The 1,153,433-nt window shown below is 40.2% G+C and overlaps 7 protein-coding genes, 3 long non-coding RNA genes, 1 other non-coding gene and 3 pseudogenes across 31 annotated transcripts; 7 read left to right on the forward strand and 7 right to left on the reverse strand.

Annotated features, from left to right (window-relative positions):
• Positions 1-185,516: 185,516 nt before the first annotated feature.
• LOC122225312 lies at positions 185,517-244,794 on the reverse strand. Its single transcript, XM_042948258.1, has 6 exons — positions 244,704-244,794; positions 242,348-242,596; positions 241,921-242,158; positions 235,455-235,492; positions 226,377-226,422; positions 185,517-185,705 (listed from the first exon to the last, which is right to left on the reverse strand). The coding sequence occupies exons 1-6, from the start codon at positions 244,792-244,794 to the stop codon at positions 185,531-185,533; spliced, it is 837 nt and encodes a 278-aa protein (XP_042804192.1). The 3' UTR covers positions 185,517-185,530.
• A 14,576-nt stretch (positions 244,795-259,370) lies between these two features.
• Positions 259,371-263,323, reverse strand: SKIDA1 (SKI/DACH domain containing 1). The gene is made up of 2 exons (XM_042945061.1): positions 263,310-263,323; positions 259,371-262,389 (listed from the first exon to the last, which is right to left on the reverse strand). Exon 2 carries the CDS (start codon positions 262,277-262,279, stop codon positions 259,526-259,528), a length of 2,754 nt encoding a protein of 917 aa, XP_042800995.1. The 5' UTR covers positions 262,280-262,389; positions 263,310-263,323; the 3' UTR covers positions 259,371-259,525.
• A 15,654-nt stretch (positions 263,324-278,977) lies between these two features.
• MLLT10 (MLLT10 histone lysine methyltransferase DOT1L cofactor) lies at positions 278,978-513,957 on the forward strand. 13 transcript variants are annotated; one of them, XR_006204580.1, is made up of 25 exons: positions 279,270-279,371; positions 279,515-279,674; positions 282,898-282,977; positions 319,648-319,702; positions 361,622-361,731; positions 388,931-389,034; positions 390,443-390,536; positions 392,370-392,465; positions 418,748-418,843; positions 440,801-441,053; positions 444,379-444,948; positions 452,493-452,537; positions 453,376-453,408; positions 466,209-466,256; positions 485,113-485,291; positions 496,657-496,774; positions 498,123-498,195; positions 500,978-501,132; positions 503,081-503,269; positions 503,698-503,786; positions 503,923-504,284; positions 505,316-505,412; positions 509,632-509,841; positions 512,135-512,321; positions 512,873-513,957. XR_006204580.1 is itself a non-coding variant. In XM_042945064.1 (24 exons), exons 2-24 carry the CDS (start codon positions 279,515-279,517, stop codon positions 512,177-512,179), a joined length of 3,261 nt encoding a protein of 1,086 aa, XP_042800998.1. In that variant the 5' UTR covers positions 278,978-279,243; the 3' UTR covers positions 512,180-513,957. The 13 variants fall into 13 exon arrangements, 12 of the variants coding, with proteins under 12 accessions (XP_042800998.1, XP_042800997.1, XP_042800996.1 ...); XM_042945064.1 differs by lacking the exon at positions 279,270-279,371 and adding an exon at positions 278,978-279,243 and having other exon boundaries at positions 512,135-513,957; XM_042945063.1 differs by having other exon boundaries at positions 279,262-279,345; positions 512,135-513,957.
• On the reverse strand, positions 300,283-300,370 carry LOC122225778 (annotated as a pseudogene).
• LOC122223946 lies at positions 379,135-381,374 on the forward strand (annotated as a pseudogene).
• A 19,778-nt stretch (positions 513,958-533,735) lies between the features above and the next one.
• Positions 533,736-751,577, reverse strand: DNAJC1 (DnaJ heat shock protein family (Hsp40) member C1). Its single transcript, XM_042945075.1, has 12 exons — positions 751,158-751,577; positions 678,470-678,571; positions 677,936-677,982; positions 671,367-671,532; positions 670,382-670,479; positions 669,318-669,411; positions 656,207-656,297; positions 636,327-636,490; positions 563,937-564,056; positions 538,096-538,144; positions 536,367-536,827; positions 533,736-533,910 (listed from the first exon to the last, which is right to left on the reverse strand). Exons 1-12 carry the CDS (start codon positions 751,368-751,370, stop codon positions 533,842-533,844), a joined length of 1,674 nt encoding a protein of 557 aa, XP_042801009.1. The 5' UTR covers positions 751,371-751,577; the 3' UTR covers positions 533,736-533,841.
• Positions 751,578-789,514: 37,937 nt separating this feature from the next.
• LOC122225783 lies at positions 789,515-789,639 on the forward strand (annotated as a pseudogene).
• A 183,252-nt stretch (positions 789,640-972,891) lies between these two features.
• On the reverse strand, positions 972,892-972,965 carry TRNAN-GUU. The gene has a single exon. It is a non-coding gene; the product is annotated as a tRNA-Asn (tRNA).
• Positions 972,966-975,204: 2,239 nt separating this feature from the next.
• Positions 975,205-990,556, forward strand: LOC122223952. 2 transcript variants are annotated; one of them, XR_006204581.1, is made up of 5 exons: positions 975,205-975,389; positions 981,941-982,041; positions 987,135-987,260; positions 988,618-988,738; positions 990,424-990,556. It is a non-coding gene; the product is annotated as an uncharacterized LOC122223952 (long non-coding RNA). The 2 variants fall into 2 exon arrangements; XR_006204582.1 differs by lacking the exon at positions 975,205-975,389 and adding an exon at positions 981,073-981,126.
• A 50,413-nt stretch (positions 990,557-1,040,969) lies between these two features.
• Positions 1,040,970-1,048,722, reverse strand: LOC122225507. Its single transcript, XR_006205215.1, has 4 exons — positions 1,048,651-1,048,722; positions 1,045,351-1,045,533; positions 1,042,622-1,042,790; positions 1,040,970-1,041,030 (listed from the first exon to the last, which is right to left on the reverse strand). It is a non-coding gene; the product is annotated as an uncharacterized LOC122225507 (long non-coding RNA).
• Positions 1,048,723-1,049,553: 831 nt separating this feature from the next.
• Positions 1,049,554-1,053,488, forward strand: COMMD3 (COMM domain containing 3). Its single transcript, XM_042945084.1, has 8 exons — positions 1,049,554-1,049,743; positions 1,051,080-1,051,191; positions 1,051,287-1,051,350; positions 1,051,439-1,051,473; positions 1,051,837-1,051,897; positions 1,051,989-1,052,045; positions 1,052,139-1,052,198; positions 1,053,123-1,053,488. The coding sequence occupies exons 1-8, from the start codon at positions 1,049,605-1,049,607 to the stop codon at positions 1,053,180-1,053,182; spliced, it is 588 nt and encodes a 195-aa protein (XP_042801018.1). The 5' UTR covers positions 1,049,554-1,049,604; the 3' UTR covers positions 1,053,183-1,053,488.
• Positions 1,053,489-1,054,853: 1,365 nt separating this feature from the next.
• BMI1 (BMI1 proto-oncogene, polycomb ring finger) lies at positions 1,054,854-1,064,486 on the forward strand. Of its 6 annotated transcripts, XM_042945082.1 has the most exons (11): positions 1,054,854-1,055,087; positions 1,059,863-1,059,993; positions 1,060,342-1,060,438; positions 1,061,044-1,061,099; positions 1,061,193-1,061,243; positions 1,061,408-1,061,516; positions 1,061,595-1,061,640; positions 1,062,074-1,062,172; positions 1,062,479-1,062,559; positions 1,062,650-1,062,788; positions 1,062,871-1,062,951. In XM_042945082.1, exons 2-11 carry the CDS (start codon positions 1,059,882-1,059,884, stop codon positions 1,062,876-1,062,878), a joined length of 798 nt encoding a protein of 265 aa, XP_042801016.1. In that variant the 5' UTR covers positions 1,054,854-1,055,087; positions 1,059,863-1,059,881; the 3' UTR covers positions 1,062,879-1,062,951. The 6 variants fall into 6 exon arrangements, with proteins under 6 accessions (XP_042801016.1, XP_042801011.1, XP_042801015.1 ...); XM_042945077.1 differs by having other exon boundaries at positions 1,062,650-1,064,486; XM_042945081.1 differs by lacking the exon at positions 1,054,854-1,055,087 and adding an exon at positions 1,055,491-1,055,591 and having other exon boundaries at positions 1,062,650-1,064,486.
• On the reverse strand, positions 1,060,863-1,068,917 carry LOC122223956. The gene is made up of 2 exons (XR_006204583.1): positions 1,066,694-1,068,917; positions 1,060,863-1,062,988 (listed from the first exon to the last, which is right to left on the reverse strand). It is a non-coding gene; the product is annotated as an uncharacterized LOC122223956 (long non-coding RNA).
• Positions 1,068,918-1,079,104: 10,187 nt separating this feature from the next.
• Positions 1,079,105-1,144,815, forward strand: SPAG6 (sperm associated antigen 6). Of its 3 annotated transcripts, XM_042945085.1 has the most exons (11): positions 1,079,105-1,079,245; positions 1,079,331-1,079,426; positions 1,099,391-1,099,557; positions 1,103,423-1,103,606; positions 1,121,471-1,121,676; positions 1,122,629-1,122,802; positions 1,124,127-1,124,279; positions 1,127,398-1,127,589; positions 1,136,590-1,136,706; positions 1,138,890-1,139,035; positions 1,143,839-1,144,815. In XM_042945085.1, exons 1-11 carry the CDS (start codon positions 1,079,221-1,079,223, stop codon positions 1,143,906-1,143,908), a joined length of 1,530 nt encoding a protein of 509 aa, XP_042801019.1. In that variant the 5' UTR covers positions 1,079,105-1,079,220; the 3' UTR covers positions 1,143,909-1,144,815. The 3 variants fall into 3 exon arrangements, with proteins under 3 accessions (XP_042801019.1, XP_042801020.1, XP_042801021.1); XM_042945086.1 differs by lacking the exon at positions 1,136,590-1,136,706; XM_042945087.1 differs by lacking the exon at positions 1,127,398-1,127,589.
• The last annotated feature ends 8,618 nt before the right edge of the window (positions 1,144,816-1,153,433 follow it).

Genomic DNA, 1,153,433 nt, shown 5'->3' on the forward strand with positions numbered 1-1,153,433 from the left:
TGGGTTTAGATGAGGTCACCCTCCTGATGGAATTAGTGCCCCGAGAAGAAGAGACACCACGGAGCTTGTGTTGACGCACAGCCTTGAGCGTTTCCAGGATGAAGTCCGGAACTGGTCCTCGTACGTGGAAGGTCAGGAGAGATCAAAGAGAAAGGCAGACCCTCCAGATCGGCCATAACAATGGACATGACACACGAGACTTATCTTGCAGCTGCAAGGTGAGTAGGTCTTTACACCCTCCTGCCAGGTGCATAGAGAGACCTCAGCGGGGTTCAGCCACATACACAGTCCAGAATGACACCCTCCTGTGTCAAGACCACATCTTGCAGTTGACCTGCCCTAGTACAAGAAAGGTGTGGGAAACATACAAACAGAGAACATGGCAGGACGTAAGGAGCTCTCTTGTCGCCGGGGTCCAGCTCCTGGGTCCATAAGCAGTCACGTCCTCTCAATGGCCTCCTCCAACTACTTTCTCTCTCTCTCTCTCTCTCCAGCCCCCCTCCCATACATGAGCACACAGCAAGAGGGCAGCCATGTACAACCCAGGAAGACAGCCTTCACCGGAACCCAACCATGCAGGCACCCTGATGTCCGACTCCCCACCTCCAGAACTGTGAGAAACAAATTTCCGCCGTTGAACTCACCCAGTCCATGGCACGGCATCATGGCAGCCGAGCTAACTAATCTACTACCTCAACTTGGCTTACAGTCAACCAAGAACTAGCGCGAGGAAAATGTACTTGCCCGATGACAGTAGTAATAGAAATAAAGATACATTTTTTTCTATCCCTGGTAGTAAGTTCTTATGCTTTTCACACCAAAGCTCTGACTCATTAATTAGCATCAATTCTGAACTTCGAAAGAAAGTAGATTTCCAACCTGCCTGGCAAGAATTGCAATTATGTTCGGTGACAAATTAAAGGATCATCTTCTTCTTAATACACACAAAAGCAAATAAAAATTTAATCATTTTAGAAAGTAATGTTAAATTATATGGTTTAGAAGCCGTCAAAATAGGGTTGTTTTAGGTGTTTAAAAAAAAAAAAAAAAACAACCACTAGGGTTAGATTGGGTTGATTAAAAATCTGCATGGACCTAACAGAAGGGTGGGCAAGGGAGGGGCTGGAATATACGTGACAACCAAAGCTATTTTAGGGGGGAAAAAGATATTAACTCTAAAACTTATCCAAAATGAAGATAATGTTTTAGAGAGCTACGCCAGTACATTCAGTGAAAACAAACTCATAGTGGGGCGCCTGGGTGGCTCAGTTGGCTAGGCATCCGACTTTGGCTCAGGTCATGATCTCGCAGTCCACGAGTTCGGGTCCCACATTGGGCTCTGTGCTGACAGCTCAGAGCCTGCAGCCTGCTTCAGATTCTGTGTCTCCGTTTCTCTCTCTCTGCCCTAACCCCACTAGTGTTCTGTCTCTCAAAAATGAATAAAAATGTTTAAAAAAAAAAAAAAAAAAACAGACTCATAGGAATGATCCTTTCATACAAAAACCCGGGAAAAGTTGAACAACTTAGCTCCAAAAAAAGATGGAATCTTTGTGAAGCCACAAGAAAAAAAAAAAAAAAAAAAAAAATCAGATCCATAATAGAATCAGTTTAAGAACCTTTACTTTACTGACCTGTGGTCTGATCGTTGACGCCTCCCCCCAAATTCATATATTCATTGAATATTTGAAATCCTACTGCCCCAAGGTGATGGCATTAGGAGGCCAGGCCTTTGGGAGCCCTCATGAATGGGCTCAGTGCCCTTGTAAGAGACACCTCAGGGCGCTCCCCTGTAGAGGGCCCTCCCTAGACACCGACTCTGCCAGTGCCTTCATTTTCGACTTCCCATCCTCCAGAATTGTGAGAAATAAACGTCTGTTGTGTGTAAGCTTCCGGTCCCTGGTTTTCCCGTTACAGCAGCCTGAGTGCGCCGACATCTGTTGTTAGGAAAATTCAGCCGATCTCCACTCATCCGCTTCTCTCTGTCAATACCAACTTGCTTCTTCTCACCCCCATTTGCCTATCTTACGTGCTTCTCCATAGACCAGATTCCTTGTTCACAGATCCTGCTTACTCGTAATTTCCTCCTTATAAATTTGGCTGGCCATGACCACACGCGACCCTGAGTGCTTGTCTCAGCCCCTTTCCATCTTCACCTCCCATAAATAACAGCCTTATTCTTTTTCCCTATTTCCAGTTCAGAAAAACATGCTAATCAGCCCAACTCGTCTGTTCACATCTCTGGGTCACCTCTTCATTGTCCTGAAGTCAGGTCTATGCGGCTCTGGGGGAAGTGGGGGGGAAGACACAGAATCACAGGAACAAGGAATCACCCTTCCACAGAGGCTGCGGCCAGGCAGGCACTTGATGGCCTGACCTACGGAGAATATTAAGGGAAGCTCAAAAAACAAAAAGGAGGGAAGGGCTATGCTCACTTTTTAAATCCAGATGTCGTTATAGACCAAAATCTGACCACAGAGAAGGTGTGGCTGTGGGTTTTTTTTTTTTTCCCTTTTCAATTAAATTTAAAATAAATTAAAACAGAAGTATACTTTATTCTTGTCTTTAAGATATGCTGTTCCCATTTCTAAGAAGCAAAAGTAAGTAAGAATAAAGAAGCCGCAATGGCCTCAAAGAAAGCTCTCAGCTCTTAGCAATTGGAAAACGTCAAGTTCCAAGCAAGCATGCAAAGGTCTATATGTGTGCTGTCCAACAGAAATTTAGTGAGAATCGCAAACGTGAGCCGCATGCATAATTTCACATTTTCTCGTAGCTACATTTTATAATAAGGAACAAGTGGAAGATATTTTAGTACTATATTTTGCTTAGCCTAATTTATCCAAAATATTATTCTATTTATAAGCACGCATAATTATATTTATGATATCATTATTGTAAAATAGAAATACAAGATGTAGTTATAATATATAATTAGACATGTTTAGAATCAAATGTTAAAAATTAATTTAATTATTAAATTCTATAAAAATAATATTACAACTGTAAATATTTGTAATTATAATGATTATATTTTGGATAAACGTAATACATAATATAATAATAATAACATGATAAATATAAGATTATTATTATATTATTATCCTAAACAGCAGATCTGCTCATCTTCAGTCAGAACGGGGTGCGGGCAGCCCGAAAAAGGCGGCGTCGCAGGTGCAGGTGAATGAGTCACCATGGAGGAAGGGAAGAAGACGAAAGAAGATGGGGAAGGAAGAAAGAAAGTGAAGAAAGAAAGGTGTGAGTGTGGAGAGATGGAAGCGGGGAGTGCAGGGATCCCTGGTCAAAAGGGGGTTTGAACAGCAACAGAAAAGGCACCCGGGTGCCCAGAAGGGAGCCGGGGGGGGGGGGGGGGGGGGGGGGGGCAGGGACCTCTGAGCATGCGCAACAGAGAGCCAAAGGCAGGGGCCCGGGGAAACCCGGGGAGGCAGGTCTGTGCGCGCGCTGGAGTCAGCCGGGCCCAGAAGTGCAGTTCATAAAAATCAAGAGCTGGAAAAATCAACAGAGCAAGGTCAAGGACACATAGAATATGGGTTGCTTTCCATCAAGAAATGAATACAGTCGCTTAATCTACTTGAGCTGCTGGTCATGAGCTCCGTGTGAAGGCCTCGCACCAGGAGAAAATAATTGCTGGGCAGGTTTTTTCAGGGGTGAAGACAAGACTCACCCTAAGGAAAACCGAGCCAGCAGTTGAAGCGACCAACAGTTTTTGTTTGTTGCTTTTTGTTTTGTTTTCGTGTGTCCTTGGCCGTGATTATCACTTTTCAGGGGGCTGAGGTTCAAGCGCCCCATCGGAAGGTGTTTCCCTGTTGCAGGTGCTGCAGCAAAGTCTGTCTTGCGGCCGGACTACACAACGCTGATGCACTGGCTCCTCGCTCCACGAAGGGGCTGGCATCTCACTGGAAGAGAGGGGAGGTGGCTTTCCCTCCACTTACAGTGACTCATCAAACAGGGACCGGTGGCGTCTACACCTCGCCCCCTTACACACGCTCTTGGTGCCCATTAGCGGTAGCTCCCAGGGCCAGTAAGTGTCCTGCAGCATTTGTAACAGAAGGTAAATGAAAGGAATGGAACCGACTACACGGAGACGAATGGAGGAAAGAGCCTTCGTCATATTAAAAAAAAAAAAAAAAAAAAAAAAGGGGCGCCTGGGTGGCGCAGTCGGTTAAGCGTCCGACTTCAGCCAGGTCACGATCTCGCGGTCCGTGAGTTCGAGCCCCGCGTCAGGCTCTGGGCTGATGGCTCGGAGCCTGGAGCCTGTTTCTGATTCTGTGTCTCCCTCTCTCTGCCCCTCCCCTGTTCATGCTCTGTCTCTCTCTGTCCCAAAAATAAATAAAAAAAAAAAAAAAAAAAAAAAACGTTGAAAAAAAAAAAAAAAAAAAAAAAGAAAAAGAAAGAAATCGGTCCCCAGCTTTTGCTCCAGGAGCTTCATCCAATAAAAACACGCGTTAGAGCTCAAATAAAGCCAAACAGAGATGTAATGTTCGAGTACAACGGAGTACCTCTTAAAAATTACAGTGAAAAGGTAAAAACATAATGTTAAAGAGGATTTAATGACATGAAAAGATGTCTCCGATATTCTGTTACGGGGGAAAGAGCAGGTTGTGAAAACAAAGGTTCACTATGATCTCATTTTGGTTCCTTTTAGGGAAGTGAATGTGCACAGAAAACGTTGGACGGGGGCACACACCAAAATGTCAACAGAGGTGGGATTACCGTGGGCTTGCATTTTCTTTTCGATCCATACTTTCCAATTGTCTACAAACCACATCATCGTAACAAAACTCTTCTATAAAGCGTAAGGGTGCTCTGTTTTTGAGACGGCTGTCTAATATTCTCCCCACCTTCACCTTGTCCACCGCAAGGGGGCTCCATCCGGCTCGGCGACAGCCATTGAAAGTGGCAACTCTCCTTGTCACTCCAGTGGTCTTTCATTTGCTCCATTAGAGAGAAAGGTGGAACCGTGGAGAAGTCATGGGCAGTTTGCAGGACAGATTTCAGGGTGTGGTTGGTTGTTTTGTTTCGCTCACATTTTAAAGAATGTGCCTGGTAACACCCCACAGCCCCGGTTCCAGCTGCCGACAAGAGCCTGAGGGTGTGCAGAGGTCGGTTCCCAGACGGCTGAGACCTGCTGGGAGTGAGAGAGAGTTCCCCGCCATCCTGTGGGACTCCAGGTGGCCAGGACTGAAGGAGGGTGGGGCTCCTCAAAGCTCACCACCCAGCTATGCGCAGAGAACTTCACCTTCTCTTCCCGCTCCCTTTCCCTTCGCCCCACCCCCCACCCCACCCATACGGACGTGGCCTTCATAAAATTCCAGCGGTATAAGCAATAGATTTTGCTATTTGGAAAATGCTCGTGTCTGACCTTTGTAGACCTTCCATTTTGTCTTTCTTTTACTTTTCAACGTTTCGGCTGAAAATGGAGAATTCAGTTATAATTCCTGCCGCTGCCTGAATGCTCAACAAAGCTCACTTAAGACATCAGAGAGCTGGGTCTACAGAGGCTTTCGTTTCTGATAAGATAATCCCCATTTGCGTCTCTCGAAATTCCTAGTATTTAAGAAAAAGGAAAGCAAAAAAGTGACTTAAATTGTTAAGACTTCGGGTAAAAGGAATGCACGCTTTAAAACTTAAAAATGTGTCTATGCATAGAAAGTTGGTACAGATATATTGAATATAAACATTTAAGAGGAAATAAAACACAACATGCATAATGAAATATGCATGCAATAGCCTCTGTAAGAAATTGCCTTCTATAGGGGTGCCTGGGGGACTCAGTCAGTTAAGTGTCCTCCTCTTGATTTTGGCTCAGGTCATGATCTCCCAGTTTCATGAGTTTGAGCCCCACGTCTGGTTGACTCCATGCTGATGGTGAAGAGCCTGCTTGGGATTCTCTGTCTCCCTCTTTCTCTGCCCCTCCCCCACTTGTGCTGTTTCTGTCTCTCTCAAAATAAATAAATAAACTCAAAAAAAATTTTATACATAAATCAAAGAAATTGTGTTTTATATACATACATTCAAATGTCTAAAAAGATGTTTACCAAGGCGTTGACAGTGGTTTTTGCTGAATGGTAGGACTTTTTTCTTCCTCATCTCTCGCTCTCTCTCTCTCTGTCACTCACACACACACACACGCACTTGATGTATTTTCTAATTTTTCTATGTGCACATGTTGTATAGTATTTTTATTTAATAAAATAAACACAATCCAAATTGTATCACCATATCACCTATACTATACCTAACACAGAGTAGGCACTTAATAAACATTTTCGTAAACATTTAGTAAATGTAATAAACATCTAATTCTATTGGAAAATAATAGCAGACAGCTTTTATTGTTTACTGTATGCCAGATGCTATACTAAAAGTTTAATATATATTATCTCATTTAAATGTTTATTTATTTATTTTGGGAGAGAGACAGTGTGTGCCTGAGCCTAAGTGGGGGTGGGACAGAGAGGGAGGGAGGGAAAGAATCCCAAGCAGGCTCCGTGTTGTCAGCACAGAGCCAGACAAGGGGCTGATCCCAGGAACCATGAGATCACGACCTGAGCCAAAATCAAGAGTCAGATGATTTGTGAACTAAACTGCCCAGGTACCCCTATATTATCTCATAAACCCTCCAACAATGCTATTAGATTGGTACTATTATTCTACCCTTTGAAAATGATGCTTAAGATGGAGAGCGTTTAAAAAACAAAGCAAATTCCAGAACACTAGGCAGGGAGTGGTTTTGATTACAAAATCCAGAAAGACTTTTTGATAAAGTTAGATTAGTATCTGCCATATTTGTAACTGTTTTCTATTCATTGCCTTTGTTGTTAGTGTCTTTCTTTTTTCCTTCCACTCTTTTCTGCCTTGTGTTTTGAGCAATTTATATGATTCCATTTATTTCTCCTCTCTTAGAATATCAGTTACACTTCTTTTTGTAACTCTTTTTTCAGTGGTTGACCCTGAGTTTGCAACATGCATTTACAACGAATCCAAGCCCTCTTTTAAATGATATTATAACACTTCACAGACATGCAAACAACTTAAAACAGAGTTTTCCCAGTGTTTCCCTCCTGTCCCTTATAACTTTGCTATCATTCATTTTACTTATCCATAAACAATGCTCACTGAATACATTGCTGCTACCATTGTTTTGAACCGACTGTTTAGATCTGTTTAGATCAATTAAGAATTAGAAAAATAAATGTTTTATTTTACCTTCATTTATTCCTTCTCTAATGCTCTTTTTACATAGATCTGAGTTTCTGATATCCATCATTTTCCTTCTCCTTAACTCTTCTTTTAACTAATTTTGCCAGGCAAATCCCCTGGCAACAATTCCTTCCACATCTGTCTAGGAAAGTCTTGATTTCTCCTTCATTTTTAAAGTATAATTTCACTGGATACAGAATCCTAGGTTGGTGATTTTTTTTTTCTTTTAACAATTTAAATATTTCACTCCACTCTCTTCTTTCTTGCATGGCTTCTGATGAGAAGTCCTATGCGATTCCTTTCTATGCAATTCCTTTCTTTGCTCCTCTGTAGGTAAGGGACTTTTTTTCTTCTTGTTTTATTTTTTTTCAAGATTTCTCATTGTCTTTGATATCCTGCATCCAAATAGGATATGTCTAAATGTGATTCTTTTTTTTTTTTTTTTTTTTTGGTATTTATCCTACTTGATATTTTATGAGCTTCCTGGATCTGTGATTTGGTGTCTGACATTAATTGGGGGGCATTCTCACTTTTTATTGTTTCATATATTGCTTCTGTTTCTTTCTCTTCCTCCTCTTCTCCTGGCGGTATTTCCATTATATTACACCTTTTGTCGTTGTCCCAGAGTTCTTAGATGTTCTATCTTTCTCATTCTTTTTTTTTTCTCCTTGAATTTCAATTTTAGAAGATGCTATCGACATTTCTTCAAGCTCATTGATTCTTTCCTCGGCCACATCCAGTCTACTAACCAGCCCCTCAAAGGCATTCTTCTCTTCTGTTACCGTGTTTTTTCATTTCTAGCACTTCCTTTTGATTCGATCTTAGAGGTTTCATCTCTCTGCTTACATCACCTATTTGTTCTTGTGTGTTTTCTACTGTTTCCATTAAAGCCTTAGCATATTTCACTCTTTTCTTTTTTTTAAGTTTATTTATTGATTTTTGAGAGAGAGAGCAAGCAAGAGAGGGGCAGAGAGAGAGGGAGAGACAGAGTCCCAAGCAGGCTTCACGCTGTCAGCACAGAGCCTGGTGCGGGGCTCAAACTCACGAACCATGAGATGATGACCTGAGCCAAAGTCAGACGCGTAACTGTCTGAGCCACCCAGGCACCCCAAAGCCTTAGCATATTTAAAGGAGTTTTCTAAAGCATGCAGTTTTTTTCATTCTGTTCCTCTGCTCAGAGCTCTTGCCCTGACATGGCTTCTCACCTGTGGCTGATGCAAAATCACTGCTGGGATCAAGTTACCCTTTGGAAATTTGTCAAGATTCTAGACATCATCCCAGAATTGAGATAGTTGGGATCAAAAGGCCTTTTTTGCTTTAGGGCAAAAAGAAGCGTGTCCTCTACTAAATTGTTAACTCTTTGAGTGATGGGATAGTATGGGTAATTCATGTTGCTAGCCCAGCACAAAGGTTGGCCCATTACAGGCACTCAGTACTTTTCTATCAATTGACAGAAAAGACAGCAAAAAACGCTGGATCCAGTAACCTCTCTGACTAGTTAATAAGAATTTGGAAAGCAGGATCATCCAAGCCTAAATGAGTACAGATGATCCATTTGTTGATTATTAGGAGTGGATTGTACAGTGTTAATTAATCTCTTAATGCAATTTGGGTGTCATAATCTGCTTATACCAAACACTCACAAGATCATTATGAACAGATTCATTAAGCACAAAAGATCTAAGGATCCAAACTGTTACTGAAATTGAAACACACTCTAGAACATAGAATAACCGCCCTAAAACTTACAGAATAAAAATGTAACCAGCAGGTAAATAAAGCCAGGCGATAGATGCGTCCTTTCTATTAACCAGCTACATTCTAGTGTTGGAGGGAAGTGATAAGAGCTGAATGCTTCCAAATTACCTCCTCAGAATCCAGCTTTCCCCTGTCTCTGAAAACTGAGAGCAGGTAGGTTTTCAGAAAAGAATTGGGCACTGCTAACTGATCATTTCTTTTGTTTGTAACGTTCCCCCCTTTATAATCGACAAAGGCTTTAAAATGTTTCTGTTGATGGAGAAAACCTTACAGCTACCTTGAATAGAGACAGGGAGACGCAGCTTTTAAACACGTTCAGGGTTTAGTTCAGGAGCATCCGCAAGTGTTTGTCTTCCATTTGCCAACCTCCCACCTGTGGCCCCACCCCAAGCATTCCTAAATCTAGCATAACATCAGCGAGCACTTCTCAGATGCCTGGGATATGTCAGGCGCTTTGCATATTTTGACAACTATACTCCTCACAAGAACACTGGTAGTTCTGTGATTAAACCCAGTTCATAGATGAGAAAAATGAGGTATGTGGACAAGGAGTAATCTGTGCAAGAACTTGGACGTCAACCCAGGCCATCTGACTTTGGAGTTTGAATTCTTACCCTCTGTTCAATATCAGAAAGAGCTGAAACTTCCTTGTTGCAACTGCATACCAGGTTAGGAAGTCAGACCTAAGATTTCTCCCATCAATGAAAGCTCTTATCTGTGGCATATCCTATTCTGTTGCCAGGACAATAACTGAGTTTATTGATTGGTTGGAACTTTTGTTGTTGTTATTCTGCATATGTCAGAGAGGCCTGCTCAACAAGAAAAGTACGAACCCAGCATCTGCTACCGGCTTCTGGAATCCCATTATGTAATCATTTGACCCAATGCCCAAAGCCTTTGACAATAGGTACATTATTAAAATATTATTGTTTTTAGCTAAAGGCATTCTATACACTGAGTCATTCTTATCAAAAAATAAATCCCATCAACTTCAAGATCACTTTCCCAGCCCCTCCCTTTGACGGACTGACATGCTTTCCCACTAAACATTTGATGATAGAAAACTTCCCCAACTCGTAAAGCTGGAAATTGCACAGGAGATCTGGGGGTTGGGGGAGGCCCCGAAAGAAAGACAGTAAGAGGTCTGTACGGCCAAGTCTTTAGAGTATCTCTGTTACAGACTTAGCAGGCACATTATGGGGAAGAGGGTTATTGATTGCTCTTCTCAGAGAGGTCCCCAGGTTTCTGTTTTCTTAATGACTTATGCAGTAGAGGATGTCTTATGGGTAACTCATCATTCCTATGTTCTTAACAAATCTACTTCTGAGTAGGTGGCTTCTTCTAGGCAATGAAGTTTCCAGGCACTTCATTGATTCCGCCATTCAACCAATGTCTTTTTTTTGTTTTTTGTTTTTCAAACAGCGGTCATAGCCATGAGCACAGGAATAAAAAGCTACAGGACAAAACTCCCGACCTCCATGTGCTCATAGTCTAAAAACAATAAAACGTACAGGGACGCCGGAGTGGCTCCAGTCGGTTAAGCACTTGACTCTTGATTTCGTCTCAGGTCACGATCTCAGGGGTCGTGAGTTTGACCCCACGTCGGGCTTGTGCTGACAGTGAGGAGCCTGCTCGGGATTCTCTCTCTCCCTCTCCCTCTCCCTCTGCCCCTCCCCTGCGCGTGCACGGACGCATGTTCTCGCTCGCGCTCTCTCTCTCTCTTTCAAAATAAATAAATAAACAATAAGACATGAACAATATACAGACATCTTCAATCCCAAAGACATGTTATTGGAGCCCCCTAGAGGCACACCTTACTCCAGGGGTGGAAGATCTCCAAGACCGACTCAGAGCTGAGCAGTTCAAGTATGAGAGGTTGGCTAGGCGGTCAAGAGGGGACAGGGTATTCCAGATAGAATGAAGAGCATGTCCACATGCGCTGAAGAGCTGCCCATGATCTCACGAGGCAGCAAGCCAGTCACCAAGATGAGAACAGAAGGGTGAACTGGGAAAGAGGAACGAGCCAGAAATATGGGGTAGGCAATGGGTCGGCATCCGGGGACCTGGAAGCCGCAGAAACCTAGGGATTCAAGGAAGTCTGATATCTGAACAAACACAGCCAGTAGCCAGAAGTGGGCAGGAAATGATTACTGATGACCGCAACGAGTTCAGGGAGCCAGTGCCCAAGACGTGAGATGGCCACAGACCAGCAAGGGGGCATCCAACAGTGCGCAGGGAAAGCTGCAGTCCCCGTCCCCACCGCAATCCCCCTCAGCTTCTCCCATCCCCCCAACCTACAATCCAAGTTTGAAGAAGGGATGAGCTTGCTGTGCAAACACTGTTTCAAGCCAAGTCCTACAGAGCTCTTTCCAACCAGATTGCTTTCCAAAAGCCCTTCTCTATAGAAATTCTAGAGCAACCACCGAGAGCCAGAATGACAAAAGTAGGAAAGATGTGGCTTCCACGGCCTAAGTCTGAGTAAGAATTGGTAATAATTACAGCTAATATTGATTGAGGGCTTACTCAAGCACAGTCTCACACATTTCCCCTGCATTATGCCCTTAAATCTTTAAATGATTCTGTAAGGAACTCCGCACGGGCTGTGACTTACACTGTAGCACAGTTTATTTGTAGTCTCAGGGATGTCTTTAGTACAAACATTAGCTGCTGTTAAAATTTAGCAGCTTTTACACGCATGTTACTTTTTTTTTTTTTTTTTAATGTTTACTTTTGAGGGAGAGAGAGTGAGCAGGAGCCGGGGGAGGGGCAGAGAGACAGGGGGACAGAGGATCTGAAACGGACCCTGTGCGCTGACAACAGAGAGTCCCATGTGGGGCTCAAAATCACGAACTGTGACATCATGACCTCAACCAAAGTCAGACACTTCACCGACTGAGCCACCCACGCGCCCCTCATGCATGTTACTTTTAAATGTTACAGATGTAGGGTGCCTGGGTGGCTCAGTCGGTGAAGTGCTGACTTCAGCTCAGGTCATGATCTCGCGGTTGGTGGGTTCAAGCCCCGCGGCGGGCTCTGTGCTGACAGCTCAGAGCCTGGAGCCTGCTTCAGATTCCGTCCCTCTCTCTCTGCCCCTCCCCAACTCGCACTCTGTGTGTGTGTGTGTGTGTGTGTGTGTGTGTGTCTCAAAAATAAAATAAACATAAAGAATTTTAAAAATAAATAAATGTTACAGATTCAAAGATAAAATGATAAGCTATTATATTTCTCCCCAACGAAGTAGCTTCTTAAAACAAAAATGTTTTTAAATATTTAAACTCTTCAAAGTTACATAAAACACCCCAATCTAGCAATTTTTTTAATCGAAAACAAGTTATTGAAGCAAGGTAACATGGATACCAAAAGCAAGACACGTAAACTACTTTACAACGAATTATCAAATTACCCAGATTTCAATTTTCTCGTTACTGATTTGCAAGTGATTACTATTTTTATCAGTTCGTGTTCAATAATTTTACTTGTGTGACTTTCCAAAAATGATTTTGTAATCACTGTTCTCATGAGAGAAATCAAGCATACTAACTTAAACCTCGCTTACCTAAGGGAAGGGCACCTTTTTCTAAGTCTCACAGAGCCATTTTATGAGCCAACAACCCTGGGAGAGGAGCCAAAAATGGAGGGGGAAAAAAGCGAATCGTGTGCCCATCCTTTGAGGCCGTGGCAAGTCTAGTCTGCGCGATTCAGTTATATGAGCCCATAAATTCCTTTTCTGCATCGGCTGCTTTGGTTGGGGTTTTCAATCATTGGCTACCGAGGAATCCTCACTGTTACAGAACAGCATGGTCAGGCCTACAAGACTCGCTTCAGGGAAATCAGATAGAAAGCTAATGACTTAGTCCAAGAAAAACAATGGGGTTGGCCTCCCCAAGGCACCAAGGTGGGATGGCATGGATTCCACAGGTGGTCAACTACCCTGGATAAATGGGACCTGGCTAGACCGATGGAGCACAGGCAAGGAGGGAACGGGAGTAATCTAAACCGACGTGCATTTCTAAGAACCTTCCAGAATATCACAAGTTATTAACTGACAAAATTAGGAATCTCCTACGCCTGGCTCCCTCTCTTTCCTCGTGTGAAGGTCGTTGTCAGACCACTCCGGTCACCCTGGAGTGTCAGATAGGGACTGCCATCTTTGTGAAAGGAAGATCTTCGCATTTTTGGAGAGACAGCACTCAGCAGGATTAAACCACAAGGAAGAAAAGCAGATGGTAATAAGCGAGGAAATATACCTGGCTCAACTTGAGTGACAGCCATAAAATTAACTCTACTTCGGAGGTTTTCTAAAAACATAAATCTCCAAGTTGTCAGGGTGGTGTTCAGCTTAAGAATCACAACATATCCAAACGTACAATATATTCTAGTAATTAAATCAATTCTCCGTCACCAGAAAGGACTTTCATTCCCTCTGAATATATTCCCTCCGTGAACCTGCCAGGCCACCGAGACTTGAGACAGGTGCTTTCAGTGACTAGCTAAATCCTGGATGCCGGCCATTTAATTGCAGAACCATAATTCCAAGAGTATTTGGGATCATTTTGTACCATGTAACACGTAACCTACCCCCCTCTCACTATCCCTGGAGTTTAAAACACACATGTTATTAGTCTATTAGCTCTAAGTAGACCAACATTACCAAAATATGCTGTAATCAAATAGAAATATTGGTGGCGTTTTATATCAATTACAGGGATTCTGCAAACATCTTTTTGAAGTTGATGTCACAAGGGCCATATCCATACACAGCCAAAATTAAAGCAACTGATGGAAGTTATACCTATTTCGAACCCTGCTACAAGTTTTTTGTTTCATTGACTCTAACACTATGAATGCTGGTGATAGCTCTTTATTTCTGGAACTCTTTCTCCATTGGCTTCAAGGACACTGCTTGGCTTCTCTCCTGTATCAGGCTGCTTTTAAACAACCGATTTGAGAATGATTTTTTATTCCTAAGCCACCCGCTGGTGTCACTTTGACCCAGTCTCATAATTGACCCTTCTTTGAGTAACATCATTGAGCATGAAAAGCTCAGGATCGTGTTCTCATTTTTTTTTTTTCTTTATTCCTTAAACTCAAGCTTTGCTGCGAAGGAAAATGCACAGCAGCATCTCCGTGAGGCGCAATTTGCTAGGATGTTCTTTCATTTTCTCACGTTGCTAGTTAGCAGCGATGATGGATCTCATACTTACAAACGAAAAGCATGATGAGGATACAGTGGCACGGATTCCTCTAAAAATAATGACATATTTAATTTTGATCTTCAACTTGCGGAAAATGGTTATTTCTCTTCTGGTGAGTTCTATCAAATGGTTTTCTACGGCCGTGGCGCCCAGCCCTGGCTATGCATCAGAATCCCTGTGAGGTTGTTTAACCATACAGACGCCCAAGGCCCTGCTACCAGAAATTGTGCATCTGCAGCTAGCATTTGTATATTTAAAAGCTCCACAGGTAGGGGCGCCTGGGTGGCTCAGTCGGTTGAGCGTCCGACTTCGGCTCAGGTCATGATCTCACGGTCCGTGGGTTTGAGCCCCGCGTCGGGCTTTGTGCTGACAGCTCAGAGCCTGGAGCCTGTTTCAGATTCTGTGTCTCCTTCTCTCTGTGACCCTCCCCCATTCATGCTCTGTCTCTCTCTGTCTCAAAAATAAAATAAACGTTAAAAAAAATTTTTTTTTAAATAAAAGCTCCACAGGTAATTCTGATGGGCAGCCAGCATCGAGAGCTCTGTTTTACAGTGTGTCTGAAAGCTTTTCTTCTTAGGGAACGGGGTATAAGGATCAATTAGCTCCTAAGTTTTGAAAGCAGCAACTCAACATTGACCCACGTTTTTACGTAGCAACCCAAATGGACAAGGGGTGATGTAAGACACAGACAGCAAGGACCATAACCTTGTTCCTCTGCAGAGTCTGATATCCGCTTGTCACCCCCTTCACCGGCTTCTCCCCTCTGTGGCACAGCTGTCGGCTGCTTGCATGTCCCCAAGTCCTTAGATCTCATTCTTCAACAGGGGAAAAGTTCAGAGATCTTTCCCTTATCTTTGAGACTTACTGGAAGGGGAGACGGGGGTCACAGAACTTCGCCTTTTTCCCTAAGTCCGTTCAGGCTGCTACAATAAAGATACCATAGATTGAGTGCGTTAACAACAACATCTATGTCTCACGGTGCTGGAGGCTGGGACGTCCGAGATCAAGGTGCTAGCAGGTTCTGTCTCTGCTGAGGGCCCTCTTCCCGGTTCAGGGGCAACTATCTTTTCACGGTGTCCTTACTGGCTAGAGGGACAAGAAGCTCTCTGGGCTCTTTTTTACAAGGACACTAGTCCCGTTCCCCAGGACTCAACCCTCAGGACCTTATCATTTCCCAAAGGCCCCACCGCCAAATACCACCACACTGTGGATTAGGCTTCAGCGAACGAATTCAAGGGGGGACGCACTCAGTCCACTGCAGTCTTCAAATTCTCCCTTCTTCTCGATTCCTTTCCCGGCTCTCCTGCTTTTGCCTCTTTCGCGCTGCCCGCTTCAGTGCTCTCCCACCCGCCAGGTGCTGTGGTGACACCGTCCTTCCCTACAGCAGCACCAGTCACAACGGGGTTGGTGGCAAACGTAGAGTGAGAGTTTAGAGCAACAGAATTTGCTTAAAATCCCAACTTGAATACTAGGAATCTGTTCTAAAAGTCTCTTGGCCGTTCTTTTTTGTCGTTGCTGCTTATGTGTTTATTTTGAGAGAGAGAGAGAAACAGAGAGAAAGTGGGAGAGGGGCAGAGAGAGGGAGAAAGAATCCCAAGCAGGCTCTGCACCCTCAGCACGGAGCCTGATGTGGGGGTCGAACTCCCGAACCATGAGATCATGACCTGAGCCGAAACCAAGAGTCAGACGCTTAAGCGCCTGAATGCCCAGGTGCCCCTTGGCCATTCTTATGCCAAGATCCCCTCTGTATTCCTCCGTGTAGGGCCCTGCTCATTGCCGGTTGTCACCCGGTCCCCCATCCCCTCCCCTCCCGCTGCCGGCCCAGGCCCCGGGGTCCTGCTACTTTTCCGGTGTGGAGTGATTGAGCTCTTCATCAGCATATCAACCAGAGGCTGCTGCATGATGGGCCCTCCCCCATTAGGCCCTGAAAATCTATCCAGCTATTTGGTAATCCAAGGCAACCATTTTCTTTCCACTCGCCATCAAACGAATGCTTTCTGCCCATCAGACTTGTTCCCAAACACCTAGCAGGGATCAGCCTGAATTAATCATTGAAATTTTCAAAACCTGTAAGCTTTCTTGAACCCTGGAGAGATTTTATCAATGCAAAGAAGGCCTGCCACAAACCCTTTGAAAACACCCTACTAACTGCACCTTAGAATGTTCCATCCATTCTTTCACACCACCATGGTGTGTTGGTACCTGCCTGGGCCCCACCCCGCCTCCCCCCACCGCTCTACAGGTGCTTTTCCCGCTCTGCAGGTGCTCTACGGGTGCAACTGTCTGCCCGGGGACTCGGGGTCTCCGGGTCTGTTTCCCAGGAAACCGCACCGAAGACAACTGGCTACACTTATTGACGGGATTAGTCAAAATTGATTCCGTGAAGCAGCAGGTGCCAAAGCCTGATTTCATAACGGCTACGACTCCAGAGAGGTTTGCAGGAGGGTGTGCACAATACTGAACCCCTGCAAGGGCGTGGCACCCACGAATCAGAACAGAGGCCACGTGTGGGCGGCCAGCGCACCGGGACCGTCATCCTGGATTTTAGGGGCTGAGCCGACGGTCAGGAAGATGATACAAAAAAGCAGATTTGCCAGCGGCTGGCCCTTCTCTCCTTCTGCAGAATTTTGTGTGCCACACCAAGAGGGACGCAGGCTAAGGGCAGGGCGCCAAGATACAAGAGGCTTGACCTCAACTACCTGCCTAATTCACAAAGGATACAATTGCCACTTCTTCTCAGAAAGGGGCCTGTTCTCCTTATCTGTGTTGGGCTCTGTCCCTAAGTATGGGATTGAAAAAAGAAGGTTGCTTCCTGACTTGGTGACCGGGTGAACAGAGTGTCATCTTTACGCTTTTTTAGACGCCAAATTCTAAAGACCTAATCTGAAGACCATCTCCCCTGGGGGCACCAGAATTGATCTTGAGCATAACTAGCACATTTCTATTCACGGATAGAAAGACCCAGGTTTTGTGGGTCCTAACGTCAACATAATTCTGGAGTGCTTCTCCAGGGAAAAGAATTAACTTCGAGGGGCGCCTGGGTGGCTCAGTCGGTTAAGCGTCCGACTTCGGTTCAGGTCATGATCTCATGGTCCGTGGGTTCGAGCCCCGCGTCGGGCTCTGTGCTGACAGCTCAGAGCCTGGAGGCTGCTTCAGATTCTGTGTCTCCCTCTCTCTCTGACCCTCCCCCGTTCATGCTCTGTCTCTCTCTGTCTCAAAAATAAATAAATGTTAAAAAAAATTTTTTTTAAGATAAAAAATAAAAACTTCAAAACACAAAAGTAGACGTGAACGGATTTACGCTCCATAAGAAAAAAATTACCAAAAATTACAGATGTCACAATGTGACAAATGCCACCGACATCTCGCAATTTAGAAACTGTAATAATAGGGGTGCCTGGGTGGCGCAGTCGGTTGGGCGTCCCTTTGGCTCAGGTCAGGATCTCGCAGTCTGTGAGTTCAAGCCCCACGTCAGGCTCTGTGCTGACAGCTCAGAGCCTGGAGCCTGCTTTAGATTCTGTGTCTCCCTCTCTCTCTACCCCTACCCCACTCACATGCTGTCTCTCTCTCTCTCTCAAAAATAAAATAAAAACATTAAAAAATTTTTTAAAAATTAAAAAAATTAAAAAAAGAAACTGTAACAATATCCTTATTCATTTCCACATGTCTGTCTCTCTCTCTCTCAAAAATAAATAAACATTTAAAAAATTTTAATTTTTTTTCAATGTTTATTTTTGAGAGACAGGGACAGAGCACGAGTGGGAGAGCGGCAGAGAGAGAGGGAGACAGAATTCGAAACAGGCTCCAGGCTCTGAGCTGTCAGCACAGAGCCCGACGCGGGGCTCGAACCCACGGACCGTGAGATCATGACCCGAGCCGAAGTCGGACGCTTAACCGACTGAGCCACCCAGACGCCCCCCCAAAAGTTTTTTTAATGTAAGATTTTTATCGTGATTGCTATCTTTGTGAGGTAACAAAGGATGCCCTGAGAATTTCTGTTGCATTGTCTGTGATGTCTTCTCAATTCACCCACGTTCTAGAAACATATATCTCAAAGCAATTGGCGAAGGTTTAAATAGAATAGAATTGATTCACCTGTTTTCTTCAGTATACGTTAAAATGTTGCATAAGTTTTCTTAAATAAGTAATTTGTATGATTGGAAAATGTACACCTAGGGCAATTTATCCAGCTCCTGGAGAATTTCCATGCCCCAGGAGCTGGATAAATTACTCCCTACGGTTGAGGAATGAGGGTGCCTTATCAGAGTAAGCAGGTTTGGCAACGCATTTACTGGAAGCATATTTGCAAATTCACTTTAACAATCAGCATCGTAGGGGCACACCTGGGTGGCTCAGTCAGTGAAGCATCCAAATTCAGCTCAGGTCATGATCTCGTGGTTCGTGAGTTCGAGCCCTACATGGGGCTCGGTGCTGACAGTGCAGAGCCTGGAGCCTGCTTCATATTCTGCACCTCCCTCTCTCTCTGCCCCTCTCTGGCTCTCACTCTGTCTCTCTCTCTCAAAAATAAATAAAATTTTTTTAATGTTTTTTTTTTTTTTTTTTTTTTTTTTTTACTTAGCACTGCAGGGGCACCGAGGTGGCTCAGTCAGTTAAGCATCTGACTCTGGATTTCGGCTCAGGTCACGATCCCAGGCTCAGGGGGATCAAACCCCACGTGGGGCTCTGCACTGACAGCATGGAGCCTGCTTGGAATTCTCTCTCTCTTTCTCTCCCTCTGTCCCTCCCCCACTCATGTGCATTCTCTCTCTCTCTCTCTCTCTCTCTCTGTCTGTCTCTCTAAAAGAAAAAAGAAAAAGAAATTAGCACTGCAAGATTGGGGATAAAGTCTCTATGCTCTTGGAGTATGATGGATCAACTCATTGCTGTAGGTACTTCGAAAACTGCATTGGTTAGGGGCGCCTGGGTGGCTCAGTCCGTTAAGCATCCGACTTCGGCTCATGGTCTCTCAGCGTGTGGATTCGAGCACCACATCAGGCTCTGTGCTGACAGCTCAGAGCCTGGAAGCTGCTTCAGATTCTGTGTCTCCCTCTCTCTGCCCCTCCCCCGCTCACACTCTCTCTCAAAAATGAATACACATTTTAAAACATATATTTTTTTAAACTCTGCATTAATTAATATACTACTCATTCTCTCACATCAAAGATTCTCGACAAGGAAGAAAGACAGTACCATGCTGTTCCCTCCTTGCCAATAACTCATCTGTCTCTCCCAAGACCTTCTCTCTGCAATCACCACCCAGGCCCAGGTGGCCAAGAGCTCCTACATCAGAACTTCAGAAATCCTGAGCTCAGTATTTTCCCTAGAGGTTCCACAATCATCTATATAAGTCAGTGTGAAAAGAGCTGAGAAATTGCTTTCCTAAAAAAGTTCTACAACTTGTGGACTGAAACCCCCTGGGTGTTTCTCTGGGTAGAAGAATTTCTCACTTCGTTTCTCTTTTAGCCTATGAGTGGCCAGTAGATAATTTTCTACCTTTGTGGAACTGCAGCAAATGCTGTATTACTGCCTCTGTAATTGAAACACAAGAGCGGAGCTGAATGATACAGAAGCATAAAAAGAGAAAATAATATCAGCGTTTTCTCTGCTAACGGTGGCTTTTACAACAGGTCTGAATGCAACCGGTTTCCATAACGGGAAAATGGAAGAACTCAGCAAAAATACACAGATGACCCATCCTAAAGAACATTTAGTATTCTTAAAAAAAAAAAAAGAAAGAAAAGAAAAGAAAAAGAGGAAGAAGAACATGGGGCTCCTGAGTGGTTCTGTCGGGTGAGCATCCAACTTGGGCTCAGGTCAGGATCTTGCGGTTTGTGGGTTTGAGCCCCTCATTGGGCTCTGTGCTGACGGCTCAGAGCCTGGAGCCTGTTTCAGATCTCGTGTCTCCCTCTTTCTCTGGCCCTCCCCTACTTGTGCTCTGTCTCTCTCTCTCTCTCAAAAATAAACATTAAAAACAAAAACTAAAAAAAAAAAAAAGAAGAAGAACATTTTTTATTCTCTTTGACTGCCAGTGTTTGAACCTCCTTCTTGAGTTTGAGGGCCTGAAACGCCATTGATCACTCCAGATACCTGCTCTCCCAGGCTCCCTGCAGCCAGCGTGCTGTTGGGTCACCCTGTGCCCGCTCCCCGATGCTGACCCAGAACACAAGAAACAGAAATATTGCAGCATGCTCTTTCCCCATGTCAGGGGCATTGTTTCAGGAACGTCCTTTGACCCAAACTATCAAACTGGTTGCCCCCCCCCCCCCCCCCACCGAAGCAGACCCTGAGATAAGAAGACAGGGCACCTGGGGAGGCTGCGACTCTTGATTTCAGCTGGGGGCACGATCTTGGAGTTTGTGAGTTCTAGCCCCTCATCGGGCTCTGCACTGATGGTGTGGAGCCTGCTTGGGATCCTCTCTCTCCCTCTCTCTCTCTCTGCCCCTCCTGTGCTCATTCTCTCTCAAAAAAAAAAAAAAAAAAAGAAAGAAAGAATTTGAAAACAAGTGGTTTATTTGGGCCATGATCTCAGGAAGCACCATCGGTCAAGAAGTTGGAGAACAGAAGAAAACCAAACAGGGTGCCTCGGGAAACAGGGTATCCCTGTGAGCCCAAGAGGTTCAGTCCTGTTGGGCACCTCGAGGAGATGGGGAGAAATCTGGACTATGTCTCCTGTCTGTGGGCTGAAAGTTTGAATCCTCCACAAAATCCATATGTTGAAGCCCTGACCCCCATTCTGGCTCTATTTGGAATAAGGAAGTAATTAAAGGTAAAGGTCATAAAGGTGAGGACCTTATCTATAAGATTAGTGTCTTTGGAAGAAGAGACACCAGAGCGCGCTCTCTCTCTCTCTCTCTCTTTCCATGCACACTTAAGAAAAGGCCATGTGAGCACGGCTGAAAGGCAGCTGTCTTCAAGTCCAGAGAATAGCCCCCACCAAGCATTGAATCAGCCTGTGCCTTGATCTGGGATACTCCAGTCTCCAAAACTGACAGGAAGTAAATTTCTCCTAAGCCACCCGCTCCACGGTATTTGTTCTGGCAGCACAAGCGGAAGAATACATTCTTCAATTCTCCTTTGTGCTAAGATCACTTATCCTCTTGTAGCATCCAGCCTTCCCCGCCTGGGGTGGGCAGAGCAGGGCCAGAGGAAGCCCGCAGGTGGAGAGCCACGCGGACTTTCAGAAACCATGACCTTGGAGGGAGTAGTGGGTGCCAAGGGTCTAAGGCGGAGCACCGACAGGGGCTGCTTCAGGGGCAGCCACGAAACGATGACATTCAGTGTTTTATGGCAGACCAGCTCTGCTTCATCATTTGCATTACTTTTTCCGGCGCCTTAGCTTTGCACCAGGGTTACCCCAGCCGAGGATTCCAAGAGCTACCTTTCCATAAATTACTTTTCTGCTTCGATCGGTCCATTCCATTTCTGTTGCTTGCAACTAAGAACGTTCGCTGTAGGGGCGCCTGGGTGGCTCGGTCGGTTAAGCGTCCAGCTTCAGCTCAGGTCATGATCTCGCAGTTTGTGAGTTCGAGCCCTGCATCCGGCTCTGTGCTTGACAGCTCAGAGCCTGGAGCCTTCTTCGGATTCTGTGTCTCCCTCTCTCCCTCTGCCCCTCCCCGACTCATACTCTGTGTCTGTTTCTCAAAAAAATGAATAAGTGTTAAAAAAAATTTAAAAAAAGAACGTTCACTGTAGACTCCAAGTTAAATCTACACATGAAAACAAGAATTTACCAGTGTCATCTGCCTCTTATGATTCAAAATCACAAAAGCAAAACTAATTCATGACTGAAACAAGGCAAATTAGTAGATGACCCTGAAGAGATACTTTTTGCAAAATATGATGACAGTATCTGCTCCAATATGTATCAAAAGCTTTAACATTTTGTTTAACATGTGTCCCAGCAGTTCTATTTTTAGATAATTGTCCAAACAAAATAATTGGACTAGAGCTCAAAGACGAATACACAGTATTTTTTTTCCAGGCACTGTGGATAATAGCAAAAAATTCCAAAAAAATCAAAAATCAAAATTAAGGGAATAGTAACAAATTACAATATATCTGTAGTGGGATAGTTTACTGCTATTAAGAGTGACATTGCTGAAGTACGGGTTTTTTTTTTTTAATTTTTTAAATGTTTATTTATTTTTGAGAAAGAGAGAGAGAGAGGGAGACAGAGCATGAGTGGGGGAGGGGCAGAGGGAGAGAGAGACACGGAATCTGAAGCAGGCTCCAGGCTCTAAGCTGTCAGCCCAGAGCCCAATGCAGGACTCAAACCCATGAACCGTGAGATCATGACCTGATCTGAAGTCAGATGTTTAACCGATGGAGTCACCCAGGCACCCCTGAAGTTTGTTTTTTAATATGAAAAAATGTTCATGATGTAAGTAAAAAAAAAAAAAAAAAAAAAATCAGAAAAACAGTATCTCAGTGGGATCCCATCTTTGTAAGAAGAAAAATACATAAATCTTGGAGAAAATTCTGAAAGGATATAGACCAATATATTAATCAAAGTTATATTTGGTAGAACAAAGATATTTATTTTCACCTTATACTTAGATATATTTAGGACTGTTTTTTTTTTTGTTTTTTTGTTTTTTTGTTTTTTGGGTTTTTTTTTTTTGTTTTTTTTTTTTTTGAGAAAGTGGAGGAGGGGCAGAGAGAGAGGGTGAGAGAGAGGATTTTAAACAGCATCCTGGGATCATGACCTGAGCCAAAATCAAGGGTCTGACACTCAACCAACTGAGCCACCAGGAGTCCCCATGACTGTTCTATAATAAGAATTACCAAAATTTTATGTAATAATCATACCTGCTCTACCTAACTCACAGGGATAGTATAGTGTAGGAAAGCATGACTGTCACTAAAAATTTCATAAGCATGCAGTTAAGGAAAGCTTCTATAGGGGACGCATAAAAATCTTCAAGACCACTTAACATACAATTTAACAACGCATTACTACGGCTGTTATGATTAATATCAGCAGGCCCCAAAGTAATGCTAAGATTATGCACAATTAGCCATCAAGTGTGAATCAACATGAGAATTTATTCAGTACTAAAAGTACAAACCTAAGACTGTCTTCAGCATCAGTTGCAACAAGATGTCCTGGAATAAAACCAATTACAAGAGATCAAAAAGTCCTGGCCAATAAAGCAGGCATTGCATTATATAAAAATATTAATAAAGCAGTGGATATTACTGATATTGTAATTGCTCTTAGCAGGAACGCTTTCCAAACCAAAGGAGACAGAACGAAACAAATGGCCCTGACAGAAGAATTAAAGCCATGTGTAAATCGAACACCACTAAATTAAATTCTGTTGTCCTGGCAACTCTAATGCTTTGATAAATAAGTTATTCGACATCTTCCAGAACTTGGAATTTATCATGTGCGTGAAAATGCAAAAGCCATTCCTTCTATGTACTTGTCATATGCCCAAAAGATTTCTTTCTTAAAAAAATAATAAGTTATCCCCAGGCCCTGAGATGTAACCAGCGAGGAAGAAACTATAGATTGCTGCCCACGCTTCCTTACCCTCTTTCGCCTTCCCAACAGAACCCAGATTTGGTTTGGGTGTGGACCCTTCGCACGCACAGCCTGCACTACATGCCCCCTCCAGACCTATTTTCCTCCCTTCTCCCCCTCCTTTCTCCTGGGAACCTGACCTATAGGGACTACGTTATGGGCCCTGATGACCTCGGGCTTCCACTTTGGTTTGGTCAGTGGGGAGCCCCGAAGGAGATCAGAAAGCAGGAAAGTAAAGCCAAGATAGCTGTTCCCTCTGGCTGCACTGTGCAGGCTGGCTGCTTCCCTGTGCCTAACGTCATGAGCCTTGACAAGCAGCCCTCTCCCCACTAGCTATCTGTATCTATGGTACTGTCTCGGGGCTCTGGAAACCATTCACCAACCCACTCTTCAGGACTGGGGGTGCTAAGATGCTGACATTACCAGCTACAGGGTCCTGCACTCTTGTGTGGATTCCCTACACACCTCCATCTTTGCAAATAGTCACTTTATTAAACTCTCCTCAAGTTACTCTGTTTCCTGCTGGGACGCTGACTGACCATGGGGCTCAGGGAAAAGTCGGCCCCAGCCCCAGCTCCGGCTCCAGGATGCATCAGGATCCGTTTAACCCAATCAGAACATTCCATTGCACTGATGAAGGGGTGGACGGATGTGTAAACCAATGAAAGTGAATCTCGGGATTCTTGCCTGGAATTCTAGGCCTGAAGCAGTCTCTCCTAGGCCAGATATCATTCACTTGGCTGACTGCGAGCAGCCCAACATCTCAGTAGCTTACCCCAAGAAAAGTTCATCTTTTGCTCACATTACAATACAATGAGTGCCAGCATGAGGTAGAAGGAGTCTAGTCCACAAAGTCATCAACAGTCCAGGCTGCTTTTATCTAGTGTCTCCACTATTCCCTGAGGACCCTTGTTCCTGATGTAGAGATAGGACAGGGAGGAGCATGAGTCGGGCCTGGAAGTTATGTACAAGACCTGTACTCACTTTCCATTGGCCCGAATTCAGTCATACAGCCCCACCTAACTGCAGGGGGCTGGGAATGTAGTCTCGGTGTGTAGGAAGCAAGAAAACAAAGTCGTTTGGTAGAACCACCAGCCAGCCTCTTCCTCACTCTTCCTGCAAGGGGTAGCTGATATCAGTTAGGATTCCATTTGGAAGCACGCAGCCCAAACTGAACTATAGTGACTTAGCCAAATAAGGGATTTATTTGGTCTCGGATAGTAAAGAATCTGGGGGTAGAATCAGAGATGCTCAAGGAACCAGGCTTCCCCCCTTATTTTCTCTGCAACATTTAAAAGGCATATTTCCTGACTACAAAACAGTTCTGGATATTCTGTCCAAAGTCCAGGCAGGATGAAGCAGGGAAGGCAAGGTGCAAGGGACAAAAGGATCATGTCTGATACGTTTAGTCCCTTTTCAGAAAAATTTTCTGGAACCCCATCTAGCAGATGTCTCTTTCACGGCCATGCTACCTTCAAGGAAATCTAAGGTAGGGTTGCCAGATAAAATACAGGACGTTCAGCTAATCTTGAGTTGCAGATACACAAATAATTTTTGTATAAGTATGTCTGTCCCATGCTGGGCATCCTGTTTTTGTTTGTTTTTGCTAAATCTGGAAAGTCTAGCCTGAGGATATGTTGGTTGTTTTTTTTTTTCAGGAATAGAATTTAGTGCTTCATCACTTACATGTAACACCCAGTGCTCATCCCAACAAGTGTCCTCCTTAATGCCCATCACCCGTTTAGCCCATCCCCCCGCCCGCCTCCCCACCAGCAGCCCTCAGTTTGTTCTCTGGATTTAAGAGTCTCTTGTGGTTTGCCTTTCTCTCTGTTTTTATCTCATTTTTCCTTCCCTTCCCCTATGTTCATCTGTTGTCTTTCTTAAATTCCACATATGAGTGAAATTATATGATATCTGTCTTTCTCTGACTGACTTATTTCGCTTAGCATAATACACTCTAACTCCATCCACATTATTGCAAATGGCAAGATTTCATTCTTTTTGATAGCTGAGTTATATTCCATTGTGTGTGTGTGTGTGTGTGTGTGTGTGTGCGTGTGTGTATCTCACATCTTCTTTATCCGTTCATCAGTCATAGACATTTGGGCTCTTTCCACAATTTGGCTATTGTCCGTAGTGTAGCTAGCATGGGGACATGTGTATTTTTTAACGGCCACATTGCCTCTCTGAAAAAAAGTCAAGGTTCTGACGATAAGGAAGAAGGAAAAATGGACATTGGGTAATGATCCAACACCTGCCAGTAGCACAGACGTGGCGGTCTGTTGGGGGTGGCTTTCAGGAAAGTTTTGTCTTTCTCCCGAAACGAGAGGACAGATTTGACTGTTTTCTGAACTGTAGTCATGAGTCTCACAGGCCCGGCAACAGAACGATGGAAAGAACGTGGGTCCAGAAGGGATCGCCACACTGGGTCCCAACCGGATGGACTGCCTCAGCCCAGGCTTCTTAAGACCCACGACAAACTGCCATCTCTGTAGGCAGTCGCTATGTAGCTCATTCTTTGTTTCTTTCTTTCTCTCTCTCTCTCCATGCCCTTTCTTCTTCCTCCCCCTATTTTTTCTTTCTTTTTTTATAACAGAACATAGTGCCAACTGGTACCTGTCTCCTTGCTCTCCATGACTATACGTGTGCAGCCAGGAGCACTGCCGGGGCTCTTCGCCAGGATGAGGGAAGCAGCCCGAGAATTAAATCAAGACCCAAGTGAGGGTCCAGCTGATGAATTTCCCCCAAACAAAACCAGCCCCTGGGGCGCCTGGGTGGCTCAGTCGGTTTAGCAACTGACTTCAGCTCAGGTCATGATCTCGCAGTTCGTGAGTTCGAGCCCCATGTCCAGCTCTGTGCTGACGGCTCAGAACCCGGGGCCTGCTCCGGATTTTGTGTCTGCCCCTCCCCTGCTCGTGCTGTCTCTCTCTCTCTCTCTCGTTCTCAAAACTAAATAAACATTAAAAGTTAAAAAAAAAAACCAACAGCCCCACCAAGCTAAGTGACCCTAAATCTCACTCTAGTTACATGAGCCAATAAATGTCTTTATTGTTTAAGATCATTTGGGTTGGACTTGAGTGTTTCTTTGTAGGGAGAACATCCTAACCGATAAAACCAGATTCTCCAGCACAGTTCCTATACTTCTAACAGATTTGACAACAGTTCTCTCATTATGCCAAGACACAGAAATAAAATTAACATTAGGCGAAACAACACGGCCGGCGTTGTGCCGTAGGAATACGTACATTTTTGTAAACAAAAGTTCAAAGTGAAAATTGTACAATTAAATGTCTTTGTCGAGCATGTTTTTTTTTTTCCTATTACTCTGTGTTTTGTGAGGCCTGTAAAGAGATTAATATTCTTAGTATTAATTATTCCCACTGGCTCTGTAGTTCATGCACTAGAGTGCTGCATTTTTAGGTTTCAGTAATTGGACTCGGGAGACTCACAGAGAAGAGGAGTGGACATTAGGATGTCATATTCTATTCTCAACATGTGACTGTCATTATCTCCCAACTCAATAATGCTTATAAATGTACAAGCTAGGTATGAGCTACTTACGGTAAGTCTTTAAAATCCTGTAGCTTGACATTTATAGCTATCCTCGCCGGCAGGAGTGCATTTTAGCTGGGCTGCCCTTATTGTTTCCAGCAGGCCCTCTAGGTTTGTGGAGACACCGTAAAATACTGGAAAAAGGAAAAAAAAAAATGGTTCATACCCTCAACCGGGTTCTCTGTGACGCGAGCTGTGTGCCATAGAATGAATCGGAATAAAGGCCACAAGCGATAGGCTGTCTCAAGTCTATGACTGCACAAAGTGATTTGATCATTCTTACCAATGCCCTGGAAGGAGGGACGGTCCTGAAGCGAAAAACCAGTCAAAACAGTTACTTCATTTGCTTGATCCAGTCTGACCCGAACTAGGCTTCCCTGGTGAGGACCGTGAACCAGCTGTGGTCTCCTCACACGGAGATGCCAGAATCTCTTACAGCAACCTCACAAACCTGTCCAGGTCCTTTGGTTCAAGTAAAATTTTGTTATATTGAATGTCTCTTGGGTCAACTAAGTTGGCCTTTCCCAACTCTCTTTTTGCCAGAGGAGGTTCCTCACACAGGGTTATCGTATTGACCCTACCCCTCATTCATGCTCTGTCTCTGTCTCTCTCAAAAATAAACATTAAAAATAATAATAATAAAATTACTCAATTCTCTCTCCCTGACCCATATATTATGTATTATCCATGTATCATTACATATTATACATATAATACATGCAATATTTTATACATGGTATATATACTATGTTATCTCACTGCACAACTGAGAGATAACACGGTATATGTACTATATATATAATACCGTATGTTATATGTATAATATAGCAGAAAGATAATATGAATTATATTACTGATTATACATTATTTATGATATGTCTGTGTAACAACTTATAGATTCACATGTACCTGTAAAACACAATGTTTCTAATCTTTAAAAAATATTCACTGAAAATTGAACTGCAGAACAAGTATTTCCCAATCAGAACAATCCTTTCCCCAACTTTCTTTGCAAAGATTTCCCACCCCCAGCCCATCTGTGGGCCGCCAGCACTAGAGAGCATGACACCCACCCTCAGGGCCATCAGACGAAGGGACCTGAAGGCAGACAGTGGCTGAAAAGGACAGAAGGAAGAAACAAATCGTCACTTGTCATTTCTCAAACATTCGCGAAGACTTTCCATTCTCTACTGCCGTTCCTTCGGCGTCGATTAAAGAGGCTTTGGTAAAAAAAAGGGTGAGACCGCGTGGTCCCTCAGCTTTGCTCTGCTTGTCAGGTGATCCAGGGACATCTTCAGACTTCCACTTCCCCCGTCTGTCCCCTAAACCGGGTCGTTTGGCAAATGCTTCCCGGTAGCCCTGTGGCCACCTAACACCCACTGGCTTCTCCTGTTCTTTGCTAATTTTACTCTTGAAACGGTTGCCGTTTCTCATCGTACCAAATAGCTGGCTTGACTACATTTCTCACTCTTGTAGCTGCTGTGTCAATACTTCAAAACATTCAGTCAGTTAACTCAATTCAGTCAAAAATTGTCACAATGTTTAGCATTGTGTTGACACCGCCCATGGCATTGGAGGAAAGACAGCTCATTAAGTTCTAAGTGATTCTTTATGGAGCAGAGCTACGCACTGTCACAGGGCTACAAATGTGACCGGACCACCGTGACAAAAGGAAGAAAATGAAATACTACTGGAGGGCCAACCGCGCGCCAAGCACCAGGTGACAGTTTATCCACATTTTAGCTCGTTTAATCGCACAATCTTCCAAGCCCTCCCCGCTGACCGTCACCTGGAGTTAGACTGTCAATGCTGGTATGAAATCAAAACAAACGAACAAACAGCCTCTCAGAAGGGGAGGTGGGTGGAGAGGTGGGCAAAATAGGTGAAGGGGAGTAAGAGGCACGCATTTCCAGGTTGGAAATTAACAAGTGACAGAGATGAAAAGTACGGCGTAGTCAATAATACGGTAACAACATTGCACGGTGACAGACGGGGACCGCAGCGATCTTCACGAGCACCAAGTACTGTATGGAACTATAACATCACCATCTTGTACACCTAAAACTAACCTAACATTGTGGGCCAAGTGCATTTCGATAATAAAAGAAAGAAAGAAAGAAAGAAAGAAAGAAAGAAAGAAAGAAAGAAAGAAGAAAGAAAGGAAAGAAAGAAAGAGAAGAAAGGAAAGAAAGAAAGAAAGAAGAAAAGAAAGAAAGAAAGAAAGAAAGAAAGAAAGAAAGAAAGAAAGAAAGAAAAAGAACGAAAGAAAGAAAATGATAGTTCATTATGGAGTTCCTATTCACACACTAATGCTCGAAGAATGTAGAAAAAACAGGCTTCACAGTCACGTTTCGCCTAATGGTTTACCTGCCTGTAGCTTGTATTTGGTTTTGTTGCAAACCGGCATGACTCCTTTCAGAAATCCGGGAGCACAGTGCCCCCTCTCAAAACATCAGCACACAGAGAAAGTGGACCTGGGAGGGGACCAGACACAGGCGGAGAGGTGGGGCTGGTTGAAGGAAGGGACAGGGGAGGGGAGGGTGGGGCCACCGGGGAGAGTCCTGTGTCCAACCTAGAGGACTTTGTGATTATGATGCGTATTTGAAAGAACTCCATCTGAATGCCTACTGTGTGCAGTTACAGGGCTAACCAAGAGACCTTAAGGAAACCAGAGGAGACACTAACATGTAGCTGGGGAGTGTTAATGAGCCATTTAGCAAGGGCTCTAAGGACCTTGCAATGAGAATGTCCTGAGGCACAAAGCAAGGGCAGAAGAAGGCCTGGGGCGGCCCAAAATGCTGAGAGTAAATAAAGACAATCCTAGAAACCTTACTATGGCAGCTGTTAATTGTAATAGGGATTCAGCTTATGTTCTAAATACATCATTCCATTTTTACCATAAATATTTTGGTCTTTGAAAGAACTACTGAAACATCCACACCTTGTACACCTGTTTGGTACCTAAGTTCTGTGCCCAGAGGACGTGCAACCAAGGGCTGGTACCTGCCTCACACTCATCATTAGTGAAAGAGAGTCAGGGGGCGTCCTTACAGGCAACCAAACCGCGTCTCGTGGACTTCCACAAAAATCTCAATGCACTAAGGGAATCGATTTCCCCCACAATTATAAGACTCAGCAGTCTCGTGTCTTGAATGACAATAATGTAGACAGGTAATTAGATACTAATTTCTGCTTCCGTGTTGTTCGGGTCTCAACTGCTAGAGGGCAGTTTACTCATGGACCTCCCCTTCACATATATCTGACAATCACACACAAAAAGTCAAAGTCAAAGAAAATTGTCCTCTATCTTCTGTTTTCTCAAATTAAAAATTTATATCTCGCACACAGTTTTAAAAGGTATGAAATAAGGCGTTCTTTGAAGTTCTCAGAGAGTTATTAAGATGCCAGCAAGCCCTTATGCATTTATTCTAAGGAAAAGAGGGAGAAGGGTCGGGAGGGAAGGAAGGAAAATGATTTCCACAGTAAAATCACACACACACACACACACACACACACACACACGGTTGTGGGTGCAGTGGGGGAAGGGGTCTCACGTGCTTCTTTTTCTTATTGCTAATACATTCTATTTACAGAGAGATCAGAAAGTATACAGTAAAACCTTGGAACATGAGTGACTTGTTCTGCGAGTGTTTGCAAGACAAGCAAACATTTCTAATCAATTTTAACTTGATACACGAGTGACATCTTGCAATACGAGGTCTGTGACGCCACACATCACATGATCACAACCGAGCCAACGGTTTTTGAAAGTTGCTTTGATATACAAGTGCTTTGGATTATAAGCATGTTTCAGGAACGAATTATGCTCACAAATCAAGGTTTTACTGTGTATATAAAAAGGAAAACAATGAAACTCACTTCTAATTCACATCTCTCAGAATTAATCACTGTTGATATTCTTAGGTTGATCCTTAGCATTAGACTCTTTGAAGAGAACATCCTCTGTTCTTTGGAAGGAGGAAAGGGAGGGGAGGGGAGGGGAGGGGAGGGGAGGGGAGGGGAGGGGAGGGGAAGGGAAGGGAAGGGAAGGGAAGGGAAGGGAAGGGAAGGGAAGGGAAGGGAAGGGAAGGGGAAGGGAAGGGAGGGGAAGGGAAGGGGAAGGGAAGGGAGGGGAAGGGAAGGGAGGGGAGGGGAAGGGAGAATTTAAAGGAGAAACCCACTGTCCCCTGGATGTGCGTCAGGGGGGACGTGAGTCGGACGTGCGTCAGACTTCGGCTCAGGTCATGAACTCACGGTTGTTGAGTTCGAGCCCCACGTCAGGCTCCTCGCTGACAGCACAGAGCCTGCTTGGGATTCTTTCTCTCCCCCTCTCTCTACTCCTACCCTGCTCGTGTTCTCTCTCAAAATAAGTAAATAAACTTAAAAAACAAAAAACAAAAGAAAGACACAACAGTCCTAACCACCAGCAATTGAAACACCTTTTGCTAATTTTACTAAAACTACTACCCTACGAACTCAATGTCCCTGGGAAGCAAGGGGTCATTCACATTGGGATCCTGATTAAGCCTCATCAGCTTCCGGGTTAATCCACTTCCGGCCCGAGGGTATACTCACAGTTGTTGAGGAGTACTTTGCGCGGCACCCAGAGAAGCTGGCATCCCCCTCAAAAAAGCTAAAACCCGGTGAGGGGGTAGTCACCAAATTAGATGAAACACAAAATTTACTTGAGAGGTCCCGGAAAGAAGTTCCAGAAGGTCCTCCCAAACTGAGAGCTAAGAGGCCAGCCACAGCTAGGGACAGAGAAAACAAGCCAAAACATGAGCCCCCAGTGAAAAGTCACCAGGGACCATTTCCAAATTATAGGCCTGGATTTGCAAAGGAGCTGTTCCTTGCAGTAACTCGATATGGTCTGCTCTGGCGGGAGGGGTAACAGCTATTTATTTATTTAAGGGTGGTGAGCGGCTCTCCCGGATACCGCCAGGGAGGGCAGCAAGTTCGAAGTGCCGACTGCCTTCCCTTAACCCGAAACCCTGAAGCCTGGTAGAACCCGGCCGCTGGGAAGAGGCAGGTCTCACAAAACCGAGCCTTCAAATCCAGGCTCTGCTGGTTCCTGGCTGAGTGACCCCAGGTGAAGAACATAGCTGCTCCCAACCTCAGTTTCCTCACCTGTAAAATGAGTTTAATAATACCTACTTTAGGGGTGCCTCGGTGGCTCAGCCAGTTGGGTATCCAACTCTTGATTTCCGCTCTGGTCATGATCCCAGGGTCATGGGACCGAGCCCCACGTTGGGCTCTGTGCTGAGCGTGGAGACTGCTTAACATTCTTTCTCTCTCTGGGGCGCCTGGGTGGCTCAGTAGGTTGAGCGGCCGACTTCGGCTCAGGTCATGATCTCACGGTCCGTGAGTTCAAGCCCCGCGTCGGGCTCTGTGCTGACCGCTCGGAGCCTGGAGCCTGTTTCAGATTCTGTGTCTCCCTCTCTCTCTGACCCTCCCCCGTTCATGCTCTGTCTCTCTCTCTGTCTCAAAAATAAATAAACGTTAAAAAAAAAAAAATTTTTTTTTAAAGATTCTTTCTCTCTCTCCTTCAGCCCCTCTCCCTTGCTTGAGCTCTCTCTCTCTCTCTCAAAACTAAAAAATATCCTAATACCTACTCTATAGGATTGATGAGGGTTCATGACATTTGTGACAGTTCTGTCACCAATGAAATTTTCAGCAAAGAGTAGCCATTACTATAAAACCGTCTTTTCCATGTACTTTGCCGTGACACTAAGAAAACATCTAAATGTTTGCTGACCTTGCCTGTTACACAAGTAAATAAAGCCCGTCTTGTTTGGTAGGGATTAGAACCCCAACCGCAAATTGGGAGTGTGCGGTCAGGCTAAGAACTGATATTCGCTGGGATCCCGGGCCGCTCGGCAGGTTAAGCACCTGACTCTTGGTTTCGACTCAGGTCGTGATCTCGCAGTTTCGTGAGTTCGAGCCCTGCAACAGTCTCTGCAATGGCGACGTGGAGCCTGCTTGGGATTCTCTGTCTCCCTCGCTCTCTGCCCCTCCCCCACTCGTGCTGCCTCTGTCACTCTCAAGATAAATAAGTAAACTTTTAAAAAATTGACATTTGCCTCAGTCTTTGGTTTGTTGAAAAGAAAAACTTTCTAAGGAAGCACGATGTGGTGTGTATTTGGCGAGAGCGGGAAACGCGGTGAGAGGAGAAAGCATCGATTACCAGTCATAAATAAAATGTATGTATTTTCATAACCGAGGGCTGCGTAAATTACAGAGCAGTCAGGACCGATTTAAGAACTAGACCGTCTGCTACTAAAACGTGTATGTTAGGAGTTAAAACCCAGGGAGATCCAGGAGCATTAAAGTATGTAAACCTGTCCGTACTCCTAGCCTCTTATTTTGTTTTTGTCCCAAATATCCCCGTTTTGGCATTTAAAAAAATAACCGATATAAATGTGCTCATCTACCCTCGTTAGAAGTAAGCCCCTGGCAGCCACAGCATGCCAAACCATATATGCCTGTCAGCCTTCATTTGTCTGGAACTTACCAGGGCTTTCTTTCAGAGCCGTGCCTATCTTACAGGGAGAACAGATGCACAACGTCTTTCTACTTTTCAAACAAAATGGCAGCAAGTTTTAGCAGAAGATTGGGTGTTTACATTTCAGGATACTGTGTGTTTCCTGGCTTCTGTCCTCTCTTACCGATCTTTGTGCTGTCCACCTTTGCACGTACACATTCGGGTCTAGGAACCCCTGGCACCGGTGACAGTGGTGGTGACATAGGAGGCCCTGGGGAAAGCAGGTAGCCGGCGTGGGATGCAGGGAGCTCTGCCCTGCTCACCTCTATGGGTTTTAGACCAGTGTCTTATTTCGAAGTTTACGTCTTCAAGTTGAGGCATATCCAACACAGAGCGGGGCTTTTGCAAAGTTGAATGATTTGGTTTAAGTTTCGCTTCCCTGTTTTTGAAATCTTAAAGAATAACTCATTCCAGTTGCAGGTTTCGCTTTGTGTTGTTTGTTTTATTTTGACTCCCCGAGTCTCATTTTCTCCTACGAAATCTACTGGTTAATTGTTGCCGTTGGTTGAGAGAACTTTAAAAGACATTTTTTGCTACTAATACATTATTGCTGCTAAACCTAAAATTTCTAACCCGGCCAACTCACCACTATTTTCTTAAAATATGCATTCCTCACCCTCCCCCCAGCCCAGAATCTCACAGGTAAGATTTCACCCAATTTAAGTCTTCTTTTTTTTTTTTTTTAACATTCATTTATTTTTGAGAGACAGAGAGAGACAGAGCACGAGTAGGGGACGGGCAGAGAGAGAAGGAGACACAGAATCTGAGGCAGGCTCCAGGCTCTGAGCTGTCAGCACAGAGCCCGACGCGGGGCTCAAACTCAGGAACTGTGAGATCATGACTTGAGCCGAAGTCGGACGCTTAACCGACTGAGCCACCCACGTGCCCCCTTCACCCAATTTAATTCTTAATACACTTCCCTACAAAACAGCTGAAATCTCAAAACAGTAATAATTTTTTGCTGTTCGCTGGGTGGGTAGATTTAAGTATAATTTTTTTTTTTTTTTCCGATTGGAAATGTTCTGATCTGTAAACGTAAAAGCCCACCTATGGGATGCTTTCTTCATCTCATTGCAACCTCCCTCACCTAGAGAGCTCCTCCCTACCTCCATTCAGCTAATTCCATTTCAGGGCTATTGTTCTTTCCTTATTGAAAGAACTCAAACTGTTAGGAGTTTCAGCATTAGATCATTATTTATTTATGTATCCTTTCCTTTAAAAAAAAAAAAATGCCATATGGCCCATTGCTAATTTAAAAGCAATAAGGGACAGCTGGGTGGCTCAGTCGGTTGAGCGTCCGACTTCAGCTCAGGTCACGATCTCACAGTTGACGAGTTCGAGCCCCGCATCCGGCCCTGTGCTGACAGCTCAGAGCCTGGAGCCTGCTTCAGATTCTGTGTCTCCCTCTCTCTCTCTCTCTCTCTGCCCCTCCCCCGCTCATGCTCTGTCTCTCTCTGTCTCAAAAATAAAGATAAACATTAAAAAAAATTTTTTTTAATAAAATAAAATACAAGCAATGAACATGAATTTTGCATCCAAAATGTTGATTCCTTTGTGATCTTTGTAAGTGGTCTCCAGGCATAGGGAAACATTCCTCTCGGAGGTGTTTGGCTTTTCGCCCTCTCTGGCCATAAAGCATCTCCCCCAGGTCAGAGGAAAGCTATAAGCTTTTCCAAAGTACATTTTACCTTGTCAAGAAATACCGCACTGTGCTCAAGTGTCACTAAGGTCATTCGGAAGCACTTGCTTGGCCAGGACACCTTGAGAGAGAGCTGTGGTAAAAAACGCCCATGTTAAGGCGCACGATCTTGCGACAAGCACTGATTCTTAAAGTAGATATTTACATTTTTCAAAGGTGGTTCTGGAATGTTCAGATTTTGCGAACTGGAATTAGAAAAGCCGAGAATGGTAGCATTCTCATTTGGAAAGGATAGTTTTACTCTGCTTACTTGAAGTTAGAACTAATAATCCAAAGTTTTCAATGCGTGTTTCTTTGAATCGGCCAGAGACAATCAGGTACCATCTTGCTGATTCTCAGGCTTATCTTCCACGTGCGTTACGCTCCACAGGCAGGTATAGAGCTGGTCCAGTTTTTAAAATCAGAATCAAATTGAAAACAAAATGACTTTTTTTAAGTTTATTTATTTTGAGAGAGAGAGAGAGAGCACGAGTAGGGGAGGGGTAGAGACAGAGGGAGAGAGAGAGAATCCCAAGCAGGCTCTGCACTGTCATCACAGAGCCTGACTCCGGGCTCAAACTCATGGACTGTGAGATCATGACCTGAACCAAAACCAAGACTCAGGCGTTTAACCGACCGAGCCACCCAGGAGCCCTGAAAAACAAAATGATTTTTAAGAACCACTCTAAATGATCAATGAAAAACAAAATAATTTTTAAAAATCAAATACAGACATCGTACGTTTAACCTGAATCTTAGCCTATTTTCCATAAGTATAATTTCCAAAGTATAATCGCGCTAGAAACTTTGATATTCAAATTTCACATAATTTCACATCATGAGATAATAATTTCACATCACGAAACTTCCCCCTCACTGCAGGCTTGTGGTAGTGTTTCTTTCTCTCTGCAGAATATTTCTAGCTGTCTGCACTTCCTATGGCCCCTGTGTTTGGTGGGACCCAATAGCTTGTAATGGCCCATGGAAATGACACGTGAGAACTTCCATAGCTCTCTTTCCCTCTGTCGGAGCCTGCTTCCCCGAGTAAAGACAATGACAACACGAAGCAGAGCCCCCCACCCCCCCACCCCGCCTCCAACTAACCCACCTTTGGTTTTTCAAGGAGAGAAACAACATCGTGTTGCTTTAGGCCACTAAGATTTGGGACTGTTTGTTACCACAGTACAGTCTACTCTCTCCTGACTTGACCATTCCCCATAAAGTTTCAATGATTTGGAATACCGTAAAAAGATAAGCCAGAATGAATTAGTAATTTCTCCAAATTACAGAACTTTCAAGAAAAAGATACTAACTTTTGACAAGTGTCTGCTCTCGAGCTAATCACCACTGAGTTCACCCTTTACTGGAACCCTCTCGGCTCTCCTATGACCACTGGAGGGCGAAGGGTGTCATTTTACATGGTTTCATTCCCAATCGTTTCATTTCTATTCTTTGTGTCTCAAGTACGGAGGAGGGGGTCTATCCAAATGGAAAAGGTGTAGACGGGAGCAGTTGGACCTGACTTTCAGTCGCGTATCCGTAACATACCAGCTGGTAAACTCAAGCATGTCGTGTACCTTCATGTGTAAAATGGGAATAATACGTGCCAGCCCAGAGCCTGGCGGGCGGTAAACCTAACTGATGCGTGGTGAACCTCGTCCGGGGGCCTGACGATATCAGAAATTGTTCGGAGCAGGAACCTTCCCTTTTCCGTCGAACCCGCTTTACGCAGCACAGTGTTTTCTGCATGGCGTGGCTTCTCTGCAAACGCGGTGGGCAGACAATGTTTTTCAAAACGAATCAACTCTTCTTTCTCCAGTTCATGGCTCATCAGCTAATTCCATCTCTTGGGTTAGAGATCCCTGCTGTGGCATTTTTAGATGCAAACATTCAATTCCATTTTTAAATTGGAATTTTGATAGCCCATAAAAATAGTTCCGATATACCTATGAGAGTCTCCCTCTGGTTTTCCCCATGGGAGGCGGTGTGAGGAGGTAGAAAGAACACAGGTTTGGGAGTCCGTGAGGCCACTCCCAGACCCGTTCTGCCTTTTACTGTGACCTATGGCAAGCACATTATTCTCTAGTTCTCAATTTCCTTATCCCGACAAGGAGTAATAAGACCCATTCTGGAACACAGTCATAAAAATGAACTAAGTATGCATATCAAAGAGCATTACCTGGGGGTACTGTAAAAAAGAAAGAAAGAAAGAAAGAAAGAAAGAAAAGAAAGAAAAAAAGAAAAATGTCGGTTTCCTTCCCATGTTGTGCTTCTGAGTTTTTGACATGGATTATTAAAACTTAAAATATGGTGAAGAGAGGGGCGCCTGGGTCGCTCGATTGGTTAAGCGTCCAACTTCAGCTCAGGTCATGATCTCACAGCTCATGAGTTCGAGCCCCGCGTTGGGCTCTGCGCTCACGGCTCAGAGCCTAGAGCCGGCTTCGGATTCTGTGCCTCCCTCTCTCTCTGCCCCAACCCACTCGCATTCTGTCTCTGTCTCTCTCAGAAATAAATTAACATTTTTTTTTTAATTTTTAAAAAATTGGGGCACCTGGGTGGCTCAGTCGGTTAAGCGGCCGACTTCAGCTCAGGTCATGATCTCACGGTCCGTGGGTTCGAGCCCCGCGTCGGGCTCTGCTGACAGCTCGGAGCCTGGAGCCTGTTTCAGATTCTGTGTCTCCCTCTCTCTGCCCCTCCCCCGTTCATGCTCTGTCTCTCTCTGTCTCAAAAATAAATAAACGTTAAAAAAAAATTTTTTTTAATAAATAAAATAAATAAACAAATAAATAAATGGAAGAAAGAAGTGTCACCTACTACATCTGTCTCCTAGATACTATACTGCAATATTTTAAATAAGATGTCACCGTTGGCGTAAATTGGACAGAGACCACACATAACTCCGTGTACTATTTTTGCAACTTCCTGTGAACCTATCATTATTCCAAAATGAAAAAGTCACCTGTTAGGGGTGTCGATAAAAAAACTCTTCCATCCAGATATTTCTGGGGCCCAGCTAAGAGAAACTGCCCCTCTGAGTTGCTGGGCTTCAGTGCTTTCCAACAATGACAACACCTTTTCTTCCTATTGCCCATACACGTCTAAACTTGCTCCAAACTCCAGGCACACTGCTCGGAATTTTAAGAGTGCGTCTGGTCTTCCGACCTTTACTGCTTATAATTTAAGGTCGCGGGGAGCCTGGGTGGCTCAGTTGGTTGAGCGTCCAACTTCTGATTTTGGCTCAGGTCACGATCCCAGGGTTGTGGGATTGAGCCCCGGGTCAGGCTCTGCACTGAGTGTGGAGCCTGCTTAAAGATTCCCTCTCTCTCCCTCTGTCCCTCTCTACTGCTTGCTTTCTCTCTCTCTCTCTCTCTCTAGAAAATAAAAAGAAGAAGGACTCTCCCATCCTAACATACATCTGGCATCAGCGTATATTTGCAAAAAAGCTAAACAGTCTGGGAAAATACTCATTTTAGGGTTGAGAATACAAGGAAAGACCTATTGATGGGGGTGAATGGATCTGACTTTCCAATGCCTTAACCAGGTTGGATTTAGAGAAATCAAACCATTCTTGTTAACGGGGTTTAGGACACACCACACCAAAATAGGGCATCTGGGCATATTGACTATCATAAGCTGAGGGAATCTGAGAAATGTCAGATGCACGAAGGACTCTCTAACCTTCCCCTGAAGGAGGTCATAAGACCCTCCTAGAAGGTGTCATCCCTGTACCAGAGGAACATGGTTACCTCTGAGACGGAACATGTCCAGAGGAATCCGAATATACAGGTCTTGCTAATTTTCCCCACTCATCTCTGTCCTATGATATTTTTTCACCTATGTCCTATGATATTTCTTCATCAAACCCAGCGTGACAACGCGCAGATGTAACCATGTCTTGGGGTCTTCATTTCCTTCATTTGTGTGCTTTTCTCTTGCTCATTTGCCTTTCGTGACAGAGACCCAGTTGAGCATCTAGAAGGGGAGAAGGAAAAAGATACTGTTCCTCTCCTCCACAATTAAGTATTAACATGCTCATCATTCCCTTCTCTCTTCTGCAGCCCACCTTTTTGTCCAGCTCCAAGATACCCTCAAGGGGGCGTGGATCACGAAGCTTCCTTAACGGAGACCATATCAGCTTTCATGGCTCCAGAGGAGACAGCTGCATCCACAGGACACCCCCCCCCCAACAGTGAACTGTCACTCACAGCATTCTCCCTTAGTTTCAGAACACTTGAAAGTCACTGATTTGTCTGAAGGGCAGTGCCATGGGGCAGCTGGCTTCCGCTGGCACAGGCCAAAACAGGCTTAGCGGTGAGATACCACCAGCACCGGAGGCCTCCCGATCAGAGAGAAAGGAGCGGACCCACAGAGATCAAAGGAGGGCCAGGGAGAGGTCACAAAAATAGTATCCAGCGGTCAGAAAAACCGGAAGCAGGAACCTTCTTAGAACTCAACTAATTGTTCTCCCAAAAGCGAATGTGAGGGAGCATTAGCAATTCGACGCAGTCGATTAAACGGCATCTATGACCTGAGAATGGCAAATAAAAACATTTGGGGTCAATAAAATTCTTCCGGATTGCTAGCTGTTAAAAAAAAAAAAATATTTACCTTGTTCTCACCTATAATTAGGGATCAAGGCTGTGTCAAGGCAGGAAAAAAAGTATTTTACTACATCACATATTGATTTATGACATACCTATCTCATCGGAGATGTGGAAATCATTCATGCTTCCTGAAATATAGGTCATCAGTCAAATCTCCCAGAACATATTACAAAATGGAAAAGAAATGACTTGTTTTTTTTAATGATATATTGCACAGTCTTGTAGCCCTTTATGCCAGAGAAGGGTTCAAGGCCACCGGCTTTGACGTTCATAGCCCCCACGGTTTTTATTTATATGAGAAAATACAAGTTGTTCGTCTCTGAATCGATTTCCTCTTCACCTGGACAAGATTAGCATTCAGTGATTCTTTCTACAGGTGTTTTGTATCAAATTAATTCACACTCTCAGTCACCGAAGGGAAAAGTTAACATGGTTAGCACTTTGGGGCTATGGCTGGAAATACAACAAATAAACGACACCCCATGTTTAACAATGGAATTTTACATCGCTGTTGCCTCCTGATATTTTGTCGTGCCGGTGCTATTACTTACCTACTTTAATTAATTTTAAAACATTAAAAATTAAGAAAAAAACCCCAACGTTGACGGTGCTTCCCCCATTGCCTATCCAATTAAAATAAAACTTAAATCTGCTATATTGTAGGCCACAAAACGAAGCCCAATTCACTCTGGTCTCATAAGCACCTCACCTCCCAGCAAACTCCACTCACAGCGAAAGCAATCGTGATAGCTACCCCTTTTAAAGCGCTCACTATGAATCCGGAACAGTTCCAAGAGTTTGCACGTTTTAGATAATTTAATTCTCACCACTACCCAGTGAGGTGCTATTGTTATCCCTCCCCTTTACAGAGGACTGGAGCCCAGAGAGGTTGAGGACATGAGGTCACACACAGAAGGCAGTGGAGCTCCATTTAAACCCAGGCGGCCTGGAGCCTGAACCTACACGCCTCACCATTTACATCTTTGAACTTGCCTGTTTCTTGAGTCCTTCTATTTTTTTTTTTCTAATATATTTATTTTGGAGAGAGATAGAGTGCGAGTGGGGGAGAGGCAGAGAGAGAGACGGAGACACAGAATCGGAAGCAGGTTCCAGGCTCTGGGCTGTCAGCACAGAGCCCGACGCGGGGCTCGAACCCGCCAACCGCGAGATCATGACCTGAGCAGAAATCTGACGCCCAACTGACTGAGCCACCGAGGCAACCCTGTGAGTCCTTCTTTACTGGACTTTTTGAATGTCCTCCTCGAAAGCAATCCATCACGGAAATTCCGTCAAAGCCTGTTTCAAATACCCCATCTTCCACGAGCCTCCTTGGCAACATGCGTCCAATTCCTGTCCAGTCTTCCTTGGAGCACAGACCACATTTTCTTCATGTCTTCGTATCTCCCTGATGACTCTAATTACATCCCACCTTCATTTATGGTTTTGTTTTTGTTGTTGATGTTGTTGTTTTCCTTGTCTTAGACGCTGCATTGGTCTACAAAACCCTGAACACAGAGACTAACTCATCTTCAACCCTGTATCCCACGCAGGAACCCAGCAGTCTCCCTGAATGCGGGGGCTCTGGATAAACGTGTTCACTTAATGAACATTCTTCGTTGTTGCGATCTGAATTCTCCCGAGGCGCAAAACAAAACCAGAGGCTCAATTTTCAGGTGTAATAACCACGTGGCCTGGCCTTGCATTAGGTCAACTTCGACAGCAGTCGGGAAGAAGCCAAAAAAGGATTCCCACGTGTTTGTCTCAAGTCCTTTCAGGGCAAAGGGTAAGCGTATGGATCGGCACTTGCCCCGTAGCCTGGGCAGATATCTTAAATACTTGCACTTTTTTCCAAAGAGCTTAAAGACATAGTTCCACTTTGCTATTTCATGAAAGTGACGGTGGAGCGTTCTCTCTAAACTCAGGCCCGACCAGAGAAGGTTGGAAGGTAGAGAAGACGAAGGAAAACCGGGCCTTTAGGCTTCGCAACCCACAGAAAACCGTGCAACTCCGTGGCAGGTGGTTGACCTGCTAACACGGGAGGCGTCTATGCTGATTTGGCTGGTTCAAGTTACCAAGAAAAAGAAGGCTCTGGTTACCTTGACAACACAGGAAACCCGGGCCTGCACACGTTTGACTCTAAATTCCCTTTCAAAGCCTTCGTGGATTTAGTCCATTTTATCAGGACTCCATGCCTGAAACTCTCGTTTTTGTGATATATTGAAACTGCACCAGAAATGGTCTTTCAGGTAAATAGATCTTTTGTTTCACGGGTAAAGTTACACAGCTTTAATAATTCTGACACACCAAACCTCCTATCTTGACTTGCCTGGGTGGGTTATCTCTAGTGCCCAAAATTCCTGAATAATAGTCCCTGTTTTGTTCCAATTCGCGCTGGTGAAACGGCAGGGCGCGTTTTACATATTTTTTTTTTTTTTTAACAAGCGCGTTACAGTTAGCTTTGACCTAATGTTCAGATGCCGAATATGTCACTCTTCATGAGAAATAAAAATCCCCACAAGTAGTCAGTTGAAGACATCAAATTATTTTCTCGAGGGGCGCCTGGGTGGCTCAGTGGGTTAAGCGTCCAACTTTGGCTCAGGTCATGATCTCGCGGTCCATGAGTTTGAGCCCTGCGTCGGGCTCTGGGCTGATGGCTCAGAGCCTGGAGCCTGCTTCCGATTCTGTGTCTCCCTCTCTCTCTGACCCTCCCCCGTTCATGCTCTGTCTCTCTCTGTCTCAAAAATAAATAAACATTAAAAAAAAATTTTTTTTTTTTACATTATTTTCTCGAGGATCTGGTTAATTGCTACAGACACCAAGGGAAACAGACCCTCCGAACCCCGCACTCCACCACCAGCAGCCCCCGTCTGCCTCCCACACCAGCCCCAGTCCCTTCCGGCACTTTACAGGTTCCTGAGAAGGACCTATTGGCAAGAGCTCCAAACCTAGAATCTCTTGGGTGCTACTCCCCTAAAAGCTCTGGGTGAACCCCACACTGCACCCCATCGGCCAGAACTGCTGGGGCCCCGAACATTCTTGCAAAAACTGCCCAAGGAATGGTGATCTTGGCCAGCCTAGTCAAAACTCAGGACAGACTTTCTCACTAAAAGATGTTGGTAAGTGTTTGGTGTGCCTACGTCCCACTCTTCATTTCCCCTCGGGTCATGATCTCACGGCTCATGGGATGGAGTCCCTGGCTGGGTTTTGTGCTGATAGCACGGAGCTTGCTTGAGATCCTCTCTCTCTCTCTCTCTCTGCCCCTCCCCTGCGTCCCCTGCGTGCCTGCACACTGTCTCTTTAAAAAAAAAAAAAAAAGTGTTGTAAGTGGTAATTAATACCCATGTTCCTGTTCGTACCACAAAACATGAGCTAAATAGACTTTTGTAGACTGGCCTAGCCACCGATCTATGCCTGATACCACTCTTTCTATCGGAAACATTTCTCTTTTTTTTAATGTGTATTCATTTTTGAGAGAGAGAGAGGGAGAGAGAGAGCAGGGTAGGAGCAGAGAGAGGGAGACACAGAAGCTGAAGCAGGCTCCGGGCTGCACAGAGCCCCATGGGGGGCTGGAACCCACGAACCACGAGATCTTGACCTGAGCCGAAGCCGGTCGCTTCACCGAGGGAGCCACCCAGGCACCCAACCGTCAGAAACATTTCTAAGTTCAAAGCAGCTAAGTTACGAATTCTTGAAACAAAATATTAAGTTGGGTTCTGCCCACCTTTATAGTCTCTCAATACATTTCACTCACTGCAAATTCCTTTATTAGTTTAGAATTATACATATTCATTGCATATAAAATCAGCCTGTAGAATATTAATCACTTGTTTTGCTAAAAAAGTCATTATTTTCTATATTTTTATATATTTTATATATATTTAAATTTAATATATATTTTAAAAGTCATGATCTTGAATATATGAAATATAAAAATAACATTTAATATCATTACCAGTCATTATGGGATTTTTTTTTTTTTTTTGCCGTGTTTCTTAAGTTTCTAACAAGTGGAGTTACAAGCTCAGAATTGAAAGTATCTTCTCTCAGTTTTAGCTATTTTACAATAAGTAAGATAAATCTAAGGGTTAGGAGAAAATGTATATAACGAAGTTACATTTCCCGATTGCCTTCTATGATGTCCCCCCCAAAAAAGGGGAGGCTACTCGTTTTCAGAAACAGAACAGGGCAAGAAACAGAGTATCAGAACATCTCCCAAACTGTCTAAAACTGTTGGCATGTGCAGCATTTTCTATTGGGCCCCACTTTCTGGGTTTTCACTCTCATATTTTCTGCTTCTTCTGTTGCTTTATTTTTATCAACCGCACAGATTTGTGAAAAGAGAATTTCTTCCCAGTTTGAAGCATGTTTCTCTACCCTTCACGTGTTTATTCCTGGGCATACATTCAAGCTTATGTCCCAGTTTTATGTTAGTATCTCTCAAACATGGAAAGAGCGCTCCTTCACAGAGTCACAAGCCAGAAAGCTCCAATGCCAGCAGAAAGAAAACCAAAAAGGGGAACAAGAGGTCTGGCCAGCCTGAGCCAGGCCGCCAAGCTGCCATCGGCTCCCAGGTTGCGCCCCCGTGGCCCGTCTGGGGCTGCTCTGCTTCCTGTCGCATCTGGAAACATCTCTCCGACACCAAGCCCCAAGAGTGATGGATGTTTTGCAAAGGAGTCGACACGGCACTAACACGATCCTGCCGGATGTTTCTGCCTTTGTGCTAGAAAAATGCTCTTAGTGTCTACTCTCTCCCCAGTGTTCTGTGGTTGATGCTTCATTGCGTGTTCACAAGAAGGCATTTGCCAGAGGCTGGAAAGACGCAGGACTCGTGAGATTGTCCTCCACACCTGGGTGAAGATGTTCCTGTGCCTATGGGGAAATCAGGTCACAGGCGCATTTGGTCCAGTATGGTCAGGAAGGTGGTGACAACCCTATCCAGCATTAAAGAAGAATTAAGAGAGACAAAGCCTACGATGTTTTCTCAAATCAGACCGGGACCTGGCGTCTCACATCTGTCTCGGTACGTCGTGGTTCTTGAGTTGTCTCATATTTCACGTAAGAGATGCTCTGTTGTACCGGTTGAAGGATATACAACTTACCTGGGCAAATAGGGGAAGGGAGGCATTTTACTAATGACGCTATAGGTAGTTTGTATTTGCAAAGCGTGAAGAACATTTCAACATATCAAATGGCTAAAAGAATTGACTGTCGTTTTTCAAGCCAGGACTGGAGAAAGAACTAGTTTGTCCAGAAAGTTCTATCTAGGGGAGTTATAAACTAAGTCGCAGGCACAGTGACATATGGAATGCTAGCAAGGGCTAGGAGAGGGAGGACCAGCGGCAGAGTTTGAGATATTCACGGTAGCATTTCTAATCTTCTGAGGGTCTCAGGATCCTTTGACCTCCGCTTTCTCAACCATGCACACCTGAAGGAACAAATGATGAGGGGACTTAATAAGAGAGCTAATTGCCACCAGGGGTGAGTCTCCAGTTAGAATCTGTTACAGTATCTAATAAGGGGGATTAAAATCACTGTAGACATCCATTCAAGATGTCCAGACCTCTGACAAAAAAGAAATAATAACCAGTCTGTCAACCTGCAGGATCAAGCATAATCTAGCGTCTTTGTAGGTAAGCTCTCCCGGGTGATTTATCATAACATTAATATTATTACTAACTAACAACAGATATCAGATCTTTACAACATGTCAGGAACCATGCCAAGCACTTTACATGCAGTATCTCCTTAAATATTCACAGCCACCGTATGAGGTAGAGGCCACCACTCTATCGCCATCTGGTAGAACGTGTACAAATAGCAGCCTTGTGCCCCTTTCTCCATCTCACCCCCCCCCCCCCGCCATGTAGCAGCAGTGAGAGTGTTCTATACTCACACCCCTCAGCGTAAAGGTGTTACAGCAGAAATGCACAAGAAAAAGCCTATTCTCAGTCTCCAAATATATTTTTGGAACTCGAAGAAAATAATTTGAGAAAAAAGGGTATCTTTATGAAGATGTAATTTATTTTTTTATTTTGACCTAGAAGAATTGTAACAAAGGGGCACCTGGGTGCCTCAGTCGGTTCAGCATCCAACTTCGGCTCAAGTCGTGATCTTGCGTTCATGAGTTCCAGCCCAGCGTCGGGCTCTTTGCTGACAGCTCAGAGCCTGGAGCCTGCTTTGGAGTCTGTGTCTCCATCTATCTCTATGCCCCTCCCCTATTCTCTCTCCGTCTCCCTCAAAAATAAACGTTTAAAAAATTTTTTCTAGGGGCGCCTGGGTGGCTCAGTCGGTTAAGCGGCCGACTTCGGCTCAGGTCACAATCTCGCAGTCCATGAGTTCGAGCCCCGCGTCGGGCTCTGGGCTGATGGCTCGGAGCCTGGAGCCTGCTTCCGATTCTTTGTCTCCCTCTCTCTCTGCCCCTGCCCTGTTCATGCTCTGTCTCTCTCTGTCTCAAAAATAAATAAAGTTTAAAAAAAATTTTTTTTTTCTAAAAAGGATTGTAACAAAAATCAACAATCTTCTAGCCCACTCCTTCCCGCTCTTCCCTAGCCTAAATCTTGAGTCCCAACTTGCAACTGCTTAAGCTTATTCTTACGTTTATTTTCTTACTACCAAATTATATGTTTATGCTGCGATAGAATGACTTCTCGATATTAGATATTTTTCTATTGACTTCCAGTTATGATAGATGAACACGTAGTTGTCCACACTGCCACCACCACTTTCCCACCCTCCAACCTCCCAAAATAATTATATGATAGGCTTTAGTTAAATCAGTATTTTATGGGGCGCCTGGGTGGTTTAGTCGGTTGAGCGTCCGATTTCGGCTCAGGTCATGATCTCGAGGTCCATGAGTTTGAGCCCCGCATCGGGCTCTGTGCTGATGGCTCAGAGCCTAGACCCTGCTTCGGAGTCCATGTCTCCCTCTCTCTCTGCCCCTCCCTCTCTCTCTCAAAAATAAATAAACATTTAAAAAAATGTTTAGTAAAAAAATAAGTCAATATTTCATATTTACACTATTTGATTTTAGGAATACTGTTTCACTGCATGGCCAAGTAGTGTGCTATGATTAAATTTCCTTTCTTGAATAATTTTTAGTCTTTATTAACTAAAATATATGAGCTTCTTTTTCAGCTGGTAGAGTGCAGTCTAAAGATAGCAATAAAGATCAGTTATCAAAAAAAGAATGTTATTTTTGGTGGGCCTGAGTTTGTGGTCCAAAAGTTTATATTCACTCTCCCTATTTTAGAGATTTAAACAAAAAATCGAGGCTTAGAAAGAATAAATAGCTGGCCTACATTCACACAGCTATTAAGGGGGAGATCTAGGATTAAAATTTAAGACTGTTGCCTTTAGGGCCTATCTTCTTAAACACTGTTTTCCCATGAAGATAATGCCAACACCCAAGTTACAATTTTCTAAGAGTCCAATTTTGTCTACAGAAACTGGATACCTCTAAAGTAGTCATTGTCAAACATTAATATGCATAAGAATCACCCAGAGAGATTGTTAAACCTTCCCTGGGCCCCACTCCCAGATGTTCCAATTTCGTAGGTTGGGATGGGGCCAGAGAATTTGCATTTCCTATCAGTCCACAGATCAGTTCCTATCAGTTCCTCACAGACACCTTGCGAGCCACTAAGAATTCCTGAGAATGGTCAGGGCCACCTCAGTCTGGTAGCAGAAGAGTATCTGAGACATTTGCTCAGCCTACCCCTGACCATGGACCATTCTCCAAAGGCCCTGGCTGAGCCGGGCAGTCAGTCTGGAAGAAGGGAAAATGAGTGATTTCTCCATCCCGTTTAGTGTCTATTTTTTGTCTGAGAAGAGATTCAGAGGATCAGAAAAAAACCAAACAAGCCAAAAACTGTTTCCAATGCCTATATCTGAACAGCCTTATTAATACTACAAAAAGTTACTAGTTTCTAAAGGAAAACTTTCAGTATAAACCACGTGTTGCTGAATAAGCCTCCAGAAAGGAAGAGCTGAACCAAGAATCTGGTCTCTGGCTGGTGACCATTAATTTACAATCAGCCATGGATGACCCTTGTTTATGATCAAAGCGATGAGTTGACAATGGGCAAACAAGATAAGAGAGGTGCCTGAATTTAACCCTAGTGGTAAAAGGAGGCACCATACCTGACTCAGTCCAAAAGGGAAACCCACAACTCCATCTAGCAAAAAAAGTCAGCATTTATAAAGGTCCGTATCCTGAAAGAAAACATTTGGGAAAAATGAGATAATACTAAACCCCGAAAAGCTTAAGCACAAGTGGACATAGGGACTTTGGCCCATGCTTCTGAGAAACATCAGAGAATTTAGCAATTTAGACTAGACACGTGTTGACCTATTGTATGTTTTATTCTATTCTGAATATCTTACTGAAAGATAATACCAGCTTCATAATATTTATTGTGGGAAGTAAGGGAGATGATTCTTTTCAGAAACACCAAATCAAAGCTGTGCTGCCTAGTTAACGATAGGTTTACAACCTATTGGAAATATGTACGAACCACTCCCCCACAATGGAGTCCCAAACCTTTAGACACATCACTTCCTGCTTGTTCTTCCTCCCCTCTCCGATTTGGGGGCTTATTTGGGGGACTTCGCAATGAGCACGTGCCAAAGAACAAAGGAGGGACTGAGAGTCTCTGCCTCTTCTCAGGAAACGTACATTTGTTGCAATCAGACTACTTATCTCCTTACATGGGCACAGGCAAGGCCTGGGTCAGGCCGCAATCTCTGTAGTGCTCAGCCAATGGGGAACCAGGGGAGGTACGTACCTCTGTAGTGTTCAGCCAATGAGGAACGAGGGGAGGGACTTGAACACTAGGAGATAAACTGTCTGCTGTAACTGCGCTGAGTGTGCCTGTCCATCAGACACCTGCTTTTACAAGAATGCGGATTAAAGCCTCGCTTGACTATGCTCGGAGTCTCCAGTCCCTCCTTTGATTGGGTCAACAGGTTTATTTCTCACATTTATCAAGTTAATTATTGACACAAGCAGTTTGCCCTCATGAGGAAGTAGTAGATTATTCTCGTATTTACTCATGTCTCTTCATTATCTTGAAATAAACTCTATACTGAGGGGCAACCTTATCATAATAGAGACGCCTGGACCAAGCAGGTGGGGAATGTACCAGCTCTCCAAATGGCAAAAACTAAAATATTTCTGAAATTGATGGTATATTGTTCGCGGCCCCTACAAAATCATGATCGGATGTCATCACAATCAAGACGAAAACAACAATAAAAAATGACTCCAAATATGATTTGGAGTCAAGCCATTCACAGCAGAGTATATGGCTATGACAACAAAATTTTCCTGGTTCCCTAGGAAGTATTTTACTTTTTTCCTTTTGTATCTCCACACACAACCACCTTTGCTTTAGCAGAACAACTTAGTAATGTGTAGGGGAACATGCTATACGGTACAGTCATTGCTCGCAGGCTTTAATAAACTTGACCACAAATGCCTCAAGAGCAGGAATTATGTCTTGCCTACTTTTCCACCTCTAGCACCTTGTACCAGGCCAGGTGCTTAAAAAGTATTTGTAGCACACCAAGTGCTGACAAGGATGTGAGGCAAATGGCATTCTTCTGGTGGGAATGCAAAAAGGCATAGCCCCTTTGCGAAATGGTTTGGTAGCTTTCTATTTCAAACATGCACTTACCATATGATCCGGCAAGCCCCCTCGGGGGTATTTGTCTGAGAAAAAGGAAAATTTATGGTCACACAAATATCTGTACACAAACATTTAAGGCAATTCTATTTGCAATTCTATTTGCAATATATAGCAATTATATTTGCCAAAACCCAGAAATAACTGGTAAATGGATTTGAAAAATTGTGGTGGATCCATACAATGGAATATTCTTCAGCAAACATAGGGGCACCGGGGTGGTTCAGTTGGTTGAGTGTCTGGCTCTTTTTTTTTTTTTAAGTTTATTGATTTATTTATTTTAAGAGAGAGCGCACACAAGGGGCAGAGAGGGGCAGAGAGAGAGGGAGAGAGAATCCCAAGCAGGCTCCACACCGTCAATGCACAGCCTGACATAGGGCTCAATCTCACAAACCATGAGATCATGACCTAAACTGAAATGCCGAGTTAGAGGCTTGACGTGACTGAGCCACCCAGGGGCCAGAAGCAACCGGCTCTTGATTTCAGCTCAGGTCATGATCCCAGGGTCACAGGATCAAGCCCCAAGTCAGGCTCCACACTGAACATGGAGCCTGCTTTGGATTCTCTCTCTCTTTTCCTCTGCCCCTCTTCCCCCACTCGCTCTCCCTCTAAAATAAATAAAGAAATAAATAAAATAACAAACTATTGATATATGCAACAACAACTTGGATGAATCTCAAAGACATTTATGCGAAGTAAAAAAAGTCCATCTCAAAAGGTTACATACTGTATGATTCTATTTCCTTGACATTCTGGAAAAGACAAAACTATAGTGATGGAGGACAAATCATAGTTGTAGTTGGGGTAGGGAAAGGATGTGACTGTAAAGGTATAGCCCACGGGAGTTTGAAGGGTGATGGATGTACTGTGTATACCGATGTGGTGGTGGGAACACGAATCTATACATGGGTTTAAACTCACAGAACTGTCCAGCGAAAGGAAAAAGCTCCATCTTATGTATGGTAATTTTTTTCAGTTTGTTGATTATAAGTGAACTATTTAAAAGTCACCTAGAAATGTGTGAAGTTTGTGTTTTTGTTTCAAGAGTAAAGAAAATCTAGATTTCAGGGAACATGGAGGTAGGGTAGTTCCAGGATTGGTTCAGGATCTCACAGGCACCTCCAGAGACAATGGCCTTTTCCATTTTCCTCATCATCCTCAGCACGTTGGCTTGTCCACAGGTCAGGCTGCTCCTGGTTCCCAGATAATTGTGGCAGTTCATGTGGCTCATTCGGGTACAACCATTGCCAGCAGTAGAGAGACTGCTTGTTCCTTCATGATTCTCTCTTTTTATTCAAGATTTTTAATTTTTTTTTTTTTTTTTTTAGTAATCTCAATACCCAACATGGGTTTTGAACTCATGACCCTAAGATCAAGAGTCACACGCTCTTCCAAATGAGCCATTCAGGCATCCCCAAGATTTTTTAAATTGTGGTAAAATATACATAAAATTTACCATTTGAACAATTTTTAAATCTACAGCTCAGTGGTATTAAGTACCTTCACATTGCTGTGTTATCACCACCATCCCATCTCCAGAACTTTCTTATCACCCCATGCTAAAACCCTGTACCCATTCAACAAGAATTCCCCATTTCCCCTTCCCACCAGTCCCTGGTAACCACTGTTCTATGAATTTGACTATTCTAGGGACCTCGTGTAAGAGGTATCATGCAATATGTGTCCTTCTGCATCTGGCTTATTTCACTGAGCATAAAGTCTTCAAGGTTCATCCACGTTATGGCATGTTTCAGAGTCTCATTCCTTTCTAAAGCTGAGTAGTATTCTGTTGTATGTATATAACACATTGGTTTATCCACTCACCCATCAATGGACATTTGGGTTGTTTCCACCTTTCGGCTGTTGTAATAATGTTGCTGTGAACAGTGGTGCTCAAATACCTGTTTGAGACTCTGCTTTCAAATCTTTTATGTGGAAGGAGAATTGCAAGATCAAATGATAATCTTATGTTTAATGTTTTGAGAAACGGCCATCCCCACCAGCAGCTGGGTGAATTTCAGCGGCGCCATTTTACATTCCCACCAGCGAAGCGCCGGGGAGTTCCAATTCCGCTGCATCGTCCCCAGCTCTCATTGCTTTTGTTATTTTGACAACAGTCATCCTAATGGGTGTGAGGTGGTATCTCACTGTGGTTTTGATTTGAATTTCCTAATGATAAGCGATAAGATACCGAGCATTTTTTCATGTGCGGATTGGCCATTTGCAGATAGTCTTTTAAGAGATGTCTATTCGAGTCCTTGGCCCGCTTTGAATTGGATTGTTTTGTTGTTGTCGAGTCAGGGGTTCTTTATATATTCTGGATATTAACACCGTATAAGTGATTTGCAAATAGTTTCTCCCATTCTGTGGGTTGACTTTGTCAATACTGTTGATAGTGTCCTTTGTCACACAACAGGTTTTAATTTTGAGAAAGTCTAATTTGCCTGTTCTTTTCTCTTGTTGCCTGTGCTTTTGCTTTCACGTCAGAAAAACTGGTCAAATCCAATGCCATGAAGCTGTTACCCAATGTTTTCTTCTAAAAATTTTATAGTTTTACATCTTACATTTAAGTCTTCGATTTTTTTTTTTTTGGTCTTTTATCTGTTTTAAATTAATTTTTGTGTATGGTATTAGGTAAGGGAAAACTCTTATTTAAACATTCTATTTAATTCTTATTTAGTATCACATTTAAAATAATTACTAAGGGGCGCCTGGGTGGTTCAGTCAGTTGAGCGTCCTACTTCAGCTCGGGTCATGATCTCACTGTTGGTGAGTTCGGGCCCTGCCTCCGGCTCTGTGCTGACAGCTCAGAGCCCGGAGCCGGCTTCAGATTCCGTGTCTCCCTCTCTCTCTGCCCCTCCCCCACTCGCGCTCTCTCTCTGCCCCTCAAAAATAAAACAAATTTTAAAAATAAATAAATAAAATAATAAAACAATTATTAAAATATTAAATTTATCTTTATCTACAATACTTCCTGAATTTATCCAAAACCCTGTATCTTGACATACTTCTCACAAACAATTGCAGTATTGAATTGTTTGCAAAACAACTCTTACCCAAAAGGTACATCCAATCTATCCCTCTAGGATCTGTCCAATAGATCTTTCTATAATGATGGAAATTTCTCTGCACAGTTTAAAACAGTAGCCATTAGCCATAGGTGGCCATTGAGTCTTCAAAACATGACCAGTATAAAGAGGAATTGGATTTTTATTTTATTTTATGTTAATTCAAATTTAAATCGAAGTGATCTTGTGTGGCTCGTGGCCACCATATGGGACAATGCAATGCCTAGGTTCTCAAAGCTTCCTTCCCAAAAAGTGATATACTCAGAATGTATTATTCTAGCTTTTCACACAAAAGCCTTCAGAACTTCAAATTGATACTATACCCTGGGTTTAAAATTAGCTAGATCAAGTGTAGATACAAGAAATGCTACACAAAAAAAATGTCCTTGAACTTCCTGCAGAATTTCTATTAAAGAAATCACGTTTCATGGTAGTCTGTAAATGCCCTTTATGACAGAGTTCTCTCAGATCCAGTATTTTAAAAATATTTTTTTTTAATCTTGTGGCATTATGGCATGCTTCCTCGTACTAAATAATAAGGTCCTATAATCTTTCATTTTTCCTTTCTTTTCTTGGTTGCCAAGAAACTCAGGGCTAAGAAGCAGTACTTTTTGATGAATTGTAATTGTTCCTCTTAAACCTAGTTTTCTAGAGTAATCATTTCCTTCCCTCCCCCTCCCATTCTGTGCTTCCACAAACTGTACTATTTTTGCTTATGATCACCTGCCTTGATTCTAATGATTTGGTAGTGTCTGTTTCTTTTCTTTCCCTTTGGAGCAGTCGCTAGCCAGATATAGTGACATGGCAATTTTAACTTCAACACGGCTCAGATACAAACAGAAAATCTACCTTGTTCGTTTTCTATAACCATTTAATCTTCTTCACTGCCCCCGCTCCCCGCCCCCCCCCCTCCCCCGCCACCCTTTCCTTCTAGGTAGTGGCCAGGGTGGGGAAAGGCAATTGACACTTGCCAGTTCATGGTGTCTCAGCCTCATCGGGTCGAAAGGGTCCCTTTCAGTTAGGTCCTTCTCTTTCGGGTGAATGTTCAGTGTTTTATTTTTCCTCTGCCGGTGTAGTAGTTTGAATAGTATCCCCCCAAAATTCACGTTCACTCGAAACCTGTAAATGTAATCTTACGTCTTCTCATTTTCTAAGAGACCAATAAATGGGGAACAGGGTATGATGAGCCTCCTCAGCTTCCGTCTTTCTCCTCTTCCCATCTAAAACCAGCCCCACATCCAAGGATGCTGATCCAAGGAGAGGATTCCAGACTTGGGTGCCTGGCACTGGCTTCCTCTTCCTGGGCCTCTTCATTCAACATCCTCAGGGCTGTTCAACATCCTCAAAGGCACCAGCTTCTCCAACTTCCCACGTGCATCATAGCCTTGGCTTACAGAAAAGCCTAACGTTCAAGTCTCCAAGCTTTTGATGCATTAAAAGGAGCTTAAGAAACTTAGAAAACATTTCCTCTATTTCAAAGCCTGGTTTTCAACAGATTTGTCATGGTCTCAAACATCCTATTTTGGATATCAAACACTTACCATTGATTTGTTCTTTCTTTTTGCACATCTGTGTAATAATCCTAATCCTCCCCAAGGCAAGTAAGTGCTCCCAGCAGAATAGGTGGAAATGCACGCAAGCACCAAAGGCAGACAAGAAGTGCCAGAATATGTTGGTAGATGATTAGATAGATAGATAGACAAATAGATATTTTATATTAACCTCCTTACAGGGAGAGAGAAAGACAATAAACTCCAGTTCTTCATTTTAGGTGAATTAGCTTTGGATCTTGTAATTTCTTGTCGAGAATTTTTAAGGAACTGAATTATCCAGAAGTACCCATAGATACTACACTTCAAGAATGTACAGCCTCATCAGAAAGAAAAGATGTGAATGTATGGAACAATAACGAAGCCACACAAGTAGCATGGCCTTCCTACCACAGCAAGGCAGAAACCAGTCTACAGGCTGTGGAATATCCAGAAGCAGGGAGGGCGTGAGTCACGGAGACAGGTTTAGAGAGGCCAAGTGGAAGGGGGGAAGATAACCTAGGCTGCCCAGGCTTTTTCTTTTTTTTTTTTTTTTTTAATTTTTTTTAACGTTTATTCATTTTTGAGAGACAGAGAGAGCATGAGCAGGGAAGGGGCAGAGAGAGAAGAAAACACAGAATCCAAAGCAGGCTCCAGGCTCTGAGCTGCCAGCACAGAGCCCGACGGGGGGCTTGAACTCATGAACGGCGAGATCATGACCTGAGCCGGAGTCGGACGCTCAACCGACAGAGCCACCCAAGCGCCCCTGCCCAGACTTTTTCAAGTCAGGGCACACAGAGGAAGAAATACTGGCTCAGAAAGCAGGGATAAACTGGATGAGCTCGAGGGAGGGGGCCATTTATTTAGTACTTAGTGGGAAAAGATTATTACTTTTTAACCTTACGTAATTATAATAAGAAAAAAAGGCAATAACTAGGGAATATACTAAATATGAATTTGCATGAATTCCAAATAGATCTTTTTGAGGTTTTTCAACGAAAGCCTGAGCTTACCAGCAAGAATGTAACTTTTTTACACCAAGTTACGCCAGCGATGGCCAAAACACCAACTTTTTGAGGATGATGTCTTCAAATTCTTGCAAGTCATCATCAGTGAGGAACTCTGCACAAATATGGGATAGAACTTAAAGAACGGAAAACTATTTTTACAACTGGCAAAAGTGCGCAACGGTTGGAATTCAGGACTATTAGTGCTGTCGTTTTTCTATTGGTAAATGGAACACTTAAATGCCTTACGATGATGATACAGGTGGATTTCTAATTCAATCGGAACTTTTTACCGGGAGAATTTCAGAGTGATGACGCAAGTCTTAATCAGCAGAGTGTACGTGGGGTGTACCCCCATGACTCCCCGCCCCTTGGGCCGTGCCTTACCTCCTAGGGACCTAGAACATGAACTGGACACACCAAAGCCAGTTGTCCACAACAGGCAGTGTCTCACTCTGTGGCTGGCCGCCGAAGTCAGAGTCCTGACGGAGGAGTACGTCGTCAGCCACGCAGGAGTGCTACCGTGGATCCGTGGAAAGCTGATGTTCACTGGAGCCCTCCTGCCTAAGGGCCCATATGGCGGTTGTCAGACGCTGGTACCACGGCACCCTCTGAGGGGCCCCAGACAAGTCAACTTAAGCCTGTGGGGGACTTGCCCAGGAGCTCCAGCCAAACTGAAAAGAGCAGTAACTCAGAGACATCGGTCTGTAACCCATGAGAGGCACACGTGGGAACGAGAGAAAGAACGCCACGTCCAAAGGCCAGATAGGAGAATCGGCCGAGTACGCATGTTAGGGATGGAAACAAGACCGGTGGAGGGGCGTACAGGAACCAAGTTGGGAGTAGAAAGCAATAAAAGTAGACAGGCGAAGACAGCCAGAAGCAGGTGAGGCAACTGAGGAGCGGGCATGTGCTTTCATAATAAAGACCCACTAAGAATTATTTACCAAAGCGTAAGCTGTGCTGTTCAACGCGGTAACCGTTAACCACCTGCAGCTACTCAATTTTACATCTAAATTCATTAGTCACATTTCAAGTGTTCAAAGAGCCAACATGTGGCTAGCGCCTACTGTACTGGACAGTGTTCAATTGGATAAGTAATAATAGGCAAGTCCCACGGGGCAATGCCGCATCAAAAACATTCCTTCTTAACTACTATTTACTTGGAGAGTTTAGCTTCGGGGAGTCGTCCAACAACTGCGAGTGAATCACCTCCCGCCTTCGAGAGAAATGTTGAAGATAAGTTCGTTGGTAACATCTCTTTTCATTTCCCTTCCAGGCCACAGTCCAGAGGTATGGGGAGGCGGCTCATATTGGCCCCTGATAGCTGTTCAGTTTTCAGGGATTTTGCAAGCCCGAGGCTAAACAGAACCGTTACTAAAAATTAAAGTATATACGTTTGCAATGAAATAAATTGCATTCAAACCAAAGACAACAAATACTTAGCCTTATTACTCCCTAGCTATGTTTTTGCATTTCATTATCGCCTGTGCCGTTGGGGTTACTTACACGTCGAGTGCATCTCCAAGGAAGAATACGGCATTCTGGCATGCAATGGCACATCTTTTCCGAAGCGCGCCAACAGCTTGGTATCGGCCCTGGTGGGAATACTGACACTCCAGAAATTGGCAACCACTAAATATAGGCCTTTTTTCCGAGAGTGCCAGTTGCTAAACATTTATCCACACACCACGACTGCTTTCTCACCATGTATTATCCATTCAGCATTTTATATGAAAATTATACGATTTGGCTCCTGGAATAAAAACCACCAAGCACGGCCCCCCGGGTGGCTCAGTTGGTTAAGCATCCAACTCTCGCTGTCAGCTCAGGTCACGCATGATCTCACGGTTTGCGACTTCGAGTTCCTTGTCGGGCTCTGCGCTGGCAGCGGGGAAACTGCTCAGGATTCTCTCTCCTTCTCTCCCTCCGCCTCTCCCCTGCTTGCTCTCTCTCAAAATAAAAATAAACTTAAAAAAAAAAAAAAAAACAACCACCAAGAAAAGAATACGATATCAATTTGGCTACGGTCTACCATCCAGTATTATTTTCAGTCCACTCTATGCCACTGAGGTTCAAACATACCCGGATAAATATCCTCACTCTCACCAGCCTGTACGTCCCCAGTAACCTCAGTGAATCTTCTGGCTGTGCGTCCTCAACAAATCTGATTAACTTAACCTTTCTGAGCTGAGCCAAGGCCTCTTTGACAGGATGGAATAATAATAAGATCCTCACAGAGTTCTTTTGAGGATTATATGAGAAAATCTATGTAAAGTTCCTGGTACACAGTAGCTGGTAAGCACTGGTCCTCTCCATTGGTGTAGGGTTTGAAAAATACTAATGCAGTTTAAGTCATGGTCTGTTTCCTTTTGTCTTTTCTTTCTTTCTTTTCTTTTCTTTTCTTTTTTTTTTTTAGTTTTTAGTTTCTTTATGGTCTGTTTCTACAAGACGTAACAATTTGGTTGAAATAAAAAAGGGAAAGTGTGTGTGTGTGTGTGTGTGTGTGTGTGAATATATATATATACATATATATACGTATATATATATATACATACATACACACATATATGTGTATATATATACGTATATATATGTATGTATATATATATACATACATGTATGTATGTATGTATACGTATATATATAGTATTTAACATCTTTATGTCTGAATTGCATGGTGACTTCACTTGGATGATCCCAAAGGCAGAGCCTGAGATAACATCTTGTGCAGGTATTTTATCTGGAAGGTGACACCAAGAAAACGGGCGTGACAAAGGAGGAGGAGTAAGATAGTGAAGGAGATAATGACAATAAAAAGGAACATTATCAAGACCACTACTACACACAGGAGGGGTTCTGGAGGCCAAACCTTCTAGAAACATCCAAGAATGCCCTCCTCCAGAATTGTCCATTTGAAGGATGGGCGGGCAAGGTATAGGTTCACCAGCTCTCATCTTCCATGGGGGAAGATGCCTCCATAAGTTTTTTTGTTTGCTTATCTGTTTTTACAACAGCTTTATTGGGCTTTGTTGTTATAATTTACACATCAAGCAATTCACTCACTGAAAGCGTACAGGGCAAAGGTTTTTAGTACATGCGCAGGTATGTGCAACCATCACCACGGTCAATTGTAAAACATATTCGTCTCTCCAAAAATAAACCCTGTACTCATTAGCATTATTCCTCATTTCCCCTCAACAGCTTTCCTCTCTCCCAGCCTTAGGCAACTACAAGCTATTTCCTATCTCTATGAATTTGCCTATGCTGGATATTGCCTGGGATCATAGAATAAGTATTCTTTGGGGTTTGGCTTCTTTCACTTAGTGTAGTGTCTTCAAGATCCATCCACATTATAACATGTGTAATTCATCTCTCCTTATTGCCAAGCAATATTCCATTGGGTGGAAAGACCACAGTTTTGTTTCTCCATTCGTCAGTTGATGGCCATTTGGGTGGTTTCACTTTTCAGCTATTGCAAACAATGCAAGCTGTTGTGTGGACAGAAGTTTTCATTTCTCTTGGTTATCTACCTGGGATTAGACGTGCCAGGTCAAATGGTAACCGTGTGCTTAACCTTTGTGAGAAACTGCCAGACTATTTTCCACAGCAGCTGCATTATTTCACATTCGGGCCTGTAGTATATGAGGGTTCCGATTTCTCCACATCCTCATCAGCATCTGTTGCTATCTGACTTTTTGATTATAGCTGCCCTAGTGGGTGTGACATAGCACCTCACTGTGGTTTTCACTTGGCCCTTCGGGTTTAATCCCCCTGAGCCTCCAGGGGAGGCTTCCTGGGGCCAAAAGCAGGGTGATCCCAGGCATGCTCCAGAGGTGGGATGCCGTGGACTTGGGGTGCTTTGCACAGAACTTGCCTCTGAGGCTGAGGCAGAAGTGAGAGGGACCCAGGGGGGTGGCAGGAGGTAATATTATTATGTATCCGGGACGTTCAGAAAAGAAAGGGATCGTCCTGACCTGGGAAGGCTCATGAGGGGAGCCAGGTCTGTTGTGGGTCTGGCAAGATGGCGGAATTCGGATGGAAAGAGGAAGCCAGAGGACATGCTGAACGGAGAAAGAGTGTGGTCAAAGGCTGCGAAGTGGGCTTGAGTTTGGCGAAGCACGGAGAGGAGGCGACCCAGCTTTGTCAAAGGGAGACGCAGGAAATAAGAGCCGGGTAGAGAGGCGCCAGGGGCCAAACTACCTTCATAACAGGCCAACTGTAACACAGAAACCAAAAGTTACCTCATTTATGCCAGAGGGCACTTCAACAGCGCCAGCCCAGTTCAACCACACTCTGCCCAGACTTAGGGTCTGTTAAGCCACTGCCTAAGCTATCGTCATGCACGCATTCATTCATTCAGCACAGACCTACTGAGGGGCGGGCACCTCTGGTAAGCCGCGTGCATGAAGTTAAATAAATCTAAAGACTGCCCTTGTCTAATGCTGGGCCTGACAAGAAAACAGGTTTTTTTAAATGGAATAATAACAGCTAATATTTCCTGAGGACCCGCGTTGGGGCAGGCGCGGTTCTATGTGTTTTCAGGGTTCTAACTCTTTTAAACTTCCTGACAATCCTGTGAGAGAGGTACTATTAGATAAAATGTGCCCATTTTACAGACAAGGAAATTGAAGGCCAGAGTCGTTAAGTAACTTGCCCCAAGCTATACAGCTGGTGGTGGTGCCCATTTGGGGGCACCCACTCTAATCGCTAGGCTGTGCTGGTCCCTCTTTGAGGAAGAAGAAAGCACATGGGTGGAGGAAGAAGTGAGGTCTGGCTGTGAAAATGACTCCAGGAGGCTCCTAGCTCATTTCCACACTTGCTTCCTTGGGTTCGGGATGTAACTCTACCCTCTGCTGCTTGCCCACACACGTGCCCCCTGGATTTTTCCTACCCCAAACATCAGGAATTGGAAAGGACATTGGTGATTCACCAGCATCCAACCCCCTCGTGTGTGTCCCTTTTGCACACAACACCCAGATTTTCCCTTGAGGGAGCTCCTCGGGTGAACAGGGGGTTGACCCCGGGAGGACTGGGAAAATGGGAGCCTTTGAAGACTCACTCTTTTCTGAACACAGATGAGTAAGCACGTTGCCCTGAAGGCAGCTGGCAACCACCTTGCAACCAGGACAGAAGCCAGCCTTGGGATAAACCTGATACCACTGGAGGCATAGCAGAAGGAGAGAAAGAAACCTGTCCTTGGTGATCTCACCGAACCACGGAGTCCAACCGGCCTAGCCCTGTCTTACATCTGGGCTTTCTCGTTAGGCAAATCAGCATGTTTCCTTACTGCTTAAACCAATTTGAATGGGGTCATGTGCAAACAAGAGGATTCCTTCATGATCGAAGTCCCCTGGAAACCCCAGAACGAAACAATCCGAGAATCCAGTCCAGACTTCGGCAGCCTCTGGCCCTTTGAGGACAACCCCAGACCAGAGTGGGTCATCCAACCCAATCTGCTTAAGAGCCACTTTCCCAAAGGCCCTGAAGGCTCTGGAGAGAGCCCAGGGCCTACAATGTGCCAAAGCTGCCAGCAGGGCTTACTGGCTCCAGACACAGTCTGATGGGTTTCTTTATTCTGTCGTTACGTTTTCCATTCTCTTATTTGCAATTAGAAACATTTCCTTTTAATTTAGATAATGTCCCTCTTTCTCTTCCCGCCCGCCTGAAAACAGATCTGTGCTGTAACACCGATTTATAAACCACCCTGATTTTTGTGTTCCTTTGTCCAAGTATTTGGTGTGTTTGCAGCCAAGAAGCCTTAGGCTCTGGATCATTACGTCCCTCTGTTTTCCCTTTTCAAGTACTCAGTTAAAACCCATGATGAAACCAGACAGGCAGGGCTCTCGGGCATTCTTCTGAAGGCCCAGCCTTTCCCTTCTGCGCCCGAGTCAGCCTGCACTTGCACCCGGTGGCTCCTCAAAGGGAAGAACGTCGCCCTTCTGCGTGTCCTCACCGCAGTTCCAGCCACACTCACAAAACAGCAAATCGTTTGGATCGCAGAATTTTTCTGTGGGGATTTTTCTGAAAGCTCAACAGCAACCGACCAGAAAATCTTGCAAAGTAACTTGCAAAACACAGGGAGAAACGAGCTGCCCCGGTCCTTAAAAAATTCCACGGAGGTGTGCAGAGGCGCTGCGGGAGACGGCGAGGACGGGAGGCATTTTCATCTGAGTCACTAAGAAGGGGTGGCTGATGGCGACGAGCGAGCGCTTTGATCTGCTGATCCCTTTATCGGCTTTCTTCCATCCATTGTTCTACTTACGGGGTTAGGCGTTCTTCTGAATCACTAATACCTTCCGCGGGTCTTGGCTTACACCTGTAAGACTAAACACACCCGGGCGGGGGGGGGGGGGGGGGGGGGTAGGGGGGCGGATAGAGAATGACTCGTCTGTGCACACAGGCAACAGCAGGGCGGTGGGAGTGCACGAGGCTCCAGGCTTCTCTGCTGCGTGTCGCCGACCGAGGGTCACAGCGAATTCTCTAGAAAGAAAGCAAAATCATTTTGATCCCAGCCCTCGATAACGGCCGCTGAGCCACACGAGGGAACTATGTCCCTGCCGATCCCCCTACTTTTGGCACGCAGACGCAGGGGTGTCAGCCCCAACACGCACGCACGTGCGCATGAAAAGCAGCCCCACGTGACCGGTCCGAGTGAGGCCACGCCCCCGGCCTGTTGCCATGGCTGCTGCGCGCGGTCCAGAGACAGCCAGGGAAACGCGCACCGCACGCTGGTTCAGTCCCAGATAGCGCCCGGGATAATGAGCAGAGGCCGAAGAATGCTGAAAGCCAAAAGGCCCTCTCTTTTGTGAGGCTGCCCCCAGCTGAAGGCAGACAAAAAAGGCAAGGGTAAAATAAAACAGACTTTGTCTTATTAACCTGGCACACACGCCTGGCGATCGGTGGCTTAGCTGGCAAATTGCAAGGACCTCGATGGGGGATTCAAAACTCAACAAGTGGCTGTCGCTATGGAAACGGCTCAAATGAACCCCAAGAATGAAGGACCTCGGCCCCCGGGGAAGATGTCGGAGGAGGATGGATGTTGCCCGGAATCTGCCGTCATGTAAAGCCGAGCTGGGGAGGAGGTTAAACTCATTGACAGTGTGCCTTTGCGTCCTGAAGTCAAGGCGAGAAGCTTACCCCCCCGGGTCACAGGATTTAGAAATAACGATGCTCCTCTCCCCTCCGCTGGGGGACCCTGGCTGTGTGAATCTCGCCTGCTCCAGGGAACAGAGGCACCGGGCCTGTGTCTACTGGGCCTCTGACGAAAGTGAGCCTTGCAAGGCCCACGGCGCCAGGGCCTGGAAACCAGGGTGGACCCGGGAAGCAAGTCGTCTGGGATAGGAAGCAAATGCGGGCTTCAACCAAAGCAAAGCTGTGGGCAGTTAAGTACAGGGCCGGATGTTCTCTCTCTCAGGAAGTGATCAGACCCACGGTCACGTTTGGTTAAAGGAATTTCCCCAGAAAAGCCCCATTTGTGAGATAAGGCCAGGCCTGTGTCTGAGCTGGGGGCTGGGGGCTGAGGGCTGGACTTAATGACATCTGTCGTTCCTTCCAGCCTGTGATTCTGTGATAATTGCTGGCAAGTGTAGTGATTTCCAGTACGCCATGATTATAAGACACTCTTTAAATGCACAGTAGACATTCTAAATAGCACGTTTGGAGACAATTACCCAGACAGAAGATTACACAAACGCAGTAACTAACAGGGAGCTGGGTCCTCTTCCAGTATCAGGGGCAGAAAGGCCATCTGAAAACAATTCCCACATTCCCTCCGGGGTGGGGGGGCGGTTAAGGAGACACAAATGTATTATCCACTTTGGGTTTTTGGTGGATGCACAGATTCACTTCTGTATCTGGTGATCTCGTTATAAGGATAAAGCAAGCGTGATCGTAACGGCAACAACAATTGAACGCTTCCTATGCTCCAGGCTTTAAGTACTAAATATTTTTACATGTATTAGCCCATTTAATCCTCATACTCTCTGCTTGAGGCATTCTTGTTTTCCAGATACCGCAGTTGAAGAAACTGTCCCCAGTCTTGCACTGAGAAGCTTGGACTGCGCTTGGGGTTTGAGACACATCCCCTTTACCTGGGCCTCAGCTGAGGTGGCCCATACGGACACAGCCTAGGAGAGCTGGAAAAGCCCAGGGGACACAAGGGTCATCTCTCTGGAGTCTGGGACAGGGATGGGCCACCCTCCGGGGCCTTTCAGGCAGCATCTGGCCACCATGCCAGGGACTGGATCCCAATCCCAGGAGTGGTCTGGGCCACGGCACCCCGCACAGGAGCGAGCTGACCCCATTCCGCAGGCATTGGCCTCAACTCTCTTTCCAGTTCACTCAAAGCATTAGCCAGCTGAGTTGTCATGAGACTTGAAGTCTGACCCAAACTGTGCTCCCCGATGCCCCCCCCCCCACCTTCCTCAAACAGTCCTGAACGTTTAGGGAAAGCACGGTGGTTAACATCCCCAAACTCAACGGAAGAGAAAATCCTGAGATTGGCTTTCAACCTTTGGAGTTTGAAGTGTTTTCAAATACCCAGCCGTGAGCCCTTTAGCTGGAGCCTGGAGGAGAGGAGGTGTGTGAGTCCTCTGCACACAGAGACACGGCCGCTCCAGCACGGTTGCCATCGGCCAGGGAGAGAGAAAAAGGCCGGAAGCAGAGAGGTCTGGTCAGCCGCCACCCTCTCCCACTCATCCAGCCACCAGCCTATGCTTTTCAGGATCACTGAAACTGCATCCCTTAGATTTGCCACCACGTCTCATCCCCCTCCACAGTCACCTGAAGAAGCGGTCTCCCTACGCGTGCAACACTTTCTAGACTCAGAATTTTCAGTCACAACCTTCACATGGCAGTCGGGTCTGCAGGTAGCTTGCAGAGAACTAGGGGCATTAGCTGCTGCCCTGCAGCCCTACCTCCCACAGACCTGCCCTCAGTGGGGCAGGACACAGGGATGGGCATCTCTCCAACCTGTGTCCTGGCCACAGATGGCTAAACAGACAGAAGACAGGACAGATCCAGTGGAAGCAATTTCTCTAGCTCGAAGGCAACCCACATCAGGAGCACAGAGGGAGGAACTTACACCGTTCGCAGGAAATGGAGCAAAAGGCTACACGTTGCTTTTGAAACCGGAGGGATTTGCGATCCATTCGGAAGATTAGCACAGCACAGTAATTAAGACCGTGAATGTCAGAGTCAGACAGACCTGGATTTGTCTCTCACCCACATTTGCAAAAAGGACTGGCTTCATGACCTTGGACATGCAAAATCCGAGACCGACTGATCTCATCTGGAAGACAGGATCAATAACATAGACACAAGATAAAGAAAGAAACAAAGAAAGAAACAATGAAACACATAGAGGAGTGTCTGTTAGGGTGCTCTCAGCTGCAAAGCACGGAGAATCCTAATTCAGTGGCTTAAGCAATAAGCAGATTTATTTTTTAATCTCACATGACCAAAAAAAAAAAAAAAAATCCAAAACGAGGGCAGCCTCTAAACCTAGTCCATCAGGGCTCTCGTTCAATTTCTCCGCATGCTGGCTGTATCTTCATGCTGGTAACACCATGGCTGGTGCAATTCCAGACATTTGATCTAGATAATGGCAACATCCGGGGAAAAGAGTGGGGGTGGGGCTGTTTCTTCCGAGATACCCCCTTTGATTCGGGAAAAGAAAGTTTTCCCGGGAGCCTCCAGCAGCCCTCTCCTCCTGTCTCATCGTCCAGACGTGGAGCCCGTTCAGAGCTGCTGTCGGCCTGCACCCCACCTTTATGCAAACTGGAGAAGGGCAACTCTTCCTCAAACACCATGTGGCTTTGGGGGCTCACAGCTGCTTGCTCTTGGCTGTGACTAGCACATGCCTGCTCTCCTAAATGTGTTCTCAGTGGAGGGTACTGGTATGGATTTATGCTCTAGAACCGCATCGTTCAATATAGCAGCCATTGAACTACACAGGGCTTTCTAAGTCTCCTTTGAAACGAATGAAAACTAAGTACAGTTTACAGTTCAGTTCCCCAGTCACACTAGCCACGTTTCATGCGTTCAGTAGCTACATGGGGCTAGTGGCTACCGTATAGGAAGGTGCGGAACGTGTTCATCATCACAGAAAGATCTGTGGGAAAGAGCTGCAGGTGGCATTTGTCACCTCTTCTCTCCAGCTGGCCTTCCATGAGGGCATTCCCAACAGCGTCTTAGCCGTCTGGTGCCCAGCGGTCTCTGAGTCCCCGGACTGGGGCCGGCTGCTCTACGACACAGAGCCCTGGAGCCCCGGAGCCCCCGGGGCATAGACGGGCCGGCCTCAAGCCCACAAGCCCTCCTCTGGCCAGATGAGGGTGCACCTGAACATCTCTGTCACGGCCACCTCCAGAGACAGAGGCCTGGGTTCGCGGAGGTGGGATCTGCCAGATAAAACCTTGCAAGTGCTTTGGGTTTCTTGGGAAATCTTCTCAATGAGCACAACAGTTGTAACTGCTTTTATCTCCTTCACCCCCTAAAGACTGGGTGTTTAATATTCCAAAGCAGGCCAATTTGTCAAACAAAATAATGAATGTTCGTGGTTAAAAATAATCCAGCAACACCAGAACATTTTGACTTCAAAGGCTCTATTCTCTTTCATTATCAAATATTACAAAATATCAACACATTAGAATGGAGCCCACAGCTCATTAATGCTGAATATAATTGCATCGGGCCGGCCATCCTGGCGTTTCCACTGGGCCGGATCTGTTGTTTAGCAAGATCTGCTGTAGGGAATATATTTGCATATATAGTGAGAGCCAATGCCGAATAGAGTGAAAAGTTTACCTCCAATGTGGTGACCTACCCTCCCAGGCTTGGTCTCCAGAAACAGCTCTCTGCTGCCTTCTGTTAATCTCTTGGTCACTTGACTCGCACACAGCAAATGCTGAAAGGGAGTGAGGCCCAGCTAGGAAAATGAGTCAAGGTACAAAATTTACGTAAGCGAAATTTGACTTGTCCTTTGTTTCCTTTCAGACTCTCTGTTGTCAGTGTGCGTGAACTCCGTGTAAAGTTACACTGCAAAAGTGACAAATGTCTGAAACGGGCTAAAATAACTGTCTAGCCATGATCTCAAACTTACCACAACTGGAGTTGTATCCCCAAAGCAAAAACTCTAGAATTCCCCTGAATAGTGGCATCATCTGGTGGACATAAGTGATACTGCAACTCCCCTTCAAGTTTTTGTCATCTTTCTGTGAAAAATATTAATGTTTTAATTGCGCTGAATCACTCAGGAGTTATTGTAAGCGACTGAAATTCCCTCCATGAAGCGTCTTCGATTAAGAGGCACATCTCCAAATGAGCATAGCACTGACAGACCGTCATACAAGCTTATGGTCTGATAGAGCCTGAGCTTATTTTCCATACTTTTTTAGTGGTTTGGTGTTTAGATTTTATCTCATTCCAGAAGGTCATGAACTCCTCGAGGACAGGTCTTTCCACTGTTATATACCCTATGCTTTCTGCTGTCTTAGTAGGTTCTCAATAAAAACTTGCTAAGGACTGAATAGTTTACAGAAGACAGAATCTATAGTTAAGGAGAACGGAACTGTGCAATGAATAGTGTGTACAGAATCTGGAGGCGAAATTCCAGAGTTCTTGTTCCAGATCTTCCATCGGATAACTATGTGCACTGGGACCCCGAAAGTTGGTTTCTCTATCTGTAAATTGGGCACATTAACAGCTCCATCGCGACATTGTTTTGAAGAAGAAACGAGGTCACGAGAATAGAAGAGCAGTGTAAACAGGTCATTGTTGGTTGCTGTTGGTGCCCTTTCTGTCCACCCTCCTTGGACAGGTCAGTATGCATTTCTGCTCTAAGTTGTTGTTATTATTATATCCATATGGCCATCTTACCATAAAACTGAGAGATCGATTCTCCCTTAAACCCAGGATCACGCCAGCCTTCTCTCCTCGGGAGTGCAAAGTGGCCAAATCTCCTTTTACTCCCCTCCAACCAAAATAAACAAGCAAATGCTCGGGTACCAGAGACAGAAGGTTTGACTCAGCAGCTGCTGGCTGAAAACAACCTGAGTCATTTATTGACTGGAGGTTTCAAATGATGGGATGTGACAGCCAGCCAACGGGGGTGGAGAGCCAAAGTGGGCTCTTGGACAAGGTCAATAGAAGGGTGGTTTGTGGGGAGGCGGGACTTCCCCCTTACTCTTCCAGTGTGTGCTCTGAACAGACCACAGAGAGGACACAAAATGCAGCTCTGAGTGCCACATTTAAAACTTCACCAAGATGGGGGCACCTGGGTGGCTCAGTTGGTTGAGTGTCCAACTCTTGATTTCAACTCAGGTCATGATCCCAGGGTTGTGGGATCAAGCCCCACGTCAGTCTCCACACTGAGCATGGAGCCTGTTTAAGATTCTCTCTCTCTCTCTCTCTCTCTCTTTCTCTCTCTCTCTCTCTCTCCCCCTCTTCCCCTACTCACACTCTTTCTAAAAAAAAAAAAAAAAAAAAAAAAGCAGCCAAGATGAAGAATTCAAAGAAGCAGGTTTCTCTCTTCAAGGGCTGGACCTGGGAAAAAGGCAATTGACTTTCTCTGAAGGGGAATTAAGACCAAGCTAAGCTTCAGGGAAACAGATTTCATTTCTGTGTAATAGTTCTGGAGAGAGTGGGGGGGAGAGAATTCCCAGCCTGCAGGCCCCCTTGCACTGAGCTGGGCAGAGGTTTAGGCATCGTGGGACTGGTAGTGCCAGTCTTGGGTTGTGATCCATTCCGAGATTCAGGGATTCTGTGTCCCAGCTCTGCTGACTGAGAAGAAGACAGTTCCTCCCCTGCCCTACCTGTACCAAGTGTTGCTTTGTGGTCCCATGGTGACAGTTCTGTAGGGAAACACAAGAAAGACCACCAGGCAGAGAGCAGAGCCTCCATCAGAATGCAAATTCTAGTCATGCCCTTGGAGGCTGAGACCCAGCAGCTAGGGTGCTTCTGAGAACTGTTCTGCCAAGCCAAGGGGAGGGGGATTCCCCCCTTCAGGGGCCTGAAGGCTCCCTGGGGTGCTTGACCTATCCACACAGGATTACTGTGTGGATAATTCACTCCTTCCCCTGCCTCATCATACCCCTTCCCCTCTGCCAGAATGTACTTACCCTCCCCAATAGATACTGTCAGTTCCGCCCACATTGTCTCTGCCCACATTCTCTCTGCCCACCCTGGCTGCGGAAGGCAGCCCCCAGAACAACTCCAGGGACACCCACTGGTGTTCGGGGCCTTGTAATCCTCTCCCCTTGAAAAAGTTGCTTCTAACCAACAGAATATGGTAACGGTGAGGAAATGTCATTTCCATGATTAGGTTACAGAACATTCTAACTTCCATTTTGTTAGAAGACCTTCTTGCTGGCTTTAAAAGTAAGCTGCCAGTTTGGAGAGGCTCGCATCAAAAAAGGCTGAGCAGAAACCAGCCAACAAGCAGCAAAGAGCCAAGGCTCTCAGTCCAACAGCCTTCGTGGACACGAATCCTGCCCACAATCATGTCAGTAGTTTAGAAGTGCTTTCTTCCCCAGCTGAGCCTTCAGATGAGACCCATACCCTGGTCAACAATTTTACTGCGGCCTCTTGAGAGACCATGAAGCAGAGGGTCTTCAGACTAAGCTGTGTCCTGATTCCTGGCTCATAGAAACAATGAGATCATAAATGTGTGTTGTTTTAAACCATTTTAAACTTCTTAATGAATATCCTGGCATCCTGCATCTCTCCACCTGAGGACATTCTCTGGCCTCAGAAGCATGCCGACCTCAGCAGGTAACAACGAAGGAGCAGCCCCCAACTGTTGGAGTTGGTTTCATTTCCACAGCTTCCTGATCTTAAGTGAAATGACTCCAAATACACAATCTTGGTGCATTCCTAGCAATTTGGGCCCCAGTTGCTCAGAGAGGTATCTCACTCAGTAACATACGTTACCTTTTCTCCCTTCTCTTTCTCACTCCCCCCACTCTTTCATTGTGTCTCCTGAGATTCCCTCTGACAAAACTACTTGCACCCCGAGGCTTGTCTGCTTTAAGTCAGAACCTAAACTAACATAGATCTATTGGCTTGCCAACATCCTGGGTTTATAAAAAAACCTACACTCTTTTCTCTAAGTGTCAGAGCTCTGCCATTAGGAAGTCTACTCACAGGCTTGGCGAAAAAAAAAAAAGATTCATCCCACCACAAACACCCCAGATCCCCCTCCAGCACCCCCTCCCGCCCCCCTAGAGGGCCCGAGCAGTTTTCCAAGTCCTGGCCACAAGACCCACATCACTTCCAAAAAATCTTCCTCAGGGAAGCCTCTTCTCCCCCAAAACTAAGCTGCAAGGAATATGGTGATGTGTCCTCAAACCTTATTCTCCATGGCCTGCAGGTAGGAACATGGCCCGAGGTCAGGGTCCCTATTCTCTCACACAAATCTTAGTTCGAAACCGTTCTGTCTACACTAAGCAAAATAAGCCCCCCTGCTTTTCTCGTTTTGCTTCTAGTTCTGCTCATTCACTGATTAATTTGATGAGGCGTGTGTTCCACAGGCATCAGGGAGGACCTCAACTCTAGGCACCCAGCGACATTTTATATCTCACAAGCTGCCTGCAGGCATCTCAAAGTCTGCGGGAGGGAGGCGGGGGAGTGAAAACCATTGTCATCAACTGGCAAGGCTTACAAGCCATTGTAATGTCAGGCCCTGTCAGTTTCCCCCTGTTGCTTATTTCTGCCACAGTGAGTCTGCATTGAGGAGTCAGCCTCAGATACTTATTCAGGTGCTGACAAGACCTTCTGGGCTCTCCTCAGTGCAAGATTCTCAGCTACTCTCATTCTCTCCCCCCTTGGCCTTGCCCCTGTGATCATCTTCTCCCGAGGGCAAGTGGGAACGCATTCTGGTTGTCAACAAATGTCTCATTCTCAACAGCCTCTCTCGAAGGTGGCCTTGTTGGATCGGTGCCTTTCTTCTGGGAAACTGAGACCCATCATGTCCATTGTGGGTTTAGCTCTAAAGGATGCCTCTGCACATTTCCGTGGACTCTGCAGGGCCTGCTTATTGTTCTGATTCCTCCAGGAAAGATCCCAACTGCAAATAATATGGCCTTATGTCTCTAAATATGGTGTGTATGTTACCAAAACCTCAATAGACAGAGCCCTACTGCAGGCTGGCAATCAGTGAGGTGAGGCAAATCGGAGCTGCTGTCCTCTGCCAGCATTTCTTCAAACCCCAAACCTCTCCTTCAGGGAGGGCCCCCCAGCAGGCCTCCCCCACTGTACCTCCCAAAACACAGGGCTTTGGTTTCATTCTGGAACCTTCTTCTTGGCCAAAACTCACTGTTGATCTATTTGATATTGGGTGGCCAAGGTCCTTCTGTGGCCATTTCAGCCCCATTTGAGGCTATGTGGCTTGAATTCAGCAATTCAGGGTCCAGCAGCTCTGTGATTCCCACGCAGGGCTGGGTAAGTGCATCCCAACTTTTCAAGTTTCATCAGCAGGCATGTATGGGTCTCTACATGCTCATGGGATAACTGAGGAAGAAACTCTCTGGTATCCAGTCTTCAACCTGGGCCCCACCTGTGCACAGCTTCTCACAGTGATGAGAGCATCATGCCTGGTTCCTGCCCAGCCATGTCTCTCTCTCTTTTTTTTTTTTTTTAATCTTTTTAATTTATATTTGAGAGAGAGAGAGAGAGAGAGAGAGAGAGCTTGAGCAGGGAAGGGGTGGAGAGATGGAGACAGAATCCAAAGCCGGCTCCAGGCTCCAAGCTATGAGCTGTCAGCACAGAGGCCGACACAGGGCTTGAACTCACAGGCTGTGAGATCATGACCTGAGCTGAAGTCAGGCACCCAACCGACTGAGTGACCCAGGTGCCCCACTGCCCAGCCATTTCCATGGTTTCCACAGGGGAAACCGTGGGCATGTTACCTGACCCCTCTGGGCTGATTCACTTTCTTCATTGGCCAAACAGGACTGCTTTGAGGGTTAAATGAAAAAGTGTAAGCTATACACAGAGAGAGCTTAGCTAAATAGAAATCTCTCCCTAGTTGTTCTAGGCCGGTCCACAGAAGCCGCAAATCCCATGCGGCTATTTGACATTTTAATTTAAGTGAATGAACACTCAGCTCTTCAGTTGGACCAGCCACATTTCAAGGACTTGGTAACCTGGGGCTAGTGGCTACAGTATCAGACATTTCCATCACTGCAGAAAGTTCTATTGAAGAATTCTAAAGATTCCAAAGTCCAGACAGGACCTGCCTTGATCTTTACAGACCTCATGATGCGGTGCCTTCGTGATGAAACTCCTCAGGAGAAAGCGCAAGGTGACTTCAGCCACCCCGGGGCGGATTCCACTATTGGTTGGAAGGGTGGAAACATATGTAAACTGAACCTGCTTCTTACAACGTTAACTACCAGCTGACGAACCGGTTTTCAGAGAGCAACTATGGAGCGCAAAACCCCATCGGAGGTGCAAAAAAGAGGGAAGCAGTTATGGGCAGGCTGGGCACAGGTGAGTTTTCAGGAGACCACCCCAATCACACAGTAACTTGTAAGGGAGGAATTACTGCCCCTGTTTCGCGGAGGAAGTAAGAACACGGTTAGTCAAGGGTGGATGCAGAATTTAAACCCTGGTCTTTCAGAGTAAAAGGCCTATGATTTTTCTATGCCCCTGTGTAGCCAACATGTGTCCCAGCACAGTGGGGCTCGTGGTGTGGATGAAAAGGTAAGACACACACACAGCGAACAATCAAGGAGCATGAGGGTATTATTGATAGAGGTTCAATAAAACAAGATGATACCTTGGCCATTAGGGCGAGTGAAAAGAGTTAGGCCCCCTCGCGAAAGCAACCTTGAACTGGGTCTTTCAAAAATGGGTCATTTCAAAAATGACCTCCATGACACGTGCGGGCCTGACCTGAAAGCTGGTCCAGGCAGCCTGTGTTACCATGGAAAGGCTCGGAACCCAACGTTCAGAGGAACGGTTCGCTGGGACTAAAAGAAAAGGAGAGAGGCAGTGGACGACAACCAGTGATGATAAAAGAAGGTGATGGTTACTGAGCACTGAGTAATGCCAGGCACTAACTACGTGTTTTATCCCACTAATCCGCACGGTGTTATTGATCCTGTCATTATTCCCATTTGACCGCTGAGGAAAATGAAGCTTAGCAAGGTTAGGTCTGTGGCCAAAGTCACACAGCAAGTGAGCAACAAATAAACCTTCACACCTGTTGATTTAAAGGTAGCCCCAGAGGAACGAGGCCTCCACACTCCCTCTAAAGGGATGGCTTTTGACGTCAGACTCCCTGGGTTTATTCCCAGCCTCTGCACCCTTAAAAGGGGCAATGTCCTTGTGCAAGACCCTCTCCGGGACTGCCTCCTCATTCACGACATGGGAGTAATTCTAGGACCTACTTCTCTGGGTGGTGCTCTGCATGAAATGACAAAAGGCACATACATCATCGAGGGCTTAGCCCGGTGTCCGGTGTCCGGCAAGTAGTAAGTACTCAGTACCTTTTAGCTGTTGTTATGGTAAGAGCATCTGGGCCATGATGGATTCCCTGAGGGGAAGAGCCGGCACCAGGGAAAATTCCGGTTGGTTGGCCAGAACACTCGGTCTCAGAGTATGTGGGACCCATACGAGCTCGGTGGGTCCCAACGAGCTCTCTGAAAAGAACTAGTCTGAGGTAGCTTTGGGTTTGGGCTGCTCTCAGTGAGAGGCCCTAAGGGCCGGAAGGACTTTGAGTTTCTTCTGTGCAGTCTCCCACTGAGGGACACGGGCTGGTACCCTCTTCTAGCAGAGATGCTCTGCTTTCAGCTGTGTAATGCGTTAGGCATCTGTATGAGAATGCACTTGAGTAAAAGATTCTGCTCAGAAGAAGGCATAGAAGGAAGCCAGGAGGGAAAGAGAAAGGAAGTTTGAGAACCACTGAGAGGACGATACCGCTCCCCCTTTTTACAGAGTTGAGGATCTGAGGCCCAGGACAGTTAGGTGGTCTACCTGAGTTGCTCAGCCTTGGAAGTCTTAGCTGGCCGTGATCAGTCAGTCAGTCAGTCAGACCTCTTCACAGTACAGGGGCCTTTCCACCACACGCGGCTGCTGCAGATCGGGCCTCCTCCAGGGGGCGCTATGCCCATTGTATTTTATTTGACTAGCCCCTCCCTGGGGTCAGGCAACTTTGGGACCTGACAATTGGAAAACTCAAAGCCCCAGTTGCCTGCAGAAAGATCACAAGGTCCTCTGTGTGTTCTGTGCCCGTGTGTTCCTATCAGAGGAACAAGAGGGGGGCAAGAGTACCGTGCGAAGGCCAGACAGTTAATATTCCGCCCCTCCCGGCCGTTCAAGCCTCACACCTTCTCGCCTCTGCCGTGGTAGCAAAAACTGGGCCACAGACAAAAAGTATTTATTGGCTGTGTCCCAATAAAACTTTATTTATGGACATTGAATTTTGAATTTCATTTCATGTTCACATGTGACCAAATGTCCCTGTTTAATTTTTTTCAACAATTTAAAAATGTAAAAACCATTCTTAGCTTGCAGGCTCTCCGACAGGCCGAATTTGGCCTGGGGGCTGCAATTCGCTGACCCCTGGTCCATACGATTTGTTCATATTCTTGTCTCACTCGAGCTTTGTCAGAGTTGATGGAGAGATGGGAGGGAAAATATAAAATCCACTCTTGGATGTAATTTAATAAATCAATCAATACATACATAAATGCGTAAATAAATAAATAAAATAAGGTGTTATGGGAAAAGGACAGACATAGAATAAAAGAGAGGTCTTGGAAATTAAAAAGATGAACGTTAAAAGTTTTAAAAAACAAAACAGAAAGTAACCCACTCTCTACAAATACACAGACCAAAATTCAGAGAGGTTAAATTTATACTGTGATGACCAACCTCTAAAACACCCCTGCCTCTCTGGAGAAGTCACAACGTCCCCTAAAGCCTCGGGAAGGAGCCAGATTTGAAATAAGCTTCTGCTTAAGGCTGCCTAGTACAGATTTTGCAAGTTATGGTCCCCAGGGTTTGTTCCAGACCAAGCAGAAATCCCTGCTATGCCCCTTCAGCAAGTTGGAACCAGCCGGAGCTCCAGAACACATGGGCAGGAGACACACAGCTGTCCCTCCCAGGTGTGCAGTTCTTGTCTCTACCTGTAAAACAGATCACCCACACATTCCCATAAACACCAAACCGACAATATCAGAGTTCAGTGTTCGGTTTACAGCACTGCCCGAGGCACTAGGAGAACAAAATAGACCTAAGCCCCTACAGAAGTTGGATTTGGGATGCAATGAACCAGCACGATGACTGGGAAAGAAGATTCTAGGATTTCCAGACTGGAGAGGTGACCGAGACAGATAGGATTGGGGGTGGGGGTGGGGGGGGACTGGTATTGGTCCAGGTGAAAAAGACATTTGGCAAGAAGGTATGGATGGTGAACTGGGGTCCCCCAGAGGCAAGAAAAAGCCCAAAACTTGAAGAGGAAAGAAATGATATGAGGAAAGCAGGCAAATGCATTTAATCAGGGAATATTGTACAGACTGGTAGAGAAAGAGGCAGAATGTCTAATTCTGGAAACCATTTCAGAAATGACCTGAAGGGAGCCTGAGCCACAGAGGCGGCCAACGTCACACCAGAAGGCCAAGTACAGGGGTGCCTGGCTGGCTCAGTTGGTTAAGTCTCCGACTCTTGATTCTGCCTGGGGTCGCGATCTGAGGGTCGTGAGACAGAGCCCCGCCCCATGAGGCTCTGCTCTGATAGCAGGGAGCCTGCTTGGGATTCTCTCTCTTCTCTGTCCTTCCTCTCTCTCTCAAAATAAATAAACATGAAGAGGAAGAGGAAGAGGAAGAGGAAGAGGAAGAGGAAGAGGAGGAAGAGGAAGAGGAAGAAGAAGAAGAAGAAGAAGAAGAAGAAGAAGAAGAAGAAGAAGAAGAAGAAGAAGAAGAAATAATAATAGAAGAAGAAGGCCAGGTACAAATGCTCTTCCAAAGGAAAGGTGGGGAGGCCCGAGACTCACCAGACCTGGAGGACAGACCAGAGTCAACAGCAACTCCAACAGCTCTGGCCTGGGTAAGTGGACAGACCCGAGTAGAAACAGACTATTTCCTCCTCTTACAAATAATCAGTTTGGGGGCGCCTGGGTGGCTCAGTCGGTTAAACGTCCGACTTCGGCTCAGGTCATGATCTCACGGTCCGTGAGTTCGAGCCCCGCGTCGGGCTCTGTGCTGACAGCTCAGAGCCTGGAGCCCGTTTCAGATTCTGTGTCTCCCTCTCTCTCTGACCCTCCCCCGTTCATGCTCTGTCTCTCTCTGTCTCAAAATAATTAAACGTTAAACAAAAAAAAAATTTTTTTAAATAATCAGTTTGTCCATACCGACGGTAGTTAAGTATAAATGTAGTACGTCTCCAAAACAAATAAATAAATAAGAAAGTCTCCCTCCTTCCACCAAAGTCTACTTTCTACCGATTCGGAAGTTCGCGAGGGTGTGTGTGACTTTTGAGGGGAAGCTCGAAAATGAGGGGCGAGCAAGACAATCCATTAGGTGAAGAGATCAGTAAGTGTCCACAGCAGTTGGAAAAGGAAGTGCGGTGACAAGACGGACCAGAATGTGTAGATGCAAGAGCCCCTCTGCCCAGGTGACAGCTGGGAATGGAGTTGTCCCCGGGGAGAACAGTGAGTACAAGATCAGAGATCCAGGTCTTGGGGAATGCCTTCATTACAATTATTTCTTAGATCCTACTTTGAATGAGACCCTGTGGGGAGCACCGCCTGGCCTGAGGAAAGGTGTAAACAAAATAGGTTTGGTCAAGAGGCTGCAGGGAAGTGTAAATCCTGGGGCCTCACGGAATGAAGTCAAGGAACGAGCCAGTAGTAAAGCGGATGTCAGGCCTTTGCCACCAGATCTAGGAGAAGTAAGACAAACAAAAAGCTAGGGGATCTGGCAAAAAGAGGCACCGAGGAGAGCAATTTCAGCGGGAGCCTGGGGGACAAAGCCAAATATTGAATTGATAGGAATTGCAGGTGAACAAGTGGAGGCAGGGGGGAAAAAAAAAAACAAAACCATTTGATGACAGGTCGTTAACCCTTTGTCCAAAACCTTCGAAGTCTGATGGATTTCAGAACTCAGACTGTTTTGGATTCTAGAAAGGTGATACAGTGCCCATACTTTATTAGGTTCGATGTAACACACCCAACGGAGTTCGGAAGAAGACCCCATGATCACACATATTAATATTTCTGCCGTGAATCATACAAATATTCACACCAAGTGCCATAGATGAAGATCAAAGGTTTCCGCTTCGTCCTAAAATCTTTTGGGTGTTCAAAGCTCTTTGGTTTTCAGCGCAGTTCAAGCTTATTTTTGTACCTGGACTTTGTACCTGTATCATGGGCTTATTTTTGTACCTGGGCTAAAATCGTACGCTGCCACAAATAGTGAAGGTGCCCACGGGGGTCTCGTGCATGCATTCTTCCTTTAGGCTGGACTGTAAGCGGCTTGACGACAGGATTCAAGTCTGATTACCTTTGGGAGCTCAGCGTAGGGCTGGTACCCAGCGCGGGGTACGCGCCCAGCGATGTTAGCTGCATTTCTAGTAATTCCTCTCTACAGGCCTGCTCACTGTCCCAACTTGGCTCTTTCTGTAGCCCGACCGCCAGCCCCCCATCCTCGGCCCAAGCTCCAGACTCACTCCTCTATTGATATGCAACTGGCACATTCCATTTCTCTTCTTAAATCCAAACTCAATAGCCATCTGTTTGTTCTGGTATCCTAGCACTAATTGCCATTCCTGATTTTGTTTGATATGTTTGACCTGGTATTTTAGAACTAACTCTTAATTGTGTTTTTATTTAATATGGATAGCACATATAAAGCAAGAGCATAAGGAGTGCTATATAAATGCAAATTTTATTGTATTTCACTCCAGACCTCAGAGACTTGCCAAACTTCGTTCTGCTCTGAAGAAGTTTTCCCCTCAAGGGCTTAGGGAGGCTTCCTCTCTCTCTCTCTCTCTCTCTCTCTCTCTCTCTCTCTTTCCTTCCTCAGGCCTGGGTAAATAAAAAGACTGAACACCCATCATATACAAGCCAACGTCTCACCACCTGGTTCTCCAACATGAAGGGTTTAAGATTCTACTGTGTTTTGCGTAAAGTTAACAAATCTTACACCAGGTTATGACATTTTTTGGCCCGCTTTCGTGAACTGATTGAGCATTTTGCATCAAGAAGCGCCATCCTAAAAGGGGCGCTACCACCTTATTTAAAGTTTAAGTTGGCCGTGTGAAAAGGACTATTTGAATTTTCTACTTCTTGGAGAATAGATTCAGCGTCACAAAAATGTGCCATTAACCAGTGGATAATTGGTGCAACTTGTATGGTTCCATGGAAATTTTTCAGCATTAGCTATTCCACTTCCAGGAAGTGTCTACAGTTATTACTTTAATGAGATTTCAGATCTTGTAAGAATTGAATAAGGCATCAATTGGCATAGCAAAGAGTAACTCTCGCGCCTTGTGAATCATCCCATTCAGGGGCCACTGAGTCATCATGTTTGCTCTCTATGCTCAAGCCAGCCGTGCTGGCTGGCCCCCATGCCACATAAGAGTTTCGTGCTTCCACTGTCCAGGGTCTTAATTTTTAACTTCTTGCCCTGACCCCTTCCTCGGGCCACATTCCATGCAGCTCTCATGCCCTCTGGCTTTTTAGGTCATTGCCTATTCTCCATCTTTGGTTCCCCCCTCTCTTTAGACTTGGCCCTCAGATTATCTTCCTAGCTTTGACCTTGGCTCTCTCTCAGCCTAGCTGTGCCTGGGTAAATGAATGGATTTTGTTCTCAGTTCTCTCTTAGTCACTGATTCCAACCCGTTGTGTTCTTGAAACAGTCCAATAGGTTACACATGCCTACAATGTGAACAGCATATTTCGTTTTCATCACTGGGAACAGAAAATACTTGCCATTTCAGGAATCTTTGTATCTCCGATGGTTTGTTTAATAACACTCTTTGTAGCCCAGAACTGGTCTTGGAAAATTACTAACATTCTCCATTTGTGGGGCATGGCCAGGCCAATGAATTGCTCCCAGCATTATCATGAAGTCTCCATTGATGTTGTATCTGAGGAGAATTGCCACATCAAGAAAGATATTCTGGGGGCACCTGGGCGGCTCAGTCGGTTAAGCGGCCGACGTGGGCTCAGTTCATGATCTCACAGTTGGTGAGTTCGAGCCCCACGTCAGGCTTTGTGCTGATAGCTCAGAGCCTGGAGCCTGCTTCGGATTCTGTGTCTCCTTCTCTCTCTGCTCCTCCCCAGCTCGCATTCTGTGTGTGTATCTCTCTCTCTCTCTCTCTCTCAAAAACAAATAAACATTAAAATTTTTGAAAAATTTAAAAAAAAGATATTCTGTTACTGCATGTTATGTTGTATATGTCACCACGAGGTTGAATATCCCTTCAAGACGTCATCTGGCCTTTAGAAAACCAGAGGTAGACGACAGCTATAAAGATTGTAGGCATCGTATAGAAACTGAAAAGCCTTCCTTTGTTCACACTGGAGCACACTTGGGCACAAGTGTGACCAAGAAAGGGTGGTCCGGATGCAGAAAGTTAAGGACTAGAGGAAAACTAGAAGTAGAAACCAATAAAGGGTCAAGATCTGAGAAAGTAAGGTGAAAACCTGAGCAGGATTCTATAATGAGACATCAAGGGTTCTGGAAGCTGGTAAGGGTTCTGGGCGCTGAAGGTTCTGGGAGCTGAAGAGCCACAACCAGAAGTAACTACGACAGACAAGCAAGGCCTGGCATCCAGAAAATCGTGAAGACCAGGAAGTCACCAGAAGCATGTCAAGGTCGGGAATCCCGGAAGTCGAGAGAGCTCTGTTGAGAGAGACGGTAGTTAAGGGCCTTGGTTAAGAGTCAGATAGAGCCTATCCTTATCTATATACTACGTGATGACGCTGATACGTGATACTACGTGATGACGCTGGGCAAGCTACTTATCTCTCTGAGCTCAGTTTTCTCATCTGAAAGCCAGGAATTCCAACAGTAGCCTGTGTCCCCCAGAGGGTGTCAGAATAAAATGGGCTTGTGCCTATAGTGTGTTCAGCCAAGTATCTGGCACCTAGAAACCACTGAAGACGTGGGTTCTAGGGGGTGAAGCAACAACAAGATATGAGAAGAACTGCCATCCGATTCCTTTTTATGCTTTATGATAGAATGGGGACTCGGACCAAAGCCTGATGGATCCTGAACCTGAAAGAATGAACAGGAACATAACTGCCCTCGGTTGAACGAGGGCCTTGTAGCTCCAGGGAAATCCTGACACCTGCCGGAAGCTGGGTGTGAGAAGAACGAGTCAGTGTTCACAGCAGACTATCTGGAAGACAAGAAGGCAGCTCATTCCTTCAGCTAAATGGTCTCCATTTTACATCGACTCAAGCCCAGATGGCCAGCAATCCAAATGAAGTGCCTTATGTCCTCAAATTTTTTCTGAACCGCGCTCTGGAATCATCGTGCCCTTCGCTCACTTAAAGGGATGCTTAACAGCAGCCCTCTGAAGCTAGCTGTTGAAAATACAATGCTGTAGGGGCACCTGGGTGGCTCAGTTGAGCGTCCAACTTCGGCTGGGGTCGTGACTCATGGTTCATGAGTTCGAGCCCTGCATGGATCCTCTCCCTCTCTCTCTGCCTTCTCTGGATCTAGACCAGGGGCCCGGAAACTACAGCCCATGGGCAGATCCAGCCTACTGCCTGTTTATTGTTCCAACAAACACACTGATCCATCTGACGATTTCCTATGGCTGCTTTTATGACACAACAGCAGAACTGATAGTTGAGACAGAAACAGTGTGACCAGAAGAGCCAAAAGTCCGTACTATCTGGCCCTTTACAGAAGTCGTTTGTCACCCCTTGCTCTAGACGTACTTCCTTCCAACCTTGTTCTCTTGATTTTTACCCCCTTGTGTGTTTTGTAAGCCACGTCAAATCCATTTTGGAAGAAAGCAAGGTTATAAACACTCTGACGTTAAGGAGAGGCCATCCTATTCATTGTAGTTCTCAACGCGCACGCGCACACACGAGACTGCGGGAAATTGAAACAACCCCTCCCTGGTGTTTGCATGGATATTCTACCCTAATGCAGGCCGTTACAGTCAGAGCAAAAGGAATGATCACATTTCCCCATCGTAGATTTCAGCCCTGGGTCTTAAGGATTCCTCTCTCTTAGACCTCACTAAAGTTGTCCTTCTTCTTAAGAGCTTTACTAAGTTCCTCCAAATAATCAGTTTTCAGCAGGTCCCACTGGAAGCTAAGAGAAGAAATGCCAGGCAAAGAGAAGGATGGCGTGCCACGGAAGCTTAGGGCTAGGAGAGCTGGAGTGCTCCTTCCCACTCAGCGCCAGGCTCAACATGGAAATTGGATCACGATGATGACAATTATGAAAAGTAAAAGCCTTAATTTTTTTCATAATTAAACCCACATGCACATGATAATTGCTGCTATGAGTTTAATGCCCAGGCTTGTTTCTCTTCCAAAAAAAAAAAAAAAGTGAAAAATCAGTCAGGCTAGAACTTAGTAATGCTCTTGAATCTCACTTAATGAGGAGCAAAACATCTGATTTTTCAAGGTATTTGAGGTCCAGTTCCCTCTAGCTGAAAGTGGTTTTATTTTTCTCTCTCTCCACGCAGGGTTTTTCTGGGGAGTCTTTCATCAAAAGCCACCAGTGCAAGGGTGTGTGTTTATTTTGTACAAGATTTACATGTTTTCCAAAATCAAGTTTCAATTAACAAAGCATTGTACGGACTTATCTAGTAAAATCCTGAAAATGCAAGTTGGCCATTAAAGCGTAAACCAGCATATTACTGAAATTGCACAATGATCTTCTTATTCTTAGTCTCAATGCAAAAGACGGCACTTAGGAAGAAAATTTATGGGTCCGGGTAAAATCAACACCAGGCCCTTTGAGAAATTTACTGACATTTACTGAGAAAGTAACTTTGGGGACTTTTCTGCAGGGAAAACTGTTCAAGCCTTAAGCAACTGCAATTATACTTTTAATCTTACAGAAAATACCGTCCTTATAATTTTCTTTAAATCCCGTGTGCCTAGTGTTTCAAAAGGGACTCCCCTCACCCCTGCCATTCACCTAGAAAGGAAATCAGTGCTTTACATTTTCTAGTGAAATCATAAGAAAAACTACGCAAGTATCTGTGTTGTGAAAGGAAAGCACACGCACGTGAAACGTCAAATCGTATATTGACAGCATCGGAAAGATACACGGCTTCATTTGGCTTCTTCGGAACATTCTTGACCATTTTTCCACCCACACAGGGAAACCAGGAGGGATGCAGGAATCAAAGAGCTGCATTCCCCGGTTGCCACAAAATACCCACACTTGGCAATTGGCAAAGAGTTGGGTCATCACTTTTAAATGATTACCAAGCAGCGAGACGCTGAGGCCAAGCGCGAAGAAGTCTCCGTGGTCGCTTCTAGCGCTCCGTCCTCCGTGTCAACAACAGACCATGTCGTGTGCTCTGTTTCCAAATCTCCGTGTCTCGAGGGGAGCCATTCATTACTCAGCAGCACCCGTTTTGACATCATAAGTAAGACAAGAGCCGGCTGCTCCAGAAGGACTTTGACGTCCCTTTCAATGGTTTCTGCATCTAGTCCAATCGCACGGTGTGGAAGTGTATTTATTGCAACCACAAGGATGTGCAAATTTATTTATAGTATAAACGGTGCTTTCTGCAAGTCCTAGCTGTCAACAACTTCTTATTTTCCTGGAGTGCTTTAGGAGCCAAGAATGTTTTGTTTCTTAAGCCTGGTACCTGGAGAGCTAAAATAACAATCTTGTTAATGAGAAGACAATGGAACTAACTGCTGTTTTGCAGCGTTTCCACGGGCCATACCTTTTAATTGCCGTGTGCTGGCAACTTAACAGACTGTAATGAGTACATTGTTCCTTTTTTTTTTTTTTTTTTTTTTTTTTTTTTTGCACACAGCCCCCTTCGGCTGTTGCAAACGGGAGTTTGTTTTGTGTACAGAGCAGAGAAGACTTACTCAAAGCTGACGGCTGCGTTTTGGAGTGAGGGGTTTATTTTGACTGCTGAGGTGGGTCTTGATAGTTTGCATTCAGATGCAAGAGGAAAAAGAGATAAAGTGGATTAGCCTCAATCATCTGGGAGATGACATTTCTCACCGTGTTTGAAGTATTTTATGAATTAGAGAATGGGACTGATTTTGAAGCCTAAATTAATTTAATCTGTTTGCTTTTGTTTGATGCGGCAGCTGCAGCGACACACCCTAGTTCTTTGAAAATCTTCAGCTTCAAGGGTCTGGGCTTAGAAGAGCGAGGGCTGCGGGCGTGCCCCCTTGTTCCCTGGGTGGGGAAAGGAGTCGGTTTTCAATTTCCCCTGCTGGACGGCTGGCATTCTCCGACGGGGTTTTGTCTCTGACTTCAAGCTAGAAGCTCTCCCATATGCCCATCGTGCTTTTTGTTTGTTGGTTTAATGTTTTATCTACTTTGGGGAGAGTGCAAGTGGGGAGGGGGCGAGAGAGGGGGACCGAGGGATCCCAAGCAGGCTCCGTACCGGCAGCAGCGAGCGGGTTGTGGGGCTCGAACTCACAAACCGCCAGATCATGACCTGATGCGAAGCCGGAGCTCAAACGCGGGAACCACCCAGGCGCCTCTGTCTTGCTTTATATTAAAGGAGGAGTTGCCTGGCGAAGCCAAGGTGAGGGAAAGAAAGGAAATTGTTATCCCAACCCTATTCCCTCCCAGCACATTTTCATTAGGGAAAAAAATCTTCAGGGTAAAAGATGAAAGAGGCAGAAAGGTCCCTTTGGTCATGGCCCATTACCAGTGACTGACGCGTACTTTGCCACAAATTCAGCACTTCCCACAGCGTCTCCATTTGTGTTTAGAATCTGGATTTCTCTGGTGCTGTAGATGGGCCAGTACATTCCAGAGCTCAGTAACAGCCGTGCGTATACGTCCCGTAATCCTCGTTAACTCCGCCTGGGGAGATAGGGGCTGTGCATTCCCCATCAGGACAGAGAGAACGCATCTTTACGACAACACTGTCTGAATGTCTACAGGGCAATTTTTTCCAAAACTCTCAGTTCCCAGAGAGGAGAGTAGGTTAACTTGGTTCATTTTCAGTATCAATCGACTACCAGATCAGGTTGGCTTTTTACCATCTGATCCCCTGATGAGCATTCGACTATTTCAAAGTTGAGAGAGAGAAAAGTGAAATATGCCCCGATCATGCTATCATGGTGCTTTATTCAGGGTATCAGACAACAGAATTCACCCCCCCCCCCCCCGACCAATCTGGAAGGAAAATAGGCTGGCTGACTTTAGAAAACCAAGTACGTACTTGGCAATAATCAAGAAGAGGCAAGAAGCATCCAGGACTGTCACATCACACCGGGCAGTTTCTGGTGGCAGACCATTCTTATAGGTCCACATGGCATTTATGGATTCCCTGCTATGAGGACCTTCGAGGTGGTAAGGTAGAAAAAAAAAAAAAAAAAAAACCTGATGAATTTTCTGGTGAATAACTGACTTACCGGGGCATTTGCCTGGTAATGCAAGTCGATCTGGACTCGTGTCCCAACATCGGCCACTTGAGGTGATCACAGGTATGAGTGCCCAGTTCCCTCTTTCCCACCAGCAATAGCTGTTACACAGTGGCAACTCTGTCCCTTCCAAATGGGCCCGGAGTAAAACCGGGGCTTTAAGTGAGGTTACAGATGGGGCCTTCTCTCTCTCTCTCTCTCTCTCTATATATATATATATTATTATTTTTAATTATTTATTTTGAGAGAGAGAGTGTGCAAAAGAGACAGAGAGTAGGAGAGGGGCAGAAAGAGGGAAAGAGAGAGAGAATCCCAAGCGGGCTCTGCACTGCCCATGACGGGGTTTGAACCCACGAACTTATAGATCATGAGTCGGTTGCTTAACCGACTGAGCCACCCAGGCGCCAGAGCATTCTCTTTGGAGCGATTCAGCTCTTCCTCAGAAGCAGCGCGGGACGTGAATAACAAACACTCCGTTAGCAGCCTCCCTCTTAAAATGCTCTCTCTGCGTTGTGAAATATTGTTTAATGTTTTTTTTTTTAATTACTGTTTACATCTTTGCAAAGAAATGATTGTTTTCTAAAATCGATGCCAATGTGCTGCGTTTATTTTCTCAAGCCCGTCCATTCCAAGATACAGTGTACATTTCACTCTCTGGGCCAAATGGCCCAGAACATGGAGTCAAAAATGCGCAGGTGAACTTTTCTCCATTAGACGGCTGGTTCCAACAGATCCATTGACGCGAACACCGCCAGAGATCAGGTTCTCAATGGTGAAGGGTAGCACAACATGTCGCCCCAAAATATGACCATGGGAGCTCAGGACCTGCCTCCCCCTAATATGCCAGTTTGGTACACGATTATTCTGCGCCATGAAACACTTGAAAAACAACAAATACAGTAAAGGCGTTCTCCGGACTCCCCTTATCCTCCTAGAGACAGACCCTCCGAAAGGAACTCAGTGGTCGTAAATGCCCCGCTGGGCAGTTGCATCAACCAGGGAAAGCTGACCTTTATCACAGGAGAAGAGACGAGACATGGACACTTTGTCACAATCTACCATAGAGGAGTGAGAGCCCCCCTCTTCTCCGCATTTTTGGTCACCCATAATCAACGCCAAGTCCACAAGGAGATGATACTCACTAGTAGCCTAACATATCATGCCCTTCATTCACCTCATCACAGGGGCATCTAATCTCACATCATCACGGGGGGGGGGGGGGGGGGTACAGCGTCAAAGACATTTTGAGAGAGAGACCACAGTCATGGAACTTTTATTACAGTGAATTGCTAATGACTGTTTTATTTTATTATTTGTTTGTCCTTCATTTTATTTATTTGTTATTGTTGTTAATCTCTTGCTGTGTCTAAATTAAATGTACCATAGGTATGTGTGGAAAGGAAAAAACACAGTATACAGAGGGTTCGGTACTGTTAAAAAATTTCACCTGAGTAAACGTAAAGATCGAGTTGGCTTTATTAAGTGACTCATGAATCTGGCAGCACCCCATCCAGCAAGCTCCATGGACTTGGACTTGTACAAAACGGAAGATTTCTCTAGGAAGGAGGGTGGGACAAGAAGTCATTAGCAAAGGAAAAAAAGAAAAAGAAAAAAAAAAAGATTGTTTCTGGCCAGGTTACCTTCCCTTAAGGGTAGGGAGGGGCAGGCATGGGGAGGGCCCATGTGATAGATTACGCCATTGGTATTGACCAGAAAATTCCAGGTTGATTGGCTTAAAATCCCATTCCAGGAAAGGTTTACACTGCAATTAAGCATTGGCTTGCTGTTTCTGAGGGCAAGTAACTCCACCTCGGGCCTGTGGTTTTCTTCTTAATAGTGCTACCTGGCAGTCTGGAAACATAGCCCCTGTGGATATGGGGGGATTACTATACCTCCCATCTACTCTATGGGCCCATTCATCTTTCCTGAAAATCATTTACTCTCCCCTAAGAGACCTAGATCTCCCCTTCGCTTTTGCTATTAAGATGGCATTTAAGCCTGAATTCTAACCCATCTCAGGTAGTTACCCATCTTTCCCTGTGTACCACCCCCAATACGTGAGATGTACATGTTAATAAACCCATTCGTTTTTTCTTGTTAATCTTCTTTTACTACAGAGATCTCAGCCAAGAACTCAAAGGATAGAGGGAAAATCATTTTTCCTTCCCCACAATGGGCAGTTTTCGAATTCCCTATTCCCAGGATCAGATATTTCTATGCAATCAGGGGGAAAGAGTAAAAACAAGATGGCGGAAAGAAGGAAAGACAACCCGGTACACCCAGGACACCGAGATGCTAACAATACCCAGGACCTTGATAATTAAAAATAGGATTCAGATCTTACCATTTGTAACAACGTGGGTAGGACTGGTATTAGGCTAAGTGAAATAAGTCAGTTAGAGAAAGACAGATATCATATGTTTTCACTCATATGTGGAAGTTGAGAAACTTAACCAAAGACCATGGGGAAAGAAAAGGGAAGAGGGAAGGAAAAAAAAAAAAGTTACAGAGAGGGAGGTAAACCATAAGAGACTCTTAAATACAGAGGACAAACTGAAGGCTTAAGAGGGTGGGGAAAATGGGTGACAGGCATTGAGGAGGGCACTTGTTGGGATGAGCACTGGGTGTTGTATGTAAGTGATGAATCATGGGAATCTACTCCCGAAGCCAAGACTACACTGTATACACTGTATGTTAGCTACCTTGACAATAAATTATAGCTATATATATATTTAAAAAAAATAAGATTCAGTAGGCAGAGAGGGAAAGATTAGGACCTGATGTCCCTGGGTGGGGAAAAACACCTATTCTGGAACAATGCTGGGAATGTCTGACCAGAGTGAACCCCCTCAGGCATAAGGTTCCTCTTGAGAAGGTAACGTGACTCCCCCTTAGGTTCCCTTCCAGAATTTGACAAAAGACCTGACTACAAATAAATAGTAGACCATAAAATATATGACCCACAAGGAATGATATGGCCATAGACCACCCCTCAGACAATGGAATGGGGCCAATCAGGAACAGACAACCCAGCACCTAGAGTCATCCAGCCAAATAAGGGTAGGACCTGAGACGGAACAAGAGGGAAGGAAAGGTGTGGGGGGGGGGGGGGGGCGACCAAAACCTTATAAAACAGGGACCCTTGCCTACCTGCAGGCACGGGCACTCACTTTCGAGTGTCCCCTCTCTATAAAGAGAGCTTGCCTGCCATTCTTCCTTTCTGATCTGATACTCTAATAATCTTTTGCCTGCTGCTCATTTTATGCCCACCTCCTCACTCTTCGAAGCACCGTGACAACGAACCCCGGGCATGGAGGTAAAGAATCCTGCCACACTGGTACAGGGGGTGCTCCTGTCCCCGCTGCCCTCCGTCTCCCCCTCCACCTCTTCCACGGGACCGTGGGAGCAGGTTTTCACTTCACACGACAGCTGCGGAAAGTCACCAGACAGGGCGAATGTCCTCCGCAGGCTCAACCCTCCCGTGAGGCCCAGCCAGGCGGCCTCACACAATGCCACCTGCGGGCCATTGCCTTCTCACAGCACCACAGATTTCAGGTGCAGCTCCAGTGCGGTCCAAAGCGACCTGTTTTAAAAAGAGAGATCCTGGGGCGCCTGGGTGGCTCAGTGGGTTATGCATCTGACTCTTAATTTCAGCTCAGGTCATGATCTCATGGTTTTGTGGGTCCAAGTCCCATGTCAGGCTCTGCACACTGACCGTGGGGAGCCTGCTTGGGATTCTATCTCTCTTCACTCTCTGTCCCTCCCCTGCTCACATTCCCTCTCTCTCTCTCTAAGTAAACAAATACTCTTTTTTAATTTTTTTTTTTATTTTCTTGAGAGAGAGAGAGAGAGAGAGCGGGGAAGAAGCAGGGAGAGAGGGAGACACAGAATTCGAAACAGGCTCCAGGCTCCGAGCTGTCAGCACAGAGCCCGATGCGGGGCTCGATCCCACGAACCGGGAGACCGTGACCTGAGCCGAAGTCGGCCGCTTAACTGAGCCACCCAGCTGCCTTGTAAATAAATAAACTTTAAAAAAATTAATACATGAGGGAGAGGGGAAAGCGGGCGATGGGCATGGAGGAGGACACCTGTCGGGATGAGCACTGGGTGTTGTATGGAAACCAATTTGACAATAAATTATATTTAATATATTTAAAAAATTAATTAATTTAAAAAAATAAATAAAAAGTCAACACAAGTAGAAGAGAGATCCCTACAGCCCGCAGGTCTGTTTGCCAAGCTTTCAGGGCCGGAGCCGTTTTCTCCATGAGGGCGAGGGCAGGGGAGTCTTGCTTCACTTCCTGGCAGAAGGGCACAGGGTGAAATGGCTCTGTACTGGCTAAGCCATCACTTGACTGCCCCAGAACTATTCACTGGGTTCCCACAGAGGAGATTCCGGACATGAACAGCTCCGCCCTATATGTAAAGTGTTTTGGATTCCGGTTCGGAAAGCTCTTGGAGCCACATGGACTTGGAAACCCTCAGGGCCCCTGACTTTTTGCCCAGGCACCTTGAGCCTAGAAAGCTTGAAGACAATTATAAATCTCCTTCAGCCCGCGGCCTCCCTGTGCGACGACAGAACAATCCCAAATCTGCAAGAGAAGGCCCTTGAGAGGTTAATGATCTTCCCCCTGCAACAGGGAAAACTCCCAGGGGAGCCCAGCAAGAATTCCAGGCTATTCTCCAGCTCTGGCTCCCGATTTTCATTTAAATCACACAGGCTCTCTAAACCTCTGTTTCCTCTTTGGTCACACAGGAACCATAATTCCTTCATGACGTTAATTGCGAAGGCACAGTTGTCAATGCTGTGGTGTTATTGTTACACCCGCCAACCCGCACCACGTCCTTCACGCTGGGGATGCATTTCCGAGGGCGCGTCTTCTTGTCTTTTTGGTAAGAAAATTATTTGCAAGCAACTAAAGGACGGCCTCGGCCAAGATAAAATGAGAAACAATTCTTCTGGAAGACGTATGCGGCCGTCACTGGATTTTTCGAGGAAGGAAAACGCTCCTAATTAAGGCTTATCGGAGACTGTAGGTGTTGTCAAAATACACTTTCTGTTCTCTTTGTGTGTTTGTGTGATAAGTTATCAAGTCATCTACCTTTTTGAACACCCCTTCTGGGTAAAATGCCATACTAAATGTTGAGGGGGACAGAGACAAAGGTTAGGGAAAAAAGACCCTCATGCAATTAATTTATGAACCCACCGTCGACATAATGTAGTCCAGGTACTAGTCTGCCATTGGCCAGCGACAGAATCTCAGTCGAGATGGCTGGAGAATGATCTAGTAGCTGTATACCCCGTGGGATGACGGAGGAGTGCATGCTCTCTAGAAAGAAGGGAAACCGGTGGTCGGTTCACCAGCCCTGCCCCCCCCCCCAACGGATAACATCACCGTCATCCTTCATAACAACCACACCAGAAGTTCAACGAGACGAGCACAGGAACAAGAAGTTATTTTTTAAATGGATAAAATGGCGACACTCGAATCTACACGGGATTTAACGAAACCAGCCCAACCACTCATACTGAGGGGTCTTCCGTAAGGAACGGCATTCCACTGCTTCCACTCAGTCTGGTTCTAGAGACCCGGTACATCTGAACGGATGGACAGGTGGAAGGACCAGAGATGCCCTCCTTCTGCCCCCACAGCAATCCCAACGTGCTGCCGTGCTCTGCAGGGTTTTTCCTCTTCCAGGCCCCCCGCTTCAGGACACAGCTGTCCCCACCGGGCACTAACGGTGCCATAGATTCCATATCTTTTCCTTGTCTAGCTCTCCCTCCAAACGGTAAATTCAGTAAAGAACAGCGGCCGAGTCTGCCCTGCTCACCATTTACTGGGCACCTACTCTGTGTCCAGCAGAGTCAGAAAAGTGAGTGAAATCAAGTCCCTTTCCCCGGGCAGCTTGCATTCCTGTGCACCCAAACGGGTAAACACACATCAGATGTGAGAGGAGCTAAGAAAAAAGCGGAAAGACAGGAATGGGATCCGGAGGTAGGTGCCGGGAAAGGCCTTGCCTTCCCAGGAGGAAATCTGGGAGGCCGTGGTCCCAGAGGCAGGAGCCCCCCTGACCTGTTTGAGGAGCAGCCCTGGGTGGGGGTAAGGTTCAAGGAGAAGGGCTGTGATAAAGATTCAGATCGTTTTGCTAAGCAAAATGAGACGTTAGACAGTTTTGAACCGAGAGTGTTTAGTATCAGGGTTAAGGACATCAGTGAGGACATTGGATACGCCACCCCAAAATATGCCGCTTTGGCATAAGAATGCTTTTGAGCGGAAGACATTTGAGTTCCTGAAATCCCTTATCGGCCTAAAAGCACCAAAATAACTCAATTGTCTTAAGTCTCTCCCCAGAGAGCAACTCTAATCTCTTCTAGGAGAGAGAAGTACCACACCCAAGCAGACAGTACTACAAAACTATCTCCCATCTGTTTTACTAAGGTCCCATTTATCTTTCAAAAGTCATTTGTTCTCCCAGAGGTGTCCATTGGCCCCTCCTCCTCCCCTATCATGAAGGTACATAACCCCCCAAATCTAACCACTTCCTTGAGTCGCATTTCTTTGCGAACGCCCATGCCTAAGTAGGTAATTACATCTTTTATTCTCTTGCTGATCTGTTTTATGTCGATTTAATTTGCAGGCCCCCTGAGCAAGAACTTAAGAGGATTGAGGAAAAGTTTTTTTCTCCCTAACATTGCCTTCTTCTCATCAGAAGCCTTTTGTTCCAACGGTAGCCCATTCATATTTAAGTTGAACATATGAAAACATGTTTGTTCTCAGATTTTGTGAAATGATCTGATAAAACATATATGTTCCCATCTAAGAATATATAATTATGTTTAATTCCTCAAAAAAATGTCCTGCATATTGCATTATTTTCTAAAATCTCAGAAGATAGTTCTTTAAGGGGCCTACCTATGTTCTAACCTCAGGATTGTTGAAGTTTCTCCTCTTAAAGTGGGGAACCAGGACCTCTTTCCTCAAAGATAGGGGAACCAGGACTTTGCTGATGACAGCTGTTGGGGAGGGCAAAGGGATAGGCCAGAGATAAATGAACCAAGGCCAGTAGGCCAATGGAGTGCTCTAGGATGGATTTTTTTTTTTCTCTCTCTCTCTTAGAATGAATGTTCTTTAGTCCTGCATCAACACATAAACACTGTCAACCTTCCACACCAGAAACAATCCTTTTAATAATGCTTACACTTTCTTAAGAGAATATTGAAACACTTTTCCATTGTCTTAGTTGGGAAACTGGGCGGCTAGAAACTCAAGAGAGGTTAAATACTTAACTGATACCCAGAGGTCAGCTACTGTCACGGAAATGGAACGTAGAAGAGAATTCAGTGAGCCTGGTTCCCATCAATCACAGATCTTAGTATCTGTGTAACTTTGTCAAGTTAGACTATACACCCTATTGGTCATACACTATTTACCTACTGAGCCCTTTGATGTCTTAATTATATTTGACTCGAGGAGATTTAAAGTTCAGTGGCCAGAATCCAGGGCCGGTCTCCTTATGTTCCAAAGAACTCCAAGAACAACACAAATACCGGGAAAGCAAAGTGTCCCAGGAAAAGGGCTTTCCCACCAGCTTATAAATGGATGATTCCCCAGAGCACCGTGCAAACCAAGAAATTAGATCTTTCTCGACCCCCCACCCCTCACCATCACCCTTTGCTGTATGTCTTATTTCTTATTACTTTAATTAAGTTTCCGACATCATCCCAGCGAAGGCTTTGTATTCATGCAGTCTTGCAGAAAATAGCCCAGAGCCCCACAATGGCAGCAGTAAACCGGAGAACTCAGTCACCCACCCGCGGCCTCCACCCTCTCCCCTGCCATTAAAATGTCAACGTTATTAAAGGCAGCAATCAGGGAACCAAACCTCTACCTGAAGAGAAGGCATCTGGTTGTGTCGGTCTTGGCTTTCTGGTCCTCCTTCACCCCCTACTCTAGTCGTGTCCCCTCCCCCAACCCATACAAGGATTGGTCCCTCACTCTTCCAAAGCTGGGGCAGCTGCTCTCTCTGCAGAAACAGGCTTCAGCAGTCCAGTTGCCCCAGTGGCCCAGCCTCAGGGATCACCACCCCTTACGTGGGGTGCCAAGCCCCACGGAACGGTTGCCGGAAATAGGGTCTCCACATAGGCTCCCAGACGGAGCGGAAAGAGGGGTTTTGGAAGCACGTGCACTTGAAAGAAACAAACTGCAGGAGTGTCCCGGGGGGGCGGGGCTCAGTCAGTTGAGTGTCCGACTTTGGCTCAGGTCATGATCTCGCGGTTCCTGAGCTCGAGCCCCACATCGGGCTCACTGCTGTCAGCGCAGAGCCAGCTGCGGGTCCTGTGTCCCTCTCTCTCTCTGCCCCTCCCCCGCTTGCACTCTCTCAAAAGTAAATAAAAAACAAAACAGAACAAACAAATTGCATCTCAACCGTGAGTTATCCGGGGAAGTTATGGCCTTCTGAGGACCTCTCATATTGGTAGCTTCCTGTTCTATTTCTGGCTCCCATTTACAAAAAAGAGACATCAGTCCAAAGAGCTCCCAATGTTTTTTCTACTCACGCAAGACAACGTAGACCTTAATTTTCAATATAATCTATGAACGTGTCTTCAACAGGAGTGATTCAGCTCTTAAATCTGACCCAGAAGGATATCTTGCATTTTCTAATTTCCAGAGAACATTCTAGCGTATGAAGTGCTTCGCCTACATTTCTTCATCAGGCCCTCAGGGCAGGTGAGGGAGCTGGAGACATCCCGGTTTTACCATGGCTTCCGGTTCCTGGTGCAGGGCCCTCCACACCCCGGTGTAGTGCTGTAACGGGACAGTGTTCCAAGAACACTTAGCCAAGTTTCATTCTAAGAATGAACTTAGCCAAGTTTCATTCTAACAGACTTGCACACAATGCCCAGCTACTTTTAAGACTTTGCACACTTCACTCAGCAAATATTTATCTAGCCCCTAACTATGCCAGCCTCTGGCTAGGGAGTGAGGGTACCGTCGAGAAGAAGTGAACAGAAGTATGACGTGACGTGACACTAATCTGTGATACAGAGTAATGTGAGTGTGATGCAAAGCACCTGTAAAGTTGCAACTTCTGAAGATAGAGGATGCTGACTAAGTCAAGGAGAGCTTCCTGGAGGAAGTGACCCCCCCAAGCTGAGAAGGAGGACTGGAGCATCTGGAGAGGAGAGGAGGGAGCCATAGATAGTACAAGGAGGGCAACCACTCTGGAAAGGCGCTGTGATGGGCAGAAATGGATGGGAAGGGGCCCCAAGAAGGCCACCGTGGGGAGCACAGGGCACCAGAAGCATGGGGCCAGCAGGACGACGCTGGAGACAGAAGGGGGCGCCAATGTGCAGGGATCTCTACGTTGGGTCCCAGCTCAGTACTTCTTTTCAGGGTAACAGGAAGCCATTGAAGGAGAGTGTTGTGATGAGGTGGTTATTTTATTTACTTATTTCATTTATTTATGTTTATTTGTTTTTGAGAGAGAGAGCGCCGCGCGCACAAGCGAGGGAGGGGCAGAGAGAGAGAGGGACAGAGAATCCAAAGTAGGTTCCATGCTGTCAGTGCAGAGCTCCATGTGGGGCTCGAACTCACGAACTACGAGATCATAAACTGAGCTGAGATCAAGAGTCGGTCCCTTAATCGACTGTGTCACCCAGGTGCCCAGAGATGGTTGTTTTCAATAACATGCTGAGGGACTGTGAAAGGAAGGGGTCCGAGTGGGAAAGGTAAATACGTTCGGGTGTTACTGAAGCAACTCACAGGAGAGATAATAAAGCCAGGACTGGAGTGGCAGCGTGGAGAGGGAGCAGAGCCCCAAAACAGGAGACCCAGGGCGCTAATGATGGATGGCATATGGGAAATGGGGAAGAGGGAAATGTAAAGGTGTCATTAAAAGACAGTCACACAAGGGACACCTGGGTGGCTTAGTCGGTTAAGCTACCACTCTTGATTTTGGCTCAAGTCATGATCTCACAGTCATGAGATCGAGCCCTGCATGGGGCTCCGTGCTCGGTGGGGAGCCTGCTTAAGATTCTCTCCAGGCCCCCTCTTACTCTGCCCCTCCCCTGCTTGCGCTCTCTCTCTCTCTCTCTCAAAATAAATAATAAAATAAAACAAATACAAATATTCACTTAAAATAGTTAAATATATATGTAACACGTGCCTGGTGTCATGGCTGATGCCCCCCTAAGCAAGTGTAAGCCGTAGTGCAGTTTCCAGAGTGGGAATCCGTGAAGTGGTCCGGCAGGTTCTGGCAGCTTAGCTTAGAAAGCACCTGTTACCCGCCAACGTCTTGTTTATTGGAGGCGTAACCACACAGACCTGACTGGTTCTTTAACGCTCAGGGTGTTTAAGTAACTGGCCCAAAGTGAGGACAGAGCCATGGTTCACTGCTGAAGACAGAACCAGGTAGGAACTCAGAAATCGTGGCTGAGGAGATGAGAGCAATGCTATTTTCACAGTCTAAGAGTTAACGTCCTGTGGGTCTAAGGAGGTGAAACGAAATAGCATCCAAACAAAATTTCACTGGAGTGCCAATGTATTGCTGTGCAAGGATAAGAATGAGATGTACCACCCACTCCAGAAATATTTTTATGCTTTAAGGTATTTAAAGGTCCTTTAAGGTATCGAAAGCCTGAATGCAGGGGCGCCTGGGTGGCTCAGTCAGTTAAGCATCTGACTTCAGCTCAGGTCATGATCTTGCAGTTCATGGGTTCGAGGCCCGCATCGGGCTCTGTGCTGACAGCTCAGAGCCTGGAGCCTGCTTCAGATTCTGTGCCTCCCTCTCCCTCTGCCCCTCCCCAATCATGTTCTATCTCTGTCTCAAAAATAAATAAGAAAACATTTAAACAGGGGCGCCTGGGTGGCTCAGTCAGTTAAGCATCCGACTCTTGATTTTGGCTCAGGTCACGACCCCACGGTTCGTGGGTTCCAGCCCCGCATCGGGCTCTGCACTGTCTATACGGAGCCTGCTTTGGATTCTGTCTCCCTCTCTCTCTGCCTCACCTCCCCTCTCAATGTAAATAAACTTTTTAAAAAGTGGATAATAATAATAATAATAATAATACCTATTTTCCAGGATTGTTGTGAGGACCAAGGGAGTTAATTCATGCAAAGCTCAGCACCTTTGTGGACTTTTTAAATAAACTTTTTAAAAAGTGGATAATAATAATAATAATAATAATACCTATTTTCCAGGATTTACTTTTTAAAATAAACTTTTTAAAAAGTGGATAATAATAATAATAATAATAATACCTATTTTCCAGGATTGTTGTGAGGACCAAGGGAGTTAATTCATGCAAAGCTCAGCACCTTTGTGGACCACTCTCCCTCAACCACTATTTAACTACATATATACCCTTCTTTTCCTTTCTTCAGAGCCCTCCCACATGCATTTTCCTTCACAAAACACTCTGTGTCTGGCTGCTTATATTCATCCTTTGCAAGTTGTCAGACCAAGAACAGCAGAAAAAGATACAGGGGCCAAAGCTGAGAACACACACACACACACACACACACACACACACACACACACACACACATATGGATGTAAGTCAGCAGGACTATGCTACTAGGAATACAGGCAGTGTCTACATGAAATCCTTGTGTCCCAAGAGGAATAACATGAGACCTTGGTGCAGGAAGTAACCACACTATTTCCCTCCATATTAACTTGACCTTTATAAGAATATCTCATCCTTTTGTGGTCCCTGACATTTTGTCTTTAAAAAAAATTTTTTTTTAATGTTTATTTATTTTTGAGAGAGAGAGAGAGTGTGTGTGTGTGTGTGTGTGTGTGTGTGTGTGTGATCAGGGGAGGGGCAGAGAGAGAGGGAGACACAGACTCCAAAGCAGGCCCCAGGCTCTGAGCCGTCAGCACAGAGCCCGATGTGGGGGTTCCAACTCACAGACCACAGGATCATACCCCAAGCGGAAGTCAGACATTTTACCCACTGAGCCACCCAGGCACCGCCCCCCTTTTTTGGGTAATGTTAATTTATTTTTGAGAGAGTGAGCAGACACACAAGCAGGGGAGGGACAGAGACAGAGGGAGGCACAGAATCCAAAGCCGGCTCCAGGCTCTGCGCTGTCAGCACAGAGCCTGACGCGGGGCCCGAACCCACGAATCTCAAGACCACGACCTGAGCCAAAGTCAGACGCTTAACTGACGGAGCCACCTGGGGAACCCCTTTTTTTTTTAATGCCATTGTGAATGTATTGGGGAGACAGACTCCCCAGCCTCTAAATAAAGCTTTTTGGTTTTTTAATTCCTTGGTCTCCTGCAAAGCAAAGCTGTTTGCGCATGGCTTCTCCAGTCTTCCTTACCCTCCCCTGCAGGCCACCCGTAGGCTAAGTTTGCCAGTATCCTCACTGCTCCTGCCCCCATCTCAGACCTCACGTTAGACTTTATCTTCCTCTTAATCTCTCCCCCTCTCCGTGCCCCTCCCCCCACTCCTGATTCCCCTGAGCTACTCCCTATTTACATATGCCTCTCCCTACTATCTCTATCAGAGTTTGTTCCGAAGTCTACCGAGCTAGTGTCTCCTTAAACCTCTGCCCCTCTAACTACAGTCATTCACCCCCAGTCCCGCACCTTAGGACCTCACCCTCATACCCTGGGGCACCAGAGCCCCCTAACTCCACCCAGATCCGTACTAAGAAGGCAATGTGCCCAGAGGCAGCTGCGTTCTGAACATAACCATCAGACTTTTCCCAGCTTCATTTTTTCTGGCCTTTCTTAGAAAAGGGATCTTTTACCACAAGCAATCAGGACTTCGGTTGCCCGTTCTGTCCCAGAGAAGTCCACACGAGACAACACAGGGACAAGAGTTCATCTGGCAAGTCTCTGAGAGCCTTACAAATGTGAGACCCTGTTTTCGGTTCGGGCGAGCCCTGCCGGGCTGGGGCCTCCTGCTCCCGGCCTGTGGTCACCCGTGAGCCCCCTGGCCTCTGGACAGGCCGCCGGGTCCTCAGGCCGAGGGGCCCCGAGCCACCCAGCCAGCAGGAGCAGCAAGGTTTGTGGTCAGGTGAGCGGGCCGCCGGTACGAGTACATCTAAAGACCCTTCTGTTGTTCTCCTTCAAATAACTTCCAAAGGGGAATATCTTAGAAAAATCTGAGAGCATTCAAAGAACAAAGATGTGAAAGGGGCTGGGAAATAGGACCCTTGAGGAATGGGGGAAAGAAGCTAGGATTCTTAGTCTGAGGGAGAGAAGGCCCAGAGGCCATTTAACAATGGCCAGCAAGGTTTAAAGGGATATTCCTGGGGGGGGGGGGGGGGTGCCCAGGCCAGCTGCTCACTGTCTCCAGTGAGGACCAAACAAAAGGAAACGCACTGCCGGCTTCCACATGAGTGATTCCAGCGAGAAAACAATCTGTGCCAAGGAGGACATCGAACCTGGGGTAAGTTATCGGGGGGCAATTGGGGCCTCTCCTTCTCTGGAGCTCTTGGCAAGTGAAGGGAGGGGGGGGCCCATTTTCTCAGGCAGGTCGGGGCGACCCCGTCAGGTCAGCCGGGGAGGGGGAGGGAGGGGAGGCCCGCGCAGTGTCCCCGCGTCCCTGCGGCTTCCTTCCACCCAGAGCCTCTGTGCTTTTGTCCTGGTTTTTGGACTCTGGCATTCGCAGAATTGAGTCAGGGAAGAGGTAAAAGGGAAGGCATGCCAGGAATGAGAACGAGGAAGAGAAATGGAGTCCTTTTCCGTGGGAGAGGGAAGGAGGCGCCGCAGGTAACTAACCGCAGGCCCTTAGTAACTGCCCTTCTCCTAAGTAAGAATCTCTCACTTTTTCATATGAAAATTAGCTTCCCTATCAATACACTAATTGGCCATTCTTTTCCTTTCTTTCCAGGTTTCCTGGCATCCCTTTGTGGGCTCCCTTTACACCTCCAGTATTAGCCTGTTTCAGTCTCCCGCACAACAAAAGCCAAAGACAGATTCTTACCGTTGAATCCAAGCACTTTGCAAAGCCAAAGCCAAAATCTTTGGTATGACATTACCCAGCACTTAATTCCTAGATGTTTTTCTTAGTTTTCATTCTCTAAGGCCTTTGGGTGTCTCTCCAGCCTTCAGCTTTCTTATTAAGTCCAATACTAAGGGATGATCCTATGTCCCCAGAGCCAGTGTCGTTGACTCAGATGGCCCTCCGGGCACAGTCACACCCATCAGCTGGGCTGAAACACCACCTCCCCGTGGGAGGCCGGGCCACTCCTGGAGCTGGCCAGGGATGGCTGGGGTGGGAGAGTGACATCGATGGCTGCACTCGTGGGGTGGGAGAGTGACATCGTCTGTCTCTGGCGTCTGCTTCCACTCAGGAAAGAAGGGACATTTGTCTCAAGAGTTGCATCCAGTGTCCAAGGGTGTGCCCATGGACACCCTCAGGACCACCTTCCTCAGGCAGCGGCAGTCACAGGTACCAGGCTGTGAACTCCGCCGGGGCTGGACCTTCCCTGTCTTCTACACTGTGCGTGTCCCTGGTGCCCAGGACAGTGGCTGGCACACAGTGGGAGACAAGTCGGTACTAATAGTCACAGGACAAACTGATGCCTGAGCAGAAGCAGGCCTTGGAGACCATCCGTTCCTGGCCTCCATTCTAGGCAGAGAAAGTTCAGTACAGGGCCCTTCCCACCCCTGTCGGAATCCTTGAAGACCATCTGCAATGTCTCATTTCCTTGCCTGGGAATAAATACCTTTTCTTGTGAATTAGTCCTCTCTCTCGGATTCTAGGCCTGAGGCTGACCTCTCCCCCAAGTCCCTCCGGCACCAGCCCCTCCCTTGCTTGGCAATGGGCATTCATCCCCAGAGTCAGAGGAGAAACTCCAGGGCGCCGGAATTCTTGAGTCGGTGCCGAGAAATAGCCAGCTGTAGCAGAAACCTTTGAGAGCAGAGCTGCGTGCATTTGCCAAGGGCAGATTCTGCTGGCTGCCGCAGGAGCTCATGCCCACACGGCCCAACCCAAGCAGGGTGAGCACAGAGCTGGCCCTCCCAAGACAGTGATGCTTGGAGGGCCCCAGGGAGCCCTGACGTCACCCCAGCCCGGGACTGCCAGCAACTCAGCGCCCAAGAAGCCAGGCTGTGCTCCCGGAGTCTGTACTGAGGTGAGAGGCGGTAAAAACCACCACTTGGTGGCACTTCTGGCTCCCAGACCTGGCTGTGTGTGCCCCTGAACCACCCGGGAGCTTTCTGGAAGTAGATCAGCTGCACCCTGGCCCAGATCGCAAAGGGTAGGCCCTGGAATCTGCATTTGTAAAAAATGTTTATTTTTGAGAGAGAGAGTGCGAGCAGGGGAGGAGCAGAGCGAGAGGGGGACAGAGGATCCGAACAGTGAGATCATGACCTGAGCCGAGGTCGGACACTTAACCAACTGAGCCAGCCAGGCGCCCCAGACTCTGAGTTTTTAAAACCGCTCCGAGAGATTTGGACAATCCAGTTTGGGAATGACTTCCCTAAAGGCTGACGGACCTCCGTTCTCTCCCCTCTTTCTACAACTCTTTTTTTTTTTTTTTTAATTTTTTTTAACGTTTATTTATTTTTGAGACAGAGACAGAGCATGAATGGGGGAGGGTCAGAGAGAGAGGGAGACACAGAATCTGAAGCAGGCTCCAGGCTCTGAGCTGTCAACACAGAGCCCGATGCGGGGCTCGAACTCACGGACCTCGAGATCATGACCTGAGCTGAAGTCGGCTGCTTAACCGACTGAGCCACCCAGGCGCCCCTCTACAACTCTTTTCTGCCCACCAGGAGGGAATCTGGCTCATCAAGTTACACGGGTTGACTGTCAGCATCACTAAGCCTTATCTGCCATTTCCAGGATGAGCCCACGTCTGTGCTCCTGAGTCATGTGTGAGTGGACACCCCAAAGCAGAATCCCTGCTAACTAACATGAGTTTGGCTTTTCCTATTAGGAAGTAGGAGATGAAAGGCAATTGCAGGGGTGCCTGGTGGCCCACAGTTTGTGGGATCGAGCCCCACGCTGGGCTCGGCACTGACAGCATGGACCCTGCTTGGGATTCTCTCCCCCCCCCCCCGCCCCTCCCACCACTCGAGCGTGCATGCTGTATTTCTCAAAATAAGTAAGTGAAGTTAAAAAAGGGAAGGGGAGGGGAGGGGAGGGGAGGGGGAGGGGAGGGGGAGGGGGAGGCAATTGCAAATTTTCATTTATTCAATTCAAGAAATCCTAGCACCTCTCTATCTCAGAGAGGGGTAGCAAAGGAGACCAAGCCACATTCCTTAATGTCAGGCGCTGGGCATCATGGTGGGAACTGGACTTGTAAACGCCTGGGCCAGAAGAGGAAGCTGATAGAAGCTCCCTTTCCTGCAGGGAAGCCATCTTTACTGGGACTGAGCTCTGGGAGGGTTATGCTCAATCGGAACCTGAAAGATAGGTGCTCTATACTGTTACCTGCAGGCTCTGGTCCCAAGCATGTTCCAGGTGAGGGGACACGTAAGGATTTCTGGGGTTAGCTCTGCGTCACCACTTGGCTGGCTCCAGCCCACTCCGTTGCCTGTGCACCCGGCGCTGGGCTCTCCACTGACTCCATGGGATGGAGCCCTTGTGCTTAACTTCCAGTCCAAGGACTCTTTCAGTGGCCGGGGTGTTTGACACCTGCCCCTGACCCCAGTTCCTTCTTTGGCTTCTCTTGCCCCGTCTCTGCCCCCAAATCCTCGTCCCTATGTCCCACAGCCTCTGATCCACTGCTAGACTTCATCCACAGCCTGCTGCCAATCCCCTCTGTCATGATTGCCCCCACTTGCCCCAACCCTACCGATTGCCCCTTGCTGGTCTCCAGAACCCTCACCACCTGCTCTTGTGAATGTCACTCTTCCCCACAGCCCCCCTCTCCTGATACCACGCTCTGCCTGCTTCATTTCTTTCACCTGTCATTCTCCCCTCCCATACGACTTTCGTCTCCTTCCACCTCCAATGGGAGCATCTGATAATACAAGTCATAAGTTCAAAGGGCACACTTAGATTTTATATATAAATAACTACCTGTGTTCTTTACTGTTACTGTCATACAGTTAGTGCCCTTTTAACCAATGAGGTCTCCTAAAACAATGCTCTTTTTTTAATGTTTTCATCTCTGTAAGATTTCTGTTTCTGGATAATGATGGCAGTAGCTTCTCCTCTTCTAGACCTAAGGAGCTCGAGGTGTTCATTTATAGGAATTCTCAACCTTCACGGTGCCTCGTAATGATCTAGGATGCCTTTAGAAGACACAGTGCCTGGCCTCCACCTTCCAATATTTCAGTTCAATTGGTCTGAAGTTGGGCTCTGCATCAATATTTTAAACATAATTCCCAGGAGACGCTAATGTGCAGTCAGGCTTGAGATTCACTGATTTATAGGAAAATCATTCATGATAAACGTACGTTCAAATAGTCAATTCCCGGAAGTCTTGATTTAAAGCAATGGCTCCCAACCACATCCTTCAGAGGCAAGGCGAAAAGATCTTAAAGCCCGCCCAACCTCACCCGTTCCCAATTACCAGTAGAAAAGAAGTCTAGTGGAAAGGCAACAATCGCATGAGTTGATGTTTCAAAACAATGCCACCTGTACCTGGAAGGTAACCCAGAAACTGTATAATTTGCTAGTGTTTTATAAGGCATTTAAAGGACAAATGGATCGGTAGCATATCACGAATGACCTATCCCCGCGAACAGAAATGTTAGGAGAATGGTATGTTATCGACTTCAGTAAAAGATACGTTGGATGAACAGCACGAGAACAATGGCACATCCATGTGTGGATTCAAGACTAGTTACTGGAAAGTCGCAGGCCAAAAATGGTGGTCGTGAAAATGTGCACCACAAACACTATCACCAGACATCACTCAAACTAACAGGAACTTATTATTGAAAAGCATGACCAGCAGCCATTTGAAAGCACAACCGCACATAACACAAGGATACCAAGCATCTTTGCCTTAGTTGGCAGGAATTCCTTGAGCGTCTACACAGCACTCCCTTAATGTTACCGACGTGAAGCACATGGCAGCCAAAGTCTTAGAATATTGATGTCGTATCGTCAGTAAATGCTGGTAATGACATAGATTTAATATTAAACATAGCTATTCTTTTTTTAAAGTTCTTATTTTAATTCCAGTTAGTTCATACAGTGTTGTATTAGTTTCAGGTGTACAATATAGTGATTTCAACATTTTTCTGTATAATACCCAGTACTCATCCCAACAAGTGCGCTCCTTAATCCCCCTCTCTTATTTCATCCATCCCCCACCCACTTCCCCTCTGGTGACCATCTGTTCTCTGTAGTTAAGAGCCTGTTTCTTTGTTTCTCTCTCTCTTTTTTCCCTTTGCTAGTTTGTTTTGTTTCTTAAATTCTACATAGGAGTGAAATCGTATGGTATTTGTCTTTCTCTGACTGACTTGTTTCACTTAGCATTATACTCTAGTTCCACCCATGTCATTGCAAATGGCAAGAATTCATTCTTTTTATGACTGGATAATATTCTATGTATATATATATACCACACCGTCTTTATCCATTTATCAGTCAGCGGACAATTGGGCTGCTTCCACATCTTGGCTATTGTAAATAATGCTGCTATAAACGTAGCGGTGCATGTGTCCCTTTGAATTAGAGTTATTTTTTTTTTTTTACATTTTTAATGCTTATTTCTTTTTGAGAGAGAGAAAGAGACAGAGCATAAGCAGGCGAGGGACAGAGAGAGGAAGACACAGAACTTGAAGCTGGCTCCAGGCTCTGAGCTGTCAGCACAAAGCCTGACATGGGGCTCAAACCCACGAACCGTAAGATCATGACCTGAGCCAACGTTGGACGCATAACCAACTGAGCCACCCAGGTGCCCCTGAATTACAGTTTTTGTATTATTTAGGTAAATACCCAGGAGTACAATTACTGGATCATAGGGGAGTCCTATTTATTTTTAATGTTTATTTATTTTTGAGAGAGAGAGAAGCAGAGTGAGAGGGGAAACAGAATCCAAAGCAGACTCCAGATTCTGAGCTGTCAGCACAGAGCCCGATGCAAGGCTCGGACTCACGAGCTGTGAGACCGTGACCTGAGCTGAAGTCAGATGCTTAACCACCTGAGCCACCCAGGTGCCCCAGGGTAGTTCGATTTTTAACTTTTTGAGGAACTTCCATACTGTTCTCCACATTGGCTACACCAGTGTGCATCCCCACCAACAGTGCATGAATGTTTCCCTTTCTCCACGTCCTCACCAACACCTGTAGTTTCTTGTGTTGTTAATTTTAGCCATTCTGACGTGTGTGCGGTGATAGCTCATTGTGGCTTTGATTTGCATTTCCCTGATGGTAAGTGATGATGAACATCTTTTTATATGTTTGTTGGCCATCTGGATGTCTTCCGGGGGAAGTGTCTGTTCATGTCTTCTGCCCATTTTTTAAACGGGTTATTTGCTTTTTGGGGTGTTGAGTTGTATAAGAAACATAGCTATTCTGGGGCACCTGGGTGGCTCAGTCGGTTAAGCAGCCTACTTCGGCTCAGGTCATGATCTCGCAGTCTGTGAGTTCGAGCCCCGCGTCGGGCTCTGTGCTGGCAGCTCGGAGCCTAGAGTCTGCTTCCGATTCTGTGTCTCCCTCTCTCTCTGCCCCTCCCCTGCTTGCTCTCTGTCTCTCTCTCTCAAAAATGACATTAAAAATTTTTTTATTTTTTTTTTTTATTTTTTTTTAACGTTTATTTTTGAGACAGAGAGAGACAGAGCATGAACAGGGGAGGGTCAGAGAGAGGGAGACACAGAATCCGAAACAGGCTCCAGGCTCCGAGCTGTCAGCACAGAGCCCGAAGCGGGGCTTGAACTCACAGACCGCGAGACCATGACCTGAGCCGAAGTCGGCTGCTTAACCGACTGAGCCAGCCAGGCGCCCCTAAAAAATTTTTTTTAAAAGAAACATAGCTATTCTTAATTAGTAGCTTAGTGATAAGTAGCTCCATAAATTGAACATAAAAATGAAAATTTATGAAATATTGCTTCATTTGCCCAAAAGAATTCCCCTAAAAGCACATATATGTTTTCATCTGTGTTAGCCTATAAGGAGAACACACCTGATCAAGGACCATAATATGAGATTCCTAATTTTTTGAGGGATATAATTTACTGCCCTTTGAGACAGGAAAATAGTGCTATTGTTTTTCGTGTGTGTGTGTGTGTGTGTGTGTGTGTGTTGAAGGATAGAGAGAGAGCATGCACACACAAGCAGAGGAGGGGCAGAGGGAGAGAATCTTAAGCAGGCTCTGCACCCAGCATTGAGCTCGATCCCATGACCAAAAAGATCATGACCTGAGCTGAAATCAAGAGTCAGACATTTAACAGACTGAGCCACCCAGGCACCCCTGTTATTTCTTTTAATGCATATTCAAGTACAAATCCAACCTGCCTGGTGACAAGTATCTCCAGAAGCAAACATTTTTTATTCTAATGAATGCACTCATTTACTCACCTGATCTTTCAGACAAAAAAAATCATGTCTTAAAAAACTGAGAAGATGCACATACCAAGTGAGGGGAAAAAAATCACTTTGGAAAGGAAATTTCCCGAGGGCAAATTTGGCATAGGCCAAATGACTTATCCAAGTCTTTGATGGAAAACAATTTCTCCCCAAAACACTAACTTCTTAAGCTTGAGAAATAGGAAAAAAATTAGCCTAACAAAAATAGAGCCAGTACATGCTAGTATAAACTCAAATATACCGACCAAACAGGACTAGTCAGATCTGAACGTAAGAAAATCCAGAAAACCTTACAAAATCTAGAGTCTTTGTCCCTAGAATTTTGAGGCTTAGCTGAAATGGAAAAATAAAAGCTTCATTTTATTTTTTTTCTTTCTCATCCTCTCAATTTCCAAAAACAAAATAGCTGCCAGTTCTTAGAACTTTAGAAGCTTGCAATTTGCACATAATTACTTTAATAAGTATAAAATGCATCCTATAAATATAACATAATACAAGACATTTTAATTCTTCAAGTTTAAAGCTAAGATGAGAATTACTATTTTTAAGTCTCTGGAGAACAGGAAGTTCATGTATTTTTTTTATCTCCTATGTTTCTATCTCAGGTTCATGTGGACCTTCCAATACCTAGCACGATACTTTTTATATTACGGGTATTACCAAACACACTGCTTCAACTAACTGATGTGCTTTGGTGCCAGGGGAGCAGGGGAGACCCTTAGCATCTTCCAGAAGTCGCCATAAGCATAACAGCCTGGCGGGAACCTCATCCCTTCCCTTAAGTAAGACACATTTGCAGTCAGCCACCAGCATCTATGTTTTTTTTTTTTAATTTTTTTTTAATGTTTACTTTTGAGAGAGAGACAGAGACAGAGACAGAACACAAGCAGGGGAGGGGCAGAGAAAGAGGAAGACAGAATCCAAAGCAGGCTCCAGGTTTTGAGCCATCAGCACAGAGCCCGATGTGGGGCTCAAACCCACAAACCATGAGATTATGACCTGCTCCAAAGTCGGATGCTCAACCGACGGAGCCACCCAGGCACCCTACCAGCATCTGTGTTTAATAGAGCTTTGCCTCAAAGTTCACCAGCCTGAGCAACCCCTTACATTCTGGGGGACTCATCCCAACTACCTCTTTCCAACAGGGACTCTGTGGAGTAGCAACAGAACCCGCATCTGAAAAAATAAGCCTCAAGCTTTCCAGGTTGTTCCTCCTTTTATAGGGTAATCAAGCCCACACTCCCACTGCTCATTAGCATTTCCCAAACATTTTCGTCGGCTGGGGCTACTATACACAAATACCATAGTGTAGGTGGCTTAAACGACAGAAATCGATTTCCTCACAGTTCTGGAGGTTGGAAGTCCAAGATCAAGGTGCCAGCTGATTCAGTTGCTTGTGAGAACCCTCTTCTTGGCTTGATGGCTCACTGTGTGCCCACATGGCCTTTCCTCCATGTGTGTACCTGGTGAGAGACAGAGCGAGCTCGCTGATGTCTGTTCTTACGCAGAGACTTATAGGATCATGGGCTCACCTTGATGACGTCATCTAACCCTAATTACACGCAAAGGCCCATCAGCACAGAGCCCGGGGGTTATCTCCAAATTCTATCACCTTGGGGGTTAGGGCTTCATCATATGAATTTTGCAATGACACAAACATTCAGTCCATGATACCAAACTTTCCTGATCGTTAGGAATCCCCTAAAACACTTGATTAAAACAAACCCAAACAAAACCAGGTAGCTGCCCATGGATGTTCTGATTTCAGAAGCTTGAGACGGAGCCCTGCAATCATCCAGAATGATTCTGATGATCAGGCAAGTTTGGGAAACACTGACCTGCCCTACGATGTCTAAACGATGAGTTTACTTTCCCTCTACTGGACCCTTTTCTTCACCCCGTTTCGGCAAAATGGCAGGCCAGATTGTTTGGATACCATCACCCCTGACTCCAACACAGTTCAGGGCCAGGCGCTGGTCTCGCATAAGGAGAATGGACCACTGCATCCCTGCAAAGGGTCAGCCGTTCTCATGCATCACCCAACCTTTTAGTTTCCTGGATGGGCTGGAGGAGGTGAAGCCTAAAGCAAGCCCTACGGAAGAGGTAACCATGAGTCTTTGCGTCACTAGGTGGTCTCAGTGATGTCCGCCACTGTGATTTGTATGGAAGAGTCACTGGAAAGGCTGCATTTTGTAAAATCACAGTGTACAAGCCTTTCTTTTCCATGACATAAAATGCACCACTTTTATTATTTTTTAATATTTTTTAAATTTATTTAGAGAGAGAGAGAGAGAAAGAGAATGAGCAGGGGAGGGACAGAGAGAGAGGGAGCCAGAGGACCGTTGAAGCATGCTCTGTGCCGACAGTAGAGAGTCTGACGTGGGGCTAGAACTCAACGAACCGGGAGGCCATGACCTGAGCCAAAGTTGGACGCTCAACGGACTGAGCCACCCAGGTGCCCCCATTGTGACCATTTTCAAGCATACAGCTCTGTGCTATTTTGTGTATTTCCATGGTTGTGAAGCCACCACCATCATCCATTTCCATAACTATTCTTCGCCAGTTGAAGCTCTGTACCCATGAAGCGCTGGCTCCCCATTCCTCCCACCACCCTCCCCCACCCTCTCCAGCAACCACCATTCCATGTCCCGCTTTCTGTCTCTATGAATTGGACTACTCTCGTACCTCGTATAAGTAGAATCATACGGTATTTGTCCTTTTGTGAATGGGCTGATTTCATTAGCACATACCTTCAAGTGTCATCCATTTCATGGCATGTGTTGGAATTTCCTTCCTCTTTAGGGCTGAATAATATTCCATTGCATCTCTATACCACATTTTTTTCGATCCATTTGTCCACCGATGGGTGTGCAAATATCCATTCAAGTCCCTGCTCTCAATTCTTTCGGGATACGTATGGTGGGTCGATGTTTAATTTTTGAGAGACTGCCATGCTGTTTTCTACAGCAGCCGCACGATTTTGTATTCCTTCTGGCACTGCGAAAGGCTTCCAGTTTCTCCACATCCTCATCAACTTTGTTATTTTCTGGTTTTGTTTCTGTTTTTGTTTTCATAGCCATCTTAATGTGTATGACGTGGTATCTCATTGTGTTTTTGCTTTGCATCTCCCTAGTTATTAGTGAAGAGTCTTTCTTTTAGGGAACAAAAAAAAAAAAAAAAAAAAAAAAAAAAAAGGAAAAATATAGCTCCAAGGATGATTTAGGCTGGAAGATGGTCCCAAGAAATGGAAGCCAATGTGCAGAACTACAATAGAAAAGAGAACGATACAAGAATACGGCTCTACAAATGTTAATCTCCCACACACTTTTTAAGAATAAATGTATCATTATCTTAAAACAAAATCAGGAAGGTATCGCTGCCCCCAAGGTACAGAAAGAAATTGAATTGCTATGAATAAGCTCACAACATACATAAGCTATATGCAGGGGGGAAAAAAAAAGTAACTACGGCAACCGTTCTCCGACATTAAAAAAAAAAAGGATCAATTTATTCATTTGCCCCTTTAAAAATTCAGAGGAAATTCAATCTATCATGAGATCACTTTCACGGTGATGAATCAAATTGATAAAAATCTTCTTGCGGCTGGCTCACCAGAAGATAGGAACAAAAATTCCTATCTAAACCTAATGCTTTCTCAGCCAACATTCTTTGCCCAGAAGATTTACAGGTTGGGGTTAAACAAGACTCCCTAGGAGAGGGATCAGCATAAGGGATTAGCAATAGGAAATTTGCATCAGGCGGGCGGAATGTTTCAGAAAAATGTCAGTGTCTAACTTCCTTCCCCACGGACACAGAAAGGAGTGAAACTCCATAACACACAGGCTTTCAGAATGGGGACTAATTTAACCCAACGGATAGGTAAACACATTTCAAATCAGCATTTTAAAAACCCACTGTAAAGGCAACTAATATTACTAACTTTATACAAGATACAACATAAAAATAGAACTCCTTTCACTGTAATATACACAAAATCAGCATTATTTTTGTTTTTTTGTTGTTTCTTTTATTTCTTTTTGTTACTGTTGTCGTCGTGTTTTATTTCTAAGGTGCAGTCACCTTGCAGTATACCACATTATCTGGCCAGAAACTTCACTCTCACACTTCTCCCTCCCTTCTCAAATCACATGATTGTCTTAAGAGGTCAAAAGTAAAGCCTTAAGAATGTTCTGCGGTTTGCATTTCCTGGCGAATTAAGAGGCTAATGTCCGTAGGAACTGTCATTAGTGATGCCGTTTGGTTTCCATCTGATGTTAAATCAAAATTCTCCCATTCAGAAAGGCTGTCACTGGGGCCCAGGGATCACACACCTGTGGTTAATCGGGTTGAGAACTGCCATTGCTCATGTGACTGTAGCTGACCCGAGTGTCTTTGTCAGTAAAATGAGCCTAACCCCTTGAGTGCCTGGGCCGGGGGATAATTATGTAGAGAAGAGATAATGGGAAGTTAGGACCCTCCCGGGGTGGTCAGAGATATCTCAGGGAATGGGAAAAGGCAGGGAGAACCAGAAAACTATCCTACTGAAGAAAAGAAATGGTCTCTGCTTTCTAGGCAACCATTAGAATTCATTTACCCTCATCGAAACCAGCATAATATTTTCTGAGCTCAGCTCCTGGTGGGGATTCCCTCCTTCCACAACCCAGATTTTCTGTTAGGATGACCTTCCTATGACAAGCCAATGAATAACGGTTTTATCAGTGCTCTTTGAAAAGCCCTTGGCTTGTGCATACCTCCAGTGGTCACCATGAAAGGAAGCATATGGAAAATTTTAAGAGTTTATTGAGCATAAATGGATTGGAATTGGGCAGCACCAAAACAGAAGTAGTTAGAGTGCTTCTCTGACAGGAGCCAAGGAAAAGACTCTTATAGAGAAAAGACAGAAGCAAAGAAAGGAAATTGTTTGATTGGCCGTAGCTTAAAGCCTAATTATCTCTTATGATTGGCTGTCCTGAGGTTTCAATTTCATAACTTTGAGGCATTTACAGGCTTAGATTTGGGTTTGCTTAGGTAGGCCGCCATGGCATTAGAGCCACCTCAGCCGAATGGCCACCTTGTTTAACCAATTTAACATCAGCGATATTGAGCAGTAGGAAAACAAAATAAATAACAGCCCTGTGTACAGTACTATTTGACAGGCTAATCATTTGTTTAAGAGCCTATTCCTTTATTATAAGAATTAGTTAATAAGCAGGGCGCCTGGGTGGCTCAGCCGGTTAAGCGTCCGGCTTCGGCTCAGGTCATCATCACGCGGTTTGTGAGTTCAAGCCCCTCGTCGGGCTCTGTGCTGACAACTCAGAGCCCGGAGCCTGCTTCGGATTCTGTGTCTCCCCCTCTCTCGGCCCCTCCCCTGCTCGTGCTCTGTCTCTCTCTCAAAAATAAGTAAACATTTAAAAAAAAATTATTTTTTTTAATTTTATTTTTTTTTAACGTTTATTTATTTTTGAGACAGAGAGAGACAGAGCATGAACGGGGGAGGGTCAGAGAGAGGGAGACACAGAATCCGAAGCAGGCTCTGGGCTCGAGCTGTCAGCACAGAGCCCGACGCGGGGCTCGAACTCACGGACCGCGAGATCATGACCTGAGCCAAAGTCGGCCGCTCAACCGACTGAGCCACCCAGGCGCCCCAACATTAAAAAAAATTTAAAGAATTAGTTAAGCTATATCAACTAAGGGTGGTTACAAGACAAAAAGTAGCCTCATTAAGACAGAACTCATGAAAAGCCTATGTATACCTGGGACAGAGTCACGAATGTATTCATTAGATAGGATTACCCCACTTGAGAATCTATTTAGCAGAACTCCATAGAGTTTTTCACCCAAGATATAATGAAGATACCAAAAGAACCATCAGTACCAAGGATTTCCATGAACACCTGGATATTAGATGACCCACCCTAAAATCAACTCATAGTGGATGAGAGATAGGCAAGGTGACCCCCAAAACAATAGTCCTCAAACTTTTCGCATGTTAGACTCAAGTGGTGTGGTGATTTAGAATTCAGATTCCCAGGCCCGGTCCCCAGAAACCCCGCACTCAGACCACCTGTGGGGATGAGATCCAGGAATCTGCATGTGTATCCAGCAACCCCCCCCACCCCCCCCCCCCCACACACAGACACGATTCTGATGCAAGGATTCAGAGGCCTACCCTTTGAGAAACACTGCTCTGAAAAGATGGGATGAGTCCCAGACCCCCCAGCTCAACCTAACCCGGCATAGTCTTCCTAAGATTATGGTGAGCCATAGGATCTTTTTCTAAAAAGTAGAATGTCAGAGGCAAACATTGGCAGCGGCCCCTCGGCCTGGGCCGGGGAGACGCAGCCATTTTCACCTGACACCTCTCCCTTTCTGGGCAGGATGGCGTGTACCACCCACTGTGGAGACGGACTCATCAGGTCATCGTAGTCTGGAGTCATCGAACGTCCGAATTGCAGAACTAACTCCCCCTGTTCCAATTTATGCAGTCACTAAGCAACTTCCTCTTAGAGAATAGGACTCTCCACATAGCCTGCCTTTGCTATTGGCCAGAAGCTGCCGGTACTTGGCCCCGCCTGGCCCTTTCGGTAATAATAAATTGGCAGTCTGTTCGCCTTCTCCATCCTTCCCTGAGTTTGGTTCACGGGCCTTCCCCAGTGAGAAATGTTCCACTCTCCACAATTCATGGGTTGATGAATTAGGTCTCTGCGCTTCCAAGGCTTGGGAGCACACTCTCAACTGTGAACATTTTTCCAATAAAATGACAAATGCTCAGACCTGCTGGGAACATGCCTGGCCACACCTAACCTCCCTGATGACCATTCCCTTCCTTCTGAAACCTCCCCACTAAGAAGCTGTTTTGAGAATCTCCACATCTAATCCACCTGACTGGGGCATAGGGAACATGGGGGGATAAGACTCACACTTAGATCCCTCCATGATGAGGATGTTTAGCAGAACAAGGATCCTCAGCGTGGAGATCGGAAAAATGAGAGGCCCGTGGAGCAAGAATTGTCAGTGTTTATCCAGTACTTTCCAGGTAGAGAGCCACTAGGTTTGAGAACATAAATACACTTTTTCTGGGGTTCCCAGGTAGCTCAGTCAGTTAAGTATCTGAATGTTGATTTCAGCTCAGGTCATGATCTCAAGGTTCATGAGTTCAAGCCCCTCATTGGGCTCCGCCCTGACAACGCAGAGCCTGCTTCAGAGCCTCTGTCTCCCTTTCCCTCTGCCCTCCCCAGCTCACACAATCTCTTTCTTGTTCTCTCTCAAAAATAAATAAACACTAAAAAATACGTACATACGTACAGTACACTACACTGTTTTTGGAAAGCCGACTCGATGGTGGGGAAGGAGCAATTCATCAGATTTATCACCATCTGGATGCAGCATTCTCTATGACTACCCAAATCCCTTCACTCTAATTTCATGCTCACCAAATGCATTGCTTAGCGTAAGTTATGCTATGTAACGGATAACCCTGAAATCGCATTGGTTTAAAGCAATAAAACGTTTCTGTCCCGTTCAGGTCACATTCCAATGTGACAGGTAGGCTCTGCTTGACAGTCATTCAGAGACTCAGGACCACTTAATACTGTGGCCTCCCAAGTCCTTAGAGTACTGTCTTTGAGTGGATGGGGTTGGGGATGGGGAAGGAGAGGGTAGAGAGAGGACACCCACTCTTAGACTCTTGGCCCAGAGGCAATGCCTCGCTTCTGCTCACATTCTAATGGTGAGAACTCACGCGGCCCCATGCCAACCAAGAAAGGGGGGGGAGAACATGGATGCGGGTGTGCATCGACAGTTACCCTCCCACCAAGCAATTTCCCAATTATTTCCCAATAATTTAGTTTGCTTAGTATTAGACCAATACTCTAAATCTAGAAAAGAGGAATGTATCTGAGTACTTCCATCACTAGGGAACTATGTCTCCTATCTTAAATGACACATGATCTTTTTCATTTATAATTCTCTGTCATGACTTTCCTTTTATTGCAACTTATCCCTTAAGAACGTATTCAACTCTAGGCACGCTAATGAGATAATGTTTCTGGATTTGTAAACCTGAGAACATAACTTTGGACCATGGTGGTCTCACCAGGACACTGTAAACCTGTGAAGTCCCTTCTAAATGGCCAGATGGCCAACCTCTATACCGCTTGTCTCTAAAACCTCAGCTATTCCAAGAACTATCAGCTTCTGTCCACCGAAAAGCATGATTTGGAGCTTACCTGAACAGGGAAATAATTTATCTAACTTAAATTCCTTGCAAGGGATTAAGGGGCAGGCAAAAGGCAAAGTCTTCACACGGGCCAAGTGTTCCGGTCTCCTAGGGTGGCTGTAGCAAATTACCACGAAGTGGGTGGCTTAACACAACAGATATGTATCCCCTCACCGTTCTGGAGGCCACAATCCTGAAATCAAGGTGTCAGCAGTGCCACACTCCCTCCAAAGGCTCGAGGTGAGAACCCTTCCTTGCTTCTATCAGCTTCTATTCGTCCAAGGCATTCCTTGGTTCATGGTGGCATCACTCCAATCATGGCCTCTGTCTTCCCATGGCCTCCTCCCTTGTGTCTCTCCGTGTTCCCCTTTTCTGCCTCATTTAATGAGATGCATTGGATTTAGAGCCCACCCTAATACAGAGTGATTTCATTTCCAGGTTCTTACCTGAATCCCATCTACAAAGGCCCCCATTCCAAATAAGTTCATACATATTCTGAGGTTTCAGGTAGATGTATCTTTTGGGAGGACACCAGACAACGCACTCTACTAAATAAAAAGCTTCCTTGGGGCACCTGGGTAGCTCAGGCGGTTAAGCATCTGACTTTGGCTCAGGTCATGATCTTACAGTTCGTGAATTCAAGTCCCGCATCAGGTAAGCTCGAGCCCCGCTTCAGGTGAGCCCTGCTTCCATCTCTCCCTCTCTCTCTCTCTCTGCCCTCACTCGCTTGTGCCCTCTCTTCCTCTCAAAAAAAAAAAAAAAAAAGTTTCCTTGCCCAATATCATGTTCCATCTGGATAGACCTTTGGCAAATGCTGATTGAGTAACCCAGGGGTTCTTTCTTAAATGGTGCCTCGTGGTCACTGGAGGGGGAGCTAGGGTTTGCGAGCAGTGTCCGCACATCACAAGCACTTTCCCTTAGGTTCTAAATACGGAAATTATTTTTCGGTCTCCCAAACAAGAGACCACCCTGAGCTTTTCCTCTTGGCTCTGGTGTGAAATCCCAACAGAAGACGCTGCAGCCAACCATTGTGTGACTAACAGCTCCCATGTTCTCCTCGGGCAGGAGACGTTGAGTAAAGGCCTGGAGTGGAACAAGAAAGGGAATCCAGCATCAGGCCGCGCTCAGGAACCTGGGTTTGTAAAGAGAACATTGCAGCCGGCAGGCAGATGGCAGGGAGGTCAAAAGAGACCATTACTAGATTGTACGGCAGTCTACAACGTGAGATTTCGGGATCTGTCGATGCAAGCTGGGAAGTCGCCTGTCACCTATTCAGACATCACGTCATCGCCCCCATGCAACACGGTTTCCCAAACCAAATGTCCTTTTCATCCTATTTTGTTGTTATCACCCCATCAAGAGTAAAGAAGCAGCTAGATTCTCCACTGGTACTCATGGTTATTGGCAGTAGTAATGAGGAAAACGAGCAGAGTAAGCTTAATGTGATGTGACACCTCTAATTGAATTGTATTGCTTTTTTGCACCCTCCTTTACCATTTAGATCTAGCAACCTTGATATGTATGCAAAGAGGAAGAGAACAACATTGATCTCTACATCCAGTGAATTTGTGCCTTCTCCCACATGTCACAAAAGCTTTTGTATTTCTAAATTCACTATGTTCCCACCGGCCTAAGGAAAGTTTGTCCAACCATTCTTGGGTAGTGCTTTCTTTGCAAGAACGTTTTCTTTTTTAAAAAATAAACTATCTTTTTTTTTAATGTTTATTTTTTTTTGAGAGAGAGAGTGAGCAGGGGAAGGGCAGAGTGAGAAAGAGAGCATCCCAAGCAAGCTTCACATTCACCACAGAGCCTGACTCGGGGCTTGATCTCACGAACGGTGAGATCATGACCTAAGCTGAAATCAAGAATCGGACCCTTAACCGACTGAGCCACACATTAATTCTTATCTCACGGAGTACATCATTTCATTCTCGGGGCATCCTGAAGCTAGAAGAGATTTTTGCCATCCCTCATTTCAAAGAGAAAAATGAAGCCATGCTGAGACAAGGTTGGGGGTGGCGGGAGGAGATATAATATAAGCAACTTACCCAGAGTAGCACGGTCAGTAACAGAACCGGAACTCACAGCTTGTTCTCTTGGCCAAACCAAAATGTCTGCTAAAAGATCTGATACGGAACAAGTTTAAGGACACCACAACAAAGAAACCCAACAAATCCAGGGTGTATTCATTAGATAGGACCTAGTTTTCCCAACAAATCAATGAAAGTAGGCAATGGGAGATGAACACCGATACGGCACTTAAGAGACAAAAAATCAAAAGAAATGTGAGGACTGTCGATAGTAATTTGAAAAAACCAACTGGAAAAATAAAATTTTAGGAAAGACCAGGAAATCTACTATGGACTGGCTACCAGATAATATTAAGGAATTCTTAATAATTTTGATAGATGTGACCACGGTTTTGTGGTTCTTTAAGAAAATGTATTTAGGGGCACCTGGATGGCTCAGTCAAGTTAAGCGTCCAACTATTGATTCCAGCTCACGTCATGATCTCAGCGTTCGTGAGACCGAGCCCCATGTCAGGCTCTGTGCTGACAGTGCAGAGTCTGCTGGGGCTTCTCTCTCTCCCTCTCTCTGCCCCTCTCATGCTTGTGGTCTCTCTCCCTCCTTCTTTTTCTCTCTTTCTCTCTCTCTCTCCAAATAAATACATAAACTTTTTAAAAAATGTATTTAATTTTTAGACTATAACAAGACCGTGCCAGGGTTTTTCTTTACAATTCATTTCTTACCTAGAAAAGCTTCCGTGGAGGAGAGCTTTCCAGGCTGGAGAGGAGAGGCATGCCTACAGGCCGAGCAAATGCCATGGCCCTTTGCTTGGAGGTGACCACATCGGGTTGTCATTTCTGGGAGTTCACTCAGCTGTCAGGCAGAGGGTGGGTTTGAAGAGAAAAGTGCCAAGGAGGTGGTGCCCAATAAGAACCCAAAATACACGTCTAGATAAAAAGTGAGGCAGTCCCAACCTCAAGTAGTGGTGTTAGAGAAAGATACTAAAAGACAACATATTTGGGGGGTGCGGGGGGTGGGGGAAGGACTCAATGACTTTAGTGTCTTTAGGTCTTGCTCATCTAACAATCCATCTGGAGAATTCCAGGATGGCTCTTCAACACATGGTTTCCAAGGTTGCCTAACATGTAGCCAAGCCAGGCTGCAAGAAAGGAGGAGAGGGTTGAGCTCAGGGCCAGAGATTTCCTCCTTGGCCAGTGAACTGGAAAGTTGTTCCCAACCTTTTTGCCTATATTCCATTGCTGAGAGCTGAGTCGGCCGTGGTCACACTTTGTTGCAAAGTCAGGAGGCTAGGCGGGAAATGCGGTCCCTGGAAATGCAGCCAAGATCCCACTCCCATGCTAGTTCTGATGAAGAATGAGAGAGACCAGAGTTCAGTGGACAGCTAGCGGTTTTTCTTCACCTAGCGGATAGCTCTGTGGGTAACGCCTGACTCCCTCCTTTTGCAAAAGCAAGTGCCCAGTTTATGGCTGGATCAGATTAGTATTTATTCCAAACTGTGATTAAGATGTAAGAATTGATGGGGTGCCTGGGTGGCTCAGTCAGTGGAGCGTCCGACTCTTGATTTTGGCTCAGGTCATGATCTCACAGTTTGTGAGACTGAGCCGCATGTGGGCTCTGTGCTGATGGCATGTAGCCTGCTTGAGATTCTCTCTCTCTCTCTCTCTCTCTCTCTCTCTCTCTCTCTGCCTCTCCCCTCCTCACGTGCACACTCTGAAAATAAACATTAAAAAAAAAAAATTTTTTTTTTAATGTTTATTTATTTTTGAGAGAGACAGAGACAGAATGTGAGTGGGGTAGGGACAGAGAGAGAGGGAGACACAGAATCAGAAACAGGCTCCAGGCGCTGAGCTGTCCGTACAGAGCTCGACGCGGGGCTCGAACCCACGAACGGCGAGATCGTGACCTGAGCCGAAGTCGGACGCTCAACCGACTGAGCCACCCAGGTGCCCCTAAATAAACATTTTTTAAAAAAGATACAAGAATTGATTAAATACTTACCCTAGTTGATGAAAATTACCATTATCCTGTTAGCATATAATCTGTTTCCTGAATTTACTGATACCATGTTAATGTTGAAATAAGGAGACATTAAAGAGGCAGTGCACTTACGTGATATACCTTTGTCCTCCTATTTGAGGATAGTACTTAATTCTTTAAGTGCGTATGTGAGTGTGGGAAGCAAAACAGTAGTACACCTGTACGATGACATGTAAGAGAGAGAAATATAGGAAAGGATTATATTTTATCTGTTATATTCCCACCAACTATTTGCAGCGATAGCATACATAAAATGGTTTTTTAAATGATGAGAAACACTCTGATAATGACTCACTTAATTACACCGTAGATTTTTCTCTTACGGCAAGTATGATGGTTTACATTTTATTACAGCAATTCTATTCTTCCCTCTTCCTTATATTTTTCCTTTATATTTTCCTAATGTATTCCAAAATTGTTTTTGCGCGTTAAGATTGCTTTGTAAAAATACCCACATACTGCGCGAAGATAACCATTATCTTTTTTTCCTCCGCTAACTTCTCATCAAATGAAGAAAGCCAAGAGCGATGTAACAGTCGCCAGAGACACAAAAGGCACCTGGACCATTTCTGTGCTGGGATGGCGCACAGCTTGCTGTTGCTAAAAGCAGGTAAGATACAGCCAAGAGGCTGTGCTGCGGATGCTCGTTGGAACGAGAGTTCAGGGCACATACGAAGTTCAAGACGACCTTCAAGGAGAACACAATGTAAGCACCCTGCCCTGTCCCACACACGGACTAAAGTGTCCAATGACAGAATCCATCTTCCCCAGTAATATGTGCGGGTCACTATCATAAACAGCAACAAAAGTACAGGAAATATCTGGTCCTTACAAACACTCTACACCTAAACTCTCCATGAACCTGCCTCACAGTTCGTTGAATTAAATTCCCTGACACAGGGTGCCAGGTGCCCGGGATACCATCATGAACAAGACCCAGTTTGGTGATGGAGTTCTACAGCCGGATGACGGCAGGGCCTGGGGAAGAGTCTAGGCCACATTTCAGAGGAGGAGGCTGCCCCTCCTGCCTGAAGATCAGGAAGGGCTCCCGACCACGGCCACAGATGCTGGAGCTGAGGCAGACAGGGAGCGAGGGGATTCCTCTAGCTTGCACTGAACTCAGCAAGCAACGAACAATTCACATGTGACGCGTAGGATAACCTTCATTTTTTTACAGCTTCATTGAGAAAGTCAGATAGTTACCAAAAATGGCTGCCTTCTATTAAGCCAGGCCCTGTGCTAAGCAATACATACACATCCACATGTATCAGTCTGCTTGGGAGGCCACAACAAAATACCAAAGACTGGGTGGCTTAAACAACAGGAATTTACTTTCTCCCAGTTCTGGAGGCTGGAAGTCCAAGATCAGAGTGCCAGCGGGGGTGGGGTCTTGCAGTCCCTTTGCATAGCTGTCCCTCTGTGCAAGCATGCCCCTGAGGTCTCTGTGTCTTAACCTCTTATAAGGACGCCAGTCACATAGGATTAGGGCCACCCTAATATCCTCATGTTAATTAAGTCTTTAAAGGCCCTATCTCCAAATGCAGTCACATTCCGAAGGAATGAGGGGTTACGGCTTGAGCATATGAATTTTGGAGAAGCACAATTCTGTTTATAGCACCTATATCAGTCTGTAAGCATTTAAATGTATCGTTTCATCTTCCACAGCCCTGGAATGATGCTGCTATTCCTTTCTACAGACGGGGAACTGCAGCTCAGAAAGATTTAACAGTTCGCCCAACAGCGCGCAGCTGGTAAGTGTCAGAACTGTGAACCCAGGACCGTCTGTGGCAAAGCTCGTGCCACTCTGCCATCCTTTGAAGGGGGAGAAAGGAAGTAGCGGTTGTAAAAGTTCTTCTGTGTTACCTGGTATCCATTCACACCCCCAGCTGTGGCATTAATCGATGCAACATTTATTGTGCACGTACTACGTGCCCCGGGTAACAGTGCAATGACTGGGATGTCGTGACTCTTCTGTTGAGGGACCAGAAGAATCAATTAATTTGGAAGTAATTTTAGTATCTGCCAGAACTGTCTGCTTCGCCCAGGCAGGTAGCCTATGGGTGGGAAATGCAGAATTCTGTCAAGTTGCAGGGTCTTCAGAAGTAGGAGAAAAGATTAGCATGCAAAGTCCAGTCAACAAATGTAGGCTTACACGCACTATAAACAGATAGAAGATGTGGCGATAACTTGAATCTGAAGGCTATGGAGTTATGTGGCCACCTTCTTTAAGTTTTAGAGTCACTGACATAACAACCAGGTTTGTGTCAGGGTCCTACCATGTTGCAGACATGAATTATGTTACATTCTACCCCCCCCCCTCAAAAAAATATCTCGGGAAGGCAATCCGTTAACCATGACTATTTGATAGTGGGTAAGCCTATTTAACCTCAGGAGGACTTAGAATTATGTACAGAAATGTTTGAGAGAACAAAACTTGTATTGCTATTGTGTTGATATTAAAGAATATGTATATATTAATAGTGTAGTACTCAAAATACTTAAAAGAATTTGGTCATTTAGTTATTTGTCAGTCTTGTAATTCCTATTTAACATATGTAACTGAATTAATTTCGATTTAGGATTTTTTTAAGTGTTCTTTTTCTTTTTTTAAGTTTATTTATTTATTTAAGTAATCTCTACACCCAGCATGGGGCTTGAACTCATGACCTTGAGATCAAGAGTCACATACTTTTCCAACTGAGCCAGCCAGGTCTGAGCCCCTAGACTTACAATTTTATTTGTTTTTTTTTTTTTAACTAATTTGTTTTTTTTTTTTTTTTTTAGAGGGAGAGAGTGCAAGCAGGGGAGGAGGCAGAGGGAGAGACAGAGAAAGAGAATCTTAAATAGGTCCCATGCTCAGCATGGAGCCCAACGTGGGACTCAATCCCACAACCCTGGGATCATGACCTAAACCAAAGCCAAGAGTCAGACGCTCAACCGACTGAGCCACCCAGGAGCCCTTAGACATATGATTTTAAATTGAAATTTTATGAAGTTTGTATATCATATTGACACTTAGAATTAAGGCTGGCTATATTTATGTCTATTTATCAGATTTATAGGAACTAAATATTTAAGAAGAATTAACAGCCAGACATCTGAAGTACTCTAGAAGGGAATCAACATATTTATTGGTCACAACTGCAGTTTCAAATATATAAAAGTTTAGATCTGTAAGTGGGACAAAATACTAATTAAAGCCACCACTGAACATATTGAGATTTGCTGGATTCATAAAAAGCATCATAGCATTTCTAGGGGCGCCTGGGTGGCTCAGTCAGTTAAGCATCCAACTCCAGCTCAGGTCATGATCTCACAGTTCGTGGGTTCGAGCCCCGCATTGGGCTCTGTGCTGACAGCTCAGAGTCTGGAGCCTGTTTTGGATTCTGTGTCTCCCTCTCTCTCTGCCCCTCCCCTGCTCGTGCTCTGTCTCTCTCTCTCAAAAATAAACATTAAAAAAAATTTTATTAAAAACAAGAATCATAGTATTTCCAAACTGACCTCAAAAAAAGAACTAGGGGCACCTGGGTGGCTCAGTCAGTTAAGTGTCTGACTTTGACTCAGGTCATGGTCTCACAGGGCATGAGTTCAAGCCCTGCGTTGGGTCCTGCACTGGTGGTACAGAGCCTGCTTGGGATTCTCTCTCTCTCTCTCTCTCTCTCTCTCTCTCTGTCTCTGCCTCTTCCCCACTTCCTCTCTCTCTCTCTCTCAAATAAACTTAAAAAAAAGAAAGAACTAGATTTTTTTTATATGAATGAAGGAATGATTGGAAACGGGGACTAGAACTCGCTTTTTTTTATACGAATGAATGAATGAAAAAAGAGACAAAAGAGATCAGATAAGTAGACAGAGGCCAGATCACAAAGGGGCTGGTGTCCAGGGGAAAGGTGTTGCTGTTTTAACCTTTATGCACTGGTGAGACTGGTTGAAGAATTTTCATCAGACTAGAATTGATGTGCCTGTCACAGAGCTCACGCCCAGGAAACGAAAATGAAACAGGACCAAAAAAAACAGGAAAAGTACTGAAATGTAAATTAGAGATGGTGGGGAGTGAGAGGGCAAATGAGGGCAGAAAAAATAAGATGACACTGAGGGCAAAATGAGGATCTAAAGTTCATTCTCCTGGGCCATGTGGGCTTGCCAATGGTAGCCCGTGGAATGTGTCAAATAAAAGAACGGAAGGAAGGAGAGAGGGAGGGAGGGAGGGAGGAAAGCTGAGTGAGAACCCCAGCGACCAGCCTGGGCGAGAAGATGTTTTAGGCATCAAGAATAAATAGGGTAGAAATGAGATTTCCCAAGGACAGCGTGTGCAAGGTAGGGGAAGAGAACAAGGCTAAGGATAAAATCAGGAGGAAAGTCCACGGGGCAAGTGGAAGCAGGAGAAGAATCAGGTCGCAGTGATGGAGGAAGCCCAGCCAGAGAGATAGGAGGGAATCCGGACAATGAGGTGTCCTGGTCCCACGGGAGGGGACAGCTTTGTGAAGGTGGAAGAAAGTGAGCTCGGATGTCAGAGAGAAGACGAGAAGGAGTGCCGCGTAGATCTGCTCAGCCAGGTGTGGGAAGAGCATCCCACCCTTACCTTTCTAACATTTCTGATAAAATAATAAAGGGCAAGGGGTTTTCTCTGCCTTCAGATTGCCCTCTGTTCTCCCCACGGGCCCAAGATCTATTAACTCCCGGCCAAAAACAGTCATTTGTCAATGAGCCCTTCTCCGGCATTTGACCCCCAGTGGCCACCTCTGCCTTTAAGAAACTCTGCCTCTTTCAGGACTTCGGTGATTGAGCCCTTTTGTGGTTGTTTTTCTTCCCCTCCCCTCCCCCATCTTTTCCTTTTCTTCTTTCTCTCCCTCCTCACTGCCGGCTTTTCTCCAGGCTCAGCGCTCCCGGAATAATTCTGCCGGACTGATTTAATTTCCTTCTTCAGTTATAATTTTTCGGCTGATATTTCCTAGAAATTACAAAATGTGGCTATTGTAGTCGTTCAATACATCATCGCAGGGAAAGAGCCGCTAGTTGTATATGTCCCACATTCAGAATCACACATACAAAGTGCTACACACACCTCATCCATTATTCTCCTCTTCTCCTTTTTCTATTATTTTCAAGTAGCTGTAGGCAGCTTGGTACTCCCAAGCTTCTGGGACCATTGGCAGGAATAATAATGACTTATCCAACTGCAGCAGCAAATCCAGCCACACAGCCACTATTTCTGCAAGGGAGTTGAAAATTGTGTATGGCCCTGCCTGCTACAGCTCACCGCGAGAATATACTCGATCCACCGAGAAGACACATGGTCAGCACTGCCCATGCAGTGGGTTACACATCATTAGCCACTTATTTCTGTAAGAAAGAGTTCTGCAATTTTATCATATTTCATTGATTCGAAGACTTACCTCCTTTTCACGTTATTATTTTTTTTTAATGTTTATTTATTTTTGAGAGAGTGAAGGCACGCACAGGCGGTGGAGGGGCAGAGAAAGAGGGAGAATCGGAAGCAGGCTCCAGGCTCTGAGCTGTCAGCGCAGAGCCCCACGCGGGGCTCGAACTCACGAACTGTGAGATCATGACCCGGGCCAAGATCAGATGCTCAACCGACTGAGCCACCCAGGCGCTCCCTTCACGTTACTAACTTCTCAGAAATCGAGATGCGTCTTACAGGTACACTCAGCAGCACTTCCCTGTTATTGGAATATCAAATAACGATAGGTCTTGCAATCCATGGTATCACTGATTTAACAGAGTTGGGGCATTTCAAGAATAAGATGCAAAAGTAAATTCGTCTCACTCTCAGAGACAATAAGCTCAGGGAGTAACAGACTGGGTTGAAATGTCAGCTCTGACACTTCCAAGCTCTAATAACTTGGAAAAGTTCCTTCTTCTCTCTAAGCCTCCATTTTCTGATGGGAAAAATTAGAAAGGGTTAAGGGACTAACACTATTTACCCCATAAGGTTTCATGTGGTTGAAGTGCTTAAACGGTGATGTGCTTAAACGGTGCCTCATGCATGGGAACACTCAGAAGGTCAGCTGCATCCTAGTCCTCCTGCTTTTTCAAAAGGAAAAGCTGTTAGAAGCATAGGAGCAATACTGGAGTCTTAGTTTGAATGGACTAGGCAAATAAGTCTTTCATCGCCATAATCAAAAAGAAAGAAAAAATGAATAGCCTGCAATGCAGAGTTGAACAGAGTCATACAACAGGCTAAGGGAACTCTCATGCTTATAAATCATGAGCAAAGTTTCTGTAGGCGATAGATAGGTCTGCACTATTCCTTTATCCCTACCTCACACCATTGACAAATGTATGGAATTGTGTGTTAGGCCCAGATTCACCCCATAGGAGATCTGCCTTCCCTCTGTGACAGTCCAGCCTGGCTTCGCAACCAAGGTAGTCACCTTACTCAGTCAAATTGAGATGTTCACTAAATACTTGAGTTGGTTTTTTTTTTGGTTGGTTGGTTGGGGTTTTTTTGTTTATTTTCTTTTAAGGAAGAAATTATAAAACTGTATACAATATAGTCTGATTTTAGTAAATATACAAAGGCAATAAATAGAAAAGGAACTGTAAAGGGGCACCTGGGGGGCTCAGTTGGTTGAGTGTTAGACTCTTGATTTCAGCTCAGGTCATGATCTCAGGGTGGTGGGATCGAGTCCCAAGTCGGGCTCTGTGCTAAGCATGGAGACTGCTTAAGAGTCTCTCTCCCTGGTGGCTCAGTCAATTAAGTGTCCCACTTCAGCTCAGGTCATGATCTCACGGTTTGTGAGTTCCAGCCCCACGTCGGGCTCTGTGCTGACAACTCAGAGCCTGGAGCCTGCTTCGGATTCTGTGTCCCCCACCCCCTCCCCTGACCCTCATGTTCTGTCTCTCTGTCTCTCAAGAATGAATAAATGTTAAAAAAAAATTTAATAATATTAAATAATAAAAATAATAAAATTTTAAAAATCTTTTTATTGTATAAAAGAAGAAAATGTGGCTTGTTTCCCACAGTGTTTAGGAGAGATTCTCTTCAGCTGGTGTCCCAGAGGTTATTTTTATGAATTTAAACACACTTAGGAGACATTCATTCGGTGTTTCTGATGAAGGCTATTAAGTAGTTTCCTGCAGCCTATTGCAAGACAGACACAGAGTGATGGCACATTTATGCTAACTAATGAAAAGTTCACTCTAGCAACTCAGTAAAACAGAACTTTCTAAGCAGGCACTGAATGAGTCCCGTGTAGAAGAGGTGAAATAATCAGCTTACACAGACACAGCTTGAGATAATGATTTTCCTTTGGGGTATATAGGAGAATTGTTTTTTTGAAAATTATCTAGCAATGCAAAGCCATATTCATCTGTCTTCCAGCACGTCTTACCAGATAGACAAACAGCAGTAGGTGAAAACAAGAAATGAACTTCTTTCCTAATCTTGTCTGTGTATTAGTTCCTGCACAAGCAAAGCTGCTGTAACAAAGGGAACCCAGAATAATGACTCACACAATACAGCTAATTCCCCTTTCCTGTGGTTCCAGAGGAACCTTACAGGGCCTTACAGGAACCTGGGCCTTACAGGGCGGTAAGGCGGCCATCTTTCTCATCGCTCTGCCGTCTGGCAGGCTGGCTCACCCTCACATGTGCATTCCCTTTGGGAAGGCAACGGAGAAAGAAGTAGAAGGCAAGCCCTTCCTCATTAAGGAAGTGGCGTGGAAGTCGCCCACATCACTTCACTCACAACTCGGCAGCGAGGGCTCAGTCACCTACCTTCACCTGCCACAAAAGAGACCATACCTGGGCACCGTAGTCTGTACCTGCTGAAACCCGGGGAGAGGGGTGGACATAACAAAAAGGAAGCAGGCACTTGGCGGCTGGCAGACGATTCCAGTTTCCACCACAGAAATTTTTGATGGCATGTTTCTATCGCGGAACTTTGTATTCTTTTCTGGCCACGCAGTTTCAAAATAGGATTGATAAATACTTCAGGGCAGCAGTGGGGCAGTGCTGGCAGGTACCAGGAGCCAGGAGAGGCAGGGAACAGGTTCTCCCCACAGCCTCTGGAGGGAGCGGCCCGGTGATAGGGATTTCTGACTTCTGGCCTCCAGAAGCGTGAGAGAATAAATTTCCGTTGTTTTAAGCCACCCCGTTGTGGTGATTTTTATAGCAGCCACAGGAAATGAAGACAATGCCATTGCCTTTGACTTCAGTCTCAGAAGTTTTTCATAGCCCTAGCCCTTGGCCAAAACGTTGTGATCCCAATATTACCTATAAATTGGAGTTAGCGATTTGAATTGAGCTGAGCATTTACCTAAGAAAAATAAATCTCTAAATCTCTCTGGGCAAAAGCAGTGGGCTATAATCAGCATTCAGAGTTTCATGAAACCCAGTATAAACAAGGGTGCCTTATTTGGGGAATTTGGGGTTGGAAAGAGGGCCGCAGTTCATTTTCACTCATTAACTCATTCAGTAAATATTCACTGGACACCTGCCATGGGCCAGGCACTGTGCGCAGAATTGGGGAAACAATGATGTAAAGATAAAGTTCCCCCCGGGGAGTTTGTCTAGCTCAGCTTTCAGTACGAGAGAAAAAGAAAGAAGGCCCGAGACGGAATAAATCAACTTGAGAAGTCCACTTTATACAAAGATGAGGAAAAACACGTGAAATACTTTGTACTCTCCAAACATCTCAATACCGTCCGTGAACAAAACAAGTGTTTTATGAGAAAAGGAAGGCTTCTTGAGAGTGGAAATCGAGCCAGGAGAAGGTCGGCATATCGCCTGACACAGATCATGCCCCCAGGACACACACAGGCACGAAACTTCCCAAAACACAAGATATTATGAGGGGAAAATGAAGCCAGGGCAGATGCACGCGCTTCCCGTTACCTTGGGCTTTGCGAGGGATCTCAAAAGCATATAAAAGACCAAAACGTGTATAGGGTTGCTTAATTTCTACAGCCAAACTCTCTTTAGCAGCTGAGCCAAATGAATTAAAAACTAAATTACCATTTTCATCAATCTAGATAAAACAATTTTTCTCTATTTAAAGCCTACCATAATCCCAATTCTACTATAGGCTTAAAAAGTCTGAAGCTGACACAATTATCTTCAAATATAGAGGGGAGGGAGGTCATAATAATCGAGGGGGCAAAGCTGAATTGCCCAAGGGAGCTGACTACATAATCAAATTATCCAGTTTGAAGGGCAAGTTGTATAATTCAAGACCATAAAGGAAAAGAAAAACCCTCCTGTATCGCTCAGTAAGTTTCCGTGGCTTAATATCTTCGTGTGAAATTGCCTTGATTCTTCATTTCATTTTGCATTTTTAGACACAAATCAGTGGGAATTTTTTCATCGGAAAGTGGCGAAGTGACAAGCATTCTTGCTAAAGAAATCTAATATCACACATCCTGACAAATCTCTTTGGACTTTCCTCACTTCATTCAAAGATTCAGAAGTGTCTGACAGACTGGTGGGCAGGCCAGCAGGAACCTTATTTGCCTGAATAGCTTCCTGGGAAATTCTACCACCCAAGGGAAGCTCTGGAAAGGTCAAGCCTAAGCTGAGCCCAGTAACAATGCCTCCCTGGTCCCAGAGGAAGGGTGATACTGAGTGCAGCCCGCTCTGTGAATTAGATTTGTCCACCAGCCCAGCCCCCACGGACTCAGGTCAGAATCCTAGAGAGAGACATAAAAAACTACAACCGCATTTTTTACTAAAATTTGCTGATCAACGGTAACATTGCTGAAAGGGGGACAGCCAGACATTATGTGTCTCTTAATGAGCTGTGTTTGGGAGTTCTCTGCACCACCTGCCAAGTATTCTTGCCCCCCACCCCCACAAAATCATAACAATAACTGAAGCAGAATCTCATCAAGCCCCTCGACCTCATTATTACCAATCTCCAGGAAACACAGGGAACAGGGGAGTGTGATGAACCACACGATGATGACATAATCAGCCAAATACGGAATGTGAATAATTCCATGGGATGAATGGCCAGCTTCCTTTAATGCACACTTTATAAAAAAATTTTAATGTGTATCTATATTTGAGAGAGAGAAAGAGAAAGAAAGAGCATGAGAGGGGGAGGGGCAGAGAGAGAGGGAGACACAGAATCGGAAGCAGGCTCCAGGCTCCGAGCTGTCAGCACAGAGCCTGACACGGGGCTCAAACCCCCGAACCACAAGATCAGGACCTGAGCTGAAGTCCGACGCCTAACCGACCGAGCCACCCAGGCGCCCCTAATACATACTTTTAAAAAAAATTTTTTTTTAATGTTTATTTATATTTGAGAGAGAGAGAGAAAGAGAAAGAGAGAGAGTGTGAGTGGGGGAGGGGCAGAGAGAGACAGAGACAGAATCCGAAGCAGGCTCCAGGCTCTGAGCTGTCAGCACAGAGCCCGAAGCGGGGCTTGAACCTACAAACCTTGAGATTATGACCCGATCCCAAGTTGGACGCTTAACAGACTGAGGCACCCAGGTGCCCCTAATACATACTTTTTAAAAGGAATAGTGGGAATTATTATAGGTAACAAGAGACTTAAGAGATATAACCAAGTGGACCTTCTTTAGATACTGATTCAAACAAACCATCTGTACAAAGGAGATAATTGGAGAGATTTGAACATGACTGAGAATTAGAAAATATCTTAAGAAATTATTATCGGGTGCCTGGGTGGCTCAGTGAGGTAAGTGTTCGACTCTTGATTTTGTCTTGGCTCAAGGTCATGATCTCACAGTTCGTGAGATCAAGCCCCCTGACAGTGCAGAGCCTGCTTGGGAGGCTCTCTCTCCCCATCTCTCTGCCCCTTTGCTGCTCTCTCTCGCTCTCTCTCTCTCTCTCTCTCTCTCTCCAGATAAATAAAAAAATAAAATAAAATAAATAAAATAAAATAAGATAAAATAATATAAGAAGATAAACTAAAATAAAAAATTTTTTAAAGAAATTATTATCCTTTTTTTTTAATTTTTTAATTTTTTTTTTTTTAACGTTTATTTATTTTGAGACAGAGAGAGACAAAGCATGAACAGGGGAGGGGCAGAGAAAGAGGGAGACACGGAATCGGAAGCAGGCTCCAGGCTCTGAGCCATCAGCCCAGAGCCCGACGCCGGGCTCGAACTCACGGACCGCGAGATCGTGACCTGAGCCGAAGTTGGACACTTAACCAACTGAGCCACCCAGGCGCCCCTAGAAAAATAATTTTTTAAAAAAAAATTTTCACAGTTTATTTATTTTTGAGACAGAGACAGAGCATGAGCAGGGGAGGGTCAGAGAGAGAGGGAGACACAGAATCCGAAGCAGGCTCCAGGCTCCGAGCTGTCAGCACAGAGCCCGACGCGGGGCTCGAACTCACGGACCGCGAGATCGTGACCTGAGCCGAAGTTGGACGCTCAACCGACTGAGCCACCCAGGCGCCCCTATTATCCTTTTTTTTTTAAGGTATGATAATATTGTGCTTAGACTGGGGAAAGAAGTCCTTACTTCTTAAAGATAATAATGAAATACTGGGGCGCCTGGGTGGCTCAGTCAGTTAAGCGTCCGACTTCAGCTCAGGTCATGATCTCACTGTTTGTGGGTTCGAGTTCCGCGTCGGGCTCTGTGCTGACAGCTCGGAGTCTGGAGCCTGCTTCCGATTCTGTGTCTCCCTCTCTCTGTTCCTCCCCTGCTCTCACTCTGTCTCTCTTTCTCTCAAAAATAAATAAAGATTTTTTTAAAAACTTTTTAATAAAAAAAATAATGAAATACTTAAAGGCAAGACGATCTGATGTCTGGGATTTGCTTTAACATATTCCAGTGAGATGGGGGGGTGAGGAAGATGATGAAGAGTACGGTGGGTAGAAAAAAGAACGATAAAATATTGATCACTGTTGCAGCCGGCTAATGACCGCAGGTGATTCAGTGTACTATTCCCTCTGGGTTTGAGTAAGTTTGAGGTTTCCGTAATACAATTTTCAAAAAGTGCGTGAAGCGCCATTTTACCTTTCCACTCAAACCTCCCACTACCCTTCAACAGAAACCCCCCACCCTAGATATCCTTGCCATATAAGGATTATCCTCCAACTTAGATATCCCTGCCTAGTTTTGTAGATACACAGCCCTACACTCACTGCACAGCCCTACATCCATACAACACTCTCTTAAATTCTCTCCAGCAATTTTCTGAACCGTCCTTCAAATACCCAGCTCAAATCCCTGCCTCCTCCTCAAAGGTTCTTCCCTGAGGGCCCCCCAAAGATCACAGGCATTCTCTCCTTCTCTGGACTCTCAGAGCACTTCACGTCAGTTGGTATTTATTTGTCATCGTTTGCTTTAATTTCTTGGTTACTTTTTAGTATTTTTGTCTCCCGACTGGGTGTGAGGCTCTTACGGGGCAAAGGCACGTGTTTGTTTGTTACTCTCTATACTCAACAACTTCATGCCAGAATCTGTCCTAAATAATCTTAACTGATTAGGAAATCTTGGAGATGTCTCCTTGGAAAGCCCCAACCCAAAGAATAATACATTGAGACAGAATCTGGAAACCTGAGTTAGTCAGTCCTTGCATGAGTCAGGATTGCAAGTGACAGGGAATTGGAATGTATTAATTCAAACAACTGGAAAGCTGAGGTATAAAGTCACAGACCTAATGATGTTTTCAGACCCCTCTCTCCCCTTTTCCCCATCTCTCTAAATTTTGCTATTTGTGAGACCCAGCTCTTATCAGCGTAGTTTAAAAACATTGAAAAAGACGCACCTGGGTGGCTCAGTCAGTTAAGCCACCGGACCCTGGATTTCAGCTCAGGTGATGATCTCACGGTGGTGGGATGGAGCCCCGAGCGGGGATCTGTGCTGTCCGCCGGAGCCTGCTTCAGATCCTCTGTCTCCCTCTCTGACCCTCCCCCACTTGTGCTTGTTCGCTCTCTCTCTCTCTCAAAAATAAATAAACATTAAAAAAATAATGAATAGGGGCACCTGCTGGCTCAGTTGCTTAAGCATCTGACTTCAGCCAGGTCATGATCTCATAGTCTGTGGGTTCAAGCCCCACATCGGGTTCTCGGCTGCCAGCACAGAGCCCGTTTGGGATCCTCTCCCTTTGTGCCCCTCCCCCACTCTCATGCACTCTCTCTCTCTTTCTGAAAAATAAATAAACATTAAAAAAAATTTTTTTAATGTTTATTTATTTTTTCAGAGAGACAGAGTGGAGTGGGAGGGGGCAGAGAGAGTGGGAGACACAGGATCTGTAACAGGCTCTGAGCTGTCAGCACACAGACCAACATGGGGCTGGAACCCACCAACGGTGAGATCGTGACCTGAGCTGAGGTTGGACTTAACCAACTGATCCACCCACACGCTTCAAAAACAAAAATTTAAAAAATAATAAATAAATAAACAAACATTTAAAAAAAGAAAACACTGAAAGAAATAAAATGTAATTTTTTTTCTCCCAACATGGATCTAGAAAAACCTCAGTGGAAGATTCTAATTGGTTCAGATTGCAACTCAGTGCCCATCCTTCAGCCAATCACTGTGGCTAAGGGAAGGGGGTACAAGAATCGGCCAGATCTCGCTCACTCTTGATCCCTGTGGCCAGTGGTTAGCCAGACCAGTGAGACCTGCAGGAAGAGGGGGAGTGGGGGTGGGTAGTGAGAGCTACCCCAGGGGAAGGGAGGTACAGTTACCAAAAGAACGGGGGGAAAATGCTGGAAAGAACCTGCTTCTCCCTCCTCAAAAAAGACCTTCACCACAGCTCTGTTTCTCCCCCAAACAGGTCCCCAGCTAGCTACTTAACAACAGAATTACCACACGTTGTTGCGTCCTTACTGTGCATCAGATAATGCACCAGTGCTTTGTCATGTAGTTACAATTACATTTTTTAAATAATATAATGTATATACATTATCTCTGGTTCTCTGAACAACCCAATCAGGTAAACTGCAAGCTACTGAACCAGTACTGATGCAGTTTTATATCTGGCATGTGTTTAGCCCCTATGTAATAGGTTTTAAATAAGCATGTTTTAGTTAATACATTTGCTTAATTAATTAATGTGTGGGTGAGGAGTTCCCCTGTAAATTCAAGGCACAGCTATTTGGACTTCAAATAAAAGCACAGAATGTGAGGACCGTAAGAGGTCACTGAAATCTAGGCTCAGTTTGCAAACTCTTTGTTACTGATCCACAACAGGATAGTCAAGTAATTGAGATTAGCATTTAGTAGCTTTTGTAGCAATTTGGCAGATTAAATTTATGTGTTGGATTAGTAATAAAGAAAAAGTTACACTTGCATTTTGCATGCCTTTGCTTTTTAAGTTTATCTTTCTAATAAATTTATTTTTAATGTCTTTTACCAAGTATCAGTCCAAAATGGATTGGAATTTTTAAAAAAACACTAATTACCTGCCAGAGATCATTTTAGTAGCATGGATCTCATCTAAACTTCCACTCAGAGCAGGAGACTTTTCTCTATTTCTGGCCAACTAGCTTGTTTTTAACACTTTCCAGTGGAACATTCACACCATCTAATTCCCACTTGCAGATTGTTTCATAACTATTTCTGATCTGACCTTGGAAAGTTCTCTATCAGAGAAGAAAACAGACTTTCTCAGCTCAGAGTGGAGTTGGTGGGGGGGCGGGGGGGGGGGGTGCGTGGTGGTGACAGCCTTCAACAAGATGGAAATTTCACTGACCTGATTTCTCAGGCTCAGTTTTCTCATCTGCAAAATAAGAATTTTCCATTTCTGACATTTTATGATCCCACTATTCCTTCATGAGATTTTCTATCCCTCTGAGATATAAGGCAAGTTTCTCTCTGAAGAATAGTCCACTGCAGCCCTGTCCCTTGAAAAAAGATCCATTTTTGACATTTAGTGACTTGATTATATAGTTAAGGGACATCTCATGTATCATTTATATGGGATAAATAATATTATACTATCCAAAAATCCAAATAAAATAGAGTTTCTGTAGGGGACAGAGGTCTGCTTTCCTATACATCATAAATTTAGTAATAATAATAATAATATAGCTAACCATTATTGGGCATCTATTGTATGCCAGCATTGGGTTAAATGCTGTACATAAATTATTTCATTTATTTATCAAAATAACACTTAAGCTAATGCTATTATTATTATTATTACTACTACTATTACTACTACAAGTTAAGAAACTTGCCCAAGCTATGTTGCTAAAGAGTCAGTGGGCCAAGATTAGAATTGTGCTGATGTGAACACAAAGCCTACATTCTTAACCACCGTAACATTAGAAGGAGGGAAATGAAAGGCGTAACAATTGAAAAATAGTGAAGTGTGGCTGATCTTCATATACAGGTATCATATTTCTTACACGGAAGCTTAGGATCCCAAAGGCACAACAGACAAAGATTCCTGGCCTTCTTAAGACATAGGCCCAGAACTGGCAGAACATTGATTCCACCACATTTTACTGATTAAAATGAGTCACAGGGCTATCCCTAATGGAGTGGGTCCACACGGGAGTAATGGTTCACTGGGGATCATCTTTGGACATGAGCTACCTTGTCAATAAGCCAATAGAGAAATGATAAGATAGAATACTAAAAAGTACCCCATTAAGTCAGAGAACACAGGAAGGAGAGGAAAAATAATAACGAAGCACAGATAGAACTAAAAAAATGACCAGATGATAGATTTAAACCTAAGCATTTCAATAATTACATTAAGTATAAACAGACTAAACACTCCAACTGTAAGACAGAGATTGTCCAACAGACAAGATTTAAAACAAAAACAAAACCCTACTACATGCAATCCATATAGAAACCCACTTTGACATTAAGACATAAATTAAAAAAACAATCAGAAAAAGATATAGAATGCAACCACTAGTCACAAAAAAAGGAGGAATGACCATATTAATATCAGCCAAAGCAGACCTCAGTTTAAGACATATTATCAGAAACAAAGAGACATTCATATTGACAAAAGGTCAATTCACCACAATAATATAGTGATTTCAAATGTGTATGTATTTATAAATTTATAAAGCAAAAACTGATAGAACCAGATATATAAAAATCCACATTTGCCATATGAGATCACAACACTCCTTACTCAGTAACTGATAGAACCAGTGTCTGAAAATCAGTAAGGATACAATAGAACTCCACTAACAAAATCAATCAAAATAGCTCAGCTGACATTTATGGAAGCTACATCCAACAACTGTAGAATACAGCCTTTTAAAGTGACTTTGAGCATTCATCAGCAGAGATCATATGCTAGGATACAAAATAAGTCTCAGTAAATTCAGAAGAACTGAAATAATAAAGAGTACACCTTATAACTACAACGGAATTAAGTGCGAAATTGATAACAAAAAGAAATATGTGAAATATCCAATTACTTTAATACTAAGAAACATACCGTAAAATAATGTGTGGCTCAAAAAAGAAACTAAAAGATTTTTAAATATTTTGAACTGAATGATATTGAAAGCATAGCATATCAGAAGTTGTGGGATGCAATTGCACCTAAAACTAATACTATATGCTAATTATATTGGAATTTTTTAATTCTAAGTAATTTTAAATTTTAAATTAAAAAAAGTTAATAAGAAAACCAAATTCTCTTGCTATCATGTGGGTTTAAAACAGTAATAGATGTTTTATATTAACTTTTAAGTCAGCATCAGTTTTAGGGGGATAATGTCCATATTCTTTTATTTATTTTGGATCATAAGACCAAGAATTTGGCATTAAAGTTACAAAAACAAAACAAAAGTTGTAGGATACAAACTAAAGCAATGCTTAGGAAATATATAAGTTTAAATATTTATATTAGAAAAGAAGCTTAAAATCAACAATCTATGCTTTCACCTTAAGAAGCTAGGTGAGAACCAAAAGAGCCACATAAAAGTAAGAAAATGAAAAAATAAAACAAAACAATATAAAAACAGACATCAGTGGACTACAAATAGGCAAAGAATAAAATGAAATAAAAACTTGGTTTTTGGAAAAGATAAAGAAAATTGATAAACCTCTAGATAGATTGATCACAGATAAAAGAAGATAAAACACAAATTATCATATCAGGAATGAAAGAGTAAACACTATGAATTCTACAGATATTAAAAAAATAAGGGAACATTATGAAAACATTTATGCTCATGAATATGACAAATCAAAAAAGAAAATTTTCTTGAAAGATATATTCCCAAAAGTAACACAAAATAAATAATCTGAGTAATTTTGCATCTATTAAAGAAGTTGGCACCTGGGTGTCTCAGTTGGTTAAGCATCCAACTTCGGCTCAGGTCATGATCTCATGGTGAGTTCGAGCCCCGCATGAGGCTCTCTGCTGTCAGCACAGAGCCCACTTCAGATCCTCTGTCTCCCTCTTGCTCTGCCCCTCCCTGCTCACTCCCAGGCTCTTGTGCTCTCTCTCTCAAAAATAAATAAATAAAGGGGTGCCTGGGTGACTCAGTCAGTTAAGCATGCAACGTCAGCTCAGCTCGTGATATCACAGTTAATGGGTTTGAGCCCTGCATTGGGCCCTGGGCTGACAGCTCAGAGCCTGGAGCCCGCTTTGGATTCTGTCTCTCTCTCTCTCTCTCTCTCTCTCTCTCTCTGCCCCTCCCCTGCTTGTGTTCTCTCAAAAATAAATAAACATGAAAAAAAATTTTAATTTATAGAAAATAAATAAATAAGTAAATAAACATTAATTAAAAATAAAGATTTTAAAAAAGAGTTGAGGGGCCACTGGGTGGCTCAGTCAGTTAAGCATCCGACTCTTGGTTTCGGCTCAGGTCATGATTTCACGGTTCATGAGTTCAAGCTCCACACTTTCAGCATGGAGCCTGCTTGAGATTCTCTCTCCCCGGCTCTCTCTGCCCCTCCCTCACTTGCTCTCTCTATCTCTGTCTCTCAAAATAAATAAATAAACTTTAAAAATTAAAAAAAAAAGGGTTGAACTATTTTTAAAACATTAAGTTAGACATTTTAGTAAATGTTTAAGAAACATATGTAATAAATTAACTAATAATATGTCATAGGTTTTACTGCAATTAAAACTTTAAATACAGGGGCGCCTGGGTGGCTCGGTCGGTTAAGCGTCTGACTTCGGCTCAGGTCATGATCTCATGGTCCGTGAGTTCGAGCCCCTCGTCGGGCTCTGTGCTGACAGCTCAGAGCCTGGAGCCTGCTTCAGATTCTGTGTCTCCCTCTCTCTCTGCCCCTTCCCTGTTCATGCTCTGTCTCTCTCTGTCTCAAAAATAAACGTTAAAAAAAAAATTTTTTTTAAACTTTAAGTACAGAAAATGAATTTTCCATAAAATGCACACATGCAGATTCTAGAGCTTACCTTTTGACCTAATAATTCTATTCTTGGAATTTTAGCCTAAAAAATATAAAATTCATAAATTGTTTATATACAAAATGTTCATTATAACAATTTTTATAACAATAAAAAAGTGGATTCTGCCTAGATGTCCAACAAAAAGTAAATCAGAGTTCAACCACAGAACATATACATAGAAGTATATGATATATGGAAAGATTCAAATAAGAAAATAACGATTGCTAACATTTACTAAGCACTTTTTGAAAGCCAGGAATGGTATTAAAAGCTTCACACAGGGGCACCTGGGTGGCTCAGTCGGTTAGCGTCCGACTTCAGCTCAGGTCATGATCTCACGGTTCGTCAGTTCGAGCCCCGTGTTGGGTTCTGTGCTGACGGCTCAGAGCCTGGAGCCTGCTTCGGATTCTGTCTCTTTCACTCTCTGACCCTCCCCCTCTCATGCTTTGTGTCTGTTTCTCAAAAATAAAATAAATAAACATTTAAAACAATTTTTTTAAGCTTCACACACATTAGCTCATTCCATCTTCCTGTTAGAAAAGTCCTATCATTGTCCTCATTTTAGAAATGAGAAAGTAAGGAGTAGAAAGGTTACTAGCTTGACCAACATCACACAGAAACTAAAGAGGAAACTGGCATTTGAACCCAGACAGTGTGACTCCAGAGCCTGCACTTAACCACTGGTTAAGTAAAAAAATATAGGATGCAAGATTATAGGAAAAGATCATCTCTCTTACGTTTTCAAAAAAGGAGAGGGGTACAGAGCAAAAAAATGCAACAGAAGATTGACCATGGTTTTCTCTAGATAGGGAGAGCGTGGGTTTTTTTCCTTTCCACTTTCTGCATATTCTAGTTTTTCTAGATAGACATCTATCACAGATATTCATTTAATCCCCTTTCTAGTCCTTTCTTATGCCTGGTCTTTTGAGTTCAAAAGGAGATTGCCCTCCTCCAACTCTGCCCTCCGAGCCCACATCTGGGAGGATTGGCCATGTCAACCATGCTGTCAGGCAAAATTTACAGTGAGACAGTGTTAGAATTTAGTCCTCAAAGCTGAAGACTCATCCAATTTGCCTACACAAAGCCCTTCTCTCTAGTCTCACTTTCTGTGACCCTCTCCACGGCCCCCCTGTTCCATTCCCTTTTCCAACTTAGGAATCCCTTTAAGGAAAACCACCTAATGTAATTCATCTTTCCAGCCCTCAACAAGCCTAGAGCAGTGCATCACATATAATATCATTCCCACATAATATAACAAATAAAAACTTGAAAGCCAAGATGTTACGATCAGAAGAAAGAATTTCCCAGAATAAAAGATGTGACTATACACTTCAAAAGAGAGAAGGGTTTCTCTGACCAGTTGCATCAGATCGGGCTCCAAGAAGCCATGAAAGTAAGTAATGTCTTAGTCCTACAGTGCCCATTGTGGTGCCCCGCCCACATCCCCTCTGGTGGGGTGGGGAGCAGAGAGGGCAAGAGAGCACAAGCATCACTCCTGTGGCTGTTGGGAGTGTTGGCAGCTGAAGATCGTAGCTGAATCTGCAACCCCTCCCCAGAGGAGGGCCACAGCCAGTGATTGGCTGGCGACCTGGTACAAAGACCCAGCCCCCTTCCTCAGCTTGGGACGACTCCAAAGGTCCATCCCAGCTTCTGAGCTCTCTTGGGATCCACGGAGACTGCATTCGTCGTTGTCACTACGTTGCAGCTCAACTCCTCCCTCTGTTCAACCTGCTTCCTTCACTTCTCAAAGCTGTTGTTACCAAGAGCACTCCTCAGTAGAACCTCTGTGCACAAATCTCCATCTTGGAGTCTGTTTCTCAGAAACCTGACCTACCTGAAAGAAGCTCCAGAAAATAGCAGACCCTACCAGGGCCTGGTTGTTAATAACACGAAGATGTCTGGGGTAGGTTGAGGCCAGGAATTCAGCCAAGTGGGAGGACTCTCAAGAGATTTCCAAGTCTTTTGAAGGCAAAGAGCAAGTTGAAGAGGATGGGGAGGGGGCGTGTTGGGCTACAAGTGCAGGAGGGGGTGAGCAAGTGATAGATATAAGCAGATAAAATCTGCTAGGTAAAGTGGCCAAAGAATGAGCAAGCCAGTTTTAAATTACTCTAGCAAGGTGGTTGGTTAACCATGACCCCAAGATGAAGACGCATTTTATACCGCCTGCTAGAAATCCAATAGTGGTCCCAGGGGTGTAGATTACACAGCCACAAGGTCAGAGGCTTCAAGAGAAAATTGGCCCCTAATTGAGACAAACAGAGAAACGCTGGGATCGCCTCTCAGAACACCCCATAAAGACTCTGGTTACAGTAAGCGTTCACCAGGAGATAATATCTTTTTCCCATTAAATCCAGGTGTGAGCCAGAATCTCCGATAATCCCCAAAATTGCTACTGACACTTACCTACCTGGCACACCATCATTTCACACCAGTCCGCCAACACGTGTGTGAAGCACCAATGCTAACCGCCTCCGTGGCTGTGTCATGAAACCACATCCCTTTAGCTAATTGGACCCCTAAAGTTTTCCAAACCCAGTGTCTAAGTCACATGAACATTTATATCTTGTGTCCCCAGCTTAGATGTTCCACACACTCACAGGCTGGTCCAGCAACAACCCAGGGCCTGCGTGACTGAAATCTGCTTATCTGGATGGGACTACGGCCCTTCTCAGCCACTGGTTACCCCTAAGGCAGCCAGAAGTTTCCAAAGCAGACAAAAAGCAGAACGCTGAGAGAAGGTAGAAGAGCAGGAAAGGTACCTGGTGTGCAGGTAAGGTGATCAGATCCTATCAATCAACCTAAAATCAGACAACCCAACCGCAATCCAAAACGTTAAAATCAAATACCCTTTGACCCCCACTTTCAGAAATTGACCATAGAGTTACTGTTGCATATGTGTACGAGAATATTAAGCAAGGATAGAGACGCTCTGTGTCACCAAGATGTCAGCTCAAGTCACCCACTGTCTTGGGATCCATGCAAACCAGATGAAAGCCCCATAGAGGACCAAAGCACCCCTATACCCACCTCCCAAGAATTCCTCAAATTCCCAGTACATCTTCTATTCTTCTGGACATTTCTAGTTTCGAATTCCTGCCTCTACATTTTGCTATTTCTTTATCTCCACTCTGAAAACAGTATCATGTGAGCGGCAACCCCTTATACTGAGATTCCCTCGAAGTCAACCACTGGCAAAAACAAGCAAACTTTTACTAAAAGTATGTGGGTCAACACTCACAGCAAATAGCTCAGCTCACATTGTATTCATTCTTGTTCTTAAGTCACCCTGTCTAGGGAAAATACACTAAATTTTCCTTTACTCTTGTATTTACAATACTTCTGACACCAGAAGAGTGGGGTTTTTCCCACACCAACCAATTCTCTGACAACATAATTCTGACAACTTAATTCAGTTCTGACGCTCTATCTAAAGTTAGTGTCAGATCCCACGAATTAAGGTTCCCACAAGAATGCCCACACTTCAGATGCCCATCTTAACTCCCACACTGTTACCAACACTTCTAAACAACTAGTTCGTTATAAGTCAGGGTTCCCGTGGGGCACCTGGATGGCTCAGTTGGCTGAGCATCCGACTCCTGATTTCGGCTCAGGTCATGATCCCAGGGTCGTAGGATCAAGCCCCACGTCAAGCTCTGCACTGAGCATGAAGCCTACTTGGAATTCTCTCTTCCCTTTCCCTCTGCCCTTCCCCTGTTTGTGCTCTCTCTGTCTCTAAAAAATTTTTAAAATAATTATTTAATGTTATAAAAATTAATCCATCAGGGTTCCTATGACCTCCTCTTCAGGTTTAATTTGCTAGGATGGCTCACAGAACCCAGGGAAACACTTACGTACAATTACTGGCTTATTATATAATAAGGGATATGATAAAGGATCCAGTTGAACAACCAGATGAAGAGGTACATAAAGCAAGGTCCACAAGAGTCCCCAGCACAGAAGCTTCTGTCCTTCTGGAATCGGAGGGGGCCACCCTCCCAGGACACAGATGTGTTTACCAACCCAGACGCTCTCTGAATGCTCTCTGAATGTTCAAGGATTTTGATGGAGGCTTCATCGGGTAGGCATGATTGATAATATTAACTCAATTTCCAGCCCCACTTCCTTCTCCAGAGAATGGGGGGTGGGGGGGAGGCTGGAAATTTCAAGCTTCTAATCATAGCTTGGTCTTTCTGGTGAGCAGCCTCTATCCAGAAGTGCACTGGGAGTCACTTCATTAAAACAAAGCTACACCTATGATCCAGAAAATTCCACAGGATTTAGGAGCTCTATGTCAGACACTCCAATACTCCAGAAATTACAAGTGTTTTAGGAGCTCTGTGTCAGGAACTGGGGTCAAAGACCAAATATTAGCAGGAACCGGGGGCAGAAACCAATATTTCTTATTATTTCCCATACCCCCAGCAGGTTTCTCACTGGTTGCCTTGTTCCTTGCAACACCCAGTCCTCAGTCATCCCGGGTTTCAGTGAACGTGTGCCCAGTCCCGTGCTAATTACTTTACATACATTAGCTTGTTTTGTCCTCACAGAAACCCTATGAAAAGAAAATTATTTTTACTGTAAAGAAACCAAGGCTTAGCAAAATTATATCATTTATCCAAGTCGTATGATGTATTCACTAAGGGATTGGCTAAGCTGCTATAACAAAAAGACCTAAATATACACTGGGTCAGTAAGACAGAAATTTCTCTGTCACATGACAATCTGGATGTGAGAGGTAGGTCGCTTTGCTCATCATGTAGCTTCCGAACGGGTTCCAGGGGTTGCCATTGCCTGGCCAGTGGCAAGGATGAGAGAGAGTTAGAATCAAATGTCACTAAGATAATCCAGAAGTTGCACACATCAGCTCTGCCCACATCCCACAGATCCAAATTTAGTCACATGTCCAGAGCTAGCTGGGCAAGACAGCCTGTAGCTGAGATACTGTGTGACCAGCAAAACCTCCAGAACATGCTTTTATGGAACAGAAGGAGAGGAAACGCCTACTGGGGAGAGTTAACAGTCTCAGAACACCAATTAATAAGCAAAGAGCTACAAATCCTGGTCCGTTTGGATCCAGAGCCTTCTTTTTTAATCACATCAAAGCACTTTGCTAAAAAAAAATTTTTTTATGTTTATTTTTATATTTGAGAGAGAGACAGACAGAGCATGAGGCGGGAGGGGGCAGAGAGAGAGAGAGAACCCCAAGCAGGTTCCACACTGTTGGCACAGAGCCCCATATAGGGCTCAAAGCACGAACTGTGAGATCATGACCTGAGCCGAAGCTGGACGCTTAACTGACTGAGCCATCCAGGCATCCCTCAAAGTGCCTCTCTAAATACTTGAAAAACTTTCTTTCCTTGGCGTCTGCAATTTTCCCCGGACTGTTCCTGCTGAGGCTTGATGGTGGGGATCCTGCTCCCTCACCCTCTACTCTGTCCCACCACCTCTCCCCTCCTCCGTGACTCTTCCTAGGTCCTCACGTACAAAATTATCCCGTGGTTTCCCTATACGCTGCTCACACCTTTGTAAAGAGTCCTTCTAGCAAACTATCTGCAAAGTCTTTGCTCTCCGTGTGCCATCTGCTTCCTGCCAGAACCTTGACTGATTCTCCTCATTCATGGTCCACCCTGCAGGGCAGTGTCAGACGAGGCTTTCAGGCTCATCGGAGTGAAATATCTACAAAACTCAGAAATGTGTCCTGCTAACATTGATCTGCCTTCCTCAACAGAAGCTCCAAGGGGACTGCGACCCTCTCTTATTGTTTATTCTTAGAGACCAGTGCAACATCTAGCATATAGTAGGTTCACTAAATATTAGGTATGAATGAACACCGAGCCCTACATATAGTAATTTCACAACAAATGTGCGCTTAAAGATTAACTGAACGGCTCCAATCTTGTTTAGAAAGCTTTAAACAGTTCCTTATGAAGCCATAGATTTTCTTTTTTTCTTTCTTTCTTTTTTTTTTTAGAAAACACACTGTGCAATATGCACTTTATTTAGCTGTGATGTTCCGATAATTTCAAATCTTCTTGCACCTTTATAGGTTTTAATACTTCCTGTCACTGCAACGTGTTCGCCAGATTTTTCAGTCCCCCTGTGTAAGGCTTTGAAGTACAGTATGATTGAAAATCTGCAGTTTGAACTTGAACAAAATTTGTAGTAAACAGATTACAGACAATTTCCTTTAAATGTGCTCTTGGAAGCTAGGAATGCATGAAGCACATCAGAACGAGAAATTTACCAAGAAAAAGACATGAGATTCAAATTTTCAGTATGAAGCAAATACTACCATACTTCATTAAGTCTACGATGCCCTTGATCTTTAGATATCTATGTCGCACTAAAAGAGAGAAAACAGTACCAGTTAAACTCTGACACAATGCTTTTTTATCACTGAAAATTATTTTTTTTTTTACATATGGACAAAGGTCTTTGAGACTTATTTAGTCATAGAGTTTCATTATATATCACCCAGAGTCATGGAGTTTCATTATATATCACAATGCATTTTGGCTATTACAATAACTTTTGGCTTCAATGCCAAATCATACTGAAAGTATTTTGAAGACATTGTAAATGACAATTAAACGCATATAACTCAGTTAAAGTGACAGCAATATGGATAGTTATGACCAGATTCCTTCCACCACATTATAGCTGCAACTTGGATACCAACAACTATAAGATACATCTTGATTTCAGAGACGTTAAAATGGGGGGTGGGGGAGGGGATTAAATGTTGATATCAAGGAAATATGGGACTTAGCCCAGAAGCAAGATTCAGGAGCTAAGTCCCATATTTCGTTGATTGAATCATTTGTAAATCTGTGTCAGGGAGGGACGGAGAAAGACAAGGATTGGATCAGGGAGACAACAATTAGAAAATGCAGGGGTGCCTGAGTGGCTCTCTCAGGTAAGTGTCTGACTCGATTTCGGCTCAGGTCATGATCTCAGGGTCCACAAGATGGAGCCCCTAGTGGGGGTGTCAGCACAGAGCTTGCTTGAGATTCTCTCTGCCCCTCCCGCTCCCCGCTCTCGTGCACACATGCTCTTACAATGTCTCTCAAAATAAATAAAGACACATTTAAAAAAAGAGAAACTGCAAGTGTTCGCAAGTCAGTTGACAAAGCACTTATTTTTTAAAAATCACTCACTAAATACTACACATTAAATATTTGCTTGTTAATGATTGCTTAAGGTGAGGTTGAAACCTGAATGGTCCCGTGAACTAATCAACAGAGAGACAAATCTACGTCACAGGGAATGCTCCAAAATACCAAGTAGAAAATGCTTCATGTTCAAATGCAAGCCTAGGTGTTTACAGAATTAACCCTCAAAAAGATGAAACATTTTTATATTTGAGTCCTTATGAAGTTTTTCATATTGCAAAGTACTCTTTCAGTTACTTTATTTTGAACTACAAAGCACGGTAGTTCTCTGCCTCTCTCTGACCTTAGCTCTTCTAATAGACAAGACTCAGTTTTCTTAAGTAATCAATGATCTGGTAAAGACAGAGGAAATTATTTTGGTAGGACACAAAATCTTTGTTTTCTAGCCAGATTACTTACAAAGTAAAGGGAAAAACATTTACATTCTCTGATCAAAAGCAGACAAATCGCTCAAGAAAACTTTATTCCTTTAAACAGAGAGAAAACCAAATTTTAATTTTGCACCAGCTTACTTTTCATATTAAAATTCATTTAGCTTAATTAAATTCACTCTAACATTAGCCAGCTGAAGTACACATCAAAATTTCTTTCCATAGATCCTTTCTCCACAAACCTTCTACAACTTTCTTTTTCACATTCAGATTTTTTTTTTTTTAATCCTTACTTTCGAGAGCAAGAGAGACAGAGCATGAGCAGGAGAGGGGCAGAGAAAGAGGGAGACACAGAATCTGAAGCAGGCTCTAGGCTCCAAGCTGTCAGCACAGAGCCCAATGTGGGGCTGGAACTCATGAACCGCGAGATCATGACCTGAGCTAAAGTCAGATGCTTAACTGACTGAGCCACCCAGGTGCCCCCACATTCAGATCTTGTCCTATGTGTTTCTTCTTTTCCCTTCTGAAATAACCAAACTCACTTTAGGACAAAATTATTTTCCCTCAAAAGAAATGCATTTCCTTTACTCATACCTTCTTTCGATAAAAACATATATCCTACTTTCCTTGTATTACAGAGATGTCTCCCTGATTATTTCTAGAAGTTCTAATTACATACATTAGAATTTTTAACCCTTAGAAAGCTTTAATGTCCAGTGAAAACTGAGAAGTAAGCAATTGTAAACTGTCTTTTACATTAGCATTCTTCAGCTTGGCATATTTATAAATACATTTGTAATATCGAGACACATATGCTTTCTCATAGTAAATTTTTCATTTTTTAACTTTTTATTTTTTTTTAACTTTTTATTTTTTAATGTGTGGCACAAAACACGTTTTTTGCTGCTTGTTTGTTTTTTGTTTTTATTTTTGGCACAAAATGTTTTACTAATAGACCTAAACATCTTTTTTTTCCTTTAGAGAGAGAGAGTGTGTGTGAGCACAAGTTGGGGAGGGACAGACGGAGAGGAAGAAAGAATCTCAAGCAGGCTCCACACCGAGCACAGAATCCAATACAGGGCTTGATCTCATGATCCTGGGCTCATGACCTGAGCTGAAATCAAGAGTCTGCCGCTTAATTGACTGAGCCACCCAGGAACCCCAATGGTCTACATATTTCATGACTATCCATCATTTAATTTAAATTACCAAAACTTTACATTTTTTTAACGTTTATTGTTGAGAGAGAGAGAGCACAAGCAGCAGACAGGCAGAGAGAGAGAGAGAGAGAGAGAGAGAGAGAGAGAGAAAGGGAGACACAGAATCTGAAGCAGGCTCCAGGCTCTGAGCTGTCAGCACAGAGCCCTACGCAGGGCTCAAACCGACGAACCATGACCTGAGCCAAAGTCAGACGCCCCACCGACTGAGCCACCCAGGCACCCCAACTTATCAAAACTTTAAGGTTTCAGGTTACCAAAAAGATTTGAAGAAACAATGTTAAAAATTCACCTGAAAGCTTTTATCCCACTTACATCCATTTGATTCACTCATGCTCAACAATTATGTTTAGATTACTTACAAAAATGTTATCATAGCAAGTTACTTCCTCACTAATAAGTTTTATAACAGAGATATCATTAATTTATTTGACTTGTAAACACAGGTAGAATAAAAGTATATCTACTTTTATGTAGTATGTCTACATTATTTTTAATGTCAGTAAGTCTAAAGACATGTCTATTTCAGTGAGGCCAACAAACTTAAACTAGCTTATTTACTAAAGATGATCTCAGATCACATGAACTGAACAGTATTTGGGTTAGTTTTTATTATATTTCCAAGAATTTTATGAATCCGGGGCGCCTGGGTGGCTCAGTCAGTTGAGCGTCCGACTTCAGCTCAGGTCGTGATCTCGCGGTCCGTGAGTTCGAGCCCTGCCTCGGGCTCTGGGGTGACAGCTCAGAGCCTGGAGCCTGCTTCCGATTCTGTGTCTCCCTCTCTCTGCCCCTAACCCACTCGCATTCTGTCTCTGTCTCTCTCAAAAATAAATAAAAATTAAAAAAAGAATTTTATGAATCCATAATTCATTTAAGACCTTAATTTTCTTTAGACCAAGTAAACAGAGCTTTTTACAAATTGATTTTGGTACTATTACCTGGAAGTTGAAAATATCATACATCTATAATGGAGGATAGATAGATAGACAAATGGACAGATAGATGATGGATAGACAAATGGATACATAGATAATAGACAGATGCATAGATAGATGATAGATGATAGATGATAGATAGATAGACACACATAAACATGCGGACAGATGCAAACAGGGACCTTACAGCTTTCATTCTAAAATTACTGCTGTGAGATGGGGATTACAATGCAAAAACTCACTAGCTTATAAAAGAACAGTTGAAATAAGTGAAGCTTATCTGCTCCAATGGATAAAGCTTCTTATTAATATCTGTGGAGAAGACACTTAAGATATTTCATTCACCCAAATTCCAAAAAAAAAAAAAAAAAAACCTGTTTTCCCCTTTTGTTTTTCTTCTGACAAGAATTACCTCTCTGAAGTTTGTAGACCAGAAAGAACATTTATATCTCAAAGGTACAGGGAAAGAATGCAAGTTCCCTAAGGCCAGAATCTTTACAATACCTACCAACAGATCCTTGAGACAAATAGGAGAGGTTAATTGTTAGAAAGGTCAGGCGGGCTTTGAATTATTTCGAGTGCTCCATTTGTGGTCTTACAAAGATTTTTTAAGGAAGGGATATTTGTTTTTAATTCCTCAAAGACTTGGGTTGTAGCCTAAATAATATCGGAAGACTGACACACCCATCTACCTATGCTGGAATCTTCCTTTCCCTCTAGGTCCATTTAGATTAGGGGGAAAGGTCTAAACATATTCTTGTCGGTCTCTGAATATCAGTTTCCAACTTGGCCAGATTTCTAATCAGAGAGTTCTTAAATCCTTTCACACACCTTGCCGGGTTTCATCTGGGACAAACAGCAAATATTTCTGGCAGTGCTAAACAACCCTGTGGACCCAAGAGGAGTCCTCAAAGAGGATGCAGACGACATGTTCTTTTTCTCTCTTTAGCGGGCACCAACAGACAGAGATCTGAGAGAGCTGAGTCCGGTAAGAATTCTCATCCTTTGCCAGCATCTGCTGGTTTTTCTGGGATCCTATCTGCAGGCTCCAAGTGGGATTTAAAGTAGAGAGTGGGGCTCCAGTATCTCCCAGAATTTGGCCAAGTTTTTCATTAATTTTCATTTCAGTTTCCCTTTGGCCGGGAAAGGGAATTACTGGTAGCAGTTTCCCAGAGAAATCCCTGGGAGCAAATCAGCTGAGGGAGGACCCTGGGGACCTTTCAAGGGCAGGTCTAAGGGTGTCTGGTCATGTGGTCTCTTCAGAGTGGAAAGACAATTTAGACAGAGGATTCCTAAAATAAGTATTCAAGAAAAGGAGGATAGAGGGGAGCAGTAGTCTTACGGCCCTTTGTCTTAGGCGCCTCTTGTGTCCTTAATTTTTCATTAGCCTTTTACAGCAAACCCTTCAACGGAGCTATTTTAGAATTTTGAAGCCTTTTTAGAGGCTACCATGTGACAATTAAAATAGGTGTCCCATTCTGCTTGCTCGGTTTGAGAGTCCTTGCTTTCGAGTACACTTCTTTTTTTTTTTTTTTTTTTTTAACGTTTATTTATTTTTGAGACAGAGACAGAGCATGAACCGGGGAGGGTCACAGAGAGAGGGAGACACAGAATCAGAAACAGGCTCCAGGCTCTGAGCTGTCGGCACAGAGCCCGACGCGGGGCTCGAACCCACGGACTGTGAGATCATGACCTGAGCCGAAGTCAGACGCTTAACCGACCGAGCCACCCAGGCGCCCCTCAAGTACACTTCTTAAATGACCATGTGTAAATGGAATATTCCCCATAGCGGCCATTGTAATCCTAGGTCATTTTTAGTGAGATTTCACTGGGTTTTTTTATAGATATTTATTGTTTCCGGAAGTAAAGTTCTTAGACGAAAAGCAAGCAGGCGTGTTAGAAGGCAGCGTGTTCAACTCTTTGGAGTATGAGGATCTCATTTTTTATTCTTATTTCCTAGTATTGTTATTATTTTAGCTAAGTCTTTGAGTCTCTCAGAGCCAAACTAGTACCTAAAGGGAAGTGCCTCTCTCTGGGTTGGAAGTTGTACGAAGCTTTACAGACTACCTTGTTGCACGGAAGTTTTCCTGAGGGTAGCAGGTAACCTAGTGTCAATCTAACCCATTCTGTGACCAATTTATCTTAAGAGCCTTCAAATTAGATAGCAAGCTATATTATACAGCTTTTACATGCTTGACCCACGCCCACAGATTTTGCAGCTTTTCTTCCCTTTTGGGGGCTTCTGGGATTCCCAAGGACAATCGCCTTACGTACACAAAACAAGACAGACAAGCATGTACACACTGACATACCAGCAGTAGCCAGAGAGGTTACTGAAGGCCGGCCCTCAAGGCCCCACGTGCACCACCGATGATTCCCATCACGGAACTGGGAATTGGAGAAAGGACTGAACCCGCAGGATGGGGATTGTAGGCTGTTTCCAAACAAAGGGGGAACCTGAGATGGCACCAGCAGTTCCCAACATGGAACTAGGGATTCCAATCAAACGGGGAACTAGCTAGAAAGCCAATTAGATCACAAACTTGAGGTAAAAGAGCAGAGCTCAGGGGCGCCTGGGTGGCTCAGTCGGTTAAGCGTCCGACTTCGGCTCAGGTCACGATCTCACGGGTCATGAGTCTGAGCCCCGCGTTGGGCTCTGCGCCTGGAGCCTGCTTCGGACTCTGTGTCTCCCTCTCTCTCTCTCTCTTCCTCCCCTGCTGTCTCTCTCTCACGCTCTCAAAAATAAAGAAACATTAAAACAAAAATAAAAAAAGAGCAGAGCTCAAAACCAAGAGGAACTTACCAACGGTGAGAAAGAGAACTCAAAGAGTTAACAAGTACTCCAACTGTGTCTCTTGTTGGTACCGAAGCCATCACTTGAGATCCTGCCACTGCCACCAAATCTGTTAAAAAACAAAAATCAGCTGAATACATTGGAAATCTAATGGGCTTTATTCAACGATCATGAATGGAGCAGCATGCCACAAACAGAAAGGAGCTCTGAAGAGCTATTCAAAATGGAAGGCTTTCATAGGCAGGAAGGGTGGAAGGAGTAGGGGACAAGAAAAAGTGGGTTGTATCAGGCAGGGTCTCCCATGGGGGACAGCCAGGGTCTATTGGGCAGATTACCTCATTAGGACTGACCAGGTAATTCCAGATTGACTAGGTGAAGTTTGCATTCCTGGGAAAGGCTGAAACCACAATTAGGTTTGGAAGTAAGTCTTGGTTTGCTCACATGGGGCTTATCCATTTGGGGCCTGTTGTCTCTTCTTTAATACTTTCAATATTACATTGGAAATGTGTAATTAAATTAAATTATAATTGTTTAATGAAATTAAATATTATGAGTAGACATTGGACTATTTCTTCTATATTCCTAGAAGTTTGTACATTTAAGCTGATGAAAACAAAGCTTCTCATTGTAAACAATTGAAACGTTACACTGAGTGTCGCCTTAAATTTAAACACTTAAACACACATTTAAACACATTTTTGTCCTGAATTAGCTGGATAACTTTCCATATTCTTTAGTTCACTGGTTTCACGCCCCTCCCCCTTTGAAATTATAATGAGAGACTGTACAGACCATGAGCATGAAACGACTAACCCGAAAAACTCTTGCAGGATTGTAGTTAAAGCTGCATTGACTTAGCACACCATCCAATTTATCACAGTGTAGAACCTGCCTAATGGGAAATCGTTTTGTTATGCCCAGAATTCCAGAATTCGTTATCCCCAAAGACCACCAGGGAGCCGAGTCTGATGCAAAAGCAAAGAAACTTTATTCGAGCTAGCTCGAGCTCAATCCCCTACCTGCACTGACGCAGCGGTGAGATACTGGAGACAGAGAGCAGGTTTCAAAAGCACAAAGGTTTTATAGGCATCATGGCCTTAGCCGATTGGCTGGGGAAGGGTCGTGGCCTCAGCCGATTGGCTGAGGAAGGGTCATGGCCTCAGCCGATTGGCTGGGGAAGGATAGAACAATGGCTGCCAAGGTGTGATCCCAGATCAGCAATTATCACCATCACCTGGATCTTGTTAAAAATGCAAATGTTGGGCCTGGTGGTTACAGACCCACTGAATCAGAAACTCTGGGGGTGGGGCTCAGCAATCTGTGTTTGAACAGGTCTTCCAGGAGATTCTGATGCACCTGAAGTTTACGAACCACTGTGTCTGAGGATCTCTAACATGTTTGACCTCAGTGTATACAGAACGTTTCTCACTGGTCACCTATTAACCATTGGCTGTCAGCCTTGCTGTGCTGTATAAATACCTAGCACCAAACACCATCCCCAGAGACTCTGATTAATTGGTTTGGGGAGGGGTAAAATGCTCCCGGGTCATTCTAAGCCTGGACAGGGTTGAGGGCTCCTGCCTCTGGCCCCTACCTGAGACAAGCCCTCCCTCTTCTACTCACACTTTCCACGCCTCTCATACTCCCCTTTCTCCCACCTTAGACTTCAGAGGAATGCATCAATCAGTAGCCTGCTTTCTTAGAAAACATAAGTTATTCAAGGGGAGGAGGTGTGGTCTGAGGTTTAAGCGGAACCTCTTTCTGCGGCCATGTCAGGGACATAGTCACTAGTCGGCCAGCCTAGGTCTGCTCTTTCAGTTTCAAGTCCAACTCAGCCTAGAAGTTTCTCTTCCCCATAAAATAAGCAAGGACATAGCCTCCTCCCTTATGCCCCAGTGTGAAGGAGACGCTTATTCAACAACTATTGATCAAATGCCCTCTGCGGGCGAGATGCTGGTCTAGATGATGCAGATACAAGAATGAGCAGGAGAGGGGCACCTGGGTGGCTCAGTCGGTTAAGCATCTGAATTCGGCTCAGGTCATGATCTCACAGTTCATGAGTTCCAGCCCCACACTGGGCTCTGTGCTGACAGCTCAGAGCCTGGAGACTGCTTCAGATTCTGTGTCTCCCTCTCTCTCTGCTCCTCCTCTGCTCATGCGCTCTCTCTCTCTCTCTCTCTCTCTAATAAATAAACATTTAAAAAAAAATTAGCAGGAGAGACTTGCCTCGGCCCTTCTGGCACCTTAGCATGGGAGAGAATAAGTTGACAATCAGCCACACAATAAATGATTTAATTGTACTACAGGCTAAAGTGGAAGGGCATTTTTGTAGATAAGAGCTCATGAAAACGTCAACGTCAACAGTACCCGGAGGCAGGAGACCACATCTGCCTAGAACTTAGAGCTCTAGCATTATTTCTGAAAGGGAAAAGACACAGAGAAAAGATTTTCCAGGCACAGACGACAGGCACTTGGCCACACACGGTGGCGCATGCCTAACAGCCTTTGCTCAGTTAATAAGGACTGTGTTCTCTGAGCTCTAAACCGAGTGTTTTTGCAGTATGAGATGTTCAATTAGTAGTAGAAAAAGAAAAGACCCCTGATAGACTGAAGCAACGTGGCGCACGATGAGAGTGGCATGGGACGTTCTGGAAAGGTCAGCAGACAAAACACAGAACCTAGCTAACAAAAGAGAAGAATAGACACACAGCACAAACCCTTCCCTTAGGCACACAAAGGTTTCACCGAGGCCCCAGCAGCGAAGGATTATAAATTAATAGCGGAACCACACGGTAAGGTATCTGTAGTTGTTATATAGAAAATGGTGCTTACATTTAGAGCAGAGTAAGTTAGACCCGTGTCTCCTTCCACGTGTGAGTTTTGACGTTCTTAATTAATGTCCTTATTAACTCTGTAAAATTCCAAACTAATGAACCCTCCAGGTACTGTCACAGCCGTATTCAGAGAAAACCCTGATGGCGATGGTGCAGCTTCCGGTGCCTGGAAGGAGTGGACCAGGGAAGCCTCCCTCATCCTACATCGTGAGTGGGGAGCATGTAACAGCTCCTTAGAAACACACTTTTTTAACTAGTACTTCTTTTTTTTTTTTAATTTTTTTTTTTTTTTTTTTACATTTTATTCATTTTTGAGAGACAGAGCATGAGTGGGGGAGGGGCAGAGAGAGAGGGAGACACAGAATCAGAAGCAGGCTCCGGGCTCTGAGCTGTCAGCACAGAGCCCGACGCGGGGCTCGAACTCACGGACTGTGAGATCATGACCCGAGCCGAAGTCGGACGTTTAACCGGCTGAGCCACCCAGGCGCCCCACTTTTTCAACTAGTGCTTCTAAGAGTACTAATACTTTTTCGACTTTTCTTTCCAGAAGAGAAAGAAGATGGATCACATCAAAGATTTTCAGTGCTACCAACTGGGAGAAATCTGTCTTTTTTCTAGATCAGAGAGAAGGATATTGTAGACTTAAAATTGTTGTGGTCTTCTCTTTGTGCTCCCTCTGTTTCTGATTAACATAGTGTTTCTCACACACCCCAGTGGCCTTTAGAGTACTACAAATTTCCCAGACATCACTCACCTCTCCAATCCTCTATTCTCATGCAAATTTACCTTAAAAGTTTTTTTCTTTCTCATTCCATTCCTATTTTGCAAAGTAAAAAGAACAGCCACCCACTAGCCCTGACCCTATGGTTTTACCAGAGCCAGTAGAGGCGGATGGCCTTGTGTACCTTTTCCATCACCAAGTCCTGACCTGATCCCAACATGTGCCCGCCCCCTTTCCCCACCCACACCGTCATGCTGCTGACTGAAACCCTGTGCCGTTTCCCGGGTGTTCACTGTCCTCAGTTCTCATTCATAAAAAGTGAGATTAAATGTTTGTAACTATTGGTCTGGACTCCTGAATTCCATTTCTGGCTCTACTAATGGTTTCTTTTCAACGAAAGATTTTGACCTCAGTAAAGACCGTGATGGTAGGAACCATCACTACAGTGATGGTAGGTCTAATGGTAGGAACAATTATTAAGAAGCCAGGCCAGGAACGCCTGGGTGGCTCAGTCGGTGAAGCGTCTGACTCTTGGTTTCAGCACAGGTCATGATCTCACAGTTCGTGAGTTTGAGGCCCCTCTTCAGGCTCTGCGTTGACAGCGCGAAGCCTGCTTGGGATTCTCTCTCTCCCTCTCTCTCTGCCCCTCCCCTGTTCACTCTCTCTCTCTCTTTCTATCTTTCAAATAAATAAATAAATAAATAAATAAATAAATAAAATTAAAAAAGAAAAAAGCAACCAGGCCAAATCTCTCCAACACAAAATAAATTATCTGGTGGATTTAACAAATTCGGGGCAAAATAGAGCAAGAGAATCATGCATTCATGAAGCACAGGTGTATTGATTCCTACTTTATACCCTGCAGGCGGTTGTTGGAAAAAGTCTTTAAGAAGACATGACCGCAGGGGCACCTGGGTGGCTTGGTCAGTTAAGCGTCCGACTTCTGCTCAGGTCATGATCTCACGGTTTGTGGGTTCGAGCCCCGCATCGGGCTCTGTGCTGACAGCTCAGAGCCTGGAGCCTGTTTCACATTCTGTGTCTCCCTCTCTCTCTGCCCCTCGTTCATGCTCTGTCTCTCTCTGTCTCAAAAATAAATAAACGTTAAAAAAAATTTAAATTAAAAAAAAAAAAAAAAGAAGAAGACATGACCGCAGGCTGGTCTGCAGGCTGGACCCACCCCAACTGAAGGCTCCCACCCACCTTATCCTTGGAGTGTGCGTTCCCCTTGCCTTCCCCACTCCGAGAAGCTACTCCAAGGATACAGCCCTGAGATAAAAACATGGTGTTGAGGCTGTCTGGGCTGGGTACATGACTGAATCCAGTTAAGGCCTCCTGCCTACATGCCTGAACCCAGTTAAGGCTTTCTATAAAATATATACAAACTTTTAAGATTCTGGAAGGCAGGTGTGGAAATCTACTTGTCTTGCGGCTGTCCAAGACAAGCCTCGTAAGCAAGCCCTTGCTTATGAGATCTGCCGCCTACCAATCTGGGGTGTTCCGGCTCGTTCTTCAGTCTCTCCTTGCCCTCCACATATGGGGGATGCTTTTACATATGGGGGGTGCTTTTAGATTTTACTCAAGAAGGTTGTGAACTAACAGAAAGACACACAGGTTGATAGTACTTATGCTCAAGAAACGTAAGACCTAGTAGAAGAGATAAAATAAAAATATTTTTAAATGTATGAGTACTTAGGGTCACCTGGGTGGCTCGGTCGGTCTGACACCTGGTTTCGGCTCAGGTCATGATCCCAGGTTCATGACTTTGAGGTCTGCAACAGGTTCCGCGCTGGCAGTGCAAAGCCTGTTTGGGGATTCTCTCTCTCCCCCTCTTTCTGCTTCTCTCTCTCTCTGTCTCAAAATAAATAAATAAGCTTTAATAAATAAACGCATGCTCAAAGGGCCAAAGGGGTCCAGAGGAGGGAAAGAATGAAAACTCTCTTGTAGCTAGTTTTCTAATTCTCTTTGGCTGCGTAAAGGCCTGTAGCAGAATATGTCACTCCAAAACAGGAGTTCAAGACATGATGCCCCCAAATATGCCACTTTGGTATGTAGGTTATTTTGAGCTGCGGGCGCGTGGAAACAGCCAATGCAGGAGAAGCCTTCCCTGAATTCTCTTTATCTGCTTAAAGACAGATCCTTCAAGAGGACCTCATTTGTCAAAGATCCCCTGCCGGGCAGTTTTATCAACCTACGAAGATTGACTCTTATCACAGGAGAGAAGATGAGACAAACTTTGTCACAAGCTATCATACCTCCCATCTATTTTTCTAAGGCCCCATTCATCTTTCCTAAAATTATTTGCTCTCCCCTAAGAGACCTACATTCCCTCTCCTCTTTCCTTATTAAGATGGTACTTAAGTTTGAGTTCTAAGTCACCTTGGGGAGTTACTCATCTTTCCTTGGGTGTCTCCCATGTATACATGAGGCATACATGTTAATAAACTTCTGTTTCTTTTTCCCTTGTTAATCTGTCTTTTATTACAAGGGTCTCTGCCAACAACTCAGGAGGGTAAAGGGAAAATTATTTTTCCTCCCCTAAGGCCCAAATGTGCCAAATTCAATCCAAACTAATTCCATAGTCATCAAAGTCATTAAATACAAAAAGTTTGCTGAGAAGGCTACAAACATCACAATGAACAACAGTAGCCAACATTAACATTTAATGAACACTTGCTATGTGCCTAACACCTTGCTAAGCACGTTACATACACCATCTGTTTTAACCCTCACAACAACGCTGAGAAGGAGGTAAAATTGCTATCCCCATTTTACAGATGAAGTGCAAGGAGGGCTAGACAAGCTGAGTAATTTAATTAAATAGATGGCAATGCAGGAATTTAAAAATACTCAACCCTGGGGGTACCTGGGTGGCTCAGTCAGATAAGCGTCCAACTCTTGATTTCGGCTCAGGTCATGATCCCAGGCTTGTGATACTGAGCCCCTCAGTGGGTTCCATGCTTGCGCGTGGAGCTTGCTTAAGATTCTCCTCTTCCTCTGCCCCTTCCGCACTTGCTCGCTCTTTCAAAAAAAAAAAGTCTAAAACAACATACTCAACCCCATCTCTCCAAATCTTTACCACTACATATACGACCTCCTCTTTTACCAGCAAGAAAGCTATGTTGAGAAGACAACAACTTTTTCTCTATCCTCTTATGTTCGTGACTGGGGGCCTGCAACTTAAGCTGGCCGAAGGCAAATTCGGGGAAAAAAAGTGAGATTTGTATTTATGTACATACACGGGAGTTCACATACACAAAAAAAGACTCAAGGAGGTGGTTAGAATGGGGATGGGAAGAACTACAAGGGCCACATCTGAGAGAATAAATGACTTCTTAGAAGGCAGGGCAGAAAAGGCACTTAGGAAAACATAAATGACTTTTTCGAAAGATAAATGAGACCTTAAGAGAATAGATGGGAAATATGATAATTTGGGTATGATGCCAACTTCTGGACCTCTGTCTCTAAAGAGAGAAGAGTATGGGGCGCCTGGGTGGCTCAGTCGGTTGAGCGCCAACTTCGGCTCAGGTCACGATCTCGCGGTCCGTGAGTTTGAGCCCCGCATCGGGCCCCTGTGCTGACAGCTCAGAGCCCGGAGCCTGTTTCAGATTCTGTGTCTCCCTCTCTCTGACCCTCCCCCATTCATGCTCTGTCTCTCTCTGTCTCAAAAATAAATGAACATTAAAAAAAATAATAAAGAGAGAAGAGTAGATTTGCTGTAGGGGATTAAGACAACTGAGTTACTTTAGGACGTTCTGCTTTCAGGCAGATAAGGGATCTCAGGAACTCAAATAACCTTCAGTTCAAAATAATTCTTATGCCAAAGTAGCATATTTTGGGATAGCATTGGGTGATCCCTGTAAGTTAGAGTCTATTACAGCACAGACACAAATACCAATACTACAAAAGAGGACATATTAAATGCCATAAAAGAATGATTAAAATGCAATGAAATTTCAGAGAAAAGAGAGATCAAGAAGTCAGGAAGCACTGAACCAAAGCACAGACAAGGGAGATGCATGTTAGGATTTCAAGCAGAGATAAGAATTGCATTCTCATACTGAAACAACATTTTTTCCAATATGCATAATGGCAAGAGTATGGACTCTATCAAGATTACATAATCTAGTCTGGCTGAAAAGTATAGAATATTTCAAAAATTTGTGCATCACCCTTGTAACTCCTCTATTTGAGGCTTTGATACAGACTAAGGCTGAGCAACAGACATAACATGATTATTAAATGAGAATGGGTTTTCACCAGAACTAGAACTCTTTTTACCTTTAGAAACAAAGGACAGGTTATCCCTGAAGAGCAAATGATTTCCTGCTAAATGGTAAACAAAACCCATACAATCATAATTGATTGGTCCAATTGCACTGGACTATTTGGGAGCAAAAGCCCATAACAGGAAGGTCCTGACATGTGGGGTTATTGGCATCAATCCTGAGATACATCACAAGGAGCTAGTCCCTAACACTTTTTGCCAAATATTTCTTTTTTGCAAAAAATAAATGAGAGGAGGGGGAAATTCTGGGAAGCTGGTGGAATAGGAAGTACGGGAACTCTCTCCTGAGCTAGACAACAATTACACTACCAGAATCCATCTTAGGTAACCATTTTGGAACTCTAGAGTCTATTGAAGGCTTGCAAATTCTGGGGTAAGACTTATACGGTAAATTGCGGTTAATTTCAGTCAATTTCATCTCTTAGCACAGCAGCAGTTATCCATCTCTCATCCCCAGCCACATGGCAGTAGCCTGGGCATGTCTTCCTGGAGCAGCCCGCACATAGTTTAAGGGTGCCAAGATGGGCAAAAATGACCCTATCCTCCAAATATCAAGGATGTGTGCTCCAGTCACTGATTGCTGCTTCTAATCTCAGATACAGATGAAGAGGCAGGTGGCCATCATTGTTGCACCTCCTTCCATTGTTGCAAGTCCCTGTCTCGCTGAAGTGACTTCCAAAAAAATGGAAAGAGCCAGTGCCCTTCCCCCACTTCACATCTCTCCTTTTCCCCTTTTAGGATCCAGACATTTAAAGGTAAGGGCATTCAAGGGGCACCCGGGTAACTCAGTCGGTAAGTGTCCGACTTTGGCTCAGGTCAAGATCTCACGGTTCGTGGGTTCAAGCCCCATGTCAAGCTCTGTGCTGACAGCTCAGAGCCTGGAGCCTACTTCAGATTCTGTCTCCTTCTCTCTCTGCCCCTCCTTCACTTGCTCTCTCTCTCTCTCTCAAATACAAATAAACATCAAAAATTTAAAAAAAAAATAATAAAGGTTACGGCACCCAAAAATAACTGCATTTTTGGGTAAAACTAGAAAGTAAGAGGGGCGCCTGGGTGGCGCAGTCGGTTAAGCGTCCGACTTCAGCCAGGTCGTGATCTCGCGGTCCGTGAGTTCGAGCCCTGCATCAGGCTCTGGGCTGATGGCTCGGAGCCTGGAGCCTGTTTCCGATTCTGTGTCTCCCTCTCTCTCTGCCCCTCCCCCGTTCATGCTCTGTCTCTCTCTGTCCCAAAAATAAAAAAAAAAAATAAAAAAAAAAAAAAAAGTTAAAAAAAAAGAAAGTAAGCAAGAACACCCAGGAAAAGTCGCAAAAAAGATCTGAGAAGACCTTAACTTTATGTCTCAGGCTGATCCTCAGCACAGAGACAGCCTACAACAATCAAATAAACAAAAACAATAATAAAAGTGGCAATCTCTGGGGAAGGAGAAGAATCTGATTGCCAGAGTTACCACACTATTAAACTCAAATGTCCAGTTCTTGACCCAAAAAATCACAAGGCATACAAAGTAACAGTAAAGTATGGCCCATTTAAAGGGGGAAAAAAAGAATCAGGGTGCCTAGGTCACCCAATCAGTTAAGTGGCCAACTCTTGGTTTCGGCATAGGTTATGATCTCACAGTTCGTGAGTTCAAGCCCCACATCAGGTTCTATGCTGACAGTGCAGAGCCTGCTTGGGATTCTCTCTCTCCCTCTCTCTGCCTCCCTCTCTCTCTCTCTCAAAATAAATAAATAAATAAATTTTTTAAAAGGAAAAAAATAGAATCAACAGAATCTGTCCCTGAAAAAACATGGCAGACATACTAGACAAATACTTTAAAATAAATATATTAAAGATGGTCAGAGAACTAAGAAAAGATGCAGAAAAAGTCAACACAATGATGTAAGAACAAAATGGAAATATCGATAAAAAAGAAACCAAAAAGCAATTCTGGAGTTGGAAAGTACAATAGTTGAAATGAAAATTTCCATACAGGAATTCAAAGGTAGATTTGAGTAGGCAGAAGAATTGGTGAACTAAAGGTTGGAGAATGGAAATAATTGAATCTGAGGAACAGAAAGAAAAAAAAATGAAGAAAAGTTAATAGAGCATAAGAGACCAGTGGGACATAATCAAACAGATGAACATATATTCTGTGGGAGTCCCCAAAGAAGAAGACAAAGAGAATGGGGCAGAGAGAATATTTGAAGAAATAATGAAGAAAAATTCCAAATTTGATGAAGGACATGAATATAAACATCAAAGAAGCCAAATTCCAACTAAAATGAATTCAAAGAGATTCATACCAAGACACATTATAATCAAACTGTTGAAAGACAAAGAATCTTGTAATCATTAAGAGAAGTGATTTTTCACAAACAAGAGATCCTCAACAAATTATCAGCAGATTTCTAATCAAAACTTTGGAAGCCAGAAGGCAGTTGGCCCATCTAGTCAAAGTGATAAAAGAAAAAAATTATCAACTAAGAATACTATATCCATTGACATCTGGGTGGCTCAGTCGGTTAAGAGTCTGACTCTTGATTTCAGCTCAGGTCATGATCTCACGGTTCATGAGTTCAAGCCCCACATTGGGCTCTGTACTACTAGTGCTTGGGATTCTCTCTCTCTCTCTCTTCCTCTCTCTGCCCCTCCCCCACTTGTGCTCACTCTCTCAAAATAAATAAACTTAAAAAAAAAAGAATATTATATCCAGCAAAACTGTCCTTCAAAAGTGAAGGACAAACAAAACCTAAGACAAACAGATAAACAGACAAACAAAAAAAAGAGAACAATTTCTGCCCTTTAAGAAATAATCAAGAAAGTGGTGCCTAGGTGGCTCAGTTGGTTAAGCATCTGACTCTTGATTTTGGCTCAAGGTGATGATCCTAGGGATCCATGGGATGGAGCCCTGAGTCAGAGCTCCTCCACTACGTGTGGAGGCTGCTTAAGTTTCTCTCTCTCTCTCTCTTTCTCTCCCTCTGCCCTCTCCCTTGCTCATTCTCTCTCTCCCTCCCTCTCTCTCTCTAACATGAAAGAAAGAAGGAAAGAAAGAAAGAAAGAAAGAAAGAAAGAAAGAAAGAAAGAAGGAAGGAAAGAGAAAGAAAGAAAGAAAGAAAGAAAGAAAGAAAGAAAGAAAGAAAGAAAGAATCAAGGAAGTCTTGCAGGGTGAAATGAAATGACACTAAACACTAACTTGAAGCCCTGTGGGTTCAGCTTATCATGTTGGAGTCACCAATTGTGGGTTCAGCTTTCAACTTTGTCCAGCAAAGCTGAGGGCAGCCAAAAGGATTACTCAAGACTCCATGCAAGTCAAAAGAGGTGAGAAGGAGGCTAAGGGAAGTCTCCCCGAACTGCTCTCAAACTTTCATATTTATTAGGCACACTTTATAGGGAAAACATTGTGCAATATGTCCATTGCTACATGCGAGTAAGAACATATAGAAAGTGTGCATAAAAACAAGGTGTTCCAAAGACTATAAAACAGCAAATGCTGAAAGCAGGGTGGAGAACAAGATAAGATATTCCATAGATAACGTGGTCTAAGGAATTCACAAGCACAAGCAGGACCCAACCCCTAAATATGCATTAACTAGATATTGGTCAGCCGTTTTCAGCTTGGCCAGAAAGCAGTGTGATGGGTTCCCTATAATCTCCTCAACCAGGACATAGCTATTTGATTTCCCACAGAAGCCCTATGAATAGAGATCTCAATAAAGATAAATACATGGGCAGTAATAAAAGCTAGTATTATTGTGTCAATGGCTTGTAACTCCACGTTTTGTTTTGAACATGACTTAAAAGTCTAATATATTTTTTAAAGAATAATTATTCGTCTAGTTTTATTACTACTGAACTTTTTTTACTATTAAACTTTATTACTATTTAAACTTCAGTTGGTAACTCTATATACATTTTCTATATAATTTCACAGATTAATGCTTTTAAAAGAATTAACAGTTTGTATTTTGGGGCACACAATGAATAAAGATGTAATTTTGTGACATTAGCAACCAAAAGGGACAAAGCTGTAAAAGAGCAAAAATTTTGTATGTTACTGAAGTTAAGCTGGCATAAATTCAAATCCAAGTGTTATAAATTTAGAATGTTAAGTACAATCCCCATGGCAACTGTAAAGAAAATAGCTATAGAATATACACAAAAGGAAATGAGACAAGAATTTAAATATTTCACAACAAAACATTAAGAACACAAAGGAAGACAATAATGCAAAAAATGAGGGACAAAAAACCTCTAAGGCATACAAAAAACAAACAGCAAAATGACAGAGGTAAGTCCCTGTGTATTGTTAATTACTTTAAGCATAAAAGGATTAAGCTCTCCAATCAAAACACAGAGATTAGCAGAATGGATAAAAACACATGATCTGACTATATCTTCTCTACAAGAGATTCACTTTAGATCTAAAGACAGGAAGAGATTGAAAGTAAAAGGATGGAAAAAGACAATCTATGTAAATAGTAGCCAAAAGAGAGGAGTGGCTATGCAAATAGACTTCAAATAAAAAACAAAGGAGGATATTATAATAAAGTTTTAATACAGCAAAAAGTTATAGCAATTATAAATATTTATGCACCTAATGAGAGACCACCAAAATATATGAAGCAAAACCTGACAGAATTGAAGGGAAAAACCAGACAGAAGGTAAGTAAGGAAATAGAGAACAGAACACAATAAACCAACTACATTTAACAGACATACACAGAACACTCCACCTGATTACTACAGCACATGAATTCTTAACGAATGAGGTAAAAGACTTGTGCAATGAAAACCACAAAACACTGCTGAAAGAAATTAAAGAACACATAAATAAATGGAAATATATCCCATGTTCATGGATTGAAGACTTCCCATATTTATTGAATGGAAGACTTAAGACTGTTAAAATGTCAATAATATCCAAAGTAACCTACATATTCGATGCAATTGTTATCAAAATCCCAAAGATTTCCTTTTTTTTCCCCAGAAAAAAGCCCACCTTAAAATTCATATGTAATCTCAAGGGACCCCCAAACAGCCAAAACAATCTTGTAAAAGAACAATGTTAGAAGACTTACACCTCCTAATTTCAAAACTTACTACAAAGCTTCCGTAATCAAAATAGTGTGGTACTGGCATAAAGACATATAGACCAATGGAATAGAATAGAGAACCCAAAAATAAACCTTTAAATATATACAGTCAAATGATTTTTTACAAGGGTGACAAGACAATTCCATAGGGGAAAGGACAGTCTTTTCAATAAATAGTATTAGGAAAACGTACATGTGAAAGAATGAAGCTGAACTCTTACCTAACACCACATACAAAAATTAACTCAAAATGGATCAAAGACCTAAATGTAAGACCTAAAACTGTAAAATTTAGAAAAAAAACCACAAGACAAAATCTTCACTGGATTTGGCACTGATTTGTTGGCTGTAACACTAAAAGCACAGGCAACAAAAGCAAAAAAAACAAAACGAACTTCATGAAAGTTGTTTTAAATTTGTGCATCAAAAGATAATATTAACAAGTAGGAGCACCTGGGTGGCTCAGTCGGTTGAGCGTCCAACTTCAGCTCAGGTCATGATCTCACAGTTCATGGGGTTTGAGCCCCGCGTCTGTGCTGACAGCACAGAGCCTGGAGCCTGGTTTGGATTCTGTGTCTCCCTCTCTCTCTGCCCCTCCCCCTGCGACCTCTCTCTCTCTCTCTCTCTCCCCCCTCTCAAAAATAAATAAACATTAAAAATAATAATAATAATAAAATAAGATAATATCAACAAGTAAAAGGGTAACCCAGAAACGGGAGGAAATATTGTGCAAATCACATGTCTGAAAAGGGATTAATATCCAGACTATATAAAGAATTCGTACCACTCAACAACAAAAAACAAAGAGCCCAATTTAAAAAGGGGCCAAGGATTTGAACAGACCTTTCTCCAAGGAAAATATACAAATGGCCAAAAAAGCACATGACAAGATGTGTAACGTCACTAATCCTTGGGGAAATGCAAATCAAAACTGTAATGAGTTACCACTTCACACCCATTAGGATGGCTGCTATCAAAATAAATACAATAGATGATAGATAGTTGATAGATGATGATAGATTGATTGATAGATATAAAAATAAGAAGTATTGGTGAGGATGTGGAGAAATTGTAATCCTCATACACTGTTGGAAGGACCGTAAAATGATACAACCGCTCTGGAAAACAGTATTGCCGTTCTGCAAAAAAAATTAAAAATAGAACTACCTTCTGATCCAGCGATCCCGCTTCTGGGAATATAACCCAGAAGAATTGAAAACAGGGTCTCAAAGAGATATTTGTACGCCCGATATTCATTGCAACATTATTCACAAGGGTTACAACATAGAGGCAACCAAGGTGTCCATCAACGGATGAGTGGATAAGCAAAATGTGGTATACACATAGAACAGAATATTAACAGATTTAAGAGTAAAGGAAATCCTGACACCTGCTACAGCAGGGACAAAACTTGGAAGTCATTTTGCAAAGTGAAATCAGCCCTTTACAAAAAGACAAGCACTGTATGACTCCACTGATACGATGTACGTAGGGTAAGTAAGATCATAGAAGCAGAAACTCGTGTACGTAGGGTAGGTAAGATCATAGAGAGAAGAGAAACTCATGGTCGCCAGCGGCTGGGACCAGGGGAGGATGGGGAGTTAGTGTTTAACAGGTAGAGTTTCAGTTTTACCAAATGAAAGGAGTTTTACCAGATGAAAGGAGATGGATAGAGGTGATGGTTGTACAATAATATGAACATATATAATACATTGAATTATACACTTTAAGGGGTTAAGATAGTAAATTATATGTTATGTGCACTTTAGCACAATAAAAAATTAGAGGAAGAAAAAATAAACTAAATTTTCTTAATGTTTTTTATTTATTTTTGAGAGAGAGAATGTGAGTAGGGGAGGAGCAGAGAGAGAGGGAGACACAGAATCCGAAGCAGGCTCCAGGCTCTGAGCTGTCAGCACAGAGCCGGAGGCAGGGCTTGAGCTCACGAACCAAAAGATCAGGAGCTGAAGTCGGTCGCTTAACCGACTGAGCCACCCAGGTGCCCCCAAAATGAACTATTTTACAAATGGGGTGGGGGAAAAACGAGAGAAGAGTCACCATTAGCCCAACTAACTGTAACCTCATTTATTCGCCCCCCTCCAACAAGCTTTCTTTGGGGTCCGATGCGGGGAATTGCCAATACGGGAGAGAAGTATAGGGAGAGGGATGCCTGTCTCCCATCAGTAGTGGGAAGTACACCTGAGAGTGACCATCTGCCACATTCTGATGCATGTGGCTTGAACCTCTATGCAACATAAGAGTTTTTCATTCCCAAACACATAGTAGATATAAAGGAAGTGCTTTAAGCTACTGTAAGAGAAAGGCACAATACAATTGTAGATATCATCTCTAAGTGACTTTTTACAAACACATGCCTAGAATCCTAATCTTCCAGAAACATCTGGGGGGAGCATCTTTTGGAGGGGTAGAGGGGTGCATGTATGTGTACCTAATTTCATCTCTCCTGCATGGAATCACACTACCTAAAACACTGGCATGAAAAGCCCCCAGTGAATGTTATAGACACCAGCACCTGCTGCGTGATCTTGGGCTTGAATGCCTGACACCTGGAAATAATTCACGAAAACAACCTGGCAGTCTCGTGCCATGTATCTCTTCAGTAGCCTCTCCCTGTCTTGGAGATTGCATTGGATGTAACTAGAAAAAAAAAAAAAAAAAAAAGCAATCACCTATTTTCACCTGCTCCTCACTTACAAGGAAGGCTCCTTAGTGGCATAAATTTATTTAATTTATTAATTGCTCCAATGGCTAGGGAAGACGTAGAAATGACAGTGGTTCAAAATGTGCCAGTTTGGGGTTTTTTTTTTGGTGGGGGGGGGGGGTGGGGGGAGGCCGTTGGTAGCATGAGAATATTCCTGGCTACGTCAAGGAGTAGTAGTAACCACTATCATAAATCACACTGACTTTTCCCAGGTTGTTTAAGGCAGGATGGAAATTTCAGCCAGTCAAAGCACCAGGCTGGCTCTCTATTCCACACCTCATAAAGTGAGTACAAGGTACCTTTGCAAGAAAGCAACTTGGACCATACAATGCCAGAGTCACTGGGGAAGAGAGAAAATGTGAAAAGCAAACTATAGGCTTTATAAAAAAAAAAAAATGCAAATCCAGCTTATGTTTGGATTCAGCTATTTTAAAATATGATCGTTCGGCCCACTAGCTACCCCACTTGGAAGGAAACTCTTAATTTATTTCTGAGGAATGGCAGAATTTATTAGAATCACAGTCTCCTCATCCAGCCTTATGGTTTAAGAAATTGCCTCTGGGAACTTGCCTAAAATAACTTTTTAGAGTCTGTACTTCAATAAAGGGTCTTTTGCTGAAACTTGGATCAGATGTTCATTTATTACCCTTACCTTTTAATCAATTAAAAAATATATCAGAAAAGCACATTCCTTAGAAGAGGAAAAACACAGGGGTTATTCTCCTTGCTGTTTCACAGCACAGTTTTTCTAAAATGAAAGGAAGTGGCCCATGTGTCCTGAGTGTAGAAAGTGTGCCTGCATCACGGGTAGCCACATGAAATATTATTATATTATCAGAGTCAGACAGAAACTCGTGGGTAGGAGGCAATACCTTCCCTTTGCAAGTGTCAGCTCCAAATGGAGCTGTTTAAGCTTATGGAGCTGTTTTCCCCAAAAGGGCACGGGACTGTTTAAGGGACTGGGGACAGAACTAGAAACGCGTGCCTTTATTTGATTTTGAAAACTGAACATTTTCTAAGTCAAAGGAATCTTACTTGATCTGTCTGAGAACCGGGATGATTACAGAAGTACTTGCAGAGAGGGCTTTTTCCTAAATCCCCCTTCTCGAAAAAAAATTCTTATTTTAAAGCTCAAAGCCTGGGAGCCGCTCACCAACTTTCCATTCTTCTTGACACGCAGCTCTTGTGGACCCGGCCAGCTCTCTACCGTGGTCATTGAGACGTGTGATGTCACAGTCTAGAGGGCACATTCCGTCTGCCCCCCACACACTCACACACCCGCACATGCTCACGAAGAAAGGAAACAGCTCTCAAAATCATGAGCTGAAGCAGGTTTTGTAAGATTGTGTGGCTGCCCCCCCCCCCCCCCCCCCAAGGAACAAAGAAACGGAAAGCCTAGCTGGCAGAGAGAGAGAAGGTGTTATCACAGAAGGGTTTATTCTCCGCGATCAGAATTTGCCGCCCTAAAATCACGGAGTTGGCCGCTAACTAAATGAAAGCAAATAAAAACAAAATAAACCAAAACCTCTTGACTGCAGTCTGAAACCCTTGTAAAAGAGGTCCTTTTGAAGTGTGGAATCTCTGGTCCGTCTAACACAGCAACATTTGACCCGTCAGACTTAGCACGACTTTGACCCTCACCTGGGATCGTCCATGCGGGAACATGTAATTTTGAGTGACGCGTATGATCTCCTGCTGCAACTGGGGTTGAGGACTGGATGCCGGGGAAGTTAAGGTTTCTATATTCATAGGAAGTCTGAAGTCTAGTTTGGAAGAGATAAGCAATGCGAAATAATTAGCGAACTATTCCAGGTAATATATGATAAGGGGTGGGAGTGTGTGACCGTCGTGGGCATTATGAATCCTGCCAGGTGCGTCACAGGTTGGGTTCCTCAAGAAGCAGACTCTGAGGTGGAATTTAAGGCGCAGGAAGATCTTAGGAAGTGCTCTCGGGGCCCACCCCTGCCCTCTGTGGGGAACTCTGAAGCTAAAACATCCCTTCAAAGTTGCCCTCGCTGGGCCTGCAGGCCGCCCCACACATTCCCACCAGTCCCTGGGTGCAGGATGCCCAGGTGGGGACTGGGACCTAAAGCAAGGTGGCCCCTGGAGCAGAGGCAATTCCCAGGGTGCCCTGACAGCCAGGTGGCTCCCCGCCTGGCCTGCCGCACTACCAGCAGCTGGGGAATAAGTTCTTCCACCTTGAAGGAGGAAGCGGGGCAGCATAGTCATCCACAGAGGATGGCTGCAGGTCACAACAATTTCCCCTGCTCTGGGAGAGGTCCCCACTCACAAGGGAGGCCCCCAGTGGCCGTAGCGCCCTCACCCACCTCCACCTGACTGCATGATCTAGATAACCTGACTCACGCTTGAACATCCCAGGTTTGTCTAGAGACTTGAAATTCAGCTCACGTGCGGGAAGGATCAGTTGTTGAAGCTGGGGCCGTGGCCTCAAAGCCTGAAGATTTCTGCTGCTGAGATCCCTGGAGAGCCTCTCTGCCTGCCACCTGGTCTGTGAGCCAGAATCTTCCCCCAAGAAATCCACGTTTGGGCCCGTACTCCTAACTGGGTTTTACTGGTTGCCAAAAGCCAAAAATCAACAACAACAAAACCTACCCTGGTTAATAAATAAAGATTATAAGGAGGAAAGAATCTATCATTATGTGATTCTTGCATCTGTACAATGCCTAAACTCTCAGCCCCTCGAAGGCAGGGAACAAGTTTGCCTTATTTGCTGTGGGAGTCCCACGTAAGCATGGTAATTGGCATGGCATAAGCATCTAACAAATACGTGTTCGGTGAATGAATGAATGAATGAATGAATGAAAGAAAATGGAGGACTTGGATGTACACTGGAATCATCAAAAGGCTTCGTGAAGGAGATGGAACTTTCTGGTAGCCTTACATGAAAGGATTTAGCTGAACAGAGAAAGGGATCCTGCCAGGAAGAAGAGAGACAGGAATAAACAGGCTAAGGAGGCCAGCTGCTTGGAGCAGAGGGTATAGATTACAGGATCTGGGCCCATTTGCAGACCACTAAAGCCCACGGGGAGTACGACAGACTTCATGTGGTGGGCAGGCAGGTCCTACGCAAAGGATCACTGGATTCCTCATCAGCTTCCTTCCTATCTACTGAAAACTCACACTGAGAGACCATCTAATGCCAAAACCTGTTAGAAATTTCCCCCCACCGTTATTGCCCGTGGAGGCAGGTTGAGAACAATCTAACCAGAGCCAGACCGAAGAAAAGCATTAAGACATGTTACACCTCCCTCGGAGTCTCCTTCCTGTCTCAGAGACTGAGTGTCTGTGGCTACCAAAAAACTGAATAATGAGCCGTGAGGCAGAGTAAGTTCCCCGTATGCACCTTGTCTCTCTGCCAGAAAACTCAGGGCAAGAAAGAGCTGATAAGCAATGGTGCTCTGCATCCTGGGAGGCATAACCCCACAGGCGAAGTTCTGTGGACTGGGTCAGAGAAGAGAGGAGTCCGGGGGGCAGCCCATGGGGATCGCAATCTGTCCTGGAGAGAGAGGTCCATTACGGTTGTTCCCATGTTCCAGTGGTTCAAAGAACCAAAGGGCAAGATAAAGGGGGGTCAGGAAGTTCTCATACTTGGGTACCTCAAGAGCCTCCCTAGATGGAACTCTCTGGGGACACGGGGTGGGGGGCGGGGTGGGGGGGAAGGAGAGCTCGGCATATCAGTCTGCCCCCCAGCTCTAGATGTAAGAGGGGGAAGTACCCAGTGAGTAGAGCTAAGGGTATTTAATAGCAATTAAAGATCTGATAGCAATCTCTCTTGTTTGAAGTTCAAAAAAGGGAGGGTGTGGGGAGACAAAACTTGAGATCTGTGAAATCACGCTTAGACAAAGGAAAGGGGAAAAATGCCCAGAAAGCTCACTGAAAATCCAAGCCTACAGCTGAAAATGACTGTATGCAGGATCCCGAAAAGATATTAGAAAACAGTTTGGTATCCTTAGTACAACGAAGGCAAGAAGACATACGGTGATGATTCGCTAATGTAATAAATACCATCAAGAGAAAATAGGTTGAAATGAAGGCAAAGGTATTATTAACACTCTTGACTTGCAAAAAAAAAAAAAAAGTGGGGGGCACCAGGGTCACTCAGTGGGTTAAGTGTCCTACTTCGGCTCAGGTCATGATCTCAGGGTTCATGAGTCCCAGCCCCGCATTGGGGTTCCCGCTGTCAGTGCGGAGCCCAGTTCAGGTCCTCTGTCCCCCCTCTCTCTGCGCCTCCTCAGCTCATGCACATTCTCTCTCTGTCAAAAATAAATAAAAACATTTTTTTTTAAAAGTCAAAAACAAATACAAAAAAGAAAAAGGGTTTATTGCAAGAACATGTGATTTGCAGCTCCCAGGGGCTGGAAGAGAGCAGGGGCTTCAGGAAGGGTGGGCCCTGGGACGCTGGGGGAAGGGAGCAGCGTTCTCTCAGGTTCTCTGCCCCCCTCCCTCACCAGCGATGGGCATGATCAGTATCCTTCATTTCTGTCACAATGATAGGAGAAATGATACCATCTCATTTTAATATGCGTTTCTTTGATTATTAGAGAAATTGAGCACGGCTTCACGTGTATCAATGTTTCCATTCAGCCTGTGAACAGGGCTGCTGTAAGGAATGAGATGAGACCAGAAACGATGTTGAAAACAAATGGAGGCTGCTGTGCTACTCTGCTTCTGCAAAAAAAAAAAAAAAAAAAAAAAAAAAAAAAAAAAAAAAAATGAACAGAGGTTCATATTGAAGACATATTTCACATAAATTCTGAAGTTCATCAGGTTTCTATTAAAGAAGGGCAATGTATATGTATACAAAGGCCATTATGGGTGATGGAATCGCAACCGAGAAAGTAAGCACTTGATAGCTACATATGATAAAGGCCTGTCATTTAGCTCTAAACAAACCAAAAAAAAAAAAAAAAAAAAAAAAAGAAGGGAAAAGAAGAAAGAAACTGGTAAACCTGAAAGAAATTTCATGTAACAGGGCCGTCTTTTGTAGACTGTCTTTGTCTGATTGAGGGGTGGGGTGGGAGGGTCTCCTTTCTGCAGGGAAAGAATGTGTATGTTCACTTAGCTCTGATTATAAGGGGTTTTCCTCAAGTTTTACCCCCAATGAAATCAAAATAATTAATAAGAATTACCTGCACCTGTTTTCAGGGTTTGCTTTCTCATTTAGGGGGTCAAAACAAAAAGAAGAGACAGATGCCTTTGCAGGGCTAGCCTCTCAATGACGTGATGAAGAATAAAACTGAGCTACGCTAAATGGTGTTCCTCTTACTATAAAGATAACAGGATTCTATTTGTATCTTTAAAAAAGATATTCTTCCAATTAGGCATTGTTTTTAGGCTATTCTTGTGTGTGTGTGTGTGTGTGTGTTGTCCTAATTGAGACTATGTCTTCACTGTAAAAACAGCACACTACGTGTTATTGACCCTGAGTGCGACCAAGGGAGAGCTTGCTTCCCAGTAAGGACCTCCCAGGGTACATACAGGGCAGTTCCACTGGGCCCCCCGCACCTGGTGGGAAAGGGATAATTCCAACTGGACAAAAGGATTTATCTGGATGGAGTAAGTCAAAGGCCATTAGCATTTCCAAATACTCTGCCAAATGGTTCATTATAATCAGAAAGAAACGTTCTTTGCTACTTAACAGCGACTTGAGCACCCTGCCTCCCACTGAGGAGTCTGTACAGATGCAAACGAACACCCAACCAAACATCTGTAAACCCTGAAGTCTGCTTTCATTTTTTTTTTTTTTTTTTTTAACGCGGCTTCATTTTCTAACTCTCCACCCAGAGGTATAACAAAGCAAGTGGAAGCAGGGACTGTTTCCATCTAGCTCCTCACAGACCGCTTATTTGGTCCACATAAGACACACCAAAGCAAACAAAACAAATCTGATCTACATCAAAAAAGATTTCAAAAAAAAAAAAAAAAAAAAAAGGCTATTTCCTGACCCAAAGTAACAGAAACAGGAATCTTAATCTAGTTCCCGGATGTCTTTTTTATAAAAAATATTTCCACGCCACCCATAGAACAATAAAGAAAGCCAAGTGGAATTTTTACATTTCTTCCTCTCAACCTGGGACGTTATTTTCCTGCCTTTTCCATGTTAACGACTGGCCTCTGATTTAGGAGGCCCTAGATATATAAACTCATGAGGCCAAGTATCCAAAGCAAGACTGAACATCAAACACATCTAGAGCTACGACATGCACGTCCCAGTTGACTCGCACAGTGGGAATACTTCAGGCATCTGTACAACATTTAAAGGCAAAATGCCCACTAAAGGGGAGAAGTAAGCATGAGCAAGCTATGTTTCACATCTGAACATCTTCCTGTTTTAAAAACTTGAAACGGTCGGAAATTCAACTGGCCAGAAAGATCTGAATTTATACTTCAAAGCAAGTCAGCGAACCCTGGCATTGTTTCGTGAGGGGCCCCCCCTTCCTCTGCTGGAGTAAGGACTTCTCGGGGGTCCTGGGACCAGTCTTTCAAACTGCCCTCCCCGGAAGAAGAAGAAACGGGGCTCGGTCGCAAGGTGATTTGCTCCTCTACTAAGCACCCCGCACGCGCGCTGACCACACGGTTAGGATGCGATTATCTGCTCGCATTTGCTTGCTTCTTAAGGAAGGGATAGCGTCCTGGACTCCCTTTGCCCCTCACGTCCTTCCCCAGTGCCCAGTGACAAGGGATCTCTCCAGAGACAGGATGCTCTAAGCTCTTTCTCAATGAAGCCTCAACCGCGGGCAGCAGGGACCATCCATGTTGGGCCAGCACTGCCCTGTTTCAGCAAGAATCTTGTTAAGTCAGTTAAGAGAGAATCCCCCACCGTCGGTATCCGATCACGTTTCTCATCCCGACCCTCCCCCAGATGATATCTGATCGCTGCGGCCTGTCCTCAGCAATCATCCTGCTCGGTTTTGTTTAACCAAAATCCCTCCTTATTCCTGATGTTTCCTTTTAGTCATTTCCATCCACTGACCCTCATCCTGCTCTTTGGCTATAAATTCCCACTTTTCCTCATTGTATTCAGAATTGAGGCCAGTTTTATGCTGAGCTATCTCTTTCCCTATTGCGACAGTTCCTGAATGCAATGTGTTTTTACAGCTGTAAGCGCAATCCGGCCCTGGTTTCCTTTGATGATAGCACAGCACCTGGAATATAGTCTTCACTCAAAAACCGTGTTAGTTGAATCATGGATGAGAAAACTAAGTGTAGGGATGGACAAACGAGTGAACCTTTACCCCCCCCCCCAGCCCCCCCATCAGAGAACGGAGGGTAAGCAACACAGATGGAATGACAGCCCTCAGGGGCCTCTCGCGGCGGTGCCCCGGTGCAGAATGGTTATCTCCTTCTGCACAAACCTGCGGCCTGGTAGGGGAGGGAGAAAAAGTCTCTTCTTCTCCCCACCGTCTGGTCCCCGTCAGGAGCCCTGCATATTGGACCGACAAAAGACAGACTCGTAACAGAAAAACCTACAAATTAAGGGGTGCCTGAGTGGCTCAGCTGGTTAAGCATCCGACTTTGGATCAGGTCATGATCTCACAGTTCATGGGTTCGAGCCCTGTATCGAGCTCTGTGCTGACAGCTCAGAGCCTAGAGCCTGCTTCAGATTCTGTGTTTTCCTCTCTCTCTCTCTCTCTCTCTCTCTCTCAACGTTCCCCTGCTCGTGCGCTCGTTCTCTCTCTGTCTCAAAAATAAAGAAAGAAATAATCATTAAAAAAAAGAAAAGAAAGACCTACAAATTCATTTCGCACAAGTTTTATGTGTCAGAGGAGCCTTCGGAAGGAGACGAAGAGTGGAAGGTCATGAAAAAAGGTGATTGGACAAGAGAGAATGGACTAAAGGTGGTAGAGTGGGGAAACTTGGCAGGGCCTGTTCACTCGGGCTACTCCGAGCATCTCTCCATCTACAGAGAGAGATAAGGATGCTCCTTCCCTCTGAATATAGGGACGGCATCTGAGAGATGAGATGTGAGGGTCCCATGACCTGCTTCAGGACACAGGGACCATCATCAGAGTCCTTCCTGCACCTGCACCTCCCAAATTCCTTCAACTCAAATATTCAATTGGCCAAAGTATCTTATTTTGGGGTTGCCCGTCCTGAGCCCTATCAGCCTTAACCCCCAATAGCAAGGAGATGGGGGTGACGGCACAAAGAAGTTTCCGAGCTAGGAGGCTTGAGTGGTGAGATGAAAAGCAGGAAGGAAGAAGGTACAGCAGAGTGGAGCCTTCCCAGAGGCTCATAAAGACCAGCAGAAAGGTTTGAGGCCTGGAGCCTGGGGGGAGGGTTGAAGGAAGCCCCTATTCCTGTGTGGTTCTGGGGGCCTATGTGGGGCTGACGACTCCAGAAAAGGACCAAGTACGTGCCTCGGCCACCAGCTACGCAGCAGTACTAAAGAGAGACAGAGAGGGGGGCGCCTGGGCGGCTCAGTCGGTTCAGCATCTGACTCTTGATTTTGGTTCAGGCCATCTTCTCATGGTTCATGGGTTCAAGCCCCACGTCAGGCTCTGTGCTGACAACCAGAGCCTGCTTGGGATTCTCGGAGCACCTGGGTGGCTCAGTCAGTCGAGCGTGACTTCAGCTCAGGTCATGATCTCGCAGTTTGCAAGTTCGAGCCCCATATTGGGCTGGCTGCTGTCAGCACAGAGCCTGCTTTGGATCCTCTGTCCCCCTCTCTCTGCCCCTGCCCCACTTGCTCTCTGTCTCAAAAATAAAATTAAACATTAAAAAAAGAGAGAGACAGAGAGAGAATCTAAAAAGTGAGGGTTCATTGTGGAAATTAAATTATTCTTATTTGATTGGTTTTCTTTGTATATAATATATATACGCATGTGTATATATACATGTGTATATTATATATACACATGTGTGTGTATATATATATATATATATATATATATATTTGAGATGTCATCATCTCTGCAGGATGTGGGCCTCGAAAGGTCTTAATCCATTCTTTGATTACACATATTCGCAGAAACAATTTCACTATAAAGGGAAGAAACAGACTCTTGTGAGCAGCTTATGAAAGCTGTCTCATTATTTCCTAGTGGCACTTTGGATATTTGCGAGTACCCGTGTGATTAAAGGCTTGAGCTGAGCCCTGGTGTAATTAGCTCTGTGTGCATGTGCGTCCTTGTAAACGATCGTAGAGGCATGTGTATGCAAGACGTGGGGAAGGTTCCCAAATGGTATCCTAATCTCAAAAGTGTTGGCTCAGAAGTGAGACAGATTGAAACAATCTATAAAAAGAATAAGAAACAGAAAGGAAATTGAGTCAGAAGAGGAAAAAGGCCAACATCTTATTGAAGAGGCACAAATGTCAAAAATTGAAAATACATGTTTACCACCAGTTATAACTATTTGCTAAGCCGCTCTGATGTTTAAAAATCACCAACTCGGTAACAGGGTTTAAAACAGTGTTTACCAACCCTGAGTGGGTTTAGACATTCATTATTCACATGTGAAAGGAGTTTAGGATAGGCTTAAGAAAAAACTTGCTGAAGAACATAACGAGTTTCTAGTTCATGGACTTAATTTGTGATATTTTCATTAACCTAAGCTATCATAAAATAGTGCGTTCCATTTTCTCAGGGAATTTCTCCATTCCCCATTTATCACTTCTTGTTAATAGGAAGAAGTTGATTCTCATTTCTGAAGAGAAGGACAGAAAACCTTTCATTTTGATTGACTTTGCCAATATAAAAATGAAGAAATACAATGTGATGTTTTAAATCTCAGAGACAAGCTAAGCATAAAATGTGACAGTGATGTGGGAGACATATGTAGATTTTGGCTGATATCCCCCCTGGAACCTGTTTTCTTGAAGGTTTAGGTATTTTGCAAATCTCCTGCATTTGTGTAATGGTTTACCCTTTCTCAAAGGGCTGTCCCACTGCTGACCCTTGTTGATCCCCGTAACAACTTTGCACAGCATGTGAGTATTAAGTGTGAGAAAAGCGAGGTACAGAGAGGTCGTATGGCTTAGTCAAGGTGCCACAATCAGGGCCAGCCCTACTCCAAACGATTCCTATTTCCCCCCCACCGGTGGTTAATGCCTCCCCCAAGTTATACAAAGTTTCTGCACATGCATTCCAAGAGCTGTGGAGACATCCACTGTATTGAGTGAGTGAGATTTTAAGTGGGGCGATCCCTGCGGGAAGGAGGATGCCAGGGTGGCCACCATGGTTGGGTGAGTTCAGTCTGATTACCTGGTACCCCAGCCGTGATAAATACCACCTGATCACATGAGTAGAGGAAAGGACCCTGGATGGGTGTCAGGAAAGCTGAGTTCTGGTCCTTGTCCTTATTAAGAATAATGCACCTGGGTGGCTCAGTCGGTTGAGCATCCGACTTCAGGTCAGGTCATGATCTCAAAGTTTGTGAATTCGAGCCCCACGTTGGGCTCTGTGCTGACAGCTCGGAGCCTGGAGCCTGCTTCGGATTCTGTGTCTCCTCCTCTCTCTGCCCTTCCCATGCTCATGCTCTGTCTCTGTCTCTCAATAATAAATAAACGTTAAAAAAAAGAAAAGACTACTGTAGCAATCACCAGTAACCATTCACTGAGTGCTTGCTATGAATAAGGAAGGCACCTGGCTAAGAGAGTCACCTGGCGAATCTCTTAATTCTCACAACCACCCTTGGCAGTAGATAATCCTAGCTTCTGCTTTCTCATAGGAAAACCTAGATCCAGAGAAATGAAATCAGTTACCAAAGATATGTAGCTAATAGGGTGAGAAGCCAGGGCTTGAACCCGGCAGTCAAATGCCAGAACTTGGGCTTCTGATTGTCGTCATAGCTTGCCATTCACTGGCTGACTGATTTAGACAATCTCTTTGTTTCTCTGGGTTCAGTGATTACCTAGTACAAAATGTTTCAGGGGAACCTGGATGGCTCATTCAGTTAAGCAACCAACTCTGGATTTCAGCTTATATCGTGATCTCATAGTTTGTGAGTTCAAGCCCCACGTTGAGCTCTGTGCTGACAGTGCGGAGCCTGCTTGGGATTCTCTCTCTCTCTCTCTCTCTCTCTCTCTCTCTCTCACCCTATCTCTCTGCCCCCTCCCCCCACTCCTGGAAATAAATAAATAAACTTAAAAAAAAAGGTTTCACTGAGCCCCTTCCAATTCCATATATATGGAGAGAGAGAGAAGAAATACATATACTTGAAGCACAACCTCTCCTTTGTTAGTCAGTGTGGAAAAGGTGCTCTGAACCCAACAGATGAAACTGAGGGGTTTCATAATCCCACCTGCTTCCTCCATTGTAAACTTTATGAATCATATCAGTTCATTTTACTTTAACTTTAGATATGTTCCCAATATGTTACAGATAGGAGTTTAAAGTCTAAATGCTATATGAAATTTACTAGATGATAAATCCTTTATAAAAATTCTCCTGTGAATCTTTTTGTGTGTGTTGTTCTGACATGTAATTTTATTGTTATTGTTTTTTTTTTTTTCAACGTTTTTTATTTATTTTTGGGACAGAGAGAGACAGAGCATGAACGGGGGAGGGGCAGAGAGAGAGGGAGACACAGAATCGGAAACAGGCTCCAGGCTCCGAGCCATCAGCCCAGAGCCTGACGCGGGGCTCGAACTCACGGACCGCGAGATCGTGACCTGGCTGAAGTCGGACGCTTAACCGACTGTGCCACCCAGGCGCCCCTTATTGTTATTGTTTTTAAACCACTTCATTGAGATATGATTGACATAAAAAAGCTGTACATATCTAATGCGCACAACCTGATGAGTTTGGAGATGAGCGAACACTTATGAATCATCACCATAATCTATGTTATAAACCTGTCACTTTGAAAAGTTTCCTCCCACCCTATTTATCATCATTATTATTATTATTACTATTAAGAACACAACATAAAATCTACCCTGTTAGCAAATTTGTAAGTATATAATACAGTGGTGTTATTAACTATATTGTAAATTATTTAGAAAATGAAAAGGGGCACCTGGGTGGCTCAGTCCACATCTTCTCATGAGACTTTCAGGATCAAGCGAATCCTGGCCAAGAAACAAAAGTAGAATCATCCTATTCCCCAGTGGATTCAGATGAAAACTGGTAATAAAATCAGACACAACTGGAGAAGAACCAAGCTGGGTCTATAAGGGATCACACGTGAGATGGCACACATACTTATGCCGTAAAAAGGTCACATGTGCCTCTCCTAGTGCTCTGTAAACGCCCCTACTACCTGAACAATAGATATGTTTTATGGAGGAAATCATTTTCATCTGTTACTCTGCCTCTGCCCCGGTAGGTTGGTTCAGGAATAAATATGTGGGAATTTTGATTGAAGGGGGAAAAAAAAAAAGGCAGTGCTCCTGTAATTCAATAGATCATTTACACAGCTTTGCACTCTTGGTTCCCCAGTCTTAAAAATGGTTCCAAAGAGGTAGTTCAATCTGATACTAGAGGAACCCTTTCTTTCTTCTTAAATAGATTCTTCCTCGCCATAATTCTACACAGGGAAGGCTCCTGGGTCTCTCTGGTGGTTTTCATTAGCACATCAACAATTATTTTACTTCAGTGACATATTTTGTGGTGATAGTTCATCAATAGATTAAGGAAACATTGCAGTCTAACACATTCCAGTAAATAATCAGGACAAGATTAATGGTTGTATTTAATGAAAGCCATCTGTTAGTTAAAGCAGCTTTCATGCCTTCTTCATTTCATTTCAGATTCCAATAAATTGTGAACGCCTTGAAGCACACTTGAGCCAGGCTGAGTAAACGTGATTCTTTGGGAGGAATATTCACGTCTTTGAGAACATTAACCAATACGAACACAGTCCAGACCCGGAAGAGGGAAAGTATTGTCAACTGACAGGTTATTTTGCTGACCTGATGGACACCAACAAGTCTGTTTTTTAATGTCCGCTTAGCTTAAATGAATCGACAAGTGTTTTCTTGGTTGTGCAGGCATCATCACACAATGACGAAACCCAGACAGCTAAATTCACTGGTCTTACACGGACCATATTTTACCCCATCCCCAAAGCATGATGAGTTAGCCACCATAAAAATTTCCTAGTTGTCTAAAAGGAAATAGACAGTCCTGGTGAACTTTTAACCTAATAATTGGAGTAAAATACGAGTTGGAGGCGGAAGAAAGTTTGCTTTCCAACTTTTGAGGACACTCCTCCTAAATGAGTGTATGCACTCAAAAAGTCTAGAAGGACATGTTAAGAAACATTAATAGTGCCTATTCCTGGAAGGGAGATTAAGTGACTTTTATTTCCTTTTGTTTTAATGTTTTATTTTATATTTGAGAGAAAGACAGAGACAGAGCTCGAGCAGGGGAGGGGCAGAGAGAGGGAGACACAGAATCTGAAGCAGGCTCCAGGCTCTGAGCACAGAGCCTGATGCGGGGCTCAAGCCCACAAGCAGTGAGATCATGACCTGAGCTAAGTCAGATGCTCAACTGACTGAGCCACCCAGGCGCCCCTCAATAACGAAAGAAAAAAAAAACAAAACTTTTTTTTATTATTAGCTTCCATTGTGTCATTCTCTGACTTGCATTTGGGTGGCAAAATTTACAACTATGGCAGTGAATAAGAGTTTTAAATTCATATTATTTTTATTTGAAGATTTATACCTTTTCTCCCACTCTGAAACAAGGCCGTCCAGGGCTTATCTTAGGAAGCTATTTTCTACACAGTTATGCTCGTGGTGAAATCTCATTCAACGAATCTTTCCATCGCAGAGTGTAAAAAACACAAGGAATTCTAATCTTACATGCTTCTTTTTTTTTTTAATGTTTTTTTTTTAACGTTTATTTATTTTTGAGACAGAGAGAGACAGAGCATGAACGGGGGAGGGGCAGAGAGAGAGGGAGACACAGAATGGGAAGCAGGATCCAGGCTCTGAGCCATCAGCCCAGAGCCCGACGCGGGGCTCGAACTCACGGACCGTGAGATCATGACCTGAGCCGAAGTCGGACGCTTAACCGACTGAGCCACCCAGGCGCCCCTCACATGCTTCTTAATATATGGAATTGCTGAGTCACTATGTTGTGCACCTGAAACCAATATAGCACTGTATGTTAACAACACTAGATACAATAAAATTTTAAAAAATAAAAAATAAAATAAGATAGATGCGTCTTACACAGAAAACAATTTATCTGGGGGTCATCACTTATCAAGCAATCTTAGTTAACCAGAATAGAGCCAAGTATCCTGACAATCCAAAAAGGCCTTTGGCCAGCCAGAAAAATAGTAGAAGAAATAACCTGCTCAAAAGAGAACCATTCAGGCCTTGCCATCAATACATTTTTTTCTTGCTTTTGATAAATGGAATGGAGTCCAGCAGACAGAGAGAAAACTGGGTCCATTTGACTAATTCACCAGTGTCCGGGAGGGTATTTTGGGGTAGCTACTCTCCATGTTCCTAAGGGTTTTTTGAGATCTACCAACAGCCATAGAGTAAGACCCCTCAGCTACAGGGAGTAGGAACCCCATGCGCGCTCCTGGGTAAGGAAAGTCATGCGTAGGCTCCAATGAGCACTAGGGATGACAGCACGTGGCATTCCCTTTAAGAAAAGCCAGCATTCGGGGCGTCTGGGTGTCGTAGCTGGTTAAGCATCTGACTCTTGATTTCAGCTCAGGTCATGATCTCGCAGTTTGTGAGATCGAGCCCCACGTCACCCTCTGTGCTGACAGTGTGGAGCCTGCTTGGGATTCTCTTTCCCTCTCTCTCTCTCTGCCCCTCCCCTGCTGGACCACAAACACCACGGAGGCTGCCGGGAAAGAAGCATTTTCCTACCCCCCTCTTTCAGTTATACCTTTGCTCCATTACAAATCATCCCAAACCTTAGTGACTTCCAACAACAAACCATTTCTCTTTCCGCAGTTCTGCAATCTGGGCTGGGATCAGCTGGGCAGTTTTTCTCCTGGTCCCAGCAAGGGTGACCGTGCAGCTGTAGTCAGCTGATGGCTTGGCAGGGGGCTGGCTGGCCCAGACTGATCTGGGACGTTCCCACTCACAGGTCTGGGGCTTCAGCTGGGAAAGCTGTGCCTCCCTCTCTTCGTCTCTGGTCCTCAAAGAGGCCAGCCCGTGCTTGTTCACACATCAGCAGCGTTTCAAAGACAGCGAAAGGGAAGCTGCACGACACCGTAAGGCCCAGCCTGAGAGGTCGCACAGTGTCACTTCCACCCCATCCCGTGAGTCAAAGCAAATCACAAAGCAGCCTGAAGACAAGAGATGGGGTAGCAGACTCTACTTTGGATGAAGGGAGCAGCAGAGGGACATTACAGAGAGACTGTGGACACAAGAAGCATGGCTTACTAAGGTCATGATTATAATACTTGACCACACTACCTTGGCATCCACTGCTGGGGTCGGGGTTAGTCCGGCAGGTGCAACAGAATATAAATCGCTAGCACAGCCACAGCCAGGCATCAGCCATCCTGGTACCTCCGGAATGAGTGGCCCAGCACATCGGGCACATCCAAGGCAAGAACCCGTGGCCTGGTGAATAAAGAAGGAAGTGTGGATGGTAACTGAAAAATTCTCTGCTTTTTCTAGCTCAAAGGGGGCAATTTGAACGAATTTGGAGTTTTCATAGTTAAGCACGTAAGAGTTGAGACATCAAATATTATCATCATTAGGTTGTTTCTATTTTTTTTCTTTGTTTGTTTGTTGTACAATATATTTTGATGACCTTGTATTTTCCCCTTGGCTTGTGGCCTGGGAAGCACATATAATTCTAATAAGCTTGATTTACTGGCTTTCTAACCCATAGCAGATTAAAAGGAGCAAATAAAAGAGAAAGAAAACAACCACTGGTTCTCAGTTCTCTGACAAAAGCAAAAATGACCACAGAAAACCAGGCGGAAAAGGAGAGTTCAGAAAAGCTATAAAGAGCAAATTCAATTATTCAACAAAACGTAACAGTCTGGGGTCATGTACTGTAGAGACAGAACATCCTGTATCATATCCCAACTGTATTCATAACCAAGACCTCAGAAATCTTTAATTATTTTCCATATATACAAGTCAGGAACACAGAAAAGCGTGTATAATAAAACCTCACAATAATGCAAAATTGCAAATTTGAGTATAATTTAATTGGTAATTGGCCCCAAGGGGGTGAGAAGAGGGGGATAAAGTGACCTCATGATCATTTGGGATATTTTCACTTAATGTACGATCAATTGTGTATAGTATAATTTTCTTATGTTGACATTTCAAGGGGTTAGCAAACCCAGAAAATTCACTTTTATGAATTCCCCAATGATGCCAAACACACAAAGTGTTATTTTACTATTTTCTGCCTAATTGGCATTCATTTCAAAAGAACTGAAATCTACTTTTGTTTCCCATTATACCATGCATTTCTGCCAAATGCTTTTTATTCACCCATATTATTTGATCACTCTAAATTTCTTAAAGGCACAGGCATGTTTCTTGCCCTTTTAAAGATGAGACTATAAATATTCAAGAAAGGCAAAGTAACTTACCGTGGACACATCGCTGGTTAGAACTCACATATTTTGACCCTTGTTGAGTTATCAGCCCTGTCAGGGAACCTGGTTAGAGGACCCCTAGCATGGTCACTCTGTTCTAATGTGTGGGATGGAGGGGATTCACCACACCAAGGAATTCTCGGACATCAACTGGATGTCCTACAACTCAACTCAATTCTGATACTATGAACCAGAGATAGAGTCAGTTTCCACAGGTCAGGGATTGAGTCCTACAAGACTGCCCCCTCTCCCAACCCCACTTCAGACCCCAGTCATAAGCCCGGTTTGTTACCTGTGCTTCTGACTGACTGACTGACTACAGACTGGATGCTCCCATGACCTCCTCCACCTTGGGTTTTGATTAATTTGCTAGAGCAGTTCACAGAACTCACAGATACATATTCCTTCCTAGATTACCAGCTGATTATAAAAAGATATAACTCGGGAACAGCCAGATAAAAGAGATGCGTGAGGTAAGGTATGGGGAAGGGGTGGGGAGTTACATGCTCTTTCCAAGCATCCCACTCTCCCCCAAATCTCCATGTGTTTACCAACCCAGAAGCTCTCCAAACTCTGTCCTTTGGGTTTTTTATGGAGACTTTCTGACATAGGCCTGATTGATTAAATCATTGGCCATTGGCAATCGATTCTACCTCCAGCCCCTCTCCACCACCACCCCCGCCCCCGCCAGAGGTTGGGGGGTTGGACTGAAAGCTCTAACCCAGTTGTCACAAGGTTGACTCCCCTGGCAACCAGCACCCATCACTAGGTTCCCTCCAAAGTCACCTCATTAATATAATGAAAGACACTAAATTCTCACTGCTTAGCAAACTCCAAGGGTTTTAGGAGCTCTGTGCCACCAGTAGGGACAAAGACTAAATATATATTTCTTATTGCAAATCACAACATGACAACTTCACCAAAGGCCAGTTGAGGAGGACCCAAGAGGCAGTCTGGGGGCTTTCAAAAGAGACTTTCTCCACAATAGGGCCATGCCCACATGAAGTGATGGAGACCCACAGTGTTCCATCCAGTCTGCCTTTCCTACATATATGACTTTGGCTTAACTAATCCATGAAATCTAGTTATAACCCTTTCTCTACACAGAATGGTGTCCAGGCCCCCAACCCAATCTTCTTTCGTATCAGAGACTGGAGATTAACATTGAGTCCATTATGCTTCTGTACCCAGCGCTCCCATTCGGGACCCCATTTTATTTCCAGTCTTAGTAAGGGCAACTTGTAGAAATCTTTTCCTGTTGAAAGCCTGAGCTGAGACATCTATAGTCTTGTATACACATACACATGATCCGTTAGAAGTATTTTTATTGCTACTTCTTCAGTGGGCAAACTGAGATAAAGATACTTTGCGGTGGTTTGGTCAAGTTGGTGGACTAAGTGGGCAGCCATGCTAAGACCGGAATTTGAGCCTCATTACTTGTGTTTCTTTCACTGCTTTAAACTAAAGAAAAGAGGGCCGCCTGGGTGGCTCAGCCAGTTAAGTGTCCGACTTCAGCCCCAGTCACGATCTCGCGGCTCATGGGTTGGAACCCCGCGTCGGACTCTGGGCCGACAGCTCAGGGCCTGGAACCTGCTTCGGATTCTGTGTCTCCCCCTCTCTCTGCCTCTCCCCTGCTCGAGCTCTGTCTGTCTGTCTGTCTCTCTCTCTCTCTCTCAAAAATAAACATTTTTTTTAAAGTAAGCCAAAGAAGAGAAAAGTAGCTATACAAGTGATGTATTCATTTGACAAACATTTATGAGATGACCTCTCTAGCCAGTGGTGGCACCAGCTCATTTACAGGTGTTCATGCAGTGCTACCTGACATCAAGAGGCTTACAGTTGAATGAAACCCAATATACTTGAGCTTGTAATCAGTGCCATCAAAGAGGTGAAAATAAAACGCCAGGAGATGACAAAGGTAGGAAATACTTTTGCCAGTTGTGGGATCACACTTCAAAAAAAAGGCGTGACCTCAGAGCTATTCCTTAACTAGTCAGCTGGATTTGCATATGCAGAAATGAGGAGATAGAGAAAGAACATTTCTTTTTTTTTTTTTTTAAGTGTATTTATTTATTTAGAGAGAGGGAGAAAGAACACGAGTGGGGGAGGGGCAGAGAGAGGAGAGAGAATCCCAAGTAGGCTCTGTGCTGTCAGCGTGGAGCCTGAGGCGGGGCTCGATCTCATGAACTGTGAGATCATAATCTGGGCCGAAATCAGTAGTCAGATGCTCAACAGACTCAGCCACGCAGGCGTCCCGAAAGAACATTCCTAAGAAGAAAACTTCACAACTTGGAACCCAGTTATGAGGATCCTGGTTAACTGTTGCCAGGGAGGGTAGGAGGGAGGACCACAGAACTCCATGTAAGTTGCCCGTTTGGGTAGGACCACATCTGAGGAAGAAAAAAGCTTCTGGGACCTAGAGAAAGTCACCCCAGAAGCGTGCAAAACTTTAGAGTCCAAACTCATGTCAGTAGAGAAAATGTGGTGGTCTAGGCAAATGGCCAGCATTGGGAAAGTCCAGCATGTGTTAATGGGGAGACCCATGGACAGGCCAAATCTAGGACCAGGTACTTTGAGAGGCCATGGAACGCATAACATAAGTAGGGCAGCAACAATGCCAGGCCTGGCCAGGTGTTCCTGGAAGGAACTGGCAAAAGCAAGAGTATCCAAGTCCCTGAAGGCCTAGGATCTAAACCAGTGGTGATGGTAGGTACTTGGACACAGGGTGCTAAAAAATCCAAGTACCAGAACGAGATGAGAAATCAAACCAGATTACCAAAACAAAGAACAAGGGCACTTGGTTCCTGTTTGTTGGGCCAAGTTTCCTCAAATTCACTTACTAAGACCAGAATTCAAGGGTTCTGCCCGCAGTGGAGGTAGGGGAGGAAGTTCGTTGCTTCATTTGCAGGAAAAGGAAAGATTCAGAACCTGGAACCTAAAAGCACCCTGATAAAAAACAGTGGGAACAAATGCTCAGAGTACATTTGATGTTTTATTTAAATATGTTAAAATTATAACATCCCAAACAAACGTGTTCAAAGGACACAGTTCCCAGAAATGTGCCCCCTGGATATGTCCACACATAGTCCACCAAGTATGAGACATCAAGAGCCTGAGCTTACAAAGCAGAACAGATGAGGGCCTCTTCATACGCCGGCTGTGTGACCTTGGGCAACTTACTTAACACCTCTGAGACTCAGATTCTTTTCCTGTTGAATGGGAATGGTCATACTGTAGTGGGCCTCTGTCATTTTGGTCTAAGCAGCAACCGTTCCTTTGGAGACTGACATTCCTTTGGGGATTCACATCTTTCCCAAGATGGGAAAGCATAATGGACCCAACTGTGTCTGTTCACAGTAATCACTCAGTAGATGATTATTTTTATTGCTTATTATTACACTAGTGACCATATAGGGCATGCCTATGCTACTGCGAAAGAAAGAAAATCTGCAATACCATCATAAATATAGTCACTGACACGTAGTCTCATAAGACGCTCTCTGCTCTACATCCCCGTAGATCCTGTCCCGGAAGGCCTGCGAAGGGGGAACGGCGCTTACGTTGCCTCGCGGTTTGTCCAGAGGCCGTGCCGCCAGACCAACTCTGATTGTTCTTTCCGTGCATCGGAGCGTTGTTCTTTTTGTCCTTTGTTTTCCTCAGACATTTCAGTAACCACCTCGGAGCTCTCTCTAACTAGCAGCCCCTGTTGTGAGAGCGATCGTATCATACTTAATGGCACGTCTGGCCCGGGAGATTATGGAGATAATGCGAGTGGTGGTCACAGTTTAGCCAAAGTCTATATAAATTTCAATTACTACCTACAGCTATACCCTGCGCACACCCCTGTCCTGAGCGAGATTCCACTGCTTTCCTTTGCCATAAACTGTGTAGGCATAACCTATAATCTTCCTCTATCTTCCCTCGCTCCTTGTTTTTATTTTCATTCTTCTCTTTCTGCAACTGCAAAATTCACAATTCAGATGCTGGCTAGTGAAGCCGATGACATTCATCATGTGTGAGGACATCTTTTATCTCATATCAACAAAATTGGTGCTTCCTCTTCCTGCTCGTGCAAAAGTCAGAGTTGAAAGCACAGGCCTGGAGTACATACCCAAGTCATTCTTAGCCACCTACACTTACGATTCAGGTCTTTTTTAAAAAATCACTAATGTTTCTTTTCTTTTTGTTTTTTTAAAGAGCACCTGCTGCTTTTTTTTTTTTTTTTTTTTTAATGTGAGAAGAGCTTTGTTAACTATGGGCCCATCCATGTGCAGTGGACAGAACACTCCAGAATGAACAGAAGATCTCATTTATCTATTTTTAATGTTTATCTATATTTGAGAGAGAGAGAGACAAGAGTGCAAGCAGGGGAGGGGCAGAGAGAGAGGGAGACACAGAATCCGAAGCAGGCTTCCAGCCTCCGAGCTGTTGGCACAGAGCTCAAAGCAAGGCTCGAACACATGAGCGGGAGGTCATGACCTGAGCTGAAAGCAGCCGCCCAACCGACTGAGCCACCCAGGCACCCCCAGAAGAGCTCATTTAGACGTTGCTTCTACTCTCCCAAATAGATTTCACTTTCCAACAGTCTCAACCACAGTTGTCTTATCGGATAGCAGCTAATTTCTGTAATCATTCGCTTGCCGTGGGGAAAAAATAGTGTTAAAATGTTTGCAACTGAAGCCCTATGTAGAGGGGAGCCAGCTGGTGTGAATTACTCCAGTTCTAGCCAGCCCCTCCCCTTCTCCCAGAAATCCCCTGTGGGCGGCTCGGGAACACCAAGTTTACCTGGCACTCACTACTGTGTGATGAAGGACATATTTTCCACCTGGGAGAAATCAAATCACAAATGCTAGAGATGAACAATTCATACACATCCTACAAATTTCCAGAAACTACACGCACAGGAGAGGGGCTGCAGGCGCATTTCTACTTTTTAAATGTACAATAGGGGCGCCTGGGTGGCTCAGTTGGTTGAGCCGTCTGACTTTGGCTGAGGTCCTGATCTTGCAGTTCAGGAGTTCAAGTCCTTCATCCAGCTCCGTGCTAACAGCTCGGACAGAGACTGGAGCCTGCTTCAGATTCTGTGTCTCCCTCTCTCTCTGCCCCTCCCCCACTTAAACTCTGTCTCTCTCAAAAATAAATATTAAAAAATGTACAATGAATTATATCTATAAAGCATTGAACAAAAACCTCCTTGTCAAGATAGCCATGACTTTGTGCGTTCCAAAAATAGTTATTTTCCTAGGGGCCAGGTTTTTAAAGGTAAAGAGTATGGGGGCGCCTGGGTGGCTCAGTGGGTTAGACGGCCGACTTCAGCTCAGGTCATGATCTCGCGATCCGTGAGTTCGAGCCCCACATCGGGCTCTGTGCTGACAGCACAGAGCCCAGAGCCTGTTTCAGATTCTGTGTCTCCCTCTCTCTCTCTGACCCTCCCCTGTTCATGCTCTGTCTCTCTCTGTCTCAAAAATAAATAAACGTTAAAAATTTTTTTTTTTTTTTAAATAAAGGTAAAGAGTATGGTCTCTGGGCAGGACAAAAATCCCGGCTTGCCATTTTCCAGGCGTGGGACCCTTGAGTGAGTTACTTAAAAGATCTGTACCTCAGTTTCCACATTTGTCGAAAAGCAGTGCTATCAGTATCTAGCTCATGAGCTTCTGGAGTCATAGAAGTGAGATAAACACAGTACCTGACACACAGCTGCAGGATTGCTAAGCCTCAGTCATTGTCAGTGTTAGCTATTATTTTTATTGCTAACATTACTATTCTCATCTTGTTTCTACAAATTACCAGTGTTCCAGAGCTCCCTTTCCTGCCTGGGGTCAGCATCCATAACTTCATTTGCTGTTTTACCTAAAAGATTTACATTTGCCCTTGTTTTACGCTTTTGACTTTCCATTTATTGCAGGCACAGTAAAATCTTTTCAGTAGTAGAGGCCAGGGGTAACTTGCAGGACTTTAAATATCATTTTAAACTTTTTAATATGAAAGATTACGAACAGAATAACATAGCGAACCCCTCCCCAAATTCAGGCGTGGCCACTTTGTCATTGTTGTTCCAGCTACTCCTTTTTTGCATTCTTTCCCTTTATGTGTGTTTGCACAGTGGTTTTTTAATATCTTCAAGCAAATTTCGTACGTTGTCTCTATGCACCTATAAAAAAAATGAGGACATTTCTGTATAAACCACAATATTACTGGTTCTACTAATAAAATTAATGTCATTTAATACCCACTCCAAAATCAAATATCCTGATTTGGCTCAAAAATGACATTTTATAGCTGGTTCGCTCAAATCAGGATCCAAACAAGGTCCACACACCCTGAGTAATTGCTGTGTTTCTTAACACATAACAATGTACTTAAGAGACATAACATTCTCTCAAGTCTTTTTAACCAACAACATAGAACAACTACAAGATGTTAATTTTCTTTAAGGACCTATTATAAAATTTACATAGAAGTTTTTTTTTAGGGGCACCTGGGTGGATCAGTCGGTTAAGTGTCCGACTTCAACTCAGGTCATGATCTCGCAGTTTGTGAGTTCGAGCCCCGCGTCGGGCTCTGTGCTGACAGCTCAGAACCTGGAGCCTGTTTTGTATTCTGTGTCTCCTCCTCTCTCTGCCTCTCCCATGCTCATGCTCTTTCTCTCTGTGTCTCTCAATAATAAATAAACATTAAAATTTTTTTAAATTTTTTTATTATTAAGCACTGAGAAGGAATTTTTTTCCTTTTTTTTTTTTTTTTTTTTGAAAGTAAGCTCTCTACCCAACGTGGGGCTTGAATTCACAGCCCTAAGATCAAGCCAGGCACCCCAAGAATGAATTCCTAATTGGACTGTGCTCCCCAAGCACAAAAAAGAAAGAGAAGGAGACAAAAGGAGGGGGAGAGAAAGAGAAAAGAAAGCCAGGAGAAGGACATTTTCTCACTTGTTTCCTCTTTATTGTTTTCTACTTGTAGCTTCAATAGTTACCTTCTGTTATTTCTTCCCCTGGACACTTTGCTATCCCATTTTCCATTTTCATGTTAGGGGTGATCAAACAGCATAAACCCAGATTATCAAGGATAAAATTTTAAGTGTTAACAATGCAAAGAACAAACTGATGGTTGCCAGGGAAGGAGGGTTTGGGGGGCAGGCTGTGTGTGAAACAGGTGAAGGGGAAAGGAAGATACAGGCTTCCAGTTATGGAATAAATAAAGTCATGGGGATGAAAGGTACATCGTAGGGAAGGTAGTCAATGGTATTGTAATAACATTGTATGGTGACATATGGTAACTACACCCGTGATGAGCAGACCATAACATTTGGAGTTATCAAATCACTATGTTGTACACCCGAAACTAATGTAACGTTGTGCTTCGACTATACTTCAATTTTTTTTAAAACGTCCAATAAGAAAATGTTTAAACCCTATCACCACTTATCGAAAAAATAATGAAATCATTTTATCTTACTTTCTGAGAAGTTAATGAAGATCATTATCATCTATCCTGAAGGTCCTCATTGCCGCTCTAGATCATAGCAAAGAACAGGAAAGATACAGAAAACGAAGTCCCCACTTCTGGGTAAAGATGAAAGGCATTTGCTTCTCCCTCCTAAAATCGTGCTAAAGTAACAGTAAAGGGATTTTTTTTTAATCCAATGAAAGTAATGCCTTATTAAATTGGCAAAATATGAGCATTCATGGTTTAAATCTGCTTTAAAATGAAATCTGAGCTAAGCATATACAGAACCCAAAAACATCTCTATAGACCCTGGTTGAAAACTTTGGAATGAGCTCTGTGATGGGGCTTTCTTCTCATCTCCAAGAAGACAGCGAACGTAGTAGCAAGAACTGGTCATCCAGGAACCACCAAATTCAGGCTCCAGTCCCAGCCCCGCCCCTGGCTAGCTGCGTGATAGCATGCTAGTCCCTTCCCATCTCCAGGCCTTGACTTCACCATGTGGGAAAGGAGAAGGCGGACCCCATATGATCTCCCACATCCCTTCCAATTTTGAGTGCTTCTTGTCTCAGTGCTAAAAATCTTAGGCAAAATCAAGCGGAATCCTAAACTCAGCTCTTGCTGAACCCAACAGAAGTGACCCAGTTCACCCAAAGGGTTTCAATTAAAAAAACAAACTCAGGGGGCTTCTGGGAAGATGGCGGCGTAGGAGGACGCTGGGCTCACCGCGTCCTGCGGATCCCTTAGATTCCACCCACACCTGCCTAAGTAACCCAGAAAATCACCAGAAGACTCGCAGAACGGATTCTCCGGAGCCAAGCGCAGGCGAGAGGCCCACGGAAGAGGGTAGGAAGGGCAGCGAGGCGGTGCGCGCTCCACGGACTGGCGGGAGGGACTGGCGGGAGGGAGCCGGGGCGGAGGGGCGGCCCGCCGGCCAAGCAGAGCCCCGAGTCTGGCTGGCAAAAGCGGAGGGGCCGGACAGAGTGTGTTCCGACAGCGAGCGGGACTTAACAACTGGAAGGTTATAAGTTAACAGCTCTGCTCGGAGAGCGGGAAGGCTGGAGGACACAGGGAGGGAGAGTTGTTGAGCCCCGGGCGACAGAGCTCAGCTTGGCGGGGAACAAAGACTCTCGCCAGCGCCATCTCCCTCGCCCATCCCCCAGCCGAAACCACAAAGGGAACCAGTTTCTGTCAGGGAACTTGCTGGCACCGCGCAAACACCCAACGCTGTGCTTCTGTGGATCCATCCCTCTGGTGGGTCTGACTCCCTCCGGTGCGGCAGGGCCCCTCCCTAAGCAGATCACCGAAGGAGAAGCGAGCTGAGCCTGCCCCTCCTGCCCCTGTGCACCTTGCCGATCCCCCCCAGCTAATTCCCAGCACCATAAGCCTGGCAGGGTGCAAGTAGCCCAGACGGGCCACGCCACCCCACAGTGAATTGCGCCCCTAGGAGAGGGGAAGAGAAGGCACACACCACTCTGACTGTGGCCCCAACAGTGGGCTGGGGGCAGACATCAGGTCTGACTGCGGCCCCACCCACCAAGGCAAGTTATTCAAGACAGCACAGGGGAAGTGCCCCTCAGTTCCGCACCCCTCCCGGGACTATCCGAAATGACGACGAAACAAAAAATTCCCCTCAAAAGAATCTCCAGGAAATAACAACAGCTGACGAACTGATCAAAAGGGATTTAAACAATATAACAGAAAGTGAATTTAGAATAATAGTCATAAAATTAATCGCTGGGCTTGAAAACAGTATAAAGGACAGCAGAGAATCTATTGCTACAGAGATCAAGGGACTAAGGAACAGTCAGGAGGAGTTAAAAAATGCTATTAATGAGCTCCAAAATAAAATGGAGACGGCCACAGCTCGGATTGAAGAGGCAGAGGAGAGAATAGGTGAACTGGAAGATAAAATTATGGAAAAAGAAGAAGCTGAGAAAAAGAGAGATAAAAAAATCCAGGAGTATGAGGGGAAAATTAGAGAACTAAGTGATACACTAAAGAGAAGTAATCTATGCATAATTGGTATTCCAGAGGAGGAAGAGAGAGGGAAAGGTGCTGAAGGTGTACTTGAAGAAATAATAGCTGAGAACTTCCCTGATCTGGGGAAGGAAAAAGGCATTGAAATCCAAGAGGCACAGAGAACTCCCTTCAGACGTAACTTGAATCAATCTTCTGCATGACATATCATAGTGAAACTGGCAAAATACAAGGATAAAGAGAAAATTCTGAAAGCAGCTAGGGATAAACGTGCTCTAACATACAAAGGGAGACCTATAAGACTCGTGACCAATCTCTCTACTGAAACTTGGCAGGCCAGAATGGAATGGCAGGAAATCTTCAATGTGATGAACAGAAAAAATATGCAGCCAAGAATCCTCTATCCAGCATATCTGTCATTTAGAAGAGAAGGAGAGATAAAGGTCTTCCCAAACAAACAAAAACTGAAGGAATTCATCACCACTAAATCAGCCCTACAAGAGATCCTAAGGGGGATCCTGTGAGACAAAGTACCAGAGACATCACTACAAGCATGAAACCTACAGACATCACAATGACTCTAAACCCATATCTTTCTATAGTAACACTGAACGTAAATGGACTAAATGCGCCAACCAAAAGACATAGGGTATCAGAATGGATAAAAAAACAAGACCCATCTATTTGCTGTCTGCAAGAGACTCATTTTAGACCTGAGGACACTTTCAGATTGAAAGTGAGGGGATGGAGAACTATTTATCATGCTACTAGAAGCCAAAAGAAAGCTGGAGTAGCCATACTTATATCAGACAAACTAGACTTTAAATTAAAGGTTGTAACAAGAGATAAATAAGGGCATTATATAATAATTACAGGGTCTATCCATCTAGAAGAACTAACAATTATAAATGTCTATGCACCAAATATGGGAGCTCCCAAATATATAAAACAATTACTCACAAACATAAGCAACCTTATTGACAAGAATGTGGTAATTGCAGGTGACTTTAATACCCCACTTACAACAATGGATAGATCATCTAGACACATGGTCAATTAAGAAACAAGGGCCCTGAATGATACATTGGATCAGATGGACTTGACAGATATTTAGAACTCTGCATCCCAAAGCAACAGAATATACTTTCTTCTCGAGTGCACATGGAACATTCTCCAAGATAGATCACATACTGGGTCACAAAACAGCCCTTCGTAAGTATACAAGAATTGAGATCATACCAGGCATACTTTCGGACCACAATGCTATGAAGCTTGAAATCAACCACAGGAAAAAGTCTGGAAAACCTCCAAAAGCATGGAGGTTAAAGAACACCCTACTAAAGAATGAATGGGTCAACCAGGCAATTAAAGAAGAAATTAAAAGATATATGGAAACAAACGAAAATGAAAATACAACAATCCAAACGCTTTGGGATGCAGCGAAGGCAGTCCTGAGAGGAAAATACATTGCAATGCAGGCCTATCTCAAGAAACAAGAAAAATCCCAAATACAAAATCTAACAGCACACCTAAAGGAAATAGAAGCAGAGCAGCAAAGACACCCCAAACCCAGCAGAAGAAGAGAAATAATAAAGATCAGAGCAGAAATAAACGATATAGAATCTAAAAAAACTGTAGAGCACATCAATGAAACCAAGAGTTGGTTTTTTGAAGAAATAAACAAAATTGATAAACCTCTAATGAGGCTTCTCAAAAAGAAAAGGGAGATGACCCAAATAGATAAAATCATGAATGAAAATGGAATGATTACAACCAATCCCTCAGAAATACAAGCAATTATCAGGGAATACTATGAAAAATTATATGCCAACAAACTGGACAACCTGGAAGAAATGGACAAATTCCTAAACACCCACACGCTTCCAAAACTCAATCAGGAGGAAATAGAAAGCTTGAACAGACCCATAACCAGCGAAGAAATTGAATCAGTCATCAAAAATCTCCCAACAAATAAGAGTCCAGGACCAGATGGCTTCCCAGGGGAGTTCTACCAGACGTTTAAAGCAGAGATAACACCTATCCTTCTCAAGCTATTCCAAAAAAATAGAAAGGGAAGGAAAACTTCCAGACTCATCCTATGAAGCCAGTATTACTTTGATTCCTAAACCAGACAGAGACCCAGTAAAAAAAAGAGAACTACAGGCCAATATCCCTGATGAATATGGATGCAAAAATTCTCAATAAGATACTAGCAAATCAAATTCAACAGCTTATAAAAAGAATTATTCACCATGATCAAGTGGGATTCATTCCTGGGATGCAGGGCTGGTTCAACATTCGCAAATCAATCAACGTGATACATCACATTAATAAAAGAAAAGATAAGAATAATATGATCCTGTCAATCGATGCAGAAAAAGCATTTGACAAAATTCAGCATCCTTTCTTAATAAAAACCCTCGAGAAAGTCGGGATAGAAGGAACATACTTAAACATCATAAAAGCCATTTATGAAAAGCCCACAGCTAATATCATCCTCAATGGGGAAAAACTGAGAGCTTTCCCCCCGAGATCAGGAACACGACAGGGATGTCCACTCTCACCGCTGTTGTTTAACATAGTGTTGGAAGTGCTAGCATCAGCAATCAGACAACAAAAGGAAATCAAAGGCATCCAAATTGGCAAAGATGAAGTCAAGCTTTCACGTTTTGCAGATGACATGATATTATACATGGAAAATCCAATAGACTCCACCAAAAGTCTGCTAGAACTGATACATGAATTCGGCAAAGTTGCAGGATACAAAATCAATGTACAGAAATCAGTTGCACTCTTATACACTAATAATGAAGCAACAGAAAGACAAATAAAGAAACTGATCCTATTCACAATTGCACCAAGAAGCATAAAATACCTAGGAATAAATCTAACTAAAGATGTACAAGATTTGTATGTTGAAAACTATAGAAAGCTTATGAAGGAAATTGAAGAAGATATAAAGAAATGGAAAAACATTCCATGCTCAGGGGTTGGAAGAATAAATATTGTTAAAATGTCAATACTGCCCAAAGAGATCTACACATTCAATGCAATCCTAATCAAAATTGCACCAGCATTCTTCTCGAAGCTAGAACAAGCAATCCTAAAATTCATATGGAACCACAAAAGGCCCCGAATAGCCAAAGTAATTTTGAAGAAGAAGACCAAAGTGGGAGGCATCACAATCCCAGACTTTAGCCTCTACTACAAAGCTGTAATCATCAAGACAGCATGGTATTGGCACAAAAACAGACACATAGACCAATGGAATAGAATAGAAACCCCAGAACTAGACCCACGAAAGTATAGCCAACTAAACTGGCAAAGCAGGAAAGAATATCCAATGGAAAAAAGACAGTCTGTTTAACAAATGGTGCTGGGAGAACTGGACAGCAACATGCAAAAGAATGAAACTAGACCACTTTCTTACACCATTCACAAAAATAAACTCAAAATGGATAAAGGACCTGAATGTGAGACAGGAAACCATCAAAACCCTAGAGGAGAAAGCAGGAAAAGACCTCTCTGACCTCAGCCGCAGCAATTTCTTACTTGACACATCCCCAAAGGCAAGGGAATTAAAAGCAAAAATGAACTGTTGGGACCTCTTGAAGATAAAAAGCTTCTGCACCGCAAAGGAAGCAATCAACAAAACTAAAAGGGAACCAATGGAATGGGAAAACATATTTGCAAATGACATATTGGACAAAGGGCTGGTATCCAAAATCTATAAAGAGCTCACCAAACTCCACACCTGAGAAACAAATAATCCAGTGAAGAAATGGGCAGAAAACATGAATAGACACTTCTCTGAAGAAGACATCCAGATGGCCAACAGGCACATGAAAAGATGCTCAACATCGCTCCTCATCAGGGAAATACAAATCAAAACCACACTCAGATATCACCTCATGCCAGTCAGAGTGGCCAAAATGAACAAATCAGGAGACTATAGATGCTGGCGAGGCTGTGGAGAAATGGGAACCCTCTTGCACTGTTGGTGGGAATGCAAACTGGTGCAGCCACTCTGGAAAACTGTGGAGGTTCCTCAAAAAATTAAAAATAGACCTACCCTGGGGCGCCTGGGTGGCTCAGTCGGTTAAGTGTCCGACTTCAGCTCAGGTCACGATCTCGTGGTCCGTGAATTCGAGCCCTGCGTCGGGCTCTGGGCTGATGGCTCAGAGCCTGGAGCCTGCTTCCGATTCTGTGTGTCCCTCTCTCTCTGCCCCTCCCCCGTTCATGCTCTGTCTCTCTCTGTCTCAAAAATAAATAAAACGTTAAAAAAAAAATTTTTTTTTTAATTAAAAAAAAAAAAAAAATAGACCTACCCTATGACCCAGCAGTAGCACTGCTAGGAATTTACCCAAGGGATACAGGAGTACTGATGCATAGGGGCACTTGTACCCCAATGTTTATAGCAGCACTCTCAACAATAGCCAAATTGTGGAAAAAGCCTAATTGTCTATCAACTGATGAATGGATAAAGAAATTGTGGTTTATATACACAATGGAGTACTACATGGCGATGAGAAAGAATGAAATATGGCCCTTTGTAGCAACGTTGGATGGAACTGGAGAGTGTGATACTAAGTGAAATAAGCCATACAGAGAAAGACAGATACCATATGGTTTCACTCTTATGTGGATCCTGAGAAACTTAACAGGAACCCATGGGGGAGGGGAAGGAAAAAAAAAAAAGAGGTTAGAGTGGGAGAGAGCCAAAGCATAAGAGACTCTTAAAAACTGAGAACAAACTGAGGGTTGATGGGGGGTGGAGGAGAAGGGACAGTGGGTGATGGGCATTGAGGAGGGCACTTGTTGGGGATGAGCACTGGGTGTTGTATGGAAACCAATTTGACAATAAATTTCATATATTAAAAAAATAAATAATAAAAATAAAATAAATAAATAAATAAATAAATAAACAAACAAACAAACAAACAAACTCATATGGGCGCCTAAGTAGCTCAGTTGGTTAAGAGCCGAACTCTTGATTTCGGCTCAGGTCATGATCTCGAGGTTGGTGAGATCAGACCTAGATCTGAGCTGACAGCGCAGAATCTGCCTGGGCTTCTCTTTCTCTCCCTCTCTCTCTCTCTCTGCTCCTCCCCTGCTCGTGCGCATGCTCTGTCTCTTGTTCTCTCGCTGTCTCCCTCAGAATAAATAAACTATTAAAATACACACACACACACACACACACACACACACACACACACACACACACAGAATAGGAGAGGAAACAAAGCACCAAAACTGTGAAAGCTGGAAAGCAGATAGTAATGTGACAAATGATTTAACACTCTGATAAAACTGCATCCTAGGCTGATAGTGAAGAAAGCCAAGAAGCAAGTAGATTCACAGCAGAGAAGCCCCAAAAGGCTCAGGAAAGGGCAGCACCAGATACCGCAGGAAGTGGAGCTAAAATGGGGTAGGGGTGGAGTGGGGAAAGAGAAGAAAAGAAGAGGGACTATTAGAAGTCTCCTTGAGAAGCAATCAGATCCTCATTTCCCCTTCCCAGCTACCAACAGACAGGCGACTGCCTCCTCCCCACAAAAGACTTTATTTCTGGAGGGGAAATGGAGAGGGACCTGGGCCTGGGGACGCTAAGGAATGCATACTGGTTACTGAGACTACCATCTTTTTTCCTCCTCAACTTCTAGAACCTTGACAACCAGCTCTCTCCCTCATGTGGGATGTGACAGTCTTTTCTACAAAAATTGACCAGCCCAAGAGCAAAGACCTACTTGGAGGTTCCCCCTAAGTAGTCAGCCTGCTGTGAAGTGTTGTGAATAGATACCACGCACAACATTTTAGCCATCCTTGCTTAGGTGGAAGCTGATACTTAGATATCAACAGATATCCAAAGAAAGACTAATAGCAAAGACAGACCCTGCAAAGTTAGAAGTAACAGTCCGTAAGACCGCCTTCCCTTCTTTTTTTTTTTTTTGCTTGAATTATTTTTTAATTTATTATGTTTTTATTATTTATCTTTTAAATTTAAATCCAAGTTAGTTTACATAGAGTGTAGTAATAATTTCAAAAATAGAATTTAGTGATTCATCACTTACATATAACGCCCAGTGCTCATCCCAACAAGCGCTCTCCTTTATACCCATCACCCCTTTAGTCCTTCCCCCTACCCAACACCCCTCCAGCACCCCTCAGTTTGTTCTCTATATTTAAGGGTCTTTTTTTTTTTAATTTTCTTAATGTTTATTTATTTGTGACAGAGAGAGAGAGACAGAGCATGAGCAGGGGAGGGGCAGAGAGAAAGGGAGACACAGAATCCAAAGCAGGGGCTCCACCCAACGTGGGGCTCGAACTCACAGACCGTGAGACCATGACCTGAGCCGAAGTCGGACGCTCAACCGACTGAGCCACCCAGGCGCCGCAATTTTAAGAGTCTTTTATGGTTTGTCTCCCTCTCTGTTTTTATATTCTTTTTTCTCCCCTTCCCTTATGTTCATCTGTTTTGTATCTTAAATTCCACATATGAGTGAAATCATATGATATTTGTCTTTCTCTGACTGACTTATCTCGCTTAGCATACTACCCTCCAGTTCCATCCACACTGTTGCAAATAAGACCGCCTTCACTTCTGACATCAGTTGTAAATTTGGAGATCGCCAAGACCACCCTTGGGTTTGATCATTTGCTCGGAGGACTCACAGAACTTACTAAAAGTTGTTATACTCAGAAGTATGACTTACTACAGCCAAAGGACACAGATTAAAATAGGCCAAGGGAGGGAGTGCATAGGGCAGAGTGTAAACGCAGAGTTTTCCTGTTGTCCTCTCCCCATGATGTCAGGGACACCATTAACTCCTCCCGCTGATGATGTGTGGCAACATGCACAGAGTATTGCCAACCAGGGAAGTTCACCCTGAGTCCAGAGTTTTTATTGGGGCTCCATCTTAGAAGCACGGCTGACTATCCACATGGCTGACCTCAGTCTCCAGCCCCTCAGGAGGTCAAGATGATTTGGCATGAACCAAAGCACCCACCCTGCATCATGTCACTGGTGTGGCTCAAAGGCCCCCAAAGAAACAAAAACATTCCTACTGGCATGACATTGAAGGGCTTGGAAATTACCTCCCAGAAGCCCATGGCAAAGGCCAGAACTCTCTTTGGGCAACACTAAATTCTTTAGTTTATAGGCCACTCCTTGGTTTTTTGCCAAAGCTTTCTTACAACAAAACAATGAGTCCCTAGCATTCCCATGGTGACATGTCCCCACACAAATCTTTTCCATTTTATTATTTAACACTTCTGAGAACCTCCCTTCCTATTAAAATATTTCTTCAACATCATCCAAGACATTTTGGGTATTTCAGGTTTCAAGATGTTTTTTAAAAGTTTATTTATTTTTGAGAGAGAGAAAACATGGGGGAGGGGCAGAAAGGGCGGGGGGTGGAAACAGGATCTGAAGCCAGCTCTGTGCTGACAGCGGAGAACCCAATGCGGGGCTCAAATTCACAAACAGTGAGATCATGACCTAAGCCAAAATCAAGAATCAGATGCTTAACCGACTGAGCTACCCAGGTTTCAAGATTTTTGTTTACGTCCTTCAGTCATTGAGGCAGTGTTAATTAATGTCTCATAACAAGCTAGTGATCTTTCAAATGGGAATTTTATGGTCCAAAATCCCAGTGGTCACTGCTGGGTGGTGCTCCTTGGCTTTTACCTTAAACCTTAGTCTGTGCTCCCCACAGGGTTACTGTAGAGAGAATGTGTCTGTGCACTCCAGCTTCTAACAGGGAATTGTATACAGTAATAACCTTTTTGTCTACCAAATAGTCTATATGTTTTCAAATTAACAACCTGTGTGGGCTTGGGTAATCTTACAGACTTCTTTTAAGCATGTCAAACCCATATTGGCTGAAGGGCAAGTTTATATGCCTTCGTTTTATAATACAAGGTAAAGGTACTTCTCCATCAGACAGCATACACATCCCCTTAATACATTCAAGTAACGAAGGCACAAATACTTCACACTGAAATCTGTCCAGGAGCACCTGGGTGGCTCAGGCGGTTAAGTGTCTGCCTCTTGGTTTCAGCTCAGGTCATGGTCTCATGGTTTTGTGGGTTCAAGCCCCACATCGGACTCTGCGCTGGCAGTGCGAAGCCTGCTTGGGATTCTCTGTCTCCCTCTCTCTCTACCCCTCCCCCACTCACTCTGTCTCTCTTAAACTAAATAAACTTTAAAAATTAAAAAAAAAAAGAAATCTGTTCAATCATCCCAATTTTCATCCATATGTTCCTCTTGACCCCATCAAACACTGTATTTCTATATCCTGCCAATCCAAATGTAACCCTGTTAAGCTTTTACCAACAGATTTGAAACCACAGTTCATTGGGCTCCCATGTCAAGGAATCCCAGAAAAGTCTCTTCTCCATCCTCTGACCGTGTCACCCACTCAAGTGCATATGACCTTGAGTCTTCAGACAGGGCTTGGGCCAAGGGACCCAGGCCCTTTTGTCAATACTTATCTTAATTAGATTGTGGAGCTGTCACTCTGAGTGACTAGAGATCAGATTTCTGCCTGTCATCTTTGTCTTCTGGCCTTCTAAATTTCTCAAAACTAGCATAATAGAGTTGACTTGTTTAGAACCTTTCAGGGTTAGGGGACCAGCAGAAACTCTTATTAGTACACCTAAATTCCAAGAGTGCTGCATGAAGACCTTTGTTTTGACCCTATCAATGTCTACTTTATTCATCTCATTTCTTTCTTTCTTTCTTTCTTTCTTTCTTTCTTTCTTTCTTTCTTTTTTAGAGAGAGAGAGAGAGAAGGAGAGAAGGTTGGGGAGAGGCACAAAGAGAGGGGGACAGAGGATCCAAAGTGGGTTCTGTGTTGACAGCAAAGAACCCGGTGCAGGGCTCAAACCCATGAACCATAAGATCATGACCTGAGCTGAAGTCAGACGCTCAACCCACTGAGTCACCCAGGCACCCCTCGTTTCTTTTTTAAGTTTTATTTATTTAAGTAATCTCTACACCCAACATGGGGCTCAAACTCACAACCCTGAAATCAAGAGTTGCATACTCCTCCAAGTGAGCCAGCCAGGTGCCCATTCATCTCATTTCTTTCTCTTTCTTTCTTTCTTTCTTTCTTTCTTTCTTTCTTTCTTTTGTTTACTTATTCATTTTTTTTATCTTTAATGTTTGTTTACTTTTGAGAGACAGAGAGACAGAGCAAAAGCAGGGGAGGGGCAGAAAGAAAGGGAGACACAGAATCCAAAGCAGGCTCCAAGCTCTGAACTGTCAACACAGAGAGCCCAATGCAGGGCTCGAACCTATGTACCATGGGATCATGACCCAAGCTGAAGTCGGACGCTTAACCAACTGAGCCACCCAGGTACCCCATATTCGTGTCATTTCTTAATTACATTTAAAAGAGTCTTCCTCTGCTGGGATGAGTTCTTTAAGTTTCCTCGTTCTCTTTCCCATTCTCTTATGAATTATTCTAATCTTCACTATCTGTTGTTTCAACATAACTTTTCTCTTTGGTAATGACCCAGAGGCTAGCAGCTGCAGAGGCTAGCAGCTCAGAATCTAAGCTTGGCCCACTTACAAACCAGATTCAGATTACAAACCCGAATCCATGATTGGCCCAGTGCCAAGATCAACCCCAACAATCTCCTTTACTTTCATTTTGGCTGTTACAGATAACAATAACCAAGGGTTGTATATTTAGCTTGTTTCTTGTTACTCTGAAGTTCTGTATGCATCTAATGAGCCAGGTCCTTGGAACTGGATCCATCATTTCTAAGTTCCATTGTTAACTTTGACCTCCAGTAACCGATGGCAGAACTGCAATTCTATACCATGCGTGACCTTGAAGTCATCCAGGAATCAAAGGTTCATCGTTCCACACCCTCTCATCCTTCCTCTTTCCAAAACACAACTTTCAGTGACTTCTGTGGGCCCTTTTCAGGAATTATCAAACCTAAGGTGGCCTTGAGAGCCCCTGAACTTGTAATTGGTTTCAGAAGTGAGGTGGTCTTATGCACTATTTCATCCAACTTCACAAACACCAAAGCAAGAAATGGAAAATAGCAAGTTGGAAGAAACAGAAACTACGTAGGAAGAAGAAAATTTAAAAAGAAAATTCAGAGAGATAAGATATTGCACCACAAGACAAGAATAGAATAGTCTAAAAAATGAGATATCAGGAAAAATAAAGCTGTTAGAAGTTATAAATATGTTATCAGAGGGTAAAAAGTCAGTAGAAGCATTGAAAACTAACACTGAGGACATTTCTCAGAAAGAAGAGCAAAAAATATACAAGGGTGTTAAAGTGAGAGTTGGATTTCCAAACAACTATACAGCACTGGAAAATGTGTTAAAGAAAATATTTTGTGATAAATAACATTTGCCTGAGCATTTTAAAGGAGAATTTTAGGAGAACAAATGTAACCCACAAATAGAAAAAGGAACAAATGGGGGATAAAATCTAATAATAGAAGGACTGATTAAATTGTGAAGTACTCTGTGATCACTCAAAGATATGATCATTAAAACCTGGGGCATGTGGCTGGCTTGATCACGTTGGATCAAGCATCCAACTCTTGATCTCAGCTCAGGTCATGATCTCACAGTTCGTGAGATCAAGCCCTAAGTCACTTTGAGCTCTGCACTGACAACACAGAGTTTGCTTGGGATTCGCTCTCCCCTGCCCTTCCCCTGCTCCTCTTTCTCTCCCCCCCCCCCACCTCTCTCTCTCTCTCTCTCTCTCTCTCTCTCTCTCTCTCGAAAATAAATAAATAGACTTAAAAAAAAAAAAAAAAAGAAACTCAGGGGTGCCTGGGTGGCTCAGTCAGTTAAGCGTCCAACTTCAGCTCAGGTCATGATCTCACAGCTGGTGAGTTCGAGCCCCATGTTGGGCTCTGTGCTGAAGCTCAGAGCCTACACCCTGCTTCAGATTTTGTGTCTCCCTCTCTCTGACCCTCCCCTGCTCACGTTCTGTCTGTCTGTCTCTCTCAAAAATAAACAAACATTAAAAAAATTTTTAATAAAAAAAGAAACTTAATGACAGGAAGACATATGAAAGTGTATTGACTTAGAAATTCAAGTAACAAAAAAAATTCAAGTAACAAGACAGTATGTTTAATATGATCTTATTGTAAAATATATTTTATCTATGGCTATGTGCATTTAGTCATTTTTTAAAGAAAAAAATACACAACAAAGAAGTAACAATTTTTATCCTCAAGTAGTAGGAATGTCAGTGATATTTTTCGATTTTTTTATATTTTTGAAATTTTCTGCAATAAACAAATACTTTTGTAAAGAGGAAAAGTATTCTTTATTTTTTAGTTTTCCTTCCTTCCTTCCTTCCTTCCTTCCTTCCTTCCTTCCTCTCATTTATTTTTTGAAGAGATAAAGAGACAGTGAGCCAGGGAGAGGGGCAGAGGGAGGGAGAGAGAGAGAGAGAGAGAGAGAGAGAGAGAGAACCTTAAGCAGGCTCTACTCTCAGCACAGAGCCCAACAAGGGGCTCAGTCCCATGACCCTGAGATCATGACCTGAGCCAAAATCAACAGTCAGACGCTCAACCAAGCCACCCTGAAAACGTATTCCTTTAAAAGGTATGGTGCATGGGAGAACTTGCCCTCTCCCATCTTCTTATGGTCATCTCCCAGAGCAAACGATCCACATTATACTTTTCAACCCCACTATCTCCACGCTCTTCTAACCACCCTATCACACCTCCTAATTTTGCATCCTGTCACCTCGCACTTCATCTCCTCCCACATCCACTTTTTCACCTTTAATCTCATATATAAACAACTAAAAACCCTCTAAAAGGCCCTGGTGTAGTTCTTTGGTATTTCACTCAACACTCCGCAGACAACAAGCATGAAATAAATACTTACTGAAGAAATAAATAAATGTGAGAGGAAAAAGGAGATCTGGTAGTGAGAGGACTTGAGAAGCACAAAGGCTTCATGGAGGTCGCAAGACATGAACTTGGCCTTGAGGAAGAGCTAAAACGTGGGTGGCTCGCAAGGACGGCAAGCAGGTATGCCAGAAGAGTCAAGAGCATGGGAGAAGAGGTAGACCCAGCCACGTAGCCTCAGGAGACATACAATCAACTTGTCTGGTTGGAGTGCAAGTGGAAGGTTGGAAATGGTACAGAGTAAGTTTGGGGACGTTGAGGCTAGTGTCAAGCTGAGCTTTTACTCAATGGTAGTGGTTCTGGAATTTTGGCAGGAAACTTGGTATAACAGCTTGTGACACCCCAGTTCCAGGGTCTCCATCTTAGCAGATCTGGGGTGGGACCCAAGATTTTGTAGTTGTCATATATTCCCAGGTAAGGCTGGATGCACATTAGAACCATCTAAAAAGCTTTTGGAAAAACCAAAGCCAGGGACTTACCCCTCAGAGATTTTAATTTCATTGGTCTAACATGGGACCTGAGCACCAGTATGTTTATTTTTAATAACCCAGATGATGAACGTATGCAACCAGGGTTTTTAATCTTTTTTTTTTTTTAATATTTTTATTTATTTTTGAAGGAGAGAGAGACCGAGCATAAGCAGGGGAGGAGCAGAGAGAGAGAGGGAGACATAACATTTGAAGCAGGCTCCAGGCTCCGAGCCATCAGCCCAGAGCTGGACGCGGGGCTCGAACTCACGAACTGGGAGATCATGAACTGAGCCGAAGTCGGACGCTTAGCCGACTGAGCCACCCAGGCGCCCCAAATCTTTATTACTGCTTGTGTAAGCAAGAGGAGCCCTCCATGATTTTTGAAAGAGGGGATGTTAACATGGGATTTATTAATTACACAAATAACACATGATTAATGTCAAAAGATGACAAATTACAAAGAAAACATCTAAATTATCTAAAATCCCACTACTCAGAACAACTACTGTTAATGTGTTAGAATAAAACTTCCCAATCTTTCCCATGCAAGCATATGCATACAGATATATGTTTACAAAAATGGGATCATATTTGCTGATTGCTTTTTTCATTTGCTAATACACAATGAACAACTTCCACAGCAATAAATGTAAGTATAAATCATAATTTACGATGGCTGCATGCTACTTCATCAGAAGAATGTGCTATGGTTTCTTTAACCAATAATAGAGATGATTTTATGATTGTAGAGGGTGGGCCATACCATATGGGGTCAAAGACAAAGCACAGGACTTTGGTTCTACTCTTGGCTTTGCCACTCGCAAAGTGAACTTAGACAAATCAAAATCTCTGCATGAAATTTTAAAGTCCTCAGCGAGGGTATTACCACAAGAAACACAATTTGAACAAAGAAATGATAGGACTTGTTGACTGGTTACATACAGGAATTACAGAAAAATATTTTAAATACATAAATTGATAGTAGACAAAGAAACAACTTTCACTTTTTTTTCTGTCACTTTTCAAAAATCCCAAGATCAGGGTGCCTGGGTGGATCAGTCGGTTAAGCTTCTGGCTCTTGACTTCGGCTCAGGTCATGATCTCAAGGTTTGAATTTGAGCCCTGAGTCAGGCTTGGGGCTCTGCACTAACAGTGTGGAATCTACTTGGGATTCTCTCTCTCTCACCCTCTCTCTGCCCTTCCCCAACCTGTTCCCTCTCTCTCTCTCTCTCTGTCTCTCAAGAAAAAAAAACAAAAAAACAAAACCCAAGATCAGAATTAGCATACTTTGAAAAACAGAGAGGAGGGGTGCCTGGGTGGCTCAGTCAGGTTAAGTGTCTGACTTCGACTCAGGTCATGAACTCATGGTTCATGAGTTCGAGCCCCTGGGCGGGCTCTGTGCTCACAGCTCAGAGCCTGGAGCCTGCTTTAGATTCTGTGTCTCCTTCTCTCTCTGTTCTTCCACTGCTCGCTCATGCTCTCTCTCTCTCTCTCTCTCTCAAAAGTAAATAAATATTTAAAAAATTTTTTTCAGAAAAGCAGAAAGGATCATGATAGGGATATGTATTCTTTCCTTCTCTAAGCCATAATACTTTCTGGAAGTTGTAGTGGCAGTCTTACCTAATCTATGAAGCCTGCTGTGATTTTTACCCTCTGATTTCCTGTTACACTATAGTCTAACACATGGCTTAGCCTTGAATCACAGAGTCTTTTATCCTTTCCCAATTATTGGTCTTTTTTTTCCCCAGCTAGAATGAAACTCCCTAAGTACACAGATGACCCCCCAACCCCCCCGCCCACCATTACTTCTAATACTTACTTTCTGGGGCCATAGTGTCTGATGTAGTACAGAATATATAACTATCTGTTAGGAACATTTGTTGATCTTCAATTTTGCAATTCAGGGATCTGATCGGTAGACCACTCTAGTTTCTGAGGCATATTCTGTGTCCCCAAAGGCAAATCTCTAAGAATCCTTAAATTTACAAATATGTCAAAGACAGCCACTTCAATTTAGACAGTTTCTAAATAATCTGGCATTTAAGGTTTTCCCTCTTCCATTGGCTCTAGAAATCTAAGCTCCCCAAAGCCTCTCTTTTCCTATTTTTCGCCAACTGACAGCTGCAATGACTTCCAGAGTTCATGTCAGTACACAAATCATACTACCATGGAAATCTGCAGTTCAGTGTATTTGGTGAGCTCATTACACAATAAAACTTGAGGTCAGAGATTAAATTCTATTTCCCAGCAAACAAAACTTGGTTTGACAATATGCGACCAACAGTCTTTTCAATAAAATACTTACACATGGCAAATGTTGCTTCTGCGGTAGTCAAAACATTTTTTTCATTTTGTTACCATTTGGTTATAAATGCAACAAACCTCTTTTTTTTTTAATTTTTTTACATGTATTTATTTTTGAGAAACAGAGTGAGACAAAGCGTGAGCGGGGGAGGGGCAGAGAGAGAAGGAGACATAGAATCTGAAGCAGGCTCCAGCTTTGAGCAAGCGGTCGGCACAGAGCCTGATGAGGGGCTCGAACCCACAAACTGTGAGATCATGACCTGAGCCAAAGTCGGACGCTCAACCGAGTGAGCCACCCAGGTGCCCCACAAACCTCATATTTTTACTTTTTCCTGAAAATTATACAGAGAAGGAGTGAGTGCTTTTTCTTTCTTAGTTTATATTAACATGAAACTCTTAAATATGAAATCTATCAACTTGCTCAGATTGTCTATTGTCCTCGAGGTTGGCAATTTTTCAAATGTAATTTATTATAGAGAAAAAAAAGAAATCAACTGCAGTCTTTTATTCTTTCTTACTTCCTGCCTTCTCTTTCTTTCAACATCTAGTGCTTACTATGTACCCCTACTCTATCAGGCACTATACAAACAATACAGTCTAATCATGGAGACAAATAGAAACCAGAGATTGGGGGCACCTGGGTAGCTCAGGCAGTTAGTGTTCCCACTCAATTTCAGTTCAGGTCATGATCTCACGGTTCACGGGTTCGAGCCCACGTTGGGCTGTGTACTGACAGCACGGAGCCTGCTTGAGAGTCTCTCTCTCTCCCTCTACCACTCATGCTCACTCTCTCTCTGTCTTAAAAAAAAGAAAAAGAAAAAGAAAAAAGAAACCAGAGATTGTGAACTGGCAGCTCTCAGATCTCTTGTGACCACACAGATGAGTTTGGTTAGCCATACAATATCTTCGTCTTTTTTTTTTAATGTTTATTTATTTATTTTATGTAATCTCCACACCCAAAGTGGGGCTCAAATTCACAATCTCAAAATCAGGAGTTTGCATGCTCTTCTGACTGAGCCAGCCAGGTGCCCCACCATGTCTTTTTTTGATTGAATTCTTTCCCCACCTTTTCAGACCAAGTCATTTCCTATAAAAAGCCAAGGTTCCGGGTTATGTGAAAAACTGGAAAATCCAGGAGCACTGAGCCCCTCACTCCCTCAAAAGAACAACTGACACACCCTAGTGGGAACTGCCTTGGTTAGAGACATGGAGCTCTTCTCAGTCCACACGTGATCTCCCCAGCTCAGCACCAAGTTCGCAACTACTCTGTTGAACAGTAACAGAAATAATCAATGCATAGTTACCAATGGCAGCAAAGGCTATAAAGGGAAAACACACAGCTTGAGAGAATGTGATTTAGACTGAGGTTCAAAGATGGTTTCTTGGAGGACACGACCTTTTTTTTTTTTTTTTTAATGTTTATTTTTGAGAGAGATAGAGGGCAAGAGGGGGAGGTGCAGAAAGGAGAGGGGGACAGATGATCTGAATCGGGGTCACCGCCTGAACCAAAGATGGCCGCTCAACTGGTTGAGCCACCCAGGTGCCCCCAAGTACATGACATTTTTAGCCTTGCTCAATATTGACACTCACCTTTTATGAAGTATTTATCCAAATAGTAATAAGTACCATTCATTGAGTGTATTGGTGCCTCTCTTTCTCTCTCAAAAATAAAAACATTAAAAAAATTAATAAATAAGTTTTAAAAAAGAAATATAACTTTCTTTACTTTCTACACCTTAACTTAATTTTCATTATGACTCTGCATTCCACTAATCTGACAGGTAATATTAACCTGTTAGGATTTCCCATCCCCTTCCCTGTTGTGCCAAGATGCCAGGGAACTTGGCATTGGAGAAGTGATTTACTTCTCAGAGTACCAAATACAGTTTTTAAAATCTCACATTTGGGGGCCTGGGTGGCTCAATTAGCGTCTGAATCTTGGTTTTAGCTCAGGTCATGATCTCACAGTTCATGGGTTCGAGCCTCGTATCAGGCTCCTAATAAATCATTTTTTAAAAATCATACAAAAAGATATGAGATCTTGCCATTTACAACAACATGGATGGGCCTAGAGAGTATTATACCAAGTGAAATAAGTCCGACAGAGAAAGACCAATACCATGTGATTTCACTCGTATGTGGAATCTAAAAAACAAAACAAATGAACGAAAAAACAAAAAAAGCTGAAACAGACCCATAAATACAGAGAACTAGTGGTTGCCAGAGGGGAGAGTGTGGGGGATGGAGGAAATAGGTGAAGGGAAGTGGGAGGTACAGGCTTCCAGGTATGGAATGAGTCAGTCATGGGGATGAAAGGCATAGCATAGGGACTATAGTCAATGCTATTGTTAACAACGTTGCATGGTGACAGACGGTAGCTACACTTGGGGGGAGCATAGCATAACATTTGAGTTATCAAATCACTTGTACACCTGAAACTAATGTAACATCACGTGTCTCCTACACCTCAATACAACATGAACGAATACACACATACATAATAAAGTACAAACTAAAGCATGTTAAAGAATACATTATTTGAATAACAAAGATACCTGTAATGAAGTTTTAAAACATAACAAAAGGAAGTAAGCGTCAAGAAAAAAGAAGCTCATTCGGTCAAGCGGCCAACTCTTGATTCCGGCTCAGGTCTGGATCTCACGGTTTGTGATACTGAGCCCCGCATCAGGCTCTGCACTGTCAGCGTGGATTCTATATCTCCTCTCTCTGGGCCCCTTTCCCCGCTCACAAGCTCTCTCTCTCTCTCTCTCTTTCTCTCTCAAAATAAATACACTTAAAAAAAGAAAGAATATATTTCTAAGAATGGAGAACATTTTGTTCTTAGCACCCAAACAGCCAATGGGAGGAGGAAACTTGGGTGTCTCAGAAAAGAAAAAATACACGATTCCTTAATGGGAAGCTTACTTACCAATTAAGTTGAGTCTCTTGGAAACAGTAATATTTAAATGATTGGAGAATAACAGCTTAATGGAGAACAGAATGAGGTAACAGAGATACCGAAGTTACAACAACAGTGTGATAAAGTTCTTTGAGATGAAAAATGAAAAGAAAACCTGGTGTATTTTTTTCTTTAAAGCGATTTTGAGGAGTGTAGGAAAAATTTGTATGTGGTAGTTTGGTCATTTTATTCCCATTTATAGCTATTACAGAAATTGGAGACTTCAAGACCAGATATATATTTAAGGATGAATAACACTGCCACTTAGTAAATTATTACCGCTGTTAATCCAAATCAACTGAAATTGTTCCTTGAAAGTCAGAGCTAACTGAAGTCAGAGATAGTATAAAGGCATTAACAAAATTAAAAGGCAAATTTTGTCAGCAAGTAAAATCAAATCAAACAAGCAATTCTCAAGGCTCAGAAATGAGTTACTGACCTCGCAGAAACCTAGTTCAAGAAGCAAATGACGTAAGGAATTCATGGTTGAACCATCAAGCCTTGCCACGCTAACTCCTACTGATGATGGGGTGCCTTTTGAAAAAAAGGGGGGAAAAAGAGAGAAAGAAAGAGAGAGAATTGTGTTAAAAACTGCTTTCCTATGATCATCTTGTAAGAAAAAGAAAATGCCTATTTACGAATGAAGTACATCTAAGAATACCTATCATTTCAATGACAAGAAAGATCATGACAATAATAATTAAATTGTATGCATGCGAATTTCAGAGAAAGCCCAGGAAAAAAGAAGCGTAGTTAATCAGCCTTAATCTTGTTCTAAGGTTACCGCCCCAGTAGGTTTAAACACTAAGCCCTTTGGGAGCCACATCAACTGCTCAGGATGGTTCAAGTGCATTGTCACTGTGATGAATAAATGGCACCCTTCTGACCTGAAAGAGTTAATAAGATTCCCCTCCCCACAAAAGTGGGAGACCCCTGAGATATTATCTGGCCCTGGAAAGAAAAGAACTCATTTGTTCCCAAAGTTTTCTACTCATAAAGCCCAGCAAAGACCCCTTCTTCTTTCTACATCCTACCCCCATTCCTGCCTACCCTAAAAACCATATTTTGTAAACCAAAATTTCAAACCATAAGGCTGGCTTTTCTCATGAGGCAAAGAAAAAAAACCTCTGTGATTAATGCTTTGGCTAAAAGCATAGAATATAAAATGGGAAGATTATTTATGGTTCTTCTCTTTAGGAGCTAATAGAGTCAGACGTTAGCCTAAAAGGTTGGAAATCCTACAGTGGGATTTTTTTTTTCCCAACAGATAAAAGTGGCTTCTGGAAAGCAGCATAAATACTGTCTGCAGTAAGCCGTAAGCACTAATAATTTTGCTATAAGTGCCCAGTCAAAAGGAGATGAACATTTTAAATGTTATTAAAAAATGGACAGCATATTATCTTGAAAGCCACAGTGAAATACTAACCTAAGTGACAAGCATTGCCATGTTTTAAGATGGGCAGTGGTTGGAGGGATTTACCAGGCCACTCTCCCATACAGTCAACTCACATTCAGTAGCACAAAATGTAACACGGATTGAATTTTCAATTTCTAGTTATATTTTCCCCAAGACTGCTACATTTCTTTTTTCCTAAACTGTTCATTCTTCTTTGGCTAATTCTGTTTGAAAGACCTGCTTTGCTAATTATCCAAGATAATCCTATCCAAGACAGGAAAGAAAACATAAAGCTTGACTTCACCACCTTTGACATCATTAAAACTTAATTTGGCAGAGAGAGGTTTTGTGGTTTTGTTTGCTTGTTTGTTTGTATTTTTTTTTTAAGTAGGGTATTTCCAGTGAAAAGCTCTTGGCATTTTTGTTCCCTTTTTATTTTTTTAAAGTCTTTTTTTAAAGTGAACTCTACCCCCAACGCGGGGCTGGAACTCACAACCCCAAGATCAAGAACCACATGCTCTACCACTGAGCCAGCCAGGCACCCCTTGTTCCCCTTTTAAAAATCAGAGTGCTAAAAGTTTTCTGTTCTTTAGTGGTGTTCTTTTAAAAAAAAAAAAAATAGAGCTGATGAATTACTGGAAACAAAGAAATAACAATTTCGAAATAAAAAGGCTTGAAGTGAAATATTCAGACAAGTGTATTGCCTCTTTACAATAAAAGAGATTTCCACAAAACAGATGTGCGGGTTGTCAGAAGCCAACAATTGCTTACGGGTCTACTTTGGAGGGTGATTAAAACATTTATATGCACAGAAATAGCACCGTTACTGAGTGATTCCAAGGATGATTTTGGTCAAAGTGACCAATGAGTAACAGCATCTTGGAGGGACAAACAGCTCCAGAGGAGTCCTATCTCCTTGTGTGTGGAAAAGTCTAGATATGAGCTGATATTAGGGGAGTACTCTAGGTCACACTTCCTCAGTATGTTCAGAGTGTTGTGCAAACATGTGTATTGACATGAAAGCACTTCACGAATCTATAGCGTTCAATTTCTTAACAGAAAAAAACACAGTCTAAAGTAAATAAGGCAGGGGAGCCTGGGTGGCTCAGTCAGTTAAGAGGCCGACTTTGGCTCAGGTCATGATCTCATGGCTCGTATGTTCAAGCCCCGCGTCGGGCTCTGTGCTGACAGCTCAGAGCCTGGAACCTGCTTTGGATTCTATGTCTCCCTCTCTCTCTCTGACCCTCCCCTGCTGGCGCTCTGTCTCTCTCTGTCTCTCAAAAATAAGTAAATGTTAAAAAATAATAATTTTTAAAAATAAATAAATAAAAAATAAAGTAAATAAGGCATAGACAGGCTTATAGATTATAGACCTAGATCAATCTGTTCCTACAGGAAACAGATAACACAAACTAGATACTCAAATATTATTAAATGAAAAGAGTATTTCTAAAAGGCTGCCATTACAAAATACCACAGACCAGGTGGCTTAAGCAACTGGAATTTTATTGTCTCACAGTTCTGGGGGCTGAAGTCCAAAATCAAGGTATTGGCAGGGTTGATTTCTTCTGAAGGCTGTGAGGGAAGGACCTCCCTCCTTGGATTGCCCATGCCACTCTTCTCGCTGTGCCTTCACATTCCCTTCCCTCCATGTCTTTGTCCAAATTTCTCTTTTCAAGAAGAACAACAATCATATTGAATTATGTCCCACCCTGTTGACCTCACTTTAATTTGATTCCCTCTGTAAAGATTCTATAAATGGTGGGGAGAGGGAGGGGATATAATTGAACGGAACCCATGACAGCCATAGACAGCATCTGAGGAAACCAACAAGAGATAGATAGTACAGTATCCTGGGGCTAATCACACCAGAGAGCTGTTTCAACTCTAGGCATGAAGAGCTGCTCAGAGCCCAGAGAGAGACAGCTCTCATATAGGAACCAGGGCTTTCAGTGAAAAGACTCAGTCAACAAGCAGCAACCCAGCAGGAATGGAGCTGGAGAGTGGAAGGAATAAATACCCTGACCTCACTCACCTCCTACCCTTCCGTCTCCTCCTGTTGGCTCCTCCCATAGGTGCTCCCATGGACCAAGTGGAAGCTAAAGAGCGAGGCAGTAGATCAGTCCATAATAGCCAGCCTCTCGGGGCACTCTGCAGGGTACAAAAGGGTAAAGGATGAACCTGGAGTGATAACCGGAAGATATCCAATAGATGGCCTATTCAAATTCATAAACCAGTTAGTGGGTGTGCAAGAGTTCCTCATATTTCTATTTTTCTCTATATTTTTGACATAATTGACAGTAAAAAATTTTATTTTATTTATTTATTTTTTATTTTAGAGACAGAGTGTGTGTGAATGGGGGAAAGGGGCAAGAGGGAGAGAGAGGGAGAGAGAGAGAGAGAGAGAGAGAGAGAGAGAGAGAGAGAGAGAATCTCAAGCAAGCCCCACACTCACAGGGAGCCCAATGTGGGGCTCGATCCCATGACCCTGGGATCATGACCCAAGCTGAGATCGAGAGGCGGATGCTCAACCAGTCGACCGAGCCACCCAGGCTTGCTTACAGTAGATTTTTAAAGAAATGTATAGTATATGTCATGGGGGGGAGGGGAATACATACAGTATAATTCACTACCTGTGTTTTGAAAGATATACTAAAAAACATAACAATGTTTATCTCCTGGTTGGGGGTCAGGGAGAGTTTTTATTTTCATTTTCTTTTAAGAAGCCTTCTAGGGATACCCGGTTGGCTCAGTAGGTGGGGCATACGACTCTCGATCTTGTGGTGGTGAGTTCGAGCCCCACGTTGTGGGTAGAGTTTACTTAAAAGAAGAAAGAGAAGTTCTTCACAGGAATGGAGACTACAAGGAAAGTAACCCTGCTGGCAACAGTCAGGGATGTAGTATGAGTGAGTAGATCTCTTCGAGTAGGGAGAGGAAGACTTCTGGAAAGACGCTTAGAGTACAGGGGGTTTGCTTTTGATGGAAGAGCTTCCAGAGATCAGAGTACAGCAGTTAGAAGACAAATGGGGAAAAGGAAATGTAGAACAATGTGGAATTTAAACCAGAGGAGAGGATGATACAAAGGGCTTGCATTTGGATGATAGCCAAACATTCAGGGGGTCCTGCATGAGGCACTGAGGAATTAACTACCTTCAGTGTTCTAAAAAAGAACTCTGATGTAAGTGATTTTTAAACTCCAGGTGTCAGAAGCCTGACCTCACCAGCAATCAACAATCTTTGCTTAGGGCTCTAACCAGAACGTGTGTGTGACAGTCTTTTACAGATCCTCAAAAAAACAAAACAAAAACCAACCCTTTCCTATAGAGTGCCAGAAGACTCGGGCTTCCTTTGATGAGGACATGAACAGAGCTGAGAGTTCTTCAGACTAGCCACCCTAAGGTTTTCTACATGACTTCTGCTATGTCGTAGCAGGATCTCTGTTTTTATATGGCTGAACAGATGTAAAGTTTTAACTTTGATAGAAGGGTTACAGCATAAATTCCATTTGCCTTTATAAGTTCTATGACATGGTAAATAAAGTAAAAAAATCTGCATCTACACATATGCTATAAAAATCTCCCATCACTTTTCGTCGGCAGACTAGGAGTTACGTACCAAGCATGTGCAAACATGTAATGTTAGAGCTTTCCAGCTGAAAAAAATAGTAAGCTTTTTCTCAAACTAACAATGATTATATTCCTCAGAGAGCTATGAATATGTAGAGTTTGAAGTTTTTATGTCCAACCGTTCTTAAAGTTATTTGAGGGCAGGAAAAGGTCACCAGGATTTTTGAAAATCATTTTGTACAAAAACAGCTGAACTGGTCTACTCTAACACCCCCCAGCTCTGAAATGGAAAGAAACCTTCCTTGCTTAAACCTGAACAGCATGGCATCACTTTAGAAAGAGAGCAAGAATATTTTTACATTGGAATGCATTCTCAGATTTGATCATTGGCTGTTACCTATGAAAGCTGTTTTCACTCTAAAGTATGTGACTTCTCGTGATAAATAAAACCAATTAAGAAAATAATTTTTTTTCCTGAAATTTGGATTATACCAAGTAAGAGAGAAAACAGAAATTCAAAACATCATGACTTAATTAGTGCATTCACTTTTCCTACCAGTCTATATGTATATATAGAAACTCGGAGTGAAGTGGAGAGAAAGAAGCTGAAAGACTATTTCTAAAATCCAATTAAGGTTCAAAGTATTCTCGCTCATGTTAAAATTAATCTTTCATTCCTCACCAAAATATTCAGTTTGGCTTTGAGTAGTGACCTCGTTCTAAGGTGCTCAAGCCTTTATAACGAGCTGGCTATGCATTGTCATTGAATTCTTATAAACAAAATGGTCTGAAAAATGATATGCCTGCTCATTATTTTTTTTAAGTCCTATTTATTTAAGTAATCTCTACACCCAATCTGGGACTCGAACTCACAACCCTGAGATCAAGAGTCACATGCTCTTTGGGGTGCCTGAGTGGCTCAGTTGGTTAAGCACCCGACTGTTGGTTTCGGCTCAGGCCGTGATCTCACAGTTTGTGAGTTTGAGCCCCACATAGGGCTCCCTGCTTGGGATTCTCTCCCTCTCTCTCTCTCTCTCTCTCTCTCTCTCCCCTTCTCTCTCTTTCTCTGGCCCTCCTCCATTTGTACTCTCTCTCTCAAAAATATATATATAAATAAACTTATAAAAAATTAAAAAAAGAAAAGAGACACATGCTCTTATGACTGAGCCAGCCAGGCAGCCCTGTACTCGCTCATTCTAAGTGTTGAACCTCTCAGATGATATGCAGATTTCCACTGGTATAGGAGAAATCTATATATTGATATAGATAGATATTCAATATATTATTGAACATTGGGGGGATTGGAATGATATCCTTGAATTATTTGCCAATAAAATTTAAGGAGGAACACTTAAAAATGGTTGAAATGGTCAATTTTATGTTATGCATATTTTACCACAATAAAAAATTTCCCCCCAAATTATGTTTATACAACCTGAATACATATAATTTTTGTTTGCCAATCATATTTTAATAAAGCGGGAAAAATATTCAAGGGCGAAAATACCAGGAAAATATGAGACAAACATTGACATACATTGAAGGAGTTCTGAATAAATAAATAATGCACTTGTACTGAGCTCTTTGATTATGATGTGGTGAATCTAGAATGTTGCTGAGCAACATTGCAAACCCGAAATGGCCAGGCCGTGCAGAAAAGAAATCAGGCTGCTGGGCAGATCTCATATTAATGAAGTAGGATTATAGTCACTTACAGAGCAAAAGTAATACTTCCTAATCCTCAATTTCAAGAGTTAAGACATATCTATCATCTCAGGACTATAAACCTTTAAGAAAGGAAAGGGGCACCTGGGGGGCTCAGTTGGTTGAGCATCCAACTTCAGCTCAGGTCATGACCTCACAGTCTGTCGGTTCCAGCTCCGTGTTGGGCTCTGGGCTGACAGCTCGGGGCCTGGAGCCTGCTTTGGATTCTGTGTCTCCCTCTCTCTGCTCCTCCCCTGCTCATACTCTGTCTCCCTCTCTCAAAAATAAGTAAACATTGGGGCGCCTGGGTGGCGCAGTCGGTTAAGCGTCCGACTTCAGCCAGGTCACGATCTCGCGGTCCGTGAGTTCGAGCCCCGCGTCAGGCTCTGGGCTGATGGCTCAGAGCCTGGAGCCTGTTTCCGATTCTGTGTCTCCCTCTCTCTCTCTGCCCCTCCCCCGTTCATGCTCTGTCTCTCTCTGTCCCAAAAATAAATAAAAAAAAAAAAAAAAAAAAAAAAAAAAAAAAAAAAAAAAAAAAAAAAAAAAATAAGTAAACACTAAAAAAAAATTTTTTTTTAATTTTGAGAAAGGAAGGGACCGTTTTACAAATAAAGAATACTGATCCCAGATGAGAATGAAGGATTTTCCCCAGCTCATATATGCTACTCTAGACCCTCGTTCTCATTCACTGAGTCAACGAATGTGTGTTTAGTGCCTACCATGGGCCAGCCATTGTGAATAGTCAGGACTATGAAAATGACCAGGATGCTTGGACCCCGCCCCCCTTGGGAGTGCCCGTCAAGCAAGGTAGTCAGATGTCCGTAACGCGGTGTAGTGAGTACAATAATGCTGGTATGCCCTCACTTTCATAGCAGTGCAGACAGTGATTATCTCTGTCACAGCCATTCTTTATGAGAAAGGGTGGAAAAGCATTTGTAAAAGAGGTTACCTTTTAACCAGATCCCTATTCAATAAGTAAGCCGGGAAGGAAAAGGAGGTGTTAAAGAGTCCAGTTCAGTGTGGCCGCCGCACTCAAGGATAAGGGCAGCTGGGAGTGCGTGGGAGGAAGGAATGGAAAACCATGAAGCTCGCAGGCAGACAGGATTCCAGATGGCTAATGACCTTGTGCTAAATCACTCAGATTTATTCTGGAAGTCACAAAGGTAAGACATTCAAGCTGAGGATTGGACTTGGATTTAAAAAGATAATTCTCCGGCGTCTGGGTGGCTCAGCCGGTCAAGCGTAGGACTCTTGGTTTTGGCTCAGGTCATGATCGCTCCCTTCGTTAGTTTGAGCCCTGCATGGGGCTCTGTGCTGACAGCTCAGTGACAGCTTGGGATTCTCTGTCTCCCTATCTCTCTGCCCCTAACCTGCTTGCGCTGTCTCTGTCTCTCTCAAAAAAAAAAAAAAAAAAAAAAAAGAGAGAGAGAGAGAAACACAGCTTTAAAAAGAGAATTCTCACAGTGAGCTGGAGGTTAGATTATAAAAGAAGAAACTGGAACCTGGGAGGACTGTCACAGAGCTATGGCAGTGGCCAAGTTGCTACCTTTTTTTTTTTTAAGTTTATTTATTTATTCTGAGGCAACAAAGAGGGTGGCTCAATTCGTTAAGTGACCAACTCTTGGGTCACGATCTCATGGCTTCATGAGTTTGAGCCCCGTATAGGGCTCTGCGCTGACAGTGCAGAGGCTGCTTGGGATTCTCTTTCTCGCCCTTTCTTTCTGCCTTTCCTCCACTGGTGCTGTCTCTGTCTTTCTCAAAAATAAATAAACTTTAAAAACAAAAACAAATGGCAACAAAGAATACATGGGTTTAACTCTGAAAGTATAGATCTGGAAGGCATCAACTTGTAAAGCTCAAAGCCATAGAAAGAATCAAATCACTCAGACAAATATACAAAGCAAGCAAGAAAGAAGATTAAAGGGTGGACAGAGGATATGAAACCAACAAAAGAAACTAATGAAGAGCATGACAAGGTAACCAAAGCCCACCTGGTATGACCCACAAGGGTAGCCACAGGAGTGAAAGTTTCTAAAGCTATGCCAAACAGGTCATTTGGATGTAACCCAAAATTCAGTTGCCTGCCTGTCCACAAGTCCTTTGGTCATCTAGGGTCAACAGGCAGTTCATGATTAGAATTAGCCTATGAAGGGAACCTGGGTGGCTCAGTGGTTGAGCATCGGACTTCGGCTCAGGTCATGATCTCCCAGTTCGTGGTTTCAAGCCCCACGTCGGGCTCTGTGCTGACAGCTCAGAGCCTGGAGCCTGATTTGGATTCTGAGTCTCCCTTCTCTCTCTGCCCCCACCCCCACCCCTCTCAAAAATAAATAAATGTTAAAAAATAATTTAGAATTAGCCTTTGGAAGTGAAAACTGGCACAACCTATCTAGAGGGTAATTTGACAATAGCTACATTTGAAATGCTGCTAAGAGAGTAAATCTTAAAAGTTCCCATAGATGGGGCACCTGGGTGATTCAGTCAGTTGGTTAAGCATCCGACTTCAGCTCAGGTCATGATCTCAAAGTTCAAGAGTTCAAGCCCCACATGGAGTTCTCTGCTGGCAGCACAAAGCCTACTTCGGATCCTCTGTCCCCCTCTCTCTCTGCCCCTCCCTCGCTCACGTGCATGCACACACGCGTGCTCTCTCTCTCTCTCTCTCCAAAACTGAAAAATAAACATTAAAAAAAAAGTTCTTATAGAGAACAAACTGGTGGTTGCCAGAGGGGAGGTGGTGGGAGGTGAAGGGGGGAACGGATAAAAGAGGCAAAGGGGCTGGGGCGCCTGGGTGGTTCAGTCGGTTAAGCGGCCGACTTCGGCTCAGGTCACGATCTTGCGGTCCGTGAGTTTGAGCCCCACATCGGGCTCTGTGCTGACGGCTCAGAGCCTGGAGCCTGTTTCAGATTCTGTGTCTCCCTCTCTCTCTGCCCCTCCCCCGTTTGTGCTCTGTCTCTCTCTGTCTCAAAAATAAATGTACGTTTAAAAAAAAAAAAAAAAAAAAAAGAGGTGAAGGGGGTCAACAGTACATGCATCATGATGAGCACTGAATAATGTATAGAATTGTTAAAAACACTATATTGTACACCTGAACCAATAGAACACTGTATGTTAATTATACTGGAATTTTAAAAAAATGTTTTTAAGTTCCCATCACAAGGAAAAAAAAATCCATACATAGGTGTGGTGATGAATGGTAACTACACTCATTGTGGTGACTGTTTCGCAATGTATATAAACATTGAATCATTATGTTGTAAGTCTGAAACTAATATAATGTGATATACGATTGTACCTAAAAAAAAAAAAAAAAACAAATAGGCTCACTGTCCTATCCTATATTCAGGGGGAAATCTAGTGTCTGTCCCCAAAACTCCAGGGATTCTTGTGGGAAAGCAAGGCTTAACATCTCTCCCAGTCACTTCCTGTTCTAGTACAGACACACCTCCTTCCGTTGCACTTCAAGGCTACTGCATTTTTTACGAACTGAAGGCTCGTGGCAACCTTGCGTCAAGCAAGTCTATTGGTGCCATTTTTCCAACAGCACCTGCGCCCTTTGCGTCTGTCACATTTTGGCAATTCTCACAATATTTCGAACTTTTTTGTTATTATATTTGTTACGGTGATCTGTGATGGGTGATGTTCGATGTCACCACGGTAATTGGGGAGTGCCACAAACCACGCCCATATAAGATGATGAACTTAACTGATGAACATGTGTGTTGTTTCACCAACCAGGCATTCCCCCATCTCTCTCTCTCTCTCTCTCTCCTTCTCTCCCTCCCTCTCCCTAGGCCTCCCCATTCCCTGAGACACAAAATATTGAAATTAGGCCAGTTAATAACCCCGCAATGGCCTCTAAGTGTTCAAGTGAAAGGAAGAGTCACATTTCTCTCACTTTAAATCAAAAATTAATTTTTTAATGTTTATTTATTTATTTATTTATTTATTTATTTATTTTGAGAGAGACAGACAGACAGAGCATGAGTGGTGGGAGGGGCAGAGAGAAAGGGAGACACAGAATCCGAAGCAGGCTCCAGGCTCTGAGTTGTCAGCACAGAGCCCGAATCGGGGCTCCAACTCACAAGCCGTGAGATCATGACCTGAGCCAAAGTTGGACGCTGAACCAACTGAACTACCCAGGCACCCCTAAATCGAAAGTTAGAAATGATTAAGCTTAGTGAGGAAGATGTCAAATGCTGAGATAGGCCAAAAGCTAGGTTTCTTGAGCCAAACTGCCAAGTCGTGAATGCAAAGGAAAATTTCTTGAAGGACATTAAAAGTGCTATTTTAGTGAACACACAAATGGTAAGAAGGTGAAGCAGCTTTATTACTGATGTGGAGAAAGTTTCAGTGGTCTGGAGAGAAGATCAAACCAGCCACAACTTTCAGCCAAAGCCTAATCCAGACCAGGGTCCTAACTCCCTTCAATTCTCTGGAGGCTGAGAGAGGTGAGGAAGCCACAGAACAGAAGTTAGAAGCTAGCAGAGGTTGATTCATGAGGTTTAAGAAAAGAAGCCATATCAATAAGACAAAAGCAGCAAGTGCTGATGTAGAAGCTGTAGTAGGTTATCCAGAAGTACTAGCTAAGATAATTAATGATGGTGGCCATGCTAAACGACAGATTTTCAATGTAAGGAAAACAGCCCTATCCTGGACTTTCATAGCTGGAGAGGAGAAGTCAATGCCTGGCTTCAAAGCTTCAAAGCTTCAAAGGACAGGCTGACTCTCTTGTCAGGGGCTAATGTAGCTGGTGACTTGAAGGTGAAGCCAAAGTTCACTTATTCTCAAAATCCCAGGGGCCTTAACAATTATGCTCAACCTACTCTGCCTATGCTCTACAAATAGAACTCCAAAGCCTGGATGACAGCACATCTGTGTACAATATGGCTGACGAATGTTTTAAGCTCACCATTGAGATCTGCTGCTCCGAAAAAAAACATTCCTTTCAAAATATGATTGCTCATTGACAATGCACCAGGTCACCCAGGAGCTCTGAGGGACACGTACGATGAAATTAATGTTGTTTTCATGCCTGCTAACACAACATTCGTTCTGTAACCCGTGGATCGAAGTGTAATTTTGACTTTCAAGTCTTATTATTCAAGAAATACATTTCATGGGGCCATTTGGGTGGCTCAGCTGGTTGAGCATCTGACTCTTGATTTCAGCTCAGGTCATGATCCCAAGGGTCATGGGATCAAGCCCTGCATCACTGGGTGTGGAGCCTGCTTAAGATTCTCTCTCTCTCTCTCTCTCTCTCTCTCTCTCTCTCTCTCTTTCTCTCTCTCTCTGTCTCTAAAATTAAAAAAAAATGCATTTCATAAGGCTATAGCTGCCATAGATAGTGATTCCTCTGGGCATTCTTTACTGAGCAAAGAAAATTGAAAACCTTCTGGAAAGGATTCACCATTCTAGATGCCATTAAGAACATCTGTGATTCATGAGAAGTCAAAAGATCAACGCTGATAGGAATTTGGAAGAAATTGATCCCAACCCTTATAGATAAATTTGAGGGATTCAAAGCTGCAGATGTTGTGGAAATAGCAAGAGAACTAGAATTGGAAGAAGAGTCTGAAGAGGGGACTGAATTGCTGCCCTCTCATGATAAAACCTGACTGGATGAGGAGTTGCTTTTTATGGATGAGCAAAGAACATGGTTTCTTGAGATGGAATCTACTCCTGGTTAAGAGGCTGTGAAGATGATTGAAATGATGACAAAGGATTTAGAATATTATATAAACTTAATTAATAAGGCAGTGACAGGGTTTGAGAGGACTGACTCCAATTTTGAAAGAAGTTCTCCTGGGGTCCCTGGCTGGCTCAGTCAGTGGGGCATGCTGCTCTCGATCTCAGGGCTGTGAGTTCAAACCCCACAGTGGGTATAGAGATCACTTAAAATGTTTTTTAAAAGGGTGGGGGTGGGGAGGAAAGGAGTTCTACTGTGGGTAAAATGGTATCAAACGGCATCGCATGTGACAGAGAAATCACTCATGAAATGAAGTCAATGCAGCAAACTTCACTGTTGTCTTATCTGGAGGAATTGCCACAGCCACCCCAGCCTGCTGCAACCACCACCCAAGATCAGTCGGCAGCCATCAGAATCAAAGCAAGACCCTCCACCAGAATAAAAGATTATGACTTGTTGAAAGCTCAGATGATGGTTAGCATTTTTCAGCAATAAAGCTTTTTTTAAATCAAGGTACGTACATTGTTTGTTTAGATAAAATGCCATTGCACACTTCATGGAATAATGTGTAATGTAAACGTGATTTTAATATGCACTGGGGAACCAAAAATTCATTTGAAGGGATTTTTGCTGGAGCTGAACCCCACAATGTCTCTGATATATGCCTGTATCTTGATTTTACTGGACTCTTGGGCTTAACTCTGAGTTTTATCTCCTATACATGCGACATACCACTATGAACAGTAGAGACAGTCACCGACTCTAATTCAGCCTGGTTTGTTTTTTTTTTTTTCCTTCAGATCTCTCCTGTCTGGGTCTTAGAACTCTTTGCAAAACTCTATACAGCAGTTTCTGACAGCATATGGCCTCCTCCAGGGGCTCCACTGATTTTCTAGCTGCCTGCCCTACAGAATAAGCCCATTCTGTTGGGGACCCTCTCCCAGCAACTGCAGCAAGATAACATTGGATCAATCAAAGCACACCTACCAAGGACCTCCTTTCCTCTTTCGGGAACTCTGTGGCCATAGATTTGCACGCTGACTTCCAGGATTCCCTCTCACATGTTATTTCTGGAATTTCTTGGTCTTGGACACTCTAGGAAGCTCACACAGTGTTGCATGCCCAATGCTCCCTCTGCCTAAAACCTCCCTTCTTGAATTATAGCTTCAAGGACCATCTCAAGTAGTTTCAATAAATTCTCTGACTTTGGAGTCTTGTTCAAGAACCAAAATATCCTGTGCAGGTTAACTTATTAGCGAAAGTTGGGTAGGTGAGGTTGTCCTAGCAAAGATGTACTCCTGTCTCAATTCTGGAGTGATGGCATCCAATAGGCAGCTGGATCTGCACCAGAGTTCAAACTGCTCTAGACAAGATCCCAAAGTGTAACCCAGAAGTCAGTCATCTGGATGTCTGCCCATCCTCCAGACTGCAGGGTTTTCTCCAAGGTATGTACATTGTTTGTTTAGGTACATACTCCAAGGTATGTACATTGAATGTTATAACATTCAATGTTCTTAAGATTCCATGTATGGTAGGACACCTAGGATTTCACCTCCCATATCTCTGAGAATTCTTAAGAAACACATATCTCCTTATCCCTTGTTCCAACATCCTGCTTCTACTGAATTCTCTGTCCCTGTCACACGTTATCCTGTGCAGCTTTTTCCTCCTCAAAATCATGCTGTCAAAGCATCCCACCCTTTGGTCATTCCTTCTTATTTTTATCCTTCCAATTTACTAACTCTGGATCCTGTGCGCTATTTTTTATCTTACAGGGATCTTTAATCCATTGGCCTAATCATTTTTTCACTTTCTTCACTGCCCTCATGCTCTGACTTTCTTCTTAGATTCTGTGACCCAGCACTACTTCTAGGAAAACACTCTTAACCTCTGGCTCCTCTCTTTTTTCTTTGAATTTGCCTAGAAAATCCCAGTCCTGACTAGACTAGACCCCTACATACAATCCCATCACCACATGTGAGCAGGGTCCACAACTCTCTCTCTCTCTCTCTCTCTCTCTCTCTCTCAATAAATAAATAAATAAATAAACTTTAAAATAAATAAATAGGTGAGCTTAAATTAAAAAATTATTTTTAAAATTCACAAACTATTTTATAAACATATAGGTCAAGAAAATAAATAATTACATTACTGTTGTTTGGTACCAAGAATTTCAGCATAAAAGAGTTGGAAGCATAAAATAAAAGAAGCAAATAAATACACTGAACTTATTAAATTTGAATTGGAAATATTAATATAAGCTTGATTTTTTTTTTTTTTTTTTTTTTAATTTTTTTTTTCAACGTTTTTTATTTATTTTTGGGACAGAGAGAGACAGAGCATGAACGGGGGAGGGGCAGAGAGAGAGGGAGACACAGAATCGGAAACAGGCTCCAGGCTCCGAGCCATCAGCCCAGAGCCCGACGCGGGGCTCGAACTCACAGACCGCGAGATCGTGACCTGGCTGAAGTCGGACGCTTAACCGACTGCGCCACCCAGGCGCCCCAATATAAGCTTGATTTTTAAATCTATCTACTGAAAGGTTGCAAAATATGCCACCCCAAAATATTGCACTTTGTCATAGCATTATTTTGAGCTGAAAGCAATTAAAAACAAGCAGAAACAAGAAAACTCTCTACTCTCTCTCTAAAGCAAGACATTCATGTACAAAGGTGCCCCTTCTCTCCTTTCTACCAAGAAAGAGAAAAGTTAATCCAGGAGACAACTTGCCAATGAAGAAGGCACTGACTTAAACCTGCATAACAAATCATACTCTTGTTTACCACACCTTTTCTGGTAAGTTCCACATAAGTGGTCTCCTCCACACCTTTCTTTTGTCTTTAGCTGAAGATGATATTTAAGCTGGAGTTCTAAGCCACCTCTGAGAGTTATTCATTTTTCCCTAGGCATCTCCCATATACACATGAAGTATACATGTTAGTAAACTTCTCTTTGTTCTTCTCTTGTTAATCTGTCTTTTATTACAGGAGTCTCAGCCAAGAATTCAGAGGGTAGAGTGAAAATTATCTTTTCTCCTCCACATTATCTATCTATATAGAGAGATATATAGAGATTTATATAGTTGTATGTCCATTATCCATCTATATAGAGAGATATAGAGAGATATATATAGTTATATTTCCTAGCTCTAACCACTCAAAGTACCTAGAAGCAGTCTTAAACAAGTGGCAGTAAGCATGCCTAGTACCCAGATTCTGTGTTCTTTTTTTTTTAATTTTTTTAATTCATTTTTGAGACAGAGAGAGACAGAGCACAAGCGGAGGTGGGGCAGAGAAAGAGGGAGACACAGAATCTGAAGCAGGCTCAAGGCTCTCAGCTGTCAGCACAGAGCCTGATGTGGGGCTTGAACCCACGGACCATGAGATCATGACCTGAGCCGAAGTCGCACGCCCAACCGACTGAGCCACCCAGGTGCCCCAGATTCTGTGTTCTAAATACTCTCACTAAATGGAAGCAAGTCTCCTTGAAGAAATAGCCAATTCCAAGTCAGGGGCAGGAAATACATGGTAAGGCTGGGATAAGTGTTTCCACATGCTGGGTGCATGATAAGGTAGAATTCAAGAATTTTTCTTAGGTAAAGAAGCATATCTGCAGCTTATTGTATATCAATTATACCTCAATATGTTTTTTGTGGGTTTTTTTGTTTTTTATTTGTTTGTTTGTTTATTTGTTTTAATTAGGAGAAGAAAGGAGAACTGTCTAACTCCACAGTTCTTAGAATGTGGTCTGAAAATCTTGGAGGACCCAAGATCCTTTCAGGGAATCTGTGAGATCAAAGTATTTTAATAATACTCCTTAAGATGTCAATTTGCCTTTTCCACTACTTATATTTGCACTGATGGTACAAAAGCAAATGTGTGTAAAAATGCTAGCCACTTAGCACAAATCAAGGCAGTGGCACCAAACTACTTTCATACATTCACAATAAAACAAACAAAAAATGATAGATAGATAGATAGATAGATAGATAAAAATAAAGCCACTTTTACTTAAAATTATTGTGTTAAATCCTAAGTCTAATTATGCATCTTTTTAATATTCTATGTGACAAAATGGAAATAAAACATTTCTGCTGCATACCAAAGTAGCCTGGTTGCCCCAGGGAAAAGCACTTGTGTGATTGCTTGAGTTCTAAGCTGAACCAGCAGCTTTTTCATGGAACACCATTTTTACTTAAAAGAACTGACAGACGTACTATGATTATTTTGACTTGGGTATTTGGCACATTTTCTCAAACATAAATGAAGTGAGCCTGTCACTTCAAAGAAAACAACTGACAGTGTTGGTTGCCAGAGATAAAATGTGAGCTTTTAAGGGAAAATTAGGATTTGGGAAAACTTGTATCTGCCACTATGAGTTTAACAGCTTCCCAATCCTTAAAGGTATTCAGATGAGATAAATGGTGAAGACAACAAATGTGATTCTTTAAATATTGTTTAGTGGGGCGCCTGGGTGGCTCAGTCGGCTAAGGGTCTGACTTCAGCTCAGGTCATGATCTCGCAGTTTGTGGGTTCAAGCCCCACATCAGGCTCTGTGCTGACGGCTAAGGGCCTCCAGCCTGTTTTGGATTCTGTGTTTCCCTCTCTCTCTCTGCCCCTCCCCCACTCATGCTCTGTCTCTCAAAGATAAATAAATGTTAAAAAAAATTTATGGGAATACAAGCTGGTGCAGCCACTCTGGAAAACAATATGGAGGTTCCTGAAAAAACTAAAAATAGAACTCCCCTACGACCCAGCAATTGCACTACTAGGCATTTATCCACGGGATACAGGTGTGCTGTTTCGAAGGGACACATGAACCCCCATATTTATAGCAGCACCATCAACAATAGCCAAAGTATGGAAAGAGCCCAACTGTCCATCGATGGATGAATGGATAAAGAAGATGTGGTATATACATACAATGGAGTATTACTCGGCAATCAAAAAGAATGAAATCTTGCCATTTGCAACTACGTGGATGTAACTGGAGGGTATTATGCTAAGTGAAATGACTCAGAGAAAGACAAAAATCATATGACTTCACTCGTATGAGGACTTTAAGAGACAAAACAGATGAGCATAAGGGAAGGGAAACAAAAATAATATAAAAATAGGGAGAGGGACAAAACAGAAGAGACTCGTAAATATGGAGAACAAACTGAGGGTTACTGGAGGGGTTGTGGGAGAGGGGATGGGCTAAATGGGTAAGGGGCATTAAGGAATCTACTCCTGAAATCATTGTTTCACTATGTGCTAATTTGGATGTAAATTTAAAAAAAATAAAAAATAAAATTTAAGGGGTGCCTGGGTGGCTCAGTCGGTTAAGCGTCCGACTTCGGCTCAGGTCACGATCTCGCGGTCCATGAGTTCGATCCCCGTGTCGGGCTCTGGGCTGACGGCTCAGAGCCTGGAGCCTGCTTCCGATTCTGTGTCTCCCTCTCTCTCTGCCCCTCCCCCGTTCATGCTCTGTCTCTCTCTGTCTCAAAAACAAATAAACGTTAAAAAAAAATTTTTTTTAAATGAAATTAAAAAAAATTCAGGATATCAAAAAAAATTTTTTAATAAATAAATAAATAAATATTGTTTAGTGACTTGTGTCAACATTCAAAAGATCTACATAATTCAGGGGACTAGTATTTCCCACATGCCCAGCACACGATGTAACAAAGTTTTGTATGGGTAAAAAATCCAGGGCACCTGGATGGCTCAGTGGGTTTGGCCTTCAACTTCAGCTCAGGTCATGATCTCACGGTTCGTGGTTTTGAGCCCCACATCAGGTGAGCTCGAGCCCCACTCCGAGCTCCGCATTCTCGCTCCTTCTCTCTCCCTCTCTCTCTCTGCACCCAAAAACTCCATTCAAACTGCAAAATAGACTGGGGCGCCTGGGTGGCTCAGTCAGTTAAATGTCCAGCTCTCGATTTCAGTTCAGGTTTACAGTTTGTGAGATCGAGCCCCGTGTGGGGCTCTGCACTGACAGCGTGGAGCCTGCGTGGGATTCTCTCCATCGCTGTCGCTCTCTCTGCCTCTCTCTCGCGCTCTCAAAAAATAAATAAATAAATAAACTTACATAAGTAAATAAATAAGTAACATTAATAAAAAAGACAAACTGCAAAATAGAAACAGATTTGATATGATTTCAGATTCAACATTACAAACTAAATTTTAACAAATTAAAATTTATCGAGTTTTGGTGTGGTATCAAAGAATAATATACGATTTTCTAAAAAGGCTACTAAAATATTCCTCTTTTTCCCAAGTACTTCAACCAAAACTACATATTGCAGCAGATTGAATCCAGAAATAAATACGAGGATCCAGCGTTTTCTGTTATGCCAGATAGGAAATATGTTTACAAAAATGTGAATTTTTTTCTTCCCACTAAAGCTTTTTATTTTGGAAAAGATAGCTATTTTCATAAAATGCATTCTATTTGCATTAACATAGGGTTTATTATTGTTACCTTCTTAATGTTTATTTTGTTTTTGAGAGAGAGAGCGATGGGGGGCAAGAGGGACAGAGAGAGAGGGATACAAAGCAGGCTCTTGGATGACAGCACAGCCCGATGTGGGGCCCAAACTCAAGAGCCATGAGACCTTGACCTGAGCCGAAACCAAGGGTCAGATGCTTAACTAAGTCACCCAGGCACCCCTATTATTGTTATTTTTAAATGAATTAATGAACGTATTTTTTAACGTTTCTCTATTTTAATTTCTAATATTGTAACTATAGATAAACAGAACTGTTATTAAATAAACACTGTTAAGGGGCGCCTGGGTGGCTCAGTCGGTTAAGCGTCCGAGTTCAGCTCAGGTCACGATCTCTCTGTCTGTGAGTACGAGCCTCGCGTCGGGCTCTGGGCTGACAGCTCAGAGCCTGGAGCCTGCTTCCGATTCTGTGTCCCCCTCTCTCTCTGCCCCTCCCCCGTTCATGCTCTGTCTCTCTCTGTCTCAAAAATAAATAAACGTTGAAAAAAAAATTTTTTTAATAAAATAAAATAAAATAAATAAACAAACACTGTTAAGAGGAAAAATGGGTCTTGAGACAAAAACGTTTGACAACTGCTGGTTGAGCTGAACAGAGGACATCATTTAGAATGTATCTGCTCTCTATTGGTGAGCGGAGGGGGCCAGAACCCATGAGTGGCCTTTAGTAGTTATGTAAATACGTGCTGAACAGGCACTTGCTGCTCTGGGAGAAAGGATAAGAGGACCTTTTGTGGCCTGAAAAAGTTGCCTCTTGATCAAAGCTTGGTATACGGAGGCGGTCCCTGTAAATTTGCATGGGGACCAAGAAGCATCCTGGGAGGAAAGTGATGAAACCCTGACCCCTTCCCTGTGAGATTCAATGTCCTGGCAACTGCTCCAAAGGCTTGAGACGGGGTAGGAACAAAGCCCGTGGGAGGCTTCAAAGGGGAACTCACCATGAAGGAGAATTCTGCACAGGTGATCCAGGTCCCATATCCAGGCCTAGAAGGACACAGAGGAGGAATAGCAGTGGGGGCCAGGCCTTGACTAGAGCAATATCACAGAGCAATGATCTAAGGAACAGCAGTCCTAACCGGGAGCCCAGAGGTGAACTGACTCAACTCTCCAGCTTTTTCTCTGCCTGATGTTTGAGAGCAGCACTCATCCCTCTGGACTGAATAAGCCCCTAGTATTGTTGGATGACTGGGTGAGGGAGGGGACAGCTTCAAGAGATGCTGCACTTATGTAAATGGGAGGCCTCAACTGGTTAATGAAGAGGGTAGGAAAGGACTAGCGTAGCAGATGGGAAACCAGTTGCAGATGGCAAACCAGTTGCTGGGTGCTGGGCTAAGCAATCATGAGCAAGACACAATCCCTGGCCTCCAAGAGCTTACAGCTGCCGGAGAGAAACCACAGCACAGGCATTTATGGGACATAGAGAGAAGGTCTCTGTGAGGGATAAGGACACAGAGGTACAGGAATACGTAGGCGAGTACTCGACCAAACCTCAAAGGGCTTGTAGGAACAGATTCCCAAACTGCATTAATCAGGACACTTGCTCGCTACCTGGTAAAACAACCCCCAAATGTCAGTGATTTTAATACAATAAATATTTTTTGTTCAGCCTGGGCAGATTCCTCGGCGGTCTCCTCCAAAGGTGTCTCAGGGGCCCCAGGCAGCTTCCATGTTGGGACCACACAAACTTAAAACCTCAAGGCTGCCCCTGAGTCGTCCAGCATAGGGCAGGGGTGAGGTGGGGTGGGGATGGTGGTGGAAAGGCACATCAGATACTTAACAACTTGCATCTGGAAAGCACACATAGTTTTCATTTACATTCCATTAACCAGGACCAGCCACATGGCCCCACCTCGATGCAAGAGATACGGATCATGCAGGTTTCCTGGGCCCAAGAAAGAAAATGAAATGCCTCGGTGAGCACACAGCATTGTCTCTGCCACACAGAAGAGGCGCTTTCTGAGTTAAAGGATGAGGGGAGTGAACGGAGAAACTGAGAGCAGAGAGGCGGTGTGGTTCAGGTAGAGAGCACTGCGTGTTAAAAACCCCAGAGGTGGGGCGCCTGGGGGGGGCTCAGTCGATTGGGCATCTGACTCTTGATTTTGCCCCAGATTATGATCTCATGGTCGTGAGATTGAGCCCCACCTGGGCCTCCGTGCTAAGCATGGAGCCTGCCTGGGATTCTCTTTCCTTCTCTCTCTCTCTCTCTCTCTCCCTCTCTCTCTCGATAAATAAACGCTAAAAAAAAAAGAACAACAACAACAACAAAAACCCAGAAATGAAAAATCTCAGTGTGACGTGGCTGGAATGAAAACTGGGGAAGTTGTAATAAGCTGTGAGGTTGAAAAGGTAAGCAAGGTCTCATGACAAAGAATTTGTGCACCAAGGGCCGCCTGGGCAGCTTAGTCGGGTGAGAGGCCGACTTGGGCTCAGGTCGTGATCTCATGGTTTGTGAGGTCGAGCCCCCCATGGGGCTCTCTGCCCGTCAGCACAGAGCTCGCTTCAGATCCTCTGTCCCCCTCGCTTTCTGCCCCTCCCCCGCTTGTACTCTCTCAAAAATAAATAAACATTAAAGAAAAAAAAAAAAGAATTTGTGCACCGTGTAAATTAAAGTCGACTTTTAAAGGCTGACAGCAGCAGGAAGCCGCTGAAGGGGTTTAAACAAGGCAGTCACATGATCATATTTGTGCTCCTGAAAGATCATTCTGGCTGCAGCACAGAGAACAGACTGGGAGGAGGTAAGACCACAAGGAGGAAAGTCAGTTTGGAAGTTGTTGCAGTAATCTGGGAGAGAAACACTGATTCAGGGCTGTTGCAATGGGTATGAGGAAGAACGGCTGGATTCCAGGAAGAATCAGAGTAGTGATTGAGCATATTTGATGAATATTTGATGATTGTTTGAATAAGGAGTAGGGAGATGGGGGGGGGGAAGGGCACGGATGGTGCCATTCACTGAGACAGATAATTAAAAAAAAAAAAAAGAGAGAGAGCTATTTTAAGGGGAAATATGATATGCTTGTGGGACAGCCGGGGGAAGCCGGAAGGCATTTGAAAAGCTGGGCCTCAAGACAGATCTCAACTGGAGATGAAAGATGTGATAGCCATCAATTCAGAGATGGTCCTTGAAACTAAAACGGTGGATTATCCAGGGAGCGCGTGTGAAGAGCCAGAATAGAAGCATCGATGTGCTGCTTAAGTGTGTCACGATCCGCTCTCCAGCAAGAGGAGCCCTGATTGCAGCATTTGCTGATGTCTGTGGTGTAAATACTCCCACTGTGGTCAGTTTCAAACTACCAACTTGTCATCACTGAACACGGAACTGGGACGAGATGCACCCGATCGGTTTTTGAAAGCTGCCGCAGGCCAGCTCCGGCTCAGCCCTGAGTAGAAGAGAGCCCTGCATGGAACCTTCACACAAGAAAGAATTCAAGGGATGGACAGAACAAAAGAAATCCCAAAAGAATAAGCCATCCTAAGAACCAAGAAAGAAAGAACGCCAAGGAGGGAATGGCTGACAACTCATACTCTCCCCCCCAAAAATGAAATATGATAAAAACCGAAAAGCGTCCATTGGGTGTAGCATCAAGGAGGTCATTAGTATTCTCTATAAGATCAGTTTTAACGGAGACAGATGACAGTGGGCCTAGAGGTTAACGTGAATCAAGTGTTGGAAACCACAGCTGTAGATAATTCTTAGACACCAAGAACAGGCTGGATTCTGTTTTCCAACAGAAAATAGAGTCAGGCCAGTCACTCAAAATCATGATAGCACTATCCGTCACTCCCTTTGTTCCACTTACCCACACACACATAAATGCCTGGATGACTGGACTTCTCTGCCTCTCCCAATAGACCTCAGTAAAGTGGTACCATTCCCCCAAGAGGCATGGAAAAATGCATGCGGGGTGCACTGGACTGGGCTATTACCCACTTGTTAACTATAGTTCCCAGAATCCCCTTTCCTGTGGGTTCCAAGTTAGAACGGGTCAGAAGAGGAACTTGAGTGGAATTTGGAAGGCAGGAGTAAAAAAACAGCCATTATCTTCAGGAGGTTGTCCAGTCAGACGAGGTAAAAGACAGACTGGGGCGGGGGGGGGGCGGCGGAGGGGGGGGTTGGGCAGGCCCGGGCTTGTCATCATTCTCCTTCCCCCTGCACACGGATCATCTCCCCAACTGTTGGCCCGGAGACTAACAGCAGCCCCAGATAAACCACCAGATGTGCAGTCACAGACTCACAGAGGCAACAGCTTCTAAAGACCTGTCTGTGAGCTCTCCCTTTGTGGTCCCATTTCAGAGCCTGAACGGTGGTTGGCCTCTCAGATTTCTCTGCAACTCCAACTTGCCCGACTGCAGGCAGTCTGGATAATGACTCTTCTTCTGATCCTTCAACTCCCCTACCAGACTTCCGCTTACCTCCCTCGTTCGTCTTCCATTTGTGTCATGTCTCAAATTCCTAACGCCTTCTCTTCCGATGCTCTTGACGCCTCTGCTTCCCTGACCGAACTCTCACTGATGCAATTATTGGTTCCGTGAGTGAAGTGCGGCCAGGACAAACCTGAAAGTACGAAGACTTGGTTTGGGGACAGGCAATGGGTAGGGGCTGGAAAAGCAGAAGGAAACTGTTAGCAAAGCCTGGAAAAATAGTGAAAGGATCATCAGTAGAAATTGGAAAAGCAGTGAAAAAGTGGAAGGGTGATCTGTGTTATGTAGCAGTAAAAACAGTTGGCAATGCTGTCACCTGTGGTGACTTGGAAGACAGAAAAGGCAGCTAATAAACTTTTGAATCTAGCTACACTGACTTCCAAATGGAATGTTGGAAGTCCCAGCTGGCTAATCCTGGCGGCACAGGATAAAAGCCCTTCCAGAGAGAGGGGGGCGAAAGAAGCAACTAGAGTCTGCAAGTAGAATTTAGAAGAATTCACAGGAAGTCCAGGACTTGCTTATGTTGGAAAACAAAACTGTTTCACATCTTTAGCTGATCCGGGCAGCAAAAGATGCTCAGAGTAAGAAATAGCCTCAGGGTAAAGGTGAACTTGAGGGTTGGACGATCAGACCCTTTGCTAAAACTTCAGAAACATTAAAGGTGGTACCTAATAGACAAAAGGGCTGCCAGGAATCTTACCAGGACTCCCGAAGAGGCCTAATTTCAAAATAGCTATGAAGAAGTCTAAGGGGGTAGGCCTGCATCAAAAAGAATTGTGGGTGTGGCTTTTCTCTCATGGAGTAGCCTATAAATCTCACACATAGAAAGCCTACAACACCTTTTAAGGGACTTGTATCAGCTAGGACTGAAAGAGGCTAGCTTTGTCCAGATTGCAAGTAGCCCTCTAAGTCCCCAGGTCTCCATGGGAAGGAAGAGGCCTGAGGAAACTGCTCAGCTACAAACACAAGCCATTTTTATGGAAAGTAGGATATCTCAGAAAGTAGAGCCAAGATCCCTAAGTGGAACTAAAAGCCTCAAAGAACAGGGAATTAGCAAGTACTCTGCAGTGCAGGCCTTAATTAAGGAACATTCCGGGGCACCTGGGTGGCTCATCTGATTAAGTGTCCGACTCTTGGTTTTGGCTCAGATCATGATCTCACAGTTTGTGAGTTCAAGCCCCGCATCAGACTCTGCACTGACAGTGCAGAGCCCGCTTGGGACTCTCTCTGTCTCTCTCTCTCTCTGCCCCTCCCCTGATCACTCTCTCTGCCTCTCTCTCAAAATAAATAACTTTTAAAAAGTGTTTTCAAATAAAATAAAATGAAATTTTAAAAAAGGAACATTCCTGGGGTGCCTGGGTGGCTGTCGGTTTAGCGTCCGACTTTGGCTCAGGTCATGATCTCGCAGTTGATGAGTTCAAGCCCCGCGTTGGGCTCTGTGCTGACAGCTCGGAGCCTGGAGCCTGCTTCGGATTCTGTGTCTCCCTCTCTCTCCGCCCCTCCCCTGCTCATGCTTTGTCTCTCTCTGTCTCAAAAATAAATAAACATTAAAAAAATTTTTTTTCCTTAAATAAATAAGGAACATTCTTTATCCCCAGAATGAGGGGATCTGGCAACACATGCCTAGTTGGATTTCAGAAATGCTGTGAACCAGGAGCACCCGGCTGGCTCAGTCAGTAGAGCATGCAACTCTTGATCTCAGGGTCACAAGTTTGAGCCCCACTTTGAGTGCAGACATTAATTAAAACAAGAAAGAAAGAGCTGCTATGAAGCAATGATTCCAAGGTACTCCCTCTTTTTGAACAGAAGTGTTTATCCAGTGGCTGGGGACCAGTTAACATGCCTTTTTAATTCACAGATCTTTGGATTGAGAATAACCACATGCAGGGACACCTCAGTGGCTCAGCCAGTTAAGCGACCGACTTTGGCTCCAGTCATGATCTCACTGTTCATGAGTTCAAGCCCCGCATTGAGCGCTTTGCTGTCAGCCCAGAGCCTGCTTCAGATCCTCTGTTCTTCTCTCTCTCTCTGCCCCTACCTCACTTACACACTCTCTCTCTCAAAATAAATAAATAAACTTTAAAAAAAAAAAAAAAAAAAGAATACGGGCACCTGGGTGGCTCCATCGGTCAAGCATCAGACTTTGGCTCAGGTCATCATCTCACAGTCCGTGAGTTCCAGTCCCGTGTTGGGCTCTGTGGCGTCAATTGCCATCTCAGAGAGGCCTTCCCTGACCACCTAAGGTACCCTGCACACTTACTGCCATCATTCTTTATTACGTCACTCTTTTTTTTCATAGCACCCCTCTCTATTATCAGAGTGTTTGTTTACTTATTGTCATAAGCCCCCTACCAGAATAACTCCCATAGGGGTGCCTGGGTGGCTCAGTCGGTTAAGTGCTGGACTTCGGCTCAGGTCATGATCTCACGGTTCGTGGGTTCGAGCCCCGCATCGGGCTCTGTGCTGACAGCTCAGAGCCTGGAGCCTGCTTCGGATTCTGTGTCTCCCTCTCTCTCTCTGCCCCTTCTCGGCTCACACACTCTCTCTCTCAAAAATAAATAAGTGTTAAAAAAAGAAGAAGAAGAAGAAGAAGAACTCCCATAGAAGCCGAGGCTTTATGGGATTTAGCCTCCACTGTATCTCCAGTGCCTAGAACAGTGCTGGGCAGATAAAAACCAGTCCACAAATTCTTGTTCAATGAATGGAGTGAACGAACAGCTTTCTGTTAAATCCAGATGCCCGGCCTCACGCAAGCTGGTTTCTCTCCGCTTCTGCTCCTGTTGGGGTCAGCTCTGTCCTCCTCTCCACTCGCTCTGATTCATGTGGCCCAGTCTGAGACTTCTGCCACGATGAAAGGAATTTCAGAAATCCTCTAAGACAATCTCTTCCACTTCCAAGTAGGAAAAAAGAGGTTCATTGACATCGCCTCGGGGATACCCCTTCTCGAGCCACACGCCGGTCTCCAGACTTCTGTTGTGTTCCTGTGCCCGTTTATTCAACCTTAACATGTAGGTAGCAAACACATTGCCTGCTTCACTGGGTGGCTCTGTGGATGATATAAAATAATGTGACTTTCTGAAATCTCACCAACCTCAGGAATGAAAATCAAATGTCCCCATAACAATCATACATAGATAGGAACCTCAGGTCTGTGATGACTTCACATATGTTAACTCAGGCTCTTAGAAAGAAAGAAAGAAAGAAAGAAAGAAAGAAAGAAAGAAAGAAAGAAAGAAAGAAAGAAAAGAAAGAAACAGCTCTTGATTTAAATACTTGCTATATCAACAAATTCTCTCTCAACTTTGTATGATTGTGATCTTTGCAGATAACAAGACAAGTATGGTTATCTATTGCCGTGTAAGGAACCGCCTCAAAGCCTGGTGGCTTAAGCCAACAATGATTTATTGTCTTTCATGATTCTGTTGGCTGTGTGGTTCTTCTGCTGAATTTCCCTGGGCTCATTCACATAGCTGCATCCAGCTAATCAGAGTGCTGGGGGCTGGGCTCAGTGGGAGTTGCTCACAATGAAAATCCCAGGCTTCTTGGGGGCATGAGGTTCCAAGACGACAAAGGAGGAAGCTGCAATAGCTTTACAAGGCCTCAATTCTAGAACTCGCACAACATCACTTCCACCCTATCACATTTGTCAAAGTAAGTCACAGAGGCCAGCTTGCGTTACAGGGGCTGGAAAATGGATTCTGCTTCTGGATGGGAGCAGCAAAGTCACATTACAAAGGGCTGTGCATTCTGGAATGGGCCAAACTTGTGGCCATTAAAACAATTGTTGTGGGGTGCCTGGGTGGCTCAGACAGTCAAGCAACTCAGGTCATGGCCTCCCGGTTTACGAGTTTGAGCCCCACCCTGGGGCTCTGTGCTGACAGTGGAGCCTGCTTGGGATTCTCTCTCTCTCCCTCTCTCTCTTCCGCTCTCAAAATAAATAAACATTAAAAAAATAATTGTTGTGGGGCGCCTGGGTGGCTCACTTGGTTAAGCGCCGACTTCAGCTCAGGTCATGATCTCACAGCTCGTGAGTTCGAGCCCCACGTCAGGCTCTGTACTGACAGCTCAGAGCCTGGAGACTGCTTCAGATTCTGTGTCCCTCTCTCACTCTGACCCTCCCCACTCATGTTCTGGATATCTCTCTCTCTCTCTCTCTCTCTCTCAGGAATAAATAAACAGTAAAAATAAATAAATAAATAAATAAATAAATAAATAAATAAATGTATGTTGTAATTCCACATTATATTATTTTCATAGCTCAGACCAATGTTATTAAGTACTGTTAATGGTAAAATTCTGTTTTCTAAAGCATGAAGAAAACCAATATTCAAATCAACAAAACTATTTTCAAATAGCTTTGCTATAAGGTTTTTTTTTTTATAAAATCTACTCCCGGAGTGCCTGGGTGGCTCAGTCGGTTGAGTGTCTGACTTCAGCTCGGGTCACGATCTCACGGGTTTGTGAGCTCAAGCCCGGCATCAGGCTCACTGCTATCAGCACAGAGCCCGTTCAGATCGTCTCTCTCCCTCTCCCTCTGCCCCTCCCCTTCTCTCCCCTCCTCTTTCTCTCTCTGTCTCAAAAATAAATAAGCATTTTTTTTTTAAAAGTAAAATCTACTCCCAAATAGCTTTTTTTTAAATGTTTATTTATTTTTGAGACAGAGAGAGACAGAGGATGAACGGGGGAGGAGTCAGAGAAAGAGGGAGACACAGAATCTGAAACAGGCTCCAGGCTCTGAGCGGTCAGCACAGAGCCCAACGTGGGGCTCGAACCCATGATCTATGAGATCATGACCCGAGTGAAGTTGGTCGCCCAACTGACTGAGCCACCCAGGCGCCCCCCAAATAGCTTTTTTATAAGATGATTCTAAAGATCCACAAATGTCTATCCTTCCCCCTGCACACACACACACACACACACACACCAGAAGCAGTTCTCCCTCCCCACTAGTCATTCAGTGTCTAGCTCTTTTTCATGGAAAAACTTTCCTTCCGAATTCTCCTTAGTTATGGCAGGACTTTCATCAGCAGTATAGCTTGGCAGCTCCCCCAAGTTTCCTACTTATTTTGGCCAATTGCCACCTCCGATATTAAGTCCCCTGAGACACGCTGTTAAAGGCAACACTCCTGAAACTGCCTATTGCATTTTTTTTTTTTTTTTTTCCACACTATTGGGAAGAGCCACGGGCAAAGCAGTCTCTGAATGTGGAAGGAGAGAAAAACCAGGAAGAGCTAGGCTCCGACATGCAGCTTCTGGCCAAGTCTACAGAACTACTTTTAAACAGCCAGGTGGCCATTAACTTTTTTTTTTTTAAGTTTATTTATTTTGAGACAGAGACAGCCCAAGTGGGGATGGTCAGAGAGAGAGGGAGAGAAAAAGAATCCCAAGCACACTCCATGTTCCCAGCGCAGAGCACGACATGGGGCTCAAACCCACGAAACTGTGAGATCCTTACCTGAGCCGAAACCAAGAGTCAGAGGTTTAACCAACTGAGCCGCAGAGGCGCCTCCGCCGTTAACTTTTAATGGGGACTTTTTTGTTGTTGCTTAATGGTTTCGGAGCCAACAGATATTTTGCAAGAACTAAAATATACTTACATTTATGTGGAGGAATATTCCTCGATGTTTTTCTTAATCTGCAAAAGAAATGCAAACTACTTCATCTACTTTAACCATTTGTGAAAGAACTTGGACAAGCTCAGTTCAAGTCCCAAATTGCCAAAATTGTTGGAGATAACATTTGTTTCCACATGTCTTAAAAAAAATGGTATCTGCCATTTGTAGACAAAAGAAGGTAATCCGGTGGCAAGAGAAGAATAAGAAAATAATTAACTAAAGTAAGGTTTCTAGGTTGTCCATAAATACTTCTAAATTTGAATTACTATTCATGTCAAAACATTACTTCTGAGATTTTATGATTACTGAATTTGGTACTGTTAACTTAGCTAATAACATCTGTTCACAAGTAAATAAGGCAAAATACATAGAAGGAGAAATTGATGCCAAATAATAAGTTGACACATTTTCTGCCCAAAATAAAAAGTAATAGAAAACAGGTTTCTGTGATGCATTTGAAAGAATTTAAATTTATTTTAATTTTTCTACTGTCTATTCTATTTCTCGTTAGTAATTTTTAAATTCTTATAATGTATAATTAATGATAGCAATAAAATATTTTCATATAAGGAATATGCCAGGGGTTTCAATCAATTTTAGTTATGAAAGATCATTATGTTTATATATATAAATCCACGTGTGCATTATGAATTGAACTTATTTGAAACCCTCCTATATTTAACAAACTATGAACTTTTGGATAACAGGCACGTTTTCCCCTTCCTTCTTAATATATTAGATATAATTGTTCATCTAAGATACAGTTGATTTGTGTGTGTGTGTGTGGGTGGCTGTTGTTGTTTAGATTTTTATTTATATAGCCAGACTAACTTTTAAGCTTCCGGAGAGCGTATCTGTCTGATATATCACTTCTTCCAAGGGTTTCTGCAGAGCACTGTAAATCTATAATGAGAAGGAAGTATGGGCAAGTGAGTAAGAAAAATGTCCAGGAATGAATCCTTGCTAAAGACGGTGCACAACTGAATATTTCACGTTTTAACTGATTTTTATGACGTTATTTCCAGAGGGTCAGGCATGTAGGTTTCACTCACCCTGATGACCTAAATTAGGCTTGTTCCGGATTTATGAGGACTGTAAAATTGGGAAACTTTCATTAAAAAAAATTAAAACCCTCTGGATGGTTTCCCAAAGCACATCTAGCATCACTTAAGACTTTATTATTTCAGCTAGTTGGATATATCATATCTACGGCCCTAGCCAGGTCTGTAAGAGTTCTGTGACTGATGCCTAATGGAACCAATTTTCACTCTGGCAGAACAAATTCAAGTTCTAATACTAACTTGTATTCCAGTTTCCTTTGGATGCCAGGAATCAGACACTTTAAGAGGAAAATGTATCAGAGGATCTGCTTATTAAATGATGTTCCATTTATTTCATCTAAATAGCTGGCGGGAACAATTGACGAAAGTCAAATCAAAAATAGAAAATAGTTTTTTAATTACTGAATTTGCTTTATTCTTTGATTAACCTTCTTTCCCTCTTCTTCACGATCTCAATTTTCTACAAGCTTCCCCTACCTCCACTGAGGACTGCAAACCTTCTTTAAACGGGCACTCGCCCACCTACACTAACAATCATATTACAGTCACGGTCCATTGACCGTCGCTCACGTTTTTATTACCCTGCATCTGATGAACATTTGATGCACTTGGTTGTCTTCCTCTGCGCTAGAAGGAAAAATAATCATTTAAATAGAATTCTAAAAGTTGGCATGTTTTGTCAATAGCTTCATTGTTCCTGTGTCCGTTCATCACATCTTGCCTGCTATTGAAATCTTTCCTTACGTTCCAGCATTATTAAAGTCAGTCATTATTAAAGTCATCTCAAAAAGAGATACCTCTGCAACTTCTAAGATACTGTCAAGTAAGGATCAGGTTTTCAATATTTCAAATTCTATTGTATTTTCAAGCTTTTGAAACAAATATAATATTCCCGCATATTTCCTAAGATGGAATTTCATGTAGACAATGATGTGACAGGAAAGATGATGTTTATCTAATGATTTTGGCATTGCCCCTAGATAACAGTGCTCCTCTAAGAAAACGAGCAATAGTTTTCTTATTATCACAACACATTAAAGTGCATATTCTGGAGTCCTACATGTCTTACGTGTGAGAGAAAAATAACTGGAAAAACAACTTAGCAATAGTTGTATTTGTATTCATCTCATTTCATTAAAATATCCTTTGGGCACGCTTTTCTTTTTTAATAACAATTACACACTATTCTACAAGATCACTGAAGGGATTATCGTATTGTTTTCGTTTTCACAAAAATCAGATTTGATTAAAGCTTCATGAAAAGACCAAAACACAAATTATTCCACAGTTCCTAATTTTCCAGCCCTTCCTTCAGTTGAAACTACTTAAGTAATTTGAACCAGATAGCTTAAGTTGCTAGAGGTAAAGCTCAGTGAATAAGCCTCTCTATCTGGAATGCGTGCACTGTTTTTAGTAATTTTCCATTAATATGAAGTAGTTTTGCCAAAATATGACTGCAAATGAGAAGCCATCATTCTGAATATTTGGAACAAGTATGGGTCTTTTTTTTTTACTGGTTGACATTTGATATTAAAAAGTACTGTTCAAGTTGTTCATTAATGCTATTTTCCATTTCATCACAAAGAAATTCACAGCAAAGATAATCATTTTATTGGTCTACCAAAGATTCCTGAGGAAATGCCCACATGGTGAAGAACAAAGTAAGTCCTCAACAGTGGGCATGGATTTATGTAGATCATACATTACAGGCTGATTAGGGAAAACTCTGCTTATCACGTAGATTGTGTGTGTGTTCACGTGTAGGAAAGAACGTTTAAACCAGAAAGAGAGTGGGGGGGAAAGCTACATTCTCATAAGGAGAGTTCTCTCTCTCTCTCTCTCAGTAGATTTATTAATTGGGAATGGAGAGAAAGATAACTCAGTACTCCTCTCTGGTGACAAGAGGTTACCAGAAAAAAAACTCAGCCGTCACATATAATTTACTATAGAATCTCATGTCTTAGCCTGGAAGGAATACAAACTCTGTGGCATGTGTATTTTTGTACAGATGTATACACGCATGATCTCGTCTGAAATTTTGATCCTAGGTCTGCCTTAAATCGAGTCGAGCTTCACATCGGGGCTGGGTTCTGAGAAAGAACCTTCTAAAAACTTTGCTCAGCCCAGCAAATGTTTTAAAAGTGAACTAATTAATGAGCAGCATCTCTCGATTGCATAAACATGCCCCTAGAAGGACTGCCTCTCTGTATTTTGATTTTGGGAAACAAACAAACAAACCAAAGTGCTCAGGCTTTTAAGAACAAAGAAGGAAAGTCTTCATCCTTCCTTCCCTCCTCCTCCTCCACAATTCGACCAATCCATTTTTCCTGGGTTTTTCTTGTAAAATAAAGGTCGGCCTCCTCCATTCTTTTGACTTCCCTCCCTTTTCCTACCTCCACGACAAGTGTGCCTAAAAATCATTTTCAAAAATAAAATTTTTAAAAATCATTTTCTACGCAGCACGTAGGGAAGCAGACATCCACCTTCGTGGGTCTCGGCCCACCTGACCCGGACGGTCTCCCGCGTCCTCTGCTTTTCTCAAGGGTTCCCCCCAAGGGCCTCAGCACCCCCCAAGGCAGGACGCGCGGTAAATTGAGAGTTAGCTCTGGCGCCGCGCAGCGTGTCTACCGACGTATGCTTTTCCCCAGGGGAAGCTTCGAGCGTCTGCAGGTGCTCCTTCTGTTCCGCTTGGAGGTCTCCCCGGACTCGCGGCCCAAGCCCCTGCTCTTCCGGCCCCGGGCTTCGGAAGAGCCCGGACCTGGGGCCAATTTTACGACCTCCGAGCCTCCAACACCCAGGTCCCCCCACATCTGCCCTTCCGCACCAACGAGAAAGCGCGCGACGGGGTGGGCAGGCGTGGCCCGTGGAGAGGCGGGACGCTGCTGGAGATCCACGCGGGCAGAGCGTGGGGACAGCGGCACGGCGCAAGCTGCCCCCCGCGCGCCCCGCTCCAGGCCCCGAGGCGAGCAAGCGTCAGCGCGGGTCGTTGGTTTCCCTCTTCGCCAGAAAGCGAGCTTTTTGTTGAGAAAACAGAGGGAAAGAAAAGTCAGCTCGCGCGTTTGTTTTGGTTTTTCGTCTGTTTGCCTCCCAATTAAAAAGTGGCCGCCCAGGCGACAGCTTTGCGGTTTTCACAGTGTAAAACGGATTAGAGGAAAAGCTCCAGCCCCTCTCGACTTTCGCTTGCGGTTTGCAACCCCCGGGGCGGGTGTGACCCTGCGGCACCTGCCCCTGGGAGCTGTCCCCGCGGCGGCCCCACCCGCGGCCCAGCTTCCCTGGGGCGGGGCCGGACAGGGCGGAGCCAAGGCCGGGCGTCCAGGGGAAAGGAGGTTCCCAAGGTGCAGGTAAGGCTCACACCCCAGGCGGACCGCTAGTCTCCCCTCCCCCGATACCTCCTGGCGCCCCTGCCCTGGGACCTGAGCTCTCCGCGGCTCCAGGTCCTGGGGGTGCGGGAGTACGGAGGCGGCCCCCAGGGGGCCCCCTCTCCGTGACGCGGAGAGAGGGAAGAGCAAAGGAGAAGAATTTACTGCACATGGCACCGGAACCAAAGTTGGCTTGTTCGTGTCCTGCTCAGAGCTCGCAGGGTTCCCCCAAGAATGTCGAGTTCGCTGAGGGCACTTAGTTCAAGGACGATGAATTCACAGGCACACGCACATTTAGTTTAAAAGAGGAAAGAAACAAAAACTGCTCTTCTATCCTCCCCACGTTCCCGCTTTTCACTAAACAAAGAGTGGGCTGAAAACGGAGGTGGCGGGAGACGCGCAAGGAGGGGTTCCCCGCAGTCCTGTCGCTCCTCCCCGGCCTATTTGCGCCCGCAGCTGCCCACGAGTTTGCGGGGTGTGGGCGCTGCATGCGACCCTCTGACCGGCCAATCTGATCCTGAATTCTTAGATCCAGAAGACCCCTGGGCAGGTCTACTCTCGGCGATCCTTTCGTGCTAGGCTTCTGGTTTTAATAAACCAAAATAAAAGTTTGCTTTGAGATTAAAGAAACGCCGTTTTGGTCTTTCCGCCCTGAAGCGTGACTTACGCAGCCTTTTATACCTGCAGGGAAGTATCAATTGTGATTTTCCAAATCGATACCGGGGCTTCCTCGGACGAGGTGCTGCAGGTAATGGAGTCAAGGCATCAAGGAAATAGCAGCAGGGACCAACAGACTCCGACCGTTCTGGACAGTCAGGCCCGCTTCGCGAAGGAGACTTGCGGCGGGTGGAATCACGGTTGCGGAAGAGCCGAGAGCGCGGGTGGGGGAACCAGGCTGGTTCCACCTTAAGAGACCGCGCGGCACGGCGGCTGCGGAGGCGCCAGGCACCTGCAGGAGGCGCTGCTGCCCCGCGGTTCCGCCCGCGCCGCGGCGCGCCGCCAGCCTCGCTGCTCGCGGGCCTCGGTCCCCGGAGGGGGTGGGGACGCTGGGGGAGGAAGGGAGCGAGTGCATCCGTTAGGTAAGGAACCCGAGCCCTCCCGGATTTTGAAGCGGCCTCAGTGAGGCGTTTGCTGGAGGGAGCTTTCCGTCATTCTGCCGCGAGAGGAAATGTGGGGAAGCGCCCTCCCCTGCCCCCACCGCCTGCCTTCCTGCTTCCCTCCACCTCCGCTCCCCGACCCCGACCGTGCTTCCCAGACCCTTTGTTCTCGAGGTTGGGAGCTGCTGGGTGGGGGCTCCCCGGGGAAGAGGTCCCCCTGCGCCACTCGGAAAGAAAGGGACTCTCGCCTCACCCCCCACCCTCAGCCCTTCTCAGCTAAGTCCTCCTCGCCCCACCGCCCCTTCCTTCGCGTCCTAATGCTTCTTTCCTGCCCCGGACTCCCCCCCCCCCCCCCCCCCCAGCTCCCGAGCCTCCCGCTCCCAGGCCTCCACCGTCTGTTTGCCCGCCTCCCTTCCCACTTGGCCACCTCCAAGGTCTCTGGGAAGAGGGTGGGAGAGGCAGACGTGAGGGGGAGGAGGAACCACGTCGCCTCCGCGGCTCGGAGATTCCCCAGGGAGCCTTTTAGGCCCCGACCCCTGGGACCCGCCGCAGAGGAAGGGGTTTCCCGGCGCCGCCGCAGGCCAAAGGGACAGCCCCAGCTGGGAGGCCGCCCCCTCCGCGTGGCCGGGAGCCCAAGGGCGCACAACCCCGCCCGAGCCTTGGGGTGAGGGCCCCGCCGTGCGCGGCCTCCCCGTCGGCACCCGAGCCCCACGCTTGGAGAGAAGGGGACGCCGTTTCTCCCCAGTTGGAGAAAAGGGGACACCGTAGTTCGTGCCCTGGGAAGGCGAATTGCAAACGGACGCCCCCTTCTTCCCCTACCCACCCTCTGGGGCGCCACCCGCGTAGCTTCGCCGCCGCGCGCGACCCCGAGGGCTCCCGCGATTGTATCTTCTTGAGTACAGTTACAATTGCCCTCAGCTTAATTTCTTACTTAGGCGAAGGCGTCGCTAAGTGAAGCCAAGGGACAGGGATGCAGGGGGACAGAAGCTGGGGCAGGAGACCGAACGGAGAGGTAGGAGGACGTGGCTGGGCGGCCCAGGCGTGGACGGCCTCCCGGAGTCCCGAGTCCCGAGGCAGTTGAGGCAGGACTGCCCGGGCAGGCCCACGCCCCGGCCCGGGCAGCCGCAGCCCAGCAGCCGAGCCCTCCACGCCCTCAGCTCTGAATGAGCCTTCTCAGCGTGCCATCTACGCCCTCCGCGCGCTCGCGACCGTGGAGGGAGCTCCGGAGGAGCCGGGGCGCGAAGTAGGTTTCCCCCCCCGCCCCCCCCCCCCCCCGGGAGAAGTGGACGCGGCCTGGGGCAGTCAGCTCGGGGCTTCCTGGAATCCCCTCCGGCCTCTGGTGTGACCCTGGACCTCACTGGCTCTTCGCGCGCCGCGCCAGCAGTTCTCTGGGCAGCGGGTTCCCCGGGACACACCCCGTCCCCACCCCCGAGAGCTGGCGGCCAGCTCGGGATGCCAGGCGGCCAGGCGGGCGCCCTGCCAAATTCCGCGTTCCTCTCCAGGAGACGGGGAGTTGCGTCCCAGGCTCGGGAAAGCCCGCAGTTTGGACTTGGGACTCGCTTGCAAAGCCCCCCAAGGCGCCAGGGACGCCTCTGCAGGTTGAATTCCTGCTCCGTATCACTTCAATTTTAATTAATCTTTTAAAACACCGCTGTCACGTCGCTTGCAGAAAATTAATCAAACCTGAATCCTTGTTGCATAGCAAGAATTTCGATCCGAGTCTTTTAAAAAGGACTTGACTTTGCAAAGTCACGTCTTTTACAGTTCCCTCATTCCCCCTTTAGCAAGGGAAATATTGCAAAAGTCAAGACATGTTTGTTTGGTTCTTTCTATCTTCAAAATGAAACTTTGCTTATTTCTGATCTTTATTTTCTGTCTTTGAACAAAAAAATAACGAGATAAATTGCCTACCTCTGTTAATTCAAAATATAATTACTTTGAATGATCTTTGTTTAAGAGCCCAGATAAACTAAGATAATCTTAATTTTAATGTGACACGACCCCTATTTTTCCTTGTGAATAATGAGAATAAAGCAGTCATTAATTAATACCAAGATATCTCCATAGAAGATGGTATCTGGTCTCACCGAGAGGCTGAAACATCAGTTGTATTAGTAATTGATACTGTATAATTGAACATGAAGATAGTCGTCTATTTTTAACCTCAAAGCTCAGAGTTTATTTGGTGATTACTGAGCTCCTAATAATTAATTTTCGTTCCTTCTTGCTGCATAAATAATTTCTATGATTCCCAGTTCCCGTGCAACACAGAGGCTTCTCATTAAAATCCACCCCTCAAAATATGTGAAGCTGTATTGTGGAGCAACCCTTTCTATTTCATTACTTATAACATATATATGCTCTATTTTTTATATCTTCCTATTACATTCCCCTTTGCTGTGATTTACCTACTAAAAAAAATAGAATATAACTACAACGTCTTTTGCCACAGCTTCGTCCTTCTGTATGGTAGGGGTTCAATTGAATGTATATTACTTGAGATCGCCAGTCTTTCAAGTTCCTGAGAATTGAGAATAAGTTCCAATGAAGAATGAAAAATCTTTGTAGTGAAGTTGCCATAGATTATACTCCCATCTAACACAGCCCACAGTATCTCACACTCTTCTGTGGTTAAAAATAGACTTTGCTCACACACATTCTGTTTGTCCAACCTGAATTGAAGATCTGCTCTCAACAACTTACAGGGTTAAATTTACACAACTTTTATCACTTAATAGAAATCTTCTCCGAAGAAATAGAGAAGTCTTCCAAATAATAGTGGAAATTGAGACTCCACCTTTAAGGTATCTAATTATTTCTCAGCATCAATTTGCTGATGATCCCTCTTTTTTACCCAGTGGCGGAGGATTCTGCTTTTCTCATACGTGCAAAAAGCTCCCTGTGTATTTCTTCAGTATGTCTCCCCCAAATAAGTATATGTTATACCACAGAAATATTCTTAGTATCCACCCTACCAAACCTTTACACTTGACTTAAATGTCAGTGCCACTTCTAAAGTGATGAAAAGTATATCGGTTTTCCACTTTTCTTTCTCCCTTTGAACAATTAAGACTTTAGGTCAATATATGATGGAGTAATTCTCTCCTCTTGGATTTTATATTTTCCCACTATAATTTAGACTGAAATGGGATTAAAACAGGATCTAGAGTTCTAATCTTGGTTGATGTTTTGGTGTATTCACCGTAATGAGTCCTATTCCCTGGGGTCATGAAGCCCCCAATGTCAATCAAGCAAACTGATTCAGAAATGCCATTGTTCGACTCCCACGTCACTCCCCTTCCTCTCATTTTATTTAACAATACCGGAGTTCTCTGATCAGTCACTCGGAATATGAGGCATTATCTGGGGAAAATTCACAAAGTGTCTTGATCTTTCTTTGGGAGATACTGTTAAGGGGTTTCCGCAAAGCAGAAAGTGCTTGTTTATATTTCTGTCTTCGGACCGCGCTACAGCTCGAAGGAACCAATGAATACCGCTCGAAAGAAAATCATACCGTAAATCCGTCAAAAATTAATTCGTCCAGTTGAATGTTACATTTCTGTTTTCGTGTTTGAAGCACCCTGACTTATCACCGGTGGAGAAGTATGACCAGGTCTGGGTCCAGTTGGCATGCCCTCACTTTCAACCCCGTCTGTTTTACCCCATTTAGTGATACTAAGGTATTTAGTCTGCACTAGTTAACCAGGAATTTACTTGGGGGCGAGGAAGAGCCAACCTTTGCCCCGGGAGCTCTACCCAGACCACTCAGACACGTCCGGGAGTCTCGGCAACTCGCCTTTCCCATCCGCAACCCTGGGTCATCTCTGCTTGGGTCCCGGCTCCGGGACAATCCCCAAAGCCAAAGGCGTTAAGTGTGTTACTCGCCCTGAACAGCCCAAATTAATAATCAACTTAACTCGTGGAGGCCTCGAGCCTTCATGCAGAGTTCCCTGAAGGTTCCCAGAGCCGAGCCCGGCTCCTGCGAGGACTTCCTCGTAGGGAGAGGCCGGCGTGCAGGGACGGTTTCAGGGGGAAAAGCTGTCGTTTGCGTCTTTCACTTGGAGGGCTGTGGGGAAGGAGGCGGGAACCCACCCTCCCGTTAGGAGTTCCCACAAGGGATTCAGCCAGAATCGCAACAGCCGCTCTGGCTCTGTGGGCTCGATGTGCTCGCGTTTGCTGCGCACGTCTCCAAAGGCACCAGCCCTTGCGCCCCGCGCGGTCTCCTCTCGCACGCTTAGAGCCGAGGTGACCAGGGAAGGCGGCGGAGGTGGGGACAGGGGGTGGGGCCGCTCTCTGGCGGGACACGATCAATCACTTTTAAGCAAAGGGTTCAAAAGTTCCAACCTCCCCTTTGCAGGGGAGCAGACCAGCTTCGCGGGGCCTGCTGCTCGCTGCAGCCCGCGCGGCTTCCCGGCAGCCGCGCGACGACGGGGGGAGCTCGGCCGCCCTTCGCAGGAGACCCTTCCCGGGCACAGCCCCTGCCGCCTGCGCGGCCCGGCCGGGTTGACCGAGCTGGCGGGCCGCAGCGGCTCGGCTCCCGCGGAGGAGCGGCTCTCCCGCCGCACCGACAGGCTCCCCGCCCGCAGGGCCCCGGGCGTGCGCTTTTCCCTTTCTCAGCAAGCGGGAAAGGCCTGCGCGCCGGGGCTGGCGGAGCGCGGGCGGCCTGGCGGCGCGGGGCCTCGCCGAAACCCGAGCTCCCTGCGACCTGCTCTGCAAAAAGGGGCGGGGGAGAGCGCCAGCAAGCTGCCCCGGAGGCGGGCGGTGCGAATTCCTCCGAAAAAAAACCCTCTCGGAAACACGCAAACCTTCCAAAAGACGCGGCTCTGCCCCCTCCTCCCGTCCTGTGGCCTTGCAACCTGTCAGTCTCCTCCTCGCCACCCGGCCTGGCCCTCACCTGCGACCCTGCCCAGGGCCTAGCCCCCGCTTTCCTTCCCCACCCCCGCTTTTCGGCTCCATCTCTTCCCTGACCTTTCCGAGGCCTCGGCTAGGGTAGCCAGGGTGCTGCAGAGGAAATGAAATTGTTCTGGAGATTACAGTGGGGCTGTTGGCCAGGAGAAGTGTTTCCCCCCCCCCCCCTCTTTTTCTCAGGCTTCCATGTTAAGTGCAAACTTGTATTTCCCTCCACAAGAATAGACAAATTTTTCTCGCTTATTTGCAGTTTTGCAAAGTTCTACACACAGATCAGTGAACCTTAAGCGCCCTTTTTCAGGCCCACATTGTGGAGGTTTGTCAGGGTCCCTGGGCAGTGAGCGTAGTGACAGGTGAATCCAGCAGCCCCAGGGGAAGCCAGACCTAACCCCCAAGACTCACAATAGGGCAGAGGCCCAAAAGCTCCCCCAAGCAGCTTCAGGCAACAGGTACTCCACAGCAAGGCAGGCTCTCGGGATCCCAGAGCTTGGGCTCTGGGCGCAGAACCCGCTTCTCAGTGACCTGAGACAGAGTGCCCCCACCTGCACCTCCCCGCCCCCACCCCCGGGAGATTCCTTTTCTCCAAATTACTCCTCAGTCACACAAGAATCTCTGAGCTCTGAACCACCTGCCCAGACATGGCCAGGCTGCATTTTGGCTTGGCCCTCGCAGCGTAAGTCCATTGATGCTTCCAACCTGCTTGCTCTTCCTGACCTGACTTGAGGGAAAAGACAAGGAGACGCAGCAGAAGAAGACAAAAGTCAGGGAGACGCAGAATGCAGAATAAAAAGCCAAAGGGGGGGGGGGCAGAGCAAAACAGAGCAGTACCTTTATTGTCCAGATCCCAACCCCCAACCCAGTCTTTCCCACACTCAAGAAGAGAGAGAACTGGTTTCAGTAGCTCTAACTCCAAGTAACTTTTTTGAGTGATCTTTTGCTCCTGGACCTACCTCTCTCCCCACCCTGAAGAAAGCAAGGAGCCATGTAGGTTTAGGGGAGACGAACAGCTTTCTAAGGCAGAAATGGCCTCCCTGTAACCAGTCGCCATTCCACAGAGAGCCTGGGAGTTTCAAGCTGCGGGAGCCTAAGGGCTCTGTTTCACAACCAGCCTGGGCCTTAACTATACCCTGGTCAGCCCAAATTAGATGCAAAGGAGATGGGGAGGCTTAGGGTTCCTTCTGCCTCGAACATTCCCTGGTAGGATCTTCATGCAGAAATATAGCTAGTCCCTAGGACCGTGCTCCAAGTGGCAGCTTGGATAAGTGATAAGTGATAACTAGGATAGAAGACAAGACTGATGGCAGAGAACGGAGGGGGCACTAGAGATATAGACACATATGTTTACTTTTGCAAGACTCGGAGATTCCCCCTCAGACCTTCCAGTCCATCCTCACTCAGCCACCAGAGTAGAGTAGGAATCAGCCTCTGGGTTCTCAGAGGAGGTGGGGGTGGGCGTGGGGTGGGGGGATGCCCTTTCCAACCCCAGGCTAGTATATAAGGAAGGATATGATGGGGAGGGATAGATCTGGCAGAGGGAAAGAGAGGCCTGAGCAGCAGGCACAGCCCCCAGTCACTCTGAGGAACTCATCCTCATTAAAGAAATCCTTTGTATGATGCTGCATTTCTTTCCCAGATTTGTGGCGACCACACCGAAGGAGGAGGGCGGCAGGCAGTGGCGGTGGCTGCTGCGGCTACATGCAGGCATCCAGCAGTGTGTCCCCAGCAGCAGACTCGGTATCCCCAGTGTGAAGAGCCCAGGCCTTGCCCATTAGGGCTGTGACTGAAAACAACCCCCCACCCCCTCTCCAAGCAGGCTCCGCAGTGACTACCCCAAATCCCTAAGCAGATTCCTGGACTGAGAGACACAGGGTTCATAGCATGACTGTCAAAGAGCTAGATTTGGTAGGAAAAAAAAGAACAGAAAATCCCACCCAGTGCTGAAATCGCTAACGAAAAACCACGTGTGGTAGTGGGTATTTGTGCAAATATACAGGACAGTTGCCTACTTTCGGCCAAGGAATGACATTTCAAAAATGTTTCTTACCCCCCCCCCCCATAGCACCAAAGGCTGTTTTACGTCCCGCTATTGTGAATCAACCTTCTGTAAACCATATTGTGCATTTTCCCCTGGATTTTAATGAAAGAAGAACTGTGCAAAAGCAACTGCTTTGTCCCAGAGCTGAAACAAAGACTAATACACAGCAAAGGGGCAGCCCTTCCAAGATGTACTCCTCTCCGACTTGGGAGGAAGGCTCCTAGAGTGACCAGCCATAATTGTGGTTGATACTTAATCCTCCTTAGTACAAAGGCCCATCTTTTCACTATGCAGAAGCACCACTGAGATATGACTAACCTTCAGAGTTATATCCCAAACTGAGTGTCCAGGCTTAGACTTGGATTGTCTAGGCCTCTTCTAACCCGAACAAAAAGGATCTGAAGAAAATCACATTTTTTTCCCCCTCCTTCGCAACAAAGCATTCCTAATCACTTCAGCTTGTTGGTGAATTTTTATTCCCGTGTCCACTTGGGGGTATTGAAATCGATCGCTGCAATATTTAATATATTACACTCCCAGGGTCATTGCTCTCCTAAGACCGAATTCCCTCTCCCTCACGCCCTCAACTCAGCCGGGTTACTACCCTCCTACTCCAATCTGTTCAGGCCCTCTGGTTTTCTGTCCTCGTAACGCCTTTATTTCTCAGCCCGGCCCAGCAACTTCACGTGTATTTTGTTTTCTGGTAGGGACACTGCAGAAAGCTCTAGGCAGCAGTGCACTTAAAAGGGAAAACGAGGAGCTCAGTAGATTGGAGAAAATTAACCTGCCACAAACAGCCTCATTAAAGAGCTGCCTACCAAGAGTTAAGAATTAATAGCAAAATGGATGGGGGGAAAAAAAAAACCCTTGAGTGAAGAGACCTTAAAACCGCTTTCCCTGAAAGGTGCATAATTTACAAGCCCAACCTAACATTCAGTTTTATTTCCCTTTCCTAGTGACCTGTCCCCTAACCTTGTAATCCACTGTGGGGGCGTTTTCTCTTTGGTCCCTTTCTTCTTGCAAAAACCCTTAGGTTTGCCAAAATCCAAATGCTGTCTGATATTTTTGGTTCAAAAATGCACTTAAATTGTTTGGGGCCTTTTAATTTAGAAAGACACTTTAAAAGACTCCTGGAATACCCTTTGGGAATTGTTAGATGATTTGAAGAGTGCCCTTAAAAGAATTGTGTTTGGATAAGAGGGGGTGTGGGGGGAATCATGCAGAAAGAAGCATGAAAAACCAGCGTGAGGACATTTTGTAGATTTAGTGTTCCGAAGGTGGTGTGCTTATTTTGCACATGAAGTTCGAATTTAAGTAAAGCCCATGTCTATGGGCTGTAAGTTGCTTTTCTAATGTTTTATTGGGCATTGTATTCTATATTGGCATTTTATATGCATAATCTCATTTCAATGCGGAGCCACATACTAAATCCTGGGGCAAGCCGATGAGAATGCAGTATGGATATTACACTCAATTTCATTGGCTTCAATGAGACTTTGCACATTGCGATTTCCATTGTAATGGCTTATCTTTGGCTAGAATTTTACACGTTGACATGCTATTCCTTTGGCCAGAATCCTGAATGAAGAAAATGTGTCAATGGAACAGCCATAATGATTCCATTCACATTACAGCAGGTAACGGGCGATCAATGGCCCCAACACTATTTGTAAAAGATTTCCTGTGGGTTGTTTTTTTTTTTAATTATTTTTGCACTTTCTTCTTGAAGGAGATCACACTTAAAACCAACTTTGGAGTATACACTAAACTATTGGTTCAAAACAGTAAGAGATGGGAAATTCACAGTCAGGAGCCTTCAGTTCATCTAGAAATCTTGCATTGTGTCAGAATATTATAGGCAGTCCACATGTTACATAGGATCGGATCCTATTCAGATAAACCAGCTAGAGATTGATACAAAGCACAAGGTTTTAGAAGTGCTGGCAACCTCCCTAAATCTACAAATTAGTTATATTTTCCTCCCATTTAATTAATACAAAGCAAGTTCTATTTCCCTCCAATTTGACAGTAGCATTAAATTACAAGCAGCAGGCTGAAATTGTGTAAGATAATATGAAATTTTGACATTTTAGGTAAAACATGTTTCTCAGGTCATTTTTCTATAGAAGATGGCAGGAGTGTGTAACTAATTTCCTAATTTACTTTTAAATTTGCAATACGTAAAGATGTAAAAGGGTTTAAAAAAACACAAAGGTTTAAATACTTTATTTTCTTAAAATCATATGAGCCGCAAAACAACTGAACAATCCAAATGTTAACCAACCTCTTCTACCTTAAAATGTTTCTTATTTAGAAGGGCGTAAAAAGTACGACCTCTCTTTTGTAAATTCAGATAAGAAACACACTGGTAGGAGTGTGATTCATTCTCAGTCATATATGTTTAAGGTTGTTCGTTTGAAAAGCCTTTATTATTAACAGAAAATATCAAAATTGGCTTTCTGAAGACCAATTTGCCACATGACGTCTAACACACTTGGAACCAAATTAAAAGCATCTCTGCATTTGCATTGGGCAATGCACTACATGTTAGAACCACAGCCATGTGTTTATGGAGTCGACTCTCCTGGTCTTGAGATGCACTCTATTTTTTACAGCCTAACAGGAATAGCTTAGCACATGCAGGGCAAGAGGCTGGGAAGCCCTGGCCTCTCACCCCAGCAAGGAAGCTCAGGGTCACTGCGGGTTCCCACACTGCCTCCATCAGCATTGGTTTAAGCCCAGATCTTACCCTCCTTCCACCTCTGGAGAAAGTATTGCTGACTATTGGGCACAAAGGTTAGGTAGGAGGAGGGGAAGAAAAGGAAAAGCTGAGAAGGTGGGAGAGGAGAAAAAGAAGATAAAGGGAAAAGGTGAATAAACCTGGTCCTGGCAATTTCTCCTGCATCATGCAGGTTTTACTTTGAATGGCTGTAATATCCAGGCATTTGAAAGCTTAGCGTCCACTGGTCTGCATATTTGGGTCCAACGTAGAGGCCAAAAACTAATCTTCCACATTTGCCCCACCGACAATCAGGGTATTCATTCATTTGAACAGGAGGGAAAAAGAGAGAGGGTGAGAGAGACATGAGGAAAAATGAATGTAAAAATGTGCCTTTATTCCTGGGAGATCCAAGAATCTAGGTCCTTTGCAGTCATTTCAGAGACAGAAACTCGTACCTACTGACCGAGTTGTAGCCTCAAGATCTCTTACATGTTTGTGTCCGTTTCTAACTTCCCCAGGAAAGAGGGAAGGCTGCTGTCTAACCTTAGTGCAGTCTCTCTTCTACACTGTTTTTCCTCTCTTTTGCCGGGCACTTATCACAAGTATTGTGTGGTTCCTGGAGCTAACCTAAACTGATTTAAAAGACGACAAGCACTAACAATGGAAAGTATATTCCAACCTTTTGGTGCCCAGCATGTGCTTGTCCAATAGCCCACCCTCGGGGAGACTGGAGTTTGTCTGTCTGTCTGTCTGTTTGTTTTGATGGCTTGGAGATGAAGGTAGGCAGCCACTCAGTTTCCCTCCTGTTTCCCTCTGTTTCCTTCGGAGCACCCTGGCCAGGGTGGGCCCTTGAAGACCTGTGAGCAGTTGCTCTCTGCTAGACTGGCAATATTTTAGGGTCTAAATCTATTGATTCTAAGCCTCTTCCATCCAAAAGGGTCAAACACAAACATATTGATGGCACTGATTAGATGAATGACTGGATCTTACTGGAGAGCCTCTAGGCTGCCTGCCACTCTCTCTCCACCTCCTTCTGTCTTGCTCTAGTCTCTCAAGGAAAGGAAGATCCCAACAGCAGGAGCTAAGGAATAGGGATACCCTAGCATCCTAGGTACTTGGTCTATTTCTCCTGTAGATGTTCTCTTCACACTACTGAGACACACACACACACACACACACACACACACACACACATCTGCGGGCAGCACGCTCTCCTAATTCTTTTTCCAAAATCTCTGTCCTTTCACCTCTCTGGCCTTAACGTCCCTTGCAAGGGACAACCACTGCCCTTCCCCCAGTGAGACACCAGTCAGCCCCGCAGCCATGGCGGCAGCCGCAGAAGAATAGAGAGCTCTTGCTGCACCATACAGCTTGGCTCTGGGCGAAGACGTCGTGGGAGTCAGATAGTGGTCCAGGAGAGGGCTGCTCCAGCCAGCAAAACATTTATTCAACTGGGCAAACGTTTTCCGGGCACCCACTATGGCAATTTTAGGTGCTGCTGTTAGGTCCTAGGAAGAGAAAAAAAGAGGAACGGAGGTCAGCAGTGCCAGTATGAGAGGAGCCCCGCATGAAGCCACTGACTTGGGGTTTAACTCCACACGTTTTGGGGTCGTGTTTTTCCAAGCAAACTGGAGTGATCTTCAGGGAAAGCCAAATACACATGATGAAAACATCCTGTTTTGAGAAAGCAGGACCGGTGGAGCGCCGGTGACTGCCCACCAGTGCGTTAATCACTCAGGAAAGGGGCTTGGGAGCCCCAAGGCTTGAATTTGGTGAATTCGTGCAATTTGGAGCTTTTCGACTTCGTATTGATCCCTAAACTCAATTTTGAAAACAGCCTCCCTCGCAGAAGTGTGGGCTGTGTTATCCCAGTATTTGCACGCATCGATTGGGCTAAAATAAAATGCATCATACGCTCCTCAAAGAAGGAAAGAGACAGGGACAGTCACAAGAGGAATAGCAGAAAGTGCATAGTTAATATGGGTTGTACACGAATCCGCGAAACAAGTGCTTTAAACCCAGGGGGATTTCACGTAATAGCTAATTTGGTGAGAGAGCGAGTGTGCGCAAGCAGAGGGCCATCTTAGAAGGCCAGGAAGATAGGGAAGATATAGGTTTTTCTGACTGGAATTAACATTTCCTTGTGATTTGCATTTGCTAATGTCCAAACCCTGACGTACAGTCCGCCTAACTCAGTCTCTCCACCGCCTCCCCCCCCCCCCCCACCCCCAAGTAGGCTCACGAAGAAATTCTCTTCCCTGGGCCACTGCCAGAGCTCAGAAGCCGCTGCTGCTTTTCCCCTCGATGCACCGGGTCTCAAGTCCCGGGAAGGCCGCGGGCCGAGCCCAGGGAGGCGCTCTCCGTCCGCCCTCTCCAGGCCTGCAGGACCCCGCGGGGTCCTCGCCTCAAAGTTCGTCAAATGACCCCAGCGCCTGCCTGGTTTTGCCCATACACTTCCTGGGTCCCAACTCGCTGGAAGGACAGCTGGAGAAGATGGGGAAAGGAGATAAGACTATCTTATCCTAGACCAAAGAAGAAATTCTTTTCCTTGTCTCATACCCACACACCCACACAAAAACCTTTCCTCTCATTTCTTCGGAGTCCATTTCAGGTTTCTGAGAGAGAGAGAGAGAGAGAGAGACAGAGAGAGAGAGGGAGGGAGGGAGAGAGAGAGATCGCGCGTGAGAGAGAAAGGAAGAAAGAGTGGGGGAGAGAGAGGGAGAGAGACAGCTTTTAAACAAAAGACAAGGAGGCGCAGGCAGGGGTCTGGAGCTCCCCTTCGGGGGTCTGCTCCGCCCGGAGCCCCTCCAGCCTCTCGGCCCGGCATTTTCGCGTTCCGCAGGCCTGGCCAAAACCTCCTGAGCCTGCGCTCCACGCGGCTGGAGAAGTGGAGACAATGCCCAGGAACCAGTTCCACCCCGGCGCGGCTGGAGCCGGCGCCCGGCCCGGCCGGCCTGTGTCCGAGGCTCTGGGAGCGGAGAGGGGCGCCGGGCCCCGCTCCGCCTCCCCGCGGCCCAAGCCGCCCGGGTCGCCCCGGCGCTCCCGGTTCTCCGCGGCCTACTTAGCGAGCCGCTCTCGGGGGCCCGCGAGTTCAAAACACGCCTTCTCCTTAATGAAAGCCTGGAAAAACCCTCTCCACTTGCTTCCCAGGCCGAGTCGCCGTCTCCAGAGGTCGCCCGGGCGCGCTCGGCCCGGCGTCCGCTTCCGCGCTGGGCCTCCGAGGCCGAGCGGCCATTTACTGCCCTCTGATTGCGCCGAGGACCAGGTTAGCTCATAAAGCCTTTCACACTCAACAATGGGGATTTTCTCAACAATTAACAAGAAACAACATAATAAAGCCATTTACAAAGACCTTGCTATTTACTATAAATTAGGCACTCTTTAAGAGACCAGTGCGTAATTTCACACACTTTACAACTGGGGCTGCATTTTAAACACCCGGGAAAAGTAAGCTTGTTGCACTTTCCTGTGACCTATCTGCGGTGCACCTCTGTTTCCCCTCTTCCTCCGGGAGCAGCTTTGTTTGCATTGCTGCACTCCCACCTCCCCAACCAAGGGTGGTTTTCCAGGTCACTGTCGCCCGTTTCCCGTTTCCAGGTCATCATTCCACTTGCAGAGGCACAGAGAGGTTCCAAGGACAGGAACCACGGCGCCAAAGAAAAGCAAGCCTTGCCCCATCACACTTCCCCCCCTCTTTGGGAGTTCTGCTGGGCCTTCGCCTGCGCACCCGTGCCCTCCCCAGACTCCGGGCCCGCAGGTCTTGGGCCACTTCCCAGAAGGCGTTCACAGCCGTGCTGGCTGGCCCAGTGTGAAGCCTCATCTCTTTGCCACTTGCGTCGCACGCACGCATTTTGGAGACCTGGGCCAGCCCTCCGCCCAGAGCAAAAAAGCTGGGCCCCATTTGCCTGGGACAGAGAGATGAGGCCTGGGCGAGAAGGTGAGAAATGGCTAGGCAGTGTGTGCGTGTGCCGGGGTGGGAGATGACTTCAGAACACACAAAAGGAGCGCAAAGTGAGAGGAGGCGGTCCAGTCCCTGAAGACCGGCCGCTCGCCCTGTCGCCTCTGCTCCCGGTGGGCCTGGCCTTGAGGCCACTGGGACAGGAGGCTGCGTGGAAAGGAGCTGGGGGTCGTGCGCTCAGGGGTACGGGGCTGTTCCGCCCCGGGGAGCCAGTAGGTGACAAATTCAGAGGAGAGCAGGATCTGGCCGGGGGAGGGGGGGGGGGAGTCACAAAGAAATTTGTTTGCCACCATGCAAAATGGCGGCATTTAAACATCTTTCCGGTGTGGTGGCCCAGGCCAGAGAGCTAAGAGCTGCCCTGGGTCAGCACGGTGGCCAGAGCTTGGCACCTAGGTGGAAAGCGAGGGGGAAAGGGACCCCGAAGCCGCTACGTCCCCCGGGTCGGCCCTCCGCCGGCTAGGCCGTCCCCTGCGTTCCCTACCAGCCCGCCAGTCCCAAGCCCCGCGCCAGCAGCCCCTGGACACTGACCCCTGTTTACAAACACAGCCCGGGGGCGGGGTGGGGCCGGCCGGAATGCGGGCTGGCGGGGTGGGGGATGGCAGCTCTCTCCCGAGGACGCCACCAGCAGAGAGGAACGAGGAGTTGGTGCGAGAGAGCGGGCCCGGCAGCTGGAAAGGACTGAACGCCTTGTTTTTGAAACTGTCAATTCCCTCAACCCCTATTGTGAGGGCTTCATGCAAAACATCTCAGGCCTTTTAAAGTAGGAGCTTGTGAGGCCGCCACAGTTTGAAAAGGAGCGAGAGAAGAGCGGGGGCCTAGGGCATGGGCAAAGAATGATAGCTGGGCCCCCCTCCTTTTTTTTTTTTTTTTTTTTTTTTTTTTTTTTGCAAAAGACTGCCTGCCAAACAGGTAAAATGCAGCCCTTCCCCCCACCTCCTAGAGCTTCCCTACGTCCCTACCCCCCAGGCTAGTTTGCAAATGCCCTTTGGCCTAGGGAGCAAACCAAAACCAAAGCTAGCGTTAAAAATAGTTCTTCCTTCCAGGAAGGGGAAAATCCTGGGGAAGACCTGGGTGACCGGGCGGACTCCCTAAGGTGGATGGCCTGTTCCTCCTTGTCAATTTCCTGAAGTTAGTTGATGGGGAGCCTTTAATCACCCCCCCCCCCCCCCCAGTTTGTCTCTAAGAAACTCTTTTTCACATCTTTTATCAGCAGGAAGTTATTTTCAAGGTGAAGCAAAACTCACATTTTCTAGCTTTTGTAGATACTAAAGCTTTATTTTTTTTTTTTTAATGTGAGGGTTCTGTTTTTGTTTTTTACCATGTAGGATTTTTGTTTTTGCTTTCTTTGAAAGAAAAATTGCTTTTGAGGCATGAGTCTCTATCTTTTCCTGCATTCAAACAAAACTATCATTCTCCTATCAAGCAGACACTTCAATTCTTGTGACCAGAACTTTGAAAATTTTTTAGACCATTGAAAGTCACCCAGACACGGGTAAGATAAAAATCCACACAGCAAGCCCATCTAGTTTGTGTTATTGCTGTTTAGTGGTGGCTCCTTGTTGTTGATTTAAAAATAAACAACCATTATTGAGATTACTGCACTGTAATCAAGTAAGCCAGTAGAAAAGAACACCCACTTTAAAGAGTAAATAGTTGAAAAAGAGCAAGCTGCATTTTCTAAGAAGGCAGATAACCTGACTGGAAGACAAAGTGCACACATCTCTTAAAAAAATAATTAAGTCTTCATTTCAGAATCTTATCAGGAAACTATTTTCACAGGAGACCCAAAATAAGCTTGTTTCCCCAAATAGTCATAGTTTCCTTCATTTTCTTTATGTTTGTAGGTGGTGAGCTTTAGACATAGGACTAAGTGACCCTGGGACCATAGAGTGCCTTTAAAAAACTGCTATCACCTGAAAACATCGAAAGGTAAAAATGCAATCTATCAATGGAGGTAACTTTGTTTTTCTCTCAATAAGGCTTAACTTTGTGAACAACTGGGACACTTATAGCATCTTAGAAAACATTGATCATAAAACAACCAAAATGAAATAAACTGTACCGAGAATAATTCCCACAGCAGAATGGGAAAACAGCTAAGGGACTAAAGAATACCTTGTATTTGCAAGTTACTGAATACTATTTGGTACACTCTCCTGACAGAAGCCCCAACTCAGATTTTGCTGTGGTTGGCTGGCTTGTTGTAGTAGTGTGGGGTGAAATCTGTGTTGACTATTTAATTTCTTTCCTTTTGATGGTATCACTCTGGAATGCCTCGGCCTCCATGCTGCTCATTCTCCAGCTCCTATAAACTGAAACTATTGATTCTCTGAGGGCTGGAGACCAAGTGTCAAAGCTGGAGGCCGATATTTTATGTCAGAAATTCCATTGGGTATATTTGTTTTAAATTGTGCTTATTCTACCTAGCGGTCCTCTCACACCCCAAGATCTGTAGACTTCAAATATATTCTCAATTTATAATATGGGAACAATGATTCCATAGCCAACAAGAAAAGTACTAGTCTTAGAAGTCATCATACTTTGAACTCTCTTGACTTAGCAGTAATTAAAGAATAGAAATTACAGACTTCCAGTGTGTGTAGATCACACTTTTTACAGACTGATTTTGCAGGACAAATCACTGCACCCAAATTCTGTATGGCCTTCCAAAGAGGAAAGAACTCAGGCTGTGCAGCTAATCGTTCAGCTTTCTAGGGGCTTTAACTGTAACTTGTACTGGTCTTTGGAATGATACACAAACATGAATTCTAGGAGGACATCCCCCAAATTTTGCTTTGACCATATCTATCATCCCAATAAAAAAAGGATCCAGTGAACCTACATCTGGCACCATTCAAGAAGGAAAGGAAGGGAGGCAGTTCAAAGCATGTGTTTACTCCATCCAAATGTATTTGGATGCAGGTATCCTCAGCCTCTGTCCTTTACAGTAAGAGTAAAACCACAGATCATATACAGCAATTAGAGCTGAGACCATCCGGATCTAACGGAAACATTTATAGACAAAAGAAAAATTTCAAAGGGAGTAGGAATTAGAAGGTGAAGGGCCAGGAATAAAAAAAAAAAGAGTCAATTTCCATGAGAAATAGTGACTTAAATTCACACAGTAAACATCTCCTTGATGTTTTGTTTTGTTTTACGATTTATGACCTATAGATGCAACTTCTTAGGAATATGATGGCAAAAATCTGAGCTCCGTAATTAATTTGTCAGACTAAGGGGGGGGGGGTGGACCAAAAATTGCCAGATTTAACATTCATTAAAATAGCAATTGATCTCTGCTTCACTGTCTTAAACCTGAAACTTTTTGCGCTTCATTTGGAACAAGTTTGCAAAGTTCTGTTGTTATTTAGAAAGAAATCCAGTGTTTTGCACAGAACCTGACTGGCCTCATCACATGGTGTTACAACCAAACACTACACCCAACAAATGCATTTCTTTCAGGCAAAAACGTGACAAATGAAAATGCCAACAAAACCATTCATTCCTGTTAACCGTTCTTCAATCTGGAATAAGTAGAAATGTATGGAACCAGGAATTTTAAACAGTGTTTTTAATTGAAAATAAAGCTAAAGCATGCTTTTCAACAGTGCAAATTTCCATAATTTTGATTTGCTGCTTCCATCATCACAAGATAGCACACCAGCATGGCCCTTACCAAGGGCTAGACCCTAGCCATTTGCATGTTGAACTACTTTGATTTTAAGTGCAAATATAGATAGTCACCTCTGATTGTCACTTGCAGTAGAAACTCTCCTGCTTTATCACAGGATGGTCTGAAAACAGAAGTTTTGAGAGATGCGGAAAAAGTAAAAGGTAATAAAACCCAAGTGCCTGAGTTCTGATACCAAAGAGCCCTAAAATAACTGTTATTTTTCATTGGGGATATGCTTAGAACTCTGACCCACTGTACTTTTCTCGGTTGTATTTACTGCTCTGTCATTATGAAGAGTCAGACCATAAAATATCCTGCTATTAAGGGAACTATTTAATTGTTTTGCAAGTTTGAGGAGTCAAACTTGAGGAGTCAGACCACAAGGTAAGCAGGACAATAGTGAATAAGAGTCACCTTATTTATAACCTTTGGGTGAGAACACAAAAAGGACTTTTTCCAATTGCAAGGAGTGAAATCCCATCCTTTACAAGAAAAAAAAAAAAAAGCAATCTCATTTTCCTTTTACTCAGTATATATGAGGCAGCTTTTACCAGCATTCAAGCAGGACTCCCCAATCTTTCCACTCAAAAAAAGAAAGAAAGAGATAGAAGGAAAGAAAGAAAGAAAGAAAGAAAGAAAGAAAGAAAGAAAATTAAGTGCAACTACTCTTGGAGAAGGAATGAGGGGAGCAAAAGAAAAAGATACCCCACAAAAAAGAGCTCCAGAAAAGAACATTTTGGGCTCACAGAAACTTCTTTCTACCTCACTGTGTAATCACGTAACCTAACAAACTTTCACTGAATTAACAGTTACACTTTCAGGTCTGAAATCTAGTGCATAAACTTAATGGCTCATTGTAATATTTATTATTCAACCTTTTGACATTTATTTGTAGCAGTTGAATTGAGGTACCGGGTGCATTATTAGCATTGAAACAGTAAAGTGTTCCAGCTCTACCTTAATAACTGAGTTTTACTTGAGTCTTTAGCCTGAAGTAGTCTGTGGAATGTAAACCAACCCTTCTCCCACCCCGCCCCCACCCTCCTCCAGGAAAAAAAAAAAAAAAAAAAAAAAAAAACCCGCAATGGAAAAAAAGTAATCCGATTTCTGTCTTCAAAATGCGATAAACCAGGGCTCCAAAAGGGGTGTAACACATTAATGGACTTGTACAAACCATCCTGTGCAGTTATACAACAAAAGGAAGGTAATATGGTTCGAGAAAATATCTTCCAAAACACTTTTATGAATTAAATTTCCTGAATTTGTGACTCGGTGGAAGAGGTATTGCAGAACCGCCCAGCTGCCATTTCCATATAGGATGGGCTTTGTGAGGAGGTTGGGAATCCTTAGTGGTGTTTAAGGAATACGCCGGCCACAAATCCCCATCCTTCCCAATAATGAGTGATGGTGGACAAGGAAAATTTGCCATGAAATTAAATGGCCTTTTCACTGCTGATGCTACATTGCTGGCTACCTTTTTGCGTCTGTTTATAACTGTAAAATCATCCAGTGTTCCTTCGTGTGTTTCGGTTTTACCTGTAGGACGAGGACTTCTAGCTGATTTCAAATTTGGTTTGACTGGAGGTGTCTGAAGTACGGGTCGTTTTCCCAGTACTAGTGTCCGGTAATTTTTTCTCACCCTGGCACCAAATTTATATTCCCCATCCTCGGGTTTTGGAGAACCTAAAGTGCATGAGAGGCCCTGACTCCGAGCCGGTGGGTTTAAGGAAAGAGTTTCTTTTTCAGGGCATGCAAAGCCTTCTTCCTTGGCTGTGGTTAACAAGGCGTCCTCCTCTTTACTTGCAGTCACACTGTAAAACTCACCCTCTGTATCATTGCACTCGCACTTAAGCTTATTTGTAATAAGGTCAGGTTCATATTCTTCATTAGCACTACTGTCTTCTACTTTGATTTTAATATTGTGCAGAAATGGCAAGGTCTTGTCGCCCGCGTTAGTGCACGGATTCTCAGCTTTCGTTGCTGCTGCTGGTGCTGCTCCATCCACCTCAGAAGCGGTTTGGGAAGAGGACAAATCCGTAGCAAATTCAGCACAATGAGGGATTTTGGAGTCTTGCTCTGAATTTGCGGCTGCTCCTGAAGAATCGTGATCGAAGAACCTAGCAGCTATTGTGTTGTTATCAGCACAGTGTGTAGCAGGAGTTGCTTGTAGGCATTTCCTAGCCTCTCGGAGTATTCTTTGTTGTGGAAATGCATTGTTTGTCTTTGGGCTAGGTGAAGAGGCCCCCTCCGCCAAGCAGTTAATTGTCAGGTCAGTTCTCTTTACAGTACTGGAAATTTCAGAGTGTGGGAATGTAATCTCAGATACCCTATCGTTCCTTATCTCTGTGAAACAACTCCCCAGGCTGGCCGGGCAGTACACCGGAGACGCTTTGGGGGCCCAGCTCTGCAGATTCCACTCCTCCGGCGACTCGGCTTTGACACTACTCTTGAGGTCGGGAAGTCTGCCGGCATCCTCGAAAGCAGCGGGTTTGGTTGCAGCGGCGGCGGAGGCCAGATGGTACAAGAAGTTGGCCTGCGCCTGCACGCTGGGAGGCTTGCCGAAGCTGGTGCGTCTGAAACGGATGCTCTGCACCGACACTTGGCTGGAGCCGGAGCTGGAGTCCGACTCCGTGGACGAGTCCTCCTCCTCCGAGCTGACTTCGCTGGAATCCGAGGCCCCGCTGCCCCCCGCCTCCTCCTCCTCCTCCTCCTCCTCCTCCTCTTCCTCCTCCTCCTCCTCTCCCTCCTCCTCCTCTTCCTCCGAGGACACGGAGTTGCTGGAACTGGACAAACTGGAGCCAAAATCGGAGTCGTTGGCCGCATGGTCCGAGTAGGAGCTGGACTCCGAGTCGCTGCTACAACTCTCGGGAAAGCTGCCGAGATGGGGCTGCGGCCGGTGGTGATGAGGGGGGTGGTGATTCTGCTGCGGCTGTTGGGCCCGGTGGTGGTGGTGGTGGTGGTGGTGATGGTGGTGGTGGTGGTGGTGGGGAGGCGGGCAGAAGCTGTTAACCAGATGAAACCTCTCCAGGCAAGTGGCCCCGGCGGCCGCCGCCGCCGCCGCTGCCGCCGCCGCCGCCGCCGCCTTGGCTTTGTAGGACCTGGGCAGCAGCAGCAGGCGGCGGGCGCCGGCGTGGGGCGCGAGCAGGCAGTCCTTGGCGCCCCCGCGCTTGCGCTTGCACCGGTAGGTCAGGCTCACCGGGCCTCCCGCGCCCGCCGCCGCCGCCGCCGCCTTGGGCTGGGGCCCGGCCGCCGAAGCCTGGTAGTAGGCGGCGGCGGCGGCGGCGGCGGCGGCGGCGGCGGCGGCGGCGGCGGCGGCGGCCGCCGGGTGCTTGCTGCACAGCAGGCTCCGAAAATAAGCAGGGTCCGAGTGAAAAGCAACGTAGTTTCCCTGGAGCGGGGCAGTTTCATAGTTTAGAGGGGGTTTGCAAGGCGAGCGCACGATTTCCGGGTAGTGCGAGCCCGGGTATTTGCTAAAAATCTGAGGTAGATGGGCGGCGGGGCGCGCGGCGGCGGCGCCCGGGCGCGGGGACTGCGCGCTGATTGGCAGGGGCCGCGCGGATCCGCTCAGGCCCCGCCAAAGTTGGTGCTTGTCCTTCCAAAAACCCGGGCGGGGGCTGGCGGCGGCGGCGGCGCGCTCTGGCGGCGGCGCCTTTGTGGCCAGGGCCCGGCCGACCCTCCTGCGCTTGGTCTTGAGGACACGCTCGGTTTTGCAGGAGGTGTAGAGTGCTTCCACGTCTTCCCGGGAGATGAGAGTGCATTTGGCGGCGTGGAATGCGATGCTGTTGATTGCCTTGAGTTTCCGCAACTCCTCCAGATCGCAGTGGTGCTTTTTCACTTTCAAATGATCCATGCGCTTGTGCACGGTCGTCCTCGGGATGTTCTTCAGCAGATCCGTGAAGACTTGGGAGAGGGCAAACATTTGCTTTCCTTTAATGATGAGGTAGCCGAGCCTCACGCCATCCACCTCTTCAAAACCTGACTTCAGGTCTCCCATCTCGGGCACTAAATGATCCCCACCATTTGCAGTAAATATATACGTGACGCATACATACACATGTATGTATGTTAATCCTCCACCAGATGCTGCGTGTGTCTCAAGGCATCCTGCTAATAAAATAACAAAGACTGTTATTCCCGGCGAAGGGAGTGCCAAACTCTAGGCAAAATTATTGGAAAAAAAAAAACAAGACAAAACAAAACAAAACATGAAATTACACTGACTTGATTCTTGCTTTTTTTTTTGGTTTTCGTATTTTTTTAAAAAGAGGGAAAAAACCATCCGGTTTCTGATCTGCCAGTGTGTTGGTCTAAGTCCCCGATGCAGATCAGTACCTGGGCCCCTCTATTCCTTCCTTCTCCATTGGAGCACTATGATAATGGAATGTGAAGGGAGAAAGAGAAAAGAAATGCAGCTGCTATTCCCGCCGCTGCTTTAGCTACAAATAAAATGACAGAGTGAAGTGAGCTCGTCCGGAGACACCTTCATCAATTAATTCCCCTAAAGCCAGCGCTGATTGGACACTCCTGACAGGTGATGCAATAAAAATTGATATTCCACCCCTTCCCCCCAAAATCTCCCACTAATTAGCATACCCTTATACTGCCACCTCCCCTCCCAAAGTAAATAATACAGTCGGTATATAAATCTTTCCATTAAACTATCGGAGCTCAGAAACAGCCTGACTCACAGACTTCATCTGAACCAGTGTGTGTACGCTTAAAAAAAAAAAAAAAAAAAAAAAAAAAAAAAAAAAAAAATCCCTGTATATTCGCCTTTAAAGGAATATTGCCTATTTTTTCCTTTATTTGCATTTTACCGCTGCAGCTATTATCATTTCAAAGAAAAGCATTTTAAAAACATTATCAAGCCTAAATAGACATACCCCACCCCCTTTTCCTTGGGAAAATGGAGCTTAAGCGAAAATGTGCAGAATAGCCTGGTATTTCCCTTATGGGAGTGGAGGAGACCGGCTGGGAGCTCCAAAGTTAAACCCGCGCAGTGAACCACCCCAGTACAGACTTACGTTTTGAATTTCTCTCGATTTTCCTTTTTTTTTTTTTTTTTTTTTCCTGAAATGCCTTTTACAACCAGAAACAAAGTTATTTGACCAAGGAAGCAGTTCAAGGCTCCAGCTCCGAAACACTGTAACAATTCAACTGGATTTGGGTTCTCTGCTGGGGGGTGGGGTGGGGACGAGGTAGCTGCACGTCAGACCCATAACAAAGCATAGATAAGCCAGAAATGTGTACACTTTTCACAATTAACCAGGCTGGATTAGAGGCCAGATCGTCCTAGAGTCCCCAGCACAGCCTTTGCCAGGGTCCTGTTCACCACAGGTCAGAATTCCAGGGAGCAGACTGCTTCTGCAGCGAAGAATAGAAAATGTAAAACGCCCAAGGTGCTTCCAGAGGTTTTACGTAATAACGATGAAAAGAAAGTGCTGATGTACGATGCAGACTATTCCAGTGGTCTCTGATGCTTTCGGTTGCGAGTTTAAATGAATCTTCCACAACTCTCATTTTTTCCATGAAAGCCAAGCATCTGCTTAAAAAAATAATCACTTTGGATGAATATCAATGCTGTTTAACCTCTTCTTAGTCGAGTTAAGGCACATTTTGGTGTCTTTTCAAGGATATCCAAAATATTGCCAAATGAGAGCAAGGGTCTTCCCAGTTGCATTATCAGGATCCCAAGGTGGTTTGTTGGCTCCTTTGCAAAATTCGGCAAAATCTTCTTAACTGTTCGGTCTTTGCAACTACAGCATAAATGCAACCCAGGCATTTATATGTTTCCTTGTTCCTCCAAAAATAGACACATCCGTGTGGTTAAAAGAATAAACGGATATTTCTGAGCCTGCAAGAAAAGAATTGTACAGTAATTTCTTCCTTCCCATTCAAAAGTTCCAGTTTCCCCTGCTCTGGTCTGGCTAGCACAAGCAGGTATGGCTCAAAAGAAAAGGAAAAAAAAGATAAAAACAGAGGAATCAGACATATAAAAAGGTAGTTTGCATGAAATCTCGGCCATAGTTCCCCACCCCCACCCTCATCTCCCTAGTAATTTCCCAGGAATTTTGAAGAGAATTGGGAATTTCAAGAAGTGCATCCGGAAATTAAGGAAGTCTATTTAAGAGAGTCTGTAACTCAGAGGTTGGGATTTGAAAAGTCAGCCCTGGACTACTGTTGCACTCAGCACAGATGTAATCGCCGCTCTTCAACTTAATCAATGTGTGTACAAACCACGATGTCTAGTTCTTGCCTTTGAAATCTAAGGCTAGCATTTCCATCCAAGAAATCAGAGCTACAGCAAATTACATTTTTGTCCCTTGAATGAGAGAAGGATCATTGAATGGATCTCGTGATATTTCAGGCTTTAAACGTAACCGAGAGGCAGCAATGAACAATGCCTCGTCACAGCTAATACCATCCACCGACTTGGCTTTCTTTTGCATCTGGATCTATCACACCGCGTTTTTCTCTTTCACTTTCACAGGAGGCAAAATGCAAAAGGTTTAAGTAGAAAGCAAAGTTTCCAGAAAAAGCAGATGCTGGTGTTTGTTTTTTAAAGTCTAATGACCAGAGCCTTTCCATTGCCAGCGACAATAATGTCGTTTTAAAATTCCTCCTGATGCACTTATATACTGGCAGCTCTCTTCCTCCAACCCCACCCCCGTCCAATTCCCCTCCTCCAGCTTTGAGATTTCGACCAAAGAGTCAAACAGCCAAGAAATAGTAAACTCAGAAAAAGCCTTTGAGAAGACATTACAAAAGGTTGGCTAGAACATCCTTATCCTTATTTATTTTTTTTTTTGGCCAGGTAGTTCTAGTTGTTCTCCATTCCTATTTAGATTTACACACGCACGCGCGCGCGCGCACACACACACACACACACACTCCTACTCTTGCACATGGCAACATGATTTAGTAACCTTTTCAAAATTACCTTTTTTTTTTCTCTCCCTTCCTCTCTTTCCACCTTTAAAACACTGGCAACATAGGTGGTTGTTAAAACTAGTAGAATATTGTGGTGTTTTTTTTTTTAAACCAAAGGTACAATCTTTTGGGTCAAGTAGAAAGAAAAATAAAGGCCAGATGACTTGGGAGATGTGTCTATATATACAATGTATGCAGGTATCTTTGTATGTACACTCAGGCACCTTTACACTTATACATTTTTAATACTCTTATTACATATCTTTCTTCTTGTCTAATACATTCTTTTGTTCCTTTAACTTCCCCATTATTGTGTGTGTGTGTGTGTATGTGTGTGTGTTAAGGCGTGAGTGCGTGCATTCACATGCGCGCGCACGCACACACACATACACACACACACACACACACATACATAGAATGTGACAGACAGCTTTCTTGTGGCCATCAGCACACGTTGCATATCCGGGGTCTTCTCCAGGCACATTGGGGGTCGATCCCGATAAAAAGATCTAGCAGAGGCCCCTGAGCGCTCACACATGAAAGGCAGGGGACTTTAAGATGGATTTGCATGCACACAGGGGATTTCGATCAATAGCTACCAACATTTATGGCTTAGATTATTAATGTGAAAGCTGGCCAAAAGAATGGGGATGAAAAATTAAAGGTGTCTGTTATCAATTATGCTTAAAGTTATGCAATAATTTACTTACTTTGCCTGGATGTGCAGATCCAGATGTATAAAGTACTATTCTTCAAAAGCCAGGGGGTTTCTTTGATAAATTTGTTGACCATGTCAGCCGCCTCAACAATCAAAGATGAACCCAATTCAGATGATGGACTGTATTCAAATTCTTTTTTAAGAAAAGATATATCAACTTCTGTTTCTCAAATGCATATACATATGTGGGCAGATATGCCCAAATTAACATTTATGTGTGTATCCATCTCTAAGAGTATAGAGAATTACCTTATTGAGAATTTAGGAATATATAGGATAAGCATGGAGTTTGTTAATTACATGTAATTATTTTCTCAGTGAGGAATGCACAATCTACTCACTATCATAAAAAGTATTTTAGCTTTGGAAACAAAGCTGCTGGCTAAAGGAAAATCCTCTGTGGCAAATACAGATAGAAGTATATTCTTAATGTCCTCTTACTTCTGCATTTGTTGTAAAAAAAAAAAAAACACAGTACTTTCAGTTTTTAAAGTGATGGGTTATGAAGATATGTACATATTTGTCTTTACTTACCCTGTATGAATGTGGTAAATTTACCTTCGGATGTTCTATTTTGATTTATTTTCACTGTATTTTATGTTTAAATACCATTGCAATTCAGTCTGACCTCTTTCCTCTGGAGCAAAGTAATGCACACGGCATTTACAGTCTTTTAAATGGTTAGCTGGGAAATGCAGTAGCAATTTGCAGGAGTAGTTTACTAATGGGGAAAGTTCTTTTGAAAACCTGAAGGAAAACCTAAGAGTACTTTTGCATTTCTACACTACAACTGTCATATAATTAAAGTATTGAAGAGCATTAAAATAATCCTTTTCCTTCCAAGCTTTCACCCATATACATATAATTTAAATGAGGATCATCCCCCCACATCACCATCACCACCACCTAACTCTTCACCATATACATTTGTTTTACTGATTACTGGGCACATTTTGTTCCAAGTGAATTCAGACAGAAAAGACTAAGGACATCACAAAGGCCTCAACAATGTAAGTATACTGGTTAGGAGAAGAAAAGAAGCCCCTTGTACTGTTAGCCAAAAGTAATTATAATACATCTAACACATTCTAAAATAATAATAATACAAAGCCTCACATGGCTGAATTAATTTAGGATATAGGACAATAAAATCTTGTGATAGTCAACAGTTCCTCATCAAAATTCATCTAATTTCACGTGTTTTCTACTTTTGGGGAGGGGAAAATGAGAATGGAGGAGGAAATGCTAAATTAAGGAGTAGCTTAAATTATAACTTAGTATATTTTCCTTAATTTTTTTCTTTTTGTCTCATCCACACAAATCAAGGCAAGTCTCCAAAAGGGCCCATCCTTCTGTTCTTAGGCATTTTGAAATCCTGTTTTTAATAGAAGTTTGGGACACAGAGTGTATGCCATGTTGTCTACTGACCCATAATCAAAATGCAGTGACCTTCTACCCTTTTTTTGCCCCCTGACCCATCTTGAATTCAATGCAGGCTTTATAAATTTGCAAATCCTTGGAGGTAAAGGGGTTTTTGTGAGGCTTTGTTCTGAAAAAGCCCTAAGAGTGTACTTTCTAAATTAGACAAAGGTAAAGCAACAAAACCTAGTGGACAAGATTTTATACAGGTGAGCAATAGACAACTCTTCAGTTAACATATATTGTAAGCTAAAAAGCAGTTATAAACATGGGAGACAAGAAGGTTATACATTGCATTAAATTAGAGTGTGGTACAAATCTCTTTCATGATGTAAGAAATGGTTAGGCCACAATCTTCCTGCTCTCCTCATCTCAAGGGCTGTGGGGGACCCTAGTGACCAAGGAAGGAATGGGGTGGGGGGAAGGGCATAGAGAGAAGGGAGGGAGGGAGGAAGGGAAAGAAAGAGAAGAGCGAGCGAAAAGCGATCTGAATCTACTCGCACATTCCCTTATCTTTCCTGCTATCAGCCAGTTTAAAGGACACCATAATTATGATGGTGATAAAAACAATGCCTGCTTATGTGTGCTGAATAAATAAAGAATGTTTACAGCTAAAGAATCTTTTAATTCCAATTAAATGCTATCAACGAAAAGCCACTTTTCCTACTGCAACAGCCTTTCCCCCCAATTATCTTGTTTTGTTGCAATATTTTCCTACGAGACACCAGGGCTTCTCACAATTGATCCTGAATGTTGAAAAAAAAAAATCTGAGAAAGTAGAGTTCAGTGTTGATATATTAAATAATACACAAATATCAAAACCTACAATTTATTTGTGTTGCCCAAATTTGTGTTTATTTTGCACAAGGGTCAAATGTGTAGAAACCGCAGTGATGACACTGAGTGTTGAGGCCTACCTACAGGCTGCTGAAGCCATGGAGAAATTCTGAGCACCCAAGAGGGGAGAAGGGAAACATAAGACATGTGGGGCCTGATGGTCTCTGGAAAGGGAATCCTCTGGTTCTGTTCCCCTGGCTTCAGCCCAAATCCTTCTAGGAGCACTGGAGCCAATCACTGTCTTCCACTGCTGCAGCTACTGGGCGCACACAAAAAAAGCGGGAGATCAAAAAATCCCAAGTTCGCATTTATAGATACACAAGGATCATTTCATATTCATGACTCCAACAAATCACATCATAATCAGATTTAAACAAGGTTTGGGCAGTAATACCCACCAGGCTGGGCACTAAACATTGACAAGTATCACCCACTAACCAGAAAAGTTGTCGTTGTCCTTGTTGTTGTTGTTGTTATTGTTGTTGTTTTGAATCACAGAATGAAAATTAAGTCTTTGATCTTCGAAAAGCTTACTCTTAGCTTTTCAGGCCAATTTTTACACTAATAAATTTCAAATACACGCCTCTTTTTATGTCATTCTACAACGTTGTGATTCCAACTTCCATTTCTTTCCTTTTTCAGGTCTAGTGGTGTTTTGTTTGTGTTTTGGAAAAACACAGGACCTAACAAACATTGTGGAAAACGCACTGGTTCAGTTACATGCCCTTACAAACCTGCCTTTTAACACCATCTGTCTAAGTAGCACATTGCTAGGTATAAACTGAAAAAAAAAAAAAAAACTTTGAAGAAATATCTAATGTTTCTTGGCAAATTCTATTTGGTGATGTGGTACAAAAATACAGTGGTAAAAAAAAATTCAGGGTATCCATAAGTTTTCTGGGTAGTTGCAGGCCCCTTTCCTTTTGAAAGTTTAGAGCTCCAATACCCTCAATTCTACTGGCAGAATTAGGATGGACCTAGAGGGTCCTAAACGTGACCGATTCACTAAGGCGGGGGGCTACAGCTTGCAGCAACGTGCTCGGCAACTTAATCCTACGCTAAAAGAGGGCAGAGAGCGAAAAAGAATGGAATACAAACTCTCCCGACATTCGTAGTTACTTTCAAGGTGGATTGTGTATTTTAAGGCTGATGGGAACGTCTGGTTTTTGGAGCAAAAAGAAGAGAAGGTAAGTGTTTGTCCTTGTATCCACCAGTTCGTAGAGAAACAATGAAAGAACAAAGGGAACCACTTCTCCATCTGAATTATTTTCTGTGTCTCCCTCCGTTCCAAGCCAAAAAGCTGGCGAGGGGATTCGCTTTACTCTACCTTAGGTAGTTGTTGCTAGCCTTGTTGAACTGAGAATGAGGGGAAAAGTTGAGCGGCAGTGTAAATATAGACTAAATAATAATAATAAAGGCGTGCTGTGGCCAATCTCCACAGCGCCGGTCGCAGCAACTTACAGGAGAAGTTGCTAAATCTATGAAGGCAAAGCCCAGGAAATAACCTTTACAGTATAGATTTCGAACTCAGTCATTTAAATGGCCGTTCTTGCTGTCTGGAAGGATTTCTGCGTACAAAATCCTTAGTACTGTCTATGGCAAGAGGGTGGTGTACTGTTTTGCTCGAAAAACTGTTCGCTATTGCTATGTGGAAAATAATTTTGTAAAAAGGAAAGGGGATTCAAGTATTGAGTGGCAGCGGTGGCTGGGAAAGGAGAGAGATTCGTATTTAAATGTATTTGCTTTGGGGTACGGTGGTTATCAGCAAGTCCGCCTTTGTGGGTCTCTGTGGCTGAATGAGTAAGTGACCGAGTGCCGACGGCATTATATAAATGGATTGGTGTGTGGGGGGAGCCCCCAAAGCGGTCGAGCACGTGAAACATACATTTTTTTACTGCCCCCCAAGCAGCGACCAAGCCTCCCCTCCACCCCACCCCAAATCCGTATATTACCTGCCCAGTTACAGTGACACATGTTTATGTTTATAGTCCTGGTTTGTAGTAGCGTCAAGAGCCGCAGCAAGAGGAGGGGGAGGAGAGAGGAGAGGGAGGAGTAAATGCAACCACCCCCACTTGTTGTTAAAGCAAATTTACTGCGTTATTGCAAGCCCGGTACGGGGGGCTGGGAAGTGAGTTGAGAGGAAGGGTAGAGTTGGGTAGTGTGTTGGTGGTGGAAGGGGGGGGTGGGGTTAGGAGATCCGGGACGGAGCTACTCTCTCCAGCGGCCCGGGAAAAGCAGCTCGGTCAATAGGGGAGCATGCTGGCGCGGTAGAAAACAAAAAGGTTCCTCCTGCTCGCAGCGTTCACGTGGGGGGCTCTGCACGCGGGGCTCCAGGGCCCTGACCTCTGACCCCGGCTCCTCTCCGCGCTCTCCCGGTGCCGCGCGGCCACTTTTTACCCAGGATCCCTCGCGCGGGCCGCGCTCGTGCCGAGCTCGAGTCCTTCTTAATCCTCCATTCCCCGATTTCCCTCCCCTCCCCCCACCCCCACCCCCCCGCCGCCAGCCCCGGGGGAGGATTCTCCGACTGGGAACCCCCGCCCCACCCCCACCCCGAGAGCCCGGGCCGCCCGGCCGCAGGGAGGCCGCGTGGGGCGGGGAGCGCAGAGCCGGCCTCCCCTGCCGGGCCGGGCCTGCGGGGGAGGGGAGGGAAGGGGAGGATGGGGAGGAGATCCGAGGCGGGGGCGGGGGGGGGGGGGGCGGCCGGCGGCCCGGCCCCGCTGCCCAGCCGAGGCCTGGACCTGTTGACTGCTATTGGTCCACCTCGTCCCGCGCCCTCTCCCTGGCCGCCGCAGCCCCGGCCCTTCCGCGGAAACGTGGGGAGGAAACAAGGATGGCTCTTCTCTCCGCCTCCCTCTAACTTTATTTTTTTCTTGGGGGATGAGAAAGCAAAGTAATCTCATCCGCTGCCCCAACCTTTCTCATAAAGTACCGTCATGCGCGGGCCCAGCGCCCTCCCAGCCCCCGCTATTTAAAACCTCTCTGCCCCTGGCCAGCTCCTCTGCTCACAGCCCGAGGGCCCGGGACGCCCCCGCCGGGCCTCCTCCCCTCCCCCGCGCCTGGCCCGGCTTCATCCCCAGCGAATTGGGTTGCTTTTCTTCCCTAGAAGCTCCCTCGTCCACGTTCCACTTTTTTTTCCGTCCCGGGAGGCGTAAGATAAAACCTCTGATTTGCTGCGTGCTGCTGGACACATTCTCTGCCTTCTTCGTCAAAACGCATTTGATGGAGAGTTTAAAATATCAGTATTTAGAGGAGGAAATAAAAAGAGAGGGGAGAGTTCTTTTGCCAGTTTAGACGACATAAACGCGTTCAAATTTAACAAAATACGAAATGTATTTAGAGTTACAGGGTTTTATTGGATTTGCTGTATTTCCTTCTAGATTTTGCATTTCCTGAGGAATCTTTTCCGGAGGGAAATAGCAAATTAAAATCAAGGTGGAAACGAGACATTTCAACCACTTCTGAAACTAAAGGAGAAAATTTTTAGAATATATTAACGAAATAGCGGGAAGGCGGCCGCAGCGAAAGCTGAAGTCGCCGAAGGGAGCGCCTCGGTGTCGCAGGCTGGAGGAGGAGGAGACGGAGGAGGAGGAGGAGGAGGAGGGCCAGCCCGGGAAGGGAAAGGAGGCGCGCGGAGGCGGCGGGGCGCGGGGCGCGGGTACCCGGCCGGGCTGCGGGCTGCGGCCCTCGGGAGGAAGGCTGCGGCGGGCCGTGCGAGCTCGAAAACGCGGGCGGGGAGGGCCGCGGTGGGCGGGGGCCGGGCGCGCGGCTGGCGCCGCCGAGGAAGCGGGAGCCGGGCTCCTCTCGCCCGGCCGCCCCCATTGTTCGTCCCTCTAGCTGCGGTTCGCTGTTCTCCGAGCGCGCCCTTCGCGAGGGAGGGGTCCTGCGGCCCAGTTCGACCCCCTACTCCCGCCTCCCCGAACTCCAGCGCTCGGGCCGGGCCGGGTCGGCGCCGCAAGTTTTATTATCAGACTCGGCCAGCGAGGGGTTCCCAACTCAGGAGCCTGTAGAAAGGAGGCTTTACAACGTGCCGCTAAATTGGAGGAAGCTGGGCAAGCCTGCAACTCACACATTAAAAGAAGAGGGAAAGCAGCCCAGATATGTTTATAAAGTGATAACTAGGTAGAGACAAATGTGGGCATTTTTTTTTTTTTTTTCAGGATCCGGAAAGTTAGAGCAGATTGTGTCATTTTGAGTATCTTTAACGTATGGATACGAAAGTGAATGTCGGGGTCCAAAGGAGTTCGGAAAAGCATGTTTCGCTGTCTCTATTTGTTCTTATCCAGCTCTTTGTTGTATACACAGTAAAATTTAAAAGCAAGGGCTGAGCTGCTCTTAACAAAAACAGGCTTGATTTCTTAACGTGAAATGCGTTTTCAAAATAGCAGTGAAATTCAAAAGGGAAAAACGTGTCATTTGCTTTTAAAGCACGTTTTGGAAACAATTGCAACCCACCTACGAAACTCTGCCTGTTTTCCTTTGTGAGACATGTGGAAAAAATATTTCTGGCAAACGTCACAGTTCTAAAAAATGAAGATTTCCAACAAGTGCTCGCGAGTCTCGAAGACAAGACCAAAGTCATCGTGCGTGAAAACTCAGGAAGAAATGATTTCAATCCTTTGGCCCAAACCTTACTAGGGCAAGAGGGTAATTTAAACTTAGATTTATAATAGACTTTGCGGAAATTCCTTCTAAAATCCCCATTACTGGTCTGTGTATGATGCAGCACTGTTTCCCAAGGTGGATTTTAAAAAACCAATTAGAATTGATCTCTAATGGAATATTATATTTGCACGTCATCATGAAAACATCATTTGACAAGAGTTTTGAATTACAAGAAAGAAGTTAACAGATGATGTTCATATATAGCATCTGTTTGAAAAGAACCCTTAAGAGTCAGTTAAAGGTAGTGGTGATTTTGCATTTGAAATGCTATAGAAGTGTTTTGCTTTTGCACACTTTCATTTTACAGATCTTCATCCTTAAACTTGCATTTCCTCTTGGAAATCATTCAGTTATTTCGAGGTATACGGAGAAATTCTTATAGAAGAAATCACTGGAGGTGTAACCATGGAAAGGTTTGAACAGAAAAAAACATTGGTGTTGAAAAGGAGGTATTCTCAATCTGTTCATTCCTTACACACTCATCCTCCCATGGTCCCCCTCCCCAACTACTTGGATTCAATTTACATTTTTTATTTATAAGTCTTTGAATATTTAGAATAGCTTTGGAAGTTTTCTGCTATGTAGTTGATTGTAGAAGGTGAATCTTTTTACATCTTTTGGTGTTTGAGACATTTTTTGTTTCATTTCAAATTTAAAAAAATGTGTTACAAGTCATGATATACTTGTGAGAAAAACAACAAATGGGTGGAAAAAAGGGCATGAATGGGGGTGGGGATGGAGAGGGATATGTAGCATTCCTGGTCAGTCTTCATAATACCTTTCATTAATATTATGTCATTATATTTTCCACTTGTGCTTATACCAAAGATCATTGCTTTTTAAGTTGGAGTAAAGGGCCACCATATAAAAATTGCTTACATTCTGGCTCTTAAGCGCCACAGTAAAGTAAGACTGACAATAAGTGATCGGAGGCTTGTGTGTTTAATTCGCCAAGAATGTTAAGCTTCCTAAGATTCACCCTATGGGGCCATGTTGGACCTTGGCACTGTTACTGTATAATTTCAAGAGATAAATATACATATTATAGATTTTTAAAAAATCTAAGATGCAATAGGCAAATAGTTTATTAATTGAAGGAATAAAAAAAATGAATTTGTCAACCTCATTCTCTCTGGGACACAATGCAGTTAATTAACATATTCTTGGGCTTGTTTCTGGATTTGCTAAGCAGTGGCTCCTTTCAGAGAGGAAAACATTTAAATCTTAAAAAGTTCTCTTCTTTGGCCCAAATAGTATTTAGCCACTCCGTTTATTTTCTTCTTCTTTTTTAAGTCCAAGATTTGTTTCATTTCCTTCAAGGTCTCTTCCAGTGCAAAAACTGATTTTCCTCTTTTCTATGTCCAGAATCTTTTCACTACATAATGTTATCGTCTCCTATAAACAGACATCTAAATAGGTCACTTTAATCACACTTTAATTATAACAGAAATGCATCTCTTCAGTATCACTAAAAAAATGGGAATATGGACCTCACCCTTCTTATGTATTATATTGATGATACTCGGAAAAGTCAGGCACTTAACACCCTTAAATATCGTTGCATCATGGAAAAAAATAGTCCAACTCTGAAATGTTACTGAGGTTTATGCAATGCCTAGAAAATCTAAAGTCATCTTTTAGATATGATTTTTCTACTGGTAAGTACAAGGTGTTTTATCCAAAAATGTAAATCCAACCAATATATATCAATTTTATAACAGAAGGAGTAGTTCTGAAGCCAAACACAAGATTAACCAAGCCAAACCCTTTACAGTAAATATTAGGCCTTGATTCTTAAAAATATTTTAAAATTTAGATTACATACAATTTAAATTTCAGGATGACCTACCTAACTTTTCAACAGTTAAGTGTATCTCACAATGATATTAATTGTGATTGATTCTAAGTTGCAGTCTGTTTTGTAAGAAAATGATGACTCTTACGTGAAAAGGTGGTTAACATTTGAGTGCTACTTAAATGAAATATAAATTCTAAACTACCTGGTAAATAAAAAAACTCTTCACCAATATGAATTTCAACAATCAAAAATCCTTAAAGAGACCAATTTATCTGAACATTTCTGTTAATCATTACTTAGAAATTTTAGTTCAGTTGTACATACAAAATAAAGTCTTGCTTTACTCTGAAGAATGAAGTTCAGATTGCAATTCGCTTTTAAACACTAGCATTGTACATTAAAGGAATATTTATTGTGGGCCTACTATGTGCAAGAGGACTTGCTAGGTGGTATGGTGAATTAAAAAAAAAAAAAAATCACCTAGTAAGATCAACATGCTTCATTAAATGGAATTTCCCAAACGCCATTAACAGAATATCAATTGAAAATGGAATTGAAATGAATACCTTTTAATGAAATTTCTAATAGTACTCCATAATATAGGTGCCATGTGTGTGTTTGTATGGATTATAAAGATACAATACTCACTTATTGTGAGACAAAACTAGTTTCAGAAGTATCTCAATATGTTTATCATACTAGTGTAAATATACAGTTCATAATAAACTCTTAATTTAAAAGGTAGGAAACCTTTTACAAATGAGCAAGGAAAAATGTTACTCAGGGATTCCTTTATGTAAAAGAGGACATATCTGAAAATTTGTACAGATCATAAAAAATTGCCTTTTTGCATTCTCCAAATACTTTGTTTAGAAATAAGGTTATAGTTTCTGATGAGGTTAAGTAGATGAATGAAATCTAAAAATTGCTTTTGTTTTAAAACCATAGTATCAATTGCTTTTGTTTCAAAACCTTCGTATCAGAGCCAATACAGAATTTTAAACACTTTACGGAAGTTAAGAATCTGAGTTAAGAAAAATGCATCTACTGTTAACATTATAAAAATATATGTCATTTTCCATATATTATAGAGATATACATCAACAATGGATATAGTAGACTAAATATGTGCACAAACAGAAGAGAAATAAAACTTCAATTTAAAAAGGAGATGAATATAAGCAATACTAACCCATGAACCAAATTTGGTTTTAACTATTTCTTTCATAGTATCCACTTACGTAAATGATTATGGAAAAGGAAATCCAAAAATTTGGTCCCTAGGTTGAGGAATAAAGAAAATTATAAGAAGATATATTACCCATAGAGAAAAAAAAATACAGTTTCCCATTATAGTAGGGTTAGAGGTTACATCATAAAATACTTTACTTGAGTTTTTTGTGGTTTGCCTCAGATGATTAGTTCAGAGAAATAGATGAGCCAGTACTGAGTTAGCTCCTGTTATGTGAAGAAGAATACTGGAGACAACAGGCTTTTGTTTTATTCTACAGGTACTAGATATACTTTTCCAAAGGATATTTGGAGAATGAGGACTCAGATATAAAGAGTAACATTAAGATTGAAATTGTCCTCTCTACGAAGTTATTTTATAAATCCCATGGACTTTTTCCCCCATTACCATGTATTTTTAAAAACTTACTTGAACTTTAACGATAATGGCAATTGGTAAGTTTTATCCATTCTAAGATATGAGAATTAGCATATTCAGTCAATGTCATATGTATATATATGTATGTGTGTATGTGTATATGTGTGTGTGTGTGTGTGTGTGTGTGTGTGTGCATGCATGTACGGGTATATATCTCACACAAAGGACAAATATAACCTGCTCACTGATATATTTCCTGTGTCCAAAACAGCCCCTGGCGCACAGTAAATGTTCAATAAATATTTACTGAATGAATAAATAATGAATTGTATATCTGAACTATTTTATAATGTCTGTTATTCTTCCTTTTCACTTAATGTTTTATAGAAACATATTAAATATTACACTTTTGGTATATAACATAAGAAAAGTTCTATATCTGGTACATGAGTTGATGTTAGAGTGGCCTATTTATACCCATTATTTTTTTCCTATAATTTTCATAACTCAACATTTAATATGTTAAATATGTTTTAAATAAGTTGACATATGTTATCAACATTTATATGTACATCTTTAATAAAATTTCTGCTTCAGATGCTATTTTTTAATATACAGGCCTGTTCTTATGAAATAGTGTCTTTTCTCTATTTTTCTAAATTTCAAGTCTCTTATGAATGATGAATTTGTTTTATTTTGAATAGACTGTTTACCTATATTTCTTTTATTAAGTGTTATAGAATAGGATAAAGTACCCATCCTTCTTTACATATAAATAAATTCTATTACAAGAACTAGGCTCCAATGTATTAAAAATAAAATGAATGTATGTGAATAATTTAGAGCATTAAGGTTTGACAGCAGTGTTTGGGAAGGGAAGTTTCACACTGATTTTAACTCAGGATTACTCTTCATTAGAAGTCTGAACCTGAGCAGGAATTGGATGTCGATTTGGTATCCCTTGTGAAAGGGTAAAGATAAAATACATAGTAAAGATACACAAAATGATACAGTTTTGTTTGAGGGTGGTTTTAACTTTATAAATATCAATGACATGTTAAGAACATAATTATTATATGTTTGGAAATTTATTAAGTGTTGCCATACCCCTCAAAAGAATTTGCATTGTATAGGTATGTAATCTTTTAGTCATGTTTTCTTAATGAACTAATAGCTAAAAGAGAATTCTCATTTTTATGTGTCTCTTTAGTGTACATTTTCCCTTAAACTTTTAGTTGATTTCCATTACTGTAGATATCTCACTTAGCTTTAAAACGTTTGAATATACTTGCTAACATATGCTTGCATTGTATCTATTGTAGTTCTTAAGTAGATTTCTAGCAATTAATTTGAAATGGAAAAAACAGCCATGCTACCATTTTTTTTTTTCCTTTCTGAGAACATTTGGAATGCTTTTAAAGATAAAACCAATCATCTTTTGGTGACTAAGAGAACTTAGGTTCCTTCATCCTTTATCATTGAATAACTACATTTTCCAGATCTTTACATTACATTGCTAATTCCTGATGAACAACCATTTTGTACCTGTAAGTTATTAACCAAAGCCATGAATTCACCTTGTTAAGTATGCCTGTCATTTTAACAATCTATATTCCTATTCATGATAAATTTTCATAATTAGACACTTTTTGTCTAAAATCAATCTTGGGCTTACATGGATACATAGGGGATAGGGCAACAGTGGAAGATTTTACAGCTCAAAACTGCGTAGTATCTGGCTAATTACTCTATTCAGATAGGCCTAATCCATTTCTTATTTGTATGTGAAGAGCGAGCTCCCATCTTTCTGCCACTTAAATCACCTTGAAAAAACAAAAAAGTGACCTTAAATTTTCAAGAGTAAATCTGGAGTACAGAGTCAGATCAGAGAAATCCTCAAACAAAACTGGGCTCCCCTCTCTCATGGTGTTATCATTTGGTGACCGACTAGAACTTGGGTTCCTTCATCCTTTGGTATCACATTACGGCATTTTCCAGGTCATCACTTTATATTGCTAATTCCTGATTAACGACCATTTGTTCTCCTAACAGCAAGCTAAAGGTAGCCTTGGTGTTCCCTCTTTGAGTATTACCCTAACCCAGGCTTTTGACCTTCAGTGTGTGATGCACTTTCATTTGTCACTGGGGCCAATGTGGTGTGTAAACGGGCTGCGGATCTGGTGGCACTTCCACTGCGTGAACTTTGGGTAGAGTCCAGGATGTGAATTTAATGGGTGGAGAAGCTGCGGCAGCACTGTGAAGTTAGCGCGGCCAACTGCAGGAAGCCATGCTTCACTGCACCCTTCATGGAAGCTGGCATACTTGCCCTACCCCTTGTTACCCACGGGCCAGCTCTTGAGGAAAAGGCCCGCAGGTAGGTTCTCAAAGCAGAGAGGTGCCCCGGGGAAGTCAGTCCCCTCTGGCTCCTCCGATTAAAAAAAAAAAAACAAAAAAAAAACAACAAACCCTCCCTCCGGGTCTTCGGCATCCTCCTCCCCTCCCTCCCTCCCTCTGAGGCCCCTTCCAGACGTGCACGCTCAGCCCGCGCGACCGGCGCGGCGCTGCAGACGGCGGCCCCAACGTCCCCGCCCCCGCGTGCGCGCCCCCGCGTCCTCTCGTTGGCTCGTTCCGGCCTCAGCGCGCCGCCGGCTCCACTCACCACCCCCTCCTTCCCTCGCCCTCCCTCCCCAAGCACACCTCGGCGGCTGCGAGCCGCGCGGGGGAGGGGTAGGGGCCGGGAGGTAGGCCGGGGCTGCGGGCCGGACGCGGCGGCGCGCACGCAGGCCTTGCCTCTCCCGGGCCTTCTCCCTCACGCCGGCCGCAGGGCGGGCGCGCACGCCGAGTGACGCTCGGAGGAGGAAGCGCAGCCCCCTTCCCCTCCCTGGCTGCCCCTGCCCCAGCGGGAGCCCCCCCAGTGCGCCTGTGCGGAGGCCTACTTGATTATGTGTGCCCTCTCCGGGCTCCAGCGTTAGCGGCCGGGTGGAGGTGGGGAGGGAAGAAGACGAGGAGGAGGAGGAGGCGGAGGAGGCGGTGGAGGGGAGGTGGGGGGAGTCAGCAAGGACATGGCTCCTGACTCCTGTGCGGAACGTGAGTGACTGAGCGGCAAAGCCCGAGTGAGCGAGCGGCCGAGCGGCGGGCGGGGGCCGGGGACGTAGGGAAGGGAGCGGGGACGCGGGTGGCTGTGTGGTGGTGGTGGGGGGGGAAGCGCTAATTGGCTTGCATGTGTTTTTTAATGGTCCCCCCAACTCCCTCTTAGATGGTCTCTAGCGACCGGCCCGTGTCACTGGAGGACGAGGTCTCCCATAGTATGAAGGAGATGATTGGAGGCTGTTGCGTTTGCTCAGACGAGAGAGGCTGGGCCGAGAACCCGCTGGTTTATTGCGACGGGCACGGCTGCAGCGTCGCGGTGCATCAAGGTAAACACCCAACCGCCCGCCGGGCCGAACCCGGCCTGCTCCCAACCGTCACCGCTTCCCCCACCTTGGCAGCAACTGCCAGTTCTTCTACCGCCCCTCCCCCCGCCCCGCCCCGCCCCCGCCCCCGCCTCGTTCCGCGGCCGGGGATTGACTCCGAGGGTCCGCAGCGGGGCGGAGGGGGTGTGGGCTGTGCATGTGGGAGAAAGTGCGTGTGGCCTGGGCTGTCATGTGATTCTGCGCTCACTCTCTCAAGTGTCATTTGGCCGCCGCCTGCGCCCGGAGCCGTGGGGCTGGAGACTTTCCGAGGCGGTGGTTGGAGGCGAGGGGGTGGGGTGGGGGGGTGCGGGGCCGCGGCCTGCGCCCCGGGGGCGGCGGCAGGACCGAGTGTGCGCCCTTCGGTGGTGTCGCGGTGGCCGTGGGTTTGGGTTTGGGAACGTGGAGGCCCCTCCCCCTTCACTGGCTGCTCCTGTCTGCCGCAGTGTGTCTGGAGACTTCCTGTGGCATGGAGTCGGGCTCGGGAATGCCACTCGCTGCGCCTGGGCGGGTCGCGGAGGCAGAGCGGTGGCCTTGGCGCTTTAGATTAGGGAGGGAAGGCGCCACTGCTGCACCCCCAAGCTTTCTGGCGGAGACCCTGCTGCTGCGGACTGGGAGCTTCCTGCGTAGAAGACGGTGGCCTTCCGCCGTCGCCGTCGTGTGCTGCAGGAGTGGCTTGGCTGAGCTGCCCTAGGCTGGTGGATAAGGCTGTTCAGTGGCTGTATCTGGCCACTTCCTCAGCTAAAGTGACTGGAGAGAAGAGGAGGTGGTGGTGCGGCCAGTGACTTGGGGAGCATCTTAGCTTATTTCTGGGTGTTTCCATTCGGTGAGTTTTTTTGGATATTACAAAAAAGGCGAGGGCACTTAGGGAGTTTTCTGGCCATTGAAGTTTCTGACTTTTCCCGTATCTTGCGGTAAGGAAACAACCTAGATGATTTTTGGGTGTCTGTTACACATACTGTCCCTGTTACCAATCCGCCCCGCTTCCCATTTCTGTATTTGGCCGAGTGGTGTTGATATTTAGTAGTATATGGAAAGGACACTACCCAATGAGACAAAGTGTGAAACATAAGAGGTTGAAGTGCATTCTTCGTAGAATGAAATCTCAGAATGGGGAAGGGAGACTTAGGAGATAGTGAATTAATTACTGGAGTGCAGTCAGTTTTAACGAAAACCTAATTGCACATCTTCCGTTTAAACTTTTTTGTTTTTTGTTTTTTTGAGAGAGAGGGAGTGAGCAGGTAAGGGGCAGAGAGAGGGAGGGAGAGAGAAGATCAAGCAGGCTCCACACCATCAGGACAGAGACTGATTTGGGTTTGAACCCAGGAACCACGGGGTCATGACCTGGGTGGAAACCAAGAGTTGGGCCTTTAACCACCCTGTCGAACCTTTGACCCACCCAGGTGCCCTGCGCACCTTCCTTTTTTAAGGAGTGAAAACAATGTGTGTTGAAACCTATATACTGTTTTTAAAGTTTTAGAAATGATGTATAGCATTTCCATCACAGTGTTCGTTCGCATTTGTGGACGTATTTCTTATGAATTGGATTCTCAATTATAAAGTTTTAATAAGTAATGTCATCTCCCAATACAGAAGACATTCATTTAAGCATAAATTTTCTTGTCCGGAAGTAGTACTTCTGAATTAAAATGTAAGTTTTTGGGTATTCATGCAGTGTTTCTTGACCGAATGTTTTTACACTGATATATTTACGAATTTTAAAAGGAATTTCAAGTTTAGCTTTTGGGAGCTTTAAAAATTTGTGTTGATTTTGTATTCTTTGAGTGTTTTCCAATATTTAAGATATTTTCAAGCTTCCTGTGAGCAAGTTCATGTGAGAATGTCAGTTGGATATTAGTGTTCTAGGTTTTTGGGAAAATTTCAATTCCTAGTTAAATACCAATAAAAAATTTTTTTTTAAAAATAGAGTGTGATTTACATATACTCAGATCACTTGTTGGAACATTCACATCATATATTTAGAAATAAATATGCACTTTTTAAAAAAAGATTTTTAAGCTTTATTTTTGAGAGAGAGAGAGAGAAACAGTGTGAGTGGGGAAGAAACAGAGAGAGACACAGAATCCAAAACAGGCTCCAGGCTCTGAGCTGTCAGCACAGAGCCCGAAGTGGGGCCCAAACCCACAAACCACGAGATCATGACCTGAGCCGAAGTTGGACGCTTAACCGACTGAGCCACCCAGGTGCCCCAATAAATACACACTTTTTAAAGTAATGGCTTTGAGATGTGATTTACATACCAAATAATTTACCCACTTAAAACGTACAATTCACTGGTTTTAGTACATTTAGAGTTTTGCATTTATTGCCACAGACTCCGTTTTAGAACATTTTCATCAACCCAACAAGAAAACCGTGGACTGTTAGCAGTTACTGTCCTTTTTTTCCCACCACCTCCCCAACTCCCCTAGACAACCACTAGTGTACTTTCTATTGATTTGCCTTTTCCATTTTATACAAATGGAATCATTTCACGCTTAACATTGCATTTCATTTTCTTTTCTGCAATACTTGTTGCTCATTTTGACAGGTGATTTAGAAGTATTTTCATTAGCCTTACCTAAAATGCTTTCTATTTAAACTGTAGGATACAGGAATGAATTAATGAGTTTCTTAGTAATTCTTTGTGAAGAATCTATGTGTTAATTTTTACTTGATATTTTTTCTATCATAAAAGAATAAACACTTTTTTTAGGTTTATTTATTTTGAGAGAGAGGGAGAGAGAGTGTGAGAAAGTGAGCAGGGAAGGGGCAGAGAGAGAATCCCAAGCAGGCCCCCCAGTGTCAGTGTGGAACTGGAGAGGGGGTGTGTGTGTGGGAGGGGAGGTGGGGTGGGGGTGGACCCAGCTTGAAATCAGGAGTTGGATGCTTAACCAACTGAGCCACCCAGCTCCCCAAATAAGTACCCTTTGTAATGCTTATACTTATTTAAATAAAATAACAAAACGCTGGTCCTTTAACATTTTTATTAAAATGTCATACAGGTTTTATTAGGTGGTGGTAATATATATGTGGTAAATAAAAATATAAAATGTTTTAATTCTTTACAAAGAAGGTGTTTTGTGTGAAGTCTGAGAGGTAATTATTTTAAGAGGGATTTGAAAGAGTATTTAATTTTCTGTAATTCTTTAAATTTTAATATATTTTAAAATATTTTATTTCCCAATAGCTTGCTATGGCATTGTTCAAGTACCCACTGGACCATGGTTTTGCAGGAAATGTGAATCTCAGGAGAGAGCAGCCAGAGTGGTAAGAACTGTTTTATCAAAAACATTAAAATACCTCAGTGAGTAGCTTAGGATGCTACATACTTATGTTTCAGTTTGAAAGGTTTTCAGTCTTGTTCACATTTGAATTTGGGCCAGATATCAACTTAACTGTTTTAAACCAAATTTACAAACTCTGAAAAAAACAAATTGAGCCGCATAACTATATGTTGAACAGATAAAACATAAAGTTGTAGCTGGGCTTTAGCCCTTTTTACTGGTTTGAAGGGTTAAATTAGTTAATCATTAGTGAGAATATGATGGCAGTAGAACATAAGGAAGTTAAGCTGATAATTCTGCTAGGGTCTGTTTAATGAGTAAAAAAAACACACTAGAGTTTAACCACTCATATTTTTACTGCATTGCACATGTATATTTTAACTTTGAATGTTCAGTATTTTCAGACATTTAGTCTCTTTGGCAAAGCAACATAAGAATCTTCCTCTCTCACATGGCTGGCTACCTTCTTTCTGAACACTTTTGTAAACTTCTTGTAATCATAAGGGAGATATGTTTATTCTGTGTGGCCCAAGGCATTTTTTACAATTGAGCTTCTGGAAATATTAGGGAGAAATAAACTTAATTTTCATCAATCATATAAAAGTATTACTGTTTGCTATGCGATAGCTCCTTTTTGGTGTTGACTAGAGAATTTGACAGAAGGTAGAAAACAAACATTTTGGCTTTTCTACCTACATGAGTAGCATGGAAACTTTTTATTTTTGCCTAGGCAATTCTTGATTAGAAGTCATAGCTGAGTAGCCTATTTAGGACTGTGAAACTCAGAGCATTCTTCTGTTCATATGTTTTGTTTGTGTGTGAGAATACACTATAGCAGAATTATAGCTTATTCTAGCATTACAGTGGTTGGAATTAGCAAGTAGGGGATGGAATCAGTCATATAAGTTTTAGGATTTGATGTATGCATAGGTCTCCTTTTTGGTTTTTGTTCCTCTTTGTAGCATTTTATAGTTTTGGGGTTGATGGGTCACCAAGCAAAGGAGGTTATGTTTTAACTCATTAGTAAACATTGATAGTAGGTGAGGCTATTCCAGAGGGTGTCACAGTGGATTCAAGGCCAGAGGAAGATTAGAAAATAGGAAGGCAGATAATGAGAGACGATAAAGAGCTCTGTCAATGGGGAGTAGTACAATGCCAAAATTATTTGCCTTGAATGTCACTTGTTGCCTGTTTTTATTCCTGTATTCCCTGAGGGCATGGTTAAGATATCAAGGTGAATTGAGGTAGTTACCTTACAAGGCATATTGAAGAACACATTTTATTTTAGTGTTATTCGGTAGGATGTGGGGGCCATTCGAGGTTTTAAAGAAGAGGCACAACTTCCTTTAATTTCCTGTAGTGTACAGTTATAAAAGATAAGGTCCTTTGTAAAAACAAAAACTCATTCTAAGCTTAAATAGGGAGAGATAGGTCATCTTATTGTTTATTTTAAGGTTTTATCTTTAACTTATCTGTACACCCAACATGGGGCTTGAATCCACAACTGGGGATCAAGAGTCACATGCTCTAGTGACTGAGCCACAAGGGCATTTTAATGTTTATTAAATTTAATTGTTTAATGTTTATAAAAATTTAATTATGTAAATTAAATTTTGAGAGAGAGAAAGAGAGACAGAGTACAAGCAGGGGAGGGGCAGAGGGAAACACAGAATCCGAAGTAGGCTCCAGGCTCTGAGCTCAGCACAGAGCCCAAGGCGGGGCTCGAACCCACGAACCTCCAGATCAGACCCTTAAGCGACTGAGCCACCCAGGTGCCCCATCCACAAGGACATTTTAACGTGAGGGTAGAGGAGCCAAGAAGCCTAACGTGGAAATGTATCCGTTACTTAGGGAATTAAATTAGTCCTTTTTTTTTTTTTTTAAAGTAAATCCTTCCCTTTCAGTAATTACATTATTACTTTGCTTATTTATTTATTTTTAAAATAATCTCTACCCCCACGGTGGGGCTCAAACTCAGGACCTCAAGATCAAGAGTCATATATGCTTTGAGCCAGGCAGGCAAGAATTGAATTAGTCTTTTTTTTTAATTTAAGAAAAAAAAAAATTTTTTTTTTTTACGTTTATTTATTTTTGAGACAGAGAGAGACAGAGCATGAAGGGGGGAGGGGCAGAGAGAGAGGGAGACACAGAATCGGAAGCAGGCTCCAGGCTCCGAGCCATCAGCCCAGAGCCCCGATGCGGGGCTCGAACTCACGGACTGCGAGATCGTGACCTGAGCTGAAGTTGGACGCTTAACCGACTGAGCCACCCAGGCGCCCCGAGTTAGTCTTTATTTTATTTTATTTTAATTTTTATTTATGTATTAAAAAATTTTTTTTTCAACATTTTATTTATTTTTGACAGAGACAGAGACAGAGACAGAGTGCGAGTGGGGGAGGGGCAGAGAGAGAGGGAGTCACAGAATCCGAAGCAGGCTCCAGGCTCCAAGGTGTCAGCACAGAGGCTGATGCAGGGCTCGAACTCACAAAACGTGAGGTCATGACCTGAGCCGAAGTCGGATGCTCAATCCACTGAGCCGCCCAGGCGCCCTATTTTTATTTTTTTAATGTTTATTTTTGAGAGAGAGAGCGAGCATGCACACGCTCTCACGCCAGTGTGGGAGGGGCAGAGAGAGACAGGGAGACAGGGAGTCTGGATCAGGCTCTGCACTGCCAGCGCAAAGTCTGACATGGGGCTCAAACAAACTGTGAGATCATGACCTGAGCTGAAGTTGGATGCTCAACCAACCAAGCCACCCAGACGCCCATATTTATTTATTTATTTATTTTTATTTATGAAAAAAATATTTCTTTTAATGTTTGTTTTTGAGAGAGAGAGAGACACCGCGACAGCGTGTGAGTGGGGGAGGGGCAGAGAGGGGGGCAGTGGGAAACAGAATCTGAAGCAGGCTCTAGGCTCTGGGCGCTCAGCACAGAGCCTGATGTGGGGCTTGAACTGACAAACTGCAAGATAATGACCCCAGCTGAAGTCAGATACTTTATCACTGAGCCACCTGGGGGGCCCCTTATTTATTTATTTTAACGTTTATTTATTTTGAGAGAGAGCGTGAGTGTGTGGCACGCAAGTAGGAAAGGGACAGAGAGGAGAGAGAATATCCCAAGGGAGAGAGAGAGAGAGAGGAGAGGGGAGAGAGGAGAGAGTATGCTGACAGCTTGGATCCCCACAGACTCTCTCACAGACTGCGAGATCATGACCTGAGCTGAAATCAAGAGTTGGATGCTTAACTGACTGAACCACCCAGGTGCCCCAGAATTGAATTAGTCTTAATCTTATTTTTGCTTTTCTTTGTCTGCTTTATTCTTTTCCTTTCTGCAGGTTTCTCTGCTACTAGCTGTTTACTATCTGTCAGGTACTATGTTAAATGTTCTACAATTATCTGGTTTAATCATCTTATCAAACCTTTGAGGTACTTTGTTCACATTTTATGGGTAAAGACATCATGTTTTTTTTTTTAATTTTTTAATGTTTATTTCTGAGACAGAGACAGAGCATGAGTGGGGGAGGGGCAGAGAGAGAGGGAGACACAGAATCAGAAGCAGGCTCCAGGCTCTGAGCTGTCAGCACAGAGTCCGACAGGGGGCTCAAACTCACAGACTGAGTGAGATCATGACCTGAGCCGGAGTCGGATGCTCAACGGACTGAGCCACCCAGGCGCCCCAAGACATCATGATTTTAAGAGAAATGCGTATCTGTTTGGAGGCTGGGCTGTGATTAAGCTCTCAACCATCATGTTCTGTATTGCCTCTTGTGGTGAAAAGTGGCCATACTTCAGCTCCTAATATTTTCTGTTTCCTGTCTCAAAAGACTAAATGTTCTCCTGTTCCTTTGGGGAGGAAAGAAACTGGGTTGGCTTGGATGAGGTGCCTGACTCTGGACCAGTTAGCCATGGCTAGGCAGTAAGGTTGCTTAAGACACAAGATGTCTGTGGGTTTGAGATAGCTCATTTCTCAGAGAAGAGGGAATTATGAGCTGGTAGTACCTTGGCAGATACTATAGAGTAAAAACCAGAGTAATAAAGTTGTAATTTCACACAAGAAGTTTGGTAGTGGATGGAATGGATTTGAAATGGGAAGTTAGAAACTGAAACACAGGATGATATTACACTAAATATGTGAGACTAGAAGGGGAGGGAGTGGAAAGGAGGAGAGGGAGTGAAAAGGAAGGGAGGGAACATTTTAAAGGATGAAATGACACATGGATATTGGGTAAAGGAAAGGGAGTAATCAAAGACAATTCTGAGTACCAAAGTTAATCACTCTGGAATGGTGGTACCGTAAATAGTCATAGAGTAATGGCAAAAGGAGAGCAAACTTGAAGAATAAAGTTCTGTTTTGGGCATGTTCGTTTTGATGCTGCTGGGAGTTTTCATTGGAAATTTAGGATTAATGTAATGGAGTTAAGTTGGAGTTGTAGCTGCCTAGAAGGAAGACTGGGAACCAATGACATTTTTTTGTTAGAGAAAAGAAAAATGAAGATGGCTATGGTGAATATCCATCCACACTTGTGGAGGGTGAGAGAACAAGTTACCACGAACGGATCATGAACGTTCAGGAAAGGAGAACCTGCAGTAGAACCTTGCTGTAAGGACCTGAAGGATTGAGAAAAGTTTCTGAGACCACAGTTGTAGTTCCCTGGTTTGGGCAGACCTCTCATTATAGGGTACTGAAGAGAGTAGAGATTGTAGGATTAGACCGAATGTTGAAAAAGTAAGGGGAGAGGAAAGTAAAAGAGTGAGGGAAGGTTTGGATGGTTTTTAAGGGAAACTCTTTGTAGGTAGGCATTCATTGTGCAGAAAAAGCACTTGAATTGCTTATTTATCTCAAGTGAACATGTATTTTTGCTGAAGATTTTTGATTAGACTTAACACTGTTTACTAACTTCTTGGTGGTTAGAGATTAAGACACTTATTGATGACTGTTTTGTATTTAATGGGTATTTGTTTTTAATTACCACAGGCTGAGGAGACTTACTAGAAATTTTATCTACTTATATAATTTTAATGAGATAAAGAGGATATATTAGGTGTTAAATATTCTACTTTGAAAACATAGAGTGGATTGTGCAAGAGAGTAAAATGGCCAAAAGCCCATTAGGATTTTACATTATTTAGGTATTGCTATTCTAGCTCTAAATGAAAAGATGATTTCTACCGGAGGTGAGATGTAACTTTTTCCTATTCTTCTGCCTCTTTATATTGTATTTATTCCTGGCTTCTTAACATTGTTGGGGAAGAACTACTAGATGGAATGTAAACCCAGAATTTGGGGATTGACCTAGAGTTGCACATTTTTCAGTTTTTGTTTAATGAAGATATATAATGCAAAAGTCCCTATATATCTATAGAACCATCTAAACTATATGCTTAACTGTAGTGTATATTTCTATTTAATTTTATTAAGTAAAATTACGTTAGTGTATATTTAGTTATCACAAATTGTTATGAATATAGAACATAAATATTCTTCACTCACGATGAACTAATGTTGATTCTTCATATTTGCCTCAACTCTTACCTTCTGAAAAAGAATAATAAAAAAAAATTAACTTGAAATACTTTTGTACTGTCCCCAGTCTGAGTCATCCGTTAACCTTTTAGCATGTCTTGGGACCAACCTGTCCGTCTGTCTGTTTCTCTCTCTCTTCCTCTCCAGTTTCATTGGGATATAATTGACATATAACATTGTATTAAGGTATACAATGTAATGATTTGATATGTTTATATGTTGTAAAATGATTACCACAGTGAATTTAGTTAACATTCATCACCTAACATAATTACAATTTTCTTTTTCTTTTTTAAGTTTATTTATTTATTTATTTTGTGAGAGAGAGAGACACAGAGAGAGAATCCCAAGCAGGCTCCGTGCTGTCAGCACAGAGCCTGATGTGGGCCTTGATCTCACAAACTGTGAGATCGTGATCTGAGCCAAAATTGAGAGTTGGTCGCTTAACCAGCTGAGCCACCCAGGTGCCCCTCTTTTTTTTTTTTTTTAAATTATTTTTTAAGTAGGCTTCATGTCCTACTTGCAGCCCGACGTAAGGCTTGAATTCACCATCCTGAGATCATGACCTGAGCTGAGATCAAGAATTGGGTGCTTAACTGACTGAGCCACCAGGTGCCCTGTTTCTTTTCTTTTGACGAGAACCTTTAAGACTTATTCTTGGGATGCCTGCTGGCTCAGTTGGTAGCGCATAGGACTCTTGATCTTAGGGTTATGAGTTCAAGCCCCATGTTTGGGTGTAAAGCTTCCTTAAAAACAAAAAACAAAAACAACTTGAAAAAAATTTACTCTTAGTAACTTTCATATACACAATACAGTCTTGTTAACTATAGTCACCATGCTGTATGTTATGTTTCCAGACCTTATCATAACTGGAAGTTTCTGCCTTTCATCTGCACCTCACCCCTTTTCCCTACCCTCCATCCATTCTCTGTTTCTCTGTTCTCTGTTTCTATGAGAGTGGTTCTTTTAGATTCCATATGTAAGTTGAGAGGATATAGTACAGACAGTTCTGACTTAGGATTTTTTGACCTTACATGGTTGTGAAAGCAATGTATATTCAGTAGAAACTGTATTTCAAGTTTTGTTTTGATCTTCTCCCAGAACAGCGATACACGGTACGATATGCTCGTGATGCTGCTGGGCAGCAACTGTGAGCCTCATCTCCCAATCAGCTGCCAACTTGATTAGGAGGGCAAATAACCAGTATACTTACAGCCACTCTGTTGTTCATTTTCAGTACAGTATTCAATACATAACACTTTATTATAAAATAGGTTCTGTGTTAGATGATTTTGCCCAACCGTAGGCTAATGTGTGTTCTGAATACATTTAAGGTAGGCTAGGCTAAGCTGTGATGTTTGTAGGTTAGGTGTATTAAATGCATTTATAGCTTATATCATATTTTCAACTTGTGATAGGTTTATTGGGACATAACACTGTTGTATATTGGGGAAGATTTGTATTTGTCTTTCTCTAATTTGTTTCACTTAGCATAATGCCCTTAAGGTTGATCTGTGTTGTTGCTAACAGCATGATTTCCTTTGTTTTTATGGCTGAATAATATTCCATTGTATGCATACACTACCATCTGTTTTAATACTTATACTACATGTGTATATTCATAAATACCATCTAGTATTATTTTATAGGAATGGTATCATTGTATATGTGTTCTGTAACTTGTGATATAGCTGCATTAATACATACTGATCTAATTCATTCTTTTTATCTGCTTTTTAGTGTTTTGTTATAGAGCCACAGTTTATTTAATTTCCTTATTTTTATGTTTATATTTTATTTAGTTTTTAAAAGTTTATTTTCGGAAAGAAAGAGCTCATGAGTGGGGGAGGGGCAGAGAGAGGGAGAGAGAGAATCCCAAGCAGGCTCTGCACTGCCAGCACAGAGCCTGATGTGGGGCTTGAACCCATGAATTGTGAGATCATGACCTGAGCTGAAATCAAGAGTTGAATAGTTTACTGACTGAGCCACCCAGGTGCGTCCCAAATTGTGTTTTTTTTAAATAGGCGTTTATAATTTAGATATAACATTACTGATGTTTTTGTTTAACCCAGTTTTTTGTTTGCCTTGCTGCTTTATAGTCATTTACTTTTCTTTAAAAAAAAAAATTTTTTTTTATGTTTATTTTTGAGAGAGAGATAGACATACAGAGTATGAGTGGGGGAGTGTCAGAGAGAGGGAGACACAGAATCTGAGGCAGGCTCCGGGCTCTGAGCTGTCAGCACAGAGCCCGATGCGGGGCTTGAACCCATGAGCCATAAGATCATGACCTGAGCTGAAGTTGGATGCTTAACCGACTGAACCACCCTGGCACCCCTCTTTTTAAAATACAGTTCTAGGGTTCAGTGCCTAGTAAGCAGTAAGCAAACTATATTCATCTCTGTCTAAAAATGTTATTATTTTGCTGTCTTATATGCTAGTTTGAATTTTAGAGTAATAATTGTTTTCCTGTAAGTAAAGAATTTATTCTAGTTTGTCTTCTGGTATCTAATTGTGCTAATAGAAAATCTGTTGACAGTATGCTTCTCCTGCTTCAGAGCTGATCAGCTTTTGTTCTGTGGACTCAGTTTTTCTTACATGTTGGCAGATTTTCTGCTCTCTCTTCATATGTCACCTTCCCATTTAATTTTCTTCTGGAACTGTTAATTAAGGTATATGCTTGAGATTCTTGTTCTTTTTTGCTTGTCTTTTAATTTCTTTTTCATCATATTTTCTATCTTATCTCTCTATTGTGGATAATCTCTAGCTCTGTCTTGAAATTTATGCATATTGTTAACCCTATGAGTGAATTTCTTGTCTAAGTATATGTAGACTTTCTGTTTGTTTTTATGTTTCCATTTGCTTCTTTTTTTATAATATTTTGCTATTATTGCCTTCTGGATTATATTCCCTTACTACTTGAACATTTGAAACATACTTATTTTAGGGGCCCCTGGCTGGGTTGGTCGATGGAGCACATGACTCTTGATCTCAGGGTCATGAGTTCAAGTCCTACATCGGGCGAAGAGCTTACTTAAAAAAAAAAATACTTATTTTAAAACCTCTTAGAGATTTTAGATTTCTCTAAATTAGAATTAGAATTGTTTGTTAACTCTGGTGGTAGATGTCTTCATTGTAATTTTTGGCTGTGAGCTAATCCTCAGGAGTTGTCTTCCTTGGGATTCCTGTTCCTCTAGGAACACAGTGAAGATGTTACTATGGAAAGTGTTTGCATTTGCTCTGTCTCTGAAGAACGCTGTGTGACCTTACCAAAGACCAGGTTCTAGTGGCTTCTGTAGATTAGGAATTTACAGATTTACAGATTCTTTCTTTTAAAAGGAGTTCAAAAGGCCTTTTAAAGCTTTTATGACAGCTCTTGTGACATCATTTGGGATCAGGCTTTTTTTGTCCTCCTACTATACCAACCTTAGCACATGGTTTTTGTTTTCAGGGTTGTCCCACAGTCAGAGAGAGGATGGCAGCTGAAACAGTCATTGTGACTGTGGAAAGAAGTTCTAGGCAGAAGGGGGGTGCAAAATGAAAATTGATTTTCCGCCCAGCTGACTGATTCTCTTAAGTTTTCTTGAAGCCCCAGGCAACAGATTATGCTTAATTTTACTGGCTTTGAATTGTTATAATTCAAAATATGGGTCAGTTGGAGAACTAAATACAATTGGAGTTTTGTTACTAGGGAAGATCTGGAGAATGGCTTTGGGGTTGGTAACAGCAGACTGTTAGAGTTTGCCTACTGGATGGAGTTCATTGCTCCAGACTGATTTTTGTTTCTTGATTTGGATTGCAGTACTATCTATCTATTTATTTATTTATAAATAATTTATTTATTTTGAGAGAGATCATGAGCAGGGGAGGGGCGGAGAGATAGGAAAAGAGAGAATTCCAAGCAGGCTCCACCCTCAGCCCAGAGCCCAGCACAAGGCTTGAACCCATGAACCATGAAATCATGTCCTGACCTGAAACCAAGAGTTGGACGCTTAACTGAGCCACCCAGGCACCCCTGGTTTGGTTTTTTTTTTTAAATGTTTATATATATTTTTGAGAGCATGCATGCAGAGGTGGGTGGGGGAGGGGCAGAGAGAGGGAGATAATCCCAAGCAGGCTCCCTGCTGTCAGTGCAGAGTGAGAGGTGGGGCTCAGTCTCCCTAACCAAACTGTGTGACCTAAGCTGAAATCGTGAGTCTGCCCCCAGGTGTCCCAGGACCCTTTAGATAATGGATTTTGGGCCCCACTCTCTCTCAACATAGGTTTGAGTTTCCAGTTTTTCTAGAGTGACTCCTCACGTCCAGAACAGACATCTTCAGTGCAGCATCTCTAGTCTTACTGGTCTAGGCCATGTTTTTCTAGGATAGATTCCCCTCTGGTTGTGGGATAGGCACTTAACAACTCCTGTCCTCATGCAGGGAACCCAGTTAGAACTTTTTTTTTTTTTTTTTTTTTAACGTGTCTAGGGTCTATGCTGGTGTCATAGTCCACCCCAGTCTCTAGGGTGTATGTATTATATATTAGATCTGATATTTTCATTAAGTGCGTCACCTTCAACTGATGTTTATTCTTTTAACTTTTCTTTTTTATTTCTGCCACTTGGAGATTTACCATGATATATACATAATTGAAAATTGTTTTTTCAAATTTGTCTTTGATTTCTTTTTTTTTTCAATTTACCTTTGATTCCCGAGTGCAAGAAGGCAGTTCAAATTTCATATATAACTTTCTCCCTTTTATTTCTGTACAAGCAGTTTAGTTTGTATACTTTAAATAGAGTGCCTTCTGAATTGGGGCGCCTGGGTGGGTGGCTCAGTCGGTTGAGCATCTGACTTTGGCTCAGGTCATGGAGCCTGCTTCAGATTCTGTGTCTCTCTCTGCCCCTCCCCAACTCGTGCCTGGTCTTTCTCGATCTCAAAAATAAACAAACATTGGGGCACCTGGGTGGCTCAGTCGGTTAAGTGTCTGACTTTGGCTCAGTCATGATCTCACAGTTCGTGGGTTCAAGCTCTGTGTCGGGCTCTGTACCGACAGCTCAGAGCCTGGAGCCTGCTTTGGTTTCTGTGTCTCCCTCTCTCTGCCCCTCCCATACTTGCACTCTGTCTCTCTCAAAAATAAATAAACATTAAAAAAAAAATGCCTTCAGAGTTAAATATTTGCTACCATTTTTTTCTTATTGCTGATTCATATCTAATATTTGCCTTTAAATTTCTCATAGTACATTAAGTTCTTACAGCTTTGAAAGAGGTGCTTTTAGAAAGTTAACAGATTTAGTGCTAACCACCATAGATAAAATGTAGTAAGTGGCCAATTTCTCTGGTCTCTCTTGAATTCTTTTACTGTGAGAAGATCCTAACCTAATGGCTGATATGAAGTAGGTGCTTAATACTTGTTTGTATTAACAAGTGTAACTCTCACCTGTGTAACTAGTGAGAGAAAGGAAATTGATACCTTGCCCAGCATATGGCACCTATTTATTCCCTTTTTTTTGGATTTAATTTTTATGTTTACCAGAGCGATAAATGCACATAGTCTAAGTCTGGTATTACCAAAAACTTTTCTCGCTCAAACAAAACAGTACCTGCTGCTTTACCCTTGAACCCTCATCTCATTACCAGAAGCAACCTCTTTTGGCCGTTCCTTCTGGTACTTACTTGTATGTTTCTAAAAGGAATGTGTAAGCAGCTATTGTTTATTTTATTTACAGAATTTTAAATGTTTATTTATTTTGAGAGAGAGGAAGAGAGATTTAGAGCGCGAGCAGGGGAGGGGCAGAGAGAAGCAGAGAGGACCCCAAGCTCACTCTGCACTGTCAGCTCGGAATCTGACTTGGGGGCTCCAACTCATGAACCATGAGATCATGACCTGAGGTGAAATCAAGAGTTGGACGCTTAACCAGCTGAGCCATCCAGGTGCCCCACAGCTATTGCTTTTTAAAGTTTATTTTTGTTGAGTAAGCTCTGCACCCCAGCTGCACCCAACTCCTGAGATCGAGAGTTGCGTGCTCCACTGACTGAGCCAGCCAGGCACCCCCATAAGCAGCTGTTCTTGACATATCAATTTTAGTAGTTGCCTTTCAGTATATCACAGATTTTTGTTAAATCAGTAGTGTTGAACAGTAATATTTACATTATTATGACTACTTAAATATTTTGTTCATTTTTGAGCCAAAAGTATACTGATTTTTTTTTATTAATTTCATTTCCTTGGGATTAATAATCATCTTGTATTTTAAGTTTCCTTGTATTCTTTATTTAAGGCTAAATTTTTTGCCTCTGTTTCTTCATATAATCTTCCAAATGGTTAATGAATCAGGTAGTGTATTAGTAAAATTTTCCATGAATTCAATTTTCCTTTTCCTTTTTCTCTCTCTCTCCTCTCCCTCTTTTCCTCCTCCTCTCCATCCTCTTCCTCTCTTCTTCCTCCCCCTTCCCTCTTCCTCCCTCTTCTTTCTCTTTCCCTCCGCCTTCTTTTCTTCTCCCCTTCTTTTCTTTCTCCTTCTGCCTCCTCTTCTCCCTCCTCTTTCACTTTTCACTTTCCTCTTTCCTTTCTTTTTTAAATCAGTAGACCTTCTGGGTACCATCTCCCTGCTGTCATCTGGGCTGGTTTCTCTTTAGGTCTGGATCTTCCCTTCACTATAATCTTGGGAGTTTCTTTGTTTCTTGCTTATTTTGGATTCTGTTTTGTAACACCTCACTTCCCCATTTCTTCATCTCTAATGGTTTATTTTCTTGTTTCGGTGGGCATCTCTAGCAACTTCATAGAAAATGGTGTGTGAGGAATAATTTTTTAAAGGTTTTTCAGGTTTGATAAAATTGTTGGCTTTATCATCTTGATTGATAGTTTGGCTGAATATAGAATTCTTGGTTGGAAATCATTTTCCTTTAGAATTTTGGCAATTTGCTTTTTAGCTTTCATGTTTCTGTTAAGAAATGTTGTAAAGTCCTGATTTCTAATATTTTGTATGTGATTGTTCTCTCTGGATTTAGTATTTTTTTATCCAGGTTATTTCTGATATTTTTCATGGTAGTGTGTTTCTCCTCACTCATTGTGTTAGGCATACAATGGCCCTTTTGATTTGGCAAATCATGTTAGGGAACTTAAGTTTGGTCAATAGTAGAACTTTTAAAAATTATTTCTTTGATGATTTCATCAGTTCTGTTATTTTTTTCAGTATTTTTCTTTATTTTCTTTTTTCTTATTATTTTTAATCAAAAATTTTTTAAAAATTTACATCCAAGTTAGTTAGCATATAGTGCAATAATGATTTCAGGAGTAGATTCCAGTGATTCATTCCCTATGTATAACACCCAGTGCTCATCTCAACAAATGTCTTCCTTAGTGCCCCTTAACCCATTTAGCCATCCCCCTACCCACAACCCCTCCAGCAACCCTTAGTTCTCTATATTTAAGAGTCTCTTATTTTTGTCCCCCTTCCTGTTTTTATATTATTTTTGCTTTCCTTCTCATCTGTTTTGTATCTTAAATTCCACATGAGTGAAGTCATATGATATTTTTCTCTATTTTCGCTTAGCATAATACCCTCTAGTTCCATCCATGTTGTTGCAAATGGCAAGATTTCATTCTTTTTGATTGCGAAGTAATACTCCATTGTATATATATACCACATCTTCTTTATCCATTCATCTGTTGTTGGACATTTGGGCTCTTTCCATACTTTGGCTATTGTCGATAGTGCTGCTATAAACATTGGGGTGCATATGCCCCTTGGAAACAGCATACCTGTATCCCTTGGATAAATACCTAGTAGTGTAATTGGAAGGTGGTTCTATTTTTAACTTTTTTTTTTCAAATGTTTGTTTATTTTTAAGAGCAAGACAAAGCGATAGCAGTTGGGGGGGGGGTGGGCAGTGGGGAAGGCGCAGAGCAAGAGGAAGGCACAGAATCCGAAGTAGGCTCCAGGCTCTGAGCTGTCAGCAAAGAGCCTGAAGAGGGGCTTGAACTAAAAAACCTGAAATCATGACCTGAGCCGCAGTTGGACGCCCAACCAACTGAGCCACCCAGGCGCCCCCGCCCTTTTTTTTAAACTTTTTGTGGAACCTCCATACTGTTTTCCAGAGTGGCTGCACCAGTTTGCATTCCTACCAGCAGTGCAAAAGAGATCCTTTTTCTCTGCATCCTTGCCAACATCTGTGGTTGTCTGAGTTGTTAATTTTAGCTGTTCTGACTGGTGTGAGGTGGTATGTCATTGTGGTTTTCATTTGTATTTCCCTGATAATGATGTTGAGTATTTTTAACTTTTTTTTTTTTTATTTAGAGAGCATGCGTGTGTGTGCAGGGGTGGTTGGAGGGGCAGAGGGAGAGAGAATTTTAAGCAGGCCCCATGCCCAGTGCAGAGCTGGATGCTGGACTTGATCTCATGACACTGAGATCATGACCTGAGCTGAAATCGAGTTGGACGCCTAGCTGCCTGAGCCACCCAGGCATCCCTGTATGTTTCTTTATTTGGATGTTGGCCTTTTTTTTTTTAAAACATAATTTATTGTCAAATTTGTTTCCATACAACACCCAGTGCTCATCCCAACAAGTGCCCTTCTCAAATCCCATCACTCACTTTCCCCTCTCCCTAGCCCCCATCAACCCTCAGTTTGTTCTCTGTAAGATGTTGGTCATTTTGAACTAATTTTCCAATTTTTAATATTTTGTTTAAGTTTTTTTTTTTTGGTTCTACTTTTTTTTTTTTTTTTTTTTAATGTTTATTTTTCAGAGAGAGTGAGTATGAGCAGGGGAGGGTAGAGAGAAAGGGAGACACAGAATATGAAGGAAATTCCAGGCTCTGAGCTGTCAGCACAGAGCCTGATGTGGGGCTTGAACCCATGAACTTTGAGATCATGATCTGAGCCGAAGTCGGACGCTTAACCGACTGAACCACCCAGGCGCCCCTTTGGTTCTACTTTTTGAGGCAATTCCTTACTTTGTCTTCTGACCCTTCACTTAGATTTTTTTTTTTTTTTAAAGTTTTTTTTTTTTTTTTTTAATGTTTATTTATTTTTGAGACAGAGAGAGACAGAGCATGAATGGGGGAGGGGCAGAGAGAGAGGGAGACACAGAATCGGAAGCAGGCTCCAGGCTCTGAGCCATCAGCCCAGAGCCCGACACGGGGCTCGAACTCACAGACTGTGAGATCGTGACCTGAGCGGAAGTCGGACGCTTAACCGACTGAGCCACCCAGGCGCCCCTAGATTTTTAAAGTCTATTATGCTTTTCTCTTATGTTCTGTTTTTTATTCTTTATCTTCTGTTTTTATTTCTTGGATGTCTTTATTTCTTTGTTTTTTAGTTGAAGTATAGTTGACATACAAGTTTACATTAGTTTCAGGTGTGCAACATAGTGATTCCACGACTCTCTGTGTTATGCTGTGCTCACCACAAGTGTAGCTGCCATCTGTCACCCTATGGTGCTGTTACACAATCACTGAATATATTCCTTCTGCTGTGCCTTTGTATCCCTGTGACTTATTCCATAACTGGAAGCCTGTATCTCCTACTTCCTCTTCACTCATTTTGCCCATTCCCTCAGGGTCTGTTTTTGCTTATTTTCTTTGTTCTTCATTTGTTTAGATTCTGCATTTATTTTTATTTTTATTTATTTTTAATTTTTGTTTAACGTTTATTTATTTTTGAGACAGAGAGAGAGCATGAACGGGGGAGGGTCAGAGAGGGGGAGACACAGAATCTGAAACAGGCTCCAGGCTCTGAGCTGTCAGCACAGAGCCCGACGCGGGGCTCGAACTCACGGACCGTGAGATCATGACCTGAGCCGAAGTCGGCTGCTTAACCGACTGAGCCACCCAGGTGCCCCTAGATTCTGCATTTAAACAAAATCATATGGTATTTGTCTTTTTCTGACTTATGTTAGTTAGCCTTATATCCTCTAGGACCATCCTTGTTGTTGCAAATGGCAAGGTCTCATTCTTTTTTTATGGCTCATTCTTTTTCCATGGACACTTGAGTCGCTTCTGTTATCTTGGCTATTATAATACTGCAGTAAACATAAAGGTGTGTATATGTTTTTGGATTAGTGTTTTCATTTTATTTGGGTAAATTCTCAGTAGTGGAATTACTACGTCATATGGTAATCTATTTTTAATTTTTGAGGAACCTCCATTCTGCTTTCCAATGTGGCTGCACCAATTCATACTGCCACCAACAGTGCACGAGGGTTCCCATTACTCCATACATATCCTTGCCAACACTTGTTATTTCTTGTGGTTTTGATACTAGCCATTTTGACTGGTGTAAAATGATTTCTTATTGTGATTTTAATTTACATTTCCTTGATGATGAGTGATGTTGAACATCTTTTATTGTGTTTGTCGTTCAGTCTGTATGTCTTGTTTGGAAGAATGTCTGTTTCAGGTCTTTTGCCCATTTTTAAAAAATATTTTATTTTTAAGTAATGTCTAAACCCAACGTGGGGCTCAAACTCTTGGGATCAAGAGTCACACGCTCCACCAGATGAGCCAGCCAGGCGCCTCAACCTCTGTCCATTTTTAAATTGGATTTTTTGGTGTTAAGTTCTTTTTTTTCATTTAGCATATTTTTTAATTTTTTATTTTTTTAAGTAGGTTCCACACCCAACATGGACCTTGAACTAATGACCCTGAGATTAAGAGTCACATGCTCTTATCGATTAAGCCAGTCAGGCCACCCCCATTCTTTATAGATTTTGCCTATTAATCCCTTATCAAATACATCATTTGCAAATATTTTTTCCCATGCAGTGAGTTGCCTTTTCTTTTCATTTTGTTGAGGGTTTCCTTTGCTGTACAAAAGGGTTTATTTTGATGTAGTCCCAATAATTTATTTGTGTTTTTTTTTTTCACCCTGCCTAAGGAGACTTACCTAGAAAAATGTTTCTATGGTTGATGTCAAAGATATTACTGTCTATGTTTTAGGAGTTTTCTGGTTTCAGGTCTCAAATTTTGATCTAATCCATTTTGAGTTTATTTTTGTTTGTGACTAAAAAGGGGTCCAGTTTTGTTCTTTTGCATGTAGCCGTCCAGTTTTCCCAGCACCGTTTGTTGAAGAGACTGTCTTTCCTCCATTGTATATTCTTGCCTTCTTTGTTGGAGATTACTTGACCATATAAGCGTCGGGTTATTTTTGAGCTCTCTCTTCTGTTCCACTTATCCGTGTGTCTGTTTTTGTGCTGTTGCATACTGTTTTGATTATTATAGCATTGTAATGTATCTTGAACTCTGGGATTGTGTTACCTCCAGCTTTGGTCTTCTCTCTCAAGATTGCTTTGGCTATTTAGTCTTTTGTGGTTTTCCATACAAATTTTAGTTTTATTCTAGTTCTGTGAAAAATGTTGGTATTTTGATAGGGATTATAGCCTGCTTTGGGTAGTATGGATATTTTAACAACATTGCCTCTTCCATTCCATGAGTATGGAATATCTCTTGAATGTTGTATTTTCCTTCATTGTGAAGGTATTAACCAGGTTTTTTTATTTTTGTTTTGTGTCAGTTTTCTGAAGTTTTCTTCTGCTCCTGGGACTCTCTTCCTCAGAAATTCTTTGTATTGTTGTTTTGGCCTGTCCTGTTAGAGACTTTGCTTAAAAATCTGATGACTCTTGGGAGTGCTTAGGTGGATCAGTTAGTTAAGCAGCTGACTCTTGAGTTAGGCTGAGGTTATGATCTCAAGGTTGTGTGTGAGATTGAGCCGGGTGTTGGGCTCCACGCCCAGCCTGGATCCTGCCTAAGATCTCCATCTTCCACTTTGTCTACCCCTCCCACACTCGTGTGTGTGCACTCTCTCTCTCAGAAAAAATTAATAAAAAAATAAAAGAATTCCTACACTTGATCTTAGCCAAAAGGCTGAGAAGCGATAAAAAATAAATAAAAGAATTCCTTTAAAAAAGTGTGGTGACTCTTAGGCACCTATTTGAGATTGGAAGCTCTGTGTGTGTGGGCAGGGATTGTTGCTGATTGCCTTCATTTTAGGTGATCTAACTGGATTCTTTTATTAGGAGACCACCAGCTGGTTAGTTTATTGAGAGGGAACTCTTTCATCTGGTTGGGATTGACAGACCTGGTTACCAGTATTCTTTGAGCCAGATGTTTGCTGGAATTTCCTATTTACAATTAGATTTTCAGTTAATTCTTCTTTTTCAGTATGGTACCCCTTTCCTCAGCTGTGCTTGGTATCCTCAAATCCAGATTTCCTCATTTACCCTTTCTGCAGTTTCTGAGGATGGGGGTAGTTGAGAAGTAGATTAGAGGGGAGTTTGGTTGTTTTTCAGTATATCCTGTCTCTCCTTTTTAGCTTCACCTGAACGCATTCTTTTTGGATACATACACCAGCAGTGTGCATGTGTGACTCCTACCCCCTAGTGCCTGGTACCTAAAGTTTCTCCAGTTTCTGGTGCTATGTAGTCTAAGATACATTGCTTTTGGGCTTATTTTATTGCAGCAACCTTTTCTGATTTGTTAAGTCATTTACTCCTTGTCTCCTTTCTAGTTTCCAAAATTTTATAGCTGTTGTCTTCTCTTATGTTCTTTTTCTATTTGTGACTTTATGTCCTTTTACCTCACTTACTGGAGTCCTAGGAAGGAGGGTGGAATTAACTACCTGTGCTCATGATGTGGTCTTTTCCCATTTCTTCCAGGGTCTTGTTTTATGTTTTAGTCTGTCCTTTTTACTTGATTTGTTTCCCCTACTCACTTTACAGACATTTTTGAATCTTCCCATGGATTCTGCTTTCCCTTTACATTTTTCCCTTTTCATTTCTTGTCTTTTCTCTTTCCCTAGCGAGCTTCCTGGGAGAATAAAGCTGTAGTTGATACTTCTGCTTCACCTGTCTAGTATAGTCTAGCCTCTTAGTTGTACATAATGATTGAGATACAACTTTGTTGTCATTTTAAGCAGTTGTGTATGAAATCTGTATTTGCTGTAAGACTCTCATCATGGACACTTGTCCATTTCGTCTTTTAGTAATCCTTATATAAAAGTTCGTGTACAAGAAATTCTTTTAATAACTTAGCATCAGGAAAAGTGACTCCCTTGAGGATTTGGTATATTTCCTCCTTTTTGATAGCTCTGGTGATGCACATTCTGTTTTTCTTTTTGTTCTGGCTGTCAGGTAGCCCAGAACCAAATCTGGTCTTTAGTTACATCAGTTATATTAATCTGATTATTAGTATGTTTGTTTCTTCCTTCTCCTCCTGTGGGGTTTAGGACTTCACCTCTTATCTCTGTTTCTCTGCGTGTTGATTTCATTCTCTCATACTACAGACTCTCTACTTCATGAGGCTGGAACCATGACTGCTGGCAGCTCTTGGCTCTCATCTTCCCAGCCCCTTCTACCAGAAGAAGGGGCTCTCTTGAAGAATCCTGGGAAGGACTCTGATTGGCCTGTCTTGGATCATGTACCCACCATCCCTGTGGCTGGAGTGGGGAGGGTACTATGAATGGCAACCCTCACTAGAACTACATAGTTGGAGTCAGGGGTAAGAGCAGTTTCCCTAAATCAGGGGGATGACCTTCATACTGGCTTTCAATGTTCATTCTTCTATTTTTTGTTGTTATAATACAGGTTGTTAATGTGTGCACTGCCTCAGATCCTTTTCTGAAAAAAATTTGAGTGTAAAGAAATAAGTGCATAAGATATCACAAACTCCTGTTCATTCACCTTTGATATTATTACATTTGGCTCTAAGTCTGCGTTGTTGATTATGCTGTTAACTTCAAATGGGCAAATCCAACATTTTTTCAGTTTTCATTCTCTTTGATCCACTTGTCAGCATTTAAAACTGATCACTCAGTTGCTCTGTGATCACTAGTGTCATTGTAAAAACCGATCACTCCATTGCAACTCTCTCTTCTCATGACTTTTGGGAAGCTGCTTTCTTCTAACCTCTTTAAACATATTGCCTTTTGGTTTCCTGTTTGGCGTTACTTCCTTCCTTCCTTTAAAATTTAAGTTACATGATTGCTTTTCTGGCTTGTTTGTTTGATTATCTTAACTCTGTGAAAAATTATGATGTATGCTTGGGGATCTAAGTATTAATAATATCACCTGAATAATTTTTTTCTAGTCTTCAGATCCATATTTGCAATTACCTTCTGGATATCTGTATCTAGGTATCCTAGGCATCTTAAATTTGATTTCTCAGGGTGTCTGGGTGGCCCAGTCGGTCAAGTGGCCGACTTCAGCTCAGGTCTTGATCTTGCAATCTGTGGGTTCGACCCCTGCGTCGGGCTCTGTGCTGACGGCTCAGAGCCTAGAGCCTGCTTCCGATTCTGTGTTTTCCTCTCTCTCTGCCCCTCCCCTGCTTGCTCTCTGTCTCTCTCTCAAAAGTAATAAACATTAAAAAATTTTTTTAAATTTGATTTCTTTACCTCTCTAGTCATTGGCATAATTTAAGCTTTAATTTTTTTTTTTGTCTAGAGAATTGCAATAGCTTGAATTAACTTAGGTTTTGGTAAGGTGATACATTGACATGGTTCAAAAATATAAAAAGATAAATAGTGGGGGCACTTGGTTGTGTCAGTCCATGGAACATGCGACTCTTGATCTCTTGATCTCTTGAGCTGAAGTTGGATGCTCAACCAACTGAGCCACCCAGGCACCCCTCCTGTAGTGTATCTTAACTGTTGGTGGAGGGAAACTTTTTTTCCCTTGTCCATAGTATTTTTACTATAAGTATTGTATTTCTCACTGACCCCTTTTTAAAATAATTTTTTAAAATGCTTATTTTTTGGGGGGGGGAGAGAGAGAGCACTCGTACACGCGTGCACGCGCAACTTGGGGAGGGACAGAGAGAGAGGGAGACGCAGAATCTGAAGCAGGCTCTAGGCTCTGAGCTGTCAGCACAGAACCTGATGCCGGGCTTGAACTCATGGACGCCAACCAAGATCATGACCTGAGCTGAAGTCAGACACTTAACTGACTGAGCCACTCAGGTGCCCATCTTTTGGCACTTTTATGTAGTTTTCAGCCTACAAGTCCTATACACATTTTGTGGATTTATACCTAAGTATTTAATTTTTGGGGAAGCAGTTAGAAGTAGTATTGAATGCTTAATTTTGGTGTCATGGCATGGTAGTAACAATTGATCTTTACCTTAGATTTTGCAACCTTGTACAGGAGTTTTATTATAGATTCCTTGGGATTTTCTTTGTAGGGTTATTATTATTTCTTCCTTCTCAATTTGTACGCCTTTAGTGAAATTTCTGGCTAGAAATCTCAGCATGGTTTGGATTTAAGATTTAAGACCTTTGGGGAAAGGATTGATTCCATGGTGAAAACCACTAAGTAGGCTTTTTTGTAGATGATGAAAACCACTGTAGGGTTTTTGTAGATGTCTGTATGAAGTTGAGGAAGTTACCTGCGTTGTATTCCTATTTTTCTTATGTATGTGTGTATGTATTTATTTAAAACTTTTTAATCTTTATTTTTGAGGGAGAGAGAGACAGAGCACGAGCAAGGGAGGAACAGAGAGAGAGGGAGACACAGAATCTGAAGCAGGCTCCAGGCTCTGAGCTGTCAGCACAGAGCCTGACGCAGGGTTTGAACTCACTAACCATGAGCTTATGACCTGAGCCCAACCCACTGAGCCACCCAGGCGCCCCATTCTTATGTATTTATTTTAAAAAGTCACGGATGGGTGTTGAATTTTGTTAGGTGCTTTTTCTGGCATTAATAGATGTACTTTTTTTTTTTTTAAACCTGTTAATATGGTAGATTACGTTCATTGATTTTGAATATTTAACTTAAGTGGAGTAAGCCCCACTCGATATGGCACATAACTCTTTTTATGTGTTACAGGATTCTATTTATATTTTGTTAAGGATTTTTGCATCTCTCTAGTCATGAGAGATACTGGTCTATAGTTTTTCTTTTCATGTTCTATATGGTTTTGGTATTGGAGTAATACTAGCTTTGTAGAATGAGTTGGGAGAAATGCTGCTTTTTCTGTTTCCTGGAAGAGATTGTATAGAATTGGTGTTAATTCTTTAGATGGTTGGTACAGTTGTCCACTGAAACTACCTGGACCTTCATATTTCTTTTTTGGTAGTTTTTAAGGTACAAATTAAAATTTAAAAATAGTGACAGGGCTAGGGTTTCTGGCTGGCTCATTTGGAAGAGCATATGACTCTTGATTTTGGGGTCATGAGTTCAAGCCCCATATTGGGTGTAGAGATTACTAAAAACCAAAAAAACCCCACAAAAAACCCCAAAAAACTTAAAATAGTTACAGGGTTATTCACATTACCAGTTTCATAATTGGTGAGTCAGAGTAGTTTGTGTTTTTCAAGGAAGGGATCCATCTTATCTAAGTTGTCAGTTATGCGTGTGAAGTTGTTCATGGTATTCCCCGATTATCTTTTTGTTGTCTGCAGGTTCTGTGCTGATATCCCGGTTTCATTTCTGATACTGATTTGTCTTCTTTCCTTTTCTTTGTCAGCGTTGCTAGAGGTTTATCAATTTTATTGATCTTTTCAGAGAAGCAGCTCCTTCCTTGTTTTGTTGATTTTTCTTTTTTTCTTTTTTTTCTAGTTTAAATTTTACTGACTTCTACTCTTTATTTTTAATTGCTGTCTGCTTGCTTTGGGTTTATTTTGTTCTTTTTTTAGTTTTCTGTGGTAGAAGCTTCGATTATTGATTTGAGACTCTGACTTTTCTGTGCATGGTTATAAATTTCCCTTTTATTACTGGTTTAGTATGTCCCACAGGTTTTAGGATTTTCACTGAGTTTTTTTTTTCATTTTCTTCACAACTTCCTCTTTCAATATTGTGTCACTTTCTTGCCTCTGTGGTTTCTTTTGTTATTAATTTATTTAAAACATTTTTAATGTTTATTTTTGAGAGAGAGAGAGCACGTGAGCGCTCGCACAAGTAGGGGAGGGGCAGAGACAGAGGGAAACACAGAATGCAAAGCAGGCTCTAGGGTCTGAGCTGTCAGCACTGAGCCTGATGTGGGGCTCAAATCCACGAACCGTGAGATCACGACCTGAGACAAAGTCAGATGCTTAACCTGAGCCACCCAGGCACCCCAGGCCTCTGATTTCTGATGAGAAATTTGCTCCCAAGTTAATTTTATTGTATAAAGAAAGTGTTTTTCTCTGACTTCTTTTCAAGATATCTTCCTTGTTTTTAGATTTTAGAAGTTTAATCAGGATGTGTTAAGGGGTAGTTGCCTTTTGAATTATCCCTTTTGAGATTTGCTCAGCTTCTTGATTCTGTAGTTTTATATCTTACCAAAACGGAACATTTTCAGCCATTCTTTTTTTTTAATGTTTTATTTATTTTTGAGAGAAAGAGCTTGAGTGGGGGGGAAGGGCAAAGAGAGAGGGGGACAGAGGATCTGAAGCAGGCTCTGAGATGACAGCAGAGAGCCCGGTGTGGGGTTTGAACTCATGAACTATGAGATCGTGACCTAAGCCAAAGTCATATGCTCAGCCACCTGTGTGCCCCCAGTCATTCTTTGTTTGAGTACTTTTTCTTTTTTCTGCTTTTAAAAAAATTTTTAATGTTTATTTTTGGGAGAGAGATGGGGGGGCAGAGAAAGAGGGAGACACAGAATCCGAAGCAGGCTCCAGGCTCTGAGCTGTCAGCACAGAGCTCGACCTGGGGCTCAAACCCATGAACTGTGAGATCATGACCTGAGCCAAAGTTGGATGCTCAACTGACTGAGTCACCCAACTGATTGAGTACTTTTGTAGTCCCGCTTTATATCTCCTTTTCTTCTTGAGACTGATGACATAAATGTTAAGAATTTTTGTTATGGTCCCAGAGGTCTTTGAGGATCTGTTCATTTTTATTTCTTCACACTCTTCCCTGTTGTTTATTTTGAATAATTTTGATTGTTATATCATCTAGCTCATGGATTCTTTTACTCTCTTTCCTTGATTCTGCTATTGAAGTCACATACTGAGCTTTTAATTTTGTTTATTGTACTTTTCAGTTCTAAAATTTTCCATTTGGTTCTTTATATTTTAGATTTTTGCTGAGGCTTTTTATATTTCATTTCTGTGTTTGTAATTGCTCATGGAATCATTTATTTATATTTTTTAAGTTTATATATTAGAGAATGCAAGCAGGGAAGGGGAAGAGGGAGGGGGAGAGAGAATCCCAAGCAGGCTCCGCATTGTCAGTGTAGGGCCTGATGTGAGGCTTGACCCAAGATCCGTGAGATCATGACCTGAGCCAAGATCAAGAGTCAGATGCTTAACTGACTGAGCCATCTAGGTGCCCCTGGAATCATTTTTTAAAAAAAGATTTAATTTAATCTCTACACCCAGTGTGGGGCTTGAATTTATAATCCTGAGATCAAGAGTTGTATGCTGTACCGGCTGAGCCAGCCAGGCATTCCTCATTTAGTCATTTTTATTATGGGTGCTTTAAAATCTTCATCAGGGGGCACCTGGGTGGCTCAGTTGGTTAAGCGTCCGACTTTGGCTCAGGTCATGATCTCATGATTTGTGGGTTCAAGCCCCACGTTGGGCTCTGTGCTGACAGCTCAGAGTCTGGAGCCTGCTTTGGATTCTGTATGTCCCTCTCTCTCTGCCTCTCCCCTGCTTGCACTCTGTCTTTTTCTCTTTCGCTTTCAAAAATAAATAAACGTTAAAAAAATTTTTTTTTTGTTTTTAAATCTTTATCAGAAGATTCTAACATCCTGGAGTGCCTGAGCGGCTCAGTTGGTTGAGTATCCATCCATCTTCGGCTCAGGTCATGATCTCATGGTTGGTGAGTTTGAGCCCCACATTGGGCTCACTGCTGCCAGTGCAGAGCCTGCTTCAGATCCTCTGTCCCTCTCTTCTCTTTGACCCACCCCTACTCATGCTGTCTCTCTTAAGAAGAATTAAAAAAAAGGATAATTGTAACCTCTGTCAGATGTTAAAATTACAAATATCTACGTGTTGACATCTGTTGATTGTCTTTTTCATTCAATTTGAGATCTTCTGGTTTTTGTTACGACAAATGATTTTATTTATTTTGAGAGAGAGAGAGAGAGCGCGAGCATGGGAGGGGCAGAGAGAGAGGGAGAGAGAATCCCAAGTTGACTCTACACTGCCAGCATGGAGCCTGATGTGGGGCTCAAACCCACAAACCATGAGATCGTGACCTCAGCTGAAATCAAGAGTTGGATCCTTAACCAACTGAGCCACCCAGGTGCCCCTATGACAAATGATTGAAACCTGAACATTTTTGTGTTATGTTATGGGACTTTGCATCTTACACAAACCTGTTTTAGCTGGCTTTTTCTGACACTTGTCTGATTTGAGGAGTTGTGGTTGGCATCTCCTTATGCCAGATATGGGATGAAGTTCACATTCCCTCTTGGGCCTTTGTTGACATTTGAGGGAGGCTGCTTGTTAATGCTAAGCAGAGGTGCGTATGATGGTGCTCTACCTGATCGCCACAATGGATATGGCTTCATTTACCACTGTGTGTTGGTGAAACTCCTAACTCCTTGCTAGATGTTCTGACACCACCCCAGGGACAGGATTAGGTTCCTTGTTACTGCCAGATGGAGGTGAAAGTCCAGGCTTCCCTTGTTGTCTCCATTGACACAGTGGGGGGACATGCTCATTACCAGCCAGTGAGGTTGAGAATTCTGGTTCCCTGTTTGTTCTGCTCTTACACTACCCCAGGGGTAGTCTTGGAATGACTCATAATCTCACAAGAGTGGATGTCTAGGTTCCTTGCTTGACCATTGCAGGAGTGGGTAGGATCAGCTTTTTCTGTGGTGATGTGCTGGAGTAGAGCAGCACTGTCTAAAAGTTTTCTTTTCCTAGCTAATATGAGCCCTTCCTGGTTGTTTGTCTAGCAAGAGAGAGGAGTCCTTTCATTTGAGCTTTTTTTGGGGGTGGGGGGGGGTCTGTTCTGTGCTTGTCGGTGCTTCTGGGTTGCTGACTTCTTCCAATCAAAGAGTGGGATATATTAGGCAAAAAGAAAACCTGTGGAACCTCAGTGCCATGTTATTCCTTGAGTCCTGTGGTTTCTAGCTAATTTGCCTTCTTAACATTTTTCAGAATGTATTTGTTTGATTTATAGTGTCTACAGTTTTTGTTTGTATTGCCTAAGAGGGAAAAGTACATCTCCATCATCCAGTAAATGGAGGAAGTGTAGCCTTTGATTTCAATGAGTTGGCTCTGTTGTTTTTGATTTATATTTCATTGATTTCTGCTCTGATCCTTATTTCTTCTTTTTTGTCCTTTAATTTCTTGAGGTACAAGGTGAAGTCATTGATTTGAGATTTCTAACAGGTATTTAGTGCTGTAACTTTTCCCCTCAATTATTGCTTTAACTGCCTTACACAGATTTTGGTAAGTTTTGTTTTCATTTTCATTCATTTAAAAATAGATTCAATTTTCTCTTTTGGTTTCTTTTTTGACTTACTCATCAGAGAAAATTCTTTGTATTACTTGAAACCTTTAAAATTTATCAGTAGTTGTTTCATGGCCTGAATATAGATCTGTCTTGGTGAATCTTCCATATGTCCTTGAATATTTTGCTAGTTTGTGTAGAGTATCCTGTCGATGTCACTTAATGTCAGTTTGTTTGATGGTGTTCTTCTGGTTGATAATGTTGTTCAAAGTTACTATATTCTTACTGATTTTCTGTTTACTGGTTCTATCAATTGAGAGAGGTTTGTTGAAATCTCCATATATAATTGTGGATTTTCCCATTTCTTTTTGTAGTTCTGTTATTATTACATCATGTAGTTGGAAGCTGTTACTAGATGAATAAATGTTTAGGATTTTGATATTGTCTTAATGAGTTAAAGCCTTTATCTTTGTAAAATGATCCTCTTTTTTCCTGATACTGTTGATTTTTTTATGTCTTTTTATGGAAGTGTAATTAACATAGTGTTACATTAGTTTCAGGGGTACAATGTTATTCAACAATTCTATACATTTCTTAGTGCTCATCAACATAATCATTAATCTAATCACCTTTATTATTGTTCTTCTTGTCTATTTTACCCACTTACACTTTACTGTTTTCCATTTTACTCCCCATTCCCCACCTTCCCTTCTGGCAGCCCCCAGTTCTTTGTATTTATGGGTCTGTTTCTGTTTTGTTTGTTCACTTATTTTCTTTTTTAGATTCCACACATAAGCTAAATCATATGGAATTTGTCTTTCCCTGGCTGACTTATTTTAGCATTATACTCTCTAGATTCATTCATGTTGTTGCAAATGGAAAGATTTTATTCTTTTTTTTTTTAATGGCTGAGTAATACTCCATTACCTACACATACATGCACACCTTCTTTATTCATCTATCCATAGACACTTTGGTTGCTTCCATATGTTGGCTATTGTAAATAATACTGCAGTAAACATAGAAGTACGTGTATCTTTTTGAATTAGTATTTTTGTTTTATTTGGGTAAATATTCAAGTGGAATTACTGGATTATATGATACTTCTAATTTTTTGAGGGATCACTATACTATTTTACATAATGGCTGCATCCGTTGCGTTTCCACCAACAGTGCATGAGGGTTTCTTTTTCTGTATGTCTCCTTTGGAGAAATGTACATTCAGGGCTTTTGCCCATTTTTTAATCAGATTTTTTTGTGTGTGTGTGTTGAGTTGTGTAAGTTCTTTGTATTTTATTTTATTTTATTTTTATTTTTTAACATTTATTTATTTTTGAGACAGAGAGAGAGAGAGCATGAACAGGGGAGGGGCAGAGAGAGAGGGAGACACAGAATCTGAAACGGGCTCCAGGCTCTGAGCTGTCAGTACAGAGCCCGACGCGGGGCTCAAACTCACGGACCGCGAGATCATGACCTGAGTCGAAGTCGGCCGCTCAACCGACTGAGCCACCCAGGCGCCCCTCTTTGTATATTTTGAATATTTACCCCTTATCAGATTTATCATGTACAAACATTGTCCCCGTTCAGTGGATTGCTTTTAGTTGAGGATATCCTTAGCTGTGCGAAAGCATTTTATTTTGATGTAGTCCCAAAGTTTATCCTTGCTTTTATTTATGTGCCTGAGGAGACATATCTAGAAAAATTTTTCTATGGCTGATGTCAAAGATATTACTGCCTATGTTTTCTTCTAAGAGTTTTCTGGTTTCAGGTCTTATATTTAGATTTTCAATCTATTTTGAGTTTTTTTGTGTGTGGGTGACTAAGAAAGTGGTCCAGTTTTGTTCTTTTATTTATTTATTTATTTTTTTAAAATGTGTGCTTACTTAGAGTGTGAGCAGGGGAGGGGCGGGGGCGGGGGGGGACACAGAATCTGAAGCAGGCTCCAGGCTCTGAGCTGTCAGCACAGAGCCCGACGTGGGGCTTGGACCCACAAACTGTGAGGTCATGACCTGAGCTGAAGTCGGACGCTTAACTGACTGAGCCACCCAGAGCCCCCTCTCTACTTTGTTGTTGATGTATAGAAATGCAACAGAGTTCTGTATATTACTCTATTATTCTTTTATCTTGTGATTTTACTGAATTCATTTACAGTATAATAAAATGGAGTCTCTAGAGTTTTGTATGTATAGTATCATGTCATCTGCAAACAGTGGCAGTTTTACTTCTTCCTTACCAGTTTGGATACTTTTCGTTTCTTTTTCTTGTCTGATTGCTGCAGCCAGGACTTTGGTACTGTGTTGAATAAAATGGTCAGAGTGAACATCCTTGTCTCCTCCCTGATCTTAACAGGAAAAGCTTTTTTTAAATTTGCACTGTTGACTATGATGTTGGCTGTGGGTTTTTCATATATGGCCTTTATTATGTTGAGAAATGTTCCTTCTATACCTACTTTGTTGAGGGTTTTTATCATGAATACATGTTGTACTTTGTCAAATGCCTTTTCTGCATCTATTGACATCATATCATTTTTATCCTTTCTCCTATTAATGTGATGTATCATGTTGATTCATTTGCAAATATTGAACTATAATTGTATCCTAGGAAAAAAAATCCCACTTGATTGTGGTGAATGATTCTTATTGATTATTGTGGGATTCCGTTGGTAATATTTTGTTGAGAATTTTTGCATCTATATTAGATAAGATTGTAGTTCTCTTTTCTTGTAGTGTCTTTATCTGGTTTTTGTATCAGGTTAATGCTGGCCTTGTAAAAGAAATTTCAAAGCTTTACTTCCTTTTTTTTTTTTTTTTTTTTTGGTAATAGTTTGAGAAGACTAGGTATTAACTCTTCTTTAAATGTTTGGTAGAATTCACCTTTGTTAAACCCACTATCTTTGTGAAATAAGCCTCCTTTTTCTGATAATATTGATTAAAAAATTTTTTTTAATGTTTATTTTATTTTTGAGAGAGAGACAGACCACGAGCAGGGGAGGGGCAGAGAGAGAGAGGGAGGCACAGAACCCGAAGCAGGCTCCAGGCTCTGAGCTGTCAGCACAGAGCCTGACGTGGGGCTCGAACCCATGAACCGTGAGATCATGACCTGAGTTGAAGTCAGATGCTCAGCTGACTGAGCCACCCAGGCATCCTGATAATATTGATTTTTAAATCTACTTTAAGTGATATTAATATAACCATTTTTACTTTTTTTGATACTCCATGATGTAATATGAACTGTTTCTCTGGCTGCTTTAAAGATACTTAAAAGTATATTATATATAAAGATTTTTGCCAATTGTAATTATATGTTTTAGTTTTCATTTCTTTCTTTCTTTGGATATATTGACACATGGTTTACATTTCATTATGTTTCCATTGCTTGGTGTTTAAAGAGTGCTTTTGTTCTGTGTGCTTATAATATCATTAAGAATGGCAAATTGTTGACATTTTTCCTGATTTTTTTCACCTGCATTATCTCCTTGTTAGTGGCTCCAAATTCAAGTATATTTGGCCTTTTGAAGTTATCTTACAGCTAACTTAAACTCTCTTCATTTATTTTTAAGTAAACTCTACTCTTGGGGCTCAAACTCACGACCCCAAGATCAAGTGTCATGTGCTCCATTTACTGAGCCAGCCAGGTGCCCCATACTCTGTTAATTTTTTAAATTAACTTTTTTTCTATGTGTTTCATTTTAGTTATTAGCTATTACTTGATTTCTTGTGCTGTAAATCTTATACAATATATTTTTCATCTTTTTTTTTTTTTCAGTATTATTTTTCATCTTAGACCTTGGTCATTTTCATCACTAGAAGTTCAAATTTTTAAAAACTCTTATTCATATTTCTACTTAACATGTTCAGTGTTTTTGCCAGCTTTTTGAACAGTGAGTGTATTCACTATAATTGTTTTATAAGATTTGTGTACTAAATTTGTTATGTGTCATTTCAAGATTGGTTTGACTGGTACTTGTTTCATTATTGGATGTAATTTGTTGCTTCTGTGTGTATGTCTTGTAAGTTTGTATTGATTTTTAATCATTGTGAATTTTATCTTGTTTTGTTCTCTATTTTAGTATGCCTAAAAATACTTTTTGTACTTTGTTCTGTGACATGGTTATTAGAAAAGTTTGTCCCTTTTGGGTCTTGGTTTTATGTTTTGTTTAGATAGACCAGAGCTCAGTTTAGTCTAAGGGTTAACTTTTCCCACTTTCGGAGGCATAATCCTTCTTAGTACTTTGATGCAGTATTAATTATTGGGTGTTTTATTCTGACTTTCCGAAACAAGCATTATTTGCATCCTTCTGTGAGTTCTGGTGCTGGGGTTATTTCTGATTCAACTGGTGGTTCTCTACTTGGCCTTGAATAGTTCTCTCACATGCAAGTACTGATTACTCAGTATTTTCTAGGACGGGCCTCCATAGATCTCTTCCTTTTTCTTTTTTTCTAGCTCTCTCCTCAGTGCCAGTATTCCTTTTGAGTTCTAACTGCCTTGGCTTTCTTGGACGCCCAACATTATTTCTTCAACTTGGGGAGACCACATGCCCTGCCTGGGTTCCTTCTGCCTGTTCATGGCCTGGAAACTCAAGGCAGTAGGCTGGGCAAATGTATGGCCTCTCTTGTTGTTTGTTTTTTGTTTCCCAGGATCACTGTCTTTCATTACTTTTCCAAAATCTTCAGTGCTGTTGTTTCATATACATTTTGTTAGGTTTTTGTTATCTTATGCAAAAGGTTGAAGTTGGTCCCTTTTACTCAGTCCCGACTAGAAGTGATATTATTATGGTTTTATTGTACATTTTCATAATGACTAGTGATGTTGAGCACATTTTAATTTGCTTGTTGACCATTTGTGTGTTTTCCCTTGTGAAGTGTTTGGTAAAATTCCCCCCCCCCCCCCCCTTAATTCTGTCTTTTTAAAGATCCTTACATGTCCTGGATACTAGTCTTTTGTTAGATAAATGTTTTTGTAAGTACTTTCTCCAAGTCTGTGTTTTTTTCCCTCCTTTCCTTTTCTTTTTTAATGTTTATTTATTTCTGAGACAGAGGGCATGAACAGGGGAGGGACAGAGAAAGGGGCAGACACAGAATCCAAAGCAAGCTCCAGGCTCCAAGCTGTCAGCACAGAACCCGATGCCGGGCTCTAACCCGTGAACCGTGAGATCATGACCTGAGCTGAAGTTGGACGCTCAACTGACTGAGCCAACCCAGGCACCCCATCTCATTTACTTAACTGTGCTTTTGACGAGCAGAAATATTTGTCTGATGAAGTCCGTCAGTTGTCTTCATTGTCTACTATGAGCTAAGACACTTTTGCCTAACCCTGAAATCATGAAGGTCATTTGCTTTGTTTCATCTAAAACTTTGTTTTTGTTAATTCATACTTAGGTCTGTAATGTATCTCAAGTTAAGTTTTGTAGGGTCTGTTGTTTGCATCTGGATAACCAGTTGTTTCTGCCCCATGTGTTGAAAAGAGTCCCCTTTCCTTACTGAACTGCTTTGGTGAAACAGCACTTGGCTGCATAAGTGGGCTATTGCAGGAGTCTTCATTCGGCTCCATTGATACATTTGTCTGTCTTTATATCATTGTAATACTAGTTTGATTATTTGTACTTTATAGTAAGTCTTGAAGTTAGATTTGCAAGTCCTTCAACCTTTTTCATCCTTATCAAGATTGCTTTGCATATTTTAAGTCTTAAGCACTTTATATAAATTACAATATTAGCTTTTCTGTTTCTTCCAAAAGGTTGATAGGGTTATGATTATCATTGCTTTCAATCTGTAGGTCAGTTTGAGGAGAACTGACATGTTAACATGTTGAGTCTTCCTATTAAAAAAAATATTTTTAATGTTTGTTTATTTTTGAGAGAGAGAGACAGAGCGTGAGTGGGAGAGTGGCAGAGTGGGGGGAGGGCAGAATCTGAAGCAGGCTTCAGGCGCTGAAGGTGTCAGCACAGAACCTGACACGGGGTTCGAACTCATGAACTGTGAGATCATGACCTGGGCTGAAGTTGGACACTTATCCCACTGAGTCACCTGGGTGCCACAAGTCTTCCTTTTAATTACAAGGTATATCTCCATTTATTTAGATCATCTTTGTTTTTTTTTTTTTCTTCCCTATTTTCAGTCTTTGGTCTTGCATGTCTTTTGTTTTACTTTTATTTATTAAAAAACATTTTTTTAAAGTTTATTTATTTATGTTTGAGAGGGAGAGAGACAGAGCATGAGCAGAAGGGCAGAGAGAGGGAGACCGAGAACTGAAGCAGGCTCCAGGCTCTGAGCTGTTAACTTAGAACCAGAAGAGGGGCTCAAACTCACCGCAAGATCATGACCTTAGCCGAAGTCGGTCGCTCAACCGACTGAGCCTCCCAGGCACCCCTGCATATAGATTAGAATTTTAATATATCAGTTTTGTAAAGCTATTCCTTTTAGCATTTATTTCTTTAGCAATTTCAATATCTTCTTTCCTTACCTTTTTATCGTGTATTTATATAGTGTACCACTTACAGTTAATACTATGTCACTTCTTGAATGTGTAGAAATCTTGCAACCATAGAGATTGTTTGATGTACCCTTTGTCTGCTGTCAGTTATGCTCTTGTTATATGTGTTAGATCTATACGTTATAACCTCCAGAAAACAGTATTATAATTTTTGCTTTCAATAATCATTTGTAGTTTTGAGAATTTAAGAACTAAAATTTTTTATATTCTCCAGATATTTACCATTTGTGGTCCTCTTCTTCACTTCCTAAAGATTTATATTTTCATCTAGTACCATTTGCTTTTATTATGAAGAACTTCTTCTATTAGCCTTTGTTGTAGTCCATGTCTCCTGGTGATGGATTCTGTTTACTGCCTTTTACGTGAAAATATCTGTTTCACCTTTGTTTTTGAAGGGTATATTAGTTGCATATAGAATTCTGGGTGGAACTACAGTTCTTTTTCTTGAAGCACTTTAAAGATTGTATTTTACTGTCTTTTGGCTTCCATACTTTATGATGAGAAATCAGCCATTTCTCTAATCACTGGTGGTTCCCCTGTATCTGATGTGTCATTTTCTCTTGGCTCCTTGAAGAGATTCTCCTGCGTTTGCTTTTCAGCAACCAGTTTGGCTATTTGGGATTCCCTGTGCTCTTTGAATCCATAAAGTTGTCTTTCTTCAAATCAAAATTTTCATCCACTAGTTTTCAGAACTCTTTTTGGTATTCTCATATTCTGTATTCTTACTCCCTACCCCTTCTCTTCCTCCTTTTCCAGACCATCAGTTATACATGTTCGATTTCTTGATACCATTCAGTCGGTCCCTGAAGCCTTGTTCATTTTTTCCCCACTACTTTCTCTCAGAGTAAAGATTTGAGTTAGTGTAGCTTCAAGCTCACTGACTCTATTTGTCATCTTGATTCTGTTAAATCTGTCCAGTAAATTTTTCACTTCACGAATTTTAGCTTTGGGTTTTAGAATTTTTATCGAATTCTTTTTTATAGTTTCTTGTTGGGATTTCTTATTTCACTTCATAGAGGTACATTTTTATTTGCCTCCTAGGACTCTAGTATAATCTCTATTTAAAGTCTTAATTCCAGTGTCTAGGTCATCTTAAGGTTGGTTGGCCTTTATTGATTGTCGTTTATCGTAAGTATGATTAACATTTTTCTGGTTCTTAATAGAATAGGTAATTTGGATTGTTTTCTAGACGTTGTGAATGTTGTATGTGGGAAGCCTTGATTCTGTTATATTCCTTTGAGGAAATTGTTACTGCTTTTATCAGGCAGTTGATTTGGTTGGATTCAGACTGCTTATTCTATATTTTGAGCAGTTGCTTAAATCTTCTTTTATTTCATTTTTCCTTAATTGGGTTCAAGCTTGTTCTGTGCATGTATGGTCCAAGGTTAGTGAGACAGATCCTGTATGTACAAATTTGCCTTCAGGCTAAAAGTAAGTCCTAAAAAATGGGAGACTTCTTGCTGGTTCCTTCCACGTTTTGACTTCTAGTGGGAAACCAGAATCTGGCTGTTTATCTGTATAGGAGTTTCTCTCTTATAACCTTACTTAGCTGTTTTGGAAGTACAAATGAATTTTATTACAGATTTAAAAATATTTGGTGTGTTTCAGTTCATTGCAGTTATTATCTTTTATTGGTCTTAAATGATTTCATCTTTGGCTGGCAGGAACCTCTTTAGGTTGGCTGATAAATCCTTTGGACATGACTACAGTAGTCTTTTATTGCTTCCTGGCTAGTTGATAGAACAAGTTACCTGGACTTACTTGACCTAGACCAAGAATTCTCTACATCTCTTAGGGGTCCTGGTTCCTTTGGGAAATGTTGTTTGGAGACCACAACCTTGGCGCTAGGTTGCTCATTTCTGTTGTAACCTTGAGCCTTTGTAAAACACAAGAGAATATAGATTATTTTGTTTTATTTTTTTAAAGTTAAAAAAAAAGTTTATTTTTGAGAGAGAGAGAGAGCATGAGCAGGGGAGGGGCAGAGAGAAAGGGAGACACAGAATTCAAAGCAGGCTTCAGGCTCTGAAGGTGTCAGCACAGAGCCTGACACGGGGCTTGAATTCATGAGCCATGAGATCATGACGTGAACTGAAGTCGGACACTTAACCGATTGAGCCACATCAGGTGCCCCAAGATAGGTTATTTTAGATTTGTTTTTTATCTTTTGCTTAAAAAAAAAAAAAAAAAAAAGAAATAGTGATGGTAAATGTTTTATCCTACAGATGCGTCTGTATGCCATAGTTATATCTTCTATATAATATGAGGAAGATCAAACTTAAAACCTTCTCTTTTATCATTTTATTTATTTTTATCTATTTATATTATTTTCATTTATTACCTTGTTGTTTTTGCAATATGATGGTAATCACAGTGTGGGCAAGCCAGTATGAGTGCAGTAGATTGTTACATAACCACAGCTTCCTGAAGGTCAGTATTTTTGTTGGCTGTACTTGATTTAGTGAAGTATAGTTGGTTTTATCCTTTGGCAGAAGAATCTAATATGAAGTAGTAAAAGTATTTGGAAATTGACATTTACATTCTGAAGATGGAAAATAGTTGCATCATTTTTTGCTATACTATATGATGTAGAAAAGAAAGAGCCACCTTGTGTAACTTGGCATTTGTTGGGGCCATTTCAGTTAAAGGTGTTTTTTCTTTTTCCTTCGTTTTCTTTTCTTTTTTTTTTTTTCCCTCTAAAATGTGAGGTCTTTAATGTGTGCTTGTTTGTTTGTTTTTGGTTTCCTTATAATGTCTGTTACCTTTCATAGGATTTACTTGCACTATTTTTAATTTTTAATTTTTAGTTTTTTCCCCTGCCTTGGCCCCCTACTTATACCTTTTTAACACTACTTCTCACTAAAATAAGAATGGATCTGTGGAATTGTAATAGTAACATGTGTGACTGCATCCTGCCCTATAAAACCTTCCACTTTGGATTGGTTGACTATAGGATCTGGAGTCCCTGTGGTCCAAGGTCCCTCATACCAGATCCTTTCTTCCTGGGTTTAGGGTACAGTCTTCTGACTATAACTTAACCTTCTTTTCTTTTCCTGAAAGTTTTTTCTTTAAAGTCTCCTATATTATTTTTATCTTTAGTAGGAAGATACAACATGTAGTAGTGTATTGCTACAAAAATTCCAATTATAAAAGAAATGAAGTATTTTGGAATAAAGAAATAAATTCACTCATAATCTTACCATCCTCACCATAGTCCTGTTAATATGTTTTGTATATTTTAGAGTTCATTTCTATGTATAAATATTTGTTAATGTACTATTACATTAGTTCTCAGTGTTATACAGTTTTCATACAATTTTTATAGTTATAATAAAAAGCCATATAAAGTATTTTTATATACATACATTTTCATGTCTTGAAATTAAAGTATATAAATGATATAAAAATGACACATAGTACTTAGTGCTATTTCTATCATATTTTTCCTTTGGCTCTCTAGAAATGAAGTAATTGAATTAGTAGTTTTCTGGAATCATGTTGCTATAAATTGCTTTCCAAAAGAATTGGATTATAGTGCTATCAACAGTATATGAAACAGTATTTGCCGCCCCCCCCGATTTTTTTTAATGTTTATTAATTTTTGAGAGAGAGAGAGAGTGAGTGTGTGTGAGCAGGTGAGGGTAGAGAGAGGGAGACACAGAACCCAAAGCAGTCTCCAGGTCCAAACTGTTAGCACAGAGCCCGATGCGGGGCTCGAACCCACAAACTGTGAGATCACGACCTGAGCAAAGTCGGGCGCTTTAACCAACTGAGCCACCCAGCTGCCCCTCATTTAAATCAAAATTCAAAGTTTTTGACTTTGGCTCTTTATTTTAGGAGAAACCAAACCTAACTGACTATGATAATACTAGATAATCCTAGACAGAAAGCAAAGGGATAGAGGCAAATGTTAAAAACTGTGCTTCAGCCCCTTCTTTGTATTTATTCATGTTACAAAAAATCATGGCAGGAATGTAATAGTTGAGTAATACTTGTGTAAAGTTGTTATCTGATGGTGTTCCTGGTTGGCTCAGTCAGAGCATGTGACTCTTTGATCTGTGGGTTGTGAGTTCACACCCCACATTGGGTGTAGCAATTACTTAAAACATATGTGTATATGTGTACGTATTTATATACGCACATATGTATATATGTGTATAAAATTATCTGGTGTTCTGAGGATGATCCCGTGTCGAGGAGAATTACTTTGTGAGGAATGTTCTGAAAAACTCTTAGTGGTAAGTAGTGCACATACTCCCACATTTTTAATAGTTTTGAAGTTATAGAGAATTTGTTATAGCTTGGTAATCTGAAAAATCTTTTTTTCTTTTTTTTACATAGAGATGTGAACTGTGTCCTCATAAGGATGGAGCTTTAAAAAGAACAGATAATGGGGGTAAGTACAGAGACTTTTTAAAAATTTTTTATTGAAAAGTGGAGTGGGGGGTATTTAAAAATATCTGGCAGTTCGTATTATAATATCAAATAAATGTTTACCACTCAAATAATTGTAATAGTAGTGTATGTAATTTATGGATTTTTCCCCCCCTACTTTGTGGGCAAACTTTTAAGCACTTTTCTTGTGCAGAATGGTCTACATACTTCTAATTAAAATCTTGATTTAAGAAAAAATGGGTACAGTTTCTTATATTAGAAATTATTTTTGAAAACATAAGCCACTTTTTTTTTGTTAGAGCTAAACTCTAGTGTTTTAGAATCTTTTTTTCCCTCTCTTTTGTGTATTGCTAGACAGATGATATTTCCAGTGAATTCTTTTTTTTTTTAATTTAAAAAATTTTTTTTGAGACAGAGAGAGCATGAACGGGGGAGGGTCAGAGAGAGGGAGACACAGAATCTGAAACAGGCTCCAGGCTCTGAGCGGTCAGCACAGAGCCTGACGCGGGGCTCGAATTCACGGACCATGAGATCATGACCTGAGCCGAAGTCGGACGCTCAACCGACAGAGCCACCCAGGCGCCCCTCCAGTGAATTCTTAATTTTAACACCCTGAGGAATTTTGTTGCTTGAATATAAAGAAATACTGACTTCTGTCTTTAAATTTTGGTGTGCTTTCCTGAGAACCCTTGTGTATTTCTCATTTATATCTCCATTTTTCATTACTTTCCTCTGAGAAATCCGTGTTTCTTTATAACTCAGTACCATTCTTAAATATGTAAACATGAATGTCTTAAACTGTGCATACTATGAAAACTAACCGATAAAGAAACTTTTAAAAGCACAGGTTATAACTACTGTTAGTACACTTCCATTTTGGGCAGCCAATTCTAAAGCATTTTGGGATAGAGTAATGATGTTAGTAAATGAAAGGGAAAAAGTAAAATGCTTTTGCCTGGCTCTACATAAATTTATTTGTATACAAACTTAATGGTTAGACTGTTACACAGTCATGTACAAAATTTAAAAAATGTTAGAAACCTTTTCTCCTATCCTTGTTCACCATTTGCCTAGTTTCTCAACAACTTTCCTGCTTTGATATAGTTGCTGTTATTACTTCTCTACATATCCTTCTAGGTTTTTTATTTTTGCATATAGAAATAAATGTGAATTAACAAATATTTTCTTCTCTAATTTTTAAGTATCTTAATTTTTCCAGTGAACAAATTTATCTATTCATGGTTTAAAGCTTTCTTTTTTTGTGTGATCAGTCACCTGTTGATAGACTTTCTGATCTTCTGCTTTTATGACTTGTATACATGTCATTTTGCATATATGCGCTTATGTCTGTAGGATTATTAATTCCCAGGGGTGGAACTGTTGGGTGAAAGGCATTTTGCAGTTAATTTGGTAGATATTCCCAAATTATTCTCCCTAGTGGTTGTGCCAATTTGTTTCCAGCAGCAGTGAATGAAAAACTTGTGTTCTTCATATCCTTTGGTAATCCAGTAGGTGAAAATTGGTATCTCAGAGCATTTATTTTACATTTCTCTTATTATGAGTAAAGCTGAGCATCTTACATTTTTAAAAGCAATTTGCATTTTTCTCTTTGTGGTCTGTTAATATGATTTTTCTCTTTGGTTGTTGATCATTTTCTTTTTGATTTGTTGGAGCTTTCATAGGAGCCCCTCATTCCTTAGGCTTTTGTGATATGAGTTGAACCAGGTTTTCCCAGTTGTTCAGTCTTCTGGGGCTTTTTACCATGCAGAAATTCTTGATTTTTATTTAGGTTTATTTTTTAATCTTGTCTTTCATGGCTTCTGTATTTTGAACCATTAGTTAGAAAGGCTTTCCATACTCCAGAGTTAGTAAAGGAATTCTTTCACATTTTCCTCTAGTATTTTTATGGTTTCTTTTTTTTTTACAGTTTAATCTTTGATACATTTGGAATGTATCCAGGTAATACAATGTGAGGTATGGATCCAACTTTATTTTTTCCTAGATGCTAAAATGCTTCCATTTGTCCCATCACCATTTATTAAACTGTTCATCTTTTCTTCACTGATTTGAAATGCCATCTTTGTTAGAGTCTAAATTTGATGTGTATTTAAAACATTCTGACTAAATTATGTTCCAAAATTGATTTGTAAATTATTTTGGAACCTGGAATGCATTTTCCTATAGAAATGCTAATTATATTTCTAGAGTAGTTAACAAAACCCCACAATGTACCTGATGGTACAGTATTGATAATAACTGTTCTTTAATATCCAATACCCTTTTTTTCATGCTGGAAAGTATGTTATACGTTTTTAGTTTAGGTTTTCCTTTCTGGCAATCAGGATGAGGAGTTTCTCAATGCAGCTTTTAATTTTCTCAATCTCAGCTGCTGTATGTAGTTCTCAGTTGTTAAAGGTAAGTAAATACTTAAGCTTAACATAGGTTAGTATGTGAAAAGTGGGGTTGGGGTATTACAGGCAGAAGGAGAAGCAAATGATAAAGACACAGATATACAGAATTGGAAACAATTGGGAATTAGACTAAGGTTTGAATGGCAGGCCTTCTGAGAGGTGAAACCGATAATACACACAAAGTTGTCATTCCTTCCCCTCCTCTGCTCCTGTCCTTCCCCTCCCCTGCTCCTGTCCTTCCCCTCCCCTGCTCCTGTCCTTCCCTTCTCCTCCCTTCCCTACCCCCCCCCCACCCCCCCCCAACGCTCCTTCCCCACATCCTTTTCTGTCCTAAGAACTCCATCCTGTTGATTGTGGGGAGCCACTGAAGCTGAGGAGTAACAGATTTCTATTTTAGAAGGATCACTCTCTGATGGCATTGTGGTGAATAGATTGGAAGGATATGACACTACACCAGCTATAAAAAAGAATAGTGGAGCTGAATTATAAGTGCATTTAACATACTTGAAATCAACTATATATCCTGGGGGATGGGGAGAGATAGATATAGGCAAATAAATAAATTGTAGAGGTAATTCAGTTTGCCATTTTACCCAGTGAGCATACACTCTAGGCAAACGTTAATGGGACTCCCTGTGAATGACTGTAAGGCTTTCCCAACCATCATTGACAAAGATATGAAATATATTATTGAGGGGTCAGGCAAGAGGTGGTGATGTTACTTCTCGTTTATTTTTTTAATTAAGAAAAATTTTAATTCTAGTTAACCGACAGTGTTAACTAGACAGACAGTGTTATATTAGTTCCAAGAGTAGGAGATAGTGATTCAGCAATTCTGTATATTGCTGCATGCTCATCAAGAGTATTACACATTTTTGTTTGGTTTGGTTTTTGAGAGAGAGCCTGAGTGGGGGAAGGGCAGAGGGAGAGAGAGAGAATCTTAGGCAGGTGCCATGCCCAGGCTTGATCTCATGTGATCATGACCCAAGCCAAACTTAAGAGTCAGGTGCGTAATTGACTGAGCCACCCAGGCAGCCTGATAAGTGTTAATACTCTTCTTCCCCTTCACCTATTTCATACCCCCCCCCCCCCCCCCCCCCCCCGCCTCCCACCACACCTCCTCTCAGGTAACCATTAGTTTGTTCTCTATAGTTAAGAGTACTTTTTTTTTTTTTTTGGTTTGTCTCTTTTTTTTTGGTTTGTTCATTTCTTAAATTCCACATATGAGTGAAATAATACGGTATTTGTCTTTCTCTGACTTTTTTCACTTAGCATTATAACTCTGGATTCATCTGTGTTGTTGCAAATGACAAGCTTTCGTTCCTTTTAATAGCTGAATAATAGTCCATTATATGTATATACTATGTCTTTTTTAAAGTTTAAGTTTATTTACTTTGCAGCAATCTCTGCACCCAGCGTGAGTCTTGAACTCACAACCCTGAGATGAGGAGTTGCATGCTCTTCTGACTGAGCCAGCCAGGCACTCCCACATCTTCTTAGCCATTCATCTGTCAGTGGACATTTGGGCAGCTGCCATAATTTGGCTATTGTAAATAATGCAGCAATAAACATAGGAGTGAATATATCTTTTCAAACCAGAGTGTTTTTGGTATTCTTTGGGTAAATACCTAGGAGTGTGATTGCTGGATCATATGGCAATTTTATTTCTAATTTTTGAGGAACCTCCATACTGTTTTCCATAGTGGCTGCACAATTTTGCATTTTCACTAATTGTGCACGAGGGTTCCTTTTTCCTCACATCCTCACCAACACTTGTTTGTTGTGTTTTTTATTTTAGCCATTATGACAGGTGTGGGGTGATAGTTCATTGTGCTTTTGATTTGCATTTCTCTGATGATGAGTGATGTTGAGCATCTTTTCATGTGTCTGTGGGTCATCTAGATGTCTTCTTTGGAGGAATGTCTATGTCCTCTGCCCATTTTTAATTGGATTATTTATTACTTGAATTGTTGAAGAAATTTCAAAATGAATTGAGGGTCATTGGTAGACACTATGTGACAGAAAGATGAGAAGAACTTACAGAATCTTGATATTTATATATATTCAAAATGATATACAGTGTAATGCATTTTCTGTTGGATTTTAAGGGATTTTTCAAGGATAGTTTTTTTAAAATTGTTTTTCATGTTTATTTTTGAGAGACAGAGTGCAAGTGGTGGAGGGGCAGAGAGAGAGGGAGACGCAGAATCTGAAGCAGGCTCCAGGCTCTGAGTGGTCAGCACAGAGTTTGACACAGGGCTCGAACTCAAAAACCACGAGATCAGGACCTGAGCTGAAGTTGGGCCTTTAGCTGACTGAGCCACCCAGGTGCCCAAGGATAGTTTTGATTATGCTTATTTTTTGCTTTAGAATCTGAACCTTGCAAAGATGAGACTCTGCTTTATTGCAGTCTAAGGGAGAGATTGATGAGGGACTGGTTGAAGATAGTAGTAGGAGGGTAAAAATGAAGGAATGGACATCAGAGGTATTAAGTGGTAAAAGTTTACAGGTATATTGAAAAAATTATATGTCTATTTCATTATGGGAAATTTTGAGCCTACAAAAAAGTAGGGAGAATCCCCAGGGACCAACCTTTAACAGTGATCAAGTCATGGCCAGTCTTGTTTCATTTATACCTTTCCATACCCCATTCTTACGATTATTTTGAATTTTGTGAGCATCACTGACACGCATGGATATTTAAAAAATACACAATATATTATGACACATAAAAAATTGACAAGAATTTCTTAAAGCCATCAACCGTTCAGTCTTTGTTTGAAGTTTCCTGATTGTCTCCTAAATGTTTTTCTTTTTCTGTTTTTATCTTTTTCTTAATTTTTTTATTGTTTATGTATTTGTTTTGAGAGAGAGAGAGAATGTGCATGCATGCCAGCATAGGGGAGGGGGAGAGAGGGAGAGACAGGATCCCAAGTAGGCTCCGTGCTGTCAGTGCCGAGCCCAGTGTGGGCCTTGGTCTCATGAACTGTGACATCATGACCTGACCCGAAATCAAGAGTCTGACGCTTAACCCACTGGGCCACTTGGTACCCCTAAATGTTATCTTTTTATGTTTGAATGAGTCAGTATCCAAATAAGGTCCATAAGCTGGATCTATAAGGTGCCTACGTTGCAATTGCTTAAAATATCTCTTAGGTCTCTTTGTAATCCTCCCCCTTGATTTCCTTGTTGGTTTACTTGTGGAAAATGTGGGACATTTGCCCTGCAGGGTTTCTCACAGTAGATGTTGTTGATGGCATCTCAGATGGTGTGTGTGTGAACACGTTGCTTTGTTCCATGTATTTTCTGTACATGAGTAGTTAGGCTTGATCGTTCAGTTTATTGTGGGGGCAGCTAAAAATACTTCATGGTGTTGTATACTTCTTCATGAAGCATATGATACTTCCTTTTTTCTTTTTTGTGGTATCAGCAGCTGTTGACCAGTATCTAGACCATTATTTTATTGAATAGAGGTTGAATAAATTGTGATATTCTATCATGCATTAGGATTACTTTTTTTATTCCCACCACTCCATCCTGTCTAGCAGGATTACTTCTATAAAGAAAACCTATTTCTTATCAATTATTTCATTATCCTGAAATACAGTTTGTGAAGGAAGGACAAGATCTTTTATTCTTTTTTCTTAAAATTGAGGTAAAATTCCTGTAGAATAAAATTTACCATCCTAAGATATACAGTTCAGTGGTATTTAGTACTTTGACAGTATTGGTCAACTGCTACCCCTGTTAATTTCCAAAACTAACTAACTTACTTACTTTCTTTCTTTCTTTTTTAATATTTTTCTAATGTTTTATTTGTTTTTGAGAGAGAATGATGAGAGAGAGAGAACATGAGCAGGGGAGGGGCAGAGAGAGAGTGGGTCAGAGGATCCAAAGTGGGCTCTGTGCTGAGAGCGGAGAGCCCAACATGGGGCTCGAAGTCATGAACCATGAGATCATGACCCGAGCCAAAGTCAGATGCTTAACCAACTGAGCCACCCAGGTGCCCCCAAAACATTTTTTTGAAAAGTGGATTTATTTTGAGAGAGTGCATTCGTGCGTGGAGGAGGGGCAGAGAGAGAGAGGGAGAGAGAGAATCCCAGCCAGGCTCCACACCATCAGTGCAGAGCCAGAGGGGGCTCAATCCCACAAACTGCAAGATCATGACCTGAGTTGAAATCAAGAGTTGGATGCTCAGCTGACTGAGCCACCCGGGTGCCCCTAATTGCCCTTATTTCCAAAACATTTTTATTACCCTAAAAGAAAATACACTTTCATAAGCAGAAACTGTGCATTCTACCTTCTTCCCCTGGCCCCTGGCAACCATCAGTCTGCTTTTTGTCTCTATGGGTTTACTTATTCTGTATATTTTACTTAAGTATAATAATCACACAGCATATGACCTTTTGAGTCTGGCTTCTTTCTCGGCATAATGTTTTCAAGGTCATCACTGTTGCAGCCTGTATTAGTACTTCAGTCCCGTTTATGGCTGAATAGTATTTGTGTGTGTGTGTGTGTGTGTGTGTGTGTGTGTGTGTGAGAGAGAGAGAGAGAGAGAGAGAGAGAGAGAGAGAGAGGAGAGCGAGAGTGTGTGTGCACATGCATACGAGAGGGATTACATTATGTTGGATGTTTGCATTGTTTCTACCTTTTGACTGTTTTGAATAGTGCTACTGTGAACATTGTTGTAGAAGAACCTATTTTATCTGTTTTTAGATTTGAGGAGTATATACTAGGAGTGGCATTGATGGGTCGTACAGTGATTCTGTGTTTAACTTTTTGAGGAACCACCAAACTGTTCTTCATAGTGGCTGCACCATTTTTACAGTCCTCCAAGCAAAGTATGAGAGATCCAATTCCTTTTCATTCTCACCACCACTTAACTTTTTTCTGAATTTTTAAATTATAGCCATCCTAGTGAGTTTGAAGTGGTACCTCATTGTTGTTTTAATTTCTGTTTCCCTAATAAGTGATGTTGAGCATTTTTTTCATGAGCCTTTTGGCCATATGTGAATCTTCTTTGGAGAGAAGTCTATTCCTTTCCTTCCCTCCCCTCCCCTCCCCTCCCCTCCCCTCCCCTCCCCTCCCCTCCCTTTAATATTTATTTGGGGGAAAGTGCAAGTGGGGAAGGGGCAAAGATAGGGGGACACAGGATCTGAAGCAGGCTCTGCGCTGACAGGCTGACAGCAGTGAGCCCAATGTGGGGCTTGAACTCATGAACCTCAAGATCATGACCTGAGCCAAAGTCAGACATTCAACCGACTGAGCCACCCAGCTGTCCCTCTTTTAGTTTTAATGTTTATTTATTTTTGAGAGAGAGACAGAGTACGAGCAGGGGAAGTGCAGAGAGAGAGAGAGAGAGACAGACAGACAGACAGACAGACAGAATTCGAAGCACGCTCTCAGTTCTGAGCTCTCAGCCCAGAGCCTGACATGGAGCTCAACCCACAAATTGTGAGATCATGACCTGAGCCGAAGTCAGACGCTTAACTGACTGAGCCACCCATGCACCCCTATTTATATTCTTTTCTATTTTGTAATTGGGTTGTCTGTCTTTTTGTTGTTGAGCTGTAAGACTTCTTTATGTATTCTGGATCCCTATCAGATACATGATTTGCAGATCTTTTCTCCCACTCTGTATGTTGTCTTCTCATGTTCTTGATAATGTCCTTTGATTCACAGTAGTCTTTAATTTGATTAGTATCAGTTTATTTAATTTTTCTTTGTTGCTCATGCTTTTGGTGTCATATCTAAGAATCCATTGCTATCCAAGGTCAGTAAGATTTATACCTATGTTTCTTTCTAAGACTTCTCTTTTTAGAACTTTTTTAGTTGTTGATCCATTTTGAGTTAAATCCAACTTTTTTTTTTTTTTTTGCATATGGATATCCAGATGTCCCAGCACCATTCGTTGGAGAGATTCTTCTTTCCCCATTGACTGGTCTTGGTACCCTTGTTGAAAATCAGTTGGCTGTAGATACATGGATTTATTTCTGGACTCTACTATTCCATTGGTCTTTATGTCTGTTGTAATGCCAATACAAACTTTTGAAAGGCCATAGCTTTGATAATAAGTTTTGTAATTGGGAACTGTGAATGTTTCAATTTTATTTTTCTCTTTCAGTATTGCTTTGACTGTTCAGGTTCTAGTCCATGTGATTTTTGAGGATTGCAAAAAAGATCTGTGGAATTTTGATAAGGGGTTGTGCTGAATCTGTAGATTGCTTTGGGTAAAGTTATTATCTTAATGGTGTTAAGTTTTTTATTGTATGAATGTGGGGTGTCTTTCCATTTATTTATGTCTTTAATTTCTTTCAGCCTTGCTCTATAGTTTTCAGTGGGGAAGTCTTTCACATCCTTTGTTTAAGTATTTTATTCTTTTAGATACAAAAGGATTTTTTCTTTAATGTTCTGTTTGGGTTGTTCATTGTTCACATGTAGAAATAAAGCTGATATCTTGTGGTTCTTACACCTTGCAGCTTTACTGAATTTGTTCTAATGTTTTTTGTGTGTTCTTTAGGGTTTTTTCTAAGTAAGATGATGTGAATACTGATAGTTTTACTTAATCTTTTCCAATTGGGATGTTTTTTATGTTTTTTATTTTTCTTGCCTAATTGCTTTAGCTAACATTTCTAGTACAATGTTGAATAGCAGTGGAACTAGATAGTGGGTGTCCATGTCTTCTTCCTGATATTAGGGAGAAAAGTATCAGTCTTTCATTATTGAGTTAGTTGTTACCAGTAGATTTTTCAAAAATTCTCCTTATCATATTGAGGAAGTTCCATTTTTTTATTTTGTTGAGTGTATCTTGTGAAAAGCTGTCAAATTTTGTCAAATGCTTTTTTTGTATTGAGATGGTGATGTGGTTTTTAAATTTTTTAAAAAATTAATGGTATATATTACATTGACTGTTTTTCTTATGTTGTACACCCTTTGTATTTCTATCATAAATCCCTTTTGATCATGGTGTATAATTCTTTTAATTATTTAATTTTGTCCCCCAAAAGATTTGTCCGTCCAGAACCTCAGGATATGACCACATTTGGGAATAAGGGTCTTTACGGATATAATTAAGGTAAAGATCTTGAATGGGGTCATCCTGGCCTAGTATGGACACTAAATCCAATGATAAATGTCCTTGTAAAAGATGATTGGAGAAGACACAGGAGACACAGTACATGGCCATGTGAAGACTAAGGTGGAGATTGGAGTTACATAGTTGTGAACTGAGAAATGCCAAGGACTGCCAGAGCCACCAGAAGTTAGGATAGAAGCCTGTTGATTTTGGATTTCTGTGTCCCAAACTGTGAAAGAATAAATCTGTTTTCTTAAGCTACCAAATTTGATGTAATATTTTTTATGGCTGATCTAGGGTACTAATACACTGTATTTTGCTGAGATTTTTTGCATGTATATTCATAAGGGATATTGGTCTGTAATTTTGTTTTCCTATGTTTTGTCGGGCTCTGGGGGCATTTGATAACATGCTGACCTTATAGAATGAATTAATTAGGAAGTGATTCTTCCTCTTCTATTAATGGGAAGAGTTTGAGATTTGTGTTAATTCTTCTTTATTTTATTCTTTTAAAAAAATGTTTATTTATTTATTTTGAGAAAGAGGGGCAGGGATAGAGGGTGAGAGAGAATACCAAGCAGGCTTCAGGATGTTAGCACAGAAGAGCTGGATGCAGGGCTTGATTTCATGAACCATGAGATCATGTCTTGAGATGAAATCTAGAGTCAGATGCTTAACCAGGTGAGCCACTCAGGTGCCCCCTGTGTTAATGTTGGTTGCTTGCTTGCTTGCTTGTTGCTTTATTTTATTTTATTTTATTTTATTTTATTTTATTTTATTTTATTTTATTTATGTATTTATGTATTTATGTATTTATGTATTTATTTATTTATTTATTTATTTAAATGTTTATTTTTGGAAAGGGAGAGGGAGAGAATGTGAGTGGGGGAAGGACAGAGAGGAAGGGAGACAGAATCCGAAGCAGGCTTCAGGCTCTCAGCTGTCAGCACAGAGCTCAATTTGGGACTCGAACTCATGAACCATGAGATCATGACCTGAGCCAAAGTTGGATGCTTAACCCACTCAGCCACCCAGGTGCCCCTAATGCTTCTTTAAATGTTTGGTAGAATTCACTTGGGACTGCATTTGATCCAGGGCTTTTCTTTGCTGAGAGATTTTTGCTTATTGATTCAGTCTCTTTATCTGTTCAGATGTTCTCTTTCAGTTTTGTTAGTTTTTGTGTTTCTAGGAATTTGTCCATTTCATGTAGGTTGTCTAATCTGTTGGTGTGTAATTGTTCATAGTATTTTCTTTTTTCTTTCTTTTTTTTTTTTTTTTTAATGTTTATTTTTGAGACAGAGAGAGACAGAGCATGAACGGGGGAGGGGCAGAGAGAGAGGGAGACACAGAATCAGAAGCAGGCTCCAGGCTCTGAGCCGTCAGCCCAGAGCCTGACGCGGGGCTCGAACTCACGGACCGTGAGATCGTGACCTGAGCTGAAGTCGGACGCTCAACCGACTGAGCCACCCAGGCGCCCCTTTTAAGATTTTATTTTTAAGTAATCTCTATACCCAGTGCGGACCTTGAACTTGCCACCCTCACATCAACAATTTCATGTTCCACCAACTAAGCCAGATAGGTACCCCACAGATTTTAATTCTTATTTCATTTTTTATATATATTTTAAGTAGTTACCATGGTGATTACAATTAATCTCTTAAATTCATACCACTTGGAGAAATAGCCAAGTTAAGGGAAACAAAGGCAAATGCCTTGAGTCAGTCCTTCATGTGCTTTCTCTGCCTGTCATACAGTTAGGCCTGTTAAAAAACACAGGTCTTTGCGAACAAGCTTTGCTGTATCCCTTCTGGAACCAGGGATGAGAGTTCCACACTAGAGACACGGGATACAGTCTTCCAGACCATTATCAATCTGAGGAGGGGTGGAACAAGAGCAAGTAAAAGTGACATAAAACTTTTTTAAAAAAATTAATTTATTGAAATTCTAATATACAGTGTAGTGTTGGTTTCAGAAGTAGAACCCAGTGATCCATCACTTACCTATAACCCCCCAGTGCTCATCCCATCAGGGGCCCTCCTTAATGCCCATCAACCATTTAGCCCATCCCCCTACCCACCTCCCCTCTAGCAATCCAGTTTGTTCTTTGTATGAAGAATCTCTTATGGTTTACCTCCCTCTCAGTTTTTATTTTTGCTTTCCTTCCCCTATGTTCATTTGTTGTATTTCTTAAATTCCACATATGAGTGATATCATATGATATTTGTCTTCTCTGACTTATTTCACTTAGCATAATACACTCTAGTTACATCCACATTGTTGCAAATGATAAGATTTCATTCTTTTTGATCGCTGAATAGTATTCCATTGTATATGTATAGTATATCCTCTTTATCCATTCATTAGTCAGTGGACGTTTGGTCTCTGCATAATTTGGCTACTGTCAATAGTGCTGCTCTAAACATTCGGGTGCATGTGCCCCTTTGAATCAGCATTTTGGTATCCTTTGGATAAATACCTACTAGTGCAGTTGCTGGGTTAGTTCTATTTTTAATTTTTTGAGGAAACTCCATATTGTTTTGCAGAGTGGCTGCACCAGTTTGCATTCCCACCAACAGTGCAGAAGTGTTCCCCTTTCTCCACATCCTCACCAATACCTGTTGTTTTCTGAGTTTTTAATTTTAGCCATTCTAACGGGTGTGAGGTGGTATCTCATTGTGGTTTTGATTAGTATTTCCCTGATGATGAGTGATGTGGAGCATTTTTTCATGTGTTTTAGCTATCTGGATGTCTTTGGAAAAGTGTCTATTCATGTCTTCCACCCATTTCTTCACTGGATTATTTGCTTTTTGGGTGTTGAGTTTGAGAAGTTCTTTCTTTCTTTCTTTTTTTTTTTAAAGAGAGAGAGGATGCTAGTGAGTGAGAGGCAGAGACAGAGAGATAATCCCATGAGGGGCAGAGCTAGACAAGTGGCTCACCCGAAGCCCGGCTCGCGTTTACATGAAGTGGGGCTCGGACTCCCAAACCATGACATCACAACCTGAGCCGAAGTCAGATGCTTAACCAACTGAGCCACCCAGGAGCCCGATAAGTTCTTTATAGATTTTGAACACTAACCTGTATCCAATATGTCACTTGCAAATATCTTCTCCCATTCTAAAAGGTCAGTTGCCTTTTAGTTTTGTTGATTGTTTCCTTAGCTGTGCAGAAGCTTTTCATCTTGATGAGGTCCCAATAGTTCATTTTTGCTTTTGTTTCCCGTGCCTTCTGAGACATGTCTAGTAAGAGGTTACTGTGGCCAAGGTGAAAGAGGTTGTTGCCTGCTTTCTCTAGAATTTTGATGGTTTTCTGCCTCATGTTTAGGTCTTTCATCTTGAATTTATTTCTGTGTATGGTGTAACAAAGTGGTCCAGGTTCATTCTTCTACATGTCGCTGTCCAGTTTTCCCAGCACCATTTGTTGAAGGGACTGTCTTTATTCCATTGGATATTCTTTCCTGCTTTGTCAAAGATTAGTTGGCCATACGTTTGTGGGTCCATTTCTGTGTTCTCTATTCTGTTCCATGGATCTTTGTGTCTGTTTTTGTGCCAGTATCATACTGTCTTGATCACAGCTTTGTAATATAGCTTGAAGTCTGGGATTGTGATGCTTCCTGGTTTGGTTTTCTTTTTCAACATTACTTTGGCTATTTGGGGTCTTCTGTTGTTCCATACAAATTTTAGGATTGTTTGTTCTAGCTCTTAGAAGAATGCTGGTATTATTTTGGTAGGGTTTGCGTTGAATGTGTAGATTGCTTTGGGTAGCATGGACATTTTAACAATATTTGTTCTCCCTTTTGTGAGCATGGAATGTTTCTCCATTTCTTTGTGTCTTCTTCAATTTCTTAAGCTTTCTGTACTTTTCAGAGTACAGATCTTTTACCTCTTTGGTTAGGTTTATTTCAAGGTTTCTTACAGTTTTTGGTGCAATTGGGATCGATTCTGTGATTTCTCTTTCTGCTCTTTCATTATTGGTGTGCAAAAATGTACCTGATTTCTGTACATTGATTTCATATCCTGAGACTTTGCTGAATTCATGTATCAGTTCTAGCTGTTTTTTGGTGGAATCTTTCCTTGTAGAATATTATGTCCTCTGTGAAGAGTGAAAGTTTGACTTTTTCTTTGCCAATTTGTATGCCTTTTATTTCTTTTGATTGCTGAGGCTAGGACTTCAGTACTATGTTGAATGAACAACAGTCGCGAGAGTTGACATCCCTTTTGTGTTCCTGACTGTCGGGGGACAGCTCTCAGTTTTTCCTCATTGAGGATGATATTAGCTGTGGACCTTTCATATATATATGGCTTTTATGATGTCGAGGCATGTTCCTTCCATCCCTACTTCTTGAGGGTTTTTATCACGAAAGGATGTTGTGTTTTGTCAAAAGCCTTTTCTGCATCTATTGAAAGGATCATATGGTTCTTATTCTTTCTTTTATTAATGTGGTGCATCATACTGATTGATTTGCGAATATTGAACCAGCCCTGCAGTCCAGGAACCCACTTGATCATGGTGAATAATTCTTTTAATGTCCTGTTGAATTCAGTTTGCTAGTATCTTGTTGAAAAATTTTCCATCCATGTTTATCTGGGATATTGGCCTGTAATTCTCCTTTTTAGTGGGGTGTTTGTCTGGTTTGGGAATCAAGGTAATGCTGGCTTCATAGAATGAGTTTGGAAGCTTTCTTTCCATTTCTGCTTTTTGGAACAGTTTGAGAATAGGTATTCTTTCAGTGTCTGATAGAATTCTCCTGGGAAGCCATCTGGCTCAGGATTCTTATATGTTGGGAGATTTTTGATAACTCATTCAATTTCTTTGCTGGTTGTGGGCCTGTTCAAATTTTCTGTTTTTTCTTGTTTGAGTTTTGGTAGTGTCAAAGTGCCTAGGAATTTATTTCTTTCAGATTGTCTAGTTGGTTGGCATATAATTTTTCATAGTATTCTCTTATAATTGCATTTCTATGGTGTTGGTTGTGTTCTCTCCTCCATCATTGGTGATTTTATCTATTTGGGTCCTCTCTCTTTTCTTTTTGGTAAGTCTGGAATGTCATGTTTTCATTGTAATTTGCTCTCATGTATTTTTAAATTTCTTTAGTTTCCTGGTTGATCCATTCATTCTTTATTAGGATGTTCTTTAACCTCCATGTATTTGAGGGCTTTCTAAATTTTTTCTTCTGGTTGATTTTAAGATTCATAGTGTTGTGATCTGAATATATTCATGGTATGATCTCAGTCTTTTTGTACCTGTTGAGGGCTGATTTGTGATCCAGTATGTGATCTGTTCTGGAGAATGTTCCATGTGCATTGGAGAAGAATGTGCATTCTGCTGCTCTATGATGAAATGTTCTGAGTATATCTGTTAAGACCATCTGGCCCAGTGTGTCATTGAAAGACATTGCTTCTTTTTTGATTTTCTGCTTAGGTGATTTTTCCATTGCTGTAGGTGGGGTATTAAAGTCTCCTACTATTGTGGTATTATTATCTATGAGTTTCTTTATGTTGGTGATTAACTGATTTATATGCTTTCATGTTGGGGGCATAAATATTTACAATGATTAGGTGTTCTTGATGGATATACTCACTAATTATGTTATAATGATCTTTTTTGTCTCTTATTACAGTCTTTGGTAAAAAAATTTTTTTTAATGTTCATTTTTTTTTTTTTTTGAGTGAAACAGAGTGCGAGTGGGGGAGGGGTAGAGAGGGAGAGACAGAATCCCAAGCATGCTCCAGGCTCTGAGCTGTCAGCACAGAGCCCGACACGACGCGGAGCTCGAGCCCATGAACCCATGAACCACGAGATCATGACCTGGGCTGAAGTCAGACACTTAACTGACTGAGCCAGGTGCTCCTACAGTCTTTGTTTTAAAATCTAGTTTGTGTGGGAGCACCCAGATGGCTCAGTTGGTTAAGTGTCTGACTTTGGCTCAGGTCATGATCTCACAGTTTCTGAGCCTGCCTCAGATTCTGTTTCCTCTTCTCTTTCTGCCCCTCCCCCACTTGTGCTCTTGTGTATGCTCTCTCTCAAAAATGGATAAATAAACATTTAAAAAAATAAAATAAAATCTAGTTTGTTTGATGTAAGTATGGCTATTCCCGCTTTCTTTTGATCTCCATTAGTGTGATAGGTGGTTCTCTATCCCCTCACTTTCAGTCTGTTGGTGTCCTTAGGTCTAAAATGAGTCTGTTGTAGACAGCATATAGATGGATCTTATTTTTTTATCTATTCTGATAGCCTGTGTCTTTTAATTGGAGCATTTAGTCTATTTACATTCAGAGTGATTGTTGAATGATACGAATTTAGTGCCATTGTGTTATACGTAGATTTAGTGTTTCTGGTGATGTTCTCTGTGGTCTTTGATGTTTGGTCTTTTTTTTTTTTTTTTTTAAACATCTTCCACCCAGACTCCCCCTTAAAATTTCCTGCAGGACTAGTTTAGTGGTCACAAACCCCTTTAGTTTTTGTTTGTCTGGGAGGTCTTTATCTCTCCTTCTATTCTGCATGACAGCCTTGCTGGATTAAGGATTCTTGGCTGCACATTTTTTGTATTCAGCGTATTGAATATTTCCTGTCACTCCCTCCTGGTTTGCCAAGTTTCTTTGGACAGGTCTGCTATTAACCTTGTGTGTCTATCGTTGTAGATTAAGGACGTTTTGTCCCTAGCTGCTTTCAGAATTCTCTGTTTATCTTTGTATATTGTAAGTTTCACTATGAGAACTCGTGATGTTGTCCTGTTTTTGATGGTTTTGAAGGAAGTTCCCTGTGCCTCTTGTCCTTGGGTGCCTGTTTCCTTCCCCAGATTAGGGAAGTTCTTAGCTAGAATTTGTTCAAATAAACTTTCTGTCCCTTTTTCTCATTCTTCCTGGGACTCCTATGATATGAATATTATTTCATTTCATGAAATCACTTTGTTTTCTAAAGTCTCTCTTCATGATCTAGCTACTTCCTTTCCCTCTTTTTTAAAAAAAATTTTCTTTAACGTTTATTTATTTTTGAGACAGAGAGAGACAAAGCATGAACAGGGGAGGGTCAGAGAGAGGGAGACACAGAATCTGAAACAGGCTCCAGGCTCTGAGCTGTCAGCACAGAGCCTGACGCGGGGCTTGAACTCACGGACCGCGAGAGCATGACCTGAGCCAAAGTCAGCCGCTTAACCGACTGAGCCACCCAGGTGCCCCATTTCCCTCTTTTTTAAAGCTTCATTATTTTCCATAATTTTATCTTCTATTTCACCTATTCTCTCCTCTGTTTCATTGGTCCTCGGTGTCCCTGTATCCTGTTTGTTTTGCATCTCAGTTATAGCATTTTTAAATTCATCCTAACTAGTTCTTTGATCTTTGATCTCTGCAGCACAAGTTTCTCCGGTGTCTTCTATGTTTTTTGTTTTTTTTTTTTTTAATTCTCTAGTTAACATAGAGTGATACAGCGTAGTCTTGGCTTCACGAGTATAACCCAGTGATTCATCACTTACATATAACCCCCAGTGCTCATCCCAACAAGTGCCCTCCTTAATGCCCATCACCCATTTAACCTACCTCCCCCCACCTCCTCTATGCGTTTTTTCAAGCCTAGCTAGTAGGGTTATGACTTTGGTTCAAAATCTTGTTCATATATATATTTTTAATATCTGTTTTGAGCAAGTCCCTGGCTGTGATTTATTTTTGATTTTTCTTTTGTGGAGAATTCCTGCGTCTTGTCCTTTTGGCTAAATTTCCATCTTTTGTGTGTATTTAAATCTTATGTTTCCTGCACCTGAGAGTACAACTATATTAAAAAGGGGTCATATGCTGACGAGGGCCTGGCACTCCACAGAGTGCTTCTGGTGTATGCTGTGTGCACTGTGCTGTTGTGATTTGGCTGTTCTTTCCCACTGGTCAGTCTTCTGGAGAGCTCCTCCTTGCTTGCAGTAGTGAAGTGTTTGGACCTTTAACCAGGTGTGCTTTGATTTTTTTGTTGTTGTTGAAGTAAGTCTGGAAAATAAATAACGGGGAACAGGGAGCTGGATCCTATAAAATGAGAAAAGGAACAACAATAACAAAAAACAGAGAATCAAAAGTATACATCAGATTCCAAGAAAAAAGAAAGGAAAAAAAAACAGAAAAAAAGAGAAAAGGAAAAAGAATTAAAAAAGCTTCGATAAAAATAAAATGACCAAAAAAAATCAAACTATGAGCCTTATTCCAGAAGCGCAATATGAAGGAGGTAAAAAAAACAAAAAACCAAAAAAAAAAAAGTGTTCTCTGTTGGTGCCTGGACGCTATGCTGGTGGCTGTACTTGTCAGGAGGAGAGGCTGGCTGTCTTGGCTTAGTGTTACTCTTGCCCCAGTAAGTGAGCCGTTGCCAGGCAGGGTTGGGCAGGGTTTGGGGTAAGCAGGCCTTGCCACCAGTGGCGGCCACTGTATTGCTCTCTGAAATCCCACCATGTTGGTGTTGGGGGGCGGTGATGGCACCACCCCAGTCTCTTGTCCTGTGACCAGGTATCTCAACCCCTGCTGTTCAGGCAGCCCTCACAGATTAGTGAGGGAAGCCAGCTTGTCCTGCACCCAAACTCTCTTGCTGTTTTTTTCTCTGGCACGCAGCTGGGATTCAAAATCCGAAGTCGTCTTTTTTCTTCAATGTCTTACTTACTTGTTTTGAAAGAGAGCGCACAAGCAGGCTCTGTGCTGATAGCTTGACGTGGGGCTCTTAACTCATGAACTATGAGATCATGAACTGAGCCGAGATCAAGTGTTGGATGCTGAACGCCTGGCACCCAGGTGCCCCAAAACCCGGAGTCTTAAAGGACCCGGAACTCAAGGTGTGGCTGGGATTCCAAACCCAGGGTCTTAAAGGACCCAGCACAGTGAGGATGTCCCCTCAGAGCCTTGCCACCCTGCTGATGAAAGGCCTTTGGTGGGCACATGCCAGGAATTTTGTCCTTGGCGAGGCAATAAACCCTCTTCCCAGAGTACTCCAGGAATGGGATTGTTCTCTCCCAGTGTGCCTGTGAGATCACTACACCACACTATGCCCTCCGGGGCCAGCTCCCACTTCCCCAGGAGCATGGGCCGTGGTTTCGCTCCAGAGAAAGTCACACAGTTCCAAAACCTCACCATTTCAGAGGCATCTGGGTGGCTCAGTCGGTTGGGTGTCCAACTTCAGCTCAGGTCATGATCTCACAGCTTGTGGGTTTGAGCCCTGCGTCGGGCTCTGTGCTGACAGCTCAGAGCCTGGAGCCTGCTTCAGATTCTGTGTCTCCCTCTCTCTCTGCCCCTCTCCCACTTATTTGTTCTCTCTCTCAAAAATAAACAGTAAATAGAAAAAAATTTAAAATGTCAGCGTTTTGGCTCCAAAGCTGTTTCCAAAAAGAGCTGGCATCCTCAGTGCTTCTTGCTACCTAGTCTGTGTCTCTTGTTGCTAACTCGATGCCACACCTTCACAACCCCTATCTCTTTGTCTCCCTTGCGTCTCTCCACAGAAAGGGTTCGCTCTCCTCCGTGGGCCCGCCGCTTTATCTCCCCCAGCTCACCTACATGCACCTTGATCCTGCCAAGCTGTCTCCCTCCGACTGGAGATACTTCTGCTGCTCCGCAGATCTATCTCCTGGCTGTTCCAAGTAATCTGATTTCAATACAGCTGTGTTTGAGGGATGAGGAAAATCGAGGTCCTCCTCCTACTTCTCCAGTCTTAACTCCTGGAGCCCAAAACTGACTGTTTTTAAGTTGCCTATTGGGTCATTTGGCTGACTCTGTTGGTAGAGCATGCAACTCTTGATTTTGGGGTGGTGAGTTTGAGCCTCACATTGACTATTTTATTGGTTGCTGTACACTTTTTTGTTTAAGAACTTTTTTTTTTTAATTACAAAATTTTAATTCTAGTATAGTTAACATACAGTGTTATATTAGCTTCAGGTGGACATTATAATGATTTGAGAATTCTGTACTCCGTGCTCGTCAAAATAAGTGTATTCGTGATCCCCTTTACCGATCCCCCGCCCCCACCTCCCTCTGGTATTCGTAGTTAAGAGTCTGGATTTTTTTTGTCTCTTTTTTCTTGTCGATTTGTTTTCTTTCTTAAATTCTACATGAGTAAAATCATATTTTATTCGTCTTTCACTGACTGTCTTATTTCACTTAGCATTATACCCTCTGGATCCCTACATGTTGTTACAGATAGCTTTCATTCTTTTTCATGGCTGAATAATATTCCATTGTGTAAATATACCACATCTTCTTTATTCTTTCATCTTGGATGGATGCTTGGGCTGCTTCCGTAATTTGGCTGTTGTAAATAATGCTGCAATTAAACATAGGGGTGCATATATCCTTTCAAATGAATGAATTCTTTGGGTAAATACTCAATAGTGACTAGTGCTATTACTGGATTTTAGGGTAGTTCTGTTTTTGATTTTTTGAGAAAACTCCATACTGTTTTCCTTAGTGGCTGCACCAGTTTGCATTCTCGTCAGAATTCCTTTCTCCCCACATCCTTGCCAACACTTGCTGCTTCTTGGAGTTTTGATTTTAGCCATTCTGAAGTTCTGAGGTGATATCTCATTGTGGTTTTTGTTTTTATTTCTTTTTTTGGTGAGAGCAAGAGTGAGAGTGGGAGGGCCAGAGAGAGGGGGGAAGGGACAGAATCCCAAGCGGGCTCAGCGCTGTCAGCCCCAGGACCTGAGATCAAGAGTTGTATGTTGTGCTGACAGAGCTAGTCAGGTGCCCCAGCTATTAACCTTTTAAAAGGGAGGACGGTTGATATGCAGTATCCTCTTAGTTTCATGTGTATTTCATAGCGATTTGGTATTTGCTTATGTTACAAAATAACCCCAATGTTATTTCTGTGCGCTACATTACATCACCATGATACTATTTTGAGGTGGAGTTTTGTACCTCCTACTCCCCTATTTTACCCACCATCTTCCCCAGCCTTTCCCCTCTAAGGTAACCAACAGTTTCCTGTATTTATGAGTCTGTTTCCCTTTTGTTTGCTTGTTTGGTTCATTTTTTAGGTTCTACATGTAAGTGAAATCATACCGTATTTGTCTTCCTCCCTCTGACTTACTTTCCTTGGCATAATACACGTTAGGTCCATTCACGTTGTTGCAAATGGCAAGTTTCCGTTCTGTTTTATAGCTGAGAGGTAGCTCATTGTGTAGTGTGTGTGTGCACCCGTGTACCGCATCATCTTTATCCATTCATCTCTTCGTGGACACTTGGTTGCTTCCGTATCTTGGGTATTGTAAATAATGCCAAAAAGACAGTAGGGGTGCGTGTATCTCTTTGAATTGGTATTTTCATTGTCTTCGGATAAATTCACAGAAGTGGGATTCCTGGATTGTATAGTAGTTCTGTTTTTAACTTTCTGAGGAACTTTCATACCATTTTCCTTAGTGTCCGCACCACTCTACATTCACACTAATAGCATATGAGGGTTATTTTTTCTCCACATTCTTGTGAACACTTGTTCTTTTTTCTCTTTTTGGTTATAGCCAGCGTGACGTGTAAGGTGATACCTATTGTCATTTTGAGTTACATATCCCTGATGATTTGTGATACTGAGTATCTTTTCATGTGCCTCCATCTGTATGTCTTCTTTGGGAAACTGTCTATTCAGGTTCTCTGCCCACTTTTTTTTCTTTTTTTCTTCCAATATGTGAAATTTATTGTCAGATTGGTTTCCATACAACACCCAGTACTCATCCCAAAAGGTGCCCTCCTCAATACCCATCACCCACCCTCCCCTCCCTCCCATCCCCCATCAACCCTCAGTTTGTTCTCAGTTTTTAAGTGTCTCTTATGCTTTGACTGCCCACTTTTTTTTTTATTTAAAAAAAAAATTTTTTTTTAATGTTTATTTATTTTTGAGACAGAGAGAGACAGAGCATGAACGGGGGAGGAGCAGAGAGAGAGGGAGACACAGAATCGGAAGCAGGCTCCAGGCTCTGAGCCATCAGCCCAGAGCCCGACGCGGGGCTCGAACTCACGGACCGTGAGATTGTGACTTGAGCCGAAGTTGGACGCTTAACTGACTGAGCCACCCAGGCGCCCCTTGACTGCCCGCTTTTTAATGGGATTGTTTTTTTATGTTGATTGTATACCTTTTGTTTTTAATGTTTTATTTATTTTTGAGAGAGAGAGAGAGCAAGCGCACAAGTGGGGGAGGGGAAGGGTGAGAAGGAGACAGGTTCTGAAGTGGGCTTTTGCACTTGATAGCAGTGAGCCTGATGCAGGGCTCGAACTCATGAACCGTGAGGTCATCACTTGAGCCGAAGTCAAATGCCCTGACTGAGCCACCTAGGCACCCTCAGTTGTAGAAGTTCTTTATATATTTTGGATATTAACCTTACTATCAGATAAGTCATTTACAGATATCTTTTCCTATTCAGTTGCCTTTTCATTTTGTTGATGGTTTTCTTTGCTGTGCAAAAGCCTTTTTATTTTGTGTAGTCCTACTAGTTCATTTTTGCCTTTTCTCTCTCTGTCTCTCTTTTTTTTTTTTTTTTTGCCTGAGGAGACTTATCTAGAAAAATGTTTGTATGACAGATCTCAAAGAGATTACTTCCTGTATTCTCTAATCCATTTTGGATTAATGTCTGTAGATGGTGTAAGATAGTGGTCCATTTTCATTCTTCTGCATGTAGTTGTTTAGCATTCCCAGTACCATTGTATATTTTTGCCTCTTTTGTCATAGGTTAGTTGATTATTGTCGGTTTATTTCTGGGTTGTCTGCTGTATTCCACTGATATATATGGCTGTTTTCGTGCTGGTACTATAGCATACTTGATCGCTCTAGCTTTGTGATATAGTTTGAAAACAGGGGATGTGATCACCTCCTGCTTTGTTTTTTCTCAAAGTTGCTTTGACCATTTAGGGACTTTGTTCTTCCATACGAATTTTAGGATGCTTAGTTCCAATTCTGTGAGAAATTCTGTTAGTATTTTGATTGGGATTGCACTGAAGCTGTAGATCACTTTGGGTAGTATCAACATTTAAAAAATATTAATTCTTCTAATCCATGAGCATGGTATATCTTGCTGTTTATTTATGTTGTCTTCAATTTCTTCCACGAATGTGTGACAATTTTTGAAGTACTGGTCTTTTACCTCCTTGATTAAGTTTATTTTCAGGTATTTCATTCTTTTTTGATGCAATTATAAATGAGGTTTTCTTAATTTCTCTTATATTATTGTTATTATATGTTAGTTATTGTTATATAACTTGTATATATATATATATATATAATTATATACTTGTTATTAGTGTATAGAAAGGCAACTGATTTCTGTATGTTAATTTTGTATGCTGTGACTTTACTGAATTCATTTATTAGTTATAATAGTTTTTTTTTTTTTTGGTGGAGTCTTTAAGGTTTTATGTATTATTATTTACTTCTAACTTTGCTTTTTCTAGTTTTTTTAGGTGTAAAGTTAGGTTTTATTATTTTTTTTTTGGTTGCTATAATTTTTTAACTATTTTCAGGGGTTCTGTCATAGTTGATTCTGACATTTTCTACTCTATTTCAGTGTTTCTATAATAGGATAGGCACTTGGAGTTACTATCACTCCATATGCTTTATTCTTTTTTTTCCTCTGTTCCCCCCCCCCCCCCCCCCATTTTTTATTTGAGGGAGAGAGAGCACTCATGTGTGTTCCAGCAGGGAAGAGGCAAAAGGGGGGGGGGGGGAGAGAGAGGGAGGGAGGGAGAGGATTTTAAGTAGGTTCTATGCTCAGTGCGGAGCTCAACGCGGGGCTCGATCTCATGACCCTGAGACCGTGACCTGAGCCGAAATTAAGAGTCAGACACTAAACTGATTGAGCCACCCAGGTGCCCTCACACATGCTTTATTCTTAACGTTTATTTGCCAGTTTTTAAAATGCAGCATACTATTTGGTGTTGTCAGTAACAGAAATAGATCTGGATAACTTAAACAAAAAGTGTATGGAAGGGTATGATAAACTCACAGACTTACAGGGAAAATCAGGCAGCTAGCTTTTTGGAGTAACTAGAGCCACTAACAGAGTCTTTTCAGGAGTGGTGTTCTAGCAAGAAGACAAACTAATCACTGAACATGCTTAAATCTTAGCTATCTACAATAGTATCATATGACTTAATGGATGTGGGCCCAGATGAGGAAGAAGAGCTGCTCAGATTTCCTGTGTGGATAGGTTAATGTAGATGGTCTTAACCTGTATTAGAGGATGTTATATGCGGAATAGAGAATGGGAATAGAGAATGTTGAGATGTACTTTTTTTTTTTTTAATGTTTATTTTTGAGATAGAGACAAGGTCCCAGAGGGGAGGGGCAGAGAGGGTGGGAGACGCAGAATCTGAAGCAGGTTCCAGGCTCCGAGCTGTCAGCACAGGGCCTGATGTGGGGGCTTGAAATGACGAACCATGAGATTATGACCTGTGCCAAAGTTGGATGCTTAACCGACTGAGCCACCCAGGTGCTCCAAGATGTGCTTGTTGTGTGTGGAGTTTAAGGTGATGGTGAGATAGACAAATATTATATATGTCAGTAGGCATTGGATATAGTACAGCTTTTAGCTCTTTCCTGCATCTTTGTCATGTGGTTTCCTTCCTGGGAGGCCTCCGCATTCTTGATATTTGTCCACAGTTATTTTCTGCATAAACACTCTTTTAAACAAATGTAGGGTACAATGCCTTATGAATTGCTTCTTTAATATTATGTGTTGAATATCATGGGCATAATAATAAAGAGCTCTCCTTTTGTCTCATATACATGTGTGTGATATTGATATTTAATTGTATAAATGAACCATAATTTATTTCACCAGTGTCTTATTGATGGAAAGTTAGTTACTGTCAGACTTTTTTTTGTGTGTGTGGGGGGGTGTCAGTTGGTGATAAAGAGGAACATAGCTTTATTACGGCAGCAGGCTATGGCCTTGAAAAACTGGAAGCCCTCCCAGAGGAAGGGGCTGGGGGATTTTATAGGGAAATACAGGATTCAGCCAGTTTCAACAGGAATGGTGTAAGCGTTACTAGCCTCCTTCATCTTGTCTTTAAGGTGGTACTGGCTTCCTGAAACAAAAGGCCTACTTCTATGGACCTAATCAGTTTTTCTACTGCAAGGTTAAAGGAATCACAGGGATGGTCCTGCTTGGAGGCTTGTCTCAAACAATGCATTGCTCTCTTTTCGTTCTTTACCATGCCAGCTCCTTTCAGGTATCTCTAGCCAGCAATAAGCTGGGCACTGGGATGCTCAAAGTGAGCATAAAGATATGCCACATGGAAATGGAAATTCTGGGAATACAGCCAGAATCTGAAGCACACTCCAGGATCTCTCATTTAGTCCATGGATCTGGAGGTATCGCCTTGTATTTCCAGGGCAGGTTTGCTCCCAAGACATATGTGTCACTTGCCTGGGATTTTGTTTCCTGTTTTTGAGGCATCGAGGGCTTCATCTTTTACTTCTCACGTTGGCTTCTCTGTTCTGTCTGTACTCTTTTTTTTTTTTTTTTTTTTTTTCCTTTTTAACCAAGAGTACTGTAGTAACTGACTGTGGTCAGTTCCTGTATGTAATCATAGATACACTGGGTCGTTAGTTATAGGCAAAAGTTCTGCAAGTGGAAATGCTGGATTAGAGGGTATGTACATCTGTAATTTTAGTGGATTTTCCCAAATCCTCCTCTGTTGAGATTGCAGTAATTCATGCTTTATTCACAATACATGAGAAGAAACTGTGTATATCATGCTTAATCTCAGCACGGTCACACAACCATCTGAGTGGGTTTCAATTTTGGATTATTCATCAAACTCACAAGTCACAGTTGGTTTATGCCACACCAGATATACTTAATAAAGGAAAGCATATACAGTTGGAATCGTTCAGAGACCTCCAGACTCTGATGCAAGTCTTAATGTCTTCAGTGTTTGGTTGTAAGGTTGACAAGAAGCTAATGTGAATGCAGGTCACATTAGCATGGGAAGACACCAGGTTTGTGTACCCTCAGCTTAAAAATGCCTGCTAGTTGGGGCGCCTGGGTGGCGCAGTCGGTTAAGCGTCCGACTTCAGCCAGGTCACGATCTCGCGGTCCGTGAGTTCGAGCCCCGCGTCAGGCTCTGGGCTGATGGCTCAGAGCCTGGAGCCTGTTTCCGATTCTGTGTCTCCCTCTCTCTCTGCCCCTCCCCCGTTCATGCTCTGTCTCTCTCTGTCCCAAAAATAAATAAAAAAACATTGAAAAAATGCCTGCTAGCTATACATCCTCTGTATTTGTAAGTGGCTAGCTATCCTGTTTTAATGTAGCTGTGGACTATAAGTTATAACTCCTATAATGTAGACTCCTGACAACCAAGTGCAACAGGCTAAAGAGCATCTTGGATAAGTTACTAGTACATGGCAGACCCCGAGTACTGTCATCTGTCTTCAGGGTTGATGTTGCAGGAAGTTAAACTACCATATTTTCCTCAAGAGCCTGAAGGAGGGATTCTGAGTCTAGCTCTTAACCCTTTCCATCCATCATTGTTAAGGATCTTTTTATATTTGCCAATCTGGTAGATAAAAATTATGTCAGTATAGCTTTCATTTGTATGTCTGTTGTTGTGAGAGAAGTTTTTCACCTTTTTTTTCATATGCCTAAAGCTATTTATATTTCCATTATGTGAAGTATTCATTCATATTCTTACCTCGGTTTTCTCTTGGCAAATTCCTCGAGGTACATTTTTGGATTGTTGTGTAGGAGCTCTTGGTGTTTCAGGGAAGTTAGTCCTTTGTGGTATGAATTGCTGGACATTTTCCCCACCAGATGATTGGTTGTATTGGTGGGGGGGGGGGGTTGGATTTCACCAATTTTTTTCTTTAATGCCCTTTTGTATTTAATTGCCATGTCTCCATGTCTCCTCTGGTTTGAAAGAGTTTCTCCGTCTTTTCTTGTTTTTCATGACCTTGGCAGTCTTGAGGAATATTGGCCAGATACATGTTCACTGGCCCCCCTTCCCCCAAGTCTGGGTTTCTCTTGATATTTTCTCATAATTAGCTTGGGTTAATAGATTTTGGGAAAAAGTACTGCTGAGGTTAAGTCTGCTTCTTATCTTATCGTATCAGGGAGTATAAAACTGTCCATGAGACATCACTGATGAATGATATTGTCAGGCTAAGTTTTAAAAATCCCTTTGGTATTTTTATGATGCTTGTCTTAAATTTATAGGTTAGCTTAGGGAAAATTCACAGTCTTCAAACAAGATATTTATTGTGTGCCTCCAATGTACAGGCAGTGGTCTAGATACAGCATTGAGCAAAATAGGCTAATAATCCATGCCCTTTCAGGGTTTACTTACATTTTGGTGAGGGAAGTTGGGCAATAAATGAGATAGGTAAATAAAATTTGTAGCATGATGTGTATTATGGAGCAAAATAAAGAAGAGGTGCAGAGCGAAATCTGAACTGTGCTTTTGAAGCTTTAAGTAGGGTGATAAGGGAAGACTCCATTGAAGAAATGACATTTGAAAAGGGACCTGAGATTAATGAATTGGAGGAGGGGGTGGGCATAAGTCTTGTAGGGTTTGTGAAATCACTGTAATAATTTGGTGTCACATAGGGTAAGTTGCTAAACCACTGGGGTGATTTGAGCTGAGGGATGCTTGATTAAAGCAAGTTTTTAAACATGATCACTGTGGCTGCTGTGTTGGAAATCAACTTTATAATCTCTCAAGTCTCCAGGCTAGGAGCCTCTTTGTTATTCTTCAGGCGGGTCTTGCGTAGTCTTAGAACATCATTTTTACATATAAATTTTAGAATTGTATTCATTTCTTTATGGTCCAGTTTTCTCTAAGTCTGTAAAATGTGTATAATAATATGTACTGTATTGAATGAGAGTTAAATGAGTTAATCTATGTGAAGGTTGTAGAACAAGGCCTGTGCATAGTAAACTCTACATTAAAGGTAAGAGTTAAAAATTTAAAATGAAAAGAAAAACATGAAGAACTAGTTATAGTCTATGCAAGTTGTTGAAATTGGTATTCTGTATTTTCTATATGGACAGTGATAATGTATATAAATCACAATTTTATTTCCTCCACTTCATTTCTTATTTTTACATCTCTTTTTACTCTTGAGTTTATTCTAGTCCGGCTTTTCCCCACCAAAGCCTGTTCTTGGTAAAGTAATCTGTGCTTTCCCTGTGGCTGAACCAGTTCTCAAGTTCTTTGTTAGTTCATCTTGTAGCAACATGTGACACATTTGATCATTCTTTCTTGAGCACTTCATTTTGTTGCTGGGACAGCAGTCTTCTTTTATTTTGACCTTATTGATTACCCCTTTTATTTTTCTGCATTCTTCCCTTATAGACATTTACCTCTAAATATAGAGTGCTTTAGAGTGTAGACCTTCTACACTTACTTCCAGAATGAACTTTTTGAGTATTACGGATTTGAATAACATCTGTGATGTATACATGGATAGCATCCAAATTTATATCTCCAGCCTTTTCTCTTGAACTCTAGACTCATAAATATCTAGTTGCTTATACATCATCTGCTTGTGTGATGGGTACATAAACTCAACATGGACATTTGGTATAGAGTTGTGGAATCACTGTGTTGTATACCTGAAACTGATGTAACATGATGTGTCAACTGTGTTTCAATTTAACAAAGATATTATAGAAGCAAAAACAAACAAACCCCATGGCTATCTGAACTTGACCTTCTCCTTCCATTTTGTTACCCTGCCTATTTCAGTTAAAGGCAGCTTCACCTCTCCAACTGTCTGCAACACTAAGTGAACCTACCTCTGCCAGTCCCTCCATAATTAATATTATAACATCTGTCACCTTTTTGTACCTTACGCTCCTTTGCCTTTTTCTTGCATATGTTATAAAGATCTCAAATCAACAACTTAATTGAACTCCTCAAAATACTAGATGAAAAAGAACAAACAAAGCAAAGTGAACTGAAGGAAGGAAATAAACATTAGTTGAAAGATAAATGAAATAGAGAATAGAAAATCAGAAAAAAAGCAGTGAAATTAAGAGCTTTTTTTAATGAACAAAATCGACAGATTTTTTTATGGCATGAATGTCATTTATTTCATTTATTTTATTATTTGAGTATAGTTGACACACAATGTTACATTAGTTTCAAGTGTATAATGTAGTGATTGAACTTCTTTGTAAGTTACCATCTGTCACCATATAGCTGACCATATTCTGTATTCAGTACCCTTTATTCCTGTGACTTACTCATTCCATAACTGGAAGCCTATATCTCCCTTTCCCCTTCACCCATTTTGCCTGTTATCCCATTCTCTTCCCTTTGGCAACTGTTAGTTCTTTGTATTTTATAGGTCCGATTCTGCTTTTTTTGTTTATTCATTTGTTTTGTGTTTTAGATTCCATACTGTTAGCTAAATTAAGAAAAAAAGTATACAAATTATTAAAATTAGAAATGAAAAAGGGGAACATTACAGCTGATGGCACAGAAATGAAAAGAATTATTAGAGAATTTGATAATAATTTGGTAACACTTGAATAACCTAGAAGAACGGATAAAGTTCTAGAAACACACAACCTACCAAGACTAAGTCATGAAGAAATAAAAAATCTGAAGAGACCAACAACTAGTAAGGAGATTGACTCAGTATTTACAAATCTAACAAAGAAAAGTCCACATCCAGATGGTTTTGCCAGAGAATTGATACTCTGGAAACTCTTCTAAAAAATTGAAGAGGAGGTCATTGAAACTCATTTTATGAAGCCAGCATTATTCTGAAAACAAAAGGCAGACAAAGACATTACAAGCAGAACAGAAAACTACAGACCAGTATCACTGATACATATTGATGTAAAAGTCCTCAGCAAAATACTAGCAAACTGAATTCAGCATATTAAAAGGATCATATACGATTTATTTATTCCTGGAATGTAAGAATAGTTCAGCATATGAAAGTCAATCAATGCATAATATACCATAATAGCAAAATGAAGGACAAAACCCATGTGATAATCTCATCTCCATTGATGCAGAAAAAACAGTTAACAAAATTCAACACCTGTTTGTGTTAAATGAACCCATCAGACTTGAATTAGAAGGAAAGTACAACATATATGCAAAGGCCATATATGAAAAACCCATAGCTAATATCATACTCAGTAGTTAAAGACAAGATTTTCCTTTAAGACAAGGAACAAGGCAAGAATGTCTGCTTACCTCACCACTATTCAGTATATTATTGGAGTCTTAGCCAGAGTACTTAGGGAAGAAAAGGAAGTAGAAAGCACCCAGTTTGAAAAGGAAGAAGTAAAATGATCTGTGTTTGCAGATGACATGATCCAGTATGTTGCAAACCCTAAGGATCCCACCAAAAAAAACCAAAAGCAAAACAAACAAAAACAAACAAACCCATAAAAACTATTAGCACTAAAAAAATAAGCATAATTTATCCTTTTGTTGTTGTTGTTGAGATTTTAGTTTTAAGTAATCTCTACACACAACTTGAGGCTCAAAACGACAACCCCAGGATCAAGAGTTGCATGTTCCGCTGACTGAGCCAGCCAGGCACCGCCCCCCCCCCCCAAATTAGTTGTTTTTATATGGTGACAATAAATAATTTGAAAAGGAAATTAAGATTTTTTTTATAAAGGTGTAAAAAGAATAATGAAACACTTAGGAATAAACCTAATCAAGGAAGGAAACACTTGTACACTGAAAACTACAAAACGTTCTTGAAGGAAGTGAAAGAAGGCATAAATAAATGGAAAACTATCTTGTGTCTATAGTACTTAAAGTGATCTATGTATTGAACATAATCCCTTTCAGAATCCTGAAAGCATTTTTTGTGCAAATGCTAAAATTAACCTTAAAATTTATGGGGAATCTCAAGAGTCCATGAGTGGCCAAAACAATTATGAAAATGCAGAACAAAGTTGGAGGACTCATACTTCTGGATTTCAAAACATGTTACATAGCCACAGTAATCAAGACGGTGGTACTGGCATAACAACAAATAGACCAATGGCATAGGATAGAGAGCCTACAAATAAACTCTTCTGTATGTTAGTCAAATGACCCTTTTTTTTTTTTTTTTAAATATGATCCTTGATAAGAGTGCCAGGACAACTCATTGAGGAAAGGACAGTCTCTTCAACAAATGGTGTTGGCAAAATGGGATAGCCACATGCCAAAGAATGAAGTTGGACCCTTATCTTACACCATATACAAATATGAACTCACAGTAGATCAAAGATTTAGGTACATAAGACTCAAATTGTAAAATATCTAGAAGAAAACATATGGGAAAAGCTTCACGACTTTGGGTTTGGAAATGATTTCTCAGGTATGACACCAAATGCATAGACCCCTCCCCAAAAAAGGGGGAGGGGGCGGCGCCTGGGTGGCTCAGTCGGTTGGGCATCCAACTTCAGCTCAGGTCATGATCTTGCAGTCTGTGAGTTCAAGCCCCACATCGGGCTCTGTGCTGACAGCTCAGAGCCTGGAGCCTGCTTCAGATTCTGTGTCTCCCTCTCTCTCTGCCCCTCTCCCACTTATTCGTTCTCTCTCTCTCTCAAAAATAAAATAAAACATAAAAAAGTTAAAAAAAGAACGAAAAAGAAAAAATAGACAAGTGGGACCATACACAAGCTTACAAACTTTTGTGCATCAGAGAACCCAGTCAACAGATTGAAAAGGCAATAGAATGGGAGATAATATATAAAGAACTGTTAGTACTCAACAGCAAAAGTATCAAATAACCCGATTTAAAAATGGGCAAAGAACACCAATAAACTTTTCTCCAAAGATAATATGCAGCTGATCAACAGGCATGTGAAAAGATGCTCTACGTTACTAATCATCATAGAAATGCAAATCAAAACCACAATGAAATCAGTGCTCACCCATGCAGAATGGTTACTATCAATCCACCCCCACCCCATACAAACAAAAACCATCCCAGAAAATAACAAGTATTGATGTGGAGCCCCTGTGCACTGTTGGTGGGATTGAAAAATGGTGTAGCAGTTATGGAAGACAGTATGGAGGTTCCTTAAAAAGTTAAAAACAACTACCCTATGATCCAGCAATTCTGCTTCTGGTTATGTATCCCAAAGTATTAAAAGCATGGTCTCCAAGAGATACTTGTACACTCATGTTTATGGCAGCACTATTCACAATAGCCAAGAAGTGTAAGCAACCCAAATGTCTTAAGTGGACGAATGGATAAGCAAAATGTCGTCTGTACATACATTGGAATATTATCCATCTTTAAAAAGCTGAATATGTTGCAATATGCCACAGCATGGTTGAATCTTGAGGATGTTGTGTTAAATGAAATAAGCCAATCACAAAAGGACAAATACTTTATGATTCCACTCACATGAGGTACTTAGTGGTCAGATTTATAGAGACAGAAAGTGTAGTGGTTATAGGAGTTGAGGAGACAGGCAAAAAGGGGAGTGATTGTTTACTGGGTATAGAGTTTCAGATTGCATGATGAAAAAAGTTCTGGAGTTCTCTTTCACAATGTGAATATACTTAATTGTTCTGAACTGTACATTTAAATAGGGTAGTGGATTTTATGTTATGTGCTATTTAAAAAACAATAAAAATGAATGTATATGATTTTTTTTTGCCTTAACTGCATTGACTAAGACTTACAGCACAACACTAAATAGAAGTGATGATTGTAGGCCATTATTTCTTCTCCACTTGAGAGGGATCGTGTTGAAATTTCACTTTTAATTATGTTGATAGTTGCAGTTTTGTTCTTTTGTTTCTTGTTTTTTTTTTTTTTTTTATTTGAGAAACCTTTTTAAGTTTATTTTTTAAAGTTTATTTGTTTAATTTGGAAGAGGGAGAGAGAGTGATTGCTTGAGTGTGAGAGCAGGGGAGGAGCAGACAGGGGGAGAGAGAGAGAGAGAGAGAGAGAGCGAGCGAGAGCGAGAGAGAGAGAATCTCAAGCAGGCTCCATATCCCGCACAGAGTGCAACTCTTGAGATTCCCCAAGGGCTTGATCCCTTGACCCTGGGATTAGGACCTGAGCCAAAATCAAGTTTCGCACGCTAAACTGACTGAGCCACCCAGGTGCCCCTTGGCTTTGTTAATTTTTAAAGTTATATGCCTGTTTTCTATTTTATTGATTTCTCCTTTTATCTTCACTTTCCTTACTTTTAGTTACTTTTAGTATATTTAGTTTCCTTACTTTTAGTTACTTTTTGTATATTTTGTTCTTTGTTAACTTCTTAAGGTGGCACCTTAGATCTTTGAATTGAGACATTCTTTTCTAGTAAAAGTATATAAAGATATGTTTCCCTGCTAGGACTGCTTTTGCAGCATGTCTCAAAATTTGGCATATTGTTGAATTGTTGCCATTCAGTTCAAATGTTTTCCAATTTCCCTTGTGATTTTGTGTTAGATTTTTAAATTATTTAGAAGTTTATTATTTTCCATATATTGGGGGTTTTTGTAGCTATCTAATTATTATTAGTTGCTAATTTAATTTCATTGTGGCTACTCATTACACTCTAGATGATTTTAATCCTTTAAAATTCACTGAGTCTTATTTTAGGTATTAGCATATGGTTTGTGTTGAATGTACCATATGCATTTGAAAAGGAATGTATATTCTTCGGTTGAATAAGGTAGTTGAACTCAAGCTCTTTTATTAGTCTTAACTGATTTTTGGCGGGGAGGTCTACTTCATCTGTTAGTTACTGAGTCTGGTGTGTTAAACATCTGTTACGACTGGAACATCGTCTGATTCTTCCTTTAATAGTGTTAAGTGTTTTATGTGTTTTAAAGTGTTTTTATTAGGTGTAGATAGTTTTCTAATTGTTGATTTTTGTAATGAATTATTTATCATTAGGAAAATGTCCCCTTTTAGCTATGGAGTATTTGCTTCATAGTGTGCTACGACATCAAAATAGTCATGTCAGCCTTTGTATTCTTACTGTTAGCATTGTATATTATTTTCCATACACTTGCTTTATTTGCTTTAAACTTACCAGTATTTTTTTTAAAGGTTTTAAAAAATTTGTTTTTCATTTTTTTGAGAGAGAGCAAGCGAGCGAGCGCACACAGAGGATCAGGAGAGGGGCACAGAGAGAAGGGGACAGAGGATCCAAAGTGGGCTGATAGCAGAGAGCCCGATGCGGGACTTGAACTCATGAACTGTGAGATCATGACCTGAGCTGAAATCGGATGCTTAACTGACTGAACAGCCCAAGGCGCCCCTAAACTTAGCATTTTTTATTAAAAGTGTGTCTCTTACAGACAGCATATGGTAGTATGGTCTTTTTAAAATTTTAATCGACTCTGGCCCTCTTAATCTCTCCCTCACCTGTTGTATATAAATGACTAACATTTAATATGAATTGAAATTAGGATTGAGATCTTTTTGTTCTTAAAAAAAGTATTTAAAACAGCTTTATTCAGTTGTGATTGACATTCAGTATACTGTCTATATTTAAAGTGAACAACTTGTTAAGTTCTGACTGTTGTATGTACCCATGAAATCAACATAATTAAGGCAGTGAACATATCCATCGTTTTTAAAACTTTCCTCTTATTCTTTTGTACTGTATCTCTTTTGTACCAACCCATCTCCTCCCCAGCCTTGTCCCAGGTAACCATTCATCTGCTTTCCGTTACTATAGATTAATTTGTATTTTCTTGTGTTTTAAGTGGAATGTATGTGTGCTTGTGTGTCTAGACATTCAAATGGGTTTATAGTATACAGACACTATTTTTGTCTGGCTTATTTTCATCAGTATAAATATTTGAGATTCTTGTTGTGACATGCATTAATATTTTATTCCCTTTTTGGTTCACTATTTTTCCCCTGTATGGATCTAGCAGTTTATTTACCTGTAGATAGTTTCTAGTTTTACGTGTTGGAAATTAAGATCCTGTTAATATTTGAGTACATGTTCTCTATAATCATAGTCTTTTTTTTGTCTTGGATAAATACTTAGGCATGAAATGGCTAGTTTATAATAATAAGTGCATGCTTAATTCTTTTTTTCAAGTTCTAATTTAAATTCTAGTTAGTTAACATATATGGTAAAATTGGTTTCAGATGTAGAACTTAGTGATTCATCACTTTCATATAACACCCAGTGCTCATCACCATGATAATACCCACCACCTACCCATTTAGCCCATCCCCCCACCTCCCTCCCTCCATCAACCCTCAGTTTGTTTTCTATAGTTAAGACTCTCTTGGGGTGCCTGGGTGGCTCATTCCGGTAGGGGTAAGTGTCAGACTTCGGCTCCGGTGATCTCATGGTTCGTGAGTTTGAGACCCACATTGAGCTCTCTCCTGTCAGTGCAGAGCCCGCTTTGAATCCTCGGTATCTCACTCGCTCACTCGCTCTCTGCTCCTACCCCGCTCATGCTCTCTCTCTCTCTCTCTCTCTGTCTCTCTCAAAAAAACCCAAACAAATATTTAAAAAAAAAAAAAGTCTCTTATGGTTTGCTTCTCTCTCTTTTCCCCCTCGTCCCCTGTGTCTGTTTGTTTCTTAAATTCCACATATGAGTGAAATCATATGGTATTTATCTTTCTCTGACTTATTTCACTTCACATGTTTAATTCTTCAAGGAACTGACAAACTATTTTCTAAAGTGGTTGTAACATTTTACATTCCCACCAGCTGCGTATGAGAGTTCCAGTTGCTCTACATCCTCTTCAACACTTGGTATGATCACTCTTTTTAGTTTTTGCCATTCTAATAGTTACGTAGTGGTATCCTTCTGCTTTTAATTTTCATTTTGGTAATAAGTAGAAAATTTCAGCTCTTTTTCATGTGGTTATTTGACATTCTTATATCTTCTTTGGTGATGTGTGTGTTCAAATCAAATGCCCATTTAAAAAATTGAATTTTTTCTTATTGTTAGTTGTTTAGATATAATAGCTTTACATATCTTGCAATTGATTGATTTAAAGCACACAATTCATTGGTTTTAAAAATATTCAAAGACTTGTGTGACCATCATCACAGTTGACTTTAGAACATTTTCATAAGATACACTGTCACCATTATTAGCATTCACTTCCTATTTCCCTTCAACACCTCCACCCGAGGCAATAATTAACCTATTCTGTGTCCATTTGCCCTGTTCTAGATATTTCATATAGCTAGAATCATACAATATGTGGTCTTTTGTGACTGGGTTCTTTAACTTAGCACACTATTTCCCACATTCACCCATGTTGCAGCATGTCTAAGTAATTCACTCAATTGCCAATTGATATTCCAGTGTATGGATATACCATGTTTTCCTTAACCATTCAAAAGTTGATGGATATTTGGGTTGTTTTCACTTGATTATTTTGAATACTGCTGTGAACGAATAATACTGCTGTGAACATGCATTTACAATTTTTTTGCAGAAATATGTTTTAATTTTTTGGATTATTCTTGGGAGTGTATTTCCTGGGTCACATGTTAACTGTTAGCCTTTTGAGAAATTGCTGGTCTGTTTTCCAAAGTGGAGGTACCGTTTTACATTTCTACTTGTAGTGCATTCGTTGTCCAATTTTTCCACATCCTTGTCAATACTTGCTAATGTTTGTCTTTTTGGTTTTAGCCATCCTGGTGGATATGAAGTGGTATTTCAGTTTGTTTTTGATTTTCATTTCTCTAATGACTAGTATCTTTTCATGTGCTTATTGACCACTTGTTATTTTCATGTCAACAATTTGTGCTTTTTTTTTTTTTAATTTTTTTTTTAACGTTTATTTATTTTTGAGACAGAGAGAGACAGAGCATGAACGGGGGAGGGTCAGAGAGAGGGAGACACAGAATCCGAAACAGGCTCCAGGCTCCAAGCTGTCAGCACAGAGCCCGACGCGGGGCTCGAACTCACGGACCGTGAGATCATGACCTGAGCCGAAGTCGGACGCTTAACCGACTGAGCCACCCACGCGCCCCAATTTGTGCTTTTTAATTGGGGTGGTTGGTTAATTTACATTTAGTGTGACTAATGATATAGTTAGATTTGGGTCTACCGTCTTGATACTTGTTTTTTTATGTTTATTTTTTAAAGATTTTATTTTATTTTATTTATTTATTTTTTTTAATGTTTATTTATTTTTGAGACAGATAGAGACAGAGCATGAATGGGGGAGGGGCAGAGAGAGAGGGAGACACAGAATCTGTAACAGGCTCCAGGCTCTGAGCTGTCAGCACAGAGCCCGACGCGGGGCTCGAACTCACGGACCGTGAGATCATGACCTGAGCCGAAGTCGGCTGCTTAACTGACTGAACCACCCAGGCGCCCCAAGATTTTATATATTTTTTTTTTTTCAACGTTTTTTATTTATTTTTGGGACAGAGAGAGACAGAGCATGAACGGGGGAGGGGCAGAGAGAGAGGGAGACACAGAATCGGAAACAGGCTCCAGGCTCCGAGCCATCAGCCCAGAGCCTGACGCGGGGCTCGAACTCACGGACCGTGAGATCGTGACCTGGCTGAAGTCGGACGCTTAACCGACTGCGCCACCCAGGCGCCCCAAGATTTTATATTTTTAAGTAATGTCTACACCCAATGTGGGGTTCGAACTCAACCCCAAGGTGAAGAGTTGCATGCTCTGCTGAGTGAGCCAGCTGGGTGCCCTGATACTTGTTTTTTATTTGCTCCATTTGTTTTTGTTCGCTTTTTTTCTTTTCTGGCCTTCTTTTGAAAAGTTTATGATTCCATCTTGTCTACTTTGTTGTGTTATTAGCCATGAATTTTGTTGTGTTACGTTAGTCATTGTCTTAGGACTTAAAGTTTACATCTTTGTCTCAGTAGAGTTTGCCATCAAGTGTTATTATTATACTACTACTCATATAGTATAAGATCCTCAAAATAATGTAATTCCATTTCTCTTTTTTTTGGCCTTTATGCAATTGTTGTCATGCATTTATTTTTGTTATAAACCCCACAACAAATTCTCGCTATTTTTGTTTAAACAGTTGTTTACTGTGGATCTTTTTTGTATCTTTTGTGTCTGTACTTAACTTTCTGAACTTTTGGAATGGAGAAAGAACTAGGGTTCTGCATTGCAAACTCAAACTCAGTGCTGTCTTCAAGACCTCTGCTAAACGTAGGGTGGGCATGTGTTATAGGAAAGTAAAAATGCCCAAAGCTCTCCTGCCATTTTTAAGTTGCCCTTTTCTTGATTTAGTGTTTGGTTGCTGCAAACCTTTCATTCTCTTTTCCAGAGTGCTAACAAAATTGGTTCTGACGGTTCCTGCGTGATTTTGTGATATTTCCATGGTGGAAGGTACTCTTGGAGCTTCCTACTCCACTATTGTGGCTGATGGAAGTCTGGGAATTTTGCCTTCCTTTATATCTTCTTCAGGTTTGTTCTGAAATACAGTTAGGTTCCTTAGAAATAGTTAGATCCTGTCAGGTCCTGCTCTTATGCTTTATTAGGAGCAGTACTTGGTCTAGGGGTAATTATTTCCCACTATGGAGGCAAGATCTTTCTGAGTATTCAGATACCCAATGTCCTGCGAGTTGAGGTTTTTCAGTCTGGCTAAGGAGACCAGGCAATGTTCCTAGCTCTTCCTGTCTGCTGGATACGGTTTCCTTTACTTCTTTTTGGATGGTTCTTTTTTCAACCTCAGGTAATTTCTTCTCTCATATGTTCAGTCCTTTAATATTCAAATGGTGTTGTCTGTATCTCTCTGTGAGCATTTGTTCTCTCTGTAAAGAGTTTTCATTTCTGGTGCTTTGTCCTTACAGTTTTAGCTGCCTTGGTCTTACCTGATGTGAACTTTGGGAGTGTTCTGGGCTTGGCCTTAGTTTCTCTCCCTGTGCCTTGGGCTGGAAGAATTCTCAAGGTGTTAAACTGGGCAAACTGAGAGCTCATCTCATTTGTTTATTGTTTCTTTGGGATTACTATCGTTGTTATCTGATACACAGGTCTTGAAAACCATTGTCTCAATTATTTTATCTTTTTATTCTTTTTTTGCCATGGGAAGTATGTATTGTTCATGCAGGAAGCCAAATATGGTCCCTGTTTCTCCATCTTGACCAGAAGAAGTCTGCTATTTTTTTCTTTTTTTAAAAAAAGTTTTATTTATTTTTTGTATCTCTACACCCAACATGGGGCTTGAACTCATGACCCTGAGATCAAGAGCCTCATGCTCTTCTGACCTAGACAGACAGGTGCCACCTATGCTTTAACTTTGATTTTTACTTTATTCCTTTCTTCCCTTTTTTCCCCTTTCCTTGTGATTATATGAATATTTTTTAGCATTGCATTTAATCAGTTTAATAACGCACTTAGCGTTGCATTTAAATTTAATTAATTGCATTAAATTACCTTTTTGGCTGTATTTATGTATATAGTAGTTGCTCTTGGGATTACAGTTCTCATACTAATAATTTTAGACTACTCTGTGTACTGCTTCACACAAAATGTAAGAACACTGAAACCATATAGATCTCTTTTACCTTCTTCTCCAGTCTTTACTGTAGTTTTAATATGTGTTAAATTTATATACACTGAAAACTTTACCAGATAAAGTTTTAACTTGTGATGTAAGCAGTCATGTATTTTCACTGGAAGAGAATATTGTTGTTTTATCTAGTCAGCAGCCATTAAAAGTACCTACATGCTTATCATTTTTTTACTTCATCTTGGAGCTTTCTTCTTGGCTCATTTTTCCATTGCCTGAGGAAAATTACTTAGTGTTCCCTTTAATTGAAATCTGTTTAAAGATAGTTTTGGACTTTATCCAGTTGTTCGTTTGTTTGTTTGTTTATTTATTTAAACACAAAATTTATTGTCAGATTGGTTTGCATACAACACCCAGTGCTCATCCGAAAAGGTGCCCTCCTCAATACCCATCACCCACTCTCCCCTCCCTGCCACCCCCCATCAACCCTCAGTTTGTTCTCAGTTTTTAAGAGTCTCTTATGCTTTGGCTGTCTCCCACTCTAACCCCCCCCCCCCCCCCCCCCCCCGGTCTTCTGGTAAGTTTCTCAGGATCCACATAAGAATGAAAACATATGGTATCTCTCTTTCTCTGTATGACTTCTTTCACTTAGCATAACGCTCTCCAGTTCCATCCACGTTGCTACAAAAGGCCAGATTTCATTCTTTCTCATTGCCAAGTAGTATTCCAGTGTATATATAAACCACAACTTCTTTATCCATTTATCAACTGATGATAATTAGACTCTTTCCATAATTTGGCTATTGTTGAAAGTGCTGCTATAAACATTGGGGTACGAGTGCCCCTATGCGTCAGCACTCCTGTGTCCCTTGGGTAAATTCCTAGCAGTGCTATTGCTGGGTCATAGGGTAGATCTATTTTTAATTTTTTTGAGGAACCTCCACACTGTTTTCCAGAGTGGCTACGGCAGTTTGCATTCCCACCAACAGTGCAAGAGGGTTCCCGTTTCTCCACATCTTCTCCAGCATCTGTAGTCTCCTGATTTGTTCATTTTAGCCACTCTGATATCCAGTTGTTCTTTTGATGATAACTTGCCTTTTGGTTGTATGAAGATTTTTATCTCTTTCTTTTGGTTTTCTATAGGTTTACTAATTGGCCTAGGTATGGATTTGTTTTTATTTATTCTGAGATTTACTGTGTTTCTTCTGTCCATGATTTGCTGTGTTCTGTTCTGGAAAGTTTTTAGGTATTATCATTTGAAATTTTGCTTTTGTGCTACTTTGTCTCTCACATTTCTCTGGGATTCTAATTACATGTGTGTGAGACCTGCTGATTATATTCTTCATGCTTCTTGTCCTGTTACTGTATTTTTCACACTTTTGTGTTTTGTGCTAACATTCTGGACATTTTCTTCTGACCTATTTTGTTGTTGCCTTCTAATTCTGTTTTCATCTATGTCTAAACCGTTGTTGATCCCATCCATTGATTTTGAACAAATTTTTGTTTTTACTTCTAGAATTTTTTATTTATTATAGTTTTCAGTTCTTTGAAAAAATTTTCAACTTTGTGTTGTATTTGAGCATAATAAGTATACTTATTTTAATGTCTGTGGCTAAGACTCCAAAATATAGATCTGGTTTGACTTTCTTGTTTCTGCTGGTTTTCATTTATGTTGTGTCTTTCATGTGTTTGGTACTTTTTACTGTGCTGAAAATGATAATGAACCAATAGTAGTAGAAGTTATTTGTAGTCAAGATTACATTGTTTTTCCTCCAGAGAGGATGTATAATTTGCTTCTGTCTGGTGCCTGGGGGCTCTTGTAATTTAGTATAACATGAGTCCAGTTTCAGAGTTTGAGATGAACTTAAAGCCTAGGTGCAGTCTCTTTGAGGGCCTGTGTACTTGGATTATTCTGGCTTGCAGCCTTCAGTGTCTCAGCTGGAAGGAAGGGAGGGGCTTACTCCTTCCCCTTCTCCTTCAGTTGTCTGTGGACATAGATCCCTGTACTTCCAGCCTTCTGAGTTTGTCAAAACCACCCTTTTTACCTGCTTTCTGTGAAATAGGCAGTGGGGGGCAAAAGTGGCCAAAAGCTGTACTCACCTCCTTGGACTTTCATTATTTTCCAATTTTGGCTCAGTATTTCCTCATTATCACAGTTCTTTGATAGTTTCAGCCACATTTCAAAAACTAAAACATTAATACTCATTTGTTTATTATTATTAAAAAAATTGTTTTAAGTTTATTTATTTTGAGAGAGCAAGCAGGGGAGGGGGCAGAGAGAGAGGGAGAGAGTGAATCCCAGGCAGGCTCCGTGCTGTCAACCCAGAGCCCGATGTGGGGCTCGAAGTCATGAACTATGAGATAATGACCTGAGCCGAAACCAAGAGTTGGATGCTTAACTCACTCAAGCCACCTGGTGCCCCAAAACATTAATATTTATTAATTGCTAAAATATTTTAAGTTAAATATTGAAATAGTAAAATAATGAATGTTAGTACTAGTATTTAAAGTATCAATATTAATATAAAAGTTAAAATTTTAATAATTGACATTTAAGATTAAAATTTTAATTTTAGGTATTCAACTATAAAGCTTCTTACTTTTTAATTTAAAGTTTATTTATTTTGAGAAAGAGAATAAGCGTGAGTGGCGGTGGGAGGCAGAGAGAATCCTAAACTGGGTCCACACTGTCAGCGCAGAGCCCGATGGGGGGCTTGAATCCACAAACTGTGAGATCATGCCCTGAGCCGAAGTCATACACTTAACTGACTGAGCCACCCAGGCGCCTCTAAAGCTTTCTTATTTTCTCATAGTGGTTCTCAGAAGTAGTGTTGATTCAAATCATTTAGTGTGCTCTTATAAGAAGTGACCGTGCTAGCATTTGCATTTTAAAAATGTTCTTTTGTTTGTGCCGTTGTGCTGGAGAAATGATGGAGTGCTTTATCAGTAGTGGTTTGACTATTTATAGTCAGTAATGAGAATTTGTTCATCTTTTTGTTGTACTTTTGCTTAACTAGGCTTTGAAGGGATCTCTTTAGGAAGTTAATGATTTTGTTTATCTTTGAAAAAGTTTTATTGAAAACTGGAAAATGACATTATTTTTATTTATTTTTAGGTTGGGCTCATGTGGTTTGTGCCCTGTATATTCCAGAGGTACAGTTTGCCAATGTTTCTACAATGGAACCAATTGTTTTACAGTCTGTTCCACATGATCGTTACAATAAGGTACAGTGGATGTTATTTTATTGATGTTTAAATACAACTTTTTTGTTCTAAAACTGGGAAATGTAAAAGGATTTTTTTTTTGTATTTTGTTTTATTATAGGCTTTCATTAAAAAAATTTAAATCATAGGCCTCCAGATTCCAGAGAGATTTGAAAAAAGTATAATTACTAAATGGTAAACTACATTTATTAAAATATGTTGTAAAGTCACAGGAGTACAACACAAACAAAAATATATTACCTTTTATACTCACCTAGGTATTTAGCATTTTAACATTTATGTGACATTTCCATCCTTATATAGATTTGTCCTTTAAGAATTACTGGCTTTTTAGGTTCTTTCAAACATAAAGGTTCTATTAAATTTGAATTAATCATTATTTGGTATAACATTTGTTATGATACCTTACATCCTTTCTTGAAAAATAACCCTATTACAGAATACTACGTGCTTCTTTTCCTTTCCCCAGTTTTTTTCTACCCCCAAGATAGGATTTTTGTTGTTAGCTTTTTCTTAACAACTTAGTTAATATTTTCTTTGCTTTGCTCCCCCTATATCTTTTTCTTGATTTATGGTACATATATATATTATTGCTTCATTCTCTTTTTGTACGTTAGATGATTTTTCTTTCACCCAATGTGTCTTTAGGTATGGTGTCACCATTAATTTAAGGTACCTGTTACTTTATTTCATTTGTGGGGAGAAATTATCACTACTACCAATTCTAACACAAATATTTTTGTGTTAAACATTTTACAATATAGGTTATTAATATTTATTTTTAAAATTTAAAAATACAGGAAACAAATAGAAAAGTGCAAGACAGAAGTCATCCTAATCTTCTGTTTCTGATCCTTTTAGATTTTTGTGTGTGTGTACATTTTTATATGTAATATATATTTATTAAAATTGGATTATATTGCTTATACTGGTTTGTTTGTTTTTGAAATTTATCAACCCTGAACATCATCTTGTATCAATCAGTTACGTTTTTGATGTTATTTTTAGTGGATAGTTAGCATGTAATATACAGTAGTATTAGTTTTGATAAACTGGTTAAGGAATGCCTAACTGTTGAAGGGCCTTGATTGGGTTTGGCTTTGGCTTTGGCTTGTACGTAGCAACAGAATCTCTGTGTAAAGGGGTGCGAATGTTTTGGAAGCTTCCATAAATATATTGTATGAAATTGTACTGTGGAATGCAGTTTCTAATTTATGCTACATGAGTAATAGGTGACAGTGCTAATAACCTTATATCCTGGTAAGTGCACTATATATTACCATTAAAAAAATCTTCGCTATTCTTTTTAGTGAAAAATATTAGTGTCTGATTTTTTTCTGAGTAAACAGTAAGGTTAAATATTTTACACTTTAAAAAAAAATTTTTTTTAAACGTTTATTTATTTTTGAGACAGAGACAGAGCATGATTGGGGGAGGGTCAGAGAGAAGGAGACACAGAATTCGAAACAGGCTCCAGGCTCTGAGCTGTCAGCACAGAGCCCGACGGCGGGGCTCAAACCCACGGACCGTGAGATCATGACCCTGAGCCGAAGTCGGCCGTTTAACCGACTGAGCCACCCAGGCGCCCCTACAGTTTTTAAAAAAAGCCTTTCATGTTTGTTGACCTTGAAAAGCTCTTTGTTTGTTTTAATATTGTAATGTTTTTCTTTTTTTTTTCCTTCTTTTTTTTACTGTTTTACTTATTTTTGAGAGGGAGAGTGCACGCACGTGCGTGAGCAAGCAGGGGAGAGGCAGAGAGAGGGAGACCCAGAATCAGAAGCAGGCTCCAGGCTCTGAGCTGTCAGCACAGAGCCTAAAGTGGTGCTCGAACCCACGAACCATGAAATCTTGACCTGAGCCAAAGTTGGACGCTGAACTGACTCAGCCACCCAGGCACTTCTATTTTTTCTTTTAAAATCTGCTCTCTTCCGTAGAGCTTTATTTATTTTTTTAAAGTTTATTTATTTATTTTGAGAGAGAGAGGCTGGGACAGGGGCAGAGAGAGGGAGAGAGAGAATCCCTAGCAGGTTCTGCACTGTCAGTGCAGAGCCCGATGTGGGTCTCAAACTCAGGAACCGTGAGATCATGACCTGAGTCGAAGTCAGGCACTTAACTGACAGAGCCACCCAGGAGCCCTGTTTTTATTTATTTTTTAACAAAGTGTTTTTTTTTTTTTTTTTTTTTTTAATGTTTGTTTATTTTTGTGAGAGAGGGAGAGGGAAAGGGAGACTGACAACCTCAAGCAGGCTCTCCGCTAGAGCCAGACATGGGGCTGGAACTCATGAATCGTGAGATCATAACCTGAGCAGAAATCAGTAGTCAGACGCTGACTGAGCCACCTAGGTGCCTCCACAAAGTGTTTTTTATATTAGAGGTTTCTTTCATTTGTCTTATATACTTGCTGTGTATGCTTTTGCCCATAATTCAACATTTGCTTTTTAACTTTCATTATGTCTTTATTTTTTTTTTAAATTATTGTTGGTACTCTAGCGGGTTTTTTCTAGTTGAGAAGTTTAACATTTTTATATAATTTACACAACTATCTTCTATTGTTTCTGCTTTTGACACCATACAAAGAAAATCTTTCTTTTTTTAAAAAAAATTATTTATTTTTGAGAGAAAGAGACACAGCATGAGCAGGGGAGGGGCAGAGAGAGGGAGACACAGAATCCGAAGCAGGCTTCAGGCTCTGAGCTGTCAGCACAGAGCCCAACGTAGGGCTCGAACTCACAAACTGCGAGATGATAACCTGAGCTGAAGTCAGATGCTTAACCAACTGAGCCACTCAGATGCTTCCAAAGAAAATCTTTATGTTACTGCATAAGACTTTTTTTTAGTGCTTTCAAGTTCATGTTTTTTAAAAAAAATGTTTATTCATTTTTGAGAGAGAGAGCGCGAGCGTGCGCGCACCCCCACAAGTGAGGGAAGGGCAGAGGGAGAGAGAGAGAGAGAGAGAGAGAGACACAGAACCTGAAGCAGCCTCTAGGCTCTGAGCTGTCAGCACAGAGCCCCACGCAGAGCCCAAACTCAAACTGTGAGATCATGACTTGAGCCGAAGTGGCCTTTTAACCAAGCCACACAGGTGCACCTAAGTTCATGTTTTTATACTTGGTTTTCCTTTCAATTTTCAAGTAACTTCAAACTTAAAGGTTGCATTAATAGTGTAAAGAGCTCTTCCTCTCCTAAACCATTTCAGAGTTATTTATCATTATATACTCAGACCCCAGATGCTTTAACATGCATTTCCTGTAAGAACATACTTTCTCCTGCATGACCAGAATACAGCCATCAGAATTCATGCATTATTACTGTCTAATCCACAGACTTCATCATTTCCCTAATTTTCATTCATGTTTCCATTTCCCCAGTTAAACCGTTCATAGCAAAAGGATCACAGATTGCATTTTGTCTTGTAATCTCAAATAGTAACTCAGTTTTCCTTAACTTTCATAACTTTGATACTTCTGAAGATTACAGGCCAGTTATTTTGTAGAATATTCCACGATTTGGCTTTTTCTGGTGTTTCCTCAGGATTAGGTTTTAGATTTTGTATTTTGGCAGGAATGTCACAGAAGTGATGCTGTGTTCTCGTTGCATCCTGTCAGGTGGTACGTGATTTCCCCATTACTTGATGTTACCTTGATCACTTGGTTAAGGTGGTATCTGTAAGGTTTCTTCACTGGGAAGTTAATCTTCTTTCCCTTTGTAATAAGTAAGCATTTTGGAGGAAGTGCTTTGTATGTAAATATCTTGTTCCTTGTGCCTTTAACCCACTGATTTTAGCATCCATTGTTGTTTCTTGGCTTAATTAGTTTATTACTGTAATTGATAGCAAGTAGTGGTTTTCTGTTTCCATCATTTATTTTACATTCATCGGTTGACACTCCACTTTTATTTTATTTTTTTTAGTTGGTAGTTCACTTAAAGGAATAACTTGTTCCCGTCCCCATTTATATAAGTGTGGACTAACATGGACTTCTGTGTTAACTATTTTATTTTAATGGGTCATTCCCTATTACTGCCATTTATTTTAATGATCATTTTGTCTCAGGTTTGTCTGCTGGGACTCCCTTCAGACTGGCTTTGTGTTTTAATAAGGTTGTGAGCTCTTTAGTTTTGACACTACAGTATGTTCAGGCTCATCTTGGATCATTTTTGACCCAGCTAGCCATGAATCATCACCATTTATCCAAGGAGTATTGATTCCTTTTAGAAACCAAAGTGGGCACTAAGTATGCTTGTTGTTATTGGGATATTGCTATTCCCTGGCCCTCTCCGGAAATATATGTGTATATATAGATACAGAGATATATGCACATGCACATCTGTATTTTTTCAATGATTATCTCTATATATTGAAGACTTTTAAGTCACAGTGATACTTCCGATTCAGTGTATGGGTATACATTATACACGTGTGTATTTCTGTATATATAGAGAACCATAAACTCTTAGTAATTTCTCCAAATTCAATCCAGCAGTGCAGGATTTTTCAAGTTTACGAACACAAATTTAACATAAACATAAACTTTTTTATGTTTATGACTCTCACGCCAACAGTGAGAAATCTGACTCCCATTATCCTCAATATGTTCGCTTATCTGATCAGTCTGTCTTGTATTAACGTTGCTCCCATCCCCTAATGCAATGACCACCCTAACCTGGTTTGGATTCCACACATCACTCTGGGTTGCTGTTGCTTCCCTGCATTGGCTGCCCTTTGTATTAGTTGTGGTATTTGACACTCAGCTCCAGGCCACCACTCTTCCCTCACCCCTCAAATAGTTGGTCTCATCACCTTGCTCAGGGTGTGGCACTGCCTTCCCCTCTACCTCCAAAACCCGGTGGGAGCCAGCTCTGCTGGGGCTTTGACACCTGTGTTGGACTTCTCCCTTCCCCGGCATGGATGCTGCCATGCTTGGACCCACCTTAAGGCTTTAAGACTAATGTATTCAAGGAGTAAGAGAGGGAGGGAAGAAGGAAGAATTATTTAGGTATAAATCTTTTATCCGTTTAGAGTTCATTTTATAATATGGTGAGGTATGTGTCTAACTTTTCCCCTACCACATAGTCCAGTTTTCAACACTAGTGAATGATCTGTGTTTTACACAGTGATTTGAAATACTGTTTTGGGCCACCTGGCTGGCTCAGTCAGAAGAGCCTGAGACTCTTGATCTCAGGGTTGTGAGTTTGAGCCCCACATTGGGCGTAGAGGTTACTTTAAAAAAAAAGAAAGAAAGAAAGAAAGAAATGAAATACTGTTTGAATCATTATTAAATTCTTGGATGTTGTTAACACTTTTTTTCTGTTCCATTGTTGCATCTGTCTATTCTTTTCCTAAATTATTCTAATTCTAATAATAGAATTCATAATTCTAAATTATTATGGCTTTATATACACCATAGTACATGGTAGAACAAGTATTGTTATGGATTTCTTTTTCCAGATTAACATTAGGACTAACAACATACAATTGTGATTATATTAGTATTACAGTGAAATACTATTTTGAGGAAGAATTGATTTTTTTTTTTTTAATGTTTATTTATTATTGAAAGACAGAGTCAGAGTGTGAGCAGGGGAGGGGCAGAGGGAGAGGGAGACACAGAATCCGAAGCAGGGTCCAGGCTCTGAGCTGTCAGCACAGAGCCTGACGTGGGGCTTGAACTCACAAACTGCGAGATCATGACCTGAGCCGAAGTCGGCTGCTTAACTGACTGAGCCACCCAGGCGCCCCTAGAAGAATTGATCTTTTTATAATATTGAATATTTACTTCTAGAAACATGGTGTCTCTCTCCATCAAGTTGTTTTCTGTTTTTTGTAGTTTTCCTTATATGGGGGTGCTATACAGTTGACCCTTGAACAATGCAGGGGTTATGGGTGCTGACTCCTTGCACAGTTGAAAATCCATGTGTAACTTTTGATTCCCCCCAAAACTTAATTACTGATAGTCTACTGTTGACCTTACTAAAAAGATAAAGTGAATAAATACATATTTTGTATATGTATTAGATACTGTATTCTTATAGTAACGTAATGTAGAGAAAAGAAAATATTCTTAAGAAAATCATCCCGAGGGTTGCTGAAGGGGAGGTAGGTGGGGGTTGGCCTAAATGGGTGATGGACATTAAGGAGGGCACTTGTTGGGATGATCACTGGGTGTTATATGTAAGTGATGAATCACTAAATTCTACTCCTAAAACCAGTACTACACTATATGTTAAGTAACTTGAATTTAAATAAGTAAAAAATTAAAAAATTTTTTTAAAAAATCACAGGAGAGTACACTTACAATACTGTACTGTATCACACATATAATTAGGCGCAGTTCAAACTCATGGTGGTCATGGGTCAACTCTCTTGTTTATGTTTCTTGGATTTTTATGGATGTCGATTTGTATAGTTACCCTTGAAAGCTTAATAATACTCTCTTCATGATTATTCAGTGTGGCTAATATGAGGCATGTAATTCTGAAATGATAGGAACAATTGGAAAATGGATTGTTGAGTTTTGGAAGATACCACTTTTTAATGGATGGTAGTAAAGAGCATTGAAGAGCATTTATTAATATACTGGGCTCATACTGTGGACCTACTTTATATCAAGCATTGTGCTAGACACTGGGAATTAAAAGATGCATAAAATGCAGGATTTTTCTTCATGTGACACTCTCAATTAGAAGAGTAAATAATGTAATTACAGTGTATAAAAATAATAATATGTAAGTACAGGTTTCTGCAGCTATCCAAAAGTAGAAAGCATTCTTGTGAAACTTTTCGTAAGCTGAAATTGGTGTAAAGTTGAGGAAGCAGTTACCATTAATCTATGTGGAAAAGGTTTTGAGTGTTCCCAGTCTGAAAAAATAACCTTTCTTAGGCTCTTCTGATAACTTAGGACCCATCTTGCTAACAAACGCATGAAATAAACCGAGACAAAGCACAGATGCTTCCAGACATAGTTCAAAGCTCTGGAGGTCTGATGCTGAGATGGATGCTCAGGGTACTTCCTGGGGAAGGAGCTGGGCAGCGCCGGCCTTGCTGCTCTGGGTGCACATTGACACTGTGACGGCTTCATGGCAAAGCAGATGCTGAACATTGCTTTCACTTTTCACCCTTTTTCGTAAAAGCAAAAATTCTTTTTGGATTTCTTTCAGTTAGCAAAAACAGTTATTAATGTAAGCCTTTTGTCAAATCAAAGTGGCATAACACAAACTTTCGAAAAATGGGAGATATCTGTCATAATAAAAAATGTGAGTGGAGTGTTATGGAACATAATGAAAGGAGGGATTACCTTTGCCTAAGGAGTTGAATAAAACATAAAAAGGGATTATAGGGACTTTGCAGAATAACTAGGAATTTGACCTGTGGAAAAAAGGATCATATGATAATTCCACTCAGAGAAAGTAACATAAACTAATATAGTAAGTGCAAAGGAAAGGTGGTAGGCAGTTCCCAGAATAATAAATAATCCCGTGTGGCTGGAACATAGTGGGATTTAGGAAAGGAAAAAAAAAAAACCACGAAGGAAATTTTGTGAGTGATAGGAAAGGAAATTTTCTAGAATATCTGTGTAGTATATCTAAATTTCAGAGAACTCATCGTGTTGACTTATTATGTTGTTAAGTTTTCTACATGTCATTAAATACATAATGGCCAGTTTTTCTATTATTTTGTCACCAGATTCTTGTTTTTATTTTTTGACCTCTCATATTGTAGCAATCAGTTCCTCATTTCACTGACATATGCATTTTGTTAATAAAATAATGAGTGGCATATGTCACCTTTAAGTTACCTTTTAATAATTTTGAAGAAATGTGAAGAATTGTAATAGTTTTGAAGAAACAGATTTTTTTGAGCTGTTTTTGAAGTTTTCGGGGATAGAGGCTTGTATTCAGAGTCAAGGAATCCTTTATTTAATTTAATTTTAATTTTTTTTATTTTCAAAGATTTTATTTATTTATTTATTTATTTATTTATTTGTTTGTTTGTTTATTTTGAGAGAGAGAAAGAGAATCACAGGCAGGTTCTACACCCAGCACTGAGCCTAACTTGGGGCTTGATCCCACGGGATCATAACCTGAGCTGAAATTAAGAGGCAGACGCCTAACCAACTGAGCCACCCAGGCGCCTCTAAAGATTTTACTTTTAAGTAATCTCTACACCCAACCTGGTGTTTGAACTTACAGCCCTGAGATCATGTCACATCAGGAAGCATTTATTTTATAAAGCTACAATTTCCAGAGAATAGTTGGTAAATGATACATGTGTTCTGTCTATATACATGCTTTTGAAGAGTCTTTATTTATCGATGACCACGAAGAAATGAATGTTTGTAAGTATAGGTAGGACCATAATAGACCAAACAGAGAAACAAAAAAACAAAATAAAAGCATGGTGTCATTTAACTATAGAAGCTTAAAGGTGGAGGAATACTTAGAAATTGCTAGCCCGACTTCCCTTCAATCTTTTTTGAAAGGAGTAGTGGTGAAATAGCTGTCAAGAGAAGTGTTGATCAATATATTTAGCATCTGGTGGGAAAGTTTGAAAGGACTAAATATGCTCTCTGATTGGGGGATTCCTCATTAGTACCATTTAAAAAGCTAGGTTTCAGAGAGTGGAGCTAAACATTCCATATATCTATCCATTCATTGGGCCAACGTTTATGTATGGCATGCCCTGTTATCAGGCACTGCTGGAAGCATAAGGAATACATAAAGCTCCTACGTGGTAGGATAGATATGTACACATCAATGATTGTTAGATAGTGTAGTATGTGCGAGGATTAGAGAACACAGAGAACGTTTACTTAGCGTAGTTTAACAGTGCTGAAGAGAGGGAAGGTGTATCTTAGAAAAGATTGTAGCTTCTCTGAACTTTGAAGAGTGAGAAGTCTCTGGGTGTTGGCTGTGAGGAGAGGAAAGAGGAGGGAGTGCGACAGTAGCTATTAATTTGACAGACTGGAGGAGCATAAAAGCTCTGGAGTGGGAAATAGGGAGGGTTGAGAGGGAGAGGGTGAGGGAGTGAGAGTAGTATAGTGGTGAGGGAGAAGGGCACTATTGCTAGGAGTTTGAGTGTGATATGTAAAATGCTGAGAGATTCTCAAGGGCCTCCTGTGTCCTGTTAAGGAGTTTGAGTTCTATTTCCATAAAGGGTTTTTAGATTTACTGGGGGAGGGATGTACTCAGGTCTGCCATCTAAAGGATAGTGAAAGGAAGATTGGGAGAGGGAGTGTAGAAGAGACAAGAGTTACTTAGACACTATTTAAGCTTTTGCAGTGTTCCAGAGGTAATAATGAGGGTCTGAAGTAGGAGAGTAGTACTAGGAAGGAAGAAGGGGCAGATCTTTTGGTAACATATGAGAGGTTTGATTGACTGGGTGTGATGACACACAGATGAGGGAGGAAGAGAAAATCAGACTGGCCTTTCAGTTTCAAGAACTTAAGTACTGAGCACATCATCATCACCTGAGATAGAGTCTATATGGAGTCATCAAGTTAATTGACTCATTTCTTAGAACAAAGACACTAAGCTTTAAATTCTTGGCAGATGTTGGTGGGACTTACTACTTTGTTTGTAGAACAGATCTTGAATCTACAAGTTGTTTGCCAGCATACATTAACAATATGATTATAAGACTCCAAGATAAAATTCACATTTCTGCTGAAGCATTGAATATTTGCTTTTGTATATATCTAATATAATACATGTTTGTTTTTGCTTGGCACTCGTATCCTAGTTACTCAAATGAACACGTAATTTTTTTTTTCTTTTGTGGACATTTGTGTCGTTTGGAAAAGGAAAACAATCTTGCAACCGTCTCTATAGAAAAATCTTTTTGCCCTTTTTTGCACCTCTGCTGATTCTCACTTTCCCTATTAGGCTTCTCTGTATTATAGTGTTTGTGTCTCTCCCCCGCTTGCCAGTACACCCATGTGTACGTATTCTGTTTTGTTTGGTATTGTTTCTCATTTTCTCAGGGGATAGTAAATTATTTTTCTTTTTATTTGCTTTTCGTGTATTTGTGCTTTCGTGTTCAGCCTCATTCTTCATTGCCTTCTTTCAACTCCGAGGCTCAGGCAGTTTTATTAAGCAGGGTTTATTAAGGACTGTGGAAGAATGGCAGTGTACTTTCTTTCACCGTTATTTCTTCCCTCCTCTTTTCAAGGCAGCAGTCCTGTCTAAACTGGAAATGCCAATACACAGTGGCTAAGTTAAAATTGTTCATGGAAGTAAACTTAATAATCTCACCAACATACAGATTGCCAGTATCAGGTTTTTTTCATGTTTGTTTGGTGTCTTGGGCGCTCCTAGATGATAGATGCTTCTGTGGTATAATCTGCTAGGATAAGATTCTGTTAACATCTGTACTTAAAGGGAAATTACATTGCTAGGCAGTAGTTTAAAGCAAGGCAAGTCATACTTGAGAAATTTGGTTTATTCATAGGAAAATAAATGGTAACAGAGTTAGAGTTAAGATCAAAAACTTTATCCTAGTCAGAAATTAAATTGACTGAAACTAGCTAAAGTACAAATAGGGTTGGCTGTAAGGCCAGTACAGTAGGTATTCCTGCAACATATGTGGGGAGTTGGACCTGGAACTAGAAAGTCACAGGCTGACTACCATCCATTCCAACTTTGATGAGGGTCCTACGGTCTCTTTTCTGTCTGTGGTCTGTTCTTGTTTCCACATCGTCTCTAATTCCGTGTCTCATTTTATCTGAGTTTCCTACGGGTAACTTGACTCAGTGTCCAAGTTCTAAATTTTTAACAGAGTAAGTATGGTCTAGGTACTTGGACTTCGAAGCCATTTTCACCTAGAAAAACATAGATGCCTAGTTACCATTCCATCATTAGCCTGGGTGGCTCAGTCGGTTGAGTGTCCAACTCTTGATACTGGCTCAGGTCGTGAATCCCAGCATTGGTGGCATCTGGCACCATGCTGGGTGTGGAGCCTGCTTAAGATTTCTCTTCTCTTCTCTTCTCTTCTCTCTCTTCTTTCTCTCCTGTCTTCCCCTCTGTCCCTTTCCCCCACTCTCACACCTTGTCTCTCTCTAAAATAAGAAAAATAATAGGAGCACTTGGCTCAGTCATTTGAGCATTGGACTCTTGATTTTGGCTCAGATCACAATCTCATGGTTCTTTGATTGAACCCCTTCAGGCTCCACACTATCAACATGGAGGCTGTTGGGGTGTTCTCTCTCTCTCTCTCTCTCTCTCTCTCTCTCTGCCTCTCTACTGCTCATGTGTGGTGTCTCTCTCTCTCTCTTGCTCTCTCAAAAATAAATAAACTTAAAAAAGAAAATAATAATAAAAAATTAAAAACAATTGAGCACAGACAGTTTCTACAAAAGACGCTGGAGTTTAGGTGCTCTTGTTTACCTTCATGTCTCGTAAATATTCTATTTAAACAACTAGGTAAAAAGGCCTATAAACTGTTCCTGATGTACCTGTGCCAAATTGCATATGCTTATTCTTTAATTTTATAAAATAGTGTAGTGTTCTGCATAACCTTCTTGAGAATTTCTTTTTTTTTTTTTTTTTTTTTGCAATAAATTAAAATTGTGTTTAATAATTCACAAAGGAGTTTTTGGCCGGAGGGCCTGGGTGGCTCAGTCATTTAATTTATACATATGACTCTTGGTTTCAGCTCAGGTGATGATCTCTCAGGTCCGTGGAATTGAGCCCCCTGTCTTGCTCACAGTGCAGAGCCTGCTTGGCATTCATTCTCTCTCTCTCTGTCTCTCTGTCTCTGTCTCTGTCTCTCTCTCTCTCTCTCTCTTCTCCCCCCACTTCCTCCCCAAATAACACCCCCCTCCCCAAATAAATAAATAAATTTTAAAAAAGAAAGGAGTTTAGGGGTGCTTGGGTGGCTCAGTCAGTTAAGCGTCCGACTTGGGCTCAGGTCATGATCTCACGCGTTGGGCTCTGTGCTGACGGCTCAGAGCCTGGAGCCTGTTTCCGATTCTGTGTCTCCCTCTCTCTCTGACCCTCCCCTGTTCATGCTCTGTCTCTCTCTGTCTCAAAAATAAATAAACATTTAAAAAAAAAAAAAAAAGGAGTTTTGACCAGGTTTAAAAAGAGATGATTTAAGGTCACTTGATGACTTCGTAAAAAACAGATCCAGGGACAATTGTATGTTGGGATGTTTTTTCTCATTATATAACACTAGCATATGGAATTAGGGCATAAACTGTTACTGTACTCTATGACAGCATGGAATCAATGCTGAATAAAACTGAGTAAACTGATCTCTTTGAGTTGTTTGTTTGTTTGTTTGTTTTTAACTTTTGTTTTTTAGTTTATTTTTTTTCAGAGAGAGAGCAGGGGAGGGGGCAGAGAGAGAATCCCAATCAGGCTCTGCACTGTCAGCACGAGCCGGATGTGAGGCTCACTTACTGTGAGATCATGACCTGAGTCGAAATCAAGAGTTGGATGCTTAACCGACTGAGCCACCCAGATGCCCCTGAGTTGCTTGATTTTAAAATAGTAAATCTTAGCAAAGTGTACCAGGTGTCCAGGAAGACACTTTGAAGCATGTCCGATTTTTCTAAACTAGTGCTTCTTTACATTTTTTGGGTCTTCGGGATTCTGGTAAAATGTAAGATTTCTTTCTACAGAGTAATATACATCTGAACTATAACAAAATATTTTACATATACTTTCTGAAGGATTATAAGAATACTGCTTGATACTCAAATTCTCTGCTTCCCTGTCATAGGATTACCAAATTTTAGATTACCTTGAATAATAAATAATTAAATGATTGATTTAATAATTGACATATTTAAAAATAATACATTTTAAATGTATAAACATTTTTAAATATTTGGCATTTAAAAAATCTGTAAGCATGAGTTATAATAATGCCAAATATACAGATTTTATTCTTGGCTCTTCTCTTTGGATGACTCTTTTTTTTTTTTTTTTTTCTTTAATGTTTATTATTTTTGAGAGACAGAGCGTGAGCAGGGTAGGGGCAGAGAGAGAGAGGGAGAGACAGAATCTGAAGCAGGCTCCAGGCTCTGAGCTCTCAGCACAGAGCCCGATGTGGGACTCGAACCCATGAACTGTGAGATCATGATCTGAGTCGAAGTTGGATGCTTAACCGACTGAGCCACCCAGGTGCCCCTGGATGACTCTTAACTATGATGTTTATGTCATAATTTTCCTAACCATTCCCACATTACCTAGCTATTTTTCTGTCGTAATTTAAAGCATGACAAGAAACTTGCTTCACCAACCCTTTTATTCTGTGTTTAGATTATTTCCTTTGGCTAGAACTCTAGAGTTAGAATTATTGTGTCATAGATTATACCTGTTTGTAAGGTTCTGATAAGATTGCCTGTTTGTTTTCCACATTTATATAGCTAATAATTTATGAAAATGCCATTTTTACCACACCATTGTCTGTATTCATTTTTAGAATCATAGTCTACATTTGCCAATTTGATAATAAATGATATCCAGTTATTTGAATTTTTGATTACTTGTCAGGTTGTCAGAATAATATTTCTTTTTGTATCTGTTTTTGCCCATTTAGCTCTTAAACTGTTAGGTATTCTAAAGTTATGTACTCTTTTTATTTTTTTTAGGTTTACTTATTTTGAGAGAGACAGAGACAGTGTGAGCTGGGGAGGGGCAGAGAGAGAGGGAGAGGAAGAATCCCAACCAGGGTCTGCACTGTCAGCACAGAGCCTGATGTGGGGCTCAAACTCAAGAACTGTGAGATCATGACCTGAGTGAAACCCAGAGTCGGACACTTAACCCACTGAGCTGCCCAGGAGCCTCTAAAGTTATGACCTCTTTAAATAGTGATAACAAATTTTTGTTTGTATATACCACAGGTATTTTTTTCGCTTTGTCTTCATTTTGGTGCCATAAAATATTCATAGATACACAGTTACGCCTTACAGTTTTTTTGGGGTGGCAGTAAACAAGGTGATTAAAAATGGGATCTTTGCAAAGTAATTAAGGTATATAGGGTTAGAGCCGATCCTTGAATAACACAGGTGTGAACTCTGCAGGCCCACTTACATGCAGACTTCGTCCAATCAGCATGATACGGTACAGCACCTAAATGTATTTTCTCTTGTGAGTTTTTGAAAAAAGTTTTTTTTTAATGTTTATTCATATTTTGAGAGAGCACAAGTGTGGAAGGGGAAGAGAGAGAGAGAGAGGAAGACACAGAATCCAAAGCAGGCTCCAGGCTAAGCTGTCAGCACAGAGCCTGATGCAGGGCTTGAACTCACGAGCCATGAGATCACAACCTGAGCCGAAGTTAGATGCTTAACCTGCTGAGCCACCCAGGCCCCCCTTCTTATGATTTTTTTAAATAACACTTTTCATCTGGCATACAGTATATAATACATATGCCATGCAAAATATGTGTTAATCTGCTCTTTATGTTATTGGTAAGACTTCTGGTCAACAGTAGGCTATTAGTAGTTAAGTTTTTGGGGAGTCAGAAGTTATACCTGCACCTGCATGGGGAATCATCGATGCTTCTAATCCCCTTGTTGTTCAAGGGTCAGCTGTATAGAGTATGCACCAATTAACAGTGTTACTCTTGTTTTATACTAATCTCTACACTTGAGCACAGAGCAGCTACCTGGGACTAAGGAAGTTACACATCACATTTACAAAATCATTCAGCAAGCTCCATAAAATGGACAGAGTAACCCTTACTCTGGCTCTTTGTCCATAGGTGGTTAAAATCTAATTATTTTCTGCATGTTGTAAGTGAGACCTATAAGGCAAAGTGATACAACTTCTCTTGCAGTTTTCAAAGTTACATGGAGGATGAAAATGACTTTGCTCATTGTCAAAGACTGTTAAGAGGGAAACTAAAAACCAAAACGTTGAAATTAAAATATGTAAGGATCGTCAGAAGTGAATGTCTTTTGTGCAAGAGTACACACATGGTCCATTCTTTTTTCATGAAGAAAAGAATGGTTGAATTGCATATCTGGATATGTTGACAGTATTTTTTCCACAGCTATGGAAAAATTGATATTATATTGTATCGTATCACATCATATTGTATTGTATCGTACTATAGCAGACTGGTCTCTGCCTTCATTCATCCTGCAGCATGGAGGCTTTTTCATGGTTATCTTCCCTACTGCTGGATCAGGCTTCTGTTCTGTCAGAAATATTTTTATTAGACCAAGTTATATTCAGTGCAAGTCAAAATTTATTAACTTGTTAGAAAGGGAAATGGCAAGGTGACAGTAGAATATACAGGTTGAAAGAGAGAGGATGGAAATGGGGAGGTCATGTAAGTTGGGAGGCCCATAGCTTATAGTAGTATTTTAAGAGAAGGAAAACTTGAAGTTTTATTTTACAGGATCATATAAATATCATGTACATATTTATAATTACAAGGAGTAATAAGATGATCAGAGGTGCCAGATACAGGAAAAAACAAGACATCTAAGAAGAAAATGATAAGGATACATTTGGGTCTGAAATTAGAATAATGAGATTTCATCACCCAACAGTAATGTCAGCAGCGCCAGGTAATAGGAAACCATGAAATAGTGTCAAAGAGAAGTAGAGTGCCTAGCAACAAGTTCTGATTGTCATCAGGTTACTATTGCTGGGGGGGATTTTTCTCTAGGTACAAAGTTGTAGAATACAGTTTGCCATTTTTTTAAATCCATGATGGGTCTGATTTGTTTTTCCCTTTGGAAGTTCAAAGCATTGGCCTGCTTTGAAATTGTGACTACCCAAATCCCCAGTTAACACAGCATGTGACCTTTTTTTTTTTTTTTTAGGGGATAAGCCAGGTACCTTTTGTATCTACCTCCTCTCCTCCACAAGGATGAGGTAACAAAGTAATATATCTTAGCTGCAAAAAGTCTGGTTTGAAAGTAGGCTACTAAATCGGTGTGCTGTGTGATACTGGGGGCATATAGATCTTTATAACAGTATAAAATAGTTTTTATGCTTTCTTTACAAATTAATTTACTTTTTTGAATGTGTTGAATACTTTTTGTGTCACCTCATTTCTTCTGGGTTTTCTTCACATAAACATTTCATTGGGGTTTTTACCTTTATCTAAGCTCTTGATGGATCTGTTTTGTGCCTAATAATAAAGAACAGTTTTAGGCTTTATGTCTAATTTTATTACTCTAATGTTTTCTAACTTTTTAAATTATGCTTACGTGAAGTTTTCGTTTTTATTCTACATATTATAACAATATAAGTATTTGGTTTGGAAATTGTCACATGTAGAAAATAATAATAGAATGAAACTACTTCCCATCCCTCCCAGTTCATCACCCAACTCCAAAACATAACAACTCCTAGCCAGTTTTTCATACAGCCTCTGTATTGGTTTCCTAGGGCTGCCTTAAGAAAGTACCACAAACTGGGTGGCTTAAAACAACAGAAATTCATTCTCTCACAGTTATGGAAGCTAGAAGTCTGAAATTAAGTTATTGGCATTGGTTCCTCCTGAGAATTGTGAGGGAGCATCAGTTCTGTGCCTCTCTTCCAGCCTGTTGTGGTGACAGGAAATCCTTGGCATTCGTTGGATTATGGATTTATCACCCCAGTCTCTGCTTTTTGACCCCACTGTTCTTCCATTGCCTCTGTGTCCTCAAGTGGCCATCTTCTTATAAGGACCAGTCATATTCAGTTAGAGGCCTGTCCTACCCCAGTGTGACCTCATCTTAACTAATTATATCTGCAGTGACCCTTTTTCCAAATAAGGTCACATTCTGAGTTACTGGGGTTATTAGGACTTCACATACCTTTTTTCAGGGACACAGTTCAACACATAGTACTCTCCCCCCCTTCATGTTCTTACCACATGCAAAATACTTTTATTTCATCCTATCATCTCTCAAAGTCTTAATTGATTCTAGCATCAGCTCTTAAATTCAGAATTTTATCTAAGTATTAATAATCTCAATGAGATTGTTCCAAATCTCATTCTGAATCATGTAAATCAGATGTGGGTGAAATTCTGGGTATGGTCAATCCTGAGGCAAAATTCCTTTCCATCTGTGACCCTGTGAAATATAGGAAAGGTGTCTGCTTCTAAGATACAATGGTAGGATAGGTGTAGTATAGATAGTCCCATTTTAAAAGAGAGAAGTTAGAAGGCAAAAAGGGGTTACTGGACTAAAGCAAAGCAGGTTTGTAGCTCAACAGGACAGTTTTTAGGTTCTAAGATTGAGAATAATTCTGTGTGGCTTGATGCTCTGTCCTCTGAGCCCATTGGGGTGGCCTTGCCCCTTGGTCGTCTTCTAATGATACTATAAGTTTAGGTTGAAGGCCGGAGTATTAGGGGTTGTTTTTGGAGGGGAGAGAGGGAGAGAGAGAAGCGGGGTTCACCCAAAGCGGGGCTCACCCGAAGCTCACCCTAAGGGACTCGAACTCATGAACTGCGAGAGCATGACCTGAGGTGAAATCAAGAATCAGACGCTTAACTGACTGAGCCACCCAGGAGCCCTGGAGTATTAGGTTCTTTGCTTTCACAGTGTTTGTGTTCCACCCCAGCGTTTAGCTGTATCTGTTCACCAGTGCCACAGAGGGTGGTTTCTCTTCCTGCTTTTCACTTTACCACACTTTTAAGTCCCAAGTTTGTTCTGCTTGCTGTGTGACAGGCCAGTGAGTCAAGAGGCAAGATGTGGATGTAGAGAAAGAGACTTGATTCTGAACGCCAGCAGACCAAAGAGATGGCAGACTATTGTCCCAAAGAGCCAGTTCCTCAGCTAGAGATTTGAGCTGCTTTTATGTTAAGAAGAGGGGGAAAGTGGGAGGGAGTTGGAGTCAAAAGGCGACTGATACCTGTAGACATCAAGGAAGGTCAAGGAACTTCATTGTTCTTGGTCAGTTTGTTGTTGTGTATAGGAATCTGGTCATGTTGTTCCTGTAAATCTTAAACACAGCATAGTCATTTATGTACTTCCTTATTTCCTCTGTCTCCTCGGGTGAGGTAGATTTTGGATTTTAAAAAGCAGTTTTTTTTCAAATCTTAGCTGTAACATGCCTATGTGCAGGGCTAAGCAGAAGTTTCTGTTTTAGGTCATGGCAGCAAGGGAAATAGAAACAATATTGAGTCAGACACGCTAAGTTTCTTCCTGGTATCCTTTTGTTTCTCCCTTAGTGTTAGATTGCCTTTGTTTGTTATTTGATGTTTTGGGCTTGGGATTTCTCTGTGGTTTTGGTCCACCCTCTCTCTTTGGTAGGCCCTGTATGTCTGGGCCTCACAGTTTCACCATTCCTTTCCTCCTCACCGTGGCAGACTTATATTTGTGTCTTTGGAAAGACTTGTGAGGAAGAGAACATTCTGCTTCTACCCCCAGCACTAGAAGACCTCTTAATTTTATTACTAACAGGGTTGGGAATTTGGGTTTGAGAATTTTTCCTGCCCCCTGCCTAGGTGTAAAGAGTTTTTCCTTTGTATTCCTAGTCATGGTGGGCCTTACCCATGTCTTGGATGTGACAGGGCTTGCTCTAGTCCCCCAAATGCTTTTGAAAGGAGTGTTTGGGTGAGAGGTAGGATTTCATATCTTACCATCAGTAGAGTCTGATCCTCTTCTTCATGCCTGAACCTCAAGGGAGATTTTTTCTGGTGGTTTTGTCTCCTTGGTATCAGTCTTCCCCGTGAACCCCTCATAAAAGTTCATGTAGTGAGTCTGTGAGTGAGTGAGAACTCTTTTATCAGTGGTTCTAGTGGTTCTGCAGTATCATATTAGCCCTCAATCAGCCTTTAACAACAATGTATTAAAATTTTAGCTGATTTCTTCTTACGTGCATGTCTTTCTCCATGTCTTCCCTTTCTTGCTGTATCCGTGGTGGAGAGTCTGAACATTTTGTGGTTCTTAGGAAGTTGGGGGGAGAATATGTCTTCCCTTGGATTTCACGCTACTTGGTTGCCTCACAACAGCACATCTTTCAGTTACAAGAAGAGCTGAATTTTTGTAGTTTAAGTGGCTTGTTCAAGTTATATTTGGAGTGATGCTTTCAGCTACTTCTTAGGTGGGGTTGGAATTTGGCTCCAGAATCCTTTTGATATGAGGCCTGTTTCTTTAATTTAAAAAATTAGGTTCAAAGGACTGTGTGTCCCGAGCCTACTGGCACTGTCATGGCAGATTTGCTGAAGAAGACCCCTGGCCTTGTGGGATTGGCTGTATGTGAGAGTCCACACGAGAGGTTAAGAATATTGGACACAAAGATTCTTGACATTCTTGAGCAGATTCCTAAAAATGCAGCATATAGGAAATATACAGAACAGATTACAAATGTGTTTGTATGTGTATGGTTACAGTGGAATCAGATGTTAAGCAGTTAGACCAACTTCAGGGTGGGCAACTGGAAGAGGTGACTCTTCAAGCTGAAAATGAATTAAGTCTGGCAGGAAAAATGATATAATGAAAACCATGGGAGCCTTTAGTGGAAGAGCCTCCTGCCAACCAGTGGAAATGGCCAATGTAATTGTCATTAAATGACTAGTGTATTGATGGGAAACTGATGTAATTAAATGTTCTGTCATACTAAAAAAATAAATAAATAGTTCGGTTAAAATATTACTTTTCTAAAACAGGGAAAACTTTTTAGGCTATGAATTTGCCTCTTGAGTATAGCTTTATTCACATACTTGACATTTTATTTAGATATGATTTTGTTTGGGAACAATTTTTCAATAATCCTCAGTTATTTTGCATATTTTCTTCTTAATCTAATAGCTAATATTTAAAAATTATCAAAATATTAGGGTGCTAGTATGGCTCAGTTGGTTGAGCATCTGACTCTTGGTTTCAGCCCAGGTCATTTAAAAAAATAAAATAATCAAATTACTTTTTTCTATTTTGATTCATGTGTCTGGGGGCTCTCTTGTTCTCCCTCTCTCTCTGTATATGTATATGTATATACACACATTTACGCTTATAATTGTACCTTCCTGATGGATTGACTGTTATCGTTATAAAATATTCCTCTTTGGGGCGCCTGGGTGGCGCAGTCGGTTAAGCGTCCGACTTCAGCCAGGTCACGATCTCGCGGTCCGTGAGTTCGAGCCCCGCGTCAGGCTCTGGGCTGATGGCTCGGAGCCTGGAGCCTGTTTCCGATTTTGTGTCTCCCTCTCTCTCTGCCCCTCCCCCGTTCATGCTCTGTCTCTCTCTGTCCCAAAAATAAATAAAAAACGTTGAAAAAAAAATATTCCTCTTTATCTTTAGTAATGTTTTGTTTCAAGAGTCTATTTTTTTCTTTTTGTTTTTTGTTTTTGTCCAATATGATGATAGCTACTCCAGCCATCTTATGCTTGCTCTTTACGTACTATGTCTTTTTTTTTTTTTTTTTTTAATCTTTTTAACTTACTTGTACTATCAAATCTAAAGTATTCCTCTTGCAGACAGTGTATGGAACTTTCTTTTTTTTAATCTGGTCTATTAATCTCTGCCTTTTGATTGGAATACATTCACATCCAATGCTATCATTAATATGGTTGGTTTTATGCCTGCCATTTTACTTTTTATTTGCATTGTCTTATGACTGCTTTGGTCCTCTCTTTTTCTTTTATAGTACCTTCTTTTACCTTAAGTGGGTATTTTCTAAAAGTGTACCTTTTTCATTCCTTTCATGATTTTTAAATTATATTTTTTGGGGTTATTTTCTTAGTGGTTGCTCTAGGGTTTGCAATATTTATCTTATCAGAATCTAGTTAACTCCAGTAAGATATAGAAAATTCATTCCTATATGTCCTATTATGTTTGTATAAACTACAAACAATAATATATTGTTAAAATTATTGCTCTGTTAGGGCACCTGGGTGGCTTGGTCAGTTGAGTGTCTGACTCTTGATTTCAGCCCAGGTCATAATCCCAGGATTGTGGGATCGAGTCCCCCTTCGGGTTCCATGCTGAGTGTGGAGCTTGCTTGGGATATTCATATTCATATTCATATTCATATTCATATTCATATTCATATTCATTCTCTCCCTCCCCCTCTCTCAATTTCTCCCTTCTTCCTGCCCCTGCCCCTCCCCTGCTTGTGTGCTCTGAGTCTCTTTCTCAAATTAAAACATGATGATTGCTCTATATAGTCTTTTTTTAAATACACATTAAAAAAAAAAGTTTATTTATTTTGAGAGAGAGAGAGTGGGTGGGAGTCAGAGAGAGAGAGGAAGACAGAATTGCAAGCAGGCTCTGACAGTGCAGAGCCTGACACGGGTCTTGAACCCATGAACCATGAGATCATGACCTGAGCTGTAGTCTAGAGTTGGACACTTAATCATGTGAGCCACTGAGGCCTCCCCTTATCTTTTAAAGCTAAGAGAAGAAGACCACAGATATATTTGTATAGTGTGTGTGTGTTGCTAGATATCTTTGCCATTTGTGTTTCTCTTCATTTCTTCATGTGGGTTCAAGTTACCATCTGGTGTTACTTTCTTACTCCAATATATCTTTATTCTCACCCTCTTTAATTGTGTTGTCATTGTGAAATATATTACATTTCTCTGTTATAGGCCCAACAATACAATTTATGAGCATTGTTTTATGCTTTTGCCTTTTGAATTAAGAGAAGAATGAGAAATATTTAATCATACTTTTATCTTTTTCTGTATAATTACCTTTGTTAGAGCCTTTTATGTGTGTTTATTAATTGGCCTGTTAGATTTATTTTTTTAAAGATTTCAGCTCTATTGAGGTAAAATTGGAGCTCTTAGACTGTGTGTGTGTGTGTGTGTGTGTGTGTGTGTGTGTGTGTGTGTTGTAATTATTGTGTAGTGTCACTTGATTTTAGCCTAAAGAACTTTAGTATTTCTTGTTAGTCAGGATTGGAGCAACAAAATATCTGTTTTTGTTTGTTTGGGAATGTCCTTATTGCATCTTTATTGATGCAATATAGCTTTCCTGGATATTGGACTCCTGGTTGATAGTTTTGTTCTTTAAGCTTTTTGAATATCTTATCCTGCTGCCTTCTGCCCTCCATTGTTTCCTTTGAGACTTCAGGTGTTAATTGTATTGTAGTTTTCCTTGCTTGTGATGAACCATTTTTCTCTTGTTGCTTTCAAGATATCTTTGTTTGTTTGTGTCTTTTGGCTTTGACCAATTTGAGCGTGGATCTCTTAGTGTTTATCAAGATTTTTAGAATTGTAGATTATTGGTTTTAACCAGATTTGGGAAATTTTCAGCCATTATTTCTTTAGATTCAGTTTCTGTCCCTTTCTTTCATATGCTGGTGTACTTAATGGTGTCCCACATTTTTTGGAAATTGTACTTCAGGTAGTATAATCTAAAGAAGTCCCTTCTTCAGATTGTATAATCTTTATTGATCTATTTTTTTTTTTAAGTTTATTTATTTTTAAGTAATTTGTACACCCAGTATGGGGCTCGAACTCATGACTCCAAGGTCAAGAGTCACATGCTCTCCCCTCAGCCAGCCAGGCACACCTTTATTGATCTGTTTTTTAAAAAAAAATTTTTTTTTTTTTAATATTTATTCATTTTTGAAAGGCAGCGAGAGACAGAACGCGAATGGGGGAGGGGCAGAGGGAGAGGGAGACACAGAATCCGAAGCAGGATCCAGGCTCTGAGCTGTCAGCATAGAGCCTGACGCGGGGCTCGAACTCACTGACCGCGAGATCATGACCTGAGCCAAAGTCGGCCACTTAACCGACTGAGCCACCCAGGCGCCCCATTTATTGATCTGTTTTTAAGTCTGTTGATTGTTTTCTGACTGCCAACTCAAATCTACTGTTGAACCTCTTTAATGAATTTTTTAAACTCAAGTATTTCCATTTGATTGAAGTCTTTGTCTTCCAAGTCTAACATCTGGGTCCCTCCTCAAAGACAGTTTCTAATGTCTACTTTTATTCTTGTGTGTAGGTCACACTGACCTGTTTCTTTGCACGTCTTGTAATTTTTTGTTGAAATGGACATTTTAGATAATATAGTCACTCTGGAGAATGATCCTTCCTTCTTATGGGTCATGTTGTTTGTTTTGTCATTTATTTGTTTAATGACTTGGCTGGACTAATTTTCTTATGTCTGTTTACCCAACAGTGTGTAACTTCAGGTGGCCCTGCTCAAATGTCCTGGGGAAAAAAAAAAGGCCTGACTTCTTAGGGTTGCCTGTGGATCAACATAAACCACTTATTAGTCAAAGATTGTGTTTAAATTAAGCCCCTTTAGCTAGTTACATATTCACCCTTTATCACTTAATATATATGTGATTTAGAGATTATTTTCTAAGGAGATCTGAGGTTCTCTCTGTCGGTTGTTCTTGAACATGTGCAGCCTTAAGCATGCATGCAATCTTTCAGACCATCACGTATGAGTGTGATTTTATTTTCAAGTCTAGATTCGTAGGAGTTGCCTCTGGGTCACAGTAACTTACTTTTCAGCCAGTTTTTGGTCATAGGTTGTACTAAAGCCTTATGAGCCTTATTGGCTGATGGATCTGTGTGTGGCTTTAGGGAATGCTTTTACATCGGCCTCGAGTCCCACTTGGATTTTTCCTGAGTGGGTGCAACCTAGTTCATGTACATAGCCTTCTATATCCCCAGGGATGAATGTGATCCTAGGAGGGCCCTTATTTCTTGTCTTTCTCTCATTCTCTCTGTTAATTTTCAGGCTGGTTTTACTTGTTTCTATTAGTACCTTGGAGCTACCAGTCCTGTCTTAATTGCTCGCCACCAGAGTGATTGATTGATTGATTGATTGACTATTTTTAATGTTTATTTATTTTTGAGAGCGAGAGAGAGGTAGAGGGACAGAGAGAGAGAGGGAGACACAGAGTCTGAAGCAGGCTCCAGGCTCCGAGCTGTCAGCACAGAGCCCGACGCGGGGCTCGAACTCGTGAGCAGTGAGATCATGACCTGAGCCGAAGTTGGACGCTTAACCAACTAAGCCACCCAGGTGCCCCTCCCCCAGGGTGTTTTTGACAGTGTCCTTAAGCTTCTCCACATAGTCAGTCCTCTCAGGCAAAGCTGTTGAGCTCTTTGTTCTGAAGATGTTCCATACCCATGTGCCTTTCTGAGAATCTCTACATTACTGCTCTGGAACTGGGGATGGGGATAGCACTCTGCTTCTGAAGAGACACAGGTACTCCAGCAGTGTGCTGGGAGGAAGAAAGGGTATAGTAGCCCCCTGGTTTTCTCAACCCATTTCCTCCTCTCATGGAACTTCCATTCTACTAGCAAGATGGGGTAGGGATGATAATGGCCTCAGGACCCTTGGCCTGTTGTTAGGGTGGGATTCTATGAGTGAGAGCTACCAGCTGTAAGTAGGATGAGAGTCACTGGAGACTGGTTCTTCTAGGGTAAAATGATAGCTTCAGACTAGGAGCTGAGGGGAGAGGGAGCCTTATCTTCTCAGCCACACCCACCCAGAGGGGAATTTCCATCACAAGAAGCTGTGTGTGTGGTAGGGTGGTGATGGGAGCAGATCATGCCTCAGATTCTAGACTCTCACTGTTCTTAGTGAGATTCAGTACACTTTTTCAAAAAACAAATTTTCCACTGTTTGCTGCATGTCTTTAGGATAATTTTCAGAGACTCTCTCTCTCCCCAGTGCCCTCCAAATCTTGGAAGTGGAGAGGGGATCCATGGAGCTCTGACTCCACCATTCTAGGAGTCTGGAAGTCCTTCTCTCTCTCTCTTTTTAATATTCACCATAATTTTTAGTTTTATTGAATTGTCAAAAGGTGGTGTCTTTTCACTGTTTTGGAAGTTAACTGAGAGATTCTTTAAGGCCCACTTGCATATTTTCCATGAATTTTGCTATATAAAATGTTACTGTTTCAGTCTGCTCTTTTCTTTTTTTAATCTTCTTGATCATTTGTAGGTTAAAAAATGTATGTTACAGTTTCCCATTGTAATTGTTTGATACTTTCTTTTTGTAATTTGAACGGATAGAGATGCTCTTATTCACCGTGTCTGGTTTGGTTTTGTTGTAACTTGGGGTTTTACTTGTTAGAGGTATAAAATAATTAAGACTTTTTTTAATGTTGATTTTATTTTTTTTTTAATTTTTTTTTTTACGTTTTATTTATTTTTGAGACAGAGAGAGACAGAGCATGAATGGGGGAGGGGCAGAGAGAGAGGGAGACACAGAATCGGAAGCAGGCTCCAGGCTCTGAGCCGTCAGCCCAGAGCCCGATGCGGGGCTCGAACTCACGGACCGCGAGATCGTGACCTGAGCTGAAGTCGGCCGCTTAACCGACTGAGCCACCCAGGCGCCCCATTGATTTTATTTTTGAGAGAGAGAGGGAGACACAGAATCTGAAGCAGGCTCCAGGCTCTGAGCTGTCAGCGAGGAGCCCAATGTGGGGTCCCAACCCACGAATGGTGAGATGGTGACCTGAGCCGAAGTCAGATGCTTAACCGACTGAGCCACCCCGGTGCCCCTACAAAAATTATTTTAGGGACACCTGGGTGGGTTACTCGGTTAAGTGTCTGACTCTTGATTTTGGCTCAGGTCATGATCTCACGGTTTGTGAGTTCGAGCCCCATATCAGTCCCCGCCCTAACAGTGCAAAGCCTGCTTGGAATATTTCTCTCCCTCTCCCTCCCCCTCCCCCTCCCCCTCCCCCTCCCCCTCCCCCTCCCCCTCCCCCTCCCCCTCCCCCTCCCCCTCCCCCTCCCCCCCCCCCCCATTCTCCCTCTCTCTTCCTCCATCCCTCCCTTCCTCCCTCTCTTTCTGTCCCTCCCGTGTGCTCTCTTTCAAAAATAAAACAATCTTTTAAAAAAATTTTTTAATGTTTATTTAGTTTTAAGAGAGAGAGAGAGAGCACAAGCAGGTGAGGGGCAGAGAGAGGGAGACAGAATCAGAAGCAGGCTCCAGGCTCCAAGCTGTCTGCACAGAGCCCAACGAGGGGCTCAAACCCATGGACCTCGAGATCATGACCTGAGCTGAAGTTGGATGCTTAACCGACTGAGCCACCCAGGCACCCCCAAAAATAAAATAATCTTAAAAAAATAATTTTTCTCAGTCTGAATCCTTGTATTTCAACAGAGGAGTTTAAATTAACTTATCTGACTAGATACTAGGCTTTTTTGAGAACTGTGTTCTTGTAAATATTGTTGAATTGTGTTATTCTGGCACCACAGTGCATAACGGGGGAAAGCTCTCTAAGTTTAAAAATATATGTGGTCCCACTGAAGTTGGCTAGCTTATACCTTGTTACTCTTCAGAAATTGGTTTCCTTTTAAAAGTGTTACCGATTTTATGTAGACATTAATTTTTGTATACTCAACTTCTAGTCAGCTGATTAATTTTCATTATACACTGATACTCATAGATTGCCATTTATATAGTTGAGTTGTTCATGAAAAGGTGGTACTGTTTATCAGCTATTTTTACCCGGGAAAAGGACCAGATGTAAGTCAAAGTCGGTGGCAGTGTTTATTGGTCGGTGTCTCCTGGGGGCATCTCTGACCTCCTTAGTGGAAATGTCTTCCCTGCAGGCTCAGTCTGTCAGGTTGGCAGGCTGAATGACAGCTCAAGTAGGATTCTTGTGAAGAGCCGAAATGGCCTAAATTTCGCTCATCATACAGGACCATGCTTCATCTCTTAGGTCCCAGCTCCTTGTGTCAAACTCCCGTAGATATGCTTACTTCCAGCAGAAGAAAAGACGAATCTTTTTTTACACTCTTGTCACAGAAATCAGTTGAATATTGGTGAGGAAGTTTTAAGACCAAGGTATCGTAGGCTAAGTCCTGACCCCTGGCCTTAGTGCCTGTGAAGATTCTCGCTGCTGTGCAGGGTATTGGAGCCTAAGGAAGACTGGATCTTTGTGAAGTTCCACTAGTGCTGTTTACCTCTCCTTGTTTATGTCTGCATGTTGGTAAAAATCAGATTACTGACAGAAAAAATGAATTCATGTTTTGAAGTAAAGTAGGTTAGACAGTAAACCTAATCTTGACTTCTGAAGATAATTGTAAAATTCATTTCTTTTTTTTTTTTTTAAATGTTTATTTTGAGAGAGAACGAGCAGGGGAGGGGCAGAGAGAGAGAGAGAGAGAGAGAGAGAGAGGGAAACACAGAATCCGAAGCAGGCTCCAGGCTCTGAGCGGTCAGCACAGAGCCCCGACGTGGGGCTCAAACCCACAAGCCATGAGATCATGACCTGAGCTGAAGTCGGCCACTCGACCGACTGAGCCACCCACGTGCCCCTAAGATTCATTGCTATAAGAACACTTGTAAGGTTTTTGCTTAATTTTGTTTATTTTTTCTATCCTAAGACTTGCTACATTTGTGATGAACAAGGACGAGAAAGCAAAGCAGCTACCGGTGCTTGCATGACATGTAATAAACACGGATGTCGGCAGGCTTTCCACGTGACGTGGTAAGTATGCTTCTATCGTCGTACAAAACCGAAATTCTTGTGCTTCGTACAAGGAAATACCTTGTAAATTAAAGGCTTAGGTACTCAAATATTTACAGTAAATTTTATTGGGATGATTTCTGTGTTTAGAGTTTCTTCTAATAAAGATGATTCTAATAATTGAATTTACCAGAGCAGATTTTCAATAGGTGGATTCTGGTTCTCATGTTTTATTTAGTTTCATTTTGTTTAAAATATCGGTGTTTGTTACCTAACCTTTGATTTGTTGTTAGGACTGAAAGAGCTGATGTAGGTAAACTTAGTGCTGTGCCTGCAATATTAGTAAGGATTTTAATCAGTGATCGTGTTTCTTCACTGCATGTTTGAAGGTGGGGGAGAGGGGGAAAGCAGTCACTATCATATTCTCAGTATTCTGGTGGCTACTTCTTAAGAAGTTACTTAAGATACTTTTTTGGCATAAAATTTCAAGAGTAAAAATTATCCTAAAATAAAATATTCAACATAATAGACAACAGTTCAAAATTAAAGTTTGGGAGTAATCCAAGGACTTGTTACTTTTAGGAAATAGTCTGTATTTAGCAGCCAGTATAGGCACATGCTTTATTTCCTGAGCTTTTAGTGTATGGATTTAAGAAGTCCATTTTAGATTAATTTTGGGGAATGGAAAAGACTTTTGGTTGTATAAATTCTGTTATTAATGAACTTAATTTTTCTAAGATGAAAATTTTTTCTTGGGTAAAGATATATGCTAATACTACTGTAACTTTGGAATGTTAAAAGTGGAAGGCCAAATTGACAAGATAATGATTATAAACTTTAGCACTTTGTGGGTTTTTTTTTAAATGAATATCATAACTTTAGGATTCGATTCCATTTCTTCTATTGTTTTTGACTGGAAAACACAGCTTATGTTTATCTTGCCTCCTGTATGGTTCTATGAACTGAAGCATTTCCTTGTAACAGTACGTAATCTGCATCTATGGGGCACATCCCATCCCAAGTCATTTCAGTCCTTTAGAAGCCTGGCCTTTCTGTTAGTACCTGTGATAATAGAGTGAAGAAGTAAAATGGGTGGGAGGTATCTTAAAACAATTTAATGTCTATTTGGTAATGTTAAACATTTATATATATGTATGTTTAAAACATACATAAATCTTCATTCTTACTAGAGGTAGATGGATCAAAAGTTTATTATAAGCTACAAATGTAACTTAAAAAATATGTACTTGATCCCAGTAAGAATAAAGCTTTACATTTCCCCCCTTTTCTCTTAGATGTATAGGGTTTAATTACAAACCTTACATGCTTGGAAGTGAGTTTTAATTTATTTATATATATATAACTGTAGTTTGAGATTTAATGTATACATATTATGTTTTTATATATATTTTTTGGCTTTTATTTTCAGTGCTCAGTTTGCTGGACTACTTTGTGAAGAAGAAGGTAATGGTGCAGATAATGTCCAATACTGTGGCTACTGTAAATACCATTTTAGCAAGCTGGTAAGAATTTATCTTGAACTTGCAAAATTCTGTTTTATAAAAAAGGCATAATAGCTGTTGCTTTTCTCTTGATTTTTGTGTGAAATTGTTTGCTTAGCATGGTCTCTCCTGGGATTTAAAAGATCTAGTAATTCTTAAAGATTTTGCTTTGCTTTTGTTCATTTATAATGATGAATATTATAAAATAAGTTCTATTAATTAATAGTAAATGTTACGATACATTTAATAGAAAAAGCATGTATAAAGAACTCTATAATCTAACTCTGGTGATTTTTCTCACTTGTTAGTCATCTTTTTTGCTATATTACTATTATTTATTTTCATTTTTATTTACTAGGAGATCGTAAAACTGAAACAAAGCTGTTTTGTAACTTCTTGGTTGAAGATGTTGAGAAAGATGTATTTAAATACAACTTTGGGAATATTTTAGATTTTTTCCAGTTTTTACTGTTACATAATAGCATAGATGATTGAGTTGGTAAAATTTGGTTAGTTGTTACATATATTGTGTCCGTTTTCCTTTGAAGGATCGATATTTAATGTCCTAAGTGTCTATTTTTTTAGTCTTCAATGATGACAGATTTGTACATGAAAGTTTAAGTCTTCTTTGTTTTTAATGTCTTGTTTATATTTTTATTAACTTTCCCTTGTGAATGGGGCTATTTTTTTATTCCGTTCTTTTAGGTAAATAGTAAGGGCCTCTTACTCATGAAATCAGCTCATGATTCTCTTCTGGTTCATGCATATAAAATACTTAGATTGTGTAAATATATTGCTTGATATCAAAAACTTTTAAGGACAAAGAATATTGAAGTGTTTTAAGACTAATTTTGAGATAGTAAAATTGGAAATTTTGCTTTCTAGATGTTAAAAGCATTTTGGAATCTTAGTTTTCTAAATGGAAGATGATATAGATCAAAATTCAGAAATAATGAAAATGGATTATGAGAGTCTGTAAATTGAATTTTCTCATTGCTAGTTACTGACATGTTGTTGTCCCATTTGCTAGTTAGGGAGGAAAAGTCTAATAATTTAATAAGATTATTTAACCTACATTTGCATAGAATTTGAATGCCTTTCATAGTCATTTTTGTCTAATTTGAACTAGTTATGGTACCACCCAGTTTTAAATACCTCAAATAACTCTCACTGTCATACTTTATTATGAAATTGTTTAAGTATTTTAAACAGAAATGTGTGCATACTTTTATTAATGCTTTGAGAAATGCATGGGTCTAATGCTGACATTTCCTTTAATTTTTTTCTTAATGAATTGCAGAGACAAGTTTTTAGAAAACTATGCCCTAATACTGGAAGTATGAGATATAAAGGCTTCTTGCTTTTTCTAGTGTGGCAGAAAAGTAACTCTTCAAATATTTTCTTTTCTTTTCTTCTAGTCTTGGCACCCTTCTTCAGTATGGCATTCTCTATTTTGGTTGGAACTCCTTTTCTTTTTTAAAGAAGACAATGAAAATTATAGTTGATTTCTTTTAAGAGGTGGTTTTGTGATAAAGTGACAAATAAGCTCCTGCTTATTTGAAAATATAATCTATTTTCACACATTTTCATAAATGTACAAAAATATGGCATTAATGTTAAATTTAGGTTTAGATTTTCCTTTATAATGCAATAGACAGCATATAGATGGTGTCTAAACTGGATTATATAGTTTGAAATAGCGAGGTGGTTTTTTTTTGTTTTGTTTTTTTGTTTTTGTTTTTACTTCAGTAGACATTTTTAAGTACTGCACACTTGAATTGGTTTAAGCCTAACAGATTATTTAAAAATTTTTTATATACATATACATGTATGTATATATATTTTCTTTTTTAGAAAAAGAGCAAACGGGGATCTAATAGGTCATATGATCAAAGTTTAAGTGATTCTTCCTCTCACTCTCAGGATAAACATCATGAGAAAGAGAAAAAAGTAAGTGGATTTGTTGTTGCTATATATGTAGCACATCTACTTAATAGTTTTTTTTTTTTTTTTTTCCCTTTTTTAGATAAAATTAAGTTCTTGATAGCTGGATTGAGACATGGAAATACTGAAAATTTTTGACTAATTGAGAGTATAAAGTCAAAGAGTAGGTTTAAAATAATGCCATATTTGTGAATATGTTTGTATGTACCTGTTTCAACTGAAAATTTGAAATACAGCTTGACCGAAAGCATGAGAGAGATTTCTTGCATGTGTTACTGTGGTCATCTTGTGAAATCTTTAGGTGACTTCAGCATTTGTGGCTATACATTATTAACTGACTATTTCACATGTAAGTAAAAATCTCATCATCTTTTTCACTTTATAATGGAACAGTTTTGAAGTTCTGTATATTCTTGACTGTTTTTCTCCCCCAGTGGTGCTGCTAATGGTTTATTATTATTATTTTTTTAATGGCCAAATGTAATATCATTTGAGAATATTTTATCTTTTAATAAAGCACTAAAAGCTTGCCTGATACTAATCTGTCTTTTTCTGACTTACCTTTTTTCTGCTTACGTTTTTATTTATTTTAAAGGATAGGATATGAGTAATTTTTAGTGAACTAATAATAAGTACAGTAGAATCATTCATAGGTTATATTGCCAACATAGGAAAAGGATACTACTGTGAATTGTTTTTAATGAAGTGAGGATAAAAAAGACATCTTCAATCGGAAAGTAATATTACTCTTAAACATTTGGTATAAACTAGTTTGGAACCTTTTCATGTCTGTAAATTCTTAGGATTTGGGAACAGATTTGATTTGAATTTATGTGTGTGTCTTTTTTTAAGGTAAACATTTTTAAAGCTTAAATTTTTAATTTTGAACTTGGGTTTTCAGTTATGAGTGAAATAATAATTATAACTTTGTATTTGCCTTTATAGCATTTGTTAGGTTTATATATATGTTTTATAGACCTTATAGGCAGCAAGTGTACATATTCATCTTGATTTCTTTAATGAGGTGGTTTTGTGATAGTGACAATTATAGGGTTCTATTTTGCTGTCTTGTTTGGATTACTGATGGGAAAATGGCAGATTGGGTTTAATTAGCAGTTTTACTAAGAAGTGCTGTGAGATTTTATGTAAGCTTATTTTAATCCACGAATGAGGGATATAGGTAGGGCTCATTGTAAATTGTGAAGAGGGAAGTCTTACTGATGATATTCTTCTCTTCAGCCATTTCATGAGCATTATCTTGTTTAAAGAAGTGTTTGTGGTATGACCATGTTTATCCTAATATATGCCCATCATGGTTGTTTTTAATGGTCAGTTATTAAATGTAGTACAATGTTTAATAAATACAGTGCTAATGACTATATTTATCTTTTTTGTTGTAGGAATGAGATTTTCATTTTATGAGTGTTTTTACAGTTGAATACTAGGTTAACAACATTGTATTTAGTCAAACTGTTTACCTATGAATTTTAGCAGTTGGTATTTTCATTAGTATATGAATACTATTTGCATTTTGTTTCTGGCATATGTAAGATTAGTATAACTTGATTTTGTTGTCAAACTTAAAATCATTTCTACATTTCATTTTGTAATAGTTTTTCTGATAATCTATAAAGGCTAGGAGGTACACATAGTATACATTTATTGTTGGACGTGGTTGCTTGCCTTGGGAATATTTGGGAAGGGACTTTTTTTTTTATTATGGTATGATGCTAAGTGATAATACAGCTGTAAAGACTGGGTGTTATAGACTGTGTCATCCCCTATGCCTCTTTATCTCTTTTAAGATTTTAATATCTAGTAGGTTTATCTAGTATATTCTTACCCTGTTATAAAATGTTGCATTGAATGGTAGCACTCACAATCCATTCTGATTTTAGAATACTGTATATTGTGAGCTGAATTTTGGTCTTATTCATGAGGTATGTTGGAGTCACTCTCCCTTCGAATTTTTTTATCTACCTTCATACTGGTACATGTTTTAAAATCTATTTTAAGTATTTTGTATTAAGTTATAACTAAGTGGTCATAAAGAATATTTCATACTGATTGTTGTGCTATCCAGATCCCTTATTTGAAAATGAAATCAACAGTTTATAAATTACCTTTTTATGTAACTATGAGAACATAAAAAAGTGCATAGTTTTTGCTTTTCAGAGAATTTCTGTGTGACCCAAGATATATCAATACTGGTTAGATATTAACTGTGAGAAAGGAAAATTAATAGTGAGTTACAACTTTGAATAAAGGACAGTTTCCATACAAATGGAAAAGTTGGCATATATATGTATTTTTAAAGGAACAAAAGTACGTGTTTGAAATGAATTGAAACTATGTATAGGAGGGGTTTAATTCAGTCATTACACAGTTTGTATCTTTAAGTATTGTTTAAGAAGAATACCCTCTAAGACTATTTTTTTTTTTAATTTTTTTTTTTTAATGTTTATTTATTTTTGAGACAGGGAGAGACAGCATGAACAGGGGAGGGTCAGAGAGAGAGGGAGACACAGAATCCGAAACAGGCTCCAGGCTCTGAGCTGTCAGCACAGAGCCCGACGCGGGGCTCGAACTCACGGACCGTGAGATCATGACCTGAGCCGAAGTCGGATGCTTAACCGACTGAGCCACCCAGATGCCCCTACCCTCTAAGACTATTAATGTTCATTATAAAACAGAATTTTCTTTTAAGCCTAATATTTTTATGTTTACAGAAGTGAGATTGTGGGCCAAGGTTAGGAAATGGAGAAGGGGTATCAGACATGGCAATATGTGGTTGTATTGTGAGGTTCCCAGCTTCAGAAAGGATTTTTTTCTGAAAGTTAATTTGTAGGTCTTTATTTAGAAATCTGTGGTTATTTAATGCATTGAGATAATGCAGTTCAAATGATCCTCAGACACATCCTCTCCCTACTCATTAATGTTAACTAATCCATGATGTATTAAAAGTGTGGTATTATACTTAACAATACTTTGCAGCAAAGTCACCATTAGTGACAATGTATTATGTGGAAATGCGCTCATTTCCATGTAAGTTTTCTAGAAAATTGTTCTGTCCCCTACTGTAGCTGTGAGGGATTATCTCCTGCAGTGTTCTCCACCCCCCTTACTTGCTCTACTTTACTGTTATTAACAATTGGCAATAGATAAAGGAGCTTTTGCCAACATAAATATTGTTAGTGTATGCTGGGTGTTTGTGGGAGGTAGGTTTGCAGTTAGTGTTTTGTGAACCACAGATATTGACTTACCGTTTTGTAGGAATACTCATTTCTTTGAAGAGAACTGGGCTACTTCTGTGGCTCTCAGAGGACAAACTCTCATTCACAGAGTTGTCATTACTTTTCTGTATCTTTTTAAAAGTTTTCAGCATTGAGAGCTACCTGTCATCCCCTTTCCTTTTTTGTGTACTTTCCTTTTGGAAATCTTCCACTCAAGTTAAAGCTTTAAGCTTCTACATGTGCAAAGAGTTAAGAGAGGGCAAGGTCTTTTCAGGAACAGCAGTTAAGAATGCCTGGGGTGTGTGTTCGGTGGGGCTGAAGAGTGACAGGAGACCACTTGGTTAAAAAGGGGCCAGTTCCTGAGGATTTTATAAGTGATGCTCGTTTGATCCTTCATCCTGAGGTGTTGGGCAGCCAGCCAGAAGGATTAAAATTTTGTTGACTTCTGATTTTGCAATAATTTTAGACTCTGAGAAAAGTTGAAAAATAGTACACATTTCTCTGTACCACTCACCCAAATTTTCAAAATGTTGACATTTTAAGCTTTATCATGTCGTCCCTCCCCTCCCCTCTTTGCTGTCCCTCTTTTTCACTCTGTATATTCTCTTTCTGCAGTACTAGAGAATAAATTAGAAACGTAATACCCCTTTAGCCTAAGTGTACTACTCAGTGTGTCGTTTTAATAAAAAGGGGGATTTCCTACATGATTATATAGTACAATTATCAGAATCAGTAAATTAACATTTTTTACAGAACCGTTAGCTAATCTGCACATCCCATTCAAATTTCCCCCACTGATACCCTCCATACTGACGGGGGAAACTTTTTCTGGGTCAGAATCCAATCCAGGATCACATTTAGTTGTCATGTCTCCTCAGCTTTTCAGTCTGTTCATTCTGGAATATTTCCTTAATTCTTTGTCTTTCATGACCTTGATGACCATGAAGCCCTGTTTCAGGTTCTTGGAGACATTGCTTTGATCTTAACAGTGGATTTTATGGTCACACCCTTGTTTTACTCTTCCTGGAATGGTTTTCTGAGAGTACTCTTCAGTACCTTGTTACTCTTCAGAAATTGGTTTCCTTTTAAAAGTGTGTTACCGATTTTAAGTAGACATTAATTTTTGTATACTCAACTTCTAGTCAGCTGATTAATTTTCTTCATTATACACTGATACTCATAGATTGCCATCTATATAGTTGAGTTGTTCATGAAAAGGTGGTACTGTTTATCTTTGTCTGGAAGCCATTCCTTACTTTTATATTGTCTGCTTTTTGCATAGTATATGAATTTTCAGGACCACCAAATAACCTTTCCTGATTTAGTTTATCTCTGTATTCCTTTATTTTTTTAAACAAAAAATCAGATTGCACTTGCAACATACTACTTAAAAAATCGCCTTAGTTAAATCATCCAATTCATTAAATACACTTTCTACTTTCTGTGTTACCACAGGCAACAATGTTGTTAAACTTTCAGCTTCTATATAACAAGGACCCCTTTTCGTCTAACATACAATTAAATTTCTCTCACTTTGTTTTATGCTCTGGATAGCAGCCTTCCTGAAAGGCCAGAAGGTTTCAAGTAATAGTCTCTTCAGTATTCATTAGTCTTTCCTCATAATCTCCTGAAAGTCCTTTTAGCTTTTGCCCATTGCTTAATTCCATGCCACTCCCCCATCTTAGGGTTTTTTGTGATGGTAGTGTACCAGGCCTCATAACAAAATCTGAATCAGTTACCTATTGCAGCACAATAAATTCCCCTAAAGTTTAGTAGCTTTACTATAATAAACATTTATTGTCTCACAGTTTCTGTGGGTCTGGAATTTGGACTTAGGGTTTTTCTAGCTCAGGGTCTCTCATCCGATTGCGGTCAGGATTTTGGCAGGAATACAGTAGCTTGAAGCTTGATTCAGGCTGGAGGATGTGCTTCCAAGGTGGCTTAGTCCCATGGCTAGCACGTTGGTGCTGGCTGAGTAAAGAACCTCGCTTTCTGGCTGCGTGGGTATTTCATTAGGGCTGCTTAGGTGCCGTGTGACAGGGCACCTAGTTTTCCCCAGGGTGAGTGATCTAAGAGCAAGGTGAAAGCTGCAGATTTTTTTTTTTAAACGTTTATTTTTGAGAGAGTGAGTGAGCCCAAGCAGGGGAGGGGCAGAGAGAGGAGACACAGAATCCAGAGCAGGCTCCGGGCTCTGAGCTGTCAGCACAGAGCCCGATGTGGGGCTTGAACTCAGGAACTGCTAGATCACGACCTGAGCTGAAGTCGGACACTTAACTGGCTGAGCCACCCAGGCACCCTGAAAGCTGCAGTTTTTTTGTGACCTAGCCTTGCATGTTACATGTTGCCTTCCCACCCCCCCTTGTTGAATGACTTTTTTTAAACTTTTTTTTTTGGTGGTAAAATATATATAAAATAGCATTTGCCATTTTAACCACTTTTAAGACACTTCATTTTTGCGATATTCTGTTGGTTACACAGAGCAACCTATTCAGTGTATTTGGATACTACCTATGGGCAAAGATCATGGGATATTCTTGGAGGCTGGCTACTCCACCTTGAGAATTAGGCAGATACCCTGTTTCCTATTAAATTTTTCACTCACAGGTTTTAGCATCCATTGATGCTTCTACCTGAAATAGTGTTTGACAGAAAATAATTTTCCATAATTCATTCTATATCCATTAATTAGTTGGTATTCTGTAAATTAGAGCTTCCCTCCCGTTCTCTCGTTTTTCATCAGTAATGGGGAAGGGAGGATTCTATAAAGGAAGTAGCCATAGATACAGGAAGAAAATTAGGAGAGATCTGGTATGTGAATATTTTAAGAAAGTTAGTGCTCAGCAATTAGATGCATTTGAGAGATCAACTAATATAAAGCAAGTATATGTCTTTTGAATTTAATGCTGAAGAAGTTCGAGACAGTCTCAGTGTAATGGTCAGAGGAGAAGCTAATTGAAGTTGGTAGATGAATAAAGTAAATATGGGGAAATGTAAATAGAGTATTTAACTCTTTTAAAAGAATTTTGGATGTCAATAAGAGGGAAGAAATAGGGCAATAACCGGAGGAATACATGATACTAAGGTGTAGTAGTGAACAAGAAGAATACTATGTCTTCCTGTATTGTGGGAGGAGGAAGGAAAGAGTCATTTAGATCCTTAACTTCGTCACCTGGATAATGAAGCAGAGAAAATAGGTATGGACAGAATCCTAAGGGAGATATTGATATGCAGAGTGGGTGTAAATATAAGGAAAAGGAACAAGTGAGTTGTCAGAAGTGTTTAAAGTAGTGAGTCATGGGATCCAAGTTGGATAAATAGATGGACGTGAAACTAGGGGACAGGGTCACATAGATTTGGACAAAATGTTGGAGCAAGGGTCTGGAAGACTCAGTGAGGTCCAAGAACAAGTAAGAGTGTGAATCAATGCAAAGTTATGGAGAAAGTATAGATCATAGTGGTTTAATATTTCACTGGTCGTTCTGACATCAGTTATTGCGAGACAGGTCTCCATGGGTCTCTCAGATTCGCACACATCTTATGAATAGAGGCCTTGACTGCCTTTGTTCCAGGTTATCTTTTCAGAGTTGTTTACGAAATGAACAGTCTTGGAAAATGGAGGCACCGTCATCAAGAGCAAAGGGAAGATGTGCTTATAGCCATGGAAAATATACAGAGATAATATCTCTTTCTGGGGTATTTGGCAGTAGGCCTGCTTACTGTTCAGAATTGGGTTTCCTAAGCCCAAAGTTCCTCTCCTGTAATGAAACCCACTATGTGTGCAAGCATCATTTGATGCTTTTCAGGTCATCGTGTTAAAACTGGGACTTGGGGAACCCGTGGAAATGCTGACATTCTGGCTACTCCTGTTGTTGTGAGTAATAAAGCCCTTTGTGTATAACCAGGACTCTGGTGTCTTCTTGCAGCATCCATGAAGCTGGCAGCTCACTTGTTAAATAGGATAGTAGACCCTTCGTAATTTCTGGCACAAGATGTTATTATACGCATATTGAAGAAGAGAGAATTTAAGTGAATGCTATTGGAATTGAGGATGTTCAGGAATTGTGAGATTTGTCTACCTAGGATTAACCTTATTTTGGCTAATTGTGGTCTTGTGGTCAGGGCTGTTGGGATACTGTGGTTGAAGGTCTTACATGGAGTAGGGAAGAGTTACCTAAAGAAAAATCATGGGCAGACAAAAACAAGAGATACCTACTAGTAAATGACAGAGCCAGGATTTAAGACCAAGTATGCCTGACCCCAAAATCTATGGATTATTTTTCATATATCTTCCTGTCTTTTTCTTGGAGGTTTAATAATCACATTTCTTTAAAAGTTAGATAAATCAGATATATTACAAAACTTTTCTTTTGTATGAGTACACATGGTGAAGTTTTTTCATGTTCTAAAAAGAATGCTAGTGCAAAGAATCTTGGGAACCTTTTTTTTCCTTATGAATCTTATACAGTGTTTCAGGAGGTTGTTATTTAGCCTAGTAAATGTTTGGGAGAAGGGATTTATAAAGAGTGTGTAGCTTAGAAGGGATAGATACCTTGTCAAAGAGGATGGATGACAAGTGAAAATTACAAGTCGGTGTGAATAACCTTTTTGAAATTTTTCTTGAATTTAGATGTTGAAGACAAACATTAATACAGTGTGCATCAATTAAATGGCATGTCCGTGAAATGGGCTTTTGTGACTAATTGAATTGGTTGAAGGCTAAGTTCTTTAGTCTATAGAGTTATTATTTTTCGTAAGGTTGAGATTCCACAAGACATTAAGACTCAAATGCTTACATACATTTAGGTGTTTAGGGTTATATTCCAGCTATCTAAAAACCATAGCATTATGGAGATTAAGTGGCTATAAGGAATTGTTTTACTATTATAATACAAATATTTGTCAATATATTATCTATGTTAAACTATCCAGTTTAATTTCCTTTTTCATAGTTGAAGAAAAAAGGACATGCATGTTTAATTGATAAACGTTTATGAAGCATCTACTGAATTTCAGACACCATTCTCATTTCCTAGGAAAACAAATTAAAAATGTAGAGCGTCTCATTGATATTAAACAGTTTGTCCAAAGTTAGACATTTGGGAACATAATAGTGAGAAAGCTCAGTTTATATTTTTAAACTTTTGTGCTCTGTTCATTTGACTTTTGTATGTTTCAGAAATGGAGCTACACGCAGTGAGAGTGTTGAGTAAATAGGTGAAGTTTTTTGAAAAGATGTTTACTGTATTTCATCTAATTTGACTTGTCACTGATTTATACATACCACTAAGAAAGAAAAAAGGATGCCAAGTAAACTGTGACATAGGATCACTGTAATATACGTGTCCATTTTATAGGTTTAAATAAGTTAGTTAGAATCTGTTAAATATGGCATGTCAGGAGCTTAAAGTTCATATTCTTTCCCCCAAATAAGTATTAGATAATTACTTTAAGGTGTATATGTAAGATGGTTATTTATCACTATTTAGCTACTTATAGCATCTAATTTTTAGAAATGATATAAATGGCCAAGAATAAATGAAAAGTTATGACTTGTGTGGAGTGGGATATGTGTGCCTCACGTTTCTCATTGTGTCTAGGTGATATTAGTATTTAATCTCATAGGATTGTTGTAAAAATTAAGTAAATTAATGCATGTAAAAATGCCTTGGCACTTCTTAAAAATTTTTTTTTTTTAGGATTTGCTTATTTTTGAGAGAGAGAGAGTGAGGAAGGGCAGAGAGAGAGGAACAGAGGATCCCAAGCAGGCCCCACACAATCAGTGCAGCGCCCAATGTCGGGCTCGAACCCACCAACTGTGAGATCATGATCTGAGCCAAAGTCCAATGCTCAGTTGATTGGGCCACCCAGGTGCCACCCCTGCCTTGGCACGTCTTAGAAGTGCTAGTTGGAAATCTGGTTGTCCGTGCAGAAAACTGAAAGGCATCTTAAGTGTTAGTTAATATTATTAATATTATTATATTTAAAATCCATGATTTTAAAAGACAAATAATGGGGGAAGGGCCTTTTAATAGGAGTAAAAGATGCAGTATATATACAAAAGATGCAATATGCACTTAAATTTTTTTTAGTTAAAAACACTTTTAAATAAATTTTTAAAAATGTTTATTTATTTTCAAGACAGCACAAGACAGGGGAGGGATAGGGACAGAGAGGGAGACACAGAATCCAAAGCAGGCTCCAGGCTCTGAGCTGTCCGCACAGAGCCCAACGCGGGGCTCAAACCCAGGAACTGTGAGATCATGACCTGAGCTGAAGTCAGATGCTTAACTGACTGAACCACCCAGGCACCCCTTTAATTAAAAATTGTTTTAATTAAAAAAATTGTATTCCTAATTTTGCTTCATAATTTTATTTATAAAAGACTGGAAGAAAAGTCAGTAGGTGTTAACCATGATAGCTATACTATATTTAGCTTTTTTTTTTTTAAGACTATTTCCTAAATATTGTTTAGTTTGTTTTTAAATAACTTATATACCAGGTTATTTTTACCTTTCTATTTTTTCTTTAAGTTTTTTAAATGTTTATTTTTGAGAGGGAGAGAGAGCGAGAGAGTGAGCGAGCGTGAGAGAGAGCATGCATGAACATGAGCAGGGGAAGGGCAGAGAGAGAGGGAGACACAGAATCAGAAGCAGGCTCCAGGCTCTGAGCTGTCAGCACAGAGCCAGAGGTGGGCTCGAACTCATGGAATGTGAGATCACGACCTGAGCCAAAGTCAGATGCTCAACTGACTGAGCTACCCAGGTACCCCTTACCTTTCTATTTTAAAAGATTTTAATATTACAAGAAATTTGTATGAATAGTACAATGAACAGCTATGTAGGTTTAACCTAGATTCAACAATTGTTGACATTTTACATCACATTTGATTTATCTTTATACATATGTATAAAATACAGAGACATTTAAAAAACCTTGTGTATCCATTTGAGAATCAATTGCTTACATGGTGACACTTCATCTCTAAATAGGCATGCATCTCCTAAGGACATTCTTCTACATTGCTGCAATGTAACTATCTTACTTAAGAAACATAACATTAATGTAGTGGAAAGTCATGTATTACATTATTCATTAATTATTAATGTTATAAATGATCACCTGTTGATTATATTTAATGTATTAGTGTAATATAATATAATACTACTTTGATATAACATTAAATACTTAGGAAATAAAACATAATTAATTATGAAATATAACCACTATTTAATACATAGTCCATATCCAAATATCTCCTTTTGTCCCAGTAATAGCTTTACTTTAATAGCTGATTTGAAAAATTGACTCAGGATAGAGTGAAGTATCAGATATTGCATTTAGTTATTTCTCTTTAATTTGCTATAATCTAAAAACAGTCTCCAGGCTTTTCTACCTTTTTGACATTGATATTTTTCAAGAGTCCAGACCATTTATTTCACAGATTATCCTTCTCCAGGGATTTTTCTTATTTATTTACACCTCCTGTTTAGATCCAGGTTAAATATATTTGATAGAATTACCACATAAGGGGTGTGTTGTTCACAGCGCATCACCTCCTTTAAAAGAAAATATCATCATATCATATTCTTTTACTGGAGATGGTACTTAGAAGCCAGTTCTGTTTGGCGTGTGTCCCTGTTTTACAATGGACCCCTGCCTGGAAGGGTGATTTGAGACTTAGATCAGTCCTTCTTCTCCGTAGGCCTCTTACATTTGTCCAGTATTGGCAAGGACAAAACCGTTGTCTCAGATGCTGTTCTCACATTGGCCCCCAGTGCTTTCCAGTGGAGACTGTTGATTTGGGGGTTTACTTGCTACTTCCTTCTCCCCTCACAAATACTGTTACCATGCATGTCTGTAGGGCTTTGTCCCAACCTGCGTGTATTTTGGAGTTCATGGCGATATTTTGAACAATTGGTTTTGTTGTAAATGTTAGTCCACGGATTTTGGTTTTCTTGTTTAAGCTGTTTCTTTTTATGTGGGGACTCAGATTGGGAAACTGTATGCTATATGCTGCCACCAAATTCCCTTTCTTACTATTTTATTTTTTCTTATTTTAAAAGGAGTTTTCTACTTGTGTAATTTTATCATCTGTATGTATAAAGACTATAGATTTTTATATGTTAATTTTATATGCTACTACCTTATTGTATCATGTGAGGTATTTTTATCACTGATGATTCACGCTATCATTGGTTCACGTAAAATTTTATTTTACTAAAAAATTTTTTTGAAACGTTTATTTATTTTTTGAGAGACAGAGACGGAGCATGAGCTGGGGAGGGGACAGAGAGAGAGAGAGAGAGGGGAAGTCACAGATTCCAAAGCAGGCTCCAGGCTCCAGGCTCCGAGCTGTCAGCACAGAGCCTGATGCAGGGCTCGAACTCATGAACCATGAGATCAAGACCTGAGCTGAAGTTGGACGCCTAACCGACTGAGCCACCCAGGCGCCCCTGATTCACTTAAAATTTTAAAGGGGGTATTAACCTCAAGTGATAATTTGTGACAGAAGTAGTACAAAGTAGTTTTACAATACCTTACTGTTTTATCAGATCTTTTGTGTCATAATAGCTGTATCTTAAAAGCAAGTGATTTTTGTTGTTGTTTTTCACTTCACAAATAGGCAGTTTCAGAAACAAATTGATCTCAAACTTTTAGTTCTAGCATTTCATTTAAGAGGGGAGAATGTATGGAAAAGAAGTATGTAGCATATAGACAGAACATTTTAATAAAAGCAGTTTGGGGTCGCTCTCCAGCCACTTGTACTTCTCTGTACAAGCTTATTTTGCTTCTCCTATGATAATGATAATGCCTTGGGCCCTATATTTCTCTCTGCATAGTAGTTCTAACTCCTAATTCTGTTTACTATGATAAAAATACATGTAATATTTACTATCTGAACCATTTTTTTTAAGTTTGTTTTTTTAAACAATCCTCTAATTCTTTTTTAATTAATTTTTTTTTTTTTTTTTGGGGGGCGGACAGAGCATGAGAGAGAGAGAGAGAGGCAGAGAGAGAATCCCATGAGGGGCAGAGAGAGGGAGAGAGAGTGCAGAGTCTGAAGTGGGGCTCCAGCTTAGCTAAAGCAGGGCTTGAACTCATGACCCATGAGATATTACCCGAGCCAAAGTTGATGCTTAACTGACTGCGCCACCCAGGCACTCCAGTTTTTTTAATGTTCGTTCATTTTTGAGAGAAAGAGTGAGACAGCACAAGTGAGGGAGGAGCAGAGAGAGAGAGGGAGACAGAGAATTCAAAGCAGGCTCTGCGCTGTCAGTGCAAAGTCCGATGAAGTGCTTGAACCCATGAGCCGTGAGATCATGACCTGAGCCAAAGTCAGAAGCTTAACTGACTGAGCCACCCAGGCACCCCTATCTTAACCATTCTTAAGTGCATATAGTTCGGTGCACTGATAGCTGTGTCAGGACAGCAAGAAGTCTAAAACCTCAGTGCGCGTGCTTTGCCAGAGATTGAAAATGGCAAAATCATCAGTCACAGAAACTTCTAGGTCAAATGCATAATGAGGGGCCCTAAAGGTAGAGAATATAGCTTGCTGCACAGATTCCAGCACAGCCTGTTGGTTTGGGCTCCTCTCAAAGAATGCGTATTTGCAGGAGAGCTGATATAAAGGAACAAGTAAAATGCCAATGAATCATATAGAGGCTTTAATACCTAAAAAGTTCAACAAGACGCCTAGTCTCCTTTTTGATAGTGGGGTAGGGTATCAAGAGACCTACGAGGGATCAGACATTGTAAATCTCACATAGTTCCAAATAACTTCACTTGTTGAGCAGGTCCCTGAATTTTATTGTGGTTTTCACCTGGCCTTGGTGGGAGAGGTGTGATAACATCGAAGGAAGAGTGTTGAGAGTGATGCTACTGACTCAACAGCCCATAGCGAAAGCTTTGGAAATCAGAGGCTAGAGAGACACTAAATCCTGGCATACCTATTGCAATGTGTGACATTTGGCAAGGGGATTTAGATTGTCCTGAGGAAGCGCTGCAGACTTCTATCGGAGGCCTTGCAGTATGCACATGAACTGACTTGATCCTCTGGTTATAAGTGGTATGGCAAAGAAGGCATTGGCAGTGTCCGGGACAACTTAGCAAGTACCATCAGTCCTTGTAATAGATTAAGTCTGTAGCAGCTGTGACTGTGAGAGCAATAACTAACTCAGTTGACAGTAATTTACTATTGTTAAGTCTCTAGCTCCTGTTCACCTTTTTTTTTTTTTCCAGTGGCCTTGCAAGGTTTTTGTGTTGAGATAGCACATCTGTTACTTTAAGTCTTTAATCAAGGTTGTGGTTTCCCTTTGTCCTCCTGGAATTTCTGTTCCATTTCTCTTGGGCCACTGAGGGAAAGGAAATGGTTTGGGAAACTATTTTTATGTTCCATTAGCACTTCCTGATTGGGGGAATACTGTTTGGCACTTACAGGGTGGGTAATGACAAGCATATAACACAGGAGTTTGTAAACTTTTTCTGTAAAGAACCAGATAGTAAATATTTTACGCTTCGCAGATCACATACAGCCTCTGTCACATATTCCCTCTCCCCACCTCCACCCCCTACCATTTTTAACAGTTCTTTAAAAATACAAAGATTATTGCTAGGTTGGGTGTCATATCAATTCCTGCTACACTTTTAGGTATATAAGCAGCACAAGAATAGTTAATTACCCAAAGGCTTGGCCTACAAAGTCATGTTAGCATCCTTGCCCTACTGAATCTGTCCACTGAATCCTAGTGCCTTTTTCTTTAATGGCCCAGATAAGATAGTGATCTGGGTATCTTCTCTCCGCATTCCTCAGCATACTTGAATGGTTATATATGGTCATTGATTGATTCCTTCTTGGTGACAGGGAAACCTCATTGCCATCTCTAATCGTTTTTCTTCTTCACAAAACTGGTGTTGCCTTAAAGGATGAGGAGGTTGGGGAAGAGTGAGAGGTTGTGGGGGTAGAGAGTGGCTCTGTACCATTAAATATGCCTTTGTATTTACTTTCAATTTTGAAAGGCACGGTGACTGCTCATGAGTCACTCAAATAAATTTCCCATCTTTTCAGAACTCACAATGCCCTATTAAGTGATGTCCTTGTGATTGATACCATTTATTTCAACCCTTGGAACCCCTTGACTTAGCAGCCAGATTCTACCCTTTGGTTGACTAGATCTTGGCTTAACATAGTGGGGACCTCTTTTGGAGAGCTTGCCTTAATCTGGAATATCTGCCACCCCATTACTAAAGTAGCCTCTCAAGTTTTCACCTACTTTCAGTAAGGTGGTAGTTTCATAAGGGCTGGGAGAGTGTTTCAGGGTGGCTTTGCCAACTGGTAAGAATTTAGCTAGATTTCTCGTTATCCAGTGGTGACCTGTATCACACTGTAAATGCTCTGTTAGCATTTTAAATCCAATCTGGGGGCATTAAGAGCCTGAATACTAGTCAAGGTCTCAACTGTACTTTTCCATGGGAATTGGTTTATCTCTGGAAAATCTCCCTGAGAGGACTGGAACTTCCTTTAAACAGCCAGGACCCACTGAGATCTTTTACTGTCATCTCTAAATGAAAATCAAGTTGGCAGGATAGCCTGCAGGAGGTGTTTTGCTACAGTTTTGCTGATGCCATTCTTCTTCAAGTGAATCAGAGTTTTTAAGATTTGCCTCTTTTCTGTCCACTATGGTTGCATGCTAGCTTTCCTCCTTTCCTATTCAGTAGAGGTCAGTGTCTCTGTAACTGTTACCTCAAGAGGGTTGGAGCATTTTGTCCTCCAAGGATGAATCTATATCAATAGATCATAGAACCTATGAATGAATCTTACTCTTAAAATTGGATGGAACTGAAGCCAACTGGTGTATTGTCAAGGAAGTCTTTCTCTCTGGAGAACGTTTAGCAACCACCAGAACATCATTTGGACAGCTCTCTCTGTATTTCCCAGTTCTCAACCTGCAACCATCTCCTCAAATCCTTCTCCTTATAAAACAATAAAATGGAGGACGGTTTATTTACTGCCTGATTGCCCATATAATTTACTTGATATGTTTGTTACCCGTTCCCATAGACTTCTCTTGGATCCCATTAATTGGCCTGTGGCACCCTTATCCTTACTTTTCCAGAAGCCCCTGTCTCTCTCTAATGGCATCATGTTCTCATCACCAAGCTGTCAGGGGCTGTGAAAGAGGTCCATGATTACCCTACTTGTAACTGCTTAGGAGACAGAAGAATTCTGGGTCAGGGATGAAGGCCAGTTTGTTACTTACATGAGTCACAGGCCAGAGTATCAGTATTTTTGTACCATTCGCCCAAGACCCAGTTTCCATAAGGCAACACAGAGAGGGCCACGTGACATCTGCTTATGCCATCTGTTGCATTGTAGTAGAAAAACCTTGAGTTTAGGGCATCTGAATCTTTTGTAATGGACAGTAAGCATGGCTGCCCTTTGCTCCCAAGGTAGACACTGTCTTACGATTCTGTTCATTATACAAACAACCTTGAAAAGATAGTCTAAAACAATGGGTAAGGCATTGCCTCTCTCCTAAGACATGCAGAGAAAACAGTAGAGACTCCTATAGAATTGTCTCCCAACACTTAACAGTTCTCAAATTATGAGTTGGCTTAATATAGTGTTAATTTTTCATTCACAGCTAAGTCCAAAACCGGTGATCTTGATTGGCAGACAGCTTTCTTCCAGGTCATGAATCGGGAAATTAGGTTCTTTCCATCTTAGGATTTAGCCTTCTTTTCTGTGTTGCATGGCTGCCATGGTCATTTGCATTAATCTCTGGAAGAGGAAGGAGCATGGACACTTAATTGTTGGGGGCTGTTAAGGACCATGCCCAGAGGTGACTTCCATGCTTTTTCATTCAGATTGCATTTGGCTAGAACCTAAAAGTTCTATAGCTGCATATAAATGCAAAGGAAACTGAGGGAAGTGTCTAGTTATATAGTCTCAGGAAGATAAAGAGATGGGTTTGGTGGATAGCTGGCATACCTCATTTTAACCCATTCTTTTTGTTAAGTCATATGTAATTACAAAAACTCAAATAAGAGAGAACATTTTAACCATTTCAAGTTAATAATAATAAAAAAACCCAAAACCCACTCCTGAATCTGCCATCCAGAAATAGCCATCATTCCTACTAAGTAAAACATTGTAGATGTCATTTTTATACATACATGTAGAAACATTAAAAAGGATGGTTAGGTTGATAAAAGTTATTTTGTTAAGATGATGTAATGCTGTTAATACTTAAAAAATATTAAAGTCAGATTTAGGTACATAGAAGAAAAAGTGAAGCAAAATAGATACCACAATTGAACTTCAAATAAAATTTCCTTATCACAAAAGATATTATTTCCGTAAATAAATGGATATTATAAAAAAAACACCATTATCTTTCCAGTTTAGATGCTCTCAGCTGTTAGAGAATATTGCTAAAGGAACAGGAAATTTATTATTTGGCATAAGAAGTTCAGAGGCTAGACTTTTCTAGATTGTTAATTTCACAATAGCCGGTCCAAGAGTGGCAGGGCATTGTGTTTTTGTGGTTCTTTTGGCTTTTCTGGGCATGATTGCCAGGTCGCTGCAGTTATTCCCAGGATCTTGACCTAATACTTGAACATCCGAAAGCAGGAAGGGAGTACCTTTTTAAGAATGGGATGTTCAGTTCATAGCCATCTCACAGAAAATGTCCCCTTCTGTCTTATTATCCCAACCCAAACCTATCCCAGACCTAAAGCAGTCAGTGGCTAAGGAGAATAGATTTATCTTAATTGACTCAGACACACCCATGTTCCCTGTCTGGGTTGGAGTATGAGGCCACTTTTATCAGTATATGAGAGAGTGATTAGCCAAAGAAAATCCCTTCTACAAGGAAGGGATTTATGTGTAATTACTGTTTGGTGGCAAACTATTATGTTTCTGACTAAATGCTTCAAAATCTATATTGAGTTCTGCTATAAAAACCTTAGCAACCCCATTTCTGCTATCCAGTGTTTAAAAAAAATTTTCATGTTACATTTTTCAGGTTTGTAAAAACATAATCACTTCCTCAGAGTTCTGTATTCAGTTTGTTAGATGGTCACTACCAGGCCTCTTACCACAGCTTCTCCAGTAAGTTTTTTATATCATCTCTTAAATTGACTGAGTTTTATTGTCAAGTTTTTTCAAAAATAAGTTCTTACAGCCTGTATTGTCTTGAATTTTTTCATAATGGGAAATCATTCCTGCCTTAACTTTAGAATTCTTCTTCCATTCTATAGGTTGCCTTTTAGTTTTGTTTCCTTCACTGTGCAGAAGCTTTTTATTTTGATGTAGTCCTAATAGTTTATTTTTGCTTTTATTTCCCTTGCCTCAAGAGACATATCTAGAAAAATGTTGCTATGGCTGATGTCACAGAAACGTCTGCCTATGCTCTCTTGAAGGATTTTTATGGTTTCAGGTCTCACATTTTGGTCTTTAACCCGTTTTGAGTTTATTTTTGTGTATGGTAAAAGAAAGTGGTCCAGTTTCATTCTTTTGCATGTAGCTCTCCAGTTTTCCCAACACCATTTGTTGGAGAGACTGTCTTTTCCCCATAGTATATTCATTCCTCTTTTGTTAATGATTAGTTGACCATATAATTGTGGATTTATTTCTGGGTTTTCTGTTTTTTTCCATTGATCTATGTGTCTTTTTTTTTTTTTTTAATGTTTATTTATTTGAGAGAGAGTATAAGCTGGGGAGGGGTAGAGAAAGGGGGGCAGAGGATCCGAAGTGGGTTCTGTGCTGACAACAGTGAACTTGATATGGGGCTCGGACTCACAAACTCTGAGATCATTACCTGAGCTGAAATGGGACATTCAACCTACTGAGCCACCCAAGTGCCCCATGTGTCTGTTTTAAAAAGATTTTTTTTTTAACTTAAACTCCTCCCCTGCTCATGCTGTGTCTCTCTTTGTCTCAAAAATAAATAAAAACATTTTTTATAACTTTTTTTTTTTTTAACGTTTATTTATTTTTGAGACAGAGAGAGACAGAGGATGACCGGGGGAGGGTCAGAGAGAGGGAGACACAGAATCAGAAGCAGGCTCCAGGCTCTGAGCTGTCAGCACAGAGCCCGACGCGGGGCTCGAACTCACGGACCGCGAGATCGTGACCTGAGCCGAAGTCGGCCACCCAACCGACTGAGCCACCCAGGCGCCCCAATAAAAACATTTTTTAAAAAGTTAACAATATTTGTTCTTCTGACCCGTTTCTTTACATTGTTGTGATTTTCTTTCATCAGTGTTTTATAGTTGTTTCAGAGTACAGGTCTTTCACTTTTTGGTTAAGTTTATTTCTAGATATTTTATTAATTTTGGTGCAGTTATAAATGGAATTGTTTTCTTAATTTCACTTTCTGCTACTCCAATTTTAGTGTATAGGAATGCCATAGATTTCTGTACAATGCTTGATTTTGTATGCTGTTATCCTCTGGTGGTTTTTCGGTGGAGTCTTTGAGTTTTCTATATGTAGTTATCATGCCATCTACAAATAGAGTTTTACTTCTTCCTTACCAGTTTGAATGTCTTTTATTTCTTTATGTTGTTTTATGTGGCTAGGACTTCCTGTACTGTGTTGAATAAAAGTGGTGAGAGTGAACATCTCATCTTTTTCCTGACCTTGGGGGAAAAGCTCTCAGTTCTTCACCATTGAGTGTGATATGGGCTGTGGGTTTTTCATATAAAGCCTTTATTATATTGAGGTAGGTGAGGGCTAATAAGTATTTTTGCCTCTTTTGGAAGCCAGAGGGAATGGCAAGGGTACAGTGTAAAATTTCAGCTAGGGCGGTATAAGTTTTTTTGTAAAACCCCAGATTCAGCTCTCTTTTTTAATACTTGATTAAATGCCTTGTACTAGGTTTTAATCTGTCAACTATGTGGGATGTCTCATTCCTATGGGAGCATACCCTGATTTTATACAATTCATTCTTAGCCTAGATCCTTCCTTGACTTCCAAAGAGTCAGCACCTCTTCACTCTTCCTGTTTTTGTATCCTACTTGTTCCTTTTTCTGCCCTGAAGCTGGTATTACTCTTTAGGCAGAAAAATAACAAATTAAGGGGGCAGGAAAGCAAAAAGATAAAAAGATCTCTTCTTTCCAGATTTGGGAGTTTTTGTGATATTCTCAGAATTCTAAGGAATTGGAAGCAGGATGAAGAGCTGAATTCTATAGCTCAGACTGGGACAGTTTCTGCTCTTATTTCTAAAATTTTCTGTTTTATTGCTTGGTTGCCAGTTTTTGTTTAATGCATTATTTTCTTACGTGTAAGTATTATCATAACATTAAAAATTTATTTATTTACTTATTTATTTATCTACCTACCTACCTATCTATCTATCTATCTATCTATTTATTTATTTATTTAGAGGGAGAGGGAGGGAGCGTGCATGTATTGGGAGGGACAGAAAGAGAGTCCCTAGCAGTCTCTGTGCTGTCAGCAGGGAACCGTGAGATCATGACCTGAGCTGAAATCAGGAGTTGGATAGGTAATTAGGTAACCAGCCTGAGCCACCCAGGCGCCCCTGTTAATGTGTTATTATCTGCTTTTGTCGTCTCCCCAGTTTCAGTTACTGTTGGGTTTGTTGTTTCATTTCTTTTTTTCTACTGGTTTTTGTTTGTTCATTTGTTTTTTACTTGGTTAACGTTGGAAATTTTGATGGCATTTTACATCACCTAATTTTTAAGCGCTTGAGAGTTAGTTGAACATAGGCAACTTAATAGAAGTTCACTCAGTTCCAACACAGAATTATGTTATATTAAAATAACTCATATTCATTTCCTTTCTTTTTTAATTTTTTTAAATGTTTTTATTTATTTTTGAGAGAGAGAGAGAGAGAGGGAGAGAGACAGCACAAGTGGGGGAAGGGCAGAGAGCAAGGGAGACACAGAATCAGAAGACACAGAATCTGAGCTGTCAGCACAGAGCCTGACACGGGGCTCAAACTTGTGAACTCCAAGTTCATAACCTGAGCCTAAGTCAGAAGCTTAACCAGCTGAGCCACCCAGTGCCCCCCGTTTTCTTTCTTATGTTATGGCTACACAATTACTTTCTAATATTCGGCTTCCTGGTGAACTCTTCTTGGCACTTAGTAATAATGAAATTCTTTACTACATACCAGTGAACCTTTGTTAAAAATTTAGATTTTTTTCTGGAAAGTAACCTCCCGCCTAATAATGCATTCCTTCTAGAATTCACTTTTTAACTTACACCAAACATTTCTGTCAGTGGTTCAGTGATTATATGTGTACTTTCAAAATTCTCTAAGATCTCTCTGATTCTTTTGGGTCTAAACACATGAGTTTATTTATTTATTTATTTTTTTCAACATTTTTTTTTTTTTTTTTTTTTTTTTTTTTATTTTTGGGACAGAGAGAGACAGAGCATGAACGGGGGAGGGGCAGAGAGAGAGGGAGACACAGACTCGGAAACAGGCTCCAGGCTCCGAGCCATCAGCCCAGAGCCCGACGCGGGGCTCGAACTCACGGACCGCGAGATCGTGACCTGGCTGAAGTCGGACGCTTAACCGACTGCGCCACCCAGGCACCCCCACATGAGTTTATTTTAAGGGTTATCTATTGTTGTGTACTTTAATTTTCCTTAAAAAAATTTTTTTTAATGTTTACTTATTTTTGAGAGAGGGAGCAGGGGAGGGGCAGAGAGAAGGAGACACAGAATCCAAAGCAGGCTTTAAGGTCTGAACTGTCAGCACAAAGCCCACTGTAGGGCTTGAACTCACGAGCTAACTGTGAGATCGTGACCTGAGCCAAAGTCGGACACTTAACCAACTGAGCCATCTGGGTGCCCCTTAATTTTCCATCAGGAATTTCTTTACCCATTCCACTTCACACACAAGAACTCTAAACATAGGTTAAAAACTCCTGTATCATTGTTCTTAAAAATAGTTCATTCTGGAACTAAAGCTATTTTAAAATTGAAATTTTTTTCTCCCTTCTTTTCATCTTTTCCTTCCTTTCTCCACTCTTTGACCTTTCCATGTAAAAATTTCTCATCATAGCCAACTTGTCCATTTGTTTTTTCTTTAAATTTAAAAAAAAAGTCTGCTTTTTAAAAGTTTCTTTTAAGTTTCTTTGAGGGTGTGGATAAAAGAGTCTACTCTGTGATTAAGTGACTTGGTTTATAAAAATAGGTCCTCACAGGGCTCTTTTAAGGATTAAATGAAATATATGTATTTGTATGGTTCTGATTATTTTTATTGTTAGTTGTGCTCACTGACTCATTGGGAGTGACACTGGTTCTGACCTATGGCTTTATATAAAAAATATCCAATACTGGTTTATTTCCTTCTGGTTGTTTTTTATTCATGCATATATTAACCACTTTCCTAAATCTCTAAGCATTTCTTCAGAACATACTAATTTTAATGGCCATTGTATGGTTTTATAATGATTTTTTTCAGTCACATCTCTGCTGTTGCATACTCAGATTGTTTGCAGGTTCTTCTCATGGCAAATAGTACTGTAATAAACAGTATTTAATCCTTTGTTCACCTCCTAGAGGTGAAATTTCTAGGACAGAGAATATTTTTATGCTTTCTAATTCTTTTAAAATTGTCCTTCCCAATTTATACTGTCTCTAATATTTGCAAGTGCTCATTTGACCATAACCTGAGCAACATTGGGTCTTATAAAAAGCAAAACTCAACAATTTTGATTACTAGTGAGAGCAAAATACTACCTTTAATTCTTTAAAGGTAGAGTTTCACATTTTTTGTTATTTAGTGACTCTGCGTCTTTTGTGAATTGTCCTTTTTACATTTTTCTCTGGCATTTATGTGTATATATGTTCAGTGATTTGTAAAAAAAATTAAACAGTGCTGAAAATGTAGAACATATTTATTTTACTCATTTTCCAAATTTTTGCTTTTGAAAGGTTTTTAAATTAATGTAGAAGCATTTCAAATGTCAGTAGCTAAACCTGCTTTTTCCCTTTATAATTTTTGCTTTGTTTTTATATGTAGAAAAGAGTCTTTTCTTTTTAAAAGTTAAAGATTTCAAAAATACTGTCTTTCCATCCATTTAAGCTATTTTAATTATTATTTAACTCTTTAAAATAATCCATCTGGATTTTATTATATTTTGAATAATGTACTTTTGTTCAAGTTATTAACCAGTTTTTCTAGTACCAGTATTAGGTAATTTTAGTCTTTCCTTGCAAATTTGGAATCCCTTCCTTATCATATGCTAAATGTTTACATATAACTGAATCTTGTTCTACAGTTTCCTCTTGTTGTGTTGATCTATTAAAATCAGCCTCTCTCTTTTTAAATTTTTATTTATTTTAATGTTTATTTACTTTTGAGAGAGTGCAAGCAGAGGAGGGGCAGAGAGAGAGGGAGACTCAGAATCCCAAGCAGGCTCTGTGCTGGCAGTACAGAACCTGATGCGGGGCTCAAACTCGTGAATGTGGAGATCCACGACCTGAGCCGAAATCAAGACTCGGGCGCTCAACCAACTGAGCCACCCAGGCACCCTTTTCTTTTTTAAATCTTATTCCAAATTTTTATTTAAATTCCAGTTAGTTAACATACAGTGTAACATTAGTTTCAGATGTAGAATTTAGTTGCTCATCGCTTACATAGAAGCCTAGTGGTCATCAAAACAAGTGCCCTTCTTAATCCCTGTCACATATCTAATCCATCCCCCTACTGTCCTCCCCTCCAGTAACCCTCAGTTCTCTATAGTTAAGAGTCTGTTTCTCGGTTTGTCCCCCTCTTTTTTTTTTCTTGCCCCATGTGCATTTGTTTTGGTTCTTAAATTCCATATACGAGTGAAATCCTGTGGTGTTGGTCTTTCTCTGACTTACTTTGCTTAGCATAATACTCTCTAGCTCCATCCATATTATTGCAAATGGCAAGATGTTATTCTTTTTGATGACTGAGTAATATTCCATTGTGTGTATATGCCACATCTTTATCCACTTACCAGTTGATGGAAATTTGGGCTCTTTTCATAATTTGGCTATTGTTGATAATGCTGCTATAAACATTGGGGTGCATGTATATCCCTTAGAATCATTATTTTTGTTTCCTTTGGGTAAATACCTGGTAGGGCCAATTGCTGGATTATAGGGTAGCTCTATTTTTGTTTGTTTGTTTTTTAAGTTAAACCCCAGCGTGGGGCTTGAACTCAAGACCCTGAGATTGAGAGTGGGATACTGGATACTGACACCAGACTCCCCAGGGTAGTTCTATTTTTTAACTTCTTGAGAAAACTCCATATTGTTTTCTGGAGTAAAATCAGCCTATCTCTTTAGTGAATATAATTGGACTGTTTTGATTCATATTTTACAGACTAGTGATATAATCTGTTCACAGTCTGTTTCCACTGAACACTTGCAATCCTCACGTCAGGATACCTTTCCTGATGTACCACATAGAACCAGAATTCTGTGTAATTCCATGATGATTTCTATATGTTTGTATTTTCATACATGTACATGTGCATACTTTACTCCCAAGCAGTTTCCACATTTTAAGAGTTTGTTTGTCTACCTTGTTGTTAGTCAGGGTTATTTACTATTAAATCATCCCATCTCTTGTAGAGTAAAACCCTTGAAGAATAAAACCCAGTATGGGAAGGAGAACATGAAGGATAAAAAGACTTCTTCATTAACTTTATGGGAGAAAAATATTGATATAGAACTTACATTTGAACCTCATATTTATAAGTTATACTGTAATTTATACTTTCTTTAACTCTCATTACCCAATTGTGTATTCTAGTCTTGTTACAATTAGCTACTGTTGCTTGGTAAACCACCCCACAACTTGTAGTGGCTTATAACAAGCAGTGCTCAGCAGGAACAATTCATCTTGCTTCCACATGTTATTAGCTGGGTTTCCCTATGAGACTATATTCAGCTGGTGGCTGGCAGGGGTAGTGTAAGATAGGCTTTTTGTTTGTTTGCTTGTTTTTATTCTTTTGACATTTTAAGTCATTTTACTTTTACTAAATTATTCCAGCAAGGTAGTCTTATCCACATGTCTGGTGTTAGATGCTGCTGGCTATGGGCTGGGGTACTTCAGTTTTTCGCCACAGGGTCTCATTCTCTACTTCTCTATTCATTCTCAAGCTGTCTGTATCAGAAAGCTTGACGTGGTTACTTACATGGTGGCTGGAATCAAAGGGGCAAAGGTGGCAGCCATCTAAGACTTTTGTAAAGCTTTGGGCTCCTGAACTTGTACATCACTATGCACATTCTCTTGGCCAAAGCAAATCACAAAGCTAATGTAGGTTCATGGGGGGGTGGGGGTGGTGGAGAAGAGGACATGTTATCATGGGAGGAGCAGTGACATCCTGCTACAAAGAAACAGAGGCAGGATTCCTTGGTGGTCATTACTAAGATCTGTTGCAATGAAAACGTAACTCTATATCTTCTTTTATTTTTATTTTAAAATGTTTATTTTTGACAGAGAGAGCCAGTGCGAGTGGGGGAGGGGCAGAGAGAGAGAGGGAGACACAGAATCTGAAGCAGGCTCCAGGCTCTGAGTGGTCAGCACAGAGCCCCACACAGGGCTCAAACTCATGAACCCTGAGATCATGACCTGAGCCCAAGTCGGCTGCTTAACCCACTGAGCCACCCAGGCATCCTTAAAATGTAACTCTTTATTATTTTTTTTTTTCCCAACTTTTTTTTTTTTTTTTTTTTTTTATTTTGGGACAGAGAGAGACAGAGCATGAACGGGGGAGGGGCAGAGAGAGAGGGAGACACAGAATCGGAAACAGGCTCCAGGCTCCAAGCCATCAGCCCAGAGCCTGACGCGGGGCTCGAACTCATGGACCGCGAGATCGTGACCTGGCTGAAGTCGGACGCTTAACCGACTGCGCGACCCAGGCGCCCCAAAATGTAACTCTTTAAATAACAGTAAATTTTACTCCCGATCCTGATTCTTTCAATTCAGTTTCAATTCTTTCAATACAATTGAAAACAATTTGTTTAAATTTTTTGTCATTAAATAAAGTTGGTCTCCTAATGTGTAATTAATTTCTAATTTAATTGAATTCTTTTTATATTTAATTCATCAGTTTTAGTACTTTAAATTGAAAGTAGCACACCAAAACTTTAAATTATTAAAAACAATTTTTTAAAGTTTATTTTCGGAGAGAGAGAAAGTGCAAGTGGGGTGGGGCAGAGACAGAGGGACAGAGAGAATCTCAAGCAGGCTCCATGCTGTCAGTGTGGACTGAGGTCATGACCTGAGCCGAAATTAAGAATCGGACGCTTAACTGACAGAGCTACCCATGCACTCCTAAATTATTTTTGTTTGAGATAGCTGATTCATGCATTTTTCTGAATAAACCTAGGAAAAAATTTCTTAACCTGAGTTTCTGTGGCCTGGTTTCCAGTTTGTGGGCCATACAATTTAATGCATAGTGATGTAGAATCTGACACTATTCTAATGGGATAGTGTATGTCAAAGTGCTATGAAGTTTTAAAGTGCAATGTATAAAATATACCAAAAGTGTTTGATGTTTTTTTGTTTTAAGTGTTTATTTATTTTGAGAGAGTTGAGGCGGGCGAAGGGAGAGAGAGAGAATCATAAATAGGGTCCATGCTCAGCACAGAGCCCAATGTGGGGCTTGGTCTCATGACTGTAGGGACCTGACCTGAGCTGAAATCCAGAGTCGGATGCTTAACCGACTGAGCTACTGAGGAACCCCTTTGGTGTTTTTAGGTAGAAAAAAATATAGGTTGCCTGATATTATAAATGTATCAAATAATTATAGACTTCAGTTGTTTACATATTATTTTAGGTTGGTCAAGAATAAGGGAGCTGAAATCACTTAAAATAATTTTTAACAGTGTTACTATACATCTTAATGTATAATAATAACTATTTTACTAGTATTGTTTATCAAATAATATGAATACAATCAAAGGAAGTAATGTTTTATTATTTGTCAAGTATTCATTAACATTTTGAGTTACTAAACAGAATTATGAAAGAATCTAATCTTTATATACATGGTTTATGATTTAAATTTAAATTGGATTTTATTTCTGTGCGTTTCTAGAAATATAAAGAAAAGGACAAACACAAACAAAAACACAAGAAGCAACCAGAGCCATCACCTGCATTGGTTCCTTCTTTGACTGTTACCACAGAAAAAGTAAGTTTTAAGTGCCATATTTTGTTTTATATAATAACTAGTTATGTGCTGGCTTTTACCTTTAAGAAGTAATATCATTCTCAGTGTCCTGGTTCCCTTTAACTTTTCTTACCTCTTTAACCCTACGTTAAACACTTTAGGATTCCCATTTCTTAGTCTTTTATTTTACATTCTGTTTATACTCAGTTCTGAAAAATAGTAAGTAAGGCTAACAACTTGGGGGGCATCATTGAGATTAAGAATTTGGACTATAGAGTGGGCTTTGTTCACCTGTGATTTTGAATTCTGGCTTCACCACTGAGTGTTAATTAACCTCCTTGTAACTTTGTTTGATCATCTGTAAAATGGGTGAAATAATTATTGGAATTGAATAAGATAATATATGTAAAACAATTACAACAGCATCTGGTTCATAGGAAGTATTATAGTAAATGTTATATGTGCCTAATGTGAAAACAAGTGTGGACAGGGAAAGGTGCTGGGACATAATGAGCAAGGAGTGGGGAGAACCACAGAAGGTGATACTGGCCAAGGGGCCAATCACATAGGGCTGTGCAAACCAGTGCAAGGACTTGTTTTTTGAGTTTGACTCAAAAGCAAGCCATTGGAGCATACCATCTGACTTAGGTTTTATTAGGATCTCTGGCTGATTTGTTCTGGACAGACTAGAGAGTCAAGGATGGAAGCTGGGAAGCCCTTAGGAGATTATTATAATAATGCAGAGAGAGATGGTGGTAATAGTGGAGGTGGTGAGAGGTTATGAGAATTTGAATTTATTTAAATGTAGAACCCACGTAGCTTTCTCAGAAGATGAGACGTGTGAGAGAAAGAGAGGATCCAAAGAAGAGTCAAAGGGTGTTGGACCACATAACTAGAAAAATGCAATTGCTGTTAACAAAGATGGGAAAGACTGTGGGTGGGGTGTGGTAGGTTGAGGGCAAGATGAGGAATTCAGTTTTGGATATGGTATTAGTACTCTCTTGCTTCCAGAACAAATGTAGCAATTTAAAACAATATAAAAGTGTTATCTCCCTGTTCTGGAGGCTGGAAGACTGGTGGGCTCAGCTGGTTCCTCTGGATCTCTCAAAGCTGAAGTCAAGGTGTTGGCTGGCCTGGGTTCTAATCTGGGAGCAAGAGCTTCTAAGCTCATTCAGGTTGTTGATTTACAAAAAAAATTTTTTTAATGTTTATTTATTTTTGAGAGAGAGACAGAGTATGAGTGAGGGAGGAGCAGAGAGAGAGGGAGACACAGAATCTGAAGTAGGCTCCAGGCTCTGAGCGGTCAGCACAGAGTACGACACGGGGCTCGAACTCACAAACTGCGAGATCATGACCTGAGCCAAAGTCGGACGCTTACCGACTGAGCCACCCAGGCACCCCCAAGTTGTTAATTTATGTCCATTTTATTTCTGGCTCTCAGCTGCGGTCTGCCCTTAGCTTCTAGAGGCTCTCTTCAGCCCTTACACATATGTCCATCCATCTCAGAGCCAGCACTAGCCTATTGAGTCCTTCCCATACTTGGGATCTCTCTGACTTCTTCTCTGCTGCACCTTTTCTGCTTCTGCCCACAGAAAGTTCTCTTCTTTTAAGGGTTCATGAGATTAGAATGGGTCTGCCTGAAAAATCCAGAATAATTTTCTTATTTTAAAGTCTGTAGCCTTACTTAAATTAGCAAAGACCCTTTTGCCATGTAACATAACTTATCACATGTTTTAGGGATTAGGATGTGGACATCCTGGCTGGGCTGTTTTGCCTACTTTAGGGTTGAAATATTTTTAGACACCCAGGTAGAAATGTTAATTAACCAGTGGCATGCATAGTGTAGCATTTGGAAAATAGGTCCAGACTATGGGTATAAATTTGGCAACTGTGTGCATAAAGAGTTTACGTAAAGCCATGAGAGTGGGTGCCAGTGGAGGAGTGAGTGCAGGTGGTGAGGACAGGAGGCCTTAGGACACCCTACGGCTGCCAGTATTGAAAGGTCTTGGAGCAGAGGTGAAACTAGCAAATAAGACTGAGAAGAGGGCCAGAGTTTGGAAGAACACCAAGAAGATGTGATTATGCTGGAAGTGAAGTTAAAGAAAAGGAAAAAAAAAAAAAAAAAGTTAACTGTGTCATAATAATATAAGGACTAGCTATCATATTTAGTTACATGGTAATCTGAAAGTTCTAGTTTGAACTTTCTAGAATGTTAAAAATGGAAACATACAATATTTTACACTTTGTCTTCTTTCACTCGGCATACTTTGAAATTCATCCATGTTGTGTGTATCAGTACGTTCTTTTTATTGCTGACTACTTTCTTTTTTTAATTTTTTTTAACGTTTATTTATTTTTGAGACAGAGAGAGACAGAGCATGAATGGGGAGGGTCAGAGAGAGGGAGGCACAGAATCTGAAACAGGCTCCAGGCTCTGAGCTGTCAGCACAGAGCCTGACGCGGGACTCGAACTCACGGACCGCGAGATCATGACCTGAGCTGAAGTCGGCCGCTCAACCGACTGAGCCACCCAGGCGCCCCAATTGCTGACTACTTTCTATTGTCTGGACATACCATAATGATTATCCATTCAGTAATTGATGGACATTCAGATTGTTTTCCAATTTTTGGCTATTAACAAAGCTACTAGGAATATAATACAAATCTTTATATGGACAGATTTTTCTTGCATAAATACCAAGGAATGGAATAGCTGGGTCACCTGGTGTAGCTTTAAGTTTTAAAGACACTATCAAACTATTTTCCAAAATAGTTGTACCATTCATTGATTCTGCCAGCAGTGTATCAGGGGTCTGTTCCTTTGCATTCTCTGCACTACTTGGTATGGTTTAATTTTGGCATTTCTAGTGGGTGTGGGGTACTTTCTCATTGAAGTTTCAGTTTGCATTTCTGTAATGATTAAATTATGTTGAATGTCTTTCCATGTGTGTATTTGCCGTTTCTTTATTTTCTTTGGTGAAGGTCTGCTCAGATCTGTTCATCACCTGTCTTTTTTTATTGACTTGGTTTGTTTTCTGCATTTTGTGAGACAACATGTGTTCTAGATGCAAGTCCCTTATCGGGTACATTATTTGCAGGTATTTTTCCCACTCAGTGGCTTAAGCAGACATTCTTCTTCTTCTTCTTTTTTTTTTTTTTTAATGTTTATTCATTTTTAATAGAGACAGAACAGGAGCAGGGGGAGGGGCAGAGAGAGAGGGAGACACAGAATCCAAAGCAGGCTCCAGGCTCCAGCCCCAAGCTGTCAGCACAGAGCCCGACGCGGGGCTCGAACTTGTGAACTGCAAGATCATGACCTGAGCTGAAGTCAGATGGTAACTGACTAAGCCACTCAAGCGCTCCTTAAGCAGACATCTTAATTAAATGGTTAGTATATACATTTTTTTAATATGTTTTCTTCTAGAAGTTTTATATTTTCATCTTTCACATTTACCCTTTTGAGTTAATTTTTGCTTGTGTGACTTATATATCAGAGTCCACTTATTCGAATTATAGATACCCAGTTTTTCTGGATCACTTGTGAGACAGACTGTTCTTTCTCCACCGAATTGCCTTTACCCACATTTGTTGAATCCCACTTGACCATATACATATTGGTCTCTTTTTGGAATCTGTTCTCTGTTGATCTGTTTGTCTGCTTTTACATTTTTTAAAACTAGTATTCATTCATTCATTCATTCATTCATTCATTCATTCATTCATTTATGTGCGCGAGTGCATGAGTGTGAGAGAGGAATGGAGAGGGAGGGAGGGAGGGAGGGACAGAGAGAGAGAGAGAGAGAGAGAGAGAGAGGGAATCTTAAGCAGACTCCATGCTCAACGCGCAGCCCAACGCGGGGTTTGATTCCCACAATGCTGGGATCATGACATGAGCAGAAATCAATTCTTGGACGCTCAACCGAAAGAGCCACCTAGGTGCCCCTGTCTTTTACATTTAATACCACACTATCTTGATTACTGTAGCTTTGTAGTAACCAGTTAGGTCAGGTAGGATCCATTTTCCAACTTTGTTCTTCTCTTTCAAAGTCATTTTGACTATTCTAGGTTCAGTTTTTACGTGAGTTTTAGAATCAGATTGTCAAGTTGTTGAAATAAAACTGCCTGTATTTTGATTCAAACTGCATTGAATCTACAAATCATTTTGAGGGAGAATTAATGTCTTTAACAATATTGAGTCTTCTGATTCACGAACACAGTATATCTCTTTAATGTATTTTAATCTCAGTAACAAGTATACAGGTTTTATAAATCTTTTTTCAGCTCTGTTCCTAAATGTTTGATGTTTTTTGGTGCTTTTATAATCTTTTTTAAGGTGTAAATTTCTGATTGTTTCTTACTAGTGTATAGAAATACATTTTTGTAGTTTTGTATGTTTATGTGGTGTCCTGCAAACTTGCTGAAAATTCGTATTTCCAGTAGCGTATTGATTCCGTGGGATTTTCTTCATAGATGATCAGGCCAACCACAAATAAGACAGTTGTACTTCATCCTTTCTGGTCTGGATGCCCCGTATTTCTTATTATATTGTTAACTACAAGTGGTGAGAGTGAGCATCTTTGCTTTATTCTTGAAATTAGGGGGAAAGTAATCTTCTAACATTGTATATGATGTTGAAGTTTACTTCTGTTCCTAATTTGTGGAGTTTTTAATTGGCCATGGATGTTAGATTTTGTCAAATAATTTTTCTATATATTTTAATAGATACATTAATACAAAAATATTTTTTTAATCTCTTAATATGATGAAGTACATTCATTGGTTGATTTTTTTTTTCCTGCTGTTAAGCCAGATAAATGCCACTTTGTCTTGATATATTACCAGTTGTGTACATTACTGAATTCAGATTTTTGAAATGTGAAGACATTTTTGCATCTGCATTCATGAGAGATACTGGCCTATAGTTTTTTTTTGTAGAATGTCTTTGGATTTGGTTAAAAAATAATGCTAGACTCAGAATGAGTTGCCAAATGTTCACTCTTGTTCAGTTTTCTGGAAGAGTTTGTCTAAATTTGGTATTATTTCTTAGTGTTTTATAGAGTTTCCTCTTTTTTTTTTTTTTTTTTTTAAAGTTTATTTATTTTGAGAGGGGGTAGGTGGGGGGGAGGGAGTTGGGGAGAGGGAGAGAGAGAATTCCAAGCTGTCAGTGTGGAGCCTGATGTAGGGCTCAAACTCATGAACCATGAGATCATGACGTGAACCATGAGATCATGACGTGAACCATGAGATCATGACGTGAACCATGAGATCATGACGTGAACCAAGATCAAGTCGGACGCTTAACTGACTGAGTCCCCTGGCTGCCTCTGGTAGAATTCTGAAGCCATCTGGGCATAGAGTTTTTCTTGGGAAGTTTTTTTAAAACTATAATTCCATTTCTTTAATAGATAGAGAACTATTTAGGCTGTTCTTCTTGAGGTACTTTTGGCAGTTTGTATCTTTTTTTCTAATCCAGGCTGGATAGAGGTTTATGAATTTTATTGATCTTAAATTATTAGCTTTTGGAATCTGATTTTTTTTTTTCTTATGATCTTAAGGTTTTGTATTTTAGTTTTTAGTAGTTCTATGTTTTTATTTCTGTTCTGATTTTATTTTTTTCCTTCCTACTGCTTGGTTTGGCTTTACTTCATTCTTTTTTTTCTAATTTTTTAAGGCATAAGATGATTTAATTTATTTGAGGTCTTTTTTTGATATAGCAGTTCAAAAAAATAAACTTAAAAAATTTTTTTTGACATTTATTTATTTTCAAGAGACAGAGTGTGAATGGGGGAGGGGCAGAGAGAGGGAGGGGGACAGAATCGGAAGCAGGCTCCGGGAAGCAGGCTCCCGGCAGTGCAGAGCCCAATGCACAACGCGAGGCTCAAACCCACTAACCGTGAGGTCATGACCTGAACTGAAGTCAGATGCTTACCCGACTGAGCCACCCAGGCACTCCCCCCCAAAAATAATAAACTTTTAAATTAATTTTTTAGATTTTTTAAATTTTTAGTAAGAATGGAATCATACTTTCTAGTGTAGAATCTACAAATAATACCTGTTTTGCACTGACATTTTTATAAAAGAACTTTGGAAGTTTCCATGCATAAAAATTAAGGAATAGATAAATGGATAGATTTAAATGCTGTGTGGGTGGGGAAATTTTGCCTTGCAGTCTAGTGGCAGACAAATCGCTCTTTTCTTTTTTTTAATGCAGCTTATTTGAATTTAAATCAAAACAAAAGCGGTTCATCCGTTTTTTTTTCTCATCCCCCAGTGCCTCCCTTGCCTCTGACAATACCCACATTTATTTTTTAGAGCAGTTTTAGAATCGCAGCAAAATTGAGTGGAAATTACAGAGATTTCCAATGTACCCTCTGTCCCATATTCATCTTCCTCCACTATCAGAGTGATAAATTTATTATAATATGTGAATCTACACTGAAACACCATTATTGCCCAAAGTCCATAGTTGATATTGGGGTTCACTCTTTGGTTCTGTGAGTAACTATTTGAGGACACGTATCCATCACTATAGTATCCTACAAAACTTTTACTCCCCTGAAACTTCTCAGTGTTCTGCCAATTTATTTCTCCTTCCTTTCAAACCCCAACAACCAGTAGTCTTTTTAGTGGTCGCCGTAGTTCAACTTTTTCAAAATGTCATATAAAATTGGAATCACACAGTGTGTAGCTTATTCAGATTGACTTCTTTCATGTAGTTTTATGCTTTAAAGTTTCCTCCATGTCTTTTTCTTAATATTTTTAAGATGTTATTTTTTTTAGAGTAGTTGCAGGTCCAGAGCAAAATTGAGAGGAAGGTACTAGGATATCCCGTATATCCCTTTTTTCCCTATTCCCACACATATATAGCCTCCCCTGTTATCAACATCCTTCAAAAAAGTGGTAAATTTGTTACTGCTGGTGAACCTACATTGACTCTTAATTATCACCCAAAGTTCATAGTTGATGTTAGGATTCACTCTTGGTGTTGTGTGTTCTATGGGTTGGACAAATGTATGGTGACACACGTATCCACTATGATAGGATCATACAGCATAGTTTCACTGCCCTAAAAAGTCCTGTTTTCCAGCTATTCATCCCTCCCACCCTCTCTAGCCCCTGGCAACCACTGATCTTTTCACCGTGTCCATAATTTTGACTTTTTCAAAATGTCGTAAGTTGGAATCATAGTATGTAGCCTTTTTGGACTGGCTTTTTTCACTTAATAATATGAATGTAAGATTCTTCTGTATCTTTTTGAGGCTTGATAACTGATTTCTTTCTAGGACTGAATAATAAGCCATTGACTGGATATACCAGTTTGTTTATCCAAAAGGACATCTCGGTTGCTTCCAGGTTTTGGCAATTATGAGTAAAGCTGCTATAAACATCTGTGTGCAGGTTTTTGTGTCGATGTAATTTTTCACTTCTTCTGGGTAAATACCAAGGAATGTAATTGTGGGATAATACGGTGTAGGAGTATGTTTAATTTTGTAGGAAACAGCCGAACTGTTTTCTAAAGTGGCTGAATCATTTGGCATTTCCAACAATGAGTTGAGAGTTCCTTTTTCTCTACATTCTCTCCAGCGTCTGGTACTATTGGTTTTTTGGATATTGGCCATCCTAATAGGTGTAGAGTAGCATGTCATTGTTTAAATTTTCATTTCTCTGCTGCCATAGGATGTGGAGTTTCTTTTCTTGTGCTTACTTGCTATCTGTATATCGTCTTTGGTGAGGTTTCAGAATTTCTGGTCCTTTTAAAAATCAGTTCATTTGCTATTGTTTTATGAAGGATTCTTTATATATTTTAGATAAGTCTTCTTATCAGGTATGTCCCTTTTTTTTATAAGTGTATTTATTTGTTTTGAGAGAGAGTGCATGCACGTGCACAAGTGTGAGAGGGGTAGAGAGAGAGGAGAGAGAGAATCCCAAGCAGGTTCTGTCCTGTCAGCACAGGGCCTGACACCGGGCTTAATGCCACAAACTATGAGATCACAGCCTGAGCTGAAACCAAGAGTCAGGCGCTTAACTGACTGAGCCTCCCAGGCACCCCCCTTTTTTTTTATTTTGAGTACAGTTGACACACTATGTTAGATTAGTTTCAGCTGTACAACATAGTGATTCAACAACTCTATATATCATGTTATGCTCACCACAAGTGTAGTTACCATCTATCACCATATAATAGTCACGAAAATGCCATCGACTGTATGCCCTATGCTGTATCTTTTAACTCCTATAACTTATTCTTTCCATAATTGGAAGCGTATGTTTCCCACTCTCCTTTATGCATTTTGCTCATCCCCCCCATACCCTTCTTCTCTTGCAACCATCATTTTGTTCCTTGTATTCATTAGGTCTGATTCTGCTTTTTGCTTGTTGATTCATTTGTTTTTTAGATTCTACACGTAAGGAATTATATGGTATTTGTATTTGTCTGACTTATTTCACTTAGTGTAATACCCTAGGTTAATTCCTGTTGCAAATGGCAAGATCTCATCCTTTTATATGGCTGCATAATACTCCGTTGTGTATTCCATCCCATTCCATATATATATAATCACATCTTCTTTATTCAGCCATCAGTGGACGCTTGCTAGCTTCTGTACTTTGGCTACTGTAAATAAAGCTGCTGTAAGAATAGAATGTGCATGTGTCTTTTCAGATTAGTGTTTTTGTTTTCTTTGGGTAGCAAATACCCAGTAGTGGAATTATTGGATCATATGGTATTTCTATTTTTATATTTTTTTGAGGAATAGAAAACTTTTATTGCATGTAAATAAAAGGGTTATTTAGTTATCTTCTGAATTCTATTTTTAGTTTGTCAGGGAACTTCCATACTATCTTCCACTGTGGCTGTAACAATTTACATTCTTAACAACAGTGCACAAAGATCCCTTTCTTGCCACATCTTTGTCAACACTTGTTGTTTATCGTCTTTTTGATTTTAGCCATTCTGATGGGTGTGAGGTGATAACTATTTTGATTTGCATATTTCTCATGATTAGTGATATTTGGCATCTTTTCATGTGTCTGTCTGCCATCTGTATGTCTTCTTTTAAAAATGTTTATTCAGGTCCTCTTGTCCACTTTGCAGTCACTTTTATTTTGTGTTCAGTTGTATAAATTCTTAACATATTTTGGATATTAACCCTTTGTCAGATATATCATTGACAGATACCTACTCTTTTTTTTTTTTTTAATGTTTATTTATTTTTGAGAGAGAGTGTGAGCAGGGGAGGGGCAGAGAGAGAGGGGGACAGAGGATCCGAAGCAGGCTCTGCACCGATAGCAGTGAGCCTGATGCAGGGATGGAACTCAGGAACCATAAGATGATGACCCTAGCTGAAGTCAGAAGCTCAACCGACTGAGCCACCCCTCTGATCCAGCAGATACCTACTCTTCCACAGTGGGTTGCCTTTTTGTTTTGTTGATGATTTCCTTTGCTGTGCAAAACTTTTATTTTGATGTAGCCCTGACAGTTTATTTTTTCTTTTATTTTCCTTGTCTGGGGAGACATATTTAGAAAAGTGTTTCTATGGCCAGTGTTAAAGATGTTTTTCGTCTAGGTTTTTGTCCTGGTTTCAGGTCTCACATTTAGGCTTATTTTTAGGTATGGTGTAAGAAAGTGGTCCAGTTTCATCCTTTTGCATGTCACTGTCCAGTTTCAGCACCGTTTATTGAAGCGACTTTCTTTTCCCCATTGTATGTATATTCTTGACTTCCTTTGTCATGGAGTTAATTGACCACATAAACACAAGTGTGGGTTTATTTCTGTGTCCTCTGTTTTGTTGATGTATGTGCCTGTTTTTGTTCAGCATTGTAGTGTTTTGATTATGACAGCTTTTTGGTAGTGTATCTTGAGATCTGGAATTGTGAAACTTCCAGCTTTGTTCTTCTTTTTCAAGATTGCTTGGGCTATTTGGGGTATTTGTGTTTCAATATGGATGTTGGTATTATTTGTTCTAGTTTTGTGAAAAATGTCAAGTATGTCTTCTTTAAGTATTTTCTCAGCCTGTGGCTGATGTTTTCATTTTCTGGATGATGTCTTTGGTAGAGCAAAAGTTTATTTTATTTTATTACTAGTTTTTAAAATGTTTATTTAATTTTGAAGGAGAGAGAGAAAGAGCTGGCTGGGGGAGGGGCAGAGAGAGAGGGAGACACAGAATCTGAAGCAGGCTTCAGGCTCCGAGTTGTCAGCACAGAGCCCAATGTGGGACTGTAACTCACAAACCTCAAGACCATGACCTGAGCCGAAGTCGGACACTCAACCGACTGAGCCACTCAGGAGCCCCAAGCAAAAGTTTTTAATTTTAATGAAGTTCGGCTTACCATTTCTTTCTTTCATGGATTGTGCTTTTGGTGTTATATCTGAAAAGTCATTGCCAAACCCAAGGTTATCCTATTTTCTCCTATGTTATCTTTTAGGAGTTTTATAGTTCTGTATTTTACATTTAGATCTATGATCAATTTCGAGTTAATTTTTGTGAAGGGTGTAAATGAATTTTATGTCTAGATTCATTTTTTGCATGGGGATAACCAGTTCTAGCCCTAGTTGTTGAAAAGCTTGTGTTTGTTCCATTGTAGTGCTTTTGCACCTTTATCAAAGGTTAGTTGACTGTAGTTATGTGGGTCTGTTTCTGAAGTTTTTTTTTTTAATCAGTTCCATTGATCTGTTTGTCTATTCTTTCAACAGCACTACACTATCTTAATTACTGGAGGGTTTTTTTTTTTTTTTTTTTTTTTTAGTTGCTGTACCTTTTAAGCAAGTCTGAAATTGAGTAATGTCACTACTTCAGCTTTATTCTTGTCCTTCACTTTTGTGTTGGCTATTCTGTATCTTTTTACCTTTTCGTATGTGCCTTAGCATCAATTTGTCAGTATCTGCAAAAATTGGCTGGGATTTTGGTTGAAATTGTATTGAATCTGTAGATCAATTTGGAGGAACTGACATCTTGACCATATTAAGTTTTGCTGTCTATGAAGTTGGGATATCTCTTCATTTATTTGATTTGTTTGATTTTGTTTATACAAGTTTTGTTGCTTTTCTCATGTAGACCTTATACATATTGTTAGATTAAAACTTTAAGTAATTTTTGGAGGTGCTTTTGTACATGGTATTGTGTTTTTAATTCAAAATTCCACTTGTTCCTTGTGAGTATATATGAAAGCAGTTTCTCTCTTTCATTTAACCTTGGTTTTGCAGTCTTTACATAATTGTTTATTAGTTCCAGGAATTTTTTGGTCAGTAATTTTGGATTTTCTACATGAACAACCATGTTCTCTATGAAAAACCACACTTTCATTTCTTCCTTCTCAATCAGTTTATATTTTATTTCCTTTTCTTGTCTTTTTACATAAACTAGGACTTCCAGTATGATGTTGTAATGGAGTGGTTCCTGATATTAGTGGGAAACCTAGTTTCTCACCATTAAGCATGATGTTAGCTGTAAGTTAACCAACTTTACCAAGTTGAGGAAGTTCCCCTTTTATTCCTAGTTTTCTGAGAGGTTTTTTTTTTAATTTTTTTTTTTTAAACGTTTATTTATTTTTCAGACAGAGAGAGACACAGCATGAACGGGGGAGGGGCAGAGAGAGAGGGAAACACAGAATGGGAAGCAGGCTCCAGGCTCTGAGCCGTCAGCCCAGAGCCCGACGCGGGGCTCGAACCCGCGGACCGCGAGATCGTGACCTGAGCCGAAGTCGGACGCTTAACCGACTGAGCCACCCAGGCGCCCCATCTGAGAGTTTTTAAACTTCACCCATTGTGAATGGGTGTTGTACTTTGTCACATGCTTTTTCTGCAGCTATTTATTTTTATTTATTTTTTAAATGTTTATTTATTTTGAGAGAGAGAGATAGAGACAGAGAGCAAGCAGGGGAGGGGCAGAGAGAGAGGGAGACACAGAATCCAAAACAGAGCTCAATGCAGGGCTCGAACTCACGGACTGTGAGATCATAACCTGAGCCAAAGTTGGATGCTTAACTGACTGAACCCCCCCATGCGCCCCTTTTTCTACAACTGTTGATATGATGTATGATTTTTTTTAATCTTGTTGATGTGATGGGTTACATTAATTTGTTTGAAGATTATTTATTTTGAGAGAGAAGGAGAGTGTGCATGATCAGGGGAAGGGGAGACAGAGAATCCCAAGTAGGCTCCCTGTTGTCAGTGCAGAGCCTGACGCTGGGCTCAATCCCACGAACCGTGAGATCCTGTCTTGGGGCTCCATCTCATGACCATGAGATCATGACCTGAGCTGAAATCAAGAGTCAGGTGCTTAACCGACTAAGCAACCCAGGTACCCCTCCATTCATTGATATTTAATCAATGAGTGTCTTCATATTTAAAGTGTTTCTTGTAGATAGCCTATAAATGAGTCTTTTTTTTTAATTTTTTTAAAAATGTTTTTATTTATTTTTGAGAGACAGAGAGAGAGAGAGAGAGAGCGAGAACGAGAGAGAGAGAGCACGAGTGGCCAGAGAGAGAGGGAGACACAGAATCCAAAGCAGGCTCCAGGCTCTGAGCTGTCAGCACAGAGCCCGACATGGGGCTCAAACCTGTGATCTGTGAGATCATGACCTGAGCTGAAATCAGACGCTCAACCAACTGAGCCACCCAGATGCCCCATAAATGAGTCTTGTTTGTTTGTTTGTTTGTTTGTTTTTTTAAATGTTTATTTATTTTTGAGACAGAGAGAGACAGAGCATGAATGGGGAAGGGTCAGAGAGAGGGAGACACAGAATCCAGAGCAGGCTCCAGGCTCCGAGCTGGTCAGTACCTTGTTAATGGCAGAATGCCCCCCCCCCCACTGTTAAAAAATGTTTTAATGTTATATTTTATATTTGAGAGAGAGAGAGAGAGAGAGAGAGAGACAGAAGAGGGGCAGAGAGAGAGAGAGGGAGACAGAATCTGAAGCAGGCTCCAGGCTCAGAGCTGTCAGCACAGAGCCTGATGAGGGGCTCGAACTCAAGAACCGTGAGATCATGACCTGAGCCAAAGTCAGATGCTTAACCGACTGAGCCACCCAGGTGTCCCATAATGGTCTTTCTCCTTGCCAGGCTTCTTTGAGGGAGCCATTCTGCCGGGCCCTGGTTGGAAAGGGAAGAGCGGATCTATTGTGGGAGAGGGAAAGCAGCAGAGCAAGTACAACTTCCCAGTTATCTGTCAGGCGTGGAAGGGGAGAGGTGACCCTCCTCCTAAGGGTTTTAATTGAGTTTTTTTTTAAATGGTTCCATTTTCTTTCATTTCTTAATATATCAATTATACTTTTTTCATAGTTGCTCTACTGTTTGCAGTATATATAAATATAGAGCTAATCCAAGTTCACTTTCAAATAATTCTACACCACTTCACAGTTAGTACCTGTACCTTGTAATGACAGAATATTCCTAAATTCCTCCCTCCCATCTTTTCTGTCAATGCTGTCATTCATTTCAGTTATACAGAAGCACATGTAAGCGTATATGTGCTTAAGACTATACATTCAAACATATTGTTGCTATCATTACTTTGAACACTGTTAGATCAAGTAAGTATAAGAAAAATCAGAGTTTTAATTTTACCTTTGTTGATTCATTCTCTGATGCTCTTCTTTATATAAATCCAAATGTCTGAGCTGTATCATTTCCTTCTCTCTGAAGAATTTCTTTTCACATTTCCTGCAAGGTAGACCTATGGCAACAACTTCCCTCAATTTCTGTTTGTTTGAGAAAGTCTTTGTTTTCACTTTTGGAGGATGATTTTGCAGTGTACAGAATGCTAGGTCTTTTCTCCCTCTCAACACATTATTTCATATCATTCTCTTCTTGGTTGTATTATTTCTGAGAAGTCAGATGTAATTCTTATCTTTGCTACTTCATGGATAAGGCTTTTTCCCCTTCCAGCTTCTTTTCAGTACGCGCGCGCGCGCGCGCGTGTGTGTGTGTGTGTGTGTGTGTGTGTGTGTGTGTATTATCTCTGATTTCTTGTAGTTTGTGATATACATACCTAGGTGTATTTTTTTGACACGTGTCTTACTTGGTAGTCTCAGAGCTTCCTGGATTTGTGGTATGGTTTCTGACACTAATTTGGGAAATTTGTAGTCTTTTTTGATTCAAATATTGCATCTCCGTTCTCCTGTCCCCTCCCGTCTGTTCCCTTCCTCTCCCCTCCTCTCCCCTCCCCCCCTCTTCTCTTCCCATCTCTTCTGTCCTCTTAAGTTTTTTTACATGCTGGACCAGAATCCCAGAAGTGTTAATATAGGCATTTAATACTACAGACTTTGTTCTAAGCACTACTTATGAATTTTGATATGTTGTATTTTCGTTTTTATTTAGTTGAACAATACCTTGTGGTGTCCTTTTGATTTCTCATTGATCCATGGGTTATTTACACGTAGATTATTTACTTTTGAAACATTTGGAAACTTTTCACATATTTTTTTATACTGACTTCTAACTTAATATCTTTGTGTTATATAATTTCTTTTAAGTTTTTTAAGATTAAAAAAATGACACACAATATGGATTATTGTGTGTAATGTCCTGTGTGCTTTTAAAAAGAATGTGTATTCACTCTGCTCCTCATATATGGAGTTTTTCTATAAATGTGAGGTCAAGTTGATTTATACTGTTTAAGGTCTCCATATGCTTACTTATATTTTCTGTGTACTTGTTCAGTTACTGAGAAGAGGCTTTGGATCTCTCTTACTGTAGTTATGGATTTTATTATTTTTCCCATTTTCTTTTTCTGTCAGTTTTAATTTATTTTGAAGGTCTCTTATTAGGTGCAAAAGCGTTTAGGATTTTTTATCCTCTTGATAAATAGGTCTCTTTATCCTGGTAATATTCCTTGTTCTGAAATTTATTTTGTTTGTACTAATGTTGTGAATTCAGCTTTCTTTTAATCAGTGTTAAATTGATATTTCTTTCCCACACTTGCACTTTTGATATCTTTGTGTCTTTATATTTACATTTTAAAAAAAAGTTTATTTATTTATTTTGAGAGAGAAAGCAAGCAGAGGAGGACAGAGAGACGGAGAGAGAGCATCCCAAGCAGGCTCTGCACTGTCAGCGCAGACCCCGTCGCGGGGCACAATCTCAGGAACTGTGGAATCCTGGACTGAGCCGTAATCAAGAGTCTGACACTCCCCTAACTGAGCCACCCTTAAAGTGGTTTTCTTATAGGCAGCGTATAGTCTCGAGTTTCTTTTTTCAGTGTTATAATCTTTGCCTTTCACTGGAGTGTTTAGTTAATTAGCATATGATTATTGATATTCTTGTATTTAAAGCTATCATTTGCTAATCCTTATTATTGGCCTGTTTCATCTTTTTTTTCTGTCTTTGTCATTGAATATTTTTTATGATTCCATTTTGGCTGCTTAGTAATGATTCTTTGTTATTTTATTTATTGATTGCTTTGGGGTTTATGTCATACATGTTTTAATTTATCAGAATCTGCCTTCAAATGATATTATGCCATTTCACATATTGTGTAAGCATATATAATTCAGGGTTGCCCGGGTGGCTCAGTCAGTTGGGTGTTGACTCTTAATTTGGGCTCCCAGGCATGGGATTGAGCCCTGGGTCTGGCTCTGCACTGAGTGTAGAGTCTACATAAGATTTTCTCTCTCCCTCTGCCCCCTCCCCTGCTTATGCGTGTACATGTGTTTTTTCTCTCTCTCAAGAAAAAAAAAAACAAAACAAAAGAATATACAGTTTAGAATTTACATACTTGTAATTCTACCTTTTTTGGTTCTGTGCTATTTTTGTCATATTTAAAATTTTTTTATATATTATTAAACCTCACAATTGTTACTAATTTTACTCTAAGCCTTCAGTTATAAAGAGATTAAATATTTAAAAAGTCTTTTTTTTCCCCCCCAAACTTTATTTATCTTGAGATAGCACAAGCATGGGAGGGGCAGAGAGAGGGAGAGAGAGAGCATCCCTGAAATCAAGAGCCAGTTGTTTAACGGACTGAGCTCCCCAGGCACCCCGAAGAAGTCTTTTATATTTACCCATGTAATTACTGTTTCTAGTGTTCCTAATTACTTTGTGTAGATCCACATTTCTTTTGTTGTTTTCTTTCTGCCTAAAAGACAGCCTTTAGCATTTATTGTAGTCTTGCTTTGCTGATTAGTTCTTTTAGCTTTTTTTGTTTGTTTGTTTGTTTAAAATCTGGAAGGCAATTAAAGTTGACCTTTGAAGAATGTAGTGGTTAGGACCCCCCCCCCCCCCCATAGTAGAAAATCTGCATATAATTTTTGACTTCCCTAAAACTTAACTTCTAATAGTCTGCTGTTGACCTAGAAGTTTTACTGATAACGTAAACAGTCAATTAACACATATTTTGTATATGTATTATATACTGTGTTCTCACAATAATATAAGGTGGAGAAAAGAAAATGTTTTTAAGAAAGTGATATGGAAAAGCAAATACATTCACAGTGGTGTTTTGTATTTATTGAAAAAATTGTATAAATGAAGTCATACAGTTGAAACTGGTGTTGTTTAAGGGTCAGCTATATATTTTGCCTTTGCTTTTGAAAAAATATTTTAGCTTGGTATAGAATTCTAGGTTAAAAGTTTTTTTTGTTTTTTTTAAGTTCATTTATGTTGAGAAGGAGAAAGAAAGTATGCACAAGTGGGGGAAGAGCAGAGAGACAGGGAGAGAGAGAATCCCAAGCAGGCTCCCTGCTGTCAGTGCAGAGCCTGCTGCTGGGCTGCAGCTCACAAACTGTAAGATCATGACCTGAGCTGAACATCAAGAGGCAGATGCTTAACCAACTGAGCCACGCAGGTGCCCCTGTTTCTTTGGTCTTTAAAGATTTTTTATTTACTCTTGTTTTCTAACCTGCATTATTTCCATGAGAAATCTGTTTTCATTCTTAACTTTGTTTCTTAGCAGATAAAGCATTTTTTTTTTCTTTTTCAAAACTCCCTGGCTGTTCTTACCATTTTCTCGTTATTGTTGGTTTTTAATGATAAGTAGTTTGATTGTGATGTGGATTTGTGGATTTTTCTTCATGTTTCTTGCGCTTGGAGTTAGTTGATCAGTAGTAGATTTTATAGTTTTCATCAAATTTTATAATTTTTTTCCTGCTTCTTCACATTTTTTCCCTCCTACTTTCCTTTGGGTACTCCAGTGACATAGGCTGCTTAACCTTGTCCCACAGCTCACTGATTCATCCCTGTACTCCAAAACTCCCCTTTTAAAGTCTTCATTCCTTCTGTGCTTCATTTTTGATAGTTCCTGTGCTTTGTTCTTAGACTTGTGTGTGTGAAAAATTTGTGGCTTTTATCAGACACTTGAATACTACATAATTAAAAAAATATTTTAGCCAGCATTATTACATTGGATCATGTTGGTAGAAGACATACAACTGTTGGTGGTTTCTTTTCCCTCTGCCTCTTTCTCCCAAATATGGATTACAGGCAACTAAAGTTTTGAAAATATCTGTTTTTTTGGCTAGCCTGTTATAGAATCATTGTTGACTTGTGAGTCTAATTTAAAATTTTTTGAAGTTGGGTGTATTTTTGGCTCCAGTGAATACTGTTTAGTAGGTATACCAATTGCATCTTATCTGAGGACTAACAATTGTAGCTAGCCATAAAACAAAAAATCATACATGTTCTAAATATTTAAAAGATTCATTAAGTTGCCTGTAAATCACAACATAAACCGAAGTATGTATGCCTTTCCTTAGAGACTCTCAATAAGACCAAATATGCAGTTTTATCTCCAGTGGAAAAGGGGGAAAAAAAGACCGTATTTTATTCAGTCAAGTTCCAAATGAAGTAGTTTGTATTTTGTGGGTTAATTTACATGGAAGATGTGTATTTTTAAGCACTAGAATTGCTCTCAGCAGTGAGATGCTCATGCAACGAGAGTTATTTAGGTTGAGAAACTAAGGAAAGAGTAGATTTGTGGCATTAGGTTACTCCTTGTGTCTCAGCTCCTCCCCACGGCCCTCTCTTACTTCTTTTCCACTTCTTGATTTTGATTAGATTGTGTATTTGTAATGGAATTCCACCATTCCATATTATTTAAACTGTGTATTATGGAACAGATATGCCTTTTTTTTTTAATTAAAAAATTTAAAAAAAAAATTTTTTTTTTTTAACGTTTATTTATTTTTGGGACAGAGACAGACAGAGCATGAACAGGGGAGGGGCAGAGAGAGAGGGAGACACAGAATCGGAAGCAGGCTCCAGGCTCTGAGCCATCAGCCCAGAGCCCGACGCGGGGCTCGAACTCACGGACCGCGAGATCGTGACCTGAGCTGAAGTCGGATGCTTAACCGACTGAGCCACCCAGGCGCCCCTAAAAAAATTTTTTTAAATGTTTGTTTTTGAGAGAGAGCACAAGCAGGAGAGGGGCAGAGAGAGAGAGGGAGACACAGAATCCAAAGCAGGCTCCAGGCCTTGAGGTGTCTTCTAAGAACCTGACACGGGGCTCAAACTCGCGAACTGTGAGATCATGACCTGAGCTAAAGTTGGATGCTTAACCAGCTGAGCCACCCAGGTGCCCCTGGAACAGATACTCTTGAATTAACTTAGAAAGGTGGAGTTAAGGTGGAGATCTCTTTTTGAGTAAAATCATACAGATTTTTCCCTCTTGTTGTGTGTAATTTTTAAAAAGAGCTGTTAGAATCTTTAGCTAAAGTTTTATGTTTTTCTTGTTGAAACATCTGGTATTTCGGGGGGCACCTGGGTGGCTCAGTTGGTTGAGCATCCAGCTTTGGCTCAGGTCATGATGTCACAGTTCCTGGATTTGAGCCCCACGTTGGGCTTGGCACTGTGACAGCATGGAGCCTACTTGCATTCTCTGTCTCACTCTGTCTGTCCCTACCCTGCTCACATGCACTCCCTCTCAAAAATATATAATAACTAAACATTTTCTTAAACCTTTGATAATTTTTAAAACTTAGAAATAACTTTTTAAAAAAGAAAATGTTATGGGAGCGCCTTCAGTCAGTTAGGCATCTGACTTCGGCTCAGGTCATGATCTCGTGCTCTGTGAGTTCAAGCCCCGGGTCGGGCTCTGTGCTGGCTGCTCAGAGCCCGGAGCCTGCTTCAGATTCTGTGTCTCTCCCTCTCTTTGCCCCTCCTATGCTCATGCTCATGCTCATGCTCATGCTCTGTCTCTGTCTGTCTCTCAATAATAAAAAAAACGTTTAAAAAGAAATGTTACGATTTTGTTTAGTATGACTTTTGTCAGTGAAATTTGCTTAATTTGTATTCATTGCTTTCTTTGTAATACCTTTTCTTCCATGTGGCATATTTTCATTGGGTTTATGGACATATGTATACTTCAAGGGTAAGCAAGGATATTCTATTAAATGAGTGGGAAAATTGACCAACGCTAGTTTAGGTTGGTATGTGGAAATAGTATATTTTTGTGTTTGGTTCTCCACCCAGTTTTTTCTTCTTTGCTTATTTGGTACATGGTCAAAGGACATGAATGAAGAACATCACTGCGTTTTCTTTAGATGACTTTTAAACTTCATTAGGCTTGTATGTGAATGGGATGGAGAACCTCAACTCGTTATTAGAAAAAAGTATTTGAAAAGTAAAGTAGGTGGTTCCCAAAGTGACCCTGCCCAGCATGGAAACATTCATGTTTCTAAAGTAATCCATGAAGTTTGTTTTTGTAAGTTTATTTATTTATTTTGAGAGAGAGTATGCAAGCAGGAGAGGGGCGGGTCGGGGGGATGGGTAGAGAGAGAATCCCAAACAGGCTCCGCACTGGCAGCACAGAGCCAGATGCGGGGTTTGAACTCATTGACCATGAGATTGTGATCTGAGCTGCAGTCACATGCTTGACCAACTGAGCCACCTAGCCCTCCCCCCCACCTTTTAAAGTTTATTTATTTATTTTGAGAGTGTGCAAGCAGGAGAAGGGTGGAGAGAGAAAGCATCCCAAGCAGGCTCCTCGCTGCCAGCACAGAGCCTGACGCGGGGCTCAGATGCACGGACCGTGAGGTCTTGACCTGAGCCGAAGTTGGACATAAAGCAATCCATGAAGTTTAATCAGCCTAAACATGATTGGCTTTCTCCTAAAACTTACTCTGGGACCTTTCTTTCTCATTTGTGGAGTCTCTGTTATTAGAATAGTGATTGGTTTGTTTTTATGAGATAACGTCTCTTGTACTTGATGAAAATCTGTTTGACAGTGTGATGATGTGGAGTGAGGACAGTATCAAGACCAAGTAGCAGACAAGTAGTAGTGAAGAATGTTTGATTTGCGGAGCATTTGAAGTCTTCTTTCTTTCTGCATTTTGAACGTTGATTTTGCTACAGATGCCGACTATTTTGACACCTGATTTTAGCATCTCTTTCTTGTTTTTCACATTTATCTGATGGTTTGTATTGAGTGGTTTGTATTACAGCAGAGATTTCATTTTTTTTAATTTATTTCATGTTTGTTTATTTTTGAGAGAGAGAGAGAGAGCGCGCAAGCGAGCGAGTATGCAGAGGAGGGGCAGAGAGAGAGAGACACGGAATCTGAAGCAGGATCCACGCTCTGGGCTGTCAGCACAGAGCCCGATGCGGGGGCTCTAACACGAACTGTGAGATCATGACCTGAGCCAAAGTCAGATGCTTAACTGACCCAGGCGCCCCTACATCAGAGATTTTAGATAGATGATTCAGAAAAATATTTATTCATTTATTTATTCAGCAGAAATTTAGGGCTGTTTGTCTTTCAGGCATTTAGTGAACGTAAACAGGGACAACAAAAATCCTGACCCATTGGACTTACAAACCTTATACTTCTTTTTTTCTTTTTTAGTGTTTATTTATTTATTTTGTTAGAGCATGAGCAGGGGAGGAGCAGGTGTGGGGTGAGAATCCCAAGTAGGCTCTATGCTGTCAGTGTAGAGCCTGACGTGGGGCTTGATCCTGTGAACTGTGAGCTCATGACTTGGCCTGAAATCAAGAGTTGGATGCTCAACGGACTTAGCCACCCAGGCACCCCAGACCTTTTAGTTTGAAGCATGTTGATTAATATACGTCTGTTAGAACACATTCTCACCTTTCATAGTCATTTAATTTACTATTATTTGCATATACCTTGTCTTAAAAATGATTGTTAAACTAATTGGAAATGATTGGAAACTAATTGTTTAGACAGGTCTTTATTTTGTATTTTTCCTAAACATATCTAGATCATGGGGGTGATTACAGATCCGTTTTAGGGTATATAATACTTTCTTTCAATTTTTTTTTTAATGTTTATTTTCGGGGAGGTGGGGAGGAGGGACAGAGAGATGGAGAGAAAGAATCCCAAGTAGGCTCCATGCTCAGTGCAGAACCCCATGCCAGGCACATTCCTACGACCTTGAGATCATGACCTGAGCTAAAATTAAGAGTTGGACGCTTCACTGACTAAGCTACCCAGGCGCCCCAATACTTTTAATTTTTAAAAATCTTAACTGCAAAGTATAACAGTTCCTTCATCTTAATACTTGGAAGAAATGGTTTGTTTTAAAGGCTTTAATCTTTCTGTTTTGGAAGGTAGCCTTCACCTGAATTAAAGATTCTTGCTCTGACCTGTGCTGAAGCCTTATAATCTCATGGATCTACTCCTCTAATGAATTTGTAGCACTTTATTTCTCGCTCATTGTTGCCTTTGTGCTGAACGTTAAAGCTGATGGTAATTTCATGACTAGGAAGTAGTTTTTTCTTATTGAAAATTGTGTTGCTTGAGAAGCAAGTACCTTCAATACTAAAACTGTGTTGCTGAAGAACTATAACTAATATGTACTTTAACTTATTGTTGCAATGTATAAATATTTGCAATAGACTAAAATAATTATTTTCATGTGATTTTCTTAGGTGGTCTCACTTACTTTATAACTGAAACTTTAATATGTTTATCTTAGAAGCTGAACAATTATTTATTATTATTAATATGCCTCCCCCTCCGCCCACCTATAGCTAAAATCTAATCCGCTCTTTTTTTCTTTCAACTTCCTTTCTCAATCAAAATGTTAGACTTATACAAGCACTAGCAGCAACTCTATATCTGGATCATTGAAGCGTTTGGAAGATACTGCAGCTCGATTTACAAATGCAAACTTCCAGGAAGTCTCTGCGCACACAACTAGTGGAAAAGATGTTTCAGAGGCTAGAGGGTCAGAGGGAAAAGGGAAGAAATCTTCAGCTCACAGCTCAGGTCAAAGGGGAAGAAAGCCTGGTGGCCGAAATCCAGGAACGACTGTGTCAGCAGCTAGTCCTTTCCAGCAAGGTATTAATTATGATGTTTTAGTTAACATAATTGTTCTTGCGATGATCAGTAGCAGTTAAGTTTTGTAAAATAATTTATTTTTTCTTTATAACTAATGGATAATTGGAGATTATTTTACGAATAGTTGCTGTAGTGAGATTACTTAAGACTAGTCTTCCTTGTTAAAATGTTTCTGGGACCTTTTATGTTATGACATGTGCTTCCAAAGCTGAATTGTAAATTTTAATGTTTAAATAGATGTGGAATAAAGTTTAAGTTTGGGGAGAAAAAAAGAATAAAAGCTGGAGTTTTCCTTTCTGCTCTATAGAACAGTCTTTGTTTTTAATAAATTGTTATCATTTATCTTTCCTAATTAAACACTAGAATAGTTAAAGCATATATTTTTAGTAAGTAAACAAATACTGCGTAATTTGTAGGGAATCTAAATAGTTCTCAGAAAATAATAGCTGTTGATTATTAATGCATTTATTACAAAGTTTGAAGTTTAAAGTAGAATTTTGCTAAGTTTACATATTCTTTTAGTAAGGCTACTATAACAAGATGCCCATTTAATTTTGAATTTTAGTTTAACAACATTATTTTTCAGTATGTCTCAAAGAAATGCATGGAAAATATTTATACTGAAAAAATAATCTGTTCCTTAACTAAAATTCAAAATTAACTGGGCATGCTGTATTCTATACGATAACCCTATTTTATGGAGAACAGAATAACGCAGCTAAACTTTACAATCCATTAACCCTATGTTCTAGGTTTTTATCTTGTGTTAATCTTTAAGAATTTTTTTTTAATGTTTGTTTATTTTTGAGAGAGAGAGAGAAGGCGCGCACGCGCGCAAGCAGGGGAGGGGCAGAGAGAGAGGGAGACACAGAATCCGAAGCAGGCTCCAGGCTCTGCGCTGTCAGCACAGAGCCCAGCGCGGGGCTCGAACCCATGAGCGATGAGATCATGACCTGAGATGAAGTTGGATGCCTAAGTGACTGAGTGACCCAGGCGCCCCTATTTTGTGTTAATTTTTAACTTGAACATAAATATTTTGAGAAATATAAATGTTAAAAACTGTTGGAGATAAATGTATTAGTGAAGTGTCCAATATATATACCTCCTTCCCCCAGTTTTTTGCCCCCTAGGAATAAACGAGAGGGGACAAGTTGTCTTTTTCTTTACTTTCAGCTTTTGCTGTTAATAAAAATTTGAATATGTAGAGAGACGGCTAAGTGCTGATCTTTCATTAAAAAGTTTATATATTTTAAAGTAAATTATTTTGGGCTTCAGGATTTTCAAGTCCTAGATTTTTTTTTTTTTTAATTTTTGCCTTATATTACAAAAAAATCAGACAAGTAGAAAAAGAAATAAAATGCCAAACCTGCTGTTTTAGTTTAATACATTTACTTTATATTTGTTGTTATTTTTATTCCACTGTGGGAAATAAGTAGTAAAACCTTAATTATTTTTAATGTAACTATTTACATTTTGAATGTGATATTAACGAATTCAGTTATCTCTTTTCTATAATTAAGACCTTATTTTCCACTGTTAAAAATTGCATTTTTTAGTTTTTAATCTTTGAAGTACTAATCCATTTAGAAAAGAAACACCTCATTTTCTTGAAGTTTATAATGTTGAAGAGTCTTTTCCTGCCTCTGTTGAGACATGGTAGAATGATGTTATGTTTTCATATCTGAGGTAATATTCAATAAAAGTTTTAAAAGTTGAAATTTAAAGATAGGGTATTTAAGATGCTTGGTTTTATTTTTTTCATTGTGGGCAATATGTGAATTTTAGAAAATACATGTTAAAGTATTGCATATACTAAATGTTTGAAAGTATTTGCTACACTGTAGTGAGCTTTTAACACCAGCTGTAAAAACAAAAATGTGTGGAAAAAAGACAGATGGTGACAGATCAGAATGGATAATAAAGAATTTCTTTATAGTTGCTAATTAAGTGGCAAATTAGTTATCCTTAAATGATTGATGTAATGTAAATGGCTTCTTAATATGTATGTTTTTCTATACAGCTATAACTTGAAAATGCTCACATAGGTACAAATAATTTTGTAAGTGAATAAAATGGATATTCTCTTCAAAGAGTTAAATTTTAGACCTATTAATGTTCTTCCTTTATAAGCCATTTCAGAAGAGCTTAAGATTTAAAATTCAAAACCTTGAAACTTTAGTTAAAAAGAAATTCTTTCTTGTGTGTGGGGGAAAATACTGTTGTAAATATTTAGGTGGATTTATGTGTGATTATATTTTAATGTGCTCTGCAATAAAATTTAACCCTTAGCTTGAAATTTCCCTTCCATTCTGATGCAACACTTTATTTTGAGCTTTTGTTTTTAAGACATTAATTAAAATATGATACAGTGTAAGTTTTATGGAACATATTAGATGTGTGGTCACAACTGAGTCTGGTGAGCCTAGAGACAGTTTGGTGAATTGGGATGGTGGACCAAACTATTGTTTCATCCCAGCCATATTGTTTTTCTGCCAAGTAACTAAGAACCTTTATCTTACAGTGGCATAGTGGGCTACTAATGTTCTTTAAAGAGTGAGGAGAGAAAAAGCAGTTGTGAAAGGGATTCCTTAGGGTGCCTCTCTTATGATTTTACTTTCATAAAAGCAATCGCACAGTGTTAGTGGCTGATTTCTTTATGCAGCTGCAGAGGAAGTGGACTGGGAGAATGTAAGGTACATAGATTAGGGTTCCATGTGATCATTATTATTTTATCAAATCCATGTTTTGGTGGGGTAGAGTAACTGAATGGCAATACTCACTAACACTGTCTTGAAGTTAAAACTCGGAACTTAAAATCTAACAACGTCTTTTGGTTCTGGGTGTGTGTTGGGAACATTTAAATCTTCAGTAATTGAAAAAGAGGAAGTTCTCCCAGTTATTCAGATTAACGGTAGTAGTCTTGTCAAACTCTCTTTGAGAATTGCTGTTCTTCAGTCCTTCCTCCAGCATACACAGGTATTTGGGGAAACACTGAGGAATGTTGCCATAGCAAAAGGTAGGTCGAATAAAGCACATCTTTTGTCTTGGTCACTGTAGAAGTAATAGCTTACAATTTAAGAGTTAATACTCAGTTTAATAACTATGAAATGACATATTTTTTAAAGAAAGTTTTATAGATAAACTTGATTTCATAATCACCTTTTTTAAACTCTACTTTGTTACATAGTGTTATCCTAAGTTTTATAGTTAGTTTTTTCTTCTCCATCTCTTTTTGATGATTGTATCATTTCTATTGCTCATGGGAACTTTTGCATCCAATTTTTTTCTTTTCCTATCCCCCCCCCCCTTTTTTATTTTACTACAGGCAGTTTTTCAGGAACTCCAGGCAGTGTAAAATCATCTTCGGGAAGTTCAGTACAGTCTCCCCAGGATTTCTTGAGCTTTACAGACTCAGATCTGCGTAATGACAGTTATACTCACTCCCAACAGTCATCATCAACCAAAGATGTACATAAAGGAGAGTCTGGAAGCCAGGAAGGGGGGGTAAATAGTTTTAGTTCCATAATGGGTCTCCCTTCGACCTCAGCTGTTATTTCACAGCCTAAAAGCTTTGAAAATTCACCTGGAGATTTGGGTAATTCCAGCCTTCCTACAGCAGGATATAAACGGGCTCAAACTTCTGGCATAGAAGAAGAAACTGTAAAGGAAAAGAAAAGAAAAGGAAGTAAACAAAGTAAGCATGGGCCTGGTAGACCTAAAGGAAACAAAAATCAAGAGAATGTTTCTCATCTCTCAGTTTCTTCTGCTTCACCAACATCATCGGTAGCATCAGCTGCAGGAAGTGTAACCAGCTCTAGTCTTCAGAAATCTCCTACCTTGCTCAGGAATGGAAGTTTACAAAGTCTTAGTGTTGGCTCGTCTCCAGTTGGTTCAGGTAGGGATTTGCCCCCACCCTCCCCCTTTTTTTTTTACTTATGCCCCCCGTCCCCTTTCTTGTACCCCAAAAGGGAAATTAAGCTATTATTATGTTAATACTTTGAGTTGCTGAATGACATTTACTTGTCTGAATGAAAAGAAAATTGTGTCATGTAAGATCTTAGACAGTTCGGTATTTGGACAAGATGTTTGGCACTAATCTGATAGTTTGCTTAACTAAAAACAGGCTGAATAGTTTATTTATTGGTCATTCAGTTCTTATGAAATACCTGGAATTAATTTCCCATTTTTGTTTTTGCTTTACCTGCAAGTATTTTAAAACCAACTCAGAATTCACAATTGAGGTGTGAGAGTTTTGCATAGGTTTGCACTGTTTTTGATTGGTGCTTGTGTTGGGGCTTCCGTTCTCTAAAGTTTACATTGTTTTAGTTTTCTCAGTTCCTCACACAAATTCTACTTGAAGTACTCCATCTGGAATATTTTTTAATCAGTAATAAATGATTTGAAAAATGGACTTTAACAGCCATATTTTATTTCAGGAGATACCTGAAATGATTTATGTTCATTTTGTTTTCAAGTATGTTTAGCAGTTTTGTTTTGTTTTTTTACCATTGACTTTACTATAGTATGAATGAATTTTATATATGTTGTTACATCATTGGGATGCCTCTTTAACCTATACTTTGCATTATGAATATTTTCAGTTCTTACAGATTTTAAGGTTCATGTTTTTAGACACAAACTTAACAGTTTAGATATTACCTGAATGCCAACATCTGTCTTTTAAATTGTTCTGGAATTTGAGGTAAATGGGAATTTGCTCCCATTCTAAGGGAGTAAAGAGCATATGTAAAGGTCAGAAGTGAAAATTATTAACTATAAGTATCATTTGTGCTAGGGTCTGTTAATGCTTTATGTTTATTACCTTGTTTAATCCCTACACAAGTTTTACAAAATATGGGCTATTTATTTGCCCCTTTTACAGCTGATAATCCCAAGGCTTAGATAGGTAAAGTAAATTGCCCAAGATCACAACGGACAATTTCTTTCTTTCCGTTTTTCTTAGCCAGCTTCATTGCCACAGTGGATCTGTTTGTTTTTGAGGAATGAGTAGAAACTGTGACAGGATTGTTTCATTAGAAGCATTAAGGATGGATTTAGAGCATGATTTCTCAATCTTGGCACTGTTGACCTTTTGGCCGGGACAATTCCTTACTGTGCAGTCCTGTCCTGTGCATTGGTAGGGCACTTATCAGGATCCCCAGCCTCTACCCACTAGATGCCAGTAGCATCCAAAATTCCCCTTCACCCCTCAGTAGTGACAATCAAAAAATGTTGGGGGAAGGGTGCAAAATCTAAACCCACTATTTTAGAGGGGAATAATTCAAATTGTAATGAGAAATAAATCCATTGAAAAAATTTATATTTTATTTTTATATTTTTATATAAAAATCTGAATATACATTTTATTTATATGTGTTCTTTTAGACCAAAGGGTTTAGCAACTAGGATTAACCCCTAGTCACAACAAAATAAATTTAGACAATTTACTTAAAAAATTGAGTTCATACTCATTTTTTAGCAAGAGACGTAAGTAATCAGGTGAATAACTTACTAAGAAAATTAAGCCTGAATTTGCTTTTGTGAAGAGATCCTCACTGATTTCCTATATACATAGAAGCATAGTCTGAATATTACTGCATTTCAGAAATTGCACTGATTCGAATAGATCCTGTTTGAAATACACATCCTCAAGTTAATGGAGTTAAATCTTGATTTACATCTCTGAAAAGATTTTCCTGTTACAGATTTAGGGAGATTTTAGCCATGGGAGATTGTGTTCTTTTCACAATAATTACTTTCTGAGGGCAATGTTTGTGGTATATCTATAGGAGAAAAGCATGAATTTGTGTCTTTTTAACCTCACCGTTAGGTAAAGAAATTTAGGGAGAAACTCCCATAAATATCATTTCATTAAAGTAAATGATGTAAATTTAGACTTGCCAAGATTTTTTTTTTTCTTAAAATTGTGTTTAAAAATAACTGAAGATTTATGTTTTGTTAAAGCTATAATCATGGACTAAGATTACTTAAAATGATTTGAGATAATATATCCTTAGTATACATTTTAATAAAAGTTTTATGACTAGATCAGAGCATACCCTTATTGATAACCTCACTACTAAAAAGTCTATTCCTTACTTAGAAGAACCTGGCTAAATACCATGGATATTTAGGAATTATGCCCTCTAAATCATAAGTTAAGAATTGTTAACCGCTGTTGACACATAGTATGTACTACACAGTGTCTTTTTGTTTTCTTTTTGTTTTTCAATGTTTATTTTTTTGAGAAAGAGAGAAACAGAGTGAGAGAGGAGCCAAAAATTTGAGCCAATAATTTCACTTGCAAAGTTGAATGTCTTACTAGTATGAAAATGCTAAATTTTCTTTGAACTAATTTTAGATTGAGAAGTTAGTAGTTTTGTAGTTTTAAAACCGGGAAAATTTTTTTCCCATATAAGTAAGTAGGAGGGAGAAATGTATACTGTATACTGTGTTATCCAGAATTGTTTTTGCATGATGACCTTTTCAAAAGATTTGTTTGCTTTCACGACAAGTGGATAATTTAGTAATGATGAAGGTGACCTTTGTAAGCACTTGTTGGCTATGATGTTAGACTATAACATGCTCTATATAATCGTAGCTTCATGAGGCAAGGGGGTCTGTTTGTCATGTTCATCGCTGTCTCCTCACTGCCAGCACAGTGCTTTGTATATAATAGATTGTAAACATATTTTTTTAAAAATGAATGAATACTATTAGTAATTACCAAGAACATGTCATGTGGTTAGTAGTACCTGTGTGATTTTTAACTTCTAAGTGTTTATAGCCAGGTTGCAAGTGAAATTATTTATTTATTTATCATATAGTATTACAGACCAGTTTAGGATGTGTTAATTAAGTTGGAAAAGACCATAGAGAAGTTGGGATTTGAATTACACTTCGGAGTAGGCAGAGAAACGCCCACAGCAGTATCAGAAAAGAAAGTAAAGTTGTATTTGAAGGATAAATCTAATTGAAACAAGAAACTTGTGTTTGTGGGATAGGTGGAGGTAATGTGGACTAAGTAGGACAGGATGAGTTTGTGGGAAGTTGAAGGTCAGGCCGAAGAAATCCATCTTCCAGGCTGGTCTTAGAATAGACATCCTGGACTTAATTCTGGCAACTTACTGTTAAAAGAACTTCAATGACAGAAAAAAATACATTGCTTCCATCAGCTTGCAGTAATCGTTAATGTCCTGTATTTGAAAGCACCTAACAGTTTCCAAAGAACTCTTAATTAGTATCTTACTTGTTCCTAAGAACAACCTTGTGAAATAGGGCAGCTGCTATTATCATTGTTGTATGTTCTCTGATTTTACCACAACTAGGATATATAGCAGAAGTAGAATCAGATCCTTGTAATGTGATTGTCTTAAAATTGTTAGAAGCATTGACTTAATAGTAATCAAAGTTTTATCATGACATATTCAAATTATAGTAGCATGTATGTAGCAAAATATTTCTTCTAGGAACTTCAGATCCTGTCAGAGTAGAAATCCAGAAAATATCTGTAAGCTCCTTGTCTGATCAAGGGTTTGGATTGTAAGATTTTTATTATAAGTTGAAGTACATCTTGATAAGTGATTTACTGTTATAGTGACTTGTACAAAATGGGAAATCAGTGTGTTGTTTTAAGTGGCTACTAAAGGTTGTAAGCTTGGGTGTATAGATTATGTTAAGCTTTTTTTTTTTTTTTTTAATGTTTTTATTTTATTTTTGAGAGAGACAGACACTGTGAGTGGGGGGAGGGGCAGAGAGAGGAGGAGACACACCATCTGAAGCAGGCTTCAGGCTCTGAGCTGTCAGCAGAGACCCCGATGCAGGGCTGGAACTCACGCAGGGCTGGAACTCACGGACAGTGAGGTCATGACCTGAGGCTGAAGTCGGACACCCAGGTGCCCCTGTGTTAACCTTTTTTTTTCCTATACGTATTCTAGACAAGTAGAGCTTTTGAAACATTGAAAATTAATACAGCATTTGGAAAAGTTGACCTGTTGTATTTGTCCTTTTTTCCTATTTATCTTAACCACATTACAAGAGTTTGTGATTTACTAAAGTGAAAGTTAACATTTTTTTCTTCATAAAAGTTAACATCTTATTTGAGAAAATTCTGGTTTTCATTAAATGATAAGTAGTTGATGGTTTAGCATCAACTTATTTTCTTTGAGCATCCTTTCAAAGTTTCTCTGTTTTTTTATTTTATTTTTGAATTGTATTTATTTTTAAAGTTTATTTATTTATTTTGAGAGAGAGAGAGCAGGAGCAGAGGAGGGGCAGAGAGAGAGAATCCCAAGCAGGCACCACGCTGTCCATGGAAAGCCTGATGCAGGGCTTGAACTCATGAACTGTGAGATCATGACCTGAGCCGAAACCAAGAGTTGGTCACTTAACTGACCTAGCCACCCGGGTGCCCCATCCCCCCTGTTTTTAAAAATCTTAGTCTCTAGTTCTTTAATATAATGCTGCCATAGCTTTGCAAGTTAAGGTACTTGAAATCTATTTTAGTGATGGAATTCTTTAGTGGTGATAAATGCTGTAAAAGGAGATTCTAGGAAGGCAGTTGTTTGATTCTGACCTTGAGTACTTAGTCATGAAGTCTTGAGGTTTCATGGAGATGAGTTATTAATATGAATAGATCACTTTAAGAGAAGTTTGTTCTTGTGGCGCCTGTGTGGCTCAGTCAGGTAAGCGGACGACTTTGGCTCAGGTCAAGATCTTGCGGTTCACGAGTTTGAGCCCCATGTCCGGCTTTGTGCTGACAGCTCAGAGCCTGGAGCCTGCTTCGGATTCTGTGTCTCCTTCTCTCTCTGCCCCTCCCCCACTCACGCTCTGTCTGTCTCTCAAAAATTAATCAATAAATAAAACATTAACAAATTTTAAAAGAAAAAAGAAGTTTGTTCTGACTTCTACTGAAAAGTGAAGGTTATGAAAGTTTAACTTGAGCCCATGTAACTATGAATGGGTTTGTGTTCAATATATGCTTATTTATGTTATATCCTACTTAGGTTAATAAAATGAAATTGAGAAGTCTTTTCCTGGTAAAATGTTTTAATTAGGAATAGTCTGATTCTGTAAACAAATAAGGGAATCATAAAGATACAAGTAATTAATAAATTCACAAGAGTAGACTTAACAGTTATTGAACATACTTCAAACCCATCTTAATGACTCAAGTTCATGGTTTTATATATATTGATTATGTTGGGTCATAAACGAAAATCATAGGATATTGGATGCTGCTAAGACCAGAATATACCTTGAAATTTGCTTCCTCAGAAAATCCTCTGATTTTTGTTTTCGTCTTTGATGATTTGAAAATTTGCTGGCCCTGTACTATGTAGGTCTTTTTGCAAAAGTACCAGATCAAAGGCCAGAATAGCCATATTCTGTTTATCCCCCCCCTCCCCCCCCGAGAAAATCCTTTTGGTATTATGAGTGTCCTTTGGTTCTTTTTCTGCACCATTCCAGACAACTACCATTTCTCTGTAATGTACCATTTCAATCTTTTCAGTAGCCCTCACTCACTCTCTTTTTTTAAATCTCACTTGAATTTGTTAGTGAGCATTAAAGATGGCAAATTCTTCCACCATGTCTTAGTTTTTCAGTATCATCTGGAAAGGACTTCATTAAACTCATCAGAAGTTTGGTTTTTCAACTGTAGCTAATGTGAAGGTTTTTTTCCTTTTTTAAAAAAACATTAGAACGATTAAAAGTGAGTGCTCGCTTGCCTCTGCCTTGCTTTGTCTTTCTTATTTCAAGTTATTTGGAGGGTGCCCATGATTGGACTTGACTTCTGAGATATGCATATGTGTAGATGTGTGAGTGATGGTTGCCTAGAAGGCTCTGTTGTACACATGATTCCTAGAAGTCATATTTTTGGTTAAGTAATTCCAGAGAATTTCCAGATATTCTTCTTTTAAAAAAAGCCCAACTGTGTTAGCCACAGAGGAATACCTGTTGTTTCCCTGGTTAGCAGGCCAGGTCCTTTGGGTCACAGACTTAGTCCTGTGTCAGTTAGCTTTTCCTTTGGAATGCCATACAGAAATTTATTTTTCATTTTCTCAGGAGCTTTTGCTTTTAGCAGTGTTTTATTGCCTTATGTCATCCTCTGCTTGTTCTCTTCATTTGGGTGGAGCAGAAGAATAAGAGTGATGGCTTATTCATTCATTATCGCCATCAAAAATGAAAGAAAGGTACAAGAAAGTAAGCTGGGTGTAGTTTGACAAGTTTTATATTAAAATCATAGATTTCTGCTCATATATAAACTAATTTTTTGTACTTGAATTGTAATGTCTAATTGACCACAGAATTCAGATGTTTTTGACAAATTGTTCTCGTCTAATGAATTATATAAAACACATTAGTTTATCACATTGCTGACTATACTCCCTCTTATTATGAATCCATTTTTTTCTTACACGCTTGTTTCACAGATTAATTTGTAAGCCCTTATGTCTTTTCCTCTTTTTTTTTAAAAGGTTTTTTTTTTTTTTTTTTTTTTAATTTTTTTTTTTCAACGTTTTTTATTTATTTTTGGGACAGAGAGAGACAGAGCATGAACGGGGGAGGGGCAGAGAGAGAGGGAGACACAGAATCGGAAACAGGCTCCAGGCTCCGAGCCATCAGCCCAGAGCCTGACGCGGGGCTCGAACTCACGGACCGCGAGATCGTGACCTGGCTGAAGTCGGACGCTTAACCGACTGCGCCACCCAGGCGCCCCTTAAAAGGTTTTTTAATGTTGGGACGCCTAGGTGGCTCATTTGGTTAAGCGTGCGACTTTGGCTCAGGTCATGATCACAAGGTTTGTGAATTCAAGCCCGGTGTCAGGCTTTGTGCTAACAGCTCAGAGCCTGGGGCCTGCTTTGGATTCTGTGTCTCCCTCTTTCTCTCTGCTCATCCCATGCTCATGCTCTGTCTCTCTCCGTATCTCAATAATAAATAAACATTTAAAAATTTAAAAAAAATTGTTTTTAATGTTTATTTATCTTAGAGAGAGAGACAGAGACAGAGTGTGAGTGGGGGAGGGGCAGAGAGAGACAGAGACACAGAATCAGATACAGGCTCCAGGCTCTAACCTGTCAGCACAGAGCCCGACATGGGGCTCAAACCCGCGAACCGTGAGATCATGACCTTACCCTAAATTGGCCAACTGAGCCAGCCAGGCGCCCCTTTTCCTCATTCTTTGTATACACATGCACATGTACACATTCCCGCACTATCCCATCAAAGAGTTGTGAGAATTCCATCATGTTTGGTCCTTCTTCCCATCACATTATCACATGCCAGATACTGGTTTATAATTTCTATTCCCACACTTCTGTTTGCCTTTCTCAGCTAGACTTTGAGGTGAATGTTTCCTTGATTTTCTGGCCTATTTTCGTTTTCTACCCTCGAATCACTGGCAACTTCTCCTGATTCCTTTCTCCTCCCTCCCAACAGAAATTTCCATGCAGTATCGGCATGATGGAGCTTGTCCAACAGCTAGTAAGTTGTCGAACTGGGTTGGTAACCCAGGCTTTTTGACTTCTACTTTAGTGTTTTTTTTCCTATTATATAATGCCACCCCTGAACCTCTTAAGTTTTAATTTTCCATAATGCAGTTGGTTCTTAATTGGGTTTTTTTTCTCCTACAGAGATATCTTAACTTGCTGCTTGTCTTGTGGTCAGGATCCATATTAGTCCAATTGTGACCAAATTTTAAGTATTGTTGGCTTTTTAATATGGTGTTTCTTGTGACTTCTGTTCCCTGTTGAAGTAATATTTTTAGAATTTCGTTCCCACTAATCTTAATGTTAATATAATTTTTTAATATTTGTATGTTGATATTAGAATTCTTGCTTTGACCTCTATATATGTCGAGACTATTATACTGAAGTCTAGGAAATGAGAATTTTTGATTGGGTTAGATGATAAAATGAAGTTTTTCTTTACAATAAATACTGCTGAGTGTAGAATTTGTTGTGATCGATTTACCTTTACAGAATTGAATCCTACAGATACTTTAGCAAGAAAGACATTACATAGACTATGAAACATCTTTTTAAAAGTAATTTTATATATGTATTAAGAAAATTTGTCACTATTATGACAATATATCTAACATATTAAATTTATTAGGTGACAATAAATTGACAAATGAAATACAATATTTAGAAATTTATACCATATAAAAACTGAGCCAAGCTTACAGTTTTAATGATTCAAACAATGATACATGATACTTACTGAGATTTTATTATACTGTTTCAGTCTATGCCTATGTATTTCTTTTGTGTGTTTGAGAATGATCTTAACCTGAAGTCCTTTTTTCCTTACTTAAAAGCTTTCTCAGAGTTGCTGAATGCAATACACAATGGTAAGTTTTATTAGAATCTTCTCTAGTGGTTCATTTATCACAAAGGTTGCCTTTTATAGAGAACCCGGGTTGAAAGCTTGCATGTTCTATTGATACAATGAAACCCAGCTCTGCAGTGAGGCAATTGTTCAGCCCCTCAGTGAGAACTTTCTGTAGATTGCCTACAGGAGGATGCTAGGTCAATATAGTTCATCAGTTTCGCTTTTATTGTCTCTCTGGAAGGCAAAATGATAATAGTGTTGTTCTAACTTTATGAAACTCTTTTTTTTCTATTTTTGTAAATAGTTTTTCTAGTTCTTTTGAGCTCTCTTGTGGCAGTGCAGTTAGTAATTGGTACTTAGGTCAAGAATTAGCTCCTTCTTCCACAACTTGAAATGTGAATTTTGTTTTTGGGATTTAAAAAAGTTACTGTGTAGAATACTTTTACTGCATTGCCCCTATATTTTATATACTGAATAAATGGAAGATAACCTTTTAAATGATGCTTAATTTGGAACCAGGTTTTTGCAGGGGAGTTGCATCTTCTGCAGAGTTGGGTTCTAAAATCAGGACATGAGGCAAATGCTAGCTTTTTTCACTATTGCAGTGTAATTATAATGAGAGTCACGTTTGCAGTAATGTTTGAGTGATTCTTCGGTTTTGAAGAAAATTTAGTGTTCAAAAAAACTCTTTTGAATCTAGTGTCCTTTTTGTTGCTTGTTTTCAGTTATTAACTGACGTAACTTACCTGCTCAAGATAGTTTATGTAATTCTAAGAGGTTTTTGAGCACATTTTTATTAACTTCATGAAATCTTGCATATTTTGATAATGTAGTTTAATTTGCAAGTCGCTTTGTGTTGTATTTGGAGTATATTGTCAGATGTTTACAAATCTATAGCAAGAAACCAATGGCACGATGAAAAGGCATAGACACTTGTGTTGATTCTGAGGGTTGGGGTGGTCAGGATGGGAAACCCATTTTACAAATGATCATTTTATTAATGAGTATCTTTATTTATAATCTTTGCTGCCCTGTGTAACCGGAATTGCAGACTCTCAGTGAATTCTCCAGATAACATGGAACTCTTGAACTTTAGGTATCTAGAGGAAAAAGGGATTGGAAGCATTCCTGAAAATAAACTAAATATGTTACTATTCTTTGGTAGGGAAGCATAAAAACAGAAGAGGTTTAACATCTTTTTCAGTTTGCATAAATTTGGCTGTCTAATTTTGGAATATTAGAGTTTTAGAGACATAAAGAAAGTTTGAAAAGCGTATGCTTGGAATAATAAGAAAGTAGATTTTGTGGGGAGCGATTGTGAATGAATTGTCACATAAATCCTTTGCCATTGTTGGCCAACAAAGTACTGGAATATGTCAATTTAATGGGACAGTTGTCATGTTTTTCTCTATAGGTGAATGAAATTAATGTCCTGGGATTAATAGAATGAACACAGGTTTTCTTTAAAATTTTGTGTTTCTTTAAAAGATTGTGTTTGAGAGAGAACACTGTGGTAGTATAGTCAGATATTTGTGTGTTCTTAGTCACATAATTTTGAAACATGAAATAAATAATGTTTTTTTTTATATCTTCCTTTATTTTATTTTATATCTAGAAGTTTGTACCTCTTGACCTCCTTCACCCCTTTTGCCTCCTCTCTTGCTTCTGTTTACCTAAGCAACCACCAGTCTGTTTTCTATATTCATGAGCCTGGAGTATTTTGGATTTTGTTTTGTTTTAGGTTCCATATTTGAGATCATATAGTATTTATCTTTTTCTTTTCTATCTGACTTAACTTCACTTGGCATAATGCCATTAAGGTCCATCACTTTGTCACAAATGGCAAAATTTTGTTCATTTTTATAGCTAAATAGTATTCTGTCTTATGTATATATAGCACATTTTCATTACTGTTCACCCATTGATGGACATTTAGGTTGTTTCCACGTCTTGGCTATTTGTAAATAATGTTGCGGTGAACATGGGGTGCACGTATTTTCTCAAATTAGTGTTTTCATTTTCTTTGGATAAATATCCAGAAGTGGAATTACTGGATATATGTTCAACTTTTAATTTTTTGAGGAACTTCAAACTTTTCCATAGTGGCTCCACCATTTTACATTCCCACCAACAGTACACAAGGGTTCCCTTTTCTCCGCATCCTATGATTTCTTAACTTTTCGATAATAGCAGTTCTAACAGATATGAGGTGATGTCTTTTGGCCACCTCTACATTGTCTTTGGAAAAATATCCATCAAAACCAGATGGTTTGAGGATTTTTTTGTTATTGAATTATATGAGGTTTTTAAAGTATGTTTTGGGGGTGCCTGGTGGCTCAGTCGGTTGAACGGCACACTCTTGATTTTGGCTCAAGTCACGACTGTAAGGTGGTAAGATTGAGCCCCATGCTGGGTTCCATGCTGATTGTGGAATCTGCTTAAGATTCATTCATTCACTCTCTCTCTCTCTCTCCCTCCCTCCCTCCCTCCCTCCCTCCCTTTCTTCCTCCCTCTTTCGCTTTCTCTTCCTCCCTCCCTCTTTCACTTTCTTTTAGTTCCTCCCTCCCTCCCTCCCTCCCTCTCTTCCTCTGCCCCCTCCCTCCCACCGTCTGTCTCTCTCTCTCTCTCTCTCTCTCTCTTAAAAAAAAACAAACCAACAATACATGGATATTATCAGACGTATGATTTGCAAATATTTTCTCCCATTCAGTGCACTGCCTTTTTATTTTGTTAATGGTTTCCTTTGCTGTGCAGTGCCATTTTAGTTTGATGTACTTGAGGGGTTTTTTTGGCTTTGGTCAAATCCAGAATATCATAATTCATGTTAAGGAGCTTACCGCCTATGTTTTCTTCTAGAAGTTTTATGGCTCAGGGTCTTATATTCAAGTCTGCAATCCATTTTGAGTTAATTTTTGTGTACAGTGTAAGGTAGTGGACCAATTTCATTCTTTTGCATGTAGTTCAGTTTTCCCAGCATCATTTATCAGAGACTGTCCTTTCCCCATTGTATATTCTTGGCTCCTTGTAAATAACTTGACTCTACATGCATGTGTTTTTTTCCTGGGCTTTCCATTGTGTTCATTGATCTGTGTATCTGTTCTTATGCTGATATCATATTGTTTTGATTGTTATGGCTTTGTAATGTAGTTTGAAATCAGGGAGCATGAAGGATCCAGCTTTGTTCTTTGTTCTCAAAATTGTTTTGGCTATTCAAGGTCTTTTGTGGTTTCATACAAATTTGGGGTTTATTCTACTTTTGTGAAATACTATTAGAATTTTGATAGGGGAGTGCTTTGAGTAGTATGGACATTTAAACGATACTATTCTGATCCATAAACGTGGAATATCTTTCCATTTATTTGTGTCTTCAGTTTGTTTCGTTGATGTCTTCTAGTTCTCAGTATACAGATCTTTCACCCCCTTAATTAAATTTATTCCTAGATATTTTATTTTTTGATGTAATTGTAAATGGGATTGTTTTCTTAATTTCTCTTTCTGGTAGATTGTTTTTAGTGTATAAAAACACAACAGATTTTTGTATGTTGGTTTTTTATCCTGCAACTTTACTGAATTTGTTTATTAGTTCTAACTGGTGGAATCTTTAGGGTTTTCTATAAATAATATGTCATCTGGAAATAGTGACAGTTTTACTTCTTCCGTTTCAATTTGGATGCTTTTAATTCCTTTTTCTTGATAGTTGCTCTGGACTTAATATTTTTTATTGCAAAGAGAAGAATAGTAGTGATGCCTGGTGAAGTGGTATTTTAACCTAATGAGGATTTGAGGGAGAAATACTTGGACTTAGTTGGGAAAATCCATGTTTGTGTTCTCTCTCTCTCTCTCTCACTTTTTTTTTTTAAGTGTTAGCTTATTTTTTTAAATTGTAAAATACACATAAAATTTGCCGTTTTAACCATTTTTGAGTGTTATATTCACATTGTTGTACAACCAGTCTCCAGGAGTTTTTAATCTTGTAAAACTGGCACTCTGTAGTTACTAAACCAACAGCTTTCCTTTTCTCTCTCCACCCTGCCAAGAGCAACTACAGTTCTTTCTGTTTGTATCTATTTGACTGTTCTAGATACTTCATAAGAATAGAATCATACAGTATTTGTCTTTTTGTGAATGGCTTATTTCCCTTAGCAGTAATGCCTTTCAGGTTTATCCATGTAATAGCATGTATCCGAATTTCCTTTTTTTAAGGCTGAATAATATTCCATTGTTGTATATACTGTCATTTTCTTTATTCATTTATCTGTTGAGAGACACTTAGATTGCTTCTACCTTTTGATTATTATGAATAAGCTGCTTTGAATGTAGATGTGCAAGTAATCTCTTTGAGTCTTCATTTTACCCAGAAATGCAATTGCTAGATCATATGGTAGTTCTATTTTAAAACAGAGTGTCATACTGTTTTCCATAGTGGGTGCACCATTTTACATTCCTGCCACCAGCGCACAAGGATTCCAATTTTTCCACATCCTATTATTTTGCTCATTTGTTTGTTTTTTACAGTAACCATACTACTGGGTGTGAGGTGTTAAGTGTTAGACTTTACATATTTTATTTCTTTATTATATTGAGTATCAAGCAATAAAAAGCTTGAAACTTGTCAGAGAGGAATAAAAAAAGAATTTATGTTTTATCTTATTCAGTCATTTCCTATGGTCAAACAGTATACATTTATTATCTTACAGTCTGTAAGTTAGAAGTCTGACATGGACTTGCTGGGTTAAAATCAAGGTATTGGCAGGCTTTGTTCTTTTTTTTTAAGGTGATAGGAGAGAATCTGTTTCCTTACCATTTCCAACTTCTAGAAGCTGCCTGCTTATTTTGCATAATGGCCTCATACTCTGTCTTGAAAGCCATCAGTGTTGGGTAGAGTCTGTCTTATGCTTATGCCTGTCTGATTCTCAGATTCAAATTTTATGACAACTTGGATGATTTGATTGGGCTCTCTCAGACAATCTAGGATAATCTGTCTTTCTCAGCGTTCTTAATTTAAATACATTTGTTTAGTCCCTTTTGCTATTTAAGGTAACATACTCACAGGTTTATCTTTGGGGTGGGGGGAGGTATTATCTGCCTACCATATCTGCTTCATGGTTATTTAACTGCCTTATTACAAGTGAGTATTACTGCTTAATCTAACAAGATATAACATGTATAAATATTTATGTACCCAATATAGGAGCAACCAAGTATGTAAAAGAAATATTAATGCCTAACGGGAGAAACAGCAATACAATAATAATAGGGGACTTTAACACCTCATTACATCATTGGATAGATCACTGAAACAGAAAGTCAATAAAGAAATACCAACTGTAGGCAGCACAGTAGACAGGATGGACTTGCACAGATAATTTATAGAACATCCATTTAAAAACACAAGAATGTACATTCTTCTCAAGTGCACCTGGAACGTATTCCAGGACATATCATATGTTAAACCATTAAACAAGTCTTAATAAATTTAAGAAGATTGAAATTCTATCACCCATCTTTTCTGAACACAATGATATGGAACTAGAAATTAATTGCAAGCAGAAAACTGGAACATTCACAAATATGTCAAGATTGAACAACATTGTTACTGAATAATTAATGGGTTAGAGAAAAAAATCAAAAGAGAAATAAAAAGACGCCTTGAGATAAAAATGGAAATGTAACATACCAAAATTATTGGTTGCAGCAAAAACAGTACTAAGAGGAAAGTTCATAGCAATTAATGCCTACCTCAAGAAACAAAAACTGCAATGTAGCTTTATACCTCAAGACACTAGAAAAAGAAGAACAAATGACGTCTTGAGTTGGTAGGAGGGAAATAACAAAAATTAGAACAGAAATAGAGACTTAAAAAGACAATAGAAAAGATCAGTGAAACTAAGATCTGGTTCTTTGAAAAGATAAAGAAGATTGACAAACCTTTTGACTCAACCAAGACAAAAGAGGACTTAAATAAAATCAGAAATGGAAGAGGAGATTACAGCTGATACCACAGAAATACAAAGGGTCATTACAGAGCACTGTGAATAATTATACATACCAACAAAATAGATAACCTAGAAGAAATGGGTGGATTCCTAGAAGCATATTACCTTCTAAGACTGAATCATGATGAAATGAAAAATCTGAATAGACTGATTACTAGTAATGAAATTGAATCAGTAATCAAAAACCTCCCAACAAACAAAATTCCATGATCAGATGGCTACACTGGTGAATTCTACCAGACATTCAAAGAAGAAGTAAGATCAGTCTTTCTCACACTTTTCCAAAAGATAGAAGTGGCAAAACTCTTCCAAACTCATTTTACTAGGCCAGCATTACCCTGATACCAAAACCAGACAAGGGCACCACAAAAGAAGGGAATTACAGGGCTGTATCCCTGATGAACATAGATGTAAGAATCCTCAACAAAATATCAGCAAAACAAATTCAATAACGCATTATAACTATTGTGCAGTGGGGCGCCTGGATGGCTCAGTCAGTTAAGCATCCAACTCTTGATTTAGGCTTGGGTCATGATCTCACGGTTTCTGAGATCAAGCCCCACACCAGGCTCCAAAGCCACGCCACAGAGCCTGCTTGGGATTCTCCCTCTCCTCTCCCTGCCCCTTTCCCATTTTACACACATGTATACTCTTTCAAAATAAATAAACATTTTTTAAAATGTACCATACACCATGATCAAATGGGATTTATTCCAGGGATGCAAGGATGGTTCAACACCTGCAAATCAGTTCATGTGAGACACACCACATAACAAAATGAAGGACAGAATTATACGGTCATCTAAGTAGATAAAAAGTACTTTACAAAAGTCAACATCCAGTTATGATAAAAAACTATCAATGAAATGGGTATAAAAGGGGAATATACCTCAACATAATAAAAGCCATGTGTGACAAGCTCACAGCTAGCATCATACTTGACAGTGAAAAACCGAAAGATTTTCCTCTAAGATCAGGAACAAGACAAGAACGTCCACTCACCACTTTTATTCAACATAGTACTGGGAGTCCTAACCAGAGCAGTTAAGCAAGTAAAAGAAATAAAAGGCATCCAGATGGAAAAAGAAGTTAAACTATTTTCAGATGACATATTATATATAGAAAACCCTAAAGACTTCATCAGAAAACTGTTAGAACTAATAAGCAAATTCAGTATAGTTGCAGGATGCAAAATCAGTATGCCAGAAGGTATTACATAAATTGTTTCCAAAATTAGGTTTCATTAGCACGTGCATTTATGAAGTATTTTTGGCTTTAGTACCCTTTTTGTTAACTTTTCTCTCTTAAACTGCTAGTGACTAGTTGGGTTGCCAATTCCTTGCAGAATAATTGTTGGCCACTCTGTTTTGAACCTTTTTGTATACACTACAACATTCTCCTCTTTCTTTTAAATAAAATATTTCAGAATTATGGAAAGTACAGAGACTGATACACATCATGAATTTATTACTAATTTAACATCTGTTAATATTTTGCCATATTTTCATAGATCCTTTTCCAATTTATGAAATATTTGATACGTTTTAAGCAATATGTGTAAGCTCTGTAGCATGCAATAATAAACACTCAGGAACCTTTCACCAATTTAAGAAATAGAATCTTACTAATGTTGTTGAACCTAGTGCATGCTCTTTACCACTGTATTCCCCAAAGTTTAACTACTGTCCTGATTTTTACATTTATCATTCCTCTGCTCTATTCTGAAAGTGTGCATGTATAAAAAGCACATTCCCTTACCCTGTTTCATTCTTTTCTGTGTCAGAGTAAATGGTGGTTTTTCTACTTCTCCATTATCTCATTATCTCGTTTCCCCCCTAAATTTTTAATGAGATAAAATTCACACAACATAAAAGTTACCGTTTTAAGCTGTTTAAAGTATACAATTCGGACATTTTTAGTATATTCACAATGTTGTATTAACTGTCACCACTAATTCCAGAACATTTTCATCAAACCAAAAAGAAATCATATATACCCCTAAGCCCCTCTTCCCTGCAAAATCACCCGGGAATCACTACTCTCCTTTCTGTCTCTATGGATTTGCCTGTTCTGGACATTTCATATAGAGGGAATTGTACAGCAGGGGGCCATTTAAGCATACGGTTTATCTGTGTTGTAGCATGCATCCGTACTTCATTCTTCATTTATGACTGAATAACACATTGTATGAATATTCCATATTTTATCTGTTCATTGGTTGGTGGACATTGTTGTTTTGTGCTTCTTGGATAGGATGAAAGATGCTGCTGTGAACATTCATGTACAAGTTTTGGTGTGGATATATGTCTTTATTTGTCTTGGGTATATTCTTGGGAGTAGAATTGCTAGGTCATATGGTAACTCTGTATTTAATGTTTTAGAAACTGCAATACTGTTTCCCATAGCATTTGTAGTATTTTACATTCCTGTTAGCAATCTATGAGGGTTCCAACTTCTTCAGTCCTCACCAAGATTTGTTATTTTCTTTCTTTTTTTTTAAATCATAGCTATCCAAGCTGGTGTGGTGTCTCATTGTGGTTTTGAATTGCTTTTTCCTAATGACTAATGATATTAACATCTTTTCATGCTCTTATTGGCCATTTCTAGATCTTCTTTGGAGAAATGACTATTTCTATTTTCTGTGTGTCCATTCTTGAAAATTTTATGTTTTTAGGAGTCTTCCCCCCCTCCCCCCAAAGAATTTGCCCATTTCACCTGCATTTTTTAATTTGTTTGCATACAGTTATCATAGTATTCTCTTTATAATCTTTTTAATTTGATAAGGTGGATATCCTTACAATCCCCTTTCATTCCTGATTTCAGTAATTTGAGTCTTCTGTTTTCTTTGTCATTCTGAAAGATTGGTCAGTTCTGTTCATCTTTTAAACCAGCTTTTAACATTTAACATTTTCTCTAAAAGTGTTCCTGTTTTTATTCCATTTCTGCTGTTTATTATTTCCATCCTTCTGCTTGCTTCTGTTTAGTTTGCTTTTTTTCCTAGTTTCTAAACCGGAAGATTATTGATTTAAAATTTTATTTTTTAATTTCTTAAAATGTTTATTCATTTTTGAGATCGAAAGAGAGAGTGCACAAACATGGGAGGGGCAAAGAGAGAGGAGGACAGAGGATATGAAGCGGACTCTGCACTAACAGCAGTGACCCCAAAGCTGGGCTCCCAACTCACAAACCGTGAGGTCATGACCTGAGGCGCTTAACCAGCCAAGCCACCTGGGCACCCCTAGGTTTTTTGTTGTTGTTTTTTTTAATAGGCCTTTACAGCTATAGCTTTCTTTATGAGGGCATATGGGTATCTTTTATGATTTTTGAGTATTCTTTGTTGTATTCCCAGTATTCTCTCTCTCTCTCTCTCTCTCTCTCTTTTTTTTTTTTTTTTTTTTTTTTACTTCTCCTCCTGCACATATTCTCTTAGAAAATGTTGTAACACATATATAGCTTTAGCGATCATTGATGATCATTAGATTCCCAAATCTGTTCATCTAAATATCGAATTATCTCTTGAGTTCCAAGTCCATTTCCAACAAATTAATAAATCTCTGTTCCTCTTACATTCCCATTCAAAGCCTGCTCCTTCTTTTGTGTTCGTTATCTCTGTATGGGATTTAGCCACCTAACTCTGTTATGCTACGGAGTTAAACTAAGCTCATCGTGACTTCTAATTTTCTTGGTTATCATTTTATTTTTAAAAGTTTTTCATGGGGCGCCTGGGTGGCTCAGTTGGTTGAGCGTCCGACTTCGGCTCAGGTCATGATCTCACAGTCCGTGAGTTCGAACCCCGCGTCGGGCTCTGTGCTGACATCTCGGAGCCTGGAGCCTGTTTCAGATTCTGTGTCTCCCTCTCTCTGACCCTCCTCTGTTCATGCTCTGTGTCTCAAAAATAAATAAACTTAAAAAAAAAATTTAAAAATGCAAATCAGGGGCACCTGGGTGGCTCAAGTGTCCAATTTTGGCTCAGGTCATGATCTCATGGTGTGTGAGTTCTAGCCGTGCGTTGGGCTCTATGCTGACAGCTCAGAGCCTGGCACCTGCTTCAGATTCTGTGTCTCCCTCTCTCTCTCCCCTTCTCTCGCTCGCACTCTGTCTTTCTCTCTCTCTCTCTCAAAAATAAACATTAAAAAATTTTTCTAATGCAAATCAGATTGTGTCACTGTCTTACTTAAATCCTCAAAGAATTATCTGGTATTTTTGAGATAAAATTAATATTTTTCAGCATGGCACGTGGAGTTTTTCATAATCTGCCTTATCTCTTCTTCCCAACTTTATTCTGCATTAGTATAACATACTTGTAGCTAATATTGTAGGAAATATTGTGTATTAATTAATAGTCATGGGCATTATGTGTTAAGCTACATCTTAATTTAGTATTTCTCAGAGAGGAACCTAGGACTTAATGGTGGTTGCTCTTCTGGGTGTGTGTGTATAATTATTCCATAAACTTTTGAAAAAAAAATTTTAATGTTTTTATTTTTGAAAGAGATAGAGAAAGGCTCTGAAGCAGGCAGTCTCCAGACTGTCAGCACAGAGCACAGAGCCTGATGCGGTGTTCGAACCCATGAACCGTGAGATCATGACCTGAGCCAGTCAGACGCTTAGCTGACTGAGCCACCCACGTGCCCCAAAATTGGTACTTTCTGATAAGGAAATATTATCATCAATACAGAGAAAAACACATTTAGGAAAACACTTCAACCAGTCTAAATAAAAACCAAAAAACAAATTAGGCACAGTGGGATGAATTTTATGTGACCAGAGAAATTTAGGAGAAATAATATTAAAATTACTGTCTCAATAAAGGAAAAAGAGAACAGGTAGGAGAAAGATAAAACGTAAAACTCTGTTAGCACATTTTGGGAACTTTTACAACAATTTGGAAAGACAAAACAGTCATTTAAATATTTTAAAGAACACTATATGGAAGGTAAACTTTAAATAGGTGTGCCCGTGGAGTGAAGTGCCTTATATTTTGTGACATTTGGTTTTATGGTGGTGCCTGGGAGCTAGCCAGCTTGACTAGGAGAATTTAGATTTCATGATGCCTCTAAAGTGTAAGTGTGACTTCTTGGTTTCATCTAGTAGGTGTATTTAAAATGATGAAACAAATAATATGAATATGGGGATTATGGTTTGCTTTTCATAGTCCAGTTGCAAACTAACATCTCATCTGCCTGGTTCTAATTGTTCTGTTTCAGGTGTGATTTTACTCTAGTGCTTTTTAGGTTGTTTAACAATTTATTTATTTACAAGTTTTTCTTACTAGACTATAAACTCATTTACAGTAGGGGTTGGGTTTTATTCATCTTTATTTCATTGGTATTTAGCTCATCATCTACTTGATGCTCCATAAATATTGAATGAATAAATCATTGTCAGTTGCTACATAGTCCTGGAAGAGTTTTCATATATTCTTGGTAATATGTTCGTTTTCTTTGGAAATTAAACTTTGCATTAGGCAGTCTTGTTTCTCTCAAGAGTAGTAACTTGGTTCTTCCTACAATAATGCATTTGCTTCATTTGTTTATCTTGGCAATTCCTATTTTTAATATAATTTTGAAATAGTAGATTAAAGTAGCTAAAGTGCTTAGATCTGCTTTCACAGCAGTATATTGCTAATTGATTTCTGTGCCCCATTTACTATGCTTTTAAATTTTCTTTAATTATGGTACTTCTGGTTTGTCATGACCATGCTCATTAAACAAATCTCATTTGATGGAGGAGGCAAAGTAATGTCAACCAATTATTCATAAATATCTGCTATAGGATTTAGAATAAGCATGAATGCTAATTGATTTTAGGAATGAACGTTCTTCCTCAAGAATGGAATCCTACTGAGGTTTGTCATAATAGTTTGTAGGAAACTAGATCTTTGCTGTTTACATGTGCCCCCTTTTCATTTCAGGGAAGCATTAAGAAGGTGTAGGGATCTGAGAACAGAGATGAGCAATTTTCAGACATCACCACAGCCTATTAATCATTTGAGATTCACTGCACGTAATGAGGTATTAGTGATAGGAGGAGCTGTTTCTGTGAACAGTAGGGAGATTGAGAACCATAGATCTAGATGATTCTAGATCTAATTTCTTTTTAATCACAGTAGACTTGTTTTTCCTTCTTACGTGATGTAGAAGGCCGTATTCTTTATTTTTATACAGTACATTGTTACATTCCAGGATGCAGCAAATGCTACTGTTTGTTCCAGTGTTTGTTCCTATGCCGGAAGGAATTTGGCTAATACTGTATAGCCTTGCTAAGTAGTAGAAGACATATATTGTCCATAAGATGGTACGGTTTTTTCCATTTCAAATCAGCCAAGGTATTTATCTCTTGGATCACTCTAAGCTTCTGGAAGATAGGCTTCATCTTAAGTGATAAACACAGAAGGATATTAACATTTGGATGGTGAATCAGCACTGGGAAGAAAACGTAATTTTCAGTATGCATGTTAACTACTACAAAGCAAAATGAACTTACAGGAGTTTCATTGAAACTATAAGAGAGAACCTGAAAAGGGAAGGGATTAGTATAAATGCTAATGAATTTGTAAGAATTACTTTTAAATTAATTAAATGGTAATGCTATTAACAGTCTCTTTATTTAGAGTGCTGCCTTTTTATTTTAGCAAAAACAAATTTATAATAACTTAAATTTTCCACAGTTTTTTTTGTTGTTTTGTTTTACTTTAACCCTACTGATTCCTGTCCCCTCCCCCCCCCCCCCCCCCATAGTGTTTTAAATTTCTCAACTTCTTATGGTAGTTTTTAGGAACTGGTTATTAAAAATTTTAAATTAAAGTGTGTCTTTTCTTTAGACAGAGATGACAGTTCTACACTAACAAAGCAGGAACTTAAATTCATAGGTATGTACCAAGTTCAAGCATGATTTTAAAGGGTAATAGTGTTAAGTTAATTAATCCTAATGAAGCTTAGAAACCTTCCTATATAAAGCAGTAATGGGGATCTGTAGTCTCAGAAATAACCGAAAGGAATTCTCCATAATTCTGGGTGATTGATGGGATGACTGTTACCATGTTCTTGTTGTACTTGTTTGGATTTGTCCTATTGCCTAAGACATGGTAAGGTGGGTTTTAGGATTTCTAAAGTTATTTACCTGTCAGGATCTAGATGCCTAGACCACTTTGTACATCTATGACCCCTCTGTCTCACTGAGGGAAAGAAGAATCTGAGACCATATTTTGTGACTTATAATACTTTTCTAATTCTGTGATGTACTTTTCAAATACTTCTGGATCAGTTGAGAGTGAGCATGTGCATTCTGAATCCAGTATTCTTAACCAGTTAATGTATGCAGCTACTCCCTCCCCTAAAAACCTCAGTTTCACATATTTATAAAACTAATCTTGTGGGTGTGATTACCTGCACTACGGAACTTTTCCTTCTCAAAAGTGTCTTAGTCTTTTTTCATTTGAAGAGTATAAAGTTCTTTCTGTATCTAAAAATCCTGGTCATTTTCTTTGGGGAAATAATTCTATACTGCAAATGGATCCTTTCAGGAGCAGTAAAATCTAAAAGGATAAATATGTGCATAAATAATAATTTCAAGACATAGAATTATAACTTCTTTAATGATCTACAGTATAAAAAGAATTCAGGGCAGGGAAAACTACTTTCAGCTGAGGAAATGAGATGTCCAGAGAATGTAACATTTTACCTTAAGGAATATGTAAAATTGAGCTATATGGAGATAGGGATCAGGGGTAGACTCCAGTCCCTGGAATACAGATAGCACAAGCAGTGGAACATAGGTGTGTAAAGTGATGGTGATACGATATTTGATATGAAATGTATGAAAAATACTAACCTTACGTATTAGTCAAAGGAGTTGAAAATAGTTGGTAGTTGGGAAATAGTTTGAGTTGGGGAAAAAAATAAAACCTGTTGTTCAGGAAGGTTCATCTGGCTGTAGCATATAAGAATATTGAAAGGAGCTAGAGAACAGAGAAACCAATTAGATTTTTTGGTAATCTAGCTGAATGTGTTAAGGGTCTGAGTGAGGGTAATGGAAGTCAGACTAGTGGGACATCTGTTACTCAAGAAGAACTGGTAATAATTGTCAGTAAATTGAATGGCAGTAGCTGGGGGAGGATGGGTATTCATTTACCAACAAGATGTTTAGGTATAGATGTTTAGCATGCAAATGAACAGATGAGGTTAGAGTGTTAGAAAGAAACAGAATTGGAAATAAATTCATATAGGGGGTAAATATAAACTCTGAAATTGGTCATGGCTGAGCAAGGTTGGTAGAGAAGACAGAAAGGTTGGATCAGGTTTATTTTAAAATGGAGAAGTATTAATAAGTGGAAAGGAAGACTCTAGAGAGATAAAGGGTTAAGATGCAAGAGAAGACTATTTCATGAATCAAACTGGATAGATGAACAAGTAGAAAAGTAACTTGAAGGAAGACAGAATAGCTGTGGAAACATTGAGTATAAAAGAAAAAAACCTCCACAATTTGGGGTTAATGAATGTTAATTAATGAATTAGATAATTTTAGAAGTAGGTTTTCTCTCCAAAACAAATGATTACTTTCAGGTATACATTAGTAACTTGAGAGTGTTTGCAAAAGTTGTCCTGTTAGTGTACTTGAGAAAAATGTCTTAATGATTACATAATAGTGATAATGATACCTGTATATGTAAAGACTTTATTTTGTAATTCTCAGGGTTTCCTGAGAAGTTATCTCCTTTCCTCTTGTGTGCATCTTTGATTCTGTTCTCTGCCTGCTCCCAACTGAATTAGTCACCAAGTGGTACCTTCTAATTTGAAGGTAGCTAAACATGACTTTTTATATCTAATTTATTATTTTCAAAATCCCACCTTCTCACAGCTGTAGGTTGGTACAGATCCTTATCATTTCTTTCACACATTATTGTATTAGTCTCCTTTTGGTTTTGTCAGTATACCTGGAATTGATCAGGTGGGCTAACTCAAGCCAGTATGGCAGAAATGAATGTCATTTAATCATTGATGATCAAAACATTACTGTCAAGAATTGCCCAGAATTGCTTATCTTACTTTTCCTTAAAGTAATCTTGGGAAAACAAGTTATAATTGTAAAGTTACTTCATTAGTGAACCTGACATCAGAACAAGGACAATTAGTTAGGTCATGTTTAAAGATTATCGCCATGTTGGGGCACCTGGGTGGCTTAGGCAGCTCAGCTTCCAACTCTTGATTTCTTCTCAGGTCGTGATCCTCAGGGTCATGAGATCTAGGTCATGATATCAAGCCTGGTGTAGGACTCCACGCCCAGTTTAAGATTCTCTCTCTCTCTCACTGCCCCTCCCCTGCTCTTGTGTGCAGGCACTCACCCTATCTCTCAAAAAAAAAAAAAAAAAAAAAAAAGATTATCACCATCTTGATAATGTTCTTTTTCTTTCTGTATAATGCAGTTGATTGCTTTCTTAGCAGCTTCCTTCCACATTAATTTATAGTCCTGTGTTTGCAGGAACTATGTCCCAGTTACCTTGATGACTAAACTTGGAGTTAGAAACCATGTCTTGTGGTGAGCCCTTTCTATAGATGGCCTGTATTACTTGTTTCACACTCAGAGGGTCATTTTATTTAAGGATCTGTGGGTGTATGTATGTGCCTATTGACAGGTGGTATTTTTGTGTAATAATCATTAGGTATTTGGAATTATACTTCTCAGACTGTTTGGCATTATGCTTGTAATGTTAGGAGAAACTAATATATTCATTCAAAAGATGTATAAAAAATTATATTCAAAGTTGTTGTTGGATGTGTCAAGATTTAGGAGACCAAAATTAAAAAAAAATTTTTTTTAATGTTTATTTTTGAGAGAGAGAGAGAGATATATATATATAGAGAGAGAGAGAGAGGCAGGAAGGGGCACAGAGAGAGGGAGACACAGAACCTGAAGCAGGCTCCAGGCTCCGAGCTGTCAGCACAGAGCCTGACGTGGGGCTCGAACCCACGAACTGTGAGATCATGACCAGAGCAGAAGTCGGACACTTAATCGACTGAGCCACCCAGGTGCCCCAGAGACCAAAAATTTTTAATCCATGTTGGCAGTAATAGGAAATCTGATTTTCTACAGACCAGGTCCTAAAGAAATTATAGAAAGAAAATAAATCAGTGTAAAGAAGATAGGAAAGACATGAGGGAAGATAATAATTTGAAACAAAGTAGATCTTTAAAAGCAAGTAGAGGGGCACCTGAATGGCTCTGTCCGTTAAGCATCTGACTCTTGATTTCAGCTCAGGTCATGATCTCACGGTTCGAGAGATCAAGCCCCACATTGGCTCTAGCACAGAGCATGCTTGGGATTCTCTCTCTCCCCCTCTGTGCCCCTCCCCCATTTGCTCTCTCTCTAAAAAATAAAAAATAATGATACAAAAAAACAAGTAGAAATTTTAGGTATGGAAAACTGTAACAGTCAAAGTAAAGAACACAATAGATAGGACAAATAACAGTGGATACAGTGAACAACAAAATAATTAATGGGTTTTATACATATTTAAAATAAAAACTATATAGTATGGAGGATAGAAGTAGAATCCAGGTAACAGGAGCTCCAGAAAGGGAGAGAGAAAAATGGAGAGGAGGAAATAACCTGAAGAAATAATGGAAATAAATTTCATTTAAAAAAAAAAAAAAAAAAAAAAAAAAGATGAGATATCTTAGTTTGAAGTGGCACATAGTGGGCCTAAGAAAAAAGAGTGAAGGAAAAATTCTCATCTAGACACATTATAGGGGAAATTTTAAAATATCACAGACAAGGAAAGGATTCTAAAACATGGACTATTAAGATGAAGTCTTTCTTGGAGACTACATAAAAATAACTTCAGTTCTAAGGAGGTGGTGCAAGATATGAAATGTCTAGATTTAACAGAGCTAATTGTCATAGCAAAAAAAATTGAAAATACTGGGAGTATAAAGATTACAGTTACATTTCTTGTAGCACCTCCTGGATTCAATTATTAAATGGTATTTAGGTAGCTTACCTAACAACTTGGAAATATATCCGTGATAGGTCTTCCCTGACCCCAACAAATTGTATGTATACTGTGTATAAAATAATGTATACATGGCACAAAGGATTATCAGTTTCTTATTGTTTTCATGGTGCTCAAATTCTATTGGAAGAGTCAGAAATATAAGTGAATAATTGCAGAATAAAAAGGCAAAATTATCATGGCGATTATGTTAAAAGAATAGATTTGAGAGTAGTTTTTTTCTTGTCTTGATTTTTAAAAATTGATTATGGTCATTACTTATATGTTTTTATTTAAATCATAGATAACCTTTAATGAAGAATGGGAAATGGTTTTAATAGCTGCCACATCTAATAAGATTATGTTCTTCATTTTAATTAGCAATTTATTTTTTCCTACTAAGCCTCCCTTTCAATTTTCTTAAGCTAAAGAAACAGTAAAAAAAAAAAAAAAAAAAAAAAAAAAATCACTGTGTAACGTACTCAATGATGTTTGTTATCTGGGCTTATGATTGATAATAACTTCAGTAAGTCTTTTTTCGTCTTAGTTGAAATATGTCCTTCATTAACCTGACCACCTATATTTTTATCCTTCATCTGAGCTAAGTGTTTCTAGAGAATACAATTTACGTCATGTACACATGCATATCATTATAGATTTGTGATACTAGCCTTCACTGACATTTAAATTGCTTGGCAGTGTTAATACGAATCTCTAGGAAACTCTCTTTTTGCCATGATTGTTTGTATTTTAAAACTTTTACTGCCAGTTAAAATTGCATCTTTTAGTCCCCCAATTCTGCAAACCTACTTGGTTTGTACCCATCCTCTTTTCTTTCTCTCCAGTCCTGCTTGCAGTGCAAGGCTAGTCTGTACTTGTGCTCCACATCTCACCCTTCTGTGCCCTCTCAGAGGCCTTGTCATGTTAGTCTCCTTACCCTCTCACCCTCACTTTTCTTTCCCATCTACATCTAAGCATTCTCTCCTGTCCATCCTCTTGAACAAAAGAAGCCAAACTCCTTTAATCACACATTGCTGTTCATGTGCCTACCCCTTAAACTGTTCTACCTCCACTCACTCGTTTAAGATTTTCTCTTGGTTCTGGGTGGTATGTCTAGATGTGATTTTATTCTTCTTAGGACCTCTTTGCTTCCTAATTGAGAGAATTCATTTTTTTTTTTTTAATGTTTATTTTTGAGAGAGTGAGAATGGGGGAGGGGCAGAGAGCGAGGGAGACACAGAATCCAAAGCAGGCTCCAGGCTCTGAGCTGTCAGCACAGAGCCTGACACAGAGCTCAAACCCATGAACTGTGGGTTCAGATCATGACCTGAGCCAAAGTCAGACACTTAACCCACTGAACCCACCCAGGTGCCCCAAGAGAATTCATGTCTTTTGTCAGTTCTGGACACAACTCTAGCCATTACATTTTAAAGTATTTTTATATTTTTATTTTTATTTTTATTATTTTTATTTTTATTGTAGAGAGAGCACATGCAAGCAGGGGGAGAGGAGCAGAGAGAGAGAGAGAGAGAGAGAGAGAGAGAGAGACACTCTTAAGCAGGCTCCAATGCTTAGTGTGGAGCCCAATGTGGGGTTTCATCCCATGAACCTGGGGTCATGACCTGAACCCAACTCAGGAGTTGGAAGTTCAACCAACTGAACCACCTAGGTGCTCCTATGGCCATTTAAAATAGTGATCCTCCCTATTCTTTCTGTTCCTCAGTAACTTTTGTTAGACATATTTGGACTTTGATTCTGTCTTCCATGTCCCTTAACCTTTCTTTTATAATTTCCATTTATCAATCTCTCTGTGCTCTAGCAGGATAGTAGTTTTTAGGTTTTATTAATTTATTTTGAGGGAGAGAGAGAGACAGCGAGTGAGCAGGGGAGGGGCTGAGAGAGTCCAAGAGAGAATCCCAAGCAGGCTCTGCACTAATAGTGCAGACTTGGGGCTGACTTGGGGCTCGATTTCAGGAACCGTGAGATCATGACCTGAGCTGAAATCAAGAGTCTGACGCTTAACCAACCATCCGCTCAGGTGCCCCTGGGTAATTTCTTTTGATCTTTTATATTCACTCATTATCTCTTCAGCTATACTGATTTATAATTTTACCTGCCTAATGGGTAAAGATTTTTAGTGAATGTGCTTTCCAATTTTTAGAATTCTTTAAAAAAAAAATTTTTTTTTTTTTAACATTTATTCATTTTTGAGAGGCAGAAAGAGACAGAGCATGAGCGGGGAAGGGGCAGAGAGAGGGAGACACAGAATCAGAAGCAGGCTCCAGGCTCTGAGCTGTCAGCACAGAGCCCAACGCAGGGCTCTAACTCACGAACCGTGAGATCATGACCTGAGCTGAGGTCGGACGCTCAGCTGACTGAACCATCCAGGTGCCCCTCAATTTTTAGAATTCTTTTTGGTCCTTTCTAAAATGGATCTGGTCTGATTTTGTTTTTCTCTTTCTTGTTTTTAAGAACATGTAGCACTTTTCTCACATGTAAAATATTTTTATTTTCAAACAGTCTCAAACTTACAGAAAAGTTACATAGAGTATAATATACAGAACTGTATCTTCCCAGAGTATTTGAGAATAAGTTGCAGATACAGTGCCACATTAGCCCTGAATACTTCAGTCTTTATTTTTAAAATTTTATTGTTATTTTTGTAATGTTTAATTTTGAGAGAGAGAGAGCATGAGCAGGGGAGGAACAGAGATAGAGGGAGACATAGAATCTGAAGCAGGCTTCAGCACAGAGCCTGATGCAGGGCTAGAACTTGTGAACCGGGAGATTATGACCTGAGCTGAAGTCAGACACTTAACCGACTGAGCCACCGAGGTGCCCTGAATACTTTAGTTTTTATAGACAAGGACATTTTACTGTAAAATCACAATACAGTGATCAAGAACAGGAAATTAATATCACTATATTACTACCATCTACTCGTCAGATGGCCATTCAAGTTTTGACTGTTGTCTCAGAATTTTACAGTTTAGTTATTTTTGGGTTTGGTTCATTTTTTTTCATTATTAGAGCTGTGTTATTTATTTATTTATTTTGGAGCGGGATATCATAGATGTGATCTTTCCATTGCATCTATCAGATGACACATACTCAGGCATTTCCAATGAAAAGGTTTTCTTTTCCTCTTTGTAATTATGTATATTGTGGAATTAAGTATGAGACTATAAATATCCCATTTCTCATCATACTTTTAATTTGTATCAGTGTGGACTTACAGATTTGTGTGGGGGTATGATGTATTTATTGTGATGCTCAAATTGTTCACAGTTTAGCTAGTGGGAGCCCCTTTAAGCTGGCACAGTTGTCCCCATTCATTATTCTTTGAACACTTATTTTCTGGCATTGCAAGTATATTAGTCTTCTGTTGCTGCCATAACAAATTACCACAAAATTAGCAACTTACAGGCACTCAGATTTATTAGCACATAGTCAGATGTCTGGGTTTGGTTATCTGGTTGCTTTGTTAGAGTCGCACAAGGCTAAAACCAAGGTGTTGGCCAGCTGGGCTCTTACTATCAGGAGACTCTGGAATTCATTCACTTCCAAGAAGCTCATTTAGGTTGTTGGCAGAATTCAGATTTTTCCTTGCAGTTGCAGGACTGAGGTCATCATTTCCTTTCTGACTGACAGCTGAGGGTCTCCCTTAGCTCCTCGAGGCTTCTATCCCATCCTTTCACATGTCCCTACATTTTAGAGTCGGCAAAGGTGAGTTGAATCCTTTGCACACTTAGAATCGCTCTGACTTCCTCTTCTGTTGTATCTCTCTTGTTTTCTCAGCTATTACATCTCTCACTGACTCTTTTGGCCTTTGTCTTCTATTTTTAAGGGTTCATGTGATTACTCTGGGCCTACCTACATAATCCAAGATAATCCACCTGTTTTAAGGTCGGCTAATCAGTACCTTAATTTAATCTGCCAAGTCTCTTCACAGTAGTGCCTTGATTAAGGGAACCTTGGGATGGAAGGTGGACATCATTAGAATTCTGCCTAGCACAGCAGGATATGTCAGGTGCCTTTTTTTATAGAGACAGTGTTGTTTCTTTCTTACACTTGTGAGTCCTTGGCTTAGTCATTTAGTTTCTTAGTCATTTGAAATATTTGTCTTATCTTTATTTGCTCTATTTTCTTTCTAAGGTTCTTGGAATAACAGTCAAATAATGTTTGTGTCTGCTAGTTTGTGATCAAGGGGATTGTTTTCGTCTGTGTTTTCTAATTGTGGATTGTGAACTCATTTTATAGCCTGAATTGAGGTTATATCCCTTCAGAGAGGTTTTGTGTTTGCTTCCGCTGTGTACTCAAGTGACAGTACCAGCTGGCCCCGTCTTACGTTAATTTAATGTTTGGGATCTATCAGACTAGGCACATATGTAAATTCAAACCCAAAACCTGGGGCGCCTGGATGGCTCACTCAGGAGTGTTTGACTCCTGATTTCGGCTCAGGTCATAATCCCAGTGTCATGGGCTCAAGCCTTGCCTCGGGCTCTGCACTGAGCATGGAGCCTGCTTAAGATTCTTTCTCTCCCTCTACCCCTCTCCCTAGCTCACTCGTTCTCGTTCTCTCTCTAAAATAAAAAAAAAAAAAAAAAAAAAAAAATCAAACTCAAAAAGCTATTTGAAGGCAAAGCTATGGCTCTAAATTCTAAGTGCAGACTTTTCATCCCCTATCCAGAGCTTAAATCTAATTGGACGAGCTTCCTTGTCCTGTCTCTGTGCTGTAATTTCTGTGTTTTGATGGTTTTGTAGGGTTTTGGTGGGGGCAGTGGGGGAAAGGGCTGGTCTGTCTTTCCCCAGAAATGTAGCTCTTGGAAGGTCCAATCTATATAACCAAAGTCTTACGACTTTTAACTTTTCAGCCATTGGAGGCCCAATGTGTTGTCTCTTTTTCTTGTGGGCGCTAAAGCCAAAGCTCCAGGGTTACTGACACAGGCTGACTCCTCCAGGGCAGCCTATTAAAGCTTTTCCCTCCTCATTCATAAGGATTTCCCTCACTGTCCTATGGGCTCAGCTATTCATTTTGAGGTCATTTTAATTGGGGAGGTTTTTAGGTTATCTGGTCTGCCTCATTGTCAGAAACAGAAATTCTCCTACTGATTTATTTTTCAAACCCCCGATACTGGCTCTACAACTACTACTCTACTCGGCCTACAAGTAGTTTTCACGTTGCCAAATCAAGTGACTACTTTTCAGTCTTTAGCCTAGATGACTTTTTAGCATATTTATTTTTGTTCAGGACTTCCTGCTACTGGAAGCTCCTCTCCTGTTCCTGTCCCTCCTTTCCCCTCTCATCCTGTTCCCATCCCTTCTCTCCCTTCCCATCCTGTTCCCATCCCATCCCTTCTCTCCTCTCCTCTCCTCCCCTCCCTTCCCCTCCCTTCCCCTCCCTTCCCCTCCCTTCCCCTCCCTTCCCCTCCCTTCCCCTCCCTTCCCCTCCCTTCCCCTCCCTTCCCCTCCCTTCCCCTCCCTTCCCCTCCCTTCCCCTCCCCCTTCTCTTCTAACATTATACTTAACTTGGTTATCCTGCAGTTTTGACTATTTCTTAACTAGTTTTTTGTTTGTTTTTACTTCACCTTTATCCTAATTTAGTGTTGAAATTCCTTGGGGCTAAATCTGAGCCTCTCCTTTTCTCTAAAATTCTCACCATATTTAAGCTGCTGAAAATCTTTTGTCTACCGTATTACAGTAACTACTTAAATTATCTCCCTGATTCAACTCTTCCATTGTCTTTCAGGGCATTGTTCACATTGTATCCAAAATGATCTTTTTAAAAGTAAAGTTCTAATCATGCCACTCTCTTGCTTAAAATGCTTCAATGGCTTTCCAGTAGGATGAAAGTGGAGAGTCCTCTATGACCTGCAAGGTTCCACATGAGCTGGCTCTTGGACTGACTTCTAGCTTTATCTTAAGCATTTTATTTCTTTGCTTATTATACTACACTGGCTATATCTTTGTATGTAAGTCACAGAGTGGATTCTGTCAAATTAAACAAAAAAAGAATTTGTTGGATAGGTACAGTTATTTAGAGAACTAAAGGAAAAAACCCCTTCCCAGACCTCTGAGAGGACAGAAATAGGGTAGATTCAAGGGCTGGGTAAAGAAGGATTAATAGAATCCTAATATGACTACCATTAGACTAACAGGTCTGACCATTTTCTGCCCTGGTGTGTATGCCTTCAAGATACTAATTCCCAGGAGAGGCTATTACAGCTTGGGTCACATGTTTATCTCTGGGCTGAGAGTGTATGAAATGGAGGAGGGGTACTTCCCTGACAGAAGATAGGATGTTATTTGGACACAAAACAGGAAAGAATTATGGGCAGGTAAAAACAATAGAAGTGGTCTCTCTTCCTTTTAGTTTATGTGTCACTTCTTCACTGCAGCCTACTCTGCTGATCTTAATTAAGTTACCCCTTAGATTCGGTCACAGTACATTCTGCTTTTTCATCATCGCACTAGTATCTGTGTGCTTACTTAATATCTGGTTCCTTCATTTTAAGAACCATGTATGCAAGGGTGATACCTGTTTTTGTTTTTTGTAGTATCTTCATCTAGTATTTTGTCTGGGTACATTAGGCAATAAATAATTGTAGAATATTGTAAAACAGAGTCAATTACGCAATATTCAATTGATTATGTCAAAATAACATTCAAAACATTTGTAAAGATTTTATAATGGAATAGGAAAATACGTTAAGTATAAAAGGATTAAAAATGTTGAGTTTCATACATAGGCAGCTATATAAAGCTAAACAAAACCATAAACTATATACCAAAAAATTTGAAAATACATAAAAATGTCAACAGTGTTTGTGGATGAATTTTTCCCTACTTTGCCATCTACTTAAGAGTTTTAATAATTAGTATGTAGTATTTTTATAGGTAAAGTCAAAAGAAGCAATACAGAATTGTTCAGATCTCTGTAAAAATAGAGCAGCCTAAGAAATAGTTAATGCTTGCCTAATGAGATTTTGGAACACCTATATTCCATCAAGGTGGCCAAGAGTGTCAGAAAAGAAAGCTCTTTTTCTAAATTTTATTTTACCCTCTCTGAATAATGAAGGTGTTAATCATATAGAGATATATTTCACAATCTAAAACCAAAGGGAAAGGGAAAACCAAAATAATCCTGTTATGCATTAGTTGCCAAAGGGAAAGGATGTTAACATTTACAATGGAACATTTACATTGCAACATTTACAATGGAATCTTCCATTGTTGTGTATATGATTCTGTTTACTTCTTTTATCATGGAGATAGATATCGCTCCTTTATAATAATATGGCTACTGTTTATCAAATGCTTTCTATGTGGTAGGAGAGCATACTAATAGTATTAGTACCTGTATTAGCCAATCCTTACACCAGCCCTGTGAAAAATTGGTGCCATTCGCACTTTACAGATGAGGTGTACTAGGTCCAGAGAGGTTATTTGCATGAGGGAACAGGATTTGGACTTAACTACTTTCACACCATATTAACCTCCAGAAAAGACTATTCAGTCATAGGATATGGGTTAGGATTAACTTAACAGGTTGAGTCATTTACTAGCTTAAATATTCCTCAAGACTGTCCCGTTCATTTACTCTGGTTCACTGCTGGACAAACAAGCTGATGTGGCACTGATTTGGCCTCCTAGGCAGTTTGAAATTGGGAGTCAGGAACTCTGGTTGGTGAACACTAATATTTATGTCGCTGGTCATGTATAGTTCTGTCTTATATATTGTTTTTATATCATTGCCATGGGCACACTAATAAAAGCTTAGGTCTCAGCAGTGTTTTCTTGGCTCTGCCCACCCTATCCTGTTCTCACTAAGATCACCATTTGTCTCCACATTTCAAATCCAATGGACCTTTTCACTCTATCTCTTAATTAGCCATTCAGCATCAGTTGATAACCATCTATGTGCCCTTTCTTTAGACCCTTTTCTTGACTTCAGTGATGCTGCACTCTTGGTGTTCTTCGTACCTCACTGATACCAATTTTCTGTACTGACTCCTCTTCCATTAACCCTCCTTGAAATGTTGGAGGTCTTCAGGACTTAGTCCTAGACCGATACTTTCCTCTTTTATAAGCAAAAATGCACTTTCCCTTTTTTCACCGCCTCAGTGAATGGTACTTGTAACCACTAGCCAGTTCATTCATAATACTTTATCTATCAAATGTAGCTAACTATCAAGTTGAGTGCATCTGACTTCTAGATGTACTTCAGATCCATATCATTCCAAGTGTTTCCATACCACTACCACCTTCGTCCTGAGGGACATAATCTTTGATCTAGATTGTGGAATAGCTTCCTAGATGACCCTTTTGTTTCCACTCTTCCTCTTTTCAATTCATTTACTACATTTAGAAGGATGATCTTCTGAAAAACCAAGTCATGCTGTATTTGCCTTTGGTGTCTTCCCATTGATCTTAGTGTAAATTGTCAACACCTCTACATGGCTTGCAAGGTCGTGTGTAATCAATCTGTTCCTTCCCTTCTCTCCAGCTTTGTCTTCCACCACTCTCTCCACTATGCTTTACCCATATTACCTTTTTTTTTCCTCTTTTTTCTATTTCATTGTCAAGTTTGAACAAGCTTTTCTACTTCACTCTGTTCACTTAACGTCTACTTGTGTGAACTTTAGGTTTTGGCTTATGTATCTTTTCTTCAGATAGATACTTTCGGCTTCCTAATTTGTCATTCTCATGGTACTTTCTCTTCAATCACAACACTTGTCACAATTTATAGTTATGTGTTTGTTTTATTGTTTGCCTCCCTAATTAACTTGTAAACTCTTGGAGAGCCGAGATCTTGTCTGTCTTGCCTGTCATGTTCCCTACTTTCCCTGCTCCTAGCACAGTGCCTGTCTTCTAGTAGGCACACAATAAATATTGGGTGGATGGATGGCTGGATGGATGGATCAGTACATCATTGCCAACCTCTGTATCATTCTATATCTTTGTGCCTACCCTTTATCCTGAACAGATGAATTTCAGGTATTTTCCTAGAGTTTATGCATTACAGGATTCAGTTCTATTTAATTCCATGAATATCACCTTGATTTAGATTAAAATAACATAGGGGTGCCTGAGTAGCTCAGTTGGTTAAGCGTCTGACTTCGGGTCAGGCCATGATCTCATGGTTTGTGAGTTTGAGCCCCATGTTGGGCTCCATGCTGACAGCTCAGAGCCTGGAGCCTGCTTCAGATTCTGTTTCTCCCTCTCTCTCTGCTCCTCCCCCACTTGCAGTCCCCCCCCCCCCCCAAATAAATAACCTTTAAAAAAAAGTTTTAAAAAATAACATATAATTTGTGAAAGATGGAAATAGAGTAAGTTAAAAAGAAAGCAGGCACAGAACAATTTAAGGAGGATCATTTAACTTTTGAAAGTTCTAGAGGTCTTAGTAAACTGTTGGTTCATGAGGTATGAGGAAGTTTAGGAGAGTCAGTGATCCTCATACTCAAAAAAAGATTTGGGTATTTGTACTGCCCTGCCTGGATAAGAAAAGATAATTTTATCTGTTCTATTTATAGTAGTAACCCGAGTACCAGACACAGTTTCAAAGTTGTGTTCACCACATTGCATATTTAGTTGTGCACTTTCCTATTTAAGTATGCTCTAATGCAATGTAAAAACAGATACAAGTTTAGATATTGGAGGTCCTCAGTCACCACAGTTTTGCTTCTCAGCATTACACTCTGAGGATATATTATTGCATGTGGCAATGGTATTTTCAATTTTGAAAGAGTATTAGGGACATTAGAGGGCCTGGTAATTAATACTGTTCTTTGCTGACTTAAACCTAAAATTTTTATTAGAGCAGTAACTCTAAAATAGTTATGGGTACCCTTATGGAGACTTACTTACTCCTAGACCCTTTACATGGATGTTCTCAAATAAAAGCCTCTAAGGTAGTGATTACTTGCTGTTTTTTAAAAAAATTTTAACGTTTTTATTTATTTTTGAGAGACAGAGCATGAATGGGGGAAGGGCAGAGAGAGAGGGAGACAGAATCTGAAGCAGGCTCCAGACTCAGAGCTATCAGCACAGAGCCCTATGTGGGGCTCGAACTCAAGGACTGTGAGATCATGACCTGAGCTGAAGTCGGACGCTTAACCAACTGAGCCAGCCAGGCGCACCAATGATTACTTGATTTTATAGAGAAAAATATGGAGGCTCAGAAAGGTTAAGTAATTTGATTCAGATCACATAGTTGAGAGAGCCAGGATTTCTGTCTCAAACACTTGTTCCGTTTTTTGTTTGTTTGTTTGTTTTTTGTTTTTTTAGCATGCTGTCTCCAGTTATCTTAGTTTTAAGAGTTGGAGATTCCATGTATGCTTTCCATCATTAAAAAATTAGATTATTATCATTCTACCTTTAAGGTACTTTGCGGCAAAGGCTGAGTTCAAGTGCTTCTCTCTGGAACTACCTCCCCTAGTCTCTTCCTCTGAACTCAGTCATCCCTCAGGTCCTGTGTCCTTACGGTACCTAGCATTTCTTTAGCTTATGAGTACTTACTAGTTCTGCTATGAGACTATTAGTTCTTTGAAGGCAAAATTCCTTTCTGTTCTTTGTTATCTTCAGTGCCTTTTTTGTTTGTTTTTTTTTTTTAATTTTTTTTTTTTAATGTTTATTTATTTTTGAGACAGAGAGAGACAGAGCATGAACGGGGGAGGGGCAGAGAGAGAGGGAGACACAGAATCGGAAGCAGGCTCCAGGCTCTGAGCCATCAGCCCAGAGCCTGACGCGGGGCTCGAACTCACGGACCACGAGATCGTGACCTGAGCTGAAGTCGGACGCTTAACCGACTGAGCCACCCAGGTGCCCCCTTTTTTTGTTTTTTAATAAGAACCTCAATAAATATTTGTTAAATGAATTATGAGATAACAAACTTTTTAAAAACTTGTATTTCTCAGGTGCATGTCTTTTGGAATGTAAGGTTTATAAGCTCCATTTACATGCTACCTTTTTTCTTTCCTTCAGAGCCAAACCTCTTAGAACAGTTAATTTTGCCAAGATTTATTGTCATATTTGGTGACTCCTTTTTCTGGCCTGACTTTAAATGACCAGTGGAATCATTTGACCTATTCCTTTGAAATTCTCTAGTGGTTCCTAAGATTCTCTTAGTTTTCTTATTTTGTTCTTTGTGGTCTATTTTTTGTTGTTTACTCTTCCAGTGGTAATGTTCTGTAGGATTCTGTCTTTGGTCCTCTTGATCATGCTGAGAATTTTGTCTAGGTGATTTCATTTTTCCGTTCCTTGGCTTTCACCAGCTTCCATATCAGGAGTTGTAAATCACATATTCACAGGGGCCAGGTAGGTGACGTAAATGACTGAAGAGATGAAGAATAAGGAATGACAGGACTCTGGTGGGTTAAAGAATCTATACCCTGACCAAAGTTCCAGCAGATTATTGCTATTTCAGAACTTGGTGTCCAATATTGACAGAGCTTCAGTTTTTCAGGAGAAATTAGAATTCGCTTTGAAATGTGAAGTTTCAGTGTTTCTAAATATGAACTAGTTTAAGATTTCAAACACAGTGCAAGCCAACAGAAAGCCTTTTTGAGTTTTCATGTTTACTTATGCTAACTTTATTATTCTTCTGACTCCTGGGTTTGTATCTCCACACCTGATTTTCCTGCTGAGCTCCAGGCTGATCCTGTTCTGTTCTAGACTATAGAGGGAGGAGTTCTGTGTTCCACAGGCATGTCAGAGACCCTGAATGATCAACCTGTACTTCAGTCTTGTCTTCTTACAAAGTGCTTGCAGTTTTAGAATCAGGCAGCTGCGAGTGTGAATCCCGATTCTACCATCTGCTAGGTCACTAAGCAAATTATTTCTTTATTATTTTCTTTAAAGTTTATTTATTTATTTTGAGAGAGAGAGAGAGAGAGGCATGCAAGCGGGGGAGGGGCAGAGAGAGAGGGAGAGAGAGAAAGTCCCACGGGGCTCAAACTCACAAACTGTGAGACCATGACCTGAGCTGAAACCAAGAGTTGGACGCTCACCCGACTGGGCCACCCAGAGGCCCCAGCAGATTATTTCTTTAAACTTCTGCTTGCTGTCGTGTGAGATGGGAGTCCTACATACCTCATCGGGCTTTTACGCCAGCACAGTGACCTGCATACAGTAACCACATACGGTACTAGGTGCTCCCAGTTGCTCTCCCTGTTTCAGTGAGTGGTATCACCACACGCCCACTTACTGGTACTCAAGACTCGTCCTCGACTCTTCCCTCTTATTTCTTCTTGAGGTCCTATTAGGTACCAGTCCTATCAACTCCGCCTTTACAATGTATCTTTACTACTATTACTGTAGTTTAATCTCCTTTTTTGCTCGTCGGGATTACTGTAGCAACCCTTAAACAGCTTTCTCAGTCTCTCTTTAAATCCCCTCCCCAGTCCGTTCTCCACTGGTGTCATGGATTGATGTCTTGCTTAAACTTCAGTCTGATCACACCATGCTTCTGCTTATAGTCCTTCAGTGGCGCCCTGTTGTTTCCAAATTTCCAGCATTTTAGCTTTGAAGGTTCTTGATCTGATTCCTGCTCATTTTTTAGCCTCATTTCTTGCTTCGACTACCCAGATGGTACTTACATGTTCTTCTGTTTCTTCCTCAAACCACCCTTCACCTCGGTTCTACAGCTCCTTTAGAAATGAGCTCTAAAGGCATCCATCGCTTCCAGTAAGTTTTTTGACCCTCATCCTCTCACCTCAGGTCTGGGTTATATACCCCTTTTCATGTGCTCAGAGCCCCTGAGGATGTCTCTATCATAGCACTCTTCACAGTCTTTTGTAATAGTCTCTTTTTTCCACTAAGCTTCTTGAAGGCGGAGACCACGTTACTTGAATGGCTTTGTATCTCCAGGGCTTAGAATAATGTCTGGCAAACAGTGAGCTCTCAGATGTTTGCGGAATGGATGCATTTGGTGAATGAATAAATTACCTTTTTTTCCTGGAGAAATTGTAGAAAAAGGATCTTAGGACCCTCAATTATAGTTGTAAGGCCTTTACAAATGTCACAATTCCCTTATTTTTCTTGTTTGAGGATTATGAGTACTTCTGTTTATTATGAATCAATAATACTTACGTTCTTTAGAACAAAATACATTGTACTGTTAATGTAAATAATTGTTGCTTGCAAGGGCTATGGTTTCTAATCTTTCTTTCTTTCTTTCTCTCTCTCTCTTTTTTTCTTTTCTTTTCTTTTCTTTTCTTTTCTTTTCTTTTCTTTTCTTTTCTTTTCTTTTACTACATCCCACTTAGGTTCATTTTTTTCTTGCTTTCCTCTTGTTACAGTGTCAAATTCTTAGGGTCTTGGGATCTTATTTTCTCCCACCCTCCCAGGAGCCTTGGTTTATATCAAGATTTCTCAGCTTCTGCACTGCTGACACTGTAATACAGATAATTCTTAGCTGTGAGGAGCTGCCGTGTACATTTTAAGATGTTTAGTATCATCCCAGGCCTCTACCTACTGTATGTCAGTAGTGCCCCCTAGTTTTGACAACTAAAAATGTCTTCAGACATTATCACATGTCTCTGTGGAGCAGAAATCATCCCTGATTGAGAACCCTATTGGTTTATTGATATTCCCATCTCTCACCTTTATCCTCAAAGAGCCTCTCCTGTGGAGCATATGAGCATATGAGCATGATCTCCCATCTTTAAAAAATCAACATCTTTTTCTAGTCACTCCTCTTTCCCCTTAACTTTTGCTCATCATCTCTCTCCTTCCTCTTCCCATCCACTTTTCAGAATGGATTGCTTTCACCCAGTGCTCCCTTCCTTTTCCTTTCCTGTCCTTTCCTGTCCTTTCCTGTCCTTTCCTTTCCTTTCCTTTCCTTTCCTTTCCTTTCCTTTCCTTTCCTTTCCTGTCCTTTCCTTTCCTTTCCTTTCCTTTCCTTTCCTTTCCTTTCCTTTCCTTTCCTTTCCTTTCCTCTCCTCTCCTCTCCTCTCCTCTCCTCTCCTCTCCTCTCCTCTCCTCTCCTCTTTTCTTTTCTTTTCTTTTCTTTTCTTTGAACTCCATGATGCTTTCTGAAAGTGCTTTCGTGCCTCCATCCTTTTTTCCTGTGTCCTTGAAGTGACCCCGACCACCACCACGTAGTCCACGTTGTCATTATCTTTTAATCCTCTGTCCCCGTCCATCCCTACCCCTACTCACCCACCCCATTCAGTCATAAAGTCTGTTCATTCTTCCTCTTGAATATTTCTAGAATCCACTTACTGATCTTTGAATCTCAAGTCTAGTTCTCTTCTGTTTTCTATATTGTAAACTGGGTGACCTTTCTAAAACATGGTCATCCACGTCAGACCTCTCTCTCAATCATGAATTCTGGGGCTCTAGTGTCTGCGTTTTGAAAAGCTTACCAGGTGATTTTTAAGCAACTCTAATTGCTTCATTCTCCTTTTTAAGAAACATTTCTTTGCTCTTAGGAATTCCTAAAATACTTACTGTTATTTTTACGAGGCACTTCCTGATGTGATCCCAGTCACATGGCAGAGTCATTTTTGTTACAAATTAAAAATGACTTAGGTTCTTTTTAAACAAGTGTTTTATGACAAGTCAGTATTTAGTCAGCTATTAATACATTTTTTTTTATCACCACCAATAAAATTTATCATTGAGGGGAGGGATCAGGAAGAAATGTGGGTGTTCTGACTTAATGGTTAATATTAAGTATCTGTGACAAATTTGACAGCTAAGTTGCAAAGTATTTAAATAATTTTTTTTCTTTCAGGTATTTATAACAGCAATGATGTAGCAGTATCCTTTCCAAATGTAGTATCTGGCTCAGGATCTAGTACTCCTGTCTCCAGTTCTCATTTACCTCAGCAATCTTCTGGGCATTTGCAACAAGTGGGAGCTCTCTCCCCATCAGCAGCATCATCTGCAGCCCCAGCTGTTGCTACAACTCAGGTAAATTATTGCAGTGCTGTGAAGCGACCTGTAGGTGGGTTTGTCGTTTCTGAAAGCGAATTCCATTGGAGAGGAAAGAAAGAAAATAGGGCTTCCTGTAGGAATTTCTAAAATGCCTCAATTTGTTTTGACATGTTAGTGGAAATAATAGACATATCTACATGGTATTTATGAGAGACGACAAAGGAATATGTTGTCTTCAACTGACTCCTTTCAGTTTCTGAGTTTCTAATTTTGTCCTAATGTAAACTGGTAACTTGGTGGGGACTTTTACTCTTTCTTTTAAAAAGTAGGACTTGGGGTGCATGGGTGGCTCAGTTGGTTAAGCGTCTGATTCTTGGTTTCGGTTCAGGTCATGATCTTGTGGTTCATGGGTTCGAGCCCCACGCTGGGCTCTGTGCTGACAAACCGGAGCCTGCTTGAGATTCTCTCCTTCTTTCTCTCTGCCCCTATCTCACTCTCTCTTTCAAAATAAATAAATAAACTTAAAAAATAAAAATTAAAAAAATTAAAAATAGGACTTCAAAAGTGTGAACCGGTTTTGTGGTTTTAAAAATTCCTTTTATAATTTTAAAAATCACAGAAATAATATATGATCGTCTGCTGTCTAAATTTTCAAAAACCAGTGTAGGAGAATATAGGTTAAAGAGTGATTGATCCCTTTGAGTACTATATTGTTTTCTTCCTAGTGGGAGAGGAAAGAATGTACATGAATATTCTAAATAAGTGACTCTGTTGGTGATTGTGCATAAATTTATCCCTTTCCTTCACTTTAGACCTGTAACTTGATAGGTCAGTAGTCTTCAGGAATCCTTAAAAGCAAGAGTCAAATCAGAAAAACCATAATCTTGTATTTATAAATAGGACGGTAAATTGGCAAAGCTGTACACACACACCTACTCCCTCTCCCCCACCACCTCACCAAAGGTGTAATAATTTAAAATTCCTAAAGTATACATAGATATTTTTATTTGGAATTCTTTATAATTTTACTTTAATTTTATCCAAGCTTCTAGTAGTAAATCTCTTAGTATTTAGAGAAATTTATAAAAGACAAATTCCTTTAAAAAAATTGTTTTTAAATGTTTGTTTATTTTTGAAGGAAAGAGACAGAGCGTGAGCGGGGGAGGGACAGGGAGAGAGACACACAGAATTCAAAGCAGGCTACAGGTTCCGAGCTGTCAGCACAGAGCCTGATGTGGGGCTCGAACCCATGAGCCATGATGAGATCACGACTTAAGCTGAAGTTGGATGCTTAACCAACTGAGCCACCCAGGCGCCCCATATAGACAAATTTCTAATTACAAACTATGAGCTAGTTGTTTGTAAGTTGCTATAAATTTATGCTTTACATATGTGTTCATAATTTCCATTGTCCAGGCCTTTAGAATATATATGTACTTTTTGGAGCACCTGAGTGGCTCAATTGGTTAAGCGCCCGACTTCGGTTCAGGTCATGATCTCTCAGTTTGTGAGTTCGAGCCCTGTGTTGGGCTCTGTGCTGATAGCTCGGAGCCTGGAGCCTGCTTCAGATTCTGTGTGTGTGTGTCTCTCTGCCCCTCCTCCACTTGCATTCCATCTCTCTCTCTCTCTCTCAAAAATAAATATTAAACAAGAGTTAAAAAAATATATATACACACTTTTTAAGTATTTTCTGTAAGCTGTACATCAGAGTACAGCCTTATTTTTAAAAATATGTAATGGCTCAGCGCAGTCACCATTACAATTAGATCAGGTATTAGAATAAACAACAGACAGTTCAGCACAGAAAACCAGTGGTGTGATTAGTGGTATCATGTTTGAAAATGAAAGTTAACTATGTGGTGAACCTCTCAACCTGAATAAGGGGAGTTTGACTAATTTGGGAGAGTTTTTTGTAGCTCATTTCACTAGCCCTGGTGAGATAGGCAGCATAACAGGGGTGTGGGGTTAGAGAGGGTGAAAGGATAAATGAGAGAATGGTTCTTGTAAATAGTTTCATCTCTTTTAATTAAGTGTAGCCATATGCTGTTGATAGCTTTCTATCCTTGGACAAAGTCTCACATGAACATTTCCAGTGTGCGTTTTTCTTTTCTTTCTTTATAAAAGTCTGTTTTAATTACTCTCTGGTTAATTCCAGGCTGAATTAAGCAAAAATCTCATTTCTTCTCATTCATTATGTTTGTGGTTTTGGGGGTTGGCATTAGGGAGGTAGATGGGGGAAGTGGTGGTGAAGAGAAATTTATAGCTAGAGGGAAAATTCCACTTAACATATGACTCAACTGAAGAACAAAGAAATCATAGTTGCAAGTAATCCAGGATTCAGTCCAATTAAAATCCTTACTGTTTATCCTCTTTCCATGTTCAGTAAGATGGGTCTCTTATAAATATGATCATCTAGTTAGACTCAAATGCTGCATGCTGAGACAACTGCATCTATGATTCTGTCCGGCAGTAAATGCTTTCTGCCTTCAAGCTGAAGCTTATTTAGCCTGGCTTATCTGTGCTGCTGTAGCAACCATCAGTCTCCAGGCAACTGAGGCACATTGACCTCTCAGTTGAACTGAGTGCAGAACTACTTCAATTTAGCTGCCTGAGACCATAGTATTGGTATTGAATGTGCAAAATGTGAATTTTCTAGGCAATGTGTGAGGGAAAGGGTACAAAAATATTTAGAATAAAGGGGACGTTTAGCTAGGACTCTGGCAAATTGGGATGTACTTGGTGATTGAATCCTCTCTTCAAATTGACAAGTTTATTTCTGGTTAACTTTTATATGGGCCCTGTTTGTTTTCAAATTGCACAATTCATTGTGTTTAGGTAATCAAATCGTAGTCTGTTGTTTAGGGTTTCTTTACAGGTAGCTGATTAGCAATGCTGTAAGTGGGTTAATTAAAATTACCGATATTTAAAATGTGATTATGGAAGTCTTGTTACAATTGTAACATCACACTAGCAAGCAAGTATTTTAGAAAATATAAACAGATAATGGAAATGTTAAATTTGAATAATGCCCTGCTCCCCCCGCCCCGCCCCCCCCCCCCCCCCCCATCCCCCCTGCCAAATTTAATGAAGGTAGTAGTTTTTAGTGACTGGCCTGGTGCCAGCAGGATAAAAATCCAGGGGTCATTCTTGATCTTTCTGGCCTCGGTTTTTTAAGTAAGATAGACAGGCCTCTTGTTTGGCTTATTTGCTGTCTTAAGAATTGTTCCTTGGAAAGTGGTCAGGGAGGTAAGATCAGGAAGAGCTTAATAGAAATTAAAAACTGAGAATAGAATTGTGCCTTAATGGGGGAAAAAGGAGACACTTGTAAAATTGTAGGGGAAAACGTGATGCTTAGCAGCCCTAATTTGAAAACACCTTTTAAAAATGTTTGATCAGCTAGTTTTATATTCTTCAGTGTTAAATCCTTTTATTTGTTTGTTTTTAGAGTAATTATTCTTTCAGATAACAATATAGTTAATAGTTTTTAACATTATTGGAAGATAGAACTACTGTTCATATGATCTATTTTAAATGATGTGCTCTGCCCTTGTATCATGAGTAGAGGTATAAATTAGTTTCTGTAGGTGTGTCATTAATTTTTCATTTTGCCTTTCAAATTCCACTCTGTCTCCTAGTTCTACATTCATTCTGTTTGTCTTTTGGGAAAATTCAAGTGCTTTTGTTTGAAGGATGATTCCTTTAATAAACAAATTTTAAGACTGAATGTAATGAAAAGTAGTTGTATTTTCTGCATTCTGGGTTTTGCTTTTGGGCACACACTTCATACATATAATCCTGGTTTCTTGTTAACTCTGTATTTACTATCATAAACAATAAATTTAAATAATTTTAGATGAAGGAACTTTCAAGCTTTATTAATGTGATACTTAGTAAATGCAGGTGTTTAAGTATTTTTAAGGTACAGTTAATTTAAGGACTAATATTTCGCACATTTCTGTGAGACTTTTATTTCAGGCAGCTTTGAATACTTTGTTTTCCAATATGATAACTTTGTGGGGTGTGTGTGTGTGTGTGTGTGTGTGTGTGAGTTGTCTTAGATGTAGTCCTCAATTTCCTTTCAGATGATGTCTGTCTGATACGACATTTCCATTCTGTTTGAGAAAATGGCTCAGTTTCCCAGGCAGATAGACGTGACTTCAGAAGATCTCTGACTTGATTGATCAGAATGAAAGTTTCACCTTTTATATTTTAAATAGTTTCATAATGACTTGTAATTTTAAGGACATTAACATTCTGAGCAAAATAAGTTTTTATAGGTGCTTTGTGATGTCGCTTGCCATTGGGCGATGTACAGGTTCAGTAACCGTGCAGCGTTGGTTGTCTGGGAAGTGGGGGAACTAAGTTTGGAAGCCAGGCAGTCTGCCTCTGGAGGCTGCTGTCTGGTTTACTGAATCCCTCCCTCCCATAAAAATGAATTTCCCAGCGATGTGCCTCTGTGTCAAGAGGTATCTCTTTGAAAAACATTGTTAGGAATGTTACTGTGTCCATTTGCGTGCCATAATGCCAAACAGCAGAAATTTGAGTCAGAAATCCATGGTTCCAGGAGCTTTCCTACTCACGAGTATAACTATGGGTGGGGCTTTTTAAATTTGTGGGTGTCAGTTTTTCTCATGTGTAAAATAAAATACTTTAAATACCTGTCCTACCGGCTATAGGGACAGGTACATCATGAAGTTCAAATGAGAATACTTTCTAGACCATAAAGTACTTTGGAATTAAAGGTTATTACACTGATGTTACAATTTTTATAGGACTTAATTTTGGCTGTTACAGAAACAGCCTGTTTACCAGTGAGATAAATTGTACAGAAGCACTTCCCTTACTAAAAATAGTATTAAAAATTTTTGTTAAGATTTATAATTCCATGTTAACATAGGTATATGAATTTTAGTCATTTTAGGTTCAGCTGTTGACTGAGGTTTTTCCAGTTCTTAAATTATTTCAATAGCTGCTTTAGTCCTTGGGGACTACATTTTTTCCCCTAAAGTTGGGTGATGTATTGATTAGGTATTAACCAGTTAGGAAACCTGCTTAGAGTTGGTTGGTTATTCTACCATCCTGTTGTCCAATCATGAGTGTTCAGTGATGGTTTGACTATAATTTAATCCCTCCCACTACTTTATAGAAACTCAATTGTGGGGCATTTCAGTATTAGCCTAAACAATGGTTTTGAATACGTTAAGCTCCTAACAATTAGGGAGCAGTTTGAGGCATTGAATAATGTGGAATGATGCAATTGAACCTGACAGCTTTAACAGTCAGCCTACTCATGGGACCTGAAAGTTGTTCACACTTGGTTTCATCTCTCATCACACGCTGAGTATTAAAGCCTTACTGGTGGGAGCTGACACAGAAATGGGGTCTGTTATCAGAATATGTTTCATAGTGCAAAGTTTGAATTGAGTTGGAGAATATCTGAAACTTTCCGTTGTTCTCTCATTTTTCCTGGAAACTTTTCTGGTCAAATTGTGTTTGCAAATTGAAAAGATGTATAAATTATCATTAAAATATTTGAATTTTATTATATTTGCAGTATTGCTATACTATTAAAAATTTTTTTTAATGTTTATTATTTTTGAGAGAGAGAGAGACAGAGAGCAAGCAGGAAAGGGGCAGAGAGAGAGGGAGGCACAGAATCGGAAACAGGCTCCAGGCTCTGAGCTGTCAGCACAGAGCCCGATGTGGGTCTCAGACTCACAGACCACGAGATCATGACCTGAGCTGTAGTCAGCTGCCCAACCCACTGAGCCAGCCAGGCACCCCTGCACTATTGCTATATTATTACCAAAGAATACATAGATTACAATATCATTGCATAATGAGACATTTATACCATCTAGTTTTTCTTAAGGAAATATGTTTTAATCTTTGAAGTCTAGCCATGTTAGTATCAAAATATAATTGATATATTCTCTAATGAAGTTAATGGAAAAATGGAAGCCGTAATAGCTTATGAAAATGATTTTTAAAATAACAAGTTAAAGTTTGCTTACCATGTGCCACGGATTCTTTATAAGCCCTGTATACTAACTCAGTTAATTCTCACAGTATTCTTATGAGGGTGGGTACTCTTATTATCTCCGCGCTTCCAAATGGAAATTGAGGACAGAGAGGTTCTAGTACCTTGCCCTCGGTGAGAAAGCTTGATTTATGGCAGATATAGTGATAAAAGTATTCTCTTCTAAGGATGTATATATGAGATAGAAATTTTTAAAAGTAATATTCAATTTAGTGAATCTGACAAGATTTTGAAAGAATATATTTTATATCATGTCAGGGTTGGAATGCTTGAAGAAGCTCTACCGTGTTTTGAGCTTGTTTGAATCATGTGATTTTAATGTTTATTGACAGGTTAATTGTGCATTTAAAAAAGCTTACTATAACCCTTTCCTGTATGATCAAAGTATAAAGTTTCATATCCACCTCTAGGTATTGCTATGATACTTTCCAAAAGTGAAGTTTTTATAGGTTCTGTTCTCTCAAACCGAATTTTTGTTGTTTATTCTGTATTATTCTGCCTTTACCAACATTTGGGAGGAAAAAAGCCCTAACAAAACAGCATCCATTTTTGTCTGATATTCAAATAATTGAGTAGGCTTAGTCTGATTTTTTCCTTCATAATCTGACTCTTTTAGAAGGAGCCAAGTGCCTAGGAATTGGGTAGTGTTGCTTTGCAGCTAGAGTTCTTTTAAAATTTCTCCGTGGTCGTAAGCAGACATTTGAAATATAGGAGGTGATGGGGCGCCTGGGTGGCGCAGTCGGTTAAGCGTCCGACTTCAGCCAGGTCACGATCTCGCGGTCCGTGAGTTCGAGCCCCGCGTCGGGCTCTGGGCTGATGGCTCGGAGCCTGGAGCCTGTTTCCGATTCTGTGTCTCCCTCTCTCTCTGCCCCTCCCCCGTTCATGCTCTGTCTCTCTCTGTCCCAAAAATAAATTAAAAAACAAAACAAAACAAAAAAAAACGTTGAAATATAGGAGGTGAACTGTTAACAGCAGGGGAAATTTCAAGCTGAAATGTCATTTTAATCTTGTTAATATTTTAATATGGTCCGTGAGTCTACTTATGAAACAGTAAATTTCTTTGATTTGCTTTGAGTTGGAATACTGCCTTGGTAGAGACCTGTGTGTCTTTCTAGGTGTTTTAGTATAACTTATTCTAAATTTGCTTAGGGTTCTTTGACTCAGGCACCTAAACATACTTTTTTTTTTTTTCAAAGTAGCTTGAATTTACCTCAATAATTATTCAATTTATTCTTCCTCTACTTGCCTTTAGGTCCACCTGGTAAAATACCTCTCTTCCTGAGGCTTTATTACTAGAGTATTAGAATATGTGTTCTATAACATCTTGGGTGGAAGTGGTTCCTTTCAATTAATCTTGGGGAGGGAACAAAAACTCTGAGGTATCATATATTGGAAATGAAAGCAGAAGTTTATTATGGCGAGGCACCTGGCTGGCTCAGTGGGTTAAGCTTCAGACTCTTGGTTTCAACTCAGGTCATGATCTCATGGTTCGTCAGATCAAGCCCCATGTCGAGTTGGGGAACACAGAGTCGGCATGGGATTCTCTATCTCTCTCCCTCTCTGCCCCTCCTTCCCGTTCCCTCCCCCCTTTCAAAATAAACGAACTTAAAAAAAAAAAGCTTATTATGGCAATATGAACTTAAAATACTTACTAAATACTTTTATCTTGATCTAATCTAACCTATTTTGATTAACACTGTGTTGATTAGATGATATGATTTCAGCGAGCCGCTATTAACTAGTTTGTCTTATCATTGTTTTGTTTTAACTTCTAATTTTGTTTTTGTTTTATTTTAAGTTTACCTATTTTGAGAGAGAGAGAGAGAGAGAGAGAGAGAGAGAGCGCGCGTGCAAGCGTGAGCAAGGGAGGGGCAGAGAGAGGGAGAGAGAGAATCCCAAGCAGTCTCAGTGCTGTCAGTGCAGAGATCATGACCTGAGCTGAGATCAAGAGTAGGTCACTTAACTGACTGAGCCATCCAAGCATGCCTTAACTTCTTACTTCGAAATAATTATAGATGTGCAGTATATAGAAAAGTTGCAAAAGTAGTAGAGTTCACATATATCTTAGATTTCCTTCCTTCGGCCTCCCCAGAGTTAACAACTATTCTTATAGTGCCAGTAGATTCAAGGAGGATATCTGTCCCTAGTAGCCCTTCCGCTTACTTGGGCAAGATAAAATTGGGTAGTTCTCTCCAAAAAGAATTGCCTGTCTTTTATACCAGGTCTCCTGAAGCAGACTTCTGGCGTGTGAATCATTGGCTTTTGATGCTCTTTTAAAAGTTCCCATCTGACATACGCTGTGGGAGAAGTATGTGTATGTTGTTTTCTTTATTCCAGATTTCTTTTACAATGAAAGCTTTCAAGTGCCCTTTTTGTTTCTTTACCAGTGTTTCTTTAGGTTCACATGAACTTTCTTCTGTCCTCCAGAATCTTAGTGCTTTCACTTGTTAAAGACAACAGAAAATTTTGAGTCTACAAAATGTCCAACATTATATGTATGCTCTCCTAAGTAAGTTGCCCCTGCCCACCTCACTTACCCTTCTTATTGCTACTAAGTTGTAGAATCTTTTCACTAAACTGATGAGGGTTTCTTGGCCCAGAGGTGGCAACAAGCTTATCATGGGTTCCCAACATTAACCATTCTAAACATCATTTCAGAAGTATTGGCTAAGCAGTGTCAGACATTTGTGGATTCATAACTCTTGTTACCGCTTAAAATGACGTTGATGACTTGAGTTTTAATGTAGAGTGGTTTAGATGTTTTAATATACCATAAAATGCCTCCTGATAATATTAATAACTTTTAATCTCATTCCAAAGTTTCTGGTTCCAATAAATGCAATAATTCTTTAAAAACAAACTACCAGGTAATTTTTACTCATTCAGGGAATTTGGGAAATTGATCATTTAGGAGGATGAAAAATGTATTCCCATTTTAGGTTTTTATTTTATTAACTTTACTTTTGTCTGCCACCTTTGTAAAATACCTACTTTCTTCTTTTGGAATTATGCTAAAGATGATTTATCTTCTTCTTGATGATAGTCATTATGCAAATCAGTTATTATGCAGTACTGCTCTGCATTTTGATCCTGTAGTATGGTGGGCCTAATGTGTGATAGAGACACTAAGATAATTTGAAGACTGCATCAAAAAATTTGAAGCTAATAAGGATAAATATAAAGCCCTTGCAGGAAGAATTCTTCCTGAAAAAGGGTATTTCTGATTGGAGTAGGATCTTTTGATTCTTATCAAGAGACTAAGGCAGCTCATAAAACTGATAACCCAACTGGTGTAACGTTAGTTAAATTTCAGCCGTTACGATGACTGCACGAAACAGGAGAGCCAGAAGGCTGAGATGCAGGTTTAAGGCATCTAGACGTCCATGTTCTTCGAGCGCCGCCTCACTCCTCTTTTTCTCTTTCTTCTCCTCCTGTCAGCTGTTGATTCCTGCTGCCAGCAGATGTCTCAAGAAATGACTTTTCTTCCTCTTTCTAGTGAATTTTCCACTTTCTAGTCTTTTGTATGCTTAGTTGATCTTTTTAGAATTGTATCTAGAGTAAGAGCAAATCGGCTCTACAAAGGATATTTTTAAGTGTAAGGTACCTGAGATGTTAACACATGGGACTAGTAACATCTGTACTTTTCTGTTTGTCTGTTTGGTGGTTTTTCTTACCCTAAGTTATTTTATGAGTAACCAAGAGGTAAAAAAACAAAAAAACACCTAGCTATATTTCCATTTATGAATTGTATATTTTAGTATGCTGCACTACTAAATACCTGGTAAGCATCTAGTATGATCTTGAGGTTAAAATTATGACTTACCTTTTCCTGAGGGCTGATTGATTGTTAAGCAAGACTTTATGGTATAAATTTATTGGCTTTGTATACACATCTTTAATAAGAAGAAAAATGAAACCCAGAAATTGACCAATTAAACTTAGACATTGAAGAATGAACTAGGAAATAACACCCTTTGAAACAGTGGAAAGCAAGGACAGGATTCTATCTCACAGACTACTTCTGTGAATGGTCAAGTCCAGTTTTCATGCCCAGTAAGTTGGCCAGAAGCCATATATAATGTCAGGGTCTGAATCTTCCCAGAAACCAGTTTATTTTCTGTAATATTTTGCTTTTTATAACTACTGTGTCGACATGTCTTGGTCTCCTGTGTGTAGTTAGTTGTACGTGGTAGAACATCCCACATCTTTTGTCCTACGATTGCTTGGCCTCTTTATATTCGAATTGCTTCAAGCCTTTGAAATTCTTTTCCAGAATTCTGTTATGAAATAACTATACAATAATTTCATTTTATAAAAGGTTAAGTTTGATCTCATTCATGAAAAAGAATAAGAAGTCTGCTTTAAATCTATGGTTATGTTAAATCTGAAAAGTATTGAGGCTAGGAATAGCCTTCTTAGAGTAACAGTATTTTGTGTACAGGAGATTTGCTCCCAGAATGCCACATTTTAAGGTTATAATATTCTTAGAAAGTGGGAGAAAGTATTCACATCAAAGAAGGCATTTTTATTACATTGGATTACGCAAGACTTTGGCCAGCCTCCGTAGCGTCATCTGTTTAAGGGTTCATTTTCCCTTGTTTGGCACAAGGCCCAGTAGAGGCCCTCAGAATTGTGGTTAGCAACATGAATGAATTACAAACTTTGGACCAGCTCTTCAGTTAGTGGAGCTGGCTTCCTGCCAAAAAGACAGTGCCTTATATGGGGTCAGGGCAAAGCTGTGATTCGTTGAGCTCTGCATTGTATAGAAAACATACTTGTGATGCCTGTTTGCTTTCTTTTAAAATAAAAACAAAACAAAACAGAAAAAGCAGCAGGCTTCCAAGTCTATCAAAATAGGAAGTAACAGAATAGTGTGCAGGTTTTACTAATGACAGAGTTAAGCAATGGAAATATAGCTCTGTGTAGTTAAAATACTAAAAGTAGAAATTGGCCCTTTTGACCTCCTTAGCCAGCCTGTGATGTAAGGGACTGAAGCATTTGTTAGACATCTGTTGTCTACCTGCCTTTATTTTGTAAATGGTTTAATAAGATTAAATAATTAGTCATATGTTCACATGGTTACCATGCCACTGGGTTTTGTTAGTGTCTAGATACTTTGAAATTAAAGTTAGCGTAGTTTACTTTGAATGTGCCAGTCTTTGTTTTTTTTATTTGGAATTATTTCAAAAAAGTTGAAATGTTGGAATGGTAAAACAAGAAAGAATAAAATTTGCTCTTTAGAAAGTCAGGAATGTTTGCTTATATTCTTAGGTTAGAGAAAACAGTTGCTAGGTCTATTAGGAAAAGCGTGAAGATATTTTCTAATATCATTCATTTATTTTTGTAATTCTTTTCATTTAGGCAAATACCCTATCTGGATCTTCTCTTAGTCAGGCACCATCTCATATGTATGGCAATAGATTAAATCCAAATTCATCAATGGCAGCTCTTATAGTTCAGTCTGAAAACAGTCAAACAGGTAAGTTTTCAAGAATTTTTCAGCTCTCCCCCAGTGTAAATCCCCCCCCCCCCAATCCCTGCCTTTGGCTCATTTTCTTTGAAAAGTCTAAAGGTGTGGTTAATACAGGATTGTGCCCACCCCCCACCCCCAACCAAAAGAGTCACAGTTGGAAGTAAATAGTGTGCGGTGCTGCAAAATAGTGATGTGCTTTTTTTACTGTCTGAAATGTAAATGTTTAAGCAGAGCCATCAGCAGGCAGGAATGCAACAATGTCTCCTGTGACTTTTGTGATTGATGTGTTCAGTTCTCAGTTCTGTGCAATGAAAGTAACATAACACTGGGCTTTTCTGTGAATAGCCTAAACCTTTATTTGCATAATTCATGAAATTGCATTACACAAACTTGGTTAAAAAAAAATCCTGTTAGAGAATTTCTACAGTGTTTAGTAATCCTGTGAATTTTTACCAGTTGACATTTTGTAGCATTTGCCTCTTGTACTGTTTTAATGAGCCACTGGATTTGCTTTGTTTCGTTCCATCCTTAAGGATTTGTTGACATGTCCAAGTAGTCATGCCTGTTTGGGGGAAGGGAATGGGTTTAGCAGTTCACCAAGAACGAATCAGTCATGTCTTTACCCTTTCAGGTCAGAGGTTACCTGACTCAGAAGAAGGGGAGGACAACCTTGAAAGAGGCCAGATAGGGTGATTTTATAAGGAACTGACTGTAGGGGAGATACAGGTTACTTGTCAAGCAGAGATATTTGGTGTCACCTAAGAATTATTTTGAAGAAATTAGTTTTTTCCTTTTAAGTCCAGAATGCTATCTTCCTACTTGTTTTTGTCAATTTAAATATCTAGTGTTATATTTAACTTTATTCTTGGTGTGAGGATCCGTGCGATATGTGTAATTTTAGTTATGGTGTGTGGCTTTATGTCGTACACTATGTATTTTATGACTTGTCTTGGGATGCAAAGTGTTAAAAAATACAAAGCGTAAGGATTTGCTGTGATAAGCATACAGATTAGCTGTCCACAGCTGTGATTCATTACTTTAACCGTAGAAATTAAAAGTGGCTGAGGGGAGGGTACTGCAAATGCAAACCACGCTTCTGTGCTGTAAAATTGAAAGGAATGAAAGAACGGAACATAATCCATGGCCTTCTACACCCACAAAAACGTGTAGGGACAACGCCTTACATGCCACAGTTCAGCAATTCTGAACTAGCAACATACTAGATCTACTTTCAGAGTAACTGCGAAGCAGTGGTAAAGGTTTTATGTACGTTTTAGGGAAAATCAGGGCAAGAGCTTAAAACCTCTTATCTAGTGAGAGTCACTTTATCAGCTATGAAATATTTACACTGCAGATCAAGATCTCGGAGACAATGGCCGCAGCCTTGCTGGCAGAGGAAGCTCACCCCGAGGAAGTCTCTCACCGCGGTAAGCGCTGTTTACTCTGCAGAGGCGAGGCAAAGGAGACGTTTGGAGATTTGGAAACTACTTTATCTCCTATCAGAGCACACATTTGTGAGGCTGTAAAAGCATTCTGTAGATAAGAAGCATGTCTGGACAGTCAAGAAAAATGATTCTCAATTAATTTGAATATTAATTTAAACACATGGTTAGACTTTAAGCTTTTAGAAGGACCTACCTTTTCTTAGATTTCCGGTCAATTTGAACTCTCTTGTTTTTATCATTTGTACATTTAGCGACTGGTACTGTTAAATACGTTAATTTGGCTAATTCTTTTTGGTTATGAAATAGTCTTTAAAACCTCTTGAAGCTACCGACTCCAGGCTTTCAACTTAGGGTTCCAGTTTCAGCTCTGTTGTAGGCAATGCACTTGAACCCTTCCATCTCTGGTTCCTAGTTCTTGGGGTTCATTTCTGAATTCCCTCTACTTCTCGGGGCTCCTGGGTAGCTCAGTCGGAAGAGCGTGGGACTCTAGATCTTGGGGTCGTCAGTTCGAGCCCTACGTTTGGTGTAGAGATTCCTAAAAAAAGTAAACTAAATAAAATAACGTAAAATCCCTCTAGTTCCTAAAATTGTTTGAATCAAAGTATAATAAATGTTTTACATCGTTCTGTAAAATTGTCTTAGATATTATCTGAACGAACTTAGGTGCCTTAAATATCTCTGATAGGAGATAAAGAAGTTAGCAGGACACTCTTAGCCAAGTTCTACTGAAATGGTTGAATTTGTCTGAGCACAGTCTAAGTGCCCACATCTTCTGTTCTCAGTGGGGAGAATGGCAGAAGGGAATATTGTGCCAGCTTATGGAAAACAGTCGAACTTGAGGCCCTAGCTCTCTTTTTATTAATTATATACGACTTTTAACTTCTATACCTTCTTCTAGTTTGTTTTCTCTCTGCTGTCTAATTTTGTAAACTGTGCCTCAAGCATGGTTAGACTGGGTGAGAAGGGAGAACAGAAGGAGGGAAAAGCCCATTCTGGAGTCTTTTTTTTTTCAACTATGCAAACTTAAAAATTCTATTAAAAATTAAATTTTTCATGCGATGATACTGTTAGTATCTGTTGTTGTATTGCTGATATATTGGTAATGTCTATTAAGGGACATCTTTATCAGTAGATTAGTTCAGCAACGTCGAATTTTGCTATTTTCTGGTGGTACCACTAGGTGTGTCTTTTCCTATAAAATTCTTGGATGACCTAAAAGTAGTAGTATTTTTCATAATTGAGCACTATAGGAAATGAAATATTTCTTCTTTTGAAACTAGGAATCAGAAGCACACAATGATAACATCAACCGACTAATTTGTAATTTTATGCTGTGATTACTTCTGTACTATTCTATTATTCTTCTTTTCAAAGTAGAAAACTAGGCGGACTTTTGCTCGTGTGTTTAGTGGAGGAAGCATGTCCATGTTCCCCTCTTAAAATATCCTAGAAACTACCCAGAATTTCTGCGAGATCCCTCAGTGCTATTTTGCTTAGCACAATAGTTCTCAGGTTTTCATTAGCTAAATGGAATTTCCAACAATAAATCATACTAAATTATTTTTAGCATATATTTTCAACTTTATATTATCCTTTAAAAATCAGCCTGACATGTAATAGCCTAAAGTATCGTGGCATAATGTATTATTTGAAGAGGGATGGTCAATTATATGTAGCATGTGATGTTTATGTGTAGAATAAAAAACCTCATTTGTCTAACTTGTTATTCGAAGAGATTTTTATAGAGAAGCATACCGAGGCAGTGGCAGAACACCGGTGGTTGTTAGAGACCTGAGTTGTGGCCCCAGCTCTGCCATTTACCGGCAGTGTGTCTTTGGACAAGTCACTAAAGCCCCATCTTGTTTCCTCCTGTAGAAATGGAACCAATAAGCCACGCTTTTGACTTCTCTCTCTCTCTCTCTCTCTCTCTCTCTCTCTCTCTCTCTCTGGGTTGTTCTGACGATCATGTGAGATAATTACATGGAAACACTTTGGAAACTCCAAAGCCCTTTACTAATATGTTAGTGTAGAGGCTTGGAGACCAGAAATGGGCATGCTTACCAATTTAAGACAAAAAGTGGATGAGAGAACATTATGTATTTATCTTAATATAAGTAATATTTGCTTTGAAAGAGTTAAGTTATTACCATTTGAAGTACGGGTCTAAGACGTTTTAGAAAAATGTGTATAAAGGGCTCAAATAAAAATTTACTTTGGTCTTGCTAATGCTCCTTAATCCTGAAAATACTAGAAAATAAGTATTTTTTGCTTTAAAACAAAGGGTTCCTTCAAAATCATTAAAAATTTCTTTTTACTGATATTTGAGATTCTGTTGATTGTGTATTAAAATGCTTTCTACATTATTATAATTGTAAGTGTTCCTCTGGTGTTTTGCATATTAAAGCAGAATTGTGGAACTCTTCTTTTCTGGCTAATTATTTTAAAGTTTTCTAATACTATCTTTCCCCCCTTTGTCTAAGGCTGTATCAAGTTCTTTTACAGCTTATTTCAGAGATTATTGGTGTTGTGTTTATGTGTTCTGGTGGTTTTTAATTACTGAGTCTAGCCAGCTATTCCTGTGATTTTTATAATTTGGGGAGGAAGAATGGTAATTACTCAATTTTAGGGTGGATAATGGTTTTATCATTCTTCCAGCATAGGCAGCCTAGAGTTAGAAAACTTGTACGGGAAACGGGCCAGCATAAGGTAAGAAGCGTAAATGCACTCTCTTTCTGTTTAACCTGAGAGTTAATATTTTCAACAGATCTCCTGTAAGCAGCTTACAGATTCGCTATGATCAACCAGTCAACAGCAGTTTGGAAAATCTGCCTCCAGTAGCAGCCAGCATAGAACAGCTTTTGGAGAGGCAGTGGAGTGAAGGACAGCAGTTTTTATTAGAACAGGGTACTCCTAGTGACAGTAAGTATTCTTTTCATGTCTTTACAGAAAGATAGATGGACAGACAGACAGATGGATGGATGTAACAGACACACTTCATCAGGAGTAGCAGTGAAATTATGAAATATGTTTTCTGTAATATGGTGAGAAAGTATAGAGTGGTGGTTTAATAGGGATTCTACAGTTTTACTACTGGACTTCACTTTACCTGTTCTTAACAATATGATCTTGGGCAAATTTCTTGATGTCAGTATGCTTTAATCTCCCATTTGTAGAATGGGAATAATAATGTACCTATATCATAGTGTTGTTTTGAGGATTAAATGGCATAAAAAATGTGAAGAACATTGCCTAGCTCATAGTAAGCACTTATCTGTTGAGTGGTTATTACTCTTTTGAATTAGTTTAATGTTGGTACTTTGTTCTTACCAGTTTTCACATTTTACTAAAACACGTGAGTTGCATCTTCTCTTCACTTGTTGGGAGAAAACTTGCTTACCTCTAGAGAATTCATTTTTAAAAATGCATATAGTCAAGTATGGCAAGCTGTCTTCCTAATTTTACAATTTAGATGAGCAAGAATAACGATGACTGAATTACATACAATTTTCATTCATTAAATGTCATTCACTTATTAAGTTGTATCATATATCTATATCTATACCTATATATATATATATCTTTATATACATACTTAGTATTTCCAGTGTTAAGTATTATGGAGGGCCATGGGTGAAAAAAGCCAAAAAAGCAAAGTTCCTGTAAGTGGTAGGTAGCTGGAGAAGCTGGGGTAGTGTTAAGGATATATATTTTGGGGAGAAAAAATAGATGGTTTTTTATCATTTGGGGATATAAACTTTTGCTGCTTTATTATATTAAAACAAAATATTTTGCTTCTTGTTAGTAGACAAGTGCCATAAATTGTTTTTTTTTTGTTTTTTTGTTTTTTTGTTGTTTTTTTTTTTTTTTTTTTTTTGTGAATGGTGCCTTGACAAAAAATGCTAATTGTGAGGAAATTCATGCCGGGATAATCCTTTAAACATGATAGCTGGAGGACAGGTTTAGCTTAGTCTTATTGCATCTCATTTGGGTACACTAAGGGCTTCTTTGTGGGATTTTGAAGAGGAGGGATAAAAGTTAAATCCTTGGGAAATGACCACAGACGGCTGTACCAGTACAGTTGTGTCTTCGGAAGGCCCTGAGGGCATGTTAAACAAATACAACTTTTAATACGTACATAGAACTTTTAAAGCGTCCATCACCCTGGCATAACTACTCTGTGTTGTCAGTTGAGACGTCCGAGTTGTGGAAGGAATCGAAACTGTATTTGAGGTGACGAGGCCGGATGGAAACGGCCTCGTTTACAGACAGCACACGCCTTCCTGTGGGAGTTGGGATGTGGGCTGCGGTGCGCGCACACTGCTCCCTGCTGGGCAACGTGTGCAGCAGCAGGCCGGGCGGCTCGCCCTCGCTGAGCGGAACGAGCAGCGTGCGCGCACTTGTGCTCTTGATACGGGATATTGGAGGGATTCTTTCCCATCTGAAGTACGATTTGAATGAAGGATTGGGGCAGGCACTTCGACTTTGTGATTAGGTTTTTATTTTGGCGAGAATGACACGTTCTATCAGTTTTGTTTGAGAAATGGAAATTACCTGAACCAGGTGGGTGGATTTTTTTGATACGTGGCAACAAAGTTTCCGGAAGGTATTATCCAGGCCCACTATCCCTTTATGCTTACATACACACACATACATTATGCTGTATTTATTTATTTCCCAATTTATATCTACATATAAATTTAGAAATAAAAGGAAATTTAGAAATAAAACCTAGTAATATAAAAGTGCTTTACAGAATTTCCGCTTTCCTATTTTAACTTATTTCTAAAGTTATTGACACTTAGGTCTGTAAAATACTTAGTCGTGTGTGGGAACTTGTCCTTATTAAAGCCATCCAAATGTTTGCTAGTTTTAGGAATGCTGAAGTCATTACATCAACTTCAAGTTGAAAATCGAAGATTAGAAGAACAGATTAAAAACTTGACAGCCAAAAAAGAACGTCTTCAGTTACTGAATGCACAGCTCTCAGTGCCTTTTCCAACAATAACGACAAATCCTAGCCCATCTCATCAAATGCATGCATTTTCAGCACAGAATGGTAAGTGTGAAATGTTTATTTTGTATCTAAGGGAAAGTAGGATAGACTCTCAGTATCTTTTTCATAATAAGTGAATAATAACTGGTTACCAGTTACATGAAGATGGTTAAGAGAAGGAATGATAGCTTATTCTCAGAGAACGTGAAGAATCTGTTAAGTGATCGACTTGAATTTGCTCTGACTTCTTTAGTACATAATTTAACGATAATAGTTATTTAAATGTGTAGTGATCTCTATTGATTTAAAGCCATAGTCTTCAATAGAGGTATAGATTTTCCCATTTAAACTGGTATTAGAAATAGCAAGACTTAATATTTAAGTGTTTTTAATGTGGGCTTCAGGATAAGCTTTTTAGATAAGCCTTTAATCTTACACATGATGTAATTTAACAGGGTAAATAGGTTTCTTTTTGTCTTTTATTATTCTAGCTCCTACTACTGATTCCTTGAACAGCAGTAAGAGCCCTCATCTGGGAAACAGCTTTTTACCTGATAATTCTCTTCCTGTGTTAAATCAGGTAATTTGGGTGTGGTTAGTTTCATTTCTGTGTTTTTCTGATGAACAATAGTAGATCACGTTAAATGGTTTCAAATGATTTTACACGGTTCTGCTGTGTTCTTCCACACTTAAGTTTCTGTTCCTTCTTGCATTAGGACTTGACCTCCAGTGGACAGAGCACCAGCAGCTCTTCTGCTCTTTCTACCCCACCTCCCGCTGGGCAGAGTCCAGCGCAGCCGGGCTCAGGCGTTAGTGGAGTTCAGCAGGTCAATGGTGTGACAGTGGGGGCACTGGCTGGTGGAATGCAGACTGTAACATCCACCATTCCTGCAGTGCCTGGAGTGGGTGGAATAATTGGAGCTTTGCCAGGTAACCAACTGGCAATTAATGGCATTGTAGGAGCTTTAAATGGGGTTATTCAGACCCCTGTCACAATATCACAGAACCCTACCCCCCTCACCCACACCACTGTACCACCTAATGCAACACATCCAATGCCAGCCACACTGACTAACAGGTAAGAAACTCACTTAATTATACTTTGGGTTTTTCCGTGCCACACAGTGCTAGTGCTGTCCATGCGTTAGATTGGGAGTTTTAATGTGCTTCTTGTGGATGCAGTCAAAGAAATTAAAATCCAGCAAACTTCTAGGCCCACTGTGTTATTGCGAGAACTGTTTTTGAAACTTAAGTCATTCAGATTAAAACAAAATGAAATCACTGTTAGTAGCAAAGCATGAAATCTATTCTGTGCGAAAAATTTCATTCTTGATCTGTGTTCTCTCCCCTTGTACCTTCATCCCCTTATGATACCTTCATGTATCCTAAATTCCGAAGAAAAACAGTATTGTAATGAGATCACATATGAATATTGATTTCTTAAAATTGAGCTATGCAATTTTGCTAGTTTTATAATCAAAGCTTTTGGTACCGGTGAAGGTCAAATATTTATCTTGAATTTCCAGTGAGTGAAACTGTTTCATTGTACTGGCATTTCATTTACTTCAAAATAGGGAGACTAAAGCCATGTTGTTATCGAACATACTTTTGAGGAATAAATCATTTTAAGTGGATTACAGGGGATACTAGTAAACTATTTCTTCTGGCTCCCTTTTGATTGGTGCTTAATTTTACTGACCATTGGGACCATTAAAAAAAAAGGTTAGGTCAAGTCAATTAGTTGAAATTCTTTCTTTGTTTTACATATGTCTTACTTAGTATGGGTTAAATTCTCCTTAAATAAATAAAAATTATTGCATGTTACAAACACATTTAAATTTCTATTCCATAAAATACTTAGTGCCTTCTTGATTTATATCAAGAAGGAAAACAAAACGTTTCTTGACAATGTGAATTCTTGTTTATCTGTATACAGAGAGAAAGGGAAATAAGATATTTGTACATGATTTTGTGATCAGAAAGTGTTGTGTTTAAAAATTTGACTTTGCTAACTTATTGAACGTCAAGTTGTAAAGTTGTCTTTCATTTTACATGTTAAAAACCATTAAAGGTATCTAGTAGAAAGTAAGAATTGTAATCGTTTTTCAGTGCCTCAGGACTAGGATTACTTTCTGACCAGCAAAGACAGATATATCTTCACCAACAGCAGTTTCAGCAGTTGTTAAATTCTCAGCAGCTCACGCCAGTAAGTTCTGCGTTTTGATAATACTTGATTTTTATTAGGAGCAAGTGACCCAAGTTGTAATAGGCGTTCAGTGTGGGTATAGGTTATCCACTTTGTGAACAGCATTATGGGATGCGTCACCCAAAAACAGTTTGTCTTGCCATTTGGTATAGTCTGCGGTACCTGTGGCGACATTATTACCTATTCATTTACGAATATTAGACCATGTAGCGTGGTCCTCTTGGAGACCGTGGTGATGTGATGAGGGCGACTTTGTATTTTCACGGAGTTTCGCTCTGACAGTGGAGATGGACGATAAATACACGTATAGCTTTTGGTAGTGAGGTACTGAGAAGAAAAATAAAGGAGGATGAGGGGACAGAGGAACAGTGGGACGGGGGCCTTTCTACATAAGAGAGTCTTGCCTCTTCGCATATGTGACTTTTGAGTACAGACCTGAATTAACAGTTGAAGGAGCGTGCATTTGGGGCATGGGTGAATGGAAGGGAGACAGTTGTGAAAGACTGCATGTGTTTATGTTGTGAACACTAGAAAGGCCGGCATGACTGCAGAATAAGAGAGAGGCTGGTGCAGAGGAAAGGAGGTCACAGGTGGGCCTTGTTTGGCCGTCCGGGGCAGGAAATTTAGATGTTAAGTATGATGAAAAGCCATTTGTGTTTTTTTAAGCTTGTCTATTGTGGCAATTGTCAAATGTGTCAAAATAGTATATAGTGTACTAATCACCTCGTTTTAATAATTATCTCAACTTTTAAAATCTTGTTGCATATAGCCTCACTTTTCCTTGGAGGATTATTTTAAAGAATTAATTGGAGGATGTGAACAGAATAACAGTGATATAACAATTCACAACTTTTAAAAGATCGGCTTAGCTGTTGCATGGGAGATAGTCTGTATGTGTCGGGAGGGGAGATGGTGGCAAAAGAAGAAACAGGGAGGCTGTTGGAGTAGTTCGCAGACAGGATGTGGTGTCGTAGAACAGTGTAAGTAAGGGCAGGCGACTGTCGGGGATTGTGTATTTTGAAGATAGAACCAACAAGGCTTGTTTGTCAGACATTCGAGGTAAAGAGGAGTCCTAAGCAGTTGGGTGTTGAGTCTTCCTGAGATTTGGAAGACCCGGAGGAGCAGCAGGTCTTGTCGAGAAAACGGAAGTTCTGTTACAGGCAGGCCAAGTTTGCCACGTGTGTTTACATGTTCAGGTGAGATGTGGACTGGACAGTTGTAGGAGTCTGGAGTCCAAGGAAAGGATGCAGAAATATAAATATCTGAACAAAGGTAAGACTCAAGTTGTGTAAAATGTTTCTGGGAGGACAAGAACTGACCACTGGATTTGGCTGTCTAGAGGTTTTTGGCAGTCGTGGTGTTGGTGAGAAGTAAACGTGGAATAGGTATCTTGAAGAGAGGAAGAATTGACTAAGATTGGAAGTGTGTGTGTGTGCGGGGGGGAGGGGGGAGGGTGTGCCTGGCTGGCTCAGTTGGTAGAGCATGACTGCTGATCTTGGGGTTGTAAGTTCGAGCCCCGTGTTGGGTGTAGAGATTTACTTAAAAACAAAGTGTTTAAAAAAAGAAAAAAAAAGATTGGAAGTGTATGGCTCACATGCAGGGACACTCTGACTGGCCCTGTGCAGTCATAAACTTAAAGCAAGACGGGGTTAGATGTGGTCAGTGACTCTGTCCAGCTCTATTTCCCTAGCGTACTTCATTGAGTTGGACTGCTTGGAGAATGCACTATTTAATTAACTCAGAATTTTAGCCTTTGTTTGTAATTTTTTTCTAAAATGTATCTACTGCCTGGGTGGGGTGGGGGTGGTACCTGGGTGGCTCAGTCACTTAAGCGTCAGACTCTTGATCTCAGCTCAGGTCTTGATCTTGGATTTGTGAGTTCAGGCCCCGCTGTGGGCTCTGTGCTAAGCGTGAAGCCTACTTAAAAAGAAAAAAGTGGGGCGCCCGGGTGGTTCAGTCAGTTAAGCCGTCTGACTTCGGCTCAGGTCATGATCTCACAGTTCCTGGGTTTGAGCCCTGCATTGGGCTCTGCCCTGACAGAGGCCCCTGTCAGGGCTCTACCCTGACAGCAGACAGAAGCCTGCTTGGGATTCTCTCTCTCCCCTTCTCGCTCTCTGCCCCTCCCCCACTTGCTCATGCACGCTCTATCTCAAATAAACTTAAAAACATATTTTTAAATCTTCTAAAAAAATTAAAATCTTTGAAAATAAAATGTATCTATCCACTTTTTTGCTTTAGTCAAAAATATATTGAAAATACTTGTTTTGATTCTGGATCATCATTTTCACTGTTCTTACGGTGGTAAAAAGAGAGATCATATATAAATTCGTCTTTAATGGTTGCACTAAATTGTGGCCTTGTTTTCTTCTCTCTTTCTCATCTTAATGTGAAGTACTAAAATTCAGTTTATTGGGGGTTCTTCCTGTTAATCAAGATTATAATCGTCTCATTTCTAGAACATGGTTGATTAGGAGGTTTTAGCATACTGTTGCTTAGAGGCCACAAGAACCGAAGTGGTTTAAACTCTACCTTTTCTTTGTCGGCCAAGGTTGTGGGGTGACATTTGTTCATTTACAGGCATCACGTTTTATTTTAAGGCATACTTACTTCTCTCATTTTAAGAAAAACTCTTGCTTGGCCATCCCCCAGCCCCACCAACTGCTGCCCCGTTTTTCTGCTTGCCAGAATGGCCTTCGCACTGCTGAGTCCAGTGGACAGTTGTCGTTCTTCTTCCTACTTGATCTGGCAACAGCATTTGACAGAGTTGATCACTCCCTCCTCCTTGCAACACTTTCTTCCCTTAGCCTTCGGGATACCACAGTATCTTGGTGTTCTTCCTACCTAACCATTCATTCCTTTTTAGCCTCCTTTCCTGGGTCCTCCTCCTCTTCACCTCAGCCTCTCCGTATCCTAGAGTATCCTAGATTTCAGTGATCTCCTCCTCCAGTCAAAGAACTTAAATCCCATCCTCCATTCCAGCTTGAAATATGTGTGGATGTTCCCTCGTCAGCCCAGGCCCCTCTCTGGAATTTCAGACTCCTGTATCCAGCTGCTTATTTGAGATCTCCACTTGGATACTTTAACGGACGTTTCAAGCATAACACGTGCAACACTGCACTGCTGATCTGTTACAAACCTGCTCCCCCCGTAGTTTTGCCCACCTTAGCCAAAGCCAGCACCGTACTTGTAGTTGCTCAAGCCAAAAACCTTGCAGTCCTCCTTCATTCTTGTCTGATGCCTCACATTGAATCCATCAAGAAGTCCCAAGTCAGACTGCATCCCTCCTCGGCTTCCCATATTCCTCTGAGCAGAAGCCAGAGTGCTCACGGCCTACCACCGTGAGGCCCGCATTTCCCACGTGTCCTACTTGTGCACTTGTCTCTTGCCTGCCCCCGGGCTCCTGGCTGTTCCCTGATCACACTGGGTATACCCCCACATCGCCCCTTAGCACCGGCTGCCTCATCGGCCTAGAAGTCCCCTCCCTTGCCCCATACCCACGTAGCGAATTCCCTCCTTGCCTCCAAGTCCTGGTCTAAGTGCGAACTGCCCTGACCAGTGTGTTTCAGACTTTCACCCCTGCTGTACTGTCTTACCCTCCTGTTTACCTGGATCCTTACCAGTAATCACATGGTAACGTTTTTGTCTGTCTCTCCCTCTTCCCCCCACCAGGCTGAGACACAGAGGGCAGAGATTTTTTTCCCCCCACTGATATGTCTCAAAACATTGGCTGGCACATAGTAAAACACTCGAGAAATAAAATACATATTTGCTGCAAAGAATAGTCTCATAAGTACAGCAAGAGAGCACTCTCTGTTGACATGAATGAGAAATTGGAAAGTGTCTTTAGGCTCCCAGAATTGAGAATGAGAATGGCCCACCTTCTAAAGTCAGATCCAGATAACTTGTGACTTCTAGGCTGCTGCTGCCCTTCATTATCATGGATACCCTAATTTGAATAGAGACCTCCTATATTGGTTTGCCCTGTTTTGAAAATACGCCATTTGCTAATAATACAGACATTTTATAGCAGATGGTTATTACCTAGTGCCGTGTATTTTTCTGGATGAGATACTCGTTTTCGTTCTTAGTAGTGTGAATGTGACCTCTGTTTAAATATCTAGTATTATCTAACGTAAAGAAGAAAACAGAAAGTCAGGCTTCACTGCCTGCTGAATCCTGTGCCTGGGAACTCATCTTGTCGCACATGTTCTTCCCTAAGGAACAACATCAGGCCCTTCTGTATCAGTTGATGCAACAGCACCACCACCAGCAGCACCACCAGCCTGAGCTACAGCAGCTCCAGATGCCTGGGCCCACGCAAATACCGATCAACAACCTGCTCGCGGGCACCCAGGCGCCGCCGCTTCACCCCGCAACCACCAACCCCTTCCTCACCATCCACGGCGACGGTGCAAGTCAGAAAGTAACGGTAAGTGTCTTTGCTTTATTCTGTCTCGTGGAATTAGGAAAAGAATTGTATTGATGAATCAGAGATGGCTGTCTCTAGTTTTCCTCTCTTCCTGTTTTTTAGATGTATTATTCCCCTGATAATTTCATCTTAAAACCAGTTGTTTCAGCAGCTGGCCAGTGTAAACATGAAGGACCCAAGCCAGTTTCTATATCCCCTAAGTATATTGGTTTAAATTTGTGCATATGGTTTGAAGGACGTTTTATAATTTAGCAATTTGAAAATGAAAATGTATTTTAGCTATGTAGTAAGTGGTATGGGACAGTCCATTCCAAAGTTAATAGTTGGGGTTTTTTGAGGATCTCTGTCTAATTAATCTAATTATAAAACCAGTCTAGATAATTTTGGAATATTTTTATTATTTTGCTTTAAAGTACTTTCTAAAACTGAATTATATTTATAATAAGATTAATACATAAATTTTAGGGCACTCCAGTTACTCTGCCAGATGAATTTTAAAAAGAAAGTAAATCATAATCACATTTGTAATGGAATTTAAATTTTTTATTAATTTCCTTTAACTGACAGCATCTTACCCTTTCACTGTACACGTGAAGATAAATCAAAAATAAATGCAGGGACAGTGTACTGTCCATATGGCAGCACACATTTTGAGGCTGTTTCTTTCTATTAATTCCCCCCTTCAATCAGGTCTACTTTACTGGAGTATAAATGTTTCCCCTAAATTCGAGTTCAGGGCAGAGCCGTGTTAGAGGAAGGATATTGGGATAGAGAATGGAGACTGGACGTCAGGGAAAGGAAGAAGGGAAACAATGAGGTGGGACACTTGGCAGATAACGGTGTGGAAAGTCACCATGTTTGCTCTTTTCTGTCACTTTGAAAGCTTGCTGTTTACTGTGCTCTTCGTCCTCAGAAGCTTTAGTTTGTCTGTAGTTAACAAGAGTTGGTTCAAAATACAGGTTTATCGGTTGTCATCAACTCTTCGGTGCCTTTGCCCCACTGTTTCTCTGACTTCCTGATGGTGAATACTGTCATTATCCCAAACCTAGTCACCTCTCCAGTGTTCCCCAGACGTGGGAAATTTCAGTGATTCTGTATTCATGTAGGAACTTCTTACACCGTTTTTCTCCTTTCTCAATTTTTTCTTGTGTTAAAAAAGCAAATTACGGGTTTACCCTGAAGGTAGTGGGAGTTCAGTGCCACTGTTAACCACTGCAACAAAGCAAATACTGTAACAATAACAAAGCGAGTCAAATGAATTGTTTTGCTCCCAGGGCATATAAAAATTACACTATACCGTAGTCTGTTAAGTGTGCAGCAGCATTATGTCTAAGAGAACAAAGTACATACCTTAAATCGAAACTGCTTTTCATTGCTGAAAAAGTGCTATCATCTGAGCTTTCGGCAAGTTGTAATCACTGATCACAGACCCCCATGACGATTATAATAATAATGAGAAAGTTTGAAATACTGCAAGAATTACTAAAATGTGGCATAGAGATACGAATTGAGCAAATGCTGTTGGAAAATAGCAGCAACAGACTTGGTTGCCACAAGGTTGCCACAGACCTTCGGTTTGAGGGGGGCGCAATAAAGCGAAGCGGAACAAAACGAGGTGCGCGTGGATTTATAAGCTGCCCTTTCCTGAGTTGTACCGGGATGCATTTTCTAATGGAATGCATATTTTAATGGAAAAGCTTTTGGTTTTTAAAATAATGGAAAACCACAATAGTAAATAAGGAAAAGAAGCAGTATGACCTAATGGGAGAAAAGCAAGGCTGGGAAATAATATTTCTGAGTACCCTACTCTGTGTTATAATGTTATCTCCGTTAGATACAATAGTATATGTGATTTCAGTCTTTGAAGACTTTAAAATTTTTTTATAGATAGTAAAAAGGAGACTCAAAGAGATTAAAGCTTAGGGGACAAATAGGACATGTGGGATCAGAACTATGACTTTCTTAGTTCATTTTCTACAACACCATGTTACTGCTTTTGTGGAAAAAGTCAATTTGGGGGATGATATTTACATCCGTTCTCTACTTCTGACCTTCAGGTGGGCACTTCTGTCTTTGTGCCCTGCTGAAGTTAATATAAAGCAGCCAGTAATGTTTATCAGTAAATTCATGTCTTTATATTGTGTGGAGAAGTAGTCATGCCAACTTGTAGAAAATTGGAATAACCGTATGTACCACCATTTATCTCAGTTTTAATCCCAGTTTAAGAGAAGGTTACCTCAAGTGTGGGCCACAAATTCGTTTAGCTAATGCCTTTGATTTTGTTTAACTGCAGAGACTTAGTGATAAAACTGGGCCTGTCACTCAAGAGAAAAGTTGACACTTGAGAAACCTCTAGAAATTGCCTCTCCTGCTGCTCTAGCACTTGATCTGGCTGCCATTGCAGCCCTCCTACACCTATGAAGAAATGCGACAAGAAATGAACTGCACAGCAAAGGATTAATTGCCACAAGGACATTCTTGTAAGGCTTTGATTAATTTTCTTGTTGCTTTGTTGCACTGAAATGGAATTTCCATGCCCCCCATCCCTCAACCCAGATTTTTTTGAACTTTGAGAAAAAAATTTAATAACTAACTTTTGTCAATGAAATAATTTACATGCAATGAATTTATCAACCTAAGAGAAATTTAATATAGTTGGTGCACAACTCATTTTGTTATAAATTGGAGAGATGAACAGCAAAACTAAAGGCGTGTTCCATTATAAACTTTGATTTTGTTGTACAAGTTGGAATATGAAATACAGTCTTTTGTTTGGGTTACAGTATGCTTGCTCTGTGAGTCCGATCTTAAGACAGATTTTGAGGAACTGTCCCAATTTCTTCTATTGGAGTTTTATTGGTTAAATATTGCAAATTGATAGGTCATCAACTGGGACTTGGCGATCTTTGTTCTAAAAATTTTCTTTATGATGGGATTTGGCCAATTTTGGTAATCAAGTTAGGATGGTAATGTCTGCTTCTGCTAAAGGTAATTTTCTTTTGCTAAACACTTTTTTTTTTTTTTTTTTAAGTGCTAAGACCTACTCGTGTTTTAAAGTTAACTACTCATATTTTGAGTTAAGTGAGTTCTAAGGCTGCTGGGGGAACCAGATCAATTCAAAGTGAAAGATTTCTTTCAGAAAGAGGGGCCACTCTGGAAACTGCTGGCAGGGTTTGGCCTGAATCAAGTGCCTGTTCGTACCTCCGTTGTGTTGAAACGGCTCTGGACAGCCGAGCCTGCAGCGTCGTCAGTCCTGTGAGTAGTGGGAGCAGTCGGTGCCGCACAGCAGCCTTCCCCGTGCTTCTGCCTTGATTGAAAACTTTCTGTGCCACTGTAGATAGCTCAGGCAAAACTGTTACCTGGGTGTTTATCCACTAATGAGTCACAAGAAAAATGAGTGGATTTGGTAAGATTTTTAGTTTATTTTTTTTACTTCGTTTTTTTTTTGTTGTTTTTTTTTTTGTTGTTGTTAATTTAAACAACTTCCCGTTTACTGACAGTGATTTCAAACAGACCGAACAACTGCAGTTCCTGAAACAGGTGAAATCTGTATTTACAGTCCTTACACTTGGGGTAGCCACGCCCCTGGGGTGACGGTATGGCAGAGTAGAAATTAAACAATTGGGGATGTAATCACTGAACTGTTCTCGAATGTGTGAATTATTAGTGGAAAAGACCCAGCTGTAATTAGACCTCCACTGTGTACTTAGCTGGAAGAACATGTTAATTCTGCAATATGTCTCTTGGTTAAACATTGCACAGTTCTTACCTCATTTCTGTAAATAAGGTTTTGTGAATCTGTTTTGTATTGTGAAAAATTCATAACATTGATATTTTGATTTGTAATATTTCTAATTGGTAGATTTAATTGAAAAGTAAAATTAATTTATTTTTATATGTTCAGGGGAATTTTAAAGAAAAGTCAAATCTTTTGTAGATAATTAAAAAAATCGGTGTGGTTTATTTTACTTATTTAACCCACTGGTTGTTATTCTGTAACAATTTGTATAAATGGTAAATTTTGAATGTGTTGTTATTTTACCTAGATGTAAAATTCCACATGTATTAAAGAAAATGTACAAAGTTTTTGTTAATAAAATTTAATAATGTTTATAACTCTGTGTCATTTCCTTTTCCCAGTTTTATTAAGATATAATTGACATACAGTACTGGGTAAGCTCCAGGTATATAGTGCAATAATTTGACTTCTATGTATCGTGAAATGATCACCACAATAAATTTAGTTACCATCTGTCGTCTCCTGCAGGTACAAAAATAAGAGAACGAAAACAGTTTTGTCTTTGTGATTAGAACTCTTAGTATTTACTCTCTTAACGACTTTCACGTGGTCGTACCGTAGTGTTAACTGTCATCGTGCTGTGCAGTACCTCCCTGGTACTGATTTATTCTAGAAAAATTGGACATTTTTACCTTTTGACCACATTCATCCATTTCTCTCATCCAAGCCCCTTCCTCTGGTCACCACAAATCTGATCTTTATGAGTTAGTTTGTCTATCGCTCTCTCACTCTTGGGCTCTTTTTTAATAGATTGTAGATGGCATGTATGAGATCATGCAGTATTTCTCTGTGTCTGTCTGGCTTATTTCACTTAGCATAATGCCCTCAAATTCCATCCATGAGTCACAACAGCAGGATTTCCTTCTTCTTTATGGTTGAGTTCTATTCCATGTTATACGTATGTAATATGCATATTTCATACCATGTGTGTGGGGGGGAGAGAGAGACAGAGAGAGAGACAGTGTGTGTGTGTATACCACAGCCTCTTTATCCATTCATCTGTCAGTGGACACTTGGGTTGTTTCCATGTCTTGGCTTTTGTGACTAATGCTCAGTGAACATGGGGTGCAGAAAGCTCTTTGACATAGTGTTTTTGTTTCCTTTAGATACGTTACCAAAGGTAGGAATGCTGAATCATATGGTGGTTCTATTTTTAACTTTTGAGGAACCTCCATCCTGTTCTTCACAGTGGCTGCACCATTTTACAGTCCCACCAACAGGGCACAAGGGTTTCCTGTTCTCCATTTCCTCACCAGCATTTGTTACCTCTTGTCTTCTTAATGATGGCCATTCTAACAGGTGTGAGGCGAGATCTTGTTACGGTTTTGTTTTGAATTTCCCTGTTAATTAGTGATGTTGAGGACTTTCTTATGTACCTGTTGGCCATGTGTATCTTTGGAAAAATGTCTGTTTGGGTCCTTTACCTGTGTTTAAAATTGGATTATTTGGGTTTTTAGTGTGTGTGTGTGTGTGTGTGTGTGTGTGTGTGTGTGTGCGCGCGCGCGCGTGTTTTGAGTGGTATGAGTTCTTTATATATTTTGGATGTTAACCCCTTATCTGGTATGTGGTTTGCAAATCCCATTTCATAGGTCTTTCCATTTTGCTGATGGTTTCTTTTGCTCTGCAGAAGCTTTTTAATTTGACAGTCTCACATACTTATTTTTTATTTTGTTGCTTGTGCTTTGGGTTTCATACCCAAAAAATCATTGCCAAGACCCATGTCCAGGAGTTTTTTTCCCTATGTTTTTTTCTAGGAGTTTTACAGTTTCAAGTCTTACATTTAAGTGTTTGATTCATTTCAAGTTAATTCTTGTGAGTTGTATAAGATAGGCATTCAGTTTCACTCTTTTACATGCGACTGTCCAGTTTCCCCAGCACTGGGCATTATTGAAGAGACTGTCTTTTCTTTATTGAGTATTCTTGGCTCCTTTGTGAAATACTAGTTGACCATACATGCATAGATTTGTTTCTGGGCTCTTGATTCTGTTCCATTAGTCTATGTATCTGTTTTTAGGCCAATCAGACTGTTTTAATAACTATGGCTTAATAATGTAGCTTGAAAGCAGGAAGTGTGATGCTTCCCACTTTGTTCTTTCTCAAGATTACTTTGGCTGTTCAGGGGCCTTTGTGGTTAAATACGGATTTTAGAATTTTTTTTTTTTCTACTTCCGTAAAAAATGCCATTAGAATCTTGATACGGATTACACCGATTCTATATATGGTGGTTGGGTAGTAGGACATTTTAACAATATTCTTCCAATCCATGAATGTGGGATACCTTTCCATTTATTTGTGTCTTCAATTTCTTTCACCACTGTAGTTTGCAGGTTAGAGATCTTTTACTTCCTTCATTAAGTTTATGCCTAAGTATTTCCTTGTTTTTGATGCCGTTGTAAATAGGATCATTTTCTTTATTTCTTTTTCAGAGAATTCATTGTTACTCTATAGAAATACTACTAACTTTTGTATGTTAATTTTGTATCCTTAACTTTATTGAATTCATTGATTTGGTCTGTTTTTGGTGGAGTCTAGGATTTTCAATACTAGGTTGAATAGGGGTGGTGAGAGTGGGCATCTTTGTCCTGTTCCTAATCTTAGAAGAAAAGCTTTCAACCTGTTGCCATTGAATGTGAGTTTAGCTGCGGGCTTGTCATGTACGGCCTTTATTCAGTTGAGGTACATTTCTTTTTTTAAAACATGTTTTTAATGTTTATTTTTGAGAGAGAGAGACAGAATGTGAGTGGAGGAGGGGCAGAGAGAGAAGGAGACACAGAATCCGAAGCAGGCTCCAGGCTCCGAGTTTGTCCACACAGAGCCTGACGTGGGGCTCGAACCCATAAACTGTGAGATCATGACCCAAGCTGAATCAGATGCTCAACCGACTGAGCCATGCAGGCACCCACATTTCAAATTTTTTTTTAAGAGCGAGAGAGAGCACAAGCAGGGAGGGCAGAGAGAGAGGGAGACACAGAATCCGAAGTAGGCTCCAGGCTCTGAGCTTATCTACACAGAGCCCAACACAGGGCTCGAACCCATGAACCGTGAGATCATGACCTGAGCTAAAATAGGATGCTCAGCTGACTGAGCCACCCAGGTGCTCCTAGATACATTTCTTTTATACTGAATTGGTTAAGAATTTTTATCACGAATGGGTGTTAAATTTTGTCCAATGCTTGTTCTGCATCTGTTGAGATGGTGATCTGATTTTTTTCGTTGTGTGAATGTGATGTATCACATTGATGTGTGTGTATGTTGAACCATCCCACTTGATCATGGTGAATGGTCTGGTTTTTTTTTTTAAATATAATTTATTGTCGGGGCGCCTGGGTGGCTCAGTCGTTTAAGCGGCTGACTTCAGCTCAGGTCATGATCTCGCGGTCCGTGAGTTCGAGCCCCGCATCGGGCTCTGTGCTGACAGCTCAGAGCCTGGAGCCTGTTTCAGATTCTGTGTCTCCCTCTCTCTGACCCTCCCCCATTCATGCTCTGTCTCTCTCTATCTCAAAAATAAATAAACGTTGAAAAAATATAAGAAAAAAATAAATATAATTTATTGTCAAACTGGCTTCCATATGAGTGATCTTTTTAATGTGCTGCTGAATTAGGTTTGCTAGTATTTTATTGAGAATTTTTACATCTGTATTTATCAGGGATATTGGCCTGTAGTTTTGTTTTTGTAGTGTTGTTTCTGGCTTTGGTATTAGGGTAGTGCTGGCCTCATAAAATGAGTTTGGGGCATTCCTTCCTTTTTGATTTTTTGGGAAGAGTTTGAGAAGGATTGTTGTTAATTCTTTAAATATTTGGTAAAATTCACCAGGGAAGCCATCTAGCTGTGGGCTTTTTTCTTTGCTGAGAGATTTTTGATTACTGAGTCAATCTTACCAGTAATTGGGCTGTTCAGGTTTTTAAATTTCTTCCTAAGTCAGTGTTGGTAGGCTTTATGTTTCTAAGAATTTTTCTGTTTCTTCTTCTTGCCCTGTCTGTTGGTTCATAGTAGGTTCCTATGATCCTTTGTATTTCTGTGGTGTCAACTATAATGTCTTCTTTTTCATTTGTAATTTTATTGGATTGGGTCTTCTCTCTTTTCTCCTTGGTTAGTCTAGATAAAAATTTGTTAATTTTATCTTATCCAAGAACCAACTTTTAGTTTTGTTAATTTTTTGCTGTTACTTTTCTGTTCTCTATGTCATTTATTTCTGCCCTAATGTTTGTTATTTCCTTCCTTCTGCTATCTTTTGGCTTAGTTTGTTCTTCTTTTTCTAGTTCCTTGAAGCACAGAGTTAGGTTGTTTATTTGAGATCTTTGTTTCCTAATGTGAGTGTTTATTGCTATGAACTTTCCTCTTAGAACTGCTTTAGCTACATCCTATAAGTTTTGGTATGTTTTGTTTCCATTTTTATTTCAAGCTGCTTTAATTTCCTCTTTAATTTCTCTTTCAAACCATTGGTTGTTCAGGAAATATTGTATAATTTCCATTTATTTGTGAGGTTTCCAATTTCTTTCCTGTTATTTTCTAGTTTCATACCACTGTGTTTGGAAAAGATACTTGGTATGATAATCAGTCTTGTTGAATTTGCCAAGGCTTGTTTTGTGCCTCAACATATTTTGTGTCCCAGAAAATGTTGTGTGTGTGCTTGAGACGAAGGTGTATTCTGCTATTGTCAGAGATTTCTTTATGTCTGTTAGGTCCATTTGTTCTATTGTGTTGTTCAAATCTGCTGTTTTCCTTATTGATTCTGTATGAATTGTTTATCTGTGTTGATTTGAGAGTGGGATATTAAAGTCCCCAATTGTTTTTGTACTGCTGTTTATTGCTCCTTTTAGCTCTGTTAGCTTTTGCTTTATATATTTAGGTTGTCTGATGTTGGATGCATAAATATTTGCAGTTGTTATATCAGCTTGGTGGATTGACCCCTTTGTCACTATTTAATGACCTTCTTTGTTTCTTTTTACCATTTTTAAGGTCTGTCTTGTCTGATAGAAGTACAGCTCCTTTTTTTTTTTTTTTTTTGTTGTTATCATTTCTTGAAAGGTCTTTTTCCATCTCTTCACTCAGTCTGTGTGTGTATCTTTAAGGCCGAAGTGAGTCTTGTAAACAGCATGTAGTTGTAACTTGCTTTTGCGTCCATTCAGCCATTTTACTTACTTTGTAGAATTTAATTCATTTGTGTTTAATACATTTTAGGTTATTGATGTTATAGTTTACATGTTTTTTGTATTGTGTATTCAGTAATAAGTTTATTATAGTCATGGTTACTTTTACTGTTTGCTTTTTAACTTTTAAACTACAGTTGTAAGTGAATTTTACACCACTGTTCCCATATTACAGAATCTTTGATTAGATATTTACCATTTCCAGTGAGTTTTATACTACCTTTTAATGTTTCTATGATGTTAATTAGTGTCCTTTTACTTCCACTCAAAGAAGGCTGGTCTTACAAGTGGTGATGCACTCCCTCAGCTTTTTTGTTTTTCTGGAGAGTCTTTATCTCTCCTTCATTTCTGAAGGACAACTTCACCGAGTATAGAATTCCTGGTTGACAGTTATTTTAATATTTTGACTATGTCATTCTAGTCCCTCCCGGCCTGAAATGTTTCCTTTGAGAAATCTGCCTGTGGTCTTAGGGAGTTTACCTGTGTGTAATTGCTCTCTCCTCTTTTATTGCTTTCAGAATTCTTTGTGTTTCAGTTCTAACAATTTAATTATAATGTGTTTTGGTGTAGCCCTATTCATGTTCAACCGTTTTGGGGTCCTTCGGGCCTCATGGAACTGGATGTCCATTTCTCTCCCCAGGTTTTGGGAAGTTTCAGTTGTTACTATTACTGCTTTAATTATACTTTCTGACCTTTTCTCTTTCTCTTCTCCTTCCAGAATTCTCATACTGTGATTATTATTTCTTTTGATCGTGTTCCATAAATCCCATAGGCGTTCTTTAGTCTTTCTTTTTGTTTCTCTGACTGAATAATTTCGAATGTCCTGTCCTCTGGGTCACTGATAACTTTCTTCTGCTTAGTTAAGTCTCCTTTTGAAAGCTCTCCGTTGAGTTCTTCAGTCATCATATTTTTAAGCTCTAAGATTTCTGTTGATGTTTTTTTTTTTATATAAATTTTTTAAAAATGTTTATTATTTTTGAGAGACAGAGAGAAAGTGCAAGCAGGGGAGGGGCAGAGAGAGAGAGGGAGACACAGAAGCTGAAGCAGGCTCCAGGCTCTGAGCTGTCAGCATGGAGCCTGACACAGGGCTACAACCCACGAATCACGAGATCATGACGTGAGCTGAAGTGGGATGCTTACCCGACTGAGCCACCCAGGTGCCCCTGTTGATGTTGTTATTTTTTTATTTTTTATTTAAAGCCAAAAGTTTTTAATGTTTTTATTTTTGAGAGAGAGACTGAGTGCGAGTGGGGGAGGGGCAGAGAGCGAGGAGACACAGAATCCGAAGCAGGCTCCAGGTGCTGAGCTGACAGCAGAGAGCCTGATGTGGGGCTCAAACTCATGAACCACGAGATCATGACCTGAGCCAAAGTCGGACACTTAACCGAATGAGCCACCCAGGCACCCCAATGTTTTTTAATAGTTTCTTTGTTGAACTTTTCATTTTGTTCATGCGTTGTTTTCCTAATTTCATTTCGTGTCTGTGTTTCTTGTAGTTGACTAAAGTTTGAGTATTATTCTGAATTCTTTGACAGATCATAGATCTCTATTTTTTTAGGGTCAGTCATTAAAGTTTTATTAGTTTACTTTGGTAGCCTCGTGGTTTCCTGAGTTTTGTGATCGTTCATTTCTTATACTGGTATCTATGCATATGAGAAGTAGTCTTCTTTTCCCAGTTTTTGCAGGTTTGCTTAGGCAGAGACCGTTCATCAGTCAGCTTACTTTGGATTTCTGAATGTGTCTGCTGGGAATGTCCAGCTGTGGGCCCTGCTACCGGGCGGGGTGGGGTCATTTTTGGGTGAGGCTGTTGCCTTAGGTCTGAGTGAGGGGTGGGGGATGCTGGAGGATGGGCTCCACTGTTGCCTGGGTTCTTTGGTTCGGCCTCCTAGACAGTCAGGACTGGGTGCTATGCTCAGTAGTCGGTGGGGCTCTGAGTTAGCTTCCCTGCCCTCGCAGGGCGGCAGAATGGACCCCACGGCCCGCATGGTCACTGGGGAACCTGATCAGGCAAGATTAGGCACTGAATTCTCTGGCCAGACAGGACTACTGGTTTTGCCCAGTGGGTGGGGAAACCACAGGCTGTGCCCTCATATTCAGGGGCCACACCGGAAGTAGGGATGGGCTGTACAACTTCCTGTGCACTCTGGTTAGGCTCCCTGGTTGGGCAGTGTGCAGGCTGTGTTCAGCAATGGGCAAGGCAACCAGTGAGTCTCCCCACCTGGGTAGGGTGGGAGACCTGGCTCCAAGACCGACAGGACCCCTGGTCTTGACTCAGCCATCTCCTGCCCCAAGTTCTCTGGCCGAATGGAGTGTTGGTGTGCTATGCAGCTTTCCAGGTGTTCTGACCAGGGTCTCTGTTCAGGTGGGGGCCTGGGGCTGTACTTCGGTCCGGGCGGGCCCATGAATTAGCTCCCCTGCCTGGGCAGGACTGGAGTGCGGGTCCCAGGCCCCCTCCCAGGTGTTCCCCACAGCTGGGAAGGGCCAGGAGCTACTCTCGGCCACAGGTGGGGCTAAGAATTCGCTCCCCTGCCTGGGCAGAGTCAGGGGATGGACTTCAGGCTCGTCAAGGCTCTTTGTGGTCTTGACTCCAAGCCTGCCCGCTCCCCACGTTCCCTGGCTGAACGGGGCCACCCTTTGCCCTGCAGATGATCAGCTCTGCCCGTAGGATTCCCCGTTCGAGCATTTCCTACGCAGCTTCCGGGCGCTCTGGCCAGGTGACTGGGAGCCGTAATTAGCAGTGGGCGGGCCTGTGAAGGAGCGCTCCTGCCTGGGCTCCAGTTGCTCTTCCGGGTGTTCCCAGCCTCTCCCGACCAGAGGAGAGACCTGCCACGCTCAGCAGTGGCTGGAGTTGTGCGATAGCTCCATTGCCGGAGGGTGGGCGGACCGGCACCCCACCGAGGTCCCAGGTCACGGTGTGGTGGCTCTGCGAACCGCAGAGATGCCGGTTCGGACTGTTCGGGCGCTGCAGGTAGGAACTCCGTCCGTCAAGATCCAAATGCTGGGTGTTTTCCAAGTGCGTCCCCGCTTCTCTGTCAGATGCCCGGTGGTCGAGCCCCGCAGATTCCTCTGCAGTCCCCGTGGGTTGGGAACCAGGGTACGCGTTTCCATGAAGCGACCCGCAGTGCTGGGGCCGGGGCCGGGTGCTCCCCCTGGGCTCTCCACCCTGGGGGAGCGGTAGGCTCGGGGGAGGCCTCGGGGCGGTGCTGTGCTGGGGGGGGGGGGGGTTGGTGCTTGCGTGGGGTGATGCCGTCCATGCGTGGCTGCTTCTCTGACCTTCGATGCAGACTCTCTTCAGCCTCACCCCCACATTCTGGGCTTCTCTTAATGGTGTCTTATTCTTGAGTAATTGTTAGTTGTTTTGTGAGGTGGGAGTGAAGTCAGGAATGACCTATGTCACCCGCTTGGCGACCTCACTCTGTGCCTTTCTTGTTTGGGGAGAATGAAGGCCCTGGGGAGTGGGGTGCCTCAGGTGCCAGTGTTTTCCGGTAGTTTCTGCCTGTGCTTTACCGGTAGAAGTTCATCTTGGAGTTCTCTAAAGTTTGCTCATGAGTAAACTTGACACAGCGTGAGAAACTCTGCAGAGCAAACGGACCTTGTGTTCAAATCTTAGGTAATCAGAGTGCCCTCTGAAAACTGCTGTCATGCAAAGAAGAGGAAAACAATTACAGTGGAAATAAAAGGAAAATAAATTCCAGACGAGATCATTAATTATAGCACATTAATACAGTACTATTCATACTTGGTAAAGTTAAATGAAACAAATTTAAGCGTACTTCACGGCTCTCGGGTCTTGGTTTCCATCAGAATCACCTGTGGGGCTTTGCAAATGCTCAGACTTCAGAATTTGGGGATCTGGGTAATTTGCTCCTAGTGATTAGGAGTTGAGAAACAAGGAAAACTGGTTCTGTAGGCTTTTAACGTTACTAAAGAGTTAAGTTTAGGTTCCCGGAGAGACTTTTCTATATACAAATGGAAAATACCTGATTCTGGAGAGTCTTGTCTCCCGAAGGACTAGGGAAGGTCGCTCCTCTAACACGACAGATGACTCACTCTCCGAGAATCAACTCTGAACCGAACAGTACTTGGCCATGCACGTTCTCGCCTTGGCTGTTGATCTGAATAGTAGTATCTCAGTGTAGCTGCACTTGCTTTCGTAGGTTTCTAACTGCCTGGAGGCCCTGGGTGGCTTCATCACCTCCACTAGGAAGCACACCTGGGTTTCCGGGTTGCTGCTCTGTGGTTCCCTGGTGTTGGCTGATTCTCTGCTCTGAGAAGTTGCTGAGGAGCTGCTGCCCCCCAGCCTTCCCCCAGCCCTTGACCCTTGGAAAAGGCTGCTCTGCAGGGACATGGGTTTCCATCAGTGGGTTCCTGTCTGGGCTTCTGTGCATAATCCTGTGGGTGTGTGATCGGTGTCAGGGTCCAGAGGGAAGCACTGGAATGAATGCCAAGAAAAGCAAGTTGCCAACTTGTCTTAAGCTCCCTGTCAACCAGGCAAAAGACGCGACAATCGCTGTATCCAGACTCTCTGAAGTAGACAGGAGAGGCCCCTGGAATTGTAGGCAAAAGGTTGCCTTCCAGTGACCTGTAATTCTGTTTTTTTAAGTAGGGGATGGGCTTTTGCTCTGGATTTTAGAACTCTCAATGAGAACAGTACTATTAGCCTTAGTTTTATTTACTAATGAAAACCTACATTGATGGCACCAATCTTTTTGTAGAAATTAAGTAGTTGTGAACTTTTGTAAACACTTGGAAGCTCGTATATCTTTAAATAGTTTTACCTTGTTAAAAAGTCATGCCAACTGTTATTCCCCTTCTAGTCCCGTTCCTCACTTTGTTACTGGCACCAAAAAAAAAAAAAAAAAAAAAAAGCCTTCATACTGATAATTGAATGTTTACAGTCCTGTAAGTACAGTGAAGTTTACGGCAAAACGTGAGTTTCCTTTGATGGGGACTTTGGTCACAGCTCAGGTTCCACAGGTCTGTCTGAGGAACGGACCCTCACACGCATCCTCACTGGTGCTCTGCTCCCCCTCTGCTTCCTGCTGGAAGTCCCAAGCCTCAAGCTGGGGAGCAGACAAGCTGTTGGGTCCAAGCGTGAAAATCCCTTCTGGGTGCTTGTAACACTGTTAAGTGCTAGCAGTAACGTATATTTTTAAAAAAGTTTTTTTTGATGTTTGTTTATTTTTGAGACAGAGACAGAGTGCAAGCAGGGGAGGGGGAGAGAGAGAGGGAGACATAGAATCTGAAACAGGGTCCAGGCTCTGAGCTGTCAGCACAGAGCCTGATGTGGGGCTCGAACCCACACCTGAGCCGAAGTCAGACGTTTAACCCACCGAGCCACCCTGGCGCCCCAGTAACAAATATTTCTAAAAATATTTAATCTCTACACCCAACCGTGGGGCTTGAACTCACTATCCGGAGATCAAGAGTCTCACGCTCTTTGGACTGAGCCAGCCAGGCGCCCCAAAGTATTTTCTAAATTACAGAAGTTATCGTGACCACTTTGTCAAAACTTTGAAAACTAGAAAAAGAAAGAAATGCCCTATTTAGTCCATCCTTCTACTGGCAATTTTTATATTAAAATATACACAGGTAGCCAACAGTCCGATCTATTTTTATGTGTACTCTTTTGACATAGTTGAATCATAGTCGATGCATAATTTTGTGGCTTGGTTTTGTCACTTAAGTAAAAAGTGACACTTGAAACATTTCAGAAACTCAGTTTTGTATCTGCTGTAACTCAGTAATTTTCTGGGTCAGATGGGCAGTTTCCCCTGACCTGCGTCCCATTCAACAAATGTCAGTGCCTCGTCTTTATGGGCATTTTCTGATGACGAGTTTCTTGAAAGGGTGTTTTCTGATGACCAGTTTCTTGGGCCCACAGCTCAAAACCCTCAATATTATTAGCAAATCTTCAAAAGGAAAGCCATCGCTTTTGGCCAAGGCCTTCTCCTGACACTATCTGGGGATTTACCGGCGCAGGCGGGATGGGGGTGGCGGGCCTTTTTACCAGAGTGGATGTCATAGCAGGAGCTCCCTACGGGTGGGTGATTTCCTCTGTCTCAGGGAAGGGTGTCTGGGACTTAGGGGAGGGGACGAGGCAGGACAGAGAGGCAGGCTGTAGGCGGACCGTGCGGTGCCGTGGAAAACAGGAGGGCGTGAGCTTTTCAGACGGTCTTGAACGGGCCCAGAACACGAGCTGGAAAGGTGCTGTGGGCTCCTGGGGAGGCGCTGGAGCCCACGGTCACACGGTCACAAGACGCACATCACCGGATGTTGAGGGGGCCGGGAGGTGCAAGTCGGAAGGGCAAACGTCCCGTTTCCGGATCCGGTCAGGAGGTAGCGGGCTCTTTAACCCACGCCGCCAGGTCGCGTCTTCACGGGTGCGTCCTCCACCGCAAAGGCTCGGGCCCCCGAGCGGCTTCGAGTGACTGGAGTTCACGGCCCTCGACACTCAGGGTTTCCGAAGGCCTGGGGCGGGCGGGGATCAGCTCCCGGGGCGACCCGCCCGGCGTGGGTGGGAGTTGGGGGGCGCGTCAGCGAGGCCACCCCCGCGGACCCGAGGGCAGGCGGCGAGCCCCTGTCCACACGGCAGGGAAGGCACCTGGGGCGGCGCAGGGTGAGCCGGCCCCACGCCCACACAACCAGGCGAGTAAGGTAGGAAGCACTTCAGCATCACCCCGGAAAAGGGGGTGCTCCTCCACCGCCCCCCAAATCCCCTGCGGAATGACGGGGTGTGACCCAGCTTCACGGGAGCGCGCAGGGCACACAGGCCCGTCGTCACTCCGCCTCCCCGACACGCGGGCCACGCCAGGCTGGTGGCTGTGGGACAGGACCCGGGAGCTGGGGAAGGAAGGCCAGAGATTCGTATGCCTGGTCTTGGTTCTCGACTGGGGCGGGCGCGGGGGTGCGGACCGAACCCCTCCTTTGCGAGCGAGGGGCCGGAGACCCTCCACTCTTCCACCCGGTCTGATCTCAGGGGAGCGGTGGCCCCGCGCCCAGCCGGGTCTGGAACCGGGAACCCTGGAGCCCTCGGGTCACTTGCACGGGAATCTGGGGACGAGCCAGGGAGCGCCCCGGTTTATTTATTTACATGCGCTTCTTCCAGAAGGACCTGGAGGCCTCGCCGCGGTTGAAAGGCAGCGCGGGGCCCCGTGAGATCACACCTGAAAGTACATGAACCCGGGCAGAGTTGACATGACCCGAAGCCCCAGGGTGTGTGTGTTGGGGGGGTGGGGGGGGGGGAGGGGGGCGGGCGATGGCCCGGCCAAGGGAGAAGCCGCCGATGAAGAAGGTAACTCACGGCATTCTGATTTTGATTGTGCCTTGTGAAGTTTAGAAAAGGAAATTGACTTTTTTGCTGATCAAGTTAATTTGATTCCCCTTAAATTCTGATTGATGCATCTGGTGTTTTTTCACTTGGCTCACTTAGCAAGCAGACGGATTAATTAGGAGATTTTACATTTTTGGCATCGCTGCCGCTCCCCTCGCAACTATCTGGTTCTCCTGGTCTCTCCCAGAGCAAGCACGGACAGGTGTCTTCTGCAGCTCGACTGTTCAGTACAGAGGACTCTTGACCAAAATAAGGTGTACATTCGCTTTGCAAAATGCAGTGGCTCTCCTCCTGCGGGAGCCCCGGGATCGCCTGAGGATTAGGACCCTGAGCATGCTCTCTGGAGCCGGGACCAGAAAAATCGGAGCCCTTGGGGGGCGGCTGCAGACATCCGGGCCAGCCCAGCGTGCAGCCAGGACTGAGGACTCCAGCAGTCTGGTCCTGCTGACCCTGCTCCCCTTATGGGTGCCACAGGCCATCAGGCTGCTGTCCTGCCCCTTCCCGGCCTCTCTTGGGAACTCCCGCCTCCTTCGGGGGTCATGGCTGGAGCCTTGTGGAGGGACATTCCTGTCTGTGGGACTTGGCGGTCCTGAGAACTGGCATGGTGCTGGAGAGCCTGTCCTCCCAGCTGCAAATCAGGGGGCCTTGTCGCTTTTTCCAATGTGAAGCTTTGATGTAATCACAGACACAAACGCTCAGTCTTGGATTTTGCTGCGGGACTGAGTGTCCCTTGGCTGGCCTCAAGCTCTGTGGTGGGTGTGACCACCTCATGGAGCATGGGCCGGCCCGCCCCCGCCCTCCCCTGCCCTGCTGCTTTGCCACTTCCTAGGTTCTTGGAAGTTGCTTTCTTTTGATTTCTGACCTTCATTTACTCCTCCATCAGAACTTACTGTAGCTCTGTTTTGGGTTTGACTTTTGGAATCAATGTCCAACCCAAGACCAGGAAAATGATACCAAACAGGCTTAGAGACACGCACCTTGGCAGGGGTGTGGCCCGTGGCCCTGCCCTTGCCCGCCCCACAGGCTTTGCTCTTAGGGAAAGTGGCATGTCCCCAGGCCCCCTGTAGCTTGCTGGAAATGAGCAGGTTTCTTGGGTGCTGAGGAGGTGGAGGGTGGGGGGGGCCCAACAGTTTGAGGATCAAAACCAGTTTGGGTTCACTGTCACCGGTACCTCCCACTGCCTGCCTTCCTGTCCCACCTTTGGCCAGAATCTGCCCCGCCCCCCCCCCCCCCCCCCCCTGGTTAGACCACCCCAGGCAAAGATGTCCACATCTAATTCTTAAATGCCAGTTTTAACATAACAGGATAGATCTCCTCTTAGCCCAAGAGATTTCCAGTAGGCATTTCCTTTTTATTTTTTATTTATTTTTTATTTTTTAAGTTTATTTATTTATTTTGAGAGAAAGAGAGAGTGAGCAGGGGAGGGGCGGAGAGAGAGAGGGAGAGAGAGAATCTCAAGTTGGTTCCTGGCTGTCTCAGCACCGAGCCCGATGCGAGGCTCAAACTCACAAACGGTGAGATCATGACCTGAGCCAGAGTCGGTCGCAGGCACCCCTCCGATAGGCTTTCTTAAGCCAAGCCTCTTAGGGAGACAAGCTGCTAATATCTAGAGACCTCTACTCTTGGTTGCAGTAACATCTTCCTTCGTGAAACAGATTGGAACTAAGATAGTTTGGAATAAACAATTCAATACTATCTCAAATTTTCCAATTAAAAAAAAAAATTTTTTTTAAATACTGGTGGAAAACAAAACCTAACCGACTGGTCATTTCCTTTATAACTCGAGACCTGCCTACCGAGTAAGGGAAAGACTCCCTCACTGCCCATCTTGGTCAATTTCATTTTGCGAGACTTCGGATTCTGTTTAAATGGCGGTGACCGAAGATGGGCTTGACTGAGTTAAACTCATGTAACACTTCAGGAGACACCGCCCCGGGGACCCTTACACCCCTGGCTTGTTCGTTACAGGTCGCGAAGGCAAGAGGGAAACAACTGAGTGTGTGTTTTCCCTCCACTCCTGGAACAGCTGTGAGGATACACAGAGGGTCCGAGGCAGGGAGTGGGATGTGAGAACGGCTTGGATCCAGGAGCAGCGCAAGGTGCAGGAGGGGGGGGGGGGCGGGGGGGCAGGGGCGGAAGGAGGCGGGAGTCCGCCCCACCCCCCCCAGTGGGGGAGGGCACAGCGCTGGGCCTCAGCTCCCTTTAGGACCCCTGCTGTTTGAGGCACTAGGAGTTTCCGCCTGGGAGTCACATTGATGGAGTGATCGCCCTGTTTCTGTTCTACGTGAAGCCGCTCTTTTTTCCCCACCCGACCCGAGGAAAATACTCGGAGCCGCTCAGTTTTACAGCGTGTTAATTTAGCTCCCCAGTGACTAAAGTCCGAGGCTGAAGGCCAAGTCGTTTGCTCAGACAGGAGACTGGGACTGTTGCCAAGACAGTGGGGTGGCTTCCAGGCCAGCCCCGCGGTGACCCCCCGAGCTACAGGTGGAGCGGCGTGTGGCTCCCGCAGGGGAAGCCGGGCCGTTTACTGCCACAAGCGGCTGAAAAGAAAGAGCCGCCTCCGCATGTTTGCGTGACAGACCCATGCCACCACCCGCCGCCTTTACAGTCTAGAAAGGGGCCTCCTCCTGGGACCTGTGGCCAAACCGGCCCCGCCCGGGGCACCCTGCTCCGTGTGCAGAGAGCGAGTGAGGTTACACGGGACCCTGGGCCGGAGACAACGGCGCCTTTTTTCAGCCTGTTGCTTGGAAAGCTGGCTTTATCTTAGGACCATTTGGTGGGAAGGAACTTCAAAATGTAGGAACCGGTGGGGGGCATGGGGGGCTGGGGTGCGGGGACCCCGGGTGGCCCAGTCCTTAAGCGACCCGCTTCCGCTCTGGTCGATATCTCGTGATTGGAGCCCGGCGTCGGGCTCTGTGCTGACAGCTCGGAGCCTGGAGCCTGTTTCAGATTCTGTGTCTCCCTCTCTCTCTGCCCCTCCCCCACTAGCACTCTCTCTCTCTGTCTCTCTGTCTCTCTCTCTCTCTCAAAAATGAACATTAAAAATAATATTTTTAAATAAATTTAGGATGGGATGTCAAACTCTGTTTTGACCAATGACTAATACTGACTCATCTAAGCCACTGTGGTCGCTTGGACCCACCCTGAGGCCTCCCTGCCCCTCAGCCTCCGGATACAACCTCGGCCCTCTCTCGAAGGCACTGGGACCACGAGAGCCAGTTGCAGGAGTCCCTGGTCCGTCTGGACTCTGACTCAGGTGTGTCCCGTGCCTCAGTTTCCTCTGAGTGGGGTGGGGTGCCTTGGGAGGAACTGGGGGTCGGGATCAACACACCCTTGGGACTTTCGAAGGCAAAGGCAAACCAAACGCATGCCGAAGTCTCCTCGCTGTCTGTCCTCTTCGGAGGAATTCAGAATCCCTCAGGGTCTTTGGGATCAGCCATCTGTTAGCAATCACACATGGACCCGTGACCATGTTACACACTGTCCAAAATGGGTGTATTGAGTCAGCTGTAAACTGGAACTGTCCTGGGCCACTTGGGACCGTGTGGCTAGAATATCAGAATTTAAACTGTGCCCTTTAGATTCTGGGGGAAAAACCTAAATGCTAAAACAACTACAAAAACATACTCTGCAGAAACAAGCAGGAATGAAATAGTTGGTCATTTAGAGGGATTAGGTCTCCGCTTTCAAAGGAGTAGGTGGACGTGGTCTGGGGGGCGGAACTGGCACCCGACAGCAAGCGGGCCCGAGGTGAGAGGCGTGTTTTTAGGTTATCCCAAGACATTTATGGTAGAAAGCTTATCATCATCTGCCTCTAAAACCAAGCAGGGAATTTGAAAACACAAACCCACGGCAGAGTAAACCCGCTGGCTGCAGTGTTTCTGTTGGGAAAGCTCGTCCCCGAGCGGGGTTGGGACGTCTGGCGGGAGGCTCGCGCAGGGCCTCTAGGTCGTTCCCGTACAAGTTCCACAGAAAGCAGCACGTCGCGTGCGAGACACCTAAGCGGAGCCGTCTGTCTGGTTTCTAGAAATAAAGCCGGTGAGGCACAGCGCAGGTGGCTCGACGCCCCTGGGCACCTGTTGCAGGCGGGAGCCGGGCTGAAGCCGGGCAGCCAGTCGGGGCTTTTGTGAGGAAAAACCCGAGAACACGGGAGCGGCCTTTAAAAATGGGTGCTACTGGGGCACCTGGGTGGCTCAGTCGGTCAGGCATCCGACTCTTGGTTTCGGCTCAGGTCGTGATCCTGCAGTTCGTGGGTTCGAGCCCCACCTCGGACGCTTGTGCCGACAGCGTGGAGCCTGCTTGGGATTCTCGCTCTCCCTTTGTCTCTGCCCCTCCCCTGCTCTGTCTCTCTCAAAATAACTAAACTAAAAAAAAAAACCAAAAAACAACCAAAAAGGTGCTATCACGGTTGAGAGAACTGTAGCTGGGGGTTTTTTGCCCCAGTGGAGAAGGTCCACCTAAATCACTGGAGCTCCCTCGCGGGCTCCGCCTGGCCGTGCGGGGCTGGTGACACGGCGTCCTCAGGGGATGTGTCCTCTGCCAGCCCAGGGCTTTCCCAACCCAACAGGAACGGACTGGGGTCGGCGCGGCTGGTTGTCCTCTGCTGGGGTCTGAATGGGCGTGTGGACCTCGAAGAGTCAAAACGGAATCCTGTGCCTCAAGCCCGGTCTCCACACCCTCTGCCGGGTCCCCCCCCCCGCCTCCTTCCAAACCCCCGTCTTCGTGGCCCGGTTCCCCCCTCGCTCACTGCACTTGACCCAAGATTGCGACGCGGGTCTTTTGACTCTGAGCCTCCGCCCTTTCCCTAGACGTATCCGAGGACGAGGTGGGGGCCGGGGCCAGGCGGCCGCTGCTCTGAAGGCCGTTCCCTTCCCGTGAGGCTGCGCGCACACTCACACCTGCGTGTTCGGGGCAGGAGACGGACGCCCCGGTTCACAAGTCTGAGGCTTCTTGTCCCACTCTGGCCCTCCCTGGGCCGCGTCAGGATAAATACTGCGGCACAGGCTGGAAAGAGGCTTTTTCGGGCGAGAGACCCGGGGGGCACCTAGTGAAACGTGTGGACTCGCTCCCTGAAAACTACACAATCAAAATAGATTTTGCCGGGGTCCCAGGCTCCTGCGAGTACACCCGGCGAGCGGGGACCCCCGGGACTAGGAACCGCAGGACATGAGGGGCCGTGCACCCCGTCGGGCCCATCAGCCCTGCTAACGCATCAACAGCCACTTGAAATGATGGAAACAGGAAGTCTGGCTGGTCAGATAGAAAAAGAGTGCTATTCTCAGCATGTAAAGGTTTTACACGCATTATCTAGCTTTATCATCGTAACAACCTACGGAGCAGCTACCGTTATTTCCTATTTTTCTAGTTGACGCACGGAGACAAAGAGGTAAACCGAGGCACCTGATGTCACACAGCTTGGCCTTGGAGCTCCAACAGCTAAGGCGGCTCTGGAAAGGGGAGCGCATCTCTGGGGAGCCCGGCCTGGAGAAGGCGGCGTGGGAAGGGGCGGCCGGCTGGTATTGCCGAGCGCTTTACCCCCTCCCCCTCCCCGTGATCTGTGCAGTGCGTTCTTCTTGGAGGCTCCCTTGCTTTCTGGGCCGTGACCTTGTTCAAACTGAACCCCATGGGTCTCCCGTGTGTCACTGAGCTCTGGCCTGCCCACTGGCCTGCCGACTTCAACACAACTTGACGGCTTCCAGAGTCTCCTGAAGGAAGGGCTCCTTTCTGACTTCTTTTTTTTGAAGCTTATTTCTTTTGAGAGAGAGAGAGCGAGAATCCCAAGCAGGCTCCATGCTGACAGCAGGAACTAGAACTCACGAACCACGAGATCATGACCTGAGCCGAAATCAGGAGTTGGGACACTTCAGCTGAGCCACCCAGGCGCCGCTGACTTCTTTCTAAAGAAGTTAGTAGGCAGAACAGTCATGCGTAGAAAGCCATGCTAGACTTATTTCCTTGAGTCTAGAAAAGAGGCCATTCTATCTCGGTTGCGATATCATCGGGCATGTTTGGAGCCCTGTGGGCTGCTCCCCCCACCCTGGGAGCGCAGGACACTTGTAACGCGGTCTGGGGGTATGTGTGACAGGAACCCCAAGTACTGCAAGTAAGGGGCGTGCTTTCACGCTCATGGACCCACAGACCGGCTAAGCTGGACCACCAGGCTGCATGAAAGCCAGGCCTGAAGCCGGACTCAGAGATGAGTGGTCCCGGGCCCGGAATGAAGCCAGGACGGACTCGTTCTCTCCTTTGTTTCCCTCCGTGCACGTTTTACTCGTGCAGACCCCCCCAGGTGAACGGGGAGGTGAGCTGTGGCCTGCGACAAATGCAGCGATGGCCCCACGGCTTCGGGAACGAGCCCTGGGGGAGCAGCCGTTGGTGGCGGGGCCGTCCCGGTGGCCTGTGGAGCTCAGGTTCGCTGTCGGGAAGGGTGGCCAGCACGGCCGGGACGACACAGTGACAGCACCGGCCCCCCACTCCTCTCCACGCCCGCCCGTCCCCCAGCCCAGGACAGAGCAGTGACCTGACTGGGACGGGGCTGGACGGGGCTTAGTTTGTGAAAACCAAATGACCATGGAGCCGGTTAGTTGGTAACCTGCCCTTTTTTTGCATTTCAGTTTCCCTGGTGGTGCGACCTGCGCGGGGGGGTGAACGGTTATGGGGCCAGTGGGGCTGCTGCCACCAGACTTTCCTGCAGGAAATGAATCTTATTTCAGTCCTTAGAGAGAAGTGATCTCTTCATAGATGTTTTCTCAAGTCCCTCCCTTAAATGTGTCCTCGTGATCGTAATGCTTTCCGAGTTCAGACGGTTCGCACTTAGCAAACCGTGTGCCAGCCCTGACCCAATGACGGGAGCTTCGGAAGGCAGCGTTCGGCGGATGGTGACAGGCAGCAGAAACCGGCACAGAACAGTGACTTCGGCTGTCGAAAGCCAGGAGCCAACCTCACGGGTCCCTACCACCTCTCCCGCGTGTCCCACGTGTCCCCTGGAAGGTCTTGCAGTGGGGAACGCGTTCCTCCCAAGCAGCCCGAACTGGACTAGGCTGCCTTTGTCACCTTGTATCCTTGTTCATCGACACGGAGTTTTCTTCTAGATGCATCTAACTGAGATAACCTCACACTCTTCTCAGCCAGCCGGCTAGCTCAGAAGTGAGCCCGCTTTTCTCCCCAAGCACCTGCCTCCGGCTACCAATGAGCTCGTTAACCCGTGTGCTTCTGACTCACAGAAGCACATTAGGTTTTTTCGGGGTGGGGGGCGTGGGAGGGAGAGAGAGACAGTGTGAGCTGTAAGCAGGCTCCACACTCAGCGCAGAGCCCGATGTGGGGCTCGATCCCACAACCCTGGGATTGTGACCTGAGCCACCCAGGTGCCCCAAAGCACATTAAGTTTTAATTCTTACACGTTCGCTCATTTGTTCCTTCAAAATCCTGTACTTGCCGATTGTTAGCACTTTTCAGTTTGTTCGCAGGGAAATAACTTTGTGATGATGAGAGGGAAAATTATCTGTAAAATACCGGAATACTTTTTCTCCTGTAACATAGTCTTTGTTTAAACAATATAGCACAACATTTTAAAAACTTTTTTAATTTTTTTTTTTTTTTTTTTTTTACTAAGGCACATGACGTATAGAAAGGTTGAGGTACAAAATGCAAATTTCTGCATAAGACTTTTAAAATAATCGTTTTGGAAAATGAAGGTGAACATCATCTTCCAGAATATTCAGGTTTTAGCTTGTTTTTTCTTTTGGACCAGTTCAACCAGCAACTTGTATCTAGCGATACAGTCTTCCTGCAGGAAGAGAAAAAGAGAGGTGAAACGGTTATTTCCACAGATCAGCGTGAGCGTCGTGGGCTTCAGCCGCGGCCTGTGCGGGGAGGCGGCCTCGTGAGCGTCCGCTCTGCCCACGGCCGGCCTGCAACCGGCTGGACGAGCCCCGCGGCCCGCACACATGGGCCCACGCGCACACGCCAGGGCCCCCGCCGGCCGGGGCCCACGTGCTGCCGGGTGCCCCCGGGCCAGTGGCAGTCCTGTGAGGTGCAGCGTGGGCCGCTGGCGTGAGGGGCCCGTGCTGCTGCGTGTGAGGCACACCACGGGCATCACGATGATGCCTCTCAACTCGCTAACGATAACGAGCAGCTTTCACATTTCCCTGTCATGGCGCGTCCCGTCAGAGCAAGCGGACAACTTGAGGCCGGCCGGCCGGCCGCCCTGTTATTCCATCTGGGTTTGCCTCTCCTTAAGGGGCCGTGGGGACCCTCCCGTGGTGGCCGCGTCGGCCCAGCCCCCAGGACCGTGGCGGGGAGTGTGCCGCCCAGATCCTGCCCGTGGCCGTGGCCGCTGGGGGTGAGGCCCCTAGTGGGGCCTAGAGCAGAGGTGGGCGGTGCTGGGGGGCCTCACGCTCTCCTGTCCATCATGAGGTACTTTCCAGAGTCCGTTCCCGTTTCTGGCCAAGAGATACTCCCCTCCGAGGCGTTGGAAGCCTTCACTAACTTAAGGTCTAGGGCAACATGATCGCTGCTCCCTGGCAGATGCTTCTATCAGCCGGGGACACAGAGTGGGTGCTCATGCTCTTCCTAGGGTTCTAGCTCAGGAGTGGTATGAGGGATGCTTCTAGAAGTGCCTCTCTGGATCCCCAACGATCACGCGCATGGGGTCAGTCTTTAAAATACCAGCCTTTTCTTAATAGCTGTGCTGCCCACCGGTGAGGCCCCGGGCATGATGCGGGGACTTCACCGGGGACCACGGCGACCCAGAGCGCTGAGCCGCAGGCCTCAGGCAAAGTCCCCTCCTTCAGGCCCAGCATCGCCAGTGGCTTGCGGGCCACGTATAGGGACTCGCTCCCTAGCAGACGAGTCAGCAGGCCACCTCTCCGGGAACTGGTTCCAATGTCAAGGCTTAAGGGGAACACTTGCGGGACAATAAAAGGGCTGCTCGTGTCCGGTTCAGACGGGAGGGTTTCCAAACCCTGAGGCAGTGAGTTTCTGAATGTTCTATCCTTAGGAATCCACGGTTCCAGCTCCTTCATTTTAAGCCAATGTCAATTCATCACGCATGTAGATGCCTGTGTCCTGACAGATGCTAGGGAAATTCAGGGAAAATAATTACTTCTGGCAAACCAGTTGGAGAGGCTGGGAGAATCTGTGTTTCTCAAATAGATCAACTGCTAATGGTTTATTTTTCTCCCCGGGAATTCTCAACTTCATCATTTTAAAGTAGGTGATAGATAACTAGACCTGTACACACGGGGACATTTATGGCCACAAGCTAGATTTTCCAACATAGAATTTCAATTAAAAAAAAATAAGAATGTAAATGAACATCAATGTGCCCAGAGGCTACTGAGTGACAGGCACAGGAGGCAGAAGAGACTCGTTCTTCTGATTTCTCCGCGTTCCTTGGTGCCTCAGACTGAGAGTATAGCGAGGAGGGAAGAAACTCGGGAGATGGTGTGTGTTTCGAGAAAGGCCCGAGTGGGAAAGCTCACACCGTGAGCCCCGCAGCATGAACTGGCAGACGGAAGGCAAAGGCTGGGGTGAGCGCTGGCTCTCTGTGGGGCACCCCGTCTGCCCGCTTAGCTGGGAACTACCTGTGGGGGTTTGTAAGCAGATACCGAGAGCCGAAAACAGGGAGAAGACTTAAAGTACAGTCAAGGCTGCAGGGTGGGTTCAATCCTAAATGTCATCCCTGCCTGGGCCCCCACCCCCCCCGCCGCCAGGGCCTCGCCAGTCTGGTGCAGCTGCTGAGTCCAGAGTGATGTGCACTGTGGACCCGATGACCAGCATGACACGGGCCGCCACGCGCTCGCCCTGGGGTAAAGGCTCCTTGCAGAGCTGGAGGGAGACCTCCCCCGACTCTGGTTCAAGGGAGCCTCCGCCCGAGGGAGGGCCTGCCGGCCGCCAGGGCTGCTCCCGCTGCCCCAGTGATGAGGGTGCGGCCCAGCCACCCCCGTGCTCCTCTCAAACTGCCAGACTGGGGCGAATGCTCCAGAAGGTTGGCGGGCTTGTTGTGGGTGAAATTTATCCTCTATGCATGGAATTTTCTGAGGAAAACCAACCGGTCTGTATGGTCTCCTTAGAATCTTGACCTCATTCATACACACTAATCAATCCGGTGCACAGACTGAACCTGCTCTTAGAAGTGCACCGGACGGTCACGCAGACAGCAGTCGCTAGAGGGGTGTGCGTAAGGTGGGGAATTAGGTGCAGCTGGCCGCGCAGGTCTCGTTCTTCCCCCGCCTCACCCACCTTACTCTTAGACGGGACACATTTGGCTATTTTGTCCCAGCGGTCTGAAGATCCCTTTGGGTACTGCTGTAATGCTAATTCCAGAAGCTTCTGTTGACTCTGAGTCCATGGCTCCTCGGCAGCACGAGTTCTCTCTTTCTTCTGGCTCTCCTCATCACTGGATTCGTTTTGTTCTGAAATATCGAAGTCCTTCTGCCTCTTTCCTCTGAACTTCTCCTCGGGCTCCGCCCTCTTTGCCACCTCCGGCGGCCTGGCCGGCCTCCGCCTCCGTGGCCGGCTTTCCGGAAGCACCGCCTCCTGCTCGTCGTCATCTTCCTCCTCCTGCTCGTCCTCCTTGTCTTCCTCCCCGGCCTGCAGTGCATCTTCTCGCTGGGTGATGATGTCATCTGGCAAGGCCGTGGCGGCCTTGGTGGGCCGGGGATTCTGGGCTGTTGACTTGAGTTCGGAGAGTCTGACCATTCCTGTGAGGAAGGACACACTTTATCACACAGATGGAATGGCAAGGTCAGTGCAGGTGACAAGAGTAACAGCAGCTGTCACCAACACAGCAGTGTGGTAGGCTCTGTGCACCTACGATTCTGCTTAATTTTCACGCTATTCTAGAAAGATAGGTGTCATTATCCTAATTCTACGGATGGCAAAAATCAGTCTCAGAGAGCAGCAGAGGTGGGATTTGAACCCAGTTCTGTCTGATTCCTTGTCCTTTGTCCTTTCCAACGCTCTGAGGGACTGAGGGCCACGTACAGAATCAGGTTGTGGCCAAAGAATGCAAAGTGGCTCTTGGACACTTTTTAGATAAGGAAGGATGTTCTTTACGATCCGGAACTGGGACGACTCATTCCATTAGCGGAGCTAAAATGGATCTGTCTAAACTCACGCTGTGCTCACACCATTGTAGGTGAGCCACCGACGCGGTGGGACGTGCTGTCTGCTCCAAGCTGCTTCCAGTGCCACTGTGCCACCACGTTGGCCAGTAAAGAGCAAACGGACTGGCTCTCAGGCGCCATCTCAGGGATGCCCCTGAATGTTCAACCATACGTCTCCTGTTCTGGTCACTTTTTACCCCCCCGCCCAATGCTCTAGTAAGATCCCTATCTGTGCCACAGTCTACACCACACTGCCTTTTCCAGAACACACAGAGTGTCTTGCAGGAAGGCCTTTTCACATGGCCTCTCACTGCCCATTTTAGCCTCTGCGCCAACAAAGAATTGTGTTTGCAGAACAGGAATCTGGAAATGCCTTCTTTCCTGAAGCCGGCAGAGCCCCACATTGAATCCCTGCTGGGGACGGCTTTTTGAGATCTCCGGGTTTGCTCACCTGCATTGCTGTCTTTGGGACTTGTATTTAAATTAAGTTAGAAGGTTTTAGGAAGTATTCTCTTCCTGGTTCCAAGCAAACAGTATGGAGACTCTAGCAAAATTCCAGTTAGTCTTGGAGGAAACATATTTTGAGAAATGTGGGTTCTTGGGAAAGCTGCGGCTCTATTCGGAAAGATGGCTCCGTGTGCGTGGTGCTGGCAGTGTGGACCGCGTGGGCGAGCCTTGCACCGCGCGTTTGTGTGGCGTCCAGAGAGTTCCCCCCTGCGTGCCCCTCCCCCAGTACTAGCAAAGAACTAGGTTTTTAGGGTTTTTAAACTTATCAGGTCCATCTTAGCACCCACCCTTACGAAAAGGGATTTATGTGGGAGAAGTCACTTTAGCTCAGTGGGGCGAAGGGGGCACTGACTCACCTGGGGAGCAGGTAACTGAATCCTTCAGTTGCTTGGCTTTGGTTGTCACCTGTTCCAAAATATAAAGGCAACGAAGTCTTACTTTCCACATGTCTCTTGTAGGTCAAGTGACCTATTTCACGTAAGGTCCGTGTGAATGAACCGGGTTTACTGAATCTTCGGCCTAGAAGGACCCTCGTTCATCCATCCACTCATTTAGTTAAGCAACAAGGAAACTTTCGTTTGACTATCATAAACGGTGGAGAAATTCAACTAATGTTTTAGCATAAAAGTCTATCTTTTCTTTGCATTCAAGAAACCACAAGAGCATAGTAGGCTAACACTAGAGCAGGAAGAAGAAAATACTTCCTAACACAAGACCCACGAGACGTACGTACATGAGTGAGGGGCCACAGAAATAGTTTCGTTCGGTCGCTGTTACTTCTTTGTTCTCTGTATAAATGGTATCACGTCATTTGTCTCGTTCTATACCTTGCTTTTCATTTAACAATGTCTTGGAGATCCACATATAGATTTCTTTTTAAATTGATATAAAATTTACATACAATTCAATATACAGATTTTAAATGTACAATTCAATGGGTTTTGACCCCCCAAAAAAGGACCTATATAACCATTCTAATTCTAATCAAATTATAGAACGTTCCTGTTATCCCAGAAAGTTCTCTTCTGCCCTTAAGTTAATCTCTACTCTGCCACTGACAACACTGTTCTGATTTCTTAAAATACAGGATCAAAATTAATTAAAAAAATTAAAAATGGTTGATTGCCCAATGAATTTTCAATCAAGCCATCCTTTCCCCACTTATTCGAAATGTTAACTTTAGGGGCGCCTGGGTGGTTCAGTTGATTAAGCATCTGACGTTGGCTCAGGTCATGATCTAGCAGTTTGTGAGTTCGAGCCCCATGTTGAGCTCTGTGCTGACAGCTCAGAGCCTGGAACCTGCTTCGGATTCTGTGTCTCCCTCTCTCTCTGCCCCTCCCCTGCTCACGCTCTGTCTCTCAAAATAATAAATGAGCATTAAAAAAATTAAAAGGAAATGTTAACTTTATTAAAATTAGTGCCACTGTATACGTGAACTATTTTTCTACACTTTGTATTCTATCCCATTAATGCATGCATATTCTTGAATCAATGTTTCGCTGCTTTAATGAGATTTGAAAATAAAACCTCAGAAGCCTGATTGCTAAGAACTCAGGTAGACTCATCTTGGTCCCACCTCTTCTTAGCTGGGTGATCTTAAGCAATTTCCAATCCTTTCTCTGTGTCAAGAATTACCCTCTGTAGTATGTGGATAATGCTAGTAATACCATTTGCCTATTAGGTTTTAAATTTGAAATAAGCTCTTAGCAGGATACCAAGCAGATATTCAAGTCTCAGTAAATACTACCTATTATAATTGACATGGGTCATTTGTTTTTCATTCATACAAAGGACAGAATTAGAGAAAATATTTAAAGCCACTTAGAAACACTCTTCAATTTTATTCCCTACCTTCCTCTCTTTCCAGATGACCTTGTTTCTTATTTAACGTGAGAAAAAAGGAAGTTCTCCAACATGAGCCTCCTTGCCTTCCAACTTTCTCAACTCAAAATTCTGATTACATCACTTTATATCCTTCCTATCTTTTATCCCAAATCAAAAGAAATTATCTTCCTTCCTCTTGAATTGTCCCAGAACTATGCTCCATCTATTAATTTCCTTTGCATTCTTTCTTTTTTTTTCTTTTTTTTAACGTTTATTTACTTTTGAGAGAGAGGGAGAGACAGAGTGTGAGCGAGCGGAGGGAAGAGCAGAGAGAGACACACACAGAATCGGAAGCAGGCTCCAGGCTCTGAGCTGTCAGCACAGAGCCTGACGCGGGGCTCAAACTCACGAACTGGGAGACCATGACCTGGGCTGAAGTTGGACGGTCACCGACTGAGCCACCACGGCGCCCCTAATTTCCTTTGCTTTCCTCTTCACCTTCTCCCTGTCTGTCAGCTGTGTCCCATGATTCTTCATGCTGAGCTCAAGTGGCCTCCACTCCAGAAGGTGATCTTCCCTTAAGCTGTCTTTTCTACTCCTTTTGGCTTTCTCTTTCTCTGAATGTTCCTTCACTGCCCATCCCACCCCCCACCCCATATAATGCTCCTCAACATTCCATCCTTGCCATTCATATGTTCTTTCCATTTTCTCCGTTGGTATCTCATGCCACTGGTTCAGTAACACTTTTGAAAAGGAATGATTAACCTGTATGTCTAGTCCTGACCTCTTCCTTGGAGGGGCAGTATAACAGAATTGACCACATAGCAACAATGGGCCATCAGATCGAAAGGGCCTTCGTCCACATAGCAATAAGCTTTCTTTGTACCAAGCGCTGTTCTAAGATATGTGTCTGTACAAGTATTCCTCACAGCAGCCATAGTAGGTAGGTATGTAATATTACCCCCACTGTACAGAATCCGAGGCTCACAGGGCATAGAGAACATACGCAAGATTAAAAGGCTAATGGGTAGCTGAACACAGACAAGTTGGGTTCTGAAATCTTGTCTCTCAGTCCCTGTAACATGCTGCCTTTGGAATCCAAATCTCTTGTTGTATAGATGAGGACATGGGCGATGCTCTCCTTCCGCTCTGCTACGTGACTGCCCTCTTTAACTGCCACTGAATCTCTTCTTTAGCGATCTCCTAGTTCCTCAAACCAAACTAACCGACTTGTCTGCTTTTGCTTCCTTTTCTTGATAGAACTGTCATCCCAGTCACCCAGGCTCACGACCCGAGTCCAGTTGTGGACCTTTGCCTCCCGCCCCCGCCAGCTGCTACACTCTCCACGATGTCAACCCCGTCTGTTCCCTGCTCACAAATCACACCTCCTCTCTTAGTTCTTCATTCTCCTGTGGCTGGATGAATGTAACAGCCTTCTAACTGGACTCCTACTTACTAATAATTTTTATAGATTAATACCCCTAAAGCAGAGTTCTGATCAGATTCCTTTCATGGCGCATCACTGATTATATAATGTTTAATTCTTTTTTTTTTTTTAACGTTTTATTTATTTTTGAGACAGGGGGAGACAGAGCATGAACAGGGGAGGGTCAGAGAGAGGGAGTCACAGAGTCTGAAACAGGCTCCAGGCTCTGAGCTGTCAGCACAGAGCCCGACGCGGGGCTCGAACTCATGGACTGTGAGATCATGACCTGAGCTGAAGTCGGCCGCTTAACTGACTGAGCCACCCAGGCGCCATATAATGTTTAATTCTTAACCTGACATGCAAAGAGATCCACAATTTGTGGTCTGTTCTCTTTCCTGTGGTAGCTTTCCTTTGAGCAGAACTGAATAATTAATGCTCCCCCAGACAGAAATTTCCCTACCCTGTACTTTTTGCCATCCTTAACATTGCCTGAAACGATTTTCCTTTCTTCATCAACCCTCCCCTTAAATATCTATCTCTCTAGAGCCAAACCATCCTTCAAGGTACTCTCAGGTGTAACTTTCTTCTTGAAGACTTCCTGGTGTTCACTACCAGGGTGACCAACTCTGGTGACAATCCTTCTTCTCTCTCAATTTCTATTGTGTTTTTTAAAGATTTAATTATCTTTTTCTCTTTTGTCACATAGTTCTATGAATTTTATTTATTTATTAAACTTATTTGAGAGAGAGAGAGAGAGACAGAGAGAGAGAGAGAGAGAGAGAGAGAATGAGAGAGAGAGAATGAATGAGTTCGAGCAGGGGAGGGGCAGAGAGAGAGGGAGAGAGAGTCCCAAGCAGGCTTCACATCCTCAGCATGGAGCCCATTGTGGGGCTAGATCTCACGAACCTGTGAGATCATGACCTGAGCTGAAATCAAGAGTCAGACGCTTGACTGAGCTACTGAGGCACCCTAAACACACTTAGAGGTTCAAGTAACTACCGTCACATCTAAGATGTGAGATAATTCTTTTTTTTCTTGGACTTGTTTTCTTATTTAACAAAACATTTTGGAGATTATTACAGAATAGTACACAAAGATCTCCTTTGTCTTTTTTTTTTTTTTTTAAATAGCTTAACTGAAATGTAATTCACATACCATACAATTCACCCACTTGAAGTGACAATTCAGTGGTTTTAGTATATTGGTATGTATAATCATCATCATGGCCAACGTCAGAACATTTTCATCACATCAGAAAGAAATGCAGTACCCTGTAGGTATCGTCCTCCGTTCTCCCCCTCCTACCCCGTCACTCAGCAAACAATAAACAACCATAAATCTACGTTCTGTCTCCATAGATGTTCCTTTTCTGGACTTTCATATGGATGGAATCATATCATGTGTGGATTTTTTTGTGGCTGGCTTCTTTCCCTTAGGGTAATGTTTTCCAGGTTCATCCACGTTGTAGTATATATGAGTACTTCATTCCTTTTTGCTGAATAATATTCCACTGTATGAATATACCACATTTTGTTTATCCATTCATCATTTGATAAACATTTGTGTTGTTTTAGTCTTTCCGGCTATTATGAATAATGCTGCTGTAAACATTTGTGGATATGTTTTTGCTTGGGCAAACTGTTTTCATTTATCTTGGGTATATACCTAGGAGTGGAACTGTGGAGACATATGGTAATTCTATGTTTAACTTTTTGAGGAGCTGCCATACTGTTTTCCAATATGGCTGTACCATTTTATATTTACACCAGCAGTGTATGACGCTTCTGATTTCTCTACATCTTGGCAAACATTTGTTATTATCCAACTTTTTGATTCTAGCCATCTTAGTGCGTGTGAAGTAGTATCTTGTGCTTTTGATTTGCATTTCCCTAATGACTAATGATATTGAGCATTTTTTCATTGGCTGTTTTTATAACTTCTTTGGAGAAATGTCTATTCAGATCCTTTCTCCACTTTTTTAAAAATTTGGGTGATTTCGCTTATTATTTAGTTGTAAAGAGCTCTTTATATATTTTGGATAAAAGCCCTTTATCAGATAAATGATTTGCAAATATTTTCTCCCATTCTGTGGGTTATCTTTTTACTTTCTTAATGGTGTCCTGTGAAGCATGGAGTTTTTAATTCTGATGAGGTTCAATTATAGTTTTATAATTTTATAGTTTTTAATTATAGTTTTAGCTCTTATATTTACGGTAATATTGCTATCTTGACAATAAGACTTCTGATCCATGGACAGGGGATATTTTTCCACTTCTTTTGAACCTCAATTTCTTTCAACAGTGTTTTGTCATTTTCAGAGTTTGTACTTCTTTTGTTAAATTAATACCTAAGTATTTTATTCTTTGTGATGCTATTTATGAATGAAATTATTTTATTAATTTAATTTTCAGGTTGTTCACCACAGGTTTATAAAAATAAAACTGAGGGGCGCCTGGGTGGCTCAGTCGGTTAAGCGGCCGACTTCGGCTCAGGTCATGATCTTGCGGTCTGTGAGTTCGAGCCCCGCGTCGGGCTCTGTGCTGACAGCTCAGAGCCTGGAGCCTGTTTCAGATTCTGTGTCTCCCTCTCTCTGACCCTCCCCTGTTCATGCTCTGTCTCTCCCTGTCTCAAAAATAAATAAAACGTTTAAAAAATAAATAAATAAAACTGATTTTTGCATATTGATATGTATCCTCCAATCTTTACTGAAGTCATTAGTTCCAATAGTTTTTTTTTAGTGAATTCCTTAGGATTTTGTATATATAAAATCATGTCATCGGCAGACAGGGACACTTTACTTCCTTTTCAATCTTACTTTTTTTTTCTGCCTGACTTCCTTGACTAGACCTGTAGTTCAATGTTGAAAAAAGTGGTGAGAGCGGTCACCCTTGTCTTCTTTCTTATCGGGAAAACATCCCCTCTTACACCAGTAAGCTGATGTTAACTGTGGGTTTTAGTAGACACTCTCAGGTTGAGGTATTCTCTTTTATTCCTAATTTGGTGAGTGTTTTTATCATGCAAGGGTGCTGGCTTTTGTCATATGCTTCTATTGAGATGATTTGTGCTATTTGCTTTTTTATTCTATTGATACCATGTCTTTAATAGTTGATTTTCAGCTGTTGAATCACCTTTGCATTTCCTGAGTTAAACCCTACTTGATCACGGTATCAAATTATTTTTATAAGTTGCTGAATTTAGTTTGCTGTATTTTGTCTAGGATTTTTGCATTCATACTCATAAAAAAATTCGTCTACAGTTTTCTTGTAATTTTCTGGTTTGGTATAAGGCTAATAGTGGCTTCATAAAATGAGTTGGGAAGTATTCACTCTCTTCTATTTTTTTTTTTTTTTTTTAATGTCTATTTTTGAGAGAGAGAGAGAGAGAGTGAGAGAGAGCGAGAGCACACGCGCACTGGTAGGAGAGGGGCACGGAGAGAGGGAGACACAGAATCTGAAGCAGGCTCCAGGCTCTGAGCTGTCAGCACAGAGCTCAACACAGGGCTCAAAATCATGACCTGAGTTGAAGTCAGAGGCTCAACCAACTGAGCCACTCAGGTGCCTCCACTCTCTTCTATTTTTAGAAAATTTTGTAAAGTACTAGTATTCTTTAAATTGGTAGAATTCAGTGGTGAAGCCATCTGGATCTGGGCTTTTCTTTGTAGGTAGGTATTTTAAGTACTTGTTCACTTTCTACACTTGTTATAATTTCAATTGTCTATTTCTTCTTGATTCAGTTTTAATAGTTTGTCTTTCTAGGAATTTGTCCATTTCATCAATATCTATTAGAAAAATAGATATCTGGGGCACCTGGGTAGCTCAGTCGGTTAAGCACCTGACTCTTGATTTCTGCTCAGGTCATGATCTCACAGTTTGTGAGTTCCAGCCCCACATCGGGCTCTGAGCTGACAGTGCGGATCCTGCTTGAGATTCTCTCTCTCTCTCTGCCCCTCTCCTGCTCATGCTCGCTCACTTTCAAAATAAGTAAGTAAAAAAGCATTAAAAAAATAGGTATATAATTTCTTGGCATATACTTGTTCCTGGTATAGTATTCCTTTACAAAGCCCTTTTTATTTCTATAAAGTTGGTAGTAATGTCCTTTTTCTCATTTCTGATTGATTCTAGCAGTTTGAGTCCTTTCTTCCCCTGTTGGTCAATCTAGCTAAATGTCAATTTTATTGCTATTTTCAAAGCATCAACTTTGAATTCACTGATTTTTCTCTATTGATTCTCTAGTCTCTAGACTAGAGTCTCTAGTCTCTAGACTCTGGTTATTTCCTTTCCTCTGCTTGTTTTAAGTGTAGTTTGTTATTTTTCCAGTGCCTTAAGGTAGAAGGGTAGATTTGGGATCTTTCTTCTTTCTTAATAAAGGCATTTAAAGCTATAAACTTCCCTCTGTGCACTGCATTAGCTGCATTCCCTAAGTTTTGGTGCATTAGGTCTTCATTTTCATTCATGTTTAAGAATTTTGATTCCCCTTGTAATTTCTTCTTTGACTCATTGGTTATTTAGGAGTCTGCTGTTTAATTTTGTCATATTTGTTGATGTTCCCACTGGCGCCCCCCCCCCCCCCCCCCCCCCCCCCCCGTTAACTTATTTCTAATTTCATTCCTTTGGAATCAGAAAACATATTTTACATTATTTCCATCCTTTGAAACTCATTGAGGTTTGTTTGACCTGGCATACAGCCTGTCCTAGAAAATGTTTTATGCATCCTTGAGAAGAACATATATTCTCTTGCTGAATAAAGTGTTCTAGAGATATCTTTTAGGTCTAGTTGGTTTGTTGTATTGTTCAAATCTTCATTGTTGATCTTCTCTCTAGTTCTACTCACTATTGAAAGTGGGGGTATTAAAGCTTCCAATCATTGAATTGTCTCTTTTCCTTCCTCCCTCCCTTTCCTTGTCTCCCTTTCGTTTTTTGTTATTTTTAGGTAATCTCTACACCCAACATGGAGCTCGAACTCATGGCCCGAGATCAAGAGTTGTACACTTTTGTGACCGAGCCAGCCAGGCACCCCCATGGCTCATATTTGTTGAAAACTGAACGTTTAGATAATATGTGGCAGCATTTCTGGTTACTGGTCTTCCCTTGCTCTACTCCCCACCCCCTCGATTACACTTGTTGTTATTTGCATGTTTGTTCATTGGATGGCTCGATTATTTTAGTGAAGTCTATGCCCCTCTGTCCCCTGTGTTAAGCCTCTGATGTTGTTCCTCAGGGAGGTGCAGGTATGGACAGGCCCAGTAATTCTGGATGATAGTGGTATTTGTAGGACTCTTCTTTTTACCTGACCACACCGAGCTGTTAAAAACCACTAATTGCTGACAGATGCTCTACTGTTTACAAGATGCCCTGGTGCATAAATTGCTCTACAAACAAGTGAAATCAAATTGTGGCTCCTCTGAAGGAAAGTTTCTGAGGTCAGTGTTTCATATTTGTTTTGACCTCAGGAGGGCTCCTCCAAGAGAATGTATTCATGAGTGGGTTTGAGCATACATGGTTAGTTACTCCTTGTGCTGAGAGAATTCTGAATACAGTATATATCAAAATCTGGCCTGTCTACCACAGAAAACAAATAGCTGCTATAATCTGAGTCCTTTAAATCCTTAGCATCTAACAACGAAACTAATGGGATGTCACCACAGTTATCTTTGAACCATATTTTTCTCCCACTTAAAAGGCAACTTAGAACTTATTAGAAAAAAGCAAAGCACAACTGTGACTTTTCCAGTTCTATGTGGTAAAGGAGTTCCTTTAATATTCTAGCCTCTTTGTCAAGTTCGCATTTCCTGGTGTCACTGAACAGTTGTATGACAATGATTACAGCAACGATCCCCTTTTCTTGAGAATTTCTCTTCATTGGCCTTTGTCTCAGGAGAAAACATGTATATGGCAATAATCACAAAATAATTGTTTTGGGGGCAAGTGTGGAATCCTCAGCATATTATTTACGATTCTAAGCAGATAAAGATGTTTCTAAACAAGTGATGGTCTAATATAAAGCTTAAAGGCCAGGATGTCCCTGAGTATGATAGTAGGTCACCTCAGGAAAGTCAGATTATCTTTCAGTGACCATGGTCATCGCTAAATCCAATTTTCCCCTATGGATCTAGATGACTTCAATTCCATGGATGTCAATTTACTGTTTTGTTTAGGTACAGTTGACAAAACTGTACTAAAATTGTAAGATGTTTACAGTGCACATGATAATTTTGTATTTATATCCACCGTGAAAAAATTTCCCCCATTGAGTTAATTAACCATATTCATCACCTCATGTATTGACTTATTTTTGGTGAGAACATTTAAGTTCTACTCTCTTAGCAAGTTCTAATTATATACCACAGTGTTGTCAACTATAGTCACCATGTTATACATGAGATCCTCAGACCCTATTCAGCTTAGAATTGAAAGTTTTTATCCTTTTACCATCCTCTCCCTATTTTCCCCACCCTCTAGCCCCTGGCAACTACTTTTCTATGATTTGTTTCTATGAGTTTGACTATTTTTTTGGCTAGATCATATTCCTGTGTGTGCGTGTGTCTTTATGTATTTGTATGTGTATATACACACATATATATGAAATCACATTTTCATTATCTATTCATCTGAAAGACACTTAGGTTGTTTCTGTACCTTGGCTAATTGTGAATATTGCTGCTATGAACATGGAATATGGTTATCTCATCGAGATCATGATTTACATTCTTTGGATAGATAGCCAGAAGTGGGACCGCCGAATCATATGGTAGTTCTATTTTTTTAAAAAAATATCCAGGTGACTTTTTGTAATGTTTATTTGTTTCTTATGTGGGGGCAGAGAAAGGAAGAAAAAGAGAATGCCAAGTAGGCTCCGTGCTGTCAGCACAGAGCCCAACACAGGGCTCAAACTCATAAACCCTGAGGTCATGACCTGAGTCGAAATCAAGAGTGGAGTGCTTGACCAACTGAGCTGCCCAGTGACCTTGGTAATTCTATTTTTAATTTTTTGAGGAACGTACTAGTTTATGTTTCCACCAACAGTGTACAAGTGTCCTCATTTCTCCACATCTTCACCAGCATTATCTCTCTTTTTTTTTTTTTTTGCTCTTGCATTATAGGAGTTCCTTATATATTTAAATATTAATCTCTTATTGGATATGTGGTTTACAGAGTATTTCCTTCAATTCCATAGGTTTCTTTTCCATGTTGTTGATGGTTTTCTTGCTATGCAGGTTTTAGATTTGATGTAGTCCCACTTGTTTACTTTTGCTTTTGTTGCTTTGCTTTTGGTGTCAAATCCAAAAAAATCATCACTAAAATTAATGTCAATGGGATTACCCCCCAGTGTTTTCTTCTAGGAGTTTTAGGGTTTCAGGTCTTCAAGTTCTTAATCCATTTTGAGTTGATTTTTGTGTAGGGGGTCCAATTTCATTCTTTTCCATGTGCTGTCCAGTTTACCAGGCACCATTTATTGAAGGGACTGCCCTTTCTCATTGTATATTCTTTGCCAAAGATTAGTTGACCATATATGTGTGGGTTTCTTTGTAGCCTCTACCCTGTTCCGTTAATCAGTTTGTCTGTTTTTATGCTAGTACCATATTGTTTTGATTACTACAGCTTCGTAATATAGTTTAAAACTGAAAGTGTGATGCCTCCAGCTTTGTTCTTCTCAAAATTATTTTGGCTACTGGTGGTCTTTTGGGGTTCCATACTGATTTTAGGATTGTTTGTTCTATTTCTGTGAAGAATGCCAGTGGAATTTTGATAGGGAGTATATTGGGTCTGTAGATTGCTTTGGGTAGTATGGGCATTTTAACAATATTATTTCTTCCAATTCATGAGTACAGAATATATCTCCATTTATTTGTGTCCTCTTTGATTTCTTTCATCAATGTCTTGTAGTTTTCAGCATGCAGGTCTTTTGTCTCCTTTGTTAAATTTATTCCTAGTATTTTACTTTTTTGATGCTATTGTAGATGGAATTGTTTTAAGTTCTCTTTCTGATAGTATGTTGTTCATATACAGATACACAACTGATTTTTGTGTACTGATTTTGTATCGTGAAAATTTACTGAAATAGTTGATTGGTTCTAACCATTTTTTGGTGGGGTCCTCAGGGTCTTCTATATATAATATCATGTCATCTGCAGAGATGACATTGGAGGTGACATGGTCATCACCAAATCTCTCTCTCTCCTTTAGATCTGGATGACTTCAACAGCACATGTGTGTATTTAGTTTTGAATGTTTAGTGTTATTATTCCCCCATATTCCATAATGAAAATTTCAGTTACTCATTCTGCTTTTATATCATGTGCAATTGTAGAAGATGTAGTCTCGTGCTCTCTCTCAAAAATAAACAAACATTAAAAAAATTATACATGTGTTTTAACAGTTACATGGATTGTAGAATTGTAGGAAAATTTGCTTTCCCATGTTCTGATTCCAAGTAGGAAACATTTTATAATCCTTCTTCTTAATATAGCTATGGCTAAATTTATCTTTAAAATTCTTATGAAATAGGGGCTCTACAATCAAATCTGGGACATATGGCATAGGTTGGGATGGATGAAAAAAATCCAAAATAGGTTTTATTCCTTCTAGTGAAAACACTGATGAAAGTAAAAGAAAATTAAAATAGTAAAATGAAAATTATATTCCATAAGGTACAACTAAGATCAGAGGAGTATAAATATGCCACCATGTAACTCTCAATATACAGAAGAATTTTCCAATTTTCTGAGCTATATAAAGTGTATCCTCAATTCCTGGCATCTTCAGATAACTCAGAAAATAAATGATGACTACTAGTGATAATCTCAAATCCTATTTTTCAAATTCTGGCTGATTTGATGACATTTTAAGTATTACTCTAATATTAAAAATTGTGTAACTGAAGTTCATATTTTCATTCAGTTGTATTTAATTTTGGCCAACTCTCTAATATGAACTGAGCACTCATTATAACTGAGAACTACTGTACCTTTCAAGTACAGAGGGCACTCTGTTATCTGAACATTAAATAAACTACCTGAGAATGTTTCCCACTGGTAGAAAGCAGTGTTCATTCTTTTCTTTTATCTTTATTTATTTTTTAATGTTTATTTTTTAAATATAATTTATTGTCAAGTTGGCTAACATACAGCGTATACAGTGTGCTCTTGGTTTTGAGGGTAGATTCCCCTGATTCATCACTTACACACAACACCCAGTGCTCATTCCAACACTGGCATTGGAAGGAGTGCCCTCCTCAATGCGCATCACCCATTCTCCCCTCTACCCTGCTCCCCCCACCCATCCACCCTCAGTTTGGTCCCTGTATTTAAGAGTCTCTTATGGTTTGCCTCCCTCCCTCTCTGTTTGTAACTATTTTTTTCCCCTTCCCTTCCCCCATGTTCTTCTGTTCAGTTTCTCAAGTTCCACATACGAGTGAAAACATATGATATCTGTCTTTCTCTGACTGACTTATTTCACTTAGCATAATACGCTCCAGTTCCATCCACGTTGCTGAAAATGGCAGGATTTCATCCTTTCTCATTGCCAAGTAGTATTCATATACACATATATATTCAATATATTCATATTCATATATATGTACATATATACACATATATATACACATTCAAATATATATACGCACATATATATGTATACACAGCACATCTTCTTAATCCATTCATCAGTTGATGGACATTTAGGTTCTTTCCATAATTTGGTTATTGTTGAAAGTGCTGCTGTAAACATTGGGGTACACATGCCCCTACGAATCAGCACTCCTGTATCCTTTGGATAAATTCCTAGTAGTGCTATTGCTGGGTCATAGGGTAGTTCTATTTTTAATTTTTTGAGGCACCTCCACACTGTTTTCCAGAGTGGCTGCACCAGTCTGCATTCCTACCAACAGTGGAGGGTTCCCGTTTCTCCACATTCTTGCCAGCATCTGTTGTTTCCTGAATTGTTAATTTTAGCCACTCTGACTAGTGTAAGATAGTATCTCAGTGTGGTTTTGATTTGTATTTCCCTGATGATGAGTGATGCTGAGCATCTTTTCATGTGTCTGTTGGCCATCTGGATGTCTTCTTTGGAAAAGTGTCTGTTCATGTCTTCTGCCCATTTCTTTCCATTTTCAATCCGAAGAACTGGACTGTTTTTCAGGTGTTGAGTTTGGTAAGTTTCCTTATAGATTTTGGATACTAATCCTTTATCCGATATGTCATTTGCAAATACCTTTTCCCATTCTGTTGGTTGCCTTTTAGTTTTGCTGATTGTTTCCTTTGCAGTGCAGAAGCTTTTTATCTTGATGAGGTCCCAATAGTTCATTTTTGCTTTTAATTCCCTTGTCTTTGGGGATGTGTCCAGCAAGAAATTGCCGTGGCTGAGGTCAAAGAAGTTGTTGCCTATTTTCTCCTCTAAGGTTTTGATGGTTTCCTATTTCACATTTAGGTCTTGTATCCATTTTGAGTTTATTTTTGTGTATGGTAAGAAAGTGGTCCAGTTTCATTCTTCTTCATGTTGCTGTCTAGTTTTCCCAGCACCGTTTGCTAAAGAGACTGTCTTTTTTCCATTGGGTACTCTTTCCTGCTTTGTCAAAGATTAATTGGCCATACATTTGTGGGTCCAATTCTGGGTTCTCTATTCTATTCCATTGGTCTATGTGTCTGTTTTTGAGCCATACCATACTGTCTTGATGATCACAGTTTTGTAGTAGAGGCTAAAGTCTGGGATTGTGATGGCTCCTGCTTTGTTTTGCTTTTTCAGCATTACTTTGGCTATTTAGGGTCTTTTGTGGTTCCATGCAGATTTTAGGATTTTTCTGTTCTAGCTTTGAGAAGAATGCTGGTGCAATTTTGATTGGGATTGCATTGAATGTATAGATAGCTTTGGGTAGTACTGACACTTTAACAACACTTATTCTTCCAATCCATGAATATAGAATGTTTTTCCATTTCTTTGTGTCTTCTTCAATTTCCTTCATTAGTTTTCAGCATACAGATCTTTTACATCTTTGGTTAGGTTTATTCCTAGGTATTTTATGGTTCTTGGTGCAATTGTAAATGGGATCGAGTTCTTGATTTCTCCTTCTGTTGCTTCATTATTGGTGTATAGAAATGCAACTGATTCTGTACATTGATTTTATATCCTGTGACTTTGCTGAACTCATGTATCAGTTCTAGCAGGTTTTTGGTGGAGTCTTTTGGGTTTTCCATGTAGAGTATCATGTCATCTGTGAAAAGTGAAAGGTTGACTTCTTTGCCAATCTGGATGCCTTTTATTTCATTTTGTTGTCTGCTGAGGCTAGGACTTCCAACACTACGTTAAACAACAGTGGTGAGAGTGGACATCCATGTCGTGTTCCTGATTTCAGGGGGAAAGCTCTCAGTTTTTACCCATTGAGGATGATATGAGCTGTGGGCTTTTCATATATGGCTTTTATGATGCTTAGGTATGTTCCTTCTATCCCGACTTTCTTGAGGGTTTTTATTAAGAAAGGATGTTGCATTTTGTCAAATGCTTTTTCTGCATCTATTGACAGGATCATATGGTTCTTATCCTTTCTTTTATCAATGTGGTGTATCACATTGATTTGCAAATATTGAACTAGCCCTGCAGCCCAGGAATGAATCCCACTTGGTCATGGTGAATAATTCTTTTTATATGCTGTTGAATTCAATTTGCTAGTATCTTGTTGAGAATTTGTGCATCCATGTTCATCAGGGATATTGGCCTGCAATTCTCCTTTTTTGCGGGGTCTCTGTCTGGGAGAAAGAGAGAGAAAGAGAGCACGAGCAGGGGAGGGGCAGAGAGAGAAGATGACACAGAATCTGAAGCAGGCTCCAGACTCTGAGCTGTCAGCACGGAGCCTGATATGGGGCTTGAACTTACAAACTATGAGATAATGACCTGAGCTGAAGTCAGATACTTGACCAACTGAGCCACCCAGGCGCCACTTTTCATTCTTATTATTTCTCCAATGTCTAAATTTTTCTATGTTTTCTCTGGACAGAAAAATATAAGAAATAATAAAAGTGCCCATCTTAACCATTTAAAAAAGAGTGTCTTGTGCTAACTTCCTGATTCGCTTTATAAGTAATGTAGATGTTTTGGTTATTGAGTTGTTGGAAAGTCTTATATATTTTAGAGATTAATTTTTTACCAGATATAAGGTTTGCAAATATTTTCCCTCAGTCTGTAGGTTACCCTTCACTCTTTGAATTGTTTTCTTTGCTGTGCAGAGCTTCTTAGTTTGATATGGTCCCACTTATTTTAGTTCTTGTTGCCTGTGCTTTTGGTATTATCAATGCCAAGACCAATGTCATGATGCTTTCCCCTATTCTAAGAGTTTTAGTTTTAGATCTTATGTTTGACTTTTTAATCCATTTTTTTTTTTTTTTTTAATTTTTTTATTCAACGTTTTTAATTTATTTTTGGGACAGAGAGAGACAGAGCATGAATGGGGGAGGGGCAGAGAGAGAGGGAGACACAGAATCGGAAACAGGCTCCAGGCTCCGAGCCATCAGCCCAGAGCCTGACGCGGGGCTCGAACTCACGGACCGCGAGATCGTGACCTGGCTGAAGTCGGACGCTTAACCGACTGCGCCACCCAGGCGCCCCTTTTTAATCCATTTTGAGTTGAGTTTTTACATGGTGAAAGAGTCCAGTTTCATTTTTCTGCATGTGGATATCCAATTTTCCTAACATCATTGCTGAAGAGGCTACTCTTTCCTCGTTGTGTACAGTTGGTATCCTTGTTGAAGATCAGTTAGCTGTATATATGTGTATTTATTTCTGGGCTCTCTATTCTGTTCCATTGTCTGCTCATCATCTTTATGTGAGTACCACACTGTTTTAATTACTGTAGCTTTGTAATATATTTTGAAATCAGGAAGTTTGATGCCTCTAGCTTTGTTCTTCTTTCTCAAGATCGTGTTGGCTACTTGGTGTCCTTTGTAGTTCCATACAAATTTTAGGATTGTTTTTCCTATTTCTGTAAATCAATAAAGCCTTTATAATTAAAAAAATGAAGAGTCAGGTAGGTATATATACACTGATACAGAAAAACACTAAAGGTAACATATTCTGTTTCCTTAGATTTTTAAAAATAGTTTTAAAAATCAAGATAATACATGTTCATAGCTTAAAAAAGAAAAGCAGTAACCAACAAGGGCTTACGATGAAAAGCAATGTACCCTACACCCTGAGGCAATAATTTATGTTCACAGTTCTTCTGAAGATTACAGTGTGTGCGTGTGTGTGCATGTGTGTATGCTTTGAGTTAAACTTCTTTTTCCCACCTCTCCCAATAACCCTTGGACCAAACTACCATTATCTTTTGCAAGAACAACAGAAATAGCCTTTTACTTGGCCTGCCTTCACACACTTTCCCTGCTATGGTGTCTTCTCCACAAAGTAGTCAGAATGACCTGTTTAGATCTTACACTCCTTTACTTAAAATCTTCCAGTGCTGTAACCATCTCACTCAGAGTAAAATCCAGGATCTTTATCCTGGCCAGCAAGGTCCTATATCATCTGGCCCTCCACTGCCTCTTGTCCTCATCTTCTGTAATCCTGTCCTACTCACTCTGTCAGCCATATTGACCTCTATGCTGGACTCTGCACACCCCACAGATGTCCTTGGTCTTAAAGTTTTTGTAAGTGCCTTATCTTCTACCTCGAACACTTTTTCTCAGACAACCTTGCTCCTTTACTTGCTTTGTGTCCCTGCTCCTATATTACCCATTTGAGAGACCTTCCTCAGAACCCCACTTTTAACTGCAATTCCCTTCAGTCTCTTACCTCTTAATCTGTTGTATATATATATATTTTTTTATCTTGTCACTATCTACAATTTTCCTTTTACTCCATCCCCAGGTTCTTTCCACTGTGCTTTGCCACCATCTTTGGGGCTGTTGTCTTTGCCTGCAAGGTTGTAGCTTGGCTGCAGGCAAATTTTGTATTTCAGCGCAGTAGAAGGGAAAAGTGAATAAGAGCTCCTATGAACACACATCATTTCGATTATGTTCCTCTGAAAAGAAATTAGTAACTTAGAGCAGAGGTTTGGGGGACTTGGACAAATTGTTGCTGGGCAACTTGCCATCGTCTTCTGCAACTTGTTGATTTTAAAAATTGGAAAACCATCTGTTAAACACATAAAATGTTTCAAATATGAAAAGCCATTTTGTAAGATCTTATAAATTATGATCTGGTACATATTACTCACTGTAGAGACAAGTACTGTGCTGTGAACACACTTCTTGTGCTACTCAAAGGAGAATGGTCGCAATATCAAATTATTTGGCTGTATTACTCTACTTTCTAGTATACTTAAATTTAGACTTTGCCTTTTTTGTATGGTTTTCTGTTGTCTGTGGAGTTTCTGGTTGCCTTTTTCCATATACAAAAGTTTTTCCAAGTTTTCAGCCATACTATCTAGTCCATAAAATTTCCCTTTCTTTAAGGGTTGCTCTCAAACAATCCTTCATTCTCCTACTTCAACGTGAACATACAGTAAAACCTTGGATTGCGAGTAACCTGTTCTGCAAGTGTTCCACAAGATGAGCAAACATTTCTAATAAATTTTAACTTGATAAACGAGCGATGTCTTGCAATACGAGTAGTACGTATGCCGAACACCACATGATCACAACTGAGCTAATGGTTCTTCTCTCTCTCTCACTCGGCATTGTGGGTGTTCATCTCCCATGCTCGGATGCTCGGTCTCAGGCCATGGTGTTTGGCAGAAATTAGTGATTTTTCAGAACATCGGAAGGTGCCCACACTAGTATATTTTTTGTCACTTCAAAGCACCTATGGACAGTCCTTTGCTCTTCCCCACAAGAGTAAGCTTAGGAATGCTTTGCTTCATTCTAGGTCAGGCTGCCTGCAGATATAGACCCTTTCCTCTGTTGCCTTATTGTCAGTTGCATTAAATACAGTATATTGCAAGTTTATTAATATGGCACTGTACTCAACATCCACATGAGCATATACAACAGCCCTCATGCAGAAAAAGGTTGAAAAGAAAGTGAGTAAGAAGAAGGAGATGATTACAGTGAAAGTTAAGATGGTAATCACCAAGAAGTATGACTGAGAGATTCAAGTGGCTGAAACTGCAAGATTCTATGAGAAGTCTACATCTGCATCTGGTCTGCAGAGGAGGAGGAGAAAAAGGTGGAGGAATCCCTCGCTTCAAATGAGATTAGGGAGATGTGTAAAATGTATGAAACAGAGCAAACTTCTGTAGAAAAGCACCATCCGAATAAGGCTGTAGCAGTATGAGCCATGAATCTGTTCAATGACAGTGCTAGGTCACATTTCTGCAAAATTCTCAAAAGGAGGCAAAAACAAGTGTCATTGGATAGGTTCCTTATTAAAGTTTCATGAAAAGAAAAAGATTCCACTGAGCCAATAGATAGCAGTGATTCCATTAGTGATAGTGAAAGTCATCCCACACGATAACCCTCCTCTCTCTTGTCTCCCTCACACTAGTCACAAAGGTTCTGCAGGTTAATTTGCTTATTTTTCCCTATATGTTGTATTTTTTTTTTATTATTTTGTATTATGTTACAGTATTATCATTTTTATAAGAACATTTTTGGGTTGTGGAACAAATCATCTGAGTTTCCATCATTTCTTATGGAGAAATTCACTTTGATATCCAAGTGCTTTGGATTACAAGAATGTTTCTGGAATGAATTATGCTCACAAACCAAGGTTTTACTGTATTGCGCTTTGGGCCTATTATATCACTGTGGGGTCTTGGGATTCCTGTTCATTGGGTTGGATCCTTGGATTCCATGTCTTTCTCTTTTTAAAATTTATTCAGCCTTTTTGTTTTTGTTTTGTTTTTGCTAGAGTACAATCTCAGGGAACTTTCTAAGAAGGAATAATCCTTAGATACTCCTTGCCTTATGTATTTAACTATCACATTTGGTCTGTTCTAGATTCAGAGCTATTTCTCCTCAGAACAGTGAAGGCATTGTTCCCTTGTGTCCCAGAACCTAGAGTTGCAAAGCAATTTGATGTCACTCTGATTGGCCTTATTTGGATGTTTCTTCTCCCTAGAAGCTTTAAAGATCTTCTGTGTAATCTCAGTGTTCATAAAATTTCCCAGGAGCTTTTCCATGTATCCAACTTGACTTTGGACAGCTCTTACAAACTGCTCTCTCTGGAAACTTCATTTCTGTTTACTGAATAATGTTCATGCATCTCTCATGTCTCTCTCTCTCTCTCTCACTGGAACTCCTTTTAATCAGGTTTGGACCTCTTGGACCGATTCCCTGTAGTTCTTATCTTTTCTATAATAGTTTAACATTTTTTAAGTTCTGCTTCACAGTAGATTTTCTTGATAACCTTCAACCATTCTACTTCATTTATTTGGATACTTATTTTTGTCCTGATTTTTTTCCCCCACAACATCCTTTCCTTTTTCCTGTTTCATGAATTCAATACTTTCTTGACCCTCCAGATGCTAGAAGGCTAGTATAATTAATTCTAGAAGGTTGGTATAACCCTACCTAAAGATATCCAATTAACAAAACATATACATATATGCAAGAATCTTAAATTATTAACTAATCAAATCCAGGTGTTTATTAAAGAAGAGTATTATATGACCAAGTAAAGTCTATCTTGGAAATACAAAGATCCTCATTAGGTCATATGAGAAGAATTGTATGATCATGTCAATTTATGTCAAAAAAGTATTGTTAGAATTTCGTATCTACTCCCGAGCACAATTGTAATGAATTAGAATTAGAAAAACGGAATAAAATTTCCTCAGCGTAATAATATATCTCTTATATCAATGACTAATATTAAAATTAATGGCCAAACATTAGGTTTTTTTACTATAACGTTGAACAAGAAGTCTGCACTAATCACTATTACTGTAATATGATATTTCTCTGGAATAGCTACGTAATACAGTCAAATAAGAAATAAGATAAAGAAAATGCCAAAGTATATGCAGATGATAGGACGGTCTATCCTAAAATTCTAACGAATTAACACAAACTCTATTTGAAATCAGACCAATATGTAAGGAGGCAATATACAAAAATCAGTGCTGTAGCACTTTTCACTTATTTGGCAGGCAATGATAAAAAACAAATAATAACATCCGGGGCACGTGGGTGGCTCAGTTGTTTAAGCTTCCGCTTTAATTTCCACTCAAGTTAAAGTCTCGCGTTTGTGAGTTCGAGCCCAGTGTTGGGCTCTGCACTGGCAGTGCAGAGCCTGCTTGGGGTTCTCTCCCTCCCTCTCTCTAAGAATAAATAAACTTAAAAAAAAAATAACATTCAGTGTTGGTAAGATTACGAGGAAGTGACCTCTCTCATATACTACCATTGGCATTGTGTATTGTTATAACCTCTCTGGAGCCCAATTTTAAAGCCATCAAAAGTCCTAAAAACATCCATATATATATATTTTTTAAGTTTACTTATTTAGAGAGAGAGGGAGTGTGTGTGTGTGGGGGGGGGGGGGGGGGAGGGGCAGAGAGAGAGAATCCCAAGCAGGCTCCATGCTGTCACTGCAGAGCCTGACACAGGACTCAAACTCATGAACCATGAGATCATGATGTGAGCCAAAATCAAGAGTCAGATGCTTAACCAACTGAGCCACCCAGGTGCCCCAAAACATCCATAGTCTTGAACCAAGCAGCTCTACTTCTAGGAATACAAGCTACAAAAACACAAGTAAGTGGAAAGTAGAATGAAAAAAAAAAGGACAATCCCGTAAAACAGCAAAAAAGGAAGCAATTTAAATGACAATCAGTATGATACTCCTTAATTATATCAAAACAACAAAGTATTCTGTGTTTAGAAAAATGAAGTGTCATGAAAGGTAGCTCATGTTTCATAGTGAAGTGAAAAGGACAGGATACTGATTAATAGTGTTAAAATTACATATACTCATGCCTAGAGGAAGACTAAAGTCTAGAATTATATATGACAAATGTTTATAGAAATAATTTTTATTATGGCTGATGAGATAAATTTTTTTTGAGTGTATATTTATTTTTTAAAGTTTATTTGAGAGTGCGTGAGCACGAGTGGGGGAGGGGCAGAGACAGTGAGAATCCCAAGCAGGCTCCACACTCTCAGCTCAGAGCCCCACGTGGGGCTCGATCCCACCATCTTGGCGTCCCTACCTAAGTGTACTTTTAAAAGTTTATTTTTTATATGAACGTAGAGTTTTACCAAAAAAGGTCTAATGGTAAAAGTCTCTAGACATATTTAAAGTGCTCTTCAGGGGCATCCGGGTGGCTCATTGGTTAAGCATCCGACTGTTGATTTTGGCTCAGGTCATGATCCCAGGGTCATGAAATCAAGCCCTACATCAGGCTCTGCACTCAGCATGGAGCCTGCTTGGGATTCTCTCTCTCCCTCTGCCCCTCTCCCCTGCCCGTGTGCTCTCTAAAATAAAAATATTTTTCATACACACAGCAATAAACAACATTAAGTGGTGACAGGAACATATGAGATGAAGAACCAAACTATCTAGTGTTGCCTCAACTCTCTAGTAGTTGTGTCACCTTGAACAAAGGTCTCAGCAGTTTACACAACTGTAAAATGGAGATAAATAATGGCTGCCTCTCTCTCTCCCCATGCTGTTGTGAAGGTCAAGTAAAATAAGGAGTGTTTAAATGTTTTAAAAATATAAAATAGCATAAAGATGAATGAGGGAATAACCAATATTATCAGTTAAGACAGTTAAAAATGTTGGTTTGATCTCTTAACTGATTTTTGCAATGTTATGCTCATGTAGTGAATGTATAATTTAGCCATCCTGTTCTGTGTGTGACGTTACTCAATGTTGAGACAGAAATGGTGACGTGGAATGCACATTTACACACCTTTGGCCCAGAAGCCATATTACAGAAAAAGTCTAACCAGGTCAGTAGACAGATTAAGCAATTAATTATGTAATTTTGTCTGATGGGACCCCGAAAGGTCCTATTACTGTCTTCTCTTTCCTTTAAACAGGCAATCAAGTTGCCTGAAATTCTTATTCCAATCATTCATATACTTGGGATAAGAACCTGAAGGCTCCTATTAAAATACATGTGTGTGTTTGGTAACACATTAAATTATCGTCTATTAATATTAGTTTGAAAATTGGTTATTAAGTTAGCTAGTGACTCATGTAGTAGAAGAAAGGGATAAAGGCCCTATTCCTTTCTAAGATTCAAATGCCTTTAAAGGTCTTGAGGTTGGGAAGGTGAGGGAGGAGAGGGACCAGAGGATGAGGTCAGGCCCAAACCAAGAGAAGTGTGCTAGGGCAGGAAGCCTGGTTAAGAGGGCAGGGTCGGGCCTGGTTAGTACTTGGATGGAAGAGGGCAGGGGAGCAGTCCTTGTGATCTTTACAACTCATGTAGGTCTAGCCTAACTCTAAAAGTAATGGCAGTAATATACTTGCCAAAATAATTACTATATATATTAAATACGTAATTACTATGTAGTATATATTTAATTCACTGATAAACTGTAAAGTTTATTTTCTATTGAATAAAATTCCACTTACATATTTTTAGAACAACTGCCATTACATACGAATCCCAAGAGTATCCCCTCTCTAGCTGTAGCTATATAAAACACACTTGGGAATTTTATGATTTTTCCCTCCTCTTTTTCACGTGCACATGGGGATGCTTATCTAACTACACACCTCTTACCTCTCACTGTGGCATTAAGCTAATTATAAAAGTCTGTCTAAATCTATTCACCTGTTTTTTGTTTGGCTGCCTACCTGGGCCTTTTCCAAGCAGGCAGAAAATCTCCAATCAGTCTGTTATCACAACCAGAATGCAAGAGATTAGTGGCCACAGAGAGAAGCAGAATCAGTTTACATCCTTTCAGGCAAGAGAATGATATTACTTCCCAAGCAAGAAATCTGAGGCTCCCTGACCTTAATTTAGAAAGCCTGCAGTTAATAATCACATTAAGGTTGGTTTTACGTGCCAGTTTTTGTTTTCTTTGTTGTTTTTACAATTTGAGTATCCTTTGTCATTATCAAAATCATCTGCTGAAAGGCATACATTAACGTTTAAAATACTTAATCTGTAATAAAGGAAGTCTTATACTTTTGATATATCTGAGTTAAAATACACTTTGCATTAATTTTTTACAAAGGCAATCACATTGCTTGTGTTTATCCAGAGTAGAATTTAGCAACTTGTTGACTGTGACAATTAATACACTGAAAACTCTTTTAAATTGAAGAATCAAATGGTTTTTCATTGTAATCTGTCAATCCCAATAAAGAATATATAGATCCCACCAAGAGTACACTCTTGCCCCTCCCTGAAAAAAGGTCAATTGTCTCTTGAAGGAAAGAGAACTAAACCCGAAACTACAAAGTTAGCAAAACAAAAAAACAAAAACGGGTCAAGGAACAGATGTGCAGACCAGGGAGAGTTGGCACAGGTGACTAGGTCAGTAAGAAGAGGTTCTGATGACAGCAAATTGAACTTGGGGTTGTCCCCATAATTAAATACTTAATGAAAACAAATCTAATTAACGCCATAAGCCAAAAAGAACTATAAGTGATCTTCTCAAGCATGGTCAACTTTCACTTGACATTGTACTGAAGGAACTGTATTAGTTCAACCTACTTTAGCTGCTTCAGTGTAATTCACTGTGTGTTCACTAAAATGAGTTATCTGAGTCTTCTGACACCTGCTCTCTTTTAGAGAGAGATTTGTGTGTGTTGAAGGGGGGCGGTTATGATGTGAAATGTGTAGTCCAGCTATGAAAATGACACAGAATGAAAATACAGAATGAAAAAAATGTACATGCTGTACTAGAAGAAAAGTTCGTTACAAGGGCATTTTTTGGTGCCAAAAAAGTTTGGATTTACTAAAATATTTATGTTCAAGGTACTTTTGGTATTATGCAAATAGAGTACTTGGAGGGAAAAAAAATTCCCAGAAGTCATGTTTGCTACTTCTATGGTAAAAGGAAAAATATCTATTGCAGACATGGATTCAGTCTCCCCTGGGTAAGTCTAGAAGAAAAACAATGGAAACATATGGGATGAATTTACAAAAGTTTGGAAAGATGTCTTTGCCTATACTAAGACCGCACTAAGACTACTAGGTTATGTATAGATTTTCTAGATTTCTGATACTAATTAGCCATTCTCAAGGCTGTGTTGGTTACATCATGTCTGTTCTTAGCATTTAAACTTTCTCTTTTTAAAAACACAGATACAAATTTAGCCAGATTTTAATGACAACTTAAAATATCGCTGTGTTCAATTGCCTTTCTTGGGCATTTTTAACTACGAGGTCTCCCAGAAATCTTATTTAAAGGCAGTGCTGCCTTCAAAGGAGACACTAAATTAATGAAACATTCTTTCCCATTAAAACTAAAAGTTTAGGGCCCTTTTAAACCAGTTTGTTTTATAACTTTCTAAAAATTATTTCAGTAATTTTTATTAATCATTATATTAACAGTAGTTGTATAATTACAGGGTCATAGTACTTGAAACCCCCAAAACTATGGAATATCTTTAATTTGGTCAGATATTTACTGATAAGGCATTATTAATTTATCTTTTACAAGCAACCTAGAAACAAGGTAATAAAATGCATAGCCCACTAACATTCTTAGCAGAAGAAAAGGTATCCTTAAGGTTCTTCTCCAGTTACCTAAGATAATGGGTCTCCTCATGTAACACCAAGAAAAAAAAAAATGTTACAAGATACTAGAGCTATTTTTTCACATGATGAGACTTTGAAACCAAAATAATGCAAAACATCACATAAAAATTCAGTCTTTTAAATGTGATTTTTAAAAGACCTACATGGTAGTAAAAAATTCATATCTATAATTTAAAATTCTCAAAGCAGCTCCTATCCAAAGGGTAATAAATAAATAAATAAATAAATAAATAAAAAGATTGACGGTAATGTTTTGTAAGTTTGTTTATAAATTAAATAGTGGAAGCTCACTATGAAAAATAACTTTCAACATTTATGTAACAAGCTGAGTTTTTTTTGGGGGGGGGTAGTTGTGTTAATCATTTTGCAGGGTTTTAAAACTGTTCATTATCAAAAGACTCAAAGGTATACTAACAGAATTGAAAAGGACACTTGAACTTTGCTTTCAGTAACCCCTGAAATATTTTAGGTGTATAGGGTTTATTTAAAGTAAACTCGGTAAATTACTGATTTATATGGTAAAGAATATTTACTATCATTTATGAAAATAAGGCTCATACTGATAAAAATAAAAATTTTTCTGAATTTCTATTTAGTACATGTCAGGTACTGTGGTAGTTGCTTTTATAAGATTCTCTGCCCTAAGTTTACTGAATAAAAAGCATCCAAAGTGTTAAATTCAAACCTTCCAGGCAAATACTTAGTCTTTTAAATGTTGGGCATAGGCAGTCATTCATCTATAGATTCATTCACACACATATGCATATTATATATGTTATATATATTATATTATATATTTGTTCATATATATAATTTTGTTGTGGTTAAGCAAGTTGTCAAAATGGATAGTAGGTACCATCCTTGAAATAAAAAGGCAAACATAAGAATATTGATGATTAAATTAATGCAAACCACCCGATCAAATACCTATAGCAATCTGTTCTTCAATGTTAAAAAGATCCAGCTGAAATATAACTTCTCTAATCCTGATCAGTCTGAGAACTATCTTTTCCACAGCTAAAGGGGTCACTTTAAACACAAAAACCAGCATTGTTTTCTGTGGTTAGGTTACTGTAGCTTAAGTCTCTAAACACTAGAATTCCTCACACAGCTGTTAATTGTGGACCAGGGGACTGGCTGACATCTGCTTCTTGCTTATTTCGTTAATGGTTCACTTCCAGGTCCTAAAAGGATTGTAGCCTTTCTCCGAAGAGAATGTCGGATGCATCTATGTCTGTCTTCTACATAGTTGGCTTGTTCTGGTTTGTCACTCTCATACAATGCAAATCTGAGTGAACTCACATCTGTCACCGATCGACCCAATTCGTGGGCAATCTTTTCCCATCGACCTGGGGTCCCTCCTGGGAACTTAACCATACTTCTTGTCAGCTGGCTGAGGTCCTCTTCTGTCCATTCAGGTGCCTGCAAAACATTACAGAAAAAGATAATTTAGAGAACGTTTGCCAAAACATTTAATAAGCCTGTGAAACAAACCACTGGCAATCTGTTTTCTACAAAAACAGTATTAACATGTGTCCAGTAGTTTAGATAAAGCTTTGAGTTGCATATTTAACATTAGAATGCAAAGCTCCAGCAGCTTTTTAAATTTTCCTATGTATACGAAATAAGAAAGCAGAAATATTGTGAAGTCAGGCTTTTGAAGACACTAAAAAAAGCAGTTTTGCATTAAAGTAGGAACGACTCTCAAAGACTATGAAATGCATTGTGTGTCACTGCTGCTCTCACAGATGCCTCATGTAAGGTCACTATAAAAGGTCTTCAAGTTTTAAGAAAAATTATGCTTTGAAGAAAACAAAACACCTTATAAGCGAAGATGAAAAGGTGAACAAGTAAATGTGCTGATTTAGAATCAGAACTGAGACAAAGATAGTTTTTGTTCATTCTGCGTAACACTATTTCATTCTAAAAATCGTGCATTTCCAAAAAGTTTAGCTTCTCAAACGTAGCGTTTTAATAAACTTGGAACAGAAATAAAATGAGACATGCCTACAACCAAGACTTAAGCCATTTCAAGTCCAAGCAAAGCAACACTTCATTTCTGAGAAGGTAAATAGCTTCTAAAAGTTGATCTGTTAAACCGAGTTACAAAATAACCGAAAGATTATAAAATCTTTTTTCCAAAAGCAAAAATTCTAAGAGCAAGCATATTCTCTGCATTTTATCAGCACTACTACTTGGTCAAACCTAAAGCTGAGCAAAGCAAAAGAACCTACCACTGAGGAACAAATAACCACGTTACAGTTGTTTTACATGAGATTTTAGCACGAAACTACTCCCTCCCAGAGGCTGCAGCCACTCTGGTATTAAACAATACTCTAGGAGTCAGCAGAGAAATGGAGGAAGCCCACCTTATTTTCCTTAATTAAAAAGAAAGAAACAAGAAAGAAGGGAACCTTGGAGACAAATACCTTTTCTAATCACCATTTCCGATAATGAACAGCATACATCAGGCCGTTTGCATTACAGAACCGTCAGCACAGAACAACAGTCAGAGGTGAGTGACCCCAGGGACGATCTCCACAGCTACAGCAAAGCTTCTCCCTGACACTAATCCTCGCTGTCATTCTCCCACTGTGCTCTAACCGCACTGACATCCGCCTGCCTCACTGCAAGCTTAACGGGGCCCTTCCTGACTTTTTACTGTCTCCCCCAATCAATGGTTCAAGCGTGCTCTTTTCACCATGTCCAAACGGCAGCTTCACTCGTAATCAAAGCGCACTGCCCCTGTTAAAGGGCTTTCCGAAAGGCTCTCCCATTTGCATTCATTTGCAAAGCAAACTACTTTTATTCACTTTGTTCTGCTATCAAGAATGTTCCCTGAAGCAGATAAATTGGCATAAATACAACCTGCCACTTAAGAGTCAGGAAATAATAGCCAATAGTAGGGAGGATTTTATCAATCATTCTATTTTGTATCCACTAAAAGCTGAAAGCCTCAAACATATTCATCAGTACAATCCGTACGATACAGGCATAAATTCACTTCTATAAAAAGGTAGCCCACATAGGGTATGGTCAGAATTTCTTTGATATTTAATGAATATCAGAAATCTAATGCTCCTTATCAGATAATTTGAAAATTTACACTGAAGCTTTTTTCTTCTTGCTTGTTTTTCCCTTTATTTAGAGGAAAAATTCATACTCAGATATTAGAGGGACATAACTGGATTTTCAAGGAAACACTTTTCTTTCTAAAAAGCCGAAACATTAATGAAGTAATTCTTTAAAATAATTCCAATTTTTAGTAGATTGGCTTTCCAAATATGCTGCATATATGGACAATGGGCATTAAAAATCAATCAGATTTTAATTCTTTGTTAATAAGATGAGTGTAAAAGAACAGTGCCACTTTTTTTTTCCCTGGGAAGGGAAAATTTTAAGTATTTGGACTGGTATTCTGAAAAATCATCTACTGCTAGGACAGTCTTTCCCTTTAGTTTCCTGGTTATTTCATGGCTGTGATTTTTTTCATTATTAATATAAAAAAACTGGATCGATAATAACTAGGCCCATAATCTGAAATCTTTGAAAGAATCCTTTTAGCAATTCATTATTCTCTCTCCTACAGCTGTAAGGCACTTTGGTGAATGTAATTCCTCGGCAATAGTTAGTTGTGTCTTTAGAAGCAACTGAGCCTACTGTGATCCAGCTCCTACAGCAGCCGTGAGGGTGGCCATGGTGTGAATGTATTCTCCTTGTTCTAATCTGGAGCCAACTGTAGCTGTGAAAGTCAAATGAATGCATAAGCATACTGCTTTGCCACTTAAAACCATGTGTGTCCAATATTACTGAGACACTGGGCCAAAAATTCATCTCTACAGTAAAGTAATGGAAGATACCACATGGTGTGGGGACAGCTGTTGTGACTACACCAGCATTCCAATTTTGCATCAGAAAAGCCCCACTCTGGGAATAAATCTCCATACTGAATAAAAAATAAAAAGTAAGTTTTCAAATTATTCGCGATTTTTATGTAATGATCCCCAAATAGATCTCCTAAAGTAAGAGCTCATAGGAAAATTTAAATTGTATTCCCAAATAATATCCCTTTGGGATAGATTTTTGTCGTAAAGCCACATATGTTCAAAGATTTGATGCCTTTGAAAATCCTTACTATTCTTGGGGGATAGGAGTTGGAAGCTATAGAGGAAAAGCACACTCTATGTTTTGAGTAACTCATATGCACCTTCCCCCTCACAGCTGGAGACCATCAAATGTTAATTACCAAGTATCCTGCAATTTATTTGGTACTGAAACTTAGGGCCAAATTAAAAGAAATTTATATGGGCTTATTTATTATATTTTCCTATTGTAAGGACAAAAGATCCATTTCTATCTAATAGTAAAACTCACTAATGAATATTTCTATCCACATGACCTACTAATGACCATTATTTATATAACTATAAAACTTACAATTTTGGATTCAACAGTTTTTAGTAGATTCAACTCAATTCATAAATTCTACCTAAGAAATAATGTCCTTGTAAATACCATCACCCAGTTAAAATATCAGATATTATCAGATCTAATAATGTATACCTAGTAATATGGATGGCAAATCTAATAATCTACCTTCCAAATCCACATTCTATACTGACTTTGTGTTTCAGAATGTATATTTGACTTTCACCTATACAGTTTTCCTTTCCAACTTAAAAATTGAGCATTTACGTGCTCTTGACTATATATGTGGACAAATTGTATGTAAAAGAAAAAACCCAGGGGTGCCTGGGTGTCTCAGTCAGTTAAGCTTCCGACTTCGGCTCATGGTTCTTGAGTTCGAGCCTCACATCAGGCTCTGTGCTGACAGCTTGGAGCCTGCTTCGGATTCTGTGTCTCCCTCTCTCTACCCTACCACACTTGTACTCTCTCTCTCTCTCAAAAATAAATATTAAAAAAAAAAATTAAAAGCTTATCTCTTCAAATGTTTTTTCACTCTTAGGAAGTGAAACTCTTCTTTAAAGAAAAGCTTGTAACTCATCCCAAACTGTTGTTCTAAGGCTGTGACCCTTTACCAGTAATCGCTTCATGTCGTGCCCAGAAAGGTCTCCTCATCTATGATTTAGCTACCTTCCCAGAAAGAGGTCTCCTCTGGACCAGCAATCCTAAAGTGTGATCCATGTGCTGGTGCCAGCCTGCAACCAGTTTGTCACCAATCCATGACCAAGTAAGTCCAGAAACTTCGGGTACGGATTAGAAACAGCAAATTAACGCTGCTGCGACAACCAAGTATGTGAGCAGTAAACTCTTCTTTTAAACAATATAAGACGGTGAGATGCTGTCAGACTACCATGATGGGTCACGTGAAGTGTGGGCACAATAGGACTACAGGTGGGTCAGCAACAGATGGAAAGAAAAATATTCTACACCTGGTTCTTTACTACAGATAGTTTGAGAAACTTTGCCCAAGACCATGCATACAGTTCAAATTTCTTTTTACCTCCTTTTGGGGGAAGCAACAGTAAATAAATCCCTCTTGAGAAACGGACCCAAGGATGTTTGATCCTTTAAAAACTATTTTATGCCACTAAGTGTTGTGGTGATTTGACACACAGTGAACGATGATACTCTGGGATTACTCTGGGATAGGAAACAGCAAATTGTAAAGGGCTTGCGGCAGGAGCATGTCCAGGATGCTTGAGGAATAGTGAGATGAGCAGGGAAGCTGGCGCAAAGCAAGCAAAGGGGGCAGGGAGAGGAGAGGAGGCCAGAGAGGTAAGAAGATAAAATCATATAAGGCCTGAGAGGCCACTGCAAGGACTCTAGCTCATTTACTCTGCATGATACATAAAGCTACTGGAGGGATAGTTTTAAACTGAGGTATAATTACAGACATTATATTCGTTCCAGGTGTACAACACAATGATTTGATGGGTTGGAACGGCATGGGTCCCCTTATACACGGAGTTTTTTTTTTTAATACAGTACAGTCCTGTAAGTGTATTTTCTTTTCCTTATGATTTTAATAACATTTGTTCTCTAGTTAGTTAAGTTTTTGGGGAGTCAAGTTATAAGTGGGTTTTCAACTGAGCACAAGGTGGGGGTGAGTGGGTTGGCACCCCAATCCCCGTGTTGTTCAGGAGTCAACTGTATTAAGAAATGATCACGGTAAGTCTAGTAACGTTTGTCACCATATATAGTTACAGTATTTTGTTTTCTTGTGATGAGAACTTTAAAGATGTACTCTTAGTAACTTTCAAATATGCAATACAGTATTAATTATAGTTGTCATGCTATAAATTACATCCCAGGGCTTATTTCTTTCTTTATATGAAAAAGATTTTTTTAAGATTATTTCTTTATCTTTGCGGGGGAGAGGGGCAGAGAGAGAGGGAGAGAGAATTCCAAGCAGGCTCCATGCTGTCAGCGCAGACCTGACACAGGGCTCAAACCCACGAACCAGGAGATCATGACATGAATTAAGAGTTAGATGCTTAACTACGTCCCCCAGGACTTATTTTATAACTGGAAGTTTGTACCTTTTGATCTTCTTCAGCCATTTCACCTACTCCCTACCCTCCCCCTCTGGCAACAACCAATCTGTTCTCTGTATCTATGAGCTTCGTTTTGTTCTGTTTTAGATTCCAATATAAATGTGATCATATGGTACTTGCCTTACTCTGATTTATTTCACTTAGCATAATGCCCTCAAGGGCTGTCCATGTCATAAATGGCAAGACTTCCTTTTTTTAGTGACTAAATAATATTTTCTTGTGTGTGTCTATGTGTGTATCATATTTTCTTTATCCATTCATCTGTCAATGGACACTTGTGTTGTTTCCGTATCTTGGCTATTATTTACAATAGCTGCAGTAAATGTGGAGGTGCATATCTTTTTGAGTTAGCATTTTCATTTTCCTTCAGATAAATAACCCAGAAGTGGAACTGCTGGATCATACAGTAGTTCGAGTTTTAATTTCTTGAGGAATCTCCATTCTGTTTTCCATCGTGGCTGCACCAATTTGCCTTCCCGCCAACAGCGCCCACAAAGGTTCCCTTTCCTTCACATCCTTGCCAACATGTGTTACTTCTTTGTCTTTTTGATACTACTCATTCTAACAAGTGTGAGGTGATATCTCATTGTGGTTTTGATTTGCATTTTCCTGATGATGAATGATGTTGAGCATCTTTTCATGTACCTGTTGGCCATCTATAGGTCTTCCTGGAAGAATGTCTATTTAGATCCTCTGTCCATTTTTTAGTCATTGTTTTTCTGCTATTGAGTTGTATTGAGTTCTTTAATGTTTTGGATCAGATATCGAATTGCAAATATTTTCTCCCATTCAGTGGACTAGTTTGATGTAGTCCTACTTGTTTATTTTTGTTTTTGTTGCCTTTACTTTTAGTGTCAGCTCAGTTTGGCCTGCTCTTGAATGAATGAATGAATGAATGGTGCCTCATGGTAGATTACCTCAAGCTAAATGCTGTGGGCCTCATTAAGGTCCCCATAGCCAATATTATTGCAGTTACTGACTTTATCCAATTAGCAATTGGTAAATATTTTGCTATTATAGATTTAGTGAATATGTTTTGTTCAGTGACTGTTTCAACAGCCTCTTGACTGCAGTTTATCTCACCTCCAAAGTATGGTACACTTCTACCCAACTACCATGGGGTACCTCATCAGCCTTGTCCTCACAGTCTTTAAGGACAAGATCTTAACTACTTCCTGATTCTTTCAGGAAGACAAGTATGACATTACACTGATGACTTCTTCCCATGAGGAGATTCATTTGACATACTCATTCAAGGCAGACAAAGGAGCTCACCAAAATGAAATGGGCCATTGCCTCATACAAAAGGTAATGTCTTGCCACCTTGGTTAAAGTCTTGAAAATTAATTGGTATACTGAGAGGGCTGCTCCGCCCATAATGCTGTCCAGAAACAGCTACGGATTCTCTCAGCACCCACAACTTCTTTTAGGCCTTTCTGTATTCTGGAAGAAACACATTTCTCCTTTACATATTTTACTTAAATACTTTTATGCTGTTTGCTGCAAACTGGCTCTTCTTGAGTAGGGTCCCCTTTAGGAAAGGGCTCTAGAACCCATCCAAAATGCAAAATGACAGACACTCCTACTCCTGTTAGTGCCCCCCAGAGACTCCTTCATCGTAGAGAGGTTTTGGCAACTTTCTCTCAGCATCAGAATACCATTTAATACATGTAATAACTTTAAAATGGTAAAACCACAAATATTTGAATTTTGCTAAAATTAAACTTTTGGTCTTTAAAAGAATTTTTTTAACGTTTTTATTTTTAAGACACAGAGAGAGCATGAGCGGGGAAGGGACAGAGAGAGAGGGAGACACAGAATCCAAAGCAGGCTCCAGACTCTGAGCTGTCAGCACAGGGCCCAATGCTGTCAAACCCATGGACCGCGAGATCACGACCCGAGCCAAAGTCGGACACTCAACTGAATGAGCCACCCAGGCGCCCCTAAGCTGTTGGTCTTTCAAAGAAACTATTTAAAAAATGAAATGGAAAGCCACAAAGTAGGAGCAAATATTCCATAACACATATCAGAAAAAAGATCTGTATCACAATTTATCCATTCTCCTACTGATGGACATTTATTTGGGTAGCTGCTAGCGCTTGGTTATCACATATCATTATTATTATTAAAGTTTATTTATTTTGAGACAGGGCGCATGCACAGACACATGCATGCACAAGTGGGGGAGGGGCAGAGAGGGAGACAGAATCCTAAACAGGCTACGCACGGTCATTGCAGAGCCTGATGCAGGGCTCAAACTCACGTACTGTGAGATCATGACCCGAGCTGAAGTTGGGCACTTAACCACCTGAACCACTCAGGCACCCCTATCACGTATTATGAATACAGCTGCTTGGACATTTATTTATAATTGTCACAGTGGTCATATGTTTTAATTCTTCTTAGATAAATACCTAGTGGTGGAATTGCTGAGTCATAGGGAAAGTATACATTTTATAAGAACCTACGTAAGTATTTTTCCGAACCAGTTGCATTGTTTTACATTCTAACCTGCAGTGTATGAAGGGTCCCTCCAGGTAGTCACCCACACTTGATATTGCGTTGTTTTAGTTTTGACCAGCCTGGTAGGAATGAAACGTGTTTTATTTTGGTAATAATTTCCAAGATTACAAATGATCTTGAGTATCTTTACATGTATTTATTGACCAACTGAATATCTATTTTTATGAAGTGTGTATTCATGTCTTTTGCTTATACGTTAATTGGGTGAAGAGTTCGTTATGTTTTGTGGACACAAGATCTTTGCCAGAAATGTTTTATGAATATTTTCTCCCATTCTGTAACTTATATTGTCACTTAAAATCCTTTAACTTTTAGTTCGAGATAATTTCATTCATTCATTCATTCATTCATTTAACGTTTATTCATTTTTGAGAGACAGAGCATGAGCGGGGAAGGGGCAGAGAGAGGAAGACAGAATCTGAAACAGGCTCCAGGCTCCGAGCTGTCAGCACAGAGCCCGGCGCGGGGCTCGAACTCACAAATTGCGAGATCCTGACCTGAGGTGAACTCAGACGCTCAACCAACTAAGCCACCCAGGCGCCCCGAGTTTGAAATAATTTCAGACTTCTAGAAAAGTTTTGTAAAAACAGTATGGAGTTCCCATATGTTCTTAATACAGCTAACTATGATGTTAATATACTTTTATTGAAGTATAATCGACATATAACATTACATTAGTTTCAGGTCTATAATACAATCATTCAATATACTGCAAATTGTTTACTACAATATGTTTAGTTAAATCAGTCACCACACATAGTTACAGTTTTTTCTTTTGATAAAAACTTTTAAGATCTATTTTCTTAGCAACTTTCAAATGTGCAATACCATATTAACAATAGTCACCATGTCGTATATTACATCTCTATAATTATTTAATGTTTATTTACTTTTGAGAGAGAGTGAGGCAGAGCACGAGTGGGGGAGGGGCAGAGAGGGAGACACAGAATCTGAAGCAGGCCACAGGCTCTGAGCTGTCAGCATAGAGCCTGATGTGGGGCTTGAAACTCACGAGCCATGAGCTCATGACCTGAGCCAAAAGTGGACACTTAACTGACTGAGCTACCCAGGCCCCCCTATAACTAATTTATTTTAAACTGGAAGCTTATACCTTTTGACTCCCTTTACCCACTGTGTGTATCCTCTACCTCTGGCAACCACCAGTTGGTTCTCTGTATCTATGGGCCTTGTCTTAGAGCTTACCATCTGTGTTTATGTTCAAGTCTTTAATCCATTTTGAATTAATTTTTGTGTATGGTGTAAGATAGTAGTCCAGATTCATTCTTTTGCATGTGGCTGTCCTGTTTTCCCACCATCATTTACTGAAGAGACTTGCCTTTCTTCATTGGATGTTCTTGGCTCCTTTACCATCAATGAATTAACCATATACATGTTGGTTTATTTCTGGGCTTCCTATTTTGTTCCATTCCTCTATGTGTCTGTTCTCATGCCAATGCCATACTGTTTTGGTTACTGCAATTTTGTAATATAGTTTGAAACCAGGCAGTGTGAGGCCTACAGCTTTCTTTCTCAAGACTGCTTTGGCTATTTAGTGTCTTTTGTGGTTCCACACACATTTTAGGATTGTTTGTTCTATTTCTATAAAAAATGCCATTGGAATTTTAATAAGATTGCATTGACTTTATAGATTGCTTTGCATAGTATGGACATTTAAAAAATATTAATTCTTCCAATCTATTAGCATGGTATATCTTTCTATTTGTGTCTTCTTCAGTTTCTTTCATCAATGTTAATATAATAGCATACAGGTCTTTCACCTTCGTGGTTAAATTTATTCCTCGATATTTTATTCCTTTTGTGTGACTGATTTTTGTATTCTGAAACTTTACAAAATTTGTTGATTTGTTCTTAATAGTTGTTTGGTGGAGTCTTTAGGGTTTCTAAAATATATAATACCGTGTCATCTACGCATAGTGACAGTTTTACTTCTTCCTTTCCAAATTGGATGCCTTTTATTTCTTTTTCTTGTCTAACTGCTGTCACAAGCACTTCCACCATTATGTTGAGTAAGAGTGGCAAAAGTGGGCATCCTAATCTTGTTCCCGATCTTAGAGGGAAAGTTTTCACTTTGAGCATGTTAGCTGTTACTGTTGAGTACGATGTTAGTTGAGTGTGATATCAGCTGTGGGCTTGTCATATATGACCTTTATTATGCTGAGGTATGTTCCCTCTATACCCATTTCATTGAGAGTTTTTATCATGAATGGATGCTGAATTTTGTCAAAAGTTTTTTCTGCATCTATTGTGATAGCTCTAATCTTATTTTTTAAATGCAGTATATCACATTGATTTGATTTGCAGATGTTGAATTGTCCTTGCATCCCTGGAATAAATCATACTTGATCATGGTGTATAATACTTTTGATAAATTGTTGAATTTGGTTTGCTAATATTTTGTTGAGGATTTTTATACGTTTATTTTGAGAGAGACAGAGATAGTGTGATGGGTGAGGGGCAGAGAGAGGATCCCAAGCCAGGCTCGAACTCATGAAACTGTGATATCGTGACCTTAGCCAAAACCATGAGTCAGATGCTTAACCGACTGAGCTACCCAGGCTCAATCCTCCCCGTTGAGGATTTAATACATTTATGTTCATGAAGGATATTGGTACTGGCTTGTAATTTTTACTTGTGTTGTCCTTGTCTGGTTTTGGTTTCAGGGTACTGTTTTATTTTTTTGAAGAGTCTAAGTAGGATTAGTATTAATTCCTCTTTGAATTTTTGATAGAATTCACCAGTGGAGCCATTGGGTCCTAGACTTCTGTTTGTTGGCACATTTTTGATTAACGACTCAATGTCCTTATTAGTAACCAATCTGTTCAGATTTTCTATTTCTTTTATTATTAAAAAAAATTTTTTTTAATGTTTCATTCATTTTTGGGGACACAGAAAGAGACTGTGAATGGGGGAGGGGCAGAGAGAGAGGGAGCCACAGAATCCAAAGCAGGCTCCAGGCTCTGAGCTATCAGCACAGAGCCCAATGCGGGGCTCGAACCCACAAACTGTGAGATCATGACCTGAGCCCAAAGTCTGCCACTTAACCTACTGAGCTACCCATGAGCCCCTCTATTTCTCTTTTTTAAAGTAAGCTCTAAGCCCAACATTGGGCTTATACTCACGATCCCAAGATCAACAGTCATATGCTGTACCAACTGAGCCAGCAGGCATCACTCAGATTTTCTATTTCTTCATGATTCAGTCTTGGCCAGTTGTATGTTTCTAGGAATTTATCCATTTCTTTTAGGTTGTCCAATCTGTTGGTGTATAACTGTTCATACTCTCTTATGATCCTTTGTACTTCTGTGGTATAAGATATAATGTCTCCTGTTTCGTTTCTGATTTTGTGTCCTTTTTTCTTGGGGAGTCTAGGTAAAGGTTTGCTAATTTTGTTTATCTTTCAAAGAGTCAGGTCTTAGTTTCATTGATCTTTTCTATCATCTTTTTAGTCTGTATTTCATTTATTTTCATTCTGATTTTTATTTCCTTCTGAATACTAACTCAACTTTTTTTTTTTTTTCTCATTCTTTGAGATATAAAGTTAGGTTGCTTAACATTTTTCTTGCTTCTTAATACAGGCATTTTTTGCTATGAAGTTCCCTTTTAAAACTGCTTTTGCTGCATCCCATAACTTTGGTATGTTGTATTTCCATTTTTATTTGTTTCAAGATACTTCATTTCTCTTCTGATTTCTTTTTGACCCACTGCTTGTTCAGCAGCATGCTGTTTAATCTCCACATACTTGTGAATTTTCTAGGACACTTCTTTTATTTGATTTCTAGGATACTTTGGAAATGACTAGTGTGACTTACAAGGATAAGTTATAATATAATGGGAATCCTCCAATTTTACAAGATAGCATGTGATTTGTTCTTGACTATCTGAACTGACCAGTGGTACTACCTACCATGGTGGTAGAAGGCATTCAGGTCAACCTCAACTCCAGGGTTGTTATGGATGACCAAACTGCCACAGATGTTTCCTGTGGGTAGAGGTGGAAACTGTACAATTGGTAATGCATCTTGTGATACGTGAGGGTGGTGGAACTGGCATAAAAATGCTGGTATTCTGGCTACTGCTACTGCTCTCTGACCCAAGAGTCATGTCTTCCACCAGTATCCTTGACACTGTGGCTAACTTGTTAGTCTATAAATAGGGTGAAATTTTACACCCTTTACAGCTGTTGACAGTCTATGCCTTTTCATTTTCTTAAAAAGCAGGAGTTTTTAATTTTCATGAAGTACAACTTATTAACATTTTTCTTTTATGGTAAGTGATTTGAGTGTACTATCTAGGAAATCTGTGCCTGTTAGGATGAGATAGGTTCATTGTCTATTTCACATGGATATTCAGTTGTTTCACTATCATTTGCTGAAGACTATTCTTTACCCATCTGAACTGCCTTGATATCATTGTCAAAAAGCAATCGATTGCATTTAATTCAGGACCCTCTGTTACACTGATCTACTTGTCTATTGTGTTATTGTGTGCCATATAATTTCCATTATATAGATAAATTTAAGATGTAGCATATCACAATGTGTTTTTTTGCATTAAACCTGTTTTAAATTACAAAGAAATGTTCGATCTATTTAAATTTTATCCCTGCATGTAAAATAATGCCTGATCATGCATGCAAAGGACATAAATCATGACATCTAGTGTTTGTTGTATCCCCTCCCCCCCCCCCCCCCCCCCCGCCGTTTTCTTTATGATAATGCTGCTGCGCATGTATCCCTTTGAATTAGTATTTTTGTATTCTTTGGGTAAATACCTACTAGTGCAACTGTTGGATCATAGGGTAGTTCTATTTTTAACGTTTTGAGGAATCTCCATACTGTGTCCCAGAGTGGCTGTACCAGTTTGTATTCCTACCAACAGTGTAAGAGGGTTCCCCTTTCTCCACAACCTCGCCAACACTTGTTTCTTATGTTGCTGATTTTAGCTATTCTGACAGGTGCGAGGTGACATCTCACTGTACTTTTGATTTGTATTTCCCTGTGTGATGAGTGATGTTGAGCATCTTTTCATCATGTGTCTGTTGGCCATCTGGATGTCTTCTTTGGAAAAGTATCATTTATGTCTTCTCATTTCTTAACTGGATTATTTGTTTCTTGGGTGTTGAGTTTGAGAAGTTCTTTACAGATTTTGGATACTAACCCTTTATCAGATATGTCATTTGCAAACATCTCCTTACTTTTTAGTTTTGTTGATTGTTTCCTTTGCTGTGCAGAAGCTTTTTATTTTGGTGAAGTCCCAATAGTTTATTTTTGCTTTTGTTTCCCTTGCCTGAGGAGACCTATTTAGTAAGAAGTTGCTATAGTCAATGTCAAAGAGGTTACTGCCTGTGTTCTCTTTTAGGATTTTAATGGTTTTAGGTCTTACAGTTTGGTCTTTAATCCATTTTGAATTTCTTTTTGTGTATGGTGTAAGAAAGTGGTTTAGCTTCATTCTTTTGCATATTGCTGTTCAGTTTTTCTGATACCATTTGCTGAAGAGACTATCTTTTTCTCATTGGATATTCTTTCCTGCATTGTTGAAGATTAATTGACCGTATAATTGAGGTTCACTTCTGGGTTCTCGATTCTGTTCTACTTATCTATGTGTCTATTTTGTGTGGAAACAGACCAAGTGCCCATCAACTGATGAATGGATAAGGAAGATGTGGTATATAGATATAATGGAATATTATTCAGCCATAAAAAAGAATAAAATCTTGCCATTTGCATTGACATGGATAGAGCTAGAGAGTATTATGCTTCGTGAAATAAGTCAGGTACAGAAAGACAAATACCATCTGATTTCACTCATGTGGAATTTAAGAAACAAAATAAATGAGCAAAGAGAAAAAAAAAAAAGAGAAAGGCAAACCAAGAAATGGCCTCTTATAGAGAACTGATGGTTACCAGAGGGGAGGGGGGGGGGGGGGGGGTTGGTTAAGTAGGTGATGGGGATTAAAGAGTACACTTGTGATGAGCACCAGGTGTTGTATGGAAGTATTAGATCATTATACTGCACACTTGAAACTAATATTACACTGTATGCTAACTAAATGGAATTTGAATAAAACCTTAAAAAAAAGTTCCTGATAAAGGGAAAAAAAAGTATTCTGGACAAAATAGAAAAGATTAAGATCCACCTTTTACCAAATCATTTACATATACGTACAAAGACACGTATACATATTATATATGTATATACTGTATACATATTATATATGTATATACTGTATACATATACTGTATACAGTACATATAATATATATAATATGTATGCATTATATATAATATATATGTATACATTATATATAATATTATATATATAATAAATATATATATAAAAACATGTATTTACTGTATTAGTTAGAAAGGAAGACTCTGAAAATGAGCACTGGTAAATTTATATTAGATAATTTATATGCAGTCATTAGTTTCTGTTTTTTATATGATGAAAGGTACAAAAATGCCTTATAAAGGATTACAGTACTGCTCACTGCCTGAAACTTTGCTGTTTTTAGAACAATGCAGAATAGTAAAGTGTAGAAAGTCAGTTACAGGCATCACTATTACACTACTTAGGATAAAGTAAAATCATATTTTAAGACTAACATCATGTTAGTAGAAAAATTTTAGAACATGACAATGGCTTTAAGACCTCTTGAAAAAGCAGTTAAAACTACTTTTTTAGTTTTGGTGGAAATGAATTAGTCTATCAGCTTGTCAGTCATGCTTTGAAATTCAAGTTCTAAAACTAACATAATTTAAGATTAGAGAGATTAGATACAAGGTACATGGGAAGTAGCCTTTAAAAGTTATTTAGTTTGATTCCCTAAATAAGGATAAGGCCACACTTAATAAAAAATAAATGTATAAAAAAAAACCATTATTGAATGCATTAAGGTCTAAATAGCATACTATAAATTCACCTAAAGTATCAAATTCAATGTTTCTTAGTATATTAAGAGTTATGCAACCATTACTACAATCAATGTTAAAACATTTTCATTATCCCCAAGAGAAATCTTTTACCTAGTGTCCCCCCCTCTGCCCCAATCTCCTTAGCCCTAGGCAGCCACTAATCTACATTCTCCCCCCCAAAATTCCCTAGTCTGGGTATTTCATGTATACAGTATGTGGTCTTTTATGACTGGCTCCCTTTACTTGGCATGTTTTCAAGATTTGTGTTGTAGCATGTAACAGTACGTCAATTCCTTTTTGTTGCCAAATAATACACCAGTGTATGGATATACCAAATTTTGTTTAGCCAGTCGTTGTCTGATGGACATTTGGATTATTTCTACTTAACTATTATGAATAATACTGCTACAGACATTTCATGTATAAGCCCTTGTGTAGACATAGGTTCATTCCCTTGATTAGATGCCTAAGAAGGGGACTGCTGAGTCATATGGTAACTCCATGTTTAACTTTTTGAGGAACTACCAGACTGCTTTCCAAAGTAGCCGTGCCATGTTACATTCATAAGAGTTCCAAATTCTCCATGTTTTTGCCAGTATTTCTCTTATCTTTTTTATTATGACCATCCTACTGGATGTAAAGTGATATCTCATTGCTTTGCACTTCCCTAATGTGAAATACATGTTCCAGATATGCACCTGATAAGGGCCAGGTATCCAGCATATATAAAGAACTCATACTCAACAATAAAACAGGCCAGCAACTGTTAATTAAGCAAGTAGGCAAAATATCCATAAACATTTTTCCAAAGAAGATATACAAATGGCCAATAAGCATATGAAAAGATACTCAGTATCATTAGCTATCAGAGAAATGTAAATCAAAACCACAATGAACCTGAATCTTGTGTCCAATACAGGGTAAGTAATATTTTGAGAAATAAGACTCAAGAATTCAGGGATTAGATCATACAAGGCTTCCACAGACTTCTGAGACAGTGCCAGGCACATAGTAAGCATCTATCAGTGCTTCACATGTACTAAATCATTTAATCCTCAACAATCTAAGAGCATATCACAGAGTATTGAGATATTATAGAACTTGCCTAAGAGCTCACAAATGGGATCCACTACTAAAAAATCTACCAATGGTCCCCATTTCCTATAGGAAAAAGAATCCAAGTTCCTATGCATGACATCTAAAGGCTTGGCATCTGGTCCTTGCCTACCTCTCTAGTTTATTTCCTCTTAATCTCTGCCTCAAACCTTATGTCTCAGATATCCAAAATTACTGGCTGAACATTCAAGCTGTTACTTATCGCTGTGCCTTTTTGAATACATTCCTTCTGCTCAGAACGCAGTATTGTCTACCTAACTCCTCCTCCATTAAGAGTAAGTTTTCTCAGAGAGGCCTCTCAGGCCCACCCAGTCTGTCCTCACTGGAAAACCTCTCCAGCATTCCTGATTCTCAGGCCTTCAGACTTGGACTGGAATCTGTACCATCACTCTCTGACTCTTAGGCCTTCAAACAGACCTCTCTGGGTATCCAGCTTGCAGACGGCAGCTCATGAGACTTCTCAGCCTCCAAAATCACATGTAGGCTCTGGATTTAAAATCAGTGTACATAAAACCGAACAAAATTTTACTGGCTTTGGAGCTCAGGAAGATGGCAGAATGGAAGAAACCTGAGCTCACCTCCTCCCACATACTCATCAAAGCTGCAACTCAATGTAGTGTAACTCACTCTGAAAATGACCTGAAGACTAGTAGAACAGCTCTCCCATAGCTAAAGAGACAAAGAAAAAGCCACATTGTGAAGGGCAGGAGGGACAGAGAGTTGGTCAGGAACCAACCCCCCAGTAAGGTGACCCATAAGTGGGAGAGAGAGCACAGGCACAGGGGTCCTCCCTGAGGACTGAGAGGATCAGGCCCCACACTGGGCATCCTCTGCCTTGGGAATCTGTACTCTGAAGACAAGCCGCCATAATGTCTGGCTTTGAAAATCAGCAGGATTTAACTTGGGGAGAGCCAGAGGGGGATAGGAAACTCAGACTCTGCTCTTAAGGGCTAGCATAGTTCTTCTTCTTCTCAGGCAACAGTCTGAAAAGCTCCTGGGTTATACATGAGGTAAATTTATTGACTAATTTCAGCGCATGTGCGCATGTGGCAGGGATCGGTAGGAACTCTTAGGGAACGGAAGTGCTGGCGGGCACAATTTTTCTTGCTCTCCTTTAGCCCAGCTGGCCTGACATTGACTGGAGCCAGTTCTGACACACTTCATCTATACCACGATAGCACTGCTTGTCCTTCTCTCGTATTCCCCTGTGGACATGTCCCATTTAACCTGCTCGCCCCTGCAGGCGCCCTTCCAAAGCGGCTCCTGCCCTGAGGAGTGGTGGGCAGCTCAGCCCACCAACATGCCCACAACAATTGCAACCGGGGCCCTCAGACAGGGGGTCTGGGTGCTGAGCCCACCTACCAGTGTGCACACAGTAGCCACGGCTGGTCCTCGCAAGCAGCTGAGCTGGGGGCTAGCCCCACCCACCAGTGCGCCCAAAGTAGTTGCAGCCCAGTCTCAACAAGAAGCCACGTGCAGCCCACACAGGGGACACCTCTGGAGTGCCTGGTTTTGATAACCAGGGGAAGTGTGCTCCTGGGCCCCACAGGACGCCTTCAATACAAGGCCACCGCCTGCAAGACTGGGAGCTATACCTGGTCTGATACATAGAAACAAACACACAGAATCAGACAAAATGAGGTGACAGAGAAATAGATGTCAAATGAAAGAACAAGATGAACTCTGAGAAAAAGAACTAAATGAAACAGAGATAAGCAAATCTACCAAAGAGTTCAAACTAATGGTCATAAAGATGCTCACTGGACAAAGCAGAAGAGTGGAAGAACTCAGGAAGAACTTCAACAAACAGACAGAAAATATAAAAAAAGAACCAAAAAGAGCTAAAGAATACAGTAACTGAAATACAATATATACTAGAGGCAATCAACAGCAGATTAAAGGATGCATAAGAACAGATCAGCAATTTGGAAGATGGGGTAGTGGAAACCAAGTTGAACAGCAAAATGAAAAAAAGAATTACAAAAAATTACAGGCTAACAGACCTCTGGCACATCATGCATGATAACATTTGAATTACAGGAGCCCCAGAAGAAGAAGAGAGAGAGAGAAAGAGGCAGGAAACTTATTTGAAAAAAATAGCAACTGAAAACTTCCCTACCCTGGGGAAGGAAACAGATATTCAGGTCCAGGAACCCCAAACAAGATGAACTGAAGGAGGTCCACATCAAGACACATAAAAATTAAAATGTCAAAAATTAAAGAGAGAATCTTAAAAGCAGCAAGAGAAAAAGAACTAATTACATACAAGGGAAATTCCACAGGGCTATAAGTTGAGTTTTCAGCAGAAACTCTACAGGTCAAAGTGGTAAAAGGTAAAATCCTACAACTAAGAATACTCTGACAAGGTTATTATTCAGAGTTAAGGGGAGATAAGGTTTCCCAAACAAAAATTAAAGAAGTTCACCACAACTAACCATATGAGAAATGTTAAATAGACTTCTTTAAGCAGAAAAAGAAGGGCCATAACTAGAAGGCAATTATGAAAGGAAAAAATTTCACTGGAATAGGAAAGGTAGTAGAGTAATCGCTTATAAAGTTAGTTTGAAGGTTAAAAAACAAAACCAGTAAAATCATTTATATCTAAAATAATTAGTCAAGTGATACAAAAAATAAAAAGATGCAAAATATGTCATATACATAAAAGGTGGAGGAAGGAGTAAAAATGTAGTGCTTTTAGGATTGTTTGAACTTAAGTGACCATCAACTTACTATATACTGCTATATATATGTTATATATGAACCTCACGCTAACCACAAGTGAAAAACCTATAAAGACACAAGAATTAAACAGAAGGAATCTAAGCCTAAAGCAAAAGAAAGTCATCAAATCATAAGAGAACAGAGTAAGAGACAAAGAAAGGGATAGAGTAAGTGTATAAAAACAACCAGAAAACAATAAACAAAGGTGCAACAAATACATAACTGTCAATAATTACCTTAAATGTAAACAAACTATGGGTACCTGGCTGGCTCAGTTGATAGGGCATGTAACTCTTGATCTCAGGGTTGTGAGTTCAAGCTCCACATTGGGCATGGAGCCTACTTAAAAAAATAAATAAATAAAAGAACTAAATGCTCCAGTTAAAATACACAAAAGACTCACTTCAGACCTAAAGACATACACAGACTTAAAGTGAAGGGATGGAAAAAACACATGCCATACAAGTGAGAGTGGAAAAAAAGCTGGGGTAGCAATATTATTATCAGACAAAATAGACTTTAAAAAAAGACTGTGACAAGAGACCAAGAAAGGCATATATATTAAAGGATCAGTCCAACAAGAGAATAAAACAATTATATATCTGTGCTAGGAACACAAATAGAAACAAGTATGTACAGCAAATATGAACAGACATAAAGGGAGAAATTGACAGTAATATAGTAATAGTAGAGGACTTTACAGCCTATTTACATCAATGGATAGATCATTCAGACAGAAAACCAATAAGGAAACAGTGGCTTTGAAGGACAAATTAGATGAGATGGACTTAATAGACATATACAGGACATTCCAAACAAAAACAGAGAATACACAGTCTTTCCAAATGCATATGAAACATTCTCCAGGATAGATCACATGGTAGGCCACAAAATAAGTTCCAATAAATGTAAGAAGATTAAAATCGTCAATCATCTTGTCTGAACACAACAGTATGAAACTATAAATCAATTACAAGGAAAAAAACTGGAAAAAACACAAAACATACGGAGGCTAAACAACAACTTACTAAACAACCAGTGGGTCAATGAAGAAATTAAAGAGTAAATCAAACAATACTTTGAGACAAAGGAAAAAGGAAACACAATGGTCAGAATCTTTGGGACACAGCAAAAGCAGTTTTGAAAGGGAAGTTGGTAGCAATACCTGCCTACTTCAAGAAAGAAGAAAAATCTTAAACAATTCTTACAAACTGAAAGGAACTAGAAAAAGAAGAACAAATGAAGCCTAAAGTTAGAAGGAGAAGATCATAAAGATCAGAGTGGAAAAAATTAAAAAAAAACTAAAAACAAGCAAACAAACCAGAAAAGAGCAATAAAACTAAGCTGATTGTTTCAAAAGATAAACAAAGCTGATAAACTTTTAGACAACTCATCAAGAAAAAAAAGAGAGTGGACTCAAATGAAACCAGAAATGAAAGACACTAAGTTACAACTGTCACCATAGAAATACAAAAAATTATATGCCTACCAAATTGAACAACCTATAAGAAATGGATAAATTCCTAGAAACATACAATCTTCTAAAACTGAATTAGGAAGAAATATAAAATTTGAACAGACCAATTACTAGTAATGAAGTTGAGCTGGTAATCAAAAACTCCCAACAAACAAAAGTCTAGGAATAGATGGCTCCACTGGTGAATACTACCAAATATTTAAAGAAGATTAAGACCTATTCTTCTCAAATGAGTCCAAAAATTGAAGAGGAGGGAATACTTTCACATTCATTCTATGAAGACATCATTGCCCTGATACCAAAACCAAAGACGCTACAAAAACAGAAAATTACAGTTCAATATCCCTCATAAACAAAGATGCAAAAATCCTCAACAAAATATTAGCAAACAGAAATCAGTAATACATTAAAAAGGACCATTCACCACAATCCAGTGGAATTTATTCCAGGGATACAAGGATGGTTCAATGTATGTAAATCAATCACTGTGGCACACCACATTAACAAAATGAATGATTAAAAATCATATGATCATCTCAATAAAGAAAAAGCAGTCGACAAGATTCAACATCCATTTGTGATAAAAACTCTCAACAAAGTGCGTTTAGAGGGAACATATCTCAACATAATAAAATCCATATATGACAAACTCACAGCTAACAATACTCAATGGTGAAAAGCCTTCAGCTTTTCCTCTAAGATCAGAAGGAAGACAAGGATGTTCATTCTCACCACTTTTGTTTTTTAAGTTGATTTTTATTTTGAGAGAGATAGTGTGCAGAAGGTAGAGAGAGAGAGAGAGAGAGAGAGAGAGAGAGAGAGAGAGGGAGAGAGAATATCCCAAGCAGGCTCTGCACTGTCAGTGCAGATGTGGGGCTCAAACCACGGACCATGAGATCATGACCTGAGCTGAAATCGAGAGTCGGATGCTTAACCAACTGAGCCACCCAGGCACCCCTATTCTCACCACTTTTATTCAATGTCATACTGAAAGTCCTAGCTGCAGCAATCAGACAAGAAAAAGAAATAAAAGGTATCCACATTGATAAGGAAGAAATAAAACTTTCACTATTTGCAGATGACATATAGAAAACCCTAAAGAGTCTACCAAAAAACTAACAGAAATAATAAGTGAATTCGGTAAAGTTGCAGAATACAAAATTAATATATAGAAATCTGTGCCATTTTTATACACTAATAATGAATTTCTAGAAAGAGAAGGAAAACAATCTCATTTACAAATGCATCAAGGGGCACCTGGGTGGCCTACTCAGTTAAGTGTCTGACTCTAGCTCAGGTCATGATCTTGTAGTTGATGAGTTTGAGCCCTGTGCTGAGCTGTCTGCTGTCAGTGGGGAGCCCACTTCAAAAACTCTGTTCCCCTTTCTCTTTGCCCCTCCCCCGCTAGTGCATGCTCTCTTTCTCTCCCAAAAATAAATAAACATTAAAAAAAAAAGTGGGCACCTGGGTGGCTTCAGTCAGTTAAGCGTGTGACTCTTAGGTTCAGCTCAGGTCATGATCTCACAGTTTTGTGAGTTCAAGCCCCATGTCTGGCTCTGCCCTGGCAGTGCAGAGCCTGCTTGGGATTCTCTGTCTCTCTCTCTCTGCCCCTCCCTGACTTGCACTGTCTCTGTCTCTCTCAAAATAAATAAACTTAAATAAAAAAATAAAATAAAATAAAATAAAATAAAATAAAACAAAAAAATACCTAGGAATATTTAACCAAGAAGATGAAGACATGTATTTTAAAAACTCTGAGACCCTGATGAAAGAAACTCAAGATGAAACACATGAAAAGACATATCATGTTCATATATTAGAAGAATTAATATTGTTGAAATATCCATATCACCCAAAGCAATCTACAGATTCAGTGTAATCCCTACCAAAATAGTAATGGTATTTTTTCACTGAACTAGAACAAATAATCCTAAAATTTCTATGGAAGCACAAAAGACCCTGAAGAGCCAAAGCAGTCTTGAAAAAACAAAGCTGGAGGTAACACAACCCCAGATTTCAAACTACACTACAACGCTATAGTAATCAAAACAGTACAGCACTGACAAAAAAATAGATACACAGATCAAGAGAACAGAATGAAGAGCCCAGAAATAAACCCACAATTATATGGTTAACTAATTTACAACAAAAGAGGCAAGAATATACAATGGGAAATAGTTTTAGGAGAACTGTACAGCTGCATGCTAAAGCACGAAACTAGACCACTTTCTCATACCATACACAAAATTAAACTAAAAATGGATTAAAGACCTAAATGTGAAACCTAAAATCATAAAACTTCTAGAAGAAAACACTGGCATTAATCTCTTTGATACTGGCTACAGGAACATTTTTCTAGACATGTCTCCTCAGGCAAAGGAAACAAAATAATCAATTTTTTTCACAGCAAAGGAAACCACCAACAAAACAAGGCAAACTACTGAACAGGAGAAGATATTTGCAAACAATATAGCTGATAAGGGGTTAATCCAAAATATGTAAAGAACTTATACAACTCAACACTAAAAAAATCTATAAGTTAAAAATAAACAGAGGACCTGAATAGACATTTTTCCAAAGAAGACACACAGATGGCCAACAGACACATGAAAAAATGCTCAACATCACTCATCATCAGGGAAATGCAAATCAAAACCACAATGAGATAACACCTTACGCCTGTCAGAATGGCTAGAATCAAAAGACAAATAATAAAAAGTGTTGGCAAGGATGTGGAGAAAAAAGAACCATTGTGCACCGATACTGGAAATGTAAATTGGTGCAGCCACTGTGGAAAACAGTATGGAGGTTCCTCCAAAAATTAAAAATATAAATACCATATAATCCAGTAATCCCACTACTGGGTATTTACCCAAAGAAAACAAAATAGTAATTTAAAAAGATAGATGCCTGCACCCCTGCGTTAATCACAGCGTTACTTACAATAGCCAAGATATGGAAGCAACCCAAGTGTCTACTGATAGATGAATGGATAAAGAAGATGTGGTATATATATCTACAATGAAATATTTATTATTTATTTTTGAGAAAGAGAGTGCGAGCAGGAGAGGAGCAGAGAGAGAGGCAGAATTTGCAAGCAGGCTCTGCACTGTAAGCACAGATCCTGACATGGGGCTTGAACTCACGAAACTGTGAGATCATGAGCTGAAATCAAAAATCAGATGCTTACCCAACTGAACCATCCAGACGCCCCTACAATGGAGTATTACTCAGACATCAAAAGGAATGAAATCTTGCCCTTTGCAATAACATGGAAGGACCACAGGGTATTATGCGAAGTGAACTAAGTCAGACAGAAAAAGACAAATGCTATATGCTCTCACTTTTATGTAAAATCAAAAACAAAACAAAACAATCAAGAACTAAAAAACCAGAAACAGCCTCCTAAACACAGAGAACAAACTGATGATTTCCAGGGGGGAATGGGCAAAATAGGTGAAAGAGTGTAAGAAGTACAAACTTTCGGTCGTAAAATAAATCATGAGGATGAACTAGGGAATTAACAGGGAATAGGGAATTGATCAGCATAGGGAATTAATACTGTAATAGCTTTGTATGGTGACAGAAAGTAACTACACTTATCGTGGTGAACATTTCATGTATATAAATGTAGAATCACGATATTGTACACCTGAAACTAATATTGTAGGTCAACTGTACTTCAATTAAAAAAAGGGGGGGGCACCTGAGGCTGACTTTGGCTCAGGTCATGATCTCAAGGTTTGTGAGTTCGAGCCCCATGTCGGGTTCTGTGCTGACAGCTCAGAGCCTGGAGCCTGCTTCAGATTCTGTCTCCCTCTCTCTCTGCCCCTCCCCAACTCACGCTGTCTCTCTCTCAAAAAATAAACATTAAAAAAAAAAAAAAAAAAAAAGGCAGGGGGGAATAGATTTCCTTTGTGAAGGCTTTCTAACTCCCAGGATTCTGAGGTACTCCATACCTTCAGTACACTTTTACAAAAAATCACTGTATTATATTATGGTCTCTTTATGTAATTGTGTGTATGATAATCTTCTCAAGTTTTGGGATCATGCCTTTCATTTACATATCCTCAATGCCTGTAGTACCTTATAAAGTCAGTGAGTAATTGCTGAATGAGTATTTTTGGGGAAAAATACAAGAACCCACAGGAGAAATAAATGGAAAGCTTATTGGAGGTATAAAAATAATGTCTAGATGTATTATTTGAAGTGAATAACATACACAAAGGGAAGTAAAAATAATTACATGTTTTCCCCAGGGTTTGTGAGGCTCAAAATGTAGATCTCGTGCTAAGTAGAAGTCTGCGAAAGACACATTTTCATGTTTCAGGGGATGTTTTTACTTATGTATTTATACTATACATACATACATACATACATACATACATACTTATTTATTTAACTTAAATCCAAGTTAGTTTACATACAGTGTAATAATGGTTTCAGGAGAATTTAGTGACCCATCACTTACATATAACACCCAGTGCTCACCCAACAAGTGCCCTCCTTCATGCCCATCACCCATTTACCCATCCCTCCACCCAACACTCCTCTAGCAACCTTCAGTCTGTTCTCTGAATTTAAGAGTCTCTTATGGTTTGCCTCCCTCTCTGTTTTTATCTTATTTTTCCTTCCCTTCCCCTATGTTCATCTGTTTCATTTGTTAAATTCCACGAGTGAAATCACATGTCTTTCTCTGACTCATTTTGCTTAGCATAATACACTCTAGTTCCATCCGTGTTGTTGCAAATGGCAATATTTCATTCTTTTTGATGGCTGAGAAATATTCCATTGTATATATATACCACACCTTCTTTTTTTTTTTTTAATGTTTTTTTTTTTTTTTTTTTTTTGAGAGAGAAAGAGAGCACAAGTGGGGGAAGAGCAGAGAGGGAGGGAGACACAGACTCTGAAGCAGGCTCCAGGCTCTGAGCTGTCAGCACAGAACCCGAAGCAGAGCTCAAACTCACCATGAGATCATGACCTGAGCCGAAGTCAGCTGCTTAACCAACTGAGCCACCCAGGAGCCCCCCACATCTTCTTTTTCCATTCATCACTCGACAGACATTTGGTTTCTTTCCATGATTTGGCTATTATCGATAGTGCTACTACAAACATTCGAATCAGCTATGTATTTATAAGTTTTAAAGTTAAACGTAACTTCAAAGGAATAGGTATTTTGTCTCCAGTAGAAAATTTCCCATATTATCTTATTTGGAAAGAAACAACTGCAATAAAAAGAAATTGAAGGGATTTAAAAAATCAGGATTTATGATTGTTAACGGTACAGGGGAAATGAGAAATCTGCAGTATTCTTTCCATTCTGTTCAACTATGGCCCATCCAGTACTTGTCAAAGTCATATTATTCACTAAGTATTACATATGTATACTGGAGTTCTATTCTCTTAGAAAAGCTGCATTTCAATAGCGTATATGCTGTAATATTTGATACGATTTTTAGAATTAGAAGGATCACAGAGATAATTTAAGAGAAGAAATTGAAGCCTACAGAAGTTGAACAAAACTTCCTTAGGTTCACGGGATAATCACTGGCAAAGCCAAGTTAAGACCCGAGGCTCTCCGCTGTAGCCCAGTAACACGCTATCAGTTTTATAGGTTACCAGTGTAAGCGTCAAGCTGTCACTGACAATGGGCATAGGTATTGTACCATGAAACATCTTAAACATACATCCAGCCAAATTGCTGAAGTGGGACACCTTTTCAATGCTTCTACAAAGTTAAGGGAGGATTACAATTTGAAACAGCATCATAGTCATGACAAGACTTGCAAATTTTATAGAGGAGGAGAAATATCGTTATTTCCTTTTTGTTCTGTAAATGTTGTCTGATAACAAAGTCCTGGAAACATACTAGGTGCTCAGAAAACACTTGTTGAGTTGACAGAAAGAATACCATGTGGTAGTATCAGGTATTAACCATCAACAAGGGAAGGCCTGTAAAACTTACAGAAAAGGGGTAAGAATAAGAATAGAGCGGGGAAAAACATAATAAAGAAGAATAATTTATAAAATGAGAATTTAAAAAACAGGTGTTCTTTAGGTCCCCAATCTCTGCAAATTCAGAGACTTAAATCTAGAAAACCACCAACAAAATCGATCAGAGGCTGTTTAGGGGTAAACAAGAACTTAGAGGAAGTGTGCACCGAAGAACTACTTCTCTGAAGGGCAGATTTTCATGTTTTATTCAGACCTCCTTATGACCAGCTACGCAGCTGTACGACGACTCCTAGGATGAGAAGTGGACGTGAAAAGTATAAAAGCCACTATTACATCAGGATCAAATCGCAGTGCGATACCTTCCATGGTACCCGTATGTGTGCACCACCACACATCTAACTGCATTTTTAGACAGAGAAATTCAGGGGTTTTTGTCCCCCCAAGTTAACATTTGTGGCTATTTTTCTCTCACTGTTGTTCATTTTCCTCACTCTCAAGAAAAGCTATTCAACTGCCATTATATATTTTTTCCTTCCTTATCTAGTCTTAAAAATGTATGGCTTCTGATATGCTTTCCACATATATAAATAGTATCAGCCAACAGATTTTTAGTTTGAACAATAATGTACAAAGTGCTTTATTATTCCTTCATGTGTTTTCAGTATTTGAGAGTAAAAATGGGATATAATAAATTTATCCGCAAGTGAAAATGTGGAGAGAAATTCCTTGATTATCTTAGCATGCTAGACCGTGCTAGCGAACTTATGTTGAATGAATGATTGAAAGAAACAGAAAGATTTTGGTCCTTCTGAGAGGGGCAGTAATTTGCCACTAAACAGTTCTTTTAAGTAACCTAGCAGACTAAGCTCCCTTGCTTTTCCAAGGGAAGAGTAAAGCTTCGATTCAAAAAGGGCAGGAGGTTTAAGAGAGGGTGGCGCGGGCCCATACCAAACCTCGGCTTGGCAAGAGGGGAAGGGAAGGAACATTCGAGATGAGGGTTTCAACCAGGCTTTGTTCTCAATGCTTAATGCGGCTCAAGTGTTAGAGTTCCACAAATAATGTTATAGGTACATAAGAATAAGAGCTCTAATGTCTCAAACCATTGGAAATATTTGTCATCACAGCATGAAGGAGATACATTTGAGCATATGAAGTGAGGTCATAGATTAAGGGCATATATTAAGGCCCTAGAAAATAATATTTAATAAATGTTAGTCCTGGGTTATTGAACTCACAAATAGGTCCCAGGACTCTGACGGGAGGTGGAAGTGAGGGAAGTCTGATCTTGGTGTCTGCTTTCCTACCAGCCTCAGCCACAACACTGCTTCCCCTCGGCGGCCACTTCCTACCCAGTTCACAGAACTGCCACAAACCTGCACTTACTAAGTTTTTATTGTGGCAAAGTATACATAATATAAAAATGTACCGTATCAACTCTCTTAAGTGTACAATTTAGTGGCATAATGTTTCAGTGTTCATCTACATTGTAACATGAATCAGTCCTTTTTATGGCTGAGTAATGTTCCATTCTATGTGTTTACCACATTTGTTCATCCATGAATCTATTGATGGACATTGGGCCGTTTCACCTTTGGCTATTGTGAATGGTGTCACCAAGAATGTGTGTACATGTATTTGAGTACGTGTTTTCAATTCCTATGAATGGAATCAGTGGGTCATATGGTAACTATGTTTGACTAACTTCAAGGACACATTAACCTGTTTTCCATAGCAGCTGAATCATTTTACATTTTCCCCCAGTAATTGATAAAGATTCCATTTTTTTTCTTTATCCTTGCCAACATTTGTTATTTTCCTTTTTTAAGGAAACATTTTTAAATGTTATTTTATTTTATTTATTTATTTTATTTATTTTATTTTAAATGTTATAGCCATCCTAGTGGGTGTGCAGTGGTATCTCACTATATTTGTATTTGATTTATATTTCCTTAATGATTAATGATGTTGAGCATCTTTTCATGTGCTTATTTGGTACTAGTATATCTTCTTTGGAGAAATGTCTATTCAAAGCCTTTGTCCACCTTTGAATTGGGTTGTTTTTTGTTGTCATTGAGTTGTAGTTCTCTATATGTTCTGGAAATTAATCTCTTATCAGATATATGCTTTGCAAATATTTTCTCCCACCCTGTTCCATTTTCACTTTCTTTAAAAAACGTTTTTGTTTTTTTTTTTTAATTTTAGAGAGCAAGAGAATGCGAGTAGGGGAGAGAGGCAGAGGGAGATAGAGAAAGAGACAGAGAGGTAAGATAGAGATAGAGAAATAGAGAATCCCAAGCAGGCTCCACACCTAGCACAGAGGCTGACACAGGACTTGATCCCACGACTGTGAGATCATGACCTGTGCTGAAATCAAGAGTCAGACACTTAACTGACTGGGTCACCCAGCCGCCCCCATTTTCACTTATCTCTTGATAATGTCCTTTAATATACAGAAGTTTTCAATTTTGATGAAGTCCATTTTATTTAATGTTTTCTTTTGTTGCTGTGTGTTTTTGTTGCCGTAGCCAAGAAATCTTGCCAAATTCAATGTCCTGAAAGCTTTCCCCCTATGCTTTGTTCAAAGAGTTTTGTCATTTTAGCTCTTATGTTGATGTCTTTGATTCATTTTGAGTTGACTTTTGTATATGGTGTAAAGCAAGCATCTAACTTCATTCCTTTGCATGTGGACATCTACTTTTCTCAAGACTATTTGGGAAAAGATTGTCTTCTTCTTACTGAATGGTCCTGGTACCTTTATTGAAATAATTTGACCCTTATGTGAGGCATACTTCTGGGCTCTCTAATCTGCTGCATTGTCTGTATGTCTGTCTTTATACCAGTACCACCCTAGTTTGACTACTGTAGTTTTACAGTCAGCTTTGAATTCAGGAAATGTGAGTCCTCCAATTTTAGTTCTTCCTTTTCACGATTGGGGGAGGTCCCTTGAGATTCCATTCTGATAGGTACCACACTGAATCTGTAGATCACTCTGAGTAGTATTCACTTCTAACAATATTAAGTCTTTCCTCCATCATCATGAGATGCCTTTCCATTATATATATATATATATATATATATATATATATATATATATATATATATAATTAATGAACTGCAACCATATGTATATGGTTTATATATATATAAAATTAATGAACTGCAACCATATATATATGGTATGTAGTATGTAGTATTCGTTGCGTTATTAGTTCCTTGGGCTACCATGAAATATTACCACAAATTGGGTGGCTATACACCATGAGGAGACGAGAAGTCTAAAATCAAGGTAGGTTCCTTTTGGAAGCTCTGAAGGAGAGTCTATCCCATGCCTCTTTCCTAGCTCCTGGGGGCTTCCAGCAATGGAAGTTCCTTGTGTTCTGGTGTTCCTTGGCTTGTAGGCGCATTGCTTCAATTTCTGCTGTTGTCACCACATGGACTTTTTCCCTGGGTGTTTCTGAACCTTCTGTTTTTATAAGGATACTCATCATTGGATTTAGGGCCCATCTGGATCCAGTATGACCACATCTTAATTAAGACCCTATTTCTAAATAAGATCGTATCCTGAACTTCTGGGTGGATATGAATTTTTGGAGGGCACTATTCAACCCACTACATGTTGTATGATGTAATATATAATTTATTCATTTCCCTTACTGATAGACATTTAGGCAGTTTCCAATTTTTCACTATTAGAATGTTGTAATAACATCTTTTAGATGACTCTTTACCTATATGCGTGTTTCTCTAGAGGATATATTTAGAAGCAGAATTTCTGATCCATCATAATAGAATATGGGTAATTTCAACTTTACAATGAACTATTGCCCAACTGTTCCCCAAAGAGATTGTATTACTTTTCCACCGACAACAATGGAGAGTTCCTGTTTTTCCTCCACATACTTGCCAACATCTGATTTTTAACTCTGCCAGGTGTATTAGTTTGTTATTATTGCAAAACAAACAACTGCAAATATCAGTGTATAAAACAAAAGGCATTTATTTATGGAATGAGTCTGTGGGACTCAGAGATGGCTGATCTGGGCTGGACTGGGCTCAGGGAGCTCAGCTGGATCGCCTATAGTCCCTGTTCCTGGGTCAGTATTATAATCCTACTCCTTTAACAGACCAGAAACTTAGGACCCCAAAAGAAGGTAACTCGTCTAAGGTTTCACAACAAATGAGTAGTTATTTATAAACTGGATCTCCAGATAATGTTGAATGGAAGAAAATGCAAGTATTATTTTCATGTTCATGATTTTTAAGGGAATGCCTTAAGTATTTCACTACTAAGTATATAGTATTTTATATTTTGGCAGTTGGGTGTAATGGATTGCTTGTATTATTTTATAGCAACTCTAAGACATTAGAAAACAACTTCTAAAAACTCAGTATCTAACAGTTTTGAGATTTTTGTATCTATATTCATATGCAACACTGACCTCTATTTTTCCTTTTTCAGAATACATATTGAATTTAATTTTGAAATTAAGATTTATGTTAGCCTCATAAAAAAACTTTGGGAGTTTTTCCTTGAATATTAGAATACTTTATATAAGATAGAGGTTATCTGGTCCTTGAAGGTGTGGTAATTGTATATATTTTTTTGCCATACATAAGTTTGGGTTATGTTAGATGCATAAAGATTATTAGGGTCAGGATTCTTATTTTTTCTTTTTACTTCAATCTTTCAGGGACATTGTGCTTTAGATGTCTCTGTTATAAATAACACGTAGCTGCATTTTATATTAGTTTTTCAATTTGAAAAGTCTATTTTCATTTACTGTGATTGTTAAAATATTAGGACTTATTCTTTATCTTAATTTATTCTTTTAATTTACCATGTGGTTTTTTTTATTCTATTTTCCTTCTATTGATCAAGTTTTCTTATTCTCTTTTCTTCCATCTAGTGGTTTTGAAAATTGCACATCATAGGTTTATTAATGAATACCCCCCTTTTTTTTTTTTTTTTTTTTTACAAATAATCACTAACAAAGTCTATAGTTAGTTTTCCTGTCTTTGTCCCACTCAATACAAGGATCCTAAAATGTTTCTGGTTTCCTTCTCCAGTCTTTTAAGTATTGCCGTCATGTATTTTAATTTTTAAAAAATGTTTATTTATTTTTGAGAGAGGGAGATACAGCATGAGCAGGGTAGGGGTAGAGAGAGACACACACACAGAACCCAAAGCAGGCTCCAGGTTCTGAGCTGTCAGCACAGAGCCCGACATGGGGCTCAAACCCACGAACTGCAAAATCATGACCTGAGCCGAAGTTGGATTCCCAACTGACTGAGCCACTAGGGTGCCCCTGCTCTCATGTATTTTAGTTCCATCTAGTTCTTAACCCCTCCCAAATTAGTCGCCATTGTTACAATAGTTTCTTGTACAACCAACACTTAAGATTTATCATCACATTTAATTTTTTTGGTCACAACTTTTTCTTGCTGCCCTTTCCTTTCTTCTATGTTCAATTTTCCTCTAGCTGAAGCAGATATATCCTTTAACAGCCTTCATAGTAAGGGTTAGGGAAAGGCAAGTTGTTAAATCCTTTTTTTTTTTTTTTTTTTTAGATGTTTATTTATTTTTGACAGAGAGAGAGGGAGACATAGAATCTGAAACAGGCTCCAGGCTCTGAGCTGTCAGCACAGAGCCCGACGCAGGGCTTGAACTCAGACTGTGAGATCATGACCTGAGCCGAAGTCGGACACTCAAACCGACTGAGCCACCCAGGCGCCCCTAAATCGTTTTTAAAGTTTATTTTGAGAGAGCGTGCCTATACACACAAGTGGAAGAGGGGCAGAGAGAGAGGGAGACACAACCCCAAGCAGGCTCTGTGCTGTCAGCATGGAGCCTGATGTGGGGCTTGATCTCATGAACCGTGAGATCATGACCTGAGCCGAAATCAGAAGTTGGACGCTTTAATCGACTGAGCCGCGCAGGCGCTCCATAAGCTGTTAAATCTTAATTTGTCTGAAAGTATCTTTATTCTTATTCTCAACTAATATTTTAATTAGACCTAAAATGCTAAGTTGGCCATTATTTTCTTTCAGCACTTTGAAGATCTTTTTCTACTTTTTCTGATACCTTTTGTGGTAGATGAGAAGGCAATTGTTAGTATAGCTGGTGTTCCTTGGTTTCCTCTCCATCATTGGTTTTAACATGTTCCATTTGCTTTAATGTTTAACAATTTCTCCATGGTTTGTTTAGATATGGGTTGTTTTCATTTCTCCTGCTCAGGATATTGTGTACTTCTATATCAGGACTCTTTTGTCAATTCTGAAAAATTGCAGCTATTACTTTGTTGAGTGCTTCACCTCCCATTCTCGCCTTCTGAAACTGTCATTGAATAGGTATATACTGTTCTTTCCCATTCTGCCTTCCATATCTCCCAGCCATTCTCAGATCTCCCCATCTCTTCATTCTACATTCTGGGTGATCTGACCAGATCATCTAATTCACTAATTCTCATCTCAGCAGTTTAATCCAACCATTAAACAATCAACAACAACAACAACGAACATTTCATTTCCAGACATTCTCGTTTGTTTTTTTTTTTCTTATCCTGTTATTCCTGTCATATTCTTTCATCATGGTTTGATTCCTTTTTTTAATCTCTCAAGTAACTTATTTTAATATAAGTAAGTTTATGGTCTCTTTCAGGTCAGGTTTTCTTCTGTTCTTGGAATTACAACTGTCTTCTTTGTTGGAGCTGTTGATTACCCTCAAAATTTATATTTTCACTGTAAGCACATCCTTACTGGGGCTTTTTTTTTTTTTTTTTAATTCCCTCAACAGGAATTTCCAAAGCCCTGTTCCATGGTACAGAACAATTTTTGCATTGGCTTTTGTCAGGGTCCTACAGGTTTTAATGGCTCTGGACCACTGAATTTTGCTCACTCTCCTTTCACAGGAGAGTAGCCCTGTGAGACTAGGCTTTATGCAAGAGGCTCAATTCCAGCTGCCTGTGAACCCAAAGGCACAATTTCCGACTCAAGTAGGTATTAAAACCCCAGGCACCAAGGCTTATTTCTGTGGTGTCAGTTCTACTTATGACTATGGTTTTGAACTGTTGTTACTGGCACTAAAACAAAACTGAATTTCTCTTTTATTCTTATTAAGGCTATGATTACATTTTTTTGTTGTTCTGAATACTTCATCTTATATTGGAAGGGCAGGGTTCATTCATATCAGCTGTCTTTCATGTTGGTAGGATCCCAAGGGAGCCTTCTCAAGACCTAACCTACATTTACTGTTGTGCCTATAACATAATATTTACTTTATTCATATATATGGTATTACCCATATATATTTTGGATATACTTTATCTATCTATCTACACACATATACATATATATATTATTATATACAACATGTATAGGTACCACAGTCTATGATTTCCAGGTGCCGTGAAGGGATCTGGAATTGTATGATATAAAGACTAGAAAATGATTTGAAGAAGAATAGTCAATGACAGGAGGCAAAACAAATATCTAAGGGAGAGGAATAGAATAGCATATATAAGCCTAATTACTCCTGTTCTCACAACCTAGATTTCATAAATGTGGCCAAGAAATTCGCCACATTTGTTTTACCTCTCTGCAACATTCCACTCTCTCACTTCCAATTTTAATCCTGATTCTCCTTACTTTGGGAACATTCCTTCGGTAGTTCTGATTCCTCCATCTATCCCCTAGCTGTTTTTCCTCTACTTGCTTCCCTGGTTTTAGCTATCAGATGTACACCAAGGTCTCCGATAGTTACATCTCTAATCCTGATCTCTTAAATTCTACATTACTGTCTGCTGAATGTTTCCTCCTACTGGCATCATAAACTTGGCATACGTCTCAAACTGATTATATCTTCTTTCTCTGCCCCCTAACTATGCTCCCTTATCTTAGTTAATGGTACCTGCCTCTTCTAATCCCCTGGTAGCCAATCAGTTGGCAAATGTTGAAGATTCAAGAAGATGCATACAGTCTCTTCTGGTCCCTACTTTCCAGCTAGTTATCTAATTCAGGGCTTCATTATTTCTTAGACTATTGTGATAACTTTCTAACTGGTCCTTCTCTTCCCTTTGACCTTAAACATTATTGTAGCCGAACATTTCTAAGATACAGACTTCTCACTCCACAACCTATAAATTATGACTTAAACACCTTAATTTCACATTTAAGACCTATAATTTGGCTGCAATCTACTTTTACAACTTATTTCCCTTTACCGTTGAGTATCCTTTGTCCCAGCTAAACTACATTACTTAGAATTCCTGGTAATATGCTCTGAATAGTCTGTCTCAAGAGTGCTTTATATCATGCAAATTCCTCTCTCTGGAATGTTTCTCCCCACCCCACTTCCAAATCCCTCATAAAGCTTTTGGGTTTCTTTCTTTTCTTTTTTTTTTTTTGTCCCCTTGGTGGAAGTCATCTTGCCATCTGCTGAACTGCGAAAGTACTTTAAACCTCTCACAAAGCTCTTACAGTACCCTTCAAAATGTGTTTAAGTCTCTGTCTTAACTTTTCAGTGAAATGACATAGTAGTGGTAGTGGCTAAGAGAATGGGTATCGAAGCTAGTGAGGTGGGTGTGAATCATGGCTATGCCATGAATCATTGGCTATGCCAGTAAGCTAATTTGGAAAAAGTTATTTTACTCCTCTGTACTTCAGTTCTCTCCTGTGTAATATGAGGAAGATAAAAGCACATACCACGTGGGGTTGCTGTGAGGATTAAATGAGTTTATGCAAAGTGCACAGAACAGTAGCAAGCACATAGTAGCCACTTAGTAAACATTAGTTAATACAAATTGTACTAGATAATTCCAGGCACTGTAACAGCCAAGTATAAGCAGTACAGAAACGGTGCTATAAGACTTCAGATGAGAGATCACGGTAAGAGAAATTTGTAAGAAAATACTTTAGGAAAGAGTGACTCTCCAATGAAGTAGTATTTAAAATTTTTTTTTTTTTTTTTTTTTTTTTTTAGCATTTATTTATTTTTGAGAGACAGAGAGAGGCAGAGCATGAGCAGAGGAGGGGGAGAGAGAGAGATACAGAATCTGAACCAGGGTCCAGGCTCTGAGCTGTCTGTTAGCACGGAGCCCAGCATGGGGCTCGAACTCATGAACTGCAAGACCATGACCTGAGCTGAAGTCGGACGCTCAACCGACTGAGCCACCCAGGTGTCCCTGAAGTAGTATTTTAAAATGATTAATCTGAGAAAAGCCAACAGGATGAACTGATAGGGTAATAGTCAAGAAACTATTAGCAGTCATGAAATAATGAGATACCGGACTAAGGAGGGCTGGCCATGAGGGATTTCAAAGGGAGATACAAAAACAGAGAGATAACAGAGCCAGAATAAATTGGGTTATAAACACAGGAAGAAGTTAAAGAAAACAGATATAAAATCTTGAGTCTATGGTACTGGTAGACTAAGGTACAAGTAGAGATTTGAGAAAGTCAGGAGGCTTAAGTTCTGTTTTAGATATATTGATTGAAGTTACACTGTGTGTGATGATACAGCAAGGTTCTGTAGGCAGCTATAAAAGAGAGGTGAGAGGTTTTAAAGATGTAAATTGCGAAGTCTTCAGAATGGAGTTGATGGCCGAAAATGTAGACATACATGAACTGGCAGGAGGAAAGAGGGAAGATGAGCAGAGGACTACGGAGTACAGTCTGTAAGGAAATTCGTCACTGCCTTTCTGCAATTTTGAATGTCTCTAACAAAGTTAACAGCCCAGTTATCAAAAACTGTCAAAGAAGGTTCTCATGGGAGACACAGTAAACTTAGTCAGTGGGAACACCAAGTAAAATCTGTCCCTCTAGTCAGAATGTAAATTTCGGGAGAGCAGGGCTTACTATGTTCTCAAATGGAGCCCGAGGGCTTAGTTCACGCCTTGCACCTAGTAGTCAATAGATTAGAATCCGATGAATTAATCAGTGAATAAGAAGTATTGAAAAATATGCTTGTGGGTAAAAAGATTCAATAGAATAGTTAGGATAATGTGTAAATATTAAGCAAGGTGTCAGAATTAGAGGTACAAAGTTCTTGGAAGTATATACTATTTTGAATGGAGCAAATGTATTTCATAAGTTAGAAGAAATATGTATCATTTATTAGAATAAGCTTAACTTTCTTCTTCTGTCACACACCTGCATTCATCAGTAAGAGAATCCAAAAACACTTATGTAGCTGGTTCTGTGAGCTCAGTGAAATAAGTCCTAGCTCTCCGACCTTTTTGGTGAAGAGCTTCATTTTTTATTCAAATCAAAGAAGATATAAATGTGCTATCTTCTAATCAAAATTCCAGTTTTAGTTGGTGCATTTACTTACTGAGGTTTGCTAATGACCTCAAAATTCTGAAACTATTTCATAATCTTATTGTCATTGGACAGTTTTTCATCTGTGCAGGTATAAGGAGATATGAATATTAAGGTTTTTAGAATTGTTGAATCACTATTTGTACACCTGAAACTAATATAACACTGTATGGTAACTATACTGGAATTAAAAAAAAAAAAAAAGGATTTTAGGAGTATATAGAGGACAATGCCAATTTAACAAGTTTTAGTCAGTAATATAGGAACAGACTGAGCCACCCAGGTGCCCCTACATTGAGTGCTTTTAAAGATATTATGACTTAATGGCTACTTGAAAGAACAGATTTTTCAACTTTTTAAGGGGAAGAGATTACCTGGGTTTTTGGTAATATATGGGGATAAGTTTAAAGGCTTTTCTAGATGATATACTGTAATATCGATGCTTCTCTTTGTCCCTTCAAGTTGCACTAATAAGGAGATGATAAACTGCAAATTTGTTAACTTCATTTGCCATATTGCATAGAGCCTGACCTTTGATCAAACAAACTGGAGGAGGAAGGTCACTATTACCTGGTTAATAGATGTTACACTAAAATTCCTACTTAAGTCTACATGAATTACATAAAAATTAAAATATTATTTTTAATTGGGCTGTCCAAGTTAACTAGAAGCATTTAGAATCATAAAGTATTCACTCAATTATTTATGATTGTTATATGCTCCAAAGCCAACTGTTTTTTGTTTTTTAAATTGTTTAAATGTTTTATTTTTGAGACAGAGAGACAGACAGACAGAGTAGGGAAGGGGCAGAGACAGACAGGGAGACACAGAATCCGAAGCAGGCTCCAGGCTCTGAGCTGTCAGCACAGAGCCTGATGAGGGGCTCGAACTCACAAACCGTGAGATCATGACCTGAGCTGAAGTCAGACACTTCACTGACTGAGCCACCCAGGCGTCCCCAAAGCAACTGTTTTAATGAAGAAAATAATGATAAAAAAACACCCTGGTAATCTGATTATAAGACAATCAGGCATGTGGATCAAATACACTATAGTCTGAATGGGTAATTAGACTGTAATACTTCCAAAGAAAGAAGTACATTAAAGTCTATAAAAAACTTTTTAAAATTGCATAGCTATTACATTGTTATAATTTTGGAAAGATGATTTTTATTTGATAAAAACAAATTTACTTAAAATGTCAAAGAAAGAAATGTATGCCCTCCCATGCTCTGAATGTATTAATGATAAAATATAAATACTTCTAAAATTTTAAAAATTAAAAAAGAACTGTTTGAGCTTCAGATTTCCTTAATTAGCTCTAAGTTAAATTACACTTACTAATTATAACCATGCTTAGTTGAATCAAATTCAGTTATGAAAGGTCTGTAATATAATGGCCACAATCCTATTAAAGGCAGTATGGTGTAATGATCAAGAGTAAAAGTACTGGGATCAGACAGACTGCCTTTTGAATCGATGTTTCCCCTAATTACTAACTATATAAACTTGTGCAAAAGTGTAACTACTTTAAGCTTCAGCTAACTCCTTAGGAAATGGAAGATAATAATAGTACCCTATAGAGTTGATTTAAGGCTTGAGGTAGTTCCTGTATAATGCCTATTATATAATAAATGATCAACAAACATTAACTGCTATTATTATATCATTGTGAAGGGAGCTACCTGCTCTTTTACTGAAACTGCTTTAATTGACACTTTTAGAATATAATTTGGGGCTCTAGAAAAAATAATTTAGTATAGCAAATGGACATCAAAAACTTAGGGCTTCCTTAAAATGGCTAACCAGGTATGTGGATGACCACTGTGGCTGAAAAATAACAATTATATATGTCTATATAAAAGCTTTGAAGAACTCACAAGATAATAAGGATTTTTCTATCTAAAATTTAAGGGAAGGCAAAAACCTAGTTTAACAGTGCCTGAAATTTGAGGAGACAGAAATTCCAGAGTCCATACAAGGAGGGAAGTCTAATAGAATCTTCTCCTCTTATTAAAACTGGGATTTCGATTAAGGATTCCATCCTCAGTTTAAGGCAGATAAGAAGAAACTTCACTACACACCTCCCATCAACGTGGGATTATAAGGAAAGGTTTTTTTTTTCCAAAGGCTGAGCACCTTAGGATGATCCGGAGAATTTATAACCATGAGCTGGCTCTCACCAGGATTTATAGTCCAAATTTATTACTTGGGCAATCCAAAAAAGCCGCAAGTCCTGAATTCAGTTTAAAGTGATGCTATGTTAGTGGTGTTACCATCACCAGAGGCCTGGAAGGAAGTACATTCATTCAAGGCCTCAAAGAGTTCAATACATATATTTTAAGTTTATTTATTTATTTTGAAAGAGAGAGAGCACAAGTAGGGGAGGGGCAGAGAGAGGGAGAGGGAGAGACATAGAATCCCAAGCAGAGAATCCCATGCTGTCAAGTGCGGAGCTCAATTGCAGAGATCAAACTCATGAGCCAGGATCATGACCTGAGCCGAAGTTGGACACGTTAACCAACCGAATCACCTGGATGCCCCAAGAGTTCAATATTTTTTAAAGAAAGATGAACTCCCAACAATAAGAATAATGGAAAAAACCAAAACAAACCACTAGGCATGAGTGAGAACTTGCAGAAACAACAGATAGAAGGTAAAGACCCACAAAAACTTTATATGTTAGAGTATCAGAAGATTGGAATTGTCATACAAAGATTATAAAACAACCATGTTTAGTATGTTTAAAGAAATAATCAGTGTGAAAATACCCACAGGGATTCAAAAACTATATATATTTACCAAAAAGACTAGAAGGAGTACCATGTAGAGCCTCTAACATTAAAATTCTTCAAGTTGAAATATAAAACTCAGGATAAACTTATGTTAGGTTACAAAACAAGTGTCAATAAATTTTAAAATATTAAAATGACACAAAGTATCTTTTTCAATCACCAGGAATGAAACCAGAAATCACTAACAAGAGGAAAACTAGAAAACTCACAGGTATGTAGAAATTAAACAACATATAGGGTCAAAAAAAAAAAATAAGGGAAATTAGAAAATACTTAGAGATTAATGAAAATGAAATTAAAACATGGGATGGAATGAATACTGTGCTCAGAAGTAAATTTATGCAGTAAATGCCTACATTTTTTAAATGTTTATTTATTTTTGAGAGAGAGAGCCTGCGAGCATGAGCGGGAAAGTGGGGGAGAGAGAGCGGGAGACACCGAATCTGAAGCAGGCTCCAGACTCTGAGCTGTCAGCACACAGCCCCACATGGGGCTTGAACTCACGGACCACGAGACAATGACCTGAGCCAAAGTCAGATGCTGACTGACTGAACCACCCAGGCGCCCAGTAAATGCCTACATTGATAAAGAAAAAAAAAAAAATCTCAAATCAATAATTTAAACTTTATATCTGAATGCTAGAAAAAGCAGCTAATATTTAACCCAAAACTAGCAAAAGAGATAATTAAAATGAAACAGAATAAGAAAGAAACAGAATCACTGAAACAAGAAGTTTGTTCTTAATAAGATCATCAAAAACATTTTTCAACGCCTTAGCTAGACTGGCAATGAAACAGAGAGGTGATACAAATAAAATCAGAAATTAAAGTGGCGACATTACTACTAACCTTTCAGAAATCCAAACAAGTTTTAGGGATTCCTAACAATAATTGTCAACAAATTAAATGAACTAGATGAAATAGCAAACTCCTAGAAATACACAAACTTCTAAAACTGAAGAAGAAATAGAAGATGTGAACAGACTTATAACAATAAAGATATTGAACGAGTTAAAAATAAAAACAAAACTCCACACTAAGAAAGTCCAGAACCAGATGATTTCACTGGTAAATTCTACTAAAGAAGAATCATCATCAATGTTTCTCAAACTCTTCCAAAAACACTGAAGAAGAGGGAATGTTTCCTAACAAATTCTTTTTTTAATTTTTTTTTTTTTTTTTTTTTTAACGTTTACTTTTTTTTGAGACAGAGAGAGACAGAGCATGAACAGGGGAGGGGCAGAGAGAGAGGGACACACAGAATCCAAAACAGGCTCCAGGCTCTGAGCTGTCAGTACAGAGCCCGACGCGGGGCTCGAACTCACGGACCGTGAGATCATGACCTGAGCTGAAGTCGGACGCTTAACCGACCGAGCCACCCAGGCGCCCCCTAACAAATTCTATAAAGCCAGTATTACCCCGATTCTAAAGCCAGACAAAGATATCACAAGAAAACTACAGACCAATATACCTTTTGAATATTGATGCAGAAATCTTCAATGGTATACTAGCAAACCAACTAAAAATGTAAAAAAAACACAAAAAAAACATCATGTATCAATTGATGCAGAAAAAGCATTTGACAAAATTCAACACCCTTTCAAGACAAAAACACTTAAGCTAGAAATAGAATGAAATTAATTCAATGTAATAAAGGTCACATGTGGACAAAAACACAGCTAACATCATATTCTATGGAAAGACTAAAAGCTTTCCCCTCTGAGATCAGGAACAAGACCAGGATGCCGACTTTCGCCACTTCTATTCAGTCTAGGACTAGAAGTTTTAAAGCAACTAGGTAAGAAAAAAATAAAAGACATTCAAGTTGTAAAGGAGGAAGTAAATTTATGTTTTTCAGATGACATCATCTTACACGTAGAAAACTGCAAAGATCCCACAAAAAAACTGTTAGAACTAATAAATGAATTCAGCAATGTTGTAGGATATGAAAAGCAATACACAAATTCAGTTGTAGTTCTATACACTAATAATGAACAATCTTGAAAAGGATATTATGAAAAGAATTCCATTTGCAAAAAGCATCAAAAAGAATAAAATACTTAGGAATTAACCTAACGAAACAGGTGAAAGACGTGTGCAGTGAAAAGTATAAAACATGGTTGAAAGGAACTAGAGAAGACATAAATAGAAAGACATTCCATGTTCACAGATTATAAGACCTAATATTGTTACATGTGAATATTACCTAAAGCAATCTACAGATTCAGTCCAATCTCCAGCAAAATCCCAAGTACGATATTGTACAGAAATAGGAAAATCCATCCTAAAGTTTATATGGAATCTCAAGGGAGCCCAAATAGCCGAAACAGTCAGAAAAACAAGAAGAAAGCTGGAGGATTCACACTTCTTGATTTCAGAACTCACTACAAAGCTGCAATAATCAAAACAGTGTGGAGTACTGGCAAAAGGCAGACATACAGACCAGACCAATGCAACAGAATAGAGAGCCCTAAAACAAACCCTCACATATATGGTCAAATGATTTTTGACAAGGATGCTAAGACACCCTTGGGGAAAGGACAGTCTTTTCAACAAACTGTGCTAATATTATACACACACATGCAAAAGAATGGAGCAATACTCCTAACTCACACAATATACCCAAGTTAATGCAAAATGGATCAATAACTGAATATAAGAACTAAAACCATAACGTTTATAGAGGAAAACAAATGGGTAAAATCCATTAGCTTGAATTTGACAATAGACTACAGAGCTGTGGTACCAAAAGCAACAAATGAAGGAGATAAACTGAACTTGAAAATTGAAAACTTTTGTTATTAAAGGACATATTTAAGAAAGTGAAAAGAACACCTACAGAATGGTAGAGAAAATATTTGTGAATTATATCTGATAAGAGTCTAATATGCAGAATACACCATAAACTTAATAACAAAAGATAAACAATCTGATTCAAAAAAAGGGCAGATCTCCAAAGAGGACACACAAATATCAACAAGTAGATGAAAAGATGCTCAATATCATTAGTCATTAGGGGAGTGCAAATCAAAACCACAATGAGATACCAGTGAACTTAGGATGGCTATAGCAACAACAAGAACGGAAAATAACAAGTGTTGATGAGGATATGTGAAACTGGAATGAATCTTCATCCATTGCTGGTGAGAATGTAAAATGGTTCAGCTGCTGTGGAAAACAGGTTGGGGAGTCCTGAAGAAGCTAAACACGTAATTATGATATGTCTTAGCAATTCCACTTGGATATATACTTAAAGAAACTGAAAACAGGTACTCAAATACAGGTGTAATCATGTTCATGGCAGCACCATTCATGGCATCCAAAAGGTAGGCTCAGCCCAAATGTCTATTAGTTGATGAACGGGTAAACAAACTGTGGTGTGTGTGTCTGTGTGTATAAAATGGAGTATTATTCAGCCATAAAAAGTAAAGTACTGGTATATGCTACAGTGTGGATAAACACATTGCTAAGCGAACATGCTATGTGAAAGAAGCCGTAAGCAACAGGCCGCCCACTTTATAATTCCACAGAGGCAGGATACAGGTTGGTGGTTGCTCAGGGCTGGTATGGGGAAGGGGCAGGGAGTGGAGAGCAACTCCTTAATGGGTATAGAGTTTCCCTCTGGAATGATAAAATGTTCTGAAGCTAAAAAGAGGTGGTGGTTAGTACAATAATGTACTAAATGCTAATGAATTACCCACTTTTAAAAAGGTTAATCTTATGTTACGTGAATTTCTCCCCAATTTAAAAAATCATTTAAAAAAAAACCACACTGGGTCACCCATTAGGGGAGCTAGAATGAAGAGAAGACATCCCATACCAAGTGCTGGCAGGGATGTGGAGCAACGAGAACACTCATTAGCTAATGGTGGATGTGTTAAGTTGGTTATAGTTACTAAAGAAAACAGGGATTATCTACTAGAGCTGAACATGTACACCCTAGCGCTATGTCTACAACATGCTCAAGAGACAGTTTTATGGTTTGTTTTTTTTATTTGAGAGAGAGAGAAAAAAAGAGGGGACGAATGTGAGCGGGGGGGGGGGGGGGGGGGAGCGGGGGAGGCAGAGGGAGAGGGGGAGAGGGGGAGAGGGGGAGAGAGTATCCTAAGCAGGCTCCACGCCCAGCACGGAGCCCAAAGTGGCACTCGAGCCCATGACCCTGGAATCATCACGATCTGAGCCAAAATCGAAAGTCAGATGCTTAACTAACTGAACCACCCAGATGGCCCTCAGTAAATGTTTATTGATTGAACTAATGAAGTACCCACTCTTTTTTAGGTACTGGAACGTAAAAATGAAAAGACATAGTTTTCTTTCCTAATAAAGAGACACATAAATACTTACAGTACAATATATTGTGGAGGATAGACAGCATATTGGTTTTGGAATCAGACCATTTGAGTCTCAGCTCCATGATTTACTAGTCAGCCATGATTATAGGCAAGTCTGATTTTTATTTCTGTAACATTTCTGGAATTTTTTTCCTTTCTACTCTCACTCTAATTTCAGTCTATTGCTGCTAGAGTCATTTCTAAAGCAGCACATCAACACCCTACTCCTTCCAGCTCATAATCCAGTTTCCCCACTACATAAAAAATATAATCTAAGTTTCTTAGCCTAGCATTCAAAGACTTCTACATTTTGTTATCTACCTGTCTTTCTAGCCTTCTCTTATAGTATACCCCCACCATATTTTAGGAGCTACATACATGACCTAACACCTACCTTGAGCATGCTTTGAAATGTCTTGCCTTTGTATCTTTGCTCAACATGTCTTCCAAGAATTCACTGTCTTTTCTTTGAGAAGAGGAATTTGCTACTTCATCTAGGTTATTTAATTTGTTGACAATTAGTAATCTCTAGAAATTGTCTGGATTTCTGAAAGGTTGGTAGTAATGTTGCCACTTTAATTTCTGATTTTACTCGCATAACCTTTTTTTCCTTGCCAGTCTAGCTAAGGTTTTTTTCAGTTTTGATGATCTTACTAAGAACCAACTTTTTGTTTCAGTGATTCTGTTGCTTTTCTATCTCTGTTTCATTCTAATTATTTCGTTTGCTAGTTTTGGGTTAAATATTAGTTTCTTTTTCCAGCCTTCAGATTAGTTTCTTTTTCCAGTCAAATGGTTGGCATTTACTGGGCACCGGGTGGTTCAGTTGGTTAAGCATCTGACATTGGCTCAGATCATGCATGGTCTGTGAGTTCAAGCCCCGTGTGGGGCTCTGTGCTGACAGCTCAGAGCCTGGAGCTTGCTTCAGATTCTGTGTCTTCCTCTCTCTGTGCCCCTCCCCTGCTCGTGCTCTGTCTCTGTCTCTCAAAAATAATTAAAAAAAAAAAAAAGGTCCTCTATATGTAATACAGATTATACATGGAAGAGAATAAACTGATCATGTTTAGAGAGCAGTCTGATCCATATAACAAATGAGTAAGTTAACATTCAGAAGCATAACTTTGGCCTCCTGGGTATTTTATTTAGTTAAAAGAAATGATTATTTCCTCTATGGTACCCATATTGTTCTATCAGAATGTCTCCTTAAAAGACTGACACTGGAAAACTGCTTTTCCGGTCTAGCAACTTGAATCTAATTCAGAATCAAAGTTAGCGCTGCCCCTGTGATTCTTAGTTGAGAATATGGTGAGATACTCCCAGGAACTTCAAAATAATGGAAATTAGATTGTCCTTTGAAAGGTAAACACATAGAGGATAAGAGCAAGTAATGGATACTCAGTGATGGAGTAAGTAAATTAGAGGAATCAGTTTAATTGAACTCAATTCAATTCAATTAACATTTACCCTATAGACAGACATTACCATGAATATAAAAAGAGCATGAACTCCACTATCGGGAGGTTCATGGTATAGTAAAGAAGGAAAATAGTAACCAGTAATTCTAATACCAGAATCATATTTCAGTTTCTTCCTAAAAAAGTTACTTACGTTATTAATAAGCCTGGATGCAAGAGAAATAATATAACACAAAAACTAAACCCTGTACTATATATACAACACAGAAAAAATTCACTACATTATAAAAGGGAGACCAGAAACAAATGTGGATTTTTAAAAACTCTCTCTCCATGGGTGTACCTCACTATATTTCAAATATCAAAATTTTACTTTTGGAAAGCAGTTAGTGTACTATGATTGGTCTTTTCTATTACCTCCTTCCCACTGCAAAACACAAATCCTAATTTATTTAAGTATTTTATATAACATCATAATCCTACTAAGACAGAAACAGTTTATTTAGAGACAGAGGGAAAAAAACAGGAAATAGTATTCAGCTAATCAGTAATATCATGTCTGACTAGAACAAGTAACATATTTATTGTTAGGAAGTGGAAAGCATTCTCAGATTTCAAAGCAACATCGATGTGATAAGATTCGAGGCAGAAGAGAGCAGGTGGTGTGGTAGCAGTCATTAATTATAAGATGCCCAGGCTTAACAAAAGTCCTACCTTAAAGACTTAATTATCAATAATATCTTGGCATTCTTCAAACTGATTGTAAACTGTTTCCATTATAGGAAGTTTCTAAGAAGAAATTAAATTTGTAACTAAAAAGTTAAATAGCCATCACAAGAGAAATGATTAAAAAAATCCTCCTCAGCTTTCTGTGAAATACAGTTCCTGAAAGACATTTTGAAACTAAGGCGTTACAGAGTATTTATTCATCAGTAGAATAAAACATGCTGGGAAGTACCCATTTTAACCACAATCCATTCACTCTTAGAAAATGGTCTACTTAAGATTTAAGAAATTTACTGAAGGGCTACGACATATATATTTCATTTATTCTCATAGGATTTTTGGTTTACTTACACATACTTGAATGTGTGCATGAACGTGACGCATACAAACTGATACAAAAACCTCATGTACGTATTTTCGTTCAAACAGAGGGACAGTTTATTTTGTGCTTTCACTTTACCCTAGTCTGTAAAACTCTGAAGTCAAGACTGTGATTGTTTATCTTCTCCCACTCAGAAAATACTTCTATAACAAGATGAGTTACTAAGAATTTAAAAAATAGCCAGTTATTAAATCCATCACTAAAAATTAAATTATATAGACGTATAATGAATTGAATTATCCTACCAAAGGTAAAACCCAAAACTCATCACTTCCTATTTTACTGTACTTTGTTACTACTAAGCCCTTGAGAATATTCACATCTATGGTTTCTACACGGTAAAAATATTATGTAATGATATACTACTATTGCACATCTCTTCCTAAGTCCACTTTCAAGTGATTTCATGTTGATAATTTCAAATCAGCTATAATGGGAGTAATTATCACTGAAATTGGCAAATGCTACAAACTAAGGCTTTCTCCCTCTAAGAATCACTTCTTTTATGTTTAGTATTTACTTTTGAGAGCACGAGAGAAAAAGGGTGTGAGTGGGAGAGAGGCAGAGAGAGAGAGAGACACAGAATCCGAAGCAGGCTCCAGGCTCTGAGCTGTCAGCACAGAGCCTGACATGGGGGCTCAAACTCCTGAACAGTGAGATCATGACCTGAGCCAAAGTCAGGCACCTAACCAACTGAACCACCCAGGCACCCCTAAAGAATCAAATTTTAAAAATTTACCACGTACCACTCCCATGGATCATTCTAAAATTTTGATGACGATGGCTTAACATGAGTAACACTAAAATACTTGAAAAACTACTCCCCGAAAAATCATTAGTGACACATAAGGGTTATCTTAAATGGTACTCAGTTATAAATTAGATCATTCTAGAATACTGCATAATATAAATGACCATTCTTATTTCATAAAGAAGGATAAACCATTCATCTTTAACTGATTGCTATGACCAGACTTTCTGTTCTTACTATGTTTTGTTTACTCGGTTTTCTTTACTCACCATAACTCTTTTTTCAAAATATAAATATTTGTATATATGGATTAATGTGAAACTGAGGAGGGCAGACATGTATCTTAGAACTTCAGGGTTTTTCCTAGGTGCCTTACCTCCACAGGGTGAGGAAGAGGATGGATGGATGGGACTAGCGTCCCTCATTTTGACATTAATCAGAGAAGCTCAGCTTTTTGTATCTTGCATATATTGAGGCTCTATGTACAACGTCATTAGAAAAAAGGGAGGGAGAGAGGGCAGAAGAAAGGAAGGAAGGAACAAAGCCACTGTTTTAGAAAAGCATGTGTTTATGTGTGTGCATGCATGTGCATATGAAAGGTGTGTTTGTGTTTTATGAGGAATAGCTGTAGGTAGATTGGGACATTTATGGTTAAAACATTAGAGCATTTTAATTGAATTATATGCATTGTGTATTATACACACATACACACACATATCTCTAATCAAAATTGTCATCTGATTCTTTTGTTCTTTTAATTCTTTTGTTTCAATGTTTATTTATTTTTGAGAGACAGAGAGGGACAGAGCATTAGCAGGGGAGGGGCAGAGACAGAGGCAGACACAGAACCCAAAGCAGGCTCCAGGATCTGAGCTGTCAGCACACAGCCCGACACAGGGCTTGAACCCATAAACTGTGAGATCATGACCTTGAGTCGAAGTCAGACAGACACTTAACTGACTGAGCCACCCAGGCACCCCTGAGACTTCTGAAATTTTTTTGGGGGGGTTGAAATACATCAAATTTATTTACACCCATGAGTGCATAATGATGCTTTAAAAATTTAAACTAATAGGTCACTGTTGGGATGATATTAGAGAACTCAGTTTACTTTTTTAAATACCTACTTTCCTTTATTTCTAGGCAACTAAATAGAATTATATTGACATTTTATAACTTTTTAAAAATTTATTTACTTTTTAATTTACATCCAAGTTAGCATATAGTGCAACAATGATTTCAGCAGATTCCTTAATGCCCCTTACCCATTTAGCCCATCCCCCCTCCCACAACCCCTCCAGCAACCCTCGTATTGTTCTCTATATTTGAGAGTCTCTTCTGTTTTGTCCCCCTCCCTGCTTTTATATTCTTTTTGCTTCCCTTCCCTTATGTTCATCTGTTTTGTATCTTAAAGTCCTCATATGAGTGAAGTCATATATTTGTCTTTCTCTAATTTCGCTTAGCATAATACCCTCTAGTTCTATCCACATAGTTGCAAATGGCAAGATTTCATTCTTCTGGATTGCCGAGTAATACTCCATTGTGTATTACACACACACACCACATCTTTACCCATTCATCCATCGGGTTCTTCCTATACTTTGGCTATTGTCGATAGTGCTGCTACAAACACTGGGGTGCATGTGCCGCTTCGAAACAGCACACATGTATCTCTTGGATAAATACCTAGTAGCGCAATTGCTGGGTTGTAGGGTAGTTCTATTTTTAGTTTTTTGAGGAACCTCCATACTGTTTTCCAGAGCGGCTGCACCAGTTTGCACTCCCACCAGCAGTGCAAAAGAGATCCTCTTTCTCTGCATCCTCGCCAACATCTGTGGTTGCCTGAGCTGTTATTGTTAGCCATTCTGACAGTTGTGAGGTGGTATCTCGTTGTGGTTTTGATTTGTATTTCCCTGATGATGAGTGATGTTGAGCATTTTTTCATGTGTTGGTTAGCCATCTGGATGTCTTCTTTGGAGAAGTATCTATTCATATCTTTTGCCCTTTTTTTCACTGGATTATATGTTTTTTGGGTGTTGAGTTTGATAAGTTCTTTATAGATTTTGGCTACTAACCCTTTATCTGATATGTCATTTTATCAGATATGTCTTCTCCCATTTCATTGGTTGCCTTTTAGTTTTGCTGATTGTTTCCTTCGCTGTGCAGAAGCTTTTTATTTTGATAGTTCATTTTTTTTTTTTTAACGTTTATTTACTTTTGAGACAGAGACAGAGGATGAACGGGGGAGGGTCAGAGAGAGAGAGGGAGACACAGAATCTTAAACAGGCTCCAGGCTCTGAGCTGTCAGCAGAGCCCGACGCGGGGCTCGAACTCACGAGCCGTGAGATCATGACCTGAGCCGAAGTCAGACGCCTAACCGACTGAGCCACCCAGGCGCCCCATTTTGATAGTTCATTTTTACTTTGGTTTCCCTTGCCTCTGGAGATGTGTTGAATAAGAAATTGCTGCGGCCAAGGTCAAAGAGGTTTTTGCCTGCTTTCTCCTCAAGGAGTTTTGATGGCTTCCCATCTTACGTTTAGGTCTTTCATCCATTTTGAGTTTATTTTTGTGTATGGTGTAAGAAAGTGGTCCAGGTTCATTTTTCTGCACGTTGCTGTCCAGTTTTCCCAGCACCATTTGCTGAAGAGACTGTCGTTATTCCACTGGATATTCATTCCTGCTTTGTCAAAGATTAGTTGGTCATACATTTGTGGGTACATTTCTGGGTTCTCTATTATGTTCCATTGATCTGAGTGTCTGATTTTGTGCCATGAGACCTCTAAATTAAATTTTTTTTAATTTTTTTTTTAACGTTTATTTATTTTTGAGACAGAGAGAGACAGAGCATGAACAGGGGAGGGGCAGAGTGAGAGGGAGACACAGAATCTGAAACAGGCTCCAGGCTCCGAGCTGTCAGCACAGAGCCCGACACAGGGCTCGAACCCATGGACCGTGAGATCATGACCTGAGCTGAAGTCGGACGCCCAACCGACCAAGCCACCCAGGCGCCCCAAAATTAAATTTTAAAATTACAGAGTATATTTATTAATCTATTTAAAAATTTTTTTTAAATGTTTTTATTTATTTTTGAGAGACACACACACACACACACACACACACACACACACAGAGTGAGTGGGGGAGGGGCAGAGAGAGAGAGAGAGAGAGAGACACAGAATCCAAAGCAGGCTCCAGGCTCCAAGCTGTTAGCACAGAGCCCGACTCAGGACTCGAACTCCCTAACCGTGAGATCATGACCTGAGCTGAGGTCGGACACCCAACTGACTGAGCCATCCAGTCACCCCTTTATTAATCTACTTTAGAGGGAAGAAGAAAACAATCTAAATTTTGAATCTTCACCATTACAATGTATTTGTATTAATTATAATAATTATATAAATTATTTAAAAATAATTTCATGTGTGGTATTATATCATTTGTAAAATAAGGGCAACACTATTTCTCCAAACGCACAGAAACAGACAACACTTGGCAGATAAATAAAATGAAAAGTTCCTGAAAAACTAAATTTTTAGACAACAAAAAAGTGCTGATTGGAATACTTAGTGTCTCTTCAAAAATACAGCCAAACACCTTTCAAACTAAATAGACTTCCAAATTTGAAAAGGGAAAATAAATAAATGCACTGATTTAAATTACTAGGAATACATTTACTTTTAGAGACCTTTTCCCCCCCTAGAGCAAGTAAATCAATCAAGTAGTAAAGTGCAATAATAACTATAAGACAAGAGTCCAAGAAAGATGAAATACTGGCTGCACAGAAGGTGTGTGTTCCACAGACTCTGTTTTCTTTGAGGTCTTCAATCCCAGTACTGACCAGACCCATCTAGCTTAGCTTATGAAATCTGACAAGGGTACAGCCCATGGCAGTAAGGATGCAGGATAGTGATTTTCTTTCTTATTTTATTCATTGCAGCCGCAGGGAGAGAGATAACGAGAACAGGAATGGAATCCAGGTCTCCTACATAAAACACTGCAGACTATCACTATTAGGTCACCAGTGGGGGGGAGGGGGAAGGAACCATTTTATTTTAAAAGATTTATTTGTTATAAGATTTATGGTAGAAAATTATTTGGTTTTGCTTACCCAATGACTCATCAAAACCTCTTTTTTATTGATCGTATATCTGAATGGCTATTTTAACAAAAAATGTTTGACACCTGCTTATTTAAAATATTTTACCATATTGTTTCAGGAATTGAAAAAAAATTACCATCACCACCTTAATTTATAATGCCAAGTAATTATAAAATAATCTGAAATAACTCTAAACATTTTTGCTTTTTGTTTCATATTCCTACTCTTTGGATATTTTTCATCTTGTACTTATTGCTACAAAGCGCTCTAGGCACTATCACTAATGAAAGCTCTCGCAAATTCAGGGAGAAATTACCGGGGTTTGACCCTTCCACGAGCTTAAGAAGGTTAAGAAATTCCATGGATGCTTAATGCTTAATTTATTTATACTGCTTAAGTGATGTAAAGTTCCTGATAAGTCTGTGGTTTGGGCCCTAAAAAATTGTTACTGAATATGATTCAAGGGTATATATCACAGTGGTCCCCCCAAACCAAACCAATCATCCTTTGTAAATGGATAAAACATTGTTAATTTAGGGTTCTTGTGAGGATTAAATAAGCTACTCCATATACAGCACAGAGAACAATACCTGGTACTCAAAAGAGGTTAGAAATGTGGATGATGATGATAAAAATTTTGTATTAACCCTATTTGACATGGAATCATCAGTAAAATAACCAGCTAGCCTTCTACTCTAATATTTTCCTTATGCCAATTTGTCTATGTGAGCTATACGTGGGTACATTAACCTCTGTCTGTGGTCATTCACCAACATGTCATATCCCCAGAGCACCCTTTCCTAGAAGCACATTTCTCAATTACATCATTTTACATCAATACTTTGTAAGAGCTTACAGATATGAAATTAAAACCTTCCCAAATATATACTGGATAAAACCAAAACCTCTAGGGAGAATAGTACAGAAACTCTTGAAGAAAGATTCAACTTCTTAACACAAACAGCAGAGAGATCAACTGGGACATATTTATCTTCATTTGGTTTCTAGTAATACAAAGACAAAAAGAAAAGTGTAAATGTAGATAAAAACTTTGAAAATTACAACAGGATCTCAAAGAAAGCTAGAATAAAAAGAAAACTATGTTTAAGGTTTCTCATTTTATAAAATATTTTAACATATATACTCTTATTTTTCAGGTGGAAAGAGTAGATAACTTCACAAGTTTTGTATGGTTTTAAGTAATAAGAAAACTAACTTGTAGATCAAGTAGGTAATAAACAGTGATGCTAAACTAGAATTCAGTTCTCCCAACCTTAAAAACCCAGTATTTTGTCACTACTCCCCTCATTATTATGCTCTCTCAGCAGAAGTCACCATGATAAATTACTTGGAACACTGGATTAATTTATCAAATTAGAGCCAAATGTGATTACATTTCTATGGCCAGTTCAACCACAGAAACCATAGAGAAAAATTCTAGTAAGAATATTAGCCTTGGTTTACAACTGCACCAAAAACCATAAAATAACTAGGAATAAACCTAACTAAAGAGGTAAAAGATCTGTATGCTGAACACTATAGAAAGCTTATGAAAGAAATTGAAGACCACACAAATTAATGGAAAACCATTCCATGCTCACGGGTTGGAAGAACACATATTGTTAAAATGGTCATACTACCCAAAGCAATCTACACATTCAACGCAATCCCTATCAAAACAACACCAGTATTCTTCACAGAGTAGGACAAACAATTCTGAAATTTGTATGGAACCACAAAAGACCCTGAACAGCCAAAGTAATGTTGAAAAAGAAAACCAAAGCCGCAGGCATCACAATTCTGGACTTTAAGCTGTATTACAAAGCTGTAATCATCAAGGCAGTATGTACTATATGTACAGGAAACCATCCTGAAACTAAGACAGGAAACCATCAAAATCCTAGAGGAGAAAACAGGAAGCAACCTCTTTGACCTTGGCCACAGAAACTTCTTACTAGAGATGTCTCCTGAGACAAAAGAAACAAAAGCAAAAATGAAATATTAAGACCTCGTCAAGATAAAAAAACTTCTGCAGAGCAAAGTGAACAATCAACAAAACTAAAAGGCAACCTATGGAATGGGAGAAAATATCTGCAAATGACATATTGGATAAAGGGTTAGTATCCAAAATCTATAAAGAACTTATCAAGCTCAACACCCAAGAAACAAATAATCCAGTGAACAAATGGACAAAAGACACAGACACGTTTCCAAGGAAGACAGCCAGGTGGTTAAAGGGCACATGAAAAGATACTCAACATCACTCACCATCAGAAACAGAAATCAAAACCACAATGAGATACCACCTCACACCTGTCAGAAAGGCTACAATTAACAGCTCAGGAAACAACAGATGTTGGCAAGGATGCTAAGAAAGGGGACCACTTTTGGCACTGATGGTGGGAATGCAAAATGGCATAGCTGCTCTGGAAAACAGTGTGGAGGTTCCTCAAAAAAATTAAAAATAGAGCTACCCTACAACCTAGCAATTGCACTATTAAGTATTTACCTAAATGATACAAAAATGTGGATTCAAAGGGGGCACATGCACCCCAATGTTTATAGCAGCACTATCAACAACAGCCAAATTATGGAAAGAGCCCAAATGTCCATCGATGGATGAATGGATAAAGAAGATGTGGTGTGTGTGTGTGTACGTATGTATGTGTGTATATACATACACATACATATATATATGTGTATATATACACATATAATGGAATATTACTAGGCAATCAAAAAATGAAATCTTGCCATTTGCAACAATGTAGATGGAACTAGAATGTATTATGCTAAGCAAAATAAGTTAGAGAAAGATAAATATGATTTCACTCATGTGGAATTTAAGAAACAAAACATGACACAGGGGAAGGAAAGGAAAAATAAGATAAAAACAGAGAGGGAGGCAAATCATAAGAGACTCTTAAATACAGAGAACAAATCGAGGGTTGTTGGATGAGTTTGGTGGGGTGATGGGCTAAATGGGTGATGGGCATTAAGGAGGGCACCTGTTGGGATGAGCACTGGGTTATGTGCATGATATATGTATGATATATGTACATATATGGTTATATGTAAATGATAAATCACTAAATTCTACTCCTGAAACCATTATTACACTGTATGTTAACTACCTTGGATTTTTTTTTTTTTTTTTTTTTTTTTTTTTTAAAGATATAAGCCCTGAAACAAAGAAATTCAGGAAAGGAAATGCTATATCATCATACAGTTCTACATACAAAAACTCCAGTATGACCTCATTTGAACTAACTAAATATGCAGTGACCCTATAGCTGCTAATCACATTTTAAGATACTGGGAGTTGCCATTTGAATTTTGGGAATGATACAATTCAACTCATATGATAATACAAAAAGGTTAGGAAGAAGACAGATGATACGAAGGGTCCAACACCATTTTACCGTCTGGATAGTGGCAAAAAGAAAGTCATACAATAGTATAATAAGTTAAGATGTACTTAAATACTCTAGATTAACCAATAATAGAAGAATAAAAGAGTATGTAGCTACACCAAGTTCATAGAGGGGAGAAATGGAAATTAAAAAAATTAATAAATCCAAAAGAAACCAAGAAAGGAAAGAACAACAAAAACAAGGCCATAAAACAAGGACAAACAGAAAGCAAACACTGACATAACAAATTTAAATCCCAAAATGTCAATAATACTAAATATAAATGAATTAAATGCTCACCCAAGATTTCGAAAACTGTAATACTTAAATTTAAAAAACTATATGCAAAAAGAAGGCAGTAACAGATTTCTGGAAAATAAACATCAAATAGGTAACTAAACATGAGTCAAAAAGAAAAATCAAAAGAGAAATTAGAATATTTTGAATTGAGGGGAGCCTCGGTGGTTCAGTCAGTTAAGCGTCCGACTTTGGCTCAGGTCATGATCTCACAGTGCATGAGTTCAAGCCCCATGTCGGGCTCTGTGCTGACAGCTCAGAGCCTGGAGCCTGCTTCAGATTCTGTGTCTCCCTCTCTCTCTGTCCCTTCCCTGCTCACGAGTTGTCTCTCTCTCTCTCTCTCTAAAAAATAAACATTAAAATAATAAACATTAACAAAAAGAATATTTTGAATTGAATAAAAATGAAATATAATATAAAAATTTGTGGGATATAGCTAAGATGTAATATAAGTATATAAAGGTATAAAATTATATTTAAATTAAACAGTGTTCAGAGGAAATTTACAGCAGTAACAGTAAAGAAGGAAGTTCTCAAATCAGTGACCTAAGCTTCCACCTTAAAAAACTAGAAAAAGCAAATTAAACCAAAATAAGTAGAAGACATGAAAAAAAATCAGTGAAAGAGTAGAAAGCAATGAAATACAAAACTGAAAAACAGTGAAGAAAATCAGTAATACTGAAAGTTGATTTTTAAGGAAAACCAGTAAAATGCATGTACTTTAAAAGACCCTGATCAGGAATAAAACACAAATGTCCATTATCAGAAACAAAAGACATCATTACAGATATTAAAATGATAATAAAGGAATATTACAAGCAACTGATGCCAATACACTTAAAAGCTTAGAGGAAACGGTCAAATCCCTTCAAAGATATCAACTACGGCTCACTTAAGAAAAGAGACGTGAGGGGCGCCTGAGTGGCTCAGTCAGCTTAGTGTCCAGTCTCTTGATTTTGGCTCAGGTCATGACCTCAAGGTTTCATAGGTTTGAGCTCTGCATCAGGCTCTGTGTACCATGTGGAGCCTACTTGGGATTCTCCCTTTCTTCCTCTCTCTGCCCCTCCCCCACTTGCACTCTCTCTCAAAAGTAAATAAATTTAAAAGAAAAGAAAAAAAAAAGAGACATGACATTCTATACAAATGCTTGTAGAAAAGAAAATATGACAGAATACTTCCCAATGCTTTCAGTGAGGCTAAGTTACCTGATATGAAAATCAGACACCAATATGAAAATAAAACGAAGTTGTAGACCAATCTCCCTCATGAACATAGACATAATTAAAAAAAAATTCTCATCCAGGGGCACCTGGGTGGCTCAATCATTTAAGCATACGACTTCAGCTCAGCTCGTGATCTCATTGTTTGTGAGTCTGAGCCCCACAACAGGTTCTCTGCTCAGTGTAGAGTCTGTTTTGGATCTTCTGTCTCTGTCTCTCTCTCAAAAATAAATAAGCATTAAAAAAATTCTCAAACAAATTCACAATACATGAAAATGATACTAATGACAAAGTGGAGTTTATCCCTGGAAGATAAGTTTATCCCTGGTTTAATATTTTCTCTCTCTCTCTCAATATATATACAATACATACTATATATATATACATACATATATATATACACACACAATACATTGTATACAATATACATTGTATACATACAATATTGTATACAATATATTATATGTATATAGATAGTATATATTACATATATGTGTTTATATATATATTTTTAATTTACATCCAAGTTAGTTAGCATATAGTGCAACAATGATTTCAGCAGATTCCTTAATGCCCCTTACCCATTTAGACCATCCCCCCTCCCACAACCCCTCCAGCAACCCTCCGTTTGTTCTCCATATTTAAGAGTCTCTTCTGTTTTGTCCTCCTCCCTGTTTTTATATTATTTTTGATTCCCTTCCCCTATGTTCATCTGTTTTGTCTCTGAAAGTCCTCATATGAGTGAAGTCATATGATATTTGTCTTTCTCTAATTTCGCTTACCACAATACCCTCTAGTTCCATCCACGTAGTTGCAGATGGTAAGATTTCATTCTTTTTGATTGCTGAGTAATACTCCATTGTGTGTGTGTGTGTGTGTGTGTGTGTGTGTGTGTGTGTGTGTGTATATATATATATATATATATACACACCACATTTTCTTTATCCATTAATCCCTGGATGGACATTTGGGCTCTTTCCATACTTTGGCTATTGTTGATAGTGCTGCTATAAACATGGGGGTGTGTGTGCCCCTTTGAAACAGCATCCCTGTATCCCTTGGATAAACACCTAGTAGTGCAATTACTGGGTCTCAGGGTAGTTCTATTTTTAATTTTTTGAGGAACCTCCATACTGTTTTTCCAGAGTGGCTTCACCAGTTTGCATTCCCACCAGCAGTGCAAAAGAGATCCTCTCTGCATCCTCGCCAACATCTGTTGTTGTCTGAGTTGTTAATGTTAGCCATTCTGACAGATATACAGTTTCACTGTATATTTAAAAAAAAAAAATTTTTTTTTTTTTTTTTTTTTTTTGGCAGAGAGAGTGTGAACAGGGGAGGGGCAGAAAGGGGCAGGAACAGAGGATCCGAAGCAGGCTCTGCGCTGACAGCAGTCACCCCGATGCAGGGCTCGAACTCATGAACCGTGAGATCATGACCCGAGCTGAAGTCGGATGCTCAACCGACTGAGCCACCCAGTGCCCCTTTTTTCACTATATTAACACATAAGAGAGAAAGGCCACATTATTATCTTATTTGATGCAGAAAAAAATTTTGACAAAATCTAACATCTATTTAAAATAAAAACTATCAAAAAACTAGAAACAGAAGGGACTTTGCTCATCTTGATGAAGAGCCTAGATCTAACATCATTCTTAAATGCTTTCCAAGATCAACAAGGAAACCAAGATATCTTCTTTCATCACTTAAAATTGGAGGTCCTATCTAATCAAAAAGGCAACAAAAAGATAGTTAAGGCCTCAAAATTGGAAAGGAAGAGGTAAAACTGTATTTGCAGGGCACATAATCATCTATGTAGAAAAATCTCAAGGAGTGTACCAAAATAAATAGGTAAGTAAGTAAATAAATAAATAAGGTACTAGGACCAATACGTGAATTTAGCGAAGTTTCAGGATAAAAGATCGATAAATATATAAAAATCAATTGTATTTCTATATACTCACAAAGGCCATTAGAAATTGAAATTTAAAAATGCCAATTAAGAAGAGTATAAAAAATATGGAATATTTAGGTATCATTTGACAAAAGATGTTCCTAAGAGAAATTGACAAAGACTTAAATAAAATGAGAGATATACCATGGTCATAGATCAAAAAACTCACTATTGCTCAGATGTCAATTCTCCCCAAATTGACCTACAGATTCAAAGCAATTCCAATAAAAAGTTCCGATGTTTTTGGTAGAAATTGACAACTTGATTTTAAATTTCATAGAAATGTAAAGAAACTAGAATAGCCAATACAATTTTGAAAAAAGGAACAAAGTTGGATCTACATTATTCGATCTCAAGACTTATTATATAGCTAAAGTAATCCAGACACAATTGTACTGGTGTAAATAAAGACATACAGATTAATATAACAGAATAGAGAGGCCCAGTAATAAACCAACACAAGTGATTTTCAACAAAGATACCGTGACAATCCAATGAGGAAAGGATGACATTTTAACAAAAGGTGCTAGAACACTGGCTAGCTATATAAAAAAAAAAGAAAAAAAAGTATGAAGCTCTACCCTTACCCTACATAATGTCAAAAATTTACTTAAGAAGGTTCACTGACCTAAATCTAAAAGCTAAAACTATGAAACTCCCAGATGGAAACATTGGAGAATCTCTTACCGATTTGGGGTTTGATAAAGATTTCTAAATTAGAACATAAAAGCAACTTAGTATACAAGAAAAAAGCTGGATAAACTGAATATCTGAATTTAAAACTTTTGCTTTCAAAAGACACTATAACTAAAATAAAAACCAAGTCATGAAACGGCAGAAGATATCTGCAGAAACACAGGTGACAAGGACTTGTATCTAAAATATATAAAAAACTTTAAACTCAATAATATGACAAAAATGGGCAATAGATTTGAACAGAGCTTCACAAAAGAAGATATTTGGATGGAAAATAAACACATGAAAAGGTGCTCAGCATTATTAATCATTAGGGAAGTGGAAATTAAAATCCCAATGAGACTAGAAGGGCTAAAAGGAAAAAGAATGATGATAGCGAGGTTTGGTCAGGATGTGGAATTACAACTCTCACACATTTCTGGCAGGAATGTAAAGTTGAAGAGCCGCTCTGAAAAACAGTTTGGCAGCTTCTTACTTATTTAAATATATGCCCGTCTCATGTTCCAGTCATTCCACTATAAGGCATTTACCCAGGAGAAAGGTAAGCAATATTGGCATAAGACTTGTAGATGGTACTTCACAGCAGGTTTACTTGTAATAGCCATAAACAGGAAGCAACTCAAATGTCCATCAACTGGTAAAAAGATTTTTAAAAACCCCAACTGTAATATATCCATACAATAAAATATTAGTACTAAAAAAGACAAACTATTGAAACATAAAGAAAGATGGTTAAATCTCAACATTATGCACAGTGAAAGAAGCCAGACAGCATAAAGCATATTCTGCATGCTGCTTCCATATACATAATGTTAGATCATGCAAACTTCCTATAGTAATAGAAAGCAAAGACAGGCTGCCAGGAGACAGATGTAGGGTGGAGAATGAGAGATTATAGAGGGGCATGAAAAAACCTTTGGGGGTGATAGATCTGTTAAATATCTTGATTCTGATGATAGTTTAACAGGTAAATAGGTATCATAAAATGGATGAAACTGAACACTTTAAATATGTGCAATATATGTCATTTGCATATCAGTAATAAAGCTGTTAAAAAGGAGAGATAGAATGTAAACAATAATCAATCGACACAAAAGAAAATAGATGAAAAATAAACTTAGAACATGAAGGACAAATGGAATACTAAAAATTAGTCAAACGATCCTAAAGATAAGTCACAATTTGAGAGAGAAGAAGAACATAAACCAGGATGGACATATAAAAAACAAATAGTTAGATGGCAGATTTAAATTCCAAAAGTTCAGCGATTTTATTAAACCAAAAATAGAATAAGTGTTTCAAAGAAATTTAATACTGTCAGACTAGATTTTTTAAATTTCACAATAATAGGGGGCATGGGGCACCTGGCTGGCTCAGTCCAGAGAGCATGTGACTCTTGATTTTGGGGTTGTGAGTTTGAGCCCCATGTTGTGTATAGAGATTACTTAAATAAATAAATAATTAAAAAAAATAGGAGGCATATCTAAGGAAACAAAAGTGTAATAGGATGGAAAAATAAGTACTTTGTACACAGAAAGTAAAAAAAAAAAAAGCTAATATAGCTATATTAAGATTACAATAAGAAAACTTAAAAATTAAAAAAAGCACTACCAGAGAGAAATTGAAATACTTCATATGGTAAAAGGTTTGATTTATCAAAAAGATGTAATTATTCAAAATTCAAAGGCACTAATACCTTCAATATTTACAAAGCAAAATCTGACAGAATTATACGGAAAAACTAACATACGAAATTTCTCACTGGAAGATTTTAACACCTGTCTCACTCTAATTGGTCAAACAAGCATAATAAAACCTAATAATAATGGTCAAATTATTTTAAAACATAACTAACAAACTTTGACATATATACAATACTTATCCACAATTACACAATTCTTTCAAGAATACTGAGTATTTGTAATAATTGACCACATAGGGTAGTCCATAATGCGAATCTCAACACATTTCAAAGGACTAAAATCAGAGTATCTTTTCTTATCACAAAACTTAATTACACAGAAAGTTAATAACAAAATGATAATTAGAACATTTTCATGTGTTTGCAAATTAAGAAATATATTCTTAAAGAGTCTGTGGTTTAACAAAGTAATCACACTGAGATTAGAAATATTTTAACTGAATGATAAATGAAAATACAAAATATTAAAACTTGTGGCTTTGTAGCTAAACCATTTCTAGAGGGACACTTAGAGCCTTTAATGCATATGTTGTTACAAGAAATATTGGAAATCTATATGGTAACTCTCCATCTTTAGAGGTTAGATAAGAATAACAAACTCAAAGAAAGTAAAATGAAAGAAATAATAAGAGAGCAATAATCGGTGATACAGAAGATAGGCATACAATATAGAGACTCAAAAAATTCAAAAGATCTTTTTTTTTTTAAAGTTTATTTATTTATTTTGAGAGAGAGAGAGAGAGAGAGGGTGCACGTGTGCTCAAGCACCAATGGGGGAGGGACGGAGAGAGAGGAGGAAAAGAATCCCAGAGAGATCAAGCCCATATCTAGCTCTGCGCTGACAGCACAGAGCCTCCTTAGGATTCTCTCTCCCTCTCTGCCTGCCCCTTCCCTACTCACGCAAACTCTTTTTCTCTTTCTCCCTCTCAAAAATAAACATTAATAAAGAACATATAATGAACTCTCAAACTTTAATCACAAAAAAAGCAACCAACTGAATTAGAAAAAAGGCAGAAGACATGAAGATTTCACTCTAAGAGGATACACAGACAACAAAGAAGCAAAAAGATGTTCAACATAAACAATCAGTAGGGAAAATAGAATTAAAATCATCATAAGATATGACTACGCACTTATTGCAGTATCTAAAATTTAAAAAACTGAAAACACCATATGCTCGTTAAGGTGAAAAAAACTGGCTCTCTCATATATTGCTGTTAGGAATGTAAAATTTACAGTGCATCCACTGTGTAAAACAGTGTGGTAGTTCCTCAAAATGTTAAACCTAGAACTACCAGATGACCCAGCAACTTCACGTTTAGATACCCAAGAGAAATATAAATATTTTAAATCCAATAACCAGAAGAGATGGGTGTGGCAGAAAGAAGCATGAGAGTTATCTGTGTGTTCTCTATCTTGAATAGTTCTATATCTTTATATATATAATCCATGGATGTGATGACATTCAAGTACATACAAACCACTGCACTAATGTCAATTTCCTGGTTTTGATATTAAACTGTAGGTGTAGAAGATATAACCATTAGGGAAAAATGGATGAAAGTGAAATAAGAACTCTGTACTGCCGGTGCCTGGGTGGCTTAGTCCTTTTAACTTAGTCCTGGGTGGTTGAGCATCCAGCATTGGCTCAGGTTATGATCTCACAGTTTGTGAGTTTGAGCCCCACATTTGGCCTCGTTGCTGTCAGCATAGAGCCTGCTTCGTATCTTCTGTTCCCCTCTCTCTCTGTCCCTCCTCTGCTCACACTCTCACTCAAAAATAAATAAATCATTAAAAAAAAAAAAAGAATTCTCTACTGCCTTTGCAACTTCCCATGAATCTGAAATTATTTCAAATAAAAGTTTAAAAAAAGAAGAAATGTTTCATATTTTATAAGTCCAGCATGTGATTGACATCAAACCTAGCAAAGATTTAAGAAAAGAAAATCAATCTTTCTCATAAGAAAAGGCCAATCTCTCTCATAACCATAAAAACAAGAATCCTAAACAAAGTACTGTCAAATCAAAACAATAAAATAGGTTTATTCCAGGAAAGAAAGGTAGTTTAATATTAGAAAATCAATCGATATAAATTATCTCATTAACAAAATAAAGGTGAAAAATCACATGATCACCTTAATCAACAAAGAGGAAGGTATTTGATAACATTTTATAATATTAATTTTTAATGAATAAAAATTCTTAGCAAAACCAGGAAGAGAATTTACTTAATTTGATTTATAAAAAACCTAGAATAATATCAATGAAAATGGCAGAGTAAAGAACTCCAAATTCCATCTCTTCATAAAAGTAAGAAAAAATGGGCAAAAACTATGACAATCAACTCCTTCTTAACTCTGGAAATTAGCCAAAGGCTTGCAGCACCACAGGTAACATGTATTCAAGAAAATCAGCTGATTCTTGACATGAAGAGCAAACTTTCTGATATAGAATTTAATGTAATCGACACAAAAATACTCACTGGAGTTGAAAAGAGAGTAGATGAACTCAGTGAGAACTTCAACAGAGACAGAAAATATTAAAAAGAAGCAGTCAGAGCTGAAGAATTCAATAACTGAAATAAAAGACTTATTAGAGACAATCAACAACACATTAGAAAATGCAGAAGAATGGATCAATGATTTGGAAGACAAGGTAATAGAAAGCAACCAAGCTGAGCAGAAAAAAGAAAAAAGAATAATAAAAAAAAAATGAGAATAGGTTAAAGGAATTCTGTAATATCATCAAGCAGAAAAATATTCATATTCATATAGGGATCCTAGAAAGGGAGGAAAAAGAAAAGAGGGCAGAAAACTTATTTAAAGAAATAACAGCTGAAAAATTCCCTAATCTGGGAAGGAAACAGATTTCTAGGTCTGAAAATCACAAAGCCCATAACAAGATGAATCCAAGGAGGTCAATGCCAAGACATACAATTTAAATGGCAAAGACTACTGTTAAAAAGGGAATTTTAAAAGCAACAAACAGTTACATTAAAAACAAAAACAAAAACAAAAAACAAACAAACTCAAACCAAAACAACAACCCAAGAAATCTGTCAGCTGATTTTTCAGCAGAAATTTTGCAGGACACAAGGGAGTGGTATGACATATTCAAAATGCCAAACCTACAACCAAGAATACCCTGCAAGGTTATCATTCACAATAGAAGGAAAGATACTTTCCTACACAAAAGTTAAAGGAGTTCGTCACCACCAAACCAGTCTTAAAAGAAATGTTAAAAGGAATTCTTTAAGTAGAAAGAAAAGGCCATAACTACAAGAAAGATAATTATAAAAGGAAAAATTTCACAGGTAAAAGCAAACATAAAGTAAGGGTAGGAGATCAATCACTTACAGTGTCAAGGTTAAAATACAAAAGTAGTAAAAACAACTGTATCTACAAAAACCTTTCAAGGGATACACAAAATAAAAAGATGTAAAATATGACATATACATAAAATGTGGAGGAGGGTATAAAAAGTTAGTGATTTTAGAACATGTTTGAACTTACGCCATCATCAATATACACTATATATGAACTATATATATGAACTATATATGATATTATATATGAATCCAATGGTAAACAGAAATCAAAAACTCATATGGATACACAAAAAATAAAGGAAAAGAATCCAAGTATAACACGAAAGAAAACCATCAACTTACAAGGAAGAGAGCAAGAGAAGGAGGAACAGAGAACTACAAAAGCAATCAGAAAACAAGTAACAAAATGGCAATACATACTTACCAATAATTACTTAAATGTAAATGGACTAAATGTTCCAATAAGAAGACACAGGGTGACTGAATGGATAATATAACATGACTCAACTATATGCTACCTACAAGAAACTCACTTCAGACTTAAAGGCACACGCAGACAGAAAAATGAAGGGATGGAAAAACATTTACTATGCAAATGGAAGCAAAATAAAAGCTGGGGAAGCGATGCTTGTATCAGACAAGATACACTTTAAAACAAAGACCACAGTAAGAGACCAAGAAGGGCACTACATAATGATAAAGGAATTAATCCAATGAGAGGATGTAACAATTGTAAATATATATGCACCCTAGATAAGAGCACCTAAATACAGAAAATAAATATTAACAAACATAAAAGGAGAAATCGACAGAAACGCAGTAATAGTAAGGGACTTTAACACCCCACTTGCAACAATGGATAGATCATTCAGACAGAAAGAAAATCAACACGGAAACAGTGGCTTTGAATGACACATTAAAACAGATAGACCTAACACATATATAGAACATTCCATCCCAAAACAGGAGAACATACATTCTTTTCAAGTACACATGAAACATTCTCCCAGACAGATCATATGTTAAACCACAAAACAAATCTCAATAAATTTGAGAAGATGAAATCACATCAATACCTTTTCTGACCATAGCAGTATAAAACTAAAAATCAATTGCAGGGAAAAAAACAAAACAAAACCAGAAAAAACACAAACATGTGCAGGTAAAACAACATACTACTAAACAATTAATAGGTCAATGAAGAAATCAAAGAGGAAATTAAAAAATACATGGAGGGGCACCTGGGTGGCTCAGTCAGTGAAGTGTTGGTTGATTTCAGCTCAAGTCATGATCTCATGATTTGTGAGATTGAGCCCTGCATTGGGCTCTGCACTGACAGCATAGAGCCTGCTTGGGATTCTCTCTGCCCCTCCCCTGCTTGTCCATGTTCTCTCTCTCTCTCTCTCTCTCTCTCTCTCTCTCTCTCTCAAACATTAAAAAAAAAAAAAAATACATGGAGGGGTGCCTTGGTGGCTCAGTTGGTTAAGCATCCAACGTCAGCTCAGGTCACGGTCTCATTGTTTGTGAATTCAAGCCCTGCGTTAGGCTCTGTGCTGACAGCTCAGAGCCTAGAGCCTGCAGCCTGTTTCAGATTCTGTGTCTCCCTGCCCCTCCCTGCTCACACTGTGTCTCTCTCTCTAAAAAATAAACAAGCATTAAATAATAATAATAATAATAATAATAATAATAAATAAAAAATACATGGAGACAAATGAAAATGAAAATGCAATGGTCCAAAATCTTTATCTTTGGGATGCAGCTAAAACAGTTGTAAGGGGCACATTTACAGCAATACCTGCCTACCTCAAGAAATAAGCACTATAATAAGCAATATGATAAGCACTGAGTAATGTATAGAATTGTTGAATCACTATACTGTACACTTGAAACTAATATAACACTGTATGTTAACTGTACTGGAATTAAGTAAAAAACTTAATAAAAAAGAAATGGGAAAAATCTCAAATATAACAGTTCTAACCTTACACCTAAAGAAAGTAAAAAAAGAACAAACAAAACAAGGCTCACAGCTAGTACAAGCAAAGAAATAATAAAGGTTGAAGCAGATAAGTGAAACAGAAACAAAAACAACACAATAGTAGAAAGGCTCAAGGAAACCAAAAGTTGGCCCTTTGCAAAGAGAAACAAAATTGATAAAATTGTAGCCAGACTCATCGCAAAAAAAGAGTGGACTCAAATAAGTAAAAACAGAAATTGGGGGAGAAAATAACAATTGACAACATGGAAACACAAAGAATTATAAAGAATATTACACAAAATTGTATGCCAACAAATTGGATAACATAGAAGAAGTTGGTAAATTCCTAGAAACACAGAATCTTCCAAAAGTGAATCATGAATCAACAGAAAATCTGAACAGATGGATTACCAGCAATGAAACTGACTCAGTCATCGAAAAACTTCCAACAAACAAAAATCCAGGACCAGATGGCTTCAGAGATGAATTCTAGCAAACATTTACAGGAAAGTTAATACCTATTCTTTTAAAACTTTCAAAAAAAAAAAAAAAATAGAAGAGGAAGGAAAACTTCCAAATTCAAGCTATGAAGTCAGTATTACCATGATACCAAACCAAAGACACTACAAAGAAAGAAAACTACAGGTCACTATCTCTGACAAACATAGATGCAAAATCCTCAACAAAATATTATCACACCAAATTCAACAATACATAAAAAAAACTTGTCACCACAATCAAGTGGGACAAACCCATAGTTGCCATCATACGCAGTGGTGAAAACTGAAAGTTTTTCCTTTAAAGTCAAGAACACAACAAGGGTGTCTACTTTCACCTAGTTTATTCAACATAGTCCTTAGAAGTCCCAGCTGCAGCAATCAGAGAACATAAAGAAATAAAAGGCATCCAAATAGGTTAGTAAGAAGTAAAACTATTTGCAGATGGCATGGCACTATGTTTAGAAAACCCTAAAGACTCCACCAAAAAACTATTAGAATTGATAAGTGAATTTGGTAAAGTTGTAGGATACCAAGTTAATATACAGAAATCTGTTGCATTTATATACATTAATAACAAAGTAGCACAAAGAAAAATTAAGAAAACAGTTCCACTTATGACTGCATCAAAAGAGTAAAATACCTAGAAATAAATTAAACCAGGGGTGAAAGACTTGTACTTTGAAAAATATAAGACATTCATGAAAGAAACTGAAGATGACACAAATGGAAAGATACACAATGCTCATGGATTGGAAGAATTAATATTATTGAAATGTCCGTACTACCCAAAGCAATCTACAGATTCAATGCAACCTCCTTTCAAAATACCAACAGCATTTTTCACAGAATTAGAATAAAATTTGTATGGAACCACACATACACAAATCTCGAATAGTCAAAGTAATCTTGAGAAAGAAGAACAAAGCTGGGGGTATCACAATTCTGGATTTCAAACTATACTACAAAGTTACAGTAATCAAAAGAGTATGGTACTGGCACAAAATCAGACATAAGGATCAACAGAACAGAAGAGAGAACCCAGAAATAAACCCATATCTATATGGTTAATTAATTTAGGACAAAAGATGCAAGAATATACAATGAGGAAAAGATAGGCTCTTCAATAAATGATGCTGGGAAAACTGGGGAAAGCTACCCATAAAAGAATGAAATTGGACCACTTTCATATGGTACACACAAAAATAAACTCAAAATGGATTAAAGATCTAAATGTGAGAACTGAAACCAGAAAACTCCTAAAAGAAAACATAGGCAGTACTCTTGGACATTAGGCTTAGCAACATATTTATGGATATGTCTCCTTAGGCAAGGAAACAAAAAGAAAAATAAATTATAGGAACTAAATCAAAATAAAATCTTTGCACTGCAAAGAAAACCATCAACAAAAAGGTAACTCACAGAATGCGAGGAGACATTTGTAAATGATATGTCTGATAAAGGGTTAATATCAAAAATTTACAAAGAACTTATATAACTCAACACCAAAAAAATCAAACATTACAATGAAAAAAACAGAAGATCTGAGTAGACATTTTTCCAAAGAAGACATACAGATGGTCAAGAGACACATGAAAAGATGCTCAATATCACTCATCATCAGGGAAATGCAAATCAAAAACACAATGAGGTATCACCTTTTACCTGTTAGAATGGATAGTATCAAAAAGACAAGAAATAACAGGTGTTGGTAAGGATGTGGAAAAAAGGGAACACTTGTGCACTGTTGGTGGGAATGTAAATTAGTGCAGTCAATATGGAAAACAGTACAGAAGTTCCTTGAAACAATAAAAATATAAATACCATGCAATCCAGTAATTCCAGTACTGGGTATTTACCCAAAGAAAATGAAAAGACTAATTTGAAAAGATATATGCACCTCTTAAGTTTACTGCAGCATTATTTACAATGGCCAAGATATGGCTAAGTGTCCATTGATAGACAAATGGGTAAAGTAGATGAGAGACACACACACACACACACACACGTGCGCGCGCGCGCGCGCACACACACACACACACACACACACACACACAGAAATAGTATTCAGTCATAAAAAAGAATGACCTCTTGCCATTTGCGACAAGGATGGCCTTAAAGGGTATTATGCTAAATGAAATAAGTCAGACAGGAAAACTATACCTTTTGATTTCACTTATATGTGGAATCTAAAAACCAAAACAGACAGACAGACTCTTAAATACAGAGAACAAACTGGTGGTTGCTAGAGGGGAGGGGAATTGGGGGGTGGGCAAAAGAGATGAAGGAAATTAAGAGCTACAAACTTCCAGTTATAAAATTAATAAGTTACAGAGATGAAAAGCACAGCACAGGGAATACAGTCGATAATACTGTAACAACGTTGTATGGTGACAGATGATGACTTACTGTGGAAAGTATAGAGTAATGTATACAATGTCAAATCAATAATGTTGTACACTTGAAACTAATATAACATTGTATGTCAATTATACTTCTATTTAAAAAAAAGCACAGTAAACTCTGTGGCACTTTGACCCCAGTCATATACCCTTTTCCACAGCTCATCACAGCCTGTGCAAATAATAACTGATTCCTAATTATGGCAGGAGCAGAATGAGCTAATTTGCAAAGAAGGAAAAACAATTATTTGTTCTAACCTGTCTGCTGGATGCCTGGAATACTGGTTCAAAAAGCTTGTCTTTATTTTGCCTAAGTCAAAATTGGCCTAATTCTAAAGCTGCTACCCTGGAGGCATTGGTTGAAAACCTTTACAGGCTGATATCTTAGCCGCTGCTGACGGAGGTGACAGAAAACAGTTGGGAAAGCAACAGATTAACCAAAACGCATGGGGGGAAAGGCTGAGGAATGAGATCCTCTGACATTGCCGGGAATCTTGAAGTCCATGTGCATGCTCAAGGCTATGAGCATGCTCAGAAAAGACCTGAAAATAATCTAAGTTCTCACTGGCTGCTGATGGCTGCTGTTTCTTTGGAAACAGAAAAGAATAGGGCAGAGTTATAAACCACCAGGCAATCTCCAACACATACGCAGAGGCCATGGCAAAGACTGGAAGAATTTTGGGCTCCAGGTATTTAAGGAAATCTCTGTCCAATTACTAGCTGATTACTAAGCTAAGGAAACAGAGTTCAGTGCTCACACATGACAAAAAATACAGACTTTAGAAAATTAGTTAAAAAAAAAAAGCACTAAACAGACAACTACAATTAGCCCAAATAACAACAAGTCCTAGAAAGAAGAGAGAATCTGGTTTCCAGAGTTGCCAAGTTATAATATTGATAATATCTGGTCTTCAATAACAATAACAAAAATTACAAGCCCTGCAAAGAAAAAAGATAGTATGTCCCATACAAAGGAATAAAGAAACAGAAACTGTGCCTGAGGAAGATCAATGTACTTTCTAGATGAAAGCTTTAAATCTGCTATTTTAAATATGTTCAATGAACTAAGGGAAACCAAATAACTAAAGGCAACATTTACACAAAGACCTGTATGTGGGTGTCCAGAGTAGCTTTGTTTATCACAGCTAAAGAGGAGAATCAATCAAGTGTCTATTAGCTGATGAATGAATAAATAGTATGTGACGGATCCATACGATGGAATATTATTCAGCCATAAGAAGAAATGAAGTACCATTAAATGCTACAACATGGATGAACCTTGAAAACATTATGCAAAGCCAAACACAAAAGAGCACATATTACATGATTCTAATTAAATGGAATGTCTACAATAGACAAATCCATAGGGGCAGAAAGTAGATTCGTGGTTGTCATGGAATAGAAAGGCTGAGAATTGGAAATAACTGCTAACAGGTAGAGGGTTATTTTATTTTATTTTTTTGGTATGATGAAAAATTTCTCAAATTAGATACTGGTAATGGTTGCACAACACAGTGAACAGACTAAAAATCACTAATGAGTATGCATTAAAAAAAATCTTTGTTCATTTTGAGAGACAGAGAGAGAGGGAGAGAGAGAAAGTGTGAGTAGGGGAGGGGCAGAGAGGGAGAGAGAATCCTAAGCAGGCTCTGCACTGTCATCACAAAGCCCAACTCACAAACCATGAGATCATGACCTGAGCTAAAACCAAGAGTCAGATCTTTAACCAACTGACCCACTCAGGCACCCCAAAGTGTATGCACTTTTAAACGGTGAATTTCAAGTTATGTGAAATATATCTCAATAAAAATTCTATAAAAAGCTGGCAACATAGATCATATTTAATAATGAAATGATAAAATTTTAAACATAATTTCAAAGCTGAAATAAAAAGTTTCAACGATGGAAGTTTTTGAGATTGGTAACAACACAAGGATACTTGTCATGACTTCTATTCTACATGTACTGGAGATCCTAAATAGCACAAAAGAAAAAAATGCATAACATACAAATAAATAGAATTTAAAAATAAATTTAGCAAGGTTGCTGGATAAATGGTTATTAAAAAAATCCAATATATTTCTATATATCAAACGTAATTAGAAAGCGAAATTAAAGAAACAATATCATTTACAATGTCCTCTAAAAACACTAAACACCCAGGGAATAAATCCAAGAAGACAATGTGCAACATGTACACACAAGAAACTGCAATACATTACTAAAGTGTTTTAAAGACATAAATGAATGGGTTTATTCATGGTTTGTAGACTCAATGCTGTCTGGATGTGAATTCTTCCAAAATTGATCTCTATATGTTCAATATAATCCCAATTGAGTATTTCAGCTGAATAATTTGTGGAAATGACAAGTACTTCAAAAATGTGTATGAAAATATAAAGTGGAAATCTTGTAGAAGGAAAACAGAGCTGGAAAATTATTGTACCAGGTACCTATTACAAAGCTACAGTAATAAATGCCGTATGGTATTGGCATAGGATGGACAAGTAGATTCATGGAACAAAGTAGAAAGCCTGAACAGACCCACACAGTTATAAACACTTGTTTTATGATAAAGATGGTTATTTGTAGAGTTGTAGGAAGCAGTATTTTCATTAATTGAGTCAACTTGTTTGAAAACTTTTGAAAAAAAATTACACTTAAACATTACTTCACCCCAAAACACAAAAATAAATTCCAGGAGATTATTGATCTAAATGTGAAAAACAAAACATTAAAGTCTGTAGAAGAATTTAGCAATTAATCTTTATGAATTCAAGGTAGGAAAAGATTTCTTAAACACAACATGAAAAACACCAAAGTAAAGGAAAAGCATGGTAATTAAAATTAGTGACTCTTGTCATCAAAAGAAACTATTAAGAGAGTAAAAGGGCAAGCCAGAGTGGAATAAAATATATGTAAAAGACTTGTTTACGAATTATATAAAGAACTCTTTACAAATCAGTATGAGAACGCATAGGCAACCCAATAAAAAAATGACTTGAAGAGATACTTCACATAGGAGAATATTAGTGTCCAAAAACATAAGAAAAGGTATTCATTCAATCTTATTGATCAAAGAATACGCAAATTAAACTATATATTAGATACCACTATATACCTACCAGAATGGTTAAAATATAAAAGACTTGACGAAATGTTGCAAGAATGTAGAGTAACTGGAATGTTTATATCCTGTTGCTGAAGTATAAATTGATAAAAATATTTAAAAAAATAGTTTAGAAGTAAAGTTGAGCTACGACCCTGCAACTTAACTACAAAAATAGAAATTTACACATATGCATACTAAAAGTACAACAAAGTTCACAGGAAAATTATTTACTGTAGCCTAAGCTGGAAAAAATACAAATTTTCAACAGAATAAATTCTGCTACATTTCTAAATGGACTACTATACGGTAATGAAATGAACAACCTACTTCTACACACAATAATGGACACATCTTACAAATATCACACTAAATGAGGAAAGCAGATGCAAAAGAGTACACATGGAATGTGTTATGGACTGAATTCTGTGTTCCCCCCAAATCATGTGTTGAAATCCTAATCCCCAATGTGATGATATTAGGACGTAGGGCCTTTGGGAGATGATTGGGTCATGAGGGTGGAGCCCTCATGAATGGGATTAGTGCCCTTATACAAGAGACCCCAGAGAGCTCTCTCACCTCTTCTGCCATGTGAGGACACAGCGAGAAGACTGCTGTCTATGAATTAGGAAGAGGGCCCTCACCAGACACCGAATCTGCCGGCGTCTTGATCTTGGACTTCCCAGTCTTCAGAACTGTGAGAAATAAATGTTTGTTGTTTAAGCCACCCAGTCGATCACACTTTTGTTATAGCAGCCTGAATGGACTAAAACAGGATGATTCCATTTAGAAACTTCAAACAACAGGTTAAACTAATCTATGATGTTAGAAGTCAGGGTAGTTTTATCTTTGTGGAAGAAAAGGAAGGTAGAGACCAGGAGGAAGAATGAGGGAGGCTTCTGGACAATGGCAATGTTCTACATCCTGATCTTGGCAACAGTTAACTTGGTTCAAATCGTGATAGTTCACTGAGTTGTGTATCTATATTTTATGTGCTTTTCTGTATTTTACTCAATTAAAAGAAATGTTTTAAAGTTTATTTACCTGTTTTTTCTGTGTTTTGTTTCTGTTTTCCAGCCAATCGTCCATTTGTTCCTCAATTTCTTCTATAGAAGTTCCATGATCATAAGATTGAATATATGCACTTTCTAAAGGCGTATATACAGGAAATTCAGGTTTTGGTTTTTTTACTTTAACTTTCTTCTGTTCTAAAAACGTTTAAGAGAATCAATTATTGATATTTGTTAAGAACAAAAAAGAATTTTAAACATTTTATTCATACTGTATCTTGAAAAAATGTTCTTTCATCGAAATAGAACTCTATACAATGGAATATAATTTAGCCATAAAAAGGAATGTAATCTTGCCATTCGCAACAATATAGATGAACCTCAAGGGCATTATGCTATGTGAAATAAATCAGAGAGAGAAAGACAGATACCTGTGATCTCTCTTACATGGGGAAGCTTAACAAAACAAAACCCAAACCCTCAATAAACCCACTCACAAATACAGAGATCAGTGGTTGCCAGAGGTGGGTATGGGGAGTGGAGAAATGGGTGAAGGGGGTTAAAAAAGATTACAACTGCTTTGCTGTAAATAGCTAGCTGTTTTATTGTGCATTAGCTACTGCATTGTTTTTAAATAAAATTCAGAGATGCTAATGATGAGATGATGATCATGATATAACCACTATATCAATTTGTATAGATCTTTAGTTTTCAAAATACTTTTCATGAAACATTTCATACTGACATAATGAAAAGAGCCTGGTCATTAGTGTTTTAATTCTATCTTTACTACCTAATAGTGATATAATATTGGGCAAGTAAATTAACCCTGTTAGAACAAGTGTCCATTTTCTCATTTGTAAAAGAGAGCTAAATCTAATCTTTTAAGTTGATATGCAGAAAATTATATAATTCTAACATACTACGTGGTATAACAGTGGCTCTTTAATGAATAGCATATATATTCATCTTTTCAATGTTTTAACAAAGGCAAAATCTAATCTGGTGGCAGCAGGGATAGTTATCAATATCAACTGGCCTCTTCAAATCCCATTTTTTAAAAAAACGTTTATTTTTGAGACAGAGAGAGAGAGAGAGAGAGAGAGAGTGAGAGCAAGGGAGGGACAGAGGCAGAGGGAGACACAGAATCCGAAGCAGTCTCTAGGCTCTGAGCTGTCAGTACAGAGCCTGACATGGGGCTGGAACTCACTAACTGTGAGATCATGACCTGAGCCAAAGTCGGACGCTTGACCAACTGAGCCACCCAGTCACCCCAAATCCCATTTTGATTAGAGTCAATACTGAGAAGAAACTCCATTCTTAATTGCTACAGTCGAATGCCTTATAACCATATCTTCACTACTGTGTGTGCATGTGTGTTTGCAGATTCTATAATGCTGATGGTAAAATTCATGATATTGGCATAGAAATAGATAAATTCTTAGAAGAGAACCGAGAATCCCTAAACATTTCAATTCAGTGGGAAAATGATTTAATAAATGATGCAGGTGCAACTTAATATCCATTGGAAAGGAAAGTAGACATAATTTTATCCAATACATAAAAGTAACTTCCAGTTAGATAAGAGACTTGACTTTAAAAGTCCAAACAATAAACATCTTGCAAAAAGAAATCTAAAAAATTACGGGCAATATTTAAAGATGAGGAAATTTTAACTAAGACTGAAAACCTAGATGCTACAAAAAGATAAAGAATAAACAAATAAATGGGCGCCTGAGTGGCTCAGTCGGTTAAGTGTCCAACTTCAGCTCAGGTCACGATCTCATGGTCCGTGAGTTCAAGCCCCGCATCGGGCTCTGGGCTGATGGCTCAGAGCCTGGAGCCTGCTTCTGATTCTGTGTCTCCCTCTCTCTCTGCCCCTCCCCCGTTCATGCTCTGTCTCTCTCTGTCTCAAAAATAAATAAAAACATTAAAAAAAATTTTTTAAAAAAAGAATGAATCAAGAGAGAGAGATAATATATTTGGAAAGAATATCTACAATTTAGAGTACAAATAGAAGATTGATCTATAGAATATATAGAGATAGTATATATTGACAAGAGGGTAAGCACCCAACAGAAAAAAATGGGCAACGTTTACAGAAGAACAAATCCAAATGGCCAAGAAACAAGAAAAAATACTCACAACCTTTAAAAGGTTAAAGAAATGCAGATTGAAGTAATAACAAAATATGATTTTATACCTATCGTATAGACAAATGTAAAAATCTAACAAAAGATACTGCTGGCAGGGAAAGGGCCTTCTCTACACTGGTGGTAGAAATTTGAATTATTATATTACAGCCTTTTTGGAAAGTGATCTAAGAGAATCGATTAAAATAAAAAAAATAATCTTTTCTCCAGCAATCCCCTCAGAAACAAAAGCATTAAAATGTAATTGTATGTAAGTATGTGGTATATATGTATATGTGTCTGTTAGCATGGAGATACAAAACTGTTAATATAGTACGTGCATATTAATAGAAGAAATGACTGAATAATTGTTGGTGATGTATCTATACTAAGGAATATTAAATTACCATAAAAAGATACTAAAGTACAGCTATACCAGTTGACTTACAGGGATTTTCATTGAGTAATAAAGCAAGATACAGAAAAGCATATAAGATTCTCTATTTGCAAAGCAAAATAATGCCTCTTCAAATCCCTATATATGCTTGCATATATATTTTCATCTAAATACATTTGAATATTATTATAAGAGTATGGGGGGAAATATGGATGAATGCCTACAAGGTATGTAGGGGGTACAGATAAAGAGGAAGGGAAGAGACAATAAAGGGAAAGAAAGAAACATACCAGTAAAATAAATAATATATGTGAATGTATATTTATATATTTCTACCAAGTTGTAGATATCAATAAAAAACAAAATTTAAAGATTATACAACATAAGTCTTTCTGAAAATACAATTTCTAAAACCAACAAACCTACAGCTTATAAATATTTACTAAATTCTTGCTGCCTTAATAATACAGGGCTAAGACTATAGCAACTAACATTTTACACTTGGCAAAACCTCTCATATATTAAAACAAAAACAAAAACAGGTGTTTTCAAAACATGCCTAAAGGAAAAAACGTCCTATCTGCTAACTACCCTCATCTTTCCTCCAAATTTCAATAAACTCTATATAATTAGTGTGGGCCCAGCTATCATGAATTTTGGGGTTGTGAACACATCCGTGTTTATAGTTCATCCAAGAAAAAAAAAATCTAAGATCTTTAAGCAGCACAATGAATTTCATGGGGAAGTAGTTAAATAGAAAATATAGAGTATTTTTGCTGGAATTGTAAGTCCTATTAAAATTTTGTAAGTTATGGGCTTCAAGTTAAGATAGATTGATTCTTAATGGCAAGACTGACAAAGGCAAGAAACAAAAACTAGCTAACCAAGAACAGAACAAGTATTGTTAAAATGTCTATACCACCCAAAGCAATCTACACATTCAATGTAATCCCCATCAAAAAAACACCAGCATTCTTCACAGAGCTAGAACAAACAATCCTAAAATTTGTATAGAACCAGAAAGATGCCAAATAGCCGAAGTAATGTCGAAAAAGCAAAGCAAAGCGGGAGGCCTCATAATTCCGGACTTCAAGCTACATTACAAAGCTATAACCATCAAGACAGTATGGTACTGGCACAAAAAGAGACACGCAGATCAATGAACAGAACAGAGAACCCAGAAATGGACCCACAACTGTATGGTCAACTTATCTTCGATAAAGCAGGGAAGAATATCCAATGGGAAAAAGTCTCTTCAACAAATGGTGTTGGGCAAACTGGACAGCAACATGCAGAAGAATGAAACTTCTTATGCCATACACAAAAATAAATTCAAAATGGATTAAATGTCTAAATGTAAGACAGAAAACCATCAAATCCTACAGAACACAGGAAGCAATCTCTTTGACCTTGGCTGTGGCAACTTCTTACTAGACATATCTCTGGAGGTAAAGGAAACAAAAGCAAAATTGAACTGTTAGGACTTCATCAAGATAAAAAGCTTCTGCAGAGGGGCGCTTGGGTGGCTTAGTCGGTTAAGCATCTGACTTTGGGTTAGGTCATGATCTCATGGTTCATGAGTTCAAGCCCCACATTGGGCTCTGTGCTGACAGCTCAGAGCCTGAAACCTGCTTTGGATTCTGTGTCTCCTTCTCTCTCTGTCCTTCCCCACTTGTGTGCTCTCTCACTCCTTCTCTCTCTCAAAAAAAATAAACATTAAAAAAAAAAAGCTTCTGCACAGTGAAAGAAACAATCAGCAAAACTAAAAGGCAACCTATAGAATGGGAGAAGATATTTGCAAATGACATATCGGATAAAAGGCTAGTAGCCAAAATCTATAAAGAACTTCTCAAACTCAACACCCAAAAAATAAAGAATCCAGTTAAAAATGGGCAGAAGACACAAATGGACATTTTTCAAAAAAAGACATACAAATGGCTAAGAGACACGTGAAAAAATGCTCAACATCACTCATCATCAGGGAAATACAAATTAAAACCACAATGAAATACCACCTCACGAAACAACAGATGTTGGCAAGGTTATTTTCTACAGAAAAAGATGTTTTCTGCAGAAAAAGGAGAATCCTCTTACACTGTTGGGGGGAATGCAAACTCGTACAGCCACGCTGGAAAACTGTGGAGGTTCTTCAGAAAGTTAAAGATAGAACTACCCTACAACACAGCAATTGCACTGCTAGGTATTTACTCAAAGGACAAAAAAAAAAATACTGATTTGAAGTGATACATGCACCCCGATGTTTATAGTAGCATTATCAACAACAGCCAAATTATGGAAAGAGTCCAAGCGTCCATTGGCTGATGAGTGGATGAAGAAGATGTAGTATACTTATATGATGGAATATTACTCAGATTAAAAAGAATGAAATCTTGCCATTTGCAACAACATGGATGGAACCAGAGTGTGTTATGGTAAGCAAAATAAGTCAGAGAAAGACAAATACCACATGATTTCACTCATATGTGGAATTTAAGAAACAAAACAGAGGAACATGGGGGAAGGGAAGGAAAAATAAAATAAGATAAAAAGAGAGAGGGAGGCAAACCATAAGAGACTCGTAACAATAGAGAACAAACTAAGGGTTGTTGGAGAGGAGGTGGGTGGGGGGATGGGCTACTTGCATGGTGGGCATGAAGGAGGGCACTTGTTGGGATGAGCACTTGCTGTTATGTGTAAGGGATGAATTACTAAGTTCTACTCCTGAAACCGATAGTACACTATATGTTACCTAACTTAAATGTGAATAAAATCTTGGAAGAAAAAAGAAAAGATAAATAATTTCCATGGTACTCTATCTAGTGAATGAAGCGAAATGGTTTCCTCTCAAAAGAAAAATTTTACACAGTATGATTTTTAAAAGGAAGAAGAAATGAGCCAAACACCATCTTAAAGGAGTCCTTCTGTTTAATGCTCCTATTCAACAAAACAATGAAGAGTTGGGGTCTTCATTGGAACAAAAAACAAAATATTCTGGCATAAGTAGCCTATCTTCTCATATATCTGGAAACTTACACTAAACAATTCAACTAGTGGGCCAGCTACTTAGACCAAATACTTCCTGTCACACGTTGCAAAAGTGTTTATTATGCTAAGACACATTTGCTGAATAGTAATTTGGGGTCCTTGACCATTAACCTGAGGATATTCTTTAGGTCTTGATTAACACTTGTACCTCTATGGTGTTGAAAACAGTAGAACAGAGTTTAAATTGAGCAAAGTCATAACATCTTAACTTGTTATCTTCTTTTTCTAGCAGGCACAGAGAATTTCTCTTTGGAAATGCTCAGACAATAGTGCAGCAGTTATTAATGAAACATAACTTGGAAAAGGAAAAGGAAATACGTTTTATTTATTTAATTTTAATTTTTATTGTATAGAGAGAGTGCAAGCGTGGGGGAGAGGGGCAGAAGAAGAGAGAGAGAATCTGAAGCAGGCTCTACACTCTGGTGTGGAGCCCGACGCAAGGCTCAATCCCATGACCCTGGGATCATGACATGACCTGAAATCAAGAATCAGATGTTCAACCAACTGAGCCACCAGGTGCCCCAGGAAGGAAGTTTTAGTTTTAAGCACTATACTATAACGCAGAACTGAAAAACTAGATTATGTCAGAAAAGTTATCAGAATAGGAAAGATTTGGAATCACATCATTAATATGAAAAGTGGTAGAAAAAAGAGGAAACAAGTAGTCAGAAAAACTAGTTTCTATGTCATTAGTCCTTCACCAATACATTAGTACCTCCTTTACATTACTTATCTCTAAGTCTCCACCTATAAAATGAAATATCTGCTCTACCTATCTCACAGCACAGGTGCAGAAGTTAAATCCTGGCTTGTATAGGAATGTGCTCTAAATATTAAGGAGGGATAGAACCGTCTTCTAAATTAAGCTCTTGATAAAATGCCTTCCCTTCTGTCTGCTTTTTCCAGTGAAGTTCCCATTTCTTCGACCTACGGAGGTCCAAAACCTTGGGAGTCCTCAATCCCCCCTTCTCTCTTATATCCTGTATGAAATCTGGTAGGAAATCTTGTCTCGAACTTAAAATACATAAAGAGTTCCATTTCTTCACTTTTATCACCCTGATCCAAGCCATCACCATTTCTTGTCTGGATTATTAAAAGAGCTCCCAAGTGGTCTCTTTGTTTCAAGTCCTTGTTTCAGTCTGTTCTTCACCTCACAGTCACTCTTCTGAGAACACGTATCAAATCATGTCACTCCTCTGCACAACCTTCCTGGGACCTCCCATTTCACTAAGAGTAAAAGCCAGGTTCTTAGAATATAAGGCTCCAAGTGATTTATGCCTCCTTTCAACTGTTTCCTCTACTTGAAACCCACTCCCTTGTCTGCCTTGCTTACTCCCTAACCCCTTGCAGGTCTTTGCTCACATGTCTCTTTATTACTGAGGCCTTCCTTGTCCACCTTATTTAAATCGCAGCAGGCCTCCCACATCCATGTGTACACACACACACGCTCCCTATCCCTCTTCCTTGTTATATTTTGCCTCAGCATCTATCACTACTCATCTTACTGATGCTTTCTACATGGGCAAAAATTCTTATTTTGTTCACTACTGAATTCCCAGTGTCTGGGACAATGTCTGGTGCTAAATAGAGAATGAATGAATGAATGAATGAATGAAAAAGCTCTCACTGTGGACGGATCTGGGATTAAAACTCAGCCTCTGCAATTTACTAGCTTTTTCTTATGGTCCTTTACTGTTTTGTAAAATGCGAATAATGGTAATACTGAATCTGATGAATTGTTAATGGGAAATAAATGAGATTAACACATATAAAATGATTAGAATGAACGTGGAAAATAAAGAACTTATAAAGAACTATGCAAAAAGATAGTATTATCATGATTTACAAATTACTATCCTAGGGGTGCCTGCATGGTTCATTCAGTTAAGTGTCCGACTCTTGATTTCAGCTCAGGTCATGATCTCGCGGATGGTGAGTTCAAGCCCTGCGTTGGGCTCTGTGCTGACAGCATGGAGCCTGCTTGGGGTTCTCTGTCCCTCCCCCACTTGCTCTCTAGCTCTCTCTCAAAGAAAATAAAACTAAACTTAAAAAAAAAATTACTATCCTAATATACAAAGAGGGGCTGTTCTGGAAAAAGAAAGAATTCCTAAAACACATATGTGGGCCAGGAGAAACAACAAAAGGAAAAGATCAAAAGAAGCCACAAATTAATACATAATTTTCTATGAATTTTATTTCACCTTCAAATAAAAAATTGCCGGGTGAACAGGAAACTTTGAAGGGAGGAGTAGTATCATTCATTCATTCACTCACATTTCATTCAAGTCTGTAAAGTTAGCTTATGCCAAGAATAATGTACATTAAGAACATGGTACTGTGGGAACAGTTCCAGTTAGAAAGGGTTATTTTAACTAGAAATTATGTGGTATCTAACCACTATATTTTACCTTATATTGCTTAAACACCTTTATATTTTCAGGCTTTTGAGATGGTGACTTTTTAAAAAAAAGTTCCTGATACTGTAATAGAAAATTAGCAATTTAAATGACAGGTGAGTCTAATAAAAGTATCAAAAAACTAAAAAGACAGCATTACCAGAGTACCATATGAGCCCAAATCAGGAAACCAGGTTTTGTTTTTCAAAATATTTTTCATAAGAGGGGAAGAAGTCATAGAACTGATTCCTCATGAAGTACGTCACATTACTCAGTTTCTCTCAATTCCTTTATTTTGAACAAAGTACTGCTTGAAGAAAACACATATAAGCTAGAATCCACCTCATCAGTACTAGTTTTGCCTTCTTGAAGAGAATCAGTTATAAACAAATAAATGTAGTTATTATGTCTAGGGTGTTGTATCACACTTTCAAGTGTTTGATGTTTTTGTAAAGAAGCATTTAAAAAAAATCACTTAAAGGGACACCTGGGTGGCTCAGTCAGTTAAGCATCCAAACCTTGATTTTGGTTCAGGTCATGATCTCACAGTTAGATCGAGCCCTGCGTCAGGCTCTGTGCTATCAGCATGGAGTCTGCTTGGCATTCTCTCTCCCACTCTCTCTCTCTCTCTCTGCCCCTCCCCCTCTCACTCTCTCTCTCTTAAAATAAACTTTTTTTTTTAAATCGCTTAAAAAAAGTAATTCAAAACTTCCGCTTCTAAAAAAATGGAGGCAAAGTACTTTTCCATACTCCTCCCCCTAAGAAAATTAAAAAACCCTAAATGTTACATATAAAACAAATACAGGAAGACTGATTTTTGAAGAGAAGACAGGCCAGCTAGGTATGGCAGGACATGATGAACACCAAGGTGGTGAGTACCCTGGGTTTCCTTGCATAGCAAGACAAGTTTAGATAATAACTGATTTACTTCAAGCAAACAAAAGACAAAATTGTGGCCAACCTCTTCTCCTTGCCAGCAAAGGCTAATGGGAAGCCTAGACTTCTGTCACTGTGAGGCTATAATAAGGCACCCCAATCTCCCTACCAGGGTGATGTGGGAGAAGATTGTGTAGGAAGCCAGACTTTCTTTCCTACCCCTTCCTCCTGTAAAGTCAATGGCAGGGGTAGGGGTAGCCTGGGCTTCCATAGCTACCCAGGGGTAATGAGGCATCCCTCCCCATTGCTTTCAGGGTGGCTTCAGAGAAAGCCTAGAGGAGAGTTAGGGCTTTCACAACTGCCCAGCAGTAAAGAGACCAACACTCCACAATGTCAGCAAAGGCCAGGTGGGGAGCTGTAAGTAGGCCTGCTTACCTATGCCAGCAAGGGGATATTAGTGGAGTGTTCTTAGAGGCAGCCTACTGGTAAGTGAGGACACCCACACCTGCCCAACCCTAGGAAGATCCACAACCACCCTCTCCTGCAGCTATAAAGCAGGCCATGGACTTCCACCCCTACCTGAGTGTAACAGGGCAGCAACTCTCCCCTTCCTCACCTCAGCTACAGCATTGCCATAGAACATCAGGTAAGGTAGTATACTTAAACAAGATTCTGAGAACTATAACATAATAGCCAAAATGTCCAAGTTTTAATTAAAAAAAAAAAATCCCTCATCAAACCAAGAACCAAGAATATCTCAACTTGAATGAAAAATATAATCAACAAGATGAAAAAGACATCCAAAGGATCTGACTGGGATTTTAGAGAAGGCATATAAAAATGGTTTGACATGTAATAATGAACATCCTCAAAACAAATGAAATAAAAAGTCAACCACAAAGACCCAGAAGACATACAGAACAACCAAGTGGAAATATCATAACTGAAAATATGCTAACTAAAATAAAAAAATGTAATGATTGAGAACTCAACAGAAAAATGGAACAGAGAAAGTAATCAGTTAAATTGAAGACGGAATAATAGAAATTGCCTAATCTGAAAAACAGAGAAAATAAACAAAAAAATAAATAAAAAGAGCAGAGCCTTGGGGACTTTTGGGAGCATAACAACACTCCATTAAACAACAGCAGAATATATGTTCTTTTCAAATGCCCATGGGATATATATGTAGCTAGACCGTATCTTGGGCCATAAAACACATCTCAACAAATTTAAATGAATTGAGATCATACAGAATGGGTTTTCTTTTTTTTTTTTTTTCTAACAATTTAACGTTTTTTTTGAGACAGGGAAAGACAGAGCATGAACAGGGGAGGGTCAGAGAGAGGGAGACACAGAATCTGAAACAGGCTCCAGGCTCTGAGCTGTCAGCACAGAGCCCGACACGGGGCTCGAACTCACGGACCGCGAAATTATGACCTGAGCTGAAGTCGGCCACTCAACCGACTGAGCCACCCAGGCGCCCCCAGAATGGGTTTTCTGACAACAATGTAACCAAACTAAAAATCAGAAAAAACTAAAAACAGAAAAATAACAGGAAAATTCCCAAACACTTGGAAACTAAATAACATCCCTAAAACAATCCAGGTATCAAAGAAGAAGTCTCAAGGAAAAAAAAAATACTGAACTGAATCAAATGAAAATATAACGTATCAAAATAGGTGGGACACAGACAAAACAGTGCTGAGAGTGGAATTTTAAGCACTAAAAGTTTACATTAGATAAGATGAAAAGCCTCAAGACCATAATCTAAGCTTCCATATCAAAAGCAAACAAAACCAAAACAAGATCAAGCAGACGGAAGAAAATAATAAAATTAAGAACAGAAATAAATGAAATAGAAAACAAAAGCAATAGATAAAAATCAATGAAACAAAGAACTAGTTCTTTGAAAAGATCAATAAAATTGATAAACATCTGGCAAAACTGACGAAGAGAAAAAGTTACCAATATTAACACTGAAGCAGGAGAAATCACTACAGGACATGCAGACATCAAAAGGATAGTAAATTAGTTTTAAAAACAACAGTGCACACATAAATTTGACAATTTAGGTGGAACTGACCAATTGCTTGAAAAATACAAACCACTACAACTCCCCATAAAATAGATATATAAAACAGATATTTGAATAGCCTTGTAATTACAAAATAAATTTAACTTGTAATTTAAAAACTCCCCAAATAGGTCAATATTAAATGGTCTCACCAGGAAATTCTACCAAATGTTTACAGTATTAACACCAATTAAATACAGTCTCTTTCTGAAAATAGGAGAAAGCTTCCAATTCCTTAGATGTTAGTACTACTCTGATACCAAAACATACAAAGACAGTACAAAAAGAAAACTATAGACCAAAATCTCTCATATGGATGCAAAAATCTTTAGCAAAATATTAGCAAATAGAATTTGGCAATATATGAAAAGAATTATATACCAAGATTATATGATATTTACTGCAGGGATGCAAGTCTAGCTCAATATTCAAAACTCAATCACTATAATACACCAAATTAACAAGTAAAGAAATATCACAAAATCATCTTAAGTGATACAAAAAATTAACAAAAGTCAACCTCTGGTCATGATAAAAAAAAACTCTGAAAATTTGGAATAGAGGGAGACTTCCTCAACTTCACATAAAGTATCTAACAAAAAACCCCTACAGTTTACATAATTAATGGTAAAACACTAAATGCTTTCCACCCAAGTTTGGAAATAAAGGAAGGATGTCCTCTCACACCACTCTTGTTCAACATAGTTTTGAAAGTTCTAGCTAGCAAAATAAGAAATGAAAAGATAATAAAATGCATATAGATTGAAAAGGAAGAAATGAAACTATCCCTATTGTCATATGACATGATTGTCCATACCGAAAATTCAAGGAACCTATATAAAAACTTCTATAATTAAGTAAATCTAGCAAGGTTGCAAGATACATAATTAAATATAAAAATTAACTGCATTTTGGGCATCTGGGTGGCTCAGTGTTGAGACTCCGACTCTTGGTTTTAGCTCAGGTCATGATCTCACATGTATGAGATCAAGCCCCATTTCAGGCTCTGTGCTGACAGCATAGAGCCTGCTTGGGATTCTCTCTCTCCCCTCCCATGTGTGTGTTCTCTCTCTCACTCTCTCTCTCTCAAAAATAAATAACCTTAGAAAAAATTAAAGAAAAAGTCAACTGCATTTCTTTACCTGCAGTGAACACATGGAAAGTGAAATTAAAAACCCAATACCATGTATAATCACTCAAAAAGAAAAACATTTAGATATAAATCTAACAAAGATTTGTATACTAAAATCTACAAAACACTTAAGAAATCAAAGAAGATATAAGTAGCCAGAGATTAAAGGGCTCCAGATAGTTAATATCCACTTCTCTCCAAATTGATATACAAGTTTAACATAATCCCTAAAGTTTCAGCAAGATTTTTTGCGGATACACAGGTGATTATTCTAAAATTTATATATAAAGGCAAAGGAACTAGATTGGCTAAAACATTTTGAAAAAGGATAGGAAAGTGGGAAGAATCACCCTAGTTGACCTAAAAAAAAAAAAGAGGGGCGCCTGGGTGGCTCAGTTGGATGAGCGTCTGACTTTCGATTTTGGCTCAGGTCCTGATCACAGGGTCATGGGATCAAATCCACATCAAGCTCTGAGCTGAGCATGGAGACTGCTTAAGACTCTCTCCCTCTCTCCCTCTCTCCCTCTGCCCCTCTCCCACTTGCACATTTGCATGGACGCACTCTCTCTCTCCAAAAAAATTTAATTTAATTTAAATTTAAAAATAGTGCTAGAAAAACTGGCTATCCATAGGCAAAAAATAAAAAATAAAACTTTAACCTAAACCTCACACCTTACAAAACATTAACTCAAAATGGATCATAGATTTAAATGTAAAACACAAAATTAAAATAATTTTAGAAGAAAACATGGGATAAAATTTTTATAATAGGGCTCGGTGATATATATATTTATTATATATTAATATATTAATATTATATATTATATATTTATTATTATATAATAATTTATTATTATATATTTATTATAGATTTATATTATATATTTATATATTTATTATATAATAAAAATATTATTTATATATATATATATATATATATATATATATATATATATATATATATATATAAGACCATGATGAGATATCTCTACAAACTTACTAGAATAGCTAAAATTTTAAAAAGTGAGAATACCAAATGCTGGTAAAAGTACAGAGATATTAGATCTCTCATATATTACTGGTAGGAATGTAAAAAGGTACACAAGCACTCTGGAAAATAATTTGGCAGTTTCTTTGAACTCTAAACATAAACCTATCACCCCCAGCAATCGCACTTCTGGTCATTTATCCCGGATAAAAACTAGGTTCACCCAAAAATGTACACCTGACTATTCACAGTAGCCTTATTTGTAACAGTCAAAAACCATAAACAACCAAAATGTCCTATACTGGTGAAAAGTTCAACAAATTGTGGTACAGCCATACCCCGAATAAACAGGGACGAACTACTGATACATGGAACAACTTCAATGGATCTCAAGAGTATTATGCTGAGTGAAAAAGCCAATCTCAAAAAGTCAAATATTGTATGATTCTCCAAATCACATTCTCTAAATCATATAGTCAAAATGACAAACAGAGATAAAAAATAGATTAGTAGTTGCCAGATATTAGGGATAATGGGGGAACCGGAGGAGACGGGTGTGATCATAAAGGGGTAGTGGCTGATTGGGATGGTGGTTACATAAATACACGTATGTGATAAAATGATAGAGAACTACACACACACTTCATATCAAGGTCAAGTTCCCGGTTTTTAGGAGGGTACATGGGACCTTCTCTACACTACTTTTGCAACTTCCTATAAATCTATAATGATTTCAAAGTAAAAAGTTAAATAAAAAAGCAATAATTCGACAAGCGAAAACTAGATATCCACATACAAAATAATGAAGTTGGACCCTTACCCACTATGAAGTGAAGTCCGAATGGATCAAAGACCTAAATGTAAGACCTTAAACTATAAAACTCTGAAGGAAATACAGGGCAAAAGCTTTAAGACACTGGATTTGGCAAATGATTGCTTTGATATGACAACAAAAGCACAGACAATAAAAGAAAAAATAGACAAATTAGACTTCATGAAAATATTGTGTGCATCAAAAGACAATGTCAACTGAGTAAAAAGGTAACCCACAAAATGGGAGAATATATTTACAAATCATATATCTCATAAGGGATAATAGCCAGAATATATAGAGAACTCCTAAAACTTAACAAAATCAATCCAATTCAAACTTGGTATTGAATAGATATTTCTTTTTTTTTTTTTAATGGTTTATTTTTTTATTTTTGAGAGAGACAGAGACAGAATGTGAGTGGGTTAGGGGCAGAGAGAGAGGGAGACACAGAATCCGAAGCAGGCTCCAGGCTCTGAGCTGTCAGCACAGAGCCCGATGCGGGGCTCGAACTCACGAACTGTGAGATCATGACCTGAGCCAAAGTCGGCTGCTCAACCGACTGAGCCACCCAGGCACCCCACTGAATAGATATTTCTTTAAAGAAACACCCATCAAGATGGCTACAATAAAAAAACAAAACAAAACAAAATCGGTGTTGGCAAAGATGTGGCAAAAATGGAACCCCTGTGCACTGTCAGTGGGAATAGAAAATGGTATAGCTGCTATGGAAAACAGTATGTTGGTTCCTCAAAAAATTAAAAATAGAATTATCGTATGATCCAGCAATTCTACCTCTGTGTATATCCCCAAAAGAACTGAAACCGGGGACTCAGAGTTATTTGTATACCCACGTTCATAGAAGAATTAGTCACAATAGCTAAGAAGTGAAATCAACCCGAGTAACCGTTGACAGAAATTTGAAAGGATAAGCAAAATGTGGCACACACATAGAATGGTATATTATTTATCCAGCCTTAAAAAGGAAGGAAATTCTGACACATGCCAAAACCTTGAGGACTTCATGCTAAGTGAAATAAGCCAGTCACAAAAGAAAATACTATGTGATCAGCCTTACAGGAGATACTTAGAGTAGTCAAAATCACAGAGACGGAAAGTGGAATGGTGGTTGTCAGGGGCTGTGGGGAGGTGAGACTAGGGAGTTACTGTCTAAAGGGTACAGACTTTCAGTTTTTACAAGAGGAAAAGAGCTATGGGAGATGAATGGGGTGATGGCTGCACAACATTATGCGCATACTTAATACCACCGAACTATATACTTAAAAATGGTTAAGATGGTAAATTTTGTTAGGTGTGTTTTACCATAATAAAAAAATACTAGGGGAAAAAAAGAAACAATACAGTGGTTTTATTGTAGCAATCATGAAGAAAGGAAAAAAGAAATCCTAATATTAAGTGGCTAGGTACTTGTGGCTTGGGATAAAATTTCCAGCGTCAGCACCATACATGGGACCATATATCATTATACATGGAAATAAGGAGGATATACTCTGTTAATAAGCTGTGTTAATAAATAAGCTGTGTAGATCGCTCAAAAAGCAGTTTTACTGATAACAAAGATCTTCTTGTCAACAATGTTACTGAAAAGTTTTAATAAATTCTTTTAACAAGTGTGAAGTAGAAAAGAACAATACAGTAAGTATTCCATTAGCCCATTTGACAAGTATTTCCTGAGTTACCTATCATCTATCTGGCATTGTTCTAGGCTCTGGGGTTACAGCTGTACACAAGACAGACAAAAATACCTTCCTGCATGAAGCTTATACATGGACACATTATTTTATAAAAAGCATAATATTAAGAAGTATATTTTTAGTTCGAAATTAAGTAAATTAACTGTTAAAATTTTAGTTCAAATGTAACTAATCGAAAGCCATAAATGTTTACATATTCAGTTGGATAAAAAGGTTTTAAAATCATTTCAGTGGGAAAACTAAGATTGTGTTAAGACGGCATTATACTAAAGCCTACACCACATAGAATTTGAAATATTGAAGGAATTGTAAATTTACATTTGAGCTGTATGACTGAAAAAATCCACATTCCGTTGTTCCTTGAGCAAAGTACCTAAGAAATAATACTGTTCTTTAGATATTCTCTGCCTACACATAAACTCTTGGGACCGGGGCTCCTATTAGGTTTTACGACATAACACAATTCCTAAGCTAAGGTACAGAGTTTCCGTTTGGTCATGTTTCCAAACGTACTGGAGCTACTGACTGGAATATGCTTTTTCTTAGGTTATCTCCGACAGTGTTCTCCCACCCACGAGCACACTGTATTACCACAGGGTAAATGTGCTAACCTAAACTGGAGTTACCTCTACCCTATCTCCTTTGTCCTCCTCACAACCAACCCCTTCAGTCAGCACTAGCATCTCATTTCTTCACGAACCCGAGTTTTCTAAAAGCCAGTCTTCCTTTACCCTAGGGAAGGTGAATGTTTTCTCATCCTGTCCCCCTAAAAAGTCCTCCACCTTCTCGCTGTACTTAGGTCCATCACTGGGGTGAGCAATGGGGACCACAAAACTAGGAGAAAATATAACTAATGTCTGGAACCATCATATCTGCAGCTAAAAAAGTACTTGATGGTAAGGCTTTGATTACTTGATTTTGTTTCTGTTTGACATCATATAAGGTACGGAGAAAAAGATAATGGAAATATTAAGTTTCACTTCTATTCTTCCTCCCCCAATTTTGTCTATTCAAATTTTCACCTTTAGAGCCAATTTATTTATAAAATAACTCATTTTTCCCATTCATGATATGAGCTGTTTCATTATAGTACTTAGAATTTGCATCTATTGACTTAGAAGAAAACTCATATAATTAGAGAATGTATAAAAATATCATTAACAATGAAAAAGTCGTATTTATAAATATTCCACGTATTGAAATATAAAACATAAAAATTGATTAAGCTTGTAATAAATAAATAAATAAATAAATAAATAAATAAATAAGGGCCTCTAGTTTTCCAAACAGATATCACATCTTCTGCATAGACTCCCAGAACAATGATATTTATTTTTAAGAAATTGTCCTTTCCGTATTTCCCGTTCTAACACACTGTTTTAATGAGACCACCACACCTTACGGTCTGGCCCTCCGAGGGTACTGCACAATCTCAGCAGTAGAGCAGATTTCTTGAGGGCAGATTAGCAATTAGGTCATGAAAAACAGGCAGCATAAAATAGCTACTGCTAATCTACATGAGAAGCATTTACTCAATTAAGCAGATGGAAATGTTATTATGAACTCAGTACTCCAATGATGGTCTTTAAAATTAAGAAGGATAGGGGCAAATGAAATGCACACTGGGGGATTTGGGGCCTTTATATATTAATTCTAAAGTATACAATGCAGAACACTGTAATGAAGTTAACAAAATTAATTAAAAGATTCTTTGCATGTAACCATTAGAGACTACATTAAAAAATACATGACAGTTTCTGACATTATTAATAATGTGACTGTACTTTAACATTCTTAATGTTGATACCATGACCTTTCCCTAATATACCACTGATACCAAAAACATGAGCATGAGAAGTCTTATTACTCATGGCTGGTATGAATACGGTTTTTAATATGCTTTCTGGTAGTGCTGTTTCCATTTTGAGTTTCAATAACTGATAAGCTCGTGATGAATTTTCAGATATTTAAAAGATTACTACGTATTTTTACTAGCAGAGTTTTCATGTATTTATGTATTCGAACATGTGTTTCTTTACATCATCTTTTTATTAGACAATAACAAAAAAACCCAGAATTATTAATCTGCTTAAAAACCTCCATCAAACTCTTAGAACAAAAATCTTCAAGTGACTTTGGGAAAATGGTCACAAACAAGGAATTTTTACATTGTGATAAAATATCTTACATTGTGATACATATTTTATGTCTAACTCCTATTTTCCAAGTTTTAGTATATAAACTTAACAAATTGTTATTACAGAGTTCTAATATATATGCCAAAATTATAACAATTAAGTGGTTTGTTACAAAAGCTACATAAAAATAAGCTGTGCCTATGAAAGCTATAAAATGTATATTCACATTAACTCTAAATACTACATTTAGGCTTTTATTGATTTACTCAACGTAATTAAAACTTCTCAACAATTACTATAACAAACTTGTTTCAATATTTTTAATATAACAATAATAGTCATTTGCCCACTCTTTCTCCCCAACGCATATCTTTATATGTAATCTTCTATCATCCTAAACTCTTTCTTAACCGAAATCTACTTTTTGATATCCTTGGCTTGAAAATTACATAGTATGTAGAGTTGTTGAGTTTATTTAAGTTTATTTAAGTTTATTTACTTTGAGAGAGACAGAGACAGCATGCCTAGGGAAGGGGCAGAGAGAGAGAGAGAGAGAGAGAGAGAGAGAGAGAGAGAAGAACCACAAGCAAACTCTGCACTGACTGAAGCGGGGCTCGAACTCATGAAACCGTGAGATCAGGACCCGAGCCGAAACTGAGAGTCAGACTGACTCTTAATGGACTGAGCCACCCAAGTACCCTGAAACTTTATAAGTTAAATTATGTGCTCCTTAAAACAGAGTTCTATACAGGATAGGTGCTCATTAATATTCATGGCATGACATTAATTCATATATTCATCCAATATATCCATTTACTGCGTGCCAGGACACTGTAGTCAATTCTGCAGACATAAAGATAAAAAAGAAACAGCCCCTGTTCTAAAGCTGCCCAGACACCTGAAGGATTATGGTAGGGAGAAAAACGGACCCTTGAAGATGTCCACATTCTATTCCCGGAGTCTGGCAATATTTTACCTTAGATGGCAAAAGGGATTTTGCAGATATGATTAAGATTGAGCACCCTGAAAAGGGAGACTATCCCGAATTACCCAAATTTGCCCAGTCTAATCACATGGGCCCTTAAAAGCAGGAACTTTTCCCAGTTACAGTCAAAGAAAGACGTGACTCCAGAAGCAAAGTCGGACATCACACTGCTGCCTCTGGCTCAGTCGGTTAAGCCTCCAATTCTTGATTTTGGCTCAGGTCAAGATTTCATGGTTCGTGAGTTGGAGTCCCACGGTTGGACTCCATGCAGACAGTGTGGAACCTGCTTGGGATTCTCTCTCTCTCATGTGCGTGCATTCTCTCTCTCTCTCTCTCTCTCTCTCAAAATAAATAAGCTAAATTTTTAAATGTTTATTAATTTTTGAAAAAGAGAGAGAGAGAGAGCAAGCAGGGAAGGGACAAAAAGACAGTGAGACAGAGAATCTGAAGCAGGCTCCAGGCTCTGAGCTGTCAGCACAGAGCCCAATCGGGGGCTCGAACCCACAAACCGCGAGATCATGACCTGAGCCAAAGTCGCATGCTTAACTGGCTGGGCCACCCAGGTATCCCAATAAATAAACTTAAAAAAAATAAAGCAAAGTAAAGGGAGGAGGGGATATATGTGGGAAAGATGTAGATCTGTCAAAATGGGACAAAAAGACCAGGGCTGGAGAAATGCCTTCTTTAATTGTATGTTTAACTTTTCCTAAAATCAGCAAGTACTGCCTTTAGTGTTCAATAGAAGACTTCAACACACTGATAATTTAGTCCAGGGTTTTCATGTTGTATAATAATACATCAACTAATGATGAAGCAAAGACTTTCAAAACAAAAGTCATTGCTATTTTCAGGTTTCTGATTTGTTACTGTCTTACAGCAAGTTGAATGACCAACTGGACAGAAATGGCACTAAATATCAATGACAATTACAACACTGGGGTATGTTAGGACTTCCTTGATTTGGGATGCTTCCTAGATTTGACAAACTATATGACTTCATGTGGATTTTATCCCCCCTCTGATACTGAACTATGGGTGGTTCAGCAATAACTAATAGAGTACTTTCCACATTGAATACATTAAGGAAGTAACTGCTCTTAGAGAATGGTAATGAAAGCACAGAAAACTTAATTACTTTTGACTTTAAAGGAAAATCCAAATTTAAATAGTCAGTCTTATATGATATTGTTAACACAGTAAGAAGACAATGTTTAAAACTCACTTTGAAGTGTTTCAAGTTCAGCCTGACTCAATGCATCTTCCTTTTTCTTCAATCTTGTTTCTTTATATTTAGCATAAAACTCCCCAGCATCCTTAAAAAAGAAGTTACAAAGAAATTAACATAAAGATCAGTTTGCTTTGATACTACGTCACGCACAACTTCATTTTAAAGCCGTGTATTGTCTTCCTTTCAGTTTATGGTTTTAAATTGTATGACGAACAGAAGAAACAATAAATGTTTCTCCCTGATTTTTCTCTCTCAGAGAGCTTATTTATTAAGGCCAGAACCTGCGTGAGTATAAATCTAAGGAGAGTTTTTTCTCTCAGACATGGAAGGGAGGACTCCTCTTCCTGTTTTCTACCACTGTTTGTGTTCTCAACGTTGGGCTACTCCACGGACAAAGAGAAGACACACTCGCTGAATTAAGCTAAATGGGTACAGTAAATTATGTTACTGTGACGAACAAAGCACTATTTTCATATTCATCCCTTCACCTCAAAAGATTTTCAAAATTATCATATGCAAATCTGACTAAGAAACCTATCTGACCCTGTCAATACAAGCGAAGATGTCATTCCTCCTTCCACCACACTTAGAGATCAGTTCCTGTCATGGAGGTTTGAGGACTGAGGACACACTTAGGTGGCCAAATACAGTGGCTAAAGTGTCAAGGAGTGGCACACAGGCAGGACTCTCGCAGAGTGCTGAAAAAAGATCAGGCCTACAATAATCACAAACGTGGAGATCAACAAATTGATGCTCTAAGCATATGAAGATCCTGACAATGAGAAGAACAGAACACGTAATTTTCCACTACCTCTTGGCTTCAACTACATTCATCACACAGCAATACTACTTGTAACTGCCAGGCCACATTGTGGTTTTAAGTCTTTGCATACCCTTTGCCCACTAACTAGAATATTTTGCTCCCCTGCCATTATTTTGATGAACTCCTATTCATCCCTGAAAACTATTCAAGCATCACCTCCTTTTGCAAGGTTTTCTGACCTTCCCTGGCAGAGGAATTCTCTCCTGTATACTGCTTCTGGATTGCTTGTATCATGCTATGTTCTCTCCTAGAAAATGGGAAATCTGAGACAGGGGTACTTGTGTGCCCAGAGCACAGAATCTGGTATAAAACAGGTACACAATAAATATTCATTGAACCGAACTAGGTCAAAATATATGAGAAATCTTGTAAAGGAAGAAATGAAAGGGCTTGTGTGTGGAATAGGAAAAAGAGAGCTATCAAGGATAACTCTAGGGTAACATTCCCAGATTTTAAGATTCCTAGGGCAGATAAATCATAGACTCATCTGAGAGGGTTTATTTTTGAAGAAAATACAGGAACAAAAGCTCTATCTTGATTCAAATGGAAATGCATGAACACTTAAACCCTAGAATGGAATTTTCTCTTTTCATCTGTGACTGTCCAAGAAGAATTAAAGCTTTCCTTAGAGTCTGTATCTCTTGGGCTTATATCAGAACTCTTCCATCTGACGATGAATTAGGTAAATAATAGGCATTCCTAAAATCACTGGATCAGTATAATATTCTCCCATTCTCATTTTTATGTTCCTACCTCATTTCTACCAGAAGGACTGCACAAGCCCTGGGTCAGCGAAATAATGGTATAACTTGAAGGGTACAGAAAGTCATGAATCCAACATACTCATCCTCCAGTCCATATATACTTTAAAATGCAACAGGATTTGGGGTTAAGGATTTATAGCCCCTTAACATTCCCTGCACCCCTAAAAAACCCTCAGCCCTGGAATACTCTTATTTTCTTTAAGCCACATCAGTCATTTGTTCCATGACGTGAATGAATGAATGAATGAATGAGCTTATTACCTTCTTTCCGGGCAGTAGTTTTTATTTTTTATTTATTTAAAAAAATTTTTTTTAAATGTTTATTTACTTTTGAGAGAGAGAGAGTGAGAATGCAAGCTGGGGAGAGGCAGAGAGAGAGGGAGACACAGAATCCGAAGCAGGCTCCAGGCTCTGAGCTGTCAGCACAGAGCGCAACGCAGGGCTAGAACCCACAAACCTTGAGATCATGACCTCAGCTGAAGTCGGACACTTAACCGACTGAGCCACTCAGGCGCCCCCAGGCAGTAGTTTTTAATAGTAGGGAAAAGGTCAGGATAGCATTGGACCCTTGAAGGGAGCAGCAAAGGTGGCACCATACAAGAAAAAGGGGCACAGATAAGTTATCTATGAGATGTGAAAGAAGGTAGGTTGAAATCAAACATCATAGTATAGTACAGTGAGAGAAAATACAGTGATTACTAGGACAGAGTTTGGAGCCAGACATGACTTGAATTAAGGTCTCAGCTCTGCCTTCTTTCAGCCTAAATAGGATTCAGCAAATTACTTCACTCAGCGTTGTGTGAATTATCTCATTCATAAATGGGGACGATCACAGAGCTACTGCGAAGACTGAAGTGCTGATACATGTATCAAACACTCAGAAGAACATCTTGCACACAGGCCCTCTATACGTTACCTATTTTTATTATTACTTCTTATTTTACCAAAGCCTTATTCTCTACCACAAAAAGTGAGTTTTTCTGCTTCGGACCTCACCAAAACTCCCGCAGAATCCTGTAACTTCTTGCTTATGAGGCTTTCTTCACCTGCACCCTTCCAAAACAAAAATCTTTTACTTGGTAATAGCAGCCTCTTCCTAGCGGTTCTACCAAACTTGAATATTTCTCTGTTCGTGTTTCTGCTTCCTGCTACAGTACAGAATTCCACTAAAAATTCCTCTTTGAAATTACCCATTTGACCCAAAAATCACACTTATCTGAGGATCATTATGCACTCACTCACTTTACCCTACTTCACCTAACTCCAAGAGTTTTAACACATTCCCTAACTGCACTCACGGTTTGTTCTAGGCCAAGAATCCGTTCCTTCTTTTGCTCCATTTCTAAGCATTTATTTAAATGTTCCTCATCCTTTTTCTTGTCATATCTTACTTGTACTTGCAAACCATAATAACAATATGCCTACTCCAGAAAGGCTCACTTCTGTAAGAAACCTATGATCTCAAAGAACTCTACTGCATTCAACACCCTACACCACTCCAACCCTCCTTGTGTGCAGTTCGGTGTACCACACTTTAAGGTACACTGACAAACTGGAACACTTTAAAAGGAAAGTGATCAAATGGTAGGGAAGCTTGAAATTATTTCTTAAAAGGGGGTGGAGATCAGATGAGAGATAACCTGATAACTATCATAGAATATCTTAAGGGTCATTACAGGAGAGAACGGTGTATTCTAGAGATGGAAGTTTTGATTTGGGATAAATATAAAGAAGAGCTTTCTAATAATTAAAATTACCTTAAAATGAAAGAGACTGATCTCGAAGGTAATATTCAAGAAGAGACCTATGGCTATTATTTAAGGTATATTCAAAGTGAGAATCACATAGTCAAAGGGGTTGAATGAGAGTAGTTGTTTTGGAATCAAAAACAAATTTTTTTTTTTTTTTTAGTTTGTTTCAAGTTATTATTTGACTTCCAGTTAGTTAACATATTGTGTAATATTTCTTTCAGGAGTAGAATTTACTGATTTATGACTTACATATAACAGCCAATGCTCATCACAACAAGTGCCCTCCTTAATACCCACCAGCATTTTTTAAAAAATTTTTTTTCACGTTTATTTATTTTTGAGACAGAGAGAGACAGAGCATGAATGGGGGAGGGTCAGAGAGAGGGAGACACAGAATCTGAAACAGGCTCCAGGCTCTGAGCTGTCAGCACAGAGCCCAACGCGGGGCTTGAACTCACGGACCGCGAGATCATGACCTGAGCCGAAGTCGGCCGCTTAACCGACTGAGCCACCCAGGCGCCCCATACCCACCAGCATTTTAACCCATCCCCCTGCCCACTTCCCTTCCAGCAGCCCTCAGTTTGTTCTCCATAGTTAAGAGTCTGTTTTATGGTTTCCTCTCTATTTTTCCTCCTATGTTCATCTGTTTCATTTCTTAAATTCCACAGATGCATGAAATCATATGGTATTTGTCTTTCTATTTCTGAATTACTTTGCTTATGATAATAGTCTCTAGCTCCATCAACATCATTGCAAAAGGCAAGATTTTGTTCTTTTTTTGCGGCTGAGTAACATTCAATTGCACATATATGCCACCTTTTCTTTCACTTGATCTTGGCCAAAAGGCCAAGAAGCGATATATACACAGTACCTCTTCTTTAATCCATTCATCAGTCGATGGACATTTGGGCTCTTTCCAAAATTTGTCTAGTGTTGACAATGTCGCTATAAGTAATGGGGTGCATGTTTCCCTTTTAATTGCCATTTTTGTATCGAGTTAATACCTAGTAGTGCAAATGTTCAGTTGTGGGATAGTATTCTCTTTTTAACCTTTTGAGGAACCTCCATATTGTTTTCCAGAGAAGCTGCACCAGTTTGCATTTGTACCAACAGTGTAAGGTGGTTCCCTATTTTCTTCGTCCTCCCCAACATCTGTTATTTCTTGTGTTGTTAAATTTAGCCATTCTGACAAGTGTGAGGTGAATCTCATTGTAGTTTTGATTTGCATTTCCATGATGATGAGTGATTTTGAGCATCATTTCATATACTGTTAGCCATTTGTATGCTTTCTTTGGAAAAATGTCAGTTCATGTCTTCTTCCCATTTCTTAACCGGATTATTTGTCTTTTGAGTGTTGAGTTTTATAAGTTCTTTATATATTTTGGATACTAACCCTTTGCCAGATATATTATTTGCAAATATCTTCTCACACTCTAAATGTTGCCTTTTAATTTTATTATTTCATTTTATTCACTGTGAAGAAGCTTTTCATCTGGGTGAAGTCCCAATAGTTGCCTCCCTGCCTTCCTTCCTTCCTCCCTGCCCCTCTCTCTGTTTCTTTTTCTTTTCTCTTTTTTCTTCTCTTCTCTTCTCTTTCTTTTCTTTCCCTTGACCCAGGAGACATATCTAGTATGGCTGATGTCAAAGAGATTGTTACCTGTGTTCTCTTGTAGGATATTGATGGTTTCCTTTATCACATTTAGGTTTTTCATCCCTTTTGCATTTACTTTTGTGTATGGTTTAAAAAGTGGTCCAGTCCCATTAAAAGCGGTCCAGTTTCATTCTTTTGCATGTTGCTTTCCAGTTTTCCCGACACCATTTTTTAAAGAGACTGTTTTTATTCCCTTTGGACATTCTTTTCTGCTTTGTCAAAGATTATTTGACCATGTAGTTTTAGGTCCATTTCTGGGTTTTCTATTCTGTTCTGTTTATCTCTGTGTCTTTATTTGTGCCAGAAACAAAAAAAAATTTTTAATAAAAAAAATGAGTAGTTGTTTTGAAACATTGCCCCCTCCCATTCTTCCTGAGTGGCTAATTCACATCAATATAATTGTCAAGTAGAGAAAATAAACAGAAAGTCTCATTTTGAGTCCAAACAAAATAAGCTCAGTTTACCTATACACAAAAAATTTGAATTTCTAAGTAAACTTCTTATCCATCTTTGTGGACATTGCCCGAAACATAACAGAAGCTTAATAAATACTCAATGAATGAATGAAGGCTTACTTTAATCAATCAGGGCTCTGGACTGCCTAGGTTTAGCTCTGTTAAGACTTTATTAAAACTATGGGATTTACAGGGTTCCAAACAAGAGTTCCTATCGGCAATGAGCTTATAGCATAATCATCAATGAACGGAACATGAGCAAAAGTTTTTAGTTTAGAAGCCACTCTCCCAGTACTTAACAAAATTTTTTGAAGGGCTCAAAGCTTATCTACATATATATCAAGCAGGGACCTGATCTTACATTGCAGAAGTACAGCCAACTTAAAGAATTTACATGTTACGAGTTTTCTTTGTATGTAATTGTAGAGCATGGTTCTTGCACAATAAGACCTTAAATAGTTATATTAACTTATGCTTATTTATTGAACCACTATTATATGTGCTGTACCTTGTTGGGATATATGGAGATTACAGGAAAAGACAAGCACTTGTCTCTAAGGCAGATGTTAAAATACTGAATGACCCCAAATTTGGAAAATAACCTATGAGAATAGGGATTTTTGCCTTAAAAAAAAAAAAATTTTTTTTTATTTCTAGGGCCTAGAAGAGTAGCTGGTATATAGTAAGCACTCAATAAATACTTGTTGAATGAATTGCTTGAAAACAGAATGAAGCTCACCCAACATTCTGTTTCCCCACATTTCCTTATCCTCTTGAGATTAGGTGGGGTCATGGGACTAGTTCTGGATGGGCTGTGGATGGAAATATCAAGTGTCACCTTCAAACGAAGGCACCAAAAGGCCTGTGCAATACTCTTGCCATAGTGAGGAAGGAGGCCACATGTTCCAGATCATACAGCTGGAAGATGGTAAAGACGTCCTTGTTCTGAGTCCCTGAATGACTAGTTAGAGCAGAATGCCCTCTTTCCTACCAAGAAGTGATAGACAAATGGTGTAAGCTAGAAATATGTTAAGCCACTGGAATTTCAGGATGATCTGTACCTTGCCATAGTATCAATCTATCCTTATTATAATATAAATAATAAGTGCTATGAAGTTAGAAGTTAGCACAGAGAATATACAATGGCAAGTTTTCAACTGGCCTAATCAGGAAGGACTTCCTAATGATAATGACCGTTCATATAAGCCTTGGAGATACTACCTCCAAGATTAGTGAGTTATGAGATGGAGAATATCCATACCAAAAGCTTTTAACATTACTGACATATTGCATTTAAGTGATAAAATAACATGCTGAGCTGGTACTATTTGCCATGTTTTGGTTTTCTTTTACTTCTCCATCCCAGTTTTACTTCTCCATCCCAGCTCTGTGCTGATAGCATAGAGACTACTTGGGATTCTCTCTCTGCCCCTCCCCTAATCTCTCTCTCTCTCCAAATAAATAAACATTTCCTCTTAAAAAAAAATAAACTTCAAAATATTAAATGACCGAAGGAAACGTAGGAAAGAAGGGAGTTGATCTAGAGTGGTACAAGCAGCGAAATGCTACCCATCACCTGTCCTAATGGGAATAAGGAACATGGAAGAGCTCTGAGGACAGGTGAAGGATGTGCCATTTCTTTGACGGTCTGACAGCACAAATCTCTTGTCTGAAGCTTACATATAAGCTTCAACATAGGGAAATAGCGTAAGTACATTTCTGAAAATCTGCCCACAAAGTATTTATGTCAAGATTTGTTCTCCCATTGGCTTATACTATAATCTCAGAGTTACACGTAATGTGTAATAAAATTACAACGAAGAGCATAGGAAAAATGTAAATTGTAGGCTTTGAAAAGATTTTTTTCATTTTTTTAAAAATTTATTTTGAGAGAGAGAAAGAGAGACAGCAAACCTAAGGGGGGCGGCGGGGGGGAAGAGCAGAGAGAGAAGGAGAGAGAATCCCAAGCAGGCTCCGTGCTTTAAGCACAGAGCCCGATGCAGACTTTGATCTCACAAACCGTGAGATCATGACCTGAGCCGAAATCAAGAGTCAAGGCCTAACTGAGCCACGAAGGCGCCCCCTATATTGTAGACTTTAAATAAGAGTCCAAAGTTTTGTACAAACACTGAATTCACAAATATTAATAAAAAATAAAAATAAAACAAAAAATGAGAAGCTATGCCTTCCTCTCCCTCAGTCAGTGGTATTCAAGATGTAAGGCCTAACAGCTACTTTTTCCACTTGGGCTAAGAAACAGAAGAGACTACAGAAGTCATCTATTCAGCCCCAACTCAATGCAAGAATCCTATAACTTTAGAATAATTATAATCAGCCTAAATACTCTGATAGGGACTTGTAAGATTAGATAACTTATTCATTCACTGTAAGGTAGCTCTCCTTCTAGTTATTCCACTATCAGGAAAAGTTATTTTTCTCAGCTTTTATATTTCTCATATTTTAATACTTATTTTCATCTGCTTTAAGTTTCATTTCTACCATTCACTAGTTATGTCACTTTGAGCAAACTGCCTCACCACGCTAAGTCTTAACTACTTTTTATCTATAAAATATGGAATCTATGAGACTATATATCTCTAACATTGTACCTAACATTTTGTGTTTTTTTAAATCTTTTCTACATCTAGCAATAACCTACAAAACTCTACTTTATATTCTATCTTCGGACCTCCAAGTACTTCCATGTTATGTTCGTTCCCCTTTCAGAGGACAGAAGGGATGGAATCTTTGTCTTCTGTTGTGAGGTCTTTCCAATTTTCCTTTCTCTCTCTGTCCTTCTGTAGCGGTAGAGTTTCAGCCTTACAAAAATTCAGACGCTCTTTTCCATCCCTTTTCATTTGTTTGCATACTCCCTACATAAAGTATGTTTGTAAAGTTTTTTTTTAAAGTTCTTAGAGTACTAAAAGTAAGCTTTTCCATCCCTTGGAGAATCTGTGTTTAACTCTGAGTAGAACAGGCAACTCAGCTTGCTACAATTGCCTCAAAGCCTTTTAGGAGCGTTTTTCTGCTGCTAATTAGCTGTGAATGTTTTGTTTATTTGGTTTCTGACAGAGTCCCAGCAAGCAGAAGCAAAGGGGCTAGAAAGGAAGGGCCCTGACTGTATGGAGGTGACCTCCAGGCTTGTCCACAGTTGTAGTTTCCATGGGAGAAGCTTCTTGGGAGGGAGGATGCCTCCATTTACAGATAGTTCCGTAAACTAGAATATTCCCTTTACTCTCTTAGGTAACTTTTTATTTTTTAAGGTAAAAGCCACAGCATTATAGAGAAGATTCCTCTATTTTCTCAGACACTGCTCCTGGGCAATCTATGAATCCTGATGGGGGTAGGGCTATGCGTGCTGGAAATTTCTTACAATAATTCTTAGTTTAACTGTGTTTACATAAGATGAGCTTGGTAGTGAGAAAAGATGGGGCTGGGACTTAACAATGGGAAAAATTTACAACTGTGGGCAGTGCACACATAAAGGAGTTTTATGTTTTATAAATTATGGAACTGAGAAATGTAATATAGCAGGTAGAGAGAAATTTGGTGAATTCCCTCAGAATCAAACAAACTATCAAGCAAATAAATTCTCAGTGCCTAAGACCTTTTTCATCTTAGAAAGTATAGAGAACAACAACAACAAAAAGGCAGTGTAGAGAACGATGAATAAACCATAATTTAGACTGGTAATTACTTAGAATATTTGGCACTTCCTGATTTTATATGTGAGAAATCAAATGGTACTACCAACCTAAATTTTTATGGGCCCAAATATATGACTCCAACAAAGACAGGCAATGACAAAAATTAACTAAGTTATAAGGGTTAAACTGGAAAGATGCACATAGTATATTTCGTCAATTGTTTGCTACTTTCATGGTTATGAATATGTTTCAGAATATATATGATAAATCAAAAAATATCCAAAAAGGGCATTTTGGAGGCTAGAAAAATTTCTGGGTATTATAGGCTGAAATTAGCTAACACAGATGACTGGCTTAGTCATATTCCAAGAGAATGTGTATTCCCTTCGAAACTACCATGAGAAGAGAAACAGGCTGGTAAGACGCAAGTGTCACTAGGGCTAAACTTTCAATGTTAAAATTAAATTCTAAGCTCCAAGCATACGGTGCCTCTCTTGATACAGTCCCAGTTCTCTATTATATTCGAATTCATATTCCATGTCTTCTGTTGAGCATTCTACTTGCTTTCTGTACTAAGACACATTTTCTCAAGTTTCCCCAACTTCTCTGCATATAGTCATGCATGTTACTCTTCTCTAATGTTCTCTCCTCACTCTATGCACACATTAACCTTCCTTCTCGTCAATTTACAAACACTCCACATTTTTTACCCTGGTTTTTCATTTGACTTTTTACTTTTCTGCATATGTGGGTGCGTGAATGATATGAGGCATACATTTTGCTAAACACAGTTATGCCCATACGCCTTTCCTTGGATATTTTCCAATCTGGGAAGTGTCTGACATTAATTTAACATTATCAAATACTTTATATGTGTCAAGTATAATAGGTTTTAGTTCTCTTGTCTCATTCTTCTAATATACCAATTATTGTAATTTTCCCATTATCTAGAACTGTCATTTTCCAACTCCTACTGGATAACCATTTATGTGTAAGAAGTACAATAAAGGAATGGGTATTCACAGGAAGAAGTTGGAGACGCAGAGCTGTTGATATGACAAGGACAAAATTTGAGTACAGACCTGACTAGTGTAAAGGCCACTTGCTGGAAGTCTCTGAATCTCCCACTTTTAGTTTGGACCCTTCTTCATATCCAAATAGCTACATACTTACGCAGAATACTTGCAGATCAGTTTTGATGAATTTCGTAAAATTCAAGGGATTCACACACAGAAGTAAAATTCTCTTAACGGACATCTGCTTAACTAACTTACCGCATGCCTATAGGAGCTAGATGTGTTAGCTCTTAAATCTGTCAGTGATAATTGTTATGTAATTATATGATTCAATTTAAATACTATATTAAAAAATGAAACGTGAATAGAAAAAAAAGAGTTGTTTCTATGAAAACCAAGTGGATGCTTCGGAAAGCTCAATGAAAGAGTTGCTAAAAATGCTGTTAACTAGATATAAGTTAGTCAATTATGAAAGACCAGGGGAAATCATAAAACTCTGTAAGGATTATACAATTACATTGTTTGGCAAGAGTCTCGTTTAACTCTTCTTTAAGAAATCAACTGGAAGTTTGTCCTTAGAGAAACCAAAATTATAGAGACAGTATATGCAAGAAAAAATAAAACGATGGCCCTGTATCACAAGAGTGGTCAATAACTAAATAAATGTAAATAAAGTACATGCTTAAAATGTTTGAGGTCATATGCATCATTTTGTATACTTAGAGCTCTATTAGGGCTCTTTTTTGGCCACTGTACCAATGACCAGTTTACATTGCTTCAGGTAAGGAGGGCTTCTTCTAAATTTCACAAATATCTTATTGAAGACCTCATAGAAGTATCACATCAGAACTTCAGCGTCGTGAAGAAGGCGTATGTACTCACATTACACAATTTTATGGATGATAGATTAATACAGAGTTACAGTAGACTGAAGAAAAAAAAGAAAAAAAAGCAGACACGAATCTAATCCTAACAGCAACTATTCAGTATTGCTTTGCTGATGCTTTCTATGTTGACCAATCTGTAATACTTTCACTTTTACAGCTTGTATCAGTCTACTATATACATTATTTTGTTAGTGAACATGAAAAAACAAATCTTATATCCTCAAAACAGAATTAAAATACCAAGTATTTGTTTAAAAAAAAAGGAACATTGTCTTATTTTTCTTCTTGGAATGAAATTATCAGAAAGAAATAATTAGAACAAAATTTAAAAGTCAGATTTACAAAGGTTTTAAAAACCTAATGCTTAGTGTCTCAAAACTGAAAGCAACAGGTACAACCAAGTAAGTAAAAACTTTAAAACTCATACTGATCCAACAGTTTAAGAAAGCAGAGTTTCTAAAGAGACTAAATATTTTTTGTAAAATTTCTAATTTTTGTAACTTTTAAAAAATTTATGGCAAGGCAACATAATCTGTTAGTTCCAGACTCTGCAGGCAGATAATTTAAAATAACACCTTATAAATCTAAGCCATCTTAATATATCGGTTCTAGTTTTGCAAACTGCTCTGCATACTAACCTGGATTTATGGTAATTTTACCAAATAAACATTGTTTCAAATGACTTGGCTTACAATTACAAAGAAGTGTTTCAGACTGACATTTATGTGATACTCAATTTACTCTGCCTCATGACTATAAAATGCATCTACACTCTGGTTTGCCTGTTGCAGATTCTAAAACAAAACAAAACAAAACAAAACAAAACAAAACGTCACTCTTAAAAAACATAAGAAAATACATGTCCTAAAATATTTTTTGGTTACATCTTCTCACATATACTGGTATGACAAATATACTTTACCTCTCTCTCTTATTAAGACTTACATACACAGCATACAAGGATTGTGGGTTTTTATGCAAATAAACAAGATAATATGCTAAATAACTTATAAACAAAAGCTTTTAAATTACCAAAATACTCCAATTTTCTCTATTAACTATAAACAAAATATATGATTCTGCAAGCAATAACTATTAAGATGAACTATTTTGATGGAAGAATTGGTAAATAATTTTTGAACGACCACAAAGAAACACACTTGTGATTTTTATTTCATTTTCCCTTCTAACATAAAATTTTTGTTTTAAGAGGAAAAAAGGATAAAATGCAGAAGTTGGAGTCATTCATTTCCTTAAATGATTAGGAAAAACACCTCTGCTATGTGAAAAGAAGCGGGTAGAACTGGGTGGGAATCATCTGGCTCTCTTATTTTTTCTAAACATTTATTTTCTGAAATGAAACATTTCCTACCCAAAATTACAACTTAAAAGAACGTCGAAATTTTACACCCAAACTATTACATATACTTTTAAATGTTATGTTTATGTGTTCGGAATTTTCTAACCAGATGTAATAATTAAAATTAGCAAAGCAATAATTTAATAAAATATGCTTTGGTATGCTGAATTTTTTTAAAAAAAATGCGAGAAATTGCCATAGAAATTATATATACCCATATTCTATTGTTTGATCGAGACCTACTAGCAACAGAAACTGATTGCCAATGTAAGACAAAATATCTCACTCCTCTTAAAGTTGCAAATAAAATGGAAAGCAATATATATTTTTGCATAATTATGCAAATGTCCATGCGTTCCCCTCCCCCCCCCCCCCACACTGTGTACTTAAATGCTGTTAAAATAACAGGTGACAGGCTATTTGAGTCCTGTTCTTTTTTTCTGGATACACCTTAAATGATTACAGTGACTTAAATTTTTATTGCTCTTATACCTAACGATTGTATTTTTTTTTCTTTTTCTATGTCTTAGAATTCTAAGTTGTTCTAAAAGCAATGCAAGAGACAGTTATAGGGATAAACACCTAAATAAGTTTAGAACTATTCTAAATAGGTTTATACTTATATCAATTCAATCAGTATTATAAAACATCCATTGTCTATCAGTACTCGGAGAGCAGACATGGGCATAAATTATTTCATGAATAATTAAAGTGAAAGCATCTAATATTATATGAAAGAGGTACACTCTACCTGGATGAGATGAGGCAATGCTTTTAGTGTAAGGCAAAACCAAATTCCCAGCTTGCATGGAAGCAAATCATGCCACTGTGGTTTCATCACTAATCTGAAAGGGAAAAAAACCAAAAACAGAAACAAAGAAGTAAAATATAGAAAGTTGGGAAACAAATAGTTCTATAAAGATCATGAATTCTATTATGAACGGCTATTTCAACAAAAGTACGAAGAAATTTTTCAATGAAATATTTATGACAGTTATCACTACATTTGATGTATTCTATCATGAAATACATTAGTTACAACAAGTGCAATATGCATAGCAACTAAGAAAAGCTAGGCTAAGATTTTGGGGAAGGAGACTCCCAAACAAGTTATAAAGAAACAAAAGCTCTCTTTCTAACCTGGACTTTTTGTCAGTTCTGTAAAATGAATTCTTAAACCTTATGATTACTTGAGCTATAAAAGACTAAGCACCATCAGAGTGTTCCCAAGTGCTGACAAGCAGATATGAAGACTGTAGCATAAACAAACCAATACATAAAAATTAATGTCATTTGCAGTTCACTGAAGCATTACTCACTGATGTCATCAGAACAGAAGACAGGCAGAATCGTCTCTGATCTCCATCTCACATTGATCCAGTTCCTGCCCTGCTGTGTGAACTATTTAAACCCTTTATTTCTTTTTATGAATCGATACTAGAAACGGTATCTTTTTGAGTGTACCGCATATCACTGCCTTTCTGCATACTGTCACTTTTGAGCTAAACATTAAAGTGACAGGCTCTTCTAGGAATACTTCATTTCTAAAGTGCGGTATAAAAATTTCAAATGACAAACATTTGGGGGTTTGATTACTTAAATATGTGTTTACACTTTACAAGGGGAAAAAACCTGTAGAACTTTTGCCTAAGATCAGGATGTGTCTCATAAACTATGGCACATTACTAATCTTTTATAAACCTACTACAGATGTAAATGTTAGCAAATCTGAAATGACTATTCATATGAAGTTGGATCATATTAAAGACGCTTTAAAACAGTCTCAAATTACACAATATTTTTATATGCACTCACCTTTCATTTTTTTCGGAGGCACCAAGTTTTGACACGTCCACACTCTTGCCGCCTGTCTTTTTTTTCTTTTCTCTCTTTTTTCTACTAAGCAGTTCATCCTTAATGTGGAAAGAATTATGGTTACAGGTTATCATTAACACATACTCTTCAAATGTTATCAAGAGTCTTCTGTGAAGGGTAAACATTACAGAAGAACATTTATGCAAATGTATGTAGGGTCCAACATGATTAAGTAAAATCATCAATCTTTAACAATAACTGTTGCCATGGCATCCAGTCCTTAAACACACATGAAGTTCAGCACTGTCAGTCATGTGCATCTCCATAGCAATCAAAGTTTTCTAAGAAGAGAAAGCATTCAACTTACTTTTTCTCATTCATCCAACTTTAATAATGTCACTTCAAAAAGAATGAGTAAACAGATGCTAATTTATGAATACTGATAAATATGTTTGATTATCTTTAGCACATAAAAAAAATCTGAGCAGAATAAACTATGTAATGGTATGTTAAAAGAAGTGTAATTTTTTAACCAACCGATCTCTGAAATTATAAAATTATACTCATTTCAAGTCTTATATTTAGTTAAAACCTTTTAAAGTAAAATTCTTTACATAAAAGGCTATGACACAAAAATTTCTAAAATCATTTTTACATAAAAAATATTTGTTTGGAAGGTGACAATTAAGAAAACATGGCTCTCCCTGCTAATTTTCAGCTAGATATTTGGACCTTCACAAAATTTTATGACAAATTCAAATGCCACATTTTTTTTTATTAAAAAAGAAAAAAAACAACCCTTCTTTTATGTCACAGGTTCTTCTTGACTTAGAAGCACATCGAACACCAGCTATGGAGTACAAAACTATTAGGATAAGGAGTACATATAGAAAAATCGAAATTTTTATCTGTTGAAAAATAAAATGTCTGAAATTCCAGATAAAATTAAGGAGGCTAGATCATTTGATTTATTACCAATACTTACCAGTTGTTTTTCCAGGTAGATTGACCAAACCACAGCGTAATGACCCACTGTGAGAATAATGAACAAAAGTAATGCCAGCTCAGCATTGCTCATTTTTCTCACCCGCCTGTAGTAGAATACAGGCTGTCGCCAATCTGGAAGTCCATTGATCAGAATATCATCATACCTACAGTGGCAAATATAATAGTTTTTCATGGGGAGTTTAAAATAAAAACAAAAAAAAACTATTCATACCCATATTTAAAAAGAGGCAAGAGAAAAAGAATTTCTCCAAAATATATAACATTTGTGTAGATTAGCAGCATTACAATGGCCTATAAATTCAAACCTCTGTGTGTAGTACAATCACAATCTTCAAAAAGATACACAGTCATACACTGTGGATACCGGACCTTGTATTTAACAGTGATGTGACTTCTGGAATGACATCTAAACTAAAGGAGCCATATAGTCTTCCTCTCCATCAGTCTGCAGTAAAGACCCCACCATAGAAGCCAGCAACAAAGGGAACGATCTCAATGGAATAAAAATCAAGATAAGAGCTCTATTTGTTACCATGAATTATATATTAATTGAGCCAAATTCAGGATAAATCTTCTAGCCAGTGCTATTATTTCCAACCCTGCACTATGTAGTTCAAGGTTGAAAAATTCATATATAATATTTCATCAAAGCTCCTTCGTGATTAAAAGCCTGTAAGACAAGCATCTTTTAATTTTGTATTGCTCAAATTCCTTTAAAGAATAACAAGTTTCCATAGTAGAAAGAGATGGGAAACAACCAGTGTTTATGTTAGATTTCTCAGTAAAACTGTTTATTTGTAAACATTTAAGTGGCAATTTCCTCATTTTTGGCTTTGCTAGAGGGACAGAACACAACGGATAAAAGCTCTCCTAGTAATGCATTTTAAATCAGCTTTCTTTAGAATAAAATTTTAACTGAATTTCAATTTACCTGTCAGACCATTATTAAGACAAATATTTTTAAGGTTAAAAATCAGGAGTAACATTTATGATTGTAAAACTCAAAATGGTCACACACAAACACTGTATGTTCAAAACACACAACCTGTTAATCTTAATTGAACACAACTCATTAAAAATTCTAATCACACTATTTCTGGAATTAAATCTTCACTGAAAGGCCTAATTTGGTGCAACACATTGACCAAAATATTTTAATTAAAAATATTCTGAGTTAGTCGCAGGCCTAATTACAGGAATAGAAATAGGGCCTATATTGTCAGGCAGGTCAGTAGAACTCAGTAGTAGGTTTTTCTCAAGTAAATTGACCGATCTAGGAATAATAGCGCAGCTGCTAAACTGCCAGTCTTGACATGTAAATCAATTTAAATGCAACAACTGCAGTAGCTACTTTGATAGTTATTAAATTGATACCTTGGAGATATGCTGGAAAAAAAAAAATAAAGCAGAGGATTTATTATAGGCACCTTCTTTTTTCAGTAGGAAAATATTGGTTACAAATTCAAAATATATTTTATTAGCAAGACTGGAAAATCTGACATTTAGATCAACTGAGATTATTAATAATAATGGCAGATCAGAATAACTAATGTTCAAAGCAAAAGACATCAGTACTAACCTCTTAAAAGGCAAACTGTGTAGTATACAAGAGTATACAAATTAAAATATGGTTGTGTAGTGGCTAGACCAGACAAAATCTGATGTTAACTATTCTTTTTAAATATTTATAGCAGTTCTTGAACACTAACATCAAGATATAATAACATGATTGAATCAAAAGCTATTATTCCTGTCCTCAGAAGTTTGTTTAAATCCATCTTTGTAAAAATGGACTCATTTTAAATTAGAAATGGATTGGCAAAAAGGTTTCAAGATTACAACGTTTGAATGAAGGCCAATGAATGTTAAATCCTGCATGTATTCCAAATCTACATTCTACTTCAGATTTGTTCAGGGAAAAGGAGGTGAATATAGAAACCACTGTTTTCAGCTAATCTCTCCCATGAAATAACTTCATGTAGAAAGTGGTTATTGATAAAGAACATCTAAGGAAGTGGCGACGATTCCCTAAGAGCATTACTAAGTATTGAATTTGTTTTAAATCTACACTGTATTGTAAGAAAACATAACTAAACTCATAGCTATGAATCTCATATCACACATTTTATCACCATCATTGTTGAAGTGCTATGCATCTAGTAATAGCTAACTCTTTTCTACCCTCACATACAAGTTGTATTTAGTGTACAGCCAAATTCAAGACAGCAAAACCGCATGCACTGAACACATTAAACAGAACCAGATATTTACTAAGCTATGTCTGCCACTCTAAACAACAGTCTCCAAGGATTAAGCTTAGAATCAATGCTCTATTGATTTTACTATCAATGAACATTATGGCTCACACGACTGGCCATTTTAAGGGAAGATAGCTTCTATTATAGTTCACTTTTTTAGAATATACGCTGTTAAAAGATAAATCACCACTTTCCTGAACACCGAAAAATAGAGATATTTTGTACAATACACAGGGACTGTATTCATAGTCATTTAAGAAAAAATGTGTTGACAACACATAAAATTTAAGGCATCACTATGTTATGCTGTTTCTGTATTTAACACATAACACTGTTAAAATGTTCTGTAATTCAGTTCATGCAAACCACTCTCAATAATTTGTTAAAACCAGATTAAGAATGCGCACATGTATGAATGTGTTATAAGAGAAAACAAAAGTAAATCTGTGTGATGAAAATATCACTAATGCAAAAAATGGTATGGAATTATTAAGGCCATTATCTTGGAAGTTAAAATACTGATTAATCAGTTCCACATTCAACATATGGCCTAAAATATGTTTACTTTGATTTTCTTAAAATGTACATGATAAATATAAAATAACGGTTACATCACCATTAGTGAGTTTCACTCTATAACCTCAATTTCTCAAATATTATTTAGCCTAATACAAACATCAGAAAGCAAATAAATCTAAAAAGGTTTAAATTACCAATGGAAAAAAATTTATATAAATATAAAATATTTGCATATTTTGAAATATAAAATAGCAACTATGAAACTAAAATAGAAAACATACCTATTTTGAAAACAAGTACTTAAATAATTCTAGCATTTGCCTAAACTGTAAATTTCCCATCATACAAAGTGAATTTTTAGTTTAAAACACTAATAACCACATGCACTTGGGTCCCATTTTGAACCTTTGAATAAAAATTAATTACACAAAGATCATAAACAAGAAACACATCTAAATTAATCAATCATCCTCTCCTTTATAAAATGTATATATATATGCCAAAACTTGTGGTACACAGCATTTCATGTATTGCATATAATAGGTATCTTATATCTCCTAATTAGAGAAGGTACTAAGATTTCTTATTCTCAAGTTAATGTTTACTTTTCTTCAAACACACCTGCAATCAAATTTAGAATAACGATGTAATGGATTTGTAAATGTTTATCATATTAAGGCTGAGATAACTATACTTTTCACTGAATTTGAAATAAAACATGATTTTATTTAGTAAGCTAAAAAAATACATTCAACTTTTACAAATATAGTACTGTAAAACAGACCGAAAAAACTAAAACAAATTTAAAGTTGTACAACTGGGTTAGCAAACTACCGCTGGTTACAAATTTAGAATATATTTTAAACAAAAGTAATATACTGATATTACAAAGCATAATCTAGTGTTTACATGTAATGATTGGTATCTACTCAGGACTTCATTTCCTCTAACACTCAGGATACTTGTACAGAAATTTATGTCAGAATATAGCTGAGCTGCTATTCCCCAAAATAACCAAGTTACCTCTGGAGTTTAGAAAAGGCTGCTATGCTAAGCTTCCTTCCACTAACCAGGCAGACTTGTTATTTTCATAATGTAGCCTATGTTTTGGGGAGGAAAAAAAAAGGCTTGAAAGTTTATTCAGAATCTCACTCCCAGGAATCTATTCAAGAGGAATAAAAAAAAAAAAAATTGTTCACACAAAGATTTGTATGTGAATATTCATAGTAGCATTGTTCATCACAGCTGAAAAGTGGGAACAACCTAAATGTCTATCAGTTGGTGAACGGATAGACAAAAGTGGTATATGACATGGAATATTATTCAGCAACGAAAAAGAATGAGCTAATGGTATATGCTACAATATGGATGTACCTCAAAAAGATTATGATAGAAGCCAGACGCAAAAGCGTACACATTACTTGATTTCATTAATACGAAAGGCCCAGAAATGTCAAATTTACAAACACTGAAAGGAGATCAGTGATCACTTGGATCTGGGATCAGAGTGGTGACTGCCTGCAAACGGATTGAGGGAATGTTTTGAGGTGATGGAAATGTTCTAAAGCTGGATTGTGGTGATTTGCACAACTGTGTAAATTTACTAAATAAAAATCATTATCTTGTACACTTAAATCTGTGACTTCTATGGTATGCAAATTATACCCAAATAAGGCTGTTTAAAAATAAAATCTGTCTTTTACTTAAAAAGAAAAAAAGAAAAAGGTTATCCAGTTTATTTTATCTACTTCCATTGCTATTCTCTTTCCTACCAAAATTTAAAGCACGCACTTGATTTAGGTGAAAGCACAATTACCTGTAAGGGGAATAAATAGGGAAACACATATGACAACTTTCCAAATTGCAAATTCCTGGGAGGTTACACATTTAAAAGTACTTATTTAATGAATATTTATAATAAATAATTGTGATACCAAAGAGTATTTTTTAATACCGGTATAAGGCAATCTTCTTTTGGAAGATAAAAATGACTACTGGGGTTTTTTTCCTAAAGGAATTAGAAACATCAGGTAATTGTCTGTAGAGGTGCATTTCTCATATACGTTTAAATACACATAGGTCACCTGGCCTCAGGCACAAGCTTTAGAGAAGTGATTCTCAGCTTGATTAGTTAAGACTTTTGCCTCAAGGAAAACCAGTTACCAAAGAGTTACTTGTGCCTCAGGGGTATAAATACTACAGCTGTTTGTGTAACTGTCAGATCCATTTTTTCAACTAACATTGAAAAAAAATTGCAAAGAGAAGAAATCCTAAAAAGAAAATGTTAGAGGAGTATACATTAATGAAGAAACATTTTATACATAAGAAGTGATTTGTTCTGTAAAGATATAAATGATTTTTCACCAACAGAAAGAAATTGTTACAAAGTTTACTGACCTTTAAGATAACAACAAACAAAAAGACAAAATCTAATGCCAAAGATGTAGGGAGACTAAATAAAGCTATCTTTACAGACACATTCTTGATGTGTGAAATAAAACTAGGGGCTCAGTGAGAGAAACCAACTAGAAAATATGCACAGAATGACCAACACTTCTTTCAACACACTTCTAGGACTCTTTCAACACTATGGATTATCTCAAACCAGAGGAATGTCTGCTATGGTATCTGGACCAATGCCAGCCCTTGTTATAAAGCAAAGGACACTTACAGAGAATATCCTGAGTTCTTGCTTTGCAATCTGACAAACTGAGGTATTCAAATTAAAGAGTTAAGATGAGAACCAAGAGTAGTAGCTAACGTTTTAGGACACAGAATAATTCCAGATAATACACTTGAAGAATTTTTTTTTGAAGAAATGGCTAGTCTAGACTAGCCTAGAATAGAACATATCAGTCTGTTTCATATACTGTAAGTATTTTGTGGAATTTTTGCTTCCGGTATGTGAACGTGTATGTGTGTTCTGAGGCATGATGCCAAATATGCTTTTTTTTTTTTTTTTTCTGCCAAATATACTTCTTACTGTGGGTCTGACTTAAGAAACTCTGAAGCCCAATGCAATAGTGTCTATACATTCCACACATTCTGAAGGAGCAGAGGAAAGAGGCCTCTCTGCAATCTCCTCCTGTCACTGGCACTATAAACCACTGCATAAATATATTACTACTCTTCCTCTTCCGAACAGGGCACAGAGAAGTCTCGAAGTGAGGGCGCTGCCTCCACTACGAAGCTTAACCCTAAATGCAGAATCGCCGGAGCAGAGTAAGAGAAGGGAAAAAGGCAAAAGAAATAGGAAAAAGAAGCAAACGTTTTTCTTCCACACCTATTTTCTACAGACTTATACACGTCTGTTCTCTCACAAATATCAGGGTTTATTTTGAGAGTGAGGAAATATCAAGAATTTGTGATAATGCGAATATCACTGACAACCTAATTCCAAAACATTCAAGGAATAAGAAAAATAAAAAGACCACCAAGCATAGATAGGAGTTATTACTGATATATCAAAAATGACTGGGCATTTGTTTGAAGTCGAGTGGTATTTGTATTTCCCAAAGCATAGACACTCACGTTAAAAATCATATCTAACGGAGCCACGACTTGCTAATGTTACGACTCACGATCCTGAAGTCTATGAGTACGGAATCAACCTAGTGAATATTCTGAATATAAATAAACTCTGCTCTAAACATAGGAAGAAACAAAAATAAAACACTAATTTATAATGTTTAGTGAGACAATTCTTTCCTTTATAAACTGAGACATCAAACTACAACATCTTAATTCAAAAGCAGAAATGAACACTCACCTCTGCCTTCGTTCATCATCCTTCAAAACTTCATAAATGGCCACCAACTAAAATAAAAGCATCACTTTAAAACAAAAATACTCTCAACTATAAGAAATCACTTAGGAAGGTGAACACATTATAATGCACAAGGAGAAAACCCTGGGTGCTCATATATACAATGAACAGCCACAATTTTAATTATATGTAACATTTTATGTTTTTAGTAGGATCTTCAGAGGTTAAAATATGCTTGATACCAAAATAAATCTTTGTGAAAGATCCAAAAGTAATTATTAAAATGTGCTCTTTAAAAACAAAAGCTATAATTTAGACAAGAAAATTATGACAATTATGATCCTCCAAGAATTTAGAGTTCTAATATAAAAAAATATTGGTGGTATTTTGTAAAAAAATGAATAAACATGGTATTATATTCCTAAACTACAACCTCATTTTCAAATAGAAATGTTCTACATATAAGTTACTATTTCCACTAGAGAACATTTATTTATAAATCTGTTACAAAATATATTAATAGCACACTTCACTTACTTGTCTAAACTGAGTTTCTGCATTTTCATCTTTATTCTTGTCTGGATGCAAAGTCAGTGAAAGCTTACGATATGCTTTTCTAATGTCTGCAGATGAAGCACCCTGGAAGTGGTGGGGGAGGGGAAAAACACAAAGCAAACGTTGTCAGAAAAAGAAATTCCCAGAACCTTGTTAAGATCTGAGAAGACAGCCAACCAAGTGCAGGACCCCAGGCAATGTAATTTGAGCAATCAGTCTAACAACCAGGCTATGCAACTGGCCTGACCCACATGACTGAACAATTATTCAATCTAATTTGGCTCTCCTCTTAACTTTTCATTACCATACAGTCATTTAAAGAAGACAGTATTTGGCAAAACTTTTCAAACACTTGCCTTCCTAAAATTAACCAATAAATCTTTTTCAGTAATTAAGAGATCAAAAAGAAACAAATTAAAAATTAATACATCCATGTGCCTTCAAAGAAGGTCTTTATTTATTTGAGAATCTTAAAGCCAATTTCTGAATCCCAGGCTTACCATATGTGGTTTCTTCATTGTTATTTATATTGAATTTACCATCGAGCCACAACCTATGGAATCTCAATTTCACATGTCAAAAGTATGCCTCTTTGAAAGCAGTTACATTTGCATTTATCCAAAATAACTATAATTAAATGTAGTTGTGTATATTATACTTAACATTTTTTTAGTGTTTCCTGGGTGTTTTCAGTGGGGTCCAGTTTCCAGTCTAGTTTGCAAAAATAAATTTGTCCACTATTTATATACAATTTAGACATATTTAAAAGGTCACAATAGTTCAGTAAGGGTATGCAGGATTCAGCAGATGTTAAAATTACATTTTATGTAATCCTGTGTGTACAGATAAACTCGGCAAACATGATTTCACATAGCCAGCAAAAAATATATGACAATAACAATGAACACAATGTCAAATTGGGTTTAAAACTTGATCTCCACCTAGGTCAAAATGATTCTATTAACTAGCATATTCATAGTAGTACAAAATGATAATAGAGTTGTTTATTAAATTTATTTTGTTCTATAGTTGAAAATTTGTCCAATTCTTAAAACTACTGTCCTAAAAAAGTCCAAATGACTCAAAATCCAAAACAAAACACACAAAAAAATCTGTGTACCTGGGACTAAATAGCTGTTAAAGAAACAGAGCTGGAGAGAGGCAAAGTGAGAATTTGTAAAGCTTTTCTTTATGAACCACTATTTTCACTATCAATTTTCTGGGGCTTACTGCTCCTGGGTGTCACTCTAGTTAACAATTTTAGCTTAGGTGTGAATATTCTTGTGACTTATAGAGGACTGCGAAGATATAAAGTTAGCAGAGTAAGTTTTGCTAGTCATACAGTTAAAATTTCATTCTAGTTTGCTCAACAGAATGATGTGTTCCTTATACTTAATAGGTAACATGCAATAGAAGAGGATGATTATTTACTGAAAATCTGTGATGGAGATTTTGTTGAGCAAAGAGGACAAATGTCTTTCAGTAACTGTTCTCTAGTTGGGACTTTAATTTTGGATTTTATTAAATTGGGACTATATCATAGAACAACTCCAAAAGTAGATTTCTTACAAAATAAAACATGTATTTTCTTGTGTTACAAAATTAGTTCATGCTCATTATGAAACACCTCTGCCATATTTAAAAATAAAAATAACTAATAGTCACCTAAGGCATTTTCCTCCTTCTAGTCTTACCATGCTGATTCTAATTCTCCATTTTCCTGCCACAATATGTGCCCTAAATATAAATGTAGCCAGATGGCTCTCCTATTTCAAACCCTTCAGTAACTCCCAAGTGCCTTCATCATCTGTCTTTTCCAATCTTTTTAGCTTTATCTCCCACTATCATGGCCCATCCTCCTGGTCCCCCAGATCATTACACATTAGGATGCCGTTCCCTAACCTCATGTTTTTGTTTTGCACCCAGCTGTAGATATAGACAGTTCTCTCCTGGCTAAGGAATGAGTATCTCAGGCTACCCACAAATATTGTCTGACTTTTTCCTCTTAAGAATCTGTCCAGTATGGTTATTTCACCAATTAGCTCCACCCTGCGTGCATAGAACTGAAAAATTTGAGGATTTCCCTGTCTAAAAGACATGCTCTAGATAAGCTTCACCTCAAACTAGCTTATGGATGTATTTAATTTCAGTAAATTACTTAATGAATCTTAACTTATTTCATCCTCAAAACAAAGCTACAGGGTAAGTATAGTTGTTGTTAGGCTAATTTTACTGATGAGAGAGGTTAAGTAACTTGCTCAAACTGATACTGCTGGTAAATAGATGAAAACAGAATTTAAACCTAAAAAATTGCCGCATCAGAATCAGAGATCCCTATATTAGCTCTTTAGATTCAGTTAGTAGATTTGGGTTGAGTCACTTTGTAAGAGGCTACAGCTTTGGGAAGGCAGTGAGAACAACTGTTAGATTCATACTGATCTGATAAACCATGTGGAAAACATCCCCATAACTACAATGTGAATGTTCAACTGCAATTTTATTTTATTTAAAAACATTTTTTTTATGTTTATTTTTATTTCTGAAAGAGGGCGGGGGGTGGGGTGGGGGGACAGACAGACACATGCAGCACAAGTAGGGGAGGGGCAGACAGAGAGGGAGACAAAGTATCCAAAGCAGGCTCCAAGCTCTGAGCTGTCAGCACAGAGCCCAACGCGGGCCTTGAATCCACAGAATGAGAGATCATGACCTGAGCTAATGTCCGACGCTCAACCAACTGAGCCACCCAGGTGGTCCTCAACTGCAATTTTAAAGGTAAAGACCCTGATATGTGTTAATTTTTCTAACATTTTACATAGTATTTCTACTAGAGACCTGAATGTTAGAACATTCACCTCTTATACTCAGTAGATTAGCCTTTTATCTCTCTGGCTTGCAGAGAAAAGTTTTTGATAGGGCTGTGGGTGAACTGGCTATCTTTAACACTGTTGACATCAGTAGATCTACAGAGGTCAATTAGCAGAATTCTTTTCCTTCTAAATATGATATGGTTCCTTGGCAACTTGAACATGAATTATCTTAATGTTTGGATGACCTCTGTAAAGAAGGTACATATGAACATTCTTAAAATAAAACTATGGAAGTGATATGTTTGTCAAAATTGAAACAATGCTATGGGACATCAGCAAAAATGACAGAGTAGGGAACTGCAAGGGCCTGTCCCTGCACAGAAACAGCAAATAATCTGGCAAAAACGGTCAGAATCGACCCAATCTCAACTATGCAAACTACTTAAACAAGAAAAAGGCAGCTGATTCTCAGCGTCTTGAAGACACCAATCTGAGTTCTTGGTGTGGGTTCCCAAGTGCTGAAGGAAGCAAAGTGGTTCTTAAAGAACCATGGTTGTTTGCTTTGGTCTGCTTGTTGGTTCCCTGATGGATTGTGTAAAGGGCTTACCTTTATTTTACCAAACTCAGAACTCTTACAAGGCAAAGAGGCAATTAATTACCTAAGATACTTGTTAAAAACATAATGGCAAATTTATTAGCCAGTGCCAAAGGGGGCAAGGAATAGCAGTTGGGCCATACAAAGACACATCAAAAAGCTTTGGAGGAAAGACTGATGAGATGCTTTGGAGAATATGGGCTTTGAAAAGCTCCCACATACTCCTTGGAAACCAGAAGACCATGTGCATGCCCAAGGTGGAGTACATACTCAGACCTGCAAAGGCTCTAAATTCTCACTTCTGACTGATCTTTAGCCTGGACACAAGCAGAAAGTGAAGGATGAGAGAGTTGTAAACCTAGCTGAATGCTGAAGGCATGCCCCAACATACACACAGAAGCTACCCCTAGTAAAGTCTAAGTCCCCGCCCCACATATTTGGCTTCGGGCCTTTAAGGAAATCTGCTGGATCATTAGCTGACCACTAAGCAAATCAAACAGAGATGTCAGTGGCTACACATAACATATACATGTCACAAAATTAGTTAAAAAAAGTCACTAGGCAAACAACAACCACAAGCAGCAAAAAACAGAAAAACAAACAAAAACCCTAGTGGGGTAAGAGAATCTGATTATATGTCTAGTATTCATTAAAAATCATAAAGCATGCAAAGAAAACAAAAAAGTATGGTGATAAAAGAAATTAATATAAATTATCCTTGAGGAAGCCCAGACATTGAACTTACTAGACAAAGACTTTAAGTCAACTATTTTTTAAAAAAAATTTTTTAATGTTTATTTATTTTTGAGAGAGAGAGACAGAGTGTGAGCAGGCGAGAGGTAGAAAGAGAGGGAGACACAGAATCGAAGCAGGCTCCAGGCTGTGAGCTGTCAGCACCGACAGCTGTTCAAGCCCAACGCAGGGCTTGAACTCATGAACTGTGAGATCATGACCTGAGCCGAAGTCAACACTTAACTGACTGAGCCATCCAGGCACCCCTAAGTCAATTATTTTAAATATCCTCAAACACATACAAAGAAGTAAAGTAATGTCTCACCACATTGAGAATTTCAACAAAGAGACAGAAATTTTGAAAAGGAGCCAAATAGAAATTGCAGACTTGAAAAATATAATAACTGAAAATAAAAATTCACTAGAGGGGCTCAAAAGCAGAGCTGAGCAGAAAGAATCTATGAACTTGAAGATAGGTCAAATTGAGATTACCCAATATGAGGAGCAGAAAGAAGAATGAAGAAAAATGAACACATAAAGAGTTCCAATAGGAAGTCCAATAGGAAGAGTCCAACAGGAAGAAGTCCAATAGGAAGTCCAATAGGAAGAAGAGAGAAACGTATGGAAAAAAAAATATTTGAAGAAAAAATGCCTGAAAACAGCCAAAATTTGATGAAAGACATAAACATATGCATCCAAGAACTACAACAATCCTAAGTAGTATAACTCAGAGAGCCACACTTAGAAACATAAAAATCAAATTGTTAAAAGACAAAGTCCAAGGGAGAGAATCCTCACATTATTAACAGCTAATTTCTCATAAGAAACCATGGAGGCCAGAAAGTAGTAGAATGACATATTTGAAGTGCTAAGAAAAATTTTTATCCAAGAATTCTAAGTCCAGCAAACCTATCCCTCAAAAATGAAAGAGAAATGAATATTCCAATTACATAAAAACCGAGAATTTATTACTAATAGATTTGCTAAGGAAGAAATACCACAGGGAGCTCTTTAGGCTAAAAGGAAAAAAAAAAAATACTAGACAGTAACTCAAATCTATATGAAGAGATAAACACTGGTAAAGATAACATATAGATAAATATAGAAGTCAACATCTGTGTATTTTTGGTTAGTATTTCGATTTTTTTCTATACAACTTAAAGGACAACAACTAAAGCAATAATTATAAATCTATGTAAAATAAGACAATGATATAAATCTATGTCTATAGGCATACATGTATAAAGATGTAATCAGTGACAATAACTACATAAAGAAATAGGAATAGGCTTTGTAGGAGCCAAAGTTTTTATATGATTTAAACTAAACAGGTATTAATTCAAACTACATTGCTATAAATAAATGTTAACTGTAATCCCCACGGCAAACACAAAGAGATCAACAGTAAAATAAAAACTGGATCAAATGGTACACTAGAAAAAAAAAATCTAACATAAAAAAAGGCAGAAAAGGAGGAACTTAGGAAAAGAGAAGATAAAAAGCATATAGAAAACAAACAGCAAAGTGGCAAAAGTAAGTCCTTCCTTATCAGTAATTACTTTAAATGTAAATGGATTAAGCTCTCCAATTAAAAGGCAGAAACTTGCAAAATGGATTAAAAACAACCATGCTCCAACTATATGGGGCCTATAAGAAAACCATTTTAGAACCAAAGTGAAAATGTGTGGGTGGAAAATAATACTAAGTGCAAAGAGTAACCAAAAGAGAGCTGGGATGGCTATAGTAACACCATGCAAAACAGACACTAAGACAAAAATGGTTACAAGAGACAAAAAAGAACATTACATAATGAAAAAAGATGAATGTATCAAGACGCTATAACAATTATAAACGTATATGCACCTAACAACAGAGCCCCAAAACATATAAAGCAACTACTTAACAGATTTAAAGGGAGAAATGGAGCATTTGTACAGTAATATTGGAAACTTCAATACCCCAGTTTCTCAATAATGTCCAGAGAAATAAGGCAGAACATTAGCAAGTAAACAGAAGACTTAAACAACAGTAAACCAACTGGTTGACCTACCTACCAGACATCCACAGAACATTCTACCTAACAATAGCAGAATACACATGAAACATTTCCATAATAGGCCAGATTTTAGGCCACAATGTAAGTCAAGATAAATTTTAAAATACTGAAATCATACAAAGTATCTTCTCTAACCACAATGACAGAAGGAAATCAATGACAGAGGAAATTTGGAAAATTCACAAATGTGTGGAAATAACACACTCATGAACAACCAGTGAGTCAAAAAAAAACCCTCCAAAAACAACTTATATATGAATGACAAGTGCCATTATGTTATCTCTCTATAAGATAATTGTGTACATGTTACAAGAACACAGAAACAGTCTAGAAAACTGTGTTTTTTTTAAAAAAAATTTTTAATGTTTATTCATTTTTGAGACAGAGAGAGGGACAGAGCATGAATGGGTGAAGGTCAGAGCGAGAGGGAGACACAGATTCTGAAACAGGCTCCAGGCTCTGAGCTGTCAGCACAGAGCCCGACGAGGGGCTCGAACTCACGGACTGCGAGATCATGACCTGAGCCGAAGTCGGATGCCCAACCGACTGAGCCACCCAGGCGCCCCTAGAAAACTGTGTTCTTGAAGAACAAAACTGAAAAACTCTAGAGAATCTTTTTCCAGGGATGTTTAGATTGTGAATGAAACAGGAAAGGTCATTAAATTTCGAGATCATATCATTTCCTTTTCGATTTACTCATTCTGGGAGGTTTTAATTCATTAACATTAATAGTTAATTATAAGTATTTTTCTAACTTAGTATGACTAAGCATTAAGCAAGAAGTAATTTAAATCATGGTATTCAATTTGTATAAAGTAAAAAAAGGAATCACTATAAACATTAGAAAGCACTTTGATATAAATGAAAACAAAACTGCAACATACCAAAACTTAGGCTGCAGTAAAAGCAGTGCTCAGAAGGAATTTTACAGCTATAAACGATGATTAAAAAAATCTCAACCTAACCTTCCACCTTAAGGAAACAGAAAAAGAATATAAACTAAACCCAAAGCAAATAGAAGAAAGGAAATAATAAAGATTAGAGCAGAGATTAGTGAAATAAAGAACAGAACAACAACAGAGAGACTCCATAAAACCAAATGTTGGTTCTCTGAAAACGTCAACAAAATTGATAAACCTATATTTGAATGAGAGAGGGGATTCAAGTTATTAAAATCAGGACTAAAAGTGGGGACACATCACTGCCAATCTTACAGAAATAAAAACAATTGTAAGAAAATACTATGCATGAGGCACCTGGGTGGCTCAGTCCATTAAATATCCTGGGTTTCAGCTCTGGTCATGATCTCACCTCTGTGACAACAGCACAAAGCCTCCTTAGGATTCTCTCTCTCCCTGCTCACACCCACTGTCTGTCTGTCTGTCTGTCTCTCTCTCTCTCTCTCTCTCTCTCTCAAACATTTTTAAAAATTAAAAAAAGAATTTTAATGCTTTTATTTATTGAGAGGAGATAGAACGTGAGCAGGGGGTGGGGAAGAAAGAGAGGGAGACACAAAATCCAAAGCAGGTTCTAGGCTCTAAGCTGTCAGCACAGAGCCCTATGCGGGCTCAAACTCATGAACCATGAGATCATGACCTGAGCTGAAGTTGGATGCCCAAATGACTGAGCCACCCAGGCACCCCTCAAAATAAACATTTTTTTAAAAAGAAAATACTATGCATAAATAATTGTTTGCCAAGCAATTAGAAAACTCAAACAAAATAGACAAATTCCTAGAAACACACAAATTGACTCGTGAAGAAACAGAAAAACTGGATATACTTATAACAATAAAGAAATTGATTAGTTTTAAAGACCCAAAACCAAAAAAGAAACCTCAACATCCAACAAAGTCCCAAACTGCAAAATCTGATGACTTCACTAGTGAATTCTAATATACATTTAAAGAAATCACCAGTCCTCTACAAACTCTTCCAAAACACAGAAGTGGAAGGAATGCTTTCTAACTCATTCTATGGGGCACTGATACTGAAAGCCAGACAAACACTACAAAAAAAGAAAACTATAGACCAATATCCCTTATGAATATTGACACAATTCCTCAACAAATTTCTAGTAATCCAAATTCAGCAGCATATAAAAAGAATTATATATCATGACCAGATGCTATTTATCCCATGAATGCAAGGGTGGATTCGATGTATGAAAAATTAACATTATATACCATATTATTAAAATGAGGGACTAAAATCACATCATTATCGCAATTGATGGGAAAAGTATATGGTAAAATATAATACCATTTGATAACAAAATAAATAAACTAGGACTAGAAGGGAACTTTCTCAAGTTGATAAAGGGCATATATGAAAAACCTACAGCTAACTTCATACTTAATGGTGAAAGTCTGAAAGTTTCCCCCCAAGATTAGTAATAAAACAGATGTCTGCTGTCACCACTTTTGTACTGGATGTCCTAGCCTGAGCAACTACTCAAGAAAACCAAACAAAAGGCATCCAAATTGGTATGGAAGAATTAATACCATCTCCATTCACAAATGATATGATTTTATATATAGAAAATCCTAAGGGGTGCCTGGGTGGCTCAGCTGGTTAAATTCCTGACTTCAGCTCAGATCATGATCTCATGGTTTGTGATTCAAGCCCTACATAAGGCTCTGTGGTGACAGTGCAGAGCCTGCCTGAGATTCTCACTCTTCCCTCTCTCCCTGCTCCTTCCCCACTCTCTCTCTCTGTCTCTCTCTCTCAAAAATAAATACATAACTTAAGACAAAAAGAAAAGAAAAGAAAAGAAAAGAAAAGAAAGGAAAGGAAAAGAAAAGAAAAGAAAGAAAAAGAAAGAAAGAAAGAAAGAAAGAAAGAAAAAGAAAGAAAGAAAGAAAAAATTCTAAAGCATGGGGCACCTGGTTGGCTCAGTCAGAAGAGCATGTGACTCTTGATCTTGGGGTTGTGAGTTTGAGCCTCACATTGGGTGCAGAGATTACTTAAAAATAAAATCTTAAAAAAAAAAAAAAGAAAAGAAAATCCTAAAGCATCACAGAACAAGTATCAGAGCTAATAAATCCAACAAGTAGTAGGACACCAGATCAACATATAAAAATCAGTTGTATTTCTACACACTAGCAATAAGAAAATCTGAAAATGAAATTAAGACAAATCTTTTACAATAGCAACAAAAAGAATAAAATACTTAGGAATAAGTTTAACAAATGTGTAACATTTGTACAATGTGAATTATAAAACATTGCTGAAAGAAATGAAAGATCTAAATAAATGGAGAGATATCCCATTTCATGGATGAGAAGACTTAATACTGTTAAGATGGCAATACTTCCCAAGTTGATCTTCCCAAGTAGATTCAATGCAATCCCTATGAAAATCCTACCTGGAATTTTGGAAAAATGTACACGCTTATCCTAAAATTCATAGGGAAATGCCAGAGACCCAGAATAGCTACAACATCATGAAAACAAACAACAAAATCGGAGGACTTGCAAGTCTTAATTTCAAAATTTCCTATAAATCTACAGTCATTAAGAGAGTATGGTCATGAAGCAAGATCAGACATATAGCTCAATAAAAGAATTCAGAGTTCAGAAATAAACTTAGTCATCTATGGTTAACTGGTTTTCTTTCTTTCTTTCTTTCTTTCTTTCTTTCTTTCTTTCTTTCTTTTATGGTCAACTGATTTTCAACAAGGATGCCAAGATCATTTAATAGGAAGAGAATAGCCTTTTCCACAAACAATGCTGAGACAACTGGATATCCATATGCAAAAGACTGAAGCTGGACCCTTACCTCACACTACAAACACAAATTAGCTAGAAATGGATCAAAGTCCTAAATGTAAGAGCTAAAATGATAAGATTCTTAGAAGAAAACATAGAGGTAAATCTGCATGACGTTGGATTTTATAATGCACTCTTAGCTACGACATCAAAGGGACAGAAAACAAAAGATAAAAGAGAGAACTATACTTCATCAAAATTTAAAATTTTGCAGCCACTGGGCAAAATCACTGTTTGGTGATTCCTTGAAAATATATATAATAAATAAACATAGAATAAATAAACACAGAAGCACCATATGACCTAGTAATTACACTCCTAGATATTTATTGAAAAGAATGAAAACAGGTGTTCAAACAAAAACTTGTACACAAATGTTCACAGCAGCATTATTTACAATAGCCAAAAAGTGAAAACAACCCAAATGTCCACCAACCTAGGCATGGATGCAGTAGAGGTCTATACATACAATAAATATAATTCAGACACAAAAATGAATATGGTACTGATATATGCTACGATATGAATAAACCTTGAGAACACTATGCTAAGTGAAAAGGGCTGGACACAAAAGCCATATGTTATATGAATCCATTTTAACTATACATTTGTACTTTATGAACAAATCCATCGAGACAGAAAACAAATCAGTAGTTCCCAGGGACTGGGGAGAATGAGGAACAGGGGAGTGACTCCTTAATGTACACAGAGTTTCTGTTGGGGTGATGAAAATGTTCTGGAATTAAATCATGACTGCACAACACTGTGAATATACTGTAAATCACTGAATTGTATACTTTAAAATGGTTATTTTATGTTTCATGAATTTTATCTCGCTTTTAAAAAACCAAGACAATGCAGAAATACCTTTATTGCATGCTATGTAGTAGGCATCATTCTAGCCACTATATGTATGTATATGTATACATATATGTGCGTATATATATAGGCATATATAAATATACATATATAAAGGGAATTAGCACATATATGTATATACGTATATAGGATGTACATAGGATATATATATTAATGTACATATATATTTATATATGCTAATTCCCTTCATCCTTGCAACCCTTTGTGATAACTACTATCTCTATTTCAATGAGGAAACTGGGGCTCAAACTGAGACTGAGTAATCTGCCCAATGTTACACAGGTAGTAAGTGGCAAAAATTTCTTGCCAGAAATTTGGTCTCACCTCCCATGGTACCTCTTCTAGAATTAAAGACTTTTCTGCATATCCTATGGCCACTCCTTGGTTATCTTCTTTTTTTTTTTTAATTTTTTAAATGTTTATTTATTTTTGAGAGAGAGAGACGGAGAGTGAGCAGGGGGAGGGGGGCGCAGAGAGAGAGAAACACACACAGAATCCAAAGCAGGCTCCAGGTTCTGAGCTGTCAGCACAGAGCCTGATGTGAGGCCCAAATCCACAAGCCATGAGCTGAAGTCAGACGCTTCCTCGACAGAGCCACCCAGGCGTCCCTTGGTCATCTTCTAATGTAAGATATCCTATATGCGTCAAAATGGAGGCAGTTATCTCTGGGAATCGGAAAAACAAGATTACTAATGATCTGATACAGCTCAACTCAGAGATGTTTAAAATGTATGTGTTGCTCCCTGTGAACCATTCTTCTAGAGACAGATGTACTAATGTAAAAGAAAAAGTTCTCACCTAATGTATTTATGTATAGACCTGGCAGGCTTGCTGTTTGATTGGGACAGAGCTCACAGAAATTTTACTTCTATTCTAGATCCTATCAGAACTAGCCCCTTTGCATTCATTACAATGTTTATGATGAAGACAGGTGTGAACATAACTAAGCCATTTAGTAGTTATGTGGTTTTGGAGAATTTTTCGGCTGTAAAATGTAAAAAAGATTGCTGGGATGTTTAAATGATAATACGTATGAATGACGTGCTTATTATGGTATGTGGCAGCAGTACCAAGGAAGTGAAAATTATTATTATAACACGTAGGCTAGAAGGCCACGATTTATCCTTCATTTTTACACTTGGCAAATCTGACTGGAAGTTACTTTGGATTTGTGCTTTAAACCACAAGAACTAGGAAACTGAGCAGAGTAAAATGGATTTGGAGATTTCTTATTTTTTGATTTGTTTGACATTTATTGAATACCTACTACGTGCAAGCATTGAGGATACAGTGGTGAACAAAACATAACGTCTATTCTCATAAAAGTTTGACAAAGAGCATTGTGAAATCACTGCCTAGGTGACCTAAGAGAGATTTATGTTACTTTCTATTGAAGATTGGCAAACTTTTTCTGTAAAGGTTGGATAATAAATATCTGAGGCTTTGCAGGCCAAAGGGTCTCGTTCCAACTATCCAGCTCTGCCATTGTAGTGAGGAAGCAGCCACAGAGAATACAAAAACAAATGTGTGGGGCAGTGTCCAAACAAAATTTTATTTTCAAAAACAGGTAGCGGCAGGCTTTCAGCCATGGGCTGGACTGTAGTTTGTTCACCTCTGATTTGTATCAGTGGATTGCCCATAATTTAATTGATTCTATTTACGCTCATCTCACAAATGTGAGACCCACCTATTTTTAGGTCTGCTAGGCTGTAGAAAAACACATGAGTAGTTAATCAAAACAAAAATCAGAAGACCTTATCCAAGATCTGACCAAAGAAAACTCTTCTTAATAAAACTTTCTATTGTCTTGAAAAAACACAAGGATATTAAGTCCAAGAGAAGAACATATATTTGGCTATCAGACTCAGCAAGGAGAAAAGACCACAGTTACCCAAACTATGTATTTAGGCACAAAACTGAGGGACTTCAAACTCTGGTTGACATCTAGAAATCTTAATTTGTGTAGTGTTACTACAGAAGATCAACTGTCTCAAAGTTAGTATAGTAATTCCATGTAATCTTTCTGACTTGGTCATTTTCACATTCGGTACTACTGATTAAAAGCTCACTAAATGAAGTCTTAATAAGAACTTTGTCCTCTTTATTCTGGCCTTTGCACTTAAATTTATTAGTCAACAGAGTCCACCCCCTCCACCCTCTTCCCCCAAAAAGCCATCAAACACACACACACACACACACACACACACACACACACACGCCTAGACATAAATGCAATTACCATGAAAAGAACTAAATAATAGAGACACTGAGAAGAAATCTCTGGTCAGTGGACTGGGAAAATATGGCAGGAAACTTATACATACTAAGATATGTATTCACATCTTCAGGACCATGGGATTTTAGAACAGGTGCATATAAAATTCAAAATAACTTGAAAAAGGAAAATGTTTTAAAAATAAATAATGATTAGGGCGCCCAGGTGGCTCAGTCGTTAAATGCATGACTTCGGCTCAGGTCGCGATCTCACAGTTTATGGGTTCGAGCCCTGCGTCAGGCTCTTTGCTGACAGCTCAGAGCCTGGAGCCTGCTTAGGATTCTGTGTCCCCTTCTTTCTCTGCCCATCCCCCACTCATCTCTGTCTCTCTTTCCCTTTCTCAAAAAATGAATAAACATTTAAAAAATTTGATAAAAAAATAAAGATAAATAATAATTTCCATGGCAAAAATAAATAAATAGCATAGAAAAAAGTAAGTTTTCTTCACGATAAATTTTAAGTCTGGGCTTCTATGGCTAATCTACAAAAGAAGCAGGGAGAAGCTTTGGGTTCTTCTGCTATAAATCTGTTAAAGTCGATTGCTTTTAGAGAAATCTACTGAAATTTATATAACATGATAGTTTTAATAGATTTTTCTTAGCATTAAACTCTACATAGGAATCAATGATAGGTTAGGTAGCTTGTATAAAAATCCTTTGGGAGTCAAGGTCAGTAAAAATGATTTGTTGACAAATCAGATAATTCCTAGTACAGTAAAAGAGGAATACTGCCCTCTCATTTTTAACTTGTATCAAAACACATTTGGATTAATAACATGTTTATTTAAGTTGGCCACACCTCTGCTCTCTCCACAGGATTAAAAAAGTAAGCATTCTCTAAATGTAGGTTAAAAAAAAGATTGCAGCCTCAAGAAACAGCTGCTTCTGATATCTAATTACTGGGGGACTGACTTGGCAGGAAGACCAGATCAACCATTCACAAAACAAAATTATCACTTCTGGTGACCAGATTAGTTATCTTAGACTACATTTTGCAACTAGTTCCTGTTGAAGAGGAAGTCTTTTTAACAAGTCAATGGCAGGTGAAAAAAAGTGGAAGGGATAGTTCAGTATTAAAGAGATTTGAAAGACAGAACAATCAAATGTAATGTATGGACCTTGTTTGGTCTCTGATTCAAACAAAACCAAGGTGAAAATTGACATTTTGAGACAACTGGGAATATGTGACTAAGAACTACATACTAGGTGCTATTAAGGAATTATTATTAATTTTATTGGCTAGATGATTATATCATGACTATTTAACAAAATATCTTTATCTAAAAGAGGCATAACATGTCATAATGTCGATATTCATTTTTAAATACTTCAGAAGAAAAAAAAAGGATAATGTGGCAAATGCTGAAATCTTAAAGAAGGCATATGGGAGATTAAATTATTCTGCTTCTGTGTATGTTTTTAAATATCCTTAATAAAAAAACCCCCAAAATCATAATGGTAAGCAATAAATCATGCAATATATAGTTAAATCTATTACAATTGGTTGCTTTATGTATTTAGTAAGTGCTCTTGAAACAGAAGAGATATGCCATAAGAGACAAACTATTAGCAACCAAGAATTAAAAAAAAAAAAAGGAAGAGTAAAGAGGGAAAGAAGGATAAGTAGTGAAACAAAAGCTATTATTATATTTTGATCCACAAGAGAAATATAGATTTTATCATCATTTTTAAAAATGAGAAGGTAGCCACCAAAAACTTCCAAATTAGCAGAAAAAAATTTTGCTAAGCCAACAACAGCAAGTAAAAAACAAAAAAGTATCATAAATATTATAGACAAAATAAGAATAAAAAAATCAAACATTAATTTCTCAGTAAATATAAACATATATTGAATTCCATTATCAAAATACAAACGATCATCAAATTGAGTTAAAAACAAAACCAAGGGTAGCTCAGTTGGTTAAGTGTCCGACTCTTGACTTTAGCTCAGGTCATGATCTCATGGTTCGTGGGTTCGAGCCCTGCACTGGGCTCTGTGCTGACAGTGCAGAGCCTGCTTGGGAATCTCTCTCTCTCCCTCCTTCTCTCTCTGTCCCTCCCCTGCTGGCGGTCATGCTCTCATGCTCTCTCTCTCAAAATAAATAAATCAACTTAAAAAAAGACTGCCTTTAAAAACAAACAAAACAAAACCCGAAAGACTTTTGAAACCAGAGATAAAGACAAAAGTAAACAAAAGAAAAGCAAGAGTGTTGACATTATTATCAGAAAAATTGGAACTTAAGGTCAAAATTAACCACAAAGAGTGGTAGTAGGTAATGATAAAAGGCATATAACCAACTGAAAAGTTAAAATAGTCATAAACTTTTATGCTCCAAACAACCCAAAATCCATATACATAAGAGCAAAAACTCCCAAACTTCATAAAAATAATCATGGGTAGAAGATTTTAATATACCTTTTACAGAACTTGACATAAGTGAACAAAAAATAAGCACAGTTATAAGGAATTTGAATGATTAAAAAAAAAAAAAACCTTTAAGATGCTTATACTTTGCATAGATATAAACATACAAACATACATATAAACAAAACAGCACAACGCCCCAAATCCAAGCTCAGAAATTTAAAAAAACAGTAATGAATTTGGTCACAAAGAAAGTCTTAATTCTAAAAAGTGACTTTTACAGCTCACATTTTAAAATAACAATCAAATAACTATCAGTGTCAAATATGACAAAAAAAAAACCTCAGCTGTTTACAGATTTAAAAAAAACAGATTTATGAAAGCAAATTAAAAGTTGAAATTATGTACATATTGCCTAGAAATTAATGAAAAGGAAAATATTCAACATCAAAGCCTCGGAGAGCTATAGCTCTACTTTGAGGGAAATATATGTAACTTTAAATGCTATTATTAACAGGGTAAACTGAAAATGAAAATGAACAGACCAAGTGCCCAACCTAAGAAAGTAGAAAAAAATAACAAAATACACAAAAGAAAATAGGAATAATCATAAAAGCTGAAAGCAGTGAAACAAAAAAGGAAAAAAGGCAGTTCTTTAGAAAGATGAACAAAATGTACCAGGGAGTGCCTCACTAGTCACTCAAAACCTCAGTCTCTATATCTTGAAAATGGTCACATATCAACTTTCCTTTCCTTTCCTCTATTTTTCAACAGCAGGGTTGAATGATCTCATCTGAAAGCTCAGCCCAGACAACTTCTAGATATAACAGGGAACATTTAACATCTGTTGTTCACCTAATGCAGTTTTGCATTTATTCCCTTTTAGAGACAGGTTGGCATTTATTTATTTATTTATTTTTTTTTTAAATTTTTTTTAACGTTTATTTATTTTTGAGACAGAGAGAGACAGAGCATGAATGGGGGAGGGTCAGAGAGAGAGGGAGACACAGAATCCGAAACAGGCTCCAAGCTCTGAGCGGTCAGCACAGAGCCCGACGTGGGGCTCAAACTCACGGAGTGCGAGATCATGACCTGAGCCGAAGTCAGAGGCTTAACCGACTGAGCCACCCAGGCGCCCCCAGGTTGGCATTTAAACAGCCACATGTGGCTAAAATGAAGAAATCAGGAGACTATAGACACTGGTGAGGATGTGGAGAAACGGGAAACCTCTTGCACTGTTGGTGGGAATGCAAACTGGTGCACCCATTCTGGAAAACAGTGTAGAGGTTCCTCAAAAAATTAAAAATAGATCTGCCCTACGACCCAGCAATAGCAGTACTAGGAATTTACCCAAGGGATACAGGAGTGCTGATGCATAGGGGCCCATGTTCCCCAGTGTTTATAGCAGAGCTTTCAACAATAGCCAAATTATGGAAAGAGACTAAATGTCTATCAACTGATGAATGGATGAAGAAGATGTGGTTTATATATACAACGGAATAGTATGTGGCAATGAGAAAGAATGAAATCCTGCCATTTGCAGCAACATGGATGGAACTGGAGGGTATTACGCTAAATGAAATAAGTCGTCAGAGAAAGACAGATACCATACGTTTTCACTCATATGTGGATCTTGAGAAACTTAACAGAAGAACATGGTGCGTAGGGAAGGGGGAAAAATTACAAACAGAGAGGGAGGGAGGCAAAGCATAAGAGACTCTTAAATACAGAGAACAAACAGGGTTGATGTGGCAGCGGGGAGAGGGGAAAGTGGGTGATGGGCACTGAGGAGGGCACTTGTTAGGATGAGCACTGGGTGTTGTATGGAAGTCAATTTGACAATAAATTATATTAAAAATAAATAAATAAATAAATAGCCACATGTGGCTGCTGGCTAACTGTACTTGACAATGCATTTCTAGAGCACCTTCTCATATTACAGGACATAGAAAGCAAAAAACTAGAAGTGAGATGGATTTGGCTAGCAGATGCACTCGGATACAGAATGCAGAAATGAGGTAAAGACCACTTGGCCAACAAGGTTAAGGGTTTCTCGACGACAGTATGAGTAAAGATCCTAGTATTTAACCACTAGCTTCAGGAACGCTGGGCACGTCTTTGAGTGAGGCAGGTGTAGGTCTGGAGCTGGCACAAGTTGCAGTGGCTAACTGGTCATGAAAGTGTCCTGATCATGGTGATTCCTAATTGTGGCAATCATAGTACAGTTCAAGTAAGAGATACAAGAGAGTGGCAATGAGTTTACCTTGGGTAACCTGTGGGGGAAAGAGAAGGAAGACTCAGAAAGAGAAGGAAAGAGAAGGAAGAAATGATATTGAAGAACTTCCACTGATAAATCAGATCGAGGTTCAGTGTAAATGACAGAGGACTTGTAGGTGTCAGACTTGCACAAGTAAGGATACTGGTACCGTTGGCAGACACAGGGAATACTGGAGGAGGACTGGATGCACAGAGAAGACCGTGAGTTTGCTGAGCAGAAGGTGCCTTTGAAATAATCAGATGCAACTACCAATTAAGCACCCGGATACATAGGTCTGAAGCTCAAAGTAGTTTGTGCGAGCTATAGAAATTTAGTTGGACAAGAAGAAAAATCAAACTATGAATAACATTGCTTAAAGAAGAAAGTATGGAGTGGTAAGATATGAAGGCCTCAATAAGTATAAAAAATGTAAATAATTAGTGGCAGAGAACCAGAGGCAGGCAGAAAATCAGAAAGAAGAGAGTGTAGTTTTATTTCAAGAATAAAAGAATGGTTGAGAAGGATCCAGTTGAGAGAAGAATTTAAACACAGGTGAATAGGGGATAACTGAGAGTATGCTTCCAGAGTGGGTGGGAGCAGAGCAAGGGATAAAATTCAAATTATGAGAAAAAGACTGGCCTTCAAAGCAGGGACATCTCCAACAGCAAGGAGAGGGCAGATGTAGGAGTAAGTCTGTAGGTGGGCCGTGGGCAGCTGAAAGCATCTGAATGTAAATGTTATAAATCTTGACGATATATAAATCCCATTGGTAATAAAAGTTGGAAAGGGAATTCTGTGCTTGAATTAACAAGAATGAGGGTATAATCTGAAGGTATAGAGTTCTTTTAGGCTTGAACTCTTTTTAAAAAAAATTGTTTAATGTTTGTTTATTTTCCAGAGAGAGAGAAGCAGAGCACAAGTTGGGGAAGGGCAAAGAGAGAGGGAGACACAGAATCTGAAGCGGGATCCTGGCTCTGAGCTATTAGCCCAGAGCCCAATGTGGGGCTCAAACTCAAAAGCTGTGAGATCATGACCTGAGCCGAAGCCGGCTGCTTAACCAACTGAGCCCCCAGGTGCCCCTAGCCTTGAACTCTTCATCAGAGGTAGCAGGAAGGTCACACTAAGGGGAAAAAATGGACAGGTGGATACGGAGAAGACAGAACTAGTAACAGTCTGTAAATTTTCTCTAGCTGTTCTTTAAAAAGAAGGACTGGGGTGCCTGGGGGGGCTCAATTGGCTAAGCTCGGGTCATGATCTCGCAGTTTGTAAGTGAGCTCAAGCTCCGCATCAGGTTCTGCACTGACAGTATGGAGCCTGCTTGGGATCCTCTGGTTCCCTCTCTCTCTGCCACTCCCCTGCTTGAGCTCTGTCTCTCAAAAATAAATAAGCATTAAAAAAATAAATAAAAGAAGGTCTGAAGTATGTAGTGGTACGTCTACATTTAACTTAACCCTTTTTTCTACGTTAGTGTTTCTTCATATTTCCAGTTTTATGCAAAATAACTGATAATTTAGTAACTTGAGAAGTGACATGTGAAAAATCAAAATTATACTAGACAATCAGTGAATAAAATGATCAGTAAATTCAAGTTCCCAGCTTTTCTCCCTACATATTACATAGAGAAAAAGATAATATTTTACAATCTATATATTTATATCCAAATGGCCAACAAACACATGAAAAAGTACTCCATCTCATTCACCACTGGGGAAAAGCAAATTAAGGCCACAGTGAGATACCACTACGTACCTATCAGAACAGTCAAAATTAAAAAGATAATTTTTTAATCTTTATAAAACGAAACAATAAAAGACTTTCTTTTTATAAAGGTAATATCAAGTGTTCACAAAAATATGGAGAAACTACACCATCAAACCACAGCTAGAGGGAGAATAAACTAGCACCACCATTTGAATACTGGCAATATCTACTACAGTTGCACATACACACATCCTATGATCAAGCAACTTCATTCCTAGGTGCATACCCGTATGCTCATCAAAAGACATCTGCAAAAATGTTCATACATGTACTGTTCATAACAGCTCCAAATTGGAAACAACCTAAATATCCACCAACAATAGAATGGATAGGGGGCACCTGGGTAGCTCAGTCGGTTAAGCATCCAGCTCTTGATTTCGGCTCAGGTCATGATCGCAGGGCTGTGAGTTTGAGCCCCGCATCTGGCTCTGTGTTGACAGCACAGAGCCTGCTTGGGATTCTCTGTCTCCCTCTCTCTCTGCTCCTCCTCCCCTCACACACACTCACGCGTGCGCTCTCTCTCTCTCTCAAAATAAATAAACATAAAAAAAAAAACGAAAACAGTAGGCTGGGTAAATAAATTGGGGTACCTTCAAACAATGAATGCATAGACAGCAATAAGTATGAGTAAAACTTTTGTTCTACACAACAGCATTGATGAATTTTGAGTTTTATGAGCCTATTGAACAAAAGAAGCCAAGCAATCATAGTATATACTGTGTGATTCTGTGTATGCAGATTTTATTTTAAAGATAAAACTAATTTATGGTGTTATAAAGCAGGATAGTGACTACCAAAGGAGAGTAAACGAGAGGGAGCACAAGGCAGCAGGGGGGTGGGAGGTATTCTGGAAGGCTGGTAACATTCTATTTCTTGACCTTGGTCATTACACAGATGGATTTAGTTGTGAAAACTCATCCAACTAAATACTTACGATTTTTGCATTTTTCTGAATGTATCAATTTGTGCATTTCAGTAAAAACTTTACTTCAGAAAACTGTATCTGGTAAACTACTTTGGTAGATCTGACTCTCCAAATGAGCTCCTTAAAGAAATAGCAACAATCCAAAAGAAAATAAAATATATAACCTCCACATTTAAGCAACTTCTCTTCCAAAGAAAAAAAAGGCAAAAGATATCACATGCAAATTAAACAAAAACTTTCCACCAACCAGCTTCATTCCCTAGCATCATCTGATCTTCCCCCCTTTCCTTATCCTGAGTAAACAAAGAAAAAAAGAAAAAAAAAAACCTCATTTGTAGCTTTCCATGAGATAAAACGGTATGAGATGATACTTGATTTATTCTTCCTCTTTGCTCTGTGCTTACTTTTAGGACTGTAGCCAGAGAAGAATTTTGCAATAATTTATCTTCCCTGTTGCAGGCTAGTTGTAATTTCTATGACTTAGGAAACAAACAGGCAAGTGATAAAAGAAAATCAGTATTAGTGTATACTTTGATACTATGTATCTTTCCTATACATTTTAGCAGCTCCTGAAGCCAAGAATTTTCAAAGTCTTGTTTCCCCAGGGGCATTTTATTATGCAATAGCTTCTTATAGATTATTCCATGATCATTATGCTCTAGTCAGGGTCTGATAGTTCTCTGTGAAAAAAAAAATCTTAAGTATTTTACTTTAGCATATTTGTCAATACTCTACTTGTTTACCAAACTGTCATCGAATTATTTGTAATAATTTATAAGTCCATCTTTGTACAAAATTACAAAAGAAACAAAGCAAATATAGGCTATTAAATTCCAAGCTCTGTTTCATCTGTATTTCCAAGAATTAGTACGCGGCCTGAATGGGTTGGGGGGATTATGAACAGTTGCGACAGAGAATGATCGTGAAAGACGAGGAAGACCTTAGTGGTCTGTAGACAGAGAATTTGATGTGATCTGAGGAATCTGATGTGAACTGAGAGGCAAAGTAAAAACAAAAGGATGCTAGAAGTACCTAAAGGATTGAAGAATTTAGTAATGATGGTTGCTAGGAAGAGAGAACGAGGTAAGAAAAAAGGCTATTGCAATGAACACTTACTTAAGCAAAACCATAATCAAATTTGAACAAAATCGACCTAGTTCTAACCACTGGTCATCAAGCAAAATCACACAAGACACAAGCACAATAAAAGTATGCTGTGTATCATTCCATAAAGTAATATGGAATATTAACTCTCCTAATTACCAAGGTAACCCCAAAGGTTTAGAGGACTGAATAACCTAGTTTGGTGTTAGAAAGCAATCACTTCTTGAAACATGGGTACTTCAAAACAAAATAGGATATAACCCTTGTGAATCTGGAAATGGTTTTAAGTCATTTATCAAGTTAGTTAAAAGCAGAGAATGAAAAAAAAAAAAAAGAATACTCAAATCCCAAAATTATTTCAACAATGTATTCCTGGTTCTAATACATGGGTAACATGAGGGAAAAAAGAACCTTCATTCTTAAACTGGCTAGGATTATCTCACTTCTCTTCTGCGAATTTTAATTATTTCTGTTTTTTGTTTGTTTTGTTTTGTTTTTAAGCAGTAAACAGAAAAGACAGAAAAGAAAAACCCTAACCTACATCCAGATTTTAAAACTTTTAACTATTGAAGGTGAGCAAAAGGTTTAAAAATGTATTGCCTGCCATGCAACTGGTGGAGTCTGACCTCTCACTGAAAGATACAATTTCTTTCAGCTACTCTTCCAAGTTAATCAAATGTGCTTTAGTAATATTAATTTTCTAGAAAGTCTCCAATTGGGAAAGAGTGGAGAATGAAGCTGAGATAAGTGGCATTTTAAAGAACAGGTGCTCTTAACTTGTCCTAAGTTTCTTTTGAACTTACATGGGTTCCTGATGTGCACTACAGGTCACCAAACACAATCTGCCTAGAATGAGAAATTTTCCATGTTGAGTCTATCACTACTGATTTGGAGATCACTGCGATACCATATTAAGTGCTTCTTAGAGTCAGTATTCTGCCATTTATCTTGTTCCTAAAATTATTATGTGCAGGGTTTCTGATAGTCTTGAAAAGCAGTAAATATACAGAACGTTAAATGTTGACAGTTACAGACTGAACCACTAAAGACTACAAGTTGGTAAAGATATAACGACTGGTTAGTACTACTATTTTTATTATATCCCATTTCCTTGCATGACATTAGCGATATCTGAGAAATCAAACTAGTCTTCAAAAGTTAACACATTTCCATCCGAACCCGGAACAGATCTATTTTAAAATCTGTACTTAAAATTAAAACAAAACAAACTTTTGCATATTATTATGGATTAAAACCACATTATCTGGAAAACGATTTAATTGAGAAGCTAACAAAACTGTGAATGATAATTAATAACATTCACAGTTATCTGAATAATTTAGGCTTACTTTGCTAATTATAACATACCCAGTTCTGTGAGGCTACATGCTTTTGCAGGGAACTTTATTAAGACAATATAAAACTTTTTAAGTCAAACCAAATTAATTTTTTAAAGATAAGTGAGTACTTACATTGATAACAAAACACTCTCCTTCTAAAACCTCAAGATAATCCTAGATATGTAATAACTGTTTGTATACAAGAAACCAGTTTTCAATATTTTATTAAGTCTATATATCAGGTCTGGGATGAAAGCTTAAATCATAAAATACTATGTATTTTCATAATACAACAGTCTAACACATATCTATTATTGTATCTATTAAACTTTTCTTTTCACAGGTCATCTTCAGTTACATGAATTTACCTAGTTACTATTTTTATGCTACAGTTCAATTAATATGTTAGCAAGAGGACTGAGAACACAGAGTTCTGTAAGGTATTATCAAAATATTTAAAAAATAAAATAGTATCTAGCTGATGTTTATAGAATAGATGAATAGAAGAGCTGCAAATTTTCTATGCAGTTCTTAACACTATTATTTCTTATTGATAACTAATTATTTCATTATCGATATGCCACAAAATGTATCTTACAAACATACATAATTATTCACATAACATGTAACCTACTCTACAGACTTTATACATACTTTGTCTTATATATTATGACCTTATTATTTAACCTGCATTAATAAGCTATTAATTCATAGTGAAGTTACTTTTTTAGAAATCAACTAATTTTTTAAAGTTATTTTCAAAGTTCATTTTATTACACAATTGAAAATTAATTTAATCAGTGACTTTGGAGATAACATACACGACAAGTTTTGCAAATCATCACACCTGTAATTTGGATGCAAATAAATTTGTTCATAAGTCAGAGCTACTTTATTCAAGAGTATTAACATAAAACTTATATTTAAAAGTAAATTAAAATAATATCTTTACTATAAAAAATACATATACATTATAATATTCTTTCACTTGGTGTTATTTACCTTCATAAATATTTAAAGAATACAGAAGATTAAATTCAGAGGGTTTACTCATTGATCTTTTGCTTTTTAGTTTAAATAAAAAGTTATGGTGTTATTACATAACAATCATATCTTTTTTTCTGCTTAATAATGAAAATTTTAGGGAAAGGGGATGGATCCAAGGTGAGGGACAACCCAAATAAATCATTTGTGTAGTACAACTTCATTAAAAGCCTTTTTTTCAGAAGAAAGTAAGCTCTGGAAAGTATTTCAATAGCTATTTAGGTAGCTTGATGATACAAGATAAAATGAAATAAGTTATTTCACTATATATATATATATATATAATTTTATTTTTAAAAGCAAAATAAAATAGAAATTCTTTAATGCTAGAATAGATGAAAAGGATACATAAAATTTTTTATTAAAATAAAGTAACAACTAGAGAGCCGAATTGTTTTTCTAGCTATTGTGTGATCATATTTTAGGTAGCAATGAAAGCTATGAAATATTAATGTAAAATCAAAACTTGAACAGAATGAAGACAAACAATATTAGAACACATATATAACTAATGGAATATAGAGTTGTTCAGACACATTTTAAGAATTGTCAAACAGAAGTTACATTCTTCAGTCTGTATTAATAACAGGAGCCTTATCTGCTTCTGTTGGTATATTAATATAATGTTTTGACAAATCAAAAGATTTGTATTAAGCACTATAATAACTGCTACATATTTTCTTGTGCTTGATATACTTGCAACATATAGTTTAATAAAAGTCTGTTAGGTATTCTACATTTCAGGAAAACTTATTTAAAAAAAAATAGTTTACCAAAAGAAATAAGACAAGTTTGATTATCCTTTTCTACTTGGTTAATTTTTATCTTATTGACATTGATAAAATTTACTGTTAACAATGTGTATAGTACTAACATTGAAAGTGAGTACATAATATTGGAGATATAATGCTAAGTGTTAATCAACCGGAATGCTTCATTGCAGGCTTTGGCATTACAACCAGTAAGATAAAGTAACATAAGTAAACTTTACTAGAGATGATACTACATAATGCCAACATACTGGTTAAAAATGGAGAAAATGCAATTCAGCAACCTCAATGTAAAATAAAGGAATTTTTCCTCCACCAAACTGAAGATAATTTTTAAATGTGTAGCAAATAACAACTGTATGCTTTACTCTTTTTCCTTTAAAAAGCTTTGACATGTAAAATTAACTTGATACATAACTGATTTTATTTCTTAGGGCAAGAACTTCAGAGAAATGGAGAATATTTCAGTTAACTTTTGTCAAGAGAGATTGCTCAAATAAGTGAAGTTCAAACTTAACCATAACTATTTTAAATGGATTTATTTTAGGAGTAACTATAAGTACAAGGCTATCATATACAGATATTTGTAGTAGCTTAACAATTTTTTGGAGTTTTCCTATCTCTGAGAAATAGACTGTATCTTTTCAAAGTTCATTTTACTACAATCTCTGAGAAATAGACTGTATCCTTTCAAAGTTCATTTTACTACACAACTGAAAACTAATTTAATCCAATTATATTTGTTTAGAAAGTATTAATAATAAAAGGAGATGCTTGAAAAATTATGAGATGTTTCTGAAATGTTTAAAACTTAGTAAGATAAATAAAGATAAGAAACAAAGCAGTACATGGCTTTCTTAGTAAGATAAGAAACAAAGCAATACGTGGCTTTTTGGAAGACTGTTGCCACTAAGGTGATTAACAAGCAAATTACACTGCAAATTTAGCTGACTTTATACACAACTTGAAATGAATTTATACCATATTTGCTTAGCCGTCCCCCCAAATTAACTGCTACAAACTCTATCATTAAATGTAATTATAAAAAGTTACTGGCAACTACTCTACTTCAGTGAACTGCCTCAATAGAGAAAAATTTTATCAAGAAACTGAAGAATGGTAAAACCACCACAAATCATTTTTCACGCTTCTCATATGATTTCCCAATTATACATTTTCTTTCAACATAAAACTACTATGTCATGTTAATGCCAGACTAAATACTACCCATGGTTTCCCTCTAACATTTGAGTGCTAAAAATACCAGTTATAAACCAATAGCACATATTTACTAAAACGTTTTATAAGACAGCAAAATTAATCCAGGTTATGGTATACTAGTAGGAAGGTAAGAAAACTTACTATTCTTGTTTTGAGTTTTCTTGTTATTCCAAACGAATTAGAAACTAAAATCAACAGTGTACTGAGAATATTAACATCCATTTTTTCCCTAATAAAAATGACAACTTTATTCCCACGTATAGTGATAATGGATTCCTTATTTGGCTACAAAAGGTAAACATTTCTGATGAGAGTAAGGATACTTAAAGAATACTTAAAGAACATGTATGTATGTTCCGTAAAAGAATATTTTACATAAAAATCTCCTAAATTTTGATTACATTAATTTCAACTTTTTTTAAACTTGGGGAATTGAGTTGGAAAAAAATATTTATGTTTTGTTAAGAGAATGTAACAATTAACAGTATAGATGATAATGTTTAATTAAGGGGCAATATTGATTTTAAGCACCTGATTTCCTACTAATAAAGTGCCTTTTACTAACTGGTTAGATATGCAATCTCATTCTAATTAATACTAGGTTAGGAACATTTGACTAACATTTTTAACATACTTTTTCAACAAATACTAACAATGAAATAGAAATTTTAGACACTTAAATAGCCATGCTTTCAAATTATTGGTGGGCTTGGTGAATTAATTTCTCTACAAGTGACATATTCATCCTTAAATATCAGTTTTAAAAAAATCCATTCTGGATTCAACATAGTATCTAAAACAATATAAAATATGTATTTGGAAAGATACAGAAAATGTTCTCCCTTAGAAAGTACTGAAGCTCCATCTAGAGGCTTTTCCCCCTATTACTGTCACTTTCAATATAAGTAATATCACCTAGAAATGTGAATAATATTAAAATGTCAGAGATTTCTTTTGTATCTACCTTTTTGTTATTCATAATGAGTTCGTGCCCTAACCTTCTTAGGGTTGCTGTAGCTCCGTCACTGCCATCAAGTGGTAAAAAACTAAAACTGAACATTAAAAAAAAGGTGGGGGGGAAGAGGGCAAAAAAGACAGGAAAAAAATTCATATACTCTATACCACTTACATACCTTTTTTGTTTCAAGAAATGAGTTTGTGGGTTTTTTTTTTCCCATTTATCATCTTAATCAAATTAAGGAGAAAATAAATTTGCCATCTGTTTCCAGAAAATGATAACGCTATAGTCTGTAAATCTGAACTTTGCTGGATATTCTTGTTTGCAAGATATATAAAAATACCTTAAATCATGATGCAGTTTAATGATATATTTAATATAAGTACAGCTCATAAATTACTTCACTGACAGAGATAGCAGTGAGAAACACAAAGAATTATGATTAATGAATTTTATACTACAACAATTATGAAAAGAATAAAACCATGATATAACTTGAATAAGTATTTTCTATTTTTTTCTAAAAATAATCTAGATTTTAATACATTCAATGCCCTCATTGTACTCTCAGGATGTACTCATAGCATTGCCTATGAATGGAGAAAGATGAGAATAAGGGATTCAACACTAAGAAAAGAAAAAAAAAACACCCAAAAAATTAACACTGAGGCAACAAATCAGAAATATAATTCAATTAAAAATTATTTAATACCTTTCCTTCTTTTTATGAACACTTCCTTCCTGAATTATGTAATACGACTTAGGACTTTCAAAGAAACAAAACTACAGAACCAAACAGAAAGACCAATGATAGAATGTCTCAGTTCAAGGGCTACAGCTCTGTGAAATGCATCATCACTCATGCACAATGTAAAAATATTAAAAAAAAAAAATTGTGTATGAAATAGCATGTGGGGACATAGTTAACTCTTAAAGTAAGTCTCATAATCATGTTTGGAAACTCCCCCAAATTGCTAAAATATGTGTTTATGATCCACTCTGTTTTATATATTTGTAACATGAACATTTTAGAATGCTGATTTTATTCTTTTGACTAGATTTTCATTTTTACCATGACACTTAGTTCTAAATCAGAGAAGTTGAAAAATTTCTTTGACTGCAGATATGAATCCACATTTAAATTAACAACAAAACAACAGCAGCCAACTTTTATAGAGTTCCTACTCTGTGTCAGGCACCATTCCAAATTTTTCACATGTATTAAATAGCTTCTCAACAACCCTATGATAGGTACTATTAATATTATATAGATAAGGAAATTGAGACCCCGGGAGGTTAAATAACCATCCACAGTCACACAGTAAGGAGAGGGCATAAGATATGAACCTAAGCAGTCTGCCTGGGGAGTCCTTACTCTTAACCATTTTCATACAAGGCAGTTTTTCTGAATCTTAGCACTTCTGACATTTTGGACTAGATAATTCTTCATTAAAGGGGTGCTGTTCAGTGCATTTAGCAGCACCCCTGACCTCTACCACCATATGCCATTAGCATCACCTCTTCCCCCAAGAGGCAATAATCTAAAATGTCTCCCGACAATGCCAAAAGTCTAGGGGAGGAAGAGTAGGACTGCCCCCAGTTGAGAATCATTGATTAAGATTAATCACTGATTAATCACTGATTAATCTGTTATAACACTGCAGAAACAAATGGTGACCAATTTATCTGAAATTAGTTGTCCCTACTTTTAAATTATTTGCCACAACACAGAAATTTTTAAATCTACAGATGGGTTAGGATAGTAACACTCTTAAGTCTTACTGTTTAGGGGATAATGTGTCATATAATTAAAAACCATAATATGAGGGGCAAACCTCATAATGCAAGATTTATATAGGTAAACGTGAAAATATTAGGCAAACATGAAAACAGTGAAGGAGATACATAAATTTCATACAAATTTATATAAGTAGTTACCTCTGGCAAAGGGACTAAGGGACAAAGTATGGGAATATCACTTTTTACTTTATATATTTTCGTATCGTGTTAAATTTTTTCAAACAGCATACTGTTTTTTTACCAAGTTTTTTAGAAACCAAATTTTAGGAAAAATTTTCTCTTTCTAAAATTAGCATTTCAGGAATGCTTATTAAATATGCTGTTTTCACTGGTTTTCCCATATTTCTCCCTATATGTTCTATCTTACATGCTAACATAGGAAATATAATAAATACATGATAAAAATAATTGTACTTAATCAGGCCAAAAATACAAATTAGATAGTCACCCATGGGTTTGAAAGCTAGCAAACCAAATAATAATTAAGAGGACACTAGAGGTATATATTTTCAAGAGTGCTATTTAAAGATGTATATGACAGTGGGTGTAATTGTTTTTCAAACAATTCTTACTGATTTCTAAATTTTTTTGCAATAACTTTAACCACATACATTTTGCCAATCCCCATTAGAGCAAGCTTTCTTCCCAATTATTTCTGATTATTCAGAAATCCTTTAAAGAAAGCACAGAGTCATTAAGCAAAGCACTTTCCTTGTATTAAAAAAAAAAAAAAAAAAAAGAACTCAGGGCACCAGGGTGGCTCAGTCGGTTAAGCATTCAACTTGATTTCAGCTCAGGTCATGATCTCACAGTTCGTGAGTTCAAGTCCCATATCAGGCTCTATGCTGACAGTAGGGAGCCTGCTTGGGATTCTTTCTCCCTCTCTTTCTGCCCCTCCCCCACATTCTCTTTCTCTTTCAAAATAAATACACTTAAAAAAAGAACTCCTAATTAATGTCTGTCCATTTGCATATTCCTTTGCTGGGCTTTGTTGTAGTCTTCATTTTCACACAAATTATGCTACTTAAACTAGTTTTATCAAGGATTTGACTTATTATTAGAAACATATAATTGAGAGGGATGCCTGAGTGGCTCAGTCGGTTAAGCCTGCAACTCTTGGTTTCTTCGGCTCAGGTCATGATCTCACTGTTTGTGAGTTCAAGCCCCACATTGGGCTTCGAGCTAGCAGCCCAGTCTGCTTGGGATTCTCTCTCTCCCTCCCCTGCTCACTTTCTGTCTCTGTCTCTGTCTCTGTCTCAAAATAAATAAATAAATTTTAAATAATAATAAAAAAAGAAACATTTAATTGAGAATACCATTATGGAAAACATACATCATTTTAACACATAAAATATATAAGTAGGGACCAGAAAGTAAAACTATAATGAGATTAAAGTTTAACCAAAATATTCTCCATACAAGTATTGAAATATTAATCAGAATAATCAAGGAACGTGGGTTTTATTTTCCTTCTGGTGCATTTATATTTTCAACAGCTTTAAGTATAATTTACAAACCATAAAAGTCACCTGTTTTAAGTATACATGATTTTTTAGTAAATTTATAGAGTTGTACAACATTATTACAATTCCAGTTTTAAAATATTTCCAACCCCCCCTCCCCCCCAAATTTTCTCAAACCCATCTCTATAGATTTATTTGCCTTTTCTGGACATTTCATATATATGGAAGGGATGAAATTTTTCTAATATACTTCAGTATCAGATTTAACAGCAAAAAAAAATATATTCTTTTTTGAGTGAAGATTTTGCAGTTGAAGTTCTTTTGCTCATTTGGTAAGGACAGTATAAACTAACTGAACTCCTTTGCCTTATTTACCTTCCCCCCTTCTACTTCCTTTCTTCCCTTTGCCAATTTTCACTGTAGTATTTAATGATCATCACTCAAAAAAAGCCACCATTGTTTAGTATAGTATACGTGGAAGGTACAAGGAATGGCCTTTCCATGTTGATTCCATTACATATCTTGATAGCTTAGCGAAAAGCAAAAGAAAACAGATGAACATAGACCCTTGAGATGTTCTAGTTTCTCCTAAATGTGAAATACACTTGAAAAAACCGTTCAGGTCTTTAATACAGGTCTTCTAAAATATGGATTCTGTCGCCAAATGCAATTTTATCACCAAACAGAATTCTATCATTCAAAAAATTCTCGTGTCACCCTTGACTCCTCTGTCTCTCACAGTCCACATCTAATTCACTAGCAAGTATTGATGTTTCTACACTCAAAAGTATATCAGAATTTGAACATTAACATCTCTGGCCAAGCTACTGTCTTTTTTTGCTGGGATCATTACAAAATCCCCTAACACACTGTCTGACTTCAGCCCTTGCTTGGTCCCTTCCCTCAACAGTCTGTTTTCAGTACAGCAGCCAGATTAAAACAAAAAACAGATCCAGTCAAAAACCTCCAACAGCTTTCCATTTTCCTCAGATCAAAAGTCAAAGTCCTTGGTGGTTATCTCAGGAATTTCAATTAACGCTTAAACTTATAACAACCTAGTTTAACTCATAACAACCTATATAACCATTAAGCAATAACTGAAAAAGAAATTTTATTATTTTTATTTTTTAATTAAAAATTTCTTTTTATGTTTATTCATTTCTTGAGAAAGACGGAGTACAAGCAGGGGAGGGGCAAAGAGAGAGGGAGACACAGAATCCATAGCAGGCTCCAGGCTCTGAGCTGTCAGCACAGAGCCTGAAGCAGAGGTCAAACTCGCGAACCGCGAGATCATGACCTGAACCGAAGTCAGATGCTTAACTGACTGAGCCACCCAGGTGCCCCTGAAAAAGAAATTAAAAGAAAAAAAAGGGAGAATAAAAATAGTATACTACAAAAAAATCAACTAAATACAAAAACAGGGGAAACTGAAGAACAAAAAACATGTTAGATACAGAAGCAAATAGCTTCAAAGGACACTACCCAAAGAGTGAAGAGACAACCACAGAAGAGGAAATATACTTGCAAATTGTATATTTGATAAGAGGTATATGTCCAGGATACATAAAGAAGTCCTACAACTCCAAAGCAAAAAGACTAATGATACTGTTAAAAAATGGGCAAAGGATTTGAACAGACATTTCTCCAAAGATGACATATAATGGCCAATAGGTGTATGAAAAGATGCTCAACATCACTAATAATTAGGGAACTATAAATCAAACCTATAATATATACTTCAAAACTCCCAGAATATAGTCTTTAAAAATGGAAAACAGTGGGGCGCCTGGGTGGCTCAGTCGGTTGAGCATCCAACTTTGGCTCAGGTCATGATCTCACCATTTGTGAGTTCGAGCCCCGTGTCAGGCTTTGTGCTGACAGCTCAGAGTCTGGAGTCTGCTTCAGATTCTGTGTCTCCCTCCCTCTGTGCCCCTCCCCTGCTCATGCTCCATCTCTCTCTCTCTCTCAAAAGAAACATTAAAAACATTTTTTAGTGTAAGGATGTAGAAAAATTGGGACCTTTGTACATTGCTCATGAGACAGTAAAAGGATGCAGTCACTATGGAAACCAGCATGACAGTTTCTCAGAGTTAGATATCATGTTATGATATGATTATCAAGTCCACTTCTCAGAATATTCCTCCAAGAACTGAAAATGGAGTCAAACATATCTGTGCACCAACGTCCATAGAAGCATTATTCACAATAGCCAAAAGGTGGAAACACAAATCCATCACGACATGAAATGATATATAATGGAATATTATTCAGCCAAAAAAAGCAATGAAGTCTGATAAATGCTATAGCGTGGATGAACCTTGAAAACATTATGCAAAATGAAATACAAATATTGTATGATTCCATCTATATGAGGTACCTAGAATAGGCAAATCCATAGGACAGAAAATACAGCAGAGGTTACCAAAAGCTGGGGGAAGGGGGATGGGAATTGGTGAAAAATATTTAGAAATAGATGGGGATTAGGGTTTTAGAACATTGTGAAGGTACTTAATGCTACCGAATTGTACACTTAAAAATGGTTAAAACAGCAAACGTTTCATCATACATATTTTACCACACTTAAAAAAAAAAAAAAAAAAAAAAGCCAGTCTTCACATTACATTAAAATCTCCAAAGTCTTTCAAAATGGTCTACCAAGTCCCCAGGACAAGATGACTCATTATCTCTCTGATCTGATTTCCAATCACTTTTCCTCTGGCTTTTTCCATACTCACACCTCCTTGATGTTCCCTGAACACAGGGCACAATCCTGCTCAGAGCTCTTGTAAGTGCTGATCCCTCTGCCTGAAAAGGACTCCCCCGTCATCTCCATGGTTCACATCCTTCCTCTTTCAGTTCTTTGCTTAAGTATCACCTTTTAAATAGTAAGAAATCTGCTGTCCACTACACCGACAACAGCAACCTCTCCCCTGACACTTCCTATCCATCCTCTCTGCTTTATTTTTCTACATAGTATTTATACTATCTGGTATGTTATATATTTCACTTATTTATTGACATTCTCTTCCACTAGAATGTAAATAACACAAAGGCAGGAAGTTTGCCTGTTTTATTCAATGCTGTGTTCCTAAAATAGTGCGAGGCACACAGAAAGCAGGCAATAAATCACTTCTGGGTGAATGAATAGTAAATTATTATAATCACCAATTTACTTTCCATCTCTTTAATTTTATCTTCTCTAGAAATGTCATATAAATGGAATCACCCAATATGTAGTCTTATTCATTTAGCATAATGTTTTAGAGGCTCATACAGTAACATGTTGTTACTGGTATCGTTTATTCATTTTTTTAAAAATTACTCAGCAGTGTTACAATTTTATCACGTTTTAAGCAATTCCTTACTTTGTTAACACAGTGTTCTAAGTTCATCTATTTTTCTCTGTCCCAGCCCTGGAAAACAATCATTTCATGTAACCCTGGTTATTTTTATTCACTCACTGAGTTTTTATTTCAATTTTCTTTTTCATTTATAGAAGTACTAACGAACTGGTCCTTTAAAAAAATCTGTTTGGTTTTCTTTAAAGTGCACTAATTAGGATACAGTCTAAGCTCTGTAACAGATTCTAAAATATATATATATATATATATATATATGTATATATATATATATATATATATCTATATCTTAAATAAGATAGAAAATTGTTTCCTTCTCATGTAGAAGTCTAGAAATAAGCAGTGCTTGGCTGGAGGGGCAGCTCAACACATGCTTTAATCTGTGTGTCCAAATTCTGTTGACTCAAGTTTTCATCATCAGTAGGCATGAAAGGGGCATATGTAGGCATTCCTTCTTAAGGCAAGACAGAGAAGTGTCACACTTGACTTCTGTTAATAATCCACTGCCAAAATTAGCCTTGGCCACACCACCTTCAAGGGAAGTCAGTAAATGTAGGTTTCAGTCTGGCAGCCATAAGCCATATATATTCATCTATAACCCAGGAAATCTTGGCGTATCACTAGCACTGACTCTGGTGCCAATGAGAGTCTGCTTCAAATTAAATTCCTCACCTGAGGTTTTGTAACATAAGTAACGTAACACAGGACCACCAAATTACCTGAAGACCCACTCACAGTTACAAAATCTCTGGGGAGATGTTTTTGCCTCTTTACAGAGCACCAGGTTTGAGATAGCCAGGTTTTGGCGTTCTGAGAAATGGTAACCTTTATGCCAGCTGAGTAATGCATTCAAATTGTTTCCCCTCATATTGTATTCAGTATTTTAATTGTTTCAGTTGAGAGGATCAACGCACCGCATACAAACCAAATGCCCTGCTCGCTCTTTTAAGCTGTGCAAGGTGGCAATAATTCCGAATGATCACAGATCAAGAACCAAAACAAAGGTCACAAAATATGCCAACAGGTTTAAGCTTTTAACCTCACGCTGGTTACAAAATGTATCATTTCACAATCTTCAATTTAAAATCATTAATTACCTTCTAAAACAATGGGAATAATTTAGCATTAAATTTCCAAAATGACCCATTATATACAATACCATCCTCGAATCATAAATGCACATTTGAACAATTTTATAATGCACCAATAATTGAAGTTCAACTAAAACATTTTTCCAGAATTTTCACTCAGTCATCTGCTACCTAAATTTATCAGTATCATTTCCTCTACAAGTTACAGCTATCTTCAAAGCAAAAGCACACATAAGCAAAAATAAAAAATAAAAAAAAAAATACAAGGAGCTCAATAAAAGTACATCCTCTTAGAAACAAAGATAAAGTAATAGCTAACATTTATTAAGCAGTGTACTTTTAATATAGAAACCTCACAACCATCTTAAAAGGTAAGGACTGCTTATCTCACAGATGAAGAAACTAAGATTTATGCACTTATCCAAGATCACACAATTAGCAAATAATACAGCAACCCAACTGTGCGATCTTAGCCAATTTGAGCAGGCTGGGCTAAGCCACTTAGCTTTAAAATGAACATTTTGCCCATACTTTAAGCTCCTTAACTCCAGGATGTATCTAAAATTGTTGGTGTATGACAACTACGGGGGCAGCAACGTTGGCAACAATGAGGCAGCTGTCATTCCCTATCCACACACAAACCTCCAAAACACTAGTACCAAACCTGCCGAATTTGAGTTGGGAGAAAATCCTAGAGATAAGACTGGAACACTCTTTTAACTCTGAAGAACCAAAAACTGTGAGGAGAGGGAGAAAGTGGAGGAGATAAGACCTATCCAGCAACGCTTCCAAGCAACTTTTCAATGTGGCAATTAAAAGTAGGTTAGCTCCACAAAACTGTAAAACTGGCTCAAGAACTCAGCAGCAATGGTTTCTTGATTCTTACAGAAATGCTGCACGGAGAAAAGACTCCATGTGGAGAAACTGAACTTCACTGCCTGAGTCAAAAAGCGATTCAAGAGTTGGACTCTGAATGTAAAGAACTTCAGCAATCCTTTAACCAATTTATTTCATATCTATTTTCATGTTCAGGTATGTGCAAAAAAAAAATAACAAAATGTATGCCTCATCAATCCTGATAGAGTTCTTTTAATAAATATGAAAATTCTGACTGATAAAAAGCTGCGACAGTTTATCTTCCGTTTAAGTAGCATATAAAATCATGGTACAACATACTATGATGGCAAAAACAGTGTTTACTGTATAATTCACTAAAGGACATCTTAACATAGAGCTTCAGATATAACATCAATGATATCATGCCCTCCCCCCCAACCTCACCTCTGACCAGGAGCTTATGCATTACGTGGGACAAAAATCTGATAATTAACCCATACCATAGCACTGACACCTTCTCAATTTTTTTCAGGGTCATAAAGTACAATGTTTTTCTGCTGAGTTTCTAATTTATTCAAATAGTTCCTGATTTCTTTATGTCTTAACCTATGTATAATATGCAAGTCTGCGGTAACAACTAAAAATATTTTAGGCATTTGAGTTACTATCTTAAATTTTTTGTCATGAAAAATTTTTAACAATTTCGTTGATTTCCGTTAGCAATTTTTGCTACTCAACATTGTGATGTTTCTACGTTCCTCTAATTGGGCAAATTTATTACAAATGCAAAATAAAAAATAGTAACTCAAAGCTACAATGTGATTTTGTACTATCAAATAAAAATGGGATAAACACTATGAATTAGGTAAATTCTCGTTGCGCTCTCCAGATGTTATGATTCTGACAGTTAACTAACAAATTAAGTCTCCTTTTTGTTTCAGACTAAGTTCTTTAAAGGAGGTCAATAAAAGAAAACAACAAAAAATTCCCCATTTCTCAATAGGTATTAAAATACAAATATTTTTAAAAAGGAAAATGCAGAAATAGCACTGCAGCCAGAAAGCAAGTAGAAGCAGGCAATTCTGAGTTACAAGATAGGCTAATAAACATTTTTAAATAAAAAAATTTGGAATTTATCAAGAGGAGAGAAAATATTTGTGATACTATTCAAATATTTGTTCCTGTGCTTCCAGAATGAATGCTTTCCTTTGTAGATCTTGACAGACTACTTCCTGTGTCAGAATCTCTATCTTAAGTTGACAGACCAAAGATATATTTTTAAACATGATTTCTGCTGTGCCAATTCCACAAAACTATTCCTAATATTCTCAGAGATAGTTAATATGATCATGATTATGGTAGGAAAAAAAGATAAAATTATCAATTTAAGAGTTTGGAATCTTATCTTAAATATTGAGATATTTTTCCATTCATGAAATGTTTCTATATTGCTAATCTCTCATATACATTTTATATCACAGTAAAATTTTGAAATATAGCTTCTAAACTTTTATTCCACACTACTAGGATACGTATTTTAGTTTGTCTTGACAGGACCCAGGCCACAGAAGCATATATATATATATACATAAAATACCTGTCTAACCATACATGTGACATAATGCCTTCAACTTTATAATTTATTTAAAGAGATTTGGAATCATTGATGGCTAATAAATACTGCCCTTTAACAATTAGATTCAGCTCATTAACAATTCAATAACTAGGAATGAAAGAAATAATTTATTTGGATATCCTTTGTTAATATCAAACAATGAATCGTTTATTTTAATATATTTCACCTTCAGAAGCTAAAATCATCTCAAAGACTCACATCTTGTCTTCCTCTTTGGTATATATTTAAAGTTTTTTTTAAATGTTTCATTCATTTTTTGAGAGAGAGTGAGAAGAGTGTGCACTAGTGGGGCAGGGGTAGAGAGAGAGGGGAACAGAGGATCCAAAGCAGGCTCCATGCTGAGAGCAGAGAGCCTGATGCAGGGCTTGAACCCATGAACCATGATATCATGACCTGAGCCAAAGTCAGATGCTTAACTGACTGACCCAACCAGGTGCCCCTCTTTGCTATATATTTATAAGGACCAGCTTAAGAGAAAATTTTAAGTTCTAGGAGAAATCAAAAGAAAAGGACATCGAGAAATACAATTTGAACTTTTAAAAAAGAAATAAATACTGTTATAAGAAAAACTGATGTAAGAAAAACATAACAGTCATTTAAAAATTTCTTAAAGCCCCATTATTTTGAGAAACATCAGATATGCTATACATTTTTTTGTATATATATATAACTTGTTACAACCAATTTCTGCACATGTCAGAAACTCCTAAAAGTTACATGGGAAATGTCTTGAACAGAGAGTCTAACATCACAATCCAAATTACTTCAACTAAAATTAATCATTTAAAGAGGAAGTGGTACAAATATAAATGTATAGCATAAAAGATCCCTCAGTCATTGACAGGACTTCAGAATTTTAGAGCAAGCAACCTGGATAGTACTGTAACTGCATAGAGTAACTAAGGCATATATGGCATATAAACAGTAGATTTCCAATACAAAAAACCTGCTATTCTCAGAAACAGGAATTTGACTCTATAAGTTCACCATCTTCTCCGTTTCCCTTTAACTTCTTTATTTAACACATACCTGCATAAATTAAGAACCTCACTCTGCTGCAGCTATTTACTAACATGGAGCATGACCCAGTCTGAGTTTTGCTTTCAAGGAGACTTGTGTAAAATATAATATAAATGAATTACTGGAAAAATGCATTTTAAAACAAGGACACATCAAATATAATTCCCAAATTTGTTATTATTAGAGTCAACGGGCATATATATCTTTGTCAAATTGCCATAAAAATTTCTAAACGTTTGCTCTCAATTTCTTTATCACATTGCAAACAAGGTAACAATTTGCAAACAAGCACCAGTCCCCAGATCACAATTTGAATAGCATTATCTCAGAGACCAAGAAAGAACATAAAACAAAAAATAATAATTAGGAATTAGTGGTTGAAGCTTTATTCAAGTGCTAGGTATTAAACAAGTTTATGGTTAAAGAGGATATATTTAAATTGAAAATAGGGGCAACTGGGTGGCTCAGTTGATTAAGGGTCCGACTTCAGCTCAGGTCATGGTCTCACGGTTCATGGGTTCGAGCCCTGCGTCAGGCTCTGTGCTGACAGCCCCGAGCCTGGAGCCTGCTTCAGATTCTGTGTCTCCCCCTCTCTCTCTGTCCCTCCCCTGTTTGTGCTTTCTCTCTCTCTGTCTTTAAAAAATAAATAAACATTGAAAAAAAATTAAAAGTCTAAAATAAATGTGTTGGGGGCTCATGGTTGGCTCAGTGGGTGAAGCATGAGAATCTTGACCTTGGGATTGTGAGGTCGAGCCCCACGTTGGGTGTAGAGATTTCTTAAAAATAAAATCTTTAAAAATAAATAAATAGATGATATATGGATAAATAAAAATAAAATAAAATAAAAGGGTTGAATTCTAACTTTTTTGTTTCTTAAGAGGTAGCTTTATCACATTTGAAGTTCAGAGTTTGACACCTGAGCATGCAATTAAAAAAAACGTGAATCTCGAAAATAACAAACTACAAATTAATCTAATCTATTTTCCCTCAAGAGTAACACTGGTTGTCAACGCAGTCCTATAACCAATTCCTACTTATCCGATATAAAACAGTACTTGCTAAATAAGTGCTCTGGAGGACACAGGTATGGGCAGCATAAAATGGACTGATGATCATCCACTGGTTTTAATCCAGAACTACTTCTGACCTATTTCTACTACTTGAGAATAGTTGCTGGTATATTTCATGTTCTACATTAAGAAAATGGCAACAGGGTAATTTTAGGCTGAAAACAGAAATGGAGTACCTAAATATTATGACACATTCCAGTAAAAAGTCTTTGCTTCAAAAAAAAATCAAAAACTGAAAGCCTCTTCAAAAGATGACATTTTTCAAATCGGCTTCCAACTTTGTTAACAGCTTTATCAACCACATAGTTAACTAAAGTATAGAAATACTTAAAACCGGCAATTTATGGAATAAGCCTCGCAAAGTAATTAACCAAAAATTAATTAGTGTGTGTATATATATACATATACATATACGTAAACATAACCTAAAGAACAGGGCTACTTGTAGTTGGTTGGATTACTGAGTATGTGTTCTGCTTTCTCAATTATCTAAAAAACAGCATTCCCATAACAAAGAAGTCTTGTTAAACTGTCACAATTAAAGAAGTACTGTATACTCTTTCCTGTGTGACTTCTGAAGGCAAATATAGCACCAATGAATGCAACTGACAGGTATTTCTTTTTTTGAGTGTTTATTTACCTTTGAGAGAGGGGGTGGGGGACAGGCAGAGAGAGAGTATCTGAAGCAGTCTCCATGCTGCCACTGCAAAGCCCAATGTGGAGTCTAAACTCAGGAGCCAGGAGATCATGACCCCAGCCAAAGTCAGATGCTCAAATGACTGACCCATGCAGGTGCCCCCATGGTTAAATTTTAATAACCAACACTAACAATGAAAATGGCTATCTAGGAAGAAAGTGACTACATCTCTATTACCAGAGAAAATCAAACAGAAGGTAGATCTGCCAACAGCAACTTTTTTAGGGTTCCCAGATCCAATTCCAACATGGTGGGGGGCGGGGGGTGGGGTCCCACTCCTACAACACCAACCAATTCTTGGACACCCTGCTGGTATTTAAGAATTCAACTCAGTTCTGACGCTAGTCACCTGGAGACAGTATCGGATTCCAGAGGTTAAGGGCTCAGTCCTTACTGCCCTCCAACCCCCTACTTCAGATATCAGTCGCAAGCCTCAGGCTGTTAACTGTGCTTCTAGCCCACCAGCTTCAGATTGGAGGTTCCAACAACTTCCCCTTAGGTTCTTTTCATTTGCTAGAGTGGCTCACAGAATTCAGGGAAACACATTCGTTTACCAGTTTCTAATATGATAAAGGATACGAATCAATAGTCTGATGAAGAGATACACAGGGTAAGGTGTGGGGAAAGGGTGCAGAGCTTCCGTGCCTTCTTCAGGCACACTACTCTCCCAGCACCTCCATGTATTCACCAACCCGGAATCTCCCTGAATCCAATCTTTTTGGGTTTTTACTGAGAGGCTGCATTATAGTCATGACACGACTAAGTCATTGGCTATTGGCTGATTCAACCTCCAGCTCCTTTCCCCTCTCTGGTCAGGGGGTGGGGCTGAAAGTTCCAAACTTCTAATCACACGGTTAGTCCTCCAGACAACCAGGTCCTACCTATGGGTGGGGTCCGAGAGTCACCTTCATTAGTAAGAAGACATCTATGTCACCTTTATGGCTCCAAAGTAGTTTCAGGAGCTGTGAATAAAGGCCAAACATATCTGAGAAATAGATTTTGGCCATTTAAGTAACTAAGTATATACTTTTTATAAATCATTCTAATATAGTAGATAACCAACAATTAAACCAAAATTATTTTCTAATGTTCTGCTCAGTACTAAGATTCTATCCACCCATAGTGGTCTTAACAAAGGGATGAAATATTTCCTAGCACTTGGCTGGAACTCATCTTCTCTTGTACAACAGAAGAAATACACGATAGATGGAATTTTGCTGAAATGAATCTAAATTCATATACTGAGGGATATCAGTATTCTTCAAATATATGCTACCATACCTAAAGTTACTCACAGTGAATAAGAAAAGAGTTTCAAAGCAAATTTGACACAAACCTAAATGTAACATAATGTGGCACGCTTGACAAAACTATTTTGAGAAATTATTTCATAAGGCCACACAGTTTTATGCTATTATTGTATTTTATTTTTTTTTAAATTTTATTTATTTTGAGAGAGACAGAAAGTATGAGCGGGGGAGGGGCAGAGAGAGAGGGAAAGTGAGAATCTCAACCAGGCTCCATGCTCAGCATGGTAGGCTAACTACTTTAAAAAAAAAAAAAAAAAGGAAGGGCACCTGGGTGGCTCAGTCTGTTGAAAGTCCGACTTCGGACTTCGGTTCAGGTCATGTTATCACAGTTCATGAATTTGAGTTCCAACTGGGCTCGCTGCTGTCAGCCTGTCAGTGCAGAGTCCACTTTGGAGCCTCTGTCCTCCTCTCTCCACCCCTCCCCTGCTTACACTCACCCCAAAATAAATATTTTAAAAACTGAAAGGAAAGTGTTATTAGCAGAGATTGTGGAGGTGAAGTTTTCTCTAGTTTGAAGCAGGATTTGCAAGAATAGTAATCCCACCAACCAGATGTTCTTGACAATTTCTTTTTAGCAATAAGAATACTATACTCAACCTCACTAGTTAAAATGAAAATTAAAATAAAATGGAATTTTTCATCCTTAAGAATACAGAATATGTAGGAGCCCTGGGTGGCTCAGTCAGTTAAGCGTCCGACTTTGGCTCAGGTCATGATCTCGCAGTTCGTGAGTTCAAACCCCATGACAGGCTCTGTGCTGACAGCTTAGAGCCTAGAGCCTGCTTCCAATTCTGTGTCTCCCTTTCTCTCTGCTCCTCCCCCTCTAGCACTCTGTCTCTGTCTCTGTCTCTCCCTCTAAAAAATAAGCATTATCAAAAAAAAAAAAAAAAAGAAAAAGAAAAGAAAAGAAAAAGAATATAGAATATGTAAAATTCTGACTAGAATATCAAATACTGATTAGGGTGTAGGGAAGGTAAATTAGTGCAGCCACTATGGAAAGTAACTTGGCTATGTCCAACAAAATTCAAAATATTATGTAGCCTATGATCTAGTTAATCCACATCTGGGTATATAACCCAAAACAAACTTAGATACACATTACAAAATACATTTTGTATCACACTATAAACTTTTTGACTGAGACCTGAAGTAGGAAATACATTTTCTATAATTGTGTTCTGAGTTGTGATACATGTCTCATGAAAATAATATATGCCCTTTACTCTGACACTTCTACATTCTATTTTTTTTTCAAAATGCAGATTCCAACCTACCTAAATTGATTCTACCACCTGCTATGTGGAAAACACTGCCCTAAAAAACTATAGCAATATGTACAAGACAACATCTATAAGACTGTTTGCTATGGCATTGTTTAAAACAGAAAAAAATGGATATAATTTATATGTCCACTGATAGGTAGATAATTAAAATGTAAAATACAATGTAGTATTATGAAGCAGTTAACAGTTGAAATTAGCTATGAAATATGTACAGACCTTAAAAATAGAGTGAAAAAAGAACAGTATTTCCAGAATTATGTAGATTTTCAGCAATACCATATTATGATTATGAATATGTATACATACATATATAAAATTACTAATATGGCCAGAGGTGTGTATATATATACATAATATATATATATATTACTATATTAATTCACAGAGAAGTAGAAGGCTCTCAGACAATAAAGCTGGTTAGAGAGACTTTTAGTGATATGCTTTTAATTTTCATTATTTTTCAATTTTTAAAGAATATTTAAATGTTACTTGAAAACAAATTTGAAGAGTTGCAGCAAGTTTTGAGATAGGAAGGAGTAGAATGAATGAATGGGAGTAGAGGTGAGGAATAAGGAGGTATAGAGGAGTAGAACCAGGTATACACATCCATATACTTGCATCGATGAATAAGAGTGAAACAAGCTGGGGGGGAGAAAGACCAAAATCATAAGGACTAAGGAAAGATCAGGAAGGTATGTAGCAACAGCTGGGGGGGGGGGGGGGGCGGCGGGCAGGGGAAGCATGAAGTGGATTGAAAAGGCAGGAAGAAAAGGCCTAACAACTGGTAAACTGATCCATTCCTCATTGGAGGTTCAACTGTATAAATAAAAGGGTGGCAGATTAGTGGGAAAGTACTTAGCAACTCTGTTTACACAGACAACAGAAAGTGCCACTAGAGTGGCAAATTGAACTGTGGAAGGCCAATTAACCCTTTCACCTTAGCGTTTTATACTAGCTATCTTACTTACTGTGCCTCCGTTAGATCTACACTGATGTGTTAGAACCAAATGTAATTATAAATCACTGTTACATGTATTGATGAATTCTGCAAATTCCATGAAGCGTATCCATTTTTTAGTGCTCTAAATACCTTCTTTGCTACTCTCATCTGGTTTTAATTGAAGAATGCTTTCAAAGGAAGAAAGGTTATCCAAAAACTCAAACTACACATGTCCTTTATTAAACTATGAATTGATTACTACTCAAGTTTTTTGGCCTAAAGGATTTTTTTTTCCCGTTACATTCACCTCAAATTTCTTCTAGATAAATTAGGGGAAAATTAGGGAAAGAGAAACATATTTAAATGGGCAAAATTCTAATAGGGAAATCCTAATATGCACTGAAGACTTCTATAAACCAACCAGCTGCTATATAAGCAGTTATATCTGTACTTATGACTTACTACTTCTGAGAACTTAGCATCTTGAAGGGCTATATACCTATATATAGGCTATATGTCTGTGTGTGTGTGTGTGTGTGTGTGTGTGTGTGTGTATTATAATATTATAATATGATTTTCTAAAAAGACAGTAATAGGTTTATTGGTGAAAACTGTATTCATCTTCCTGATTCCAAAAGTCACGTATCTTCGTTGAAGCATTATACTCGAGAACAAGGATCGTATCTTCCACACATTCTATAAAACTTAGAAAAGTATCATACACTTTATATAGGCATGCAAATATTTAGTATTATAGGCATGCAAATATTTAGTAATGACCAATGTTGTGAAATGTTGGCATATGTGAAAGGCTCCCTTCTATCATGTAGAAGAGCCAATAATAAAAACATGCATTGTTCAATAGTAAGTTAAGACAATCCATATAAACACTTATTCATTAATCCTAACACTCTCTTGTCCCTACTACCCACAGCTCTGGGTAACCAGTATCATCCCACTATCAGACAAAATTCCATGTCAAATCTTCTGGCCATGTTATTTGTCACTGAATCTTAATAGCAACAATTTTTAAAATGCTATTGACATATTGGGGGAAATGCCAACAGATTTTTTTGAGAATTCCTAACCTAACAAAGATCAATACCAGTCTGAAAAGGTTACGCTTGCTTTTAGGAGCAAGGGACTTTTGCTAGTTCTGGCTTTTCTCAGTTCTTCCTAATGGATAGTAAAAGACAAAGAGGTAGAGAATTTGGCCTGCATCATGCTACACAGGTTATGTTTATTGATTTCTACAGCTAAGTTAAAATCAGTGGAGGAAGAGAAGGATACAGCCTCTGCTTTTCTCCAAGTCTCTTCTTGAATGCGGGCGACCCACCAGGTTCCCCTATTACTCTTTTCTTCCATAACACCACCAGCATAACCACTGCAAAAGCAACCATCAAAACAAGCAACATCAGTGAAGAGAAATTAGGACCAATGGTAACCAACGGAAGACAGAAACAGTGATAACTCCAAATCTGTCTCATGAATGACCCTGAGCATCCTGATGCTTCTTTGTAGGTAGGTAGAGACTATGGTGGACACTCACAAGGACAAAAGCCAATCTTAGTACTTAAATGCCACACAAAATTCAGGATTTTATCTAAGTGATTTTTAAAAAAGAAAACTATCAAATTTCAAAAATGAAAAGAAAAATACCATGGGAGATTATGCCAAGTAAATGTAGGTTATTTACCTAAAAGTTGCAATATAGATAGTGTAATTAATAACTTACAAAGCTCAGTTTCTCTAAAGCAATTGTTACAAGGTCTTCTTCAGGAATTTACTTTCTTGTTTTGTAGATAAGCACACAAAGTACAATATGAATCAAAATCAAGATTCTGAAGGAGAAATAATTTCTAAAAGTAGTAATTATTTATGTGGTTTGAAGAAGTATACATTATCTCCTCCTATTTCTTTTCTCAACATTCTAGCCCTGGAGCCAATTTGGACTTGAGTTTAGAATTGAACCCCAGGGCAGAGGACCAAAATACACATGCCCAGGAGCAGGTTGTCAATTATGATGATTTTTTTCACATTAAATAAAACAAATACACTTTAATATAGCTAATATAACATTTAAGTTAGGAGTCAGGAGGCTTATGTTCTTGTGCTGACCCTATATGATCATTACATCACTCTGGATCTCTACTTCCCCAGCCGGATAATGTAGGTTGATAAGTTGATAATAGATCTTTTCTCTCTTCTAGAAAAGCTGATCAGATTGTCTAATACAAACATTCTTTAAAAAGTCTACAGAAAACTAATAAATAAATGAAATTTATTTTTCAAGGTGGCAAGGGGGGTAAAAAAAAAACTCATGCCCAAATTATTTTGGTACATTCTGTACATTAAGCCAACATTTAGATGATAAATTTAACTGCAAAAGCTTTTAAATTTTAAATGAGGAGGTCTAGTTTGTATATAGGAATATTTCGCTTACTTTGTTTTGTTTTTTAATGTTTATTTATTTTTGAGAGACAGACAGAGTGCAAGTGGGGGGAGAGGCAAGAAAGAGAGAGACACACACAGAATCTGAAGCAGGCTCCAGGCTCTGAACAGTCAGCACAGGGTCCAGCGCAGGGCTCAAACACACGAACCGTGAGATCACGACCTGAGCCAAAGTTGGGTGCTTAACTGACTGAGACACCCAGGCACCCTTGCTTATTTTGTAATTTAGATAATCTTCAGGGTTTTTTTTCCCTAAAGCTCTTCTCTTCAGAAGAAAGTCCTTCTACTTTTCTCTTTCCACATCAACCAAATTATATATGAATAGAGTGAGATTTTTTCTTGATTAACTCTTTTTAATAGGTAATAAAGTATTCAAGAAGTACTAAAGAATATAAAACATAAACAGCCACTAGCTACCTAGAAGCATATCTCCATCAAGAGAGGGAAATCTTAGGGTGCCTGGCTGGCTCACTCGGTGGAGCATGTGACTCTTGATCTTGGGGTTATAAGTTTGAACCCCAAGTTGGATTTGGAAATTACTTCAAAATAAAACTTAAAAAAACCCAACTCTCTCTCTCTCTCTCAAAAATAAACATAAAAAAATTAAAAAACAACAACGCTGTCTCTCTCAAAAATAAATATAAAAAAAATTAAAACAAAACAAAACAAAACTATTATCTCAAAGTGCCTGGGTGGTTCAATCGGTTAAGCGCAGACTTTTGGTTTCAGCTCAGGTCATGATCTCACAGTTCTGGAGTTTGAGCCCCATGTCAGGCTTTTGTGCTGACAGCGTGGAGCTTGCTTGGGATTCTCTCTCCCTCTTTCTCTGCCCCTCCTCGGCTTGCTCCCCAAACCCCCGCCCCCTACTGCTGTCTCTCAAAAAATAAACATAAGAAAAAAATTTAAAAAATTTTTTTAAAAACCTATTATCTCAAATAAGAAAGCAGGAGCACAAAAGTTAAAGATTTTAAGGACTGACTATAATGTTAGGTAAAAATGCTGATGAAGATTTAATTAAATTTTTAAAAGTATGGTTGTAGTTAATGCCTTCCATAGAAGGCTGTATTCAATCCTTTTCCCCTATACACTGTTTTTCTTAGAGTGTGATTTTGCAGAACAAGAAAGCCATAAATTGAGTTACAGCAAAAATAACTGTTCTTGGATCCGGTCTACCTGAATAAAGTAGAAAATAATGGAAAGCAAATTAAAGACAGGATTCCTGTAGAGGAGATGTCCTTATTTACTTGTTTCACCATGGCTTACTGATAAAATCTTCTCCAAGTCCGTCAGACTAAGGTATAATGAATAAAAAGACTCTCAATCTTTTCTTGCTTACTACTCTGAGCAGTTTGTTCTAGGCCTTCAGCGCCTTCACTGGTTTTGATAACGATCAAAACTTCTCTCATGGCTTTTGATTTTCTTTATTCTGATTCTCTGTCTAGTTCCCCAGCTTACCATCCTTTCTCAGAATCAAAACATAATAGACTTAGGGGGTTCGAAAGTTCTTAGTTACGAATATCTATTGACCACAATGCTAAATAAACACTGTGCTAGATAGTAAAGAAATGGCAGCAAGCAACCTAAGACACAAAATCTAGACACTGAACAAACCATATAAATACACATTTTTCCTAGTTCTTTCCATTGAGGAATATTACATGCAATGGCACCACAGAAGTAATATGCACACTTAGTGACCATATTTTAGTTTCTAAATGCTATTCTTCAGTGAAAAGAACCAGAGCTCCTTGGAGAAATGACAGATTCCAGGGCTAGGGCAGTGGGAAGCACATAAGTCTGGAACATCCTGTGCTGCCAGAAAAGAAGAAAGTATCCTGCAAAATAGTAGGTATAAGCTAAAGCACAGAGGAGCCAACATGAAGGAGCTCTCAATGGCCAAATGTGATATAATATTAGCAAGGAAATAATGATGGTGATGGAGTATAATCCATAAAACAAAATAAATATTCACGAGTACATACTGATATAAGTAACTCATTAAATAACAAGAAGGGATACTTCTTCCTTACAGTACACGACCAACTAATAAATATACAAATAATGGAAATAGAAAATCACCATTTGGTAAATACCACAGTAATGCTGGTTACAGGCAAAAGTCATCAATGGATGCTAAAATTACTGGGCAAAAGTATGATGAGAAACAAAATATTTGCATAGTCTCAAAGTATTTTCCCACAAGAAAAATATGAAAGGGAAAAGAGTAACTTTGCAGTGGAAAACTTGGCAGATGCTTAACCAAGTAATCAAAATTAATATCACCTGTAATAAGATACATCAATATCATGTTCCTACTGATATACCAGAAAGGGCACAACATCACTTCTGTGGATATTCATGCCAAACATACATAACCTGAATTTAATCATTAGGAAATACAAGATAAACCCAAATTGAGGGACATTCTAAAACACAACTATCTAAAATATAACTCTTGAAAAGTGTTAAGAAAGACAAAGATTGAAGAACTGTCCCAGAGTAAAAAACATCAATGAGATGAGGTAACTAAATGTGTGATTCTGGACCAGAAAAAGAATGTTGGAGGGACAGTTGGCAAAATGTGAATAAGAGTATCGGTTAGTTAACAGTTTTATCTGTGTTAATTTCCTGATTTTGATAATTTTATTTAGGTTATTCCCAGACATTTGGGAAAGCTAGGTAAAAGGGGTACAAAGACCTCTTTGTATTATTTTTGCTATTTTTTAAGTCTGAAGTTATTCCAAAATGAAAGATAATAAGTAAAAATAGTTTAAAAATATATTTTCTAATTTTGAAGTTAGTGATCATTCATCCCTTTAGCCTCTCCTTTCCACATTAAATATGTTCTTCATTGGACAAGATTCCTAGAACCATTATTATATTTGTAACTCCCCCTTAAAAAAACTCCATTTGGTAATATATTACCAGGACTGTACATAATGTACTGAGAGACTGTGTAATATTTCTCACCTTCTATAATTAAGTTACTATAATGTTTATTAATGCAAACTAGAGTTGGGTTTTTTTTTTTTTTAATTTTTTTTTTAACGTTTATTTATTTTTGAGACAGAGAGAGACAGAGCATGAACGGGGAAGGGGCAGAGAGAGAGGGAGACACAGAATCGGAAGCAGGCTCCAGGCTCTGAGCCATCAGCCCAGAGCCCAACGCGGGGCTCGAACTCACGGACCGTGAGATCGTGACCTGAGCCGAAGTCGGACGCTCAACCGACTGAGCCACCCAGGCGCCCCTAGAGTTGGTTTTTAAAAGCAGATGCATGTGGGGTCCGACTTCGGCTCAGGTCACGATCTCACGGTCCGTGAGTTCGAGCCCCGCGTCGGGCTCTGGGCTGATGGCTCAGAGCCTGGAGCCTGCTTCCGATTCTGTGTCTCCCTCTCTCTGGCCCTTCTCCTCTCATGCTCTGTCTCTCTCTCTCTCTAAAAGTGTCTGAGATGATCACATAGTTTCTGTTATTGATTTTATTAGTATGCCACACTACATTCAGATGTTAAGCTAACCTTGCATTCCTGGGATAAGTCGCATTTAATCATGATGTTTCATCCATTTTATATGTTGCAAGATTCAGTTGGCTAACATTTTTGCTGGAAATTCTACATTTATATTCATGAGGGTAACTGGTCTGTAATTTTCTTTTCTTGTGATATCTTTGTCTGGCTTTATGTTACCAGTGTAATACTTACCTCACAGAATGAGTTGGGAAGTATTCCCTCCTCTCCTCTTCTATTTTCTGGAAGTTTGTGGAAGACTATAATTACTTATTCTTTAAATATCTGATTGAATTCACTAATGAAGCTATCTGGGTATGAGCTTTTCTTCATGGAAAATTTTTAATTACTAAAGCAAGTTATTTACCTGTTATAGGTCTGTTGAGATTTTCTTTTTTATTATTATTTAAATTTATTTATTGAATTTATTTATTTAAATTCAAGTTAAACATACAGTGTAGTCTTGGTTTCAGGAGTAGAACCCAGTGATTCATCACTTACCTATAACACCCAGTGCTCATCCCAACAAGTGCCCTCCTTAATGCCCATCACCTATTTAGCCCATCCCCCCACCTACTGCCCCTCCAGCAACCCTCAGTTTGTTCTCTGTATTTAAAGGTCTCTTATGGTTTGCTTTCCTCTGTGTTTTTAACAGATTTTCTATTCAGACAGTTGTGGGAAATAAATTTTGTTCATTTTACCTATGTTGCCTAATTTGTTGGCAAACTTCATAGTATTCTCTCATCATCCTTTTAACTTCTGTAGGGTTGGTACTGATACACATCTTTCATTCTTGAAGTTGGTAATTTATTCTTTTTTTCTTTGATCAATCTAGCTAATAGTTTATCAATTTTATAATCTTTTCAAAAGGCAAACTTTTGGTTTCACTGGTTCTCCAATGTATTTTCTGTTTCATATTTTGCTCTAATCTTATTATTTCCCTCATTTTTTCTTGTGAATTTGCTTTTTTCTCCTCCTTCTGTCTTAAGGTAAATGCTTAAGGCTATTGATGTGAAATCTGTCTTCTTTGCTAAAATAGGTATTTAAAGCTATAAATTCCACTTAGGTACTGCTTTAACTGCATCCCCCAAATGGTGATATGTCCCTTTTTCATTTTCATTCAGTTCAAATATTTTCTAATTTCCCCTGTGGTTTTTTCCTTTGATCCAAGGGTGCTTGAGAAATGTGTTGAGGCCCAAATATTTGGGGATTTCCCAGATTTGCTTCTGTTGTTGATTTCTAATTTAACTCCATTATTATTAGAGACCATACTTTATATGATTTTAATGCCTTTAAGTGTTCTGAGGCTTGGTTTCTGATCTACCATATGAACTATCCTGCAAATGTTCTATGTGAACTTGAAATATGTGTATTCTGTTCTTGGGTGGAGTGTTCCATAGATGTCAGTAAGGTCAAGTTAGTTGACAGAATTATTCCAGTCTTGTATATTCTTATTGATTTTCAGTCTAGGTATTCTATCATTTATTGAAAGCAGGGTACTAAACAATTATTGCTATCTATTTTTCCATTTAAATCTGTAAGTTTTTGCTTCATGTATTTTGGAGTCCTGTTGTTAGATGTGTTTACTGTTTACTGAATTTACTGTTGTAAATTCTTGATGAACTGTCCTTTTTATCACTAGGAAATGTCCCTCGCTATCTATAGTAGGAAATATTTTTTGTCTTCAAGTCAATTTTGCCTAATATATCAGTATATTGGTACATTGCTTAATCTCAGTATATTACTAATATATTATTACTGCTTATACCATCCTTTTACATTCAATCTACTTGTATCTTTGAATCTAAAGTGTCTATTGTAGAAAGAATACAGTTGGGTCTTTTTTAATCCAGCCTGACATTCTCTACGACTTTATTGTTCAAGCTAGTCATATTTAATTTAGTCACTGATACGGTCGGATTTACATCTGCCATTTTACTATTTGTTTTCTATATATCTCATGTCTTTTTTCCCCTGTTTCTTCTTTATTGTCTTCTTTTTACTTACATAGCTATAGATATGTCCTAGTGCTCCATTTTACTTTGTTAGCATTTTTACTATATTAATTTTTTAGTTAATATACACTATATCAGTTTTTTAGTTTCTTAATGGTTGCTCTAAGGATTACCGTATATATTGTAACTTATCAAGATCTACGTCAGATTAATACTAACCTTTTACTGAAAATATATTGAAACATTGCTCTATTATAGTTCCTTTCTCCTTTCTTTATGCTGTCACTATCATATACAGTAATCTTTATATGTTAAAGCTCAATAATATAGTTTTATAGTTATTGTTTTATGTAATCGTATATCTACATATTTATATTTTCTACATAGATTCACATTACTCTCTGGTTTCATTTCCTTTCAGTCTAAAGAACTTCCTTTAGTATTTCTTGTAAGGCAGATCTCCTAGCAATGAATTCCTTTAATCTCTGCTTATCTGGAAATTTCTTTATTTTGCCTTCTTTTTGAAAGTTAAGTTTGTAGGATATAGAATTTTTGGTTACATTTTTTCTTTCAGAACTTTGAATATAATATAACACTGTTTTCTGGTCTCCATTGTTTCTGAATTGAAGTCACTTTTTAATCATACTGTCATCCTGTATGGTTTTTAAATTCTCCTTCAAGATTTTCTCTTTATTTTTGGCTTTCTACAGCCAAAATCTACTGTGATTTGCTTAGGTATGGATATCTTTATATTGATCCTTCTTGGAGTTTGTTGAGCTTCCTGGATGTGCACATTAATAATTTTTATCAAATTTGGTTAATTTTGAAGCATTCAAAATACTTTCCCTCTTTTTCTCTCTTGTCCTTCTGAGATTTTCATTACACATATTGTTGATATGCTTGATTGTGTCCCACAGGTTTTGAGACTGTTTATTTTTCTTATTCTTTTTTCTTTCTGTTTTACAAACTGAATAGCTTCTACTAATCTATCTTCAAGTTCACTTACTCTTTTGTCATCTTAAATCTGTAGTTGATCCCATCTAGTGAATTTTCTTCTCAGCTAATGTATTTTTCAACTCCAGAATTTTCATTTTTTAATTTCTATTTTCTTTTATATTCTCTACTTGCTGAATCATTGTCATCATACTTTTCCTTAGACACGATTTCCTTTATTTCTCTGAAAATATTTACAACAGCATCCTGGAAGTTTTGCTTGCTAAGTACAACAGCTGGGCCCATTTAATGACAGTTTCTATTGATTTCTTTTTTACCCTGAATACAGGTCACTTTCATGTTCTTTTGTATCACAAATTTTATCGAAAACTGGATATTTGATAATATACTGGAGCAACCTTAGATTCTGATTTCCCCCCTTGCACTGGGGCTTATTCTTCTGTTTTTGTTTGTTTAGTGACCAGCTAGGGATTATTCTATGGAGTCTGTCTTCTGTGTGGTGTGCTGCTACTGAAATCTGCTCAGGATTTTTTTCCTCCCTTGTTTTTATTTTTAAGCTTGCTCAGCATAGTAATGATTCGTCAATCATTAGCTAGAGGTTGTGCTCAAACATCTCAAGCCAGTAAAGCTTCCACTTTTTGATGATGGGTCTGCATGTCAGCAAAGGAACACATTCATAATTTAAGCATTTTATAAGTCTTTTGAGGTTCTTACTTTCTGTTTGACCCCTTGTGTCTCATCTGCACATGCACAAGACCTCTTGTTCAGCCAGGAATGTGTGAAGGTGGGGCCTTCTCCATTCCCTCCTGAATGTGCATGCAGCCTTGTGGATATGCACAGCCTTCCAGATTATAATGAAGAGGCGGGATGTTATCAAGGCCCACGTGACTGTCCTATTCTCTGGATCTCCTGGTTAATTTTCTGACTACTCTGCTGGGTTACTGCTTTCTCTATCTAGGATCACAATCTCAGAGAGGCTGTGATCTTGGCCTTCCCCATTTGTTTGCCACCGAGATAGCCAGTACTCCTGACGGTACTCAATGGCTAGAGAATTTTCTGCACTTCACTCCAAATCAAGTCAGCTCTTCCACCAGCAGTGGTGGAAACTTGCTCTGCCTTGGTAGAACTACCTCACAGACAGAACTGGAAGGAGGGGTGAGTGTAATCCCGAGCAAAAATGCCACCAAATTCCACTTACTTTACCTGAAGTTCACCAGCTTATTTTTTAATTAATGCTTCTCAATTTGTCATGTGCCTTTGTTCAATTTTCAGAGTCCTGAAATAGTTGTTTCATCATTTGGTGAGGGGGGTGGGGGGGGGGCGGGAGGAGACTTGCTGAGCTCCTTACTCCATTAATCCAAAAGCCTTGCCTCTTATCTTTCACCTTCTTTCTCTTTTAAAGGAGCCTCTAAACTATGGCTTCCAAATATTTTTGGTCATTAAACTATCTGTAAAAAAATTTTTAATTTTAATATTTATATTTAAATGTCATATATATTTATTCTCTAACTTACATGTAGCCATGAGTATACCAATATATGGTATATTATAAAACACACATGAAGACATAAAATTTTAAAGGGTAAAAGAAATATAAGTGAATAAAGCTTTAACATTTTCTTCCTGAGCCCAATAACTATCTTTTACACCCTGGGCAAGGTAAGTACGTGCTCCTCCACCCAGAAATCTAAACCAGGGACAGGTCATACTTTGCTGATGCCTGCAGGAAGCCAGCACTGTCCGATAAAAATATAATGCAAGCCACATGTAACTTTACGTTTTCTAGTAGTCACATTAAAAAGGGGAAAATTTTTGAAATAGGTAAAATTAATTTCAACAATATTTTATATACACCAATATATAAAAATATTCTGTCCAACATGTAATCAATATTAAAAATTACTGACATATTTTACACTACTTTTTCTACAAAGTTTTCAAAACCCAGTGTATATTTTATATGTGCAGGACATCTCAATGAATAAGCCAAATTTTTGATGGCTAAAGCGAAATGTGGTCCTACCCAAACAATAAAACTGTGTTTACTAGGAAAATATTTTTTACTCGTTCAGTTTTAAAATTTTAATTTTAGTTAATCAAGATTAAATAAAACGTAAAATTAATGTTCTTAGTCAAGCTACATTTCAAGTGCCTGATGTCATATGTGGCTATGGGCTACAGTACTAGACAGCACACTTCTAAACTGTATGCACTGTGCGGATTGAAGAAATTATAATAAGCCTATAATGTAGCTGGTTGTTCAACAGTACCAACAATATGCTGTATATGTGTGTGTAAGCATTCAGAAAAATAATAAGTTAAGAGGCATCAAAGTGTGGTCTCATCCTCAAGACGTATTAGTTGGCTTTCTTGGCTAGGACATCATGGTGTTTGTTTGCTAAAATGAAGAACTATAGCCACACCATACTAAGTATATTTGCAACCATAAAGCTACTTTGACCCAAGCTATTAATTTCTCAAGTGACTAACATCTGAAACTATGATGAAATAGGTTTTGATTCACTGAAATAAATATTAGAAATTATTTGATATTTTTAAAATAACAAAATAAATGGATGGGTTTTTTTAGTCTAAAGTTGTCTGTCCAATTTCCCACTTATAATTATAAATAGGTTATAGGTTAAAGGCAACTTAAAAATACCCATTCAATTTATCTAATAAATATGAAGATATGTTGTTAATTTAGTTTATCTGTGATATAATTATATAGCATTCTTTTTCCAAAGAAATAGAATGTACGTGGCTATATATTACTAATATTAACAGAACTCTAAAAGGAAATATTCACCCCTAAATGAATTAATTCTACTAATCCCACAACTCACTGTTCCCATTAGTCCATGTTACTGTCCCACTTTTGTGCACATATATAATTCCTACAAAATTATAACTAAATGTGAATATAACTTGGTATTTGGCTTTTTTTCACTTATATTATAAGTATTCTTCCATGTTGTTGCGTGCTTTTCACATATAGTATTTACTGAAACATTCTCTGGTTAAAATTTGATTGTTTCCAATTCTTTACTATTATTAGTAATACTATCAAAAGAACTAATGAATTAACAGATATAAAAAACAGGCTTTGTTATCAGTTTTGTAACATAATCTAGATAGTTTTGCATATTCTATGCTATCACAAAAACAAAGGTCAAGAAACATTGCTGCAGAGACAGGGTTGTTATCCACATCAGAAAACCAACAATGATTGTCTGTAAGTGAAACGTCTTTTAAAAAGCTCATTATACCACGGTTGCCTTCCATGTTTGTGTCTTTAAATACATCCTTCAGATTAACAACTAAGTATTAAATGTATATAATAATTACAAAACAAACGTACTCCTCAAATTATGTGTAAACTGATTATAATTAAGTGCTATGAATCCAAAAAGAAGGACTCTTTACCTTTCCTTGTAAATCTGAATTGTATATTTCTTTCCTTAAAATAAATCATTTATTGAAGCTTCGGTTAAGGATCATTCAATTCCATGAAGTTAATATCCACTGAAATTCTATGATTTTAGTACTGTCATCAAGTTAATTACTAAAACAGTTTTCAGTGAGGTTAACTCTCACTGTCCTATGGTTTGTTTTTTGCATCTTTGAAGACTGAATATAAGAGAACATAAAGTTATTCAGGCCCAGAAAGAGGTTTTGAATATTTTTTATTTTATTTTAGAAAGAGCGCGCACAAGTAGGGGAGAAAGGCAGAGAGAGAGCATCACAAGCAGGCTTCACACTCACATGGAGTACGATGCGGGGCTAGATCCCACGCCCCTGGGATTACGACCTGAGCTGAAATCAAGAGTCAGATGCTCAACTGACTGAGCCACCCAGACACCCCCAGAAAGAGAAAGAATTCAAGAGGCTTGCAAGTAGCATATATTTATAGCCAACATATATACGTGCATATGATTTAACTTTAGGACCATTCATTTCCCCCAACAATGGTTTTGATGACATGTATCTTGACTTTCACTATCTTTCTCTCCACCTGGCATATTTTTCTCGCTAAGGTTCAAGACAAAGTTGAGAACTCTCCTGTGAGCATCTCTAATAACAGGGCCATATACATCACTCTGAGGTCACAGAATCTACTTATTACCATATTCAAAACCTTGTGAGATTCAAGTACTTTAGAAATGTTACTTGACTGTTTTAGCACCCAGACTTGGAATAAAATCCAGGAACAGTGGTCAGAAAGTGAACTGTCTACTGTCCCTTTCAATACCTAAGTAATAGTCTCTTATAGTGCTGTGAATAATAGGCCTGATTATAGTTCTGGATGATAAATGGTTAAATGTTCTTAGATAACAGGAAAACTGGCATTAAAAATAATAATTATTATAAAAGAAATGACGCTTTTAAAAATATTCCAGGGTTAAAGGAGCACTGCAAGAACTTGAGGGACTTCCTCCCTAACCCCACTCCAAATACATACCAATGATACGATTTAAAAAGAGAAAACGACCAACACATAGCCATGATAAAACCTAGTTAAGTATCTCTGTAGACAAAAACAAATGGAAACTTGTAGCCCCAATTAGAGCTTAAGGTATAGTCCTACCGGACTCCATACCTACAAGTAGGCAGTACATGAGAAAACGGACTCTCAAAGAGTAATGAGGACTAAACATACTCTACAAAAGGCCTGGGATCAGAGCCAGGCTCAATGCTTGAGACCAAGAGTTGCAGTGGACTCTACCACCTGTGGGGGGAAAAAGGTAAAAAGTGAAAAGGCGACTACCTGAGGCTACGACTTATAAAATATCACGTATCCTAGATGGTAAGACGCCATGGTTTCAGCCCCGCAGCGGAGACCAGGGCAAGCGATCCGCAGGGCTGGTAGCTGGATCTGCAGTGGCCCTAATATAACCTCAGGAGGGAGCCCTAAGCTGCCTATAGGAGTAAAAGCCACAGCGAAGCCCCTAGGGAGGGCTGCATAGAAAGGAGAAACTCCCACTCAAGATGAACTTAAAAACTAAAATACTATTGAAAGAAAAATAACATTTTAATCATGAAAGAGAAACTACTTCCTTCAAGTTGAACTACCTATGTGTAGTTCTTTATAATAATCTCCAAGTCTAAAAGATTTTTGTATCACAATGATAGGAAGTCTGAAGTAGACACACAACCCGCACAACTGCACACATGGGTCCTGCTTTAGTACTCTGTAACAACGTCTGGGTACAATTTTAATTAAATTAATCTTGTGGTCCATATTATCAAGGCTGGCATTCCCCAAATCATATCATGTTTTCAACTTTTAGAAATTTTCTGTTGCTGACTTTGATGAGCCCAGCAAATCATTTATAGTCATCTCAAATCATGCTGGATGTAATTCCAAGAGAACATAACTATGGTGGCTTAGGTCTTCTCTAGGGTGGATGTGGTACATATCTAAAGACCATGAAAACAAGAAGACCCCAAGGTTGCCTGTATATTTTCTTTGTAATAGCTTTATTGAGGTATAATTGACATACAAAGAATTGTGTGTATGTGTTTTTTTAAGTAACCCTACGATTGTAGAGAGAATCAACAAATAACTATTTTCCTTGTGCATTTTATTTTAAGGCATTTCAGAGCAATAATTTAGAGGGAATATATATTCAGGGGAGCTCCAAAGGAAAAATGCAAATGAAGCTGAAATTAGATATAAGAATTATGATTTTGGCTTTACATAACAACATTTCCACTGAGTACTATTATCTAAAAACTTAACAGGTTGTTTCATAACCCCACTGTTAGACATAAATAAAACAGGGTGGGTGACCATCTGTTGGGAGACCTATAGAAGAGAGTCCTATATGAGGAAATAGGTTAGATACTGGTGAGATCCCTTCCAACTTCAGGATTCTATTATTGGTTTTTTCATTTTTGTTTTTGTTGGGTTTTTTTCACTCAACATAGAATTCTTAACATCTCTGACCTCAGTGTAATTTCCTTCTTGTACCAAGATTATTTAAAACAACAATAGCTAGATATGAGAATCATCAACATTAAGATCTACTTCTTTTCCTCAACTGTGTATGAAATTACAAAAGGTAAAGTCAAAAAGATCAGCAATTAATTATGCAGTCTAAAGGAAAGCAATACTTATTAGGAACTATGTAGAGGAGGCAGAGGCATCTAGTAAAACAGGGTTACTTGGAATCCCTGATTGATATTTAAAGAGCCAAAATACTGGCAAACGAACAGAGGTGCATCTAGAAATCTCCTTTGAAAACCGTTTAATAAAAAGACAAAATAATCAAAATAGATGCCAGTAGAGAATACAGTGACTGTTTCATAGCTAGCAACATATTTGATGGATGAGTTTCAACATAAATAGAAAGAATGAGCAAAGGTTAAAATTACAGAACACTGGTGAATTCCTGGTTAAAGCAACATTGAAGACAATCCATTAAGTTAATAATACTTGAAGAATTATCAAACAGGCAAATCAGCAAAAGTAAATAACCAATTTGAATTAGATTGATTACTTTAAAACACCCTTATTAGTAGGCAGGCCTCTATGCATGGACGTTCAGAACCCACTGTCCTTAGAAAAGCAGCATTGACTATACTGATAGCCTTTATAGGCCAAAGAAAAGAATGGAAAAATGTACAGATAACTAACTAGGAAAATGAGATTTAGCACAACTCAAACAATCTAAAAACAAAATAAAGCAACAAAAACTATGCTCAGTTAAAATGCAAAAAGAAAAAAAAAAAAAAAAAAAAAAAAAGAAAGAAAGAAAGAAAAAAAGAAAACTACAAACTATATCCTGACAAAATGGAAGTAGTAATTAGCGATTTTATCCAAAAATATTTAAATCTATCTCTACAACACAGAAATGCTAATTCTCTAAACCTGCGCTTTCCAAAGTGGTAGCCATTAGCCACATTTGAGCACTTAAAACATGCTGTTACAATGCAGAAACCAAATTTATAATTTTATTTGATTAATTTACATTTAAATTTAAAATGTATTTGATTCAGTTACTGGAAAGCTTTTAAGGATGCTTGGAAAAATGAGTACATGAATCTACTTGTTAGCTGTACATTTTATGAAACCTCATGCAGATCAAGTATTTTCTATCAAAATTTAGTATCTGAAGTATAATAGAAGTATAAATGTAAAATACATACCAGATTTTGAAGACAGTAAAAAGCCACAATGTGAACTATCTCATTAATGATCATTTAAAATGTGATTACATGTTAAAATATTTTTGATACACTGGATTAAAATACTATTAAAATTATTTTAATGTTTCTTTTTCACTTAAAAAAATTTTTTTAATGTTTTTTCTTTTAGAGAGAGACAGAGTGCAAGCAGGGGAGGGGCAGAGAGAGAGGGAGACACAGAATCCAAAGCAGGCTCCAGGCTCTGAGCTGTCAGCATGGAGCCTGACGCAGGATTAAAACCCACGAACCACGAGATCATGACCAGAGCTGAAGTCGGACGCTTAACCGACTGAGGCACCCAGGCGCCCCCTTGTTTACTTTTTAAATGTAGCTTTCAGAAAATATAAAATTCCATATGTGGCTTATATTATATATCTATTGCACAGTGCTGCTCTAAGGGATCAGTGGCTTGAAAAAGTGTCAAATGCCAAAAATTTGAAATATAGGTCAGGATTTTTAAGTAAAATATTACCTATCTCCCAATGTCACAAATATTACTTTAGACTACTCAGAATTTTTTTTTAAATTTTTTTAAATGTTTATTTGTTTTTGAGACAGAGAGAGACAGAGCATGAACGCGGGAGGGTCAGAGAGAGGGAGACACAGAATGTGAAACAGGCTACAGGCTCTGAGCTGCCAGCACAGAGCCCGACGCGGGGCTCGAACTCACGGACCACGACATCATGACCTGAGCCAAAGTCAGATGCTTAACCGACTGAGCCACCCAGGCACTCCTACTCAGAATTTTTATATTTATATATCCAAAGTTCTTTGTATTCCCTTCACACAGAGGATTGGTACAAATTCTTTGTGTTACTGCAAACCATGGCAATGTTTAATGGTTATTCCATCATTAAGAATGAGTAAGTAACCAAGTATCTGAAGGACACGAATTCGTCAAAGACTTACTGATTCCTTTAATATTCAGATTTTCACACTGATACAATAAATAATGCTTTTGCATCTATGAGAGCTAAATAAGGATCTTTAGTACAGCAAAGATTTTAGTAAGGCGAATGTTACACATCTATTATACGTACGTATGTGTGTGCATATCTGCATACACACACACACACACACACACACACACACACACACACACAGGCTTACAATTTTCCCCTGGAAGAAAAACATCAGAGCTAGGTGCCTTCACAGTGCTTTTCCAATCTTTCTTATTTCATGGCATTTCACAGAAAATTGTATTTGTAAAGACACATTGGAGTAAACTGTTAAGGCCACCCAAGGGAAAACACCATTATCTAAGCACAGTTGCTTGTAGCACACCAGTTGGGAAGCTTGGTTTTAAAGGTTCACCCAAAACACTGCAAAAATCTCTGACTCATGTTTTATTTTCACCTGACTCAAATTTTATTTTTACTTATGCCTACGGTTGTGAAAACACAACCCCTCAACATTTTTACTGACAATATCCAAAGAAGGCCACAAGATGGAGATATTACGCCATCACCATTTTTATTTGTAATTTATGCATTTTTCCACATTCCCCCCCGCCCCCCGCCATGTATTTCCTACTTTTTTCACCTCAGTGGTATTGCCAGCTATTGTCCCTATCCCTAACACTTACTCTGATTCCTCTGCCACTCTGCTGTAACAAGCTTTTGTTATAGAAGTATTATATGAGTATTATATGAATACTTTTCTTAATACTAAAAGCAGGCGAATTATTTTCTTCTAGCTCTATTTTTCTACCTCTCTAAAATTAAGGCAATCTTTATATATTTTTCTCCTGTAGGTGAAAATCTTTTAAAAATTTGCTACCCACAAAGTAATAAGCATTCTAAAAGTCATTTACTAGAATACATTGTTACTTTGTAAGGCTATATGGATTTACTTCATGTAGATATTGCTCCAAACTTCTCTGGAACACTTCTTTGAGAACAGTCCTTAAATCAGTTTATGAATCTTACATTAAATTTATATTCAGATCTTTTTATCAGTCCAAACTGTAGTTAGCCAAGCTTGCTAACCCAATTTAGTCACTGAACTTAGCTCCAAATGACTATTAGGTATAGCTAAAAATCAAATCCATCTTAAAAACTTACCACTAATGAGAATAATCTGCCAAATATGCTGCAGGCTTTGAAGGTGATTCAAAATAAGTGGTTTCAACAATAGTTTGAGAGATGGCAGCATTACTGAAGACCTCTGACACTTCCCACAACTAATTTAAGATCAATCTAATTTACTCTAAGTTAAACCTCATATGCTACTTCTAAAGGCATGATATAAAAAGTCACACATTAATTCTGTGAACTACTACAGATCTTACACAGCATGGCAGTCATTTAAATGTCTAAGCTAAAATGCTTTAAACACAAGAAGTCTATTTCCCATCATAAATTAAAGATCCATTAAAAAATACCGTAAGATATGATATAATCTCTACAAGTAAAATCACAATTTCCAGCTACATTATACGTACATGTTATCTTTCTCAAATCGAATTTAGAAACCAACTATTAACCAAAACACCACTTAAAGTCAGAAAAGAACCTAAATACTAATTTTTTATCTGCTAACTAAAAGTGTGGTCATATAAGATTTGCAATATTTTTTTTTAATTTTTTTTTTAACGTTTTATTTATTTTTGAGACAGAGAGAGACAGAGCATGAACGGGGGAGGGGCAGAGAGAGAGGGAGACACAGAATCGGAAGCAGGCTCCAGGCTCCGAGCCATCAGCCCAGAGCCCGACGCGGGGATCGAACCCACGGACCGAGATCGTGACCTGAGCTGAAGTCGGACGCCCAACCGACTGAGCCACCCAGGCGCCCCTGCAATATTTTTTAATTACAAAAAGTCAGAGGCTTCCTGGTAATGTATAAATGTATAATGTATAAATGGTCATGGGATAGTATCCTTATCTTGATCCATTTTAATGTGGCATGAATAAAGTCTTTAAAAATTGACTGGAAATAAGAAGTCTCTACCTTCCTTCGTAGGCATGTAGATGTACCCTATGATTTCCCTATGATCTCTTTGGACCTTCCCAGTAAATGACAATGATCTTTCTGGTCTTAACTTGTTTTGACTACTGCTCATTATACATGCCACAGTAAAGACTCAGTAAAGTAGCTTTTTTTTTTTTTTTTTTTTTTTGTAAAGTAGCTTTTTAAAATTATTGTGACTTTAATGATCAGGAGTTGTGTGTGTTCCAGAATTTGTTTAACTAAGGAAATTATTCCCTCTTAGAATTTAGTGTTTGCACTCAGCAGCATTTTAATATTGCTGTTTACACTATGATACCCTTTATTTAATTCTTAACCTCAGACTCTTATCCTCAACAATTACTCTTTACCTTTAACAATTCAAATTCTATTAGCTGACTGTGTAGCTACACAGAACTTTATGCTTACTGCCTCACTGGCACTAAAATGGGTGTCTAATAATGAAACACATATTCTCTCTAACCAGAAATGTAGAATGTGGCATACCCTTGCTTTTGCAACATGCCCCATTACAAATGAGATTGCAGTTCATGGATGATATTAAGCAGAAACACCTACTAAATGAATTGTTGAATCCTAACCTTACTTACCTTTTTTAAATGTTTTTATTTACTTTTGAGAGACAGAGAGAGACAGAGCATGAGTGGGGGACGGGCAGAGAAAGAGGGAAACAGAATCTCAAGCAGGCTCCAAGCTCTGAGCTGTCAGCACAAAACCCAACGTGGGGCTGAAACTCACAAACCACAAGATCATGACCTGAGCCTAAGTTGGACACTTAACCAACTGAGCCACCCAGGCTCCCCTCTACCTAATTTAATGTTAACAAGGATTTTAATGAGATCCAAATTCTAGATTAAGTTTCTAATTAAGTCCTAATGACACTCTTCAAAATTTCAGTAAATATAAGTTAGAAATCCAAACATTTAGCTCTTAAAACAGAATACTATGATGTTACTTAAAACACAGTAATCATTTCAGCTGGGCTTGAGACACGAAGACTTCAGGGAGACCCTTACCAACCACAGGGATAAAAGAGTTAAAAAAGAATCAGTCAGAAGTGAAAAACTGCAATAACTGAGACTGGAAAAAGGCTTGATGCGATGAACACAAGGCCGGAAGAAGCAAAAGAATGAATAAATGATATAGAAGACAGAGAAATGGAAAATAATGAAGCTAACAAAAGAGAGGAAGAATAATTATGGAACACAAGAATAGGCTTAGGGAACTCAGTGACTCCACCAAATGTAATAATATTCATATCACAGGAGTGCCAGAAGAAGAGAGATAAAAGGGGGCAGAAAATTTGAGGAAAAAATAGCTGAAAACTTCCTTAGTCTGGGGAAGGAAACACACACATCCAGGAGGCACAGAGAACTCCCATCAAAATCAACAAAAGCTGGCCAACACCAAGACCTATTATAATTAAATTTGCAAAATATATGGGATGCTCATGCTGAGTGCAAGTGTCCAACTCTTGATTTCAGCTCAGGTTATGGTCTCACAGATTCGTGAGTCTGAGCCCCACATCGGGCTCTGCACTTAAAGTGGGGGGCCTGCTTGGGATCCTCTCTCTTTCCTCTCTCTGCCCCTCCCTCACTCTCTCTCTCTCTCTCTCTCAAAAATAAACTTATTTTAATTTGCAAAATATAGTGATAAAGAAAAATTTTTATAAAGAAAATATCTTAAAAGCAGCATGACAAAATAAATCCCTAACTTACAAGAGAAACCCATAAGCCTAACTGGAGATTTCTCAACCAAAACTTGGCAAGCCAGAAGGGGGTGGCATGATATATTCAAAGCACTGAATGGGAAAAGTCTGTAGCCAAGAACATTCAGAATAGAAGGAGAGATATAGATTTTCCCAGATACACAAAATCTGAAGGAAATCATGACCACTAAACCAGCCCTGCAAGAAATATTAAAGGGGACTGTCTGAGTGGAAAGACCAAAGGGGACTATCTGAAAGGAAAGGCCAAAAGTGACAAAGACAAGAAAGGAACAGAGAAAATCTCCATAAACAATGACAAAACAAGTAATAAAATGGCATTAAATACATATTTATCAATAACTACTCTGAATGCAAATGGACTAAATGCCTCAATCAAAAGACAGAGTATCAGAATGGATTAAAAAAAACAAAAACAAAAAATAAAAAAACCAAGACCCAGCTACATGCTGCCTACAAGAGGTTCATTTTAGACATAAAGATGCCTGCAGATTGAAAGTGAGGGGAAGGAAAAACATTTACCATGCAAATGGATGTCAAAAAAAAAAAAAATCCAGAGTAGCAATACTAATATCAGACAAACTAGATTCTAAAACAAAGACTATAACAAGAGTTATAAGAACTGTATATAAGAACTGTACCATGATAAAGGGGACAATCCAACAAAAAGATATAACAATTGTAAATATTTATGCATCCAATATGGAAGGACCCAAATACATAAAACAATAGCATACGTAATGGAAATAGATAATAAATAATAGATAATAATACAATAATGGTAGAGGACTTTAATACTCCACTTACATCAATGGACAGACAATCTAAACAGAAAATCAACAAGGAAACAATGGCTTTGAATGACACACTACACCAGATGGACTTAAACAGATATATTCAGAACATTCCTCCCTAAAACAGCAGAATACATATTCTTGTCAAGTGTAGATGGGATGTGTAGATCACATACTAGGTCACAAATTAAACCTCAACAAGTACAAAAAAGATGGAGATCATACCATGCATATTTTCTGACCACAACACTATGAAACTTGAGAACAATCACAAGAAAAAATTTGGAAAGACCACAAATACATGGAGGTTAAACAACATACTATTAAATAATGAATGGGTCAACCAGAAAATCAAAGAAGAAATTTAAAAAATACATGGAAACAAATGAAAACAGAAACACAACAGTCCAAAATCTTTGGGATGCAGCAAAAGCGGTCCGAAGAGGGAAGTATATAGCAATATAGATAAAAAGCTAATAAACAGTCTAGCTTTATACCTAAAGGAGCTAGAAAAAGAACAACAAACGATGCCTAAAACCAGCAGAAGGAAGGAAATAATAAAGATTATGGCAGAAATAAATGATATAGAAACTAAAAATAATAATAATAAAATAAAATAAATAAAATGATAGGCCAGATCAATGAAACCAGGAAGTTGTTCTTTAAAAAAAAGTAACTGATAAATCCCCAGCCACACTTACCAAAAAGAAAAGAGAAAGGACCTAAGTAAATAAAATCACAATGAGGAGAAATAACAACCAACACCACAGAAATACAAACAATTATAAGAGAGTATTATGAAAATCTATATGCCAACAAACTAGACAACCTGGAAGAAATAGATAAATTCCAAGAAACATATAAAGTATCAAAACTGAAACAGGAAGAAACACATAGAAAACGTGAACAGGTCAATAACCAGCAAAGAAATTGAATCGGTAATCGAAAATCTCCCAATAAACAAAAGTCCAGGGCTAGATGGCTTCACAGGCAAATTTTACCAAATGTTTAAAGAGTTAATACTTACTCTCAAACTATTCCCAAAAATAGAAAAGGAAGGAAAACTTTCAAATTCATTCTGAGGCCAGCATTGCCCTTATATGAAAACCAGACAAAGACTCCACTAAAAAAAGAAAACTACAGGGGCACCTGGGTGGCTCAGTTAGTTGAGCGTCCAACTCCAGCTCAGGTCATGATCTCACACTCTGTGAGTTCGAGCCCCACGTTGGGTTCTGTGCTGACAGCCCAGAGCCTGGAGCCTGCTTCAGATTCTGTGTCTCCCTCTCTCTCTGACCCTCCCCTGCTCATGCTCTGTCTCTCTCTGTCTCAAAAATAAATAAAAACATTAAAAAAAAATAAAACTATAGGCCAATATCCCTAATGAACATGCATACAGAAAATCTCAATAAAATACTAGCAAACTAAATCCAATAGCACATTAAAAGAATCATTTACCACAATCAAGTGGGATTTATTCCTAGGCTGCAAGTGTGGTTCAATATTTGCAAATTAACCCATGTGATATACCACATTAATAAAAGAAAGGATAAGAACCATATGATCCTTTCAGTATATGCAGAAAAAGCACTGGACAAAGTACATCTATTCATGATAAAAACCTTCAACTAAGTAGGTTACAGGGAACATACTTCAACATCATAAAGGTCATATACAAAAAACCCACAGCTAATACTATCCTCAGTGGAGAAAAACAGCGTTTTCTCTCTATGGTCAGGAACAAGACAAGGATGTCCCCTCCACCAGGGTTATTTAACAAAGTATTGGGGGGCGCCTGGGTGGCTCAGTTGGTTAAGCGTCCCACTTCGGCTCAGGTCATGATCTCACAGTCCGTGAGTCTGAGCCCTGCGTTAGGCTCTGTGCTGACAGCTCAGAGCCTAGAGCCTGCTTCGGATTCTGTGTCTCCCTCCCTCTCTGACCCTCCCCTGCTCATGCTCTGTCTCTCTCTGTCTCAAAAATAAATAAACGTTAAAAACAAAACATGAAGTATTGGAAATCCTAGTCATAGCAATCAGACAACAAAAAGAAATAAAGGCATCTAAATCTGTAAGGAAGAAGTAAAAGTTCCACTATTTGCAGATGATATGACTACATAGAAAACCCGAAAGCCTCCACCAAAAAATAGCTAGAACTGATACATGAATTCAGTAAAGTCTCAGGATACGAAAATCAATGCACAGGAATATGTTGCATTTCTATAGACCAATAATGAAGCAGCAGAAAGAAAAACCAAGAAATCAATCCAATTTACAACTGCACCAAAACCCATAAGATACCTAGGAATATACCTAACCCAAGAGGTGAAAGACTCTTAAAACAATAAAACACTGTTGAAAGAAACTGAAAAAGACACAAAGAAATGGAGACATTCCATGCCCATGGAGTGGAAGAACAAATATTGTTAAAAAGCCTACACTACCCAAAGCTACCTACATATTTAATGCAATCCCTATCAAAATAACACCAGCATTTTTTCACAGAGCTAGGACAAACAATCCTAAAATTTGTATGAGACCACAAAAGACCCCTAATAGCCAAAGCAATCCTGAAGAAGAAAAGCAAAGCTAGAGACATCACAATTCTGGACTTTGTGTCATATTACAAAGCTGTAGTGACCAAGACAATATGGTACTGGCACAAAAATAAACACATAGGTCAATGGAACAGAAAACCCAGGAATGAATCCACAACTATATGGGCAATTAATATGCAACAAAGCAGGAAAGAATATCCAATGGAAAAAAGAGTCTCTTCAACAAATGGTGTTGGGAAAACTGGACAGCAACATGCAAAAGAATGAAACTAAACTACTTTCTTGCACCATACACAAAAATAAATTCAAAACGGATTCAAGACCCAAATGTAAGACCCATTAAAAATCCTAGAGGAGAATACAGGCAGTAACCTCTTTGACATCGGCTGTAGCAACTTCTTACTAGATATGTCTCTTGAGACAAGTGAAATAAAAGCAAAAATAAACCATTAGGACTTTATCAAAATGAAAAGCTTCTGTACAACTAAAGAATTTATCAACAAAACTAAAAGACAACCTATAGAAGGGAAGAAGATATTTGCAAATGACATATTAAGTTAAGGATTAGTATCCAAAATATATAAAGAACTTACCAACTCAACCCCCCAAAAACCCAAATAATCCAATTAAAAAATGGGCAGAAGACATGAAAAGACATTTTTCCAAAGAAGACATCCAGATGGCCAACAGGCACATGTAAAGATGCTCAACATCACTCATCATCAGGGAAATACAAATCAAAACCACAATGAGATACCACCTCACACCTGTCAGAACGGCTAACATTAACAACTCAGACAACAGACGTTGGCGAGGATGCGGAGAAAGAGGATCTCTTTTGTACTGCTGGTGGGAATGCAAACTGGTGCAGCCGCTCTGGAAAACAGTATGGAAGGTCCTCAAAAAGTTAAAAATAGAACTACCCTATGATCCAGCAACTGCGCTACTAGGTATTTACCCAAAGAATACAAAGATACTAATTCAAAAGGATACTTGCACCCAGATGCTCATAGCAGCATTATCTATAATAGCCAAATTGTGGAAAGAGCCCAAATGTCTATGACTGATGAATGGATAAAGAAGATGTGAGATACACACACACACACACACACACACACACACACACACAAATGGAATATTACTCAGCCATAAAAAAGGATGAAATCTTGTCATTTGCAACAACATGGATGGAGCTACAGAGTATTATGCCAAGTGAAGTAAGTCAGTGAAAGACAAATACCAGATCATTTCACCCATCTGTGGAATTTAAGAAACAAAGCAAATGGTCATAGTGGGGGGGAGGGGAAGAGAAAGAGAGAAAGCAGGAAACAGACTCTTAACTATAGAGAACAAAGTGATGGTTACAGAAGGAAGGTGAGTAGAGGGATGGTTTAAACAGGTGATGGGGATTAAGGAGCACACTTGTGATAAACACCGGGTGTTGTGAAGTGTTGAATCACTAAACTGTACATCTGAAATTAATATTACACTGTATGTTAACTAGCTGGAATTTAAATAAAAACTTAAAACACAGGAATCATTTCTCACACTCATTAATATAGAACTCACTTTCACAAGTGTTTTGATGAAAATAAAAAAAGGTTTTTAAAAACATTTATAACTACAGTTTCACTGTAAAATGGGCTATGGTACTGCTTCCAATCAAAAGTTTCTCTTTTCACAACTCTTCTCCTTCCATCTCTGCACATTTCTATACAAGATAATATTTAAGTGTCTACTATGTACCTAACTATGAAGTAAATAAAGATACCATACCATTTGTCCTAAAAATGAGGCAACTAACTGTCCAAGGTTATAAGTCAGAAACTGGCCTAGTCAAGTTCTAAAAGTCATCAGTCATTCCAATTACAGAGTTTAGAGAGTGACTGAGCCAACTATTTTAGAGCTGGTGGAAAAGGGGATAAAATGGATGCTACATTCAGTCTCTATCACCCCTGGCTTCTAATTGGCATATGGATATCACAAAAAAACAATTTATATTGACTGTCTCCAATTCTTGCCCTTCTTTCTCTCCTAAACCCAATCTAACCAGGCTATTGATCTCACCACCACACCTACACAGCTCCTGCTGAGGTAGCCAATGGTCTCCACACTGTCATATTCAACAGTCAATTCTCCGAACTAACCTTATTTTAATTACATCAGCATTTCTCCCACTTGATCATTTTCTCCTCTTTAAAATACTCTCTTTACTTGACTTGAAAGAGACCATCTTTTTCTTGGTTTGCCTCCTCCTTCACTGGCTGGTCCTTCTCCATCTCCTTTGCTGGTTCTCCCACCTCTCCCTGACTCAAAGTTTGGAACTTTTTCCTGGTAACTCCAGACTTACATAACCAACTGTCTATATGCCAGGTCCACTTGAATGTTTAAAAGACACCTTAAATTTCGCATGACCCAAGCCAAATTTCTGATTTTCCCCCAACCAGACCTGCTTCTATACCAGGCTTCTCCGTCTCAGTAGATAGCACCTGCAGTTAGACAAGTATTTTATTTAGTTACTGAGGCCAAAAGCTTTAGAATTATCCTCAACTTTTTCTTTCTCATATCCCACATTCAAACAATCAGTAAAATTCTGTCAGCACTTTGTTCAAATTAAATCCAGAATGTGACCAGATTCATTCCTACGTTCCATACCACAAAGTATCCCACTAAGAAACGACATATATACAAACGATCCTCAACGTGACAACCATTCTGAAATTTAAGTCAAATCATGTACCTCTTCTGTTCAACTCTCCAACATGGATCCTCAACCTACTTATAAGTAATAGCCAAAGTCCATGACTCTGATCTCATCTCCTATTACCGTCCCCCTGGTTCACCCTGCTCCAGCCACGCTGGCTGCCTTGCTATTCCTCAAACATCATGCATGCTCTTGCTTCAAGGTCTTAGCATTTATGGCCTGCCTTTCTTGAATGTTCTTCCCCAACTTGTGAACATGACTCACTCCCTTCCTCCTTCAGAGGCCTTTTCTGACCTCCTGACATTTATATTTACTTGTTTGGCCATTTACCATTAATTCCAACCCCCCCCCCCCCTACTAAAAAGTAAGTTTCATGAGGCTAGGGGGTTTTGTTTTATATACTAGACTAGTGCTTAAAATTCAGCGGGCACCAAATAAATCTCTGTTGAATAGACAACAAAACTGATGAGTGTATACAGCCAGGTTGCAACTCTGAGTAACCTATCTACTTTGTCCTGGTCCCTCATGTCTGGCTAGTCACCAAAAGATTGACTGGCTCTGAGAATTACACATTCAGGACCGAAAAGAGGCTGCATTTGTCTCTACCAAACTTCTGGTCCCCTGAAAGTCTTCCAAGAACGTTAAGATTCAATGTAATGTAAGGAACTTCTTCCAATCAGTGTCTCTGCTTGGGTAGAATAAAATTTCTTCTGTCATTCTTTCCAATTTCAACACAACTAGATAGAGAAACACAGATGAAAACAATTTTCAGGATCCTTCTTTTCAAATTCTACCTTCACATAGAATCTTCTTGATTATCTATGCTTCTTTATTTTCCCATCTTTGCCGATATAGTTAAGTGCTCTGGTTGTTCACACTGCCTAATTAACTCTGAAATTAAACTGCATGAAACTATAAATGAAAATTCTATGAGGGTTCACATGCAAGCTAGATTATATAATCTAAATTTTAAACTACTGCTACTAAATTTCTGTATTCTTTTAAAGGGGCTTAATTTTCCTTAAGTAACTGGAAAGCATCTTCAATAACTTTGGACAGGTTACGTATAACAGGTTATATATAACCCTGTACGGAGTTTAACCAATCATGATAAATTCTAAAAAATATTCTTGATTTTTAAGGCATTCTTAAAAGTCTTCAGAGTTATATTTTCACCAATGATTTTTAAACATACTGTATGATCATTTACTCTGAAAAAGAGGTATATTTTGTCTCCATAAGTAGGAACTGGCACCAAGTGAAGATAATGAATTACTTGCATGTAAGAATCTGAAGTGTGAATGCTTACGCTTTGTAACTCTTACACAAATGAAATCGTTAAAATCACGGTGGCATGGCAAAATTTTATATTCCATTACATTTCATTTAAACGTAAATTTCCATTTAGTGTTAAGTTCAACAGGTCATACAAATTTATGATAACCTATAGGAGGAAAATGTACGTTTCATATCTAGTCGAAGTGTACCTGATGACAATTATTGGTAAACCTTATTTTTTTTTTTAACCCACGTAACTATTCACAGCATTTTTTGAAGGGTTCAGTCAGATCGTGTGAAATCCTGTCTTTCACCCCATAATCCTTAAATCAGTGAAATGTCATTTTATTTGACAGTAGGTTTCAGACAGAGATTGGATATACAAGCTCACTCACGACTCCCAAGGTAGGAGTAAAGATCAACAAACGGACCTTACAAGTTAGTCTCAAGCTAAAAAAGAAAAGGAAGAGAAAAAGAAAGAAAACAATCCTGTGCTACTGGTTGGGCTTCTCTCTTCCTGTAGCACCCAAAGCGCCTCCAATGCCCAGAAAACTTAATAGCTCCCTCTAATCTAATTCCAGGACCAACACGGCGGAGGTTTCAAGATCCTCCAGGTTTCCAAATTGTGATACGCACCCCTACCCAACAGGCTAAAAAGTCCAAAGTACAGCGCAAGAAAAACTTCTGCCGCACGGACCCCAACCAAAATGCATTCCCAATCTTCCCGGAAAGGAAGAAGCAAGGCAGCAGCTAAAATAAAAAGTGTAACCGGGTAGGTGAAAATTTAGGGGAGACACGACTTTCTTTCCACATTCAGGGGCCAAGAAAGGAAAGGTGTCAAAGGTCTACTTATACCACTCTTCCTTCTTCCTCCAGCACAGCTGGGTGGAAGGATCCCCCGCAGAATGGCAGAGGAAAGAGAAGGTATCACCAGCCCAGGGGCACCGTCCAACCTGTCACTGAGACCGGAACTCAAGAGGAGCACGGCGAAGAGGAACTGGGGGAGGGGGACAAATCGTGCGGTCAGGGTTCCGAAGAGACCCCGGTGGGCCGAGCAGAGGAGGACAGCCAGAACCCAGGCTAACCAAGCCCTGGCCGCAGTGCCCGGCTCCCTCCGAGGAAAGCGGGTCAAAGCCCTCCCCGCCCCCTCCCTTCCGCCCCGACCTGCACGTTTCTTCCCTCGAGCGGCCAAAGGAAGCGCAGCATTTGGGCCGGCCGGCGGCCCCGCTTACCTGCTCCACTCCGAGGAACTGGTAGAAGTTGAGCTGCACCTCCTCCACCAAGTCAAATAACTCCAGGTCTCCACTCTCCCAGCCGTGTGCCGGCCCTACAGCCGCCAGCAGCAGCAGCAGCAGCAACAGTAGTGGCGGCGGCGGAGGGAACCGCACAAGCCGACGCCGGCGGCGCCGAGGAAGCCGGGCCGGCCGGGAGCAGGTAGCCGTCATCGCGCTGGGCTCGGAAAGGTCACCCGCCTCAATGTGCCGTCGGCCGAGACCGGGGACGTGGCGAGCTCCACGGGCTGTGGGAACAGTGCCTGTCAGTCAGAAGCACTGGCAGCCGCACCGGAGAAGCCCGCCCGGCGGTCCGCCCCAGCGGCAGGGCAAAGCTGGGCGAGGCAGGGCGGCAGGAGCCTGCGGATTCAGCGGCGGGAGGGCGGGCGGGGCCGCAGGAGGCTCTACCTTCCGCAGACCCTCACCCCTAGGCCTACAAACAGCTGTGAAGCCAACGCCGGGCGCCGTGGTTGCCGAGGAGGAGAGGCTTCCCCTCGCTTCAGCCAATCCCAGGCCTCGCTTCCGGTGACATCACGTCTCCTAGCAACCGCGGGTGGGTGGGCGGAGCCGGAAGTAGGGAAGCCGGGCGCCCCAGATCGGGGCCTGTGAGAAAAGCCTTTCTGTAGCTCGCGCTCACTGAGAAGCACACAGATTAAAGCACATAGGCATCACGCGTGTACCTGGAACATACTAATTATAAATTTCCCGCGAAACATCCACGTTTTTAGTCCCCCTCCCAAACTGAAAACTAAGAACATATTTGAAGACTGATTTATTGACTATGGCCCCTGTTCCATGCATTTCATGATACCGCCAACATAAAATTATAGAAGGGGCAAATCTAGTGCGTTGTCTAGATTGTTCTTTATGACAGAGGTAAAGCAGAAATGGAATTCAGACCAACACAAAAACTACACTTCTAATGAAGATTTACAGGCAAAATACCATAAAATAGGCAGATTGGTAGAATTAATAATGGGCAATCATGGTCTTAAGGGAAGTGCAATTTATCTACTTAGTCCATTTCTAATTGGGGTTCCTTTCCCAACTGAGATGTTTTTAAAGACAAAAAGGCTTAAAATCTCCTTTCTCTTTCCCACCAGTGTCTTACCTTCTAGTCCTATGTTGCTTCTGTTCGGTATCTTTTAAATGCTTTTCCTCTACCACTATTGCTTTCTATTGCATGAAACCTTATTTTCTTCGGCATCTCACACTTCTCTTCCCTAACCCCCTACTCTTGTTGAGGAAGTAGAAGGGAACAAAAAAATGCTTGTATAACAGGATGCTTGCCCAGTTTGGAAAATTTTACACTACATTTTTCCCATCTTAGACCTGGCCAGTTAAGTTAAGCTCAATAGGGGAATGATAAAACTACTTGCACTCTTACAGTAAGAATATGTTTGATAAAGGTTAGAAAAACAGTATCTAGGAAGTAAATCTTAAGAAATCCTTTTATTAGTATACAGCTTAAAACAATTTTTAAATAGTCCTAAATGAATGCAAGAATATCTTGCTTTAAAATGTATATGCTTGGGGCACCTGGGTGCCTCAGTTGGTTAAGCATCCGACTTCTGCTCAGGTCATGATCTCACAGTTCATGGGTTCAAGCCCCATGTCAAGCTCTGTGCTGACAGCCCAGAGCCTGGAGCCTGCTTCAGATTCTGTGTTTCCCTCTCCCTCTCTCTCTCTGCCCCTTCCCGCTCTCACTCTGTCTCTCAAAAATAAACATTAAAAACAAAATATTTTAAAAAATAATAATAAAATAAAATGTATATGCTTGAATTCATCACATTTTAATTTCATCATGAGGCTTACCTTTGACAGGTAAGAGAGCAGGGATGTCTTCATCTGCTAGGGCTGCTATAACAAAATACCATAGACAGACATTTATTTTGTAAAATAAAATAAAATAATGTTGTCATTTATTTTGTAAAACTAGAAAGACCTAAAACCACAGATGAAAAAATTAACTCAAAATGGATCATACCTAAATGTAAGAGCTAAAACTATAAAACTCTTCTAAGAAAAAATGGGGGTAAATTTTGATGACCTTTGGTTAGCCAATGGCTCCTGAGATACAACACCGTAAGCATGTGACAAAAGAAAAAATAGATAAATTGGACTACATAGAAATTTGAAACTTTTGTGTCACAGACTATCCCAAGAAAACAGAAAGACAACCAAGGCAATGGGAGAAAATATTTGCAAATCATATACCTGATACAGGACTTATATCCAGAATATGGAAAGAATTCTTACAACTCAACATTTTTTTTTTTTTAAACAAGCAAAGGATTTGGAACAGACATTTCTCCAAAGAAGATGTACAAATGGCAGTAAGTACACGGAAAGAGGCTTAACATCATTAGCCATTAGGAAAATGCAAATCAAAACTAAAAAGAGACACTGCCTTACACACAGTAGGATGGCTATAATCAAATAGATACTAAAGAGTGTGAGTGAAGATATGAAGAAATTCGAACTTTCCTTTATTGCTGGTGGGAATGCAAACTGATGAAGCCCTTTGGGAACACTTTGACAGTTCCTCAAAAAACTACAGAGTTACTACATGACACAATTTTACTCCTATGTATGTACACCAGAAAAATGAAAAAAGTTTTGCTGCACAAAAACTTGTACCCAAATGCTCATGGCAGTATTATTCACAATAACCCAAAAGTTAGAAACAACCCAAATGTCCATCAACTGACGGATGAATAAACCAAATGCGATATATCCATACAATGGAATATTATTCAGCAATAAAACAAAATGAAATATTGATACATGCTATAACATGAATGAACCTTGAAAACATTATGCCAAGTGAAAGATGCCAGTCACAAAAGACCACATATTGTGCGATTCCATTTAAATGAAATGTCCAGAATAGGCAAACTTACAAAGACAAAAAGTACGTTAGTGGTTACTTACGACTGGATGTCGGGGAGGTTGGGGATTGACAATTAATAGGTACAGAATTTTTTTTAGGGGGTATGAACATGTTTTAAAATTAGATTGTGGTTGATTAACTCTGTGGATGTACTAAAAAATATTCATCTGTATACTTTGAATGGGTAAATTATGTCTCAATAAAGCTACTTAAAAAGAAAAAACAACCCCACGGATGCAATGAGCTCAGCAAATCCCACAAAGGATAAATGAAAAAACAAAAAACAACAACAAAAAAGCAAATCATACCTTAGTATATCATAGGCAAACTGTAGAAAAGCTTGTGGGACATAGTGAAGGTAGTGACTTTAAAGACCATTTGAAGCCTTAGATGTCTTAGGAAGACAGAAAATTCATGAGTTAAATGTTCAACATGAGGGGGTACATAAATAACGACAAAATAAACCCAGAGTGAGGGTCTCAAGGACACCTAATTGTTTTCAACATGGCACTTATGCAATCTGAGTGGGGTGCATATTAGCTCATATACAAAAAAAAGTTTTTTGGTTTTTTTTTTAATTTCATTAGTTTGCAGGTTCTGGTGTTGACAAGGTTCAAGATGTAATCGTGATGGCGTGTGGCTGAAATGTCTTAAAAAAATATGCCATTGGCAGTGAGGAAAGCAGAGAAATCTAGAGAAACAGCTAGATTTATGTGATTTATGTGATGATCTTGTTGTACATGAACTTGAACATCATAACAATCCCTGCTTTCCGAGCAGTGTGAAAGAGCACTGGTGATTTCATAGACCAGTAGGACTCAAAGAGGTTTAAATAAGCCATCTAGTAGTCTATCCCTCACTTTTGGGTAAGATCAGACTTAACCTTACCAACAGAATTAATATAATACCTATTATAGTAAAAACCCAAACCTCTCTTAAAATTGCCATTTAGTAGTTAGACCTATTCATCCTATGATTTAGAAATGTCTGGCTCTCATTAAATCTTGACATTTTCTCTTTGCCCCCCTCTAACTATTTCTTAAATATAGGACTTGAGTTCTAAGATATCACTGCTCTTTATTTAAAAAAAATTTTTTTAACGTTTATTTATTTTTGAGACAGAGAGAGACAGAGCATGAACAGGGGAGGGTCACGGAGAGAGGGAGACAGAGAATCTGAAACAGGCTCCAGGCTCGGAGTTGTCAGCACAGAGCCCGACGTGGGGCTTGAACTCACAGACCATGAGATCATGACCTGAACCGAAGTTGGACACTTAACCAGCTGAGCCACCCAGGCGCCCCAATATCATTGCTCTTTAATGGAACATTATCTTCACTCAGTAATTTGTTTATCCAAATAACACCCACAAACTTATATTGAAATTGATAAAAGCTCAAGATGCTTGGGGGAAGCACCCCCTTGGAAAATAGTTCCTTTTTAATTACAGTATTGAATTTTAGTCATTTGGAAGTTCCTCATGAATAAATACAGAGTTTCTTCATATTGTAAATAATAAATTTATTTGTAACATGTTGACACATGGTTTTCATTTCTCTGAATAATGTACTATTTACTTTATTTTTTAAATTTTTTTAAAATTTATTTATTTTTGAGAAACACAGTGAGACAAAGCATGAGTGGGGGAGGGACAAAGAGAGAAGGAGACACAGAATCTGAAGCAGGCTCCAGGCTCTGAGCAAGTGGTCAGCACAGAGCCTGATGCGGGGCTCAAACCCACGAGCCATGAGATCATGACCTAAGCCAAAGTCGGATGGTCAACCGACTGAGCCACCCAGGCGCCCCACTATTTACTTTAATAATCTCACAGTATATAAAGCACAGATTCTAGATCCAGACTGATTAAATTTGAATCTTGGTTCTACCACCTGGATCTCCTGTTGGGTGATACCTTTGTTTCACAGTTTCCTCATCTGTAAAATTAAGATAATACTACTACCAAAATCATAAGGTGGTTTTTGTGGGAACTCAGTGAGGTAATTAGTGCCTAGAATAGTGACTGCTACTCAAATGTTACTATCATTTTATGGGAAGTCTCCATCTACCTAGTATTAAAGATTCCTAGATAAATCTTTAAATGTTTAAATGTTATTTTTAAATCATTTGTTATTAAACTTAGGTGGTGATTGCCCACTTCACCGGAAAATTATCCAATACTGGCTTGCCCAAAATGGTGGGAGACAAGACTGTCTTTAATGACTGGTTCTCAAAGCCAGTTTAATTTTTTTTTGTTGTTGTTGTTCCAACTCTATAAAACATTATTCAAGATTTTGGGGCTAAATCCGGCTTAAGGTTATACAATAGATACCTAATTAAAAGCATGTAACCCAACTGGACAAAAGGAAGGGGAAATATTCACATTCAATGATTTAGTCCCTAAAGAGTCACTGGTCATTGTCTTACCCTGAAGTAGCCTTGTATTTTCAGATAATGAGGTTTTCCGCTTTACATAGACTTGAGTGTGTCACCACAGAATCCATGTTAAAATCTCTTTCTTCTCTCATCTTCTACAATTTGAAGATTATCATTGATTTTTTTTCAAAGCTTTCTAGTAACTCACTTGAGTCAGTCTTTAAAATTTGAAAACTAGTTTTTCCCCTTTTTCCTTTAGCCAAGCAAGGAAGAAATAAATTCTCTCCGATTGATTCCTCAATTCAGCTGAAGCACACCAATCATTGTATTTTCCTCATATACAGAGGCTCCAATTAGTCTGCAAAAGAAAAATTTTCACAGACCCCTTCATCATCTACTCTTTCAGGCTGAACAGCCTGGTTTTGGCATTCTGCCAGAGTCCTAATATTGTTTGTGATGCCAAATTGGAATACAAAGGAAAAAACAGTACAAAGTTGCTGTTCACCTTGGCCAACAGGCCATCGCTAAGGAATTAGTTTACGCACAGAAATTCCATGCCTCACATGTGCCCATGATTTAATTTATTAAGAGGAGGCAGAATTTTAAAATAATACCAAATTAGCAGTATGATCAACGGGGAAACAAATAGAGATAGACTCAGGAAAACTTAGTTCCGAATGGGAGGATATGGGAAATTTAAATTATTTTACCACACCAGTGGCCCAGCGTCATCTCTCTCTACTTCCGATACATAATTCTCTATTATTTTTGTTCACCACGGAAGGATTTCTTAGTGCCAAGACTGCATAATTAGACTCTTTTAACTTTTAAAAACTTGAATAATAATAATTTCACCACCAGGGGGCAAAGAACAGTTTTACAGGCGAAGGTTATTTTCAACATTCTAAAGGAATTACCTTGTGTGAACATAATTGTTGTTGTTGTTAGGATTTCAGTTGCTTCAAATGAAGAGATAACAGATTCTAACTGAAATCTATACATTTAAAGAAGAATCATGTTTATAAAAAAGTGTACAAGTTACCAACAACTAGGTGCCCATTCATTTACTATCATTTTTAAACACTTGAACAGAAATTTCTGCCTCTCCCTCTCCTTTCATATGTTTGCACATGCGGAAGAGAAATAGAACTTGAATTTTTGAAATACTAACCTAGCTTTTGTCTATGCTGGCCTTTCAACTGCGTTTAGCACGTGCTCTCTTTTAACCAATGGTTTCCCAAGCATTTATTTCAGCTCTGCTTGTTGTTAACTCAGTGTGATTAATTGTACTCAGGTCCTTACCTCCGTCTAAAATTGGATTTATTGACTCTTGTTTTGATTAATACTTTGCCATTCGTTAATTTTATAACTGTGAAATGATGCTAATAACTGATAGCCACATCGTTTCACAAATGATCTCTTTTATGAACCTGGTATCACTGAATTTACTTGGCAAAGTACCAGAACTATGGATAACTAATGGACAGTAACACAATTATGGCTACAGCAAACCTTATTGGTAAGAGGTGGAAAATGTGGCCCAATACGCATCAGTCCTGTGTTCTGAAGTTTCTGGATATTTGATAATTTCTGACTTGGTAAAAACTCAGCTAATTGAAATGAAAGTATGGGTGGTATAGGAAAAAAAACAAACAAACAGATTTTATTTCTCTTGGCTTGTTTTCTCTCCCCTCTTCCTGCTCCTAAGTACCTGCTGAGACCACATTTCCCTGAATCAATTATAATGATGCCACTATTTCAAATTAGGCTTGGAGTAGAATGAAGACACCGCAGTGGTCTGGCAAGATCTACTATTTTCCTTCCCTCAACTGTTCACCATAAGCCTGGTCATTATCTGCACTGTCAGCCCTTACCACCGGGGCTGTCTCCAGGGGGTACAGAATTGGACCAGACATCACCATGTGTTCACCGAAAGAACATTTTTATCCGTATGAAATCGTACTGAAATAAACACTGAAAGCAAGCTGAAGAAAGAAAGAGAAGTTGCAAAAAGTCTGCACGAAGCGTCCATTTAAGACACACTAAAGAACATTCTATGACGCAGCCCTTGTATATTAGTGATAACATTTAGAGATAAGGTGTTTTTTGTGTTTTTTTTTTTTTACTGTTGTCAATTTGCTTTTTTATTTTTAATTTGTGTTTAATGTGAATTGACGAAAACAACTTCTTTTTCACTAACTGCCCTCCAGCTGTGACCAGCCAGTAAAGACTAAGGTTTTCACTCTGATACATTACAACTGGCATTAGACACCTTGGTGTGTCCCTTCAAATCCTCTCCACCTGACACTACCGTCAGCCAAGTCACCAGCCTCACGCTGACTTCAACCAGCTTCCCACAGTTGCGTTCCGCCATCATCTGGCCTCGGGCCAAATTTTCGGATCTTTTTTTTTTTTTTGGAATGGCAAGGGGTTGTCCACAGTATGCTATCCAGCACTTCCTAAAAATATTTGAATACACATACAGGATCGACTAAAGGTAAAAGCGATACTTCATCAATGACCGAGAAAGGAGCTCATACCAGAAAGAAAGCATGGAAAGAAGGCTTGGAAATTTTCCATCATTGTATCAATATGACTTCTTTTCTTTTGCCAAAAATTATTTGTTCACTAATTAAAATTCTCCTCTGTGGATTCTTAAAAACTCCTTTGAAATCTTCCAAATGAAAATTTTCAGTGGGCCTAAAATCCATTGGTTAAAATTATAAACACCCTTAACTTTTCTTTCTTTCTTTCTTTCTTTCTTTCTTTCTTTCTTTCTTTCCTTCTTTCTTTCTTTTTTTTTTTTTACATTTATTTATTTTTGATGCACGGAGAGAGAGACAGAGCGCGAGCCGGGGAGGGGCAGAGAGAGAGGGAGACACAGAATCTGAGCTGTCAGCACAGAACCTGATGCGGGGCTCAAACCCACAAACTATGAAACTATGACCTGAGCCAAAGTCGGACGCTCAACTGACTGAGCCACCCAGGTGCCCCCAAAACCCTTCAATTTTCCATTTGTTTGCAAGAAAAATTATCTTGACATCAGCAAGGACAGAAAATTGCTAATCTAAATTCTAGCAAAAGCCTTTGTACAATTGCTGAATGGAACTGAAAAACTAGATATGACTTAGTGCCAGAGCCATCTGTATACATACTTCATTGGGATCTATGATCTTTTTGTGAGGAATATGCTCACCTATAATATCCATTAAAACTAAGCACCTAAATAAATTGAAATTAGAATCAGACCTTCATTTTATCACAAAATGTTAAACCAGCTTTCGAGACATTGTTGTACATCGCGTTTCTCTCAATAAGTAGAGAGTAATAACATTCTTCATTTTGGGGGAACATCTTGGTATAAGAAATACTTCATGATGCAATAATTAGGAGGCTGATAGTAAGGTTAATTTATTAAAATATTTTATCTGTTGCTTAATTCTCTTTAAAAATATTTACTTTTTCCTCATTGTTAAAATACTACCTTTACCTCAAAGAAATGAATTAACTTCCTCCCTCTTTTCTTTTTTCTTTTCTTTCCTTTTCTTTCCTTCCCTTTCTTTCTTTCTTTCTTTCTTTCTTTCTTTCTTTCTTTTTCTTTCTTTCTTTCTTCTTTCTTTCTTTCTTCTTTCTGATGGAAAAGTCTCATGGCTTCCCTGGAGCTTACAATACATTTCTTTTTAAAGTCCTCCATAATCAGGCCCCTTCCTAACTGCAGCCCCGCCTCAAACCGTCCTCCTTCTCCCCACACGGGTCTTCCTTCAGAGCACACCAAGCCCATTCCATCTTAAAGCCTTTGCACTCCCCTTACTCTTCCAGATCTGCCAATGGCTGGTTTCTTCCCTCCATTCAGTCTTGCACTGATATTCTACCACCTTTTTTTTTTTTCTTTTTTAATACGCTTGTCTCAATCTCCCAACCTAAAAAGGCATCCAGTTGACCTACCAGGTCACCCAGTTGCTCTCTTTCAAATCACCACCCTAGTCGATTTTCTACATAGCACTCACCACTCTTAGCTATTTTCCTTGTTTATTCATCATTTGTTTGTTGTGTGACTCTACTCACTAAAATGCAGGCTCCGTGAGAGCAGAACTTCATCTCTCTTGTTCATTTCTCCAAATAGTGTGTGGCCCATATTAGGCTTTCAAGAAACACTGTTGAATTTAAAAACGAAAACACCTTTGCTTCTCTGAGGGTCATAACTTACCATATCGTGGATCAGATTCCTAAGACAAAACAATCACGTAACCTGGAAAATTGCCTCCGTTCAAGCCATCGGAAAGTACCCAGCTCTCAGGGTAACCTGCTACTTGTGTACCCCATTTGGTGTTTCACCTTGTAGAACCCAGTGTTTCAAGATGGAGGATGTGATGAATTGACCTACATGCTGTTTGGATATAAATTGGTTGCATTATTTGCAGCAAGTCTGAGGTAAGTGTTTCCTCAGGTATACCATTTGTAGCTACACTTACTCGTTTTGATTACTATATATTAAACTATTCACGACTTTAAAAAAATGTTTTCTTTTATTTTGAGAGAAAGAGAGACGACGAGTCGGGGAGAGGCACAGAGAGAGGGAGGGAGAGAATCCCAAGCAGGAACTGGATGTGGGGCTAGATCTCACAAACTGTGACATGATGACCTAAGCCAAAATCAAGAGTTGGGCGCTTAACTGACTGAGCCACCCAGTCTCCCCAAACTATTCATGACTTTTAAAAACAAATCAGATTCTAACATGGCACCAAAATGATGACCATGTCTAAAAATTCTTCGGTCGCATAAAAATCCTTATTTACATCTTGAATAAATACTACGGAGAGGTACGATTTTTATATATATTCTCTTCAGTTGCAATAGGATATTCCACAGATCATTCAAATTTTTTTTCAAGCTTTTTCTTGTAAATTCTGAGCCATGTTTTCAACCTGCAAAGCAACAGTATTTCCAGGAAGACACAGATATGAAAATACTACAATAATTTTATACACTCACTATAAAACAAGCCCAATCAATTCTTGCATTTAGTATAGGATTGCATTTCACAGAAGCATCACTGTTTTCATTTATATTCAAAGCAACACATGTTGATATTTTAGTTAATGTTACCCTTCATTAGCTTTTTCGTTACACATCTTTTCCACATAGGGTCATAGCTGTGTTTAAGGATCGTTTCATAATGATGTCTCAGGCTGTATACCTCTGACACAAAAACACTTTGTTTTAAGCACATAGGAATATTCTCATTTCCAGAGAGAATAATGCTTGTTCATTTTTTTTTAATTAAAGCCTTCATGCTAGAGTTGTCAGATTTAGCAAATAAAAATACAAGATACCTAATTAAATTTAAATGTAAGATAAACAACAAATATTGCATATGACATGCTTATACTAAAAAATTACTTGTCGTTGGGGTGCCTAGGTGGCTTAGTCGGTTAAGTGTCCGACTTCAGCTCAGGTCATGATCTCACGGTCTGTGGGTTCGAGCCCCACGTTGGGCTCTGTGCTGACAGCTCGAGCCTGAAGCCTGCTTTGGATTCTGTCTCTCTTGCTCTCTGTCCCTCCCCATTCACTCTCTCAAAATAAATAAACATAACAATTAAAAAATTTTTAAAATTATTTGTTGTTTATCTGGCATTCAAATTTAACTGGGTATGTTACCTGGCAACCCTGGCCAGTATTTATTTTTCCACTCTTTATGGAGACATAGGTTGAAATACACTCAGATGGTCTTCTAGGAAGTAGTGATGTCTTCCTTACTTTCTTGTTGGCTATTTTAAAATGTCAGCTCTTTTAAAATCAAAAAGGGAAAACTGCTGAAAAAACATAAAATAAATGAAACGTTGGTTCTCAAGACATTGGAAATCAGGCAATGCAGAATTTCATTATGTCAAACAATTAAAAAGCAAATATTGACCAAGCATTTACGATACATAAGGCATTGTATTACAACATGCCACAAACACAGGAGAAGGGAAAAAGAGGAAAAAATGAGAAGCTCTTGGCCCTTGGAAAATTTATAATTTGATAAGGAAGATAATATGTATACATATAAAAAGATAACAAACATGGGGCACCTGGGTGGCTCAGTTAGTTAAGTGTCCAACTCTTGATCTCAGCTCAGGTCATGATCTCATGGTTCATGAGTTTAAGCCCTAAGTCAGGCTCACCATTGATAGTGCGGAACCTGTTTGGGATCCTCTCTTTCCCTCTTTCTCAAAAAAAAAAAAAAACAAAAAAACAAAAAAAACAACACACAACAGAAAAAAATAAAATAAAACAGTGCAAGGCAGACGATGGTAAGTGTCAAAGGAGTGATATAGATAAGAAGAGTCAGTTCCATCTGTGTCTTTGTAGAAAGACCCAACCTAAAGGCCTCAGAGGGAGAGAGGAGGAGAAAGGGGGTGTTTTACCAAGTGCTTTAAGCCTGTTTAAGCCTCCCACTATGGTCTGAATGTTTGTGTCCCCAGCCCCAAATTCACGCGCTGGAATCATAATGCCCACGGGATAGCGTTAAAAAATGGGTGTCTGAGAGGTGGTTAAGCTGTGAGGATGAAGTCCTCCTGAATGGGTCAGTGCTCTTATAAAAGAGATCCCTTGAAGACACAGCAAGAGGGTGTGGCTACGGACCAGGAAGAGTGTCCTCACTAAAACACGACCAGGCCACTGTCTTGATCTTGGGCTTCCCGGACTCAGAACTATGAGCCATAAATTTCTGTGGTTTATAAGCCAGGCAGCCTGTGGTATTTTAACCCAAATAGGTTAAGACACCTCCCACAACTTTGTGGAGTGGATATTATTTTCATTGCCAGTTTCCCGCTGAAAAAGTGAGCCTTTCACGTTTATGGTTACACAGCTAGTAAGCAGGATGTCTGCTTCCATCCTGGGTGCTCCTGACTTTTAGCCACCAGGGCCTCCTCTGAGATGAGACCTCTGCTCTTATACGGAACTCTTAGAGGTTTGACTGAGATAGTGAGTTAAAGGACTATTTTAGATAACAAATGCTTCCCGCAGGGCCCTAGACGGTTGTGGATTCAAATACTCATTCCATCACATTGAATTATAATGAGCCTAATGAAAGTGTCAAATACCAGAAACATCGTGAAATCAAAACGAACTGTGTTGGTGGCTGTTTGCAGGCAGAGAGCAAAAGAGAAAAAGAAGAGTCAAAGATAAGTGCAAACCCAAGAGTTCACAAACAAACAACAATCATCTGTTAGAACTACCGAATTCAGCAAAGCTGCAGGATATAAAATTATCACACGAAAATCAGTTGTGTTTCGGGGTGCATGGGTGGCTCAGTCAGTTGAGGATCTCACTTATGCTCAGGTCAGGATCTCAGGGTTCCTGAGTTCGAGCCCTGCATCCGGCTCACTACTGTCATCGCACAGACCACTTCAGATCCTCTGTCCCCCCCTCTCTCTGCCCCTCCCCTGCTTGTGCTCTCTCTCATACATAAAAATAGACCTTTAAAAAAATCAGTTGTGTTTCTATACAGGAACAATGAATAATCTGAAGAGGAAGTTGAGAAAACAATTTCATTTTCAATAGCATCAAAAATAAAATATTTCGGAATAAGTTTAATCAAGCAGGTGAAAGATTTGTACGTTGAAAACAACAAAGTATTGCTAAAATAAATTAAATAGGACATTAATAAATGGAAAGACATCCTGGCTTCATGAATTGGAAAACTTAATATTATGAAGATGGCAATCTTACCCAGGTGGTCTACAGATTCAATGCAATCAAATCCCAAGGTTTGTATTTTTTTGGGTTTTTTTACAGTTTTTTTTTTGGGGGGGGGAATTAAAAATCCATCCTAAATAGAGAATCTCAAGGGACTCCAAATACACAAAACAGTCCTGAAAAGAACAAAGCTGGAGGTCTCATGCTTCCTGATTTCAAAACTTACTACAAATCTACAGTAACTAAAACAACAGAAACAACTAAAACAGATCAACAGAATAGAATAGAGCCCAGAAATAAACCTTCATAGATACAGTAAAATGATTTTTGACAAGGGTGCCAAAACCATTTAATGGAGAAAGAATTGTCTTTTCAACAAATAGTGCTGTGAAAACTGAACGTCCATAGGCAAAAGAATGAAGTTGGACCCTTACTTGACATCATATAAAACATTAATTCAAAATGGATTAAAAACCTAAACATTAAGACGCGAAACCATAAAACGCCTAGACGACAACATAGGGGAGAAATCTTTATGACACTGAATTTGGCAATGATTTATTGGATGTGGCACCAAGAGTACAGGCAATGAAGGCAAAAATAAATAGACTTCACCGAAATTTAAAAAAACTTTTGGGCATCAAAGGATACTGTCAACGGAGTGAAAAGGCAACCCATATACTGCAAGAAAATATTTACAAATTATATATTTGATAAGGGATTAATACCCAGAATATATAAAGAACTCTACACCTCAACGCCACCCACCACCACCACCGACAACAAAATGACTTCCTCCAAATCAGCAAAATATTTGAATAGACATGTCTCCAAAGAAGATATACACATACCAATGGTCAGAAAGCATAGGAAGAGATGCTCAACATCACTAATAGTTAGGGAAATGCAAATCAAAACAACAGTGAGACACTCATTCACAACCCATTGGGATGGCTATCATCAACCAAAACAAAACAGAAAATAGCAAGTGTTTGTGAAAATGTGAAAACATTGGGACCGTAAAATGGTGCAGCTGCTGTCGAAATTAGCATCATGCTTCTTCAAAAACTTAAAGCTGGAATTGCCATATGACCCAGCAATTCCACTTCTGCGTATATAACCTAAAAGAACTGAAAGCAGGGATCCAAACAGATATTTGTACATCAATGTTTGTTGCAGCCTTGTTCATGCAATTGCCAAAAAGTGGAAAAACTCAGATGAATGGATGAACAAAATGTGCTATAGACACACGATGGAATGTTACTCAGCCTTTAAAAGGAACAAAATTCTGATTCATACTACAATATGGATAAACTTTATCCATTGGATTGTATGGATTATGCTTATCCATTATGAAGATATTCTGCTAAGTGAAATAAGTCAGTCACAAAAATACAAATAACGTATGATTCTATTTAAATGAGGTACCTAGAATAGTTAAATTCATGGACATAGAAAGTAGCATGGTAGTTTCCAAGGGCTGGAGACAGAGGGACATGGTAAGTTACTGTTTCATGGATAAACTGGGGAAAATAAAAAAGTTCCAGAGATGGATAGTGGTGATGCAGCACAACAATGTGAAAATACTTAATGCCACTTAACAGTGCATTTAAAAATGGCTGACATGACAGGCACGTGGGTGGCTCAATCGGTTAAGCATCCGACTTCAGCTCAGGTCATGATCTTGCAGTTCGCAGTTCGTGAGTTCAAGCCCCGCGTTGGGCTCTGTGCTGACAGCTCGGAGCCTGGAGCCTGCTTTGGATTCTGTGTCTCCCTCTCTCTCTGCACCCCCCCCCCCCCCGCTCGCACTCTCTCTCTCTCTCTGTCAAAAATAAATATTTAAAAAAATGGTTGAAATGGGCAGGGGAGGGCACCTGGGTGGTTCAGTCAGTTAAGTGTCTGACTTTGGCTCAGGTCATGATCTCACGGTTTGTGAGTTCGAGTCCCATGTCAGGCTTTGTGCTGACAGCTTAGAGCCTGGAGCCTGCTTCGGATTCTGTGTGTCTCTCTCTCTGCCCCTTCCCCACTCATGCTCTGTCTCTGTCTCTCTCTCTCTCTGTCAAAAATAAATAAACATTAAAAATCTTTTAAAAAATGGTAAATTTCGTGTTATGTATGTTTTACCACAATAAAAAAATTTTAAGAAGATAATATAATCTGGGGCACCTGGGTCCAATTTTGGCTCAGGTCATGATCTTGTGGTTCATGATATTGAGCCCCGCATGGGCTCTGTGCTGACAGTTCGGAGCCTGGAGCCTGCTTCGGATTCTGTGTCTCCTCTCTCTCTGCTCCTCCCCTGCTCATGCTCTATTTCTCTCTCAAAAATAAATAAACATTAAAAAAATATTTTAGAAGACAATATAATCTATAAAACCACATGACTGGCCACAAATAAAATATAGCAAACAGTAACCTCTCTGATTGTGGAATGTTCACTGTTTCCTCAGCATGTTCTGTGTTGCATATGTGGCTTTTAATCATCTAATATACCAACCAAGTGAGGGCATGAGTATAGAAGTGTGTATCGTATATTAGTGAAGTTTCATTTCTTTTTTATTTTTTAAGTTTATTTTGAGAGAGAGAGAGAGTGCAGGAGCGAGTGGGGGAGGGGCAGAGCTAGAGGATCTGAAACAGATTCTGCACTGACAGTAGAGAGCCCGATGTGGGGCTCGAACCCACAAACTGTGAGATCATGACCTGAGCTGAAGTCAGACACGTAACCAACTGGGTCCCCCAGGCGCCCCCTTCCTTATTTTTTAAAGAAAAAAATAAATGAAAATAGAGGTTTTAATATTGTCTTCTCAGACCATACCTTTGTAATGAGACTACTTGTTTAAAGGAAGGGAAGGAAAGAGAAGCTTAGAACAACTGAGATGCTACAGTGATTGAGGTATGAGGAAACCTGAAAGGATGTGTGCCCAGAGAAACCAAGGAAAGAAGGAAAGCTGGAATGGTTGGCTGTGTCCAATGCTGGGCAAGGCAGTACGATAAGAGCAGAGACTCGATCCTGGAGTTGGCAACATGAAGATCTTGGGAGACCTTGACAAGAGCAGTCTTGATGGACTGGTGTAGATGGAAACTGGATGGAGTGAGTTGAAGAGAGATTCTAAAATCAAGAAGTGGAAACAGCCATTAGAGTCACTGCCTTCAAAATGTTTTGAAGAAGAGTAGAGAAAGAGATGGGAATTTGAAAGGTATCATGGGGTCAAATGAGATGTTTTAGTTTTGTTTCTTTCACAGGACAGACTGCAGCATTTTGGATGCTGGCCGGAAAAGTCTAGAAGGGGTTGGGGAACTGTAGGAGCACAGTCCCTGAGAACACGAAAATGGATGGCTCCACAGCCCGTGTGGAAGAGTTGGCAGGGAGAGTTGGGGGGTGAAGTGTGTGCAGGTAAGGTAACCTTGGCAAAGGAAGGATGAGAAAGCTCTAGTCCGGGGAACTGAGGTGAGGGGGGATGGGGTGTGCACAGAGAATTTGATGGGAAAGAAGGTACAGAATAACCATTTTGGAGTTGAGAAAGGAAATACACCGGGATTGTAAAACAGGACCCCGGACAGTACTGAGTACCCCTTTGAGACTTAAGGTCATACATTCACAGTAAGACTGTTCCGAAGGGCTGTGCATTTTCTCTCGCACCACTCAGCTGCTCAGGGACAGGGACACAGCAGACTGGGGCTTTGCCCAAGCACAACAAAGGAAAAGGGAGGATGATATTAATGTGGTTTGCAAGGCGTGTGTTGGTGACTGGCAGCGAGAGAATGTTTGGGTTCGGATCAGGTTTGCTCAGTGCTGATGACAAGATCATCACCATGATAGTGGGTGTCTGAAATGGGTTGAGGAAATGATCACTGGAGATGAGAATCAAGGAATGAGAGGTTATGGTACAGATACAGTCATATCTCATTTTTTATTTATGTTTAAAATTTTTTCCTAATGTTTATTTACTTTTGAGAGAGAGAGAGAGGCAGAGAGAGACAAAGCACGAGCAGGGGAGGGGTGGCAGAGAGAGAGGGAGACACAGAATCGAAAGCAGGCTCCAGGCTCTGAGCTGTCAGCACAGAGCCCCATGCAGGGCTCCATCTCATGAACTATGAGATCATGGCTTACACCCAAGTTGGAAGCTTAACCGACTGAGCCACCCAGTTGCCCCTAGGCATGTCTCATTTTTTAAAAGACTTTATTTATTTATTTATTTAGAGAGAGAGAGTGAGAGAGCTGGGGAGGGGCTAAGAGAGAGGGAGAAAGTGAGAATCCCAAGCAGGCTCTCTCCTGTCAGTGCTGAGCCTGATGTGGGGCTTGATCTCACAAACTGCAAGATCATGACCTGAGCCAAAATCAAGAGTCAGACGCTTAACGGATTGAGCCACCCAGGAGACCCCAGGCATACCTCATTTTATTGCACATTGCTTTAGAGCGCTTTGCAGAAATTGCTTTTTCCAAATTGAAGGTCTGTAGCAACCTTGTGGCAAGCAAGTTGATGGTCACCATTTGCTCACTTCGTGTCTCTGTGGCACATTTTGGCAATTCCCACAATATTTCAGACTTTTTCATTATTACGTATTATGGTGGCCTGTGATCATTGAAAACAACTTGCTGAAAAGCTCAGATGATGGTTAGTATTTTTTAAACAATAACTTTTAAACTAAGGCAGGTCCTTTTTTTTCAGACATAATGCTATTGCATACTTCACAGTATAGTATAAACACAACTTTTATTTGCTCTGGGAAACCAAACAATTCGTTTGACTCCCTCTATGGCCATATTAGTTTTATTGGCATGGTCTGGAACCAAACCTTCAATATCTTCGAAGTGGGCCTGTATGTGGCAGTGAGGACGTGTCACTTCTGTGCAGAGTTTAGGAAACTCTAATCTGATTCTCTTCAGTCCCACCTTGGGCAGGAAGTGTGATTTTTCCCTTTGTGTCTCTATTTCCACACGAGATGACCCAGTGCCCCACCTTCGGATCAAGGGCACAATTCAACTCTGGGAACAGCAGGATGTCCCAGTGGGTGGAAACTTCCTTCCCACTTGAGGATAGCTCAGGAGTCCTGTCCGCTCCGTTTCCTGGTTCCCTCAACGAAGGGTCTTTCTTGCCCTTCCCATTTTAAGAACTCCGCTCTTTCAAGGTTTTCTTCTTCTTTGTGAGCCAACCCTTTACCTGCTCTTTCTTTTTACTGGAGCCCCAACTTACTCAGCAAGCCCGTGTCTGTATCTTTCTGTCCTATGTTCGCAGCGGAGCTTCTCTGAGTCTTTGCTTCTCCTTCACCGTGTGCTGGGCCAGGGGTAGAACCATCCTTCAGGTTTCTAGAGAGGCACAGAATTCACAGAAGGCACGTAGGAAGTTAGAGATACACCCTGTGTCAGACTGATTATCCATGAGACTGTCAAAGTCGTCCAAACAATGAAGACAGGAGTAGAGGTGGAAGAGAAGAGAGTGGGCCAGGTGTGAAAGTCACCAGCGACGGAAGTGGGGTGATCAGGACAGCAAGATAGTGACAGAGAGATAGCAGGTGGAAAGTCTGACAAGAACTTTGAAGGAGGGTGGCGGAGGGTGGGGGGGGGGCGGGGAGAAGCCCTGGAAATGGCATTTAGAGAGCAAGGAAGACTTTCCCCTCCTTCAGGTCCAAGGTACATGAGGCTTGAGAGGGAAAACCAGTCTCCACTCCAGTGGTGAAATTCTGTCTTCAGGGAGCAGACAGCTTTCCATTCCAGATGAAAGGTCTGTAAGCGCCAACATAATCCTACGTCTGCCATGTTCACCTTCACCTCTTCATTCCATGTACAAGACATCCTATGTCTTGGACGGTGCAGTGAGTATACACTGTGTGCTCAACAAACATGTGTTGAATCAATGGAAGTGGAGGTAACTGAATCCGGTGTCTGCAATTAAATCCCATGCCACCACCCTACCCTCTTTGGGGATAAGTGGCAGTCTCCAGCTTCCTGCTCCGGGATACGTGACTGCCATGGGAAGCAAAGGATCCTCACAGCATCTTGTGTCCCTGGCACCTAACAGAGCCCTGAGAACTGGCCTTGAGTATACCCTCTGCTCACCTCACCACTGGAAGCTACAGGAGAAAAGAGTCACCCAAGTGTTCCCTGCCCTTCGGACTGATTTGGCTTTCCATTGTTAGAGTTTGGGGGAATCTTCAGGGCCACCAACAAATAAACCGTTATTCCCCATTTAGGTTAACATCAAATGAGAAATAGATGCTGGGATCAAATAGACTGAAATAAAAACGTCAGCTTTAGACCTAGTAGGTTTAAAGATCCTAATCTGAGTTATGGCCCTTCACAGGATCCCTAAAAAGTCCCCTACTCCACCAAATTATGTCAAATATGTCCAAGCTGGAAAACTTGGAGAAAGGTGAGCAGGGAGTATGTCTCCTAATGCCAGGCATCGAAAAAAGGAGCCCAGAAAAGTTGGACCATATATGTTCTGTCCCTTTAAATACAAATTACTCCCCGATTTTGGGGAGAAGTGAATGAGGAGACTGAAAAAACCTGGGAATTTCCTTTGATATTTCCTTTGCTGCTGAGTGGACATATTCTCCCTTCTTTGGAAATATGAAGAGGAGGATAGAAGGGCTCCTCAGGGCAACCCCAGCTTTTTGTTCTCCTCATAGACTTGAGTATAGGCTCAGCTGCCTGTCAGGAAGACCCACTCCCACCTTCGTGAGACAACCGCCCCCATCTCCCCCAAAGCCACCTTTCTTCTGTTTCTCCATATATTTTCCTGAGAAGTTGAACATTTACGTTCTGCCCCCTGGAAACTCTAAAATGGTAAGAACAGTAACTGTATTAACTTTATTGTGCTTCTACTAATTGGCCTATCTTCCCACCCCTTTCTGTCTTTCCAAATTCTTCCACCATGCCCTCTGGCCCGCATGGCATATCACCAGCAAACTCCATTATATCCCCAACATCTGGCTGGCCAAAATGTGATTCATGGCACATCCTAAAACCAAAATGTAACTAGCAGTGAAATGTTCGGGTCATTTAACCATTCTACCATTAAATTTTTAAAGAACTGCCAAACTGTTTTCCAAAGTGGTTGTTATCACCTTTCCTCCCACCAGCAGTATATGAGGGTTCCAATTTCTCCATATCCCCATCAACACTTAATATTTTCTGTTCCTTAAATTATAGCTATCCTAGTGGCTGTGAAGTGATATCTCTTCGTGGTTCTGATTGCATTTTCCCAGTGACTAATGATGTTGAGCACCTTTTCATGTATTTATTGGCTATTTGTGTATCTTCTTTGGAGGAATGTGTATTCAAATCCTTTGCCCATTTTTAATAGGGTTAGTTGTCATTTAGTTATTGACTTGTAAAAGTGATTTAATAATTCTGGATCCTTTACATAAGTTTCCTTATCTGATATGTGATTTACAAACATTTCCTTCATTCTGTGGCTTGTCTTTTCACTTTCTTGATGATGTCCCTTGAATTTGTCATTGAATTTGATGATGTCCCTAAAATTTTTAGTTATGATGAAGTACAATTTAGCTATTTTTTTCTTTTGTTGTTGTGCTTCCAATGTCATATTTAAGAAACCGTTGCCTAATCCAAGGTCATTACGATTTAGGCCTATGTTTTCTTCTAAGAGTCTTAATTGTTTTAGCCTCCCCCCTTTTTTGGTAACAGCTTTATGGAAATATAATACACATACCATACAATTCACTCATTTACAGTATACAATGCAATAATATTTCGCATATTCACAGAGCTGTGTAGCCATTACCACAATCAATTTTATTTGTTTGTTTGTTTGTTTATTTATGAATATTTATTATTTTGAGAGGGAGAGGTCATGTGAATGGGAGAGGGACAGACAGAGAGGGAGAGAGAGAATCCCAAGCAGACTCTATGCTGTCAGTATGGAGTCCCACATGGGGCTCAATCCCACAAACCATGAGATCATGACCTGAGCTGAAGTCAAGATCAGACGCTTAACCAACTGAGCCACCCAGGTGCCCCCACAACCAATTTTTGAATTGATTTTAATTAGACCCTGAAAAAAAACCCTACCATTGTTAACCTATCATGTCCTATTTTTCTCCACCCTGCAGCCTTAGGCAACTCCTAATCTACTTATGAACTCTATAGATCTGCCTATTCTAAACATTTCACATAAATGGAATTATGCAACATGTGGTTCTTTGTGACTGGCTCTTTCCCTTGGCATGTTTTCAAGATTCTTCCTTGTTGTAGCATATCAAGACTTCATCCCTTCTGATGGCTGAATAAGATTCCATTTGGAGATACACCACTTTGTTTATCCATTCTTCAGCTGATAGACATTTGGATTATGTCTACTTGTTGGTATTATAAATAATGCTGCTATGAACATTCTCTCAAAAATGTAAAAAAAAGTTTTAATGTTTATTTGTTTTTGAGAGAGACAGAGCATGAGTGGGGGAGGGGCAGAGAGAGAGAGGGAGACACAGAATCTGAAGCAGGCTCCAGGCTCTGAGCTGTCAGCACAGAGCTCAATGTGGAGCTCAAACTCATGAACTGCGAGATCATGACCTGAGACGAAGTTGGACACCTAATTGACTGAGCCACCCAGGTGCCCCAATTCTCTCAATTTTTATTTTTCTGAGAATGTCTTCATTTCTCCTTCATTTTTGAAGGTTAGTAATGTTGGACAAAGAATTCTTGGTTGACAGTCTTTTCTTTCAGCACTTTGAATATATCATCCCACTGACTTCTGGACTTCATGGTTTCCAATAAATATTTAGCTGTTAGTCTTATTGAAGATCCTTCATATGTGATGATTTTCTTCTTTCTTGTTGCTTTCAAGATGATCTTTTTCTCTGTGGCTTTAGATTCCTTTGATTTTGATGAATCTAGATGTGCATCTCTTTGAATTTAGCGTCCCGAGTTTGTGTAGCTTCTTAGATGTATAGATTGTTTTTCATCAAATTTTGGAAAATTTTAGCCATTATTTCTACTAATATTCTTTTTGCTTCCTTTTCTCTGTCCCCTTCTTGTGGGATTTCCATTATTCCTATGTTGATATATTTAACTATATCCTTGGAATACTCAGGCATACAGTCTGTGGAGTGACAGAAAGATCTCCACAGGTGGATGGAGACAGCTTGATGGGACAGAGGTACGTGTATGAGAATTAGGAGAGATAAAACGGGTGGCATAGGCACCAGGGGAATTCTACCATACATTTAAAGCAGAGTTAATGCCTACCTACTCTTCTCAAGCTGTTCCAAAAAACAGAAATGGAAGAAAAGCTTCCAGACTCATTCCATGAGGCTTTGCATTACCTTGATTCCCAAACCAGACAAAGACCCTACTAAAAAGAAGAATTACAGGCCAATATCCCTGATGAACCTGGATGCAAACATTCTCAGCAAGGTACTAGCAAATCGAATTCAACAGTATATTATTAAAAGAATTATTCACCATGATCAAGTGGGATTCATTCCTGGCCTGCAGGGCTGGTTCAATATTTGCAAATCAATCAACATGATACATCGCATTAATAGGAGAAAAGATAAGCACCATATGATCTTGCCAATAGATGCAGAAAAAGGATTTGACAAAACACAGCATCTTTTCTTAATAAAAACCCTCAAGAAAGTCAGGATAAAAGGAACATACCTTAACATCATAAAAGCCATATATGAAAGGCCCACAGCTAATATCATCCTCAATGAGGAAAAACTGACAGCTTTCCCTCTGAGATCAGGAACACGACAGGGATGTCCACTCTCATTACTGTTGTTTAACATAGTGTTGGGAGTCCTAGCCTCAGCAATCAGACAATGAAAGGAAATAAAAGGCATCCAAATTGACAAAGAAGTCAAACTATCCCTCTTCACCAATGACATGATACTCTACAAGGAAAACCTGAAAGACTCCACCAAAAAACTGCTAGAACTGATACATGAATTCAGCAAAGTCGCAGGATATAAAAATCAATGTATAGAAATCAGTTGCATTTCTATACACCAATAATGAAGCAAGAGAACGAAATATCAAGGAACTGATCCCATTTATACTTGCACCAAGAACCAAAAAATACCTGAGAGTAAACATAACCAAAGACATAAAAGATCTGCATGTTGAAAACTACAGAAAGCTTATGAAAGAAACTGAAGACACAAAGAAATTTAAAAACATTCCATGCTTATGGGTTGTAAGAACAAATATTGTTAAAATGTCAATACTACCCAAAACAATCTACACATTGAATGTAATACCAATCAAAATAGCACCAGCATTCTTCACAGAGCTAGAATAAACAATCCTAAAATTTGTATGGAACCACAAAAGACCCTGAATAGCCAAAGTAATGCTGAAAAAGAAAACCAAAGCTGGAGGTATCACAATCTCAGACTTTAGCCCATATTACAAAGCTGTAATCATCAAGACAGTATGGTATTTTGCACAAAAACAGACACATAGATCTATGGAATAGAATAGAGAACCCAGAAATATATGGCCAACTAATCTTCAACAAAGTAGGAAAGGATATCCAATGGAAAAAAGACAGTATCTTTAGCAAATGGTGCTGGGAGAACTGGGCAGAAGAATGAAACGGGACCACTTTCTTACACCATGCACAAAAATAAATTCAAAATGGATGAAAGACCTAAATGTAAGACAGGAAACCATCAAAATCCTACAGGAGAAAACAGGCAGCAACCTCTTTGACCTTCAGCCGCAGCAACTTCTTACTTGACATGTCTCTGAAGGCAAGGGAAATAAAAGCCAAAAATGAACCATTGGGACCTCACCAAGATACAAATCTTCTGTTCAGAAAAGGAATTAATCAACGAAACTTTAAAAGGCAACCAATGGAGAAAATAAAGGGTTAGTATCCAAAATCTATAAAGAACTTACTAAACTCAACATCCAAAAAAACAAATAATACAGTGAAGACGTGAATAGACACTTTTCCAAAGAAGACATCCAGATGGCAAATAGACACATGAAATGATGCTCAACATCACTCAGTAGGGAAATACAAATTAAAACCCCATTGAGATACCACCAAACACCAGTCAGAGTGGCTAAAGTTAACCACTAAGGAAACAACAGGTGTTGGCGAGGATGTGGAGAAAGGGGAACCTCTTGCACTGTTGGTGGGAATGCAAACGGGTACACCCACTCTGGAAAACAGTGTGGAGGTTCCTCAAATGATTAAAAGTAGAATTACCCTATGACCCAGCAATAGCACTACTAGGAATTTACCCAAGGGATACAGGAGTGCTGATACATAGGGGCCCATGTACCCCAATGTTTACAGAGGCGCCATCAACAATAGCCAAGTTATGGAAAGAGCCTAAATGTCCATCAACTGATGAATGGTAGGCTGTTGTTTGTCACCATGATTGCAAGTCTATTTTCAAGGCTATCCTGGAGCTGGGGAGAGAAGGATGGGGACAGAGTAAGTAAAAATGAAACAAAGCTCACTGTTTTTCCTATGATTCAATGTTTTTCTTGAATAACACTCCTCAAATTGTTCCAAGTCTGTGGTTAATTTCCAGAGTTCTGACAAGGTTTATTTGACCATTTTTTTGCTAGTATTTTTGTTGCTTTTATGGAGAAGTAAAATTTCAGAGGACGTTCCTCTGCCATTCCTGAAGGGCCTCTGGCTCCTAATCTATTTATTTTACTTTATTTTATTTTATTTTATTTTATTTTATTTTATTTTACTTTGAGATAATTATATATTCACATACAGTTGGCAGGGAATAATAAAAAAAAAAGATCTGATACATTTCACCCAGTTTCTCCCAATGGTAACATCTTGCTTAACCAGAGTATAATATCCTATCCAGGAAACTGACACAGCTATAATCTACTGACCTTATTCAGATTTGCCATTTACATGTACTCATTTGTGTTCGTGTGTGTATGTGTGTGTGTGTGTGTGTGTGTGTATTTAGTTCTATGCAACTTTAACACATATGTATATTTGTGTGACCACCACCATAGTCATGACACCTAGCAGTTCTCTCTCCGGGATCCCTCATACTATCACTTAATAGCCACAGTCACATCACCACCCACTGTCCCCACGACCACCACTCCTAACACTTAGCAGCCACTGATCTGTTCTTCATGCTTATAATTTTGTCATTTCAAAAATGTCATAGAGTAGGTCAGAACAAAATATTATTTAGCAATAAAAAGAAGTAAAGTATTGACACATGCCACAACATGGATGAAACCTAAAAACATGCTACATGAAAGAAGAAGCCAACCACAAAGGACCACCTTCTGGATGATTCCGTTTAAACCAAGTGTCCAAAATAAACAAATCTATGGAGACAGAAAGTAGATTAGTGGTTGATGAGGCCTGGGTGGGATGATGGGGGTGGGGGAGAGCGGTTGGTGATGGCTAAAAAGGTGCAGGGTTTCTTTTCTGGGATAATAAAAATGTTCTAAGAGTGAATGTGGTGATGGTCGCTCACCTCTGTGAATATACTGGGAACCACTGAATTTTACACTTTAAACGGGCGAATTGTAGGGCATGCGAATTATAGATCAATAAAGCTGTCAAAAACGAGAATGCTATATAAAGGGAATCACACAATATGCAATGCCCCTCCCCGCTCAAGGCTGGTTCTATTGTTGTTAAACAAAAGTTTGGTCCCAAGGAAAATATCTGTTACCAGAAATAGTAGGTATACATAATGTCTACAGTACAGAAAAGTTTATGTATATGATATAATAGTTGGACATGACAAGAGGCAATTGGGCATAATCAAAAAGAAGAGAATTAGTCCTTGCTCTTCAAGGAGTCTGGGTAGCATTACCATTCACACACAAGGGTAATTAGGTGGATCTCTTTTCCAGTCTACTCCAAGGATGGGATTTCCCACCTCTCTCTGAGCCAAAAATGGGATGGATGAAAACCGTTTCAGCTCAATTCAGATAAGATAGATTTTTATTGAAAGAGAAATCCAGCAGCAATGATAGCAACACAGAAACACACAAAGCTTCACACAAAGCTTCACAATATCAGCTGCTTCTAGATTCCCAGATAAAAGCTGTAGCCAAGAGAGCCTTTCTATACGTGGCATAGAGACTGAACATTCTTCTTTCATATGTCCCTCTTGTTTTCCATATTCTTCTTTCCGTCCATATGAGATCATTACAAAGCTTTCTACTGGGCAAGACATGTTTGTAGACCTTATATAATTCTCTGGTCGAAACAAAAGGCTTTGTTCATTTATGGAACGCTGTTCCTTGATCAGTGTTACTGTAATTTCTCACCATTGGCATTCAGTAGACATGAACTTGATTAGGTCTATGAAATACCACTGTATGATACAATTTCAAAGTTAGAAATTTGGGAACCTAAATTTTTCAAACAGAGTTCCTGGAAGAAAATCTTTTAATGATTTTGAAATAACAAGAACTCTCAATTTTCTGAAATACATAGTTTATCTGAGTATGTTTAATCCCTATTTGAGAAAGAGGGTTAGAGAAAGAGGGAGGGAGGGAGAGAGGAGGGGCGGGAGGAAGAGAGAGAGGAAAAGGGAGGTGGAAAGGGAGAGGGGGAGAGAGAGAGGGTGGGGAGAAAGATTGAGCTGTCAAAGGTTATTGGATTATTCTGGCTCTGGATTCTCTTCCATGGTGGACTGCACTTTCATTCTAGAACAAAGCTACATGAGTAATTAATCTTTAACCGGCTGAACAAACTCCCTTCCACAGAGCTGTCTGTAGCTTCTCCGACACTAGAAAAATTAACTACAATAGACATGTTTCACAAGTATCGCACTTCACAAATGTTAGAATAGAGTTCATTCTCGAAACCTGGGGTTGGCAAACTTCTTCTGTAAAGGCCTAGATTACAAGTATTTTTGGCTTTGTGGGCCAAATGGTCTCTGTTGCAACTAGTCAACTCTGCCGCTGTAGCATGAAAATAGCCATAGGCGCTATGTAATGGAACGAGCGTAACTGTGTTCCAAAAAAATTTTTATTTATGGACACTGAAACTTGAATTTCATACAATTTGCAACTGTCATGAAATATTTCTCTCTCGATTCTTTTTTAAAAAAAAAAAAATTCCTTAGTTTATGAGCCGTGAAAAAAAAAAACAGATGAGGGGCCAGATTGGGCCTGTGGGACTTAGTTTGAGAGTCATACTCTGATGGAAGCGTGGAAACATCCAGTCTCCAAGGCAGAGATGGGTTTGAATATCGGATCTGCCATCCACTCGTTGTGTGACCTTGGACAAGTTATGTGACATGCTTAAAACCACGTCCTCATCTGTAAGATGAGTCTGGAGATAGTTTTTCCATAGAACTGTGAAAAAATTAAATGAAGTACCATAAACATGTTTAGCATATGCCCGGTCACAGTGAACATAGTTCCCACTATCATTTAGGAAAGCCACAAAGCCTTCACTTTCCCCAAACTGCTGCCCCACACTAGGATTTATGGCAGGATTTTATGAAGACAGCCTGTATCAGGCCCATTCTTAAGAGTCATCCCCAAGTCCTTATTCTCTCACCTTTCCCGTTCAGTTCTTCAGCAAATCACAGCTACTCCGCACTCAAAATTTATCTAGAATTTGACCACTTCCCTGCAACTAGCGCCCTGATCCATGCCACCCTCAACTTACGCCTCATCTTCCTGTTCCCACACTTGCCCTCTTATTTTCCACAGAGGTGCTCTTAAAATAGAACCCAAACTCACTTTATTCCTCTGCTCAAATGTCTCTGATTGTTCACTCCTAGGAAAACTGTAGGCCCTTACCAGACAAGCCCTCAGATCTCCTACACTTTTCCCCCTTGCTTCTTCGGCACCAACCATAATGGCCTCACTATTCTTCAAGCACGTCAATGTTGCTCCCACGTCTCACTTAATAGTTGTTGGTATTTCTTTCTGGAATGTTCCTTCCCCAGATAACCAAGTGTTTTCAATGTTGCTACTTCTTTTAGGTCTGTGCTCAGCTATAACCTTGTTAGAAAAGCATTCTGTCACTCCTTAACTCTATTTTCCTACTGGGTGGCTGTGCTACCGTCTCCTGCCATATTTCATATTTATTTGTAGACTGAATGCCTCCTCCTGCTAGAATGTAAACTTATGAAAGCAGACTTTGCGTGTCTTGTTCACAGTTGTATCCTCAGTGTGCAGAACATTGCCTGGCACAGAGTAGTTTCAGATTTGTTGAGTGAATAAATCAATGAACTTGGGCTACTCTAAAAGATTTTGAAAAATGAGAGCTTTTAAGTAATGTCCTTCTATTGATTAGAATATATGTTTGATGGTTACTGGAGGGGAGGTGAGCGGGAGGATGGGTTAAATAGGTGATGAGGATTAAGGAGGGCACTTTGTGATGAGCACCAGCTGTTGTACGTAAGTGATGAATCACTACATTCTACGCCTAACAATAATATTGCACTGTATGTTGACTGGAATTTAGGTGAAAGCTTGTAGAAAAAATTAAAACATAAAAGGGAATTATGTTTGACTACACGTAAATAACAGCAGCTTCACGACAAATTAATTTCTTTATTATCTGAAATTCTGGAGGTAGGTGTTTCAGGGCAATGCTCTACGAGGCTGTCCAGGTAACCGGGCTTCCCCTACTTTGTTGCTCATGTTCCCCAAAGAGTATTGTCTCTGTCTGAATGGTCCGAGGTAGCACTCCGTCTTTCCACTCACTTCCCATTTAAAACTCAATCACATGACTATGCCCAGGGGCAGGAAGAGGTGGAATATATAGTCTTTATTCTGGGTGGCCATTTCCCCAACTAAAACTCCGCAGCCCTATCTCGATAAGGGAAAGAGGGCAAATAAATATTGGGGAGGAATTAGTCTTTGTCACAGTTCTCTATATTTTTCTTACCCTCCTTCCAAAAGGTGTAAGCCAAACTGAAGAGGCTTTCCCTGCAGCCCTGCTTCTTGGCCCACGTGTTGGAGAGATTGCCTGGGCTGTTGATATTCTTTTGCTAGAAAAGATGGACACTGTCTTTTAGTTGAATCAAATTTATCAATTGAATTGATACATTAAAAACTGTCTTTTAGTTGAATCAAATTTATCAATTGAATTGATACATTAAAAAAATTAACTTATTATCTGCAAATATATAATCGGGCCAATTATTACAAATTACTTGGGCAAGAAAGTCCTATCCAGATAGAATGGAAGGAAGGAAAGCCTGTCTTTTCTGGCTATGGTATCTCAAGAGAAGGAAGGCAGTGGAGACAGATCAAAGATCCTAGGGCATTTATCTCATAGTTTTCTAGGAAAGCATCCTAGTGGGAGGTAGGGTTATGTGGTTAAAATATCTAGACTGTTATAGGTAGGGTGACCATAAGTCCCAATTTGTCTAGGATTGTCCTGATTTATGTTTGTTACCCCAGTATAATTATTACTAGCTCTCCTATTGACTTCCAAATATACTGGACTTGATAATAAATTATATGGTCACCCTAGTTTGGAAGCTTGAGAAAAACTGAAGCCAGTGTCTGCTTTGTTTGGCATAGCAGGGGGAGGAAGCAAGACCCCAGTAAGCATAAGAGTGAAGACCCAAAGACAGTGAGGGAGGTGGTTGTATGTATGAGCCTAAGTCAGTGTCTCTGGCTCTCCAAGCCCTGCTTGAAGCCTGCAAGGGAGCCAGAAGCACTCCCATGCCCAGGTGAGGAAATCCTGGAGTCAAAATTAACTGGAGAGACACATCTATGAAAACTATAGAAAATTCTAGGGGCACCTGCGTGGCTCCGTCAGTTAAGCATCCGACTTCAGCTCAGATCATGATCTCAAAGTTCATGGGTTCGCATATCACATTTAATGGGCTACTTAACTGGGGAATCTATATAGAATATGTGCATTAAAGTTATTAAAAAGGTAAAGATGTCTATTCTTATGCCTCTTGTTCAAGGATACATGGAACTTTCTAGCCAGTGCAATAAAACAGAAGAAAAAATGAAGTATAATATAAAGGATTATATTCACTGTAACAGATTCTCTTTACCCAAATGGCAACAATATTTCTGGTTCCACACGCTCTTCTAGAACCCTGCCACCTTTCTCCCATCAAGAGAAGTCTATGCCCGCAACATTTGTGGTTTTCCCAGCTAACGGGCTGTTAATAGCACTGCTGTGTGACTTCTGAATCTAGGTCATAGAAAGCAACAGAGTTTCTCTCCGGGCCTACTCTAGAGCCCTGAGTTCCCATGTGAGAAATCCAGTTCTCTGAAATTGCCACATTAGAAGGATCACATGGAGAAAACACACATAGAGGCTTCTGGGAAGCCTTAGGTATTCCAGACCTCTGCCTTTGGAGTCTTTCCAGCACAGGTACCAGACCTGTAAGCGAGCAAGCCACAACATTCGGAAACTATATTAAGACTTTTGATATATTTGACTATTAAATATTGGCATGGGGGATGCCCAGTTTTTGTTTAGGATGTAGAAATCTAGAAAGAGGATTGTTTCCACACTCTGAGTATTCCAAAAGAAAGAAAGAGAGGAAGAGCCAGATGATTTTTGCAAAAATCCTAACGTTATTTGAATCTATCGTTGATGAGGGGCCTCCAAAAAGACATTATCTCTGTCCTGACTCCCCAAACCTGTGGACGTCACCTTATGTGGAAAAAGGGTCTCTGCAGATGTAATGAAAGATCTCAAGATGAGACCATCCTGGATTATCTGGGCGGGCCCTACGTCTAACAAGTGACCCTGTAAGAAAAGGAAATTCTAACAGAAAGACGAGGGGGAAAAAGAAACAGAAGAGAAAACCATGTGAAGACAGAGGCAGAGACTGGAGTTATGAAGCTTCGAGGCAAGGAATGCCAAGGGTCTGTGGCAACCACCAAAGACTGGAATGCAGGTATGTGATACATTCTCATTCAGGGCCTCCAGAGGGAGACGACTGTGCCAACACCTTGATTTCAGACTTCTGGCCTCCAGAAAACGGCAAGAGAATAAATTTCTGTTGTTTTAAGTCACCAGCTTGGCGGTAGTTGGCTATCACGGCCACAGGAGACTAACACCCCATCAGAGAGCTAAGACTGCAGGCAGCCAATTCACCCCAAATCTAAGGAAAAACAGGTGCCTCCAAAGAGAGACGCTTACCCGGGGCAGACACTGGAAGCTATGCAAGTTAGGAAAAAGAAGTCGCCTAAAATGCTTAACAAATTATCAAAGGCCTAATATAAGCTAGCCTCAGAATGTAGGCTCATTACACAGCACAATTACAATATTCAGGAAATTTAACATTGACACAGCACTTTCATCTGGTATAAGGCGCATGTTTGCAATTTTCAAATTGGCCTAATATCTTTCACAACAATTTTTCTTTTTCTTATCCAGGATCCTGATTTAGGATTGTGCCTTCCTGTACTTTGGGCTCCTTAAATCTGGGACAGCTCCTGAACCCTTCTTTATTTTCCTACCATTGGCATTTTTTATTAAGTTTAAAATCTTAATTCCAGTAAAGTTAACATACAGTGTTACGTGAGTTTCAGGTGTGCAATATAGTGATTCAACAATTCTATACGTCACTCAGTGCTCATCACGGTAAGTGTCCTCTTAATCCCTTTCACCTATCTCACCCATCCCCCCACCCCCACCCCAGGACCGTTTGTTAAGACTCTGTTTCTTAGTTAAGACTCTGTGTCTTAGTATGTCTCTCACTTTTTCCCCCCTTTGTTCATTTGTTTTGTTTCTTGAATTCCACATGAGTGAAGTCACGTGGTATTCGTGTTCCTCTGACTTATTTCACTTAGCATTATTCTCTTTAGCTCCATCCACATTGTTGCAAATGGCAAGATTTCATTCTTTTTTATGGCTGAATAATGTTCCATTGTATATACACACCATCTCTTTGTATACTCATCTATGGATGGACACTACCGTTGGCATTTTTTTCTTTGTTTAAAATTTGTTTCTTTTTTTAAAATTTACATCCAAGTTAGTTAGCATACAGTGCGATAACGATTTCAGGAGTAGAATCCAATGTTTCATCACCTGCATATTACACCCAGTGCTCATCCCAATGAGATGATCCCCTCCTTAACATGCTTGCCCATCCAAAACCCCTCCAGCAACCCTCTGTTTGTTCTCTATATTTAAGTCTCTGATGTTTTATGCCCCTCCCTGTTTTTATATTATTTTTGCCTCCCTTCCCTTATGTTCATCTGTTTTCTATCTTAAATTCCACATGAGGGAAGTCATACGGTATCTGTCTTTCTCTAATTTCGCTTAGCATAATACACTGTAGTTCTCTCCACATTGTTGCAAATGGCAAGATTTCATTCTTTTTTTTAAATTTCTTTTTAATGTTTATTTATTTTTGAGAGAGAGAGACAGTGGAAGCAGAGGAGGGGCAGAGAGAGAGGGAGACACAGAATCCGAAGCAGGCTCCAGGTTCCGAGCTGTCAGCACAGAGCCCAATGTGGGGCTCGAACCCACAAACCATGAGATCATGACCTGAGCAGAAGTCGGACGCTCAACTGACTGAGCCACCCAGGCGCCCCAAGATTTCATTCTTTTTTGATCGCCGAGTAATATTCCATTGTATATACTTATATACCACATCTTCTTTATCCATTCATCCATCGATGGACATTTGATCTCTTTCCATACTTTGGCTATTGTTGATAGCATTGCTATAAACACTGGGGTGCATATGTCCCTTCAAAACAGCACTCTTATATCCTTTGGATAAATACTCAGTATTTGCTGGGTTGTATGGTAGTTCTATTTTTACTTTTTTTTTAAAAAAAATTTTTTAACGTTTATTTATTTTTGAGACAGAGAGAGACAGAGCATGAACGGGGGAGGGGCAGAGAGAGAGAGAGACACAGAATCGGCAGCAGGCTCCAGGCTCTGAGCTGTCAGCACAGAGCCTGACGTGGGTCTCGAACTCACGGACCGTGAGATCATGACCTGAGCTGAAGTCTGACGCTTAACCAACTGAGCCAGCCAGGTGCCCCTATTTTTACTTTTTTGAGGAATCTCCATACTGTTTTCCAGTGTGGCTGCACCAGAATATTTTGCATTCCCACCAGCAGTGCAAAACAGATCCTCTTTCTCCACATCCTCGCCAACATCTGTTGTTGCCTGAGTTGTTAATGTTAGCCATTCTGACAGGTGTGAGGTGGTATCTCATTGTGGTTTTGATTTGTATTTCCCTGATGATGACTATTGTTGAGCATTTTTTCATGTGTCAGTTGGCCATCTGGATGTCTTCTTTGGAGAAGTGTCTATTCATGTCTTTTGCCCATTTCTGCACTGGATTATTTGTGTTTTGGGTGTTGAGTTTGATAAGTTCTTCACAAATTTTGGATACTAATTCTTTATCTGATATGTCATTTGCAAAAATCTTCTCCCATTCCATTGGTTGCCTTTCAGTTTTGCTGATTGTTTCCTTTGCCATGCAGAAGCTTTTTATCTTGATGAGGTCTCAATAGTTCATTTTTGCTTTTGTTTCCCTTGCCTCCGGAGACATGTCAAGCAAGAAGTTGCTGCAGCTGAGGTCAAAGAGGTTTTTGCCTGCTTTTGCCTCTAGGATTTTGATGGTTTCCTGTCTTATGTTTAGGTCTTTCATCCATTTTATTTTTGTGCATGGTGTAAGAACGGGGTCCAAATTTATTCTTCTGCATGTTGCTGTCCAGTTTTCCCAACACCATTCCCAACACTGTTTTTATTCCATTGGATATTCTTTCCTGCTTTGTCAGAGATTAGTTGGCTATACGTTTGTGGGTTCATTTCTGGGTTCTCTATTCTGTTCCATTGATTTATGTGTCGGTTTTTGTGCCAGTACCATACCGTCTTGATGATTTTGTAATACAGCTTGAAATCCGGGATTGTGATGCCTCAGCTTTGGTTTTCTTTTTCCGGATTGCTTTGGCTATTCAGGGTCTTTTGTGGTTCCGTATAAATTTTAGGTTGTTTGTTCTAGCTCTGTGAAGAATAATGGTGTTATTTTGATAGGGATTGCATTGAATATGTAGATTGCTTTGGGTAGTATCGACATTTTAACAATATTTGTTCTTCTAATCCATGAGAATGGAATGTTTTTCCATTTGTGTGTGTGTGTGTGTCTTCTTCAATTTCTTTCATAAGCTTTCTATACTTTTCCGTGTGTAGATTTTTCACCTCTTTGTACCATTGGCATTTTTAAAGAACGTGAGCCAGTTATTTTTAACATGTTTCTCACTTCAGCTCTGATTGTTTTCTCATGATTAGATTCAAGACTATGCATTTGGGACAGGAATTTTACATGAATGATGAAATGACCTGTTGGTGTATTACATCAGTTTCCCATTTTTGGCCATGTTAAGTTGAATCAAGTTCAGTTAAGGTGGTGACCACCAGATTTCCTCATTGTAGCTGCCATTTTCTCTTTGTAATCAATAACCTCTGGGGACATACTTTGAAACTTTGTAAAAATCTACCAATAACTTTAACATCCACTGATAGGGTCTTTTGACTAAATAATTACTTTGATGCAAAATGGTGCATTTTTCCCTCTACATTTACTAATTGACATCTATTATACAGAGATTTCCCTCATCACCCTCCCACATTCTACTCCTCCACTTGCCCCCTCTACCCTCATCCCTTGATTTTCTTAGTGTGGATTCAAAAAAGTGATAAATCCCAACAGCATTTAGCCTGAGTTCATTTCTCTTGAACTCTGGAATAAGTTCAGCAGTCATTGAAAGTCGCATGCCTTTGACCAGTCAGAGTTTCTGCCTGGATGGCCCGAGGACTTGTAGCTACATGTATCAAAGCTATGCTTCTCTTCTGGGGGGGGCGGTTAGTGGGTGAGCAGTAACACACCCTTACATTAAATATCAGGAAATACACTAACATGACTAACAGGTTAGTAAGACGGCTATGTATATTCGGAAATTGTTTTTAATAGATAATTGGCATGTTAAACAATTACATTGCTCCCTGCAAGGCTGTTTCCATCTAATAAATGAGGGTTTTATTCTATTTTCATTTTTTTCTTCTAGATGATTTTGAAAGGTATTCTGCCCCACTAAATTGGTTGTTGCTATAAACTACTCAGTAGACATTAGTTTGCAACACATATCTAAAATATAAGTTTAAGGGGCACCTGGGTAGCTCAGTGGGTTAAGCATTGGACTCTGGCTCAGGTCATGATCTCATGGTTCGTGAGTTCAAGCCCCGCCTCGGGCTCTCTACTATCAGCACAGATCCTGCTTTGGATCCTCTGTCCCTCTCTCTTCCCCTCTCTCTCTGCCCCTCCTCCACTCGTTCTGTCTCTCTCTCTCAAAAAAAAAAAGTAAAGAAACTTTAAAAAATAAATATTAAAATATAAGTTCAAGAATGCCTGAATCTATTTTGATTTAAGCATCTAGTGAATGCTGTGACTCTGGCAACCCTCACACCCCCCCCAGCTCTGAGCTAAACCCTTTCTGGGAATTGCCCTCAGCCAAAAAGAGCCACTCTACCTTCCTTCCTGGAATAGCTCACAGTACAGGACTGGACAGGTTGGGGCCCTACTGGCCAACACCCTCGCCTCAAGGCAGGCCCACACTTAAGGGTCTTCTCAGCTCAGAGCTCCCGATAGGACTGCACCTCATTTCAGCTTCTCCCTCTACTCAATCCTATTTCGTCCACACGGGCGTTGAGGCCCACATCAGTCCCCAGCAAACGACCCCACGCAAATCTCTGTCAGACAGAGTCTGTTTCCCAGAGAAACTGACCTCAGTCAGCTTTTGAAGACCCAGATTTAAAGAACAGTCCTATTAATATGTTAGTACGTTTTTTTTGTGTCAGTCAGAGGACTATTTTATTTACCTGATCTCAGGAAGAGATAATTTTGGGTTGATCTTTCTGTTTGTTTCACATCACAATAGCAGAGTATTTTTGGAAAATGGGAAAATAAATAAAACTCAGAACTCACAGTTTTAAAACTTGTTGCCAGTGTAGTCTTATATTTAGAAAGTAAAAGATGCTATTTATGTATTATTTTTTCTGTCTCTTTCACTAACTTTTAAAAGAAAGCAATAAACATTGAAATAATGACTTGTGAAAAAAAGAGAACTAAAAAGAAAAGTGGAAGAATTGGTAGCAGTATCTGAACTTTACCCCTGTTCAGGTTCAATTACGGAAAACATTTTATATATATAATTTTCTAAGACTCTAAGATTCTACCGTGATTTACTTAATGTTATTATGTAATGAATATTTTTTATTTATTTTTGAGAGACAGAGAGAGAGAGAGAGAGAGCGAAAGACAGAGAGCGAGCAGGGGAGGGGCAGAGAGAGGGGGAGACACAGAATCTGAAGCAGGCTCCAGGCTCTGAGCTGTCGGCATAGAGCCTGATGCGGGGCTCGAACTCACGAACTATGAGATCATGACCTGAGCCGAAGTTGGACACTTAACCGACTGAGCCACCCAGGTGCCCCTACCTTGCTTTACAATTGAACTACACGTTGGGAAAGTAATTAATGAAATACTGAAATATTGAGTATTTAAGGGCCTCTCTCTTTACACAAATACATTTAATTTCACCCCTATATCATGAGGTAAGCATTATCGTCCCGATTTCACGAGCAAGAACACTACATTTCAGAAAAATTAGGTAGGTCTTCTAGATCCATAAAACAGTAGGTGGTGGAGTCTGAATTTAATTCAGATCTGCCTCACTTTAGGATTCTTGTCATGACCTAATTCCATGGTGTGTGTTTCTAAACAAAAGAATGAGCTGGATTGGACCACAGAGCCTTGCTCTAGATTGACAGTGGGAAAGGATCATGATTTTTTTTGTAGTTCAAAGTAGCTTTTTCGGGTTTGACCCAATAACAAACAAAGCATAGGAGATATTCTTTTTAAAAAATTTTTTAAATGTTTATTTATTTTTGAGAGAGAGAGAGAGAGAGAGAGAAAGGCAGAGAGACAGAGGGGGAAACCCAGAATATGAAGCAGGCTTCAGGCTCTGAGCTGTCAGCACCGAGCCTGACGCCGGGCTCGAACTTGGGAATGGCGAGATGGTACCCTAGTTGGAAGTCAGATGCTTAACCGGCTGAGCCACCCTGGCGCCCCAGGAGATATTCTTGAGATAAGCATTCCAATGGGTGAACACAGCAGCCAGTGGCTCCTTTGTTTGTTACAGAGGCATGCTAGAGGTCTGGGGGGGGGGCTAAGCAAGCTGTGAGTGAGGTGTCTGCCAGGTCAGAGGGGCACAGGCCTGTGTGCTTCCTGCTTTTATACCAGCAGCCACGTCAGCATTCGATAAGCACGAACAACACGCACAACTATTTATGGCAATAATTCTGAAACCATGCCGAGGTTCTGAGCCTTGAAGTTCCCTGCCAACACTGGGCATTAACACCCTCACCTCACTCTGGGTCTTGGGGCATAGAAATTTCCATGTCTGCTTGGACTAGCTTGTTCATGGCCTCCCTCACGAAGGCAAAAGTCCTAACCACTTGGTGAAAGTGTCACGTCAGTAACAAGAATTCATATAACAAATGTAGTATTTGTATTTATAAGTGATTTCAATTACATAGAACAATAAATTCCATTACTTGATTAGAATTTACCCATTAAAAAAAATCAGATACATCAATCAGTCACAATGGGCCAGTGCTGAGGTTGACAAATTCACCTAAGTTCAGAGTTTTACAATTTAAAATAGAACATAATACTACATCACTCAAGCCTCTTTAGAGATGGTAAATAAAAATTAGAACAGTTTGGATTGTTTAGATCACCTAGGTTTTTAAAAAACAGTTTCTTTTAAGTTTATTTATTTTGAGAGAGGGAGCATGAGCTGGGAAGGGGCAGAGAGAGAGGAAGAGAGAGAATCCCAAGCAGGCTCTGCACTGTCAGCACAGAGCCCGATGTGGGGCTCAAACTCACGAACTGTGAGATCATGACTTGAGCAGAAATCAAAAGTTGGACTCTTAACCGACTGAGCCACCCAGGCACCCCTGTGCAGTTCTTTGTATGGCAATTATACACCCAAAAATTGTTTTTTAAGGGGCACCTGGGTGGCTCAGTCACTTAAGCACCTGACTCTTGATTTCGGCTCAGGTCACGATCTCATGGTCGTGGGATTGAGCTCTGGCATGGAGCCTGGTTAGGATTCTCTCTCTCCCTTTCCTCTGCCTCTGTCTCTCTCTCTCTCTCTCTCAAAAAAAAAAAATAATTTAATTTAGTCTAATTTAAAAAAAAGAACTGCACATATTTAATACGTATAATTTGATGAGTTTGGACATATGCCAACACCTGTGATACCATCACCATAATCAAGGTAATAGGCATATCCAACATCTCCCAAATTTCCTTGTGTCTTTTTGTTTTTGTTTTGTTTGGGAGTTGTTGTTCACTGGGTATAAAGTTTCAGTTATTCTAGATTAATCAGTTCTAAGATCTGCTTTACAATAGAGTGCCTATCGCTTCTCGGCCTTTTGGCTAAGATCAAGTGTACAATAGAGTGCCTATAATTAATGATATGGTATTTTGCACTTCAAAATATGATTTTCTTAATTCACTCTGTCAAGAAGGATAGAAGAATATGTATCTTCAAAACCTATCTTTTTTATTTTTATTCCTCAAAGGGAATTAGGCTTAAACTATAGTAAGAGGGACTTGTGGTAAATAACAGAACAAAAATGATTATTTGTATCTAAAAATTTTCTTCTAGTTATAAAAGTAATAACTATCATATAGAAAGTTAGGGAAATATTGAGAAATGTAAAAAACAATAAAGATTTCTCAGATTCTAATCACCAAAAGACAATTATTTTGATGATTAAGTGTATTTGTTTCCTTCTTTTTTTCATTTTGAGTTGGTAATATATTCATATAATTTGAAAGAAGGGATACTCCAGTCACCTAGGCATGGAGGCCTTCCACCTAGAAGCGACCAATGTACATTTCTTATGTATCTTTCCAAATCTTTCCAGAACTAATTTGAGCACATAAAAATCAAATACACATATTTTCCTCTTTTTCTCTTTTCAGAAACAATCGCATACTATATACATTATTATGCAACCTGTTGTTTTCACTTGATCTTGGAGATCTTTCATATCAATTCAGAAAAAGTTTTCTCATTTTCTTTTTTACTTCTGCTGATCCAACTGTACGGACATACCATAATTTATCTGAGAAGTTTCTTTCTCATGGATATTTATATTTTTTCAAGTCTTTCGCAATTACAAGAGCAAAGCGCCCTATTTCTATGCCATGTTATACCTGCATGGGCATGCATTTTTGGATAAACTCCTGTCGTAAAATTACTAGGTGAAACTTTTTTTGATATTGCCAAATTGACCTTCAGAAAAGGTTCTAAACCTTTTTTTTTTTTTTGACTCATATTTTCTTTTAGAGTATATGATAGTAAATTTTACACGTCAACTTGATGGGATCAGGGGTGCCCAGGTAACTAATTATTATTTCTTAGTGTGTCTGTGAAGGTGTCTGTGGATGTGTGTATGAGGAGTATTTGAACTGCACTGGATAGCATTTGAGTTGGTGGACTTGTAAAGAATATTCCACCCCTTCACTCTCAAAGTGTGGATCTACTCCATGGAGGGCCTGAATAGAACAAAAAGATGCAGGAAGGAAGAAATTGTCTCTTTTTTTCTGCCTCATTGATTCCATTGGGACATCTCTTGCCATCTTCCCTTGCTCTCCAACTGGGATTTACATCACCGGTAACCCCTAGTTCACAGGCTTTCAGACCTGGATTGAATTAAACTACCAGCTTTCCTGGGTGTCCAGATTAAACATGGCAGTTCTTGGGACTTCACAGCCTCCAGAACTGCATAAGCCAGTTCATCACAATAAGTTTCCTTTTATATCCTATTGGTTCTGTTTCTCTGGAGAACCCTGACTTATTCAGAATTTTTTAAAATAAATATAGTATAATATATGTTAATATACTATATATATATTGTGTGTGTGTATATACACACACACACACACACACACACACGTATAACTTTATTTCCAGAGAAAAATGGCAGGATCACACAATTTCTCTCTCATTAAAATCTTAATAAATTTCACCTCACACCTGTCAGAATGGCTCACATTAACAACTCAGGCAACAACAGATGTTGGCAAGGATGCGGAGAAAGAGGATCTCTTTTGCATTGTTGGTGGCAATGCAAGCTGGTGCGGCCACTCTGGAAAACAGTATGGAGGTTCCTCAAAAAAGTAAAAATAGAACTACCCTACAACCCAGCAATTGCACTACTAGGCATTTATCCAAGGGATACAGGAGTGCTTTTCGAAGGGGCACATGCACCCCCATGTTTATAGCAGGGCTATCGACAATAGCCAAAGTATGGAAAGAGCCCAAATGTCCATCGATGGATGAATGGATAAAGAAGATGTGGTATGTATATACAATGGAGTACTACTCGGCAATCAAAAAGAAGGAAATCTTGCCATTTGCAACTACGTGGATGGAACTGGAGGGTATTGTGCTAAGCAAAATTAGTCAGAGAAAGACAAATACCATATGACTTCACTCATATGAGGACTTTAAGAGACAAAACCAATGAAAATAATGGAAGGGAGGCAAAAAAATATATAAAAACAGGGAGGGGGACAAAAACATAAGACACTCTTAAATACGGAGAACAAACAGAGGGTTACTGGAGGGGTTGTGGGAGGGGGGATGGGCTAAATGGGCAAGGGGCACTAAGGAATCTACTCCCGAAATCATTGTTGCACTTCATGCTAACTAACTTGGAGGTCAATTAAAAAAATAAACTAAATAAAAATTTAAAAAATCTTAATGAATTGATAAGACATAAGCCTAACACACACAGTCATCAAACTAGAGAGGATCAACATTTTTCTCTATGTTCTTTGAAAAGCATCATTCAGAGACGGGAAGTTTGCAGAAATCCTGAAGAGATCTCCAGCTGCTTACTCAGAGGTAGTGTTTGTCACCTCTCTACTCACCCACTCAACAAAGACACACTGAGTGCCTGCTATATGTTAGAATTCTAGACTTGTGATAGATTTTGCAGATGGGAGAGTGAGAGAGAAGAAAAAAAGCAAGAGGAAGGCACTGAAATAATATTCTAATCTGTGACTAACACATCTACTCTGGAACTGAGCAGAACTGATGGTGAGGAGGCTGCCCAAAAGGAAAGACGCAGAAAGCTTCTCAAGAGTGGAAGTCCCACTCCTCGTCATAGGTAAGTGGTGAAAGTAATGAGTGAAAGCCAGACACGGGGCCAATCACATTGGTTTATCTTTCTGTTGCTAGGAAGCAGGTAGGAGAGAAGCTGGGGTTCAATAAGGGAAAGCAACCTCTAAATAAAAAAGTCTTGGGGCGCCTGGGTGGCTCAGTCGGTTAAGCATCTGACTCCTGCTCAGATCATCAGCTCAGATCATGATGTCACGGTTGGCGGGATCAAGCCCTGCCTGGGGTTCTGCCCCGACAGTGCAGAGCCTTCTTGGGGATTCTCTCCCTCCCTCAATCTCTGCCCCGCCCCTGCTCTCTCTCTCAAAATAAATAAATAAAACATTTTTTAAAAAAGAAAATGTTGGGGCGCCTGGGTGGCTCAGTCGGTTAAGCGTCCGACTTCGGCTCAGGTCGTGATCTCGCGGTCCGTGAGTTCGAGCCCCGTGTCAGGCTCTGTGCTGACAGCTCAGAGCCTGGAGCCTGTTTCGGATTCTGTGTTTCCCTCTCTCTGTGACCCTCCCCCGTTCATGCTCTGTCTCTCTCTGTCTCAAAAATAAATAAACGTTAAAAAAAAAAATTAAAAAAAAAAATGTCTTGACAAATGGAATGAAAACAATAAAATAAATGAAAAACTGCCGGAGACACACAGGTGGTACGTGGAAAGTCCCATGTGAAACCATTCTCCTCTGTTGTATAAACAGTATCTTAGCCTGAACTGGAAGAAACCGTACATTTTGCACTTGACCTTCCGGTCAAGAGAAAAGCTTGGGATGTGGCTCGTGGGTGAGAGTGGGCAGCACCATATTCCTTCAGGGCTAACAGTTTCTGATAATATCAAAAGCATGGTAAAACCTGAATTGGAGGCATAATCAGGAAATAGTGGCTTCCCCTTTCCCCGGTGCCCCTGCTCTAACTATGAGAACAGACATGAGTATACCTAATCGGGAGGAAAAAACTCTGGTGCAGTCCTTTAAGCACAACCATAGATGTGAATGCAAAGACAAAAAAGTCTGCCAGATTCACCAGTTGTTACCGTGCCCAGCTCTGGGAACTTCCAATCCAGTCAACAGAAAGGCAGAATACAGAACACAAAAATATTGAAGCCAAGGCATTTGGCTGCTTATTATAAATGAGACAAGATGATCGATCTCTTTGTTAAATAAGAAATCTAGTGGAGTCATGGGCATTTATTGATTTTATTATGCAGGCAAGAAAAGGAAAAAATGCTAGTAATCTACTGATTTGCTAGAACCATCTTCCAAGTGTTCATACTGTATAGGAATATAGAAATGTCAAACATGTCATTAAGAGAACATCAGATTATTGAGTAAGACGGCTCATGAGAATTACAAAGCACTTTGGAGATTAAGAATATGGCAATGATTCCCAGAGTCTTTGTTCACATTATTCTTCCAAGGATAAATTTATAATAATAAAGAACAGAATAAGTTAGTATAGTTATAAATATTCACACAAGTCTCAGTACCACATGAGTTCAAATTCTTTGAACATGTTTTATGACCCAAGGACGGTCACTCTTCTGTAGCTGCAGAGGAGAGGGTACCTCCCCTTCAAGTGTCTCTTAGGCTCCTTTTGCTAATTATTAAGACCTCCATTTTTAAGAGCCCAATCTGGAATTTTATTAATTACGTAAAGCAAAACCAGTTTTACTTAAGAAAACAGAGAAAAAGATGAACACAATTTCATTAAATAACAGTGGAGTAAGCTGAAGCTTATTATAATGAGAAGAAGCAAACTGGGCCTTGATAATGAAAAAAGAGTTAAGAAGAATCATCTGCATTTTAAGTGGAACACGGGGGCTTATCTAAGCCCCTTATCTGGCTAAGATAAATAGCCAAATTATTTCTAGACTAAGTAGCCTTTATGATGAACTATGTGACTCAGGATAATTCATAATTACAAAAATTTCATTTTTTAATTTTAATCTTTTTTTTTTTTTATTTGAGAGAGAGAAAGAGCACAAGAGGGGGAGAGAATCTCAAGCAGGCCCCATGCTCAGCATGGAGCCTGATGTGGGGATCGTGACCTGAGCTGAAATCAAGAGTCAGACACTTAACTGACTGAGCCACCCAGGTGCCCCATGAAGTTTGTTCATTTTGACTTAAAAATTTCAACTTACAAATTGATAGAACTACTAAGAGACACAGATAAATCCCCATTCATAGTGTGTTATTTTAATATAACCACTCAGTGATTTGGTAGAGAAAAACAGTTCTTAAAAATATACACGATTTATGGGGTTCCTGGGTGGCTCAGTCAGTTTAGCATCTGACTTTGGCTCAGGTCACGATCTCACGGTTTGTGAGTTCAAGTCCCACGTCGCGCTCTTTGCTGACAGCTCGGAGCCTGGAGCCTGCTTCGGATTCTGTGTCTCCCTCTTTCTCTGCCCCTCCCCCTCTCTCTGCCTCTCCCCCACTCACGCTCTGTCTCTCTCTATCTCTCAAAAATAAATAAATGTTAAAAAAAAAATAAATAAATAAAAATTTAAAAATATACATGATTTAAACATCATGATTAATGTTTTGACCTAATAAACATATATTTAATACTGCATGTAACAAGCACATTCAAAATATTTACAAGAACTGACCAAATAATCTTCAAGCAAGTCTAAACAAATGTTATAATATTGAAATGACAAGTATATTTTTCCTAACATAACACAGTGAATGATAAACTAACAACACATCAAGAAAACCTTCATATGCTTGGAAATTAATTAAGCACATTCTAAGTAACTCATGGATTAAGGAAGAAATCATAATTGAATTAAAAAAATAGTTTGAGCCGAGGAAGAATTACAATAGTATATATTGTACTATATCAAAACTTACGAGATTCAGCTAAAGCAATACTCAAAGGAAAATTATGCTGTAAGATATTCATATTTGAAAAGTCCTAAAAATTAATAAACTAAGAATATAATTTAAGAAAGTAAAAAAAGAACAAAATAAACCCCAAGAAAGTGGAAGAAATGACATGTGAGAAGAACAGAGGCCAATTAAATAGAAAACACAGAATCAATAAAGCCAAAGACTGATTTTTTTAAAAAAAAAACCTAATAAAACTCTCAAACATCTGATGAGACCTATTTAAAAAAAGAGAGTGACAGTCCAAGTAACCAGTATCAGAAAAAAGGACATTACCATAAAAGCTGTAAATATTAAATACAGAATAAAAAATCATTGTGAACAATTTAATGCCAATGACTTTGAAAATGTAGATTAAAGGAACAAATTTTATCAAAGTACAATTTGCACAAACTATCTCAATAAGAAATAGAAAAACTGAATGGTTTTAAGGCCTAAATGATCTTTCAATGAGTTGAAGAAATTAAATCGAGGAAAATTTGGGGGCCCTGGATGGCTTCACCCTGAATTGCAACAGTGAAGGAATAAATAATTCTGAACTACTCTGATACTATATACAAACTCTTTCAGAGAATAGAAAAAGAGAGAACACTACTCATCTCACTTTATGAGACTGACATAAACTTGACAACAAGAAAGAAAAACCACAGTCCAATTTCACTTGAGAACATAGATACAAAAGCTGTAGCAAAGAAACATCAACCAACTAAATCCAGCAAGATGTAAAGAATATAAAACCTCATGACTGTGATAGCCAACCTCCAAGATGGTCCTCAATGATCCCCACCTCAGGGTAGTTCACTCCCAACACTGGATCAAGGTCGGTGTATTTGACCAATAGAATACAGCAGGCGCGATGGCGTGTCACTTCTGAGATTTGGCTAGCAAAGATGTGGGACTCTGTGCCATAAAGAGCAGCACAACGAACAGCCTTGCTGAGATACGGCATGAAAACAGCAGTTTGAAAAACATCTGGCATATAGAGGAAGGAGATTTATTTACGAATCTCAGAGCACGTGCTGGAGGGGCAGGGATCTTTGGGACACCTCTCCAAGAACAAAAGAGCCAGTAGGTACCATTTCCCTCTCCGACCCACCAGCCGAGACACAGGGACACCTGTGGAGACCAGTGCTGTGCAAACACTCTCCACCTAGCTTGGCAACAGCATGCCCTGTCCCCGCATGCTTCTGCAGATCTGCCCCCTCCAACCTAGTTGGCCTCGGCAGGAGTTTCTCTCTCTACTCCCAGGCAGCTGTGGCCACAGCAGCCCGAGTGGTCCTGCGTGGTCCTTGCTGGCACGACATGCCCCATTCCCACATTCTCCTGTGGACCTAACCCCTCAAGCAGGCCCTTGGCCAGAGCCCATCCAAAGTGGTGCCACAAGCCTGGCAGTTTGGAGGGGAGAGAGGAAGATAATCACACATGCCAGTCTGATTGTGGCCCCGGCAGCGGGGTGGGGGCAGACGTTAGGTCTGATTGCAGGCCCCGCCCACCAGCAAAACCTTCTCAGGGGACAACAAAGGGAAAGCACCCTGCAGTTCAATGTACTGCATCTCTGGCAAAAGCCTTGTCCAACTCAGCTCAAGCCCAAGTCAGCCCTTGACCGGCCCACTAACAACACAGGGACCAAACCTTGCTCACAACAGGCAAAGAGAGCCATTGCAGACAACTGGGACTGAAGGCAAATGCAGCTCAGCCACAACAGTAGGGTGTGTGCAACACACAAAGGAGACATCCCTGAGGTGCCAGGTTCCGGTAAACAGGGGACATTGTACTACAGGACACTACAGGACCTCTTCTTCACAAGGTCACTACTTTCAAGAGCAGGTGACTTGGCTGACTTTCCTAACACATAGAAACAGACACAGAGAGTTAGAAAAAATGAAGAGATAAGTATCAATACCATGTGTCCCAAATGAAAGAACAGTACAAAGTCACAGCAAGAGAGTTAAACAAAACAGAGATAAGTAATATGCCGGATAGAGAATCTAAAGTAATGGTCATAAAGGTATCCACTGGATTTGAGAAAAGAGTGGAGGACCTCAGTGAGATCCTCAACAAAGAGATAGAAAATATAAAAAAGAACCAATCAGAGATGAAGAACTCAACTGAAATTAAAAAGACACCAGATGGAATCAATAGTAGACGAGAGGAAGCAGAAAAGTGGATCAATGACCTGGAGGACAGAGTAATGGAAAGAAGTCAAAGTGAACAGGAGAGAGAAAAAAATAATAATAAAAAATTAAAACAGACTACGGGAACATAGTGACCCTATCAAGCAAAATAATATTCACATTATAGAGATTTTAGGAGAAGAGAGAGAAAGGGGGCAGAAATTTGCTTGAAGAAATAATAGCTGAAAACTTCCTAAATCTGGGGAAGGAAACAGAAATCCAGATCCAGGAGGCACAGAGAACCCCAACAAAATCAAAACAAGAGTCCATGCCAAGACACGTAGTGATTAAATGGCAAAATGTAGTGATAAACAGAAAAGTTTTAAAGCAGTAAGAGAAAACAGTTATATACAAGGAAAACCCTAGCAAGCTATAAGCTGATTTTTCAACAGAAACGTACAGGCTAGAAGGGAGTGGCAGGATATAATCAAAGTGCTGAAAGAAAAAAAAAAAACTGCAGCCAAGAATGATCTATCCAGCAAGGCTGTCATTCAGAATACAAAGACAGATAAAGTTTCCCAGACAAACAAAAGTTAAAGGAGTTCATTGCCACCAAACCAGCCTTGTAAGAAATGTTAAAGGGACTCTTTGAGTGGAGAGGAAAGGCCACAAGTAAGAGTAAGAAAAGCAGGAAGCATAAAAACAGTAAAATTAAGTATGTGTATAAAAATCACTCAAGGGATTCATAAAATAAAAGGATGTAAAGTATCACACCATATACCTAAAACAGTGGGGGGGGGGTAAAGAATGGGTTCAAACTTAAGCGACATCAACTTAATACACACTGCTAAATGCATTAGATGTTATGTATAAATAACCATAAATAAAAAGAAGTATGCAAAAAATAAAAAGAACTGAAGTATATGACTAAAGACAGCCAGCAAACCATGACAGAAGAGAGCAAGAGAATAAAGAGACAGAAAAACTACAAAACCATAAAACAATAAAAAAAACCCATAAAATAATTAACAAAATGGCAATGAGTATCAATACCTGTCAGTAATTACTTTGAATGAAAATAAACTAACTGCTCCAATCAAAAGACATAGAGTGATGGAATGGATAAAAAAGCAAGATCCATCCATATGGTGCTTACAAGAGACTCATTTCAGACCTAAAGACACATGTAGATTGAAAGTAGAGGATAGAAAAGCATTTATCATGCAAATGGAAGTGACAAGAAAGCCAGGGTAACAATGCTTATATTGGACAAAATAGACTTTAAAAACAAAAAACAATAAAAGGAGACAAAGAAGGACACTATATAATCATAAAGGGAGCAATCCAACAAGAGGTAGGAAAATTGTAAATATTTGTTCACCCAACCTGGGAACATGCAAATACATAAAGCAGCTAATAACAAACATAAAGGAGGTAATCAACAGTAATACAATGATAGTAGGGGACTTTAAAAGCCTATTTACGTCAACTGATAGATCATCTAAACAGAAAATCGACAAGGAGGTAGTAATTTTGAATAATACACTGGACCAGATGAACTTAATAGATATATTCAGAACATCCCATCCTAAGACAGCAGAAGATACATTCTTTTCAAGTGCACATGGAACATTCTCCAGAATAGATCACATATTAGGCCACAAAACAAGTCTCAACAAATTAAAAAAGACTGAAGTCACACCATGCACCTTTTCTGACCACAACACTATGAAACTAGAAATTGACCACAGGAAAAAGTCTGGAAAGAACACAGTACTTGGAGGTTAAATAACAAGCTACTAAACAAAGAATGGGTCCACCAAGATTTCAAAGAGGAAATTTTCAAAAAGTACATGGAAACAAATGAAAATGAAAACACAATGGTACAACATCTTCGGGATGCAGCAAAAGCAGTTCTCAAAGGGAAGTTCATAGCAATATAGGTCTACCTCAAGAAGCAATAAAAATCTCAAATAAATAACCTAACCTTACACCTAAAGGAGCTAGAAAAAGAACAAAACTCCAAACCAGTAGAAGGAAGGAAAATGATAAAGATTAGAGAAGAAATAAATGATATAGAAACTTAAACAACAACAACAACAAATCAATGAGACCAGGAGCTGGTTCTTTGAAAAGAACCAACACAACTGATAAACCTTTAGTCAGACTCACACATCAGACAGACAGACAGACACACACACACACACACACACACACACACACACACACAGAGAGAGAGAGAGAAAGGACTCAAATAAATAGAATCAGAAGTGAAAGAGGAGAAATAACGCCACAGATATACAAATGATTATAAGAGAATATAATGAAAAATTATATGCCAACAAATTGGACCACCTAGAAGAAATGGGTAAATGAATTCAGTAAGGTTGCAGGATACAAAATCAATATGCAGAAACTCATTGCTTTTCTATACACTAATAATGAAGCCGCAGAAAGAAAAATTAAGAAAACAATCCTTACAACTGCACCAAAAATAATAATTTACCTAGGAAAAAACTTAACCAAGGAGGTGAAAGACCTGTATTCTGAAAATTATAAAACACTGTTGAAATAAATTGAAGTTGACACAAATAAATGGAAAGATATTCCATGCTCATGAACTGGACCAATTAATATCATTACAATGTTCATACTTCCCAAAGCAATCTACATATTTAATGCAATCCCTATCAAAATATCAACTTTTTCATAGAACTCGAACAAATAAAATTGTATGGAACCACAAAAGATCCTGAATAGCCAAAGCAATCTTGAAAGAGAAAAAGAAAACTGAGGTATCATAATCCCAGATATCAAGATATACCACAGAGCTGCAATAATCAGTATGATGCTGGCACAAAAACAGATACAAAGATCAATGGAACAGAATAGAGAGTCCAGAGTCAAACCCACAATCATATGGTCGGTTAATCTTCACAAGGGAGGCAAGAAGGTGCAACTGGAAAAAGATGGTCTCTTCAACAAATGGTGCTGGAAAAACTGGACAGCTACATGCAAAAAAAAAAGGACCATATTCTTACACCATACACAAAAATAAACTCAAATGGATTAAAGACCTAAATATAAGACCTGAGGACCTGAGACCAGGAAAATCCTAGAAGGGAGCACAGGCAGTAATTTCTTTGACATTCGCCATGGCAACAGTTTTCTAGATATGGGAAGGGAAACAAAACCAAAAATAAACTCTTGGGATTACATCAAAATAAAAAGCTTCTGCACAGCAAGGAAGCAATCAACAAAACTAAAAGACAACCTACTGGATGGGAGAAGATACTTGCAAATGACATATCCAATACAGGGTTAGTATCCAAAACATAGAAAGAACTAATACAACCCAACACCAAAAACAAAAACAGAAACAAAAAAACAAACAAATAATCCAGTTAAAAAATGGGCAGAAGACATGAACAGACATTTTTCCAAAGAAGACATTCGGATGGCCAACAGACCGATGCTCAACATCACTCATCATCGGGGAAATGCAAATCAAAACCACAATGGGCAAGGGGCATTAAGGAATCTACTGAAATCATTGTTTCACTATATGCTAATTTGGATGTAAATTAAAAAAAAAAAAAAAAAACCACAATGGGATATCACCTTACACCTGTCAGCGAGGATGTGGAGAAAAAGGAACCCTCTTACACTGCTGGTGGGAATGCAAACTGGTGCAGCCACTGTGGAAGGGAGTATGGAGGTTCCTCAAGAAGTTAAAAATAGAATTACCATATGATCCAGTAATCCCACTACGGGGTATTTACCCAAAGAAGACAAAGACACTAATTCAAAAAGATATACGCACCCCTATGTTTATGGCAGCATTATTTACAATAGTCTAATCATGGAAGCAGCCCAAGCGTCCTTTAATAGATGGATGGATGGAGAAGATGTGGTACAGATATACGCAAGGGAATATTAGTCATAAAAAAGAATGAAATCTTGCCACTTGCAAAAGCACGGATGGAGCTAGAGAATATTATGCTAAGTGAAAGAAGTCAGTCAGGGAACGTACCATATGATTTCATCCATATGTGGAATTTAAGAAACAAAATAAAGAAGAAAAAAAGACAAACCAAAAAAAAACGGACTCTTAACTACGAAGAATAATCAGATGGTTACCAGAAGGGAGATGGGTGGGGGGATGGGTGAAATAGGTAAAGCAGATTAAGAGTACATTTATCATGATGAGCACTGCGTAATGTACAGAATTGTTGAACAACTATATTGTACACTTGAAACTAATATAACAGTATGTTAACTATACTGGAATTTTTTTAACGTGTAAAAAAATGGAAACTTCTATGTAGCAAACAACTCCATGTTTTAAAAAAGTGAAAAAACAAGCCACAGAAACATCCCACACTCAACACCAGCATCTGCTTCTAGAGAGCCCAACCTGTGACATACTATTTATTATATTTTAAAGCAAGCAAAGCAATATACTATATTATCTATAGTAAATGCTTGTAGAATATAATTCAGAATAGTATTGGTATAAGGGATAGAAAACAGACTTCAGAAGAAGTAGTCCTTGAACTTCAAAAGTATCTGTAATTCTTTCTTAAGTCAGTGGTGGGTGGGCATCAGTATATATTATTACATCATTCTTTGTACCTTTGGTATTTAAAAAAAATAAACAAATGACTAGGAGAAATTAAACTGTCAGATTTATGATCTCTTCAAGATCAATCAAAAACACGAAAGTCATCATTTTGTATTTTAACACACGAGTATGAGACTTATAAATAAAACATTACTATATCTGTAAATTAAATTTACAGGCTTGAATAAACTGAATATGAATTAAATCACAAGTAACTGTGAATATGTCATTCTGGCCCACAGCCTCTTTTACACATTAAAAACCCACTGAAGAGAATTTCTCCTCTTTACAAATGACATATACCTTCATTTTCTCTAAAGCATGAGAGCTACCGGTCCACTTATTGCAAAGTCATTAAGATGAGCTGAATTAATTAATTTCCAAAACTGAAAGATGCATATTTTATATATTAATTAAGCTTTTAAAGTTAGACTTACACATGCATTTTATCACTCAACAAATATTAAATGCCTTATTATGCCAGGACTTATTTTCAGATGATATGGATAAGCCATGAACAAGAAACACAAAGTGCTCTTAAATCATTAGCATGATTTGTTTTAAAAGTATCTTCTTACATTACCAAAGTATCTAATTGCTAATGTCTGACTCAGGCAAAATAATTGGTAATGTCTGACTCAGGCAAAATATTTCTATTTGAGTAGTCAAGCTATTAGAAGTTAAATAGTATTCTGGGGGCCAGAGAGATCCCCTCAAAGACCACATAGAAAATTAAGGAGTTAATTCTGTTTCTGTTCAATGTAGTAATGGAATTTTTTCTTCCAGACTATTTGCACATGTCTATTTCACATAAAGCACCAAAGATTATAAATTTAGAATCAAAGGTTTCTGACCATAAAAGTTAACCACCCGAATCTTTAAACACATTTAAACCTGCACGAGGTCCAGGCAAGGAAAAATTCACAAACAGCAACATTTATTGAGGTAGAAACATAAATTACGAGAAACCACCTAGACACCTTAAAATAGAGCACAATACTTCTAGTTTTCTGAAACTGTTGCTCTCCCTCTTACTGTACTTACCATCAGTAACACTTTCCATTTTAAGGTTTTTATAGTATTTTCTTTGTTTTTTAAAAAAAAAAGCTACAAAATTCAGTCAAAGCTAAAATTGAAAATCACTTTAAGTTTTCAAAATCATGAGTGGATAAATTTTTTAACTTTGGAAGTCAGAAAGGATGTCGTAGGAATTTGAGGTTGACATACATACATGACAGGAATTTGATCACTGGATATTGATTTGGCCTGAAAAAAACCCGAAATATTTTAGAAAAACACCTCTTTGAGTGATTTAACATCTCTCGATAAAAAATAAAAACCTCAATTGAGGTTTGTTGTTTTTTTCTCTTAATTGTTAACGTAGCCAGATTCATGACATAATAATACTTTTGCACCTATACATTTCAATCCATATACTAAATGTATTTATTTTGGGCTATTTTCGTAGCTATTCACACAACATATACTAATTGGGCACCAATTATGTGCCAGGTATTTTTCTCGCTCATGAAATGAGCAAACACAGACATGATTCCTCTCTTCATTTAACTTACAGTCAAGTAGGCGAGGGAGACCTTAATTAACCACCAAAGCAATAAAGTAGTAGGACCGTAATAAGAGCTAAGAAGGATAGTCACATAGTGCTAGTCGGAGTCCTTCCTGGAGTGTTCGATCTAGTCAGGGAAGGTGGTCAGGGCAGACTTCTCAGAGGAAGTGGCCCTTGAGCTGAGACCTGAAAGGCACTCGGGCTTCATTAGGTAAAGAGGGGAGGGGAGAGGATAGAGGGTCCTAGATGCGTGTGGAAGGGCTCTGTGGCTGGAGGCCAGTCTGTGCCAGATGAGACCCAGGAGGTAGGTAAGGACCAGATTATAAGGGCCTTGCAGGCCGCAGTAAAGACTTTGTCTTCCTCCTCACATGTGTGCATCTGTGAACAGATGGGAGAAGGAGCCGAGCGAACAGAGCAGGAGACCCATTAGGAGCCAATGCCAACAGTCTGAGTGAAGGATGGCAACAGGTTGGTGGTGGAAATAAATACTTCGGGGGTGGAGCTGGCAGGCCTTTGAGATGACGAGAAGATGATAAGAAATCTGAAATGGATTTGTGGTTAGGAGGGTTAGCAATGAAATGTAATTAACTACACAATTAAAGCGAATAATGAAATAATTAAGTCTAATTAGTACACATCAACGGTAGGCAGAAGGTTCAAGAACTGCATGAGGTGGCATTATTTTAGTAAAAATTACTTTGGCCACGTAGAAGAGTTTGAACTTTCAAGGTCTTTTATTAAAGAAAATTTACCTTTACCACATTGACTAGTTTGTGTCTTTCGTCTCTAAATGTTTCCTTTAAAACAAAACTCAGTATCGTTACATTCGATTTTTTTTTTTTTTTTTTGTCAGCGGTAGATTGCGAAAACGTCAAGATCACGCTTTTCCTATTTAGCTTTGTGTGACTTTTTCCCTTTTTAAGTATAAACTCCTGATTTTTATCAACTACCATAATCGAAATTTCACAAAATTAAACACAAATCCCATCAAATGAAGGCAAATGCATTCCCTTCTACTTATTCACCAAACATTATACAAAACTGTAGAAACTTCACAACTGGACTCGTCTTTTAAACCCAACAAGTTCCAATGCGTTTGCAATAGCTCCTGTGTCATTCACGAACATAAACTCTAACATGATGTAACCTATTCTTCCTTTCCTGTTTGGGACTGAGTCAACTTGAATGGAAATTACGCGTATACCAGGGAGAACAAGGAAATGTAACGTGAAAGCCAGCAATAGCAATGCCAGGGCTTTACAGATTCCAGTCTCCATTAATTGTCATTAAGATTGTGTGGCAGGCGGGCTTTTCTTCCCCTATCAAACGCCCTTTTTACTCCTCATCGTCCATCCTGGGAGGGATCTTCTAAGTGGAGAAAAGCAGCAGAGTGAAACAGCCCTCTGCATTTATGTTATAAAGGTGATCAGTATCAACCACAGAAGAGAAGAGCGTTGGTGTGCTGGAATGTTTTCCCTTCGTGGAAGGGCCTACAATCCTCTTCCAAAGCACAGATGTTGCCGTGTCAGCCTTACTGAGGAGAAAACCAACGCAATCAATGGACTGAGATGGGGGTAGGGTAAGAACCCGGGCAAGGGGCAAGAACACTGAGGGAACAAAGACGGAAGGAAGAGATTACCAAACATGTCCCTGAGGTGAACTTGAAGTGTTGGCCTTTGTGTATTTGTACCTGATTATATAATAATAAGATTTTTTTTTTTTTCTGGTAAGGAATAGTACCTTCATACCCTTCCAGATGTTACGGGCTTAAGCAATGGTTTACACTTACTATTCATGTTGTAAATTACCTTGACTTTTCCAAAAACCTAGATTTAGAATCTGACCGTCCATTTTATAGTACCTAGATATAGTAGTATCTTTCTACTTGGATACCTTGTTTTATAATGCCTTGTATCATGACTATCTTTATTACCGGTTACCCTAAAGACTCAGTACCCTAGAAAAGCGCCACATGTGGTTTGTTCTTTAATCAAACATGATGTTTGTTCTGTTATACACTTAGTAACTCAAAGCCTAGCATCCCAGGTAGTTCTTGGTATAAAAACATGAAATAGTACCACAGTCATTGGATGAAAGCCAGCAAGAGAAGTGAACTAGACAGACTATGAAATTCAAGGTAACCAACACTTATAGGCTCCTTGGGACAAAGCAGCTCTAACTGCTGGTTGTGCATAAGTTGCCAAGCTTCATGTCATTTGATACTGTTGCCTTAGCCACAATTGATTAGACCCTAGAAATTCATAAACACCAGCCAATAAAGGCCTTTCATACCGGATTGAGACTAATCAGCTCAGTCAGTTTCTCTCTCATCGGGAACTTGTGCTCTAGTTGCCCAGAGAGTAAAAGTGGATTGGAACCAACACAGAGAAGCTGTGTCATGAGTATGGTGGGCCACCAAAATAGGGGGCACTGAAGCCCACTTTCAGCCCAGTCTCCAGAGCTGTCAAACCCCCAGGATGGTAGTTTAAGGCGTACAACACAATGATTTGTTATGTGTATATATATGGCAAAATGGTGACTCTCCATTTCTATGACTTCAGCTTTTTTAGATTCCACGTGTGACTCATACAGTATTTGTCTTGCTCCATCTGATTTATTTCACTCAGCATAATGCCCTCAAGGTTCATCTATGTTTTCATAAATGGCAGATTTCCTTCTTTTTTTTTATGGCTAAATAATATTCGTGTGTGTGTGTTTGTATCCCATACATTTTCTTTATCACTTCATCCACTGACGAACCGATAGAGTGATTTCATTTCCGTAGGAAGAATATCCAGAGGTGGGATTTCTGACCTGAGCTGAAGTCAGACGCTTAATCAGCTGAGTCACCCAGGCACCCCCCAAAAATTGATTTTTAGTAAATATGAGAACTAATGCCCCTCTAGGCTTGTTTGGAGCTAAACCTGCAATGTTGGCGATGTTATTGCCACATTCTACCCAAAAGAGCTAACCAGCCACCTGGCTGGCTCTTTCATTTATTCTATTCTCTAAAAAAAATCTTTTTTAGTGTATTTGTTTATTTAGAGAGAGACTCTGTCAGCACAGAGCCTGATGTAGGGCTCAATCCCATGAACCATGAGATTGTGACCTGAGCCGAACCCAAGAGTTGGGCACTTAACCGACTGAGCCACTCAGGCACTCCTTCATTTTTTTCTTTCTTTTGTGATTGGTCCTTTCTGTGACCTGTTAAAGAAATCTTTTCCAACTTGAGGTCCTGAAATTATTTTCCTATACTGTCTTCTAAAGGAATTTTTTCTCCTGCTCTTTATATTATATTGGTCTATAAGTAACTCGTCTGAATTTGATTTTGTGTATAGGGTAAAATGTGGAGAGATACCGTTAACTTTCACATATGTAATATATTTTATATACGTTATATGTATAATATATATTATGTATCATACTTAGAAGGAACATCCAGTTTTAACACCATTCTTTCCTCTTCTGCTGTACAGTGGCACTGTATCATTAAATCCATTTATATACGTGTGGATTTGTTTCTGGACTTTCTGTTCTGTTCTTTTGATTTGTCTTACCTTTGTTCCCACACCAGTTTTAAAATTACTTCAGCTTTGGGGCCCCTGGGTGGGTCACTTGGTTAAGCAGTTGACTTCAGCTCAGGTCATGATCTCACAGTTTGGTTCATGAGTTCGAGCCCCACGTCGGGCTCCGTGCTGACCGCTCAGAGCCTGGAGCCTGCTTTGGATTCTGTGTCTCCCTCTCTCTCTGCCCCTCCCCTGCTCATGTGCATGCACTCTCTCTCTCTCTCAAAAATAAACATTAAAAAATAAAAAACCTATATATATATGTATATATATATACATATATATCGATTGATAACAAAAACTCATTGATAATAATACAATAATAGTAGGGGACTTTAACACTGCACTTAACAGCAATGGGCAGATTCATCTACACAGAAAATCAACAAGGAAACAATGGCTTTGAATGACACGTTGGACCAGATGGACTTAACAGATATATTCGGAACATTTCATCCTAAAGCATCAGAAAACACATTCTCTTGGAGTGTCCATGGAGCATTCTCCAGAACAGATTACATACTGTGTCACAAATCAGCCCTCAGTATAAAGAGCAAGATCATTCTATGCATAATTTCAGACCTCAACATTATGAAACTTGAAGTCAACCACAAAATAAAAAGACCATAAATACATGGAGGTTAAAGAACATCTTACTAAAGAATGAATGGGTTAACCAGAGAATTAAAGAAGAAATAAAAAAGTACCTGGGGGGGCTCCTAGGGGACTCAGTCATTTGAACATACAATTTCGACTCAGGTCATAATCTCATGGCTCATGAGTTCAAGCCCCACGTTGGGCTCTCTGCTGTCCGTGCAGAGCCCACTTCATATCCTTTGTCCCCCTCTCTCTGGGCCCCTCTCTCTGGGCCTCTCCCCTGCTCACACACTCTCTCTCTCAAAAATAAAAATAAAACATTAAAAAAAAATGTACATGGAAGCAAATGAAAATGAAAACATGACAGTCCCAAACCTTTGGGAAGCAGCAAAGGCAGTCATAAAAGGGAAGTATATTGCAATATATGCCTACCTCAAGAAGCAAGAAAAGTCTCAAATGCATGACCTAACTTTACACTTCAAATAACTAGAAAAGGAACAGCAAATAATGCCTAAAGCCAGCAGAATAAGGGAAATAATAAAGCTTAGAGCAGAAATACGGGGTGCCTGGGTGGCTCAGTCGGTTGAGCATCCATCTTTGGCTCAGGTCATGATCATGCAGTTTGTGAGTTTGAGCCCCGCGTCGGGCTCTGTGCTGACAGTTTGGAGCCTGGAGCCTGCTTCAGATTCTGTCTCTCCCCTTCTCTCTGCCCCTCCCATGCTCATGCTCTGTCTCTCTCTGTTTCTCAATATTTCTCAATAATTATTATTTATTTATTATGTTAAATTATATTTATTACTTATTATTAATTATATTATATTATATTGTTATATTATATTATATATTATATATTATATATTATATATTATATTATATATTACTATATTGTATATAATTATTATACATTATATATAAAATATATTACATACATATTACATGTAAATTATATTATATTATTATTTATTGTTATTCATAATTATTATGAAAAATTATATTGCAACAAACTGGGAAATCTGGAGGAAATGGACAAATTCCTAGAAACACACAAATTACCAACACTGAAACAGGAAGAAACAAAATTTGAACAGACCCATAACCAGCAAAAAAATTGAATCAGTAATGAAAAATCTCCCAACAAGAGTCCAGGACCAGGTGGCTTCCCAGTGGAATTCTACCTGACATTTAAAGAAGAGTTAATACCTATTCTTCTCAAATTGTTCCTAAAAATAGAAATGGAAAGAAAACTTCCAAACTCCTTCCAGGAGGCTTAGCATTACCTTGAGTCAGAAACTAGACAAAGATCCCACTAAAAAGGAGAATTACAGGCCAATATCCCTGATGAAACTGGATGCAAAAATTCTCAACAAGATACTAGCAAATCAAATCCAACAGTACATTAAAAGAATTATTCACCACCATCAAGGGGGATTTATTCCTGGGCTACAGGGCTGGCTCAGAATTCACAAAATCAATCAACAAGATACACCACATTAATAAAAGAAAGTATAAGAACCATATGATCCTCTCAACAGATGCAGAAAAAGCATTTGACAAAATATAGGATCTGTTCTTGATAACAACCCACAACAAAGTAAGGATGGATGGAACATATCTCAATATCATAAAGGTCATATACAAAAGGCCCACAGCTAATATAATCCTCAATGGGGAAAACCTAAGAGCTTTTCCCATACAGTCAGGAATGAGACAGGGATGTCCAATCTCACCATTACTATTTAACATAGTACTGAAAGTCTTAGCCTCAGCAATCAGACAACCAAAAGAAATAAAAGGCATCCAAACTGGCAAGGAAGAAGTCAAATTTTCATTAAATGTCATGCAGATGACATGATAGTCTATGTAGAAAACCTGAAAGACTCCACCAAAAAAATTGCTAGAACTAACACATTAATTAAGCAAAGTTGCAGGATATAAAATCAGTCGCATTTCTATACACCAATAATGAAGCAGCAGAAAAAGAAATCAAGGTATTGATCCCATTGACAATTGCACCAAGAACCATAAAATACTTCGGAATAAACCTAACCAAAGAGGTAAAAGATCTGTACTCTGAAAACTATAGAAAGCTTATGAAAGAAATTTTTGTTTGTTTGTTTTAAGTTTTATTTATTTATTTTGGGGGAAGAGAGCAGAGGAGGGGCAGAGAGAGAATCTCAAGCAGGCCCTGTGCTTTCAGTGCAGAGACTGACGTGGGGCTCGATCTCATGAACCATGAGCCCATGGCCTGATCAGATCATGACCTGAGCTGAAATCAAGAGCCGGATGCTCAGCTGAGTCACCCAGGTGCCCCTTATGAAGGAAACTGAAGAGGACACAAAGAAATGGAAAAAAAAAAAAAAAACCCATTTCTATGCTCATGGATCAGAAGACCAAACATTGTTAAAATGTCGATATTACCTGAAGCAATCTACTCATTTGATGCAATTCCTATCAAAACAGCACCAGCATTTCCACAGAGCTAGAACAAACAATCCTAAAACTAGTATGGAACCACAAAGGACCCCAAATAGCCAAAGCAGTCCTAAAAAAGCAAAGCAAAGCTAGAGGCATCATGATTCTGGACTTCAAGCTGTATTACAAAACCGTAGTAATCAGGGCTCCTGGGTGGGTCAGTCAGTTGAGCATCTGACTTCAGCTCAGGTCATGATCTCACAGCTCATGAGTTTGAGCCCCGCGTCGGGCTCTGTGCTGACAGCTCAGAGCCTGGAGCCTGCTTCACATTCTGTGTCTCCCTCCCTCTCTGCCCCTCCCCTGCTCTCACTCTGTCTCTCTAAAAAATAAATAAACATTAAAACAAACAAACAAACAAAAAAAAAAACCTGTAGTCATCAACACAGTATGGTACTGGCACCAAAACAGACACATAGATCAATGGAACAGAATAAAAGACCCAGAAATGGACCCACAACTATAGGGTCACCTAATCTTCAAAGCAAGAAAGTACATCCAATGGAAAAAAAGTCTCTTCAACAATGTTGGGAAAACTGCACAACAACATGCAAAAGAAGGAAATGAACACTTTCTAACACCATACACAAAAATAAATTCAAAACGGATTAAAGACCTCAATGTGAGACAGAAAACCATCAAAATTCTGGAGGAGGACCAGGCAGCAACCTGTTTGACCTCAGCCTTACTAGATATGTCTTAGACATTCTTACTAGATATGTCTTCCAGGGGCAAGGGAAACAAAAGCAAAATGAACTATCGGAACTTCACCAAGCTAAAAACTTCTGCACAATTAAGGAAACGATCAACAAAACTAAAAGGCAGCCTACGGAATGGAAAGAGATATTTGCAAATGACGTATCTGATGAAGGGTTAGTATCCAAAATCTACAAAGAACTTATCAAACTCAACACCCAAAAAACAAGTAATCCAGTTAAGAAATGGGCAGAAGACATGAGTAGACATTTTTCCTAAAAAGACATTCAGTGGCTAACAGACACACGAAAAGATACTCCACATCACTCGATCACTCATCAGGGAAATCCAAATCCAAACCACAATGCGATACCACCTCACACCTGTCAGAAAGGCTAAAATGAACAACATAAGAAAAAACAGGTGCTGGCGAGGATGTGGAGAAAGGGGAACCCTCTTGCGCTGTGGGTGGGAATGCAAACCGGCCAGCCACTCTGGAGAACAGTATGGAGGTTCCTCAAAAAGTTAAAAATAGAATTACTCTATGACCCAGCAATTGCACTACCAGCTATTTACCCAAGGGATACAAAAATACTGATTTGGAGAGGCACAGGCACCCTGATGTTTGTAGCAGCAGGATCAACAATAAACAAACTATAGAAAGAGCTCAAATGTCCATCAACTGATGGATGGATAAGGAAGGTGTGTGTGTGTGTGTGTGTGTGTGTGTGTGTGTGTGTGTGTGTACAATGGGATACTACCCAGCCATCAGAAAGAATGAAATCTTGCCATTTGCAATCACATGGATGGAGCTAGAATGTATTATGCCAAGCAAAATAAGTCAGTCACAGACAAATACCGTATGATTTCACTCATATGTGGAACTGGAGAAACAAAACAAGAACATGTGGGAGGGGGAACAAAGAAAAGAGAGAGAAACAAACCATAAGACACTCTTAAAGACAGAGAACAAATTGCAGGTTGATGGAGGGAGATGGGTAGATGTGGGTGGGGGGCTAGATGGGTGATGCATATTAGGAGGGCACTTGTTATGATGAGCCTTGGGTGTTGTGTGTAAGTGATGAGTCACTGAATTCTACTCCTGAGACTAACATTGATTGCAGTGTATGCTAACTTACTAGAGTTTCAATAAAAATTTGAAAATAAAAATAAAATCAAATAGTATAAACCTCATTATGAAAGTGGTAAAATTGTATCACATGTTATTTTAATAGCAAAGCATGTGAAATTTAGGTGCAAAGCCCACAAATGACATCATTTGATCACATGTCCATGTCATGTCCACAAATATTTATTTTGTTATCTGGAAATGAGTGCTCTTAAAAAATATTTGATCTGGGGGGCGCCTGGGTGGCTCAGTCGGTTAAGCGTCCGACTTCGGCTCAGGTCATGATCTCACGGTCCGTGAGTTCGAGCCCCGCGTCGGGCTCTGTGCTGACAGCTCAGAGCCTGGAGCCTGCTTCCGATTCTGTGTCTCCCTCTCTCTCTGACCCTCCCCCGTTCATGCTCTGTCTCTCTCTGTCTCAAAAATAAATAAACATTAAAAAAATTAAAAAAAATATTTGATCTGAAAAACCATTAACTCATGCACATTAGCTCCTGTTTGATCATGGCTGATTGTAACATTCATGCCTAGAGAATTTAACCATTATATCCTGTAAGAAACTTTCAGATTGTCACATGGAGACCTGAAGTTATTCTACTCACACCTCTCTGTTCAGAGGACTCAAGAACGAGAATCCTGTGAAAGCGGGGACTCTGCCTTATTCATTTTCTATCCCCAGAATTTAGGTTATCAGTAATAGACACATGTTTGGGAGCTCACAGAGGGGAAGTGGCAGGTCCACAGCCAGGGGAGGAGTGACAGGAATGATTGGGATACAATTCTGTGGGCAAATCATGGGAAAAAATGTTGAGTAACTTAGCGTCCGAAATACAAAAGCACAAGTTATTTTTAAAGCAAGTCATAGATAATAATTAGAATTAATGAGCCGTTGTTGATCACAGAACAGGATGCCTTGAAGGTGGTACTCAGCAAGCATTTTTAAGTGACTGAATGGCAGGATATTAGATAAAATAACATAATCTGAATGGCCCCTCGGAAAGGTGCCAGGAGGTCAACTTAAGTTGAGTACTTTTTTAGGGGTGTGAGATGTGGGGTTTTTTTAAGCACACAACTTAGAAGATAGGAATAAAGAACGAAAGTACTGCAGTCAGAAGATAATTCTCCGAGCATAGGTCAGCCTTCTTACTACACTGCTGCATGGAGGAACAGGACCAGGGCCCAAGCTCTGGTACCCAATAGTGTTTCTGATGGATGCCATCCACTGCCGAGCTCCCCTATGAAGCTTCTCTTGACCTATCTATCCTTTAGCTTCCTCCTTGACGCCTCCATTATGCCTTATAGAATTCTATCATCAGACCTGCAATTCTTTATTCCCAGTGGAAGCAGCAGATCAATATCTTTTTTATTTTACAAAATCTTCATTTTAAATATACACACAATCCACAAATTGCATTAAGAAGAAATCACGAGGGTCGGGTGGGTGGCTCAGTCAGTTAAGCATCTGACTTCGGCTCAGGTCATGATCTCACGGTTCGTGAGTTCCAGCCCCGCGGCAGGCTCTGTGCTGACAGCCCAGAGCCTGGAGTCTGCTTTGAATTCTGTGTCTCCCTCTCTCTCTGCCCCTCCCCTGCTCATGCTCTGTCTCTCTCTGTCTCACAAAAATAAATAAAATGTTGAAGAAGAAGAAGAAGAAGAAGAAGAAGAAGAAGAAGAAAAAGAAGGAGAAGAAGAAGAAGAAATAATCACGAATCCCCTGGAAGCCCATTGGAAGTCATTATTATTACTTTTTTAAATTTAAATTCAAGTTAGTTAACACACAGTGTAGTCTTGGCTTCAGGAGTATAACCCAGTGATTCCTCTCTTACATATGACACCCAGTGCTCATCCCAACAAGTGCCCTCCTTAATGCCCATCACCCATTTAACTCATCCCCTACCAACCTCCCCTCCAGCAACCCTCAGTTTGTTCTCTGCATTTAAAAGTCTTTTATGGTTTGCTTCCCTGTTTTTATCTTATTTTTCCTTCTCTTCCCCTATGTATCTGTTGTGAAGTTCTCAGATTCCACATATGGGAAGTCACTAATAACTAGATTTGTTTATAAACTTCTCTACTACGATAGACTGGAGTTTTCTGAAAGCAGTGACTACCTGTCCTTAGTTTGTATCCAAGGTGCTTCTAACATAGTAAGTGCTCAATTAGTGCTTAGTGATGAATGAATGATCAACTTCGCTAAACTCTGGATATGCCGAGAATAATCAGACTCATTGACCACCCTCCAGGAACTTGCAGTCAGGGGGAGACAAAACAACGAAATAAGTGAAATTCTGGCAACAGGAACAGGGTGCTTTGGGTCCCGCTAAGGGTAGTGATCATTTCTATCTGGCAGGGCAGAAAAGAAAATCACTGAGGCCGGTTCTCTATGATGAATTGTGTTTTGCCAAATGAAAAACAAAGATATTACAATACCTGAGATGATATTTCAGAGAGTGGATATGAGAAAAGACACAGACGTGTTAGGAGCACAGCATGTCCCAGATTGGTGTGTAGAGAATGTCGGGCTCCAGGGAAAGGAAATTGAAAAGTAAGGAAATTAGCATTTGTGAAGTGCCAGGTCCTAGGTACTTAGTATTACTAACTCTCCTGTAAGAAGTTATGAGGTAGTAATAAGGCACATGGAAGACCATTATTAGGTATAGACAAGGAGGTGCTCGGGGCGGGGGGGGGGGGGTCAGCCCATTTCGCAAAGGGCCTCGAAGATCTTTCAGTCAGGGTTATATAAAGACGTTACGCAGAAGAATGACATAGTATGATTTCTTTTAGTTTATTTTTTAAATTTATTTTTGAGAGAGCGAGCGAGCTGGGGAGGGACAGAGAGAGGGGGGAAGAGAGGATCTGAAGCGGGCCCCTCCCTGACAGCCGTGAACCCAATGCGAAGCTTGAACCCACTGAAACGTGAGATCGTGACCCGAGCTAAAGTCGGAAGCTCACCCGAATGAGCCACCCAGGAGCCCCTAACTTTTTAGTTTTGTAACAACCTTAATAAGGCATGCTGATTTCTCCTCATATTAGTGATCAAGTTCGCCATATTCCTCCTACAAATTCAGTCACCAGTACTTCCTGTCTAGAAGCATAGCTTAATGTCATTTCATTTATTATTTTTTTTTATACATCGAAGATATCTTTGACAATGTTCTGCCCATTCGCCTGTGTTCCAGACCTGTTTACAGGAACACCCTATAAATAGTTATTTTAACATTTCACTTCTTAAGCATCTTCTAACTTTTAAGCTCTTTTTTTCCGAGCTCCCTCATTTTATCTGGGACCTGTTACTTGTGTCTCAAATTGAACGGGTCCAAATGCTATCTCTTTTCAATTATGTTTATTCATCATTACTGGGATCTTACTCAAAGCCTCCCTATCCTAGGGGCGCCTGGGTGGCTCAGTCGGTTGAGCGTCCAACTTCGGCTCAGGTCATGATCTCACAGCTCGTGAGTTCAAGCCCCGCGTCGGGCTCTGTGCTGACAGCTCAGAGCCTGGAGCCTGCTTCACATTCTGTGTCTCCCTCTCTCTCTGCCCCTAACCCACTCGCATTCTGTCTCTGTCTCTCTCAAAAATAAATAGACATTAAAAAAAAAAAGCCTCCCTATTCCATCATATTCTTTACAGTGCAACACTGATCCTACTTTTTTTTTTATTCCTTTGTTTCTGCCTCCAAACATCCCGCTGTGTCATCTACTACAGAACTGACTACAACTGATCACAGGTCTGCTTAACTCTAACTGCATCTGTGAACTCATGTCTCGTTATCCTTCATAATAAGAAATTTCTTTGCCTTCCTGTTTTCTTCACTTTCTTTCTTTTTTACATGTGGTTGCTCTAAGCTGAAGATCTGCTTATCCTTCCTTACAAGGCATCTGCCTTTATTGCGCATTTCTTCTATTTACTTCCTAACTTATTATCGAACGCTCGGGAACAAACTGACTCTAATGGACTCCCACCGCTCTTTGCTCCCTTGTAGGTGGCCACTAAGAGGATGTGGGATCAAATTTTTCCATGCAATTATCAAATGAATAGACAAAAGGATACAAAACATCTGGACTTCGGGGTAAGCTTTTGGTAGCATACACATTAGAGAAATGGAAATGAATTCCTTTGGTTACTGATACCACGAAATGGATCTCAGATAGGACTGTAAACAATGGAGAGCTTAAAATGAGGCAGCATGGGGGTGAACGATCTTGGTTTAGATTAGCAGACCTGGTAGAGCTTAAGGTCGAATCCAACTTTGTTTAACATGTTCGTAAATAATCTGGAAGACTTTGATTTAAAAAACCCTTAATTACATGTTAGGGTGAATTCAAGCTGGGAGGTGCTACACGTGATATGAGGAAAAGAACTAGAAGAGGTAGATAGAATGATAAATGCTCATCCATTCATCAGGAAAAGAATAAAATGAGAGCTTAGTGTGAGAGCAGTTTCAAGTTATTAAAAGGAAAAAAAAAACACATGTAAAGGAAGAACAATGTTGAAAGAGGCCACAGAAAGCAATTTGTAACATGGTATAGAGGCAACGATGGTCATTATTATATAAAGTTCTCTTAAAATGACGCTGACTTCTATCGAGGGTGCATATAATTTGTTGACCTAAATGCCAGGATGATACAGAATCATTACAATCATATGCACAAAGTCATGCATTTTGTACTTCACATTTTTGTTTCTTTCATTTAAAAAATTGACATCTAGAAAGACTGATTTTGGGGGGGGGGGTAAACAGTGGTGCAGAGTTTAACACATGCATAGATTCGTGTAACCACCACCACACTCCAGTGACAGAAGTTTCATTATCCCCCCAATATTTCCTTTTGCAACCCTCTTCTCACCCCAGGCCTCCAGCAGCTATTTACTGTCTCTGTTACTACACTTTTGCCTTTTTGACGGTATCACGTAAATAGGATTATCTGTAACTTTTGTTGTTGTTCTTTGAGGTGGATTTTTTTTTTATTGTGGTCAAAAACACATAAAACTTACCATCTTAACCATTTTTAAAGTATACACTACAGGGGCGCCTCGGAGGCTCAGTCGGTTAAGCGTCGACTTCAGCTCAGGTCACGATCTCGCAGTCCGTGAGTTCGAGAGCCCCGCGTCGGGATCTGGGCTGACGGCTCAGAGCCTGGAGCCTGCTTCCCGTTCCGTGTCTCCCTCTCTCTCCGCCCCTCCCCCGTTCCTGCTCTGTCTCTCTGTCTCAAAAATAAATAAAAAAACTTAAAAAAAAAAGAAGTACAGACTACAATAGTATTAACCGTCTGCACAACAGAGCTCTAGAACTTTTTCAGCTTGTAAAATGGAAACTCTATGTCCACTGAACAACTCGCCTTGCCCTCTCCCCAAAGGCCCTGGGAACTACCATTCAACTTTCTGTTTCTAAGAGTTTGACTATTTTAGATTCCTCGTGTAAATGGCATCATGTAGTATCTGTCCTTCTGTGACTGGCTTGTTTCACTTGGCACAATGTCCTCAAGGTTCATCCGCATCGTAGCGTAGGACGGGATTCCCTTATTTTTTAAGGCTGAATAATCAATATTCCATTGCATGTATATACTACATTTTCTTTACTCAGTTATCTGTTGATAGACATTTAGGTTGCTTCTAGTTCTTGGCTATTGTGACTAATGCTGCAATGAACATGGGTGTGAAAATATTCCTTAAAGATCCTGTTTTCAATTTGACAATAAATTTCATATATTGAAAAAAAAAGATGTCACTTCAAACAATAAATAGTTAATAACTTGAAAAAAAAAAGATCCTGTTTTCTTTTGTATGTATGTCCAGAAGTGAGATTGCTCTATTATATGGTAATTCTATTTTTTAACTTTTTGATAAACCTCTATACTGTTTTCTGTAACGTTTGCACCATTTTATATTGCCACAAACAGTGCACAAGGGTTCTAATTTTTCCACATTCTCAGCAACAATTGCTCTCTCTATATATATATATAAATGTCACAAATTATATATATATATATGTATAGGCTATATATATAGGCTATATATATATATATATAGTGGCTATATATATATTATATATATATAAAACATATATAATATATATAGTGGCTATCCTAATGAGCATAAAGTGATCTCTCGTTGTGGTTTTAATTTACTTTTCCCTAATTTTTACTGATACTGTGCGTCTTTTCATATACTTTTAGTCATTTGTGTATCTTCTTTGGAGAAATGTCTGTTCACGTCCCTTGCCCATTTTAAAAACAGGTTATTAGGGTTTTTTTGTTGTTGTTCAGTTACGAGAGTTCTTTACACATTCTGGATATTAACCCTTTATCAGAAATATGGTTTGCAAACATTTTCTCCCATTCCATAGGCTGCCTTTTCATGCTGTTGATTGTTTCCTTTGCTGCGCACGTGTTTAGCTTTGAGGTAGTATCATTTGTCTGTTTTTGCTGTTGTTGCCATGCATGCTTTTGGTGTCATAACCAAGAAATCACTGCCGAATCCAATGTTATGAACTTTCCCCTATGTTTTCTTCTAGTAGTTTTACGGTTTCATGTCTTACATTCTAGGTCTTTAACCCGTTTTGGATTCATTTTTGTAGATGTTGTAAGTTAAGGGTCCTTCTTCTTCTCCGCCTCTCCCCCTTCCCTTCCTCCTCCCCCTCCCTTCCCTCTCCTTCTCCTTCTTCTTTTCTTCTTTTTTGGCAGGTAGCTATCCAAGTTTTCCCAACCCCATTTGTTGAAAAGACTGTCCTTTTCCCATTGTGTACATTGGCACCTTTGTATATGGTCTCCAGAGTTCAAGTCCTCTATTTCCTTACTGATCTTCTGTCTGGTGACTTACCCCTAACTGAAAGTGGGCATTGAAATCTCCAACTATTATTGTGTTGCTATTTATTTCGCCCTTCAATTCTGTCAGTGTGTGTTTCATGTATTTGGTTACTCTGCTGTTAACTGCACAAATGTTTATAATTGTTCTATCTCCTTGGTGAATTGACCCTTTAACATACTGTTTGAATATACATTATATAATGTCCTTCTTTGTTTCTTGTGATAGTTGCCTTGAAGTCTATTATGTCTGATATAAGTCTGATATGGCAACCTCTTCTACCTTTTGGTTACCATTTGCATGGAATATCTTTTTCCACCTTTTGACTTTCAACTGTATCTGTCCTCATATTTGAAGTGTCTCTTGTAGACAGCATGTCATTGGATTATATATATATATATATATATAATGTCATATTATTATTATTATATGTTTATTTTTGAGAGAGAGAGAAAGAGCACGAGCGGGGGAAGGGCAGAGAGGGAGACACAGAATACAAAGCAGGCTCCAGGCTCTAAGCTCTCAGCACAGAGCCCGATGAGGGGCTCAAACCCATGAACTGTGAGATCATGACCTGAGATGAAGTCAGATGCTTAACTGACGGAACCACCCAAGTGCCCCATTGGATTTTATATTTTTATACATGTAGCTACTCTATGTCTTTTGATTGGGGAGTTTAATTCATTTACATTTAAAGTAACAACTGATATGGAAAGATTTAATATGACCATTTTGTTTACTGTTTTCTGAATGCCTCTCAGTTCTTTTTCCCTGTTTTCCCCTCTTGCTGCCTTCCTTTGTCTTTTGTTGTTTTTTGTGTGTGTGACATGTTTTGATTCTTTCTCATTTTATTTTGTGCATCTTCTGTAGGTATTTTGTTTGTGGTGATCACGAGATTACATAGAGTACCTTATATTTATAATGATCTATTTTAAGTTGAGAACAGCTTAACTTGAATCCACATATAAAAACTACTCCTTTATATCTGCCCCTGCCAATTTGCTTTTATTAATGTCACAGATTACATCTTTTTTTTTTAATTTTTTTTTTTTAATATTTATTTACTTTTGAGACAGAGAGAGACAGAGCATGAACAGGGGAGGGGCAGAGAGAGAGGGAGACACAAAATCTGAGACAGGCTCCAGGCTCTGAGCTGTCAGCACAGAGCCCGACGCGGGGCTCAAACTCACGGACTGCGAGATCGTGACCTGAGCCGAAGTCAGATGCTCAACCGACTGAGCCCCACAGGCGCCCACAGATTACATCTTTTTATGTCTGTGTCCATTAACAAGTTTTGAGTTATAGTCATTTTTCATGTTTTTCTCTTTTAAATTCTATACCTGAATTGAAATTGACTTATACACCATTATCACAGTAACACAGAATTCCGCATTTGTCTATATATTTACCTTTCCCAGAGAGTTTATATTTTCATATGCTTTAATGTTGCTGTCTAGCATCCTTTAGTCTCAGCTTGAAAAGGTCCCTTTAGCAATTCTTGTAAGGCAGTATGAGTGATGATGAACTCCTCCAATCTCTTTTAAAAAGGTTTTTTTAGAGCAGTTGAGAGACTTCCCACATAACCCCTACTGCACCCCACATGCATAGCCTTCCCCATTATCAGTATCACTCACTAGAATGGTGTATTTGTTACCAAGAATGAACTTATACAACACATCATAATCATGCAAACTATAGTTTACCTCAGGGTTCACTCTTAGTGCTGTACGTTATATGGGTTTGGACAAATGTATAATGATATATTCAGAGTTACAGTATCACAGGGTATTTTCACTGCCCTAAAAATTCTCTGTGCTCTATTCATCCATCCACTCTAGCAACCAATGATGTTTTTATTATCTCCATAGTTTTGCCTTTTCCATAACGTGATATAGGTGGAATCATGCAATACGTAGCCTATTCAGAGTGGCTTTTTTCACTTAGCAATACGCAGTTAAGAGACCGTCTTTTTTGTCTGGGCTGTCGACATGCGATCCAGACTGAGGAAGACGCAGAGACTTTGGAGCCACGGGAGCCACGGCCACAGCAGCATCAGCAAGCACCGGAAGCACCCAGGAGGCCGGGGTTATGCTGGTGGCAGGCATTACGACAGGATCAACTTCAACAAATATCACCCAGGTTACTTTGGAAAAGTTGGTACGGGTCATCACGAAGGCCACATTCATCAGAAGAGCTGAGGGGAAGACTAAGGGGGGAGGGGTGGCTGTGTCCTGGTAGCTTGAAGCCAGGTGGAGGGAGGTTCATTAAATGCTAACAAGTGCTTAAGAAATAAAAAAAAAAAAGATTCCTCCGTGTGTTTCCATGGTTCGATAGCTCATTTGTCTTTAGCACTAAATACCACTTCATTGTCTGGGTGTACCACAGCCGATTTATCCAATCACCTGCCAAAGGACATCTTGGTTGCTTCCAAATTTTAGCAAATGCAAATAAAATTGCTATAAACATCTGTGTGCAGGTATGTTTGTGGGCGTGTTTTCGACTTCTTTGGGTACACACCAAGGATCATATGGTAAGACCACCTTTGGTTTTGTAAGAAACTGCCAAACTCCCTTGCAAAGTAGCTAGACCATTTTGCATTCCCACCAGCAGGGCATGAGATTTCCTGTGGCTCCACATTCCTGGCCAGCATGTGGTGTTGTCAGTGTTCTAGATTTGGGTCATTCTAATCGGCACGTAGTAGTATATCATCGGTGTTTAAATTTGCATTTCCCTGATAACACAGGATGTGGGGAATCTTTCCCATGCTTTTTTGCCATCTGTATATCCTCTTCGGTGAGGTATCTGTTTAGGTCTTTGGCCCATTTTTAAATTGGGTTGTATGTTTTCTTCACGTTAAGAGTTCTTTGTATATTTTGGATAACAGTCCTTTATCAGATGTGTATATTTTGGATAACAGTCCTTTACCAGTTTGCAAATACTTTCTCCCAGTCTGTGGCTTATCTCCTCATTCTCTTGACATTGTCTTCTGCAGAACAGAAGTTTTCAATTTTAATGAAGTCCAGCTTACCAATTATTCCTTACATGTAAATGCCTTTGGGATATCTAAAAAGGCACCACCATACTCCAGATCATCTAGGTTTTCTCCCATGTAATTTTCTAGAAGTTGTATACTTTCACATTTTAAATTTAGGTCTATGAACTATTTTGAGTTAATTTTCTGTGAAAAATAAGTTTCATGTCTAGATTCATATTTTTTGCATCTGGATTTCCAGTTGTTCCAGCACCATTTGTTGAAAGAACTATCTTTGCTCCACTGAATTGCCTTGTTCCTTCATCAAACCTCACTTGACTATAGTTACGTGAGTTTATTTCTGAGATCTTTTTCAGTCTCATTGATCTCATTGGTGGGAGTCTATGCTTTCACCAAAACCACACTGTCTATACCACTGTATCCTTATAGTAAGTCTTGAAATCAGGTAGTGTCAGTCCTCCAACTTTATTCTTCTTTGATACGGTGTTAGCTATTCTGGGTATTTTGCCACTCCATATAGTCTTTAGAATCAGTTTGTTGATATCCATAAAATAACTTGCTGGGATTTATTGCACTGAATCTATATGTCAAATTGGGGAGCACTGACACCTTGATAATATGAGTCTTCCTATCCATGAACATGGAATATCTCTCCATTTATTTAGTTCCTCTTTGATTTCATTCATCTGAGTTCTATAGTTTTCCTCATATAGATCTTGTGCACATCTTATTAAATTTATATCTAAGTATTTCATTAATTTTTGATGCTCATGCAAATTGTGTTTTTAATTTCAAATTCCACTTGCTCCTTGTTGGTATATATAAAAAAGGCAATTGGATTTTTTTTTAATGCCAACCTTGTATCCTGCAACCTTTATAATGGCATATTAGTTCCAGGAGTTGTGTTGTTTTGTTTTTTTACTGATTCTTTCGGATTTTCTATATAGACAAGCATGTCATCTGCAAACAAAGACAGTTTCATGTTTTCTTTCTCAATCCGTATATCTTTTATTTCCTTTTCTTGTTTTATTTGATCTGTAAAGACTTCTACTTCCCTTTGAGTGGTGAGAAGGGGCATCCTCGCCCTGTACCTGATCTTACCTGGAAAGTTTCAAGTCCTTACCATTACATATGATGCTAACTGTAAGTTTCTTGTAGATATTCTTTATCAAGTTGAGGAAGTTCCCGTTTATTCCTAGTTTACCGAAAGTTTTTGTCATGGGTGGGTGTTGCATATTAATTTTTTAAAGTGAATTTTTTTTAGGTTGAAGTTGATTTTTTGGATATTAATAGAAATTGAATTCATATGCAAAAACAAATCTGTGGCCTTTGCTATCTCTGAACTCTAAGACCTGACTGGTAAAAATGAGGCAGCTGTGATCAGTTCTTCATGTAAGGATGCAGTCTTCTTTCTACTTTGCTTATTCCCTCACAATCTCAACTCTACATTGTGAAAGGTCGCAGAATGCTGAGATTTTTATCAAGAATTCACCTTTAACTCTGGCTACTCCTCAAACTCGTCTCCAGTCAAATAATCTTACTTGAAGTAAAACCAAGGAAGGGATCTTACTCCTTTTTATTCATTAGGCTTGTATCTCAGAGTCCTCAGTAGACTTTAAAATACTAGAAACATTCTAGGCAAATATTCTAGGGTCTAGGCAGTTGCAACCTTTTTGTTGAAAAGACCAAACTTTTCCTTATGAAATCACCTTTGTACCTTTGTGAAAAATCAACTGAGTGTATTCATGTGGGTATATTTCTGTACTCTTTTGTTCCATTGATCTATGTATTCCAGTATGATTCTTATGACTATATTCTTTTTTCCAAAACTGATTCAGCTAGTCTAGTTCCTTTGCCTTTCCATAGACATTTTAGAATCGGTTTATTTGTATCCACACAACATTTTGTTAGGCTTTGATTAGAATTGTGTTAAATAGAATCGACATCATTACTATATTGAGTCTTCCAATCGATTAATACAGTATGTCTCTCCATTTATTTGGATCATCTTTGATTTCTTTGTTGTTTCGTACTTTCTGGCATACAGATTCTGCACACTGTTTTGTCAGACTTATGTGTACGTAGTTTTTTAGAGCTCTTGTAAATGGCATGTTTTGAAAAATTTTTCAAATTGTTCACTGTTAATACGCAGACGTGATTGATTTTTATCTTTGGACTTTGTGTGTCCTGCAACGTTGTCAAACTCACTTATAAATTCCAGGAGGCTTTTTTTGTAAATAAATTTGGATTTCCCACTTAAGCAATCATGTCATCTGTGAACAGGGACAGCTTTATTTCTTCTGCACCAATACCCACCTCTAGGTTTTAGGCTGCCTTCAGTCTAGGCCAACAGACTCTGAAGGAAGAAAAATGGTAAACACACGGACACCTCAGTGTTATTTTAAATTCTGGTCTTCTCCAACTTATCTGTTACTATTTACCTTTCAGAGTGCCCAAATAGCAGCTCCATGCATTCTTTCCAGATTTCATAGCATTCAGTGGAGGGCAGGGTGGAGTATGCTTATTACCTCTTACCTGGAACCAGAAGCCTTATAATTTATAGTTGTCACTAGAAATTACAGTCTTTATCAGAAAAGTTTCAAATTAAAGTGTCATTATTGCTACCCATGAGAACATTTCCATGTCTTGCTTTCCTCTTCCTTTCTTACCTACTCAACATTATTTACCTCAATCACTAACCCAGGTATGTATGGCAGAGGAGGAAAACACCCAGGATCAAAGACTGAAGGGGAAGATAAGGACACCCAGCATCTTTAAAAGGCTGGTAAAAGCAAGCAATGTAAATTGTGAAGCATATGTTATAGTTAGAGCAACTCAAAGATTTAAAAATTCTTGGGGCGCCTGGGTGGCTCGGTCGGTTAAACGTCCGACTTCGGCTCAGGTCACGATCTCGCGGTCCGTGAGTTCGAGCCCCGCGTCGGGCTCTGTGCTGACAGCTCAGAGCCTGGAGCCTGTTTCAGATTCTGTGTCTCCCTCTCTCTCTGCCCCTCCCCTGTTCTTGCTCTGTCTCTCTCTGTCTCAAAAATAAATAAACGTTAAAAAAAAATTAAAAAAAATATTTAAAAATTCTATTTTCATGATGCCTGGGTGGTTCAGTCAGTTAAGCATCTGACTTGGTTTCGCCTCAGGTCACGATCTTTCGGTTTGTGAGATCAAGTCCTGTATCAGCCTCTGCACTAACAGCACGGAGCCTGCTTGGGATTCTCTGTCTCCCTTTCTCCCTGCCCTTCTGCCACTCATGCTCTACCTCTCCCCCATCTCTCTCAAAATAAACAAACAAATGAAAGGTTGGTAGGCAACCTCATCACTTAAACATCCATTCAACAATATTTATTGAGCACTTACTCTATGTCCAACACTGCTTTAGGCTCTAGAGATACAGCCATGTACAAGTGTAGTGAGAGAGCTAGATAAAAAGCAAGTAAACAAAATATGAAGAAAAACAGGCTTACAGGAAGCTTATGAGATTGGAAGTGGACAGGGTGAATGGATGGGTGTATATAGGGCAAGACTGAGCTCTGAGGTCTCATGGTAAAGGTTCATGTATGGGCGGAGACCAGAATTAAGAGAAGCGATAAGGAAGACCTATGGGTGGCGCATAGGCAGAAGGAACTGCGTGTATAAGAGTCAAATCGTTCGAGATTGGTCTTCGAAGCAGGTAGAGGCAGTTTTCAAAAGGTTTAGGGGCTCAGGTAATGAATTCGAACTTTTGTTCCAAATGTAATAGGAGCTCATTTGGAGGTTTTTTTTTTAAAAAAAATTTAAAGTTCATTTATTTATTTTGAGAGAGAGAGAAAAACAGAGCACATCAGTGGGGGAAGGGCAGAGAGAGAATCCCAAGCAGGCTCTCCGCTGCCAGCACAGAGCCCCATGTGGGTCTCGAACTCACAGACTTTGAGATCATGAACTGAGCCAGATGCTGAACTGACTGAGCCACCCAGGCACCCCTGGAGTTTATTTCTAAAGTTTCATTGAGGACAATTTCAAACATACAAAAGTAGAGAGGATAGTATAAAGAACCTTCACATATCCATCAATCAGCTTTAACAATTACCCCCCCAACACATGACCAATCATTTCATTCACACCTGCAATCATACCCCTCTGAAATACTATGAAACAAAATCAAGATACCGTTCCATTCTTAAGTGTTTCAGCATGTACTCTTAAAAGGTAAGCATTCTTTTTACGATCACACCTAAAAATTGATATTTCCTTCATATAAACCAATATCCAGTCAGTATTTAGGTTTCCCAATTGTGTCACAGTAATTCAAATCAGAATTCCAAAAAGATCCACATATCATAATAGCTTGACAGGTCTTTTGAGTCCTTGTGATCTATACACATCACCTATTTTTCTCCTTGTCATCTAGTTATTGAAGAAACTGGGTTGCCTGGTCTGTAGCTCTTCCTATAGTCAGATTTTGCTGCTTGCGCCCTTGGTGGTGGTGTTTAACACGTTCCTCCTCATTCCCCAGAGTTCCTGTAATTTGTAGTTAGAGATAGAGGCTTCATATTTAGGTTTGATTTTTTTTTTTTTTTGACAAGAATATTCCATCAGGAGATATATAACGTCTGGTCTTCTGTCTTGTGACATTACCAGCCATTGCTTAAGTGCATTAATTCATCATGGAATGCAAAAAGGTTCTATTTAATTCTATTGTACCTTCCTTGTTTATTCACTGGAATTTTCCTGTAAAGAAATACTTCCTCTCAGTTGCTTGGTTACCTGAAATGTTATGGGCTGAACTGTGTCTGCCCCCCCCCCAAGTTCATACACTGAAATCTTAACCCCCAGCACCTCAAAATGTGACTGTCTTTGGAGTTAGGGTCCTTAAAGAGGTAATTACGTTAAAAGGAGGCTGTGAAGGGGATGCTAATCCAATCTGACTGGCGTCCTTATCGGAAGAGAAAATTTGGACACACAGGGATTTGGTACGCAGAGAAAACACCATGTGAGGACACAGTGAGAAGGCGGTAAATTGCAAGCCAAGAAAAGAGGCCTTGAAGAAATGACACTTTGATTTTGGACTTGCAGCCTCCAGGATTGTGAGAAAGAAATTTCTGTTGTTGAAGTCACCTACAAACTAATATACTAAGGTAAATTTGTATAGGTAAGACAGGATGAATGCTTGATATTATGAAATTGCCTTAATTTACCAGATTTTAGCTTAATGAGTTGGTTCCCAAAAGTGACCAGTGATGTTTTTCAAGTTTCATAATGGACTCATGAATTTGAATAATTTATTGATGTTTTAAAATCTATTACAGTTATTATTTTTATTGATACAAAAATTATTCCACGTTTGGCTGTTGAAAGCCTTTTCCAGTTAGCGTAAGTCCCTAAGGCCATGACCATAGTCTTTTGTCATGGCCTTAGTGTCTTTGATAATTTCCTTACTTTCTGATGTGACAAGACATTCCAGACTCATCTCTAACTTCCCGCTCCAGATCTGGAATCAGGCATTTGTCCAAGTTACTCTTGTTCCCTTTAGTGGGAATGGTTGAGGCGAGGATGCTGGCAGTACTCATTACAATTGAGTCGCATGTTTCTTCCAGCACCTTCCAGGGCACAAAACTAAGAAAACTTCCATATGCCATGAGTTTATAGTGTTGCTTCATATTCAAAACTGTAGGATTTTACTTAAATTCTTTGATCTGTATTTCCCTTTCTCTCGTGACTAATTCCATGTCCCAATGATACCAACATAATTAATAATTTGCTTTATCCCATAATTAATCCATACAACAATCTCAAATGACAATAACTAACACTACCATTAACAATATTACTAAAGCAGTTTAAGAATTTCTTCAAATTGGGGGGGGTGGGTATCTGGGTGCCTCAGTCAGTTAAGTGTCCGACTTTGGCTCAGGTCATGACCTCACAGTTTGTGAGTTTGAGCTCCATGTGGGGCTCTGGGCTGACAGCTCAGAGCCTGGAGCCTGCTTCGGATTCTGTGTTTCCCTCTCTCTCTGCCCCTCCCCACTTGTGCTCTCTTTCTCTCTCTAAAAATAAATGAACATTAAAAAAATTTTTTTTGCCTTCTTTTTCTTTTTTCTTTTTTTTATAACTTGTTTTATTCTTTATTTTTTCAAATTTACATCAAATTAGTTAGCATATAGTGAAGCAATGATTTCAGGAGTAGATTCCTTAGTGCCCCTTACCCATTTAGCCCATCCCCCCTCCCCCAACCCCTCCAGTAACCCTCAGTTTGTCTCCATATTTATGAGTCTCTTCTGTTCCGTCCCCCTCCCTGTTTTTATATTATTTTGGTTTCCCTTCCCTTATGTTCATCTGTTTTGTCCCTTAAAGTCCCCATATGAGTGAAGTCATGTGATTTTTCTCTTTCTCCGATGGACTAATTTCACTTAGCATAATACCCTCCAGTTCCATCCACGTAGTTGCAAATGGCAAGATTTCCTTCTTTTTGATTGCCGAGTAGTACTCCATTGTATATATATACCACATCTCCTTTATCCATTCATCCGTCGATTGACATTTGGGCTCTTTCCATCCTTTGGCCATTGTTGATAGTGCTGCTATAAACATGGGGGTGCGTGTGTCCCTTCAAAACAGCACACCTGTATCCCTTGGATAAATGCCTAGTAGTGCCATTGCTGGGTCGTAGGGTAGTTCTATTTTTAGTTTTTTGAGGAACCTCCATACTGTTTTCCAGAGTGGCTGCACCAGCTTTCATTCGCATAAAAAAATTTTTAATAAAAAAAAAAATTCTTCAATTTTTTTGCCCTTTGGTGATCGCTCATAAGAGATGCCCTTGAATTAATTCCTCTTTGCGTGAATATGCTACCATTTCAATAAGCAGTCAAGTTCATTTCTTTTATTTTGCTTTTTGCTTTTAGGGACTGCTTGTTTTCAAGTTTTATATTCACAGAGTCACAAGGTCAAAACTACCAAACAATGGAGATGCACAGATATATTCGCCACCCTCTCCCCTTTCTTCTCATAGATAATTTTTAAATTCGATTTTGCTTCCACTGAAGAAAAGTGTTTGTGAAGAAGATGTGGAGAAATTGGAACCATCATGCATTGCTGGTGAGAATGTAAATAGTACAGTTGCTGCGGAAAACAGTTTGGTGGTTCCTCAAAAAAATATTAAGCGTAGAATTAACACTTAATCCAGTAATTTCACTTCCAGGAATGTACCCAAAAGAGCTAAAAGCGAGTCCTCAAAGAGACATTTGTGCACCAATGTTCACAGCAGAACTATTCACAATAATCGAAGGTGGAAACAAACCAAGGGCCCATCAATAGATAAATGGAGAAACAAAATATGGAGTGTATGCACAACAAAATATCATTCAGCCACAAAAAAAGAACAAAATTCTGATACAGAGAACAACATGGATGAGCCTGGAAAACATTATGGTAAGTAAACTGAGCCAGACACAGAAGGACAAATAGTACATGGTTTTGTGTATATGAAATGCCTAAAACAGGCAAATTCACAGAGACAAAAAGTAGATTAGAGATTATCAGGGGCTGTGGGGAGGGCAGAATGAGAAGTTAGTGCTTGATGGATAAAGCGTTTCTGTGTGGGGTCACGGAAAAGTTTTAGAAGTCACCTATAGCAGCATATAGTGGGATTTCTCGTGCCTTTTACAGCTGCAGAGCACTCAGTTATAGAAATGTATCATAGTTTATTCAAGTCTTCTAATGATGGAAAATTGGGTTGCTCACTGGAGATTTTATTTTTTAAAAAATGTTGATTTATTTTGAGAGAGAAAGCGTGAGCAGGGGAAGGGGTTGGGGGTGGGGGGAGAGAATCCCAAGCAGGCTCGATGTGGTTAGCGCAGAGACCGATGCAAGGCTCAATCCCACAACCCTGGGATCATGACCTGAGCCAAAATCAAGAGCTGGACACTCAACTGACCGAGCCACCCAGGTGCCCCTGTTCATTGGAGATATTCAATTTTAGTAAAAAAAGGGATATATATCACCTGATCTACATTTCAAATAGATCACTGTGGCTGATATGTGGAAAATGTATTATGGGGGAGTCAGGTAAGAGTGGAAGCAGAAAGATGAGGACTTTATAAACATCCTGAAGAGATGATGGTTACTTGAACGAAGGTGGTAGTGTGGGACACAGAGAAAATCCGTGAATTCTGGATTGTGATTGTGGTCGAGACTACAGAATGTTTTGATGGGCCGGAGATGGGAAGTAAGGGATAAAGGAAAGCAAAGGTGAATCTTAATTTGGGGACTTCATAAGTTAGGTGGATAGTGGTGCTATGGATGGAGATGACTAGGGAAGAAGTAGGTATTGGTTGTTTTGTTTGCGTATGCGTTTTGTTTTGGGTTTTGTCTTCTATGGGGAGAGAAATCAGGAGTTCTTGGGACATCCAGGTAGAGCATCAAGTAAGTCACTTGGAATATGAAACTGGAGTTCAGTGGAGATGTCAGGTATTAAACATTTTGGAAATTATTGGCATATAGGTGGCATTTAAAGTCATGGGATTGGAAGAGGTTACATAGGAAGTAAATGTAGCTGGGACCAGGAAAGAGGTCAGCATGCTAGCTCTGGTCTATGCTAACAAAGGAGGATGAGCAAACACAGAAGCCTAAGGAGCAGCCCCTGAGGTGCGGGGTTGTGGGGAGGAACCTGAAGAGTGCGGTGTCTTGAAATCCAAAAGAAGAAAGCTTTTTTCAATGAATGAGGGAGCTGTCCATATCCACAGCCATGTTCAATGCAACAAATACATGAAGTAAGATGGCTGAATGAAGTAACCAATGGCTTAGGCAATAAGGAGGCTGTTGATGATTTTCACGAGAGACATTTAAGCAGAGGCAAGAGAGAATGGGAGGTGAGGAGTACGAGACAGGCAGGTCAGAGAAGAGCTTTAGATAGGAGATTCTCAAGCATGTTTGTAATGCTTTCCTTGTGAAGAAGGATGACAGAAAAAGGAGAGGGCTAACTGGAGTGGTCACTTTTTGGTCCAACTACAGTTCTTAGGCACATTATCATCACCTATCTAGACTTGACTAGTGGTATCACAAGATCTCAACGCCCCTGCTACTCCCTCTACTTTTTCTTTCCTCCTATCTTGAGATGTTCTTTGATTCGATTTGTTTGTAGTTCTTCCTTGGGTCGCTTTCTTAGAAAGAGAACATGGACGTATATTTTCCTGAGCTCTCTGTGTATTGAAAATGCCTCTTCTTTGGCCATCCTTTGGCTGTGAAGTGGATTCCTGGATCATCCCTTGTTCTCTAAATGTGGCTTTTCTACTTTCTCACTTCCGGTGCTGGAGGTGAGAAGACTCACACTGATACTTGTTTGTTTCTCTTTCCCTTAGAAAGTAACCAGTTCTCTTTGACTGAAAGCTTGCAAGACTTCTTCCTTGGGATATAGGGATTTCACCAGGATATGGTTCACTTTTTTCATTATTCTGGCCTTTAACTTGATGGTCTTGATCAACCCCAGAACCCAAGTCTTTCCTCATTGTTCTCCTTGTGGGACTTCTAAAATGTGTAATTTTTTGTTCTTCATGGCTCATGAACTTGCTCTCTGTGGTGGAATACGTTCTCCGTTCAGTCTACTTAAACTCTTTTTTTAAATTTTTTTTTTTAAACGTTTATTTATTTTTGAGACAGAGAGAGACAGAGCATGAACAGGGGAGGGTCACAGAGAGAGGGAGACACAGAACCTGAAACAGGCTCCAGGCTCTGAGCTGTCAGCACAGAGCCCGATGCGGGGCTCGAACTCACGGACTGCGAGATCATGACCTGAGCCGAAGTCGGCCACTTAACCGACTGAGCCACCCAGGCGCCCCAGTCTACTTAAACTCTTGATGGAGGGATTAGCAGTGACCATTTTGTTTTCAGTGTGTTGAATTTTTAAATTTTTAAATTTGTAATTTAAATTAAGTATAGCTGTATATTTTCAGAAAACATCCTTTGTGCTTTAATTATATGTCCTTCAACACCCCCTACATTATAATTAAAGTCACCTAAGTCTGCCTTCTTAGGCACCAGCTGCTTTGATTACTTAGTAGCATGCTTCCTTTAAGTTATAGTATCTTCCTACGTGGTTGATGGTCTTCTTGGCCGATTCATAAATTTAGATATAAAATCCCTCGGGAAGTGGAGCACTGAGTTTTATTGGCCAATGTTAGAAGAAAGGTGTCTACTCATGACAGCTGGTGCCCCTTACCCTAGGCACAATGGGATCTATTATCTCTACTCCTGGCCCACCAGAGAAACAAGTCTTTTTTCACAGCTTTTAAGGCCTAACTTTGTACACGGTGATGTTCTGAACCTGTAATTTGTGCCCCGGAACTCAGGGCCTCGGCTGCATTTGGGTGCTCCTTCAGGCTTCAACAATAGTAGACAGTTGTTTGAGTGGCCTTGGAACCAAAAAGGAAGGGAGTCCGGAGTTTGAGTTCAAAATCCCCTTAATTTGATTTGATTTTTAAGTCTGTAACTCAGACCATTGCCCCCAGAGCACAAGAACAAAATTCTGGCACATTAAATATACATACTATGCTGTAATACAAAGTCATATGACATATGATTTTTGGTATAGCTGTTAAGTATACATAATTAATTGAGGTGTATGATTAGTCGCAGTCATAATGAGAGCAAATTATATTTTGAAATAAATGGAATCCTAAATACATTTTTCTTTCTTTCTTTTTTTTTTTTTTTTTGGTTTCAAGGGCCATGAAATACCACATATATTTTAAATGTCCCACTAGGGATTAAAGAGTATGATTATAATTCAGGTTAGAGTTTGTAGTTTAAAGTTACCACAGGAGAGAACTTGTGTGCTGGTTTCTTGAACACTTTTTTACTTAAATTTAGCTAACACCATCAGTAAGCTAACATGGAAGGTGGAAATTTAACAGATCAGATGGTTAGAGTCCAACGGACATTTAGACGCACTGGAAAAAGCGCAGAGACGCTGAGTTAGTCATCCTGAACTCTACTAATTAAAAATGTTTTAATCACCCCGGTTCAATTAATGTCTCTAAATAAATTATAAGTTAACAAAATGCTTGTCAGGCCAAACTCTGACCCAGGCTTGCCTCTGTGTGATGCAAACACTGGCAGGAGGCCAAGGACGCTTCGTGCTCTCATGCTGAAATCCGAGCTGGGCTCCGGGAAGACCAGAGAAGCCTAAACAAACATCTGGGCCCTTCTAACTGCTTACTATTTTCAGTTTTTATAACAGTCTTCTCTGGATTTCTATAGAAAAACAAAATACGCTGCATGCTTTTCCTTAGAAGAGGCAAGGAAATCTTGATTGCCGTGCTGATTTGGTTTCAATTAGTACTGATGCTTCTCTCTTTTGAGCAAATTATCTTTTGCCTCTGCAGTTTCTCCTCTTCCATGATCTCTCCTCTCTTTGTTTTAGTTTTCCTTTCTGCATTTTGATTGCTCATCAAATTATTACGAGGTTATTTGATTAGGAGCAATTAATGACAAATCTCTGAATAGGAAAATCCATCTGTCACAATGGTAGTCGGTGTGCTTGGAAAATGAACAATTTAAGATAATAAACAGATTCTCCACCTAGAACTCAAGTCTGGCCCCCTACCATGGATATAGCCTGTGGCCTGCAGATGTGCTTAGTTTGGCCAACTCAAGCGTTCTTTTAAAAAACTGAATATGAATGGGGGTGCCTGGCTGGCTCAGTTGGTGTAGTATGTTTGAGTCTTGGTTTCGGGGTCATGGGTTCAAGCCCCATGTTGGGTGCACAGCTTACTTAAAAAAATTAAATTAAATAAAAATAAAGATAAAAATAAAATAAAATAAAATAAACTGAATATGAATGACTTAAAGTGGAATGCATTTTTTCCAGTTGACATCAGGCCAAACAGCCTGAAAGTCCCTCTCACCTTTACCCTACCTGAATGGCCTCTGAGTCAACTAAGTTTGTACCTGGTTAGAATTTCCATGGAGAAAGACCCCAAAGCCACATTTTCTCAAATGTCAGTCAAGGAGTTCTGAGGTGTGGCCCAGGGCTGTGCATGTTTAAGAAGCATTTCAGGTGATTCTACAGAGGGGATCTTGGGCCCCCTGAAGAAACATCATCTGAAAGATTTTCCAAATGGTCTTTGTGTGTGTGTGTGAGACAAAAAAAAAAAAAAAAAAAAAGTCAAATCAAAGTAATTTCTGTACTCTAATAGTATAGAAAATTGCCAGCAGATAAATGAGAATGATGCATATCATGAATGCATGGGTTCTCCTTTTGCCAAATACACAGAAGTTTTTATGAAGGAAAATAAGAGTGAATAACTAAAAATGAATTTTAGATGGAAAGCAGCAATTATGTACTCATTGGGACAAATGGCAATGTTGCCAAATTTCAAAACAATTTTCTTTCCTAGCTCTCCCAAAGGTGACAGGTGACATCATATTTTTTTTTAGTTGAATTTTCTAAAAATTCATGTAGTAGAAAAAATTTCTACCATGGAGATGTTTTCTTTTTTTAAAGCAAAATTCTCTCTCAACTTTGTAATAAAGGTTGCTTAACAGAGTTGAATTGTTACCCTTATTCCAATTACCCTAAATAAAATTATTGATTTGTTAGGCACTAATGAGGTGAACTAAGTTACCATTAAATCTAAATTAGGCAATGTCTTTGCACTGTTAAAACACAGTTTACTAATTACCATTCTTCTGAAAATCCTGGACAATGTTCTTTAAAATTGGTCGAGACTCTTTTTTTTTTTAAAACTTAGCAAAGTGGGCAACATTTTTCTAAGTGGTGTCCCCCTCTTTTTTTTTTTAAAGAAAGTTTTGTCCTCTGATGTTTTAGATACTTTTAGAAAAGTAGAAAAAGGAAAACATCCATAACTTCACCCACTTAGAGGGGACTTGTAATCAAGTATACCATAATACGAAAGGTGATAAAAATCCTAATATAAATACAACATAATGTGAAATATTTACAAAATAAAACAGGCAATTTTACAACAAAAAAAAACTGGTGTGCCACAAAAAGCCACAGTTAAACAAAACACAAATTTCACAGAACTTCATAAAATAAAAACCAAAATTCTTCTTTCTCAAGTCAATCCTGATAATTGGCTCTTTTTCTCCTTTTTTTTTTGGAAGTAGTTTTTCTAGTGATTAACATAGCTTTAAATAATATATTTAGGACTTTGATTCTTTTTTTTTTTCTTTTCAATTTAGGTATAACTTGCATTCAGTAAGTTGCACACAAATCATAAGCTGCCTCAAAGAACTTCTATGTGTGTCTATAACCACGTCATTGCAAACTACTTCCCAGATCAAGCTACAGAACATTTCAGCTCCTAGGAGGCTCTTACCATCTTACCCATTCCCACCCAGGCAGTGTTCCCCCAAAGATAATCACTTGTCTCCTTTATCAACATTCAAAGTGTTTGAATGTTATGTAAACAGAATCATATAGTGTATACTTCCCCCCCTTTTTAAAATTCAAGTGTAATTAACATACAGTGTTATGTTAGTTTCAGGGGTACAATACAATGATTCAACAATTATACAATTCCCGGTGCCCATCAATTAAGTGTACTCTTCATCTCCTTTATCTATTTTACTCATCTCTCCATCCACCTCCCCTCTGGCAACTGTTCTCTGTGTTTAATAGTGTGTCTTTTTGTTTGTCTCTCATTTTTCTGTTTGTTTTGTTTCTTCAATTCCACATATGAATGAAATCATATAGCGTTTGTCTTTCTCTGACTTATTTCGCTTAGTAGTATATCCTCTAGTCCTATCCATGTTGTTGCAAATGGCAAGGTCTCATTCTTTTTTATGGCTTTGTGTCTGTATCTATCTATCCATCTATCTATCTATCTGTGTGTGTGTGTGTGTGTATGTGTGTATATACACACGCACATATATGCACCACACCTCTTTATCCATTTGTCTTACCAGTAGACACTGGGGTTGCTTCCATATCTTGGCTATTGTAAATAATGCTGCCATTAACACAGAGGTGCATCTATCTTTTCAAATTAATGTTTTTGGTTTCTTTGGGTAAACACCCACTAGTGGGATTACTAGATCATATAGTAATTCTATGGTTAACTTTTTGAGGAGCCTCTGTACTGTTTTCCACAGTAGCTGCACCAAATTGCATTCTTAACCAACAACGTACAAGGGTTCCTTCTTTTCCACATCCTTGCCAACACTGGTTATTTCCTGTGTTTTTATATTTTAGCCATTGTGACAGGTGTGATGTTTTGCGCAGTCAACAAAACAAAAAGGCAACCTACTGTATGGGAGAAGATATTTGCAAATGATATATTTGATAAGGGGCTAATATCTCAATATATAAAGAACATACACAACTCAACACCAAAATAACCCAAATAATTCAATTTAAAGAGGGGCAGAGGATCTGAACAGATATTTTTCCAAATAAGACACACAGATGTTCAATAGACACATGAAAAGATGCTCAACGTCATTAATCATCAGGGAAATGCAAATTAAAGTCACAATGAGACATCGCTTCATATACTCTCTTCAATAAGATTTCTTTCATTCAACGTAATGTATGTGAGTTCATTCATGGTTTAGGTATATCAGTGGTTTATTTTTCATTGTTAAATTATATTCCATACATGACTATATCACAATTTATTTGTTTTACTGTGGTGAGCATATGTATGGTTTCTATTCTTTTGCCTTTCATGAATAATACTGCTCTTCTTGAACATGTATTTTTATGGACATAAGCACTCATATATTTTGGGTATATAACAAGGAGTTCAATTTACCAATCTTTTTTTTTTTTTTTTGTCCTTATAAGGATCTTTATCTGCCCCCCCAATCATAGAAATATTCTCTTATGTTTTCTTGTAGAAAGCTTGTTTTGTTACTTTCCACATTTGGTTTTAAGATCTATCTTGGGGGCGCCTGGGTGGCTCAGTTGGTTGAGCGTCCGACTTCGGCTCAGGTCATGATCTCGCGGTTTGTGAGTTCGAGCCCTGTGTCAGGCTCTGGTGCTGACAGCTCAGAGCCTGGAGCCTGCTTCGGATTCTGTGTCCCCCTCTCTCTCCGCCCCACCCCTGCTTGTGCTCTGTCTCTCTCTGTCTTTCAAAAATGAATAAACATTTAAAAAAATTTTAAGATCTATCTTGAATTAATTTTTGTATACAGTATGAAGTAGAAGTCAAGATTCTCTTTCTTTTTTCAAGTATCTACTTGACCTAGCATCATTCTTTGAAAAAACTATCCCTTCCCCCACTGAATTGTAGTAAAGAAGTCCCTTATTTTGAAATCATCTGGTTAATTTCTGCAAATAATTTGCTAGAATTTTGCTTGGGATTGAATTGAATTTATAGATCATTTCAGGCAGAATGGATATCTTAATAATCTGTGAACATACCACTCCATTTATAAAATATTTGTAATCTCCCTCAGTAATATTTTGCACTCTCAGTGTAAAAATCATGTGGTTCTTTTGTTAGATATGTTCCTTGTTTCCTGATGGTTTTTGGTGTTATCTTATATGGTATTTATAAAATTTTTATTTTCCACTTTTTTCTAATACATAGAAGTAAATTTGATTTTTTTTTATTTGACCCTGTATCCTGCAAACTTGCTAAATTCTAATAATTTGTTTGTAGATTCTTTTGGACTTTCTCTTTACATATCATGTTACCTACAAATAAAAATGAAAATAAAAGACAGAACAGAAATAAATAAAATAGACACTAAAAAAAAAAGAAGAAGAAGGAGAAGAGAAGATCAATGAAACCAGGAGTTGGCTCACTGAGAACATAAAACAAAATTGATAAATCTTTAGCCAGACCCATCAAGAAAAAGAGAGTGAAGACTCAAATAAATAAAGTCAGAAATGAAGGAGAGATAACAACCAACACCAGAGAAATACAAAGGATTATAAGAGAATATTATGAAAAATTCTATGCTAACAAACTGAACAACTTAGAAGAAATGAATAAATTCCTAGAAACATATAATCTTCTAAAATTGATCAGGAAGAAATAAAAAATCTGAAAAGACCAGATTTTACTAGATGTGAAATTGAATCAGTAATCAAAAAACTCCCAACAAACAAAAGTCCAGAAGCAGATGCATTCACCAGTGATTTCTACCAAACTTTGAAAGAATTAATACCTATCCTTCTTGAACTTTCCAAAAAAATAGAAGAGAAAAGAAAACTGCCAGATTCGTTCTGTGAGGCCTGTATTGCCCTAATACTAAAATAAGATAAAGACAGTGCAAAAAAAAGAAAACTTAGGCCAATATCTCTGATGAACATAGGTGCAAAATTCATCAACTAAATATTAGCAAACTGAATTCAACAACACATTAAAAAATCATTCATCATGATCACGCAGGATTTATTCCATGGATGCAAGGGTGGCTCAATATTTACAAATCAATCAGCATGATACATCACATTAACAGGACAAAGGAAAAAACCATGTGATCATCTCAAGAGATGCAGAAAAGCCTTGACAAAATACAACATCCATTCATGACATCATCTCTCAACACAGTGGGTTTAGAGGAACATACTTCAACATAATAAAGGCCGTATGTGAAAAACCCACAGCTAACATCATACTTAGTGGTGAAAAAATGAGAGCTCTTCCTCTAAGATCAGGAACAAGACAAAGATACGCACTCTCACTGCTTTTATTCAACATAGTACTGGAAGTCCTCGCTGCAGCAGACAAGATAAATAAATAAATAAATAAATAAATAAATAAATGGCATCCAAATTGATAAGGAAGAAGTAAAACTGTCACTATTTACAGATGACCTGATACCACATATAGAAAACCCTAAAGACTCCACCAAAAAACTACTAGAACTGATAAATGAATTCAGTAAAAGTAGGATACAAAATTAATACACAGAAATCTGTTACTTTTATACATGAGTAACAAAGTAGCAGAGAGAAATCAAGCAAACAAACCCATTTACAATTGCACCCAAAAAATGATGTACCTAGGAATAAACTTAATCAAGGAGGAGAAAGACCTGTACTCTGAAAATTATAAAATACTGATGAAACAAATTGAAGATAGAACAAAAGCATGGAAAGATATTCGCTACTCGTGGATTGGAAGAATTCATATAATTAAAGTGACCATATTTCCAAAGCAATCTACAGATTCAATGCAATCCCTACCAAAATACCAACAGCATTCTTCAGGGAACTATAAAAAAATAATAAATGTGTAGGGAACCACAAAAGATCTCAAATAGTCAAAGCAATTTTGAGAAGGAAGAACAAAGCTGGTGGTATCACAATCCCAGATTGCAAAATACAGTACAAAGTTGTAGTAATCAAAACAATATGGTACTGGCACAAAAACAGACACATAAATCAATGTAACAGAATCGAGAGCACAGAAACAAACCCATGCTTAGATGGTCAATTAATCTATGACAAAGGAGGCAAAAATATACAATGAGGAAAAGACAGTCTCTTCAACAAATGGCGTTGGGAAAACTGGACAGCTACATGCAAAAGAACGAAACTGGACCACTTTCTTTCACCAGACACAAAAATAAACTCAAAATGGATTAATGAGCTAAATATGAGAGCTGAAATCATAAAACTCCTAGAAGAAAACATGGGCAGTAATCTCTTTGACATTGGCTGTTGTAACATTTTTCTAGATATGTCTCTTCAGGGCAAGAGAAACAAAAGCAAAAATAAACTATTGGGATTACACCAAAATAAAAAGCTTTTGCACATCCAAAGAAACCATTAACTAAATGAAACGGTAACCTACTGAATGGGAAAAGATATTTGCAAATGATATGTCCAATATGGAGTTAATATCCAAAATATATACTTACACAACTCAACACCAGCAAACAAACAATCCAATTGAAAAATGGGTAGAGAACCTAAATCGATGTTTCCAAAAAAGACATACAACAGAGTGCTCAACATCACTAACTATCAGAGCAAGGCAAATCAAAACCACAATGAGACATCACCTTACACCAGTCAGTTGGCTAAAATAAAAAAGACACGAGTAACAAGTGTTGGCGAGGATGTAGAGAAAAGGGAACCCTTGTGCACTGTTAGTGGGAATACAAACTGGTGCAGCCACTATGGAAAACAGTATGGAGGTTCCTCAAAAAACTAAAAATAGAATTACCACACAATCCAGTAATCCCACTTCTGGGTATGTACCGAAAGAATACAAAAACACTAACTCAATATGCACCCCTATGTTTATTGCAGCATTATTTACAATAGCCAAGATATGGAAGCAACCCAAGTGTCAAAGATGTGGTACATACGTGCACATACACACACACACACACACACACACACACACACACACACACAATGGAATACTACTCAGCCATAAAAAGAATGAAATCTTGCCATTTACGACAACATGGATGGACCGAGAGAGTATAATGGTGAGTGAAACAAGACAATCACAGAAAGACAAATGCCATGTGATTTCACTCACATGTGTGATATAAAAAACAAAACAAACAAACCCAAAACCAGACTCTTAAATACAGAGAACTGGTATTGTCAGAGGGGAGTTGTTGCTTATCCAGTTGCTTATCCGGTCATAAGATAAATAAGCCACAGACATAAAAAGTATAGCGTAGGAAATATAGTCAATAATAATGCAAGAATGTATGGGGCAGATAGGGACTACACTTATCATGGTGAGCACTGAGTACAGAATTATTGAGTCACTGTGTTGGACACCTGAAACAAACATAATACTGTATGTTGATTACACTTCAATAATTTTTTTTTTTTTTAAGACAGCCTCATGTCAAGAACTGAATGGTCTGGAAGTTTACTCTCCTTGCCAGGTAACGGGTTAGCTTGCTCCACTGTTGCTCGCACTCTAACACAAGATGCCTGGGGCATGATGAAAGCAGTATCTGGTGTATCGGCATGTTTGTATCAGCCCAGCCCAACGTGCAGACGAACATCTGCACACACAGTGGGTCATACGACAGGAGAGGAACACTGAGCTTAGGGAACTTCCTGTTTTATAGCAACCAGTAAGTGACTTCTTATCCCAAAGCAGACATGATCTTAGTCCTCAATGATGCTGGCTGCAAATACAACCCTAAAGAGTGCTCAGGGCTTTGCATTCCGGGCATGCTCAGCAAGATGTGTAGGAAACAGGAGAGTCCATAGAGGAGTGTTTTCCAACACTATCCGCCCCCGATTTTGACATCATCTTGGCTTCTGGCCTGACCAGGTCCTCATGGACATGAGCAGGTTGTGTTCACTGACGGGCTTTACTTTGGGTTTGTATGGGCACCAACAAAGAGGCAAGCCGCCCTTTCTCAACCCTAGGTGCCAAAATATGAATAGCTGTTAATCACCAGTAGAGGACGTGACTTGGATGTCTTTCTGGGGCAAAGCTGCTTTGCCCTTTCCCCCCCTCTATTATCTCTTGTGACGGTCTGGGATTATTTCAACCTCTTTGACTTTTTTGAGGTCCTTCCCCATTCTAGGCGCTCCAACAGGCTAAAAACTGTCTTTAGAGGGCAGCTGTAAGGTCTCTGTCCTATCAAAGCAGGATGCTCTGGAAAGAAGGCAAGGGGCAGGGATCTTACGGTCTCAGCTATCCTGAATAGCTCGTCAGTTAATTTGATGGATTAGCAGCCAGCTCTCTCCCACTCTTTTCATGTGTTGGGGAGACATGGGCTGGAGTTGTCTGGGGAAAGGTTGCTTTGGGCTAATGTTTTACTCTGCTCTGTTTTCTTCAAGTTTCCTATCCTGCTGCTTCCTCATTCAGGATTTCCCCAGACTTCCTGTTCTCGTTTTCTCGGTTATGTTTTTCATTTCTTAAAAAACACAATAAATTATTCCTGCCATTTCAGTGGGACCTTGGGAGACAGGAGAAGTAAACAGGAACACTCATTTCTCTGTCTTGAACTGGAAGCCTGTAATTTTTCAAGGACTCAGCACCAGAAAAAGAGTACCATGAGATCCCTTTTTCCTCCCCCCATCCTTCCCCTTCCCTGTCTCCCCCCTGTACTTCCTACACTCAGCCCACAGGTAAACTACAGGACATCAAATGCTATTAAAATAAAAATAACCTAGCGCAACAATTTTCAAGCTGTCTCTTCTCTTACTCTTTCATTGATTCAAAAAACATTTGCTGAGTGTCTCCTCAGTGTTTGGCATTACTGTGGGCACTAGGAATACAAAAAAACAAAAACAAAAACAAAAACAACAACTTTAGTTCCCTAACTTCCTAAGTCTAAAGACCAGGAAGAGAAAAGCAGGCAAACAAACAATAGCCGGTGGGGTGAGTATAAAATTCACACGATGCATTCTTTGCAAAGGGAGAACCTGGGGTCTGGAGAGCAACTCTGACCAAGAGGAAGGGATTGTGCCAGAGGTGGGAGACAAAGTGGAATGAAAGCTTCTGCACAGAGATCACATGCCAGCTCGGTCTCAAAAACTCAACAGGACAGACAAAGGAAGGTACTTCATAACATATTAAAGCATAGGGCATATTGGGGAAATGTAGCGTATTTCCAGAGCTCAAATGTTTAAGGGGAAACGTAGGGGCAGGAAGGTCTTTGTGAGTCAAACCGAAGGGTTAGAACGTGGCCAGTGTTTTGCAAAGTGTAACACGAAGGTTAGTCTAGCTCACACATGGGCTTTTTAAGAAATAGTTTTGAGTTCATTATGTGTGTTAGCAACATAAACTGACGCATCGAATCCATGATTTTACAAACATTAACACTTAGGGTAAGGCTAGCAGGTAACGTGGTCGGGTTGCACCTCAGGCAAGCCAGTGCTCAGACGCGCTCATAAACGTCCCAAGACTTCTGTGACCTCCAGACTTAGGGACAATAGAAGAAAGGACACACCCATGGTTACTAAGGAGCTTAATATAAGAAAGGAGAAGTAGAAGTAAAAAAAAAAAAGAAAGAAAAAGTAGTAATCTCTCTACTCCTGAATTCATTTTCCCACTTACGATGTATTAGTTGGGGTTTGATGCATTTGGGGCTGACCAAGGAAAAAGAGACGACCGCGAGAAACAGCACAAAACTAGCTTTACTGGGTGGGTGCTTACTGTTGCATGTGGATAATCCCGTCACAGGAGGAGTCTGTCCAGAGGCCACAGCGTTGGGGAGCCGCCACCCAGAAGGAAAGGAGGGCCGGGGAACTCCCAAAGGAAAGGGAGGCCAGAAAGTGGCTTATGTGTCTAGATGATGTCACTCAGCAGCATGGCAGGCAGTCTCTGGGTCAGAGAGCTGCAAAGGCCAGCCATAATGGCTTGAGGTCTTACAGCCATGAGGCTCTATCTAACCAATGACAGCAGATGTGGGGTGACATTTCACGGAGTATGCAAAGCAGATGGGACCTACATGGCTTAAAATCTGCTTATTTGGACTACTTTTTAGGTGATGAGATGTGTAAAAATCTGAATTTGGCACCGGTGGGCTTTTGAGCTAACGAGTCTCAGCCTTGGGTGAAGAAGTAAACAATGGAGTCAATACACAGAGGCCATCTTTGGCTCATTTATACAACGGTGTTTGTTCCGTTGAGGTCCTGAATCCTGTAGTTTGCGAACACGATGTATAGCAACGTATTTAAGTGAATGAAATCACATTACAATAAAACACGGCTCCCCTTTGAAGTTGTATTTATTTTCATTTAGTATAATTCAAAATAAACCCAAACAATTTAATTTTATTTGATTTCCAAACAATTTGCATTTAGTTTAAACCAAGGAGCCCATGTGGCAGTTGAGGGCACAGATTGGAGTCAGAAAGTCCTGAATGCAATGTCTAGTTTTACCACCCACATAACGTCTATCTGCTTCAGTGTCCTTGGGTCTAAAACAAGGATCCCAGCCTCTACTTCTTGATGAGTTCAGGATTAAACAAGGTAATGCAAGTGAAACAGGCTGCTAGACTCTTTGGCCCGATGTCAACCAAGGGGACTGGAGAGAGGACATCAGAGTCCCAGTGTGCCAGGCAAGACACCTCCACCCCCACCAAGTGCAGAATTTACAGTGGGGACACAGGAGTTAGTTGTCAAGGACTGAACTCCCCCACCCACTTAGAGAACAAGAGCTAAAGTGTGGAAGAGTTTTGTGGGGAGGCTGTTGAAGAAACTTGTTTGGGGAGGGTGGCTGTACAGCCTGGATTCCCCACTCCACCTCTTTGCATGGAGGGGTAAAGTGTTACTTCCCAACGCCAGGTTGGGGGGGGTGGTGCACATTTCGGTGGAAACACGTGGAGAGCAGTGAGTTGTCGCCTGCAGTTGTGAGACAAAGACACTTGTGTCAGACCTTTGCCTAAAGTCGGCTGAGGTCTCACTCAGCTGTGGAGCCCAGAGAGAGAAAGGCTGACTGGCTTGTCACTTTGATGGCAGAGCCGGGACAGGGCTGCTGGGTTTGGACGGGCCCGCGCTCCTTAGAGGTTGGTGGGGCCAGGGATGCTGAAGGGTCCAGCACTTTGCTGGCAGAGCCAGGATCCGTGGACCAGGTGGGGGGATCCTGCGGGAGGGAGCTGAGTCTGAGACAGCAGGGCTGCCGAAAAGTGAAGAGACATCAGGTGACGAGGTCAGCACTGTCCCAAGAGACCTAACCAAAGAGCACAGGAAAGCGTCACCATGAAGAGTCAGTTTGGATGGTTTGCCTGGCCAAACCTCGAGGTCCCAGAGCTCAAAGCCATCCAGACTACTAAGGACTGTCCTTCCTTCCCTCTTTCTTCCTTCAGCCAACCATGGGCCCCCAGTAGAGTGAAGCCGCAACCATCTGTTGGACAAGTGATGAAGGAGTTGACAAGGTGGGAGGGCAACAAGCCGTCTCTTACTTGGCTTGCAAAATTAATTCGTGGAAAACACATTTTAAAGAAGGGGGCACCTGGGCGGTCTAGTTGGTTGAGTGTCCTACTTCGGCTCAGGTCACGATCTCCTGGTTGGTAAGTTCGAGCCCCGCATCGGGCTCTGTGCTCACAGCCCGGAGCCTGGAGCCTGCTTCGGATTCCGGGTCTCCCTCTCTCTCTCTCTGCCCCTCCCCCACTCTCGCTCTCTCTCTCAAAAATAAATAAACATTAAAAGTTCAAACAAACTGGTTCTTGGACAGTATCGTTTAAATCTGTGCCGCCCGATACGGTAGCCACATTTCTGGCGAGTCAGCACTTCCAACGTGGCTAGTTTGAACTGAGAGGTACTCTAAGCATAAGCTACATGCTGGATTTCAAAGACTTGGTAAGAAGAAACAAATGTAAAAGTGTCTGATAATTGTATATTGATTACATGTTGAAGCTGTAATCTACTAGATACGTTTTTACCTTTTAAAATGGGGCTACTAGAAAATTTTAAATTATAGATGTGGCTGGCATCATATTTCTATGGGACTATGCTTATTTTGCCCTTACTGAATGTTTTCCTCATAGTCATAAAATGACTCTGAGATTTTCTTTTTTTTCTTTTAAAGAAACGTGTTCTTTAAAGTTTTTTTTTTTTAACATTTGTTTATTTTCGAGAGACAGAGCGCGAGTGGCGGAGGGGCAGAGAGAGGGGGGTACACAGCATCCAAAGCAGGCTCCAGGCTCTGAGCTGTCAGCACAGAGCCTGACGTGGGGCTCGAACTCACGGACCGCGAGATCACGACCTGAGCCGAAGATGGCCGCCCAACCGACCAAGCCACCGAGGTGCCCCATGACCCTGAGATTTTCAAACAAGTCCCATCACAAGCTTTCTGTCTCCCTCAAGATATGGCATTCTGAGCAAGACAAATCCTCTCGGCAGCGTGACAAACAGGGGCTCGTCAGATGACTAACAGAAAGGAAAATGCCATCACAAATTCCAGCAACACCTGTGTTTTCTCTATCTGCCACCAAATGCTACCAAAGTCTCATCTTAACGTAGCTCAAAAGACAATACTACTGCACAAGGCAGGATAAACTGAAATGAAAGTAGCAGGCACTGGCTTGTAGATGAGAAACTGAATGAACCGTGGATTAATACATTGTAGCAAGCTTTCCGATGCTTGTGCTTGTTTGCGTATCTGATTTTAAAAGCTCATAAAAAGCCAATATTCCTTTATGGCTAGCAACGCTTTCATTCATCCCATATACGAAGGCTTCAAAGTTCACTGCTGACCGGGGTATTCTATAATGGATTCTGTCTCCGTCTTTGTGGTTCCTTCCCATTGGATGTCTACGTCTGTCGGTCACAAGGGAGGCTGCCCAGGAAATGTCCATCTCAGGATGGAACCGGGTGGAAAAGATGAAAATCCCTGTCACTGTGCAGCTTACTGAAGTTCCCCAAGACAAGATGCCACAGGTGACCTCAGAGTAGCCTTGCTTCAGGGTGATGTTAATGTCTCAGGAAGTGGTAAGGAATCTGGTCCCCGCAAGGGGTAGCGTTCCGACACAGGACCACCGCGACGGGCAAGTCCCTGTCCGGAGCTCTCCCGCATGGTGGGGGATTTTTCAGCGTGCATGCATTGGACTTCTCCTTCTGCCCAATTCTTTTTCCTTGCCTTGCCCTCCACGGATGTTAAGCCCTAGTAAATATCTTGCACTCCCAATTCAGGCTCGGTGTCTGCTCTCGGAATACCCGACCTCTGACATCCCCCTGCAACCCGAGATAACGTCTCACCCCGTACCCATCCCCATATCCCATTATCCTCCAGAGCTGGTCTTTGGGGGTAGAGAGGAGATAGCAGATTGGGATGCCATGCTGGTAAGTGCCTCAGCAACCCTCTCAGTCCCCCGCAGTACACGTACAAGGAGTAGGATGGGGTATCCGTTGAGCTGGTGGCATGTCCCTGTCTGTGCATGGGACACTCCCAATGTGGAAGCGCTTCTGAGGTGCTGGCCGTGTCACCTTTTCTGGCTGTTCAACTGGGACAAAGGCCTACTTCAAGTGTTCAAAATGGAGCTTTCATGATGTCAGCATTTCTTTCCCTGGCCCCTGGTCACCTACCATGACAGGCCCCTGGGTGTTCCCAAAGGGGCAGCCAAGCCCTCAGGGGAAGCGTACGAGCTCCATCTCTAACCCTGCCTCCCCCTGCCCAACCCGTCGTAGCATCCTTGATGGAGGACCGGTGTGCCTCCCAACGGCCAGCTTACCAGCCCCCCCCAGCAGTGTTCGCCCTGGGTCGCCCCCTTCTTCTTCCCCTGTTTCCCTGTGAGGCTTGGACCTCAACAAGTTCTCTGAAGCTTCCTTAAGACAGCCATGCCTAACGAATGCATTTCAGTGAAAGCCCAGGAAATGTTTCAAGTTCTGTCCTGTGATACAGCTTTGAGAATAGTGGCAAGAGAACGTCCAGACCCTAGAAAATAACCATGCCCACACTCTCTCCACTCCCGGGGATCCTCTGATTACCAGCTGCCCATTCGTCAGCACACTGACAGCCACAAATATTTATTTTAAAATATACAACTTGGCCACGAAAGAATGGGATAAATGGCATTATTTCCTGTCCAACCAGGTCCTTTGCCCATGGATATTTATTTCCTTATTGGGAAAGGGAGGGGACTCACCTGTCTTGCAACAACAAAAAGGGAGATTCACTGAATGACACCCCGGGGAGCTAAGGAGGCGGAAGCACAAGGCGGGGGGAGGGGCGGGGAGCTACAGCTAGAACCTACTAGCTACAGGTTTGCAAGGTCCAGGGAGCCTCCTTGCCCCTGAAAGATGGGCTAGGAACTGAGAACACACGCTGCTGGCAAGAGCCTTGCTGCATGTGAAATGCAAACATCTTCGCTGTTTTTCCACGCTGGCTAATTAAGATAATTCTGTTTGAAGTTACAGCTCCTGGCTCGAGTCTACGAGGCCCCGCTCTTATTTCTTGAATCTGTGCCCACACTTTGTAGGTTTTCTGCATGGCGTGTCTAGCTGGGTGACTCTGGACAATGTTCTCAGGAGCTGTCAGGCCATGTGCAGCAGCGAAAGAGGCAACTGTGTACGTGCAGAAATTTCACAAAATGGCAGCATCTCACAGATCACAGACGATAGGATTTTTCCAAAGACTCTGAATTAAAGGTTACTCTGGAGAACCTGGGAACTTTCTGTGTAGACGTGGTTCAGGCGTCACATACCAAGGAGCTAAAGGTTGATGAGATCAGAAGCCGTGCGACTTCTCTGGTTTGCACTGATTTTAAGGGTGGGTTTTGGGATTAAAGTAGCAGCGTTGGTCAGTCCACAGCCCTGCTTACAGCCAAAACTGCACAGGCAATTACAAGAGGAGCTGTCATAGTAGAAGGGGATGACTGTTACCTCTTGTCCCCAAAGTTCTTCCAGACCAAGGTGATCCCTCCTGTGCCGAGGGTGCAGAATTTAGGGTTTTCACCCAGTACCGATGAGCATCTGAGCAGAGTCAAAGATGCTTCCCAACCTGGGGCAGCCACTATGGAAAACAATATGGAGGTTCCTCAAAATATTAAAAATAGAACTACCCTATGATTCCAGCAATCCCAGTTCTGGGTATATATCCAAAGGAGATAAAATCACTTTCTCAAAGAAATATCTCCACTCCCATGTTTATTGCAGCATTATTCACAATAGCCGAGATACGGAAAAACCTACGTGTCTATCAACAGATGAATAAACACGTGAGATACACACACACACACACACACACACACACACACACACACATACAGAGGGATATTATCCAACCATGAGAAAGAAAAAAATCTTGCCATTTGTGACAACATCGATGAACCTTGAGGGCATTATGCTAAGTGAAATAAATCAAGTAAAGACAAATACTGCAATCGTATCACTTACATGTGGACTTCAGTGAAAAAGCCAAATTCACAGAAACAGAACGTAGAAAAGTGGTTCCCAGGGTCTGGGGGTGGAGGAAATAGGGAGAGGTTAAAAGCATACAAACTTTCAAAACTTTTCTTGCCATTTACCTAGCTGGTCTCTAAATAACCCATGGATATCCTTCCAGGGAACCACAGGGACTCCCTGCTCCCCGATTTCTCATTGGTAACAGTCACAATAATGATAATACTGACCTCCTCGGGGGGCTGCTGTGAGAAGAAGATGAGATGACACACGAAGCCTATTTGGAATTGCACCAGGCACAGTTGACTATTTATAGCACTAATCATCATTGTTCAGTTATCTGGTATTTGCAAATGACACTGGTCACAAAGTGACAGCTACTTCAACCTGGCCCAAAGCTCCATTATCAATATGTGAGAGGTATATGCTAACCAACTGCACCTTGGTTCTCTAGTTCTAAACCTTTGTTACCAGACAACCAGAAAACCACAGACTTGACTGTTGATATTTAATTATTTCTTTTTTTTTAAGTTTATTTATTTTGAGAGAGAGAGAGCGCATGAACAGGGGAGGGGCAGAGACAAAGGAAGAGAATCCCAAGAAGGCTCTGCACTCTCAGCATGAAGCCCGATGTGGGGCTTGGACTCACAAACTGTGAGATCATGATCTGATCCCAATCAAGAGTTGGACGCGTAACCGCTTAAGCCACCCAGGCGCCCCTATCTTTAATTATTTCTCTTCCATCTTACTGTACCGAGGATTTGAGATCACATACGCAAAATGAAATATACGTTTTGAAAATTCATATTCAGGCCACTAGCTATGAATTACAGAAGTCACAAGGATAGAAGGTTCAGCATAGGAAACATAGCCAACGGGACTGTGAGGTGATGGCTACACTTGTGAGCCCATGTGACAATAAACCTGTCAGATCGCTTTGTACTCCTGAAATGAGTAACTATGTCAACTATACCTCAGTTAAAATACATTGTTTTGAAGGGTCAACCTTCTTGAACATTCTCCAACAATTCCCCACCTACACTTCTTTTTTTTTTTTTTAATTTAAAAAAAAAAAATTTTTTTAACGTTTATTTATTTTTGGGACAGAGAGAGACAGCACGAACGGGGGAGGGGCGGAGAGAGAGGAAGACACAGAACCGGAAGCAGGCTCCAGGCTCTGAGCCATCAGCACAGAGCCCAACGCGGGGCTTGAACTCACAGACCGCGAGATCGTGACCTGAGCTGAAGTCGGACGCCTAACCGACTGAGCCACCCAGGCGCCCCTCCCCACCTACACTTCTAACTCCACCTTGCATCATCTTCAAATGAGCAAGACAAACAAAACAAAATAAAACAAATTATATCCAGGGAAAATATAGATGGGGGAGATAAAATCTATCTCTCCCTATATACATATTCCCATATGTTTATATATTATATGTAATGATATATCTTTATATCTTTTATATGTAATATAAAATTTAAATCATGTAATTTATTTAAATCATGTATAAAATTGGAGGTTAAGTAAACAGTACACAGAAGTGATGGACATAAAAATAGGGCTGGGATGCAAATTTGCTTCTAAATTTCCTGGACACCGAAGAAAAAAGAAATCGGACTGGCTACGTATCTAGGTTGTCCACAAGAAGAAAGCACACCACTTCTTCAGGAAAACAAACAAATGAACAAGTACATGAAAAGCTTTTCCTGGGGCGCCTGGGTGGCTTGGTCGGTTAAGCGTCCAACTTCGGCTCAGGTCATGGTCTCACGGTCCGTGAGTTCGAGCCCCGCGTCGGGCTCTGTGCTGACAGCTCAGAGCCTGGAGCCTGTTTCAGATTCTGTGTCTCCCTCTCTCTCTGACCCTCCCCTGTTCATGCTCTCTCTCTGTCTCAAAAATAAATAAATGTTAAAAAAAAAATTAAAAAAAAAAAAAAAACCTTTTCCTGACACTTGGGTATTGATAAAAAGGTTTTGCCTGATTTTTCACAGGGAGAATTGCCATGGCTGGGACGGCTAATGTCCTCATCACTTCTGGACAATAAATGTATTCATTGATTCAGTATGAGATTAGTAGAATGTCCTTCAGTATATTCCAAATGAATAAAGCCACGCATGGTGAAGGCAATTATGGAAGCTTAAGACAACGTGTTCCAATCTGAGACCTCCCTTCTTGATCTGGCTTTATCTAGGAGAAAACACAGACCGTGAAAAGCAAAGGAGGGACTTCATGCCTTTCAAACTCTTCCCTTTTAGATAGTTCCTCTCAACTGTTTTGGCAAAACAAAAACAAAAACACCTCAAAACAAACAAATAAACAAACAAAAACCACAGAAGACAGCAGCAGACAATTTGAGATGATACTCTTTTGGAAAGAGGCCAGACTGGATTATAGTTTAATATTTTGAATTTTGCCCTTTTCCAGGATTTGGTATTAGATAATACATGATAAAATTGTTGCATCTTTGCAAAATGGGTTTTAAAGACAGTCACAGGTTTTGAAATCCTTTTGTTAGATTAACTTGATACCTTGTTTTAGGACTCTGCTGGGAAGAAGTTGATAAACTGGGATGCTTTCAGTCATTAGACAATAAGAGTTTGGTACCAGAAACTCAGAGGTAAATTTTAGATTTAACATCAGTAGCTCTCCCTCACTTAGGTTTTATAGAATAACTATCTTTCTCTCACCTTACTTTGAGCTTATCCTGTTACCACGGCTGGAACAATTCTGTATTATTTGTGTCATTTATTATGAACTCCCCCCGGAATGTGTTTTGAAAGAAGATGAGGCACAAGGTTAAGATCAAGTGCACAAGAGCATTTTATGATACAAAGGGGGAGCCTTTAAAATGTATTCACCTAATATATTAATCGGTATTGTTTTAATCTGGCAGTAACACAGCGTCTGACATAACCGTGGTTTACAGCATTTACTTTATACATTAAGAAGTCTAGAGAAATGCAGTCCAAGGTTGATGTGGTGCTTAATGATATAATCAAGGATCCAGGCCCTTTCCATCCTTCAGCTCCACCATCCATTATGTGTGGCTTTCATCCTCATGGTCAAAGGCAGCTGCTGCACCTGTCACCCTCAACATATCATGTAAGTATACCAGACAGGAAGAGGAGGGAAAGGATAAAAGGCCAAAAGTAACATGCCAGCTGAGTCTGTTCCCTTGAAAAGCTTTCTTAGAAGCTCTATCACCACCAGCAACCTCTCTTTATGGAGAATGCCTAAAACAGAGTCACATCCCCCCCCCCCCACCCCCCGCTGCTGCAAACAGCTCGAGGAAGGTGAATATTTTAGCTAGGAACATTGGTCCCTAAGCAAACTCACAGTTCTGTTAGTAGCCAAGAAGAGAAGAGTAGCTATAAGGCAGGCATTTAAAAGCGTAAGCCATAACAAATGTTTGTAATATAAAATTAACAGAGAAAACAGAAAGCAGATCATCTCTTGTGCATGACCTCAGCTGTATTAACCAATAGACATAACATGAGAAAAATTACCAAAATCTTGAGAGTAACTGTCAATGGGTGGGGGAAATTATCAGTGACATTTATTCCCTTACATGTAGTTTTCTATATTTTCTTTGTTTCATTAAAATAAATGGGGGCGCCTCGGGTCATGGTCCCAGGGTCGTGGGATAGGGCCCTGTGTCGGGATCCACACTGAGAGTGGAGCCTGCTTGAGATTCCTTCTCTCTGCCCCTCTCCCTTGCTTGTGCTCTCTCTAAACAAAAACAAAAACAAAAACAAAAACAAAAACAAAACCCAAAAAACAAAAACAAAAAAAACCAAAACAAACGATAAAAACAAAAAAAACCCCAAACTGTCGATTTATAATGAAAAGAATAAACTAGTATTTACAAAATAAAATGTATTTTACATTTATAACGTTTATCTTATTGCTGAACTTCTCCAATGAGCACTCACAGCATCATCGTGCACATGACATAAGAATATTATGAACCATTTTTTAGGGACACCAATAAGTTGCATACTCTTTCTCACCAGTTTTTTGTTTGTTCGTTTTAATGACCCCCCTTACAAGCTTAAATATGGTGGATTATAGATTACAATACATGACACAGTCAGAAAACTGGCAGGATGGCAAGATTTGGCGCAGCTGAAAGCAGGCAGAGATAAAATTCCATTGGTGCACCGCAGGATCTGTGTGATCTTGGGTAATATAATTAACTTCTTTGAGACCCATGGCCTCATCTATAAAATGAGGGCTTGAACTACGTGACCTCTAAAACTCCTTTTTGACCTCAGCACTCTGCTTATTTTAGCTACATGTCAACTTCTCCCAGAGCTCGTTTTTATGGCCTTCTGAGGCATTTATCTCCGTTGTTTACTCTGACACTGAAACTCTGTCATCTCATGAGTGTCCCTGGCCTGTCTCTCCTATTTCTTTAATGAATATTTCCCTCTTATTTGGTAATTCAGTTTCTTCCTCCAGACCTGGAAATGTGAACAATACTCAAGAATCGGCCTTGTTCTGGGGCTCCTGGGTGGCTCAGGTGGTGGGGCGACCTACTTCGGCCCAGATCACGACCTCATGGTTCGTAGGTTCAAGCTCTGCATCTGGCTCTGTGCTGACAGCTTGGAGCCTGGAGCCTGCTTCGGATTCTGCGTCTCCCTCTCTCTCTGCCCCTTCTCCGCTTGTACTCTGTCTCTTTCAAAAATGAATAAACATTAAAAAAAATTTAAAAAGAAAAAAAGGAATCAGCCTTGTTCTTATCTAGCTCTGCTTTGTGGTCCCCCTTAGCAGTTTCATCGGCTCTGATAACCATTCTATGGAGGAGTCGCAAATCTATGCCCTTGGCTCTGACACCTCTAGGCTCCAGATTCACGTTTCCCCCTGTTTGAGAGCCATAGGTCATTCGGATAAATGCTGTCACCTGAAACTCAACCTGTCCGAAACCAAACTCATCCCTTTCCCGAGTCAACATGCTTTCCCACCCCTTGATTTTTTTGTCAGTTCTCTGATTGGCACTGTTATTTTCTTAGTTTCTCAGGCTTGAACCTTAAAGGATGTCTTCGGTTCCTTCCTCCAGCTTACCCCCCATATAAAACCAAGGAGAAATTTTTTTGGTTCCGGTTCAAGATGGTGACGTAAGAAGACCCCGCGATTGCCTCCTGCTATGGGCACATCAAACCTACAGCGACATAGGGAACAGAATTCTTCAAAAACACACACAAAAAACCCTCTAAAAACTAGCTGGGGAATCCTACCCAGCAGGCAAATGAGAAAAAAATCCCATATTGAAATGGGTAGGAGAGGCTGAGATACAAGCTTGTGACGACAAACCCCAGCCCTGGCACGGCCACCCACAATCAGGAAGGGACTCAAAACCCAGAGCTCCTCCCTGAGGAGTGAGGAGTTTGAACCCCACATCAGGACCCCCAACTTTTAAGACCTGCACCTGAGAGATGAGTCCCCACACTATGTAGTTCTGACAACCAGTGGGGCTCATGCCCACAAAACCCACGGGGCTATAATGAACTGAGAAACAGCTCTTAAATAAGGGCTTGTGCACTCAGACTCACCTGCCCCAGGGCCCAGCATAGAGGTGGCCAACTGAGAGGCACCCAGGCTTTATGTGAAAGAGCGTTATTTGCTTATCTTAAAGCACTGGCCTGGGGGGGGGGGGGGGCAGGGATCTACACTGACACGCATCTGGGGGCCTGGACGGCGGCTGGCAGGCACCATTTTTGCATTCTCTTGCCTCCCTCTAGCCAGCAGGTGCCATATCTGCCCCTGCCCCAGTTCAGCTCTCTGGTATCTTCTGGAAAGAAACCTGTACCCTCCTCCGGTGCTACTTTTTTTGTGTGTGTGGCTGCTGCCAGGAGACATTTCTAGACCACCTGGCTCTGGTGGCCAGTGGGGCCAACGCCTGTGGGTCCCAAAGAACTGTAACCCATGCAGAAAGAGTTCTTAACTGGCCAACACTCCCAGGTGAACTCCACCTTTGTGTTCTCCCTCTGCTTCACTCCAGGTGACCAGTACAGCCCAGGAAGGAGCTCGTACACTCATCTAGCACCCCAGTTTTTGTGACTACTGCCCTCACGACACCTCTGGATCACCTGACTCTGGTGGTCAGCAGGACTTATGCTTGAGTTCCCATAGTACTGTGTATATTTGCATATTTTAAGAGCAGCTGTCAGAGGGTCTGGCTTCTAATAAGCTTGAATCTAGGTGCTGACTGAAATCATTGCCTTTGTGACACGAACAGTTCCTGGCACACCCTCAACTACTTACTGGGAGCGACTAAAAATAGAGTTGGCTGTTCATGTAGTTCTGAGACACAACCGAGAGCCATAGCAAGGTTGAATTAAAGGTTCATCTCCCGGATGAGGCAATTCTTTCAAGACTGGGAGAGGTGGCTATTTTATCTAATGTATAGAAACCAATACTTCCGAGTTGAGGAAAATGAAGAGACAAAGGAGTATGTTCCAGATGAAAGAACAAGATAAAACTTCAGAAAAAAGTCCTTAATGAAATAAAGATAAGTGACTTATCTGGTAAAGCATTCAAAATAAGGTCATAAAAATGTTCATCAAATTCAGAAGAGTGGATAAAGTGAGAATGTTAACAAAGGGGTAGACAATATAAGTATCAAAGAGAAATGACAGAGCTGAAGAATATAACTGCACACACATACACACACACACACACATACACACACACACACACACACATATATACACACACACACACACACACACACACACACACACACATATATACACACACACACACACACACACACACACACACACTGGAGGAGTTCAGTATCAGACTAGGTGAAGCAGAAGAAAGGAACAGATCAAAGACAGGACAGTGGAAATCACCCAATGAGAGCAGCAAAAAGGAAGAAGAATGAAAACAAGTGAACGGCTTAAGGGACTTATGGGACCTCAAACAGAACAACATGTTCATCACAGGGGTCCTAAAAGGGAAAGGGGGTGGCAAAAAAATTAATTTGAAGAAATAACGGTTTAAAACTTCACTAAGATGGGGAAGGAAACAGATGTCCAGATCCAGAAAGCCTGGAGAGTGACAAATAAGACGAACTCAAAGAGACGAACACCAAGACGCATTATAATTAAAGTGTCAGAAGTTAAAGAGACAAGGAGAGAAGCTTAAATGCAAGAAAAGAAAAAGAATGTCCAAGGGAACCCCCAAAAGATTATCAGTGGATTTTTCAGCAGAAACGTTGCAGGCCAGAAGGGAGTAGCACTATACATTCAAAGTGCTGAAACAAAAAACAACTTCCAACTAAGAATAGCCTACCTGGGAAAGTTGTCATTCAGAACTGAAGAACAGATAAAGAGTTTTCCAGACAAGTGAAAGCTAATAGAGTTCATCACCATTAGACGAGGCTTACAATAAGCATTAAAGGAACTTTTTTAAGCTGAAAAGAAATGGCGCTAATTAGTAACAGAAAAACATATGAAAATATAAACCTCACTGATAAAGGCAAATATATAGTAAAATTCAGAATAAAAGCTAATGTTGTAAAGGTGGTAAATTAATCATTTATAAAGCTAGTATGAAGGTTAAAGAGAAAAGTAGTAAAAAATAACTATAAATACAATAATTCATTAAGGGATACCCAAGATAAAAAAAATGCAAAATGTGACATCAAAAACATAAAACATGGCAGGGAAACAGCAAAATGTAGAGTTTTAGGATGTGTTCAAATGTAAGCTGTTAGCAACTTAAATAGACTATTATAAGTTGTTATATGTAAGACTCATGGTAACCACAAAGCAACAAGTAGATAGACAAAAGATAAAGGAATACAGATATAGCACTAAAGAAAATCATCAAACCACAAAGGAAGAGAGCAAGAGAAGGAGAAAAGGACAGAGAAGAATTACAAAACAATCCAAAAACAATTTAACAAAATGGCAATAAGTACATAGCTATCAATAATTATTTTAAATGTAAATGAGCTAAATTCTCTGATCAGAATAAATAATGAATGAATAAAAAACAAGATTCAGGGGCGTCTGGGTGGCTCAGTCGGTTAAGCGGCCGACTTCAGCTCAGGTCACGATCTCGCGGTCCGTGAGTTCGAGCCCCGCGTCGGGCTCTGGGCTGATGGCTCGGAGCCTGGAGCCTGCTTCCGATTCTGTGTCTCCCTCTCTCTCTGCCCCTCCCCCGTTCATGCTCTTTCTCTGTCTCAAAAATAAATAAAAAAATAAAATAAAATAAAATAAAATAAAACAAGATTCATCCATATGCTGCCTACAAGAGACTCTACTGCAAATGGAAACCAAAAGAAAGCTGGGGTATCTATACTTACATCAGACAAAATAGATTTTTAAAACAAAGACTGTAATAAAAGACAAAGGAGGGCATTACATAATAATAAAAGAGTCAATCCAATAAGAAGATATAACATTTGTGAATATTTATGCACCCAACCTAGAAGGAGCTAAATATAAAACAAAATGTTAACAGATCTAAAGGGAGAAATAAACAGCTATACAATAATAGTAGACTTTAAAGCAAGGTACACTCCACTGGTCAATGCATGGATCATCCAGACCGAAAATTAATAAGGAAACGTCAGCCTTAAATGACGTGTTAGACAAGATAGACTTAACAGATATATACAAAACATTCCATTCAAAAGCAACAGAATATACATTCTTCTCAAGTGCACAGGGGCTCTTCTACAGGACAGAGCATATGTTGGGCCACAATACAAGTCTCAATAAATTTAGGAAGATTGAAATTGTATCAGGCATCTTTTCTGACCACAATGGTACGAAACCCGAAATGAAGAAAACCGGAAAATTCACAAATATGTGGTGATTAAACAATGTGCTACTGTACAACGAGCAGGTAAAAGAGAAATCAAAAAATACTTTGATGCACAGAAACTGGTTGCATTCCTATACACCAACAATGAAGCAACAGAAAGAGAAATCAAGGAATCGATCCCATTTATAATTGCACCAAAAACCATAAAATACCTAGGAATAAATCTAACTAAAGAGGTGAAATATCTCTACACTGAAAACTATAGAAAGCTTATGAAAGAAATTGAAGAAGACACAAAAAGATGGAAAAATATTCCATGCTCCTGGATAGGAAAAACAAATATTGCTAAAATGTCAATACTACCCAAAGCAATCTACATATTCAACACGATCCCTATCAAAATAACACCAGCATTCTTCACAGAGCTAGAACAAATAATCCTAACATTTGCATGGAACCAGAAAAGACCCAGAATAGCCAAAGCAATCTTGAAAAAGGAAACCAAAGCTGGAGGCATCACAATCTTGGACTTCAAGCTGTATTACAAAGCTGTAATCATCAAGACAGTATGGTCCTGGCAGAAGAACAGACACTCAGATCAGTGGAACAGAATAGAGAACCCAGACATGGACCCACATACATATGGCCAACTAATCTTTGACAAAGCAGGAAAGAATATCCAGTGGAATAAAGACAATATCTTCAGCAAGTGGTGCTGGGAAAACTGGACAGTGACACATAGAAAAATGAACCTGGAACACTTTCTTACACCATGCACAAAAATAAACTCAAAATGGATGAAAGACCTAAGACAGGAAGGCATCAAAATCCTCAGGAGAAAGCAGGCAAAAACCTCTTTGATTTGGCCGCAGCAACTTCATACTCAACACGTCTCCAGAGGCAAGGGAAACGAAAGCAAAAATGAACTATTGGGACCTCATCAAAATAAAAAGCTTCTGCACAGTGAAGGAAACAATCAGCAAAAACAAAAGGCAACCGATGAAATGGGAGAAGATATTTGCAAATGACATATTGGATAAAGGGTTAGTAGCCAAAATCTATAAAGAACTTATCAAACTCAACACCCAAAAAACAAATAATCCAGTGAAGAAATGGGCAAAAGACATGAATAGACACTTCTCCAAAGAAGACATCCAGATGGCCAACCGACACATGAAAAAATGCTCAACATCACTCATCATCAGGGAAAATACAAATCAAAAACAATGAGATACCCCCTTACACCTGTCAGAATGGCTACCATTAACAACTCAGGCAACAACAGATGTTGGCGAGGATGCGGAGAAAGAGGCTCTCTTTTGCATTGTTGGTGGCAATGCAAGCTGGTGCAGCCACTCTGGAAAACAGTATGGGGGTTCCTCAAAAAATGAAAAATAGAATTACCCTTCGACCAGCAATTGCACTACTAGGCATTTATCCAAGGGATTCAGGTGTGCTGTTTCGAAGGGACACATGCACCCCCATGTTTATAGCAGCACTATCAACAATAGCAAAAGTATGGAAAGAACCCAAATGTCCATCAAAGGATGAATGGATAAAGAAGTTGTGATACATATACATGATGGAGTCTTACTCAGCAATCAAAAAGAATGACATCTTGCCATTTGCAACTACGTGGATGGAACTGAAGGGTATTATGCTAAGTGAAATTAGTCAGAGAAAGACAAATATCATATGACTTCACTCATGTGAGGACTTTAAGAGACAGAACGGATGAACACAAGGGAAAGGAAGCAAAACTAATATAAAAACTGGGAGGGGGACAAAACAGAAGAGACTCATAAAGATGGAGAACAAACTGAGGGTTATTGGAGGGGTTGTGGGAGGGGGGATGGGCTAAATGGGTAAGGGGCATTAAGGAATCTACTCCTGAAACCATTGTTGCACTATATGCTAACTAACTTGGATGTAAATTTAAAAAAGAATAATAATAAATAAAATAAGATAAATACTTTGAGAGAAACAAAAATGGAAATACTACAATTTGAGGGGGATGCAGCAAAAGCAGTCATAAGAGGGAAGTTCACAGTGATAAATGCCCACATCAAGAAACATGAAAAATCTCAGATAAACAACCTAACTTCGTAACTCAAGGGACTAGAAAAAGAACAGATAAAACCCAAAGTTAGTAGCAGGAAGAAAAAAGCAAAGATCAGAGCAGAAATATGAAGTAGAGACTAAAGATAATAGGAAAGGTCAATGAATCCAAGAGCTGGTTCTTCGAAAAGATAAACAAAACTGATGAACTTTTAGCTAGACTCACCAAGAAAAAAAGAGGAGTCAAATAAATAAAATCAGAAATAAAAAAGGAGACATTACAACTCATGCCATAGACGTACAAAGGATCATAAGATAGTACGATGAAAAATTATATGCCAACAAATTGGACAACCTATGGAGAAATTCCTAGAAACATACAACTGACCAAGACTAAATCATGAAGAAGAAATAGAAAATTTGAACAGATAGATTACTAGCAAGGAGATTGAATCAGTTATCAACAAACAAAAGTCCAGGACCAAATGGCTTCACTGGTGAATTTTATCAAACATTCAAAGAAGATTTCATACCAATGCTTTTCAAACTCTTCAAAAAAAAAAAAAACAAAAAAAAACAAAAAAAAAAAACAGAAGAGGAGGGAATACTCCCAAACTCATTTTATGAGGCCAGCATCACCCTGATACGAAAACCAGAGAAGGACACCGCAAGAAAAGAAAATTATATCCTTGATGAACATAGATGCAAAAATGTTCCACAAATATTTACAAAATTCAACAATATATTAAAAGGATCATACACCATGATCAAGTGGGATTATTTCAGAAAAGCAAAGATGGTTCAACATTTGCAAATCAATCAATGTGATGCAGTACAGTAACGAAATGATTGATTAAAAAATGACACAATTGTCGCAATAGATGCAGAAAAAGGACTTGACAAAATGCACCATCCATTTATGATAAAACTCTCAACAAAGTGTGAATCGCGGAAACATATCTCCACATAATAAAGGCTCTACAAGACAAACCCGCTGCTTAAATCAGATCCAACAGTGAAAAGTTGAGTTTTTCCTTTAAGATCAGGAAGAAGAAAAGAATGCCCACTCTTGCCACTTTTATTCGACATAGTATTGGAAGCCCTAATCAGAGGAATTAGGCCACATGAAGAAATAAAAGCCATTCAAATTGGTAAGTAAGAAGTAAAACTGTCACTATTTTCAGACGACATAATATTATATATGGATAACCCTAAAGACTCCACCAAAAAAACCATTAGAGCTAGTAAAGAAATTCAGTAAAGCTGCAGGATACAAAATCAATATACGTTTTCACTCTTATGTGGATCCTGAGAAACTTAACAGAAGACCATGGGGAAGGGGAGGGGGGAAAAAAAAGTTACAGAGAGGGAAGGAGGCAAACCATAAGAGACTCTTAAAAACAGAATAAACTGAGGGTTGATGGGGGATGGGAGGGAGGGGAGAGTGGGTGATGGGCATTGAGGAGGGCACCTGTTCGGATGAACACTGGGTGTTGTATGGAAACCAATTTGACAATAAATTTCATAGTAAAAAACAAACAAAATCAATATATGAATTTCAGTTGCATTTCTATATATTAATTTATAGACTAATAAGAAAGAGAAATTAAGAAAACAATCCCATTTGCAGCCACATCAAAAAGAATTAAATGCCTAAGCATAAATTTAACCAAGGAGGTGAAAGACCGGCACACTAAAAACTGTATGACATTAAGGAAAGAAATCAAAGACACAAGTCAATAGAGATTTCATGTTCATGGACTGGAAGACTTAATATTGTTAAAGTGTGCATATGACCCAAAGCAGTCTAGAAATTCAAAACAACTCTATCAAAATTCCAATGGCATTTTTCACAGAACCGGAACAAACAATCCTAAAATTTGTATGGAACCACAAGACCCCAAATAGCCAAGGCAGTTTTGAGAAAAAAAGAACAAAGTTGGAGAACATCATGTTCTCTGATTTCAAACTATATTACAAAGCTATAGTAATCAAAACAGTATAGTATTGCCATAAAAACAGACACATAAATCAATGGAGCAGAACCAAGAATCCAGAAACAAACCAAGACATATAGGGTCAATTAATTTACAACAAAGGAGTCACGAATATACAGTGGGAAAAAGACAATCTCTTTAGTAACCGGTGTTGGGAAAACTGAATAGCTACATGCAAAAGAATGAAACTGGACCATTATTTTACCACCATACACAAAAATTAACTCAAAATGGATTAAAGACTTGGACGTAAGACCTGAAACCATTAAACTCATAGAAGAAAAATAGGTGGTTCGCTCCTTGACATTGGTCTTGATGATAGTTTTTTGAATCTGATACGAAGAGGCATCAGAAAAGGCAACTACAGAAAAAATAACGAAGTGGGACCACATCATACTAGAAAGCTTCTGCACAGCAAAGGAAATCATCAACAAAATAAAAAGAAAATGTGCTGAATATCTGATAAGTGGTTAATATCCAAAATACGAAAGAAACTCATTCAACGCAATACAAAAAAAATCTGATTAAAAAGTGGACGGCGGTTCTGAATAGACATTTTTCCAAAGAAGACATGCAGATGGCCAACAGACACATGAAAAGATGCTCAGCATCAAGCATCATCAGGAAAATGCGAATTAAAACCACAACAAGATGTCCCTTGACACTTGTCAGAATGGCTATTATCCAAAAGACACGAAGTAACAAGTGTTGGCAAGGATGTGGAGAAAAGGGAGCCCTTGTGGTGGGAATGTATGTTGGTACAGCCACTATGGAAAACAGTATGAAGTTTCCCCCCAAAATTAGAAATAGAACCACCATATAATCCAGCAATTCCACTTCTGAGTATTTATGGAAGGAAAATGGCAACACTAACTCAAAAAGGTATCTGCACTCCCATATTCATTGCAGCACTGTTTAAAGTAACTAAGACATGGAAACAACCTAACTGTCCATCAGTAAACAAAAGGATGAAGAAAATGTGACGCGCGCGCACACACACACACGCGCACACACACACTACTCAACCATAAATAAGAATGCAATCTTGCCATTTGCAACAACGTGGATGGACCTTGAGGGCATTATCTAAGTGAAATAAGTCAGAGAAAGACAAACACCATATTATCTCACTTATATGTGGAATTAAAAATAGCAACAACAGAAACCCAAGCTCGAAGAGAGAACAGATTGGTAGTTGCCAGAGGTGGGGGCAGAGGGAGGGCCAAGTGGGTGAAGGGGGTCAAAAGATATAAACTTCCAGTTATAAAATATGTAAGTTTAGCCGTAGGGCTGTAATGTACAGCATGGCGGCTATGGTTACTACTACTGTATTGCAATTTGAAAATCGCTAAGAGAGTAGATCTTAAAAGTTCTCATCACGAGAAAAAGTATTTTGTAACCATGTATGGTGCTGAATGTCCACCACATTTACTGTCATGATCATTTTGCACTATATACCATATCAAATGGTTATGCTGTACATAGGAAAGTAATATAACGTTATATGCCAATTATACTTCAATAAAAAAGTAATACAGTCAAACGTTAGTCTTTTCATTTAATACTTCCGTAAGAGTCCAAGATCATAAAATTGTCACCCTACTCTTCTTTCAGCACCTTCTTATTTTACTTTTTAAGCTCACGCCATAGCCCCAACCTGACCTGGAGTTCTTAATATAAACCCTAGGAGCGCGCATAGAATTGCTTACTTAGCACACCCGCTTTGGTTTCCGACAGGCATCCCACAGCTGCCACGGTTGCATCAGAAATTTTGTGTCCTCCTCCACAGATCTGCTGTTCCCTAGTCTTCTTGGCCTCAGTAGACGGCCCTGTATTTCCCCAGCCGCTCAAGCCGAAAACCCGTCCGTGACTGCAGCCCTCTCTTTCTCTCTCCCTTCCAACATCTAATCCATCAGCAAGGTCTGTCAACTCCACCTTCGAACCACCTCCCAAATCCATCCATTGTCCCGGCTGCACCGACACCACGGAAGCCTAAGCCGCAAGCACCTTTTTTCCTGGACAGTCTGGTCACTGAGATCGCTGCTTCCGCTCCCTCCACCTCCACACACGCACCTGATTCTCCACCTAGCAGCCACGGAGATTTTTTAAAACAGGACACCAAGTTACATAACTCCCTTGTTTAAAACTCTACCCTCACTGAAGACGCAAGATTGACAGTCCTTACCATAGACGCCAGGGCTCCGCTGTGCCCGTGCCACTAATGCCTTTGGACCCCAGCCCTTCCGCTCCGTCTGGCTCCAGTGTTCTCCACATAGCTGCTCTAGCACCGTTTTCTATTCCTTCTTCCTAGACTCGACTTCTCTCAAATCTTCAAATGGCTGGCTGCTTCTTTTGATTCAGGTCCTGGCAAAAATGTCGCCTTTCCCTGAGCCTATAAACAGTCATTTTCTCCCCCTTTCCTGTTTTGTTCCATCACAGCATTTACCATCACCCAGTATTTTGTTTATTTGTGTATTGTCAGAGTAGAAACCCAATGGAAAGATCCCGCCAAGCATGGACCCAGTCGGAGAGCTTTAAATACAGGCCACCATGACAGGACTGGCATCCTGAAAGATTCGCTAGGGCCGTAAGGGGGAAGGCAGACCTCGGTGGGCCCGAAGCAAAAGCAGGGGGAGCCTGGGGGAGGCAAGGAGGCCAGTGGTGAGCTTGCAGCTCTCAAGGTCAAGCTCTGTGCCTTACAGCGGCGTCAGCTCAGGTACTCCCCTTCAGCGTCAAATTTAACCTCTTAGAAAAATGCTCAGACAGCACCAACTGCTCAGTCCCTTGGAACTGCGACAGATGGGAAGGTAGCAGTAGGGCTAAGACCCGCCAGGGAGGAAGCCCTAGATTTCCTCCGTGTGTGTTTTGTTTTGTTTTGTTTTAAGCCTCAAACTTAGAAGGGAAAAAAACCCCGATGAATATACTCTCTTCTGAATTTCCCGGCTGTCCCTAGCCAGCTCTCAGCAAGACAGGCCAAGTTCTCCTAACCTCTGTGAAGAAGGCCAAGAGGCTGACAGCTGGATATCAATATTTACATTCTGTTATCACGTCTGTTGAGGAACCCCAGGCCTAAGTAGCTAAACTGAATTACTCCAGTGTTCTTGCTCTACTGCCGGGCTCTGAAAAAAGTACTCCTTTTTTTTTTAAAGCACAGTTTTGCTTTTTTTTTTTTTTTTAAGGCTAATATAATTTTTTTTTCCCCCTGAAAATACCGTAAAGGCTTCTCACCCCAAAAGTTAACCCTTCTCCAGCTCGGCGGGCGCTCAGGATATGTGACGTGCAAACTGATTGACATGACTTGTTATAAGCCAACATTAAAACAATCTGCCATCTGCAAGACACCTCTCCAGTGCTTGGGTAAACAAGGAAAACAGACTCTAAGTGACCACTGACATGAGTCAGCTGCAAGCAACAGCAAAGGGAACATGTTTAAAGGGGCTGGGAGGCCTTTCTGGGACTGAGACGTTAAGATGAACCACCCAGTGAAACTTTCGGAGAGTCGGCTGACCACTCAGGGTAGGGGCAGCGCTCTAGGGGCATCCCACAAATCGTGGGGAGGTTTGTGGGAGGCATCTAGACACCCACTTCCGTTGGGAAAAACAAGCGAGGAAACCCTCTAGAACAGGTCTGCTTGGCTGGCTAGCGCGCGTCGTATCAGTCAGCTCGCTTAAATAGTTCACCTTTCTACGGAGTCGTACTTTCCCTTTATTTTCCTCTTCTTCTCCCATTTCAATCGTTGTGAGACGCGTAGAGGCCGTCCGGAGCCATCCAGATTTATTTTGAGTGTCCTGATCTTCTGCGCTGTAAATGGGTTGGTTTACAGGAGGGCGGGGCGGGGGGGGGGGGCGGTCAATGCTCAGCGCTTAGCTCTGCTGAAGGATTTCTTTCTTTTGCAAATAATGTAAACATCTCGATGTCTGTTTACAACATGTGAAGATGGCAGGAAACCTCTTCCAGTCTGGCCTTTGAATTTGTGTCTTATTTGCATGCAGTGTCATTTCAAGCACGTTGACCCCACATTCACTCTCCCCGAACCCCACGTTCAAGGTTCCCACAACCACCCACTAAGATCTGAGTGCAACTTGATCAGAGCCTGATTCGCAGGGTGTATGGCAGTTTTCCCTCACACATGGCAGCGACGGTCAACAAGGGGGCACGGATGGCTGTTCATGAACTTATATGAACATCAATGCAGAATTAAGGAAAAGGCTCGTCGTTCCTAACTGTAGATTGGATTTTCCCCCCTCCACCGGCAGCCATGGAGTTTGAACACTTTGATGGGAACTTTTGCCAGGTTCTGAATTTGACAGCAATTAACTGCATTCTGCACCTTAAACCTTGTGTGTTGTGGCCATTTGGGGGGGGGGGGGTTACTTTTGTGTTTTGTTTTTGTTTTTTATAGCCCAGCATGGGACCGCTCCGCTTGAGGAATTCCCTATCTTGTGACCGTCATGGGGAAAACGTCTCTAAGTTGTGATCCTTGTCTTCCCAGGCTCCTTTGCAGCCGGGGCAGATGTACGGCCTGAGCGTGACCAACAGAACCACCCTGACGTAAATCAAGTACTAAAAATACAATGGCAAGGCAGCCCATCCAGCAGTGGGGGACAGCAGCCAGGGCCTGGCAGTATTGGCCGAGGGGCGCCGAGGGCACAGACGGGGTGCTGCATTGCAGGGACACAGTTAGTTCCCCAGCAGCCCGAGCAACCACGCAGGGCTTCCAGCATCATCTCCACACATTTAGACAATCACCCAGGGTCAGTTTCTGTTGCTTGTGATGAGCCAGGGAAACAGAGCACCGTGCACAGGGCAGCGGTCCAAATCTGGCCTCTAGGACGGATGTCTCGGCATAAACACTAGGTGGACCTCAAGGCCCTACCATCGCTCGGGTCTCCGCACCATCACCGGCATTGTGCTCCTGTCTTCAAAGGCACAATTTGGTGCCTTGGATTCTTCTCTCAATTCTTTTTTGGAGGCAGACCAAATCAGAAACAACGCCCATTCAGAGGAGACGATATGAAATAAAGAACCGCTCACAGTTCATTTTGATTTCCCGCAAGATGATGACAGCAGATTTACAGGGATCTTTAAGAGATGGCTTCCTGGGGCGCCTGGGTGGCTCTGTCGGTTAAGCGGCCGACTTCGGCTCAGGTCACGATCTCGCGGTCCGTGAGTTCGAGCCCCGCGTCGGGCTCTGTGCTGACCGCTCAGAGCCTGGAGCCTGTTTCAGATTCTGTGTCTCCCTCTCTCTCTGACCCTCCCCCGTTCATGCTCTGTCTCTCTCTGTCTCAAAAATAAATAAACGTTAAAAAAAAAAAAAAAAAGACGGCTTCCTGATGCACACACGTAGGATTCCGTTTCTCCTGACTCCCTGACCAATGTAACCTTTACACTATCTTACAAATAACATGTGTGTATGTTTATATATAACACATCTGTTATTTATACGATATACGTTCATATATATTGTTTTCTGGGTTTTTTAGGGCCAACTCTGCAAGCTCCACCTCTTTTCTCGATAGCTAATTTTAATTATGATAAAGGCTTTTTTTTTTTTTTTTTTAAAGCAGTGCTCTAAGCACTATATATTGATTTACGAGTGTAACATTCACAACAAGAAGTTGGAAACAAAGGGGTTAAGCTGCCGTGGTCGCTCACACCCCTAGTAAGTGGGTGAGCCAGGGGCCAAGAAGGATTTAATTATGACTCTCTACCTGCCCTAAAGACTCATAAATGGATCTTGTACTACACACATCTGCCTCCTGCCTCCTTTTGAAGTGTGAAGAAGGCCTCTTGTAACCAGGCAGGTACAGATGCTGTCGGTATGAATCACACCTTCACACTGCCTGTAGAGGTGAACAAGCATTTGCTTTGTTGGATTGCAAAAGCTCCCAAGCTTCTCTAGATATGACCTTCATTTTCAATGGTGTTTTACTCGACTTTTCAAAATTGTTCCCCGAGGGGGAAATTTATTAAGGGAGCAATTTCACCTTCCAGCAAAATCTCCCAAAAAAGATGTCTCAGAGCGCCTGGGGTGTTTCCCAAGAGCTTAGCCCCACGTCTGGGTAGCTAATGTGCGACTTCTGTCATTCCTCTTTCTTTCTTCGTTCACACGTCCTACTCCTGCCCTCTTCCACTGGGAAGTGCGGTACCTGCCAGGCCTGGTGTCACCAGTTGGGCCCAGCACACCAAGCGTGTCCTCCTTTACCATTTTCTAGATTCTTCCCATGTAAAATATTCCACTGGGAATAGTTTTAAATCTAGATGGAAAATGCTATCTATAGCACCTAGATTGAATTAGATCTGCTATTTGTGTTCTCTAACTTGTGAGTATTGGGAATTGTTCTCTCAGAAGTGAAGTTCGACCCTTTCTGGTCCAGTGGATAAACTCAATCTGCTTTTCAGGTTTCCCTTTCCTCTCTGAATGTCGCTGGATTTTTCTAAGTCAACGTACTTGTCCGGAATCTGTTTTGAAGTTCGTGAATGGACACCGTTCAGTTCACAAAGGCGAGCAGAGTGGACACTTCAATGGTCGTGGACTTCGTGTCTTCCCGTCAGATGCCACGAGCGAGTTCTTTTTTTTTTTTTGAGCGAGTTCTTTATGTAGCAGGTTGTTCACTCTTTGCCAGACTACACCAAATATTTTTTTCCTAATATGTTCATTTTGAGCATTTTAACTTCTTTTAGCACTCATGCCAATTTAAGTTAATTATTTGCATGAATCACTGGTGTTTGATACAATTTCTTGCTATCTCCACCTGTACCATCCAAATGTAGCCACTGACCTCTCTCGCCTGGGCTACCTCCACAGCTCCTCACCAGGCTCCCTGCTTCCCCTCTTGCCCCTTAAAGTTCATTCTCCACCAGTCGGAAGAAGCCTGTTAGGAAAAAAATGTGGTCATGACACTCTTCCTCAAAAACCTTATGTAAAGGCTTCCCTCCTGTCACCTTCCTCTCCCCAATCTTACGAGACCCTAAATGATGTATCAATGGATTGACTGATCAGTTGAGTCCCTGGCTGCCTTCCTCGCATCAGTTGACCTCCCAACCTCAACTACTCTGCTGCCTCCCCAGCCCTCATTCCTGCCACACCAGCCTCCTTACTATTGCCCAGCTCACCACACATGCTCCTACCTAGGGCTCTTGGCACTCTCTGCCCCCTCTACTTGAGATCTCTTTCCCTAGACACTACCAAGTCTCAACCCCTCGCTGCCTTTAAGTCTCTACCTATGTGTTGACGTCCCTCTTTCTGACTTTGTCCACCTTTCAACTGTTTCCAAGCCCAGGTGTGAGGGAGAGGTAAGGGTGTGTTACCTGCCCCCCCCCCCCACTCTAAGGGTATCTTATACCTTATGTTGCTCTTGTAAATGGAAGCTTTTCAAAAGTTATGCTTCTTGATTGTATAGGAACCTGACTGGTTTTGATATTTTGGTCTTGCACTCAGGAAGGCTGGTGAGCACTCATATTGGTTCTAGTAGTTAATCTAGTAGATTCCCTCCAGATGCCTGTGCTTTTAATCAGGGCATCTGGTGCCAGTTTTACTTATATATTTTTTCCAATCCTTCTATTGTTTAGTTCTCTTGTCTAACCGGGTAGGACCTCTACAACAACACTGGATAGCAGCCCTGAGAGCCTGCATCGTTGTTTTATTCCTAACTTTAAAGGGCATGCTCTGAAACATTTCCATTAAACGTGATGCTTGCAGCTGGCTTCTGCTAGAGATCCTTTATCAGAATAGAGAGGCTCCCTTTCATTGTACTTGGCTGAGAAATACTTTCTAGTCATAAATGCATACTGAAGAATAGTGAAGAAAATCTTGCCCAACCAGATGTTGACGTATTACAAAGTTACAATAAAGAATGTGGTACTCGCACTGCGATAGACAGAACAATGGCAGACTAACAGTCTAGAAATCGATGCAAAATGCATATAAGAAGTTGGATGGTTTATTCCGGTTCACTTTGTCTCCTTTTGTTCTATTTCCTTTTCACTCTTAAAATTTCATCTTGACTGTTGTTATGACTTCTCTATCCAGCCACTGGGCCCATGTGTTCTTGCAGCCAACTAAAGAAGCAATTTTCTTTTGAATTCTGCAACAGGTTATTTTCAGAGATTTCTTGGACTCTTCCAAATGGTGTTCATCTTTTCCTTTTCTTTCTTTTTCTGGGATAAAGGTTCAAAGCTCAACTCTGCTGCTTAGTAGGTAAGGATATGTGGTGTGTTCTTTTTTTTCTAAGTCTCAGTTTCCTCATCTATAAAAAGGACAAGCAGAACCCTTACATCACCAGGTTCTTAGAAGGAATAAATATGCTGCTCTGTATAACAAGCCTGGCATAGTAGCTCACGCTGGGCAACACTCCATGCAATTCAGCTTTAATAAATATATCTGGGTTTTTCTTTACTCCTCCTTAGTCAAGGCAAGTCCCAGTTAAACTTGGATAAGGTGTGTGCGTTGTCCTTCTCCCGTATGTGATGGCTGAATTCTCTTTCCAGATCTGCAGTGAGAAGGTAGTCTGGAGAGTGCAGCATCCAGCCCAATTTCCAGATCCTGGCGGGCTTTCCCACAGCGCCCCCCTGATATTTGGAATGGACACCTTCCACCATGATGCTTGGTTCACGTATCTTCTAGAACCAAAGTTGTACATAAAAAGTTAAAACCCATTCACTATTACAAAGGTATTCTATCCCATCCTATAACATTTTATTCATAGAGAATAGATTCCTAAAATAGAATATCCACGGAAGTGTAGGCTCATACCTGAAGATTATCAGCTCGTAATGATGGTGATAATGATGGACGCTGCTTACTGAGCACTGCATTTCTTTTTTAAAATTTTGTTTATTTTAGAGAGAGAGAGAGAGAGTATAAGTGGGGGAGAGGGGCAGAAGGGGAGGGGGAGAGAGAGAGAGAGAGAGAGAGAATATGAATCCTAAGCAAGCTTCATGCTCAGCATGGAGTCCTACATGGGGCTTGAGCCCACAACCCCGGGATCATGACCTGAGCTGAAATCAAGAATTGGACGCTCAACCCACTGAACCACCCAGGACATCCCTTGTGTATCCCAGCTCTTGCACTGGCTCTTTGAGTCTATTGAGCCACCTGGGAGACTCAACTCCTAGAACTTCAGCCTATCTATTAAGCTTGGCTGTACAATGCAAATGACTAAAGGGATACACTTATCAACAACAACAAAAGAATTAAAACCCATCAGAAAGGATTTTGAATGACACTTGTGGGAAACTGAAGATACTTGAAATGTACAAAACAGATTTTTTAAGCTACTATTACACCTAAAATAGTTTAAAGGCTGTTACAGATCCTCACTAATGACACGTTAAAATAAAATAGGAGAAAGAGTTGAAAGTGAGGTAGACCCCTGCCTAATATTTGACCAGCCTATAGAGAAATATCTTGTTTTCTTTCCACATATTTTTTAAAGAAGAATGCTCAGGGTCAGATAGACCAGGGGGTAAACTCAGCTGCAGTCTTGAGCAGGCACCAACTCCCCGTATACTGGTCTATCTGCAGCAGGCTAATCTACCATGGGCAAAACGATCTATAAAAAGCCAATCTGGACACAGGATTGACCCCTCCCCCACAATGGGCAGGGTCCAAAGTATGTAGTGGCCCCAGAACTGATCTAGGCTGTGCTGGTATCCAATTCAGTAGGTAGAAAATGGCAACAGAACCATGGTGGTATCATGATTGGTAGTGGTATATCTGGTTAAAAACAAAATCTCAACTATAAAGGACACATAAAAAATGATCACATATTAAGAATAAGCATTTATTGGGGCACCTAGCGGGCTCAGTCAGTTAAATGTCTGACTCTTGATTTTAGCTCAGGTCATGATATCACAGTTTGTGGGTTTGAGCCCTGCATCAGGCTCTGCGTGGACAGTGTGGAGCCTGCTTGGGATCCTCTTTCTCTTCTCTGTGTGCCCCTCCTCCACTCACATACTCTTTCTCTCTCTCTCTCTCTCTCAAAATAAATGAACTTAAAAAAAAAAAGAACAAAATCTCAGCCAGTTCTTGGGGAACATAATGTTTGGGAACAGTGATGCTCAAGGCTAGGCAGAAAAGCACCAGAACGTTGGTCAACTGACTTGAAGTTCATGGAGGACTCAGGTCCTTGTGCAAATAAGAAAACCAAGAGGGAAGCCCCAGTGAGCACAGCAAGATTAGGAGATTTGTGTACACCCAGAGTGCTCACATATAGTCTCTATTGATCCACCCCCCCCCCAAAAAACAACAAATAATCCAATTAAAAAATGGGCAAAAGACATGAACAGACATTTCTCCAAAGACACACAGATGGCCAACAGACACATGAAAAGATGCTCAAGATCACTCATCATCAGGGAAGTACGAATCAAAACCACAATGAGATACCACCTTACACTTGTCAGAATGACTGGAATAAAAAAAAAAACCAAATAATAAAAAGTGTTGGCAAGGATGTGGAGAAAAAGGAACCCTCGTGCACTATTGGTGGGAATGTATATTGGTGCAGCCATTGTGGAAAACGGTATGCCTCCATACTCAAATTCCTCAAAAAATTAAACATATAAAAAACATAGGATCCAGTAATCCCACTACTGGGTGTTTACCCGAAGAAAACAAAACAAAATTTGAAAACATATATGCACCTCTGTCCTATGTTAATCACAGCGTTATTTACAATTGCCAAGATATGGAAGGAACCCAAGTGTCTATTGATAAATGAATGGACAAAGATGTACACACACACACACACACAGATATACATACATTGGAATATTAGTCATAAAAAAAGAGTGAGATCTTGCCGTCTGCAACAACATAAATGGACCTAGAGAGTATTATGCTAAGTGAACTAAGTCAGAGAAAGACAAATATTGTAGGATTTCACTTATATGTAGAATCTAAAAAAGAAGAAGAAGAAGAAGAAGAGACAAAAAGCAGAAACAGAGCCATAAAGACAGAGAACAAACTGGTGGTTGCCGGAGGGGAGGGAGGTACAAAATGGGGGAAGGACAGTGAGAGATACAGGCTTCCAGTTACGGAATGAATAAGTCACAGGAAGATACAGCATAGGGAATATAGTCAATAGTATTGCAATGGTGTTGTATGGGTTATACTTGTGGTGAGCATAGCAAAATGTATAAACTTATTGAATCACTATGTTGTACACCTGAAACTAACGTAATATTGTGTGTCAACTATACTTCAGTTTAAGAAGAAAAAAGGAGAAAATAACAGGGAAAAAAATTTTCCTAAGTCTTTTCCTTCCTTCCTTCCTCCCTCCCTCCCTTCCTTCATTCCTTCCATTTTTTAGGTTCTTTTTCAAAGTCCTTCTATTTGTGAAGTATTTCTCTAAGTTCAGGAAGAAACATACACACACACGCACGCACACACACACACACACACACACACACAAAGAATTGATTGAGCAAACAATGGCAGATAAGGAGAAACATGAAGTGTTTGAAGAAAAGCCATTGATTAATGTGACTACACGCTAATAAAAATGTTCAGTCTCTATGGAGATAAAATCAGGCCAAATTATGAAAGGCCTGAATTCTTTCAACAAATTTGCTTTTATAGGAGTTATTGCGTGGATAAGAAAGAGCTATCAAAGGCTTTTTAGTAGATAAATGACACAAAATCTGGCTTTAAGGTATGTAAGTTTGGGGACAATGAGTAGGATCTATAGATAATGGGAATTCAGCAGAAAAATGTCAGTTCTCTTCTTTCCTTTACAATGTATTTACCTCGTAAAGAACTTAGCATTCAGTTTAATCTGAATCAATGCCGACTAAGAAGCAGTGTAACCTATGGCACCCCCAACAAACATGAAGAAATAAGTATATTTTTTAATGTTTATTTATTTTTGAGTGAGAGACAGACACAGCAGGAGCAGGGGAGGGGCAGAGAGCGAGGGAGACACAGAATCCAAAGCAGGCTCCAGGCTCTGAGCTGTCAGCACAGAGCCCGATGTGGGGCCTGAACTCACAAACCATGAGATCATGACCTGAGCCAAAGTCGGACGCTCACCAACTGAGCCACCCAGGTGCCCCAAGAAATAAGAATCTAGTTCATCATGGGCCAGTAAGTATGGGACAACAGTGACTCTTGCTAACTTTATGAAATTACTATTGCCCAAATCTCCTTCTTCCATGGCATACGTATCTAATGTACAGTCTCCTCTAATTATTGGATGTATTTATCTGCTGCATATTTATTAAATAAAAACAAAGATACTCAATATGGCTGCCCTGCATTAATCTTTTTCCTCAACCCAAGCAAATCACAATTAGCAGCCAAAGCAATATTGAAAGGGGTTTAGAAAGAACAATCAAAGATGTGTGAATTATGCGTATAATGGAGTATAATTAAATCCTTTTGCTGAGGGAAATGGAGGTATAAGTTACTCACACTTTTTAGCTGCTCTTACCAAGCTCCCAGTGGAACCCTTAGAGGGAAGCTGCAAAAGGTAGAAATTCTGCTCTGGGCAACTCTGCTCAAGTTCAACTCTGAAGTGGCTCCTACCGCTTGCTGTGCATAGTTTCCAGTCCTTGTTTGGGGTATAGCCCTGACACTAAAACTTGACTGTGGCTAATTAGCTTAACCTAATAAATTACTGAGTTGTTTAATAAGACACAACTTAGCAAGGCAGCAAAACAGAAAGTATACCCTGTATATCTATTATCTTGATTTCTCATCTTTCTCTTCAAAATACAACGTATTCTTCCACAAAACCTCCGACTATCCCCAAAATGAATTTTATTTCAGAACTCTCCATTCCTTGTTTACTTGATTCAGGAAGTCACTGTGTTCATTACCTGGCGGGGGGGACACTTTTCAGCCCACTCTTCATACCAAGAGCTTATGCTGCTTAGAATCTGGCATTTTCCCCCCCGCAAGGTATTATCGACCTCTTGGTACAGCTGTAAAAGCAGACAACGTGTTGTTTTCTGGACCCAAAATCCCTTTGTTTATGTATTATGGGGTAGAGGTGTGGAGTCTTGATCGAACACTAGTCCGGGCTTCTTGAAGAGGAATTTGGTTTTGCTCACAGGTCTACAAGCTCGAGCCAAGGTGGGGCAGCGCTCTGCCTCAGTAACGAACTGCATAAATCTCTCAACTTTCACAGTAGAAATGCAGATATGACAGAGTACCAGAGCCACTGCCACCAAGTCCAGACCCAATGCCACCTGCCACCGACACCCACCCACCCAACTTGCACTCTCAATTCCTTTCGATTCTAAGCCCCACGTGGCAACTCTTAAGGAACAGCTGATTCAGAGCCTTCTTAACCTTCTTAAGGAAGACCACCCCTCACCCCACCCCCAGAATTAAGATTACAGTTGTTGGGGTTGGTGCTGTTGGCATGGCCTGGGCCATCGCTATCTTAATGAAGGGTTTGGCAGATGAACGTGCTCTTGTTGAGGTCATGGAAGACAAATTGAAGGGAGAGATGATGGATCTCCAGCACAGCAGCCTTTTCCATAGAACGCCAAAATTTGTCTCTGGCAAAGGCTATGACCGGACTGCAAACTCTAAGCTGGTTATCATCATGGCCGGGGCACGTCAGCAGGAGGGAGAAAACCATCCTAATTTGGCCCAGCGTAACATACACATCTCTCAATTTATCATCCCCAATACTGTAAAAACCAGCTCAAACTGCAAGTTGCTTGTTTCCAGTCCAGGGGATATCTGGATCTATGTGGCTTTCCCCAAAACCATGTTATTGGAAGTGGCTGCAATCTGGATTCGGCCTGGTTCCATTACCTAATGGGAGGAAGGCTGGGAGTCCTCTCATTAAGCTTCATCACGCGTGGGTCCTTGGGAAGCATGGAGGTTCTAGAGTGCCTACACGGAGTGGAGTAAATGTTGCTGGTGCCTCCCTAAACACTCAGAACTTCCGGTTCTTTCACCCAACATGCCTACTGAGTCATACATTAATGTTGGTTTTTACAGGAAGTCACGATGAAAAAGGGATGTGTAAAATAACATATGTATCTGCTGATTGTTAAAAACTTTATCTGGGGGTGCCTGAGTAGCTCAGTCAGTTGAGCACTGGACTCTTGATTTTGGCTCAGGTCATGATCTCATGGTCGTGAGGTCGAGGCCTGCGTCAGGCTCGGCACTGACAGCGGGAGCCTGCTTGGGATTTTCTCTCTGCCTCTCTCTCTTCCCCTCCCCTTCTTGCATGCATGCACCCTCTCTCTCTCTGTCTCTCTCAAAATAAATAACAAATAAAATAATATATTGAAGGGGCACCTGGGTAGCTCACTCGGTTAAACATCCAACTCTTGATTTTGGCTCAGGTCATGATCTTGGGTTTGTGAGATCCGGTCCCATATTGGGCTCGTGCGGACAGCGGGAGCCTTCTTGGGATTCTCTCTCTTCCTCTTTCTCTCTCTGCCCCTCCCCTTCTCTCTCTCTCTCTTTCTCTCTCTCTCTCAAAAACAAACAAAAGATTTTTAAAAGATTAAAAAAAAAAAAACACCATTATTGTTATGTCAGTTGCGCAACGCTCTACTTGTTTATCCCACATAGTAAATTTACTTTAGAATTTAGAAGCAGGAGAATGTTGTCCTTATTCCAAAACTGGTATGTTTGCTCAGCAAGGTAAATATAACTGTGGAACCTATGATAATTCCCTCTTCTGATGTCACTAGCAGGAAATCCCTGGTCCAATGTGACGCTCAGGCACAGTAATGGTAATAGCCCATATGAACAGCATTCTTGCTGCATTCTCTTCACGGCTTCACATCTAATTTCCATTTCAAAAACCTACACATAATCAGTTTTGTAATCCATCCCACAGTCCTTAGAATATAAATAAAGCGCAGTTCAAATAAAATAATATAGGAAAATTAGAGGCGCTTGGGTGGCTCAGTCGTTAAGCGTCCGACTTCAGCTCAGGTCATGATCTCACATTCGCGGGTTCAAGTCTCGCATTGGGCTCTGTGCCTGGAGCCTGCTTCGGATTCTGGGTCTCCCTCTTTCTCTGCCCCTCCCCCGCTCATGCTCTGTCTCTCTCAAATAAATACACATTAAAGAAATGTTTTTAAATATAGGAAAATTAAAGCAAAGGATTTCTAGTTTCCAGCCCAGCATGTAAGGAGCTTGAAAGTCATCACTCCCGTGCAATAAGAAAAAAGCTGGACAAACTGAAATCGACAATTCTTGTTAGATCCCCAGAGAACTGAGATCACAGGGGAATCCACAGCCACACACCCCCACCCCCTGCAACCGAACAGACAGGCAGTTAGATACAGACAATCACAACTTACCAAAGCAGGAGAAGAAGCTCCCACAAGGACCAGTACCAGAATGGGAAAACTTAATCTGTAATGGATGAATTGCGGGAAGCTCAATGTAGGCAAGTTTAAGTTTTGAAATTGCAGGGCGATCCAGTTTTAGGCAGGGAGCTCCATGCTTTTTGTGAGTTTTACCTCCAAGAGTCTTACCAGACTCTCTCTCAGTGAAGACTGGAGAAAAATCTCCTCTTGCTTCTGGCAAACAGCCACCACTTTGAAGAAGGCATAGATAATTCTGTTCTTTTCGTGAGGCCTGCCCTCAAGATAACCTGTTTTACCAGACCCCAACTACCTAGGATTTTATCAGAGTCTAGCCAATGCAGAAGGGAAATACCTAATTCCAGACAACTCTAGCATGACTATCTCACCTAAAGAGGAAACAAAACAGGGGCGCCTGGGTGGCTCAGTCTGTTAAGCATCCGACTTCGGCTCAGGTCATGATCTCCCAGCTCTCGTGAGTTCGAGCCCCCGTCTGGCTCTGTGCTGACAGCTCAGAGCCTGAAGCCTGCTTTGGATTCTGTGTCTCCCTCTCTCTCTGCCCCTCCCCTACTTGCACTCTGTCTCTGTCTCTCAAAAATAAATAAACATTTGAAAAAAAAAAAAAAGAGGAAACAAAACAAAATGGAACAAAAATCCATAACTGAGAAGCACTTGTAAAGATCACAGCCCAGAGGCACAGACTCTCTGAAAGACTGAGACCTAATCCTAGGACTAGGGAATGCAGACCCTCCCCTTAACAGCTCACCACCTCATCAGCAGGGCTTCTGTATAATAACAGGGGAACAGAACAGAAAGAACTGCATGTCCCAGATCTTATTTAAGAAAAAGTCTCCAGGGAAACCCAAGGAAAACAGCAGAGACAAAAACAAGGACACCAGAGAAACTTTTTACCTATGACCTATAACCTTTTTACAGCCACAGTGAGCAGTAAACAGTCTAACCCCTAGCCACATAACCATAAAACCTCACACTGGAGGCCTATTTACCTTAGTTCCTTTTATACAGTACATCATATCTGGTTTTCAACAACAAATAATTTGAAGAGAGAGCATACACCAAAACCAGACTTAGGTATGGCAGAGACATGGAGTGATCAGACTGGGAATTAAAACAGCTATCATTAATGTCCTAAGAATCCCAATGGAAAAACTGGGCATGATGCAAGAACATGGTTAATGTAAGCAGAGAGATGGGGACTCAAAGAAAGAATCAAAAGGACACACCGGAAACCAAAAACGCCATAATAGAAATGAAGAATGTCTCTGATGGGCTCGTCAACAGACTGGACATGACTGAGGAAAGAAAGATCTTGAAGAAATGTTCATAGAAACTTCCGACAATGAAATGCATTGTGAAAAATGAATGAAAAAGAGCAGACTATCCAAGAACCGGGGGACAATTCTAAAAGGTGTAACATATGCATAATGGAAATAAAAATGAAAACAAGAGAGGAAATAACAGAAGAAATATTTGAAGCAATAATGACCGAGAGTTTCCAAAATTAATGATAGACACCAAACCACAGGGCAAGGAAGCTCAGATAGCAGAAATGGGATGAATACCAAAAAACCCACACTTTGTCATATATCCAGACCACAGAAAAATAAAGACAAAGAGAAGAATTTGAAAGATGCCAAAGGGGGGGAAACCTTACTATGAAGGAACAAATATAAGAATGTCATTTTTTTCTATTACAACTTCTCTTCAGAAACCATGCAAACATGAAGAGAGTGGAGTGAAATACTTAGAGTATTTACAGAAAAATGCCACCAACCTAGAATTCTGTATCCAGTAAAATTTGGAATATAGTTCCAATCTCATCAGAATGTCTACATCCTGATAGTGAAGCAGGCTTTGTATACCTCAAGAATTCTGTCTGGAATTTCTGCCTAGAAAAGACACAATGTCAGAAATGAAAGGACAGCCTGATCTTTGATCCCATGGATATAAAATAGACAATAAAAAAATTATGAACACATGTATTCCCACAATTTGGTAATACAGATGAAATGGACCAAAATCTTGAATGATGCAATATACCAAGGAGAAATATATTACTTACATAGGACAATGTCTATTAAAGAAATTGAATCAATAATGAATACCTGTCAAAACAGAAAGTATCAGGCCCAAATGAATTCACTGCCAAACATTAATGGAAGAAATTATAACAATTGTCTACAGTCTCTTCCAGAAAATAGAAGCAGAAAGAATACTTCCTAACTCATTCTATGAAGCCAGCATTACCCTAATAACAAAAGCAGGCAAAGACATTATGAAAAAGAGAACTACAAACCAATATTTGAATACAGATACAAAAATCCTCAACAAAATATTAGCAAACTGATTCCAACCATGTATAAAAAGAATTATAGGGTGCGCCTGGGTGGCTCAGTCGGTTAAGCGTCTGACTTCGGCTCAGGTCATGATCTCACGGTCCGTGAGTTCGAGCCCCGCGTCGGGCTCTGTGCTGACAGCTCGGAGCCTGGAGCCCATTTCGGATTCTGTGTCTCCCTCTCTCTCTGCCCCTCCCCTGTTCATGCTCTCTCTCTGTCTCAAAAATAAATAAACGTTAAAAAAATTAAAAAAAAAAAGAATTATAGCCCACAATCAAGTGGGATTCATGCCAGGTAAGCACAGCTGCTTCAACATTTGAAAATCAATGAATGTCAAGACACCCTCACCTACACTCACTTCAGCTTTAGCCTTCCTGACAGGGTGTCCACTGTGTGGCAAGTCCAGGACCTCCGGCCTATGCCAGCCATAGCTCCAGTCAGCCAGCAAAAGTCACCAAGCACCCACACATAGAGGATGACCATACATAAGACCATTCCTTCAAGTTTAGGAAAAGTAGCTGTTCTCCCCATCCATAGACACAAACACAGAAAGTTAAGCAAAATGGCAAGACAGAAGAATATGCTCTCAAAGAAAGAACAGGACAAAAATCTCTGAAAAAGAACGAAATGAAACAGAGATTAACAATATGCCTGATAGGGAAGTTAAAGTAATGATCATAAAAACACTCACCAGGCTGGACAGAAGAGTGGAAGAACTTAGTAAGACCTTTAATAAAGAGATAGAAAGTATTAAAAAGAACTAATCAGAGACGAAGAATTCAATAACAAATACAAGACACACTAGTGGACACAGGACAATATATCAGCAATCTGGAAGACAGTGTAATGGAAAGCGCTCAAGCTGAACAGCAAAAAGAGAAAATAATTTTAAAAAGGATGATAGGGTAAGGTATCTGTTGGATAACATCAAGTGAACAAACATTCACAATATGGGAGTCCCAGAATAAGGGAAAGAAAAGAGAGAGAAAGGGGTAGAAAATTTACCTGAAGAAATAATAGCTGCAATCTTTCCAAACCTAGGGAAGAAAACAGACATCCAGGTTCAAGAAACACAGACAGCTCCAAAGAAGATGAGCCTAAGCAGGTCCACACCATGACATAATAATTAAAATGTCAAAGGTTAAAGAGAGAGAATTAAAAAAATGTTTTTTAATGTTTATTTATTTTTGGGAGAGAGAGAGAGAGAGATAGCGTGAGTGGGGGAGGTGCAGAAAGAGAGGGAGACACAGAATCTGAAGCAGGCTCCAGGCTCTGAGCTGTCAGCACAGAGCCCGACACGGGGCTCGAACTCATGGACTGTGAGATCATGACCTGAGCCGAAGTCGGACGTTTAACCGGCTGAGCCACCCAGATGCTTAAGACAGAGAATTTTAAAAGCAGCAAGTAAGAAGTAAAAAGTTACCTACAAGGGAAAACCTATAAGGCTATCAGCTGATTTTTCAATAGAAACATTGCAAGCCAGAAAAGAGTGGCATGATGTATTCAAAGTACCAAAAGGAAAAAAATTCTACAACCAAGAATACTCTACCCAGCAAGATTATCATTCATATTTGAAGAAGAGAGCAAAATTTTCTCAGACAAACAAAAGGTAAAGGAGTTGACCACCACTATATTAGACTTACAAGAAATATTAAAAGGACTTCTTTAAGAAGTAGAAAAGAAATGGCCATAATTAGATGTAAAAGAATTATGAATACAAATATGTAAAATATGACAGCAGATACATTAAAGATAGAGGAGGGAAGAAAAAATAGAAAAAATTTTTTGTTAAGAATGTGTTTTGAGGGGCGCCTGGGTGGCTCAGTCGGTTAAGCGTCCGACTTCGGCTCAGGTCATGATCTCGCGGTTTGTGAGTTCAAGCCCCACGTCGGGCTCTGTGCTGACAGTTCAGAGCCTGGAGCCTGTTTCAGATTCTGTGTCTCCCTCTCTCTCTCTGACCCTCCCCTGTTCATGCTCTGTCTCTGTCTCAAAAATAAATAAACGTTAAAAAAAAAAAAAATAAATAAATAAATCAACATTAAAAAAAAAAAGAATGTGTTTTGAACTTAGGGGTGCCTAGGTGGCTCAGTCAGTTAAGTGTCTGTCTGACTCTTGATTTTAGCTCAGACCATAATCTCATGGTGGTAAGATCGAGCCATGCATCAGGCTCTGCTCTGAGAGTGGAACCTACTTGGATTTCTCTCTTCCTCTCTCTTTGCCCCTCTCAAAAATAAATAAACATTTTGAACTTAAATGAACATCAGATTAATACAGACTGGTATGTATTTAGGAAATTAGATATGAACCTCATGGTAACCACAATCCCAAAACCTATAATAGACACACAAAAAAGAAAGAGAAAGTAAAACATAACACTACAGAAACTCATCAATCACAAAAAGAAGAGAGCAGGAGAAAAAGAAAGGAACAGAGAAGAACTACAAAAAGGAACAAGAAAAAATAGAAAAAAATAACAAAATAGCAATAACTACATACGTATCAATAATTAATTTAGATGTAAATGGTCTAAATGCTCCAATAAAAAGGGTGGTGGAATGGATAAAAAAAATCCAAAAAACAAACCCAAGACCATCTCTATGCTGCCTACAAGAGACTCACCTCAGACCTAAAGACACATACAGACTGAAAATGAAGAAATGGGAAAACATTTACCATGTAAATAAAAATGAAAAAAAAAAAAAAAGAAGTAGGAATACTTTTATCAGAGAAAATAGGCTTTAAAACAACTATAACAAGATACAAAAAAGGGCATTACATAATGATAAAGGGATTAATCCTACAAGAGATTGTAACAATTATAAATATCTATACACCCAACACCGGAACACCTAAATACATGAAGAAAATATTAATGGACATAAAGGGAGAAATTAATCATAATGCAAGTATAGTAGGAAAGTTTAACACCTCACAATGGATAAATCATCCAGGTAGAAGGTCAGTAAGGAAACTGTGTCTTTGAATGACATATTCAACCATTTGTATATGACAGATATATACAGAACATTCCATCCAAAAATAACAGAATATATATTCATTTCAAGTGCACATTGAACATTCTTCAGAATAGATCACATGTAGGCCACAAAAAAGGCCTCAATAAATTTAAGATTAAAACTATACCATGCAATTTTTCCAATCAGTGATAGGAGACCTGAAATAAATCAAAAGAAAAAAAAAACTGGAAAAAATGCGAACTCAGGCAGGCTAAGCTAAGCAACATGACACTAAACAACCAATAGGTCAATGAAGTAATCAAAAAAGAAAGAAAAACATACAATGAGACAAAGGAAAATATAAATATAATAGTTCAAAGTCCTTGGGATACAGCAAAAGCAGTTCTAGGAGGGAAATATATAACAATACAGGCCTACCTCAATAAACAGGAAAAAGCTCAAATAAAAAAATCTAATCTTACACCTAAAGGAACTAGAAAAAGAATAACAAACAAAGCCCAATGTGAATAGAAAGAAGGAAATAACAAAATCAGAGTAGAAATAAATGAGATAGAAACTTAAATAAAAATAGAAAAAGTCAATGAAACCAAGAACTGGTTCTTTGAAAAGATGAAAACAAAATTGATAAACTCTTAGCCAGACTCACCAAGGAAAGTAAATAAATAAAGAAGTCAAGTAAATAAAATCATAAACCAGAAACACTAACAACTGACACTACAGAAATATGAAGGATTATGAGGGAATACTGTGAAAAATTGTATACCAACAAACTGGACAACCCAGAAGAAATGGGTTAATTCCTAGAAGTAGAAAATCTTCTGAAACTGAATCAGGAAGAAATAGAAAATCCTAACAGATCAATTACTAGTAACAACATCAAATAAAAAATTTTAAAAACTACCAAAAACCCCAAAAAAGTTCAGGACCACATGGGTTCACAGGTGAATTCTACCAAACATTTACAGAAGAGTTAATATTTATTTTCCCCAAACTAGTCCAAAAATTAGAAGAGTAAAGAAAGCTGCCAAACATATCCTATGAGGCCAGCATTATCCTGATACCAAAACCAAATAAAGATACCACGAAAAAGAAGAAGAAGAAGAAGAAGAAGAAGAAGAAGAAGAAGAAGAAGAAGATGAGGAGGAGGAGGAGGAGGAGGAGGAAGAGGAGGGGGAGGGGGAGGAGGAAGGGGAGGAGGAGGAGGAGGAGGAAGAAGAAGAAGAAGAAAACTATAGGCCAATATGAACATAAATGCAAAAATCCTCAACAAAATATTAGCAAACAGCTTTCAAAAATACATTAAAGGAACTTTCACCACCATCCAGTGGGATTTATTCCAGTGATGCAAAAATGGTTCAATATTTGCAAATCAATCAATATGAATAAAACAAAGGATAAAAATCATATGAATCATATGAGCATCTCAACAGATGAAGAAAAAGCATTCAACAAAGTTCAACATTCATTCATGATAAAAACTCTAAGCGAAGTGAGTTCAGAGAGAACATACCTCAACATAATAGAGGCCATATATGAAAAACCCCCACAGCGAACATCATACTCACTAGTGAAAAACTGAGAGTTTTCTCCTAAGATCAGGAACAAGGCTAGCATGTCCACTCTCAATTTTTATTCAACATAATACTGAAAATCCTACCCACAGAAATCAGACAAGAAAAGGCTATAAGATACCTACATTGAGAAGTGTAAAAATGTCATAATTCGTAGATGACATGATACTGTACTTAGACAACCCTGGAGACTCCACCAAAAAACTACTCGGAGTAATACATGAATTCATTAAGATGCAGAACACAAAATTAATATGCAGAAATCAGCAGTATGTCTTTATACCAGTAACAAAGTACTAGAAAGAGAAATTAAGAAAAAAAAATCTGACTTACAATTGTACCAAAAAGAATAAAATACCTATGAATAAACTTAACTAAGGAAGGGAAAGACGTGTACTCTGAACACTGGTGAAAGAAATTGAAGACAGCATAAACAAATGGAAAGATATTCCATGCTCATGGATTGAAAGAATTAATATAATTGAACTGTACATATTAACCAAAGCAATCTACAGATTCAATGTAATCCATATCAAAATAGCAACAGCGTTTTTCACAAAGCTAAAGCAAACTTGAAATTTGTACAGAACCACAAAAGACTGCAAATAACCAAAGCAATCTTGACAAAGAAGTACAAAGCTGGTGGTATCACAATCCCAGATTTCAAGATACATTACAAAGCTGTAGTAATCAAAATGGTATGGTACTGGCACCAAAACAGACACATTCAATGGGACAGAATAGAGAGCCCTGAAATAAACACACGCTTATATGGTCGATCAATCTATGACAAAGGAGACCAGAATATACAGTGGGGAAAAGACAGTCTCTCCAATAAATGGTGCTGGAAAACTGGGTGGCTACATGTAGAAAAATGAAACTACATCACTTTCTTACACCATACACAAAAATAAACTCAAAATGGATTAAGACCTAACGTCAGACCTGAAACCATAAAAATCCTAGAAGAGAGCACAGGCAGTCATTTCTCTGACATCAGCTACAGCAACATTTTTCTAGATATGTCTCATGAGGCAAGGGAAATAAAAGCAAAAATAAACTATTAGGACTACATCAAAATAAAAGGCTTTTGCACAGTGAAGGAAGCCATCAACAAAACAACAAGGCAACCTACTGAATGGGAGAAGATATTTGTAAATGATATATCTGATAAGGATTAATATCCAAAATATATAAATAGCTTCTACACATCAACACCAAAAAAAGAAATAATCCGATTTAAAAATGAGCACAGAACCTGAATAGACATTTTTCCAAAGAAGATATACAGATGGCCAAAAGATACATAAAGATTCTCAAACTTACTAATCATCAGGGAAATCCAAATTAAAACCACGATGAGAGATCACCTTATACCTGTCAGAATGGCTAAAATCAAAAACATAAGAAATAGCAAGTGTTGGCGAGGATACGGAGAACAAGGAACACTTATGTGCCATTGGTGGCAATGCAAATTGGTGCAACCGCTGTGGAAAACAGTATGGAGTTTCCTCAAAAAGTTAAAAATAGAAATAGTATATAATCCAATAATTCCACTTCTGGGTATTGACCAAAAAATTCCAAAAACACTAATTTGAAAAGTTATATGCACCTCTAGGTTAATTGCAGAATTTTTTTTTTATTTTTTTTTTTTAACGTTTATTTATTTTTGAGACAGAGAGAGACACAGCATGAACGGGGGAGGGGTAAGAGAGAGAGGGAAACACAGAATCGGAAGCAGGCTCCAGGCTCTGAGCCATCAGCCCAGAGCCCGACGCGGGGCTCGAACTCGCGGACCGCGAGATCGTGACCTGAGCTGAAGTCCGACACTTAACCGCCTGAGCCACCCAGGCGCCCCAATAGCAGAATTTTTTACAATAGCCAAGATGTGGAAGCAAAGCCAGTGTCTATCCACAGACAATTGGATAAAGATGTGACATCTACGTACAATGGGATACTACTCGGCCATACAAAATGATGAGATCATGGCCATTGACAAGAACATGGATGGACCTAGAGGGTACTATGCTAAGTGATATAAATCAGACTGAGGACGACAAATACCACATGGTTTCACCCATAAGCGGAATCTATCAAAAATGAAATGAACAAACAAACAAACAAAAAGCAAATCAGATCTTTAAATACAGAAAACAAACTAACTGATGGTTGCCAGAAGGGAGGAAGGTAGGGGGATGGGCAAAATGGGTGAAAGGGAGTGGGAAAGACAGACTTGCAGTTATGGAGTGAGTAAGTCGTTGGAATAAAAGGTACAACATGAGGAATACAGTCAATGATATTGTAATAGTGCCACATGGTGACAGATGGTGGATACAGTTGTGGGGACCACAGCATAATGGTTAAACTTGCCAAACACCGTGTTATATACTTGAAACTAACGTAACACTGTGTTATCAACTACACTCAAAAGAGAAAAGAGAAAGATATGACCCTGGAACCTGAATTAACTCTTCTAGTTTTAATTTTGGTGATTTTTGTTGTCTCTTTTAATTCTGGAAGTCGGGACGTTTCTAAAGTGCTGTGTTGGGGTGCTTGGCTGGCTCAGTCAATTAAGCGTCCGGCTTTGGCTCAGGTCATGATCTCACGGTTCACGAGTTTGAGCCCCGCTTCAGGCTCTGTGCTGACAGCTCTGAGCCTGGAGCCTGCTTTGGATTCTGTGTCCCTCTCTCTCTCTCCTGTGCTCACGCTCTCTCTCTCTCTCTCTCAAAACTAAATAAACATTAAAAATAAATAAATAAATAAATAAATAAATAAATAAAGTGCTGTGTCTCAGCTTGTGCTCAAGCTTGTCTGGGAATTTCATTCAATTTTTATTTGAGGGGGAGTTGAAGGCATTTCAGCAGAGCAAATAACTGAATGATGTGTCAGCCACCACCTGAAATGTTTGTTTTAGAGTGTTTGTATTTTTGAATAAAGTCTATCAAAATAACAAAGCAATAAGGAAAGAAAACCAATGAATGTAATTTACCGCAACAGGCTAAAAATTCGCATGATCATATCAATAGATGCAGAAAAACATCTGACAAAATCCAACGCCCACTTATGATAAAAACTCTGAGCAAACTAAGAATAGAGGGAAACTTCTTCAACTTGACTAAGAAGTTCTACAAAAATTGATAATTAACATCATACTCAAAGGTAAGAAACTAGAAGCTTTCCCACTGAGAACAAGAACAAGGCAAGAATGATTATCTACGTAGAAAATCTAAACGAATTGAGCAAAATTTCCTGAAACTAATTAGCAATTACAGCAAGGTTGCAGTCTACAAGGTTAATATATAAAGGCCAATTGCTTTCTATAAACCAGAAGTAAACAACTGGAATTTGATATTAGAAACATAATACCATTTATATCCACAACAACAACAAAAAGAAATACTTAGGTATAGATCTAACAAAAAAAATGTATAAGACTTATAGGAGAACTCTGATGAAAGAAATCAAGGAAGATTTAAATGAATGGAGAGAATGTTCATGAATAAGAACAATATTGTCAAAATACCGGTTCTTCTCAACTTGATTTCCAGATTCAATGCAATCCTAATAAAAATTCCAACAAGTTATTTTACAAATATTGGTAAGCTGATTCTAAAGTTTATATGGAGAGACTGAGACCCAGAATAGCCAACAGAAGATTGAAGGAAAAAAATGGATTTGGAGGACTGATACTACCCGACTTCAAGCCTTACTGTAAAGCGATCATAATCAAGACAGCACAGTTTTGGTGAGAGAATAGACAAATAGACCAATAAAACAGAATAAAGAACCCAGAAATAGATCCAGACAAATTATAGTCAGCCAAACTTTGAAATAGGAGCGAAGATAATTCAATGTTTAAAAGACAGTCTGTTCAACAATGGTGCTGGAACCGCGGGACGTCCACAAGCCAACACAGGGATCTTAAAGACCTTACACTTTTCACAAAAACCAACTCAAAATGGATCATAGGCCTAAAGGCATAATACAAGAGTATAAAACTCCTAGAAGATAACACAGAACAACGCCTAAGTGACCTCGGGCTTGGTGAGACTTTTCAGATACAGCACCAAAAAACATAATCCGTGAAAGAAAAATCAGGTAAATTGGACTTTACTGAAATTTAAAACTTCTGCTCAATAAGAGATATTGTTATGAGAATAAAAGAGAAGTCACAGACTAGGAGAAAGTATATGACAAAGGAACATTTCCAAAATACATAAAGAACTCTTAAAACTCAACAATAAGAAGACAACCCAATTTAAAAATGGCCAAAAATCTGAATAGACATCTTACCAAGGAAGATACACATATGGCAAATAAGCATTTGAAAAGATGCTCAACATTAGATGACAATAGAGAATGGCGAATTAAAACCAGAAAATACTATTACATACCTGTTGGAATGTCTAAAATGCAAACACTGGCAGGGTTGTATACAAACAGCAATTCTCATTCATCGCCGTGGGAATGCAAAACAGCACAGCCACTCTGGAAAAGAGTTTAGAAGTTTCTTACAAATCTAAGCATACTTTTACCACACTCTCCAGCCACTGTGCACCCTGGTGTTTACCCAAATGAGTTGAAAACTTACACCACACAAAAACCTGCATACAGCTATTTATAACAGCTTTATTCATAATCACCCAAACTTGAAAGCAAACAAGATGTCCTTCAGCAGGTGAATGGATACATAAAATGTGATGCGTCTGGACAATGAATATTATTCACGACTAAAAAGAAATGAGCTATCAAGCCATGAAAGAACATGGAAGAAGCCTAAATGCATTTTGCTAGGGGAAAGAAGCCAATCTGAAAAGGCTATATACTATAGGATTACAAATATATGACATTCTGGAAAAGGTATAACTATGGAGGCAGTGAAAGGATCAATAGTTGCCAGGGCTTGGGGAAGGAGAGTAGGATTAACAAACAGAGCACGAGGAATTTGGGGTCGGTGCAACTATTCTGTATGATAATGTAATGGTGGATCCACATCATTATACATTCATCAAAACTCACAGAATGTACAGTTTTGAAGTGAACCCTAAAGAAACGATAGACTTTAGTTCATAATAATGTATCAATATTGGCTCATTAACTGTACCGAATACAACACACTAATGCAAGATGTTAATAATAAGAGAAACAGGCAGGGGGTAAAGGATGATTTGGGAACTCTCTGTACTTTCCAGTTGATTTGTGTATAAATCCAAAACTGGTTTTAAAAAAAGTGAGGGAAGCCTATTAATTCAGAAAATGAAAGCAAGGGAAGTAAGAGTTTTTGAAAAATGTTGAAACATAAGAAAACAGGACATCTTGATGGAAAACAAGCAGAAATTCAGTCAGCAAACCCACTCAGACCTTAACTATTCAAATTTTCAGAAACAGAATATTAACCATAGAGTGTTTAAAGAACTAAAATAGAAACTTAAACAATATAGTGTGTGTGTGTGGGGGGGGGTGATATTTTGATTTACAATAAGGAATATCTATATCTATATCTATATCTATATCTATATCTATATATATTTGGTCTTCATCCTTATTCCTGGCACAGAGCTCCTGAGATTCTTGGAATTTCCTAAATGTCAAGAGTAATAAAGGTGTCTTGCTATTTATATCAACTTCCTTCCAACCACACATGAGTTTATGCTAATGAGACTTTTGGAAAGGCTCTAAGGATGAACGATGGTTGCCAGGGAAACCAATCAGGTAATCAGAGGGTTGGAACTTTTGGCCTCACCCCTAGACCTCTGGGGAGGGGACAGAAGCTAGAGATGGAGTTCAATCACCAATGGCCAATTATGTAATCAATCATGTCTATGTAATTAAGCCTCCATAAAAACCCGAGAGTAAGAGATTTGGAGAGCTTCCAGGTTGGCAAACCAAAATCCATCTATGTATTGGAAGGGTGATGCACTCCAAAAACCATGGGACAGAAGCGTCTGTGTTTGGGACCCTTTCAAACTTCCCTTTATTGTATCTCTTCATCTGACTATTCATTTGCATCCTTTAATCCCCCGTGTAATAAATGGTTAATAAGTAAACTGGTCTCCTGAATTCTATGACCCACTCTAGCAAATTAGTCAAAACCCAAGGAGGGGTTGTGAGAACCTCTGATTGATGGCTGCTCAGTCAGAAGCACAGGTGATAACATAAATTGCCACTGGTATCTACAGTGGGAGGCAGTCTTGTGGGACTGAGCCCTTAACCTATGGTATCTGACTCTACTCTCTAGGTAGACAGTGTCAAAATTGAGTTAAATGTATAGGACACCAGTCAGTGTCTGCTGAGAATTGAAGAGTTGCTTGGGAGTGTTTGAAAAAAAAATACATGTTGGAGGGGAGAAGGCTATAAAGAATGACGAAGAAAATCTGAAAAAGAACCACACCACTTCTACAAATTAAAAATGTACTAGGTGAAGGGGCACCTGGCTGGCACAGTCAGTTAAGCGTCTGACTTGGACTCAGGTCATGATCTCGTGGTTCGTTGCTTTGAGCCCTGAGTCGGGCTCTGCACTAAGCACGGAGCCTGCTTGGGATCCTCTCTCTCCCTCCCTTCCCTTTCTCTCTGCCCCCTTCCCCCTCGCTCTCTCTCAAAATAAATAAACTTTAAAAATAATAATAAAAATATATAAGTGAAAATTACAACTCAATGGGTGAAGCCTATAGTTGAAGAGAAAATCAGCCAACTTGAAATGATATCCGAATAAATCACGTAAAATGCAGTCCATAAAAACAAAGACATGGAAAATACAAAGGAGGGATTTATGAGACATGGAATGTAGAAGAAGCCAAGTCTCAAATACACGGAGAACAGAATAAAAATGACTCACAAACATTTTATCAGAGTATCAGAAAGAGACAACAGAGAAAAGAGTGGAAGCAATACACTAAAAGATAATGGCTGAGAATTAACAGAGGTGGGGAAAGACACCAATCCTCAGATCAAGAAAGCCTAATGAGTCCCTAATAGGACAGTAATAAAGAAATCGCCCCTTCGACTGTGAAACTTCAGAACTCCAAAGACAAAGAGAAAAAAAGTCTTAAGAGTAGCTAGAGAAATAAAACTGATCATCTTCAAGGGAATGACAAGTAAATTCCCACTTAACTGTTCAACAACAATAATGGAAGCCAAAATGAGTCTGAAATAATATATCAAAGTACTGAGTGGGGGGAAAGCTGTCAATCTAGAATTCTATACACAGCAAAACTGATTTCAGCTGAAAAGAAACTGAAAGGAAAGGCAGCCATGAGCAATGCCTCATCCCCTGCTTGGCTGCATAACATTGGCCTTGAGCCCAGAACATGTCCTAAAGAGTGCTCACAGCCTGCGCTGAGCTTGTCGTCTTGTGGAAGAATATCTTTCCTTGTTCTGGGCTTGATGTACACTTAAGCAAAGCATCAATGGCTCTTCGGCATGCTCCCCACTTTCTGTCTTTTAGACCCCAGGGTGGCGTGTGGGGTCTTTCCACTGCCATGTAAAGTAGGACGGGTGCAGCTACGTTGCCTGAGTGTCCCTACACTGTGCACTCTCTCTTCCTCTCTTGCTGTAAATGTGTTGTCTGTTCTCAGCAACCTCAAATCATGCACTGGTCTCTTCCCTGGGTGGCACCTATTTGCCTGTAACCTTGGCTTCATGGCCCAGTCACCGAGTGAATCATGAGACATTAATAATTACAGCAAGATGAAGACATGGTGAGAAGAACAAAAACTGACAAGGTTTAATGTCAAAACATCCTCACTAAGTGAAATTCTAAAGGATATGACTCAGAAGAAAAATGACTGAAGACAGAAAATGCAAGACACAGAAAGACTAATGAGGAAAGATATTCGGAAATACCTGGACAAAGCTAAATAAACATTGAATGAACACAACCATAATATAATGCTCGATTTTTGAGAGGAAAATATGCTAGAAATGAAATATAGGTCAACAATAGACTATAATATGAGAGGTACTAATCATACATTTGAAGCATCTTGAAGTCCTCGTATTGTCTGGGAATGAGGTATATTAACTTCAGATTTTGTTGAGTTAAATGCAGGTTAAAAAAAAAAAAGAGTGAAGTGACTACTAAAAGAGTATACAGGGACGCCTGGGTGGCTCAGTCAGTTAAGTGTCTGACTCCTGATTTCAGCTCATGTCATGATCTCACAGTCCTAAGATCGAGCCCTGTGTCGGGGCTGCGGTGGGCATGGAGGCTGCTTGGGATTCCCTCTCTCCCTTTCACTCTGCCCCTTCTCTGCTTGCACATTCTCTCTCTCTCAAAAAAAAGTATACACATATACAGAGAGCATATAATTTTCAAACAAGTAGAGGGAAAAACAGAATGAGACAGAAGGAATATAAGCAAAGTTAATCAATCAATCAAAAAAAAAAAAAAGTCAGGGAAGGAGAAACAAAACAAAAATCAATCAAAAAGTGAAACCAAACACGGAAACAGGACAAATCCGAAGTGTTACAAAAATGAGTCCTATTATAAGCAATCACAGCAAACAAAGAATGTAAATTCTATAATTGAAAGTCCAAGATTGTAACACTACATATTTTTTTTAATTTAGGTATATGATATTTGTAAGATATATATCTAAACATAAGGCCACAGAAAGATCAACGGTCAAAGAATGACAATCAGTGCCCAAGTCAATCTTTGTTCCTAGTACCATTCTCCAACAAAAGAACTACAGGTCCTTGAAACAGTGGCTCATTCTAGGGCTGAGTTGGGGAACATACGAGAAAAGCCTAGAACACCCTGTAGTGTCAGAACAGAGATGCACGTGCACACACACACACACACACACACACACACACACACAACTCAAACAACAGAAACCAAATTGAGGGGCATATGTCAAAAGGACACAGGGACCAACTCAAAGAGGTTCCAAGGGTCAAGGCTGAAATAATTTGGGCAATTAAATAAATTAGTACTGGATAACCCAGAGCACAAAATGAATACTCATGAGTCCATACTTATACGAACAAATGATTGTAAAAATAAATACATGGGAAGAAAAAGACAAATTGAGGACTGGCTTCCTCAACTCCATTCCTCCCACCTTCTAGGGCACTGCTGGGGCGGAAAAGCTAAAATAATAAAAAATAAGAATAACCTACATCTCCTGGTTTCTTGGTGCTAATGTTCTGGATGCAAGTACCATCCAATTAAATGCATTTCCTTCATTTTTGATGGCTGCAGAGAAAAGGAGGCCACTGTTGCTATTTCCACGACAAGAAATCTCATGGAGAAATCTCATGGAGTCATGGGAACGCAACTTCAGTGGCCCAAGTCATCATCCCAGTGTTTGGCACCAGCTTTGTGGGTGCTGATCGGCAGCCGCCAGCCACCGTAGTGACTCCTAGATGTCTGGATTCCAGACGCTTCTGAATTCAGGATATTCTCGCTGCTAACACTGTCCCTTAATTAAGTCTTATATATATTCGAGATTTTATTTTTTAGAGTAGTCTTAGGTTTACAATACAATTGGGAAGGTAGTACGGAGATTTCCCACATACCCCCCTCTACACACACGCACGCACGCACACACGCACACATAGCCTCCCCAGTTATCAACGTCACCTACCACAATGGTGCATTTTTCACCAAGGATGAATCTGCATTGACACATCATAATGACCCTAAGTCCGCAGTTTACCTTAGAGTTCACTCTGGTGTTGTACATTTTATGGATCTGGACAAGTGTATAACTGTATGTGCCCATTATTAGTGCTCTACAGAGTATTTTCACTGCCCTGAAAAAATCCTCTGTGCTCTGCCTATTTATTTCTCCTTGCCCTGATTTTCTCACCCCTTCAGCAACCACTGATCTTTTTGTTGTCTCCATAGCTTTGCCTTTTCCAGAATGTCATATAGTTGGAATCACATAGTATGTAGCCTTTTCAGGTTGGCTTCTTCCACTTAATAGGCTTTTAAGCTTCTTCCATAGTTTCATGGCTTGAGAGCTCATTTCTTTTTAGGGGCAAATAATATTTCACTGTCTGGATGTACCATAGTTTATTTATCCATTCACCTACTGGAGGACATATTGGCTTCCTCCAAGTTTTGGCAATAATGGATAAGGCTGCCATAAATAGCTATGTGCAGGTTTTTGCATAGACGTAAGTTTTCTACTCCTTTGGGTACATATGTTTTTTAAAATAATAATTTTGGGGTGCCTGGGCTAAGCATCCGACTCTTAATTTCAGCTCACATCATGGTCTCACGGTTCATGAGTATAAGTCCTGCACTGGGCTCTGTGCTGACAGTACGGAGCCTGTTCGGCATTCTCTCTCTGTCCTTTTCTCCCTGCCTCTACCCTGCTTGTGCTCTCCCTGTCTCAAAAATAAACTTGAAATTAAAAAAAAAATAATAATAATAATTTTAGGGCCATGTGGCTGGCTCAGTTGGTAGAGCATGCAACTCTTGATCTTAGGGTTGTGAGTTCAAGTCCCATGTTGGGTGTGGAGCTTCCTTAAAATTCAAAAAAGAGAATTAAAAAAATATTATTATTTTTCCTTCCTCTGTACCACCTGCTAAATCTAAGGGAAGTGAAAAAAAAAGAGGATACATTTTTCTGCCGGAGCTTCCTTGTTTAGAAATGACTGTTAACACTGAAATCTCAGAAGCAGAAAACATATTAAGTTTGTGTTAAGCTGAGTAAAGTATGTTTTATTTCCCCATCAGTCTTCAGTTAGATTGAGAAGCAGCTGTAGGCAAAAGACCAATTTTGCCTAGCCACTGGATAGTTCTTATCTTGGTCTCCTTGAACTCTCTCCCCATTTCCTTCCCTTCTCCCAGGCCAGGTATTACAGGTTTTCTATTATACTCTGTTCACATCCACCTCCCAGATGCATGTCATATACTCAGGGCATTTTCCAAACTAGCTCATCTATGTTCCCAGTGGAATACAATGACCCTACCTTCTCTCCTTTCTAGACTGTGCTATTCAATAACCTCTTTATCGTTCAGCTTACAGTTTCCTTTTCTGTGACCTCTGACACATTGCATCAGATTTCTTGCCTCAGGTGTGAATGTGCCCTTCTTTCACTTATAAAACTTCCCCGACATTATTGACCAAAAGAATAAATTCCGACCTTCCTCGCCCAGAATTTTAGGTTCTTTCTAAGCTATCTTCAAGACAACTTTGTATTACGCTAAGTCAATATAGTAGATCCCTTGATATTAATTAGATATACTTTAACCCGATTATTTTTAGTGTGACCTCATTCAATTTTTAAGAATTTTAATTCTAGGATAGTTAGCATACAATGTCATGTTAGTTTCAGATGTACAGTACAGTGACCCATCACTTCCATACAATACCCAGTGCTCATTACAAGTGTGCTCCTTAAGCCCCATCACTGATTTCACCCATGCCCCACCCACCTCCCCTCTGGGAACCCCAGTTTATTCTCTAAGAATTTGCTTTTTTGTCTTTTCTCTTTCTTTCTTTGTTTTGTTTCTTAAATTCTACACATGAGTAAGATCATATGGTATTTGTCTTTCTCTGACTTATTTTACTCAGCATTATACCCTCTAGGTCCAGCCATGTTATTGCCAGTGGCAAGATATTCTTTTTTATGCCTGAATAATATTCCACTGTGTGTGGATACACTGTGTATACATATATATACATATATGTATATATATACACATATATGTGCACACATACATACATACTACATCTTCTTTATCCATACATCTATCAGTGAATAATAATAATACTTTAGCGAATCCTACATGCCAATTTATGGCAATAAATCACACAGATGAGTTCAAGGAAAACATACATTGTCAGAATTGATTCCAAAGGTGAGAGAAAACCAGGCTATAGAAAACCAAGTATAGAAAGCACTGCAGGTTGTTAAAGATACGACTTTCAAAACAAGCCATCTGTATCACGTGGTTTTAGAGATGAAGGAAAGCAAATCTTTAAGAAACAGATCTTTAATCATTCCCAATACCACTGCAGAGCATAGGTAAAGGTGATAACTTTTCTAGCATGTTACGTGAGGCTAGCCTAACACTGACAGCATAGATACAAAACCATCTGTAAGAATAGCATACACACAAAAAAGGCTATATATTTTTAGAATTGAAGAAAATTTCCCTAGCTTGAAAAAGACTCTGTTAATTAACAAATGATCTAGAAACTGACTGCATATCCTCTTGCAAGCATTCCCATTAGTGTAAGAAAAAAGACATGAACTCCTACTCGGTCTTCTCTGTTTAACATTATTCCAAAATCCTAGGTGATACGATTCCGAAACAAAAATCGTAAGAATAATAAACACTGGAAAGGAAGAGATGAAAATATCATTATTTTTGATGATATTGTTGGCCACTGAGAAAATCCAAAACAATCAACTGAGAAATAATTTGAATTAGTCTGAAAGTGTAGCAAAATGTAAGATGAATATACAAAAAACCAATAATAACCAGTGACTATGCAATTAAAAGCAGATCCTTTTCCAAATAAGAAAGTAATTTTTCAAAAATACCTAGGGGTAAATTTAATAATAAATGTACAAGAGCTATGAGAGGATAACTCCAAAACTTTCTTGAATAACGTACAAACACTAGAACGCTTGACAAAATATTGCGATTGCTGTATCAGAAAACTTCAAAGGGTAAATATGCCAGCGTTCCCCACACTAACATATAAATTCAGTGCAGTGGAATTTTTGAATTGTTACATTGATTCTAAAGTTCAACTGGAAGGGGCGCCTGGGTGGCTCAGTAGGTTAAGCGTCCGACTTCAGCTCAGGTCATGATCTCGCGGTCCGCGAGTTCGAGCCCCGCGTCGGGCTCTGGGCTGATGGCTCGGAGCCTGGAGCTTGCTTCCAATTCTGTGTCTCCCTCTCTCTCTGCCCCTCCCCTGTTCATGCTGTGTGTCTCTCTCTGTCTCAAAAATAAATAAACGTTAAAAAAATTAAAAAAAAAAATAAAGTTCAACCGGAAGAGTAAATAGCTGGGAACGTTTGAGATAAGTGCAATCAGTCATCAAAAGGTAGTCTAAAGCTGTCCTAGTAAATACAACAAAACATAGGAAATTTTTTTCAATGGAAAAAAGTACGTTCGGGAACAGTTGCACACATACATATAAATATTACAGTAGAAAGGAAGCATTTCAAAATAGTGAGAAAAAATGATCAGTAAAGGGGATGGAACAATTCACTACCCATAGAAAATGGAACTGCCTGAATTAAAGAGTTAAAAGCAAGAGAAAAATGAAAGCACAAAAACATTTGGGGAGAACTTGAATACTCTTTATAGGATCTGGAAGGTAGCAGAAGGAAAAAGTCATTCTAAAAATAAAAGCACAGAATACTCTGAGTGAAGAGAGTAAAAGAATTAACTACCAAAAAAGGGAGATGCTCTTTCTTCCTTATATTTTTTTAAGTTTTTTTCCCAATTTTTTTATACAATGTATTACTTGTATAGCAGAAAACTGCTATTAAATTTTAAAAATTAAACCAAAGAGTTCAACAAGGAAATTTGCCTGAATGAAAGGCTACCCTACCTCCCCACAGAGTTGGCCAAAGGTCTACCCCTAGGTAAAGTCTCTCACAATGTGTTTTCACAATTATAATTTATTACATGTGTACATGTTTATTCAATACTTATCTCCCTGTCCCCTCTACTCAAATCCACCAGCCTTTCTTAACTAGGGTGAAGAGGGAAAATTAGTTCCTAATACCCGAAGGCCTCCATTGTAAGTATAAAATGACTTACCTTCCAAGCATCTAGAATAGTACTAGTTACATACCATCCTCGGAAGGTAGTTCAGAGGAGAAACCGTGTTCGAAAAAGGCAAAGAGTGGACTCTGAGCTCTACTTAGGTCTGAGGGTTGGAAACAGATCTCTTTTCTTCTGGGTTTGTGCTTCCTGACTGGCACTCTATATAATGTTTAGGAGGTATTCAGCCAATTAATATCTGCTCAGCGCTCTATTAGACCCGTATCTGCTCAAAGAGAATATTGCCATTTGAAGCAAAGTGGAACCCTTACTTTCTGTATTTATTTCAAGAACAAAGATATTGTGAAGAAGTTTGAAAGTACTGGGCATTTGGACCCCATAGGCAGTAAATTCAGCTAACTGGAATCCAGGGGGAAATATGAATTTGTATCACTGAAATAAAAAAAAAAACTGTGTCCACCAAGGGTCAAGTTTTAGGACATAGTCTCAGCCAAATAGGTAGTAAACATACCTTGTGTTGATTTCTAGCCTTGGTATGGTGACCAACAACACAAGTAGAATGTATGAGCCACAATTTTGAGCTATTTCCCTTGTTTTCTAAGTACCAGATCTGATTAAATTGATTTGTGCAAATAAACCAAAGCCCCCCACCTAATTACAATTGGGAATTAGGTAAAGCATCTCAGATAAGTTGTGGACATGCTTTCTTTTGGTAACATTATTTCTCTCAGGAGGCTGGAAATACAGTTCAATAGATTATTCACATAAATCTTATTTATTCCACAATGGTCATGGTCAAGACTTGATAATCAAATATCCTGCCCTTAGCGTTTCACACGCCTGGCACCATTAATGGAGACCTTGTTCTCCCTGCGCTATAATAACCACTTCCTCATTCACCACACACCCTTGCTACGATGATTCACTCTTTCTTGTTTAATTCTGTTGTGAAGGATCAATCATTCTGCAAGTTTCCAGTGTTACGTTTTACGTTCTTCTCTATTAAATCCAAAAAGGAAATAATTATCTGAGGACAAACCCCTGTGATGTCCAGTGGATGTGCCTTTCAGTTCTATTGGCATTCTCCTGGGTATCTGAGCACATGCTGTTTTATGGGATTTCTTAAGGCCACACTAATTAGTCTCTGTCTTTAACTTTGCATTTCTATTACGGGAGGACAGAGAGAGAGAGAGAGAGAGAAAGAGAGAGAGAGAGAGCGCACGCACGCACATGTTCTCATCTGTAATTCAATATACTAGCGGGATTAAGACAACCAAGTATAAACCTATATACATTCTATAGAACATCAGACTCTGCACATTAGCCGCTATCACCTGAAGGCCCAAAAAAGGTTCTTTTTATAGTAATCAAGTAAGGTCTTTCTGCTGAAATTACCGCTTTCAAACTACCACGTGCAACAAGGTGGTCATTTGGCAAAAATTCTCTTCCACACCTAAGCGGTTTATAAGTGCTGCCCTGAATTATATCTTCTTTTCGTCTGGGTTTTGAAAGCTGAACCAACTGGAGTATGTCTTGCCATGAGACAAGTGAGCTGTGAACTAACCTAGAGAGGGCTGAATGAACCAAAACAAAGTTCCAGGCTGAGGATGAACCAGCGTACTCGCGGGGGGCTCCCGTATTTTCCGTGACTTGGGTCCCAGTATCCACTTTATTTTCATTGAACACCACCTCTCTGCCATCTTGCAGGCAAACACAATTGGGAGACTGCGCAAGCAGCTTCGAGGCTAGATGTCGCAGTTAGACCCATCTTGGTCTGGATCCCAAAGGGTCCATTTACCAGCTAGGTGATCTAAAAAATACTCTTAACCTCCGCCAAGTGTCAGACTCCTCATCGGTGAAATACTGGGTAACAATACCTACTTTTCTATGACCTAAGCGGGGAAGAGGCAGGAGAACTGGTTGATGAAGAGCAGGCCCGAGCTTATGGTCCTGGATTTCATTCCAGGTGGTGGGATCACAGATGTTTAGCATGTTATTAAAAGTCAGTAATTAAACAACTAAACAAATATGAGCCGTGAATGAGCCGAGGATTATGTTCAATCCATTTCTGTGCACTGAGACCCTAACAATAATAATTATAATAGTAATAGCTATAATAGTAACGTTTATTTTGTAGAGTTGGTGTCAGATTTAAGTAACATATTGTGGAGGCTTAGCACATTGTTTGGCACATTTTTGCTGCTCTATAAAGATAACTGCGATTATTACGATGGGGGTGAGTGGCAGTGATGGGTGAGAACAGAGAATAGAACTTCTTAAAAACTACATTAAGGAAATGATAATGTCTCATAAAGAATGATCCTTTTCTATTTACTGAATTAAAATTCAGGAAATTGGACTTATATCTAGATATCAAACTCCCTCTCAGAAACTAGATCCTTAATAGATCATTTTAAATGATCGTACCGGATATATCACCCAAAGTTACAGTACTATTTAAATAGTTGCTTGTTGGGGCACCCGGATGGCTTAGTCGGTTGAGCGTCCGACTTCAGCTCAGGTCATGATCTCATGGTTTGTGAGTCTGAGCCCCACCTTGGGCTCTGTGCTGACAGCTCAGAGCCTGGAGCCTGCTTCGGATTCTGTGTCTCCCTCTCTCTCTGCCCCTCCCTCCCTCTCCCTCTCTCTCTATCTCTCCCTCTCTCTCTCAAAAATAAATAAACATTAAAAATTTATTTAAAAAATAGTTGCTTATTTGTTTTTTTTATTAAAGTATGTTCTTGCCTTCAAGAAGATTACATTTTCCAAGGCAGAGGGTGAAACAGTCCTACAACATGAAACAATCACAAAACTAGAATGTAATGTGATATGAATGACCGTTCCTTAAAGGAATCCAGACAAAAAAGATGGCTTCCTAGAATAAGGAGCTGAGCTTCAACAAGGGCAGGATTTGAAGATGTGATAAAAATTGAGTGGACCACAATCCCACTTTTAATTAAGGAAGTTTTCTTCCTGTTGTTTCCAGGACATGGGGGCCATGTCTGTCCCTCATAGCCAGTATTTTTCCATTACCAACAAAAGCAATATGCCCAGGGAGAAAACAAGAACGAGGTAGTGGTTTGACCCCAGATTGTACAACACAATCTCTTTTGCTTTCTTGCTTCTTAAATACTAATCTAAGTTTAAAACGGATTCTAAAATATTGCCTAGAGTTGGTGTCGTCAGAGACAGAAAGGAAGTGCCAGGTATTGGATCCAGTGGGGTGTTTCTCTATCTGAGACTCAAAGCACATGAGAATCTGAGTGACTCTGGGGAGAGAGGATAAAGAAGAGGACGCTGATCAAAGTAAAGAGACACTGTTATGAGACACGGACACCTAAGACCTTGATGAAAAGGAACTTTAAAGGTAGTAAGAGACAAAGTAAAAACAGCGCATAACTTTGCCTTTATAGGTTATTAAAAGGTAACATGAAAAAATGCATACTTTTGATGGGAGAGTCATCATTTTGATAGCCAAACTTCCGAAAGTGAGATTAACTGCACACAACCTAATTTCACATACATGTATATTCAATACGGGCAGTTCAATACACAAAAATGTGAATACCACATAATAAATTAACGTTCCCTTCTACTCTGAAATTCTAAGATTTTCTTAAGTAATTCTACTTTATTTATTTATTATTATTATTATTATTATTTTATTTTAGAGAGAGAGAACACAAGCAGGGGAGAGGGGGAGAGAGACAGAGAATCTTAAGCAGGCTCTGCACAGACATGGGGCTCGATCCCATGTCCCTGGGATCACGACTTGAGCTGAAATTAAGAGTTTAATGCTCAACCTACTGAGCCTTCCAGGCACCCAAATACTTTTACTTACTGTAATAAGTAATCATCACAGGAAATACCTATTGTACTGAAACATAGATAGTATAAATATTCTGAAGAGAATAGCAATGCTTTTAAAGAACTTGCTTGTGGAAAAGTTTTATAGAAACAACTCTAAAATCCGAAATACCAAAACAGATAAAAGTTAGTGAGGATTTCACTGAAACATGTAAAACTGTAAAAGATACAGTATAAATGGATTTAGAGGATCCAACATTTTACTCCCAACACAACCAAGGACAAAAAGAATTTCGATGAAATTAAAAAGTAGTAACCCCTCCCCTCCCCAAAAAAGTAGCAACCCCAGCAAAGGAAAAAGTACAGAAAAATTACACAGGGTATAGAACTGCCTCTCAAATCTCCCAGCATGAAAAACCGTTCAAACAAGTTTATTTGACTCCAAATAGTGTGCTATTTTGAAAAGCAGGTAATATTTAACAAATGTTAACAAACACATATTCATGAACTATGTGTCATGCTCTTGCTGTGAACAAGACAAAGCCTCTGCATTTATTGAGCTCATATTCTCCTGGGGGAGACAGAGAACACACAACTAAAGAACTCAATAAATCATATAATTTCAGATTGCGAGAAGCAATCTGGGAAAAAACAGACCAAGAAGCAAGATACGGAATGACTGGGGATATGGTAAGGTAGGTTTTAGACACTGTGATCAGACAACTTCTCTGAGGTTATGTTGGAGCATAGATCTGAGTGATGGGGAGAAATCAGCCATGTGAACATCTCAGGGTGCCATTTTCCAAGCCACGGGCTAACAGGTATAAAGGTCCCATAGTAAGATAGAAAGATTGAGGGGTAGGGTGGGAGGGTGGGTGGGATGGATGGATGGATGGATGGGTGGGTGGGTGGGTGGGTGGGTGTGTGCATGGCTGGATGAATGGACAACCTATCTATACAGAACACTACACACACATAAAACACACACAGAACATTCTCTCCATCCAACAACAGCAGAACACACATTCTTCTCTTGGACGTGGAACACTTTCTAGGACAGACCGTTTTTAATGTCTGCATGTACAGCTATAGCTTTCTCTCTTAGCACTGCTCTGGCTGCATCCCATAAGTTTTGGTCTGTGGTGTTTTGTTTTCATTTAGCTCAAAGGATTTTCTAATGTCCCTTGTGATTTCTTCTTTGATCCACTGGTGGTTCAACAACATGTTTGCTTTCCACGTATTTGTGAATTTTCCAGTTTTCCTTTGGTTATTGATTTCTAGTTTCATCCCATTGTGACCAGAAGGGATACTTTGTCTGCTTTCAGTCTTTTGAAACTTACTAAGACTTACCATGGCCTAACATACGGTTTATCCTGGAGAATGCACCATGTCCACCTGAGGAATATGTGCAATCTGCTGTTGTCATCTATTCTTAATTTATTCTCTATTGTGGTAATCATGTTAGATGTTGGGCTTTGTCTAACTTTTTTTCTGCGTCTATTACAGTAATTATACACATTTCCCCCTTGGGGCTATTGATAAGATATAATATATTCAGAGTTTTCCTAATATTGACTCACCCTTGCAGTCCAGAGAGGAAGCCCAATTTTTTTATTAACATACAGTGTTATATGAGTCTCAGATGTACAATAAAATGATTCAAGAATTGTATACATTTCCCAGTGCTCATCAAAATAAGTGTACTCTCGATCCCCTCTATTTCACCCATCCCCCCCTCCACCTCTCCCATAGAAACCATCAGTTTGTTCTCTGTATTTAATAGACTGGTTTTCTGTTCGTCTCCTTTTTTAGTTTGTTCATTTGTTTTGTCTCTTAAATTCCACATATGAGTAAAATCATATGGTATTTGTCTTTCTCTGATTGATTTATTTCACTTAGCATTATACCCTCTGGCTCCATCCATGTTGGTGCAAATGGCAAGATCCCTTTTTTTTTATGTGTTGAGTAAAATTCCATGGATACATATATATACATATATATATACACATACCATGGAATTTATATGTGTGTATATATATATATATATATATACACATACCATGGAATTATATATATATGTCTACATACCCCATTTTCTTTATCTATTCATCTATAGATGGACACTGTTTCCACATCTTGGCTATTGTAAATAATGTTGCAATAAACATAAGGGTGAATATATCTTCTTGAATTGGCATTTGTTTCCTTTAGGTAAATACCCAGTGAGGAAATTACTGAGCCATATGGTAATTCTATTTTTAAGTTTTTGAGAAACTTCCACAATGTTTTCCACAGTGGCCACACCAGCCTGCGTTCCTGCCACCAATGCACGAGGGTTCCTTTTCTTCCACATCCTAGCCAACGCTTGTTAGTGGGTTGGGAGGAACCCAATTATTAAGGACATATTTTTTTTTAAGTACTGCTGACCTACAATTTCCACCATTTGTTAGGATTTTCACATGAATGTTGATAAGCAGGTTGGCCCTATCTTGCAGGTTTTGATGCCAATGTTAGGCTTTCTTCATAAATACAATCTGAAGGATTTCCTTTTTTCTGGTGTTTTGCAACAGTTTAAATTCTATCCAACTTACCTGTCTCTTAAAAAATTTTAAGAATTTACAGGAAAATCATATGAGCCTGGAGATATTAGGGAGGAAATTCTTCTATAACCTTTTCAATTGCTTCTGTTGTTACTTACCTGTTCAGATATGTCTGTCTGCTGCTAGCCAATATTTTTCACTTATATTTTCAAATGTATTTTTTTCAGGACCTTTTCATTTCCTCTATATCAATAGCTATTTTCCCTTTTCCATTTCTAGTATTGCATATCTGTCCCTTTTTCTTTTTATTTTTTTTTTGTTAATGTTTATTTATTTTTGAGAGACAGCCAAGTGAGTGGGTGAGGGGCAGAGAGAAAGGGGGACAGAGGATCCAAAGCAGGCTCTGCACGAACAGCAGAGAGCCCGATGTGGGGCTCGAACTCACGAACCATGAGATCATAACCTGAGCCGAAGTCAGACACTCAACCAAGTGAGCCACCCAGCACCCCAGTCCCTTTTTCTTTAAAAAAAAAATCATTACTACACTAGTCAGGGATTTATCTGGTTTTGATCAGTTCATTATAATGTCTTCAAAAAATCACCTAATTTTGCAATCATAGTATTTCATTCTTCTAAATGTATGATTGGATTTTGTGAGTTTTTTCTTTTTTCTATTCTGTAGCTTTTTGAATCGGGTAAACTTATTCTTATTTATATATATTAGTATAAAAGATATATTTAGTAATTATTATTCCATTTTACCTTAAGTTTTCTATTACAACCAATTGCCAAATGTATAGCCATTTCTGTATTTAGTTTTATAGGTATGTGTGTGTGTGTTTCTTTGAAAAGTTTTGAAGTTTATAATCTGCGTTTGGGGTTGTTGTTATTGTTTAAAATCACAGTAACTTCATTTACTATTATTAACTCTCCATTTCTTGATTTAACAACTTCAGACTGCATCTGTTGAGTCCCAGTTACAGAAGAATACTAAAAAAAAAAAAAAAAAGACCACAAATAAACCTCTTCTCACTTCCCTTCCTCTCCCTCCATGCTTGATTTTGATTGTTATATTACCTTTTTTTTATTACATTGGCAACATTTTTTTTAAATTGTTTTTAATGTTTATTTTTGAGGGGGGGGCATGAGTGGGGGAGGGGCAGGGAGAGAGGGAGACTCAGAATCTGAAGCAGGCTCCAGGCTCTGAGCTGTCAGCACAGAGCCCGATGAGGGACTCAAACTCAAGAACTACGAGCTCATGACCTGAGCTGAAGTCAGACGCTTAACCTACTGAGCCACCCAGGCATCCCTACATTGTCAAGGTTTATAACATTTACATTCTGTAACCATTTTCCATAATTGTTTTGTTTTAATTTTTATATTTAAATGAATTGAGTCTTTATTACCAGTCTTTTAAATGTGGCTTCCCTGTTCACTTCTTAGTTATTTGGCTTTGTTTTTTCTTGTTTTTTTTCAAAAATGTCATGTGGCTCCTGGGTTTGTTTGTGATTGAGATTATCTATCTGTGTGTCTATTTCTTGCCTTTATATTTGAATGTCAGCTTGACAGAGAAAAACATCCTTGGATCTTACCTTCTTTTTCTCAGCACTTTATGGACATTGAATAATTCTTAGAGAAGTCAGGCTACCCTGGTTTTTTTCGGATATATAATTAGTATTCACCTAGATATGTAAAGAATTTGCCCTAATCAGTGAAATGCAAAAACCATTAGGATACATCTGTTTACCACTCACATGTCAATTCTGTTCCAGGAGCAAGATGTTCTAGGTGAATTCCTTCCTCTAATTAGGAAAATTCTCTTTTACTAACTTTTAGGTACAATGACTAATCCATTTCTTAGTTTCTCTAATTCCAGGACCCCAATTACCTTTATTCTAATTAGTCTTTGTCCTTTACATATCTACTCTTTAAGTTGCTCTGGCTTAAAAAAAAAAAAAATCTACAGACTGTGATTCTCAAGCGTATTATCAATAATTGATTTTACACTGTATCTGTTCTCTCTTCACTGTTTTTTAAAAATTTTTAATGGCTTTGTGGGGAAGTTGTTTGGTCTGTCAATTTCTTCCTAAACTATATGTCATGAGCTGCACTCCCCAGAAGCAGACCCAAGAATGTGAGTGCAAGTAATTTATTTGAGAGGCAATTCCAAGAAACACTAACAAAGGAGTGGGGAAGTAAAACATGAAAGGGAAGCGATCCAATAATAGTGTCAAGCAAGTAATCGTTGTGGGCAGCTAGAGCTAAAACCTACGGGGGAACTCTTTGAGACACTCGAGAACATGTCTCAGAATTATCCCAACTGAAGGCAAAGAAGCTGGAGTATTTGTCCACCAGCTTCCTGTCTGTCTGTCACTACATGTAGGCTGTTTCTTGGGAACATTCACACTCTGAGACTTCTCACTTGCCCTGAAGGTGGGCTGAGCCTACTGCTTTGGTCAGAAAAGTGACCTCAGGCACAGTGTCACAGGTACCCACAGGACTCCCAGTTCTATAGAGAATAGTTGTATAGAGGGCAAGGCTGGGGAGATACGGGTCGGACACTAATATAAACTCCCCCTCAACCTGTGTGTTGTTGTTTCAGCTCATTTTTTAAACTTTCTTATTTTCTCTTGTTAATTTCATAGTCTCATTAAGTTCCTCTGTAGCCCCACTGGTCATCATGGGAACCACTAGCCACAAGCAGCTACTGAGAAACTAAAATGTGACAAGTCTTACCTGAGATGTGCTCCAAGTATAAAATACATGCCAGATTCAGTCTTAGTAGAAATAATTTAAAATACCTCCTTACTAATTTTTAAATTGATTATGTGTTGAAATAATATTTAAGTTATATTGAGTTAATCAAAAGACATTATTAAAATTAATTTCACACTTTTTAATTAAATTTGGCTACTAAAATTTTTTTAATTATGTATATTCTTCAAGAATAGGTTTTTCATCTCTGTCCTGCATGCCAAGTTTCCAGTTTTGTTGTTGTTGTCGTTGTTTTCACTTGGGAGGGTGGGAGATTTAGTCAGTTTACTCAAATACCGTACAATTTTGTTTTGTTTTTTACTTATGCTTAAGTTGTGCAGACCTGTCCAGAAACTCTATTGCTGCTTCTATGATGTGGGATATTCTTTTTTTTTTTTTTTTTTTACATTTATTTATTTTTTGAGAGACAGAGAGACAGAGCACAAGTTGGGGAGGGGCAGAGAGAGGGGGAGACACGGAATCTGAAGCAGGCTCCAGGCTCCAAGCTGTCAGCACAGAGCCTGATGCAAGGCTCGAACTCACAAACCGTGAGATCATGACCTAAGCTGAAGTCGGACACTTAACCAGCTGAGCCTCAGGCATCCCTGGGATATTCTTTTCACACTCGGTGGGCCTGTAGATTACATCTCAATTTAGTATTTTATTTATTTACACTTTTTGAAACTGGAAAGTTTGACTTCCAGCCTAGATCACTTAACAGGGACTTATTCTGCTCTGCATGTTCTTTCTGAAACCAACGAGAATCCCCAGGTCTACGGGCTCATCCCACAAGACGGCCCCCACTTCAGACATCGGCCACAAGTCTGGAAACACCACTACTCTGACGGACCAACTATAAACCAGGGGCTCCCATGACCCCACTAAGACTGGATAATTTGCTAGGATGGCTCACAGAACTCAGGTAAATATTTTAGTTATGTTTGCTTATGCTTTATTATGAAGGCTACAATTCAGGAACAGCCAAATGGAAGCTTTGCATAGAACGAGGCACATGCTGGGCAGGTGGGAGGATGGCATGCCACCCTTCCAGCCAGCCAATGTGTTCACCAATCTGGAAGCTGTCTGAACTTCTTGCACAAGATTTGTTTTTGTTTTTGTTTTATTCTCAAGTTAGATAGCATACAACGTAGTCTTGGCTTCAGGAGCAGAATCCAGTGATTACTGTCTTGCACATAACACCCAGTGCTCATCCCAACAAGTGTTCTCCTTAATGCCCATCGCCCACTCCCTCCCCCCACACCCCCACTTTTAACAGAGATCAATCTCCAGCCTCCTTCCCTCTCTGGAGGTCAATGGGGGGTGTAGCTGAACGTTCCAAGTCTCTAATTACTTGATCTTTCTGGTGATCAGCTCATCTCCGAGGCTCTCTAGGGCTCTTAGCTTATGTCACTTTATTAGCATAAACTCATATGTGATGAAAAGAGCCCATTAGGAATAACAATCCTATCTCTCAGGGAATTCCAAAAATTTTAGAGGAGTTCTGTGCCAAGAACCACGGACAAAGACCAAATATATTTCTTACTGTACCACAGCTCCTGACCAAAACAAACCCCAAACCAGACAATATACGTGAAACAATAGTTTTCAAGATATTGGGTCAGGAAAAAAAAAAAAAAAGGATGGTGATTCCTGAGAGGTAGAAAACACATGAAGTGAGTCTTATGATAGTTCCATTACTGCCTGGAGAGAGTTTCCAGGCCCCAGTTCAGGGAGGAAAGACTCAGATGGAGCCCAACAATCTCTGTACGTTGAGGAGACAAAGTGAGGCATTCAGGGAGTCCAAGGCAGCTAAATTCTGAGGCAGACTAACAGAAAAGGGAGAGCCTCAGAAAGAAAACACTGGAGATCTGCAGAGGGACCCCGTGAGACTTCAGCTGAGTACTGATCTGTTCATGCATGGACAGAACTACCAAAGGCCACGGGAAGAACGCCAGAAAGTATTAGAGGGAAAACTCTCATAAGTAACGCAGGACCAGGAAGAGTTCCGGTTACCACAATCCAGAGTGAAAAACCTCCTAATTCATGGGATATTTTGCAGAGTACTTGAAAGAGTTTTGCCTTAGTAATGGGTCAAATTAGCACTAGAGTAAATACTGCTCTGGTCCTGCCCAGCAAACCTTGTAACTAAAATCCAAAGGGATAAAACTGTTTCCAAGTAACTTAACCTTGTCCCAGAACAAAGATCAAGAATATTTTATAGGCATACAAAAATATCCAGCATATAACAAGATAAAATTCACAATGGTTGGCATCCAGCAAAAAATTGCTAGTGATATAAGGCATCAGGAAAATATAACCTGGAAATTATAATGTAATGAAGAGAAAAATCAACCAAGAAAGACCTAAATACTACCAAAATATAGAATCAGTCGACAAGAAACCACTATAGTAACTGTCTTCTAGATGTTCAGAAGTTAGAGGATGATTGAATATGGAAGACATTTTAAAAGACCCAAATCACGCCTCTAGAGATGAACACTACAATGTTGGAGATGAAAACTTTTGTGGATGACATAAATGGCAGGTTAGACACTGCAGAAGATCAGCGAACTTGAAGATTTAGCAATTGAAATTAGCCAAAAAGAAACAGAAAGAGGAAAGATCCTCCCCCAAATTGAATAGGTCATCAGTGAGATATGATAAAACTTCAAATGGCCTCATATATGTGTAACCGGAGTCTGCAAGAGTGGGGGGAAAACAGTTACAAAAAATGGCCCCAAACTTCCCAAATTTGATAAAATAAACTACGAAGAAACTAAATGAACCCCAACACAAGAAAAATGAGCAGAATTACAAAGTGTATCATAAACAAATTTACCAAAACCACTGACAAAGAGCAATTATTAAAAGCAGCCAAAGAAGACATATTATACAGAGAAGAATAAATATACAATGAAAACAGATTTCTTATAGGAAACAATGCAAGTCAGAAAGTACTTGAGCAATATATTTAAAGACATTCCCCAAATTGTCAAACCAGAATTTTATACGCAGCAAAGATATCTTTTAAAAATAAAAGCAAAGTGAAGACTTTGAAGAAATACAGAAAAAAGTAATCACTAACTAGCTTTTACTACAAGAAATATTAACGAAAGTCTTTCAGGCAAGGAGAAAATGATATTAGATAAAAAATTACACTATGGAAGAAAGAGTGCCATAAATGATAACTATGTGCATAAATAAAACACACTTTTTCTTCTTAGTTAAATATCTTTAAAAGATAATGCACTGTCCAAAGTAAAAAAAAAAAAAAAACCAACGTACTGTGGAGCTGAAGCATTACACTTAAGTTAAGATGTACAACACCAACAGAACAAAGGACTGAGGGGAGGGGCACCTGGGTGGCTCAGTCAGTTGAGTGTCCGACTTTGGCTCGGGTCATGATCTCACAGTTTGTGGGTTCGAGCCCCTCATCAGGCTCTGTGCTTACTGCGTGCTCAGAGCCTGGAGCCTGCTTCAGATTCTGTGTCTCCTTCTCTCTCTGCCCCTCCCCTGCTCACGCTTTGTCTCACTCTGTTTCTCAAAACTAAATAAATGTAAAAACAACAACAACAACAACAACAACAACAACAACAAAGGACTGAGGGGGAAAAAATGGAAGCATAATGCGGTAAGGTTCTTTACACTAAGCATGAAGTGGCATGGTATCACTTAGCAGAAGACTCTTACAGGTTAAAGATATATACTGTGAACTATAAAGCAACATCTAAAATAATACAACAGGGGCGCCTGGGTGGCTCAGTCAGTTGAGCGGCCAACTTCGGCTCAGGTCATGATCTCGCGGTCCGTGAGTTCGAGCCCTGCGTCGGGCTCTGTGCTGACAGCTCAGAGCCTGGAGCCTGTTTCAGATTCTGTGTCTCCCTCTCTCTGCCCCTCCCCTGTTCATGCTCTGTCTCTCTCTGTCTCAAAAATAAATAAACGTTAAAAAATAAATAAATAAAAAACAAAATAAAATAATGCAACAAAGTATATAGCTAGCATGCCAACGAAGGGGATAAAATAGAATTCTATCCAAGTGTTTAGGGAAGAAATAATTCTACCAAATACTCAAATAATTTTATTGTTCTTATTTTTTTATTTTGAGAGAGAAAGAGAGAGCAGGAGGGGCAGAGAGAGAGGGAGAGAGAATCCCAAGCAGGCCCTGGGCTGTCAGTGAAGACCCCAATGCAGGGCTCAATCCCACGAGCCGTTAGATCATGACCTAAGCCAAAACCAAGAGTCAGACACTTAACCGACTGAGCCACCCAGGCACCCCTCAAATAATTTTAAATAGAACAAGAGAAAAAGAGAAGCACAGAACAGATGGAACAAAGAAACTAGCCAAATGGGCCAAATCATATCAATAAATATAATGCTCTAACCAAATTAAAAGGCAAAGATTGGCAGGTGAAATTTAAAGAGTAAGACCCAACTATGTACAACCTAAAAAAAAAAAAAAATTGAACACAATGACACAACTAGTTAAAAGTAAAAGGATGGAGAGGATTTCACGTGCTAACACTAATGAAAACTGGCTACATTGAGATCAGACATAGGAAATTTTAGAGCAAAGAGTATTTCCAGGCATAAAAAGGGTTATATATATCACAATAAAGGAATCAATGCAATAAAAGGGCATAAAAATCCTAAGTGTTCAGGCACCTAATAGAAAAATACCAAATACGTGAAGCAAAACCTGATAGAACTGCATGGAGAAAAGGCACATCCACAATTAAAATGGGAGGTTTCAATACGCCTCTCTCTATAATGGATAGAATAAGTAGACAAAATCAGAAAGGACACAGAAGACTTGAACAATATAATCAACTAAACTGACTGAACTGATAAGTAGAAAACATCTAACAAGCAAAGAATACAAATTCTTGTTGAATGCACTTGGAACATATACGAAGACGGTACATATTTGGAGTCATAAAAGAAGTCTTGATAAATCTGAAAGTTTACAAGTCATGCAACATGACGTCTGGACATAATCTACCAAACGAGATTCCAAACACAGTATAACCACAACATGCAATGATATTTGTCAACTAAAAGGAATGAAATACTGGAGTGCCTTGGTGGCTCAGTTCATTGAGCATCCGACTTCAGCTCAGGTCATGATTTCATGGTTCCTGAGTTTGAGCCCCACATCAGGCTCATAAAGATGATAAGTGATAAAGATGCTCTAAAATTAGATTGTGGGGATGACTGCACAACTCTGTGAATATGACAAAAGGATTTAATTTTACATGTTAAATGGGTGAAATTTATGGCATTTAAATTATACAAATAAAGCTGTAAAAGTTAACAATATAGAACTATATTTTTTACATGCCTAAATATTTTGAAATTAAATAACATATTTGTAAATAATCCATGGATCTAAAAAATCAAAGAGGAAAGTAGAAAAGTAATTTGAATTGGATGAAAATTAAAACACAACATACAGCTAATGCAGTACTTAAAAGGAAATTTATTGCATTAAAAAACCAATACTAGAAATGAAAGAAGTTCTCAAAATGACCTAGCTTCTACCTAAGAAATAGAAAAAGAACAGTCAATGAAACTCAAAGTAAGCAGAAGAAAAGAAACAACAAAATTCAGAGAAGAAAACAATGGATTTTTTTTTAAATGTAGGGAAAAATACATCCAGAGCTCAATCTTTCTTATAGACCCTGGAGAAGATCCATAAAATTGATAAAACCCTAACCATACCAATCGGGAAAATAGACAAAACACAAATTGCCAATATCAGGAATGAGAAACTAACATCTCTAGAGATTCTACAGACACTAAAAGGATAATTAGAGGATATTATAAACAGCGTCATACCAGTAAATTCAAGAATGTAGATAAAATAGACACATGTATTGGAAAATACACATAATGAAAAATCCCTGAAGAAGCAGCTAATATGAGCAGCCCTATATCTATTTAGTAGTTTAAAACCCCACAGGGGCACCTGGGTGACTCAATGAGTTAAGCGTCCAACTTCAGCTCAACTCAGATCTCATGGTTCATGAGTCTGAGCCCTGCATCGGGCTTTGTGCTGACAGCTCAGAGCTTGGAGCCTGCTTCAGATTTTGTCTCCTCCCCGCTCTCTCCGCCCCTCCCCCGCTTATCCTCGTTCTCATTCTCTCTCTCTCTCTCTCTCTCTCTCAAAAATATATAACATTTAAAAAACCCACAAAGAACACTGCAAACCCAGATGGCTTCATTGGTGAATTCTATCAAATATTTAAAGACAAACATACTATTCTAGAACAGCTCTTCCCCCCCCCAAAAAAAAATAATAATGAAAAGAAGGGAATACTTCCCAATTCATTCTATGAGGCCAGAATTATTCTGTAACCAAAACAAAGACATTACAAAAATAAAATAAAATGACAGACCAATATCTCCCAGGAACATAGATGCGAAATGGTCAACAAAATTTTAGCAAATCAAATCGAGTAATATATAAAAAAGAAAACATCATGACCAAGGGAGTTTATTCTCGAATGGTAAGGTCAAGTTAAAATTTAAAAATCAAACAATGTAATTCATCAGCTTGATAGACTAAAAAAGAAAACCTGTATGATCATCTCAAATGACTCAGAAAAAGCATTTGATAAAATCTAACATCAATACTTAATAAAAACTCTGCAAACTAGACCATACACAAAAATAAGCTCAAAATGGATGAAACCTAAATGTAAGAGAGGAAGCCATCAAAATCCTCGAGGAGAAAGCAGGCAAAAACCTCTTTGACCTTGCCGCAGCAACTTCTTACTTGGCACGTCTCCAGAGGCAAGGGAAACAAAAGCAAAAATGAACTATGGGGACCTCATCAAAATAAAAAGCTTCTGCACAGCGAAGAAAACAATCAGCAAAACTAAAAGGCAACCGATGAAATGGGAGAAGATATTTGCAAATGACATATCAGATTAAGGGTTAGTAGCCAAAAATCTATAAAGAACTTACCAAACTTAACACCCAAAACCCCCCAAATAATCCAGTTAAGAAATGGGCAAAAGATGCGAATAGACACTTCTCCAAAGAAGACATCCAGATGGCCAACCGACACATGAAAAAATGCTCCACATCACTCGTCATCAGGGAAAGACAAATCAAAACGACAATGAGGTACCACCTCACACCTGTCAAAATGGCTAACATGAACAACTCAGGCAACGACAGATGTTGGCAAGGACGCGGAGGAAGTGGATTTCTTTTGCACTGCTGATGGAAATGCAAACTGGTGCAGGCACTCTGGAAAACAGTATGGGGGTTCCTCAAAAAATGAAAAATCGAACTACCCTATGACCCAGCAATCGCACTACTAGGTATTTATCCAAGGGATACAGGTTTGCTGTTTCGAAGGGACACATGCACCCCCATGTTTATAGCAGCACTATCAACCATAGTCCAAGTATGGAAAGAGCCCAAATATCCATCAATGGATGAATGGATAAAGAAGATGTGGTGTATACATACCATGGAGTCTTACTCGGCAATCAAAAAGAATGAAATCTTGCCATTTGCAACTACATGGGTGGAACTAGAGGGTATTATGCTAAGCGAAATTAGTCAGTCAAAGACAAATATCATATGACTTCACTCAAATGAGGACTTTACGACACAGAACAGATGAACGTAAGGGAAGGGAAGCAAAAGTAATATAAAAACAGGGAGGGGGACAAAACAGAAGAGACTCATAAATATGGAGACAACCTGAAGGTTACTGGAGGGGTTGTGGGAGGGGGGATGGGCTAAATGGGTAAGGGGCACTAAGGAATCTACTCCTGAAATCACTGTTGCACTATATGCTAACTAACTTGGATGTAAATTTAAATTAATTAATTAATTAATTAATTTAAATTAAATAAAACTCTGCAAACTAGGAATAAAAGGAAGCTTCTTTAAGCTGCTAAAGATCATTTAGGAAAAACTAGAGCTAACATCATACTTAATGGTAAAGAATTGAATCTTCTTAAGATCAGGAAGAAAACAATGATGCTGACTAATACTGTCTCTATTCAACCTTGTACTGGGGTTCTAGGTTCTAACCAGTGCCAAAAGGGGGAAAAAATTGGTCATCCAGATTAGAAAAGGAGATTTGAAATTTAAAAAAAAAATTAGGAAAAATCAACCAATCAATAATTAGAGTAGCATCAAAAATCTGGCTGGTGCCTGGCTGGCTCAGTCAGTAGAACATGTGACTCTTGATCTCAGGGTCATGAGTTCAAGTCCCATGGTGGGTGTGAAGCTTACTTAAAAAAAATCTAATTAAAAGAAATATGTAAACTTGTTGCCTGAAAACCACAAAATATTGCTGAGAGGAATTTTTATTTTTTTAGTATTTATTTTATTTCTTTTGAGAGACAGAGACAGAGTTTGAGCAGGAGAGGGGCAGAGAGAGAGGGAGAGAGAGAATCCTAAGCAGGCTCTGTGCTGTCAGTGCAGAGCCCAATGCGGGACTCGGTCTCATGAACAAGGAGATGGTGACCTGAGCCGAAATCAACCTGAGCGGAAATTAAGAATCAGATCCTTAACTGACTGAGCCAACCAGACGCCCCTGGTGAGAGGAGTTTAAAAAGGTCTAAATAACTGAAGAGATATACTGTACTCTTGATCTGGGTAAATCAATATTAAGCTATAATTCTCCATCCAAGTTATGCATTCGTATTAAAAATCCCAGCTTTTCTTTGTTGTTGTAGAAGTTGACAAGCTGATCCGTGGAAATGCCAAAAATCTAGACTAGCTGAAATGACGTCGGAAAAGAATGGCAAAGTTGGAGAATGTACATGACTTGACTTCAAGAATCATTTTAAGGCTACGGTAATTGAGACAGTGTGTTACTGTCATCAAGACAGGCAAGTAGAGGGGTGCCTGGGTGGCTCAGTTGGTTAAGCATCCGACTTCGGCTCAGGTCACGATCTCGCGGTCCGCGAGTTCGAGCCCCGCGTCGGGCTCTGTGCTGACGGCTCAGAGTCTGGAGCCTGTTTCAGATTCTGTGTCTCCCTCTCTTTCTGACCCTCCCCCGTTCATGCTGTCTCTCCCTGTCTTAAAAATAAATAAATGTTAAAAAATAAAAAAAATTTAAAAAAGATAGGCAAGTAGATTAATGGAGCAGAATGGTCTCCAGAAATAAATCCCCACATATACAGCCAGTGACTTCTGACAAAGATGCAAAGAAAATTGATTGGGTAAAGGGTACTCTTTTCAATAAATGGTACTAGAACATTTGGTTATCCGTATGCAAAACAAAAACAAAAAACTTCTCTTGTACCTCACACCTTACAAAAAATATCTCAACATGGATCCTAGACATAAATTTAAAACCTAAAACTATATTTAAAAAAAAGTTCGAGAAGAAAAATTTTGTGACCTTAGGCTAGGCAGAGACTTCTTAGATCGAACACACCAAAAGCACAATTTATAAAATAATTGATCAATTGGGGGATCATCAAAATTAAGAACTTTTGCTCTTCAAAAGATACTGGTTTTTTTTTTTAATTTTTTTTTTAATGTTTATTTATTTTTGAGACAGAGACAGAGCATGAATGGGGGAGGGTCAGAGAGAGAGGGAGACACAGAATCTGAAACAGGCTCCAGGCTCTGAGCCGTCAGCACAGAGCCCAACGTGGGGCTCGAACTCACAGACCGCGAGATCATGACCTGAGCTGAAGTCGGACGCTTAACCGACTGAGCCACCCAGGCACCCCTCAAAAGATACTGTTAAGACAAGTCACAGAATGAGAGAAAATATTTGCAAATTATCTATCTGTTGAACAATATGCATCCAGAATACATAAAGAACTTTCAAAATGCAATCCAATATCACCCATTTTCCGAAAGTTCCCATTATGCCACTTCCTTTTGGGAAAGACCTACGTTAGTTGGTACCTGTTTTCAATAACTGAAGGAATCTAAAAAGGATTTTAGCTTTTATGAAAAAAGGCCATTACCATATTAACGTAGGTCTTTTGTAAAACCAAAGTGTCCTAACAAACTTTTGGAAAGTAGGGGTGCGTACTCTGTGTTAAGCCATTTTGGCTTACAAAAGGTTTCATAGGCATGCTCTACTTTTGGCGAGTGGGGAAAACCTAGAATAAGAAAACACACTACCCAATAAAAAATGGAAATGAGTTAAACAGACACTTCACCAAAGAAGATGCGTGGATGACAAAAACAAATACATGATCAGATACTCAACATCGTAAGTCGATTGGGAAAGGAAAAATAAACCCCCTGGGAGAAGGTTCCAGGAATTGCAGAATTAATCCATAATGACAAAAAACAGACCAATCATTTCCTGGGGATGGAGCGCAGAGAGGAGAGAATACATTGGAAAGAGACAGGAAGAAAGTTATGGAGATGATAAATTCATTGTCTTTTTTTTTCAATTTTATGAAATATTTATTTATTTTTGAGGGACAGAGCACGAGCAGAGGAGGAGCAGAGAGAGAGGGAGACACAGAATCCGAAGCAGGCTCCAGGCTCTGAGTTGTCAATGCAGAGCCCGACATGGGGCTTGAACTCATGGACTGCGAGATCACGGCCTGAGCTGAAGTCAGAAGCTTAACCGACTGAGCCACTCAGGTGCCCCAATAAATTCATTGTCTTGATTGTGGGTGATGGTCTCTTGAGTATGTGACTGTACACTTTAAACATGCATACTTTATGGTCTATCATTTATATCTCAATAAAGCTACTTAGAAAAACCTTATGAGGGGCACCTGGGTGGCTCAGTCGGTTAAGCTTGTCTTTGGTTGTGGGTTCTGGCCTCATGTCAGGCTCTGTGCTGACGGCTGGGAGCCCAGAGCCTGCTTCAGATTGTGTTGTCTCCTCTCTCTGCCCCTCCCCACTTAAGCGTTTTCTCTCTCTCTCTCTCTCTCTCAAAAATAAACATTTAAAATTAAAAAAAAGAAAAACCTTATTAAAGAGAACTATAAATGCCTTCATTAGAAATAATGCACATTTTGCACAAGAAATAGAGGGTCACAGTGGTCTGTAGCAAAAGCAAAAAAAAAAAAAAAACTCGTTTAGAATTTCATCAAAGGTTCTATTTAAGGGATAACACACACGTAGGTCTTATTTTAAAAATTCATTACTGGTTTGGCGAGATGGTACCCCACGGTAAAGCCAAGATTCATTAGGGTCCGATGGTCACTTCCGCCCCCCCCTTCAGGAAAATATACTGCATGAGTGGATTTATAAGTAAGGATAGCTACTATCGAGGGCATTTAACATGCTATTTACTCTGACATGTGGGGAAACAGAGTATTACGAAGTCTGAAAACCGAGATACAACTTTAGAGACGTGTTTCAAAAGAGTATTTAAGAGTGTCAGTAAAGGAAATTAAAAGAACTAGGTAAGTCTGGAGACGAGGAGTATGGAGGTGGGGGTTAAAGGCACTTGACGCTTTCAGTTTGGCAAATCAGGAGACTCAGATTGAACCTCGTGACTAGAGCAATTACAAGACAATGAGGAGATGTATCCTCTTTGACTCCAACCCTCCCGTATGTAGGAACAAAGAATTCCAAGAAGGAGGCATTTCTCCAACTGAGGGTTGAAGATTTTCAGGACGCCCGAATGGAGTTCCAACATAAAGAAATCAAAGCTGAAGGGCTCTGAATCACAGCGCCTGTTTTGTGTGTAACGTGCAAATCAGGTTGGGCTACAGGCTCGATATGATGCAGGTTTCTCCACCACATGCGTCATTAGTTGCTTGCTGTATGAATTCAACCAACCCATACGTATTGAGCAGCTACTGAGCATGGGCACTTGGCCAGGTGCTGTTCAAAATTCTGATCTAAGACCAGAAACACTTCTATTTTCATCATCTTCTTTGAAGGATCACTTTGACTGCTTGCCATAATTGAGCCACGGTGGTCCCTTGGGGATACACTGTCTTCTTCAGTCCTCTCACATAGAGGATCCATTCGGTCTGTCCATCCTCACTCCTCCTTGTTGCCACTCCCAGCGCCCAGCACACCATTCCCTCTCACATTCGTTAAACTTCTCCTCCTCGGCGCATCAACCATCTGCTTATGTCTTCTCCCCCCCACTCCCTACGGCAATTATCTACGAGCCTCATTCATAAAAGACCAAGCGGGCGGCTCGGGCTTCCTCCGTCTCAACTCCTGCCACCGTCTTGAGTTCGTTCGACCCAAGCTTGGGTGGTCCATCAACACTCCTTCAATTCTTTGAATGCCTCCTGTTCTGCGACTTCTTTCCCACGTCAATACCCACCCCCAAGTCGCACAGCTATCAGGAATTGCATCACGTCAATAACACTAATTCAATAACACTAACCTCTTCCGGCCACAACTTTGCATCCTTCGTGTTCAATTACTTGCAGTATAATAGTTTTGCTTCCTTCCTTCCTTCTTTCTTTCTCCCCTTTTCCCCTCTTTTTTCTCTCTCTTCATCTTTTTAACTGATAGCCCTCCTCTTTCTCTCCATCACCTCTCTCCTGTACTCCCCTCCTCTTCTCCTCGTCTTCAAATTGAATATTGTGCTTAAACACCTTCCTAAGTCTCACGTTATTTCCAGTTTTTCTGTAGGCTTTTTGGGGTCTCTCCTTGTGTCACCTGCAAGTGACGGCCATTTTTTCAGACTCCTTACTTTCCACTTTTTTGTGCCTGTAATTTATTTTTCTTACTTTATCATTTTACCAGGGACATACGGTAAAAGGAACAGGTATGATGTACTGATAGAGTTTCTCTGCAAATCTACTCCAAATACTGCCTTTCTCTCCTTCTCCACGGCCAATTTTCTAGTCCAAGTTACCATTCTTTTGCTTGATCAATTCATCTGGCCTCCAGAATGGATTCCCCTGTCCTACTCTGTTTCTCTCCATTCCTTCCGCACTTAACAGCTAGAGTGACCTTTAAAAAATTTTTTTTTTTGACGTTTATTTATTTTTGAGACAGGGAGGGACAGAGCATGAACAGGGGAGGATCAGAGAGAGGGAGACACAGAATATGAAGCAGGCTCCAGGCTCTGAGCTGTCAGCACAGAGCCCGACGCAGGGCTAGAACTCACGGACCGCAAGATCATGACCTGAGCCGAAGTCGGCCGCCCAACCGACTGAGCCACCCAGGCGCCCCTAGAGTGACCTTTTAACGTTTTATTTATTTTTGAGACAGAGAGAGACAGAGCATGAACGGGAGAGGGGCAGAGAGAGAGGGAGACGCAGAATCGGAAGCAGGCTCCAGGCTCTGAGCCATCAGCCCAGAGCCCGACGCGGGGCTCGAACTCACGGACCGCGAGATCGTGACCTGAGCTGAAGTCGGCCGCTCAACTGACTGAGCCACCCAGGCGCCCCTAGAGTGACCTTTTAAAAACACATCTAGGTTATGTCTTTGCCTTGCCCTAACCCTTTCACTAGTTTATAGCCGCACCTAGAATAATATCCAGAGTTTTCACAGTCTTCCTCTTCAATCTCTTCTTTTCTAATGCTACTAGATTTTCCTCATAGTATTTTCTTTTATTTCCTGAAGACAGTAATACTTTCCTGCTGCAAGTCCTTCTCTGTGGCTATTCCTTCTGCCTAGAATCTTCTTTGCCTCACACTGTGTCTAGAGAACACCTGCTCAGCCTTTAGGACTCAAAATTCTCCCAGGGAAGCCCTCTTATGACTCTAGAAGTTCAGTCAACTCTCTCTTTTTTAATATTTCATTTAACTCTTCATTTTTCTTTCAAAGAACTTACCACTTTATGTAATTAGGCATGTTTATTTGTGGGGCTACTTAATACATGTCTCTCCCATTATACTAAAAGCTCTCTGTGTTTATCCCATCATCCCTAGCCTATGGCATTTTGCCCAGAAAATAGTGTGCTCTTAATAAATATTTATTGAGTGAATAAATGGATGAATGAGGACACAAAGATGAATAAGACACAATCCTGGCTCAGAAAATGCACTCACAAATCTCTCCTTACAGTCTTAATGATTTGTTTTCCTTACCAGGGTTAGAAATGGCAATGAGGGGCAAGATGGCATCCCAAACCCCGACATTATATTCCTTAGTGAGAAGACCTTGTTAGGTCAGAAATTGACTAATATAAGCAATCATAGCAGCCGGAATCTAGGTCTGAAAATGGCAGAAGCAGCAGGATAAACTGGGGCAAGAAACTATTCTAAATACAGGAATTATTCCTCACTCACCCAAATCCAGAAGCTAAAAAAGCTAAAATACCCACGATTGAAATTTTATTAGTTTGAATTTAGACTTAAGCAATTCAACACTCACAACATATTCCTTTTCACACATTGGCATTTTCTCTCCTAATTTCTGGATACAAGTATTTTTAAAAATAGTGTTGTATGAGGAAACAAAAGCAAAAATACACTATTGGGACTATAACAAAACAAGAAGCTTTTGCGCAGTGAAGGAAACCATCAACAAAACAAAAAGACAACCTACTGAATGGGAGAAGATATTTGCAAATGATATATCTGACAAAGAATTGATACCCAAACTATATAAAGAACCTATACACCAACACCAAAAAAGAGTCTGATTAAAAATAGGCAGTGGAGGGGCGCCTGGGTGGCTCAGTCGGTTGAGTGCCCGACTTCAGCTCAGGTCACGATCTTGCGGTCCGTGAGTTCGAGCCCCGCGTCGGGCTCTGGGCTGATGGCTCAGAGTCTGGAGCCCGTTTTGGATTCTGTGTCTCCCTCTCTCTCTGCCCCTCCCCCGTTCATGCTCTGTCTCTCTCTGTCTCAAAAATAAATAAACGTTAAAAATAAAAATAAAAAAAAACAGGCAGTGGACTTGAACGGACATTTTTCCAAAGAAGACACACAGGTGGCCAACAGACACACGAAAAGATGCTCAACATCACTCATCAGCAGAAAAATGCACATCAAAACCACAATGAGATATCAACCTCACACCTGTCAGAATGGCTAGTATCAAAAAGATAAGAAATAACAAGTGTTGACAAAGATGTGGAGAAAAAGAAGCTCTTATGCATTGGTGGTGGGAATATAAATTGGGGCAGCCACTATGCAAAACAGTATGGAGATTCCTCAAAAAGTTAAAAATAGAAACACCATATAATCCAGTAATTCTAATACTGAGTATATACCTAAGAAAAACAAAAACACGAATTTGAAAAGATATATGCACCCTTTTATTAACTGCAGCATTATTTACAATAGCCAAGAAATGGAAGCAACTTAAATGCCCACCAATAGATAAATGGATAAAAAAGACGTGTTATATACATACAGTAGAATATTATTCAGCCATAAAAAATAATGAAATCTTGCCATTTGTGACAACATGGATGGACCTAAATGTTATTATGCTAAGTGAAAAAAAGGGGCACCTGGGTGGCTCAGTCGGTTAAGCATCTGACTCTTGATTTCGCCTCATGTCACGATCTCACGGTTCGTGAGATCGGGCTGTGCGTCAGGCTCTACACTAAGCATGGAGCCTGCCTGGGATTCTCCCTCTCCCTTTCTCTCTCTGCCCCTTCCCTGCTCACTCACTCTCTGTCTCTCTCTCTCTCTCAAAATAAATAAACATTTAAAAGGTGTTTTAAAATAGTGTTGTATGTTGTACTAACGGAAAGATCCAGGCTTTTGCCCAAAAGAAATACAAGTGGCAACAACTGTTAGCTTCCAAAGTCAGAAGCAGCCAAGGTTACTTGGAAGAGAAATGTGGAGTCCCACATGTTTAAATGCAGGTTGAATGGCAAATGTTGGTTCCTTCTTGGAGATTCCATCTTTCCCCCAGTCTTGGGTGATAAGCCATCTCCGCTCATATTCAAGCTTCCCTACACCTGTGTCCTGAATCCTCTCCTTCCTCCCCTGAGAACATCACCTTGCACCTTAGCCTTGTTTTCTCTCTCTTCCACAAACATCCTTTAGAGTCACAAATCTGCTTTTTCCTCCTTTCCCTGACTTCATGTTATCCCTTGGCTATGATTTACATCTTCCTTTCTCATTAAAGCCTCTTCATTTTCATACCTCCCACTCCTTAACTCATTGTAATCTGGCTACTGATCCACCAACCAAAAGAATCCCCTCTGGAATTACTTTCTGACAAATCTGAAGAGCATTTTTTGGTCTTTATCCAGCGCTGTGACAATCAATATTGAACGATCACCTTCTCAGAGCAGGGGTTGGCCGCCTGAATCTATAGCGTATTAGACTTTCAGTGGTACAAATGCATTCACCGTGGCTGATTTCAGTCACTAACTTGGCATCCCCTGGCTTCCCAAACTCCTGAAAAGTTAACGTTGGCTCTGTGAGCCATTCCAAGTCTCCTAAAACCCTCTGTTACATGGGAATCCGTTGGTCACTCCTTCTTCCTTCAACTTCCCACTCTTGTATTCCATGATACTACTGCCTCTGAGACCCCTCCTACATTCTTGACTATTTCTTACCTTCTATGGTCTTGGTTCTTCTTTCTTCTCTTGCTTAAGAGTTGAGGTTCTCTGGGGGCCTGTGCTCTGTCCAACGCCTTTCTTTCTCAATAAACTTTCCCAGTGAAATCAAATAAAGTTTTACAGCTTGAAACATATATCTCTTCCACAAAAGCTCTCCCCTAACTGCCTGATGAATGTCTCTACCTGGAGGTCAGAAAGTTACATAAAACCCAAAATGTTGTAATGCTTCCCGTAATCTGGCTTCAATACCACTACTTAATCAGTAAAGCACTGCTTTCCCTCTTAAATAATTCTTAAATAATTCTTAAATTTATTTCTCTCCATTCCTATCATTTCTGCTATTTCTGAGAGCTGGAATCAAATATAAAGCAACCTATAAGATTCGAAGTTAACAACGTCCTTCTCTAGTGTCAAACTGGTCAGTGGGTCACCGCTGACTTGTAGTATTTCTCAAGATGTGCACTGAATTCTATGGGGGAAGAAAGAGGTTTTGTGGTCAAATAAATCTAAGAGTCACTGAACTCCACAAAGCAAAATTTTGTTTTATTCTGTGACTCTTCAGGACTTTTAACATACTCACGGGCATCATGGATTTCTGATAGGAATGTAATTTATAGAGATTTTCAAGTATGTTTAACCAGCCAAACTTTTTTTTTTTTTAAGTGGGAGGAGGGTGTAAGTTAAAACACTAATACCTGAAAGAAAGAAAAAAAAAAAGAAGTCAAATTCATAGAGGTAGAGAGTAAAAAAAGTGGCCACTAGGGGGTAGAGGATGGGGGAAATAGAGAAAGGTTGGTAAAAGGGCACAAACTTTCAGTTAGTAGATAAATAAGGTCTGAGAGTCTAATGTACAACATGATAAAACTATATTGTATTATATACTGAATATATATATATATATATATATATATATATATATATATATATATAATATATGAATATATGAAGTTTGCTAAGAGAGTAGAACTTAAATGTTCTCATCCCCCTCCCAAAAGAGGTAAATACGTTGAGGTGGTGGACGTGTTCATTAACTTGATAGAAGAAGATCTTTTCACAATGTACGTGTATGTCAAATCATATACAGAACACTTTAAATATCTTACAATTTTTATTCGACAGTTATATCTCGATAAAGCTGGAAAAAAAACCCCACTATTGCCTGGGAGTTAGTTCAATCTCTCTCTCCTATTGCAATAGTCTTGAATAAAGTCTTCTTTTAAAACTAAGCACTACTGGGGTGCCTGGTTGGCTCAGTCAGGTGAGTATCTGACTTCGGCTCAAGGCATGATCTCACAGGTGGTGAGTTCGAGCCCCGCACCAGGCTCTCTGCTGTCAGTGCAGAGCCTGCTTCAGGTCCTCTGTCCTCCCCTCTCTCTGCCCCTCCCCTCTCATGCTCTCTACCTCTCAAAAATAAATAAAACATTAAAAAATAATCATAAGCACTATTAACCACCTCATAGTACATAAGTACATTTCTCCAAACATGGTTCAATGTGACTCTGGTCCATGGAACGAGAATTAAAAACCTCAAGAAAGATAAAGCCCTCTTGGACTTCATCGCTGCCTACAACTCCAACCTCAAATCCTTCTACCTTAGATCTTAAGTTTCAACACTATGTTTTTGCAATTCTACGTATAAACCATGCTGCTTGCCTCTATTCTCCACTCAGGCGCTCTTCTAGGCAGGAGTTTCTCTTCACTCGCTTTCTTGTCTAGATAACGCTTACTTCAGTGTTCAGTTCCAGGATCATTTCTTCCAGAAATGTAAGAGAAAAATATGACGTGTGTTTCAGATGCAGTAAGAGAGTTAGTTTGCTCCCTTTCCCTTTTGTCGCCTTTCAGCCCAACCCTTAAATTTAGGAGTAGGGAGGGAAGTCCACAAACGAAGGCAATGTTAGCACTGACGGTCTAGTTGAAACCCAGCTAGGGGATGGGAAGAAAACTCCCTTCCAGCTCTAAGAGCCCATCATTTCCACATAAGAAGCATGAATGCATAAGGATGTTGCACCAAGCCATCCATAAACACGCTCAGCTCATTTAAGCAAATGTGAAGAGACCACGTCCTTCATTTCCAGTTAAGCCTGTCATTTAATCCGTTATGAATCTTTATGTTGCAAGTACGGACAAACGCAACTCATATTGGTTTAAACAAAAAAACACACTGGCGTGTAAAAGATAAGTCTGGAGGTAGACTAATGCCCTTTTTGTTTTTTTAATGTGTATTTATTGTTGAGAGAGTGTGAGAGAGCAAGCAGGGGAGGGGCAGGGAGAGAGGGAGACAGGGATTCTGAAGCAGGCTCCAGGTTTTGAGCTGTCAGCACAGAGCCCGAGCCGGAGCTCGAACCCACGAACCGTGAGATCATGACCTGAGCGGAAGTCAGACGCTTAACTGACTGAGTCATCAGGTATCCTAGACTAATGTCTTTGTAAGGCTAAAAACAACTAAAACAGAAAATTCTTTCAAAAAAACATACAGAAAACACACACCCAGGGGTGCCTGGGTGGCTCAGTCGGTTGAGCGTCCGACTTCCGCTCAGGTCATGATCTCACGGTTCGCGGGTTCGAGCCCTGTGACGGGCTCTGTGTTGACAGCTCGGAGCCTGGACCCTACCTCGGATCTGTCTCCCCCTCTCTCTCTGCCCCTCCCCCGTTCATGCTCTCTTTCTTTCTCTCAAAAATAAATGCACATTAAACAATTAAAGAAATTATGGTTAAGATTTGGGTTGTCAAGGTCCTAACTTCCGTTTTGCACAGTGGGTGTGAGGATGTTTGTTACGGTATTGAAAATGTAATAAATACACGAGCAAGCACACTTAGTTGGAGGCAGGGCTAGAACTAGAACAAAAATTTCTGATCCTAGAGTTCTAGACTCCCACAAAAGAGAAAAGCTGTTGTCACCAGGGGTTTGGGCTCCTGGTCCAATACGTCCTCCTCCCCTGTAACAGGAAGAAGGTGCCAGTGGCTTTGTAAGCTGTGCTTAGGCAGGCGGATACAATAAACACTCCTATTTCTTTCTCTCTCTTTGTAGAGAACAAATTTAAACAGAACAGCCATTCCCAAATATACTAGATTGACGGAATAAAATCAACGAACCAAGAACAACTAATAATGAGTGCAATTCTCATTTCACTGGTAATTGAGAATTTGCAAATCCTCGATAATTGACGTAAGCATGAATAGTTAACACAATGTAGTAATAAAGGAGCTATCTGATTAAGAAGCTAAATCTGAGGTCACATTTTGACAAGTTAGACCGGTAACAGGTGAGGCTGAGGCTTCCTTCATTCATTCTCATTCATTCATTTCTTTCTTTCATTCAATCTCCAATGAATACGATCTTGAAATAATGTATCACGTGATATGTGAGACTCACCTACACCAAAGAAATATGTTTTTTTTTTTTTTTCACCCTAGCTCTTCACTGATGTGACCAGGGATTCGGTGGAAGTGGAGGTAAAAACCAAGTGTGAGATCTATGGGAAATTTTTTTCTCCTTCAGATCATGTTTAAAATTTTCTCCTAATGATTGGTCAGTATCAGACTGAAGCTGTGGTTCCTCAGGTAAAGTAACACGGAGCCCGGTAATCATCTGTGGGGGCACGTGGCTGGCTCAGCCAGAAGAGTATGCAACTTCTGATCTCAGGGTTGTGAGTTCAAACCCTACCCTGGGTGTAAAGATTACTGAAAAGATCAAAATAAAATAATAAAATAAAATAAAATAAAATAAAATAAAATAAAATAAAATAAAAGGACTCCCCTCTCCTTTCATTAATTGAGTTCCTCTTCTAACGTCCTTAAAAATAATTGTTTGTGCATTTGACCAATATAGAGAGCCAAGCTAAATCACACAAGGACAATGAATTCTCAGAAACAGCTGTTTGACACCTTTGTCCACCTTCTTCCCTCTCCATAGGTTTCCTCTTCGGGAAAACTGGTCTTAAATTTCCATTTAACTCTTTTTCTTTAAGGGTAAAACTGAAAAGCAAGTTTCTTAATGCTGTGTTGAGCTGACAATGGTGTGGAAATTAAATATTTTCCTGTAAACAAAAGCATCAAGCGCTGCAAAAGTCAGAGCATGGTTGTTTCCTTTTTGAGCACTTTCAGCTTAACCAGAGAAAGAAAAATGCCAGTGTGATGGTCGTGTCCGGCGTTCCACGTCAAGTTGTCGCTAATGTTCTAGAAATTACTGGATAATTGCCCTGTGATCGGCTTCACTCTGGTCATGTAGACTTGGTCGTGTACTGCTTGGGTCATAGTGGCCCTGTGCCCATCAAAGACTCTGAAGTCCAGGCTGGAAACCTGAATCAGTACAAAAGAAAGTGTGCAAACAAAGGTAATACGATTCATGGTTTGGAAAGTGGCTAATCTGGCAGCAGAGAGACGTAAGTGAGGCAATTATCCTAACATTCTTTAGAGACACCAATGGGATCTTGGCAGGTCAAGATAAGTAGGTAAGGGGTAAAGGATAGGGAATGACGAATTCAACATTAAAGATGTGAATTTAGGGGCCCCTGCATGGCTCAGTTGGGTAAATGTCTGACTCTTGATTTCGGCTCAGGTCTCGATCTCAGACTCAGGTGTTCAAGCCCCACACTGGGCTTCATACTGGGCGCGGAGTGGGAAAGGCAGAACTGGTACTACAGAAGGTAACATTAGGACTTAAGTAAGCAAATCATCGGAATAGAGATCACTGAGGCTATGAAAGACAACAGGTAGATCTGAAGGGTGAGTACCTGATCTCAGTCCCTCAGCAAATTATAATAATTGCACAGGTACCTGCAAATCCCCTCCCCCACCATACTTAGAAGCTTCATCATCAGGACTCCTTCACAGACAACAACAACAGAGCGCGCGCGCGCGCACACACACACACACACACACACACACACACTCCAGAGTGCACGAGGTTTTAGGGAAAGAAGATGTATCTTGGTTATAAAATGTCCGTGTCGGGAAGGAAAGGCTTTTCCCCTACCCTCTTAGGGTCTGTGACTGACACTGACAATTAAACTGACAAAAGAGAAAAGCATGCAGGTTTTATCTGATGTTAATATTTCTGTGTTCAAAGAGGTCTTCGTACAAAAGAAATGAAGAGTCAGAGAAGTACATACTGAGAGTGTATATATCATTTTAACAAAGAGTGAGAAATCGAGGAGATGCGACAAGACAAAGGAAAACAGGGTTTGGGCTAGAGGCAAGAAATTGGGGGAAAGTGTCTCAGAAGTATCAGGGGGAAATTGATGAAAGATAAGGGTTATTTTAGTAGGGTTTTGGCACAAATTCATTTCAGCATCGATCCCCTGACTTGGGTAATAAGACCGTTCTTCTCCTTCTGTCATGGGGAGGGCACCTTTCTCATGGGACATTTCTGCCTTACTTCTGGGTAGAAAGGAGGAGGGCAGACAGCCCATCCTGCATCTGCCATTTCTAAACTGCCTTCAGCTCAAAACAATCGATATGCTACAGTGGCATTTGGGGGGTAATATGTTCTGACCCCATTGTTTGCCAACCCTGGCTTAGCCAATTTTGTGAAATATAACATAAATACATCAAGATTTTAGCACATGTGTACCACGTAGACCACAATATGAGAGAGATATATACTGAAACCAGAAGTATTCATTACTATATTATAGTATTTATTTCATAGTTAATTCCTTCAGAACTGCACCATCCTGCCAAGCTAGAACTATCCTAAGCACTTCGGGAGATGAGAAAATGAAGCGGAAATCCAACTCTCAGTGATCATGTTTCACGGTAAGGGAAATTAGATAGAGATATATATAAACGATGAATATTAATAAGCCTAAGACAGGGTAGAAAGTCATGTCATGAGACAGGAACACAAAATGCTATTCTAGACGGGAGACGGAGGCTCAGGTGCTTAGGACAGCTTGATGAAGGACAAGACAACTAAACTGGTCCTTGAATGGTAGTAGGATTTGGAACGTAGAGGTAAGGGAGGGGGCTGTCACTAACGAAAGGAGCAAGGGCACACAGCTGGGGAAATGTAGCTTGCGGGTGGGGAAAAGCAAGTGTCTGGTTTGAGCCAAGGGCAGGACTGACTGAAAAGAGTGGAGAATTTTAAGACCGGAAATGTTGACTTCATTCAGGTCATGACGGCCTCCACGATCATGTCCTGAGGAGTCTGCAGTGATTCTGAAGCCAGGAGAGATCTTCTCAAGGTTCAGCAGTAGGGGAGGCACAATCATAGCTGTATTCCAGGAAGATGAAATGGCAACTGTCAGATGGAAGGCGGTAGAAAGCCGGGAGGGGAGTAGAAATGAGGCTCTGTCCAATTAAGATGCAGGGATGATATGTCATATAGAGAGTCAGTGTCAACACGTCATCATGCAGCTATGCTTTATTTAAAATGGTGATGTTTTCAAAGTTGGACGACAGGTAATTTTCTCTGTCCTAATATGGATTTTAGCCTAAGGATATTTTTTTTAAAGTTAAGTTACTCTTAAAAATCAAGCATATTCATAGAGTAACTCTGCCAAAACAAAGGACACCATGGGAGAATCACACATGGCAATGTCAACTATTTTCAAAGAGCAGAGGGAACAATTTTCAACCCTTCCATCCAATGGCACAGTCAGGACACATTAGGGTTTGTTTTTCAGTTGTAGCACTCTGTTCCCAAGAACGGTAACTGAAAGAGAACAACAATCAAAACTGATCTTTATTCAACACCGCAATCAATGGCAAATGATGTTAACTGGATAGGTATTTGGTTCTACAGAAGTATTTATGTAAGTATATAAGGGCTAAGTCGGAGGTAGTATTAGGCAACACAGCCACAGACTTTTAAGAGTATTCCAATATTGGCTGTTAAAACTCTCAAAAGGATTCCACCTGATGCCTCCAACTGACCCCTGATGCATTTATAGCTAATGAAGAAAAATGAGACTTTGAGAGTATCTGGTGTCCTTCACACTTGGAGTCTTGGCTCATTAAATCATTCACCTTTGTTCTTTGCCCTTCATGACACTCGTGATCAAATAGGGAGAGAAACATTAACCACATAAAAACATGCAAGTAAATACATGTTTATAAATGGCAGTAAGTACCCTGCAAGTTTAAGAACTGAGCATCATGAGAATGAGGAGATGAATGGACGTAGGAAATCGGAGAAAGCTTCTCAAAGAAAGTGGTAGTTAAACTGAAATAGAAGTTAGCCAGGAAAAGAGGAGCAGCATTTCACAGTAGGACAGAATCTCAGGTCTGGTTGACGGTAATACTTTACACAGAAATTACCTGACCCTAGTATACATTCTTTTGCACCTCGAGGTATGACATAAAAATACTATAGATCATCTAACAATATGTGAGAATGTTATTCATTAAATCTAAATAGCGATTTGCAAACCTATGGTTATAAACTATTTGGCTTGGGGCAATATATTTTCATGTCTTATGAAATTATTAATTCTCATTAAATGCTAATGATCCTTACTGTGAAGATTAGAGCTAATTAACTACTCCTTGCACGAACATTAATTTATTAGTTACTCGTGATGAATCCCGTAAATGTTTCTGTGTTCATTGGCCAAATGTGGACCAGATACCAACACCACTAAGAACACACAGAAACAAACACATTGGAAAATAAACACTGCCACTGTTAGATAATAAAGTTGGAAAACAGATGGGCAACAGGGATAAATGGTATGATATATTAAGTAGTCATCCAACTAACATTAGTCGGGTGACCAAACGTGTTATTTCCATAGTTACAGGCATTGATGTAACAGGACCCTCTGGTGGGCAGGGTTACCTCATCGCTGTTTCAGAATCAAAACTAGAAACAATGGAAGTCTTTGGCACCAAGTTCCTTGACTTAAATACGAACATTAGGCAGTACTGTTCTTGCAGACTTGTCACAACCAGGAAGATTTCAAACAAAGAAAACCAGAAAAAGAAACACCAAGTCATCATTGGCGGAAATAAAGAGGAAAATGTGAGTGGTTCTCAAAGTGTGATCCAGCTATCAGCAGCATCAGCATCACATGTCAATTGGTTATAAGTGCAAGTTATATGTTCCCCACGTCGGCTACTGAACCAGAAAGGCTCAGGGTAAGACCCTGCCATCTGTAGTCTAAGCAGATGATTCTGATGCACGCTGAAGCAAGTTTTCTTAAGGCTTGTTTTAAAACAGGGACTCAAGGGGCCCCTGGGTGGCTCAGATGGTTAAGCGTCCGACTTCAGCTCAGGTCATGATCCCACCGCTCATGAGTTTGAGCCCCGTGTCGGGTTCTGTGCTGGCAGCTCAGAGCCTGGAGCCTGCTTCGGATTCTGGGTCTCCCTCTCTCTGGCCCTCCCTCAATTGCGTTCTATCTCTCTCTCTCTCTCAAAAGTAAACATTAAAAAAAAATTCCTAAAACAAGGACTCAAAAGATAACATCAATTTTAGCAGCTTTCTAAAAGTTATTTTCTTTTATTTCTTTTAACGCAGAGCAAATTAAAGCCATGTAACAGCCTATCATTTACAGCCACTAATTCCAGAATTTAGCAAGAAATTTTAACTGTTAAACTTTGAATAACTTGAAGTTGGAATATTTCAAGTTTGTTGTAGATTTAAAATTCTGAGGATTATAGAGGTTTGTGCTATCATAAATGTTTTTAGTTAGCACAACTTTAAATTCCATGGTACAAACAATATGACATTTATACAAGAAATGTATTATATTTTCATTTGCAAACTTTTGTATATTTTAATATATCTTCCATGGGGAACATTAAAGTTAATAGTTGCTTCTTTTTAGGAGACCCGATTATAGAACATAATATTCACATTACAAAGAGATCATCTTTGGCTTTAGAAATGTAGTTTAGGGGCGCCTGGGTGGCTCAGTTGGTTGAGCGTCCGACTTCGGCTCAGGTCATGATCTCGCGGTCTGTGGGTTCGAGCCCCGCGTCGGGCTCTGTGCTGACAGCTCAGAGCCTGGAGCCTGTTTCAGATTCTGTGTCTCCCTCTTCCTCTGACCCTCCCCTGTTCATGCTCTCTCTCTGTCTCAAAAATAAATAAATGTTAAAAAAAAAAATTAAAAAAAAAAAAAGAAATGTAGTTTATGTCACTTAAAAATAAATCTATTCAGGAGCGCCTGGGTGGCTCAGTCGGTTGAGCGTCAGACTTTGGCTCAGGTCACTACCTCGCAGTTTGTGAGTTCGAGCCCTGCGTCGGGCTCTGTGCTGACAGCCTGGAGCCTGCTTTGGATTCTGTGTCCCCTTCTCTCTATGCCCCTCCCCCACTTGTGCTCTGTCTCTCTCTATCAAAAGTAAATAAATGTAAAAAAAATTTTTTTAACAAACCTATTCAAACATCCATTTATGATAAAAACTCAACAAGGTGAGTATAGAAGGAATGTACCTCAACATGATAAGGGCCATATATGATGAGCTATCATCATACTCAATGGTGAAAAGCGGAAAGATTTTCCTCTAAGACTGGAACAAGACAAGGATGCCCACTCTGGTGAGAGTTGGCCTTTTATACAACATGCCATTGAAATGCCCTAGCCACGGTAATTAGGCAAGAAAAAGAAATAAAAGGCATCCAATTTGAAAAGAAAGAAGTAAATCTGTCACTATTTTCAAATGGCATAATGCTATACATAGAAAACTCTAAAGCCTCCACCAAAAAAACTGCTGGAACTAATAAATGAATTCAGTAAAAATGCAGGATATCACAAAAGTAACATACAGAAATTGGTTGCACTTGTACACACTAATAACAAGATCCCAGAAAGATAAATTCAGAAAATAATCCTATTTATAATTGCATCGAAAAGAATAAAACACTTTGGAATAAACTTAACAAAGGAGTTGACAGACCTATATTCTGAAAACTAGAAGTCACTGATGAAAGAAGTTGAAGACAACACAAATAAATGGAAAGAGATTCTGTGCTTCCAGATTGGAAGAATTAACGCTAAAATGGCAATACTACCCAAAGCAATCTTTAGATTCAATACAATCCCAATCAAAAGTCCCCTGGCATTTTTCATAGAGATAGAACAAGCAATCCTCAAATTTGTGTGGAACCCCAAAAGACCCTGAATAGCCAAAGTAATCTTGAGAAAGAAAAAAAAAGCTGGAGATATCACACTCCCTGATTTCAAACTATATTACAAAGCTACAGTAATAAAAACAGTATGGTACTGGCACAAAAACAGACACATAGAGCAATAGAAGAGAGAACACAGAAAAAAAAAGAAAACCCATGCATATATGGTCAATTAATCAATGGCAAAGGAGGCAAGGATATACAATGGAGAAAATACACTCTCTTCAATAAATAGTGTTCGTAAAACTGGACAGAAACTGCGATAGAATGAAACTAGGCCAGTATCTCACACGATACACAAAAATAAATTCAAAATGGATTAAAAACTTGAATGTAAAACCTGCATCCATAAAACTTCTAGAAGAAAACATAGGTAATAAACTCCCGGACATCAGTCTTAGCAGTATTGTTTTGAACCAGTCTCCTCAGGCAAGCGCAACAAACACTAAAATAAACCAACAGGACTACATCAAACTAAAAAGTTTTTGCACAGTGAAGAAAACTATCGACAGAACCAAACAGCAACTTACTGAATGGGAGAAGATAGTTGCAAATCATAAATCTGATAAGGGGTTTACATCCAAAATATATAAAGAACTTATATAAATTAAGAGGAAAAAATAACCTAACTAAAAAATGGGCAGAGGACTTGGATAATTTCCAAAAAAAAAACAACATATAATAAGTCAACAGGCACATGAAAAGGTGCTCAGCATCGCCAAGCATCAGAAAAATGCAAATCAAAACCACAATGAGATATCGCCTCACACCTGTCAGATTGGCTATTATCAAAAAGACAAAAAATGACAAGTATTGGTGAAAATGTGGAGAAAAGGGAACCCTTATACACTGTTGACGGAATATAAAGTAGTCACTATGCAAAACAGTATGGAGGTTCCTCAAAAAAATTACCACACAATCCACTAATTGCACTTCTGGGTATTTATCTGAAGAAATAAAAAACACCAAGTCAAAAAGCTACATGCACCCCTCTGTTCATTGCTGCATTTTTGACAAAAGCCAAGATATGGAGGCACTGTAGGTGTCCATCCATAAATGAATGGATAAGGAAGATGAGGTATATACACACAATGGAATATCACTCAGCCATAAAACGGAGTGAAATCTTGCCATTTGGGGCAGCATGGAAGGGTCTAGAGGGTTATGCGAAGTGAAATAAGTCAGACAGAGAAAGACAAACACCATATGATTTCTTTATACGTGGAAGCTAAAAACCAAAACAAATGAATAAACAAAACAGAAATAGACTCATCGGTACAGGAAACTGTTGGTTCCGGAAAGAAGAGGGGTTGGGGAACAGACAAACTAGGTGATGAGGATTAAGAGGTACGAACTTCAGGGATAAAATAAAGAAGTCATGGGTTGTAATGTACAGCTTAGGGAATACAGTCAATAATATTATGATAACTTTGGGGATAGATGGTAACTAGACATTATGAGGATCATTTCATAATGCATAAAAATGTTGAATCTCTATGATGTACACCTGAAATTAATAGGATATTGTATATCCATTATACATCAGTAAAATAAAGATCCCAGGAAAAGAATAATCAAAAAATAATAAAACCTCTGAGGAGTACTAGGACTGATTTTTCCAAAAATTGATTATTTGCCTGGCTTTTCCACTCCAATAAAATTATCTAGTTTTAACAACAAAAAAGGTACTAATAAATAAATAAACTTATTTATAAAAATTAAGTATATATATAATTTTTCCGATATAGATCTAACAATTAACTCAATCATATTAAAATATGAACCAAATACACCAATTTGTGAGGGTGTAAGTATTCTCCGACCATATAACATACCATTTCCTAATAACTGAGTGGAAGCCCTTTGGAACCTCTCCCGAGTGTATAATGAATGCCTTTCTCACTGAGCACGGTCTGATTTCCTGTCAGAAGATTTTGTCTAATCTTCCTTCAGTTTCACACACTGCACTTTTAGAGGTCTCCGAATGCTGTGAACAGTCAATTAAATAAACGAAAACATTTTAATTAAACCTACATGTGAAAAGTTGAAAGAAGCATCTTGGAGCAGACCTTGCTCTGGTGCCAAAGGCAGTTCTTTGAGGAAGCGTATGAGGCAGTGTTTTGAGTCACTGGGAATTAATATAATAACCGATCAACCATGGGACATAAATAAGAACTCCCCACGTCCAGGGAAGTGTGGCAGGGAAGGATGGGTTAAGACAGCCTTGCAGGGGCAGTTAAGACAGCCATATTAATTCTAGAAGAGTTGGATGAATGAAATGCTAGAGGAAGAGACTACCTATTCTTTCTATTACGAAAGTCTCAAGGATTCCCCAGGAAGAACAAGGAGCTACAGCATTATCGACACACTTCACTAACTGTAATAGGAATTAGGATTTCTTCCTGGTGAAGACCCGGAGATAAGAGCTCGGAAAAAGTTCTCACTTGGTATATGTGTAATGACACTCTTTTTTCTATGTATGTCTGCTATAACGAAATTAAGGAATACGCCTACTTAAAGGGAAGGTAATTTACAAGTGAACTGAGCTCTGCACTGTGCAGTTCCCCGACTAGATGAGCAGGGATAGTACTATTTACCGTTCGCGGTGTTGAGGAGAGTCAATGATACCGTGTACCTAAAGCACGTGGCATAGGGTGAGAGCTCAGTGAGGGCGTGCACAGCATCATGGCCAAGACATCATCAAATCAACCACCTCACCTCTGCCAACATGCGCTTTGTATTTGGGATATTTTATTCCCAAGCTCTGACAATGTTAGTATCACATAAATCTTCCAGAATCCCAACTCAACATTAGTACCAAACCTAACGTGCATTTTAATCTCCGCTTGACTACAGACAGCATGAAATTAAACCAGCTTTAACACTGTTCCTCTTCAACCATGGTACCGTTTCAAAAATTTCTCTGAATAAGTATTAATAACTCTTTAATCGAGAAAAATCAACTCCTGCCTTCATTGTTAAATAATCAGATGTTTCCTATTAATTACGAGATTATTTTATTTAATTTATCTTTTTTTGGCAGTGGGGAGAATGCAAACGGGTGCAGCCACTCTGGTAAACAGTGTGGAGGTTCCTCAAAAAGTTAAAAATAGAACTATCCTATGACCCAGCCACTGCACTACGAGGTATTTACCCAAAGAATACAAAATTACTAATTCAAAGGGATACCTACACCCCAATGTTTATAGCAGCACCATCTACAATAGTCAAATTATGGAAAGAGCCAACATTTCCATCGACTGATGAATGGAAAAGAAGATGTGGTAAATATACACCATGGAATATTACTCAGCCATCAAAAATAATGACATCTTGCCATTTGCAACAACATGGATGGAACTACAGGGTCTTAGGCTAAGCAAAACAAGTCAGAGAAAGACAAATACCATATGATTTCACTCATGTGTGGAGTTTAAGAAATAAAACAAATGATCATAGGGGAGAAAAAGGGAGAGGCAAACTAAGAAAGAGACTCTTCACTATACAGAACAAACTGATGGTTACCAGAGGGGAGGTGGTTGGGGCCAGGGAGAGGGGGGGTGGCGCAGAACAGGTTAAACAGGTGACAGGAATTAAGGAATGCACTTGTTGTGATGAGCACCAGGTGTTATATGTAAGTGTTGAATCACTAAATTGTACCAATGAAACTAATTACACTCTATGTTAACGAACTGGGATTTAAATAAAAACTTAAAAAAAAAAATTACCAGAGAATTTGAGGGATGAAAGTGGAATGATCTAGAGCAAACATTCATGGTATAAGGCACAGAGTGGATAAGAGGCATAAGGGCATGTCCATGACTCTACAAGTTAGCACATGACTGGACTGGCTCAAGGCTCCCGATCAAACATCATGCTACCTTCGTTATCACGGACTCATCGCATAGTCTCAGCTACACAAAACAGCTCCCCACGGACCGTATTAAATAGCATACTACCAAGGACTGTCCAGGCTTTCCTTCCTAACACTTTTACACAAAACACTTAATCCTCTCAGTTTCTCACGAATCACCGAGAGACCAAAAACACTTACTTAGGTATTTTAGTTGAAATGATAGTCATACAAAAGAGTTAAGAAGTGTTCAGTTACTAAGTCACTGAGTATATCTGAGGCATTAAAATTACACACATTGTACGGGAATATTTACTTTAACATTCACGTGCTTTACTGAGAATTCTGAGTACTACATCAACTCATTGACTTCGACTCCAAAAAGGTAATTGTAAGACATAATTGTATTTTTTTTTTTTACCAACGACCTAGTTAATGTTCCAAAAGAATTTAAAATGAATATTGTGATGTTTATCCAAAACAATCATTCCCACGCTCATCTTCCAGTATCTAAAGTACCTGCCCTCCTTTTCCTAAAGTAAATTTACATTTGGTTTTGATAACAGATTTTTTTTCAGCCTGGCATTTGATAAGCTTATCAATTTAAGATAAAAACTCAAACTCCAATTTCACAAACTGGCTAGAAAATTCAGTGACAATTCTAGGGACAATACAAATACCACAATTATCAGCTTTTTTTGTACCTTCTCCAATTCTTTGTTCCTTTATGCATAAATGAAAAGAATTCTTTTGATTTACAACATCCATTTCAGCAATCAGTTTCCTTTGTAAAGGAGTCCATCAGCCATATCGCCTGTTACTTCTTTGAGTAAATTTCAACTTCAAAATCTATCCAATCCATAGCAGAGGCTTCGGTGGTAGGATCTTTCTTGTTCTCGATTGTTTCTTAATTCTCTCTCTTATCTAAACTTCTCTACTTTGCTTAAATGGAAAACAAAAGTGAACCTATCTAAGCTTGAAGGATAACAGCCAGTTATAAAACCTCCACTGTCACTATGATTATTCTCTAACCTTCTTTACTCTCCAGGTTCAAAACCAAACAAAACAAAACAAAAAAACTTCAGATTTTCTAAATTCCTCACATGTCATTACTCTTTAAAAAAAAAAAAAAAACACAAAACCTGGAAAGTTACTATTTTGGTTCTTAAGATGATGAAGAAAGTAGAACCAAGTAGAGTAAAAAGCAAACAAAATCAAAGAAACCAATAAAATCAAGAAAGGTCTAAAGACAAGCAATCAAGTCTAACATTTCCAGAGAAGATTCATTCTCAAATATTTTTCTTAGTTTCATCTTTATTTATGTCAAAGTTCAGAGCGATATGGATATTTTAAAATTTTTATAAAAAAATTTTTTTTAATGCTTATTTCTGAGAGATAGAGACAAGCATGAGCGGGAGAGGGGCAGAAAGAGGGAGACAGAATCAGAAGCAGGCTCCAGGCTCCGTACAGAGCCTGATGCAGGGCTCGAACCCGCGAACTACGAGATCATGACCTGAGCTGAGGTCAGATGCTCAACTGACTGAGCCACCCAGGAGACCCTGGATATTTTTAAAGCAACATCTTGTTTTCTTACATTCACACTATGATGTGTTTACAGAAAAGCGGAGAGTAAAATAAGGGTATGAAAAAAGTAATTTCTAAAATTCTTTAAATTTCAATTACACTTGAAACTTTACAAGGAGTTTTACTTCTCATTCTGGGATCTCGCTCTGTGGAGATACCATTCCTCAGCCTTTTGGCTTTCTTCTAGTTTATAGTAACTATGTAACTCAAAATAACTTTTATAGTCTGCCATTCCTTGACTTTGTTTGCTGTTCTTAATATTGTTGCTTGACTTCTTCCTGTGGAAAATTAATTTCTCACCCACCCACCCCACCAAACAAAGCCTCTTCCCTCCTCCCAATAAAGTTAGAGCATCACGATGGGGTGCCTGCGTGGCTCAGTCAGTTAAGCCTCTGACTTCAGCTCAGGTCATGATCTCACCGTTTGTGAGTTCGAGCCCTGCATCGGGCTCTGTGCTGACAGCTCAGGGGCTGGAGCCTGCTTCGGATTCTGTCTTTCCCTCTCTCTCTGCCCCTCCACTGCTCATACTCTGTCTCTCTGTCTCTATGCCTCTCAAAAATAAACATTAAAAAATATTTAAAGTTATGGCATAATGAGTCAACCTTCTATGATTCATTATTCTGATCACAAATCTACATAACTAAGCCACACCAGGTTCTATGATAACTTTCCCCCAGGTATTTCCTTGCGTGGATTGCTCTATAACTACCTGAGTCATGCACACACATCTCCAAATCAACCAAACCTCCAGCCTTCTGAAGAGCTGGGGAGAGGTAGCTGCCCCGCGCTGTGAGGACAGAGAGGTGACCTGGAAATCCAGTTGTAAAGTCCTTCAAACAATTCTCCGAATGCTAGTATACGCCCTCGTCTCCTTGAGGTTTCAGCTTCCGCCGAATTCCTGTGGCTTTCTGGAGTTCTTAGAGAAGCTGGCTCTCCACCCACAGTCTTGGGTTTCAACCTTAGTCATACTGCTAACTCAGGTGTCACTCGCCTGCTTTCCCAATCTTTGTTGACATCTTTTGTCTGCTGTCATTTCCTCCCTCTCCTTTGTTCTTGTGGGTTTGTTCCTTTTTAATCCTTTGATATCCTTTCAGTGTGGTTTACAGAGGGAACACAAATAAACGCATCTGTCCAATTCACCATGATTAACCGGAAGTATTGGTACTGATTATTTCTAAAGCATGATTTTCTACTTTTTTAAACATAATCACACCCATTTCTCTTTGTCCATTCCAAGTTGTCTGTAGGCAAGTCTGAAGAGCTAATTGGATTCTTTTTTTTTAAGTGGAGGCAACATTCAGTCCTAAGTAAAACTGTAAAGTAGATGAAATTCATGTTCAATGTTTTTAGCCTCCCCCATTCTTTTGCCATTTTCCCCACTTGATGGCACCCTTCTCCAAGATCCATTATCTTCATGTTTTGTCTTTCACTCCCTCCCTCCCCCTGCTCTTCTCTTTCTTTCTCCCTCTCATTCTCTCTCCCTGTCTCTCTATCTCTCTCCTCTTTCACTCACTCCAAGAAAATAGATCTATGGGCAGGAGAGAAACAAATGAACTTATTCATACTAGGGTGTAAATGATTGACATCATTGAGAGCTGTGTCCCAGGGCATTAATACAATGAAAACTCCTGGACTAAAATTAAGGTAAACTGAAATTTCCAAAGATAAATTTTGGAAATTCTCTCCGGAAGCAGGAATGTGTTGCGAGAGGAGTGGAGTACAGTGAAAAATGAGAGAAGGGGCAGAGAAAGTGAAATATGAAGGACCAACAAGGAAAATAGATTGGTGATAATTCAAGAGATAATTCAAGAGAGAATTTCATATTTTTCTTCCCATATATGCAAATCCAGAAGGAGCCAGAATAAAAAAAAAAAATTAAGAAAACAAAATTCCATGCATTGCAGAAACCATAACAGGAGACATGACACTGTGAAGGTACAAATGCCATGAAAATTCTTCAGTATTCCATGAAAAAAATTTTAAAATAAAAGAGTCCCAAATTCAACACATACCCCTACCTAGTTAATGTTAACAAGTGACCTGAGTTTTCTGGTTAGTGATGTCAGTGGCTAGAAAAGTCAGGTTTTGGATCAGGAAACCGTGTTTTTTATGGACTACTCCAGAGAAAACAATAAAGGAAAAGAAGCCAGTGTTTCCCAGAAAGATAGCATTGTATTTGACATAAGCAAGAAATCCTCGTGACTACTGGACGTTATTATGGGACCTTTCCATCCGTTTTCCTAAGGCAAGTGGCTAGCACAAGCAGAGAAACTGAAGCAGGATGCCCTTGCTTTAAAAAAAAAAAAAGAAAGAGGGGCGCCTGGGTGGCTCAGTCAGTTAAGCATCTGACTTCGGCTCAGGTCATGATCTCACGGTCCGTGGGTTCGAGCCCCGCGTCGGGCTCTGTGCTGATAGCTCAGAGCCTGGAGCCTGCTTCAGATTCTGTGTCTCCCTCTCTCTCTGACCCTCCCCCGTTCATGCTCTGTCTCTGTCTCAAAAATAAATAAAACATTAAAAAAAAATTAAAAAAAAAAAAAGAAAAGAAGGGGCTCCTGGGTGGCTTAATCAGTGAGCGTCCAACTCTTGATATCAGCTCAGGTCATGACCCCAGGGTCATGAGATTGAGCCCGGCATCAGGCCCTATGCTGCATATGGAGGTCGCTTGAGATTCTCTCTCTTTCTGCCCCTCTCCATGCTCTCTCTCCAAATAAAAAAAAAAAAAAATTTTTTAATTAAAGAAGAAAGAAAAGAAAACAACAAACAACCAACCACCTAACTATGCATCTTTAAGTATGTTCGGATTTCCTTGAAGAGGAATTTTTATTTACTCATCAGTAAAATGAAGAGATGGGCCTAGATCTGTGGTTACCAATGCCACTAGGCGAAGCCACACTTTTCTGTCATTAAATCTCCACCAACTGAGAGAAAATGGTGAGGTTGTCACGAAGCCAACTTTACCCAATCCAAACACCAGGTCTTTACTCTGAGAGTGGGTCCCATCGTGCATGAAACAGTGATGAAAATAGCTGTTTGCTTTTCCTTCTCCTTCTTCTCCCCTCCCAACTCTTCCTTCTTCCCTTCAACTCCTTCTTTGGATTGTTTTTTCTTTTTTTTAACATTTATTCATTTTTGAGAGACATAGAGAGACAGGGCGTGAGCGGGGGAGGGGCAGAGAGAGAGGGAGACAGAGAATCTGAAGCAGGCTCCAGCCCCCGAGCTGTCAGCACAGAGCCCGATGCGGGGCTTGAACCCACGAACTGCGAGATCATGCCCTGAGCTGAAGTCAGATGCTTAACCAACTGAGCCACCCAGGCACCCCTGGATTGTTCTTATCACCAGAATTTAAGATTTGATGGATTTCTATTGGTCGCCAACATTTAAAAAATGAAAACCACCTACTGTTTCAATGATATATATCTAAAGCTTCTTCCAATATCAATGCAAATTAATTCCAAATGGCCCTCCAGTTTTTCTTGCACCAGCAGATCTCAACAGATCTCTTAGTTCTTTTAAACCTGGGTCTTTTTCTTACATTGTTATACCTCTTGGTTGGTGTATATTTAAATTATGAAAGAAAAAGTAATTTAATTTAATTTTTTTAAATAGGCTCCGTGCCCAACGGAGCTTGAACTCACAACCCCAAGATTGAGGGTCACATGCTCAACCAACTGAACCAGCCAGATGCCTCCAAAAAGTAATTTAAAATGCAACAAGTACTCAACTGAAGGTCAACTGTGGTAGGTAGTTTTAGGGCTCACCTACACACCTGGTGATGGCAGCCTACAGGACTCATCGTGAAGATCAAATTATACAGTAAGCACCTTGTCTACTTGTATGCTATAAACTAATGACGATAGCATTAATGGGTCTCTCAGGTGTTTTGTTCATTCTCTCCTCCAGATTCAGAAAATGTCAACTGTGCATATTAAAAAATAAGAACAATAATTACGTGAAACGGCTTTGATATAAAAATGTTCAAAACTATGATGCTCTCAACTCGGTTTTGTTCATCTTTTGTTGGACATAGACCTAGAGCTCACATGGGTATTCCAGTAAGTTCTCACTGGCTAGATACTTCAAGGAAATACCAATGGGGGCTGGCAACCCCAGGGTCAGTGCCTGACAAGGACACATGTTTTATAATTTTTGATCATAACGATCACTTTTACTCTAAAAGAACTAGATAAGGATTCAGAGACTGAAACTCCTGTCTTAGCTCTGCGTTTCACTTTGGAACCTCGCCTCTTTGTGCCCTCGGTGTCTCGCCTCTAAGTGGGGAGAAGAATATCTCGTTAGATATCTCTAATAATAACTCATGACACTCTGGTGAGGGAGCGGAGTCCAGAAAATCCTTTGAAAACTACAAAGCAGTATAAAAATACTTAAATGTTTGCTCCAATTCAATAAATATTTACTGCTTTGCCACTTCCAGAAACATCCGTACTTGTGTATAGCATCCAAGCGAAATACCATAGAGTACTACAAGTTTCCTTTCATGTACAATGACTAACTTTTCTATTTTCTACCAGTGGCCTTTACACAAAAGTCTGTGCCTTCTAAAAATGGCTCCATGAAGCAATTTCTTTGTGATGGTTAATTAAAGGCTCTGTTAACTTAGGAAGGCCACCAAAATTTCTTCTCAAACTTTTCCAAGAGATTAATTTTCCTATACTCGCTGTTCCGTTTACAGGAAGAAATCAAATGATTTCAAGATCCACAAAACCAAACAAACAGCAGACAGCAATTTGTTTGAATTAGCAGCTACAAATCCATTAGCAGCCAAACATAGGGACCTCCACCAGTGGTTTTCCCAGTATTTCAAATATGAGAACTCTACCATTTTTGTAAAACTTTATTTATTTTGAGAGAGAGAGAGAGAGAGAGAGAGAGGAAGGAGAGTGGGGGAGGGGCAGGGACAGAGAATCCCAAGCAGGCTCCACACTGTCAAAACTGGTCAAAACTGGTCCCAGGGGAAAAAAAAAGCAAAAAACAAAACAAAACAAAAAAAAAAAAAACTGGTCCCAGGTCCAAGTTCAAGGAAAGGAGAAAGAGAATACCTTTTGATAGGTAGGCGTGGCAAGATTATATGGCAAAAGTGCTTGTGGAATGAGAGAGATTGCTGTGGCCGTCTTTGAAAATAATCTAGCACATATCCTCAAATGAAATTTTTAGATAATATAATCTAACTACACACACGATATTTGGAAAAGTGAAAATAGCACCTCAACAATAGTTTAACAGGGAAATAAAAGGGAAGTAATTCATAAAATCTGTATTTCAATATGTATATGCTTAGCTATGACCTACACTAAAAGATCTAACAAAGCAGTTAAGATTCTTACATTGACTTAGAGATGAAGTTTTGATTTAAGAAAAGATACGAAGTCATTCCATACGAGAGATAAACCAAATGAACACAGATACAAGAGGACCCTAGAACAGCAACAAAAATGTTAGGGTAAGTAGTAACACATCAGGGTTTTTTGTTCATAATAAGGAAAAATAATCAAGATAAATTAGAGGGGAAATATAATATTTTCAAAAATGATCTGGGCCTTATCTGTAAAGCATAAGATCAAAATAATTCCCTATGTGACTACAGAAAATATACCAACTATTTTAAAATTCTACCACAGGTCAAAGCAGATATTCAGTTTCCAATACTTAAAAATAAAAAACTTTGGAGATCACATCTTTCAACACCCATACAGAATATCAGATGGGTTTTTAAGAAGTAAACCAAAAGGACTGTAGAAACTATACATGTCAGAGAAATATCAGAGCAAAACTGAAAAGTGGTAGGTAATCCTCAAATAAATAAGTTTAAAATGTGATTTTCACATCATTAATTTATTTCACTACCAAAAAATTAAATACAGTTGACTCATGAACTCCTGAACAACTTGAGTGTTAGAGGCACAAACCCCCCCCCCACCTCCCACCGTGTAGCTGAAAATCCAAATATAACTGTTCACCCCCAAAACTTTACTAATATCCTCCTGTTGATCGGAAGCCTTGCTGATAACATAAACAGTGAAATAGCACATTTTGTATGTTATATGTATTATATACTGTATTCTTACAATACAGAAAATGTGATTAAACAAATCATAAGGAAAAGAAAATACACTTAACAGCACCGTACTGTGTTTACTGGGGAAAAATCTGCAAATGAGCGGACCCACGTAGTTCAAACCCACATAGGTCAAGGACCAACTATATATGGAAGGGCAACAATATGAAATATTTTTAAATAATATTTATTCAAATTTAGTGTGATTCCTGCATTTCACGTGCCTCTTAATATTGTTTGATTTCTTAGTCTGGTAAAGGGATTCTCAAATCTTCTTAGTTACGTAATGTGATGGATCTCTTTGCTTTTGCAGTAACTGTGCTGACTGCATTAATACCCTTTTCAACTAACTATGCGCAGCAAAGCTGGGACTGGGGTGAATAGTAAGGCATTCACTTGGGGAATAAAAGGTAAAGGGCTTCTTAGATATAAACTCCGTAATCAAGACAAACAATATGCAATCTACTAAAGCCTCTAATGAATGCCAAAACCACCTATCATGAACAAAGAAACAGAACCTTAAATATGCACAGTCTCTACAGAGTGACTAAGGTTTTCGGTAATTCTGACACAATATCATGCCATTTAACAATCCCTCTCCATATGGTTTCCCTTCCTCTCCGTTTTTATCTTATTTGTCCTTCCCTTCCCCTATGTTCATCTGCTAAGTTTCTCAAATGTCACGTATGAGAACAAACTGAGGGTTGATGGAGAGGGTGTGGTTGGGGGGGCTGGGGCAAATGGGTGACGGGCATTAAGGAGGGCACTTTTGGGGATGAGCACTGGGTGTCATATGTAAGAGATGAATCACTGGGTTCTACTCCCGAAGCCAAGACTACACTGTACGTTAACTAACTTGAAAATTAAAAAAAAAAAAAAAAAAGATCAAAAAAAGAATCCTTCTCCATAATGACTTCTCCCTAAATTATGAGCCTTTTGGGGGTAGCTTCTTACAAAACTGTTCAGTAATACTTTGTACTGATGGGCTACTGATTTGCACTTGTATGAAAGGTCTACTGACATATTCGCAGCAGGATGCTGGTTCAGTGTATCTTTTTATATTCTAGCAAGACACGGGAAAAGTTTCCATGGTACGGAACTGGATCGAAGCCTTTGGGGACATCAAGCAAGGCTGGCCCCTTCTGCTAAGTGCCAGCGGTACCCCCACATAGCAAATCCTCCTGTCGACCCCAAATGCCTCACATTTCCAAACTCGCTGGCACTGAGCGAGCACTGCCCTGAGCGAGAACAACTGAAGAGGTAACGTCAAGATGTGAGTCAAATGAGCACAGGCTGCGCGTACGTGTGTTTTGAAAATTGCCCTCGGATACACATCCACGGTTGATTTGAACTTTAATTAAAGTCACACTTGAAGGCTCTCTGGGGCTTTTAAAAATTAAAGAGCTTTTAAGATACAATCCTGCATGCCCTGCTTTAAAAACCAGACAATGATAAATGCTTAAAACCGAAGCAACCACAACGCTAATCACAACACTCTACTGAGAGCTCTCCAAAGGAAGAGACACAGTAACTATACTGTCACTCCTCGCTTTCGTTTAGCCACTAAATGCAATTAAGGGTTATTATGTTTTATTTAGTCATGGTTTTACCTTTTTTTGTTGTTGTTCCAAATTTTGGCTTTTAAAAAATGTTGGTAGTATATCGGTGCATCTCAATAAATTATTTCTATTGCATTAATTCACAATAGCCATCAACTCTTGATGTCCGAAAGTCCATTTGTCGGGGGGGGGGGGGTGGGAAAGGTAAGATTTATGGGAAGGAATGTCCCAAACCCCCATACATTAAAAAAGAATCCTAAAACATCACGGATTTTGCTGTGGTTACCAATTCTGAAAGCGCATATAAACCCTAGGCTTTTTGTTGTTTTGTTTTGTTTAGGCAATAGCAAAATCTAATCAGTATCAAATCAGATCGACTGAAAGGAGTTTCAGGTGCCTGTGTGAGTTCTTCTTTCCATCTTAATGGTGCGATAATTAATGCCACTTAAGGGTGCATGCATTTTACCATGTAACCTCTTAATCCCATGTTCCAACACTTAGTTAACCATACTTTTAACTTATTTTCTAAATGTTTATTTACTTATATTTGAGAGAGAGAACACAAGTGGGGGAAGGTCAGAGACAAAGAGGGAGGCAGAGAATCTCAAGCAGGCTTTGCGTTATCAGCACCAAGCCCAACCCAGGGCTCAAACTCAGGAACCGTGAGATCATGACCTGAGCTGAAATCGGGAATCACTTAACCAACTGAGGCACCCAGGTGCCCCCACATACATTAATTTAACTAACAGTTATAATCGAAGCAGTCTGAGCATTCTTTATTGCGAATAGATGTCTTAGATGATCAAAATGGAGAATGTTTACTAAAAATATTCCCGTATTATTGATTTTCTGGGTAATGAAGAATTTGGGCTGGTATTCACAGTGGCATGAACAATAATGTGTTGCACACCTGTAGAGCACTCAGTAGGTTTCCGTGGGTATGATTAGGATTTTGTGAATTTTCCAAAACCTGTTCCAGCCACAAAAAGACAGTTGGTTTAATTAACCGATAGGTAACTTGAATTGCCCATTTTTCTGTTGTCCTGTAGTATTTTACATCAGAGTTCAAAGACATTAAAGAGGCTAAAGTAAGAAATCACTTGCTTTCTGAAATTCCTAAAATATTCAGTTTTCAAACTGCCCATAAAAAATCTGATCGCTTATTTTATAAAATGCTAGAGCCATAGGAGATATAAACAATTGTTGGTTTCTTTATTCTTGTCCTTTTTCTCTTCCTTTCTTTTCTTTCTTTTTCTTTCTTCCTTTCTTCTTTCTTTCTTTTTGTAAATAGAATATGTCCCCAGTGAGACTTTTTTTTAACCTAGTTATTGATTTATGGTCTCAAGACTATTTCATTAGGAAGCTTTCTTTCCCATTTGGGCAATTTATTTTTGGCATGAGAATCTAGGCCAAATACAAGGTTCCTTGAATAATTTCTGGAATAAAAACTGTTGAAAATCCTCTACAAATATAATCTGAATTTAGAGCATTGAAATTATATTAAAAGCCTCTCTGTAATGCAAAGTATATTATATGTTCCAATATAGTACATGTATTTAAGGCAAATTTACAGGTCTGCAGCGTCCATTCTGCTGAATGGACAAAATTATGTGCCATCTGAAGTATGAAATTTGGTGACTATGAATTTAGCTAGCTATGTCTTCAATGAACACAATATAATAAGTACAATATAATATTATGATCCTTTATCAGCCATCACTATTAAGCACTTATTAGTTACCTACAAAATACAGTTCTTTCCCTTAAGAAGTTTGAGATGTAGGAAGAAATAGCATACAAGATGAACACAGATCTATCGCTAGCCGCATACAGTGTGAACATTGGCATAGAAAATCCAAAATGGAAAGCTTTTTAGAAAAGTTTTGAAAACTATTTTCTAAGTTCAGTAAATGGTTTCTTGCATTCCTATAGGCAATAAATAAATACTAAAAATACATAATTAATGAGGTATCATCCACAAGAGCAACAAAGATACACCTCTCTGACAAGAGGTCAACTGCGAAACTCAGCTTTCTCCCGCGTGGTCACCTCCCAACATCAGCACCTGATTTTGCATTTGCAATGGTGTATTCTTTTGCTTAAAGTAAGCCTCCAACGTTGCATGAGCTTCAGACCCCACAAAACCCGGATCTGTCCCAGTGAGGCAATAAATAATATGATTTCCATAAGTGAGTACAATACTTGGCTGAATATTTCAAAATGCTATAACCAGAGACATATACCAGATTCCTAGATGACAAAACTCAATACTATTAAAATGTCAAGTCTCTCAAAATCAAATTGAGCGTTTAATGCACGTGCAATAAATATTCCGCTAGTATTTAGAAAGCATAACAAAACCTAACCTGGGAAACATCTGGGAAAAAATAGGAATCCCTAAGAAATTTTTGAAAAGAATGATTCATTGAATGTGAGGTACAGGGCTGGGGAAAAAAATGACTTGTTCGTCCAGATACAAAACATACTACAAACCTTCAACAATTTAAACAATGCTACTGCTGTAGGAATAGACACAGTGCACAAAACAGACATCAGTACATATAAAAGATTAAGAAATGATGAAAGAGACACACAAATTCAACAGGAGAGGGAAGAAGTGTTAGAAAAATGGTAATGTTATAATTGGTTAGATCTCTGAAAGTGAAAATCCATTTAGATCTAACTCGGATTTAAATAAAATTTTTAAAAATCCATTTAGATCTTAATCTTACACCATTCACTCAAACTAAAGAGATAAAGTGATGAAACACTTTTAAAGATTAAATTATAGGGGCGCACGGGTGGCTCAGCCAGTTGAGCACCAACTTCAGCTCAAGTCACGATCTCGCAGTTCAGGGGTTCGAGCCCCGCGTCGGGCTCTGTGCTGACAGCTCGGAGCCTGGAGCCTGCTTCGGATTCCGTGTCTCCCTCTCTCTCTGCCCCTCCTCCACTTGCACTGTTTCTCTCTCTCTCTCTCAAAAATAAACACCTAAAAAATTATTAAAAAGATTAAATTATATAAAAATGTTAAGAAAGTGAACATTAACATTTCTCAAACTTGACAGAAGAATAATTTGTTAAAGCACAGAAACAATGAAAGGAGTTACAAAATAAAATACTGGCCGAACTGACAGGATTAAAAATTAAAATTAATTCGCACACAGAAAAACATTACTCAAATTAAAGGGAAGCAATTTTTGGGATAAAATACTCTCTTCAAGTATGCCAGATTAGTATCAACCTTATATAAAGAGCTCACACAAATCCATAAGAAAAGTACTAAGACCCCAATAGATAACTATGCAAAAATCATACATAGTCTGTCAGTACTCCAAAAATTGAAACGTGGATTTGCCATATGGCCCAGCAATTGTATTTCCAGTATATACACAAGAGAGGGAGGCATATACGTCCACACAAAAACTTTGTACACTTATGTTCAAAGAAGCATTATGTAGGATAGTTAAAAAGTGGAAACAGCCCAAATAACCACCAACCGTGACTGGACAGATAAAATGTGTTATTTCCATCCAATGGAATATTACAGGGTAATACATGGCACATGGTACAGTGAAAACTTACGCAAAAAGAAGCCAGTCAGAAAAGAAGATAGATTATGCAGTTATATGAAATATCGTATTCTATGAAACAGTCATGATTCTGTGAAATACCCAGAATAGCTGACATAATCAGACAGAAAATTTAAAATTAGGGGTTGCCCAGCTGGGAGGGGGTTAGGAAGTGAGAAACGACTACCAACACGTATGAGGTTCCTCCTTGGGGTGATGAAAATATTCTAAAATTGATTGTGGTGATGGTTGTACCACACCACAGCAATATGCTAAAACTCATTGAACTGTACTCTACAACTGGGTGAATTATACGATATGTGAATACATCACTGTACAATACTGTATATTCCATATGCAATACATAACATACGATATCACTATACTACATATTATATCAACATACAATATTATAAATAGCTTTATTATAACAAACTCTTACTTTTTAAATTATTTTTTAATCTTTATTTATTTGTGAGAGAAAGAGAGACAGAGTGCAAGTGAGGGAGGAACAGAGAGGGAGACACAGAATCCTAAGCAGGCTCCAGGCTCCGAGCTGTCAGCACAGAGCCCGATGCAGGGCTCGAACTCATGAACCACGAGACCGTGACCTGAGCCAAAGTTGGATGCTCAACCAACTGGGCCGCCCAGGTGCCCCAACACTCTTTTTTGTTGTTGTTGTTAAGACTGTACAGCCGGATCACAGAAGAGAAAGCAAGCTAACAAACACGAGGCAACTATCAACATCCTTAGTAATCAAAAAAAATGAGATAAATGAGATACTATTATTATCAAAAAATAGGGGGAAATTTTTTAAATAATAATTTTCACTGCTGTAGAAGTATGGCAAAACAGATATTCTCGCATATTGTCAGCCAGGGTGCGGACTGGCACAGCTCTTTCTGAAGGCAGGTTACCAATATGTGTTAAGAATTCTAAATACAGTCATACTCTGCCCCAGTGGTGCTGTCTATAAAAATATTACCCAGAAAATTCATCCTAAATATGAGGGAAAAATCACTGTATATAAAGACCCACATTTCGGTATTTTGTATCATACTGAAGAAATGAAACCTCTTAAATGCTCACTGACAGGGAAATAATTAAGAGTGCTGTGGTATACACACTAGATGGAATATTGTACAGCAGCTAAAAATATAGGACATGCTCATATGGGAAAATTACTATTACGTGCATGATATCAGGAAGAAAACAGCACGGTGCACCTGGGTGGCTCAGTCTTTGGCTCAGGTCATGATCTCCCAGTTCCCGAGTTCGAGCCCATCAGGCTCGCGGCTGTCAGTGCAGAACCCACTTCGGATCCTCTGCCGCCTCTTCGTTTGCCCCCGCCCCCTCGCGCATGCTCTCACTCCCCAAAATAAATAAAACATTTTAAAAAAAGAAAAAAACAACAGCCCCAAATTATGGAAACAGTATGCTCAGAACGAAGCTTAACTTTTTTCTTCTTTCTATTTTTAAATTATCTTGAATATGCCACATTTAGAAACGTCTTATAATATCTAAGAGAATAAATTAGTGATCATGTACACCTCCGTCTGTTTTATGAGATGTATTTTTCCTCCAGTCTTCACTTTACAACTACGTTTACAGTAAATATTTACCCCTCCAACTATTTCCAATCTAGATTCGTTAAATATGTTTTTAAAGAAAAGATTTTAGGGGCGCCTGGGTAGCTCAGTCGGTTAAGCGTCCGACTGCAGCTCAGGTCACGATCTCGCGGTCCGTGAGTTCGAGCCCCAGGTCCGGCTCTGGGCTGACAGCTCAGAGCCTGGAGCCTGCTTCCGATTCTGTGTCCCCCTCTCTCTCTGCCCCTCCCCCGCTCATGCTCTGCCTCTCTGTCTCAAAAATAAATAAACGTTAAAAAAAATTTTTTTTAAAAAGAAAAGATTTTAAATTATTACAAATACGGGCACCTGGGTGGCTCAGTTGGTTGAGCGACCGACTTTGGCTCAGGTCATGATCTCGCAGTTTATGAATTCGAGCCTTGCATCGGGCTCTGTGCTGACAGCTCAGAGCCTAGAGCCTAATTTGGATTCTGTGTCTCCCCCTCTCTCTGCCCCTCCCCTGCTCACGCTCTGTGTCTCTCTATAATAAATGAACATTTAAAAAAATTTTTTTTAATTATTACAAATAGAATCAAATATGGCAACCTCTTTTAAGGACAGCCACTCACAATCAGAATGGAATACTCTTTATTTAAAAAAAAAACAACACAGGTGGCAACATTCTACATATAATAGCTGATTTATTCGTTGCTTAATTTCAGAAGCTTAGAATATTTCTTTGAAACAAAAGATAAAATGTTCCCATAGTTTTCATCATTGGCAACCTGGCACACAAAACTTCAAAGAAAGGCAGATTAGAGATAATAAAAAGAAGGCTGAGGAAGGACAGGATTTTAATGAAAAGTTGCGATTTGCAAGTCGTAATAATATAACTTACATTAAACAGAGTACAAACCTTCAGAATTTTTTAAAAAATGTTTTGTTTTGATGTTTATTTTTGAGAGAGAGAGAGAAAGAGAGAGAGAGAGAGAAAGAGAGAGCGTGAATGGGGGAGGGGCAGAGAGAGAGGGAGATAGAATCCAAAACAGGCTCCAGGCTCTGAGCCGTCAGCACAGAGCCTGACGTGGGGCTCGAACTCACGAACCATGAGATCATGACCTGGGCTGAAGTCAGACGCTTAACCAACCGGGCCACCCAGGTGCCCCCAAGCCTTCAGAAATTTTAATTTGAGCTTTAAAACACTGAAAGTTGAATCAGGAATCACTGCTCTCCACAAAGTACTTCTTGTCCTCCTTCCACCCCATCTCCTTTCTACGAAACTCACCGTAATCAAAACGCTGTACGATTTTCCTCAACACCGCTTATTTCATTGAGGCCAAAAGCTAAGTGAATACACGTGAGCTTCGAATCAAAGAAACACAGTGTGTGTGCTGATTCACTTTACCTTGACTCAGCCAATGAGAATCTAATGTTGCCTTAGAAAGCCTCATGCGGGGGCGGGGAGGGGGGCTCAGTCAGTTAAACCTCTGACTCTTGATTTGGGTGCAGGCCATGACCTCATGGTTCACAGGCTCGAGCTCCATGTTGGGCTCCACACTGTCGGCACAGAGCCTGCTTGGGATTCTCTCCCTCCCTCTCTGCCCTTCCCGTGCTCTCGCTCTCTCTCAACATAAAGAAAAACATCTAGGGGCGCCTGGGTGGCGCAGTCGGTTAAGCGTCCGACTTCAGCCAGGTCACGATCTCACGGTCCGTGAGTTCGAGCCCCGCGTCAGGCTCTGGGCTGATGGCTCAGAGCCTGGAGCCTGTTTCCGATTCTGTGTCTCCCTCTCTCTCTGCCCCTCCCCCGTTCATGCTCTGTCTCTCTCTGTCCCAAAAATAAATAAACGTTGAAAAAAAAAAAAAATTAAAAAAAAAAAAAGAAAAACATATATATATATATATATATATATATATATATATATATATATATATATATATAAAGAAACCCTCATGCTTATCACAAAAATAACTGTTGCTTCATTGTTAAAGCACTAAATGCCTACGCAGGAATAATTTTTAAAATCTATTAGTAAACACTCAACATTTCAGGAAATACAAAACGGAAATTTTTATTATCCTAACTGCCTTTCTAATGTCGTTATATGAGGGCTCTGAGTAGGAGAACCATTTCACCTTGCTGTCATTCATTTCTTGTTCCCCCAAAACTTCGGCAATATAAAGAGAAGAAATAGTAGACACTCTGACTTTCTTCGTCTGTATGCACTGCACAGCATGTATCTCATTACATACAAATGTATTTGTCAGATTCAATTACATTCAATTATTTTATAGCTTTCGTGGCCTACGTGAAAAAAATGGAAACAAATGGAAATAAAACTTCAATGAGAAACAAAGAAAACCTTTTTTCATTAAAAAAAAAATTTTTTAACGTTTATTTATTTTTGAGAGACACAGCGTGAGCAGGGGAGGGGCAGAGAGAGAGAGAGACACAGAATCCGAAGCAGGCTCCAGGCTCTGAGCTGTCAGCACAGAGCCCGATGCGGGGCTCGACCTCACAAACTGCTCAATCATGACCTGAGCCAAAGTTGGACGCTTAACCGACTGAGCCACCTAGGCTCCCCACAAAGAAAACTTTAATAAATTACAAAAGTAGACAGTATACTGGCCATGTTCTCTGACTACCATGATATGACTGTAAATTTATAAAATCGATTTTGAAAATATGACATACGCCGCTTGAAAAAAATTTTTAAACCTCTTCTGAATAAAGTTTAAGTAAAAAAAGCAAGCAATAATTATACACTACCTATAAAATAACTAAACGGAAAATTCTTCTGTTTGGCAAGTTTAGATCTAAATGACTTCAGTATTTTTTCTTAAAAAATTAAAATATAAGAACCAAGCATGTAACTTTTCAAAGAACTAGGACAAATAATCCTACAATTTGTATGGAACTACAATTTGTATGGCCTACAATTTGTATGGCCCTGAATAGCCAAAGCAATCTTGAAAAAGAACAAATCTGGAGGTATTACAATCCCAGAATTCAAGATATACTACAAAGCTGTAGGAATCAAAATAGTATGGTACTGGCACAAAAATAGACACATAGACAAATGGAACAGAATAGAGAGTCCAGAAATAAACTCACAATTATATGGTCAACTAATCTACAACAAAGGAGGCAAGACTATACAATGGGAAAAAGACAGTCTCTTTAACAAATGGTGTTGGGAAAACTGGACAGCTACATGCAAAAGAATGAAATTGGACCACTTTCCTACTCCATTCACAAAAATAAACTCAAAATGGATTAAGAGCCTACATGTGAGACCTGAGACCATATAAATCCTAGAAGAGAGCACAGGCAGTCATTTCTGTCATCACCTGTCACAACATTTTTCTAGACGTCTCCCGGGGCAAGAGAAACAAAAGCATACATAAACTAGGAGGACTACATCAAAATATAAAAGGCTTTTGCACAGCAAAGGAAACAGTCAATAAAACAGAAAGACAACCTATTGAATGGGAGGACGTATTTGCCCATATCCAATGACATATCCAATAAATGGCATATCCAATGAAGGGTTAATATCCAATAAAGGGTTAATATCCAAACTACACAAAGAAGTTATGTCTCAACACCAATAAAACAAATAATCTGATTTAAAAACAGGCAGAGAATGTGAATAGACATTTATTCCAAAAAAGACATGTAGATGGCCAACAGATACATGAAAAAGTGTTCAACATTACTCCTCATCAAGGAAATGCAGATCAAAACTGCAATGAGATACATCTGCCAGAACAGCAAAAAACAAATGTTAGTGAGGATATAGAGAAAAGGGAACCCTCATGCACTGTTGGTGGGAATGCAAACTGGTGCAGCCACTGTGGAAAACAGTATACACGTTCCTCAAAAAATTAAAAACAGAATTACCATATGATCCAGTAGTAATTCCACTAAGAATTTACCCAAAGAATACAAAAACACTGATTTGAAAAGATAGATGCACCCCTCTGTTTATTGCAGCATTATTTACATTAGCCAAAGTATGTAAGCAACCCAAGAGTCCATTGATAGATGAATGGATAAAGAAGATATGGTGAATATGCACAATGGAATATTACTCAGCCATAAAAGAGTAAAATCTTGCCATTTGCAACATGGATAGATCTACAGAGAAAGACAAATACCATATGATTTCACTGATATGTGGAATTTAAGAAACAAAAATAAATGAGCATAGGAAAAAGAGAAAGAGATGAACCAAGAAACACACTATTTAAAAAACAAATTTTTAATGTTTCTCCATTTTTGGGAGACAGAGACAGAGCACAAGTGGGGGAGGGGCAGAGAGAGAGGGAGACACAGAATCCGAAGCAGGCTCCAGGCTCTGAGCTGTCAGCACAGAACCTGACGCGGGCTCAAACTCACAAATCGCTAGATCATGACCTGAGCTGAGGTTGGACACTTAACCAACTGAGCCACCCGGGAGCCCCGTAACACACTCTTAACTATAGAGAACAAACTGGTGGTTACAGAGGGGAGGTGGGTGGGGGGAGGATGGGTGAAATAGGTGAAGGGGATTAAGAAAACACTTATCATGATAAGCACTGAGAAATATGTAGAATTGTTGAATCACTATGTCGTATGTGAAACTTATAAAACACTGTATGTAAATTATACTGGAATTTAAAAAAAAAAGAAGAACCAAGCATGTAACTAAAAGAAAGAAAGAAAGAAAGAAAGAAAGAAAGAAAGAAAGAAAGAAAGAAAGCAAAAGTAGCAATGACTTCAGGAAAACAGGAAGAATTAATAAATAGCAAACATAAAAGGGAAAATAAGTAAACAACACAAAAAAATGTCTAGACTTGTGCATCCACTGATGGTATGCCCCACCCCACCAGACCCCCCTCAGGTTCAAGTCCGCTGCTTGGAGTACTGGCGGCTGATGATTGCAGTTGAATTCGTCCTCTGGAATTACCCTCAGTCAAAGGAAGTTGCCCTGCGTTAAGTTTATGCCCCTTCATCAAAGGCAGCCCACATCCAATGGCTGGTTGATACAAGAGTGCAAAGGCCCAGCCACCCCCCCCCCCACCCATGCCTTGATGTAATCAATCTCAGATGGGCTACTCAGCCTCAGAACTCCCCATGGAATCAGCTGGGGCTGCTACTGCTAACTGTACTCCAGTTCAACTCCTCCCTTTGCCCAAGCCTCCCTTGGTCCTTCAAAAGAGCTGTTCCTGAGAGGATTTCTCAAACTTGCACGTGCAAATCTCAGAATCTTGGTTACTACGATCATCCAAGCAGCAAGGGCTAGTGCTGGAAGGGGTCCTAGGAAGCAGGCTTTAAAATGAAATTTTGGAGCTGCACCAACCTCTGGCCAGGTGGCAATGAAGACCCATAACTGGTGGTAAACGGACCATGGATAGTCTCTAGCCTGAGGTAGTTGTGCAAGTATTAAAATGCTCACCATGTGAATGGGGGTAGGTTACTGGTGGGAGGGAATGCACTGGTAAAGGCAGTATCTCAGGAGTTTGAGAGATAGAGAAGGTGGTCATTACAAGGATTATGAAACTGGCTGCTGCTGAGGACAATGGAAGAACTAGGCAAGGACAATGAAAGGTGGAAGTTAATTAATCACCAATTAAGTGTCAGCATGAAAGTCATGCCTCGTTGGCACCATATAAAGAGACTCTCATCTCCTATGAGTAGAGACCAGAAAAGTCTCAGGGTCAAGCCCAGGACTCATTATTATTCAGAAAAGTCTCAGGGTCAAGCCCAGGACTCATTATTCAGAAGAGGTTGAATTCTCAAGCCAGGCCAATCTACTACCCAAAGTTAGGACCTGTTGGGACAGAGCCTGCCCTAGGGCATGGGATGAGGACATCTTGACTTCCTACATTCCCTCCTCAGCCTCTGGGTCTGCAGGAGTGGCCCAATTCCTCCTGTAAATGGCCAACACTCACTCCTTGTTTGAAGATGATGCAGAGTCATCTGCCTTGCAAGACCTTGCACTCCCTTCAGACCTAACCCCACTTCCCCTCTAGTCATCAGACAAATCAGCAGGGTTAAAAGGCATAACAGAACCCAGCCTGCTGAGGGAGAAAAGAGATTATGCCCCGCAAAAGGAACCATAGGACCAAGCTAACATATACCAGCAGAAGCCAAGATTTGGGACAGATCTTTTGGGTGTCAGAACAAGGTGGGTAGAAAACAAAGCTGGATAAAGGAAAGCTGATCAATACGGACGATCCTATGACCTACAACCTGACAAGCACCCTGGGAGATGATGCCTGAGATGATGCCTGAGATGGCTCTGAGAATCAGGTAGGAAACACAGCTACATTAGTTGAGGAGGAAATGCCAGAGATGCCAGAACAAACAAGAGAATAAAGGTTTCAGGGTGTTCAGAAAAATGGTCTAGAGTGGTTATACTACTTCAGGCCAGAAGACTTACCCACCGACAATATTCAGTGGCAGCGCCCAGAGGACACTCTAATAAAAAGAGAACGCACTGGGGTGAGGGGCAGTCCTGCTGTCTTCTGTAGTGACTTCTTGGACTGATACTGGGGATACTCTGACAGAATTGGTTTCCCTGGTAGCAAATGGGTGATTGAGTCCTGGAGTAATGGAGGCCAGATTGTGGACAATTATTGCAATGCCTGGAAAGGTTAGATTGAAGGTGTGGGAGTCTGACCCACTGAGACAAGGAGATGCTTCACAGGACACAGCATCCTCAGGGACGAGATGGGTGAGCAGCCAATAAGCATATTAGTCCAACCGTACAATCAAAAGAAGCATGGATCTTCTAGAGACGGAGAGTAGCCATCCCGACCAAGAACTGCTGTACTCTGCCCAGTTTCTGGATCTGAGTCATTACTCAGGCTGAAAGCCCACTGACTGAAGAGTGGACTAGGCCCCAGGTGGAAGAATCCTATCACTCGTGTCCAGTATATAAGATAAAGATTCTCCCAATCCTTCTGCCAGGGAGACGTGCAGCCATTCGCTATGGTACACCGGGGGAAAGAGGAATTCCCAGACACTTCAAGGACATCGACAGAGTCAGAATTAACGCTAATACCCAAGGACCTAAATTATCATCATGCTCCCACACCATCCCCACCGCCCCCTACTCCCAGCAGAGTGGGCACTGGCACAACCCGGGTAATAAATGGCACTGTGACATCATGAGCCAGCAGTGCTGAATGCATAAATGTAGAAGCGGAATGGATATACTTGATAGCTGGCACAAAGTCCCACATTGGTTCCCTGCCCTGTGGGGGCAAAAGGGACCCTTGAGGGAAAAGCCAAACAGAAACTCTGAAAGTGTCCCCTCCTGCCCCCAGCCTAGCTGGTAAACAGAAACCATATCATGTGACAGGAGGATGGAAGACATTAACACCACCCTTGAACATCCAAAGAATGCAGTGGAGGTCCTCATCACATCTCCATTCAATTTACTGGTCCGACCTTTACAAAAACCACATGATTCCCGGAAGATGACCTCTTAAGCAGTCGCCTCAGTGGTACCACGGCCCTGGGTGTATGGCAGGTGGTCGTCCCACCAGGAAGGAAGGAAGGTCAGAAGCAGTTTGCCTTCATGTGGAACAGACATGAGACTGTGTTTCCAGTCTAGCTCCAGGGCGATGTTCATTCTCTCGCTCTGAGTCATAGTATGATCAGAGGGGACCCGGACTGTCTGGGCGTTGTGCAGAACATCACGGGGTTGGCTCTACCGACGACATCACCTCAGGCAGACCGGATAAGAGAGAAGGAAAAGAACCTCGGAGGTACTGGTAACACCTGCGCGATCCAGAGAGCGTGGGAAACGAATCCCACAGAGATTCAGGGGCCACCACAGTGGTGAAGTTATAAGGAACCCTGTGGTCTCAAGCGTCCCTTCCAAAAGCAATTGGCAAAGTGCTGCATCTCACAATTCCCACCGCTAAAAAAAAAAAAAAAAAAAAAAATAGCAAAAATGTCTGCTAGAGACTCAAAAACACTATTTCTACCTATTTATCAGGTGACGTAAAAGGCCGTCAGAACAGCTGTGAGTAGGGTCTAGGGCAGGAAAGGGCCCTGCAGTAAGTCTGGGCTGCAACGCATGTAGTCCTGCCTTGTGGGCTATACAACTCAACACACCCTGTGGAATTAGAGGAGTCTTGGTTTTTTGGCATTTATTTATTTATTTATTTATTTGGTAGGCAAAGATGCCTTGTGGAGTCAATGGCAGTTCCAAAAATGAGAATCACAATACAGACCCCCACAGTTCTGGACCAAGGCCATGCCATCGGCAGCAAATTGTCGCCTATCATTTAAAAACCACCTTTGAACGTGCGCCGGGACCCTGGCAACAGAATGCCTGACCACAGGCCATTGAGTGATCATGAGCCCAGAACTGCCCAGCCTGAACTGGGCTCTAGCAGATCCCCCCCCGTGTTCTAAGGTTGCACAGGCCCCGCGGCCATCCATTGCAAAATGGCAGGGATACCTCTGGGATCAGGGTGAAAGGAGATAAGCAAGCCACACGGGCAGGTGGCCCTAAATCCCCATTTCATCCACCAGCATTGCCTCTCCCTCAGTCAACATCTATGGCCATATTGGGAAGCTGGCGTGGGAGGAGGTCTCTTCTGACCGGAGGACAAAGGAAGAAAAAGGCTGCATGTAGTCACAGTGGGTCAGCTCGGGATGCAGGTGCAAGCCAAAAATGTATACTAACTATACTACTGCCCCCCTGAGGAGTGACCCTGAAAGGCAGCAATGAGGACAAAGCCTTTCAATGGGCGGAGTCTCACTCAGATGGTACCTCTCTGTGGACAGGGACATAGCCCAAGGTAATGTATACATATAGACTCATGGCAGCGGTGAGTGGCTTGGCTGCTTAGTCTGGGGCTACAAAGGTAAAAGATCAAAGGACTGGTAGCCAAGTCCTCAAAGAAGACCCCAGATAATTCTCTAACGCCCTCAACAGGCACGGTGCTATACTCATCAACAAGAGGGGCCTGCGTCCCCTCCCTGTGAATCTGGGCACAACCGAGAACTGTTTTTGACCAGCAGAATGCAGAGGAACAACATTGTGAGACCTCTGTGCCCAGACATTAAGAAAGCCTGGCTTCTTCCACCCTCTGGCTCTTTGAGCCCTGAGCTGCCATTTGAAGAAAACCAGGCTACCCCGCTGGAGAGACGGGCCCTGGAAGATGAGATGCCGGGTGGAGAGAGAGGCCACATCAAGGAGCCTGAGGTGCAAGGCATCTAGTCCCAGTGCCAACCCGACCGCGAACACATGAGACACCCCAGGCAACGCCGGTAAAGGTATTGCTTGGCTGAGCCCCAGTCCATCCATGGAATCAAGGGATGCAGTAAAACGGCTGTTGTTTTAAGCCACCGGATTTTATCGTGGCGTGTTACGCAACGATAGGTGACTGAAGCGGAACTTGGGGTCTGAAAATAAGGTGTCTACCTGGACAGAAAATGAAAACACGTCGCATTAGCTTTGGGACCAAGTGGCAAACAGAAGGCTGAGCTCCTTGAAGAGACCATTCGTGAAGGCTTGAGAGACAGGGACAAAATCGTCATTGGAGACTAAAGGCAAGGGGACCTGAGTATTCTGTATTAACAGTATATGGTGCAAACACACACACAACACAGCGGTCAAACTGTCATGTACAGTGAGGCGGGAAATAGAAAAGGTACCCAAGGAACTCACGGGTCCGGCTGGGGATATTTATAGGCACGGTGGAAAAGCTCCAACTGTTTTTGTTTTGTTTTGTTTTGAGCTGCCTATGACAAAAGTACATGAAGAGGAAGATAAGAAAAAAAGGAAGTATAGTTTTCAAGCAGAACTGAGAGGGAACATAAAGGAACCAGGACTGAATAGGTTTGAAAGCAATGCTGTCTCTCCAGATGAAGAAAGCCTCTCAAGGTAAGAAACGGACCCAGAGGGAAAAAGAAAAAAATCAAATCCAGGAGCCCGAGAGTAAAACCTGCCTTGGCGTAAAGTTCAGGTCAAGGATGGACCTAGAAGACGCTTTGTTGAAAGCTCAGGAAGATTTTAGGTGATGTGTCACAGGGCCTTCCAGCGGAACAAAAAGCCTTCTAAGAATGCGAAGGGCGTACCTCTCAACTAGCCAACAGGGCTTCTAAGAACCATAAGGAAGTTGTTCCAGACCAACTTCCCAGTCCTGTTTCAGAAAGAAGGCAGGTATGGCTTTTGCCAAATGGACTTGATTATGATTCGATACAAACAAAATGCACGATGTCTTTCAGGGAACTGAATCCATTTGGACCAAAAGGGATAGGGACTGTTCGTAATGAAAAACGGTCTTTGGGTCCTCAGACTTCCATAGGCGGTACACAGACTAAGAAAGCTGTCTAGCTTCAAAGAGAGGCCATTTATTATGGAAAAGGAAGGATGACTCAGGGTAGAGGCAAGAGGTTTGGGAGCTATTCGCACAAATCAGGACTGGTTTAAAATGAAGGACTGGCAACACGTTGCCTGCTGGATTTCAAAATTACTATATGAATCCGTAACTGTGCAATACCCGCTGTATCTCCCCCTTTGGGCTATTCTGATTTGCCCGTTCCTGCCTCATCATCGTTGGGTGAGTGTCGAGCAAGCAACTTATCTCTTCTATAATTCTTTAGAGCAAGAGGAGCCACACCTAAGATGTTACATTCAAGGAAACACATCTGAGAAGCCCCATCAACGCCTACGCCTAATTTTAATGATGAAGTCCCGGATTCAGGTGCAGACATTATGAGATGAGACTTACGGTCTTGGAAGAAGGGGTGAGTCATATTTTATATGAGGGGGGAATATGAAAAGTGGCCAGAGGATGGACTGTGGCCGCCACTCTTCAAGGACAACCCTAATAACTCTGGCCTTCCTTGCATGCACATACCGCTACTCCACAGGAGACCAAGCTAATGTCCCAATGAACGTGGGTTGGGGCTGATCAACAGAATGCAAGAGGTGAGGCTCCAGGACTTTTGAACCCAGGCTTTCAGAAGGCCAAGTAGCTTCTACCTCCTCCCTCTTTGTCCCTTAAGACAACATACAAGAGCTTCTGGCTATCTTGCGGGATGGAGTGAACACGGAGGAGTACCGAGACGCCAGACGACCAGCCCAGCCCCATCTCGCTGCAACTGAGTGAGAGACCCCACACAACACCAGCACAGGAGCCCCAGGCGGGCCCCCGGCCAAACCGCAAAATCATGAGATATAACTAAAGTGTCATAACTAAGTTTGGGTGTGGCTTTTTATGTGGCAACGGACAACAAAATAGGGTAGGGAGGTCCGGAGGAGAGGAATGTGGAAGAGCCAGCAAATGGTAGTAGGCATGAAAAGTGGAGTTCTTTGTATTGTCTGCTACCTCCCACAAGAAAACATCCACCAAAGAAGAGACACTCGCAAAACACCTTAGCCAGCTGACAGCAGCCTGCATCTGTCATCGGCCACCCCAGCGCGGATCAAATGAGCTCATAAATGGAACAGCCATGGTGCTAGGGATGAGGCTGTGTACGCACAGGCCCAACAGCACGGACTTGCAGCCGCTAAGGCAAGGCCAGCTGCAGCCACTGCTGAACGTTTCATTCTGTCAGTAAGAGAAACTAACACCAAGCCCCTAATATGGCAACCAGTCAAGGATATCAACTGGTCACTGGTGGCCAGCAGACTACCCTGGACCCCTTGCACCCCGACAGGGGCAGTGATTTCCCTTTGGCAACCCACAAAACCTATCTAAGACTGGTGCTCAAACGGTGGCATGGCATTGCATTGAGCCACTGCAACAGGAGGGGCATATGACCGTGGGACCAACTTAGCCTTTCATGACTACATCATCCAGAAGTTGCTGGCCTGAGAGGAGAGTGGAATGGCTGCTTAAAGACATAACTGAGCCAAAGCCAAAGCCAGCTTGGAAATGATACCCTGGATGGCCACTCCATGGGACATAGTAATATATAGCTGAAATCAATGACTGTTATTTGGTACTGTGTCCCCGATACATAGAATACAGGAGTCTGAAAACCAAGGATTATAAGTAGGAGTCAACAGTTTACCATCCCTCTCAGTAACCTCCTTGAGAAATTTGTACTTCCTGTACCCACGATCCTAAGCCAAATGCTTCCACCAAGGGATACAGCGAGACTGTCATTAAACTTAAAGCATAGCTGCCTCCAGGTCACTTCAAGCTCCTTTTGTCAAGAGACCATCAGGTAAGAAAACTAGTCATCTTTCTGGAAGGCGTACTTGCCTGTGATTACCAGGAGGAGGAAGGATTGCTATTACGTGGTATGGAGAGGAATGCATTCACAGCCAGGTGACTCACTTGTGGTGTCTCTTGGGACACCTGTCCAATTTTGATTGTTAATAAAGAAATGCAGAATTGACAGCTTACAAAGGGTGCAATGAGCATGAGTTCAGACCCCCCCCCCCACCCCCCAAGGCTGGAAGTCAGCATCACTCCATGAGACAAGCTTCCTAGACCAGAGGAAGTGTTAGCAAAGGAACAGGACAGAGATGACGAATATCGATTGTAGCTTCAAGACCAGCTACAACGGTTAGGGCTATGATTCATCCCACTAACTTTCCTCTTGTGAATTTCCCAGAAAAAGAGGCTGTCCACGATCATGGAGAAGGTGGAATGAACTTACCATACAAAGCAAGTACATTTGGTCAGTAGAGAAACCCTCAGGAGCAAGGCACTTAGTCTTGCTGTTGCTGGCAATGTTGGATGTTGGTAACTCCAGCTTTATCACTCCTCAAGAATTTCCCTCGGCAAAGAAAGAGGTTTTACCCAAGGTTCCGGCCTCTCCCCATGGATGGTCCACATCAGATGATGACTTAACGTGGAGGTACAAAAGCCCGGCACCCGTGCCTTGATTTGGGACATTCTGGGAAGGCTTCCTCAGCTCCAGAGTTCCCTATGGGATTCTGAAACTGTGTCTCATTTCAATTCTTCCCTCTGCTCAATCTCACTCCCCTTGTTCCCTCAGAGGTGTCTTTCCATAGAGCAATCTTCAAAAATCTCTTACACCCAAATCTCAGGATCCATTTCCCTAGGAACTTGATCTGTGTCAACTTGCTCAATGCATCCAAGTTTGTATTAAAATAGATAACGAAGCAGCCCTCTTGGTGCGGTGGGCAGTGCGTCAGTCTCATAAAATAGATAACCATCTCTGGGAATGCAAACTGGTGCAGCCACTCTGGAAAACAGTATGGAGGTTCCTCAAAAAGTAAAAAATAGAAGTAACCTATGATCCAGCAATTGCACTACTAGGTGTTTAAACAAAGGATACAAAAATACAGATTCCAAGGGCTACCTGCACCCTGATGTTTACAGCAGCATTTTCAACGATAAAACTCTGGAAAGAGCCCAGATATCCACTGACTGATGAATGGATCAAGATGTGATACACACACACACACACACACACACACACACACTGAAATATTACTCAGCCATCAAAAAGAATGAAATCTTGCCATTTGCAATGACATGGATGGAGCTAGAGCGTATTATGCTAAGTGAAATAAGTTAGCCAGAGAAAGGCAAATACCGTATGATTTCACTCATATGTGGAATTTAAGAAAGAACACAGATGACCATACGGGAAGGGGGAAAAAACGGAGAGAGAGAGAGGGAAACAAACCATGAGAGACTCTTAATGATGGAGAACAAACTGAGGGTTGATGGAGGGAGGTGGGTGGGGGCTGGGCTAGATGGGTGATGGGTATTAAGGAGGGCACTTGTTATGATGAGCACTGAGTGTTGTATGTAAGTGATGAATCACTGAATCCTAGTCCTGAAACCAATACTGCACTGTATGTTAACTAACTAGAATTTAAATAAAATTTTAAATAAAAATAAAATAAGATACCAAACCATCTCTATCAGATAATTCCAAAGTTTTGTTTTCCACCAAATACAGCCATGTTTAAGGGTTCCTATTATTTTCTCTCCTACGCACCACCCCCCCCCCCGCCCCACCCCACCAACTCTTGCAAGTGTTAGGCTAAAATGTTTGCCAGTCTGGTGCCTGTGTAATGGTAACTCATTCCAAATGTAATTTACAGTCTCCTGATTACTAATGAAATAATCTCTTCAGATGTTTATTGGCCACTTGACTTTCCTGTTCATAGCCATTAACTGTTTTTCTATTAGGTATTTCTCTTCTTCTTTTTAAATCTACATATGATTTTTAATCTACATATGATTCCAGTGTTGGTTTTATGAATTATGACTCTTGGCTTGCCATTTCGCTCTTTCAATAACGTCTCTTGAGGGGTGCCAGGGTAGCTCCGTCGGTTGACCATCTGACTCTTGACTTCAGCTCAGATCATGATCTCACCGTTGCGAGAGGGAGCCCCACGTAGGGCCCTACAATGAGCATGGAGCCTGCTTAAGATTCTCTCTCCTTCACCCTCTCCCTCTGCTCCTCCCCCACTCGCACTCCTTCTCTCTCTCTCCCTCTCCCTCTCACTCTCTAAAAAAAATAAATAAATAATAATGTGTTTTGATAAACATAAGCTCTTAATTTTTTAATTGTTGAGAGGAGGGGGAGAACCCCTCCCTTCCCAGCAGAGAGAGAGAGAGAGACCTCTTAATGTTGATGTAATCCAATTTATCAATCTTTGGGGCACCTGGCTGGCTCAGTCTGTGAGCATGTGACTCTTGATCTCAGGGTTGTGAGTTCAAGTCTCACGTTGGATGTAGAGATTACTTAAAAATAAAATCTTTTTAAAAATCTATCAATCTTTACTTTTGTGATGAGTTGGGGGTCTTTGGGGGGGGGGGGGTGTCTTATTTAAGAAAGTCCCTATCATGAGGCCACAGGATTTTTATCTGCATTATCTTCTAAAAACAGAACTGCTTTATTTTTCATATTTAAGTCTATGATTCATCTGGAATTAATTTTTGTGTGAAGTGTGACATAGGAATACAATTTCATTCTTTCTACATAGATAACCAATTGTCCCCATACCATATATTGAAAATTCAGTCCTTTCTCCACTGTTCCGCAGGGCCACCCGATATTTTTTAATAGTCTCGCTTTTTTAGAACAGGTTTAGATTTACAGAAAAAATTGAGACCATCGTGCAAAGTACTCATGCACCCCACATCTACTTTCTCCTATTATTAACATCTTACGTTAATATAGTACATTGGTTATCATAAACCATTATCAACACATTATTATCCAGAGTCCATAGCTTCTTCATATTCCCTTAGATTTTACCTAATGACCTTTTCCATCCAGGATTCTATCTAGGATACTACATTACATTTACTTGTCTTGTCTCCTTAGATTCCTCTTGGCTGTAATAATTGCTGACGTTCCTTGCCCTTGAGGATTTTGAGTTTTGAGGAGGACCAGGCAAGTATTCTACAACATGAGCCTCTGCTGAACTTTGTCTAATGTTTTCATCATGAGTAGACTGGGGATTACGGGTTGGGAGAAGGAAGACCACAGAGGCGAAGTGCCATCATATCAAGGGAACATACTACCAACATGACTTCTCTCTATTGATGTTGTCCTTGATCACCTGGCTGAGGTAGTGTTTGTCAGTAAAGTTGCCCTTTCCTTGCTCTCTCCATCCCTTTCCGTACTGTACTCTTTAGAAGAAAATCACTACGCACAGCACACACTTAAGGAGCGGGGAATTATGCTCCCCCTTTCCTGCGGAGCCACCTTCTTAAAAAATTAAAATATCCTTGGGGCACCTGGCTGGTTCAGTTGGTGGAGCGTGTGACTCTTGATCTCCAGGTTGTAAGTTCGAGCCCCACACTGGGTGCAGAGATGACTTAAAATAACATCTTCAAAAAATTGTTTAAATGTCTTTAAGTATGGTTCTGGGTTTTCAATCATTCCCATTGGCTTTACGTATCTATCCCTGCATCGATACTCTACTGTCTTATTATATACTTCATAGGAGGGGGGACACAACCCCTCAAAATAATTTAAAAATTTTTTTAATTATGGTTAAAATATACAGAACACAAAACTTAACATCTTTATCATGTTAAGTGTATTGTTAAGGACATTCCCATTGTTGTACTAGCAGTCTCCAAAACTCTTTTCATCTTGCAAAACTAAAACTCTATACCCACACTTTAGCCACTGTGACCATGGGTGTACAAATGCTTCTCTGACATACTGTTTTTCAAACCTTTTGGTTATGTATCAAGAAGCAGAATTGCCGGACCTTATGGTAATTCTGATTTTTTGAGGAACCACCACACCGTTTTCCATAGTGACCGTATCACCTTCCATTCCCACCAGCGACGCACATGGATTCCAATTCCTCCATGTCCTCACCCACACTTGTTATTTATTTACAGCTTGTAGTTATTATTCTGTTGTTTTTTAACGGTAGCCATCCTAATGTAGGTGACGTGATATCTCCCTGTGGTTTGGATTTGCATGTCTCTAATGACTACTGATGTTGAGCTTCTTTTCATGGACTTACTGGCCATTTGTATATCTTCTTTTTTTTTTATGTTTATTTAATTTTTTTAATGTTTTGTTTATTTTTGAGAGTGAGAGACAGAGCGTGAGTGGGGGAGGGGCAGAGAGAGGGGGAGACACAGAATCCAAAGCAGGCTGCAGGCTCTGAGCTGATCAGCACAGAGCCCCATGCGGGACTTGAACTCACGAACCGTGAGATCATGACCTGAGCCGAAGTCAGACGCTCAACCGACTGAGGCACTCAGGTGCCCTATTTGTAGATCTTCTTTACAGAAATGTCTACTTGACTGCTTTGTCCACTTTTGAGTTGTTTGCTTTTTATTGTTGAGTTGTAGAAGTTCTTTATATATTCCAGATATTAACCCTTTAACAGATATACTATTTACAAATATTTTCTCCCATTCCATGGGCTGCCTTTTCACTCAACTGATAGTGTCATTCATTTGCCAGAAGTTTTTAATTCTGATGTAGTCCATTTTATCTACTTTTAAATTGTTGCCTGTGCTTTCATTGTCATATCCAAGAAATCACGGCCAAATTCAAGGTCATGAAGATTTCCCCCTATGTTTTCTTCTAAGAGTTTTATAATTTTAGATCTTACATGTAGGTATTTGATCCATTTTGAGTTGATTTTCGTATATGATGTAAGGGAAGGACCCGACTTGATTCTTTGCATGTGGAAATCCAGTTTTCTCCACAACATTTGTTAAAAAGACTGTCCTTTCTCCCTTGAATGGTCTGTGAACTCCTGTTGAAAATCATTTGATCGTGTACACAAAGGTTTATATATGAGCTCCCTAATCTCCTCAGTGTTAGTTTTAAGAGAGAAAAGTAGAATTCAAAATTGTATACATAGTATGAGTTCGGGTATTATTTTATATTATAAACATGTTATTTAACAAATAAGAGAATACAAGCTTATTACAGATAATTTGGAAAGTAAAGTATAAAAAAGAAAAATCACTGATAATCTTCTTTTGGTGTATTTCATTCACCATCAAGAAATATTTAGAGATCCCCTATGTAGGTAATTTAGTCTCATTACAAAATTAGGATCATGCTTTTTGGACCGTTTTTGTATCTAACTTTTTATACCTGATTCTATATTTTAACATTGTCCAAAGGCCTTTTTCCTGAAAAATATTATGTAAATGGCTATATAGTATTCTAATGTCTAAATAATATACCATAATTTATTTCACTACTTCCATAAGTATTGCATGTTTTATCTTATGATTTCTATTAGATAGTATATAGTAAATATCACATAGTAAATTCTACACATATTTATTATTATAACCTTATACATACACTACTTTGATAACAATGAAGAATTTTCTTTGAAGTAAGAAGGTAAAATTTTTGCTCTGGATTCTTACATGCTGACCCTTTCTGCGAAGCCTCTCCTTAGTGGTATTAAAAACTGAACTTTCCACGGCTTTAAACATGGCTTTTTTCCCCCACACAAATTAGATTTTCCTTTATAGTTATTTATAGTTTCCAAATAACAGGATGACTGTGTGTTTTCCTCCAACAGAGGCCTCTGGATCCTTGAGATTTTAGAATATATTATTTTGAAAACTACTGCGTCATCTTCTTTCTGCACTTTTAATCTCAAATCTCATTTTGGTTTTAAAATTTATTGTTTTTCAATTTTTTATTTTATTTTTTTAATTTGTTTTCAAAAGTAAAATTTTGATTAACATAAATGTCATAGTAATTTCTAGGTTATCATTGTTTCATCTTTTTAAAGATTTTATTTTTCTGTAATCTCTATACCCAACATGGGGTTCGAATTTACAATCCCAAGGTCAAGAGTCCCACCATGCTCCCCCCCCCCCCAGGTGCCCCATGTTTCATGCTTTTAAATAGGTGGGGGTAGGAGCCGTTTTTATCTACTTACAGACAAAACTCAAAGCTTCAAATAGATAGTAAATTTCCCATATTTTCCGCCTTAATAGCACAAATTTATTCTTACCAAGTTTATCGTCGATGGTAGATCAAAAGTGAGCAGGCATGGAAAACTGATTTTCAATTTCTATTATTTCTCCTGATCGTCATGTGTCAGTACTCATCTGATAGCGTTTGGTAGTAAACTTATTTTTGACTCCCCATCTAAGACAACGTAAAATGCTCACTGTAACCTGAGAATCCGTATGTTTGCAATTTAAAAGTTATAGTTTGGTGACGGGGAGGAGAACAAGGGGGGAGTCTCTGGGATGTTGATAATTATTCTATTTATTAATCAAGACGTAGGTTACAAGGAGTTTCCTTTAAAATTGTATTTTAAGAGTTTCCTTAAGGTATATGAGTCTAAACAATTTTTAATGACTTTCTGCGGCTGATAAAATTAACATTCTTTTAACAGGAATGGGAAACTGTTCTTTTTAATTAATTTAAGTAATCGCTACACCGAAGGTGGGGCTTGAATTCACAACCCTGAGCTCAAGAGCTGCATGCTCCTTCCACTGAGCCAGCCAGGCACCCCGCCCCGATACAATTAACATTCTTAGTTATTTAAAAGGTTTCAACTTCTTCAACTATTTTCTAGCTAAATGTATTATAGTTTATCCTACCACCAGTTTATTCCTGCTCCGCCGGCTATAGCTATAAGTTGAATTTTTTAGGCCTCAAGCCCAGCAAAATTCCGAGAAATAAAATTAAAAATCATGTTGGCATTACTCGTTATGATGTGTCACGTATGCAGAAATAAGGCAGTTGTGTTTCTTTGGCAGTTTAAAAGTTTCCCCCCCCCCCCAAACCTTGTATCGTATGACATCAGACGCAGGTGTTAGAAATGAAAACAGAGACATAGTACCCATGTGGCTTCCTCCTGACCTCCATTATTTAAAGAAATGCGGTGATATAAAAAATATTTTAAATTATTATTTATTACGAGTTACCTGAATCTCACCTTCTCTAATAAGTTCGTAAGCCACAGCACCTATGTTCACCTTTTACTGCATTACTTTAGTGAGTTTTTCTCATACTTGATACATGAAGTTTAAGTATACAACTGTTTGATAACAATATTAGGAACATATTTACATATTCAGATGCTCGACATAGACTGTTAAAGGCTCTTCCATCTTCAATTAATGATCTGAATGATCTCGACGCATTTCTGGGCTTTGCTGGTATCACAGAACCAAGAAACTGAAAACCAAGTAACGCTCCCCAGAAGTAGCATTAATTGCAACATCTATAAAATACACACTGAAATTTTACAAAGCCAATTTCTCCATAAATATTTAAGCGATTTTTTCCAAAAGCCTTCCCACCTGTCTTCTCTGTATGCCACAGCGAGTACGAGGAAATGCACTAAGCACCTGCCTACATAATAAAATCAACTACTTACATTAGAGGGCAGTTTTGCACTCCTTGCCCCGCCTCCATTCTCATTTAATCCCTCCTCTTTACTTTCTGGCCTCTAAATCCTATTAATCCCCGAAATAGGATGAGACTGAACATACTGAAAAAATTTTAGGATCAAATTTAAAACTGCCGCCTAGGCACCTGTCCAGGGCAAACCGTGGTGCTATCTCCCCAAAGTGTCCCGAAATCGGGGTCTGTATGGGTATATCCCAAAGGCCAAACATCAGTCCAAGAATCCTTGGGCTGCACATTAGCCCCCATTGCTTGAATCTACTCTTCTTTCTATCTTTCTTCCCTATTTTGCCTGGGCTATTCCAGCCTGTCTTTGTTTCTAATCTGGCCTTCTCCAAGGAAATGCTATCAAATTGTTTCCCAAAGATCCATTTCACATTAAGATTTCCTGTTCCTACCCAGTTTTCATTTCAATAAAACGAAGCAGCACAATGAATGTGCAATTTAACAATGCCCTTTAGTATTCCATGAATGTTCGATGCGTTTCTTTTTTCCTTCATGAACTCTGGAACAAAATGTTAATGAAACTTCACAAAAATTCATTAAAAATATCACCTTTGGTTTTAAATTAACTAATTAATCAAGGAGCTCTAAGTCAGAAGGAGAAGTATAATACAACAGTGAGGAGCATGGGCTCTGGCGCCTGACTGCCTGGGTTCAAATCTGTACCACGCTAGTGACTAACTGCAGATTCAGGCAAATCGGCCCACTGCACCTTGCTTCCGGTAGCTCATCTGTACAGTGGCAACAGTAGGACCTACCTGGAAGGGTTGTTGTAAGGATCGCACTTTCTTCCATGAAAGCACTCAGAGCAGTGACTGGCCAGGACTGAACACTCACTAAATGTGAGCCCTAATTAACATGTACACCTGAAAATACAAAGAAAAGCGTAACTATTCATTTGCGGGAATAAAACATCCCTTTTCTCCAGAACCATCCTTCACGTTTCTGTAATCTAGACCCAAGACAATAATTATGAAGAAACTATGATTACTTCTGAAAGGCAGCATATATTTAGAGAATGAAGTACAAGGTAACTATTTTCAGAGGACTTTGCATTTTGGGAACTCCATCGTATACGCTTATCGAGGCAAAATATGTTAGCAGTTTCACTTTGCATCTTTCTCATAATTTTTTTTTTTTAAGTTTAACACAGTCACACAGCTGTTAAAAGACAAAAACAAAAAGCAGGTTTGCTCCCTTTCCGAATAGATGGGAAATGTGGCAGGTCCTTTCCATCCTCTATAAAATTCTGGCCCTTGAGTATAAAAAGTGAAATGTAATACATAAATGCGCCTACGATCGAGTCCCCTCAAAGGCTTTAGAACAAACATTTCTGAATTCACCAGTACCAGGAAGAGTCAACGTTGAAGTTATTATACGGGAGTTTATGCTTACGCGGACGGAGAAGAGACCAACGTTGCACGCACGATTCAACATTAGTGTTAAAAACCGTGAAGAGTTTTAAATCAATGTGCAGCTTGAACTTGGCACCTTTTAAATACATACATGCACGCGACCTCTGACATCTCAGGGGTCCTGAAGCAGAATGAGAGCAGCTCGGGCCGCGCTCCCGCCGCCGGGGCCTCCGGGGCCGCTCGGAGCTGCGGAGGCGGGTTCGAGCCCCGGGCGCGGCCGCGCGCGCGCGGCTGAGGGGCCGGCCCGGGCTCTGCGCGCTCTCGGCGCTCGCCGCCGGAGCCTGCCGGTCCGCTCGGAGCCCGCGGGAGCCTGGCGAGGCAGGGAAGGGACTTGTGCGGCCTGAGCTTCAGGAAAGAGCGAGGAGGACGAGGGCTCCTTTGGGCACCCAGCGGCCTGAGTTTGGGAACTGGGAGATCGCAAGTGAAAGTAGGCGCGGGCTTTAAGGCGCTGGACCCTCCCGCCGACCCCGGGGAAGGGCAGGAAGAGCCCACCTGCCCGTCTCCAGCAGGGGACGGCTGGGGGAGGGGCCGCCAGCGCTCCCGGAAGCTGAAGAGCCGCACGCAGGGTGGGCGGCGAAGTGAGCTGGGCGGTTTCTTTTCCCTCAACCCCCGGATATCCACCTCCGAGTCGTCTGTAGGTCTGAACTCCGAGAATTGTGCAAAAGTACCGGCGACAAGCCCGCAAAAGACGGAGCCGTCCCTGGGTGGGCTCGAACCACCAACCTTTCGGTTAACAGCCGAACGCGCTAACCGATTGCGCCACAGAGACTCCGGTGCCACTTGCTACGCCAGCTATAGCTTCTATGGGGAAGTGTAAAGGCAATGCGCGCCTGTTATTTTCTCTGCTGTTTCCCGATTCATACTATTAAAACCAGAATCTTTCACTCAGTATATCTACGTCTCTTCATTTTATTTTCAGCCTTTGAAGCATATTGAGAAGTTATAAAATACAACAAGATCGAGCAGAATTTCAGATTGCAGCGTGTATTAAAATACCGTCGTTCCCCCCCCCCCCCCCCCAGCTCCCGTTTGGAACGTTCTGTTTCAAGAAGATAACTATTTCTGATGTTTCCTTTTTATAGGGAAATAAAAAATTTAACCTTGTGCGCTGAGAAACTTGCCTTTTGTTTCAAACTCTTTGTCCAGGGTTTTGTTCGCTAATCTTCATGATTTACTTGTGTGGCATTCATAAGGTTATCTGAATTGTATTTATTTGCCTTCTTTATTTTTATTTTCCAGGTATTATTAAGTACATATAGGCAACCCCCGTTTGCTTGTCACGTACTGGCCTGCTTGCAATTATCTGTCACTGACATGTTTTTATTGGAAAAGAGCTCTAGGAAAAAGCTACATACAGTAACATTCGTTAGTCCTGTGCATTCTAGTTCATTGCTAAATAGCCCTTCATGCTCCCTAGATGTAGCCTAAATACGCACATTTGAGCCATGCCACTTGAAACACACGTCTCGCAGGATATTTATAGCCCAATTGAGGAAAAAGAAGTTAAGAAAAAAAGAATGATTTCTAACTCCTAAAAATCCCTAGCTGTTGACAAAAATCTCTATAGATGCCCTCTCTGAAAATTTTCCCCTTTGTGTGACTATTTCCAGATGTCCGTTGAGGTACTCTTCGAAACGCTCAACACTCTTTTTTGCCTCTTCTCTCCTCAAATAACTGCTCGTTTCCACTTGACAACTCTATATTTAAATTTTGAACAGTCACTACATTGCTTTGCCCAGAATCCCTGGAGAAAGAATTCGTTTTGTGATTTATAGAGGTTGTGGCTACGTCCTCAGTCCAATCAACATTTGGAGTTCCTGTGGCTTGATAAGGCAATTTAAATCGGCTTTGGAAAACAATTAGCAGGATTCCTTGAAAGCACTGGGACATGAGACAGCTGTGAATTCACACCCAGCTGTACCAGTCGTCTTTAAACAAACTTTTAGAAATGGACTCGAGAATTCTGAGTTTGGGGGGGGAAAAAAATCCAGGAAGCGCTTCTAAAGAATAGCTAATGAGTCTTATTTCGTTTTATGCTGCTACCTTCACATATGATGAGAAACCTTCGTTTGTATTTTATGCACCTGTTATTGTAAGACTACCCCGCTGGTTTTACTTCTGTGGATACCAAAGTGAGTGTCCTTTCGGCTGCTGTTGTTCCTGTGTCTGTTCAGTGAAAGCAAACTGCAAGGAGGTCCCTCATCACCCCTTCACTGAGCATTAACCCTCCTGCTTAAAATAATATTAGAAACTGTTCTTTTCATGTGAATACCTTCAGCTCTTTGGCTCACTTCAGTCATCATACGAACAGGTTAACTTCTAAAAAGAGAGACGATGAGAAGCGGCTGATGAGAAAAACTGATTCAAAAAGGAATATTAATTTGCATGCTAAAAATGTGTCTATGTGAATGCCACATTTGTTTTTAAACTCAGTCTTGAGTCTGGTTCTGTTGTTCATATTTTTTAATAAAATAAATGGCTATTTCCACGGCTCATTAGCTTTGTCTCTTTTTTGTTTTTTTTTGTGTTTTTTGTTTTTGGTGTCATTTCTGGAAAATACTTCAAAAGAACGTGTAAATATTAAATATACTAAATGGAACCTCAGTGTTTTGCTCCAATAATAAGCTATCAAACAGCTTTTATGCAAAATGCCCCCTTACAAAAATAAAAGTATGTGTTGTCCTCTAAACCTTGGCAGTTATTTCCTCTTAGGCCTTCTATCTATGCCCAGTATTTAAACCCAAATTAAGCCCACTGGAGTAATTTTAGAAACATACATTATCTTTTCTTAAATTTCAGGATAGCCTAAGATAAACAAGTTTTATGGCTTCATTAGTACTTAGGTCTTTATAATTACTAAAAGTGAAAAGGACTGAGCATTTTGCCCCCTTTTTGTGTATCATACACAATTGAACTTTACCTTTTCCAAGAATGTGCCCTATCAAAGAGGCTGACCTGTGCAGATTAATGGGCCTATATATATTTTATTTCCTTCTTAGAGGGGAAAAAAGAGAGAGAGGGAGAGAAAGAACATCTGTGCAAACGGGATCCACCCGTCTTACCAGACAAGGCAAGATGGACCACGTTGATTTATACACCTTCCAGGTAGTACGACTCCAATGCTTCCGGATAACGTGCCTCCAGCCTCAGACCGACAGAATAGGCAACTCACAGGATTCCCATTAACACACTGGTACGTGACCTTCATTCTTTTGAATGACTGTATTTCAGCAAGATGGTGACTGAGTGGTTAAAAATGAAAAACCCAGTGGGTCAGGACTTTTGTGTAAATACAGCGAGTTGGAGAAATTATCTCAATAAATGGAAGATTGTGGCACCGGGAAACGAGTTAAAAGAGAACACTAAAGCAAGTGTCACTGAGAGCAAGAAAACTATGAGACCAATGTCCAAAGCCGTTGAAGTCACGTTTTAAAACTGACTTATAGTAGAGTTGAACCCTTCCAGGCAGTTTCAGGTTTAAATTCTATTTCCTACTCACAAAAAGTATCATTCAAAACTGTTGACTAAGGGCCAGTTGTCAGGTTAGCAGGCCAATGGCAGCGTCCAAAACACTGTTCACAGAGAACAATTGCTTCCACAGTTTACTGCTAAGGTGGGTCTACTCACAAACTAAGAAAATTAAGAAACGTATTTTAGAATATTGTGTCTTCATCACTTTTATTTTTTATTTATTTATTTTAAGAGAGAGAGAGAGAGAGTGTGTGCACATGAGTGGGGGAGGAGCAGAGAGAGGGAGAGAGACAATCCCAAGCAGGCTGCCTGCTGGGAGATCAGGACCTGAGCAGAGAGTGAATGCTTAATTGACCAAGCCACCTGCTTGCCCCTTCTTCATTTTTAAAATTGTCTCTTAGCTGGAAAGTTTTGTTATTCAGATAATTATCTCCATTTCATTCTTTTTTAATGTTTACAGAGAGAGAGTGTGTGTGAGTGGAGGAGGGGCAGAGAGAGAGGAAGACACAGAATCCGAAGCAGGCTCCAAGCTCTGAGCTGTCAACACAGAGCCTGACCTGGGGCTCGATCCCATGAACCATGAAATCATGACCCGAGGTCGGACGCTTAACCAACTGAGCCACCCAGGCACCCATGAATATTTCTGCATTTTAAAGCCAGAATTGGTGAAGAGTGTAATGGTTAAGTGCATGCATGCTGTACTCAGGCTGCCTAGATTGGAACCTAGCTCTATGCTTAATGGCTGTGTGCCATTGGGCAGGTCATATAACCTCTCTGTGCCTCAGTTTCCTCAACTGTAAGAGGAAGATAATAATAGTACACGCATGTTAGGATTCATTCTTAGCATTCATCTTGAGGGTAAAATCAGACAAGCACTTAGAACAGTTTCTGGCACTCGGAAAATACTATATATAGCTGGTTTTGTTTGTAATGTTGTATTTCAAACATAAAAATCTAGATCTAGCTTTTAAACTTTTTTCTTTTTTTGAGTAAGCTCTCTCCCCACTACGGAGCTCGAATTTACAACCTCAAGATCAAGAGTCACATGCTCTACAGATTGAGCCAGCCGGGTTCCCCCTTTCATAGTAATTAATAGTAGATGTATGATGGTTAGTTACTGATGACAATGAAATGCTAGATTATTCTACGCTACTACTATTTGGATTCACGGACCGTGAGATCATGACCTGAGCCGAAGCGGACACTTAACCCACTGAGCCACCCAGGAGCCCCTTCTTCATTTTTAAAATTGTCTCACTTAGTGGGAAGGTTTTGTGAAATTACTCAGATAATCATCTCCATTTCACTTTTAATTTAATAGACATGATTTAAGAGAAAAGGTAGAGAGGCAGAAATCACATATTGATACACTACCTAATGTGTCGGACGAAAATTATTAAAACTAGAGTTTATTCGTCACAAAGCTTTCCTTTGTATATGGAAATCATTTGTATGGTTTTGCCAAATTATACAGATCTAAAATTTTAGTCATTGCTTTTTTCATTAGTGGGAAAGCATTATTCACAAGCTGTGTTGATGATTTCAACTGTGTCCAGACCAAAAGAATCCTGGCCTCAGCTAGAAATTATGGGGGTTGGGGGACAGCATGGATTTTAACTTGCTTTAGTATACGCCAGAAACTTCTCCAGGAAAAGAAGCCTACAGTTATCTCAGTAATTTGGATAGGTTCTACCTCGCAGTCCATTTCTTGACCCCAACACTGGCAATACAAAAGCCACAGCCTTATATTTCCCATGATGCTTTCACAGAAACACTTCGAGGCAATAGTTTTTTGCTATGCCATCTATACAGTGAAATGTGCTGCTGAACGGGCAGGCCTCTCAGTCTGAATTTACCTATTAAAAATTAACACTAAAAAAAAAAAAAAAAAAAATCGGAAGAGGCATGCCTGGGTGGCTCATTCAGTTAAGTGTCCGACTCTTGATTTCGGCTGAGGCCGTGACCTCAGGGTTCGTGAGATCTAGCCCCACTCAGGCTCTGCACTGAGTGTGGAGCCCTGCTTAAGATTCTCTCTCTCCCTCTGCCCCTTTCCCCCGCTCGCACGCTCTCTCTCTCAAAGTAAATAAATAAACATAAAAAAAAAAAAATCGGAACAGATATCCTCTTTCCATTCCCTTCAAAAGAATAAAGAAAATCGGCAACTGCCAAAGGAAGACTCAGTTTCTCAGCTGTGAACTGCCCGGAGGTGGGAGGCAACGGTCAATCAGTTGAGGAACTCAGAAACAGGAGAAAACCAGTGTGGAAGGTGTTCAATCAGCAAGGTAGCAAGACAGAGAAGGAAGAGTGCTAAATATTGCCGGTCTTGGAGGAAGTAGAGGCTCCCTGACTCTTGAGAATTTATCAACTTTGCACTGCCTAATTCACAGAGCTATTGCAAAATAACACATGGATACATTTCTTTCACTTTTAAGACGTTATGCAGATACACCGTTTACATTTTTCAAAAAGTTACAACTCTTTAGACCTCCTGTAACGGAAGTGAAAGAATAATATCTAATCCAATCAGAAGGTGCAACTTAGATTAAACCAGAGGATCTAAGCCTCTAGTCATTATGGCCAAGAGGATTTATTCAGGAGCAATGCCAGTCCCTGTCACGGTCCTGTTGAACTCCAGATGTTGCCAGTAAAGGCAGAGAAAGATGTAGGGTGAAGCCACTGCCCCCCGTTTCCACAGTTCCAATAGAGTTTCAGGTATAGGGGTAGGGGGCAGACTAATGCTCCAAGAATAGCTCTCTCCTTGCAGCTGCTTTCCAGAAGATGAATAGGAAACCTTGAATTAAAGTCAACTAAGTCATTAGGATGACTGTACCTTTTAAAGAGCAGGTACTCGGGGCGCCTGGGTGGCTCAGTCGGTTAAGCGTCTGACTTCAGCCAGGTCACGATCTCGCGGTCCGTGAGTTCGAGCCCCGTGTCAGCTGGCTTGGAGCCTGGAGCCTGTTCTGTGTCTCCCTCTCTCTCTGCCCCTCCCCCGTTCGTGCTCTGTCTCTCTCTGTCTCAAAAATAAATAAACGTTAAAAAAAAAAAAATTTAAAAATAAAGAGCAGGTACTCAATGAACAGGTACTCAATGAACTGCCTACTCCATGAATAGTGAACCATAGCATCTATATATATGTATATTATATATAAATATATATATGTATATATAATATTATATGCATGTGTGTGTGCATATATACAAAGCAAGCTCAGCTAATGTATATATAATATTATATGCATGTGTGTGTGCATATATACAAAGCAAGCTCAGCTAAATCCATAGTTGGAAAAAAAGATTTTGCCGTATTACAAAATGATTCATCCTAGACTATTGGACATAGTGAGTGCTCTCATATTTATTTAAATATTTTTTAATTATATTGTTAGATTTATCTAAATATCTATTTAAATTATTTATTTAAATCTCGTATTTATTTATTCTATTTAAAGTAGGAACCCATGAAAAGGATATTTTTCAAATATGTGATAACATGAATAAAGCACTAGCCCAATGTCCAGCGTTCATGAGGGACGAAGTTATGAGGTTTTGGCCCTTGACAAGGTAGCTGGTGGCCCTGTAAGGACGCTTCTACTCTTCCAGCAGCCGGAGTTGAAACCTTGACATCATCTCAGTTTCCTTTCTTTTCTTTCTTACCTTTGGTCGGGCCCAAAGTCACAGATTCTACCTTCATAACTTCTCTCAACTGTCACTGCATTTCCTTTGCACACGCATTCCCACCATTCAGTATTAACCCAATATATCCAATATACCTATTTCCCGACATACAGCTCATTTCCAACAACTGGGCACCCAAAATAATAACGTTTAATGAGCATTTACTGTCAGTCGCATCCATTCTATTTCTCTCTCATCTACTCTGTAAGATGGGGACTGTTGTTATGCCCATTTTATGGATAAGAAAACTAAGGCTTACAGCGGTTTAAAATTTAAACTCCAAATCTATCTGAACTTCAGATAATTTGCCGAAGGTACCGCCTGCTGGTCCTGGTTGCTGTGCTTTGTTTTTGCTCGTCCCTCTAGGGAGAACACCCTCCCTTGGCCATCTTGCCTGTTTAAGCCTTATGCTTTCTTCAGGCTCATATAGTGAAGACTTTTTCTCTATGAAGCCTTTCCTGCTCTAGTTTGAGAACTAGATATAATCTTTCCCTCTTGTAAACCATTTGGCACTTAATGCCCCCTTCGTATACTCCTTGAGGTCAGAAATGTGATCCATTTTGGGTGCCTGGTGGTTCAGTCCGTTAAGCGTCCGACTCTTGTCTGCAGCTCAGGTCATGACCTCACAGTTGCTGAGTTCGAGCCCTGCACTGGGCTCTGTGCTGACAGCACGGAGCCTGCTTGGGATTGTCTCTCTCCCTCTCTTTGTCCCACCGCTGCTGGTTCTCTCTCTTCATCTCAAAACAAATAAATACAAATTAAAAAAAAAAAAAAAGGAAATGGGATCCATCTTTATGCCTCCTGTAGCATTTGACTTAGTGTGTTAGATAAGTATATTGGATAATCGAAAATAAAAGTGAAAATGAGCGAACTGTATTAAATATTTTTGGTAAAATATTAGCAGATTTTACAGATTCCTAATAATGAAGCAGGCCAAAAATTAGTATAAGAGGTTATCAAGGGTCATGACAAGAATCTGACATTGGTTCAAGAAGAGACAATAAGAATCCAAATCAGTTGCTTCTAGAAAAACTTCTGTAAATGTTAAAGTTTTTAAAGTTAAAAAAAAAAAATACTGCTATCCTTAAAGGTGATTTCGATACCATGAAGACTAAAGTGCCATCCTAAATGTATTCATTTAACAAATACCTGCATAGTACTTCGTGTCAGGGGCTCTTTCAAATCCCTTGCAAATATTTACTAGTTTAAATTTTATAATAATCTTGTGAGGTAGGTTCCATTATTATCATCACTGTCTAACAGATGGGAAAACTCAGAACATAATAACTTACCCAAAATCACAGAATTGTAAGCGACAGAGCAACGATTCAAATAAAGGCAACCTTCTCCACACTACCTTCCTAACCACTAGGCTACGCTGCCTCGATTTTCTTTTTTTAATTACGCAATAAATCTTGTACTTACAGTTAAACTTATTTTTTTTATTTTTTTTAACGTTTTATTTATTTTTGAGACAGGGAGAGACAGAGCATGAACGGGGGAGGGTCAGAGAGAGGGAGACACAGAATCTGAAATAGGCTCCAGGCTCTGAGCTATCAGCACAGAGCCTGACGTGGGTCTCGAACTCACGGACCGCGAGATCATGACCTGAGCCCAAATCGGCCACTTAACCGACTGAGCCACCCAGGCGCCCCAAACTTATTTTTAACAATTGGGAAACTTTAAAGTCTCCCATTACTTACAAATTTTTTATTTGACATAATTTCAGACTCCAATAAAAGTTGCAAGAGTAGCAGGAAGAATTCAACCAAATTTTCCAAATGGTAATATCTTACTACACTGACTTTATCCTGTTCTCTTTCTTTCTCTCGATATTTTTTTCCCTCATCTGTTTACGAGTAAATTGCAGACATGATAACCCCTCAATACTTCAGGGTGTTTCCTAAAATTAAGGAATTTTATTAAATGACCACAGTGCAATTTTCAAAGTTAGCATTTTCACATTGATAACAGCATTGTTACAGTTAGGCCATAATATATAGACCTTATTCGGCATTCACCAATTGTTCCAATAAGGTCCTTTATTGCAAAAGAAAATTCCAGATCATGATTTGCATTCAATCGTCATGTCTTTAGTCTTTTTAAATCTGTAACCATTCTTGAGTCCGTCCCTCTTTCTCTCTCCTGCACATGATGGTGTTGACATTTCTAAAGAATACTGGCCAGTTATTTTGTAAAATGTCTCTAAATGTCAGCTTGTCTGGTGTTTCCTCATGACTAGATTCAAGTTAGGTACTTTTGCTCCCTCTGACACATTTAGTAAACTGGCCATTGTAACACCAATCTGAAACACTGGTAAAGTAAAATAAAATAAAATAAAATGGGCTAGAATAAGCACAAAGATGGGTGGTGTTATCATGAGTTTAGAATAGAACTTTTCTATTCTATTTCTATTCTATTCTATTCTATTCTATTCTATTCTATTCTATTCTATTTAGCAGAAATAGAACTTTAAGTTTCTCTACATCATACCATATGAATGGTCTCAACCACTTAAACAGGAATATTCTTGAAATGATAATTTAAGTTTTTACGTAGGAGTCCCTGAACCACATCTTGTTTGTTTGTTTCTTTCAGTTACATATTCACCAAAGAATTCTGATCCAACACTACGTCTCTTGAGAGACACCCACCGGAAAGGGGAGTAACCATTGCATGGAATTGGTTCTGATTCTTTGGTAAGATGCAACCCTTGATGAATGGTCATTGAGTGTTGCAGAGTTTAAAAACCAAATCCTTCTTATACTTGCTTATGAAGAATGGAGTCTTCCGCACCTGTTAGCCCCTTGGTGAACAGATCAACTTGAACTTTAAGACTGCAATTCTAAGATTCACATAGACCTGCTGGGATATGTCAAGGTGTAATCAAGGGCGCCTGTTCTAGTCCTGGGTTGCCTCCCACAGTTCGTATTAGGATTCTCCAGAGAAGTAGAACTAAAAAGGATATACACAGATATACAGAAAAAGATTTGTTTTGAAGGATTGGCTCTCAGGGTTATGGAGGCTGAGAAGTCTCACAAGCTGCTGTCTGCGAGCTGGAGACCCAGAAGGCTGGTGATTCCAGTCCAAACGCAAAGGCTCTAACAACCAGGGCTGCCAAAGTCTGGGGCAGAGATGGCTGTCCCAGCTTAAGGAGAAAGCAAATTTGCCCTTCCTCTGCCATTTTGTTCCAGTCAGGCCCTCCAGCCATCCATCCTCAGATGGATGATGCCAGCCCACATTGGTGAGGGGGATTTTCTTTACTCAGTCTACTAATTCAAATGCTAATCTCCTCTGGAAACAACTTCACAGACACACCCAGAAATAATGTTTTAATAGCTTATCTGGGCATCCTTTAGCCCAGTCAAATTGACACATAAAATTAACTATCACACAGTTCTTAAGCATGACCAATAAAACACAGGGAGCAGAGATTTTGCCAAAGATTTAGCACTGTCTAAATAATCACAGAGATAAAAAAAAAAAAAAGTCCTCTCAGAGATAACAGGGGATCCATGCACAATTCAACCAGTAATCTCAACAGAAACATTGTGCCAAGTGCTCCCCTTTGTGAAAACAAAAAGGAACTTGTGATCTTTTTACTTAGGGGAAAAAAGTCTTTTCTTATTAAGAAAAAAGATCTTCCCTTAACTCCTTTAAAAGTTGTTCTTAAAGAATCCAATACACCTGTCTATGACAGTCCGAGAAAATTATTTTTTCTCCTTCATGTCAGACTCTCCTTGCTATCATATCTCCTCTACCTAGGGAATACTGTTTATACTTTTTCTTTTTTCTGTGAAATGTATCAGTGGCAGAAATACAGAGACTACAATTGAATCAGCACATTCTATTATGCTAGAGTTGAGATTTTGGGCTTCTGAGAATTCTTGCATTTAGAGGAAAGGCATTTTAAATTCCTAGTGTAAATCCATAGGATAAACAAAGTATTTTTTTCTAAAATTAATCATTTGAAGGGTTTTGTGTGAAGTGAAACCCCAGCATCGAAGTTAGATTAACATTAAGTATCCTAACAATATGAATTTGAATACCTCAATTCAAAATTGACTTTTTTTTTTTTTTTTAACAAGGCTCCACACCCAACGTGGGGCTTGAACTTGCACTTTGAATAGAGAGTCACATGCTCTACCCACTGAGCCAGCCAGGCCTCCCTATAATTGCCTTTTTAACTGCTTTACAGAATACACAGAGAAAGAGATTGCCAAAGCCCACATCATCAACATAAGTAGAATTATATAAAAGTTCCCTGCCAGTGAGCATTTAAATTTAGATTTGTGCATACAATTTAGTTATTTTAAATGGGAGATTTGACATGGAGAATTCTTTTTAAAAAGTTATGAAAGAAAATCCAGACTCGCAATCCCTTGAATTACCAAGGAGGTTGAGAATGAGAATTTCTTCAATGCAATTCACTTTACTGTTTTGGAACTGTAGTTATGCTACTGGCATGAGCATAGACATAAAGATCAATGAAATAGAATTGAGAACCCAGACGTTCTCAAATGCCGTGGCCAAATGCTTTCCAACAAGAGTGCAAACATAATTCAATAGGGACAATACAGTCTTTTCAACAAAGGGGACAAGTACATATCCACATAAAGAAGAATGAAGTTGGATCCCTAACTCACACCGTATATAAAAATTAAGTCAAAATGGATTAAAGACATTAATGTGGGGCCCCTGTTTGGTTCAGGTGGTAGAGCATGTGACTCTGAATCTCAAGGTCATGAATTCAAATCCCACATTGGGTGTGAAGTCTACTCAAAAAAATAAAATTAAAAAAAGAACATCAGTGTAAGAGCTAAAACTGGTAGAAAAAAATTGGCCGTAGTTTTTTGTAACTGTGGATTAGGCAATAATTTCTTTTTTAAAAATGGCACAAGCAATGAAAGAAAAAGTAGATAAATTGAATGTCATCAAAATTTTAAAAATTTGGTGCCTCAAAGGACTCTATCAAGAAAGTGGAGGGGCACCTGGGGAGCTCAGTCAGTTAAGTGTCCAACTCTTGACTTTGGCTCAGGTCATGATCACACAATTCATGGGTTTGAGCCCCACGTCAGTCTCTCTGTGTTCAGAACCTGGAGCCTCTTTCCAATTCTGTGTCTCCCTCTCTCTCTGCCCCTCCCTGGCTCACACTCTCTCTCTCTCTCTCTCTGTCTCTCTCTCTCTCTCTCTCAAAAATAAATAAACATTAAAAAAATTTTTTTTAAAGAAAGCAGAAAATAAAACCCACAGAATAGGAGAAAATATTTGCAAATCACATATCGGAGAAGGGTTTAACATCTGGATATATAAAGAACGCTTACAATGCATTCATGAAAAGAAAAATAACCCAATTTAAAAATGGGAAAGCATTTGTAGACATTCCTCCAAAGAAGATATACAACTGGCCAACAGACACGTGAAAAAATTGCTCAATATCATTAGTCATCAGCAAAATGCAAATCAAACCACAGTGAGCTATTACTTCATATCTACGAACATGGCAATGATAAAAGAGATGAACAAGTGTAGATGAGGATGTGGAGACACTGGAACCTTTAAACATTGCTGCTGGGAGCGTAGAGTGATGCAGGCACTTTGGAAAATACTTCGGGAGTGCCTCAAAATGTTAAACACAGAGTCACCATCTGACCCAGGAATTCCACCCCTAGACGATTGGAAACAGCCACACAAAAACTTGCACAATGTTTATAATAGCATTATTCATAATAGCTAAAAAGTGGAAACAACCTAGTCCATCAAGTGATGAACTAACTGATCAACAAAGTGTGGTGTGTCCAGTGAATGGAGTATGATTTAACCATAAAAAGGAATGGGGTACTGACACATGCTGTAGGATGAGTGAACCTTGAACACTTTATGCTAAGGTTTGTTTGTTTGTTTGTTTGTTTCACGCTAAGGGAAAGAAGCCAGACACAGGAGACCACATAGGGTATGATTCCTTTTATCTGAAATGTCTAGAATAAGCAAAACTGTGGAGACAGAAAGGAGAAGGCAGAAAGTGGGGGAGGGAGGATGGGAAGGTGACTGAGAAGGGCTTGGGGTTTCTTCCGGAGGTGATGAAAATGATCTGGAATCAGATACTAGTGATGGCTACACAACTCCGTATATACACAGAATCGTACACTTTGAAAGCGGGAATTTTGTGGTAGGCGACCTACATCTCAGTAAAAATAAATAAAAACAGGAAACAAAACTGTGCCTTCGAATTGTTTACTAGTTTGCAAACGAAGCACAGAGAATTAGCTATATTGCCCCACGTTAGCAACAGAACCTGCATTCTGATTTGCAAATCTGCATCTTTTAACCTATTGATTCACTGCGACTCACTAGATCTAACCCAATTCCCAAGCTGAAACTGTCACGTAGCTTCCAGTTATTTACTGAAATTGTATGACACATTTGGCGGGAAACACTTCTCCCCCTACTCACTATGTAAAATGCAGTGACTTGACATTTAAATTTCCTTCTGTGTCATCGATGTATTTAGGGTCAACTTTTAAATTAATTGGTATGCATTGATTAAATACCTAGCATGTACCCAGTAGTGCACATGTAGAACTCAAGCTCAGAAAGTCAGGGAACTAGAAATATAAATTGAGAGGAGCACCTGGGTGGCTCAGTCAGTTAAGGGTCCAACTCTTGACTTTGGCTCAGGTCGTGATCTCACAGTTTATGAGTTTGAGCCCTGCATCGGGCTCTGCCCTGACAGCGTGGAGCCTGCTTGGGATTCTCTCTCTTCCTCTCTCTCTGCCCCTCCCCTGCTTGCTCTCTGTCTCTCTCTCAAAATAAAGATAGACCTAAAAAAAAAAAAAAAAGAAATATAAATCGAGATATCGTGGGTCTGTGGGTGCTGGTTAAGGTCCTAAGATTGGATGGAATTGCTTAGGAAATGCAAGCAGACAGAAGAAAGGAACTAGGACAGAACCCTGGGGACAGACTTTTCAGAGCGGTCAGAAATTACTCTACTAGTAACAGGCACTGATAAGAAGTGGTTAGTAAATACAGAAGTAGGAGAAGGTCACCCTGCCTGATATAAAACGTATCTTGTTATATTACATTGTTATTATTTGTTTACATGTCTGCTATTCCCTGATCTCCTCCAGTTTCTGCCTTCCTCTACTGCAACAACGTGTTTAAATAAGTCACCACAACCCTCCAAATTGTCAGATTGCAGGGGCTTTCTCCAGTCCTTATTCTGTCACTGTCTTGCATTTGATTCTGCAAACAGACCATTGCTTTATTTTCTCTTAAAATGTCAGCATCAAAATGGTGCTTCCTTCCTGGGGATTCAGAAAAGGCAGCTCCTTGGACATGTGCCTGAGGTGCCCCCGCACAAAACCTTCCTTTCAGCGTGTGCGACACACCTCCCCTTGCCCCTTGCCCGCCCACCCAACCCCCACTGCAGTCTCCACCGCAGAATGAAGCCCATGCATGGTTCTCTGTGATTCCGTCTCTGTGAAGCTTTACTCGGCACTCCCGCTGCACCCCCAACATACACAGAAGAAAAGGTAGACTGTGATATCTAGTACAACAGAGCAATAGTAGGGAAGAGTCTGGGTTTCATTGGAACAGGATACTTTACACAAGCTTCAGTGACCCCTCTCCTGGTTCCAGCTCCTTTGCAGGACCCTCTTCCTCTGTTGAGTCTAAATATGGGCGTGCTTCTTCTAGTCTGGTCTACTCTCATCTACATCTATTCTAATCTCATTTGCTCTCATGTTGTCATCTCTCCATACTGATAGCTTATCGATTTCTATTTCTTTTCCAGATTCATTCCTGATGTGCAACACGATATAGCCGTCCTGTCCTTATAGACATCAAATTCAGTGACAACATGAAAACAGGAACTGTCCCTCCCAAGAACATGTTTTTCTTCCTATATCTCTACCCTCAGGTACCTTTTAATCCAACCTTACAATCTAGGAATCACCCTGTCTCTTTCTTTCTCCCAAACCAATTGATAAGGCAAGCCTATCCATTCCACCACCGTAACATATCTTAGATTCAATGACATTCTCGTTCGTTCATCTCATTTTACATCCTGACCATTTCTTTCCTAAATGGTTACCATTAAGTCATGGTCCCCCTACCTCCCATCGTGACTTTACTCCAATTAACCCGGCAATACACTTGAGAGAGTGATCTTTCTAAAATACAAAAGCAAATATTTAATTCACCAAATGACAACAAATGTGATTACCTGTATCATGGTTCCCAAACTGCACATGAGTCACCCTGGAGTGCCAAGGTGAACTCATGGAGTTACAGCAGGATATTTTTTGTTTGTGAGGCAAGTGCAACATCTATTAGACCCCAGACTATCACTATCATGTCGTTTGAACATAACTACTCCATGAAGAGAACTGTTGGGTATTTCCTTTGGCCTAAGACATCATGAAAAAATCATGAAGACACTAAAGGTACAATGAACTGAGAAGGTTGGGGAACCTATGACCTACCAAGTGTGTTCACGCCCCTCAGTACACCATGAACTGGCCCTTACCCACCTCTCCAGCCTCATTTCTCTCCTTGTCATGCCTTTCCTTCTCCCCCAATTCTACTCTACAACTCCACAGATAGGCTTACATCTCCTGAAATGTGTCCTTCCTGCCATCCCCAGTGATTAGGCTCTGACATTAAGAGAGTAGAGACATGGTCTATCCAGGGTCTAGGAATGAGAGCTGGTCCCTTCGATAGAACACAGAATGAAGTAAATAAATCAGGGATGTCGCTCCATAAACCCTATACTGGGTGGATTCTGTATGAGTTGCATTATTAGAAGTTAGAAAAGAAAAGAGAGGAGAGTAGGGAGGATGGGAGGGTATGGGAAAGGAGAGGAGGGAAGAGGAGGGAAGAGGAGGGAAGAGGAGGGAAGGGAAGGGGAGGGGAGGGGAGGGGAGGGGAGGGGAGGGGAGGGAAGGGAAGGGAAGGGAAGGGAAGGGAAGGGAAGGGAAGGGAAGGGAAGGGAAGGGAAGGGAAGGGAAGGGATAGAAACTATTGACTGGCTATTATCTGGAATTCTATTTGTATTTGTCAGGGCAACAGAAGAGGTAGCCCTCCCCTGGTTCCTATCCTGCTCCCCATTTTCTGTAGAGATCTGTATTTTCCTAGGGTGGGTAACAGGCAACAGTGAGATTGTCTTTGTTGACGGCTGTACTACCCCTTCCCTTCCCTGAAAAGAAGCATAGCGCCTGAGTGACATAAATGACTGCGCCTTTCTTTGTGCTCTATTTTCTTTCATTCGATCACAGAGATTCTTCTGCATTTATTTGTTCACCTGTCTCCTTCACTAGACCACAAACTTGTGGAGGGCCAAGACTATGCATGATTCATTGCTATATTCTCTTCACCTAGCAGAGTGCCTGATACAGAGTAAGTGATGAGTGGATATTTGATGACAGGTGGGGATACTCACCACTATACTGAGGAGAAGAATGGATATGTGATGAATGAAGAAATTAGAGGGAGGGTGTGGTTGAGAACCACAAAAAGTGATAAATTAGAAAAATAAACATGGATGAAAAGGTCTAAAAGTCACTGATGATATTAATCAAAGATGTTTCAAGAGAGGGACCGGGAGAGGCTGGTTTACAGTTGTTGAGGAACAGACTGGAAAATGTGGCAGTGTTCACTGCCTCCAGTCATTCCCCCATTTATTCCTTGCTAACCAGAATTCCAGTTTTCTTTAGGCATGGAGATGATTCCCTCTGGTGTAGAAAGGTGGGTCCAGACCCTAAACTAGGGATGATAATATGGTAAAGTGCTCACTAATGGTATGTAAGGGGAACTCCCTTAGTGGTTGCAATATTTTGGAAAACATTTTACCTCTTTGAGAAAAGCTCCTGAAGAATACACTTTCTGCTTGCCTTCCCGCCTTCGAACCCGGGGTGAAGATGTGATTCCTGGATTTGCAGCAGCCATTTTGCAACCATGAAGTGAAGGTCAAATGAATTGCAGAGCTCTGACATCACATCATCGAGAAAACACCAGCAACTCTTTACCTCTAGACTTCTTGTCATATGGAAACATAAATGTCTATTTTAGCTAGGTTTTCTGTTACACTCATTGATACAGAAAGAAAGAAAAGAGAGACCGTAAGTACCGATCACTCTTTCTAATGGACATGTTACAAACACTACGGTTTGTCTGCTACAGGACACAGAGATTGTTTGGGAGTATTTGGAAATGAGGCTGGAAATGCAAATGAAATGAGGCTACTGGGGCCTCTAATACCCAAAAAGAGACTCGGGCTGCAATTGTGTTGGCAATAGGGGGCCATAGAAGGTTTTTGAGTAGCTTTGGAACTTTCAGAAGATTACTTTGGCAAAATTAGCAGGATCCACCTGTGCCGAAGAGTGATGCTTCTTCTTTGTCTAACTTTCTGACCTTTATTGGGCGTGATTGTATTGGCGACGCCCGCTGTGTGACTCAGTGGGTGTGAAAACCGCCTCGGTTCACGCATGAGGAAGCCAAACAATAACCATGTTGCTTCATGATGCTTGTCTTGACCTACTACAAACATAAGGTCTCAAAGCAAATGAGTTGTTACATCATTTCAGGGCTGCCAAGATATGAATAGCCCCTGAGGAAGTTACAAGTAAACAAAACTTCTGTTCATGAAAAGTACCAATGGTAGAGTTAAACATCGTATGAACTCCTGCCATATAAAATGAGAGAATGGGACCACACATATGCTTCCAAAAGACCAAATTCCTGATATGTGATCTGCACAAAAATACTAGACATGCCTAAATAATAAATTTTACATGCTAGGCCTGAAACTGTTAGGTTTTTCTGGAGTGTTTCAACAGCGGGATGCCTGGCTGACTCAGAGGAACATGCAACTCTTGATCTTGAGGTCATGGGATCGAGCCCCACATTGGGTTTGGAGATTACATAAATAAATGAAACTTTTTTTTAAAAGGGTTTGTCTATAATGGTATGGAGGGTTTTTAATTTGCTCACTTTTAAAAAACAGTTTGAGTGATTTCATCACTAGAGAATAAATGCTTTTATGCTGAGTCATAGTTTCAAACATGTTTCTCTCTTCCCACTAGATCTGCTCAGAAAACAAGCTTACAACAGAGAGACACCATATGAGGGGAAAATCTCGGCTGTGAACATCACATACCCTTTAAAGATTATTCAGGAAAACTACAGGGGAATGATGTCTACTTTGTTGCCGTACATGTGAACACCAGCTCACAAGGATTATAATGGGCTGAGAAAAAGAAATGTGTCATTGGTTTGTCTTTTGGATTAGGAATTGCTGTTACAGAATTTTAAATGAACTGTAGCAAGCTTATAAAAAAGTACAAAGAACATAAAGGGTTAACATCTTGCAACTGTTCCCTCCGACCCTTTTACAAAGAGACACCCCCTTTGGACTTCTTCCCCTCCTTCCTTCTTTCCTTTCTCCCTAAGAAGAAATCTTTTTTTTTTTTTTTTGAAGTCAGCATGTATCCTTCCTGTCAGTAGACTATACTCTCACTTACAGAGTATGTAATTTATCATTTCATTTCTAGATTGTGTATTGTAATCTTCCCTTACTCCAAGGTCATGAAGATATTCTCCTGTATTACATTCTAATATATTTTTTAATGTTTATTTTGAGAGAGAGAGAGAGAGCACTCACCAGCATGGAGAGACAGAGACAGAGGAGAGACAGAGACAGAGGAGACACAAGCTCCAAGGCTCTGAGTTGGTGACCCAGAGCCCAACGTGGGGCTTGATTTCACAAATGGTGAGATCATGACTCGAGTCAAAATCAAGAGTTGGATGCTTAACCAACTGAGCCACCCAGGGGCCCCTCCAATATTTTTGAAGTTCTATTATTTTTTTAATTTAAGGTTTTCATCTGTCTGAAATTTAATTTGTGAGTGGGATAAGATCAAGATCGAATTTTAATTTGTGAGTGGGATAAGGTCAGGATTGGTTTTTCAATATGAATTTGTCTAATGAAAGAAAATAAAGAATTAATTACTCCTTTATAATCGGTCAACTCCTCGACAACATACTCCATGATTTACCTATATCCTCCTCAATATACTACCTCAGTGGACTCTGAACGTTACTGGTTCTCAAAATACATATATTTTTTTGGATAACTGATACTTTTTTCTAGCCCCCACTGCTTAGAGGATATACAAAGTGGTCCATGTAGATTAATCCAAGTTGTGCCTTAATTTATCCCCCACCTCACCCCCACCCCTGAACAGGAAATAACATCTTAATAGGATTAACATGGCCAAAGTATTGAATCATTCCAATTAAACTAAAGGGTACTAATAACTTCCTAACTTTGCCCATTTTAAGAAATCTTGTCTGGGGAAAAACCAAAATCTACCTACCTTCAAGTTAGACTCCTCTTGCTTATCTACCAGGAGAAAAACATTAACAAAGTAGGACCTGAATTTAAAACAAGTTTTAACCTATTTTTTTTAAGACTTGTAAATCAACTATTTTAGTTGGAAGAAAACACACACCAAACTCAGTTTGATAAGCATATTGTGAGGGTACCAATTTACAGATTTAGGCTCTTAATAAGGCCTAGTTACACTGGTTTAGTTCCTGCCAAGACCTGCTTCCTTTCTCCTTTCTTTCACAGAGAAATAATCTGAAAGTAAGATACGTAACCTAACTTGAATCAAAAGCAATTCATGAAAAACCAAGGAAGTTAATTTTTAAAACAGAAACATTCTAAGATTCCTTCAAAGAACACTTCCTTAATACATTTTTTAAAAAGCATCTCGTTATAAAAATTTGATCTTTTCAAATAATTCCAGGAACATTTAGAGTCACATAAGGGATGAATATTTGTATTATTACTTTTTTTTTTTTTTTTTTCTGGAGGATGAGGTTCTGACAGACCACAGTGAGGAGATCAAACTGGCCAGATGATGATGAGAATGCACCAGCAAATATGAACAAAGTGAAATACAGTTGGTTAAAAAAGCATACTGGGAGGCAAAATCATTTTGTTTTCAAATACTGTATGTGGATGAACCTTTTTTTTACTAAGACTGGAAGAGGCACTCGGGTCAGAAAATGATGTCAGTGTTTCTCACGTTTGTGTTGACTGAATGAAGTCTCTCACTTGACGGAGCTTCTCTCAGTGGCTTCTTTCATGGAACCCAGGCAAACTGTTCCCATCCCAAACCAAAAAAAAAAAAAAAACAAAAAACAAAAAAAAACCCCAAACCAAATCCAAGCGTCTCCACTACGAAGGCAGAAAACACCACCTTCTGCTTTACCTTTAATGTAGCAACATATTTCTCATTGTTTCACTGAACAGCGCTTAGAGACCTTGAACTTCAAAATCATAAGAGAAACTGTGCCAGAACCTCAATTTGGGGGCGTTAGGTATTCAAAAAGCATTAGTATCCCGAAAGAGTTCATCCTTTTTTTTTTTTTTTTTTTTAAGGGATCAAAGTCAGCTATGATTGTAAAAGAGAAAAGTTATTAAAAAAAAAAAAAAGTTGATCCTTAGAAACATAACTATCTTAGTGCCTGGGGTTCCCTCTGTTCAAAACAAAACAAGAAAAATACGATTCACATTGCTGTCTCCTTTGCATGCTCCTCTTACAATGGTCCTTGGGAGTCCCCCCGGGGAAAATGAGATTCAGATTCCACATCTACCCAAACCGTGCCGTGCCCTCGAACGCTGCAAAAGCGAGATTCGAGAGTCCAAGCCTTTCCACCCCCACCCCCCCCTCTCTTTTAAAGGTATTCACTTCGGCGCCCACCCTGAGCCTCCTCCTGGGCGGGTGGCCCTCGGCTGGTGAGACGGTGTCTGTCGCGCGAGTCCGGGGGCAGCGCCGTGGGCGACGGAAGGAGGCGAAGGTCCCCGCCGCTGCCAGGCAAGCGCGCGAGTCTCTCCAGGAGATTCTGGGGTCCTAGGAGAAGACCTTTCTTTGCCAAACCAGCCCACCACCTGGCCTCGCCAGCCCTGCCCTCGGCGCCGCTCCTGGACACGGACACACACACACACACACACACACACACACACACACACACATACACACACACACAATAAAGTGAGACGGGGGCGGGGCGGGGGTGCTGCGAGCCCAGAGAGGGAACTGAGAAGAAAAGCGCCTGTGACACAAAATGGAGAAAGAGGAACCGAGAGGGGAAAGAAAAGAAGGAAAAGCGGCGGAAAGGAGGCTGCGGATAAGAACAGGAAAACGGGTGGTGGGGTTGGCAGCACCCGGAGGGCCGCGAAGGAGGCGTCACGTTGAAGGACCAGGGGGCAAAATCGACGAAGCAAGAGGCGACGGAGCAAAGAGAGACGTTCTTAGATGCCGAGGCTCCATTTTCAGCAGCGCCATATTCGCTTTTCCCCCTCGCCGCGTTTTGTTGGGTTTTGTTTGCAGCCGGTGGACAGGCGCCAGCACATTTCTGCAGCTTCAGCAGCTTCGGTCCGACAGATGGGGAGGGACGGAGGGCCCGGGAGGGGACGAGCGCCTGCGGCCCGGGCCCCCGCGCGGCCCCCTCCCCGGCCGGGGCCGCTCGCGCACCTCCCGCCCCCCCGCGCCTCTCCGCCGCGCGCCGGCCTCCCCTCGGCCCCCCGGGCCGGGAGGGCGCGCCACGCAGGGGCCCCGCCGCAGCCCTCCAGGTCGGCCCACGGGCTTGGCTGGGGGCGATTGCCGCCGCGGGGATGGGGAACCGAGAAGCGTCGAAGAAAGAAACCGAAAAAGACGAACTAAACCCGTGGGGAGGAGGCGGGGGGCGCACGCACGCCGGGGTGGCGGGTGGGGGGTTGCGGGGCGCGGCGCCCGAAAATAGAGGCTTCCTCGAGGGAGCTGGGCTTCGGGGCCGGCACTCGGCCGGCGGAGCCACCTCCACCTGCGAGCGGGGCGCGGCGGGGGGCGGCCCGGCCTGGGGCCGCGCGCTCGCGCCGGGGGCCCGCGTCCAGCGCGGCCGGGAGCCCGGGCTGCCCGACGCGGCGCCTGGCCCAGGCCGCCAGGCCTCTCCCCGCTGCCGGAAGAATGTCCACGCGGTCGCGGTCCGGGCGGGTCCGGAGGGAGGGACCGGCCCGCGCCAGCCTCGGAGCGCGCGTCCAGGAGGCGGCCCCGGAGCACTGGTCTTCGTGGTGCCATTCCCAGGGATTTTAGGTGCGGTCGTTGTCGCGAAGCTCCTTCGGGGTTGAGTTCCAGAGCAGCTGACGGCGGTTCAGGAATCATAGGTCACCTCGCCCCGGACCCCCCTCCCCGCCAAATGCTGGTTTCCGTCAAATCAGATCTCTGCCCGTGGTGAGAGTGCCAAACGCATCCAAAGTACGCTTTGTTCGCACCCCTCCCCTCTCTTATTCCCTTTGTAGTTGACATTGTCCTTGTCTCAAAGTTAAGTCCTAGCTGGAGCTGCAGAAGCCCTGGGTTTGCGGCGTCTGCACCCCAGCCTCCGGGTCCGCTGTCCCCCGCCACCCCCGAGCCTCCGAGGGCCCCCCGGGCAGGACGACGCCGGGGCGGGAAGGACGTCCCGGGGCTACGGCGGGTCTGGGCCCGGCTCCTCGCGCTGACCGGTGCAGAGCGGCCTCAGCGAAGCGGGCATCCTTGCGGGGGCCCCGCGCCGTCGGGTTCCGCATGGCCCTGCGCCGCCTGCTACTTCCCTGGGCCCTCGCTTCTGCATCCTGCAGAGGTGGGGTGGCTGGAGGCTGGAGGCTGGAAGCGACGGACCCTTCAGGCTGATGGAGCGCAGCAGGTCAAGGCGGAGAGTGTTACCGAACCCCACTGTCCTTGGGCGTGTGGGTCAGCGCTTCACTGGTTCTGCACCTAAAAGGAAACGTCTTCACTCCCGTGTTCCACCGGACCACTGTGTCCTCCTTGCCCGGCCAACTCTAACGGCAGAGCATGGTGCGTGTCACCGGTTCCCGGCGTGCTCGGATAACCCCAGACCCCGCAATACATCACAAGCGCCGCCCAGACTCGGCGCCTTAGAAGCTGAGCTGCGGCGGGCCGCGCGGCCCTCGAACCCAGTCACCCTGAAAGCCACCGACGGCGCATGCCCACTTGCGGGTGAGCCTCGGTCATTATAACCCTGCTATTTTATGACTACTGATGTATTTATTGACTGACCTTTAAAATTTGAAACATTTAAGTCACTATCGACGGTTGATTATTTGTATGTCTAGTTTTTCAGACGACAGCTTTACACGGACCAAACAGCAAACACACAAACACACACACAGAACAAAACAACAACAACAAAAACCACCCAGATTTCTTCTTCTATTCTTCTATTAGAGAAGTTGCATTAAAATGGACGCTTTAAACTACTTTAGCATTAAACTGTTCCCTAACAGCGAAAGCTAGAGGACTAAACTCAAACGTGAGTCTTGACATCTCTAGTTAAGGTGATCCGTGTGTGTGTGTGTGTGTGTGTGTGTGTGTGTGTGTGTGTGTGAAATCCTAAAATCAAAACTTCAAATTCAGACACCTATGTGATGGTTTCAGAATATTCCATCCAATTAAGAAGTAAAAATATTGACCAGCTCTAGGCCTAGCTCACAAATAACATTCCAACCTCTGTGTCTGAGACAGATAAAATAGAGCCACAGGACATTTTGAAAAGTAAAATATTCAGAGTCTGGAATAGGCATTTATCATTTCACAGTACATGAAATTTTAGAGTGAGCATTGCCCATAAGACTCAGGTTTATATTATGTTTCTTGGATACACTCAACAGTCTTTTGTGTTTTCCTCTTTCATGAGAAAGCTTACTTTTTAGTCACCAGTTTCCTTTCAATTTAGTCATGATCTTTCTTTTTTTAAGTACAGACCCTGAAGCCATTTAGAAAAGGATATTTATGGCAGCTAAAGACAAGGGCAAATAAAGCTTAAAATAAGTTACCTTCTTATCTCTCCAGGATCACTTCTTTCAGAAATAAAAGTTGTAAGTTGTAATTTGGTAAGTACTCTATCCTCTTACATCTAACCACTGAATGCAGTTGATTAGGTATTAAGGCCTACTTAAAAAAAAAAAAATCATTGTAAAGCATTTTTCAAACTCTGAAGAGAAATTAGGGTTTCTTTTCATAAATCCATGTGCTGATTAATTTCAAAGTAGGACAAAGATCACCATTTAATGTATCCCCTTCCAGCATTTCATGTGTTAAATAGTGCAGGGTAATATGCAACTTAAGAAGAAAAAGCATCTCTATTTGACAGATTTAGCATTTAAACGAAGTCAAACAATCACTGTCTTAGACTTAAAAGAAGAGGCAGAATTTTAAGTAGGACTCTCATATTTTACTCAAAATCCATTTTAGAAAGATAAGGTGATACAACTTACCTGCAGAGCAAATTTTTGGCAAAATAGTTCTTTAAAAAATGCAAAGAACTAATTCACAAGTGTTCAATATAGGAATAGTCAACTTATCACAATACAAGCTTTACAAAACTATACTGATTATTATTTTTAGCATTACTTATCTCTTTTGTTTTTCAAAGCCTTAATATTGGTAATTTATTGAATACTGTTAAGGCTTTTCTTTAGAATTGCCTGCTTTGTTACACTGTCATAACTGTTACAAGTTGTAACTGGTTTAACCCACTGAGATATGTTATATTAAGTGTCTTTTAAATGGTCCTTATTTGTATTATGACTGCCTCTAATTTTAAACATCTATAATTTTTACATTTTGAAGTACATTTTTTTTTTTTGATGCCAGATTTTGTCATATATTAGTATAAGGAACACACATTCAGGTATTTCATTCTAATAGGGCCCAAATTTAAGTGCCTGAAATAAGGCATGCACAGGAAGCAGCAAAGAAAATAACGTTATTTTACTATAATGCTATTGGCATTTTAAGAACATTTAATTAAAAACATCCAGTAAATTTCCAGTTTGTCACAACCTTATTTTTGTATTGAAATTTTAAAAAGTAATACAATTAATTCTCTAGCTATCCCTTCCCTGTCCAGTGCTTCACTAAATACCCTTCTGATTACGTCTAGTAGATACCAAGCATGATCAAACACTTAGATAATGAAATGAGATGAAAATTTTTAATTATCTCCCTTTTTAATGTTTGATATTGTTTCTTGTTTCATGAAAAATCAATATAGTTCAAAGATATTAGCCATTTTAAATCTAAACTTAAGATGAAAACTCGCATTCATTTATCAGAGAGATAGAATTTACTGAGGTCCAAGATCACCTAAGCAATTAATGTGTTGAAAATAAATATCGAAGGACAGGAAGTTCAAGGATTATAATTCTGTATTAACTGGGAATTTACAAGTAGTGTTCTTTTTATTTTAATACTATCTCTTGCTTTAGGAGGCTGTATATGATACCACAAATACTAAAAAAAAAGCGTGTGTGGTATTGGCGGAGGTAATCTTACACCTTTTTTATCTACATGTTTGCCTGAAAACATTTTTTGTTTGTGTTCAGCTAAATATTTGACAATATATCCAATGCTTCAGACAATTACTCAGAGAATTATAAAGACCTAAACATAAGAGAGCAAAAGAATATTGATTGGCAAAAATTTTATAGTTTTCATGTCACAAATAAAAATTGTATATAAGCCACTGATCTTAAATGGTGTCAAGGAAAATTCCACAAAGTAACACAGAAAAATCACAGTTTTTTAATGAACACAAAATTATTACTACAATAAATGCAATATTTTATAAAAGCCTTTTCAGTGGTTTTTGTACATTTTAATATATTGCTTTAAATTATTTATTTTGGTACATGTGTTCTGAATTGTATTGTTTTTCAACCTACAGAATAGCCAGCTGATTTTTGTACATTAGGAATAATAAGAAACTACTAGAATTCTTGGTTACTAACAAGGGTCTAAGCACAATGATAACAGAATTTCATAAATCAATTATATGCTCCATTTGATGATTATAAAGCATAATTAACTTACCTGACGCCAATGCAAACAATGTTTTGTTTCTTCACAGAACAGGCTATGAGCTGTTTCCAATTATTGCACTGAAATGCTGTCCTCTAAAATTAACAAATGAATGAACATTTGCATACTGTACATTGTACTGAAGGCAGCCTAGAGTGGAGCTTTCCAATTGTTTTTCTAATTGTATTTTGTCTCCTTACATAATTTATTTTCCATGGAGGAACTAGTGATTACCTAATTATTTTTTTAACTAAGCCACTTGGTAGGAAAAAACTCCAAAAGTGATAGATCATCCTTATGAGCAACGTAAGGTAAAATTAATCGTTTGAACCGGCATCTACAAATTGTGATTTTAATTCTTAACTTAGAATATGAAGCATAAAATACATTAGTTATATGGTTCCCTTTATCGTGTCCTTCCTTACAATGGTCCGGGAGAAACAGACACAAATAGGTAGATAATTAAAATCAGTATCTTCTGGGTATGCAAAAGCAAGGAGAGTCTCATGGGAAGGGAGGGCTGGTGCAGAATTCTCCTCTGCCTTCCTACCAGGTGGGGTAGGCAAATTGCTACTTGGTATAATTTCAAGGGCAACTGTAGAGTATATCCTCCCCAGGATACCCTCCCCAAATAACCTCTGTTACCATTTCCTGATGCTTTCAACATTTTTGTAGTTTACAAGGTAGAACCTAGGTAAAACCAAAGCGCTACTGAAAAAAAAAAAAACTCACATTCTCAGCTGTTATCAATTATTTATACCTTTGCATGAGTGTCAGCGCAAGTGTCAGTTAAAGGAAGAGAAAGTTGCAGGACACTGAGTTACATGATAAGAAGAGAACTCAGGAGGTAGAAAGGGACAGAGAACAGGCTGAGGATGGCAATTACTGAGGAATAGAGACCTACCTCCGTGTCCTCCATCTGGCCTGGTCCAAAGCAACTGCCTAGAAAACACCCCGTTTCATAGTAGCATTAAATGATCTACAGTGCACTTCATTTTATACCAGTGTTTGTATCTGAGCAATTAAGTTATCAGTGCAAGGTGTAATGGAATAAGAATGAATTAGAGATTTCAGGTGTGAACTTGACTTGAATGTAAAACGTGCAGATCATTAAAGTCATGTCTATAAAATAGAAAGTGAAATATTAGTTGTGGTATGTATTTGACAACCAGATAATTTATCTGTCTACATAAATCAAATTAACTAGATGATTGCTAAATTTCAGCTTTACTGTGAGCTGTGCTAATAAATATCATGACTAAAGAGTCTCTTAAATCATTTTCGTACTAGGATTTAGGGGGTTTTTTTCCTATTGGTTGTATTAATGATGATTTCCACACTGTGTGGAAATTATAACGATTGTTAATTCAGAATTAACCATGTAATGGTTCAGTTATTTCAAACATAAACAGACTCCGATTTAAAAAAAAATTTTTTAACATTTATTTATTTTTGAGAGAGAGAGAGAGAGACAGAGTGTGAGTGGGGGAAGGGGCAGAGAGAGAGGGAGACACAGAATCGGAAGCAGGCTCCAGGCTATAAGCTGTCAACACAGAGCCCGAGGTGGGGCTCGAACCCATGAACCACGAGTTCATGACCTGAGCCGAAGTCAGACGCTTAACCGACGGAGCCACCCAAGCACTCCACTTTTATAAGTTTTATAAGTATAACAGAAAATTATTTCTCAATGGTGTGACATTTCTTAATAGTAATTCAAGAGATTTAGAGATCTACTGCTGATTTTGGAAGCTGAGTCATGCTGATTTGTGAAGGAATTGTTTAGTTTGTGCTCCTGATGAAAGGAGATCCACCTTCACATATGATACATTCAGGCATTTAAGGATTCTAGACTTTTCCCTAGCATTAACCAGCTTCCTGAGTCCAGTTTTCATAGCCTGTGAGGGTCTCCTCCCTTACCTGACTTGATTCTGGTTTCTTCATTTGCGATCGCAGGCTGAAGTTTTTCCTCCAGTATTCCGAGCTTTGACTTGACTCATCTGCATTTCAAGCATACTTTCTTAGTGTTTATCTGGTTTTGAAAAGATTCTTATCTGTGTCTCCGATCACAGTCTACACTTCCCAGCGAACGCTGACACCGTGGCTCAGCAAACAGTGCTATTCTCCCTGGTAGCATGGCCCTCTGACCACCTGCCCTTCCGTAAGAATAGGGACCTGTTGCTCGCCTGTTGACTGGGTTTCCCCGTCCACTAACTGTGCCCGCTGTCCGATGTCTATGAATGAGTAGCTGCATGCTTCATCAAGAACAGACCAGGAAAATCCTCACCTTTGCGGCACCACACAGTCGTGCTAGGGCAACGTGTAATATACATATATTTTTTTTAGCTTGTCGGTTGCCAAAAAACAGCCTTCCACCAGGTGTCTCTGAGAACCTTCCCTGGCCTCATGGTGAACCACATGTTTGAAAACCGTGGAGGACGTCATGAGCCTGACTTCACTAGTATCAGATGCCCGAATCCCGGGCCACTGCCTTTGTTTGGCCCTGCGACAACTTTCGCTAAACCCCGGCACATCTGCGAAGCGTCTCCTACCAGCAGTCCAACCGTTGGGGAGTTAAGGCCAGGTTGTGTTCTGCATAAGGGGTGAAATAAACGTTAGTGACTTGATTTCTCGTGTTTCCTGCATCATAGTCCTCTCTGTTTCTACTGATACCCAAGTACTTCTCTCTAGGATTCTGACATAAAAACGATGGGCGGAACGAGCATTCCGCTTCCTTGAAGATCTGGTTTGGTCTTTTATTCACACATCCGCCCGGCTGTGATGAACTCAGAGAGAGATGCGCTGAAGGCCTAGCTATAGTTTCTTTTGAATCTACTTTTCCAACATATAATGTTTCTTCATTCATTCCTTGCGGTAAGTTTATGAGGAAGGTATTGTTAAATCGAGAAACGCAAGCATTTGTTCTCAGTTATTGTGACAAGTCACGTTGAGCCAAGCATGATACAAAGCGCGTAAAGTGCTTTGCACGTTAAGGACTCGGCCACGGGGATACAATTGTTATGACACGTTACTGAGCAAAGAAGGCTTAGGATAGTTAATAAAGTGGCTGAGATTCTTAACAGTGTTACGAATGGCCTTCCCTGTTGTCTGATCCAGCGGCTCCTTTTTTACCCTTCTGAACCCAAAGCCCCAGTCAACCCTCTTGGATAGACATCACGATTGGCAGCTCTTTTTCCTACCTTATTAGCCTTCTTTGCTGCCTCTTCCTTCTTTATCTTAACTCCCAGTGATGAAGTTCCTTAAGATAGGGCCCTATCTCTCTCCTTGACTCTCCCTTTCCCTAGATGATCCCAAACATTCTCATAATTTCGATCAGCTTCGATTGCAATCTGTTCGTCTGCAATGACGACACACCTGTATCAAAGACCTCTTCTCCGAGCGCCAATTTATCGATCCGACTTATCTCCCTGTTACCATCATTTCAATGCTCCATGGGTATCTACAATCACATAGTATATCCAGAGCTGAATCCTTGACCTTCTGCCTACAAATCTGCTCCTCGCAATTTCCACGAATGGCCTCACTGCCTAGTTGCTCAAATCACTGTTCTGCAAATGCTTGCGTCCAGTCTATCACCAGGTCCTATCATTTTCACTCCACAAGGTGGACTGTCTTTCCCTTTTTCTCTGTCTTGATAGCGGCCATATTAGTCATCACTGACTTTTCTCCGTACTAATGTAGAAACTTCCTAATGGGGTCTCCCCTCTGCTTTGCGCCTAAATCTGTTCTCCATCCAGCCTTTGTAATTTATTTATTTTTATTTTCTGGTAAAATTTTCACAGAAATGTTACAGAAAACCGCATCAACCATAAATGTACAGTTAATGACTTTTTGCAGCCTGAGGACACCTATATAACCAATGCTCAGATCAAGAAAGGGAATGTTATCATGTTATCAGTACTCCAGAGACACCCCCCACCCCCTGTCGATAATCCCTTCCAGTCATTACCTTCCCCAGGTGATCTGACTTCTCTTGCCCATTTTTGAACACTGCTATATGATTGGTAGTAACAGGTTTGAAACATAAAACAAATTATGACGCTGCAGCCTAAACTCCTCAAATACTTCCTTTATACTTAGACTAAAATATAAACACGTTACCGTGGCCTACAAGCCCCAACACAATCTGGCCTCTGCATACTTCCCCAAGTGCGAGAGTCCTGCCATTTCCCATCCACCCAGTGTGCTCCAGCTCACTTGGTCTTGTTTTAATTCCTTAAATACACCAACCTCCTTCTTGACACAGGGCCTTTGCATATGCTGTTTCCTCTGCCAGAATGCTGGATCCAGCCTGGCTGGTTTCTTCTCACCTTCAGTTCTCACTTAAGCAACACCTCCCCAGATACACTTCCCATGACCCCTGTATCTCACACACTTCTTCCTTTCTCCTTCCATATGTAGGATAAGGTTTGGGATGGCTGCTGTGTATATCCAGAATGGCCCAGGTCTCTTCCATTTGGCCAGCAAAAGAGGCATAAGGTTTTTTTCATTATTTGTCTTAGCAGCTCTGCTCACCTACAATTTATGGAGGTGTTTGAATGGTTACATTTAGTAAGAAGGAAGCTGGGGGAAATTAGAAAACGAGTATCAGAAATGGCCGAATCCGAAAGGGCTGCTTTCTGTCTTCCAGGATACCAAGTAGAGCGTGTAGATCTCCCTGTCGCCTGTTTTAGACTCACCGGTGGGGAGAAGGGAGAGCTCAGCCTCTTCGTTTAAAATGCAAGTGTTGGGGCACCTGGGGGGCTCCGTTGGTTGAGCGTCAGACTTCAGCTCAGGTCATGAGAAGTCAGGTCACGATCTCATGGGTTCATGAGTTCGAGCCCTGTGAGGCTCTGTGCTGACAGCTCAGAGCCTGGAGCCTGCTTTGGATCCTGTGTGTGTGTCTCTCTCTCTACCCCTCCCCTGCTCATGCTCTGTCTCTCTCTCTGTCTCAAAAATATTTTTTAAAAATTAAAATGCCAATGTTAAGCCCATCAGTCTGTGGATAACTATAGTTACACTGTAGCAGAAAGCACTGGGAACCTGGCAGGCAGAAAAGAGTGTGGGAGACGAGCAGACTCCTGCATACTTGGCCACTTTCCCCAGGATGCAGGTGGCAGATTCCTGGCAGAAACCATGCCCTGCAGAAGTTGAAGCACTCACCACCTTACATTAAGCGTAAGTGTGTAACTTGAACTTGGATTTCTTGGGATTCCACTTTATCATATGCCTTCAAGCTTCCTCCTGCTGCGTTCAAATAGCTCCACGCTCTAAATAGCTGCCTCTGTGCTGTTGAAACAGATGATCTGGGAGAAAGGGAAGTGGAGAGGAGAAGGGGGATAGACAGTGGGTCCAAGGACACTGTCCGGTGAAGAACAACACCTGTCCTTGAGGAAACCGTTACAAAGCTGTCCTCCATGGGGTGCCATAATCTCAAGCTTGTCTTGAATGCTATTAGGCAAGTCCCCAGTCGGCACCCCCCCGCGACACCAACCCCTCGCCCAGGCTTAGGCAGTGAGGCTGCATGCGTGGTTTCTTTGGAAATTCTTCCTCCGTTTCACAGAACGCTCCACTCTGAATACAATTTTTGAATGAAATACTTCACGCGGGGTTTTGGGCTCGCCTTGGAGAGAAAACACCCACGATTTCTCACATGCAAGTATCCCGGCTCCCAAAATGCTTACTGTCCAGCAGCTTAGGTTTGGAAAGAACACAAAAGTGTATAACTGTTTGTTCACAGCAACAGTGGTATTATTGTAATTGTTGTTAATAACAATTTGTGTCAAAGATATTAGACTTCTGTTCCTGTTTGGTTTTAGTTGGGCTCTTTTCGTTAAAAACAAAACAAAACACAGATTAGAGGCACCTGGGTGGCTCAGTTGGTTAAGCCTCTGACTCTTGGTTTAGGCTCAGGCCATGATCTCATGGTTTGTGGGACTGAGCCTAAGGTCGGGCTCTGTGCTGCCAGCATGGAATCTGCATGGAATTCTCTCATTCTCTCGCTCTCGCGCTCTCTCTCTCTCTCTCCCTCCTTCCCCCACTCAAAGTAAATAATCTTAAAAAAAAAAACAAAACCCAGAGATTATGCCAAGTTCCCTCAACTAATTGACGCATTGGTCAGGTGAGAGAGAGGCTATGTGGAAAGGAGGCCTAGTCTGGTGACATCTGGGTGCATTTGCTCACTTCCTGGGTGTCTTTGGTGTCCACTGTTGAGACCTGTCTCACCGTTGCTGCACCCGGGCTCCCTCCTCCTGCTCCAAATGGTGGACAGGGGAAAGAGGGGAGTGGAAGAATGTTTTACCCTCGGGGACTATGGCCTGCCTCTCTGTGCTCAAGTCCGTAAATTGACCCTTGATTTTCCTCTGGGGACCTACCTGGCTACTCTCAAGGCATTGCTCTATTTCCTAACTTGAAAGTTTCACTGTCCACAGCGGACTGCCTCGTTCGCTTCAAGTTTTTTGTTTCAAATTCCTGACAGAGACAGAAAGAAGGGGGGAGGGAAAGAGAGAGACCGAGAGAAAGACAGACAAGAGAGAGACTGAGAGAGAAAGAGAGGGAGAGAGAATCTGAATGGCTCATTCATCCTTTCCAAGCCTAGTCAGGCCACGGGTCTCTGGCCAGCCTATGAATTTACTGTCCTTTCAGCTGGTGCTGGGACATGGGATGAAAGGGATCATAGAGCACATGTCCTGAAAGTCTGCCATGTCAGGGGGTTCAGGGAGCGGGGGCTTGGGGGCAAGTGGGAATAATCCATCTTCCTTAGAAGCACGTATGGTTGTAGTAGGCAATGTCTTTGACATGCCTAGTATACCTTATTAACAAAAGAAAGGCCTCAGCAATGCAAGCAATAGGTACAAAACATACAAAGCGATTTTTCTTTTCTACTTAATGTTAAAATATATGCATATAATGATGGTAGGTATTTTTAAAGAATACAGTCTTAAAAAAAAAAAAAAAAGCTCTGATTTGGAATGTTTATTTGACCCAGCTGTGGAGTATTATTCTCCCGACTCAAGAAATTAATATATTCTTTAGAAGTATTAGTATTATAATAGTCTACTCCTGCAAGCAATAAAACACAGAACATAATGGTTGAAGTAAGGGTTTGCTTTTGTACACCTGGACTTCGAGGGGAAAGAAGGCTTTGATGATGAGAAGGCTTTGGAGAGGCTGTTGTATGTTCCAGTTACAGTATTCAGAATAAATGTTAGGTATTTCCAATCTCTTCCTGCATTATTTAACAGGAGTTTAACCCAGTTTTTCCTTAGGCTCAATGGAAAACAGGTGTTAAGGGAGCAACATGAAGACGTTTTTATCTTCCTTAGCTATTTCTGCAGTGGTGGGAGAAAGAATTTTCCCACATTCTGGATAGAAACAAGATCGCACGTTTCCATCAGCCACAGTTGGCCAAGAACCTAGGAGGCGCCCTCGATTCCTTCCATCCTTACCCCCTCTTTCCAGCTAACCCTTCATCAAGTCCTGCTGGTTCTACTTCCAAAATATATCTTGAGTCTGACTGCTTCTCACCATCATCACAGCTACCAGCCCTGCCCCAGCCCGGACTACTGTACTAGACCTTGGATTAGGAATACGTTCAGCAGCAAACAACAGAAACCTCAACTATGGTAGCTTTGACCAGTAGAGTTTTTTTTTTTTTTCTTTTTCTTTTTTTTGTTTCTCATAAAAACAGCCCAAGAGTTGGGCAATCCAGGTCTGGTACAATAGCTCAACAATGCCACTGGGGACGCAGACTCTATCTTTCTTTTCCATCATCCTTAATGTGTTGGCTTTCATGCTCGTGCTTGTTACCTCATGGTCTCCAGATGGCTACTACATTGCCAGGCATTGCATCTGTGTTCCAGACAGGAAGAAGGATGTGGGTGGAGAATGATTTCCTTCAAAAGTTTTGTCTTTTTATTTAGGAAGGGAAGCCCTTGCCAGAAGACTACTCCTGACATTTCATCAGCCAGAACTGGATTCCATACCTATTCTTAGACCAAAGAATGTCCAAAGGACTAAAACTTGCTGAGGTAGCTATTGTAGACTTGTTAACACAGTATTTCTCCCAACCTCCTTCTACCGTGCGTTCCTGGACAGCTGAGACTGGAAAGCTAAAAACTACATTTCCCAGACTCCCTTGCAGCTAAGGAATGCAGCGAAGTGAGGGAAGCACGTACGAGCTGTCCATTTTGCAGGTGCCCATTAGCAGAGGTAGGGTGGTTCTGGAGCGATTCAATAAGCACTTCTTTGATTGCCCTTTCTTTATTAAAATGATTGAAATCATTATTAATTCCACTTGGTTTTGGTTTTGTCTCTTTTTGGTTTTTGTCTCCTGGCGTTTCAATAAAGACTATTGCAAAGTTAGGTAACCCGCAATAAAGCACTTTAAGGCACATTTGATTTCCTCACAGTTGATGAACTAAGCTCAGAACAAGATAAACTTCTTTAGTCTCAGAATCACAAAGTGCTGGGCTTCTCCAATGACACTATCTGTTGCTGGTGGTCATGATTTTGATGATGGTGTGATTTTTCTAAATCATCCGAAAACTGGAAATTCTAACCACTGATGTTTTCTTTTTCCTCTTGAATATAAAAAAAGGCTTTAAGGCAAATGAATGGCCTCCTTCTTGAAAGTATAGTTTTCATTCTATATATTTTGTGTGTTACTCTCACTTCTGATCCTACCTTTTCCCTTTTTCCCCCTTTTAATTAATTCCCTTCCTTATAATTTGTTATTTCACTCTGTAGCCTATTTTTTTTACATTTTTTAATGTTTATTTATTTTTGACAGAGAGAGAGAGACAGAGCATGAGCGGGGGAGGGGCAGAGAGAGAGAGACACACACAGAATCCAAAGCAGGCTCCAGGCTCCAAGCTGTCAGCACAGAGCCCGACGCGGGGCTCGAACTTGTGGACTGCGAGATCGTGACCTGAGCCCAAGTCAGACTCTCAACCAACTGAGCCACCCAGGCGCCCCTGTAGCCTATTTTTTCCACATGGCAGAAACCCTTTATGAATATAAAGAGGATTATAAGAATACACCTGCTAAACAAGAAATTCAACTGTTGAAGAAAGACATTTTACCTCCTACATTATAAAAACTGTCAGGATGTTAGGTATCAAAAGTAAAAACTGTGGTTAAACATTTCGTAACCGTAAAATAACGTTAGAAAAATATTTATTTTTAAAAAAAATTTTTATGTTTATTTTTGAGACAGAGAGGGGGAGAGCACAAGCGGGGCAGGGGACAGAGAGAAGGAGAGACAGAACCCCACGCAGGCTCTGCACCATCAGCACAGAGCCTGATGTGGGGCTCAAACTCACGAGTGGAGAGATCATGACCTGAGCCGAGATAAGAGTTGGTTGCTTCACCGACGGGGCAACCAGGCGCCCCCCCAAAATATTTTAAATTGTTCCCCAACAGAAGTCTCTGCTTTGTTCCCTGGGAAAAAATACAGACTTTCCTCCATATGCTCGTCATCTAGGGTGAATATAAAAGGCGGATGCTCGGTATTGGCCTTAAATCTTCTCACTGTAGTGATAAGAATCACACACAATAGAACCGGAAGTGTTTGTCACCAATACTTTAGGGAATAAAAATGCATCTTAAAATGTTTTAACCAGTGATGGACAGTAGAGCAAAGTGAGAAACTCATACCCAAATGCCAGTGATGTTGTCTGAGATTATTTAAGATGGGACCACAACCCAGGGAGTGGAGGGAAGTGTGGACAGTGGAGAGAGTTGGCAATCTTGCCCCAGACTGGAAGCTTCACAGGAGCCATTTTCTAAGCGGGGCAATAATATTCCTACAGAGAATCTGGCTGATTCTACTGCTGCCAAGTCAGTTAGAAACATAAGTAGCCATTTATTAGCAAATTCTGAAGTATATCTATGGGGCACCTGGGTGGCTCAGCTGGTTGAACGTCTCTTGATTTGGGCTCAGGTCATGATCTGGGGTCATGGGATCAAGCCCTGTGTTGGGCTCCACCCTGAGTATGGAGCATCCTTAAGTCTCTCTCTCTCTCTCTCCCCTTTGCCCCTCCCCCCAGTGTGCACTCTCTCGCTCTCAAAACAAACAAACAAAAATAAGCAAAACAAATAAAATGCATGTACCTAAATGTGTGTTTCATGAAAGGCAGTAATAAGCAAGAATTCAGCCTCATGGCGTTATTCTCAGCAAATTTTTGACCCCCAATAATATGAACCCGCTTCAGCACCCGCTTTATTCCCTGAACACAATTCTTTGAAACGGTTTCCGTCCCACCCCCCACCCTCCATCCCCCCCCCAAATCGAATCTGCTGTCAAAAGCATCATCCACATTGGACATATTCAAAAGAGTGAGCCCAACCTGCTGGGATGAGCGCTGGGTGTCGTATGGAAACCAATTTGACAATAAATTTCACATTGGAAAAAAAAAAAAAAAAGAAGCAGTATTGAATAAGTAGGTAACCTGGGGAGCACCCTGCCCTTAAAATCCTCCCTCTGCTCACCCATGCATTCGCAATAAAGTCTACAATCCTTAGAACGGCATGCAAGACTCTTCACGATGGGAACCTTGCTCCCCTCCTCAGCGCGGTCTCTGGTCACTCCCCATCCTGTGGCCCGAGATGGCCCAGACAAACCGAATTCTGGGTTGCCTCATAAATGTACCACACGCTCTTCTGGCGCTAACTGCCAGCTCCACCTGGAACACCAGCCCACCTTCCTTGTCTGTTCTTCCTGCCTAATCACTCTGGATCACCTTCCAGGACTTGCCTCAATCTTCACCTCGACCAGGGAATTTCACTCCCGTGTTTTCAAAGCACGCGGTGCTTGCCCCCCTGTCCCCGTTACACTGTCCTGAAGTGGCCCGTGCACGCTTCGGTCTCCAACTGTCCATGTTTTGAAGGCACGGGCTCTGTTAACGTTTATCCCCGCATCTCTCGCGCCTGGCATCGTGCCTTGAACTAGGGGGGCTAGACAGATACACCGCCTGTTGAGTCGATGGGAGTTACCGTTCTGAAGGAAACCATCCATTTGCATGAATAGTTTTACTGTGTTTGAGAAAAAGAAATCGCTTACGGGGCTGCCGGGGTGGCTCCGTCGGCGAAGCCTCTGACTTTTTTAAGAGAGTGCCACCAAGGGGGGCGCAGAGAGTGGGAGACAGAAGATCCGAAGCTGGCTCTGAGCTGAGAGCAGCCCAATGCGGGGCTCGAACTCAGGAACTGGGAGATCATGACCTGAGCTGTAGTCAGACTCTCAACAGACTGAGCCACCCAGGCGCCCCTCAGCCACTGACTCTACTCTTGACGTCAGCTCAGGTAATTATCTCATGGATGGTGGGTTCAAGCTTCATGTTAGGGCTAAGCCCTGATGGCATGGAGCCTGCTTGGGATTCTCTCTCTCCTAATCTCTCTACCCCTCCCCTGCTCACACATGCATATGCGTGCGCTCTCTCTCTCTCTTTCTCTGCCCCATTGGCAAACTAAGTAAATAAACTTAAAAAAAAAGTCTCATATTTGGTGGACCCTAATTCATAGTGTATCAACATTTATGTTTTTTAACAAGTACTTACAAAAAGTGGTAATCCATCCTATCTGATAATCTGACTGTAATCCAACTCCTTGCACTTTTTATAATACTTTAAAAAAATTTCTTTATTGAGGCACCTGGGCGGCTCAGTCGGTTGAGCGCCGACTTCGGCTTGGGTCGTGGTCTTGTGGTTCGTGGGTTCGAGACCGTGTTGGGCTCTGTGCTGACAGCTCAGAGCCTGGACCCTGCTTTGGATTCTGTGTCTCCCTCTCTCTCTGCCCCTCCCCCACTCGCACTGTCTGTCTCTCTCCAAAATAAACATTAAAAAAAAATTTTTTTTTAATGGTAGGGAGGAGATTGAAGCCCAGAGCTCAGGCTATTTCCTGACTTCTAGAAAACGAAATCTCACATTAAAGAATGTACGATGCTCTAGCTGAGTTTTGGTGAACTCCTACTCTCTATATTATATAACTACTAGTTATGGAGTAGAATATAGTTTAAAACTGGTCCTTCTGGGCCCCCATCCCATGGGTTTTATTGACGTGTCAGGAGTTACATTCTGTGTCACCTTTCTATCGCTGCATGACAAGTTACCCCCAAACTGGGTAGCCTAAAGCAGCCAATTTTCATTATCTCACAGTTTGTGAAGAGTCAGAAGTCTGAGGGCTGCTTACCTGGGCAGATCTTGTTCAGAGCCTTTCACGACATTGCAGTCAGGCTGTTGACCAGGACTGTATCCATTTCAAGGTCCCCCTTATAGGCGTGTTTGTGTGGGTGTTAGTAGGCTTCCCCTTCTTGCAAGATGTTGGACTGAGGGCCCCAGTCTACTGTTGACCAAAGGCCTCCCTCGGTTCTTCACTTCACGGGCCTCCCCAGAGCACAGCTCACAACATGGATGCTGGCTTTCCTCAGAGTAAGAAATCTAAGAGAGAGCCAGAAACAGGTGACCCCAAGAAAAGCAGCAGTCACCTAGTCTCGGAAATGACACACCATCACTTCTGCTGTGCTCTAGTCATCAGAAAGGAGTCATAAGTTCTGCCAAACTCAACAGGCTACCCAAGGGCATGTTGAGGTTTCCATGTGTTAGTGTTGGCTTTTTCTCTTCATTCAAATGAAATTAGATCATTAGACTCAAATGACAGATAACCAGCTCACAGAACAAAAACAAAAACAAAAACAAAACCCTTTCACTAGAAGGCAAGTTTCGAAATGAAATTTAAAATATCTTTAACAATTGCATTAAATTGCTAAAAATGTCTCGTCAAATACCACATTCTTCCCCTAAAGACAGTTCCAATACAGATCCAAGCTGTAATGGGTTCCAAATTTCAAAAGTCCCCGAATAAGCAAATAGCAAGTAAAAATACTGGAGAGTATCGATCCTGAAAACAATTGTGTGTCTTAGTACTTTCCTTTATGCTAATTTCCGAAATCACTGTAATAAGTATCATGCCAGAGATTCCTTGAGGATAAGCTGAGGAATACATACTTAATATCAGTTTGAGAAAAGTTGTGTCACTGCCTTATACAACACAATTAATCATTTTTAGAGTCTTTCCAAAAAAATTTTAATGCTTATTTTTGCAAGAAAGACAAGCTAGAGTGGGGCAGGAACAGAGAGAGAGGGAGACACAGAATCCGAAGCAGGCTCCGGGTTCTGAGCGGTCAGCACAGAGCCCAACCCGGGGCTAGAACTCATGAACCGTGAGATCATGACCTGAGCCGAAGTTGGACGACTAACTGACTAAGCCACCCAGGAGCCCCTTAGAGTCTTTCAAATCAGTTGTCTTAAAGATAAGGGAAATAGACATTTTAGTCCTACCAGTTAAAATGAAATGGTGATATTTCCAATTGGAATATTGCATAGTTTCATGCTTGGAAACTTAGTCTGCCTCTATACTGTTTTAAATCAATACCTTAGAATAATGCCATTATCAGAATAAGTAATCATTTGTTCTGCAAATTTGTTAATGACCGTGTCCAAAAGCCTTAAAATTCTGATCTGAAATGGCATGAATCTTGCTCATAAATGTGGCTGTATGGGCTTACAAAAGACTATAAGATGCTTGCCCTTGACTTATTATAAGGTGAAAATTATACATGCTTCTGAATTTTTCCCAATTAATTAGGTCTCTGATTAATCCAGTCTCTACAAATGCTAACTGACAGATAAGTATGACCCCTGAATGCTACAACCAAAGAACAATTCTTTTCTTCTTTCTATTCCTGAAAATTTGTCATATGTTAATATATATATATTTTTGCCAATAGTGAAATTCTCAACGGCATTGTAAATTGTAAACAGTATTGTTACATATAATTTGCAACTCCAGAACAGCTACTTAAAACACAGTAAGCTTTGTTGATGGCTTTTCAGGCATGATCATTGACCTCCAGAGGACAAACCTGAACTAAGACTTTTCTAGGCTGATAGTAGAAATTTGCCACTTATCTAATAATATTCTTTTACAGTGATAATATGAACTGAGGCTTAGTCTACCCTCTCAGGAAAAGAAAATATTCAATTCTTTCTGTCACTTAATCAGGTATGTTGTATAAAAGCCATGGAAGTTTCATGATCATATTTTGAAAAACAAAAAGAACACTTCCACTGTTTCTAATAGCCAGTAGAGTGGATCCTCATTAATTTATATCTTGCAAGTTCTGAGTTTGTTGTTACTCTCACTGTGATTACAAATATATTTCCAGGGGCGCCTGGGTGGCTCAGTCGGTTAAGCGTCCGACTTCGGCTCAGGTCATGATCTCAACAATAGCCAAACTATGGAGAGAGCCCAAACGTCCATCGACTGATGGACAGATAAAGAAGATGTGGTTTATATTTACAATGGAATACCACTTGGCAGTGAGAAAGAATGAAGTCCTGCCATTTGCAGCAACATGGGTGGAAATGAAACGTATTATGCTGAGTGAAATAAGTCAGTCAGAGAAGGACAGATATATGTTTTCACTCATATGTGGATCTTGAGAAACTGAACAGAAGACCATGGGGGAAAGGGAGGGGAAAAAAATAGTTACAAACAGAGAGGGAGGGAGGCAAACCATAAGAGACTCTTAAATACAGAGAACGAACTGAGGGTGGATGGGGGAGTGCGGGAGAGGGGGAAATGGGTGATGGGTATTGAGGAGGGCACTTGTTGGAATGAGCACTGGGCATTGTTTGTAAGCAATGAACCATGGGAGTCTACCCCAAAAACCAAGAGCACACTTTACACACTGTATGCTAGCCGATTTAACAATAAGTTGTATTAAAAATAAAATTAAAGGGGTGCTTGGGTGGCTCAGTCGGTTGGGCGGCCGACTTCGGCGCAGGTCATGATTTCACGGTCCGTGAGTTCGATACCCGCGTCGGGCTCTGTGCTGACAGCTCGGAGCCTGGAGCCTGTTTCAGATTCTGTGTCTCCCTCTCTCTCTGACCCTCCCCCGCTCATGCTCTGTCTCTCTCTGTCTCAAAAATAAACGTTAAAAAAATTAAAAAAAAAAGAAAAAGAAAATTAAAAAGATGTGATATATATATGTGTGTATATACACACACACACACACATATGTGTATATATACATATATATACACAATGGAATATTACTCAGCCACCAAAAAATGAAATCTTACCATTTGCAACGACCTGGATGGAGCTAGAGTGTATTAAGCTAAGTGAAACCAGTCAGTCAGAGAAAGATAATACCATATGATTTCACTCAAATGTGGAATTTAAGAAACAAAGCAGATGAAAATATGGGAAAGGGGGAAGAGGAGAGAGGCAAACAAACCACAAGGGACACTTAATGACAGAGAACAAACTATGGGTTGACAGAGAGAGGTAGGTGGGGGCAGGGCTAGACAGGTGATGGGTACCAAGGAGGGCACTTGTTGGGACGAGCACTGGGTGTTGTACGTAAATGATGAATCACCGAAATCTGCTTCCGAAACCAATATTGCACTGTATGTTAATTAACTAAAATTTCAGGTAAAAAAAAACTTGAGGGTACATTATTATTCAATAAAGTCAGGAATTTGAAAGAGGCTCCATTTCAGACAAAAGTGGATTGCTAGGGTTTTCTAAACAGTGTACAACTAAAACTTTCTCAGGTTGTCTCCAGTTTCTAATTCCAAGTTAATTTTGTATGCTAACCGAATTTTCAAGAGGGAATTGCCTATGTATATATTTTTAAAATTTTTTTGAAGTTTATTTATTTATTTTGAGAGAGACAGAGACAGCATGAGTGACGGAGGGACAGAGAAAGAGGGAGAGAGAATCCCAAGCGGGCTCTGTGCTGCCAGTGCAGAGCTTGAAGTCACAAAACCATGAGATCATGACCTAAGCTGAAACCAAGAGTCGGACACATAACTGACTGAGCCATCCAGGCCCCCTCAATGTATATTTTTTGTTTTTGTTTCAGAGATAACATACCTCCCCAATATTGACTTGAAAATGCAGTGATATAAGTAGATGGATACTCAGATTATTTCAAAGTGATATGAAAAATAAAATTGCGTGTATAGTAGAAACATTATGCAAATACATTTTCAAGAAAAGAATAAAAAGATAGTGTATATTCAACTCGATGGTGTAGACTATATTTCTCCAATCAATCCATCAATCATAAATACTTAATTCATAAATACTTATTGAATATCTATTGTGTACTGAGCTGTTGTTGCTTGGTGATTATATCATAATAACTATAATTCAATAGGAATGTGTGAATCCTTGAATTTAAAGAGCTTATAATGTAACTGAGGATGTGAGATTTAAACAGTAGAGATCATTTTGAGGAGAATTATATTAAAAAAGAAAAACGGTACATTATAAATGCAACAGAAGTTGAGATAAGGAAGTAATTCGTAGGTGCTGGTGTATTCAAGTAAAATTAAAAGGAGGCAGTGAACTTTAATCAAGGCCATAAGGAGATGAATGGAATTTCAGCAAGAGGCTGAGGGCAATGAGTTGTCTCAGCTGGAGGAAGAGAATAAGCAAAATAACACAGGTGGGAGTTCACAAGGTTTGTTTTATGGGCAAAAAGGAGTCCATTTTTGGAAGTGGTGGAAATTCATCTGGATCACCAGTGAAGACTGTGGGCCATTGCTTGGCAAAGACGATGTTACAAATGACAAAGAAAGCAGAACGTCATAAGCTCTGTTTGCTCAAGTTCAGTTGTATTGTCTTTATTCCATCAGAAAGAAGAAAATTTAGAAAAAAACACACCAGGAGCGTGAAGTGCAAAACACATGGGTAGAGACTGAGAAAGGAGCGACTGCCACAATTTAATACAAAAAATATATTGATGGAGTGCCTCCTACTCGCCACATACTTGCTGTGAAGCAAACACAAAACCCCATTCATGTGTCCAAAGAGTCTGCAGGATAGTGGATGTTATACCAAGGAATGTACATCTGACATTTTTATAAATGTCCTAACAGAGGTGCAGATAAAATCCCATGAGCGTTCACAGAAGAGCAAAACCATCTCTCGGTTACACACATCAGGGTGGGCTTCATGAAAGAGGCCACATTTTTTGTAAATCCCAAAATGAGTACGTTGTCAGAAGGAAAGGGAAGGGAGCCTTGGAAAAGTAATGTGTATTGCGAGTGGTCTTGTGTCTGCTAAAAATCATGAGTTATTATAGCAAAGATATCTGGCCAGTATGCAGAATACATGTGGGTCCTGCTGCCCAAACTGCTTTGGAATACTTCCTTAGCAGGAGGAATGTTCTGGCTAATGAAAGAGAGGAGTTGCTCAAGTGGGGTAGAATGATGGAGTTATGAGGTAACCAAGATGGGGAGGTGGGAGGAGAGCAATTTATCTAGCAGAGCAGTCAACCTGAAGAAGTGAAGAATGTATTTTGTGAGCTAATACCAACCTTTTCCATTCTTGGCTCTGCCCTTTTGTTCACCAATCCTGTCATAATTCAGGATTATCCTGATTGCTAAAACCCTCCTTTCCTCAGTCCTTGGCTGTCTTTCAACCCTGTTCCCTAGAAAGTAAAATTCAAACTCCGGGGCTGACCATACTTTTGCTCCAAACCTTCTATTATTCATCTACCATGTTGGCATACTTAAACCTCCTTTGTGTGACAAACAATGGACTCTATTAAGCTGGGAAACTTCAACCTGAAGAGAACAGGCAACTCTTGTGATCTAATTCAGACATTTCTCCTGATTCATATTATCCCTGCACTAGAGACCTTCCATGTCCCCAGATACCAGTTAGTTCCTCACTAAAATTGACCATAGAGTTGGGGTGCCTGGGTAGCTCAGTCAGTTAAGCATCTGACTTCAGCTGAGGTCACGCTCTCATGGTTTGTGGTTCGAGCCCCGCGTCAGGGTTCTGTGCTGACAGCTCGGAACCTGGAGCCAGCTTCGTATTCTGTGTCTCCCTCTCTCTCTGTTCCTCCCCTGCTCACATTCTGTGTCTCCCCCCCCGCTCAAAAATAAAGATTAAAAAAAAAAATTCAACCGACCACAGAGCAATCTTACCTTATGCATATTTATTTAACATCAAATTTAATTAATTGGGTTAAGAATGTAATTTGCATGAGCTCAAGCAACGATTGTTTATTGTTAAAAAATAAAACACTTGACCTTCTAGAGTGGGCTACAGAGACTTCCCTAAAGGACAATTCGTTCTGCAACTGATTTTCTAAATGTTTAGTAGCACTCCAACACAGCCATAAACAGGCTATTTGCTTGTAAAAAGAAACAGTGGCACTTGGGATACCGCTGTCAAGTTTTTGATAAACAAGTACAATACGCTCTTGGGAAACTGATGGATCTAATTCAAAACAAAATAAGACCTTCTTGTGCCTCTTCCACACAACGCCAGTGATTGTCCACTATTCTTCCTCTATTGCTCTTCCCAGTCTTGCTTCCTCCTGATCCCCTCTAACTTGAATGTCGCTGTACCCCATGGCTCAGTCTTCACGTCTGCCTCCTTCCTGGGCTGATACGTAGCAATCGCTTGGCTTTAAGAATCACCTCTGTGCTGGCAATGCCCCATTTTCCATCTCCAGCTCAGACTTCTCCCCTGAGCTCCAGTCGCATGTATCCCCGTGTATAGAGCATCATATGGATGTCCAATGTCCAAAAGACACGTCAAACTTAATCCCAAAACAGAATTTCGGATTTTCCCCCTAAAAACAAACTCAGTCCCACAGTCTTCCGCATCTCGATAAATAGCAACCCCCTCCTTTCGAATTGCTAAGGTCAGAAACCTGGGTGTCATTCTTGACTTATCTCTTTTTCTCTTGCAACACCCACATCTAAGCCATGAGGAAACCCTGTCAGTTCTACCTCCATAATCTCTCTACACTTTGACCACCCTCATTACCTCTGTCACTCATTACCTCTGTCACAGTGCAGGCTGCCATTAACTTTCACCTAAATTCTTTTAATAGTCTCCTAACTGGTTTCCCTGCTTCAACCTTCTTCTCCAACCCCCATACCTAAGGTCTACTTGACTAGAGCACCAGAGGTGATCCTTTGAAAATCTCTTCCGCTGCTTACAGCCCTCCGATGTATTCCTATCTCAGACAGAGTCAAGGTCAAGCTCTTCACAATCGCCTCAGATGCCCCACCTCTGCTCCAGCCCACCCTGGCTCCCTTGCTATCCCTCCGACCCTTCCAGGCATGCTCTCCCCTCAAGATCGTTGCAATTGTTGGTCGTCTATCAAGAATGGTCTTTTTCCGGATGGCCTCATAGATATTTTCAGGTCTTGATTCAAGGTCATCTTGTCAGTGAGTCTTTACCTGACTAGCCCATTAAAAAGTGCAACATCCACCTTCCCCCCAACACTCTATCTCTTATCTCTCCTCTACTTTTGTCCACAGCACTTATTACCTTCTGATGTATATTTTACTTATAGTTTATTGTCTATCTCCCTTCATTGGAACGCAAGCTCCATGAAGGCAGGGACTTTTGTTTATTCATCCAGAGCAATTCCTGGCACACAGGAAGTGCCCAATACATATAAGTTGAATAAATAAATAAGTAAATACAGAGTATTTGTGACTAAGGCAAAAGCATAATTAAAAATTATGTTTCGTGAAGGATAATAGCCACCATGCCATTTCTTTCTTTGTGACTCTGACATCTAACAGTATCTGTCATATTGCAGGCATTCAATAAATACTTGTCGAATATTTGTTGAAGAACACAGACTGAAGCTAGATTGCCTGTGTTCAAATCTCAGCACCTCTACTTATCAGCTGTGTAACCTGGGAAAAGCACTTAACTTCTCTGTGCTTAGTATCTTCATAAAATAGGAATAGTGATTATAACAGTAATTATATATGGGGTTGATAGTAAATTGTTAGATGACGATGATGATGATGATGATAGTCCTTTGAAACTTGTGATGAAATAAGAATGTTGTGCAAAAGCCAAAACCACCTAAGCTTTTTAAATGTGAAAAGGTTACATGAATTTGGTCAAATAAGCAAATTATAGCATGTGACTCCCCAACTGAAAACCCATGGATAACTACAACTTCCATGATAAAATCCAAACTTCTAATCTAGCATTCAAGGCCTTCTACAATTTAAGTTTAAATTTTAAAGCCAACGTTGAACTGAAAAGTTAACAAGACTTTTTTTTTTTTTTTCAAATAACAAACTAAAGAAGTTTCCAGAAATGTCTGAGGATGATTTTTCTAGGGATCAATAATGCTTCTCATCCTAACAATGCGTTATGCTTTTCAAAGAGCTTTTACATAGCCTGCTTGTTTATAATAGTGACCGCATTAGGAAGAATCCAGGGCAAGCATCATTATTTTCGTTTTACAGATAAGGAAAGTGAAATTCAAAGAGAAGAAGTGATTTGTTTGAGGTTTCATAGCTGGCAATTGGTGTATCCAGGACTAGAAAACTGGTTCTTCTGATACTAAATTCAGGGTTTCATTTACCGCAATCTTCTATTGATAAACACTGAATTAAATGAATGGATTTTGTATCCTTTGTATGTTTAGCATGTGCAAGGTATATAATAGGTGCTTAGTACATGTTTACTAATCACTTAAGGTAAAATATATATATTTTTAAATATATTTATATTTTATATATTAAAATATATATTTATAAATAAATATATATTAAGTATATAATATATAAATATATTATATATTTATAATATTTATAAATATATTTAAATATATAATATATTTATATTATATATTATATATAAATATATAATATATATTTATTATATTATAATGTAATAAATATATTAAATATTTAAATATGTTTAAATATATATATTTTTTAATTTTTTTCTTAATGTTTATTTTATTTTTGACAGAGAGAGACAGAGCATGAGCAGGGGAGGGGCAGAGAGAGCGGGACACAGAATCTGAAGCAGGCTCCAGGCTCTGAGCAGTCAGCACAGAGCCCGACGCAGGGCTCGAACTCACGGATGGCAAGATCATGACCTGAACTGAAGTCGGATGCTCAACCGACTGAGCCACCCAGGCGCCCCATGTTTAAATATATTTATATACAAATAAATACATTTATTTAATTTGTATATAATTTGTATATAAATATATTTATAATATATTTGTATTTATAAATATACATATTTATATATAAATGTATATATATAAATATATATAAATTTATAAATATATATTTATATATATTTATATTTATATTTATTCATTTATATATATATATATTTATTCATTCTTTTGCTCTGACTTGCCAGACTTGTCATAGAAAAGATAATTCATATCATTTAGCAGAAAAATAAACAACTGCCCAAATGTTGCTAACTTTCATACAAATTAAGTACTTTCCTAAGGTACAAAAAGTATCATAATGGGCCCATGTTTTCTAATCATATTCATATTTACTATTTGTCTTTCTCACAGAAAGACACCTGATTCATTTCCCAAGAGTTCTGCAAGATTCATGCCTGGGTGTCATGACTTGAGTCATTTTCTTCTGAACTAAAAAATAAATCACCAGATCTTACAAGATCTTGTGTTCCCTTCTGCCCCTTTTCTCTTGTATTTGAAGAGTCAGAGAAATTTAACTTTAAATTAAAAAAAAATTTTTTTAGTGTTTATTTATTTTTGAGAGAGAGACAGAGAGAGTGCGAGCAGGGGAGGACCAGAAAGACAACAGAATCTGAAGCAGGCTCCAGGCTCTGATCTGTCAGCACAGAGCCCCACACAGGGCTCAAACTCACGAACCGTGCGTGGGATCATGACCTGAGCCAAAGTTGGATGCTTAACCAACTGAGCCACCCAGGCGCCCTGGGATTTAGCTTTAAATCGTCTTATAGCGGGGATTAAAACCTTATGCTTCAACATCTCATTGCATACTCCTAACATTTTCTAGGCATGATTAAATATAAGAAAGAGTATGATTATTTATATTTAAGACTTATTGTTGAAAATAATCATGTTTCCAACTGAGCTATGAACCATAGCCTTCTTGAACAACAAGAATTTATCAGATACTACATAATAGTCTTTTATCTTTTCTATTTCAACCGCACTAAGTCGTAGTTTCTCTAAAGCCTAGAAACACTTGGAAAAACCTCTTTTATTTCTTTGCCTGACATGAAGAGGCATCACACACACGCAAACTTTTAGCGAAAAAAAGAAAACAAAAGAAATCTAGCTTTGTACCCCTTTGGGTAATTTAAAGAAACAAATATAGTCTTTTGTGGGTCAGTTGCCTGCTGTGGCTGATCTCACCAAAGGAGTTGAGATGTTTCCTCCTGTGGCCTATCACCTTGGCGACACTTCTGAGATGATTTTCATGGTTTGCCAAGGTAGCGACCACAGTAAAATTAACCTGCAAGATCTAACCTTAAAAACCAGGAAGCTCACTTCCTCAGCCTCTTCTCTTCCACTCTACACTTCATCTGTCGCAAACGTGTGATGAAAAATGTGATCCTACAAAGGGAGAGCACTCAGCCCCCAAGTTGAGTGGACACGATGTCTAGACATTGGGCCGAGAATACATTTACATTGTTGTACAGGCTGCTCGTGTAAACTGTTATTTCCTGGCACCTACACGCTAGGGCGGGAGTCCAAACTTGTGGTGGGCAGTAAGCCATGCCAACAGATGGGCACAGGGATGACAGCCAAGGGACGATGTATGTGCATCAAGTATAGGTGTTGAGAACAGGAATTCCAACTGAGAAGATCAAAATGACTGTCTGTCTCAAGCTTATGGTTAAGAGCTTGTCAATTCATGCCTTGTTTAATACAAATGGACTGGAATTCAAGAGAATCGACAGATTTTGACAAAATCTTAGATTTAATTTTTTTAATATAAATGTAAAAATAACTTGGACATTTGCAGTAAATGGCTTGGGGGCATTTTGTGAGCAGAAAAAAGAAAATGTTTCAACTTCTCCAGAAGATTTCATGATTATTAAAGCTTCTTTTAAAGAGATATGGAAATAGAGCATTTTATAGAATTAACTCATTAGCTTCTCATTTGTAATTAAGATCCTGTAGTGCATTCAACTTATTATTTCAATGTCGTGTATAATTCTTAAGGAAATTTATCAGAACAAATCAATGAAATTGAATTTCCTAATTTAATCATCTGTTAAATCTCAAAAAATGCCTGAGATTCATTTGTACTTTGTTTTTAATTTAAGAAAGATCACTCGATGGGGGAGGGACAGTTTATTGGTGTTTTACATTTTTCTTTTCAAAAATAATTTGAAAGCCTCAAATCCAAAAATTATATGATTTGAATCATAAATGGGAGGAGGGGAGATTTGAAATCCCTTAAGATCACTCATATGAACAGAGAAGGAAACATGTGGCTTGTATTACGTAACTTCTCTGTGCTTTTTTCCTACCTAATAAAATTAAGGAATTGGACTACGCTATCTCTAAGGTCCTTTCCAGATACAATTCTCCATTTCTTTCTTTATATATATATATAAGTTTATTTATTTTTGAGAGAGAGTACACAAGCAGGGGAGGAGCTGAGCGAGCGAGGGAGACACAGAATCCAAAGCCGGCTCCAGGCTCTGAGCTGTCAACACAGATGTAGGGCTGGAACTCACAGAGTGCGAGATCATGACCTGAGCCGGAGTCGGACGCTTAACCGACTGAGCCACCCAGGCGCCCCAACAAGTCTCCATGTCTAATGCAAGCAAATGAAATGGTGCTCTTCCTTCAAAATAGGAATCAAAATTCCAAGTAGAAGTCTCATCGCTATTACAACTCCAAAGGAAGGCAGGTCGCAATGATTCCTGTTACACAATCCAAGTTGCCCTGGCTTCCTAAGCTTTTCGGGGGGACAGAAGTTTTGATTCATCTCTACTCTTTCAAAGGCCCAGAGAGACGGGTTCCCCCTATCATGCAACACTTCTCCAAAGAAATATTGTTAAACTTTTTATTGAGGAATAATAGAAACCGAAAAGGACACATACGATGAAAGAATAGTTCGTGAACTTCAATAAACGGAATGCTCCCATGAAAACAGCAACAGATCAAGAAAGAGATCATCATCGGCACCCCAGAAGGCCCAATTCTTTTCCGGTCACTACCTCATCAATAGCAACCACTATTGGGAGTTCTACCAAGGTAGATTAACCATAACTGTCTTTTGAACTTTAGATAAATGGAATCATACGACATGTGCCCTTTTGTGTCTGGCTTCTTTCGGTTGATAATATGTTCATGAGATGCATCCACACTGTTGTGTGTAGTTTTAGACTGTTCATTCTCAATTCTGTAGAGTAATTCCTTTACCTGTACTACTGTTGACGGTCTTTCGGCTGCTTACTAGATTTGGGCTATTACAAACAGTATTCCTGTGACTATTTGAGTACACCTCTTTTTAATAAACATGTATGTCCGCATTTCGTTAGGGCATATACTGAAGAGAAGGTGTGCTAGGTCATAGGGCATGTGTATGGCTCAGCTCTAGGAGACACTGACAGTTTTCTCAAGTCATTGTAACCAATTTACACACCCACCCATCCGTTTATGAGAGTTCCTGTTGTTTCACATCCCTGCCAAAGCTTAGGATTTATGTATTTGGGGTGCCTGGGGGGCTCCATTGGTTAAACATCTGACTTCAGCTCAGGTCATGATCTCGCGGTTCGTGGGTTCGAGCCCCGTGTCGGGCTCTGTGCTTACAGCTCAGAGCCTGGAGCCTGTTTCAGCCTCCCCCACTCACGCTCTGTCTCTCTCTCTCTCAAAAACAATTAAAAACAAATGTAATTAAAAAATTAAAAAGTAGGGGTGCCTGCGTGGCTCAGTCAGTTAGGCATCCGACTTTGGCTGAGGCCATGATCTCACGGTTTGTGGGTTCGAGCCCCGAGTCGGGGTCTGTGCTGACAGCTCAGAGCCTGGAGCCTGTTTCTGATTCTGTGTCTCCCTCTCTCTCTGTCCCTACCCTGCTCACACTCCATCTCTCTCTCAAAAATAAATAAACATATATGTGTGTGTGTGTGTGTGTGTGTGTGTCCTTTTCCCCCAGTTTTGCTTTTCTGGTAGATATCCCAAACTATACTTTTTTTGAACACTTTTTTTTTTTATTGAGGCAAAATTCACATAAAATTAACCTTTTAAAAGTGAACAATTCAGTAGCGTTTAGTACATTCACAATGTTGTGCAACCATCATCTCTATCTAGCTCTAAAACAGTCTATCAACACTGTGGGATCGAGCCCTGCTTCTGGCTCTGTGCTGAATGCGGAGCCTGCTTCAGATTCTCTCTCACTCTCTCTCTCTCTTCCTACGCCTCCCTCCTGTGCTCACTCTTTCTCTCTCTCTCTCTCAAAACAACAACAACAACAACAACAACAACAGCTTATCATCCCAAAATGAAACTCTGTACCCGTTTAAGCATTCACTCCCTAAACCCTGACTGCTCCCTGTCTGTCCATGGCAAACACCAAACTGCATTCTGTCTCTATGGATTTACTTTCTCTGGATATTTCATACAAATGGAATCATACAGCAAGTGACCTTTGTCTTCCGGCATCTTTCACTTAGCATAATGTTTTCAAGGTTCATTCACACTGTGCAGTACTTCTTTCTTTTTACAGCTGAATAATATTCAATTGTATATATTGAATAGAATATAGATACTATTCTATACTATATATAGAATACTATACTATACTATACTATACTATACTATTATACTATAATATATAGTATATATATTATATACTATAATATATACTATATTATATTATTATATATTATAGTATATATTATACTGTATATATCATACTATAATATAATATATAGTATATATTATAGTATAATATATACTATACTATAATATATACTATATATTATAATATAATATAGTATATATTATAGTATAATATATACTATACTATAATATATACTATATATTTATATATATATTAATATATAATTATTAATAATATTAATATATTAATATTAATATTAATTAATTAATTAATATTAATAATAATTAATAATAAATAATATATATAGTATATATATATAATATATACTATACTATAATATATACTATATATATTATAATATAATATATAGTATATATATGTAATATGTATATGTATACATATACATATGTAATATGTAATATGTATGTAATATGTAATATATATACTATATATACTATATATATACTATGTAATATATATACTATATATACTATATATATACTATGTAATATATATACTATATTACAATTTGTTTATCTGTACATACATTGATGGGCATGTGGCTTATTTCTACCTTTTGGTGTGAATAGTACTGCTATAAATATGTGTGTCCATGTATTTGCTTGAATCCCTCTTTTCAATTCTTTTGGATAAGTGTATATAAATCCTAGGAGTAGAATTCCTGGGTCACACGGTAATTCTGTTGAATTCATCGGGGAACTGCCAGAGGGTTTCCACAGCAGTCTAACCCTTTTAGATTCCTACCCCCAGTGTACCAGGGCTCCAATGTCACCACATCCTCAGCAAAATATGACACTTACTATTTTCCAGAGTTTTAAAAGGATTGTTATTATGGCCACAGCCATTCTATGAAGTGGTACCTCAGTGGGGTTTTGATTCACATTTCCCTAAAATGATGTTGGGTGTCTTTTCATGTGCTCCTTGGCCATTTACATATCTTCTTTGGCGACATGTGTGTTCAAGTAATTTGCCCATATTTTAACTGGACTGTTTGTCTTTCTGTTGTTGAGTTGTAAGTGTTCTTTATATATTCTGGACACTAGACCCTTAGCAGATATATTTTTTGTGAAGTCTCTCCCAAGTTATAGGTTATCTTTCCACTTCCTTGATAGTGTCCTTGAATATTTAGCACAAAAGTTTTTGATCCTAATGAAACCCGATTTATCTATTTTGGTTGCTGTTGTTGCTTATGTTTCTCATGTCATAGCTAAGAATCGATTGTTAAATCTAAGGCCGTGAAGATTTACTTCTATGTTTTCTTCTAAGAGGTGTTTTACCTCTTATATTTAGATTATTGCTGCATTTTGAAGTAATTTCTATATATAATGTGAAGTAGGGGTTAACTTCATTCTTTTGCATCTGGCTATGCCAGCACCATTTGCACTTTTTAGCTTTGCTCTCTCTCTTTTTTTTTTTTTAACTTTCTTCCCTTTTTTTCTTTTTGCAAACCCTCTCTCAAGGGCTGATTTTCAGTAGATTGCCATCACCATTCTGAAGAGTGTGTCCTTTCCCCCATTGAATGATCTTAGCATCCTTGTGGAAAATCAACTGACCATAGATGTATGGACTTATTTCTGGAATCTCAAGTCTATTACATTGGTCTATGCATCTGTCCTTCCATCAGTACACACTGTTAGTTACTGTGGGTTTGTAGTTAAGTTTTGACACTGGGAAGTGTGTCTTTCAACTTTGTTCTTTTCCAGTATTTTTTGCCTGTTAAGGACCCCTTGCAATTGCATATGAATTTGAGAATTGAAGTCACTAGGATGTTGGAGATTGCACTGAATTTGCACATTGCTCTGAGAAGTATTGCCATCTTAAAAGTATTAAGACTTCCATTCAATGAGCACAGGGCATCTTTCCATTTATTTAGATCTTCTTCAATTTTGTATTTGTATTTTTTTTAACATTTATTCATTTTTGAGAGACAGAGTGTGAGTGGAGGAGGGGCAGAAAGAAAGGGAGGCACAGAATCTGAAGCAGGCTCCCACCTCTGAGCTGTCAGCACAGAGCCCAGAGCCTGACGCGGGGCTCAGACTCACAGACCGGGAGATCATGACCTGAGCTGAAGTTGGGCACTTAACCGACTGAGCCACCCAGACGTCCCTGATCTTCTTTAATTTTTTAAAGCAATGTTCTGTAGTTTTCAGTGTACAATTCTTTTACCAATGTTGTTAAATTTATTCCAAGCACTGTATTCTTTTGGATGCTCTTGAAAATGGAATTGTTCTCTTAATTTCCTTGTTGGGTTGTTCACTGCTCGTGTATAGAAACACAACTGTGAGAGAGAGAGAGAGAGAGAGAGAGAGAGAGAGAGATGGGGGAGAGAGAATATGTGTGTGTATGTTCTGATCTTCCACTTTGAAACTTTGCTGAAATTCATTTATTAGCTCTAGCAGTTTTTTTTCCCCCTTTTTTGGTAGAGACTTGGAGATTTTCCATATGTAGGATCATGTCATTGTGAATAGAGATAGTCTTACTATTTCCTTCCCAATTTGAATGCCTATAATTTCTTTTCTTTGCCCACTTGCTCTGGATAGAATTTTCAGCACATTGTTGAATCGTAGTGGCTAAAACAGGCCTTCTTGTGTGTTAGCTCTCAGGGGGAGAGTTTTCAGTCTTTCACTGTTGAGTATGTTAACAGTGGTTCTTCACAGATGCCCTTTATCATGGTGAAGACCTTCCTTTTTATTCCTAGTTTTCTGAGTGTTTTTTTTTTTAATCATGAAAGTGTTTTAGATTCTGTCAAATGCCTTTTCTGTATCAATTGAGATGATTGTGTGGTTTTTACTTTCATTCTATTAATGTGGTATGTCACATTGATTTTCTTAGGTTGAATCACCCTTGCATTTCTGGGATACTTCCCACATTGTCAGAGCATATAATTCTTTTAATATGTTGTTGGATTTGATTTGCTAGTATTTTGTTGAGGGGTTTTGAAATTTTATTTATAAGGAATACTGGCCTGTAGTTTTCTCTTTTTTGTGGTATCTTTGTCTGGCTTTAGTATCAGAGGAATACTGGTCTTATAGTATGAGTGGGTAAGGGTTTCCTCTTCTTCCATTTTTCAAAACGTTTGAAATAATTGCTCTTCATTCTTCTTTAAATGTTTGGTATAATGAATATGGTTTTAATTTGCATTTCCCTGTTGTCTTAAGAAGGTGAACATCTTTTCATAGGCTTATTGGCCATTTTTTAAAACTGGTTATTTATTTATTTTGAGAGGTGGCGGGGGAAAGAAAGAGGGAGAGAGAGAATCCCAAACAGATGTGATGCAAGGCTCGAACCCACGAACCACAAGATCATGACCTGAGTCAAAACCAACAGTCGGTTACCTAACCATCTGAGCCACCCAGGTGCCCCTACCATTTTTAGCTCATCTTTCTAAAATTTGTAGAAGCTTTTTACATATTCGGAGTGAGTCTTTTGTCCATATATGTAGTGTTATATCTTTTCCCATTCTATAGTTTGCCTTTTCATTCTCTTAAGGGTGAACTTTTTGTCTTCTTTCATGAAAGAACAGAGTTCTTAATTTTAATATAGTTCTGTTTATCATTTTTTTCTCTAGTGGTAAGCCCTTTTTGTGTTGTGCTTACACCATATTTACCAACTCCAGTGTCATAAATATTTCTCCTGTGCTTTCTTCTAAAAGCTCTGTAATTTTATCTTTCACGTGGAGTCTACCTGAAACTTATTTTTATGGACAATGAGGTAAAGATTAACATCCTTTTTTCCATATAGACATCCGATTGACCCACATCAACCCTTTCCTTAGTGGCCTACAATATCACTTTTGTCATAAATCAGGTGACATGTATGAATTTTCTTCTGAACTCTTTATTATGTTCTTTAAAATGGTTTATCTTCTATGCGTGAATGCCACACTGTCCTAATTATTATAGCTTTATAATTGTATCACGTCCTAGTATCTGACAGTGAAAGTCTTCCAACCTTGTTTTTCAAGATTGCCTTAAGGGTTCTTCACACTTTGCACGTCCGTGTTAATTTTAAAACCACTTTCTCAGTTTCTTCAAAGGAAAAGAAAAAGCCTACCGAGATTTTGACTGGGAGTATGTTGTTGCATAGGGCTTTGGAAGCTTCAAAAAAAAACAAAGGACATATCTAGAATTTGGGGACAAGATCAGAAGAAACATTGTAATTGCTCAATAAATAAATAAATTTGCTCACTGCCCGATTTTGGCTATAGTGTCCAGCATCACAGTGTGTAGGGATACAGCAGTAAATGAACTCAAGAAGCAACCTCACCAGTGTCTGAATTCCACACTGAGAATCTCCATAGAATTGATGCCGTCTGTGTGTTGCTTTTTTAATCATGACAATTTCATAATGGGTGATATCAGGCACCTGCCGAGGCATGTTATGATCATTTGTAAATGTCTTCCTAATGAAACTGGGTGCTTTTCAAAGCCTCGTGAGGTTTCACTTTAGAAATAGGAGCTCAGAGTTTACTGAGTTCTTCACAGATTATTTTATTTAATTCTCCTGACAACATCACCCAAAATTTAGGTAAATATTATTATCCCCAGTTTTACAGATGAGGAAACTGAGGCGTGAAGAGGTTGAGTAATTTACCCAAGATTATACCGCAAGTATATTATGGATCTAGGGTTGGCAAAGCCAAGTCTTCCTAATTCCAAAGTATTAAAATAGAAATATCAAGGATAGAAATTATATAACATGAGTTATCCCTGTGATTTAATTTCTTGCATCATCTGCATGTGCAATGTAATAACAGAAGGGCCATGATGTGAATGTCATCTTAAACACAGAGATAGACATGCATGAATCTGTTGGTGTTTCTTCAGTATCTCACGGGAACTTATTGGGTTGGGAAGGTGGAAACAAAATACCTAGACTAATGGGGAAGCTGGAATTAGTTGTCTGGCCAGGTTGGGGCTGAATGGAAATTCAATAAAAATTCAAGCATTACTGAAGGATGGGACTTTGGTATTACATGGCACCGTTAACTATAGTCACCTGGCATGAAGTGCTATTTCATACAAAGTGTTGGGAGACCCAAGACCTATTCCCAAGAAACAGCAAGAAAGGTCTGAAGAATTCAAAGACAGGGTAGAGTAGGTGCATCTACTGGTGTTGAAGAACCTAAAGGAAAAAAAAAAAAAGAGACCAAACTCAAAGTTCTAAGCAGTCAGCATATATATCAAGAACTAAAACTAGGAACTTCCTATGATTGTTCTTAGAGAATCTCTTATCTACCGTACACCAGAGCTGATAGACCCCAAAATAAAAGGTGAGATTATTGACAACCAAACATCACTTACATCTTGTGAGTTATCTCAGTGTCAGTTGAAGTACCGGCCTTACAGATTTCTCATATTCAACTTAAGGCGCTGAATGGAAAAGCATAGGGCCCCGAGGATTGGAATATGGATGTAGAGGAGGATTAGAATAACTCAGACTATACTGCACCTCCAACCCCCATTGAGTATCCCTTGACAACTAAAGCTGATAAGATAATTCATGCTTTGTCTGAAGTGTCTATAAAGACCTGGGCTGATGAGAAATATTTTCTTCACACTTTGTCTCCTCCACACTTCATTGTGTCTATCTATACAATTATATATACGTTTGTATATATGTGTGTGTGTGTGTGTACACATAGATATATACGTATATATATAACTACAGTTATATGTACACATATAACCATATACGCACACATACATATATAACTACATATAGTTATATACATATTAGTGATAGGTTAATATACTTATATATTATAATTATATATAATATATACAGAATACATATGGCATATAATCACATATATTATATTATATATTATATTATATTAAGTTATATTATATTAAGTTATATTATATTAAGTTATATTAAGTTATATTATGTTATATTAAATTATATTATATTATATTATATTATATTATATTATATTATATATCCTAGTATTCCCTGGAGGAGATAGGCTATAATAACAAAATCCAATAAAAGAGATACCAACTGTACATCCAAAGAATTGTAAGATTATGCTAACTGATAGTGCTAAACTTTGGAAATGGATTCTGAGGATGTCTAACCGAAGACAATGGGATGGCAGTTTGGGTCAGGCTGAATTTATTGGGTACATGGACTCAAACAGCTGGAAATGGTTCTAATGGATTGCCCAACTGGTTGCCTGAAACCTGGATAAATAAAGTTCATATACCTGAAATTCCTTGATATAATGTCAAAGAAGACATCTATATAGTAGGGGAATAAAAATGTGGGAGTGAATGGGTCATGCAGAGGCTGTTCTCCCACTTCCTAACTGTGTCCCCTTAGAGGGTCCAGAACATGGTCCTTGGTGAGAGTGGTGTCAACATTAAAAAACAAATGAATAAACATTGTACTGGCTGTTCTGTGTAGCCTGGGGGTGGATTGGTTAAAGCGTGCTTTTGATTTCATTCCCCAGTGAACTCATAAAGGGAGGACCAAGGTCCCAGTGTAGTACCACCTGGGCAAGGTGTATGTGGAAGCAGAATGGAGGTGCTCTTAGCCACAGAGGAACTAAATACAATAGGAGTTCAAAGTACCACTTGGCCTCTGCGATACAAACTCAGATCGAAATACTATTTCTCATTTTTATTTATTGAATAAATACTTATTTTTTAAGTGTTTGTTTGTTTTTGAGAGAGAGAGAGAGAGAGAGAGAGAGCAGGGGAGGGGAGCTGTCAGCACAGAGCCCGACATGGGGTTCGAACTCACGAACCATGAGATCATGACCTGAGCTGAAATCAAAACTCAGATGCTTAACCAACTGAGCCACCTAGGTGCCCCTATTCAACGAATACTTATTAGGCATTATTCCAGCTGCTTGGGAATAGATGAACTTAAAATCTGAAAGAAGCTCCATGCTGACTCCTTGTCACTCCTGTCACAGGAGCTATGATGGCAGGGAGGGCCACATTGAGAGCTGTTGGAGCATGCCCTGTGTACTTCTCTATACCAGCAAGTTGCCAAAAAGCAATACCCACCCCTGAGGGAATAACAGAGATAAGGAACATCATGACAACCCTAACAGTTGTAGGGATAATGATTTTTTTTAATCACTGTTTGACTAACATGTGTTGTCAGTGAAGCTGATAGATGTCTTGAAAAAGGAAGCATATCATCAAAAATTTAATCTCCTTCACAGGAAAAGAAGACCGTGAATTGATATCCGTGGGATTCACTTATCTTGTAGACCTCACTCAAAAGTAGCTGGCCCAATTGAATAGGAGAATAATAAAACACACACTTGACGGATTGTTGTCCTCTCTTACGGGATATAACAAATGTTTTTTAACCAGCAACTAATTCTCCCACAGCTAGAATAGATGGATTTGGGAACCAAGAAGAGGAAGTTAGAGTAGAATCTTTCAATATGACCCCTAATGATCCACCTGAAAAATGTTTGCTTACTATCACAGTGACACTGGACTCTGGCATAACGGTCGTAGTACCCAAGGAAAGAATGTTTCCATTAGAGATAAACCATAGTTGCCCTTGATTTATAAGCTGAGAGTGCCACGTGGCCAGCTTGGGCTTCTTTATGCCACTGGATAACGGTTCAAAAGGAAAAGCACTACACTGTGTTATGGGGTGAATACTCCTGACTACTAAGGCAAAATAAGGTTGCCATGAGATAAAAGGAAGAATACGCACTGACTCTTAAGGATACATCACATCACCTTCTATATGACCTTAGCAGTGGCGAAAATAAAACCCCAAATACGCGGGACGATTAAGGGCTCAGATCTTTCAAGACTGTTGGTTGGAGTTCCTTTGGGTTAAGAATCTTAACCAGCTGGGGCACCTGGGTGGCTTAGTCAGTTAAGTGTCTGACTTTTGATTTCAACTCAGGTCATGATTTCACAGTTTGTGAGTTCGAGCCCTGTATCGGGCTCTGCACTGTCAGTGCAGAGCCTGCTTGGGATTCTCTCTCTCTCTCTCTCTCTCTCTCTCTCAAAATAAATAAATAAACTAAAAAAAAAAAAAAGAATCTTAACCAACTGAAGGCGAAGGGAATATGGAACATGTAGTAGAGGTGGAAAATGATAACATCTTCCCTCGCCTGGTGATTCATGATATGCAAAGGATTAGTTTCTTCTTTCCTAAGTCAGGTATAGATCTGTACATTTTGACTATGTTTTCTTAGATCTCCCCAGGCCTTTTTCTCCCACTATTTTATATAGGCTTTAAATTAATCTAGTGATTAATTTTACAACTTGCTCCATGGGTTGCAGAAGATGGAGATGGGATGGTGATGAAACCAGAGAAGGAACGTACATCATCCTGGGATCCTGACTTGGAACTGGATGCCATTACTAAAGGGACTGGGTTGACCACTTTGGGGAAGGAGGTGAAGGCATTTCCCACTGTCCTGGGGCTTACTTGTCATGCTAATGAGAATCATTTCTTTTCTTCTAAGATTCTTCTTCTGCCTCTCCCTCCTTCCTTTTTTCCCTTGCTTCCTTCCGTTTTTGGAAGTTTTAAGTGTGGGAAGAAAATTACATGCTGTTATTAGGCAGTCAACGGGGTGAACTACAGAATTGAGCAGAGGCTTGCTCTTCCTTTTGTACCCAATATCTGAACTCTTCTTCTGTATTTGTAGAACCCTTCATTATATGAGGCAGAGCCTACCACCAACTAAGCTGAAAAATGTGAAATATCGTAGTTCTTTTTTTCTGGATTCCTTGCACCACGGTGAGAGCTATCAATCAGCTGCATCTACCAATACAAAGCCCTGGGAGGAGTTCTTGCAGAACTGTCCTGTGCCCAGCTACTGACAGGCCTGTGCCCAGCTATCCTGCCGTGTACAGTGCCATCTTTCATGGAGCAATGCTGTGGGTGATTCGGGGTGCTGTTTCCTGGCTGGGTGGCCCCAAAGCAATGGTGTCCCAGTGCCAGCTGTCTCAGCTTGTAAAATGCGATTGCTAGGTTACTGGAATTTTGTGAGCCAGTCACCTTATTTTGTTAACGTTTATTTATTGATTTTTGAGAGAGAGAGTCAGCTCTATCAGCGCAGAGCCCCAACATGGGGCTTGATCCCACGGACTATGAGATCACCCCTTGAGCTGAAGTCAAGAGTCAGATGCCTAAGGGACTAAGCCGCTCAGGCACCCCAAACTACGTAAACTTATAAATAAAGAAATTATATATAAAACAAAGATAAGTATTCAAAACTCGTTACTTCCTAATAATCCTTCTATATGTTACTGTTTTCTATGGACTGAAGGTTATTTATATTATATCTGTGTGATACATTTCTTCCCAATTCCTTGTAAAGCGACATCGCATGAGGGGCTTGAAATCAGACATGGAGGGACTATTTACACCACGGAAATTGTCAAACGCCACAAGTCCGGGTTTGATTTATTATTTTGTTGACTGTCTAGAGTTTAAGTTATGAAAAAAATGTTAATAATATAAAGTGTAAAAATGTGTTATGTCCATAATCATTACTTGTAAATAGCACAGAAATTAAGAAAACACATTTTTTGTCCCCAGAGGACTGGTTTCACTGCTAAAAAGCCTCATTTTCTGATCTTCCCAGAGAGTCTGAGAGCAACCTATTATACTTTTAAGAAGTCTTTTACTGCATAAGGCAATCAGCATATGTTTCCAACGACTAAGAAAACTGGTGGATACACTACTCTGTCTGCCATGAGATGATATCTTTTCAGTAGCATGTAACAAAAATCTCTACCCTGAGCCTACAATGTTCAAGGGAAGGTAAGATTCTGCCTTTCATTCTGAAGCTGAGCCTTAGCTCGTAATAAGAATATTCTAACCCTTTGGACAACAATCCAATTTCTACTGAAGATTGTTCATCTTTCTATACATTCCAATTTAACTGAAACATTTCTTCTACATATTATAACATGCACCTAGTGTCCCCAAGTGTATATTTATATTCCGATGCGGGACTATTTTGCATATTGTTGAGAAACTAAGCTTTGCATATTAAAAGTCAGATTTAAGTACATACTGTCTGCAAACTACTCTGGCAGAAGCTATTAGGGGATAAATAGGGTTTGGGGACCTTAAAGAAATTTAGCATTCAGTACCAGAGAGGATATTTACACAATGACTGTAATCCAAAATAGAATGTGTTAGGAAACAGGAAAGAGGTTCGAATTGCTATGAAACCTACCAATTTCAGCAAGATAATCATGCCATCTATAACAATAAGCCATGCTTGATAATGAGTGTCATCCAAATAAAATCTTAGTTGCTATTTTCCAATATGAAAAGGAGACGGACAGGCATCCAGGAGCCAGAGAGATGGACTTGAGAAGATACACTCAGCAATTTGCTTACTATCTGTAACAGTTAATAGTTCAATGAGGGAAGCAGAACCACTTGATGGGATGTGGAAGAAGGAATTCATCACTGAGATTAGAACTTACACAATTGTGGGGTGCGCGGGTGGCTCAGTTGGCTAAGAGTCTGACTTCAGCCCGGGTCATGATCTCATGGTCCGTGAGTTCGAGCCCCACGTTTCACGAGTTGCAGCCTTGCATCGGGCTCTCTGCTGTCAGCACAGAGCCCGCTTGGAATCCTCGGTCCCCTCCCTCTTCCCCTCCCCTTCTCTCTCTCTCTCTCCCCTCCCACCTCAAAAATAAATAAACATTAAAAAATATTTTTTTAGCACTTACACTATTGTGGGAGAAGATGTCACAGTAACAACCTGTAAAGGAAGGGATAGTTAGAGGATCGGAGGAAGTCGCTGTCCTGGGAACATGAATAGGAGCCTATAACAGGTTCTGCGGTGGGTCCGGAGTCACCACAGAGCAGCAGGGCAGACTGTTAGTAAGGACAGCTGGACACGAAGGGACGGAAAGCAAGCACACCTGCTTATGGTAACACAGCATGTTGGCTTCGTGGGGTCTCTCACTGCATCTAATCTGGCCGGGGACTGAGAGCCACTGAAGGAGGAGATTGGCAGGAGCTGAGGGAGCTGCGGCCTCAAGCCAGCGAGACGAGCCAGGAGACGAACAGCAGCACGCTTTGAGGGTGATGGCTGCCGCTTCACGTCTACATCCCAAATCTTGCACAGATCGCTCTTGCGGCCAACTTTAAATGGGAACCGTACCAGTCAGGAAGTTTGGGGGATTCCAGCTTGGCTAAACTGACACAGTATAAAGCCACCGTACTGTGTGACCGCAAGTAGGAGACTACAACCCCCTTCGCCTCAGTTTCCTCACTTGGGAGAGGGAGTCCTAGCACTTACCTGGGAGAGTGGCCGCGGCTGGAGTTGTAGTCTATAATATTATTGATCCCATGAGACAAATTCCTTTAAAGCCGTTACTGCCAATTTTATGGTATTTCTGTTTTTCAAAGTATCTTTTTATGATAAGCTTATCGGTATGAGTTACAATTTTTAAAAGAAATGGCATTTAGTTGTTTTGAAATGAGTTTTAATATTGTGTTTAGTGTGTCCATTCCCTTGGCTATAAATTATTTTTAATATTATTGAAAGCGGGGCGCCTGGGTGGCTCAGTCGGTTAAGCGTCCGACTTCGGCTCAGGTCACGATCTCGCGGTTCGTGAGTTCAAGCCCCGCGTCGGGCTCTGTGCTGACGGCTCAGAGCCTGGAGCCTGTTTCAGATTCTGTGTCTCCCTCTCTCTCTGACCCTCCCCCGTTCGTGCTCTGTCTCTCTCTGTCTCAAAACTAAATACACGTTAAAAAAAAATAAAAAAAATATTACTGAAAGCAAAACTTACACGTGGTTAACATTTACATTTAAGTCTAAAATTTGAAAATTGGCATATGACTTGGAGAATATGAATTCTTTGTAATAACCGACAGCCTGATCCTCAACCTACACTGATCAGAATCTTTAGATTCCTCCAAAGGTTCTGTGGTCCTCTATTTTTATTTATTTTTTTACTTTTTATTATGTTTTTAAAGTAATCTCTATACCTAACATGGGGCTCAAACTCATGGCCGCAAGATCAAAAGTCAGATTCTCTACCAACCGAGCCAGCCAAGCACCCTGTAATCCCCTATTTTTATAATCTTTCTTCTTTGAGGTCCTTGGAGCCAATGTCCACAATGAAATCAAAGTTCTCCAACCCCAGGATTGTCAGACTTGGCAATAAAAATAAAGGATGCTCAGTAAAATTTGAACTTCAGATAAACAACGGATAAGTGTTTTAATATAAGTATGTCCAATGCAATATTCGGGACAAACTGATACCAAGAAAAATCATTCATTATTCATTGGAAATTTTAATTTAACTGAGCATCCTATATCTTATATGGCAACTTACTCTGACTCTTCATCGTTCTAAGGCACCTGTTAGCCTCACTAATTAGGAATCTCTTCTATAGTCACACCTTCTCATACTATTTTTGCTGACAATTTCCATAGCGGCTCATTTCACACTTAGTATTTCCCAACATGAAACATGACCTTGACCTCTAAAATGAGGACCCTTTCCATCATGTCAACTCAGTCAGCATTATTGACATTCTTCTCATCTCTTGAGATAGAATCTTGGGTTCGTTTTTGACTGCCCTTCCATTTTTACCTATTTCCAAACATATGCTAAGTTCTGTCAATTCCTTCTTTAAATTTTTTTTTTCAATGTTTTTTATTTATTTTTGGGACAGAGAGAGACAGAGCATGAACGGGGAGGGGCAGAGAGAGAGGGAGACACAGAATCGGAAACAGGCTCCAGGCTCCGAGCCATCAGCCCAGAGCCCGACGCGGGGCTCGAACTCACGGACCGCGAGATCGTGACCTGGCTGAAGTCGGAGGCTTAACCGACTGCGCCACCCAGGCGCCCCTGTCAATTCCTTCTTTAAAGTGACATCCAAATTTTCACATTCCTCTTCATTTTCATTGCAACTACCTCTGCCCTCACCTCCAGCTGCTAGATAGTTTCCTTAGTCTCCTTTGATCCTGTGTGAATCCTACTCATCTTCCTAAAACACTGTTGTTTCACTGTTCCACGCTGCTCAAGAGCTTATAACTACTTGCTATTGTCTATTGTATTAAGTAATATAACTAATTTAAAATCCTTTGTTCTTTGAAGGACAATGTTAAGAAAATGAAAAGACAAGTGATGGTTTTTTTCAAGAAAAAGTAAACAATCTGAATACTATTATACCCATTTTAAAAATAAATTCATGGCTCAAGCCCTTAAAGCAAAGAAAACTGCAGTCCCAAATAGCTTCCCCAGTGAATTCTACTAAATATTTACGGACAAAAATGCTAACTCTTTACAAACTCTTCCAGAAAATGAAAGGAGAGAGGGCAGAATTATCCTGATACCAAAAAGAGACAGACATTAGAGGAAAAGAAAACTATAGATCCATATGCCTCATGAACATACACACAACCCTCGATAAAATATTAGCAAATTTATACCCAGCAATGTATAAAACAGATAATACGTCAAGACCAAGTGGGCTTTACCTCACAAATGCAATTTTGTCTCAGAATTTAAAAATCGGTTGATTTTTGTAATGTAATGTAATTTTGTAATATAATGTAATTCAACATATCAACAGAATAGAGAAGAAAGACTATATGGTCATCTCAATAGATACAGAAAAAGGCTTTGAAAACATTCAACAACTATTCATGATTAAAAAAAACCCAAACTCTCAGCAGGCTAGGAAAATAAGGGATGTTCCTATGTTCCTCGACCTAAGAAAAGATATCTGTGGAAAATTCACAATTAACATCATAGTTAATGGTGAAAGACGAAATGCTTTCCCTGAAGATGAGGAACAAGGTAATGAAGACCTTGGATAGGGCTCATTTTGTGGGTTTCACCACTCCTATCCAGTATCATACTGGAGGTCCCAGCCAGGGCAATAAGGCATGAAAATGAATTAGACATACAGATTTGGAATGAAGAAATAAAAATTACCTGTATTTACAGAAGATATGATTGTCTACATGAAAAATTACAAATATAATCTATAAAAGATCTACCAGAACTAATTAGGGAGTGTAGCAAGGTAATGGGATATAAGGCTAATATGCAAAATCAGTTGTATTTTTACATATTCACAATGAACAATTAGAAAGTGGACTTTTTAAAAGTATCATTTAAAATAGCACCAAAAAATATAAATTATTTAGATAGAAATCTAATCAAATATGTACCAAATCTTCATGTTTAACTATAAAACAGTGATGAGAGAAATCAAAGAAGACATAAATCAAAGTAGAGACACGCCATACTCATGGATTGGAAAACTTAATATTGTCATTTCTCCTCTAAATTCATCTATAGATTCAATATGATCTCAATCAAAATGCAGCAGTCTTTCTTGTAGAAATAAGTAAGCAGATTCTAAAATGTATGTGGAAAAAGCAAACAGAATGGCTAAAACAATTTTGAAAAATAAGAACAAAGTTGGAAGACTCACACTATCTGATTTTAAGACTTATTTTTATAAAGCTACCATAACCAAGACTGTGTTGGTATTGGGAAAAGGTTAGACACATAGGTCAATGTGTCATGAAAGATCCAGATAGACCCACATATATATCAATTGAATTTTGACAAGAGTGGAAAGGCAATTCAACGGAGACAGTCTGTCAACAAATAGGACAAAATAATTGAATAGCCATATGCAAGAAGACCCAATTTAATTCATATCTCACACAATATATAAAAATTGACTCAACATGGATCACAAACCTAAATGTAAAATCTAAAACTGTAAAACTACCGTAGAAAACATTGGTGAAAATCTTTGCGACACCAAAAGCACGGTCAGTAAAAGAAAAATTGGACTTAAAACTTAAAACTTCTGTTCTCTGGAGGTGTCTGGGTGGCTCAGTCAGTTAAGCGTCTTAACTTTGGCTCAGGTCATGATCTCACAGCTCATGGGTTTGAGCCCCTCATCAGGTTCGATGCTGACAGCTCAGAGCCTGGAGCTTGCTTTGGATTCTGTGTCTCTGTCTCTCTCTGCCCCTTCCCCGCTCACTCTCTGTCTCTCTGTCTCTCTCAAAAATCAATGAACATTGAAAAAAATTTTAAACTTCTGCTGCCTGAAAGACACTCTTAGGAAAATGAAAAGACTACACACGAAATGTTCATGGAAATATTTGCAAAAACATATCTAATAAAGGACGTGTATCCAGAATATATAAAGAACTCTCAAACCCAATGAAAAGAAAACAAACAACCCTATGAAAATGGGCAAAAGATTTGAATTCACACGTCACTAATAAAGATATACAGATGGCAAATAGGCACATGAAAAGACGCTTAACATCATTAGTCATTAAGTAAATGCAAATTAAAACCACAATCACATACCACTGCACACCTGTTAAGATGTCTAAAATAACTCATAACACTGGGGCGCCTGGCTGGCTCAGTCAGTAGAGCATGTAACTCTTGATCTCGGGGTTGCAAGTTCAAGTCCACATTGGGTATAGAGATTACCGAATAAAACACAAAATCTTAAAAAACATTAGAAATAAAATAAAATAACTCACAACACCACACTGAAAGAGGACGTAAAGCAACTGAGTCTCCCATACAATGCCAGTGGGAATGACGCAATGGGACCTAGCTCTGATGGGAAACAGTTTGACAGCTTCTTACAAAGTTAAACATCCATGTATCATATAACCCAGCAGTTCCGCACTTTGATAGCTATTCAAGAGAAATAAAAGCATATGTCTATACAAAATCAGCATGTAAATCTTTACAGAGGCTTTATTCTCTATATTATTCATAATCTCTAGATTATTCATAATCTCCCCAAACTAGAAACAATCTAAATGTCCATCAAGTGGTGAGTGGGTAAATAAACTGTGACATATTCATACAATGAAACATTATCCAGCAATAAGAAGGAATGAACTGCCGATACATGCATCAACATAGGTGAATCTCAAAAATATTTTACTTGGTAAGTGAAGCCAAACACATAAACTCGAACTGAATTATTCTATTTGTGATATTCCAGAAAAGACAAAACTATAGTGTGACGAAGTAAATCAATGGTCGCCTGGGATCAGGGGTAGGGCAAGGCTAATGACCACAAAGGGGAAGAGGGGAAATTCTTAGGGTTGTGGCAATCTCTGTATCTTCAGTGTGGTGTGGTTGCATGGCTGCCTAAATTTGCCAAAACTCATTGAATCGTTGAGTACTTTGGTGTTGTAGAAGTTAAACCTCCACATTCCAAATTGTGTGTTCTCCATTCCACGGCAGGTAAGCATTCTTTTTCCCTTATTGTTCTAAATGTGCTTATCTTCTCAATGCCTTATGAAGCCTGTGGCATTTATAGAAGGTGTTCCAAGCAGAGCCAAAGGATCACAAGTTATGGCTCCCTCTAACTAGAGTATGAGACGGCAACTCCTTGAAATTAGATAAGAAGTGTTCCAGAGGAAAATGTGAAGCCATCTTGATTTTTCTCCCAGACTTTCCAAAGAACTACTCACCAATGGCTATGATTCAATAAAAACTAGAGTAAGAACCAGTAGGAAGAGAGGGAATGCCCCCTAGGCCTTCTTAAGAGGGAGGTGTTCACAGGTCACCTGACCATAATGAACACTGGTCTGGATTCTGAAATTTCCTGGGGTCGGAGTGGGGGGGTGGGGGAGGGAGGGGGTCAAAAGATGAGGGGTAAGATGATTATTGTCATCAAGGTCTTTAAGGGTATCTTATGACTGTTGCTATTAAAAGAGCTTTGTCAGATTCACTTTAGAATCCATGAAAGCAGGGGCGCCTGGGTGGCTCAGTCGGTTAAGCGCCTGGGTGGCTCAGTCAGTTGAGTGACCAACTTCCGCTCAGGTCATGATCTCACGGTCAGTGGGTTCGAGCCCCGCATCGGGCTCTGTGCTGACAGCTCAGAACCTGGAGCCTGTTTCAGATTCTGTGTCTCCCTCTTTCTCTGACCCTCCCCTGTTCATGCTCTCTCTCTGTCTCAAAAATAAATAAATGTTAAAAAAAAAAAATTAAAAAAAAAAAAAGAATCCATGAAAGCAAAGAAGTGCTAGGCAGCCCAGAAGGTTTTTATTTAATTTTCTAAGCAGGGGTTTATGTACTTAGGGTCCTCAAATGGTTATATCATGTGCACAACAGCTGTAAATCTGAATGAAAAAAAAAAAAAACCTGTGCCAGTAAAAACAAAACAATTACAGAATTACATTATTTGGTTATAATTGCAGGATTAAGCACATGCTAAGGCCAGGCTCTGAATGCTTTTCAAGAGCCATATGAAAGAGATGCCATTATCACTTCCATTGTACATCTGAGGAAAACGAGACTTAGAGAAAATAAGTCCAAGGTCATGGAACTAGAAGCAGGTGGGATAAGGATTCGAGCTCAATTTTCTATGATGTCATGCTCCATACCACCTTTATTCATTCAACAAATATTCTTGACTACCTATCATGGAAAGTATAAGTAAAGAAGTAACAACCATAAAGGTTTAAATATCATGTTCTTCGTACGTTAAGACATTGTAACGTGCTTATACAACTTTAATAGCGATCCTATCTTAAGATGAAAAAAAACTTCTTAAGCAAAGTTATGAAAATCTACCTATTAAAAAATAGAATACATCTCTTGGATAAATACCCACGAAAGATTTTTTTTTATATTCCTTTCCACAAAATCTTGTTATTCTAGTCAAGTATGTCATTTAAAAATTTATATTCCACTTGAAACTAGAGATAAAGTCTAACCCTTAAATTTGCCATTTAAACTCTTGTGGTTCCTAAATAACTATTCATATAATTATTCAGATATATTAAGGAAAAAGAGAAAGTGAAAACTATTTTCATTCAGAGAATGGTGCAATATTATTGCAATACACAATGTAGCATTATCTACTCTTCTATTATATTTAGCTGGGAGGATTACTTAAAATTTTGCATAATATAAAACTATGCTTGACATTCTGATGCCTTTTCAATGTAAAGGTGTTTTTTTAATGCTTTTTTTTTTTTTTAATTATTTATTTTGAGAGAGACAGAGTCAGCATGAGTGGGGGAGGTGCAGAGAGAGAGAAGGAGAGAGAGAATCCCAAGCAGGCTTGGGGCTGTCAGCGCAGAGCCTGATGCGGGGCTCGAACCCACGAGCTGTGAGATCATGACCTGAGCTGAAACCAAGAGTCAGATGCTTAACTGAGCCACCTAGGCGCCCGTCGATGTAAAGAGTTTTTTGAAAAACATCTCAGGAATCATGTTCAAATCTAACCATGTTTTTGTACTATTTTCTAAAACTTTAGTAAAGGAAAGCTAAAAGAACAACCTTAAGACAAACACAATTAGATTGTCTTTATGCCTTTTGTGTCATTGGAAGGATAGTTAAGGTTTAGCTAAAGATTTAAGTCTGTTACTTTAGGACCTAAACTCCCCCACCGCCCGCCATTACTTGACAGGATGTTTGCTTGCAAAATGACTACTTTCCTATAGTCGCTCTTGATTTTAATATAACAGACTATCATTATGACTCAACCTGAACATTAGTCATCATGGAATGTCATAGTCTCTACAAATAGACAAATATTGATCATAGCAACTTTTGGAAACAGAATAAAAGCAAAATAAAATTAAAATGAACTCAGAAGTATTAGTTTAAAAGTGCTTTTAGGTTTCTAAGAACATATTAATCATCAGTTAAGTATCTCACAAACCTCTGAAATTTAGATTTTCATTTATGTCCACAACTACTCACCTACATATTGTAGTTGGATCTCATTTAAAATTTTCTGTCACCTTCAAATTTTAAGGAAAGCATATGAAAATTTCGAGTCTTCGTAGGCCTCACTTGCCGGTGTATTTCCATCTACACTATTATTCTTTACGAGTTTCTCCTCATTTCTTGGTCTGGAATTTACAGAGCACTACAAGCCAAATAAACATTGCTGATTATCTGATTAATTTTGACTTAGAATGCTGTTGCTCCAAATGATCCAGGCCTGTTTCCTTTGCACAAAATAAAAAAAATAAAAAAAATAAAAAAAAAATTAAAAAAACAATCGAGTAATTACCCAGATAATAGTAACCCAAGTCCAAGTTTCTAATTACATGGACTGAATTGACTATGTTCATACAAGTCTCCCTTTCACTCTGCTGTTAGTTGTTATTTTCTTAGTATTTTGTGACATTAAAGTGATTTTTTTTAAATCTTGCCCCTAGTCCCTTCTCATAAAATACAGATAAGATGCTTACATAAAAGAAAGGTGATTGTGAACATAACACTTGCAAGAGTAAGAACAACTATATTCATGTTTTAAACTTCATACAACAATTAAATGCTTAAGGAGGAAAAAACTGAGGAATGGAAAGGTTTCATCTAGTTTGTAGGTACTTGTTTTCAGAGTCGTCTGTAAAATTACTTTCTGAGCATTTACCATGGTGTTAAAATCAGTAATGCATAAACTATTTAAACTATTTTCTGAATACTTCTACCTATGCAAAAAATACGTGACAGTGTTGAAGACAATGATACTACTAAGATTTTCTTTAAAGGATTTCTAGACTGAATTTTGTGTAAAATGTTTTCAAGTCTATGTTTTGTTTTGGCAAGGCAGATAAAATATGTACTCTCTTGAAAATAACATATTCAAAACAACCGTAATTAAAATGTTAAATTCTTCACCAGTATTGTTTAAAATATTGTATGTATTTCAAAAATATTAAAACACTTTTACTAGGCCTTTCTTTGCCCAGGTGAGCTCTTTTAAAATATTAGTTCTGGTTTAAATGCTTAATTTAAGTGAATTAAAAACACATTTTCTATATTTTTTTTTAGCGTTTTTAGTGCATTTAATTCAGATCGTGCATTCTGATATACATAACTGGTTCTGAAGTGATTTGTTTGGTAAGTGATGATAATTTTTGTTTTTGAAATTATGCTCCTTTACACAAATAAATATGGATACTTGTACATTACTTAAGTTTCAAAATTAGATATGTAAAAAACATGCTCTTAAAATACAAACTTTTTAAAAATGTTTATTTACTTATTTTTGAGAGAGAGAGAGAGAGAGAGCATGCACAAGAGAGCATACACAAGCCGGCAGGGGCAGAAAGAAAGGAAGACAGAATACCAAGCAGGCTTCAAGCTGCCAGCTCAGAGCCTGATGTGGGGCTCAAACTCATGAACCACAAGATCATGACCTGAGCAAAATTCGGGAGTCAGATGGTTAACCAACTGAGCCACCCAGGCGCCCCTTAAAACACAAACTTTAAAAAAAATTACTGGCTTTAAGGGCACCTGGGTGGCTCAGTTGGTTAAACGTCGGACGGACTCATTTCGGCTCAGGTCCTGATCTCACAGTTTGTGGGTTCCAGCCTCACATCAGGCTCTCTGCTGTTTGCACAGAGCCCGCTTGGGATCCTCTGTCCTCCTTTCTCTCTGCTCCTCCCCCCTTCTCAAAAGTAAACATTAAAAAAAAAACCAAAAACTATTGGCTTTAAACAGTAATATTCCATAAAGTAGTCCTTCTTGTTCCTTTGTGTGTGTGTGTGTGTGTGTGTGTGTGTGTGTGCTCAGAATTCATGGAACTGGTCCAAACATCAATTTCTGAAGTATGAGAAAATACTATTAGAATAGATCCCAAAACCAGAACCAAAAAGAAAGGGAATCTATTAGATATTCTCTGTTGTTGTAGTCTAAATATAGGATATCTTGAAACTGATTAAGTTCTGGGCACAGTAATTCTGAGCATTACTGTGAGGCTCAGTTGAATTCAGTGTAGCTAAGACAATCTTGCTGTAATGGACTATGACAGAGAAAATAAACAGTAAATAAGCTTTCCATGATATTTCTTTTCATGAAGGGAAAAATTTTCCTTCCTTCCTCTTTTTTCTCTTACCTTCCTTTTTTCCCCCCTTCTTTCCTTCTGAAAACATTCAATCTCTCTCTCTTTAAAAATGTACTAACAATTTAAAGAACAGACTATATACATAGGAAATAATTAATTAGATATATTCATCAAAGTGAACTTCTTTCAACATGTCCCTCCTTCATTTTCATTCTCTTATAGCTAAGCCATGGGTCATTCTGGCTGAAACCAGATCAATGAACTAGGAAATTAAAGTGGTGATCTTTATAATCAAAGTAGAGGGAAAAAAGCCCAACCTGCTGTTGATTGGCAAACTGTGCTTATTATCTAAATCGTCTATTTGACAGAATTTTTTGGATGATTCACCAGCTCCCAATTTTCATATCACTTCAGTGGTGAAGTAGATATAAATTATGTGATGTAAGGAGTAAACTTGCCTGTCTTAATCCATACAAAAGATAAGCAAATTGTAATCATTGAAATCACTTACTGAATTTAAAGGTAAGTTGTTAGTTTTTATTTGTCTATTAGAGAATTCTAAGACACACAATTCAATCTGTTCTTTAAATGTAATATTGAGTATGATTTCTTTGTTTCTTTCTAATTGTCTTACCTTTAAATTAAAAGTTGCCTTCATCTCTTGGCCAACTGTATTTATTTTCCTTAAAAAAAAAAAAAATCAATTCCTCAGTCCTTCCTAGCTGAAGACCACAATTTTAGTCAGTACGACTCAGATGTTTCCATGACACATTAGTGCTTTGCTTCAGAATAAAGGCTCAAACTTCTTAAAGGAGCCCTAGAAAGACATGGTTTTTCTAGTGAGCATAACATTTTTTTCAAAATAATAGACTGGTTAGATACAAAGATTTGATATTAAAAATTATCATTTGATTCTTGTGTACATTCCTTTAATGTTACAGAGTTATCTTGTTCTGACTCAAGTAGCTAACAAAATCGTGGTGTGGAAATCTTGATGATAGTTTGCAAATTTCATTTCAGAAATTCAAGAATATTCTCCCTTTTTCACAGTATCTTGGCTATAGAATTCCCTGTTTGCGAAGTTTAACAAAATTATAAGTTTCTTAACTTCAAGAAATGCTTTATCTTTTCAAGAAACTTCATTTCTTACTAGTGTAATAATTTAACCTGTTAAAACTTAGGCTTAAAATATTTAAGTTTGCCTATTATTATATCACATTTTGAGGATTTATATTTGATATTTTCCTGATACAACTATCTGAAAAATAAATATTTCAAAATGATACTAAATGATGAAAATATTGCTTAAATAGGAATTGTACTACTTAAATATTTTGAATAGAAGTTTTGGAGGAAAAAAATCCAACACATTCATGCAAAACCATAAGTAAGCATGGGCACTGTACGACTGGTCCCAGTGTCTTTAATGTGAGTGGCATTTCACTTTCCTTCACATATTAAGGCACTAATTCTATTGAAATGAATTTGAGTTTTATCTAAAAGTCCATATATATATATATGATAGACTGTATGATGTGAGGGAGGGAAAAAGTTATATTTGTCTACATTAATTGTTGTAGCAACAATTATTTATAAATTTGTTAGGGATTGGATTAGATGTTTAATTTGAAAATAAAAGTTTTGTCGCCCCCTGTGAATTTTCAGTGTGGTCTTTTGACAACATATGTTCCATAAGACTCAGTTTGAAATCACTGAACTCTGTGATCATGAATGTACAAAAACTTGACCATTCAAATTCCAAGTCCCAATCTATGTCTTACCAAGTTAAGATATTTAATAAGAGAATGCATATAGATTTTATAAACCTCATTGAAATAATTTTGACCTATCCTCTCAAATGCCATGTATAACTCAGTTAAATATTTCTGTCTACTCTCCATTTTTGGTTAAAATAACTTTAAAATAACAAATCCTATTTTGATTAATAGGTATCTCAAGGTTTTACAATCACTAACCATCAAAGAATGAGTGTTGGGGGCAGAGAGATGGTCTCTTGTCTATAGGTAATTGTTAAGGGTTTTTAACGTCCTTCTCTCTAGAAAATAAGCAGGTATGCCATGGGCAAAGATAAAATAGAATCTCACTCGAACACATAGTTAACATTTCTGGTTTCTCTTGAGTACTTTGGCATATTGGCTGTTTTCACTCCCCCTGGACCATCACTAAACTTTTCATTCTAAAGGAATACTTCCTTTCAACTTTCTTTGCATAAAAGCAACAGCCCTTATACAATCTAGAAAAAAAAAAGAATGCTAGAAAATATTTTGTTTCATGAAACTAACAAATGTACCAATGAGGCCTTTGAGAAAAGCTGACCACACAGATCTTGTAAACACCCCAGCACATTTTAATTGTAGTCAGAATGCAGAGGCCAATATTAAATTGGTTTCTTAAAAAAAAAAAAAAAAAAAAAAAAAAAAAAAAATTAACAGCCCAAAGGATACAATGTATTTTAAAATACTCTAAAACACTGTTTTAAATGATACTTTCTAATTCTTTGAATAATCTCTAAATTCTCAAAAGAAAAATTTATCAGCAGTGTCTTTCTTAATATTTGTGATTTAGAAGGAAAAATCCATTATTAAATTAAGATTTTTGAGTATTTATTTTGTTATTCTCAGCTGCACATAATTGTTATTTAAAAAGCACTTTGAGGCACAGTTCAGTCTGTTGGCTTTGAGCCTGCAGAATTTTTTCAAGTCCAGTGAAAGCTCCAATGCTCTTTGCAGTAATCAAAGCAAAAATTTTTGGGTTTTTTTACACTTTCAGAATGTGTTCATCATAGTTTTTCTAACACTATAAAATGCATTGATTTTATTGCTGCAAACAATAGAGTCTGTATCTGTACAATCATGCTTTCTAATGTTCACACTTCGGTGTATTTCAATGGCTTACTTGCCAAGAACATACATATTCTATGTACATTTAAACAAATTCTTAATCCTGTGCTTCCTTCAAAGGAAGTTGAAATAAATATACCTATGGTAGAAAAATTCAGCTTTTCTAGTATCAAAAAACATATAATTAAAATTTTTGTGTGAGCCGTAAATGTACTCATCACTTGGGCCTAACACAAGTATATCTAGGCAAAAGAGGACAAATGCCTTGTAAGAGAAAGTAATCATATAGGTATAAGAGTAACATGACAGCTATTTTGGAAACAATCCCTGTGAATTTCCTAACTTTTATACTCTCAAATTCACAACCATTTATTGTATGTATTTTCCTCTTTTAAAATAACATTTAAAAATCTACAGTCAGGCATTAACGCTTTCTTTTTGACACTACACTGAGTATGATTACAATAATCAACTCAAATTCTATTAGAATATTAACAATCAGTGTTATACAAGGTCATAAAATACACATGTAATAAATGTAATGATCTCGGGTGTTGTTAATATTAACACTTACACAACTCTGCCCTGTAAAGTATCCCCTATGTAAATCAGATACCTGGAAAATTTTCAACTGATGCTAAATTATTCCATTTGTGTCCTGTTGTGAAACCAGGTGCTTTCTACGTATTGCTGTAAGTTTAAATGTTGATTATATTTATTAGAAACTTTTCTCCCCCCAAAATAAGCACTAAATTATTCCCACAGAAGTGTCTCACCTGGAGTCTGTTTCCAATAATCGCTCCTGGAGGCTAAAACACCTTTCCTGCTCCTTATCCCCGCCCCCCTCCCTCCACCATAAAGAACTTGCTTTTTAACTTTTCTTTTTAAATTCTTGTGATCAAAAATGCGTAATCTACTTTGCTTCTTATTTCCCCCCCCAAAGAATCATTTTTGTTCTCCAACTCCGTCGAAACACAAAGGCAAAGTTGAAAACTTTGTACAATATTTGAGTTTTTTAAGTTATGGATAGCTGAGCCAGGAATCACTTCTAATAAAACCCTTGCCAGTCCTACCTGTATTTTATTAAGAGAACTGCCTGATATGTGAAGACTCTTTCATTAAAACCACAGAGATGTCATAAGCACAGCAGCACAAAACTTGTGTCCGTTTGCTTTGGGGGGGGGAAGGGTCGTTATTTGCAGCGGCATATACAATTCCAATGATTCTGTCAAATGTTTGCGGATAATTTATGAAGCCCTCAATTATGGAAGTACAGTAAGACCACACGCGCACTGTACGCATGAACATATGTGTACACACAGACACACACACACGCAGGAAGGAATCCACTGCCATATTCCAGGACTGACAATGAAAAAGGAAAAATAAACAAGAATTATGTAACTTGAGGTCTACAGCCTCACTCACAAAAGGGCAACGCTGGGAGGTTAAGCTGTTTGAGTACAAACCGACCCCCCCCCCCAAACCAGAAAAAAAACACAACCAGTTGCTCTAAATGGGAGCTTCCCGCAGGCTTTCGCGCTGAGCGAGGAGCAAGGGAGGCGTAGTTTTCGGGGGGTGGGGGGGGGGGGGGGGGGGGGGCCGGAATCCCCACCTCTCCCTCCACTCCCCCCCAGGGGGTCTTTCCAGGAACGCTCCGGCGGAGCCCCGCAGGAGCTGGTGACAGACCTAGGTGAGCACCGAGGGGAAGAGAAAGCACCGAGCGCGTCCACAAAGCGCCCGGGGCCGCCCCTCTCCCTGAGGCGCGGCAGCTCTCGCGGCTGGCCCAGAAGGAAGGGCTGGACGGAAGCCACGGCGCCGGGAACGGCAGGGGCGGCGGGCGACGGACGGTGGGCGGCGAGGCGCGCTGGCCGAGGCGCGAGCCGGGGAGGCGGCCGGGGAGGCCCCGGGCTGGGAGGCCCGCCGCCCGCGCCGCCGCCCGGAGCCGCGTGCGCGCGCGGCCGCATCAGCTGAGCGCGCGGCGCGTGTCACGTGGTGCGCGTGTCGAAGGTCACGGCGCGCTCACAATGGAGCTCTCGGAGTATGTGCAGAAAGGCTTCCAGATGCTGGCCGATCCTGGCTCCTTCGACTCCAACGCCTTCACGCTTCTCCTCCGGGCGGCTTTCCAGAGCCTGCTGGACGCCCAGGCGGACGAGGCCGTGTTAGGTAAGCCGCTCGGCTCTGAGCTACATCGGCCTGGGTGGAGGGGCGCTGGGAGAAGAGGAGCGAGACCGAGCGAGAGGGGGAAAACCCCGGGAAGAGGAAGTCTCCGGGCTTTGCCCTTCGCTCCGGACGGAGTGTGGGGATGTGAACCCGGAGCGGACCCTGACCATTGTTCTGTCCCCAGTTGGCACCTGCACACAGCCGGCTACACGTTTCTGGTCTGATTTCTCCTCCCAGTCTCTTTGTTCCTTTGTAAAGCCCGTGTTCGAGTCTTGTTTGTGGCCTAAACATCTAAGGTTTGCAGCCTGGTCTGAGGCAAAGGCTAGTTGACACTTGGACTTCATCAGGGTAGCTCCCTGCAATTCAAGCGTTCAGTGCTAGGCTGGCAAAGGTTTTAAAGGCTCTGTTTCCAAAGAATTACTAGGTCACATAGTGTTGACATTTTCCAATCTAGAGAATACCTCAAGCCCCTGTGATCACTGCAACACCCCAGTTAAGTATGTTTTGCACAGGTCCCACGCCTAGAACTTTAAAATATGGTGCATAATGTTTTGTTCCGCACCAGTTACCAGGAGACGAGTCTCTTTCAAGTGGTCCGGTCAGTGATTGCGAGTGCCGTGTCTGTATGGATTGAAAGCGTATTTTAAGACATCGCTTTTAGATAATTTTCTTAAATATAAATATCCCAACAATTCAAATTTTGTTTTTTCTGTAGTTTCATGATCTAAACCCTTGTACAAAAAGTATGAAAGTGGAAGTTCTTTAAACGAAAATAGTAACCACCACCTGGGTTAATCTCAAAAAAAAAAAAAAGGATAGCTGTCAAAATCGGAAAATATTTTGAAAATTGTATTTTATATTCTGAACCCGTGTCCCGCTCTTGATGTATGAATGTCCTTGGAGCCAGTTATCCTAAAACTAATCCATTTTAGAGGGACAGTTTATTCATTCTTAAGTTTACACCATGTAAAATATTTGTCTTCTTATTTTCCTCTGAATATGCTGCATCCAGCGTTGTATTGACCACTTTTTAGTTATTTTTTTTTCCTTTGGGGTTGTACAGTTGTAAAAAAAAAAAAAACACACACACAGTGAAAAAGTAAGGCAAAATAAAAGAAGGCAATTGAGACCGGTAACAGAATTATTGATGTATGCTCATTATTGTTTTCCATTGACCTTGTTGTTCATCTCATTTACTTATAATTGCCAGTCTTTAGAGTTGAATTCTTTTTGTTATCTTGTTAAAGGGGATTTTTACCCAAATTAAAATACCCATTTTAGAAACATGACTATAAAGAATTTATTATCACAGCCATCACTAGCAATTAATTTATTTTAGATCACCCAGACTTGAAACATATCGACCCTGTGGTTTTAAAACATTGTCACACAGCAGCTGCAACTTACATACTGGAGGCAGGAAAGCAAAGAGCTGACAAGTCAACTCTAAGGTACAGGATTTATTTAAATATCCATTTGTTTTCAAATAGTATCTTTAAGACTCCAATTTCACTTTTTAAACTTTGGCTTTTCTCCCCCCCTCTAGCACTTATCTAGAAGACTGTAAATTTGATAGAGAGCGAATAGAACTGTTTTGCACGGAATATCAGGTTACTTATTTAAAGTTTTTTAAATTAATAGTTACTATTTTTCTTCTCTTTGCAAAGATGTGTTTTCTTTCTTTCTTTCCCCCTCCAGAATAATAAGAATTCCCTAGAAATCCTACTGGGAAGGTAGGTACTGTATAAGGTGTCAAGCTGAGCCACTTTTCACTTGCAGGTATGAATGGAGAGTCTGGTGTGAAACAAAACAGGGCAAAAAGACAGGGATCTTGACCAAAAGAAAAGGGGCCAAAGGGCAAGTGAAACAATTGAAGTTAAGCTAATGTTTTTTTAAAGGTAAAGTTTATTGAGAGAATTTTTTCAATGCTCTTTTACTCTTCAGAACTTGAAAATGAGGTTTAACAATTTTTGAATTCAGAGGAGATTGAAATTGTGTATGTGTGAGGTGGGGAGGTAGACACCATTCTTGGTAGAGAGAAATACCCAAAGTCTTTCTGTAGATATTATGTACAAAATTATCATTGTATTTTTTAGTATAGGCAGATCTCTTCCTCATATAACTGATGTTTCTTGGCGTTTGGAATATCAGATAAAGGTAAAGTTGAACAAACTGTTTTCTGGGGGGATTTAAGGAACTTAAAAAAAAAAAAAAAAAAGACTGAAGTGTATGTGTTGTGCTCTTTTAGACCAATCAACTTCATAAGATGTACAGACCTGCATATTTGGTGACCTTAAATGTAGAGGTATTTACACTATGCCTTGTCTAAAATTTAAATGTGTAATGAAATTTAAAATGTGCTTGATTTACATAAACAGCGTTTTTTTTTCTTCCATAGAACACTGATTCCCGATCCCACCCAGAGATTAGTTTTAGTTGCAACATGGAACAATTACAGGTACAGTATTAGGATCTGTGAATATGCCTGTTTGTTCATAGATGTTTGAGAATTATGCTTATGGAAAGTTCAAAAGAAAAACTAACCATCTGTCAGGAGACAGTGAAGGTTGGTGAAGGATTTAATGGGAAAGGGCTTCAAAAGCAGTATTTTAAAGTAGGCTTCACTTTTGAAATTAAGACATTACTAACAGAATTGGTTTATATTTGCTGTTCCCTCTGATTAAGATAAATTTCTGAATTGTAGTGTTGAGTGTGAAGTCCTTCTATTGTGATTAGTTTGATCCAAGAAGACAAAGCAAAATTAAGGGCATGTCTTTGAAAATGTCTTCTTTACTTTCAGAAATTAAACTTTCAAACAATTTTTAAATGGTTTTAAATGACTTTTTATAAAGAGGAAGTATACATAAAGTTCTAAAACTCTTTCATATTGCCAATGTAAGACTGGAAAAATTCAAAACTACGTTGATTACTGGACATGGTAACGAATTTATTTCTTACCACTTAAAACAATGAAGAGCATTACTTGAAATTTTGATGAATTTTGAATTTTTCAAAAGGCATCTCCTGTGGAATTGTTTTAATGCAACCATTAATCAAACTTTAAACTTTCTCAGAAAGTGTGAATACAGCGTAATTTTTGTTAGGTAACTGGAGAAATTTAGTTCTGACCTATCTTGCCTGTTAAGAGGATTCGGTTAGAAATTGTATTTCAAATCAGAGGGGAGAGTGGCCCATTTGAAGATGAGCTATTTCAGAGGGGAACCTTCTTTTGATCGATAGTGGCTTGCCAAAGGTTAAAACCCTCGTGAATTTTAAACTCGTTTAGAAAGTGCCCCGACTTTTTTTCTTGCATCTTTCTCAAACTTGGATACTTCTGCCTTGTGTGTTATCCTAAAAACGTGGCATTATAAACGTCTTTTAGGACTTGGTGGGGAAACTTAAAGATGCTTCGAAAAGTCTGGAAAGAGCAACTCAGTTGTAACTTGGGAAAGTTAACGATCCGCCCGGGTGTCGAGGAAGACCAGGAACGCCTTGTCGTCGACCGAACCACCGTTTGTGCGAGCTGGATGCCCTTCTCTTAAGTAGAAAAAAAACCGTTGCCTTTTGGATTTATGCCGCTCGTCAATTTTGACACTTTTTTACACGTGTAAAAGAGTTGAGGGAAATTCTGCCTATTTCAGACATCTTTAGCATAAACTGTACATTGATCCCACTTGGTCTTTTTCAAGTCTTACAAAAGGAAGTAGACAGTATTACACTCTGAATAAATAAGTTGTTCCCACAAAAAGAGTGGTGAGAGTTTGTTTGGATTTGAGTTTGTGTTAATTATTACTTTGAAGACATACATACGATTAGCGTTAACTTTTAACGATCGCCTTTTCTCTGGATTAAAGTTAAACACAGTGGGAAAGGATGCGATGTCCGGGGTTTGTGGAAGACCCCGTTTCGGGACTTGGGGAGCGGACGTGGTCGCCCCGCGGCGGGAGCCGGCCGGTCCCGTTACCTGAGCCGGGGCGGGAGCGGGAGCGGGAGCGGGAGCGGGAGCGGGGGGGGGGGGGGGGGCGGGGGGGGGGCTGGCCCGCAGCCGGACCCTCGCCCGCGGGGCTCCCGAGGCCCGGCCCGGCCAGCCCCCGCGCGGAGCCCCTGGCCGGAGCGAGCCGCTGCCCGCGCGCGCGCCCCGCCTCGGCCGCCGGCGGGCGGGGAAGGGGGCCGGCGCGGCCGCGGGAAGACAGGGGCGGGCGCTGTTGTTTCCGCGAGCCCAACTCGGGCGCAGGTTCCGCGCCGCGGCGCCGGAGTCTGGGCCGCAGCCCGTTGGGCTGGCGGGGCCGGGCCGGGGGAGGTGGCCCGGCGCTTTCCTTGGCGGGAGCCAGTGGACGTGTGCGCCGCGGGTGGAGGCGGGCGGCAGAAAGAAAGAAATAACGGGGGGAGGGGGGCGGGGGGGAAGGGGGTGGGGTGAGCCGAGCTGCGTGCGGGGCCGAAGCGATGCCCGCGCCGGGAGCAGGGTGGCGCGTGTGGCGCTGTGGAGAAATGTCTCCGCAGCCGCGCCAGCGCCGCCGCCGCCGCCGCCGCCGCGCTGAGCGAGGGGGAGGGGGCCGGGTCGCGCCGCTCGGAGGGGAGGGGGCGGCCGCGGGCCCGACTACACCGACACTAATTCCCAGGCCGCCCTTAAGGAATGAGGGGAGCACGTGACCCGGTGGGGGGGCGGCGGGGGGAGGGGGCGGGCGGACTCTGAGCCATTTTGGAGCCGGTGTCAGTTTCCACTCTGCCTTCAGCGGTGCATTTTTTTTTTTTCCACCCTCCCCTCCCCCCTCCTCATCCTTCCTCCCCTCCCCCCGCCTCTCCGCACGCACACACAGGGCGCCCCCCACTCGCCCTCCTCCCCCCACAGCAACTATGAAATAATAATCGTAGTATTAAAGGCAGAGATCGGGGCGAGACAATGGGGATGTTGGCGAGGGAGCCCCGATCCGGATTAGAAACACCTCCCAGCCCCGCAGAATAATACTGATCGCGCCCCCTCCGCGCGCTCCCTCCCCCGAGTGCGGAGCGGGAGGAGGCGGCGGCGGCCGAGGAGGAGGAGGAGGAGGAGGAGGAGGCCCAGGAGGAGGAGGCGTTGGAGGCCGAGGAGGAGGAGGAGGAGGAGGCCGCGGAGGAGGAGGAGGCCGAGGCGGAGGAGGAGGAGGAGGAGGCCGGGCTCGGGAGGCAGCATGAGCCGAGCGCGGCGGCCGCGGCTCCTCTCGGCTGCGCTCGTTGCCCATTGACAGCGGCGTCTGCAGCTCGCTTCAAGATGGCCGCTTGGCTCACATTCATTTTCTGCTGAACGACTTTTAACTTTCATTGTCTTTTCCGCCCGCTTCGATCGCCTCTCGCCGGCTGCTTTTTCCGGGTACGTAGGAGGCGAGGCGCCTCCGGGACGGGGCCGGGGGGCGGCGGGGGCCGCGCGGGGCTCGGGCCGGCCGCGGGTGGATGGGGAGCGGCCCCCCCCCCCCCGCGCCTCTCCCGCGCCGGCCGGGAGGGCGCTGACAGCGTGGGCGCCGAGCCCCGCGCCGCCGCCCGCCGCCGCCGCCGCCCGCCGGCCCCGCGCGCCGCCCGGCCCCGCGCGCCGCCCGCGCCCGCGAGCGCGCGCCCGCCGCCGCCCGCCGACTCCCGCGGCGCCGGGACCGACCCGCAGCCCGCGCCGCGCCGCCGCCGCCGCCGCCGCCAGCCGGGCTCGGCGCCGCTCCAGCCGCCGCCCGCTCCAGCCCCGGACGCGCCGCGCGCGGCCCCACGTTTTAGTTCCTTTCTCCCCCGAGCGCCCCTCTACACCCTCGCGACGCACATGGCCCCCGAGAAGAACACTTCTATTTCCAGCCTCTGCGGCTCTCCCCGCCACGGCGCCCTTTGTTGAGAGGTAGATTTTGATGAAACGGGGACGGGTTCCTGAAATCGGGAGCTGCTCGGGTCAAGTGGCTTCCCTCTTCTCCCGAAGAAAGGGCTTTTGAGGGGTTTAAACATCCAGAGAATGCCCTCATTTTATAGGGACGGGTTGCGTGGGGGGCAGCGACCCCGCCGAGGTGGATGTTAAACTGGAAAGAGCCCGAACAAAAATGTTATTAACTTAAGTTGGAGGGACACTTGTGTGAAATTGGATGGCTTGTAAGATGGCGGTTCCCAGTTGTTTCCAAGGTCTCCTGCATTTGTGTTTAAAATGGTAAAGTTTTCAAGGTGTTATTTGTTGGGAGTCTTAGATAAGTTCTCGAAACATTACTTGGGACGCGCGCACTGGAAAGTGGGCATTTCAAATTTGGAGCTTTTTTTGGGGTGATGATGGTGACTGGACGTGAGTCTTGCAAGAGGTTTCCTTTCTTCTTTCCGCCCCCCTCCTCCTTTTTCTCTCCCCCCGCCCCCCACCTCGGTGGCTGCAATTTTTCTCTCAGCCTCTCCTATGGGATGCACTTAGAACCGTGACTTAAGTCCACTACGTTTTATAGGTTTTGCTGAATGTCAGCATAGGTCATGTGGTAAAGAGATGCTTTGGAAAAGGAGCACTAAAAAGTTGACTACGTGTGTTTACGCAGCCTTTTGGGTTTGACAGCGATAGAGGATGGTGTTTTCCCCCAGAAATTTACAGTTAATAATTGGAAGTAAACAAGTAGAGAGACTTTGATCATTTCCAATTGCAATAAAAGGATTTAGTGGGCTTAGTGGTCACGGTCCAATATTTAAAAGAGAAGCATGTATTTAACCTCTTCTCTTAAAGTAGGCAAAATTCTGGGCATATTTACCCAAATCCTACTGTAGGTGGGCGGTTCCTAGAATGTTGTGAGTGGTTCTGCATATATTTTATAGGAACCTTAACCCCCAAGTTCTGGAAACCCATTATAAGCTACAATAAAGACTTGAAAGTTAAGGATGCAAATCGTTGACAGTATATACTTCATGTGACTATGTTAGGATTTGAATTTTATTTTAAGTAGACTGGTCAGAATCCCTTAGAGATTGGGTTCATGAGCAGATTTATAAACTTTTAAGTATCTGAGGTCATTCCCATACATTTGCCCCAGAGTGCAAAGGTGTTTGAAATTACTTACCTGTGCCAATTACATGCATAGTAACAGTGTCTTTGAAGCCATATAAAAGTCATTGCGTGTGCATGTGTATACACACACGTGCTTTTGTAAGAAAATTGAGTATTTAATTGTACTTGATAAATCCATTAATACTCTACCACCAAGTTCCGGGATGGATGAGTGTTAAGTACCCAGCTCGGCAAAGTTCTCCCTCAGAGTCAAGTTAACCCAAACTTTACCCACACTTCTGGGCTGTGAACCCCAACTGGGGTTTTGGAGTTCATTTGCATTTCTTAGATTGCAATAGTCAAGCTGATTGTTAACATAAGAGCTGGCTTCTGTTTTGCTTCATTTTGACATGGTGTTAGGCCTCCCAACTAAACTGACAGCCCCCACTGAGTATGTTACAAAGGCAAGTTTTAACTATTGAGTATTTTTACTACTGTGTGGTGCATTTTTTGCTTGCCTGCCTGGCAGTTTCTGTATTGGAACCTAGGAGGCTTTTATTTCTAAGGTGCAAGGGATTGTTTGTTTCCTAAACCTATCAAGCATGTCAAACATTTTGGAAGTCATCATTACATTGCCAGTACTCTCAAGTGGTACACAAAGATAAAGAACTGATTTTTATGTAAGTAATGAAGTGATATTTACTGGCATTATAAATGGCGATAGGACTGTGGCCAAACCAGGTGATTGTGACTTACCTGTTAAAAGCCAACCAGCAGATTTCCCTCCACTGAGGTTTAACTGTTCTGTATGTTAGTATTTGTGTTTGGTGCTTTCTGTACAGCAGAGAAATAAAGGCATCTGTTTTTATTGAAGTCCCTTCTCAAACTTCATGTTCGGTGACATTAGTGTGATATGCTATCACAAGGAGACCTAAGTATCACCTTGCTATCTTTCTAGGAAAGGTCCTGTGGTTTCACTAGGAGAGTTTGCTTTAAGAATTAAGGTTTGTCTTTAATCAAGGACAATGGATTTAAATATTGCTACTCTTTTGGGACAGTGCTCCACCCACAACTCCTCTGCAACCCCAATTAGATTTATTTTAACAACATGTTGACAATATTCTTGTAAACAAGTAATCCAAAGATAACTGAGGAATCACACATGAAGTTTTCTGGTTGAAGTCACTGGTTGCTACTGTGATCACTTTCATAAAAGAGGCTTTGTTTTGTTTTTGCCTTTTTTTTTTTTTTTTTTTTTTTTAGTACTCTAAAGCTGTTAGTTTCAGCCATTGAGGTATGTTGATTGGTATTTCCTTCTTCTGCATTAAAATTCCCTAGGAATTAAAACCTCAGATGCATCTTCAAGTTTCACAAGTTCCTAGATTTCTATTCAGAGCAGTTTTGAGAATGTACTCCACACAGGTCTAGAAACGTGGTCCTGTTTTAGGTTCTGAAATGAATGAAGTGGGGGTAAGAAATCTATTTTTCAAGAGCACTACACGAAATAATTGACTTTCCTGATTGTCCGCTGGTATATTGTTGCTGACAATTCCCCACCGTGACTTTTCTGTAATATGTGGTATCTTTTGGGAATATTATTTCATCGTGTGGGGATTTGTATGGAGGTTAGGCTGAGAAAATGACATTTGTTTTTCTCTCCTATCGTTGCTCCGGGTTGACAAGGTGTTGATTTAGCGTTGGGAATGGGCTGGTCACATGATTCTTTACATATTGTCACTACCGTACCGATTAAAGTAGTTTTTCTTGCCTCCAGCATAGTTCAAATAAAACACACGGCTTTGCCCCCTCCTTGTCTTCTTGTAGTACAGATTTCACTTTTTAGCCTTAGCAAAACTTTGTATCGCTAATCTAATCTGCAGGAGAACTTCATATTAGAGAAGAAAGCTTTAAAGAGGTTCAGTTCAATAAACATCTCTGCAATTTGAGCCCTGACGATTTTGGGCTAAGTGCACAGTTGGCAATTCTCAAATGATCCCTTCGTGAAATTTTTGACCTAGTGATTGCTAACAGGAGAGACCGAGTCAAGATCTGAAAGAAGTTCTTCGCACCGAGTCGACTTGGAAAGAGGCCCCCAAGAGTGTCCGAAATGGCCGGGAGTTCGGTTTGCATTTTTCCTCCACCACTCGCGCGCTCCGGGGCCCCCCAGGCTGCCCGCCGGGTTGCCGCGGGCTGGGATCCTGCTCTCCAGCGCCGCGGGCCTCGTGGGGCTGCCCCACCCCCGAGCCGCGCCGCCCGCACCCCACCCCGCCCCCGCGCCAGCCCCGCCCCCGCGCCGCGCCGGCCCCTCCCCCGCGCCCGCCGCCGCCTCCGCCCCGCCGCCCAGCCGCCCCGCACGCCTGCCGAAGCTCCGGGCTCGGCCCGGCTCCGCGCGGAGTTGCAGCGGTGGCCGGATGCCAAGTGTAAGTGTAAGTTGCTATGGAAACCCCGACAGAGGCGAGTTCCGAATCCGGAGCGAGACGGAGCCGCGGGCGCCGCCGGATCCGCCCCTCGCATCCCGGCCCCCGGGCGTCCGCGCGCTCAGGCCCCAGCCCGAGGCCGACTGGAGGTGCTTCTGCGGCCCCAGCACCCAGCTCCGGAAATGCCAGGGATGCAGATAGGGCAGAATTTGTTTTCCCTTTGTATCGCGTGAAAACGTGCCAGGTTCTGGTTGCTGGAACCGCCTAAAACAACAAGAACCCCTGGGAAGCCAGGGCATGCTCACGGATTTTCAGCTGAAGATCCATAAGGAAGTTTTACAATAAATTTGGAGACCTGGAACAAGCCCTGGCGGTTGGTAAATATCTGCGGGGACTGTGTGGCGTCTGCAGCAGCCTTGGGGCTGCTAGGCTAGAGGACAAATGGAAGAAAGAGACCCGAATACTCTCAGCTCCCAGCCCCCACCCCGGACCTTTTCTTCTCCCTCCTGGAATGACCTGAGGGACCAGAAGTTATTTTAGTTGAATCCTCTTTCATCATTTCACTGTAATTGATTTAGGTCTGATTAGTAAATTCCTTCTGTAGAAAACGTTGGGACAGCCCAGCTGTACAGTCTTAAACGAGTTTTATGAACTCCACAGCACTTCAGAGTGTACGGTGACTAGAAGTTGGGAGATAATCTCGTTTCTCTTTCTGTGGATTATAGCCAATATTTCTGTGTCTTGCAGGATCTTTTATCAAGCAGAAATGCATCGAACAACCAGAATCAAGATCACTGAGCTAAATCCCCACCTAATGTGTGTGCTTTGTGGAGGGTACTTCATTGATGCCACAACCATAATAGAATGTCTACATTCCTGTAAGTGCAAAGTTTTAGAGCTTTCTTTGTGTCATGTGTATTTCACATTTCTTTCTGATGTTTGAAAACTATAACAATTGCCTCAGTCCTTGAGAATGTTGGTACAAAATGATGGAGTTATTTTCTACTCTTGGATTTGGTGAATTTTTGTTAATGCGTATTTTAAACATTTTGTAAGTACAAGTATGCAGTGGACAAGTGTTCTCAGGATATTGATGAAGTTTATTTAATTGGAAATACCTTTTGGCGTTTAGCATTTTCTTACTACTAGTTTTCCATTTTTGACCCTGATTTTAATGCTTAGCATCTAATCTCTAAACTTACAAAACTTCATTTTTCTATGTCTAGTCTGTAAAACATGTATTGTACGTTACTTGGAGACCAGCAAGTATTGTCCTATCTGTGATGTCCAAGTTCACAAAACCAGACCACTACTGAATATAAGGTAAGAAAATGTTTAAAATTAGTCTGTAATTGTTACTGGAATTGCATAATTTAGTGAAGGCTATCCTGTTTTATTTCTTCACACAAAATTTACTCTTGAATCTTCACCTGATGTGTATGCTTTGTGGAGGTTGCTCATTTCTTGCCATTTTAATGATGACTAACTTTAGACAAAGTTGAGAACTGTTCAAGTGGATTTTAAGGTTTTTATTTACACATCTTTAAAAATCTGAATTCGTTCTCCATTTCTGCATTGCTTTATTGACTTTATGACAAGCAGGAATGAGTGTGTTTAAAATGCTTCCTTTCTTTTTTCTTTATTCTCTTTCCTATTAGCTAATTTAATAACTTGAAAGGCACACTTCTCTTGACTCCATGAAATGTGAAGAATTAATGAATATAAAATAAAAGTATTTTTCTATTGATTAAAGAGTACTACTACATAAAGAAATTTTATTCTCATAATTGTTATCTTACTGATGGAGACTCTCACAATCAAGTAAAATACTATAGGAGAAAGAAAATGAAGAATGTATAGTAACTGATATGAGCATCTAAGGTTTTTGCCATTACAATTAAGAATTTACTTTTCTAATTCTTTTTCAGGTCAGATAAAACTCTCCAAGATATTGTATACAAATTAGTTCCAGGGCTTTTCAAAAGTGAGTAACTTGGTTACAAATGAGTTTTTACAAAGTATTTATCTGTTTTATCTACTATAACAAATGTTTAAGACTTTCTTTTTCCTCCTCTAGATGAAATGAAAAGAAGAAGGGATTTTTATGCAGCTCATCCTTCAGCTGATGGTAAAATCTTTAGAAGGGAAAAGACACTTTATTTGGAGGGAGAACTTATTATTCAGTAATTTATTAAAATTGAGTTTAATTTAAAGTACCACTTCCGTCTTCCTACGTAATACTTTAATTACATATTTAATTTTCTAAAATTGAGTTTCAAAATGTCTTCATAGCTGCCAATGGCTCTAACGAAGATAGAGGAGAAGTTGCAGATGAAGATAAAAGAATTATAACTGATGATGAGATAATAAGCTTATCCATTGAATTCTTCGACCAGAACAGGTAAATTTTGTAGGAAATGGGTTTTATGCTAATCCTCTCATGGGTACATTGTTCCACTAATAAAGTTATGTTTCTTAGATTGGATCGGAAAGTAAACAAAGACAAGGAGAAACCTAAGGAGGAGGTATGTTTCATGTCACAAAAACCTATAGAAGAAACAGCATTTGGCCTCTAGATTTTATGAGGGTGTATGCTGTGCTTTAGAATATTCTAGGGCCAGATGATGCTGTCAGATGGGAGAAAATGATCATATTTGATGTTTAAGAGTGATTTATATCTGATAGTAACTAGATAGAATTTATTTTGTATGTAGTTACTATTCTTACAAAATGCTTCAAAGAGTTAATGCTTAATGCTTTGTTTTATTTACAGTTTTCTTACTATGTCAGGAATCTGTTTATTTAGTATCAATAATAGTCAACTCAAAGTGTAGTTGAAAATATAGTCAGTCTCAGCTTTGGTATTCATACCTTTTCTCATATTGAGGCAATCTAATTAAAACTTTTTTCTTAGCTGAAAAGAATTTTAAGAAACAACTTTTCTAACTGTATTCTTAGGTGAATGATAAGAGATATTTACGTTGCCCAGCAGCAATGACTGTGATGCACCTAAGAAAGTTTCTCAGAAGTAAAATGGACATACCTAATACTTTCCAGGTATCTGCCTTATAGTCTTGGTGCATTTAATGTGGATTTTTTTAAATACAGGACTTAATTGGAACTATCTCTTAAAGTGTTTAGTCTGAGTTTTGTTTTATGCTATGAATATAAATTCCTTCATAATTTCAGGAAATATTTCTCCTCTTTTCCTTTTCAAGTTTCAAGGGGGAGTCTTTCTTTGTCCGAGTGTTTGGAGAGAATGTCTTTTGAAGCATTTTTGGATTGTATTTAGATGACAAAGAAAATCTGGATTTACCTTTGTTCTTTGCGGTACTTAATAATTGAAGTATCATTTTTCAATAGATCGATGTCATGTATGAAGAGGAACCTTTAAAGGATTACTACACACTAATGGATATTGCCTACATTTACACCTGGAGAAGGGTAAGTAGCATATCTAATACTTGAAGATTATTGTGGTAAACCGTATTTAAAGAGGACTGATTTTTTTTTTTTTTCCTTTTAACTTTGTAGAATGGTCCGCTTCCTTTGAAATACAGAGTTCGACCTACTTGTAAAAGAATGAAGATCAGTCACCAGAGAGATGGACTGACAAATGCTGGAGAACTGGAAAGTGACTCTGGGAGTGACAAGGCCAACAGCCCAGCAGGAGGTATCCCCTCCACCTCTTCTTGTTTGCCTAGTCCCAGCACTCCAGTTCAGTCTCCTCACCCTCAGTTTCCTCACATTTCCAGTACTATGAACGGAACCAGCAGCAGCCCCAGCGGTAACCACCAATCTTCCTTTGCCAATAGACCTCGAAAATCGTCAGTAAATGGGTCGTCAGCGACTTCTTCTGGTTGATACCTGAGACTGTTAAGGAAAAAAAATTTTAAGTCCCTGATTTATATAGATATCTTCATGCCATTACAGCTTTAGAGATGCTAATACATGTGACTATCGTCCAATTTGCTTTCTTTTGTAGTGACATTAAATTTGGCTATAAAAGATGGACTAGATGTGGTATTCATATGGACGTTAATCGAAAAGAAAGATTGTTCCTATAAATTGGTTTCTGAGAAGGCAGGCAAGATGTTTTCCTGTGTGTTAGGAAAGATGGGAAATGGTTTCTGTAACCATTGTTCGGATTTGAAAATACTCTGCAGTGGATATAAACATTGGGCCATAGTTTGTTAATCTCAACTAACGCCTACATTACATTCTCCTTGATTGTTCTTGTTATTATGCTGTTTTGTGAACCTGTAGAAAACAAGTGCTTTTTATCTTGAAATTCAACAAATGGAAAGAATATGCATAGAATAATGCATTCTATGTAGCCATGTCACTGTGAATAACGACTTCTTGCATATTTAGCCATTTTGATTCCTGTTTGATTTTTACTTCTCTGTTGCTACACAAAACCGATCAAAGGAAAGTAAACTTCAGTTTTACAATCTGTATGCCTAAAAGCGGGTACTACCGTTTATTTTACTGACTTGTTTAAATGATTCGCTTTTGTAAGAATCAGATGGCATTATGCTTGTTGTACAATGCCATATTGGTATATGACATAACAGGAAACAGTATTGTATGATATATTTATAAATACTATAAAGAAAATATTGTGTTTCATGCATTCAGAAATGGTTGTTAAAATTCTCCCAACTGGTTCGACCTTTGCAGATACCCTCTGTTTGAGCCTTATCAGCATAGAATATTTTTAATGTGGATCTCTCATTCTAAATTCTATTTCATTGGAAGCAATTGGCAAATTATAATACTGATTTTCTCTAGTAATACATATTTACTTTTTAAATTGTTGCAGTAAAGAAAAACTTTTAACTAAGGAATTTGGAAATAGTGTCTTCATTTCCTATTGCTTTTGATGGAATGAATGTGTTTTTAAAATGCGTATCCATCACTATAATTCTAAAACATTTTTAAGTAAACCAGGAAATTGCTGGAAGAAGGCATTTTATCTGAAATTATTTTAATATGTTGGATAGCAGGAATTTCAAAGTGAAGAGTTGCATTTACAGCTATGAACAATGACATGTCCTCTCTCTATTGTCTTGAAATAGAAGCAATTTATTTTTAGCTTCTACAGGTATTAATTTTTAAACAGAGTGAACATGTTGAATTTAAAATATGGATAATCCCAACAGTTTTCAGTTTGTGTTTTGCTTTGGTCGAACTTGGTGTGTGTTCATCACCCATCAGTTATTTGTGAGGGTGTTTATTCTATATGAATATCGTTTCATGTTTGTATGGGAAAATTGTAGCTAAACATTTCATTGTCCCCAGTCTGCAAAAGAAGCACAATTCTATTGCTTTGTCTTGCTTATAGTCATTAAATCATTACTTTTACATATATTGCTGTTATTTCTGCTTTCTTTAAAGATACAGTAAATGAAGTTTTATGAAACCACGAAATACATATATTTTTATTTTGACCTAAATTTGTACAGTCCCATTGTAAGTGTTGTTTCTAATTATAGATGTAAAATTAAATTTCATTTGTAATGGGGAAATTCCAATAAAAAGGATATTCATTTAGAAAATAGCTAAGACTTTAATAAAATTTGATATGAAAAGCACAATGTGCAGAAGTTTTGGAAACCCTATTGTGGATTACAACAGGTAAAACTAAAGAGAATCAATTGCTGTCTTAAATAGTGATGTTGCTAAAGAAGTACATGCTTTGTTGTATAATAGCTTGAAAGCCCAGTTGAAAGATGTATCTGTTTATTTACTCTACAATCTTTGAAGTAAAAGTTACCCATGTTTGCCAATTTTGGTGAATTTAACTCATTTTTCTAGGCTTCTCAAGTTTTTCATGATGTTATCTAAGAAAGCAAAGTTAGTTAATGGAAGTTTCAAATGATATTTTTACTTTGGATGATCATGTATATAAAGAATGAAAAAATATTTTTCAAAGACTAAAAAAACTTCAAATGCTAGTGGACCTGTCGCTTGACTTACACAAAATCAAGTTGTGAACTCAACACAGAACCCAAAGACTTTACATCTCAACCTTTTTATGATGGACTTATTTTTGGAATTCCTTATTAAAATATCAGATACTGCATTTATGGCTTCCTTAACACTGTTTTCCCATTCTTGAAAACATGAATTTATTTTGCTTGAAAGGATTTTCCCCCCTATTCCCTTTGAAAATTGCTTAAGCGTTAAAGGGTATTTCAACTAAAATGTCTCTGTCTTTTAATATAACAGAAGAAAGATTACGTTTTGCATTCCCCCATAACCAGCTTTCACAGTTCTGACAATTAAGATTGAAAATTTTTGCTAAGCTACCACTTTAAAACATTTCAATCTTACAACCCATATCAAAACTGCTAACTTTGTGTCTCTAAGCAGTAAAAGCAGGGTACGTGAAAAGTCGGATTTAAGTTTGGCTTTTGTTTCTGTAAAAGTATTCTAGGATTCTATACCACAAAGTTAGTGCTAACAAAATATTCCACAGAAAATGCCTAAATTGATTTCACAGATTTTAGCTTAAATGCAAAAAGAGAATGAGGCTGGCTTACTACTGTTGTGTAAATAGCGATCTATCTTGCTTTACACATGCATACCACTTTGCAAGTACTTTTTGCTTTTAAAATTGCCGGCCGTTAATTGCACTGAGTTGGGGGGGGGGGGGGCGGTGGAAAGCTGCCCTTCAGTTGACTTAACCTACCAACCATATTGCTTCGTTTCAATATTCATACGGGCAAATGTTAGGATTTCTGGAGGTACAATGCGACATACAGAGTAAGCTCGGAGGGGCTTCCTTAGGTCCTTCTCCTCTTACTCTTTTCCTAATAGTTTGGCATTGGAGTTTCAGAAGACACGTGGTATAGGCCTATCAATCGTGAAATCAACACAGAACCCATGTGAAATACTACTTTCCAATGGCCAACAAGAAATGAAAAAAAAAATTTTTTTTAATACCTAAGGCAATCTTTTGAGGGGATGGAAGTTTAATTTTAGAAAAAATCTGCACATGGGACCCAGTCTCTTAGAATCTTGGGATGATGGAAGTGGGTCTTTTTTCTTTTTTTCATTTCTTTTCTAGTTTAAAGGTTTGGTAAATATATATATTTTTTTCTCATTGCCCCTGGAATGATAGTTGGGAATTCTGATTTAGTCTAGTGCTTCTAAGAAATGGGGGCTACAGCATATTCTGAAATACTATGACTGTTTCCCTCATACAGTCCTCCTCACACTTTATCCACAGCTAAGGTCTTGATGAAATTACATTTAAGATGATCCTATTTAACAACAGTATGTACTTCCAAGACATCTGATGTGCAAACAGTGCAGAAGGCAGCTTCAACATAAAGCTTTTGGGTTAGAGAGCGTCATTTCACTTGAGGATGTTTCTTCAAGTATAAGATGAATAGCACAACAGGTGATTGTTTCTAAGATCGCTCTAAAAACATTTTGACTCCTCCCAAATAAAACCTTGTATTAAACTGGGACCACAATTCAGATAGACGAGTCCTTTGCAAGGAAGAGAAAGTATCACATGTTAGAACCTCCTAGTAAGTCAGATTTGGGAAATACCCCCGCGAATACCTTGAGCCTGTGGGTCTCCTTGCAAATCTCAAGATCGCCCAGTTTTGATTATGAAAGTCTCCGAAAATGTTTACACAGTCGAGTGTTTCCTGTTTCCGCAGTTAATTTTTTTTAACGTTTTTTTCTTCTTTTGGTTCTTGAAACGGATTTCCTTTATTTGCACCAGTTTCTTTTTCTTAGTGTGCAATTTCTAGAGGTCTCACATGAAGACTTCACTCTCAACCTCGTCTTCATCAAGTCGACGACATCACAAGTCATTTATCACTGCAAAGGCTATTCTAGGATCCTTTTGACTTTTCTGAATAAGTTCAAGTGCATGTGGAAGACTCATCCCGAAATCTCATTTAACCCTCCAAATAAATAGTAAGCATTCAACAGAACTCCCAATGAGTTAAATTGTTCCCATTATTCTCTTAAAATATACCTTCCAGACACTGTGAGAAGGAACTTTCAAAAATAGCAGGTGTCGTTCCCTTGGAGTCACCTACATTTCAGGAAAACGATGACTTCTTGCTCTGATTGTTGGGTCATCATAAAATCCAAACTTCACAGAATACACGATTTCAAGGTCGGTGCCTATTTGGTGCTGTCAGTTCTGTCCCTCTAACTTAGCCAGAACTCAGATCGAGAGCAGAGACTTGGAAGACTCGGACCAGGGTCCTCGGGAAACGCGTCGAAAATTGGGATGGAAGGAAGGAGGACGTTACCGAGATGGATAAAGAGGTTACTGGAGATAGAGAAATCTGTCCAGGAACTACCGTGTCTGCTCTCAATGCCCCCCAACAGTGGAAGACACTCAAAGCCGAAGACAGGAGCGCAGTGCGCCGCTCGGAAGAAAAAGCGGGGGCGAGGGTGATTAGGCTGGAAAGAGCAACGGCTTTAAAAAAAAAGAAAAAAAAAGAAAGAAAAAGAAAGACAAGAAAGAAATGGCTTCTTATATTCTGGTGCCATGAAAAGGCACAGGACGACCGCCTGGAGAAAAACGACCTCCCCTTCCCGGCCGCGCTGTCTTCCCGGTCTGGGAGCCTTTACCAACAGGACACGTTAAGGAGGAAACCGCCATGCTCCCCGTCCTTATTTTTTAACCGGCCGCTCGCGGAGGAGCGTTAAGAGCTACAGTGCAGACCGCGGTTACCACGGCGCCGCGGGGGCTCCGCCAGGCCCTGCGCGTGAGCCAGGGCCGCGGGGCGCCGGGAGGCCATTTTGCGCGTGCGCCGCTCGCCTCGCGCCGCCCTGGGTTCGGCAGACTCGGATCCCGCCAAATTTGAAAGCAAGATTCTCAGGCCCTGCGGGCTCGGGAGGTGACGAAAGGAAGTCGTCCCTCCAAAGTCGGAACCTGCGGCAAGGGGAGGCGACGGCGGGGTGCGCGTGGCCTCCCAGGGCGGCCACCTTCCTGCCGAAGGCTTGCCCACCGGCCGAGACCTCAGCAGGTCTGCCCGTCCGCGGAGGCACGGCGACCGGCCCCTGGGCCTCGAGCTCAGCGCGGGCAGGAAACGGACCCACGTCCGGGGAGGCTGCAAAGCCCACCGACGCGCATTCTTGCGGTGCCGTTCCAGATAGCCGCCTCGCTTTGCCCCCGACTCCTCCTCCGGCTTCAAATCCTACGCCCTTTCTCCTTCAAAAACGAGGTGTCCTTGCAGTTTGAGATTTTGTCGGATAGACTGCAAACTGAATTATTAAGAAAGCACGGCGTTGCCCTCTCGAAGGTTCCCCCAGGCCGCGCTTCGAGGGCGGTTGACTGGAAAGGCCGATGGGAGAGGGTCCGCCAGCTGAGCTCGTTTATTGGGAAGAACGGCTCCAATCCCCTGGGAAGGACATTTAGCCGGGTGGCGGTGTCGAAGAGGGGGTGGCTTCGCGACAGGAATCTCAAGATCGGGGCAAAGGCCCACACCTGGAGACCCAAAGGCGACGCCCAAATAGGTCTCGGGGCCAGGCGCACCCGAGAGGTTTGGCAGCCTCACGCCACCGGGCCGGCGGGGCGGCTGGCGGTCCGAGGCAGGGGAGGTCGCCTCCGAAAGACGCCGGGACGCCGCCGGTTTCCGACAGAGCCTGCGCCTGCCGGGTCCCCAGGGTGGCAACGCTCATCTGGCCTGGCACCCCAAAACCGGGAGAGAAAGGAAGGGCTTGGGAAGGGGAGTCGGGGGGGGGACGGCGGCGAAGTGAAAGCGGCCTAAAATGGGCGACGCCGGGCGAGTCCTCTTTATCAGCGCAGCAGACTGCAGGAGCCGCCATTTGGTGGCGGATTTTGGTATTTCAGTAGCACGTTGTGCCGAACGTCACAACTGGCTTGTCTACGTGGCAGGGTCATTTTTACGCCGCGGTTTTCAACCATTCAAAATTCCCCCCTAGCCTTCCCCCCTGGGGGGCGTTGAACCCCCTCCCCCACTCCCGGCGGACCGCTCGGCTCGCCCGCTCGACCCCCGGGGCGGCGGACGTCTCCTCCGGGCGACGGCGGCCTCCACCCGCGCCCAAAGGCCGGGGTGGAGCGTGACGGAGCCCGGCGCACACCGAAAGGGGGGGAGGGGTTCTCCCCGCTTTTCAGAGACTGGGGCGACTGCGGGCGCCCGCAGCTCTCCTCTCTCCCCAGCGCGGAGAATCCCGCGTCCTTGCGGGCGTGACGGGCATGGTCTCATCGCCCGCCGGTACCCCTGCCCCGGCCTCCCGCCTCACACCTCTCGGGCGGGAGGAGCCTCGGCCTAGCGGGAAGGAACCCACCCGACGAGAGGCGGCTCCTCTGGGACCCCGCACTGGCGCTTCCAGCCCTGCCCGGAGCACCTTCGGGGACCGGGAAAGCTGGACAAATCTGGAGGGCGCCAGGCGGCCCTGGTGTCCCACCCGGGGTCGCCGGGTCTTCGAGGGTTTCCATTCAAAAGCCCCCGAAGCGTGAGGTGCCTACCGAGAGGAGAACAAAGGGCCGGGGGCTGAACGCGCGGCGAGTCCGCGCGCGCGGCAGCCCTTTGCTCGGCCCGGCTCGGAGTCGGGGGCGCGAGCAGGACTGGCTCCCGGCCTGGACCCGAGCCGGCGGGCGCTCCGCCGAGTCGGCGGCCCCCGCCTCCCCGGCGGACTGAATGAACCCAGTCTTCGAGCCCGGAGCTGCCATGTTGCGTTCACAGAGGGCGCCAGTAATTTGACGCTTGCGAGGCGGCGACACCCCCAACGGAAGAGTCCTTCGGCCCTTCGTGCCGCACAGCTGCGGTCAAAGCCCGAAGGGACCGCGGGGGCGCGGGCGGGAGCGAGAGAGCCCGGTGGGCCGCCGAGCCGGCGTGGCCGCCGCGCCGCAGCCGCTTCCCCTCGCCACCTTCCTTCCAGGGGCTGCGGGGCTGCGCGCGAGGCAGAGGCTCGGTTGCCAGTAGCAACCACACGACGGCGATTTGCAGCCAGGGCCGCCGCAGCCGCCGCTGGTTCGGCTGCCTCCTCTCCCACTTCGGGGTCGAGCGTTTGCAACTCCGGGGGCTGCCCTCGTCGACATCCCTCGCCCCCGCCCCGGGTCCTCGGCCTCCGGGACCCTCAGCTCCTCTCGCAAGCCTGCTCCCCGGCTTGGCCCTGCCCCCACCACAGACAATAGGGGCGGCTTGGAGAGCACGCTGCGGCGCGCGCCTCGCTGAACAGGCACCTGAGCCCCCGAGATAGGGGCGCTCTGCTGAGTCCCAGCCCCAGGTGCCCTGGTCTCCAACTTGAGCCGACACGCTTTGCCAGTGGGCCGGTCCAACAGAAAGCTTTTCTTGACATCAGAAATAAGGACGGTGGTAAAGAAAGAAGTCAAGGCAAGACGCCCACTCCCTTTCTGGCAACGTGGACACAAAGAAGAGCTTCTGGTTGGATCTGCTCTCGGTAACGGTGGCTTTCCTCTGGGTGGGAGCCACAGGAAAACGTTACAATCTTCCGTCTTCTTGGACTACCACGAATATTTTGCGTTTGCGCCAACATTACAGCCAAATACTCGTTCTTGTCACGCATAAGTGGATGGAACATTTCCCCGCCCCCCCCCTTCATTTCATTTCATTTCATTTCATTTGATGAACCACATCAGCCCTTGGCAGTGTAGACTGAGTGGTCTGATGCAGAAAGAAAATGATTGACCTTAACCCTCAGGAATCTTTCTGCCTTTTCTAATATCTGTGGTTCTAGGACACTCACTTAAATTCAACAGAACCTTGTTAGTGTTTTATACAGATTTTTACTGAAGAAAAATCGGCAAAGTATGCAGCATAATCTTTCATTTAGCTAATAGGGTAACTTGGGAAATACGTGCATTGCCAAATTTCTTCACTCTGGAAAACTGTCCTTGCTTTAAATGGCCATTAAGTTAGTTCTTCAAGGATGAAAATGTCACGTAAATCACGGATATGCTGAAATTTCTAAGTTTAAAACACCTAGAGGACAACACCTGTCTTGTAAATCTTTGTGTGCTCCAGAGTCCTTTTAACATAGCTCAACAAATATTTAAGTTTCTAGAGGATCCCAGAAGTTCAACAACCCTTGCTTTATATATATATATATATATATATATATATATATATATATATATATATATATATATAATACAGCTTGGGTACCTTTAATGAAATCAGTGAAAAGCTAAACATTTTCCAAGTTAGTGGAAACCAGATATTCTCATTCATGCATGTTTTTACCTAATTATATTTCAAGTCTGGTCGATTGTGCTAAAATTATCTGACAGATGTTTCCAGAATTCTAAGAACAATGATAAATTGTATATAAGAACTTGTAACTTTGCTATTTTCCCACTAAAGGTGTCTGAAAATTGGTTTAAATAGCCATATGCGAGATGAAATTTTAAAGTGCCTTTCATACTTTCATACAGCACAGGCAAGACATTAGCTTCCTGCACAGTTCAACAAGAACGTTAAAGGGGCAAGTATTGGATGTTGCAAATCTACCAAGGCAATGCATCTTGAAATATCCTTTATCATTTAAGTCAGCTTTAAAACACAGTGAAAGTAGCTAATATGTCTTAATTAATCATATCTGATGGTAAACTCAAATCAACACGCATCCTAAAATGACTCTTAGGTATGATATTTTAAAAGGGGTTCACTTTCAAGCTTCACAAAATGTCAAGTTCATTAAATAAGGCAGTTTACTTCAAAGAAGAAAGTTAGCACTACTTGGTTCCTGGAGGCAACATAATGACCTGTAGCTTGCCCAAACACCCCACCACCACCTTAAAAATAGGAAAGCAAGGCTTTAGTGAAAAGTTCCCTTCTACGGTCTTTCAAGAAAGAAAAGCTCCAACAACTTGCTTTGGACCAAGTTAAAGAGATTATCTCCCTTTTTCATTACGACTGTGTCTTTCAATGAATTGAAGGATAAGATCAAAGTGCATTCATATTCATGTGAATTATCGCTATTGACTTGAATAATGATGGATTTCATTGTTTTATTTAAACTGAAACCAGAAATGCTGCTGCTTTTGAGTCTACACCCCTAAGGCTGTAGAATTTCTTCTATGAGGACTCAAAAGCCAAGCAATTAGGTCTGACAACCACGTCATTTCCATAATGTACTTCCGTACAGAGGACTATTTATTGGAATCGGTTACATTTCTATAGAATCTTACCACGCAATTTTTGACTCCTTTCCAACCTTCTGAAAAAGAAAAAGAAAAAGAAAAAGAAAACCCCAAGTTTAATAAACACACTTCCAAAATACTTAAGTGTGACTCGTACTGGGAAGATAAAGTGATGTTTAGAAAGCATCTAGTTGTTCATGAATCAGAAAATTAATGTTATCAGTAATTAACTCAGGACAGTGTTTTTGCTTTGAACATGATGCATTACAGTTTGTTTTCTAATGTAACTGAAGAACTCGGTCAGAGTAAGCTTGGGAAAATGTGTTTACCAGCTGTTTCTTTCTAAATATGCCTCGTGACAATTTTCTTAAAATATTTTCACTTGGGTTCTCTTCAAACCATCCCATCATGTTCTATGGAGACAGAGGTTATGAGATGCACTGGACCCCAATCACTTTTACTAAATGTTCATTCTACTCAACTTATGCACCTATTAAAATTCTCATCACTTTGGAGAATACCTCTAAGGAAATTCATTACCACAAAGTAAGTTTACAACAGAATAATATAAGCATCCTTTAAAATAGATGTAAGAGAATGCATTTCATGAACTTTAATATACACAATTCATATAGGCTCTCCAAACTTGAAGAGAGACTCTCGTGCAATACAAGTCTGTTATATTACCATGGTCTGCAATGGGCTCTGGGAATATCCTTTCCCACAAAGATAACTGATACTAGTTACTTGGTATCACTCTTAAATTCTTGCCACACATTTAAATCACACATAAGCACCACATTGTTTTTAAAGAGAATCAATGTTTTTCTATCCAATTGTGCAACAGAAGCCCCTCTATCTTCACTGTCCCCATTTGGTGTCCACAGTATTGTAAGGCACTCTTCAAGCCAAGAGTTTGTTAGTAAGTTTGTTTCCATTTGGGATTTGGCCATAAAGATAGTGGCATTATTTATATATTTCTAAGTCTATTCGAACTTCTAAGAACTTTACTCTTGACTTACAATTAAAATGAAAAGCAACTACGTAGTCTTTTACCAGAGAGGGGGGGTGGGGGTGGGGGTGGGGGTGGTGGAGGCAACACTCCTAGAAGAAAAAGCATTACTTTATAATCATTTCCATTCTTGCTAATGGGAATGGTATTAGTATTTTCTTCATATAGGTAGTCATTAATGTTTTATCCATATGAGAACCTTTATTCTTCACACCCCCCCCCCAAAAAATAAATATGGGGTAACGTTGGAGCAGGAGACAAATTAAAGTAATCCAGCTTTAGCAATATTCAGATGTTTCCTCTAAAATAACGGTTTTAGATATGCTGTGCCGCCGCGCCTTGCATCCTAGTCTACGTTTTAGCGGAGCTCACTTTCGGCTCTGATAATCTCGGTGGGGGAAATCCACATGCAGAGTGGATAAACAGCCTATGCCGTTTTTTGTAAAAGAAACCTTGAAACTCTTCTCTCATTACTTTTGCACTGTTTCCTAGGGGTCAGAGCATAAAGTCAGTTGTTATTCAGAGTAATCATTGAGCAAGAAGTTTTGGGTTGGGACTTGATATAACAAAATGACGTCAAAAATAAAAAAAAAAAAATTGAGGTTCGCACATGCGCAGTGAGGTAGGGCTTTTTTTTTTTTTTTTTTTTTTTTTTTTTTAAGTGAGCTTTTGGCTTTTCACCCCGCCTCTGGGATCTGGCCTGTGCCGCGGGGTCTAGGGAGCTGGCTGGTGTAAGGTGGTGCGGGGTTCCCTCCCCACCCCGGCAAAGAGAGTCTGAACCTCCTGGCTTCCCCCCGCTAACGGGGCTCTCTTTATAACTCCTGGCTGGACAAAGTCAGGGGGAAGCAGGGCCGACCGGAGCGGCCGCGGCGAGTATTTCTGGCTGCGCCAGCGCTGCGGGACCTCGGCTCCCGGCGTCCTGGTCTCCGCCCGCTCCGGGCTGGCCCCTGAGACTTGGCCGCACCTTTGCCGGGCCCACGGGTCAGCTGTGGCGCGGGGAGGCTCGGGCCGGGACCTCTCCGCGAGAGCCCGTGTGGCGGTGCGGTTCTTGCTGGAGGCCTGGCCGGGGAAAGCAAAACGAAAGGATAGAGGCCTTCTTTTTCCTGCAACCCGCCCCTCAGCAGACGCCGGCTGTGCGGGACCCGCGGCCCCTTCCCTCACCATCCCCAGGCCGGCGGGCCTCGGGGCTGTGAGGATGCACGGAGAGTGGGACTTCCCCCCCCCCCCCCACCCCCGCACCCCACCTCGCTCGCACCCTTCGGCTTCGCAGCGGCAGAGCGCACAGCCAGCTCGGGGAGGCCCCGCGGGAGGGAGGCCGCCGGGCCGAGCCTGCGCCGCGCTTCCGCACTCGCGCCTTCGGGCCGAGCGCCCCCGCCTCTTCTTCCTGCCTGCGCCCCCGACCCTGACTCCCCCTTTTCGGCCTAGCCCGTGGCCTGGCGGCGGGGCCCTCGAGGGTTTCCAAACTACCGCCTGACCCCGGCCCCAACCGACTCCCGGCGCCCCCTCCCTCGTTAGAAACTGCGCGGAGGTGCTCGTTGGAGTTTGAGAACTTGTGAACTAAAGGAAAAGCTGAGGACGTCTGGGAGTCCTACGTTCTTCCCTTCCCCTCGGGCCCCAACACCCCCCTCCGCACTGAACACAGTTGCCGGCCGGGGCCAGCGCCGTCGAGCCGGGAACCCCGTGTCCACCCGGCGCCGAGACCCGCCTGCGTCCAGCTTTGCGGAGCCGGCCGAGAACTTTGGGCTCGGAGTTGGCGGAGCCCCGCGCAGCTGTGGCGCGGGACCCGCACCTGAGGCGTGCGGGGACCGAGTCCTCCCAGGTCTGGGACCGGATGCAGGCGTGGTGGGCTCCAGGGGTCGTTTCCTATGTGACACCTTCCCTTCCATTTTTGCCTCTTGTATCCTGTACTAATAAGATGGGAAGGGAACAGTACCTACCTACCCTGAGACAAGTCCAACAACGCCAAGGTTTTAAAGAGGTGGGGGGCATGGGAAGTGTTGAGAGAGTGGTTAACCTCTGTGTCAAGGAGCCCAGAGATCTCTATCTGGTGATGGGGGGGGGGGGGGGTTGGGGTACAATTTTTAAAGAAAACTCAGTTCTTTAAAGATACACACACACACACACACACACACACACACACACACACACACACTTTTATGCATGTCCCAGTGCCTATGTCAGAAGTCTACATCCATTTTTAGTATCAATCACTTTGTGCTGTATGCTGCCTTTGGAAGCGAAATTATTCGCGTGTGGAATCCCCCTAACCACGGTTTACTTTGGGAGTGGAAAAGATGAGTCCAGTCTCAGCATCCATTGAATTACTGGAAAAGAAAGACATGTGCAGGTGTATCCTTTGGGCCAGTTCAACCACTGTCATCTTAATATTTTACTGACCTTATCCCTGAAACGTAAACACTTTAAAGTTTAAAATGTAAAGAACTGACTTTTGAAAGGCTTGAAAAGCAAAGAATAGGTAAGACAAATACTACATAAGCATAGAAATGTTAATCTTCTCCTCCTGGATAGGAGTGACCGAGTCTCTTTTGCACTGCCAACAAACCTAATGGCACAATGGAAGGTCTGTTGAGACCTAAGTGTAAAATCCTGATGTTTCCCCCCAAAAGACTGCCCGAGAAACATTTCAGAGTCATATGTTTGCTTTCATCATTATAGATAATACTTTGAGTCCCCTAATTTGGTTATGGGGTATGTAGTGCTTTTATTTTTAATTCAAGTATGCAAATATGGAGTTATTTCAGTAATTTTAGATTTGTTGGGAAAATGATTATTGTATTCTATAACTTGAATGATTACATGCAATTGCCAAGTGAATGCCTACTTCAATGCTAACAGTATTTTAATCCTTTGAGGGAGGGGAGAGGGAGATTTCCTATCTAGATAAAACCCAGTTAATTTTTCTTAAAGCCAAGAAGGCTTTTATTATTTAGGTGATGTAGATATTCTCATTTCTTCACCTAGGTTCCCCTAAGTCCCTTGTCTTTGCTTCCAAAGCACTTATGTGGTTTAGAGCAATTACCGCTCTTAAAACAGGGGCAGGCTGCAAGGTATACTTGTTGAATGAATTAACACTTTGTTTACATGTCTTTCTCCTACCTGATTTCATGTGCTAGGAGACAGGCACATTCTGTTATTAGCAATTGTCTGGCACACATTGATACTTAATATGTGTTTGGCTTGGTAGAGGAACACACACACTTGATTCACCTCCACAATTTTTTAAATGTGGATGTTAATACCTAATTAGCACACATAAAGCCTTAACTTTTAAAATTCGGCTAGGAGCTGAAGAAAAAAAATATATGTATGCTAAAATTAGCAAAATTTCTTTTAGGCATGGGTGGAATATATTCCCATGAAAATGGGATTTTTCTGAATTCCCTAAGCAGATTTTTAGAGAAAAAGAACAGGATATTTAAACTGGCTTTATAATGTTGTCTTTTTAAGTCTAATTTTCATAAGGAAAAAAATTAAATGCAAAAGTGAATTTAAAGTTACACATGACTAGCTTTTTACAAAAGGAGCCACAGGCTTCCAAAAAAATCTTTCATAGAAACACTTTTGCAATTTCTTCAGATAACATGTTTCATCCTCAATCAAATGTAGAGTTTAATAGATCAAGTACAGTGTATATCTGTATTTAAGGTCAGATGGTACTTTAAGAACAGTCATCTTAAATAGCACTTTTTTAAAACCTGAACTATCCTTTTGAACAGTTTTCTTTCTCATTACTTAACTGTTACAGGTGTGTATGTGATCATGGGGCATTCAATTAGCTTTGAAAAACAGAAGGTGTTTTATTTTGAAGTCAGTAAGTTGAAAAGTGGGTCAGAAAATATAGATTGGCTTTCTTGTCAGTAAAAGTAACCTGCTGCCATATTTTATATTTGAATTGCTGATACTTCATTTATATGTATATTATAATCATTCTGTTACATTTCTCCATTTAATTTTAAAGACTGTTTTTCAAAAAAAATCTAGAATAAAGAGCAAAGATCTACTTCTTTAATGTGTCCAATTTCAGATATAAACTAGGAATCCTATACTATGTTTTATTAGAAACAATACAATTTAACCCAGAGGCATTGTTAATGACAGATATTCAGAACCTATAGTTAAAAATAATTTATGTACCATTTGAACTGAAGCTTTTAAACTTTGTAGCATTCCATAAGTAGACTTGTATATGTACTGTAAGACTTAGACATTTTTTTCACTATCAAGTTCCTATCTCAACACTTTTAAAGTAGAAATCATACTAAAACAATTACTAAAAATGGCAGCTATGGTAGCTTGGGAGTTTGAATTATTTAAGGACTGAAACCAAATATGGAACCTTTTGGTTTTACGGGGATTTTTTTTTTCATAATGCAACAAGGAACTGAAAACAAAATTACAGTGAAGGTTTTATTTGCCATTTTAATTATTTGCTCAATCTGTTTTCCCCTATGTCTCTAAATGGGAACATACAGAAACTTTAATTTTAAAGGACCTCTTTCCTTGGAGAAGTGTGGCGATCATTGTGAAACTGATGACTTTGGAGTTAGGTGGAGGGATCGTGAGTATCACTGACTTCTGAACTTGCGGAGCAAAAGACCTCCACCTGCTCGGGGCAGAGCAGAGACCTGAGTGAACACACTTGCTCTTCTCTCTTATTACTGGTCCTTTCCCTAACTACCTGCGGCTCCACAGAATATCAGGACTGCGTCAGAAAGCCCAAGTCAGGGTGAGATCTTAAAGATTATAGAGGACGCACCCCAAATATGAGAGCAGCTAAGTCTGCCTACTCCCTTCTATGGATGAGATATCAGGAAGTTTCTTGCCTTGTCACTACTCAGCAGCAGCCGTGGCTATCTAGTCCACTGACACCCGGAGAAATTGTAGTTTCTGATGGAGAAACATTTTAAATTGACACCCGTCATTGAAACATTTCCTATACAGTTTTCAGGCAAGCTAGAAACCAGTGACAAGACTAAGTGCTTAATTTTTGTTAAAAGAAACTGGGTAAAAAAAAAAAATAAATAAATAAAGTTCTACAAGCTAGGGAAGTCTGGCTAAGATAATTAGAATCCAGACTTTCCAGGGGAAGATTCTCTCTCTCTTTCTTTTGGAGAGGTCATTTAGGCAACAAAATGAAGGCTACATTTAAAAGACAAAGACAAACGTTTAAAAGTCACAAAAGTGAGGAAACCGCAAAGTTAGTAGTAACTAGGAGAAAGTCACGGAGGACAGGACATTTATCCTACTGGTTTCCCGTCTACTTTTCTCATTGAAACTCTAGGAGTTGCTCATCACATACTTTTAAAGCAGTATAATTAAAGTTATGAACATGGTTGGTCTCGACCCTCCGGGAATCCTGAAGCCAGAAATGCCAGGTGACATGAAAGCTGGATTAAAGGGGAAAACCATCTGGCTTTAAGGTTGCACTGACAATGTCTGCATCAGATGACACAAGGTCACACGTGAGACGTCTCTTGACCGTCTGAGCCAAGACGACTCCCCTGGCGTAGCTTTCTGGCCTCTCGGGGTTCTCTTGGGGGCTCCCCTCCACCCCCAACCGGGACCCAGTCGGCGCCGCAGTCTGGAAGCTTCGCGGCTGGGGGTTCGGTGAGCACGGACGCCCGCACTCCTGGCGGACGCCCGTGGCCCGCAGCACAGCGACATCCACGGTGCACGACTGCCACGGCGACTGGGCGACTGCGGCTCGGCCCCCCGGGGCCCCTGCAGGCGCAAGTTCCCCCGGGGCTGGCCGCCGGCGCCCGGGACCGCGGCTGTGACGTCACGCCCGGGCCGGCCGTTGCCGCGAGACGGTCGCGTTCCGGTTCCGGTCGGTTGCCCGGGAGACGCGGGTACACAGAGAGACCCGGCTCCCGTCGGAGGCCGAGGCGTCGCGGCGGTCGCCCCCTCGGCGTCCTCGCAGGCCGGGCGCGGACCGGCCGCGTCGCCGCCGGGCTTGTCGCCATGAGTCAGAGGCAGGTGTTGCAAGGTAGGGCCCGGGGCGCCCCGACGGGGCTGGCGGCGGGGACGGCGGGGACGGCGGCTGCACCGTGTCTCTCCCCCCACCCCCGCAGTGTTCGAGCAGTACCAGAAAGCCCGGATCCAGTTCGTGCAGATGGTGGCGGAGCTGGCGACCAGACCCCAAAACATCGAGACCCTGCAGAACGCGGGTGAGCCCGCACCCTGACCGCGCGTCGCTCCGCGCCCCCGGCCTCGCCCCTGCACCTCGAGGTCCTGGTCCCCGCGGTGTCCCCTGGCCTCCCTCCCCTCACCCCGGATCCCGGGGCCCTTGTCGGCCAGTGTCCCCGGCCGCCTGCCTCAACCCCGGGCTCCCCCGTCGCCCCGCTCCCCTGCCGGCTGAGCTTTGGGACAGGAGCAGGGTGGGGACGGGAGGGCGGCGTCCCTAAGTTCCAACAGCCCACCGCGGACGCTGTAGCTGGAGGGATTCGTTCTCTTGAGCGGGTCTTTCTGGGTGTGAGGCCGAGAGGGCAGAGCCTCCAGACGGGCGCGAGAGGGGCCCGGCGTCCCCCCCTTGCATCTTTCTCACAACCAGGCAAGTGTCAGGCTGAAAGTCAAGGCCGTACGAACTGCCTGGAAGTCATTTTACACGAATGGGAATCCGCCTTAATCAGACCCATTTTAGGCGGGTGCTGTTGCCTGTCACCCTGCCTTTGATCACCTTCGACTTCCTCACACCAAAGGAATTCCAGAGCCGTGGACACATTATTTCTCGTCTTGCATTAGTGACAGAGCAGAGGTTTGCTTGAATAATTTCCAAGACATTCCAAGTAGGCAGAGTGTTAGCTTTGAGAGGTCCTTGTGGTGCTGTCATTTCACCGCCCCCCCCCCCCCAGCCCGAGCTCAGGCAACCTCTAGAAAGAGGAAGGGGGAGGGGGGGAGAGGGAGGTTTGCTTATCAATTAACATAAGCAGATGGAGAAGATAATGGAGGCTTAAGGACGATTCCACCACCATCTGAACTCAAACTAAGGTAGCATTTGATCGCTACTGTGTTGTAAGAAGCGTTCAATGTATAGGACGTGATCTTTAAAACTCATTCAAATGAACACGGAGTTAAAAGAACTTTAAGAACGCATTGACAAGGCAAGAATGTTGAGACATAACGTTTACTCTGGCTTCTTTGAGGGGAATGACTGTTGTACCTAGACGGCAGTTTCTTCTGTCACTGAGAGGGATTTGGGTGTTTATTCCGTGTATGTTTTTGGAGGGGGAGGGGTTGTATTTGGAATAGAGAAAGTGTATTTGATAATCATGTTTTAAAACTCTTTGTTTTGGGATAATTGTGGATTTACATGCAGTTGTAAGAAATAATAGAGCTCCCCTGTGCCTCAAAAGTGTGTATGGTAGACAGTTGGCACTGACAAAAGTCCATCAGTTTTATTCGGTTTTTCCCAGTTTTGCTTGTACTTATTTGTGTGTGTGTGTGTGTGTGTGTGTGTGTCTGTGTGTGTGCGTTTAGTTCTATACAGTTTTATCCCGTGTGTATCCATCCAGATAGAGAACACTTTCTTACTGCCAGGATCACTTTTTTTTGCCCTTTTAGAACCACACCCACGTTCTTCTTGTCCCTAACCCTGGACAACCACCAATCTGTTCTCCTTTTGAAAATGTCAAAGTTGGTAATCTTTTGTTCTGTGTTTGTTTCATGTGGATTGTCTTCTGCGTGTGTGTGTGTGTGTGTGTGTGTGTGTGTGTGTGTATGTGCTTATGAGCAAGAGTATGTACTCCTCAAAGTACCCACAGCAGTGTTGGACACAGTATGTCATATATAGTGACTAATATAAGTTTATAAGAGCATATTATATTTTTAAATGCACTTAAGTTTTAGTTTTTCCCCCCTCTCAGTCCTACTCAGTTGCTTTTGTGAATGGGCACTTACTTTTTACACATATGTAATTTCTGAACTATGTGTATACTATATTTTAGCTAAACTAAAACATTTTTTGAAAGGGAAAATGATTGGCATTATTTTAAAAATTTGATAATGAAATACAGGGGTATAAATAACACTTAAGATACAGAGCATCACATTTTAGTATAACAGTGGCAGGTTTTCTCTTCCTGTATGTGTACAATGTAGAATATGTTATGGAATTTAATCATTAGGCTAAGTGATCATCAAAGTATAAGTGACTTAGATATGACATCTTAAATAGCCACCTATTTCCACTCATGGTCTGGCTTATGAAGGAATGGAATACAAAAGGAATATAACAGTGTTTTGAAGTTGTCTGCAATGTTGATAGAATGCTAAGATTGTTTTTCTTGAGGAAAAATATTTTTAACATATTTCATGTTACGTAGATTCAACTTAAGCACTCCTTTAATAATTTTACATTAAGACAGCTAATGGATATTCCAATGTATTTATTCTTTTAATTAAAATAATCATAATCTGTAAGCTTTGTTATGAGCACTTACTGGTCTATAAACCATTCGAATGGTTTGTTCTTTTAAAAAAAATCAACATGGATTTTAAAATACTTTCGAAAGAGCCACAATATATATGCATCACTTGCCAAGCTTTCTTTTTTTTTTTTTTTTTCCAGTCAAGTGACTTCATTTTGGTAGAATAAAATACCAAAGCATTTTATTCCTGACTTTCACATACTCTCTGCATACCTGAGAGGGTTTTGTTTTCTTTTGTCTTCTCACTTTTCTCCTTTAATGAACTGCTTTACTAAATACATATCATGGATCCAAGATAAGGTGAAAAATATTTCCCATATAGACATCACGATAAATCAGTATTAGTTCACTTGTTGAGAATTTTTGAATTCATTCACTGTGGAAGGAACTTTAAAGGTAAAAACTTTCAATGGAGTTTTGTTTCATTTAAATCTCTGATCTTTTTCATTACATCTCTGATGTGCTAATAAGAATATTATGTCCCAAGTTAATTACTAAAGCAAAGGGCTGCAAGGTGTCATCTTCAGAGTATTTGGACAAAAAATGATTTTGATTTCTAAACAAAATTGTTGCTAGAAAAAATGGTATACAATGTGTCTATAACCTAGAGTTACTTTTTCCTTACTGAGATTTTGTTCCTTCTAAATCAGAAACATAGGTGAAAACATTACAAAGTTTAATGTTTGTTATAAAATCTCTTTATGCACCCGCCAACTCTGTACTTAGAACCAATAATACATCTGTACGGCTATTTAAAAATGAATTTTGATACTTCCCCCCCATCTTGAATAAGCAGTAACACATGTAACACATTGTGGATAGTAGAGATAATACACTGTTACTTCTACCAGTTGTTGAATTTCAGCAAATGGAGGTGATTGTTTAGTTGCAAAATATAAGAAACACGTTTTGTGGCATTTGGGAATATCAGGCCACTCTTAGGTTGCTTAGAAATTCTGTCTTTCATGGTAAGCTAATATACAAACTCCCCCAAAAATTCTTTTTAACCTGCTTAGCTATGTGAACTATTTCTGAAGCAGGGATTTATGTAAGAAAAATTGGGGGTAAAGTTTAAAGTAATACTTTGTAATATTTAACATGTAACCTATTGCAAAACAATAAACATTCCTAATCAGGAGTTATGCCCGTTTTCAGCAGAGCAGGAATGGAGAACTGCTTGACACTTTAAACAGGCATCTGCCTGAAGCTAATTTGCAAATTTAGGCAATTTGATGGGTTTAGAATTCAAGGAAATAAGTCTTATGTGTTGACACAAAATGATTTTAAATGTCCTGTGTCTGGGGCCAGGTGAAAATGTTCAGATTAATGATTTAGCATCTCAATTTGCTGAGAAGGAAAAGCCTGTAGTAAGCATTTGTAATGTGTTTAAAACAGCCTGGTAGGTACAAGTACCATGATTCTCTGTTCCAAAGGATATTGAAACTGAAAAGATAATGAGTAGAGCAACTTCAAAAACAAAAAACAAAAAGAAAAAAACAAAACAAAACCCCTTAACTAATCATGCTATTTAAATTTCATGAATATAAAAGGAGTCTTAGAAATGTGAATGCAGGATAATTAAAGCACTGATCTTTTCTTAAAGGATAGGGATAGTGGTTTTTGGTGTTTTGTTTGTTTGCTTAAGTGGAAAACATTTCAGGAACTATAAAAATTCTGAACTTGTGTACACTTAATACTATGTGTTAATAATACGCAATAATATCCTAAAAACAAGATTATTCCAAATTTTATTCTGTGTTCCAAACCCTTGTTCCTTCATGGACATTTATCTGCTTTGTTATCTAACCACTGGTACATAAGTAGAAAATAATATAACCAGGGCTAGGATCTCATAGTTTTCTTAGGAAAAACTGGATGATTAAAAAAAAAAAAAAAATCCAGGCTATGGATGATCCTATAAGAGCGGGGCTTAGAAATGCTTAGAAATGGCAAGTTTGTGTGGGCAAATTTTATGTGACAAATCAATGTTTTTGAAAAGTTATTTAAATATTTCCTAACTCCTCTTTACATTTCAATGTTTTTTCATGGCTTTTGCTCCTCTGACTAGAACTTTTCCTGTACTTCTTTGCCTAATTAATTTCTGCTCATTCTTCATGGCTCTGTTTAGATGTTGATTCCTCGGGGAAACCTTCCTTGAGCCCTCACAGTAAGTTAAGTCTCTTGATTTATGCTTTCCTTGCTCCTAATATTTCTCTTTAATGATACTCATCACGATAGATTTAGTTTCTGTTCTCTCCACAAAATGTAAATTCCATGCCTAGCATAATACTGAGCGTGGAGCAGAGGTTCAACATATTTAAATAGAATGAAAGAAGGAATAATTATTTTTCTAAGTGTTTTCACATCTCTTTAAAGGTTTGTTGTTATAACAGGTCAGGTAGGTAGAGTACGACTCTTGAGTGTGGATCCTTAAGCCCCCAAATGGTCGGATAATTGCCTTCATCACAGACAAAGTCAGTCCTGGCCAAACTGAGACTAGTACATGTTTCTTAATTGTTGCCTGACATTGCACTCTTTCTGCGTACCTTGTAGGTATTAGCTATTTCTGGCTGGTTCTAGGAGTTCCTAACCACCGTTAAAACAAGTCATCTGTTTAGGCCTTTGGGTACCAATGGCTGTCTAGTAATTGTGTGTAATTGGCTTTGAGGTCTCCTAGAAGACCATTATGGGAGCTTGACTGGAGGCCAGATGCAGAGGAGTAACTTTAATTGAGAAGTAGCTAGAAGTAGCTAGAAGTCTGAGGGAGTGGGAGTTGGATTTAGGGCTTATGCTGGACTCAGAATGCTAGAGGAGCTTTCGGCTTCCTTGGGCTTCTAAGGGAAGCCTTATCAAGCCAGAAGCTCTTAAAAAGCACCCCAGGAAAAGTGAGTAATCCACTGGAGGTTGCAAACCGAGATAGCACTTCGGAGAGCTGTTAGACGGAGTGAGTCCCTGCTGGGATCGGGGAGAGGGAGAGCGCAAAGGAAAGACTTCACCAGAGCCCGAGGTGGTTGGCCGCCTTGGCCTGCCTGCTCCCCTGGGCCTTCGGACAACACAGGAGGTAGAGCACTGGAAGAGGCAGGCACTTGGTACTTGTCGGCTGGTCAATGTGAGCATGTATTTAACGCTTGCCTTTGTTTTTTTTATTTGGCCATGCTTTGTGTGAAGGACTTTTACTCTATGTTCATTGAGGTCAGATCTTCGGGGTTTCTACTGAGATGAACTGGCTCTAGGAGAAACCCAGGGCCACACCTTGAGAAAAATTTGGTCTTGCATTGCGGTGGGTGGGAACGGCTCCTCTGAACGTGTCAGACTTCCCTAATTTTCAGGTGAAATCTTGGTTTTGCCACATACCCCATTTTCTGTCGTAAGGGCGCCTCATTTTTAAAGTTACTACTTATTCAGGTTCTACGTCCAGGTGAATTATGTATGTGTGCATGTGTCTTCAGAGGAAATTATCTCTGTCCACTTTTCTGTATATTCTAAGTTCTATCTCTGTGTCATTAGAATCACCACTAATTTATATCCATAGAGTAGCTTACATTGGTTTTCCATAGAAATGTCTTTGTAGAATTATTCTAATAGTATGCCTTTTTTTTTTTTTTTTTGAGGGCTTATTTAAAAACAGATACTTAGAGTTCCCCATAGCCTCTTTAAATCTAAATCCCACTGAAGACATTGTCCATTTTGTTGTTAAAGGTTTTTTTTTTTTAATGTAAAGATACACTCTTTTATTCAACCAATGTTTATTAACTATTATGCGTCAAGCTAGGCCTACGTAGGAAATTTCAGGAAAAAAAAAATTTGTTCCTGCCTCATTTTACAAAGTAGTTCCAGTTTTACCTTTGCTGCCAGGAAACTCAGTGATATATTTAGAGTTCAGCTGCAGCAGCTATTATACCCTATATTTCTGACAAATAGTCCCCACCTCTCTCCTACATGCCTCTTCATCGTTATCTTTGTACCTGTATCTTTTACAGTAAACTATCTCAAAAAATTTTCAAGTAAGTGGAGCACGAATAAAATACAACAGTTTATCTAAAGATAGACTTCTGAGCTGATTACCTTCCAAAGAGCCCTCTCCAAATATTACCCCTGACACCTCTTGGAACAGACAATTCTTTTATAACCTATTTACTCTCTACTGACCCCATTGATGGACATTCCAATTTTCTGCAGGCAAGTGGGTATCAAAGGTACCAGTTTAAAAGAGGAAACACATGGGGCGCCTGGGTGGCGCAGTCGGTTAAGCGTCCGACTTCAGCCAGGTCACAATCTCGCGGTCTGTGAGTTCGAGCCCTGCGTCAGGCTCTGGGCTGATGGCTCGGAGCCTGGAGCCTGTTTCCGATTCTGTGTCTCCCTCTCTCTCTGCCCCTCCCCCGTTCATGCTCTGTCTCTCTCTGTCCCAAAAATAAATTAAAAAAATAAATAAATAAAAAAATAAAAGAGGAAACACATTGACGAAAGAAGACAAGACTAACCTAGTGTATGCAGCACTCCAGAAGACTTTCAAATTAAAATAGAATTATATCTATATGGGGTGATGCGGGGTGAGGGAACAGTTTGAATAACCCATATATTTCAAAAACAAACTATGAACATGGGGCTCCTGGATGGCTCAGTCGGTTGAGCATCCAACTTGATTTCGGCTTAGGTCATGATCTCACAATTTGTAGGTTTGAGCCCCATCTCAGGCTCTGCTCTAACAGTACAGAATCTGCTTAGGATTCTCTTTCTCCCTCTCTCTCTGCCCCTCCCTTGCTGACATGCACACACTTTCTCTGTCTAAATAAATAAATAAACTTAAAAAAAACTATATGCTTATCCATATATTTTAGAATCCATTTTTTTCATTTTAAAAATAGTTTCTAAAAATCACTTGAGGTACAATTTACATACCATACAATTCACCCATATAAGTGTAAAATTCAGTGGGTTTTGGTACATTGTTAATTTTTAAAAATGTTTTTTATTTAATCTCTATACTCACCATGGGGCTTGAACTCACAACCTTGAGATCAAGAGTTGTTTGCTCTTTTGACTGAGCCAGCCAGGCACTCCGGGACATTGTTAATTTTTAAAAACTGTGGTAAAATATAGCACAATTTGCCATTTGAACCACACAATTCAGCGACATTAATTACATTCCTAATGTTATGCAGCCATCACCACTATTTATCTCTAAACCTTTTAAAAAGTGACTCCAAACAGAAGCTTATTTTGTTTTTCTTTTAACTAAAATTGGCCTAAAAAGAGAAAGTTGCACATTAAATTTTGCAGCTTGTTCATTCATCGTTCAACATTTATTGAGTATGCAAGGGCCAGGTGCATGCTTAGATGCTTGCCATGCAAAAATAGAAGGCAGAGACGATACTTTTAAGGAGCTTATTTGCTACAGGAGAGATATATAAATGCTATTTGATAAGTGTCCAATATATAGACATACGGAGCACCTATGAAGGGTATCTAACTCAAGCTTTTGAAATGAAGGGTGCTTTCATGGAAGACTTCTAGAAGGAGATATTATCCAGCTGAGTTTCCTAGGACAGCCAGATGAAGATGGGAGAGAGGAAAACTGTGCTCAGGTAGAGGGAATGTTATGTGCAAAGGCACAGAGGCAAGAGAAAAGGTGGTACTTGATGGAAAAGACAAATGTTTAGATCTGGCAGGAGCTTCTTGAGATAATACGGCCGGGAGAGGAAAGTCCGTGGCTGCAGAGGAAAACAGGCCTAATTATAAAGGACCTCATCCAAAGTTTGGATTTATCCTGAAATTGGTAGCAAGCCACTGAAGGGCTTTCATTAGAGGAACAAAGGGATCCATTTTGTGTGTGTGTGTTTTTAAAATTTTTATTTATTTAAAAACATTTTTTTAATGTTTATTTTTGAGAGAGAGAGAGAGAGAGAGAGAGTGTGAGTGACGGAGGGGCAGAGAGAGAGGGAGACACAGAATCTGAAGCAGACTCCAGGCTCTGAGCTGTCAGCACAGAGTCCCGTGCGGGGCTCGAATTCACAGACCGCGAGATCATGACCTGAGCCGTAGTCGGAAGCTTAACTGACGGAGCCATCAGACACCCCAATTTGGGGTTTTAGAGAGATGATTTTCACAGCAGTGTGGAGAGCAGACTGGAGGGGATTAAAACAGGATCAGGAAGACCATGTGCCTATTTTTGCTTTAGCACTCATGCTGCATGACAGATCTGTAGGATTTGTGACTTCGTAGGAGGGGCAGGGGCAGGTCCGGAGGGAGAGGAGTTCAAGGTGACTCACAGTCTTCTGGTTGCCATTCCTTAACGGAGAAGGGATATAAAAAGCAGAAGGAAATGGTGATTTCTGTAATAGTGGTGAAGTTGAAGTGTCAGGGATATCTATGTGTCCATGCCTGTAGTCAGCAATTTGGATATATATGGCTCTGGGACTCAAGAGAGTGAGCTTAGCTGAAAATAGAGGTTTGGATACATGGAATTCGCATGTTCATTGGAAAACTATATGGGGCGCCTGGGTGGCTCAGTCGGTTAAACGGCCGACTTCGGCTCAGGTCATGATCTCGCCGTCCGTGAGTTCAAGCCCCGCGTCGGGCTCTGTGCTGACAGCTCAGATTCTGTGTCTCCCTCTCTCTGACCTTCCCCCGTTCATGCTCTGTCTCTCCCTGTCTCAAAAATAAATAAACGTTAAAAAAAAAATTAAAAAAAAAAAAGAAAACTCTATTAAAAGCCCATTTGATATTTTTTCATGTAATTATAAACCCTCTAATTCCAATCATTTTATCTCACGTATTATGAATTGAACTTGCCATAACTTTTATGCTCTGTGTACTTACTCAGTTCAGATCTCTCATATAGACAGTGGTGGCCATGACCCAGTTAAGAGTCGAAGAGTTGGCACTGGAAGAATGAATGAAATCTTGGTTTAATATAGTCGTCAGGGAAGAGAGCTACAGATGTGTTAATGGTAGAATGAACGCAACAGATTATACCCTTTGGTATGCACATATAGGTCAGTTTTCATTGGCAAATGGGCTGTGATTGATATTGGGGAGGAGAAACAGGAGAGCATAGACACTAGAGCTATAAAATAGTATATATCAAGTCTCATAGAATTGTAATAATGACTGATGGGTTAATATATTTTTTTAATTTTTTAAAAACTTATTCATTTTTTTTTTTTTTTTTTTTTTTTTATTTTTGGGACAGAGAGAGACAGAGCATGAACGGGGGAGGCGCAGAGAGAGAGGGAGACACAGAATCGGAAACAGGCTCCAGGCTCCGAGCCATCAGCCCAGAGCCTGACGCGGGGCTCGAACTCACGGACCGCGAGATCGTGACCTGGCTGAAGTCGGACGCTTAACCGACTGCGCCACCCAGGCGCCCCAAAAACTTATTCATTTTTGAGAGAGAATGAGCAGAGGAGAGGCAGAGAGGAAGACACAGAATCCGAAGCAGGCTCCAGGCCCTGAGCTGTCAGCACAGAGCCCGACATGGAGCTCGAACTCACAAACCATGAGATCATGACCTGAGCCGAAGTCGGACGCTTAACCAACTGAGCCACCCGGGCGCCCCATGGGTTAATATTTGTAAATTTCTTACGGGAGTCCCTGGTACATGGTAAAGTGTGCTTTGTGCCCTCTTAGAAGAGCTGCTAGCTGCCTGTGGGAGTCAGTGGTCTTGGTCCCAGCTTCTTCTCACCCCTCCCCACTTAATGACATACCGGATGTGGGAGCCCTTCACTCACAAACACCTGAATTAACAGTGACTCACCAAACAAAATTCAGAGGATACTATAGTTATGAGAGTACGTTAAAAAGAAGAACATAGGGGCGCCTGGGTGGCGCAGTCGGTTGAGCGTCCGACTTCAGCCAGGTCACGATCTCGCGGTCCGTGAGTTCGAGCCCCGCGTCAGGCTCTGGGCTGATGGCTCGGAGCCTGGAGCCTGTTTCCGATTCTGTGTCTCCCTCTCTCTCTGACCCTCCCCCGTTCATGCTCTGTCTCTCTCTGTCCCAAAAAAATAAATAAAAAACGTTGAAAAAAAAATTAAAAAAAATAAATAAATAAAAAGAAGAACATAGATTTTTCTTGAATTACTTATCATTACAGGTGAATTCTGTGCAAAAAGACCATCCATACATTTCACAATTCATTCTGACTCTTTAAATAAATTACAGGACTCTCTGTGTGTTGTAAGGGATATAACATTTAAAATCATAATTGATTTTATAGTTGTAGCCGCAAAGAAGTATTTCGCAGAAAGCAGGGCAAAGAGATATGGTACCGAAACTTATGATTTCTTTTTTAAATGTTTATTTTTTTGAGAGAGGGAGAGTGTAAGCGAGGAGGGGCAGAGAGAAAAGGGGACGGAGGATCCAAAGTGGGCTCCGTGCTGACAGCAGAGAGCCTCATGTGGGACTCAAACCCACAAACTGTGAGATCATGACCTGAGCCAAAGTGTGACGCTTAACTGACTGAGCCACCCAGGCGCCCCTGAAATTTTATGATTTCTTAACCAAATGAAGGAATAGTAGTCAGTGGTATATAATCACAGAGACTGGGAGAAACCAAATCAAGGCCTGAAAATTCTTAGCTCTAAAAAAAAAAAAAAAAAAAAAAAAATCAAGGGAGGAACACTTCGATATTTTCAAGTAAAAAATGACCAGTGAAGGAAAATGAGAACATGTTATCAAATGCATCAGTGTGATGGAAATTGCTTGAGTGAAAATATAGTCATGTACGTGTAATAACTTGCAGAAGTAAAAACATGTAAAATTGCTGAAATCAGCAAGTGTAATTAGACTTACTCTGTGATAGAGTAGGTAGTGCTTAGTATAGTAAAATCGCAGTAGAGTCAAGATCACAAGCGCTTCAATAAGAGTTAGTTGTATATTCAGACCTGTGCCAGGTAATTTGATAAATAGAAAAGAAGTATAAAACCAACTCTGCGACTCTTGAATATGAAGAACAAACAGAGGGTTGCTGGAGGGGGTGTGGGAGGGGGGATGGGCTAAATGGGCAAGGGCATTAAGGAATCTACTCCTGAAATCATTGTTGCACTATAAGCTAACTAACTTGGATGTAAAGAAATTAATAAAATAAGAGCTCTTGGTGTATGGCATTTAAAAATCTGATTGTGGAAATCCTAAAAAAGGAAAACAAACTGCTCTAGAGATGTTTATTGTTTTATTGAGAAGATAAGACATTTATTCACATAAAACAAATGAGAGAACCATGGAACATGCTCCATCAAGGATGGCTGCTGCGCTTTGCACAACTTTAGAAGTGCCTTTTATATCATGATTTATGTGACTGGCATCCCCTGGATTTGTGCAGTACACAGCCTGCCCAGCCATCCATGTTAGACCTTGGAATTATTCAATGTCTTCATTCTCATTTATTTGCTTCCCTGAGAGTAAGTGGTATAAACAATAAGCTCCCCATGGCCTTCCATTTCACTTAGAATAACATCGCAAAATCTTATTTTGATCTACAGCCAAATTTGACCTGGCCCCAATCAAGTTTTCCAGCTTTGTCTCTTGCCAGATCAGCCCTCCCACGCAACGTTTCAGGCCAGTATGAATTTATCATGGCCTCTTCAACAGTCTGAGACAATCATGCATCCTTTGTCCAAGCCAGAAACTTGGAAGTATCACTGACTCCTCCCTCTTCTTCACAATAATCTGTCTGGTTAATATCTCTTTAGATATTAGATATTAGATGATATCTCTTTAGATAGTCACTTTTCTCTCTCCCTTTGCCATTAGTATTCTTCAGGCTGTCTTCACATCTGGCCTAGACTCATACAGTAGCTTCCTAAGTGGTCTTCCTGCCTCCCATCTTGTCTCCTTTCATCCATTCTCCCCAGTGTGATTGGTGATCCTTGGTTACAAAGTACAAAAACACTGACGCTAATGTTCAGATTAAATTCAAAACAGTTAAAATAGTTGATTGGGCTCTTAAGTACTTTTGTCTCTGTTAATCTCTTAGGCCTCTTTTCCCAACCCTTTTTTTGCTCCCTCTTGTACTATAGTCATACTGCATTCCAAGTTTTGTCAACATATCAAACTCTTGGTTCTTTTTTAAATGTTTATTTATTTTTGAGAGAGAGCAAGAGCAGGGGAGAGGCAGAGAGAGAGGGAGATACAGAATCCAAAGCAGGCTCCAGGTTCTGAGCTGTTAGCTCAGAGTCTGACTTGGGGCTCAGACTCACAAACATTGAGATCATGACCTGAGCTGAAGTCAGACGCTTAACCGACTGGGCCACCAAGTGCCCCCTAACTCTCTTGGTTCTGAGCTTCATTTATATAGTTCCTTCTGGTTAGAAAGCTCTCCAAGTCCTTCCCTTCCCCACTCCCTCCAGTTATTTCAGCAAATAATCTGTGATCTGCCTGAGAGCCTTCAGACCTCCATGTAGATGTCCCTTTCCTTGGGCTGCCTTCCTCAAGGCCAGGGTTAGATGCTCCACTATATTTCTGCAGAGCACCCTCTATTTCTCTTAAAAAAAATTTTTTTTAATGTTTATTTATTTTTGAGAGAGAGAGAGAGACAGAGTGTGAGCAGGAGAGGATCAGAGAGAGAGAGGGAAACACAGAAGCCAAAGCAGGCTCCAGGCTCTCAGCTATCAGCACAGAGCCCTATGTGGGGCTCGAACTCATGAACGGTGAGATCAGACCTGAGCCGAGGTCAGATGCTTAACCAACTGAGCCACCCAGGCTCCCCCTCTATTTCTTTTTTAGTTGCATATATCATAATGTTTTATTTGTTTACTTCTCATGACCCTTGTATAGCTTCCTTGAGGTCAAGGACAATTCTGTTTTCAATACCTTGCATGTTCTTTTTTTTTTTTTTTAATGTTTGTTTATTTTTGACAGAGAGAGAGAGAAAGAGACAGAGCATGAGTGGGGGAGGAGAAGAGAGAGATGGAGACACAGATTCTGAAATAGGCTCCAGGCTCTGAGCTGTCAGCAGAGAGCCTGATGTGGGGCTTGAACTCATGAATCAGGAGATCATGACCTGAGCCAAAGTTGGAGGCTTAACCGACTGAGCCAGCCAGGCACCTCTCTTAATAGATATTTCTTGAATTAATGGTGAATAATTATTCATTCCATAGTAATTCTAAAACACATAGTAGAAAAGCTCAATCTGTGGGGCCACAGAACTTTAAATATTTCTTCACAATGAAAGGAATTGATTAATTAATGAGTCATATGCATGAATAATAATAACATGTTGATGAAAAACATGGTCAACATAGGGAATTGATTCCTTTTACACTTTTATTTATTAAGCATTTACTGGTGTTTATTCTATCCCAACTAATCTGTCTAGCACTTTAGAATCTTTGACCCATTTTAATTCTCACAACTTTATGAAGTAGTTCTGGAATTTGTCGCCATTTTACATGAGGAAACTGAAACACAGAGATGTTAAGTAACCTTGTTGAGGACTGAGAAATGGCAGAGCCCAGATTTGAACCCAAACAATCTCCCTCTAGATACATACTTTTAACTACCTGGCTCGACATAAGCAGTCATGTAACAAGCAGGGCAAGAGAGTCCTATTTCTAAAGCATGAAGCTTCTTCTCCATTCTTATTGGACCCCAAACAGAATGCCCCAGTCAGATGGAAACGTTGACAGTCTAAGGTGAATCCTTTACTGTGTATTCGTTAATTGCATGTAGAAATCACTTCTAAAACTTAAATGAACTATAGCAGCAGTTTCATAGTAAATGGTCATGTAGGAAGATGTTTTAGATTACTGTTGGGATTTAAATGTTTAAAGCTTTTTAAAATTTATAACGTTTAACATTTTGTGCTTATGGTAATTTTGAGTAAAGTTGGAAAGTAAAGAGTATATATGGTAGAAATCATTTCACTTTAAGTCTAAAAAAACAAGGGCAAAAGGATTACATAGGTTACATTTCTCCAAAGAAGACATACAAGTGGACAATAAGCACATGAAAAGATGCTCAACATCACTATTCACTTGGGAAATACAAATCAAACCACAGCAAGATACCATTTCATGTCCATTAGGATGGTTATTATAAACAACAACAATTACAAATATCAAGTGTTGGTGAGAATGTGGAAAACTGGAACTCTTTGTTGGTAGGAATATAAAATGGTGCATAGAAAGTTACCATGGAAAACAGTTGATAGTTCCTCAGAAAGTTAAACATAGAGTTACCACTTGGTCTAGCAACTGTACTTAGATAGATAGATAGATAGATATGTGTATATGTACAGAAACACACACTACACACACACACACACATAAAAGAATTGAGAGCAGAGACTCAAATGGAAACTTGTACATCCACATTCATAGCAGCATTATTCAAATAACCAAAAGGTGGAAGCAGCCCAAATGTCTGTCAACAGATGCACAGATAAACGAAATGAGGTCTATACATCCAATGGAATATTATCCAGTCTTAAAAAGGAAAGAAATTCCAAAACGTGGTACAACATGGCCGAACCTTGAAAGCATTATGCTATGTGAAAAAAGTCAGACAGAAAAGGACAAATATTGTATGGTTCCACCTATATGAGATACCTAAAATAGGTCAAATAAGACACAGAGAGTAGAATAGAGGTTACCAGGAGCCTAGAGGTAGGGGGAAAGGGGAAGTTAGAGAGTGTTTGTTAGGGGATGATAAAAAGTTCTGGAAATGATAGTGATGATGGTTGCACAATTGTACTTAATCAACACTTAATTGTACACCTAAGAATGGTTAAAATGATCAATTTTGTTATGTATATTTTACCACAATAAAAAAATAAAATTTTTAAAAATTGAAAAGCAACACAAAGAAGGTGAGAGGTAACTAGGGTAACCAGAAATCTTTACTAGGGCTTAACAGTGGACCCAAAGGCCCAGTTTGCAGGTACTTGTTTTTAAAGGAACAAAGTTGGGATGTTAAATATTTTTATAAAGCACATCAGATATGTATATACATTATATACATTTAATAAGAGAATGGGATTTTTTTTTTTTTTGTCTGACATTTCCGTCCCGGTTTACATCTGTAATTGGTGTGCAAAGTCAAAGTCATTAGGCCTGTGTTGTGTTAAAAGGAATTAAAAAAAAAAAGAGCTGTGATTATTTTGAGTCTAGTTTACCATGTGCTCCCCTAGATTATTAGTTCCTTAAGAGGAGGAGCTGTCTTTGCTCATATGTGTAATCCTAGCACTTGCCGGTGGTAAACCCTGGTCCATGTTTTGAACCAATGACTGTGGGCAATCAGCAAAGTTGTCTTTGTTGTTGTTTTCGCATAACTGGAATTGCAATGTAGGTATTGAAGCAATGTCTAATTGCTTAGACAGTATGGCACTGGAACAAGAAAAATAGAAAAGAAACTCAAAGCGATAAAGTTGGGAGGGGAGGGATTGTACAGATTTATCCTATAAATTTTAGAAACATTTCACACCGTTTAATCAGCTTTTATAGAGGAGACAGAATCGTTTTATAGAGATTAGAGTATAATATGTGAATTATTTTTAATATTAGATAGTACCTGTTGGCTCCTTCAGTAGAGACCTCAGGGAGGTCATTAGCTGTCACTAGAGACCTTGCTTATCAGATATTGCAGCCATTATTCAAACTGCTGTAATTTATGCGTTCTAAATTTTCATGCATTCATTCACCAAGGACCAATCACCATGGATTCCTAATGGAAAGGAAGGTAAGGAAAAATTTCTTTTTATGTTGTATGTGCTTCTTTTCTCCTTCCTCCCTCCCTTATTACCTCCTTCTTTAGTTCCTCTTGCATCACTATCTGTGTTTTTAGGACAGACCTGTAATTAGAATAACGAAGTTTCCATGCTTAAGCTGCGTAAGGGATAAAAACATGTCCCTGGGGACTGATGATTATGAAGCACTAAGAGGCAATTCAAGGACTAGAAATTTGGGGCAATATTTTCTCTAACAAAAATGACCTTATTCAAACAAAGATATTTTAAACTTTTATAGGTGTATAGATGTAAAACTTTTCAAAAGTCCCATCGTGCTACTGTCTGAACCAAGGAATATGGGAAAAGAGTGATAGAGCAGAGGCATCCGCATAGAAGCCTAACTTGGATATTAAATACAGGGATAGAAGGAAAGGAATGGTGTGTCAGTTTATTGATTTTATTTTTCCTGGGCCAGATGTGGTAGAAGGACGGAGGAGAAAATACACAAAGCAAACAGTTCTTTTGAATATATGGGCGGCTGAAATACCTGTAGGGGGTAAAATATTTTACTGCTAAAATTACAAACTGAAAATTTCTGAAATGGGGAGACTTATGGTACAGTAGCTAAATACTATAATAATAAGCACAACTAAATTAAATATTATAGGCCCAGATAGATGAATTCACTCTTTAATTTTTCAACATAAAAGTTCAAAGTTCTCTAAGATTTCATTCAAAATCTCTAGGATGAATAAGCCAGTATAGATTTTCCAATTATATTTCAAAAGACAATAAGCCACTGCCTTCACATATATATATCCAAGGAGGAGGAAAAAAGGAAATAACCAGAATCATCAGGAAAAAAATAACATGAAACATAATTGTGATTCTTTTAAAACTATTCTTTTTTTTTTTAATTTTTTTTTCTTTTAAAACTATTCTAAAGCATACGTACACTTTATATCTCTTGGCCTTGTTACTGTATTTATTATGAAACCTCAAATATATATTAACAAATTTAGCTCTTTTTTAAGAGTATTGCCTTATTTTACTGAAAACCATGCATATTTGTTATTAAAAAATCAAGTTATATTCAACTACAACCAACCCAATTTAAAAACGGGCACACGACTTGAATAGACATTTCAACAGAGAACATGTACAATGACCAATCTAAGCACATAAAAAGACACTCACCGTCATCAGTGCTAGGGAAATGAAAATCAAAACTGCACTGAGGCACACTTCACACCTGTTAGGATGGCTATTATTTGAAAACAAAAAACAAAAGTATAGGTAAGGATGTAGAAAGAGTTGAATCCTTGTACTTTGCTGATGGGAATGGAAAGTGGTGTAGCTTTTGTGGAAAACGGCTTGGGAGTTCCTAGACAGTGGTGGTGATTACACTAAATTGCACACCAAAAATGGTTAAAATGGTAATTTTTATATCATGTATGTTTTACCACAATTAAAAAACTAAAAAAAAAAAAAAAAAAAAGGTAGGAAAGCAACTACAAAGAAGAGGTCAGCAAATTGTTTTAAATCCAACTTTCTAGAAAGAACCCATGTTAGCATTTGGTAGTCCTAATGCTTTTTCTGCACTTTAAACTTCTTGTTGTGAGGTATTTCAGAAATCACCTCTATAGAAAGTATAATTTTTTTTAAATGAATGCTTATTAATTTTTGAGAGACAGAGACAGCATGAGCGGGGGAGGAGCAGAGAGAGAGGGAGTCACGGAATCCGAAGCAGGCTCCAGGCTCTGAGCGGTCAGCACAGAGCCCGCCGCGGGGCTCGAACTCACAACCCGAGAGATCATGACCTGAGCCGAAGTCGGACGCTTAACCGACTGAGCCACCCAGGCGCCCCTCTATCCAAAGTATAGCTGGTAGTATTAGCAACAGCTATGAGCATAGACATGTTGATTTGTTGAACATGAACTATGACCGAGGCATGAGTAGACGTGCTGTGTGCCTGCAAAGTTAACTAGCCTGAGTAGGACTCAAACTTGTAACTGTGGTCTCATCCAGGATGACCTCACCAAGCCACCCTAGCCAGAAAAGTGATCATGAAATGAAAGTGGAAACTGTGAAAAGTCACGGATCACATCATGACATGTGTCTGTGATCAGTGCCATTATTCTCTGCCGATGTTATTTGGTAGTACTATTTATCTTAATTTGGGCTAATCCTAAGTGTTATCATGAATGTTTTCCTTTTATTCTATTTCAAGTGTTTCTGGATATATATAACCTTATAAAAGAATATGGAGAATATTTGCTTTTCTAGATCACCGTGGTATGTTTTTAAAAGAAAAGATGTAATTAAAATCAAGTTAAATCGCCTGCTGCAAATTAAGTAAAGTTTACAAAGTCAAGGGGCATTTTGTTCCAGTTTGAACTCTGTCATTACCTTTCTTGTAACCTTAGATGAAAACAGCTTCGGGGCGCCTGGGTGGCTCGGTCAGTTGAGCGTCTGACTTTCGGCTCAGGTCATGATCTCACAGTTGGTGGGTTCGAGCCCTGCATCAGGCTCTGTGCTGACCTCTTGCTCAGAGCTTGGAGCCTGCTTCAGATACTGTGTCTCCCTCTCTCTCTGCCCCTCCCCTGCTCACGCTTTGTCTCACTCCGTTTCTCAAAAATAAATGAATGTAAAAACAAATTTAAAAAAAACGGCGTCATTAAAGCCCAAATAGCAGTTACCTATTTTTGGGTATTTTACAGTAAGGCAAAGGTAATATGAAGAGTTGGAATATCCAAGCAGATGACCAAAATGCAATTATTTTTTATGTCTCTTTCTTCACCTCCTCAACTTTCAGTGCACATTTATTCAGCAATTATCAATGAAGAAAGCCTGAATTTCTAACCTTGCTCCACCATTTATTAGTTTTGTGATGATTTCTTAACCGTTCTCAGCCGTCATTTCCTCATCTGTAAAATAGACATACTTAATAGGGCCAACTTCATAGACTTTTTATGAGAATTCAGTGAATGGAAACAAATCCTTAAAACAATGTGTGTATATAATAAGTGCTGGATAAATACAAGCTAACTTTTACTGTGATTGCTGTGATGATGACATACCTACTGTGTATTCAACCCTAGAGTAAATATTATGAGAGCTGGTAATACAAAATACTTCCTTATCTCAAAGAATTTGTTTCTTTTTTTTTTTTTTTAATTTTTTCAACGTTTTATTTATTTTTGAGACAGGGAGAGACAGAGCATGAACAGGGGAGGGTCAGAGAGAAGGAGACACAGAATCCGAAACAGGCTCCAGGCTCCGAGCTGTCAGCACAGAGCCCGACGCGGGGCTCGAACTCACGGACCGCGAGATCATGACCTGAGCCGAAGTCGGCCGCTTAACCGACTGAACCACCCAGGCGCCCCAAGAATTTGTTTCTTTAAAGTAGTATCAGAAATCTGAATTTGCATCCCCTCATGAGTGTGAGGCCCCAGCCAAGTGGTCCCCCTAGCTCTCCTGGCTCTGAGATACATCCTGATAAAATCTCTGAAATACATTCAAGTTTAGTTGAAATCACAGAAAAGACCCAACAGTTGGAATGGAGGGGGGGCGGGGGGCGAAGGAAAACTACACAGAGATGAAAGGACCTGAACTGAGCCCTAAAAGATAGAATTTACAAAGGCTGGGGGACACCTATCCCCCCGCCCCTCCCCACCGCCCTACCATGTGCTAGGTAGGCATCAGACTACATACTCCACAGCCTTTCTCTACATTCCTTATGACAGTCCTACTGGGTCACATAGCTACTATTTGCCAAATCAGGGATTCAAACTCTTAACCTAAGTCCAAAGCCTTTCTTGTTTTCATGCTGTGCTGCTGCTTTGATAATTAGAGGTTGTATTACTTTCCGTCCGGGCCAGTTAGAGGCCTCTAAATATCCCATTCGTTTTTAGTGAAAAGTTTTTGTGTGTTTTTACTGATTTTTTCCCCCATAATTTTCTTATCTGCACAAATGCTGAATTGTATATTTGCTTTTTCATTTAAGTTTTGCTGACTTCTGTTCTTTCATAACTTAACTCAGGTGTAATGTCTTTGCTGAGGCCTCTTCTTCTGGATGTGGTCCCAACAATTCAACAGACTGCTGCATTGGCTCTTGGGAGACTGGCGAATTATAATGGTGACCTAGCAGAAGCAGTCGTGAAGGGCGACATTCTTCCACAGCTTGTTTATTCATTGGCAGAACAGAATGTAAGACTTAAAAAAAATAAGTTATACGTATTTTTTTTAGATTTAAAAGATCTGCTAGTTTGGGCACAGTTGCAAGCTTGTGGGCATTAGAATTTTAGGACGTTAATATAACCTTCAATTCTTTGAACTGCACATAAATAATACCTTTAGGGTATTTTACTTTGGAAGTGATGGGCAGTTTTTCTTCCATTACTGTTAATATAAGAAAACAGATTACACAGTTTTTAAACGAATTGTATATAAGGCAGTATTTCTGTGTATGGGAGTCTTCAATTTGTAGGATCAGTCTTAGAGAGGTGCATGGCCCCCTAGGCAAATGGAAAGTTGTTTTCAGCAATCCTTACATGCAGATGAAATCTAGTTAGTGGACACTGTAAGAGACAGCTTGGGAGCAGGGGGACAGAAGCATACAAAATGAAGGAGGATATGTGTAATGGAAGGTTTGATAAAGCATTTTATAGCAAGTATGCAAGCATGTCAGTCCTTTTCAGGGTCATCCACGAGTGCCACAATGTTTTCCCTCCTATCTTGTTCTGTACTCTGCCACCTGATAATAGTTAAGGATCTTTCTATAGGTAGGGTCTTGGTATGTTTATTCCATTTTGTTAGTTTCTTATAACCTAAGGATATATATTTCTTTTTTTAAAGTTTATTTCTTTATTTTGAGAGACAGAGAAAGAGAGAGAGGGAGAACATGAGGAGGAGAGGGGCAGAGAGAGAGAGAGAGAGAGAGAGAGAGAGAATCCTAAGCAGGCTCCGTGCTGTCAGTATAGAGCTTGATGCAGGGCTCTGAAATCAACAACTGTGAGATCATGACCTGAGCCAAAAATCCAGAGTCAGATGCTTAATAGACTGAGCCACCCAGGTGCCCCAGGATATATATTTCTTGACACATTTTTAAGATTCAATTCCTATTCGTATAACCATAACAAACCATCCAATTTAAAGATGGGCAAAAGACTTGAACAGACATCTATCCAAAGAAGACATACCGTAGCCAACCAACATGAAAGGATGCTCAGTAACATGAGTCATTAGGAAATGGAAATCAGAGCCACGGCAAGATATCACTTTACCTATGAGGATGGCCATTAAAAAAGGGAAAAGAAAAGAACAAGTGGTCAGTGAAGATTTGGAGAAATCGGGGGGCACCTGGGTGGCGCAGTCGGTTAAGCATCTGACTTCAGCCAGGTCACGATCTCGCGGTCCGTGAGTTCGAGCCCCGCGTCAGGCTCTGGGCAGATGGCTCGGAGCCTGGAGCCTGTTTCCGATTCTGTGTCTCCCTCTCTCTCTGCCCCTCCCCCGTTCATGCTCTGTCTCTCTCCCAAAAATAAATTAAAAACGTTGAAAAAAAAATTTAAAAAAAAAGATTTGGAGAAATCGGAACCCTCACGCATCGCTGATAGGAGTGTAAAATGGTACAGCTGCTATAGAAAGCAGTCAAGCAGTCAAGTTAAACCTAATTACCACATGACCCAGCAGTTCTACTCCTAGTTAGATTTCCAAAAAAAATTGAAAACAGGTGTTCAAACAAAACTTGTACACAAATGTTTACCGCAGCGTTATTCACTAGAACAAAAGAATGACTAGATAAACAAAATGTTGTACATCCATATAATGGAATATTATCAGTCATAAAAAGGGATGAGGTATCGATACAGGCTATAACATGGATAAACCTTTGCTCTAAGAGAAGGAAGCCAGACACAAAAGGCTACGTATTGCATGACTCCGTTTATAGGAAATATCCAGAATATGCAAATGCATAGAGACAGAAGCAGATTAGCAGTTGCCAGGGGCTGTGGGGACAGGGGAATGAGGAGTGGCTCCTTAACATGTATGAGATTTCTTGTTGGGCTGAGGAAAATATTCTGGAACTAGATGGTGATGTTTGCACAACACTGTGACTGTGCTAAATGCCACTGAGCTTTACACTTTAAAATGGTTCAAATGGCAAATAATATGTGTATTTTATCCTCCAAAAAAATAAATCCCAATTGTTCACATTTTTGCCTTATTTTTTAGAGATTGGAGACTCATTTCCTGCTTGTCTTATCTCTACAAGGAGTCTCAGAAATTTTGTTTTTCCTACAGGTGTTCCTCCTGTCATCGAACACTGTTAGACTTTGTTCTTCCTGGATTCTTGGCTCCTTCTTTTGGGGCAGGGTCTGTGTTTTGGTATCCCACAAAGAAGGTCCTCAGTAGAAGTTTTCTAGATGCGAATGAATGTGCACTAGCTGTAAAGCGACAAAAAAGTGCCAGGGCAGAGGTGAGGAGAAACTGAGTTATGTGAAGCAGTATTCACTTCACCTACCAGTCCTTTAACTCACTTCTCACAGGGTTTAATCTCTTCTTTATGAGGTACAAAGTCCTCTGGTGTAGTTTTTTTTTTTTTTTTTAAGGCAACTCTTTTGGTGAGGAATGGGAGAGAAGAGAGAGGAATTTGGAGAAGCGGAAATTAGGAGAAAGGGGAAATGAGATCAGAAGGTGTGAATTATAGGCACTGTAGTTAGCAGTGACTATCGATGGCCTAATAAATCTATTAATTAAGTATAATGTATTATTTCATAATCTATAATCTATTTTACAATCAGTCACTGACATAAAGTTGGACTTTATAACACATTTTAATCTCTCTCTCTGTTAACCTTTAAGTAACTAAAGAAAGATATGAAGTCAAAACATCATTATTAACATAGCATATTTCTTATATCATCAACATAGGCCAATTTTTGAAAGATAATATGTTAAAATATACTTGGTATATTTTCTCCCTCTCCTATAATTTTTATTTTATCTTAATCTTTTAGCCTAAGTAAATAGCATGCTTTCAAAACAGGTGCTGTAGTCACCTGGTCACTTTCAGTAGTCACCGTAAAGAAATAGAAACTTGGAATCCAAAACAGGGGATTACCTGGGTTCTATTCATAGAAGAAAGAGACCATTAATGTGTCAGGCTAACCATGAAACAACAGTGAGTGTTACAGCCAAATACTTCCTATACATTTAAATTTTTTAGCTATATGAAGAAAAACGTTAGCCTTGTGTTTCAGTTTTATTTTATGATGTCTTAATCTGATAAAATTTTATATAGAAAATATTACAAATATGAAGCATTACTTAAAATTCACATAATACCAAGTCATTTGTATTTATCACTAATATATATATATATATATATATATATATATATATATTTTTTTTTTTTTTTTTTTTTTTTTTTTTTTTTTTTTTTTTTCCTCAGAGGAGATAAATCACACATCCTCTTGTTTGGCTAGTTTATTTACCAGGAAAAGTTTTAAAACGTATCACGAGTGTTTCACCTTTATGTTTATCTGATGATTGGTAAGTGCGTCCCAGACCGTGGTTGTTATTTCAGGATAACTTGGGACACCAGAAAGATTAGTTGAGGTCATGAAAGGCCTACCACGCTTAGAGACTGAGGGCAAGTAAAGGAAATGAATTTGTCAGCGGACATTTTTGTTGCACATGCTAACAATCTAAGAGTTCCCCTGGGTCAAACAACTACTTTTCAGTGTAACGCAGATACAGAAAATCTCATCATTTTAGGCATTTGTAGGAAATACAATGTTTATGTTTTCTTTTATACAATTTCCAAATGCATGTTGCAGAATAAAACATTTGAAACGAAATTTAAGACTTAACGTTGTTTCAGTTTGGCACTGAACAAAAAGCAATCAGGGAACACCAAAAAAGTGACTTTGCAGGATGTTTTTTTATCTGTTGTATTCAAAAGCTGTTGAGCTTTATTTAATGTCATTTTTATGTTGGTTTTCGTCTATTTTAACTTTTGGTTTAATAAGCGCTTCATTCACTCTGAGTTTTGTCTGTTTTATCATCGTAGCGTTTTTACAAGAAAGCAGCCGCCTTTGTGCTACGAGCAGTGGGGAAGCATTCTCCTCAACTAGCTCAGGCGATCGTGGATTGCGGAGCCCTGGATACACTGGTGATATGCCTGGAAGATTTTGACCCTGGAGTCAAGGAAGCTGCAGCCTGGGCACTGGGTTACATCGCAAGACATAATGCAGGTAACGGAGCATATTTGAAAACAGGATTACTAACATTTAGATTTTTTTTAGGGAAATCGGGTTTTGCAGTTTTAATGATGTTTCCATACATTATGGGAGATAGGTTTTGAATGATGGCCAAGTTGTTTAGATCATAAATTCACCAAAAACCTACCCATTTCAGTCTTTACTTCAGTCAGCTGAAGAGCAGTGTGAGCATGGAAAGAGGGAGTGGGGAATGAGGAGAGTGAGAGATTGACAGATTCTCAAAGACCCTGGCAAATTGGTTCAGTGAAAAAATTTTAGTTTGTCATCCTTCAGGGGATTTTGGATCTTTACTCTCTCTGATGATGGGGTGCTCCAAACTAGGCGGGAGACACGTTGTGTGAATGAGTGATGTTGAAAAGATATGGACATGATAACTTTCTAGAACATATGTGTATTGAGCCCATACTGGGCAGGAAGGAGGGGAAAGAGAAGTACTTTCTCTCATAAACTGACAGCTTAATGACATCATCAAGAAGGGGCCTGGACCTCTTGTGTGAAGTTTATGCTGACAGACCTGATGGGTGAAGATTATATGGGGAATAAAATTGCCCCCACCACTTTCCAGAAGATGCCAAATAATATGAACAAATAATACAACAAGAAAATACAGTCTTAAACATATGTAAAAATGACCAACTTCTCTAGTAGTCAAAGAACTGCATATTAAAACATCAATGAAAATGTCTTTTCCCAGTTATTATTACTTAGGGAGGGGAAAAGAGTAAATCAGAATTACAGCCAAACGGTCAAGAGCACTGTGGCATTAGACAGGATCTGAGTTTGAGTCCAAGATCCGCCATTTAGTTTCTGCATGACCTTGGACATGGCTTTCAAATTTTCTGAACCTTAACTTCCTCATCTGCAGAAGAGGGCACCTAAAAGTAGGTACTTCAGAGATCTGTTGTGAGCACAATGAGATAATATACGCAAAACACTTGGGCCAGTACTTGGCACATGGTAAATATCCAATAAATCTAAGATATTAGTATTAATACTGAAGGTTGGAGAGGATATGACGGTTATGCCCATTGCTGGAGATACTATGAATTGTATAAACCTGTGCAAAGCAGTTTGGCAAGATTAATCTAAGCCATGAAAGAGTTTGTGGTTACTCTAAAAAGCCTGCTTTGGGAATTCATCCTAAGGAAAGAATTCCACAGAATGCAAAAGTTATATTCGTGTTAATGTTATTGTAGTAGTATTTGTAATATCAAAAAACCTCAAATATTTGGCAGGAATTTAGTGGTTAAATTATGGTAGTTTACCTAATGGAATTTCATTTGGCAAATTAAAAAGGTAATTATGAATCCTACATGGTAACATGGAAACATGATTGTAATGTAAAAAAGCTATAAAATTGTGTACTGCAGTTATAATCATATAAAAGTAAGTTTTTATGTGGACATAAATTACAAAGAAATACATGTTTGTGTTACTAGGGTGATAGGATTCAAGGTACATTTTCTTTGTTTTCCAGATTTTTCGGTGTGTATGCATGCATAAAATAATGGCTATCACTTATTGAGTAATTACTGTGTGCCTGGCTCTGTGCAGTGTGCTCCAGATACATTATCTTGTTTTGATTACAGCTACCCCTAGGGTAGGTGTTACTTTCCCTGTTAGACAGAGGAAGAAAATATGACTTAGAAAGGATACCTGAAGTGATGGTAATTGTGGAACCAGAATTTGAGTCTACATCTGTCTGACTCCAAAGCCCATATTAGCCACTGCCCGTAAACAGCTTCACTAAATATTTCTTAAAAGAGCACCGAAGAAGAAATTCAAAACAGAAACAGGAAGAGGCTCTCCCATGGTGATGTGTAATTTGGTTCTTAAAATGCTGACACTATTAGAAAAAGGAAAGAAAATTATACAAAAATAAGAAAAAAAAACTATTGTCATGCCTAAAATGATTCTGAATTCGTATATTAAAATTATTTCCTCCCCATATATGGATTTTGGTTTTGCAAATAGATTCTCATTAGGACTATTTTTTAATATATGTTGACTGAAGAAACTAAGGCAGTGTTTTAAATTAGAAGCTGGTTATCATGGGGAAACTATATGCATATATTTAGGTTTGGGGTTTTGTTTTTTGTTTTATGTTGTGTTTTTTGTTTTTGTTTTGTTTTGTTTGTTCAGAGGAACTTATGGCAAACGGCTTCTAACATGAGTATCTGAAAACGTGATACAAAGGAGCTTTGAGGGACAGTCAGACAGATATACTCTCAGGCAGGTGCCTATAGACAACCTTTTCATCTCTCCCTTTTGTTGAGTCTGAGGCTAAATGATTATAGTTCATAAATAGGATCTGTCTTAGGGATTCCATTCCAATTTCTTGCTATAATCTGGCTCCCACATGGCATTCCCACTATAATTTCAGTATTTCACAGTAGTTAGGGGCCTGGGACCCAGAAGCTCCCAGAAGAGATTACTGCATAGATTTCTCAGAAGGAAAGGGAATTGTTACCCAGTAGGCAATAAAATAAGTCATCATTCACATCCTGAATCAGTGAAAATAGATGGTGTACCTCTAAATAACCTGATTTCTTTTTCAATGATCTCCTAAAAATAGAATATGTTAGATTGATGGGAGGGCGTTCATTCAGTGTTTTCTTCTTAGTATTAGCGGTAAAATGTTTTATTAGGCAGTTCAGGAAATACACACCTTACATGGAGACACAAGAGAAACAAAGTGTACCTTTAAGGGCAATAGAAGGAAAACGCTTTGTGTCTAGGAAACAAAAAGAAAGTAAGCACACAATTAGTCAAACAGGCATCATCTGACTTTTTCAAATTGAAAAATACAATTTCCGAAAGTGACTTCTATATGTAGATTTGGAAGCATTTTACAGATAATTCAAAGGGAACTGGGATGAACAACGTGAAATGGTGTTTTCGTTTTTATTTCTGTATAAATCCTGTCATTAAATTTCTGTGGTTGAATCACCAGTTATTGAATACACCTGATACATGCATGTACCTCTCACTTTGAAGATAAGTTATTTCTTTATATTTTTTCCTGCCTTTTAGTAAAAGCTGAGGTAAATTCTTCTCAGATTGGTTCTTCTTCCTTCTTGCCAGTTTCTCCCACTCTGCAGCACTGTTCCGTTAACACATTTTCCTCATCGGCGTCACCCTCTCGCTGTTTCCAAGGACTAGTCTTGCTTTGGGAGATACAAGGAGTGGGGCCCACGGCCTGTGTGGACGGGGAGCGTGAGGGGGGAGGAAGAAAGAACCACGGGTCTCTTGAGGGGCAGGGCTTCTACACGGAAGGGCCCAAAAGGGCACTTGGCCATGCTCCCCGCAGGCCCTCAGGCAGGCCCCGCTTCCCTGCTCCCCCCTGGCGGCCTCTCTCTGGCCTCCTCACTGTTCAGCAGCTTCCTGGAGGAGAGCTTCCCGTGACCTCGTGTCCAGGGTGTGGCAGCAGTGAGGGTGGCACGTGGGACCGAGGTGAGAGCAACAGCCTGGCTGCAAGTGTCAGGAAGGAGGAGCCCTGCAAGCGTTTTATAGGAGTGGTTTTCCCCATTTGGGCTCAAAAGTAAGCGGTAAGTGTTTATTTGGGGAGCTTTAGATACGTAGGCCGTCTCCCGTAAACTCCCGCCATCTTGGAGCAAACTTTGTTCTCAGGCCTGGCCAAGAGGCACAGAGTACATTTGGTTAGGTGTTCTAGAACACTTGAAGGATTCACATAAATTCCTAAATTATCTAGATGAGGCAACTGAAGGAGAGAGGTGAAGGATTTATTCTGGCCAGACAGCAATCGATGGTGGAACAGCGTGGCAATTACTCAAAACCTTTCAGAGATTCTTCCTTTTTATTGTGTGAGGAAGCGTATGAGAGCCCGTCACTCTTCATTGTCAGCTCCTTGTTGGATCTGAAAGTCTTGCCAGATACCTCTGTTTTTAATCCCCCGATGGCTGGTTTCCACATGTGTGACTCCTCTTTCTCTGATAGACTTGACTGATGTCCGTAGGGCTAAATCAGATGACAGATTTCCATGCCAGCTCAGTGGCCGTCAGGGGAGGGGACCGCGGCGGCCAGAGGAGCAGCGCTGACAGGAACTGGCTGGATCGGGCACTACAGAAACATTTAGTAGATCATCCCCTATTTGCTAAGCAGATGATATGAGGGAGGAATCCAGACCAAGCTGGCCAGCCTGATTCTTTTCCGTCTTGTGCAGAATGACGAAATGATAAAGAGAGAAAAGAATTTTAAAAATCGAAAATTTTTGCAAATGCCGCTCATGTCACCCTTCTGTAAATACCCGTAGGCTAAATCCTGTGGAACAGGCTCAGGCAGCGGTAATTTACCTTTGAAAAATCCACGTTAGGGACACATCTCTGAGACAACTAGGGACTTTGTACCGTGAGGGGGGGTGGGGCGAAGGGGACTAAAGCCTGGTAACTAAAAATTATTTTATGTTTTGTGTCTTTCTCTGACTTATTAAGAAACACAACAGATGAGTATAGAGAAAGGCAGAAAAAATAAGATAAAAACAGAGGGAGGCAAACGATAAGAGACTCTTAAATACAGAGAACAAACTGAGGGCCGCTGGCGGGGTTGTTGGGTGGAGGGATGGGTAAATGGGTGATGGGCATGAAGGAGGGCACTTGCTGGGATGAGCACTGGGGGTTATATGTAAGTGATGGCTCACTAAATTCTCCTGAAACCATTATTACACTGTATGTAAACTACGTTGGATTTAAATTTTTTAAAGTTATTTTAAAAACCCTATAGACAACTGTCTTTACTGGTGCTTGTAGATAATAATGTTGATTTCTGTACTTTTGCTTTTTACAACTTATTTTATCTTGGAGGGGTTGAGGAACATATGCGCATGGAGGCAAATGATGTATATGGGATTATATGCATTACATGTTACAAGTATTTTGATCCTAACATTGATTTCCACAAGTAACTTTTCTATTTATTTAAGTGGTCATGAAAAAAGATAAAGCAAAAACAAATGTCTTGTGTATTTTCTTTTGGCACGGAGGCCAAATGTGTTAAAGTAACACTTTAATTATAAGTTTACTCAGTAGTTACCTAATTTGTTAGTCATTTCTAGGGTTAGTGTGTGTGCTAGTAAAAGAAAAAATAGGTTGTGAAAAAATAGGTCCTGTATTTTTATTTATTTTAATTTTTAAAGTTATAAACTCTTGGTTGATAAAACCTTCTGAGATTTTTTTGTGTGTTTTTTTAAGAATTCAGAATATAGAACAATACCATATAATTCTGTAATCTCCGATTCCTGAGTCACTGAGACCTATAACTTCATATATGAGGCTAGCAAACAATTTCTTTATCACCATCACCATCACTATAATCATCGAAAAGTATCTGAGTCACTTATGTGGAATGTTAGCACGTCTTCCTGACTATACAAAGTAAAGTAAGTCAGCTAATATCTTACCTGTAGGAGCTTATGATAAGATAGAAATATTGATATAGATGAGCATAAAGGTCATGCAGACAGCTGACCATGTACAATATGGTCTTAAGAGTACAGATAACACACTGGGTGATTCTAAGTTGGACCAAGGAAAAGAATTACAAGTTATGCTTTTTGTACCATTGCAGAAAGGGCAATGTTTATATCCTTCTTAAGAACATTGTTACATCCAGATAAGCACTGGACAGACTTTGGGCATAGAAATAAGAAAAAAGTAACATTGATAGTACAGTTTCAGGAGAAAGGAAAGCCCTCTACCCACCAGAATACTTCCTCTACCTGATTCCACCTAATATTCTTTTAGTCTGAGGCTTTGTTTTCTATCGGTTACAAATACCTGCACAAGAAATGTCATGAAATTGCGTGCTGAGTGGATAGAGAGAAGGGTATTTGTATCTTACCAGTTTGAACAGTATATCAGAACTTATTTTTTGGGTTTGAACAAAATTGTTTTTCGAACTTGGTTTATTTTCCAATCACTAGTGTATGAAACCTTCTAACACCGTTTAGATATTGAGGGTAAAAACACTCTTTTATTTACATTTGAATTTCTAGAAGTACACTAGTCATAGTGTATTTGATATTTGCAAGTACTGCAATTAAGCATTTCACAAACATCTACACGAGTTCACTTATTAAAGGCTCAGAGCTTTGTTAGCATAAGAATTGTACTTTGAGGGGCACCTGGGTGGCTCAGTCAGTTAAGTATCTGATCCTTGATCTCAGGGTGGTGAGTTCAAGCCCCACATTCAGCTCTGTGCTGGATGTGAAGCCTACTTTAAAAAAAAAAAAAGTTCTACTTTGAATAAGTCATGTTCATTATCTTATCTTACCATAAATTTTAAAATCCATTGTCTACAGGGAAAATAGTTACTGTATAATTACCATGTTGTCTGGCTGATTTTGCACAGTTAACTTTTTAGCCCACTTTGCTCTCATCTGTGCCTTTAGATAAATGAAGCAGCTTGCTATAAAGACGTAGTATAAGTTAATTGCACCAAAGCATTTTGCGCGAGATAGGACCTCTGGCCTTGGAAAGCTATTAACTGCAGTTGTTTAACTATTTGTGTGATAATTCTATTACTGGCCATTTCTCTATATCTCCTTTGATTTGACTTGATTTTTAAGTTTATTTATTTTGAGAGAAAGAGAGAGAGAGAGGGAGATTGTGTGTGTGTGTGTGTGTGTGTGTGTGTGTGTGTGTGAGCGAGCGAGCAGGGGAGGAGCAGAGAGAGAGGGAGAGAGAGAATCCCAAGCAGGCTCCATGCTGTCAGTGCAAAGCCCAGTGCAGGGCTCAAACTCACGAACCGTGAGATCACGACCTGAGCCAAAGTCAGATGTTTAACTGACTGAGCCTCCCAGGCGCCCCATCCTTTGATTTTAAACTACAGGTTTACCAATATGGTAGTGCACTAGTCACAGGCTACTATTGCATACTTGAATTGTGGCTAGGGCATCTGAGGAACTAAATTTTTATCTACTTCTAATTAATATAAATTAAAAAATTGATAACCAGTTCAAGTACTGGGAATATTTTAGGCATGACTGAAACAACTTGGGTATATAAATCTACTTTTTCGTCCGTAAACTTTTTGAAATCTAAATACAGATCGAGTATTTCTTTCTTTCTTTTTTTTTTTTTTTAATGTTTATTTATTTTCGAGACAGAGAGAGACAGAGCATGAACGGGGGAGGGTCAGAGAGAGGGAGACACAGAATCTGAAACAGGCTCCAGGCTCTGAGCTGTCAGCACAGAGCCCGACGCGGGGCTCCAACTCATGGACTGTGAGATCATGACCTGAGCCGAAGTCGGCCGCTTAACGGACTGAGCCACCCAGGCGCCCCCAGATCGAGTATTTCTAGTGAAAATTTAGTAGTTGAACTGAGATGTATCGTAAGTGCAAAATACACACTAGATTTCCAAGACTTGATATGGAAAAAAAAAAACAACAATGTGAAATATCTTGTTAAAGTTTTAAAATGCTGACCACATGTTGAAATGATAATGTTTTGGATATATTGCGTTAAATAATGTATTTCTTTAAAATTAATTTCACCTACTTCTTTTTTTGCTTTTTAAATGTGGCTACTAGAAAATTTTAAATTATATACATGGTCCGCATTCCTGTTGGACAGTGCTGACTTAGAATTAGCGTGCCTCTGCTTTGTGGTTGTTAAAAGGCAATATAGTGGCAATGCCACATGTGGTCTGAAAAAGTCATCCATAATTTTCATGTTTTTTAACCAGTGTAACTAAACTGTAGTATGCAGTAAGTTAGGAATTTGGAACTAAAAATACCACTTGGGGAGAAGTAAATGATGATTCGAGTTTGAGCAGTCACTTGCTCGATGTAAGGACTACAATGCACTTTATAAAATGAGTGGCCAGACTGCCAGTCTCCCACATGGTGAGACAGGGTGGTGGAGACATATACCTGTAAAATAAACAAGATTGCGGTGCATTCGAGGTTGGCTTGTATGAGGTTGACCTGGATGAAATTGCCTATATTCAATTGGTGCTGACGGAACAAAAACAGCAGTTTCACGTGGTGAAGCCAAAAATACCAAGAACCCGAAAAAATGTCAACACTCTTCCCCCCAGTAATTGCACCCCTGGGCCACTCTCATAGGTAAATACACACATGAACGCACATACCTATGCATGCATGTGTGTTTGTATATCCTGTGGAATTCTAGACGTACGTGTGACCAGTGGTAGCCAGCCTCCAAGATGCCCCTCAGAGGCCGTGGGTCCTGATACACCCTTGTGTAGTTCTCTCCTGCTGGGAGATGGGTCTGTGGGATGGGTCTGTGTGACCACTGGGATATGGTGGAAGTGATGGTAGGTTACTTCTGAGAATAGCTGACCAGCTATAAAAGATTGAGGCTTCTTTCCAGGGTCTCTCTCCCTTTCTGTATCCCATTGTTCTGGGGAAAGCCAGCTGCTGTGACACAAAGACACTTGGACAGCCAGCCTCGGGAAAGGGCCACATGGTGAGGAGCTGAGGTCTCCGACAACCCGCTAGAAGCTGGAGCTTCCCCAAAAACACGCTCCGCTGAGTGAGCTCGGAAGCGGACCGTCCCCCAGCTGTGCCCTCAAATGACCGTGACCCCAGCTGGCAGAGTGGCGGCAACTTTCTGAGTAACTTGGAGCCATAACCACTCGGCTAGGCTGCTTCTGGATTCCTGACCCACAGAGAATGGGGCATAGCGGATGATGTTGTTTGAAGCTGTTGAGTTTGGGTCATTTGTTACACAGCGATAGATAACCAATCCGTAAGCTTAATGCACAAAGAGGGGTTCACCACACTGTGCTTTGTAATGGCCCCAACCCAAACCCAAATCAAGCAGAACGAATGTCCCAAAGCAGGGGGATAGTTAAGTAAATTATGGCATGTATTTCCTCAGTGGGATATTATGCACTGATTAAAAGTGCTGGGCTGGGGCGCCTGAGTGGCTCAGTCGGTTGAGCGTCCGACTTCGGCTCAGGTCACGATCTCGCGGTTCGTGAGTTCGAGCCCCACGTCGGGCTCTGGGCTGATGGCTCAGAGCCTGGAGCCTATTTCCGGTTCTGTGTCTCCCTCTCTCTCTGCCCCTCCCCCGTTCATGCTCTGTCTCTCTCTGTCCCAAAAATAAATAAACGTTAAAAAAAAAAAAATTAAAAAAAAAAAAGTGCTGGGCTGCATCGATCCTCAGGAGTAAAAGTGAGCAGTGGGCACCCACGGGCAGCTTCTAGGAACCACCCAGAGGGAGCCACGCCAAGAGCTATGGACCAGGGACCACTTTCACAAAAGCATCTAGGCAACCTTCTAATCACCCAGGATGTCGTTTGTGTCCCTCTGCTGTCTCCTCTTTGCGTGTTCTTGGAGAGAGTCCACCAGCACCCCAGCAGCCCTTTGCTCTCGGGCCTCCTCTGTCAGCCCCAGCTCCTCGAAGGCAGGCGCTTACCTAAAACTGGGCTGGAGCAAAGAAAGAACGCCAGTGGAGTCTGGATAACAAGATGCACACTTTCCGTGTCAGTTTTCTCTTGGTGATGCAGGATGCAAAATTGTAGGCAGAGTGAGACTACGACCACGCGTGCAATAGTACATACCTATCCAATGGCTGGGAAACAAATGAATCCATTGCTAGACACAAAAAGTGTATTTTGTAAAATATCTAAGTAACTTAAGATCAGTTTCTTCACGGACAGAGCACTGCAAACCCCCTCTGTATGGAGTTTTTGCCTTCTTCCACTCGGCCGAGTCCTAGCTGTGAAGTAGTTATAAGTCAAACACTAAAAATTGCCAACACGGGGGTTTTAAAAATTGCTTTAAATCTTATGTTACCTATTAACTTCCAAGGCCATACCCGAGTCTGTCTTGTTTCCCATGTTCTCTTTCTCTTGTCTCCAGTCCTTTTCCTTGCCTTATTTTGAAGCTGCTGGTTATGTTGGAGCCCTGTGAGTGTGCCATCCATCCCAGCTGATTGTAATTTCTTTCTACGGCACCATTAACTCCAGATCAATGGCTTATTTGACTCACTTGACTTTTTTAAAGGAGCCAGAATTATTTAACCTTCAAAGCATGTGTATGTATGTTAACCCTTCATCTCTCAAACGCTCAACCCATGTGTACAGTTTAGACCAGTGGCTCTGAAGATTGGAAAGAAGTGGTGTGGAAGTAACGCGAGTGGGAAAAATATCGTCTGTGCGGTGGGGAAGATAAAGAAAAATCATATATTAGACCTTTTCATAATAACATGCAAATTCCCTCTGCACCTTTCTCTCCCTCCCACCTCCAATGGGAGAGGTCTGTCTCTCAGCTCGGAATCCTAGTTATCATGAGCCTTGTTCCCGATGGGGGGATGTCGTCTCTCTCAGATGCACTGATGAGGAATAAATCCAGCCTCCATGAGGCCCCCCACCCCCAGCCCTCCATGATGCCCACCTCCTCCTGTTCACCTCCTTGCGTTGCCTCCTCCCACATTTTGCCAGTGAGCCATAGCAGAAGTGACGGTCAGAGCATGAAAGGCTACTGCCATTTTGTCTTGGATTCTCCCTTTTGGATCGTTCGCTCTGGGAGAGGCCTCCTCCTAAGCAGCCTCTGGAAAGGCCCCAGAAATGGGGAGGAACCGATGAAGGCTTCTTCCAACCTCCCCACGAGTGTGCTTAGAAGCAGATCCTCTAGACCCAATCAAGCCCCGAATAATCGGAGGCCTAGCTGACTTCTTGACCGACGGCAGCCCGGTGAAAGGCCCCAGCCCGAACCGCCCCGTTATGCCACTCCCTGATTCCCCACCTACAGAAACTAGGACACAGTAGATGTTTCTCCTTTAAGCCGCTAAGCTGGTGTGATTTGTTACACAGCAGTAGATAACTAAGTAAGCAGTGGAGTAGCTGGGCTAGACCAAAACCAGGAGAAGTTTATTTTACTTTGGAAGTGACGTTCCTCAAATCATACTGGAGTAGAGTCAGTAGATAACCAGCTCTGGCAATTTTGCAACACCGTATTTGCTTTTACTATAATTTTACCAAGTTATGAAAAATTGGGGGTGACTGATTATTACAACATAAGATTAACATAAGTGGTGGCCAAATTCTAAATGTATTTTTCACCTGCTTTATTTAAAAAAAAAAAGGTTTTGAAGAGATGATGATACATGTTAGAGCCAGATGCAAGAAAACCCTCCTCTCTTTAAATGGAGAAACACAGCCACCTAAGTGCAAAGAAATGATGATCCATGACTTTCTTTTTTTTTTTTTAATGAAACAAAATGGAACTTTTTGTAGGGCTTAGAAACAGTGATTTAAAAGTGGTGTTTGCAAAGTAATTTAAAAAGCAATACAGTTCAAAGAAATCAGTGTTCCTGAGGTGTTTGCCTAATAATTTCTCAATTAGTGCGCTAAATAAATACATTTATTTTTTCCTTCTGGAGTGCCCCTGCCTCTTGAGTCCTTTTTATGACTTCACCTGATAGAACGCTTAATTTTGCTCAAACTCTTCTCTCCTGTATCCGCATTAAGAGCAGAAAATTAGTTAAGTATCATGACATATATTTAGATTAATTCTTTTTTTTGCAGGCCAGTTTTTAGGGTTTCATCAATTTCTTGCAATTCACCTCTGAAATTTTCATTTCACCTCATTTCCAGTGGTTCTTTTATGACTCCAAGATACGACTTCAAGAATCAAAGGTAGAAACAACATTACCGTTCCACATCCAGGAGGCCCCCCACAGATCGTCTTAGAGGGTGCAAAGTTGAAGCCCAGGGTTGTGAAATGATGGTTGCAGGCTGCAGCTGGCCCACGGACGGATGTGTTTTGTTTGGCCTGCACCCGATTGTCTCACAGAGTGGGGGGAGAAAAAAAGAAAAAGTTGCCAATACTTAAAAACCAGGCGGTTTCACATTAACAATCAGATTTCTGGCCTCTCTCGAAAAATCCTGAGATCTGACAACAGGAGGCCTTTATCCCTACGTGGCAACGCTGGGCGGAGGCTAAGGGATCGCCGCTGCTTGTAGTCAGTGCATAGCCTTTTCCACTTTCCTGCTGCCTCCCCTCGCCGTGTTTTTCTCACCCCTCTGACTTCATTTCTTTTAGTTACCTTCCTGGGCCCTGTGGACACGTGAGTTTACCACCCCAGATCTAAACAAACAACCAGCCGCCGCAATTGAGACAAGTTGAGGGGTTGAGGCCACTGTGAGCACTTCTCCCTGATTTCTCTATTTGACCTGTAACAGCCATGGCTGTTATATACACTGACGGGCGTTCCTGTCCTCTTCTGGCCACAACATAAAGCCATTTCTAGTCTTCCGTTCGGCCAGCTCGAGACAGCACTAATTTTACGAATGTTGTCATCCTTGGAAGTCCTCCCTTTATGCTGTGTCCCTTTTTGTCTTAATATTAAAGTGTACTAAGCTTTTTTTGATTTTTCTAAATGAAGGATTTTCATCCAGGGGCGACTGGGTGGCTCAGTCAGCTAGGCGTCCGGCTTCAGCTCAGGTCATGATCTCTCAGTTCACGAGTTCGAGCCCCATGTCGGGCCCTCTGCTGACAGCTCGGAGCCTGGAGCCTGCTTGGGATTCTGTGTCTCCCTCTCTCTCTGCTCCTCCCCCACTTGTGTGAGCGCTCTCTCCCTCTCTCTCTCTCTCTCTCTCGCTCTCAGAAATAATAAATGAATAATCTTATAAAAAAGATTTTGACCCATTTAAGTTGTAACACTTCACATCTGTCAGTGAGAGAGGACTACAAATTCAGCCTTTATTTTGTTGGGAAAAAGAAGAAACAAACCCCAGATCCTGAGAACAGCACGGAATGAAATTCTTAAGAAAAAGCAACTGTGTAAGAAGCAAGGAGTTCTCACCCCCAAATTTCATGTTGTTAATATTTAAAGAATTGTATGCACATCAGCCACATATATACATGTTACTAGAAATGACTACGAGGGGCGCCTGGCTGGCTCAGTTGGTTAAGCATCTGACTCTTGTTTTGGCTCAAGTCGTGATCTCATGGGATCGAGCTCGGCATCGGGCTCCGTGCTGCCAACGTGGGGATGCCGGTATGGGTCACTCTTCACACTTCTGCCTCTCAGTTTTTCCATGATCCTTTTTTTTTTTTAAGTTTATTTATCTTTTAAGAGAGAGAACATGTGCAAGTGGGGGAGAGGCAGTGAGAGAAGGAGAGAGAAAGAGGGAGAATCCCAAGCAGGCTCCACGCTGTCAGAAGGAGCCTGACGCGGGACTCGATTCCACGAACTGTGAGATCACGACCTGAGTCAAAACCAAGTGTTAGACGCTTAACCAACCAAGCCACCCAGGTGTCCCTCTGCATCTTTCTTTGTATAACTGCTTCCAATCTCGCTTGTTATCTAACGGTAATGATTATGGTGAATGTTACTGCCTAGTAGACGATTTACTTTTTAAAAACTAAGTTTTGAAGATTTAGTTAAAATTTTAAATGAGGCTATTCTCAGGCACTAAGATACATTTCTTGACCCGCTGCTTTTCTTCTGGTCACACCTTTAATGAGCACCTGAGGCTATATGTATCAATCTTTGATTTTGTAAGTAGGATAATTGATTGAACCAAAATTCATTTTCAAATTAGACTTAAAAATGAACCCATGACATTTCTCCTACGGGAAGTGATTTTTAAATGTACCAGAATTCGCTGTGCATTGGTTACAAAGGCTGCTCTTTTCGGGGTAGAAAAGCACAGGACAAAAGAAAAGGGGAGAAGGAAGTGACGTGGGAGGCATTGCCTGGGACGCCCCGTGTACATTTTCCCCAGCCACGCCACAGACTTGACTCCTAGCTCCGCACTGGCAGGGGTCTGTTCGTGCATTCGCCCTGGGCTAAGTCTGCTAGGACAGAACAGTGGCTTATTCTGCTTCCCCAAGATCCGGCCAAGTTTCTCTCACTCAGTGAGCACTTCATGAACACCTGACGACCAGAGGAAGAGAGGAAAACACGTCCATTTACCGAGGAGGAGAGAGGACGGGATTACGCCAGGATGTTTTTGGCTCTAAGCTACAGACTATCAAGTACAAATGGCCTAACCGATAAGGACATTTTTTAGTTTCCGTGGCACACAAGTTCAGAGTCAGGGCAATTCCGGGGTTGGTTATGCAGCCGAACAGTATCAGGGAGGACCCAGATGTTTTTCATTTTTGTGCTCAGCCATCCTCAGAATATTGGCGACTTCTTCCGTTATAGTTGCGAGATGGATGTAGGAGTTCCAGATGTCATTCACACACTTGCCCATGTCCAGCAAAGAGTCGGTGTTTCCTCCTCCTGTGTTTCCATTTATGACAGAGAAAAACCTTTCACAGATGCTTCTAGTTGACTTCTCCTCAGGCCCCGGCTGACAAAGGCTACCGGGTGGACACCAACAGTGACTGGCACAGAAATGCCAGAGACAGCAGGAGTAGGGAAAGGAGAAGGATATGCCATAGGAAAAAGAGTAGTGACAGAGGCAGGATGAAATCGTCTGTAGCATGTGTAATATGGTACAGTGTGCATCCTCTAGGCCGACTGTGTTTTTTTGATGTTTGTTTCTTTGAGAGAGACGGAGAGTGAGCATGGGAGGGGCAGAGAGAGAGAATCCCAAGCAGGCTCCTCACTGCCAACGCAGAGCCTGATGCGGGGCTCGAACTGACAAACTGAGCCACCCAGGTGCCCCCCGGCCTACTGTGTTCTTACCTGTCTAGGCACTGCCTTATCCCTTGTGTCTATGAAGGTAGTAGAATGATAGCATTCGCAAATAACGACGTGTGTCTGATCCCAGTTTGTATAGGACCATATCCATTTGGAGACGTGACGTATATGAAGTCTCAAGTACAGAATGGCTCCATCCATGTTGTGGGAAGCTTGCTACCTTCACAGGAAGTCTTCCTCCAGGGCCATCCTTGGCCTTCCTCACATTTAACATCACTGTTCTGGACAGAGTGGAGAACAGCTTGGGGGGCGCCAGGGTGGCTCAGTTGGTTAAGAATCTTTAGCACAGAGCCCACTTCAGATCCTCTGTCCCTCATCTCTCTTGGCCCCTCCCCAACTCAGGCCCCCCCACCTCTCTCTCAGAAAAAAAAAAAAAAAACAACAAAAAACTAAAAAAAGAGAATAGCTTTGGTTGGGATTGGGTAACAAGTCAGAAGAACAGTTTGCTTTATTATTAACATTATAGACTTTTATTTATTATTATTATTAACATTTATTATTAACACGATAGAGTTGAGGAAACGGAGGGTATGGCACTCTAACAGCAAGTCAAGAAAAGGATACAATGCATGGGAATTACAAAGATAATAGATTTTTTTAAAAAAGAACCTCAGTGTTTATTAACGGTTTGCCGCATATCGTTACTCTTAGGAAACATTAAAAAAAAAAAAGTGAACATTCACATAGATGAACTGATCCTTCTGTTGTTTCGAAACAAAACGTGCAGCCCATTACAGACCTTCTCAACTTACAACAGGGTTATGTCCTGAGAAATCCATTGTGAACCGAAAAGATCCTAAGTCGAAAACGCGTTTTTATTTTTTTTTTAATTTTTTTTTCAACATTTATTTATTTTTGAGACAGAGAGAGAGAGAGAGAGAGAGAGAGAGAGCATGAACAGGGGAGGGTCAGAGAAAGAGGGAGACACAGAATCCGAAACAGGCTCCAGGCTCTGGGCTGTCAGCACAGAGCCCGACGCGGGGCTCGAACCCGCGGACCGCGAGATCATGACCTGAGCCGAAGTCGGACGCTTAACCGACTGAGCCACCCAGGCGCCCCCGAAAACGCGTTTGACACACCTAACCTGCAGCTTAGCCTCGCCGACCTTAAACGTGCTCCGAACACGTACATTCGCCTCCGGTTGGGCAAAATCATCAGACGCAGAGACTACTTTGTAACGGAGTGCTGAGTGTCTCCCGTAATTTAGCGAGCACGGCACGGAAGGCGGAACACAGAAGGGTCGCGTGGGTGCAGCGCGGTTGTGAGTGTATCGGTTGTTCCGCCTGGTGACGGCGCGGCTGTCCCGGGAGCTGAGGCTTCGCCGTCCCTGCCCAGCATCAGCAGACAGCCTAGCGCCTGTGTAGGTATCGATGGCCTGGGAAAAGCTCCGAACTCAGAATTCAAAGCACGGTTTCTGCTGAACGTATATCGCCTTCACACCATCATCAGGCTGCAAACTCTTAAGCCAAATCATCCCAAGGCGGGACTGTGTATACATTCCAGGTGCTCTTAAATATGTACACATAAAGTTGACATGACTACAGCACCTGGATTATTTGGACTGAATCGAATTAAGTAACATGTTACTAATTAACGAAATATGAAAATTCTATACATAAATCACGTACGGTATCACACTTTACGTTTTCTTTCAATTTTCCCCGGGTGCGACAGATAACAGTAATCACCTATTTCACCTGCTGTCTCCATGGGTCTTCAGGTAATTGCAGTAGAATCCCAGAGAAGCTTCTGGGGAATCTGTTATATTGGGAGGTTGATATTCCAGTCTGTTGCTGTTGTCCTTTTTTTATTTTTTAACCATCTTCCTCTTATCTGCCTCTCGTTCTTGAGATTACATATTAACTTCCCATTGTATTTCATATTTCATGTTAGATTTTTAAAATGGAAACATGTTTGCTAATCAATGTAGTGTTAATTTGTAGAAGTGGGTCATGTGCACCAGAGTTGATGTGCGTCTGACACATAATAACCTTCCATTGATACTCATCTAATGAGAGAAGGAATGCATCATTTATATAATATTGGAACTTCTAGGATAATTATAATAATTGAAGGAAAACAAATATTGGACACTGTAACCTGTATTTTCTAACATTATTTCCTTTTAGAAAATGTGATATTACTAATCTTTTGAGAAATTAAACACTGTGTGTTTTTTTTCTTAATGAAAGACTTTAAGTGATATGCTAAATAGGTATCTTAGCTTGGCTATTAAGACATAAATTACCAAGGCACTACAAATCTGGGAAAATGAGAACATAATCTGGAAGGAAGAGATTATAGAAATGGGTATATGTGATTCAGTAAGAGAGGCCATGAATACGACAAGAGGAGAATCCGTAACTATGTATGGTGTTTTATACTTCTCAAAAGACATTTTTTACATATATATTATATATTGTATATTATATATTATATGGGTCTGCCTGCTTGTTTCCCTCACTCTATAATTTAAGATGGGTTATTTTTACAGCTGTTTTTCTTGGACACACAAGTAAATCGGCATGTATATTCAAAAGGTTTTACTTCTGACATGCAAAATGGTTAAGAGAAATGCTTCCCTTTGTGTAAACATAAACATTTATGTATTAAAGCATGTTCAGTTGTAGATCTCATTTTACACGTACAGTGAAAACGCATCTTTTAATTTTGAACAAGTTAAATTCTTTTAAAAAGTACTGTAAGATGAAAGGAATTTAAAAATTGACATTATTGGCCCAAGATTCATGTTAATGTTTACTCATGTAAATAGCACAAAATACTGCCTAATTAGTGTGGTTGGTAAATTTTTGGTACTTTAATTTTCTCTGTTATTGTAAACCATGCATAAAATGCTTGCCTATTGAGAAGTGAAGAATTGTCAGAGCTTAAACAGCTGACATCTGCTTACTCTCTTAAAAAAAAAAAAAAAAGAATAACAAGCCATTTCAGCCTAATCTACCTCAAATGTGTTCATGTAAATGGAGGTCCATCTATTGACCTGTATTCTTTTCAGCTCAGGATTGGTCCACATGGTTTATGAAACCGGGAAGGCTGATTTGAAATGCAGATGTCGACACAGTGAAGTACACCCTCCCCTTTTTTCTTTGCTGTATCTGTCAGGGTGAAAAATGGCTTGCACAAGGGTCAGTCACCCATCCTCACTTCATTACTTTTCTTGGACCCACAGAACTGTCACAAGCTGTGGTGGACGCGGGAGCAGTTCCTCTGTTAGTCCTCTGTATCCAGGAGCCAGAAATTGCTTTGAAAAGGATTGCTGCTTCGGCCCTCAGTGATATTTCAAAGCATTCTCCAGAGTTAGCACAGACCGTAGTGGACGTGGGGGCCATCGCTCACTTAGCCCAGATGATCCTGAACCCCGATTCCAAATTAAAGGTACTCGAAAATGAAGTTCAGACAAACAAACAGACAAATCAGGCTTCTGACTACCTAAGAAAATGGAAATGGGAGGAGCTTAATATTGTACATTTAAAAATAATTAGAAGGTTACTGAAAACAGATATGGGTATGTTATGTATTTGGTCTTTTAATATGTGGACCTTCTGCTGTAGAGATTAGACGATAGACATATCTGGTTAAAATATGCGCAATGCTGTAGACTGCACGTAGCATCAGTATGAACACTGTTAAATAAGGAATTACACAATGACTGAATCTCAGGGTGGGCAGGGGCCCAAAGGTTTTCTAGCCCACCACTATTATGTTTAAGTTTCTTATGAAAATTGCCGTGTTTATCTTAGTCATTTTGTTTTTAGTTTCCTTCATTGTATCGAGATTTATTTCTATGTCTTTTTTTTTTTTACAGCTTTCTACGATCTAATTTTCAGTGAATAGTCACTAACTATACTTGCATATTCTAGTAGTTATTTTCTATAAGATTTTAAAATCTTAGTTAATGTTAACTCAGTCATGGAAATTTCTTTGAAACGGTATCAGCATGATGCCCAAAATAAGAGGTGACTTCGGCTTGATCATTTTTGTACTACATTACCGCCCGTGTCATAAATTAATAATGTGAGTGTTAATTAAGAAATATTATTCATCCAAAGGTCATCTTCTTTGATCATCTGCATGGATAAAGAGACTTAAATAGTCCACAGAAGGATGAAGACATTTAACTTGGAGATTAGGGAATTTAAGAAATGGAGTATTTAGGTATAAGAGAGTAGGAATTGATGGTCTCAAGACTCCTAAAATCTAAGGTTGTGTTAGAAATGTAGTTGTCTTTTCCCTTTTATCCAGGAATTTGAGTGTAAAGCTGTTCAGATCGGAGCTCTGCAACAAGCTCTGTGTCACGTTTCGTTTCATTTTGGGTTTCGCTCCACAGCGTCAGGTCCTTTCGGCTCTCAGTCAGATTGCGAAGCACTCCGTGGACCTGGCAGAAATGGTGGTTGAGGCAGAGATTTTCCCAGTTGTACTCACCTGCCTGAAGGACAAAGATGACTACGTGAAGAAAAATGCTTCTACTTTAATTAGAGAGATTGCAAAACATACACCGGAGGTAAAAAAAAAAAAAAAAAAAAAAAAATATATATATATATATATATATATATATATACACACACGTATACGTATACGTATACATACGTATACGTATACATACGTATATATACGTATACGTGTATATATACATACGTATACGTATATATACACACATATATATGTATACATATATATAGGGTTTTAAGCTACAGGAACACGTAGTTCGTTTTTATGTAAAACATCGGTTTGTTTACAGGGCACGAGTGCTGTGCCACACGATCTGGTTGGGTGAGGGCTTCTCATCCTCAGCGCTATGGACACTTTGGACGGGGTGATTCTTTGTTGCCGGGGCCTGTCCTGTACCCCATAGGATGGATGTTTAGCGGCCTTCCTGGCCTCTCCCCACTAGACGCCAGTAGTACCCCTACCCCCATCACGACAAAAATGTCTCCAGAGATTGCCAGATGTTTCCCAGGGGACAAAAAAGTGCCCCTAGGTGAGAACCGCCGGGTTATGTCAAAGGAGTTTGAGCCTAAAATCTCAGTTTTTTAATAATTTCCTGCTTTCCACTTCTAAATTGTGGGGGCCGTGGGCTTTTGACATCCAGGCCATTCTAGGTCAGCTGGGAGTAGTGCGAGACAGTGTGCCTCTGGGTGTGAAGAGACTGCCAGGCCCACAGCCTCGAATCACCCCTCTACTAACTGCTTGAGTTCTCAGATGCTGAAGGAGTAACGACGAAGCAAGTCCGGGTAGATTCTCAAGTTGTATTTTCTCCCGTGTATATTTTGACGGATCAATTTCATTTCACTAAACTTAGTTCAAGTCCTCATTCTTTTTGTCACCTCACATCTTCATCTGGTTGAGATGGTTCAAGATTGAAGACTGGCAATCAGCCAGTAATCATTGCTAGTGAAGGGGGGATAATTAGGCTAGAATATTTCCAGTCTGACATTGTCTTTTGGCATCCGGTGATTAATGTGCTCCAGACTCCTGCATTGTGACTGGGGGTTTCCGTAGTTAGCTAGTTATGAACTAGCCCTAGGCTTAGTGTCTAGGTGAGGAATTTTGACATCCATTAAAATCAGGATGAAAGGTGTGCTATCGATGCATGAAAAATTGAAACCACCGAGTGGCTCTTCACCACGAGTCTATCTGCACTTTTGAAACTGCGGGATTATTATACTTGTACGTTTCCTTAATGAATACAATAATCTCACTAAATACTTCAGATTTCACTAGATGGCTTTTAGGTCCTCCCTAAAAAAAATTTGCAAGACTAAAGTCATATTTGCAGGCCACCTTACGCTCCACGGTCACGGTGATTGGCTCTCCTTGTCTCCTAGCTTTCCCAGCTGATAGTTAACACAGGAGGAGTGGCTGCCGTGACTGACTGTATCGGGTCCTGCAAAGGAAACATAAGATTGCCTGGCATCATGATGCTCGGCTATGTCGCAGCTCATTCTGAGAACCTGGCGATGGCGGTGATCGTCTCCAAGGTCTGTGCTTGTGTCATTTCGTCTAGTTACTGCAGGGACGTGTTCTAACACAGAGCCACAGACACATGCTCTCCCACAGAGCATAAAGTATAACTGACCGGAGTAAAAGAACTACCTGAACAAATGTTTTCGAGGCTCATGAATAAGTGTCCCAAAGCAACGCTTGAAATAAAGTTTACTCTGCAGGAGTTTACAATTGTAGCCAGTGTTTAGTAGCAGCCAACTATCAACGCCTCTGAGTATTGGTATTTTGTGCGTTTAAATAGCCAATGTACTGGGCCCCTGGGTGGCTCAGTCGGTTAAGCGTCTGACTCTTGGTTCCGGCTCGGGTCATGATCTCATGGTCTGTGAGTTCGAGCCCCGTGGCAGGCTCTGCGCTGACAGCGTGGAGCCCGCTGGGGATGCCCTCTCTCCCTCTCTCTCCGCCCCCTCCCCTGAGCGCTCTTTCTCTCTCAAAAACAAATAAGCTTGAAAAAATATTGAGTGTATTTGGATCTTGAAGGATTGACTGCACATTTACAGACACTTAAAGCACACTTTGATTTATGTATGAAACAACTGTTATAAACAACATTCCTGGTGGTCGTCTTTATTATTCTCTGACGTCTACACATTATCCTGTTTCCCGTCACTTGGGTAGGAGATGACAAGACTAGGTCTTCCCTTCTTTACCCGCCTTCTCTCCGTCAGCTTTCGTGAACTAATTTCTCTTCTCAGAGGTAGGCAATTCAGAGGACACATCAGATAGTAATGTTTTTGTTTCCTTGCTCTAGGGATTTGGCCCTATCTCAGCTCGGTATTGACCCACCACGGAGTGTCGCCTTGGCACGTAGTAGGTGCTCGAAAAATATTTCTTGAATGAATAAATACTGATCTCCCAAAGAATGCTTCAAAAGCTGTAGGCTTACAGTGTCTCTGGCAACCCTCTAGGGTGTGGGTTTCTTATCAGCATAGAAAACCTGCTGCTGTATGTTAAACAGAAGTGTGGATTTTTTTTTATATCCCTTGCTAATCCTCAGAATAAAGAGGAACCTCAGATCTTTATTTTCTACCTATTCCTTGATAATTCTTTGCTCCCCTCCCTTTTTATCCTGCGCTTTTCCTTTTGTTCTTCTATTACCAAAGACTGTGATAGCGACTAGAGCGGTGGTACCGCTTTCTGAAGGGTCACCGTGGGGATATTATTGGGATTTTCGATTTGCAGTTCTCTGCGCAGAGTCAGAAAGCTTACACGTAGGAAAGCATGTAAGAAGCCATTACTTTTGCTCCCCGTGTTTCTTCCCCAAACTAAGCAGGAGGCGCTCCCCTCCTTTGGTCTAGGGTCGCCGCTGTCCTCTCCCACCTAGTTTGCCCTTCAGTCAGTGAAGAGCGGGGTGGAGGCAGCCGCAGTTTGAGGCAAACCACACAGAGCCGCGTTATTCTTTCCTTTTCCTCCGCGGTACAGGGCCTAGTAACAACTCACATTCAAATAACACTTGGTAATTTTCAAAGCACATTCATAACAACCGAGGCCAGTAAGTCAGAATTTGGGGGGATGGGGAGAAGGTGCCTTCTCTCCCTCTTGCTGCTTCATTCGTGATGTATCCCAGAAGTATGGGGTTTCTGGAAAGGTTCCTCACTCTGCAGACAGATCTGACCTTTTTCGTATTGGCAGATGCACATTTTTAGTTGTAAGAAGGAAGCCAGTGAAGAGATATGGCAGGTTTCTTCAGGAAATTGGTCTTACTAATAACCAAATTTAAAGGCAGACGAGGGACACCTGGGTGGCTCGGTTGGTTAAGCGTCTGGCTCTTGGTTTCAGCTCAGATCGTGATTTGTGAGTTCAAGCCCCGCATAGGACTCTGTGCTGACAGGGCAGAGCCTGCTTGGGATTCTCTCTCTCTCTGCCCCTCTCCTGCTCATACACTCACCCTCTCTCTCTCAAAATACATAAATGAACTTTTAAAAAAATAAATAAAAAATACAGGCAGACAAAAAGAAAGTATACATGATCATTTGGCCTTTGCTATGGTAGCCTGACCATGTGACAAGATTGGCTTTTATGATACTAAATTTAAGGTGATAATTATCCTTTTTTTTATGACTAAATTTTTTTAAGTTTTATTTATTTATTTTGAAAGAGAGAGAGAGAGCACACGCATCAGCAGGAGAGGAGCAGAGAGAGGGAGACAGAATCCCGAACAGGATCTGCACTTGTCAGTGCAGAGCCTGATGCAGGGTTTGAACCCATGAACCGTGAGATCGTGACCTGAGCCAAAATCAAGTGTCAGATGCTTCACCGACTGAGCCACCCAGGCGCCCTGAGGTGATAATTATTATAGTCTCAAATGAGTTAGGAAGTTATGCCTGTACAGAATTTGGAATTATAAATCGATTTGGTTATTTGAGTCTTCCTTGGGTATATAAACTATGGTGTCTTTGAGACCCGTTAGTTAATTCTGCTTTGAGTATCGAGATAAAACTGAAGCCTGAGCGAAATATAAGCACATGCTATCTGTATAACAAAAGTAATCATTTCTACTTTGACATTTAATCATGTTAAAACGGAAAAAACTATCGTTTAAAAGTTAGCCAAAATAAGTGAAAATTATTTAGTATTCAGGAAAGTTTTTAGTGAAGGTACTTCATCTAAATGTTACTTAAATGGAATTCTGGCTCGTTCTTGTAATTTTGGATCTATAGTAGTTATTTTGTTGTCAGATCTATTATACTTGGTGAAAGGTGATTTTTTAAAGGATTCTAAATTAACTTTTTAAACAAAGGCCGATAAAAGTTTTCAAAACCCTGAGCACTTTTATTTTGTCACAGTGGAATCTGGTTTTGCCTGTAATATGCTAGCCCGGGACATCTGTTGTTTGGTTAAATGCCTATTTGGGGAGGAAACGCTAGCAGAGATGTTCTTAGTTTAGTTGGATTGTTACAGATAATTAAGGTAAATTAGTTCTAGTCATTTTATCGACTTGAAAAATGACAGCCCCTGTGATGTGCTCATTTATCGAACCGTTGAGGAAAAAAAGGATCAAGGCCAAAATGATGCCTTCTCATGTTTGGGAGACACGGGAGCCTCTTTAATCCTGCTCTGGATTCATACCACTCGCTCTTTTGATGGACGCTGCAGGCTGTGCCCCAGTTGTCGGTCTGCCTGTCCGAAGAGCCAGAAGATCACATTAAGGCTGCGGCCGCCTGGGCCCTGGGACAGATTGGGAGACATACCCCGGAGCACGCGCGGGCCGTTGCCGTCACAAACACCCTGCCCGTACTGCTTTCGCTGTACATGTCCACGGAGAGCTCAGAGGATCTTCAGACAAAAGTAAGCGCTTCCTTTTTAACAGCTGGATGAAAATTTGCTAGACCTGACCCATTCTTAAAAATAATGTCATTTTAAAGGTGTTAAGTTATCATTATGGATCATGCTGATCTTATTAGTCAAGAAATACAAACTTGTCAGAAGAACTGAGGTTGAGGTGGCTTTTCTTTGAAAATCAGTCGCCCTTATCTCCAAAAGTCAGTGATATATATATGTATGATCTATATATGTGATGATCTATATATATGATCTATATCATATATCTATATATGATATCTATATATGTATGATCTATACATATGATCTATATATGTATATAGATATATATATCATGTATATATATGTATGTGTATATATATATATATTTTTTTTTTTAAGTCAGTGATGTATTTTAAAGAAAGTTCTCTATAGGTGCAGTGTGGTTTGTAAAGTGAATGACTGGGTTTTGCATTCTGCATTCACGTTGACTTTTCTTTTTTTTTTTTTTAACATTTACTTATTTTTGACACAGAGAGAGACAGAGCATGAACGGGGGAGGGGCAGAGAGAGAGGGAGACACAGAATCGGAAGCAGGCTCCAGGCTCTGAGCTGTCAGCCCAGAGCCGGATGCGGGGCTTGAACTCACGGACCGTGAGATCGTTACCTGAGCTGAAGTCGGATGCTCAACCGACTGAGCCACCCAGGCGCCCCAACACGTTGACTTTTCTTATGGAATCGGAATTGAATAATAGGATTCTGGAGGTGGAATTGGTTAGAACTTTGGTCCGGTTAACATTAAAAAATTGAGTCGAAAAGAATTTAAGGTGCTTTCCAAAGGTATAATACAAGTGGTCAGAGGGTATTCTTGAAGCCATGATCTACCTCTTCTAACTCCAAGTCTGCTTGATCTTTTAATTATATGTTTTGTTTGTTCCTTAAAAGAAAAATGTCCATAAGATTCACTAAGTTAAACATTTATATATCATACATTAAAAATTTTTTTTTAATTTTTTTTTTAAATTATTTTTTTGAGAGAGAGAGAGGGAGACACAGAATCCAAAGCAGGCTCCAGGCTCCGAGCTGTCAGCACAGAGTCTGATGAGGGGCTCAAACCCACAAACTGTGAGATCATGACCTGAGCCAAAGTTGGACACTTAACCAACTGAGCCACCCAGGTGCCCTAAATCATGTATTTTTAAAAAAGACAAGCTTTCTGAAAAAATATTACCAGCTACTAGAAAGATTCACAAAGCATGAGTTTAATTAGGATGGGTTGTTTAATAGTTTTAGAATTTCAAAGAAAGAAAAAATGGTTCCCAGGATAGTCCCTATACTTTTCTGAAAGCAGTTTGCAGAATCGACTTGGACTGAGGAAAGTGCACAGAAAAGATAATAATTCAAAATAAACTAACGATAGTAAGTTAAATTCCATTTAAATTTTAGTTAAAACAATAAATTAACAAATCGGAAAGCATGTTTGCTGAAGCAACTTTACATGGTGTAACAAGGCAGGAAATTTACTTGAACGATACAGCTGAGGGGTTCTGAAAGTTACAGAATCACTTACTGGCTTTATAAACTTCTAAAAGTGAATTTATGTTTGTTTGGTTATATTTACACGTTATTTCACTACAGATTCATTGAGGGAAGTTTACTTCTAAGACTAACAGTTTTTCAATTTTTGTAAGACTTTCCAGATCACCGCAATGATTTAATAGATTCAGGGCTTCCCTTACATTTCTCCAGCGTCGAGTGGATGCTGGCTGGCAGTGCTTGGTAGAGAGGAAGACTGACAATATGCCAAGGCCTTTCCCTGGCTAACAGTTCTGTGACTCTTTGGCTTTCTGGTGAGAAACCACAATCGCCTTTCCAGTTTTGAGTTGTCCAAGTACAGCTGATTTACATATGTATCATTTCAACCTATGTATGTAGTTCTCTTTTTGCCTCATATTTTTTTAACCCATCACCCTGCTTGCCTTTTCTTCCTCCCTCTTTTCTCTCATTCGCACCTCCACTCCCCCCCCCCCCCCCACCTCCCTCCTCATTTCTTACCCTTCCCACCCTGACCTCTAGCGGTCCAAAGACTACGGCCTCCCCTAGCAGGGTCTCCACAGGTACAAGCTGTGCCCGATATGTAATAATAATCATGTTCAACTTCTGGATTACCAAGACATAAAGTATTAGCAGTATCTATCACTTTCAGATTCCTGCACTGAACAACTTTTATTTGCCTTTAAGTTTTAGAAATAAAGGCATATGTTAGCTATAGACTGAATAATCAATCGTGGAGTCAAGAGCATTTATAGTTTGAGAAACCCTTATAAATAGTGTCTTAGGTAGCACTGTATACTTTTTACACGCTACTAAGTTTATACAACTTGGTTTTTCATGAATTGTTATCATGTTAGGTTGTATAAATATCACTAGAGTAAAATAGGTTTGAGAACTTCACCTTTTGAAATAAGATTGTTTTTATTGTGTGTAAGTTTCACAAAATTAGTTTTATTCAAACATTCAGGTTTACTCATAGAAGTTAAGGTTCCTTTTGTCTATGTTTGATACAATATTTATTTTCAGGAAATACAGTGGGTATTAAATTAAAAAGCGCGATCTTTATCAATCATTATCCTGTCAGCAATCTTTCCAAGGCCTTTTAAGTCCATCCAAATATTTTCTTATTGTAGGGACTTGATTATTATTTTTGCTTCCCCAAGGTTTCTTGGATTCTAACCTTGGCTGTTTTAAGGGCTTTACAATGAAAGTCCAAGTCTGTTTGATTTGACATTATCTCAGTAGGGAAAAATGTATCCAAGAGCTTTAGGAACCGTCTAATGGCATTTCTCATTTGTTACTCTGTGGCAGCTTTCACATTAAAGGCCACGTTGAAGTTCATTTTGTCCCAAAGGCAGGTCAGCTTCTGTAAGCATTCTCTAATTGGTTCTGATCCAGGAGAACCAATGAGCAGTCCCTTGGAATTGCTCGCATGTTTTCACACAGAGCCTTCTATCTGCCTGCACCTAAGTTATTTCAAATGCCGTATTAAAAGCTGCAAAAAAATATCTAACTTTTATCTAACAAGCTCACCTACATACATTTTGAAACTATTCACACAGTTGCCTTTTCATCTGTTTTGATTTAGGGGCATCATACTGAAATGGTCCATCTTAGGTTGGCATCTGAGTAGGTTCATTCGATTACCTTCGTTACGAAAGTATTTCTAACATGACTTAATTATTGTGTTCTTCCCATCACAGTGGTCTCCCTTCGTTTTTTAGCAGCTTTATTGAAATATAGTTCATATGCCATATAATTCACCCACTTAAAGTATACAGTTCAATGGTTTTAGTACATTCACAGATGCAATCGTCCCCACAATCTAATTTTAGAACGTTTTCATTCCCCCCCCCCCCCCCCTTAGGAATCACTCCATACCCTCCCTGCTTAGCTCCAGGCAACCATTAATTTACTTTCTGTCTTTGGAGATTTGCCTCTTCTGGACACTTCATTTAAATGGAATTACACAGGGGCGCCTGGGTGGCTCAGTCAGTTAAGCATCCGACTTTGGCTCAGGTCATGACCTTGCGGTTTGTGAGTTCGAGCCCGGCGTCGGGCTCTGTGCTGACAGCTCAGGGCCTGGATCCTGCTTCGGATTCTGTGTCTTCCCCCTCTCACTGTCCCTCCCATGTTCATGCTCTGTCTCTCTCTGTCTCTCAATAATAAGTAAACGTTAAAAAAATTTTAACGGAATCATACATTGTATGTGGTCTTTGGTGCCTGGCTTCCTGTCACTTAGCGTAACTTTCAAGGTTCATCCATATTGTAGCACATACCAATATTTCGTTCCTTTGCATTGTCAAATAATATTCCATTGCATCACCATACTACATGTTGTTTACCCATTCACCAGTTAATGGACATTTGGCGTGCTTCTACTCTTTTATTATTATGAATAATGCTGCTGTGAACATATTGTACAAGTTTGTGTGTGGATGTATGTTTTCATTTCTCTTGGGTATAAACCCAGGAGTGGCATTTGCGAGGTCATATCATAACTCTTTTTAACACTTTGAGGAATGGCCAAACTGCCTTCCAATGTGGCTGCACCATTTCCTATATTCCCACCAGCAGCGTACGGGGTTCCAATTTTTCCACATTCTTGTTGAGACTGGTTATTACCTTTGTTTCTTCATTATAGCTCTCCCGGTAGGTGTGAATTGGTATCTCAGTGTGGTTTTGATCTGCATTTCTCTGATGGCTAATGATGCTGAAAAATCTTTTGATGTGCTTATTGGCCATTTGTATATCTTCTTTGGAGAAATGTCTAATCAGACACTTGGCCCATTTTTAACTTGGGCTGTTACCTTTTTATTACTGAGTAGGAGTTCTTTATATATCTCAAATACAAATTCTTTTTTTTTTTTAACGTTTATTTATTTTTGAGACAGAGAGAGACAGAGCATGAACGGGAGAGGGTCAGAGAGAGGGAGACACAGAATCTGAAACAGGCTCCAGGCTCTGAGCTGTCGGCACAGAGCCTGACGCGGGGCTCGAACTCATGGACCGCGAGATCATGACCCGAGCCGAAGTTGGTCGCTTAACCGACTGAGCCACCCAGGCGCCCCTCTCAAATACAAATTCTTATCAGATGTATGATTTACAAGTATTTTCTTCCATTCTATGGGTGGTCATCAGTTTATTGACAGTGTTTTAATGGGGTTCAGTTTGTTTTTTCTTTTGTTGCTCGCCCTTTTGGAGCCCAATCTAAAAAGACTTTGCCTAACACAAGGTCATGAAGATTTATGTTCCCCCTTCCTTTTAATAACTGTGACTCTTTGGGCTACAGTGCTTTCAGAACAAAATTAATTTTTGAATAAGAAACATTATTCATTTTAGGCAGTTTTCATTAATGATCATCCATTAAGGAGAGCAACAATAATTTTTGTTATTTCTTTTGTTTTCTGTGAAAAACAATTGAAGTCGTATCAAGTATTGATAATTTCATCTTGTTCATTCCTATTCTTATGTGTGTTGTTAAGAGATTAAAATATAGTGTTGCTAGTCGCTTACTGTGGGTTTTACAATAGTTTTTATTAATGTGGACAGAGTCAGCTTTTAGAGATGACAGAAAAATGAATGAATATAGACCTGTACATGGTATGCTACTTTATAGGAAAACCTGGCTCAAACCCAAGTTGCCCTAAATAGACAGCTCATGACTCCTTCTCTGATATCATCATATATTATGTATGCTTAAGGACAAACACTAGCTACTAAATGCTGTGACAATTAGAAAAATCCATAATCTAGTATTATTTCAAAGTAATAAATTACTTGATTTACTGAAATAATAGAGTTTGTTTACACCATATACATTCTCTATAATTCCGAGTATGATGTTGTAAGAACTATTTTATTTTGTTCACTGCCATAAATAACCAAACATAAGGCATATTTTCTTTTTTAATCTTTTAAAATTTTTTTTTAAATTTATTTTTGAAGTGGAGAGAGAGACAGAGTGTGAATGGGGGAGGGGCAGAGAGAGAGGGATACACAGAATCCGAAGCAGGCTCCAGGCTCTGAGCTGTCAGCACAGAGCCCGATGCAGGGCTCGAACTCACGAGCTATGAGATCATGACCTGAGCCGAAGTCGGGCGCTTAACCGACTGAGCCACCCAGGTGCCCCCATTAGGCATATTTTCTAAAGGCTAATCAGTTTTAAACCCAACATATGACATGATCTTGTGTGTAGAAAATCCTAAGGAATACACACACACACACACACACACACACACACACACACACAAATACTAGAACTAGTAAGAGTTCAAGATCACCAGATATAAAATCAGTATATTAAAATATATCATAGGTTCATATGTTGGTAATAAACAATTTAAATATGAGGGGTGCCTAGCTGACTCAGTTGGTGGAGCAGGCGACTGTTGATCTCGGGGTCATGGGTTCAAGGTCCACGATGGGTATAGGGATTATAAATAAACTTAAAAAAATATGAAATTAAGACAATAGTTTCATTCACAGTAGTATCAAAAAGAATAAAATACTTAGGCATAAATTTAATAAGAGAAGTATAGATTTTTACACTGAAAACTACCAAACATTGCTGAAAAAAGTTAAAGAAGGTCAGAATAAATGGAGAGAGACCTTCCACGTTCATGGACTGGAAGATTCGATATTGTTCAGATGGAAATACTGGCCAAATCGATCTATATATTCAATACAATCTCTGTCATAATCCCAACTGGCTTCCCCTCTCCCCTGAACTTGAGAAACTGATCCTAAAATTCATAAGGAAATGCAAAGGACCAGACTAGTCAAAACAATCTTGTAAAGAGACTTATACTACCCAATTTGAAAACTTACTACAAAGCTACAACAATCAAGATAGTATGGTAATCAAGATATATGGTACATATATCGATGTAACTGAATTTTGAAAATCTGAAATAGACCCTTTTACGGTCAATTGATTTTTCACAAAGGTTCCAAGGCAATTTAATGTGAAAAGGATTAAGTCTTTTCAGCAAATGGCACTGAGACAATTATTATATCCTCAAACATAAAATATTAATTTGGACCCCTATCTCATACCATATACCAGAATTAACTAAAAATGGATCATAGATCTACGTATAAGAGTACAAAACTCTTATAAGAAACCTTGGTTTAGGCATTAATTTCTTAGAAATGACACCTAAACACAAGTGATAAACAAAAACATTCATCATGTGGTTTTTATCAAAATGGAAAGCGTGTACGCTTTCAAAGACACCATTAAGAAAATAAAAAAAAAGCCATAGACTTGAAAAAATAATTTGCAAATAATACATTCAAGAAAATACCTGTATTCAAAATACATAAAGGGCTCTTACAACTCAAAAATAAGAAGACAAATGACCCACTTAAACAATGGGCAAAAGATCTGAATAGACATTTTACCAACAAATGACCAATCAGTATGTGAAACAACGTTCAACCTCATTAGTCACTACAGAAATGGAAGTCAAAAAACCATAATGAGCTATTAATTCACACCCACAAGAATGGCTACAATTAATAAGACAGTACCAAGCGTTGATCATTATTTGGAGAGTCTCGAACCTTTGAACCTTCTTACATTACTGGTGGAAATGTAAAATGTTGCAGTCACATTGAAAACCAGTCTGGCAATTTCTCGAAATAGTAATGCTATCACATGGATGAACCCCCAAAACACTACACTTAGTGAAAGACACCAGACTTCAAAGTTCACAGATTTTATGATTCCACTTACATGAATTGTCCAGAAAAATAAAATTTATAGACAGGAAGTAGGTTCGAAGTTGCCCAGGGCTGGTAGGGGAGTCACTACAAATGGAATGAAGTTCCTTGCTGGGACGATAAAGATGTTCTAAAAATTAGGTTGTGGTGAGAGTTGTACCACTCTGTAAATTTACTAAAAACCCACTGAATTATGTACTTAAAATGAGTGAATTTACGGTATATGTTATATTTCAATAAGGGTTGTTAAAAAATCTAAAGCCCAGAAATTGACAAGTTAATAAAATATTAATTGATATACTTTCTAGAAGTATGGAGTCATAAATCAAGTATACTTCTTGACAAAGGATAGTAAAGTTCAGTGAATTTCTAGGATCATTAGACTCTTCTAGAATTCTCAGTTAATAACTCAATAGTATATCACCATGGTACGGTGGTTGTGATCTGTGTTACACAATTAGTAGACCTTATCACCAGTAGCGGTTAAGTTAAATTTGTCAGCCTGCTAAGGTCACCATGATCCTAAGACGGCTCGCAAAGATATATCTAGGTGTGTCAGGGACTGAAAGTTTAGTCCCAACTTACTTGTGGAAGAAAGTTGGGTTGCGTTTCTTACCTTCCTTGCTTTATTTCATCTAGTTTATGAAACAACGTTTGAGGACAAACGTATCGAGAGAGAAGTTATGCAGGACTGCTTAGCCCGGGGTTCTGGGAAACCATAAAATTAACAGGGCCTTTACTGATAGCACAAATGTGATGAAAGTTTTCCCTGAGTTTACAGTTTTGCCAATTGTAAAATTCATGATGTGAGAATCAGAACGCTCCTTGACATTTCAAAAGCACTGTTAAACAGTCAGTAGTAGGATCGCAGAAGACCAGGTTGGCTAAGGCCTGAGAGAGAATGGGCGATCGGAGGAAGGAAGCACAAAACCACATACAAGCAGGTGTGGGATTCCAGGGGGAAACAGCTGTGGGCCAACCTGACTGGGGGGCCTTCCGAAGTGAAGGGGGCAGGCTTTGATACAAGGAAACAGAATCACAACCAGCCGTGGCCTTAGAGCTGGCCTCAGGGATGCGCTACAGTCACATCAGGACCCTTCTTCAGCCACACTTGGTGTCACTGTGAAATACAAAGTGCTGGGGGCAGAGGGGAAGTATCTGTTCTTGAGCTTGTGGATAATACCCTCCCTGCTGCCGAGGGGACCTCTCCCGTACGGTCGGGTCGATCTTTGTGAATGGGGCAGTTTCACATCTGCAAATGTTCACTGAATTACGCACATAGAACCTTTCTGACTATATACCTAGAAGTCATGAAACCTTTTAGAGAACACAGAATGTTTGATAATGACTCTCTACAATGAACTGAGTGTTTTCTACTTGTTGGTTGGAAGGAATAGGACATATTGGTGCTCTCATGGCTTAACATATACAAAGTTTTACACGAATAAGATATAATACATATTAATTTAGAGTCTATAGCTTTATGCTTAATTTTACTTTGCTCATTGGTTATTTTAAGAGATCAGTAATACACCGCACATGCTATAAATTTAACATGAAGGCAACCGGCAGGTAGGTGAAACCCATGCCAGATAGAAATTTTTCTGACACCCATCTTAAACAATGAAACCCCTGCAGGTTGGACTGGAAATTCACTGTATTTTCAAATTCTAGGAACATGAGCCATGAATTTTGGTCAAGCTTTGATTATTACTTTGGTCTGTATTTTGCTTTGCATTTCAATAGAGTAAGAAAGCCATAAAGAGTATCCTACAAAAATGCACCTATTTACCGGCCCTTGAGCCGTTTCTGTATGATGCGCCCCCCAATATCCTGAAGCACGTGGTTGGACAGTTCAGTAAGGTAAGAGATGCTCTCTTTTCTGAAAGTGGGGGAAGAACATTTCAATGGCTGGTTAGTTTCTTTTTCCCCCGTTGGGTCAATGTCTCCTTCTGAGAGATGGGGGCAGGGCTTTACTCCTTGGTTCTCACTGACTATCACGACAGGGAAGGCAACATAGGTTAATAACATTCACATAAGTCAAAAAAGATTCACACATAAATAATTCATACTTCCTCCTTCACATTTTCCTCACAGCCTCTACTGTCCTTTTTAGTGTTCTTGGGGAGAAGACAGTATGTCAACATATAAAAACCCCATAATACAGACAGTTTATAGTGATAGGTAATTTAGCAATTATCCTGGTGTCTGTTGGTCTCACTCATCTGGGAACACCGCAAAGATCTTCTAAAGAAAAATAAAAAGGTCTCCGAGCCATGTATGACAAAGTCCGTGCACTCTTCTGGAGATGCTTTCAGAGCGTCATTTAGAGTTTATTGACTCATTTTACGAACGGTTTTTAACAAATATAGCCACCATATTTCTTAGATCATTGCAGATTAAAAGTAGTAAGGTAGAAAGGTCAAGCTGCTGGACGTGGGCTTAGCCAGCAGGACTGACTGCCGCTAGCAAAGGCCAAGAAAGAATGATGGTGTTCCCACGGCCATTGATGGCCAGGATGGTAACTCAGGCTGTAAAGAACTGATTAAATGGTGCTCAGGAGATTTCATTTAAGAAAACGGGGTCTCTGGAAGTAGCATCCCAGAGTTGTTCTGAGCTCAGGCTCTGGAGCTGGAGGGCCCGGATTTTCCATTTACCAGCTGTAATATCTTTAGCAAACTCTTGACCTCCCTAAACCTTAGTAGGCTTACCCATAAAACAGGGAGTAATAAGAGTTCCTGTTTTATAAGGTCATTGTAAAGATTAAATGAGATGTTATACGTAAAGAATTTAGCTTAATCTCAGGCACATATTAAACACTCACCCCCCCCTCCCGCCACTGAAAACCACACGATGTTTTTAAGAAATGAAACACGGAAGTACTTAAGGTTGACTTTCATAAACTAATGCACATAGATGGGGGCCAAATTCCTCTGAATGGTTATAAAGCTAACGTAAAGGAGGTACTACTCTTCGCATACTAGATTTCTCCAAACAATGACGAATGAAAACTATATATTGTTACAACTTTTAAACTGGGTCCTGTACCTGCTTAGGTCTAGTTTAAGGTATTCATCTGAAAGACAATACTATCTTTTAACAGCCTTCAGTTCTCTCTCTGTCTTCCACGATCTCCAACAGCTTGGCTGACCCTCAAGCACCTGAGTCACCGGACAGCGGAAGGTTTCACATTCCTCAGGATATGGTTGCCTCGGGATATGGTTGTGTGTGTCCAACACTTATGTTCTGCTTCCACTTCTAAAAAATAAGCCAAATCCGTCCCACCCCCCCACCCCCCCGCCCCGGGTACTAGTTAAGAAACTGAGCAGCGATTTTGATCAACTAAAAGGGGAAGGGAGTGGGTTGCTGAGTGGCCCGTCTACAGAGTCATCAGCTCTTGAGAAGGAACAGCTGACATTATCTCTGAACGTTTTATTTTATGGTCTAGAGTGAGGTATTCTAGTTTTATTGAACTTGCTAAGAAAATGAAGACTGACCTGAACTGAGTTCAAAATAAAACTGAGTTCAAAATCCACTAAACCAATGGGATTTGTGGAAGTTAAAATAAAGACAGGTACCGCATAGCATATACTCTTACAAACATGTGCCTTTGGGAGTATTTGCTTCAGGCAGAATTTTGTGTTCTTTTCTTTTTTAAGTTTATCTGTTTATTTTTGAGAGCGAGAGAGGGAGAGAGAGAAAGAGAACCCCAAGCAGGTCCTGCGCTGTGGGGCTTGAACTCACAAACCGTGAGATCATGACCTGGACTGAAGTCAAAAGTCGGTCGCTTAACCGACTGAGCCACCCAGGTGCCCCTGTGTCTTCTTAAGCAAACGATACCAGAGCACTAGACTCCTAGGAACCGACACATTTCTAAAAAGACTACATTTTACTTCTAACTGGCAGCAAACTTAGGTTCATTATGCTACAGATCTATTGCACATAAATTCTCTTTTACATTTCCTCAGCTGTATTATTTCTTTTGACTAGCAATAATCCCACTTGGAAAAGGAAAGCTGACAATTTTACGTGCTTGGCTTTTCAAGGTACTGCCACATGACAGCAAAGCTCGACGACTTTTCGTAACAAGTGGTGGACTGAAAAAGGTTCAAGAGATAAAGGCAGGACCCGGCTCTCTGCTCCAAGAATACATCAACAGTATTAACAGCTGTTACCCGGAGGAGATAGTAAGGTGGGAAAAACGGACTTTGAGAAGTTCAAAATTACAATGCGGGCTTTCTGTTTTGAGGTCTGGATTTTGTATCCACCGTGTCAACACGTGGTCTTGGAAATACTACATAAGACCAACGTGTACCTTTAATTCTACCTTGATCTCTTTTCCCCCCTCAAATTGAATAATGTTCTGATTGACACCCACACATCTCCAAAGTCATACTGGAATGTCATTTGAGACATATCTATACTAACACGTGCTTTATTAAAGAGCACCCAAATGCAGAGCCCAAGTTAAATTAACAGTCTTTAATGTGAGCTTGATTTAGGAAGGGCCTATGGATTCTGATTTTCATGGTTTCCTGCATATTATTTTTCTGCCTTAGGCTCACATTTATATTAATAGGAGTCTAACAAATAGAAAAGAGATGTTGAGTGGTAAAAGGAAAGTTCCTATCTATATTTGAAAAAAAAAATCATGTTTGCGATTTGCAGGTGCCTCGTAGTAATGCAGCAGTTAGTTCTCTTCAAGATTAATTGTTTTAGTAAGATTGATTTGTAGAGCATTAAACCTAAGCCTCAGTCCTTTTAAGTCGAAAGTACTATACCACTAATACCAAAATAAATAAGAGCAAAGTTACCAAGATAGAATGATTTAAACAACTGAGTTTTGAAAAATGCCCATAAACATTCAAGAATGTTTATCTGTATTTATCTGTATTTGTCTAATATTTGTCTACATATTTATCTGTATTTGTCTAATCCTTTCATTTCTTATTTTCTCTACTTAATATTAGAGAATATAAATTTGCAACGTTTAAACCAATGTTTAATATACTTCTTCCTATTTAATATCAATATGTGGTAACACTCATTGTAAAATCACAAAATAATTTTAAGATTAAAATTTGTCTTCTTTTCATATATATTCTTCCAGCAGGTTCTTTCTAGGGGTACAATTCAGGTACTTTTGTGAGCTTTATGACTGCTTGACTAAAAGAGTTCCAGTAAGTTAGCTTTAAAAATATTACTATTTAAAAAAGTATATCAAAGGAGTAGTATATCATAAATGTATATCTACTATATATAATATACAAATAAAATAATATACAAAAAGCTTAATATAACAAACAAAATATGTGTGTAACCATTAAATGAATGAAATATGAATATCTTTTATCAGGAAAAGAAAATAAAAATAATTTGCATACATTCTTTAAGTTTTGGATAAAGAAGATGTGGTGTATGGTGGGAATATGCAATGGAATATTACTCAGCCATCAAAAAGAATGAAATCTTGCCATTTGCAATGACGTGGATGGAGCTAGAATTTATCATGCTAAGCGAAAACAAATACCATATGATTTCACTCATGTGGAATTTAAGAAACAAAACAGATGAACATATGGGAAGGTGGGGGGAGAGAAGAGAGGGTAGCAAACCACAAGAGACTCTTTTTTTTTTTTTAATTACATTTATTTATTTTTGAGAGACAGAGAAAGAGCACAAGCAGGGGAGGGGCAGAGAGAGAAGGGCAGACAGAGTCTGAAGCAGGCTCCAGGCTCCGAGCTGTCAGCACAGAGCCCAATGCGGGCTTGAACTCACAAACTGTGAGATCATGACTGGAGCCGAAGTCAGTCGCTCAACCGACTGAGCCACCCAGGCGCCCCTAACCATAGGAGACTCTTAACAACAGAACAAACTGAGGGTTGATGGAGGGAGGTGGGTGGGAGATGGGCTAGATGGACGATGGGTACTAAGGAGGGCACTTGTGATGAGCACTGGGTGTTGTACTGAATACATAAACAAAATTATAGAAAGATGAAGGAAAAAAGAAACTAAAGGGCCGAAAATGGAATGGCCTATTAGAATTAACCAAAAGTAAGGTACTTTCTTGAATAGCAGTCTTCTTTTTACTCCTTTCCGGAATCACTTTCCAGAGCACTAAGGGAAAATGAAAACTCTGTCATATTAGAATGTAATCTGGTGCTTTGTCAAAATACCACCATAAAATTTTAACCTCCCATTCTATTTAGCTTATAATACCATTGTAAAATTTTAACCTCACATTTAACCTCACAATATTAACCTCAAATCTGTGATCTGGGATTCCATTTTAAAAATTAGCCAATTATCGGGGCACCTGGGTGGCTCAGTTGGTTAAGCATCCAACTCTTGATTTCGGCTCGGGACGTGATCTCGTGGTTGTGGGATTCAGCCCCGCATCGGGCTCTGTCCATACTGAGCGTGGAGCCTGCTTGGGTTTTTCTCTTTATCCCCCTCTCTCTGCCCCTCCGCAGCCTGCATTCTCCCTCTCAAACATTTTTAAAAATTGGCTAATTATCATGAAGAATTCTAATTAGCTTCTTCATGTTTGTTATATTTTTTTTAAATTTTTTTTTTTAACGTTTATTTATTTTTGAGACAGAGACAGAGCATGAACGGGGGAGGGTCAGAGAGAGTGGGAGACACAGAAGCCGAAACAGGCTCCAGGCTCTGAGCAGTCAGCACAGAGCCCGACGCTGGGCTCGAACTCACGGACCGTGAGATCAGACCTGAGCCGAAGTCGGCCACTCAACCGACTGAGCCACCCAGGCGCCCCGTTTGTTATATTTTGTAAAGAATTAGGTTCTATAGAACTTAAAGGTGTTTTGTAGAAATTTTTGAAACATTGTCTATGAAAATGGACAAATATAAACTCGGAATGGTTTTATTTTTGTAATCGTATAATTCTCAAGAATCATTGGGTGACTATTTTAGAACTAATTATTCCTTATAATACAGATTATCAATGGATATGTTCTTCCAGCTGTTATTAGCCTAAACATTTGTTTCGTACTGCCATATTTAAAAATCTCTAATGAAGGTAGTTGGTGGGATGAGAAGGAAGAAGCTCAGGGCTAGATGTTGGAAGGCCTGAGTTCTAATCCTGGCCCATTCCACAGCAGGAAGGTATTTTTGGAACTCCTCTGTCTTCGGGATGTTTGCCTAGACTAGACTATATTATAATCAATATAAAAAATTATGAATGAGCTATTTCATTTTTCATGCTAAGTTTTTGAAATCTGGTGGGTTATTTTATCACTTCCAGTGCATCTCAATTCAGATGCTAAATTTTATTAGATGTACTTAGCTGTATTTAGATTATATAAAGTTTACAGTTGAAAAAGTAGATTCACAAGTTGTTCCAAAGACACCTAAAAGTTTCACCTAAAATAACCGGAGTATCAGCTTTTACGATTAAATATAAAAATTCAGGTCCTCAGTCCTGCTAGCCATATTTTTTAAAAGTTTCTTTACTTATTTTGAGATAGAGTAAGGGAAAGAGCATGCGTGCCCATGAGCGAGCAGGGGAGGGGGGCGGGGGACAGAGACACAGGGAGAGAGAGAATCCCAAGCAGGCTCCATGCTCAATGCAGAGTCCAATGTGGGGCTTGATCTCAGAACCATGAGATCTTGATTCATGAGATCACGACCTGAGCCGAAATCAAGAGTTGGATGCTTAACCGACAGAGCCACCCAGCTGCCCCACACCAGCCATATTTCTAATGCTCAATAGCCACATGTGGCTGGTAGCTACCATATGAAACAGCACCATTTTTTAAGTTTTGGTTTTCTAAATCTACTTCTTACCATTAATATATAAAGTACCTATCTTGTGTCTGACCCGTTTATGAGGCCTAGGAAGGTGAGGCCTGTTTTAAAATTTGTGACTAACTCAGAAACAGTTGTGACTTCCCCAGTGTAAGAGTACTTCAAAGAGACCCACTGTTGAAGGACAATTTTTTTCAAGGCCAGGATGCCTTGAGAGAAGAAACATTTTTGAGGATATTTTTTTATGTATGCAGGTGTCTGTTTAATTATGCCTATAAATACACTGTTGAGAAAATACTGTTCTGTCTTGTCCACCTTAACTGGACAAATTGTAGAAGAAATTAGTGTAATATAAATTGTGAGTTTTTAAGTCATGCCTCTGAAGATAGAAGATAATGAGGATAAAGCAAATCTTGAACATCAGATTTTATCTGGAGAGAATACCTTAGGAGGTTTAATTATTTTGAGTGTTTTGGACAGTTGTGAATTACATTTACTTATTTTTTTTTTAATCTGGTTATTCTAGAATGCCTGCCAAATTTTATTTGGCATACTTTTATGTGCACGTAAATTCTTTCCACAGATACGAAGCATACCATAATGCATTAATCAATATATTTAATACTTTTATAGTATGTATTTTACAAAATGTTCAATTGGTAAATATAAACTTAAGTACTACAGATGCCCCAAATCAATGAAAATGACCAATTTCCTAAGTATGTACGATAGGATATTTGTAAACCATTTGTTAAATAGTTCTTTAATGTGAATTATAAACCCAGAAATTTTTGTCTTTATGGGTCACCATATCTGATTAAAACATACAGTGAGAATAATCTGTAAGGCAATCAGAATGCAGACAATGATCAGTAATGACAGACTGTATCGTGTAACTTATGAAAAAACCTATTAGCTGTCCTCACTGAGGCAACATCAATCATTTAACAGAATAACAGTCTCTATAAGAAGATGCTATCACTGGACCCAGGTATCTTGCTTTGAAAATAGTTCTGTGCATTAATAGCCCTTCAGTCTTGTGAGTTGGTGTTTTCTTCCTTCACAGTCCCTCATCTTATGCACAAAGCATTACTGGAGCTTAATTATTCAGGGTACAGTTGAGGTTTCACTGATAGAATTAATTTAGATAAATATCTTACATTGAATCTTTTGTGCCTACTGTGATGAATCCTTTCACAAGTATCTAATAGAAAACTTTCTTTTTCAGGTATTACTCCCCTGGATATTCTGATGCACTTCTACAGAGAGTGGACAGCTACCAACCACTTGCCAATTAAACAAAGTTCTGTTTTCGTACTCTAATTCACCACAGGGCATTATGAACGGTAGCTGATAACGTTCTTGCCAAATATTTGAACTGAGCGCATTCTAGATTTATTCAGTGTGAAATGCCTTTGGATAATCTTTTCTAAATTTATGTAAAAAAAAAATTAGTGGCCTGAATGAGGAATGACTATTGGTCACTTGCTTAGGACTTGCTCGAAGGGTGAACTGTAAAAAGACATTAAAGGGTGCTACGGCATTTGTTATTTTTCCATTAACCATCCCCAGCCCCTAAACACACATACCTCCAACCAGATATAGGTGAAAAATGATGCTGAGAACTCTTAGTTATCTTGGCCAGTTCCTCCCAGACACGGGCAAGGAAAGTGGCCTTGCAGATTCCTCAGGACATTGAAGGGAGATGTCAAAAGAGGAAACTGATGACAGAAGTAGAAGGCACCTGAAGAGACTCTGATGCTCTTTACCTAAATGCATTAACCAAAACTTGGAATCTATGGATAACCTGTCAGGTTTTCTTAACAACTTAGGAAGCTCTCCTCCTCTTGACGCCAAATTTTCTAAGCTCTTTTTTCGCCTCACTGAAACAGTTCCTTTACCTTTCATGGGGCTGGAGGAAGTCCGTATTAAGCATTATTCCACTGCAGACGTGTTTCCCATTTCATTGAAGGGTTTCTGAGTCCAGCCCTGCTCGTGAATAAACAAGGAAGCAGGCGAGTAAAATGGGTCCTTAGTATACCCTGTCCCAGCTTCACTTTCCCCCCAAGTTTTAAAAATCACATTTCCAGGGATTTAAGCAATAGTTTAAAAAGAATACCTCCAGGCTTGGACTTTGCATGCATTTTCACTTAGGGAGCTGAAAGGGGGTGACAGGGGGTTTCAATAAAATTTTAAACAAAAACATTAGAATTGTCCTCTGCATGTTTCCCGCATGTTAATTCTGAACTTGGGGAATACGTAAGTAGGCTTAAGAGTCTTGGTTAGTTGGCGTGTGAGTGTGTGTGTCTGTGTGCGTGTCTCTGTCAGTCTGTCTTTTGATCTAAAAGGAGATTCCTTACAGCGATCTACCCTGGAGGCCTGCAGAGGAGGTGAATGATAACCAGACAGCCCTTGGGCCACCGTGTTCCCAACCTGGCCAGCTTTCAGCTTTCCATCTTGGATTCTTTCCCCCCACCCCCCAAAAAGAACCTACCCATTTAATTTTGGTATTTTCTGGATTCATCTGTCATCATTTCCTAACAGGGCATAACTTTGTTGCATCTTTTTTTTTTTTTAATTTTTAAGAATTGTTTATTCCTTTTTGAAAGAGTGCAAGCAGGGGAGGGGCAGAGAGAAGGGGACAGAGAATCCGAAGCGGGCTCTGTGCTGATGGCAGTGAGCCTGACGTGGGGCTTGAACTCATAAACCGCGAGATCATGACCTGAGCCGAAGCCCGTCGCTTAACTGACTGAGCCCCCCAGGAGCCCCTGTTGCGTCTTTATAAACTCCATCATGCCCACGATGGGCCCATTTCTCTTCGCCTTCTATCATCCTAGGATTGCTTGCAGTTTGACTTTTTAAAACTTTCTGGGGCCTACTTTGTTTCTTTGATTTATTGCATAAGAAAATAATTTTTATTCTCAGTTGTGTAGGTTTCCTTTCTCTCCTTCATGCCTGACCAGCTTCTCCTGTGAACCTGTCGACCACCTGAGAACATAAAGGTAGTTCTCATCTTTCTTCATTAATACCATTTTTCTTTGATGGCCATGTTGGTAATGACAAAAACCAGCGTGTCTGGGATGAAACCCCCTCAGCAGTTATGGGAACGGTGAATTTCCTATCACGTACTTCCTGCCACTGTGTGTTGATGTAGGTTTTCACTTCATACATCATTTCATACTTATCAAAGAAATAACACAGTTAGTAGTGTTTGGATACGTGCTATAATTTTATCATACGCAATCTGGAAAATACATGCTGTGAAATGTTTCTTACTATAAAACACTTAAAATTAAGCTTGCTTTATTTTTAGAGAAGTCTATTATGAGACTTTTTTTTGAGAGAGAGCGCACATGTGCAAGCTGGGGAGGGGCAGACGGAGAGCGAGAGAGAGTCTCAAGCAGCCTCCACCCCCAGCACAGAGCCCAACACAAGGCTCCATCTCAGGACTGTGAGATCATGAGCTGAGCCAAAAGCAAGAGTCAGAGGCTTAACCCACTGAGCCACCCAGGTGCCCCACGATCATGAGGCTTTTTAAAAACTAAAAAAAAAAAAATATTTTCTATTTGTGCTAGAGCAAAATAATACCTCTCATTGGTGGTATTCTCTTTAATACTTTCGCCCCTGGTTTGAATTTTGTCAATTCCTAGTCTCTGGGCAGAGCAACCCTGTCTCACTGCTCTCTCTCTCTGCTGCAGTTTATTTAAAATTCAACTATCATTAGGATATTTCATTTAGCTTATACGACTGGCACTTTAGTTTTAGGACTTCAGGTCAGGAATGGAATGCTTGAATCTTATTGGTTGAAATTTATCGTTCATACAGTTTAGCTGTTGTGAAAACAGGTGCATTATCAGTGGTGCTGAAAAGAGATGTTGAAAATCTGGGTTCTAGTCATACCTGTTAAATAGGAAGGGGTGATAGTCTTGCTCAGCTTACTCATAAGATGCTTATGAATTAACCTGCAATGACGCACGTAACAATATTGTAAACTGTTCCATTCTGCGCAAATTGACATGTGACTTAAGGGGAACTTGACAGTCAATAACAGATTACACATTTTGGCTGGCAACTGGGCACTCCAGGCCCCATCCTTTTAGGTAAGCAGAGTTGACACCAGATGATTTATGATTCAAAAAAAACTACATTGCCTGCCCTCGTGGAGTTTACTAGTATAAACACATTTGCCCAGATGCAGGAAGTAAAGTAGGCATGAGACACAGGCATATTTCATGTAAAAGCAAATGACAACCTCATATTTACAGGAGGTTGACCTGTGGTTTTTTGGGGTTTTTTTTTTTTCAAGTTTTTAATTCCAGTTGGTTTTGACCTTTTCTTCTCATCTTTTCCTCTCAAAACTACCCCCTGAAAGAAAGGATTAAAGATCTGCTCATTTCTAATCTTGATTTGAGGTCCTGCACAACATAAACCCTGACCTTAAATTCCTCGGGGAGGTCATCTCCACTCCAAGACGTCAAGGTCAAAAACTGACCTTGAAAGAATGAAGGATTTGTCTGTTTTCAAATCACCAACTCTTTAAGTCAGGTGCTGGCGAGTGTTGAGGCCTATGTATACTGTGGCTTATTTTACCACAAAATTCACTGTCTAGAAAATATTGATTTGTGGCTATTCTGTTTCAGAGATTAAAAAGATTAAATGACACTCACTACTATAGCTGTTGTATTTACCAGTTGGTTAAGGGACTCCGGACTTTCAAAATACAATTTGTCTATGCAATTATTTTTCTAGTAATACGAATCCTTTTGTTTTCAAGAAGACTTCGTAGGACATAAAATTAGACAATATTCCGTGATACTGCTTTAGAGAATGGTAAGTTTTATTGTATATGAGTAAGTAATCTTTTAAAAAAAAAAATTAGGCAATATAGGAAAGGAAAAAGCAAAAAGCAAAAATATCATTCCAAATCTCACAGCCCAGAAAATAATTGTCATTAACAAGTGGCCATGGTTCCAGATACCTCTCTGAGCCTTTGTACAGATAAAACAAATTTAGAAAAGTGTATTCATACTATCCATGCTTTTTTTTTTTTATTTCAGTGGGTGTAGGGAAAAGCTCTCCTGCTAAATTAAGGATCAATATAAAGTATTTATAAATGGGCTCCTTTTATTAATGATTGACTACTATTTGCTAGAGAAATTTTATATTTTTTGGTTTTCTTAAAAGACCTTGTTTTTCATAACTGATTCTATGAAACATACCATGAAGTTTAATGTACGTCTTTTTCCTCTCTCTTCAATCCTGAAGCTACGAGTTTGTGAATGGTATACAGATTTTAAATTGAATGCTATTTATGGCTTATCACTTTTATAACACTGGGTCAAGAATATTACACTAAAAAGATATCATTTTGCAAGGGGGGTTTGTGTAGATACTTATACATTAAATAAAGCCTGTAATTTTTCCCACGTATCTAGAACTTGTGGTAATGCACTTCTGCTAAAATTTATACTAAAATACAAAATGTATACTGATAAGTATTTGATAAGTATCAAAGTATTTTTGGATATAAACAAGTCCAATCCTTTGAGAACTACTGTGATCAGCTGTATCAAGCTCTCTGTCCTCTGCGGCAGGTAGTTTAAATCCTACACATGGAATTAAAATTCCAAGAGGATGTCGTGGTTCTCCTCCCACTTTTCCCTTCACTAACTCAAGTATGTCCTTTCTCTTAGACAAAACGTGCCCTGCTGTCTTCCGGCCCCAGGGGCCCCCAGCACTGCCGAAAGCACGAAGTAGCGGCAGCGGCCGGCTGGGCATCAGGGCAGCACAGCTCTCTGGTCACGTCTCTTCAAGTCCCTACACCTTAGTGTCCTGAAATGCCATCATGCAGAGCACAGGCTCTGGAGTTAGAGACCCACATCAGAATTTCAAAACTGCTACACCCTAACTCAGTGGCCTTCAGCGAGTTACCAATGGTACCCATTTTATAGGGTCCCGAGGATTAAACAGGGTGAATGAGCACAGGGCCCGGCATGAGTAAGCGGTGATGCCACCACCTATATGGTGTCTTTGTGTGACAGAAAAAGGTGCACAGTCCTCAAGATACTTTACTTTCATCTAGCAGAAATTGTTGTAATATTCTGATTTTTAGACCAAGACACTTTACTGCCATCTGCTGGAAAATTCTCTTAATAAATATGCAAATCCATTTCTATGATGTGAACCACATCCCCTTAGATGTGCTGGTGCCCTTGTGTAGTACACAACCTGCACAACTGTGCCTATCAGTGCTCAGTAGATCATATTTGCTACTATTCTTTTCACTTTTGTAAATGGGGTTTAGAAGACAAGCCAAGATAAACAATGCTATCGTATGAAGCAATTCATTTCAAAAAAACCAAGGAGTGAAAGTTTATCTCTATAAATGTAAATCTCTAGTTACAAAGCCTGGAAACATTTGGGCTTACTACTTCCCTCACTTCCCACTTTCCACACAGAAAACTACGTTCTACAGTAAAATACGCAATTTAAGTTAGCAGAGCTACTAATTAAGCCATTATTCTGGCATTTATAAAAACCAAAAGAACAAACAGGGGATATACATATACAGAATCAAGTAATGTTTTGTAATAATCCATATAGCATTTAAAAAAATTTTTTTTTACATTTATTTATTTATTTTTGAGAGACATAGAGCACAAGCGGGGGATGGGCAGAGAGAGAAGGAGAGACAGAATCTGAAGCAGGCTCCAGGCTCTGAGCTGTCAGCACGGAGCCTGACGCGGGGCTCGAACCCACGAACCGTGAGATCATGACCTGAGCCGAAGTCAGATGCTCAACCGACTGAGCCATCCCGGCGCCCCAACCCATATAGCATTTTAATCTAGATTTTAAAAATTGGATCCAGAATATTACATCGTTATTGCAATATGGCAGACCTCTGGAAAGCAACCCTGCTGGGGCTCTTTCCCCTTTCTTCATCCCGGAACCTGGGCTGGGATATGATGGGCGACTCTCTTCTAACCAAATAGCCTTTATTGACCTTTTTGTACACCAAAGGCAAAAACGTGGCTCGTTTTCATACCTAGCAGTACAATCATGAAGAAGACCGACCACCGTTGGGTGAGGGAGAGTTTGTTGGTAACGAGAATACAGGATTTATCTCCCTGGCAAGGATCCTGGGTGCTAGGACGGCTCTTGGAAGCTCGGAGAAAGCAACATCACATACCAGGTGAAGTAGAAATGCTGCACTGGCCACGGCAGAAGATACCAAATGCCTCGGGGTGGGCGTGTCAGAGGGTGTACCTATGCAGGGCTGGAAAACCCACCAGCTGACTCTGTCCTAAGAGAAGCCCAGAGGACACGCCATTTACCATAGTGGTAAGACACGCGTTGTTAAGAGGGTCACAACCCGCGAGAATCTCACTGGGAATGCTCTTCCATATGCCACGGTTGACTGGTGGAGACTCTGTTATAAAACTGTGCTCCTCAACGGGGATGACGGGATCCCGAAATAACAGAGGCCAGGTGAATACTTAACCGTCAGAAGCAAGGTGTGTGCAATCATCGCAAAGGGGTTGCAAAACTGGAATGGCAACCAGGGGTCCCATGCGTAGACAGACATCAGCACGGTTGACAGAACTCAGTGTTTCCAGAGGCGGTCAATAAAAAGTATCAATTTGTAAAATAAAGATAGAAAAAAACCCAAAAAGGATGGTCAGTAGGCTTAGGGCAGCTTGGTCACAGACACTTACCCAGTTTCTCAGATCAGGAACCAACTGACAGAGGACAGGCTGGTCGCTATGAGGATGGAACCTGAAATACCTCACTAAGTATACTCAGTAGCTATTTCCCCCCCGCATTTCAAAATACTGCCCCGGCCCTTTTACTGGGTGACAGAGCACTGCAGCAGGTCGAGGCCCCGGTGCAAGGAGACCTGCCCGATCACTCAGCAGGCCCCGTGGTATTAGAGGGACCCGTGGTGGGAAAGTGTGCACGGTTACTGGTAATCCCAGAAGAAGTGCAGCACAGGCTCCCGGGACTTTGGAGCAAGGACACATCCTCTGTAGCAAAGAACTTTACAGCATTTGAAAAGAAGTTCTTCTAGATGAATGGCCCTGACTGAGACAGACCAAATGACCACGGGACATCAAGTAACTCTGCAAGCAGAGATAATCACGAGCTGGGTTCTGCCAGGCCCAGCAGCAAGAATCCGTCATGAAGTGGGAGTGTAAGATGCAGGGCCACGCGTGAGCAGGAGGGCCAGAGGGCACACGCCGGCTTTTCCAGTTGTTGGCCCGCAACTCCGCGTCATCCACCACTACTGCTCCGGCGTTCACGGCTACGGGGTCACAACTGGCTCACAACCAAGGCTGCATGGGGGTGTCTGTTATGGCCAGCTGACAGAAGAGGAGAAAGGCCAACCTTCGTTCCTGGATGAGCTGGCTCAGCGTAAGAGTGCAAGCCAAGAAGAGATACTGTCACACTGCACCTCTACTTGGGGCGACCCTGAAGGAGAGCGGGGAGGAGAAATTTCTGGCGATGCACTTGGTTGTCCGCTTTGAAACAATAGTTCGAGGTAAGAGTATACACAGGCTCATAGACAGTGGTAGGTGGGGTGGCAATTCGGTCAGAGGCTTGGAAGGAGAAATATCAGAATATCACGGATAACGTGTGGACCCAGGTTTGAAGAACTGTGTGTCCCATGTTCGTGCACAGCAAAGTGCCACTATCAGAAAGACATTAAACAACATCCGTGAGTCAGCCGTGGCCATCTGCCAGTCTCTCTAATCAGCGGCTGTATTTCTGGCACAACGGATACTTCAGTGGAGCAGTCATCATGGTGGGGGTGGTGGCTACGAAGAGGGCTTTGGCTCACCGGGCTTGGTCCAGCCACTGCTACTAACAAATGTCCAACCTGTCAACTGCAGAAACGAGTGCTGACTCCCCAATACAGCCCAATCCCTCAAGGTGACCAACCAACCATTTGGAGGTAAACTGACTACGATGGACCTGTTCTACCCTGGAGGAAGCAGGAATTCATCTTGACTAGGGTTATTATATATTCTGAGTTTTCCTTTCCTCTCCACAGGACCCAGCCAACATCACCAACTGAGAATTAAGAATGTCTGATCTACTGACACAAGATCCCGTACAATACTGCCTTGGGCCAAAGAGTACACTAGTCTAGTCCCATACTGCATCACTGTTAAGCCACTGGCATTACAGAATGGTGGAATGGCCTCCTAAAGACACAGGGGAGGCACCAGTTTGGAGATGATACACCTTGAAGTTGAGATGCCACCCTAAATCAATAACCATTATGTAGTTCCCAATAGGTGGGCTGGGTCCAGGAACTATGGGGAAAAGTAGGTGGCATTCCCAGTGGGACCCTTGGCAAGTTGGTGCTTTCTGTCCCCCAAATCTTAGGCTCTGTGGGACAAAAGGCCTTGTTCCCAGAGGGGTAATACTTCATCGTGGACACAGAGTCCCACTGTACTTGACAATACAGCTACTGCTCAAAGCGCTTCGGTCTCCTTATGCCAAGAAACCAGCAGGAAAGGAATCACTACACTAGCAGGGATCATCGGTCGTGATCACCAGCAGAAGTGGAGCTCTCTCACAGAATGCAGAGAGGGAAGAACGTTTGGCACACAAGTGACCCAATGGAGTCTCCCGAGGCTCCTGTGCCCAGTTTTAACAGTGAACAGACAAGAACAGAGGCCATGATCTAAGACGGGCATAGTGACCAGGTCCTAAGCCGCTGGGAGATGAGGGTCTGGGTCACCCAGGCAATACGCCTGGACCAGCATGGGCCCTGGCTGAGGCAAATCTAGAACGGGCGGTGGAGAAGGAGATAAAGTATCAGTTACTGGAGGCTTGAGACCCACTGCCGCTGTAGCCACTGTAGTTTCCCCACAAACCTTTTTATAAGCTTCCCCGGCAACACAGGCCAACCAGAATCCTTGGAGTTGGGTTATAATCCTGGTTATCAGGCACGTGGACTTGCTCTAAGAAGCAGTTGGTGGCACATGAAAAGATACTCAACGTCACTCATCATCAGGGAAATACAAATCAAAACCACAATGAGATGCCACCTTATGTCTGTCAGAATGAGCAGAAGCAAAAAGACAAAAAAATAACAAATACTGGTGAGGATGTGGAGAAAAGTAACCTTCGTGAACTGTGGTGGGAACATAAACTGGTGCAGCCACTGTGGAAAATGGTACAGAGCATCATCAAAAAATGAAAAATAGAATTACCAGATGATCCAGTAATTCCACTAGGTATTTACCCAAAGAAAATGAGAACACTAATTTGAAAAGATATATGCATCCCATGTTTATAACAACATTATTTACAACAGCCAAGATATGGAATCGGCCCAAGTGTCCATCAGTATATGAATGGGTAAAGATATGGTATTGTGTATGTACACACACACACACACACACACACACACACACACAGGAATATTATTTGGTCATGAAAAAGAATGAAGTCTTGGGGCACCTGAGTGGCTCAGTCGGTTAAGCATTTTTGGCTCAAGTCATGATCTCATGGCTCATGAGTTCCGAGTCCCATATTCGGCTCTCTGCTGTCAGTGTAGAGCATGCCTGGGGTTCTCTTCCTCCCTCCCTCCCTCTCTCTCTGTCTCTGTCTCTCTCTGCCTCTTCCCCTGTCTCTTTTGAAATAAACTTTAAAAAAATTTTTTTAAACTTAAAAAGAATGAAGTCTTGCCAATTACGACAACATGGATGGACCTAGAGAGTATTATGCTTTTTTTTTTTTTTTTAAAGGTGGGCTCCATGACCAGTGTGGAGCTCAAGGCAGAGTTTGAGCTCACAACCCTGAGATCAAGA

The sequence above is a fragment of the Panthera leo genome, chromosome B4 (assembly GCF_018350215.1).
Source record: "Panthera leo isolate Ple1 chromosome B4, P.leo_Ple1_pat1.1, whole genome shotgun sequence".
Lineage (NCBI taxonomy): Eukaryota > Metazoa > Chordata > Mammalia > Carnivora > Felidae > Panthera > Panthera leo.

Excerpts from the sequence above, each read along its gene's own strand:
- LOC122225312 (XM_042948258.1), bottom strand. The coding sequence starts at position 244,794 with ATGGGAAAGGCGAGTTGCCGAGACTCCCGGACGTGTCTGAGTGGTCTG. Across the intron at positions 226,423-235,454 it reads GAATATTCCTCCACATAAAT|GCCTGGATATGGGACCTGGA; the intron begins GTAAGTATATTT and ends GTGTCCTTCTAG. Across the intron at positions 185,706-226,376 it reads GTGCAGAATTCTCCTTCATG|GTGCATAGAGACAACGTACG; the intron begins GTGAGTTCCCCT and ends TTTTTTTTATAG.
- SKIDA1 (XM_042945061.1), bottom strand. The coding sequence starts at position 262,279 with ATGGGAGACCTGAAGTCAGGTTTTGAAGAGGTGGATGGCGTGAGGCTC.
- MLLT10 (XM_042945064.1), top strand. The coding sequence starts at position 279,515 with ATGGTCTCTAGCGACCGGCCCGTGTCACTGGAGGACGAGGTCTCCCAT. Across the intron at positions 361,732-388,930 it reads CACATGATCGTTACAATAAG|ACTTGCTACATTTGTGATGA; the intron begins GTACAGTGGATG and ends TTCTATCCTAAG. Across the intron at positions 485,292-496,656 it reads CAGCTGTTGCTACAACTCAG|GCAAATACCCTATCTGGATC; the intron begins GTAAATTATTGC and ends CTTTTCATTTAG.
- DNAJC1 (XM_042945075.1), bottom strand. The coding sequence starts at position 751,370 with ATGACGGCTACCTGCTCCCGGCCGGCCCGGCTTCCTCGGCGCCGCCGG. Across the intron at positions 669,412-670,381 it reads GCCTCCGAAAAAAATGAAAG|ATTAGTGATGAAACCACAGT; the intron begins GTGAGTGCATAT and ends TTTCCCTTTCAG. Across the intron at positions 538,145-563,936 it reads TGGGTCGATCGGTGACAGAT|GTGACAACCAAAGCCAAGCA; the intron begins GTGAGTTCACTC and ends ATTTTGGAACAG.
- COMMD3 (XM_042945084.1), top strand. The coding sequence starts at position 1,049,605 with ATGGAGCTCTCGGAGTATGTGCAGAAAGGCTTCCAGATGCTGGCCGAT. Across the intron at positions 1,049,744-1,051,079 it reads GGCGGACGAGGCCGTGTTAG|ATCACCCAGACTTGAAACAT; the intron begins GTAAGCCGCTCG and ends AATTTATTTTAG. Across the intron at positions 1,051,474-1,051,836 it reads CTAGAAATCCTACTGGGAAG|TATAGGCAGATCTCTTCCTC; the intron begins GTAGGTACTGTA and ends TGTATTTTTTAG.
- BMI1 (XM_042945077.1), top strand. The coding sequence starts at position 1,059,882 with ATGCATCGAACAACCAGAATCAAGATCACTGAGCTAAATCCCCACCTA. Across the intron at positions 1,059,994-1,060,341 it reads AATAGAATGTCTACATTCCT|TCTGTAAAACATGTATTGTA; the intron begins GTAAGTGCAAAG and ends TTCTATGTCTAG. Across the intron at positions 1,062,173-1,062,478 it reads ACATACCTAATACTTTCCAG|ATCGATGTCATGTATGAAGA; the intron begins GTATCTGCCTTA and ends ATTTTTCAATAG.
- SPAG6 (XM_042945085.1), top strand. The coding sequence starts at position 1,079,221 with ATGAGTCAGAGGCAGGTGTTGCAAG. Across the intron at positions 1,079,427-1,099,390 it reads CGAGACCCTGCAGAACGCGG|GTGTAATGTCTTTGCTGAGG; the intron begins GTGAGCCCGCAC and ends AACTTAACTCAG. Across the intron at positions 1,124,280-1,127,397 it reads TGGCGGTGATCGTCTCCAAG|GCTGTGCCCCAGTTGTCGGT; the intron begins GTCTGTGCTTGT and ends TGGACGCTGCAG.